A 985729-nucleotide genomic window follows, 5' to 3' on the forward strand; every position below is an offset into this window, starting at 1 on the left:
GTGGGGGCAAAAGATCTATCTGGTTTTAAGATTCTACTCGATAAGTTTATGGAGGAGATGGTATGATGGGATTTTGGTAAGTAATTGATCTTTAAATATTCAGGGTAAATAGGCCAAATCCCCTGAGATGGGATATTAGATGGATGGGATCTGATTTACTATAGAAAATTCTTTCCTGGGTATCTGGCTGGTGAATCTTGCCCATGTGCTCAGGGTTTAGCTGATTGCCATATTTGGGGTCGGGAAGGAATTTTCCTCCAGGGCAGATTGGAGAGGCCCTGGAGGGTTGTTTTTTTTTTTTTTGCCTTCCTCTGTAGCATGGGGCATGGTTGACTGGAGGGAGGCTTCTCTGCTCCTTGAAGTTTTGAACCATGATTTAAGGACTTCCATAGCTCAGACATGGGTGAGGTTTTTCATAGGAGTGGGTGGGTGACATTCTGTGGCCTGCGCTGTGCAGGAGGTCGGACTAGATGATCAGAATGGTCCCTTCCGACCTTAGTATCTATGAATCTATGATTTCAAAATTTCACAGCACACATGCAGTACAGCTTCCTTCTCATGAGTTCTTCTTTTCCCTGTATTAACAGGCAATCTCCAGAGGAAGAGAATGAGTGACCAGAAGATTGTGGCAACTACACAGGGAAATGCAAAATCTTGGTTTTGAGTCAGGAGCCTGAGTGAGAATAATGTTACTGGTGAGTAACATTAGACCAGTGCCAGCAATCAAAAAAAATAAAGTGTAAAATGTTCTAGAGCACCTAAGTCTCATTTTAATCAATGGGCTAGCCATTTAAAAGCCAAAGTCATTTTTGGAAATGGGACTTAGGCACTTTTGAAGATTTTACTCATACTCTGTTATCATTTTAGCTTCACTATATAGAAAAAGTGAACTGAAACAAAACGAGGAACAAAATGTTCATACTATAGATACTTAGAGAAAAGGCTTAACTAAGACCTGTGGACAGCAAATTGGAGATATCAATTTTTGTGTCTCTTTATTGAATGATTCATTGGAGATGTGCACCTTCCCTTTTCTTACCATTGGCATGAGAGTCTCCAGCTGACTGAGTTCTTTGAGTAGGTTAATGTGATGTCCCAGGTCTTAAACACAGGCCAGGGAGTCCCCAAAGAGCTGCTGCATCCTGGCCATCTGCTGAAACCTGGTGGGCCGAGGAGCTAGTAGGACTATAGCCTCAGCCAAGGCACCATCAAAGGGATCCCAGATTAGAGGATTGCCTGGCACCACTGATTTTATCCAATCACATTATTTAAGATAGAAGGGGGCACAGGTAGTTTGTTTGAGCAACAAGGTGATTTCCTGTTGTGGTTGCATCAGACCCTGTTTGTGTCTGTCTTCTATACCCAACCCTGTTACTGGTTTTTGCTGTGCTCCTGGCTCACTTCTGTCTTTGCTCCTGTTCCCACCATGCTCCCACTCCATGCTTGATCCTTGCCTGGCCTCCAGTTCCTGCCCTTACACCTTACTTCCAATCATCAGTTACCAGTCCTGGCTCCGATTCCAGCATCAGGCTTCTGACCCTGACTCTGGCTTGACCCCTGGCTCTGGTAATTGGCAGCTGACTTTGGTGCTGACCCTTGGCTTCATTCCCCAGCCTGTGTCCCCGCTCTGCCCACTAGACCTGACTCCTGCTCCGACTACTAAGCCAGAACATCTACATCCCAGTCCATAACAGTTCTCTGCTTGCAAGAAACATCAACCCAAAGCAATACCCCATTTTTCATCTGTTTACTTCAATTCTGGGCGAGACTCTGTTCAGATTTGTGGGACTTAAATATTTCAGTGAAAATATGTACATTCTTCATGCGTGATGCAGGGTGGTCAAAATCAGTTACCACAGAATATGTCATGATTCTGCCAGGTTTTACAGTGTAACATCTGACAGTACCACGCACTGGAGGAGGTTCTGCAGTGTATCACTTTAATTTGTGTCTTCTTATTGCCATTACACTATTTCAGTGATTTATTGCTTTGCTGAATCAGCACCACCGGAAGCAAACTGTTTCCTGTCAATTACTAGCAGGAAGCCTTGCATCCTGAGGGCTGACTCAGCTAAGCCTGGCATAGCTCCTGGTGGCTTGCAACTGCAGATGATTTTCCAAATAATTTTAAACTGCATACTCTGTACACCACATAAAAGACCCAACTCCAGATGCAATTTTTTCCTTATTACTAAGTTAATCATATAAGAATAAACCATTTGAAATAGGTACATCCCCAAAAGTTGCAAATACCATCTGTTCCAAAGAAACAACTGGTGGAAAAAATAACCATGTGTGTGTTTCAACCTTGTATGAAATTGAGTTGTAGCGGGTGTTTATTTTTCTGAGTCTCGTTGATGGCAAAGTATTGTGTTGCCACATCAAACAGAAAATACCAAAAGCTAGTGATATGGCAGCATTGGGGTGGGAGGAAGAGGGAGACCCATCTGAGATTAAGCCATATTGTGCAGGCACAAAATGAAGGAAGTGGAAGTTCAAATGCGGGTTCCACCAACTCCAAAATCTCAAGCCATAAATTACAATGCTCCCTCTGAGCTAATCTTGGAACTGTCTAGAGCAGAAAGTTCTAAGCATGCTAAACTCTGGAGTGGCTTTGGGATGTCCAGTAAGGACTGGGATGAATTTACTCATTTTCACCTACTGTATGGACCAAAATCTGAACTTGTGGATTAAAGCACTGCCCTGCTGCATTCTCTTACATCTGCACCATCTTGTCATTCAGAGAGGGCTAGGTTCAGGAAAGTAGTATCAAAAAATCACTTTGATGGAAAGTTCTGACCAACTCTATGTGGAGGATTTATTATTCTGCAGGGCAAATTTCTTTTGAAATAACACTGAGTTCCTGTTTTTAAAAAAGCCCACGGTTCCTGCAAAACAAGTACAATTTTTTGGCTCTAGACTTGCGTGTGGATCAATTATGTATGGTTAAAGTTCTAAAGTCCTGCTCTCCTATGGCAGAAGCTCAATACCTTTCTGAAGTGAATCATTTTATGTAAAAATCTTGTGTAAACTGAAGTGTTACATCAGACTGATCTTTTTCATTTGCTTTTCAGTGGGACCTTGTGCCTTTTTAAAGCATCCTCCTTAATGTAAGGAAAGAGTTTGTAATGTAAGGAAAATTTGTGGAAAATGAAAATGTAATAGTACATTTGTATAGATTTCTTTATCTTCTGCCCACCATACCCATTAGTGATAGGCCTGAACTAAACCCCATCTCGGCACACCCCTCAGTTTTGTGAAGTTTAGATCCAATCTGAAGTTCAGCTCAGATCTGAACTTTCAGGTTCACCTGATCTATATAATGGGTCAAACCAAAATTAAGGGTTTTTAAGGTCAGGCTTGACCAAAATTCAAAGCACTGTCTACACTGCGGGTTAGGTCAGTAGAACTACGTTGCTCAGGGATATGGATTTTCCATACCTCTGAGCAAAGTAGTTATACTGACATAAGTTGTTAGTGAAGATCAAACCTAAGGCTCCTTTTCACCAGCTCTGGGAATGAAAAGGGGCTTGTAAAGTAAGTGTCAATGTACAAACCCAGTTCAAGGCTCTGTTCCATTGCTAATGTTGTACAGGAAAATTCGATTTATTTTTGTAAAATAAAAAATAAAAAAATACTGTGGGTGGGGGTTGTTTTTTATTTGTTTGGCTTTTGTTGTTGTTTTATGAAAGGACATGTTGACCAGCTCTATTCTCTGAGATAGTACGAGGGAGAAGATGTCTTTTTGATGGACAGTATAACTGAGGTATTGGGCACAATTGCAGTAGTTGTTAAACATCCCATTGCCCTAGTCACAAGAACAGTGGTATTAGTCTCACATGTCTGGCTAAATTCTTGCCAGGAAATTACATTCTGCTTTTGCAAATACCTGCCTTGGCAAAAATCATTGCACAGTGTTGATGACATAGATAGAATGATGTCCACTAAAGAAAAAAAAGCTTCAATTCAAGGATGAAGTAATGAGCCTGTAGAGTGTACTGGTAACCTGTGGGCTGAAAGGTGGAGATATCAAAATTAATGTTAAAAATAATGTATAGTGCTGTAAATTTACATGGTGCATTGCAAACATCACAAGACATGTTTCCTACCCCAAAGAGTTTAGCGCAGTGGTTCTCAACCGATTTGCCATTGTGGGCTGCATATGCAGCTCTCTGTGTTATGTAGGCTGCAACCACAGAATATATATACTTCCTGTATGGCCCTGAGGATGTCACTTGGGCCGCAGCTGTTGGCTGATTGAGCCGCAGGTGGCCTGCAGGCCGCAGGTTGAGAACCATTTTAGCCTAGGGCCTCAATACTGCAAAGGCTTAAGGGTGTGCTTAACTTTACATACTATGAGTTGTTCCACTGAGTTCAACAAATGCATAAGTCTTTTAGTAGGACTGCTCACAGTGCGCCAGTCTTTGCAGGATTGGGGCCTAAGAGTAATGCAACCTAATATATATTAATACTCATTTTAAATATGCCTCATTAAATATTGTGTGGTCCAGCTATTAACAATTTTAATCTCAGGATGTTGACATTGCCTGTTGTAGCAGAAATAGCAACCACCCTGCCAAGGAACACTCAGCATCCTCTGAGACTCTGCCACATGTATTCATATTCATTTTCCACTGTCTGTCATGGCAGCTGCAGCACCACCTCCATCTGGAAACCTGACAGGCAGTTTCCTCCGGAGCTACCAGTCAATGCTCTTCTGTGGTCTGTCTCTTTAAGTGATCATGTATCATGACTCTGTGCAATGTCACCCCAACCAGGACATGCTGTGAGACAGAAAGGTCTAGGTTGAGATTCTCAGAACTGTCTAGCGAATGTGGCTACTAATTTAATGGGATTTGTGGGAATAAATCCCTCAGTGCCTTCATTCAGGGCCTGATCAAAAGCCCAATGGCTTTCCATGTAGTTCAATGGACTTTAGGCCTCTGTAGCTTTGAGGACCCTGGATAGCATCAGACCCTGGAGTGTTTTATGGATTTTTAAAAAATTAAAAAGCAGATTTTTGTGGAGCCTAAAAAACCAAAAAATCTTTCTGTGGGTTCCCCCGATGACACAGATACCACGTGTTCAACATAACATGGGCTATGTTGAATCGGGGTGGCTCCTTTACTAGAAATCTTATTTCACCTAATGGTGGTGAATAGCAATTACTGTTGCTTAATTGGGACAAATTAGTATAAATTTTGCTTAATGAGCATACATCCAGCTGAAGCCAAGTCATTAAGTGGTGCTTAAATTCATCTTACATTCTAACCTCTGCTAAAAAGGATTAAATGAAGACAAAAGGCAGTGAATATAATTTTTATTCTTGAATTTTTAATTCTGTGCAATATTTTATATTTCCTAAAATCTATTCAGGCTGGGTTTTTAATGCCTTTTCCTCTTTAATCAGGACAACTACTTAATTGAGGTGATTGACTGTTCACCAAGGTGCCCCAATTCAGAATATTCTAATGTATCATTTAATGTCATAGTTTGGAATCTGTAGGTACCAGTGTGATGCTTATTTTTCGGAGTGCCGTGTCTTCTGTATGTGGTTTTCTGTGTACCCCTGCCAGGTCCCCCTTAATCTCTTCATGGTAGGAGTAGCCACTGGAGTCAGTGGACACAGGTCCCTGTTGTATCACAGGAATGTTAATATTTTGCAACCTTGTTCTACGTCAAGTGTCTGGGGCCAGAAAATGCAATTCATTCTCTTACGAGCATCCCAATACACCACACATCTACTACATGGGGTTGGAAGGAAATGAAACCTTTGCAAAAACGGAGAAAATGAAGCCACTGGAATCTCCTGGTCTGGAAGGGAACTTGTCGGGGAACTACATGCAATAACTGCAGTGCTTCCATATTGCTTGCAAACAAGTAGCACGGGAGAGGATGAAATCTTACATGCTGCTCCATATAGGTCTCTAATGCCTCTGGACAAGCCACAATACATGCCAGTGGGATCAGGAAGGGGCTGCAAACTGCTGGAGAAAGTGATTTAAAAACACCAAGAATTCTTTGTTTCACATAAGAATGCCACCTGTAAAAAACCACAAGAAATTAGCTGCTGTGTGAGACCGCTGACCATTATATGAAACTGGCTGGCTTTCTCTCTGCATGAGAGCCTGTGTGTGAGAAGTTCAGGCCTTTGCTAAGGCCTGCAGTGAGATGATGCATAAGAGAGATTTCCTGTTACGAAATATAGACCGTTTGCTAATTCTCCTCATCATGGCAAGCCTCCAGCCCTTTTTAAATCCCCTATTCAGTCATCTGGCATTCTTATCAAAGGTGGCATAATCTTGGAATATAATCCAGAAGAATCATTTTATAGTATTTATAACTGAGGTGGCTATTAACACTATAGTAATTTGATGATTCCTAGTTAATGGAACCATACCTTAAGGACTGAATTATACCCTCTCTTGGCAATACTTGCAGGAAGGTACCGGGGGCCAGGAAACTCTCTGACTTTATGGCGTTTCCTGCCAGTCTTCCCTGCTAGACAGCATCAAGAAGACATCTTAACCCTGTGGCCCCTGACTATCCTTCTGGAAACATGCAGTCACACCAGGGCTCAGCACCTCCTCACTGCTTCTCTGGTTCTCCCCCTCACGCTGGTAGCACTGGCCCTACCGGAGCCATGCTATCATTTGCCTCTAGCCTCGCCAACCCAGAGTGGGGTTCAGAACAGAGTTAATGCTACTTGTTTTGAATTAGCACTTAGAGGCCTGGGCCCTGTTGTGCCAGGCACTGTACAAACATAACAAAAATGGGTCCCTGCCTCAAAGAATTCACAACCCAAGTATAGGACTAGTCAATAGGTAGATTACAACAAACAGACATGGGGAGCTCTGGCACAGTCTCCCTGTTAGGTCATTTAATCACTCAGTGTCTGTAAAATGGGAATAATGATACTCCCTTTCTCTGCCTCTTTTGTCATGTCTCTTTGGATTATAAACACTTGAGTCCAGGGACAGTTGTCCCTTACTGTGTAACTTTACAGCAACGAGCACGTTAGTTGGAGCTTCTGGGTGCTACTGAAATGCTGCTAATAATATTTCAAGCACATCTGCTGCTTTTAATAGGAGAACATCATGGAGAACACCTCCGTTCTGCCTCCCACAAACCCTGCAAAGCCCCGTCCCTGTGGAGCAAGGGGGTGTGGATTTCTGTGGGGTCAGAACAAGGGGAAATTATCATGGTGCCTGCTGTTCCTGCCCAGTTTAGTTGCTCACTTGCTTTCCGTGCTGCTTCTGTCTTGATCCCCTTACCTAGGGGTCAGTAGCAAGATAAATATGAGTAGGGTGACCAGACAGCAAGTGTGAAAAATTGGGATGGGGTGGGGGGTAATAGGAGCCTATATAAGAAAAAGACCCAAAAATCGGGACTGTCCTTATAAAAATTGGGACATCTGGTCACCCTAAATATGAGTAACAATATTAAAAAGAGAATAGAAAAGTATAATTGTTAAAGAACTAGTTAAAATAAAATAATGTATCAAGCTGTTAAAGAAAATAATAAGTGGGGAGGAGATGGAAAATGGGAGAGGGATGGGGTGGAAAAAGCAGGGTAGGGAATGGTAATAAACCAGAGTGGCTCCATATTATGTCCAGGTCCCCTAAATCTTGATTATGGGTATGTCTTCACTAGAAAAACAGTGTGTTCTTTACTGAGGTTAACTAACTGGGGTTCACATAGCAGTGAAGACACAGCAACATGGATTAGCAGATCAAGCTAAAGCCTATAGGGGAGGCTGGGGGTGAACGTAAGCTGCTAACCCGAGTTAAAAGCTGAGTTGCTGAGTCCTCGCTGCTATATTAACCCGAATTATCTTAACACACCTTCCCCCCACCCTCTCAGTGAAGATATATCCTATATGCCTGCCTGCTTCCCTGCCTGCAGAAGAAGTTCTTCACCTTTCAAAGAGAAATCCATTCACCATCCTGGACTGTGAGTTGTGCACATTAAAGGGAGCAAGTTAAAATGAGACTTAAATGGGTGTATAAAGACAAAATAGGTCCTGATTCCTTCAAAATACCAAGAGCTTTCCTAACAGACTATTTTCCCCTAGATCTCCTAGTTCACAGTAAATTTCTCTACCCTTGACTCTGTCTGATTCCTGGAGAATGGGGTTCCCAGTGGCACCTGGGAACTGATCAGTTCTCACAGCATTGATGCACAGACCCAGATCACATTTGAAGGTGGCTAATTGCTGGAAACCAGTGATCTATATTCCCTAAATCTGATTCCACTCCAAACTATGGGCCTGATCCTAGTTCTCCAAGAATCTTGCCTTAATCCATTACAAGATTTTTATACCAACAGCCTTTAAATCATCTCTCTAATTACATAAGTATATTCATAACCTAGTCCAGCCCCCTGGTCTGAGACAGGGAGGGTCATCCTGGCAGGTGTTTGTCCAACCTGTTCTTAGAAAGCTCCAATGATGGAGATTTCACAACTTCCCTTGGTAACTTATTACAGTACTTAATTCTCCGTATAGTTACAAAGCTTTTCCTAATATTTAACCTAAATCTCCCTTGCTACAGATTAGGCCCATTCTTGTCCTGCTTTCAGTAGACCTGGCGAACAATTGATGTCCTCTGTATAACAGCCCTTAACATATTGGAAGACTGTTATCAGGTTCTCTAAAAAGCGCAGGTTTTCCTCATAGGTCAGGATTTCTAAACCTATTGTCATTTTTGTTGAGCTCCTCTGGACTCTCTCCAGTTTGGCCACATCTTTCCGAAAGTGTAGTGCCCCGAAATGAGACACTACTGCAGCTGAGGCTTCACCAGTGCTGAGTAGAGCAGAACTATTACTTCCTGTGTCTTACATATGACACTCCCTTTTGTACACCCCAGAATGATATGATTATTTTTTGCAACTGCATCACATTGTTGACTCATTCAATGTGCATTCCATTATAGCCCCCAGATCCTTTTCAGCAGTACTACCATCTGGCCAGTTGGTCCCCATTTTGTAATTGTGTATTTGATTTTTCCTTCCTGAGTGTCGTACTTTGCACTGGTCTTTATTGAATTTCATCTTGTTGATTTCAGACCAATTTTCCAATTTATCAAGGTCATTTTGAATTCTAGTCCTGTCCTCCAAAGTGTTTGCAACCCCTCCCATCTTGGAGTTATATGCAGATTTTATAAGTAAGCTCTCCACTCCATTAGCCTATGATTCCTCCATGAGTTCTCAGAGGTAATCACTAATGGTTCCAATATTGCTTCAGTCAATTTCTTAAATACTCTAGGGTGAATTTGGTCAGCACCCACCTCCCGCACAGTCCCCTTGCCTCTCGCAGGCACTCAGTGCCTACCCCATGTATCCTCCAAGGTACCCACGACTCCCAAACCACTGCCTCCTGCAGGGATCCACCGCTCCCTGCACCCTCCGAAGCACCCACCAGCCCCTGCTTCCTGACACTGTTGCCAATTTAGCTGGCTGGGCTATTTCTCTACTGTTCCCCATAATGTGGAGGAAGGGGTGTGTGTATGGGACATGAATCTCTGAAGGGGGGGGCACGGTAAAAAAAGTTTGTGAGCCTCTGCTATACAGTCAAGGCAAAAGTCATCCCTGATGTAACTTCATACAAGTCAGAGTTACACAAGGGCTGCATTTAACCCAAAGTCTCTAAAGTCTTTTGTCATCATTGTGGATGCAACATAAATATATGGAGGTTTGAAATCAGAAGAGGCAATTTAAAGTGGTAAAACAATCATTATTTTCAGAGGAGAGAAATTTAGAAACATGAAATTGTTAGGATATAGATATTCAGGCCTGTCTGTAAAGGCCTATACTCTAATTTAGGTGTATTCTTATCACTTAGCTAGTTATAGAGGTATAAAAGAAAGAATCAAAATCACTGTCTGCTGGTGTAAGGGCCTGCTCTTACCGTGACAGTCTGAGGCCCTGTTCTTAGGCTAAGGCCTTTTCTGCGGAAAAGGACCTAGGGGTGACAGTGGACGAGAAGCTGGATATGAGTCAGCAGTGTGCCCTTGTTGCCAAGAAGGCCAATGGCATTTTGGGTTGTATAAGTAGGGGCATAGCGAGCAGATCGAGGGACGTGATCGTTCCCCTCTATTCGACACTGGTGAGGCCTCATCTGGAGTACTGTGTCCAGTTTTGGGCCCCACACTACAGGAAGGATGTGGATAAATTGGAAAGAGTACAACGAAGGGCAACAAAAATGATTAGGGGTCTAGAGCACATGACTTATGAGGAGAGGCTGAGGGAGCTGGGATTGTTTAGTCTGCAGAAGAGAAGAATGAGGGGGGATTTGATAGCTGCTTTCAACTACCTGAAAGGGGGTTTCAAAGAGGATGGCTCTAGACTGTTCTCAATGGTAGCAGATGACAGAACGAGGAGTAATGGTCTCAAGTTGCAATGGGGGAGGTTTAGATTGGATATTAGGAAAAACTTTTTCACTAAGAGGGTGGTGAAACACTGGAATGCGTTACCTAGGGAGGTGGTAGAATCTCCTTCCTTAGAGGTTTTTAAGGTCAGGCTTGACAAAGCCCTGGCTAGGATGATTTAACTGGGACTTGGTCCTGCTTTGAGCAGGGGGTTGGACTAGATGACCTTCTGGGGTCCCTTCCAACCCTGATATTCTATGATTCTAAGGCCTTTGGCTAAGCAGCAGAGGCAGCCATAAACTGGGAAGCGACCGGTCACATCCTCACCTTCCAAACTAGTCACATTTGAAATAAGGTGCTATTGGGCTGTTAGGAATACAACCCTGTCCTGATGATGCCTATCGCCTCCAGAGCAAGGGAAGTGCCTAGAAGATGTAAAAGGAAACTTAATTTGATAGCATCCTGTCTGGCAAAAACTCACTTATCAATAGCTGGGATGTGAAATCCACATTTCTGTGTTTGTTCTATCACTAAAAAAAGAAAAGGAGTACTTGTGGCACCTTAGATGAAGTGAGCTGTAGCTCACGAAAGCTTATGCTCAAATAAATTTGTTAGTCTCTAAGGTGCCACAAGTACTCCTTTTCTTTTTTGCAAATACAGACTAACACGGCTGCTACTCTAAAAACTGTTCTATCACTGTAGTCCCCATTTCCCTATTGTTTGTCTGCATAATCTCTGTCTGGTTCTGTGATTGTTCCTGTCTGCTGTATAATTAATATTGCTGGGTGTAAACTAATTAAGGTGGTGGGATATAATTGGTTAAATAATCATGTTACAATATGTTAGGATTGGTTAGTTAAATTTCAGTAAAATGATTGGTTAAGGTATAGCAGAACTCAAGTTTTACTATATAGTCTGCAGTCAATCAGGAAGTGAGTGGGTGGGGGGAGGAAATGGGAACAGGGAATGGGGGTGGGGAAATTGGAATCATGTGTAGCTAAGGGCAGGAATGGGAACAGGGACACAGGTAAGGCTCTGTGGTGTCAGAGCTAGGAAGGGGGACACTAAGGAAGGAAACTGGAATCATGCTTGCTGGAAGTTCACCCCAATAAACATTGAATTGTTTGAACCTTTGGACTTTGGACTCATGCGAGAAGAACCAGGGAAGTAGACGGGTGAAGGAATAAGCCCCCTAACAGAAATGGTCAGATAACAGCATGACCAAGTAAATCACGTAACAGAAAAGTTCAAGTATATCCCATCTGATTCCCCCTCAGTGCCTTCAGGATGCCAATCCAGCAAATCTTCCAACACTTCTGATAAGTTAGAACAGCATGGGAAGTACACCATGGGGAAATTCTAAATCTGATAAGAAATAGTAGCTAGAAGCCCCAACTCTAGTCATTCAAATGCTTCTTAGAGCTACTCTTGAACTTAATTTTTGAACAATAGCTGGCAGTAATAGGGATAAAAATCACACTGATGCTCAAGTGAGAAAACACTTCTTTTTGGTTAGGTGAATTTAGACTCTCATTCAAAAGTCTACGATAAACACAGGTAAGAACAATAGTCACTGTATGCATTTCATCTCATCAGCTTTTAATAAGAGCCTCCAGATTATTCATTCTGGCACCCCCTGGTAAGAGTGACTCTTATAAGATTACAGCCCAGAATCAACCAAGCAACATTATTACTGGAAAATAGTTGTCTCATAGGACATGCTGGCTGTTGATCTTTCAATTAAGAAAACATCAGGCTTCAATGGACAGGACAAAAATTCGACACTTGAATTCAAACAAAGCCGGTGAGATACTAGGAAACTTTGCTCAATATTATGACATTCTTTAGTTGGAACAAAACTACTCTGATGATTCGTTAGTAAACAAAACACAACACTTTCCCCCACCCCCAACTTCTGACTGATTCCAGTTCTCCTAAACTTTCAGATATGTAGGCAGAAAAGCTGCTTATCACTGAAAGACTATGAACAGTGATCAAATTATTCAGTTATTTAAAGGAAGCGAGATGGCTTGGAGAAGGGATTAATAGAATGTTCTAGAAACACTTAGGTGTTGGTGTAGCCTCTCATGTACCATACAACAGTTCCCTACCACCTACCTGGGAAACAGGCTACTATGACCCTTATGCCTCAAGTGAGCAAAGACTCCTCTCGGTATATCTTATATACTCCTATGTGTACGTTGTAGATTTTGACTATGTGGCATTAACCAAAATAATAGACACAATGACTTCTCAGTTGCATTACTAAATCCATACAGTTAAAAAAGGGTTAGTCATTAATAATCAGGTATCTGAAGGATACCTTATGCAATACCTTTCCTCAGACCTCAGACTCTTGTATATCCAGTTTCCTCTTCACTTTCAAGGCCTTCCAAAATGCCCATCCTTATTTTCATAACCTTTTACAATCCATCATGTTTCCTAACCTTTGCCCAATCTTCTCTCCTTTGTTTCCTTTGCTCACTCCCAACTTTGTGCCAGATTTCATGTGGCCCCATACATCTGGAAGAACCTCCATTCAATATATACCAAGCACCCTACCTGCCTGCCTTCAAATACTTCTAAAAACCCACCTACTACATGCCTTTCTGTGTTTGCCCTGATTTGCATTGTACTACACTGTACCTGTGTGTTCACATTGCTGGTTTTCTGGGTAGAGCTTTTAGTTTGACACAGCTCATCCTACTTTACAGGGCCATGTACAATGATGTGCTCTCTATACAGTCTTAATAAACATCTCTTAAATGTCTAGATGACTCTGTATTCTAACTAATCGATGTTTGGGAAAGCATTTGACAGAGTAAAATGAAAATATTTCATTCTGATTCTGTAATACATCAGACAATATGTTTTTTTTTTTTTAAAGAGGCAAAGTTCTGTGTGTTTTAAAAAAGCCTGCAGGCATTCACATATGCATTTAGAGTTGGTAAAATTTTCCATCATTTCCTGTAAAACCTTTTTTTATTTTTTTACAGGAAATGTCCTTTTTCTCTAAATGACATTTTTTTTTATTCCTTTAGGCATATTTTGACTTTTGATGAAAAAAGTAAAAAAATCAAAAATCAATTTTTGAAAAAAAATTGTTTCCAACCCCCTCTCTTTTTCCCCTTCCTCCTCCTTCATTTTTCCATTTTTGCCACTGGAAAAGCAGGGAAAATTGAGAAAAGCCAACAACGTTTCTGTTTTTCATCAGAACAACATTGGTCATTTACAACAAACCCCATGGGGGAAGGGAAGAGGTTCCTTTATAAAATCCTCTTCTCCTGTAACTAAGAAGTTAATGGTAAGTAAAAGGCGACCAGGAAGAGATGCATACAACATTTTTTATTTCTATCTTTGTCCTTTCTTGCTCCTTCCCCAGTTCATGGATTGTGTCATGTAAAGCAATGTAAGCATTTTAAACAGTGGAGCCCCATCCTACTGTATCCTACCTCAAAAGTATTTGGAGTATGTATAATTTCATACATCAGCCAATTACTTAGTTACCACAATTTTGGAGAGAATAAAGTTTCAGATTTTCTGATGAGTCTCATTTTGTAAATACCACTTGATATTCCCAGGGACATAATTTGTATTAAACTGCTTACAGTAGTAACCTCCATAGTACTTGATGCCATTCCTATTTGGGTTCTCCAAAAGCAAATGCCATATTTGCAGATGGAAGAAAAACCAAAACTGTAGTATCACACATTGGTTGTATGTGGGGATTTATGGTCTGGTGTACTGATTGCTGTCCCCACCTGCTTTCAACTCTAAATACTAATAATTAGATGAATAAACACTTAGTCTGACCTTATCTAGATTTTTTAATTTAGGGATTCTTATGACTCTATGTCTACACTGCAGTCAGATGTGTGACTGCAGCAAATACAGAAATACCTGAGCTAGCTTTGATCTAGCTAGCTCGAATAACAATAGTAGTGAAGCATGGGTGGCACCATAGGTTGTACAAGCCTGCCCAGACCCTGATAGGTACTCAGTCAGCTAGCCCGTACTCCTGTGGCTTTACTGCTATTGTTATTTAAATAGCCTGGTCAAAGCTAGCTTGGGTATGTCTACATGTGCTGTAGTCACACCTCTAATTGCAGTGTAGACGTATCCTAAGAGTCTGATAATCTAGAAGTATTAAACCCCAAGAACTCTAGAAAAGAAATAATACCAACAATAGTATGATGACTTTGAGGGCTCAGTGGAGGAATTCCCTGAGAATGGGCTCACCTCAACTCTTTCTGTACATTGGGAGTAGTTCATAATGGTAGCATGTAAAATGTTGGAATGTATTAGTGCCACTGTCTGGCAACAGAGTATAGACAAAGGTGGTCTGAATCCTCATTGGCCTAACCTGCTGTTACAGATCTCTCCCATCTGGGGCTGAGAAAAGTTACAGAACAGGCATACAGGGAGTTAAGGAGTCAGCTAAGTGGACATTATGAAAGAGAGCTAGCTGGTAGCAGGGGAGGAGAGAAACTGATAGTCTAGTCCAGGGAGCAGACAAATAAGAGCCAGGATAGTCTGCTGGAGTTTTTGTGTTGTATTATGCTATATGGACCTGAGTTGTGATCAGCAGACTGTTACAAAACAGATGGTGACTTCAGAATGTGGTGCCATTAATTTTAACCACCAAATAAACCCCAAAACCTAAGAAGGCTTTTCTTTGCTTTACCCAAACCTGTCTCAAAGTGTCTGTTTCACTGTCCTAATGCTAGTTTTGCAGACACTTAAGAAGTCATATTGGGAGGAGATGAAAGGAGACAGAAATAATCAAAAGTAAATGGGAGATGGAGTTTGGAATAACAATCACCCAAGAGAGACAGAGTGAAATTACAGGAAACGTATACACAGTCACATCCTCTCCATCGTGAAGAGAATTTCAATGGCAAAGATGTGATATTTCAATACTCCACTGATCAAACATAAAATGAACACTCTAGTCTCTGAGAGAAAGAATGTGGGATAAAAACCTACTCACATTTTTTTAAACTGTCCCCCAAATTCTATCCATCTGATGAAAAGGATGCAAATGGCCAAAGCTGTGAAAGGGACACGATCAAAATAAAATGCACGTTATATAATTATAGCCTAGTTTTAAAAGGGAAAAGTTGTTTAGCTAAGATCAGAGTTCTTTTCTGGCTCCAGAACTGGACCATAACCTCCGTGTGTTCCTGGAAGATACCTATACCCTTTTCCTGTAATTCCCCACACTGGTTCATTATTGCTCTTATGTCTCATTTCACATACTGTAATCCTAGCCCTAGAAGAAGAAATTAATTTCCCTGAAATCACAGTTCTGTTGTTGCATCATAGCCAAGGCCCGTGATCACTTTCTGTTCTGGTGAGCTAGTGAGCTGGTACAAACCTACACAAATAGGCATGGCGCACTGAACCCAATCCTTTCTTTCAGAATCATGATGAAATTCAAGTATGGGGAAAGAGGGTTAATTCAAATGTGAATTTGAGCTTCATAAACTGCAAATCTATGCAAACTTGATTCTGCAGAGTTTGAAATCATAATGGAATAACAATAATCTGCTGATAATTTTCAATTGTTTCCTAACAGTTAGAGTTGGTAACTAGGTTTAAGAATAGAACTATGGATTTATTGATCACTTGGTCTGGGGGCAACTGGCCCTTCAGTAGAAACCGGTATAGACCAGCTAAAGGTTTCTAATGGAATTTGCACTAGGGAAATTCCTATTAAACACAACTTCATAGGGTTTGCATAGAGATTTAGGGCTTGATCTAGTAAGATGCTGAGCACTGTCAGCTGCCGTTGACTTTCATGGTAGATGAAGGCATTAAGAACTTTGCATAATCAAGAGCCTGATCATGCATCAGAGAATTTCAATAACCTTTGGATCAGGCCCATAGCCCTTAAGCAAAAGCTAAATTCTGCCTTCAGAGGCAATCATGCTTTCTGAGAGCAAGTCAGGGCCTTAATTAATGATCCAAATACAATTACTCTCTCTGTATTATTTACTTATTTATTATTGTTCCTATGTTAGTGAAAGAAGTGCTTGTCCACCTATGATGTCAGCTTCTGCCAGCCCAGAGGTTCAGATACAAGCTCAGAAGGTAAACTCTGATTCCTGACTACACTGCAGGAGCTGTCCCACATTTTGGTTTCTAAAGCGACCAAAGGAATATCTAAAAAGAGCTCTGAAATGTTCTGCACAGTGATGACATTTTGTTTCATTGTAAAGATATTTTCTTTTACGTGTAGTAATATGACTGTAGCATTTTGAAATACAATCAGACTGGCTAACAAAGTGCTTATTTTCAAATTATCAGTCAGAGGAAGGTTCTTGTTTAAAAAAAATCTATTAGTCATTAAATAACGAATATAGAGACAATCAGAGGAGATGTGATTGCCTATTGGATACATTTATCCCAATAATGATAAGTTAATCAGGTTTGGACAGAATTTGCTGCGGCTTTTACACCTTGGGAATACTGGACCAAGTCATTTTAAAGGACCTCTAACTGGAATTACAATTGATTTATGTAAAAATTCAAACCATTTAAATTACTTTTGACTACAATATCTGTGTTCTCAGTGTCTCTTTCCAATAGCAGTTTCTTCTGTTCGGGGATTTCATGGTTCTTTTCATCAAGAATTAAGATGGGCCAAACCCTGAGGTCCTTACTCAGTTCTGATTCAGGAAAAATTCCCACTGAAGTCACCTCTCATCAATGGGAGTTTTGCTCAATAAGGGCTTGGTAAAAATTGAATGAACGGATGTGCCCAATCTTCTTTAATTCCCTCATTGGCTGCCCACTTGCTCAAGTGTCAAGTTTAGATTTCTTGTCCTACCATTCAAGGCTCTGCACAATTCTGCCCCAGCTTATATATCTGACTTTGTCTCCTGTTATGTACCCTGTGGTTGGGGCACATCTTTTACCCCTTCTCTGGGCCTGTGTGTGTTGGGCCCCTCTGGGCAACTCACCTGGTGATGGGCCTTGAGACCCTCCTAGTACTTGCGAGGCCATCTACTAAAGGTCCAGAAAAGGGTCCAGTAGGTCTTCTCCTGAGCACCCATTCCGCTAGCAAACAGAAACCAATAAGCTGTAAAAAGAAAAGGAGTACTTGTGGCACCTTAGAGACTAACAAATTTATTAGAGCATAAGCTTTCGTGAGCTACAGCTCACTTCATCGGATGCATTTGGTGGAAAAAACAGAGGAGAGATTTATATACACACACACACACAGAGAACATGAAACAATGGGTTTATCATACACACTGTAAGGAGAGTGATCACTTAAGATAAGCCATCACCCACAGCAGGGGGGGGAAAGGAGGAAAACCTTCCATGGTGACAAGCAGGTAGGCTAATTCCAGCAGTTAACAAGAATATCAGAGGAACAGTGGGGGGTGGGGTGGGGGGGAGAAATACCATGGGGAAATAGTTTTACTTTGTGTAATGACTCATCCATTCCCAGTCTCTATTCAAGCCTAAGTTAATTGTATCCAGTTTGCAAATTAATTCCAATTCAGCAGTCTCTCGTTGGAGTCTGTTTTTGAAGCTTTTTGTTGAAGTATAGCCACTCTTAGGTCTGTGATCGAGTGACCAGAGAGATTGAAGTGTTCTCCAACTGGTTTTTGAATGTTATAATTCTTGACGTCTGATTTGTGTCCATTCATTCTTTTACGTAGAGACTGTCCAGTTTGGCCAATGTACATGGCAGAGGGGCATTGCTGGCACATGATGGCATATATCACATTGGTAGATGCGCAGGTGAACGAGCCTCTGATAGTGTGGCTGATGTGATTAGGCCCTATGATGGTATCCCCTGAATAGATATGTGGACAGAGTTGGCAACGGGCTTTGTTGCAAGGATAGGTTCCTGGGTTAGTGGTTCTGTTGTGTGGTGTGTGGTTGCTGGTGAGTATTTGCTTCAGATTGGGGGGCTGTCTGTAAGCAAGGACTGGTCTATCTCCCAAGATCTGAGAGAGCGATGGCTCGTCCTTCAGGATAGGTTGTAGATCCTTGATGATGCGTTGGAGAGGTTTTAGTTGGGGGCTGAAGGTGATGGCTAGTGGCGTTCTGTTGTTTTCTTTGTTGGGCCTGTCCTGTAGTAGGTGACTTCTGGGTACTCTTCTGGCTCTGTCAATCTGTCAATAAGCTGTAAATTGATGTTGGCAAGCTATCAGTTTGGTGTTAATGAGATAGCACCTACCACCTCCTCCTATGCAAGTGCTCTGCATTTGTTCATAAAGGTTACAATTAAGCTGCAGTAGGGTTTGGGTGTTTTTCTATGTGTTGCCTTGCCCAGAGCCAGTCACATACAAAAAGCATCCAAGCAAGGACACTGGTCATCACAACATCCCTTTGACCAAATATGTGCATCTTCATCTATCCTGCTACACCCCTGGCTTTTTGGAGGGCCAACCCTCCCAGTGTTTTCCCCAGGAACTGAAATTAGAGACGGTGTTTGAATTTAGCAGGGGAGAGGGGAATGTTGGAAAACAACTAAATTGGCAACAGTGCGATGTAATTAGTTGACCACTGGGGGAAATGGGGGAGTTCAGGGGGTGTAGGGAAATAAACTCTATACCAGTTCATACCACCACTGGCACTCCAGTTGGTTGGCTGACTAACAACTCATCTTTAAGTCTGAAATTGTTTCCATCCTCCCACCTAGTCACCTTGTGGTCAACAGGAAGTAGCTTATTGTAGCCAGTGTCTTGAGTTGATTTTGATATTGTTGTAATTTGTATTGCAATAGCTCCTATAAGCAGGGTTGTGCTAGTCTCTACACACAGGGGTGATCACGGCAGTAAAATGTTTGCATACTGCAACTCCTTTTGATGTGCCCTATGCTGGATAAAATATTTGATGTAAACAAGAAATACATGATGCTGTGATGTAAAGAATTTCATAGGCATAAGTCTGGAATGGTTGTATTACTCACAAGTGATGAGACCACAGGTGGATTATGCGAGTCATCTCAAATAGTGTTAAAAAACCCCTAATCCACACCACATCTTAATGTAGTCTGTATATGCCACAATAAAAGGATTTTAGGAATGTTTAAAGAGTTCTTGAAAACATATTTTTTAAAATAGATCTCACTCTGCCTATAAAGACAGTCCCCTTTGGCCTGGTCTACACTTAAAAGTTAGGGCCCTGACTGCCCTAGCTATGCTGCACTAACCCCTGCTGTAGATGTAGCTAGGTTGACAGAAGAATGCTTCCATTGACAAAGCTACCATTGCTCGGGGAGGTAGAGTTCCTACAGTGATGGCAAAACCCCTTCTGTTGCTGTAGGAAGTGTCTATACCAAGGTGTTAGATACCAATGGCGCCATAGCACCCTTAGTGTAGAGATGGCCCTAATTGCGATGAGTTCTGCTCTTCATAGTGAGCCATGAAATCCTGTAAATATAACCCCGTTGTCATGAATCTGAAATCCAACATCTCAAGACTTTCTAGGGATAGAAGTGAGTGTTACATGTTCCAGCTTCTATTTATATGATCATAAAGTTCCCATTTCCACTTCTGCAGGGCAACATATATAAAAGCCACCGTCGGTCTCAGGTTGGGGTAATTTTTTTTTTAAAAGCAGATGAGTGGGGAAATCCCACAGTTAGAGTGAGAAGGAGAAAACACGTTTGTGGCAGTTGATTCAAACCCTCCAACCCCCCATCTACCCCAAAAAAACCTGCGGTTTGGAGTTGCTTATAGAGGTGGGAATGTTAGAACAAGTCCCAGGAAGTGGATCAGTAGGCAGAGTGCAGGTGAGGCAGTCAAAGCTGCATGATAAATGTATTTATTAAAAGGCTTTACAATATATCATATGGCTCCCCAGTTTACCAGGTGGTTTTCATTTCCACATACATGGCACATATAAAATAAGAGAGAGCATGCCAAAGTTGGGGAGTGATATTATCGGAAAAAATTGCATGTAACCTATACATCCAGTTTATATTGTCTCATTTCAGCTAGTCTGCTTAGAACTTGTTACCAATATACTGCTCCCCTCATATTAATTCACTCATGAAGAGAAAACAAAGTCCTTTTCTTCTATTAACACATTTAAATTAGCTCCTTTAAAATTAATCAAAATAAGAGGGTTTTTTTTTAAATGAAAAGTAGATGAAGCAAAGACTGTTTTAAATCTCAGCAGATTTCCCTGTGTTTGCAGTGAGCTTTTCTTGTTTTCACTTGACCTAACAGCTCTGTCTTATGTAAAGGAAAGGTCCTATGGTTAATGTTTTACATTCTGGAAAGGTTGGGATCAATACATTTCACTCTATCCTTTTTAAATTTAATTTCAACTAGGCTGCTCCTTTTTCAGCGATGGCAATTTCCTGTACAGCATTTCTGTCCATAGGAGCAAAGTGTTTGAAATTGATATGGATTTGTCTCTCTCAAAATTTAGTGCTTAATATTGACATAACGACTAGGAATGAGAGGTCCACAAGTGGGCATGGTGGGGTGACAAAGCTTTATTTGCTTGGCAGCCATCTTGGGCTGACATTTTATCAGCTTTCGTAAACTTAAGGAGACTCAGGCCTGGTCTTTGGATAGAAAGCCCTCCCCATCCCATCACCCACCAAAGAAAACTCAGGAGGTGGTGTTGGTGAGTGAGGGGGAGATTTTTAAAGGCACAAATGGGAACTAGGTGCCCAAATGCCACTGACTTCCATCAACTTTGTGCCTTTGAAATAATCTTCCTAAATTTCTGACATTCTTCCCATTGTGTCAACAGTGAACCAGTGCCCCAGAACTATGCTACTGTAAATCCCACCTTTCAGATTACACTTACAATGAAGGTCTTGCCAGCGTATAATTAGAGCTGGTTGAAAATTTTCTGATTGGACAGTTTTCTGTCTGAAAAAATTGATTTGGTTAAATTGAAACGTTTAATGGGAATGTATTGATTTCATCAACATTTTTGCGAGAAATGATCAAAATGTTTCCTTTCAATTATCATTTCAACTCTTTTATAATATATTAGAAATATATTATGTTAACATAAAAGTCAAAACAATAACATCTTTGTCAAATCAATACATTTAGGCCAAAATGTTTTGATTTGTAAGGACGTTATTGTTTTGACTTTTCTAATAATATACTAGTTGAAATTTCGAACAAATTACTTTTTGAATATTTTGTTTTGTGAAAAATTCTGAGATTACAACTTTTCATCCCAATTTTGGGATAAAACCAGATTTTGAAATCTCAAAATTTCCTGTCAGAAGGGAATTCTGAATATCAACCAGCAGCATTTGTAATGACAAGATCCCATGGCTCTCTCTTTTTTTTTAATATGAGTAATGGTGTTGCTCATTGCAAACTAGCCAGATTCCATGCTGCTACTCAGTCCCCACCAAGAAATTTCAGTTGCATGTCATATTCTTCTTCACTTCCTGGTCTAAACTGATGTGTAGTGCATAGCTAGTGATGTTAAAAAGCAGCATTGTTTTGCCCTAGAATTGAATGCATTTCAGTGCCAGGTGAAATGACCCACATACTCTAGCTGTAGTTATAGATATACCCGTGCCCAATATGTGGTGATGATATCCATGTGATAAATTGTGGCGCCATGTAATTAAGTGGCACCTTTATCATGCACCTTTAAATGCCTAACCTGCATTCTGCCCACTCAATCTATCTACTCTGGGATTTAATCTCAAACTTGCCAATTCTCCAAGTAAGATAAAATACTCTCACCTGTCTCTGCTTTTTAAAAAATTTATCTGTCTGCAAAATGTTTCCTTCTGTCCCCCAAATATGGTACGTCCCTCTCCCCTGCCACAAAATTATGCTGCCCTGAAGCCCAGGATGGGCAATAATGAGTTCTGTAACACTGACTGATTTAAGGTCCAGTACCCTGGACACCTAGAAATGGAATATGTACATAATTGGAAAGGAGAGATTTTCAGCTTTATAATGATCCACACAGCACTTGTGCCTAGAAGATTCTGAGATATTGGATTTTAAAGCTGGGATATATTTATATTTAGAAAACTATTTCAGTTCACTTTTAGAGGGGTTTAAAATATTTTTTTTATATTTTCCCCTCTCCTTCAAAGATCTGTACAGTTGGACACATTGTAAGTAAGGTAAGTGGAATGATACACAAAATAGTCTCAATAAAAAATGCTAAACTCTTCAAATATTTCTCAGATAGTTCTCCTGTAACGTAACTGGCATGTACATAATATACAGTGGTGCCTGAAGGTTTTCTTGGCACTTGTTTGGGTTGCCCTGCCTAATGGCTTGCAAATGGCTGCACTACTTGTGAATAATGGAGTGATCATAAATCATAATTGGCTGCCAATAAAATCTTTTAGGGGTTCTCAGGGTGGGAGGGGGCTGCAATCAGGCATCTGGTAGTTGTGACCATCCTGTCCTCCTCATATTGCTGAATGGGGAGGGTGGGGGATTGGCTAGATTTCAGTTAGATGGGAGGAAACAATTGGAGAGGATCCCAGTGTAAAAATGGTTGAGAACTGCTGTTTTATAAAACTTCACAACATGTATTCTATCCTATAAACACATATGTACCCATCCCCCCATGCACTCACGCATGTGCATTCACACACCTATGCGTGTAATGTCTAAGGAGTTTTAGAACCCCACCGGATGAAAGATATTGTGAGGATGCAGGGTCTATTTTTTAAAGCGTGGTTCATACTGGAAATGAGTCTCAAATCTTGTAAAAAGAAAAGAGGTACTTGTGGCACCTTAGAGACTAACAAATTTATTAGAGCATAAGCTTTCGTGAGCTACAGCTCACTTCATCGGATGCATTAAGTGAGCTGTAACTCATGAAAGCTTATGCTCTAATAAATTTGTTAGTCTCTAAGGTGCCACAAGTACTCCTTTTCTTTTTGCGAATACAGACTAACACGGCTGCTACTCTGAAACCTGTCAAATCTTGTAGTGAACTAACAGTGTAAGGAAGGAGGGCTCTGAGTATACAGCTGTCATTAATTAGCCATTTTCCCCTATGGTAAATCCCAGGTTGGATTTCAGTGCCTTTTCACCCTCTGAAATGCACTCTAATTGCTCTGCTGACAGATAACCCAATAGGTTTCTGCATCTCCCTTCTTGGTTCTGTTGCAGCAATATTATATGACCACCATCTTTCATGCAGAATACATCGACTTGCTGCTGTAAGATGAGGGGAGCTTTTCAAAGTGTTGCTTCTGCACATTTTTTGCCTTGCTCTTCCCATGTATGTGAGATGCTGTTCAAAGCTGCTTGTTAACCAGATGCATGCGGCATTGTGAAAAGTTGTAAGGGATCTGGTCTCACACTTCTTAATGAGCTGCCACCTCCTCAAATGGGTTAACGGGCTTGGGCTATAAATTGCACAATAGAATGTCTGCAGCAAAATCTGTGAGATACTCCCAACAGTGCAGGGAAGCTGATAAAGGTTTTATGGAGTTGGATTTCGTTCTGATCTCAGTTGCTAATTTTGACTAATAAAATCTATCATGTAGGTGAAAACAGCGCTGTATGGAGTGAGGTCTTATATGTTTTTTTTGTTTACTTGAAAAAAGAATGTGGGTCATTCTCCTGAGGTGTTTGTTAAAGGGAACTGAACATACGTATTTCATCTTATACTCATTGAATAACTTTCCTTAAGGATGCATAAAATATCATATCAGGCCTTATTCTACCTAGGCTCCTACTGAGTTCTTGGGAGCAGGACTGGGCCCTTGATCCTGGGATTTTTAAGCAATGGGCACCAGGGCTTCATGAATCTATTCGTTCTGACTTTCTCCCTCTTTTCTTTCCTCCATACTGGCTCATGAGTGGAGGCCAGTCTCTCCCTCCAATTACCACAATTCACCAGCAGCGTCTCTCCACCAGACTTCCAAGAAACATGGCAGGACCCCACTTGATGTCCACTCTCTCATCCAAGCTGCACATTGGAGGAGTCCATTCTCAGCCTGCTCAACAGCTCTCGTGAGGCAGAGCTCTAGTTATCAGTCGTGGAGATGATGGCCCTCTTGTGCTAGAACAAGCAGGCTGCTCAGTTGGCACTCTGAATATAGTGGAGGCCAGAGGGTGAATGGAATGGGCTGCCCACTTATACCCTGAAGAGATGAGGCTCAAGGCTGAATGGGGCTGGCAGACAGCCTTGTCTTCACCAATGCCCAAGAAAACTTGCTGCCAAAGTTCAGAAGCAAGTGAGATGTTGAGAGATGTAAGGGAACTGCCCCATCTCCTCCTGTAAATGAGAGAGTTTCCACTCCAGGACTTCACATGCTCAACAATCCTTCATTCTTCCACTGAACTAAGTTACAGGGGAAGATATTAGCTTCTGTGAAGTGAAGGGAAACAGGAAGCAGTGACTTGGATATTTCTCAGCTTGCGGGTGGTAGGATTGGAGTGGATTCTCTGAGTCTGGAAAAAAATTGTTTTGCAGTTGTTTTAGTTAAAGTAATTCTACTCTGAAAAGTGACCCTATTCCATATTTACTCTTTCTCATTTATTCCCATAGGAATGGCCAAGTTTTGCCTTCAGCTTCATTTGTGCCAGCCTGCTGGCATCAGTGAGGTAACTGAAGGCAGAATGGGACCCTGCAGGCACTCACTTCCCAAGTCAAAAGCTATTTTTCTAGCTGCCAGCACAGCAAACTCAACCTGAAGTTTGATATTTCAGTTCAATATTTTCTGTTGTTCTCCCCAGTTTGTGCATTTGACAGCACTTTGTGTATTATTACTTTTACTCTTTTTCATGTTTAATCAGCTAGCTAGTCAGTATCACTTGCTGGTTGTTTGAATTTTTCACATAACAGTAGAGAGAAAAATATTTTTAAAAATATAGGATAGTGCATCTGTAAAACCTCCAAAATCAGCAGGGGGAATCTGGGTCAAGTGCAGTACTTGAAATTACATGCAACTCTTTCTGTTAATTGGTTAGTGTCAAGATTCCTTCCCCACTCTGAACTCTAGGGTACAGATGTGGGGAACCTGTGTGAAAGACCCCCCAAAGCTTATTCTTACCAGCTTAGGATAAAAACTTCCCCAAGGTACAAACTTTGCCTTGTCCTCGAACCGTATGCTGCTACCAAGCATTTAAACAAAGAACAGGGAAAGAGCCCACTTGGAGACGTCTTCCACCAAAATATCCCCCCAAGCCCTACATCCCCTTTCCTGGGGAGGGCGTGATAAGAATCCTCACCAATTTGTACAGGTGAACACAGACCCAAACCCTTGGATCTTAAGAACAATGAAAAATCAATCAGGTTCTTAAAAGAAGAATTTTATTTAAAGAAAAGGTAAAAGAATCACCTCTGTAAAATCAGGATGGTAAATACCTTACAGGGTAATCAGATTCAAAACATAGAGACTCCCTCTAGGCAAAACCTTAAGTTACAAAAAGACACAAAAACAGGAATATACATTCCATCCAGCACAGCTTATTTTACCAGCCATTAAACAAAAGGAAATCTAACTAGATTCCTTACTAACTTAACAGGAGTTGTGAGGCTGCATTCCTGATCTGTTCCCGGCAAAAGCAACACACAGACAGACCAAACGCTTTGTTCCCCCCCCCATCAGATTTGAAAGAATCTTGTCCCCTCATTGGCCATTTTGGGTCAGGTGCCAGCGGGGTTACCTTAGCTTCTCAACCCTTTACAGGTGAAAGGATTTTGCCTCTGGCCAGGAGGGATTTTATAGCCTGTATACAGAAAGGTAGTTACCCTTCGCTTTATATTTATGATAGATTTCAAATTGATGGTGACCCCTTAATTAAAACTTGTAAAGCAAGATCCTTAAATGAAGAGTTTCAGAGTAGCAGCCGTGTTAGTCTGTATTCGCAAAAAGAAAAGGAGTACTTGTGGCACCTTAGAGACTAACAAATTTATTTGAGCATAAGCTTTCGTGAGCTACAGCTCACTTCATCGGATGCATTTGGTGGAAAATACAGAGGGGAGATTGATATACACACACAGAGAACATGAAACAATGAGTTTTATCATACACACTGTAAGGAGAGTGATCACTTAAGATGAGCCATCACCAGCAGCAGGGGGGGAGGGAGGAAAACCTTTCATGGTGATAAGCAAGTAGGCTATTTCCAGCAGTTAACAAGAACATCTGAGGAACAGTGGGGGGTGGAGTGGGGAGAAGAAATAACATGGGGAAATAGTTCTACTTTGTGTAATGACTCATCCATTCCCAGTCTCTATTCAAGCCTAAGTTAATTGTATCCAGTTTGCAAATTAATTCCAATTCCGCAGTCTCTCGTTGGAGTCTGTTTTTGCAGTTTTTTTGTTGAAGAATTGCCACTTTTAGGTCTGTAATTGAGTATCCAGGGTGGTGGAAGTGTTCTCCAACTGGTTTTTGAATGTTATAATTCTTGACATCTGATTTGTGTCCATTTATTCTTTTGCATAGAGACTGTCCCGTTTGGCCAATGTACATGGCAGAAGAGCATTGCTGGCATATATCATATTGGTAGATGTGCAGGTGAATTAGCCTCTGATAGCGTAGCTGATGTGATTAGGCCCTATGATGGTGTCCTTTGAATAGATATGTGGACAGAGTTGGCAACGGGCTTTGTTGCAAGGATAGGTTCCTGGGTTAGTGGTTATGTTAGTTCTTGCCTGTAAGCAGCATTTTTACTGATGAACAAGTTTAATCTCTAACTTGACTGTATTTTGCTTAGGTTATTCTTGGAAAGGCATGAGGGAAAAATGAGCCTGCCGAATTTTTGGGTGTCAAGCTAGATGTCTTCAAGATTCTTGTCAATGTGCCAGGTGTGAACGCCATAGTGCTTAACCTAAAAATACTTACGACTTAAGAGAGAGAAGAAGTACCTAGCTGGAAGGAAAACTCTAAATACAAGGGAGAGACTCAAGTATGATGCAGTGAGCCTGAGTTTGTTGACCTGCAAGGCACACCAGCTTTTCCACATGGGGTGGTTTGAGTGAGGCCGTTGTCTCTTTATTTTCTTTGGTGGAAGCCTGTTGGAGGTTGGGAGTTTTTTCTGTGCTAGGGCTGATGATTAATCTAGACTTCGTTTGTGTTGTATGCCTACCTAGAGATTTTTTAATAGTCACACTATATTGTTCAGAAATAGTCTCAAAAAAGGCTACTCTGAAAACAGACAAGGCTTACTTTCCAAACTGAAGGTTTACTTCTTGGGGAGCAGGACTCAACGAGAGAAATACAGATCCCTGATTCAAGAGGAAACTGGAAGGACATTGTGAATAAGGGAAGGGAAGTTCACAAATTAGACATGTCCTTGAGGAAAACAGGGTATGAAAGCAGGGGTTCTGGAACAATTTGTACAATGTAGATGCTGAGAACTATTTAACGAAGCTGTAAACCCTGTATATGATGGAAACCACTTCAAGCCAGGGGGTGCAGCAGCATCCCTAGTTCCAGCACCTATGTATGAAGGCTTAGGGGATAAAGTAGCAAGCTCTGAAATTCAGTGGTCAGAAATAATGGCAAACAGGAAACAAAAAAAGGACTTTTTGAATTAGTCGTTTCAAAGGAACTGTTTCCCTCGGGTCAAATGGAGGCTCATATAGAGCCTGGAGAACTAGTTTAATTTCCACACTGAAACAGTAAGTCTGAAAAGAAGCTTTATTAATAAGCGCATTTAAAAGAAATGTTCATGTGGGGGTGCTGACCTCTAGGATGACCCTAATTGTCCACAGGGGAAAAGCATGAAGCTGCAAGGAGCTAATAGCAAATCCATAAATCTTGGAATACAACTACAATGTTGCAGTAAGAACACTTAGGTTGGGAATAAACACTTACCCAACACTTGAAGTGAAAATAGAAGTAGGAGGACATCTGAACTTTAAGTGGGCCTAGTAACTTCAGAGTCTCTCTCCTTCTGAAGGGTTAAATCTCCATAAACGAAACCATCAGGATTAGGTTGGGATGATAAACATAAAAAGGGAGCAATCTGTGAATATTGTTAATGCTTTTGCTGCTGCTGTTGTTATAAGGGACCTTTGAAAGTACATAGGAAACCTGGGGTAGAAGGAGACTCCTTTCTATGAAGAGGATCTGCAAATCAGGGTATGCTGGGCAATACAGAGATCATACAAGGGCAAATCCAATCCTCTGCCCAAGTCATTCTGTGAGCTCATGGAGGAGTGGGAGAAGATATAGGAGACCGTGGGGTTGGATTCTTGAAGCAAAGAGTGAAGAGTTGATTATTCTCTGGAGAAGCAAGAGATCCATGCTTGTCCGATCCCACATTGTTATTAGGGGCTGAAACAGAGAGGGAAGAAGAGACTTCTCCTGGGCAGACACATGATTTGACCCAGTACCTCAGGGTACTACCAGACTGTCTAGTTGCCTTTTATCTGCCTGGGAACCCCTCAGGCAGTTTCAGTCCCCTGCCTGATGTATTTCTGAGATTCCACATTCCTCATGACCTTCTCCCACTCCATGAATCAGAAATCCAGATAAATATTCCTTCCTGCAACTATATAGGGTCAGAGCCTTGGTTGCTGTAAATAGGCACAGCTGCACTGAAGTTAATGGAGCTATGCAGTTCACATTAGCTGAGGATCTAACCCACAGTCTCTGTTCCAAGAAAGTTACTGTTGCTTGCTGTGGGCCAGATTGTCATCTGGTGTAAAGTGGTGTAATTCCATCTCACTGTTCTTATTTTCACCAGTTTAGGATCTGGCCCTGTCTGTATATGTATAGAGTTAAAGATTTTAAGAAGTACTTCTCCGTGGCCAGAGGTGCCTTAGGTTTATTTAAATTATGTGGGCATATAGGACCCTATGCTTCCAGGGTCCCAACATCGCATGAATACTCCAGTCCTGCCAGCAAGAGCTCCATTTGTAGTTCCCTGTCAGTACATACTTCAAGTTGATGGAGCTATGCTGATTCATAGGATCTGGCCCCCCAGTGTTCTTTACAGACAGCTCTTTGCATAGTGCTTTAGCAAAATGCATAGTGAATAGCATAATTAGTGCATAGTGCATTGAAATATTCCACTCTCACACACCCAACCTGAAGGAATGTTAAGGAAAAATGTGTGCAGTCAACTATGCAAGGCTTATGTGCAGCAAACTTTCTCAGTAATTCTGAGTAACAGTAATTCTGTTGCTCTAAAAAGCTGTGGCAAATGAAGGCGATCTGAACATTCAGGAGCCATCTGATCGTAAAGAGGGGTGGCTTGTATGGCACCATAAATGGCCAAGTAAAGAGTATTGCTCTGCCATTGCCTATGAAAGAAGCAGTGTAGATTGCTTTGCATTATCACTGTATTTAAATTTTTCAGTTGTAGAAGATATGCAAAACCTACTGAAGAAGACAAGGATTCCTGTGTTTATCCTACGTTTGTTTGATCCTTTTGGAATTCAAACAATGGACAAATATGTCTAGTTTTACAAGCTGAGGGAACTGTTTAGTCTTATAATACTTAGTGAGGGATGGGTGGTAGCCTTTCAAAAAACCAGACTTTCATGGAGTTGCAGGAGATAATGCCAGATTGAGGCAGGATAGTTGCAGATAACTAAATGAAGGGCTGGGCCCTTTATTGGCCAACAGCTGGGCAGAGATTGCAGTATTAGTGCCAGTAAAAACCTGGACTCAATTTGTCTTCAGTGCAAAGCTATTTATTTGAAAAAATCACAGACTGGCAGAAAAAGATTATACAATGCTACTTCCTAATAAGCCTCAATTCCCCAAGTATAATCCCTCCGTAACTATGTAGGCCCTACCCAATATCCTGATTGGCAAACAAAGTGGGTAGATGAAGGCCTCTGTCTCTTTGCCTCTCAAGCACTGAATCTGTTAAGTATCTCCAGGAGCAGGGTATTGGCTACCCCAAAACTCTCTGTCATAAATATAAAGGGAAGAATAAACACCTTTAAAATCCCTCCTGGCCAGACGAAAAACCCTTTCACCTGTAAGGGTTAAGAAGCTAGGATAACCTCGCTGGCAACTGACCAAAATGACTAATGAGGAGACAAGATACTTTTACAGCTGGGGGGGGGAAACAAAGGTTCTCGATCTGTGTGATGCTTTTGCTGGGAACAGAAAAGGAATGGAGTCTTAGAACTTAGTAAGTAATCTAGCTAGATATGCGTTAGATTCTGTTTTGTTTAAATGGCTGAGAAAATAAGCTGTGCTGAATGGAATGTATATTCCTGTTTTTGTGTCTTTTTGTAACTTAAGGTTTTGCCTAGAGGGATTTTCTGTGTTTTGAATCTGATTTCCCTGTAAGGTATTTACCATCCTGATTTTACAGAGGTGATTCTTTTATTTTTTCTTCAATTAAAATTCTTCTTTTAAGAACCTGGTTGCTTTTTCATTGTTCTTAAGATCCAAGGGTTTGGGTCTGTGTTCACCTATGAAAATTGGTGAGGATTTTTATCAAGCCCTCCCCAGGAAAGGGGGTGTAGGGTTTGGGGAGGATTTTGGGGGGAAAGACATTTCCAAGCGGGCTCTTTCCCTGTTATAGATTTGTTAGGTGCTTGGTGGTGGCAGCAATAAAGTCCCAGGGTAAATTATAAAATAGTTTGTACCTTGGGGACGTTTTAACCTAAGCTGATAAAAATAAGCTTAGGGGGGTTTTCATACAGGTCCCCACATCTGTACCCTAGAGTTCAGAGTGGGGAAGGAACCTTGACACCCTCTGGCTCTAAAGTCCCCGAAAGTCCCTCGTAGCAGGGTGTTGGCTACCCTGGGTCTTTCATCTTACAGCATCACAGGCCTCTTCAGATGTTAATTGGGTGAGAGCTGAGCATATGATATTTCCCAATATTTATGCCCGTTTCTCGAAGGAGACACATGTCTTTGAAGTATGCTACATTGGCATCAAATAACCTGTTTTTTTCCTAATTAATATTTTGGAAGGGACAACATGGACTGACTGAAGGCCAGTTGACATTTATTCTCTCATCAATCATTCTCTCATCAATCAATTGCTTCTTAGGTCAGCTCTTGTGGTTGTATGGTTTTATAGGGTCAGTTGACCCAGGTCAGTCAGTTTCAGGTTCACCATCCATTGTTTTCTGCGTAATTTGTTTGGTGAACATGACTGACCATGACCATAGTTCTTCCACATCATCACAGGTACATACAGAGCCCTTGGCTAAATATCGAAAGTGCATAGTTGTGTCAACATCCAAATGCAATGTCTAGGATGACCAGATGTCCCGATTTTATAGGGACAGACCCGATTTTGGGGTCTTTTTCTTATATAGGGTCCTATTACCCCCCGACCCCCGTCCTGATTTTTCACACTTGCTGTCCGGTCACCCTAGCAATGTCAGCTCTCTCAGTAAGTGTCCATATGGCTTGTCTGATGCTAAGAGAACCCTGTTCCCAGAATCCTCCAGCAAATTCAAACTCACCAAGCTTTACCACACTCGTGCCAACCACAGTAATACATAATTATTCAGCATCATCCCAACACTAAATATTTGAGGAGGGAGTTTTTGAGTTTCTGAATTGTGCATCCCCAGGATCCTCATTGCATTTTGGCAAAAAGCATCGCAGAATGTCTAGTTTCTCAACTGTTTGGAACAAAATGAGAATGGGTACTGCTACAACATGATCTGCAAAATGCACAGTGAAAAAGCAGATGAGGCTTGTGTGGGCCTGTGGAGACCTGAATGCTAATGAAAAGAGAAACATATTTGGCACCATTATAACCAAGACACCCTGAGGATTTCAAAGAATGTGTCCTTTTTTTACTACAGTAATAAATTTGTCAGTTTTGTGAAGAAATGTTGTGAAAAATGAGTGCTTTTTACTGCAATCTGTGCGGTCGCTCCAGATTCACGTAGGATAATGGCTAATAAAACTTTGAGGTGGGAAGTTGAGTTGTGCATCTCTGAAATCCTCATTATACACAGTTTTAGAAAACATACACATGTGCCAGAGTGAACTCTAGGGTACAGATGTGGGGACCCGCATGAAAGACCCCCTCAGGTCTTTTTTTTTATTTATATTGGTTTTGGTTCCAGCTATGAAATGCAAATTTAGCTCATATTGATCCTACTGTCTGCATAAAGGTTAAAAATACATATATAATACTGTTCCTGACAGCTTTGGAGGATGCTATTAGCAATAGTTAGGTTTTATTGCTGCTGCACAAAACCAGACACTCTTCCATGTCCAAGCAAATGGCAGTTAGTTTACTTCTCCTTTTTGATGGAGGGTTACTATCAAGCAGCCAGGCACCAATAAAATTTTGGAAAGTAAAGACTGTCAAAAAACAGCCTGCCTCAGGTATTCCAAAGGGCATGTATTATGTCCATTTACAACATATCTGCAACTTCGGAGTGTACATCTACACTGCAAAATAAATCCAGCCCTGTGCAGTGAATCTCAGAGCCTGGGAAACTGACAGGCTCGTGGGATGCAGACTATGACACTTAAAATAGTAGTGTAGATGTTTGGGATGGAGCTGGTGCTCTGAAACCTGGTCTCGGAGCCTAGGCTCCAGCCAAGCCCTAATGTCTATAGTGCTATTTTTAGTCCCGTAGTGCGAACCCGAGTCAGTTGACCTAGACTCTGATACTCGCTCTCACAGGTCTGTTTTTGCAGTGCAGACATACCCGTTGTCCCTGGAAATACAAGTGTGGTTACCGAGGGTTACTATTTATATACCCATAACTGTTAGTGCCCTCCTTCTAGTATAAGCAGGATTGGAATGTCTTATTTACCTTATATGGACCAGAGTCTTCATCAATTCAGACATTTTAAGGCTAGAAGAGACCATTAGATCATCTAGTCTGACCTCCTGTGTATCACAAGCCATAGAGTATCACCTAGTTACCTCCTTTGCATTGAGTCCAAAACTTGTGTTTAACTAAAGCGTATCTTCCCAAAAGGCATCCAGGCATGATTTGAAGACATCAAGTGATGGAAAATCTACCACTTTCCTTGGTAGTTTGTGCCAATGGTTAATAACCCTCACTGTAAAGAATTTGTGCCTCATTTCTAATTAAATGTGTCTGGTTTTAACTTCCACGCATTGGTTCTCATTGTGCCTTTCTCCATTAGATTAAAGAGCTTTTTAGTAGCTGGTGTTTTCTCCACTTGAAGGTGCTTAGACACTGTAAACAAGTCTCCTCTAAATCTTCTCTTTGATTGAGCTCTTTATGTCTGTCATAAATATAAAGGGAAGGGTAATCACCTTTCTGTATACAGTGCTATAAAATCCCTCCTAGCCAGAGGCAAAATCCTTTCACCTGTAAAGGGTTAAGAAGCTAAGGTAACCTCGCTGGCATCTGTCCCAAAATGATCAATGAGGGGACAAGATACTTTCAAATCTGGGGTGGTGGGGGGGAACAAAGGGTTTGGGTGTCTGTGTGATGCATTTGCCGGGAACAGATCAGGAATGTAAGCCTTGCAACTCCTGTAAAGTTAGTAAGTAATCTAGCTCAAAAATGCGTTAGATTTTCTTTTGTTTAATGGCTGGTAAAATAAGCTGTGCAGGAGGGAATGTATATTCCTGTTTTTGTGTCTTTTTGTAACTTAAGGTTTTGCCTAGAGAGATTCTCTGTGTTTTCAATCTGATTACCCTGTAAAGTATTTACCATCCTGATTTTACAGAGGTGATTCTTTTACCTTTTCTTTTAATAAAATTCTTCTTTTAAGAACCTGATTGATTTTTCATTGTTCTTAAGATCCAAGGGTTTGGGTCTGTGTTCACCTGTACCAATTGGTGAGGATTATTATCAAGCCTTCCCCAGGAAAGGGAGTGTACGGCTTGGGGGGATATTTTGGTGGAAGACGTCTCCAAGTGGGCTCTTTCCCTGTTCTTTGTTTAAAACGCTTGGTGGCAGCATACGGTTCAAGGACAAGGCAAAGTTTGTACCTTGGGGAAGTTTTTAACCTAAGCTGGTAAGAATAAGCTTAGAGGGTCTTTCATGCGGGTCCCCACATCTGTACCCTAGAGTTCAAAATGGGGAAGGAACCTCGACAATGTCTCTCAAGGTAAGGCATTTTCTCCAGCCCTCAAATAGTTTTCTGTGCTCTATTCAATTCTTCAACATGCAGTGGAGTTTCTCCAGTTTATACAGAATCTGTGCCTATATCCCACTCACAATAACAGTAGATGTGCATCATATCTGTTGGTGTTGTACAGCAAATTCACACAAGTGATTGCAATTCCCAACCTTGTAAGTTATATCTGTTGTTGTTGTTATTTTTGGTCTTACAATTATATGGCACCTTTCATCCACAAGAGTCTAAAAGTGAATGCTTTTCAGAATATGCCTAAGGATTGCTTCACCTGACATGGCAATGCAGCTGCTTCAAGTTGGAATATGGCAGTTGTTTTACAGAACAAAGCAACACTATGCTAAGAAGAATGTAATTACTCCGATTGGAATTTGGCCAGGAGATGAGGGTAAGCACGTGCAGAAAGTCCCATAAGATGTTTAATGATGGTGAGTGGTAGGACCTTGGTCTTATGTCTTATCTAAAAAACTGTATTAAGAATTACTCAGCACAGCATAACAGTGTTTAATGATAATGCCAGGGGTTTTATAGAAGAATATGAGAACTGTATATGAATGTAATGTCTTTAGTATACATTTTCAGGGCCAAATTTTGCTTCCAGTGAGACTGTGCCATGCTTTGGAGGGGACAGAGGTGCGTTAGCTAAGGAAGCAGTGCTGGAAGGCATTATTCTTGTATTAGGTGCAGCTCTTTCTGGAAGCTGGGGGCAGAGCAAAGTAAGAAGTGGCCTTTGCACACTTTTAAAAAATCATCCTGCCACATGTGGGAGTATGTCCCTGGCCTGGCTTACACCCTGCCCCAAAGCACTCCTTTTGCAGGGGTCAGTGAGCATAGGATACAGTGCTGGTCCTTTTCCTCCCTTGTGCACTGGAAGCTAAATGATGACTCTCTCCTGCATAGGTGCCCAGAACAAGAGAGGGAAGGGACAAGGAAAAGGGTTCCCTCTGCATTCTCCAGTATCTGTTGCTCCCATCCAGGATGAGGCATAATTTAACCCTCTGTCTGTGTTAGATCAGTGTTGTCATGTGCCAGTAATGTGGTTGTTCTTTCATACACAGGAACTTTTTCTATATTTTTATTCAAGCATCCATCCGCACCCTTTTAAAATCCTACTAAATGCTCAGTAATTTTTTACTTAGTGTGCAGAGCAGAGTCTTCTGCTGTCATCTATCTGACTTTAATCATTGCAAGATAAGCGTATGAGTGAGGTTCTTAGGAATCGAAATTCTCTCTCTCACCCATATTCAAGCAAGATTAAAATAAAAGTCTGTAAAGAGGTATGGTATAACCCTTCTACTAAGCAAATCTTTTCTGGAATCAATTGGCAGCGCTGCCTTTAGAACTGGGCAGCTGGAGAGCAGTGGCTGCTGGCTGGGATCCCAGCTCTAAAGACAGAGATACTGCCAGCAGCAGCACAGAAATAAGGATGGCATGGTATGGTATTGCCACCCTTACTTCTGCGCTGCTGCCTACAGAGCTGGGGCCTCAGTCAGCAGCTGCAACTCTCCAGCCATCCTCTGCAACTCCCTTTTGTGTCAGTACCTCCATTTTGAGAAACGCTGGTCTCCCCTGTGAAATCTGTGTAGTATAGGGTAAAAGCACACAAAAGACCAGATTTCATGGGGGGAGAACAGAGTTCATGGTCCATGATGCGTTTTTCATGGCCCTGAATTTGGTAGGGCCCTAGTGCTGAATAAACCCCACCCCAAAAGTTTGGAGATTTGCTTTAAGTAATCAAGTATCTATAGTCCAGATGGCTTTCCAGAACTTCCAAACTTTTCAACCTACCCGGCACCCTCCTTCCACTCGCCTCAACCTCCCTAACCCAGGTCCTATTCTAAACCCACCATCTCCTCCATTTCTCCTTTGCTTCCTCTCCCCATTTCAGTTGTCAAATCACTACCAGCTCTCCTGTGTTAAGATAGGGGTGGGCAACCTGCAGCCCGCACATCCCTGCGGCCCGCCGCTTCCTGTAGAAGCAGCCTAGTGCTGGGGTCAGTATGGAGATCTCATCAATCCAGTAGGGATTCTAGGAGGCATTTGGCATGCGCTTCAAAGTCACTTTTTAAGAAGGCACATCATGCCGGCTAATGCCCACAGGCTTCAGCTACAGCCCCACTTTCTTTCTGTCCCTTTGGGGTTGCTAGTACCACTACCCTCATGTGGTCCTTGCACTCAGATGTGATTGCGCTCAGCCAATCATTGGGTACTGGAGGGAGGTCCCTTTGGCTCTGCTTGCACAGACACAAATCTACCACATTCTAGCCATAAGTGGGATACTATGCATAGGGATAGTATGAATTCGATTCAGTGCCCATTGAAGTCAATGAAAATACTTCCATTGATTCTAGTGAGCTTTGAATCAAGATGCAGGTGGTTTTCTAATATGACCAGTGATGTGCTGGAAGAGATGAGTAGGAGGCCATGAGAAGCCCTTGTTAAAATTCCATTAGCACAGCAAAGAAAAGCTTGAGATTATTTCCCTGTTTCTGATGGATTTGCACTGTTGCTAGACTGCTTAATTATCTCTACCAGAGATCACTTATCCGTAGGGCTTGTAAAAATACTTAGGAGCAAATTGCTTGTCTTTGGAATGCATACAATTGCAGCAGGGGTCAGGAGTCTTGTATATTAAAAAAATTAAAAATTCAGAAGAGAAGAAACCTGGTTCCCCTTCAGGGAGATACTGGGCATATACACATATACACACACAGACTATAGTATATTATCAATATATTTAGCATATTTTTCAGGAATATAGTATAAAGAGATACCCAACAAGTGCACTGCAGGAATAACTGTGGTGTTACCTCCCTCCCTAGTTATGGTTCTGAGAGGGCATTTTATTTAAACAGGAAAACAAATGAGTAGATTATCTAGTCCCACACCACTCCTCTCTGCAGGCACGGAGCCCCATGAAGAATTTATTACATTGTGGGGGAAACATTTTCTGGGATCTTCTTGTTAAAGCATTAGAAGCACAAGTGTCTGAACTAAGTTCCTTCAAACTTGCCAAGCATGCTCACAATGAGGGCATGTTTTAAAGGCTTCAAAACAAGCACCTGTTTATTTGTCTGAATACAAACAACTCCTCCCTCAAAAAATATGAAAAACATTATAACTGGTGAAAAACATCCTCTGGAAATGCCAAATGGAAAGCAGAATTTTAGCAAACTTTCCAGAATGATTGATCTTTGTGCTGAAACTATACAAGTGAAGTATCATTCAAATGGAGTCGTTTTCAGATAGTTATGAGTGAGTGAAAAGAATGTTTTGCAATGGCCCAGATTCAGATATATTTACTGATGCTGAGTAATACCTTACTCCTCAAGTAATCACATGGGATTACTTAATATCAGTCAGGGTATCTGATGCAATGAAAGTTGCTTTGCAACCTTAAAAATACTGTTAGCACCATGATTATCATTCAATGTGAGAATGTAAGAGTGCCATGCTACAATGTATCTCCTATCCACGTAAAATATAGGAGAATTTTGCCCTATGCCTTTTTCATTCGAGGGAAGCCTTCTCTTTTCTTATCGTGCATGACAGTTTTCACTGCCAGCAACTTTATTGATCAAAGTGTAAATGAAGGTCGGGAGCTGACATTTGCTGTTCTTCCTTTAGAGAGGAGCGCTCGCTCTGCAACCTCAACCAAGAGTGATGCTCCCTCTCTGTAGGACAGCCAGTACCCTTTTTAAGTTAAAAAAAGTGTTGTAGCACTTACAGGAGGACATTTTTAGCAACATGCCTGGGGAACTATGCCTGCAACTCCCATTCATGTTAGCACGATGTTGCACATCCATCCTAACTATGCAAGCACCACTCTGAAAATTTAATCCAGCCTGGTTGAGGATCTGATCGTGTATTTTTTGCTCAGACAAAACTCCCATTACATCAATTGGAGTTTTGAATTAATAAGGAGGGCCAGAAAAACCCCTCTTCATGATACAAGATTATCCGTATGTTTTTAATTGTACCTTGCTTTTTAAAATTGAATATGTATTTCTAGTCATTTTTTATTCATTGCAAAAATGCTTATTTACTAATGCTTTAATACCATAGCTTCAAAAATTACACACATCAGATCCAGTTAGTAGAAATGATAGCAAAAGATATAAATGGAGGAATGTAAATAGCAGCAAAGAATCCCCCCCCTTTTTTAATACATAAAACCCCCAATAAAATATATGTTGAAAATTTGCCATCATGGAGATGTTTAGTTAGGTTATCAAAACAGGAGAAAAAAGCTACCATCCACATGTAATTAGAGATAGGTTTGCATGCATGTATGTGTGTGTGTTTTAGCTGGGCTATTAAATATGAAAGTCCAGAATGAAGAACTCTGAAAGTGGGTCAAAGAGAGAACTTTGTCTTGAATGCATGTTGCTTTCCCTGCCCAGAATGATTTGTTTTTCCAAAGAAGATAAGTGACTCATTTGCAAGTTACTAGGGGAAAAGAACAGTATAGGAAGCAACTTAGTGAAAACAAACTGCTCTAAGCCCTCACAATGTTGCAGGTAGAGCACAAAAGTACAGCCATTTCAAAGCCCTAAATAGATGGATAGGCCTGCAGGTGCAAAGCGTATACAGTTCAAATTCCTATTTGACAGCACTTGGTATTAGGAGGTGCACATTTCTTTAGTTGTACAGGTTCATTGGCATTGGTTGGAAATCATGGATTATTTGTCAATACATTGGGTTACCATCTTTATTCCTGGCCTAGCAAAACAATCAAAAAATATAGCTAGAATTATTTCTAGGTTGCTCCATGATCACAGTTTTTAAAGGAACTGTGCAGTGTGAATGAGCTAGATGATCAAAGCAATATCAGCTGTATCCCTTCCTAGTTTGGGATACCTAGTAACTGACTGGGTACAGTACCTAGGACAGTGGGATTTAATAGCCTAGGGTCAATGTAAACTGTGCTACAGTTATCACCAACTCTTTCAGTGTCACTCACTGTTATAAAATGTAGGGTTTAAGGCCACTGCTCTTTCTGTGGGTCATGCCAGGGAGAATACCAGAGGCAGCAACTGCAGACATTTTGAGTGTAAAGACCATAAGGTATAAAATTCCTTCACTGCATCTGGGTCTCTCATGTTACTTCTATAATTTCAATTATCCTTGTTCTAAAGTTGTTACATTGGTTACCTGTAACATTTTTTGATTCATTTAAAAAATGCTGTGAAATCTTTTCAAAGAACTGTCATGGACTAGCCCCTCTTTATATTTTTGACCTCAGTGTCTGTCGTCTGCCAACATCCATACATTATTGCAGTGGTGGCATGCTAATTTCCTGATTTATGCCACATGGTAAATGGTTTTGTATTGGCTCATGAACTATAGTTTTCATAGAAAAACAATAGCAGCTGATAATAATGACTCCTACAGCATCCTGGAACTGTTACTGCATTTCTCCCGGCCTCCTGGAGTTTGACATGTGTCACCGCTGTAGTCCTGCAATGTTGTTATACAGGTGTGTGGGTGAGTGGAAAAGCTGAAAGAGCATTTGATCATGCTGCTTCCTCTTCATTGAGGAATAAATTTTCACTTAGTGTGGCAAGGCACCTTCTCAGTCTCACCAGCCTCAGCTGTTTTTAGCCTGGGTGAGATGGGCTTGGGTAAAACAGTCCTTCTTGACTGCACAGAGTCCGTTCCTTCTCTCATCCATTGTCTACAGCCAAGCGCTACGATATAACCGCATTTGCTCCAACCCCTCAGACAGAGACAAACACCTACAAGATCTCTATCATGCATTCCTACAACTACAATACCCACCTGCTGAAGTGAAGAAACAGATTGACAGAGCCAGAAGAGTACCCAGAAGTCACCTACTACAGGACAGGCCCAACAAAGAAAACAACAGAACGCCACTAGCCATCACCTTCAGCCCCCAACTAAAACCTCTCCAACGCATCATCAAGGATCTACAACCTATCCTGAAGGACGACCCATCACTCTCACAGATCTTGGGAGACAGACCAGTCCTTGCTTACAGACAGCCCCCCAATCTGAAGCAAATACTCACCAGCAACCACACACCACACAACAGAACCACTAACCCAGGAACCTATCCTTGCAACAAAGCCCGTTGCCAACTCTGTCCACATATCTATTCAGGGGATACCATCATAGGGCCTAATCACATCAGCCACACAATCAGAGGCTCGTTCACCTGCGCATCTACCAATGTGGTATATGCCATCATGTGCCAGCAATGCCCCTCTGCCATGTACATTGGCCAAACTGGACAGTCTCTACGTAAAAGAATGAATGGACACAAATCAGACGTCAAGAATTATAACATTCAAAAACCAGTTGGAGAACACTTCAATCTCTCTGGTCACTCGATCACAGACCTAAGAGTGGCTATACTTCAACAAAAAAGCTTCAAAAACAGACTCCAAAGAGAGACTGCTGAATTGGAATTAATTTGCAAACTGGATACAATTAACTTAGGCTTGAATAGAGACTGGGAATGGATGAGTCATTACACAAAGTAAAACTATTTCCCCATGGTATTTCTCCCTCCCACCCCACCCCCCACTGTTCCTCTGATATTCTTGTTAACTGCTGGAATTAGCCTACCTTGCTTGTCACCATGAAAGGTTTTCCTCCTTTCCCCCCCCTGCTGCTGGTGATGGCTTATCTTAAGTGATCACTCTCCTTACAGTGTGTATGATAAACCCATTGTTTCATGTTCTCTGTGTGTGTGTATATAAATCTCTCCTCTGTTTTTTCCACCAAATTCCACCGATGAAGTGAGCTGTAGCTCACGAAAGCTTATGCTCTAATAAATTTGTTAGTCTCTAAGGTGCCACAAGTACTCCTTTTCTTTTTGCGAATACAGACTAACACGGCTGCTACTCTGAAACCTTTTTTGGGCTTGTTCTTCTCCCTTTTGGGAGGGAATGCAGCCTCCCCTCCTGGTGAGGCTCGTTGTCTTGCTGCTCCTAGTCTATTGGCAGCTTGACTCCTCCTCCTCTTCCCCCCTCCCTCTCTCTCTCTCTCTCTCTCTCTCTTCCCCCCTCCCCCAAAAGGAGAGGGTTTAAAAAGGTTTCAGGTAGCTCTTAGTTGGAATCAGCTGATCCTAATTGATCTCTGGTAACCCTTTCTCAGCTGAACCTGATTGACCTGTAGTCACCCCTCCTCAGTTGAGCCTCAGGGCCTTTTACCCCGCTGGGACTGTTTTCTACCCCCCCTCCCCTTTGCAGCAGTCTGTCCTGAGTTTATCACATATTCCCCCCCCCCACCTCCTCCCCTATGCTCAACAATACGGGGTTGGGCTACTTGGGTCGGCAAACAGTGCACCCTTGACAGGCCATCAGTGTTGCCATGCTTGATTCTGGACCTATGCTGTAATCTGAAGTGGAAGAGTTGTAGCAACAGGAACCACCTTATTACTCTTGAGTTTCTTTCTTTGTTTTGGTGCATCCGCTTCAGAGGGGCATGGTCTGTGATGAGGGTAAACCTCCATCCGAGTAGGTAGTAGCATAGGCTTTCTACAGCCCATTTTACCGCCAGGCATTCCTTCTCTACTACGGCATATTTACATTCCCTGGGCAGGAGTTTCCAATGAGGAACAGGACTGGGTGTTCTTCTTCTCTGACCATTTGTGAAAGAACTGCTCCCAACCCAACCTCAGAGGCATCAGTATGTAAGATAAACTCTTTCTCCCAGTCTGGAGCTACTAGCACTGGATCAGTGCAGAGGGAAGTCTGCAGATCTGCAAAAGCCTCCTTGGCCATGCTGGTCCATCTGACTATGTCTGGGCCACGGGCTTTTGTTAGGTCTGTTAACGGGCATGCCCTGGTAGCAAAGTGGGAGGTGAACCGCTTATAGTATCCAACTAGTCCCAGGAATGGTCTGACCTATTTCTTCCAGACTGGTCGGGGCCAAACTCTGTATTGCCTCTAACTTATTCTTTTGGGGCTTCACCACACCCCTCCTCACTATATACCCGAGGTATTTGGTTCTGCTATCCCAATCGCGCATTTGGAGGGATTTGCAGTCAGCTCCGCCTTTCTCAGGGTGTCCAGGACTGCTTCCACATTCTCCAAGTGCGTCTCCCAGTCTGGGCTATGTATAATGACATTGTTGAGATAGGCGGCCGCATACTTGCTATGTGGATGCAACAGCTTGTCCATGAGTCATTGGAAAGTTGCGGGAGCCCAATGTAAACCCAAAGGGAGGACATTGTACTGATACAGTCCCTATGATGTTGAAAAGGCCGTCTTCTCTTTGTTGGCCTTGGCCTGGGGGATTTGCCAATAACCCTTGGTCAGGTCAAAGGTGGACAAAAATCGTGCTTTTCCCAATCAGTCAATTAGTTCATCTATCTGGGGTATAGGGTACGCATCAAATTGGGATACTTCATTCAGTTTCCGGGAGTCGTTGCAGAACCTCATACTGCCATCAGGTTTAGGTACTAGGACAACTGGACTGGACTATTGGCTATGAGACTCTTCAATGACTCCTAACTTGAGCATTTTCCAGACTTCTGTCTTGATCTCTTCTCTTTTTGCCTCCAGGATCTGGTATGGCTTGACATTCACCTTTACTCCAGGCTCTGTGAGGATGTGATGGTGAACCTCGGTAGTCCTGCCTGGCTTTTCCGAGAATATGTCCTGGTTGCGTTTGATCATGTTGATCACTTCAGTTGGTTGGTCGGGGTCAATTCTGTGGATCTTCCCACTTGGCCGTGCCGGTTGCTTTTGGGGGGTGGCAACCCTAGAGTGACCACATGAGCTTCTCTGTCTTGCCAAGGTTTCAACAGGTTTATATGATGGATCTGTTCCAGCTTCCGGCAACCAGGCTGTCGGACCTTATAGTCGACCTCCCCAATGGCTTCTATTATCTTGTATGGCCCCTGCCACTTGGCCAGGAGCTTGCTGTCCGCTGTAGGCATAAGCACCATTACATGATCTCCCACCTGGAATTTTTGGATCATCGCTCAGCAATTGTAATATGTCTGCTGGGCCCCTTACGCCCTCTCCATGTGTTCCTGCGCTATGTGGGCGACTTGGGCTGTTCTGTCTTTCATCTGCAACACATGCTCGATGATGTTTCTCCCTGGGTTTGGCTGTTCTTCCCAACCCTCTTTGTCAATGTCCAGTATGCCATGGGGGTGGTGACCATATAACTGCTTGAATGGGGAAAACCCAGCTGAAGTCTGAGGAACCTCTCTTATAGCAAACATTAGATACAGCAGCAGCGCATCCCAGTTCCCGTCCCGGCTCACCACCTTCCCTATCATGTTCTTTAATATTCTATTAAAGCATTCGATGAGGCCATCGGTCTGTGGATGATAGACTGATGTTCTTATGATCCGTATGTGGAGCATTGCACACAAATCCTTCATTAATTTAGACACAAAGGGTGTTCCTTGATCCATCAGAATCTCTTTGGGTATCCCTACTGTAGGAAAAAATTTGGATTAATTCCTTAGCTATGGTCTTGGACAGGGTGTTTTGTGGAGGTACGGCCTCGGGGTATTGGTTGGCATAATCTAGCACAACCACTATGTGCTGATGGCCCTGGGCTGACTTCTCCAGTGGGCCTACTAAGTCCATAGCTTTTCGCTTGAATGGGACTTCAGTAATTGGCAGAGGTACCAAAGGGGCCCTCAAGTGTGGTTGGGGGCCATGTAATTGGCATTCAGGACAGGAAGCACAATATTGTCAGACCGCCACCTATATTCCGGGCCAAAAGAACCTCTACAGAATTCGATCAAGGGTTTTATCTACCCCTAGATGCCCCCCCAACGGATGGCTGTGGGCTAGATCCAGCATGCCCCTCTGATGCTTCTGCAGTACTTAGAGCTGTTCCACAACTTGCTCTTGTACTCAGACTACTCTGTATAGCAGATCCCTCTTTATCATATATATTGGCCCTGGATTCTTGGCTCTCCCTTCCACAGGGACCCCATTCACCTCAACTACTTCTTTGCGAATATTGTTATATATCGGATCATTGGCCTGATCCTGCCCAAAATTCTCCAGTGAAGGTCCAATTTGCCCAAACTCAGGGGGATCTATTTCCATCTCTTTCTCAGGGTGGGGGGTGTATGTCTCGGGGGGAACTGGGTCCGGCTTCTGGTTCATCAACCCCCTGCATAGTCCCCTTGTCAGTTGGGCCAACTCTTTCCCCTAGGAGTGTAGGCTTCTGGTTCTGGGCCAAGATTCTCATTCCCCTCCTCTTATCTGCCCTCCTTTGTAGCCGAGTCTTCCTGGGCTTCCCAGGGGGAGAGAAAAAATCCTGGGCAAATTCATGGAAGACTGGGGGTGGGAGGTGCTAACTATTGGGGTCATCCCATTTCTCTCAGGGTTATTACCTTCTTCTGCCTCCTCTCCGGGGAGTAGGCTGCCAAACCCTGGGAAGTCTCATCCTATGAGGACTGGATATGGGAGCCTCAGAACCAACCCACACCGTCACCTAAAGGGGGTTTCCCAGGACTTCTATTTTTACCGGGATGGTCGGGTAGTAATTGACATCCCCATGTACACAGGATATTCCTGTGCGCTTGGCTCGAGATAGTTGGTCGTGCCTGACCAGCTTTCCCGAGACCAGCGTGACCGCATTTCCCGAGTCCACTAACGCGGTGGTCTCTATGCCATTCATTTTAACTGGTCTAGTATATCTATGAGGGACCATCGCAACCCCTACTAGATTAATTAGGTCGCATGGTCCTCCTAGATCTCCCAGGTAGCATTGCATGGGCTCTTTTAGGTTTGGGCATATTTCCTCACATTCATAACATCTGTACTCTGCTCAGAGCAGCCCCCTATTTTTTGGGCTGTTGAGCCTTACCCCCCAAGTCTTTCTTCCCCAGTCCCTAAGTCTCTCCGCGCTCTCCAGCTGCTCTTCAGCCTCCTTCCTCCCTTCCATAGTTCTGCCCGGGACTATGGCAACTCGGGCGCTCGGTGCAGAGACTTGCCTCCTATTCTGGCACCTTCCTTCCCCGGTGGTCTGAGAAAGTTCTTGGTCTGCTAGGTGTCTCTCTATTAGGGCAACTAGCTTGTCATAGGAGGAGGGATTATTTTCACTGATCCATCCTCATATGTCTGGTGGTAGCCCCCTCATGTACCTGTCTAAAACTATGATTTCCACAATTTTCTCTGGGTCATGGGTCTCTGGGGCGCAGCTGGAACCTTGGTGCTTTGCTGTCCTGGTATTTCCACTCGTGGAACCGCTGATCCCTTATAGCTGTCATCATGCCAGACCTCGCCATGAAGTCTCACTCATACATTCCACTACTGACACCACGCGTGGCAAGGCACTTTCTCAGTCTCACCAGCCTCAGCTGTTTTTAGCCTGGGTGAGACGGGCTTGGGTAAAACAGTCCTTCTTGGCTGCACAGGGGCAGTCCATTCCTTCTCTCAGCCAGTCTTTTGGGCTTGTTCTTCTCCTTTATGGGAGAGAATGCAGCCTCCCCTCCTGGTGAGGCTTTCTGTCTTGCTGCTTCTAGCCTACTGGCAGCTTGACTCCTCCTCTCTCGCTCCCCCTTTTCTCCCAACAGGGGAGGGTTTAAAAAGGTCTCGGGTAGCCCTTAGTTGGAATCCGCTGATCCTAATTGATCTCTGGTAACCCCTTCTCAACCTGATTGACCTGTAGTCACCCCTCCTCAGCTGATAGGGTGGAGGGCCTTTTAACCTTCTGGGACTGTTTTCTAACCCTCCCCCGCCCCCTCCCCACCCCCTCTGCAGCTGTCTGTCCTGAGTTTATCGCATTAGATATTTGCTCCATGGACATTTTTGCATTTTAGTTAACTCAGGAAGCAAGCAAGCTTTTTTTAAAGGCCCACATGTGCTGCTGGAAAAAGAAAAAGATGATTAGTGTATATGGTTAGGTGAATGTAGAGGGGTTCTGTTCTTGTGTGTTCTTACCTTTAAAAGTAAGGAGTTGCCCGGGTTGTTGTCTGTGGGGGGATTGCTGTGCATTAGTTAAAGACCATTTTGGTTTTATTATCCTAATCTGGAAGGCTAATGGGTTAAATGTATTTTTCTTTAAGATACTTAAATCTAGGATTCAGATGTTGAGATAACAGCAGTGGCAACTTCCTAGAAATGGCTTGTATTCAGTAGTGTCTTAGTACATTTCTTCAAAGAAAGGGCACACAATGAGAGAAAGGATGGTTTTGTGATTGAAGTACTGGACTGGGATTCAACAGATTAGGGCTTATTTCCACCTTAGGCAGGCCACTTAAACTCTCTCTCTCTCTCTATCTCTCTCTCAGCTTCAGTTGCACATCTGTAAAATGGAGATCATTAAACTTCCTCTCTCCCTCCTATTGTCTGCCTTGTCTACTCAGATTGTAAATCCTTTGGTACATGGACTATCCCTTACTATCTGGTTGTGCAGCACCTACCACAGCCGGGCCCCAGTCTTGGTTGCATATCTAGGAATTACTGTGGCACAAATAAATAAATAATAATAGTAAGAGACCAAAGTCAACTGTGACTGGTACAGGAAGCTGGAGAAGACACAATGCCTGAGTGGGATTCCAGAAGGAAGTATTATGGAGCAGACCTTGCTGCACCTCTAAAATGTGACCTGTAGAGGTGCTGAGAGTCTCTTCCCTGGATCCTCCCCATAGGGATGTTGAGAGTGAAGATGAGAGGGCTGGCTAATGAATAAACAGCAGATAGGGTACACCTTGCTCCTGTTCATGGCCCGATCCTACGAGCTGCTGAGGACCCTCACTCCCAACACCCATGGGGAAGGGAGGAAAAGAGGGTGGAAATTTGTAGTGGACAGACCCCCACTTCTCCCGCTTTCACAACAGGATAGCAGAGAGCAGACTTTAGCCTGTTATTTCTCTTTCTGCCTCTCTCTAGTGTTTGTTCACAAAATGTATTTGCGAACCCATCGTTCACGAGGATGAGCCTTTCCTGACTGCAAAGTTCTAACAGCAAGCACCAACTTCTTTCAGTCTACCCCACTGTGCTGCTAGAACTCAGAATTTATCACCCATGTTTAACAGTGGTGGGTCCTATGCCCTCGCTTCTGCCACACATATATTTTTCATAAAATCTCTTCAGTTTTGCGGGGGGCCCCATAACTGACTTTTAGGTCTTTGCTGCCCTATCTAATCACTGAGATGGCTTTTTTGTGAATCCTACTTTTTAAGTTGGTGGTAAAGCATTTAGTATCGCTAATGCTGCACTCAGTCATATATGACAACTTTTGGGGGGGAATCTTTTATTCTGTCTTATTTATCTTAGGGTTCTATTCTGCCATCCAGCACCACAGTTTCTGTGCTCCTTTAGTGTAAAATAAATAGCAGTAGCCCTAGTGGACTTTGTGGAGTCTCTGGCACTGCTCCCTTTTTGGGGTCAGAACTGTACTTGGGATAGGGTGTTGCAGTTTTTTTATTTGTTAGATCTGATTAATTTACTTTCTTCTCCTTTGGGTGGGGTCTCAGTTGAGGGCTGGGTAGAAAGGGATAACAGTACTGTGGGTGTCATCCTGATGGTGAAAGGCTTTCTCAAAGAGGAAGGTTTTGCAACGTTTCCTAAAGATGGTTAGACTCTGCATTCATCTGATCTCCTCTGGGAGTTTCTTCCATAGCCAGATCCCCTCAGCGGATCATGCTTTGTCCTCGGCTCTCATGCGCTTCATCCTGGGGCTTTGTGATCTGCATTAACCCAGAGAAGCACAGCTGTCAGGGAGGTTCGGAGACTGAATTTGATCTTTAATGTAGCTAGGGCTTGGTCCCTTATTTCATTTGTTCTTGGTAAAAACTAAAAGATATGATTCTGTGAGCAAAGAGTTTGGTTTTGTTTGCTTTTAGTCTGGATACATGCTGTTTCGCAACAGTACAATTCAAGCATCATTACTCATGGTGTTCTCTGGATGATACTTCACATTAAGATTCCCTCATCTGCATTTCATTTTGATTTAATAGGACAGTTATTGTATTTTAAATAAATACCAACTGCTAATTACAAACATACTGTAGTATAACAGTGCACTGATATTTGATTACAGAAGTGTTAACTCATCAAAGAGATTTCTATTTAAATGACACATGCAGGTAATAACTCCCCAATGAAATACACATCTTCAGAATTAATAGTGTCTTTTTTGTCTGCTAACACGCTCATTGAAATTAACAATACATTATTATACCATAAATAGATTTGTATTTCTTTCAATTAATCAAGAGCCTTTCTGAAACACTTTAGTAAGACCTTTGTTACGTGGATGTTTACCGTGGTTAGAAACCTTTAGTGCATATTATACTTTTTATTTACATAGGACCAGATTTTCAAAGGTATTAGGTGCCAAAAGATACAGATGAGTGACTAGCAAGATTTTCAAAAGCGCCTAGTGCCCACCAATGGGAGTTAGGAGCCTAGCTGGATTTTCAAAAGTACCTAGGCACCTATCTGCATCCTTAGGCATCAACATACCTTTCAAAATCAGCCCGATAATGCTTTTCATTCAGAGATCTCAGTGCTGTTTACAAAAGTTGCAAAGCATTATTAATTCACTTTGGACAGGTAAAGGAATGGAGGCACTGAGAGATTAATTGATTCATCCAAGGTTATACAACTTACTGGAAGATGTGAGTAGAATCCACATTTCCTGACTCCCAGCTATGAGCTCATTTCTCTAGACTGCAGGATCTGTCCCCAAATGAGGCCTCTAGCATTAACCTACTGTCCTGTCCCCATTAAGCACCAGAAGAAGGGCTGCCATTTGTGTTTGCATGAGTGCCCTTTCCTCTGTTAGCACCCCCTCCCACCTATACTTTCCTCCCCAAAGAATTCTCAATGCTGCTTGTTCCTCATCCCTACTTTCAGCTCCCAGTCTAATCCCACCTTGCTTTTTGCTGGCCAACAAGATGATTAGGAATTTGCCTGGAGGGCACAGAGGGGCTATGTTAGAAGGATGCAAAGGGGGAAGGAGTTCCAGATTGGAGAGAGGCAGGTGTGGTGGGAATTAATTCTCTCAGCCCCCCTCAATAACTAGAAACCTCCCCTCTTCCCCCAGTCCAGCTGCCACAGAAAACCCTATAATAATAGTTATTCCCCAGGTGACATAGACTTGGTAGTCAGCTCATTTCCTAGGCGTTTATGAACAAGGCACATTGATCAGTGTGCAGTCTTTCTGATATATATGATCAATTGAGGCACATGTAGTTGGGGATCAGTTGTACTTCTGAAAATAGACTCTTTGGAAAAGGCTGGATTTCCAGAGCATATCTGGACTACTCACAATGGAAAAAATAGAATTATTTGCAATGTTACCTACCTGGGGCCTTGTTCTCTCCCCACACAGAACACAAGTGATTTCCATTGTCTTCAGTGAGAATGACTAGTATCCTTTGGGGCATGGGGGAAATCAGGCATCTGGTGCTTATTATCATCCCTTAATTTCACTGAGCTCAACATACAGTGTGACATAAGGAGGAGACAAGGCCCTGAAGATGAAGAGTTGGCAAGCAGTCTATGCCACGCTGTCTGGGAATCCACTGCTAACACTCTCCATACAATTAAAAAATGTTTGCTCACAAGTGAGGTTTTTTTAAGAACAAGATTCTATGATGTGGAGAAGGTAAACAAATATTCCTTAAATGATTGCACAGTTCTTTTAATCGCCTATTCATAAGTGTCTAAAAGCCTTAACAAACAGCGGAAGATTTAAGCTTTATAGGAAACCACCCCTTTATATTTAGAAGTAAAGTCTTAAAAAACAAACACCAAAACAGCTATATATTTCCAGAGTCTAAGTAAATTTAAATGACTGTGACTATGGAAGCACAAGATTTCAAGACATTTCTACTATATGTTCTTACTAATTTTCAGCCATTATTTTCCAGTGCAATTCCCTTCATTCAGTTGTAGCATCCTTCAACCCACTGTCCCCTAATGAATCCAACAGACATGAACTGGGAGTATAGCAAGGCGTGCTTTTCTGAGTATTCACTGCAGAGATTTCTAATTACTGTGGGGTTTAGCCAAGCAGCAGAGTACAAGTTTATACCATGACTCATATGCTGTAAAACCAGTGCTAAGCACTGTATATAATTAAGATAGCATTATAGCAGTGAGATCACATATCTTTCTTTGGAATGTTTACAGTCCTGAAAATGTGTAATGTTTTCAGAGCTCTCAGATGTGAAGACTGTTAAGATATCTTGGTGACTCCATGCATCTGAAGAAGTGGGTTTTTTACCTATGAAAGCTTATGCCCAAATAAATCTGTTAGTCTTTAAGGTGCCACCAGACTCCTTGTTGTATTTGAGGATACTGACTAACATGGCTAACCCTCTGATACTAGGTTTAGACTATCATTTTGATTATTCCAGATGTTTCCCCCCACGTATTTAAGGCATCTTCAGAAGAGCTATGTTTTACTGAGAACAAAAAATGGCCTTTATACCCTTTCCAAGGATTTGATATTGTCAATGCCCACAAAGCTCTCATTTTTTATAGTGCACATTTCTGAAAGAAGTGCTTGAAACATTTGCATTACAAGTAGCATGCATGGCTAACTATATTCACTTTTGAATGCAGTAGAAAGAGCTTAGAAGTGTAATACCTGACAGCCATGAATTCAACATTTAAGGATAGCACTAGTGGGCCACTGGGCCCGTTTAGGTGAACAATTCATAGCAAGCATAAAAATTCAGCTAATTTGTTTTCCTTCAAATACATGACTGTCAAGTCTGATCCAAGAACTTTTTTTTCTTGTGGATTGGCTTATCTAAGAAACAGGATTGGAAAGGATTCTCTGGCAAGAGCCATATCTTGGGTCCAGTTGCTTTGGAATCTAAGTTACTGGATCCAAAAGCTAAATGCAAGGAGCTAACCTCCCAGCCTGAGAGGAAGGATCCACCTACCTCATATATGAGGGTTGGCACCAACAAATAGAGATATCTCAGGTCCATCACTCAGATCCATCTCCACCACCTCAAATGGTGCAAACCACAATGATTTTGCTGATTGCAAAAGTCCAGCAAGATTATAAGGTTACATCTACACTGTAATAAAAGACCTATAGCACGGCCATGGCAGGCCCGGATCAGCAGACTTGGGCTTGCAGGGCTCAGGCTGCGGGGCGAAAAATTGCTGTGTAGGCATTCAGACTTGGGCTGGACCCTGGATTCTGAAACACTGTGAGGGGGGTGAGTCTCAGAGCCCAGAATCCAGCCCGAGCCCAAACAGCTACACCTCTATTTTTAGTCCCACAGTTGAACCCCTGTGAGCCCGAGCCAATTGACTCAGGCTCTGAGACTCAGTGCTGCTGGATTTTTATTACAGTGTGGATGTATACTAAGAAAGAAGCCTCATGGATTCCCCAAGAATGACTAATATTAGGAACACTGTTTTTTCTATGGATACTGAAGGAATGTTCAGTATTTGTGATGTTCTATCCACTATCTTATGGAATCATATAGCATCTTCTGGAGGACAAGAACCTGCTGTCATCCCTACACTTTCCTCTGTTGATGTTACTTCTCCTCAGTCCAGATCAGACTCCTGAGGTTGTTGTATTTGTTCCTCCTCTCCCAGTAAAGTGTGTTGCACAGTCACAGGGGACCAGTCTCTGTCTCTGTGTTGTAGCACCAGATCCATTTTCTTTGGATCTGAAGGCTGAAATCCTTCTTGGAGCCATGTTGGGGAAAGCTTCCTCAAATAAAAGGGACAGTCTTGGTATTGCACTGGGGAAGGCCAGTGCTGCTACCTTACCCATGGTGAAGCTTATTTATTTGATCCCATATTTAGCTCTGGTTGTAAAACCTGACATGTATAGATCTTGAGCATATCCTTATCTGGAAGAAAGTCTGTGCTTGTGGTTAAGTACCCCTGCTCTGGTTCAGTGCCCCATTGTGGATCCATTCTTGGTTTTGACAGTATCCAAGAAATCAGAGGTCGAGGTTGAATAAATGAGATAGGTGGAACATTTTTATTTGGAGACCCCAATGGGTTTGGAGTGGAGGGGGCAGAAGTGAGATTCATATCTCTTCTAGCCTCCTTTTCTCCAGAGGAGGACCATTAATATATATAATATTAATTAATTATTATTAATATAGAGGCCAGCAGAATCTTTGAAACTTCCAATCCAATGGTGGTAGAAACTGCATTTCAGAGATCAAAGGAGGAACAATTTCATTCAACACAAGCTGACAAGGAAGGTAAAAGACTGGATGTATGGGGAATAAAAAATCTTTTTGTCAGCTACTCTTGACATAAAAGTATCAAACTATTAGGCAGTTATGGCATACTAACAGTACCCTCCCTGAAGAAAGGTGGCAACATTTATAAAGAATTTCCAAGATGACCTGAGGAAACAAGCAAATGCAATCTTGGGGAAAGGGCAAAATATTGCCAAACATGGATTAAGAGCATCCCTTTGACTCTTTGGACACTTCCACTGTGGTCTCAGCCATATCTTTGAGATGCCTCACATGGCTGACTTCAGCAGGATTTCCACCAGAGACCAGGATGCAAACTAAGGATCTCCCATTTGAGACGCAGGAGGCTATTTAGCTCAAAGGCAGATGAGATTCTAGAATGCACAAAGAATACTAAATCTATGGCAATGTCCTTAATGGTTTTTCCAATCTACCAGAAGGAGCTCTGGAGCACCTGTATTTAGGAATCAAAGACAATACCCTCTTTCTTCTTCCTTATCCTATTTTTATCAAAGGTGGAATTACTATCAGCACCAGAATCCTTCTCAGCAACAGCAATTGCAGAGAAACCCTTTAAACTCCATGGTAGGGGAAAATTGTCAACCACATCATCTTCTGGACCTCAGCTACGGGCTCACATTTGACATGAGGACAGAGAGATGCAATCCAGTCCTATTCAGCACTTACCCTATTCTACTTGGGAACCACCTGTTCCAGTTCTACCACCATTGGCAATGCATAACATCAGACAGGTGGATTCAGAGATTGTTCTCAGTGTACTCTATCCAATTCAAAACCTCCCTCCTCCCAACCCCCACTGCCATCCCCCTTCGAGGACCCATCTCACGAGAACCTGTTATAAGAATGGGGCCAATAGAGGAAATGCCACATGAGTACAGAGGGAAAGGATTTTATTTAAAGATACTTCCTAATAACAAGAAAGGATGGCAGTTTTCATCCTATTTTAGTTCTGAAGAAACTAAATTCATTAATCAGCAAGTTTCAGCTCCGCATCTTGTGTTTATCATCCAAAATCCCTTTCTTTTCTATGCAGGACTTGTTTGCAACTCTGAATCTGAAGGATGCATATTTTCATATTTCAATAAGACCTTCCCATCAAAAATACCTACATTTCATGATGGGAAAGGACCACTTTCCATACAAGGTCCTCCCCTTTGGTCTTTCTATTGCCCTGAGGGTTTTTACAAAGTACCTCCCTGTAGTTGCTGCACATCTAAGGAAGCAAGGGCTCTTCATCTGTGTTTATCTACATGATTGACTTGTCAAGGCATCACTCAGAGAGACGTTGTTGTCAGTGATAATGCAAATATGCTCCCTCTTTGCCAACCTGGGGTTGTGAATAAACTGGGAAAAGTTTCTCCTGGAACCCACTCAGAGGATTGTATTCATAGGGGCTACATTGGACTCGATAGTAGCTGACCTATTTTTTCTACAAGAAAGAAAGGTAAAAATAAAGTTGGTGATATCTCTACTTCCACAACCCCTTGAGCAGACAATCTTCTTCTGCAGAGATCTCAAAGCCCCACCATATCTGTGGCTCCTTTATGCTCAACTACAAATGAAAGTTGTACAGCAATGGCTACCAAGCAATTACAGACCCAGCATAGACAGCATGTGTCAAAAATTGGTGGTTCCTAGGAAGCATTATGAACACTACGTGATATACACAATATCAGAATGTTATGGTGGGGATAGCTTTTGATCATCTGAGACCTTCAATAATAGTCACTTTGGATGCATCCAGTCTAGGCTGGGGTGTCCATGTCAGCAACAGTGTCACAATGAGAGGTCATTGGCCTCCCTCAGAGAGGAAGATGCATATCAACGTACTGGAAATGAGAGCCATCAGAGAGGCTTTAAAGTCATTTTTGCCACAAATCCATTACAGTTCAGGTAGCAATAGACAACTGAACTGCCATATGCTATCTGAATGGGCAGGGGTTGCTCGTTCCCCTCAGTTATGCAAGGAGGCAATAAGCCTTTGGGATTGGTGTATAGAGATGATATTTACCTAGTGGCCATTCATCTAGAAGGAAAAAGTAACATTCTTGTGGATCATCTAATCTGAAAACCTTTGCAAATGCACGAAAACTACTGTGGTGAAAGAAAACTTCAAATTGTGGGGACAACCAGCCATAGACCTCTTTGCATCTAAAACCAATGAGACATATTTAATATTCTGCTCTAGGGCAGGGAGAGACAAGGGATCTATCTCAGACACATTTCTGTAAGACTAGGGACAGCATCTCCTATATACATTTCCACCTTTCCCTCTCATTCTGAAGGTGATGACAAAGATAAAACAGAATAGAGCTGAGATGATTTTAATAATCCCAGTTTAGATCAAGCAACAGTGGTATCTGGACATTTATCTGTCCAGGGAAGTATACAGACTCCTGTCGCTATAGACAGACTTACTGTCACAACAGCAAAGGACAGAATTATCACCTGGATTCTCAGTCACTTCATCAAACAGCATGGGCAATAGAACTTTGAGACACTTGAAATAGTCCTGTTCCTTAGAAGTTCAGAATGTTCTGGGAAGGAATCCACATGGAGATGTTATGCACATAAACAGAAAATATTTTTATTATGGGAAAACAGTAGCAATTGTGACAAAGTTCCTGCTCTACCTTGGTGGGTCTTGCGCTTATTGGCGGATTTGCTCGCCTTGGAGCTTCACAGCAGCCCTCAGCTTGGCTGTTTTTCTGAACCCACAGTCCAGGTCAACTCCTCCTGTGTCTGACCAGGAGTTGGGAGGTTTGGGAGGAACCCGGGCCTGCGCTCTACTCTGGGTTCCAGCCCAGGGCCTTGTGGAATGCAGCTGTCTAGAGTGCTTCCTGGAACAGCTGTGCAACAGCTACAACTCCCTGGGCTACTTCCCCATGGCCTCCTCCCAACATCTTCTTTATTCTGACCATAGGACCTTCCTCCTGGTGTCTGATAATGCTTGTACTCCTCAGTCCTCCAACAGTACACGTTCTCACTGTCAGCTCCTAGTGCCTCTTGCTCCCATCTCCTCACATGCACACCACAGACTGAAGTGAGCTCCTTTTTAAAACCCCATCAGGTGCCCTGATTAGCCTGCCTTAATTGATTCTAGCAGCTTCTTGATTGGCTGCAGGTGTTCTAATCAGTCTGTCTTAATTGTCTCCAGAAGGTTCCTGATTGTTCTGGAACCTTCCCTGTTACCTTACCCAGGGAAAGGGCACCTACTTAGCCTGGGGCTAAAATATCTGCCTTCTATTACTCTCCTATAGCCATCTGGCCTGACAGTGTCACACAATACATAGATCCCTATACAGCAGCTATTTAGTATATTTTAGAGTATTTGCTCCATCTTAAAATGTCTGGTTTCTCATCGTCATCCAGAAGGGTTCATCTCTCAGCTATTTCTACATACCATGTCCCTGTTAATAATAAACCAGGGTTTGTTCAGGATATAGTAATGAAATGCTTAAGAGAGCTTACGTTCTATCCACCACTTAAATGTCCTGTATCATCCTGGGATCTAAATATAGAGCTTACTCAACGTATGCAACACCCTTTGGAAGAGTTTATGCTATTCCACTTATCCATTAAGATGACATTTCTCATAGCTATCACCTCAGCAAGGAGAATAAATGAGCTACAAGCACTGGTGTATGAGCCACTGTCTACTATCTTCCATAAAGGCAAAGTAGTGCTACACCCTCATCCTAAATTCTTACCTACAGTGATTTCTAAATTCCATATTAATCAAACAATTAATTTACTGGTATTCTTTCCTAAACCACATAGTCATATGGGAAATACCCAAGTACACATGCCTGATGATGAGAGCTTTACTCTATTAGTTAGAGAGAATCCAACAGTTTAGACAATTGCCCAATCTTTTCATCTGTTATACAGAGAGAAGGAACGGTCTGGTTATCGCTACACAAACATTGTCTAAATGAGTTAGATACAGAAGGCATATTAGTCTCTGCTCCCTGAAAACAATGAGATCTCATTCTGCTAGAGCAAAGGAAGCCACTATGGCATTCAGCAGACACATTCTGCTAGTTGAGATTTGTAGAGCAACTACATGGAGCTCCATTTGCGCTTTTACCAAACACTGCTCTTTAGATTTAGAATCTAGATCAGATGCACAATTTGGTAAAGCAGTTTTCCAATCTTTATTATATTAGGACTTCACAGATCACCTTCCTAGGATAGGTGTATTGCTAGCCAATCTCTGCCAGGAGTGGCAATATGGAGAGGCCACTTGATGAAGAAATGATGTTTACTTACCTGTAACCTGGAGTTCTTCAATACAGACTCTGCATATTCATGGTCCCCATCCACCTTCCCCTCTTCCTGGATCCTAAACACCACAAAGGACACGGGATCAGGAGGGAAGTGACTAAGGTGGTCACAGCCCCATGCTGATTTATACCCCCAGCCTCAGAATGTTTGCTGAGGGAAGAGGTGGGATTGGGTACCTGAGTACTCCAACAAGCACTGCTAGCTAAAGTTCTTCTTTGAGTGATTTCTCATGTGCATTCCAATAGGTTTGTGCGCGCCACGTGCACAATCGCCAGAAGCTTTTCCTTAGCGGTACCCGTCTGGTTGTCTGTGGAGACCTCTAGAGTGGCGCCTTCATGGCGGTGTATATATGTCCCTGCCGACTCGCCGCCTGCTCAGTTCCTTCATACCACCCGTGACAATCATTGGAACAGCTTAGTCTCTTGCTTTGCAAGTGCCTTATCTAGTGGTTCCCTTGTTTCTAGTGTAAATAGTTGTTAGTTAGTTGTTAATAATTGTAGATTAGATTAGTTTAGCTTACTTCAGGGGGTTTCCCCCCATTCTACTCTCCCCGGCACCGGGACATGCCTCTGTCGCAGGGATTTAAAGCATGTGAGAAGTGTGCAAAACCTATACCAACGAGTGATCCGCACACCGCCTGTCTCAAGTGCCTTGGGGAGGGCTATCAGACAGATAAGTGCCCTATTTGCAGGAGCTTCAGACCCAGGACTAAGAGGGAGCGGGACTATCGCCTGAAGCTACTCTTGATGGAGTCAGCCCTTCAGCCACAGCCTGAGCCAACGCCGGCATTCTCGGTGCGCAGTGCACCAGCCTTGGTGCGGGATGTCCTGGCACCGAGGAAGGAGTCCGCCAGGAAGCACCTCCACCGCTCCCCGACCCGCAAGGCCAGTGTCTTGCGGCGGCCCCGTTCACAGTCCCTGGTGCCGCATAAGAAAAAGAAACCAGACAGGGGACGTTCCCCTGTCAGGAAGCTGAGGGGGGATTCCAGTGGGGTGTGTCCTCCAGCGGAACACCCTCGGTCTGGTCCCCAAGAACCGGCGCCGTTGACTCCAGCCCCAGGCGCAGAGCCGTTGAGTCTGGCGAGAACGGACTCTCCTACCTGCGACGATTTGGAGGAAGAGCTTGACCTCCCCTCTACTCTGGACACAAATGAGGTGGCTCAAGACCTCACTGATATGACGGAGCAGTAGTACCACTCCCCGGCACCGTCGGGCTCCGCTCCCCTGTGGTCAGGTACAGAATACTCGTCAGAGTGAGACGCGGAATTGTCTGTGTCCTGACGCAGCCACTACCGCTCCTGGTCCCAGCACCGATCCCAGCACCGTAAGTCAGCAGAACAACCAGCACCAATCGCCACTTGGCTACCTCAGTGGCAGGACCCAGTGCAATGGCCTTTTTGGACCCCATGGGCCTACCACCAGGCTCAAGGTCAGGGATCTAGGCCAGTATCGGTGGTATCCAGCCCCCGTGCCCTTCCATCAACGACGTCAATGCACGCCACACCCCTAGAGCCCCTGAGGATCCCTTACGTGACAGGGCTGTTGAGCGGCTACAGTCGAACATGGCCCCCCCTCCACCGACGTTGGTGGCACCTGAACCTCTGGTTGCGGGGTGCTCTGAGGTACCTGACCCAGCCTCCAGAGAACCGAGGGGCAGGAAGACCCTGTCCCCGGAACCTCTTCCTCCTCTTCGCCAGACGAGGTGGTGGCAGGTACGTCCACTACTCTACCACCAATGGATACCAAAGGCCACCAGGGCCTGCTCAGGAGGGTAGCAGTTAACCACAACCTCCAGGCAGAGGAGATTATGGAGGACTCAGATCCGATGGTGGACATCCTCACCCCCGAGGGTCCTTCCAGAATTGCTTTGCCCCTCATAAGGACAATTCAGAACACCACAAAGGTGCTCTGGCAAACCTTGGCCTCTATACCACCAACAGCTATAGGGGTCAAGAGACACTACTTTGTGCTATAAAAGAGCTATGAGCACCTGTTTACCCACCCCCAAATGGGGACTCTGGTAGTTGATGCGGCAAACCACAAGGAGCAACAGGGTCAACCAGGCCTCACACCTAAGTCACGTGACGCCAAGAAGCTAGATCTCTTTGGCTGTAAAGTCTATTTGACTGGGGGGCTCCAGCTTTGGGTCGCGAATCAGCAGGTGGTGCTTAGCCAATACACTTTCAATTCCTGGAGCTCGTTGACTAAATTCCAGGAGTTAATCCCAGCTGATTCTCGCAGGGAGTTCGGTGCGCTTCTTGAGGAGGGTAGAGTGGTCTCTAGGACCACCATCCAGGCAGCCCTGGACACAGCGGACTCTGCGGCTAGAACCATGGCCACCGCCATCACTATGAGGCACAGAGCATGGCTTCAGGTTTCAGGGATCCCACCTGAGGTCCAAAATACAATTCAGGACCTCTCCTTTGATTGTCAGGGCCTGTTTACTCAAAATATGGACATGTACCTGCACAGCCTGAAGAACTCGCGGGCAACTCTGAAGTCTCTGGGGCTACACAACGGCCCCCCGGGTGTTCACCAAGTGTATGGCAGTAGTGGTCACCTTCCTCTGCAGATGCCAGGCGCAGGTGTTCCCATATTTGGATGACTGGCTCATTAAGGCCGAGTCTCTTGGACTCCACACGCGCGAGGGCGTTCCTTCCAGAACTGCATTTCAAAGCGCTCAAGGACATTATCCAGACCCTCCTCCTCTTCCCCACAACTATGACCAGGCACTGTATGAGACTACTGGAGCATATGGCGGCCTGTACATACAGCATGCCAGGCTGCGCCTCCAGCCCCTCCAGACGTGGTTAGCACAGGTGCACAGACCAGGCAGGGACCCATTGGACTCAATCGTGGCCCTCCCTCCTCAAATTCTCCACTCTCTCCAATGGTGGCTGCAACCACAGCTGATTTGTGCGGGAGTACCCTTCGCAAAACCCCAACCCACATTTTTCCTTGTCACAGATGCCTTGGCACTCAGTTGGGGAGCGCATCTGGGCAATATCAGAACCCAGGGCCTCAGGTCCCATGCAGAGCTATTGCTGCACATCAACATGAGGTTCGCCTGGCAATCCAAGCGTTTCAGGCCCATCTACAGGGCATGTACATATCGGTGCTCACGGACAATACTGCAGCAATGTTTTATATAAACAAACAGGGTGGTTCTGGTTCCTCTCCCCTCTGTTGAGAAGCCCTCGCGCTGTGGGACTTTTGTGTGTGTGGGACTCCATACACCTGCAGGTATTGTACCTTCCGGGGGAGCAGAACTAGCTGGCAGACCGCCTCAGTCGCTCATTCCATGGACACGAGTAGTCCCTCAGACCAGACATCGCTCACTCAATTTTCCAGAGGTGGGGCTCTCCCCACATGGACCTGTTCATGAAGCAGAGGAACAAAAAGTGCCAGAGATTCTGCTCCTTCCTGAACCACAGCCCAGGCTCCATCGTGGACGCCTTTTATCTGTCATGGACTGGTTACCTGCTGTACGCGTTCCCGCCATTCCCCCTCATACACAGGGAGCTCCTCAAGACTCGTCAGGACAGGGCTTCCTTAATTCTCATAGCACCAGCGGTGCCCCACCAGCACTGGTTCACCATGTTACTGAACCTCTCCATGGACACACCAGTAGTGCTCCTTCTCTGTCCAACCCTAATCTCACAGGACCATGGCTGTCTACAGCACCCCAACCTGGAGTCACTCCACCTCATGGCATGGAAGCTCCATAGCTGAACCCTCTTGAGCTTCAGTGCTCGCACTCAGTTAGGGAGGTCCTGCTAGGGAGTAGGAAACCCTTCACTTGAGCCACGTACTTGGCTAAATGGAAGTGTTTCTCCATTTGGTCTTGAAAAAGGGGAACTGAGCTGCAATCAGCCCCAATTCCCCTTATTTTGGACTATCTTTTAGATCTCAAGCACCAAGGGTTAGCAATATCATCCCTAAGGGTACACCTCGTGGCCATTTCGGCCTTCCATCCAGGAATGGTGGAGGGTTCAGTGTTTGGTATTCCCATGGTGAGCAGGTTTCTTAAGGGCCTTGGCAGACTTTATCTTCCAGTACATCGGCCCATCCCCCCCAGGACCTCAACCTGGTCCTGTCCTCACTCATGGGCCCCCCCCCCTTTGAGGCCATGGCTACCTGCCCTCTCTCCTACCTTTCCTGGAAGGTGGTTTTCCTGGTGGCTATAACCTCCACTACTCATCCGAACTGAGGGCACTGATCTTCGAACCTCCGTACACAGTATTTTATAAAGACAAGGTGCAGCTACGCCCCCACCCTGAGTTCCTGCCTAAGGTTGTCTCCCAGTTTCATGTGACACAGGATATATTTTTACCTGTGTTCTTCCTTAAACTCCATTCCACTCACAGGGAGCGCATGTTCCATTCCTTGGACGTTAGATGGGCCTTAGCATTTTACACTGAATGCACAAAGCCATTTCGTAAGTCACCACAGCTCTTTACTGCTATTGCGGAAAGAATGAGGGGGCTCCCGATCTCATCACAGCACATCTTGTCATGGATCACGTCCTGCATCAGGACTTGCTATGACCTAGCTCAAGTTCCAGCCCCGCCGATTACGGCGCACCCTACCAGAGCGCAGGTGGTGTCTGCAGCTTTCCTGGTGCAGGTGCCTATCCAGGACATTTGCAAGGCGGCAACCTGGTCGTTAGTCCACACCTTCACATCCTACTATGCCATTACCCAGCAGGCGAGGGATAATGCTGGGTTTGGTAGGGCAGTCCTGCACTCGGCAGTTAGGTGAACTCCGACCCCTCCCCCAGGGTAACTGCTTAGAAGTCACCTATTGGAATGCACATGAGCAATCATGCGAAGAAGAAAAAAGGGTTACTTACCTCTCGTTACTGTTGTTCTTCGAGATGTGTTGCTCATGTCCATTCCAAATCCCGCCCGCCTCCCCACTGTCGGAGTATTCCGGCAAGAAGGAACTGAGCAGGCGGCGGGTCAGCAGGGACATATATACCCCGCCATGAAGGCGCAACTCTGGGGGTCTCCACAGCTGAGCCGACGGGTACCGCTAGGGAAAAGATTCCGGTGATCGTGCATGGGGCGCACGCACACACCTATTGGAATGGACATGAGCAACACATCTCGAAGAACAACAGTTACGAGAGGTAAGTAACTGTTTTTTCTACCATTTGGCAGCCTGTACTGGTTGGAGCACCGCAGGAGTGTGACTATGCAGAGCCCATCTCAAAGAACTCTGGTTACAGGTAAGTCACCTTCATTTACTGAAGCACCTGGGGAAGATGCAAGCAAACATAACACCCAACCCATGTTTATCAACTGCATTTGATGATCCCTTACTTTTGTGTATGCTGAGCCACCAGCAAATGTTCTTGAATCTGGAAGAACAATACAGAAGTATGTGAAACAACTGAAGGGAACTTTAGGAAAAGATCAATGTTAAAAACAATAGAGATGTGTCAGTTGACTTTCCTACTTTGCTCACATAATTAACACTATGATGTTTTCCTGATGACTTTCTAATGTATTGTTGAAATAATAAAAACAAAACAATTACATTTTGGAAAGAAATCTAAGGGTGCTCTTACACATATGGGATAAAATTGCTTAAAATGAAAATAGTTAAAAATTGCATTGATGATAAATAGTATCAGCGAAAGTTCACAAAATTAATACTGAGTTTACAGTTGAGAAACAGACTTTCAGCATGGAACTCTGTCCCTGGAAAGAGTCCTGTTGAAGTCAATGGGGGGAATCTACATGAGGGCATGTATTCATGCCAGCGAGTTCAATTGCCGGATTGGAGCCTAAAACTTTAGGCAAGAAGTGATGAGAGAGAGTAACAAATAGCCCTATAAGGACAAGGACTATAATAGTGAGATTATTACGTTACTTAAGTGGTTGTTTACACATCTTGGTGTCTCATTATACAGCTGAGTCAATAACTGATTTTTTGGCTTGATGGCCAAACTGAAAAATGTGAAAAAAATTGATTTGTTTCAAGCCAAAACTGATTTTTTTTCCTCCTGCTGAAACAAAAAAAAATTTTGTTTGGGTTGAACAAAACATTTCAATGGTCATTTCAAATCAAAATTTCAAAACACAATGTTGATTTGAAGCATTTTCTAAATGAAATGGTGATTCAAAACAAAGAGGTGTGCCAAAAAATGCTGAGCAGCAAAATCGTAAACTACTGGAAGTGTAGGTAAATGCAAAGTCATTAGTATGGGCTAATTAGTACAATCAGTGCCCATTTAGGGCACCACATTTAATGGAGGTTTGCAGAAGTGATGACCATGCCGTGGCACTACTAACTGCCCTGACCCAAACTATTCATACTCACCCGTAGGGTTTCTGTTTGCCTTTTCTCCATCAAGAATGGCTGTTTGTTCTTTCTCAGCTGTGTGTAGTGGGCAACTCTGCCAGGATACCTCCTTTGAAGCATCACTGTAGCAAAGAGATGAGGGAGGGCATTTGAAGCACCATCTGTAGGTAACTCAGAGACAGCCTTTTAGATGAAGAAATGATATGAACAGACCTAGGTGGGGGATGAATAGATGAGCACCTCGGGGTAAGAGGAAAAATGCTTTCATCTTTTAAAACACCAAGGTATACAGGGCCAACCATGAGAATTGGAGCATAAACAAACAGCTTTGTGAAGGAATGAATTTCAGTGAATCAAACTGACTCTTTGTAATAACCCCGTCATATAAAGGTGATGTAGTTTTTATGCTACTGTGTATTTTGTCAATAAATTTGTGGAAGCACTGCAGCACTGTTTTGAGAAATAGGTACATGGGGAGAGTTTAGGATACATTTGTTAGATTAACCTTCGCAAACCACACTGCAGAAGATTACAGTGGGAACAGGAAAGAACTTGCTGACTTTGTAAAAATCAAAGCCTGCAGCTTGCACACATCCACAATTATGAAACAACTGTTAAAAATGTGGATAATGATTCAAAAGTTCATAGTTTAAAAAACAATTACACAACAGTGAAACAGCACCTCCTTTCAATTCCTTATGACTAAGGCAGCATGTCTGTCACAGAGGTCACAGATTCCGAGACTTTCTGCAGAGGCCAGCAGCAGCAGTTTGGGTATGTGGGAGGGGACTCAGGGCAGGGGCAGAGGGTTAGGGTTGCACTTACTTGGCAGGGGAGGAGGGTGTCCCTGGCTCCCACCAGCATGTCCCTGCAGCTCCTAGGCAGAGGAGCCAGAGGGCTTTGCGCGCTGACTGGACCCATAGGCGCCACCCCCACAGCTCCCATTGGCTGCAGTTCCCAGCCAATCGGAGCTACAGAGCTGGTGCTTGTGGCAGAAGCAGTGGGTGGAGCCCCCCTCGCTTCCCTTCCCCTAGGAGCTGCAGGAACATGCCGCTTGGAGTTGGGTAGGGAGCCTGCCAGCCCTGCCAACCCTTTGCCCTCCCCCCACAATCAGCAGGGGTTGCGGGCCACGGGCCGCCACCTGGCTCCCCATTCCAGCATCAGCAGGGGCCCGGGTTGTATGCTGCTGCCCGCCTCCCACCCCAGCATCCAGGCCCTCCTGGCCCAAGTTTTAGTTAGGGGTAGATAGTAAAAGTCATGTACAGGTCACCGACCATGAATTTTTTTTTACTACCCGTGACCTGTCCATGTCTTTTACTAAAAATACCCATGACTAAAACGTAACAACCCTCCGGCATCAGCCGTCAACAGATCAACTACCTCAGATGTTACTGTTGGGATGTTTTACAACTCACCCTTGCACCTCCTTCTTAAACTGCACACTTCCTTAATTAATAAATTACTCAGCTCATCTGTACAAAGATGCTGGTCAGTACTGGATCAGAAAGATGGTCAAAACCCCATTTTGATAACTGTCTTCAGGAGAAGCCAAAGAAGCAGTTTCACTAGAGACTCTTCCATAATATAGTTGGAGTGTGTAGCGATAGCTACAGCAAAGGTTGCCTCCGAATTTCCATTCAGACACGAAGCTTTTATGGCTCTGAGTCAGCTAATGTAGACATACCCTTAAACACCTGCTTGAATCAATGTGTTTAAGGGTATGTCTACACTGTAGTGTAAGCCCAGGGTTCAAACTCAGGCTCAAGCCTAACTCCCCTTCCATCTACACACAAATTATGTTAACCCAGGGCTCAGACCCAGGCCCCAGGAGCCCTTGGAGGGGGATGGATGGATGATCTGAGCCTAAGTCAAGCCAGAACCCAGGGTCCAAGCTCTATTGCTTTGCAATGCAGATGCAGCCCCACTGGATTTGTGCTCTGGCAGTCCACCAAAAGCATCTCACAATCCCATGGGCCAACTGTCTTTGTCCTCTGGAAAGTCAAGGTTGGTGGAAGGTCAAGTTTTCTCATGCTACACTATGAACAAAGGGCTAAAGCAGCCACATTTTAGGAGGGCTCCAGGAAGTTTGGGATATGGGTGGTTGGACTTGGGCCTGCATAATGCAATGTAAATGCTGTAGCCTCACATTGGGACCCAGGGTTCAACCATTCCTAAGCTGGGGTTACAAATGAGTATAGATGCTTAAACCCTAGGTTAACAAATCCAGAGTCTGCTAACATGAGTTCTACTAACCCTGGGTTTACTTTGCAATGTAGACATATCCTGAGTGGGAGAGGATTACTCACGTGCTTAACTTTAAAAATGAAGAAAAAATTCTCTCTCTCTGTATGGAAAAAAGTCACATTGACTTCACCTGGCTTTGGATCAGGCCTGTGAACTTGGGAAGGCTGTTCCTGGGAAACTGCAGTTGACTCATTGGTTTCCAACAGTTTACAGTGGAGTGGCAACTTTACAAAGAAGAGTGCTCTATCACCAGACTTTACAGTGCATCATTAATTACGTTTAATGGCACTAAAGGAAAACCAGGGCTTTCTGTTCTCCATTTATCCTACTGCATCACCCCTTCTGTCAACAGATTTGAGCCATCCAGCCGTTGCTCCACAGGAAGGTAAATTAAGGTCCATACAGGCTAATAGGTGAGGGAGAGCCATTCCTAGGAAGTCACAGCAATGAGAAAACACCTGCTATCCGGAGCTGTCATAAGCATGAATTTGCATCACTCCCCCCACAATAAATAAATTGCAATCTAGAGAACATTATGCTCCCTGGATGCAAAGCCCCACTGCTGTTGCAAATGTGGTCTCTCTGCTTTCAGTGTCATTACCAGACTTGTGAAAGCTCCCCAGAGGTCTCCTGAAAGATGGGAATGGGCACAGAAGGGTATTACAACCACCAGGTGTTTAAGCACTACGGATTGAATATGATTGGGCCACTCTGTCCATTTGTTCACCCTCTGTGACTGAAAGCTTTCCTCCCAGCTCTAAAAGCACCACAGCCACTTGGGGAAGCGCATGACTTCCTCTGGGGGCTGAATTTTTTATTTGTGTTGCAGGCCCCTGACAGGATAGAAGCAATATTTATGTCAGTTTTTGTAATGTCACTGCAGCAGCTACAATTCAGGGAACTGAAATGCTGGATCATGAGTCATGGTATAGAGAAATCATAGACTAGAAACAAATGCAACTATCCCCAGACAATCCTCTGTTGTCCCAAGGCAATGGCAGCACGTACCAGTTCCCAATACTATTAGGATGATGCCCATTATTTATGTGGGGGGAGAGCGAAAAGGGATTCTGTTGCAATTTAGAATACAACTAAAAGGCCCTTGGCCCTGATTGTATCCTGTCTGCTCTTGTGTTGCCATTTACATCTGTGCAAAGTGGGCATAAAGCCACCACCATTCATGTAAGTCAGCAGAGAATTCTGACTAGTTGGCATTTTACACCCACATTGCATGCAGTGTACATGATGGCACAAGGTGCAAAGCGAGGAGCTGGGAATTCCAATTTGCATCCAGGGAGTGGGGAATTCCTATTTTCAGCTGAACAGGCTGATGATGCCAGTTCTTTATCATTAGGTACTTAGCTATGTTAAGAGCTAGGGTAGGAGTACGGCCAAATTCTCTACTGTTGTAATTCAAGGCATGACTTCAATGGAGTTATGCCAGCAGACAGTTTAATCCTGAATTTACATTACTGGACTGTAGGCAATAGCTCTCTGTGTGGGGGACAGAATGCCAACTGCCCGTCTTTTCAGTCTCTAATCCAGACTGCAACATGATGAGTGGTCTGATCTGATTAAATGATCACATACATTGTGCTGTAAGTAAGGGGTGATCTCCACCAGCCAGTTTGTCCATGAGTATGTCTGTTTATTGTATGCACATTGTGTCTGCTGCCAACTAGCAGCCACTAACTGGAAACTGAGCTGAGTCTCCCTTCACACTAGTTTACCCTCGTGTAACTCCATTGAGTTAATGGAGTTATTCCTGACACATCAGGTACAAATGATATCAGAATTAGGCCTCCTGGCTTAATCTTCAGCTGTGCCAGAGCAGATCTCAGTGCAGCTGAGTGAGACGTGGGAGAAGGGATGCAAAGCTGACTCTAAGCTGGATTTCTGCTCCTTCTTCCCCTACCGCTGGAGCTGGATTTAAGATTGCTCTAAATTTTACCACCTTAAAATGGCCCCAGGGGGCCATTCCACTGGTGAGGATCAGACCTCAGCAAGTGTTTCAAATTGCTTTCTAGTCATTATATTACATGTGAGGTTGTCTTTCAGAGTATGGGAAATCAAGGACTAATGGTTTTTATTTACTGAGCACTGACAGTGTGTTGTGCACCATATGTTAATCACAGGAGTTTCTCTCACTCCTAAAACAATACTTGCTTTGCTTCACTGTGCTCCTTAGCTAACCACAGTGACGTAGGTTATCCCTATGTGGAAAAAGCTCTAGATTTCTACTTTAAAAATTGCCACTTGTGGAGTTCCATTTGGCCCCACCTGACCCGGAACCTGTGCACAACTCTTTAGGTGTAAGCAGCTCTCTGGGTGTCGCGATGTCTTCCACTGCCAGCAGCTACACCAACACTCCCCTTGTGGGGCATGGCCACTCCTGCTGATTCAATCAGGACTAACTCCCAGGAGAGTTTCAGCTTGCAATGCATGTGAAGAGCAGGAACGCTGACCGTACAAAACAGCTGCTCTTCAGTTCATGCATTTTCTCTGCCCACAAACTCTTACTATGTGGGGCGGAGGGGGAGCCTTATTGTGTCTGGAGGCAATGGAGGGGGTTTACATCGATGCTGAGGACATCAGAGCACACTTTGCTACTGCACACTGTGCAATGAAGAGTAGCACGTGGTTTATTCTACCAATTGACTCCTGTTGACCATTAAAGGGACAGCATCAACCTGAAATTTGTCAATTGTAAGAAGTAAAAGTTATTGCAGGTGCTATACCTGCCCTTGGTCTTTAAATATTTTTTCCCCACCCCATCCTCATTGTTGTATGAAGGACCCACACACAGGGGAACAGGGAAATTATTTCACAAACTGTTGTCTAATGCATGAAGTAAACAAGTACACTGAAAAATAGATCAAATCATATTACAGTAGGATTAGGACTTATCTGTAAAAGAGCAGCTCATACATGTTGAGACAGAAGGATGATTTAATTCCCCAAGCTGTGGCCCTTTAACTGCAGATATACAGGCCCAGATTGATAAACATGACTTTAATTTTGCACTTGCAAAATTGTGCATGTAGATATTTGCATGCAGAAAACTTCAATGTATGTGGGAAATTTTTTCATGCACAATATAGGCTCTGGGCCAGATCCTCAAGTGGTGTAAATTGATTTCAGTGCATCTGTATGGATTTACATCAACTAAAGAGCTGGCCTGTATTTAAGACTGAGTGAAACAAATAACCCAGCTTTGGGACAGATCCACATGGCCCCTGTGCACCACTCTAGCGATGCAAAGAGGCAACACAGCAAGTTTAACCAGCTGGCTGAAATTTCCTAGTGTGGCAAGCCCAAGTAGCATAGAGCTAGCATGACTGGATCTGTGCCATTGTCTTCAGGGGCATGATTAAGGGAAGGGGCATGCCCTTTTATAATCTGGCAATCCCCAGATGGCATAATAGCCCCTTGGGGGCTGTGCACCTGGCAGAACTTTGAGCAGCAATGAGAGGTTATAGGATTAGCCCCAGGAGTGTGGAGCAGTAAAGGTGCCTTATAGCTACTTTCCCACTCTCCTCCCTCCCTGCCCCCCCACCCCCCGAGCTGCTGCTGTGTTCTGCTTTGCCACAGCTAAGGCGCGAGACCCCTACATGAAGCGGTATGGCAAAACTTATTTTACCATATACACTGAAAATTGTATATTGAAATCCTCCTGATGTATTGGGGGGGCAGAAGAGTGAGAGACACCCAAGTCTCCAGCAGCTGTTGCTGCTGCCTGGAGGTGGTGTGAGGAGGGCTTGCCAAGAAGGGAAGTCTCCCAGCCCTGCAGGGGGGGCGGGGAAGGGAAGGGGATATACTGCAGTTACTTAAGAGCTCCCAACTATTGCCAGATTTCATTGCACTTGAGAGAGTCTACCAGAAGCAGGAAAGAGAACATCTGAAAAGAAGGTACCCTGGCTAGCTAAACACTTTCTTCCAAAGATCAATGCTATTAACTAATTGCCACATTTTGAAATGCTGCTTGAATGGGTATTTGGAAGAAGCTGAGTTCTCAGCATTGGGGATTTTTCTGAGCAGGCTGCAGTGCCTTACACACACACACCAGCTTTATGCTACCTCAAAGAGAAATCTCTTATCATCCAATATCTGCAATTTCCCTTTAATTGATTTACTCTAGAGAAGTAGAGGAAAAGTTTTTGTCCCCTTTATCTTGAAACCTGCAGGGTGTGGGAAATGATTTTATTGTCTGGGTGTCTTGGGCAAATCTTCAGATATTTTGTGTGTTTAAAATATGTAGAAACCCTATACTAAATATGATAGCATTCATTTCAAACACTTTCTAGTGTTTTGGACTCATGATGCAGTATAATTTATGTGTGTGTATTAAATCAGGGTAGAGAATTTGTGAGATTCTCTCACCAGAGATATTAATTCACCACTTAATCTGCAATGATGCCTTTTTGGAGGGTTATGTACGTGTATATATATGTATTTAATCCTAAACCATGGAATCTCCCAAATGTTTCAAAGTCTTGCTATTCCCAGACAAACACTTTTGTGGTTGGGTTTATTCTTTCTTCTCTTTTTCATATGTTTTGACCTTCCAAGCCTTGGGATTCTAATCCATCATTAGACTGATGCTTTCTGCCTTTGTTTTATTTATGTGAGACTGAAAATGTGTAAAAAGAAAAGGAGTACTTGTGGCACCTTAGAGACTAACAAATTTATTAGAGCATAAGCTTTCGTGAGCTACAGCTCACTTCATCGGATGCATTTGGTGGAAAAAACAGAGGAGAGATTTATATACACACACACACAGAGTTATAAATCTCTCCTCTGTTTTTTCCACCAAATGCATCCGATGAAGTGAGCTGTAGCTCACGAAAGCTTATGCTCTAATAAATTTGTTAGTCTCTAAGGTGCCACAAGTACTCCTTTTCTTTTTGCGAATACAGACTAACACGGCTGCTACTCTGAAACCTGAAAATGTGTAGCGCATTGTCATCATACACTTGTTATTTGTTTCTCCCTCTTAGACGTGGGGCTCTAGCTCACTTTTCTTTTCTCTTGCCCTCCTTTTTCCTTTTAGGAGATTGCAACGTTGTGAGAATGTCTGAACCAACGCACACTGACAAAGAGAAAAAAAAAACAATTCCCCCTAGCCTGAGTGGCCGCAGAGCCCTCCCTCCAAACATCTCCAATGCTGAAGAAGATGAGGTCCCTGTCATGGAGATGACTGGTTTGGTACCTAGGGGATTTAACCTGAAAGGTACAGTGTACTGCACATTTTAAGAGTTGAACCCTTTCTATATTTCCAGTACCTACTTCTGTTTATGTCTACGAAGTAAAACAAAAACACTTGTAATAACAAAGTTAGGTAATAATAGTTTGTTGTACTTCTGTAGATCCTTTCATTTGAGGATCTCAAAGGCCTTTACAGACCTTAATGAATGAAGCTTTGCACCATCCCCGTCTGAAAGAGGAAAGGAAGTTATGTCTGTCTTACAGGCAGAGAAGTTGATGCACAGAGAAATTAAGTGAACTGCCCCAGGTTCACCATGTCAAATAGTAGAGGGAGGAGGAAGATTCAGGAATATTTTGACAACTATAACACTGAATTCAGTTCATTGTGACTTGTGGGGGTCATATTATTTGTTGTTCAAAAGTGTTCAGATGATTTATTTCTGAAAACGTTTTCAAATCTTGAATTAGTCTTTAAAATTACCAGAAATTGCTTGTTATGCTCCTGGTTACAAAGTTTACAATCCGGGATCAGTATTGATGATACATGACTTGTATGTCAAACAACACTGAGTAACAGTTCTAAGTCTTTGGAACAAACAGGTTCACATGCCAGCTGAAAATAATATGAAAATCAGGATTGACACTTGAATGATTCACTAACCTAAGAGGCTAAATTTATAACAAACATTATTTGAAATTAATAGGAGAGCTAGTTCCACAGAGCAACCAGGGCAGTATGATATAATAATACATGAAACTCCTACAACAATTTTCAGCCAAGGATCTCAAAGTACATAACAAAAGTGGGTAAGCAGTAATATCCCCATTTTACAGATGAAGAAACTGAGGAATTGGAGAGCTTTAGTCACCTGCTCAAAGTTGCACATGAAGACTGTGTAGCCTTGATTTCCTTCACCCTAATCCTGTGTCTTAACCACAAATTTACCCACCCTTCCCATTCTAATACATAAATGTTTCTTTAATAAACATCACTTAAAAACAGGCAAGAAACTGCTGTGTTAAGAGTGGAACCATGGGCTATGCTTTTCAAACATCCTTTGATGTTGTATGTTGGTTTGTGTTGTGATATACTGTAGCGCAGTGAAACATGACATAAGAAGGTACATCTCAGACTACTGTGGATCTCGGAGGAGAAACATTAATAAAATCAGGGAAGCCTAAGGTCTTTGGAAGTCGGAGAGGAAGATTAGAGAAGTTGTGTTGTGGGCCCGAACCAAAGCCCATTAAAGTCAATGGAAAGACTCCCATTGACTTTTGAGGAGCTTTGGATCAGAACCCATGTATAAGGGTAGAGTTGGGGGAGATTTTCATGGGGTTTTTCCACCAACAAAATTAAAGCTTTCAGGGCAAGTAAAAGGTAGTGAGAAGCCTGAAACATCCTCCTCCTGCCTCACTGGCAGGCTGAGAGATTATTAATGTACAAGGCAAGGAAGTTGATGGCCTAGAACTCTGCCTCTAACTAGATAAGTGAAGAGGTTCTTTTGTATTAGAATGTGCTGAAGGGGAGAATCTGCCTGGAAAGAGTCACTGCTTCTGAGGGGACTCGTTTGCCTCACATTATCCCTTAGCAATGTTATTGCAGCAGAACTGAGGAAAATGCAGTCAGCATAGCCAGAAAAATACACTTTGAAAAGGATCTGCAGGGTGTTTGATGGTGACTAGGGGGAGGGGGGAAATGCTGCTGTTTTCATCACATTTTCAGAAATAACAGAAGGAATTACCTGGCCTCTTATTTTTTTAGATCATGTCTTACATGTAACTCTGGCTGAGTATTGCATTTTGGAGTTGGTGCTTGCTGCACAGAGCAGGTGCAGTGTTGTGCAGACAAGCACAAGGTAAGAATTTGCCAGCAGGACAGAATGTGCCAGGGAGCCGAGTCCTGTGTCAATGAGCATGCTTTCTGCCTAAGCTTCTTCCATGCCAATGCTACCACAATATCTCACAATCGCCAAAGGATTTTATTTTCACAGCACCTCTAGGACATAGGACGTGCTATTAGTCCCCCATTTTACAAATGGGGATAATAAGTGACTTGTACAAGGTCATACAAAAGTTTGTGGTAGAAGAAGGGATTGAACTTGTAGCTCTCAGGTCAGCACCCTGACCACTGGACGCATCACGTTCCACTCTTCCGCCAACTGCACAGAAGTCCCACATGCAATTTCTGTCAATAGGGGGCGCTGCAACTTTTCTGTGGAGTGTTCCTGCATGGGAGGGAGTTGAGGCGATGCCATGGGAGAGCAGCTTTGCATAACATCATTCCGTTGGGAAACTCATGAGCTTTCCTCACATAAGTTAATGATGATCTTGTCAGCCTTCTTATAATTGGAGTGTTGGTAAATCTGAGGGAGGGAGGTGAGCAGATGTCCCAGGCACGAGGAAAAAATTTGCTTTGGCTCTGATAAAATATTGACCTCAACCTCCAGTTCACCATTGGCTTTGTGCCTCTGCCTGTAACAAAAGGATCTAGAGCCAACTAGAGTGGGAAATGGGGAACTCAGGATTCCCAAATGGAAAAGTCACATAGAATTAAATAGAGAATAGTAACCTTGCTCTAGAGTTTTTAAACCTGCTGATCATTCTAATCAGGAATGTATCCTTTCTATGGACAGCGTTTAAAATTCTATATAGAGAATGTTTATCATGTATCCTCTCTGTGGGTGGGGTTATGATAAACTTTCTTTATATACAATTTTAAACCCCAAAGTTTGTCATAACTCCAGCCACAGAAAGGACACAACTCCCTATTAGATTGATCAGCAGTTTTAAAAACTCTAGTGCAAGGTTACTATTCTCTGTTTAATTCTATAGGATTCCTGAGTAACTGCTACAAAAGTTTCGTCCCTTTTAAATTCCATTGGACTTTTCCAGAAGGGCAGCAGTAAGAAATATTTTGAGCATTTTTACATCAAACAGACATTTCCTCTCTGGTTTGTTCTAGATCGATTTCCCACAGGCAGCATACAGCTGATGATGAGAAAAGACAAGGACATACTCCTGCAACCCTTATTCATATGAATATAAAAGAATAGCACAAGTATGTAGTAGCAAAATCAGAAAGGCTAAGGCACAAAATGAATTCCATCTAGCAAGAGAAATACATTACAATAAAAAGAGATTCTATAAATACATTAGGAGCAAGAGAAAGACAAAGTAAAGTATAGCCCCTCTACTTCGTGGGGGAACAAGAACTAATAACAGACAACACGAAGAAGGCCGAGGTGTTTAACACCTATTTTTGTTTCAGTCTTCACCAAAAAGGTTACTTGTGACCAGATACATAGCAGAATTAATATTAATACAAGGGGGAAGGAACGCATGCCAAAATAGGGAAAGAAGAGGTTAAAAAAATACTTATGTAGATTAGATGTATTGAAGTCAGTAGGGCATGATGAAATTCAACCTAGGGTACTTAAGGAACTAGCTGAATCAATCTTGTATCCATTATCTTTGAGAACTCCTGGAGGGCTGGTGAGGTCCCAGAGAACTGGGCAAACATAGGACTTCTCTTTAAAAAGAGCAACAAAGAAGACCTTGGGAATTATAGACCAGTCAGCCTAACTTCGATATTTGGAAAGCTACTGAACAAATTATTAAACAATATGTAAGCGCCTGGAGGATAATAGAGTTATAAGGAATAGCCACCATGGATTTGTCAAGAACAAATCATGCTAAACCAATCTATTTTACTTCTTTGACACAGTTACTTGCCCAGTGGATGGGGGGGAAACTGTAGATGTGATTTATCTTGATCTTTAGTAAGGCTGTTGACACAGTCCCCCATGACAATCTTATAAGCAAACAAGGGAAATATGGTCTAGATGAAATTACCATAAGGTAGGTGCATAACTGGTTGAAAGATCATACTCAAAGAATAGCTATCAATGGTTCTCTGTCAAACTAGGAAGGTGTATCAAGTGCGGTCCCGCAGGGATCTGTGGTGGGTCTGGTATTAGTCAATATTTTCATTAATGATCTGGATAATGGAGTGGAAAATATTAAATTTGTAGATGACGCCAAATTGGGAGGGGTTGCAAATACTTTGGAAGACAGGATTAGAATTGAAAATGACTTTGACAAATTGGAAAATTGATCTGAAATAAAAAAAAATGAAATTCAATAAAGACAAGTGCAAAGTACTACACTTTAAAAATGAAAGTCACAACTACAAAATGGGGAATTACTGGTTAGGTACTAGTATTACTGAACAGGATCTGGGAGTTATAATGGACCACAAACTGAATATGAATCAACAATATGATGCAGTGACCAAAAAAAGAAAAAAAGACAAGCTAATCCTTGGTGTATATTAACAGGAATGTCATATGTAAGACAGGAGAGGCAATTGTCTCACTTTTCTTGGCACTAGTGAAGCCTCAGCTGGAGTACTGTGTCCAGGTTTGGGCACCACACTTTAAGAAAGATGTGCACATATTGGAGAGAGTCCAGAGGAGACCAATAAATATGATAAAAAGGTTAGAAAACCTGATCTGTGAGGAAAAGTTAAGAAAACTGGGCATATTGATCTCTCAGAAAAGAACACTGAGCAGGACTTGATGAGTCTTCAAATATGTTAGGGGCTGTATAAAGAGGACAGTGATCCATTTGTTCTCCATAACCACTGAAGGTAGGACAAGCAGTAATTGGCTTAATCTGTAGCAGGGAGATTTAGTTTGGATGTTAGGAAAAACTTCCTAACTATAAGACTAGTTAAGCTCTGGAGTAGGCTTCCAAGGGTTGGACAAACAGCTGTCAGGGATGGTCTTAGGTATACTTGGCCCTCCCTCCGTCCAGGGGCTGGACTAGATGAGTGCTTGAGGCCCCTTTCCAGCATCTTTATGATTTACTTGTGAGTCCATAACTACACTTTAAATAGCTTCATCAATCAGTACCTGGTAAATAATAATCTTATAAAAGGAATAAATCAGGTACATGGCCTTCATTAATGCAGCTGTGAGGGCCTTCGCTTATTTTTATTCAGTGGCCTGAGCAATGGGGAATGCAGAGGAAGTAGCTCATGGTAGGGTTCTTGGGTGCAGGAAGGTCCTGAATGGGGACTGCACTTGCCCGGCAGAGCAGTGCCTATCTCCCCAGTTTTGTGCCAGGATAGGAAAGGGAGACTTTGGGCAAAATGGGTGAGGGATGAGTGTGTGAACTCTGAATCTACTACTCCACAGATCCTTTGGCCACAACTCCTTCACCCACAGAGAGGACAGGCTGGATTCTGTGCCTCCCTGCTTCCAAGGAGAACCTCTGTGCAAAGCTGATTACTTGAGCAGTATACAGAGGTCTGTTTTAGCCCCTAATTACTTACATATCACATTTGTTCATCAAATTGTAATACCTGGCAATTTATATAATGCTTTCCAAGCCAAAATCACCATGATTGTAAGGGAGCACAAGTCAGTTTAGAACAGAGCCACACTTGCTTACCCAGCTGTGAGTTTGGCCTTATAGTCTTCAATGGAAAGTGCAAACATTAGCTTACAAATTCCTAAAATGAAAGATGGGTGAGGTTTTTTCACCCTAGTTCAGCACTGGAAACTCATGCTGACAGTTGATAATCAAGGGATCCAATATTGACCAGTAATAAAGATCCTACAGGCAGATCCTTTTGACTGAGGGTATGTAAGGTTAAATAGAATCCAGCTCATTCTTTCATAGCTGCATTGATGCTAGCAGAAGCGTGAGGGAGATGGTTTTGTTATGAAGTTAGCTAATATAACTTAAGTCTGTTCCCTGTGGTGCGAGAAGATGCCATTTTTGCATAGTCATTTATCTAACTCTAACCACAAGTATCTCTGGTATTTTTCAAACAGGCTGGGGTCTATATGACATAGCTGATCTCAGCAGGAAATGTCATCTGGAGAATATTTCTTTAATTATAATTCTCAGAACTTTGTTTCTGTAGTTTAAAAAAGACTATTCAAGGAAGGGTATTCATCTTGCAAATTATTTCATGAAATGATAATGAAACATTAGGCCAAATATATCCTGTGTGTTACTCCATTACCATCAGTGGATGAACTGGACCTATTTTCTGTCTAAAGTTCAGTTCTGGTACTCCATATTCAAAAGCACCCACAGAAAGCTTAAGAAAATTCTGGGTCAGATACCCAGATGGTGCAAATGTGCATAGCTCCATCGAAGCCTAATTCCTGACTCTATCACTGACTTGCTGGGTGACCTTGCGAGAGCCACTTACATGTCTCTGGGCCTCAGTTTCCCCAACCCACCTTTGTTAAAGGTCTACAAAAGAGAGGGCCAGATCCTCAGCTGATGTGAACTGGCATAGCGCTGTTGAAGCTGGTGCAAACTGGCATAGCTGCAGCCACATTTGAACTACATCAGTTTATGCCAACTGAGGATCTGGTCCATGATCTTTTTGCAAAGGCAGGCATATCCAGAGAGGAAAGAAGGAAGAGAAAACTTCCTGATACGGGGTGGTAGTGAGGTAAAGCTCCGCCCATTATGTCAAACATTTTTAAGTTGAGGTGGTAGTAACTGGAAGCATTTACTGCTGAAGTTCTGTGTTATGGGGTGTCTGCTTTTGAACAACCACCAAAAGAACTTTAAGGGGTTGGGTGAGCTTGATTTTTTTTTTTAAACAAAATTCACATCTTTTATAAAGTGCCTTTCACCCAAGCATCTCAAACCATTCTACCAAGGTGGGTGGTATTAACTCTATTTCTCAGAAGAGGAAACTGAGGCACAGAAGTGAGACAGGGAATTAGTGGCATTCAGAAATAGAACACTGGTCTCCAGACCCCTAGTCAGGTACTCTAGTGACTAGGCACTGATGCCTCCCTACTTTCAGCTTGGAGGCAGGATTTGGGACTAGATATGGCTTCAAGCTGAACTTGAACTTTGACCTTCAGGTCCATCAATTTACAATACATAGAGCTTTCAGACTAGCTTGGCAGAAAGCAGTTTTTACAGGAAGGAACCACTTTAATTATTGGCCATTTATCACAAGTCACAAAACAACACCAGGTAAACCCTCAATTCTTCTGTCTTGTCATCAGATAGTCTAACCATGACAATTAACCCATTGTCACCTATATGGGAAATCAAAATTTCACTCTGCTCTACCAATAAAAGTCTACACAGGCCATGCATTAGCTTAATTTAAAGCTGTATTTTTTTTAAAAAAAATGCTTCATCCCTGCCTGGGAGATATCCTCAAGGGAGGATTGGGCAGGAAAGGGGGAACCTAAAGGGATTTCAGAAGGGGGTGGGGGAACAGTTTTAAATTCCACCAGAGGCTCCAAAACTAGAGGAAGCTATTGCAGGGATAAGCTTATCAGCACATCCTCCAGCTGCCCTAGCCACACACCCTCCCTGACTAGCACAGTCCATTTGTTGAGCTGAGCTGTCCCCCTCATCTTCCCCTCTAGGCTGCTACCATTCTCCACAGCTGAAATTGCCCTTCCTGTCAGACTTTCTGCTGCTGGGGCTCTGTGCCAAGGCCTATGCCTGCAGTGTAGACACAGGAATGAATCTGCCCAAGTTTTTGCAAAGATCTTGCAAGGCACGGGCACCATCTTCCTCCACTCCCTGGGGGTGCTCACCCCTCCTGTGCCCCGCCTCTTCCGACCCCGCTCTACCTCTGCCCCACCTCTTCCACCCCCTCCCCCAAGCATGTCCCATGCCCACTCCTCCTTCTCCCTCCCAGCGCCTCCTGCACTCCTGATTGCAGCGGGCAGGATGCGCTGGGCGGGAGGGGAGGCGCTGATCAGTGGGGCCGCTGGCGGTCGGGCGGCACGGGAGTGGGGAGCTGGCTGCCAGTAGATGCTAAGCACCTGCTAATTTTTTTCCATGGGTGCTGCAACGCCTATGTTGCAGGGCACTAGCCATATGAAAGGAAAATGCTGAGGCATAACAAGCCAATATATTAAAGGTATCTGCCTTCTAAGGAAAATACAGAGGATTCTGTTGGCAGGAATGTTGAAAGCAAGCAAGCCATGGAAAGCAAATGGAACAGGAAAAATACTAGCTCTATGGGAGCTTAAATAGGTATTTATGTGGATACCTATGTCATAAAGTCCTGGTAAGCTCCCTCTCACAGTCACGCTTTAGATAGAACAGAAAGAGCTCTTGAAAAGTTGACTCATGCAACTGGCGACAGAATGATGCAAGTTCAGATCACAGCATAACTGAATGGAAGTGCTCAGTGGGGGATACGTGTTGTGAAGCATGGTGAAAATGAAGATGGGGAAACAGCTTGTGACATAGTTTTACCATAACGATAGGATTAACCCTCTGACTGCTACCAGTATGTTCCACTCTGGTGCACTCGGAGATAATGCCTTATTAAAGTGTTCCCATAACAGGCCAATAGGATAGCATATGAAGCAGTAGATTCCCCCCTCCCCCACCTCCAACTGGGTAACCACAGTTCTCTGTGTTGCTGAATTAAAATTTAATTCAGAGACAGTAGGATTGCCTCCAGTATGCATTATGTATCTGCATCATTCATGAGACCTTCTTTAAGTCTCTTAACTTTAGTAATCGGGATTTCATCCAGGTATGAAAAATTCTAATGTATTGTGCCCAAACATATGCATTGTTATAATTACCAGGATCACCAATGTTTTGGGATGGATACACCTGTATATGTGAGTGCTACAGCTGTTCTAGCCCAGGGCTCATTATAGGAACAAACTACCGCTGTGAGCCCATTTGAGATAATAGCATGAAAATTTTCTGCAAGGAGTTCAGGTATTCTGGTGATAGGTGTGATATAATAACCTGAATAGAAGATTTAATTAAGTTATTATTATAGTGATTTTTTTCACCGTGAACCAAGCAAGTGGGTCAAAAGAAGCAGGGCCAAAATTTTCAGATGTGGCCTCTGATTTTGGATACATAAGTTTTTGGATCCCCAATTTAGGGTTCACCTTTGGCCTGCTTTTCAGAAGTGCTGATCACATGCAACACCCGTGCTTTCAGCTGGACCAAGGTGTCTCAAGTTGGGCACCCAAAATCGGAGGCTATTTTGAAACTTGTTTGGCTGTAATTAAGCAGAGGCGACCATCCCACTGCTGTGCCAAGAACAAACACTCTGATCATTAGCAAATATGAGTAATGCAGGGCTCAGGCTGAATTCCTAATCCAGTTGAACCACCCCTGTTCCAATTTGACAACGGAGCTTGACTTTCAGCAAGTTCAGGTTGGGCACCCTGGTTTTGTTGTAATGTGATATTTACTTTGTAGTGTTGTGACATCTGCTCAGAAGAGCCCAGTATCCAGGTGCTCATACCTTGACCACCAGGAGGAGGAGGTCTGCTTCCCTGGATAGCCAGTCTTTTCCTTCCACCCAAGCTCTGGAGAGTGCCTCTTTTGGGATGGTTCCTGGGGATATCCAGGGGTGTGAGGCACCTTGCTACCACCTGCGAATAGTGTGAGGAAGCCTTTTCTGTACCTACCATGGGTGAGCTCCCCAATTCCACCAGCCACGGGCAATGCAAGCAGTGCCCTCTAAGCCTCACAGACTCTGCTGTTACCCTACAGATTAGCAATTGGCACATCCAAAACCCCCAGCCCTCTGTCTCCCTGAAGTATCCAGCCCTTGTTCCATTGGACACACTCAGTATTCACAGATTCGCTGCTTCCACAGAAACAGTACACCCCAGCTCTGCTAGTTCCACCTCACATCACCGCTCTGCTTAACTTACAGCACTTAGATATGTTTACAGTGAAATCAAGTGTAAGTTTAAGTTTAAAAAGTCTAGAGATGCAAGTGTTAGCAAGAAGTAGTACTGGAAACAAATGGTTACACACAAAATCATAACATATTCTAGAACATAGACTTAATTAACAAGATCCTCTCATGTCTTGTAGAATATTGCTTACCCCCAAAATCTTTGCAGCACTTTACAGCCAGGTTGGCTGTGACCTTCCTTTCATTAGACATGCATTCTGCCAGTTTGTCTCCTAGGTGAGGGATCCCATGTGTTTCCTTCCACCCCAAGATATTCCATACCAATCCTTTGCATTTATTCATAAACGGGACACATGCACGCACACACGCGCGCACACACACACACACACACACACAGCCTCTTTATTTCTCTCTTGTAGATTTTACAATCTTTAACTCCTCCCCAGGCTCCACTAGGCATACATTGTGAGGCATTCAATACCCAAATAATCAGACAGGGAAATAGGTGTCTGTTACCTCCTGCCTGAAAGGAAGATGTCCGAGGCATGTCATCTTTTGGTGATCTACCTTAACTCCAAGACCTTAAGGACCTAATTTTCAGTACAGAGACATAATTCCTTAAATACTATCTATACGTACATGGCCTGGCTCTGGCTCTTCAGCCCCTGAGGCCCTGTCCCCAGGCCGGAAGCCGGATCCACCTTGGGGTAAGAGCCACACGGGCAGCTGTGGGGAGCCATGGCCCCTCCACCTGCCCTGGGCTGGGGGCACAGACGGGGACACAGGCAAGGGGCTAGCTGTTGGGTCCCCCTCCCCCTGGGCAAGTAGAGGAGCCTGGGCTCCCCAGCCCAGTTCTGGCTTCTGGCTTGAGTAGGGGGGTGGCCTTGGGTAAGAGGAGGGGCAGGAGCAGGGCCATATAGGGGGAAGAGCCTCTTGGCTCCCCACTTTTAGGAAGAGTCTGTTGTCCCTGCCACATCCTGCAATCCCAAGCCTCCTGCACTATGCACCTTCAAGCTTCTGTAACCAATGAGACAGGGAACCTATATAGTCAACAGCCTCACTTGTGATACAGCCCTGATTCATCCCTAGAGCACCGGACTATTTTATAACTCATTTCACATAAGGGGTTTGATTCTCCTCTCTCTTGAACCCTACAAAGACATTTACACATGTGCCAAGGGGGTATAAAACTCGATCAGACGATGTTTTTCCTCTCCACTTCAGTGGGGCTATTACCAAGTAAGGTACTACTCAATGTGAGTGAGTGAGCAGGATCAGAGCCCATAGTGGTATGGTATCAGTATGAAACAAAGAAACTGATTTTTTCCCCCTCCTTTGTGTGTGTACATAGATTTTTTGGAAGTTAAGGAAGTTCACATGTTCAAGGGTGACCAGGATGTTAACAAGCAGGAGCACCATACTGACAAGTACTACCATCCTAAGTTGATTGTACGCCGAGGACAGCCTTTCCTGATCCAAATTGACTTCAACCGTCCTTACAAACCTGAAAAGGACCAGTTCTGGGTGGAATACCTTATAGGTAAGTGCCAAACAGGAGCTATGTAGTGTTAGCAAAGTAAAGTTTATAGAATATCTATATCAGTTCCAAATAATATAGTATCTAAGGGCCTGATCTTCTATTAAAGTCAGGTTTCAGAGTAGCAGCCGTGTTAGTCTGTATTCGCAAAAAGAAAAGGAGTACTTGTGGCACCTTAGAGACTAACAAATTTTTCTAATCTGCCCACCACCACTATCATTTTGCCTTTAAACATAAACCAGTGATAACACTGGCAATCCAAAACTTTTTCCACCAAATGCATCCGATGAAGTGAGCTGTAGCTCACGAAAGCTTATGCTCTAATAAATTTGTTATTAAAGTCAGTGAGACAGTAGGATGTGCTTAAAGCTAAGCATATGCATTAAATGCTTTGCTGAAATGAGGCCTGGATCCGGCTAGCCTTACTCATTCATTTAAGTCAATGGAACTACTCATATGAGAAATGTGAGCAGGGTTTGTCCCTCTATGTATATTCAAAAGCTGTACTTTACTGTATTGGATTGCCAGTGTTATCACTGGTTTATGTTTAAAGGCAAAATGATAGTGGTGGTGGGCAGATTAGAAAAACTTGTTACAGTAACTCCTCACTTAACATTGTAGTTATGTTCCTGAAAAATGCTACTTCAATCGAAATGATGTTAAGAGAATCAAATTTCCCCATAAGAATTAATGTAAATAGGGGGGGTAAGGTTCCAGGGAAATTTTTTTCGCCAGACAAAAGACATTATACACACACACACACACACACACACACACACACACACACACAGTATAAGTTTTAAATAAACACTTTAATTCTGTACACAGCAATGATGATTGTGAAGCTTGATGGAGGTGGTGGAGTCAGAGGGTGGGATATTACCCAGGTAATGCCTTGCTACTAAATGATGAACTAGCACTCAGCTGAGCCCTCAAGAGTTAACACATTGTTGTTAATGTAGCCTCACACTCTACAAGGCAGCACGAATGGAGGGAAGAGATACAATAGACGCATGGCAGTGGCTGCAAATATTCCTTGCAGAAACTGAATGTGATGATGAACCCAAGCTATCCCACTGGAGCACACCACTCCCTCCACTTTCCAAAGTGCCGGGGGCTGCGTGTGTGTGTGTGTGTGTGTGTGTGTGTGTGTGTGTGAGGGAGAGAGAGAGAAAGAAGCGCATTGCCCCTTTAAGTACACCTCTCTACATACACTGCCTTTTTAAGTAGATCAGCAAGTTGAGAGAGCCGCTGCTGCCAGCAAGCTCCCTCAGTCCTGAGCCCGGTCGTGTCCTTCCCCCCTCCCTGTTCTGTGGAGATGGGGTACAGGAATGGGGGGAGGGGGACACCCACACCTCTCTTCCCCCTCCACCCCCTGCACAGCAAGCAGGAGGCTCCCAGGAGCAGCTCCAAGGCATAGGGTAGGAGCAGCACACAGCAGTGGGGGGAGGGACTGCTGTGTGCTGCTCCTACCCTATGCCGTGGAGCTGCTGGTCCATATATATAGCCAGCTGGTCGGCCACTGCACAGGGAACTTAGGGGAGCTGATGGGGGGGCTGCCGGCCCACCCTGGTTCCAAGCCCCCACCAGCTAGCTCCAATGGGCTGCTCTTCCTGCGAGTAGTGGACAAAGCCAAACAACATTATAAGGGAGCATTACGCAACTTTAAACAAGCATGTTCCCTAAATGATCAGGGACATAACGAAACAACGTTAACCAGGAGGATGTTAAGTGAGGAGTTACTGTACTTGCAATTTTGGAGAATCTAGAGAAAAGAGCATGAGATTGCAGTCAGGAAAAATGGCAGAAATGTGTGTGTTGATATAAAAAATAGTTCTATGCACAAGGGGAAAAACAGAACACTAGAACTGTGAGAGTTTCTATAATGTGTACTTGCAGCTCAATATATATTAAACTGGAAAATTCTTAGGCAAGGGGGAAAAAAGATTGCAACCTTCGAATCAGAAAGGTATTGCAATCATAAAGACCAGATCATGAGTCATCCTGCACAACTACTCAGGAGAATAAGAGCAGGCATATGGTGACCCCTTGCACCAGATACCTCCATCACAGGGAGAGGAAATGACCCCCAATGCACCAGCCAGTCCAGACAGGGGATGGGCTGCAGGATATGTCCTTCATAAAGAAGGGGGAAAGTGAGAAAGCAGACTGCAAGTCTGAGTCACAAACTGCTTCTCACTCTGCTTCTGGGTCAGTGCAGTCATACGCTGCCCCATACAGAGGGCTTTTGGTACAGTCACAATTTCACCCTGAGTTCTCTCTCAATTTTTTTTCAGACATCTCTGTTCCTTCCTGTTATAGATTGTGTATAAATTGGTTTGAATTGACATTTAATATACCTTCCTGAGAGTTGCATTTTAAAACTTGTATTACTGATTTTTTTCTGCTCTTGGATTATGATTGTATATCCACTTATTAGATTTGTTATCTTTTTAAGATAGACATACTCTATCTTTTAAACATATACACGATGAAGAAGTTGCAGTCTGCAATTCCCCCTGCCTCCCACTCTGTTACTTCTCATTTCAATTAGGGTTAGGAGGTATGTTGTGGTAGTCTAATGAGCTGATTGGCTAGAACATCCGTAAGTGCCTTAAAATTTAATATGCACAAAGATTATTAGTTCTTTTGGGGATTTAATTGAATTCAAGGCTTTTCCAATTCATCTTTATATCTTTAAACAAACAGCTATAGATTGAAGAAGTGAAAAATGGAAAGTTTGTTTGTTATTGCATTGTGTGATGTATGATGAATAAAACAAATTTCAGAATTCTTTATAAAAGTGATCTTTGTTTTTAATTTTTTTATTGAAGAATTCTAAAACTTTTTAGATTCATTTCCCATACATAACATGATACAATAAAACAAAGTATATATGTGCATCGACAGGGCTCTTTCCCAACATACATCTTCCAAGTTTCACACCATGGCTTCATGGGAATGCATAGTGTACTGGTATGCAAGGGGCAGTGTCTGGTATTTCAATGGTTGCAGAAGAACCTATGATCCAGTGCTCAGTGAAGTCAGTGGAAAGACTTCCCCCTAGATCACATTAGAGATGGATCTGAACACTGTGGAGAAGCTTGCAATACAAACCCAGTTCCGCATCATAACTTTACAATCGACTCCTTTCTTTATGATGGACCAAACCAAAACCCCAGAAACAAACTTTTTCTCTTTTTTCTTTTTAAAGCTTTGGAGTGTTTGAAATCCAGATCCATCTGTTGGGGCTTGGGCACAATTCTAGTCCGTGTTCTGTGTAATTCAGACACAAACATTGCATTTCCCAACTTCCAAATGCTCAGCCCAGCCATTGGTCTCTCTCATCCTGACCCCAGTCAGTCCCTCCAGTGCTGTGCCTGGACTAGGCCAGAGGGAAGTCACCAGCAAATAGCTATAGCAAACCTTTTTATTAAACAGAAGCCCCGTGGGAAATGATAGTGACCTCGGACATTGAGCTGGATGAGCGAATGGACCTTGTTCTTCAGCTTAGGGGCAGCAGCAGAGGCTAGTCTCCGTATGTGGCCCACCTGGTTGCGCGGGACAAAGCCCTACCTTCTGCCAGTCAGAGCCAAACTTGCTCAGTGTGGCCCCATCAATGAGTGGCAAATTATTTCCATAAATCTAAATCCATATTCAGCCATCCTGCTATTTCTTGCTGAGCATCTTGTATGTAGTTCTTTTCTGCAGTCTCATGTTCGTAGGTTCCAATGGGAACTGAAAGCCTCAAGCACCTCTTAGGAAGCACTCAGCTGTAGATAAGCAGGAGAACAAGGAGCTAGTTTTTATGAAGGAAGACGTAGTTGCTTTTCTCCTAGTGTTTCAGAGTCGCCATTCTTTCCGCAGGATGTCTTTCCCTGAGGAGATGACAGAATTTCACAATACTTAGAATCGTGAACATCCCTTGATTAGTGAAATACTTGATGGCAGTACACTGTTTAATACTTGATGCTGTTGGGCAGCAGTCAGATCTGCAGCACATTCTCTGATCATAGTGCAGGACATAGCTTCCAAAAGGCCAAGCAACAAGCTGCTGCTCTATCTGGTGATAAGCTTCCAGCCCTACTGAACTCACTGCCAGCACTAAGCAAGCTGAAATCCAGAGCACTGCTTAATACTCAACACTCTGACAAATGTTTCTCTATAACCACATTGGGGTGGGGTTTTATGTGGGCAGCAACAACAACAACAAGAAAAACAGTACACGTGGGAGGAGGAAGTCGCATAGGAGAGCTAAGCTGACATTTCTTATTAAAAAGTCTGTTTGCATCTTGCTGCTTCCTTCTAGTGGAAGGTTCAATATTTAATGATCTTGAGGGGACGGGGAAGAGGTTTCTCTATAAATACTTAGGAACAAACAGAGACTGCTGAAAGATTCAGCATTTTGTTTGCCATGAGGAAACTCACTCTGTCTGCATTTAGTGTCATGTTCCTGGGAAGCAGGCACCTGGCTTACCAAACATAAGCCGTACTTGCAAAGGAATTGGGCAGACAGCAGCAGCAAATCACTGCAACCCAAGCCAGAGCTTTGGTAGATAAGAATGTAAAAGGTATTGCATGAAAATAAGTGGTGATTCAGAGGAATGTTGTAGATTTGAAAGTTTTTAAGTTGATGAATATTAAGCAGCCTTACAGGTGACTGTAATGACCTGCAAAAATCCTCCCCTCCTCTATTCACAAACATGTAATTTAAAATAGTCAAATAAGAGACCAACACAAAAGAAGCCATCCCAGGTTTTACAGCAGATTTAATGCATTCCAGGGTGGGACTTGAGGTGTTTAAGGCTCAATCCTGTGTGGTGCTGAGTATCTCGGCAGGAGCAGATGCCCTTGGCTCCTGGTGAATTCAGTGGAGGTTGAGGGTACTCAGCACCTTGCAGGAGGTTCTCCTTGCAGGCTCAATCCCTTAGTGAGTGCTGTGTAGATACAAACATAGAACGTATGTGTTTAGTAGGGTGACCAGATGTCCCAATTTTATAGGGACAGTCCCAATATTTGGGCCTTTTTCTTATATATCTCCCACCCCGTCCCAATTTTTCACACTTGCTATCTGGTCACCCTAGTATTTAGTAAAGATGATTCTTGCTGACAGTAATTCAGCATGGAGGTTTAATAGATTAAAGACCAGTTCTGCTCTTAAAAATGCCTCGTAAGCGTGGGAACCAGAGGTGTGTGGGTTGCTGTAGCACTCCCAGCTGCTGGCCCCACGCGCCTGGGGGTTCTGCTGCCACCCAGGGTCCCAGCTGCTGGCCCCAAGCCCAGGTCTCTGAGGCCACTCTGTGCCTGGGGCTTTGCTCCTGGCCTCAGCTCGGGGGGTGGGGAGAGTGGACAGGGGTAAGGGGGCTGGTTTCAGCACCCCCAGGATTAAAAATGTTTCAGCGCCACTGAGATGACTGAGTAACAATGGCACTTGTACATTCCAGAGACCTGGTCCCTGTGTATATTCAGATTTATCGCTGTTTACTTTCCTGGCTAAAATAAATGTTTGCTATTCTTTAGTCCTGTTAGTGTTGCAGAGCTAACAGCGCTATGGGAGAGTGAACTGGATTCCATTCTGGCTTGGACTTTGATAACAGGACTACGAACTAAGCTAAATTTGGATTGCAGAATCCTTTTAGTTGGTAATGAATCACATTGGGTGAACTCTCCTTGCTACCCTCAGTAGCCTGAAATTTGTAGAGACATTTCGTGAATAACAAATCTGCAAAAACTCAGTCTGATTGCCAACAACTCACAAGCAGAGTGAAGTTAACTGAATACATTGTTTATTACAAATAATAATTTCACGCAGCTCCATTTAAAAATACGTTGTTTCACAACACCGTATCACACAGCTAGTACCTTAGTAGAATGTTTCTGTTAAGATGATCGGTAGTGAAGTTATGTAAATGTTAACATTTTAGACAGTCGTAATTATGTTTCACATGTAACACCTCATTGACTATGTTGTCCAGGGGAAGAGCAACTTAAGTTCTTCTAGTTCTTTCTAGGAGCTCCATGAGAGCTGTGCTGGCTGAGGCTATAAAATGGATGCACTGAATCAATGAATCCACCAGATATCCTGGACTTATTTACTGCTGGTTAAGTTGGGGCTGTGCTGGCTTTCTGGCAACCTCCTGGTGAAGGGGCAAAGGCAGGTATTTTGTGCCACTGTAAGCCCACAGCAGATTTTTCACAGTCGGGGAGGGGGCTTGTGGGAATCTGCCCATCTGTTCATATTGCTGCAGATAACCAGGCTGGCACCAGAGCTGTGATAGCTCCAGTACGAGTGCTTATTTAGAATTGGTAGTTCTAACTATGATTTATTTGAAAAACAATTGTATGATTAGGTCTGCTAATATGGCCTTCAATCTCACTTTTCATAGTAGTTTCTACTCCTGGGGGAATTCTGCAGCATGTCCTGTAGGGATGTGGGTATCTGGGCTGGAGGGCACCCTGTGGCTGGTCTCTGGGATGTACAGGGTGAGGGTGTCTGGGCTGAAGGGCGCCTTGTGGCTGGGTTCTATGAGGGAGCAGGAGAAGGTGTCTGGGCTGGAGGCACACTGTGGCTGGGCTCTGGAGGTAGGGACTGAGGGTGTCTGGGCTTGGAGGGTGCCCCGCAGCTGGGCATTTGGGGATAGGGTGTACAGATGTGTGGGCTGGGGTGTGCACATCCCATGGATGGACTTGGAGGCAGGGAGATAATGAGTGTCTGAGACCAGAGGGGAAGAGTTTTCCCCTAAGATATGCCCAGCTGACTCGTGTGACACACCCACACTGAGGTTCCCAACAGAAGCACAACAGAGAAACAGGAACTGGTTTGTCATAGGGGTTTCTTTACCTCTCTCTACTCCTGGAGGAATCTTTCTTGTCTGTATTGTTACAGACATACTTGCTGACCAGTATTTTGAAATAAATTACCAAATAATTGAAACTGGTGTGATTATATTGTGTTATTTTGACAACTAAAATATGCAGAATTTTGGAGAAATTTTAATTTTTTGGTGCAAAATTTTTAATTTTTGACACAGAATTCCCCCAGGAGTAAATACACTACCAAGGCTGTTGATGACTTTACATGATACATCCTTATTATAATGAGATATTTCTATGCATTGTTGTAAATCTTAGGGCTAGTCAGACCTTCCTTAAATGGCTTCATAAATTCAAAGTTATTGGTCTATCTATAAATGTTATCATAAACCTCTAATTTATCAATACACTTCAGAAATGGTCATAAATCCCAGACCTCTTGGCTAATCTTACCCCTACTTCCCATGCATCTATAAATCAAGGAATATTTCTGTGAAACTAGAGCAGAAACTTCCTTCTCTCTTTTCTGTAGCCTTACAGGACAATGCTCAGAGAGATTGATACTCACATGAAATCAGTCAAGAGTAAAGAATTCTAAGGCCTGATCCTTTATGCTTTATCCAGGCCGAACTCTCCAGAAAGTGAAGAGGGTATTTACCTGAGTAAGGACTTATGGGGTCAGGGGCCCGATCCAAAGCCCTCAGAAGTCAATGAGAGTCTTTCCAGAGCCCAGGTCCTCAGTCTACTTTTAAAGAAAAAAATGTCACTTTTAATTGATCAGAACTTTTCTTGACATTTAATACAGAAGCAGTAAATCTCATACTTTGTGAGGTTAACATTGCCAGTGGAGTCGTTTTTGCCCATTGGATTCAGAAAAGATTTCTGACTATTTGAGAATGTTGCCTGGGATAGTCTGTTTTCTCGATGGCATGTCTGGTAAAGCACGTTGTCTCAGTCATTATGACAATATGCAAAAGTGAACTGCCTCGGTCACTGTGACATTGTGGCAAAGCACATTTTCTGCCTGTTTAATCAAACGCCATGGTTTAATTAAGTAAATATTTTCCCCCTTTAAAAAGAATGGATTCTCATAAACATACAGGAACACATGATGGGCTGAGCAAAGAGTCCGTGCCGTGTCCCATATTGTTTCCATTTTCTAAAGAAGTTCCCATTCTTTGGAGCCAGAATTATTTATGACCATTGGAACACACTTCCTAAAATTGGTCCAGGACATAAAAACAACTGCATGCCAGCTGCTAGCTAAGAACAACAAATCTGTTTGTTTTCTGCATGATAATGTCAAGGGTCTATTTTTTTCACCCTGGCGTTCTTTACCAACAGCTGGAAAGGAATTCTCTGAGACCTTCTACAAAGTCAGGATTTTTTAATGCAAAAGGACCTAGATTCTGTTGCCTAATTGCATCTATGCAACAACAGTAACTTTTAAAACTTGGCTTCTTTTTTAAAAAAATGCCTGTAATAACTCAGAGTTAGTAACTGCAGTGGGTGTTTAGCAGGTTTTAGGCCAGGGAATCTGGTCAGATTTGGGTAAAGCTGTGCTGAGATGGGTATGTGTTTTTTCTAAATGTTTTCAAGTCTGCATGCAACCCTGCTAAAGGTGATGCTGTTTGAAGATGGGAGGGAACCAGATGTGACACTATAGACAGCCTCTTAGAGACACTAGTACCTTCAAGGATTTGTTCCTCTTACAGGCTGTGATCATTTGGGGCACGAAGGTTGGTGTTTTGTTTTGTTTTTTTGACAGCTGGGTGTTTGTAAAAATTATTCATGAGCGTTAGCTAATCATGGTCCCAGTGCACCCACCTACCATCCTTAGGCTGTTTGTTATAATAAGGCTTACCTCTGTTACAAGGCTACTATACTCTGGCTCTCAGCTCCAACTTATTTATCATCCTGTCACAATTATTATACTTCCAGGACCTGCTTGGAAATGGATTCTTTATGCTGTGTATGAAGGGTCTATCTGGGTAAAATGAATGAGTCGAACAGGAAAAATATTAACCTTACTGTGTATATAATAGAATCCCAAAGGAAGACAGATTCTGGCCTCTTTCTTTTAAATATCCGCTAATGAGAATGTGGCTGAAAGGGATACTGTGAAATAGCATGGGCCCCCACATTTTGATGTAGATCTTAAAACTAGTGCAATCTGGAGCAGGGGGAAATGTCCTCTGGATTCTAAATATATCTTTAAAAGAAAATTCCATTACTCTGTCTGCCAACAAAAGTATCCCCGAACAACACCACCACTGATTTGTGGGACCTATCCAAAAACATCTTGCACTCCCTCTGGTGGCCCTGCAGCAGCAGTTAACGAATATGCCCTAATCGCAGAGCAATACCAATATCAGTATGTGCTCGCTGGTGTACATACAATGAATGAAACCAAAATGATTAGCGACAATCTTGATTAGAACAATGGAGCTGGAGGAGGAAAACCCATGAGACTTTTCCCCGACTCAGAACTGGCCTGATGTTTGTTAAACTGAAAATAACAACCTTGGTATCTATTTTGGCAGGGTTTTGTTTAAAGAGCTTGTTAACTGGAGGAATATCACTCTTTGATTGCTGACTGAACCTTATTCTGCCTTCCTTCCTCTCTTCCCCACAATCAATGTAAATTCCTCCCATATGCTTTACAACTATATCCAGTACTAAGTGTAGCACACTATAGTAACTGACAGGACTTTGAGGTAATGCTGATATTTCAAGCAACTGAGACATGCTTTAAACAGAGCGAATTTCTATGTGGGATACATATGTAGGTGACCACAGGTCTTTGTTTTAATTTAACTGGTTTATTCTTTTACTTCTAAATCAATATGCTTGTAGCAGTTGTTGATGTGATGGTGGATGGTCAGAGTTTATCTCCCTGTACAAAAGGCTGGGCTGTGGTTTTTCTAGGTGCCTTTCCTCGTGTTTTTGGAGCACCTTACTGCACATTCTGTTACTAAATAAGATATTGGACACCAGCAGGAGAAAGCCCCAAGCCAGCAGTAAGGATGAAATCCCAGCCACATTGAATGGCAGAACTCCCATTGACTTCAAAGGGGTTAGGATTTCACTCTTAAGTATTTGTTTACTTCCAAATAATTAGGCAGTTTGGCATACCCAGACCCGGTTAACTCTGGGCCAAATTCATGCCTCCCTCATGTAAGTGAGCTAGACTTGGGGGAGTGTTTAATAAGCCCTGCGTCAGTACATCCATGAGGTGGAGAAGCACAATTAGTTTCCCAGCACCGGAAAGCACAGAGGAGAGGGTTACTGTTCATACTAACAGGTTTCAGAGTAGCAGCCGTGTTAGTTTGTATCCGCAAAAAGAAAAGGAGGACTTGTGGCACCTTAGAGACTAACAAATTTATTTGAGCATAAGCTTACGTGTGCTACAGCTCACTTCATCAGATGCATTCAGTGGAAAATACAGTGGGGAGATTTATATACACAGAGAACATGAAACAATGGGTGTTACCATACACACTGTAAGGAGAGTAATCAGGTAAGGTGAGCTATTACGAGCAGGAGAGCGGGGGGTGGGAAACCTTTTATAGTGATAATCAAGGTGGGCCATTTCCAGCAGTTGACAAGAACGTCTGAGGAACAGCGTATGGGAATAAACATGGGGAATTGGAATTAATTTGCAAACTGGATACAATTAACTTAGGCTTGAATAAAGATTGGAAGTGGATGGGTCATTACACAAAGTAAAACTATTTCCCCATGTTTATTCCCTTCCCCCCACCCCCACTCTCCTGTTGGTAATAGCTCACCTTACCTGATCACTCTCCTTACAGTGTGTATGGTAACACCCATTGTTTCATGTTCTCTGTGTATATAAATCTCCCCACTGTATTTTCCACTGAATGCATCCGATGAAATGAGCTGTAGCTCACAAAAGCTTATGCTCAAATAAATTTGTTAGTCTCTAAGGTGCCACAAGTCCTCCTTTTCTTTTTGTCCATATTAACTGTCCCAAAGAACATGTATCAGAATGGGGTGAGAACATGGCCACCCACCTGCATTATTTACCCTATTACATAGGAGTGGCAAACAATACCATTCTCCTCACACCATCCCACCCCGTGAGCCTGTCCGAGCCACACACATTTGACTCCTGAATGTACAAATATAGGCCACATCCCACTTGCCTTCAGAGGAGTAGTCCCTTCTGAGTTCTGTGAGTGAAGTGAGACAGTGCTGGCTCCAAAGTGAGTCACTTTCGTTATAATGAGGGATTATTCTGGGGCATTACGATGAGTTACTACTCCATAAACATTCTTCAAAACACTGTTAGGAGGGAACTGGATGGTTCTAGGTAATAACTAATGAGTGAGCCTTTCATGTTTAGAAGTCTTGTTTTAAATTCAGACCTGATCAGTAGTGACCAAAAATTATTGCCTTCTGGTGTCCTTTTGGTGCCCTGTATAAAATGTGTTGATGGTTTCAGACCAGTCCCTAGTAGGCAGATGTTCGCATCACAGAAAGTGCCATCACGGACACTCCTGTTGTCAGTCTCAGGCCACAGAAAGGGCAAGGACCAAATGAGCCTGGAGACTGAACTTCTCTTGCCTCTCACATCCAGAGGTGATCCCTGAGGCATGTTGGTGGGACTGTGTGATGATGGAGCTAGTAGTACCACTGGTTTTTTTGTATATAAACAATGCTGGCTTCCAGTGTGATCAATCTGGCTTTTCACAAACCCTCAAATTCACTTTTTAAAAATATTAAGGGTAAAAATATTCTATGATAGGCAAAGCTGGTAGCATCACCTATTATTAAGGTTGCCTGACACTTCCCATTACAAGATCCTGTTATTAGTTGTTTATAACATTGCAAATTTTAACCATTTGTGCTGAAATTTTGCATGCTCAGTGGGTATCTACCTCAGGCTAAATTGTTTTGGAAAATTTCAGTCAAAATGGTTTGGCCATGTCTGAGAATGAGGTTAGAGAGAAATACTTGGGGTTTTTTTGCCCGGGTTACAATAGTTTGGTGACCTTTTTTTTTTTTTTTTGCGAAGCTTTGGCGCCCCTATGCTTTGGAGCAGAGACTTTAAATTTGTCAGGGATGTGCCTTTTGCCAAATTTGCCCAAGTTTTAAGCCTTTGAAGAATCACAGTTTGGACATGCTCAGACTTAGATTTTAGAAGCTTAATTCCCAGAAGATTCTATCCCCACTGGCATGCTTCAGCCAGGACTTTCCCTGCAATTGCAGCTCAGGGCTGCTATGGGCCAGGTCAGGCCTATTCTGGCCATCTGAACTGAGAGCTGGGAGTGTCTCTACTGTGCTCTCAATGACCTCCTGCTGGGCCCAGAAAGCACAGAGGAAGAAGATGTCTGATTTGAATGGAGAAGGGAGAAGCGCCTGATCTGCAGGATCGGGAGCAAGTAGATTGGAACAAGGAGCCTGTGGGGAGAGGACACTGGGACTGGTTAGGCAAGGTGACTATAAATGGGAGCCTGGGAGGAAAATGGGTGTGTGGGGGGAGAGGGGGAATTGGGCACTGAGAACAGATGAGAAGACTGAGACCAGCTGGACAAAGACTCTGTGACAGGAGTGAGGGACTCGGAGATCGGATGAGTTGTCCAGGGAGAGAGATTGGGACTGAAAATTAGGGGAGAGGGGGAACAGAGGAAGGCAGGACCAGGAATAGCTGGGCAAGGAAACTGGGATGAAAAACCATGGGTGGAAAAGGGACAGGACCGGGATAAGGTCAGATAGGAGGGGATGAGGCAGAAGGGGGTCACATTTAGGGGGTATGGGCAGAAGAGCTTTTGTTCTTTGGAGCAAACTCCCTCCAGATCCTGGAATGGAGTCAAAGATCCCTGAGTCTCACCATTCCTCTAAGCCAGCAAATATCCACTGCCAAATGCTCACCCCCCTCTAGTGCTGATCCACCAGGAGGATGACTATCTGCTATTGCTATCAGTTATTCCATTAGCTCAAGAGGTGGAGGTTTGTGTGGTGGCTTTAAAACTTCCAGTCCTGTCGATGACCAGTGTGAGTGTCAACATGATGGAATTTTTGGGTGTGGTGTTTGTTTCCTAGGTTCTTTAAAAACAAAAACAAAAAAAACCCCAAAAAACCCCTAAGAATTTACACACAAAATACATTAAAAGAACATTAAGGTTACAAAGACAAGCACTGAAAAGTTAAAATGACAGAACTAAGGTTGCCAGGGCAACCTTTGGCCCCCTTGTATTATGATACAGATTTTAATTACATACTTACATAATTACATACTCCTCTTTCCCCCCTCCTCCCCATTTGTTTCAGAAGTTGGAAGGTGTGTAGTGAATGAGGCAGGGGACTGCAGGAAAAGAAAGGATGGTCTCACGGTTAAGGCAGTTGAAAGCCACCCTGAAGACTTGGATTCTATCCCTGCCTCTACTACAGAGTTCCTCTGTGATGCTGGGCAAGCCACTTAAATCAAACTTTTGGTGGTCACTAACTGGGTGTTCCTCATTTTCTGGATGCCTGAGTTGAAACTGTATGGTCTGATTTGTTGAAGTGCTGAGCACTCACAACTGCAGTCAATAGGAGCTGTGCTTTGAACTTAGAAAATGCTACATAATAAGTTCTCTGAAAAATTAGGTCCCAATTTGGGCACTCAACATTAATGGATACTTTTGACCTTTATCTCTGTGCCTCAGTTCTCCTTCTATAACATGGGCATAATAACCTCTCACCTCACAATGGTCTTGTGAACATTCATTAATGTTTGTAAAGCACTCAGATGCTATAGTAATGAGTGCCATAGAAAAGTGCATGAGGAAATCAATAATTCTGTCTTCAGAGCAGGGTTTGAGTATTGTGAAGTAAATAAGGACAGTGGCCACACATTGAATAATGAGGAGAAAGTAAAATACCATGAAATGAGCATCATCCATCCTGTGCATGGCATGAGGCCAGATCCTGTGGAAAAAATAGTATGTAAATGTGTATTGAAGACTGAATGCATAATATGTATTGCATAATCCATCAGAATCACTCTGTCAGTTCCCACAAGCCCTCAATTAATTGCGAATGATGACAAACCAACCACAACTTTTTCACTCAGGACAGGCACCCTGACCACTCCCAACTCTGGAACCTTCCCAGTATCCCTTGCTTCCCAGTCTCTGCCATCTCCACTCCTAAACCTTCTTGCTTCTTCCCTAACAAATCTTGACTGACTCCCAGCAATAGGGGCCTCCTTTATTACCCATCCAGAACTTTCTGCCACCATTCTGGACTTCTCCTGTTCTCATCTCTCACACATCTATAACCCTTCCTTCTACCTGCTTAAACCACTTGTAACACCTGCCCCTCCTCAAACAAGTTTCTCCTCTTGAACTTTCAAATTCATCCAGTTTCTCCACCTACAAATTGCAGTAGGTAACATTTTTAAGGGCTAAAATATGACTAATGGGATAAAAGGATTATGAGGTACTCAGAAACTATAGTGATGAGGGCCATATAAGCATTTTAGGTAGATTTGTTAGCAATATTTCAGGGAAATTCTTGCAGGTGGCAGTGTTGTGCATTTAATAATTGAATGATAATCATGCCAAAAAAGAGGGGAAGTGGAGAAAATCTTACCTAATGATGAAGAATAACTAAAGGCCTAACAGGCCAAAAAAAAGACATTGTCACTGAGTTCTGTCCTGCACCTTTGTATTACTATATCAATTCACATTTAATATTAGGCCTTTATCTGGCAAAAGAAATCTTACACAATGTCAAAGTGAACCCATTCATCACTTTCGATTTGCACAACTTCTTTTTTCCTCACACCTTCATTCTCTTGTACATTTACATATATGGTTTAGGGGGAGGGGGAGATCAGGTGCAAAAGCCTCTGCATAAACTCTCCTTAACTCTGAAGCTAGTGAATAGGATTGCCCTTTTCCTTGATGCATTTCTGTTCTGAGGAGCTCTGCTCGTGTCGAAGTGTAGACATCAAAGACATGCTTTACAACCAGATGGGACTACAGTTCATTTATTAGACTGGCAGACAATGTTTGATGCCATTAAACATAACCTTAGATTAAAAACATGTAGTGCCAGAAAGGGCATAAACTTGGGAACAACACCTTCCAGAGATAAAAGATAATGACAAAAGCTGTAATTTAAAAATTACCAGAGGAATGCAATGTTTAGTAGGCAATTCTTTTATGTTTCTTGTTTACATTTAATAAAGCAATACGCTGCCAGGTATGAGATGGCTAAGAGTATGTCTGCAATTAGACATCCATAGCTGGCCCATACAGCTGAGTTGGGCTTGTGGAGCTCGGGCTAAGGGGCTGTTGAATTGCAGTGTAGATGTTCAGGCTAGGGCTGCAGCCCAAGCTCTGGGACTCTCCCACCTTGCAGGGTCCTACAGCCTGGGTTCCAGCCTGAGCCTCAACATCTATACTGCTATTAAACTGCCCCTTAGCCCATGCCCCACAGTTCTGAGTCAGTTGGCATGGGCCAGCCCTGGGTTTTTAATTGCAGTGTAGCCACACCCTTAAGTATACTGGTAAAAGGATATAAAATAGAGCCAGTTTCATCAAGGTTGTTGGCTTGAATCAATTCAGGTCTCTGGTCACTAAAATTTGTCACTGTCTATGGATACAAGGTGATTTGTATGAAATGAATTTGCTGTTAATCCAGGTTCCAATGGACAGATGTCCACATTATGGAAACCACCATAATTAGCAACTTTGATGGTAGCGTTAGCAAAGGGGACACAACCGGTGACTAAGAACAATTCCATCGTGGTCAGGTGTCTTTAGACAAATGTGACTACAGCCTTGTCTACGCTGCCACTTACAGCACTGAAACTTTCTTAGCTCAGGGTGTGAAAAGACATCCCCCAGAGCGATGCAAGTTTCAGCGCTGTAAAGTGGCAGTGTACACAGCGATGGGAGCTATTCCCCTCATGGAGGTGGTTTTATTACAGTGCCAGGAGAGCTCTCTCCCAGCGCTGGAGTCGCAACTACACAGCCGATGTTAAAGCGCTGCCATGACCGCGCTTTAACATTGGCTATGAAGACATACACTAAGAAAATGAGGACTAGACAGTGCAAGGGATTGTTAGGAGGGTGTGGGGGATATCAGTGTTAGGTAGGGTTACCATATTTGAACATTCAAAAAAAAAGAGGACACTCCGTGGGGGTGGGGTATTTGCACCAGTATCTACCAACTCGCATTGTATTAATGTGTTATTATACTGTTATATATGCTGTGCGCTATATGTTGTCTATATTGAGTGTATATATAAGAAAAAGTGATATGGCCTCAAAAGTGAAGTTTAATTATTTAAAGTTTACTGTACTTCTTTATATGTAATGAGTCCTTTCCTTTCACCAGTTCTTCAGTTTTCTTTCTCCTCATGTGCCCACACATACTTCTCTGTAGATCGCATTTTTCTCAGCAGTGGCTGATTGCTCTTTAAGGCGGCATGAAAGTCTTTACAAGAAGTTTGTCTGAAGTTGTACTGTACAAGTAGAATTCCTTTCAACGACTCAACATTCAAGTTGTTCCTTTCCTTTGTCCACTGGCTTTGCATCAGTGAAAAAATTCACTCTACATTTGCATTGTGAGAAGGAATAGCAAAGAAGAACTGTGCAATCTTTAATAGCTCTGAATGACACTCAGTGTTTTTGGATTTCTCAAAATATTTGGTCCACTTCTGATGTGCTAGCAAATTACTGAACTCTTCATCACTGTTGCAACTTTCCATAAACTTCTTCAGGTTGCTGACCTGATCAAAACACTTCACGTCATCAATTTGCACCCCCTTATCGATCAGGTACTTGATACAAGGTTCCACATCACTCCAATTCGGTGTCTCACTCAGGGTAATCCACCTGAAACAAGAGAAGTCTTCCAGGGGTCTAAGCCACTTCTCCAAATATTCTAAGCATCTGCGGTACATATTATCTACTTCAGCACAGAATTTGTCACACTCTTCATCAAGTCCTTCCATGCGCTTTTGTGCCAGTAGTCCCTTAACTTTCAGGGACATAAAATTTTGAGTCTTGCATTCAAGAAGGATAGTAAAAAGAAAAGGAGTACTTGTGGCACCTTAGAGACTAACAAATTTATTAGAGCATAAGCTTTTGTGAGCTACAGCTCACTTCAAGCTGTAGCTCACGAAAGCTTATGCTCTAATAAATTTGTTAGTCTCTAAGGTGCCACAAGTACTCCTTTTCTTTTTGTGAATACAGACTAACACGGCTGCTCTATGAAAGAAGGATAGTGTGAACCGAGTTCAAACTTTTCAGCACTTCCACAACAGAATTGCTTTCCCTTTCGATTTCTTAGATGTAAGTTTGGAATATGCTCATGAGCGAATGCATGTGCCAAAGGTAAATCTCACTTAATTCATACTCAAAAAATGTCTTAAGCACTGTGGGTGGTTTGTCCTGTGACAGAAAGAATGTCTTCAAGGCCGGAAACATCCGTATCAGTCTTGTAATGCCTGGAAGTAATGACAGCCATCATGCCTTGCTATGAGAAAGCAGCTTTCTGTATTCAACATCAACAAACTCACAGTACTCCTTCAGCCGCTCAGTTCAGACAGAGTAGATATGAAAGTACTGGTAAATTTTAAAAATAATGTTCTTAATGTCAACGTTCATTCTTTCTGCTGCATGGTGTACACAGTTGTTCAAAATGTGTGCTGGGCAACCCACACCAATTAATGTTCTCTTCTGCAACAACTTCTTTAAGTTTGCAAACACATTCTTTCCATCTTCATCACGCTGGAGTCCTCCAAACATTGTATTGCAGTTGTCACCTGTAAAGGCAATACACTTCTCAAACAAACCATTTTTTTTCAAATGTTTCTTTTACGTAATGAGCAATCGTGTTGGCAGACTAATTAGGTGAGTCTGGACCTCAACCAGTTTTGACTGCAAACCGCCATTCTTCCAGTCGAAATACTGAATAATTACTGGAAATATTTTCACTGAACCTGTGATTGCTTCCATCTGTAGCAACTGTACAGTAAGCTATGTCATTTTCTTCAAACATTTTCAGAACAACATCAACAGAATGCGGTGCAAGCACAGAGATAATAATTGCTTCTGTCTTGGTTCTAGCACTTGACAATTTCTGTGCTACTTCAGAATCAGGGAATGTCTTCTTCAACAAGACAGATGTGCAATCCATTGACTTAAAGCTATTATGATGCTTAATGGTGTGAAATGCAAAAGCACCCTCTGCTTCAGTAACAGCATCCTCTGATTCGCTGCCTGGTTTTACAAAATAATCTGTCAATTTTGTTGATGAGCTCTCTCCTTGAACTGCTTTTTTGTGCTTGTCTGAGTCCACATGAGTTTGTAAATCATTAGCGCCTTTATTTTTCACAGAGATGTAAGTACCAGGTCTACATACCAAGCACTCAGCTTCCCATTCTTCTCTACCACTTCGAAAACACAGGAATTTCATCTTTAGTTCTGCAGTGAATTTACACTTTCGTTTTGGCATTGTGTTTGGGGGTAGTAAAATAAAATATCAAATAAAGAGCTCTTGAGGAAACATTACCAGCACAGTATGAACTCAGAAAAGACACTGAAATTGTCGATGTTGCACTATCACCACCATGGAAAAATGAGACAACTTAACAATGCTTAAATATGGGGCCCAATTCTGCTGCATCTTCAGGCCGCTTTGTGCTAGTGAATCATCCAGTTTAGCTGGCGACTGAGGGATTCCTCTTCCTTGGCTGGCAGAGTCCTGGGAGTGGATCTTAAGTCACCCCACTCTGGGCTTCTGACACAGGGGACGTGGCTGGGAACGTATCCATAGGGTGACCAGATCACAACAGTAAAATATCAGGACACACTGGGATGCTGTCGGCATGTGGGTTTCAAGTGTGTAGGTTAAGCTAGTTGATTGGCTTTGCTGTCATTTGCTGCTGTTTGTTTATAAAATTACTGTACATCAAAAGTAGGAGAAAAATACCTACTGTAGAGGGAAGGAGGATCAAATCCACCACCAGTTTAAAGGGCAATCCTACATTCAGATCCCAATTCTTAGTAGCCACAAGACTGTCATCTCTTATCCTTCTACACCTTAATTTTTAATGGCCTTTTTAAGATGTCCTGCACTTCATCTTCCTATGTTTGCTATTGAGTTTTGTTTTTTCTTTCTAATTCCTTTTTCTTTAGTAGGTCTCTTACTTCTGTTGCATGCCCCAATAAATAGAATATATAAGGTATCTGGTTTGCTCCATCCCTGGACTTTAGGGCAAAAATGGCTATGTATGTGGTCCTGAACAGTCCATCAGATGGAAGCATAGTAGAAATGCAGAGGCTGGGCCGTGTTATAAAGTTCAGAGCCAGAGCTGGATTTATGTTATCCCAAAATTTAGGGGTGTTCAGATCTGGGACTATCTCTACGTCAGCATTATACAAATAATTGGAAAGGAAAAATCAGTTACATGCCCCATTCTCCACTTCAAAGTACATAAATGCTATATTTTCACTCCACTATTATTAGACTTGTCTGTCCCTGTGCATTTGATTTCCATGCATCTGTATAAGAACTTGCTGAGATCTGACTTACGATTTATTAGGGCAAGGATCAGTTTGGAGTTCAGGAGAAGTGTGATGCAATATCTAAACAATACTGAGATGTGGCGTTATCTATTATCCATATGGCAGTAATGCCTACAGGTCATGGTCCTGCTGTGCTAAGGACTGTACAAATATATAACAAAGACAGTCCCATATAACTTAAAGAGGAGACAACTGGTGGATGCAGCAAAACACATGACAGGGGTGGGAGGGAGGGAGCACAAGGAAATGATGAGAGACTTAAACTGAGGCATTTACAAAGCTGTCAAATACATTCACAGAAGACTCCTCCTCTCTTTCCATTACTGTAGGTCGTTATCCACAGCAAAACAAAGGCACTTACATCCCAATCCCTTTGGTTGAAGAACTGCAAAGCGGGACATGGGGAGCCAAGATTACCTGGAAGGAGGATAGTTCCATTAGGCTGTCCATCATGTCTACTCCGACCTGCATTGTGGGGAAATTCCGCCTCTATGTCGCTGTCCTGACTCCCTATGGCATCCTCCGGACAAAGAGAGACCCAGAGACTGACACCTACATACTCTTTAATCCCTGGTGCCCAGGTGAGGCGTGTGCAATATTCAGATGTTCATACTTCTGCGACAAGGCCCATCTGTTTCCCCAGGCTTTTGGGGAGGCAGGGGTGTGATAAAGTTTGTGATGGAGTGGGTTATTGTCTGGACTTGACTTCTTTTTTTTTAACTTGTGGTTGGTTATTTTCTAGATTTGAGTGGGCAGTAGCTGGTAGCTTTACTTTAACTTTTGGTAAAGGTACCCAGATGCTTGGATAGCTGCTTGATCACTCTCTCTGTGTGTCTGATTCAAAGCCCACCGAGATCAGTGAGTCTTTCCACTGATTTCAGTGGGCATTGTTTCAGGGTGCAAAGAACTACATGTTTAAAACCTGGTGTTCCATTTGTGCATATAAAAATCAGAATTTGTTCTCACATATGCATTTTACAAAGTGAATTCTATATTCAAGGCATTTCTGAAGTGAGTACAAATGAGTTGCAAGTTCTGATCAGCATCTTTTCAAAACAGTTTAGGAGCACTATGCCTCAACATGATAAAACTTGGAATATAGACAGATCCAGAGAGACTTCAAACTTTTAGTATATCTAATGCTTTAATGCAGTCCTGGAACTCTTCCTTCTTGGTAGATATAATCTCTTTCCCATAATATTTATATACATTTCTTTAGTGTCAAATAACAAGCATCGTACTTTGTGATAAATGTTTGGCATTATAAATAGAGTACTCAGCAGCACTTTGTTTTGTACATGAAGTGATTTGGCCCAAGTTCATTAACTGCCTCTGGTCCAAGAGAACATAGGCAATTATTAGTTTATGTATTGTTTAGGAAGATGCATGATTAATCCTGTGTAAAGTGACATTAGTTAAGTGGAATTAGACTAAAAAGGAGGGAAGAGAAGGAGCTAGGATCAGTGGCGGATTTAGAGTTAGTGGGGCCCTGTGCTTAGCTTCATTTTTCGCCCTCCCCAATGGGGGGAGCATTCTTTTTTATCTCCCCCCCATTTTCTTTTCTTTTTTTTTCTGCATTCTCCTCCTGGGGCTCAGGGCTGGGGGTGCAGGATCTGGGAGGGAGTTAGGGTGCAGGAGTGGTCTGGGAGTCTGGGTGGGAGTTATGGTGCCGGGGGGGGGGGGCTCAGGGTTGGGGTGCAGGGTCTCGGTGGGAGTTAGGGGGCAGGAGTGGGCTGGGGCTGGGAGTTGTGGCCAGAAGTTAGGGTGTGGGAGGGGGCTCAGGGCAGGGGCGGGGGGTTGGGGTGCGGAGCACTTAACTGGGGCAGCTCCCATTTGCTGCAGGTGTGGGGAGTTCAGGTGGCCCCGTGCGGCCCTGTGCTTGCCCCGCAGGCACCGCCCCCTGCAGCTCCTAATGGCCACGATTCTCGGAGGTGCCTTCCCCCCGCACCAGGAACGCAAGGGCTTTAGGGGCTGCAGCCCAGCGCTAAGTGGGCCCTGGAGCCCTGAGCTGCAGCCCCTAAAGCCCCACCCCCTTTCTGAATCCGGCCCTGCGAGCAGGTGCTGGAGGACTTCGGGGGAGCAGGGGCAGCCGGAGAGAAGCGGGGGTTTCCCTTTCAAAGCGTCGCTTCTCTCCGGCCGGCTGCCCGGTGCTACTCCTGAGTCTTCCGGCTGGCGTTTGCAGCACTCCCGCCACCCGCACCCCCTGCCTGCTCCCCTGAGGCTGCGGGTGAGCCTCCCTCCCTGCTCTCCTGCCCCCCACAGCTTCTACCCCCGCAGCCCCCCTCCCATGGAGCAGTGCACCGGTGCTGAGCTGCCCAAGTGCCTAGCCCTAGAGGCCCCCCCGTTGTTGGGTGGGCCCGTGCCAGGCACTGTGTGTTTCATGGTAAATCCGCCCCTGGCTAGGATGGGATGCTACAGCTCCATGAACTCTACTGAAAAATGGTGTAGAGTTGTGTTCCTTAAAACTGCACAGTAAGAAGATGCTCCATGGAGAAAATAAGTGCACAGCCAGGAGAAAAGTGGGAGGCGTCACAGCCTGATGTAGGCATGCAAATATAACTCACTGCTGAGTGGATGTTAACAGATCCCCCTCCATGTCTGATTTGTAGATGATATGAGTCTGTTACAGCCCCAGCTAGGGAGCTTAAGTTGTAGCTGTTCGTGCTTTTAATTCTGGACATTTCTGGTTCAATGCCCCGTGTGTTGCTCAAGATGACAGCCATTCCCCAATCATCCTGAGCCAAACCCAAACAAAATCCTCCTAAGAACTCAAGTCATCGAGGAGATCCTCATGACGAATGCACACACATTTCATGTCCCATGCTTAGCCAGCCTATAGGAACTCACTGCTATTATGCTATGTACACTTGTGGAATATGACCAAACGGACAAAAATCAGATACAAATAGATCATTGGAGGAAACCAGTAGGACATGCTGCAAACTACAATGAAACGCTGAAGCTGTTGCCTTCAAAAGCAGTCATCAGCATTCAGGGAGTGATAATGAAAAGGACAGGTCAATGACACAGAACAATCTGGATCTCTTGGTAAGCTGGGTGCAAGAAAATGGTATGTTCTTAATTCTGGCTAAATGTAAATGTGTACATCTAGGAACAAAGGATTTAGGCCAGTGATACTCAGACCTCAGGTGGTTCAGAAGCCAAATTACCGGTCACATTACCCAAAAGAGCCACAGTAGCGTAAATTCATTGTTTCATTTTCTCTCTCTCTCTCTCTCTCTCTGTATTATTCTCACAGCAAAATGACTAACCAAGTATTATTATTTTATCAACTACAATTGGTTTACAACATAATAAAAGCACCCTGATTGGTTAATAACTTAGATGGGTTAATAATTAACACACAGGTGTTAGAGAGCTTATTCCTTCACTCTCCCACTTCCCTGGTCCTTCTCGCATGAACAGAGAGCAACAATACCTGAAGTTCGAAGGTGCAAACAATTCAATGTTTATTGGGGTGAACTTCCAGCAAGTTTAAATCCAAGTTCCTTTTTCCTTATTTTCGAATCCCAACTTATTTCCTGTTTGCCCCTAATTTATATAGTAATATTCTTAGCTATACCTTAACCAATCATTCTACTGAAATTTACCTAACCAATCCTAACATATTGTAACATGATTAACTAACCAATTATATCCCACCACCTTAATTAGTTTACACCCAGCAAAATTAATTATACAGCAGTCAGAAACAATCTGAGAACCAGACAGAGACCATGCAAATAAACAATAGCAAAGTGAGAACTATAATGACAAAACAATATAGAAGTGGGGATTTCACAACTACATCTATAAAGACATAAGGTTTTCCCAGCTGTGTCTATTGATAAGTGAGTTCTTACTAGACAGAAAACTATCAATCTACGTTTCCTTTTACATCTTCTAGGCTCTTCCCTTTCTCTGGAGGTGATAGATCGGATCACCTTCCTAACAGCCCCAGATTAACTAGTTTGGAATGTGAGGAGGTGACCGGTCGCTTCCCAGCTTATGGCTGCCTCTGCTGCTTAGCCAAAGGCATTGGCCTAAGAACAGGGCCACCGACTGTCACAGTGAGAGAAGGCCCTTACACAGATTCTTTCTTGTATACCTCTATTACTAGCTAAATGATAAACATATACCTACATTCTTAAAGTATAGGCCTTTAAAGGCAGGCCTGAATATCTATATCCTAATAGCAAGGTTTTAATATCATGTGCTGCAAAGAGCTGCAGGAGACACATTTAAGAGCTACTTGCAGCTTGCAAGCCTCAGTCTGAGTATCACTGATCTGGGCCATTCTTACACAATGGGGACTCCATTCTGGGTAGCAGCAGCTCTGAGAAAGATCTGGGGGTTGTGGTGACTAATCAGCTGAACAGGAGCTCCCAGTGCAATGCTGTGGCCAAAAGGGCTAATGCGATCCTTGGATGCATAAACAGGGGAATCTCAAGTAGGAGCAGAGAGGTTATTTTACCTCTGCATTTGGGACTGGTATATCACTGCTGGAATCCTGTATCTAGTTCTTACAATGTTGACACCCGAAGGATGTTGATAAATTGGAGTGGGTTCAGAAAAGAACTGCAAGAATGATTAAAGTATTAGAAAAATTGCCTTCATAGGGATAGACTCAAGGAGTTCAATCAGATTAGTTTAACAAAGAAAAGGTTAAGGGGTAACTAGATTATAGTCTAAAGGTACCTACACAGGGAACAAATATTTATGAATGGGCTCTTCAATCTAGCAGACAAAGGTATAACAAGATCCAGTGGCTGGAAGTTGAAGCTGGACAAATTGATTTGAAACAATATGTAAACTTTTAACAGAGAGACTAATTAACCTTTGGAGCAACTTGCCCACAGTTGGGGTGGATTCTCCATCACTGACAATCTTTTATACAAGAGGTCAGTCTAGATCAGTGGTTTTCAACCTATGGTCCGCAGACCCTTGGGGATCCACAGGTATGTCTAAGATTTTCAAAGGGATCGGTGCCTCCAAATGAAAACCTCTGGTCTAGATGATCACAATGGTCCCTTCTGACCTTGGAAGCGATGACTGTCTATGGGCAAGTCATAAGGCTCTGCCATGGGGGAAAGAAACTCCTAATACCATGCAAGTACACAGATCCATTATGAATCCACAAGAGTAGAACAACAGGTTAGCAGCTGATCCCAGAGTTTCCTGGATAACTTTATGCTGAGTATGCTACCTCTTTTTGGTCTGTTACTTACACATACTCCATTCTATATACGCAGCCAATGACCCTTTTTACCTGTTTGGATATTGCTTTGTATTTTTTCAAGTCACAGCCCTTAATGACTGTGACAAGTTCAGTTTTCGGCACATCCAAGGGCATGATTTCATTTTGAACTCTATTTGTTTCTGGTCACATGTTTCTAAATAGTTTTGACTATTACACTTATTTCTCCCCAGCCTGCTTGTGCAAGCAAATGAGCTAGAATGCCCCTCCTTCCTTTGTACAAAAGAAATGTGTGAAATGGATCAACCAATGTGTATAAAAACTCAGCATCTTAAATATAATCCTTGATTAGCAAAGTGAGCAGTGGTATGAAGATCTCATAGGCTGACTTGCTAGGTTAATAGATGACCTTTGGGTGAAATACACTATTTACAACAAGAAAAGAATGACCTGAATATATGGGAGTGTTTTTACATTGATTAGAAGATAAGATTTGTCTGTTTCACTAGCAGCTTTCCGGCTCATTGTTTTGAAGAAACATCTGTGTTTCTGGATGAGATTCATTCAAAGACAAAAGTCAAATATTTGTGTCCTTCTGGATAGCACCTTTTGTTACAAGAGTTCAGCTTTGATGTACCTTTCTGGTTTTCATAGTCTGCTGTTTCAGGACAAGTATGTATATATCAGTCAAGCTAGAGAGAGGTTCTGGAGCTGCTGGCTTTAAGCTGTCAAGAACAGTATCCCCGATAATGTCACGGCAAACCTTGTGATTGAATTTCGTGACTTTGTCCTCACCCATAACTATTTCACATTTGGGGATAATGTATACCTTCAAATCAGCGGCACTGCTATGGGTACCCGCATGGCCCCACAGTATGCCAAAATTTTTATGGCTGACTTAGAACAACACTTCCTCAGCTCTCATCCCTAATGCCCCTACTCTACTTGCGCTACATTGATGATATCTTCATCATCTGGACTCACGGAAAAGAAGCCCTGGAGGAATTCCACCATGATTTCAATAATTTCCATCCCACCATCAACCTCAGCCTGGACCAGTCCACACAAGAGATCCACTTCCTGGACACTATGGTGCTAATAAGTGATGGTCACATAAACACCACCCTATATCGGAAACCTACTGACTGCTATTCTTACCTACATGCCTCCAGCTTTCATCCAGACCACACCACACGATCCATTATCTACAGCCAAGCTCTACGATACAACCGCATTTGCTCCAACCCCTCAGACAGAGACAAACACCTACAAGATCTCTATCAAGCGTTCTTACAACTACAATACCCACCTGCTGAAGTGAAGAAACAGATTGACAGAGCCAGAAGAGTACCCAGAAGTCACCTACTATAGGACAGGCTCAACAAAGAAAATAACAGATGGCTAGTGGCGTTCACCTTCAGCCCCCAACTAAAACCTCTCCAACGCATCATCAAGGATCTACAACCTATCCTGAAGGATGACCCATCACTCTCACAGATCTTGGGAGACAGGCCAGTCCTTGCTTACAGACAGCCCCCCAACCTGAAGCAAATACTCACCAGCAACCACACACCACACAACAGAACCACTAACCCAGGAACCTATCCTTGCAACAAAGCCCGTTGCCAACTATGTCCACATATCTATTCAGGGAACACCATCATAGGGCCTAATCACATCAGCCACACTATCAGAGGCTCGTTCACCTGCAAATCTACCAATGTGATATATGCCATCATGTGCCAGCAGTGCCCCTCTGCCATGTACATTGGTAAAACTGGACAGTCTCTACGTAAAAGAATAAATGAACACAAATCAGACGTCAAGAATTATAACATTCAAAAACTAGTTGGAGAATACTTAATCTCTCTGGTCACTCAATTACAGACCTAAAAGTGGCAATACTTCAACAAAAAAACTTCAGAAACAGACTCCAACGAGAGACTGCTGAATTGGAATTAATTCACAAACTGGATACAATTAACTTAGGCTTGAATAGAGACTGGGAGTGGATGGGTCATTACACAAAGTAAAACTATTTCCCCATGTTATTTCCTCCTCCCCCAACCCACTGTTCCTCAGATGTTCTTGTCAACTGCTGGAAATGGCCCACCTTGATTATCACTACAAAAGGTTCCCCCCCACCCTGCTCTCCTGCTGGTAATAGCTCACCTTAAGTGATCACTCTGGTTACAGTGTGTATGGTAATACCCATTGTTTCATGTTCTCTGTGTATATAAATCTCCCCACTGTATTTTCCACTGAATGCATCTGATGAAGTGAGCTGTAGCTCACGAAAGCTTATGCTCAAATAAATTTGTTAGTCTCTAAGGTGCCACCAGTCCTCCGTTTCTTTTTGCCTATACAGACTAACATGGCTGCTACTCTGAAACCTGTCATTATTGGCAAAGTGCTATGCAGGAGTTGTTCAGAGCTAGGAATCAGAAATTGAAAAACTCACTTGACAAGCTACTTCCTTAGGGTCAGAGTCTCAGCTCATATCAGACAATGGAACTGTTTCAATTTATGCCATCTGAAGATCTGTCTTGAACTTTTAAATCTATATTGGTAACCTCTGAATCAAAAATCATGATCCTCTACTGCCTGAGCTAAAAGACCCAGGTCCCCTGATAGGCAGGGCTGTCCTTACCCGTATGCAAAGCACGCAGCTGTGTAGGGCACCAGGAAATTTGGGGCACCAAATTTCCTGGTGCCCTGCGCAGCTGCGTGCTGCTCCAGCCCCTGCTCCTGCTCCACCCTGCCCCTTCCCCGTCCCCACTCCCCTGAGCTCGGCAGCCGGGCTGGGCCTGCACTCACCAGCTGTGGGAGTGTAGCAACCCAGCCTCAGCCGCGCTGCTGGTGAGTGCTGGCGGTGGTTCCTCCCTACCCCCCAAGTAGCTCCGTCCCCCCCTGTGGAGGCCTGGGGACCGCCCCCCAATCCCCCCCATGGGGGTGCTGCATAGGGCCCCAGAATTGCTAGGGACGGCCCTGCTGATAGGGTACGTTTACATGCCATTCAAAGGTGTGATTTGCAGCTCAGGTAGGCACAATTTGCTAGCTTTAATCTACCTAGCATGCTAAAAATAGCAGTAAAGACATTGCTGGGCAGGCTTCGGCGTGGCCCATACAAGCCCACCTGGTCCCCTGGGTACACGTATCCATGTTGCTAGGCTGCATTGAAGGCTGTGCAGCCATATCTTCATGTCTATTTTCTGTCATGCTCACTAGATTAAAGCTAGCATGAGTGTGCCTACTGGAGCTACAGTCACATCTTCACTTGCAGTGTAGCTGTACCCTCATTTCCTAGCCAGTAGCAGGTTCATAAACCTGTCTGTGGGTGGCCGAGCCATTAGAGCAGGGGTTCTCGCAACAAATTTTTTGGTGGCCTCAGTGTACGGCCACCAACTCTTCCTGGTGGCTGCACTGACACTTTTCCCTAAAATTATTTTTTTCTCCTAAAGTGAATTAAGTAATATGCACATATATACATCCAAATCATTGTAATTTATTTATGTAAGGTTTTGGGTTTTTTTTGCAGACTCAATAATAAAAATCATGCACAGTTATCTTTATTCTTTACTGGACCTAACAGAATAGAAACACAAATGAGGTGAACAGGAGTACTTGTGGCACCTTAGAGACTAACAAATTTATTTGAGCATAAGCTTTCGTGAGCTACAGCTCACTTCATCGGATGCATGCAGTGGAAAATACAGGAGGATGATTTTATATACACAGAGAACATGAAACAAGGGTGTTATCACACACAATATAACGAGAGTGATCGGTTAAGGTAAACTATTACCAGCAGGAGAGAAAAAAAACCTTTTGTAGTGATAATCAAGATGGGCCATTTCCAGCAGTTGACAAGAACGTGTGAGGAACAGTGGGGGTGGGGGGGGAATAAACATGGGGAAATAGTTTTACTTTGTATAATGACCCATCCACTCCCAGTCTTTATTAAAGCCTAATTTAATGGTGTCTAGTTTGCAAATTAATTCCAATTCAGCAGTCTCTCTTCACAAATAAGGTGCTTTGCACGTTCTTGTCTTTTTTATTATTGTTTGGTAAAAGTGGTTGTCTGTGTAACAATTATGAAGTAAATTTTGAAATGCTTTGACATAATAGAAGTCAAAATAATAATTAAAAACATAACTGGGTGGCTTGGGTCTGGGGAGCGGAGGGGAGACACAACTGCAACTGCAGCTGCAGCTGGCCCAGAGCTCCTCTGGACAAAGGCGGGGAGCGCTCCGGGCTTCAACCAGCCCAGGGCTCCTCTGGGCAGGTGAGGGAGCCAAGATTTCACCCCAAGTTTCAACCCAAGCTACAGTTTTATGGACAAAGTACAAATTTTTTAAATGGAAATACATATCCTATTTAAAGAGCTTCAAAACTGTAGGTTATTTAAAATAAACTGTATAGTCCACTCTACCCTGTTATTCATTTTTGATGGCACAATCGAGAGCCACCGGCACAGTGGTGACACAGCATAGTTTCATACTTGCCTCATTTCACAATACCACAAACCATTATTCCATTTCATTTAATATCTGAGGCTGTGCTTTTACTTTATTGCATAGGACACATGATTTCGGTTGCCATTACATTATATCTCTGAGCCTCCAGTCTTGAAAGCCCTAACACATGGGAGGCAGATCCTCAGCTGGTGTGTTGTAACTCCACTGAAATCAACAGAATTAAGTCAGTTTACACCAATGATCTGCCAGTGTTTAACTTTAAGCATATGAGAGTCCCATTGACTTCAATGGAATTGTTTATGTGTTTTAAACCTGTGAGAGAGTGTTTGCAGGCTCAGGGTCTATCTGCTTTTGATTGAGATGAGATCAATTTAGAAAAGATTTCTTAAAATATTTTTGACAAAGTACTCTTCAACTTATATTCCTCTTTGAAAGGTAAGTATTTCCTGGCCAACTATACAATATGCCCATATTTACAGGAAAATAATCCAAACCCCTTAGCTAATACGAGGGAAAACTTGCACTCTAAATTCTGTAATAATTTTTTAAGGCAGTACAGATTTTTCTTTAACTCGCTTGACACTGAGCTATTTTCCATTAACATTAATGGGTTTGAAATTGTTGGTCTTTGATCTGTTTTGCAGAAGTGCTTCATGGTGCTCAGCCTTTTAAATTAGTGATGCACAGTAATCATAAAATAGTTGATAAGATGTGACATTTTAATCATGTTTTACAGATCCCACTAAAAACAGTCAGGAGTTGTAAGCATTTTTCATCTTGCATACTTTTAAGTTGTATGTCTTATTTCTAACTGTGATTGCTATAATTATTATTGTTATTATTCGTATTGTGTTGGAAGAAATAATGTTATGCCTGGTGAACAAAAGACACTTTTCATTTAAGATGACTAGAATATAGTAGCTTTAAAATCTGTCCACTATAAAAACAAAGTAGCTGTATTAATGGTTGCTGTGTGTAAATTCTGATGCAGAGGATTCTGTGTTTCTGGATGATGAGAAGGAAAGGGAAGAGTATGTCCTGAATGACCTTGGTGTTATTTTCCATGGAGACATCAACAGTATAAAATCCAGAAGCTGGAATTATGGTCAGGTGAGCCCTTTAGAATTTCTCTGGCTGGCCCAAGTAGTACTCTGCAAGTTAGTTTAATTGATACCAGATTGTAGGATCTCGAATGCATTATTACTCTCTTTCTGAGAAACACAGTGGGCATCATTTTAATATTGCATGGGTATATACCTAATCCAGACAAGTAATTTCTTATCTAATATTTAAAGGGCTAGTTTTAGGGGTATATTTCAGATATTGAGAGGCTGTCATTGAGAATTAAAGTCATCAGCAGTTTGAAATGACAGTTCTGAAATGCACCAGTATATCTTCTGCTGCATTATTGCCTCTCCAGGATCAAACCAACTGGCTCAAGAGAAAAGGGGGACAATGATTTTAAGCATTTATTTAAAAAAAAAATTAAATAGCCCTCAAATGTTGTATAATACAATGCCAGGCATAGTTTATACCTTTTTCTCTTCTTCTCTTTAGTTCTAGCAGCTCAATGAAAATAAGCATCCTCTTCTCACACATTATCCTGACACAGGCTGTGAGGGTTCTTAAAACTTTTTCTGTTATAAAATTTGTTGGATTTTTTAAAAATAGTTCTGGATTATGGAACTTTCCTAATGTAAACACTTATTTCCCTGTGAGAAGTTGCGTGGGTTGATTTTCCTCCTCTTCCCCTCACTCCTCTCAAACACTTGTCTCTTTATCCACGGATATGTTGGTTGTTCCATGTACCTGTGTCATGTGCTTTCATTTTTTCATCTAAACCCGGAGGCCACAACTTTTTCCACTGCTGTGTACCATTTGCTGTCCTTTTCCTTTAATGAAACACAGGTAGAACTTGGGTGAAAGTGATTTCGATCATTGAAGTTCTACAGGCGTAATAGGCTACTCAAGGCAATGGAAATCAGGCCTGGAAACTGTATTGATGGGCTCCTAATTTTCAACCAAATGAAGTGTACAATGTTTCTTAACTTTCACAATTGCCTCTCATTTGGCTATTGCCCAATATTTGGTCACTTTGAAAAATGTTGTTTTCTAAATTTGTGGTTTAATTGAGGAATCATGGATTTTAGAAATGAAGAACATGTGTGGGAGTGAATTACAGTGCAGGCAGGCACCATGCACAGATAGGACCATAGGGGGGAGTTGGGAGGAAATGAGGCCGTATTTGCAGTATTGGTGGTTTGTTTTGTATATAGAGAATAGTGATATTTTATATCCTACAAGCATGATTCAAACACTGCTTATTTGGATGTTTTGCTCAAACTGAAAGTTTTAAAATGGGAGGTGGAAGTTCCAAAACAGGATCACTAGGTGCTGGGAAGATTGTGGCTGCCATTTTAGAAATGGGTAGCACCATTCTGGAAAGTAAGAGAGTGGGTGGGGGAAGGAAAAGTGGACCCAGGAAGAACAATAGAGGGAGTCAGCCACTGGGAATAAAAGAGTATGGGGAAACAATTGTACCCTTCATCATGATACCGATTTCCTCCCCGCATTGAGTAAATTGCTAGTCACTCAGAAAAGCCCAACCCAAAGGGAATATGGGGAAAATCAAGGTTTGGAAGAATCATAGAATCATAGAATATCAGGGTTGGAAGGGACCCCAGAAGGTCATCTAGTCCAACCCCCTGCTCAAAGCAGGACCAAGTCCCAGTTAAATCATCCCAGCTAGGGCTTTGTCAAGCCTGACCTTAAAAACCTCTAAGGAAGGAGATTCTACCACCTCCCTAGGTAACGCATTCCAGTGTTTCACCACCCTCTTAGTGAAAAAGTTTTTCCTAATATCCAATCTAAACCTCCCCCATTGCAACTTGAGACCATTACTCCTCGTTCTGTCATCTGCTACCATTGAGAACAGTCTAGAGCCATCCTCTTTGAAACCCCCTTTCAGGTAGTTGAAAGCAGCTATCAAATCCCCCCTCATTCTTCTCTTCTCCAGACTAAACAATCCCAGCTCCCTCAGCCTCTCCTCATAAGTCATGTGCTCTAGACCCCTAATCATTTTCGTTGCCCTTCGTTGTACTCTTTCCAATTTATCCACATCCTTCCTGTAGTGTGGGGCCCAAAACTGGACACAGTACTCCAGATGAGGCCTCACCAGTGTCGAATAGAGGGGAACGATCACGTCCCTCGATCTGCTCGCTATGCCCCTACTTATACAACCCAAAATGCCATTGGCCTTCTTGGCAACAAGGGCACACTGCTGACTCATATCCAGCTTCTCGTCCACTGTCACCCCTAGGTCCTTTTCCGCAGAACTGCTGCCGAGCCATTCGGTCCCTAGTCTGTAGCGGTGCATTGGATTCTTCCATCCTAAGTGCAGGACCCTGCATTTATCCTTATTGAACCTCATTAGATTTCTTTTGGCCCAATCCTCCAATTTGTCTAGGTCCTTCTGTATCCTATCCCTCCCCTCCAGCGTATCTACCACTCCTCCCAGTTTAGTATCATCCGCAAATTTGCTGAGAGTGCAATCCACACCATCCTCCAGATCATTTATGAAGATATTGAACAAAACGGGCCCCAGGACCGACCCCTGGGGCACTCCACTTGACACCGGCTGCCAACTAGACATGGAGCCATTGATCACTACCCGTTGAGCCCGACAATCTAGCCAGCTTTCTACCCACCTTATAGTGCATTCATCCAGCCCATACTTCCTTAACTTGCTGACAAGAATGCTGTGGGAGACCGTGTCAAAAGCTTTGCTAAAGTCAAGAAACAATACATCCACTGCTTTCCCTTCATCCACAGAACCAGTAATCTCATCATAAAAGGCGATTAGATTAGTCAGGCATGACCTTCCCTTGGTGAATCCATGCTGACTGTTCCTGATCACTTTCCTCTCCTCTAAGTGCTTCAGGATTGATTCTTTGAGGACCTGCTCCATGATTTTTCCAGGGACTGAGGTGAGGCTGACCGGCCTGTAGTTCCCAGGATCCTCCTTCTTCCCTTTTTTAAAGATGGGCACTACATTAGCCTTTTTCCAGTCATCCGGGACTTCCCCCGTTCGCCACGAGTTTTCAAAGATAATGGCCAAGGGCTCTGCAATCACAGCCGCCAATTCCCTCAGCACTCTCGGATGCAATTCGTCCGGCCCCATGGACTTGTGCACGTCCAGCTTTTCTAAATAGTCCCTAACCACCTCTATCTCTACAGAGGGCTGGCCATCTCTTCCCCATTTTGTGTTGCCCAGCACAGCAGTCTGGGAGCTGACCTTGTTAGTGAAAACAGAGGCAAAAAAAGCATTGAGTACATTAGCTTTTTCCACATCCTCTGTCACTAGCTTGCCTCCCTCATTCAGTAAGGGGCCCACACTTTCCTTGGCTTTCTTCTTGTTGCCAACATACCTGAAGAAACCCTTCTTGTTACTCTTGACATCTCTTGCTAGCTGCAGCTCCAGGTGCGATTTGGCCCTCCTGATATCTTTCCTACATGCCCGAGCAATATTTTTATACTCTTCCCTGGTCATATGTCCAACCTTCCACTTCTTGTAAGCTTCTTTTTTATGTTTAAGATCCGCTAGGATTTCACCATTAAGCCAAGCTGGTCGCCTGCCATATTTACTATTCTTTCGACTCATCGGGATGGTTTGTCCCTGTAACCTCAACAGGGATTCCTTGAAATACAGCCAGCTCTCCTGGACTCCCTTCCCTTTCATGTTAGTCCCCCAGGGGATCCTGGCCATCTGTTCCCTGAGGGAGTCAAAGTCTGCTTTCCTGAAGTCCAGGGTCCGTATCCTGCTGCTTACCTTTCTTCCCTGCGTCAGGATCCTGAACTCAACCAACTCATGGTCACTGCCTCCCAGATTCCCATCCACTTTTGCTTCCCCCACTAATTCTACCCGGTTTGTGAGCAGCAGGTCAAGAAAAGCGCTCCCCCTAGTTGGCTCCCCTAGCACTTGCACCAGGAAATTGTCCCCTACGCTTTCCAAAAACTTCCTGGATTGTCTATGCACCGCTGTATTGCTCTCCCAGCAGATATCAGGAAAATTAAAGTCACCCATGAGAATCAGGGCATGCGATCTAGTAGCTTCCGTGAGTTGCCGGAAGAAAGCCTCATCCACCTCATCCCCCTGGTCCGGTGGTCTATAGCAGACTCCCACCATGACATCACTCTTGTTGCACACACTTCTAAACTTAATCCAGAGACACTCAGGTTTTTCCACAGTTTCGTACCGGAGCTCTGAGCAGTCATACTGCTCCCTTACATACAGTGCTACTCCCCCACCTTTTCTGCCCTGCCTGTCCTTCCTGAACAGTTTATAACCATCCATGACTGTACTCCAGTCATGTGAGTTATCCCACCAAGTCTCTGTTATTCCAATCACGTCATAAGAGAGATCTGGTCAGAAGAAGAGATCTGGTCAGAAAGGGTACTCTGCCCAGAAAACTAGGGAGCTCAGATTTATAGTGATTTTCATGCTTTTTGCAATAAAATGATGATCAGGTCCTCAAATTTGTCACAAATAAAGGTGCACCAGCTTAATTTAAAGCGTGATTTTTAAAAAAAATATGGATTTAATTTAACTGGCACAACAGGCCTATAGACAGTCTTATCTTGGTTTAAACCAGCTTTTATTTCAGTTTAGCATATGTCAATTAGAAACAATTAACTGAAACTGAAATAAGAGAATCCTCACAGGGGTTCACCCTGGTTTAACTAAACCAGTGCAAATCTGTGTGTAGACAAGATCTCTGCATCTGTCTATTCTTCCCCAGCTTTGTTTTCATGTAGCAGTTGCATTCCTTGCAGCAGTTTCTCCAGACTGCTCTGCCAAAACACCTCAGTCTTGAATCCAGCTTTTTAATTATTTTTGTCCTTGGCTGTCTCGAGCAGGGAGTGACTGCTTTATACTGTATGGGCCAAGTTCAGCAGTATCCTCTGGATTCTTGGCACTGCTATGGTAATGCAAAAGCAGCCATTCACTTCCTACATTTTGGAGATCTTCAGATTTTGTGTTTTGCTTCAGGTCCATCTCTTGCTAGACAGCAGTTGAATGCAAGAGATGAAGACATGACATTGAGTTTGATGTAGTTTTTGCAAAATAACTGGCATGGAAGGTGGAGAAGTATAGGTCTAGCCTGGTTTATGGCTGCTTTGAGCTGCTCTAGTGATGCAAAGCCACCAGAGTATACTTATTTATCCCTTCTCTTGTCCTTTTAACCCAGTGTGGTAAACCCAGGACAAACAGCTACAAAAGGGGGGGTAGTAATTAGTCCTAGTGGATTAAAAGGCCCCTCCCTATCCACTGAGGAGAGAGAACCAGTGGGCAATAAGGTTCAGCTGGAAAAGGGGTTGCTAGGGAACCAATTAGGTTCAGCTGACTCCAACTACTTGGGACCTTTTTAAACCCTCCCCTGGGTGGTAGGAGGGAAGGAGGGAGTGAGAGGAACAGGGAAGTTGCCAGTAGACTGTTTGCAGCAAGATACCAGACCTTCCCTTCTGGGGAGCCAGTGCAGCCTCCCTACTGGGAAGGAAAACAAGCACAAGGGACTGACTGAGGAGAGGAGTAACAGGACCCTGTGCCACCTATAAGGATTTGCCTTGCCCCAAACCTGAGTCTCCAAGGCTAAAAAGGACTGAGCCTACTGAGGCGAACAAGGTATTTTGCCACATGAGTTATTTCACAAACACTTACTATTGTTGTTTGCAGTATTGTAACCACATTTGGTCTTGACTATTATCCTGGGACCATAGAAGTAGGTCCAATAAAAGATAATACCTCACCCACCTTGTCTCTCTCTAAACGCATATAATGTCAAATGTCAATCCTTAGATTTTTAAGGCTGGGGGGCCTTAACACCACCACGATGACAGCAATTCCTGTGTGTGTGTGTCTCTCTCTGCCAGTGAGCTTGAGATGGCAAGGGTTTAATGCAGAATATACTTTACTGCATCAAGTGATGACTAGATGCAAATAAAACAGGTTTTTGACTTTGGTGAAGGTGACATGTCCTTAGCTCAAGCAAGAGCAGAGTGAGTTGTAGCAGACAGGGCTAGTGCCAGCAGATGTGAGCCAGAGGATTTACATCCTCTGTTGTGAGGATGCTGTTTAGAAAGGGGTGTCTTTACAGAGCTATCCTTTGTCCAGGATTATTTCCAATATACACCAATAAGATCATCCAATTGATCTCTAGTGTGAACACTCAGTGGATCATATGACTCTGGCATTAGCTCCTTGAGTGGGGAAATGCTGACCTCCACTGAACTCAGTTTTGCACTTTAAGATTATAATTATTTAATAATGAGTTTTTGTTAAATGCCAAAGAAACTAAATTAGTGCAATTGTGGTTAGTAGAGCCCAGGAGTTAAATGATGATAAATGTACACTGACTTTCTTGGTTGATATTGCATTAGAGAGTGCAACAATATATCAGTACCTTAGATAGGTGCTGATATAATCAATTCAGTTTTTCTATTTTAGATCAATTAGAAAACAAAACCTTCATAACATATTTGTGTTTTTTAAGAAATGGATGCATACTGTGTAGAGCGTCTTCCCATTGCTCATATGGAATTAAATGAGTGAAGAAGAGCTTTGTAGTTCATACCTTTTTGATGTACGTCAGCCTGCTATAAAAATATAACTTTGTTATGCATTTTCAGTGAATACAGAAGATGAGCATTTTATTAATGTGCATTTCTCTGTCCCCTTTCCTCTTCCAGGGGACAGTGGTATTTTCTGCTGCTATCCAATTTCTCCTAAGCAAATTGAACTACACCAAAGGGCAAGTTATTTGATGATGGATTCTGGTCTATGTAGGCATCTTTGCTCCCTATTCATTCCTGCACTTGTTGTTACTGGATTTCAGAAATGGGAATCTATAGACTGTTTTTAAAGAAAACCACTTTAGCTCACTTGTCATTTTCTTAGTTCAAACTGCATAGGCCAGAACTAATCAATATAATGTACCCGATAGCTAGTTAATTTTAAACACAGGTATGAACATATTACTTTTTAAAGTATGGAGACTTTGCCCTAACCTTGGTAAAGCATTCATTGTTCAGCTTTGGGCACTGCAATGACTGTCAGAAAGGTCCTCGTAATCAACAGGTCTAGGATCTATGGAGGACACAGAGTTCTCTTTGAATAGATCAGCATTCTTCTTGTTGTTGTTACAACTTCCTATTATATTCTTGATGGCTGTTTAAAATGTTATGTAATATAAAATTGACTTTGTTGCCATAACCTTTAGATGTCTAGATCAGAACTGACTTGAAAGCAAGACTACATTTTTCTCACGATGGAACACTTCTTACTCAATGTGGATAATTAGTAAACAAAAAAAACAACCCTGAATATCTAAACACTGAACTAAAACATGACCTTGATCAATTTATTGTAGGGGCAAAGAATAGGGGCAAAGAATACTAGCTTTCTATTTACTTTCTAGAATAAGAACTGAAGCAGTCTCTTCTTTTTTTTTTTTTTCTTTTTTTCTTTTTTATTTAGTTTGAAGAGGGCATTCTGGATGCTTGCCTACTCTTGATGGATAGAGCAAAACTAGATCTCTCTGGGCGGGGAAACCCAGTCAAAATCAGTCGCGTTGGATCTGCAATGGTATGCAACAAAGATAAAGACCCGGAATGTATTGGAAATGACATGTGTTTAATTTTTTTATAGCTATTTTGAAAGCTGATCTTGAATGGCCACTTCGAATAGGTGGAATCTCACTTTCTGGTACCACTGCACTGACCTAAGATCAGATCTCTCTTATTCTATCCACACGCATGCTGAGTTCTAGAGACCACCTTGAATAATGTCTCACTCCAGGAGGGATGATGCCTTAGTGTCCACCTGTCATCTGTGTCTGACACTAGGACCACACTGATGTCCACTTTCAGACATTGCACTCCTTGATGTGATGGCACTCCATCTGGCACCATGCCAGTATCTAGCAGGTCAAATAATTGATAAAGTCCATCTTCCCAGAGCAGGAAAGACAACATGGTGGTTAGACTGGGAGTCGGGAGGCCTGGATGTTAGTTCCCACTGTGACCTGGCTTTGGTGTTTGGCCTCTGGAAAATCACTTCACTGTGCCTCAGTTTCTTCATGTGTAAAATGGGGATGATTGATCAGGGCTGCCAGCAGTGTGAGGCACCCCAAAGGGTGAGAATTGTGACCCTGGACCTTTGTCACCATCCAGTAGACCCAAGCCTGTAGGTGGTGGAGCATGCACTCTCTGCCCTGATACAGGATGGAATAGCCCCTGTTAAGGCATGCATGCTCAATGCTTCTCAGGATTCCTGCTTGTGCAGGTTGACTCTGCAGTGTCCCTCTTTCCCCTTTCCACCCCCAGCCATTTTCCCCCGGGCTGCATCTTAACAGCCACAGTGTAGCCTTTTAATGACTGGCCATAGCACAGATTAAAGATCAAAATACTGCACTGTCCTTGAAATGTGCCTCCTCCAGTATGTCTCCCATGACAGTGAGCTGGATACAACCCCTCACCCTTTGGTTTTGTCACTGAATACTTGCCTTGTTTTATCCCAGGGTTCACAGGATTTTCTAATTAGAAAACAGTAGCTAATCCAACCAAAAGCTTTTAAATGAAAATTGTGATTTATTTGGCAAGAGTGTAGTTGCTGTGCGTTAACATAATTGAATGGTACATGGTGAATGAGGTTTTTCACACAACCTCAACTGATTTGGTTCAGATTGCTACTAACTAGAAAATGTATTGCTCATTGACTATCAATTCAGTCATTAATTAGCAAAATTCCATGTATAGTCTTACCTGGAGAAAACTTACACAGCAAAATCTTTCTTGTTTTCGTGTGTGCTAGATGCATGCTATTAGATTCAACTCTAAAAATAACAGTGGACCCATTTCTTCTCCCACACCAATATAAGTGAGGAATAATTGTACAGCAGTCACTGGATTTACACTGGGGTATAAGTGACAGGCGAATCATGCCCAATATTTCTCAATAGGATTCAGGGTCACTTAATAGTCTATTGACAGGTTTCAGAGTAGCAGCCGTGTTAGTCTGTATTCGCAAAAAGAAAAGGAGTACTTGTGGCACCTTAGAGACTAACAAATTTATTAGAGCATAAGCTTTCGTGAGCTACAGCTCACTTCATCGGATGCATTTGGTGGAAAAAACAGAGGAGAGATTTATATACACACACAGAGAACATGAAACAATGGGTTTATCATACACACTGTAAGGAGAGTGATCACTTAAGATAAGCCATCACCCACAGCAGGGGGGGGAAAGGAGGAAAAATTATAACATTCAAAAATAAAATAATAAATAAATAAAATTATAACATTCAAAAACCAGTTGGAGAACACTTCAATCTCTCTGGTCACTCGATCACAGACCTAAGAGTGGCTATACTTCAACAAAAAAGCTTCAAAAACAGACTCCAACGAGAGACTGCTGAATTGGAATTAATTTGCAAACTGGATACAATTAACTTAGGCTTGAATAGAGACTGGGAATGGATGAGTCATTACACAAAGTAAAACTATTTCTCCCCCCCACCCCACCCCCCACTGTTCCTCTGATATTCTTGTTAACTGCTGGAATTAGCCTACCTTGCTTGTCACCATGGAAGGTTTTCCTCCTTTTCCCCCCCTGCTGTGGGTGATGGCTTATCTTAAGTGATCACTCTCCTTACAGTGTGTATGATAAACCCATTGTTTCATGTTCTCTGTGTGTGTATATATAAATCTCTCCTCTGTTTTTTCCACCAAATGCATCCGATGAAGTGAGCTGTAGCTCACGAAAGCTTATGCTCTAATAAATTTGTTAGTCTCTAAGGTGCCACAAGTACTCCTTTTCTTTTTAATAGTCTATATTCACTTTCCAGTGAACCATTAACAGTAAACCATTGAAAACTGCCCATGTATATATGTTGCATTTTGACTTCACCTTTTCCCCCACTTTCTGGCAAAGAATCATGTGTCTTTGACTTGATTACTCCTCCTCCCCCTGCTGGAGGATGGTACATCCCCAGGTCCTGCTTCAAGTGAGACACTACCATGGAGTGTTAAACTAGCAGTAAAAAATACACTTCATATAAATGACTAGTCCATGACAAACAAATTACAGCTTAGGATATCTGTCTCAAAACATTTCCACCAAATTAATCATTTGGTGACATGATTGAAACTCAGTCATTTGGTTCAATGACATTGGACTTGAGCATTAAACGAGCCTAAACACCTTACTCCCATTGATTTCAGTGGCACCTAAATGCCTTTGAAAAACTGACCCCAAGTGACTAAAAGATCTAGGTATTTGGCCAAGTAGTTAAAGTAGAGAACTAGAAACCAGGAATTCTGAGTCTTAATCCCAGCTCAGACTGATTTAGTGTGTTACCTTGGGCAAGTCAATTATCCCTTCTCTTCTTCTGAAGACGATAAAGAATTTTGAAATTCTTGGATAAGAAAAGCACCTCATCTGAAGAAACAACATAATATGGGAGAGGGTTACAACATTTCTAATACACAGCATAACCTCCTGCCCCAAAAAGTATTTGTACAAAGGTTGTATAGAAAAGACTAAACATGTAAAAAAAGTTACAATCTTCTTAAAATTATTTTATCCATTGCTCTGTGCCACAATGTCCTCATAGCAGGCCACTACCAAAATCCAGTGATCTACTTCTTTGTAAACAATGGGAAATGTTTTGGAAACAACTTGCATGGTATTCCTAAATTATAAGGGAAAGAGGCCATTTTGATCATCTAGGCTGACCTGCATAACACTGGCTGGAGGACTCTCCTGAATTAATTCCTATTTGAACTAGAGCATATCTTTTAGAAAACCATACATTCTTGATGTACAAATTTTCAGTGATGGAGAATCCTCCATAGCCCTTGGTAAGTTGTTCCAATGGCTAATTACCCTCACTGCTTTAAAAAAATGTAAAACTTAGTTCTGATCTGAATTTATCTAGCTGCAACTTCCAACCATTGGATCTAGTTCTACCCTTGTCAATTTTTGACATACTTAACATATAGGGAGATTTACAGAATTTTTTTTTTGTTAGATCAATGCTAAAGATGATGAGGGAGTGGTTGCTGGCAGTTGGGACAATATTTATGCTTATGGAGTAGCACCATCAGCCTGGACTGGAAGTGTAGACATCCTGTTGGAATATCATAGCTCTGGTATGCCAGTGCGATATGGTCAGTGCTGGGTCTTTGCTGGAGTCTTCAACACATGTAAGTATTTTAAAAAGTGATATTTTTATCTAGTGCAGATAGTTTTGGAACTAAGATGCTTGTTGGCTTTACAATGTTCAAGAATAAATAGTAGGGGTTATTGCCATTACATGGCTAAAACAGACATGCTTTGAACATGCTTGTATGCTTTCAACTTTTGTTTCTTTTACAAGAATCTTCTAGCTATTTAAAGTCTGTCTTTTGTATCTAAAATGGCCACTAAAATTTGTGTTTAGTGATGTGTGGGCATTGGGACAGGTGGAGACTTTGTAATAGTTTTCCTCTGGAAATCTGAGATGGAAATCATGAATGAGTGATCTCAATCTAAATGCACTGTAAGCAACTGACCACATCACAAAGCCATTGCACTGTATGGCACAACTGACAGTCTCTCTTGGCTCAAGAAAGCCTAATTACTGGAATAGCAAGGATTCTTCTTGGCAAAACTGAGATGCATTGGCACAGCACCTGTAATATTCTGTGTAACTTGCACTATCAATGCACTTCCTTGGAGTTTGTGAGCTAGCCCTGTGGAGGAAAATACTGGCTTGGTGTATCATGTATCTGGTGCACCAAGAGGTTAAACTAAACAATCCGATCAGAGTTTCAGTGTTGCATAAAAGCAGAGGTTCTAGGTTTCATATCGCAGTGAGAAAGCAATGCTTGTATGGTCGTAACTTTCACTGTCAAGTGAAACTGTAGGAGCATCATACCAAATAATCACTCAACACCAGTGTCAAACTATTAGCCACTAGAGGCCAAGAAAGACGCATGCACTGTGAGAGAATGTGAATACTCTGCCCATGCCAAGATCTTGGAGTACGGAGTGTTTTCCATAATTGGGTCCAGAAGGATTATACCCATATACGGGGTTCCTCTATAGGCTCAACACCAGCATAGCAGCTGCCATACTAATGTCCCTGCTACCAGTGTAAGGGGCTTGGCTGGAGTATAAAGGGTATGGCTTGGGTCTCTCTAAACCCCACTGATCCCCCAACTTCTCTGTTGGCTCACTAAGATGACTGCCAGCCTGGTGACAGAGTGGCACACAGTTAGCCCAGGTTCAGGAGACCATAAAGGACACCTTTGCAACCCCTGAGCATAAACTTTGGCCAAAACCAAACCATGTTTAAGTTAAGAAGAAATTAAATAAAATAACCCAATGAAACCTTCTCACTTTCTTTGATGTATCCATGACCTATACAGGCACATCAGTTTTGTTTGCAGTGTATTCTTATATCAGTGTTACCCATACTAGCAGATCTGGAAGTTGCATGATTCACGCACTGAGTGATTAGGTTAAGATTATGCCTCATCTGTTTCTATTCTATACCTTTCTGCATCTAAAAGACAAGGAAAAACATGGGCCAGACCCTTACCTAGTGTAAATCAGTGTAGTTCTATTCGCTTTGGGAGCGATGCCAATTTATATCAACTAGGACTTGGCCTTCCCAAAGTGTCTGCTGCTGAACAATCTAGGAATATGTGGATTTCTGGAGTGGGTTGATTCCTGTCTGGGAGCAAAAGTAGAGCCAATATACTGTGATCATGGTCACATGGAATTTCAATGACCAGCTGTTTGCAAGTAGTGATAATCTTAAACAAAGACAGTCAAAGCAACAGCAAATCTTCAGAGACCCCTCCACTTTGAGAGCTCCAGCTAATTGCTGGAGGAAGACCTGAAAGGTTTTTGAAAATATTTGTTCCCTTTGGTTTTTTTTGCTGTAGGAAATTCAGGTCCTGTCTAGCATGCAAGATTGTATGGCCTTGTTAATACGCTGTTTCTTAATTTCTCAACATTGTACTGCCCCTGGTACAGCTCCAAAAGTAGTAGGCATGGTGGGATCTCTAGCATAGACAAGAATGTGTGATATAGCCCTGATCATAGCACAAATAGCCAGTGGAGAATTAAGCCTCTTAAACTGCAAGAGTTGCTAATCTTCCACCTTTGACAAGCACGAAATTTGCTATTCCTGCCCACTGACTCCCCAAACAAAAGTGAAAATTTTTTTATAAAGTGCAGCAGCCAGAAAGCTAGACCCAAAACAATGAAGTTCTATTATTGTGGAATGGTTCTGACAAGAGATACGTCCAAAACCTCCATTTCTGAATATTGGGGTGTGTGTGTGTGTGTGTGTGTGTGTGTGTGTGTGTGTGAGATCTTTAATTTAGATATACATCTCTTCATCTGAAACACACACACACACACACACTGTACCAAATATCATACTTGAATCAGGACTAGCAGGACTCCAATACAGCCCTATCTTCTACATGCTACAAGTATTGTGATCATGCCACTGCTGGTAGGTACCACCAGTCATTTGAAATTCCTATAGCCATTGGGTGATGCATTTTCCACTGCTCATCCTCCCACCTCTGTCCTGCACTACACCAAAAACCTCCTCCATTGCAGACATACTGTTGTACACAGTGGGCCAAACTTTGCCATCTGAACCACAGGTGCACAGCTCCCATTGGGACTAATTCATTTCTGCATTCCTCTAAGTGGTTCCCAAACGGGGTTCTCAGGGGCTGGGGAGAGGAATTCCCTAATGGCAGACAGCTGTCATTAGGGACCCTGGTTAGTACGGGGCCATAAGCCTGGAGCACCTGGACTTCCAAGAGCTAAGCAGATCAAAGCAAACATATCTATCCCACTGAGGAGATTTAAACTTGAAGACTCCTTATAAGAAATGGAGAGGGAGGTGGATATTTTTTGCTGTTTTTAAAATTAGTCACCTAGTAGTGTTTTTAAAATTATTATGGAGAACAAGTTTAAGCTTTGTAATGTGTGGGTTTGCCTGGACTGCTCAAGACCTGAATGCTTGTGTAGGAGGAACTCTTTGGATTGGCTTCTTAAATACCTTCATGCTGTTTCACATCTGATACTCCTTGATGAAACCTAGGAGCCTTGTCTTATAACAGGCTTATTCAAAGTGATACAAGCTATGAAAGTGAGATCTTGGAAGAGTGTTGCCGTTTTTCATAATGTAGTAATACTGTAATGATTTAGTGTGTAATTTGTTTTTGACATGTTTCATATTTCCAAGATCATTGCTTTTATAATTTATACTCAGGTCAAGGAGAAAATCCTTGGAAATATTCATTTTTTTTTTTTTTTTTTAAGCAGGGGGTTTGCAAGACTTGACATTTTAATGAAAGGGGTTCACAGGTTGTTAAAGTTTGGGAACCACTGTTCTAGCTATACCCTACTTATAAAACTGAAGTTTTATGCAGTGTAGATTCGGGGCCACCTGTAGTCAATAGGAGACACATGTGCATCTTAGGGCAGAATCTGTCAAGGTAGGCCTACTAACGTAGCAAGTGCAGTTAGAGATCTAGCATTCATTGTTATGAAGCCAGATGACAAATGAAAAAAAATTGAAGACTACTAAGTTAAAATTCTAGGCAGTGGCAGATCTAGCATATAGTTGCTTACATGAAAAGGAGCCATTGCAAATGAGTGTCAAGATAACAGTGAATAGGGGGATGGCTAATTCAGCTAAAATTGCTTTAAAATAACTGATGTGAGAGGAGAATCAGTTTTGAGTTATTTGAAGCTTATAACATTTTATGACTGCAACCATCCAGTTTTCCAAGATTGACATACTGATTCAAGACAATCATCTGTTTTAAAATGCTAAAACATTCTGGAGAAAAGTAAACTAAGTCATTGATCTTAAAATAGCCAGATGAATTATTTCCAATGAGCCCCGAAGGCACTCATGTGCTGGAAGTCTGGGAAGGCATTTGAATGAAATTTAATCTATAGGTATGTATGAGATTCATGCATCCAGGTAATTTGCCATAAAACAATTTAAAACGTATGTGTGGTGTTACTCTTTATTGAAAGTCACAGTAGTGATGTTGGCCTACATAGCACCATATAGGGCAGTCTAAACTTTTCCACTGAAATTATTTTGTGACAGTAAATTGGGTTTTCAATCCCTTCCCCTCCCCAAAACAGTATCTGCCTTCTGTGGAAACGTTTGGCTTTTCATCAAAAAAATTAAGAACAAAAAAGCTCGTCTGAAAATTGAAATATTCAATTCAGAAATGCTGCTGCAGTGTCTCATGGAAGTTGTTCAGATGCCTCAGACCCCTCCCACTCAGCATTCTTCTGAGCTGCACATCCCTGGTGGGACTCCCATCTCCTGTGCTATATCATGGACATCAGACTCCCATGATGTACTATACCAGCTGAACAAGAGCGTTAACCTGACTACATCTTTGCTTTCCTATCCATAAAAATAGAGATAACAATTACTTGCTTCACTGAGATGTTCTAGGATTAATGCATTTTTTTAATTCACTGTGAGATTGTCTAATAAAAGGTGATTACATATTTTGTACCAATCGCTCACTAATACTTTGAACTTCTGTAATGTGCTTTGTTTAAACTCTCTAACCCTGACACTTGTAAATAATTCAGTTTTCTTTCTCAATATCTATTGAGTTCTGTTATATTCTTTGGATTCTCTAGGTTCCTCCAGATGTATAGTTGGAATTTTCCAATTTAACTTAAAACAAAGAAACCTTCTAACAGTGGCCCTTCTAATAAAGTCTTCCCTTCACTTCAAAGCTTATCACTGCTGGAAGGACCAGTGTTTACCCTCTATTGTGTCTTGTGTTTTTTTTTTTTTTTTTTTTTGGGAAGCCTAACTGTTACGTTTTTCATCATGTGCTAAAGGCAGACTGTGTGGGAGAGGGGCTGTGGAGGAGGAGTGGGAGATTGCTTTACAAATGGAAAGCATTGAAAGAATAAAGGCCCAGGTGATCTTTCCATCCTGCTTCCACCTGAAGTATACCTCTAATCTCCTCCAATCTACTCATCCTCTTGCCCATTCATCATCATCATCATCATCTCAAATCACACTTTTCATTTCCTTTCTTTCCACTCCAGTTCTGAGATGCATAGGGATACCTGGAAGAATTGTTACCAATTATTCCTCTGCCCATGATAACAATGCCAATTTACAACTGGATGTCTTTGTAGATGAAGAAGGGAAAATGGACTCCAAACTCTCAAAAGACTCAATCTGGTGAGCTGTCCCAGCAAACCTGTCATCTCTGTGCACATAAAACATGACAGATCAAGGTTTAGTTTGTCTCTGCTTTTCTATTTAAAGAATACTGCTAGATTATCAAAAGATGTAGTTGCAAACTGTGGAATAAAAGCTAGTTAATAAATAGGGCAAGGAATGTAAACTGTTCATCATGGAAAAAGGCAAGTGATCAGTTCAAGAGTCAGCATTCAATATACCACACACATAAGCAACTTGGAAGAAAGGGTGAATACTTAAGTGGCAATAATTGCTGAACTCTAGAAAACCTAACAGAGGGCCCAATCTTGCTAGGTGTTGGGTATCTCCTATTTTGCTTGGAGGATTTCATAGCTTGGATTTAAGTCCTGATCCAATGTCCATTGAAGTCATGGGAAATTTTCTGTTGCTTTTGATAGTTTCCCATTTGCATGTTTTATTTAAATTTGGTACCTGCATCCAGAGCTGTAGATGGGCAAACTTTAAAATAAATCGGATACATTTTTAAGATACAGGACAGGACTCTTTAATACTTCAGTTAGCTTTATAAAAAATAACAAGATTGGATCACTATATTGTTTGACCCAAGACCTTCTTCTTAGGTTTGCAGAAGACAATTCTGCTGTTTTCTCCCTCCAACTTTCCCATTCTCCTGGTATGGATTACCATACCACAACATCTCTTTCTGTGGAGCAATGGTTCTGCCTTCTATACACATTCCTACATTCAGTAGATTCTTGTTCTGCCCACTGTTAATATTCCTGATTTGTGTGAATGATTTCTTCACCTCATTGGTAGAATAATATTCATTCATCAGGGTTCTTTATTACATAAAAACTGGAACAAATGTACTGTCCTGAGGACAAAAAGACTGAGCCTATTATAATTGCAGCCCTGATGTCATCTCCATGAGTTCCATTGTCAGTGGAGAAGGATCCAGGTTTTGGAATCTATGTAAGAATTACATGTCTATTTCCAAGGAAAAATTCTTTCATGATAGCATAAGTCTGTGCATCTCACAGAACCACCCATGTGCCATCCTATATAAATTGTACAGAAAACAAATAGTTCTGTATCTAGAGAGACAAGGTGGGTGAGATAATATCCTGGGACCGGCACACCTACAACAGCATTACTTAGTTCTGTGTCTGAAATATACCTATTTTGAAGCCTATACTTTATGGTCCTTGGGTTCCAAAATTCAAATTTAGCATTTAGTCTAATGACCGGAAGACAATCTAACATTTCTATAGGTATGATTTTCCTGCAGCTTACACTGGTATAAATTGAGAGTAACTCCACTGAAGATAGTGGTGTATAACTGATGTGAGAGGAGAATCAGGCCCTTTGTATATAGTCAAGTATCTTAGTCTCTAAGGTGCCACAAGTACTCTTCTTTTTGCAAATACAGACTAACGCGGCTGCTACTCTGAAACCTGCAGTATGTTAGACACTCTATTAACAGCTTCACCAAGCTCTCTTTCCCCATGTACTCAGTCATATTTGTCTTAACCTCTTGTGAATTTTTCCTTTTCTGCCCCCACCTTTTCATTTCCCTACCATTTTTCAATATTTTTCACTTCATTCAATAATTCTTCAGTTTTTCCTCTGAAGCTAGGGACAGATTCTGAGCGGGTGTAAATAGACAAAGCTCCATTGAAGTCAAGGGATCTGTGCCAGTTCATTTGAGCTGAGGAACTGGCTCACAATGTTTTACACCTCACATTTTATATACCTCTTTCTTTGTCTTGATTACTTTGGGAACTTCCTTGTTCATCCCTTTCTCCTCATAATGTATTTATTGCTACATGGTGCACATAATGTACATTGGGCGTACATTAATTTATCTTACAGCACTTTCCATTTCTCCTCTGTGTCCTTTCTCTTCATTACCTTGTACCACTCTGTGGTAGCTCTAACTCAGACTTTAAATGGTTTGTGTCTTATCCTTGATGTTGTTTCAGCGTAGCTTTTTATTTTTTTAAGATGATATGTTCAAGGTATTTATAACAATTTTTGGAAAAAAGTCTTGACTTTTCTTTTTTAATTTATTTATAATCCCTAGGTAACTGGAAGTTAGGATCTCTTTCCTTTATGAACGTCTATATCAGTTGACTGTTTTATTCCCTGGAGCTAGAAAAGATGGATCTGTGTTCCTATTTCTAGCAACGCCAGAATTCAGGGATGTTTGGATCCAGGATTTTTGTTCATACCCATCTCTAGGCGTAGGGCTGCACCCAAGTGCTTGGCATCTGATATGCATTTACTTATTTTTTAGAAAAAAGCATTTTTTCCTAGGATGAAAACATGTACAAAGAATTACGCAGACTTTTCCAGAAGTTATTTTTAAGAACTTGGTCAGATTACTGTCATTACTGACTGCTTTTCCTTACTTTAGTTTTCTTTCAATTATGTACAGACACGTAAGGAATATACCTTGAAGGGATCTTACTATTGTGCCTTGATCCTAGTATGATTTCCAATCGGGCAGTGCCCTGTTAAAGGTCAATGAGGCTCCATGTGGGTGCAGGAGCTTCTTCCATGCCAAGCTCACTGTAGGATGGAGGCCTGAGTAGGGATCCCTTCTGAGGTGTTTGAATTCCAATCTTCCATGCTCCACCCTCTAACTCCAAAACCAAATTTCTTGTGGTGTGGAAGACATTCTTCAGTGCTATACTCAATCCTAATGTCCTTTCTCATCCAATATGTCCCTAACCATATGAACCCTGTAAAGTACTCTTCTTAAATTGTCTGCCAGGCATAAAACCCACCTGGTCATCTTTTATTAGTTTTTCTATCACTTTGTTTAGTTTCTGGCTGGTTTAGATATAAGAGCTACAACTTCAATTTAAATAATTGTCTATATATAGGGCCAGATCCTTAGCTGCTAGTAGGCAGCATAGCTCTATTGAAGTCAGTAGAACAGTACCCACTTGCACTAGCCAAGCATGTGGCCCAGTATGTTTTGGAGCTGTAAGAAACTTTAGATTATGTTTTAGGGATGGCAGAATCCCCCCAAATCTGGGGAAGCACAAGTGAATATCTATCCATCCTCACCCAATGTCATCATACTTATTTATCATTTGTATTGCAGTAACATATATAAATCTCAATCCCATTGTGCCAGGCATTATACAAAACAAAAAAAACAGTCCCTGCTACAAAGAGCTTACAGACAAGTTATTACATTGCAGTGTCTAATCACCAAATAAGATTAGTTTCATTCATGGCCCCCTCCCCGCTGTTTTTTATGTTCTGTCCTTTGGTCACGCTCAAAACCAAGAACATTTGAGTTTGATTCAAAGTTGGATTTTAACTGCTTCAGGGCAGAGATTGTCTCTTCTCACATGGCATCATAATTTTCAAAAACCCACCTACCAGACAGTGGTTCACTAAAGGCTCTATGAGAATGATTCAGTACGCTGCATTCAGCAGTATCAAAAATTCTAGTAGTGTGCGTCACTTTTCTTGAATAATTCTTTTTCTGTAGTCCTGCTTCATTAACTCTCCTAACTGACAAGTTTTTCCCTGATCCAAGCATTTATTTCCGCTTTGAAATGTCTTGTTAGACAAGCCTCAGATCCCACTGACTCCTCTACATTTCTGTTTTTTCACCTATTAATGAAATGGTCGGAGTTTAACAATCCATTCTGGCTGCAGTTTTATTGCTAATATTGCATGCATTAGGGAAGTATCAGTGGCTACACAGACATAATTTCATTCATATCTGCTGGGAGGATACACATAATTTGCAAAGAAAATTGCTACTTTCTCCTCCCCCGTTTTTGGCAATAACAGAATTCAAACACTTGGTTGACTCTTGAAGCTGTTGCAAGAAACTCGTGTTGGGTTTTTTTCCTCCTTGTTTGTGCTCTCCCTTGAGCTCTAATAAAATTTCAGAAAGAAAGTTACAAGAGCCATCTTTCTCGTTAGGGTGGTTCATCTTTGAAACATTCTCAACAGATTGTAAATAAGATGACCTGGTGGTGTTTTACAAGCATCAAGCCAAGTGAGGGCATTTCAAGTCTCAGTGCTTAGATTAACTACTTAAATGCCTTTGAACATAACGCATGTGGCTCATGGAACAGCACTTGGCAGGGGTGCTGGAACAATTGGTATAGTGTGGGTGCTGAGAGCAATTGAACCAAACTGCAAACCCTGGATATAATAGAAACCACTTCAAGCCAGGGGGTGCAGCAGAACTCCCAGCACCCCTTGTTCCCAGATCCATGGAACTTGGCCCTGTGGAGATATGACCTCTCACATGGGCAACCATAGCACATGAGCCTGTGAACTAATTAGAAACTAAGAGAGCTGGACCTAGTTTTTGCTTGCATGGAAAACCTCCAAGGAAAACTTAGCACTATGGCACTGATGATTCAGTTGGGGTCTCTCTACCTTCTGCAGTATTACCAAGGGAGAGTTGGAAAATTCTAACAAAGTATATTGCTTTTTGCATATTTTTTAAAGTTAGACCTAATCATAGAAAGGGACCTCTACAGATAATCTAGTCCATGACTCATGGCAGGACTAAGTTTATCTAGACCATCCCTGACAGATCTTTGTCTAACCTGCTCTTAAACTCCAGTGATTGAGATTCCAAAACTTCCCTATGCAATTTATTCCAGTGCTTAACCATCCTCACAGTTAGGAAGTTTTTCCTAATGTCCAACCTAAATCACCATTGCTGCAATTTAAGCCCATTGTTTCTTGTCTTATCCTCAGAGGTCAACAACAATTTTTCTCCCATCTCCTTGTAACAACCTTTTAATTACTTGAAAACTGTTATGATGTCCCCTCTCAGTCTACTCTTCTCCAGACTCAACTAACCCCATTTTTTCAATCTTCCCTCACAGGCTGAGTTCCCTGTAAGCTGCACAGCATCCTTCTTAGCACTGCACAGGTGCTTGGGAAATCCACCTGGGGGGAGGGGCATCTCCCCAGGCCCAGACATAGCCTGACCCCCAACTCTGCTGCACCTGGGGCACCCGGACTGGCGAGGGTGCCCCTACCCTGGTCTGAACCCATCCACAGCTGGGGTGGGGCAGCCCAGCCAGGCCCGAACCCATCCCTGTCCCAAACCTGGGGGAGGGGCGCCTATCCTGTGGCCCCAGCCCCAGCCCCAGAGCTGCTGCGGCATGGAGAAGCACCCTCCTCCCCAGGTGCTGCTGTGGTGGGAGAGACAGCTGGGGAGAGTCCTCACGCCAGGCCGTAGCCCCAGAGCACCCTCCTGCACCCCAAAACCCTCATCCCTGGCCCCAACCCAAAGCCTGTATTCCCAGCCGGGGCCCTTATCCTCTGCACCGAACCCCTCGGTCCCACCTCCACCACATGAATTTTATTATGTGCACCAATATGCAGGTGAAAAGGAGTACTTGTGGCACCTTAGAGACTAACAAATTTATTAGAGCATAAACTTTCGTGAGCTACAGCTCACTTGAAGCTCTAATAAATTTGTTAGTCTCTAAGGTGCCACAAGTACTCCTTAGTCTGTATTCGCAAAAAGAAAAACACAGCTGCTACTCTGAAACCTGTCAATATGCAGGTGATGAGTCACGCATCACTTGCATATTGGTGCATATAACAGAATTCATTCCGCACATGAGGTGGAAAAATTAGAGGGAATGCTGCTTATAGGTTGTTTTTTCTAGACTTTTAATCGTTTTTGTTGCTATTCTCTGGACTTTCTCCAATTTGTCACATCCTTCCTGAAATGTGGCACCCAGAACTGGACACAATACCCCTAATTAGCACGGAGTAGAGTGGAAGAATTATTTCTCGTATCTTACTTACAACATTCCTGCTAATACATCCCAGAATGATGTTCACTTTTATGAAATAGTGTTGCACTGTTGACTCGTATGTAGCTTGTGATCTACTATGACTCCCAGATCCCTTTCTGCAGAACTCCTTCCTAGGCAGCCATTTCCTATTTTGTATGTGTGCAATTGAGCGTTCCTTCCTAAGTGGAGTACTTTGCCTTTGTGCTTATTGAATTTCATCCTATTTACTTCAGACCATTTCTGCAGTTTGTCTAGATCATTTTGAATTTTAATCCTGTCCTCCAAAGCACTTGCAACCGCTCCCAGCTTGATATCGTCCGCAAACTAACACAACTATTCCTCTTTAAAAAGTTTAGTCTTTGGTCTGTGGCATTCAAAAATGACCTACAAGGAGTTAGGGAACTATTTGTTTATATATCCAGTGCAGGGTCAGTTAATAAACCTGCACCTGCAACTTTACACAGAAACCAGACAAGCTCATTTGTTTGTTTTTAACTATCAGAATGAATATAGTTGTACATGTTGCCAGTTGTATAGTTGGTACTGAAAGCTCTGTTTAAGATTACCAAGTCATCAGCCTGGCTAGGTCTGCTTTATACCATTCAAGAATCACAAAGCAGTGTTAACTGCCCATGTATGCTGGTGTTAGGGATTTCTCTTGTATAGAGGTATTCTCTGAGATAGAATTGACTGGCACCCTTCTTGGGGACATGGCTGACAAAAAAAAAAAAAAAAATTTCGCAAAAAGAAAAGGAGTACTTGTGGCACCTTAGAGATTAACAAATTTTAAAAATTTCCATACGGCTAAATTCAATGCCTTGCATAATGACAGGTTTCAGAGTAGCAGCCATGTTAGTCTTTAGTCTCTAAGGTGCCAACAAGTACTCCTTTTCTTTTTGTGAATACAGACTAACACAGCTGCTACTCTGAAAAAAAAGGATTGTGGCAGGAGCACCATTGTGCACCAACAATCCCTAGCTGCCTGAATCTCTCTTTAGGGGGGGCTATGCATTAAGTGCCATTTAGAGCATCTTTCAGGCTCCTCTAATTGGCCTCTTGGCACTGGACTGGGCTTGAGAATCAGGGGATTGCAAAGAAGGCTTACACCTACCTTTCTGATGCTCCCCATCAAGCTTCAGCAGGCACCAAATTATTGGGCCTGGGGATCTGGCTTGATCTGTCCTCTGCAATGTATAAACTGCTGAATCCAGGAAATTCTTATGAAATTTTCACTGCAACAGTGAGACATTAAGACACAGGCTTGTTTTTGATATTTATTTTTTATGCTTTAGTGTTTGAATATTCTTGTCTGTTTTCCCATGTAAGGAACTATCACTGCTGGAACGAGGCATGGATGACAAGACCTGATCTTCCCGTTGGTTTTGGAGGATGGCAAGTCGTAGATAGTACTCCTCAAGAAAACAGTGATGGTAATTCTGCGTGCAGTCTTTGTATTTTAGTCCTTAGACTGAAGTCAGTGGCTGTGGAGAAGATTTGGAGATGGATTTCTCATTCTCCCCCAATAGATATAAAAGCACCAATTATCTCAGTGGGCATAGAATTTGGCCAGAGGAAAACAAGACATGTGGTGCCATAATTCAGCCACTTTTGTTGGGTTAGGTGGTATGTACCTTATATAGCATTATGTGTTAAAGACCCGCATTCCATAATCTGCAATACCAAAAAGTTTTGATGCAACCCATGTATAATCTTGACTTCCTTTAAGGGGGGGCTGCATATTGTTTCCCATTGAAAGCATGTTCAAAGCAGAATTTCTGTGCATACTGATAGGAATTTTATAGTGGAAATTACTTTGAAAAAATCACAGGTGAGACATGGAAAATTTTGATGAAACCAAGGGCAGGTCTTCACTACCCACCAGATTGGCAGGTAGTGATTGATCTATTGGGGAGCGATTTATTGCATCTCGTCTGGACGCGATAAATCGATCCCTGAACATGCTCCCCATCAACTCCAGAACTCCAGCTCACAGGAGGTGGAAGCAGAGTTGACAGGGGAGTGACAGCGGTCGACTCACCACCATCCTCATGGCCAGGTAAGTCAACCTAAGATTGCGTAGCTGAAGTTATGTATCATAGGTCGACACCCCTCCGCCAGTGTAGACCAGGGCAAACTTTATTTAATCCAATTTCTAAAGTGCCCTCACCATAGTATTTAGGTGTTGGTCCTACATTTTGATACTGATTGTTACAGGTTGAGACTTTTATTTACATCCCCCTTCAGTAAAGGAGTAGCCCTCTCCCTTCAGCCTCAGCAAGTGGCATAAGCAGAGCCCAGGGATGACTTCAAGGGTAGGGAGAGACTGTAGTATTTTCCACAGCATGGCCACCCAAAAGTCAAAGAGCTCAAGGAGAAAAATGGCGAAGTCATGGGATTCCGGATTTCCATGAGCCCTGTGAGCAGCTTGCAAGCTAACTCATAGCACAGTGGAGTGAGGAAAGGACATGTGGAAGGGAAAGGTGCCTGATCCAAAGAACATTGAAGCTAATGAAAGGACTCCAATTGCCTTCACTGGAGTTTGGACCCAGCCCCAGGAATGTTAAATGTATTTGTGATAACAGAGCTGCCCTGAGGGAGCGTGAGAGGGGATGTAACGGTTTTAAACCAAGTATTTTGGGGGTATATAACATATGCCATAATGCTAATTTCCCTCCGCAAAGTCCTGTGGCTGCATTCTCTAAATGGTAGAGAAAAACAAAAATCCACTATTGCTGTTACATTTCCTAATTTCCTCCTCACTCAGTTCAAACATATTCTTAAGACAGCGACAGTCAGATGTTTCCTAGGTTCACACTCTGACAGACTGAGCTCCTCCAAGCTTGTCAGCTTTAACTCAAATCAACTCATACTGAATGACATTTCTAGCACTTGAGGCTTATGCTAAACAGTGAAGCAAAGTGTCATTAAGGTGCCAACTGTTGGATAACTTCAGATTTGGGACTGGATGGTTCACTGAGTTGGTAATAGAACATGGAGCCTTTCCTGTCTAGGTCAATTGTGGCTGTAAGTTATTACCAACAGGTAACTGTTCTGTGGCCTCCAGCATGTGAAATTAGTTGATGCTATCAGTCAAGTTCCTAGCAAACAGGTCTCCATGTGGTAAAACTGGCATTAATTGGCAGCTGCTGGCAATTCCAGCAGAGAAGAAAGGACTGAATGACCTCAGAAGTAGTACCTGTGGCTGAGGACTGAGGCATGCTGGTGGGGCAATATGGAAAATGTGGAGCAACATGTCGGTGCTTTATCAGGGGCTAAACAGTGGACAAAGGGCCTGATTCAGCACTTAGTTACTCCAGTTTTGCACAGGTGTAACTCCACTGAAATCATGGTGAATAGGGACCGAGTTCTGTCAGTTCATCACCTTTCAGAAACCCCCAAAACACTTAAAAAAGTAGATGAAAACATCACTGTTTTCAAGTAAAAATCAGCACCATGATCTTACCTTAGTTGAATGTAGCATGTGTGGGTGCATGCATGTGCACCTGAGGCAAGCTGAGGTTAGAACATCAAAAAACTAGAGTGGGGAAATATTGCGGCGCCTGGGAGAAGTGTGGCTTGAGTTCCATTAATAGCACTTGTAAAAGCTTTTTTTTTCCCCTCTCTTTAAATAACCTCAGACACTGAAGGCCTGATTCTGATACTCATCACACTGAGTAGTACTTCACTCTGCAAGTAGTCCCACTGCAATCAGAGTTTGTTAGGGTAGCAGAATGAGGCCCTGAAAGTGGAAGGGAAGCAAAGTCTCCATTTTCATTAATGAACAGTTTTGTTGCTGCATCACACACCTAGCACACGAGTCCAAAGGCACCTGCAGTGCGGTGCAAGTACCAGGTACAATATGCTATATTTGCAGTACAGATACCAGTGGAATATTATGCCTTCAGCAGAGGAGATAGGTTTTACCTAGTGTCATAAGCCCGACTATCTTTTTATTTCATGTACATTGGAATTGGAAAAGGTTCAGAAAACGGCAACAAAAACGATTAGGGGTATGGAACAGCTGCTGTATGCGGAGAGATTAAAAAGACTGGGATTTTTCAGCTTGGAAAGGAGATAGTCTATAAAATCATGACTGTGGAGGAAGTAAATAAGGAAGTGTTATTTACCCCTTCTCATAACACAAGAACTAGGGGTCACCAAATGAAATCAATAGGCAGCAGGTTTAAAACAAACAAAAAAGTATTTCTTCACACAACGCACAGTCAACCTTTGGAACTTCTTGCCAGAGGATGTTGTGAGGCCAAGACTATAACAGGGTTCAAAAAAGAACTAGATAAGTTCATGGAGGATAGATCAATCAATGTCTATTAAGATAGGAATGGTGTCCTTTAGCCTCTGTTTGCCAGAAGCTGGGAATGGGCAACAGAGGATGGATCACTGAACCTGTTCTGTTCATTCCCTCTGGGGCACCTGGTATTGGTCACTGTCGGTAGACAGGATACTGGGCTATATGGACCTTTGGTCTGACCCAGTATGGCTGTTCTTATGTTCTTATTTTAAGCTAATGGTTTTGGCTAGTTGCTTTTTTCCCTATCTAGCACATTCTAGATATTAACTTTAACTAAAGATAAAGAGAACAAATTCAACCTTTTATTTCTCTTCCCCCTCTAATCTCAATTCAGGTATGTATAGATGTGGCCCTGCTTCCGTTCAAGCTATTAAACATGGTCATGTCTGCTTCCAGTTTGATGCGCCTTTTGTTTTTGCAGAGGTACGTACCTAAAAAAATAGCGTTTTGGGTGATTTAAATGGGACAGTAAGTCTCTAGATATAATATATGAACTGCAGTGTTATTTCCCATTACAATTCATGTAAAATAGAAATCCTGTCATTATATTTAGATCAGTAGGTTTGATATGACACTTGTGAATGATAAAATTCACCAAGCACTGCTTGCCAAAGTAGTAATCAGAAGAAGTTGCTCCAGTTGAAATGAAACCACAGTTATCAGAGCAGCAGAGAAAGTTACTCACTGCTTTCCATAACACAATCTGCATTAGTCCCTGCCTCTCATTAAGGACTGTAACAGCAGGCAGGCTCCCCGACATGCTCTGAAGCTCTGGGTGGTGGTGTAAGCTCTTTGGGCCAGGGCATGTATCTTCCTGTATGTGTTGACAGCCCCTACCACATTGTGAGGCTCTATTAGAATGCAAAATAATTGTGCTCCTGCTGAGATGGTGGGGCTCCTCAACTCAGGACAGTACCTTTACAAGCATCATGGAGACCAGACTTGCTGCCAGTATTTCTCAATCTTCAGAAATGTGTTATTAAATAACTATTGATTGTTCAAAAGGACACAGTGGGCCAGATCCTTAGCAGGTGAAAATTGGCTCCAATGACTATACATGGAGCTATGTTGATTTACACTAGCTGAAGTTATGGCCCTGCAACTGTATTAGGAAATCCATATGACAAGTGTATCTCACAGCTAGTTTAAAGTATTACCAAATTATCATTAACATAAACCCTTTTTGGAAGTGTTTTGGGCCCCAGTTCAGGAAGGTGTTTTAACGTGCTTTAATTTTAAACATGCATCTCGTCCCATTGAAATCAGTAGGACTTGGTGACTGTGTCATTGAGTCAAGGGGAAAACATATCGGTTTTAAACCCAACAGAAGACGTAATGCTTTGTTTAATTTTTTTTGTTATTTATCTATTTTAATTTAGGTAAACAGTGATATTGTTTACTCAAAAGCAATGAAAGATGGGACCAGAGTGATTGAACACATTGATAAGACCCACATTGGGAAATTAATCTTGACTAAGGAAATTGGTAGTGATGGAACCAAGGACATTACTGAGCAGTACAAGTTCCAGGAAGGTATCTTACTGCACATGACAAAACGAAGTGTTGTATATGCTGATGTAGATTTTTCTTAAATAGGTCTCATGTTGTTTATATGTAAACCTCTAGCAAGGTGGGTTCTCACACAGCTTTCTCCAAGTGGTACATCTTAATTTCACCTCAAACATATTACACATCTTTTTGTAAGAACATCTCCTTAGGCTGTCGCTCAAAAACACCTTGGACAGGAGTTGCTATTTCTGAAAACAGAGGATAACCATGGATAAATTTATTTAATTCAAAAGAGGAGATTTTAAAAGTTGTTTTTCATCATCCATTTCAGAAGTGTGACAGTAGTGTGACCCTTAAGAGTAGTGGTGACTAGGGGTCAGCCCAACCTACGTCACATGGCATGGCCCTTTAAAATTCTGGGAGGTTTTGAAGTATGCAAATCCCTAGGAAATATAAAGAATTGGTGGAGAGGAAGTGACCCCAGAAATAAGTAGCATGTGGGAGAAAATCAGTTACTGTTTAAGGGCCTGCAAACAGGAATTTTGCAGAGTGGGTGAAGCAAGGCTCTTCTCTTACCCAACCAACTGGGGTGAGCTGAGAAAAGGGGACTAGCTCATTTTTCATCATCCACTACAGAAGGTCTGACGCATCTTGGGTGACAGTAATTCCTTATGGGCTTCCTCCATGTCAAATACAGTATCTTGGTAAGTGCTTATTTTTTTAACAAAAAAGGGATGAGTGTCACACAGCCCTACCACCCTGAGACTGTTTCCAGTGCTAAAAATTAAGTCCACTTGGCTGTGCCACATGTCTAGAATCAGATATACTCAAAAGTAGGTAGTGTTTTTTCCATCTTCTCTCCTAATTTACTTTAGCAACACTCCCCCATTCATTTGTGATATTGGGGAAGCAGAGAAGGATCAAAATAACATTTTAATCCAAAATAAGCTGTTTTACCCAGGACTGCATGGTTGGAGTACATAGTTTTTGCTTTCTAAGTCCCACTGGTCAATTGAGTTGAGATTGATAATGAACCACAGTAATTATTATCTGACTATTGCTTCAAGAATTCACTACTTATACTTCGCTATTCACACAGTGTGATAGCATTTCTGCTCCATGACTGGATGATTCCCAAATCCACAAGCTGTCAGGATGGCTCAATGAACACTTCCGCCCAAATATTCAAGCAACTGCATATGTGCATGGTATTTGGAACATCTTGTCTTTCTGTGAACAAAAAATTCACAGAAAACAAATAAGGCAAATATCATTGAGTTGAATTTGCTATTTTTATTTTTAAAATTTGCAAGTGATTTTTTTGTTTTTTGCAGTATTTGCCAATCTCTGACTGGTACCATAGTTGGAAGTCCCAGCAAAGGGGCCAAGAACTGAATGGACATGGAGACTGAACTACCCTCTTACTCATAAATTTGGACTCTTTAGTACAGATTTGAGGCACATTAGCTGGCCAGTTTGGCTGGGAAGCATGCATTACCCCTGCCACTGCTCAAATTGTCCTCTACTTAGCTCCAGGTCTCCAGAAACCTAAGGGCCAGATCCTGAGATCATTAAGGTTAAGGGGAGTCTTTTCATTGACTAATGAGCTTTAGATCTGGTCCATGATCTGGTAGTTTTTATAAGCACTGAAGTAATTTAAGAAGAGAAATAATTTCAAAATATTAAAAGATTTTTTTAGGTGTTTGTTACTGCCATACACAAAACACCAATCTAGACCCTGGGAAAGTGGCATCATTATGAACCTGGTAATTAGATTCTGTTTCAGTTTTTTTAACATAATTTTCATCTTGTCCTAGGCACAGAAGAAGAGAGACTGGCCCTTGAGACAGCTCTGATGTATGGCATTAAAAAGGAGGTTATCCAGGATACTATGGAGCAGGCAGGAACCGATGTCGACATGGAATTTCAAGTGGAAAATGCAATACTTGGCAGTGACTTCAAAGTCACTGTAACTTTCAGAAACAACAGCCGCACCCGTTACACTGCAACAGCCTATCTGTCTGGCAATATTGTGTTTTATACGGGTGTCATGAAGAATGAATTCAAGAGCCATACTTTTGATGTGACACTGGAACCCTTGGCATGTAAGATGGGGAAAACTTTAAGCCTCAGCCTTTTGTTTGTTTTCTTATCTGTGTGTGCTGACACCAGTGAAACTCCCTCTAGTGATAGGCCCAAATTACATAGCTGTGGATAGGGCCCTGGAATGGGAGTCAGGAAACCTGGGTTCTATTCCTGATTCTGCTATGTATTTGCCCGTGATCTTACTCTCTGACCATCCACAATATGTGAAATGGGTATGATAATGCTTATCCACATTCAAAAAGTACTTTGAGTTCTACAGATTGAAAGTGCTGAATTATTAAATAAGTGATAAGCATTGTTGTTTAATGAGAGAGAGAGAGAGAGAGAGAGAGAGAGAGAGAGAGAGAGAGAATGGGTTCAGGTGTTAAGCTGTAAGATGTCATTTTCACATCTTTGACCATCTTATAAGTTCTCAGAAAGGAAAGGGGAAACTCTGGTTCTTCAGATGGGTTACAATGACAAAATAAAAGCAAAATCTTTCCCTTATCTGAGAGAGCCCTACAAGAGAAGGGAATAGAGTGGCACTAGGTGCACATCTGGCACAAGAGCCATCCTGCAGTTAGAGCGTAGGATGGTTCAGGACAGGCTATGGGAATACAGTTTTAGGTGCATATTTATGGCAATCTAAAAAGGAACAGCATACATCCCTGGCTAGTGTGTGCTGCTGACCACAGCATATGTGCAAGCCAGTTGAGGGTACATTCCCTATCTGAGATACCATGCACCCTGTGGGGTGTGTTGTGCTGCTGGTACCCCCTTTCTAGCCCTCTTTGGATTGTTAGGGAGAGATCCTTCCCTGTTTTTTGCCTGGATAAAAGGTTCCCTATCATCCATTCTGCACATCTTGGGTCAGGATTTTTCCCCACAACTGTAAATTTCCATTTGGAGCTTGTAAATCTCCATAAAATAATAGTCCACTTAATGAAAAATTAGAGATGAACCCTAATCAAAACTTCAGTTCCAATCTCGTATGATGAGCCAATAGCTATTTGTTGGTTGTTTCTAACTCATCTGATTCTGTTAATGTACTTTCTCTCTGCTGCATTGAGTTGTTCCAACCGATTTTATTATAACAAGCACTTTTTTAAGTGTTTTGAATCAATTATTAAATGTCAGCTGTAAAGTTGTCAAACTTTATTAAAAAAAAAAAAAACCTGGCTAGCCATAACAATAAATCAATTTCAACTCTGGGCTAAAGTCTCATTGGCAATCCAAATGCACCCCTATAACTGAGAGCCATAATTTAGATGTTCAGTATAGATGTGCAAATATCTCCTCATTCCCTCTGTTTTCCAAGCTAAATTCCACAGGTCAGATTCAGCCCTGTGTTGAGGTGCCATGTAAGGCACCGTGACTCTACTTGACAAAGAGTTTAAATGGTGCAGTGGTGCTTGTTTGAATCCTCTGCACTAAGGTGGATTTACTAGAATACGTTTACAGCCACAGTGCTCATTTTTGCTAAACTGTGGCTATGGTACATAAAACTGCTATGGAATGTTTTCATAAATTCCAAATTCTAGTGACTGATGATGAGTGAATTTAGACTGGGCCTCCATCTAGAATAAGCTAGCATACCAGGGAGAAATCGCTAGGGTTGCCAACAGTCCATTATTATAAGGGACATACCGTATTTTTTAATCTCTGTACAACAAGATTGGAAGTTGCTGATTGTTGCAAAAAGCAGCAAGAAATAGCCCTGGTGAATGTAGGTGAGTACTGCTGCTTATTACTTTTGATGATGATGTCAGGAGGATGGGTGGAGTGAGAGTGTTAAGAAGACAGTCCCTTATTTTTTAAATAGAATGTTAGCAACTCTCAGAATCCTCTTAACGTATTTTGAGGAATGTGAGCAGAATTTGTAGGTTTAGTGAAATAGCAAGAATTGTGTGTGTATGTATTTTGAAGGTAATAGAATATCACTATGATCAAAATGCGTCAAAGGCATTCTTTCTAGACTACACTGCTGAAAGGAACAAAATAAGTTTTCAAACAAACTGGATGTGTGATTTTTCAGGATGATTAAAGGAACTGTATGGGTTGAAAACATCTTTGAGGATTTGAATAGCTTAAACCTGCCAGTGCCTTCAAAGGTACTATTGCTTCCACTTGGTTATATTTAGTTTTTCCTGCCTTTTTGAAAGGTTGCTAGGCAGCTCAGTTTTGTGTCTCCCTGGGCTTTCCCGCGCACAGTAAGTTGTACTGGCATCTTACCAGCATACCTACTGCAGAAATGAGATTCCATTATTCTTTTTTCTCAGTGATTAAATTTAATCTGAAATGTTTTTTCCATTGTAAAATAAATTCCACTTCTTGTACAAATTTTTTGCACAGATAAAAACACCTAGTCTTGATTATAATTAAAGATTTGAGATGGTGAAAAAATCATTTACAGGAGATGGGACCACATCAAAAAAGTTTCAGGCTGGCCTGGTGAATCTAATTCAGGTGGTTATCATGGGAATGGCTTTGAAACCCACTCTAGGAACCCCTTTTGATGTAGGTGGATCAAGAGTGGAAAGAGGTGAATGTGATTTACCCAGTTTGGATTCAATTTCATGGGTGTTTGTACAGTGCCAAGCACACTGGGGATCTAGTCCAGCATGACTCTGCGGCTTCTAGGTGCTCCAATAATACAAATGAATAATAAGTGGGTGGGAAATCTTGATACTTTTTACTAACGTTGGAAAACCTAGACTGGAGTTTGCTCAGGCAAGGACTCAAGATACATATTGTGACTGATTGCCCGATCTATGTGAGCTTCTGCATGTTGAATTCTAACACCGTTGCTGGACTGAGAGTTGCCGTTCAATACAGTTAAAAATCAATGATTCCCTGCATCTCAACATTCCAGCCCAGGGAGCTATTCCTTTCAATAATCATCATCCAGGACCAGAGTGAAAGCTCTTAAGGGAGAGGGGTAGTGCTGAGAGATTCCCTTTGCAGTGTGCTGCATGTAGCGTTGATGTAGGTCAACGGCTGGCATCACCAATGAGCCCTGCACTGAGGAACAGGAAACCTTGCCAGTAGCACTGTGTGCATTCATACCTCCAATTGGCTGCTATTACCACCTGCATGGGTACCCCTCAAAAATAAGTGGAAGGGGTATGGGAATGAAATAGAGAAGTAAACATTTAGAGGGAGATTCTCCCAGGGCATTTCAGCACCTCACTGTCCCATTAAAAGTCCATGGGAGTCATTTATTACATCTTTATATTATGGTAGTGCCTCTGAGCCCCAGTCAAGGATCAGGGCTTCATTATGCTGGGCACTGTCCAGACATGTAACAAAGAAGATAGTCCCTGTCCCAGACAACTCAATCTTAAATGACAGGTGGTACACAAGAGGAGGACAAAAGGAACAGATGTGGGAAAGGGTGGTAACATACAAAGAAAGTTTTAGCAGAAAATGAGAAGTTGCAGTTTTTGTCTGACCACCTAACTCCCATTTGTGTCTTTGATAGTCTCTTCAGTGGGGGCAAATCTGTACTGTGTCTGCAGGGCATCAGCAGGACTGAAAGTAATAACTATACTGCTTTCAAGCTTCAGTTTTGTGTGGTTTTTTTTTTCTCCCATCAGCTACAATTTCTGAGGTCTTAATCAAATCAAGTGAGTACATGAGTCAGCTGCTGGAACAGGCCTCTTTGCATTTCTTCGTCACAGCACGTCTTAATGAAACGAAAAAGATTCTAGCCAAGCAGAAGACCTCAGTACTGCAAATCCCCAAGCTGCACATCAAGGTCAGTTTCAGGAATGCAACAATGGAAACTAGCAACTATCCTGAGTTCAAGATACATTCTGCATCACCATCACATAGAACTCTACTATGTATATAAGGTTGGGCGAGAACTTAGGTGGCTAAAATGGGTCTTTTTTCAAACAAATTTAAAAGCTAGTATTATAAACAACTGAAAACAGGGTCATATATAAAAATAGAGTTGATTGCATCACCTCTAGTTTGGTTGGCTCATGCTTCCCACTTGGATCCTGTTTTCAGTTGCTTAAACTTTGCCAGATTTTAATGTTTTGGCTGAAATTTTCCATGTTTGTGTGCCTAAGGCTGAATTCTTGTTTTTTGAAAGGCTCAGCAAAAAAGAAAATGTTTTGTGCATGTTAAACATTCTTACAACTGTTTTGTTAAGGTCTAGCACTTCCATGCTTTGGAGAAGGGACTTGAAATTTGGTAGGGACATCACCTTGATGTCAGGAATGGGCCTTTTGCCATCCCCAGGAAAATTCACCCCAGAAGGCCAAAGTTATGAGCTTCTGAAAACTCTCATGAAATACAAAAGTGACACTATGGTCTAATTAGAGAATGTAAATGATTATCAGTATTGGCTTCAGACAGGGTTCTGTTTCACAGAGCATCTCAGAGGAAAAAAACAAGTCAAATTAACTTCACTTATCTTCTGTACCCAAATTTAAAAATGTATAATCCTATACCTTCAGTATTCAGACAGAACCTCCTACACAAAATCCCCAGGTTAAGCTCCAAAATAGCTTATCCACCCTCCTTTGTTGTGATGAAAGATTAATGAAAGCCATAGGTTTTTGCCCAGTAACCATCTAGTCTATAAACAATAAAAGCTTAAGGTGACCTGCAAAGGGTTAAAAATTGTTTTGTGCCCTATTTGCTGCTTTGCGATATACAAAGGTGTCCTGCTTTGTTTTTTTCTTTTAAGTGCATGTAAGATAGAGGTGGTAGGGACTTCTGCTCAATTTTAATTTTAGAAATGTGAGCAATGCAAGTCTCATCTTCCCGAACTTTCTTGGGAGACTTTGATATGTGAATTGGGAGACTACTTAATCCTTAAGTAAGGGGAAAGTGAAATACTATTCCCCATGTCTTCATATATACATATTGATCTATGTCCGACTAAAAGATCATTGGAATTCACCAATTAATGGGGAAAATGTACCTCTTTCAAATTTAGCTTGAAGCCAGGTCACAATAAGTGTGCTAAGGTGAATTCTGCTCACAGTTACATCTGTGTAAACCCAGAACAACAACTCTTATGGAGTTAACTCCTGTGATCAAAAGCACTTAAGTAAATTAGGTGCCCAACTCCCACTGATTTCAAAATCAATTTTGAAAATCTTACTAGGGGCCTGCCTGCAACTTTAGGCACTTTTGGCATTTTGGTCCTAAATGTCTTATCTTGTACCACTGAAGTCGGTGGGAATCTTACCTTTTACTATTTCAGGGTGGGGGTGATCAGTCCCTAAGTGAGGATATCAGGATTTGGCCCATAGCAATCTTAGACTATTAAAAGTAATGTTAAAGTACTACTGACTAGAATTGGTCAGTGAAGTGGTTTTTATCCCCAGTGGAAAACTTCTGAGTTATCAACTCTCCCCCGCCCGCCCCCACACCCACCGTGTTGATGGGGCAGGGGGTAGCCAGAGTTTTTACTTAAAGAGCTTTTGTTTTTTCATTGAAAAAAACAATTTTGGGTGGGAGGAGGGGGGTGTGATGGGTTGGATCACAGAAACCCTCTTGGGGCTGCCAACTGATGTTCCAAAACTGTTTCTGCTCCTGCTTTCCTGCCCTGGCAGCTTGGGACTTCAGAGCCCAGCCTGGTTTGAGCCAGATCCACTAGCCTGCTGCAAACCCAGACCCAAGGCTGAACCACATCCCCTAACAGCTGTAGGCTTAATTGAAAGCAGCTTAAGTAGTGTTCCTGTCTTTAACACTCACATGCCCAACTCCCAATGGGATACAAACCCCAAATAAATTGGTTTTACCCTGTATAAAGCTTATACAGGGTAAACTCATAAATTGGTTGTCCTCTATAACATTGATAGAGATATGCACAGCTGTTTGCTGCCCCCCTCCCCCCAGTATTAATACATACTCTGGGTTGATAAGTAAAAAGTAGGATTTAAGTGGTTCCAAGTAGTAACAGACAGAACAAAGTGAATTACCAAGCAAAATAAAATAGAACATTGTCTATCTAATACAGTAAGAAAATTGAATACAGATAAAACCTCACCCACAGAGGAATTCCAGTAAGCTTCCTTTTACAGACTAGTCTCCTTCTAGTCTGGGTCCAGCAATCACTCACACCCTCTGTAGTTACTGTCCTTTGTTCCAGTTTCTTTCAGGTATCCTTGTGGGTGGAGAGTCTCTCTCTTGTGCCAGCTGAAGACCAAATGGAGGGGTCTCCTAGGGGTTTAAACAGACTCTTGTGGGTAGATACCTCTCCTTCCCACTATGTAGAATTCCAGCTACAAGATGGAGTTTTGGAGTGACATGGGCAAGTCACATGTTCATGCATGACTCAGAACTTGCAGGTAGCAGCCATGGTTCACATGCTATCTTGAACGTCCTCATGTAGACTTATGTGGATTGGAGCCTTCCAAGATCCATTTTCTGTTAAGTGCTTCTTGATTGGGCTTGACTGGGCACTTGACTTGTAAATTCCTTTCTAAAGAAGTTGATCAAATGCTTTACTAAGGCTACTTAAAAATCAAGCAAGTACACAGCCAATATTCATAACTTTGAATACAAAAATGTTACATGCATACAAATAGACTGAATAGATTCAGTAGGTCATAACCTTTACAGAGATATGTTACATGGCATATGTAGCATAACATATTCCAGTTATGTCATATATACATCCATAAGCAGATTTCCATAAAGCCTTATGGGGTGCACTGTCACAGGGGGGACTCAATGAAAACTTGTCTCTACCACTGACATCAATTTGAAGATGTAAGAGGGTCTTTTTGACTGGACTGTCACAAATGTGGCTATTAATACATTTCACATTAGCCATGTGGTGTTATACACACCAAAGTGTTTTACCTCATCTGCGCTGCATCCATTTCCTGTTCTCAAAACCACCTGTATATAAGAACAACCAAATAGAAAGGTTATATACAGAGAACAGGCTGAGCTGGAATTCCCTCCAGAGCATTAAAGAGAAGTGCAAAAGAATGGAAAGCTGTGCACAAGACCTTAGAGGATCCTGAGTGACACAAACCAGCACTCCTAATTTTATAGTATGGAATAGGGGAAAATATTTCAGTAGTGCATTCTGGAATGTCTAATCACCAGAGTGAGAAAAGGGACTAGATAAACAGCACCAGGAGCATTTTCTTCCCAGGGGCACCTTCCTTCTCCTGGGAGCACTTCCTACACCAGGACAGAGAGAGGAAGTGGGCTTGGAGTAGGATCCACTACCGCAACTCAGGAAGCTGCTTAAGCCAGTTTTGTGCTGCTCAGACCCAAGAATTGGACCTAAAGGATGTGAAATCCATTTTCTAGATCCAAGTTCCACCCCACTCTGCTGGCTGGTCTTACAGCCACAAGTTTGCATATTCCTACAAAGCCTTGTCTTTAAGTCAAATTAAAAGACCCTGCACACAAACAAATCATGATAGTGCTGTTACAGACAAGGGGCTGTGCACAACTTCATGCATTGCCTGAAAAAAGCAGTTGTTAAACAAGATCCAACTCTTCATCCTCTATCATTCATGAACCCTATGATTTGGGGTGCTGAGCATCTGCCCCATGACGTGCATAGAAGGTGGGGATGCACTTTGTCTCCCAACTGTGATGTAATCAGAGCTCCCCCTACCAGGCCAGAATTAAGGAGATCCTCAGAAGTGACAAGGAAGAAAAGGCTGTTTCAGTCTGGAAGCCAGTATGCCAGGGACAGTGGTAGTGAGCATAGCGTAAGAACAGCAATAGAATAGAATGAGATCTACAGGGTTTCTTTCTGTCCAGTACCTCAATACAAAATCCTCCTCGTATTCATAATACTCAAGGCCCCCAACTTATCCATCATACATTAAGAAAAAAGGCTGTCTCATAGTGCTTTAATAGACTGTATGAATTACTCCATTTTAATTGTATAGCAGGTCCTTCTGTGGTTCTCTTATCCTCACTAGCATACATGTTATGAAATCTTCCCGGACAGATTGTGTGCAGAAATGAGGTGAAGCTTGGCACTCTCTCTCTCCCACCTCAGCATACTGAATACTGCAACATTCACTGTGGGAAAACCCACATTTAAACCAGTGAAAAATTTGCCTGATTATATCCATTGCAATAAAGAATGCATTGCTACTTCCATACAGTGAATGGCCAGTCACCCCAGCTGCATCTAGGTATTTTAACTAGTTTTGATTTGTAAAGAGGTGAGCACCAAGAAAAGAAACATGGTTCCAAATGTTGGGGGGAGGAGGGGGTTAGTCTTCTCTGTGCATGACAAAGCCCAACAAACTAATAGCTCATTTTACATTGTTTCTGTCACAAATAGCCATCTGTACAAACCCACTTTGTTAAATGTGCATTAAACTACTGAGACTTTGCATGCCAAGATTTTATAATTTTCTGCTTATTACCTACATCCTTCTCTTGTTTTGTAGGTTCCTGGAGAGAAGGTAGTTGGTAAGGAAATGTCTGTGATAGTAGAATTCACCAACCCACTGAACCAAAAGCTTGTGAATGTCTTGGTACGTCTTGATGGACCTGGCTTACTGAGGACAACCACAAAAATGTTCAGGTAGGGAAGAGCATGGAAATAATGGGCTGTTCATTCCCTTCTCCCATATGGGATTTAGCATAAAGTAACTATCCCTGTGGATCCATGCACTGTAATTCAAGCATATGCTTCTTATTCTAGAGATCTGTAATGGATGGAGGGGAGTAATAGATGGAAGAGGTCAGTCTGTCACTGTGCAGGTTACTAGAGGATTTTGGTAATTGGGAAGTGGCTTTGGGTAATTGCCAACTCTGTTCTTTTATTTGTCATCTTTGGGTCAAATCTAATCTCTGCCTCAACTAGTCAACCACATATTGCCCACTACTCAAGGTGTGTGGTAAAACCATAAATAAGACCTCCTTTTTAGGGAGGGTGTTCCAAAAAGGGATTTCCCCCTTCCATTGATAGCTTTTGAAAATTCCTGTATGCACCTATGTGAATCTAAATACCTTTTAAAAATCTGTCTCTATGGGTCTGATGGTGAAACAGCAGAGCATGGAGGGGATCACTGTGTTGAACATAGGAGTAAGTAACTGACCCTACAGCATCCCTAAATAGGTCTATCCTGAAATGCAGGGTCCTGGTGCAGGATGACCTCAAGTCTGAGAAACAGGAAAGTCTTATGTTGTTGGCCAATCTTTTTTGTTTAATTTATAGAGAATCTCAGCACTGGCACAGCTGCTCCCAGACATAAGAGCTAAATTTTCCAGAACTCACATTACATTTGAGTGTGATGTGGTGTCTGTGAAAACAGTAGAACTGTGTGTGTGCATAAAATTTTTGGATGCAAATCTTATTTGCATGCACAAGTTCTGCTGTTGGCACGCAGTATTAGGCACTGAAATTTAGAAGCTGGATTGAGGCCCTGGTTCTTTTTGAAAAATTGGCCTAATTCAGCAGTGGCATAAATGATAGCATATTTACACATTGGGAATCTGATTCTGATCACACTTGGACTGATGTAAAAATGATTGGCATCAGATCCTGGATTTGAGTTGGGTAGAAAATAGGTGTTAAAGGGCACTGGACAATGTGTAACATGTACTACAGTTTAAGGCATGACTGAATTTGGCTCAGGATCTTCCACAGGGGCTATCCCTGTTTTGAAACTGGCCTTAATTATTAGGGAATCATTGTTTTGCAGCCCTTCTTATTCTAAGCTATGGCTGACTGCTCTCACCTTCAAGTGAGAGTTGTCAGGTGCATCCAAAGAAAGGGAGTTACCAGGAAACATGATCATCAAGTGGATACATTGCTTTCTTCAAGTCACAGCTTCCCCCCTCCCTCTTTAAGATAATGTCCTAGGACTTATTTATAAATGGGGAATGATTGGCTGTGTCATTTGGAGATTTCTTTTTAACTTTCCTCAAATGGATAAAAGCTGCAGGTTACACACACGCACACAGGGGACAAACCATGGGTAGTTGTAGTTTATTTAAATAATCCCATTCATCTCTATGTATTCAAGGTGATAAATGGATGCAGTATGTTGATGGCTCAGCACATTATTTAGAATCATTCATCACTAAGTTCGCTCCCAGGCAAATATAATTAGGGCAGTTTGACTTCATTTGCAAAAAAAGTTAAAATCAGTTGGTTTTCTGGGGTTTTTTTGCATCTCTATCCATCACTGGACCATCTCAGATTAGAGATGGTCCTTTTGGTCTCTTGTAATTAGCTGTTATTTGGGGAGGGGGGTATTGAGGAGGATAAGAATTTAGAAATGGCTATAAATGCTCGTATTTTTATAGTGACATATATGGTTTGAGACAACAGGCAATGTGGTCCAGTGGCTAGAGCACTAGGCTGGGAGTCAGGAGACCAGGCTGTTTTTCCTGCCTCTGCCCATTGATTTAGGCATGTCACATAGGGCTGTATACTGATGCTTAGCGACAGGCCTGAATAGGGAAAGGAACATGATTTGTGCAAATGCCTTTGATAGTTGCAGCCCCTGTAGTTTGGGGATATTGCCTTTGTACATCTCAGAGCTAACAACTGGCCACACAATTAACTGCATTCAAATGATTTAGGACCAGCCCATATTCAGATCCTCCTTCAAGTCACTTTATCCTTTTCCAAAACTGAGCTTGCATTAAAGGTGATGGAGGAGAGGAAGGATGGTTTAGTGCATAGTACAGTAGATTGGGACACAGGAGATCAAGATTCTATTCCCAATTTAGCCACAGCCTCTTTGTGGTCCTTGGACAAGTCATTTAATCTACTTTGTGCCCCAGTTCCCCATCTGTACAATGAGGATAACAGCACTTCCCTACCTCACAGGGCTGGTGTGAGGATAAATACATTAAATGGCCACAAGACATTCAGTTACAGTGAGGACAAGGTCATGTAAATACCTCAAGAGTGAATGTACCAGCTAGAGGCCCAATACAAAGCCCATTTAAATCAATAGGAGTCTTTCCATTTATTTAAATGTGCTTTGAAAAGTTGATTTGTATAACCTGATCAGAGATCTAGTGCATGTGGAATGGCAAATTTAGGGTAATAAAAATCTCCAAGTTACATTTGTACTAGGATCATACCTACAACAAGCATTGCATAAGAAAAGTTTATAATGTCAGTACACAGGGCCAGAGCCTCAGCTGGTGTAGCTCTTTTGACTGTTAGAGTTATGGGTAATATTTTCAAAAGAACCCAATTGACTCAGCTGCCGAAGTCCCATTGAAAGTCAATGAAATGTAGGTTCTTGAAACTTTAATCTTATGACAATTTAAATGAGCTGAGGATCTGGCCCATGTCTGAAAATGTATAACAAACAGTTTTTCTGCCTAAAAGAATCATGTAATGCCTTAATTGCTTCCCATATTGGAGATCTCTCTCTCCCTCTCTCACACTGAACTAATGGCATTTTAACTGGCACTGTCATCTAAGCCCTGTAATTCACTGTTCTGCCATCGTAAGTTTGTATTTGGTGAAGTCAGTTATAGGAGGACAGGTTGCACATACTTCATAAGGAACCAAAAACAAAATTAAAAAAATTTGCCAAGAGCAGTTTGCATATATTCTCTTCAAAACAGTGTACTTTGTTTTTTTTGCAGGGTGCAGGCTTTAAAGCTGCTCCAAAGTATTTGGGCTGAGCCTGGGACTTGCTCAAGAAATCCCTATCACAACCTTGACTTTCCCCTGCCTTGAACCTAGTGTAGTCAGTTACATCTCTGCAGTGTAAAATGTTACCAAATCTGTCTTCTGCTTTTACTTACACTCATGACAGTAAGCCACCTTGCACTCACTCTGTTCAGATGGCTACACAGAAGAGAGAATCAGGCCCCACATTACTACAACCTCACAATCCAGAAGTGTGCAGTTCATAATCTTCTTCCTTACTGCTAAAGAAAACAGTCTTTGTTTTTATAAATACCTAGCTCACATCCTCCACTGGTTCCATTAAGCAGGCTGCATTCCCCCAAACACAGTCAGTCAATACCAATTATCAACATCTGTACACTGGACAGGGAGAAGGATGTGAAATGGCCTAAAAAACACACAAACTCAATACATGTGGCTGTCTGTGGGTCTTAAACCTTAGCATAAAATTGAAAAATGGAGAACAGTACAAAGTGCAGTTTGTTGATACTATAAGCAATCAGGAGCCATACATACTGGAACTTTGCAACTGCTAACAGCAGGACTCATGACATTTCAGCTTGTTTTCATGGACACAAGGAAGTGATCTTTAAAAGTGGACAATGACAAGATGCTCTCTGATTACTGCAGTGTGAGCTGGCAGAGTGTTTCAATTCCCCATCACCACTCCTCCTGCTGGACATTTCTGAATAAAGAATTGTTTGATGTACATTAGGGTGGGCAAACTTTTTGGCCTGAGGGCCACATTGGGATTGCACAACTGTCCCACCCCCATCCAACCCCCCCCTGCTCCTTGACCCTTGACTGCTGCCTCCCAGGACCCCCCACCCCAACTGCCCCCTGGGTCCCCAACCCCCCCACCCTGCTCCCTGTCCTCTGACTGCCATGACCCCTATCCACACCCCCGGTTCCTGCAGCAGGCCAGAGTGCTGGTGGCACAGCGAGGTGAGGCTGCAGGGGAGCGGGAACAGCAGGGGAGGGGCTAGCCTCCCCAGCCAGGAGCTCAGGGGCCTGGCAGAATGGGCCCATAGGCTGTAGTTTGCCCACCTCTGCTCTACATACATGAATTTGCTTTCAGTGTATGTACTGGAAACTACAGCTAATCTTCTCAGGTCCTCCCAGGACCAGAGGGAAAAGGGGAAGAACTGAATAACTAGACACAATCTGCTGAATGCTATTTTATGGCAATATAGTGCAGATTAGGATGCTAAAATGAATACACACTCCTTGAGCCACCTAAGAGACTAGGTGAAATCCTGGCCCCATTGAAGTCAATGGTAAGACATCCATTGATTTCAGTGAGGGCAGGTTTCACCCAAATAACTTAAAACTGAGCTGAAAGGCTAAGTTTATACTAAAGCTCAGAATTTTGAGCACGATTTCATGGAAACACTGAATAATGGGTCAAATTCTCTGCTGTTGCAGGTCAGCGTAGCCACCTTGACTTCAATGCAGTTTTGCCCATTTACACCAGCAGAGCATCTGATGCATTGAAGACAAGGGCCACCAGTACCCTATGGGATTGACAGAAGCTATGAATTTAAAAAAGAGGGGCAAATGTAAATTGAATAGGTGGACAAAGTTCCTCCCAGTCAGACCTATTTGACTGAGAAATAGACTCCCAAAGGAAGTGTGGGAAATTTTAAAATTGGATTGGAAAAAAGGCCTAGAAAATGTATTGTAAGAACAATTTTGCAATGGCCAGGAGATGGGAGCAGTATGAAAAAAAAAAAAAAACGTAGATTGGACTTCAGATTCTGTATCAGGGTAAAATCTTACCCTGCCAATCTGTCAAAATATTGATATTTTGTTTTATAACTGCAGGGAAATTCCAAAGAATTCTACTTTGACCTGGGAAGAAAAAGGTTTTCCAAGACAAGCTGGAATGCGAAAGCTAATTGCAAGCCTGAATTGTGATGCCCTACGACATGTCTATGGTGAGCTAGACCTAAAGGTTGAAAGGAAACCACTCGTGTGAACAAGACTTTTCTTCTTCAGTCTTTCATTTATCTGTGTTTATAGGGGAAAAACATTTAAGAAATATTTTCAGCTCATTGTCCTAGATGCAAATACTTTGTAAATGTAACAGAAAACACCAGGGAGGGTTGGGAATGCATTTATTTGGTTGAGTGTTCCAAATTAAGATAATACTAGTTAAAGGTAACTTCAGGCCATATTACTCTTATAGTTCACATGAACGTATACCCCTTTGCTTTGGTACTGGGAGGAAGAAGGTTCCATTCTCCAAAACACTCAACTTTAGTTTTAGATATTTCACTGAACAAAAACTTATAAACTCGTATGGTAAAAGATGGTTTATGTAACTTAAGGGGTTGCTTTATCTTGTGGTGTTAAAGTTTTCAAATTCACAGAGCAGCTCACTTTGTTGAAAGGATTTATCAGGGTTTGGTACCTCAAAGCTCCTGCAGATTAGCACTCTGCTATGCCCTCTTGCTTTGTCTTTACCCCACTCTGTCTGCTGCTAGTGCACTGTCCCCCTCATTTGTCCCTAGGCTACCATATCTCTGCCCAGGGATCAGTGCATCAAGCTCCCAGTTTAGTCAAAATCTTTCACCCGTGTTCCAAGGCTTCTGTCTTGCCACACCTACCTTCTCTCCTTACCACACTTAGTAGGGGCCTTATTATTCCTTAGTTTCACATGTGCAGAAGTCAGCTGGTGCTGACAGAAGGTGTTCCATGCCCCTTTATGGAGTTCAGGCTCCACAGACCTGGAAAGTGGGCAAATAGGGATAGAAAGGTGTGGCTGGGAATCTCTGGATTCTACTCCTCCCAAACCCACAAAGGAAGCAAGTGCAAATGAATACATCCTCTCTGTGCTGTGGAACCTTTTGGGATGGTTCAAGAGACAGCTGTGATCAAGTGAGCTCCTAGTATCTTGGTTTTTTCAGGAGCAGCATTCTTCATTAGCTAATAGGAGCCAGTGGGGCTGAGCATGGAAGATGCCCCTTAGTTTTGGGAGAGCTCCTAATGAAGATTGGCACAGATCTCTGGGTATTTCCAGGGTAGAGGATGGAATCATAGCTTCTTCCAGGGGGAGGGTACAGCCACATCCCCTGAGAGATGGAAACTCTAAAACCTGATTTCAGTGTCTTCTCTCCTTTACAACTTATTCCTGCATAAGGAAGAATGGGACCCCAGGCTTCCCATATCTAAGACTGATTCTACCCATAGCTGTTACTGACATTTCTACGGATTCCATTCTCACTGTTCTTGCACCACTGCTACTCAGCTGAAAGAGCAGTACTTTCTGGTGTGTTCTGTGTAATGGTGTGGCTCTCAGTGATATTGATGTGACTTAGGAGATCTAGGAGAGACAGTGCTGCCACTAAGATTTTTCTAGGGGATTTGAATTTTACTCCTAAATACACATTTCCTCCCCAACCCCAAAAGATACCTTGTTTCCCTGTGTGTATTATAAATGCCTACTGAAATACCTCACAGCATTTTATTCATTATAAAACAAGTGGGGGGGGGGAGAAGAGGGATGGGTCTCAAATTATTCTGCATCTGCAGTAAAAACCTTTGCTTGCCAAGCTGTAGAGATTTACTGTATGGAAAAGAATACAGCCCATGCTAAAAAACTGCATGTGTGGGATACTTCATCATTTTAAAGGGAGATAAGAGAGGAAGCGGGTACAAACCTCACATCTATTAAATAATATAGCTTTACTGTGCAGTTTATAGGTGACATGTTATCTGATCAATGAGAGAAAGATGCTTTGCCTTAATCTCTCAAGTCCCATGCTCCTCCTCTTTCCCCATGATCCCTCCCCTCCCCACACTCACAGAACCTCTATCCAGAGGAAAGTAATTTCTTTAGGACAAGTAAGTGCAGGAATTCTCTCAAGGACAGGCGGCTACCCAGGTAGAGATGGCTTGCTTTGTTAGAGTATATGGGACAAATTTTCAAACAGACAAGTTGCACTTCATAACTTTTTATGTATACCTCATACTACAGCGCTGGGCATGGGACAGAAAGATAAGTACCCATTGCCTGCCTAAGTGGGCATGTTCACATGGGGAATGGGTAGGTGTATACCTAAAGAGTACCTGTTAGCACCTGGGCTTTGATGCAGCCGTGTTCACACATGTTTTGCCAGCTCAACTTACATTACCTCATTTGAAAATTTATCCTTACCTGTCCAAAGGTTCTCAAGGAGCCCTGTGTGTGTTTAGCAGTTAACAGCATGCGGAAAATGCATTATGATAAATTATGCTTAGTGATCATATGTTCCTTGCTCAATTCTACAGTATCTAATACAAAATATCCACATTTTGCTACTGAGTATAAATCTGCTTTCTTCTGTGCATTTTTAATAATTAGAACATAAAAACCTTTAAAATAAAGCCAGTCTGATTATGCAATAGAGCTCATAGCCTGTGTTTTGTATCTTGAACTATCATATCTCCTACAATCCAGCAATATAGTCACTACTTGCAGCATCTCTTAAGGGGTTAAAAAAAGTGGGAAAGCTGAAGGCTGCTTAACACATCAATAAGAAATTCCTCTCTGAAATTCCTATCCCTTTCCTTACTTAAAGTGTTTTCCCAGGGCCAACGTGACTATTATAGCCACTGCTTTGCTCCCTGGTTTATCAACTGAGTACCTAATGTATTTATCCAGCAAGGAAGTTAACATTTGCAGGACGGATCACAGTGACAGCAGAAAGACTCCATGGACTTCCCTGGTGTCCGAAACCCTTTAAATGGCCAATATTCTTTGAATGAAACCTCCCAACATCCCAGCTTCTAAAATATGCACCTTTTAGCTAAATATACACTTAGCACTTTACAAACATTAAACTACACGATATCCCAGGGAGACAAGCAAGTAATATTATTCCCAATTTACAGAGCTATAAAGTGAAGCAAAGATGTTCAGTGGTTTGACTAGCGTCTAAGGCAGACCCAAGACTACAAGAACTCTTAGCTCCCATTGCCTCCCCATTCCCTACAGAGAGTTGCCCAGCTAAACATAAGGACACACTGAATAAAAATTAAATAAGGACTCCAGAACTTGGGCCATAGATTTTAATGGGTTTGATGTGAGTAAGGGTCAGGATTTGGCCTAATTTACACATACGAAGCTTTATGGAGTATATATTCTATACACACCCTGCCATCCCCCAAATTACACTAACACAGGAAATGGGCCCAACCCAAATCCCCAGTTCCAACACCTCTGAACTTTGGGGAAGTCTAGAGCAAAGTTTGAACTTGCCAGCTAAGGCCTTCTTGCCAATGGGTTGAACTAAAACCATATAGATCCAAACTTCATGGCTCAGGACAATTGCTAGCAAAATTAAACAACAAAACAAAACCCCGACCCCAATGAGCTCACAGGAGCAAAATACAATTGACAAATAGACTTTGCAGCTGCCTGCATGCTTTAGGGGTTCAACGAGGTTTGAATGAGGAGAGCGAGGGCAGAGTGTGAATGTTGATTGGAGGTGTATTCCAAGTGTAAGAGAAGGCCTGAATGACACCACAGAGCTGGAATTGGATGAATGAAACAAAAAGCGGTGAGGGAAAGCTTTGGCTGAGTATATGAAGCAGAACAGGCTGCCAGAAAAATGGGGTCCAGGCTGTAGACATGGTGGAGAGTTGCTGAATGCATTAAGTGAGAAGCTTGAACTGAATACAGAAGAAGGGGAACCAGTGTGAATGTTAGGAGGTAGGAAAACAGCAGCCAGGATTAGGGAAAGAAATCAGCTTAACAGCAGTGTTTTGGACAGACCTAAGGAGAGAGCGAGCTGCCAGAGGGAGGAGGTTACACTTGTTGAAGCAGGGAATCAGCAGAGCGTGTCCATGAGCTTGCAATGGTGATGGCAAGGAGGGGGCAGAGTCTGCAAATGGTATAGAGGAAAAAGTAGCAGCATTTAGCATCCCTGTAAGACCAATAGCAGTGGGTGCTTCACTTCCCCCACACACAGTGATAGCACCTTTACTCCAAAATTGCAATTTAGGGCCTTCGATTTAAAAAACATTTAACAGCTGTAAAGTCAGAGTACAGCTTTGGTAAGTGACCAGCCTTATAGCATAGGGAGAGCCTGCTCTGGGCTGTGGATCCATGTTCGTGAGAAGTTCAATTCAGCCATGAGTCTGACTTACATGAGTAGAAAAATATTTTCAGGAACAAGGTTCAGATGATTTTTATATTATGCTTTAGGAAAGCCCCTCCAAGTATGAAAGGGTTAATATCAGGTACAATATATGTGCACCTTTTATAAAGTCACCAGCTATTGGTTTAAGATTTATTTACTGTCTTTGAAAAGAGAAAGGCACTGTTGAAAATTCTCTTAAGTCCTAGTTTGCTAAGTGATTTGATTTTCAAAAAGACTTTTAGGTTCCTTAGTAACTTCTGAAATTAAGATCGAGGCTCCTAAGTCATGGAGGCATATTTGAAAATCTTAGCCTAAGTCTCATGGGACTTTGAAAATGAGATTTAGGGCAACATTTTCAAAAGTGCCTAAATTTTCCTATTTGATGCTGTTTAAGTGCATTTTACTATAGTAATAACTAGTGATGACCTAAGGTTTCTTTAGTCCATTCATTAAATCCATCTGTACAGGCACAGGGGGTAGAACAGTAATATTCAAATAATTATGGGCAAATATTTTAGATAGCTGAAGAATCAGCAGTTTTATGGGCTGAATAGTAACCCTGATGAGCTGTGGTTCCTTTTTGTATTCTTAGCTCTGTAACTCTAGAGGTGGAGATTTTCAAAGGCTCAAGAGACAGGGGCCCAATTCCCATTAAAAATCAATAGGAGTTGGGTGCATAAGTTCTTGTTGACACACTAAAGTTGTACTATTCTGGTACAGTTAAAGCAATAGACAGCCCCCATCTGGGAAGGGGAATAACCTATACATGTATCCAAAGTAGGGGTGGGACCTAGAGCAGGTTGGAGAATTTTTAACAGACCCATATTCGGTTGGAATCTGCAGGTCCATTGAAATTGACACGCTTCAGGAACTCAGAGCATTTGCTCTGGCATTTCATTTCAGAAGAAAACCAGAAAGCAAAGTTCCAGCAACATCAAAATGACCCATTTTTAAACCATTAATATATATTTTTTTCATTTGATATTGTATTATAAAACAAAATTTTAAAAAGGCAAAGAATCAAGATGCAACATTTCAAATGACCTGAAACAGATTTTCTTTAGGGTGGGGAGATTAACTTTCCTTTGAAATGTTTGGGTTTCATGCCTATTTGGAACAAAGCCAAATCTTCAAATCTTTCACAAAACTGAATTTCCACCCTCCACCCAGCTTTAGTTGCACAGGTATTATTACTTCAGTTAAATACATGAAATCACACACCCCTATCTGAACTAATCGGAGCAGTAGAAACCTGTGTGTTGTCCAGGCCAAAGTCTCATTCGTGACTGAAAATTTCCTCCCTAGTTTTAACAAGTTTGGTGGGTTTCTTTGCCGTTTTAAAGCAAATAATTTGAGCCAACTCTGAAACTGTTATGATGTGATGTGGAAAAGTCCTCCCATAATCGAAACATTTGAAGTTACGTCATGACATTAATGTTTAGAATGAGGAATTGTGCACGACACAGGAGCTCGTTCTTTTGAAAATCTGCCATTAAACAATGGCTACAATTTGTGCACCATAAGAACAATACCTTGTGCTCCAGCCGCAAGCTCTGGAAGAGCTTTTAACCAATAAACCCTAATCCCAAAGCTGTTCTGACATCATCAGATGTTGCTAGAGCACAAGGAAAAAATGCCTTGGTATTCTCAGGTGATATATAAAATTTGAAAGTGTCATAACAAAACACTACATAAATATTATTTCCATCACAACCATAGGGAAAACCAGTTTGTCAAATGAAAAAGCATATAATAAAGGCATTTTCGCACTGAGGATCATACAAATAAGTTAAAAAATTACAAAACCTTTGTATTTTTCTTTTAAGGTTTGTTACTTACCATAAGGGTACGGTTGTAAACCATGCACTTTCAGATAAACTGGAGTTGATTTCCAAGCCCTCTCACAAAACGCAATTTGCCAGACCCCCTGAAAGTCCAGTGGTCCACTAACTGGCTAAGAAAGTTCCTATAATATCATTCCTATAGTATCCAAGCACCTTACAAATTATGAGAAAAATATCCTGGCTCCCTCTCTGTCCATTACCCATTACTTTGAAGGGCGGGGGAAGAGTTCACATGGGTGCATGCAATAATTCTGGGACAGCCAGGATCTAGTCCTGTAATTCATCTGAGTGCAGCCGTTGCTAGCTATTTGGGAGGAAAGTGCAAAACTACCATAATGCAACTAATCTTCGCTAGAACTTTAGCTGCTACAGAGCACTAGAATGTACATAGGCTCTGGGTATGTCTCCACAGCAGCTGGGAGGTGCAATTGCCCATTTGGGTAGCGCACTAAAAATAGCAGCGTGGCTATGGCAGTACAGGCAGTGGCTCAGGCTAGCCACTTGTATATACCCTCAGGGTTGGGCCGAAGTGTCTTCTGGCAGCTAGCCCAAGCTTCCACCTCACACGCTAGCCTGAGGGGAGCTAGTGCATGTATATCTACCCATGCTGGGGATCACACCTAGCTGCTGTGCAGACGTGCCTTCTAAGGGAAGGGAGAGGGGATCTTCCTGACCCCAGTTGACTGTCTTCTGGGAATGAGCCTGGCAACTGGTAGTTTTTGTGATTGGATCCTAGTTTCCATAACTGAAGATGAGAAGCTTCAGGCCAGCTGGGGTTTATCCCACCTGCTCTGTGCTGCCCTCCCCCCTGCCACCCCAGCCTAGGCTGTGCACTGCCACCTTTCTGGCCCCACCGTAGATGGAATGTCAGGGTGTTGCCAGGGGATAAGGGATCATGGCCAGAGGGCTGAAGTTCTCTGGCAATCTGTAGCTGCAGAACGGCCCTTTGGAGCTGTGGCAGCTAGTTATAATTTAGAGTAGCCTTAAATTACACTGGAGACCGGAGCAGTCATCCACCTGGCCCCGGGTTGGAGAAAAGCAAAAGTGACTTGCTCTCCCCACAACCCCCAGGATTATAGAAGAGAGGGGAAGGCAGAAAAAAAGTGGCATAATGCCTGCTACGTGCCCCTTGCCGGGTGTGATGAGCATTGCCCGGCTGCACCTGGGATTCCAGCCCTCCATGGTTACATCTTTTTTCAACTTTCTAAAGCGTATGCACCAGCACTATGGGTCCTGCCGAGTTAATGAAAACCACATATCAGATGTGGCATAGCATGAAAGAGAGATGGCAAAGAGGCACACTTTTCCATGACGAAGTAGATATTCTACTGCCACCCCCCAAGAAGCTGAGTGTTATTTACTTATCACTAGTTTCTAACATACTCTCTTTCCTTCAAAGCAAAGTTCCCAATGTTGTCCCTGCACGTCAACAATTCAAAACAACTCAACATTTAGCGTTACAATAAAGTCGCTTGCATTTTCTGCTGCTCATTACCCCAGACCATTCGCTATGTTCAATAGCTTTGGAATTGAGTGCACAGTACTGGAACACTATATAGATCATTGCAATATTTTGCCACTAAATATGAAACCATACAATGCATCACTCCTCGCCAGAAAGAAAGAATTGGGCGACGGGTGGGAGGGTGCAAAACCAGCAACTGACTAGGCAGTTACTTTGCAGGTTTTTTAGTTTTGGGTGTTCTATCAAAAACCACCTGCTGACTTCCATTTTCTTCATCCACTAGAAACCCATCTTAGGGCTCAATCATGCCTGCCTGACCTTTTTCTTATATAGGTTCCTATTACCCCCCACCATCATCACGATTTTTCACACTTGCTGTCTGGTCACCCTAAGCTCAGGCCCTCAGGCAGAGTAGAGCAAACAACAGACAGTCTGACATCCTGGCTCCGGATGACGACACACACAGGACTCTTGGCCTAAGGCGGGGAGGCTGCCACCCCAGGGCAGAGTTGTCAGCAAGAGGTATGAGGCCAAGGCCCACCCTACTCCACCATGTCCCAGCCCAGGACGCTAACAGTGGCAGAGGGTTCCACCACTGGGTCAGCAGGAAGCCTACCGCAACACACCAACCTGGATTCGGGCCACAACCCAACCTAACTATAGTCTAGTGTCCCCAGGCTCCTTCCTACTTTCCCACCATAACATACCTGCAGCTCAGGGTTGTCCCCCATCTCTTCAGGGTATACAGCAAGGGGCAGTCCTACCAGCTCTTCACCTGGCTCAGTTTCCTCCAGGGGCAAGGCGTAGCACAGTGCAGGTTCAACTCCAGGGATCCATAGTGGCCTGGAGACATCCATTTCCTTCCCTGTCTCAGACTCAAGTGGGTTAGAGGCTCCACCTTTTATACTCCCTGTCCCACCCCTTAGCTTTGGCAGGAGGGGCCAGGCAGGCCTGGTTCCACCCACCAGGGGGTCAGAGAGTGGCTCCTCCCACTCCGGCTCAGTGGGAGGCCTCTCCACCTCACTATAGCTTGTCTATGTGGTGTGGCAATGCGCTCTATGGGGGCGTGATTTCTAAAGTGCACAAAATGTTGAGCATTAATTAGTCCATGCAGACCAGCTGGCAGGCACTAAAAGTTCCCTAATGCACATTACCTACAGCTCCTTCCAGTAGAGCCGGATTAATGCATACACAGACTAGGCAAGTACTATGGCCCAAATCTTTGGGGAAGCCCGACCTGAGCAGTGCTGCAATGCCAGTCACTCAAATTTGGCCTGGTCAGCCCTCCATCCTGACAGAGGGCCAGCCAGCACTGCTTGGGGGTTGGATCCTCCACCAGGAGTCCCCACCGGGGCCTGCCCAGCCTCTATGGCCCTTCTGCTCTGCCCGCAGGACTGGCTACAAGTACAGGGAGCTGCAGTGAGTGCCTGGATGGGAGAGCCAGCTAGAAGAGGAATGGCAGGGAGTGCAGCAGGTGCCAGTCACTGACTGATCTGGCTAGGAGAGGGTTAACATCCATACAGCTGAAGATCTATTCAGCTAATAGATAGCTAGTGCAGCTCTGCTGGCCAGAACAGAGTTAATATAAATACATCCATACTGTGGGAGCCTCTAGTTTAGCTGGCCAGTAGAGGGGCCTAGATGTATATGTTTGCATAGGGCCCAGCAATGGGTTAATCCAGGCCTAGTTTCCAGCATTACATTAAAATGCACTAGGGAACTTTTAGTGCATGCAGCAGAATCTACATGGACCAATTAATGCACAGCACATTTGTGCACTTCAGAAAGCACACTCCATACTGCGCCTTGCCACACTATGTAAACGTGCTTTGATAGTAATACCACCTAGCTTTTATATAGCACATTTCATAAGTAGACCTCAAACTGCTTCATAAAAGGTGGGCACCATCATAGAATATCAGGGTTGAAAGGGACCTCAGGAGGTCATCTAGTCCAACCCCCTGCTCAAAGAAGAACCAGTCTCCAATTTTTGCCCCAGATCCCTAAATGGCCCCCTCAAGGATTGAACTCACCACCCTAGATTTAGCAGACCAATGCTCAAACCACTGAGCTGTCCCTCCTGCCTTACAGATGGGGAAACTGAGGCACAGAGAGGTGAAGTAACTTCTCCAAGGTCACCCAGCCAGCCAGTGACAGAGCCAGGAATCAATCCCAGGTCTCAAGAGTCCCAGTCCAGTGCCATGCTGCCTCTTTAATGGGTCCCATTGGCAACTGCTGGCTACAGAAACTCTCGTAGCATCAAATGTCTACAGAGCATTAAGGAGACCGAAGGGCTCCGGAGCGACTGGGGTGGCACAAGGTCCCCATGTGGAAGGATCTTCCAGATTTAGTTTTATCCTCCCACTTAGCCCATCCCTCTGCTGAGAAGGGCTATTCCAGACCTTCAGGTTCTTTGGAGCCCAAAGGATCTGTAATGATCTGCCCTTTAGAAATTCACTGATCAGACTTCCAAGCTGCATAATCTTCCGTTTGAAAGAACTAAAAGAATCCAGTTTCACCCACTTCAGAAGGTGCATCTTTTGGACCATCAAAATGGAGTGAGGACTTTTTGCAGATGAATTAGTCTGCCCCCCTAAAACCTGGTTCTGAGTTCTCAAAGAAACCACCCCAGTGCTGTTTAGTTTTATTTCAGTTTATCTGGATTGGGTTTTTTTCTTCTTGCGGCTGAAGTGAGGATGCCACGAATGACTGGAAAGAATGCTGGATTGAAGGAGCCCATGTAATCCATTGACAATCCATTTGCTACCCCAGCCTTTCAAACAGATCAACTGCAAGCTTCTTTTCGGACACCATTAGATACAGCTTGATCTCATCAGCATGTCTGAGTGGCATGAGTCTGGGCTGTTTTCCCTATAATGCCACCGAGGGAGGTATGGGGTATTAAACCTCTGAATGAAAGCTCTGAGGAAAGACAACTAACCCTGCCTCAGCAGCCAAAAGATTTCAGTGGTTAACAAGACACATAAGCACAGCAGCACCCAGATCAATGGATTTTGCTATACAGGTGGCCTCAAAGCCAGCTCCAAAAGAATGTATTTGCTATGAAACTTTTACAGCAGCTAATTATCCAAAAGCTTTTCCTTGCCCGTTGTTTTGTATGGTCTTTCTCTAGCTACTGTCCTTGATTTTAAATGAGACTGTATTGCAGAACAGCTCTGTTGGATTGTATTCATGTTGTTGTGATCTGTTTTGCCAATAACTCTTAAGAGCTCAATTCTACTACCACTGCTCACACTGAGTAGCATATTACTGCATGAGTGATTCAATGGACTTACTCATTGACTAAGATGCTGCCAGATGCGAGCAAGGTTGCAAGAACTGGGTCCTAAATGATCATTGAAAAGTAGTATTTATGGGTTTTCATTACGAGCCAACTGCTACATCACAGAAAAACCTTCAGAGCCATTTTGCAGTTCACATTTCTTATTCTCTGCTACTGTGGATATTTGCAAGATGATTGTTCACATACCATATTGCCTATCCCAAAGGGTGTGTGTACGCACACGCAAGCAAAGATCACCTCATCATGTATTCTGTACCATTTATGATCAGCAGGGCTGATGACACCACCTATTATTAAGGTTGCCTGACTCTTCCCATTAGAAGACGTTGTTTTCAATGGCCTGGAGACATCCATTTGTCAAACTTTAACCATTTGGGCTGAAATTTTGCATGCCAGGTCTGCCTCATGCGGAATTATTTTGGAAAGTTTCAGCCAAAATGGTTTAGCCACTTCCAAGGATGAAGCTAGGGAAAAAATAGGTTGGTTTTGCCTATATTAAAAAAAATTCTGTCAACTTTTTCTTTCAGGAGCTGTAGTGCAGCAGGGACTTGACATTTGGCTGGGCAATGTCCTTTGTGTAAAGGATGTGCCTTTTGCTGTCCACATAAAGTCTACATAAATTTGTCCAAGTTGTAAGTCTTCAAAAAATTGCAGTTTGCACATACTCAGTAGAGACTTCATAGATTTTTAGCAGCTAAACTCCCTGAAGATTCCATCCAAATGGGGGGGGGGGCGGACAGGCATTAGATTGGGACAAAGCCTTGGGGTGGGGGCAGGAGATTGGGACTGTGGATGGGGAGGGGAGCGGGAATCTTGAATTGGAAGCCAGGTGGAGAGGGGAGACTGTGACTGACTGGGCAAGAAGACTGGAACCAGTAGGTGGGGAGAAAGGAGTTGCGTTGGAAGAGGAGACTGAGCTGATGGGGAGGAAGAAATGGGACTGGCAAAGAGACTGGGATAAGGAGAAGACACTGACAGAATGAGTAGCCCAAGAAGGGGGATTGGGGTTGGGAGTCAGTAACGGATGGAGAAAGAGGATAGGACTACTGGAGGTCAGGGTTGGGAAGAGACACAGATCGGATGAGGAGCCAGGAGAAAGGAAATTGGGACTGGCTGGGACAGGATTCAGAGTGAGGGTTTGGGGGTGAGACCTAGGACTGGCTGGTTAAGGACACTGGTGGGACGCAGGGGGTCGGAAATTTGGACAGGGACTGCAATAGGGTTAAAGACAATCTTTAATTACATGATCACATGCTATTTTTCTCCACAGGATGCATCTGCTCTGAGAATGAATCAGGGTTGTGTAGTGAAGGAGACTGTTGTGTGTAGGGCCCCAGGTTCATTTATTGCAGAAATTGGAAGGCAGGTAGCAGTGAATGAGGCAGGAGATGCGGGGGGGGGGGGGGAGGATGGTTTGCAGTTGAATGCTCCCCTGAAGAACTGGACTCTATCCCTGCCTCTGCCACAGAGCTCCTGGGCGACGCTGGGCAAGTCACTTCACACAGACTTTTCAGTGTCTTTTCCCAGTTTTCTGAATGCGTGATTTGAAACCCTGGGGTCAGATTTGCAGACATGCAGCTGTGAGTGCTCATCGACTGAAGTCAGTGGTGGAGCTGTGCTTTGATCACAAAGTGCTACACATGTGCTAAATACTCTGGAAAAAAAAGTCAGGCTTTAGGTGTCTCAAAATGGACACTCAAAATTAGTGGACACTTTTGACCTTACTCTCTCTGTGCCTCAGTTACCAGTCTGTAAAATGGAGATAATAATACTCCCTTCATCTGCTGGAGGAGGGAGTTGCGAAGATAAATTCATCAATATTTGTGAATCACTCACTCAGTTTAGTGATGAGCACCAGAGAAGAAATTAAAAATTCTGACTTCAGAGCAGAGTTTGAATAATGTGCAAAAAAATAAGGCCTGGGGCCAAACAATGAACAACAAGGAGAAAATATAATTTTTAAGAGCTGTTCATTCAATGAGCACTATCCACTCTGTGCACTGAATGATGTCAGAGTCATGAAAAAACAACACATCATGTAATTAAAGATTGTATCATAATGCATAAACAAAAGGGGGCTGAATTAAAGCTGCACAGGCAACCATAAGCCTGGTATTTTCCAACTTTCAGGGCTTGACATTGCAACTTCAATAATGTTCTTTTAATATAGCATTTCATGCAAATATATATTTATACAGCAGACTAGAGGATGGTGTGGTATAATGATTTTTCCCACTTGAGTTTGGGGTAGTCCACATTATTCATGAGTGGCAAAGCCTTGAGTGAGCTACCCAGGTGTCAAGGTTCCTTCTCCCACTCTGAACTTTAGGGTACGGATATGGGGACCTGCATGAAAGACCCCCTAAGCTTATTCTTACCAGCTTGGGTTAAAAACTTCCCCAAGGTACAAACTTTGCCTTGTCCTTGAACCATATGCTGCCACCACCAAACATTTTAAACAAAGAACAGGGAAAGAGCCCCCTTGGAGACATCTTCCCCAAAAATATCCCTCCCAAACCCTACATCCCCTTTCCTGGGGAAGGCTTGATAATAATCTTCAAGAATTGGTACAGGTGAACACAGACCCAAACAATGAAAAAATCTGGCTCTTCACAGAAGAATTTTAATTAAAGAAAAGGTAAAAGAATCACCTCTTGAATCTGATTACCCTGTAAGGTATTTACCATCCTGATTTTAAACATAGAGAATCCCTCTAGGCAAAACCTTAAAAACCTTAACTTAAAAAAGTTAAAACCTTAACTTAAAAAAGTTACAAAAAGACACAAAAACAGGAATATACATTCCATTCAGCACAGCTTATTTTACCAGCAATTAAACACACTTTTTCTAGCTAGATGACTTACTAACTTAACAGGAGTTGGAAGGCTTGCATTTCTGATCTGTTCCCAGCAAAAGCATCACACAGACAGACTAAACCCTTTGTTCACCACCCCCCTCGAGATTTGAAAGTATCTTGTCCCCTCATTGGTCATTTTGGGTCAGGTGCCAGCAAGATTACCTTAGCTTCTTAACCCTTTACAGGTGAAGAGGTTTTGCCTCTGGCCAGGAGGAATTTTATAGCACTGTATACAGAAAGGTGGTTACCCTTCCCTTTATATTTATGATATGTGGCAGAGCTCCAAGCTTGGCCCCATTGGTCCTGCATTTCCAGCTAGCTTCAGAGGCTCACTGCAACCCTCCACATATCCCTTCTCTCTCTCTAGGGCCAATACAGTGTACTGAGCCCTTTTCATCATAAGCCAGCAATGGGGGTTGGTGAGAGAATTCCCACAGTCTCTGTTGCTCCTACAGCCTCATGCTAAAACAATTTAGCTTCCTGTCCTGACAGGGGCCTGTTTTCCCCTCCCAGGAGATGTTTCTGTAGTGGTGGGTTGGGGGAAACCCAGGCCTGCCCTCTACTCTGGGTTCTGGCCCAGGGACCCTAATGGTAGCAGCTGTTGGTAGCCAACCTTTTACTGACAGAGTTGCTACATTTCCCTGGGCCACTTCCCCCACAGCTCTCCTGCTTCTCCCTTACCCATGACTTGAGAGTGTCTTCATTAGCCAGTCCTACTTCCGCTCCTCTCTGCCAGATTGGAGTGAGCCTTTTTATATTATCAGAGGGGCCTTAATTAGGATCAGGTGGTCACATTAGCTTAATGGCCTCACCTGACTCTTTGCAGGTTAATTGAAGTCAATTATTCTCCTTAGCCTGGAGCAGCTCCTGCTCTGGTCAGTTAGGGAACAGAAAACTGTTAATCCAGTGGCCGGTGTATCTGACTTCTGCTACTCTGCTGTACCTTCGGTTGCATTCTTCCCCTCCCCTCCTTATCTATGCACTCCCTATCCATGGCCCCACTAAGTCACGGGACCTCCTGGTCAACCTCCTCCTGGCCCTGGCTAAAGTGGCTACTTATAAAACCAGAGTGAGGAGATTGGCCGATGGAGTCTCCTGTGACTGTGGGGCCTATTTCCGATCCTCGGTCCATTCACATATCTGGGCAGAATTCCTCTGGGCGGCGTCCTCTGACTCCCTTGATGCCTTCGAGGAGCAGTGGGTGCTGTCCGGGGTTCTCTGCTCGGTGTCCCCGTCCGGTTCCCTTCGTTTGATCCTTTGACCACACTCCTATCCCTGTTATTTCATTAGTTGTCCCCTGGAATTACTTGGTTTTCCAGATCCTGTGGACCTCCCTCTTAGGCGGGGGGGGGGTATCCTTTAGCAGTGGGCAGGCTTCGCCCACCAACTTCCTGAATCCCAATAAGGCAACTCTGCTGTACCCAACTGGCCTGGGTCTATCACAGACACCAGGTCATCCCAAGCATGTGCCAATAAAACCTTTGTAGCACACAACATGATCATGTGTTCTGTATATGCCACATAGTTCACAGAAAGCTAGTTTATCATCTCCCTTTGCTTGTGACTGTTGGCTCCCTTAGTTGCCATGAACCCAAATGCACTGATCTCTGCCAGGCTGATCCTGCAAAGTACTGCACCCTGGACTCCTATTTACTTCAATTCAGTATAAACTGAAGATGCTCAGCACCCCACATGATCAGGCTCCTACACCCCAAGAAGCACAGTTTCAGATTCAAGTGTGCTGGAAAGTATTAAGCATCACTGTTTCCTACTTTAGTACCTATGACCCTGATGGGGTCTTTGTTCATCTTGGTCCCCCTGGTGGCATGTAGAGTGTTTCTCAGTTCTCTTGCCACTAGATGGGCTTGAGGGGATATTTTGGGGAAACAGGAACTCCAAGTGGTCCTTTTCCTGAATCTTTGTCTAGCTCATTTGGTGGTGGCAGCAGTACCCATCCAAGGATGGAACTAAAGAGTCTTTGGCCACAAGATTGACTCACACGGCACATTAAATAAAATGTTGTCACGTCACTAATACCTTATATATATCAGGGATTTGATAGACCATAAAGAAAGAGGCGGTGAGCTCTAGTGATACTAGTTCCACAGTTTATAAAGGCATGCAAGGTGTTCTTACATCCACACAGGGCTCAGATACTACACACGTAGGGATAAAAATCTTCTGTCATTTACACAAGTGTAAATTGGGGGTACGCAGCCCCAAATTCAAATGTGGATGTCACTAACTGTACCTTTGACAAAATCCAGTTTGTTATTCCAGTTGTACTCTGGTGTAAATGAGAGAAGAATCTGGCCATCTGGCCCACCACATCAGCTGAGCATCTGCACTGATATACTCCTAGGCATTAGAATGAGAAGATTCTACACTGACTCCATTTCAGGCTTATGGGGACCTGTTCTACATAGAATTCACAGTGAGGAAAGCATGGCTTTATATTAGACACTCGCAATGGTAAGAGCTTGTGACAGGGACACTCAGCCCAGTCCCGATATCAGTTACAATCTATGGAAGTGCAATGGTGTAAGGCCAAAAGTTACCACTGTGATAATCTAGGCTGGCCTCCTGCAGAAGGTTAGAGCCTAGCACAGATTGTTACAAAAGTCTCTCTCTAACACATAGGTAAGTAAAGTAATTCACTTTATTCTCTGTATACTAGCTGCACTAAACACCAGGTGTCAGGTGGTTGCTGTTTTACAACCCAGTCCTCTCAAGTGATAAAACACCTCCTGAAAGGTGCTCAGCAATCAACACTCCCAACTCCTGTTGACTTCAAAGAGAGCTGAGGAAGCCCCAAAACCTCTCGAGAGATTCTTAGCACCTGGCCAGTTCAGGTCGTAATGCATAACACAGCATGGTTAACATGATGCTTTCAAAATTAAACACCTTTTTTTAAAAAAAATCACAACAGTTGACTACAATATCATGGGCCTAATTCAGACCCAGGTCAAGCACCTGTAATTCTACTGAAGTCAGAGTTGAACCTGCTGACACCAGGACTGAATTTGGCCTCATGCATTTTATTGACTAAGCAATACCAGCCAAATGCCAGAAAATATATCTGCTTTTGATTAGCCCAGAATCAATACCCAGATGTCTAACTGTATCTTTGATACATTTAATTTGATTCTAGCAGTGGAAGCTCAACTCAGACACTATTGTGTTATCTTTAACTCAGAAATTTCACTTAAGTAGTACGTCAATTGATCATCAAAATATCTTAGAATACTGAAAGAATGTTTCCATATTCCTACCAATGCTTACACTGCAGGAGATGACCACTTTTGCTTATGCTTTGGTCCCTTTGACTTGTATTTCCCCCAAACATTTTTAATTCCCCTTAAATTTCATGCAAACCTCTGCAGCGTATGCTACACCCCAGGTTAGTTTGTTTTATCCTATCCCACCAGTCTTGGCTGTTTTCTATTGGTTCTCAGTATAGTAGAGAAAGTCTGGAGCACTGCGCCTGGTGCAAGGTCTGAGGCCTGAACCAGGGGCTGTGAATCAAAGTCTGCAAATAATAAGAAATTAAACCTTAAAATTAATTCACGAATTTATGGATTAGGTCAAGCTATTGGTCGATAGTGCAGCATTTTAGTTCAGAAGACCTCAATGTTATGGTTCGGTGGCGAGGGCATTTGGCCAGGTTTATGTCAACAAAGCACAATACTAGCTCCCTGGGTCAATGTCTACAGTTACACTAACACATGTATGCTCATTACAATGGGCTCAGCTCAGTCAGCGGTGGGACTTTCCGCTGCCCCCTAGGCAAAGGATTAAGGTGAAGTACCCTGACATTTATAGGCTAAGCCAAACGACTGGAATACACAACTTACACACCACCTTACATGTTTGTTACCTCCCCTTGTTCCTGATAACTTGGATAAAACATCCCTATTCATTATTTTCTCAAACCATCTTATCTTATACTAGGTTGGGATATATCTGTACTCATCATCATCATCATGTTCCCATTACGCCTCTGACATTTAGGGCAGCAATGAAGGTCCTCCATTCCTGTCTGTTTCTGGAAAGTCTTTCAATGGTTCCCCAGCTGTGACCCAGGTTTTTCAGCTCAGCTTCCACAGCTCTTCACCATGTTGTTTTCGGGCAGGCTTGTTTTCACTTGCATTCAGGTGTCCATCTTATTGCTACTCTGGTGATGGAATTATTTTCCATCCAAAGCACATGACCGATCCATCTCCAACACCTCCTGGCAATGATGGTGCTCATATCCTTTTGGCTGCACTGTGTCAATAGATCTTGGTTTGAGATTGTTCTGGGCCAAAAGATATGGGGGATTTTTCTGAAGCAGGTTGTATGAAATGAAGACAGTTTGGACATATCATACTTTCTCATTCCCCAGCATTCTGCACTATAAAGGAGTGTTGAAAGTACGTAGCTCTGATAAATCTTGAGTTTGGTTTTGGTGTTGTATTTTGATGATTTCCAGACTGTATTTAAGCTCCTGAAGGTGTTCCTGGATTTATTGATTCTCTTCCGGATGTCCTGGCTTGTTCCACCATCCTGGCTCATGGTGCTGCCCAAGTAGGTGAATGTTTCTACATTGGTGAGAACATGATCTTCTATTCGTACTGGTGATGGTGAGGCAATATTAAAGATCATGATATCTGTCTTATTGTGGTTGATTTTAGTCCAATTTGCTGGTTGAATGTGTTGAATCGAGTTGTTTTTTCTTGTATATGGTGCTGGGTATGTGATACGAGAGCGAGATCATCTGCGAAGTCCAGGTCATCAAGGGATGAGAAGGGTGACCATTTAATGCCTCTTGGCATGTCTTCTGTTGTATGCTGTGTAACTCAGTTGATGGTAATGTTGAAGAGGTTTGCAGACATGACCCACCCCTGACATACTCCTGTTTTGACTCAAAACTGAGATCACTGTGATCAACACTGCATGTAAAGTTGGAATAGAAGCTTTTGATGATGTTGATTTTATGGAGAGGGATTACATACGCGCGCAGAATGTGCCATAGGCTGGTCCTGTGAATGCTATCAAAAGCCTTCTCAAAGTCTATGAAATTTATGTAGAGTTGCCATTGCCATTCTAAGTATTGTTCTATTATGTGCTCCCACACCAGTTATTACAATCACTGAGAGTTCCTTTCTTTAGTATCTTCACTTTAACCCCATTGGTCCACTCATCTGGCACGTTTTCCCTTTCCCAGACAGATGTAAATAGAGGGGCCAGGATAGATGCTGCTAACTCCAGGCTCTCTACACTACATTAAGTTTTTCACTTTACCTCTCTATGCCTCTTTTCCCCTTGTCTTCTCTATGTAGACTGTAAGCTCTTTGGGGCTTGGTGCTAGCACAATGCAGGCCCAGACTCACCTGAGAACTCCAGGCACTAGTGTAACACATATAATTAAATTTTTCATGCTTCAGTTTTTGGATAGCTATCTTGAGATACCTGAAATGATCCTCATTTTCAGAGAGTGTTGCACACTTGCCCTATGAAGTTTAGGCCACTTTAAGATGTCTCTGTTTGGGGGCCACAAAAACGAAAGCACACAAAATCAGAGGCCACTTTTGAAAATGTAGGTCTTAACTGCCATATGCCTCACTTACCTCCCCTCCCCCCTCTGTACTCTGGGGAAAATAATACCCACTTTCCTCACATAGGTGTTGTGAGGCTTAACTGCTATTTTTTTTTATTGCACTTTGAAAATGAAAAGTGCTGCTGCTAAAAATTCATACAAATGAATAGCTAGCGGTGGACAAATGCAGCACTGATGTAAGCAAAATTATGCTATCCCCACTTACAACAGGGTCAAATTTGGTTCATTATGCCTAATAGCTATAGGAGACTTTGTACAGCCTTCTTCCCACTTTCTTAGGCGTGCTACTGCTGCCTGTGTCCCTGCTTGATCTCTGTGCTCAGCTTCAATAGAACACTTGAATATTCCTTGCATGATGTGAATCATCTCATCACCTGGGACTTGGCCCTTTGGATTCTCTGCTCATTTGTTGAATTCCCTGCCCTGGTGCATGTGATGTGGATGCCTGACTGAGTTTAAAGACTTGCTTACATCTAATGGAAAACTTAAAATAACAAAAGCAGTCTATTCACCCTTGTCATGTCTTCTATATTTGCCATCTCTGTGATATACTGATAATGGGTAATGGCATTTCTATTAAAAAAGGGCCACGCACAGCTCCTATTGTTGTTCCCTACTTGAAATCATAATTCATAGATTCATAGATTCATAGATACTAAGGTCAGAAGGGACCATTCTGATCATCTAGTCCGACCACCTGCACCACGCAGGCCACAGAATCTCACCCACCCACTCCTATGAAAAACCTCACCCATGTCTGAGCTATTGAAGTCCTCAAATCATGGTTTAAAGACTTCAAGGAGCAGAGAATCCTCCCTCAGGTGACCCGTGCCCCATGCTACAGAGGAAGGTGAAAAGCCTCCAGGGCCTCTCCAATCTGCCCTGGAGGAAAATTCCTTCCCGACCCCAAATATGGCGATCAGCTAAACCCTGAGCATATGGGCAAGATTCACCAGCCAGATACTACAGAAAATTCTTTCCTGGGTAACTCAGATCCCATCCATCTAATATCCCATCTCAGGGGATTAGGCTATTTACCCTGAATATTTAAAGATCAATTAATTACCAAAATCACATTATCCCATCATACCATCTCCTCCATAAACTTATCGAGTAGAATCTTAAAGCCAGATAGATCTTTTGCCCCCACTGCTTCCCTTGGAAGGCTATTCCAAAACTTCACTCCTCTGATGGTTAGAAACCTTCATCTAATTTTAAGTCTAAACTACCTGGTGGCCAGTTTATACCCATTTGTTCTTGTGTCCACATTGGTGCTGAGCTTAAATAATTCCTCTCCCTCTCCTGTATTTATCCCTCTGATATATTTATAGAGAGCAATCATATCTCCCCTCAACCTTCTTTTAGTTAGGCTAAACAAGCCAAGCTCCTTAAGTCTCCTTTCATAAGACAAGTTTTCCATTCCTCGGATCATCCTAGTAGCCCTTCTCTGTACCTGCTCCAGTTTGAATTCATCCTTTTTAAACATGGGAGACCAGAACTGCACACAGTATTCTAGGTGAGGTCTCACCAGTGCCTTGTATAATGGTACTAAAACCTCCTTATCCCTACTGGAAATGCCTCTCCTGATGCATCCCAAAACCGCATTAGCTTTTTTCACAGTCATATCACATTGGCAGCTCATAGTCATCCTATGATCAACCAATACTCCAAGGTCCTTCTCCTCTTCCGTTACTTCTAATTGATGCGTCCCCAACTTATAACTAAAATTCTTGTTATTAATCCCTAAATGCATAACCTTACACTTCTCACTATTAAATTTCATCCTATTTCTATTACTCCAGTTTACAAGGTCATCCAGATCCTCCTGTATAATATCCTGATCCTTCTCCAAATTGGCAATACCTCCCAGCTTTGTATCATCTGCAAGCTTTATTAGCACACTCCCACTTTTTGTGCCAAGGTCAGTAATAAAAAGATTAAATAAGATTGGTCCCAGAACCGATCCCTGAGGAACTCCACTGGTAACCTCCCTCCAGCCTGACAGTTCGCCTTTCAGTAGGACCCGTTGCAGTCTCCCCTTTAACCAATTCCTTATCCACCTTTTGATGTTCATATTGATCCCCATCTTCTCCAATTTAACTAATAATTCCCCATGTGGCACGGAATCAAACGCCTTACTGAAATCTAGGTAAATTAGATCCACTGCGTTTCCTTTATCTAAAAAATCTGTTACTTTTTCAAAAAAGGAGATCAGGTTGGTTTGGCACGATCTACCTTTTGTAAAACCATGTTGTATTTTGTCCCATTTACCATTGACTTCAATGTCCTTAACTATTTTCTCCTTCAAAACTTTTTCCAAGACCTTGCACACTACAGATGTCAAACTAACTGGCCTGTAGTTACCCGCATCACTTTTTTTTTCCTTTCTTAAAAATAGGAACTATATTAGCAATTCTCCAATCATTCGGTACTACTCCTGAGTTTACAGATTCATTAAAAATTCTTGCTAATGGGCTTGCAATTTCAGGTGCCAATTCCTTTAATATTCTTGGATGAAGATTATCTGGGCCCCCCGATTTAGTCCCATTAAGCTGTTTCAGTTTCGCTTCTACCTCAGATATGGTAATATCTACCTCCATATCCTCATTACCATTTGTCATGCTACCATTATCCCTAAGATCCTCTTTAGCCTTATTAAAGACTGAGGCAAAGTATTTGTTTAGATATTGGGCCATGCTAGATTATCCTTAACCTCCACTCCATCCTCAGTGTTTAGCGGCCCCACTTCATCTTTCTTAGTTTTCTTCTTATTTATATGGCTATAGAATCTTTTACTATTGGTTTTAATTCCCTTTGCAAGGTCCAACTCGACTCGACTTTTAGCCTGTCTCACTTTATTCCGACATGTTCTGACCTCAATAAGGTAGCTTTCCTTGCTGATCCCTCCCATCTTCCACTCCCTGTATGCTTTCTGCTTCTTCTTAATCACCTCTCTAAGATGCTTGCTCATCCAGCTTGGTCTACAACTCCTGCCTATGAATTTTTTCCCCTTTCTTGGGATACAGGCTTCCGATAGCTTCTGCAGCTTTGATTTAAAGTAATCCCAGGCCTCCTCTATCTTTAGATCCATAAATTCTTCAGTCCAATCCACTTCCCTAACTAATTTCCTTAATTTTTGAAAGTCAGCCCTTTTGAAATCAAAAACTCTAGTTGCAGATTTATTTTTGTTAATCCTTCCGTTCAGTTTGAACTGAATTAGCTCATGATCACTTGAGCCAAGATTATCCCCTACAACCATTTCTTCTATGAGGTCCTCGCTACTCACCAAAATTAAATCTAAAATGGCATCCCCTCTAGTCAGTTCAGCAACTACTTGATGAAGGAATACATCAGCTATCACATCTAGAAAAATCTGAGCCCTATTATTATTACTAGCACTGGTCCTCCAGTCTATATCTGGAAGTTAAAGTCTCCCATGATCATGCAGTTTCCATCAGCATTTACTTTATTAAAAACATTAAAAAGGGCTCTATCCATATCCAGATTAGATCCCGGAGGTCTATAGCACACCCCAAGCACTATCGTAGGAGAGGCTCTACTAGTTATCTTCCCCAGTGTAATTTTTGCCCAGACGGACTTTTATCCATTGCATCGCTTCTTATTTCTTTACATTCTACCTCATCATAGATATACAATGCTACTCCACCACCTTTGCCTTTATTTCTGTCTTTCCTAAACAGCACATACCCTTCAATACCTGTAGTCCAGTTATGACAACTATTCCACCATGTTTCTGTTATCCCTGTAATATCTGGTTTCACTTCCTGCACCAGTAGCTCTAGTTCCTCCATTTTGTTACCTAGGCTCCTCACATTGGTCTACAAACATCTTAATTTTTGCTGTTTGGCCTCGCTCACATTTTGTACCCTATTAGGCACAGTCATTCTACAGCCAGTATAACCTATTAGACTAGTATCCACACTGCTCTCGCTCCTTATATACATTCTTCTACCCACGGCTGTATCCTTTCTTACTTCATCTTCTTCCCTCTCAATGCTAAAATCTGGTGTGGAGTTTACCTGGACATCTCCCAACCATCTCCCCCAAATTCCTAGTTTAAAGCTCTCTTTATCAGTTGTGCCAGCCTCCATCCTAGAAGTCTATTTCCTTCCCTACTCAGATGAAGTCCATCCCGAGAGAACTGTCCTCTGTCCATGAATGCCTCCCAGTGGCCATACATCCCAAAGCCCTCCTTATAGCACCACTGCCTAAGCCATCTGTTGATAGTCATAATTTTGTCACACCTTTGTTGCCCTTCTCTAGGAACAGGCAGGATCCCACTAAAGATCACCTGAGCCTCAATTTCCTTAAGCGTCTTCCCCAGCCTAGCATAGTCTCCCTTAATACTTTCCAGCGAGAATCTAGCCGTATCATTTGTTCCCACATGAAGGATAATTAGGGGATTCTTTCCCGCTCCCTCTAGGATCCTTTTCAACCTCAGGTCTACATCCCGTATCTTAGCACCCGGAAGACAGCACACCCTTCTATTCTCTGGATCTGCTCTGGTTACAGGCCTGTCTATTCTTCTCAATAAAGAGTCCCCTATCACATAGACCTGCCTTTTCCTGGTGACAGTGCTATTCTCCAGTCTCTCCCCTGTTCCCTCTGGCTGCAAGTTCTTTCCATTCCTATTTTCCCTTATAATCCCCTTCAATCCATCCTGTATCCTCCTGGAGCTCATATTTGGTGTAGTCTCCCTTGACTCTTCCCCTTTTCCTATAGGACTAGCCTCTCTTCTCTTCTTCCTTGCCCTTCCACCTTCAGCAACTACCTGCTGAGCCCCTTCTTCAGTTTCCAACTCTGCAAACCTGTTCCTAAGCTCTATTTCTCCTTCACTAGCCCATCTTTTCCTCTGCCTGGTTCTTTTAGTCACATGCTTCCACTGACCACTTTCCTCACCCAGTCTCCCCTCAAAATTCCCCAGCCCTGCTTCTATCTGTGAGTCTGAGCTGTTCCCTTCAGATACCTCATATCTTTGCTCCATCATCTGCTCAAACCCCTTCCTAAACTCATCCAGACTTTCCACCTGCATCTCCAAACCTCGGATCTTTTCCTCCATCAGCTCTATAGGACGGCATTTCATGCAGAAAAAACTCTTACCAGATCCCCCCTCCAGGATCATGTACATACCACAGCTTCCACATCCAGTCATCCTCATTGTGTCTTCCACTACAGGAGTCACTCCCACAGCTGCCTCCGTATCCGTCATAGCCTTCACAGCCTGGGACCAAGCATCAGTTCTCTGAGTTATCACAATTGATTTGTTGTGGAAATAATAATGATGCTTAGCACTTATGCAGCACTTTGTAAACACAAAGCGTCAACATTTTCAAATGTGACTGGTGAGTTTGGGTGCCCAACTTGAGACCCCTTTGAAAAAAGTCCTGATTCTCAGAAAGTGCTGAGCACCTGCCCTTTGAAAATCAGGCCCCTTCAGGTGGCTCAAGTTGGGTGCCCAAAAATCACTAGCCACGGATGAAAAACTTGGCCTAGTCCAAAGGCCAGGTACACAGACTTCACACCAGGGATCTCCATGACAGTCAGATTTCAGAGTAGCAGCCACGTTAGTCTGTATTCGCAAAAAGAAAAGGAGTACTTGTGGCACCTTAGAGACTAACAAATTTATTTGAGCATAAGCTTTCGTGAGGATCCGATGAAGTGAGCTGTAAAGCTTATGCTCAAATAAATTTGTTAGTCTCTAAGGTGCCACAAGTCCTCCTTTTCTTTATGGCAGTCAGAATTCACCACCAAGGGTATAGATCACCAGCACTGCTGCTCCTAGCGCCCATAGCCAGCAATATTCGCTACTGCACCAACCCACCCTCGCTTTTGTATGATCGCTAAGCTTTCAGTCAGTTATCTCAACGTGCTTCACAAACATATTGTAAGCCTCACAAGTGCTAATGCTCATGACAAATATGTATTACTATCCACATTTTGCAGAGGCACAGAAAAGTTATAAGTGGCTTACTCAAGGCCACATAACTGAATGGCAGAGATCTGAATCCAGACCTTCTGATTCCCGTCTAACCTTTAGCCCAGAAACCCATACTGTAAACAAAACAGCAAGTAACAAAGACAGCATACAACTGAATATATAGTGCCAGATATGCTTAACTTTGTTATTAGATGCTGGCTCTGCTACTGCTTGAATCTAGTTCCCTTGTACTCAAGCATGTCAGGTGATCATTTTCAGTGCGATAGTTCCCTGGGTAGAACGTAAAGGCTGTGACACTTTGGGGCATCTTGCAGCACTCCTGCAGCTTCAGGCTGTCCGCTCTCTGCCACATGTTTTGTGCAGGGGTGTAGAAGTTACCATGCCTAGCTAATAGTCATTGTTAGGCCGGGGACAAGCACGAAGACTGTATGCCACTTAAGCCCTCATAAGTGGGAGGATTTTTTCTTAACCCATCCCCATATCTGCCCCTCTGCGCAGGGGTGAATTTCCTCTGTGTGAATGGGAAAGAGGGAAATGAGACCCCCAGAATAACAGAGTGGGACAAACCTTCCCACAGGCCAACCTAAGAACCAGGCCACTGCTTCCCAGTCAGTCAAAACACCCGCTCCACAAGGGCCAGCACAGCACTGTAGATCTTGAAGGGAGGGCAGACCAAGTGCAACAGATACAGTAGGCAGCCTGAGGCCCAAGTGCTGCTGTGGGACTTGAGGATTGACTTGTTAAAGAGCCATTGAACAGGCAAGACACACAAATGATTTCTCCAGTGCCACAGGTAACTCATCTATTTGTCAAACTCGGATATCATCTTAACATGAGAGCACTTTCCTGTCTGTGCAGAGGAATAGAACTGGATTGAGTGTATTTTGATGTGATGTCATGTGGGAGTACCTGGTTCACAGGTGATCTTCCCCCAGGCTGCTTTAACAAATCAACAAAGAAGACTATTCTGACAGCTATTTGCTTGTTATTATTTCAGCTAACTCCTGAACTATTTTGGCTCAGCCACCTGCTCAGTAAATCTGAGTTTGTTGTTAAGTGTCACAATGCCCTAAATCAGAGCCAGCACCTCAGCTAGCAACCGAGCAGTAGTTACACTAATGAATTTGCAACATGGTTTATTTGCATGCAGAAATCTCTTCTACCATTACTGTAGTAGCAGCTACTGTAGAAAGCAGTAACGCTGGAAGAAAACAGAAAAAGATATACGAATATTCATTCAAATTGTTTAATGCATTCACTTCATATGGGTTTGCACCCTTTTTCATTTCATTGAATATTCTGGTGAATGATCTTTGCTAGCATGAATAATCAACAAGGGCCTGATCCAAAGCCCATTGAAGTCAATGAAAAGTCTCCATGGACACAGTGGGCTTTAGATCCGACCCTTAAGCCAATTATAAGCATAAATATTTACTGAAGGTGAATTACAGATTGAAAAACCAGCCAACGATCGTGCAAATGTTGAGTTTTACATGCCAGTTTGAAAAGTGTACTGTCATTGGTTGGATACAGCAGCCAGCCAATCAGAGAACAGACCCACCCGATGAATATCAGTGAGACTGGGATAGTTACTCCTGGGGAAATTCTGTGCCACTGCACAATGCAGAATTTTGCAGAAATTAATGTTGTGTCTGCAGAATTTCCTTTCCCCCACAGAAATGGGCTGCAGTGCTGCTAGCCACCACTAAGGGCCACTGGACTCAGCAGAGCCTAACTTGCACATAGAAGACACTGCTGGGGGGAGGAGGAGGGAGCTAGAGGGTTCCTGGCAGCTGCAGTTCCTGCATGCAGTTCCAGCATGTCCTGAGGGAAGGAAAGGGCCATGCTCAGGAAAGTCCATGCAAGCCTAGGACCAAGCATCAAGCTATTTCCCCTTCTGGATCCCTGGCTTGGGGGAGTGAGGGGGAAATGAGTGTCTGGGCAAGGGGGGGAAGGAGGTGTGGGTCTATTCATGGGGGGGGCCCTGCAGGTGGGGGGAGGGGTTGTGGGTGTCTGGCCACACAGCTGGGCTCTGGGGGGAGGGAAGGGGACAGAGAAACAGGAACTGGGTTGTCATAGGGGGTTCTTTAACTCTCTACTCCTGGGGGAAATTTTGTGCATGTCTGTATTATTACAGACATACCTGTTGACAGGTATTTTGAAATAAATTACCACAATAAATGTAACTGGCATGATTATGGAGTGTTATTTTGCCAAATAAAATTTGCAGAATTTTAAAATATTGTGCACAGAACTTTTTATTTAGGTAGTGCAATGAACTTGTGCTGGCTCTCTGCGAAGGGGTGAATTTTATTCTTACTGCTTAATAATATGCACAGGATGCTGTGAAGTTCGAGGATGATCTTCACTATTGGAACAAATAGATTGATAACTGGCTGGGAGAGGAGGTCTTATTTTTAAACCATGATGCTCAGTCCAGCTGGCAGCTGAAAACTCCAGGCCTGTTTCTCCTCTACTCTCGCCTCCTCAGCGGGAATCATAGAATATCAGGGTTGGAAGGGACCTCAGGAGATCATCTAGTCCAACCCCCTGCTCAAAGCAGGGGAACCATCAGTGCTGCAAACTGTGCTGTGCCAGGGCCCCGTCTAGCAAATCAGATGCCAGACAGATTTGACATTGCAGGTGCTAGAAACAAAGGGCCTGATCTCAAGAGATCAGTGGGAGGCATTCACCACCTCACAGGGTCGGACCAAAAAGTAGAAAGTAACTAGTGTGAAACTAAGAGGGATGGCAATGGAGACTCATTCACGGCACATGGAATCAGTCTGCTGGAGCTCGGCCAGCCATTTAGCACAGGGAAGAACTTCACATTGCATTACAGAGGATAGTGCTAAACTGATCCTTATACGCATCTAGGCCCTGATTCAGCAAGGCACTTAAGCACCTGCTTAACTTTAACCGGGAAATAGTTCCCTACATTTCAACAGGATGAAGCACATTCTTAATGTTATGTCTGTGCTTAAGGACCTTGCTGAATCAAGATCTTAAACTCCAGGTACCATGTCCATATGAAAACGTTGTGCTTACTGGGGTGTGACTTTGCTACACACCTGATGGATCGGAATAAAGCTGGAGAAAGTACAGCCCAAAATACCATTGAAGTCTATGGGAGTTTTACCTGAGTAAAGAGGGTGAAATTCACCCCTCTGCAGAAGGCCAACACAAGACATAGGCACTTGCTTACATTCACTGAACTCAAGGCTTTAAGCCATGCACTGGCCCTTTGCAGAGGGGGAGTTTCCCCCAGGCTGAGTAAGAACTGCAGAATTGGGTCCTCAAAACTGTACTTGAGTTCCAGGCAAACTGGGTTAAACAAGCATTTGATCAAACAAATTACAGCCAATTAACCTGGAAAAAAAATATCTAGGACAACTCTCCCGTATCTACAAGGTAAGCACACATTTAGTTCCCGCTGAGGAACATTCCTCTTGTCTCCCACGCTGGGTGAAATCCTGGCCCCATTGAAATCAATGGCAAAACTCCCACTGACTTCAGTAGGGCCAGGATTTCACCCTCCATTTTCAAAACGGGGTCCAAGAGTTCAGTGTATAAATCCACTCAACAAACGAAGAATTGGATTAGAATATTCTTTACGCTATTGCTGGAAGGGAGACAGGGTAACGAGGATTGAGTGGGACAGGACGGGATAACGGTTAAGGGGCCCCAGGGCTGACGGGCGCTGAGGGGAAGGGACTCCGGTGGGGCTGGGCTGGTCCCACTCATGCTGTGTGCCAGGCAGGCAGTGTCCCGCTCAGACCAGCCGCGCTGTGGTGAACCCATAGCCGCCCCACCATATGCCATGCCCACTGGTTAGAGGCACGAAGGGTGGAACGGCCAACGCAGCGCCATGCAATGGATGGAGGGGGCGCAGGCCATGAATATTCATGAGGGCAGGGCAAGGGTGAACACAAGAAGGGGGAAGGAGGGAGGGAGAGAAGCCAGCCATGTGGGGGCGGGATTGCTGTGCTGTTGGGCCCGCCCCAGGGCACAAAGGGGGTTCTCTGGCCTGCCCCACCTTGACCTGTCCCAAGGGGGGGGGGAGTCCCAGCCCCATCCCAGGGCGTGAGGTGGGTTCTCTGTCCCACCCCCATTACCCCCAGGGTAATGGGAGTCTCTGCCCAGCCCCTGCTTGCCCCACCCCAGGATGTGAGGGGGATCCCAGCTCCAGCCCAGCTTGCCCTGTCCCAGGGTGTGAGGTGAGGGATTCTCTACCCCTCCCCACCCCACCTCAGGGCGTGAGGATATTGCCTCCCCAACCCTACCTCTCCTTCTCACAGCCCCACTACAGCCAAGGCCTGGGCTCTCTGGGCAAGGAAGCAATGGCCAAATGGACAGATCTGATGGACTGGGTGTATGCCCTCGGCCCCCGTGCTCCGAGAGCCACTGCACATGTACCCCATTCTCACACCCCCACAAAGTCCACAAACCCTCTGCACTTCATCCTCACCAGCTATCACAGCAGTAGGTTCACCCCTGGGCTCCTGTCAGCACCCATCACCACAGGGGCTCAGTGTGGCTTCCACTGGCAGCCCAGGCAGCTGCGTACAGGACACACTTATGAAAACTGACAGCTAGAGAAACCAGGCAAAGCAATTTTTTAAATTAGGGGCCCCAGAATGCAGCCCAGAGGCCAGAAGAACCAAGCACCAGTTTCTATTCCTCCTCTGTGAAGGAAGAAACAAGAACTAAGAGAAAAAGGGTGTTTATTTTTTTTTTTCAAAAAGAACATAGTCACCAGATTCCTTACACGTCATCATTACAGCCCTTGGCATCTCAGGAGTTGTGTATCCCCCGTGTATCCTACACGGCCTATCAAGGGAGGTGAAAATGGCTGATATGCTCGCTCTCAAATGGCTTTCTTAGGCAGCTGGCCTCCCAAGACCACTGCCATGCAGCTTCATGGTCCTGGTGGACTCCATTATGGGAACCACTACTTGCTTGCACTTTTTCAAAGTTCTGTGTCATTTTCTGACAATATACAACAAATGATTTTTTTCAACTCTTCCAGTAACTTACATTAATAACTCCAGACCCCACAGTAAGACTACAGTTGGTTCATTACTGTAGTACTGTTTAATAAGAAGGGCTGGTGTAACCACTAAGCGAACTAGGCAGCCACCTAGGTGTCAAGATTTGGGGGAGCCAAAAAGTAGTGCCCCCCAAATTTTTTTTACACTATTGCTGGAAAACGAATGAATAAAGAAAGAAAAGAGAAACGACGTTGAACTTGCATTTTAACTTGTCGTTCTCTCGTAAAAAGTGGCATTGATGTCATTTTTCTCATTGCGCGCAGCCCTCACCCGTTCTGACAGGCTGTTTATCATGCTACGTTCACTAGTTTTTGGAGGTTGTCGATTGAGGCTAACTATTTTTGTTGAGTTGTTTCAGATCTAAGACTCTGGCAATTGCTGCTGCATCATTTCGCTGATACTTTGTGTCAATTGTGTGTGTGTATGTTCAGTATTTGAGTGTATATCATGTGTGAATATGCGTGTGTAGGTTGTTGAAATTTGTCATATTGATATTGTCAGTTGCTGTTGTATGACGGAGTATCTGCCATTCTAATTTTATAAATGTTATTAATGACAATAATTGGATATTCTAAAGGTAGAATAAAATGTAGTAGATTTTGATATGAAAGAATGAAGGAAGGAAGTATACGTGACTAAAAAGAGTGTATTTCCAATTACAATCAACATTGCTTAATTTTAAGGAAAAGTCATCTTGATCGCTTAATCATTATGCAGTATTCATTTTTGAAAGTTTTTAATAAGCGATGCTTGGAGGAAAGGGAGGGGGCGCAAGGTGGAAGTTTTGCCTAGGGCGTAATATATCCTTGCACCGGCCCTGGCTGCCAGGTTTTCTAATCCATAAAAGACCTTCCTGGAAGTACAGGCCGCTCTCCAGAATGAGTCTTCTTTATTTTCCTGATACCAGGACACACACAGTGTAATGGCATTTTAAACCAGCAATAATTGTGTGTAATGTAATTTGGGAAAGTCCAAAAGGGCATAATTACAATAATCAATATACAATAGGCTGGAACAAAAGCTTGCATTAGCACTGCAGCAGTGATTTGAGTCAGATAAAAACCTGACAAAACCGTATCACTGAAACACAATACTGTGTGCTTTTTGTGAGGGTATGGCCAGTAGGGGGCAGAGAAGGAGTAACCGGACTATTGCTGCTTTTCACATGCATAAGTTCATCACTCTCCTTACAGTGTGTATGATAAACCCATTGTTTCATGTTCTCTGTGTGTGTATATAAATCTCTCCTCTGTTTTTTCCACCAAATGCATCCGATGAAGTGAGCTGTAGCTCACGAAAGCTTATGCTCTAATAAATTTGTTAGTCTCTAAGGTGCCACAAGTACTGCTTTTCTTTTTGCGAATACAGACTAACACGGCTGCTACTCTGAAACCTATCCTGTGTCTGGATCACTATAACAGATCCGAGGGTCCCACTGAAATGCAGATCCTGATGCAGGAATGGAGCCTTCTTACTCATAGGTAGAGAAAGTGCACCATACTTCCTGAATAGAAACAAACAAAGCAGTATTCATTCATAACAAACAGAATCATCTCCAGTGCCCACAACCATTAGACAGAGTTTGTAATAACAAGGCCAAAAGCATTTGCCAAAATTTTGTGAAGCAAAGAATGTGTCCTCAAGACGTGCATGGGAAGGGAAGCTGACACTCACTTGTGATTATGAATCATAGGGTTAAAGGGCCACTGTCAGGTTAATATATTTTTTTTTAAATTCACTTTCTTGTGTTACCAACCTAAGACCTTATTACTGCTAAGAAAATTTTAAGAGGTAGATTCTCAGCTTGTGTGTCAGCAGAATCCCACTGAACCAAATTAGTCTCAGCTAAGAATCAGACCCTTTAACAATCTAATTTGCTTATCACTGTTCACGCATTTCACCATTTTAAAGAAATGTCAGCTTCATTTTTCTTTCTGATCACGTTCACGTTACAGTTCTCATGATCTTGGAGTTGTCCAACCCTGAAGGGGAACATTTAAACTTAACAATAACCTTTTCATTTAGAACATGAATATTAAAATGTTAACAATGTTACAGTTTGTAAAACAAATGTTTCTCCAGAGCTTAGATTTTTGGCCACCTTATGCATCCCTTTAATTAGGCAACATAAGGTTCACATTGACTTCAGTAGTCATTGGACCAAGCCCATAATGCCAGACAAAACAAATGTATTTTAAAGATGCTTGCTATAAAACTCCTGTGTAACAGTAGATTACTCATATAGTGAAGCTGTTTATATTTAAACAAGAGAAGACTTTGAATTAAAGATAATGATAATAGTAGCTAAACCACTTGGTTGCCACCCCTTACCACCATCAAATGAATGGCCTAGTGGAGTTTAATGGGACTTTGGGGCCATGATACGTAAATTCGTGAATGAGCACACCAGTGATTGGGACCTAGTGTTGCAGCTGTTGCTCTTTGGCTACAGGGCTATACCACATCCCATTTTGGTGTTTTCACCCTTTGAACTCATTTATGGCCATTACTGTTGGTGAAGCAGCAATGGGAGGGGGTTACATCTTCTCCTGGAACTAACATTTTGGACTTTGTAATCAACCTGCAAAACACCCTCTCTAGCCCTTGCTTGAGAAAACCTACATGATGCTTAACAAGAGCAAAAGTCCTGGTATGATAAACATGACAGAGAGCATTCCTTCAAAGTCGGTGAACGAGTCATGGTCCTGAAAGCCATCTAGGCCAATAAGGTGGAAGCATCGTGAGAGGGGCCATTTATGGTCCGAGAGTGTATGGAAGCTGTTAATTACCTGATAGCGTTCCCAGACCCTACCCTAAAACCTAAAGTATACCATGTTAATTCTCTAAAGCCCTTTTATTCCTGAGAAATCAAGGTTCTCCAGTTTACAGCCCAGGAGAGAGACAATGCTGAGTGGCCTGAAGGAGTCTACTATGAAGGAAAAAGCAACGATAGCATAGAAGAGGTGAGCCTTTCCATCACCCTGGGACATAAGCAGCAATACCAAATCCAGAAGCTGTGCACCAGCTTCACGCCTATGTTTTCAGCCACCCCAGGACGGACAGAACAGGCATACCACTCCATTGACACAGGTGATGCTCGCCCACGTAGAGTCCAACTCTACCAGATGGCTCCTCAAGCCAAAACCACAATAGAAAGGGAGATCAAAGACATGTTACAGATGGGTGTAATTCGCCCCTCTGAGAGTGCATGGGCCTCTCCAGTGGTTCTGGTTCCCAAACCCGATGGGGAAATCCACTTTTGCATGGACTACCATAAGCTAAATGCTGTAACTCACCCAGAAAACTATCCAATGCCATGCACAGATGAGCTATTGGAGAAACTGGGATGTACCCAGTTCATCTCCACTTTAGACTTAACTAAGGGATACTGGCAAGTGCCACTAGATGATCCAGCTAAGGAAAGGTCAGCCTTCATAACCTATGGCGGGCTGTATGAATTTAATGTGCTCCCTTTCGAACTTCGAAATGCACCTGTCACCTTCCAGAGACTGGTAGAGAACCTTCTGGCTGGATCTGGGGAATTTGCAGTTGCCTATCTTGACAAGATAGCTACGGTCTCAGATTCATGGGTAGAACACCTGGAACACCTCCAAGCTGTCTTCCAGCGCATAAGGGAGGCAGGATTAACTGTTAAGGCCAAAAAGTGTCAAATAGGCCTAAACAGGGTAACGTATCTTGGTTAGCAGGTGGGTCCAGGAACTATCAACCCCCAACAGGCTAAAGTAAATGCTATCCAAAATTGGCTTGTCCCTAAGTCAAAGAAACAGGTCCAATCTTTCCTGGGCTTGGCCAGGTATTACAAATGTGGACGATTTGTACCACACTACAGCTAAATTGCCACCCCACTGACAGACCTAACCAGGAAAAAACAGCCAAGTTCAGTTCAGTGGACTGAAATGTGTCAAAAAGCCTTTAACCAGCTTAAGACAGCCCTTACGTCTGACCCTTTACTAAGAGTCCTGGACTGTGACCAACCTTTCGTCGTAACCACAGATGCGTCCAAGCGTGGTGAAGGGGGCGGTTTTAATACAGGAAGGACCAGATCAACAATTGCATCCTGTCATGTTTCTCAGCAAAAAACTTTCTGAGAGGGAAAGCAACTGGTCAATCTCAGAAAAAGAATATTACGCCATTGTGTATGCTCTGAAGAAGCTATGCCTGTCCATTTGGGGACGGCATTTCCACCTGCAGACTGACCATGCTGCACTGAAGTAGTCTTTGATTGTGTGAAGCCAACAAAAAACTTCTCTCTTCAAAATTTTGATTTTGAAATACAACACATTTCAGAAGCCTCCAATAAAGTGGCTAATGCACTCTCCTGGGAAGGTTTCCCAGAATCAGCGGGTAAAAATGTCCCTGTATTCTAAGTCATTGTAGTCCTTGAAATGTGAAAAATACTGTTTAGTTCTTCATGTAATTAGTAGTAAAATTAGAGGTGATTGTATCTTATTAACTCTGTTTCTTAAACCTCCAGGAAGAAATCCCAGCCAATGTGGACCCGAACTGATTCAGGCTGGCCAGCACCATCTGTGATTTGGGGAGCATGTAATAAATGAAGAGGGAGGGGTAGCTCCCTTTTATGGACACCCAGCCAGCCAGTTAGCTACAAAATCCCTGTGAGTAGCTGTCCTCTACTTGCTTTACCTGTTAAGAGTTAAAAAAGCCCATAGGTAAAAGGAAGGGAGTGGGCACCTGACCAAAAGAGCCAATGGGAGGGCTAGAACTTTTTAAAATCTTTCCTTTTGTCTGTCTGTGGTTGTTCTCCCGGAGAGCAGGGACAGGGCTGGGACTATGCTGTAAGAAGCTTTAAGCCAGGTATGAAAAAACATCAGATCATACCTAGAAACTACTTATTTAAAACCCCAGATATGTAAGTAGATCAGAGAATGTCTAGGAAGATGTGATTAGGTTTATTTCTTTTATTTCGTCGTGACTTGTGGACTCCTCTGTGCTAAACCCCAAATGCTTTTGTTTTGCTTGTAACCATTAAGCTGGGCCTCAAGGAAACCATTCCTGATGCTTAATTATTATATTTGCTCTTTTTAAATCTAGCAATAGCCTAAGTTCCAGATGTATATTCTTTCTTTATGTTTGTAATAAAATTTATCTTTTTTAAGAACAGGATTTGGTTTGTGTGTCCTAAGAGGTTTGTGCACATGTTGTTCAATAAGCTGGTAGCAACAGCTGATTTCCTTTGTTTTCTTTCTCAGCTCTTCCCTGGAGGTGGGGTGATAGGGCGTAAGGGTACTTCACAGGGAGGAATTTCCAAGTGCACCTTCTTGGGTCCCAAGGGTTTTTTTGAACTTGGGTGGTGGCAGCATCCATCCATCCAAGGTCAGAGAGAAGCTGTAATCTTGGGAGTTTAATACAAGCCTGGAGTGGCCAGTATTAAGTTTTAGAATCCTTGCAGGCCTCCACCTTCTGCATTCAAAGTGCCAGAGTGGGGAATCAGCCTTGACAGCAACTATGTAGCATGAGGATATAATTCTCAGTGATACAAAAACATGGGAGCGGAGCACAAATGAGTTGTCAGTGGAACTGCAAAAATCAGATTTCTTTGCATCACACTGTGGCATGTTGGTTTATAATGTAATATTTCTATTGAAAACATTTTTAGATTTACATTGGTCTGTAAAATTCAGATACCAAGGTGATGTCATAATCAAATAATAGCTACTCTCATTCCACATCATTAGCAACGTCTCCCCCCCCACACACACACAGTGTTTACTGTTCTATGGGAATGTAAGCAAAAAATTAAAAAACAATGAGCTTGATCCTTTTTCTTACATAAGTGTAAAGTAGGAATAATTTCAGTAAGTCCATGGAGTTTAATGGTGAAAAGCTGGTATAAATGAGGCCAGAATCCAACGCCTTAGGTTGTGCATTTTTTGGTGATTATTTTATTGATTTTTGTAAAGAAACAGGCAATAACAAGTAAAGAGGAAAAAGACATATCTCGCCTATGTTTCCAAATACTGTGTGCATTGTGGGATCTCATCACAGTTAGACAAATACAAGATAACGCTGCATAGACATAACACGTTAGGGTGGGTGTTGCAGTAGTAAAATAGAAGATGTACATGAATAGGGAGAAAACAGAAGGAGGGGACCAGGGCAGAGGGAAAAGGAGTGGCATAGTATTAGATCTATCCACGTGTATATAGAAATAGAGTACAAATATCTTCAAATTCATACAACTGATCTCTACATTTGTACACTCTACATAGTTGGCTGCTAACTATGAATACCACTGCTCTATTCTAGATATAAGCTTACTCTTCCATCTTTGTAAAATCATGCACTTTAGTGAACACTGCAGCCCCTGAGAACTATAGTCTTTGGGTGGAGTTAAAATTAATTTTACAGGTAAGTTTCCTAAAATATAATTTTCAGCAGAGGTTTGACTGCAGAAGTCAAACACCATAGTAACTCTTATGTCCACCTCTCTCCACTGCTGCCTACTGTTGGATAATCCCATGGCATATGCATCAGGGTCCCTTTTTACTTTATTATGACTCCAAACAGACATCAGAGGATTGAGCAGAGGCATTTTTAACATGATACAATATTCTCTGGCACTGGGATTCTGTTAAGGGCTGTGATCAATCCCCTTCCCAAGCTTTCACAAAGAATGCCCGACTAATGGAGTTCCTCTTCAGTAACAAAACATACAGAGTGGACATGGACCTGGGGAATTCCTAAAATGTTCCTCAAACTCCCAGAAGTTCTGGAGCCTAGCTGTCCAAACCAAGCTAATATGTTAACAAGTGTCAGAGTATGTCTACACTTCAATCAGACACCCACAGCTGGCCCATGCTAGCTGGCACAGGCTCACAGGGCTTGGGCTAAGGGGCTGTTTAATTGCAGTGGAGACTTCCAGACGAGGGCTGGACCATGGGCTCATCCTGTTGGGTGAGTGGGTCTCAGAGGTCAGGCTGCAACCATAGCCCAGAAATCTACAGTGCAGTTAGACATCCCTGCAGCCTGAGCTCTACCAGGCTGAGTCAGCTGGCACAGCCGTGGGTTTTTAGTTGCAGTATAGATATACCCTTAGTTGTAAATGCTGCCACTCTGCAGAAGAGGGACAAAGCCCTCACCATTGACTAATTGGGAAATCCAAACGCCAGCTCTGCTCAGCTAATCCTTCCAAATTATAGGTTTTTTCCTCAATTTCCCATAATAGGCCCTTCTGCATGAAGGCTAGAATGAAATCAGTGCCTTTTAGCTAAGATAGTTCATACCTTTTGTGCAAGCACCGCAGGTTGTACTTTAATAAATAAGTGTTATTATTTGTACATAGTTTTACATGTACATTTTAAGGCTAAATTAATTTTTCAATATAAAATAATCTTGGCACCTTATACGATAATTTCAGGCAAGCACCCTCCTGCTTCCTCCTACATGGGAGGAACAGCCCATAAACATCTGCAAAGCCACCTCATTGTCCTCTTTCAAACCCTCCCTTAAAACTCTCCTCTACCACGATGCCAACAAAAACCTTGACTGTGATTAGGCTGCTTGTGTGTGCGGAGACCACAGACTATCATGCTGAGCAATACGGTCTCATTTCCTTGTGCTCCCCTGTCTGTCTGCATCCACCTGGTGTCTCTTGCCTTATGCTTAGATTGTAAACTCTTCGGGGCAGGGAAACATCGTTTTGTTCTCCGTTTATGCATGTCCACTTAGCGCAATGGGGCCCTGCTCTATGACTGGGGTCTGGAGGTGCAAAGGCAATAATAATCATTAATCGTTTCACTTGCCCTGAAGGAGATTGCCTGCTCTGTAGACGAATTCCATTCCATCCAATCCTCATTCAAACGCTGCAAGACATCTGCAGCTTGTCGAGCCTGTCAGCAGGTCAGCACCGTGGCTGAAGTTTATTAACAGGGCTGACAAGGTTGCGATGTACTTCCTGGGCGAGCAGCATATCACAAGGTTTCTAATTCAGGACCTCTTATTAACAGCAATCCCTATCTTTTGTGTTTATCTGTAGGACTGATTGAGGGCATCGTAAATCCATAACTGAGCAATCCAAGGACTTAGGTTGGAATCCTTGGGTCAGAATCACAGGAGAACAGCTTTATAAGTATGTGCACATTCTGTGATTTTCCTGCTTTACTGTGACAGAGGTACTGGTAAAAAGAGCATGTGATCTGAAGCACAAGAGAACTAGGTTATGTACCAGTAACTGGTGTTCTTAGAATACCTTCCCTCCAAGGAGCCACACAATTGGAAATATGCAGCTGTAGTGCACATCCTACCAGTTAAAAGGCAGTTTGCCTCCCCAAAATAAATTGCTTTATTTATCGGATAGTGACATTTGCCTCGGGTGACTCATTGGCATAAGTCATTCTCCTCTTTCTGTTGAGTGTGAATCATGGAATGTTTTACATTCATTCAGTCTGGGCTGATGAGTAGAGGAAAGGACAAAGTTTAAAGTGGAGATTTCACCCCTCTCCTCCCATCAAAGATCATCATTCAGTTTTATTAGATTTCCCCCTGGTCAAGTGTTTGGCATTTGGAAATTAATAATGGTGCTTGGTATTAGTAGCTATCATGTTAAAATATTTTTTTATAGAGTTGGTCAGGTTGGAGAAATTAAGGTGATCTAAAATCACCAGCTCTGCTTATTGGATTTTAGCCAAGAATATTTCCATCATTATGTTTCTTGGGTAGGGCATTACAAAAATGACAATAATTTCAGTGTTGTATGGTGCTATCTAATGGTCTGACCCAGCTCCCACCAAGGTCCATGGCAGTTTCCATTGACTTCAGTGGGGGTGGAATCAGGTGCTAAGAGATAAATCAGCCATCTATTCAGTTAGCATGACAAGACATACCTCCATTGATTTCAATGAAGCTGCACCAGTTTAAAGCAGCTGTTGGGTAGTTGTAAATTGCATTACAGAAAGTTCTATTACTGATTGAAATGAGAGTTTTGGGGGCCAAAACAGCAGGATTAGAGCTGGTCAAGGGAAAATATTATGATTTTTTAAAAAAAAATTAGAAATATTTTCCCCATATAAAATCTAAAACCAATATATGTAAGTTTCAATAATCACTTTTTTAAATTTGAAAATTTGCAACCAGCTCTAAGCAGCTAAGGAAAGTGGCCTCATCTCATGCATAGCTGCCAGTATAGGACATCCCCAATATAAGCAGGAAAAAGCAATTTATATGTCCTGCCAATCTGTCCTACAGTGCTTTGAGGTTCAGTCTTCTTATCGGATGTGAAACTTGCCAAGCCAATTTGCGGCGGCCTTATCAGCAAAGTGCAGAGCCCTCAGACCACCAGCAATCTGGTCAGAGGACAGTGGTCAGTGATGTGTGACGTCTGTCTTTGGACCCAGCCACACATGGGATCCTCTCATTGGTCCCAGGTGTGAAGAGTGGCTGTGCATTGATCCTGGCCCACTTGAAATCAGTTCAGAAGGCCCCATGAACAAATCAAAGCTGGGTACATGCATGGTCAGGTCTGTTAAAAGAGACTGGTTTCTGGTATCAGCTGCAGAATATTCTTCTTGGCACATCGACGTCACAGAAAAATCTGGGAAGGGCAAGAGGGCCCACAATGGCTGTCTTGACAACAAGCATGCTCTTGAGTGGTCAGAGAGGTCTTTTGTATGTATGCTCTGGTTTGCCCTAATCTTCTCAGATATTCTAGCCATAGCATCCTCATGGCAGATGTGTGGAGGAGTGATTTTGCTCAATTAAACTATTTTATTCTGTGTTTCCCATACATAGAAAAGTTGCATTTAGGAGGCTGGATATGTATTTAAAAAGGGGGAGTGGGGTGGTGGATGGTGATTAAAGCTTCCCTTTACTGCTCAAAAGCTACTCTCTTTGATTAAAATAAGTCTAGCTAATTATCCAAATTCTTGTATAGTGGCCCACCAAATAATATCACATCATTTAGAGGTGAAGTTGACTTCAAATGAGTTAGATGCACAACTAGCACTGATACTAGTAGTTAACGGGAGGAGTGTTGTCAACAAATAGGATTCTATATGGTTAGAATTAAGGTAAAGAAAAATTGCTTTGTAACCAACCATCAGGCACCACACACAAACAAACACACACACACACAATAAATAAAATCAGTCAGTCACAGAACTCATTAAGGGGAAAGAAGTTTAGTCAGCCTATCAGGGTGATAAGAATTCATTTCTCAGTTGGGCTGAATTTCACCCAGATTCAATAATTAAACTGTATTCTTTAAAAGTCAAGATACTTACAGCAAAAATGAATGGTTCTTCCAGCTTAACTGATAGGAAGGTGTGTCGATATTCAGTACCTAATTACCGATATTCAGGCCTAACTACAGCTGCATCACGTAGCGGTCTACTTAGAGGCCAAAGATTCTGGACATCAGTTTTAGCTCTAAATAGAAGCCTTATGGCCAGATCCTGCCACTACTACTCACAGTGAATAACAGTGCTTTGTCTCTCATATAGTCCCATTGATTGCAATGGGACTGCTTGCAAGCCAGGATATTACATACTGCGCAGAAGGAGAAACTAGCTGCGGTCTCAAATTGAGGAGAAACTGCGAGTTAACATTCCTAGCTCCTTTGAAATTAAGTTTTTCATTGGCAGTTTATTGCAGTAAGTTCAGTTTGTGGATGTTGTGGGAAGGGTTTGCTTTAGGCCCCAGGGGCCATTTGGTCTCGGTTAATATGACCAGCATATGTTTAGCAGTTGTGCTAGTTACTGCAGGGAAGGGGCTGCAGTTACATGCTGGCTGTGTATCCCAGAGGATGTTATGGAGGAGTAAAGAGCTAGGGGGCAGGGGTAAATGTTGAGGAGCCGCAGAACTGGATGATGAGAGCCAGCTCAGTGAAGATAAGGGGATGCAAAACAATCAGAGCTGCAACCTTTGAGCTGTTCCCGATGCACTACTTTAGTGCTGCACAGAGACTTCAGAGTTAAAAATATGGGTGTGGGATGTCCTGCCACCCACTGCCTTCTGCTGGAAGTGTGTCACTGTCACACCTGGCCAGGTGTGTGGGATTGTATCATCCTTGAATGGCTGTGGGTGCTGACTGCAGAAAATATAAGCCTGAAAAAAAGGAAGGGGCTGAGAAGGAGAGAGATGAAAGGAAGAGCTGAGACGGGGAAGGAAGAAGTGTTGGAGAATGAAAGGAAAATAGGATGGGGGTAGGAGAATAAAGATGAGGAGGATGCAGACTACTTATGACATAATCCCACCAACTCAGCTAGTGTGCGAACAGTCAGCAAGGAAAGAGTTAATTCTCCCATCCCTTTCTAAGTCAGGGTTTGTAAAATGTAGCAAGGGCAGTAATATGAAAGAAGTACCACGCAGGTGCAGGAGAGGGGGAAGTGCTCCCAGCAATCAGACAGCAGGGCCTCCTTCAGGATACCCAGGAAATGGCAGGGGAATGAGAGAAGCAGATGCTGGCTCTTGGCAGTTAGAGTGAAGGGCAATGTTATAGAATGTCAGGAGGAAAAAAAATTGCCACATTTTATTGTTTGTAATCCCTGCAGTAGTCTCTTTATTAGATTAAAAGTGCATTTGGACAGGAGAACAAAGAACAAATTGAGGCCACGCAGTTCTTCTGAGGAGTGCAGAGATGTAGCAGCCAAATGGCGGTACCCTGAGGAACCCTGCCTACAGGGAGCTCTGAGGAGGAGTGCGCAGAAAGGTACAAAATGCTGTCCCATAGCAAGACACAGGCAGCCTCAACAGAGGCAGGACCTTGGCCACATCCCCTTAGATTGCAGAGCTCCACTAGGAATGCTATCTGGTCCCATATTTAAAGCTACAGGGAGCTCTAGGAGTTTTGTCCTGGGGCTGGTGTTGTTCCAAGGCAATAACTTTATTGTTACCTCTGTGATTTCCCTGGAAGTGAACATAAGAACGGCCATACTGGGTCAAACCAAAGATCCATCTAGCCCAGTATCCTGTCTTCTGACAGTGGCCAATGCCAGGTGCCCCAAAGGGAATGAACAGAACAGGTAATCATCAAGTAATCCAGCCCCTGTAACCCATTATCAGCTTCTGGCAAACAGAGGCTAAGGACACCATGCCTGCCCGTCCTCGAATGGATGGACTGAACATCTCAGGGCATCAGTGATGGGATTCACAGCTTTTCAGTTCTATATCACCAGTTCAAATCCAGCCCAGGGCAGAAGTGACTGAAAGGGCCTACCTACACTTAAAACACTACAGCAGCTCAGCTTCAGTATAGACACTGCCTAAGCCAACGGAAAGGATTCTCCCATCCGTGTAGGTAATCCACCTCCACAAGAGGGGAGCGGATAGCTGAGGCACATTGTGGGGCAAGTGACAAGAGACAATGCTGGAAAACTTGTGCTGTAGCTGCCTGAATCATCCCGACTGTGGGAATAGTCTCCTGACTTCTCACTGTGATACGCTGTCTCACTTCAGTCTCCTGAGTTCTCACTGTGGTACGCTGCACAAGCCTAAATTCACTTGTAATCCAATTACATTCACTTTACAATGAATGTGTAACCTTGATTTGTTTTACTGTCTAAAACAGGCCTGGAGGGAGGAGGCCCGTGACCATTGGGAAACTCAAGACTGACAATCTCAACATCAATTAGATGGATCCCATAATTATGGAGTATCCCAATAGAAGAATTGGAAAATGTACTGGAGTCACATCTTATAGTTAGACTGGTGCAACTTTGAGTTTAGACCAGCCTTAATGTACACATGGGGCTCATACTGGCTTCAGTGGGAGGGGTGGGTGTGTGTACACCACTGTGGAGAGGCCCGACTCTAAGTTGTCCAAGGTAACAGAGGCTCAACTCAAGTCTGTTGCATAAAATTGTTTATGAAAGACAGTGAAAGTTGGAGACATATATACTGGCACAAACTGGATTGTTTTAGTTAAAGGAACTGTGATAAGAGGTCCTCCAGGCTCCTTCTGAAATCACAGGTTGACATGACAATAAGCTGAAAGACCTGAGAAACAGGAGAAAACATTTATAACTGAAATCACCAAAATGTGCTTTGGTAAATTGGTTTGTGTTCATGGGATGAGCACCCTTCTTGGGCACTGTTTATCTGAAGGTCACTGAAAGAGTTTGGATGGACTGGAAAGAGAAAGCTTTACCATTATGGCTGACATCTCCTAGGATCCCAGGATCCACCAAGACACCATTTGGCCTTCTTCCTGATCCTGGAAGACATCCCAAAGATTTGTAATGATGGTTACAATGGGAGAAAGCCAGTGATAACTTGATGCGAAATACTGCACTACACTTTACTATAGTCTAATAACAGTAAACAAGGGTTTTATTAACATCTTATGCTTTGTTGCCAACACATGTGCATCAACAGGCAGAATTTAGCTCAGGATACATTTTTTTTTAAATGACTCTGTGACACAGAGGTCCATGGTGCTGACAGACAAAGCACTCACTGTTCTTTACAAGCAACTCCTGTCTCAGACCTGACAAACTCACTACAGGTAATACACCACTTTCATGGTATTTATCCATGGAAGGTAGCATGTGAGAGAACTACTGAAAGCTTGTAACTTAGTACTCACTCACTGTAAGGTGTGTGTACGGGTAATATTTAAGGAATAATGTAACTACACCTGATCTCACTAGAATGCGTGTCTATACAGCAGAAATTCGCATATGACTTGGTCGCAGCCAGGGATCCCAAATTTAATTACTTTAATTGCAATTCATTATAATGTGGTCCCCGCGTTAACACGGTACAGCGCATGGATCCCAAATCCTATGTTCTAGCAAGGGTCCAATGTATATTAGATTACACCTTAATGGTCTTGGAGTGAAAGTGAGTCACCAGGGAATTATATGTCTGAGTGATGGCCCATTCAAGTGGAAGGGAGTTGTCACCCATCCCTAGCTAGCCGATTACATAATGTATTGCTCAGTTTTCCTCTGTTGCAACAACCCAGAAAAGTCAATGGAAAACCATCAAAGATAAACTTTAAACACTGAAACCACTTGGAAGTTAAAAAGAATGATATATCAGACAGAGGATCGCCCTGTCCGGGAATAAAGACAAAAGACAGATTCGGTATATTACACAGTGGGGACCGATGCTCTGTATCCATTAACTGAGGAGACAACTGAGGAAGGATGTCATGAAAGATTGAATCCTGCTTCTGTGAAGCCAGCCAGCTCTTCAACGGACTGAACTTTGTGGGGAAAACCTATTAGATAGGAAAAGGTAACTATTAATAAGCATAGGCCTAGTTCACATTTTATTATTTTGTTTTGTACTGTAACCATCTGTTCCCATCATTCTCTTGTTTCTAGTGGAACCTCCATTCTTTCTTAACTAAACCTTCTTTTGTTTTATTACAAGTGCTTCCGATTGCTGTATATTATGCAGGAGCAGTGATTTAAGTAAAACTGGGGTACACTGCTCCTTTGAGAGCAGAGGATCGAGGATTTATGTGAGCAGCCAGTGTCAGGGTCTGGATATCACAGAGGTCCCAGGGACTGAAGTGCCCCTATTGCTAACCTGCAAGGCAAGGGCAGGGCTGGTGTAGCCTGAAGGAGAGTGCTTAAGGAGCTGACAGGTTGGTGGTGGCAGGAAGCTAACATTTAGCTACCACAAGCAAGACTCCCTCATGCTAGCAGCAGGAGAGTAACAAGGTGACTCACAGGACTGGGTATCCCTAACTATCACAGACCCTCTCTTCACTTTCCCCTGCAAACATTACATTTTCTAACCACAGTTGCCAGAACAGTCAACTGGACACCAACTTAGAGCAGTTAATTTGCATCAGGGACCAGACCAACCCCTAAGGAGCCAAAGATCATGAAGGTGCATTTCCTCTCTTCTTAGACTTGTTTTTCACCTAAACTTATCTGGCTGTTCCTACTCTGGCTTTCTCCTTAAGAAATACCCTCCAAATCCTAGGAAAATTACACAATTTTCTTCCCCTTTAAGTAAGGCTCAGTGTGTTAACTATCTATTTGGTACAAATTTCTCTTAGTGCCTCAAGTGTTCAGGATGTGGTTCAACATAAACTCTCTACTTCTGCCTAATTTTCCTCAGACCCAAGGAGTATGAATGGAGTAATTCCCTCATCAGCTCTGTAACTCCTCAGTGGAATTCTCCACTCTGACTTTTTAAGTTCAATCACTTTCTCAGGAAGCAATTACAGGCTAATAATACTGAGAGTACTTTGCCTAGTGATTCCAGACGGTCATCTACATTCAAGGACCTAGAATTGAATACACAGGATATTTTGTGTGTGTGTGAGAGAGAGAGAGAGAGAGAGAGAGACACTTACACTAAGTAATATCATAGCCTCAAAATCTGCTGTTATATTCATGAAATTGTTTCTGGATTGCTCACTTTCAAATATTGTATCTACAGATTCTTCATCATCATTTTTATGTACATTTCAGTCCTTACTACTTTAATTTCTTGACCTTTTCTATAAGGAAATGAACACTGGTACTCACCTTACTGACTGCCCTTCAAGAGTGCTTTGAGATCTCTGAATGAAAGAGGATTCCATTTAGCAGTACTGATGGGACAGTTACAGAATTAAAGAGCAGGAATCAGAGTGCAGTCCATAGAGCAATGAGCAGATGGAGATGCCAGGTGTCCCTATGGAAGGCAGGTAGATGTGCATATGCGGTGGTGTCAGCAGAGACAAGGAGGAACATGACATGGAAGCTTGGATGGCTAGCAGCTGTCACAGGAGGGAGCACAACTATGAAAAGGGTTGAAGAAAATCTACTAATTGCCCATGATGGGGGTGGGAGGGGGAACCTACTAAATGTTCAGCCTTAGCAATTAGAGGATACTTCTATGAGTTAGGGCTGAAGCTGGTGGTCAAATAGATGCTCTTCATTCAGGGTAATGTAAGAAACAGTTAAGCTCCTTTTTGGAGTGACACATGAAACAACAGGAGTCACCACCCAAAACACAGGCCGCACTCAAGTGGGGTCAGAAACTGAGCTTTGTGGGTGGAGGGGTTTCACTAGGTATTGTTTGACGGAGGTGAATACGTCTGCGAACAGAAGCACTCAGAAGCAACTAGAGAACAGGCAGAGAGAAGCAGCCAAAAAAGCCAAGCAGGCATCAAGAAAAGCACTGAAAACACAGTCCTGAGAGAAAGTGGAGATAGCATTTTACCCCAAAAAAATCCCTGGCTGGAAAGAGGCTTGGAACTGTGAGCAGAGGCGCTGACTCCTACTGTTGGATTCCTCTGGGGTTCAGGGAAACAGAACTTTATGTACTTTCTTTGTAAATAAACAGCATTGCACTACAGCAATACCTGACTCCATGATCAATTTCTCCTTCTAATGGAAACAACTCACAAGACCCCAAAGTTTGGCTTTGAAATCCTAGCTTACTTTAAAAGAAAAGGAGGACTTGTGGCACTTTAGAGACTAACACATTTATTTGAGCATAAGCTTTCATGAGCTACAGTCAAAAGGGGTAACAATAGCATTGTAACAAAGGTCCAATGTGATACATGCTCTTCTAAATTCTCTAGCCAAAGAACTGCAAGGGCTCCAGGAATACATGGCCAAATGAAGCCAAATCCAAAGTAGGAAAGATGGTCAAGTGGGAAGGGCTCTAGACTGGGACTCAAGAAATCTGAGTTCAATTCAGACTTCCTGTGTGACCTTGGGTAAATTACTTACTCTTGGTGCCTCAGTTCCACAAATGTAAAATGGAGCTAGTACGTCTCTGCTTCAAATGGATGTTGTGAGGATAAAATCCATTAATAATTACAAAGCATTGAGATATTATGCTGATGGTGGCTATATATCCAGTTAATTAGCAACAAGAAACATACAAAGAAACCAGCTATACCTCTAAAATTGGTTCTCTTAGTAGGCCATAAGAGCCCTGCATATCTTTTCTTCACCAGGACTTGCCCATTACTACTTTTTCACTTGTCCTCTTTTATTTTATAGTCTGATGAGGGTTTCCCAGCATGCTCTTCCCTTAAAGAGATAGCACCTATCACAGCTAGAACTGTTATTTTTAAAATGGAAGTTTACATAATTACTGACATCCAACAGATCAAAAGCTCTGCCAGGGCAGAGTTTCTAAAAGTTCAAATCATAGAAGATTAGGGCTGGAAGAGTGACAGCCTTCAAGAGGTCATCTAATCCAACCCCCTGCTCAAAGCAGGACCAACCCCAACTAACTCATCACAGCCAGGGCTTTGTCAGGCCGGGCCTTAAAAACCTCTAAGGATGGAGATTTCACCACTTCCTTAGGTAACCCGTTCCAGTGCTGCATCACCCTCTTAGTGAAATAGTTTTTCTTAATATCTAACCTACACCTCCCCCACCACAACTTGAGACCATTGCTCCTTGTTCTGTTATCTGCCACCACTGAGAACAGCCTAGCTCCATCCTCTTTGGAACCCCCCTCCTTCAAGTAGTTGAAGGCTGCTATCAAATCCCCCCTCACTCTTCTTTTCTGCAGATTAAATAATCCCAGTTCCCTCAGCCACTCCCATAGCTCATGACTCTAACAATTAACCAATAACCCTGATAAAAACAATCAAGGGGAATAAATTTTTGTTAAGGAAAGCTGAATAATCCTATCCCAAGTTTCTACATCTCGCCAATTTTGAGATAAGACACTCAAAAAAAAACCCCAAAACACCCTTATCATTTTTAGACTTATCTCCAAGACTCCTTTTATAATTAACTTCAAACTTTCCACACACAAAAATCCTCTTCTGCCTAGAGAAAATAATTGAGAATTTGTAGCGGGAAAGCAATTTCTTTGCAGAAAGTTAGAAAAATTGGGCTTACAATGGAAAACTAGTTGCAAACCTCACTATGGAATCACTAGAGGTTCCATAACATATTGGACATTTTTATTTTTAAGCTCTGCCTCACCATTTCACTTCATTTCATTTCAAGACGGTCAAACTGCTAGAGACTTGTAGACATTATTGGTGATGTCACCGAGAGCTTTTTTGACAAACAGTAGAGTGGAAACTGTTAGCTCTTTTAGTTCTATTATATCTGAATACTGATCAGGCTTTTGAGATATGCATGGTGGCTCTATCCCAGGGACTGGCGACCTTTGGCATGAGGCCCACCTGAGTAATCCCCCTGACGGGGATGGGCCAGTTTGTTTACCTGCCGCATCTGCAGGTTTGGCCGATCGCGGTTCCCACTGGCCGTGGTTCACCGCTCCAGGCCAATGGGGGCTGCAGGAAGTGGTGTCCAGCACATCCCTTGACCCGTGCCACTTCCTGCAGCCCACATTGGCCCAGAGCGGTGAACCGCGGCCAGTGGGAGCCACGATCGGTCAAACCTGCAGACGCAGCAGGTAAACAAACTGGCCCGTCCCCGTCAGGGGGCTTACCCAGGTGATCTGCATGCCAAAGGTTGCCAGTCCCTGTTCTATCCCTTCATATGATTGGTATGGACCATACAGAAAATATTGAAAACATTAACAATAGAAAATATATTAGTTACAATAACAGTAAAGTCAGTTTATGCAGCTAGGGGGAGAGTTTCAAAGGCACAAATGGGAGTTCAGCACCCAACTGCCATTGAAAGTCAATAATAATTGGACTTGACTCCCATTTGTGTCTTTGAAAACTTCTTCTTAGGGCCCAATCTGCAGAGAAGTCAACAGAGTGACTCCCACTCAGTCAAATCCACTGCTGCAGAACAGCCAATACGCAGTGAAATGACTGTGGTAACTGTAGTTAGGTAGATGATTTTACCCTCTCTGATATTTCAGCAATGCCAATAGCTTGTAGGAAAATTCAGAAGGATACTACCCTTGTCACATGATGGGTCAGGAAAGAAAATGTGTTCATTTTATTTCTTGCCAGCAAAATTCTGATGACGCTGAGCATCCACAAAACCAGGATTCCAGTTGCCTTGATTGTCAGAGGGAGGCAAAGCAGCCAATGTATTCTGGTGAATATAGCTCACCATGTATCTGAACACTGGCCTCCTGTGTGCCTTGGACCTCAGCCTCAAAGCAGCTTTCTCCCTGGGACCAAGGGATCTGAGCTGTGGGACGTGGCCAGGGGAATGACTGCAAACAACATAGATCTGCTGACCTTAATAAACCCTCCAGAACATGAGGTACACAGAGAATCATGGTCCTACTACAATGAATGGCTGCCTGTTTGAGCAAATACCCAACACTCTGCCCCTGAGTTCACAGTGGTAAATTCCAGTCCTATTTAAACCATGTTGGTAGCCTATACACTTGTAAATTTCACCCATAGGAAACGGAAATATACTTCTGGCAATCATCAAATTAGAACTTCAGAAAGAGTTTTCAAACGTATTGTCATCACTAATCATGTTTTCTCTTATTTGAATAGCTGAATTATTAAGCATTCAGGTTCAGTTAGGATCAATTATCAAACAGCTCATTTTGACACTATCTGAACTTCAGATCTGATTTTTTTTAAATGTTTTCCAAATATGGACAGTCATCAGAAAAATAGTATGAAAGGTTTACATAAAGTGTTCAAGCCAGGTCTGCATATCTTCATAGAAATGCTAGCAATAATATTACCATTCTCTTAAATTTCAGCTCTTTAATGACAAGTCTATTAGCTGAAAGTCTGTTTGAAATACAACCGGATGTAAAGCTCGCCATCCATTTTAAATAACAAGTCTTCAGTGCATTTTCCCACTTACATAGAGTGCATGTATCATAGCAACATGGCTATACAAACGTACAGCATTACATTAAGAGATACTGCTTACAGTAGCTGTGCGATGTTCATTAATTAGATTGACTATATATGAACCAGATCTGGCTCCCATTGAAGTCAATGACAAAACTTCTATGACAGCAGATATATACTCTTTATCTACTTAACTACTTCTCAGACTTCAAGAAACCATAAACTGAACAGAAAGGTACGTTTCCCAAACTCTACAGCACAGGCCAAATCTTGAGCCCAAGGCCCAACTCCAGTAGCAAGGTTGCCCTAAATTGCACCCAACTGCTCCACAAGGTTGCTTTGGCAGCCAGGGATCAACAGAGCCAGCATAGGGGAACTATCTCTGTGCCAATGCTGGGAGTGGATTGATGAGGAATTCTATACCACCTGGACATTCCCTTTGTTTAAAGAGGGGAATCCTTGGGAGATTGGGTAGATCAGTTTTATGGCCCCTTCACACTGAGAATTCTGCTCACAGTCACTGCTGCGAGGACCTTATAATCTGTGACATAAGAAACAAGACAAGCTGTGCTTTGCAAAGAACCTATTACAGTGCTGGGGTTGGGAGTTTTGATTTTGGAAAGCTCTCTGGGATGGATTTGGCAGAATATCCCAATGTTCTTCCTAAATTGTAATTAAAAAAACAACAAAGTTTCACTGAGGGACAAAAACCAAAAATAACTTGCTATATTGTTATAAATAACAGCAACAGCATAATATTCTGTGGTGCCTCTGATAAATGCTGTAGAAAATTACTAGCTGCTCAAATGTGCAATTATGTGTTAACATACCTTCCTAACAAAGCAAAAAAAAAGGGCAATGATTCAATTATCAAAGTATGGAATGTTTTCCTTTCTTGTTCCCTAAATACTTGAGGCAGGTCATGCACCTTTAGCTGTCTAAGTACAGAATGACCTTTTAGGAGCCCTTCAATAGTTTGGTAATTGTGTCATTTCACAACTTTCAACAAACAGGTAAAGCTGATAACAATTTCACTTCATGACCAAAGGAGTGTAAAGTAAGCTAGATTTCAGAGGAGCAGCAGTGTTAGTCTGTATTCGCGAAAAGAAAAGGAGGACTTGTGACACCTTAGAGACTAACAAAGTTATTTGAGCATAAGCTTTCGTGAGCTACAGCTCACTTCATCAGATGCATTCAGTAGAAAATACAGTGGGGAGATGTATATACACAGAGAACATGAAACAATATGTATTACCATACACTCTGTAACCAGAGTGATCACTTAAGGTGAGCTAATACCAGCAGGAGAGCGGGAGGGGAGAGGGGGGCAAGGGAACCTTTTCTAGTGATAATCAAGGTGGGCCATTTCCAGCAGTTGACAAGAACATCTGAGGAACAGGGCGGGGGGGGGGGGAAGGACAGGGTATAAACATGGGGAAATAGTTTTTCTTTGTGTAATGACCCATTCACTCCCAGTCTCTATTCAAGCCTAAATTAATCGTATCCAGTTTGCAAATTAATTCCAATTCAGCCGTTTCTCGTTGGAGTCTGTTTTTGAAGTTTTTTTCTTGAAGTATTGCCACTTTTAGGTCTGTAATCGAGTGACCAGAGAGATTGAAGTGTTCTCCAACTGGTTTTTGAATGTTATAATTCTTGATGTCTGATTTGTGTCCATTTATTCTTTTACACAGAGACTGTCCAGTTTGACCAATGTACATGGCAGAGGGGCATTGCTGGCACATGATGGCATATATCACATTGGTAGATGTGCAGGTGAACAAGCCTCTGATTGTGTGGCTGATGTGATTAGGCCCTATGATGGTGTCCCCTGAATAGATATGTGGACACAGTTGGTGTAAGGGACTGCGGAAGACTTTGTTATGGCCTAGCCAGGGAACCTCTGCTTTCTCGAGCTGAGAGGTTACTGTGGGACATAGATAGCTGCTTCGTTATTGTGGGATAGAGATAGTTCTTGAAGGACACAGCTGCTTTGCATGGCCCTTCGCCAGGTAGTAGAAAGCCCCCCTTTAAGAAGCACCTAACTTTATATTCATGAGCTGTTTTTGTGTAATGCTTATTAACGCTGACTGTCTGCCCCTCCGTCGGACTCCGTCACAGGCAGAGCTCTGGTGTGCTGGGTTCCCCGCCTTCGTGACTGCAATGCTTGGAGTCCCCATTGCGGGTGGGTAACTAACCTTCAGTAAAGCCAATAACTCACAGCTGTGTGTAAGCCTCGTTTTTCTCAGAATATTCCTGCCGGACCTGTGGTGCTTCGAGCACCTTGGCCCAGAACAGTTGGCAACGGGCTTAGTTGCAAGGATAGGTTCCTGGGTTAGTGGTTCTGTTGTGTGGTGTGTGGTTGCTGGTGAGTATTTGCTTCAGGTTGGGGGGCTGTCTGTAAGCAAGGACTGGCCTGTCTCCCAAGATCTGTGAGAGTGATGGGTCGTCCTTCAGGATAGGTTGTAGATCCTTGATGATGCATTGGAGAGGTTTTAGTTGGGGGCTGAAGGTGATGGCTAGTGGCGTTCTATTATTTTCTTTGTTGAGCCTGTCCTGTAGTAGGTGACTTCTGGGTACTCTTCTGGCTCTGTCAATCTGTTTCTTCACTTCAGCAGGTGGGTATTGTAGTTGTAAGAACGCTTGATAGAGATCTTGTAGGTGTTTGTCTCTGTCTAAGGGGTTGGAGCAAATGCGGTTGTATCATACAGCTTGGCTGTAGACAATGGATTGTGTGGTGAGGTCTGGATGAAAGCTGGAGGCATTTAGGTAGGAATAGCGGTCAGTAGGTTTCTTGTATCTGGTACCCGATGTTTATGTGATGGTTTATGTGACCATCACTTATTAGCACCGTAGTGTCCAGGAAGTGGATCTCTTGTGCGGACTGGTCCAGGCTGAGGTTGACAGTGGAATGGAAATTGTTGAATCATGGTGGAATTCCTCAAGGGCTTCTTTTCCATGGGTCCAGATAATGAAGATGTCATCAATCAAGTAGCGCAAGTAGAGTCGAGGCATTAGGGGACGAGAGCTGAGGAAGCGTTGTTCTAAGTCAGCCATGAAAATGTTGGCATACTGTGGGACCATGCGGGTACCCATAGCAGTGCCGCTGATTTGAAGGTATATATTGTCCCCAAATGTGAAATAGTTATGGGTGAGGACAAAGTCACAAACTTCAGCCACCAGGTTAGCCGTGACAGTATCGGGGATACTGTTCCTGACGGCTTGTAGTCCATCTTTGTGTGGAATCTAGGTGTAGAGGGCTTCTACATCCATAGTGGCCAGGATGGTGTTTTCAGGAAGATCACCAATGGATTGTAGTTTCCTCAGGAAGTCAGTGGTGTCTCGAAGATAACTGGGAGTACTGGTAGCGTAGGGCCTGAGGAGGGAGTCTATATAGCCAGACAATCCTTCTGGCATCCAGGATTTCCAGGTTTATGGATCTTGGGTAGCAGATAGAATACCCCAGGTCAGGGTTCCAGGGGTGTGTCTGTGCAGATTTGTTCTTGTGCTTTTTCAGAGAATTTTTCAGACATCACGAATTATAACATTCAAAAACCAGTTGGAGAACACTTCAATCTCTCTGATCACGCGATTACAGACCTAAAAGTGGCAAAACTTCAACAAAAAAAACTGCAAAAACAGACTCCAAGGAGAGACTGCTGAATTGGAATTAATTTGCAAACTGGATACAATTAACTTAGGCTTGAATAGAGACTGGGAGTGGATGGGTCATTACACAAAGTAAAACTATTTCCCCATGTTTATACCCCGTCCTCCCCCCACTGTTCCTCAGATGTTCTTGTCAACTGCTGGAAATGGCCCATCTTGATTATCACTACAAAAGGTTTTTTCCCCCCTGCTCTCCTGCTGGTAATAGCTCACCTTAAGTGATCACTCTGGTTACAATGTGTATGGTAATACCCATTGTTTCATGTTCTCTGTGTATATATATCTCCCCACTGTATTTTCCACTGAATGCATCCGATGAAGTGAGCTGTAGCTCACGAAAGCTTAGGCTCAGATAAATTTGTTAGTCTCTAAGGTGCCACAAGTCCTCCTTTTCTTTTAAAGTAAACTAGGATTTTTCACCTAACCCACTTCCTTCCTCTCCTGAAGCTGTTAGTATACAGGCAATGCTTTTCCAAACCAATAGCTCCAAGCCCAGAGAACTTACATTTTGTTTTCACCTGTAAAAAATGCTAATTGTTGCAAAAACAAAAATCGTCTTTCTCTGCTCACTGTGCGACTCTACTGTTTAGCATGAGCAGAGGGTTCTGAGCACTGGTGCTGTGAGCAGTGGGGAGGGTTGAAAAAATCAATGGCATTTCTCGTTCAATTAAGTTCATTGTGATGCAGAACCACCTCCTCATACTGCAGAGCCTGCAAGAGATCAGTGCTGCAGTCACTACCTTTTAGCAGCTTGCCTCCCTCCGTCTGAACCTGCACAAGCCACTCTTTGGCAGCGGATGGCAGTTTGCTCTGAAAAAGATTCCTTATAGGAACCAATGAAATATGCTGTCATAAATCATTGGCCTTCAGGTGAGGATGTCAGAGTGAGGGGGAGAGGACCTAGGGCAGCTTTCAAAATGAGTCAGTTTATTTATATGTCAAAATTACTGCTGTCTTTTTTACCCTTCAGTAAAAAGTTCTCTCTCCTTAGTGTCTCCCTGAGAAATAGCTGCAATACATATTTTGGTTTTATGACCCTTTGGTCTTAGCAGCTAAATGACCTGATTCAGAGCCCATCAGAGTTGATAGAATGATTCTCATTGAACCCCAGTCAGCTTTGGATCAGGCCCCACCATGCCTAGGAAGGAAAGCTCAAGGGAACAAATGTTCATGGCAATGTTTATTTTCCACCTCTAGCTGTTTGATTGGCTGGTTAGTCCTGGATGGTGCGGAAAGCTCCTCTAAAGTGAGGAGCTCCCTCAACTCCCATGGCAGCACATCCTATGGGTGCTCAGCACATTAATGCCCTTGACAAAGGCAGCCATGGTTTTCACATGTGCATTAGCATGCAAGTGATTAAATGCACAACATTTAACAAAAATCTCACAGCCTCCTGCCACCCATGTCTATGTTCATCCCCTTTGAGGATTACCACACTAATTCACTCCCTGGGGCATGATTCTCAAGGCAAGTCCCCAAAGAGGCTGTCTGACTATTTAGATGCCATACCCATCTAGGAAAGAGAAGGGCATAATCCCATAGAAATGTTCTTGATATTTCTAATTGCAACCTGCTGAGCAGCAACTGCCATGTTTTCATTATGATGTTTCAGAAACTCATGGTTAGCCAGAAACAAGGATAGAGAAATGCTGGAGAGGGAGAAAAGATTTTGACATGTGCATGACTAGTAAATATGTGCATGACTGACTACATGGAATAGCTAGCTGAGAGAGAGAATACAAGGTGATGGTGATCAACAGCTACCCTCTCTTAGACAGATGACATTCCTTTCTGGACTGTTGAGTCATGCACCTTTAGCACTGTGTCACTGAACAAGTAGCACGGTATGCTACTACTTTTTGCCTACACAAATGCATACCCATTTAGTCCAGTCATTGTTCCACATCATACATAGAATAACTTACTCAAACACAGTTTCTGAACAATGACCGTTTTTGGTAGAGTAATAAAGAAGGACATTTACCGTTTGGAAGGAATGTCCACTTTTGGTCAAGCCACACTCACTTGGAGCTTCACCCAACTCCTGTTCAAGTCAATGAGAGGCTTTCCATTGACTTAATTGGGACCTAGATCTGTCCCTTTATGAGTTATATCTTCCCAAATGTGTCTGAAGCCAATGGCAGCTGCTACAGAACTCAACACCTCTGAAAATCAGGGTATTAGTGTTGTTCTAGATCCATCACAGATTCCCAGAGTAGATAATTCTAGAGAGCATCACACACTGCAGACCATTTACTCATCTCTTTCAAGATATGCATTAGTACATCTCAGGGAAAAATTTTACCTTATTTTTCCTCCCTAGATTTAGCACTTTTCTGGCAATGACTATCTCATTTAAGTTCATTGAGATGCATACATGGTAATCTAAATTGCCTGTGCTCTCCTCAAACTACACATAACTAATTAACACATGGATTTTTTTTCCAGCTCTGAAGTTCCTTTGTAACTTTGGTTTTGTTACTAAGGGCTGATGAAGTGAAAAATTAAAATTTAGAAGAGCATAAGTGTCAGTTTTCATGACAGCTGGCATCAGATAAAGCTGGTTATTTTAATGTGTTTCTAGAAGGAATCATATTGACTGTTGTAAAGAAAACTCAGAATGGAATTTCAGTTACTGAATTCCTATTGTAACTGAAGGCCAATAGCTGCTATGGCAATAGACATTCTTCAAATCAATAAAATAAATAAAAGAAACAGAATACTAATCCACTAAGGGATCCCTGTTCCCACTGCAGTCAATAGGAGTTTGGCCATTGACCTCAATGGAACTAGCAGCAAGCCCTATGTGGGATTGTTATTGATATATAGTGCAGTTACAGACCTTGTACAGCTAGCTTCTGTAATGGAAATGTCATTGTGGGCCAGAGTCTGACCTCACTTACTCTAGCATAAATCTGAAGTAACTCCAAACTGTCTAACACTGGTGTCAATGGAGTTACCCCAGATTTACACTCAAGTGATTGAGAGCTATAGCTGGCCCACAAGATCTATTCATAATGGCAGAAGGATGTCAAACGGAGGCAGGATGCATTCAACTCACCAAATTTCCATATCCTATACCCTACCTGGATTTTGCTGACTAAGACAAAATATCCAGTTTGGGATGTCAGTTCTTTCCCAGCACCACCCATGCCATTCAGCTCTGTAATGAAAGCACTGGGGCTCACCTCATCCATAGATCCTTTATATTCTCATCCATGGTATATGTCCCTTGAAAGAAAACACCCAGCTAGGATGACAGAGACACAGTTTTCCAACAGGACAGCTTTTCGGAAGCCAGCCCACTCCTAGCAACATCCATGGGCACCTGAAACAATATCTTGGGTGCCAAACATAATGGAAGTGGGTGTGTTCTCCATCTGGATGGAACATTTCTGAGCTCAGTTGGGCTCATCAACAACACCCTCATTACAATGCCATATTAAGAAGTGGATGGGCTGGTGAGAAGCAACATCCTTCAGATATCAAAATTAACAATCCCTGCTTAGAATTTTCTGTTTTCCACATGTACCAACGAAGATTGCTGATTGGCTGTGAATGATCATATTTTTAAGAGAGACATTATTTTCCTTACAACCATGACTGGCAAAAATTTGACGGTGGTCAAGTGAGATTTCGTCAGTCAGAATTTATTTTCAAAAGACATTTCAAAAAGTACAAACATACATGTAGGCTGAGCTTTTCCAAGGAGCCTAATGGAGTTAGGTGCTCAGGCCCAGCTCCTCAAAGATATTTAGGTGCCTAACTCTCATTGAACTAGTTTATTTCAATGGAAATAAAGTGCCTAAATACCTTTGAGGATCTTGTTCTTCAGATCTTTATCCCTTTGACCATCCCAGGAATAGAGAATAAAGATTTCATTATTTCACTCACTTGGTAAACTTAAATTAGATCGTTGTTCTCTAAGCCAAATATTTTGCAAAAGACCTTATCCAATATCCTTATCTTTTAAAAGCATTCTATAAAACAATCCCAATACTTTAAATTCTACTCTTAGTCCTCAGTTCCCCACTACTTTCCCCAGCTTTGCATTTTGAATCACCACAACAGTTTACATTCATAAAAATTGATTTAGCTAACAATGATTTCCATTTGTAGGATTTAGAGTGTATACACACACACATACAGTAAGTTCATATTGTGACACAACTTTAATGTAGATTAGGGTCAAATTCTTCCCTCAGATGCACATGCCTACCTGACTCCTGCTCAATACAAGTCATACACATTCAAGGGTAAAACTAGACCTGTGGTTAATCAGGACGTTCAATTCATTTTTAGAAGATTGGCTAGTAACATAAATCCTAAAATATGCTACCAGACAATTCCCTGCACCCCCAAGTAGAAGGTGTTCCTTAAGCCCCACCTGTCACATTTTCAGTGTGTTCGTGCTCTTTTTCTACTTAAATAAAGTCTTCAGGATCTCACAATGGATTGGAGTAATTTCAACTGGACATCAATATTGGTTTGTATTTTCTGTCTCTGGCCATCTTCCTCTAACAACAGAACTAGTTGGAGGTTATGAGCCTATCTATGGCTTGCTGTCAACAGATATGTCCTTTCTAGACTGTGGTAATCCAGTACAGAATGCAATTAGTAATAGTATTTTATTCAGTTAGAGTTGCCAATGAGCACAGCTTTTTGTAACAGAGATAAAGATGGATTCCTGACCTGAGGAGCTTCCAGTCTAAGGGCTAAGTCATACTTCTATGGCACACGTCAGAAACAGGGCTCCACAAGGAACAATGGAAAGCAGATTCCTCCTTGACCTCCAGAGCATGCAGAAGGACTGCAACTACTACTAAACCACTTTACAGGGTACAGCTTCTTCCCCCTCCATGAGCATCAGTCCCACTCATGGAGCAATTTGTGTAAGGTGTCAGAATCGTGGCACCTATTCCTGTTTGTTCTAGTCTTCATCTAGGGCCAGATTTTGTCTGGCCCTTTCACTGGTATGATTCAAGCACAGAGGACAAAAGGAAATTTCCTCACCTCTTACACAGATCATGTAAGTGCCAGGCTGAACTGAGCACAGGGACTGCTCCCCCATCCCAGAGGGAGATACCCCACAGGAGGTGGTACTGCAAGCATTTTAATCAGTACTGTGATTATTACCTGACCCAACTTCTGAGTGATACTGTCAGAGATTATGATGATTCTGAACAGATCGGATAGACAAAGGGTGGAAGGGAAAACAGAGGAAGTGTCTTGTCCGCAGTTACACAGGTGGCCAATAGTAGAGCTGGGAATACATCCTAGATCTCCTGACTTCCAGGCCAGTCCCCAACCAGCTGGACCAAACTGCCTCTTTTGATGATAGTCTCTGGTAGATTTAGTCATGATGGTAAGCCTAAGGCTAACTGAGGAATACATTTACTTAACAGATTTACACCATTGCCAATGATAACATGCTAAGCATGTGACTACAGCAAAAACAGTATTTGCAATGGGCAGAAAGAAATGCTGAAGAGATCTTTACCCTGAGAAACATTGAAAAGAGTTGTTGATAATGAAAATGTCTTAAGGCAGTGGTTCAGTCACAACCAGGGGTCTGGATCCCCCTAGGGGGGCTGGTTTGAGGGGGTCTGCCAAAATGAACCTGAAAGCAGGGACGGCATTAGACTCACTGGGACCCAGGGCGGAAAGCTGAAGTCCAAGCCCTGCTGGCCCCGGGGCTGAAGCCAAAGTCCAAGCAACTTAGTTTGGCGGGGGCTCCTGTGGTGTGGGGCCCTGGGCAATTGCTCTGCTTGCTACCCCTTAACACCGGATACAGCTGAACTTCCCCAAAGTTCAAGGCTATCCAGAGGTGGTTTAGTTTAGGATAATTTCTAGCTGGAACACCACCAAAGCCACTGCTCTTGTGTTCCAGAAGCAGAAATCTCACAGAAAAGCCTGCTCTGAAGAGATTTTTGACCCAGTTTGTCAGAGGTTCAGATACCTCTGAACTGTTAAACATGGATCTGAAATATTAAACAAATCAAAACTCTACAATCTGTTTGATTTGCATGTTGGAAATTGTCATATAGTCAATTTCAAAGCAAGTTTTACATGTGCTATGGTCAAACGTAAGTTCAAGACAAGCCACCTTATACTAGCTAAGCCCTAACTTGCAGCTAGAACTTGTTTACCCTTAGGAAAAAGTAGGAGATACAAGTATGATATAAAAAAAAACAACCACCACCACACACCTTTATCAGCATGGCATGGGAGTGAAATGAAAATTCATCCTGCTGTGGCTCTCTCAGTACTTGTACTCTTGAACGTGTCACTTCCCTTCGATCATGGTGCTTTTCCAAGGGTGCTTTTACACACTGACTAAAATACCACCAGCCCAGCTGCAGGCTGACCAGCATGTACAATGTTTCCATTCAAGCACCTTGAGCCTACAGCCCATCCATCCATCCATCCATCCCCTTTTATTTGCTGCTAATGCACTAAATCAAAGATACAAAAGACCTACTGGATTGCCTCACTGATCTTTTAAGGGACAATGGCAGAATTCTACCCTATGGTATATCCATCTCTGTCTGTTGGCAATATTTCTAGAGCAGCCATTACCACAACATTTGAATGCCAGATACTGTATTACTTTTTTGCCTTAAATCCAGTTTAGATTCAAATATCCCTACTGGAGGGAGCTTCGACCATGTCACTTGAGAGACTATTTAACATCTTGAGAGTATACCTGTGATGTAGGGACTTGAGTTTTCCCCAGCAGCGAAGAGACCTGATTCCATCCTTAATTCTGCCATGCAATCACTCTGTGACCTGACAAAAGACACTTTCCCCTACCGTGTCACTATCTGGAAAGTAGAGATAATTCTGCTTATCTCCCTATGTTAATCAGTTGAGGTCTATGGATAAAAAGTGACAGGTTTCAGAGTAGCAGCCGTGTTAGTCTGTATTCGCAAAAAAAAAAAGGAGTACTTGTGGCACCTTAGAGACTAGCAAATTTAATTGAGCATAAGCTTTCGTGAGCTACAGCTCACTTCATCGGATGCATTCAGTGGAAAATACAGTGGGGAGATGATTTATATACACAGAGAACATGAAACAATGGATGTTATACATACTGTAAAGAAAGTGATCACTTAAGATGGCTATTACGAGCAGGAGGAGGGTGGGGGAGGAAGAAAACCTTTTGTACCGATAATCAAGGTGGGCCATTTCCAGCAGTTGACAAGAACGTCTGACGAACAGTGGGGGGTGGAGGGAGGGGGAAATAACATGGAGAAATAGTTTTAATTTGTGTAATGACCCATCTACTCAAAGTCTCTATTCAAGCCTAAGTTAATTGTATCCAGTTTGCAAATTAATTCCAATTCAGCCGTCTCTCGTTGGAGTCTGTTTCTGAAGTTTTTTTGTTGAAGATTAGCCACTCTTAGGTCTCTAATCGAGTGACCAGAGAGACTGAAGTATTCTCCAACTGGTTTTTGAATGTTATAATTCTTGATGTCTGATTTGTGTCCATTTATTCTTTTACGTAGAGACTGTCTGGTTTGGCCAATGTACATGGCAGAGGGGCATTGCTGGCACATGATGGCATATATCACATTGGTAGATGCGCAGGTGAACGAGCCTCTGATAGTGCGGCTGATGTGATTAGGCCCTATGATGGTGACATCTGAATAGATATGTGGACGCAGTTGGCAATGGGCTTAGTTGCAAGGATAGGTTCCTGGGTTAGTAGTTCTGTTGTGTGGTGTGTGGTTGCTGGTGAGTATTTGCTTCAGGTTGGGGGGCTGTCTGTAAGCAAGGACTGGCCTGTCTCCCAAGATCTGTGAGAGTGATGGGTTGTCCTTCAGGATAGGTTGTAGATCCTTGATGATGCGTTGGAGAGGTTTTAGTTGGGGGCTGAAGGTGATGGCTAGTGGTTCTATTATTTTCTTTGTTGAGCCTGTCCTGTAGTAGGTGACTTCTGGGTACTCTTCTGGCTCTGTCAATCTGTTTCTTCACTTCAGCAGGTGGGTATTGTAGTTGTAAGAATGCTTGATAGAGATCTTGTAGGTGTTTGTCTCTGTCTGAGGGGTTGGAGCAAAAGTGGTTGTATTGTAGAGCTTGGCTGTTGACAATGGATCGTGTGGTGTGATCTGGGTGAAAGCTGGAAGCATGTAGGTAGGAATAGTGGTCAGTAGGTTTCCGGTATCGGGTGGTGTTTATGTGACCATCACTTATTAGCACCGTAGTGTCCAGGAAGTGGATCTCTTGTGTGGACTGGTCCAGGCTGAGGTTGATGGTGGGATGGAAATTGTTGAAATCATGGTGGAATTCCTCAAGGGTTTCTTTTCCATGGGTCCAGATGATGAAGATGTCATCAATCAAGTAGCGCAAGTAGAGTAGAAGCATTAGGGGACGAGAGCTGAGGAAGCGTTGTTCTAAGTCAGCCATGAAAATGTTGGCATACTGTGGGGCCATGCGGGTACCCATAGCAGTACCGCTGATTTGAAGGTATACATTGTCACCAAATGTGAAATAGTTATGGGTGAGGACAAAGTCACAAAGTTCAGTCACCAGGTTAGCCGTGACATTATCGGGGATACCGTTCCTGACGGCCTGCAGTCCATCTTTGTGTGGAATGTTGGTGTAGAGGGCTTCTACATCCATAGTGACTAGGATGGTATTTTTAGGAAGATCACCGATGGATTGTAGTTTCCTCAGGAAGTCAGTGGTGTATCGAAGATAGCTGGGAGTGCTGGTAGCGTAGGGCCTAAGGAGTGAGTCTACATAGCCAGACAATCCTGCTGTCAGGATGCCAATGCCTGAGATGATGGGGCGTCCAGGATTTCCAGGTTTATGGATCTTGGGTAGCAGATAGAATACCCCAGGTCGGGGTTCCAGGCGTGTGTCTGTGCAGATTTGTTCTTGTGCTTTTTCAGGGAGTTTCTTGAGCAAATGCTGTAGTTTCTTTTGGTAATCCTCAGTGGGATCAGAGGGTAATGGCTTGTAGAAAGTGGTGTTGGAGAGCTGTCTAGTAGCCTCTTGTTCATATTCCCACCTATTCATGATGATGACAGCACCTCCTTTGTCAGCCTTTTTGATTATGATGTCAGAGTTGTTTCTGAGTCTGTGGATGGCATTGTGTTCTGCACGGCTGTGGTTATGGGGCAAGTGATGCTGCTTTTCCACAATTTCAGCCCGTGCACGTCGGCGGAAGCACTCTATGCAGAAGTCCAGTCTGTTGTTTCGACCTTCAGGAGGAGTCTACCCAGAATCCTTCTTTTTGTAGTGTTGGTAGGAAGGTCTCTGTGGGTTAGTATGTTGTTCAGAGGTGTGTTGGAAATATTCATGGCTGACTTAGAACAACGCTTCCTCAGCTCTCGTCCCCTAATGCCTCGACTCTACTTGCGCTACTTGATTGATGACATCTTCATCATCTGGACCCATGGAAAAAAAGCCCTTGAGGAATTCCACCATGATTTCAACAATTTCCATCCCACCATCAACCTCAGCCTGGACCCGTCCACACAAGAGATCCACTTCCTGGACACTACGGTGCTAATAAGTGATGGTCACATAAACACCACCCGATACCGGAAACCTACTGACCACTATTCCTACCTACATGCCTCCAGCTTTCATCCAGATCACACCACACGATCCATTGTCTACAGCCAAGCTCTACAATACAACCACATTTGCTCCAACCCCTCAGACAGAGACAAACACCTACAAGATCTCTATCAAGCGTTCTTACAACTACAATACCCACCTGCTGAAGTGAAGAAACAGACTGACAGAGCCAGAAGAGTACCCAGAGTACAAGTCACCTACTACAGGACAGGCTCAACAAAGAAAATAATAGAACGCCACTAGCCATCACCTTCAGCCCCCAACTAAAACCTCTCCAACGCATCATCAACCTATCCTGAAAGACCACCCATCACTCTCACAGATCTTGGGAAACAGGCCAGTCCTTGCTTACAGACAGCCCCCCAGCCTGAAGCAAATACTCACCAGCAACCACACACCACACAATAGAACCACTAACCCAGGAACCTATCCTTGCAACAAAGCCCGTTGCCAACTGTGTCCACATATCTATTCAGGGGACACCATCAGAGGGTCTAATCACATCAGCCACACTATCAGAGGCTCGTTCACCTGCGCATCTACCAATGTGATATATGCCATCATGTGCCAGCAATGCCCCTCTGCCGTGCACATTGGCCAAACCAGACAGTCTCTACGTAAAAGAATAAATGGACACAAATCAGACATCAAGAATTATAACATTCAAAAACCAGTCGGAGAACACTTCAATCTCTCCGGTCACACGATTACAGACCTGAGAGTGGCTATTCTTCAACAAAAAAACTTCAAAAACAGACTCCAACGAGAGACTGCTGAATTGGAATTAATTTGCAAACTGGATACAATTAACTTAGGCTTGAATAGAGACTGGGAGTAGATGGGTCATTACACAAAGTAAAACTATTTCCCCATGTTATTTCCCCCTCCCTCCACCCCCCACTGTTCATCAGACGTTCTTGTCAACTGCTGGAAATGGCCCACCTTGATTATCACTACAAAAGGTTTTCTTCCTCCCCCACCTCCCTCCTGCTGGTAATAGCTCATCTTAAGTGAAAACTCTCCTTACAGTGTGTATGCTAACACCCATTGTTTCATGTTCTCTGTGTATATAAATCATCTCCCCACTGTATTTTCCACTGAATGCATCCGATGAAGTGAGCTGTAGCTCACGAAAACTTATGCTCAAATAAATTTGTTAGTCTCTAAGGTGCCACAAGTACTCCTTTTCTTTTTATGGATAAAAAGGTGTTGTATAACTGCAATGGGTTAATTGCATGTTAGTATTACTATATTAACAGGTCTCACCATCAAGAGTTTTTGCATCTTACTCTTGATTTCATGTAATTGCTCCTAGTTGTACTGACTCACTTAACCCTAAATAATCCCTCTCCCTTCCTGGTGACCTTCAGATCCTTGTAGACTGTCACGTCTTCCACCCTCTTATTTCTAAGCATATTGCTTAGGCCTCTTCCATTCAGGCCATGGGGAAGTGAAGGGCTGTTCTTTTTTAAATGATGCTTCTCAGGCATCGCTGGTATAAGGAGCTGCACTATGCAGCACTCACTGCTGCTGCTAGAGTAAAACTACTTAATTATATTTATTCATTAGGAGCAGGGAGATTGAAAATCAACAGCAGCCCTCACATTGCCTATCAGCCAGCCTCAACTGGCTGCTGAAACAGGGGTAGGAGTAGCTGATTTGGGGGCAGTAATTTTGTGGATGGATCTGACTGAGGGGTAGTAACTATGGTGGTGAAGGAGTGGCTATTCTATGGGGAGAGGAGCCGAGTAGAGGGGTGGTAGGAAGACATGGGCAGGGGTTGGTAATTTTGTGGTGGAGCACCTGAGTGGGAGTGGCTACTCTGTGGTGGGGAGAAGGTAGGTAGGAGCTGGTAATTACAAGCAAGTGAAGCCTTTAGGGTCACTGGGTTCAGTGTGGCTACACAGGGTGCAATGCAAGGCAGAAAGGAGCCCCTGGTGGGCAACCGCAGCAGAACATCTCCATGAGCTGCTTGTGTTTGCTCCCTCTGCAGACACAGGCTCTCTGCATTAGCCAAAGCCAGCACTAGCTGTTTTGGCACCCTAGGGCTACTGCTACCCAAGGGCAAATGGGCCACATTTAAAAGGGAAACACTCCCCCTTGAGAAGCTGCCCCAGCTGGTAAGAAGGTGGCCAGGTGGGAGCTGCACCTAACAATTGAATGCCCTAGGCAGATACCTATGTAGCCTACCCCAGTGCTGGCAGCAGATCCCCCTCTCCCTTAGGGGAAGATATCTGTGTAACCCCCCCAGGAGCCAGTGTATGTTATACATCCCCCATTTTGGGCCTAAGTCCACAGAGGGGCTTTTTAGGTCAAGCTGTGGAGCCTAGTGTTTTCAGTTCTGAAGCTCTTGGGTTCAGTCCCCAGTGTGTTAGCCAAGATAACAACATGCACACTCTACTGAGCTGAACCAGAGCTCAAAACCCTCAAGGCCAGGCAGGGGTGCTGACAGACTCCCACCGAATTTGCCCTCTCCCTTGGCCTCATGCCTTAAGCCTTGCAGCTGGGGTGGTGAAGGCAGTGCAACATTCAGGGCCCCAGGGGAAGGTGGGGATGGGGAGGAAAGGATGGCACTGCAAAAGCACTGGTTTGCCTGGACAGCTCCCTTATTGTCTGGCGGGGGCATCCCTGCTCTGCCTGATGGGAAAGCGCCCCCCCCCCCCGCCCCCGATGGACTAAGGAGCTGGTCAGACCAGGACCTGCAGCATCCACTTCAGTTTGTGCAGCCCCCAGCTCTGATCTGCCTCAGGCTCCAGCCCCTGCCCCTCATACACACACTAGGAAAGAAAAAGGCAGATCGGGCTGGTAGGCCCTGGTCTCCCTCAGGATTCAGGGCAGGTAGCCTGGCAGAGATAAACCAGCTCAGCAGCCCTCCCCATCCTCATCCAGGTGACGTGATAGGGGAGGGATGGGGGGAGAGTCCTGAATCCTCCACCCACTCCTCACTGCAGGGGCCAACCAGGACAGACCCAGCAAAAGCCAGTCTCCCACCCCCACTGCTGCAAAGGGGGGGGGCGTTCTTCCATGCTATCCTCCACCCAGGCAGGGAGGGAGAAAGATGAAGTGAGCTGTAGCCCAGGAAAGCTTATGCTCAAATAAATGTGTTAGTCTCTAAGGTGCCACAAGTCCTCCTTGTCTTTTTGCGAATACAGACTAACACGGCTGCTACTGTGAAATCTTCCACAGCAGGATGAACTCCTCCCTTCTGTCTCCTGGAGCGCTGCAGACCTCCCCACAGCCTTTCGGGCCCCCTCAATATCCTCACCTGGTGCCAAAAGGATGCTAGATCTCTCCCTGTTGCTCTGCAGGAGAGAGGGCTCGAGGGATAGACAGGTTCGCTGTCTGCGAACACCTCCCTCATCGCATTTGCATGCCTTAGAAAGTATTATTTTTGCATCTCCTGGCTAAAAAGAGGAAACACGCGTCACGCCCCTCCCATCGAAGATAACATTGGAGGCTTTGCGCTACCAGCCTGCATCCCCAGAAAGCCCCAGCTGGCCTGGACAGGGATGAGGTGTAACGCTGGGGTCCACTTCTCCTTTCCCGATCTGTTTGCCAGTTGCAGCCCCGTCCGTTATGTAACAAAGCAACAATGCAGCGGCATCGATGCAGGGAGCACGGGGGGGGGGGGGGGCGGGGGGAGGCACGTTTTTGATAATACGCTAAAAAAAGCACCTCCCCCCCACCCCCTGGAGGGCTGGAGAGCGGGTTAAAGTCGTGCGCAGAGGTTCTTCCCAAATAAAAAGAGGGCGGGCGGGGGGGGGGGGAGCGCGGCAATGTTGCAGCCTGCTCCTCAGCGCTGCCCTAAGTAAAAGCAACGCCGTGGGCAAAGCAATGCCAATGATTTCGGCTTGCTTCTACCCCAGGGCTAGTTATTAGGAGGTAGCTTAGGCTCGGCGCCGAAGAACCAAGGCAGCCGGTTCGAGGCCAGGCTTCAGCCCCCGTGTGGCCTGTTGCTCCGCAGGGTGAGGACAAGCCCGCAAGCAGCGCAGCGAGCGGGCGGCGTGTGCCAGGCACAGCGAGGGAGGGGCGGGAAGCTGGGCGCAGCTGTGCAGTGGGGAGAGGGGCACACGCCAGGCTTAGCAGAAGCTGCCGCGCTCGTCAGGCGCTTGCTGCCGTGTTTGGCCCGGGGGACGTGTGAATAAGGGCGGCGGGAGTCCCCCCCCGGGCCAGCTCCTGCGGGCGGGCTTTTGTTTGTTGTCGGCGCTGCTGCAGGCGCGTGGAGAATCCCGGGCTCCCCTAAAGTCCTGCAGGGTCACGCCAGCAGCCAGCCGCCCGGGGCCATGGCACCGAGGGGAGGAGATTTCGTGGCGATTCATGGCAGAGAGCGGGCTAACTCCAGGCTGGGATGCCTCTAAATGGCGTTTCTCCTTCCAAGGGGCACATTACAAAACAAAAAGAAAGAAAGAAAGAAAGAAAGAAAGAAAGAAAGAAAGAAAGAAAGAAAGAAAGAAAGAAAGAAAGAAAATCCGTCAGTGTCATTCCCCCACGTCAGGGCTGGTGGTGGGCGTGGGGCTGTACTTCCTCCGCCCCCCTGCTAATGGAGTGAACCATTCCCGGCTCTCCCCTTCTCCCTCTTTCTCCCCTTCGTCTCCATCTCCCCCTCGTCTGCAAGGTCTCCGCTGCTGGGAACTTGTTGGCGATGCCTGTTTTTCAGCTTCCCCCCACGTTTTCCAAAGTAACTATTTAAAGATCTGCAGTCGCAAATGGTTTTACTAAATGTAGGATGGGACTTAAGTTGAACGGCAGATACATTTCTCTGATCTTTGCTGTCCAGATAGGTAAGTGGACCGCCAAATTGTGTGTGCCTCAGGTTGTCTGCCCCAAACCCCATTTGATGCATGCAGAAACGGAACGTCTAAATAACCCGAAATGATTGGCATGGTTTGTGGCGAAAGGGACCAGGCTATGTACTCTCCTCGCTGGCTCTTTTTAACGGCAATTTCCGAGTTTATTCAGGATGCCAAGTGCTGAAAGGACAGCTTTTCCGCAGGAAAGGGAACGAATTCTTTTTCGTCCTGAACCACTTTTGCTCTTCCTTATTGCCAACCAGACGGATGAAATGCTCGTTAATGGTTAGGTTGCTTTCTTTTTCTTTCCCTCCTCCCCGGGAACGATTACAGACATATTTCTTCCTAGATCTATGCCGCCAACAATTCAGTGGTTCCAATGCGAGGACATTTATTTCTTCCCTAGAGGGGCAGAGAGAGATGAGAAATGCAACAAAATGGCTAGGGAGCGGTTTAGCTGGAAAGTTTATTTGCAGGTAATCACGGACGTGCAAAGGGGTCGCAATGCTGTCTTTTGGAATGTTAGGGCTCTCCCAGCTGCCGTGAAATTTTTTGTTAAGTGTGATGGTGAAACAAAACCAAAATCTAAATATTCTTGCCTGACCATTAATTTTGTATAAACTAAGAGAACTTGTCACTGAAGCATAGGTGCAAAATGCCTATTCTTTGGAAGGGAGTTACTTACAATAGCACAGGTTTCCCTCCACCCTGGTTTGTGTGTATAGATGTATGTGTGTGTGTGTGTGTGTGTGTGTGCGTGCGTGTGCATTTCTTCTTGCTGTTGTTTGGGATTTGGTTGTTGCTTGGTTTTGTTTGTTTATTAGATTAATTTTGTTCAATGTTTCCGATTAAAATATTTTCACAGTTACAAACATTAGAACAGCTTTAAAGTTTGCCACTCCTTTGATTCTGCATGAGGAACTAATAACCAAAAAAAAAAAAAAAAAGCCCAAAAGAAATTCCCTAGCATTATCCAAAAAAATGATCTTGGATTAAAAATAATTAAAACACATCCTTTATCGATACATTGGCAGATTACAAGAGAAACCCTTGAAAAGATTTTCTGCAAAGGAATTCTGTCATAATAAAAATACTCCGTTTTTCTGTTTAAAAATCATTTCGCTCTATCGCTTTCCTAGCTAGCAGATCTCTGCAGCATTGGGGCGGGGGGAGAGTGGAGAAAAGGCAAAACGCGATGGAAATAAATTTCGCAACGATGGGGTGGAGGGGGGGGGGGAGGAAACCCTAGAGACGAAACATGGAACTCGGGAAAATGTGGCTAGAATTTGCAAACCTCAAAATTCATGTCATATTTCAAACAGTCAGAATAATTTCAAAGGATGTCATTTTTCAGGACATATGGCCTTTTTAAAACTACATTTCCTATTTTTAAAAGTATTTATTTATTTGATTGGCGGAGGATGTGAGGATAGGAAATTTTAACAAGAGAGGCATTTATTCGCCGTGAATTTTACATGTTCTTGGCACTTTATATGCACTAGATCGTTCGAAAAGGTGCAGGAATTTGGAAAGTTCAGATAAAAACAGTGCTGCAGACCTCAAATATTATTAAAGTGTAGATATTTGGGGGGGAGTGAGGAAAGGGATGAATTTTCGGATCTTATAGTCTCTTCGGTGAGCAGTTTGATTTTATTTTACTCCGAAGTCTTTATTACTATATTGAAATAAGGTGCCACCTCTGTTTTGTAAAAAGAATAAATGCCACATCCAGTGTAGAGTTGTATTTACCTCTGCTGGTGAATTACTAAAGGTTTCGTATGAAATGGAAGTTTGTCGCATTAGTTTGGTGTCCCTCACAATGTATGTACATCTTTGCACCAATGCCTTGGTCCTTATGAATTCATGGCTGGAAGCTATCCGAAACCACTGACGCTTGGACAAGAAAGGTGGCTGAGGGAGGGAAGCGGGGATTGCAGGAGCTTGGAAGGCAGGCAGGGGAGACAGAAAGACAAATGACGCGGGGAGTAGACGTAGCTAAAGACTATTAAACGTAGAGCATAAGCAGCAAAATTAAGGAATGCAAAAAAGGATCAATTATGGATGCACCCTTTCGCCCTTATGCGTTGCAGATGGGCGGCACTTTCCCCTTTCTCCTTCAAACGACCTAATTCAAGAGCAATCCCATTGTCGGATAACTCGGGAGAAACCCTGTCTCGTTTTCTTAGAGCACAATTGCCCCCAAAGCCGCTGACAGCGACAGCATGCTAACAATGCAATTAGCTGCAAGTCATTTCGCTCAGGCGCCCGCGTGTGCTTTGAGCAGGCCTCTCCTTCCGAGCACGAAGGCAGTACAATGGCATTTACCAATTATTATCGTTGCCATCGCATCCTGGCGCCCGGGAGGAGTCGATTCATAGGGCAGATCATTTGGGAGCCTGTATTTTCAAGAGGGACTTGTAGCATTTTGCCGCTTGGCAGTGGCGTTTTCGCCTGCCTCATCGGCTTGCATGGAGGGATCGCGATGGCTTTCATAGGATCTCTCTCTCTCTCTCGCTCTCTCTCTCTCGGGATGTTCTCGGCTCTGCGATTTGTTTGCATGTTTTGTACCGTAGCCAATGTCTGCCCCCACCCTCCCCCCGGCGTGTTTTGACGTGCGGGTGAGGGGTGTGGTTACTAAATCAGGTTGATGATGAATCAAACGGGGAGGGGTGACGGGGTTTCTGAGTTGAAACGGAGCCTTTTGGAGCCAGCCATTTACTTGGTAATGGGAGCACCTTAAAAAGAAGCAGCCACGTCCCCCAGGGGAATCTCTAGGGTAGACTTTCTTACCGTTGCAACCTCAGGCTCCCAACCCAGTGTGTGCCCCCAGCACTTGGGGCAGGCTCCTGAAAGCAGCATGTGAAAATGGCAGCTCCCTTAACCCGAGTTCTGTAGGTGGCTAAAATGCACTCCATGGGGAGGGGAAACAGCCCTGAGCTCTGTTGTTCAGGATCAAGCCAGTAATCAATTAAACCAACAAGCCTCTAATTCCCTTTCATTTGCAGCGGAATTGATAGCCCGTATGCTAGCGAATCCCAGCCAGTCAGCTAGAAATTGTATCTGGGGGTGGTGTTTTTTCAAACAGACAAATCAATTGAGTGAGTCCTGACCATGCAGGCGAGCAGAGAGAGAGCGAGAGAGAGCAAACCACCCCAAACCTGCCTCAGCACCACTGCAACCGGAGAGGCTAGTGGCTGGGAGGGATTTTAGAGCTAACGTCACTTAAAAGGTATTTACAGAAAATCCTCCCAGCAAAACAGCCTGGCTTCCCCTTGCATGAAAATCCACTAGATCCCTCAGCACTGTTGCAAGGGGAAGAGATCGGGAGGGAGTACCTTCTTCCCAGCAGGGTCAGTTTTGTGTGTGGCTAGAGACTGAGCGCCTGGTTGATGGACTAAGCTGTAGCTAGACAGTTTTCAGAAACTTCTAGCCCTCTAGATAGAGTGGTACAGAGAGGAGCTGAGGTGAAGTGAGGTAAATGATGCTCTTGTGTCTCCACCTCGATCCACCTGGCTCTGAACATGTCCAGAGACACACAGTCTGACATATAAACCACAGGCGTCTCTCTAGCTGCATCTAGCTGCAAAACTACGACATAGGTGAGGAGTAATTTCACACACACACACACACACACACACACACACACAGTCTGTGACTCTAACACTCAGTCCATCGGTGGATTACACAGGAGGGCATTTTCATTTTTTTTTAAACAGTGGGACGGTCTCAGTGTGTGCCAGTGAATAGCAAAATCCAAAAGGTGCAACATGGGAAATATAACCAGGCAAAGATTTTAACGGTGGAAAAATTCATTTCTCTTACTAGCGATTGCAACCCAAAACCTTTTCATTCCCACCACACGCTGTTGCACCATCGGAGGGAGAAATCTACGTGAGCCGTTGCAGTTGGAGCCCCTTTGCGTGGTTTATGAATGTTTTCCTTTTCCTCTCAGAGAGGGTTCATTTTTCGCAGCTATTTCCCCTGAAATAATGAAGTGCCCTTAACAGAGTGTCCGTGTGTGTGTGTAGGTTCGGAAGCAGAATGTTATAACAAGGAAACGCATCCCGGGAAAGGAAAGAATTAAATTGAAAATTGCCTTTAATAAACAACGGTAATCAGGACTGTAGTGGGCCACGCTACTGTAAACTAAATTCAAACATGCAACGGGAGAGAGAGATGGAATAAGAACTGACGCGGGCGCACACAAATCAAAGGCACCAACCCACTCCCTGAATGCCTTTGACTCTAAACCTGTTGGTCTCAGCACACTTGCCCTCATTCAAAATTAATCCCGTCTGCTGGTGAAAATGCCCAAACAGGAAAACTGGCTTTTTGTGCTGAGAAGGAAGCAAGGCGGTTTGCAACCTGGCGGGTGCACAAGAACGGCAGATCTTCCTGTCACGACTTTGATCCCCTGGTCTATGGTGGTGGTGGTGGTTGGGGAGGTTGAATGGAGCTCACAGACATGTGGGGGTTGGGTGCTGGATGGTGTTACTGTGTTGGGATCTGTCCGGGCTGATGTGGTGCTGATCTGTTTCCCAGCGTACCTGGTGCAGGCGGTGAGAGCAGCGGGGAAGTGCGATGCGGTCTTTAGGGGCTTCTCGGACTGTTTGCTCAGGCTGGGCGATAACATGGCCAACTACCCGCAGGACCTGGACGACAAGAGAAATCTCCAAACGATCTGCTCGTAGGTCTTCCTATTTCGTTGTTATTCCTCGTCACGGATCGCGAGGGTTACATTCGGGGTGGTTATTCGACCCGGTTATTTGAAAAGAAAATGCCACCGGGCCGGGCTGAAAATCCCACTGTGTTTCTCTGCGTAAAAAGAAAGGGCTTGTATAGAGCTGCAAGGCGCTGCCCCATTTTCAGTTGTCCCTGCCCTGAGTTTGCCTTACCTCCGTCCTTATTGCCCTGCAGTCTGAAGCGCCAATCAGAGCAAAACTGTACTGCGAGGAAAGATTTAACCTGCGCTCCAGCTGAGCCATTCAGTTCGCTTCCCCGCTGACTATGTATTCTTTGGGCTTCTCGTCTCGTTTTCTTGCCCTCTGCGTTTGTTTTTGTTTTTTTAACGCCGATGGTCCCTTCCCAGTTGATCTGTTCAAGGCCCCAAGTGTGCCATCCTGCGTTAGCTGTCAATGCAAATAGTCATTTACATGGGTGGTGCCGGTGCTAATAAAAATGAAGGTCGGAAATCCAGCATGGGGTTGGCAACATTTGGCTGGCCCTGGCTCTTCTGAAAGGCCGGTTTCGTAGCTAACGAATTGCCTAAAACAAGTTCGTTTTTGCAAACCACCTAACCAGCGCAATTGTAGGGCTAGGCTTATTCTTCATTGACTCTCCCGATTCTTTATTTGTTGTGGGTCGAGTTCTGATTTCCTTACTCTAGAAATGTGGGACTGTTTTTTAAGTCAGCTGCTAAACAACACGAGTAAAGAGATCAGAATCTGGCCCCGGAATTAACCAAAATAAATTAAGATGATAACAATGCAATCGAATATACTGAGAAATAAATAATAAATAATAATAATAATAATTAATAAATAGCACCTTGCCGCCTTATTAGAGAGTTATTTCTCCACGATCACTCAGATCTAGTTAGTTTCATTTTTAGAGTTAATAACATTATTGCTTATATAAGGCGTGAATAATGACTTGGGCTTGTATAGAAATAAATACTGGTGTCTGAAGAGGGACTGGCACTGAAATGATCTCTGCAGGCTGAGACACTGGGATGGTTTCGGTGCCAAACTGTCAGTCCTTGCGGAAGGAACACTGGCCAGACCGGGCAGGGAGTTCTTAAGCACAACTTTCCATCGAAGTCATTGCAGAGTTTTGCTTAGACTCCAGACTAAGCGCCTGGTAGGGTCCATTGCTTAAAGAAATGTGAAGCGTGATTTATTTCGCCCACATTAAAAAAGCGTTGTCTCCAGTTCCTGACTCTTTACTAGGGACATCTGAAGGTTGTTGGTGAGACTAGGAGGATAAGAGCTAATGCTTCATTTCTAAGAACTGTCCATTAAGGGGCTCTTTGTTTGAAGATAGTAACGCACCGTTTGCATTTTAATTTAATTTAAAAAGAAATCCGTTTATAGAATTTCTTCCCTAATTGCTGTTTTCCTGCATAATCCTGAAATATCCGGCAAAATAGTCATATTTAGAAGCCAATACGGTGTCATTGGAGTGTCACGTCTTTCTTGAAGCATAAAAAAGGAGTCCGAAAACAATGTACATTAAACGGAAACATTTTTTAAATCAAGACATGTTAACCCAAAAGATAATGTTGTGAAACCCATGTGACTTCTCTTTCTGTCTATATATTTCTGATCGACAGTAGGCTGCTGTCTGCAGCGTCTACAATGCCGGTACCTGGCTTTAGTGGCCAGCTGCACTGTATCTGCTGTGCTGCAAGTAGCATAAATACATAAATAAGGGCCCTAGCATTCTAATTTGAAGTCTTTGTCCTAGATACTGTTCAGGAGTTAGCTTCTCGTCCAGGGCCACCGCCCTCTGCCTGATTTCTTTAAAGGTTTCTCTCTCCCTTATTCTGTGCCAGTATGTGTATTGAAAGACGATCAGGGAAGATTTAATTTTCCTTTGGGAGATGCAATTATAGCAGAAATACTGCAGGAGAGGCACACTCTCAGCCTTCTTGGCATCTCCATATCTCATTATTTATTACAAATGTAGCAAACACTGGAGTCTACAACCAGTGTAGAGTGCTCATAAATTAGAGGCTGCAGGACTGCTTCAAAAAAAACAACCGAAAACTGAGCGCCTGCCTGAAAAACCAAACCAAACCAGAGAACCATCACAGACGCCACACTGATTTTAGATAACCTAGACTACTACACAGAGATCTGCCAGTCTCCTCTGAAATGAGACAAGTATAGATTTAGCCTCGAAATCTGCTTTTGGTTTGAGTGAGAAAAATGGGAAAGCAATTTAGGAATATTGGAAAATTTTCCAAGGGGGTGAGTAATTTCTTATTTTAAACACTGAAGGATCCTGGGCTCACTTAAATCACTGGCCAGACTTCCCCTTTGTCTCCAGCGGGGCTTTGGATCAGGTCATGATTCTGAAATTACAGGAATACTGTCCCTGTCATTTCAGAGTCACTGAGCTGGCGCCTGATCCAAAGCCAGTCGGCATTCTGCAGAGAGGTGGCTGGTTTTCTGTGCAATGAGGGCTCGAGCTAAAGCCCTCTGAAGTCGGTGGAAGGTTTTCCTAGATGGGATCACCAACGTGGTGCTTTTCTGTCAAGTAACTTTGTTTTATGATCTTGAAACTTTGGCCGATTCCATCGTTCTGGAAGAGTAAAAGCAAAGCTCACCGCACAATAATACGGTTCATCAGCATCAACAACAAATAAGACCCTCCAACAATAATCATGCTAAGCAATACATAAATATCATCATGATAATCATCACAGCTAAGAAACACCCTCCTTAATAAAGTCAGACAGTTAAGGAAGGTTAATAATAGGCTTTTTTGTGGCTATTTCCCCCCTGGAAGATGTCCATCTATTCTGTGAACGCAAAAGGCACACCTTCTACCCCTGCCTAGGATTTATGGAGCTATGCTTTGGACCCTAGCCGCTCTCCCTTCATAGGCTGAGATTTCGATTTCTGACTCCTTGCAAAAGCCTAAACCGAAACCTTACCGCGTAAATACAAAATAAGCCAGCTGGGTGTAGCCGTCTTGCTTCTTCAGAATGGAAGCAAGCCGCCCGCTTGGGGGGCGTTTGGGAATTAAGATCGCAGTCGCTCCGGAGGGACCCCTGAACCGCTCAGAGCTATTGACTGAAGGCTTGATCCTGCTCTCATTGAAATCAGCGGCCGCACCACCACTGGTTTAACTGGGAGCAGGAGCCGAGCCTAGGCGCAAAACGAGCCGGTTGTGCTTAGGGCTCCTTCTGCTAAGGTTGCAATTCGGAAGGCAAGAAGGGCCAAGGTTTTGAAAAAGCGACTGTTGATTTTAGGGGCCTCAATTTTGCAGCGCCCAAAGGGGGAAACTTCTTGCAGGGGCCTGATTTGCATAACGGGGGGGGGGTTGGGCACCCGTCATCGCTACACACATTTGAAGCTGCTGGGAGGGGCGGGGTTGGAAGCGGAGCGTGGGGGGGGGGGAGAATCGGGTGTGAGGCTGGCAGGTTGTTGGACCATCTTGTGCAGCCAGTGACCTGGCGCTTGTCCCCTGTGTTTGCTCCTTCCCCAGGTACTGGGATGATTTCCACTCCTGCACCCTCACAGCCCTCACGGATTGCCAGGAAGGCGCGACAGATCTTTGGGAAAAACTGAAAAGGGAATCCAAAAACCTCGATTTTCAAGGCAGCTTATTTGAACTATGCGGAGGAAGCAACGGGTCAGCTCCTTCCCTACTCCTCCTCCCTGCCTTCCCCCTGCTCCTGCTGGCTCTCTCTGCAGCGCTAGTGACCTGGCTCTCCTTCTAGGAGGGCTCTCCTGGTAGACCACACATACCCCCCCCCCCCCCACACACACACACATACCCTCCATATACTGGATTTATAGAGGAAGTGTCCATCCGTTTTTTGGGGACCGTTGTGATGATCTGTGATGATGAAACATCCATATAGGATTGTGGAAACGTTCTCTCTTTATTTTGTGTTTTATTTGCCAAATGTTACCAAACAATGAGCAACAAACAGCCAAAATCGGACCTCAGCTTTAGTGTCTCTTCAAATAAAAATAGAAAACCCGAGCCCTTTGTGCAAAAGAATCTCAGGAACGGCTTTGGGCCACCTAATATTAATAATCTTAATAAATAATAATAATAATAGCCACAACAACAACAACAAAAGACGGGCTCCTCTTATAATATGAAAGAAAACGATGAGTTGAGAAAAAAGCACTGGAAATGAATCCAAGATTGATATCCACGTGTGAAGCATATGGTGAATAACTCACAATCTATCATCTTTCTTCCACAGTCGCTTGTTTTTTGGTCATTCCACTGCAAAAAATAAATTTCCTCGAGGGGAAAAACGAAAGAAATGGACAGCTAAAGAAAAAGAAGAAGGAAGGAAAGAGATTGTTTCTCATGACTGAAGGATTTAATGCTGCTAAGATTGCTGAGAGTTTAGCTTTACTTGGTGTTGTCAAAGCATCTTTCCGAGTTCACTGCCTTTAATTTCCCTCCTCCTCTCTTGTTTTAGATGTTACACATACAGTAAAATACCTGAATATCCAACAGTATAGATCACAAAAAGGGGGCTTAAATGTAAACCTAAAAATACAGCATATTGATTTTGACAAAAAAAAGAACCTTGATTTTAAAAGAAAAAATGTAATTTAAAAAGAGTTTATTATAAAGCTAATTCAGCAAAAAAAAATTTGCTACAAGTATAGAAAGAAGTATAAAATAAAAAGTATTGTTTGAAATGAGGGTGTCGTTTTATTTGTAAACTATGCATGGTATATATCTATTTAACTGGACAGGCTTTTAAAATAATGGCGGCTAAATGCAGAGCTGCTAAATTAATTAACATCGTCATATTGGTGCAAAGAAATATAGAATTTCTAAACTAATTAACAGAGCCCTTGAAAAATAATGCTATAAAACTCTCCCTAAAAAAGTACACAATACTCCTTTTCTAAAAAGGAGGGGGGACTCCTCTTCTGTGACTGCTTACAGAGGGAACCAGCCCACGCCAGCCAAAGTGAGTGTCAGATGTCAGTGGGAACTCGGGGTACCAGAGCAATGCAGGACGGGCTCACAGGTCTAGCACGTCTGCATTTGGAGCAAGTTGTTAAAAATCCGCCCCGGTTATTCTTCCCTTTATCCACACGCGCCGGTTTTGCTGGCACAGCAATTGCTGGCGGCCTTATAGGCAGACTATTTACAGCTATAGTCTTTCCAAACCTATTTAGTGATTTAAAGAAAAAGAAAAAGACACCTATTTTGCTGAAAAGGAGACTGTTTATAGCTATGGAGGGGAGAGAAAGCAACCACCATTAAGATGCTGCAAAGGAGGGACAGAAAGCTGCTGCCTGAGATCAGATGAGTCCTTTCATAATTAATAAGACAGCTCAGCTGAAATAGCCAGGAGACTGGGCCCTATTGATTTAGCAGCAGAAGCTGCTATAACCTTGTCTATTTATAGGATTTTGATGCCTTTATGGAGAAGTAAACATCAAGGAGTAAACACACCCTTTCTACCTATAAGATGAGAATCCTGCTGGGAGGAAGGGAAGGAGAGTTTAATTTTGATCCTGCAATTCCAGTCATATATATTATTTATTCTGGTGCGGGAGGGAGATGTAATAATCCCCCTTCTCCAACATATCATTATTCTCTTCCTCCCCCCACCCCCAAAGGTCTGTAAAGTCTGAAATGTAATGTGTAAGCAATAGCAAACGTACCCGTTCATAAATCAAACAGTGGGTTGCAATCCAATCTGCATTTCCCAAATGTATTGAATCCCAGCAACAAATGGGCCCCGGAACTGAAGCCAGCAGCCTTTAGCACTGCAAGCGATGTTGATTTTTAATGATAAAATACACTGGGGGGAGGGAGAAATCACCAATCTATGCAAAGCTCAGCCTCATTTCGTGGACATTTTTCCACCCTTCCCTTCCCTTCCCTTCTTTCCCACATTGGCACTTCCAGGGAACCGTGGGCTTTCTGCGAATGGCTTTTCCCAGATGATCAAAATTTAGATCGCTATAAAAAATAATAATGACATCACACGTTGCTATTTATTTTAGCACCAACTGACAGCTGCAAGAAAGGGGGAAAGGGAATGGGAGAGTTCAGGCAGACCCTGCACTGCTTTAGCACCCGCTAGAGTTCCCACTGAAGCGAACAGCAAAACTCCTATTGATTGCAGTGGGAGGAGAATCGGGTCCTTCTTCGGGCCAAAGTCCCACTGAAATTTTTTTTTTGTTTGGATGGTTTTTGTTTGTTTGTTTGTTTTACTGCTAGTAGTTAGATCCATTTCCGTAAGGAGCTAAATCCTGCTGACTTTACACGTGGTCAAATCACGTTACCTGTAGCAATCCCACTGACTTTCTCTCCCAAGCAGGATGTGGCCATGTGAGTCTAGTTTAAAGTCCCCAATCCGGAAGTCCTTACACAATAAAACTCCACTGAAGTAAATAGATCTGATTCCATTTTGAGAGAGAGAGAGAGAAAGAGGTTTTGCCTGTATAAGGACTGCAGGATCAAACTCCAAAAATGTGCCATTCTATTACAGAAATACAAATTGAATCTAGATTAAAATGGCTTCTTAGTTCTTTCTATTTTGTTTTAAATTTTGTTTTAAACAATAGTGGCTTTGGCTTAACTATATAAAGCAATCTCAAACTCTTTGGTAAGGGGATCGGTTTCCATCTCAGTAGTGGGTTCAAGAGATTTTCAAATTAGAATGAATGAATAATAAATAACCTCTCTATATTTAGCAAATACACAAAGTAGTTCTACATGGCGACGAGATGGCAGACAGAGGGCTGATGAAATAATAAGCATGTTTTTTTTAAAATTAGTGGCTGAGCCAGTGAGAGACTAGGATACTAGGTTATTTTATTTGAATTTTTTTTCTCCTGGGGTATTGCAAATTGTTTCGATTTTAATATCAATCTTCTTAGAGTTTTAGAAGGGAAAGGTTTGTTCAATAGAAGCAAAATCTCACGGGAAATCTCCCTTCCTGGTGTTATTCCAAATGCACCAGCATGCAGATGTGCCTTTCTAATTGACAAACGCCTGCTTTCGGAAATCACTGTCTAATGACAGGATAATTCCAGGCAATAAGATGAACAAGGATGTATATGTGATACATAAATCTACATTGCATTGCCTATATTTATTTTATATACAAAGCAACCGGGCTATAAATAATGACTTACCCAGCTTGCTTTTCCATAAATGTATAAGCCACCCACACAACCTTCTGACGGAAAGAAGAAACAACAACCCAAATCAGAGAGAGGAGACTGCAAAATAAGCTAATAAAGACCCACCAAAGGCATCCACCAAAGCGGCATGGAAGAAGGAATGGATTTGAACGACTATGTAACTATTCTTTCAAAATAGGATCTTCCCCCTGCTGAAACCATTGGGAGTTTTGACACTGACTTCAGTGGGAGCAAGGTCAGCCTGTAACTTCTCAGCCTAGAAGGTTTCATTTGTTTTCCACTTACAATTAAAGAAAAGGCCGGGCGCAAAATGACGAACTCCCCCTCTGATTTTCCAGGGAGCTGGGAATTGCTGTACTAGAAATAGCTGATATCAGTCAAGGTGTGCAAATGAGGAGACAAGGAGTTTGTAAATGAACTAGCACCAGGCTTTTTTATAGAGAGAAATAGTTACGCTTCCATCTCTGTAACTGTCCTGAAGATTAGAGGAGTAGCAGCAAAACTGGATTTCAATCTCTCAATATTCTTACCTTGGCTATTTATTATTTGTATTGTAGTAGCGCCTGCGTTTGCACCAGTCTTTTGCTCCACAAATATTTGTTTGTTTCTTACAAAACAAACTAAAAATTAGGAGGTGGGAACTGAATTTATTGGATACTTTAAAATATATAAATATTTTACATAATGTGTTAACAAATCATCTCTGGCCTCATTTAATTACTGATTGCTGATCAAAACCCTGCTATATGGATCTTCAAACAGCACAACATAGTCTCAAATTATGGTGGCGGGGCTAAAGCCTTCTCAATGTTTAAGGTAATGAAAATTTTAAGGGTCTTGAACCTCCTGGATGTTAGTCTTCTATTTTCTGTTTGCTTTTTAATCCAGAAATGACTATACTGCAATGTGTTTCCAGAGTTTTTCTCCTCAGCTGTGTCCAAACAGAGCAGGAAAATAACTGACCCAAACCCGGTGAAAAGGACTAAGCAAACCAGGTTTGTTTAACCTCGTCTCTCTGTGCCCATCAGCTCCGGAAAGCTTTGTGGTTAGGATAATAGAAGTGATAAAAAGAGAAGAGAGGAGAGGCCAAGAAGAAACCAGCCATGCTCTCTGCTGCACTGGTCCCACTCCCCAATAAGCAGATTTCTTTCAAAGCTGCCGGTGTCCAATTCTCCAGAAATCTCACACTAGTTTCCAGCCCCCTGGCAAACAGGAGCTGGAAAATTTCAAGTCCAAACAAAGGAGTTCAAATGCTCATTCAAACCGAAAGGGACAGAAATAACCCAGCAAGTGCCCTTCTTTGCTAAACTGTGAGGTAAATGGAGTTAGCAGAAGCTGGGGCCACTATTTTCATTTACAGAGCAGATCTGCAGGCCCTAATCCTTGTCCTAGTTCAGTCTGTAAGCAACATCAGACCTGCAGGCTGCTGTCCCGTAAGACTCACTGAAGCTTGTCTCCTTCCTTATGAATTCTGGATAAACTCGTGTTTAGTAACAGGCTGCTCCACTGAATAATCTTCGCCAACTTCCGCTTTTTAACCAGGCACCTGAGCACTGGAGGTGGAGGCTGTACATTGCTTCCTATTCAGATTTTCCTTGGATCGCCTTTGAAAGATGGAAGATTGAGCCAGAGTTAAAAAATGCATCGGTTACCTTTCCATCTGCTCCACTTCAAATCCCGTGCAATGAAAGGAGCATAATTTTTTACTGGTTGGCAACAAAGCCTTGTTGCATGATGCAAAGACAGAGAGAAAGATGGATGTGCAACATTCCAAAGCCAGCCTGCTAGCACGTGGGGAATGAATTGGGAAATGTGGTATATGTCTATTACTCAGAATAAGAACATAAAAACAGCCATGCTGGGTCAGACCAATGGTCCATCTAGACCAGTATCCTGTCTTCCGACAGTGGCCAGTGCCAGGTGCCCCAGAGGAAATGAACAGAACAGGTAACAGAACATCAACAACATTTGAATGCAAGGCTGCCTGAGTGCAGGGTACATTGACCTGTATGTTCATAGTATTATTAATAATTAAGGTTGGGATTCTGCCCCTCTTACTTACCTTAATTCCCACCTAGCCCTGTTTAAATCAATGAGCTGTTCTCATGCTCTGAGCGCAGCCATAGTGAAAGCAGTGGAGCTACAAGCAGAGGAAGAAGCCTGAGTAGGAGTGGCAAAATCAGGCCTGTATTTATTGATTAATTTATAATATTATTTGTATGCCAGTGGGGCCTAGAGGTCCCTGCTGAAGGGAACTGAACATTTAAAAGGGCTTGATTCACTACCGTGTTACTCCAGTCTTATGCTAATATAAAGTCACTAGTTTTAATGGAGCTACAAAGGTGTAAAGCTGGAGTAACATAGTGATGAGTCCAGCCAAGCTTTTCAAATATGCAACCTCTTTTTGCCTCTGGCTCTTCCTGTTCTCTCCTGTTAGCTGCTTCTCTCCTGCTTTAGCTGCTCTTCCTATTTGCAGGCCATGCTTATTTTGTGCCGGGCCTTGCCAGGGCTGAGCCCCGTCACATCTGGGCTTGGCAGTTCATAGCTCCAGCATCTCTGGACTTGCCACGTCAGTTATGAAGGTCAAAAACTTGCTTGAGCCCCAGCACCTAATTACTTGAGAGCCCCAGCACCTCTTTCATTACAAATTAAGTGCAGCTTGCAGGAGGCTGGGGAGAGGCCTGTGTAGGTAATAGCCTGGTGCAGGGTGAAAACACATTTTGACAGGGATGAGGAGTAATTAGTCTTGGGTAACCCAGCCTATTTACACTACATGAATCCAGAGGAATTTGAGGTGAGGAAGTGGGCTATGTTTGGCCATCAGGGTCTGGTAACTGGGTGTGCCATAATCACCTCAGCTGAAGCCAGGGGCCAGCTGAGTGACGGTCACACCAGGCCCTTGGAGTGGTTTTCCAGCAAGCAGTGCTGTATTATCGTGGGTCAGGTGTCCTTCTCCTGATCAGCTGGAGCCTTTGGCTTAATAGGAAGTAAGCCTCTGATGACAGAGTGTGATTGACATGTGTCTGCGCTGGAAAAAAAAAATAAAAAAAGGAGGCAACCAAGGGAAACAAACCAGCAGTCATTATGGGTGCAATTCCCTCCTGTGCAGAGGGCCTACACAGGACCAATGCTCCCACTGAAATCCCACTTAAGCCCTGGGACTTCAGTGGTGCATGTGCCTTGTGCTGCACCTCTGTACAGGGATGAATTCCACCCTGTGGGGATACAGCCCTACACCTGAAAATAGAGCACTTCAGTCCTGTCTTGTAAACCATGTGTAAGACATCAGATTTTGTAACTGTGATATTACAACATGATTGAATAATAACCTGTAAATCATGATATGCACAGTGTTATCTGACCCAATAAAATTACAAGACGGCATGTGTGTGCCTTTGTGAGAGGGAGAGAGATATAGGCGAACCTAAAGTCTATTTACATCCTTGCTTAGAGACAAGCAGCATTAGAAACAGACTCATAATAATCCTCAAACCAGGATACTAAAGAACAAGTACCAAGGCATTGAGCATGGGGATAAGATGAGAAACATTTCTATGTTAACTTGTATTTTCTACCCTCACTGCTCCAATGGACAGACACCAGTGTTGAATGCACTGGAAATGTACCAGGTTTCAAAAGTTCTAATTCACAAGACTTAGATTGAAAAGTGCATCATTGGCATCTGAATCAATTGGTCTGGTGTTCTATTAATATTATGTATCATCACTATGTTGTCACCCTGATGATAAATTACTTTGACTAATACCAGCTGCCTGAATCATCACCTGGATATATCACTTATTGGACAGATTTTTAATGTCTGGGACATTTCATACTCAATATTTTGTATGGAAAATAAAAGAACTCATTTGCATGAGTGGATGAATGGATAAAATGGACCACTCCAGATCCCTATAACAGCCAGACAGCTGGTGGAAAGAGTGAGAATGGCAAAGCAAAGGGAGTATGTCAGCAAGACAAAAATGGAATATGTTTTAACTGTTGGATAGTAGTTGCTCTACTAAATTGGTAGACATCCTTCAATCCCTTGAAGCCTAATAAAGAAAAGGTAGTTGGAGTTGTTCATCCAGAGCAAAATTTACCTCAGGATGAAATTCACCACTGTGCACAGGCCTACACTCCACTCAACTCAAGGAAATTCTATTGGGAGGGTGCTAAGCAAGATGTAAGTGCTGGATAGGTATCTTGTCCATTGTGCACAGGGATTAATTTTACTCACCAAAGCAGAAGGCCCACACAGGGCCCCATGCATCCATGTGAAGCATTGAATAAGTGGTGCATAGGGCCTTTGTATGGGCTGGATACACTGGGACGAATTTCACCTCCATTGTGATACAGAGAATTTGGTTAAAAGGTGTTTTGTTTAAATTATGAAAGTCTGTGCCTCCTCCTGAGACAAAAGCAAGACAAGGAAAGTCATAGTCAACAGTTTCTGATGTCAATCTGAGACTATTAATTTGAGAAGATTGACTGCCTGCTGCATCAGACAATAGAGATTACTGCCCACAGGTGCTGTCTCTTGAGGCAGAAAGGGACTCAGAACTGCTGCAGAGATTAAGGGACCAATCCTGATGTCCTTACCAAGCCCTTCCTCAGGCAAAGCTTCCCATGAAGCCAATGTGAGTTTTGCCTATGTAAGCATTTAGGATTCGAGGTGTGGGAATTTTACCCAAGCAAAGATTCCAGGATCAGGAACCTCAATGTTTTAAATGTCTGTAGGTCCTTTTTATCTTTTCTATGATATTTGACCTCTAGGATTTAATTCTCTCATAAATTATGTTTATGCTCCATTAGGTAACATGAAAAATGTACAAAGAGGCACTTATTTATGTAATGAAGGTCAATTTTGTATTCATCAGGATGGGTTTCTTGCCAGGAAATGAGAGACTCTGACGTAGAATCAGCATGTGAGGAGAAGTGACAGTCCTTCAGCAATATCAGGCTCAGAACTCTTTGGAAAATGTTGAATATGCAAGCTCACCGCTCTGCTAGGCAGGGCTAAACAACAACAGCACCACCACCACCACCACTACAGAGACAGACACTAACCTTGGCAGTAATTTTTTTTATCACAGCTACCTGTCCTTGAACCATCTCTTCAGTGTAGTATCCACCAACAGTCTTTTCTTCAGCCTCTGATAGGAACAATTTCTAGCCCCACCACATTCTTTTTCTTAAAAGGGCACCGTCAGATCACATATGTTTATAATACACCACCTGTCCTCATCTGTGCTATTAGTAACCCCTGAGATTATTAAAAGTGAAAAAAAATTTAAATAGAATTGACTGTTCTGTATTTATGATCTTTTTGCACTTCATTCAGATTGGCCACCGAAAAGAGTCTAGTAGTCTATTTCACTGTGGCTTTAGGTCAGCTTCATTTTTTGGTTCTTCTGCACTAGCCACTGCTCTGCAAGGGAATGTTTCAAGCAAAACAATAACAATTCTCCCATTACAACACCCCACCCTACCCCAAGATAGATTAGAGTTAGCTGAAAAAGTATTTAGTCATGAATATATTTCTCTTAGTCGTGAGTTTTGTAAACTTTTGTTTCTGTAACAAAATTTTATTTTAGGATCTAACCTACCAGACAGTGTACCAGTGCACAAGCAAATTTGTTGCAAATAATGCAAAGCAAATTTTGCTTTTCATTTATGCTCATGTTCCTCAATTTCCTTACCAGGAAGCAAGGCAATGATAGACAGATGACTCTGGTTCCACTTTTGACTTCAGCTCCCTTGCTCAATTTCCCCATCTGTGAAATGGGGATAATGGTACTTATCTCTTTTGTAAAGTACTTTGAGATCTATGGATGAAAAGCCCTATTTAAGAAGCTAGATATAGTTATTGTTATTAATTCTGCTTCAAGACTTGAACTCCAGTTTCTTTCTGGTGCTGAAGGGGCACCCAAAAACAAAAGATGAAGGATGCCTCTTCATAGATTTTTTTTTAATGGTACTTGGGACAAAACAGAAAACAATGCACAGCCATTTGGATGCTATTCATCTGTGCAGAAGACCAGCACAAGGGCCATATACTTCTATCTCACCAAAGTCTTATTCTGAAATGAAGTGAGATATAGATGTGGTGCTGGCCTTCAGCTCAGGGGACAATTTCACCCTATGTCATTGATTTACTTGCAATAGACACGTTGTGGCATCTTCTTACACAGACTGAATCCATCTTCAGAAATTTCATTTCACTATTGGTGATCTCTTTATTTGGTTGTGTACCAAAGGTTATTTTATTTTTTTAAAATGCCAATGATTTGTGCTGTCTCCAGCTAATTCAGTGACTTGGAAAGGGGAAAAAAGACAATCATCAATATTACACAGTGCAGTAACATCACTGGTATGTCTGTTTCCTTTCTTCATTTCAGCTGGGGTCAATTGTTTTTTCAAACTTGGGTGCCTTACACTAGATACATAAAGCTACATTTGGACAACTATTAGAGTGATCTGATTCTCAGAAGTGCTGAGTATCCACAGCTGCTGCTGACTTCAATAGGAGTTGCAAGTGCTCAGAATTTCTAAAAATCCAGCCATTCATTTAGGTGTCTAAATAGGGATCTGGGTGCCTGACATTGAATATTTAAACATGGTGGCCTGGGAGCATTGTCACAGTTTCGGGGTAACTACACCTGTATTCTTCCACATACACTCCTGTGGTCCACTCCAGGAGTTCCCAGTCAGGTCTCCAGCCATCAACTGTCTCTGGGCAGGAACCTTTATCCAGCTCCCTTGTGATCTGGGTTTTTAAGGTTGTTTTTTTCACAGCTCCCTGCCTTACGCTGTGATATTCCCCGCAAGCCAATCTGCCAAAAGGCCAATGCCTGCACTTTGCTTTCTCTTGGAGATGCTTATGATCAGTGTATGGCCAGCAGTTACCACCCAGCTCTTTCTAAGCAAGCATGTTAATTCTTACAGTAAAGGTATCACAGAGAAAACATAAGAACATACCAGGCGTCACTCATGAACTCTAGCAGACCAAAGTCCTTCCAACCCTTGTGTGAGGGTTGGGACCCCTTTGGAAAGAAGGCCTTGTCCATTTTCTGGATCAGAAAGATGGCCCTGGGTCAGTTCAAACACAGCCTTTTTCATGCCAAAAGCCTTTCTTCTGACTGTTGTTCTCTGAAAACCCAGTCTGAACCACTAGATACAAGCCTCCCTAAGGGGTGGTACCTCTCTGGAGGTGCTTACAACATAAGGGATTCACCTTAATCTCCACACACACACACTTTTTAGTTCCTGGAGGAGTTGTGGCAACTCTCCCTTCCTGGAGTTGCATACAATCCCTAGCCCACAGTGATACATCAACTTAATATAATGTGGGATTGCAATCTCTCTCACATGCATAACAATTTATCTACTTCTAATGTTAACAAGGAAGCCAGTGTTCGGGGTCCTTAGACAACTGAAAAATTCATTTTGTTAAGAAGTTACAGCAAGAATAGCCAAGGAACAGCCCATGCACTGGATTCACCCTATATTTGTTCCTTATCCGTGCTACAATTTACAATTGCATTAACACACGCTGAAACATAAGTAGTAAGTGTAATGTAGACAAAGCCTAAGAAACCAAAGCAAAAATGGTGGACCAGAGCTTCAGGTGGTGTACATTGACTCTTGACTACAGTGGAGCTACACCAATTCACAGCTAGCTCCTGCAGCTGGTCTAGATGCTGCAAATGGAGTCAACACCCACATAGAGTCCCAGCTAAATCAAAGGCTCTCTCCAAGGGCACAGGGGTGAGAGTGAACACATCTATTTGTGAGAATTAGTAACTAGCTCTAATGTTGCTATATAGAAAGAGCATTAAACTCATTTATCTTATTAACATATACTATGGTGCCATCACTTCAGCAACAAAAATTGGAAGATTGGGGGGAGATGGGGGTGTGAACTTACCAGCTGGCAGAGAGAAAGATGCAACTATCCTGTTATAAAATGGCCACTTGAAGGCCCCAGACCCTGGCTTCTGCCCAGTTTAAAGAGTCTGCCTCACAAAGCTTGCTGAGAAAAACAATTCCTAGATGATAGCAAACCCTCACTCAAAAGTTCATAGGGACCAGGAATTCACTGAGAACAGTGTTGCATTTGTCACCACTCTCCCGCATATGTATTCTACAGTAATGCCTGCTACTGATAGTGCTACAGTATAGCTTGAAGCTATTACTTTGTGTACTACTGTGGTATGTTTTTAGAAGGGTTGGCATGTACTTGAATACCCAACAATGTATTCATGGCTGCATTTGGGCTTTTTTTAGTCCTCCAGTGTTCTCAAAAACTCCCTGTTCTTTAATTTTATGTTATAAAATCCCTTAATCAAACTTTAGAGATTTTAATACCACTTCTTTACAAGTTCAATATTTGCCTTCCTGTGTTATTTTATATCTCATCACATTAACTACTATCAAAGGTATTATAGTATATATTATTCAAAACTGCTATTTAGTGTCAGTAATGTAATGTCACTAATTGTACTTTTACACCTGATACAATTACTGTCATTTGGTTACTGAGCTCTTTTGTATTTCTACAGATTTCAGTGTTACTTTACTCTTCACTCATCCTTTTCCCCATTAAATTATATGCATATTGCAGATAAGAAAAAAGGGCCACAACTTTCACTGACTCAAAAATCTGGGTGTACAAAGAATGCAGGGTCCATTCAAAAGCTGCTTCATTTTATTGTTTCATTTTTAGGATGCTTGGGACTTGATTTTCAAAGTATCAGAAGCTCAGAGACATGTACAGGCATGTATGGGCAACTGAATGCCTAATTTCTGTGAGCAGATACTGAGGCATTGTCTACACACAAACTTGTACCTGTTTAATTAAACTGGTATAACCCTCTACATAGATACTCTCATTTTGGGTTTAGAGTGGTTTCTAGCCATTTAGCTTTAAAGCTGTTCCTAAATGACTTCGAGTAAACCAAAATAAGCCTCGTTTAAACTGAAATCAGAGTGTCCAACACAGCCTTTTGCACCAGTTTAACTAAATTGGTTTAAAACTGTCTTAACATTCTTGGGTAGACAAACCCTGACTGCGCATGCAAAGCTCATATTTGCATGTACAAATGACCAATTAAGCATCTGGCCATTCATAAACCCAGACTGAGTGGACCCAATCTCCACCTGGTATAAATGATTCAGCTCAATTTACACCAGCTGATGATGTAGCACAGTAACTGTGGGCAGAAATTAAGCACGTACTTGCACACCCATTTTTTGCAGAGAGCCTCCGGTTTCTGGTTATTGAAAATCAAGTCCTTGTTATCATGTGCACTTGTTTGGAGTGAAGATCAAGGAGTTAAGGGCTTCCACAGAACTACCGTAGTGGAGGAAAAGCAAAAAAATAACAGAAAAAGACCCTTCACTGAGGAGTCAAAATAATTACATCTTAATAAAATAAGAGTAACCTCAAGAAAAAAAGATTCTTACAGTTATTAATACTAAAAACAATTATACAGAAGAACTCGCCATCCTACTCAAAGTCTGTCATGTGCAAGAATGAAAAGAGTAATTTCCCTCTGACCATGTTTACTTTTCCACAGCTGAAGTTCTATCCATAAGTCTGTACTCAGACAAAATTCCCAGTGAGGGACTTCCATGTGAGGAGAGATTGCAAAGTATAGCACAATTGTTTAATGTATAGAGGACATGAATAATGGGAGATATGACAGCTAGATATAAATAATGAATGGCATAGAGCAACTAAACCAGGCACTTGTATTTCCCTCTACTGAAATACAAGATCAATATAAAACTTTTATTTTTCCTGTTGTTTTTACATATTATATTTGGACTCACCACAACCTGGATGTTATCATGTATCTGGTAAGCTTTAATAATCAGGACCGTCCCAGAAGCAAAGCACCTAGTGAAAGGTAGCTGAGTTTCCTTTATCATAAAAAGTGACTAGAAAGCAGTCAGGTGTGAGAGACACAGTGGAATGCACAATGGCAAAGTGAGGCAGAAAGGTAACAGGTTTCAGGACAAGTCAATCATTTCAGTTGATTGGGCTGTTCAGATTTGATTGTGAACTCTAAGCACTTTCATTAAAAAAAAAGTTGAGAACTTCCTTTTCGATTCTCACTTCAAAGCAAAAGGCAAATATTTGCCTCACTGAGGGCTCAAACCTGTATCCCTTGCAGACTCAAAACTCCCTGGAGGGCAACAATCATGTCAATAGGAACTTTAATGTTCACTAGGAGAACAAAATCAGGCCATGAATCAGAAATGGCTGTGGCATTTTCAAATAAGCTTTCATAGTATTAGGAATTACATTGTTAAGATAGTTGCCTTCGCAATCATTTCTATGTTTCATGATTAATTATTCTAAATGTGTTTGTATTGCAGTAGCAGCACCTAGGCACCTACTGTGCCAAGCACTGTCCAAGAGCTTGTCTTCACTATGGTTGCTGCTGCAATCGACGCAGCAGGGGTAAATTTAGCGGGTCTTCACTTTGCTAAATCGATGGCAGAGCAAGCTCTGGTCAACCCCGGTACTACAGCTCTCTGAGAAGAGTAAGGGAAGTCGACCAGAGACTGTCTCCCATTGACACAGCACAGTGAAGACACCAGGGTAAATTGACCTAAGCTACCTTGATTCAGGTTACGTTATTCACATAGCTGGAGTAGCATAACTTAGGTCGACTTACTCCAGTAGTGAAGACAAGCCTTAAGAGTTGAAGCAGATATAACGTGGGACCCAGCTCTAAGCAGCTTGGCTACCTATCAAATTTAACCAGATTTCTCCATTTTTAAGTGGGACAGGAGCAGAATTATTACTTATGAATATAAATGTTCTCAAATTAGTTGCCAGTGATGTTACAGGTATATTAACATATAATAGAGTTTACTTAAGTAAAATCACATATCCTTTGAACAATAACACATATGTCCTTTGAGTGGTTCATTATTCACATTGGAGGCTTGAAATAAATGTCTAAATGCTACGTGGCCAGTGAAGAGTCAGCTGATTTTTATCATGGATCGGGGCAAAGATTTGTACAAAGTAAATATGTGTGTGCCTGTTTTAAGGATACTATGAACATTAATTAGGGGATGGAGTGATGAAAAAAATAAATAGTATTCTGCCCACAAGCCAGACACTGCTCACAAACATGGGACAGCTGGACATTTTAGCTGATGTGATCAGTACTGAAATAGTTAACATTGTCATTTAACTTGCCACGGTTAGGCTTCAGAGTCCACACCCCATGAATGGGAGAAATTTATACTTCTCAGACTTATCATGCTAAATTCTCAGCTGTATCCAATATATTCTAGGCACAGCCATGGAGCAGAGGGTGTACACCAAAGAAGCCAGTCCTGAGGCTGGTCTCTGGTTTAGTTTAAAGCAGCCTAAGGTCAATTCTGAACTACAATGTCTGGTTATGGCCCCAAGGGGACATTATGCCAGTCAGGGATTGCAGGAGCAGAGTGGCACACCATCCTCCTTTCTCATGGCCACAGTTCCCACAGTAGAAACCAAGAAGGAAGTGAAACAGAGAGCTGGCATAACATGGTGACTCCTCTACCTCAGTGAATCCCCATCTGGCTAGATCCACTGGCTTTATGGCAAAGGAGCCACATATCACAGGGGAGAATCAGGCTCATTGATTCTATCAACAGCCCTGCATTAAGGATTTATCTCAGATGAGAGTTTAGGAACTTCATTTTTTTAAATGAAAGCTTAAATTCTGCAGAAATGAGGGCATCACCAGAGAAAAGCTGGCCCTGTTTGCCAGCTGCACAACCACTCCCTCTCCTGAGATGGGATGCAAGGCTCTGACCCTTGACTACTCTACATGGCAGCTAGACTCTGGGGGATGACACCAGGGGAGGCAGTTCCTTCCCAATTCTAAGTGAAGGGTGAGTTCCTTCTTGGTTTCTTGCCATGCCAGAACAAAGTCTCCAATCCCATGACAATCAGGCTCCTCTCCCAAAAGTTCCCTTCGTCTATCTCCTTTTGATTTGTAAATTGCACTCTCATGTACATGTGTTTATAAAACAATTTTCAGTTGACTCAAAGACTCCACTGTAAAAATCCAGCATTTGGGGCCATCCTGTATACTGACAATGCTTTCTGCAGGGCTAGGGTATCCACAAAGAGATGATTACAGTGCTGTGTAGCTGTAGTATTTTCACCACTGACAGATATAGAAACTTAATCCTATCTCTCTCAGATTATTTACAGTAACTGCTTCAGAAACCCATGTGTGAGGGAACACAAGAGAAAGGCAATTGCTTATATAGAATGTTTCTATCCACTGTACAGTAAAGCCGTCTAGCGGCATACAGAGATCTTCCACAATTTCCAGTGTAAACAGAATTTGATTTTAAATGTTGATTCAGCAACTCACCCACTGAACCTGTGGGTAAAAATTGATTTAGCCACACTGTATATTGGGCATTCAGAGAATAAAGTCCTTGGTTCCACTCTGTGGAACCCTGAAATGTGGCATCATTTATTTATTTACGCACCTAGCAACTGTTTCTGCAGCACATTTCAGCTCCATTGCTATGATACTGTCCCAAAATAGTCAGTCTCAAGAGCCACCTGTTAAGGCAAGTAGTGTGAATGAAAGTATTTAGGCTCCTAAAAATACAACTGTATGTCAGGCTATATCATCAGAGAAATACACCTTTGGAGGATACAGTTTGAGCATAAGTTAATATTGATCACATCTGGAAAAAATCATGTTCTGTAGTATATGCACCTGGATTTGAATGACCATCAGCAAGCTGTCTGGCTATACATGTTTTTTCTACATCCCAATGCAAAACGTAGCTGTCAGGAACTTTTTTTGGATTTGTGGCACTCCCTGGAGGATTTTGAGTCCCTGTGCACTTGATTTTCAAAGATGCTGTTTGCATTGCCTTCAGACGAAGGAGGGTTGCTCAGCAGTTCCAGAGCCATGGAGGGATTCCTGGTATGGAGACACAAACATAACGTTTTGGGGTTGGCCCATTGTGCAGACAGAGGCTAACTGCAAATTTTAGACCCAGACTCATAGACTTCAAGGTCAGAAGAGACCATCATGCTCCTCTAGTCTGACCTCCTGCACATTTCAGGCCGCAGAACCTCACCCACCTGTGAATTTTTTCAAACTATGGTGATGTTTAGATTTGTGGAGATCTCATGGCTACTTTTGAAGCAGAATGAGTGTAATAGAGTGTAGTGATTGCAAAGGAAAAAAACCTGTGGGATATTATATTAGACCATTTTGGGAGGAAGAACTGGGGCTTTAATGCTCTTTGTGAAGATGAATAAACACTGATGTGCATTTCCCTTCTCTTTGATATGAAGATATGCTTAATTATATCAAATATGATTTTATTTTTCAGGCAACAGGTAGCTGTATTCTCTAAAACCTGTTGCTCTTCATTAGCTAGTGTCCTAGCCAGACTCCTGTTGGTAGTTATCTCTCCTTTGCAACTTCAGCCAAATATGGACATGACTGCTTAGTAGACAGAGGAGTTTGCTTTAAGTCTTTCATTAAGCCGGCTGATAGGATCGAGTGCAAAATAGTCACAACTAAACCTGGTGAGACATTTTTCTTGCAGTGTTTGAACAAAAGATCAGAGACCTATTTCTGCTCACTTCTTTCCTTGTTAAGATACCCATTATCTTTAACTGCTTCGGGACATACCGAGAGCATGACAGTTATAGAAAAGCCAAATTCTATTCTTTTTTAAGAGTGCCATGCTCAAATGCATCTGTGAATCATATGTACTACCCTTTGATGCGTTATGAGTAGACAAAAGTCAAAAGAGGTGAACGGCTTTGCCAGTCAAGTGTGAGGCTATGAAATGAAGGACTCTCCTGGACGGATTGTTGAACATGTGCATTCATCAGTGGTAATTGCAGAATAACACATTTTATCCTGTGTATCATTTAACAAACCAAAAATAATTAAGATGACGATTTCCAACCTGATAGGTGTTCTTTTGTATCTATGCTGCCTAACAACTTGGACAAGCTGCAATGTAATTACAGGTCACGTGAGATTATGGACAAGTCTGAACTAGCTTTTTGTTTTCATCCTTTCATTTGCAGCAGAAGTGGTATGTCAGATACATTTTAATTTGCTGACTTTCTCTCAAAACATACTAGGATTTATTTGTAGATGTTATCCAGCACTGGTGTGGTACAAATATATTTTTACCAATAATTTGATCACCATAACCATTATTTACCATTTCTCAAATCATGGTAGAAATTCAAAAAAGATAAGGAAACAAAGGGGAATAAATAGTCAGTTTTCAGAATGGAAAGAGGTAAATAGGAGTGTCCCCCAGGGGTCTGTCCTGGGACCAGTACTATTCCACATATTCATAAATGATCTGGAAAAAGGGGGAAACAGTGATGTGGAAAAATTTGAGGATGATACAAAATTACTCAAGATAGTTAAGTCCAAATCAGACTGCGAAGAGTTACAAAGAGATCTCACAAAACTGGGTGACTGGGCAACAAAATGGCAGAAATTCACTGTCGATAATTGCAAAGTAATGCACATTGGAAAACATAATCTCAACTATACCTATAAAATGATGGGGTCTAAACGACCTGTTACCACTCAAGAGAGAGCTCTTGGAGTCATTGAGATAGTTCTCTGAAAACATCCACTCAATGCACAGCGGCAGTCAAAAGAAGCAAAAAGAATGTTGGGAATCATTAAGAATGGAATAGATAATCTGACTGAAAATATCATATTGCCCCTCTATATAAATCCATGGTACACCCACATCTTGAATACTGCGCCCATCTCAAAAAAGATATATTGGAATTGGAAAAGGTACAGAAAAGGGCAACAAAAATTATTAGGGATATGGAACGGCTTCCATATGATGAAAGATTAGAAAGGGACTTTTCAGCTTGGAAAAGAGACAACTAAGTTGGGATAGGATAGAGGTCTATAAATCATGCCGGTATGGAGAAAGTAAATAAGGAAGTGTTATTTATTCCTTCTCATAACACAAGGACTAGGAGTCACCAAATGCAATTGATAGGCAGCAGGTTTAAAACAAACAAAAGAAAGTATTTCTTCACACAATGCACACTCAGCCTGTGGAACTCTTTGTCAGTGGATGTTCTGAAGGCCAAGACTAAAACAGGGTTGAAAAAAGAATGAGATAAATTCATGGAGGATAGGTCTATCAATGGCTATTAGGCAAGATGGGCAAGGATGGTATCCCTAACCTTTGTTTTCCAGAGGCTGGGAATGGGCGGCAGTGGATCACTTGGTGATTGCCTGTTCTTTTCATTCCCTCTGGGTCACCTGGCTTTGGCCACTGTTGGAAGACAGGATACTGGGATAGATGGACCATTGGTCTGACCCAGTATGGCCATTCTTTATGTTCTTAACCTGTACATTTCAAACCATTTGTAACATGCTGCCATTATTTGCCTGAAACACCCTACTGCTATCAGCAGGAACTGAGCCTTTGGGAAAGGGTTATGTGGCTTCTGCTGATTCACTGAGGGTCAGTGACACACAGTTGTTCCTGACTGACTCCATATGTACACACTCATATCCAAAATAAGAGTGTCCCTCCAGGGAATTATTCAGGAATAGCAATTGCACTTTAAATTCACGTCCTATCTTAATGTTCATTAACCTTCAAGTGTAGACAAGCCCTGAGGTAGGACACTCATTACCCTAGCTTACATGTATGGGAGTGGCTCACTGAGGGAAACAGGATTTAAAATGTGGGCTGAGCAGTCCTAAGGGAGGAACGCACGGTCAAACCAGGGGAGAAGGTTTGTGCTGAATTATTTATTTATTTTGTTAATGAAACCAAAGGCAAGGGGTAAACTGGGAGTTTATATACTATGTAGACTGTATTTGTGGAACAGGTTGGGGAAAACACCTGTTTACACCATTGTTTCTATAGATGGACTATTGTAAAGCTCTGTGCCATCGCACTGGCATCAATTTCTATAGCAACATTGCATTTTAAAGGGGGAAAAGTGAAAGGAGACCAAAAGGGACAAATGAAGGGTCCAGTGATATAAATAGCGCAGTGCTCTGTGTGTTTGTGTGATATGCAGAGATACCTATAAATGCACATGTGTATGTCTATAGTAGATATCATTCAGGCCAATGAAAGAGGAAGAGCGATTACCAGGTTCCATCAGTGAGATTGAAGATAGGCTACCCACAAGTAATGAAGTAACTGCGGGCCCCATGTCCTTTACTTCTACTTTCCATCCCCCCAGTTTCAAACCTGCACCATACAGAGGAGCAAATATCCAGAGAAAGCTTTGGGGGGGTCCATTGGGAAGAGGAAATGAGCCAAGTGGAAAACAGCCTCTTCCCTCTTCTTCAACCTTCCCCCTCTGCAAAATATCTGTGTGGCTCAGGCTCAGGAAGAAGTAGGCTGGCAGAGGGGCAGGATCTTCACTAAGCAATCAGCAGCACCCATCAAAACCACAGAGAAGTCACACAATTAATGCTTCCACAACATAAGTCATTGCTGTTCTCTCCCTGTCCTCCTTTCACAGTCAAATAACAGAGAAGTCAACAGCAACATGGCTACTGGTTCTGCAGTGGCTAGGGGGTGCTGCAGTGGAGAACGAAGTGGGAGACACAGGCCAGAATCTGTGGGCTTGAATCCCCATAGCTTTTTGGCCTCCACTGCCTTTTTTTTTTTTTGGCCTTCCCCCTATGAGGACCAGGGTATGGAGAATGTGCCAATGCCACAGTTTCAAGGGAGCCAGAGAGTTTGTTGCAGTAATTTGTTCCCTCTGCATCTTTTTTGTTCACACATTGACTGCTGTTTGCCTTCTTCACATTATATAAATGTGATTTGCTATAACTGGTTTTTGAGGGATGAGTCATGTTCAGAAAAACCTTTCCACTCTAAGGGCTTGTCTAAACTACAAAATTAAGCCAATTTTATCTAATTCGACCTCAAGACTCTGAATTAATTAAGTCAATTGTGTGTGGCCACACTATGCTCATTGTCTCAATGGAGTGCGTCCTCACTAGCAGTGCTGCATCGATACACAAATCAGTGCATAGTGGGTAGCTATCCCAAAGTGCAACTTGCTACAGTGTGTTTTGGGAAGTTTGTGCAATGCCTCATGGGACCAAAACACTGTTGCAGGGGACAATGGGAACATAGCATCAGCATTCCATGATGCACTGTGCTCAATGGCAAACAACCCAGTGGTTTTCGTGCCTTAAAACCATTGCGCATATGCCATAACCCCAGAAGCATGGAACCTGCTCAGTTGTGCACTCCTGCTCTGAGCATCTCAAACACCTTGCGTTTTCTCCTGCAGTATTTCCAGAGCTGAAGTTGAGTCCGCTGCATGGGACGTAGCAATGTCCTGCAAGCAGCCCTGCTGCAAGCCACTGAAAAAAAAACAACTCACAGTTGTTGCTGGCAGTCACAGAGCAGCTGCACTCTGTTGAGCGCCGTTTCTGGTCCTGTGAAAAAAGCACTGACAGGTGGGACCACATCATTTTGCAGGTATGGGATGACGAGCAGTGGCTGCAGAACTTTTGAATGCGGAAGGCCACCTTTGTGCAGAGCTTTCCCCTGCCCTTCAGTTCAGCGACACAAAAATGAGAGCTGCTCTGACAGTGGAGAAGTGAGTGGCAATCGTTATTTGGAAGCTTGCAACACCAGACAGTGGGGAATCAATTTGGAGTAGGTAAATCACCCATGGGAGCTGTTGTGCTCCAAGCATGCAGGGCTATTAATCCACTTATGCTACAAAGGGTAGTGAGTCTGCGAAATGTGCAGGACAAAGTGGATGGTTTTGCTGCGATGGGGTTCCCTAATTGTGCTGGGGCGATAGATGGCATGCATATCCACAGCTTGGCACCAGACCATCTTGCCAGAGTACATAAACTGAAAGGGAAACTTTTCAGTGGTATTGAAAGTGCTGGTGGATCACAGGAGGCATTTCACTGACATCAACGTAGGATTGTCGGGAAAGGTTCATGACATGTGCATCTTTAGGAACTCGGGTCTGTTCAAAAAAGCTACTTTCGTTCCAGACCACAGAATGAACATTGACAATGTTGAGATGCCTATAGTTATCCTGGGGGACCCAGCCTATCCCTTGTACCCATGGCTCATGAAGCCATACACAAGCCATCTGGACAGCAGTAAGGAACGGTTCAACTATAGGCTCAGCAATTGCAGAATGGTGGTTGAATGTGCCTTTGGTCGTTTGAAAGGGTGCTGGAGAAGTTTACTAACAAGGTTGGGCCTCAGCAAAGAGAACATACCCATGGTTATAGCTGCTTGCTGTGTGCTCCATAATATCTGTGAAAAAAAGGAGGGAAATTTTCCACAGGGAAACAGTTGAAATTTTCCACAGTTGAAACAGATCGCCTGGCAGTCATTTTTGAGCAGCCAGACACCAGGGCAATAAGAAGAGCACAGCAAGGGGCTCTGTGTATCCGCAAGGCTTTGAAAAACCATTTCAGTAATGAATCACAGTAATGGGAGCTGGCTGTCTGCATTGGGTTTTCCCAAACCTTCACCTGGCTTGTATCACTGTCCCTTTAAAGCCAACCCCCCGCTCAAGCCCACTGCTTCTACTCAATAAAGAACATTTATTTCTCAAATCCATTTACTTTATTTAGCAAACATAAGGAAAGAGGGAGAACAGAAAAAAAAGGTAACCATGGGGAAAAGGGGTTGTAAAGTTGGAATGGGAGAAACATATTCAGCTGTGTAACATAACACCGCATTTCAGACCATCAAAGGTCTGTGTATGGGAGCCTTCTGATCCTTGCATCCTCCCCCCGAGTTAAGTGAAAGGGATAATGGACTTTTCGCCCACACCTCATGGAACACTTGGGGGAGGATGATTCTGTGCCAGGCGATGCTGACTGGCTGGCTGTCCATCAGGGTCTGCAGAAGGCCTCTACGCTCATGCTTTTGTTCCTGCAGCTCAACCAGATGCCTCAACAGGTCTGCTTGGTCCATCATAATCCAAAGCATCTCATCCTGCACCGCATGCTCTTGCTTATTGGAAGCTTTCCTGCTCTCCATTTCCATGTCTAACTTTTCGGACAGTGAAATCCTCCATGCTCTCAGCTCTGTGTCAGCTGTCCGGAGGCGTTCATTATCTCAGAGAACATGTCCTTCAGCATTCTCTTTCTCCTCCTTCTAATCAGCAAAAGTCAGCTTTCAGGTGTTGATGATATGCCAAAGGACACATTTGTAGCTGTCAGTCATGGGAAAAAATAAAGGAGCTATTATACATGAATAAATGTTTCCACAGCAAGGTCTTTTTCATAAAAACAACAACCCCTTATTACACTAGGTGCAAGCCATAACATAATCAGAATCCGTAACCGTTCACTGTGGTGGTTTGTTGCTCCAGCCATGGTGAGTAGGTCCCCCCAAGTCATGGGTGACCACACTTTTAATGAAATTTATGGCAGGCTCATGTCAGGAGCAGAGGTAGCTAGTCGAACAATGGTCCTTCCCCATAGCACCATGGGAAGTTGTTTACCAACGGGTATGGGGGGGGGAAATGTTTTCACTCCCAAATTGCGGAATCTCTCATGTGGGGCCACAGTCCCCTATCAGCCACTTGAAATTACTTGTCGACCCATTCTGAGCACAGAAAAGGCACATTAGCAGCTGCATGGTTTGGCGATCTGGAATGGGGGTGGGGGGATGTTGGGTGGGTCTACATGCCCTTTTTTTCCTCATAAGAGCACTTTTAATGAGAACTTCCCCCATTTCCCCTAGGCGACCTTATCTGGTATCAGTCTCCTGAGGAGAACAGAGGTGGAAAGGAAGGAGCTGCTGCAAGCCTCTGGGTATAGACCCGGTCCTTATGCTGCTTTGCTGTGTACTGCAATGATACCAGCAGAATTAATTCAGGAGTTGCATGGGAAAGTGTCCTACCATGGTGGAAGAAATAAGACTGCCCTGCCCAGAAACCTTCTGCAAAGGACTGCAGAGTACCTCCATGAAAGTTTCCTAGAAATATCCATGGAGGATTCCCAGGCTATCCCAGTCCACATAAACAATCTTTTCTGGGGGCCACCCTCTGGGTAGCAGTATCGGTCTCTTGTAAGCAGAGAACCACAACACCTTGCTTTTTCTTCACAGTAAATATGCAATACCACCGAATGTGTTTGCCCACTAAAGTTTAACTGGACTTTGATTGTAACTGTATACTCACCAGAGGTGCCTTCCCCGGCATCATGGTCAGCCACTGTGATATCCTGTGACCCATAGGGCTCCAGGGTTAAGAATATTTCCTGGCTCTTGGGGAGAATGGATCCACCACTCGCCTGTCTCCCATTCTCGTCCTCTTCCTCATCTACCATATCATCCTTTTTTGTTGTCCTTAGACTCACACACCTGTGAGGTGTCCATGTTGCTTGTGGGGGTGCTGGTAGGGTCACCCCAAAAATCACATGCAGCTTATTATAGAACTGGCATGTGTGGAGTTCAGCACCAGAATGACTATTCGCCTGCCTTGCCTTCTGGTGCACTTAGTGAAGTTCTTTTATTTTCGCCCGGCACAGCTGTGTGTCCCTTGTGTAGCTCTTTTCCCCCATTCCACTAGCGATCTTTGCATAGATGTAAGCACTTCTTCTGTTGGATCAGAGGTCTGCCTGCACAGACTCTTCTCCCCACACAGTGATGAGATCCACCACCTCCTGTGCAGACCAGGCTGGAGTGCGTTTGGGGCATGTAGTCTCCAAGATCAGCTACACTCAAGCTGGCATGCTCCCAGTGCTCATCAAACAGGAAATGGGAAATCCAAAATTCCTGGGCCTTTATCAGGGGAGGGGCTGTTTCCTTTGTACCTGGCTGCAGTGCAGCAGAATTGAGAATGATCTCCAGAGCAGTCACAGATGAGCATTGTGGGACACCACCTAGAGGCCAATTAAATCGAATTATACAATCCTGCATCTGCACTACCTTGCATTTGACCCATGAAAATTGAATTAAGCACTACTCCTCTCACAGAGATGGATTACAGCAGTCGACATTACAGGCGATTTAGGTCAGCATAAAGGAGCCAGTAGTATAGACATTAACAGGTCGACTTAAAGTGGCTTCCTTCAACCTATCTTTCTAGTGTAGGCCAGGCCTTAGTGTGATTCTGCATGGTACATTCTATGTTCCCAGGTAACTTTTGTCCTTTCACTGTTTTCTCATCCCAGAGGGATGCTGTGCTGCCACAGATTTCACCTTCAACTATCTCCGTGCTTATTATGTAGCCTGAAACCTTTAATGGACACCCACAGTTACAGTCCACATACACACGCTGAGAGATTCAATGCCCCTATTATTTCATCAGGCACTACTGCTGCTTAAAAAAGTCAGGATACCCAACCAGGGAACTGAAACCATACAATGTAACTTAGGTGACCGTTCTTATAGTTCAGTCACTAAATTCCAAATACTGAATATTTAAAAGAACACTCACTACAAACACTTCATGAACGTGCTATAGCTGTGGTTTTCAACTTTTTTTCTGGGGACCCAGTTGAAGAAAATTTTTGATGCCTGCAACCCAACGGAGCTGGGGATGAGCGGTTTGGGGTGTGGAAGGGGCTCAGGGCTGGAGTGCAAGGGTGAGGGCTTCAGGGTGGGGCTGGGAATGAGGGGTTCAGGGTGTGGGAGGGGGCTCTGGGCTGGGGAAGGAGGTTGGGGTGTGGGAGGGGGTCAGGGCTCTAGGCTCTGGAGTGTGGCCAGGGATGAAGGGTTTGGGGTGCAGGAGGGGCTCCGGGTTTGGAGGGGGCTCAGGGCTGGGACAGGGGATTGGGGAGTGGGGTTGGGGCACGGACTTACCTCCGGCATCTCCCAGTCAGTGGCACAGCTGGGGTGCAGAGGCAGGTTTCCCACCTGTCCTGGCACCACGGACCGCGCTGTGCCCCGGAAGCGGCCAGCAACAGGTCCAGCTCCTAGGCAGAGGCCCACAAGCGGTTTAGCGCGAGTCTCACCCACAGGCACTGCCCCCCCAGCTCCCATTGGCCGGAAACCAGCCAATGGGAATGTGGAGCTGGTGCTCGAAGCAGGAGCAGCGCACAGAGCACCGTGGCCCCCCTGCCTAGAAGCTGGACCCACTGCTGGCCACTTCCAGGGCACAGCATGGTGTCGGAAAAAGTAGGCACTAACTTGCCTTAGTTTGGCACCACCGCCGACGGGACTTTTAATGTCCCAGTTGGCAGTGCTGACCAGAGCAAGTTCCTTACATTCTGTGACCCAGTACTGGGTCACGACCCATGGTTTGAAAAACACTGTGCTATAGGCTCAATTATGTTGGTCAGGCCAAACAAGTTAGCTGATCTGGGCCAATTGACAAAGAGGAAAAAGGGACAAGTCAAATTAATATATTGTTCACAGTGAATAAGTTCAATTAGTTCTAGTCAATATTATACTTCTCAGGGGGTTTTCAATGCTGAGGAAATAGGAGCAAAGTGTATTGACCACAAACAAATTATCAGAATTGATGGATGAGAAGCATATCAAGGGCCACATTGTGCCACTATATTTTAATCCAGTTTTTGTATGTGGCTCTAATAAGATTTGGTTTTTAATAATTGTGTTTAAAAATTGATGACATAATATGGTCCCTGGTCTTTAGAACTTTGCTGTCTTCTCTCTTGGGTTGCTGTAGAGTAGAAGAAGCCAAAGACACTCTATCCCTCCACTGTAGAAATTGGTCTGTGTGGCATGTGGATGTCATGCAGATGAGTTCAGATGCCATTTATATTCAATTTCTGGATACTGTGTTACAAGACATTCAAGCGCGCACACAGCTTCCAAATACACCCCCAATGCCACAGAAATTCTGAGAGACAAGGTGGTTGAGGTAATATCTTTTATTGGACCAGCTAATGTTGGTGAAAGAGCCCCATTTCTCTTCATCAACATTAGTGGTCCAATCAAAGATATTACCTCACCCACCTTCTCTCTCTAAAATCCTGGGACTAACAGAGCTGCAACAACACTGCAAACAGAAATTCTGGAAAGGTTTCTGTGACATTTACTGTTTCCCCCACTGTTGTAGGGCTGTTGCTCTGTGCTCATATTACAGTGGTAGGTGGAGCAGCTACACTGGGAACAAGAAGCACTTCCACAGCATGAACATCAGGGTAATTTTTGATGCCAGAAACAGCATTGCTAATCTTTTTAGTAAAATATCCTAGATCCACATATGACATCTTTAATGTAACAGATGTCTACCCTCCACCACATGTTAAAATTTAGTTCAGCTCTGCTTATCGAGTTTGTGTAAAGTAAAACGAATTCTTGTTGTTTGAGAGTGTGACAAAGAAATATTTGTGTTACTCCACACTAAACTTTGTGTCCCAGATTAGTAAAGTGTGAATTTTAAATAGGATCCTTTATCTTTAAAATCAGCCACAAGAGAGATAAATGGGGCTAATAAGAAAGAAGCCTTGCAAGGGCCTTGGGGATCCTTAAAATGAGGTTCAGATGGCTGCACAGCGATGGAGGTTCCCCACAGCTCTCACCATGAAATGACTGCCAAGTGTTAGCAGCAGGCTTGTACATGCAGTATAGTGTGGGCTCACAAGAGGTATATTTCTACAATGGAAAAAGCAGCATCAGTCAGAGGAAGGTGGCCAATATGAAGAAGGGGAAAGCAAGTGGAAATGGAGCTAGAATGAGAAGTCTCGGAGATGGTTTAGGGCCAGATCATTGCTGTGAAGGAGCATAAGTGGGAGTAAGGCTCCCCAGCCCACATCCCTGCATCACCACCTCCCTAATTCCTTGGTCTAGGAGTAGGTGGAAAGGGACAGAGAGTGGACGGGGTCTTGGCTCCAATCTTCCAACATACTGACCAGCATAGCTGAGCAGGAGCAGGGTTATGGGGGTGATGATTCTGGGACTAATCTGTTACCAGTAGCATATGACTGGCCCTCCTTTCCTCCGAGCAAGGGAGGAGCAGGGCAAGATGAAGTTAACTCAGGAACTGCTGAATTTCTATCAGGAAGACATTATGTCTTGGGCACAAACATATATGGTTTTAAAAAACTAAACTGAGTATTAAAGCAAATACATTAATACTTTTCATATATAAGGCAAAGACGGCTCAGGATGGGTTGCCAGCCAAGGCTGATGGGTATTTTTGGCCAGGGTACTAACCATCAGCAAACTTTTACTGACAATCAGTTTAAAAACAAAAAAGAAAACTGACTATCAGTACATTTTTCAGTAAAAAAAAGGGCACCCTTTTGGATGTTAGCTCATTTTGAGCGACTGCCATGGGGTCTAAATCAGGTTTAAACCCAAGTCCCCCTTCTAGCCGCACAGAAATTAGTCTGACCTAGGCCAGGACCCCCCTTTCACTCAAGCCTGCAGATCCTGTTAGTGGGGTGGTTCAGAGACAAAGTCTCTCTGTGACATGAGTCAGAGCACAGGCATTTTGTAACGTGGATGCAGCTCAAGTCCAGGTCGCCAAACTTGGATATGGAGAGTTCGCCAACGCCTTCCTGCAATCCACCTGGGTTGCATATCCCAGCCCTTCAATTCCAAAACTTGCAACTTGCTTCCCAGACACCAGAAGCAACCTCCTGATTCAAAGATCCTGGACATGGGTTTACATGAGCAAAGGCAGCTTGAATCTTGAGCCCAGAATCTGTAAAAACTGAAATGTAAATAGAATAGAAATAGAAATTGTACAAGTCCCAAATTGCCATGAAATGGTAACTGCCCTCATATATAAACTGGATTTGTGTATTTATTGATGAATTTGAGTTTTCATCATTAAGAATTTAGGAGTGTCTGTACCATGTTGGTGGACAGCAAAGGTGATTGACCTCTTGTTGGCACAAATCCTGGTAGCTGAAGTTTTTGAAATGGCAACAAATCATATCATTACAGAATTCTAGTAACAAACAACATCCTTCTAACTTTCATAAAGAAACTTTATTCAGGCTGAAAATTCCAATGCTTAGTTTTAATCCAGCCTATGGACAGACAAATACTGCAACAAACTTACACAACTATGCAAATGATTCATTTAAAAACAATGTACTGATTGCTATTCCATCCCTTTTCTGTTTGCTTTCTGAATGAAAGCTGGCTCTCCCTGTGTGGAGAGCCAGCAGAAGGTCTACTATCTATTAAAATAGAGCTTAAGAGGGACTTAAGAGGTGCACAAGGGAGGCTTTCACTCTCCGTCTGTTCTCTGGAGTATAAATTTACTCCCAAAATTGTTTGTTGAAACAATTATTGTTAAATTAATATTTGTGACTATTTGCAGAAATTGAATTTTGAATTAGTAATTGTGAGGATTCACACCAAAGGCCTGCTAATTGGTTCTACCCTCACCCAATCAAGGAACAGAGCTATACCATGTAACCTGTGTCCAGTCAAAAAAGCTCAAATTACTAATACAACTAATTGCTCACAAACAACTCATAGTTCAAGAATGATTAACAGAAAAGGAGGCAAAATGCCATACAACAAATGAATGATATGAAATATTCTCCCTGATCCAATCCAGAGGTCATTTGGGGGTGGGAAGGTAGGGTGGGGCAGAGTCTTAAAAAAATCAGGCAAGAGAGTTTTCAATTATGAATCCATTGAAATATTTGCAGGGTTTTGTTTAGGAAAAACAGTTCTCTTCCTTTTCCTGTGCTCTCTCATAACCTCAAAACTAGCTCTCTTTAAAAATTCAAACATGCCTTACACTTAATCCTCAGTGAGGGCAAGAGCATGTGACATGGATTTGAAAAGTGCTGGTTTAGGAATGAGAAAGTTATTAATGATTAAATTCCCTAACTACTTAGTGGCATCAGGACATGCAGATCAATATTATAAAGTATAACTAGTACAATGCTTCTCTTAATTTTGGTCAGGACACCTGCTAGCTAATTTTTCTATCTGCTACTGTCATAACTTACAATTATTTTTGGAGGAAATAGCAGGTGATTTTGAGTAAGTATTCTTGAAGGCCTCCATGCACCAAGATATTATTACAACCAATAAAGCTACATTAAAAGAAAGGTAAGATTACAAAGTCAAGTGCTCAAAAGTTAGGAGATGTCAGAATTAATCTGGCTGTCTTGTATATGTGTATTCCGATTAGAACTGGGTGCAAAATTATGTAACAAACTTTTTTAGGCAAAAAGTGCAGATTTGGCTATGCCAAAGCATTTTGTGAATTCATGTCAATTTCACCAAGTTATTTTGGTAAAAAAAAAAATCTGAAAAATAAAATGTTTTTTGTTTCACCATTTTCAAAATTAAACTTTTGGATATGAAACTTCATTTAGAAATTTCCTTTGAATTTATTTAATTTTTTAAAACATTTTTTAAAATGCTCAAAATTAAAATGAAATGCATTAGGTCAGACAAAACAGGGATAAAATGAAACATTTCATTCAACCAAAAGCAATTTTTTTTAAAGAAAACTCTGATTAAACAAAACATTTGAAATAACTTCATTCTTGGGTCAACTCAAAACTTTTTTTTTTTAATAGCCAAACCCAAAAATCCATTATTTACCCATCTGAATTACAAAAGTCTTTAATTACATGATCATATACTATTTTTTGCCACAGGACCTCCTCCTCATTCAGTGAAAGGGCCATTAATCAACACTTCTTTGAATGAGAATAAATAAGGCCCTAGGTCTTAATTAATGTACATTACTCAAATCCTGTATTGAACACAAAATTATTAACTTTTTCATGGGTATTTCTACGGTACTCATCACTAGAGTATGAGTGCTTCACAAACATTTAGCTTCACGATGCTCCTGTGAGAACAGGTGAGATTATTATTCCCACTTTATAGATAAGGAAGTGAGATACAGAGAGATTAAGGCCAAACTGTCAAATCATCAATAATTTTGGGTCTCCAACTTGAGGCATGTATGATCTGATTTTTCAGAGGACTTGATGCTTGTGTTCAAAGCCCAGCTCCATCAACTTCAATTTCTGCTGTGATTGCTCAGCACTTCTGCAAATCTGGCCCCAGATGTCTCATGTTGGGCACCCAGAACATGAGGAATGCATAATTAGTGACCACCTGGAAAAGTCTCGTTTAAATGACTTGCCCAAGCATCACATTGGAATTTGGTGGCAGAGACAGGGATTCAATGCAATTACCCATGGCATCATTTAACTGCATGAACCTTTCTCTTTCTGCTGTTCCCTGCCTCATTCACTGCATACCTTCCAACTTCTGCAAAAAATGAGGCAGGAGTCTTACAGTCTCCTTCACTACAAAACCCTGATTCATCCAGAGAGCAGATCCTGCCTGTGCACTGAATGAGGCAGTGAGCCTGTGGAAAAAATAGCATGTAATCACGTAATGAAAGATTGTATTATAATGCATAGACACAGAAAGTCTGAACTCAGGTTTGCACAAACGTTAATTCTAACTTTTCATAAAAGAAAAGGAGTACTTGTGGCACCTTAGAGACTAACACATTTATTTGAGCATAAGCTTTCGTGAGCTACAGCTCACTTCATCGGATGCATAAATTTGTTAGTCTCTAAGGTGCCACAAGTACTCCTTTTTTTTTTTGCGAATACAGACTAACACGGCTACTACTCTGAAATCTAACTTTTCAGGGCTTGATTTTTCAACCTTAATGTTCTTTTAACTTTTTTTTTAAATTAGGAAATTACATCATCAAAAAACAAATTTCAGGTCCCTGCTTCAAAGCATGTAGAGGCCAGAGCCTCTCGATTAAATGGATATAAGATTTTTTTTAAAACAGGGGCAGAACAAGATATTTTCCCCTAATCTCCTATCAGAAATGGCTGAACCATTTTTTTTGAAACTTTCTGAAAGGATTCATCTTGAGGAAGACACCTGGCATGGAAAATTTCAGACCAAACAAATTTTAGTAAAGTTATAAACATCTGAAAACAGGGTGAAAAAATGCAGTGCTACCAATTTTGCCTATAATACAGGTAATTATACAGCATTTAAAGAGCTTGGACCTTCACTCATGATGAGATCTGCTTAGAGACCAAGGGTACCCACAGAAACCAGGATATCTATTAGTTCAGGGAGCCAAACTCTATGCCCATTTCAAGGGAAGAGGAGCACAAATCCCACCCTTGAACAAAGTAGTTTCCACAAGTGGCAATGTGCAGTGTGGGTTTTCACCTACACAATGTCAGCAACTGAGAAAAAAACGTGTTCACAAATGTTACTCCATTTTGGCCAGTATTCAAGCCACTTGACGCTGTTCATATCAAAGCAGTGTTGAATCAACTTATCAATGAAGTAAATGTTTTACTGAAATATAAGTGTTCGCTACCTACCACTTTCCTTCCTCCACTAATTTTATAATTGTGCCAAAAAAGCAATCAAGCTTTAATGATGTTGAGGCACAAATGCAGCTATCATCAATATTACTCTCAGCCATCAGTTGCTTTTACACCTCAGGGAACTGTCAGAAGTTTAGCTATTGCCAGGGCCCTTTTTTCAATCACTTACAATATCTTTAATGAGTAATCCATCAGCATAAACATACTATCTTCCAAGACACATGTATGGAAGAATCAAAACAGCCTTGCAAGTATTATTAGCCAGAAAAGCAATGCACAGAGCCATTCAAAAATTCTATTTGAATGTGTGCTACATCCGTTTCCATTGACTAGTCCCAGGAATTGATGCAGTTACTACAGCCAGGATTAGCAATTCTTTTTAGGGACATCCTTCATAAAAGAAAATCCCTCAGCTGAATGAATCTTTGTCCCAACAAATGAGGAATGCATTGCAGAGGTTTTGACTGCATAAGGTATTGTTCTTGTCCTATACTAAACTGTTGTGAGCTGTTAAAAAATGCCATTTTTCATCCTCGAGGTGGAGAGTGAAAGGACGCATGTATATAGCTTGCATATTTGTTTGCTTTGGTTTTAAAACATGTGGGGACTCCTTTGAGATGAAAGAGGTTATACAATTCACATGACTTCATATACGTATTTATTTATACTTTTCTCCACTGATGTGGGCCTGTAGTCAGAGTCACTGACAACATGAGCAGCACTGCTGTTTAGGAATAGTTTCACTTATCACCAGTGCTGAGTGGCACTGCAAACTCCACTACCCTATGCACAGTCCAGGCAGAACTCTGCATCACATAGGAAAGCCCACACGACAGCAAGGGAAGCTAATATTTGGAGCAGTTAAAGTAGCAATTCAGTGACACACCCATAAGTATCTTTCTCCAGGATTCAAAGGGATAACTTCCCAACAAGGGATTCTGAGATTTAGCTGCATGGTTTCCATTAATTTTAATGGGAGCCATGCAGCTTAATCCCCATGTAATGTGAATTGACTAACAGGGCTGTGACCCCAACAGAATCCCAATGCAAGAAGGCAAGGGGCTCACTGGTATCTGGTAGTGAGTTTCAGGTCACTGTACAACACCAACTCACTACAATCATAATCTGTATTTAAAAGTGTCAGGTAAGGTATCAACAGAAACCTAATAACACACTGATTGCATTCCATGATTGCATGGTGTATGTATGGAGGACAAATTCAAAATTACAAACATATTGGGAATTATGTCCTTAAAATGTGCCTGCCAGGCAGGGCTGAAGTTACCCCACCCTAGACAAAGGAATGTGGCTCTGCCACCATAAAGGTACTTCCAATGTGCATTAAGAGACAATGGGAATACAATTTACATAAAAGGTAAACAAAACAATCAAGCCAACAAAGGGAGGAGATAACCACTCAGCATTGTGGTGGGGGGAAGAGGGAGGGAGGAGACTGCAGGAAAATGATCAATTTTCATTTTAGCAAACACCAGTGGGGGAAGAAACCAGCATGGGACATCCTTCACCAACAGACTCCAGGTCTCCTTCCTCATAGCTTGAATGTGCTTTACTTTGAGGAGTAGCATTCAGAAGAATCCATTTCAAAGATTCACTGGATTATGAGAGAGAGGGGCAAAGATCTTTATGATCTTTCACCTAAGGAGACAAAGATTCACCAAGTGATCTTTCACCTAAGGAGACAAAGGAACAAAGCACTTTAGGCTTTATGGAAGATCCTGACCAGAGGGATAGTCAATCCTCTTGCTGGAAGGAAGTGTGATAAGAATCTTACCTTGACCCAAGACTGTAGTTTTGTTAAGTTTTGGTTTCTATAAATCATTTTCCATTTTTATTTGCATGTAACCATTTCTAACTCTATCGTTTATCCTTGAATTCATTTAAAATCCCATCTCCTTTGGTTAATAAACTTGTTTCATTTTTAATCTAAACCAACCCAGTGCTGCGTTTGAATTGAAGTGATAGGTAAAGCCAGCTAAAATGATAAGCTGTGCAGGTTGTTTCTTCAGACACAAACAAACCTTATTCCTCTGAGGGGACCAGAAGAGGGATGGACATTGTAAATGTTGGGAAAATTCGGGACTAGGGGGTGTTGGGGTCATTTTGCCAGGTGTAACCAAATCTGATTCCAGAGCATGGCTGTGGGCTGACCACCAGGCTACTGGAGTCAGAGCTGCTGGCCCAGGGTTGCTTGTCACACAGACACTTTGTGCATGCTCATATGCTGGCTGGGAGCATCCAGACAAGGGAGATCCAGCGGCAGAGCATTACTCCAGCCGGGTTATTGGGCAGGTGATGACACAACCCCTCACTGGTCTGGACTGCATCCCAGAACATGACAAGGGCCAATCTAGCGAAAGCTTTAAAAAAAAATGGCGGGGCTACTGCCATGTTGTGTCTTTCACATACAAATCCAGCTTTCTTGGTAGTGACTTGCGGCATGACACCTGTTTGTGGACAAAACAATCTACGCGGGTTTAAGTCCTGACCCTCATTGTTCTCACTCCTGTGCATCTCTGAAGGAGTTGAGAGAGCTCAGCGTTTTGTAGGATCAGGCCCCAATTCACAACAGAACTTCTGTATATGCTTAAGTGATGTCCTGAAAAAGCAATGGTGGGGGCTGATTGCACACACAAAAATCTTTCAACACCTGCTGCTGTCCAGTGACCTACCATAATATAAAATGAAACAGGAGAATGCCACCTGGTGGAATTGCTTGTTTATATGCTAAAGAAGCTGCTGAAGCAGAGAAAAAAAATTAAATTAATATGTGATGTTACATGTAATTGGCAAGGCAGATATACTACACAATGGCTTCTCAGTGAGAACTTAGTAACCATCCAGGAGCCATTTTAGGCAGCAAATTGCTAAGTCAAGGCAGCGAGATCATGTCTCAATTAAACCTTCCACAGTGATTGTAAATATTCCTGATGCATGTGCAATTCGAAGAGCAGGCTGTGAGAGTATGAATGTCAAAATCGGCTGCAGCTTTAAGAGCACTTTACTGCCATTCTGTGCCTTATTCTTCATTTGGGGTCAAATTTGCCTTGATGGAAAGGGTCACACAAGATTCTCTTCACCCGTTAAGCCACATTAGGCAGCTTCCTGGGATAGAGGGAGAGGTAGGCAACAGTGGATAAGTCACAACTGTGAGTTTCTTTGCATACTCTATCTGCCACAGAGCCTATAAATTAGCCCTACATAAGCCAGCACAGAGCGTGGCAATGGGTGCAGGTCAGGGTAGGGGAACAGCCGTGGGAGCCATGCTTATACTGGTGCAGTGACTCCCAACATCCTATGAAAGTGGTGCAGCTGCATTGCTATAGGGTAGATTATAGGGGTAGATTTCACTCCCCTCCTGCCCCTATTTCCCTGCATTTTAGCCTTGATACTTTTTTGGCTTCTAGCTAGGGTGGTAAAAAGGATCAGATACTTACGATCTTTTCCATCAAGTAATCTTCAGGGTAGACATTGAGCGATCTCCACAAGCATAGCTTTGCATTATGCTAGAGGTCTCCCCCTTTGTTGACTGAGGGCAGCTTCTTAGCCTATTTCTATCTCTAAAAAGAAATGGTTGGACTTTTGTTTTGTTTTGTTTTTTCTGCTGAAAAATCAAAATATTTTTTGTTGATGAAAAATGGTGTCAAGGCCACTCCAGGCAGGTATTAAACTCCCAAGGTTACAGCTTTTCTCTGACTTTGGATGGGTAGATGCTGCCCTAACCCTAACCCCTTCGGACCTAGGAAGGCGCATTTGGGAATTCCTCCCGGTGGGGTACACTCAAGCCCTTTCACCCACCCACCCCTGCTCTCCAGGAAAGAGCTGAGAAAGAAAACAAAGGAAATCAGCTGTTGCCACCAGCTAATTAAACAATATATGCACAAACCTCTTAGGACACAAACCCAATCCTGTTCTTAAAGATAAATTTTATTAAAAACAAAAAGAAAAAAAATACATCTGGAACTTAGGCTATTGCTAGATTTAAAAAGAGCAAATATAATAATTAAGTATCAAGAATGGTTTTCTTGAGGTCCAGCTTAAAGGCTACAAGCAAAACAAAAGCACCTGGAGTTAGCACAGAGGAGTCCACAAGCCATAAAGAAACAAAATAAATAAACCTAATCACGTTTTCCTAGACATTCCCTCATCTACTTACATATCTGGAGTTTTTCAATAAGTAGTTTCTAGGTATGATCGGATTTTTTTTCATACCTGGCTTAAAACTTCTTACAGCATAGTCCCAGCCCTGTCCCTGCTCTCCGGGAGAACAACCACAGACAGACAAAGGGAAAGATTTTAAAAAGTTCTAGCCCTCCCATTGGCTCTTTTGGTCAGGTGCCCACTCCCTTCCTTTTACCTATGGGCTTTTTTAACCTTTTACAGGTAAAGCAAGTAGAGAACAGTTACTAACAGGTATATTGTAGCTAACTTGCTGGCTGGGTGTCCATAAAAGGAAGCTACCCCCCACCTCCTTTGTTTATCACAGATGGGGACAAAAGTCCAGCCAACACCTGCACGTGGCAACACAAGTTATGGTACCGAGCAAAATAGTCTGGGAGATTTACATTGCAGGGTTTGTCTTCCTGTCTGTGGATGCCCATTCATTCTCTCATCTCTGTAAAAGGAAGCATTAAGTCCATCCACTGACTCTGAACACTTTCTGGTAGCTGAAGGAGGGGCCTGGAAAAATGCTTTTCAAACAACAGATTAAGAAGATCAGTTATTAACTTGCTGCCATGGCTTTGTGTTCTTTAGCAGCTTATGTGAGTAGTCCCACTGACTGCATGCATGAGTATATATACACATACACACAGTGTCTATCTATATGTATATATACATAGGTATACAAGCTAGTGCATGTGTGTATGTACATATAATAGATATGTATACACACACAATATCAGTAGTCCCACAGTCAATGGTACGACTTATATAATATAGATAGGTATATTTGTATGTGTGTGTACACACAGGTATATAAATAATTAGACTGTACTGATATAAAATAAATTATGAAATTGCTAGATGTTGAAATAATCAGTGTGCTGCTCTTCTTGGACAGAGAGTTGATGTTTTAATAGCTTAAACAGGAACAGAAGTGGGCAGCTTGTCCCAGCAGTATACTGTGGTTTCCTAGGTAACTGTACTTGAAATAAGGTGATGTCTGGAACTGGGTTGTAGCAAATCAATTTGTTGTAGGTGCATACATAGAAAAATGAAGCCACACAGAATCCTGCTGATTCTCAGCTGCTACATTGTATCACCCAGATATTTCAGTAATGGAAGATTTCAGTGAATTTTAATGATCAGCAACACATTTTTCTTTTGTGGGGAGGGACACAGAAAATATTATTATGCATATTATGTAGTATTGATACAGTTCCATAGCTCTGCATTATGCTCCACAGACAAATGAAAAATGGCAGATCCCAGCCCTGCAGACTTTACAATCAAAACCCTGATCCTGCAAATCCTTGCTCAAGTGCTTATGTTTACATGCATGAGTATCCCATTGATAGCAATGGGACTACACCATTGACACTCATCTGACTACTCATGTGCAACAAATCAAGCACATGCACAAATGCTTGTGGAATTGGGGCCAAAGCATGCTCCTTTTATGCCAGTAGTCCCACTGATTCATTACTTACGGGGATAAGGTGAGAAGGATTTGGCCCTAAAATTAGACATAGCATAGTAAGAGACGAAAACAATCAAAGGATAGAGGTTAGCATGTATGGGACAGCCCAGTGGTTAGGGAATTAGACTAGAACTTGAGAGACACAGGGGTAAGTTCATACCCTGCCACTAACTTCCGCTGTGATCTTAGGCATGTTACTTAGCCTCCCCCCCCCAGCCCCCGTGTCTCAGTTCTATATGTAAAATGGGGGTCATAGTACTTCCCTACCTCAGAGGGGTGGTGTTGTGAGGATGAATACATTAAAGATTATGAGGTGCGCAGATACTGTGATGATGATGGCCATAGAAGTATCTTAGGTAGAGGGCTACAACAGTGCAAGATCATGACATCTGCTAATTCTCCACACGCTTCATGTTAATTCCATTTCATATTTACAATTAACAAAATATAATAAACAATGTTTAGAATGAAGACCATTACAGAGACTGGTGTCTAAAACAACAATAGAAATATTTAGCATTGGTGAATCTCTGTGAAATGTCCATATGTGTTTCATTTTCTGCCATTTTATTAGAAAGGGCTAGCGAAAACACTGAAGGGACATCATCAATACAAGAATCACACTTGTCTGAACAGTCTTCTGCATTTAGATAGCTAGTTTATGCTGTATATTTGACAGCACTTTGGGGGCCTGATTCTGCCAAGCGCTGAACAACTCCAGTGATGAGAAGTTGAAAGCATCCAGCACCTCCAGGAGTTGCTTAGCAGCTTGAAGGATTGGGCCCTTAAAGATAGGGGAAAATATGGTTGCAAAATCAGAAAAATTAGCAGATGGCTCAAAGTAAGTTTTGGGACCTGAAACCCCTTCAGTCAAATATGAAAAATGAATTCAGTTTCTAGTTTGACAGTTTCAGAATAGCAGCCGTGTTAGTCTGTATCCGCAAAAAGAAAAGGAGTACTTGTGGCACCTTAGAGACTGACAAATTTATTTGGGCATAAGCTTTCACGAGCTACAGCTCACTTCATTGGATGCATTCAGTCAAAAGTACAGTGGGGAGATTTATATACACAGAGAACATGAAACTATGGGTGTTACCATACACACTGTAACAAGATTGATCAAGTAAGGTGAGCTATTACCAGCAGGAGAGCGTGGGGGGGGGGGCACGACCTTTTGTAGTGATAATCAAGGTGGGCCATTTCCAGTAGTTGACAAGAACATCTGAGGAAAGGGGAGGGTGCAGGGGAGGGGGAAAATAAACATGGGGAAATAGTTTTACTTTGTGTAATGACCCATCTACTCCCAGTCTTTATTCAAGCCTAAATTAATTGTATCCAGTTTGCAAATTAATTCCAATTCAGCAGTCTCTCATTAGAGTCTGTTTTTGAAGTTTATTTGTTGAATAATTGCCACTTTTAGGTCTGTAATCGAGTGACCAAAGAGATTGAAGTGTTCTCCGACTGGTTTTTGAATGTTATAATTCTTGATGTCTGATTTGTGTCCATTTATTCTTTTACGTAGAGACTGACCAATGTACGTGGCAGAGGGGCATTGCTGGCACATGATGGCATATATCATATTGGTAGATGTGCAGGTAGTGTCTCTCTTTAATGCAAGTGGTTCTTGTATTCACTTTTAACAAATGTATAGACAAAAAGAAAGGCAAAAATGTTATAACTGTTTAACAAGACATCCAGAAATGCTGACTATGGTTCTTCTCTGAACCATCTCTAATTTATCAACAGCTTTCCTTGAATTGTGGACACTAGAACTGGACACAGTGTTCCAAAAACGGTTGCATCAGTACCAAATACAGTGGTAATATAACCTCTCTAATCCTATTCAAGATTCTCCTGTGTATCCAAAGATTTCACTGGCCACAGTGTCACACTGGAAGATCATGTTCTGCTGATTATCCGCAATGACCTCCACAAGTCCTTTTCAGAGTCACAGGTTCCCAGGATAGAGTCCTCATCTTGTAAATATGACCTACTTAGAATCATAAAACTGTAGGGCTAGAAAGGACCTCAACAGGTCATCTAATCCAACCCCCTGTGCTGAGGCAAGACCAAGTATACCTAGACCATCCCTGAAAAGCGTAACCTCACCTTAACATGCTGGCCGCTGCTTCCCGCTGTTCCCATTGGCCGGGAACAGAGAACCACGGCCACTGGGAGCTGCGGGGGGTGGTGCCTTCGGACAGTCACTGTCAGCAAAATGTCTCACAGCCCGCAATCAGATTACCCTGATGGGCCGCAAGTTGCCCACCACTGAGTTATGCATTTGCTTCTTCTATGTTCCAAGATGTATGACTTTACGTGTGGCCATATTGTTTGTGCCCAGTTTCTCACAGAAACCTATCCTCTTAATTTATCAATCCCCCCATATTCATATTAATAAATTGAGCCTCATTTATGAGCATCCCCATGAGGTAGAAAGGTATTGTTATCTCCACTAGATACACGTGAAACTGAGGCACTGAAAGCAGCCTAAATTCAAGGTCTTATACAAAGACTATGGCAGAACCAGGATCTCTTAATTCCCAGCCAAATGCTTTAACCACGCAACTATCCATCTTTGCTATTGTAGCTGTTTGAGTCACTGCACCTTACTCCATACTTAGATTCATAGATACTAAGGTCAGAAGGGACCATTATGATCATCTAGTGCGACCTCCTGCACAATACAGGCCACAGAATCTCACCCACCCACTCCTGTGAAAAACCTCTCACCTATGTCTGAGCTATTGAAGTCCTCAAATTGTGGTTTAAAGACTTCAAGGAGCAGAGAATCCTCCAGCAAGTGACCCATGCCCCATGCTACAGAGGAAGGTGAAAAACCTCCAGGGCCTCTTCCAATCTGCCCTGGAGCAAAATTCCTTCCCAACCCCAAATATGGCAATCAGCTAAACCCTGAGCATATGGGCAAGATTCACCAGCCAGATACCCAGAAAAGAATTTTCTGTAGTAACTCAGATCCCACCCCATCTAACATCCCTTCATCACAGGCCATTGGACCTATTTACCATGGTTACCAAAATCATGTTATCCCATCATACCATCTCCTCCATAAACTTATTGAGTTTAATCTTAAAGCCAGATAGATCTTTTGCCCACACTGCTTCCCTTGGGAGGCTATTCCAAAACTTCACTCCTCTGATGGTTAGCAACCTTCGTCTAATTTCAAGTCTAAACTTCCTGGTGACCAGTTTATATCCATTTGTTCTTGTGACCACATTGGTACTGAGCTTAAATAATTCCTCTCCCTCTCCGATATTTATCCATCTGATATATTTATAGAGAGCAATCATATCTCCCCTCAAACCTTCTTTTAGTTAAGCCAAACAAGCCAAGCTCCTTGAGTCTCCTTTCATAAGACAGGTTTTCCATTCCTCGGATCATCCTAGTAGCCCTTCTCTGTACCTGCTCCAGCCTAACCAGAAAATGTGTGATAAAATTACCTAAACACCACATGCACATTCAATACAACTTTTTTCACAACCTATAGGTCAGGTCAGGGACCTTCCACATATCTATCTGTCCCTTCCAGGATGGAAGTCAAAGAGAGAGGGCCTCATCACCTACCCCATCCATGGATCTGGAAAAGAATCTCATGGATCTTGGAACTTGTGTGTGGAGAGAAGAAGGAGAGAGAAATTGGGTCTGCTGGAATCACATGGGACACACATTATTACTTCTGGCAACCAGAGGGAAGTCCTTCAGAAAGTTAATACAGGTTCAGGAGCCATCTCTATGGACCAAGCAGAGACATGCACAAGGGGGGTGGCAAGCAGGGGCAAGGCCCCCCAATAATTGGCAGGGGCACAGAACTCGTCCGGCCCTGGTACTGGAGCAGGAAGAGCAAGCTCAACCAGGGCCGGGGCAGGGAGAGTGAGCTCCTCTGGCCCTGGGGCTGGGGCATAGACACAGAAAGTGCCCCTCCAAAAGGAGTCAAATTTTTATTCTTGCACATGCCCCTGCTACCAAGAAAGGTTCCAATGGCTCTGGCAGCATGACTTTATATCCCTATGCAGATAGCCTGCAATCTTGGCAGAGCACTGAGACTCATACAAATCTGGAGGAATCTATTGGATTTGAGTGATGGACCCTTATTCTCTTTATGAGTGGGAGCATGAGTGGAAGGGATGTAACCTTTTGCTGAGTAAAGACTCATAGGATGGGGACCCCTCATTTGCATTTATAAAATTAAACTGCATTCTTATATCCCCCATGTTCATTTACCGCAGCTTCATCAAATAACCTAGCAACATCTACAGTGATGCGTCTAGAGAAAGGTTTCATGGTTGTAGGCATGATCTATACCTTCCATAAGTCCAGGGCTGCTGGGCAAGCTGCACTGAAGGATTCTCCAGCTTCTCCCTGGCTTTAATGGAGCCTTTCCCCATGGGTGGAAGCCACTGGAACTCCATTTAGTTTATAAGCTCTTGGAAGAAGGGTTTTCTATGTGTACAGTGCCTACATTAAATAGTAGGTCCCTGATTCCCAGCTTCACTGCAGTAGCAATAGTAATAACAGTGATGATTATTCCTGGAGAAACACTTTTTCTCATGCAATTGTACATATTCTAGGAAATAAGCTATTGTGATTGTCCCTTTCACACCGAAAACAAATCAAGGCATTCAAAACTGACCATCATATAAAGCAACATTTCATCTCTCAACAAAACTTGTTTCCCCTCTAGAACAGGGGTCCTCAGCCTGGAGGATCATGACATCTGGGAGTGTCACAAACAGATGTCAGGAGGTTGTGACCATTCTTCCCCCCTAGTGGGGAGGGGCAGAGGTTCCTTTAAATGTTGAACTCCTCTTTTATCTCTTCCTCAGTCCTTGCAAGTACCCAGCTGTTCATGCCCCACTACTCACTTCTTCACAAAGCGGTGGATAAACACACTAGCTAGATGATGCTGCAAATATGATTTTTAATGAAATAGCAGTGATGACTCTAGGTTTCAGAACCAACTCTATTATGAAAATCAGGTCAGTTTACATATCTGTGGACAGTTTGAACCAATAGTGCCTGAAGCAGGTGTCAACAGGCTGTGAGCAGCTGACACTCACACATTGGGTGTCCACTGGCTGCTTTTTAAAAATCCGGAGCAAGGCATGGTAAGTGATGTCTTAATAAGTGGTGGTAGTAGGTCATGGTAAGTGGCGTCTTAATATAAACTTCCTATAACAATCATTTTGGGAAACATAAGGTTTTTGTTGGTCTCTTTTTCTTCATGTGAAATCTTTTGCTTTTAGGTTTTTTTGGGGGGGGGGGGGGCGGGATAATGCATGTACCATGTTTGTTGGCTTTTAATGCTCCTTTAACTCACACTTGGATTTTGTGGTCCTGCCTTTCCATATTAGGCCCTCTTCAGGCACCATTTACCTAGCAGAGGATACAGATTTTCACATTGTGTGGACGATACTGGTGAGTTCCATTGGCCCATGACGGTAAACTTGGCACATATACAAGCAGGGCTGTGTATTCCAGAAGCTAGGCAAGGAGCCAGCATCAAAGAGTGAGAGTGGCCAAAGCAATCAAATTCAGTATGTTGTAGTCTTAAAAAATGAGAGAGAGAGAGAGAGAGAGACAGAATGTCAAAGCAATAAGCTCACAACAAGTTGTTGTCTTGGGCAGCTCAGCTTATGGCTTCATTCCTATTCTTTACTCCATACTACTGCCAAATGTAATTACATGTCCCATTTCAAAATACAATAAAAGCAATGCAAAAAAATTACACCCATTCTCCATATGATATTTAAGATTTCCTTTTGGACACAGGGTGACACTTTTAGAGCCCCAACATCTTATACAGTCTGACTGCATACCAGTCAGTTAGGAAAAAAGACTAAAGGGAATCTTGGTCTGAAGGTGTTGTGCCCTTTCTGGGTTAATAGCTTTATTCTGGAGGTCAAAGTAGAGTGCTTTGAACTATTCCTTGGTTTCTGCTTCCTAATGTATTTATGGGGAGGTGAGGCCAATGGATAAAATGAAGAATTTTAGCTGGACTGACTTTAAAATGGAGCTGTCAGCCAGGGAAAAGTAAAGCAGGCATACAGGGTCAAAAAAGAGCAGTAATCAGCAATGAATACTACCAGCTATTTTACTGTAAATAAAACTCATCCACCTGATAATGGTCCAAAATCCAGCAGGCCCACTTCCCCCAAACACACAGAGGAGTGTTTCAAAACAAATTTTTGCTTCACAGCTACAAGTGATGGAAGAGAAAAGTGTTTGATGGATCTGGAAATGAAGAGTAGTGTATCATGGGAGAATACCTGCAGAACTCTTCGGATTTTTGTGTTTTTTTATATGCTTCCATAGTAAGACTGCCTCTTGGCTAAACAAAATTATCTTCCCATACTTTCTGGGCAGGATTTCTTAGGTGGCAAATTTATAAGCCAGAGGTTTTTCCTCTCAGCTGATAAAATAATCAAGGATTTTGTGACTCAGATACATGATAAATTACACACTATATAGTTTTTACAAATCTGATGGTTTCACACCTTGCCCTTTAAACTAAATTGAAAGAAGTTTCTTTACCTTGCTTCTTTGTTGCTTCTTATATCTTATTTGACTAGTTTCATTGTTCCATTTGGTTGGATTAACCTGGATACAATATTTCTTTGTTGTGTAACTACATGCTCATACATTCTGAATGTGTGTATGTGTACACATTCAGATTATATATATATATATATATATATATATATATACACACACACACACACACACACACACACTTATATATATATATAAATAAATCAGTAGTTCTCAACCTGCGAGCCACTTGCTGCACAATCAGCACACAGCTGCAACCTATGTAACATCAGAGCCATACAGGTGGTATATATATATATTGTGTAGATGCAGCCCACATAACACATAGAGAGCTGCAAATGCAGCCCACAATGGTAAATAAGTTGAGAATCACTGATAATAGATAGTACCACTGTAGGTGAATCAGGACAACAGAATTAGAATTCAGTAACTGTCTTCCTTGGACCCGGCCTTTGCTCACCTACTCTATTCAACATCATTTTCACAATTACAGTACTTTCAGCAATGGCAACTACAGTACTCACAGTTGAGAATCCAAAGAGTTTGAGAGACAACCCTGGAAGTGAGATGTCCTCCTAACATCTCAGGCATGAATGACTGAGTAAGGACCTGATCCTGCAAGTTCCTGAGTGCCTCCTGGAGGGCACTGAGCACTTTCAAAACTCCTTAACTTCAAAGAGAGTTGAGATCCCTCAGTATCTTGCAGGATCTGGGCCTGAGGAAGGACACTGGAAGAGTGACAGGGTGAGACATGAGAGAGAGGCTAGGCAGGTATTGGTGCCACCTGTCATCTCTATGTGTCATGTATTTGCATGACCACATACAGGCAGATGCCATGCAGAACTTTAATGTCACTTAGCAGGAGTTCCACAACTGCCTTTCTGTCCTGCTGTGCTTACTGACGGGAACTACCTAGCCCCAAATCCTGAGGTAAGCAAATGAGATGGTGACTGATAGTAAATGACTGAATAAGTGTGAGTGAATGAGAAGGAACAGGAATGAAAATAGGAAGAGAGCTGGATGAAATTTTTTGGCAGAAGCTTTTTTCCCCCCACTAAAAATGCATTCTGTCAACTGAAACATTTCATGAATTTGTGTTAAATTTACAACATTGTTTTGGTTAAAAAAATGGGGGAAAAATAGAAAAAAATCTGAGCATTTTGTTGTGACACTTTCTAAATAAAATGCTTAAGTTTTTCAATTTGAAATTACTTTGTTTCAGAATTTATTTCAAATTAATTTTCAAAAAAATAAATAAATGGCTTTTAAAGCTCAAAAATGAAACAAAACTTTTCACTTCAGGCCATACAAAGATTTTTTTTTCTTGACTTATCAGTTCTCAAAAAAAAAAATTGAAACATTTTTGTTTCAAGTTGACCCAAAATGATTTTTCTTTTTCATTTTCAAAACAGCCAGTGACCTGACAAATCAATTAGTCACACAGCTTTAAACAGAAAGAAAAGGAGTACTTGTGGCACCTTAGAGACTAACAAATTTATTAGAGCATAAGCTTTCGTGAGCTACAGCTCACTTCATCGGATCCGATGAAGTGAGCTGTAGCTCACGAAAGCTTATGCTCTAATAAATTTGTTAGTCTCTAAGGTGCCACAAGTACTCCTTTTCTTTTTGCAAATACAGACTAACATGGCTGCTACTCTGAAACCTAGTTTTAAACAGGAATCAGAGCAGGAGTGCATGAGAAAGAGAAAGGTACTGCAGTCACAAGTATGAAGGGGTAGCAGCTTGGCCTTCATGGTAAAGCACTGGGCTGAGAGTCAGAAAACATGGGTTCTTTAAATTGTCTCTTAATTTGTGCTAGAAAATAGGGATAATACTACCTACCTATTTCACAGGGATGTTGTGAGGTTGACTTCCTTAGTGTTCATTAAACTCTTTGAGTTCCTAGGATGAAATGTGTACAAAATATTATTAGTACCTGGGGGTAAATGGGAGGGAAACTTGGTTGTCCCCAATCCACATTATTTAAGCATTGTCCCATTTTATACAGGGTGAACCCCCGAACTGTAGATCAATTTACAAGATTTTAAAGGAGCCTAAAATAACTTCTTGGTCCCATATGTTGTCACTATGATGCAGCATTGCATTGTGTTATTAGGAAACCCCAACGCCACCTGTGGCTAATCTTGGCAACATGTGTGACCTACTTCAGTTTCTCCTTCTTCCGCCCATGCAAAGGCATATTTTATCTGTCAGTGGCAAATCCAACCCCTTTTATTCATAGAAAGTTCACATAGAATATAGACTATCAGGATTGGAAGGGACCTCAAGAGGTCATCTAATCCAACCCCCTGCTCAAAGCAGGACCAATCCCCAATTTTTGCCCCGATCCCTAAATGGCCCCCTCAAGGATTGAACTTACAACCCTGGGTTTAGCAGGCCAATGCTCAAACCACTGAGCTATTCCTTCCACAATCCAGCTCCATCACAGTAAAAAAAAATTCCTCACAAAGTAAAATAAGAACACAGAGCAGCAGCTCTTCAATCCCATTCAATGGTCACCATTTCCAGGTCACCCACCCGAGAGGCATTAACTTTTATGTCCCAAGGTCCTTTAGCTGCAGTTCCAGGGCCCCACGCTCAAGACTATCCAACATGAGTTCCAAGACCCTGCTCTCCTTCAGCTCGTCTCCTGCAGCCCCAATCAGGTCTCCCACCAGAGGGCTCCCCCTCAGTGTTCCACTCACCAGGACTCCTCGCCAGTGAGTCCTGCCCATACTCAGGAGAACCTCCCTCCCAGACCAAGCCCTTGTTTCTGGGCTCCTCCCGCAGCCCTCTCCATCAGCTCTTCTGCCAGAGAACTCCCTGCAGCGTTACACTCCCCAGGTCTCTTTGACAGGGCATACTACCCCTGCTGCAGGGGAACCTCCCTCCAGAGTTAGCCCCCTTGCTTCTGGGCCCAGCTTGCACTGACCAAGCTGATTCTTCCCCTCATTCTGAGGGGCCTCCACCCAAATCAAACTCCACAGGGAACCCCAGCTCTAGCCAGTCCTCCTAACATCTTTCCTCAGAATTTTTCACCAGCTGTTTCCAGATACTGTTCTACTTCAGGTCTCCTGCAGCCCTTTGCCCTCAGGCAGCTTTCACCTGCCACTGACTAACTCTGAGACTCACCTACACTGGATCCCTCTACTCCTTCCTAAAGGGGCCCGTCACCCTGTGACACACTGGAGCTGCATTTGCAGCTAGTCACAAATTTCCATCAAAACTTTGTTTCTTTGACTGAAAATTGGGTTTTGAACTCAATGGAAATTTTCACAGAGTCTTATCTGCAGAAAAAATTGATTTTTTATTTTTTTTTGGTGAAAAAACATCTTTTAAAAAGTCAAAAATTTCTGTGCAAAATTGACAAACTCCCCCAACCCCATTTTCATGGAAATTTTTTGAGGGGGGAGGGAAACCTATTTTCCAATGACCTCACGAGACACAGAAAGATGTTGCTGTGTCTTGACACAACAACCACAAGAAATAAGCCCACCCACACATTTTCATTTTACAAGACATGTATTTACTATATATAAAAATGAGGAATCTTTGCTTGTTTGGTCAAGCACACTGTACACACATCTAAGCTGGGCAACTGTGTGATCTTATTTCTGGGGGCCCCTGCCTCCCCTCCTCCCATTTGTTGCCCCTTCACTACATCATCTGTGAAATCAGAATGCAAGATCTTCAAACCAAGGACCATGTGAAATTGATCAGCACTATAAGGTACCCAATACACTTTGGGTTACTGTACAATAAAGATTTGTGCTACAGCAGCACTTAAAGCACAGAGTGATTAAGTGACTTGCCCAAGGTGCCCACAGGAAGTCTGTGGAGGAGCCATGTTCTTCCTCTGAATGTGATTTATATCTTGATATCACAATGCAGAAGTTTGTCCTTCAAAATAAACAGTTAAAGGTGGCAACCCCTGTTGCCAATCCTTACATATGACAACATACCCTGGGATATTTTCTTCTGCAATAAGCCTATAATTAGTGGGAATGGCATGTGTGTATCAAGAGAATAATATAACTCCTTAGACACACTTATGGCCTTTCAAGACACTTGCTTTGGTTTTACTGGTTAGATATGTTGCGTCCTTGAGGTAAATTTATAAGGTGGGCATACTAGAGTGGTGAGAGCGCACAAGGAAGCTTCTCTCCCTTCAGCACAACAGTGCAGGCACAAGGACTAATATCCCAGAAGGGGGTGTCCTAATGATGTCACAATGGCGCCATGGCCCTGATACATCCTAATCATCATGATGGCTGAACGAGGAAGACAACTTTCAGAGTAGCAGCCGTGTTAGTCTGTATTCGCAAAAAGAAAAGGAGTACTTGTGGCACCTTAGAGACTAACAAATTTATTAGAGCATAAGCTTTCGTGAGCTACAGCTCACTTCATCGGATGCATTTGGTGGAAAAAGCAGAGGAGAGAGATTTATATACACACACACAGAGAACATGAAACAATGGGTTTATCATACACACTGTAAGGAGAGTGATCACTTAAGATAAGCCATCACCAGCAGCAGGGGGGGAAAGGAGGAAAACCTTTCATGGTGACAAGCAAGGTAGGCTAATTCCAGCAGTTAACAAGAATATCAGAGGAACAGTGGGGGGTGGGGTGGGAGGGAGAAATACCATGGGGAAATAGTTTTACTTTGTGTAATGACTCATCCATTCCCAGTCTCTATTCAAGCCTAAGTTAATTGTATCCAGTTTGCAAATGAATTCCAATTCAGCAGTCTCTCGTTGGAGTCTGTTTTTGAAGATTTTTTGTTGAAATATAGCCACTCTTAGGTCTGTGATCGAGTGACCAGAGAGATTGAAGTGTTCTCCAACTGGTTTTTGAATGTTATAATTCTTGACGTCTGATTTGTGTCCATTCATTCTTTTACGTAGAGACTGTCCAGTTTGGCCAATGTACATAGCAGAGGGGCATTGCTGGCACATGATGGCATATATCACATTGGTAGATGCGCAGGTGAACGAGCCTCTGATAGTGTGGCTGATGTGATTAGGCCCTATGATGGTATCCCCTGAATAGATATGTGGACAGAGTTGGCAACGGGCTTTGTTGCAAGGATAGGTTCCTGGGTTAGTGGTTCTGTTGTGTGGTGTAAGGAGGTGCTGTCGTCATCATGAATAGGTCGGAGTATGAACAAGAGGCTATTAGGCAGCTCTCCAACACCACTTTCTACAAGTCATTACCCTCTGATTCCACTGAGAGTTACCAAAAGAAACTACAGCATTTCCTCAAGAAACTCCCTGAAAAAGCACAAGAACAAATCCGCACAGACACACCCCTGGAGCCCCGACCTGGGGTATTCTATCTGCTACCCAAGATCCATAAACCTGGAAATCCTGGACGCCCCATCATCTCAGGCATTGGCACCCTGACAGCAGGATTGTCTGGCTATGTAGACTCCCTCCTCAGGCCCTTCATTACCAGCACTCCCAGCTATCTTCGAGACACCACTGACTTCCTGAGGAAACTGCAGTCCATTGGTGATCTTCCTAAAAACACCACCCTAGCCACTATGGATGTAGAAGCCCTCTACACCAACATTCCACACAAAGATGGACTACAAGCCGTCAGGAACAGTATCCCCGATACTGTCACGGCTAACCTGGTGGCAGAACTTTGTGACTTTGTCCTCACCCATAACTATTTCACATTTGGTGACAATGTATACCTTCAAATCAGCGGCACTGCGATGGGTACCCACATGGCCCCACAGTATGCCAACATTTTTATGGCTGACTTAGAACAACGCTTCCTCGGCTGTCGTCCCCTAATGCCCCTACTCTACTTGCGCTACATTGATGACATCTTCATCATCTGGACCCATGGAAAAGAAGCTCTTGAGGAATTCCACCATGATTTCAACAATTTCCATCCCACCATCAACCTCAGCCTGGACCAGTCCACACAAGAGATCCACTTCCTGGACACTACGGTGCTAATAAGCGAAGGTCACATAAACACCACCCTATATCGGAAACCTACTGACTGCTATTCCTACCTACATGCCTCTAGCTTTCATCCAGATCATACCACTCGATCCATTGTCTACAGCCAAGCGCTACGATATAACCGCATTTGCTCCAACCCCTCAGACAGAGACAAATACCTACAAGATCTCTATCATGCATTCCTACAACTACAATACCCACCTGCTGAAGTGAAGAAACAGATTGGCAGAGCCAGAAGAGTACCCAGAAGTCACCTACTACAGGACAGGCCCAACAAAGAAAACAACAGAACGCCACTAGCCATCACCTTCAGCCCCCAACTAAAACCTCTCCAACGCATCATCAAGGATCTACAACCTATCCTGAAGGACGACCCATCACTCTCACAGATCTTGGAAGACAGACCAGTCCTTGCTTACAGACAGCCCCCCAATCTGAAGCAAATACTCACCAGCAACCACACACCACACAACAGAACCACTAACCCAGGAACCTATCCTTGCAACAAAGCCCGTTGCCAACTCTGTCCACATATCTATTCAGGGGATACCATCATAGGGCCTAATCACATCAGCCACACTATCAGAGGCTCGTTCACCTGCGCATCTACCAATGTGATATATGCCATCATGTGCCAGCAATGCCCCTCTGCCATGTACATTGGCCAAACTGGACAGTCTCTACGCAAAAGAATGAATGGACACAAATCAGACATCAAGAATTATAACATTCAAAAACCAGTTGGAGAACACTTCAATCTCTCTGGTCACTCGATCACAGACCTAAGAGTGGCTATCCTTCAACAAAAAACCTTCAAAAACAGACTCCAACGAGAGACTGCTGAATTGGAATTCATTTGCAAACTGGATACAATTAACTTAGGCTTGAATAGAGACTGGGAATGGATGAGTCATTACACAAAGTAAAACTATTTCCCCATGGTATTTCTCCCCCCCACCCCACCCACCACTGTTCCTCTGATATTCTTGTTAACTGCTGGAATTAGCCTACCTGCTTGTCACCATGGAAGGTTTTCCTCCTTTCCCCCCCCTGCTGTTGGTGATGGCTTATCTTAAGTGATCACTCTCCTTACAGTGTGTATGATAAACCCATTGTTTCATGTTCTCTGTGTGTGTGTGTGTATATATATATATAAATCTCTCCTCTGTTTTTTCCACCAAATGCATCCGATGAAGTGAGCTGTAGCTTACGAAAGCTTATGCTCTAATAAATTTGTTAGTCTCTAAGGTGCCACAAGTACTCCTTTTCTTTTTAGGAAGAAAACTGGCTCCCTTTGTTGCAGAAGTAATTCAGAAGGAGCCTTTCCCTGCCTTCTCCCTTAGCTCAGCTCAGCCTCTCGGGCGCTGTAACTGAACCCCTCAGCCCTCACTTTCCCCTGAGAGTGATAACAATACTGTAGCTATTTTTCATTTTAAAAAAATCCACTTTCACCTTGATCAGGATCCAAACTCTGAGTGATAGTGATAAATGTACTGCTGTCCTCCTCATTCTCCTTCTATTTTTCAGATTCTGGTATGGATACTCCTGAATGGAGGCATCAATTTCCAGGACAACAACAATGGATTTCAATCTCTGATTATTTAATGAGGAATTATAAATAAAAAGTACTTCTTCAGAGAAGCTCTATTCAAAATCTCTGTGGGATCCTAAAGAACTCTGGAATTGAAATAACTCACAGGCTCTACAGTCCTTAGTAAACACAATTTAATCTAAGAATAGCAAGACATTGTTCTGAAATGAAAAATAATCATTAAAGCCACGTGGCACAATGGTTTAACATATAGCATCAACAGACCTGGCTATGCCAAATTTAATTAAGGATTTTTATTTGTGGCAATAAATCATCATCCAAGGTAGAATAAAAGGTATTCAATTTCTTAGCATTCAGTTTCATTTAGGTGTACAATTAGTGGGTTTATCCTACTGCAAAACAATTCAGCTACGAAATCAGAGCGCCAACAAACAGTACAACTAAATCTATTAGCAATCTTCAAACACTAATTGGATACAGCTCTGGACAGGACATTTTATGTGTGTCATATTTCTCTCTCACTCTTTCTCTCTTACACACACATAAATGTGTGTGACCATTTAGTAGAAACGATTGGTTGAATGCTACTGTAATTCTACTAATAATAAAAGCAGTATTTTTTTTTTTAACAGACATCGCCAAGGGCATCTTTTAGTAAAGATGCAAAGAAAAAAAAAAGCTATAAAATCTCCTCTTTTTCTAAAGAGACCATGCAGGAGCAATTTCTTCATTAGCCTCATGCTGGTTCCTTATGCGTTCCCAGTAACCAGGGACCAAAATGGATCACGACTCTGGCACCCAAGTAGTCCTATTGCCAAGCATCTTTTGCCACTATTTAAACTAGTGGGCAGTGTGGGTGTAAAATGCTACCACATTGTCAGCTGTAAGCAGACAGAAACTAACTTGTTGACAACAAAAAGCCTATTTGTGTATCACTGTCACATTTCCCAGGGAGGGTAGCCAGGGGTGTGAGGCACCTCGCTACCACCTGCCCTTAGGTGAGGAAGCCTTGTCTGTGCTTGCCAGGGTCAGCTCCCCACCTCTGTCAACTACAGGCAGCCCAAGCACTCCCCTCTAGGCCTAAGCAGGCCACGCTATCTCTCTCCAGGTTAGCAGTAGGCACACTCCAACCCCAAGCTCTCCAAGTGGCTCCCTGGAGTGGGCAGTCCCTGTTCCATTGGACATGCACAGTATTCACAGATTCACCGTTTCCAAAGAAGCAGTACACCCCAGCTTACCAGTTCCACCTCCAATCACTGCTCTGCTGAACACAGAGGTATGTTTACAGTGAAAAAAAATAAAAGTTTACTTTTTATTCATTAGAGATTCAAGCAATAGAAAGTAGAAGTGTTGGAAACAAATGGTTACATATAAAATAATACATATACCTAGACTTTACTTAACTAGATACTTTTCTGCCTAATAGAGCAATACTCATCACAAATCCTTCCAATGTTTTACAGCCAGGCTTGGCTGTGATCTTCCATTTATGAGACAAGTCACACTGTCAGCTTGCTTCCTTGGTGAAAGATTCAGTGTGTCTCTTGGTAGACTTGGATATATTCGGACAGTCCTTTGTTCTTTTCCACAATCTGGACACACCCTACTTATTGGTTTCCTCTTTTGTCAGTTTTGCAATCTTTTGATTAGCATCAGGCTCAATATGCAAACAGATTTACATTGTGAGACACACGATACACATATGACCAGCCAGTGAGAAACACATCTATTACCCTTTGCTGGAAAGGAACCTGTCCAAGACAGCTCACCTCCTGGTTACCTGCCTTAACAACATAATTTTCAGTACAGACACATAACTTCTCAAATGTTATCTGTACATTCATTTCACAGTGATTATGACAGGCTCTAAGCAGAGCTCTCACCCTTTAGTGAATTATTATGCATATATCCAACTTTAAGCACCTACTATGCCCACTGCCAGTTGAGACAATGAGGTTCCTGGGTCACAATCAGATACAGGGCACAATCCTGCAGATTTTATTCAGGAGATTTTAACATTCACCAAAAGTTAATCTCATCCCAAAACCACAGAGGTGATGCTTGAAGAATTGCTACCTGTGTTCCCACTTTAAGTTTGTTCATGTGCTGGTCCAGTGATAGTTTTGTCTGAGTAATATCGGCAGGGTAAGACCCCTAGTACAGTATATAAAGTAGCAGGATAACCTACTGAGAAGTAAACTAGGGGAAAAAGCACTTATTCTAAAAAAAATAAATGCAGAAAAAGAGATAATTGATTAAATTATGGTTGTACATGTGCTATTATTAACTGGAAGGACAACCAAATCTAATTCCGCAACCATAACCATTCTTTATTGCTACAATACCCTCTGCTTGAAAGCCTCTGGGCACTAATCAAGCTTAACATTAAAATAAAATCTTAAAGATAAAAGGCTTGGGAACAACATGGGACACAATCCTCCAAATATTAGGCAAGGAAATAATTTTACTCAGATAAGCAGTACTATTGAACTCAGAAGGACTACTCGTGGGAGTAAAGGTACTAAAGGTGTTTATGGGTGAAATTCTTCCCTAGCTGAATTGCAAATCTCCCACTGACTTCACTGGGGCTAGGATTTCACCTTAAGCATCTACAGGATTACAGATGTACACATATATACAATAAACAAGCTGACTTCTCTCACCTCTTCATTGTCATTATTATTTGTATTATTATCTGTATTACATTGGCTACAACCAAGATCAGGCCCCACCATGCTAGATATGCACAATCACATGGAATTTGAACCAGTCCCTGCTCTGAAGAGCCTACAATCTAGATAGACTAACAGAACAAATAGTGGCAGAAAGTGATTCAACATGCAATGCAGAAGACTGGGAACCCAGACCCAGAGATTAAATGACTTGCCCAAGATCACAGAGGAAGTCAGTGGCAGAGCTGAGAATATAATATACGTCTCTCAACTTTCAGTATAGAAATAAAATGTATCCTGGTTAAATGTTTGGTATGTTTACCACCCCATTTCACAAATCAACATAAAACTGTAAAGGAAATAAAATATATTAAGCCTAACAGTAGCTCAGCGCACTCATTAAGCAGGTGGCTCCATCCTGTTAACCTCTTCCCAGCTTTAACTGGTAGTCTCAGGTAGAGTTTGTAGCAGTAGTTTAGCGCACAGGTTACAAAGGTGAAATGGATGAAACAAGAATAGCCTCTAGTCTCTTTGCCACTAGAGATGAAAGTCTCTTGGACATTTGAGGTACATCTACACTGCAAAAAATTTTTAAAAACCACAGGGACAAGCCTCAGAAGCTGGGTCTACAGACTCAGGCTCAGACTTTGGTGCTAAAAACAACAGTGTAGACATTCCCGCTCGTGCTGGAGCTGAGGGTCTAAACCACATGCCTCTCACCGGGTTTCAGAGCCTAAGCGGGACTGTCTACACAGCTATTTTTAGCACCATAGTGTCAGCCCCACAAGCCCGAGTCTCTAGACCTGGGTTCTAAGACAAGTTGTTAGGGGGCTTTTGTTTGAGGTTTTGGGGTTTTTTGGTAGTGTAGACATACCCATTGAAAACAGAAGTCTAGTGCAGGTTGTGACAAAGTTCCTTCTCTGCCTTGGTGGGTCCTGCACTTATTGACGATTTGCTCACCTCAGAGGTTCACGGCAGCCCTCAGTTTGGCCACTTTCATGGCTCAAATCTGCCATTCACTAAGTTAGCCTCATCACTGGCCAGCATGGGGAAAGGAAGAAGAACAATACCCGCAGTCCCTGCTGATTCACCTAGTGGATCGGGAAACAGGCCAGAGACCTTTCCCTCTGGTGACACCCACAGTCCAGTTCAACTCCTCCAGTGTCAAGTAGGGAATTGGGGGAAGGGAAGGATGGGGGAACCCGGGCCTGCCCTCTACTCCAGGTTCCAGCCCAGGGCTCTGTGGATTGCAGTGGCTCCTGTAATAGCTTTGTGACAGCTACAACTCCCTGGGCTATTTCCCCATAGCCTCCTCCCAACACCTTTATTCTCACCAAAGGACCTTCCTCCTGATGTCTGATAATGCTTGTACTTCTCAGTCTTCCAGTAGTATGTCTTCTCACTCTCAGCTTCTTGCATTTCTTGCTCCCAGCTCCTTGCATGCATGCCACAAACTGAAGTGAGCTCCTTTTTAAACCCAGGTGCCCTGATTAGCCTGCCTGTCTTAATTGATTCTGGCAGCTTCTTGATTGGCTGCAGGTATTCTAATCAGCCTGTCTGCCTTAATTGCTTCCAGAAAGTTCCTGATTGTTCTGGAACCTTCCCTGTTACTTTACCCAGGGAAAAGGGACCTACTTAACCTGGGGCTAATATATCTGCCTTCTATCATTCTCCTGTAGCCATCTGGCCTGATCCTGTCACAAGGTTTAACCTAGTGTAAGCAACATGTCTTGCATATAAATTGGGTGTATTTTAAAAAGGACTTTTGTTGGTAAGTCAGTACCAACTAATGACAAAGGTAGATTGAATGTGTCGTAAACATAATGCATTTTGGCCATAAGCTTACAGGAAATCTAATGGTTTTAAATAACTTTGTTCAAATGTCCTGAGATTTTTAATGGAGAATGAAAAGGATGAGGGTCACATATTAGTGTTTTACTGACTACAAGCCAAAAAGGTTGCTTTGCAAACATTTTAAACTTTCTACCTGATCAGAGTTACCTTCCATTTGAGGATGCAACTTCCACTGGCGTCAACATACTGATGGGTGAAAAGGAGAACACATCCTTCTGTCCAGGGGAAAAGATTTTAGACCATTCCATTTCCAAAATAATTAATAGAATGAATGGGTTTGGGGGTTTTGTGAATTGCGGCTTGTGCTCGTGATTTCATATTTTCTGCAAAAGTATCAAAAAGAAAAAATTATTTGGTGGGTAGGGTGTCTTTCAAACATTCTCATGGAACTTTCCAGTTTTCCAACAGATAAAAGGACCATTTCAGAAGAAAAAATAAAAATGTCCCTTTTTTTTTAAAGGTCATTTTGGTCTCAAATGGTTAAGACCTCTGTTTTAAGTCTCTCCTCTCACCCCACCCCAAAAAAGCCTCTTCCAGCAGCACAGTGCCACCGAACACCATGTTGTAAGGAACTCTTCACTTACCTGTTATTTTCAGGAGAATCATGCTGCTATTCTTAAAAGATTTTTGTTGCTCTTGGTTTGCACATCTCCTCCCTTATTAAATCATTCACCATGTAATTTACATCATATTGCTTAATTAAGGGGAAATTGTTTTCTGAGAAGTCTGTTGGAGGATGAATAGAATCAATCAACTTTCTTACAAGACTAGAATCTTCATACAAATCATTCATTTCCGAGCTTACTTCTGCAGAAACAATAAAACGAATGTTAGTGTACTACCTTGAAAATGGGCATTTTAAATGCTTATGACAGGTATGTTGTAAATATTCATGATGGATATATTGTATATGTTTCATATCTCTGGTTAGAAAATAAAAGGGGTCTAACTTAATAAGCATCAAGTGCTTGAATTTGAGGCTGGGGTACTAATAGGCGTCTGTGCCATGCCACCTTTTTCACATCTTTCAGCTGTTGAAAGGAAAAAGGAGGCAGAGAAAACCTTGTCAGGCCATCACTTCTAGGGAGAATGTCGTCACTTTGCCCTTTAGCTTCCAATCCCAGTTCAGGCACTACTAATAGGAATTATGCGTGTGCATATCAACAGAATAAAAAGACATCTTCTACACACAAGCATAAAGTCAACTCCTGTGTCTACTGCAGACCACCCATCATACTGGAGAAGCTGACCCTAATTAATTTAAACCAGGCTCACCTTGTTTTATTATAAGTAATAAGAATAATTTGTTTCGGTAGCACCAAGAATCTGTTATGGCTATTGTCTTCAGCGGTGCTTAACAGCTTGCAGGATCAGAATAATGGTGATAATTTACAGATGAGGGCTGGGGAATTGGGAACAATGACAAACAAAGTGACAGAGCAGCAGTTCTTGAGATTTTTCATACCAGGACCTCCCACCCAGGTAGCCAGGATCATCACTTCCTTCCCATTTAGCAATATGGGAAGGGCAGGACAGTCATTGATCCTGATATCTGTTTGTGACCTCTAGCTTAAGAATTCCTGGACTAAAGTACTAAAGTTAACCCTTGGCTGGTTGGTTCCATGATTTTAGTTTAGATTTTCTATTTTAAAAGAAACTGATGTACCGTCTTCCAAATTTATGACCCACTATTCTCAAAACAAAGGAATGAACTGATTGTAACATGCAGCAAGGATGATTATGTGTATGTGTAAGTAAGAGTGCTGACATCCGTAACGGCACCCTACACAAAGGCTTATCATCATCATATGACTTCATTTCATTGGCTTTATTTTTTTGAGTGTTTGCACTTACCCTGTAAACCATTTCTCCGAGGCATGTTTCCTGGCTTCCAGACATTTAACTCCAATGGTAAACAATGTGGCTAATGCCACCAAAAAAACAAGATTTGTATGGCCTAAAGACAAGCAGCAATTGAGATGGTCACTTGGTTTTCACGTTGAATAAAAACATAAAAAGGGAAGGTTGAATGAGGCTTCACTACCCACTAATACCTCACAGCAATTGTTTTCTTTGATAAATTAGCTCTAGGCAAGCATTTGACTGTCAGCATAGAATTTGATTTTGTAGCTCCTGTACAGAAGAATTGCCTGATGTCTCAGCAAAGTGCTATATATAGTACGAAGGGCAGAATATACTGAAAACAGAGTCTGCTGGGTTAAACTCTGTTTGGTTTGTGTAAAGCAGATTCAAACCAAATAATGACAGTTAATTTTTTAAAATCTTCAGGGTAAGAGTAACATCTTGTGGTTTATTGCTTAAAAAGAGTTGTCACCCACTTGTTACAGCTGACCCTCATTTTTAAAGATTGTAAGATGTCACAATAACCCCTCATAACAAAAGGGAGGTAGAAAGACTGAATTAGTCCAAACAAAAGAGCCTCCTGATACAACTCAAAGCCTATCTTAAGATCATGCTCGGTAAACAAGAACAGTATGAGACCAGACACTGGTGAACCAAAATTGGTGTGTCAGAACCTAGACCTAACTGGTGGACAAAATAATGAGTGGATGGGCTATTCCACCTATAACTCCCTTTTGGGGTCTTTAAAGAAAGGAACTTTGGGAGAAGAATTGTCTACTGTACCTAGCTTCACCATCATGGCTGCTACCTCCACCATCTCCTGAGACCTCCAGCCTTTGTCATCCTGATCATGAGAGATGTCCTAACCAGAGTGGGCCAGAGAGAGGGACCCAGATGACCATTTCCAACAGCTCCAGCTAAATCCTGAACACCTTTTGGGACATGAGACTTTGTCTCTCCTCCCTATGTTCCCTCCCCGCCATGTATCCTTTTCCTTCCCCACCTTATTTCTTCTCTTTCCTAGCTCTCAGCTTTTTCCATCTGTCTAATATGAGTCTGGCTTAGCCAGCCAAGACTTTATATTTTGGAGCACTGCTGTGAGCCTGTGACCAGAATGAGGCAACTAAAAGCAATGTCCTAAACAGCCTGATACTGATACAAGTTTCCCAGGTCTCAGAGTGGTTTTAATGGTGTGGTTGCTAACGTATTAAGCATACTGAGGTCTCTGTATACCAAACTCCAAACCTTGTTTAGAACTGTTTAATGGTGACAGTGACTGGGTTATGTTAACATCTTTGGCGCATTTGCTGTGCTATGACAAGACCATTTCCAGCTGTGAGGTGACAAGAAAGTCAACATCAGAGACAGAAACTTCATTTTCTATCTTTGCTGTTCTTTTCTCTCCCCTTTTGTGTGTATTTGTTTTCTTCTGAGGAAATGTGATCAAATTTAAACACCAGCAACTCCAGTCCATCTCAACTAATGTCTTCTCTTTTCCTCAAAAGGACGGTTATTACCAACTTTAATACTACCTAAAAGACTGTCAAATAAGGGTCCCTTTCCTTCTAAAATCTCTTTCCAGCTAAAGGGAAAGAGAACAAGGGATAATGTTAAAATGAAAGCCCTATTTAATACCTTACATTGCAAATGCTTTAACTGTTTTTTCCTTTTTTTCTGCATCTTTAATAAAAGGATTTGTAATGGTCTGGTTGCTAACGTATTAAGCAGGCTGAGGTCTCTGTATACCAAACCCCAAACCTTGTTTAGAACTGTTTAATGGTGACAGTGACTGGGTTATGTTAACATCTTTGATCCATATATTTCATCTAAATTAATACAAGTCTCATGACCTCTGGGTAAATCAACCAATGAGACTTTGAAGTGATGCTGTAAATGCTCCAAAACTAGGCACAGACTGCCTACTCCCATGAAAAAAAATCTAGGGGGAAAAAATGAGGAAGCTCCCCTCTCTCTTTCTAAAGTCTCCCAGTGCTTTCAGAATGGTTTGAATATTTATCCTCACTTCTCCTGAACTGTTTTGAAGGATACAGTCCAGCTACACGGGACTGTGCACCTGTGTCTCTATTTCAGGAGTGGCAGGGAGACAATTCCTAACCGGTTGGGTAATGCAGGTAGGGAGTCTCCTGACTGAAAGGCTGTATATAAATGTAAAATATTATTAATTATTTTAATCATTTGATTTTCAAGTGTGTGAGAGAGGACTTCAAATTCAGGAGTCTGTTAGAATTAGAGATAGGCCCAAACTGCAAATGTTGGATCAAATCTGAGCTTCTGCCAAGACTGGGCTTGTATGGATCTGGGGTTTTCGTGTTGGCCCATCTTTGGTTGTAAAAGACTCTCCCCTGAGTCCATTACTCAGCTGGAAATTCTGTAATGCACAGTACTCTCTTCCCTCTCTTAACCTGCCAGGTGTAGCCTTATAAGATGTATCAGATAATGAATGATCCTACCGTAAGTGAGTCTCCACATTCTTGCATAATCACAGGTTTCAGAGTAGCAGCCCTGTTAGTCTGTATTCGCAAAAAGAAAAGGAGTACTTGTGGCACCTTAGAGACTAACAAATTTATTAGAGCATAAGCTTTCGTGAGCTACAGCTCACTTCATCGGATGCATTTGGTGGAAAAAAAAAAAAAAAAAAAAAAAAGGTTTTTTTTGTTTTTTTTTTTTCCACCAAATGCATCCGATGAAGTGAGCTGTAGCTCACGAAAGCTTATGCTCTAATAAATTTGTTAGTCTCTAAGGTGCCACAAGTACTCCTTTTCTTTTTCCACATTCTTGATAACTGTATTCTGCCAGGTGGTGTGTGAATTCCGAGGAAAATCCCTGCCCTTGGGGAAATGTTCAAGTTAGCCTTTGGAGCTACCATATGATATGCTGAACTTTAAATCAGTCTGCTGAAATGCAGCACTGTACTGAATACACTGGAAGAAAATCTCACACAATAACCCCCTAAATCTATGCACATTTTTAATGCTTCTTACATATTTCTCTTTTCTCAGAGGTGTGGGTCCATTTCTGCATCTTTCTTTAGACCAAGGGTGGGCAAACTATGGCCCATGGACCACATCCAGCCCGACAGCCATTTTAATCCAGCCCTCGAGCTCCTGCTGCAGAGTGGGGTCTGGAGCTTGCCCTGCTCTGGTGCTCTAGCTGGGAAGCAGGGTTGGGGGCCACTCTGCGCAGCTCCCAGAAGTAGGGGCATGTCCCCCCTCTGGCTCCTATGCATAGGGACAGCCAGGGGACTCTGCTCCACATGCTGCCCTCACCCCAAGTGCCACTCCCGCAGCTCCCATTGGTCAGGAACTGTGGCCAATGGGAGCTGCAGAGGTGGCACCTGTGGATGGGGCAGTGTGCAGAGCCACCTGGTCACACCTCCATGTAGGAGCCAGAGAGGGGCATGCTGCTGCTTCCGAGAGATGCTTGGGGTAAGTGCGACCCAGAGTCTGCACCCCTGAGCCCCTCCAGCACCCCAACCCTCTACCCCAACTCTGATCCCCCTCCTGCCCTCCAAACCCCTCGGTCCTAGCCTGGAGCACCCTCCTGTACCCCAAACCCCTCATCCCCAGCCCACCCCAGAGCCCGCACCCCCAACTGGAGCCCTCACTTCCCCCACCCCCACCACCATTGCCGCCCCAGCCCAGAGCTCCCTCCAGCACCCTGAACTCCTAATTTCTGGCCCCACCCCAGAGCCCATATCCCCAGCCAGAGCCCACACCCCCTCCCGCACCCCAACCCCAATTTTGTGAGCATTCATGGCCCGCCATACAATTTCCAAACCCAGATATGATCTTCAGGACAAAAAGTTTGCCCATCCCTGCTTTAGACAGTATAGAGGTGACCATAGAAAAATAGGAAGAATTGTAGACAGTGAGTTGATATATGTAAGAAAGGATTTTATTACATCTTTAGATTGTCTGATCCAGCGCATTTTGCTGATTCAGACTCATAAGGTCTAAAATAATTCCCTACTGCTGTCCTGTTGTATTTTTAAACAATTAATGGGCCAGCAAATGCGTGGGAATAGGTCCCATGACACTGGGAACTAAAACAGAACAATTTTTGCACGGGGTAAATCTGGTGCTGCAGCAAATTTATGGCAAAAGACTCTATACTTGAGATATTAATGATTAGGACCTGATCCTGCAAAGATTTAGGAGCATGCTTAACTTCACACACAGTGAATAGTCCCATTAATCAGCCCCTTATTCTGTAGTTAGCCCAGAATTTTTGCTCACTATGTAATAAGGCCCTGAGCTATGGGATCTTATTTTTTCCTCCATAAAATATTATAATGGACCTTGGGCTGAAAATCTGTGCTGCTGACCTCCTCAATAATACCCCCTACACATGGTCCTGGAAAGGAGTCCTCAAGAGGCATAAATTCAAGGATTACACAACATGCTGTACAGTGATAGACTCAAGGAGCTTGATCTATTTACTTTAACAAAGAGAAAGTTAAGGGGTGGCTTGATTACACTCTATAAGTACCAACATGGGGAGCAAATATTGGCTCCTCAGTCTAGCAGAGAAAGGTGTGACACGATCCGCTGGCCGGAAGTTGAAGCTAGACAAATTCAGACTAGAAATAAAGTGTACATTTTTAACATGCGGGGGTAATTAACCACTGGAACAATTTACCAAGGATTGTGGTGGATCTTCCATCACTGAAAAGTTTTAAATCAGGATTGGATGTTTTTCTAAGATCAGCTCTAGGAATGATGTTGAGGCAGTTCTCTGGCCTCTGCTATACAGGAGGTCAGATTGGATGATCACAACAGTCCCCTCTGGCCTTGGAATCTATGAGTATCTGTCTGCCAGGAAATACTTCCTGGGAGGGACATGGAGGTTTTCAGGCCTCTTTTACATCACTCTGGCCCTTTTACACCACATAAAGGAGCGGGAGTGAAGGTCTCACTCTTTGTGAATTAAGCATTGGACAAGATCATCCATTCAGATAAGATGGGCAAAGCCCATTTTATGAGCTCCCTGTGACTGTAAGGGTGGTGGGCTTGACGACTTGTTCCTCTTAGTCTAGAAAATTGGAAGGCTCCAGAAGCGACAACAGCTGCTATCCTATAAATAGTATAAGAGAAATACTGCACCTGTTTTTAGTTCCTGTCGCTAATATTTATTTCAATGTTTTGTTCTGAGGTTGGACATTATTAGATAAACCCACTGGAGTGTTCTTAAATTATTTTTGCTTCATTTTGTTCTTACGTTATTTTTATTTCCTTTGTCAACAGTGCAGCTAAGAAGCCTAAAAAGTATCAGAAGAGCAAGGCAATGTGCCCCAGATGGAAACACAGAAGCATAAACCAGTCTCTCTTAAATCTAGTGTCCTGAGTTGGTTAAAGAAGTGGTATTTGGTTATAGGGAGCCACCAAGTTTTAAGGGAGCCGCAGTGTTAAAAAGCCTGGGGACCACGGGCCTAGAGGGACAAATGACCCTTTGTTAAAGTCTAACTTTGTTAGAGTTAAACAAAGATCTCAGTAGATAAGAACTGACCGTTGGGGCAAAAGACAATTTAAAGTGGTAAAATAAATGTATAGGCGAAAAATTAATTTAGAACTTGGGTGCTTAAATTAGGCACAAATCCAAATCCAGACCCTGATTCTGCAGACACTTACACATGAGAATAACCTCAAATAGGTAAGCAGTCCACTGAACTCTGTAGGACTACTCACAAGCTTGTGGTTAATCATGTTTGCAGGATCAGGATCTTAACAGACTACTGATTGTTAAAGGTATTGATCAGCCAGGCACAACTCTCATTGACATAGCTGGAAGCTGTGGGAGCTCAACACCTCTGAAAATTGGTGCACTCGCTCCCCAGTCCTGCTGCCATCATCTTCAATGGTGCATGATAGGGGCTTTGATTTAAGTGCCTAATTCTCAGTTACAGGGCTAGCTTCATCTCTGTCCCCTTTCTGGTATCTCTGGGTGCACCCACTCAGCTGTTCAGCCTCTTGCACATACCTGCCTCAGGGTGGATTCTTGTGATTCTTCCACTCCTAAACCAGGACGCAGGTACAGCAACTCTGTGTCACCCTGCAGGTCTTCCAGGATTTCAGACACCTGCATTTCCTCCATTCTAGAACCTATGGCCAGTGATACTGACCAACAGCTTTCTTAAAACAAAGCATTTTTATTTAGTAGTTGAAACAAAGCACTGGAGGAAAAAAAGGATTTTAAAACACTAGACATTTTCCATGCATATATAGTCTTGCCTAATTTTATGCTTTGCTACAAGCTAAGTTAGATAGGCTTTCATCTTAAGTTACAGGAACAGAACAGAACCACCTTACATTCTCTCAGCAAAGCCCTGATCCTCCTGTATGTCTGTGGGACTGTGCCACTCAAAGCAACACCCTGGAACCTCCATATTCACCCCATTGTATAATTATGATATATTTCATACAATGTATGCCATGTAAGATATCATATGAAAAGTCATGATCTGCTGAAACCATTGTTATGTCCAAATGTGTATATCATTAGTGTGTATGAAGTTATGAGATTTTGCGATATGGTTGTTACTGAAATAGGTTGTAGGTTTGAGAGTCTCTACTGCTAGTTCCCCACGGACAACAAGGGTGGTGATCCACTCCCAGGAGAGTGTTAAGTGACCCTTAATCAGCAGGGGAGTTGTAAACAATGGATTTACAATTCTGTAAGAGAAGCACACACAATGGAGGATTGCTCAACCCTGTGACTCAGCAAAGCCCCCCAAGGCATGTCTGGGCTAGTGTTTTCCAAGCACATGGACTGAGGATATAAAATGGGGGTCAGTGGCATCAAGTTTTGGCCCTTATCCTCCTCCACTTATGCTGGAAGCAATAAGAATGATGGAAAGACAAAGACTAGAACTGAGGAGACTGGTCCCAGGCTTAAAGGGGAAGCCTATGTATTAAGACCTGTAACATCTAGTGCGATGAGAAAACTGCTTGTCCAAATACTGCCCAGTCTGATAAGGTTTAAGATTTAGACTGTGCACTTACTTTTTTTTTTCCTTTGGTAACTATCTCTGACCTTTTGTGCCTACCACTTATAATCACTTAAAATCTATCTTTCTATAGTTAATAAATCTGTTTTATATTTTACTTAAAACAGTGCATTTTTGTTGAAGTGCTTGGGAAATCTCAGCTCAGTTTACCAAGGCTAGTTTGTGTCCTCTCCACATCGAGGGAGAGGAGGACTGGGTAATAAACTTACACTAGTCGGGCTTCTAATCAGGGCAAGACAGTATATTCTGGGAGTGCAAGGCTTGGGAGATTTGCTGGTGCCTTTCTCTGTGTGATTTGTGAGTGGATCAGGGAGCATTCATGCAATTTAGCTGCATGTGGGGCTCCACATTCTGTTGTACTGAGTGATAGCAGTGCCTGGAGGGGTTTTCTCCTTGTCACTAGCAAAGCAGTGTGAGAGACAGCCCAGACTGGAGAGGTAAGGGGACACAGCGGTTCCAGGTTGCAACCCAGGAATCCTGTCACAGGGACTCAGGATAAAAGTTGATGCTGCAGCTCAGAGCAAGCCTCCCAGCCCTGCACAGGTAACCAGACACACACTAGCTCTGCTCAAGGCAGCACACTAAAAGTAGCAGTGTGGATGTTGCAGCACCAGCGAAGGTGCAGGCTAGCCACCTGAACTTGGATAGTCCTGGTGGGTAAGTGACTTAGGTGCACAAGTCTTCTTGACTTTCAATGGGACTTGTGCTCCTAAGTCTTTTTGGTACTTTTGAAAATCCCATCCTATTTTTATTTTACTATTCAAACAACTCATTTTCTACGGTCAAAGTTTTTATTTACAAAAGTAAAATGCTGACATAGAGAAAGCCTCACATTTAATGAGCTGTCTTTAAAACTACAGCATCCTTTTGTGGATTTAGGCAAGTCACAACAAAAAAAAAAGGGAAATCTAAGCTTTCACTAACATCAGTTAATCTTCACAAGGTCACACTTTACGTAATTTTAATTAACATCTATTGAGTGTTGATGTTCACTTGCCAAATGGAAATATGTTCATTAAAATACACATTAAATACTCCTGCTATAATATCAGTTGAGAATGTTAAACAGACAGGACTTGGAATCACTGTTCTGAATGTTCTTGTCAGTGGTATATGTGCTTTACTTTTTCAAACATTTTCCATTTCTCTCAGTCTGGATAAATGTACCACAATGCATCTCCAAGGAGAGCTGTTTCCTGGCTAGCATTATAATTCTGCAAAGGGGAATTTTCATAAACTTTGAATTTACACCATACTGGGTAAAAGTGAAATTTAAAATTAAAAAGCCATATTAAAATAGCATTAGGGCACCCCTGGGAATTTATTTATTTGGTCCATTAATATATTTCTGACAGAGATGGAACAAAGGGCTGTGGCTGGGCTAGGGGAGGGAAGCAGGATTACTATTAAGCAGTACTGTAGCCTGGTGCGTTGCAGCAGTCTCAAGCTGTGGATCAAGAGAACACACCATGACATTATCTTGGGGAACCCATGATTGAGTCACCTTGTTACCCCCCCTGCCTCAGCAAGAGAGAGAGAGAGACTTGCTGGTGCTAAACTGGGTCTCAGCTCCCTGTCACTCCAGTCTGTTAGCCACTCAAACACTCTCCTCAGAAGCTCGGCCAGCCTTTACTTTGCCTTGCAGGTTATCTTTATGTGCACCCCAATCACCAAGCCTCCTTGAAGAGCGTTCCCCTGTTGTATCCAGCCCCGGCACTGGATACTCTCAGAAATTACCAAGTTCGCTGTCTCCAAAGAAACAGTGTGCATGCTAGCCTATTAGGTTCAGCTGAGGGTTCACACTTTACTTACCATTACAGCACTGAAATGAATTTATAATAAAAGAAGAACAAGTTTATTAATAAAGAACAGAGATTTAGGTGATACTGAGTAAAGATAGTGGAAACAGAATTGGTTACAAAAAAACCCATGCTCCTAAAAGACTAACCATAACTTTAGCAGGCCTCACTTCTTTGGCTAAAGCAGTTCCTTCACCCTCCTGTCTGGCTGCAGAGACTGTTGGTTTTCAGTCAAAACTAGGATCCATAATGGTCATGAATCACTCCCCTCTGCCAAGAGTGTTCCTCAGTGAAATAGATAACAAAATGTCCTTTTGCTTCTCCTTATATTTTCCCTAAACTCTTTGTTTTGACCCCAAAGACATGCCAAACCCCTGTGGTTTTAGCCTCTGGTGTCTTCCCATGCTGATTTCACTTCCCTCCTCTGTCAACCTGGCTTTTCGTGTTGTTTTACATGTGTTTTGGTTTTTACGCTGCTTGATTTACCTCAGAGATCTAGGCAGGCAGGCAATTCAACATTCCTTTCTCTAGGACAAACTTCTTTATCAACTCTGCCTGGTTACATGATTTAAACATATTTTTAGTACATACAAACAACTTCTTAATGATCACCCATACATACATCACACAATGCTTATGATTAGGGCTACGATTTTGTCACAGAGTCATGGATCCGTGACCCCCAGAGACTTCCATGACTTGAGCCTGCAGCGCCTGGGAACTGAAGGGTCCCCCCATCGCCTATGGTGGCTGGGAACAGCGGGACTTCGAGCTCCCAGCCACAACAGGGCCCCTGGGAGCTCGAAGTCACCATGGGTGGCTGGGACACCCCTGGAGCTCAGAGCCGCTGAGGGTGCTCAGGGTGCCCCAGAGCTCCTGGCTGCCACGGGCGTGCCCTGCAGTTGGGAGCCATGGGTGACAGGGATGCCTCACAGCTCCCAGCTGGGGGCCCCAGGGCTGGTATGAGGACCTTGCAGCTCCCCATTTTGTCATTCATATTTTTAGTAAAAGTCATGGATAGGTCACAGGCATCCATTAATTTTTCTTTATTGCCTGTGACCTGTCAGTGATTTTTACTAAAAATATGCATGACAAAATCTTAGCCTTACTTATGATGACCAGTATAATATAAGCTTTCATTTGACACCTCACATGACCTTCTTTACAGAAAAATCCTATGACAACAATGTGTTCAAAGCAGTTCAAAGGAAAAATCCACACCCCTGAGTGCCTTAGCTATGCTGACTATCCCCAGCATAGACACAACTAGGTCGACAAAAGAATGCTTCCATCCACCTAGCTACCATCACCCTCGGAGGTGAAGTTCCTACAGAGATGGAAAAACCCTTCCCATGGCTGTAGTCTGCATCTACACTGCGGGGTTACAGCAGCGCCATAGCTATCCACTGTAGCGCCCATAGTGTAGATATGGCCTGAGAGGGACAACAGAACATAAATGCATATTATGTTGTATAGAAACAAGTCAATGATAGGGCACAACACTGACCTGGTATGGTCACTTTGGAGCCATCTCTTGTTTTATTTAAAAAATGACAAAAGTGTTTACATCTCATGAGAAGTGCCTGACAGACTTGATACCCAAAATTTACAGCAGTGAGCTCATTCCTCAGAAACAAAAAGTAGCAAGGAACAGGATTCAGCTGCTAAACTCTAAGGCAGATAACAAGCGACCTTTCTATAGAATCAGCCTGTGCTACCTTTTAAGCACTGGAGAACTGGTAGGTTTCTGACCTCAAAAATGCCATGGAAATGCTACCAGATTTTCATTTAGACTGCTCAAAACTCTTTTATTTTTGCTCACACCTATTTAACTCAAACACTTAGGAGAAAGGCTCTTTTTTTATTAAGGATCCCACACTTCTGTCCCTTCAAAAACTAATGGCAGAGAAAATCAGCAGTTCACATCTATGTGCCACCCAACAAATCTTCCAGCCAAAACAGGGAAAGCTGGACTTAATATTCCAGATATTTATTAAGGAAAACATCAAGCAGAAAAAACAAAAAAAAATTCAAGGGGTTTTTAATACATCATAAACAAGTAAAAAAGGGCACTACTTTCCCCCCCCCCTCCTGGATCACTTTTAAATATTAGAAGGCTTGAGTTTACTTGACAAATTGTGTAAATAGAAATACTTCAAAATAATATATCTTTATACAGCATGTATTATTATTACATTAGCATTTGTGAGAGTGCTATCTACAGACATTACAGATCTATTATTGGCAGTGGTATCTATAAAGCAATACGTATTTTGGTTCTACTCATAATGTGATCACATATTTCTTATGCTGACTATATGTTGTCGTGGGGGACAGCATTCATGCAACAGCAGCTGGTTGATAAGACATTCAGAGACATTCCATACCAGCCACCTTACTCCAAAGGAGAGTTCTAAGTATGGCTTAATTTTTTAAGAGATAGAGTCTGATACACAAGTGTTTGCCAACTTCAACACTCATGGCCTGAAAGCTCTGTGCTCTCTTCCTGTAGGGTAAAAATTGCCTGCCTATGGAAAAGTTCTATCATAATTTGTATCTTCTTTGTTTAGACTACCCTTCAGAATTAAATAGAAAATTAACCCATTCCTGCTGTGTAATTATATGGGATGGTTAAAAATAGAAACTATAAAAAGTTTAGAATTTCCACTGGTTCTTAGAGTGATTTTTATTATACATTTCTGTAGAACCTTATAGATTTAAGACCTGATCCTGCACTGTTGAAGTTAATGGGAGTTTTGCTATTATAGTCAATGAGCCTTTAATCACTATTACATTTTATAGGACTTTTCCATAAGCATGAAGAGGTCTATCACTTTCTGGGTACAGTCTGCTTCATATTGTTTATCAATTAATTAATTAATTAATTATCAGTAGTTAACTCCCTGTAATGTGCATGGTGCTGTAGAAGATACCAGCAAAGACAGTCCCTGCCCTGAGAAATTTACAATTTCTTCTTTTCTCTATAAAATGTGACAAAAAATAATCGTATGTTTCAAATACATGGTGCCTTATAAAACATACATAAAGTATAATAATATATCAAGGACAGTGGCTCAGAGGGTTGGTAGTGCATAGCACCTATGTAGGTAGCTCTCAATATTGAACCGCAGATGTCTGTTCAATATGCAATGAGAAATACGAGTGGACACGGACAGAGGTCAGTTCTCTCGGGATGGACTTCATCTGAGTAGGGAAGGAAATAGACTTCTAGGATCGAGGCTGGCACAACTGATAAAGAGAGCTTTAAACTAGGAATTGGGGGGAGATGGATGGGAGATGTCCAGAAAATCTCCACGCCAGATTTTAGCATTGAGAGGGAAGAAGATGAAGTAAGAAAGGATACAGCCGTGGGTAGGAGAATGTATATAAGGAGCGAGGGCGGTGTGGATACTAGTCTAATAGGTTATACTGGCTGTAGAATGACTGTGCCTAATAGGGTACAAAATGTGAGCGAGGCCAAACAGCAAAAATTAAGATGTTTGTACACCAGTGCGAGGAGTCTAGGTAACAAAATGGAGGAACTAGAGCTACTGGTGCAGGAAGTGAAACCAGATATTATAGGGATAACAGAAACATGGTGGAATAGTAGTCATGACTGGACTACAGGTATTGAAGGGTATGTGCTATTTAGGAAAGACAGAAACAAAGGTAAAGGTGGTGGAGTAGCATTGTATACCAATGATGAGGTAGTATGTAAAGAAATAAGAAGCGATGCAATGGATAAGACAGAGTCCGTCTGGGCAAAAATTACATTGGGGAAGAAAACTAGTAAAGCCTCTCCTACGATAGTGCTTGGGGTGTGCTATAGACCTCCGGGATCTAATTTGGATATGGATAGAGCCCTTTTTAATGTCTTTAATAAAGTAAATACTAATGGAAACTGCGTGATCATGGGAGACTAACTTCCCAGATATAGACTGGAGGACCAGTGCTAGTAATAATAATAGGGCTCAGATTTTCCTAGATGCGATAGCTGATGGATTCCTTCATCAAGTAGTTGCTGAACCGACTAGAGGGGATGCCATTTTAGATTTAGTTTTGATGAGTAGCGAGGACCTCATAGAAGAAATGGTTGTAGGGGACAATCTTGGCTCAAGTGATCATGAGCTAATTCAGTTCAAACTAAATGGAAGGATTAACAAAAATAAATCTGCAACTAGGGTTTTTGATTTCAAAAGGGCTGACTTTCAAAAATTAAGGAAATTAGTTAGGGAAGTGGATTGGACTGAAGAACTTATGGATCTAAAGGTAGAGGAGGCCTGGGATTACTTTAAATCAAAACTGCAGAAGCTATCAGAAGCCTGTATCCCAAGAAAGGGGAAAAAATTCACAGGCAGGAGTTGTAGACCAAGCTGGATGAGCAAGCATCTTAGAGAGGTGATTAAGAAGAAGCAGAAAGCATACAGGGAGTGGAAGATGGGAGGGATCAGCAAGGAAAGCTACCTAATTGAGGTCAGAACATGTAGGGATCAAGTGAGACAGGCTAAAAGTCGAGTAGAGTTGGACCTTGCAAAGGGAATTAAAACCAATAGTAAAAGGTTCTATAGCCATATAAATAAAAAGAAAACTAAGGAAGAAGTGGGGCCGCTTAACACTGAGGAGGGAGTAGAGGTTAAAGATAATCTAGGCATGGCCCAATATCTGAACAAATACTTTGCCTCAGTCTTTAATAAGGCTAAAGAGGTTCTTGGGGATAATGGTAGCATGACAAATGGGAAGGAGGATATAGAGGTAGATATTACCATATCGGAGGTAGAAGCAAAACTGAAACAGCTTAATGGGACTAAATCGGGGGGCCCAGATAATCTTCATCCAAGAATATTAAAGGAATTGGCACCTGAAATTGCAAGCCCGTTAGCAAGAATTTTTAATGAATCTGTAAACTCGGGAATAGTACCGAATGATTGGAGAATTGCTAATATAGTTCCTATTTTTAAGAAAGGGAAAAAAAGTGATCCGGGTAACTACAGGCCAGTTAGTTTGACATCTGTAGTATGCAAGGTCCTGGAAAAAATTTTGAAGGAGAAATTAGTTAAGGACATTGAAGTCAATGGTAAATGGGACAAAATACAACATGGTTTTACAAAAGGTAGATCGTGCCAAACCAACCTAATCTCCTTTTTTGAAAAGATAACAGATCTTTTAGATAAAGGAAATGCAGTGGATCTAATTTACCTAGATTTCAGTAAGGCATTTGATACCGTGCCACATGGGGAATTATTAGTTAAATTGGAGAAGATGGGGATCAATATGAACATCAAAAGGTGGATAAGGAATTGGTTAAAGGGGAGACTGCAACGGGTCCTACTGAAAAGCGAACTGTCAGGTTGGAGGGAGGTTACCAGTGGAGTTCCTCAGGGATCGGTTTTGAGACCAATCTTATTTAATCTTTTTATTACTGACCTTGGCACAAAAAGTGGGAGTGTGCTAATAAAGTTTGCAGATGATACAATGATGGGAGGTATTGCCAATTCGGAGAAGGATCGGGATATTATACAGGAGGATCTGGATGACCTTGTAAACTGGAGTAATAGTAATAGGATGAAATTTAATAGTGAGAAGTGTAAGGTTATGCATTTAGGGATTAATAACAAGAATTTAGTTATAAATTGGGGACGCATCAATTAGAAGTAACGGAAGAGGAGAAGGACCTTGGAGTATTGGTTGATCATAGGATGACTATGAGCTGCCAATGTGATATGGCTGTGAAAAAAGCTAATGCGGTTTTGGGATGCATCAGGAGAGGCATTTCCAGTAGGGATAAGGAGGTTTTAGTACCGTTATACAAGGCACTGGTGAGACCTCACCTAGAATACTGTGTGCAGTTCTGGTCTCCCATGTTTAAAAAGGATGAATTCAAGCTGGAGCAGGTACAGAGAAGGGCTACTAGGATGATCCGAGGAATGGAAAACTTGTCTTATGAAAGGAGACTTAAGGAGCTTGGCTTGTTTAGCCTAACTAAAAGAAGGTTGAGGGGAGATATGATTGCTCTCTATAAATATATCAGAGGGATAAATACAGGAGAGGGAGAGGAATTATTTCAGCTCAGCACCAATGTGGACACAAGAACAAATGGGTATAAACTGGCCACCAGGAAGTTTAGACTTGAAATCAGACGAAGGTTTTTAACCATCAGAGGAGTGAAGTTTTGGAATAACCTTCCAAGGGAAGCAGTGGGGGCAAAAGATCTATCTGGTTTTAAGATTCTACTTGATAAGTTTATGGAGGAGATGGTATGATGGGATAATGGGATTTTGGTAAGTAATTGATCTTTAAATATTCAGGGTAAATAGGTCAAATCCCCTGAGATGGGATATTAGATGGATAGGATCTGAGTTACTATAGAAAATTCTTTCCTGGGTATCTGGCTGGTGAATCTTGCCCATATGCTCAGGGTTTAGCTGATTGCCGTATTTGGGGTCGGGAAGGAATTTTCCTCCAGGGCAGATTGGAGAGGCCCTGGAGGTTTTTCGCCTTCCTCTGTAGCATGGGGCATGGTTGACTTGAGGGAGGCTTCTCTGCTCCTTGAAGTCTTTGAACCATGATTTAAGGACTTCAATAGCTCAGACATGGGTGAGGTTTTTCATAGGAGTGGGTGGGTGAGATTCTGTGGCCTGCGCTGTGCAGGAGGTCGGACTAGATGATCAGAACGGTCCCTTCTGACCTTAGTATCTATGAATCTATGAGTGCAGTCTCTGTTCAGTTTCTAATGGCCATGCAGAAGAGCCACCTTCAGAACCGGCATCTTTGCTGGAAGTCTGATTGACAAGTGAAAGGCAGAATTGGGCATGGGGACTAAATGGCCCTCTGGGCCCCAGAGGTGACTCCCTCAGCTCAGGATCCAAGCACATTGGTAGGGAAGTTTGCATTGCTGTTGTCTGTGCTGCATCCTCTCTGTGGTGATAGATGAGCACTACCTGCTCTGCAATTAAAAAAAAAAACCTACTACGTTTTAACAAACAAAGACACATATTAATTTTTGTTAATTTGTATTGCAGTAGCACCCAGCGTTCCCATCTAAGGATCAGGGTGCCGTCATGCTATGTGCTATAGACATATGTTGTAAAAAGACAGCCTCTGCCCAAAAGGGTTTACAAGCTAAGCCGATGTTCTAAATATATGACACTTCTGAGCCAACAAGAATGGGCACCCCAAAAGCCATTGAAAAAATATGGGTATCCTTTTGGTGCCTCTGAAACTAGTAGCCAGCCCTGTTCTTTCAAACCTAGAAGGGCAAAATGGTATGCAGGATGGTAACAGCTCAGTGAAAACATGAGACCCAATACCAGTTAGGGATTTAACTGTTCAAATTATAACTTTCAATTTAATATGTGAATCTACAGGCAGAAAGCAAAAGTAGCAGTAAGGTTTCCAATATTCCCATAGCCCAGGTACCCAGCTGTTGTTACGCCCACTTGTTGGTCTTAACCTTTTTTGCCTCAGGGCACTCAAGTGAATACTGACAGCATCCACACCTTAAAAACATCTCTCTAATAAGATAGCTCTTCTGAACAATTAAGTATTAGCTAAATTAAAAGAACAACATCCGAGGCCCTGTGCTCTTTTATAGAGTCTTGTAATGCTGCTTCCAGGTTCAGTGCAACTGCAGAGCGAAGGCTGTAACCATTCACCACAATGCATACAGATCAGCAGACAACATAATGTTTAAAAGCAGCACTGTCCTACTTACTGAGAACACCTGGACTCAAATATTTTCACCAGACAATCTTATTATATTTCTCGTATTGCAACACAGCTGTTCATAACTTTCAAAATTCAATCTGCATTGATAACACCCGCCAAACATTCCAGCAATATAAAAGTTCCTTATTGTTGGCTGGGTAGCCTCTGTACATATTACTTTTCGTGGTACCAGAGTAATCACACAAACAATGCAAAAGCACTCTGGTTAACTAAAGCACTTTGAACCAGAACTTTAGAAAACAGCAGTCCTTTTAAATCATGGTTACCCTTGTTCCAAAACCTAGTGATTCTCAGCCTTTGGTGTATTAACTAGAGCTGTCAAGCAATTAAAAAAAGTAATAGAGATTAATCGCGCTGTTAAACAACAATAGAATACTATTTATTTTTTACATTTTTGGATGTTTACTACATTTTCAAACATATTGATTTCAATTACTAAACATAATACAAAGTGTACAGTGCTCACTTTATATTTATTTTTTATTACAAATATTTGCACTGTAAAAAACAAAAAAAATTTAGTTTTCAATTCACCTCATACAAGTACTGTAGTGCAATCTCTTCATCATGAAAGTTGAACTTACAAATGTGGAATTATGTACAAAAATAACTGCATTCAAAAATAAAAAATGTGAAATTTTAGAGCCTACAAGTCCACTCACTCCTACTTCTTGGTCATCCAATCACCCAGACAAACAAGGTTGGTTACAATTTGCAGGAGATAATGCTGCCTGCTTCTTGTTTATAATTTCACCGGAAAGTGAGAACAGATGTTCGTATGGCACTGTTGTAGCTGGCATTGGAAGATATTTACGTGCCAGATACGCTAAAGATTCATATGTCGCTTCAGAGGACATTTGTCCCTGGTGATGACAGATTCTGCTTGAAAATGATCCAAAGCAATGCGGACTGACACATGTTCATTTTCATCTTCTCAGTCAGATGCCACCAACAGAAGATTGATTTTCTTTTTTGGTGGTTTGGGTTCTGTAGTTTCCATGTCAGAATGTTGTTCTTTTAAGACTTCTAAAAGCATGCTCCACACCTCGTCCCTCTCAGATTTTGGAAGGCACTTCACATTCTTAAACTTTGGGTCGAGTGCTGTAGATATTTTTAGAAATCTCACTTTGGTATTTTCTTTGCATTTTGTCAAATCTGCTGTGAAAGTGTTCTTAAAATGAACATGTGCTGGGTCACCATCCGAATCTGCTATAACATGAAATACATGCAGAATGTGGGTAAAACATAGCAGGAGGCATACAATTCTCCCCCCAAGGAGTACAGTCACAAATGTAATTGATGCATTTTTTTTTAATGAGCATCATCAGCATGGAAGCATGTCCTCTGGAATGGTGGCCGAAGCATGAAAGGGCATACAAATGTTTGGCATGTAAATACCTTGCAACACTGGCTACAAAAGTGCCATGCGAATGCCAGTTCTAACTTTCAGGTGACATAAATAAGAAGCAGGCAGCAGTATCTCCCGTCAATGTAAACAAACTTGTTTGTCTTAGCAATTGGCAGAATAAGAAGTAGGACTGAGTGGACTTGTAGGTGCTAAAGTTTTACACTGTTTTGTTTTTGAGTGCAGTTACATAACCAAAAAAATTTGCATTTGTAAGTGCAATCTCTTTCACAATAAAGAGATTGCACTTCCGTACTTGTATGAGGTGAAAAATACTATTTCTTTTGTTTATCATTTTTACAGTGCATATATTTGTAATCAAAATAATAATATAAAATGAGTACTGTGCACTTTGTATTGTGTTATAATTGAAATCAATATTGAAAATGTAGAAAAACATCCAAATATGTTTAATAAATTTCAATTGGTATTCTATTGTTATAAGTGCCATTAATCATGATTAATATTTTTAATCATGATTAAGTTTTTTGAGTTAATCACGTGAGTTAACTGTGATTAATTGGCAGCCCTAGTATTAACATCTTGCTCCCAACTAACTGGAACCCCATCCCAACGAACAACATGAGAAATGCAACTTCCTGACCTCTGCCCTGACAATCTCCTTGCAGATCCCGACCCCCAGTCTGAGAACCCATCACATATGACAACTTATGCATTGTGTAATTATCCATGATATGCGACCATGTCATCCCTCCCTTTGCATCTCTTCACCGGCTCCCTCTTCGCTGTTGCATCAAACATGAGCTACTTGTTTTCACTTTCAAGGCCTTTCACCCCATACTCCTCCCTACCTATCATCTCTCATTCAGTATCAAAAGGTCAACTCCTGCCTCCAGTTGGCCCAGGAAACCAGCCTCCATCACCCACCTATCAAATTTTCAGACAAGAACTTTTGTGCTTTCTCCTATGCTGCCCTTCATGCTTGGGAGGAGCTCCCCACAAAGCCACTTAACTGTTCTTCTTTAAATCCCTCTTTAAAACTATCCTTTGCCATAAGGCCAACAAAAAACTTGACAACCATTCGGCTGCTGGTCTGCTGAGAGTGCAGCCTATCATGCTGACCGATATTGTCTTATTGTTTCCTTGTTCTCCCGCATCTGTCTGTATCCCTCTGTTAGCACTTATCTTATAAACTCTTTGGGGGCAGGGACTGTCTTTTATTCTGTGTTTGAACAGGACCTAGCACAATGAGGTCCTGGTCCATGACTAGGGCTTCTAGGCCCTATGATAATACAGATAATAACTAATAATTGTTTTCAGAAAGAAAAAAAGTAGGAAGATGACTGGAAAAAGGGAGAGGGGGAAAACCTAGAGGGAGACGGAAAAGATGTCCAGGAGATGTGGAGAAACCAGGTGTAAGAGCTCACAGTCCATGTATATTTCTGGTGATTATAAAGATTATGGGATCTGATATCCAGTTCCTTTTACTAGTTATAGAAATCAAGAAATAAAGTAAAACTATTTACAAGGCTAGGGGTCAGTTCTTTTTTTTTGGGTAAGATACATTCTCCACTGATGGCAGACCATACAAATGGCACTGTGGTAGTCTTCAATCACTAGTGAGTGATTTTCTTTGCTGTCGAAGTAGACCATTTTGCACAACTTCCTTATGAATCAGCCTCCGTAGGAGTATAGGGGTACCTCACAGTAACAGTCAGCTTCCTGGCTAATTCTGGTTCAGACTTTTCTCCAAAAGTCTCCTCATAACTGGGAGACTCCCACAGCATATGAAGGAGTTTCCCCGGTAGGGCTGACATCATTGCAGTCCTTAATACCCATTTTTATGCATTTTATACAGATCCTAATAAAGCCAAAAATGTGGTGGTGTTGTTCTTGATCCTCCCCCCAGCATCCGCATTACATTGAGGAAATTTAAGACTTATTCTAGTCCACTTGTCTGCTGTAAATATAGTGTCATTAAAAATTCCAGGCTTATCGCTGTAGGCAACATGAGAAAAAAGTAAATAACTGGAAACAGATGTCTGATAAAGCTAGTAATTGAGACGTGGAGGATGCTGCAAAGGACCCTTACTGAACAAGCCAAAGAGCTAATGGTTTTTACAGATTAAGGTTACAGCAGTGTGTTTCCTGCATTCCAGAGCCAAACTGATAAGAAAAACCTGCCCCTCCCTTCACACCACAACCAGACCCCAGTTACTTTTCCTAATCATTATAAAAAGAGAGACTATCTGGTTTTAAGATGTATCCGTAAAGCTAGTTCAAAGAATAAACAAGAAGAGAGGTTCTCTGCTGTCAAGAATAGAACGAGTTTAGGTTGGAGAACATAACTCCTGGGTTTGGGTCTATTAACTCAAATGAAATACAAAGGAATAACTAATATGGAAGGAAGAAATCTTGTGAGTGCAGGAGAGGTTAGGGGAGTTTCCCCAACCATACAATTAAGTGTGATGAAAGACTGATACATCAGAAAACCAGTCATAACAATAAAGAATGATACAGAATGCCAGATTATCCTGTACTAAGTGGTATCATGCTTTGATAAAATACATTAATGCAGTCTCATTTTGTATATGACCTGGTCCATTTAGAGCAAGTTACTATAGGGAGCAGCAACGGGAATAGGGTTTCATTGTCCACCATATTCACACAGCTATGGTAACTCCCCTCCCTTTATGAACACTTATAGAATGAGTGTAAAAAGTAGAAAGGGGAAGAGTAGGGGAAAGTGTAGAATTGTCTGTAAAGAAAATATAACGGTATAATCAACATAACAAGATTGTTTGGCCACTACCGGCAGACAGACAAATGATACTCTTTAGTTCTTGGTCATGCACCCATTTAAAGGGGTGGGGACGTTGTCATTGACTTGAATGGATACAGGATCAGACTCATATTGTGCATTTCATCTGTCGATCCCAAAGTCCTTTACAAAGAATATTAAGTATGTAGTCGCCAAATTGCAGATAAGGAGATATTTCTATCCAGTTCACATTGCACACTACACAGATGTAACCTCAAGGGCATTAGCCTCCAAATTAGTGGCTTCTGTATCTAGTCACACAAATTTTAAAGTATCTTTTAAAAGACTCTTTCCTATTTGTACCAGCTCTGGCTTATTTGAGGTTTAAAAAAATTTTGCAGGCCAGTTGTGGGTCCTTTGAGTTAGTGCTCACTGATGTCATGTGAGAGGTTTTATTCTCAGGTCAAATATCTTACTTCCTAGGTCAGTCGAGACTATGAGCTCTGGGACGGAAGTATGCTCATTGTTATTATAATAAAATAATAAAATAATAATAATAATGATAGGCCTGATTCTGATTGTACTTACACTAGTTTTAGGTGGGAGTGACTACATTGTTTTCAATTATTTTACTCACTATTAAATTGGTATCAATTCAGAATCAGGGCCAAATATCTTTCATTCAGCACATTTCAGCATAAAGGATTCCAAAACATTTTACCTTCCTTGGTCAATAAACACCAATGTTCAGTAAACTGCATGGGACTTGATTTATCTATATCAGAGAGGTAAAAGGTTTTGTTGACTCTGCCAGGATTCCCACCTCTAGCTCTGGGGAGTCTAAAATATCTCCAGTTTCATGCTTAGGGCCACTAAGCCAATCCAACTGTAGCTGGGGGAAAGGAGGTAAAAGTGTCAGGAGGATCTCCTGACAGGAAATGGCCAGGCATCTGAGAAGAAGGAAAAGGGGTGTCTCCAGGACAGCTGGGTTTGGGAAGCTGGATGTTGCTGGAGCTGGATGGTGGGGGGGGGAAAAATCAAGATTTTCTGCTTTTCATAACCCAAACTGAGCCAAAGCTTTAAATAAATAGGGATGTTGGGAAGACACAGGAGGCATCTGCAGCAGGTTGACTTCTTTGTTGACCCATGAATTCCCAGGTTTGCCCAAACGTGCAAAGAGGTGACACAAGCCACTACAGATTCTTCTCAAACCAGTTTATCCCTCCCTGCTTTCTACAGCCACAAGAAGTTTCTACTTGCACCCACTGATTTCCTTTGGTAACTATTCTCTACTAAACCCCTGCCATATTCACCTCTGCAGCTCTTTTTCTCTCTTAGAGCCCACATCACCCTCAGTCCCATGAGGAAATTCAGCTGTACACTCCATGGAAATAATTATTTCATAATGGAGTCAGACCCTGCAATCGGGATGGTGTCAGGCCCCACCTAAGTGACCCCATTTACAGACCCAGGCTTTGGCTGGGTGGCACAAAGCAATTTGTAATAGATAGGATGAATTTTAGTAATCGGTATGCCACAGTGCTTAGATAGCTCCCAGATGACTACATCGCCAGCACTTCACAAAGCTACGCTAACTCAACTCTGTTTTAAAAACAAATCTACTTTATCATAATATGCTGGGACAGGTGCAAAAAAAATCAAGGCTTTGGATCTATATCTATCGCAACTTCTGGAAATCCTTCCGGTAATATCAGGTGGAGGGAAGCTGCTCTAATTGCCTTGCTTTCTACGGCACCTCACATCCACCTGATGCCGCTCAGTGACATTAAAACAGATTTTCAATCTCCTGCTCAGTGTATCATCCACGGTGGAGAAAATAAATCAACCCTTCTTCCAGTGGTGTCTGTGACAACGGAGATGACACCACCACGAGGTGAGCTCTACGCAGTGCCATGGCTGCTGCCACCATCACCTCAAGTACTCCTAGGATCTGGGTGATACCACCCAGACTTGCAGGTAGAATGTGGACTTGGCATGCTAGTATCACTGGACCTGCTTACAAACCCTCACATTCAGTGATACACGACCTCTAAACAACATTTACAATGATACTTGACAGTACTTAAAACCAAAAGTGATGGGTCTCAGAGCTCTCCCTCTCCCTGGTTATGTGGCATTGCACCCTGTGCTGCAATGTAAGGTCCCAGTTTATAGAAATTGGCCTAACTTGGGTAAGTTCAAAGGAGTTATGCTGCTTACATCATTGAAGATCTAGGGTAAATTTTCAAAAGCATCTAAGTGACTTAGGAGCCCATGCCCCATTTTTAAGAGTGATTTAGAAAGTCAATGGGACTTGGGCTCCTAAATCAGTTGGGCTACATCTACACTTGCAGTGAGGGGTGTGATTCCCAGCTCATGTAGACTGGGGCCTGTGGTGGAATAAGGTATACTAGTAAAAGCACAGCTGCGTCCACATGAGGAGTGCTTTGCCAGTATAGTATGCCAGTATACCTTGTGACAAAGTTCCTGCTCTACCTTGGTGGGTCTTGCGCTTATCGGCAGATTTGCTCGCCTCGGAGCTTCATGGCAGCCCTCAGCTTGGCCATTTTTCTGAACCCACAGTCCAGGTCAACTCCTCCTGTGTCTGACCAGGAGTTGGGAGGTTTGGGGGGAACCCGGACCCGCCCTCTACTCCGGGTTCCAGCCCAGGGCCCTGTGGAATGCAGCTGTCTAGAGTGCCTCCTGGAACAGCTGTGCAACAGCTACAACTCCCTGGGCTACTTCCCCATGGCCTCCTCCCAACCCCTTCTTTATCCTCACCATAGGACCTTCCTCCTGGTGTCTGATAATGCTTGTACACCTCAGTCCTCCAACAGTCTGCGTTCTCACTGTCAGCTCCTAGTGCCTCTTGCTCCCAACTCCTCACACGCACACCACAAACTGAAGTGAGCTCCTTTTAAAACCCAAGTGCCCTGATTAGCCTGCCTTAATTGATTCTAGCAGCTTCTTGATTGGCTGCAGGTGTTCTAATCAGCCTGTCTTAATTGTCTCCAAAAGGTTCCTGATTGTTTTGGAACCTTCCCTGTTACCTTACCCAGGGAAAAGGGACCTACTTAGCCTTGGGCTAATGTAGTTGCCTTCTATTACTCTCCTATAGCCATCTGGCCCAACCCTGTCAAAACCTATATCGGTCAAGTGCTTTTAGTGCAGACATGGCCCTAACTGAACCTTCTCTTTTGTTCTAGGTGTTTTGTTCCTCATTTAGAGTTTATTTGGTACACATTATAACAGACCTGTATTACACCTGTTGGTCTTGGAGGGCTGAGAGCGCTAATGCGCTCAATGCTGTAGAAAGCTCTTTCTGAGCAGAAGGTGTGGAGGAAAGAGATCAATTTGGGTAGAAAAATAGGGTACAGTTAACAAGGCCCATAAAAATAAATACATAAAAGCAAAATGTTGAGAAATTAAATAAAGTGAACTGGAGTAACAGAGCCCTTAAAAAAAGATGCCTGAGAACAAAATTTCCTGTTTCATCCAGTCTAAAAAATCCCACCCAAATGAAAGGAATAGAATGGTAAATCACAGTAGAAATTTCTCCATGGCAATGTCAAGAGATGTACAAGCATCAGGGCTAAAGGACTGAAACCAATGAACAAATGGATGGAGAATGGGCAGAAAGAAAAACAAAGACAAAATTTGAGGTTGAAAAGAGGAACAGTTTTCAAGAATTCAAAAAAAAATAACCATCATTGGTAATTCTACCACAGAAAGTAAAGAAGAGTGGAGCATAAAATCTTTTACAACCAGAGTGGCCCAGTGGAAAGGCCACTGGACTGGGAGGCAGGAGACGTAGGATTTATTTCTACCTCTGCTACTGACTTGCTATATGACCTTGGGCCTGTCACTCTGCTCTTTCTCTCAATTTTCCCATTTGTATAATGATACTTAGTTTCCTTTGTAAATTGTGTGGAGATCTATGGATGAGAAGCACTGTGTCAAATGGAAGTATAGTAATGTCTAAAATTAGGAATCACCTTTCTAAGTTAATTAGAACCTTCATCAGGGATGCCCTTCTAGAATAACAGCCAATAAGAAGCTCTAAGCTTCATCAAAAGACAAGACATACTTCGTGGCTAACCAGCCTCCACACAAATCTCCTGGCTTTATCTTTCAGGATTTATTTGAAGGGTGAGGGAGACCCACACAGTGAAATACAGAGCTCAAGTCCAAATGAAACAGCCAGTCCTCAAAAATAGAATAGAAGGTAGCTTTTGAAGGTCATGTAGAACCCTCTTTCTCCCTCAAAACATAAACTTCATGATTGCCTAAGAATTCAGTTCAGCACTTGTTTGCAGTGGACATTCTTCCTCTCATCAGATTAAATTCTGGACCAAATATACCCCTGGTATAATCCTGTTATCTTCAGTGGAATTACACCAGGAATGTAATCTTCCCCCTTCAGGTACGCAGTGGAGTTGTTTGGTTTATAAAAATCTGGCAGGTACACAGTTCATACAGTACACATGCCACATGTGCAGTCAGATTCTAGGCCTTGTGCAAAGCCAGATGACGAAATCCTTTGATAGACATACTTGAACTGCACCTGGGGCACAGTAGCAAACACTGGGAACAAATTGGGGTGCAGGGCTCAGGGAGATCATGGGGGATTTGGGCATCTACGGAAGTGTCAGGTTGTTTGTCACTTGAGAGATAAGGTGCTTGTCACTGTGAGTGCAAGAGGGTTTCAAGAGCTGAGGAATTGGGGCACTTGGAAAGAGAGTGTAGGAGCTTTTGTTTTCTTTTGCAATTGAAGTGTTGATACTTGTCATTGGGGTCATGGGAGGGGGGTTGAAAGTCACTGGTGGATATGGGAGAGATTTTCAGTTAGCTGAGTTGAAACCATAAACAACTACTTACCTTCCAGTAACTTGTTCTTCAAGATGTTTTGTCTGTGTGGATCCCACTTATGGTGTGTTTGCACACAAGTCATAGAGAGTGCATGTGCAACATCAGTGGGATACACACAGACAAAGACTCCAAGAACAATTTATTTTCTGGTTCTAGGAACTCAGACACCTGTCCAGTAGTTAAACACTGCCACAGTCTCTGTTTACAGTGCCCAGTCACTCATCTGAATATCTTCTTTAAGAACAAACTATTAGAGACACAGGACTGGGTCTCAGCAGATCTTGGTTCAACTTCCAGCTCTGACACAAGTTTCCTCTGTTACTTTAGTCGCTCTGTGTCTCAGTTTCCCACTTGTGGAATAATGGGAATAACCGCACTGCCCTAACTCACAGGGGTGTTGTAAGAATAAATGCATTACACAATAGTAAGGTGCTCAACCACTATGAGTGCTTAGATACACAGACTTATATACAGTGACCCTTGCAAAACACTATAAGTTATTTCTAACCCCTACATCCAGACACTTTGTGAGCCAGCTGGCAAATATTAAACTTGTCCATACTGGAGCAAACACCTCCAGTGTCTGATATGCCCTGGCTACTGACGTGTACCTGTCCACTTCAGCTCTGCAGAGAGTCCTATGCCCTATTGCTGGTATGTGATGAGTACATAATGCAACAGCACAAAACTATGCATTTTAAATTGTACAACAACTCAGTCATATTAGTCAGTCAGAAGGTATATGGTTAAAAACAATGCAAAGGACACACAGCATAGAGATCTGAAGCTATGTAGTGCCAGTAGACCAGGAGAGCTGTAAAGGACATGAAAGACTGTCAATAGGACAGGTGAGGAGACCTGGTTTTCAGTTTACTGATGGGGGAGAGATAGCTCAGTGGTTTGAGCATTGGCCTGCTAAACCCAGGGTTGTGAGCTCAATCCTTGAGGGGGCCATTTAGGGATCTGGGGCAAAAATTGGGGATTGGTCCTGCTTTGAACAGGGGGCTGGACTAGATGATCTCCTGAGGTCCCTTCCAACCCTGATATTCTATGATTCTAAGATGATAGAAAAGGAGTGGATTTTAATATGTTTTAGAAAAGGATGGGGATTCAGCAAGTTCTTGTCTACACTGGAGATTTACCCCAGTTACAGCCATTAGTGGTCTGCCACTGTTGTAACTGCAGCTTGAAGCTCCTACCTTGAATGGGCAAAGCTGCTATTTGCACTGGTGAAGCGTATCCCACTTCTGGAGTTTATACTAGAAGTGTGAACTAGGGCAGATCCATTGGTGCTTGAATGGCTGGAAACATGGGAAATCCCCAGTGTAAACAAAGCCTGAGACATGGAGTGGGGGCATATTTTATTGGATAGCCGGTACAGCAGCATTCAAGGCTTATGCCCTAACAAAAGTATGTGTGTCAAACTCAGAGGAGCTAGGATACCTTGCTCACCAGTTCTTTGTGATTTAGAACAGACATGATAGGAAAATTCCCATTCTGATTTCGACAGAATTAAAAGAGAATGCAGGAGATTAATGGACAACAGGAAAGTGCATTAGAACTTTATAGCACTTTAGCACAACTACTGTATTGGCAGGCACCATGAGTCTCAGCTCCTAGCACTCAGCTCAGATAATGCTTCAGGGAATCTGAGGTACAATAGGACTTCTGAGGAAGTACATGAGTGCCCAGTGAGGTCCTTCTGACTAGTACATTTCAATGAATAGTTAATGAAGGGGCACTTATGCTAAACTGAAATACTCACTTTGTTGTAAGTGTTCCATTGCATCATGGAAGGAATCCATTGTTCTCCTCTGCAATTTCACCAGCCATACTGCTTTACTTTTCCCTGCTGAGATGTCACTTGTTCTGCCGAAGGTGCTGTTGGAACATGGCATCTGTTTCGATAGTCACTTAGGCAATTGCACATGAAATATCTCATTTGCCCATTAAAAGCAGCAGGGCTGAAACCTCAGGTGTTTTGCCCTTGCAATCTAACAGCTAATTTTAACCTTGGAAGATTTGATTTTTCCTCCCTTAAAATCCAGGCACTTACTCCTAGCTCACGACACACAAATAGCTCTCTTTGATTAATAAATAGCTCTTTATAGAAAATGCTTAACATCTCAATGTTTGCTCTGAAGAAAGAACCCTTCAGCAGGAGGTAGAGGTGATTATGCAACAACAGCACCAAAAACCCAGTGTGTCTTATAAAAAGAGATCAGTTGGCTAATCCTGTTAGCTCCCTAATAAATGTTCTGTTAGGGAGAGAGGACGTTAGGGCATGCAAGTGGGAGCAAGGACCGATATCACAAATTTCTACTCTCATCACTTAGTTAAATACAAGTACTTCATATCTAATACAACGGGCTGAAACATAGCAGCCTATAGGCTTAGATTTTCAAAAGTGGCTAAGCAGCAATTTTGGGTGAATTTGAGACACAGGAAAGGGGCCTGATTTTCAGAGGACAAGTGCTCAGCACTTTCTGACTAGCAGGTTTAAGGTGTCTTAAATGTGACACCTAAAATATGAGGCATAACAAAATCACTCATGACTTTTCAAAATTTTGGCCTGTATCCTTTTTCATTTCACTTCCATTTGAACAGAGCAGGGCCCCACCCCCAGCCACACAGTCTGGATCCTACTTTTGGGTAAATAAAGTACTGGGATTTTGCTTTGGACCAACCTCTGGTATTGACATAATTCTGAGAGAATAAAGAACCACAAGGGACATGGTGAGGCTTTGTCAAGCTTCAGGGGTGATGAAACAAACAGGATTTTTTGTTTCTAATGCTGATTATGCTTCTGTCATTATGAATTTTTCTAATAAAAAGAAATCACAGAGAAATTTTCCTTATTAATAACAGTAAGTACATAACTAATTACAGATGGGAACAGCTGAATCAAGGATCTAGAAAGCTGGCAATGCCATTTAATATACTGGACTTGAAGTTAGAATGCTGCTCAGAGTCAAAGCTGAAGTAGCTGTCGTGAAACTTTGAAGAACGACACCAGGGGGCTTTGTAAATGTCCCTGAATTATGTGAGGTTTCTTGCCCATGAATTACAGGATCATAAAGGACATTGTTCCTAACTAACTGTATGACAACTCGTAGCCTCTCTCACTTAGTACTCTAAGCTTCAGGTATTTGGGGTGCCTCATAATTCACTCCAGCAGAATTTTGCCAGCACATAAAATCATATTGACTAACAGCCTGAGCATCATTTTAAACTAAGTTGACACTGTTTTATAGCAATATTATTCCTCATCTAAATGTTTACTTATAGATCCAGAAATCATTCAACCTTATTAAACATATCTTTTTGTGAGTGTGTGTGCGCATGTGCACATACCCACACACACCCCTTACCTGATTCAGTAGAAAGATATGGGCAAAAGTGAAAACTTGAGGAAGTCAAGGACAAGCCAAGGGCAGAATATGCTGGCATCTCTTCACTCCCTGATAGTCACAGTGACCTTACACACTGTAGCACTTTTTTGGCATGTGAACATAGTTTTCTCCAATAGCTCATCTTGTGTTTTAGCTCATAAAGCCAAATCAGGTCTTATGACTTGGCTCCAGCCTAGCTCTGCATTCAATGTTTGTGACTTGTAATCTGCTTCTGGAAAAAGGATAAAAGTGAACTTGAAAAAGCAGAATTGCAGTCTTAGCTTTATATCTCCTCCCACAGAAGTTTATATAAAATTCCTGTAAGTAGCCCACAGACACAGTGGGCTCGAAAGATTTGTATAAGGTCATACAAATATAATGTTGCAACAGCACTACTTATTTGGAATTTGGGAATAGGGGCTGGCTTAATGAATACCTTTGACTTCTTTTTCTCTTAGGGGTATGCGGCATCTTGATGGAAAAGAACTTGCATTAATGTTAATAGACCTTACTGATTTGCATGCTTATGAGAATAAACTCCTCCCATCACAGCTAGTCAGGAACAATATTAGGCAGAGAATTTCCAGATTTGAAATATTAAATTATTTTAAATTGCACTTTGAGGGAATTCAGAACAGAATGTAAGAAACACTGCAGACAAAGGAAACAGCTATTCCAGAAAATGTCTATAATTTTCAGGGATTCCTTTTATTGCTGTTGGAATCCAAATATTTCTGCCCTTGACTGAGGTTTTTCAGTTCCCTTGTGCCTCCGAGTAATCTCTGCAGAGGCTGAACAGAATTGCAACAGAAAGAAGGAACTGCAGAAGCACAGACATAAAATCCCTGAGTTAATGAAGGAAGCTTCTTCACTCACAGATTGAGTACAAACAGTGTTCCTTTTGGAGGATCACACCATACTGGATGGGCGCATGTACTGAACAGAACCAAAAACAAGGAGAAGGGAAATGGAATCTCTAGCAAACAAAAGACAGCACCATGTACAAAATCTCACTCATGTGAGTGTGGGGTTCAAATCCTAATTCCTTACCTATACTTTCTATTCTTTTAAATTCATACAATCATATTGTTGTTATTCATTATTTAGAGGGCTATTAGTGTGTCTGGAGCTTTACAAACCACATCGGGCTAGACTGTGTCCAGATACTGAGTGGCTGTGCAAAAGGGTCAAGGCATCAGAAGGGTTCTCTTCTTGTGTTCCTCTGCATGGTAGCCAGGTACGATGACAGTCCCATACTCCCCTAAACTAAGAGACTGCTCCCTCCTCATGCCTCTCTGGATATGCCTGTACTAGAGTTTATACTTGAGTCAATAGATTGCCAGTGAACTCTCAGTAGTTACAACCCTTATGAAGGCCAGCCTGGACACTTCCCAAATGTTTATTACATGATACAAACATCTATAGTTCATCCCAAATAGATCCCTAGGATAAACTCTAAACATTTGTTGTCTGGTATCTCTGGGCTACGTCCATCCGAATCCAAAAGATGGATTTAACATGTGTTAATTAATATGAATTACAATCCTAGTGTAGGCAGGGCAATTTGTATTTAACATGTATTAGCTAGTAAGGTAAACCATAAGGGTTTACCTAAATCAGCTGACATATTTCAACTACGACTTGCCCTGTCTATCCTAGGATGTCAATACCTCTTAGGCTTTGTCTACACTAGCACTTTTGTCAGTACAACTTTTGTTGGTCAGAGGTATGAAAAAAACAAACCCCTGACCGACAAAAGTTTCACTGACAAAAGCACCTTTGTGGACAGCACTTCGTCAGCAGGAGATATTCTCCTGCCAATATAGCTACTGCCGCTTGTTAGGGGTGGTCTAATTATGTCGATAGGAGAGTTCTCTCCTGCCGGCATAGAGCAGCTACATGGGAGACCTTACAACAGCGCAGCTGCAGAGATACAGCTGTACCATTGTAAGGTCTGTAATGTAGACATGGTCTTAGTTAACATGTTAAAAACACACTCTTTTTCCTAGTGACGATGAGGCTTGTGCAGACTACCCTTTACAAACATGTTAACTATCTCAAGTTAACTCACAATTAACTAACTAGGTAAAGAAACTCCAGTGAATATAGACTTCTGGGTGCTTAATGGTCCAGAGATGGTGAGGAGGTTGAGCCAGGTTGCCCTCATTCACAGCATTACTACAAATAGGGTTCCTTTTATAGGCTCATACTCTACTGGATGGATACACGTACTAAGAACTAAAGCAAGATGGGAAATGGAATCTCAGGAGAACAAAAGATGGCATCAAAAAATAAAGTGTAAAAATCTTACATGAGTGAGGAGGTTTGGATCAGGTCATAATTCTATACCCATTTCTTTCTATACTGGCCAGTGGAGCTGGCTGTATGGGGGAATATGCTGTACTCTTTGAAGGGGGTTAGGAGTGGCACACTTCCACTTTGCACTGAGGAATTCTGTGATGGATTGTGCTTCTTTGAGGCACAACACCTCTCTACACTCCAGTTGCAACCACATGGCTCTGCATTGACCCATACTCAGAGCTGAGCCTCTCGGGGGCAAAACTGAGCCCTTTAGAAGACAGGGACCTTGCTCCAAAGCAATGCAGATGCACATGCTGCACAGTACAAACTGTTGAATTGATAGGGGTATTGATAATGGAGATGGCTACGTCCAAGGGCTTCACAAAAGTAGGTATTAGGCAGGCTTGGAGTGGGCGGAGGGGGACTTTCAGTGGATGGGGTGTGGGAAGCTATAACAACTAGTCAAGGAGGTTGAATCATCTCTATGACGTCAAGGCAGAACTTGTGCAGACCTTGGATGGCTCAAGCCTGGAAGTCAAGGAAAGGAATTCTCACACTGTTGTCACTCCTTTGAGACAGCCTCAGCCTTCACTTTGCTGCTGTGTTAGTTCAGCCATTCATCAGCCACCTGACAACTGCACTGTGCTACTCTGTTGTTTATTGCTCACCAAAATACCATAATTCAAAAAGTGCTGGGTAAAACTAGGAAAACTAGGCTTCAGAAGGGCAAGCACGACTCCTATTTTATGAACAATAGGCTACTAGAGGGCAAGCAGGACTCCAAGATTTAGCCCTGACCCAAGTCAAGTCAATTTAGTTATGCCTTTAAATGGCAGTAAGATATCTGAGCAAAGATGAAATCATAACCGGGATTTAATGTGCGGGTGTGGGGAAGAAGGTGAAGTGTGTGCTTACGAAAATACTGATTTGATTATTATATATTTATATATAATAATAAGCAATCAAGTTGCAAACATCTAGAAGAGAATAAGTGATAAGTAGCAGTCAGCATGGATTTGTCAAGAACAAATTGTGTCAAACCAACATGATAGCTTTCTTTGACGGGGTAACAAGCCTTGTAAATTGGGGGGAAGTGGTAGATGTGGTATATCTTGACTTTAATACAGCTTTTGATATTGTCTCACATGACCTTATCATAAACAAACTAGGGAAATGCAACCTAGATGGAGCTACTATAAGGTGGGTGCATAACTGGTTGGAAAATCATTCCCAAAGAGTAGTTATCAGTGGTTCACAGTCATGCTGGAAGGGCATAATGAGTGGGGTCCCAAAGGGATCAGTTCTGGATCCAGTTCTTTTCAATATCTTCCTCAGTGATTTACATAATGGCATAGAGAGTACACTTATAAAGTTTGTGGACGATACCAAGCTGGGAGCAGTTGCAAATGCTTGGGAGGATAGGATTATAATTCAAAATGATCTTGAAAACTGGAGAAATGATCTGAAGTAAATAGGATGAAATTCAATAAGGACAAATGCAAAGTACTCCACTTAGGAAGGAACAATCAGTTTCACATATACAAAATGGGAAATGACTGCCTAGGAAGGAATGCTGCGGAAAGGGATCTGGGGTTCATAGTGGATCACAAGCTAAATATAAGTCAACAGTGTAACACTGTTGCAAAAGAAGTGAACATCATTCTGTGATGTATTAGCAGGAGCATTGTAAGCAAGACATGAGAAGTAATTCTTCTGCTCTACTCCACACTGATTATGCCTCAGCTGGAGTATTGTGTCCAGCTGTGGGCACCACATTTCAGGAAAGATGTGGCAAAACTGAAGAAAGTCCAGAGAAGAGCAACAAAAATGATTACAAGTTTAAAAAACATGACATATGAGGGAAGATTGAAAAAATTGGGTTTGCTTAGTCTAGAGAAGAGAAGACTGAGAGGGGACAGATAACAGTTTTCAAGTACATAAAAGGTTGTTTCAAGGAGGAGGGAGAAAAATCGTTCTTTTTAACCTCTAAGGATAGAACAAGAAGCAATGGGCTTAAATTGCAGCAAGGGAGATTTAGGTTGGACATTAGAAAAAAATTCCTGTCAGGGTGGTTAAGCACTGGAATAAATTGGAGGTTGTGGAATCTACATCATTGGGGATTTTAAAGAGCAGGTTGGATAAACCCCTGTCAAGGATGATCTAGATAATACTTAGTCCTGCCACGAGTGCAGAGGACTGGACTAGATGACCTCTTGAGGTTCCTTCCAGTCCTATGATTCTATATCTGTTCATCAAATTCATTTCAGACAACACAGTATCTGGAATAGACTCCAGTAAACTATATAAACACATGATAATTCCCTATACATGATTCATGCATACATCATTCATATGATCCAGAAACTGACTTTAGGAGTCTGGCTGCACTGGGGAAATTTTCTAACAGGTTTTAAAACAGTTTAGAGCTGTAACATAGACCCAGTTTTAGTTCATTTTTACTGAACCATTTTCCAAACCAGTTAGAGAATTTCTCCATTGTAGATCTTCCCAAGGTGGCTAGGACTCAGACGGCTAGCTATTTTGGCTGAATGGTATGTTATTTAAGAATATCTAACATATATAACCAAATACATTTTTGAAAACTGCATTCACACTGCAAGTGCTCAACCAGTTCTCCTTAGTATCTGTAGCATATTTTTCCTGAAAAAGCTAAGGTCTAGGGAATGCATTGTGTGCCAGTGAACAGGGTAGTGGAGTGGAATGCAGAAGCCCTGGGTTCTATTCCTGGCATGACTGACACTGATCTGCTACAGCACCTTGGGCAACTAATGTAACTTATATGTGCCTCAGTTTCCCTACCTGTAAAGTAGCCTTTAATAATATATTTGCAAGGCACTTTGTCTGACATAAAGTGCTACATGAGTTTTAAGTTTTAAGTCTGACTATTACAAAAAGGACAGGGCACAGGTGGAAGTACATGTTGTGCCCTTTCAAAGGCTAGTGGAGCTGCCACTACAGTACATGTGGACAAAGCCCTCAGAGGAATTCTAGTCGAGTCCTTAGGAATTCTGCCAGGGCTTTTGCCATAGCATGGCTTCCATCCCCTACCCCACCTAACATAGGCTATGACTGAAAGCCACAATGTGACCCAAAGTGAAAGTTTAAAGGTGGGTATATAGATTGTACATAATCTTTCAAAATCTGAACTGTGTTCATGGGCTTAAGTTTGCAAAATCAACACTTCAGTTATGGTTTCTAAAATGCTTTGAAGATGAAATGCTCAATGCAGTAGATGTCCTACTCTAAAGCCATGTCTATACTAAATCTTTGGTTAATGCAAGTTATGTTGGTGTAAAGCCACTGCAGTTAGTATATCACTTGTGTGCCTGCATACTGACTCCTTGTGCCAGCACTGTGCATAGTCACCAGAAGTGCTTGTCGCTGCACAGTGCAATGCACTGTGGGTAGGTATCCCAGTGCACAACTTGCCATTGTATGGGAAATTTTAGCAACACATGGTGGGTCAGAAATGAGTCACGGAGGAGTGAGTGGAAGCAAGGGGCCAAGTTCCCATCATGAAACTTCTCTATCCCATAATGCCATCCACATCCATAATTTTGGCATCTTTTTTGAAATCCCATGAACCCATGCTGTGCTTCTCTTTGCCCGCCATCTCTGACAGAAGCACGGAGCCCGCACAGCATGGCATTATTGTCCTGAAAATTACAAACACAGGGTGAATGATCTTCTGGTTTTTGCAATGCCACAAGAAGAACCAGTTCAGTGGGGAATGTGATGATTTAGTGGAGGATAGGTTGCTGTGGGACATAGCAAAAGCTGGTGGCATTCATGGAGCATATGGTGAACAGTTGCTTCTGAGCCTGAGAAACAAGCACTGACTGGTGGGATCACATTGTAATGAAGGATTGGAATGATGAGCAGCGGCTGCAGAACTTTTGGATGTGAAAGGTCATATTCCTTGCTCTGTGAGTTGAGCTCGGCCCAGCACTGTGGCACAGAGACACCAGAATGAGCACTGCACAGTGGCGAAGCGAGTGGCAATCACACTGTGGAAGCTTGTGATGCTGGAGTGCTGCTAGTCAATGGGAAATCATTTTGGAGTTGGAAAATCCAGTGTCATGCCAGTGTGCCGGGCAGTTAATTGTCTCTTGTTATGCAGGACTGTGATTCTCAGTAACGGGCAGGATTTAGTGGCTGGATTTGCAGCAATGGGATTATAGAACAGCTGTGGGACGATACATGGAATGCACGTCCCTATTTTGACACCAGACCACCTTGCCACAGAGTACATCAATAGAAAGGGCCACTTTTCTCTGGCTGTGCAAATGTTGAAAGATCACTAAGGAAGTTTCACCACATCAGAGTTGGCTGGTCAGGGAAGTTACATGATGCATGTATCTTTAAGAACATAGGACTGTTCAGGAAGCTGCAAGCAGGGATATTCTCTCCTGACTGGCGGATTACCTTTGGGAATGTTGAAATGCCAATCATGATCCTGGGGCACCCAGCCTATCCCTGGCTCATGAAGCTGTACACCGGCCACCTTGATGGCACCAAGGAAAGATCCAATTACCGGCTCAGCAGAATGCCAGTTGAATGCGCTTTTGGTAGATTGAAGGGACACTGGAGTTGTTCACTCACAAGACTGGGACATTTTTCTCACTGAGAGCCAAAGCTTATAGCTGCCTGTTGTGCGCTGCATAATATCTGTGAGGCAAAGGGAGAAAGCTATGCACAGAAGTGTGTGGCTGAAGGAGGCCTTGAAAGGCACTTCAGCAGTCAGTCACAGTAGTGTGGTATTGTGGGCTGTGTTTACCTGGCCCTGAAGTTGCTGTTTTTTCTTTTGGGGGGTGGACGGCTGTTAGGAATTGTATGGTGCTTAGTGTACATTTATGACTATAACACTGACTGTTAATGCACCTATTAATTTTGCAGTGCTTGCTGTACATGTATAATTATTGCACTGTGTTTGTCACTAACCCTGTGCGTTCTGGAGTGCTAGGCATTCTGCAGCATTTGTTGTGAAGTAATACAGATTAATTATTTTCCAAAAAACAGATTTTTATTGCATACCAAAACAAGTGAAAAAAACTATGTGCAATTAAAAGGCATTAATGGAATAGAACTTAACAAGGGAATGGGTGACAGGGGATGGATCACTTGTTGATTACCTGTTCTGTTCATTCCCTCTGGGGGACCTGGCATCAGTCACTGTCCGAAAGCAGGATACTGGGCGAGATGGACTCTTGGTCTGACCCAGTCTGACCATTCTTATGTTCTTAAGGGGAAAGAACACTGAAGTTCATGTGTCAAGGTTCCTTCCCCACTCTGAACTCTAGGGTACAGATGTGGGGACCTGAATGAAAAACGCCCTAAGTTTATTTTTACCAGCTTAGGTTAAAACTTCCCCAAGGTACAAACTATTTTACCTTTTGCCCTTGGACTTTATTGCTGCCACCACCAAGCGTCTAACAAATATATAACAGGGAAAGAGCCCGCTTGGAAAGTCTTTCCCCCCAAAATCCTCCCAAACCCTATTCCCCCCTACCTGGGGAAGGCTTGAAAGAAATCCTCACCAATTTGCATAGGTGACCACAGACCCAAACCCTTGGATCTTAAGAACAATGAAAAAGCAAGCAGGTTCTTAAAAGAAGAATTTTAATTGAAGAAAAAGTAAAAGAATCACCTCTGTAAAATCAGGATGGTAAATACCTTACAGGGTAATTAGATTCAAAACATAGAGAATCCCTCTAGGCAAAACCTTAAGTTACAAAAAGACACAAAAACAGGGATATCCATTCCATTCAGCACAGCTTATTTTCTCAGCCATTTAAAGAAATCAGAATCTAACGGCATATCTAGCTAGATTACTTATTAAGTTCTAAGACTCCATTCCTGTTCTGTCCCTGGCAAAAGTGTCACCCAGACAGAGAGAGAGAGAGGCTTTGTTTCTCCCCCCTCCAGCTTTTGAAAGTATCTTGTCTCCTCATTGGTCATTTTGGTCAGGTGCCAGCGAGGTTATCCTAGCTTCTTAACCCTTTACAGGTGAAAGAGTTTTTCCTCTGGCCAGGAGGGATTTTAAAGGCGTTTACCCTTCCCTTTATATTTATGATGCCATGTTAGTCCATTTTGGCTACACATATAGCAACTGCAGTTCTCACCGGAAGCTGTGGTTGTCCTTATTGTCCCCCGGTGTTGAGTGGTAGGGGTAGGGCTGTGGCCCCTGATGCCATGTTGAATGTTGGGGGAGGGGGTGTAGGGAGGTGCTAAAATAAAGTTTTCCATTCACTGCAAATAGAGAGTTGAGCTCATGCTTGTTGAACGTGTAGGTCAAACAGAGTCAGTGGCATCTGTGTTTGCTGTTGAAGAAGCCCCATTATGTTCTGGTTCATCTCCCTCTCCTTTTCCTGCTGGGACTCCTGGGCCTTTCTCCTGTAGCTCTTTCCCACTTGCATCGGACTGTGAACAGAGGGCTAGGCTGTTGGAAATACTCACCCTCCAGGCCATCTGTTCACAGTCCAGTGCAGGAATGGCTTGCAGGATCTCAGAGAACATGTCCCCTCAAGTCCTTGTCTTTCTCCTCCTTATCATGATCAGGCATTCCGGGGGTGACCCTCAAGGCCACAACAGCAGCAGATAAAGCACACAGAGATACCGTTGTATGTATAGTCATAGTGGAAAGTGAAAATTAAGCTTCAGAACTCCGTTCCCTTGTCCCCCAAAAGTTTTAAACAGACATGCTTACTGACATGTCAGCGCCGCTCTCCAGTCACAATCATAGTGAGTGTGGCCTGGCGGGGCAAGAGGGTGGGGAAATGAGAAAGGAATGATTTGTTTGCATGTAACAATAAAATTTTGGTCCCTATTTCCATGGGTACAAGTACAGGGCACTAAATAGTGGCACTATTTTCTGCAGGCAGTGGGGATTATAGCTAGCTCATTCCTGAGAGTAACAAAGGCACAGAGAGCACAGCTGCTGCTGGCTTGCTGAAGCTGCCAGGATCCATATACCGCTAGGCTGTTTATTGCAATGGTACCTGCCAGAGTCATTGCAGACTGATTGTCCTGCTGTGGAGGAAGGAATAAGGCTGCCATCCCTAGAAACCTTCAGGAGAGGATTGCAGGGTACCTCCAAGAAAGTTTCACTGAGATCTCTCAGGAGGATTCAAGGGATATCCTGGTTACATACACAAACTGCTCCTCTCCCCGCTCCCATCTAATCCCGTAGGGAATGAAAAGCAAACAACAGCTCTATCTCTGTTTGTGTCCCGCTTCTAGTACAAGTACATGAATGAAAAATCGATACCTGTGTCCTGCTAACTTGGGGTCAGGCACCATCTGTACATTTAAACATTGTAATGGAAAATGCATTCACACACTTACCTCAGGTTCCTTCCCTATCATCGGGCTCGCCCTTGCTCAGCTGCTCAGACTGACTGGACTGCATAGTTGGACCCCCACAAGTTGCCTGTCGTCCATTCTCCAACTTCCTCACTGTTCTTGGCAGAGGTCTGTGTCTCGGCTCCTCAGCGGTATCTCTGGTGCTCTGTGGGGTGCTGGGGAGGTCTCCTCCAAGTATGGCTCATTGTAAAAGCAGTAGGTCTGTGGTTTGGCAGCAGATCTACAGTTGGCCTCCCTGACCTTCTGGTATGCCTGCCACATTTCCTTCACGTTCATGGGGCCCTGCTGCTGGCCCCTGTTGTAGCCCCTCTCCTGCATTCCCCCTGCAATCTGCTCAACATTTCTATGGCTGGATCGGAGCTGTGTCTGCACAGCCTCTTCTCCCCACAGGCCCAGGAGATCCAATAGCTCCTGTCTACTCCAGGCAGGAGCACGTCTGGAGGGTGTAGCTGGCACGGTCGATTGGACAGTTGCACACAACACCGGAGAGCTTCTAGGTGTGGTCACCAGGCTGGGCAATCAGGAAGAGGCATTTCAACAATTTGTGGGATTTTTAAAGAGCAGGGGTTGGCTTCCAGTATCTGTGACCCCGGGCAGTGGAGTTCACAACTGTGACCAGAGTGGTGAGTGTCAAGCATTGTGGGATAGCTGCTGGAGGACTGTTAGTGTTGACATAAGTAACAGAGCGTCTATACTCATGCCGCATCAACCTCAGCACATCATCCATGGCTCTACGCCACTCAGGGAGGGGGTGTGAGCGTGTCGCCATAACAAGGCACTTACATCAGTGGGAGACAAGTTTAAGTGTAGCCACATGCATAAATAGGTCAATGAAAGGCTGCTTACATTGACCTAACTTGTAGTGTACACCAGACCTATGTATTATTATTAATATCCTGCTCCATGTACAGGAATCTTCCTAGAAAGGGACACCTCTATTTCTATGCAGAATAAAAGATGGTCCTAATAGTACTAATTAAAGCCTTTCCCTATCTTTTATCCAATAATCCTATAGTCTTAAATTAACCATATCCTTTCTTGTTGGTTATGCACAGCATTCACAGGCTAGGTGAGACAAGATCAACAACAAAAATCCTTGCAGAAAATAAATACAGTGAACCACAGTAAATTGGGAGCAGCCCCCCCAAAATGGTGCAAAATTCTGTTTTTTTGCCATAGTAACCAGCATTACAGCTTGCTTCTGATAATTAATGGAGGGCTTTGCTATGACAGCATTCTTGAAATTTCACTTTCCCCTGTGCTCCACTGCAGAATGCAGTATCATTTCCCCATTCATAAATATTTCATTATCACAGTCAGCCATGTTTCATCATCACTGATAACACTCAGCCTAACCCACTCATAACTGAATTTGTATAGCTCTGTCCCTACAGCAACTTTCATTCTCTCCTTTCATTTCTGCAGTCTCTGTTTTTCTTGCTTGATGTCCTTACGCTGCAGAGGTATTGTTTTGGACTAAGTTCAAGACCCACTTTTTTTTCCCCCCAACTAAAAAAATCAATATAAGATTGTAAAACTTATCATACACCTATAATATATATAAACACACAAATATATACAGATAAAACGTGCATATAGCTATCTCTGTATAATACTGTTTAGAGAGATATACTGCAGATATATACAGTAATTCACAGGACACTGGCTCCAATCCAGCAAACCACATGCATGTCTTTAAGCATGAGTTGTCCCATTGATATCAGCTCAGTGCCCCACTAGTGTCACTATGATCAATTAGGATGTGCTAAAGGACTTTGCTGGATTGGGGCCTTATTATCCTCCATGAATAACGAGCTGGTGGAGACTATCTAAAGCATGGGGGCATAAGGGGTTAAAGTGATGCAGAAATAACCGGGGGAGAAAAGGAATGACTCCAATTCCTTTCTTTAGTACCAAAACTTTTTGTTTAAAATGACTGACATAGGGTAAGAGTACATTTCATGAGTAAGAGCATTTGAGCTTCCTTGTTGTTTATCACTTGACATACTAATTTTTGCTACCTTTCTGTTGTTTTGTTATTATGGTGACTTTGAAAATATCCTGGTAGCCAAAGGGCTCACAGATCCCAGCCCTCAGGTGCGTAATTATCTCCTTAATGCCAGATCAAATTCTATCATTAGCTGTGATGTTTCATAGGCTGTCTCTAGGAGAAGATTTCTTCAGCCAAAGGAAAAGAAAACACTGCCTGTAACCTATTGTGGAGCATATTGTATGTTTCATTTAACATATTTTCTCAGATGCTTTGTATGTATTTCATAACATCTTTCGGTCTGTGGGCCAAATTCTGCTCTCAGATGTGTTTTTATGGCTTATATGGACATCAGTGACAGATGCATGCATCTCAAAGCAGACTGTAGCCCTCGCTATATAAATAAGAGTAGATACATTTCTCTCTCACACATGGGAGAAATCTGCGTAATCTATTACACATGTGGTGGCAATATTCATGTGATAAATTGCAGAGCCATTCAATAAATACTATTTATTTTCCTATGCCATGCTACCTCTATGACCAGCTATGATGCCATTTACACTAGAATCTTGGTTTAGCAGAGCTCTGTAAATCCATTTCCTAAAAGCACAATACAAGCATTTTTCATACATCTTCATCCACAAAATAACTAGCTTTCTGCAGCTAAAAGAGAAGGCTAGAAAGGAAGGAAAGGGAACTTGTGTATTATTTTGCCTTTGGCAAAAAATCCACTAGTACAAATTCCATTTCTAACTAGTAATTGTAATTATTTTCTCTTGCATGCAAGAATTTCCTGACTGTTAAGGCCAGGCACAAATATAGCAACAGATATTTTTTGTCAGTATGACTGGGACAGGAATGTAATGAATCAACTTTATTTTGTTTCAGAGTAGCAGTTGTGTTAGTCTGTATTCACAAAAAAGAAAAGGAGTACTTGTGGAACCTTAGAGACTAACAAATTTATTTGAGTATAAGCTTTCGTGAGCTACAGCTCACTTCATCGGATGCCTTCAGTGGAAAATACAGTGGGGAGAGTTATATACACACACAAAGAACATGAAACAATGGGTTTTATCATACACACTGTAAGGAGAGTGATCACTTAAGATGAGCTATTACCAGCAGGAAGGGGGGGGGGAAGGAGGAAAACCTTTTGTGGTGATAATGGCCCACCTTGATTATCACCACAAAAGGTTTTCCTCCTTCCCCCCCCTTCCTGCTGGTAATAGCTCATCTTAAGTGATCACTCTCCTTACAGTGTGTATGATAAAACCCATTGTTTCATGTTCTCTGTGTGTGTATATAAATCTCCCCACTGTATTTTCCACTGAATGCATCCGATGAAGTGAGCTGTAGCTCACGAAAGCTTATGCTCAAATAAACTTTATTTTGGAATCAGCTGGTGGGCTCCTTCCCATAAAGATGTTAGGATGGAGAATTCAGGCTACTGGACTGACCAGAAGACATCAAAAATTAAGGAGTAGGCCTCAGCTCAGGTTTTCAGTGTGAAGCAAGTTGACTAAAATGCAGAGGTTTTGGCTCAATTTTGCTTTGAGTCATGAAGTTCATTCAAACTGAGAGCAAGGGCAACTGAGATCATTTTAAAGATGATCATTATGTTTCTGATCTTTCATTATGTAACAAATTAAAGACCAGTTTTGACTATAGCATTTCTTGAGAAATGCAGACTACACTATTACAAGAGCAAAGCAAATACTAGAGCCACATCCAAATGGACTGATAGGTCTAAAATGAAACAATCCTACCATCTAAGCAGTATTCCAACAATTAAAATGATCCCAGGGTCATGGCAACACCATGGTGCACTACTGGTGCATATCGCAAGTATGTTCGGCCATCAGCCATCCAGAAAGTATGACAATAACCTACTAATTGCACATCTCTGATGTTCTATTGCTATTAGATTATGGCTCCTTAACTTAATTGCTTTTTAGCTTTAAAAAAAAAAAGTGTCACTGAGTTTTGTGCAATATATGCGTCCATGGACAAAATAAGTTGCTAGAAAAATAAGAGAAAATAGTGCTGAAAAATAAAAGTTATGAAGACCATTTCCCCACTATTTTGTACTATCTGCATAATATATATACATCTTTCTCATCAATTTAATCCTGTTTTTCTTATAAGCTAGGCCCTGCCTCTTTTGTTAAAGTGCCCTAAGCCCCACCCATTTTGTTAGGGTTGCCCAAACCCCTTCTGCCATTGTAAGGATAAGACCTTTGTCTGTAGTCATATTGCAAGGCCTAAATCCTAAGGCCTTCGTCTGCAGCCTGGTTAAAAGAGCAGCAGCCATTAGCTGAGAAGCAGGAAGTCACATCCTCACAGTCCATCTAAATTACATTAAAACAATGTAATAGGCTATTAAGAAGGAGACCCAGCCCTAATAGCACCCTTTATCACCAGATAAAGAAACAGATCTTAAGATGGTTAAAGAAAACTTAGTTTGCTAGCATCCTGTCTGGCAAGAAATCACTTATCAATGGCTGTGGTTGTAAAATCCTCATTTCTTTATTGTTTTGTCAGTATGGTCCCCACTTCCCTATTGTTTGTCTGTATGATTTCTGTCTGGTTCTTTGATTGTTTCTGTCTGTTACATAATTAATTTTGCTATGTTTAAATTAATTAAGGTGGTGGAGTATGATTGGCTAGAGAATTTTGTTAGGATTGGTTAGTAAAATTTTAGTAAAATAATTGATTAAAGTATAGCTAAGCAGGACTCAAATGTCACTATATAAACTGGGGTCCAAAAAGGAGACTGGAAGAGAAGGAACAGAAGAATGATAAGAAGGAAAGACCTGGAAGGAGCAGAACTCACCTCCAAGACACAGCCTAAGATCAGAGCTGCGAAGAATCCTCTGCATGACCATGATGTCCAGCAACCAGAATGCAGATGAGACTGACCTTGCTTGGCCAACAGGGAAAGTTCGTCTACCTGATCAGGATTGGTGAGCATAGCATTGTATGCTTAGCATGTGTATTCTGTTTGGTAATTGTCAATAAATAGAGAATGAGGATATTACTGTGTAATGCTCTTTCACTGGTAAAAGGTCCTGCAAACCTGCAGAAAATTACACCCTGAGCCCTAGGAACAGGGTAAGGATGGGTGCCCTAGAGTGTAAGTTTACGTCTACTTCCACAGAAGGTAAGGGTGGGTGCCTTAATTAAGAGGGTTCTGCCTTGAGCCCTAGGAACTGGGTAGAAGTGGGTGCCCCTAGAGTGCATGCATAACAGAGATTTTTGTGCAGGTAACACCATCTTTCAGAAGTTTAGTTACAGCAATCTGTACTTCAGACACTCTCCCCTCAGTTTCTTTTGTAAAAACTAAGGCTCCAGTCCTGCAACCCACACAGAGCCTCATTGAGTTCAATGGGAATCTGCCCATGCAAACCCTGTTGCAGAGTTGGGGCCTAAATTTGGCATGCAGATTTCAGATTAGTTTTCACTCTAGAAAGAGAAATAAAAGCAATGGAGACCTTGGCACTTCGGGGAGCATGAGCAATATAAAATAGTCACTGTGTCTCCTTCAACCCCTCACTTTCCTCACCACCTTCACAACGGCCTCCCCAGGACTCTTCTCCAAAGGCAGCTGTTATCACCTACATCATCCAACCTGAGCCCCACAATTTAACATAAAAGGCATCGGGATTTTCCCCCCACAGTAATGACTTCCCACTGTGTCCCTCTGGGAGATTGTTCATGGCTGTGGCTTTCATGCTAAAGACCCAACTGGCCAATAAGAATGCAGCATTGGACAATTATGACATCCTCAACAAGAGTCTACTATGTTTTCTAAACTCTTAAGAATAATCCCCGGGGCTGGTGATACCTCAGTGTGAGCTCAGCAATAGTCTATTGGCAGAGATCCAGCCTGAGAGATTAGGCTGACGTATAAAGTACTCGCAAAAAGAAAAGTACTTGTGGCACCTTAGAGACTAACAAATTTATTAGAGCATAAGCTTTCGTGAGCTACAGCTCACTTCATCGGATGCATTTGGTGGAAAAAACAGAGGAGAGATTTATATACACACAGAGAACATGAAACAATGGGTTTATCATACACATTGTAAGGAGAGTGATCACTTAAGATAAGCCATCACCAGCAGCGGGGGGGGGGGGAAGAAGGAAAACCTTTCATGGTGACAAGCAAGGTAGGCTAATTCCAGCAGTTAACAAGAATATCAGAGGAACAGTGGGGGGTGGGGTGGGGGGGAGAAATACCATGGGGAAATAGTTTTACTTTGTGTAATGACTCATTCATTCCCAGTCTCTATTCAAGCCTAAATTAATTGTATCCAGTTTGCAAATTAATTCCAATTCAGCAGTCTCTCGTTGGAGTCTGTTTTTGAAGCTTTTTTGTTGAAGGATAGCCACTCTTAGGTCTGTAATCGAGTGACCAGAGAGATTGAAGTGTTCTCCAACTGGTTTTTGAATGTTATAATTCTTGACGTCTGATTTGTGTCCATTCATTCTTTTACGTAGAGACTGTCCAGTTTGGCCAATGTACATGGCAGAGCACATGATGGCATATATCACATTGGTAGATGCGCAGGTGAATGAGCCTCTGATAGTGTGGCTGATGTGATTAGGCCCTATGATGGTATCCCCTGAATAGATATGTGGACAGAGTTGGCAACGGGCTTTGTTGCAAGGATAGGTTCCTGGGTTAGTGGTTCTGTTGTGTGGTGTGTGGTTGCTGTTGAGTATTTGCTTCAGATTGGGGGGCTGTCTGCTGTCTCCCAAGATCTGTGAGAGTGATGGGTCGTCCTTCAGGATAGGTTGTAGATCCTTGATGATGCGTTGGAGAGGTTTTAGTTGGGGGCTGAAGGTGATGGCTAGTGGCGTTCTGTTATTTTCTTTGTTGGGCCTGTCCTGTAGTAGGTGACTTCTGGGTACTCTTCTGGCTCTGTCAATCTGTTTCTTCACTTCAGCAGGTGGGTATTGTAGTTGTAGGAATGCATGATAGAGATCTTGTAGGTGTTTGTCTCTGTCTGAGGGGTTGGAGCAAATGCGGTTATATCGTAGCGCTTGGCTGTAGACAATGGATCGAGTGGTATGATCTGGATGAAAGCTAGAGGCATGTAGGTAGGAATAGCGGTCAGTAGGTTTCCGATATAGGGTGGTGTTTATGTGACCATCGCTTATTAGCACCGTAGTGAGCTGTAGCTCACGAAAGCTTATGCTCTAATAAATTTGTTAGTCTCTAAGGTGCCACAAGTACTCCTTTTCTTTTTGCGAATACAGACTAACACGGCTGCTACTCTGAAACCTGTATAAAGTACTGACACACCTACTGTGGGTGATGTAAATCGGAGAAGCTGGGATGTTATTTTATGACGTATGGGACACATGTAGCATATAGTTTGGGGATTTGAAAGGCTCTTAAATCCTTTGACTGGCATCAACAGTCTATGGCATGTTAAATGCGTAGGCTTAAGACTATGTTTCTACTGTCTATGCAGTCACAATATTCATCCTGTGATGACTCAGCCTTCTCTGTCATCAAGGCTCCATTGAGAGTGCACAGCTGAGACATTTGACACTCCACAGGCTACCTAGAATCAAGAGAGAAGATACGGGCATGCTTTTAAGTGGAAACAAGCTACCAAAGCCCAATACAAGAGGACACCAACTAGTAGGTGCAGCTCTGATTCCATAGCATAGTAGTTAAATTGCCTTTTGAACCCTCTTTGAACTCTTGCCACCAATGTATCCAGCAGAAATTCATAGTTTTTTAATCAGTTACAAAGTGAAGTTTCCTTGGTAACTGCAGTATGTTTGATCAGGCCTTCAGCGTTTGGTCTACCATTGTTTCTAGAATTCTCTCTGTGTGGAGGTACCTGATTTGAGATCCTGCCTACCCATCTCTCTTTTATATGGGATACATTCCTCATGTTTAATCTGAGATTTGATTCTCTCCAGGGCCAGATTGGGCACCCTGGGCCACATCAGAGATGATGTGAAGTTGCACCACCCCATGGGTGGGAATTTGCCTCAGGAAGCATCTTTCCCCCTGGTGCACATGGAGCCTGACCCAAAGCCCACTGGCATCAATCAAAAGGCACTGACATCAATGGGCTTTGTAACAAGCCCATGGGGAGCATGCATACCACATCATGCCTTAGGATGGTGCAACAGCCTCTCTGTGTCCAACTAATTCTGCTGGCCAGTGCAGGGGAAGAGGGGCTCCCTCCCTGCTTCCCCTTCAATGCTTTTGGGATGTTTGTGCCCCGGGGTGGTTGGAGGGAGCAGTTCCTGCGCATCCCAGAGAACAGAGCCTGTAATTGTATGACAGGGGTGCTGTACATCTGAATACATGTAAAGAGCTAGGCTCTGGTCTTCAAAGGCACATAGGTTCCGAACTCCTGTTGAAATCAGTGGAATTTAGGAGCCTAAATATCTTTGTGGATCTGAGGCTTACTAAATAATGTGTCAGTAGATGGCGCTCATCAGCTCTTAACATCTGGCTCGGGGGGACGAGAGGGGTGCTTAGAGAACGGGAAACTCCTTAAACTCCCTCTTGTTCATGGCACCCCCAAAAGAACCAGAGACCATTCAAGCCATAGTATTTCCTATTACACCCTAACATGAACTTTTATCTTCTAGCAGATATTTGTTCATCTTAGATGAGATGGAGAAACAGAATTAACCCAAGCAAAACTGAGAGCTCAGCTACGTGTTTTGGTGTCACAGGAACCCAGAAAGTCAGAGATATTTCAAAGTGCAGCCTGGATACAAAAAGTTATCCCTTGCACAATATATTGCTCTTCTCTTTTCTTGTGGCATTAATCTATGCTGTCACCATGGCAACTGTCTGAATTCACATGCCTGTTTCCCAGATAACCCTTCTCACAGTATTGTACCAGATATGGTAGTTTGTACCTGTGTGATTGGGATGTGCTGTGATGTGACGGTAATCACTGTCCCACCTCATTAATTGCATGGTAATAATTAACTCTTCGCTAGCAACTTCGCACCTGAAGCTCGCTAAGTGCTTAACAAAGACAGGCAAGTATCTTTCAAACTGGGGGAGAGAAAAATAAAAGCAACTTGCCCAAGGTCACACAACAGGTCAGTGGTACCACTGGAGCAGAACCTCTGTCTCCTGACTCGCAGCCCAGTGCCCTAACTCACTGGATCACACTGCTTACACCAGTGCCTGGAGCTCTTTTGCCAATACGGACAACTGGACTTTACAATCACGTTCCTCCGCTTCTCTATACTGCACTTACCATTTAAGCTCTGACCTCTCTCCTATATAAATATATGTCCTATATGTGATCCATATCTTAGGTCTTGTCTACACTTAACATGCTGCTGTGGCACAGCTGCACTGCTGTAGTGCTTCCATGGAGACGCTACCTACGCCAACAGGAGGGATTCTCCAGTCGGAGTAGGGCCATGTCTGCACTACAAAATGATGTTGACCTAACTTATGTCAGTACACAGGCACCGCAGTTATTAAATTGCTTGTGTGTGTGCAAACTTGGCTCCTTGGGTTGTCTTCACCAGGAGCACATGTATCGATTGTATTGTCAGTGTGGGGCATTGTGGGATGGCTCCTGAAAGCCAGTAACAATCGACGTAAGCAACACAGTGTCTACATTGACACTGCATCAACCTAATTGTATTGACCGTGACTCTACAATGCTCAGGGAGGTGGTGTTATTAAAGAGGCATAGAGTGGCACTTTTGTCAGCAGGAGTCAAATTTAAGTGAAGACACTTCCACAGCTGGGTCGATGCAAGGCAGTTTACATTAACCTAACCATGTAGGGCAGACCAGGCCTATGTAATCCACCTCCCCAAAGGGTAGTTGATAAGTCGAGTGAAGAATTCTTCCATCGACCTAGAGCTGGACTACACTGGGGACTAGGTTGTATAGCTGCGTCTCTCAGGGGTGTGGATTTTTCACATCCCTGAGAGATTTAGCTATACTAAAGTAAATTCCTAGGGTAGACCAGGCCTTAATGTCAGATCACATTCTTCTATCACGCAAAGCAGATGTAGCCAGATTTTACTTCCTATTGAAGCACTTAAGTGACTTCAGAGCTTAAATCCTATTTTCAAAAGTCACTTACAATATTTAGGGATCTGAGTCCCATTGAAAGTAAAATGCTAACCTAACGCCTAACTGCTACAGCTGGTCAGAAATTTGCCAGTGGAACATTTTTCCATCAGAACTATTCATGAGAATATGTCCATTTTGCCAAATCTTCTGACAGACATCAGGCAGGTTTCCGCCTGGTTTCTTGTCCACTTGCTCGCATTGAGGGCTGCCACAGAGCAGTGACCCCAGGAGACCCATTGTGGACTGAGGTTGTCGGGGCTTCCAGGCTCCCTGCTTTTTGGTAGGTCTACCAGATGGGCAGCTGAAGCTGGAGCCTCAGTGATTTCATTTTTAAAAAGTCAAAATGAAATGCCATTTTGATTTTTCAAAATGAAAATTCTGGACTCCCCCCATTCCTCAGGAAATTACAAAAGTCTGAGCTTTCATTCTGATGCAGAACAATTCATTTTCTTTTCAGGATTTCCCACCGAATGGAAACACTGAGTTCTGACCAGGCCTACGAAGTACTTAGGTTCTGCATTCACAGAAAATCAGAACCGATTTGTGCATGATCTGATAAACAAGAAAAAAGGATTAAATCCAAAATGAATGTTATTTGAAATGAATATGCAGTTAGTTCTGTTTATAAAGGGCCCAAGCAGCTTTAGTCATTCAAGATGCAATGGCACTTCACACAAAAGTGAGGGCAGGTCATCTTCACTAGAAAATTAAATTGAGTTAAAATGCAATTTTGAGGCATCATGTTTATGAACCTGATGCTAAACATGACTTTTAAATCAGTATAGATAGGGACAAGCTGATTTTAACATCATGTCACCTACTCATAAGGTTCACTCTCTGGTTCCAACAGGATTTATTCATGAGCAGCTGACATGTCATATACATGGTTGTCCCCTTTATGCTAGATGACACTTCTCATCTGAAGATCTCAAAGCGCTAGGATGGGTTCTAACATGACCTAATTTCCTAATGAGGACAAGCCCTAAGAGTATTGAAACCTCTGTGTCCTTGCCAATTCCCAACCGTTTATATTTTTGCCAACCCCAAGCATTCAAAAATGAAGTGTCAGGCTAAAATTATAAGATTGACTTCCAAATCATGAGATTTAAAACAATAACAAGTTTCAGATTCTTTTAGTTAGCTTCTCTGGTTTTTCGAGACTTTATGGTTCACATGTTCAAGCTTTCCTCTGCAACCAAGAGGACTAGAAACTTGAAAGAAAAAAGAAAGAAAGATTCTTATGTAATCACATGACTCTAGGAGTTGGGGCTTTAAGAAAAACACAAGGGTTGTAATCAAATCATGAGTTGGCTGGCTCTATCTATAGCAGTCATCTCTATTAGTAATGTGACATGCACCATAATATAAACACAACAACTAATCTAAAATTGGAGTCAACACCTCAGAAAAATCAGATGCTGCAATAAAAGAGAAAAATTCCCAAAAGGAAAGAAGTTGTGAACAAAGTAGGCCACAGTAGCCAAAGATGTATTGATCCAAATAGAATGACATCATACCAACCTTTGAAGGATTCTGAGGATTATATTTAGGATCACATTGGTTCAGAAGAACCCTCTCTTTCCCTGGCTCAGCCCTGAAGGAATGTCAGGAGGGAGCACAAGGCCAAGTACCAGCGTGGTCAGCCTCAGACAGGTGCTCAAGAAATTAAATCAGTCCACCTTAAAGAGGTCCCTCATAGTTTCAATTACATAAGTTATTCTTCACTTCCTACCCTAAGCTGTTGTGTATGGTTTCTATTTGCTGTTAAACTATAGTGTTTTAGTCCAGAGGTTGCTGAATTTCAGTGATGAGTGAAATAATTTCTACATTTTATACACACACAGAGGCTGAAAAGCAGTCTGCAATCCTTCAGGACAAAAGCAGCTCTATAAAAATATGCCATTATCTTAATCATTTTCAATGTAATGATGTTCACGTTCCCATTTGCAGTGCTATTTTTGAATAGCATCACTGGCCTAAAGAACAGTCCATCCCTGATGCTGTCAGTCTGGAACTTTTTATGAGCATGACATTCACTTACAGGGCTTTTATTCTTTCCCGTTGCTGAGCTTTTCTTTCAGTTTTGTCTCCATTTCCCCCTCTGAGCTTAGAAATAGTCAAAACTCATTACAGAGAATATAATATTATAGACATTAGAAATGGAAAGGACCTATTAGATCACCAGTCCAGCTTCCTGCCAATTAAAGATTGTTCTCTAGCGTACATTTTTTAATGCTTGTCCAGTCTAGTTTTAAAAAGGTCCAAGTAGCTGAGCTACCACTGCTTCCCTTGGGAGACTATTCCACAGCCTAATACATCTCACTGCCAACAAATTCTTCCCGCTATTCAGCCTTTTACTGTCATACTATTAGCTCTCATTATATCCCAGTACAACACACTAAACATTTCTCTCTGATTGGTGTTTATACCCTTCAAATATTTGTGCACATTCATCTCCCCTCACTTCCCTTGGTCATTGCTTAGCAAGGCTGTACCTAGCTGTTACTTTGAACTGCTCTGTCAAGCCGTTCTACTCCATGATCATATTTGCTGTTCTTCTCTAAAGTCCTTCCAACTTGTCAATAACTTTCTGGTTTTGTGGGCCTAGCACTGACAGCAGGGGTTGATGTGGGATTTATATCCAGCAGGGGTGTAGTGCTGACAACATTGAAACAGAGGATACCTAGCTAAGTGTGAGCAGGGGTGAGTCCCCACCTAGCGGCTAGAGTCTGTGGCAGCACCCCCAACTAGCAATAGGAGTAGGGGGAATCCGGGACTTCTCACTGCACTGGGTTCTGACCAAGAAGGCTTCTTGGGCGCCGAAAGGAAGGCATCTGCTGTCTGTGGTCCAGCTAATGCTTTTCCTACTGCTCTGTCCTTCCTTGGGGCAACGTTGTGTCTTGCGGTTGGTCCCTTGCAATCCAGCCCATGGGCCTGTGCAGCCTAGGGAGTCCTGGCTTTGTGCTGCACCCCTCCTGCAGATAGTCTCCCTGGCATAACCGCTCCATAGCGGCGAGTTCAAGTCTGTCTTTCTCCACCTGCCACCATGCTGTGCTGAAGAGGCTCCCTGTTAAACCCCCTCTCCAACTGGGGCATGCCCAACAGGTGTGCTGGGTGGGGCTTCCCATGCTCAGAGTTGTTGCTGCACCCTTTGCTGTCCAGTGTGGGCTTTATCCATCCCATGGAATGTAACTTCATTCACTGTTTTTTAAATGGTCTCGCCAACCATTCAAAGAGGATGTTTCTTTCAATCATCCCTGGGAATCTTAGTTTTTGGGACACCACAAGGAAGCGCCTTGATTAATTATTCTCTCCTACCAACTTACACAGCCACACTGTACCTCGCCCTACAGCATAGGGAGAATGATCCGTGTGAACAGAACCACAATAACTCTCTGCACAATCATGTACCAAGCTACACTCCTGGAATTGCAAGAATTATTGTTAAGCATTTTATTTCACTGCTTATAGTAGTTCCAAGGCTCCTAACAGCTCCTGTTTGGAGCAGTAAATCTGCTGAAAGGCTGAGCATATTAAAGTCCCAGGCAGCAGTTGCTTGGCTTCTGATGTAGGTTTTGTTCATGCACCACAGGTGGAGGTCCTTGCAGAAAGCACATCTATGGAGGAATAAAGATCTGTAAATATGCTGCCAAATGGCCCTTTTGTCCTCACTGTGCTTCTAGAGAGGGGGGGAAAACAATTAAAGGCGTTGCAGAATCCCCCACCCCCATCTATCTGCTCCCCAACACTAAACTCTCAGACTCTTCTATAGTTTTGGTTTGATCTGAGAAGTTCCGAAGGGGAAAACATGCAGTATGATTTATTTAGTGTCATTGCAATACAGAGAAGTGGAATAGTGACAAAGAGCCCCAATGCGGAAAGGTGGCGATTGTATCCTATGAGGTGCAGCGCGTCCTCTGATCTCATTGGTCAAGACACCCAGCAGCTTGCAGAAGCCATCCTAAAGAAAGGGATTCAATTCTAGCAGTTAGAACAAGGGACAGGGAATTAGGGTCCCTGGATTTAAGACTTCCTGTTTGGCATTGGTCAAATCACTTTGCCTCTCTGTTCCTCAGTTTATCCTTCTGTTAAAAGAGTATAATAGTTACTTACCTCCGACTGGTCTTGTAAGGCTTAATTCTCATTAAAATGCTTTGAGATCCTTAGATGAGAGGTACTATCAAAGTGCAAGAAAGAGCTCACATTTGCACAGTTAGGTCAGTAATTCCACATAGTTTATTTCAAAATGTGGGCCAGTTAAAGAAGAAAAGATGTCAGAAAAAATTATTACCAGGAAGACAGAAATATTGTATCGTAAGAAAGAAACACTCTTCAGTGAAATAAAGTCACCCTATATTGCAATCTCAATTTTTTGGGGGGGAGGGACAAGTTTGACATGTGGGTGTGGGATGTGATAATCTCACAGGTTTGCCCCCTGTTAAAACTCAAAGTCATTTTCTAAAGAGGTAGGAGGGGTTAATCCTAAATAAGGGAGTCTGAGTGATAAGAGTTTCTTGGAAAAAGTTGGGTTCTTTTGTATGTCACCTTTACTCCCAGGAGGAGAGAAAAGATCCTGATTGTTATCAGCAGGTATTCCAAAATATTCTAAAAACAGATTCCAGAAAGTCTTTCACTTTCAGGTTGAAAGGAAAAAGCTCTTGAGTGGGAAAGGGAGGTTCTTTGGCTAGAATTCGATAGCTCTTTGAAAGGGGAAGAATGTTCACAGGAGTGTTGGGTCTCAGACAGCAGGAAGCATCATAAAGTATTGAATTTCTCTCTCAAAAAAATGATGATTCTCCTTGTATCAGAGCAAAGCTGCAAAAGAGAATAATCTCTAATCATATCTAGTACAGGAAACAATGTCTTTGCTTTTGCATCCATACCACATACGTAAAGTTCTCATCCCTGTTTTGATCTATAGACATAAATTTTTAAAGATATCACTGGAGTTAGACAGATATGTAAGTGTGCAGCAATAACATAGGGGCACAATCCCACAAGGCAATAAACTCCTCCTGAGAGATGCGGAGCACCTCTCCCCAATGAGAAATTGCGGATCAGACCCATCCTGACCAGATCATATAGGAAATCATGGCCTTCCTAACTGAACTCCATTTTTCAGCATTCAGTATGTGGGGATGAACGAAAAAGGATGCAGGACACACAGCACACCAGCCCTGCAGATTGCAAACACACACTGATATGTATAGAGCTGCTGATGTGCAATGAACTTTTTCAAGAAAAATAGTTTTGTGTTAGCTTGTTTTAAGCGGGCAGCAGTGACAGGCGCTCAACTGTATGCTTAGGTTCTCACACAGGCTCCCTCATTATAGTGCTCCCTGGCTTTCAGTCACCTTGCACTCATTCGTTTAACAACTCTCATTATAATCACCTTCTCTTTTCTTTTTTAACGCTCAGAATTCTCACTCCCCACAGGAGGGCCTTGTAATGAGGGTGGAATATATTCTTAACTAATTATTCAGGAGGCCATTAGAAGTTCTCAGCCCGACCAATTCCTGTTGCGAACACGTGTCAAAACTCCTGAACTCCCTAAAGTGGCATCAGGGTACAGGGTCAGATCCTCAACTGAGCTAAATTGCAAAAAGAAAAGGAGCACTTGTGGCACCTTAGAGACTAACAAATTTATTTGAGCATAAGCTTTTGTGAGCTACAGCTCAATGCATCGGATGCTGTAGCTCACGAAAGCTTATGCTCAAATAAATTTGTTAGTCTCTAAGGTGCCACAAGTATTCCTTTTCTTTTTGCGAATACAGACTAACACAGCTGCTACTGTGAAATCTGAGCTAAATTGGATCGGGTCCAGAGAAGACAGTTAAGATTTCAGATATGAACAAATCTATTGATGGCAGAGAAATGAACTTACATTGTCAAGGGGGTGTATTCAGTTCTACAGCTGGATCTGCCTACATGTAACTCTAAATTATTCTCACTTTCTCAGCTGTCCCTTAAGAAAGAGTTTGGTGCAGGAACAAGTAAACGCCTTTATTAATAAATAATAATGATAATTAAAAAAGAAGACTCCTGGACATGCAAGCTAATTATTTGTCATGTGCCTGCTCAAAGTCCTGCCATGTAATTCACCCTGCATACAATACAACAGTCAGATATGGAACAGTGGGAGGCAGCATCGTCTAGTTAGTACTGTCCAGGGCTGGGAATCAGGAGTCATGAGTTCTCATCCCATCTCTACTAATCACTTACTGTGGGACCTTTGGCATAACATAGGAGCAGACATATCAGCTCAGGCTAGTGGTCCATTTAGGTCAGTATCCTGTCTCTAACAGTGGTCAATACCAACTGCTTCAGAGGAGAGGGCAAAAAAGCCCAAGTAGGCACTTATAGCTTCTTCCCAACCACCCTCAATTTGGGTTTGGCATATACCTTGTAGCAAGAGGTTACACCTTCCAGAACTCCTTACTATTGTAACTGACAGGTTTCATAGTAGCAACCGTGTTAGTCTGTATTCGCAAAAAGAAAAAGAGTACTTGTGGCACCTTAGAGACTAACAAATTTATTAGAGCATAAGCTTCATCCGATGCATCCGATGAAGTGAGCTGTAGCTCACAAAAGCTTATGCTCTAATAAATTTGTTAGTCTCTAAGGTGCCACAAGTACTCCTTTTCTTATTGTAACTGAGGTTACTTAATCTCTCTGAGCCTCAGTACTGTAAAATGGTGATAACGATACTGACTTGCAGCTGTAAAGTGCTTTGTGATTTTAAATAAAATTACTATGTAGGTGCCAAATTATAATATGCAGCTCACCAACATCTACATATAGTACATAATGACAGAGAGAGTTATTGCTTGGGCTGGATTACATTGTGCAGACATGGAAATCAAGCTGAGTCACTGAAAAAAAAGAGAACAATCTACTGTCCAGCCAACAGCTCCTGCTCTAGATTACTGCAGTATTGCCCACCAAATTAATATTCACTGAAAAGGGCAGAAAGAGAATTCCCTGAACTGCATGGTAATCACCTCCAGCCACCCGGTGACCACAAAGAGAAAGATCCCTGGCAGTACTATGGTGAGAATACAGGCCTGCTTTGCACAGAAAGCAACCCCATTTTATATACAGCGCTTTCTCTTAGAAAAAACACACAGCAGGTGAAATATACACAACACCCTGAGCTTTAAAAAAAATGCAGCTGTTTAAGTGTATGTACATATATATATATTTTCCCTCCAGTTCGGTAACAATTTACAGGGATGATTTAGTGACATATATGAAGTTACTCAAGTGTGCAAATGAAGTGTTTACAGGATAGCAGCCCATTTGTTTGGGGAAGGACAATAACAGATATCCCAATATTAACTAATTAACTGATGCTGGTTTTCTGCTGCATTGTTTATTTTGTTTCCTCATTCTCCTACCCAATCCACACCATTTGTCTCTTTAGTCCACCTGCTGTGTCCTGTCTGACACTATGCCTGGTCTATATTCCAATGTTTTACTGATATCACTATTTCAGTTATGTTTGCGATTTTTTTAAAATTGATACAGAAGCCCTAGTGAAGACACAGTTATACTGGCATAAAAGTGACTTATATTTGTATATTTATTCACCTTCTCATACTGCATCCATACTCGGGGGGTTGTACCACCTTAACTATACCAGTCTAGTTAAAACACTACGCCTTTTAAATGTAGACAAGCCCCTAGATCGTGAGCTCTCTGTGGGAGGGATTGTCTATGTTGCTAATTGTCTGTACTGTGCCTAGCATAAGGGGGCCCTACTATATATAAATACTAACTCTGGATAGAAATACATTCTAAAATAGCCACTTCTGAAAAGTGTTGTCACTGTTTCATTCTGCAGAACTTGTTAAAGAAAATGCCTGGAAGGGTTAACATGGTCTAGAGAGGAGACTACTGAGGAAATGATGACTTGAGTTAATTATTAAACAAAACGAAGCCATTCCTTCCTAAACTAGAGTATATGACATACAGCTTCTGATCTCATCCACTTCGCAGTAAAAAAGAAAATCAATTCTAGTAATAATCAATACAACTGCACAGAGTAGCAAGCAGATATAACTATGCTGAAAATAAGTACAGCACCAATCTGTTAAAGTGACTGAGGAAATCTGCTTTTTCCAATTGGGAAGCAAATGACCAAACCAGATTAATGAACAGCTGATTGCAGGTTGTCTGAACAAGGCTGTTTTCAGATTAGTACTACTGTTTTATCATTATTGGTAGTGTTAGTTTATGGGAGAGGTCATTGAAGTCTCAAGTGGTATGATTGCATGGCAATTTGCTGTTCAGATAATTCACAATAGTTTTCCATTGTCACATGTTTACAGCGAGCAAAAAAAAAAACCCAGACCAACCAAACTGTACTGTAAATTTGCTATCAGCCTGCTGGGAAGACACAAATCTTGAGTGTTAAAACAAAATCTCTGTAATCTCCCAAATCTCTAGAGTCAGGCATCCGTGGTAATCATTCTGAAAAACAATGGGAACTGTCGTATACTGTCTCCAAAACATTAAAATGGTACATATTGTAAACCAAAAATAAAAATCCCCAACCAATCCTATGTCCTAAACTTTTGATGCAACATGTTACAAGGCAACTTTTTTTTTTAAACAGTTACTGATATAAAATCTAATGTCAGACAAAAATAAAGTACCAACAGGTGACCACAATGAAAACAAAGGCCTGGTATATGCCACTTACCCTTAGGAAAAAGTGCTATATATATGCCAAGTATTATTCTTAACCTAATGCTGCTCCTCTTGAATTTTTTTGCTTGGCATTATTTAACTTGGCTATTTAGGAGATCACACTTCCTACTTTGTTTGAGGTCCACCAGTTCAGTGATGACTGCTGTTATGATGTAGCTCACAGCAACCTGGACCTACAAGCTTCCTAAGAAGAGCAAAATGAGAGGCACAGATGCAGCCATTTCTTTGGCAGAGTCAGACGGGGTTTTCCCTGTGGAATCTTCTTTGGTAAGGTTTTCTACAGTACACACATGCTGTAGCAGACCAGACTCTGAGGTTCAATTCGGATAATTTATCTTTGAACAGTAAAGTATATCTTGCATTATAATAATTTATTACATAACATTGCCAAATGCGATTCTGCTGGCATCTGAGAGTCATGCAGCCTGGTTGATCTCTTTTGTTGATATGAGTCTAAGAACAGAGCAGAAGTACTGCTACCTGAAATGAACTTTTCCAAACTTATTTGCATAAAATCAGGGATGGAGACATAAAAATAAGGAAAGGTCAAGATTTCCAAAAGGCAGTTGTCTAAAAATTGTACCCTATTGCTTCTGATCTGAGGTCTGCTTCTATGGGAATGGAAAGTGCCACAGTCACCGGCAACAGGGAGTCCTTGCCTAAAATATTTTCCAGATCACATCTATACCAGAGTGTGCATGAAGAAGGTCTGTTTAATCTAAATCTAGCTAAGCATTTATACCTTGCTGTCAGATAACCATGGCATCTGATAGCCTTACACAAGCCTCAAAATCCTTCACATGATCTAATCTAGTTCTCTCCTAAAGACGTCTGAGTTCTTTTCTTGCAAGACATGCAACCCCCTTTCCATCTTCTTCTTCTACTTTCTCCTTTCTTTTTTGTTGTGAAAGAACTCAGCAAAAAAAGTCAGTTTTGTATTGAATGAAATCAACATGATCTACAGTCATGCTTACCTCCACCAGAGGACGTGTCCATAGTCTTGGGCAACTTCAAAGAAAGCTCTGTCCTTTCCCACCTTTCCACATAAACCCTGAAGGTTGAAAGTTTCAGAGATCCTGTAGAATGTGGCTGCCAAGAGAGACTGTGGTCTCAGAGACTCTTAGGTAATTTGGGCCAATGCCACAGAGAGCCTCAAAGAGAACAAATGAGACCTTCAATATGGTGTATACATGGTTAATGTAGTGGGTGGATATATTCTTGGTAACTGATACTGCTGAAGAGTTCGAATGCTGCAGACTGCACCACAGTTGACTTGCTCACTCCCAAGTATAATGGGAGGCAGTAACACAGCCTAGAGGTCATGAAGGCAGGGATCACTGTAGCCAAGTCATCCTTCAGCAAAGCAGGGTAAAGCTTTTTAGCCAGTCACAGATGGAAGAAGTCATTTTTAGAAGCTACACGACACAGAATGAGGTTATTAGCATTAAGAACTTTGTCTTCCCATTGGAAGGTTCTCCGAGTTTCTCTCATCCCTCATGAAATGTTACTGCAGTATTTTACAATAAGGGTCAAAAACACTGCAGCTTTTACAAGATACTTTTTTATTATGGAACAAAATTCAAGACAGTGATATCAGACATTTTTTTAAACAAACAAACCAGATCAATAGTGAAGTGAAAACTGCTCATTACTGGCAGTGCCACCTCTGTAAAAGCATTTTCAAGAACTCACCTATCTTCCCACCCTTTTTCCACCAAGAGATTAGATGCTCCAAGAACTCTCTCTTCCCCCCACTTCCCGGCTGCTAAGTACAGACAGTTTGCAATCTGGATCATGCCAAGTACCATACATGTTGATGGCTAAGGAGCAGGCTGATTCAAATAACATCCGGGTACTCTTGTTAAACCATTCAATTCACATCTCTGGCTGTGAGACCCAAGGTTCACTGTCCAATTTTCTCCCCACTACCTTTCTGAAACTTCTACGCCACACATATTGATGGAGCAATCAAATGGGAAAAGCAAACTTCCCTAAGAAATTGTGTGCAATGGGGTGAGAGGGGGGGAAGAGGACTAGAGTACAGGGGTTTGGGAAGCAGTAGATGGAGGTTTCCATATTGAATGCTAGAGAGAATCTTGCAATGTGCCCCAGCCAGGGCCATAATAAGAGAGGAGATGTCATCTTTCTGCAACAGGCTCTAGGTACTACCTCAGTGCTCTCACACAGCAGGAAGCAGCTTGTACTCCCCTTCTTGTGCAATGTGATTGGTGAACATCACACCACCCTTTCATCATGTAAGGATTGGGGTCCCCAGGTGGCAGCATTGCCTGAACTTGGCTGTGCCAAGGAATAATCACTGCTCTGGTGAAATTTTTGAAAAAGCCCTTTCACTGAAGTAGTCCCTAATGAGAATTCTAAAATGGACATAGATTAAAAATAGGCAGGAATTGAATGAAATGTAATACAATTAAGGACACCTGCTCTTTAAAAAGATTTTTGTTCAAAGATCACCAAGTAGGTTCTTATGTTGTGTAAATGACTCCTACTCTGTTTGCCTAGAAAAAAAAATCTAGCATATTGTCTTTATAATCAAATTATTTAGATAGTGCAACAGTGATTTAGATTAGAATTTGTTTATAGTGGTAAATCTGTTGAATAATGAAATTACAATGAGCTCTCCATTCATGTCCAATCTGTGCTAATTGCTGGGTTCTTCTGGTTGAGTATATGTTTACTGCACAGTAGTCTCGTGATGGGGTATAAAGCAATGTTGGATCGTTCTTAGTGCATTACTTTTACTGCCCCCTTCCCTGAAGGAGGCAATGTTCCTTGCCGAGCCAGCAAATTTGTAAGTTACCTGAAAGACCATATTAAATATCATTATAGGCAAGAACAAGCGCTCACACTACAGTCTCTGCCTCCGAGTGCTTCATCAAGTATTTATCAGACCATTTAAAAATTTCAACAAGCCTCCAGTGTCATTCCACTGCCAAAATTTGCTTATTATAACCTGTCATGAAAGAAGTAAGCATCCAATAAAGTGACTGAACTAGAAAGGGGTCCATCAAAGATCAGCTTTCTCCCTCAAAGGTCACGGCTTTCAGTGGATGACTTCTGTTAGGAAGCACAACATTATGGGAGTTCAAGTACCTGCATATTTCTGCTTTTCAGGGCCTTTTAATAATGAGTACTTCCCTTTTCCACCTCCAAGTGATATCAATCTTTGGCTGATGATGCGGGTGATGGAAATTTTTGCCATAGTACACATGCTAGGAACACTAATTTGAAGCAGGCACTTTGTATGTGAAACACATGCAGCTAGACATGTTAAGAGGAGATACTCTCTTTAGTTTGGTCTGAGTACAGTTGTGCCCACACCAGTGGCCACATCCAAACACCCAGCACTCTGAGAAAGTTCTGATTTGCACCCAGAGCCACACTTCACATCTATCCCTTCCTTTATAATAGGCCAATCCAAAATCCAAACGCAATCAACTTGGGTCAGGATCTAAACTTTGCAGGTATATATCATGAAAGTTTTTCTTGACGCAGAATGTGCCCTTTTTACAAGAAGGGGGAGAAAAGAAAGAGTGAACAGTTTTTCTATTTAGAGCTAAAATGTGTCTATTTTGCTTTACTCATTACGTAGACGGAAAACCCTGTCAACATAGAAATAATGACAAGTCTTTACACTATAATGGAACCCTGGGACCAATTAACAACACAGAAAACCACCAGGCAGAGTATTTCTTAATGTAACAGGAGGGAAATCTTACATTATTGCTCCCCCCTGCCCTTTCTTAAAATAAAGGACATATGCTTTGCCAACAATTTCTCAACGGTAATCTTTATGATCTGAAAGTTCTACCATTGCCCATTTATGAAAAGTCTTCCAAACTCTATGCTTTGCCACAAAATCCCTTTCTTTCTTTACAAAAAAACATCCACAGTAATTGTGACTGTCAAAGCAGGGATTTTAGAATCTACCCTCCACTCCCAGTTCTTGTACTGCCAATTCCTCTATGGCTCGATGAAGGTGGTGCACCTCGACCTGAGTCAGAGTCCTCTCCAAGTGCCGGTAAGTGATACGATAGCAATGGCTGATCTTCTTTGTCCTGGAAAACAAACAAAAAGAGGACTAATACACATGCATACACACACACACACCACAGCACACTTCCCCATCACAGTGTTTTTGTCTTGCCATCTTATTTTATTTTTATTGCTTAAATTATCAATGTAATGCTAAAATACACAATGCAGACAGCCAGGACTGAATGTAATTTAAATCTACACAGAGGATTTAAGTAAAATCCATTTCATAATCTCACTTGTTTCTGTGATGGATCATCACCTCACTTTTCACCTACCGCCATTCCGCCATGTTGAAAAAGTGTTCTGGAGAAGCTAAGTAAGTGTTATTTACTCCTTCTCATAACACAAGAACTAGGGGTCACCAAATGCAATTAATAGGCAGCAGGTTTAAAACAAACAAAAGGAAGTATTTCTTCACACAACTCACAGTCAACCTGTGGAACTCCTTGCCAGAGGATGTCATGAAGGCCAAGACAATAACAGGATTCAAAATAGAACTAGATAAGTTAATGGAGGATAGGTCCATCAATGGCTATTAGCTAGGATGGACAGGGATGGTGTCCCTAGCCTCTGTTTGCCAGAAACTGGGAATGAGCAACAGGAGATGGATCACTTGATGGATACCTATTCTGTTCATTCCCTCTGGGATATCGGGCATTGGGCACTGTTAGAAGACAGGATACTGGGCTAGATGGACATTTGGTCTGACCCAGTGTGGCTATTCTTATGTCCTTATGTACTTGACTGCTGAATAAAATATGTGTCAGCTTGACACATGCCCTGTGTATGTCACTGTGCTGACATTCCAATGGAAAGTGAAGACAAAAGAACATGACAGTGGAAAGATTAACACTGACACCTAGGAAAACAAGGGGTTTCACTCAATATATCTCAGTCTAATGTGTCTTGCAGTTTCAGAAGCAGGAGAACAACTGGCAATCTTACAGTGCTAGCAAGTAACACTGTTAGTCAGGGTGAGATGTTCAACTAATCTTTAATCCATGTTGCTTCAGCTCAGTTGTAGCAACCACTAGTAGCTCCAACTAGAAGAGGTGTTAGTGCTTTTCCAAACACAAAGAGCAAAACATGTATTTTTCAGTCTAGATTATTATTTTTATTTCAGATCACAGGAAAACAAAGAAAGAACGAATGTAAAGTCTCCACATGAGACAGTAGGACAGAGAAAGAAATGTGCCTAGCAAACTCTTATGTTCTGTATCTCAAATGAAAAATAAAATGGCAGCTGCTTCACAGCTGCTTTTGTGAAGATTCCCTTTTATTTAAAGGTGCAGTACATAGAAAACAGAATGACATCTCCTTTTATTTATATAGATATCTACACCATAGTAAGCAGCAGTAGCGCATATTGTCCTCAGATCGTGTAGCACAGAACATACTTCCACAGCAGTGTACCATGCGTGCTTTGGTAGTTGGGCATGTTACCAGCAATCCAGAGAGACCAAACAGCAGTTTATGATTACACTGTTGGAAAGGAATTGCAACAATGGAACTGGAAGTATTATTATACGTATCAACTAACATCTTAAATTAAACTCAAAGTTATCAGAAAGTAGAAGAGGAAGGCACTTGAGCTTCCCCCAGTTTCAGAAGTTCTGACAGTTGTGAAGAGGGGAAGAAAAGGAAAAAGAGGGGAAGAGAGAGATGTGGAGAGGGCATGACAGAAATCAGAAATATACTGTATGACAGAGATTTACAAACTGTGGGGCATGTCCGAGGTTATTGGGGGAGGGGTGTGAAGACCTGACAGGGCTGTGCTGAAGGGCCAAGGTCAAAAGAGGTCTCTGTCCAGCTGGGGAAGTGGACAAGGATTTCTGCTATCTCACATTTTGCAGCTTCAATAATAACTGTATGTAATGCGTTTTTGAGACCCTTGGCTGAAAGGCTCTTTAAAAATGATGTAATTCTGGCCCTGATCCTGAGGCCTGGAAAGTGTATCACATTAGAAAATGTGTAACCATGTTTTAGCTAATATGATGTGATCACAACTTTACCCTTAGCATGGTCTGACGGGGCAAGGCCATATGGCTATGGAAGAATAGTCTTATTGGGATCCGGGAAGTGGGCGGGCGAAGCCCGTCCACCGCTAAAGGATCCCCCCAGCCTAAAAGGGGGATCCACAGGACCTAGATGCCCAAAAAATTCCGGGGGACAACTAATAAAATAACAGGGACAGGAGTGCGGTCAAAGGGTCAAACGAAGGGAACCGGACGGGGACACTGAGCAGAGAACCCCGGACAGCGCCCACTGCTCCTCAAAGGCGTCAAGGGAGTCAGAGGACGCCGCCCAGAGGAACTCTGCCCGGATACGTGAATGGACCGAGGATCGGAAATAGGCCCCACAGTCACAGGAGACTCCATCGGCCAACCTCCTCACTCTGGTTTTGTAGATGGTCATTTTTGCTAGGGCCAGGAGGAGGTTGACCAGGAGATCCCGTGACTTTGTGGGGCCACAGATAGGGAGTGCATAAATGAGAAGGTGAGGGGAGAAGTGCAACCAAAAATGTAATAAAATATTGGTGAGGAGCCGGAATAGGGGCTGCAGCCTGGCACACTCCAGGTAGACATGTGCCAGGGTATCCCTCACGCCGCAAAAGGGGCAGGTGTCTGGGATTGTGGTGAACCGCGCCAAGTACACGCCCGTGCTCACGGCTCCGTGAAGGAGCTGCCAACTGACATCCCCGGCGGGCCTTGGGACTAATGTGGAATATAGGCTGGCCCACTGGGGCTCCTCACCCTCCAAAGGTGGCAGGAGGTCCCGCCATTTTGTATCGGGGCGGGACACGAGGGTGCGGGCGTGAAGGGTGTGGAGCACGAGCGTGTAGAGATGTTTTCTTGGCACGGTTTGAAAGCAGACCGGCTGCATCTCGTGCACCCGGCTTCTAGTGAAGGGGTCGGTTGGGTCCACGGGGCAGGGGTCCAATTAAAAGGTCCGGCGGGCCTGGGGTAGTGGGTGGGCGGGGCGTGCCCTCATGCAGGACCCGGTCGAGATAAACCCGAGCAGCGGGCGGCAAAGCGGCCTTCACCTCCTGAAGTATGCGCCGGGGAGTACAAGGTCTGGAAAGCCCCATGCGCTGAGCGAAGGTTAGGGGATCCAGCCAATCTCCCCGGTCATAGTCCAGGAGGTCTCCGACTCTTGTGACCTCTGCCAGGACCAAACTCTGGCGCACCGAGCGGGACTCCGCCACCTGCACACGGAGCTGGGGGTTGTGTAGCAGGGGCTCCGCGAGGAGATCTGCCCCCTCGGTGGCCGCCACGGACCTGGTCATTGTAAAGAGTTTCCAGGTCCGGAGGAGGTCCTGGTAGAAGACCGGCAGCCCAGAGAGATCTCGCGGAAGACCTCTCGGATGGAGATAAAGGAGCTGCCGGTCGTATCGGAGCCCTCGGAAGCGGCGCAGGAAGGCGTGCGCCAGTATGCTCCACGCCGGACTACCTGCACCATAAAGGAGCCTCTGCAGGGTCTGGAGGCGGAAGACGTGGACCTGAGTAAGCAGACATTTTAGGCCCTGCCCTCCCTCCTCCAGAGGTAGATGGAGAACCCCTGCAGGGATCCAGTGCAGTCCTGACCAAAAGAACTCCAGAATCGATGTCCGGAGGTTGGTCAGGAAAGCCGGGGCCGGGACCAGGGTGTTGAGCCGGTACCAGAGCATGGACAGGACTAGTTGATTAAGCACTAGCGCTCTCCCTCGAAGGGAGAGGCACCGGAGTAGTCCTGTCCATTTCTGGCGCCGCTCTATCACCCCGCCCTCTAAATTCTGCCAGTTCTCCGGCAGAGAGGGATGCGTGGCAGAAAGGTAAACGCCCAGATAGAGCAGCGGAACCGTGCTCCACCGGATGGCCTGAAGCGCGGGTGGGAGGGAGCTTGCCTGCCGCCAGACCCCTACCACCAAGCCAGAGCTCTTGACCCAGTTGACCCGCGCAGAGGAGGCTGCTGAATATATGGCCTGGCAAGCCTCCATCCGCACCAAGTCGCCCGGGTCCTGGACCACGAGGAGCACGTCATCAGTGTACGCCGACAGGACCAGCCGCAGCTCCGGCTCCCGCAGCACCAACCCTGTCAACCTCCTTCGGAGGAGACAGAGGAAGGGCTTGATCGCTAGAGCGTACAGCTGGCCTGAGAGGGGCACCCCTGCCGTACTCCTTGCCCGAAGCTGACCGGTTCGGTCAGGGTCCAGTTGAGCCTTACCAGACACTCTGCGGAAGCGTACAGCACCCAGAGAAAATTCACAAACCTGGGTCCGAATCCAAACGCCTGCAGAGTGCTCAGGAGATACCCGTGATCCACCCTGTCGAACGCCTTCTCCTGATCTAAGGACAGGAGGGCGAACGACAGACCATCCCTACACCCAAGTTCCAGTAGGTCCCGGACCAGATATAGGTTGTCGAAGATGCTGTGGCCCGGGACGGTGTAGGTCTGGTCTGGGTGGACCACGTCCGCCAGCACGGACCCTAGCCGCAGGGAGATGGCTTTTGCCACGATTTTGTATCCGTGCTGAGGAGCGAGACGGGACGCCAATTTCGTAAATCGCGGAGGTCCCCCTTCTTTGGCAATAAGGTGAGCACGGCTCGTCTGCACGAAAGAGGGAGGACCCCGCTCTGCAAAGACTCGGCCCAGACGGTGACTAGGTCTGGGCCCAGGACGTCCCAGAACACGCGGTAGAACTCCACGGTCAGCCCGTCCATGCCCGGAGATTTATTGGTGGGCATGCGACGGAGGGCTTCCGAGAACTCGGCCAGAGCGAGAGGCAGCTCTAGCCGGTCTCGGTCGCCCACGCTGACCGTTGGGAGCTCCTCCCAAAGCACTCTGCAAGCGTTAGGATCGGTCGGATCCGGGGAGAATAGGCTTGCGTAGAAGGCTCTCGCCCACCCGCAGATCTCCACCGGATCTGTGAGGGGGGTGCCATCTTCTGCCAGTAGGCAGATGATACGTTTCTTAGCCCCCCTCTTTTTCACCAGGGCGTAGAAGAAGCGGGAGCCGCAATCCATCTCGCGAAGGAGACGGATGCGGGATCGAACAAAGGCACCCCGGGCCCGATGGTCCTCGAGGCTCCGGAGCTCCTCCCGCTTCTCCCGGCATGCTCCGCAGAGGGGTGGATCCTCGGGGCTGGCGGCCAGACGCCTCTCCAGCTCTAAAACCTCCCGTTCCAACTGCTCTATCGCCACATCCCTCCGTCGGCTGGCGCCCTGGGTGTAGTCACGGCAGAAGAGCCGGGCGCGCACCTTCCCTAAGTCCCACCACCGCCGCGCCGAGGGAAAGATATGCCGCTGCCCTCGCCAGGCCAGCCAGAACTCCCGGAAGGACGCCACGAAGCCCGCATCCTCCAGCAAGCTGTTGTTAAAATGCCAATAGGCCGGCCCCGGCCTCTCCGCGCAGAGGGAGGCTGTCATGGTGGCTATATGATGGTCAGAAAATGGGGCCGGCCGGATGCTGGAGGAGTGGGCTCGTGAAAGATGAAAGCGTGATAAATAAATGCGGTCCAACCGGGAGTGGCGCGACCGATGGGTCTCCGCCCGGACAAAGGTGAACATGGAAGTGTCATCCGGGTGGTGGTCGCGCCAGACGTCCACCAGGGAGTGGTGTTCGACTATCTCCTGGAGGACGGCGACGGCGGCCGGGCTCTGCTCGGTCCCCGAGCGGTCCCGTTCCTCAAGGGTGATGTTAAAGTCCCCTCCCAGGACCAGGCAGTCTTGAGGATCCAAGGTGCCGAGGAAGGCGGATGCCTGCTGATAGAATTGCAGCCGCTCCGGGCTCGCTGCTGGGGCATAGATGTTGACAAGGTTGACTACGAGCCCCTCCATGCGGACCCGGAGGTACAGCAGGCGACCCGGCACAGCCTCGGCGACCCCTAGCACCTCGGGCCGTAGGTCGGGGGAGAACAGGGTCGCCACTCCACCCGTATGAACTGTGAGGTGGCTAAAGTAGACCCTGTCCCCCCAATCCAGCCGCCAGCTGTCTTCGGCGGTCGGATCCGTATGGGTCTTCTGCAGGAAAACCACAGAGTACCTCCCCTCTCGAAGGAAGGAGAGCACCTGGGACCTGCGGAGACCCATCCTACAGCCACGGGTGTTCAATGTTGCGATGGTAAAGGGTGCCATGAGGAGGGCTGGGGGGGATCCTCGCCGGCAGGGATGCTCGTGGCTCCTGGCGGGCCGCGCAGCAGTCCGTGACCCACCCCGTAGGTGAGTAAGGAGTCACGGAAGTGGCGGACTCGCTGGTAGGCCGCGGCGCTCTGCCTCCCGGTCCTTTTCCCCTCCCCCATGAGGGCCCTTGTGGCCCGGAGGATTTGATTAAAGTCCCCCCGTCGCTGGAGGGCAAGCTGGACTTTGTTGCGGGAGCCACGGACGTCTTCTAGGAACTCCCGCAACTCCTCTCGCAGCGCATGGGGGGCTGGGGTTATGGTCTGGCTGCTCCCCGATGGGGCCCTTGGTACAGCCCCCTGGCCCAGCGAGATGGGCAGACAGGGTGCGGACCCCCGACGGGGCTCCTGATGGGTTGACCTAAATGCTGGGGCGATAGGGGGCGGCGGAGGGAGGATAGCAGCCCCTGGTGGGTCGGGACGGGCAAACACAAAGGCCATTCCCTGGGAGTCATCTGTTGGAAAGGGAAGGAGAATGTCCCAGGGGTGGCAATAATATCTCGGGAGGTGGGCGGGATAAGGGCAGGGGCAGGGGTAGAGGTGAGAGTCTGGGTCGGGAGAGGGCTCTCACTGATGCCGGGCGCAAGCTCTCTGGTGTATTTGGCAGCCACGGCATCAGGAGGTGGACTTTCTTCTGTAGGGTCCTCTCCCGGAAAGGAGGTCGAATGCTCCTCACCAGCGAGGGATGCCCCTGGTGGCTCAGGTTCCAGCCGCGTGGCACTGGCCGTCGCCTCAACTGGCTCGGCGGCTCTCAGCGGGGTGCCCTCTGCAGCCGGATTGATGGAGGAGACCAGGGGCTCCTCGGAGGTGGGAGCAGAAGCAACGGTTAGGGGGAGGGAACATGGGGAAAGGGGGGCTGGAGTGAAGTCGCCCAGATCGAAGCCCGCTGGCATAGGATCGTCCTCCCCCTGGGTGACCGGGGTCAGACCCAGGGCCTCGATCTCCTCATATATAGAGGGGAAATTGTTTTCCGCTACCCCGGGATTCTCCCCGCCGGCACCTGACGCGACGGTTACTTCGGGGCACACTGGGGTTTCAGATGGTGCCTCGGGGGTCTTGGAGGGGAGGGACTCCCGTGGAGGGGAGATACCGCCTTCCAGTGCTGCCACGTCTTCCCCAGCCGGCTCTGGTGGGTGGAACACACCCGTGGGTAGAGCGGAAGGCTCGGCATCGGTGCCCCCCTTCCTGGTCTTCCGGGGGGCCTCCGCATCAGATGGGAGGAGCGGAGCTCGAGCCTTCCGCTTGCCCCGCTTCTCCTGGACTAGGGCCCAGACTTCCATGGCATCATCCGGGGGCTGGCTAGCAGGGGTTGTGTCAGGGGGCAGAGGCGATGGCTCAGGGAGTCGAGGGGGTAACGGTGGGGCAGCACAAGGGAGGGAAGATTCCCCTTGGGGCGGGCCCTCTCCCATGCTTGGCCGTGTCCCTGCCGCACCCTCCTCCACAGGCCTCGCCAGATTGCAAACAGTGGGGGCGGGGTTCTCCCGCTCGTCTGGGCATAGTGGGGGAGGTGCCCCTTGGGCCTGAGCGGGAGCAATGGTGGACTGGGAAGGAGGAGGGGCGGTTTCAGGCGCCGGGCAGCCAGGGGCGTCGGCGATGACGGGGCCGGTGCCCTGCCGGGGCTCGGGGGTCCTGGATTCCCCTCCTTCCCGGGCCAGGGGGCAGTCCCTCCGGACGTGCCCCATCGCCCGGCAGAGGTAACACCGGGTCTCCCCCATGGAGTAGTGCACCCTGTAATGGGTCCCCTGGTAGGGGACTAGGAAGGACCCCTCGAGTGCCTCTCCGTCGCGCGCCGCCGGCAGCAGTTGAAGCTGCACTTGCCGGCGGAACGAGAGGATGTGACGGAGGGCGGGGTCTTTGCAGCCCAACGGGAGAGGGCTGATGACAGAGATGGGCTTTCCCAAGGTAGAAAGGGCGGGTAACAGGGCAGCATTGGGGAGAAAGGGAGGGACGGAGGTCAGGACCAGGCGGACGCCCAGGTCCTCTAGCGGCTCTAAGGGGACGAACACGCCTCCCACCGCTAGGCCCTTCTCCACCGCCTCCTGGGCGGCGGCCTCCGATGCTAAGAAGAAGACGACCTTGCCATACATTTTGGAGGCCGCCACAATGGCCGTGGGCCCCACCACCCTCGCCAACGCCCACACATAGGTCTCCACGTGGGGTGAGGCGGGCACCAGGAGGCAACGGACGCCATGCTTCCTGGTCATGGTGGGAAAGGGGCCCCGGCTGCTATAGATGGTAGCGGAGGCGGTGAGCTGGAGAAATGATGTAGCGGCAGGCGCGGGGGCTGCCGCTACCTGGGCGTATGCTCTGGGGGCCGGGGGAGGGACACCTGCAGAGCTGGTGGAGGGAACAGCGGGGAGGGGCGCCCCAGCTGGAGATGGGGCCGGGGCATTGGGGGCAGCCCCTGCAATGGAGGGCCTGGTCTTTTTAGCGGGGCCCTTCCCCTTCTTCTTCCCCTGGCCCTTCCCGCCGGCTGGGGGGACTCCCCCCAAATCTGAGGGGGTGAGAGATGTGGCAGCAGTGGAGGTCACCCCGGTGCCCGTCGCTGCTGGTGCCCCAGTGGGGGCGGTGGCAGATGGTTTGGCAGCGGAGGTAGAAGCTTGAGGGGGTGGCGGAGGGGTAGGCCGGGAAGGGGGAGCTCGGGCTGCTGGAGGGGTCTCACCCGTCTCATCCCCCGCCATCATGAGCAAGGAGGAAAGGGAGGACATCAAAAGGAGGAGGGGAGAGGGGAAGCAGGTCGACCACTCCTCCCCGCTAGGCTGCAGGCAGGGGAGGAGGGCGCCAAAAGGGGTGGGCTGGACGGGGGGCAATCAGGGGTTAGGGGTCAGTCACCGACACAAGATGGAAATTCCGGCTCCTCTTGGTGCACTACGGGGGGGGGGATTCAACAACATTGAGGGTGCAGTGAAGAGGGTTGCAACTAAAATGGGGAATTGTACAAACGCATGGGAGGGGGCATGGGCACACGGAGCGAGGGGCTAAGCGGTCTGGGGGTAGAACAGGGAAACCAAGGGGCTAGCTTCAGAGGCTGGGGTGGGGCAAACAAACAAAGGCTGCAGAAGGAAATGGGCGGGGCAGGCAAACAAACTGAAGCTAGTAAGGGGGGCTGGAGCAAAAGAGGAGGCAAAGCAAGTGGCAAATGGGGCAGGTAGTAAAGGGCAAAGCTGGGGGGTAGGCAGTCCGGGGGGGGCACATGTGCCCATGTGCACTTGCACAAGTCTTTTTAAGCTGGCTGCTGCTTCTGGCCCAAAGGGTGGAAATAGGGCATGGCAAGCCAAGCAAGCAGCTTAGTCCAGAGGCAGGAGCTGAGGCAGATGGTATACAGCCAGTGGGGATGGTGGAGGGGGCAGTGGTGGTGCTAGTAGTGGTGGGGGTTGGGGGGACACACAGATGGATTGGGGGGCAGCTCCACGCCACACTCCCTGTGTCCCTGGCAACACAGTCAAGACCCCCACCACAAGAGCACAGTTTGAAAATTACTCAGTCTTAGGCCCCCTCCACAGTGGTCTGCAAAGTCTCTACGTGTTCTCCCACTGGCAGATGGTCCTCTTCTTCTCCTCCTCGGGCTCCAGCAGCTCCAGACAGCAGACTCCACAGCAGCAGCAGCTCCAGGAACTCCAGGTGGTAGTCCAGGCAAGCAGAAAGGACCCCTCTCAGGTGGTGGTGGTGGTATCCACAACAGCAGTGGCTGGGGTCCCTCACTCCTCCTCTCTGGGGAGTGGGCTAGCAGCCCCCCCTCCGGGGCTGCAGTTGGAGCAGTAGCAGCACCCGAGAGTGGGGGGTCCAGCAGCCAAGTAGCAGAGAATGGGGTGGGGGGGTGTCTGGCCTAGCCAGGGAAGCAGCTGGAGCAGCAGGGAGAGCTCAGGGCCCAGCAGCAGGAGTAGCAGCTTCCCACCTCCCTCCAAGCTAGAAGGCTATGGGAGAGCAGTAATTTTGGCAGACAGGGTGCGGACCCCTGACGGGGCTCTTGATGGGTTGACCTGAATGCTGGGGCGATAGGGGGCAGCGGAGGGAGGATAGCAGCCCCTGGTGGGTCGGGACGGGCAAACACAAAGGCCATTCCCTGGGAGTCATCTGTTGGAAAGGGGAAGGAGACTGTCCCAGGGGTGGCAATAATATCTCGGGAGGTGGGCGGGATAAGGGCAGGGGCAGGGGTAGAGGTGAGAGTCTGGGTCAGGAGAGGGCTCTCACCGATGCCGGGCGCAAGCTGTCTGGTGGATTTGGCAGCCACGGCATCAGGAGGTGGACTTTCTTCTGTAGGGTCCTCTCCCGGAAAGGAGGTCGAATGCTCCTCACCAGCGAGGGATGCCCCTGGTGGCTCAGGTTCCAGCCGCGTGGCACTGGCCGTCGCCTCAACTGGCTCGGTGGCTCTCAGCAGGGTGCCTTCTGCAGCCGGGTTGATGGAGGAGTCCAGGGGCTCCTCGGAGGTGGGAGCAGAAGCAACTGTTACGGGGAGGGAGTATGGGGAAAAGGGGGCCGGAAAGAAGTCGCCCAGATCGAGGCCCGCTGGCATAGGATCGTCCTCCCCTTGGGTGACCGGGGTCAGACCCAGGGCCTCGATCTCCTCATATATAGAGGGGAAATTGTTTTCCGCTACCCCGGGATTCTCCCCGCCGGCACCTGACGCGATGGTTACTTCGGGGCACACTGGGGTTTCAAATGGTGCCTCGGGGGTCTTGGAGGGGAGGGACTCCCGTGGAGGGGAGATACCGTCTTCCAGTGCTGCCACGTCTTCCCCAGCCGGCTCTGGTGGGTGGAACACACCCGTGGGTAGAGCGGAAGGCTCGGCATCGGTGCCCCCCTTCCTGGTCTTCCGGGGGGCCTCCACGTCAGATGGGAGGAGCGGAGCTCGAGCCTTCCACTTGCCCCGCTTCCCCTTGACTAAGGCCCAGCCCTCCATGGCATCATCCGGGGGCTGGCTAGCAGGGGTTGTGTCAGGGGGCAGAGGCGATGGCTCAGGGACTCGAGGGGGTAACGGTGGGGCAGCACAAGGGAGGGAAGATTCCCCTTGGGGCGGGTCCTCTCCCATGCTTGGCGGTGTCCCTGCCGCACCCTCCTCCACAGGCCCCGCCAGATTGCAAGCAGCGGTGGCGGGGTTCTCCCGCTCGTCTGGGCATAGTGGGGGAGGTGCCCCTTGGGCCTGAGCGGGAGCAATGGTGGATTGTGAAGGAGGAGGGGCGGTTTCAGGTGCCGGGCAGCCAGGGGCGTCGGCGATGACGGGGCCGGTGCCCTGCCGGGGCTCGGGGGTCCTGGGTGCCCCTTCTTCCCGGGCAAGGGGGCAGTCCCTCCGGACGTGCCCCATCGCCCGGCAGAGGTAGCACCGGGCCTCCCCGGTGGAATAATGCACCCTGTAACGGGCCCCCTGGTAGGGGACTAGGAAGGACCCCTCCAGTGCCTCTCCATTGCGCGCCGCCGGCAGCAGTTGAAGCTGCACTTGCCGGCGGAAGGAGAGGACGTGACGGAGGGCGGGGTCTTTGCAGCCCAACGGGAGAGGGCTGATGACAGAGATGGGCTTTCCCAAGGTAGAAAGGGTGGGTAACAGGGCTGCATTGGGGAGAAAGGGAGGGACGGAGGTCAGGACCAGGCGGACGCCCAGGTCCTCTAGCGGCTCTAAGGGGACGAACACGCCCCCCACCGCCAGGCCCTTCTCTACCGCCTCCTGGGCGGCGGCCTCCGATGCTAAGAAGAAGACAACCTTGCCATACATTTTGGAGGCCGCCACAATGGCCGTGGGTCCCACCACCCTCGCCAACGCCCGCACATAGGTTTCCACGTGGGGTGAGGCGGGCACCAGGAGGCAACGGACGCCGTGCTTCCTGGTCATCGTGGGAAAGGGGCCCCGGCCGCTATAGATGGTAGTGGAGGCGGTGGGCTGGAGAAATGACGTAGCGGCAGGCGAGGGGGCTGCCGCCACCTGGGCGTATGCTCTGGGGGCCTGGGGAGGGACACCTGCAGAGCTCGTGGAGGGAACAGCGGGGAGGGGCGCTCCAGCTGGAGATAGGTCCGGGGCATTGGGGGCAGCCCCTGCAATGGAGGGCCTGGTCTTTTTAGCGGGGCCCTTCCCCTTCTTCTTCCCCTGGCCCTTCCCGCCGGCTGGGAGGACTCCCCGCAAATCTGAGGGGGTGATAGACGTGGCAGCAGTGGAGGTCACCCCGGTGCCCGTCGCTGCTGGTGCCCCAGCGGGGGCGATGGCAGATGGTTTGGCAGCGGACGTAGAAGCTTGGGGGGGTGACGGAGGGGTAGGCGGGGGAGGGAGAGCTCGGGCTACTGGAGAGGTCTCACCCGTCTCATCCCCCGCCATCATGAGCAAGGAGGAAAGGGGGACACCAAAAGGAGGAGGGGAGAGGGGAAGCAGGTCGACCACTCCTCCCCGCTAGGCTGCAGGCAGGGGAGGAGGGCGCCAAAAGGGGTGGGCTGGACGGGGGGCAATCAGGGGTTAGGGGTCAGTCACCGACACAAGGTGGAAATTCCGGCTCCTCTTGGTGCACTACGGGGGGGGGGGGATTCAACAACATCGAAGGTGCAGTGAAAGAGGGTTGCAACTAAAAAGGGGAATTGCACAAGCGCATGGGAGGGGGCATGGGCACATGGAGCGAGGGGCTAAGCGGTCTGGGGGTAGAACAGGGAAACCAAGGGGCTAGCTTCAGAGGCTGGGGCGGGGCAAACAAACAAAGGCTGCAGAAGGAAATGGGCGGGGTAGGCAAACAAACTGAAGCTAGTAAGGGGGGCTGGAGCAAAAGAGGAGGCAAAGTAAGTTGCAAATGGGGCAGGTAGTAAAGGGCAAAGCTGGGGGGTAGGCAGTCCGGGGGGGGCACATGTGCCCATGTGCATTTGCACAAGTCTTTTTTAGCTGGCTGCTGCTTCTGGCCCAAAGGGTGGAAATAGGGTGTGGCAAGCCAAGCAAGCAGCTGAGTCCAGAGGCAGGAGCTGAGGCAGATAGTATACAGCCAGTGGGGGTGGTGGAGGGGGCAGCGGTGGTAGTAATAGTGGTGGGGGTTGGGGGGGACACACAGATGGATCGGGGGGCAGCTCCACGCCACACCCCCCGTGTCCCTACAAACACAGTCAAAACCCCCACCACAAGAGCACAGTTTGAAATTACTCAGTCTTAGGTCCCCTCCACGGTGGTCTGCAAAGTCTCTAGGTGCTGCCCCACTGGCAGATGATCCTCTTCTTCTCCTCCTCGGGCTTCAGCAGCTCCAGGCAGCGGCCTCTGCAGCAGCAGCAGCTCCAGGAACTCCAGGTGGTGGTCCAGGCAGGCAGAAAGGACCCCTCTCAGGTGGTGGTGGTGGTGGTATCCACAACAGCAGTGGCTGGGGTCCCTCACTCCTCCTGTCTGGGGAGTGGGCTAGCAGCCCCCCCCCCCCGGGGCTGCAGTTGCAGCAATAGCAGCACCCAAGTGTGGGGGGTCCAGCAACCAGGTAGCAGAGAAGGGGGGGTGGGTGTCTGGCCCAGCCAGGGGAGCAGCTGGAGCAGCAGGGAGAGCTTAGGGCCTAGCAGCAGCAGGAGTAGCAGCTTCCCACCTCCCTCCAAGCTAGAACGCTATGGGAGAGCAGTGGGAGGGAGGGAGAGAGAGAGTCGCTCCAGGCTAAACACATCCCTGGTACCAGGATAAGTTAAATGGCAGCTGCTCCAGGTCAATTAAGACACCTGGGGCCAATTAAGAACTTTCCAGAAGGCAGGGAGAAGGCTAGGATGATTGGGACACCTGAAGCCAATCATGGGCTGGCTGAAACTAGTTAAAAGCCTCCCAGCCAGTCAGGTGGGTGTGCATGTCAGGAGCTGTGGGAGGAAGTTGTGCTGTTGGAGAGGCTGAGTAATACACACCATATCAGGCATAAGGAAGGAGGCCCTAAGTTAAGGGTGAAGTGGAGCTTGAGGAAGTGAGGGCTGCTGTGGGGGAAGTAGCCCAGGGAATTGTACATGTCAGGTTTCTAAAAGGTCAGCTACCATAGCTGATACTATTAGGGTCCCTGGGCTGGAGCCCGGAGTAGAGGGTGGGCCTGGGTTCCCCCCCTGACCTTTGCCCCCTGATTAATCACTGAGACTGGAAGACAACAGAGACTGTGCAAGGAAGAATAACTTCTCCTCACCTCCCTTGCTGGCTTATGATGAAAATGGCTCACTAGACTGTGACCCTTGTCTCTAGAGAAAGAAGGGTTATGTGGAGGGTCACAGTGAGCCTCTGAGGCTAGCGAAATCCGCCAGGAAACGCGGGACCCATGGAGGGAAGGACAGAGCTTTGTCACAGTGGAAAAGGGCAAGTGTTTAGAAGCATAACTGGTCGTAGTTAACCCTCGGGTTTAAAACCTCCCCCCACCTTATTTTGGATTCCATGTCCTTATGCTGTCCCCTCTCACCATTCAAGCTCCTCTCCCAATGCAGATGAGCAATTCTTTAATGACACAGAGACATGAAAAAGCTTTTTGTGGGTGTTATAGAAGAAGCGTGTCTTCAGGAGGGATTTAAATGAGGAGAGGATAGTGGCTGTGCAGAGCAGCTCAGGCATGGTGCTTTGTTAGCTAGAATTGAAGCTGGGAATTAGTGTGGGAGAAATAGGAGAGGGGCTGAATTGTAGAGGAATCACAGTTATTGTGGTTGATTTAAAAAAAATGAAGATCAAACAACGATTCAAACAAAGAAGTAACTATTAAGATGTGACTAGTATCACACTGATAATTTTGCTTGTATGTTACACGTCTTTCCCCATCTTTTTAGTTGGGATTATTGGGAGATTGTTACTAACTAGGAGTAGAATGATTTTTAAAATTGTTTGTTCAATCGGAGATACACAATAAACTTCAGAAAGATGAGCCTCCTGCCTAATTAAGTCCACCCTGAATGTCCCATGTTAGAGTCTGTAGATCTATATTTCAAACAGCTAAAAATTTAAGCCACAGAACTGGGACAGCAGCTTTGCTAGGTAAACAAACAGAGGATTAACACTGAGTGCAGTGGACATTATTTACCTAAACTGCACCTTCAGACAATCCCATACGGTTTACAATCACACAGCCTCTTTCTCCTTTCATTAGGATTTAATTGATTTTATTGTCACACTCGACTCTGCACCAGCCTGCGGCTGTCAGGTAACGAAGCACAATAAATACAGGGAAGCACTGCTCAAGAAGACAGTGATGTATTCTGATGCCACAAGAGAAAACATGGATGCATTCAATGAACAACACTGAAGTGAAACAATATCTAATATTTTTTCATGCATTTTTGGTGGGAACAGCTTTGCCTCATGGACAATGGTTTTTCAGGAATTGGAGTTCCCTAGTGTTATACTCACAAGTTAGTTTCACTGCATGCAACCAACCTGCAGGTATATTTTACACACACACACACACACCCTGTAAGGGACCTGATTCTTCCCTTACTCACTCAGGAATAATCTTATTTAAGTCAATGTGAAACCAGTGAGAGATCAGAATCAGGGCAAAGGACTACTAAAATCTAGAATAAAAAAAGCATCTTAGGCAATCAATGCCAGCATTCGTTCCCCTAATGTGGAGTTCCTCCCACAGATGTCCACTGAAGGATGTTTTAAGTACAAGCTAGAAAACTGTATCTGACCCAATAAACCACCAACAGCAAAATATCTGCAAGAACAGCAGCTGGATAACCTGACCCAGCTGTTAGAAAAAAATATAACACAGAGCAACCCAAAAAGACAGCGGAAAGAATGAATGCTTGGGACTGGACAAAGCACTGTTTATCCACATGCAGCTCTGCAACAAGAAAAACCTCTCAGAAGTTTGAGATGGATGGGAGATAAAAGTACAAAGTGAGCAGGGAAAAAGTGTTTAACAACTATATTCTACTTTCTTTTCACAGCGCATCCACCTTAAATAAAGCAATTGGCATCAAGAGTTCTGCAGCTACCTTCCTATGGCTGCTGTGCATACCTGGGCATAGGCGGGGAGCACCCGTGGGAAAAAAATAGTCACGGCTGTTTGGCGGGGTCCCACTGATCAGCTATTCACCGGCTGGTGGAGGGGATTCAGGGAGGACGGAGAGCAGCAGGCAGGCAGGGACACTGGGGAGGGGGCGGAGCAGGGGCGGGAAGAGGTGGAGTGATGGCAGGGCGGGGCCTCAGGGTGAAGCAGGGGTGGAGCACCCCTGGGGAAAAATAAAAGTCAGTACCTATGTACCTAGGACAGAGATAATACAGACATGGCTATTTATCTAGACTGCCACATTTATTCTGGGGAACAGGAAAGCAGGGAGGATAATCTCCCACCCTGACAGAGTGAGCAAAAGGCTACTATTGTTTACCAATGATACCTACTCACCACAGCCTCTATATTAAGCCCCTTCCTGCACAGTGTAATTGTGGTGGTGAACTCCCACTGACATTGGAGAAACGGGATATTTATTCCCATCAAAGGACTTATGACCAAGTCAATGGAAGAGTGTGTGTGCGCGCGTGCAGGCTTAGTACCTCTCGGGACCAGAGCTCACCAAGAGCTCAGCTTGAAAGTATTACTCAGCCTAGCCAAAGTTTCTTTCCCCCCTCACTCTGCTCACTTCTTTTAAGGCTGGAGTGTAAATAAAAAACCCCAAAGATACAGTAGGAAACATTACAGACAACAGATAATTGTTCCTTCCACTCAGCTTCATGCTTTCAAACCACATACACCACAACCATAGTACACATAACTGGTGTATGTTGTATTATAAAATTTACAATTGACAAATAGCGCTCTTTTTTAGGAACAACATAATGGAAAATGGCAAAAGCCTTGTGTAATATACCATGCTGTCAACAGCAAATAATTCAATTACCATAGTCATATTGATGCGGAATACAGCAACCAGTAATTCACTAAATAAAAGGCCTTATCCAAAGAGGCGCTCTCATCAGTCCTTTCATATATAGATAGCCCATGTCACATTGTGTCCTACAGAGTATTTTGAAAAGTGGTCATATTTTCCTTTATTTGAAGTGCACTTGATGCTGGTGAAAGACCCTGGACTGAGAGCTCTAGAAAATAAAGTTCTCTATTAAATCCATGGACGGTACCACATGGGGAATGGGCTTGGAAGCTGCTATTGCACTGCCCTTCCAACTGCCTACCACCCTTTGTAGTCCTGTCTCCAAGGGTGTTTGTTCCACGGCAGCTCAGTTGAGACTGCCAAATGAAACTGATGCTTGTGGTTGTAATTTTTTTTTTAGTGAGGCAGATACTTATCTTAGAGGACAGAGGTTCTCAAACTGGGCGGTGGGTCCCCTTTAGGGGGGACACGGAATGTATTCTGGGTGTGTGTGAGAAGCTTTAGGGGAAAAAAGAATTACTGCACACATTTTACCCACTGCAATGAATAAGTAGCAAAGCTGATTCCTCCAGACAAACAGGTCCTCAGATGGTACTGTACATTTTGATGGCTTTCTGTTAAGCTTGCATAGCATTATACAAAGTCGTTACCATCTGTACATTACTCTGTTTGCTACGAAATGGTGCAGACATTTAATTGTGAGTGTCAACCACAATTGCAGTTTTACTTTTGCTCTTATTACAATGGATTGTTGACTCTGTTTGAATCAATGCCTTACTGTTTTTAATATTTAGTAAGTGTTGCATGTTGATTTTTTTTATTAGTATATGTACTTGTGTGGCAGAGGTAAGTTTGAGAACCACTGTACCAGGAGCTAGATTGAGATTATTAATTTATTTCACAGCCTTTAGTCAGATAATGACTTTTTCCTCGCTACTAACCTGGGCTAGATTTGAACTGGTGATCCAGAGATGAGTGTTCTGTACTTCATTACCAATCTCTGAGCCTCATAATCTCTCAGTTTAATTTTCTTCTAAATCAAGATCTTAATATAGAGCTAAATTTCAAATATTGTGTCCTAAATCAATAGGCAGGTTATTAAGAGATAGAAAGAAAATATGTTATGGGTTCCAACAGCAAAACATTTATGCCTAATGTTGTGTCTAGTTAAGCTAATGGGAACTAATCAAAAATTCTGACAGGTTTCAGAGCAAATACTCACATACAGAAGCAAATATTCATCAACATCTACACACCACACAACAAAAACACTAACCCAAGAACCAATCTCTGCAACAAACCCTGTTGCCAAATCCGTCTGCATATTTATTTAAGGGACACCATCATAGGACCTAACCATATCAGCTACATCATCGGGGCTCGTTCACCTGCACATCTACCTATGTGATATATGCCATCACATGCCAGCAATGCCCCTCTGCCATGTACATTGGCCAGACTGGACAGTCTCTACGCAAAAGAATAAATGGACACAAATCAGACATCAAGAATTATAACATTCAAAAACCAGTAGGAGAACACTTCAATTTCTGTGGTCACTTGATTACAGACCTAAAAGTCACAATATTATAACAAAAAAACTTCAAAAACAGACTCCAACGAGAAACTGCAGAACTGGAATTAATTTTCAAACTGGACACCATCAAATTAGGCCTGAATAAATTAGGCCTGAATAAAGACTGGGAGTGGATGGATCACTACAAAAAGCAATTTCCATCTGCTGATACTCACACCATGTCAACTGTTTGAAATGGGCTACCTTGATTGCATTGGCCTCATTAGCACTACAAAAGTGATTTTCCCTCTCTTGGCATTCACCCCTTCTTGTCAACTGTTGAGAATAGGCCACTTCCACCTTAACTGAATTGGCTCGTTAGCACTGACCCCCACACTTGGTAAGACACTCCCATCTTTTCATGTACTGTGTATTTATACCTGCCTACTGTATTTGCCACTCCATGCATTTGATGAAGTGGGATTTAGCCCACGAAAGCTTATGCCCAAATAAATTTGTTAGTCTTTAAGGTGCCACAAGAACTTGCTGTTTTTGCAAAAATTCTGAAACTTTTTAGCTCCTCAATCATTAATAAACAAAACTTCTATACAGTCATAAAGATGGGTCTGAACCATAGTCTAGTATGGGAACACAATGAAATTGAGGAAGTTTTGATCTAGACTTTCCATGTCTATACAGCTGTAGCATTTAAAGAGAGATTCTTGCATTATAATAAAAAAGCCACTTTACTAGAACACCATCTGTATGCCCTAGAGGAGAAAAACACTCAGCTGCCATACTGATTCACTGAAAGTCTGGTAGAGCAATACAACCATCTGGTGTCAACAACCATCAATGTTTTGACCTTCTTTCCCCATCTCCATAGATCATCATGGTTTATGGAAACTGTCAGATGAAACAGGAAGACAGACAGTTACATCATCATGGTGAAAAATCCATTCCATAGTACACAAACAAAAGCCAAAGGAATTCTTGTAAATATATAGCAAGCTGTGCAAGAAGCTAAAAGAACCTTCTTTCTCCTTGGTGTAATGATGACCACTTGACCTATACTGTGTAGAACACTAACTTATCAACCCTGATGCCTCAGCCCATCCTCAGGTCCAAGCACCTCGCTCTGTAAAGAGCTCTCATACGTCTTTACTGAAAAATTAACTGAATTCCTATAATCCCCATGATGGCTTTGCATGAATGAATTAGACCTGATGCAAAAAACCGGAACCATGCACTATGGAGTTTCATAGACTCATAGAACTGTAGGGCTGGAAAGGACCTCAAGAGTCACCTAGTCCATCTCCCCAGACTGAGGCAGGATTAGATAAATCTAGCCCCTCACTGACAGGTGTCTGCCTCCTCATACCAAAGGAAAATATGAAACTCTGAGGGATGATCAAGCCACTAACCGTGACACAGACCCTTGCCCATCATGGACAGCAAAAGCCAGTGAAGAGCACTTACGCTTGCTCTGAATAAAATAACCCATCCTTCCATTGAAGGCAATCCACCAACCACCCTGAAGCAATACTCAGACCAGCTCTCAAGCAGCCAATGCTGGATTCTACAACCCACACCAGCTACCAATCCATCTCCAATCTCCCTTTCCTAGGTAAGGTGTGATGCATGGTGAGAAAGGGTTAAGCATCCTGCAGGCTAACTAGAGTCAACCTGTAGAGACATGTTAGAACAGTATATAAATGGTAATTAGGGCCATTCCATGGTAGATAAGCTAGAAGTCTGAAATACAAACCTATATTGTTAGAAATTAGAGGTGATACTAATTGTATGTGTGTAGTCATATGTTAGCCATGTAAACAGACAGTTCCTTGTCTGTCACTATAACTATTGATTCGGAGATCAAAAGGGTATATTAACATTTAAATGAACCGTAAACACAGGATATCGCTGTGTTTGTCTTTCTTTGAAACGTATAGCAAATCACCTGAGAATGATGGAAACCGGGCAATTGTTTTATGTTAATCTGTGTAAACAATTACCGGGAATGCTTAGGAAATAGGTCCGCTTCAAAGTCTCCATAATAGCCTACTGTTCGCCAAAGAACTCCGACCTGTCAAGAGAAGGCCTGGAATTGTATAAAAGACCCTTAGGTCCTGATCCTGTCATCTCAGACCTGCTTGATGCTTCATGCAGGGGAAGCTTAAGTCATAAGGCTGAGATCCCAGTCCTAAACTGGAACACCCTGAACATGAAGATTGGACTATAACCTATGAACTAATTCTGAAATAACTTTTTGCAACTACAATGCTCGCCATCTCTAATGTGAATTCAATCTCAAGAACTGTACTCATCTCTGCATGTATACTGATCCTTTAACCAATACACTCTCTCTTTCCTTTTTTTTAATAAATTTTAGTTTAGTTAATAAGAATCAGCTGTAAGCGTGTATTTGGGTAAGATCTGGAATATTCATTAACCTGGGAGGTAATGTGTCTGATCCTTTGGGATTGGTAGAACTTTTTTATATGATGAATCAGATTTTAAGTAATCCTCATCATATTTGACTTGGGTGTCTGGGTGGAGGCCTAAGGCTGGGTTATTTTAAGGGAATTGTGTTGTTGGCTTCTGGGTAACCAGTGAGGTATTACAGAAGCTCTTTTGGGCTGGCTTGGTAAATCTAAGTATTGGAATATCCGCCAGCTTTGGGGATTGTCTGCCCCATTCTTTGCAGTTCACCCTAATTGAGTGACGTCAAATTGAGTGGAGCTGATCAAACTCCAATAGCATTTGACTCATGCCGATACCAAAGAATCTACTGCATCTGGATTTACACTAGGATGTTGCTGGGATGGCCCAATTGGACTAACTTCAGGTCACTCTGAACTGGGCTGAGGAAGAGCATCACTATAAAACTCCAACATGAAGCACCTCCTGAGAGGGAAAGAAAGAAAGAAAGAAACACACACATTGGCACCCTGAAACTTCCGACTGCTCACCGTCCAATTCTGGATCCAGTTCAAAATCCTCATCTTAATCTATAAATACTCACAATAGGATAGAATCTCAATGCCTTAGAGTCTGTCTTTCCATCAATAATTCAGACTACTGTAACCATCAGACACAACAAAGGTGAGGTAGAAGCGGCAGAGAGTTTACAGGGAACAGCACTATGTTATGGCACTCACTTTCAAAGAGATAAAGATGTGCCCAAGTCTGCTATGCTCAGAAAATGATGTAAGGCCCCGTCTTTCCTTCAAGCCTTTGCACCATAACAGGGATGAAGCATTATAGGCTATGTGATAGTAAAACAGAAAGGAGAAGAAGAGACCTTTCCAACAAAAATATAAACATCACAATATCCACCGGAATAACAGCACCGTAGTGGCAAAGAGAGGAGTGTTCTTTGGTTAAAATATTTGGGACCCTTAATTTTGAACTAGAACTATATAACACAAGGACTGGATGTTAGGAGAGAGAAAGGGGATGAGTGGACAGACAAATCCACCATTCAGTTGCAGACAAGACAGAATGAGAGATTGTATGTGCAGCTCACAGTTTCATTGAGCTTCACTTTTCCCTAGGGCTGATAAAAACTGTTTTGACTGAAAATAGGGTTTTCAACAAAATTAAATTTTTTATGAAAAGTGTCTGCATGCTAAGAGAAAAAATGGATTTTTTAAATCAAAAACCTGAACTGAAATCTGAAAAATATTTGTTAAAAACAGAAGTATTCTGGTTTGGATACTGTGCTACAATGCCTCATGAGAGATGTGGTTCAGTTATCTCATGCTCTCATTCTCCTCTCTGGCCCAAGCCCTTTGGGTGGACTACATTTCCCATGATGCACAGCCAGGTACTTCCATGGTACACCACCTCCTCTCTCCAAGAAGGGAGATTGTGATGCATCATGGCAGATGTAGTCCATGGCAGGAAGTCCAGCCTATTGAGTAGAATAAGAGCATGAACTACAACTCCCATGAGGCATACTGGCAGCGTCCTGAATTCAAACACTTTGGGTTTTGGCCAAAACTTTTCTTTTTTCAAATTTTCACAGAAAAATCAACATTTTCCATGGAGGGGAGGAACGACACCATTTTTTGACCAACTCTCCTTTTCCCAAGTCTGGTTTCCTGTCACATTTCCCTTGGGTTCCTAAAACCGAACTAGTTACGGATTGGATTGTTGCATATGCCTGGAAGTCTATGACCCTACTGGGAGCTCTGGCAGGCATTGTGCTGAATGCTGGTAGCGCACAAACACTTCACTACTCTAAGAGAGGATGCAGTGCCCCCTCTTCTTTGTGTACAGCCAGTGCTGTTGGCTGGTACAGAGGTACCAAGGCTCACAAGCCTTTTGCAGAAGTTAGTGATGGCAATTACACTAGCCTTGCAGAGTTCTTGCACTCCTTGAGCACACAGACACCATGTTTACCTGCTCCCAGTTCAGGGGATTCAAGTGAGAGAAGGGGAGAAAGATGCCTTGTACTTTCTATCTCTACACACTTGTGCAGAGGACCGAACACGGTCTGATCCTGTGAAAATAGCAACAACAATTATCCTATCATTGGAAATCAGGGAAGCTCAAAACTCTCCAACTGTTGGTAAATGAATTACCATCTACATGGACCCAAGAGTGACATGCTTTCTCAACAATCAGAACAAATCTTACAAAAGAGATGGAACTGGACTCTTCTAAATGCCGTATGAAGCATTTATAGTAAAAACATGGAGTGGGATACTTTTTAAGTCTGTATCACAAAAGATAAAAGAAAAAAGGTATAAATATTTAGCAGGAGGTTGGGTTTGTCAACTACATGTTAATACTAAAGACTACAAAAAGTATTACTAATATTAATCTTGCTGTCAAGTTAAAAATGTATCTGATAAAGGATTAAAAAGGGAATTTATAAGAGGAGTGAAAACACTTCTTCCTCCTCAGAAGCCAGGCTGGATCAGTGTGACAGCAGGCGCTCAGACATTTTCTATTAAACAGAACTCCATCACCTCGTTAACTCTGGAAACCAAATTCCAAGCTTGAAGAGAGTTCTGCCAAAAAGTGTCCCATAGTAATAAATTAAAACAAAAGTTGGTCACTTCCAACTGTATAAAAACAATAGATCTCTTGTGACCAGAAATGGGGTGCCCGACTTGATCAAAAATAGACAGGTTTCAGAGTAGCAGCCGTGTTAGTCTGTATTCGCAAAAAGAAAAGGAGTACTTGTGGCACCTTAGAAACTAACAAATTTATTAGAGCATAAGCTTTCGTGAGCTACAGCTCACTTAATCGGATGCATTTGGTGGAAAAAACAGAGGAGAGATTTATATACACACCACAGAGAACATGAAACAATGGGTTTATCATACACACTGTAAGGAGAGTGATCACTTAAGATAAGCCATCACCAGCAGCAGGGGGGGAAAGGAGGAAAACCTTTCATGGTGACAAGCAAGGTAGGCTAATTCCAGCAGTTAACAAGAATATCAGAGGAACAGTGGGGGGTGGGGTGGGAGGGAGAAATACCATGGGGAAATAGTTTTACTTTGTGTAATGACTCATCCATATGCTCTAATAAATTTGTTAGTCTCTAAGGTGCCACAAGTACTCCTTTTCTTTTTGCAAAAATAGACAGTGACTGTTACAGGCATTACAGATGCACAGCTTTTGTGAAATGGAGATAGATAAGAAGGGAACTATGCTCAGATGCCTCCACAGAACAAAGTACTATACGTCCAAACCATTCCTTTAAGACCATCAGTAATGTGAACAGTAAGTGGAGAGCAGTAGTACACACTAATACACAACGGGTATTTCGCACCAAGCACAGCTTTGTTTGTGAATGATCTTAATGGGCTTTCCACTCTGGGGCCTTTGGGCACTTCTGCAATATAAATAATACCTAATCGGATGAACTAGGTTTAATTGGACAAAACCTATCAGGATCACGCCCCATAGCGCGAACCAGTGCACAAGAATTTAGGGAAAGCTGTCTATTGTAGGTACTTCTATCACCTTCATCGCCACAATATCTGTGAGAACTCATGATCTGTAATGGATTTATCTCACAACACCTTTGTGAAGTGCTATATCCCCCCCACTTTTTTCTTTTTAAATTACATATTAGAAGGAACTAAGCCACAAAGAGACTAACTGACTTGCACAAGGTCACACAGAAACCAGGGACTTGAACCCAGGACTCCAAAGTCGAGGCTAATGCCCTAACCACTGGACTATCCTTCCTCTCTGTCAGCTGTAAAGCACCTCATGAACAAAACAGATTGCAGTGTGGGCACAGTCTACCCATGTGCAATAGACAAGACAGCAAAAGGGACAAGGAAAGCGATATACTAATCAAAATGTGTGATTTTTGCAAGCGTCATGAAAATTCCATTCTTTAAAATTGACCATGGGGAAAATAAGGGCTGGTGGTGGTGGAGATGAAGGACAAGATGAGCTAACATGAGCATGACAGTAGGGAGAGGAAGGAAGGGACTTGCAAAGTGAGGAAACACTCAGGGTACATCTACACAGCAAAAAAACTCATGCCAGCGAGTCTCAGAGACACGGTCAGTTGACTCGGACTCGCACTGCAGGGCTAAATATAGCAGTGTTGACATTTGGGCTCAGGCTGGAGCCCCGGCTCCAAGACTCTCCCCTTTGCTAGGCGTCAGAGCAGCGCTCCAGACCAACACTGAGTATCTACACTGCTATTTTAGCCCCACAGCGCAAGCCCCAGAGGTCCAAGTCAGCTGACCTGGCTCTGAGACTCGCTGCCACATGTCTTTTTTTGCTGTGTAGACATACCCTTAGGTTAAAACACATTCCTTTGCCTTTTTTGATATAGAAATTACTGAACATTCAAAAGAATCAAAAACTATGCAGCCAGGATATTTCCCCAGCTCCCCTCAGGGCATCTCACCGTGCTATAGGAAGGTCTGTAAGATGTTCAAATTTATATTTTTTCTAGCTGTCAACTTACTTTTTGGTTTCCAGTGAAACTGAGTGGAAATTTTCTAGCAAGACATATAAATAAGTGGTGTTTCCAGCTGACTTTATTTATTATTTACTTGGTTTATTTTTTTTTAAAGCTCTCCCTTTTCCCCATAAAAGAAAATATTTTTTCAAAATGGGCCTTTTTTTATGGTGACTAATCTTGCTAACCAGCTTTGGTTTTGAACTACAGAGATTCCCCTCCTTGATAATACTTTCCTTCCCTGAGGACAATTCCATTCCACACAGCCAGTCACAAGAAACCAGACCTGACTGTTTCTTTGACAGTCAATGCCTCGGGAAGATGACCCAGAAACAGTCCACAAGTAAGGAAGACCCAGGGCCAGTAGATTAGACCATTGCTAGTGCACAGCAAAACAGTGACTAGCTGTTAAATATTCCTCCTGTTTATCCATAGTTACATAATGCCATAGTTCCCAAGGGCAGATCTTCAGCTGGTGTAAACTGGCCTAATTCCTCTGAAGTGACTAGAGCTATGACAATTTATAACAGTTGAGGATCTGCTCAAAAATCTTGTGGGGTGCTTTAAAATTTAAATCACTCCAAAATTCCCACTTCCATTGCTATTCTCAGTGATGCACCCCATGTACCACAGCTGTATTTACTCCTAGTGGGCTAACTGATGTCCTCATCATAAAAGGAAGAAAACTGCGGATGGGGAAAATTGACTGGCATCAGCTGCTACAAAGGAAGAAAAGAAAATGGATTAATGGGCAGCATGCCAGTGAGGCAGTCTAAGGATGCTAATGCATGCAGTTTATCACTTGCTTCTACAACTCATAACATACCACTTACATACCAAAACTTCTGCTCTATGTCTCATTAATTTTAGTAATAATTGTCTGAATGAAAAAAAAATTGTAAGGATTTCTTGTGCATGTCAATAAGACAATAATACATGGTATTATAGCCTTTAATGACTTTCATATATAGTTCTCAAACCACTTGACAACACAGGTCAGTATCGTGATCTGCATTTTACATATAGAGAAACTGAGGCACAAAGAGTTAAAGTGACTTGGCCAATGTTACAGTGTAGGTTAGCATCCAAGCTTGAAACAGAACCCAGATCTTCCAAGTCTAAGTTCAGTGCCCATTCCTCTCAGCCACACTGCCTTCTCCTTTCCCACTCTGTTGTGTTACACCCGCCTACTGTAATAGCTCTGAGGAAGAGACTGGCTTTCATTTTATGTCTGAATATGCCTCACATACAGACTAACACGGCTGCTACTCTGAAACGCTTCAGAGAATGGGGCCTCTGCGCATTATTCTAATACAAATAATAAAACTTCTGAATATGTGTATATAATCATGCAAGTGTATATATGCACACACACGCTCATGCTTGCAAAGGCTATTTTGTATATTAACTCTAGCAATATTGCTCAGGTTAGCAAGACATTTTATAATACAGGTTATAGGTTAACAAGACATGAGTTTTGTTTGTTCCACACCCAGTTTTCCGACGATTCAGATGTTTATTGTGTAACCATCGGGATGAATAGTTCTCATAAAAAGTACATAATAGAGAGTGCCACTTTATACATTTTTTTCTTGCACTTTCATGAAATTTGAAGTTACAGAGAGTAGAATAAACTATTTTTGATGGGGTCCTGTGTTGTAACAAAAAATATCTTTGCGGGGCCATGCTTTGTAAACTGATTGATTTGAGGGAGGTACAGTATATTGTTCCACAAATTGGAGAATGGATAGAGGAAGACTGTTAAATATAGTCTGGGAAATGCATTTTCTCCATCTTTTTTAAAAAAAACCCTAAGCTCTTGATGTGTGATTGGTTAACTCCCAACAGAGAATTATGGAAAAAACTTGACATTCATCATGTACTAGATGAAGCATCTTGCAGGTTATGATGTTTGGCCTCACATATTAGGATCTCTGAAAGTGAGATTTCCATGAAAAGTGATGTGCTACAAAATGAAGAATAAGATTCTCTTTCTGAGATTACAGGTACATAACTGAACAACACTGAACCAAATGTAACCCTGGTATAAGCCAATTAAAGTCAATGGAGTTTGCCCTCTACTTTTTCCTCAGTGTACAATTATATACTACACACTTACCGCCAAATTGGAAAGATCAGTTTGAGGAGTTTAGGGTGCATTTGCATGTGCCTGTGGGGACTTGAGGGGAAGAGGAAATGTGAGGCTAATGACAGACTCATTAAGACAAAATTTACCTGACATTCCTTTATTTTAGAGATGGGCCATAATCACTGAATGCTAAAATGGATCTGAACTTTCCCAAATTTGGGACATATTTGGATGGGTGGAAGAAGGGGTTGGTTTAGCTCACTTCAGAGATACAGGTCTTGATTTTGATTTTACCAGCGTAAACCCAGTGTAAATCATAAAAACTCCATATGAATCAAAAGAGTGAAACCAGTGTGTGATCGGAATCAGGTTCAGAGGCCTGCAACCAAGTCCAGATCCAGATGCAAACTGTCCAAAGTTCACAATCTGGGCTTTTCGTTTGAGCCTATGTCTCTTTTCATTTACTCCCAAGGTTGGTTGTGTTTGACGTAGTGGTTAGTTGCTGATAATCACATGCCAACAATTCACTACATTCACAACAGAACTAAAATACAGCAAATCTCATTGTTCAAAAAGTTCACAGCCAGAAAAATCATACTACAAGTTTAAAACAAGATTCTGGAAAAACAGCCGTTTGACCTCAAAACATAGTTGGTGTAAATTGGTCTGTTTCCACTGAAGTCAATGGAGCTATGTCTATTTACACCAGCTGAAGAGCTGGTAGACTCTCTTCAAAACAAGAATGAGGACTCCCCTGATGGGAAAGTTTCTAAAATTAATCAGCAGAAGCAGCTACTGAAATCCTATTTCTGTAAAATGATGATACACATGCTTGGTTGGAAAATTAATAAACGTGTAATTGGGCATAGACAGGGGTGAGGAGTTACAATAGCTATTGGTAGCCTAAGCTGACAAAAATGAAATTCATAACAGGGCAGGGGACTTGTGCTAGTTTCAACCTACCGCTTAAGCCCTATGTTAAGTGGGGCTTAAGTGATGCGTATGTGCCCTCTGCACCAGAAGGAATTTCATTCTATGTGAGTGAAGATCCCCAGTTTGATCTGTAATGCAGGTATATCTTTCTAGGATCTCCAACTGCAAGCTCTCTCTTTCGGTATTTAATTGACTATAGCAGCAATGCATAAGAAATGACTTCCATTAAAAATGAATCTCTTCCAGATCATTGCTTTTAATACTCCCCCATGTCTCAAAACCCTGACCTCGGCTGACGGTTTGGTTTTCAGGTATTAAGTGGAGTGGCCAGAGAGAGAGAGAGAGAAAAAGACAAGCCTTCACAATAATAAGCTATACTGTTAATCAGTCATTTTGCTGATAGAATGCAATGTGCTCTTTAATAAACAGGTAGATTGTGAATGTGAAATAATCAAAGTGAGGCTACTATGAAACTCCGCTATAAGATATTTTGAATAAGGATCTACAAACCTGCTAATTGGATTCTGGAAGTTGTAGAGTCATTATCCTATAACACTGGGTTGCTTTGAATAGAATATGAAATCCATATTTCTAGAGACTGTGTTTTCCTTGTGATTAAAATGTAAAAGGAAATGAGCATGCATGTAAATGGGTTTTCAAGAATAAAAATGAATAATTAAAAATTAACTCATTGCAATTATAAAGCATTCACAATAACATTATTTTGCCATTTATCTTTTAATTAAAGCTGTCCCATGATTCAGATTTTGTGGGCATGAAATTAGCATGGATTTTTAATGTTTGGAGAAAAACACATCATTGCTATGAACCTCCTGTATCTGATATGAACCATCTCAGTGTAAAATGAAGCTGGGGAGTGGGCTGCTGGGCACTACATATAAATCACTGATCTTTCTCACCTCTTAGGACAGTTTCACAATCAAATTGAGATGCTAAATGAGTTCAGCTTTTATTGTAAAAAGAGCCTATATTACAAAAGCACCACCGTATATATATAATTCATTCAGGAGCCGCTGCTCAGGCAAAAGCTCAGGGCTGAATTAGTCTGAGGACTCTATTATCTTCACCTGGTGAAAGGGTGATTAGTGGGAGAAATGTCAAATTTATAATTTAAAAAAACATTTCAAAGATGACTTGCATTCTTTGGCACAAACCAATCACCAATCACCACTTAAAAAATGGAGAGAGATCGAGCGTCCCCTGTTATGATTTTCTAGCTCCTATACCAGGGCACCAAGTTTATCCAGAATAATCAATAACTCAGTGCTTGGCACATCCCTGCCATTGATCCACAGTCTAGCACACAGTGCCAAGTGTCCTTGAGGGAGGGGGCAGATCCCTCCAAGCAGTTATACCTAGGTTCTTAAGACACAGCACCAGTGCAGTCTGCATAATCGCAAGTGTCAACTTAACTTTCAGTAGAGTACAGCAGCTAAAGAGCAGATATACTGTATAAGGAGCAGTGAGTAACAGCAGCTCACTCATCCCTCCTAGTGTGAAGGAGGAAATACACTGCTTCAGCTATTTTATAAAATGTCAGGAAAGGGACAAATTAACAAACTGGGTGGGAAAAAATGGGTATTTACTAATAAATAATTTTCTTTATAGATTTTATAGTAAAATGGAATTTGATGTCTTCCCTGCATCTAGTGTAGTTCATATAAAAGGAGAGTTTCCTTTGCAGGTGTCCTTCTATGGTCATCCGTGGAAAAAGTTGATGCTTATTATTCTAGTAGTACCTCAGATGCCATGGCAATTGCAAGCTTGTGACTGGTAACAGCTGCAGTACCATTGTGGGTAAATGTTGACTTTTTAATGACAACCACTGTAATTCTGCTTTTCTCACTAGCAAATCTACAGAATGCCTACTTGGTTGCTGTGTGTTTGACTTGCATCCGTTACTTCCTTATGCAATGCCAATGGAAATAAATCAAAGAACTCACGCAAAGACTGCAGGAACTGGCCAAAGAAACCTTGGTCTCTGCTACTTGGCAAAAGGCAACTACTTCATGAAAAACACAGGTGCACAGGGGGGCGGGGCTGCACACTCTGGTGGATCAAAGCAAGTTTGATATAACTCGGTTTCACCTATAACGCGGGCAAGATTTTTTGACTCCCAAGGACAGCGTTATATCGGGGTAGAGATGTATTTCTTTTGAGACATGGCCAGCCGGTTGCCTCTAACTTCTTCATCGTCCTAAAAATGCCCTTCATTTTGGTTTTCTCTCTGCTCCAATTGTTTCTTCTCCAGTCTCTTCACATGCTTTTCCTGTTTTGCAGGCTAGCTTTTAATGTCTATTCCATCTTTTGGGTGAGTGCCCATATTTCTGGCAGGTCACAGATGTCAGATTTTTTAAAAAGAGGAATCATAGTCTTCATAATGCTGTTCAGCCTGCCAAAAAACAAGGTTCAGCCTTGACTCTTCTCTAGATCTCAATGTCCTGTTTCAGAATATCACCTACAAATTGGCGAAGTTATAATGCAGTTGCTTGAAAAGCAGCACATTGCAGACTCTAATCTGGAAGCTTTCACTGCTTCATTAGCACAAGATACTGTCCCTATAGTCTTCCTTTATAGAAAAGAATTAAATAGAAATTATATCAACTGGGTTCTATAGCAGTTGAGCAGGATTCTAAAGCAGTTATACAGAAATTAATAGAGAATTCTCTCTTTTGTAGAAGTGTTTTCAAATACAATCCTATAGAATTTCATAGCAAGGTAATAATTTTCTATTAAAAATTCTATAGGTCTTTTCCTGAGGTCTTATTTTTCTATAGATAGTAACCCTTCTATTCCATTTGATGCAATACCACTCAAATTCTCATGGCCAGCAAATAAATGCATAACCTACAACCACCCAATTTTAAAGAGAGTGGGAGCTCAGGACAGCTTTATGGCCTGTTAGGCCATCATGTTAGTCCCTGCACAATGGCACTCTTATCTGGCTACAGTAGCTGTGTCAGAGAAAGAGAAGCACTGTCTAGATGTTAAAGTATAGGCAGGGCTTACCAGCTGGAGCTCCCTGCAGCAGAGCTCTGGTAAATATTTTCAAACCCTAGAGGCGAGCCACGGTGCACCCAGCAGGGCTGAAGCCCTGAGACCCCCCACCCCACCCCACAGCTGAAGCTGGGAGCCATGAATGGCATGGGGTGGGTGCTCCAGGAAATAATGTATGCAAATTTAAGCTCTGAGTACTGACCTAGGATTTTGGAAGTCTGCTGCTGACAAAGACTGGTTGTATGATCTTGAAAACGTAACTTTATTTTCCTGTGCCTCAGTGGGGATAAAGATACTTATTAACCAATTGTAGGCCTTGCTGGAGCCCTAAGCAGAAGGAACAGTATGAACCGAAGGGTGTGAACCTGAGTAGGCCCGATCTTGGCAAAATAGCAAAAAACCAGGTATTAGCTAACACTGAACAAGCACATTCCTGACTGGCAAGGATGGTACAGGAACACAGAGATCTCTCAAGTAACTACATAAATACATTCCTAAGAAATGGTAGAACACACTGACTCCTCATAAAGACGGGGAGGGGATGACAGGATAATGGATAAGGATGTTTTGTTTGAACTAGCAGGTACAAGGTAAAAGGGTGGTAACTAACAATATCTGGAGTGTCATACATAACTTGTTTGTATCAAAGTATAAAAGGAGAAGTCAGAGGAGGAGCATATTTGTACTTGCGGAGGGGACAGCATTCTGGTGTGCTGACTGAGCAGGCAACACATGTGTTAGTGTACCTGTAGCTCCTATGGGGTGCTAGTACTGTGCTTTGTCAACAATCAACTTGGCTGAGTGCCTTCGCCACTAAACCGAGCCTGTGGTCTTTCTTATGAATAACACCAGATCTGCTGAATCGGCAAGCTGCACTCTACTCATGCAGCTGACAACAGAGCCGCAAGAACAGCAGCACTGAGGAGCTGTAACCACTTAACAGCCTTAACAACTCTCCACACCACCAACACCACCCAGCACAAAGATATTGAAAGCCTTAATAAGCTAGTGCGTATAAAGAGTTTTGAGATCCTCAGATGGAATGAACTACAAGGTCTTTCAAACGCTTAACGCATGCGACTAACTTTATGCGTGTCAGCAGTCCTAACGCAGCATTTTTGCAGGACCGGGTTCTAAGGCTAAGTATGATTTATTAATTATTATTACTATTATATTGCACAGTCTTCCAAAGTTAATTTGGGTGGCATGGGGGTAACAGTGTACGCTGGAATAAAATTTCTATTGTGAAGCCTGAAAATCAAGAATAGTAAAATCTTGTCTATAAATGTTTTATAATATATTTACTGAAGTCATATATTATATACTTAGTCTTTCCTTAATAAAATATGTCAATAAAGAGAAAGCAATTTCCAGTCCATTATGGAACTTATGAGCAGGATAAATGTATAGTTTACTGGACTATAGAGAAGAGACTAGCAGTTGATCTGTCACCCTCTGTCAAACCTTAACAGGTAAGGATAGCTTGTCCACTTTGATCTATCACAGTTATGATGCTGAGAAAAGCAGTCAGTCCAATGTCAAATATTATTATTTTAAACTACAACCTTTGACGTGACAACACCTACAAAGGTTATGGGCAAAAATAATAAAGTACTAATCAACTGTCCTGTACTAGTGATACAAACTGATGGTGTCCAAAGTGAAGTTAAAATGCTGCTGTGTGACTTCTGTGCAGGATATTCCACAAAGAGGTGGGGGATCTAGGATTTTTATTAGAAGACACCACAGCCTCTGCCTTGGCACTCATAAGGGCTAGGAAGATTGCACTTCTAGGGCCCAATATGGCAACCTACTGAGAGCCATCTGACTTCAGTGGAAGCTGAGGAAATCAGTATTTCAAACTGAAACTGAGCTCATAACAGTGAATTTTACCTTAGGATATGACATTTTCACCTCTTTGCACCTGGCTTTAACTTCAGATTTAGTGCCAAATTTTGAAATTCTTACTCAGTCCTTATTCAGGCAAAGTCAGAGAGCTTTGACTGAGTGAGTACATCAGAGTTTGTCCCACTATGAACAACTTCAATGTGTGTTATTGAAATACACTTGATGCAGCTTCTTTTTTAACTACATGGAAACAGATTAATTTTCTCCCAACTGACACAACCACAAAAATCACTATTAGTAAGAATTCACTCTATGAATGAGACGCCCGATTTAGAAAATTGACACTGACTATACCCCTTACAGTATCTTATTTTGTGGTGAACGATGGGTTTTTGCGTCTCTTTATCCCTCACTATCATCCCCTCTTTTAGTGTTTTGTTCACTCTCTTTAATATCTCTAAAACCTGGGATTAATACAAATTGCCTGATGATATAATGGATGACCAGTGCACCTCAGAACAGACATTTTGGAAGCAAAACTTTTGCCATTCCTCTTACAATCACAAGTTCACTGGCTAATATGTGTGGAGATTTGTGGATGATTTGGCAGTTCGTTTATTGAAAGCATGGGAGACTGATTCATCAGAGACCCTTTTACAAATGTGTTTCTTGTTAGTAATGCAGAAACCACCAAAACATCACACACCTTTACAAACAATAGGACTCGATTGGGTCCCTGGGACATAGCTCTTCCTAAAAGACCGACGGGTGACATGTTGCTGCCTACTTGAGCAGGATATCATAATGTCATATCATAATGACATGTTGCTGCCCCCTTGTTGTTGGCCTATGCCAAGATTTTGCCCATTCCTCTCCCTCCTTGAAGGTGTGTGTGTGTGTGGGGGGGCGCACTGGCTGACAGGCTATGTCTACGCTGCACTGTTAATCTGGGTGATTTATACCTGGGCTAAACTAACCTGGGTGCTAGCATTCCCACAGCAAAGCTGATAATACAAATAATAAATAATAATATCCAAGTTATTGTGTCTTCGTTGATTCTGCACTTCCCTCTGTGGGTCTGGAAACATATCTCCTGGTTCTTTGTGCCGAGACACCGGAGGATTCCTTCCCAGTCAATTGTGGGAGAACTTGTCTGTCCTTTGGGGCAAACTGTAGGAAGGGTATTACAGGACTATTGGCACTCGAGTGATTTACCCTGTGTCCTCCCTGCAAAGTGGGTGAGTTCCAGCCTGAGTTAAAGCAGAGCCTGGGCTCTAAGCCATCCTCTTCCAGCTGGGTCAGCTAGTCCAAGCTTAAAGCACCTCCAAACCCGAGCTGGAAGTTTTTCTCTGAGGTCGGCCCTGGAGATAAAGATAAAATCTGGACAAAAGCCCAAGGTAACTGTGCAGTGTAGACATATGCTGAGTGAGTTAGCAGCACCTCCTAGGGTGTGTCTTCATTGCAGCGTTAACCAGGCTTTTACCTGGTTTTAGCCACACCCTCCTACCATCCACACACAAAAACCTTTAACCCAGTAGCAGAGGTACTTTGACACCGGGCTACATTACCCAGCTGGGGGTGTGGCTTTGTGCCCGAGCTCTGCTTTAACTTGGACCGGAACCTGCCCACTTTGTGGTGCAGATGAAGGCTGTAACCCAGGTTACTTAACTTGAATGTTGATAGTCCTCCAATGCCTTCCCACAATTCCTCCAGGGTAGTATATTCCTGCCCTTCTCCCTTCTTTTGCAGCAGAAATCACCTACAAGTTTATACATGACCATTCAGCATTTAAACCCCATTCTACTAGGCCAGCTACATTTCTACACAGTACTTGAACACAGATGCCCACCAATGTGCTCCTAGCTGACCCCAGACTCATAGAGCAGCACAGCTTAATACAGTGCTAAGAACTATCTGATGAGTCCCAGAAGCCCTAGCACCTAACCTAGGTTAGTGCAGCACCAGTGTGGATATAGCTACATGGGTGTGACTTAAGTGTGGCTTAGCAGTGTGGAGGCTCACACTTGGCTTGGTTAACTTACATTCCCAGGCCCTGGAGCCTGGACCGAAGCACAGATATACTGCAGCAAAGATACACTCTTACCCCTGTATTTCCAGGCCCCAATCCTCACAATCTACCCCAACAGTGTATAAATAAGGGAAGTAAATAAACACCTTTCTCGGGTCTTCCACCAGCCAGTCTTTACACTATACTTTTACTTTCCTTTAAATTACAGGCCAGTGTACAAAGACTAAACCATTGCATCACAAAGGTGAAAGTGTAACCATGAGGGTTATTGAACCCGAGTATCTCCAGTGTATCACAATCACAGAGACACCTGTTCTAAATAACTCTGAGCTGAAAAACTGAGAGAATGTGCAGGGCTCAGTGGCTCTGAACAATTTTTTATTTTCTGCCTTGTGTGTGTGCATGTGTGAACAACAGATGCACATTGGATTGTGTGTGAAAGAGCACTGATTAGACCTCTTAAAGGGCTTTTGTTGTGATCACACATCTTGAAAGGCAAAACACTGGTTACTTACCTTGTACAGTAGCTGAAGACCAGAAGATTTTTCATTAGCAGTGTCTTTTGGTCTGCGCTTGTGCCCTTCTCCTCCTAATTCTTGGAAACAAGGGCATAAGGAGCAATGTGGACCAACTGCCTCTCCAGTTCCTTCTCTACTGCAAATAACTTTAGGATAAGGATATCAAGCAGAGGGAAAGGGGTGGTAGTGGAATACACATAGGGCCATAGGTCTCAAAGAACACCAGTTACTGTACACGGTAAGTAACCCATCCTTCTTCTTTGAGTGATGGTCCCTATGTGTATTCCACTCAAGGTGACTCACAAGCAGTAAAGAAAAGGAGTACTTGTGGCACCTTAGAGACTAACACATTTATTTGAGCATAAGCTTTCGTGAGCTACAGCTCACTTCACGAAAGCTTATGCTCAAAAAAAATTGTTAGTCTCTAAGATGCCACAAGTACTCCTTTTCTTTTTTGTGAATACAGACTAACACGGCTGCTACTCTGTCACAAGCAGTATTCACTGAGGAGGAGGGTGCAAGGAACCCAGCTGTACCACAGACTGAAGGACTGCTCTGCCGCAGAAGTGTCAGATGTAGAAGCCTGTACAGTACTAGGGAGTAATGTCTAGCAAACGCATGCACAGAGCCCCGTGTTGTTGTGCTCTAGCTCTCCAGAAGAGGGACATTTCAAGGTGAAGCTATCAAGGCAGCCTCAGCTCTAGTCAAGTGAGCGCTCACACCTTGTGAGGAAACTTTATCTGTCAATTCATAGCAAAGCAGGATGCAGCCCAAAATCCACCTAGAATGTTCCTGTGAGGTGACTGCTTCTCCTCTCATATGTTCATTGAAGAAAACAAATTGTTTAGTGGATTTCTTGAAGAGTTCTGTCCTCTGTAAGTAGAAGGCCAAGGCTCATCAGACATCCAGAGAGTGGAGCTGCTTGTCCTGCCTGCTGGGATTGAGCTTTAGACAGAAGACAGTGGATGACTTGGTTCAGATGGAATTCTGAGATCACCTTCGGACTGAATTTAGGATATAACCTTAGAGAAATTTTATCCCCATGGAAGACAGTATATGACGACTCATCTGGCTGAGGTGATTGTAACTAGAAAGGCAATGTTCATAGAAAGATAAGTGAAGGAACATGAGGGCAAAGGCTTAAATGGGGAATTTGCTGAGGTCACACATCAGGATTAGTTTCAGATTCAGACAAGGCCCTTCAGAAAGCTTACTGTAACCGGATGGGCAAAGATAGTATAGTTACTGCCTGGAGGGAGGGGGTGAAAAGTACTAATAGCTCCCAAGTCCACTCATAAGAAGCTGGGGACAACCCCGACATTTTCAGAGAGACAAGGCTGACCAGAACACTTGGCATCTCGGTTTTAAACAAGATTGTAAATCGTTTGATATTCTGTTTTACTGTGTACATTTATCCCAAGGTGCAAATGTACATCTGTTGCATGCTACCGAGTTGTTAAACAGTGTTAAAGAAAAGTAGGTGCTTCACTAGATGCACAATCACAGCAATAGTTTGGTATGTTAGCATCCCCTTTACTTATTTACAGAGCATTGCTAATATTTTTTGTTGCAAAAATAATTTCCTTGCACATTGATCACTCCTGTTAGACAACAAGAGCAAAACCACGTTGGCTGTGAAAATGATCAGTTTTACAGTAATCAAGTTATTTTTAAAAATGATACTCTTCTGTCATTTAAGCTGGTGAAGCATCTATGCCTAAAAGACCAGTGATTTATTTGTGATGGGTGGGAAGGAAGCAGGAGAAATATATATTCCCTGGCTGGGAAGTTACTGAGGGCCAGATTCTAATATCTTACCTTTGCTGAGCAGTACATTACTATTTGAGTGGTCCCACTGAAGTCAGTGAGAGGACTCAGAGTGAGATCCTTCTCAATGTGAGTAGGGAACAAGGATGTGTCCTTGAATGTTCACAGTATGCAGGGAACAGATTAGAAGAAGTGGTTCCCCATAGGCCACTAAATAAATCACTCTAGAAGATCATGGGGAAAATTCAGACATGTTGTAAGTGGGGGCATCTCTACTGATTTTACCAGAGGGGGAAAAGGTGCAAACTCCATTGACTTTTCACATGGAGAGACTTCAGTGAGTAAGGGAGATGTGGGTGGCCAGAAGTGGTCAAAATTATGGGCCAAATCCTTCCTTCTGCACACAGACCAAGTAATAGGGCTGTGTACAAGGAGGATATGCTTATGGGTGGTGGTGGGGGAGGGGGATGATCTTATCCCATCCCATAGAGTAGCAGTGATAGGTGTTGTCTCCTCCTCTCTCATGGTGGGGTGAGGAATCACTGAAAGACCCACACAGCTGTGGAGAAGGAGCAGGGCTGATGGAGCCACAATTGAGCCTGCCCCCACTCCCCTTTTCCTTATCAGGCCCTCTAGAGCAATCTTTTGGCATAAAAAAGTGGGGGGGGGGGCAGGCAGGCCATGTGCAGGTTCCCAGCACACTTCTCCCTCCACCAATGCAGTGGAATAGTATAATAGTTCTGCTGCAGGCACAGTGCTTTGTGATCACTGACGAAGGGGCCAGGTTTGCCCAGATAAGAAGTACAGAATATCAAAGAATTAATAAGGGATTTTCAAAAAGATGAATAAAGATTCTCTCCAAAATTTCCATTTAAATAAATTGGCATTCTTTTTAAAAAAATGGTAGCCCATTTACCTTATGTTCAGGCCCAAAACATCTGACCTGCACTTTCAGACACTAAATTACTTGAGTTACACCTGATACCAACAAAATGCACATGGGCTATCTGGGGGTACCATAGGCCTTGTTAAGCATTCCAGCTGAAGTAGGCTGTTTAATGAAGCATAGAAGGAAAACATTTTTTAGAGGCAATACAAGACTGAGCTCATGTTTAAAACAGGAATTTGTCCATCCCGATTCAGCAAAGCAGCAGATTTTCATTTCATGGAGCAGAGAAGGGGGAATTGTTCGTCAGATGTATCTCCAGAAAAATTTGCTTATGGGAGAGTGTATGTTTGTGTGTGGAGGACTTCTTGACCATTTTTGGGAGAAGGGTGTCCCCTGAAGATTTCAGACATCTGTTCCAATGGGCTGCCCTGGAGATTTTTTAACTTTGGTTTGCCAGATGAGACGTCTGTGCAGCTAGCATTGCACAGGTTTTCTTTCCACTAGGACTACTCTCTCTGTTGGAAAATGGCAGATACTGAACACACTGTATCGTTCTCATTTCACTCAAGAAATGGGTTTAAACTACAGCTGGATGAGACAGAGCCAGACATTTCAGACAGCTCCTCCACTTTCCTATCTAAGTGACCTTTTTTGAAGGCATAAATAAAACTGAGAATTTGAGGGACTAATTCTTCAAAGTGGTCCTTCACTCTCAGCTCCTATCTGTCAGAACCTTGCAAAATTAGGCATGAAATTATATGACAAACAAGAAACCTATTGGGGGAAAACAAAAACTGGGAAAGGAAAGATGCACTGTGAGTGTGTGTCCAAGCATTGTGAGCATTTCCTTCTACATGTGCTCTGTATCTCAAGGTTATTTTACTATATTTTACAATGTCCCCCTGACCTATTTAATTGCACAACAAAATAAACAGTCTATAAAATCCACATTAACTGTTGGTAGCCATATGTACTGTAAACAGAGCACTCTCCTGCTGTTTTGAATTCTATACCCTTAAGATGTACAATAGAGATCACTATTTATCCTGGAGAGGGAACTAAGTTAATATTGAAGAAATACAATTAAACCAAGACAGGAATACTCCACACTTTTCTTCTGAAAAAAAGAATAAACTGGATTCAGTAATCAACCGAGATAATTATTTGATGGTGGAGGAGAAAGGCAAGACGACATTCAATAAATGACAAGTGCAATAACTAAAAGATTTGTTAATCCCAGTGTTGAAGTGCCTTTTGTTGAGTAACTAAAATAACAGTTTAAAAACTATTCTGTATGTACAATATGTATTTTTCGGGCCTGATACTATGTCATTTAAGGGTACTGGATTCTTGCTTTCTGCATAATGGGAGTATTTATGTTTTTAAAAAACTATTTTAAATAATAGTATTTGAAAGTTTACAGTCTGAATAATTTTCTATGATGTACACTTTTGTCATACACTTAAACAGAAATTGCATTGCCACCATTTCTTGGGGGGATGTGCAAGAAAAAAAATGCTTTGGGGGATAATGAAGTTTATTTCCACTGTGGACTTTACTCAATAAGAACCTGATTCCTCAGCTGATCACCTTCAGCTCTTTTTGAGATCAGTGGGAATTGAGGGCATTCATCAACTCACAGGATCACACCCTTCCTTGAGTTTGGAAAATTGCTTTGAAAACTGACCTATCCAGATCCATAGTTTACTTCTTTCCCTCTACTATAATGATTGATAATAATAAAAAACCCTAATGATCTTTTACTTGCCAATCAAAAAAATAATTCACCATGGGCCAGCAGAATTTTGCAAAGTTGCAGAACATTTTAGTGACTCCAATTAGAAATTAGAAATATTTTCAATTGGCCTGTTGATTTGTTGTCATTCCAAGCGAAACAGGAGAAAATCCCCATTAAAGGAAAATGGGTAAGACTACAAGTTGTATTTAAAATGAATAACTTCTATAAATAATTATGCACAAATGTCTTTCTTATGAGGTTAGTGTTTATGAAAAAGAAATCTAACCATAATCTGATGAAGATCACTATAGGATTTTTTTTGGGGAGTGGGGGGTAATTTTGGTTCCATTTTGTCTTTTTTTGGAGGGGAGAGGGGAAAGAAAAATCTTTCCTCTTGAACCCTTTTGTGAGCATTGAAAAATGCAGTATAACAAAACATCAAAAAAAGAACAACTTCAAAATGCCAGTGCTATTTTCAGAAGCCTCTTGTTGCTAGATGAAGGAGAAATGATAGCTTATCAGTTCTTCAGATGGACCAAGAGGAAACCCCCAACAGGAAACTTTCATCTACAAAGAAAGCCAACTGGACACTTTCTGGACACAACTGGACTGGTGTGCTCTGTGCCTATATGCAGTCCCTTTAGGAAGAGAAAGCTCTGGTGTGTCATGCCCTTGATGGTATTCTGTTTCTATAAGGAAATGACAAGGATTCCTTTCAGTAAAATATCAAAAAATGAAGGCCCAGATTTTCCCCTGTGTAATGCCAATGCCCTTAAGTGGGTCATCAGCAGTGGGGATTGAAGCTGTGATCTACAGATCTTAATGTATGAGCATCTACATCCTGAGGTAAAAAGACCATCACGTTTTAGCCAAGGCTGTATGTAGCAGACTCATCAATCTCTAGTTGTCTTCAGACACCACAAGGGGGAAACAGAGCACCACACCATGTGGGCATGGCTTAAACTTGTGATGTGGCCCACTTTGTGTCACACAACCAGAGGATACTGTGCCTAAATCCTGTGTAGCCAGTCACAAAAAGATCACTCCAGTGGAGGGGATGGGATTATCCAGCAGCACAAAGATGGTTTTATGATGCCAGGACAGGGGTGTGGCTGGGGAAGGAGGAGGTGTAGCCGGGGTCCCTTATGTCCTAGTGATCCCTGGCTGCAATTACAACTTCCTTGGGACTATCAGTGATGAACTAACAGTGCTCTGGAGGCTGCTCTAACTTGCGCCAGGAGACATGCCCAGCACACAGCTAGCCTGAGATGTCTAGAAGAGCGCAAAGGTGGCTTACAGCCACTTTGGCATGTAAACACACCCACACCCTTCCACCTGAGATGCATTGTGCTATGGCCCAACGGTGCAGAAGATCAGGACCAAAATGGTAAATTATTGAGTTTCACACTTATCGGTTAGGCCATGTGTGTCATAGGGCTGCAATCTACCCATTCTGTCTTAAAAATGTATCTTAAACCCATAGTGTAGGTGGCTAAATGTAATGAGTGTCACATGGCTACTTAAAAAATATATGCCCAAGTATCTAAAATATAACATGTCACCAGAACGGTTTATAAACCTATATTTTATTATATACCTGCCAATTGTATACAGAGGATCCTGTGCATTTCGTGATTGCAGAATTTGCCATGGGATTTACCCCTTGCTGCAGAATTGTGCTCCAGAACCTCAGCTTTCATTTTATAGATGTTAAGCTTATAGCCCTAATAGGTATGAAGATAATGTCAAACAGATGTTCATGTCTGCAAAGCTTGAAACAATGGCTCTGGAAGGTTAAATTGCCCCAGTCATCTCACTCAGAGCTCCATGGACTTTGGTTGTGCAGCCATAGAATCTGGTATTTTTCCAAGATGTTACAGAATTCAATATTTTTGTTGCAGAATTCGTATTTGTGTGTGCTTGAGAGTAGATAGATGAAAATGAAGGTTATTTCATGCTAATAAAAATGCTAATTCAAGTATATTCATAATTATATATATAAACGTTATGCCATATTGTGAGAAGGTATTGCAGGTTGTAGATGAAAGCAACTGAAGGCCAAATTTTGCCTTTAACTTCAATGGCAGATGTACATGTATCTGGTGCCACTATTCAGCCTATACAACATATACCATTGTTTGCTGCCAATCAATGGATACCATAAGGCTCTCATTCCATGATTAAAACAGCATGGCAGCTGAGAGTGTATGCTTCCTTCAATTTTTATTACAATCTGCACCCTACTGTGTTTTCACAGAGGCTTTTCTTTTTCATTAATTTTTGGCTCTGTACTTACATAGTAGAACATACCAGTGTAATTTTCCATTCATGTAACTTCTATTCATCAAACAGCTTTTAATTCTACATAAAAATAACCTTTTCTTAAACTATCCAAGCCCAATTAATCCCTTGTGCAATGCCAATGAGTACTGTAGAGTTATACCAGAGATGATCTTGGCTCTTTGGGTTTAATTTCAGCCAAGAAGAACTGTATGCTGCTTTGATCTTGAGGTTAATCATCTGTAAATCAGTTAAAAATTAATATTTCATTATTCCAAAGAAAGAAACTCTGATAGTATATGTGAAATACTGGAATTATATCTGATTTACTGATTTAATGTAGGACTATAAGAACATAGGAACAAAATGGATAAGGCCAATAGTCCATCTAGTTCAATATTCTGTCTCAGACAGTGACCAGTACCAGTTCATTCAGGGGAAGGTACACAAAACCCCATAAAGGACAAATATGCAATATCTTTCCTCTGGAGGAAGTTTCTTCCTAATTCCTGTCCGTTAGTGACTGGATTTGTGTCCTGAAGCACGAAGTTTGATATTTATTCAAATAAAAATTTAATCTTAAAAATCCATGGAGCTCTTTGGCTCAATATCATCTTGGCTAGCTAATTATTTATACCGTCTGTAAAAAAAAATTCCTTTTATCAATTTTAAATGTGTTTCCTTTTAATTGTATTGGCTGTCCTCCTTGTATTTGATAAACAGTAAGTAGCAGCATGCAACCAACCTTCTCTATGCTATTCATTATTTTTACTTTCCTCTATCATTTCACCTCTTATTTGCCTCTTCCCTAAACTTGCCTCATGTTTCCACACCTCCGATAATTTTTATTCCCTTTCTCTGGACTTTTTCTGCTAAATGTTTTTCAGGACGCGGTGACCAGAAATGAACACATTTTCAAAGTGTAGTTGCACCATCAATTTATATAATGGCTTTGTAATATTTCCAGTATTATAGTTTATCCTTTCTTTAATGTATCTTAACTCCTTGTTTGTTTTTAGGACAATTCCCACTGAGAGAAAGGATTGAGCTAATAGATAGGGCAATGGGGTGGGACTCGGGATATCTGGAGTCTACTTCCCACTGAGCCACAAATGGGTTGTTTCCAGGGTTTTTATTCCTAACTTTAATAAATTTAGACTGCATCAATGCATACGATTACCTCAGAATATTCTTATAGATGTGTATTACCTCCACTTAGATCACATCCATCTACATATTTGATGGCTACTATTTCCAACCAGTTTACTTGGTTCTGAAATGAAATTCACATGCATGTATTTTCCAGCATCATTCTACCTTCTTAAAAAACAGGTACAATATTTGTTACCCTCCTGGCTTCTGGTACAGTAGCTAAATTTAAGGAGAGATTGAATTATTTTATTACCAGCCCAGTCACCTCATTCTCAAATTCCTTCAAGATTGTGTCCTGGTGATTTGCTGTAATTTAAATATTTGTTCAGCACCTTTTTCTTTCACACCTCTGTTTCTGACAGGGTCTCATTTTTATTGTCTACCTCAGAGCAACTTTCAGAGTAGCAGCCGTGTTAGTCTGTATTCGCAAAAAGAAAAGGAGTACTTGTGGCACCTTAGAGACTAACAAATTTATTAGAGCATAAGCTTTCGTGAGCTACAGCTCACTGCATCCGATGAAGTGAGCTGTAGCTCACGAAAGCTTATGCTCTAATAAATTTGTTCGTCTCTAAGGTGCCACAAGTACTCCTTTTCTCAGAGCAACTGTTTACAAGTCTGTTCCTATGGTCTCCTGTGGGCAAAGCTGATACAAAGAAATCATTTAGTTTCTCTGCAATATCCATATCATCTTTAATTGCTCCTTTTACTTCTTGGTAATCTAGAACAGGGGTGGCCAACTTGAGCCTGAGAAGGAGCCAGAATTACCAATGTACATTTCCAAAGAGCCAGAGTAACACATCAGCAGCCTCCCACCAGCACCCGCCCCACTCACTCCCAGAGCCTCCCACCCACCGGCAGCCCCGCCGATCAGCACCTCCTCCTCCCTCCCCACACCTCCCAATCAACTGTTTCGTGGTGTGCAGGAGGCTCGGGGGGGGGGAAGAGGAGAGGGAGGGCGAGGAGCAAGGGCACAGCAGGCACGGGGAGGGGGCGGGAAGGGGTGGAGTGGGGGCAGGGCCTGTGGCAGAACCAGAGGTTGAGCAGTGAGCACCCCCAGCACATTGGAAAGTTGGCGCCTGTAGCTCCAGCCCTGGAGTCGGTGCCTATACAAGGAGCCACATATTAACTTCAGAAGAGCCGCATGTGGCTCCGGAGCCACAGGTTGACCACCCCGATCTAGAATAATTTATCAGGCTTCCTATTTCTGATATTCTTAAAGGAATTATTTGCTTTTATGACTTCAGTAATTTGCTCTTCAAATTCCCTCTTAACTCTCATAATTTCCATCTCACATTTTGACTGCCATATACATTATGTTGTAGATAGACATCATGGAGGAAATCCTGGCCCCATTCAAATCAATAGCAGAATTCCCATTGACTTAAATGGGGCTATGATTTCACCCCATGATTTAAAGAAAATGTTAAACATCATCTCATTTCTGTTTATCAAAATTCAGGTAGGATATTTAGTTCAAGCTTGAAAGTTTCGTGTTTTATGAATCATTTTACAGACAAGACATGGGGAAAGATTTTTCCCACAAGCCTGTATTTTCTGACAAACAACAAAACCTTTCCAACTGTAGTGTTGTTGTAGCCCAGGATAAGGTTCCCAGATATGAGAGAATGAGGTAGGTAATATCTTTTATTGGACCAACTTCTGTTAGTGGAAAGCACAAACTGGGGCTTGATGTGAAGAGCTCTGTATAGCTCAACAGCTTTTACCATCCACCAAGAGAAGCTAGTCCAATGAAAGATATTATTTCACCCATCTCGTCTCTCTCAAAAACCTTCTGAACGTTGTACAGCTAGGGAAACAGGCACAGAAAGATTAATGGCCTGATTTTCAAAGGTGCTCAGTATTCCCAGCTCCCACTGACTCCAACAGAAGTCGGGCACTAGGCACATCTGAAACCTGAGCCTGTGACTTGTCCAGGGCCCCACATCAGAGCTGAGATTAGATATCAGGAGTTCCTTGTCTGACTTCCAACATTTGGGCTCATTTCTCTACTCCATTGCCTTTGGTCTGTCATTCCAAAGATGGAATCTCCAACAGCATAGTGCTCCCTACATTGCATTGTCACTCTGCTGTTGGTGAATTTTCTGCCCTGGGGGCCTGCAGCTTGTGTTCTGTCAGCAGAACCCTTGCAGTGAATCAGATCTATACGTCTATATGTAGATATTGATATCTATATATAAAACCATGCTTTTGTGGTGATGCATAAATGTGAATCGTCAATTATATATACCTATAAATATTATTATAAAGTGGTGATAGCAAATCTTGCTTTCAGATTGGTCAGAAGTAATGACAATAGACAAGTAACGGACACCATAGGTCCAAATTACTGGGAACTACTGTTCCCCCTCTGCCTCTCTCTGTGATCTCGGGTGACAGTATTTATCCTGTCAGCCTCAATTAACTTATCTATGAAAGAGGGCTAACGAGATTTGTCTGCTTGGTGTGGATTGACTATAATTTGTATTGCAAAGCACTTGGTTGATGTGAAGAGTTATATAATTGGTGGTGATTTATTATTAGGTTTTTAAAATTGAAGTACATCACACAGGGCTTAAATTCTGCCAGAGCTGTCCAGAGTTGAGCTCTGGTAAATATTTTAAAGTCCCAAGCCCTAGCGCCTCCCCTGAGGGACAGGGCTGAAGCCCATGGGTGAAGAAGCAATGGGTGGGGGGGCAGTGGGCACTTACATATCTTCTCCTTTGTTAGCCCTCCCTTGATGCTTCCTTCTTACAGAGGAATGTTGGTGGGTGCGGGGGGCCAGCAGTGATGCCAGCCAGGTGCTCTCTGCTAGCAGGTCAGTTCCCCCCGTGGGCTGTGTAAGGGGAGGGCTTCCTAGGCATCTGTGCAGCAGGGAAAAGCCCAGGTGAGTGAGTGAATTACTCCTGGGGGAATTCTGTGCTTGGCTCAGCTGCTAGTCCTGAGTAAGCTGTGGGGGGTGGCCCCCGTGCACCCAGACCCCCACACACATCCAGAAGCCCCCGCTGAGCCTCACCCCTGGCACCTGGAACCTCTTTGCACCTGAACCCCCATCCCACTGAGCCTCTCTCCCTTCATCTGGAGCCCTCTCACACCCAGAACCCCCCACCAAGTCCCACCCTCCTATATCCAGACCCCACCGAGCCTCACCCCTTGCCCCCCCAAATATAGAAGTTGAACTATGCCTATGCTGAAGCCCCTCCATCTGGCACCTTTCTCAGGGCTGAAGCCCTTCCCCCCACCAGCTTCCCTTCCCCGCATGAGGCTAAAGCCCAGAGCCCTGCAGCCCCTCAGAGCAGAAACCCCTAGCCCCAGAACCCGCCGCAAGGCAGAAGGCAGAGAAGGGGTGGTGAGTGCTGGGCTCCAGGAAATATTTCAGGAGAATTTAAGCCCTGACAAGACATATAATTAATGCTCTTCTGCAAATTATGCCAGTATTGACTAATCAAAATATAGGATTTTCTATGATGTTTTAATTTGGCAATATTTTTAATATTTTCCCTAATCAATAAAAGTTGAGTAAATAAGTAAATGACTAAATTTTTTGTTTAACAGCAGTGTCCAACGTAAAGTCTTTGACCCTTCTCTTCTTCTGCCTCCCTTCCTCATCTCCTCGCACAACTCAACCCCTTTCTCTTGCACTGCTATGCTTCCCCGTTCTTTTATGCTGCACTCTTACCTCTTTACCACCTACGTCATAGCTTAATGTTCCAACCCCTGGCCTCTTCCACTACAGCCAACCCAGACAGTGTGCCACTTGCTCAGAACTGTTAAGATGTACTATCAACTAATCACACACACACAAAAAACCTCTCCGATAATCTGTGTCCCAGGGCTGCAGTGAATAAGAGTGAGGGACTGAAAATTCTTCTCATTTGTTCCCCATATAAATAAAAATAATTTTTCAACCAAGGAGCGAGATATTACTTGGCAAAGGAACTTCCGCTAAGAGCACTTGCTGGCAATGTTTATACATTGCTCCTGATAAATACACTGAGCATATTGACAGTATAGTACAGTCTTCAGTGACTGTGTCAGTTGAAATGGACAGGGGTAAAGATCTCATACGGATATTCAGAGGTGATCTCTTTCAGATAACCATTTAGAAAATACCAGACACCTGGCACAACCTGATCTATTTCAACAGAAAAAAAAATCCTTTCCAAAATGTTTTTTAAGATCCAGGGATCCACTCACTGGCAGGAGTGATTTAGCGATATTAGAGAGGGGGTGAATGCTACCAGATAGATGGAAATTACCCCAAATCTTCAATACAGCGGCTGAATGTTAACTAGGTGCTTCTGTAAGCGCCATCATTAGACCTGTTTCAAACAACTCACCTGAGCAGAGCCACGGGGTGGGGCTGGAGCAAGGAGAAGAATACTGCTTCTAAAAAGAGAGTGCTGGCTCACCAACTCAACCTGTGTGTATACAGAGGCATTCTTCAGGGAGGTTATGAGTGGAGGAGGTCTAGGCATTTTTCTCTCATCCATGGCCTCTTTCCTACTCTTTACTTCTGTTGGCACTGCAGAGCCTATGCAGCTATGGCAGAGTGAGATGGATTCTATTGTGGTTTATCACCATCAACAGTATGGCTCATGTGCACCAGATTCTGATCTCAGTTGCACCAGTGCAAATCCAAAGTAACTCTGCTCAAGTCAATGGAGTTCTGGACTGAGTGAGATCAGAATCTGGGCTGGTATCTCAAGTGCAGGGCAAATTCTACATTCAGGTACACTGCCTTACACCATTGGAAAGGGGAGTCTCCCAATGGGGGACACAAGGTCAAGTCCAAGAAGGTTCTACAATACTCAAACTTCAATAGTATGATGTTTTCATGTATGGAAAAGCAATTCGGAGTCCATTTTAAGAGGCTTCCATGGCTCCTTTTGAGATTTGTGCAGCTGGACCCCTAGTAATTCAGAGAGAGCTTTTATATCCCTTCAGTTCCAGGCAGAGATGTACCAAACCTGACGAGGACATAACCGAACTCATGCAGACAAACATTATACCACTCTACATCATCATCTTCTTCTTCTCTGTATATAATTTACTAACTACTTGGTAGCATGCTGTGATGGCCACATCACTGTGGGGTAACACCTCACTTCTGCACAGCTCAAGAATTCCAGAGCAGAGGAGACGTGTCAGCTAGTTCTCGCATACAGAATTCCTGCATTGTGTAGATTATTATCTGGACTGTGGTAGCACTCAAAGACTCCATTCAGGATCTGGTCTTCATTGTGCTAGGTACTGTACAAACACACGCTTTGCCTGTACAATACACAGCTTAAATTTAGACACAATGCGCAAACTATACAGGGAGACCACAGGGAAGACGGGTTGTAGTAAAAAGAACGTGATTATTCAGGTAAGTTATGTGCAAACCTTGATAATACAGAAGGTTCTAGAGAGCTAATGAACTATTTTTCTTCCTTTATTTTAAATACAAACTATGGGCCAGATCACCAGCTGATATAAATCAGTACATCTCCATTGACTTCTGTGAAGGATCTGCCCCTAAAACTCTTTTTGGGCAATTTATCGTGTTTCCTCCCTCCCCCCTTTCCCCCTTTTCATTCCATGTAATAAGAATAAGGGAAATGGTAACAATGAAAAGACATTAAATGAACCAGGTGGCAGCAAATCAGTGGATGATGGACTCTGCAGTCCTGCGGTTTGTGGTAAAGGTCTAAGCTGGAGCATTGCAGCCTGTGAGGACTGTTGGGGAAACGCACAGGAAATAGCTGCCTGACATTATATCATTAAAAATCTTTATTTGTTTAGTACTTTAATTTTGTGACATTAAAGCTCCGAAAAGTGTCAGACTGCACACCCTGGAAACTGAGGGTGTGGACAGTGCTCAATGTTGCCCTAACTCTGTTCCCATCAAAGTCACCTGAAAACTCCCAGAGTTAGACCAATGCTGAGCACTTTTGAAAATCTCAGTGAATTTCTGTGTTTGTTAACAGAAGAGGTACCACAAGGGCTAATGCAAGTGTCTCTCTACACTGCCCAGCCAGTACGTGACTCAACCCTAAGTTTGAGGGGACTACCTTTGTGTGTAAAAATCAGCTTTAACAGACAACTGTTGGTGGCCTGCTGATACTTAACACTGGGGCCAAGTGTGATGGTGGATTTTGAAATGTGGATTCTTGTCCGTTAGATATTGGACAGAGGCCACCAAATCACTTCATACACAGCAGGCCAACAGCCATCTGAGTGAAAATTCAGGTGGCATTTGAAAGGAGTTTGCTGGCTTCCTGTCAGTCCTCATTTGTTCACATCCCCAAATCTGCACGTAATTTGACATGGTAGCACTAGCAGCCTGTAAAGAGACATCAGTGGACCTTTCCTGGCCAGGATTTCTTTTTCACTAACCTAGCAGGTTTTTTAATATTGTATTTAGTGATTGGCAGCAACTTTTTACCTGCTGTTCCACTTTCTCTCGAGTGCTGCCAGCCTATCTCCTCATCAGAGCAGCTCTAACAGTCTGATTTCATTGCACAAAACAAATTGCTTCAGTGGCCGTGACAATTTTCATACTTTTAGGATTTTAGACAATACAATTTCTGCTGTAGGACAGCTCTGGGTGCAATAGGCTTGTTTTCCTTCAAGGCAATCAAAATGTTGGTTCTTACTGCTAAGTAAAATATAAAGACATTTAAATTAAGGGCAGGAGGGACTATAAATACAGCACCAGATAAGAACTTTAAATCCTTAATGTACCTTCCCTCCAACCACGGTTTACATTCCCTTGAATGTGAGTTCTGACAGCTACAGGTTGCTACAGATTCCACATTAAAGGTTGTCCTTTTGAAAGAAGAGTGAGCTAGAAGAAAGAGAAGCATCTAGCTGTGCAACAGGCAAATGGCAGCTGCCAAAAAAAAAGCATCTGGTGTGATAGCCTCCAGCACCTTTCATAGCAGAAATCAATAGGGCAATTGTATGTTGCTAGTTCAAATAACAACTGAAATGCAAAGAAGTGTACGGTATTGGAGACAGGGAAAATAATTAAAAGACGCAAAAGCTGTAGGCCTCCAAAGCCTTAGCAATTTCAGTTTTATATTTTCTTGAAAGGAAAGAGAACTGAATTATTCTGCTCAAACCTCAGTGATTATACAGAGGGGGCTGTTTAAAAAATCTACACATAAAATACAAAGGCATTTGATTTTATCACAGTATTCCTGTACTCCCTTGACTTAGCATAGGAAAGGCTATGTCAAATATCACAGCACAGAACATTAAATGTTGATTTTTTTTAAATAGTGCCAGCTATGAATCATTTATATTAATAATGATCTCTTGAGGAAGGCTCCTAAGGAGAACTATGGGGATCAGTTTTCAAAGCACATCTGATAATATACATGTGTAGATTTTATAATTTGCAAAGGGTTTGGTGGCTGTACACCCCACGCCACACTTGGAAACTTAATTCTAAAAAGGCTGATGAACCTGTGACTGTATTTATTAGTCTCTAAGGTGCCACAAGTATTCCTTTTCTTTTTGCGAATACAGACTAACACGGTTGCTACTCTGAAACCTGTATTTTAAGAGGTGCTCAACACTTGCATCTTCCATTGACATCAATGGTTTTAATAAGAGATGCTAGTGCTTAGCACCTCTGAAAATCAAGCAGCTAATGACTAGCACAGAGTTCCATTATGCATAGTGCCCAGCTCAGAAGTGACCTCTGAACTCTTGCATCTTATTCTAGTTGGGACTAAAAATGTCCCAGTGTTTGTACAATTAGCTCTGTCAGAGATGGCAGGATATACCAAAATTCAGTACTCCCTACAAATTGCTTATGGGCTGAGATTTCAGATTCATGGGAGAACATTTGTTTATCACGCACAAAGGTGTTATAAAGTGAGGTGCATATTCAAAGCCACTACTGTTATAAGGGAATTACATGCTGGGGGAAGGTATCTCCAAATGACAAGACATCTGTTAGTCATCGTCTTGGGCAATGGAGAGGCAAAGGTCTCCCTAGGATCAAGGAAAATCCCATGTTTAGACAAAAACTTTGCCTCCATCAAAAAAACAGAGAGGGGAAGGTTTCCATCTTGCTAGATATTTTATATCTTTTGCCTCTGATCATACTTTGTCTCTGTTTCATATCCTTGTAATTTTAAAATGGTTTAGAGTACTAAACATTTTCACTTAAATTAAACGTCAGTCTTCTGTGGATTTCTATGTTTCTTTGAATTACACACATTTATGGAGCATCATGGATTTTATGATGCCATGTGTAATGCATTATGTTTTCAGATTTTTGTGCATGTTAAAATTCTGAAGAGGAAAATTAGTGTGTTAATGTGCCTGTGCACAAGGCAGCTCCTTGGAAAATCTCCGGCGGTGGTTTCAGTTACAGTCACCGAATCAGTTTTTAAATTATGAATGGGGGGAAAACTGGGGAGAGGAAATCAGAATCACATGAAAATGATCTCAAAGGTATAACTGAAGTGGAAACGTTATTCCCAACATGAAATTTCACCTTGCAATTTTGTGTGTTTATTTCAAAATGTAAATTGTGATCTCCAAATCAATATGCGGGGAGAGCCATCATGCATGGATCTGTTTCTTCCACTGCAGAATGCCTAGAGCACCATCACTCTGTTCCCTGGACACTTTTCTATAAATATATTACAACACACTTCCAGTCGCTTACAGTTTACATATGCCAGCGCAGTTAAAGTGAAGTGTGTAGGTTCAATATTTAACAAAAGTTTAATCCCTAGATTTAACTCAATAGAGCGAAGGAGGCCAGGTTCTAGAGGAAATGATTGGATATGGGGAAATGTGGGCGATTCAAGGAATGTAAATGAATGCATTTTTTGAGAGAGAATGTTAAGCATCATTGGCTAGGAAGAAGTGATGAGATTTCATGAAATCCTTGTAGTATTGTAAAAATGTCTACCAGGCAAAACATTAATATTGCAGATATGTATTACAGCAGAATAAAACATTGTGTTTTCATTCATAGGGAGTTGTGTACAGCTTGTTCCCATTCACATGGGTTCACACCTTTTGGGTTTTGTGCAAAGAAACCCAAAAAAGGTCAAAGCGAATCTCAGCCAAAATCAAAACATTGAGTTTTTACCTGCTGTTCCCAATCCACACACTAATGTAAATCTGCCCAAGATCTCTTAAAATTTAGAGATTTATGTTTACAGAAAGGTTTATGGATGTTGGTGATTCTTCCTGCAAAATTGCCCCAAGTTTTGGGATTGTTATGAAATCCCAAACCTGGTGAACTGCATTTGATTTCAGAGTTAGTTTCAGACAACTACAGCATATATGACTGTACTATCACTGCTGTCTAGTTTCTAGGCTAAATAACTTGTCAATGGGTGAACACACTTAAGATGTTGGATAAAATTTTCAAAACTAATTTAGGCACTATTGAAAATTGTAGCCATTTTCTATGGGCCTCATTACACTTTTAATTTCACCAGTGTAAATCAGGGGTCAGTAGAGTAATGCCAGAATAGAATCATATCAGTATAGAGTAATACCAGTAATACCAAAACTCCCAGAGCAGAAGCAGATACTATTATTCTTTCCCAATGAAACCTGATTGTGCTCCATATTGTGCATAGAGGAAGATGTGCAGGTAACAATGTTACATTAGACTGAGGGATAACTTACAAGGAACCAAAACTCGAATGCTTTGATAAACTGATATAACAGCTGTGATGACATTGCCTCATTATGGATTTCTGAACATCATCCCATTATTTCTTAGCTGGCATCTCCCTGCTTTGCATGAGTTTGAAAGGTGGGTATTTTCCAAAGCTAAAATGGCTATGTCACTCTTGAAGAAAGAATGTCTTCTTCAAAATGATTGTTGCTGTTGGCAGAAGAATTTGAAGCTACCTGATAAACAAAGTATGGTTTGTGAATGATCCTCTCATTGTGGTAACTGACATGAAATAGGTCATTATGTGTCTAGCAGACAAATGTAACAGATACTAGATTTTGCTTGAATTATAAAGAAGACCTTAGCACAGATATCACTTGAATGTATTTTTCAGAAGTCACTTATCTTCCAAAAGAAAGGAAGTCCACGTTTAGAGCCCTAGACAAGAATTCAATATCAGGCATGAAAAAATCAGAGTTCTATCTATTTTTATTACAATAATGTTGGAGAGCAATAGAGAGGAAAAATCTACTGTGTGTTGAGACTGATGACTAAGTGCTGGCCTTGAGAATTATAGATGCTGTATGTGTGGTGCACTTTAGTTTTCCTGCATCTCTAAGAAACTGCAGTGTTCATCCTGCAGGTGCCTGTTGTTCCATTTTTAAAAACTTAACTGAAAAGGGCACTTAAGGAGAGCAGGCATATACTGTATTCAAAGGCAAAATCAATTTTGATAATGTAGAAAAGGCCAGGCCTGGATGATATTTTTGTTATTTATGACAGATGTAGGTGAAATTTCCTCAGGGGTAATCAAACATACAGTTTCTGCATTAATAAACAAGAAAAATATCAAATCTGGTAGAACTTTGTCAGCTCCATCCTAATTGTTATGGACTCTGACGTACAGTGATTTTGTAGGTGGTACTCTTTCCTACAAGTCAATGTTGAGCTAAGACTCCACAGTGTGCTCCCCCCTCAGGCACAGAGGTGAGCGTCGCTAGGCATATATCAAGCATAAGAACATTGCATTAGGCCAATCCTCCTCTGACTAATTACCCATGTAAGGTGTTCTCTCAGTTTGACTGACTGACAACTGTGTTTGGAATCAGCACAGATGCCTTGATAATTCTCCATCCTTTTGTTTGAGGAGATACAGCTTTCAAGACTTAAGTTGGTGGCTCAGATATTTCCTTGACAGAATCATTTTGAAATCAGCATTTGTTTTGATTAAACATCATATTTCTCATCAGTTCAGTAAAGGGAAGAAAATAGGGTTCCTAATGTTAATATAACAGCATTTTTCATTATGGTAAAACAACTATCCAGAGAAAGCAGTATCCATATCATGGTGGAGAAGAGCTATTTTAACTTTCCACAGAGAAGAGAACCTATTGTAGTACAACAAAGAAGTATCATGGCGTATAAGAATAATGATTAAGGGTTGACAGTAGGCTTTCTATGCCCTTTCTTCAGATTCTTAGCATACAACATACATAATTTTTTCTATGCGATTTTCAGATACAGACTGCAGGTTATAAGGCCTGCAGCTATACCCCCTTTTTCTGTGATCCTGTCAGGTATAATTAAATAAGCAGGGCAGGGCTGAGTGAGTACGTGGATGGGAGATCTACAAGGAGCACCTACAGTAGATGCTATAGGAAGTGCTGAAACTAGTAGATGACACTCTTCCCTTGAGTCAGTACAGACCTATTTCCCCAGCATGTTGTTCGGAAGCTCTGTACTGCCATCATTTAGACAAAACCAAATACGGAGCTCCTGACCACTTATGGCTGGTCACTGAAGATACCATGGGATTTGCAGGAGGGTTGCAAACTCTGGTGTGCTGATCAAATTCCCAGGGCCCTGTGTTCACTTCTATGAGCAGAAGGGAGCCAAAAACCTATTGATCCATCTGGGGGAAGGAAGCAGGGTGTACCACCTCTGTGGCACACTCTCATTCCTTCAAGTCTCTGCAATATGGTGGAGGGGGAGAAGCTGCTCTGATAGATCTCTTCTCCCTCTTATCAACTGGGCAAAACGTTTTGAGCTACTGTAGACAGATAGTGCAATGCAGTAGTTTGTGTACCATCCTCCTCTGCCCCTTAAGGGAGCATCTAGGGACAGCAGGAGTAGAGGGAATCCCTGGTAGCATGGCTCTCACGGAGAGTGTTCCGGCCAGGGTGGCAGGGGGGTGAATACATCTGGTTGCAGTGTGGCAACAATGGGTTTCCGCATGAATGCCCCTGATATCTGCATAGAATTTGGGGAAAATGTTGGAGCAGTGGATCAAACTCCTTACTTCTACTGGGAGGAAAATCCCACCCTACTAGATGGGAAAGACAAGAAGAAACTACCAGTGTAAACTTGTTGAGTTTCCACTCTTATATTCTGCCCACCTACATTATTCCTGCAGATTCAGCTGGTTTTTGTCATACCTCTTTGCTTCCTTTCCTGTGCTGTTTTGTGGTGTTGCTGGATGCCACTATACAATTCTTGTGTTTCAGCTCAGAGGCTACTATGATCCACAGGTGGATGAAGCGATCTGATCCCCATATATAGTTTGTATATCAATTTTTAAAGTAGGTAAGACTCTTTGTGATCCTTCAGATGTAAGATGCTATAAAAATGTCAACTCTTATTATTAGTTCAGAATTTGATGGAAACACTGCTCAAAAAGTACAACAGGGAAAAAGACCAACCACCAGTGAACAGGATTTGTATACCTACACCACAGACAAAATTGACTCCAGTGCATTTCTGCACAAACCTGGATTATCTTACTCTTACGTACTGTCTGTAATTAGCAGTGTCAGGCAAATAGCCAAGCAAACTTTTAAGCATATGGATTGAACTGCCTTGTTTAGAAAAGCAAGTGAGAGAGACCAATATGCTTCTGAATTCTGTTTTCTTGTCCTTTCATTCTCACAAACCCCATGCTGCCACACTGGAGTCTAAAATTAAAAACTCATTGCATTGGGTTATAGCAGCATCATTTCCCATCTCTCCAGTGGAGGGAGAGTTTAAGCATCAGATCGTCAGGGCATAAGAGCACACGAAAATGGCCATTTGCTCTGGATTCCCCTCTCCCCTTTTCCCAAACAGATCTATTTTTTTGGCCTTTTTGGATAGTCACATTAAAAGAGGTTAAATGGACACAGGGTTTGTACATGCCTCCCATACCTCCCCCCCCAGAGGGAGCCAATAAGAAGTATTAGTGCCAAGCCCTCCTACTCTGCAGGAGAATGGAAAACATGAACATCCAGCACGAGTGAGATAGTCCTACACTAATCTGAATACCTGCCAACCCAGTACTTACTACCTCTGCATATCTTCCATTCCTGATCTGGAGATGCAAATTGCATCTTCCAATTAACAGTAAGGACTATGCACTCTGTTCCCACAATGAATTTATGTAATACTAGGGCTTGCCGATACAGGTATTTATTTTAGAATAGCCTTCCATTAACTACTCTGGATTAAATCCATGTGTGGAGCTCTTATTCCAGAATAAGAATGGTGCCTTATTCCAAATTAACTGGATTAAAATATTTTGCAATATGGCACTCTTATTCTGGAATAACAGCATCCACACATGCTTTTAATCGGAATAGTTAATCTGCTCTAAATTTAAATCCTATCTTAGTATGGATCAATTTTCATTAATTTCTATTTTCATTAAGTTAATTTCATGTGTAGACAAGCCCTTAAAATGATGTCAGTGTGAAATGTTAAGGGAAAGCTATAATGATGTGTTATAATACCCAAAATAATAAATTCATCTAGACAGACATATATTATGCTAGGGTTGACCATGATTACTAATATATTTTTAAAAGAAGTTAATCTCCACCTACACTAGATGTTCAGTGGTGTTTAAAATCATTATGTAACATCATTTATGAAACTCCTTTTAATATTGTTCTGAACAAGGTAAGAGTTTGTGAATTGGTTGGGATGTCATGTGTATGTACTGAATTCACTTATGTATTCTGTTTCTGCTGGCAAGTAATTTCTCTCTCTTTGTTATTCTCTTCCTTGCCCAGTACATGTTCTCCTCACCTATATGAGTTATTGCCAGTTTGACTTTCGTGATTGTCTTTTGTTTTTGCTTTTCTTGGGGTGGGGGAGGGGTAAAGAGATTGGCCCAAGCCACAAACTTCAAATCCATACTTTCCCAAGGGATTTGTGTGTGTGTGGGGGGGGGGGGAGGGGGGTTAGGTTTCAGTTCAGACCATTAAATAGATAAAAATGATCTGTAAATTTTGGATCTGGACCCGAACTTTACCAGAGTGTGAGAGAACTTGGATTTGAAGATTTAGTTTGGGCAGATCTTTGGGAGTTTGGGGTGTTTTTAATTTAAAATGTTGTGGTCATGTTTATTTTCTGAAGGAAAACACACACAACAGCCCCAAACAATTAAATTCCATGAAACCAAGTTCAGTTGCTTGTCAGTCATATACTGATACAACTACACCCAGACACCCCTTCAAAATGTATTTGCCTTTCCTCTGCTGAGAAACATGTAAGTTAGGCTGTGTCTTCACTACCGGGGAGATCGATGCTGCTGCAATAGATCCAGCGGGTTTTGATTGAGCGGGTCTAGTGAAGACCCACTAACTCTACAGCAGAGTGCTCCCCAGTCGACCCCGGTACTCCAGCTCCCAGAGAAGAGTAAGGGAAGTTGACCAAAGTACATCTCCCGTCGACGCAGCACACTGAAGACACTGGGGTAAGTCAACTTAAGTTATGTCGACTCCAGCTATGTTATTCACGTAGCTGGAGTACCATGACTTAAGTCGACTTACCCTGGTAGTGAAGAAAAGCCCCTAGAATGGGACATAGGCTTCTTCCACACTAGGGTTAAGATCCTCTTTGCTTGAAGAGCATGTGGCATAAAGGATACAATTGCTTTAGTAACATTTGACACGTCCATCCACAACCTGCAGTGCTTTTAATGTGATCAAAATCACTTTATCACTTAAAAAAACAACAGCAAGAACAAATGGCTTCAGTGAGCTGAAAACATCCCCAGGCAGGCCCTTCTGACTTCCTCCTGAACCTGTCCTGTAGCACAGTAGTAGATATGAAAGGTGCTGTCAGGTGACTTAATTATCACTGACAAAAAATGAAAACAGCAGTGAATGCTTTTTTGCATTCTCTTGATGTTAACCCACTGACCTCAACTGACTTGAGGGTTGCTTTAAAATTCATTGTAGAAACAAAAGACACATTTAGTTGCAGGAATCTGCTGCGTCCCAGAAGCTAATAGCAAGACTTGGCCACTTATGCATGCTTTACATCTTCAACATGCTGTGCAAACATTAACTAATTAATTAATCCTCTCCAGTCCTGTGAGGTACATCAGTAATATTGGATTGAGACAGACAGTTCAATGTTAAAACGTGGCTCTATTCTGAAAAGTGACTAGAAATGGTATCATGGGTCTTTCTGTTTATATATTAAAGATTTCAGAATAAAGTGTTCTTGGATTACAAACAAAAAGATGTTAATTTTTCCTAACTGCCAGCCCTGCAAACTCAGCATACTCTTTGAGAGCGAAGATGGGCTCTTATTTCTCTCTTTCCAAGCATCATTACTAGTAATAAAAGTTATGCAGGTTACTTACATTTGTGCAGCCATGTTGTCTTCGGATTATGCTCTCAACATCACCTGTTCAACCCCTTTGACTTCAGTGGGAGTTGCTGGGTGCTTAGTATTTTTGAAAGTCAAGACACTTATACGAGAGTTAGGGTTTTCATTTTAGAGGCTCAGGTTTGAAATCTGGGCCAACAGTTTTATGTAAACAAAGATCTTGGGTCAGGCATGTAACGGGTAAGCATGTCACCTTTTAACTCACAGGGTTTTATTCACACCTTAAGGACAAATAATGTTGAAGTGCAGTTCTGCTCCAAACAGCGTGACTGTAAAATTACATTGTAAGATCCATGTTTTATTGTGATTTATTGGTTTCTCTTCTTACAAGTAAAAAGGTTTTTCTAATTGGCAGTGCCACAAACTCTTCCTTGGATCTGAAAGACATCTGTGTCCTTTCCTGTTCATGCATCAATCCTAGTAATCCTGAAACTGGAGTTTATTTAATAATACTGATAAAGTATTCATCAGTCAGAACAGAATGCAACTCACTTTCCCATTGCTGTGTTGGCTCTGCAGTGCTAACTGGAATAAAAACTGTCCCTAAATCAGTGATTTCACTTTGAATACATAGTATGAGGCCATCCATTGAGTGCCGTTTTTAGATAGTCACTTTTCGAACCTAACTACACTTTGTTAGTCCAGCTGGTATGGGCAGCTGCAGAAGTAGCCAAAGCAGCAACCTTCAGACATTCAGAGAACTTTCTATAGTTTTGCCGTGACTTTCTCAGCCCTTTGCTACAATTCTCCAGCTCCCTCGTAGACTCTTCACCTCAGCTTCAATCCACACCTGCACCTCTTACCGTTTTTTCCTCTGCTCTGTATCCCACCCTCCTCATTCCCTTCAATGACCTCTATCCCTTCACTTACTTTCTATTTAATTGATCCCCTCTGTAAACTCTCTGGGGTAGACACTGTCTTCTTACAGGAGTGTATACTAGCACATTTTGGGTGTCATTGCAATATAAATAACAAATCCCAAGTCCTAAATCAGTCAATCAATCAATCAAACAAACACACACACACACAGAGCTGGAAAACATAAAACATATGAAGTGTTTTTAAAAAGAGAAATGTTTTCCGTTTTCTAGATATCAACTGCTTCTTCAGACTGTAAAACCCACATATCTTCTGGTACTGTGATTTCAAACAGTAGTTATAAATTCCATTTCAGACACTACATTTAGTTGCCAGATGTTGGCTCATTGTTTGATAGGTAATGAAAAGAGTGGGTTTCATCAGTAAAAGCTACATCATCCTGCATTGCTTGAGCTAGGCACATGCTGCTAACTCAAGACAGGTTATTGACAGGAAACAGCTGTAACTGATTTGTTTCCCCAGCAGATATGGCTACAAGGTGATGATATCTAGCAGTCCCTAACACGGAGTAGCGAAGAAAACAAGAGAAGTTAAACAGAAAAAAATAAAACAATCCCAGAGTTCGGAAGTGCCAATGAGATCTGCAGCAATTCTTCTTTCAGGGATTTTTTATTTGATTTTTATTTATCCAAATGTTCTGGGTACAGATTTACTTAGCATTTATTAGAGTTTCATTTTCTTTTACCTGAGCTCAGTAGGTCTCATGATAAACTGAATAGTTATCAAATTCCAGCATAGCTTCTGTAAGAACTTCTGCACCCTCAACTGAGATGCTAGTTTGTAATTTCTGCCAATGACACTACTTACTGAATCACCATCACTAGCCCTATGCTTCCTCTGATAACCGTACTAGGGAAGTGGCTGTCCATGTTTCCATATGGTGACTTCACTTTCCACACTGAGATCCCCCTCCTATCTAATTGGGATCCCGCTCCCATTTAGTACTCTGACCCCTGTTCATGATTCCCATACTGAGGACATCTGTTTGAAAGGATTACTTTTCCCTCTCTTTCTTCAGAAAGACAGGCACACACACACAGCAGAGACAAGTCAGAACCAATTGGTTTAGATCAAGTGTCAATCTTCTGCAAATCAACTTTAATTTTCTGTTGCAAACAGGATCTAAAGAAGCCTCCTTATGGTCATATTCAAAACAACAAAACACTCCCTTTTTCTAAATACAAAGGGAACCATGCAATTTAACACTTTACTGAATCAAAGTACAACAATGAAGGAATAGACTCTTGCCTGTGTTTTGAAAGCATCAGAATGAAGAAGTTCAATAACTCACGTCTGGAACCGGGTAAAAGTCTTCATTCACCACGCTAGACAGCTGAGGGGAGCATACACACAAACACACAGGCAAGAGTCAAAATCCTTATGTTTTTAACCTTTTTTAAGGATTCCTGTAGAATGTGTTCACAAAGGGTGAATTTTAATCAGCTGTGGAAGGCTGGTACAGGGCCTCTGCACTACTTATGGCCCCCATACAGGCTGAAGTGTTTGTCTATTGGCTGACCTCCTACATGCCATGGTTCTAGACAGACAGTTGTAAAAAGCCACACAGGGGGTGGACTGGGAACAGGCCAAAAAATGAGCCTCAAATCCACAATTACATGGATCCAGTAGCTCAGGTAATGCAGATATCTGGTGTGGGCTGCCGAACAGCAATTCTGCACCTTGCTTTGAGTGAAGGGTGCACTCCTCTCCCCGCTTGCGGCACACCACCCTGAAAGAGGATGAATACTTAAGCTCTGCAGGTGAAGTAGGACAAAGGACATAGACTACATCAAAAAGGAATAAAATCTGCAATGTGCACAACCACAAAGTCTTATTTTGTCTCTTCAAGTGGATTAAAGGTTGGGAAAAAAGGGTAAGAGATTAATTTATGCATTAACTCTAATGCTTCTTTGCTGCAATGCAGACATAACAGCTTTCTCTACTACAGTCTGTTCTAGTTAGAACTTCCTCAGCTTGAATTCACTATAGCTCAGCCACATAGTGTTCCAATAAAGAAATAGCAATGTACCACATCTTAATAATGTCTTTGCTAAATGTCACAAAACTTGCCACCCATCAAGGAACAGAGGTAATTCATTATTGTGCCTCTAGATGTGCAGGCTTAAATTAGACTTCCAATTCTTCTGCTCAAAATAGTGAAACACACATTACAAAAACGAAAACAAAAAAGCAAATGTGTTGGAACTGAGGGTAAGTTAGATGCGCCAAGGGACAGATCTATTTGCACAGTCAATTTTCCTGAGGTCTACTTTTAGTGTTCATTGTATTACTTGATACAAATTAACAACAAGCATAACAGCATCTCAACTGCTTGATGCAAATGACCCATTAAAAATACGAAGCATCTTGTTAACAAAATGCAGTCATCAGAATGCACTGTGAATTCCCACAAACCTGTATACATTTAAGGTTAGTATATCTCTAATAATCATCAGCAATCTTTCGTTTTCTTAAAGGGCTATTATACCACCACTTCCCTCAAAAACTCTTTCCTCTCACAGATATGGTGGTTGCTAAAAGAAAGCAGGAGCAGTAGCAGCCAGATTATTCCAGGTTCTTGTACAGGCATGTGGAGGGGAGGGGCAAAGGCAGCACATTGCCCTGTCAGCTGCTACAGCCTCCACCTTGCGAGCCTGGAAGGCAGGAAGGGTAATGGTGTTATGAACAGCAGTAGGGCATGGGGAAGTGCAAAGGGTTTAGAAGGACAAATAAGGACCTCAAAATTTAGCCACGCTCTGGGTGAATTGCTGGCAAGAGATCAGGAAGAAAGGTCAAAGAAACTGAAGCCCATTCTGCTCTTTCTTCTCTAAGGGTATGTCTATACTACGAAGTTAGGTTGATCTTATAGAAGTTGATTTTTAGAAATCAATTTTATAGTCGATTGCGTATGTCCACACTAAGCACTACCGTGGCTAGCGTCAGCTTTCGGAGCGTTGCACTGTGGGTAGCTATCCCACAGTTCCCGCAGTCTACGCTGCCCATGAAATTCTGGGTGGAGCTCCCAGTGCCTGATGGAGCAAAAACATTGTTGCAGGTGGTTTTGGATACGTCGTCAGTTGCCCCTCCCTCCGTGAAAACAACAGCAGACAATCGTTTCACGCCTTTTTTCGGTGCAGACGCCATACTGCTGTCAGCCGATGGTGCAGTAGAACTGCTAACTGTCATCATCATCCACCACTTCCGCTGTAACTCTGCTCTCCTGGTGCCATGAATCGACCTCACAGGTCCTCTTGTCATTCTGTATCAATATCTATTCTCGTGGCATCCATCGTCATCCACTGCTTCCGTTGCAACTCTGCTCTCCTGCAGATGCCATACCACGGCAAGCATGGAGCCCGCTCAGCTCACCGCTGCTGTTGTGAGCATTGCAAACACCTCGTACATTATCCTGCAGCATGTGCAGAACCTGCAAAAGCAGGCGAGGAGGCGACAACAGCACGATCGCAATAGTGATGAGGACATGGATACAGACTTCTCTCAAAGCACGGGTCCTGGCAATTTGGACATCATGGTGGTAATGGGGCAGGTTAATGCCATGGAACGCCGATTCTGGGCCCGGGAAACAAGCACAGACTGGTGGGACCACATAGTGTTGCAGGTTTGGGATGATTCCCAGGGGCTGCGAAACTCTTGCATGTGTAAGAGCACTTTCATGGAACTTTGTGACTTGCTGTCCCCTGCCATGAAGCACAAGAATACCAAGATGAGAGCAGTCCTCACAGTTGAGAAGCAAGTGGCGATAGCTCTCTGGAAGCTTACAACGTCAGACAGCTACTGGTCAGTCGGGAATCAATTTGGAGTGGGTAAATCTACTGTGGGGGCTGCTGTGATCCAAGTAGCCAACGCAATCACTGAGCTGCTGCTATCAAGGGTAGTGACTCTGGGAAATGTGCAGGTCATAGTAGATGGCTTTGCTGCAATGGGATTTCCTAACTGTGGTGGGGTGATAGACGGACGCATATACCTATCTTGGGACTGGACCACCTTGGCAGCCAGTATGTAAACCACAAGGGGTACTTTTCAATGGTGCTGCAAGCACTGGTGGATCACAAGGGACATTTCACTGACATCAACGTGGATGGCCGGGAAATGTACATGACGCTTGCATCTTCAGGACTTGGTCTGTTTGAACAGCTGCAAGAAGGAACTTACTTCCCAGACCAAAACATTACCATTGGGGATGTTGAAATGCCTGTAGTTATCCTTGGGGACCCAGCCTACCCCTTAATGCCATGGCTCATGAAGCCATACACAGGCACCCTGGACAGTAGTAAGGAGCAGTTCAACTATAGGCTGAGCAAGTGCAGAATGGTAGTAGAATGTGCATTTGGACATTTAAAAGCTTGCTGGTGCAGTTTACTGACTAGGTTAGACCTCAGCAAAACCAATATTCCCATCTTTCAGAGTAGCAGCCGTGTTAGTCTGTATTTGCAAAAAGAAAAGGAGTACCGGTGGCACCTTAGAGACTAACAAATTTATTAGAGCATAAGCTTTCGTGAGCTACAGCTCACTTCATCGGATGCATCCGATGAAGTGAGCTGTAGCTCACGAAAGCTTATGCTCTAATAAATTTGTTAGTCTCTAAGGTGCCACCGGTACTCCTTTTCTTTTTGCAAATATTCCCATCGTAATTGCTACTTGCTGTGTGCTCCACAATATCTGTGCAAGTAAGGGGAGACGTTTATGGTGGGGTGGGAGGTTGAAGCAAATCGCCTGGTGGCCGATTATGCACAGCCAGACACCAGGGTGATTAGACTAGCACAGCTGGGCACTCTGTGCATCAGAGAAGCTTTGAAAACCAGTTTCATGACTGGCCAGGCTATGGTGTGACAGTTCTGTTTGTTTCTCCTTGATGAAAATCCGCCCCCTTGGTTGACTCTACTTCCCTGTAAGCCAACCAACCTTTCCTCTTTGATCACTGCTTTCAGAGGTGTAGGGGCAAGGTTGTAGAAAATTGGCGAGGAGCTAAGTGGCGGACCGTGTACGTGACTGAATGTAAGCGGAGGATGCAGGCAGTTCAATGAACTTTGTCCGACAGATCCTGCTAAAATGTAGTTTAGCATAGTTCAGCATATTTTTTGCCTGAAAACAAGTCAGTTTATATAACAAGCATTAATCATGAATGTAACGAATGTAACCAGCTGTTGACCCCATGTAACCTCGAGATAAATGCGGAGAATATAACACTGCAGAGGACTCCCTCCCGGTGGAGTCTTGCCTGGTCAGCTGTCCCTCAGCGCACCCTAGGGACTCCCCACGCAGATTGGAGTGTAAGTTCTTCCTTCAATAAAGTGTAGCTTGCTATTCTTAGACCTGAGTGTCATCCTTTCACTGGTATCCTATCTCATCCCTTCCCCCCCCCCCGCCATTGTGGGCACAAGAGGTAATAAAGTCATTATTGTTTAAAAATCATGCATTCTTTATTAATTCATCACACAAATGGGGGAAAACTCGCAAGGTAGCCCTGGAGGGGTGGGTGAGGCGGGAAGCACCGGGTGGGCTGTTGGATGAGGGGAGGCGGGAAGGACAAGGCCACACTACAGTTCAAAGCTTATTGAATGCCAGCCTTCTGTTGCTTGGGCAATCCTCTGGAGTGGAGTGGCTGGGTGCCTGTAGCCTCCCTGCCGTGTTCTTGGGCATCTGTGTGAGGAGGATATGGAACCTGGGGAGGAGGGCAGGCGGTTATACAGGGGCTGCAGTGGCCGTCTGTGCTCCTGCTGCCTTTCCTGCAGCTCCACCAGGCCCCTGAGCATGTCAGTTTGCTCCTCCATTAGACTCAGCATTGCATCCTGCCTCCTTTCATTGTGTTCATTTAACGCTTTCCTGGACTCTGCCATTGTTTGCCTTCATGTGTTCTGCTGAGCTCTTTCAGTGTGGGAGGACTGCGTGAGCTCTGAGAACATTTCATCGCGAGTGCGTTTTTTTCACCTTCTAATCTGCGCTAGCCTCTGGGATGGAGATGATAGGGGGAGCATTGAAACATTTTCAGCAGCGGGAGGAAAAAAAGGGAGAGTAGTATTTAAAAAGATACATTTTAGAGAACAAAGAAAAGACTATTTCACACTGAATCAAGCGATTCACATTACACAGCACATGTGCTTTTGGTACAAGGTTGCATTTTGCCTCTTATATTGAGTGCCTGACGGTTTGGTGTGAGACATCACATACACTCGCTGGGCAACAGAAATCGGCTTGCAGGCAGCCATGGTAAGGCAAAAGGTTTCGGCTTCTTCAGCCTTCATAATATGTGGGAATGGTTTCAAACACCAGCGCCCTCCTTTCCCATACCAAGCAAAGCCTGTTGGCTTGGCCATTTAAAAGGAGGAGCTTTGGTTTTAGGGTGAACATGCAGCAGAATCCAACCCCCCTCCCCCCAATTCTCTGGGATGATCGCTTCACACACACCCTGCCACCACGTTGCTAGTATCAGGGAAGAACCCTGTCAGACAAATGCGAACAGCTCAGCATGAACGGGCCTCCCCCCACCGCATGGCTAACAGCGGGGATGATTTCTTTTCAGCCAAAGTCAAACAGCCCAGCAGGAATGGGCACCTCTGAATGTCCCCTTAAACAAATTTCCCCTATTGTAACCATGTGACCATGAATGATATCACTCTCCTGAGGCTAACACAGAGAGTATCTCCAGGAGAGCTCTATGGAGATGTCTCTGGAGGATTTCTGCTCCATCCCCAACATGTTAACAGACTTTTCCAGTAGCTATACTGGCTGCAAATGCATCCCAAGTCTTCAGGGAAAATTAATCATTAAACTGCTTGCTTTCAAACCCTGTATTATATTTACAAAGGTACACTCACCAGAGGTGCCTTCTCCAGCTTCATGGTCTGGGAGCCCACCTTGGTAGGGTTGGAAGGGTATTGGCTCCAGGGTGATGAACAGTTCCTGGCTGCTGGGGAGAAGGGATTCTCACCTTGCCTGCTGTGCGCTATCTTCAACCTCCTCCTCCTCCTCCACAAAATCCTCATCCCTGTTGCGTGAGGCTCCCGCCTTGCAGGTGTTCACAGACAGTGGTGGGGAAGTGGTAGGGGCTCCCCCCTAGAATTGCATGCAGCTCATTATAGAAGTGACATGTATGGGGCTCTGACCTGGAGCAACCATTTGCCTACTTTGTTTTTTGGTAGGCTTGCCTCAGCTCCTTAACTTTCATGCGGCACTGCTGTGTGTCCCTGTTGTAGCCTCTGTCCATCATACCCTTGGAGATTTTGGCAAATATATTGGCATTTCGTCTTTTGGAACGGAGTTCTGCCTGCACGGATTCTTCTCCCCAAACAGCGATCAGATCCAGTACCTCCCATTCGGTCCATGTGGAGCTCTTTTGCGATTCTGGGACTCCATGGTCACCTCTGCTGATGAGCTCTGCATGGTCACCTGTACTGATCAGCTCGCCACGCTGGCCAAACAGGAAATGAAATTCAAAAGTTCCCAGGGCTTTTACTGTCTACCTGGCCAGTGCATCTGAGTTGAGAGTAGTATCAAGAGCAGTCACAATGGAGCATTTTGGGATAGCTCCCGGAGGCCAATACTATTGAATTGCGTCGACACTACCCCAAATTCGACCCAGCAAGGTTGATTTTAGCGCTACTCCCCTTGCCAGAGAGGAGTACAGAAATCAATTTTAAGAGCCCTTTAAGTTGACAAAACAGGCTTGGTAGTGTGGATGGATGCAGGATTAAATCGACTTAAACTCGTAGGGTAGACCAGGGCTTAGGGACCTTTCTAGGACAGGTTTATAACTTTAGCAAGAGGAAGAACATCTCCAATTTGCACCAGGGCTAGCAGTGATCAGGTGAGCATTATTACATGCTTACTTCTACACTCCTGGGATTATGGACCTGATCCAAAGCCCACTGAAATCATGGAAAGACTCTCATTGACTTCAGTGGGTTTTAAGTCAGGCCGTGTGTGAATAGGGATGACTGATCATATTGTGTTCATTGTGATTTTGCTGTGTGGACAAATGTCCACTAGGGCCTGGGATGTGATCACTACACCCATTTGCATTTGAGCTCTAAACGAGATTTCAAACTGCAGAGGGCAGGACATTCAACCATTGTGTCACTTTCCCACTTTGACATACTAGCAGAGTTAAGAGAGTTTACAGTTGAAGAAGGGGTCAGGGGAATGGATCCTAACACATACCTTATGTGGTATTTAATTAATAACACAGATGCCTGGAGTTCCATGACTTCCCTAGTCCTTTTTTAACCACATCCCACCAAGCAATGGCTCCAAAGAACAGCTTATTAAGGCAGCTTTACTGTGTACACAGAAGAAAAGTAAATTGGAAGTAACCTTGGACTAATTAAAGCCCAGTAGCTGATTGAAGTAAATAAAAATGAAAAAATTTGTTTTAGTGACTGTGCGCAGCAAAGTTTTGTGTATACTGGCAACATGTGGATCTGGGACTCTGCTGGTATAGCCTCATCAGTGGTAGCAACAGTGCTAAAAATACCCACGCTCAATATACTTGCTGGATTCCACCATTGCTACCACTGCCAGAGCTACACTGGTGAAGAATTAATTTCCATTTTTTCTAATATAAACATGGCCAGTGTGTTAACTGAGCCGAAAAGACAGAAAATGGTACTGATTTATTCCTCTGCCCGATCTAAGATCAGGTCTTTGCAATACTGATCTGTGGCCTTACTGAATAAAGTAAAACACACTGTAGTGTCAACCAAAGTGCTACCTAGAGACAAGCAGCGGGCAAGATCTCATGCATTAGAACAGTCATATTCATCAAGTTTTGTAATGGGGCCAATTTCCACTCATGGGTACCAGACAGGGATAAAGCAGTAGCTGTGGCCAAGCACCTTGGCCTGTACTGAGTCTCCTCATTTTCTCCTTTCACTCTAGTGAATTCAAACATTGAGTGGAAAAGAGATAATTTGCACAGGTATTCGGAATAAAGCTATTGAAAGGAGGTCCATGTGTATTTTCTCCTATTAATTAAAAAAATACATGCCATTTGGCGCATTATGGATTGTACCAAAGCAATTTTTTGTGTTGATTTAATCTGGTGAATTCCCAAGGCAAAATATTTGCTTTTTAAAAAGTGCATATTTTATATCTGTATTACTCACATACATAGCATCCCTATCACATACAGGTGGTCATGGTATCTGTGTGATAAACTGCACTTAAGCCCCTTTCACCACATCACTTGCACTCAATCCAATAATCCATTTCCACCAGAACTATTTCTAACATTCCAAATCTTTAAGCAGCTTTCAAACAGCCACCATTATTTTTTTTACAACAAACAAACAAAAAACCCTCAAAACATGAGCATCCAGCACTTGCCATAAATCTTTTCCTCTTTACCCTGAAACAGTCTCTTCTTTCCCATGGGCCTCTGGCCCAAGAGGAGCAATATTGTTTAAGTCTCATTAGAAAAAAGGTACAGTACATAAAATCACATAGATTAGTGTCAGGTTAAGTTATTAGACCTTAGAAAGTCAGGAATCAGTCTTATCTAGTGGTTTAAGGTACTTGTTCTCCTGGTAGATCTTTGAGATATTGCACCTTAAATCTCCAGTGTTATTATGAAGCAAATAGTTGGCCAGCGGGCCCCTGGGGTGACAGTACTCCCCCCCCTCCGTAGGCCAGTGCTCCTCAGCTCACCCTCAAAGCTTTGCCCTAGAGGCTGTGGGGGGTGCTCCTCCCCAAAGACATGCCGCAGAGTATGGACTGGGACTACAGCTCTGGCTGACTGCAGGCCAGAACCCTAACTGTTGACTGCCACACCCTGCTTAAAGTCCTGGGAAACAGACTACCGCAGCTCGGCCAGATTGCAGGCCTGAGCCTTCACTGGTGGCTGCCCTGCCATCCCCATTTAGAAGCCACTCTGAAATTATCCAGGGACTTCAATGTTCAAAGCCTAGAAATAAATGTAAATCAGGTTCAGCGTGAGAATGATATTAAAATGATTATTTAAAGTCATTTCAAAGGATAACTGAAAGCTGATTAATCTAAATTTTGTTTTATGTCTTTTTCCTTTGTACACCGAAAGCCACAGCTGCTTCCTGCAATAGCTGTTACAGGAATGTTTTTAAAGAAAATGCTTTTCTTTGTTAAATGTTGCAATTCAAAAAAAAATAATCTAAATTATAGACAGTTACAGCTATATTTATAGTTGGAAACCAAATGTTATTATATACTCCTTTTCACTTCCTCATAACTGCATTTCTAGTGTAATGATCAACTTAGCATCTAGACATCTGGGTTAGAACAGGTTCTGTTGGAGAACTTAATGTGGGTGTCCAAGCACTCTCAGTGTGGAAGTTGTTGACCATTTCATAGATTCATAAGATTTAAGGCAGAAAGCATTATTATGATCACCTTGTCTGACCTCCTTCACAGCACGGAACATAGAATTTTACACAGTGATACCTGTTTTGAGCGCAATAACTTGTGCATGAACTACAGCATATCTTTTAGAAATACGTCTAGCCTTGAATATTCAACAGATCCTTTCTTCCAATGGTTTAAGTGTGGTTTATAATAACAGTTTGTTAAGTATCCTGGATGAAAATCACGTTCCTTTTCAATCAATCCAGTTTCACTTGCTTGATATCTGATGATTTAATCCTACTAACTTGCCAGTTGTCCATAGTCTTTTAGAAAAAATCAGAAAGACAAGATCTGATTTTGTAATGTAATTAAACAAAACACATGCAGACTTACCCCCACCCCATAATTCCTTTTTTGGAGGAGCAGGGGGGAATAGGCCAAAGGGGCTAGGAAACCCATTACTTGGGGCCCTCTTTATATACTGAAAAAAAGCAAAAATGAGCTCAGATTTTTGCAGGTTGTCTTTATTGTTGCTTTGAAAGAACATGTGTGTGCTTGTAAGGGAGTCCCTTACAACTGTTTCCAGGTGCCATTCAGAATCTGGCCCTATCTAGATAAGGGTTCAAAATAAGACATTAGCATTTATCTTACCACAGCCAGATCGGTTCACCACAAGACTATGTTGCAATTAAAGGAAAATACTGAATTGTAAAGTGACAGGCTACACTTTGGGTTGCACCATTGCCTGCCCATGCAGATTCTCACAAGGATCACAGTGCACATGAGCACCATGTCTTTTATTGGACTTAATTTAAGGAATTTTACAAAAGAAAAATGAAAAGTAAGGAATTTTTTTAAAGAATAACTATGACTACCTTGCTTTAATAAAGCATTAATCTATTGGCAGGATACTTTTTTTTATTCAAGTCAAATGTGAATAATATAAACTAATTTTACTGAAGTACTTTTTATACCAAAGCAAAGAGCAGAGCAGGTCACATGGGTCAAACTACAAGCATTTTAAAAGTTTCCCTACAGAAAGCCAAGACATGGGAAAATCAAAAAAGGAATAAAATTTTCAGTAAGGAGATCAGCTTTCCATTCTAACTTAATGACAGGTTTCAGAGTAGCAGCCGTGTTAGTCTGTATTCGCAAAAAGAAAAGGAGTACTTGTGGCACCTTAGAGACTAACAAATTTATTAGAGCATAAGCTTTCGTGAGCTACAGCTCACTTCATCGGATGCATCGAATGCATCCGATGAAGTGAGCTGTAGCTCACGAAAGCTTATGCTCTAATAAATTTGTTAGTCTCTAAGGTGCCACAAGTACTCCTTTTCTTTTTCCATTCTAACTTGTTTCATTATTAGGGATAAAGCAGCTCAGTGACCAAGTATTTGTCATAAGTATCATTCTGCGGGCTATACATTTTTCCTATAACTACATCTTCCCCAAATCTTACTAAGCCATGTAACCAATACAGGATTAGCTCTTTCCCCTCCCAGCTAGCTGTGAAGATAATGTGAGCTGCTAATAACAAAAACAGTACATTCTGACCAGTATCGTCATCTACTTCTAGCAATGCTAAAGGAGGACCTACTGTAACACAATATTCTTTTATAAATTAGATTACACAGTGTTCATGTTGCAGAAGATCAGGGGTTCTCAAACTTTTTTTGCTGGGACCCCCTATGAAATATTTCAGGCTGTGATGATCCCGCTCCAAAAAAGTGATGACCCCCCCCATACCATGTCACCCTTACTTCTGGCAGTAGCGCTGCCTTTGGAGCTGAGCGCCGGCCAGCAGCCCCCGCTCTTGTGGCCTCCCTACAATAGTCTTGGGACCCTCATTTGGGTCAGGACCCCCAGTTTAAGAAACTCTGTCGGAGCCAAGAGAGATACCGTGAATCAGTGCAGCTGCCCTTGCAGACCCTTGGGGGTAGGGAGGATGCAGGGGGCATGCCATGTGCACACGTAAGTAACTGTCTGTGGGAGTTAATATTTCATTAACAAACCATAAATGTATCCTAGCATCCAACTGTCCACAATTTCTCCAAAAGAGAATCTGAAATAGAATCTAGACGGGATAGGGAAGATTCATCATAAACTTTGGTACTGAGTAAATTTAAGATTAACACAAATTGAAATTTCATTGGTAGATTATACAACTTTGTAACCCTCTTTTCACATATAATCTTCTGATTATTCAAACTTCTCTCCTAAAAATGCCTACATTAGACTTTCTAATATACCACAATGTAATCAGTTCTGCAAAATGTAGGTCAATGCAAAAATACAGTCAACATGCATACAGAGTGTCTGAAACAGAACTTGGCACGGAATAAACTAACCAGCTTCACAACATACATGATGAAAACTATATTCAAAAACCTCTAAAAATAATTTCCTTACCTAGTAACGCTTTGTTGATCAATCTATTGGTCTAAAACCGTAAAAAGTGTTTATTTTCTGGAAACCTACTGTGTTCTTCCGTAGTGAATTACTTTAGCTTATTTCAGTACAGGCTATTTTGCAAATGCAAAGGATAAATGAATTCCCAAAGCACTGCAAAACTTCTGCAGTAAAAATGTAAATGGATTATCCCTACATTAATATCTCACTAAACAGCAACACTTTAGAAGCAATCATTCATCTGTTGCTCACAACATAAAAGCCACATGATAATTTCTCCATAAATCATCTGGCTGTTAGTATAGAAAGGGGCTGGGTTTTCCTACGAGGAAATAAAATATTTAGATAATCTTGCAAGTGGGTTTTCACATGCCACATTTTCTCTGCCACACACTAAGGCACTAATTTTCAAAAAGCTAAGTTTGATTGTCAGGGTGAAATATATGTGTATGTACACCCACATTTGCTCATGTAATTATCCACTTACATGTGCATGAACTGATTTGCATACACAAACTTGGGTGCACACAGATCTTTGTCTCCACTATGAAATTTTGATGCCATTTCTGTCCTATCACGTGCAATCCTTGGTACTTTTTTCCATATGCTAATCATAATGCTGGGTAAAGCACTGAGGCATCAGGCTGCCTGGAGAGAAGTCACGGCAATTTTATTAATTACACCAACACGCAGCCCAGTCTGTGTGCGCTCAGGGTTTTGGAAATATCAGCATCATTACTCCTATGCTACCATCACAGGTCTGGATCCTCAATTGTCACTGAGTTCTCAGCACAGCTCAGTAGAAGGACATGAGGACAAAAGAAGATTTGAGCCACTTTTGCATTTCCCCAATCCTGGGCTGGCTGTGTAATGGTCTGGTCTCCTAAGTTAGAGCAGTTTGCAGGTTGCTCTAATGTACACCCGCTGCCATTAGTGGTTGTTACAGCAGCCAGAAAGCCCAAGTTATGATCCCTTTCTCCTCGTTACACCCCAAACACTGGCTGCAGGAAATGGGATGTATCACAGGAGTCATTAGGGTGGCTCTATGCTACCAGAGGATCCCACTACACTGGGGTGATCTTCCCAAGCCTTTAGATAGACAGCAAGTTTAAAAGTGGCCCTAATGTAGTGGATAATCTGGTTGATGATACTTATCCTTACTGGAGCAGTTAAGTTACCTTTTAGGTTTCCAATCTCTCCAGTGAAGATTGGAGTTTGTTTATGGTCAAAAAAGTGACCAAGTTCAAATAGCACCTTCTTATTCAACATAACTGCTAGTCACATCTGTTTACTTGTCCAAGAAAGCCCCATTTTATACCAGTTAACACTGCAGAACCATATGAAACATTGCAGTTATGCAAAGGTGGGTTGGCTTTTACTCCTTCATACATCATTCACAAAATTGTCTGCTAAATTCTGATTACAAAATAGTAATATTAATTGATATTAATAGATCAGAGGTTGACTCTGCAGTGCTGGGAGTTAGAAATACACTCTTCTTTTGATATGTAAACTGAGCAAATTTAATATGCAAATAGCTGAAAGAGAATTCTACAATGTTATTTTTAGAGTCTCTTTTCTAAGTTTAATTGGACAGCTACAGCAATTCTCCTTATACTGTATGATCTTTCATAAGAAGTTTGAACACGAAAACCACAAAAGCTTCTAGGGAGAAATCATGTCTAGAAATTTCTTCTCCTTGGGAACTCCTCCATTTCAGGAGCAGATCCTCTCTGACCTTAAAGTCTATGAGATCTGACACTCAAATTGCTATACCCATTTACTATTAGATTAGATTAGATTATGTCTATACTGTCTGGTTGACCCTGTTCCCAAACCCAGCCATTTTACCACCAGATTCTGATGCTCTTAAAGGCTGAAAAGGCTTCCTGATGCAACATGGCTCTGTTTAAGATGTCTTAAGGGAGTAAAAAGAAAAGGAGTAATTGTGGCACCTTAGAGACTAACAAATTTATTTGAGCATAAGCTTTCGTGAGCTACAGCTCACTTCATCGGATGCATTCAGTGGAGTATGCATTAATCGGCTGCATTAAGGGAGTAGCAACTTAAACAAGGCCTGCTGTTCAGTACTTACTGTACTTTAAAAAAAAAAAAAGGAGGAAAAAAAAGTGTTAGATTAGCAAAATAGAAAAAGAATAAATGTATAATGGTTATCCTAGGTGATATTTAGCTGACACTCTTTACAAATTAAATAGAAGAAAAGTTTGCATCTGAATCAAGAATGTATCAGTTGTATAGTGGTGGATTAATCAGTTTGCAATATACAGTACTGTGCTGTCCTTGAACAATGGGCAAATTACTTGAATACACTGCTGTGGTTTTGAGAGATTCTGTTCCGTTCTGAGATGCACCGCTGAAATGACCCCATTCATATTTCAGCATTTTGGACTAGAGTTCTGCAGTTTTCAATAAAATGTCCGTGCAATTACATGTGGGAAAATCCCCTCCAGGTCTGTGTGGCTGCACTAGTGAGGGAAGAGGACGGTGAGAATGAAGATGCTCCCCTCCAGTATAACTACAGCAGCATCGAGGCCCAGCTATTGTGTTCACTTGATAGCCACAAAAGATAATGATATGCTAGCTCTGGAGTGTGGTCAGCTGCAGAGTGTATGCTATTGTGTGTTACATATTAGGAGTGTTCCTTCTAAAGCTGCAGCAGTATGCACCTTAACACAGATTATCCTCACCCAGCCAAGTAATTCCACCCTCTGCTATCATCATGGCTCTGCTAAGCACAGCACTGGCAGCACACTTCTCCTCCCTGCTAGTCCCAGCACAGATCCAGCAGATAAAGGCAGGGTTTAGGCCTAAACTGGATCTCAAGAGAACTAAGATTCAGCAATATACTTTAGAATTCTAACATTAGCGATATGTCAGGCAGTTTGGACAAAATTAAAAAAAAAAAAAACAACAACCCAGACTTGAACTTCCTGAACTTCCACCCTGAGCTCTTAAAGAACCTTCCCTGAGAATCTGAGAAAGTTCATCGTGGACCAGGAATATTACATAACAGCGAGAAAAGCTATTCCCATGGACTTTCTAGATCAAGCAGACAAAGAAAGTACCAGAAATCTCTTAAGGCTTTAATAAGGAGAAGATTAGAACTCAAGTCCCGTGGCTCCCAGGCCTGTGAGCTCTAACCAGGGACTTATTAACAGGTACTTGACCTATTAATAGATCTTCCACTCTTCATCCTTCCTGATAAACCCCACATCTAGAAGGTGCACGTGGCTGCCGTGCTAAGGGAGCTGGAGGCCCATATGTGTTAGAGACAGTCTGTGAGGAGGGTAAAAGGCAATGGAATTGCTAGGAAGGAGAAAGCCAAGGACTGTGGGGATATGTCTAATAAAAAAAGGAAATGAGAGCCCAGACTGCAGTTGTGGGCACTTTAAAGGTTTGGTTTGCGTTGCATGGCTTGCCCCTCAAGGGCTACCATCCTGGGGCGAGCCAACACTTATTATTAAGGATCACATGGTTCCCCTATACAGAGCAGGAACTGGAGGAGTGCGACAAAGGCATGCTCAGGGAGATCAGAGGCTGCTAGGAATGAATAGGTTCGAGCAGAGAGTTCTGGGCCTTGGGATTGAGACTACAGGGAGGAAAGGCCTCTGAGGAGCCCTAATAAGAGGGTAAATACATGAACTTGAAGAGACTTGAAACAAAGCAGATTCCAGGGGTGTAAGATGGAAAAGACTCCAGCCAGACAGAGCCTGGCAGTGGTCTGCCAAAGTAGGAAAAGCCTCAGGCAGGAAAAGGCCTAGGAGTAGGAAGAAAAACTTTAGTTTGTGTCGACTTTTGTTGGACTTTTAATTTAGGACTTCCACTTTTATTCTGTGTTCATTTTATGTTAATAAACCCAGACCCCAAGGAGGGGATTTTTGACCACATAAAGCCTCTGGGTGAAGTTTACAGAGTAGTCCAAGTGGGGAAACTAAGGAAAGGGGCACTTGCAAGACAATCTTGAAGTCACTAGGGGGTGCCTGGGAGGAGGCCACTCTATGACAGTTTGGAAAAAAATCATTTCACCCATTTTTACTTAAATGTCTTTAATTCTTGCAAGGGAAACATGGAATCCTGAATTGAGGTCTGAAGCAGATAAGTAGATGAGGTTCTTAGAACTAGGATTGGAGATGGGTTCAAACCACAAAATTTGAGTATGATTTGGGACACCAACATTCACAAAATTCTGATCCAGACTTCAAACAACCCAATATTCCTGGGTGTTTGAATCAGGCCCATCTCTAGAACTGACAATTTTTTAGGTTATGTTTTTCACATGCAAACAGCAAAACAAATACGGTGAGTTTGATTCTCTTTTCTTACTTTTACACAAGTGTATGTCCATTGAGTTCAATGGAGATACTCCGATTTCCAACAATAAATGAGAGGAGAATCAAGCCCTGTCAATCTATATGAATGTTATATCATATGAGAGAGGGAGAGTGAGCACAGTGTGTGTTACTCATTCTTTAAGAGCCATCACAACAGAACCTCCGAACATTTATAGATAGGTGCAATACAAAGAAAGAAGAGCCTGTCTCCCTATATTTACATCATTAAATCCACAGTTATCTTTAAATGTAGTTATAGACGAGTGTGCACACACATTTACACAAACACATATATACACAAATGCATGAAAATAAATGCGTGTAGAGTGGGTACACAAGCGGTTTATGGTTTTCAATACGCTATTAGGAGCAGAGAGCTTCCTTTAAAGATAAGCAACATTGTTTTTCTCTTAGCACGGACTACTTTGTCATCTTACAGTTAAACAAATGTGTTCTGTGGTCCATTAGAGGCAGATCAGTGTTTTGTTTTTTCACGTGGATTCTCTATATTTTGGTGTTACAATTTAGACAATATTTGACCTAGGGCAAATGTGTCAATATTAACTGGAGGAAACCATAGCAGTCCCAGAAGTGATGTAACAATGTCAGTGCCCAAAGACACAATCATCTAGGCCAGCTGGAATATATAATTTTTAATAGGATCTTTGCGTTAATAAGATCTTCCCTTGTTAATGAAGAATAAAGGCAGGGGCTAAATCACATTAAGTGCTTCTAAAGAATTTAACAGACAATTTAGCAAAATGAGATTTTCACAATCAGAAATATAGCTCCAATCAAAAAATTTTTACATGCTCTACTATAAAACTACACATAAATCATCTAGTGCATGATAATAAGGCTTATACTGTAGAGTATGTTCTACCAAAGATGACTTTGTAAGTGTCATTATATTACTTACTATATGTTGGGGTTCCCCCAAGATCTCTTCCACTTGGTTCCCCAAGAATTCAGTCTAACTCTAATTTTGTCATACAGGTTCCTTTATCTGGCATGTAGCAAAGTTATGATGAGTTGATCAGATTCAAGTGTCGGGGGAGGGTATAGGGCGTACCACACATCCGAAGTTACACAGCAAACCTCTTCTTTTAAGTACATTTACACATGACCTTGCATTTGCTATACGTTACATTTCACATTTTGGGATTGGCTTGGCCGCTTTGTAGAAACCGACCCCTGCACAGCATTCTCAGTCCATGCACTGTCCATATATAATTTACTCTTTACCTCATCTTATGTTCCAGGCTTATTTTATCCATTGTTATCCTGTCCATTGTAAATGGTTCCCTGAGCGTTCCCCCTTATTTTAGCTAGTACAGACATTCTTGTTTCCAGCCTGCTGATCCATTTACTGCCCTAATCCTCCCAAGAAATGAGGCCTCACCCATGTCCAGTTACTCATGTCAAGCCAGGCCTACACCATGTTTCCTAGAATCATTTTATTAAAAGTATTAACATGGATTCCTGAGATTAGGACAGAATACTGGAGGGTGGAACTCCTCAAATGAGTAATGTTACCCACATATATAACTTCATCAACATTGGACACAAAGACCCCAATCCTGCAATGACTTATACATGTGCTGAACTTTAAACTAGTAAGTAATCCTGGGAACTACTCCTGTGATTAAAATGAAGAGTGTGCATAACTCTTTGCAGGATCAGAAACATAGTGTGCATTTATACAGCATGGGCTTAATTCTCTGTTATAGCAGAAAACAGAAGGAGTAACTCCACTGAAGTTGCACAGTTTTCCATTTGAGCTTTGATCCCTCCATATTTTATTGTGAATGAAGATAGGTGACTAGAAAGGAAATTTATGTAAAAACACTGATTCAAAAAAGTACATCAACAGTGAACTAATATTGAGGGGAAACAGAATAGCCTGAAGATAGATGCCACCGAAAAAGCCCATAGGTATACAAAGCAGACGTTTTATGAAAAAGGAAATAAATGTGATAAGCTATTGGCTCGAAAACTTAAAGGGATCCAAGAGCAACATATTATTCCACCAATTAAAGACAATCAGCAAAGGATAATTACACACCCTAATGAAATATGTGCTACCTTTTCTGCTTATTATAAAAACCTCTGTTCCTCATATATTCCAAACTCTGAAGTTATTCAAAAATATCTGGAAGTACCAAAGATAAACAAAATTGAGAAAGAAATGTTAGATAAAGAAATAACAGAACAACAGTCCACACTCTCAGTTCATATACACCCAGACCAAACTGGATTCATTAAGGACACTATTCAAAGAGTACCTGGAATCATCCATAATGCCATATTAAAAAAAAAGGTTAATTTCTTTTATCATCACTTTACTCAGAGAAAACTTCTGATAAACTAGAGTGGAACTTTCTTCTTCAAATCCTGTCCCACATGGACATCGGCTCCCAGTTCCTTAAATGGATACCAGTTCTATATATCAGCCCAAAATCAACAGTGCAACTTAATGGGCTTGAATCTCCCATGTTTAAATTACACAAAGTGACAAGGGAGGCATTTCCATCATGTCCTTTTGCTTTTTCATTGGCCATGGAGCCTTTTGCACAGAAGATAAAGAACAATGACTATCACAGGAATAAAAACTTGCAGGATCACATCAGAACATAGCTTTATACACAGAGAATGTCATATTATTTTTATCTAAACCAAATATTGTCCTAAAATTTGAATCTAAAGAAATTCATGACTTTTCATGAGAAAGCATCTGGATTTAAAGCAATGTTTGCCAAATCTGAAATGCTAGCTATAAATTAGTCAGACTGTGAAATATCATCCCTCCAGAAAACACGTGGGTACAAATGAGTAACAAATTCTGTAAAATACTTGGAAATTCAAATCTCAAACACCTAGAAGGGCTCTGTGATTTAAATATCAAACCACTACTTTCATCAAATGAAAAAAAAAATCTGGAATGTTAAGACAAGTAATGCAATTTCCTGGTTGGGAAGAACAGTCACAGTCAAAATGAACATTTGGCCAAGGAAATCTTTCCTGTTTCAAAATCTCCCTGTATCATCCCACATAAATCCTTGCAGGAATACAGAAGATGTTGTTAGAATTTATATGGGAATAAGAAGAGACCAACAATGAGTGCATATACTTTATACAGACCCATTTAACAGGATGCTCTAGCCTGTTCCAAATATTTGATGTACTATCAAGCCAGCTAGCTCAAAGCACTAGTGAATTGGGAGCCAACACTAGGTCTTTATTGAACAAGAAAATTTGGCAGTGTAAACATTGATAGGCTATCTTGGATTCATTAAAAAAAATCACACTCTTCAGAAATTTATACACCGCTTCAGCAAAGGCTATGGCTCTGGGTAAACTAAGATACATAATCCTTTTTCTTGCCAATGACACCCTTTTGCAAATAATCCAAATCTTCACCCAAACTGCGAACCAGAGAGCTTTAGACTAGGAAAGCCATCAAATACATATGGTTGGACAGTTATTCAGCAAAGAACTTTCTAACTTATTTAGAGATCAAAACTAACTTTAACTGCCCACTCTTCCACGGTACCAGTACTTTCAGTTAGGCATTATATTGCTCAACTTTCAAGAACACTAACTTCAAATATAATGGATTCTGTCATTAAGAAACAACAAAAAATTATGGCTAATTTATAATCAATCTTTGCAAACAACTTTCCTAACAAAATAATGCCATTATATGTATGGTGGCCAACTTTCTAATCTGTGAAAATTGGACACTGAGTGCCGGAACCTTCCTTGCCCTCTGCCCCGCCTCTTCCTCCTCAGCCCCTGCCCCTGCTGCACCTTCGTCCCTAAGGCCCCACCCCTGCTCCACCTTTTCGTTGAGGCTCTGCCACTGCCCCCCCTCATTGCTCCTCCTCCACCTCCCTCCCCCACTCAGCCTGAGAAAGGCTCTGGGGAGGAAGAGTGACTGGGGCAAGACGTTTCGGAGAGCCGCTCTTCAGGGTGGGATGAGGTGACTGGACAGGATGAGGGAAGGAGAGCCGGGCTCTGGGGGTGAAGTGGTTGACTGGAGCAGGACAGGGGGGGCAGCACCCTGGGGCGGGGCACAGATGTAGAGTTGTTTGGGTTACATAACTGCACTCAAAAAACAAACATGTAAAACTTTAGAGTTACAAGTCCACTCACTGCTACTTCTTGGTCAGCCATCTCTAAGACAAACAGTTGTTTATATTATGGAGAGATTGCTGCCTTCTTATGTACAATGTCACCTAAAATGTAGAACAGGTGTTTGCATGGCACTTTTGTAGCTGCCACTGCAAGCTGTTTACGTGCCAGATATGCTAAACATTCGTATGGCCCTTTATGCTTTGGCCACCATTCCAGTTGCACCTTCACAATAAAGAGATTGCACTACAGTACTTGTAAGAGATGAATTGAAAAATACTATTTCTTTTGTTTATCATTTTTACAGTGCAAATATTCGTAATGAAAATAATAATATAAAGTGAGCACTGTACACTTTGTATTCTGTGTTGTAATTGAAATCAATATATTTGAAAATGTAGAAAAAACATCAAAATATTTGTAATAAACTTAAATTGATATTTTATTATTGTTTAATAGTGAAATTAAAACTGTGATTATCGCAATTATTTTTTTAAATCTCATGATTAATCACAATTAATTTTTTAATTGTTTTATAGCCCTAGTTATTTTATCTCTGTATTTTACACTATTGAGAATGCTGCTGGAATATTGTGCCCAGTTCTGGCACCCACAATTCAGAAAGGATGTTGACAAATTGGAGAGGGCTCAGAGAAGAGACACAACAATACTTAAAAAATTAGAAAACATATCTGATAGTGATAGACTCAAAGAGCTCAACCTATTTATCTTAACAAAGAGAGGATTAAGGGGTGACTTTATCATAGTCTGTAAGTCCCTACATGGGGAACAAATATTTAATAAAGGGGCTCTTCAATCTAGCAGTGAAAAATATAACACGATCCAATGCCTGAAAGTTGAAGCTAGACATATTCAGACTGGAAATAAGGCATACATTTTTCATAGTGAGGGTAATTAACCATTCGATTTACCAAAGGTCATTGTGGAGTCTCCATCATTGGCAATTTTTAAATCAAGACTGGATGTATTCCTAAAATATATGTTTTAGCCATTTTTGTGTTGTTCACATACAAATTTTATGATCAGAGCATAACAGGATTCTTTTAAGTTTACAATAGAGTCTTATTTTCAAAGGCCCAGAAACAGGTTGCTGAAACAGATCTTGATCAAACTTTCAAAATATATTCACTCTTAGGCTGAAACCAAGCATGGGAAACTTCTGCTCTAGTCATAGTTGCAATCTGTTCAAACTATAAAGATCTTTTGATTACAGGAAAGCAAAGAGCACACATTTAAAGAAGAAGGTCCAGTGACATAAATACCGTGTGTGTGTGTGTGTGTGTGTGTGTGTGTTTGTTTTTCTTTTTAATAGGGGGGGCGTTTTTGAAACTTTTCTTCTTTTGTAACTTGGGGTCATGGTATAGAAGACACAGAGAACTATTGCACTAGTTCAACAGATCTCTCCCCAATGAAAGGAACATTTAATGGCTGAATCCTCAGAGATAGCCCTCCCATCCGGGTGAAACTGCAGCACAGATAGTCTTCAGCAGAACTTGTCCCCAAAGAAGACTTTAGTTCCATTATACATAATCTGATTTTGATAGATCCAGTAGCAGCACTGCACTGGATTAACACTAGACTGACTCATCAGGTAACTACAGAACTACTAAAGCTATTGAAGTAGGGGGGAAAAAGGAAGGATGGATTTTTTTCTGAAATTTTAAATAGGTAGAACCAAATTCCCCATTAAAAAAAAAAATCACACTTGGCAATGTTAATTTGCCCTTGAAAGGATACAATACAATTTATTTTTTATGTCACACCCTTCATGCAGTTTACAGTGAAAGTCCATCGCAGATCAAGTTAAAAAGAGGAGTGTTTTAATAAAAGATATGGAGACAGTAAATGAGTCAATGGTTCAGAGGGAAGAAGGAAGGTAAGAGATTTTCAGCTAGCTGCAGCAGCCCAAGTGAAGGAACAACACCTTCAAGCTATGAAAAGGAGCCAAGTCTAGAAGAAAAGTGTGAGCAAGTAACGCAGTGAGGGGATGTGGGGCAAGAATATGGGGTGAAACAAGGTACATACTGAATTTTGAACAGGATTTTATACATTTAAGACTGAGTTGTGGTTTTATTTAAAAAGTTACCATTTAAAACAATGGTGATATACCATAAACATTTTGTTTCCACAGGCTACTAGATTCAATGTATATAGATTCAGTTTGGGTACATAAAATACAGTGTACATATATATTATATCATATATACACAGATCTATTTAGAGCTGATAATATACACATATGTATCTCATAAGACAAAATGCTTCAGATAAACTTGAATGTATTATATGAGTATTAGCATATACCTTTAAAAAAAAGTTTTATACCGGTTCTCTGTTGCTTTAATCTTGTATGTTTCATCATTTGGGCCCTCCATCCCACCTAATGGACTTCAGTGAGGCTCTACCCAGGTGCAGCAGCATTTCTTGCAAAATCAGGAATTTAATCTATACTAGCAGTAACCCATTAATCAGACCTTCCAGTAAAGCAGTTATATATATATATATTTTATATAAGCTGCACCCTCTAGAAGGCAATATGAGGTCTCCCTCATACATATTAATGTAACACACTATTACAATTGATCATACAGAGATATTTGACTTCTGAGGTATTAAGAAAAGAGGCAGCTCCAAAACTATAATGACAGAATTATGCAAACCATTATTTTGTAAATCTAAAGGGTATTAATTAGGATTTTTTTTTTACCAAGTGAGCTGGGAATACCCTAGTTCTGCCACTAACTTGCTTTCTCTGGCCTCCTGAAACAAACTTATTGTTCTCATTTACCACACTGTGTAAATAGTGATAATGATACTTACCTCTCTCACTTGGGTGTTGTAAGTATTGATTAATGTACATTCAATGTTTTGGAAATGTAAAGTATTAGATGAGTGCTAAGCTAAAGCATCATTATCATTGGTAGGGTAAGTATATTATTTTAAATTAACTCAGCATTTTACATACAGTACATTGGACAATACTCAAAAGCTTGTTTGCATTTTTTTTTTGTTAAACAGATTCCTCTCTCTCCCCACCCCCACTCCACCTCACGAGCAAGCAAGTTGTAAAATAATTTTAAAAGAAATCTAACAGGCTTCCTGTGGTGAGGTGGTGATATTCTAGAGAGAAAACTCTTGCGCCATAAGAAAGATCCCCATAAAACAGTTTCTACACATAGATACCTTGAAAAAGAAAAGGAAGCAGAAGAACAGTAAAGGCAATGACACTTCTGGTATATTTTAAAATGTGCTTAAAATGCCTTTAAATGCTGACAATGTCCAATAAACAAGGATCCCTTAAAAAAACCAAAAGATAACCAAACCCCAAACACAAACCAACAACAACCTTCAGCTGTTAGTGAAAGCCTGTAACAACAGAGAAATAATTTTTGCATTTACATCAGTCATTTTTTCCCAATTGTTAAAAAGTTCGAAGTTACTAGTCTCTACATTTTTTTGTCTGATGGGTATTTAGCTGATTTATTTCATCAAACAAATAGAATAATTAGTGTACTCAAAAGAGAACAAAAACAAAAATCAATCTTGCCATCTGGTCATAATTTAGTGATTGAGAATTTAATTGTTAAGAAGCAATTCTTCATTTTTTACATTTATATCGTTTGCTAGCACAAATGGAAGAAAATTAAAGCACTGTAATGTAAGGCCAAATTGTCTGCAGGGGTAAATTGATACAGTTCTACTGAAGTCAACAGAACTGTGTCAATTTACACCAGTAGAGAATTTGGCCCATAACATGTCAAGCACTAGAGTTCTGTTTAAGGATTTCAGATCTTTAATCTAGCTAGAAGCAATTAGGATTACAGTTTCAAGTGTTGTCTAAAGGTTCACTCATGTTAATTCTGTTTAAGTCAATGGGATTCATATGGATCAAGAAATCCACACTGCTTTGAAAGCTTTTCTAGAAATTTTCTCTTTTGTTTATGATGAAAATAGACTCTTGGCTACTGTCTTCTTTTAGAACAGGAAAAGCAAGCACTTATAGAACCACTGCCATGCTCTGGCAAAGTGTTTTATTCATATCCCATTAAACTATTATGTACTTTTCTGGTTTCCATTTAGCATTCTTGCTGTTTGGAAAGGTATTTCACTAAACATATACCATTCACGCTTCATCTCATCTTATTCTTCCATCTACCAGCTTAATTCATTCAGTAATGCCACAACTCCAGTGTTTCTGATATCACAATTCAGACCACTGAAGTGTCTTTAATCTCACAAATTCTAGTCGGTGGTGTAATGGAATGACTCAGGCAGGAGAAGCAGGTTGTCTGCAATGGGAAAAGCTTCTGTTTCTGTGCACACAAATATCAGCATTAAGGGCAAGGAAATATAAGAATTACAAGATTAATGAGACATTAAGAGATGGTTCAAGCAGTTTGTCTAGAAGTGCCCTGTACTGAAACTGCATCACCGATGCACATAAATATGAGCAACCTCTCCTACCTTTTTAAAAGCTGAAAACAGCAATTATTGATTTGGTACAAAGCACTTCCTGGGACTAATGACCAACTGGAAATCCAAACTAGTTATTTAGGGCCCAATCCTGCCAAATTTTACTCAGGTAAGTAGTTCCACTGATTTAAAGGATTGCAATATCTGGCCTTACTCAGGGAAGGTTTTGTGCAAAGGCAGTTTTTGCTTATATGACAGTTGAATGGGATTTTGTGAATGTGCATATTTCTAAGATTTACTTAAATGTGATAATAATTGTTTAACTCTACAGTTATTATTGCTAATTATTTATATTGGGCCATAAATAGTAGGTGACTTGAAAACAGATAACAGGTCCTTGCCCTGAAAGGTTTACAACCAAAAGGCGCGAAAGACAACAGAAAAAGAAGAAAATCAATTTACAGAGAACACGAAGGGTCCATTAGAGCCAAACATATCTTGGAAAAAGGATTTTATTGGAGTGTGTGCAGAGAAGGGGAGAGGTAGGAATCTTGGAGTATGTCTACACTACAGCCACTTCAGAATCATAGCTGCAGCTATGTTGCTGTAGCACTGTAGTGTAGATCTTTCCTATATTGATGGAAGGGGTTTTTTAGGGCTGTCAAGTGATTAAAAAAATTAATCGCACGATTAAATATGCTGTTAAACAATAATAGAAAACCATTTATTTAAATATTATTGGATGTTTTCTATGCTTTTAAATATATTTATTTCAATTACAAGACAGAATATGAAGTGTACAGTGCTTACTATGTTTATTTTTTATTACAAATATTTGCACTGTAAAAAACAAAAGAAAGAGTATATTTCAATTTGCCTAATACAAGTACTGTAGTGCAACCTCTTTATCATGAAAGTTGAATTTACAAATGTAGATTTATGTACAAAAAATAACTGCATTCAAAAATAAAACAACGTAAAACTGTACAGCCTACAAGTCCACTCAGTCCTACTTCTTGTCCAGCCAGTCACTCAGACAAACAATTTGTTTATATTTGCAGGAGATAATGCTGCCCACTTCTTATTTACAATGTCATCTGAAAGTGAGAACAGGCGTTTGCCTGGACCTGTTGTAGCTGGCATCATAAGATATTTACGTGCCAGATGCACTAAAGATTCATATGTCCCTTCATGCTTCAACCACCATTCCAGAGGACATGCATCCATGTTGCTGACGGGTTCTGCTTGATAATGATTCAAAGCAGTGCGAACTGACGCATGTTCATTTTCATCATCTGAGTCAGATGCTACCAGCAGAAGGTTGATTTTCTTTTTTTGTGGTTTGGGTTCTGTAGTTTCCGTGTCAGAGTGTTGTTGCTCTTTTAAGACTTCTGAAAGCATGCTCCACACCTTGTCCCTCTCAGATTTTGGAAGGCACTTCAAATTCTTAAACCTTGGGTTGAGTGCTGTAGCTATCTTTAGACATTTCAAATTGGTACCTTCTTTGCATTTTGTCAAATCTACAGTGAAAGCGTTCTTAAAACGAACATGTGCTGGGTCATCAGCGGAGACTGCTGTAACATGAAATATATGGCAGAATGCAGGTAAAACAGAGCAGGAGACATACAATTCTTCCCCAAGGAGTTCAGTCACAAATTTAATTAATGCAGGGGTTCTCAAACGGTGGGGCAGAACCCAAAAATCGGTCGAGACCCCATTTTAATGGTGTCGGCAGGGCTAGTGTTAGACTTGCTGTGGTACAGGGCCAAAGCTGAAGCCTGAGCCCCACCACTTGGGGCTGAAACCAAAGCCCGAGAGCTTCAGCCCTCGGCTGTGGGGCTCAGGCTTTGGCTTCACCCTGGGCAATGGGACTCAGGTTACAGGCCCCCTGCCTGGAACTGAAGCCCTTGGGCTTCGATTCCCCGCATCCCCACTGCACTGGGAGGTGGGGCTTGAGCTTTGGCCCCCCTGTCTGAGGTGGTGGGGTTCAGGTGGGCTCAGGCTTTTGTCTCTCCGCCTGGGATTGTGTAAAAATTTTTGTTATCAGAAGGGTGTCACAGTGCAATAGAGTTAGAGAACTGCTGAATTAACGCATTATTTTTTAATGAGTGTCATCAGCATGGAAGCATGTCCTCTGGAATGGTGGCCAAAGCACGAAGGGGCATATGAAAGTTTAGCATATCCGGCATGTAAATACTTTGCAATGCCAGCTACAAAAGTGCCATGTGAATGCCTGCTCTCACTTTCTGGTGACATTGTAAATAAGAAGCGGGCAGCATTATCTCCCGTAAATGTAAACAAACTTGTTTGTCTTAGCAATTGGCTGAACAAGACGTAGGACTGAGTGGACTTGTAGGCTCTAAAGTTTTATCTATCATTGTGGATAGTTCTCTGAAAACATCCACTCAATGTGCAGCGGCAGTCAGAAAATGAAACAGAATGTTGGGAATAATTAAGAAAGGGATAGATAATAGAACAGAAAATATCAAGTTGCCTCTATATAAATCCATGGTATGCCCACATCTTGAATACTGTGTGCAGATGTGGTCACCCCATCTCAAAAAAGATATATATGAATTGGAAAAGGTTCAGAAAAGTGCAACAAAAATTATTAGGGGTATGGAATGGCTTCCATATGAGGAGAGATTAATAAGACTCGGATTTTTCAGCTTGGAAAAGAGACAGCTAAGGGGAAATATGATTGAGGTCTATAAAATCATGACTGGTGCAGAGAAAGTAGATAAAGAAATATTGTTTACTACTTCTCATAACACAAGAGCTAGGGGTCACCAAATGAAATTAATAGGCAGCAGGTTTAAAACAAATAAAAGGAAGTATTTCTTCATACAATGCACAGTTGACCTGTGGAACTCCTTGCCAGAGGATGTTGTGAAGGCTAAGACCATAACAGGGTTCAAAAAAGAATTAGATGAATTCATCGAGGATAGGTCCATCAAATGCTATTAGCCAGGATGGGCAGGAATGGTGTCCCTAGCCTCTGTTTGCCAGAAGATGGGAATGGGCGACGGGATAGATCACTTGATGATACCTGTACTGTTCATTCCCTCTGGGGCACCTGGCACTGGCCACTGTCAGAAGACAGGATACTGGGACCTTTGGTCTGACCCAGTAGGGCTGTTCTTATGTTTACATTGTTTTGTTTTTGAGTGCAGTTATGTAACAAAAAAAATCTACATTCGTAAATTGCACTTTCACGATAAAGAGATTGCACTGCTGTACTTGCATGAGGTAAGCTGAAATATACTATTTCTTTTGTTTATCATTTTTACAGTGCCAATATTTGTAATCACAAATAATAATATAACATGAGCACTTTGCACTTTGTATTCTGTGTTGTAATTGAAATTGATAATTTGAAAAAAATAGGAAAACATTCAAAATATTTAATAAATTTCAATTGGTATTCTATTATTTAGCAGTGAGATTAAAACTATGATTAATCGTGACTGATTTTTTTAATCACGATTAATTTTTTTGAGTTAATCGCGTGAGTTAACTGAGATTAATCAACAGCCCTAGTTTTTTCCATTGATGTAGGTAATCCATCTCTCTGACGGGTGGTAGCTAGGTCGATGGAAGAATCCTTCCATTGACCCAGCCAGGTCTACACTGGAGGTTAAGTCGATTCAACTACACTGCTTAGGGTGCAAAATTTTTCACAGTCCTGAGTGATGTAGCCAGGTTGACCTAAGTTTTAGGTGCAGACCAGGCCTTGGCATATACAATTTGAAGAGTTTAACAAAAGGTTCAAAGGTACTATATCTTATGAATACTAAAATGTACGGAAATAATCTTAAATGTTTTAGGAAAACAAACAGTAGAATAGTTTTAGGCATGAAGCAATCAGTTTTACAGAATTTCACCAGGGTTCTGCAGAAATCACACCAAAACCCTCCATAATTTAATATAAAGTGATTTCTATACAGTTTTAAGTCATACTATAGAAGTCTACAGTTTGGCTCAAAAATACTACAGAAAGGTTATCATTCTCTTGGCAATTTTACAGGATTTTCCATAAGTGTTTCTGTAAACTCTATTTTCTCCCTGCCCCATGGCTGCATGATTTCCATTTACACAAGTCTGACCAGTTTCAAAATATATATGCCAAATTTTCTTAAGCACTGAGTGGATCTCTATGGCTTCTTGTTTAATACTGGAATGTGTTAATGGCTGCTATCAGTCACAGACCTGGTTAAAGTCTATGGGTGTATTAATCACCCTTGATTCAGGTTAAATAGAAAGAGCAATTAAATGCCCTTTTGTGTAGCAATACCTGAAAAAATAGAAGCTACTTCCCAAGGCACTGACTAGCATGGGTAGGACTGAACAGAAGCTAAAGCCATGTTGGCCGAGGAGTTTCCCTGGAAACTGACTGCAAATGCAAGGTCTGGGGGATCGGTTAGTTGTAGCTATGCTTGTGAGAGGAAGAAAACCAAAACAAAACCAGCTAACAGCATGGCCCTGATTGGGAGCAGAGATAAGATCTTTGGGGCACAAGACTCATCAGAAAGACAAGTTTGGAAATTGTGAACCAGGAAACTTCCTGCTGAGCTCAGGGAAGTAGGACTTTGTGTACATTCTGTGTAAATAAACAGGACTGCACCAAAGACATACCTAACTTGTATCATCGTTTTCTCCTAATGGAAATAACTCGGTAAAGCCTAAAATATTGGCTAACTGCTTGAGCCAAAAATTATCGAATCTTAAAATCTCATAGAATTAAAGCCATAAATTGTGAGAGTTATAGGTTCACTCAGTGTTAGCATAAAACTGATACACTTTCTCATAGGCAGTCCATTGTACTCCACCACTAACCAGTGATATCCCCAAGTCAAAACTTGCTGGGAAATGAGTGGGGAAATGGATAGTTAGTAACCTTAGGGGAACAAATATGGAAGTCTAAAAGCATAGGGAGGAAAATGTAGGTTAATTTGATTTTAAAGGAAATGCAATACAGTGGGGCATGTAAATAGAGTTGCCAGGTGTCTGGTCAAAAAGGGACCCCGGCGCCTCCAGTCAGCATCGATGACTGGGCTGTCGGCAGTGCTGCAGGCCTAAGGCAGGCTAGTTCCCAAGTATCCAGGCACCGCGCTGCGCCCCAGAAGCGACAAGCAGGTCCGGCTCCTAGATGGGGGGGCCATGGGGCTCTGTGCGCTGCCCCAGCACCGGCTCCACACTCCCACTGGCCAGAAACAGCAGCCAATGGGAGCTGGAGGGGGCAGCGATGCCTGTGGACAAGAGCAGCTCGTGGACACCGTAGAGCCTCCTAGCCCCATGCCTAGGAGCCAGACCTGCAGACCGCAGCCCCCTCCCACATTCCGAATCCCTTGGCCCCATCCCCCAGCCTGGAGCCCCCTCCTGCATCCCAAGCCTGTCATCCCAAGCCCCACGCCAGAGCCTGCACCCCCAGCTGGAGCCCTGAACCCCTCCTGCACCCCAACTCCCTGCCCCAGCCCGTAGCGCCCTCCCATACCCTGAACCCCTTATTTCTGGCCCCACCTCAGAGCCCGCACCCCCAATTAGAGCCCTCACCCCTACCCAAAGCCCAACCCCCTGCTGCAGCCCAGTGAAAGTGAGTGAGGGTGGGAGAGAGCGAGCCACTGAGGGAGGGGGAATGAAGTGAGTGGGGGGTGGGGCAGGGTTGGGGCCTCAGGGAAGAGGCGGGGCTATGGTGTTTGGTTTTATGTGATTAGAAAGTTGGCAACCCTTGAACCCCACATGCAGAAGGGAACTGCAGTGGTAAGTCCTTCTTAAAAAAAAAAGGTTTCCATTCATCTTTCAAATATAATCTATGCCATTTAATCTTCTTCAATAGGTGCTACTATATCACTGAACAGCAGGCTGAGGGAGGGTGAAGGGGGAGGATGGGGACACCTACTCACTGTTATGACACTATTGATCTTGAGAACACAGACATAACAGCTGTATACAACATTTTTGGACAATGCAGTTCATCCATCATTTACTCCTCAATCTAATCTCCAAGCATATTGCCATTGCCCAGGTCCCATCAAGCTGCACTAAATGAATCTTTCCACAGAAGCCTATGGGGCATGACTTGCTCCTTCTTTCCTGCACCACGGACATCTCTACCCTGATGGCTTTTTGAAGACATCCTCAGTGTTCCCATAAACAAAAATTTCTCTTTGCGTCTGTACCCCACTAGACATGTTGGACAGACAGAACACAGGAAACTGCTAACTGCAAATCAGCTGTGTTTCTAGTCACCCCCTCCACGGCCATCTTCTTTTCATCCTCTTGCCTTTCTACCTTTACCACAGGCTGCCTCCTGATTGAATTCAGACAGATATTTGGAACCATTATCAAACACAACAGACCACAATGAACAATATGCTCTTGGCTTGAAAAAAAAAAGCAATCTCAAGTCACTGTGTCCTCATTGTTTCTCAATTACAGCACTGCAAAGTAGATTAAAACTCTCCTGTCTCTGCAGCGATTGCCTTTAATGCAATCAGGTTGTAGAGATACATTTTTAAAGGTCAAACAGCTAATTTCGAATAGAGGAGGGAAAGAAAAAAAAAACAGCTAAGCCACCTGCAGGAGAAGTGCACTTATTGATCACAGGATGACTATGAGCTGCCAATGTGATATGGCTGTGAAAAAAGGTAATGCGGTTTTGGGATGCATCAGGAGAGGCATTTCCAGTAGGGATAAGGAGGTTTTAGTACCATTATACAAGGCACTGGTGAGACCTCACCTAGAATACTGTGTGCAGTCTCCCATGTTTAAAAAGGATGAATTCAAACTGGAACAGGTACAGAGAAAGGCTACTAGGATGATCCCAGGAATGGAAAACTTGTCTTATGAAAGGAGACTTAAGGAGCTTGGCTTGTTTAGCCTAACTAAAAGAAGGTTGAGGGGAGATATGATTGCTCTCTATAAATATATCAGAGGGATAAATACAGGAGAGGGAGAGGAATTATTTCAGCTCAGCACCAATGTGGACACAAAAACAAATGGGTATAAACTGGCCACCAGGAAGTTTAGACTTGAAATTAGACAAAGGTTTCTAACCATCAGAGGAGTGAAGTTTTGGAATAGCCTTCCAAGGGAAGCAGTGGGGGCAAAAGATCTATCTGGCTTTAAGATTCTACTTAATAAGTTTATGGAGGAGATGGTATGATAGGATAATGGGATTTTGGTAATTAATTGATCTTTAAATATTCAGGGTAAATAGGCCTAATCCCCTGAGATGGGATATTAGATGGATGGGATCTGAGTTACCCAGGAAAGAATTTTCTGTAGTATCTGGCTGGTGAATCTTGCCCATATGCTCAGGGTTTAGCTGATCGCCACATTTGGGGTCGGGAAGGAATTTTCCTCCAGGGCAGATTGAAGAGGCCCTGGAGATTTTTCGCCTTCCTCTGTAGCATGGGGCACTGGTCACTTGAGAGAGGATTCTCTGCTTCTTGAAGTCTTTAAACCACGATTTGAGGACTTCAATAGCTCAGACATAGGTGAGGTTTTTGTAGGAGTGGGTGGGTGAGATTCTGTGGCCTGCGTTGTGCCGGAGGTCGGACTAGATGATCAGAATGGTCCCTTCTGACCTTAGTATCTATGAATCTATGAAGCACTGGCACAAAATCCCTCTGACTAATGTATACAAATTAAGGGCTAGAGTGTGCCCTGCTCAGCACAGGCGTGCAAGATGGGATCCCATGAAAGAGCAGGCAACACTGTAGCTGGGGAGTGGAGCCACAGCTTATTTTTGCCACTGCCGGTGCTAGGTATCAAGCAGAGACAAGGTGGCTCTATCCCTCCTCTGCCCAGCCAGCACACCGGGAGAGAGAACACAGCATACCCATATCAAGGGCAGAGCTACTAGTGTGCTTTGCTTCTGGGAGCCCTGGGAGGAAGTCTGGCTCCTGCTGCTATGCAGCCCCTAGGCACTTTATCCAGTGCTCCTCCACCCCAAAGCACCCAGGCATGCTTCAAAAACTCTTTATAGTCCAGAGGAGCAAAGCTGTTCGTGTGTTTATACTTCTCTGAACTGTGTATCTATGTCTGTCTCTATATCAGAAATCATGTTTATTTACTCCAAATACGAATCTCAGTTATAGTACCAAATTATTCTGAGGGGGTAACAACAAAGATGCTGCTTTCAGTCCAACATGGATTTCTTTCAAAGCAGTTTTCAACGTGCTTTAAGCAGCAGAAGCTGTAGAATTGTAAAACACAAGGCTGTCTGCCAAGACCAAGCACTGCTGCAGCTGAGCAGGCAGAAGTTCAACATAAACAAAAATAATTGAAAATGAAAACCAAGAAAGGGGTGAGGGGCTAGACAGAAGAAGCAGATGATGCCAAGACTTAAAAAAAAAAAAAAGACGAGGTTTTTCCAGGGGAAAGTGTGGTTCTCTCTCTCTCTCTCTCTCTCTCTTTTTTTTTCTTAAATCCTCCTAAATATGCTTCTAGGTGATTCTAGGAATTTGCATGGCCAGCAACAGATTTTGAATGCGATTGTAATCTAAATAAACTATTGTAATGAGTTAGAAACTGGTTAAAAGACTTCAGAGAATAAGAGGTCAGTTTTCAACATGGCTATAGGTACCCAAAGGATCAGCACCAGAATGGGAATTGCTTAATATATTTCTTAATACATTTTTTAAAAAATTGACATTAAAAGAACACTTAGGTTGCAAAGTTAAACACTCAAAAAGCTAGGAAATGCCATTTTACACTTGCAACCATACTTCTATCCCCTAGTGCAGTGGTTTCCAAATTGCGGGTCGCAGAATGTAAGGCACTGGGTTGTGGCGGCTCTGGTCAGCACTGCCGACCGGACCATTAAAAGTCCCGTTGGCAGTGCTGCCCTGCTAAGGCAGGCTAGTCCCTACCTGTTCCAACACTGTGCTGTGCCCTGGAAGTGGACAGCAGCAGGTCCTGCTCCTAGGTGGGGGGGGCATGGGGCTCCGCATGCTGTCTCTGCCCCGAGCACTGGCTCCACACTCCCATTGGCCGGGAACCAGCCAATGGGAGCTGGGGGGGGGGTGGTGGTGCCTGCGGGTGAGAGCTGCATGGAGCTGCTTGTCCACCTCTGCTTAGGAGTTGGACCTTCTGCTGGCAGCATCCAGGGCTCAGCACGGTCCGCAGTGCCAGGACAAGCAGGAAGCCTGTCTCTGCACCCCAGCTGTGCTGCTGACCAGGAGCCGCCTGAGCCTGCCTTGCACCCCAACCCTGCTCCCCAATCCCCTGCTCCAGCCCTGAGCTCCCCCAAACCCAGAACCTCTTCCTGCACCCCAAACCCCTCATCCCTGGCCCCACCCCAAGCTGTGACCCCCTCCCGCACCCCAACCTCCAGCCCTGAGCCCCCCCCACACCCTGACCCCTCATTCCTGGCCCAGCCCCGCAGCTATCACCCCTACACCCCAACCCTCTTCCCTAGCCCTGAGCCCCTCCCACACCTCAAACCCCCCAATCTCCAGCTCTGTTGGGTCATGGGCATCAACAATTTTTTTCAACTGGGTCGCCAGGAAAAAAGTTTGAAAACCACTGCCCTAGTGAATCCATCCTGAGCAGGGGCAGGGGTCCGGTAATTTCCTGGGGCTCATGTAATTTAAAACTATCACAATGCATGTGCCCAAGGGGCAGAATTAAGATTGCAGGAGCAGATTTTTGCATATAATTTCCATATTATTTATTTGCTTGTTTTACAGAAAAAGGTAAAAAAACAATTTGATTATGTACAACTGTAATGACCTCTGCTCATGCATCATCAGCAGGATTTGAATCCTAATCCTTCAGCACATGCCTCTAGTGCTTGGAATATATGACCTAACTGGTAGCAGAAGAAAGTTATCATCACAAAGATGGGGATGCTAGGGCCATGTGCTGGGTCCAGGGGATGGGTTAGGAGAGCACAGCCTGGCTTTCTCTCCCCAAAGCCTCTGCTACATCTGCTATGGCAGCTCCTAGGTGTGTTCCCACTGAAATGTCATTGTTGCCTGCTGGTGTTGTGGCATTGGACTGGCCTTAGAATGTTCATGTTCACTTATTGTTCTGGATGCTCCCAAAATTTTCTAGAGGAATGCAAGTGAAAAGGAAAATGGAAATGTAACAGTTTGTATCATCTCAGCAAAATCTGAATGGAAAATCAGGGGACAGACAACAAAGGCACTTATTTAACCTAAAGGCTTTCCCGTGCTGAACTTCAAAGGCCTGTTGCAAATGGTAAAGGTGTTAGACCTTCTCAAAAAGATCACTAGAATTTATAATGGAAAATGTTATACAATCTAAAGACAGGGATTGCTAACAGTTCCACTTGTGATTTGGAATATGGAGTTAACAGTGAGGTGGCAAAATTTGCAGATGAAAAGTATGCAGGAAAAAGTGGCCTGGACATCATGAACAGCACAATGAAAAAAAATCTGCTAAATATGGAAGTGGTCCAAAAAACCCCCAGCAAACCAACCCCAAACAACATGTTAGGATGTTCTCTAAGAATAAGATAGAAAATAACACTTAAAATATTTTAATGCCTATATAAAAATCAATGGTATGTCCTCACCCTGAATACATAGTTTAGTTCTGGTCACCACATCTAAAAATAAAACAGAAAACAAGGGGTCCAGAGAAGGACAACAAAAGTATTAGTCATGAAAAGATTTTCTGCATGAGGAGAGATTGATGAGATTAAGTTTATTTGGTTTAGAAAGGAGATAAATAAGGAGGGGGCACAGCAGAGTTATATAAATAATGAATAATACAAAGAAAATAAGTTGAGAGCTCACACTCTCATAACACAAAGCAAAATGGAATGAAATGGAAAGAACCAATAAAAAGGAAATACATTTTTACACAACAGATAAATAACCCATGGGACTCATTGCCACAAAATATCACCAAGAATTTAGGAGGATTCAAACAGGATTAGATATGGATAATGAAAACATCCACATAGTTACATTAGATTTTAAAAAGTATGCATGGAATAAACCCTCGTGATTCAGGACATAAACCAGTCACTAATTGATGGGAATTAAGAAGAAATTCTCCTACGGGTAGATTATTTCATAATTGTCCATTATGGAGTTTCTTGCACCTTCCTCTGAAGCATCAAGTATTAGCCAATGTTGGATACATGCCACTGGAGTAGATGGACCATTGATCTGACTAGTATAGCAATTACTATAAAAAGAAAAGCAGTACTTGTGGCACCTTAGAGACTAACAAATTTATTAGAGCATAAGCTTTCGTGAGCTACAGCTCACTTCATAGCTCACGAAAGCTTATGCTCTAATAAATTTGTTAGTCTCTAAGGTGCCACAAGTACTGCTTTTCTTTTTGCGAATACAGACTAACACGGCTGCTACAAAGAAACCAGCAATTACTATGTTTCTGTTATAGCTTTTCAGCCAGCACTTATGCCTAAGGATGACAAATGTCAGGGTTAGGTTCACTATTACGCTGAAAGTATTGGGTTGGGTTTTCTAAGCAACCTAGATTACACCAAAAAAAAATTAAATTTTTACAGCCACTGTGACAAACTCACTGTCATTTCACTTCCAATCTTCCTAATGCTTAAACTATTGCAAATTCCTTGTTCTCTTTGGGATTTTTTGGTTGTTTATTTTTTGTTCTCCCATTGCATCTTTTAATACATATAAATATTTTAATCTTGTTATTTTTTGAGCATCCAGGAAAAATACTGCAGGCAATTACAAAAACAAGAACAGTGCATATTTTTCATGTCCTAGTGCTACTATGTATGGTCAAGTTTATGGAGCGCACTGCATTACAAATCTGCAAATCTACTCTTTTTGAGAGCAAGATTTTCTGAAGACAGCAGAGTTTGAAAGGAGGGCATTAGAGGTTCTGAAGAGAAAAATGCTGCCAGCCATACCAATGCCGAAAGCAGACAGTGACTTGCAAATAACACTCCAAGTAACACCAGGCAAGAAATCTGTTAATCATACAAAAAGAGAGCTTACAAAAACTTAATATAAAGGCAATAAACATGCAAGTCTAGTTTGGCAAGACCAAAGCCTACAATGATGCTTCACCCCTTCCAAAATATTGTATTCTTCAGTATATTGCTGGATATAAAATAATAATAAACACTAGATGAATTGCCATATCTTAGGGTAAATCTAGAAAGCCTAATGTGCCATTTCATATTCCGTACTTGATCAGGCAATCTGCGTGGTGAAGCAGTATGTCTTAAGTGCAAAAAATGATAATGAATCTGCCTTTCATTTCTGTGAGGTCATAGAAATTGGAATTCTTAGGCTTTCATACTTTAGAAGCTACTTTCACAAGGCATAAAAAGAATGGAATTGGTGGCTAAGTAAAGGGCAGATATAACAAACATACTACAGTACCTACATTTCTTTTGTAGTTTCTCATTATGTGTAAAACCTAATGGCTGAGACCTCTCGAAGTTACTATAATACAATTATTAATAATTATGACTACTTTATACTATTGAGCAAATAGCAGTGTGCCCCTTTTGACCAACAAGTGTATTTTTATGTGCAACCCCCAAGGAGATTACATAGATTCCTGGGGCTCTGTTTGTGGGCAGCGCAGGGAGAGGCACACTGTCCTTGATAGGGAGGGGGAGCCAAGGCAGACTCAGAGTCCACCCAGCAACCCATAAGGAGTGAGAGGCCCTCCCAGGGAGAGTCAGTCTGGAGCCAGCGAGGGAAAGGGCAGGACTGGCTGCGTGGGGAGCTGGTGAGTCCAAGGCCTGCATGCAGCGTTCCCCCTGAGAACTAGCTTCTAGGGACCTGACAGCAGATCCCTCAGCTGGGATTTTCCTTCCCCACTGATGATTCCCAATTTGTAGTGTTTGCTGGGAAACTTCCCAGCCAGGCTGGGTTCGCCCTCCAGCTCCCTAGGTGAGACCAGTCGCCACATGGTCAGCTCTGCTCTGGCTGCTAGGCCAGGTAAGCTGCCTGCTGAGTGTGTGACAGGAGGATGGGCTTGGAGGCTACAGTTTGGATGTTAGTGTAGTTGTGTAACCTACACCTTGAGCCCTGCACCCCTTTGGGGGGAGGGGAAATCCTGCCACATAATTTCACAGGAAAAAAAGAAAGAAGATACACCCCGCTGAGTGGGTGACGGGATCCAAAAGAACCCAGACCTGTCCATCAAAACCTGTAAGCGGATTGGCATTAAAGGAGGTAACCAGATGGAGAGGGGGCGCTACATATGACTATCATATTTCTTAGTGTGGTATCAAGGAAGGCCAGGATGCCAGAAGAGAAATGACTGAATTATTGTAGACAGATTAGGTTTTAGGAGGAAAGAAAATATTTAGGATATAATACAAAATGTATTGAAGTCAATGGAAAAACTCCTACTGATTTCAATGGCCTTTGGATGAAGTTCTTGGTGCTCGATCCTATACATTTCCTATACAAAAATTCCAGTGAAATCAACAAGAGGTTTGGATGCCACTGAATGCAGGGTGGGCTCTTAGACAACTACAATCATTGTTGTAACACTTTAATTTAACTGACATGGCAGTATCAGTAAGTACAACACAACTTTATTTTGTGTAACACTTTTCCTGCACACATATGAAATGCTTTGGACAGCTCAATAATACAAGCACACAACAGCACAAAGAAAAGTTATAATTTATTTCATATCTCATCATCATAAACACAAAGCTGAACATTTTTATATGCAATATCCAAAAAGGTACTGGAAAGGTTTGAGAGTTTGGACAAACTCTCCAGAACACTGCACAACTACACAGTCCTTAATTTTGGAACTGTGTCCCAGAGACGTATGGAGAGAGTGTAAAGTAATTGTCTGGAATTGCTAAGGACAAAGCATCCTGAAAGCTTTCTCAACAACACAGATAAAGTGAAGGGAGATCTAACTTCTTTAAGAGAGTTGCTCCTATGGTTCTATTGTCATAGTGGATTTGAGGGGAACTGGAAAAAAAGGATCTGAATGGCAATATGACTAGATGAAAATGTCCATCAGCAGGAAAGATGGCAAAGACTGAGGGCCTGAGCCACCGCTGTTATCCAGCTTTACGCCATGCATATCCGTAGGAATTACATCAGTGTAAGACTGGGGGAAGGCAGTTGAGAATCAGGTCACAACCTGTTTGTCTAAAGAAAGAAATGATTGGAAGGAAATCTCATTTCTCACATTTGTTCAAAGTTCTTCTGTCAGGATATAGAACACTTTCTGGCACTGATTATTTTAATACCGACCCATGGGAGTGTGTGTGGGGACAAGTGGCATGGGTGCAGAATAAGAAATCTGACACTCTAACATCTTATAGAAGGTTATAGCAGGAGAATAAATCAGACTGATATTTCTTTATTCTTTTGTCCAAAGAAAGGAAATTAACAACAACAAAGATATTAAATACTGCACTTAATCCAGGGTGGAAGTTCCCAAACTCTTTATTAATAGGAAGAAGCCCAATTGGTGATGATCTACTTCAAATGTCACGAAAAATCATGGATATTTTGGGAATTGGAGGAAACTGTTGAGACAACTGAATATGCTAGGATAGTGGCTCAACAAGAGAGACAGGTAATGTATGCTTTTGTTTTTTAATTAAAATCTTTCGGGCACAGGCTAAATAGCACAGCATCTTAGCTCACCTGATAATTTTGCTCTTTATGATTGTCCTTCAACAAGGTATTGTTGAATCTGGGCCTATAAAACTGTCAGGTTCCAGCATATTCTTAAAATGCTACTGCACTCTGCTGGAAGTAAACAATGCAAATACAGATGGGTCATCAAACATATGTTTCTTCCGAATTGTTTAATATCAGTTCATCCATTTGATCCTCTGATCAGCAGAGACATGGCTGATGGCTTTTAGCACATACCCTTCAAACCTGGAACAACTTTACTGATTTGGCTGTACTCACTTTTGTTTGTTTTCATGTATAGTCTGAGCATTCAACCTTATTCTTGTTACACTTCTTTCCTATTTGTGCTTCTTTTTATGTATAATAATAAAATAAATAAATAATAATAATAAACGGTTACATTGTGCTATATATATTAGCATCCTCTCAATAGAATTAACTAGTTAAGTACATCAGATTTCATTGTATATGTTTAAACTGATATTATATCTTGTAATTAAAATTCCAACAAAAACAAACAAAATCAGAGACTAGTAAGCTATATCTAGTTTAGATTTGTAAGTACTTCAAACTATTATATGCTAATGGATTGGGTATTAGAGATAAGATAACATAGGTGAGATGAAGGTAGAAATGTTTATATGTTGAATGTAACACAAGAATATTGATAATAAAACACACTCTTTAGTTTGTATAATTTAACAAACATGGTGGGGCAGAAGACCTTTTGAGGAGCCAAAGGGAATTCTCCCCTGATGCTTTTTGTAATGCTATCTAGACTAGTTCAATCGCAAATTATGTTTGTGAGAATTTATTTATGAGCCCCAGGAATATACCATCTCTGGGAGGCATGAATTATCAGTATCTAGGGTGGGATGGATATGTATGACCTACAGTACAACTTACAAATGTGATGAATGCTGTATAAAAGTCCACACTGATAGCGTAAGACAAGAAAATTATCCCAAACCAATACTTCAGCTTTGTGACAGAATTTTAACCTGAGGTTTCCAGAAGCCCAACTAGCCCCACCAACAACCCAAGATTTGCATTACAAAACTGCTGCTTCTGAGCGGGGCTGAATTGCTCAGGAGATTAGTAATAGGATATAGAACCTTCAAGTGCTGTCTAGGTTACCAGTCCAAATGCAGCCCGCTGTCGTAGTGACTAAAATTGTTTTCCAATAGCCTATGAGAAATTAGTTTGATGGTCTCATCCAGTTCCCAGTAAACTAAGGTCTAAATTACAAAAAACAATTACAAGTGACAATCTTCTTGTAGAACTCAGAGAGGCCAGAGACTGCATGGGCAAAAGGCACACCCCCAACCCCAGAGTAACCTCCTGTCAAATTTCAAGTCCTTGCTCGAAAGCATGGAGGAGCTAGAGTTTCTCAGTGAAATGGTTTCCAGAAATTTATTTTTTAACATGGGCAAAATGTATCCTTCCCTAAGCTCATTGTGAGAAATGGCTGTGCCAGTTTAGTTGAAACAAACAAAATCTGACCGTAGCAGACATCCAGCACAGAAAATCTCAGCTTGCACAATTAAAGTTTGGCAAAGTTCTAAGCAACTGAAAACATGGTCTTATAATGGGAAGTGTTGGGAAACCTTAAAGATAGGAGCTGCTATCTGAGCCACCTATAAAGTCCTCTTATCTAAACTTAAGTGTTTCCACTATCACAGAGAAGATGTTTTATATATATTTTCGTTAGCTTTAAAATGCTGATAACTTGAAGCCTATCAAGTGAACTGTGTTCCCACAGCCAAGCAAGGTGAAGCCTAATCAGTATCTGAATGGCAAACATCAAAGGAACAAACCAGGATGTTCTAGGAAATACTGCTAATGGTTTAAGAGTTTGTACTGTACTCTACCTTTTGAGTTAGGTCTGAACCAATGCCCTGGGCTAACACTAAGGGCTTGTGCTGCAGGAAATGCAGTCTCATATAAGACAATACCCAGATCCTGTATTAATGAAACATCCTGTGGCAATTTTTTCTTTTGTTTTTAAAAATAATTAATGGGAGGGGAAATTACAATGATCTGAAAAAAATCAATATTGTTACATCAAACTACTGAAATCATACTATAAATACAAATACTATCAATAGATATTAAATCCCATATGAGTCTTCACATAAAATTACTATTACAGGGTGTTCATCTGAAGATTTCTAAGTGCTTTACAGCACTATCATCATCTACATTTGACAAATAGGATAATTGAGGCACAGAAAGTCTTAATATTTACCTAAGGCTACCCAGCCAGTCATGGGCAGAGCTTGGAATAAAACTAAGATTCTCAACTAACTCCTTGCTGGAAAAGCAGAAGCACCTGGGAAAATTCTAGTTTGGTAAATTAGGATTTTAGGTAGGGTATTAGCCCTGTAATCTCTATATTATTCCACATTTCCTTCTTCTATGTGTTAAGCAGCTACCATATTCTGTCCCAGAAGGGTCCAAGTTTCAGTGATGGATGCAGTTATCCTTGTATGTAGTATAGATATTTGTTGCATTTGCAAGGCACTTTGAAGTGCTTTTGGATGAAAGGCATGACTATAGAGATACACGCCTACATCTCAATTATATAGTAAAAATAACATATGTAAATTATTGTTCTCATAATAATCATCGCATAACACTGATTTTTTTTTCTTATAAATTTTGGCCAAGATTTGCAAAAGTGATGAGTGATCTTTGGTGCCTTCAGTTTTCAGTACTCAAGTTGATACACCTGAAAAGGGCCTGATTTTCACAGGAATGGAACATCACACTTCTAAGATTCAGACTCCTTTAAACGTGTCAAGTTTCCCCTGCCCCCCAAATCATTTGTCATGCTTGAAAATATTGGCTCATGTTTTAAATGCAACATTTTTGAAAGGAAAAAAAAAGTTACTCAGGACTAATGCCTCTCCCTGTTATCAGCTGCAGATTTTACTTTTTTTGATCATTCAATTTTTGGCACCCAGCCCCAGTTTTAAAAATCCAACAGGAGAAACAGTGCAGAATTACTCTAGACCTCTGACGCCAATTTCCTTGCAGACTGTCTGATGGGAAAGGCAATGTATAATCAACCAATCAGGAAAGAGACACAAATTTCTCCTCCCACTCTCAACATTCTGACAGACAGTAGACAAATAACCATTCTTAATAGCTTGCCATCAAAGTCTGCGGTTTCCTTCATACCACTGTATTCAGATCCATTTTGGATCAGGCTGTGTTCTGTTATGCAATGCAAGGCTCTTCTGAGAGTACACAGCAAAAGACATTTTTCACTATTAGAAACAAATTACTGTTAACAGGCTTCAGTAGGAATCCCATCATTCTTCTTTGGTTGGAGGCTAAGACATGCTAACTTGTGGGAAGAATGGTACCGAAGAAAGGAAAAAAGATAAAGAGGAAACCACAGGATTCCGTTAGGGGTAAAAAAAACCAAACAAAACACCTGAAGTGTGATATATCACCAGTGATATTCCATTAGAAATGTAATCACCCTTCATGGATAACGAGAACAGAGGAAACCTTAAGTGCATGAGCCACATGGAAGAACATGTAGACTCACTTATTCAGGCAAATGCAGAATATTGCTCTGCTATATAGAAAAGGGATAGCCAGAATCACACTGAATCTCTGTAAGAAGCTACAGCAGGAGAGCTTCACCTTTTTTCACTATGTTATCTGGAAGTCAGTCCTTAACAATCAATCCTCAGGCACATCCTAGAAACCTTTGCAAGGGTTCCCAAAGCACTTCACAGGAATTAGTAGTGTGATTCACTGGATACTTTTAGCATGCTAGTGGTTGGTGAAAAATGGCTAAACAAATGAGCTACAACAGGACACAAAAGAAAGAAGCAGGCTCCAGCCTCCAGACGGTTGCAGGTGAGTGGCTCCCCTTGTGGTCCACAGGCTGAGATCTAGTGCTCTACAGAATCTCCCCCCAAGAGCTGTCTCCTCCAGCACACAACTGCAGGCGTTACGGGAGTTTGAGATGCATATGAATATGTTTGTGAAAAAATAAACTAGCAAAAGCCTTTGTAAGTAGATTCAGTGAGACAACACCCCTTGATAGTGTTATATCCAAAGCCATAAAGACAGAAACTCATTACATGCCATAGAGAATGGGAGGAGGGAGAAAATGTTTTTCTGTCCAGTTTTGGATCTTTGTCCTTAACTTTTTTTTTTAAGTTAGCAGGAGCAGCTGCTCTATACAGCTTCCATTCTGCCCTTAAATTAAGTCTCCTGTTTAATGCATAATGCACTTGTTTTGCCTTATATTACTTTAGCTCTGTGAAGTGGCTCAGATACTTATCAGTAACACCTACTTTAAACCCCAAGGTCTCAAGTTCCTCTTAAGCATATATTGAGAAAAATTCTATCCCTTCCTGGGAGCTGAACGGAGAGACAGGAATGGGGTGGTAGTACTGGTTTCAGCCACCTCTCTGTCACAAGAATCATTCTACTCACGCAAGGCACAATGACTCCAGTCAGAGAGCCACAGTACATTACCAAGCAAACCTTTCACAAGGAGCACAGCAGTCCTTTGCTCCTGCATACTGTTTATCACAGTGTGACAGATATGGCAATATCCTGGGCAAACCTTATGGAGTTAACTTAAATCTGATTGAATTACACTTAAAACCTTAAAAAGAAAAGGAGTACTTGTGGCACCTTAGAGACTAACAAATTTATTAGAGCATAAGCTTTCGTGAGCTACAGCTCACTTCATCGGATGCATTTGGTGGAAAAAACAGAGGGGAGATTGATATACACACACAGAGAACATGAAACAATGGGTTTATCATACACACTGTAAGGAGAGTGATCACTTAAGATAAGCCATCACCAGCAGCAGGGGGGGGAAAGGAGGAAAACCTTTCATGGTAACAAGCAAGGTAGGCTATTTCCAGCAGTTAACAAGAATATCTGAGGAGCAGTGGGGGGTGGGGTGGGGTGGGGGGAGAAATAACATGGGGAAATAGTTTTACTTTGTGTAACGATATAACCGCATTTGCTCCAACCCCTCAGACAGAGACAAATGCCTACAAGATCTCTATCATGCATTCCTACAACTACAATACCCACCTGCTGAAGTGAAGAAACAGATTGGCAGAGCCAGAAGAGTACCCAGAAGTCACCTACTACAGGACAGGCCCAACAAAGAAAATAACAGAACGCCACTAGCCATCACCTTCAGCCCCCAACTAAAACCTCTCCAACGCATCATCAAGGATCTACAATCTATCCTGAAGGACGACCCATCACTCTCACAGATCTTGGGAGACAGGCCAGTCCTTCCTTAAAGACAGCCCCCCAATCTGAAGCAAATACTCACCAGCAACCACACACCACACAACAGAACCACTAACCCAGGAACCTATTCTTGCAACAAAGCCCGTTGCCAACTCTGTCCACATATCTATTCAGGGGACACCATCATAGGGCCTAATCACATCAGCCACACTATCAGAGGCTCGTTCACCTGCGCATCTACCAATGTGATATATGCCATCATGTGCCAGCAATGCCCCTCTGCCATGTACATTGGCCAAACTGGACAGTCTCTACGTAAAAGAATGAATGGACACAAATCAGACGTCAAGTATTATAACATTCAAAAACCAGTTGGAGAACACTTCAATCTCTCTGGTCACTCGATTACAGACCTAAGAGTGGCTATCCTTCAACAAAAAAGCTTCAAAAACAGACTCCAACGAGAGACTGCTGAATTGGAATTAATTTGCAAACTGGATACAATTAACTTAGGCTTGAATAGAGACTGGGAATGGATGAGTCATTACACAAAGTAAAACTATTTCCCCATGGTATTTCTCCCTCCCCCCCCACCCCCACTGTTCCTCTGATATTCTTGTTAACTGCTGGAATTAGCCTACCTGCTTGTCACCATGAAAGGTTTTCCTCCTTTCCCCCCCCTGCTGTTGGTGATGGCTTATCTTAAGTGATCACTCTCCTTACAGTGTGTATGATAAACCCATTGTTTCATGTTCTGTGTGTGTGTATATCAATCTCTCCTCTGTTTTTTCCACCAAATGCATCCGATGAAGTGAGCTGTAGCTCACGAAAGCTTATGCTCTAATAAATTGGTTAGTCTCTAAGGTGCCACAAGTACTCCTTTTCTTTTTGTGAATACAGACTAACACAGCTGCTACTCTGAAACTTAATACCTTGAGGGTCCATGAGTGATTCTACAGAGTTTCCTTAGCAGAAAGACAGAACTCATGCAATCTCTTATTAGGAACTTTTCAGAACCGTTGGGGACAGTGCATATGTATTGTGAATTCCTAGGAATACTTAGGAGAATATAAATGACCACTTCAAATTCATCCTTTTGAAGCTATGCCCTGTGAAGAGAAACCACTTGTATACCAATTACCCACTCCTGAGAACTCCAGTTCAAAGACCTCTGAATTGTGTAAATGATGGACTGAACTTCTCATGAGTGTTCTTGTTCTGAGCAAAGAATATTTTACATATATTTTCTCTGTAGTCCTTTTACTTTAATAATCAAATGTACTTGCATACAAGAATGGTGTAGTAGCTTAACTGTGGGCAGTGATGCTGTTGTTAGTCTCTGAAGATAAGGCAAGCAGGTCTGCTTAGGCAGTCTGTCTTTGTCTAAGAATAAAACAGTGAAGGCAGGAAGCTGTTTAGCATGGAGATACCGGGCCAGAAGGGAGAGAGACCAGTCTCCAACCAAGAAAGACAATTGCTAGGGAGCTGGAAGCCTATGACTGTGTGCCCTTGCTGCATCACTAAAGGAAAATATAGGTGCAGCTGCCCTGAATTACGACCTGCAGTATATGTAATCGCCAGCTGGAGCTCTGGGCTTGGGTCTTACCTGCAGACCGTGCCCCCTTGGAGCTGTGAAGTGCCAGCTGGCATGGTAGCCAGGCACTTCTTAGACTGCCATAAGGCTAGGAATAGACCCTATAATGCTATTTATATGGAGGGAAGGGGAGAAAGTCGCTATGCCCCTCTCCACCCTTACTGTAACTTCACAGAAGAGGATGAATTTAGCACTAAATAATTAATTCTGCCCTTCATCTTTGATGGCTCCAGAATTAATTTTTGTAAGAAAAAAAACCTCTCTCTGGTTAGGACGGATTTTTAAAAAGTTGATTCACTGCAATAAACAGCTGAAAGGTTAATGATCTCTATGCTGGCAAATGTTAACATTTAAACCAAGGAAACATGCTTTCGTAATTTCAGAACAAACAAATGTCAGCATTCTTGGAAGAGATCACAATGTTTTCAACTTGTTTGTTTTGTAGTTGGTGGATATTCTGTACTAACAATCAACTTGTTTAAAGTTACAGGTCTAAGAAAACTATAACCAAGTCCTGTGAGGTTCTGATGACCCTCATCTCTAGCTGGCTAATGGGATTCAGGACACTGACCACCCTTTAGGACTGGGGTGGGCAAACTTTTTGGCCCGAGGGCCACATCAGGCTTCCAAAACTGTCTGGAGGGCAGGTGTAGTGTATTAAATTGCTCCTAGTAGGAATGTGCTGCTTATGGTGTACTACTTACGGCTGCCAGTCCTGGAGCTCTGAGTGGCATGGTATGGGGGCGGGGGTGGGGAGATTGGATAAGGAGCAGGGGGTCCTGGGGGCAGTCAGGGACAAGGCACAAGGGCGGTTGGACAGGCATGGGAGTCCCAAGGGGCCTGTCAGGAGGTGGGTGTGTGGATAGGGGTCATGGCAGTCAGGGGAGAGGGAGCGGGGGGGGGGGGGTTGGATAGAGGGTGGGGTCCTGGGGGAGAGGTTAGCGGCAGGGTGTCCTGGGAAGGGGCAGTCAGGGGACGCAGGGCTGGGGGGCGGGGTTGGATGCGTCGGGAGTTCTGGGGGGGCAGTCGGGGATGGGAAGTGGGAGGAGGTAGATAGGCTGTTTGGGGAGGCACAGCCTTCCCTACCCGGGGTGTAGTGTATTAAATTGTCCCCCATAGGAATGTGCTACCTACAGTCTACTACTTATGGCTGCCAGTCCTGGTGCTCTGTGAGTAGCACTTTCCTATGGGGAGCAATTTAATATACTACACCTGGCGGTTCTCGCAGCCCTGCTGCCCAGAGCGCTGGTGGCATGGCGAGCTGAGGCTGCGGGAGAGGGGCTGGAGGCTAGCCTCCCCAACCGGGAGCTCAAGGGCCGGGCAGGATGGTGGCCTGCAGGCCGTAGTTTGCCCACCTCTGCTTTAGGAGCTATATGTTACAGAGATGGGCCTGAGCTGCAAAGATTGCATTTGGATCAAGACTTCTCTAAAGATCAAAACTTCTCTAAAATGTATGCATCTGATGAAGTGAGCTGAAGCTCACGAAAGCTTGTGCTCAAATAAATTTGTTAGTCTCTAAGGTGCCACAAGTCCTCCTTTTCTTTTTGCGGATACAGACTAACACGGCTGCTACTGTGAAATCTAAAATGTAGGTATCTCTAATACAATTGTTAATGTTAACATTACTGTCTGTGTTAGCCATTTGTAATTGATCCATGTTTGTAACTTTCTATTATTTATATTAGGTATAACATGTACAAGCATGGCAAAACATCTTTTATATTTTAAGTAATTTTGAGGGTAAACGAAAATTGTATATTTTTACTTTTAAACAAAAAACCTGAATAGAAAGAATACAGCTCACCAAAAAAATAAATAAATGAAGTAAAATAAAAAAAGCAGTTTAAAAATATACTACCGGCATAAGATGGAAGTAAATGTAGAGAGAAGAAACAGATGTCCATTTTATACCTTTTAATGTACTGATGTGATGAAAAATTACTTTTTTCTAAGCAAATACCAAATAGAGGCTATATAAAGACTAACTTATCATCCTAATTCTTTGCATTGGCTTAACACCTTTACAAGTGAGTATCTTAAAGCACTTTACAAACATTAATTAAGGTATTATCATACTCATTTTGCAGATAGGGGAAAAAAGGAGACATTAAGTGACTTGTTCAAAGTTCCCCACAAGTCTGTACTTCTAGTCCCAGATCTAATCAGAGGTAGCGCTCAGCAGTAAGGATGAATAGCGAGATGGTTCAAAATTAGTTAGGGTTTTCAAAACTAGGGAAGACTCAAGTACCCCAGGACCTCACAAAACATAATAATGGTCAGATTCAGTTCAGCATTGCCAAGTGCAAGGTAATGCTGTGACCCAAGAACCTCTTGGTGTCAACTGGCAGAGGGTATAAAGGTTACAAGGGATCCCCTGGGTCTGGTATTTACATTGTACCTCATTAAAAAATGTCATGAGGATTTTTACTGAAACCCTATGTCACGCTGGTCATCATAATCTTTGCAAAAATGTATGTGCAGATAATACTTAAGGAGATATATACGAAATTATGTCCTTAGGGCTTGTAGGTAATATGCCTTAAGACCATTTCCACAAGGCCAGAGGTGGGAGACTCTTATCTATCTGGTTAACATTTTGTGTCTTACAACAGAAGTCTATTTGTGTACTCAGTCAAATGCCAATGAAGAGACTGTGGGAACTTCAAGAGAAGAAATAAACAGCAAGAGGTGAACATCAGGGGAGTGACCCCTGTTTTCAGGTAAAGGTCTAATATATCTGTGGGTGCAGAAAGACACCCTGGCATCCTTCATCTGGGGGAGACAAGTTGCCAGCAGGTTTGGTCTCATGAAAGGAGGATTTCAGCATCCTGGTTGAAAAATGCTGGGAGAAGAACTTTGGGTAGGCAGCACCTTCTTAGAAAAGAGGGCATTTGTTTGTTAAATTTAAGCTCTAGAATGTGTAATGATTTTATAAGTAACCCTCTGTTTCCATTAGTCCTACTTGCTATCACTTGAATCTCTATTCTTTGATAAATAAATGCATTCTTATTTTCACTATAAACATATGTAAGTGCTGCATGTTAAGCGGAACTAGGGTCTACAGTGTAACTGGCAAGCTGGGATATACTGTTTCTTTGGGAACAGCAGTGCTGGTAATAATGTGAATGTCCAGTGGAACAGGGGCTAGACACTCCAGCGGGGCACTCGGAAGATTTGGGGTTTGATGTTTATCTTTCAGTAACTTGCATGAGGGATAGCAGAGCCTGCATGGGCTGAGAGGAGAGTACTTGTGTTGCCTGTGGCTGGGCTTGTCAGGAAGCTCACCCCTGGTGGGCACAGAAAAGGCTCCTTCATGCTAAGGACAAGTGGTAGTGAGGTGTCTCACAACCCTGGGTATCCCCAGGGAGCACATTAGAAGAAAGGGGGGAGGGATAGCTCGGTGGTTTGAGCATTGGCCTGGTAAACCCAGGGTTGTGAGTTCAATCCTTGAGGGGGCCATTTAGAGATCTGGGGCAAAAATTGGGGATTGGTCCTGCTTTGAGCAGGGGGTTGGACTAGATGAGCTCCTGAGGTCCCTTCCAACCCTGATATTCTATGATTCTATGAAAGAATTTCAACTGCTCTTACACACTCGTGGGTTCTGAATTAGCTTTGATCCCTTAGGAAACAGATAAAGGCAACAATGACAGTCGTTCAATGCACAGTGGCTGTCAAATAAAAAGTGTCTAAGATGTTAGACAGTATTAATAATGGGAGATAGAATAATATGGAAGACATTTAAGTTATTTAAATCCTTAGGTGGATTATGCTGAGAATAAGGATTAGAGGCATGTGTGTGGGCATAGCGGTAGATCTAGACGGCTGGCAGTTAGAAGACATCTACTCTATTCCAGATCCTGTCACTGACTTGCTGTGTCACCTTAGGGAAGTCATTTAGGCCAACATTTTCCTAAGTGTCTATTGATTTTCATACACCCATTTTTGGGTGCCCAATTTGAGACACCTTGAGACATTATTTTCAGAGGTTCTAAGCATCTACAACTGCAGAGGAAATCAATGGGAGCTGTACAGACCCAAAACTTCTGAAAACCAGGACTCAGATCCTTAAGTTGAGCATCCAAAAACGGAGACACTGAAAATTAGTGGACACTTAGAAAAATGTATCTAAATGTGCCTGGGCTTCAGTTATTCCATTTTTATATTAATGATAACGATGCTTATCCAAGTTGGTAAAATGTTTGAGATCAACAGATGGTGAATACAAAAGTGCACAGCTTTGTAGAGGCAGGAGAGGATGATTTGACGTGAGGAGATATACAATTAATAGGACTAGGTTTATTTCATTTGGGAAAGGAAGAGGAGATGCGAAAGAGGTTTTTGACATAAAATAGGTAATAAAGAAGTCCAGTTGGATCCCTGTTTCCCAATAATATTAGACCAAGATGAAACTAAAAGACAACTTTTAAAAACTAATTAAAATACTTTGCATAGTGTATCAAAAACTCGATGCCACTGAAAATCTTCCAGGCAAATAAGCTTAGTAAGATTTTAAAAATAATAGTATCTACAGTTGCACTAAAATTATAAGGTCTGTCAATTCTCAAGCTTCAGAACACAAGGTGACACCAGTATGGAGTCAGAATGAAATTGTACCATGAATTATAGACCTGCAGAATTTGGGCCAGGATGGTGATTTTATGTGCACCTCTGAAGCAACTGGTACTGGACAATTCTATAGACAGGATACTGGACCAGATGGTGTCTTGGTATACCCTGGTATGACAATTTCTATTTCTATATTTTTAAATTCATACAATACCTACATTATCATAGGTTTCAGAGTAGCAGCCGTGTTAGTCTGTATTCGCAAAAAGAAAAGGAGTACTTGTGGCACCTTAGAGACTAACAAATTTATTAGAGCATAAGCTTTCGTGAGCTACAGCTCACTTAAGCTTATGCTCTAATAAATTTGTTAGTCTCTAAGGTGCCACAAGTACTCCTTTTCTTTTTACATTATCATAGGCTTCCTTTTTTATTGGATAATGTCCCCAGTGGACCTCAGTCTGTCCTTCTGGGCCACTACAGTCTATCATCTAAATATTAACTGTAGTTATATGTACCAATTGTGAAAATGAATATTAGTTCAGTAGATTATTACAATAGCTATTACAATCTATCATGTAAATATGCTTTTAGACAGTTTTAAAGTGGTGGATAATTGATATTGCATATTTCAGCTTTTCTGGTCTTTTAAATGCTAGCCCAATTGCTGGGGATGGCTTTGAAGTAAATCTAGTTTCAACCCAGGGAGAATGTTTTATGGTTGAGTTTTAAAGCTGGACTGATAGAAGTAAATGGATGAACCTCGCTAGTTGGAGGTTTTACTAACTTCACATATTTTGGGATTCTCAAATCTATTTGAAGTTCATGCATAATTTTCCCTATAATTTAAATCCATGCTTCCCCTCCTGCACAAGGACAATTCAACTTTTTTTTTTAAAGAAATATTTGTTCTATAAATTTGAGATTGAACCCAACATTCTAAGCTAGCACAAAGTGGGTGACCTGTATACAACATATATATTGCCTAGTTGTAGTTATTTGTTACTTAATTAGATTTCTCTTCTCACCCTCACAGTCTAAAGATTTCCATCTCGTCTCCTCTGTGAACCACTTTCACTTTGTTTCTCCCCCCATGGATTTTATTCTCTGCCACCATTCTGCTCTGTCCTCCCAATCTGCAATCTTTTCTACAGCAAGCAGAATGCATACCCTATAATGATGGAGTCGGACTTGAAATTTCAAACCCACGATATTCCCATATGTACAAAAAATAAGCAAACCAAGGGCTTGTCTTCACTATGGGGGTAAATTGACCTAAAATTACGCTACTCCAGCTACATGAATAACGTAGCTGGAGTCAACGTAATTTAGATCGACTTGCTCTGGTGTCTTCACAGTTCTGAGTCGACGGGAGATGCTCTCTAGTCGACTTTTCTTCTCAGAAAGCTGGAGTACCGGGGTTGACCAGAGAGTGCTCTGCCATCAATTTAGCAGGTCTTCACTAGACCTATTAAATCGATTGCAGCGGTGTCAATCTCCCCATAATGGAAACCAGCCCTGAGTTTGCTCATCCCTAGAACCAACACAAAGTTAACTAGAGTGCCATAAAATACATTTCTATAAAACTGACTGCAGGGCAGATCAAAGTTCAGAATGGGTTGGTTTTCAACAAGCCTCATGATATTGCACTATTCCCTTTCAGCTTCCATTCTTGTGTAGCTTTTCCTCCAACTGTGGTGTTGTGTTCTCCATGTGTACACTAAGTGAAATTGACTGTATTCCTGACCTTTCAAAAGCAATGGCTCTGTTGCCACAGAAAACCAATTGGAGCAGCAGGCAAGAAAAAGATGAGAATTTAAGGAAGGAAAGCAAAGGTGAAAAGAGAAAGAAAAAAACCCTCAGCCTGAGAGGGGAGTAAGCCAGATGGAAAACTGTAACCTAGAGAACCATTGCTTGACCATAATACACAAAGGCTTATTTGACTTGTTTCTAAACAAAGTTGAAAAGAGTATTTCTTGGTTCCTTTTATATCCAGTCCATTGACTACTGACTGGATGATACAAGAGATGAGGTCCATGCACCAGGAGCAGATGCTGATCTGGCTTTTATTGCTATGCAATAAAATATAGCATAAAATAATCTTGTGCAGATGAGGATACAGACACACAGCATTCACAGGACACAATTTCTTTTTTATGACAGATCTTTAATTATGACAGTTACAGATTTTGACCTACGGAGCGTTATTGCTGTTTAAAACTGGGATTTTCAAAAGGAGCCTCAGTACCAGAGGCATCTGATTTCAATTCTCAAGGCAATGCAGGAGCCCCAGTACTTCAAAGTTCCTATGGTACCCAGATTGGGCCATGGAGTCTCCTTAGAATGGGAGCTGCCTATACTTTTCTGGGGGGAGTGATGCTCCTTTGTGGCTGAGCACATGGCTTTAACCAGCCTATCAGAATCCTGAGCTATCATGATCTTTGTAGATGGAACCCATGAGTTAATGGATATGGAACTCACTGGGGTGCTTTTACTCTGAGGTTGGTCTGCCATGCCTGGATCAGAGGCTGGCTGCACAGAGTGGCCTAGGAAAAACATTTTCAAGAGCACCTCCCTAGCTTGTAAGGTCCTTTTAAGAAAAGGACTAAGTCGCCCACAGAACATTTGGAAGGGCTATGTACTTCCTCTACCCAGAAAAATCACCTGTATGCTTGTATCCTTTACTGGAATTGCTGCCTCACAAGAGGATCAATACTTAAAGCCTGGAGATTCAACCTCTCTTATTAGAGAGGAAAAAAATACAAAAAGTACAACTTCCAAAAGGCTGTCAATTTATCTGCCAATGAGAAACTACCTAACTAATGCTAATACACACATAATTATTCACAGCTAATGAAAACATATGCATGAAGATGTGGACACTGAGGAGTTCGGTCTTGCAGTCATGGGTGGTGAGAAGGAACTGAGTGGCAGTTGGGCCTGCTCCGCCCTTTACATCCTCAGTCACAGGTGCGTAAGGATGCCCAGGACACAAACACAACCTGCTAGCCAAAAGACACTTATCTGTGTTGTATGCATGCCAAGAGTGGAATACCAATGGATGAGTGCTCCAGGAACCATCTTCATTATGAGCACTTAATTTTATTTTTTGTCATTTTGAGGGCTAAGAGACAAAAGTGAAACATGGAGATCTTCTCATTCATTGAAGAGATTAAGTTGTGCTATTTTGTGTGGGAGGAAGGGGAGAGGAGAAATGGGGCCTTCGCCGGCTTTTACAAACCACTGTGTAATCTTGCTCGGAGGCTTGCTCGATTACTGGGGTTGATGAAAAGGGCCAGAAGCCAGCCAATAGTCTTCAAAAGACCCTGATATAACTTATTAATTTAATGCAGAAATATTAGTCTTCCGTTTATTTGATCAAAGAAATGAAAAGCTCCAGAGCACTAAAGCACACAGTTCATCAAAAGGAGGCCTCTATCCTCTGATAGCTCTTGTCAAGCAGTCTCTGCTCTTCTGGTGATCTTTGCAGAGAAACTACAACTGGGACTCCGCCAGGTCAGCAGTTAAAGGTAATCTCAGAGAATCCTTCAGCAAACTGTAATGTACTCAGGATGAAGAACAAGGAGTTCAGGGACTGAACTAATTGTGTTTTAATTTGTGTAATACTAGCAGCAAACAGGGTTTCAGTGTTATTCCACTGTAATTCACCTCTTGCAGAAGCAAAATGAAAACATGATAGAAAAATATCACTGATAAAGACCTAAGTTCTAAAAGTATTTGTGTATGCATTGCTTGATCTGCATTTTTTTTGGTGGGGGGGGGGAGGAGGAAGCAGAGTATATGCCACGAAAAGAGAAAATAAGGGGATGTAACATACATTGGCTTTTATACAATCTAATCAGGAGATATGGGAGCAATTTGATAGACAGTGGTCGAAGATGGGATCTGCTGACTTCTCCCTACCCCACTACAAATCTTCCCTTTATCAATTAATATGGTGGGCAAAGAGGGGGTAGAGAAAGGATCAGACAACATACTGGTCATCTGATTATTCTATATCCAGGACATTTTGAAACCGTGGCAGAGTATACCTGCTAAACTACAATAGATAATAGTTTTTCTATTTTAGTATTTACACATTTACAAATGTACAACTGTCTCCAGAAAGTATACAAGAAATTCATTCAAAGACAGGAAGAACCTTCCTTCACTACTCCCTTGCTGTCTTTTTAACACGGCATGTGAAAATAAATTTTCCTGCTTATTCTCTCCCATACTGCCTTTTCAGGGTATTTTTAATTGTTCTGATTAAAAATTTACTTTGTTAAATACCACTGAGAAAACAGTTCATTTCTAGTTTCCAATTTTATATATTTCTTTCCCCTGCCTCCATGTAACAGGACCTGACGAGCTCTGTGTAAGCTCAAAAGCTTGTCTCTCACCAACAGAAGTTGGTCCAATAAAAGATATTACCTCACCCACCTAGTCTCCATATAACAGGGATGTGACCAGGTCATTCTGCCGTGCCTTGCCTTGATTTTCCTACTTGGATTCCACAAAAACTCCAGATCACAGTCAAAAGGTAATTAAAACCACTCCCCTTCTGAGACCCAATGTATTTAGTTGTCACACATGTCGGCATTCTAGGCACCAACCCCAGTTCACTCATGCTCTCTCTTTAGGTAGGGAGTCCCCAGGCTTCCTTCCCAGAGCTGGGTCTCCATTCTTTTACTCTTTGCAAGCCCCAAACTCCCGTGGTGCCCAGGTCCTCCCCGCAGGAGTTTCTCTCACACTCTGCAGTTTCCTGAGCGTCGTCCTTGTAAGGCCCAGTGAGTCTCAAACCCTGGGACTGCAGCAGAGAAAAAAGCAGAAAAAAAAGGTTTTCCTCCTTGCCCCCCCTTCCTGCTGGTAATAGCTCATCTTAAGTGATCACTCTCCTTACAGTGTGTATGATAAAACCCATTGTTTCATGTTCTCTGTGTGTGTATATATAAATCTCCCCACTGTATTTTCCACTGAATGCATCCGATGAAGTGAGCTGTAGCTCACGAAAGCTTATGCTCAAATAAATTTGTTAGTCTCTAAGGTGCCACAAACACTCCTTTTCTTTTTTTGAATACAGACTAACACAGCTGCTACTCTGAAACCTACTAGCCATAGAGCAACATGGCTGCCATTCCGGAGACAGAGGACTCTTCCATCCCCCAGCCTCTGTAGAGACCTAAGCTCACCCCCTGCTGCATTATGGGAGTTCAGAATTTTGCCCAAAAAGAATGGTTAGCAACAAAGGTAATACCACATTTTTAAACACAGTAGCCTGAGAAGATAGCAACCAACACAAAAACTGTCAATGGAACAGATATTTTATCTAGAGTAAAAACATAGAATTAGCATATAGGAAATTAGATTAGTTCTAGATGGGTCTTTCCCATTTTTACATAACTTTCTGATGCATCTTTTATTGTATCAAAACTGATATGAAGACTGGCAATTAAAATGTATTTTCAGCAACATCAGTGTGCTTAGTTTTCAGGTCTATGCATTGTCTTGTGCTAACTGACAATACAGTACTGCCCCAGTAGCAATAAAAAGAAAAAGCTGTGCATAGCTGCAACAAACTTTTTCTTCACATTCTCCATAGCTAATAATCTTATTTCTCTTTATGCTGAGGTGCACTCATTATCTGATCATAGCCTATATTGTTCTCCTGGACATTTGACTTTTCAGTCTAGAGGTATTAATTGAAAATGCTGTTCACAGGAAGAGACATCACTTAAATATTAGGAATGCTTAGGGACTAGAAATGCAAAAAGATTTTAGATGACTCCATAAATTCCAGTGGCACATCCATTTCTTTGCATAAATGAAATTCTGTTTCATACAACGCCAAGCCCACTTTAAGGAAAATGCCAACAACCAACCAAAACTTATTCACCTGTTGAACCATGATAGCTACCAGGCCAGAAAAAAATTGATAAATCCAGCATACAGTGAACAACAAATTCAAGAGAACGATGGTGTCAAAAGTCTGACTGTGGTAGGAAAAGCCTGCAGGATGCAGGGCATAAACTGATTATCAGCTAGGTTTAGGTCAGAAATTTCCCTTCACCCCTGAGATAATATTGGACAATTAGATTCACAGCCCCATAAACCTATAAGAACAAAAAAAGACTGAAAATAAATTATTTTTAAAACCCAATTTTTAAAATGGTTTCAGCCAATAAAATTTTATCTCTTACCCTCTTTGAAAGGGCATAAGGTAGTTTAAACTGTGTTAAAGATGATTTCAAAAATAGTTTTATCTGCAACATCTGGTATTTGTCACTGTTAGAGATAACCGACTATATTAGATGGACCACTCTTTTTTTCCTGTCTGATCATTTCTGTGCTCCTATTCTAACAGGAAGGAATTCTGGTGCCTGGAAGTGTGAATAGTTCCAGTTACATGGCTGGCTAATAGAAAACAGAGCAAAATCTAATCTCCCCCCTTCCACACACTAAATATAAATAATATTCTTATATGACCCAATATTATTCTTGTCATGCACGTCATACATGTTTGGATCAGACCATAGGAAAGGGAGGAGGGAATAAAACCAATAACAGTCATGGCTAGGGTCTAGGACTAGAATGGGGATGTTGTGGGTGAGGTACACTGGCAAATCTATTTGGGAAGTTGGTTTTCAGCCGGCACTATGCTTCCCTAGCATACATTCAACATTCATGCAAAACTTTAAAAGGAAAATAAAGTTTTTATAAAATAAAACCCATTTTGAAAACAGTGCTGTAGAAAACATTTTGGAGCTATGAAAATGTAAATGTACAGCCACTGTAATAACCAAGCATGTTTTTATACATTTTTCTAGATAACACATATCATCATCTGACAACGGGGAAGAAATATTTCAAGAGCTTTACTTACTTGGGATGCATGAATTTGTCAATGAGGACAACCTTTTCCACCAAGTCTCCTCCGATGGTTCGGACTAAATCATAGAAGTCATTTTCAGAGTATTTCTCCGAGGGCAGCCAAAAGGAGATGTCATTTATCAGAGGAGGATATTTGCTGAGAGGCTAAAAAATAAAAAAAAATATGAATACACATGTCATAAATATAAAGGGAAGGGTAAGCACCTTTCTGTGTACAGTGCTATAAAATCCCTCCTGGCCAGAGGCAACATCCTGTTACCTGTGAAGGGTTAAGAAGCTCAGTTAATCTGGCTGGCACCTGACCCAAAGGACCAATAAGAGGGCAAGATATTTTCAAATCTTGGGGGAAGGAAGGCTTTTGTTTTGTGCTCTTTGTTTACGGGGTTGTTGTCTCTTGGGACTGAGAGAGGCCAGACAGAAATCCAACTTCTCCAACCCATCCTAATCCAAGTCTCCAATATTGCAACCAGTATAGGTAAGCCAGGCAAAGCGGATTAGTTTATCTTTTGTTTTATGTGAATTTTTCCTGTGTTAAGAGGGAGGTGTATTCCTGTTTTCTGTAACTTTAAGGTTTTGCCCAGAGGGGGATCCTCTATGTTTTGAATCTGAATACCCTGTAAAGTATTTCCCATCCTGATTTTACAGAGATGATTTTTACTTCTTCTTTTTTTTTTTAAATAAAATCCTTCTTTTAAGAACCTGACTGATTTTTCCATTGTTCCAAGATCCAGGGGTTTGGGTCTTTGATAATTTTGTAACCAATTGGTTAGGATATTATTCTCAAACCTACCCAGGAAAGTGGGTGTGTAGGGCTTGGGAGGATATTTTGGGGGGGGGGGGGCGGAGGAGAGATGTCTCCAAGTGGTGTCTTTCCCTGTTCTTTGTTTAAAACGCTTGGTGGTGGCAGCATATTGTTCAAGGACAAGGCAAAGTTTGTACCTTTCGGAAGTTTTTAACCTAAGCTAGTAAGAATAAGCTTATGGGGTCTTTCATGTGGGTCCCCACATCTGTACCCTAGAGTTCAGAGTGGGGAAGGAACCTTGATAATACATCTATATAAATGTTTGATTTGGATAGAGATACTTAAAATTCTATTTTATGCTCATAACAACATGTAAACTAAGCTTTCATAGAGTTAATGCCTTCAAATTTTGCAAACTTTGTGCACTGTTTTTAAAATCACAAACTGAACTGTCAAGCAGCTAAAGTGCAGTTCTAAGCTGAAAAACTAATCTCTCAAAATGGCATAGAGGGTTCCAGTGTTCATTGTCTCAGTGCCTTCTTTGCTCAGTTCACAAGTAAAAAGATAGTTATTCTAGCTGCCATTTCTGCAGACTCATTCAACCTTAATTCCTCTTGCACATCACCACTAGCAACCAAGGCTCTGTAAGGCAAAAACAATGCAGGTACACTGTGCAACCCTTCCCTATCTTTAATGAGATTTAACAGACCTACTCAAAAATAAAATATGGCCCTGCAGTTAGAATAAACATTAATTCTGCTAATTACTTATGAGCAGGAATAGAATTCATCTGCCTCTTTCCTAGATGTGTTGGTTCTGCAGGTCTAACAGATCTCGGTCTAACTACGTAAGAACAGGTCTACCTACTTAAGAGTAGTAAGAACTTAAACACATAGAGGGAGCAGATCTGTTCAATAAGAGGAGGCCATTTCATCACAGTAATTTTCAAGGTAGAAACAGTTTAAAGATTTATTTTCACATATTCAAAAGATGCTTATCACATTCATGCATAACATTTCCATGTAGTTTATTTTACCATGTTTATCTCATTTATCTTCTGTAATGTTCAATTTAATGCTAAAACAGTCTGATTTACAGTTCTTGGTGCATTCTTATTTGTAGCCAAAGCAAAGAACATGTTTAGACTCAAAAATCAGTTGAGTATCAGTTAATTTCCTCTATTGTTTTAGTTACAATAAAACCCTTAAGATTAAAAAAAATACAGACTATTGTTAAGTTATTCATATTTTCATAATCATTACAATATGTAAATGTGTCACCTTTGCTGTAGACTGGAAGACCCTGTCTCATGATCTAAGTGGTCAGGAGAGTATGCCCTGATATTTTCAAGATCACAGAGAGAAGAAGAAAATGAGGCCAATATTTACATGCACTGGACTTTTAAGGCCCGAGCCAAAGTGCACTGAAGTCAATAGGCTTTGGATCTGGCCCTTAATGGGATTTCTTTAAATCAATCCTTATTTTGAACAAAAACCAGAACCAGACAGCAGTAGTTCTCCTCTCCCACTCCTGCTGAACTTTCTAATTATTTGTATTACCATAGCACTTAGGAGCCCTAGTGACAGACAGGATCCCATTGCGTTAGGTGATGTACAAACACAGAGCAAAAAGACAGTCCCTGCCCAAGGGACTTTCAATCAATTATAGGACAAAAGACAACAAATGGATACAGATAGAGGACTACAAGTACGCAGTGAGACAAAATTGGTCAGCATGGTAGGTAGTGGTCTCTGTATACCAGCAGACTAACTGTTGTCAAGTTTTATGTAGGAATCACAACAAAGGAGATTTTTGAGGATGAATTCAAAGGTTGATAATGAAGTAGCTTCACTGCTGTTTGCGTGAAGCGCTTCTAAAGCATCTGGAGCAACATGGGAGAAAGCAAAAAGCTGCTTGTTTGAAAATATAACAAGTGAGCAGTGGAGGCTACCATCACAAGCTGATGGAAGGCAAGCATTTTATTTCCTGCCTTCCCAGTAAAATGTTACATCTTAATTAAGTACATGTATATAGGATCCTTGGGTACTACAAGAGCAAATTGCTTTTCTTATTTTGTTTATATAAAAATACAACAGTTCATATATAAGCATTAGTCTATACAGTACGTTATCTCAATTAAAAATGTATTCTATTATAGGGAATGTTTTATGATAGAACAGTGAAATCCTAAGTGAATACCTGATAGAGCAATAAATCTGTTAGTAAGACAAATTTACAGTGCCCAGATTTATACAAATCCTGTTACGTACAGTGTAAACCTTTCAATGAATATCTGATAAGGAATATAGTGCAAGTTTTAAATTAATAACCCCCGTGAATTGAACTGTGAATCACAAATGATTATCCAACTTGTTACATGAATAAACTTGTCAAAGAAATTCATCTCCCCTGTATACCAATTTCAAAACTCCACACAATAAAGCCCTCATACAGGAGCTCTTGAGACAATGCCAACTCTAAATGAATAAAAGGAATACATCTCTTCTTACACCACAGCCAGAGCTGTGGATGTTGGAGACACCCTAGACTTACTGTGTTAATACAAAGTTAACATACATTATATTGTTAATGATACCAGTGTGATAGGACTCTGTTTTAATATATTTCACCTTCACCCTGCAAGTTACATTACATTCTCCACTACCAAAGAACTGTAGCAACTTATTGATTAATTTCAAGGTATTTAGGGACTAATCCAAAACCCACTGAAGTCACAACTCTGTATCAGGTCCTTCATTTTGAGAAAAGCAGGAGACTTGCCTGAAATAAACACAAACACAATCTGCATCTAATCCAGATGGTAGCTGTGTATTTCACACTTAGAAGTATGATGTTAAACAGCAATACTGCAAAAAATACGTATCAATGCCATTTGTTAATGCCCTGAATCTGAAAGGGGCTGAGCACCCGCAGGTCATGATGAAGTCTTTTGCTGTTGATTTCAGTGGAAGCAGGATTGGACCATTAATATGGAGACATCACAATATTCTCAGCTAAACTCAGATCTACAAGGCCAGATCCTTCAAAAACACTTGAGAGTAACCTTATTCATGTAAGTAATGCCGCTGAACTCAATGACACTACATACATAATAAAGCTACTCATGGACATAAGCATTTATAGGATCTGATCCTTTTTCTGCATTACCAAGTCTTCAGGAATACTAAATATATCCTTGGAGAATTAATCAACCCATGAAATTACTGCCTTAGACTAACAAATGTATTATTATTTTTTTAAACAGAGCTGGAAAGAATATTAGCCTTTCATCTCCAAATAGACAAATATAGTTTAAACACTATCAAATAGTTAACAGATACCTCAATGCTCCTTAATATTTTGGTAAAAGGTATTCTTTTACTCAGACTTACAATATAGAAAACTCCTGTATGTTCAAAGATAAAGGGCAATAGTCTTACATTCTTGTCACTCTTTGCCACTGACTGCAGCCAATGGCACTGCAGAGGTATGAAGTCAGTGCCCAATTTGGTTCCCAATGTGGACTACCTAGTTCAAAAGTGCAATTGGTTAAATAGTTGTAAAACTAGATGGTAGGCCACTATCCCCACCTACAAATGGTAAACATATAAAAAGGACAGTCCTAGATTTTCGAACTGGAAACCTAAAATTAGGCTCTTAAATCCATATTTAGAAACCTAAGTAAGTGACCTGAATTTCAAAAATGCTGAGCACCCAGCAATTCCCAATAGCATCAACGGGCCCCATTGCTTCCAGATGTGCAGGTTCATTAACTGAGGTACCACAGAATCTCAAATCCCTGTTATTTTATGAGACTGTGGATTTTTTGTGTGAGACTGAGCAAAGAAAACCCTGAACTGGCTGGCAAACGGGTGGTTTCCTTTACTCCCCAAATACATGAGAGGAGGCCATCTAACCTGTTTTCCTTTTACCCTCCCACCCAGTCCTGCAAGATCCAGGTGAGGAACACAAATGAGCCTCACGCCTCTTGAAAATGCTAGAGGGGAGCCATTCTTCCTCTTGCAAAATGGCAACAAAACAAGCATAGGAGCCTAGGAAAAAGGTCACAAGGGGGAAATGCTGGAACCTACTCAGTCACCCTGGAGAGAGGAATGTGGGAAGTCCTTTACGAAACTTTTCCAAGCTTCAAAATATGAACAAAGGGTTAGAGGTGAGGACGTTCTTGTTGTATCCAGCCTAATTTGCCCCTCCCTAACATTTATAACTGAATACTGCAATGTATTTTAAAATGTATTTTGTAAAATAATTTACAAGAAAAATATGATTTTTTCCTAATCCAAAAAGAATTGTAGTAAGCTGCATAGCTTGTGGGGGCAAATGTTCCTTCAGCTAATAAAACCAACTAAAGAAAGTTCTCTTCAGGTCTTTTCCTAAACCCAACGTTCCTTCTGTTTTCAGGTTCAAGGCAAACAATAGCCCCAAACTCCCTTTCCTCAAGATTTAATAGAAATTGACCGTTGTCTGAGTGGTTTTATCTGCAAACCCCTCGACACTGCTGTTTGGCTCTCCAGCCACTACCAGCAGACACCCCTTGATTGCCGTTTCCTCCTCCCTTTATATACTCTAGGCAGGTTTCCTCAGAAGGTAATGGGCTCCAGTAGCTTCTAAACTAAGTCCTGCTTGCTAACCCTTGCCTCCCAGTTTTAAATCCAGGGTTTCTTGACGCAGTTCCTTCCTGACAGTCCCAGGGTACAGATAAGTACTAGTCCCTGCCACATACCCCATATATGAGCTTTTTTTGTTAAGATTTGAGAGTAACTTGAGAGGCTTGAGAAACTGTAGAATCATTTGCAGAACACGGTCAGACATTATTCAGGGTTACTATACAGTTCTGGCAATGCACTGCATACCACAGTTACCAACTTTCATGCCATAAATAAGCACCCCAACTTTCACAATAAGCCAAAATCAAGCTAATCTCATTTCAAAACAAGGCCAAAACAAGCTAATCCCTAAGAACCCCAACACCCTATGTGACTAGATCCCCATGGTGTGCAGTTTGGGACTGTGGCAGGCCCATTGTGCATCTCTGACTCTCTCACCCCCTTGCCCCTGCTTGCCCCCCGCCACCCCCGACCCTGCTTGCTGGGAGATGATCAAAAAAAAGAAGCAACAAGCTACAACAAGCAACAAAGCAAACAAGCAACAAGCTACAAGCAAAAACTAGCCAGCAAGCAACTCACAAGCCAATTAAGCCAAAAACAAGCCCAATTTCTGCATTTTTTTTTGCAGGTTTGACACGTCTGCTGCAAACTCGATATTTTTTCCTTTTCTCCAGTCCACAGTTTTCTATATAATGAGCTTTATAATTGTGTCATTTTAGATGATCTCTACACACCTCCATTTTCAAATATTACAGCACATGTACCTTACGCACTTTTCAGTACTCTCATGAAAACTAGATAAAACTAGATATATGATTACAGTATCTACAAGGTATTTCCACTAAGTACAAGGAAGCACAGGATACTGCAAATACCTGAGGTAACTTTATGTAATTAACCAGGCAAAATTGGAAAGTATTTAAGGGTGAGCACTGAATTATTAAATAAAATAGACTCTTTTGAGGATCTTTGCCCAATGACACATATTTACGGTTAGAGTTCAAAAACAACAATAAGCCATAAATCAGTTTCCGTCTTCCCTCTAATAAAAAATAAACAAAATGCCTCTTAACACTGCCGCCATGGTGCATGGTTTTTACTGTCATATGAAATGGGGAACTGGGCACCCTGCTCTGCCAACCTGTAGAGTATATCTATCTATACGTATTAGGTGTATCTGATACCTAACCACCGTGGCAACAAAGTACCAAATGCATGTGCGTAGAGCCTCTGACATCACCAGATCTGCAGGAGAAACCTGGCGATGGATTCAGGCTACAGGAATCACGTGTTGATCACAAGGATACTCTCTGCTCGTTCGAACAGAATTGGGATTCCAACTAAACTGAGCCAAGATTCCCTCCCAGCCATATAAAAGAGAAGCCTCACAAGATACTACTTTACTTACAAAAGAGAAAGACCTGCATATGGGACCTTCCTGCCCTTGGGGAGAATGCTGCCTGAGAACGGGAAAGGGTTAGTGCTAGGAATGAAGACAACACATCAGTAGTACCAAATGACCAGTATTTTATCCTAGTCCAAAGCTCTAAAAAGCTGGTTGCACTGCACTGTTTTTGCCCAGTGATTTTTACAAATATTTTGCATTAGTGTTATATGTTTTTCCAAATACAATGATCAAACTACAGCATGCTGAGGGGAACAGGAGAGGAACTTTCTGATACGCTGTTTCACTAAAATTCTCTCTCTCAGCTACTGTGGAGACAAAATGACACTACGAAAGAGTCACACGGAACCGTAAATTGAAAAAGTAGGAAAAAAGCTTAACTTGTATTTCGACAGCTGTGACACAAATACGATTTTAAAAACTGGGTTAGCAATTCCACAACAGTCAAACTATTAAAAAAGCCAACTGTGTTTTACTGTCATTACAGTTCTAGCCAAAAAATAAATAAATGAAGACTATCAGCATTATTGCTGCCACAGCTTTAATAGTCCTGCATTGCCTATATTTTGGATAAATGTACATAAACTGCATAGGGTTTTAATGTGACATAATAAACGCCTGTAACAGATAACCCTTTCTCAATACATTCAGCGCTGAAGCTACACCAATCCACTGTTATGGTTGGAAATTTAAACACACAACAGACATGAAATTCAAATTTGCAACTGTAGCTTGATCCATTTGCACATACAGTAGTATTTTGTATTAGTGTATATGGTGTTAAATTTATGCTTTCATATTTATGCCCAACATAGCCAATTTACAGTTGCTGCAGAAAGCATAACTTTGCATTTCTCGGCTGTCATGGGTGTAAATTCCTAGCCATAATGGTCCATTAAGGGAGGGTCCTCCCCTCATCAAATTTCGCTTTCTTTTTTATATTCCAGAAAAGAGGTAAAAGTACAAACATGCAAAACGAATTTCATGTCACAGACAAATATATACAGTATGGCCCTAGTCCTGCAAAATGCCTTCAATTCCCAGTAACACTCAGCACCTTGCAGGATCAGGCCCTTTTCCAGCGTACAACCTGAATTATTTCACTGACCACACCATTACCCATTCAAATCAATGCTTGAGAATACTGTGGGCTAGACTGAGGAATTTAACCAACAGACTGGATTTGGGGGTAGCACGCTGCTTTACTCTCCCAGAAGGAGCTCTGGGAGAGACTGTGCTTCTAGAGGCAGGATCTCATGCTGAGGAACCCAGCATGTAGGGGGAGCAGACATGATGTACCATCTTTGCAAGCCAGTGTAGAGGAGGCTGGGAGGGGAAGACAGGACCCTGGTCCTGGCCTCCCCATCCTTTTGGGGTGATTTATGCTCCATGGAGCTCAGGCACTGTGATTATGCATGGCCCTTGCATAAGCAGGAATAGCTTTCCTTATAGCAAGGCTCAGTGACAAAGTACCATATATTTGAAGGTCTGCTATATGAGGTACGTGAATGCCAAAACGGTGTTTGAAAAACAATTAAGTGTGACAAACACCTTTTTTACTGTGCTCTGACAACTCCACCAAAGGAAATTTCACCAATTTTCTCCAGTTTACTTCATTTTTTGGCCAAGAACAAGCATGGTAAATGTAGTCTGGGCCAGGGAGCCAAGCCCACAGAGGAGAATGGGGGCATGGGGCACATGGATCTCAACTACTAGGAGGCTTGGCAGCTGTATTATCAAGTCAAAATCTTTGATGTTCAGTTTTTTATTTTTTGCTGAAAAGTTGAAAATTTCCATGGAGCCTCTCCCATTTTCAACCGAGCTCTGTTCATGACAAATGCCAGGGACCCCAGGCATAGTTTTAGTACTTGGTGGTTGATGAGAACTTTTGATTCTAAGCTGCATTTAACAACACACAAAAAATGCTGTCACTGCCCTTCTCTTTCAGATGAGAACCCAAATTAAAGCCAGATCCTATCACAACAAGCATTTGTCTGTTAATTCTGTTAGTTATTTGAATGCCAATATTCACCAACACATTGCATCAATCAAACAATATCCAGGTTTCCATTCCATTTATAACAGTTAATATCCCCCTCACTTGTGTGATACAGAGAAGGGAAACATCAGATTCCCCTCCTGAGATCAATACCCTGAAGAACAATTGCACATTTGGCCGCAAGGGCTGATTTGTTTGTCAGCAGAAGTCCATACAATTAAAACAATGTTGGATTACAAATAGCTGCTGCTTCTGATCTTGGCAAACACTTTTCTATTTTTTTCCTCTCCATACAAGAAAATATAAGGAAATATTTTGTGGCTATGAATCAGCGCTCAGCACCTTAGCCACAACACTGCCTCCTCTCCATGCGAGGTAAGTCTTAGCAGGAAAAGCTACCAGATACAAGGGTTTTTTGAAAGTAAGAGCTGCTGCTGATGATATCGTATCATCAGGCTCCCTGCAGGTATAACATAGGAGAACATTTAAAAGTATGCGTTCTGTTTAAGCTCCTGGGTCTCCAGCTAACTTCTTCCCATCCCATTCAGCCAGCTACTCCATTGCTGCGGAAATAATCACGAACAGCATGAAACAAATACATGGTTGTTCTTTTGTCATAATGAAACCAAAACCTAACAGCAGTAAACAGCACCCTTCCCGAACACTGATGCAGCTATGGTTCATTACAGAAGAAGCCGCCTAGCTGAGAGGAGGTGGAAAGGGCAAGCGGTGTTCAATATGACATTGAAGGAGTAACATGTGGAACAACTGAAGGGAAGTTCAAAGAGTTACAGATGAGTATATCTCAGCAGCTCCAGCCTGCCTGAACCACAGCAAGGACCGACAAGAAGAATGGTGCTCTAGCAGAACTCAGATGTGTGGTCAGTGGGGCTGGTAAACACTGAAGAGGAGAGGGCAGAATGCACAAACCTATGAGATATCAAGGAGGGCTGCACTCCTAAAACTGAAGGCTGTAGAGCTGAAACAGTATCTTACTGTCAAATTCCCCGTGCATTTTTGTCATTCTAGACAGAACATAGTAAATATACCTTTTTAAATGGTGTGTTTAGATAATATTTTAACATGTGGCTATCTGGGAAAAAAATGTGACAAATTACAGAGATGGTCTGAGAACAAATAGCTGCTGCCCGGCTGTCAACTATCTGTCTTTAGACAAAGAAGAGAAAAGTTGTTCTTTCCTTGAAAATTCTGTGTATTAGCTCTCTCCCACAAATAACCCACAACAGACAAGTCTTCACACCCACGTATGAATCATCTTTTCTGATCCATGTTAAACCATTTAACAACATAAAACATTTATGAGATTAATGCTCATAACAACTGAAAAGGGAAGGTAAGATACAGTATGCATGCCACCTCATGGACACAGGTACCCATGGACAGATGCTGTGCATCTTGGCAGAGCACTGCACAAAACAGAAATCTAAAACATTGTCTGACCCAGGAGCTTCTGTTTGGCACAGCAATTAATGCGTTTAATATTTAAAAAGTAAAACTGTACCTCAGCTGTCATTTTGGGGACCAGCACAAACACACGCACAGAACACCACAATGGGGAGAACAATTCATACTTTTTACTGACAACTATGTATTAAAAACCCTTACAGTGTATTAATGTCAAGTTCATGTTGGCACAAGAGTAGAACATACAGAATTAAAGTTCAGTTATAATCTGAAAAGAGGCTGGGAAAATGGCATCGTGGCATTCCATAATTATTGTGCCTCTGACTCCAGTTCAAACGTGCTCAGCCTGCACATAAGAAAGATAGGTTTGCCAACTGCCATCCCTGCAAACTCAACCTGGCATCTAGAAGTTCTTTCTTGCTTGTGCATTTTCACCAAATATAAAATATTGTGCAGGCCAAATTAGACCCCGTGTGACACCTATGAATTGAATTCAGTGGAGTTACTCCAGATTTACATCTATAAATTGTTTGGTTTAAATAAAAGCAGCATTTGACACGGAGCCTATAAAGGGAATTTTTAAGAAGCTGGGCATTGAAAGTACATGGGTTGTGTCATATCCTGATTTGGCTTCAAGGAATTTATTATTAATAACAACAAACACAATAGTAATAATACTACCTAGCCTTTCACCTAGCCCCTACCACTTTTCAATTAAGAGTCATCCTTTCCTGATACTTAGAGATTCAAACTTTGGCACCATTAAGGGCAAACCACGCAAGTGTAGATATTGGTACAAAACCTAGTAATTTTCTAAAATAAGGGCTTGAACCCACAACTTTCTGCAAAAATGCAGTCCCACAGAAGTCAGTGGGATGAGCCCAAACTCTTCTCAAGACTTTCTGCAATGAGATCCTGGGCAACTGTCTAATCACGCTCTCCTGTTACTTATGGCTCTGAGAATTGGCTTAAATATGTGTTGAGAAAGTCCATAATATTGCAGGCTATTGTACCTTTCTAAAGCTAGTGGAAATAACCACAGTGCTCATATTCATTACACTATTTTAAACAAAAATTTTATTATTTTAAATGTTTAATTTATTCAGACTTGTTACTGTTTTACTTCTCTGAATGAAAAAAGCATCTTGTTTTTTAAACAGCTCTCTAGGTTCTAACAATTCAAAAAACTGGATGGACTTTATGGAACCTTCCACATACAAAAAATCACTTCTATTTCTACTACAAAGTCATTTTTATACTCTAGTAAGTTATAAACAATTGAAGGGGGAAGGGAATAGAGGGGTATACATAAATGAAAGGGCCGTTTAACCTTAACTAAAGCATCAACGTTATACTGTATACAGCACAGAAATACTCACATGCACTGGTGCAATATACACACAGAGTGCTCTTTCAGAAAACTTCCCAAGAGCAGTAGCCAACATGCAAAATGTCACAGTTACACTACTAGTGAGATGACATTTAGTGAAAGTAAAATTACTCTTTTGGAGAACCAAGCAATGTTTCAGTTACAGATATTTTAACCTTATACTTTTTAAAAAAATGCAATCAGTTGTTAGGACCAGTGTAAATGAACATCTTGATCTGAACGTAGGGGCACCATTCACAGATGACACTGAACTAGAAGGTGTTTGAATACCACTGAGGACAGAGGGGTTCCAGAGAGATTAGAAATATGGCCAGAAAAAAAAACAAAATAAGATTCAATTTGAAAATATGTCTGGGGGAAAATAATTTGAAATACAGATAGTTCGATAGGAAAGAAACCTGGAAAGCAATAATGCAGAAAGAATCTTAGAGAGATAGTGGCCAGCAAATTATATACAAGTTTGAAATGTGAAACAGCTGTAAAAAATGTCTGGTTCTACGCTTCATACCCAGAGGGTATACAGATACAGAGCAGGGAGGTGACAGTCCCTCTCTAGACATCATCGGTGAGAGTGCACTGGCTATCCTACCATCAGGTCAGTAGGCAACTCAGATACAGAAGGATACTAACAAACTGGATGGTGTTAAGAAAAGGGAAGCAGAGATGGTTTGGGACCAGGAGGAACTGACTTCTGAGGAAAGGTTTAAAACTCAGCTCGTTACAGCACTAGAAATTGTTCTGTATCTCCCTCTCCACAATGCAGTGAATCTCTACCCAACTCCCTCCCAGTGAAATTCCCTACTACAACCAGGATCTCCCTTCTAACCTATGGCCCGCCAACTACCATCCAAATTCAAATAAATAAATAAATAACATTTTTAGTATTTGTTAATTACTGATAATGTGCTCAGTGCTGGTCAAGGCAAAAATAAACAACCCATGCCATGGGACAGACAAGACTAACAGGCAGACCTAGAAAAAGGTGCTGGCTTAAAATTCCCTCCCCCATCTTCTCAGTTTCTTACAAACCTCTTGAAAATGTTGGGATGGAGAAGACATTTGATTGCCAAGGGCTCCTCTGGCAACATTAACTCTACCACCTGAACATATACATTCTGTTCACGTGCCTCTCTCTTAGGCCAGTGGTTCCCAAGCTCCAGTCTGAGGAGCACTTACTAGCAGTCTGCAGAGCTAATTGGTTATATGATGCTAGCTCTCCTCCTGGTTTCAAGCAGCTAAATATCATTAGAAGACAGCTACAAGCATATCCATACTTTTCGAATATTATTTGCCCATTTAAGCAATTGCTGTGGGATCATATGCAATCACAAGTGGCTCTCCCAGTCGGAAGGTGGCTCGCCCACTGCGCGACTAGGAAGGGGGTATGAAATGGAATGGACTCTCTCTTTCTCAGAAGCTAATCTCTGGGGACAAATTCTGGTAACTAAGTAAATGGGATGTGCATAGAGGTATGGGAGAATAAATCAGAGCCATAGGGTTAGAAGGGACTGCAAGGATCATCTAGTCTAATCCCCTGCCAGGACGCAGGATTTGCTGTGTCTAACCATCCAAGACAGATGGCTATCCAGTCTCCTTTGGAAAACCTCCAATGAAGGAGCTATCACAACTTCCCTAGGCAGGGTGTTTCATTGTCCTACTGTTCTTACAGCTAGGAAGTTTTTTCTGAGATATAATCTAAATCTGCTATGCAATGAAACAGAATCCTTTTCCTGCCTGGCCAAGTGTGAGCATAAGCTCCCCTGCAGCTGCTACTGAAGCAGCTCCATACCTACTGTGTCCCTCTCCATGGGAGTACTGACTAATGGCTAGAGATTGCCTTCTGCACTTATCTCCACAGGCTGTCCCCCACAAAGAGAACTGCACTGGTTCCATTGCAATTGAGTCGGAGGCACCTAGGGGTGGGGAAAGGTGCATAAAAAGCAAACAGTTAAGCAAAAATATCATATACATACAATATAAGTCTCAGACCTGGATGTTTCTAAGAACTACTTAGCATACCTCGACGAAGCTGGCAATAGGTTGATATACTCTGTAGAAACCCAATTTATCAGCAGATACTATGGGCCTGAGTTTAAGAGGTGCTGAGCACCTGCAGCTTCTACCAAAGACGATGGTAAGCTCAGGCACTCAGCACCTCTCAGGCTCAGATGCCATATTTTCTTGTTTTGGTACCTACTTTTTCTTGTTATGCTTAATAACAACGCCGAGTGCAATATTTTATCCCACTGAGCAATTTATCAACAATTCCCATCACAGCTTTATATATAAATAAAAAATGCAAGCCTTAGAAAACTGACTTAAGCAACAGGAAGTCATTCTTTTAAATATATAGCTTAACAATATAAACAAATCACATCCAACATTTTATTTTAACTCAGAAGAAAAATATCACTGGGCACATTCTGTTGATAACATTTCCTTTTCCCCTCACTACGTTCCACCAATCCGGAGAGCTGTTTTCTAAGCAGTAGCTTCTCCACAACACCCAAGCGGGACTTGCACCAATATTCCATGCATATCCAAACACGCAGGAATTACTGCACCAAGAACCTGTGGCCAAATTCAGCATGCGTAGAAGCTCTTCTGAGCCCTCTACCAAGCTGTAATGTTTTAAAAAAAACAGCAAAGAGATTTTCAAGTGATGGTGCAATATTTCCTTGACAGATGCAGCTTCACAAAATGCCCTGGACATTGCTGTAGCTCTAGAGGAATGAACTTTTCTAGTAAATGGGAGAAAAATGCCCCCATCCCCGTAAGCCTCTCAGACATGAGCTGATCTGTATTGCTTAGGAAATGTTACTATATATGCTATATATGAACCCCATAAGAGCTATGCTCCCTAAGGCTCATGGTCTGAGCGTATCAGTGATGGCTCTGAAATATTAATGGGGATTAATGAATAAACAGAACTTCTGAACACCAGAGCTATGTCTATTACAGGTTTTTCTATTCTACTTTTCAAAGCAACAATAGGAAAATGGGTTCAATATTATTGTTTTAGGAGAACATGTTTAATTTGGAAACAAATAAGCAAACCAGACTTTAAATCTGTCTGAAGGTGCTACAGGATGGAAGTAATCAATGGCAATTTATTTATTTATTTTTAAGTGAAATCCCTTCCAGTATACAAGATCCTAGTTATTTTGTTTTACATTTTGTTTCCTGGAATGACTACTAAGTGTCACTTGTACCACATTCCAGAATGACAAAGGAAACAGGAGAAGGATATTATAATATTGATATAGCTTCTTTTTCCCCCCATACCGTGCCTTGTGTTGTTTGGCTTTTCTCTGTAGCTTAATTCTTATTCTGATCAGAGAAGAAGTAGCTGAAAACCAGATTTTTATTAACACCATATACATCTAATGGTGCTCATGCCCACACCTATATACATACAAACATATGCATAATCCCTTCCCATTTTCTAATGATAGCCACAGCAGCTCAGCTGCAAAAGGTAATCATGATGATTGAATGGGATTTGTGGACGGATATTAGAGCACCCTTTATCAAAAGCTCTTTGCAAGATGCATTTGTGTGTAAAATGCTTCCACAAATGTTAAAATAGCCCTCAAGTAAACTCATCTTTGACAGAATCCAAAATGTCCTTCTCCCAGAGCATTGGTAAAAGGAACATAGAGCGATATCAAAAATTCTCTCTCTTTCTTTATTTTATAACGTATATACATGTGCACACATACATCTAAATAAATTCACATCTCTCTCTCTCTCTCTCTATGTTTATTCACAAATGAAATGTCTAAACACACTCATATACATAAAATGCATAGTTTACAGTATTACTATTATTGTGGTAGTACTTAAGAGCTCCAAAGCAGAGATCAGGGTCCCTTTGTGCTAGGCAATTTACAAACACATAACATAAAGTTAGTCCCTGCCCTGAAGACACACTTACAGCAGCATGTATAGCACAGTCACTGCATGCCCAGCTAGCACGAGTATAAACAACAGTATAGACGATAAAGCACAACTGAGCAGAGTGCCCTATATGCCAGAACCTCAGGGTATATAACTTAAACAGCTCTCTACATGCACAAGCAGTGCCTCCAATGTCTAACATTGCTATTTTTACTGCCCCCTCCACTGCCAGAGCCTTTCTCCGCCTCAGTGGGGTAAGGCTCTGGCAGTGGGGAGGCAGCAGGGAAAGGTACTGGCATCCTTCTACTGCCAGGGCCTTTCCCTGATGCCACCCCCCAGCAGATCCTTATGCTGCCTCAGTGAAAGGCTCCAGCAGCAAGAAATTGTCAGAGCCTTTCCCATTGCTGGAGCCTTTCATTGCCACATGTAACTACGCACCACAGGGACAAGTGTGGACACAGCCTGATATTCACCGTGGCATGCAGCTGCACATGTAGAGCCTGAACTGTACATGCCATCGTAGGTGTAGACATCGCCTAAGTATAAAGTGAGAGACAACAGGCAGATACAGAAAACGGATTGGGAGCACACAAGGTAACAATGGGGCAGTTACGAACAGGAGTGGAAACAGAAAGCTCACAGAGGTGAAGTGACTTACCCAGAATCACACAGCAGATCAATGACAGGGCTTGCAATAGAACCCAGATACTACGCTGAACTCTGGGTGTAATCCCTTATCCACCAGACTGGAATTTATTCTAGTAAGAATTGACATAAAATGTTACAGGCCCACTAGTACCACAGGAGAATTTTCCACATACCCATGCCTTTATAGAAAGTAATGAATTTGTCTCTGAGAAGTGCTGAGCACCTGACTCCCACTGAAATCAATAGTAGTTGGTGTTCAGAGCTTCTTACAATAAGCCCTAAATCTGTTATTATTTTAAAACTCTGCGTTTATCCCATCATCTGATAGTAATTTAAAATGAGTTTTTAACATATCACTGATGGAAATTGCTCCATGGTTTATTTAAGCACTTTGTCTAACCATTATGTTTCACTATTTAGGATGTTATAAAGACGGGGTTGATGCATTCCGCAGCAGAATTATTCATTTGTGAGCTATTTGTTTTAAAGAATTCCAACTAGTCAAACTATGAAAATATGAGGTTTAGAGATCAGACAGCACTGCAGTACATTTATTTTTTAAAGCTCCTTTAAGCTTTTGCTAAGTACCCATTTAAGAAGTAGAAGACGTACTGTTGTTCGGTTACATTTGCTTTCACCTTAAAAAAAATGCAAGTAGCGGAATTATATGACTGAAAATAAATCTGTCTATTGCATCATTCCATCTGCAATACTACAGTGAATGTGTCAGCACTGGCAATTGTTAATTCCTTTTTTCTTGATCTTATTATTTTGAGGGAAAAAACACTGTTGAACTTAAATTCTATTAGGGCCATATAGCCTCCACTTTTTGTGTAAAGATGCACTGAAAGGAAGTTCCTAATGGTATGTCCCAGATTACTGGGGATCTCTTTAAATTGATATTGAAGGATGTAACTATTGGGCTTATATCATGTCTGCATTTTATGAGTATTCACCCAGTAATGACTAAAAAGCTAATATCCTGACCCAGAATGCTCTGGGCTGAGGGTAAAATCTGGGATGAATAGTCTTGGGTCAGTTTCTTCTGTTATTGTTTGAAAGTCCTTGTCAGGAATCTGAAAGGGATACGTAAAAGGATATTATATTTAGCTGCCAAAATTTGAAGCCAGGTATACTGCCCTGGTGCCCCAAATATGGAGGAGTATGGAGGCGCAGAAAAAAAAATATAGCCAAAACCTGTGTCCTGGGAGTCTCCCCTGGCAGTTGCTGTGCTGTTCCTAGCCCCACATAGCAGGTAGTACAACTGTGACCTTTTTGATAGGGGTCACAGACAATGTAGTGGAAGTTTCCGCTGTTTAGAACAGTAGTAACTTACAAGTAGAGCCCTAAAAATCTGCAAGTATCTGCTTTATATCCGTGGATCATTTCTGTGGTTAGCAGCGTGAATGTGGATACAAATTTTGTATCCGTGTAGGGCTCTGATGTTAAGAGCCAGACGGGCAGCTGTGAGGAATCGTGGCACAGATCCTCCACCTTCCCTGGGCTGGAAGCCTGGGGGGCAGAGACACTGGGCTGGGGGGCTGCTTGGGCTCCAGACCCAGAGCAGATGGAGGGTCTGCTGCGGCTCCAAGCCACCTCCCTCCCCTAGCTGGAGCCGGGTCTGGGAGAGCCACGTTAGCAGCTGTGGGGAGCCTGTGTTCCTCCTCCTGCCCTGGGTGGAGGGACTGGGGAGGCAGAGACACTGAGTGGGGGGGCTGGGACACTGGGCGGGGGGCTCCGGGGGCCCTGCCCAGGGCAGATGGAGGGTCCACTGTGGCTCAGAGCCGCAGCCCGGCCACGGTAAGAGCCAGGCGGGAAGCTGTGGGGAGCCGCGGTGGATCCTCGACCTGTCCCCTGCGTGTGGGGACTGAGCAGCACTCGGGCAGCTCCACAGGTCTGCTCCCTTCCCCCAGTCAGGCCACCGTGGAGCCCAGCCGGGGAGCCATGGCAGATCCTCCACTTGCCTGCGGTGCAGAGGTGGGGGGAGGCTGAGAGCAGCCCCCGGCCATGTCCCTCCCCCCCAGGCTCCCCACTTGGCCGAGGGAAGGTGGAGGGTCCGCAACTCCGTGCAGGCTCCCCACTGCTGCCCACGAAATAATATCGTCAGGCGATAGACAATAATATTGTCAGGGGATGCATCAGAGCCTCAGCCCAGTCCCCAATGTAGGGCACTGCAAATCCGCAGATATCTGCAGATAATTTTGTGTATCTGTGCAGGGCTATACTTACAAGGCTGTTTAGGGTACAAGTTACACAAAGTCCCAAGAGGAACAGGCTAAGCACAGGGTTACCTGACTCTTCTCTATTTCTACCAGAAAATGCACCTTGTTTTCAAGACAGGGCTCTGGAACATTAATTGTATGGAGGAATGATTGCAGCTACATGGTGAGGGAAGAGACATGGAATCGGATCCAAAATCCTTTAGCATCAACGGGAGCCTTTCTATTGACTTCAATGGGCTTTGGACCTGGCCCACAATGCATAGATACATTTTTCCTCTGAAGGCCCCTCTTACAAACTGGGACCTGGGGCTGGATATCCCTTTCAGCAGATAGAGGGTGGCATTTGCATCTAAGTTTTCCCCTTTCTCCCCTTCCTCAAATTCTTCTCACCCATTCTACTTCCTCAGGATTCCCTCTCTCTTCCATTCAGGCTTCCTCCTCAGAGGTTCTGAGACTTCAAGGTGGGGGAAGTTGGAGTGGAAGACTGAAGTATCTGCCCAGAAGACTTCTCTCCCTGCCTAAACTACTCATGGCCCTCATGGCTTTGTGACAACTCCCCTGCTGTGGTGTGTGATATTAAATAAGCAGAAGCAGAGATGGGGAGTAGTCACAAAGAAATGAAAGCACCGAGTGAACATGTTGGCTGAGTTGAAGGGTTTCAACTGCTGACTGTTCAGCCAAAACAGAGAGCAGCTCCTGGTATCAGGTGGGATGGAAAGATATTTTCTGTTGCAAACTGTAAACAATCCTGGGATGTTGGCTGAGACTGTTAGCAAGTATGCAAAGGCAGGGGAGCATATGGCTGTTGAACTACAGGTTTTCATCACAGCAGAGAATTAATTTCCTTAGTAAGAAAATATAGAAATTGGTCCAGCTTTTACAGTTACCTACAATTACAGCTGTTTTAACTCTGCAATATATTCTGACCTGAGGAGATACACAGTGGCCTCATAAAATGCAACCAAGGAAAGCAAGCAACTGAGAGAATGACACTGCTCCGTTCATATTCAGAGAATCTATTTTTTTCCTTCTAAAATGAAATGCCTCACTGGGATATCAGAGCACAAAGCAGAGAACTCTGTGCATCTAAAATGTACAGCCCCCATCTTTAGTTTCCAGAGCCCAGTCACCAGCACTGCTATATAAATAATTAGAAACTGGAAAATCACTCTAGCTATTGACATGATAATTAAGCAGAGGGGATGGGAACATAAGAGCTTGTGAATATTTTAAGGTTGTAAATGACCAAGAATTATTTAGCATGTTTGTGAAGAATGTGGGAGATTATCTGTATTTTTTAAATTAATGTATATTTACTGTTGGTCAACTATCATGCCATCTGTTACCTGGCTACAAGAGTGAATGTAGTCTAGGTGGAAGTGGGGGGTTACACTTCTGCAAAAAGGCAGACAATGGACCAAGAAGGTGGTCAGGGAAAGTGTGGGCCCCTTACTGAATGGGGGAGGCAACCTAGTGACAGAGGATGTGGCAAAAGCTAATGTATTCAATGCTTTTTTCGCCTCTGTCTTCACGAACAAGGTCAGCTCCCAGACTACTGCACTGGGCAGCACAGTATGGGGAGGAGGGGATCAGCCCTCTGTGGAGAAAGAAGTGGTTCAGGACTATTTAGAAAAGCTGGATGAGCACAAGTCCATGGGGCCAGATGCACTGCAGCCAAGGGTGCTAAAGGAGTTGGCAGATGTGATTGTAGAGCCATTGGCCATTATCTTTTAAAACTCATGGTGATCGGGCAAGGTCCCAGATGACTGGAAAAAGGCTAATGTACTGCCCATCTTTAAAAAAGGGAAGGAGGATAACCCAGACAACTACAGGCCAGTCAACCTCACCTCAGTCCCTGGAAAAATCATGGAGCAGGTCCTCAAGGAATCAATTCTGAAGCACTTAGAGGAGAGGAAAGTGACCAAGAACAGTCAGCATGGATTCACCAAGGGCAAGTCATGACTGACTAATCTAATTGCCTTCTACGATGAGATAATTGGCTCTGTGGATGAGGGGAAAGCAGTGGACATGTTATTCCTTGACTTTACCAAAGCTTTTGATTTGGTCTCCCACAGTATTCTTGCCAGTAAGTTAAAGTAGTATTGGCTGGATGAATGGACTATAAGGTAGATAGAAAGCTGGCTAGATCATCGGGCTCAACGGGTAGTGATCATAGAATCATAGAATCATAGAATATCAGGGTTGGAAGGGACCCCAGAAGGTCATCTAGTCCAACCCCCTGCTCAAAGCAGGACCAAGTCCCAGTTAAATCATCCTAGCCAGGGCTTTGTCAAGCCTGACCTTAAAAACCTCTAAGGAAGGAGATTCTACCACCTCCCTAGGTAACGCATTCCAGTGTTTCACCACCCTCTTAGTGAAAAAGTTTTTCCTAATATCCAATCTAAACCTCCCCCATTGCAACTTGAGACCATTACTCCTCGTTCTGTCATCTGCTACCATTGAGAACAGTCTAGAGCCATCCTCTTTGAAACCCCCTTTCAGGTAGTTGAAAGCAGCTATCAAATCCCCCCTCATTCTTCTCTTCTGCAGACTAAACAATCCCAGCTCCCTCAGCCTCTCATAAGTCATGTGCTCTAGACCCCTAATCATTTTTGTTGCCCTTCGCTGTACTCTTTCCAATTTATCCACATCCTTCTTGTAGTGTGGGGCCCAAAACTGGACACAGTACTCCAGATGAGGCCTCACCAGTGTCGAATAGAGGGGAACGATCACGTCCCTCGATCTGCTCGCTATGCCCCTACTTATACATCCCAAAATGCCATTGGCCTTCTTGGCAACAAGGGCACACTGCTGACTCATATCCAGCTTCTCGTCCACTGTCACCCCTAGGTCCTTTTCCGCAGAACTGCTGCCGAGCCATTCGGTCCCTAGTCTGTAGCGGTGCATTGGATTCTTCCATCCTAAGTGCAGGACCCTGCACTTATCCTTATTGAACCTCATTAGATTTCTTTTGGCCCAATCCTCCAATTTGTCTAGGTCCTTCTGTATCCTATCCCTCCCCTCCAGCGTATCTACCACTCCTCCCAGTTTAGTATCATCCGCAAATTTGCTGAGAGTGCAATCCACACCATCCTCCAGATCATTTATGAAGATATTGAACAAAACGGGCCCCAGGACCGACCCCTGGGGCACTCCACTTGACACCGGCTGCCAACTAGACATGGAGCCATTGATCACTACCCGTTGAGCCCGACAATCTAGCCAGCTTTCTACCCACCTTATAGTGCATTCATCCGGCCCATACTTCCTTAACTTGCTGACAAGAATGCTGTGGGAGACCGTGTCAAAAGCTTTGCTAAAGTCAAGAAACAATACATCCACTGCTTTCCCTTCATCCACAGAACCAGTAATCTCATCATAAAAGGCGATTAGATTAGTCAGGCATGACCTTCCCTTGGTGAATCCATGCTGACTGTTCCTGATCACTTTCCTCTCCTCTAAGTGCTTCAGGATTGATTCTTTGAGGACCTGCTCCATGATTTTTCCAGGGACTGAGGTGAGGCTGACTGGCCTGTAATTCCCAGGATCCTCCTCCTTCCCTTTTTTAAAGATGGGCACTACATTAGCCTTTTTCCAGTCATCCGGGACTTCCCCCGTTCACCACGAGTTTTCAAAGATAATGGCCAAGGGCTCTGCAATCACAGCCGCCAATTCCTTCAGCACTCTCGGATGCAATTCGTCCGGCCCCATGGACTTGTGCACGTCCAGCTTTTCTAAATAGTCCCTAACCACCTCTATCTCTACAGAGGGCTGGCCATCTCTTCCCCATTTTGTGATGCCCAGCACAGCAGTCTGGGAGCTGACCTTGTTAGTGAAAACAGAGGCAAAAAAAGCATTGAGTACATTAGCTTTTTCCACATCCTCTGTCACTAGCTTGCCTCCCTCATTCAGTAAGGGGCCCACACTTTCCTTGGCTTTCTTCTTGTTGCCAACATACCTGAAGAAACCCTTCTTGTTACTCTTGACATCTCTTGCTAGCTGCAGCTCCAGGTGCGATTTGGCCCTCCTGATATCTTTCCTACATGCCCGAGCAATATTTTTATACTCTTCCCTGGTCATATGTCCAACCTTCCACTTCTTGTAAGCTTCTTTTTTATGTTTAAGATCCGCTAGGATTTCACCATTAAGCCAAGCTGGTCGCCTGCCATATTTACTATTCTTTCGACTCATCGGGATGGTTTGTCCCTGTAACCTCAACAGGGATTCCTTGAAATACAGCCAGCTCTCCTGGACTCCCTTCCCTTTCATGTTAGTCCCCCAGGGGATCCTGGCCATCTGTTCCCTGAGGGAGTCAAAGTCTGCTTTCCTGAAGTCCAGGGTCCGTATCCTGCTGCTTACCTTTCTTCCCTGCGTCAGGATCCTGAACTCAACCAACTCATGGTCACTGCCTCCCAGATTGATCAATGGCTTCATGTCTAGTTGGCAGCCAGTATCAAGCGGAGTGCCCCAAGGGTCGGTCCCGGGTTTGTTCAATATCTTCATTAATGATCTGGAGGATGGCGTGGATTGCACCCTCAGCAAGTTTGCAGATGACAGTAAACTGGGAGGAGTGGTAGATATGCTGGAGGGTAGGGATAGGATATAGAGGGACCTAGACAAATTAAAGGAATGGGCCAAAAAAAATCTGATGAGGTTCAATAAGGACAAAGCGCAGAGTCCTGCACTTAGGAAGGAAGAATCCCATGCACTGCTACAGACTAGGGATCGAGTGACTAGGCAGCAATTCTGCAGAAAAGGACCTACTGGTTACAGTGGACAAGAAGCTGGATATGAGTCAACAGTGTTCCCTTGTTGCCAAGAAGGCTAACACCATTTTGGGCTGTATAAGTAGGAGAATTGCCGGCAGATTGTGGGACATGATCATTCTCCTCTATTTGGCATTGGTGAGGCCTCATCTGGAGTACTGTGTCCAGTTTGGGGCCCCACATGACAAGAAGGATGTGGAAAAATTGGAAAGAGTCCAGCAGAGGGCAACAAAAATGATTAGGGGGCTGGAGCACAAGACTTATGAGGAGAGGCTGAGGGAACTGGGATTATTTAGTCTGCAGAAGAGAAGAATGAGGGGGGATTTGATAGCTGCTTTCAACTACCTGAAAAGGGGGTCCAAAGAGGATGGATCTAGACTGTTCTCAGAGGTACCAGATGATAGAACAAGGAGTAATGGTCTCAAGTTGCAGTGGGGGAGGTTTAGGTTGGATATTAGGAAAAACTATTTCACTAGGAGGGTGGTGAAGCACTGCAATGGGTTACCTAGGAAGGTGGTAGAATCTCCTTCCTTAGAGGTATTTAAGGTCAGGCTTGACAAAGCCCTAGCTTGGATGATTTAGTTGGGAATTAGGTCCTGCTCTGAGCAGGGGTTGGACTAGTTGACCTCCTGATGTCCCTTCCAACCCTGATATTCTATGATTCTATGATGTAGCTAGCCCAATCATTGATATTTATCCAAACAGTAAAGTCATCAAGACCTGCTGCTGCCCTTTTTGTCCACGTTCAAGAGGGGCACAGCTGACTTGCTCCTGTTGTGCTGAGATTGCCAGCCAAAGACTACTGACTTGCTAACGATTCTGATCTAGGGTAACAAACACAGAGGGCTGGTATGAATGGAAAAAAATCCCAGGGCAAAACCAAAAGTTAGAATCTGCTGTTAAAACAGAGACTCTCTCCAGCAAGGGAATACAGAAGACAAGACTGGGCAGGAGGAGCTGGAGGTGCAGAAGAATCCTGGGATCCATGGAAGACAGTGACTACTATCCAGAGGATGCTCATGAGGGGTTAGGAAACTGAGGGTGGGTCTTGCACACAGATGTTTGTTATTTTTCCATAGATCTGCATAACTCTGGTGCTTTGGCTGTGAGTACAGTTTGTGTAGTTAGAGGAGAGGTGCCTTTGTTAAGTCTGTGTGGTACCTGCTTTAACTGTCCCCAGGTCCCCAAAGGGTGAAAATTCAGAGTACACACGAGGGTGTACCACTGGAAAGGTATAACTGAGATCGTGTGTGTGCGCGTGCACACACGTGCCTAGGGCAGCTGCGCTACATCCTGAGATATTCCAGGAGTGGGAATTAACAGCTATTCTAGGGTTGGTAGTTAGAGGCTCCTTACATCTTTTCTCCACACCAATTAACATGTCTGCACAAGGCCAGACATAATTTCGCCCTTAGGCAATACAGCGGTAGCATCAAGAACCGATAGCTGCCGGAAACATCTGAGCTCAGGTCAGATTTCTTATATCTTCCACTCCACATCCAGTGGGAACCAGGAGCTAATAATATGCAGAAAAAGAACAAATTTTAAAGGTGTTTGGAACGTTCATTAAATTGAAAGGTTAGATACAATTCCAGTAGGTATATTTTTGCACTACTGATCTTTTGGTTTCATCTGAGAATCAATTTACAGTATCATAGGATGGCGGAGTTGCCATGATAATTAATTTTTCAACCCTAATCACTACTGGAATCATGTATGATTTGTTAGCATATAAGCTATTGGTCCTAGGTGGTCTTGATTTAGACCCTTTATTAAACCCCCTTCTACCTCCACACCTGAAAATGCAAAACTAAATTTGCATGGTGTATTTTTGAGTTCTGGAGCAAAGCATATACTATACCCCTCTTTCCCCCACTGTCTGAGTTGCAGACATTTTGGACAAATTTGCAGACAAATTATACCAATTTTAAGAGAGTTACTATATATCTATGACAGGTTTCAGAGTAGCAGCTGTGTTAGTCTGTATCCGCAAAAAGAAAAAAAAAGAGTACTTGTGGCACCTTAGAGACTAACAAATTTATTTGAGCATAAATACAGCTCACTTCATCGGATGCATGTAGTGGAAAATACAGTGGGGAGATTTTAAATACACAGAGAACTATATATCTATGTTACTGTAAATCAGACAATTTCTTCCCCTACTTGACTTGAGATGAGAGAAGATACCTACAAAGACAGATTCTCCTTTTATGGCTTGCAATCTTGATTTTTGTGGCCTCCCATTTGCCTTTTCACAAGGAAAAATAAGTAAGTGTGATCTATCACATGCAAATGGGCCCATAGGTGTTAGAACTAAGGGTACTGCGACACCCTCTGGCTTAAAGTGGTTTCCATCAGATGCAGGGTTTACAGTTTGGTTCAATGGCTCTCAGAACCCTCACTATAAAAATTGTTCCAGAACCCCTGAATGGGTCAGGAGTGGATAAAGCCTGGGAAGATTTTCCAATTTATTTGTTTGTTTACTTACTTAAACAGGGAAACCGCCATTATATCACAACGTCAACTTAAAAACAAACAAACACTGTATTATCTCTCTTTTTCATTCTATATCTTGAATAATCTTTTCGTCATTTCTTTCATTCTGTGTATTCTCTGGAATTCACTCTAGAAATGTTTCTTTTCTCTTTTGCCTCTCACCTAATTTATTTTACCTTTCAATGTTATTTTTCACTTCCTTTCTCCTAACTCCTCCATTTCTAAACCACCCTTTTCTTCTCTTCCCCCCATCCAGCCAGACCTGCAAATCCTCTATCCTTCTTTAACCAACCTTCTTTAGATCAGGGCTGGAAGGCAGGTGCTGCACACTCTCCTCCAAATGCTGGCTTGATGAAATACCTTTCCCTCATGCAGTTCAGTGATACCAAGTAGTTTCAAAGGCTTTCAAATATCTATTTTACATTTTTAAAGCATTAAATGGTCATGATATTACTCAGGACCATTTAAAAACATTTTTCTGCTTCACATGAGCTCAATCCTGCAAGATGCTGAGCACTCAGTTCAATCTTGCAAAGTGCTGAGCTCTCTAGTCACGATCCAACAAAACACTTAAGGACATGCTTAACTTTAAGCACATGAGTAATCCTACTAACTTCAGTGGGACTATGCATGAGCTTAAAGTTAAGCATGTGCATAAGTGCTCTGCTGGACTGAGGCCAGAGAGCTCAGCATCTTGCGCTTACTGCCATGACTCTTGATGCTAGAGGCCATGATTGACAGGTTTCTAGTCCAATGATAAGGCTGAGTGTGAGGTCTCTTTATTCTGAGCTGACAGTAGAAACTGTCAGTGGTTCACTTCCCTTGGCCCATTAGTGTGAGAAAAGAAGAGAGTCTCCCCCCCCCACAAAGAAGATATACAATACCCGATGGGGTGGGGTGGTGTAAAAATGTTATTGATACTCATTTTGGGTGATCTGCAAAATTCACTCATAAGAAATGCTGCATTTCCAAATGTATGCCAATAAAATTTTTATACCACACCATCACGTATTCTCAATATGTATCTACAAACATGTGCTCTGAATACATCTTCAATTACAATAAAACTAATTAGCCAATAAGTCACATTTGAGGCTGTTGCTCAAATGTTCAGACATCCAAGTTCAATTTACATACTAATGGTGCATATTTGCCTTTAATAGATGTACTATTAGAAAGCAAACATAATAAATGGATAACCATTTAAGCATGGAGTTACCCTATCCTGATGAAAAATATCTGAAACTGCAACAGCCAGTCACTCTATTTACTTTTTTTATAGGGAAATAAAGCTAATCACAGACTAAGAAGATAAATGTAAATTACACAGAGCAGCATACTAATGGTGGATCATTAGACCCACCCCCTTCACAGTACATAATCAGTTCAAACTGGCTGAAATGGCTGGCTTGCACCTTAGACTTTATTTTTCTGAGACAGAACTAAAACATACAGGCAAAGCCGCTTACGTTTTGCAAATGTTTTCCCTTAGGCATGTCAGTTTGTTCTATTTTTGGTATCCCCTAGATTTCCAGAACAAGTTCTCCATCTCCCAGAGGCCACCATTCCTAAGGTATCAGCCTCGGGACATTTCACTTGTCTGAAGAAATTGATGACTACCCAGTGGTGTATGCGTAATAAGAGGTTTTAAAGCTGCATGGTGTGAGCTGCAAGAAAGCTCAGGTGTGTAGTGAAAAAGGTGCTAATTGGGTAAACAGAACTTTATTACAGATTATGGGCCTGATCCTGCAGTCATTACTCACACAAAACACTCAATGAAGACAAATGGGAGTGGGGGAGGTATTCAGGAGCAGCAGCCACCAAGGGAGACAGGAAAGAAACACTGTATATTACAGAGGTATATTGTCAAGGACCCATAAACATTCTTACTCGTTTTGCCTTATTTTAGATTCCACACAACTTTACAAAACAAACAAACAAAAAAACCCCAACAACCCCACAAGAAACCCAATATTGTTATGTCTTGACAATACAACAGCATGGTCTTATGGTTAAGGAATTGAATTTGCACTCAAGAGATTTGGGTTAGATTCCTAGCTCAGCTACAGACTTCCTGTGTGATCTTCCCAAGTCGCTTTTTCTCTGTCACATTAACCCCTCTGTAAAATGGGGACAAAAACACCTCCATTCTTTCACTTTTTGTTGGCCTTGTCAAGTAAGGTCTCTTACTAGGTGTCTGTGTAATGCCTAGTGCATCGGGACCCTGATCTCAGGTGTGGCCCTAGGCTCTGCTGCAATAGAAATAAATAACAAAACAAGCAGCCACTGGGAAATGAAACTCACTTTGTGCTGAAGAACAATACACCTACAACAGACTGAAACAACATGCTGCTTAATATGGCAGTGAAATAACTGAGATTCCAGAAAACCACCTTGGCAACAGAACCCATCTGTCAAGACCTAGAGGTGTGCAGCATTTTATATGAACCGCTCTCCACTTCCCTCCCCAAATGTCAGTTTATTTTTGTACCCTTCCCTATGAGGTGCCAAAGTCTGAGGTCTTTTTCACAAGAACACCAGCTCAGAACAATTCAGGAAGTGGTAATTATCTGCATGTGTAGGTACGTTAGGAGCTCTGACGAATGGAGGTATCACATGATATACTAGATCAAATCACACAGTTTCCCCATCTATAAAATGGGGATAATGACTCTGATCTCCTTTGTAAAGCACTGAGGAAAGGCGCTATAGAAGAGCTAGGTATTAATTATTAGTTATTATAAACAAGTCCAAGTAATTTCCTTTAATTATAATATCATGTTCTTCAGGTGCTCCATTTTTCCTGCCCTTTACATTCCAGGTCCTACCTCCCACCTGTTCTACATTCTGAACCTAGGCAACAAATGCTAGTTATTGTAGGGCAATAACTTCCCGTGATCCTCCATAGTCCCGTGACATGACAAGTTATAGGTTGAGCCACATAGTTAATCCAAGTCAACACAGTAGTCTCATCTATGCGGAAAAATAGTCTCTGAATTTTCAGATTATAAGAATTGATAGGTGAAACTCCAAAGGTTCAAAAGTTTGGTTCCGTTAAGCACTGAAAGTATGAATCCATGCCTCCTGGGGTGCGCACAACTGGGCTGGGAATCTTGTGAGGATAGGCTCTCAATATTTCTGTTCGCAAAAAGAAAAGGAGTACTTGTGGCACCTTAGAGACTAACATAAGCTTTGCTTATGCTCTAATAAATTTGTTAGTCTCTAAGGTGCCACAAGTACTCCTTTTCTTTTTGCGAATACAGACTAACACGGCTGCTACTCTGAAACCTGTGAATATTTCTGTTGTACCTTGCTTCCTTTCACTTAGGCTGAAAATGCTGCAGTGGCTTTTCTCTAATATTCATCAGAAAAATCATATAGGCCTCCACATTGGAAAGCCAGGTTTGGAGCCAAGCTACAATTTTTCTATGAAATTTGATATGAATTGGACAAACGGTTCCTTTAATTATGATACCCTAAAAGCAGGAGGGCTTATCAAAGTTAAAAAAGTCTACTAATTTGGTGTTGCCACTTAGTAGCAAAATGACAGAAAGAAGTGATAAAAATTAGTTTGTTAGATTCCCCTAGCCAAGATCTAGAGAACTGCACCATACATTACTTGATTACAATCTCATCTGAACAGTTATTAACCCCTTAAAAAGGAGTAGAATATAGTATAGTATAGTATAGCTCTCAATAGTTCAATATAAGACATCAAATGAAAGCTGGGGACTTAAACTTTTATTTTTAGAAAGAGTAAGCCTCTAGCCCTATTAAATGGGGACAGAGCAGAAAATGTAAACTGAGGGATAGGCAGAATTCTTCCACCAAAGGCAGGAACAGTCAAGCTATTTGTATAAACACACACGAAAGGAAGTGCTAGTCACCAGAGTGAGCAACCACTTCTAACACCTTTGGCAGATTCTACTTTACTGGATTCATCTATCCTGCTGGCACTGCTGTGCCTCTTTTAAGTTCCTTGCTCGCTCAATGTCCCGCACCTACACACACTCCAAACACCCCTATTTAGGAGCCCTGTACCAGCAGACCTTAGGAAATCTGTAGGAAGAGGGCTAGAAAGAGCAGAGGACGTTCCCCTTTCTTGGGGACATCCTGAGGTCTACAGGAGAGGTGAAGGAGAGATTACTTGTCTTGTACAGTACCTGGAGTTCTCCAAGAAGTGTGTCCCTATCGGTGCCCCACGTCAGGATGTACCTGTGCCTTGATCTGAGATTTTTGTCAGCAGTGTCTGCAGGTCCACACCGCCGCCCTAGACACACTTGGCTCCAGTATGAGGGCACATAGGCAAAGTGAGGACTCACCACCTCTCCAATTCCTTTTCAACCATAAAAGTCTAGCAAAAAAGACTATGAGGCAGAAGGGAAGGAGAGAGTGTAGTTCAGTACCCATAGGGGGACACACCTCAAAAAATTCTAATTATTATACAAAATAAGAAACCGCTCTCTTTTCTTCGAGTAGTGTTCCTATGGATGTTCCACCTCAGGAGATTCCCAAGCAGTACCTCAATATGGAGGAGGGTGCCAAGGATGTAGATTCAGTACAGACTGTAGAACAGTGTCACTGAAAGCCATGTCAGCTCTGTAATCAGGTACAAGAGCATAGTGCTGGGAAAAAGGGTGCACCTAAGACCAGGTGACTGCCCTGCAGATGTATGAGATATGAAGCAGTTTTTCAGTGCAGCAGCAGAGGTAGATTGAGCTCCAGTGGACTCAATCACTCTGATAAGAAGGCAAAACCCTGTAGTTCATAACAGGTTAAGTCGTTCAGTCTTTGGGTGGAAACCTGATGTCCTTTCATTCATTCATTTCTCAACTGAGATGAAAAACCATGGGGAAACCCTAAAGGGCCTAGTCCTGGGAAAGTAAAAGGCAAGAGCTCTTTTTATGTCCAGTGTCTGGAGGCTTGTTTCTTCTCTTAAAGAAAGAGGCTTGGGATAAAATCTGAATCTCCTGATTAATGTGGATTTCTGAAGAAGCAGGTAAGAAGCAAAGGTGTGGACATAGTATCACTGTATTGCTGTAGAACAGTGGTTTTCAACCTGGGGTCTACAGACTATGTCGAAGATTTCCAAAGGAGTCCACATCTCCATATGAAATTTTTTAGGGGTCATCAAATGAAAAAAAGGTTGAAAACCACTGCTATAGAACAGAGTGTACGGGGGATCAGGAATCAAGGCTGTAAGCTCCCCTACACTTCTGACTGAGGTGAATGTTTTGAGGAATGAGGTATTACAGGACTGAAAAAGGAGGGAACAGGTTCCCACAAGTTCAAACATGGATTTCCTCAGCTCATTGAGAACCAAGTTGAGAGGTCTTGAGATGGAGTTGGCTCCCTAACAGCAGGATAGAGATTGAACAGACCTTTAATAAACCTCATATTGGTTGGGTAGGAGAAGAAAGCCACTCAATAGGGGCATGTGTGTGAAAAGCTGTGATGGCAGGTAGGTGAACCTTAATGGAGCTCACCAATAAGCCTGTGATTTTTAAATTCAGCAGCTAATCAAGAATGTGTGTCAAACAGGACTCAAGTGGACATATAGATCTGTGGCTGCATGAAATCTGGAAGGTTTCCACTTCTGCAGCAGTTTTCCTTGTCATGAGTTTTCTACTATGAAGCAGTACTGTTTATACCTCTGGGGAGCAGTCTTGTTCCATACCAGAGAGCCATCTTGAAGCCATGTCTTGAGGTGAAGCACCGAGAGGTTGGGGTGGATGACGGATCCTGACTCCTGGAGTTTGCTGTTAGAGGAAGGCAGAGAGGTGGTTGCACGACATGCAAACCAGCTCTGGGAACCACACCAGTCTCAGCTATGACAGTACGATGAGGATGGCTAAAATGTCCTCCTGTTTCAATTTTCTAGACCTTGAGCAATAAAGGTGGCAGCATGTAGCAATGTGCAAGGCCAAGAGATGACTAGGGCATCTCTTCTCGAGTTGTGTCTGTGACCTCCCCTTGAGCAGAATCATCTGCACTTCACATTGGAATGTGTCACAAAGAGATCTATCTGCAGATGACCCCAGGTAAAGCATATCTCTTGGAACACGTCACTGTTCAGCTCCCACTCATGGCTGATGTGGAAATGCCTGCTGAGGGAGTCCCCCACTGTGTTGTGTACTCCTATCAGATAAACCACTGAGCAATGAATCCTGTGTGAAATGCACCAGTTCCATAGTTTCACAGATTTGGTGCTTAAGGACTCAGATCTTGCTCCTCCTAGTTGATTGATATAATACATTACCGGTCCATTGTCCAACATTATTCTGATCGGGTGGCCTCAGATGTATGGTAGGAAGTGCTGGCAAACGTAATGAACCATTTTGAGCAATAATATGCTGATAGGGAGGATCGCTTCCCAAGGGGTCCATTTGCCCTGATTTGTGAAGTTTTGAGAGAGTGCGCTCCAGGCAATCAAGGAGGCATCTGTAGTAATGGTTCTTGTGGGAATAGGCTGCTGGAATGGAACTTCCATGCACACCCTTTATGGATCCTTCTTCCAATTTAGAGAATCAAGGCCCCTCTGAGGTACAGATACTTGCTTGGATAGACTGGTTGTTGGGAGTAGAGACAGTTCTCAGCCAGGCTCGAAGACACAGAGTGTCTTGCTAACGGTGTCACAAATATACAAACTACCATATATGTCTTAGGAGTTGCAGGCAAGCCCTTGCTGTGGTTTGCAAGCTCTTTTGCAATGTTGCCATTCAGCAGGTATGCTCTGATGGTGGTGGAGTCCACTGTGGCTCCAATGAAGTCTGTGTGTTTAGTGGTGTCATAAATATAAAGGGAAGGGTAAACACCTTTAAAATCCCTCCTGGCCAGAGGAAAAACCTTTGCACCTGCAAAGGGTTAAGAAGCTAGGATAACCTCGCTGGCACCTGACCACAATGACCAATGAGGAGACAAGATACTTTCAAAGCTGGAGAGAGGGAGAAACAAAAGGTCTGTCTGTCTGTGTGATGCTTTTGCCGGGGACAGAACAGGAATGGAGTCTTAGAACTTAATAAGTAATCTAGCTAGATATGCGTTAGATTATGATTTCTTTAAATGGCTGAGAAATTAGATTGTGCTGAATAGAATGAATATTCTTGTCTTGGTGTCTTTCTTGTAACTTAAGGTTTTGCCTAGAGGGATTCTCTATGTTTTGAATCTAATTACCCTGTAAGGTATTTACCATCCTGTTTTTACAGGGGTGATTCTTTTTACCTTTTCTTATATTAAAATTCTTCTTGTAAGAAACTGAATGCTTTTTTCATTGTTCTTAAGATCCAAGGGTTTGGGTCTGTGGTCACCTATGCAAATTGGTGAGGATTTTTATCAAGCCTTCCCCAGGCAGGGGGTGCAAGGTTTTGGTGAGGATTTTGGGGGGAAAGACGTTTCCAAACAACGTTTTCCCAGTAAACCTGGACGTTTGGTGGTGGCAGTGGAAGTCCAAGGGCAATGGGTAAAATAGTTTGTACCTTGGGGAAGTTTTAACCTAAGCTGGTAAAAGTAAGCTTAGGAGGTTTTCATGCAGATCCCCACATCTGTACCCTAGAGTTCTGAGTGGGGAAGAAACCTTGAAAGTGGGTTTGAGGTAAACTTTTCTGTGTTGAACTGGAGGCCCAGTGAGTGGAATAGAGATAGGGCCTTGCTGGTTGCAGTTGGTGCCTCAAGAAATGAGACCTTTCAGAAGCTGATCATCTAGGTAAGGTAAGACAATTATACCCAGCTGGTGAAGATGGGCTGCAACAGCTGAGAGGACTTTGGGACATGGGAGAGGCTGAAGGGTAGGGCATGATATTGGCAGTGGTCCCTGACTACCATAAAACAAGAAAACATCTGTGCCAGGGGTGCTTGGCAATATGAAAATAAACATACCAAAGGTCGAGGGAAACAAATTATCTCTTGGACCTAGAGAGGGAATCATCTCTGCTAGGATTACTATTCTGAATGGCTGACTGCAGACAAAGGTATTCAAAGTCCTGAGGTCCAGAATTGGTCCCCACCCTCCATTTTTCTTCTGCATCAGGAAGTCCTGGGAACAGAAACCTTTCCCAACAAAGTATAGTGGAACAGGTTGTATCACCCCCACTGTTAGGAGGCATTGTACATCCTGTCTCAAAAAATCCTCATGAGAAGGCTTCCTGAAGAGGGGGGGCAAGAGTTGCAATGGATGGAATAGCCTGTAGAAATCACCTCCAAGATCCATCTGTCCCATGTGATGAGTTCCCAGGAAGTTAGGAAATGGGAGAGATGATCCCAATAAGGATGAATGGGGGGACCGATGCAGCATAGAACCTGGAGCGGGAGACAGGATACTGGGTTAGTTGGACCACTGGTCTGATGCAGTATGGCCATTTTTATGTTCTGATGAAAAGGCGTGCCCTTCACGTCTGGCTACAGATGATGGTACTGACAACAATTTCAGCTTGGCTTTGGAGACCTTATGTTTCAAAAGCACTGAGTCTGGTGCTGCTTTAGGTTGTTTACCTGACAGCTTCTCAGTATGTGGTATGGTAGTCTTAGCCAATGGTGTGATCTCTCTGCTGGAAGGGAAGAGAGCCTTAGCTGTATCCAAATCAGGACATGAGGTCTCCTGAAACACAGACTGAGGTTGTGACTTTCTTCTTCTTTTATCCTGTTTTGGAGAATGGGGTCTTCTCTTCTCCAAGAGTCTGGATGGTTCTGAAGGGCTCCCAGGGTATTTGCTTACCGTTGCAGTAGAGATAGTCGCTGGGGCTCTCTGAGCAACCAGATAGATGATTCAGAGAGGTGAATCGGACCCCATAAGTCTGTGAGGGTACTCCATTAACAGGAATTTTAATCTATCATAAGAACAGCTATGGTCTGACCCAGTAATGGTCCATCTAGCCCAGTCTCCTGTCTGACAATGGCTGATGCCAGATGCTTCAGAGGGAATAAACAGAACAGGGCAATTTCGAGTGATCTATCCCATGTCATTCAGTCCCAGTTTCTGGCAGTTGGAGGTTTAGGGACACCCGGAGCAGAGTTGTATCCCTGACCATCTTGGCTAATAGAATTGATGGATCTAGCCTCCATGAATTTATCTAATTCTCTTTTTAACCAGGGCTTTGGAGCGGAGCCCGTGGAGCAGCTCCGGAGCAGTGGAGCTGCAGGTTTTTGCCTGGAGCTGGAGCGGAGCCAGAGCACAGCTCCAAAGCCCTATTTTTAACCCAGTTATATTTTTGGCCTTCACAACATCCCATGGCAATGAGTTCCACAGGTTGGCTGTGTGTTGTGTGAAAAGGTTTTTTTTTTTGTTTTAAACCTGCTGCCTATTAATTTCATTGGGTGACCCCTAATTCTTGTGTTTTGTGAAGAGGTAAAGAACACTTCCTTATTCACTTTCTCCATATCATTCATGATTGCGTAGCCCTCTATCATAGTGGTCTCTTTTTAAGCTGAATGGCCCCAGTCTTTTTAAGCTCTCCTCATTTGGAAGCTATTCCATACCCCTAATCCTTTTCACTGCCCTTCTCTGTACCTTTTCCAATTCTAGTATATCTTTTTGAGATGGGGCAACCAGAACTGTATGCAGTATTCAAGTTGTGAGCACACCATGGATTTATCTAGTGGCATGATATTGTCTGTTTTATTATCTATCCCTCAATTTCTTTTTTAAATCCTGAACCGATCTTACCTTTGGAAGGAATGTGAATCTATCTCAGGCAGCAAAGGCAGCTTGAATGCCGTCGCTGCGGGGAAAAGAGTTATGGCAGGTCTGGCAGGGTATGAAGTCCAAGACTTGGGCATAACCATATTCAAGGCTGTGGATCGAGGACTAAGGGACAAAAATAAAAGCTCAGCATGCACAAATGAAGAAGGGAAGGTGTGCTTAATAACCGAAAACAAAAGAAATTTGAAAAGAAAGGATTAAGCAAGAAAGGTAGCAAGCTGTGTAGCTAGAGAATAGCACCACAATGGTCCATCTCAAGCTGCAGGTGGTTGAGAAGGAACTGGAGTGGTGGTAGGTCTACCCCCTTCCTGTATACCTTTGTACTAGAGCATCAGGATGTCAAGGGCACAGACACTGCTGATGAAAATATCCCATCAAGAGTGCATGGGCACACACACATCCTGATGCAGAGCAACCACAGGGATGCTACTCAAAGAAGAGCCTCATAGTGAGCTTTCAGAGTCAAATCCTGACCACTCGCAAGATTTCTCAAAGACCACCCCGAGTAACCAGAATTCCTAGAAGGAGTTTTAATCTCTTAACAAACTCCTTCTTAAATTATTTAGTTGGCTTTGTAAAAATTAAAAGGGTTCTTATCACTTAGCCTAGGGGCCCCTGAAAAGACAACCAGCAACAACCCCACAAAGTGTAGCCAAAAATCAAATTTTACCTTATTACCCTGACAACAAGCCTATTCTGGTTTGTTAGTGAGAAGCCTGCTGAGCCTACTTTGGATCATTAGGGGCTGAAGGCCCTAAGGCTGGGAGGGAAGAGAACGGTGAGGCTAGGGGAACACCAAAGGCCCAAGGGGCAAGGGCTAGGGAAGGTGCCAACTAGCCTCTCACAAAATTCATGGAGAGGGAAGTGGAGATTCGGGAGGCAGCCCTTCCAAAGAGCATCCTAAGGCTCAGGAATGTAGAGGAGAGACCTCAATATTGGTGCAAAATGATATTAATAAAATAAATACAATTTTCAACATATCAAGTCACTAAACTTGCCTGTGCCTTTACTGAAGCTTATGATCTATGTATCATTATCATCTACTTTATCTCCCAAGGGCAAGCAAATACCAGGGAAGATAAACATTTCTTTATAGCCACAAAATGTTTATTACCTCCAAGTGTGTTTACATTGTGATGGGTTGGGTCACAGAAACCCCAATGGGACTGCCATCTGATATGCTAAGACTACCTCTAAGCCTGTTTTCCCTGGCAGCTTGGGACTTCAGTGCCACGCCTGGTTGTGCGAGACATGCTAGCCTGCTAAAAAAAAACACATATCCAGGTCTGAACCACGTCCCCCAGAAGCTGCAGGCTGAACTCAAAACAGCTTAAGAAGTGCTCCTGTCTCCAACACCCAGATAACCAGTTCCCAATGGGATCCAAAGCCCAAATAAATCTGTTTTAATCTGTATAAAGCTTATACAGGGTAAACTCATAAATTGTTCACCCTCTATAACACTGATAGAGAGATATGCACAGCTGTTTGCTCCCCCAGGTATTAATACTTGTTCTGGGTTAATAAATAAGTAAAAAGTGATTTTATTAAATATAAAAAGTAGGATTTAAATGGTTCCAAGTAATAACAAACAGAACAAAGTAAATTACCAAGCAAAATAAAACAAAAACACAGCCTAATACAGTAGGAAACTAAATGCAGGTAAATCTCATCCTCAAAGATGTTCCAATAAGCTTCTTTGACAGACTAGACTCCTTCCTAGTCTGGGTCCAGCAATCACTCACACCCCTGTAGCTACAGTTCTTTGTTCTAGTTTCTTTCAGGCATCTCTTTGGGGTGGAGAGGCTATCTTCTGAGCCCGCTCAAGACAAAATGGAGGGGTTTCCGGGGGCTTATATTGTTTTTCTCTTGTGGGTGGAAACCCCTCTCCAAGATGGAGTTTTGCAGTCACCTGGGCAAGTCACATGTCTATGAATGATTCAGCTTTTTGCAGGCTGATGCCATTGTTTACATGTTAGTTTGAACGTTCCCAGGAAAGCTCAGATGTGGATTGGCATCTCTCATAGCCCATTGTTAGTTAAGCACTTCCAATTACTTGAATAACCCCTTCACGCTATGTTGACCAAATCTTATGTGCTTCCTACAGCAAACACTTTAAAAACAAGCATAGAGCCAACGCCCATAATTGCAGATATAAAAATGATACATGCATACAAATAGGATGAATATATTCAGTAGATCACAACCTTTGCAAAGATATGTTACATGGCATATGTAGCATAAAATATATTCAGGTTATGTCATATTTACACTCATAAGCATATTTCCATAAAGCATTATGGGGTGCAATGTCATATACACAGACTCTGGGATGCAGTTTTATAACTTCTATTTTGCTTTAACATTCTATACTATTTTCTTTTATACTATGTTTTGAAAGATATATATATTATATATATATATATATATGTGTTAATTATTGTGCTTTGTATAGAATGTAGATATAAGTCTGCAATTACAAACTGTAAACAGACTGCAAACAGTAAGTTATAAATCTAGAAACTATTTAGTCAAAAAAGCAAAAAGAAAATCAGAGTTATCGAAGTACAGGACAAGTCTCCTGTGTATAAGATACTGGCTTGATACAAAGATAATACTTATTTCAAGAAGATGAACCATATAAAAATTTGTGTTTTAGGAAGAGACCTGATTGTGGGCTAGGAAATGTAGGGTGAGTTATCAAAGTAATAAATATAAGAAAGCCCATACAAAGAAGTCTAGAAATATCATAATTAAAATGAATTTTATAATTACTCTAAAAACTTATTCAGAAAAAGCCTCTAGGATAAATATGTGTCATTGGAAGTGTTTTAAACCTTTTGTTTATTTCTTAAATGTTGAAATGGCAAACACCTTTCTGAAATGCATACTTGAAAATATGTTAATTAAATGCAAAGCTCCTAATACTTTTGCTATGTAAATAGTGAAATACTTCATGTACAAATATAGCAAGTTCATTTGATGTCATAACTGGTTACTAATATAAGAAGCCATTTAAGTAAAGAAATATGTATATTAATTGGGAAACTAGTTACCTGGCAATCCTTTAGCAATCCCTCATCAAACTTGTGAAGACAAGAACCACCTCTCCAAAAACTGATAAAAAGAAAAGACAATACCGTCTCTGATAACACTTTAAGAATTTAATTTTAAAAGACTACTTTGAGAACTGACCTTAACAGAGAGAACAGGGGCGTTTGGACTCATTTGAAACAGAATTTCAACTCCAATTAATCTCTGATGGAACTAAAGGAATATTTCAGAAAATTGGCTGAATAAAAAGGAGTTAAAACTAACTTTAAAAGTCATTTGATGCTTTTCTGACTCAAGAAGAACAAAGGCGAGTTAAAAAATGTTGCATATTCGTTATTCAGACTGCTCATTCAGGAGATGAAGGTGTCACCCAAGCCAACTCTAAAGGCATGAAGTAGTGAAAGAAGGACAGCAGCCAACTTTAAATCTACATAAGACAAACAACAGGTGTGTCTTCCTAATTTCATGGAAGTAGGAAGGAAAGAGTATAAAAAACTCCTCAGAAGTGAGCACACCCCTACACACACCTCCTGCTACCCGGCTTCAGCAAGAACTCTACAACTCATCTCTATAAGCAAGCTGATACAGACAGATAAGAAAAACAGAAAGGACTCAAGAAACAAACTCAAGGAATAGCTTCCCAACACTTCAACATGGATTGGTGAGAGGAAGTTAACTAAAACACTTGCCAAGAGACTAGATTTACAACTCTTGTAATGATTTTATTGGAATATGAAATTGCTATTGTAACTTAAAATACTAATAGTTAATCTGTCACTTAAAATACTAACAGTTGCTTGTTAATCACCAAGTGATTAGAGCAGTGGTTCTCAACCGGGGGTACACAGAGGTTTTCCAAGCAGGACATCAACTCATCTAGATATTTGCCTAGTTTTACAACAGGCTACATAAAAAGCACTAGCGAACTCAGTACAAACTAAAATTTCATACGACTTGTTTATATTTCTCTATATATGATACACTGAAATGTAAATGCAGTATTTATATTCCAATTGATTTATTTTATAATTATATGGTAAAAATGAGAAATTAAGCAATGTTTCGGTCATAATGTGCTGTAACACTTTTGTATTTTTATGTGTGATTTTGTAAGCAAGTAGTTTTTAAATGAGGTGAAACTTGGGGTACACAAGACAAATCAGACTCCTGAAAGGTGTACAGTAGTCTGGAAAGTGGAGAGCCATTGGATTAGACCATGTATTCCTGGAGAGGAGACAGGCTAAACACCAGTAAACAGAGAAATAGTGGGATTTAATTGGATTTAAGATTCTTAATATTTGTAACTGGCCTGTCTCGAAGACAGCTCCTTATATGGCTTCTTCTAAGTAACCGACTTAAAATATTTCCTTCAATTTCATAGGATTTAGTTAAAATTACTTTTTATTATTATTAACTAGACAGGACCCCACAGCCCTTAAATTCTTTTACCCAATCATAAACAGCCTTTAAGTATCTAATCGGACACTAAAACTGGAGTCATAATAATTTTGGGAAACAATATACTTTGATCTTAATTTACCAAAGGGAAAACATTCCTCAGAGGCGTTCACTCTGTGGGGCATAATCTCTGTTAAAAGCTCTCCACAGAGAAACATACAGAAGAGATTGTAATGGAAGTAAGCACCTTATCATTTGTGTTCAGTCACTCGTGTTGTTTAATGTCCTTTTTTCCTTCTTTTAATAATAAATTAACCCTGGCTAATAATTGTGATGATTTTCCTTGCTCTTAATCATGGTGTTCCCTAAAAAACGTTAAAGAACCCCTGTGACTAAAGCAGTGGGAGCCACACCCCAGAGTTGGCAGCAAGAGAAACAATTAGTAATAGCTGGTCTACCATTTCTTGCTTCTCTCAGACAAATATTTTTAGTAATTTTTAAAATAAAATTCCTTGGTGTCCAGCAATTTAAAATAAATAAAATTCCTTTCTACCACACAGGAGGGACACATACCTATTAAGGCTAAACAGGCACACAGGGACATTCAGGGTGTGGTGAGATTCCTAAGGCTTGCAGTAGGAAAGGTGCGGGAAGCCCAACTAACTTTATAAGACTAACAATACATGGAGGGTAGGGGCCTCCTGCTGAGCCTTCTCTAGAGCTTGTGGGAGCTGAGGGTTAGGGAGGCCCCTGAAAAAAAGACTGGAGTGGGGGTGGAGGGCTGCTAGTTTCCTTGTGGTCTCACAAGCCTCCAAAGGCCTATAGAGATTAAGGCCTTATGATGCACTCCAGCCAGTTGGGAAACTTACTCTGGTAGAGACTTCTCCTAGGTGCCTCCTAGGGGTTGCAGAGTCTTAGAATGTGTGCATTAATAAGGCTTCCCAATTGCAGACATCAGGAAGGGAAGAATGCCCCTTTCTACGCACTCTCCCCTCCACCATCCCAAGTTAGGACTTCAAAAAAATAAGGAAATTCCAACATAAAATACTTCATCAAGGTGAAGTTAAGGTTCTGTCCTTGGTTGGCATGCTTATTATCTTTCAGATATATTAGAAGTCTAAGGAATCACACAAGAAATTAGAAGTCTAAGGAATTCAGTTAACAACATTTTAAAGTATGGAAATTCATACAGTTAAGATAGCCAAATTGCCATGGTTTTGCCCCAGAAGAAACCACTGAATGTCTGAGAGGATTCACTTATAGAGGCAGAACTAAATATGCATATTTTGTTATTCTAGGTTTGCTATCTGCTAACTTAGAGAACTATAACAATCTACAAATATTAGAGGAGCACTAAGATGAGGAGAAAATTGTTTAAGGTGGTGCATGATGGTAAAACTGGGAGCAATGGCATGAAACTGAGCAAAAAAAAAAATTTCACAAGCTAGCAGGAAAATGTTTGTACTAAACTCTGTTGGACTGTGAAATAATCTGTCAGTGGATGTGGAAGATGGCCTGGCCCTAGAGTATTTTAAAATGGACAGAATTTTGCCTAATACAGTCAAAGTCCTCTCATATCCCTAATTTCTATGATTTCGCACGGAGAACAACTTTTGACTGTTACTATAGGGACCATTTTCATCTATTTCAAGAGGAGAGAAACTTTTTTTTTTTTTGGTGCTGGCATAGAAAAATTTGAAGGAATAGTCTTAGCATCACACAAGTGGTATGTTTTATGTTTTGAAGAACTTCATTTAATGATGGTGCGAGAAGAGCTGCTATTAAATCTGGTCAAGGAAAGGTAAAACACTTGTAATGAAATTTAAAACTCTCAAAAAACTTTATTTTGTCATTTTAACTTCTGTATAAGCACAATGCAGATCTGAATTAAACTGAATGCTATGTGACAAGCTACAGAGGAAATCAGGCAAATCCAGAGTCCACCCTTAGGAAACATTGCAAGGCCTTCCTCTTTGAGAAGCTTCTCAGTCATATGTGTCACACTCAATTCAAACACTCCTTTTATTCCTAAAGTCCTAGCAGCTGCCCTTCCCAAAGGAAACCCCTACCCCAAGCAGAGTTTTGACCCTGTGAAAGGAGAGGTATCAAAGACTCATGAAGTTCAACAGGGACTTCCTATTGCTAATGATTAGGCATGGAAGATGCTCAGATACAACAGTGATGGGTGACAGCATAAAATTCTAAAATAGATTAGATAAGATAAATTTCATCATCTGGAGCCTCACATCCACAATAACATTAAGAGAAGAAAAAAGTCATTTTTTCTACCAGGCTTTTCAGCTTTGACTGAGTTCTGTCAGTCATTTTCTTGGCTTGCTTTGACTGGCTGCTGCTTCCTGGAAAGTTGGAGTTGTAAGTATGTCTACTGTATTTGAATGGATGTCTGGGTGTTTCAAACCTCCAGCCAGAGTTTGATCTTTGGGAACATACTGGAATATTTAGGTTTGCTCTTGTGTAGGTCCTTTTTACAGTATTTCACGGGAGAATTGTGGACGACTTTCCCCAATCTTATATGCCAATGCGTCTTCATTGCTGGGTTATTGTACCAAAGTGAGAGCTGTTTCCACAGCTGATTCAGGTTTATCGTAAATTTTTCTTTTCATATTATATTTACTTTCAAATAATAAAAAAACCCCAAGTTGGTTCACAAATTAAGTGAGAGGAATAGTAAAGACACTAGTGTTTAAAGTCCACCTCTCCTACCTTGACATAGTACTGCTACAATTATTATCCAATTTCTCCTACAGAGACACCGGGTAAAATTTCAGTAGTTATTCTAACTTTCGGTAACCCCTTCCACTGGAGCATGATGCCAGTTGACTTGACCCTCCCTATGCCAATGGTAAAGTATACTCTGAATGCAGCACTGCCTTTCAATCAATTCATATTCAGCTGCTGTATTACTGAAATGAGTGTAGCACTTGGTCAGTTACAGAAACTTTAGGATGGTTTTGATGGTAGAGTTACTACAAAAGTGCTGCTGAAACCCCAGCTTGCAACTCACTCATAGAAGAGGCTGGAGGAAAATGCTGCTGATACATTGGGGCAAAGGAAACTTGTGATTGTTAAGTATCATTAAAAGCTATGCCCACATACACATTGAAGATAGCAGGTCACATTTCCAAACTGTTTTGTGGAAGGTTTGCCAAGCAACTGCCACTGACTTGAATGTGCATAATGTGGCTGTAACACCAAGCAGGGATTTGGGAATTTATTACAGTATTTTCAGAGGTAGCTTCCATTCAAACACAGCCCTCATTCAGGACATCACTTAAGCACATTCTTGAGTACATCCCTATCCAGGAAAAACATGTAAGCATGTGCTTCAGTGCTGTCCTGAACAGAGATGATTTTCTGAATATCCAGAGCTCAATAAAAATGTTCCATCATTGATATAAATTTATGGTAATGACAGGATTTTGCCACAGCAGCTGAAATTTTATTATGGTTTTAAATTACATTTTACTGTTGAACACAATTTTAGTTATTTAACATCCCTTCTCCTTTGGTAATGACCAAACCCTCCTACAGAGAGAAAATTATATATTGTGACAGGGTCGGGCTAGATGGCTACAGGAGAGTAATAGAAGGCAGATATTAGCCCCAGGCTAAGTAGGTCCCTTTTCCCTGGATAAGGTAACAGGAAGGTTCCAGAACAATTAGGAAACTTCTGGAGACAATTAAGACAGACAAGATGATTAGAACACCTGCAGCCAATCAAGAAGCTGCTAGAATCAATTAAGGCAGGCTAATCAGGGCACGTGGGTTTAAAAAGGTGCTCACTTCAGTTTGTGGTGCATGTGTGAGGAGCTGGGAGCAAGAGGTACTAGGAGCCAAGAGTGAGAACGTGTACTGTTGGAGGACTGAGGAGTACAAGCATTATCAGACACCAGGAGGAAGGTCCGAGGGTGAGAATAAAGAAGGGGTTGGAAGGAGGCCATGGTGAAGTAACCTAGGGAGTTGTAGCTGTCGCACAGCTGTTTCAGGAGGCACTCTAGACAGCTGCATTCCACAGGGCCCTGGGCTGGAACCCAGAGTAGAAGACAGTTCTGGGTTCCCTCCAAACCCCCCAACTCCTGGTCAGACACAGGAGGAGTTGACCTGGACTGTGGGTTCAGGAAAATGGCCAAACGAGGGCTGCCATGAAGCTCCAAGGCGAGCAAATCCGCCAATAAGCGCAAGACCCATCAAGGTAGAGGAGGAACTTTGTCACCATATATTAATATTACCTGAAAATGCACTTCTTGATCAATGTGAGACACACTAAACTGTTTCAGGAAGCGTTCATCTTCACTCCAGAACAGGCGAATGTCAGGGATATCATAGAGGATCATGGACAGCCTCTCTAATCCCAGGCCAAATGCCCAGCCAATTTTCTCCTCAGCACCAGCTGCAATAAACAAAGATAAAAACCAAGGGCTTAAGTGTGGCACATGAAAAACTGCTAATACAATGCCCATCTCTTTCCCAAGGAAGATGCTAAAGAAGCATGAAAGGACAAAAGTCTGCAATTGTCAGATGATGGAGCTAAAGCCTGATCCTCATCCCATCAAAGTCAGTGGCAAATGTGATCGAGAAAGCATGACCGAGTTCAAAAGTAAGCAAGGCTAGTGATCAGGAAGTCTTGCTCACATGGCTCTCTGGCTGCAGTTAGACTTTGAAGACACAATTAGCAGGACTGTATATTGCCTTCCTTTACATTACCTCTCTATTGTGCTTATAGGTTAAACACTTAACATTTTATTCAATTATGCTGTATAACACATACAGAAATTAGTTTACAATCCAAAGCATTTTAGTTGGGCTGATAGGCCAGGCCAGTGCACAGTTAACACTGTCACTAGCATTTGGGAGGATCGAAACTGTCCCTTTCAAGGTGACAGTAAGATCAATTCAGACCACCGTGTGCATACTTTGCAGAACAAACAGATTTAGGAAGCCGCTAGTGTTAATAACAACACCTCTACCCAGACAGCTCTCAGATCAGCAGAGGTTTTTACACCTGGAGAAAGCGGTTACTCCCAGATAAGCAAGGTTCTATTACTGTAGCAGTTAAATAATAATTAATAATTCTTTGTACTTATATAGCACTCTGTATATCACTCTGTGAGGATTTCACAGATCTTTACAGATGTTCATGAAACAAGACCCCTGTCAAGAAGGCGAATATTCTTATCTTCATTATTTACAGTAGCGTAATTTGAGGCACAAAGATATTAGAGTAAGTTTTTAAAAAAACGGAGCCTAAAGTTAGACTCCAAAATCCACATATAGACTGCTGCCTGATTTTCAACCATGCTAAGTTCCCAACAGCTCCCAGTGAAGGTCAGCCTTGTAAACAATGAAGCAATTGCCTAAATGTGTATTTAAGCTTCTGTTTTTGAAAACCTTGACTTAAGAAATGTGCCCCAGTTCACACAGGAAACTGGTCATAGAATTCCATTTCCTGATTTCTATTCCTGTTACCATCCATGGAAGAAAACTCCAGCAGGGAGCCGATGGGAGCCCTCTTGTAATTAGGATAATTGCTACCGCCTAGAGATGCACTGTCCCCATTAGTGCAGAAGAGGAACATCACATAGTCCTGGATTCTTGAGGGCAGGCATAACAAAAATTAGAAAAGAAGCATAGTCATTGTTTTGATTTATTTAATTAACCTGAACCTCCTTATGTTACTTAGAATACTGAGTCCCTCAGCAGGATTCCTGTGCGCTTTATTTATCAACTGGCTCACATTGCACTTTCCAGACAATTGCAGTGGGAGGTTAATCCACTTTATAAAGAATAATCCATAGCAGGGTTAGTTAATAGGCAGACCGTATGCCAAACCTGGACCGCCAGACACTTTTGAACTGATCGCAACATCTTTTTATTTACTTATTACCATCATTATTGGGGTTTTTATTATTTTCTCTGGAGGCAATAACTTGACAAAGAAATTGGGACCTTGGCAAAAAATAATTGACTACCCCGATCCATAGAGTCAGAACTGTAAAAACCCTGCACTATCCTTCTTAGAGTGTTCTCAGGTACAGAGTGAAGTACACATTCAGGTTTTTTGAAAGCAGACAAGATAAGAAGCAGTCTCTGCATATACGTCACACTAAAAAGGGTGTATTTTGCAAGTTTGGTTACGCCAATTTTTAGATCATATAAAGGGCAGACACAAAAAGACACAAATGTCACCAAATGACTTTGTTTTTTAAACTCATACTGAAAAAATAAAGGAAACTGAAAGCAAAGGCTGCTGCTAAATCATTTGGAAGCCACTACAGATGACTGTGTTAATTACGAAGACACAATAGCGACTCCATAAAGTTGCACTGGGGTTTGTGCTTAGCTTCTCTGCTTTGAAAATGATAATGTGCCCTCCCCAAATTTAAAGCACTTATTCTTTTAGTGTAGAATGAATTTTTGGAGAATTTTCATGTAAGACTGTTGATTAGTTTAAAAGGTACAAGTATTTAAAAACTGAGAAATTTGTATAATCTACTCTCTCAGCATATGGACGCTCCAGAATCCAAGCGTTCATTTAAAAACAATTATGTTTGTAGTCCTTACAGATGTGAAGAAAAGATGAACCAAAGCCAAATCAGTGTTACAGTATGGTCTTCCTGAACTGTATCCCTTTGCTGTCTTGTCACTTGCCTCCTTAGATGATAAACTTTTTTGGTCAGAGATCACAGGTAGAATCCCAACCATACTCAAGTCAATGACAAAACTCCCACTGACTTCAAAAAGGCCAGGATTTTACACCATATCATTGTACAGTGCCTAGCACAACGGGGCCCTGATTTACCCTCAGAGCACTACTTAATACATAATAAAAACAGAAATAGACTGCCTGAGGCAATAGCTCTGAAAGTTATGAACTGCCACTGCTTGTCTCAATAGAGGAGATAACTCTGAAACCAAAAGACGCCAATTTAAATGCCAACAACGTTAACTATTTCACTAACCAATCCATGCAACAAACCTCGATGCCAACTCTGCCCACATATCTACACCAGCAACACCATCATAGGACCTAACCAGATCAGCCACATCATCACCGGTTCATTCACTTGCACGTCCACCAATGTAATATATGCCATCATGTGCCAGCAATGCCCCTCTGCTATGTACATCGGCCAAACTGGACAGTCCCTACGTAAAAAGATAAATGGACACAAATCAGATATTAGGAATGGCAATATACAAAAACCTGAAGGAGAACACTTCAGTCTCCCTGGACACACAATAGCAGATTTAAGCAAAAAAACTTCATGACCAGACTTCAAAGAGAAACTGCTGAGCTTCAGTTCATTTGCAAATTTGACACCATCAGCTCAGGATTAAATAAAGACTGTGAATGGCGAGCGAACTACAAAAGCAATTTCTCCTGCCTGGGTGTTCACACCTCAACTGGTAGAAGAGAGCCTCATCCTCCCTGACTGAACTAACCTCATTATCCCTAGCCTGATTCTTGCTTGCATATTTATATCTGCCTCTGGAAATTTCCACTACATGCATCCGACGAAGTGGTATTCACCCACGAAAGCTTATGCTCCAATGCGGCTGTTAGTCTATAAGGTGCCACAGGACACTTTGCTGCTTTTACAGATCTAGACTAAGACAGCTACCCCTCTGATATTTCACTACTGCTCATTTGAGCAGACAGAACTAACAAAGGTAACAAATTAATCTGATGACAAATAGAACTGATGACTGTGTATGTTTTTTGATATGTAAAATTTTAGCAGAAGAAGGTCTTGATCTAGACTGTTTTTAAATATTACTAATGTGCATATTTAGAGTTATGAACAATTTAATGCATCCGATGAAGTGAGCTGTAGTTCACGAAAGCTTATGCTCTAATAAATTTGTTAGTCTCTAAGGTGCCACAAGTACTCCTTTTCTTTTTTTGAACAATTTAATAACAACTATTTCTGTTTATTCTGCAAAGTTTAACATAATATTATTTGACAAATTAATTTGTCATCACAGTATTTACTGTAAAAATACAGTGTATTTCATGTCAGTTATTTATTTTTTAGATGGAGTGGTTACCACTGCATATTTCTGCAGTATTTGCATATGGTAGTCAACTGAGAAAGCATTCTTCATCCAGGCAACTACCTTGCAAGCTTAGCACTTCAGTGGCTGACCTATCCATAAGTACCTGCTCCAAGAACTTGTCTTTCAGGTCTCCTGAACACTAGGAAGCCCACAGGAGAGAAATTGCTCTCCTGAAGACTTTCTGAATTTTAGGAGGCATACGTAACAAGGTTTTCCTCAGCTGGCTACCCTACTTGAACTTGTCAAATCCCTATGGCACCCTCAGAATACACCCCTCCTGCTGAGTCCCTTCCCCGCTGTCTTGTTTTCTACTTGTAAATTATAAGGCCCCTAGGCAGCAAAACATTTAAGCATGTGCTTAACATTAAGCATATGAATAGTCCCGTGCAGTCACAGGGACTAGAGCATATTCTTAAATGCTTGCTGAACGGGATTGCTAAGGTGCTTAAAGTACATACTTAAGTGCTTGAATCAGGGTCAAAGCATATACATTTTTAAACACACATATTTCATGAAAGTACAACAGTTTTCACTACATAATTTATACATATAAAATGTACATGAATAAAAATTAAACACCTATACTGATAAGAAATTAACTGCTTGGGGCAAGTGAGCAAGAGAAAGTGATGAGGGAGCTGGAAGTGACTGCCACAGACTTAAAGCTGGGATGGAGACAAGCTGAGGGCTCAAGAGTGAATCTGATCAGGCAGCAGGTTTAAGGGAACTGGGGAAGCAATCATAGCTTCTCTGTTTAAAATGTCACAAGCAATGGAGATAGCTTGAACAGATGTTCAAGCTTTCTCCAACTAGCTCTCAAAGCTTTTCAGGCTGCCAGGCTCTTGATGCTTCATGTGAAAAGATTTGACCTTTAAGCAGAGGAGCATCATTGAAAGTTTCCTTGCCCCATACACACAGTTTTAAAGAAGTCCTCCTCTCCCGCCCCAGGGTCAGTCTCCCATCCTGGGTTCTCAGTCCTCATAGATAAATACATTATATATATTAAAAGAAAAATCCCCGCCAGAACCACTCAAACGCCACCAAGAAATTCTCCATTACAAATCTTTGTTAATATAGAATGAAGATTACTCAAATGTATTTCAAACACAAACATGTGGACTCAAACACCAAAGAAATCATAAGTTAAGAAAAAATACAAGGCTAATAGAACACCATTCTCCAGACATTAGCCCACTACCATCACACTGTTCAGCCACTCTAACACTCTCTACTCACTCAATGTCTGTACCAAACAACTACCGATAATTTAACGTTCTTTGGGATGAACTAGAAGGTGCTATACTCTAGTTAAGAGACATATCCTGACCTGCCAAAGCCGAGGGGTTAAAGCTACTGAATCCTTTATTACAGCTATGGATAGAGATATACATTTTTCTAAGGAAACAAAGAGCTTAAAGCCCTGGGTGAGATTTTCTACCACTTACAATTTTTAAACTCTACTTTGTAACAATTTTAGGATCAGGCTAACATTCTCTCATATGCATCTCAGTCATGCTTACTTTTATACCTACACTGCTTTTTATTATACAGTTTCCTCATTACTTCTATCAAATTGCCAGTAAGGAATTAGTTTATTCAAGACAACTAAACTGAGTCTTGAAACTATGAGAAGGGGCAATTACTAAGAGGTGAGAAAAACTAAACCAGTGGTTTGCATCTTGCAGTCAAATCAGCACAGAGCTCCAGCCCCTCAGGGCCATACAGGTAGTATCGGGTGTGGCCCACATTGGTAAAAAGGTTAAGAACCACTGAACTAAACTCTGATCTTAAGGTTGAAGCAGTACCAGGAGTGGAAAAACAGACTGGGTACAGTATGTGCTGTAAATCAATGAATCCAAATCTGGCAGACTAAGGATTGGAGCGAGATAATAAAGATCTCTCTCCCCCTCCCCCCACTTTAAAGATTTTTATTGACTGTTAGCTTGATCACCTTTACTGACTGAAACTGCGGGTAGAGATGTGGACTCTCAAGTAGCCAGGACCCAACTATTATGACTTAAATTCCACTCAGAAACTAATCTACAGCCAGACAATACTACAGAACACAGTGTAATGAGCTCTCTGCATGAAACATTGCTTAACATGTAGCCCCATGTCACAGTACTCTAATCTTGAGGTGAGAAATGCAAGGTAGGAATTAGAAAGAAAAGGATGAACTCTTCTTGCCAAGCATAGATGACGAAAAATAGTCTTGACTACAGCTATTACCTAGTAGCAGATGAAGATCTAATAAAACCTCCAAATTGTGAACATGAGTGATAAATCACAAACACACTTCCTCAATCAACAGGGCTGATATACTTCTCTGCCATTTCTCCTGATTGCGTCCCTGAATGTATAAGCATTATTCCAGTCTTATGTGCATTGACCCTCTGCCCCACATCCTCATTCAAGCTCCAATTTCAGCCAAAGGCTCAGGGCCTGATTCTTCATTGTGTTTTTTTTGGGTGTAAAATCAAATCAAATGATAGAATCTTGTACTCTATTTACCCTGGTATAAGGGACTACACAGGGGTCAGGCACTGAAGACCTGCACCAACTGGGGTAGATCAGATGGAGACACAGCGTTAAGGAGAATAAAAACTGTTAAGGTGATTCTTCTCAAATTCCTCTTTAATTTAAAGAAAGAACTCTCCTCTCCAGGCTGAAATCTTGCATGCATGCTGATATGTATTTCTACAGCTGAGTTAGAAACACCTCAGACAAAGACCTGAGTCCATATTTTACATGTCCCAAGGAATTGTTAATAAGCACTGGTTTTAAAATGATTTCTGAAAACCAGAGTTACACAGTGTTTGGCTAGTCAGTATGGACTAAGATCCATATTCTAAATAAGGGCCAGAGTGATCAGACAAAGTATGTTTAAACCATGTTAGAAAGAAATAATTTTTAATCTAGTGTTCAAAAAAAAAGTTTTCTGGTATGGGTAAAACTCCATTATGGTTTGGGGACAAAGGATCCTATAAAGGAAATGCCAACACAGCAAAAGTCGCCAGTCTAATATAGATGCATCTAGGAACAGGGTTAGAAAAGCATTCCATAATGAGGTCAGATGAACAGAATGTTAATCAACTGATGCTGAAAACTTATTTAAAGTTGTGCTGAACTGATCTCTTCATCTGAAACAAGAATCAGAACTATTCATATTGTCTTCTATCTCCTTTAAATTGATGCATCAGGCTCCTGAGGGCTATCTAGTTTAAATTACCTCCTTAAACAAGGATGTGTCTTTCAGACTCTGCATGCTACACAAGCCACTCTTCAGGAACTCCACAAGAGAAGTAAACATTCAATTATGCTTACCTATGAGGGGGGAAAAAATCTGGGATTCTTTTTAAACTCACATTTGGAATAATTTTCTAACAGTAATAACTGCTTTGAGAACATAGCTTTGTCTTCTGGGTCAGACTGATCTGTTCTGTTTGCTTCACTTGAAAACTCAGTAAAATAACTTTAAAGCCTTTGACTGAGTTTTTAATATTTATGTTTATTTTTGTTCCATAATCAAAATAGCCTTGTACACACTAAATGGAGAGCCTATTTAAGAATAACTCCCAAGGGAAACAATCACTCCTATTAACTATCTTCTAATAAGTAATTAACACATATTATACTTACTTGTCAATATTTCGCTGGGCTAAATAGCCAAGTGTGAAAGGGGTCCTGCTTTTATGAGTTCTTGGGCAGAAGAAAGAGATATCTAGAACAGAAAAGGAGAGAAGAGGTAATGGCAAAAGGAGAGAGACGGGGAAAAGATGGGAGGAATGGGAAGAGGAGAAAATTCCCTTCTCCCTTCCACCCAATCATCTCTCCTTTTTATTCCCCTTCACTTCTTTACCTTTTCCTTTCCCATGTCTTGATTTCTCCCTTCCCAGACCTCTCACCTTTTGCATCTTCCACATTCCTAAACTGAATCCACTTCCTCCCTTTTTTCCCCAAACCACCTTCTCTAAAGTCCTAGGATGAAACCCTGTCTCATTGAAGTCAGTGGCAAAACTCTCAATAAAGACCAGGATTCTACCCAAATCCCAGAAACTTTTCTAACTTATATAAATGAACACCGCCATAAACTAAACTTTCTCAAACTCCATCATCTGGATAAAATTTCCACTCAGTTCTCACATGCAATTCAAGATATTGGTTTTGAACCCAAAGCCCTTCATGGTCTATGTCCCAGCTACTTTAGAAATTGCCTCTCTCTTTGTATTTTACGCTGAAGTTATGAACAGCTGAGGTGTTCAAATTTTAAGTCCTTAGAGTTGAATGTCTGGGGGTTGGACATCCCCAGGGGATGACATGGGCGGGAGGGAGCAAATTCCACTCATCTGACAAAACCCAAAGTTGCTAACGTTCCGAGCATATTGCCCATCTACTTCCCCAGATTTTGCCGAAGGGGTTGGATGTTGCTTTATTTCAGCATGTGTATGTTGAGAGCCTGTCACATTGCTAACATTTTGTCAACACTGGAGAGAATAAGAGGTACTGTAGTGTTCAGAAATTCAATTATTAACCTAATTTATCAGGGCTATAAACTACAGCTGGACAAGTTCACTCCCAACAAGTTTATTGCCCAGATGCAAGTTTCTTGGCAAAATTTTACCCTTATTAATTCTGACTGTTCTGTGTTTCACTAGGGTGCTCTTTTCTAGATTTTCTCAAAGAGAAACAGGTACAGTGCAATGGCTGAGTCCAAAAGAACATCACATTTTGATTCAATTACCTGCTAGTATTTTATCCTTATATTAGGTATGGGGTGTCAAAGTAGCTAACAGACTGAAAAGCAACACTTTATACACACACCACATCACCAAATATTATTTTGCATGTGATTGAGATTTTCTTTAAAAATGAAATCATTAAAAAAAAAATCTGTAAAACAGGTTATATATGATGGGTGCAAATTTTGTTCAATATATTTGGAGGCAACATGGTATATGGGTTAGAGGAGGGGACTGGATGTTGCAAGCTACTGATGATTATCACGTGTCTGGGGCACGTATCATCTTGTGGTTCTATATTTGTACAACACCTAGCATAGTGGGATTGTGGTCCATGATTGGAACTCCTAGTCACCACTGTAATAAAATAAACAATAATAATAAACTCTAGGTTCCATACAAAACTTTGCTACAAACTCATTGTTGGTCTTTGGAAAGTCATGATCAGCCTGTGCATCACTTTCCCCACTCTGTAAAATAATGTACATATTTATAAAGGGCTTTGTGATCCTTGGACAAAAGGCCCGACCTATATGCAAAATATTATTAACATTTTCCTGCCACTATTTGTATACTGCTCTCAAAAGTTAAGAAATGCCAGAATTAAGGCTGCCTATTCAATATTAATTAAGCTTCCTTGTGTCTATGCATTATGATATAGTATTTAACTACATGATCACATACTATCTTTTCCACAGGACTCCTGCTTCATCCATTGCACAGGACGGATGGTGCACACTTAATGAGCTGAGTCATACATAAATATTAATTAATTTATTTCTTCAACACCCTTGTGCAATGAGGAGATATTATCATCCCCATTTTACAGATGGGGAACTGAGGCACGGACACATTAAGGTCAAAAGTATCCACTAATTTGGGGTTCCCAATTTGAGATGCCTAGGGCCTGACTTTTCAGAGTATTAAGCACTATATATCACTTAATGTGTTCAAAGTGCAGCTTCCACTGACTTCAGCTGCAGCTGAATTTCTGCAAATCAGATTCCCAAGTCTCAAGTCAGGCATCCAGATAATGAGGAACACACAATTAGTGATATACCCAGTGATATAGCCAGAATCACACAGGAACTCTGTAGTGCAGACAAGAATGGAATCCAGTTCTCCAGGGCAGCATTCAAATGCTTTAACCGTGAGACCATCCTTTCTGTTCCTGCAATCTCCTACCTCATTCATTACACACTTTTCAAATTCTGCAACAAATGAGTATGTGTGAACTGTGAATTTTCAAACGCTTATAAACTGGCCAAATTTGTGTAGATTTGTGATTCTGAGGCCACACCTCTCCCCTCTTGCCGCCAAATTTCAAGTCCCTGCTCCAAAGCATCAGGGAGCTAGGGGTTTTCAAAGAAAAGGTCACCAGAATTTTTTTTATCATGGGAAAAACAATATATTTTTTCTCTTCTATCATCACCATTGGAAACACCTCAAGCATTTCAGGTGAAAATTTCCAGAAAAATTTAGCCTGAGGCAAACATGGGCACTGAAAATTTCAGCTCAAATAGTTAAAGTTTGATTAAGTTATAAGCAATTGAAAGCAATATCTTATAGTAGGAAGTGTTGGGCAGATTTAATAATAGACGGTGCTACCAGCCCTGCCTGTATTGACCACAAAAGGCAACGTTTTAATACCCATACTCATGTTGAATTGTACCTTATTCCATAAGCGCAGTCTCTTCGGGGAGAAAGATACCATTCAATGTAAGTAAGGGTATCAGAATCTGGTCCTTACTATTTTTCCCCAGAACACCTGCCTCACTCTGTGAATAGGCTGGATGGTGAATGAGACAGGATGAACAGTAAAGAAGAAGTTGGACTGTGTCTAGTGACTGAGGCAAAACTGGGCCCATACACTTGGCACCTGATCCAAAACCTAGCGAAGTCAATAGAAAAGGTCTGATTGACTTCTATGGGCTTTGAATAAGTTCCTAGACAAATGGACTAAAGAAACCCGCCTTATTCACGGAGCAATATGCACTATCCTATGCACTGAATGAAGCAAGGGTCCTGTGGAAAAAACAGTATGTGACCATGTATGCAATCAAAGAGTACATCCTAATGCATACACATAAGGGGGCTAATTAAGGTTGTACAAGCAGCTCGAAATTTGGCATTTAGTGACTTTTGAATACTTCACTTTGGAACCTTAACTGCTTTTTAATAAGAGTTTTTTAATGGAAAAACTCTCAATGTATGAACAATGTAAGTGAAAGGTCAGGGCTTTCCTTATTGGTTATTTCAATTCACTGCTAAAATATTTAAATAAATTAACAGGCAAGTCAATCCAGCTTTTGTTCTTTGTGAGGAAAGAATATATTAATAAAATCTCTTGTTCAGTTGAAAAAAATTGCATTTTAGCATCCTTATCAAAAAGATTACTTTTCAAAATAAGTTACTAGTTCTCTGTTTTTTTCTACATAGATGGTAATTAATTTGCTGCTGTTGTGCATAGAACTTAATTTAGAGTAAATAATACCACTGTCACTTAAATACATGAATGACAAAAAAAAGTCAAACTCTGTAATTCTGTAATTCCTATGTAATAACAATTAACTAAATGCTATTTTCCACTAGGAATTATTTTAAGCATTAAATAAAGGAGTTATTGTTCCTTTTAAGATTTACTCTCATCATTAAACTGCATCTCTCTTATTATCTGAAATATAATTAGAAGACTTTAAAAAAACATCCAGACAATTCTTAATTACATCTTCTTTTCCATTCTTGTTTGAGAGTTGACAACAATCACTACAGAAACTCATAACGAAGTAGGACTGAGTGGACTTGTAGACTCTAAAGTTTTACATTGCATTCAAAAATAAAAATTATTTTTGTACATAATTCTACATTTGTAAATTCAATTTTTATGATAAAGAGATTGCACTATGGTACTTGTATTAGGTGAATTGAAAAATACTATTTCTTTTGTTTTTTATAGTGTAAATATTGGACACTTTGTATTCTGTGTTGTAATTGAAATCAAAATATTTGAAAATGTAGAAAATATAAAAAACTATTTAAATAAATGCTATTCTATTATTAACAGTGTGATTAATCACACAATTAATCACAACAGATTTTTTTAATTGCACGATTAATCAATTAATTTTTTTAATCGCTTGACAGCCTTACAAATTAGGCTATTACTAGTTTTTTTCTTTGTTACATACAGAGGTAGCAACATTATAGAAACATTTAATGAATCTAACCTCACTGTTGTGATATAGACATTATTATTACCCTGATTTTGCAGATGGTGAAATAGAGGCACACAAGTAATTTGGCCAAAGGCAAAAGCATATCAATCCCAGAGTTAGGAATATATCCCAAAACTCCTGACTCCCAGACTGATGTTTTAACTGCTAGACCACACTTTTACAAAAGTCTAGGTTTATTAATGTTAACACAAGATTTAACTTTTACATTCCCCAAACAATGTTTACTGCACATATACCCTAAGAGCACAACAGCATTAACAGTGATGAGAAATGCTACATAAAGCATGTCACATATGTAATGTGATCCAACTATGAAAATCTTTTTAATTCCTGGAATTATGGTATTAAAATTTTAAGCCATTATGTTGCATTAATACACTCTTTGCATAAAACTATAATTATATAGTCTCAAATTACTTCATATAATGAAGTTATTTGTAAGTAATTTGCTGCAACAAACTGTGAGAATAAAAGAATTAAGAACTCAGAATGGGTATTCCCAATTCCTTAAAGTTAATTTTTGTCAAAATACACTGTGGGTGTTTCAAACAAGCATAGCTATCCATAACTCTATACCTCTACAACTAGACATATATGAATAACGCCCACAATTACCTTAGATAAGAAATATGTATAAGGGATGTAAACTCTCCTCATGCTTTACGGTTTGAAGAAGCTTCCCCTACGAGTAGATTATTCCATACTTCTTGTGACAAAGTTCCTCCTCTACCTTGGCGGGTCCTGCGCTTATTGGCGGATTTTGCTCACCTCAGATATTCACAGTAGCCCTCAGTTTGGCCACTTCCATGGCTCAAATCTGCCGTTCACTGAGATAATTCATCACTGGCCAGCATGGGGAAAAGGAAGGAGAACAATTCCCACAGTTTCTGCTGGACCATCTAGTGGGTTGGGGAACAGGCCAGGGACCTTCCCCTCTGGTGGGACCTACAGTCCAAGTCAACTCCTCCTGTATCCAATAGGGAGTTGGGGGGGGTGGAGGGAACCCGGGTCTGCCCTCTACTCCGGGTTCCAGCCCAGGGCCCTTTGGATCACAGCTGTCTATAGTGTTTTGTGTAACACCTGTGTGACAGCTACAACTCCCTGGGCTACTTCCCCATGGCCTCCTCCCAACACCTTCTGTATCCTCACCACAGGACCTTCCTCCTGATGCCAGATAGCATTTGTACTCCTCAGTCCTACGGCCGCATGCCCTCTCTCTCTCTCAGCTCCTTGCACGCACCTCACTAACTGGAGTGAAAGTCAAGGTGTCCTGATTAGCCTTAATTAATTCTAGCAGCTTCCCAATTGGCTACAGGTGTCCTAATTAGTCTGCCTGCCTTAATTAGTTCTAGAAAGTTCCTTAGTGTTCTGGAATAGTCCCTGTTATTTTACCCAGGGAAAAGGGACCTGCTTAACCTGGAACTAATGTATCTACCTTCAACCACTCTTTTGTAGCTATCTGGCCTGACCCTGTCACATTGTCTATTATGGGGTTTCTTACACTTTCCACTGAAGCACCTGTTACTGGTTATTATCGGACAGAACAATGCACCAAATGGATCACTGGTATAATCCAGTACAGAAATTGCTATGTTCCTCTCAATTTCTTTTCCATAAACATGCTTTTCAGTTTACATATTTCTAAGGATGCAAATACAGTCAAATCAATAGAGTTACATGTTTGACTTGGTATTCATGTATTATTAACCCAGTCTTCACCATCCTCTCTATTTCCTCCCCAGGTCCTATGATATGTTGCATACCAATGGCTCGGTGGCAATACATGCAATTATGATGAGAGAGTTCCTCAGTTATCAACCATGGCTTTTACCTTTGTTTCCTGTTTTGTATGAACATCTTAAAATATCTGTCATCAAAACAAAACTAGATAAATAAAGTTACATCTGTGCAATTATCCCACACAGTAGGTAGGAATTTACTACAAGTACTTTATCTACAATGTTTATTTAATCCATCCAGTCAGTAGTCTCAAGACTGATGAAATTTGATACTTGTTCATGCCTGACATACTTAAAGCTTCATATTTGTTATGCTGCAATAAAACAGATGTTTGATGCTGGAATCTGGATGGCAGTGATTTTTTTTTTTTAAGTTTCAGCAAATGTTCATTTTGGTCCCCAAAAATCAAATGGAAATAGATAGGGTTTTACTAGGAAAGAACTCTGCCCCAATATGTATGTGTTATTTAATTTAAATTAAAGGTAATATTTACTTTCTTGAAAGGAAAAAAACTACAAGCACAAGTTCTGAGTAATATAACCTTTCTCCCCAACACCCCCACACTCCCACAATTCAAACTAATAGGTTCCTTGATTCAAATAAAGAAGTTGGATATGAAACAGAAAATCTTGTAATCTTCTTGTAACTACTCGCCTGTACTGGTGCTTATGCATGAGACAAAAAATGAACTACTGTTATTGCAGGAGAGAAAACAGAATGCAGGAGAACTAAAAGGAGAAAGGAAAGCTGTAAAATACTGGGGAAGATTGTCAGCTGTTATATATGCTCTACCTCCACCAACATCAAGGGAGCCACGCCAATTTACATCAGATAAGAATCCAGCCCACCACAGGGCAATCTCCACTGACAAAAGGATTTGACTAAATGTTACATTGTTTTACAGAGGACATATTTGTCTAATAGTGCAGTGAGTATGCTAAATTCATAAAATTGCCAGTTCATTTATTCATTTCTTTGTGTATGTTTTAGAAAGCCTTAGTCAATATTTACAATAGATTCAGATGATCACTTCAGATGAAGTAAATAGCTCTTTATTATACCTATTTTGTAGCTGGGGAAACTCAGGCACAGAAGGGTTACTGATTTGCCAAAGGTCACAGAATGAGTGAGGGACAAAAGCAGGACTGCACATGGGAATCTGACTTCCCGGTGCATTGCTCTTAAAAAAGTTTTTTTCCCCTCTGAATCAGTGTAAGATGTTGATGTTTCCAAATTTTTGAGCTCTAGATTCACAGAATCACACAGAGATCCCAGTGTAAGAAAACTACAAGGTTAACTGGAAGATCTGAATTTACTGATCTTTTCTCTCTTTAAATCAACATAGGCCATGCAGGAAAGCATGGTAGATTTGCACAACTGCACATTAAGCATTGCACACTAATTAAATATTATGACTGATTACTATCTGCACAGAAATCCTGGTGTACTGAAGTAGTGATAAAAGATCAGGAGATTTTTGGTTAGAAAAAAATCCCACAGCAACTCTTCAAAGAAAACAGGCTGCCAAATAACCAACCAACACCCTTCGCCCCCCCATAAAGCATGAGAAGGGGCTCTAGATCATCAGAACTCCATGTTCCATATGCTCTATGACAAAATAACTCCACTTGCCTAAATATGTTGGCAAGAAAGAAGGCAGTGTTAGGAGTCTAGCAGAGGAGAAAGGGTGTTACAGGATAGGAGGAATACTGGTGATACCCAGTCTGGCATAGTCTGGCTGTGTCAAGTATAATATACTATTATCATCATGGCTTAGGGGTGCTACTATATTTGCTCAGGTTGGTACATTTTCTTAACTATTTTGCAACATTGTTTTAAAGGGTTAATAAAAAGTAAGACAGGAAAAAGCATTCAATAAAGCACAAAGAGGTAAATCATCCCAGAAACTCATAATGATCTGTGAAGGTACCTGTGAGAACCAGCAGTAAACTCTCCCTTATTACTGAGTTTTATCAGTGAAAGGAAGGTATAATGTTATTGCTCTATTTGTTAAATAGTACCCATCAAAAGAAAACTGGGTCTGATTATTTCAGGAGTACCAGTTAAATCCATCTGATGCTCAGTGACCATCCAAAAAGCAGTTACAACCTTCAAAACACTGAGAGTCACTAAGGCACAGCTCAAGACCTATAAATATAATAATTAGTAATCAAATTTTATTTAATAAATAGTTGTCTTCTACCTTTCATGTTAAAGCTCAGCTGAGTGATAACTCTGCTGTTTTAACAAATTTTTAACAAGATGGTGTAAGATAGTACACCTCGAAACAAAAGTATACCACATTCACCTATTACCAGTCTATTTCCAATATGGCATGTTTTATTTTTATTGTCTAGTAAACTGTTTTTTCTAAAACTGTGTGGGAGGGGGTACAGATGCAGTTTTGAGCGACTACATCTCACAGAAGCTCCAAGACAGGGTGCCTTATGTTTCACAATTCATCTATTTTTTACCAATCTAGACCCTGGTCCTGCAATGAGAACTAGGCAGCCAGACCCCTGCACCAAGTTGGAGACCAACTGAGCTCCATGCAGGTTCAGGTGTCTACCCACATGGAGTGATTTGCTTTAATCATTAAGGTCCTGATCCTGCAATTACTCAGAATTGAAGAACTGTTATACCTGAGACTTAAAATATATAAAAAATAAAAATGCCATGTGGCAGGGCAGGGGTAAACCCCTTTAAGGCCCTGCCAAAATGTTGGCTGCAGCCTGCTCTCTGGCCAAAAGGCCAGGGCTAGAGACACAGGTATTCAGCAGGGAGCCCAGCTGCAAGTCCTAATGAGGGCTGGCTCAGAGGAACATGCTGAGCTAAGTGCTGACAGCTGGGCTGAGGCATGAAAGAGCTATAAAAGCCCTGGGCTAACCTCAGTGAGGGGCTAGCCCGGGAGGAGACAGGAGGGTAGTATCACTGTCTCCTTACCAAAGAAGGAAGCCTTGAAAGCTGGGAGACCTTGGGGAGGTTCTGTGGGGCACTAGCTGTTGGGGGATATGGGAATTGCACGAACACTGTAAATAAAGACACTTGGGTGATTCAGCAAAAGAAGGCGTGGAAGATTCTTTATTATACCACCCTAAACACAGGGCACAGGCTCAAGAGGGAGAGAGACTGAAGGGACCCTGTGACATGTCAAAACAGAACTTAAATAAAAAAACTACTCTGCTCCACAGGCCGGCGCTCTGCAGGCAGTCTGCCCAGAGCCATCTTTTTTGACTGCAATGCAGGATAATCTTGCAAAAATGTTAAGACCCTGGAATAGACTATGCTGCCTTATCTCTGTGGTAAATCACAAATGCTAAACCAGATAAACTATAACCCAGACCCGAAGAAGAGCTCTGTGTATCTCAAAAGCTTCTCTCTCTCTCACTAACAGAAGATGGTCCAATAAAAGATATTACCTCACATACCTTGTCTCTCTTACAACCCTTTTGTCTCAAGCAGTGAGGACAAATAGGAAAATATGTCTATGCAACTCATCAACCTGGTCTCCAACATCAATGTTCTTGAAAAGTGACTGGAAAGTATAAATCAATAAGTAGCAAATACTGATTTCTGAAAGTCAAACAGAAATACTAGAGACCCAACTTCTTTTCGGGAATCTTTGGATACCTAGGTGTACCAGGGTGCTGGTGCAAAAGCACCTAATTAGCCTGTGCCCAGTCAGCTCCAATCAGGGGAAACAGACTGGGGCTGATGGAAAGACCTGATACTGGCCTGAGGATTGGCAACACCTGCTGGCCTGACAAGACAAGGGTTATAAAGGCTAGGAGAGAGCCAGAAGGCAGGGGGTAGCACGGGAGAAGTCAGGGAGGGAGGGAGCTAGAAGCTGACTCCCTGTAAAACTTGTATATAGATGGACGCTGGTGGTGGGACAACCTTAAGTAAATAAAGACACAGGTGTTGCACAACCCTGAAGTGCCTCTGAGCCTTTCTGGGGAGAGTAAGCGGGCCACAGGAAGAGGGGCGTGTCATGAATCCTGTTACACTAGGATTTCAGCTGGAAAAGAGAAAGAGGGTCCAATCACTTATATGGGAAAAAAAGACGTGTGTGTCATCTTAGAATTAACTCTTAAAGAAGATCCAGTCTACATAAAGAAAAGCTATTGCACACCGCTGCCTTGGAACCCGGATAACCCCAAACCGCGTGGTACTGTGATCTTCACACTGATTAAATTAGGCAGGATTTTGCAAGCAGCCAGACAAAAGCAAAATATCAATCTAGATGGGTTTTAGATTCCAGATATTAGTATAAGGATAAAGAAAAGTGAATATTGTTAAACAGTCCGTTCTGGAAAAAAAATGCACAAACATGTTGTTATAACCCATTATGTTGTGGGTTCTCATAAAAATAAGTGATATCTGTTTTGGGTAGGAGCGGGGGGAAAGGAGTGTGAGGAGAATGACAGACTAATCTGTGGATGAGCATGGCAATGTGGAGTCAGAAGATCTCGTTTAAACTTTGTGATAAATGTATCCTGACGGTTGATTTACTATATTTTGGATATATTTGCTACTATTGTGTAATATTAAAATTTCCTGCAAGGAAAGGTCCTCTACTTGGACTCATAAAAGCATTAATATTTTAGGAAGTTACTATTATACTAAGAATAGGAAGAACATTTTCTTGATCACAACTTTAGAATTAACAAAGTGAAAATGTAGGATGTTATGTTATAATGGAAGAGTCTCCCTAGTAATCAAATAATCTAAAGCAGCAAGAGGTTTCTATACTTTTTCATATAATTAGATAAGTCCATTTATTTTTTGTTATGTAAACTGCTGTAGTGGACCTATTACTTAAATAGATGGGTCTTCGGCAGTTTTCAGGATATCATTGGAAAGGTGGCTTTGTATACACTCTCTCTCATAAAAAGACTTCTATAAGGACAGTCACACTGTTAAGTTGCTCTGTGTCATACCTTAAGAGAATAACACCTCTTTGTAAACTCCCCACCTACCACCACTATCAATATAACAGGCTCATCAGGATTTATAGTGAGCACCAACTGTAAAGTAACCAAGGAAGTGGAAGAGAATGGTCCTTGTAAAAAATGTCATTCAATGTAGCATCTTTAATACAAATTTCACAAAACGTGGCTTAATTATTGTGACTCGGGAACCTCTTTGTGGCAACTGGGAGAGGACATAGGGGGTAGAGAGTTTTACAGGGAACCCCTGGATCAAATATATGCACAATAATTCACCAAAAGGTGGCATGTTAAGTGTCAACTGAGAGCCAGTAGCCCACCGGTCATCATAATCATTATTAAGGCTACAATTCAGTCATAGGTATTTTTAGTAAAAGTCATGGACAGGTCATGGGCAATAAACAAAATGGGCAATAAACAGGCCTGTGTCCTGTCCATGACCTTTACTATAAATACCCCTGGCCTAAATCTTAGCTGGGGGGGCCCAAGGTGCTGCTGCTCTGGGGGGCCTCCGTGACGCTGCTGCTTGGGGAGTCCCTGGGGCGAGCTGTGCAATGCAGAATTTGCTCAGAATTAATGTTCCTAGCAAAACTCTCTCTTTCCTGCAGAATTAGTGATTTCCACCAAAATGTTTCTTCCTTTTGGAGGAAATCAAAAAATTCAGCCCTGTGCATGGCGGAGCTGTCAGAGAGAGTGTCCCAGCCATGTGTGTGGCTGACAGAGGGGGCCCCAGCAGCGCAACATTTCCTGAATCTTTAGGTCATGGTTTGGGGCTTGCACCCCATTCTGCATCTGGTCATCTCTATATAGCAAAGACACCAGCTCTGGTTTCTTAAGATGAAAAGCTGGCAAGCATACGTCCACAAACTGATCTTTCTTATGGACTTCATAATTCATGCTTGTTCACCATCTTTCCCGAATACTCTAAAAGATCCACTCTGCTTTAGGCTGAAGAGTAGAGGTTTGTTTCCTTGTGAATGCCTCCTTTAAAACTTTGCCCTCTGCCATACTGAACCCAAAGTTTCAAAGGAGGCTTTTGCATGGAAATCAATGTCATTACTTGGCCCAGCCCCCTCTGCATGGACATCAGTCTGTTGAGAATGGACCCAAATGTTGGATCCCACATGTTCCTAAGCCAACTGTGTCTGGGCAGAGCCAAGCTTCTAGCTCTGGGTCTCTAAGGCACATTTCCAGGGTGAACTCCCCTTGCATGAGCCTTTCCTTGGGAGATGGGACTCAACTGTCCTGTCATCCCAAGACCCTGGAACCGATGTCTCAGACCTCCTGAGTCCCCTCTAGTTGTTTATAACATGCTCCCTCAGAGAGTTTCATGTAGGCTATGGTCACGCTAGGATTCTAGTTTAACCCTTCAGGGACAATGTGACAGGAAGGCAAGGGGGACAGATTTAGCAAAGGAATTTCTTAACCCCTGTTACTTTACTCTTAAAGAGGACTAGAAAGTTACAGACATTTTTTAAAATAAATCCTGGGATGCACTGATTTCACCCCACTTCTAGTCTAATCTCACCCCTTCTGAGAGTCCAAGGTCTTGTTAGTGTTTCAGACTGGGTCTTTCCCGCCTCTCTTTCTCAAGCCAGTTCCTCTTGCACATGGCAGAGGTTGGTTCCCTTTCAGAGAGAAACACGTCTCCTTAAACACTGTGTATGTCTCCTTTTGCCATGTGCCCAGGTTGATAAACTCCAGTCCCTTTCGCCCAGTCAGGCTTCTGTGTAGAGAGTTCATTGTTCCATGCTGTTGGGCCAGCAGTTAAGAGACAATGAAAGCTGAAGGCCCTGCCTAGATTACTCTGTGATGGCTTCTCAGTCACAGTCATTCAATTAGGCATCAAGCATATTTCCTGGGCAAGGCAGCTATCTGGAATGCAGCATAACACACTGACCTATCAAGGTCAGGCTGGTTTTTCAACACAGAATATAAAATGGTCAGCACACAAAATAGAAGACAGGGTACAAAAATAGAAGTCATAATCTGATACAGATATAATCCACTGCATCACAGGAAGTTTTAAACAAGCAGCAGTCTATTGTTCATTCCTTCTGCAAGAAAAAAAGACCAGAATTTCCAGACCTCTTCTCCGGAGTTACACAAACACAAGCCTTTGGAGGAAGAAGGAAAGTGCTCGAGGTAGAATCTCTAAAATAGGCTTTGAACAATGTGTGTCTGGTTCCTTCTTTCTTCAGGGAAGAGGGGGGAAAAGTAAACCCTAACAGTCTTTAAATAAACTCCCAATGATTTAGAAGTATCTCCTCTTTGGACAGTTGTATCCCTACAGCACAACTATCAAGCTGTCCAGCCCCAGCAGTCAATTTCCTCTTCCTTTTAATTTGGAGGATAAAGGGTGAGGGTTTCTGCTCAAGGATTCCAAATAACCCTTCCATCTTCACATAGCCTGGAACAAGGATTCCTAATCCTTTTAAACTCCTGGCCTCACGCAGGCATAATGCACGAGCACATACATCCCATTTCTGTACTAATGAGCTTTTCCCCTTTATATTTGTTATATTTGTGGGTATGGGCTCAACTTCTCAGCTGCTCCATAGATCCCTGGTTCAAAATAATCTTCAGGGGCAGAACTAAGCTGTTTCAAAGCTATAGGCAGGAATGAAAGAAACTGACTGCCCCATTACAATGTTGCCATATCTCATAATTTTATCACGAGTCTTGTGAAACTTGTTTTTTTTTCTTAAAACTCCAACTCCTGACATGATGAGAATTTCATCTTTCATATATTTAAAAAATAGCTTTCTAGCCCTCTTGATTTGGAGAAAAGCTCAAATATGACTCAAGTGTAACCGGAAGTCTCAAAAACCAGAAGGCAGAGAAAAGGAAACCCATATTTACTATTTTTAAACATCTCATGATTCTCAAGCCAATCTCATAATTTTGGGGGACCTGACAAATGCTTTTTGACTGCTTAGGTTGGTAATACTGTAACTAACTACAGACAGCACTGTTTCTGTACATTGCCGAAGTCACAGCAACATAAAGTATCCATATGGCCAAAGCTTTTAGCTTCAATTCACAAGTCCTCAAAACAGCAAAAAATTGAAAGAAAACGAGAACTGCTTCCCTTCCACGTTCTAGGCACTGAGTTTCAGAAGGAAGCAAATACAGGATTGCATAGCATATGTTAAAAAAAATAAGGTGGGATCTACATGATATTTTATATTGAACACATGCTCAGTTTTTCATATTTTGTCAAATGAAAAACTATCCGAGCCAAGGAATTCTCTACTTTGAGTTTAGTTTTTCTAAAACATTACAGCCAGGCTGCATGTTTGGCATGTTTGGCCTGGTGGAGCAGGGAAGAGAAATTCACACACACACACACACGTCACAGCTGTGGAGTTACTTCAGAACCACCCCAAAGACACTCCTTCAATCCAATGGCTGAAGTACAGTCCCATGCCTCCACACAAATCCCGCCACTGGAGGGTCCCTCCATGATAGAATGCACCCCTAAATTCACACCCTACACACATTATAATAATTTTTGTACAAGGCATATCTTATGAGGTATCATTTATAAACTCTTAATTTACTGATCAATAATATCATGGCAAAATGCATGTAGCAGTGTTATATGCGAAATTATAAACACAAGCTGAGATCCTGACTAAAAGCGTGTTTTCCAGATAAGTCTGGGGAGTGGGCAAACCAGTTCCTGGGAGATAAAGGACAAGCTGACACCACAGCCAGGTGTAAACAAGGTGGATGCACCATTACCTGCTAAGTGGCCACTCTTTGGTAGGAAAGGGGACAGAGGCAAAAATCTACATCTTAGCAAAGAATGAGCATGGAGTTCCCTTCCAGACAGACTGCCTGTGACCTTGCTCCCAGGTGGAAATGCTTCTTGAGGGGGAGACAGGGCAATAAAAAGAAGGGGCAGACAACACAGGACACCCTCCTCTATCTCCCTACCCATCATATTCACTGGCCCTGAATAGACAAAGGAAGCAGCCATTGGACTGTGGGAGATCGGTCCTGACCTATATTGTTTGGTCAGTAAGACTGCTGAAAGCGTGTGGTGAGAAAACTGCTCTGAATCTAATGTTGTTTGTTAAGTTAGGCACCAGTAAAACGTTTTTCCTTTATTTTTCTCGTAACCATTTCTGACTTAGATGCCTCATTACTTGTACTCACTTAAAATCTCTCTCTACGTAGTTAGTAAACTTGTTTTACTGTTTTATCTAATTCAGTGTGTTCAAATGGAAGTGTCTGGGTAACTCCATTTGGAGTAACAAGTTGTGTGCATGTTATTCCCTAGGAATAATGGACTTAATATACTTGTGCTGTCCAGGAGAGGGCTGGGCAGGGCAGGGCAGGACATACATTTTTGGGGGAATATCCAGGCCTGGGGGTGTATTGGGGTCTGCCCACAGCATAACCAAGACTGGTAAAAGCCAAGGTGTGGCTGGCTGGCTGCAGCACCCACACAGACATAGTTGGGAGTGACTTACATGTGGGAGGCTGTTTGTGAGCAATCCAGGTTGGAGGCTATAGCAGCAAGGAGTTGCAAAAGGCAGGTTATAGGGTAGGGGTGACACAGCTACTCATTAGTCTGGATTGTATCCTCCGAGAGGCAGATTCCTTGGACAGGGCTCAGTGCCTTACCTAGGGAGCATAACTCCTGTGAAACTATTCCCCATCAAATGGTCCCCTGCATGTAGAGTGGAACAGCACTGGTTTCACTGTTAGGGGATCTTGAAGAAGAGGGAGTCAGTATAGCCCAATACACCATAAACTCATTTTACACCAGTTTTCTATTTCTGCATTCAGAGACCTATTGGGTCATGATAAAATAAATGCTAAAGAAATTATATGCGGAGTTAAACAAATGTCACACCTTTAGTGTGTAAGGAGAGTCTGATGGGCTTGAGAGATTTGAGCTTGTTGCAACAGATTCAGTTCCCAGGCTCTGAACTTCTAGGAACAGGATATAGTATATTGCTTATGTATACAACACCTGGTCTCCAGAGTGGGATGTGTGATGGGTTTCCCTCGGGGTGCCACCTGGAACTGGGGTACCACTGAGCCCTCTGACATACCAGCCTGGGCTCCCTCTCACACTGTGCAGCTTTGACAAGCTGCAGACACGCTCCCGGTCTTACAATTGCACCAGCATACCCAGAGGTAGGGACACACCCAGCTGCAGTTACATGTAGGCTCTCTGACCAGCCACTGCATGTGAACCAACAGCAGAGAGGCTACAGACAAAATAACCACCAACTTCCCAGTCTAGGATCCCGGAGTTGTACTGTCTTGCCCTAGTCCAAACCCCAACCAGTATGAATTTATTATCCAGTTCGCCTCTCCCTCAATGTGGAGAAGAATATGCAACAGCCTTTGCCCCTTGAGCTACTATTTTCCATGCACTTCACTGCAACTCACTGTTTTTAGATAAAGCAAAAACAAGTTTATTAACTACAAAAGATAGATTTTAAGGGATTATAAGTGATAGCAAACAGATCAAAGCAGATTACCGAGTAAATAAACAAAAATGCAAACTAAGTCTCAGATACTAGAAAGATAGGATAGGAATTAGCAAATTCTCACCCAGGTTGATGATACAATCAGGCTGCAGATTCTTAAGGGGCAATCTGCACTTACTTTACAGCTTGGAATCCCCAGGTCTTTCATACACAGGCTAGAAATCCCTTTAGCCTGGGTCCAGCACTTGCCCCAGTTCAGTCTTTGTTCCTCAGGTGTTTTAGGAGCGAAGGGGAGTGAAGCACAACGGATGATGTAACTCCCTGCCTTATATAGCTTTAGCATATGGCTGGAACCCTTTATTTCAAAACTTGGTTCCCAGACCGGTTTGTGGAAAAATAGTTACAATCCCAAGATGGAGTCCAGAGACATGTGGTCTGGTCACATGCCCTTCCAGTGTTATAGCAGTCATTGCTTACAGATTGGCCAAAATGCCCACAGGAAGGTTAAGCTCTTCCACAGTCCACTGTCTTTGCTAATGGGCCATCAACCCCATCTGGCTTCTTCACTGTTGTATCTGAAAGGCTGGCTGTGGGTGTTTTCCAGAGTAAGCCCATTTGAAATACAGATCCCTAGTCAATATTCATAACTTCAGATACAAAAATGATACATGCATACAAATAAAATAAGCATATTCAGCAAATCATAACTTTTCTAATGGCACCTCACATGATCCGTCTTGTACAAAATGCACCATAATTATGCCATAATTACATCATAATAATATCACTGTGAAGAATATGGGGTGCAGTGTCACAGGATAGATGTCGTTCTCTCACATATATGGTGCTGCCTTTGGGTCACTAAGTAAAATGCTGCAATACTCTCAAGAGCCAAGTCATTGTTAAAGAGAGCCAAATCTAGTCAGTACTTGATTGGGACTCCTGAGAAAATCCTGGTATTGCAGGAAATTACTATTATTTGTATTACATGCGTGCCTGGAGGTTCCAAATGAATTTTGGACCCCAGGCTGTGCTAGGCACTGAACATACACACAGCTTACAACCTAAATAGACAAGACAGACAAAGACTGGGAGAAAATAAGAACTATAAATCCCATTTTACGGATGACGAAGTGAGGCAGAGAGAGATTAAATTATCTGCTCAGGTCAAATGCAGAAGTCAGTAACAGAGCTAGGAATTGAAGGCAAATCTTTGGAGTCCTCAGTCTTGTTTTGGATTATGGTAATTAAGCAGGTGGTATTTACATCTGAGTGTATATTGAAACAATATCCTAGTAAGGAATTAAGGGACTCTATGTTTTGGAGGTACCATCATTTAGATGTGATACAAGCCAAGATCCTGACTATTTGTGGTGTTTAAAGATGTTATGATGCATTTCACCAAAAGAAAGGATATTTTAAGTCAGTTTCCAGTTTGATAATTATATTCTGTCCCCCTAAATTCCCCGTCTAGTTTCAGTTGGTTGGAACATTCTTTTGTTACTTCCTGTCCTAACACTTCCTGTAATGCTGACATGCGCTACTAAATAGCTCCAGCATTTCAGACTAACTGTGGCTCCATTTAGCGGCATTTACAAACATTTTAAAAATGTTTTAGGATCCTAAAGAACTATATAAGTGCAACTTATTTGACTGTATCTCTCAATTTTGCATTGATTTCTCAAATTTATAGGAAAATGTAAACACAATTCTAAAATATGTATTTATTTTTACTCATTTTTAACTGTGCTGAATTTTTAACAACAGTGGGACGGGTTCTCCTCTCACTTGTACTGCTTTAATGTTGGTTTAACTCCACTGAAGTTACACTTGCTTTTTACGGGGTAAGCGAGAGGCTCCTTTGGCTCACTGAGTGCCTTGTTCCCTTCATTGCTACCACCATCCTCAATATTGTCATATACATCTACTTTGGCTGCTATTTTGATGCAACTTTAATTCTTTATCACTTCAGCAAAATTCAGTAGAACAGCATACTGGCTTTTTAAAATCAAGCTGCAGTAAGAGGAGGTTATTAACCTGTATCTGGAGGACATGGTGAGAGAGGATAAAAGGAAGAAAGGACTCACATCTTCCATACCGCCCATAGTTCCAGGATATTGATGTTCGTTCTTGCCTCTCAAGATGTCCATGTTTCCTGTGCCAAGTGGTTGCCCATATGGGCTCTCCAGCCTAGTAGGGACAGGTCTGTAATGATGATCTTGCCCAGTAAAAAGGGGAGAAAGAAGATGCCTACACATATGTGATGAGGATTTGTCTACCATAGGAGAGAAGACAGTACCTTGACAGAAACTGTCAGTGTGAGGTTCACAGAATGGCGGCTTCGGGAGTAAACCAACTGTAGCCATGTTTGAAGGTAACAAGGTGGAGTCTTGCGAAAGGAGTGATGTAGTTGCACAAGTCCACATGGCCAAGCAGGGACAGACATGTTTTGACCTTTACTTGAGGACTGCTTGTGATGTGAGCTATGATATCGTTCATGGTCCGGAATCTGTCTGTGGGCAAATAGGTTCTTGTAGTAAGAGAGTGCAAGGTTGCCCTGATGAAGTTCAAAGACTGCCTGGGGGTAAGAACAGATTTTTCGATGTTCACACTGACTCCCAGTGAGGAAAGGAGACAGAGCCTCATAAAGGTTGACATTAAGGCTTCCTGGAGAGATTTGGTGGCAAGGAGTCAGTCGCTGAGAAATGGGAAGATGAGGCAGCCATGAGGTCTGACATGAGCTGCTACCTCAGAAAATACCTTGGTAAAGATTGAGGGAGCAGTAGCTATCCTGAAGGGTAGTACTCTGTATTGGAAATGGTTGGAGCCCACCACAGATCTGAGAAATTATCTGTGGGCAGGGTGAATATTAACATAACAGCATCCGTCCTTCATATCAAAAGCAATGAACCACATGCCGTTTTCTAAAGATGGAATTATTGCTGCGAATGAAAAATTTGACCTTGTGAATAAAGTGGTTGAAGTGGTGGAGGTTGAGAATTGGTCTCCCCACCCGCCCTTCTTCTTGGGTATGAGGAAGTAAGTTGAGTAAAAAAACCTGTCCCTTGATATTGTGGAGGAATACATTCTTTTGCTCCTTGGAATACAACAGGAGCCACCACTCAAAGAAGAATTAGCTATATTATCCCTAAATTAGAGTTGACTTTGGTGGGGAGTAGGGAGAGGTAGGGAGGGAAAGCAATTTGTTTCCAAATGCAGCAATATAAAATTCCTAATTGGATAGACAGATCTGTACATAATGCAGCAAGATGTTCATTAACTCAATATTCTTGGGAAATACATTATACTATGGCAAAGTAAGCATTAAAATGAGCAATGTTCTCAAAGACTGTTTGTGAATGCACATACAATATAATTCCTAAAACTACAAATCTTAGACCGATCAAAAACATTCAGCTGAGCTTTTATGAGATATTAAGGGAACGGCAAGAACTTATTTCAATGACATCAGTGACCTTCATTTTCAATGTTAATGTCCTATTTACCATGATAGCAGCTTAAATAACCTTTTAATTGACTAAATGAAAGTATATTTCAATGATGCAATATTATTACCATTGCTGAAAACAGGAACACGCTGTTCCTTGTACTCATTGTTCTGATGTTTTTATCCCATTTTAGAGGGGTCATGCTTAATGTTCAATTTCCCTTGCCCTTCCTCCTGTACACAATAAACATTTCAGTCAATCTAAGAACCAGAGCTTGAAGAGAACTCACATTTCATTTATGAAACAAAATGTTTTACCTTGTCAAAAAACCCTCCTCCAAACTGCAATCATGGCCTCTTTTTTGTTCAGATTTCCTTTGAAAATTATGCTCCCATGACAAGTTCCTTGACTCTCTTTATACAGGTAGAAGCTACTTTAGAACACATAATTGTGCAAAATTCTGCTCTCTGAGTTAGCTCCGCTTTGGAGGCAGAGACAGTTTAGATAACATTCCAAGATATGCCTCTGACTCATGTGACCTTGAATGAATTATTTCACCTTTCCTCATCTGTAAAATGGAAATCATAATTACCTTCATTGTAAAGGACTTTGGAATCTCTGGATGAGAACACTGTACAAATGCTAAGTACTATTATTAAGGGTTAACACATATACAATATGCTGAAAACATACAAAATGACAATTGTAACAGTCATCACTAGGGCCAGAAGGTTTCAAACTCCTGCCACATGACAGGCATATAATCTGTAACCCTGACACATATCCTATGACTGGAGCCAGGATAGAACGATCATACATAAAGACATGCTGTTATTATAACAATGATCTCTTATTACCCACACATCATATGGCATCAGTCACTAGGTCTAAAATACAGAAACAAAAACTATTGGAAAATAAGACGCTAAATTAATAGCATATGCAGGTATCCTCTCTACTAGGTCTATAACCACTAAAAGAATTACATTTTTACAGGTATTATTCTCATCATGTATAAGTCAATCAACATCGCTTTCCTGAATAAGCTTTTCTTGCTTTCTTTCTGGCCATCTCTCCCTTAGCTGCCAATCTGAACTCATCTTGGAGTAGATATAGGGAACTCCCTTTTTTGAGGTCTAGACACCTTATGCACAAAAGGACATTGTTCAACCCTCCACGCAAGAGAATATCCTTCTGAAAAAACATTATATAGACTGCTGTCTTGTTCCATTTATCACAAACACTATTTGCCATCTCAATTATTCAGCATAGCTGAGAATGAATATTACATATTGAATCCTTGACAATTTGGTGTGCCAGATATTGCTTTCAATTGAAAAAAAATCATTATTTGACTCTTCCATGGAGTTCTTAGACATGTTATTACATATTGTCTTTTCATTAAGTTTTGGCAGCTATCTCATGAGTGAGCCACTCTGGGTTAATTCAAACTGTTTAATAGCTGTATCTCAAAAATTTTAAATATGATCACATGCATATCTGGATGTGAGTGAACTTAAAAAAAAAAAAGTTTGTGCTACACAGACCTTTATCTATAGCAGTGGTGGGCAACCTGCGACCCGCATGTGGCCCATCAGGGTAATCCCATTGCAGGCCTCTAGACATTTTGCTGGCACAGCCCCCCACAGCTCCCAGTGGCTGCAGTTCGCTGTTCCAGGCCAATGGGAGCCGCAGGAAGTGGCAGGCTGCAGGGACATGCTGGCCAGCACTTCCCACAGCTCCCATTGGCCAGGAATGGCGAACCGCAGCCACTGGGAGCTGCAGAGGGCCGGGCCTGCAGATGGTCAGTGTCAGCAAAATGTCTCGCGACCCGCAATCGGATTACCTTGATGGGCCAGTTGTCCACCACTGATCTGTAGTCATGTAGGACTAAATTCATAGCTGATATGAATTGTGATGTAATAATAAAACTTAGCTCTTATATAACTCTTTTCATCAGTAGCTCTCAAAGCACTTTATAAAGAAGCTAAATATCATGATTCTCATTTTACAAATGTGGAAACTGAGGCACAAAAAGAAAAACTAACTTGCCCAAAGTCACGCAGAAGGCCACTGGCAGAGTTGGGAATAGAATCCAGGTCTCCTCAGTCCCTGTCCAGTGCTCTACCTACAGGCAAGACCCTGTGCTCTTTGTCTGGGTCCAGAGTTTGAGAAGTAGAGAGAGCAAATTAAATATGAAATACAGAGAGAACTTGTTTCAGGAAAGCACTTGGGCATGTGCAGAAGTCCATCCCTATTCAGGACAGCACTTAAGCATGGGCTTAAAGTTAAGCCCATGTTTAAGTGCTATCTTGAATAGGAATGCTTCCCTGAAACAGGAACTTGGCCTGCCTAATATACAAGTACAGTCATTTCTCCAGTCTGAATTCATTTGGACTTCTCTTTTTACTCTACTTTGCATGATGCTTCCTTTATGTTAGATTTTATGTATTTCTAATTTCTTACATTTGAAAAGAAATAACTAAAGGTCAGAATGTTTCAGTGGGTTTCTAAAATGAGTTAGAGCTCACTGGAAAAGTTATCTGACTGGTGGAGTTTTGCTGAAGACTTTCTAATTGTTCCTTTACAGAGACTGATTTTGATTTTTTTGTTTTTGTTTAAAAATTTATTTAGTAAAAGGTGTTCAGTTGACAACCATGGCAATAGACATCATCTGTTTATCCAGAGAACAGCTTCAGAACAGACCCTACAGTGCATGCTTCACCATACAACCTTGCTAAATTGTCTTCACTCTGTTCTTGAAAGAATGCCTCTAGAGATAAAAGAGGGCCCACTGAGTTTTTGGTGCCTCTGCTGAGACTGCCAACGTATGGATCTCTGACAATTGTTCTGATGGGATTGGTGATATAAAGTGGCCTGAGAATACAAATATATTTCACATAGGTCACCGAACATCTATCAGACAATGACTTTTGGTCACTACTAACCCAAGCCAGATTCAATTTGGCCACCTAGAGGTGAAAGGCTCTGAATTCCATTACTAATCCCCTGGGCCATCTACTCCCCCAGAGGCTTATTTGTCTTGTTCCTGCTATTTATCACAGAACTGAAAGGCACATCAGTAAGATAAACAGAAATGGTGTGGATATTTCCAATTCATTTTTAATTACAGAAAATAATTGGTGATGTTTCAAAGTGCCATGTATACAGTATTACATTATTACTCCTCTAGTGTTGGGAGTTACATTGAGGAAAGAAAACTAAAATAGAATCACGTTTGTGAATTTTGATAACACAGATCATGAAAAAAAAAAAACCCAACACCACAGATGCCTGGAAATTATATCTTTGCACCTTTGACTGGTATGCTGCACTGGATCAAAACACAGCAGTGTAAACTTGCCAGTGTACTACAGCCCCCTTGAAAATTTAATACTGTTCCAATTTACACCAGGTTCAATCTGAATCAAATTTCAGATTTTCAATTTTCTGCTGAAGGGAAGATCTAAGTATCACACTATTGAACAAGATAAGAGTTCCAACAAACCTTTGTAACCCACCATCGAGGACCTCTTAGGGGGATCTTAAATCCGCATTACTAATGGCACTATGACTATCCCATTAACATGTAAAATATACACTTTTGTAACTATGACAAGAACACAGTAAGTTATTACTTTACCTGACAAGAACAAGTTAATTAATATAAACAGTGACATATTATTAGACTTACAGACTATAAAAGATAGATGTGTCACAGGCTTAGGAAAATTAGTGTTTTCATTTTTAGAGCCAGACTGTGGTAAGCCATTTCACAGGTATACAAGGAGCTTCCCTCACGCTTGTGTCTCCCATTCTAGGACCAGGCATGATTACTGACCCTTAACCTCAAAAACTATTTATACCCTGCTACTAGAGGTACGTTAAGGATAGAACCATGGCTTTGCAGCTCCAGACATTGTGAAGCCCAGGAAGGTTTGATCCAGGGACCTACAAAGCACATGCGAGCCCTCCACAGAAACTGGGGCATAAGCATAAGAAGGAGCACTGGTGTAGTAGTAGCCTACAGTGCAGCTGCTTCTTGACTAATACTTGAATCATGGAGGTCTGGGGGAGCAAGTCCCCTTTGTTACTTTTAGGGCTACCTCACTTCTGTCTTATGGCCCCCTTACTGCTCACTACTGTTTACATTAAAGCACTTGACATTCAGGGCCCCCCCCAACTTATTCTCATAATTCAAGCACTATTCCTGACACCCCTCCTCAATCTCAGATTCTTCCCCCTCAGACTCTGAGCTGGTCAGCAGCTGTGGCTTCCCATGGAGGTCGAGTCCTCTCTGCAGATTACCAGCACACATGAGGGGATAGCTCCACTATTCCTTCTGCCTCCCTACCCAGTCCAGTTGAACATCCCACTCACATCCCAGGCCCAAAGAGGGAGATTCAGCCTTATCTAAGGGTTGCTATTTTTTCTCAGGTTACACGCAGGAATAATATCTGTGTGAGCAGCCAGCCCAGCCAGCATTGAGGTGCATCAGCCCACCAAGAGTAATTTTGCCTCCTACCTATCCCTTCAGCCATAAAAAACTTCCTGCAGCCATAAAAAATGCCACTCTGTCATAGCAAGGCCAGCTCCAGTTTACAACAACTAAAAAATATAAGGCTATAAGAGAAGAGGCACCGAAGGAAGAGGAGGAAGGGGCTTCATGACGCCCAGGAGGAAGAATAAGAGGAAGAAAATAGCGAGTGGTGTGAACAAGTGAATTGTGCGAAGGAGTGGGTGAAACAAGGACCAGAAGAGAAGAAGAAGGGAAAGGACAAATGACACAGGAGAAAGAAACCAGAGGTGAGGGGAAGAAAAGGGGACAAAGGCAAAGACTGGAGGGACAAGCTATTTTAACAACATATTGAATAATGCACCCTTTGAAAAGTACAGAAACTAAAGTAAATTGCATTTCTTTTTTTTAAACTGATTGTTACACCTAAACCTTCCATAAATGACAGATTTTGGGAAAAATACTTTATTTTTCATTCTGTTAGTCAGTCTCTCCTTTTTTGAGTGTGAGGTCTTAAAATATAAGATAACATGATTCTGAAACCACAAAAAGTAGGCAGAGGGACTCAAGAGTCAGCTGTAGTTTCAAAGGCTACTTTTAACTTTTTTTTTAATTAAAATGACTAGTTTACAAATTAAAAGTGTTATTTCATCTTTAAATTATGTTGATCTGAAAAAACAACTCAAAGTTCATTCGTATGATTAATGGACCTCTTGATGGAACTGCAACCTTACATTGGAAGTTGGGATGGGTACATTATTCTTTATATTTGCGCTAGTTCTAGGGGTGGGTGAGCAGGGTGCTCTCTCTGGGCACCAACTTCCAAAGGGCATCATACTGCTGTGCCACTCTACTGCTACTACTTTTTTTTTTTTTTGGTGGCTCAGCTACACAGGAGGAAGGGATGTGAAACATTTTCCACCCTAGCCAGTAAAAAAGTTAGGGCGACTTCTGTTTATATTATACAAGAACCAAAAAACAGAAACTTTTTTTAAAGACTTCAAAGTGGGATGGGGTATAACAGAGGGATTTGCCACTGTTTCCAGAACCAAAAAATAAGGCTTTAACCACTAAACAAGTTTCATGAGCACAAGGTTGCAAAAAATAAATTGATTTAGCTACTCAAGCTTTATCAGGTTAGACTACAGTAGTTTCCGGCCACACTCATTTGGGCTTCGATAAAATGAACAAATGCACTGAAATAATTAAATTATGCCCTGAAAGCATTTAAAAATCACTAAAATGAAGCAGATGCACTAATAAAATTAACACTAATAAACTAGGTCAACACTGAGCTAAAGGAAAGAGCAATGACAAAGACAGAGAACTCTACACACAGAATGCTGAAACCTGCCCCCTCCAGGGTACCATTTTCAACACTGTTTTCCACATATTGTACTGTGCATTGCACAGTAATGACGCAACTCTTTGACCACTGTAACACAGGCATTGCTCACACTGTCCCCATAGAATCTTCACTTGCTGCTGCTGGCATTCAAATGGCTACTTAATACAGACAGACTTAGGAAAAATGCTCATGGTACCAGTACGTTAGCAACTTCCAACAGTAAGAGGTATATTCTCCTCTAGCCTGGAGAGACTGGTGCATGTACTCCACACAGGCTTATCTTCAGGGCAACATGATCTAGAAAGTTGAGCCTAGGACTGGGAGTCAGAGGCTCCCAAATTCTAAACTCACCACTATCGCTTACTTGGGCTTGGGCTTGACCTCTGTCTTCCTAATTCAAAATGAAGATACATTTGCTGACCTTCCTCACAGGATTGTTGTGACAATTAAGTAGGGTCAGATTCTGCCACCCTTTCTCAGTTGGAGTGGCACCTTCCTCAAAATCAAGGGAATAACTTGCAGAGTATGGTACTACGAGATGAAAATAAGGGTGGGTGGCAGAGTTTGGCTCTTAACGTTTACATAATGCGTTGCATATGTAAAGCACCACATTTAATAAGAAGTGAGTAAGGAACCAAACCTTGAAGCACCAGTAATTTCCACCAAACTCAGGGGATGTCAAGGATGCTCAGTCTGTCTCCAGATATGATCTGCTATTGTTTTAAAGCTGACACACAAGTGATTATGCGTGGGGGTTGAGAGTATGCAAATGCTAAGTATTATTGTTATTATAATACAGCTACACAAAAGATGATGAAGAGACTTAGGGATATGGCATTGACTTTTAGGTTTCTCAAGGGCCAGAACAACAGGGATCTCTGCTCAAAAGGAAGGAAGGAGAAAGAGGAGGTAGGGAAAAATGCAGGCCAAGAGAATTATTCAGGAAGGAAAGAGAGAAATTCTACCAGTCTTTCTCTTTCTTTTATGCACTCCCTTGTTCACACTGGGAAAGCTCTAGCACAGCAGCAAAACAGCAGAGAAAGAAGAGCTAAGGCAAGAAACTAAACTGTTCATTAAAACTCAGGATTGGAAAGAGCTGACAAGCATTATAGTGCTGCAGAAAATCATTTCTCTCAAATCTCTGACACAGAAAAAACAGGCACAACCCTCATAAAAAATCAAGGACAAAGGAGCAAAGGAAGGGACAGACTCAGAAAAAGAGGGGGGGTGGTAATTAAGATGCACAAAAGCTGTACATTTAAGTGTTTTGAATTATGGACACATTTTAAAAGAAAGCCTAACTGTTGTTATAAATCCTGACATTAAAACTTCCACTTTTTAAATCCCACTCCTCAAATGAAGGTCAACGCCAGATTGCAGAGGCACTAGGAGAATTTCTGATATAAAAGCAGAGGCTTTGGAGATATATGCAGAGGATAAAGAGATAGCAAGAGGTCTAGAAAGTAATTCTAGAAACAGTGGCAGGTCTGTCATTTCACAACTAAGCATGTGTCAGAGTAGAGAGTAAAAGGGCAAGGGTGGACATAAAATTATGTAAAAATTAAAAATACAAAGCTTGCTCAAGATCATTCATCAAAAGCTAATATTGCAGTATTAGCAAATAACCCCTGAAGAGCTGGTGAAAAGAAGTTAAGTCTTGCCCCTGCTCCCTCACAAGTAGATCAGTTTCTGGAAAAAGGGTAATAAATCAGCAAGGCTTCATCACTTATAAAGTGTGATAAACCCTTTTATGTCACACATTACCATCATGCATTTAGCATGGTCCAATGTGTAGGGCACTGAACTGGGAATCAGGAGTTCTGAGTTTGGGCAAGTCACTGACTCTTTCTGTATCTCTCTTTCCCCTCAGACCCTTTGTCTGTTTTGTCAATTTAGAACAAAAGCTCTTTTGGCCACAGACTGTCTCTAACTTTGTATTTGAGCATGATATATTGGAGCCCCATTCTCAACTGGGGCTTCTAGGCACTACCATAACACAAATAATAATAAATAATAATTTATTCCATCAGTCAATTTCTCTCCCTCTGTTCATTACAAGTATTATTGAGTTAGAGGGCAACAGTGATAAAACATTGCCTGAAGATTGCAGTACTTATTCGGATTATAGTTATAGTATGTTGCTTCAATGGGTCATAAGCCCTTTCATGCAATATTATAAAATCTCAGAGGAACTATTTTAATCCTCAGGCAAGATTTTAATACTGTTGCCCTTAAACCCATATACTCTTTGATTCATATATATTGCATATACTAGCACTAACATATTAATTATTATTATTATTATACATTTCCAGCTCAACTTCAAATTTTCAGTTTGATAACTGATTTCAAAACAAGCTCTAAATAGCAGTTATATATATTTTATTATCAATGGGTCAAATTCTCTCCTCAGATGCATGCAAACAACCCTGGTGACTTAAACAGGATCACCATTAGGCAACAGATTTGGAGCCTTAATCTTCTCATAGTCCTCACTAATCTTCCTTTTCTCTTTTTTCCATCCCCTTTTCTGTCCTTTCACACATGTGTAGGTTGATGGGCTCTCTCACCAAGCCAGGAAAGAATGGTGCTACACCTTAGTCACACTTCAGGAGCTTGCGTGAGGGCGCAGTTTACTGCCCTCATGCAATGAATGAGTAACACAAATAAGAGATCTTCCTGACCAACAGGCTGCCGGGACTTTTCTCTTTGCTTGCCTCACTCAGGCTCTACCACAGAAGAGGCTGTCTCTCCTCTTTCCAGGCTTTTCCTGGCTGAGCTGGCATGGCTTTAGACTCCCCAGCAGGCAGTCACATGACTCAGAGTCCTGACCCCCTTCCTAGTTGGTTCAGATAACACACACTGCAAACGACCAGTCTCAAACATAGGATCTTAAACCGGCTAAGGGCTCTACACCTGAGAATGGGATTGATCTCAGCCCTCCCTCTCCACCAACCTGGCCTCTAAAGGGGCAGACCACCCTGTTACAGTTTTATTCTAATTTTGCTCTTTATTTCTTCCTGATCATTTTTTTGTTTTGTTTTTTTGCTTATCAGCTCATAGGACCTGATCCAACAACCAGTGAAGTTGATGGCCAGACTCCCACCAAATTCAAAGCTCTTTGAAGAAGCGCCCATAGCTGACTGGACATTTGAAACACTCTGCTTACCAATTCATTAATTTTATAGAGTGACCATTTTGCATTGGACTTGACTATTGGCTGCAGTATACATTTGAGAAATGCAGCCAATTGCAATGACAGATTAATAGAGATATCACAGTTAGAAACTGTCTACACTTGAAAAGTATGCAGGTCAAATGTAAACTGCTTCCTTAGCAGTTGAAAAGAAAGGAGAATCAATAAGATCAGCATTCAGTTTCTAGCCATCCAACTCCTGTTCCCCAACAGACTTTAGTAAACAAAGGGTCACTTTTCTAAGACAGGATTTAAAAAGATTCAAACAGAGAAAGCAATCCAATGAATTATGAGATACATGTTTCTCTCTCAAAATAGTTAAGGCAGCTATCTGGTAAGTTTTTTTTGTTTTTGTTTTTAAACTCTTCACAGAATGGTTTCCAGTTCTGAGACCTCTGCATAGAATGTAATTACATTACACGGGCTTTTATTGTCATGCCTGCAAACCCAAGGAATAGAATTTACTCCTCCATAATACAGGAAACTGAAGCTCTAGTACACACCATTCATATATGTTCCTTCTAGTTGCTGAGGAATCCTAATCTGTTGAATATGGAGACTGATAGACAACACTGCAAGAAAAAAGGAGATCTAGACCTTTCAGTTATGGAGAAAAAAAAAGAGTGCCTCATTTCAGAAATAGAAACATGACCTACTGGGAGTTAGTTTGAAGGGACCTAATTTAGGGTCAGATTTTGAACTCAGTTATTTGGGTATGGATCCAGAGTAAGTTTACTGATTCCAGTGAATTTACTTTGGATTAATGCTGCTGTTGCTTACGATCAAAAACTGGCCCCAAATTCTTATTTATGGCTACAGCAAATATCAAAATACATGATAGCTGCAAATTGGAATTAGCTTAAATATTCAAATAAAAAAGTGTGGTGTTGATCTCTACAACTTCTTCAAAGCAACACAATCTTGGATTTTGTCAAAATGGGGATGCTCTGAATAAAGCCTTGGTCAAATGAATTGGATGTGTGTGTGGAGGTGTGAGGAAGGTGAGCAAGCATTGGTGATGTCCATCAGATTTATGGTATGAATAATTAAAGAAAAAAATAATAAACTGAGCACAAAGTCTTTATTTTAAGATTCCCAGGAGAGAGACTGTGCTTTATTTTCAATTGGAAAGCACCTAAAATATCTTGGATCAGAAACAAAGAAATAACACCACCAGAGCATCCCTCCCTTCTTATTTTCCTTTTTATCTATTGACCTATTGTAGCCCAACCTTGTCTGTGTGAAATAAGATTCAAACAATGGCATTTGAGGACTTCCAAAGAGGGTGGAAGAGAATTTGCACACGTAGAAAGGCTGTGACCCAATCATTCCCTGCACACTGAAGAATTATCTGTTTTAAGTACTAAAACTGACAGAACCTAATACTACACTTTATCATTCTGCAACCAAGATATAGACTGAGGTTCCAAACTACTACTAAGGAGCCTATGCAAGTGCATAAGTATTTACAGGATCCAGGTCCAAATCTGTAATTAGATCTCTGTAACTATAACATTAGTTTGACATGATACTTAGGATACAATGCCTGGGCTAATAGAAATAAGCATTTGCATGGAAGGAGGAGGAGGGTTGAGAGAAATTTGGAAAATTCTATAGTGACTTCCCCACCCAAAATTTAGAGTATTCTTGAACATAATATTATTTACATTTTTCTGTTCTATTTTGCCAAACACTTGGATATCTTTGTAACGCACAAGAAGAGTCATTCAAAAAATCATTAAATTATTAAACTAAACTACCTTCTTTTCTTTTGGAAAAGTTTTATAGAGGAGCAACAAGCTACATCATGGGAGTTCGACCATTACTTGCTACTAGCCACGTAAACATCTCTCCTACACTTGTTTTTAAGAACGCTAGTATGCATCAAAATTATCTTACAAATCAAAATAATTTTTGATGATAAGAACTTTAAAAATATGAGTTTCATTCTTATTGTAAGTTCTTTGGATGGAAGAGCTTTCAAATATCTGTGGCTGCATATGAAATGCCCAAGTATTTAAGATGTCCCCAGATTCCTAGGTTCCTGGAAGATCTGCCAAAATATCCAAGTTTAAACATATCAGTTAGCTCTGATAGGTTGACATGCATCTATTTTAGATGGATGGAGCTATACAGAGTGGCACGGATAGTAGGGTGGAGTTATCGCCATTTGGCAAACTTTATCTTAACTTTGTATTTCCCCACACTCTAACTTAAAGTATAACCTTAACTTTGAATTTCCTGGCTTTTGAGTTTTTTATTTGTTTTTAAATTACATTGTTTTATCAGGGCTTTTTATTTCCCTCATTGATATATATTTACAAACTGGCTCCTCTTAATAAAGATTTTGTCTAAATTTATTAGGCTATTTGGTTGGCCTGAAACATACCTTTCTCGGGTATTCTGATCCATAGAGTTTTATAATGGCCATTATTTTAGTAGCTCCTCTGCCTGTTCGTAAGATATAATAAAACATCCCTTACTTCTTTTCTTCCTATTCCCTCTCCACAGAGGACAACCAAAGAGATCATGGTGGATAACATGAAAGAACAGGAAAGTTTGGCAAGATTATGGTTTTCTTTTAGAGATGACCCCAGATGACTGCTAACAATAATAGTTAAATTTATATTGCAACCCACCATCCACCATACCACAGAAATAATACTTGGGGCTTAAATAGCACTTTACGCCTCCACACATTAACTATTTCACTTAGTTGAAATAAAAACTCTCTTTCTTTCCAGGTATTCATACTGCATTCATCACTGTGGTATGTGAGCACTGTAACAAGTGCTGACAAGCAACATAAGGAAAAACAGTGGATTTTACATACCCTTCTGTGGAGAAGACTGATAAATCCAGGATAAATCAGAGAATCATGAAGTCTGTTTAACCTCCTGGATCAGATTCTCTGCTGATAAAAATGGACAGGGCTCCACTAAAATCAGTGGAGCTCTGCCAGTTTATGCAAAATGGGATCTGACCCTCTGTGTCTACTGCTTAGTAGCCCAGTACTCTTCCCCTTCTCCCCCACCCACAAAAAAAAAGTCGTTCAACTGATATTAACATCACAGGAGATCCAGAACAAATATAAAAGGAAAAGAGGCCATTTCTAGCAGCAACTTAGCTTCCAATGGCAGATTGGATTGGGTTTTTTGGATCAGCAGATCAGGAACCTATGCCCCAAATCTCATATCTAGACGGAGCCCCAAATGTTGCCATGTCCCCCTGGAAAAGTAAGAGTGAGTGAGTGAGTGTCTGTCAGGTTTGATCCAAAACCCACTGAAGTCAAAATCAAGTTATTCCCATAATTGGGAAGGTATTTAAGAAGGTCAATCATTAAGATTTAGCATATACATGTTGTATTAAGGTACAGTTTTTGTTTTTACTGCATGCTTGAGCTTGAAATAGGCACAAAAGGCAGTTAAATTAAATAATTCAACAACTCAAACAATTTACTTTAAAGTATCTCCCAAGACCTAGCAAATACAATGCTCTGGCTAAAACACCTGGCAGCACTCCACTGGAGAGAAACCTTGCTGGTAAACTAAAAAGAGAAGGAGCACATTTAACATCAAAACCCATGGCCCCATTTTTATTCAAGGCCTCCCCAGATGCGCCTAACCAACGAAGCAGCTTAAAAGAAAAAAACCATGACCAAGGACTCTACCCTGGTGATGCTGAATGACTAGGGATATGTCTACATGGCAGCTGGAAGCAAGCCTCTCAGTCCCAGTAGACAGACACACTCTAGTTCTGCTTGAGCTAACACATTAAAAATAGGGTTCAGAGTGGCAGACATGTTAGTCTGTATCTGCAAAAACAACGAGGAATCCCTGTGGCACCTTAGAGACTAACAAATTTATTTGGGCATAAGCTTTCGTGATTAAGTGGGTTTTAGAAGAGTACTCAGAAGTCACCTACTACAGGACAGGCCCAACAAAGAAAATAACAGAACGCCACAAGCCATCACCTTCAGCCCCCAACTAAAACCTCTCCAACGCATCAACAAAGATTTACAACCTATCCTGAAAAATGATCCCTCACTCTCACAGATCTTGGGAGACAGACCAGTCCTCGCTTACAGACAGCCCCCCAACCTGAAGCAAATACTCAGCAGCAACCACACAACAAAAACACTAACCCAGGAACCTATCCTTGCAACAAAGCCCGATGCCAACTCTGTCCACATATTTATTCAAGTGACACCATCATAGGACCTAATCACATTAGCCACACCATCAGAGGCTCGTTCACCTGCACATCTACCAATGTGATATATGCCATCGTGTGCCAGCAATGCCCCTCTGCCATGTACATTGGCCAAACCAGACAGTCTCTACACAAAAGAATAAATGGACACAAATCTGACATCAGGAATCATAACATTCAAAAACTGCTAGGAGAACACTTTAACCTCTGTGGCCACTCAGTAAAAGATTTAAGGGTGGCAATTTTGCAACAGCAAAGCTTCAAAAACAAACTCCAGTGAGAAACTACTGAGCTTGAATTGATATGCAAACTAGATACCATTAACTTGGGTTTGAATAGAGACTGGGAGTGGCTAGCTCATTACACACATTGAATCTATTCTCTTAAGTATCCTCACACCTTCTTGTCAACTGTCTAAATGGGCCATCTTGATTATCACTACAAAATTTTTTTTCTCCTACTGATAATAGTTCATCTTAACTAATTAGCCTCTCACAGTTTGTATGATAACTTCCAACTTATCTGTATGTATATATCTATCTATCTATCTTACTATATGTTCCATTCTATGCATCTGATGAAGTGAGCTGTAGCTCACGAAAGCTTATGCTCTAATAAATTGGTTAGTCTCTAAGCCACAAGTACTCCTGTTCTTTTTGAGGATAGGAACTGTTCCTTTAGATTGTTTGGGAAGTGCCTAGCACTGAGTGGATGGTACCATAAAAATATTAATAGGTTATTTATGCATCAATCAATATTAAGTATCCTAATTCTTGCAGGTTTAAACAACATCCTGTATGTGTAGGGAAATCCATTTAGTTTAATTACAACATATAATTTTTTTTTAAGTTTCTAATTACCAGCAGCATCCATAGATTTCAGAATATCCTTTCCTGTGGTAAGGACAGGCGAAGTATACCAATTTTCCTTCACTGTGGAAATTGTGAAATGTTTTTAAATAAACTTTTCATGCTCACTACCTCAGGAAAAATGTCCCCCATGACTAAACTAAACTCTTCAATATTTTTTTTTTTGGCCCATGGAAAAGCAAACCAAAAAAAAATGAGAAGTGTGGGCAACAACTGATTGTGTGTCAAAACCTGGCAAAATCAAGCATCCAAAAAGGAGAAGAGTTATAGATTATTTGATTGACGATATAGTGAAAAGTGATCAGTTGCTCCTTTCTCCCTGTTCCATATTATAAGTACAAGGGGGACAATAAACTGAATTAGAGAACTGCACAGTCTGAAATTCCTGGAACAGGAACACACTGAGACATGAGTAACGAAAATGCTTCTAATGGGCCTTTCATGATCCAAGTGAGAAAACGTCATTAAGAGAGAAAGAGTGTGTGTCTTTGATGGGGAGGGAGTACCATCCTCTGAAACAACAGCCTTCTGGGTCTGCTGCAATGATAATTAATTTTGAGGCTATTGAGCAGAGAGTGGGCTGAGGGTTTGAGAGGTTAAGTTCATGGAGAGTCCTTATGTATTCTTTTGTATGGTTTAATCTATGCAATAAACACTTGGGATATAGGATGGGCACCTATAGTTATATCTTATAAATGCAAACAAATTAAACAGTTAAAAAAACAGATACTAGCTACATCCAGAGACAGGATACCATGGGATGCTGATTTTATCCAGGATGGCAGTTCCTGGGTTCTATTGGTCCAAATTTTTTAAAAACTATTATCTTTTTAACCATTTCGATTAAGTCATCCACTGTAGATCTAGGTCCACTCTAACATCAGCACTTTGACCCTCATTCCTTCCCTTTAGGGATACTTGACTTAAATTATGCATACCTTCCTAAAGTCCTTTCAGTTGAATGTATCTGAAGTCTCAGTGTCTCCTCTACATTGACAATTGTAGGTGTCCTAGTTTAGAATTCTCCAAGTTGCTCCTCTGCTACTGTGACATTGCACTCCATATTTTTATAAAAATATGTTTATATGTATAGATATGTTGTTACTGGAATATGCTTTATGCAAAAGGTCTCTTGTAAGGTATCATTACAAAGATTACAATCTACTAAGCGTGGTCAACCTATTTGTATAAATGTATCATTTTTGTATCTGAAACTAGGGATATGAAATATAACTCCTATTGTAATTATGCAAAGTGTGGGCCATTAATGGTGGTTTGGAATCTTGATGACTCCCATTAACCAGGATAATTGGCTGTAAATGGCTGTGTTTACTTGTAAAACTTCCTGTATACATGTGTGCCATGTGGGTAATGAAATCTTACATGTATGTGATCATGTCACCTGAACTGAAATCCATCTTTAACCTGGTGCTTTTCCATTTAGAAGGAATGGGGGGAACCCAGAGGGAGACAAAGGATTCCCACCTTGTGCCAAAGATATAAAAGGGGGTGGAACAGAACAAAGGGGGCGGCAGTCATGAGAAATCCCCTAGCTACCACCTGACTGGAACAAGGACTGTACCAGGGGAAAGGATTGGGCCCAGACTTAGAAGGAGTCTAGTCTGCGAAAGAAGCTTATTGGAACATCTGAGGGTGAAATTTACCTGTATTCAGTTTCTTAAATGTATTAGGCTTAGACTTGCATGTTGTGTTTTATTTTGCTTGATAACTTACTTTGTTCTGTCTGTTATTACTTGAAACTACTTAAAATCCTACTTTTTATACTTAATAAAATCAATTTTGTTTATTACTAAACCCAGAATAAGTGATTAATAGCTGGGGGAGCAAACAGCTGCACATATCTCTCTATCAGTGTTATAGAAGGGGGACAATTTATGAGTTTACCCTGTATAAGCTTTATACATAGTAAAATGGATTAATTTGGGGTTTGGATCCCATTGGGAGCTGGGTGTCTGGGTGCTGGAGACAGGAGCAGTTCTTATGCTGTTTTCAGTTAAATCTGCAGCTTTGAAGACATGGTTCAGACACTGGGTCTGTGTTGCAGCAGGCTTGAGTGTCTGGATCTACAAGGCAGGGTTCTGGAGGCTGAAACTGGCAGAGAAAAAGGGTTCAGAGGTAGTTTCAGCACATCAGGTGACTGTCCCAAGGGGGCCTCTCAACTGCTATGCTTATTGAAGCATTTCTGATGCTTTGGTGCAATATTAAAAACACACTGGGCCAGATCCTAGCTTTGGTGGCAGCTCCTTTGCACTGTCCCAATGATGTTTAGAGGCCATGTAGGAAGAGCAGTCCTACAGGGGGTTCTTCCTGGCACAGGAGCGGCATAGGGGTCTGCATTCTAGCAATTGCTGGCTGAAGAGCAGCCCATGCACAGCTGGATTATGGCAGCCCCTGCTCTAACTTACATGGAGGGCTTCACTGGTACCCAGAACACCCCAAAATCCAGGAGGTAAAATGGGTGCTTAAAGTTACCTTGGACCCCACAACTCCTGAGAGGGGTAGCACAATATCTGGACTCTTGATTTAACCTCAGCATGGTAAGAACCTCAATTTTCAGCGCTGCAATTGTAATGAAAAATGGTATTCCAATATCCTGTTAACTGATGCTTTCACCTGGATTACATGCTGTGTATGGGTCTGTACCTGTTTACCAGGAAGGAGGAGCGAAACACACCTGAGGGGGCCTATGCTCCTATATTTTGGCCTCCTACACCACTATTACATTCTATATAAGAAACAAAGCAGAGTTGTTGCTTAGCAACTAAGAGCCCACACAGGGAGAAGCTAATCAATATGGCTCTGACTATAACCCCTTTATAAACAAAAGTAAAACAGTAATTTACTCTGAAATTCAGACTGTAGCATATTTTCCTTTGTGGTCTGACCTTTCCCTCCCCACCCTCTGGCTGAACAAATACTTAGGACTCATAGCTCAATGAATTACCACAGGGTGAGTAATGTTTTAACAGCAACCTGAATATGATGTTAAGAAAGATGAGAGACATAACTGACAGTCCAGAAATCTTCAAAGCAGTTTTGCATAGTAGCAGACTAAAGAATTCAGGCCACTCATGTCTTGTAAGCTAATGATACAATCACTTCTGATTTTAATACAATGTAGTAGAACAAGCCAATCATTTATTCTGTAGTCGTCTTGCATAACTGCATAAACAACAATATCCCGCCTCCAAACATGGCATTTTTATGTTTTCTGTGACTTAACTGAAATTCAAATTCAGGTGCTTTCTTTGTGCACAGTTGGAATCTTGTCCTGTCTCTTAGTTAAGTCCTGCACTGCAGCAGTCAAACATAACCATGCTAAATCGTTGGATAAGATGGGAAATAAATTACAAATGAATTATTTTCAAGGTTACCCACATTGGTTTTATTTTTAGCAGAAGGAGATATTTATTATTTGATCCCTTAGCTGCAGACAAGCTTCATTACAAAAATGAACTCATTTCAACACACAACTACATATATTTCTTGATATAAAGAAGAAAACACTTTTTACAAGGGAAAAACACTTGCAACTGTTAGCAAAGAGGCCACATAAAACACTATTAACAATACTGTTAAATCCCCACAGCATTACAATGATCAATTCAGCAGGATCTCAGACAACAGCGAGCCACTTACAAAACCTCCTTTCCACCTCTTCATTATTGTAGGAAGCAAACCCTCAGTTTACTCCACATTCCCCTCCCCCCAGCCTGTATCTCTTGTAGTGTGCCCAGAAGGTCACCAAATTGAGGTTATCTCAGACCAAGACAGGAAGCAAGGTCCAGAGACCTGGAGCTCTCACAGAAAACACTCTGCCAGCTACCTCCTTTCTTGTATAATACGAGGGTCCACCTCCAGCAGCCCAGTTGTGGCAGTATAGCACAGGGAGACAGATGATCTCTCAGGCAGGCAGGTCCCAGGCCAATTAGGTCATAACCAACAACTTAAACTGCACCCAGAGTCTGATAGGCAGGCATGGAAGACATCAGAATGTGACAGGATGAGGAATGGAAAGAGTGGGAAGATTGGGGGGTTGGGGGCGGAAAGAAAGGATGGTATTAGTGAGGATTTTTTAAACTTCAATTAGTTGTTACATTTGAAATGTCTTATTTTATGAATAGGAGTCTTTCATTCCTATTTAAATCAAAATAAATAATGTAGGTCCTGTTCTTGTAATTGATCCGCCCATGCAGAGCTCCACTGAAATCAGCGGGACTCTACAGGAGAGCAAAAACCTCCCTGTATGGAACCAATGCAGCTGTATGTCCATATACAGTAAACAAGGACCTCATCTTCTTATACGTTTGCAAAATACTATGCATACATATGTCACTATATACATAAATAGCAAAAGTATCACTGCACACATCTTATTAAACCATAGCTGAAATATAATCTATTTTTAATTAGCTTGCAGTAGAATCTGACATTGTGTGTGAGGGCATACTGAGAGAGAGGGAGGCTACAGGGCAGATCTTCAGCTGGTATAAATTGTCACTTGGGCCCACGACAATTTGCAACAGCTGAAGTTCTGCCCCTACATATACCGGTTTTCATTTTAACCTCTCCTTGCACATTTGCAACTTCTTACCAGGCATGATGGACCATGACATATCAGATGAAAAATCTTTCATTGATTGTGGACTAAACATGGTCTCTCTTTTGCCTCGAGTAATGTCATTTTGGGGGGGAAACTCTTTCATGGGTAGGAAAGAAGGATGATTTTTTATCGGACTGTTTTATTTAAAAATAAAGAAATAAATAAAATGGGGGAAGCTTTCTGCGAGGGATTTGAACAGACACTTAGGTTCTTAGACATAGTCCCAGCAGAGATGAAATTAGTGGGTAGAGTGCAGATGAGGCAATCAAAGATGCATGATGATAAATGCAGCTTATCACACAGCTCAACAAATTTATCACACTGATATTGCCACTATTGTCCATTTGTCTTACCACTACACATGTACACACTTCATCTCTATCTGTCCAGCTTTATAGAAGTAAAGCACAGATCTGTGTATTCAGATATAATTCCCAACTCATTGTAAAAATAAAAGTTACAGAAAACAGATAATTTCCTCTTTCACATTTCTTATTCTGCCACAGAATGCACACCAAACAAAATATTTCATAATTCAGAGAAAATGATCATCTTCCAAGCCATTATCTATACCAAAAGCTTGTTGAAGTTATCAAAATCAGCTGCTGGCACTAGCACATATTATAAACATGTTGGGGAAGGATTTTCTATTTCCTATTAAAAATAAAGACATACTTGTTTGAATGTTAAAATGTAACTTGCTTGATAGCAAATGGTTAAGAGACAGTTTTTGGTCCTTCTGTGGTTTTTTTTGTTTTTGTTTTTTTTAAAGGAAAATCTGTGCTGGTAATTACATCTTGCAGTTATGAGCCCAATTAAGAATATGCAATATGTTCCACTTCTTTTATTCTCTACGGATATAACACCACAGGCAGCATTAACTGTCTAATAAATAGGTGACTACTGCTTGACACTTTGTAATGCTTCAGCACTTTCATTCACTCTGGGCATCAATGCCTCCTCTCCCTTGGCTATTAGCAGATCAGCCTGGCAGCCTGAGGATGCTACCATGTGGTGTGACCAGGCACACACACACAGTCTTGTGACTCCCCTGGGCTATGAAAGGCAGGTGGCATATTCAGATTCTGAAAAGGAAGATGCACTAAACTACCATATGAAGGTTTTAAAGACACTTTTTTGCTAGCTAATTGACTGGAAAAAGGAACAACTTCTACCTGGAAGGGTCTGTGTTTGTATGTCAGCTTGACTAGAAGGAGTAAGTGTGTAAAGTATATTTAATATACTTTTATGCACTGAGTTCTAAATATTTCCTTTAGGAGCACCAAATTTGATTTACACATATAGGCAAATATCAATGATAAGAAACATTGGAACAAATTCATCTATACACAATATTTAACTGATCATAGAATATGGACATATTGTGCTCCTCTGTAATAAGGTAAGTAAAAGTTTAGCAGGTTTTGTAAGCTATAACATAAACTCACATGACTAGTGCCTTCTAGCGAGGCTGCAATACTCAATTATTTTTACAGCGAAGAGTAGGGAGTCGCTACAAAAGTCTATGTGCATTACAAATTAAAAAGATACTAATGACATTTCATATACTGATACAAACTGATTGATCTCTGTAGAGATCACCCATCAGGAAGTATTTGAAAAAAAGACCACCACAATAATTACACTTTATTTACATAAAAGGAATCAAGACCACCACAAACTTGGCTAGCTCTACATGAATATGGCACAGGCAGAACTCACAAGACCTCCCCCCAACCTGTTTTGTCTACCAATAGCTTAAATCCTATGCAGCAGTGATTTTAGAATACTGCTCACATTTGCTGAAGAACCAAAGATTTATATTGTCTTTGTTATTAGAGATTTGCAGTATGTAATAATAAAATAAAACAAAATAAAACCCATTCAAAAAGATTACAGATCATCTCTTCACATGAATAAACAGGCCTTATCAATTCAAATATATTAGTTGCACATGCATATATGAAGCAAGTAGATTAATGAAAACAAATAAAAAGACCATATATTAAATTGTTTCCATAACTTTAGAGGACTCTGATACAGCAGTCTCTGACTTCATACCTGACTTTTCAAGCACAAATTACATCAATACCCACAACCTTTTCCTATGTTTTAGCTGTAGTCAAATTTTCAACCACTTCATCAGATGGGGGGAGGGGGGGAGAGATGCACAGCCAAGCATTTCCACAACCAGTTAAGTTCAATTTTCCTAAGTCGTCTCATAGGTGACTCATAGAAAACAATTGTCTCATCTAGAAAAATAATAGTTTTAGAGTTCTACACTAATTCACCTGGTGGCACCTTTAAGAAACTTATTATTAAAACAGAGTGAACTAAAAATTACTAACACAGTATAAAGCATTGGTGAGAGATTTTTTCCCATTCTTGGGAAGTCTGTGGGTGGAGAGCACTAGAGTCCTCCATAATGTACCAATTCAGTTAGCTTTTCCCTAGTAAAGCAAAGAAAGATCTAAAATTTCTATTCCTACAGAAACACGAGCAAGTCTTGGCTATTTCATCCAGAGCCTCCTCTCTGTCTCACCCATCCTGGAAAAGAAGAGTCAGCTCCTCAGCTGGTATAAATCACCATAGCCTTGTGAAAGTCAAAGGACCTAGCACTTTCATCTCTTTTCTGGCCCACATCAGGTCAACAACATCATCAGTGTAAGTGTCACACTGTTAATTCTAAAATGGTGGATGAACTCTATTTCCAAATCAGTCTACAAATCCTTCAGATGTATCCATAAACCCCTGCAAATTATCTATCCTTTTGGGAATGAGATCCAAACTCTTGGAAACAAAGTTCTTTAAATAAAGAAGTCCATTAATTTAAACTGTTGAATTGTTTGTATTGCCCTTGGTTGGAGGCAGTGAGACTGCCATCCTAGTCTTAGTGTCTCTGCTCTGCAGTGAAAAACCTACTCTTGGACTGGGAGATTCCTGGTTTTTCAAAGGGATACAGCACCTTCTGCAAAAGATCCAACTCTGCAAGGGGGCACTCAAAAAATCCTGAACAAACTCAACAACAGCTCAGCAAACCATTTCTGCTTCCTGGGCCACATTTAGGGCCAGTCTATGCTTGGCCGTTGTGTGGATGCACAGGAGAGAGTATGGGGAAGGGTGTCAGGAGCCAAGTAAAAATACGCTCCGTACCCTTTCCTGAGCATAGGGACTGCTGCCTGCCATTGCCCCCAGGTCAGTTGCATGCACTAGTAAGTGGAGGTAGCTGGTTACTGAGGGAAAAGCATGCTGCCCCCTCCCAAGGCTACGCTCTCGGGAAGCAGAGAAATCTCTGGCATGCAATGTTTTTCAACATACAAGGCCACCCAGAGCTCTCCGCACGGTAGTGCAGTTCATGCCGTCTCCCATCCAGACAGGTACTTAATTTCACAAACAGGCCCTTTGCATTCCTGTGTATATGTTGCATAAAATGAATGTTAATATTGTGTTATCAATAGCATAGTATTTTTCCCCACTAGTGTTTAAATATTCTTTTTGTTGATTTCATGTGATACTTTGGAGTGTATTTAATGTTCAGGTTCAGGACATGTGCAGCATGTTGCTGTCAAACGCCAAGGAATAGAAAAGAAAACCTCAGCTCAGTCAAGAGGGGAGGAGAAGGTGTGAGCAAAGTCAAGGTGATGCCATGTAACAATTTTCATAAGGTTTTTTTGGCTTTGGTTTTTTCCCCTGCATTGGTACAAACAGCTGTCTGGACTGGAAGGCTCACTCTGAAAGGTGACGCTTCTTAATGAATTCTCTTCTGCTTCTGATCGAAAATATTTTCACTTCCTACATTGGTCTGGGTTGACTTACTGAATGTAGCATTTGTGAAAAACAAAACAAGGCACACAAAAAATCCAGGCTATTCTACTGATCCATAGTAGCTAATATAACAGCAAGCAGCCGATAATGTTGAAAAATAAAAATAATGTTATTAATAATAAAAAGAAACAAGAAAAAAACATTTAACTAAATTTTTCATTGCTAGTATTTCATACCACTGAAATTTATATGCACAGCCATTTTTTTTACATTGGTTGAGTGGACATTATTATTCTCACTCCTCAGGATAGTTAGCAGTCCTCTATTATGAATCTGCACTAAACATAATATTTATTTGAACTCATTGCCTGACTGATCCTCATCACAATACCAACAACTCCTCTCACAGGCTTTCATGGGTACTTTGTGCGCCAAATAATTGTCAAATCAGGCCTATTGTCTTATATTACATTTGTACCATCTGTCTTATCATACAGTGTCTGCGTATGGGGTTTCAGCCTTCATCTCTCCCTGACCAACATATTTATGATGGTCATTATTGTCCTGAAAATTTTCAACAAAAAATGTTAAAAACCAAAACCAAACCAAGATCATATAGAATGTGAAATAACTGAAAGAAATAAAGAGAGAGCTACATTTCTACTTATTTATTGTAGTGAAAGCTGTTGTTGCCTGAACTAAAGATTATTTTTTGACTTTAAAAAAATATGTATTTCTGACTAAACTTGACATCTTTTTTAGCTAAGATCACAGATAGTATCAATGGAGATGAGACTGAGGTGCAAAGTCTAAACTCAGAATCTGACACAAACTTCCATAAAAGTCAGAAGCATTTGGTTCCTAGGTTTTGGTTTGGGACCATGTTTGAGTAGGAGCTTGATACTAAACATGTCTTCTACCCAGAGACAATATCCTATCTCTGCAGATGGACAGACTCACTGATCAAGAGAGCTCTGCGCAGACACAAAATTTATATCTGCAATCCACAAAAATTATCTGTGGGTATAAAGAGGATATCCACGGATTTGCAGGGCTTTAGATAAAAATTTTTGATCCACATCCATCTGCGATCTGCAGAAATGCCCAAGGATATCGACATCCGTGGATATCTGCAGATATAAAGTGGATATCCGCAGATTTACAGGGCTTTACTGATATAATAGGACTGTGTTTTCAAGTTATTGCACACAACGTAGGGTTGACGTTTATTGTCGTATGGAAAGTTTCTGAATTGGGGCCTGAACCTTCATCACTGAAATCAGTGACTTAAATGGAAACAGCATTGCATCTTTAAACAATTATGTTTAGGACTACAGTTAATAGTGTCCAAACTTATCATTAGGACTTTAAATGCAAGGACATGAATGACGTCTAGACTGACAGTCTCAGTGCTAATGAGTTACAAGTATTACAAGTTGTGACAAAGTTCCTCCTCTATCTTGGTGGATCTTGTGCTTATTGGCAGATTTGCTCGCCTTGGAGCTTCACGGCAGCCCTTAGCTTGGCCATTTTCATGAACCCACAGTCCAGGTCAACTCCTCCTGTGTCTGACCAAGAGTTGGGAGGTTTGGGGGGAACCCGGGCCCGCCCTCTACTCTGGGTTCCAGCCCAGGGCCCTGTGGAATGCAGCTGTCTAGAGTGTCTCCTGGAAGAGCTGTGCGACAGCTACAACTCCCTGGGCTACTTCCCCATGGCCTCCTCCCAACCCCGTCTCTATTCTCATCATAGGATCTTCCTCCAGGTGTCTGATGATGCTTGTACTCCTCAGTCCTCCAACAGCACACATACTCACTCTCAGCTCCTTGCGCCTCTTGCTCCCAGCTCCTCACACGCACACCACAAACTGAAGTGAGCTCTTTTTAAACCCAGGTGCCTTGATTAGCCTGCCTTAATTGATTCTAGCAGCTTCTTGATTGGCTGCAGGTGTTCTAATCAGCCTGTCTGTCTTAATTGTCTCCAGAAGATTCCTGATTGTTCTGGAACCTTCCCTGTTACCTTCCCCAGGGAAAAGGGACCTACTTAACCTGGGGCTAATATATCTGCCTTCTATTACTCTCCTGTAACCATCTGGCCCGACCCTGTCACAAAGTATATGATAAATCATAACAGCATCATGTAAGAAAATCAAATTTCCTTTTATAATGAGCCTATATACAAATTCAGGGGAGTCAACTTGAAGAGGGGGTTCATTTGGAAAACTCAAGGTTGAAAGTCCCTCTTTTAAAAGTAGCAAGTAATAACACCACAATGAATCATGAAGATAGGATGACACTCTATGGACAAAAGACAGAAGACAAGGGAGCACCCTGACTACAATGGGTGAAGTTAGAGAGGTGGCCAAATCTAGTTTATTGGAGGTGCCACCTTATCAATATAGGAGTCTTCATAAAGGGCCAATCAGAACCATTGTGATCAAACTATTTTTAAATGCACTGTACCAAAAAGGCATACTTTGCAGCCCAAGTTTTTTTTTATTCATACAGGTAGTAGTAAATAATATGAGCCAGAGTCTCAACTCACATAAAAGTATAGTTTTCAATGAACCTATGCCAGTTTACGCAAGCTGAGGATCTGGCCCTAGGTTTGTAAAAATGTCTAATTTGGCCTTTAACTGACCTGAAATGTGCATCTGCAGAGCAATTTCTGTCAACTGGATAAACTGAATACTTTCTCCTTCCATGAACGTTTGTGTTTCTTGCTCTTAAAAAATACTCCTATTCTCCAATTTGAAAGCCACCCTTTCCTTAAATCAAATCACTTGTACTTTCCATTTCCATTCTTGACACGAGCTTGAGCTATGGTCAGAGTGTGAGTCCTGGGCTTTTGAAGTTCCTAGTTTATTCCATTTAGTGTCACAACCCCTAAGCATTATTTAAATGTAGCTTTTGTCAGCAAATATGAAATATGAAACCCAAGAACAAACACACTGTAGTATATGTGTACAAATATACACACAAGCAACAGAGTATACATTACATAGAATACATGTTTTTATATATATATAAATAAAAAAAAGTGTGTGTGTGTATAGACAAACATAAGTGGAACCTTTTTCTATTTAGGCAGAATATTGGCCGAACAAATATTTATTGAGAGTTACTCAGCTGTAATACATAAGGGGATTCACGACATGGTACATCTGGACTCGTCTTAGTCTTTATGAGATAATTACACCTTGAACCACCTAAAACAAGGCATAACTAAAGGATTTGATTTTTACATTTAAAAACATGGAATAGGCAGGAATTGAATCAGTCATGCCTCTGCACTGTTCATAAAGGAAAGAGACTATAAACAAATAGGCAACAGAAATGGTGCAATAAGAACAGGATTAAACTGAGTGTGATTAATTCAGTGTCAGATTAAAATGGATAGTGCCAGCTGTATCAGATCCATTCTGCAGCATTATTCTTTCCTGCCACTTTTTGTCCATCCCCCTCCTATTCCAAAATGGTAGATAAACCTGCAAGAGAGTTAATTGTCACATACATGGATTTAATCACATTGTCCACAGTGTTTGGGGGCCTTGCCTTCAGCGATCCATGACTAATTGTTGTGGTAATTTTTCAATCATTAACAGCAGCGCATATGCTGCAGACAAATCCCATGACACTCACCAAAGCCCAGTGGCAAGAGGCATACACTCCTTCATAAAGGCCACCACACTCCCCACTACACCTATTATATCCCCATTAATATATGTCTGTTTCCTTTGGATGGAGATGGGAGGGATGTACTTAGACTGTATATTGATAGCTCAATAGTTTGTTTTTATTTTCTTTAAGGCATGATCCGGTGGGATGCTTGGTGGGGGGAAAGAGAAGGAAATTAAAACTTCATCTGAGATACTAGCTGAGGGTCTGCTCTACATTCTGCTTGTCCTTCATTCATTTTATGTTGAGCTTGTGTGCTTCAGCAAGTGCCCTTTCTTTGTGTTTCAGCTGTATTAGAGATTTCCATGGCAACTGCCGGTGCTCATCTGCTGCACCATACTGTAGCCTCTCTCAGCTCAATTCTCCAGTCACCCCAGTGTCAGGGCATGCTATAGGCACTGGTGGGACAAGACCTTGCCTTAGGGAATCCTCCCGTTGATCGAAGCCCTGCTCTAATCACCTCATAATATAAGTGAACCAGATCACATAAAAACAATTTTCTTTTTGAGATTCTAGGAAATAAAACAAACAAACAAAAAACCCCTAGAGGTTCTTTGTTGCACAAAAGCAAAAGAAAAACAGCACCCAGGATCCTGAAGCAGCAGAAGGGATTAGTTCCATAATAGTCTGGAAGGAATTGTGGGAAATACATAAAAGCGTCTCTGCCGGTACAAGCTACATGACCTGCCCCTTTAGCTCAGCTGGCAGAGTGCTTGCCTGGGGAACAGGAGGCCCACATTTCAATCACCTCTGTGACTTCTCTTTATAAATTAATTTATTCACTGGCATGCAGGCCAGTTTATGCTAAATGAGGTGTATGGTGCCCTCCACTGGAACCTATGTGCGCTCATGGGAAATGTCACATTCGGTACCCACTTTGCACCCTCTGGATACACTCAGTGTGGTCATGTTCCTCCCTTTCCCCCACTGTATGTTAATGTATTAACTGTCACGTAGGCCTGTTTATAGGACATGTGCGGCAGGTCCTTCAGAAGAAGACACGCCCAAGAATGTGGAGGTCAGGAGGCACCAGATTCAGACACTGCAGCATCATTCCTAGGAAAAGACCATTTTAAAACAGAGGTATAAAGAGCACCCAGAGGCTTTAGAAATGCACATAAAATATTACTTATTGATAGCAAGTAAATAATAATAGTGGAAAGATCACCAAAGAAAGTAAATGAACAAACAAAAGCTCATGGCACAGTAAGAAGAGAAAAGGAGTACTTGTGGCACCTTAGAGACTAACAAATTTATTAGAGCATAAGCTTTCGTGAGCTACAGCTCACTTCATCGGATGCATTTGGTGGTTTTTTCCACCAAATGCATCCGATGAAGTGAGCTGTAGCTCACGAAAGCTTATGCTCTAATAAATTTGTTAGTCTCTAAGGTGCCACAAGTACTCCTTTTCTTTTTGCGAATACAGACTAACACGGCTGCTACTCTGAAACCAGTAAGAAGAGATTAAATAAAAGTAAAGCCCACTCACTTCCTGGGCCTCCCGCCTCAAACAACTTTTATTTAGTTTCTGGTTCTCACCATAAAGGAATAAAAAAAAGTCCTATTCTTTTGGCCTGTTTGTGACAGTCATGGCACCAGCTCTCTGACGTAACTGTTAAGTAAGTTATGACAAGACCAATGCTTCATTTTCTCCTAGGATGGCTGTGAGCATGCAGTGCTTCTGACATTCCAAGAGCCTCTTCTAAGCCACTGGTTTTCAAACTGTGGGTCATAAGCCAGTACTGGGTCATAGCATGTAAGGCACTGGGTCGCAACGGCTCTGGTCAGCACCACCAACCGGGCTGTTAAAAGTCCTGTTGACAGTGTTGCCCGCCTAAGGCAAGCTAGTCCCTACCTGCTCTCACACCGTGCTGTGCCCCAGAAGCAACCAGCAACATGTCCGGCTCCTAGGTGGGGGGGTCCATGGGGCTCAATGCGCTGCCCCCCCCCAAACACTGGCTCCGCATTCCTATTGGCTGGGAATCAACCAATAGGGGTTGGGGGGGGTGCATGGTGCCTGCAGGCAAGACCCATGCGGAGCCGCTTGCATGCCTCCACTTAGGAGCTGGACCTGCTGCTGGCAACTTCCGGGATACAGCGCAGTCCGCAGTGCCAGGACAGGCAGGAAACCTGCCTAAGCTGCACCGCTGACCGGAAGATGCCCGAGGTAAGCCTCCACTCCAACCCTGCACCCTAACCCCCTGCTCCAACCCAGAGCCCCCTTCAACACCCTAAACCCCTCATTCCCGGCCCCACCACGCAGCCCTCACCCCCCACACTCCAACCCTCTGCCCCAACCCTGGGCCCCTCCCACACCCAAAACCCCTCATCCCCAGTTCTGTTGGGTCACGGGCATCAACAATTTTCTTCAACTGTGTCATCAGAAAAAAAGTTTGAAAACCATTGCACTAAGCCATCGTGCAGGACAGTCACACTCACTCTTCTGTACGAGTCACGATGAGCCATGGTATACATTTACAAAATAAGAAAAGGAGTACTTGTGGCATCTTAGAGACTAACACATTTATTTGAGCATAAGCTTTCGTGAACAAAAGCTTTTCTTTTTGCAGATACAGACTAACATGGCTGCTACTCTGAAACCTGTCATTTACAAAATAGTCCTTCAAACTTTTATTATTTTTCAACAGCTCTCTCTCTCTCTCACATCCACAAGTTTGTTTTGCCAGGGGGGCGGGAGGGAGAGAATCTATGGAATTCAAATAAAGCAACTTTTTTTTTTTTGTGCATGTTCTTCTCTCAGGGAAAAAAAAGGGCAACAATATGTAAACTGTTTCTTGATTAATTTCTGCATGTGGTTGAGTCATTGTTATTACCGTGCTGTACTGCGTCTGTGTCATGGACACGGAACTGCACAAGTTAGGGGATCTGCCTTCTAAAACCTACCAAACATGACAAAAAATATCCTGACACTGGCAGATGGCATGTGAATCACTGTAAAGGCAATTAGCAGCTCGCTGCCGGATTTTGACATGCTGGGGAAGAGAGAGGGGGTTTTCTCTGCTTGGAGCAGTTAGCGCTAAAGGGGATGGAAATAGGGATTAGTCTCACTTTTCTCCCACAGAGCCTTCACAACTGGTGTTGCTGGCTTTGTGGCTGCTGTACGATACATGCCCCTAAGTCTCTGATGCAGAGAGATTTGCAGTAGCAATAAAATTGCCATCTCGTTACCTTGATGACTACAAGTCACAGCTGCTGCAAAGAGAGGGGTGTTAAGCAGAATAAAGATCTGTGTAGCAAAGGAACAGAGCTGCCCAGCTAAGCACTGACACTACTATGCAAAAGCATTATGGAGCATTACTGAAAATATATCAAAACCCTCCAGTGTTTCTAAGAAACAACTATAAATGGATTTTTGAACTGTTAAAAAATTGGGTTTCTCTCAAAATGGCTCAGTGTGGAAGAAGGTGGTCTCGAATTTTGATCAGTTCAATTAAAAATGAATCCTGTAGCCTGAGCTTTGTGGATGTGTTTTTCTTCAAATAATGCCAGTTGACAAGAAACTGAAAAAAGTAATAATACAAACTGCAATAATAAAAATAGTAGTTCCAATACATGGTCCCATAAGATTCCACATCTAACGGTGCTGCACATCCTGGTTACAACTACAGCTGGAGCAGAGCTTTGGCTAGACCAGTGGTTCTCAACTCTGGTCCACTGCTTGTTCAGGGAAAACCCCTGGCAGGCCAGGCTGGTTTGTTTACATGCCATGTCCGCAGGTTTGGCTGATCACAGTTCCCACTGGCTGCGGTTCACCGCTCCAGGCCAATGGGGGCTGCAGAAAGCGGCGCAGGCCGAGGGATGTGCTGCAGTGGGAACTGCGATTGGCCGAACCTGCGGACGCGGCAGGTAAACAAACCAGCCCGGTGCACCAGGGGCTTTCCCTGAACAAGTGGTGGACCAGAGTTGAGAACCACTGGGCTAAACCAACTCTGACAGTTGAGACCACCATGACTGCTAACCTATGCTACTGTCACCTTGTTCACCCATCAACCTCCCCATTTGTCACCTTCTTCAGTGGTTATGTATTAGCTAACTCTTAGATTGTGAGATTTATGGACTATTTGTTGGTACAATAAGACCCTAATCCCTGTTTGGGTTCCAAAAGCACTCTGGCAATAGCATTAATGCCTATAACAACTCAGATCCTCCTACTCTAAAAGCAGTCTCCCACCCTTTTTGCGAAAGGAGAATCTCCATTAGCTGTTTGATACAGGGCCTATGATGCAAACAGTTTTGATTCTCTCAGTCGAGAGAAGTGGGAAACATACCCTAGCTAGATCATTCAAATACTTATAGATGGCTTCCATCTGAGACTCTCAGTGCATTTTGCAAATATTAATTAAGCCTTAAAACAATGTGTCAAGTAGGTAAATTATTATCACAATTTTGCAATAGGTAAAGTGAAGAACAGTAAAAATAGCTATTGAATAACAAGTAGTTGTGGGTTTGGTTTGGTTTTTTAAGGAAATCCTGTTCTACAGTTTTAATACAGATCTGCATTAACAGTTCAACAGAGTTAGAAATGTTAATTGTGCAACTACTTCATGGAAACAAAACCACAACCAACCAAAAGCAATTCCTACAATCAAGCAAGCCAGCCTTTCCCAAGTTCTAATCACCATTTAATACAGGAAATAACTATAACTTCCCAGTTAATACTGCATGTGTAGAACTACCATACTAATTGCTAGGACATGAAAAAAGATTACAGGTACACTATGAAACTGCAGATCATTGTGCAGACTGAATAAAAGAAATACAAGATCAAACATTTAGAAGGCAGTCACTGGAGTATAGGAAATAATCAGCCCCGTGAGTATTGAGGTGAAAAGCTGATCATTTTAAAGAACACATGAATTGCCATAGTGAAGCTGATCAATGGTCCATCTACTCTGATATTTTGTCAGCTTCAGAGACCAGAGGAAGTTATAAACCCCATAAACCATAATTGCACAATAACATGGCCAGAGGTGAAGTTTCTTCATCTTTGTCTAGGCAGTTAGTGACTGTCCTGAAGCATAAGGATTGATAACATTTTTATCAAACCTAGTTTAGCTCTTGATATTATTTGTATTATTCATATTAATTGTAACATAACACAGTAAACAGGAGTTTGCTTAACATGCAATTGCTTAACATACAATGTTAATGGCTCATTTTGGCAATCCTCTTTGATATATCAGTTCATGCAGTACACAAAGCTAAGCCCTTGCCAAGCAGCATCTACTGAGTTAGCAGAAAAGTCCATACAAAAGCAAAAAAATTGTTTTTTAAAACACCCTCATGCTTTCAAGGAATATACACTTAACACTGAATAGTACAACACAATGCTTTGTTTTTCCACCAACTCAGACACTTTTGGGTAGAAAGACTAAAACCTTAACACCAACATCTAACAAGCTTCTTGAACCAAAGAAAATTTACCCCTTGAAGTAGTTAGAAAGTAACGATATGACAGATATGGCAAGTGGGAGTGAATGTTGAATTCAAAACAGAAAGTGCCAGTTTAACAGCTATTCCATCTATACCAGGGTTATATGACTATTGAGAGTCAGGCCTACAAAAGGGAAGGCAATGTGACCCAGCAGACAGAGCACTAGACTGGGACTCCAGAGATTGGGTTTCTATTTGTGGTCTGCCATTATCCTGCTGGGTGACTGGAGCAAGCCAAGTCACTGCTCTGTTCCTAAATTTCGCAATCTGTAAAATTGGGATAATCCTTAACAGAAGACATCTAAACAGAGCCATGTTTGTGCATGATTTTATGTTCCTTGAGGGTATCCAGAGACAGTGCTTCTCTAATATATTTACCTTAAGAACAAACAACAGGTGCAACAAACATAGGCTTCAGTGCTTAAAGAGGCCGTAGTGCTAGCATATCTGTAAATTCACACCTTCTGAAACTATAGCACATGAAAAGATCAAAATTTAGTTTGGTGACCACACATCACACTTCTTATTATTATTACTGTAACAGACAAAAGTGTGGTAGGAGCTTGACAGCAAAACAGGTCATTGCTCCAATGAGCTTACAGTCTAATAAGACAATGTACAAACAAAGGAGTCGGAAAAGGGATGTAACTTTTTTCTAATTGCATTACTCTTTAACCCTCATTATATGCCTGCCAAACCTTCAGCCCGTATCTTAGGGTATGTCTACAGTACAAAATTATATCGGATTTATAGAAGTCGATTTTTCGGAACAGATTTTATACAGTCAATTGCATGCATCCCCACTAAGCGCAGTAAGCCAGCGCAGTGCATCCACAGTACCGTGGCTAGCATCGACTTTTGGAGCGGTGCAAGATGAGTAGCTATCCCACAGTTCCCGCAGTCCCCGCTGCCCTTTTGCTTCCAGTTGCTATGCAGATATGCGGCAGGCTGGAGGGCGCAGCCCAAACCCTCTCCTGCACCTCGATGGAACCGAGTGTTTACACGTCAAAACTACGAATGCCAGCCTGACGTCAAATGTAGCTGGTCCCCGAGCGAGCAGGTTATTTCCAAACAGGGAGGAGGAAGGAATTTGCTAAGATAAGCCGGAGGGACGGACGCACATTCAAATAAGAGGAGGGAAAGAAAACCCAGCCAACTCTCTGCTAGGAGCTGAACCCCTCCACCCCTGCCCACACACATCCCCCACCATTAATAGCTTCCCTGAGTGCTGCCAGAGATAAGCTCCCGGGGCTTTTCCTGTGTACCTGACTAGTGCATGAGTTGAAAGTGCTGTCCAGAGCGGTCACAATGGAGCATTCTGGGATAGCTCCCAGAGGCCAATACTGTCGAATTGCATCCATAGTACCTCAAATTCGGAACAGCAATGTCGATTTTACCGCTACTCCCCTTGCCGAGGTGGAGTACAGAAACTGGTTTTAAGAGCCCTTTAAATCGACAAAACTGGGTTGGCTGTGTGGACGGATCTAGTTTTATTTTGATATAACATGGTTAAATTCAACATCATCTTGTACTGTAGATCAGGCCTAAATTTTAATTTTTTAAACTGTATTATATCAATTTTCTATTGATACTGTGATTTAAAAAAAAAAATCTTGCCCAGTCCTCAGAGCTTTGACCAATCACCAAATAATGCTTTTACTCTTTTCTACACTTAAGTTTTCTAAGAATACATAACCTGCATTTTTCCATTTCTAACTACCAGCTGCACCCACATCTACCTATTTTTAATTCAAAGCATGATGCTACCAGAAGTCATTATGACTCCAAAACAGGAGTGAGATGCTGATTTTGCCTAGTTCTGGTGAAATGTTGAGAAGCAGAATTCTGAATAATCAACTGGCAGGAGCCCAGCCCTAGATTAACTCCACTCATATTTTATATAGCTGTTTTTACAGCTAACAAATCTTTAGATGGGTAAACTGTACTCTTAATGTGTCATTTTGGATCAGACACAGCATATGTATTTTTATGCACATAAACAGTACATAGGAACACATGAATTGCCATAATGGCTCAGCTCCATGCTCCATCTAATCCAGTATCCTATCTCTGATGGGTGCAGGAAACTGCACCGTAGGAAGAGATGGGATAATATACCCCCCACTCCACCCCAATTAAGGTTTCATCCTCATCTAGGAGGAATGTGCTTTTGCCTTGAAACATGAGATTTTATCTCCCCTTCAATGCTCTTTTTGTTAACATGGATAGCAAGTGCAAATATATACAGAATAAAGTCTTTGGAACTCTCCCAATTAGCGCTCATGAAAGTGAGGAATTGAAAAATTGAATTGAAAAAAGAGCTCAGATAAAGTGCTCAAATAAATTTTTTAGTCTCTAAGGTGCCACAAGTACTCCTCATTCTTTCTACTGATACAGACACGGCTACCACTCTGAAACCTGGGACATTCTAGTTAGTGCCATCAGTCTTACAGTAGTATCATGAAAAGAATTCATTTAGTTGAGGTAAAAGAAATTTCAGTCAGAGTTTATCTTTGACTGTCCCTAGTGAAAAGGGTGTGCTAACAAAGTCAGAACTAATATGAGACAGGGAAAGGATTCTCCTAAAGCTGTTTGTTCTTTTGGAATAATTAATTAGCTAAATACTTTTCAACTGTTACAATCAAAAAACAATTCCTGACTGGAGCCTTATTTCAATGCATTCCAATAACATTTCTAGTATTGCAGTCCCCAATTCTATCCTGCATCAATCAATATTCTGAAACAAAATTCAGTAAATTCAACTTAACCTTTTTTTAAAAAGAGGAGAAACTCTGAATTACAATAATATTAGTGACAGTCCCAGCCACTGATAGTAAGGAGATGAGACTGATGCATGAAGAGCCCAGTTTCTGAATTAGGATGCTATTTATTCTCAGAAGTGGAAGAAAAAACAGTTACCTATCTTTCATAACTGTTGCTCTTTGAGATGTGTTGCTCATGTCCATTCCATTCTAGGTGTGCGCGCTCCCACGTACACAGTCATCGGAGACTTTTGCCTAAGCAGTATCCATAGGGCCAGCTATGGAGCCCTCTTGAGTGCCGCGCTAATGTGTTGGTATATTAGGTGCAGCAGGGCCTATGCTCTCTCAGTTCCTTCTTACCAGCAACTCCAACAGAGGGGCAGGTAATGGAATGGACATGTGCAACACATCTCGAAGAACAATAATTACAAAAGATAGGTAACCATTTTTTCTTCTTCAAGTGCTTGCTTATATCAATTCCATTCTAGGTGACTCACAAGTAGTATCCCTGGAGGTGGGCTCCGAGTTCACAGTCATGTGGCTTGCAACACTGCTCTACCAAAGCCAGCATCATCTCAGGCCTGCTGGGTAAGTGCGTAATGAGATGTAAATGTGTGGATGGATGACCAGGAGGCAGCCCTACAGATATCCTGGATCAGCACTTGAGCTAGGAAAGCTGCTGAAAAGGCCTGCGTCCTAGCTGAATGGGCGGTCACAATCGCTGGAGGTCACCTTTGCCGGACTGTAGCTGTAGCGGATACAGGCAGTGATCCAAGACCAAATTCTCTGAGCAGACACTGGACAACCTTTCATCCTGTCGGCCATTACGACGAACAACTGTGTCAACTTACAAAACAGTTTGGTCTGCTTAATATAAAAGTTTAGCACCCTTCTGACGTCCAGAGAGCGAGACCTGCGCTCCTCCTCCATTTTATGAGGCTTTGAAAGAAGACAGGTAAGAATATGTCCTGGCTCATATGAAACTGTGAAACAACCTTGGGTAGAAAAGCTGGATGCGGCCGCAGCTGAACCTTATCCTTGTAAAACACCATATATGGCAGCTCCAAGGTAAGTGCCCTAAGCTCAGAGACCCTGTGGGCAGATGTCATCGCGACCAAGAAAGCGACCTTCCAGGAGAGGAGGAGGAGGAAGCAGGAAAGCAAAGTCTCAAAGGGGGAACCCATGAGCTGCGATAGCACAAGATTCAGGTCCCAAGATGGGACGGGGTTCCAGATATGCGGGTAGAGGAGCTCCAGGCCCTTGAGGAACCTGACAGTATTGTCTTGGGCGAAAACTGACCTGCCCTCGAGCAGAGTGTAGAAGGCCGAAATAGTGGCCAAATGGACCTTAACAGATGAAAGGGACAAGCCTTGGAGTTTGAGATGCAGAAGGTCATTTTTGACCAGGGAGGAGTATAAAAATATTGCTCAGGCATGTAGGAGTGAAATCAGGAAGGCCAAATCGCACTTGGAGTTGCAGCTAGCAAGAGATGTTAAGAGTAACAAAAAGGATTTCTTCAGGTATGTTAGCAAAAAGAAGAAAGCCAAGGGAAGTGTGGGGTCCTTACTTAATGAAGGAGGCAACCTAGTGACAGAGGATGTGGAAAAAGCTAATGTACTCAATGCTTTTTTTGCCTCCGTCTTCACAAACAAGGTCAGCTCCCAGTCTGCTGCACTGGGAAGCACAGCATGGGGAGGAGGTGACCAGCCCTCTGTGGAGAAAGAAGTGGTTCGGGACTATTTAGAAAATCTGACGAGCACAAGTCCAAGGGACTGGATGCACTGCATCCGAGGGTGCTAAAGGAGTTGGCGGATGTGATTGCAGAGCCATTGGCCATTATCTTTGAAAACACATGGCAATCGGGGGAGGTCCCAGAAGACTGGAAAAAGGCTAATTTAGTGCCCATCTTTAAAAAAGGGAAAGAGGAGGATCTGGGGAACTACAGGCCAGTCAGCCTCACCTCAGTCCCTGGAAAAATCATGGAGCAGGTCCTCCAGGAATCAATTCTGAAGCACTTAAGAAGAGAGGAAAGTGATCAGGATTCACCCAGGGCAACTCCCGTCTGACTAATCTAATTGCTTTCCATGATGAGATAACCGGCTCTGTGGATGAGGGAAAAGCAGGGGATGTGTTATTCCTTGTCTTTAGCAAAGCTTTTGACACGATCTCCCACAATATTCTTGCCAGCAAGTTAAAAAAAAGTATGGATTGGATGAATGGACTATTAGGTGGATAGAAAGCTGGCTAAATCATCAGGCTCAACGGGTAGCGATCAATGGCTCGATGTCTAGTTGGCAGCCGGTATCAAGTGGAGTGCCCCAGCGGTCGGTCCTGGGGCCGGTTTTGTTCAACATCTTCATTAATGATCTGAATGATGGGATGGATTGCACCCTCAGCAAGTTTGTGGATGACACTAAGCTGGGGGAGAGGTAGATACACTGGAAAGTAGGGATAGCTTCCAGAGTGACCTAGACAAATTGGAGGATTGGGCCAAAAGAAATCTGATGAGGTTCAACAAGGACACGTGCAGAGTCCTGCACTTAGGATGGAAGAATCCCATGCACTGCTACAGACTGGGGACTTGCTAAGCGGCAGTTCTGCAGAAAAGGATCTGGGGATTACAGGGGATGAGAAGCTGGATATGAGTCAACAGTGTGTCTTGTAGCCAAGAAGGCTAATGGCATATTGGGCTGCATTAGCAGGAGCGTTGCCAGGAGATTGAGGGAAGTGATTATTACCCTCTATTCAAACACTCAAACAGAGGCCACATCTGGAGTACTGCGTCCAGGTTTGGGCCCCCCACTACATAAAGGATGTGGACAAATTAGAGAGAATCCAGCAGAGGGCAATGAAAATGATTAGGGGGCTGGGGTACATGATTTACAAGGAGAGGCTGAGGGAACTGGGCTTAGTTAGTCTGCAGAAGGGAAGGGGGGACAATTTGATAGCAGCCTTCAACTACCTGAATGGGGGTTCCAAAGAGGATGGAGTGGTGGCAGATGACAGAACAAGGAGCAATGTTCTCAAGTTGCAGTGGGGGAATATTAGGCTGGATATTAGGAAAAACTATTTCAGTAGGAGGGTGGTGAAATCTCCATCCTTAGAGGTTTTTAAGGCCCGGCTTGACAAAGCCCTGGCTGGGATGATTTAATTGGGTATTGGTCCTGCTTTGAGCAGGGGGTTGGACTAGATGACCTCCTGAGGTCTCTTCCCACCCTAATCTTCTATGATTCTATGATGGAGGCCAGGGAAATGATGCGGAACTTCAAATTTTTGAGGTGCTTGTTGAGGCATCACAGGTCCAAGCTGGGTCTCAGGCCCCCTTTTGCTTTCAGGATTAGGAAATAATGGGAGTAGAACCCTTTTTCCCCAACTGTAGGGTATAGCCCGAAGAGATTATGTTGAGCACCCAATGGTCCGAAGTTAGCCACGACTGGGCTGCAGGTGGTTGAGGAAAAAGTAGGAAGGTGAATCCTGGTATGTGACTGGCCCGCCGTCCTTGAGCTCATCCTCTAAATGCCTGTCTCTGGCTTCCCTAGTGTCTTGAAGGGCCGGGCTGAGCAAGCAAATGGGAGGATGAGGGTCAGCGTTGTTTAAACTCCTTGATTGTCTTTTTTTCTATAGGTGTTCTGCTGGGGAGGCCCACAGGACCTAGGCGGAGGAAGTGGAGGACGGAACTGCTTCCTAGCCTGCTGAGGAATATGAAGGTCCAGGGAGTGGAGAGTGGTGCAGGAGTCTTTACAGCCATGCAGTCTTGTGTCTGTGAACTCAGAGAAGAGCCCTGCTCCCTCAAATGGATGGTCCCAGAGAGTGGACTGCATCTCCTGGGATAACCCAAGGACTTCAGCCAAGAACTACACCTCATCACCACCGCAGAGGCAACAACCCTGGTCGCCGAGTCCATTGCATCCCTGGTCATCTGGAGGGCACCTTTCGCCACTGCTTTGCCCTCCTCCACTAAAGCGGCAAACTCTTGGGCACAGTCCTGTGGGAGGGCCTCCTTGAATTTGCTAAGGGAGTCCCACAGATTAAAATTGTACCTATCTAACAGGGCCTGATGGTTAGACACCCGAAATTGCAGACTGGCAGTCGAATAAATCTTTCTGCCAAATAAGTCCAGTCTCTTGGAGTGTTTATTCTTTGGTGTTCCACTCACCTGGCCCGCTCATTAAACTGGAGACACAATCAGCAACTCAGCTGGTGGGTGCATACAGAGATTCAAATACCTTTGCGGGTATGTAATACTTCTTTTCCGCGTTCTTAAAAGTGGGCGGAATGGAAGAGGGGGTCTTCCACAGCATTTTCGCAATCTTAACGATTCCTGTGTGGACAGGAAGTGCGATACGGGCCAGGGTTGTGGAAGATATGATGTTGTAAAGATCATCTGATTGCTCAGTCAACTCCTCAGTTTCCAGGTTTAAGTTGGCAGCCACCTTTTAAGGAGGGCCTGATGTTCTTTAAAGTTGTCGGGGGGCGGAGGGACTTCCAGTCTGGGAGGGTCCCACCACCACCTCGTCCAGAGATGAAGACGACGAGTGCATCGCAGGAGGAGCGGCGAGTTCCCCTTCCTCGTCTGGAGGCGGCTCATTAGGCGTCGGAGCCTGTCGTGCTGTCCCATGTTGGATTCCGCACCGTGTTCAGACTCTGGTGCCAGCAGGGCCAGGGGTGGTTTGTCCAAGGCGGTCAGGGAGGAGTGGTGGGACTATGGAATCAGCATTATTGGTAAGCCCCATGGGTTCCAATAAGGCCATTGAGCAGGCCACTGGTCCTGCTTTCACATCGCTGCCACAGATGCTCAGCTGGTCTTGCGGATCGATAGCAATTCACACTTTCTTGGCGAGGGGCTGAACGCCGGCTCTTACTCAGACCATTTTCCTTCCGGTGACCAGGGCAGGGCCGTGGAGGCCTGAGTCTGTCGACTGACCCTTGCCGGACACCGGTGTCTAGAGTGCAGAATCAATGCCTGCCTGTCGAGTGGTACCAGGATGGTGGAGACCGGTGCCATGACGGGGAGCAGTCCTGCACCGGTGGGGACCGACACCTGGGAGATCGTCTAGGTGATAGTGACCTGTGCTGGGACGATCTCTGGTGGGAGGCCTGACGATAACGAGAATACGGAGACCGGTGTCTCAACTCCTGCGTCCAATGCCTCCGGTAGAAAGAGAGCGTGAGTGTGGCGTCAGGGACCTGGGTCTTCTGGCCGGAGACAGAGGTTGCGGGGCTGGGGTCATAGGCAGTGGGGACATACACCTGCGAATACGGGACCGATGGCGTTCCACTGCCCTTTGGGGGCGATCCCCTGGCCAGCTTGCCCTTGGATTTCAGGGCCTTAGCCAAGTCTGGTGCCTGGTGTGGCGTCTGTGGTGCCAGAAGACTCACTAGGTCTTTAGTTGCCTAGGTCCACTGCTGCTACCGGGAGTCGGATCCCTGGCTTGGCTACAGTGATACCCCCTTGAAACTCCAGGGCAGACACATGGCCTGAACTAAGTCCTTTGCCCAAAGCCTCCTTTCCTTCCTTAGATGGTGCCAGGGAGCCTTTTTTTTCTCCCGCAGGTTCTTAGGCACCGGTGAGGGGGAATGTTGCCAGGCAGCGCACTCTGCACAGATGCAGACGTGCTGGGAGCGGGGTCCATTCAGGAGGGCTCTGATGCTGGACAAAGTGCAGCCTCCATGAGGAAAGCCCTCAACCGGATATCCTGTTCCTTCTGAGTTCTGGGATGAAAGTTCTTTCAAATCTTGCACTTATCTTTTATATTGGACTTCCCCAAGCACTTCAAACAGCTGCTGTGGGGGTCACTAACAGGCATCGGCCAGCTGCATGACGAACAGGGTTTGAAGTCTGGGGAAGAGAGTATGCCCCACCCTGGGGCGAAGTCCCAGCCAGAACTCTCACTACTAACCTAATGACAGTTAATCTAATGACGAAGTTCCTAAGAACTATATAAAAAGGAAGTAACAATGGACTGGTAAGAAGCGCTAATGCTCTTGCAATGCAAGACAAGACGCTCCAACCAACCATCATGGGCGCTAAGAAGGAACAGAGAGTGTAGGACCAGTGGCGCCTAATATACCAACGCATGAGCGCAGAACTCAAGAGGGCGTCACAGCCAGCCCTATGGATACCGCTAAAGCAAAAGCCTCCAAAAACTGTGCATGTCGGCCGGCACACACCTAGAATGGAATAGACATGAGCAAGGACTCGAAAAAGAAAATCCTTGTTGTTTTATTTTTCCCTTCTCTCTCCCAGATTTAGAGAGGAGGCTTCATAGGACAGAGATCACTGGCAGAGTAGGGAGCTGTGCAGGACTCGACTTGGGCCAATCAGCTTGTGTTTCTTGATAGAGGAAGAGCCTTAAAGATATATTCCCAGCAAATGTAGGAAAGTCTGAGGTATTTGGGTCATGAAGTGCAAATGTTAAAAAAAACAAAAACAAAAAACCCCATGCTTAAACAATAGAAAGTATGTGCAAAGCTACTGTCATAGATTTACTTCTAATTTCCATACATTATGAGACAAAGATTCCCCCATAATTACAGTGCAATATGGAAGTTAGTACTTATTGTCGATGCTCCTTACATAAGCATTGTATTGCATAATCTAATTGCTAAACTGTTTGCTAATTTATTGTTGCTATTTATATAGGGAATATCCTTTAAGTAGATATTAGAAGTAGAAGTAACTGGTTCTTTCATTGACTTTTTCATGTGCAATGGCAAACTTCAGTAATAACTTCAGGTCCATTGCCTGGCTCCACCCTTTAGTGTAGAACAGCTGCTTTTCAGCTCCACCAAGCATAGGAATACCAAACCTATTCCAGTCTCTTAGATGCTCTCTGGAAATATTCTGAGGTTCAGATTTCATTCACAGGACAGCCATTTCCTTCCCTGATGCAGTATGTTCCAAATTTGATAAGCTATATTCTCTTCTAATCCTGGTGAGCCACGGGGTTGTTATGATTACACAGGCCTAAGTATAAGCAAACCTGAACATCTGAAGGTTAAACTTAAGCAACCCTGAGCTAAGGCACTTAGGCTTAGGGTGACCATATTTCCCTATACTGAATATGGGACACGTAGTAAAATTACTCGTATTCAAGCAAGTTCAATGGCAACAATCGTACAAATGTTCAATCTATCATCATCAAGTTGACAGAGCCCCTGTTAAAAAGAAATACTGCATAGTTGGATTCTTTTTATTTACCTTCTTATCTTTAAGGCTTTAGGGTTCACATGTGTGTCACCCATCCCCACACTCCATACACCTCTCTCACAGAGGGGGGTTGACCGACCTACCAACCTGACCCTCCCCCGGTATGGACCCACCTCTCTTGGTTCCTACCACTGTGTCTTCCCAAGGCAACACGGGGCAGGGGACATGCAGGGTCACATGCCCACCCTTCCCAGATTTCTGACAGGATTCACACCAGAAAATTGGCCAGCAGCAGCCTATATGCACTTTGTGGGAGGGAAGGGATGGGAGCTGCTTCCAGCTGCAGGAGAGGGGAAGGGATGACCTAGCCCATGTCCTTGCAGAGCTCTTCTCTTCCCCCTCTCACTCCCGTGTGTGGCTGGAAGCATCTTGTCCCTTCCTGACCGCACAGTGTTGAAAGGCAGCTAACACCTACAGGCTGCTGCTGGCCACTGACATAACCCAGCTGCCTCCTGTCCCCGGCTACAGCACAGGCAGGAAGGGTTTAAACCCTAAGGATGCATTGTACACCAGGGCCCAGGCAACCTGACTGCAGGGGCTTCAGTGAACCCGGCCAGAGAGGTGGCTCAGCAGAGGAGGGTGTCTAGGGACTCAGGGCGGGGTGTGTGCAATGAAGGTGCTACGCCCCTGCCCTGGGGGCTGCTGTGGAGCCTGCAGGTTCGGGGCATGAACAGGCTAGCATCTCTTCCCCCCACCCGCCACTCCAGAGCTTAGCTGAGAGGCAAAGGGGCTTCTGTGCCAGTGCTGTGCGGGGCTTTGGCACATGCAGGGCTCAGCTCCTCCTGGCCAGTGTCCCGGGCCAGAACATTGGCCCAGCCAGAGGCAGTAGGAGAAGGAAGGAGCCTGCCTGCCAGGCTGCTGGTGAGCTGAGCATTCTGACTGGGGCTGATTCTCCGCACAGTGCTGGGAGTGGGGTATGCCCTATGGGGGCAGGGGAGATATGGAGGAGCAGCGGGGCTGTGGGGGCCAAGAGGCAAAGCAGGGAGAGGACAGCGAGAGGTGGAGCATGTAAAGGGCCACTGGGTGGGCAACAGCGGCGACATGTAAGCGGCCGCTGTCTGGTACCTGCCCACACTCACCAGCCACCGCAGCTCACAGTGCGCAGCCAGTGCAGGCTGGGAATGGGATGGGGGGTGGGGCCCTACTGGCTGAGATCCGGCATGTACTGATGGGGCGGGAGACAGAAAATACAGGACAATTTGTCTGTTTTAAAGGAAAAGTTGGGACTCCTGGAGGAGGGCTTAAATATGGGACTATCCCTTTAAAAACGGGAGATCAGGTCATCCTACTTAGGCTACATCTACACTTATGGCGGTGTGCAGAGTATAGCTAGCACAGGTATAAACAGTATTGTAGACAGTGAGACATGGCTTAAGCCAGTGGTTCTGAACCCGTGGGCCCCTTGCGGCCCAATCAGCACACAGCTGCAGCCCATGTGACAGCCTCAGAGCCATACAGGTAGTATATATATTGTGTGGATACGGCCCACATAACAGAGAGAGCTGCATATGCGGCCCACAATGGTAAATAGGTTGAGAACTATTGGCTTAGGTGAACCGAGTAGAGTATCCTACATGCTTGAATCACCTAACACAGCTCTCTACCTGCCCAAGCAATGCCTCCCACATCACACAGTTCTATTTTTAGCAGTGTAATGTGTAGCGTTCCCCAACTGCTGGAGCCCTTTCCTGCCCCTGAGAAAGGCTCTGGCAGAGGAAAGCAGTGGGGAAAGGCTCCAGAGTCTTTCCCCACTGCCTTCCCCCTGCCAGCACCTTTCCTTGTTGCCCCTCCACTGCTGGGGCCTTTCACTATGGTGTGGTGCTACAGACCACAATGACAAGTAGGGACACAGCTTGTCTTTCCCTGGGGCGTACAGCTACATGTGCAGTGCCTGTACTCTACACTACTGCCATAAGTGAAGATATAGCCTTTGTTATAGCAGTTAAAACACAAGCTGTGCCATTGGAGCTGACTTACGATATACAAAACAAAACTTCAAAATAATACAGATTACTCTGGTTGTCAGAAAGTAGTGCTAGAAAATCATCTCTGCTTTCTCTGTTTCTTAATCATAGACAAAGGGTAAAGTCAGAGAGAGAGAGAGCGCGCATACACAGCTTCAGACAGCCTAGGGAAAAACTCTGCCCATTTACCCAACCTACAAACATGAAAGTCTGAAAGGCAAGAAGTGGCAGGAATTGCACTATCTGTGATATATTTTAACATTAATCTCCTCAACAAATAGATTTTGGACAGATAAGAAATAAAGTTTGCTTTTGCTATGTGGCAAAGTGAAACAGTTTAATGCTGCACTGCTAGGAGTAGGTACAGACTCACATAAATAAAGTCTCCTCTCCATTTCTATTTGGCTAATCCTGGTAAGCATCATACAGCCCAACAAAAATCTTGTGGAATCCCCCAATCAGATGAGGAAACTTGTTATTTGGATCAGAAAGGCAACAGCTCTTAGTTGCATAAAAACTAGAATCCTTATAAATGAGAACAAGATGAAACTGGGAGAAGAATTGTTTAAATAACTCTATAAAGGATCACATTTTGAAGCGTTCAGCACAGCATATTACAGTAATTAAAATACATTATTAGAGTATATTCTTATTTGTGTAAATAAAAGACAGAAAACACTTCTGTACTAACATTTGTTGCTGTTGAGGGTTACTGAGATCACCATCCTGTTTAGCTTTGGAATTACTTAATAAATCTCACACATTATTTAGCTGTCTCTTGTGTACAGCACTCTAATCCTCCTGCTGGATCCCAGGAAGATCAGTCATACTGAGGCTCCAAATCTTTAATGTCTTTTTTAATTTCCAAACGTGAAGGAAAATGTGAGAAAGACACACTCTAACTACTGTATGTGTAATATTACCTCACAAGGCTTTAATATATCTACCTGTATACAGTAACTGGTTTTTAAAATTCCAACTGGACTTACCTAATCATTCTCCTGGAGAGTAGAGTCTCTCATCCCTTCAGGGGAGAAAGTACTTATGTCATGCCCTCAAATAAGCAGTCTAGCTGGCTCAGGGCCAGCATTAACTCAGAGCGTGTTAACATCTTGCAGTGGTTTTTTGGGGAGGAGAAAATAAGGTCTGAAGTATAGGCTAGATTCCAGTAGTTTGAGGGTATGGGATGTATGTTCCAAATGCAAATGAAGTCTTGTATCATCAAAGAGACATTACCCTCTAAATCCACTCACAGAATCAATCTAATGCTCAGCTGGTAATTTGTCCACAGACCACGCAAAGCCAATGTGGCGCCACATATTTAAATGCTAGTTCCAAGTTCTATAATAGCTTTTTAGTTCGAAACTCAATCCTGTACTAACCATCCCTGCAAATAAACAATATACTTCCCAGAAATAGGTATAACTGAATTGTCATAAAATGTATTGCAATATTTGTTCATTCTTAGCAAACATATACAGACTGGGAATAAGGTTATATTAATTCTTTCAAAGAACACCAAATTCCAACATATACGATGAATCTGTCAGAGGTAATAAAGTCAGAGAAAGCAACATTTTAAAAATTTCGTGGGCTCATTCTGGATGAAAAACAAGTTAAACAAACAGAGCTGTAAATTAAGAAACAGACAACAGACAAATTATCTTTACAAGAGGAAGAGGAAAAAAACCAGAAAGCTTTACATAACTTTATAATACACACTGTATGTGCTTGGCCTGCAGCTGTAGCCATGGGCAACAGAAAACGGGAAAGCAACAACAAATAGAATACTGCATCCTGAGATTTTAAGGGATATCACCTCTGTGTAGTCTGTCTCTCTGCCTTGCCCCAATTTATCAAGCCAAGACCAAAATTTCCTTTAGCCTTGTCCAAAAGAAAGCAAAACCAACCACCAATGGAAAAACCTTCTTCATCCAAGAGTGGGAAGCAAACCATCCTTAACTAAATTTCCTTTTCAGCTGTGAGGAAGGAGAAAGGAAACTCTACATCCCCTCAAGAGTTTATCCCTAGCCTGCAACTGCTTCCACTTTACGAACTTGATTCTCCTGCAAAGTGCTGAGCACTCCGGCTCCAAAATCCTTAAGCATGTGCTGAAGTCCCACCGATTTGAAATTTATGGGACTTCAGCACACATTTAAGTGTTTTGCTGCATCAGCGCCTAAAGCACATTCACTTTGATGAGACGACCTCTTAAAATTGAGCATGTGCTTAAATGATCCACTGGATTCAGAACAGGCTGCTGAGCACCTTGCATGATACAGCTCCAAATAAAGACCCAAGTGGGACACTCTCCTTTTCCAGTAGGGAGACTTAGCATCTTCTCTGAGATAGGTCAGGTCCTCTGTCTTATTCCCTTTTTAATCTGTCAAGACCTGCTCTGCCTATTTTAGCTTAAGGCCCCCAGAACACACTACACACATATGTAGACCGTAATATCCACACGATAATGTTGTGGACCACCAAGATCAATTGTATTTATCATACTTCTATGAACAGCTCACCTATGCCTTTCCCCCTTGAGCCAATTCTACCAGGACTTCCTCCAAAATTCCCTGAGTTTAGATGATTAAAGTAAAATTTCACCAGCTATTAACTATCAAATTGGGTATGTAACTGGGATTGGCCAGCTCTGGCAATCATATAGCATACAACTGCCAGATAGCTCTGTTTACATTTAAATAAAACCCCAAACTCCCCAGGTCTTTTACTTACGGAAGTAGAGCTCAAATCACTAGGCAGGTTTGAGACGAAGGATGGCCCTGTGGTTAGGTAACTTGCCTAGGACTTGGGAGACTCTGCTCCATCACAGACATCCTGTATGTCCTTGGGCAAGTCACTTAGCTTCAGTGCCCCATCTGTAAAATGGAAATAATAGCACTGCCCACCTCATATGGATGTTGTAAAGATAAATACATTAAAGATTGACAAGCGCTCAGATATCATTGTGTAGGCCATTTAAGTACCTTAGATAGAGAGTCACTGGATAAAAAGAGATTTTGTTTTCCACTAAAAGATTTGTGATGAGGGCAGCTGAGACTCAAGAGGGAGAGTAAAATTACTCTGGGTGTCTTGTTTGAGAAGTACAACCTTTATTCAGCATAACACTGGAGGCGTTTTATGTGTCTATGTGCTCAACCCATTGATATGCAATTGTAACTTAACTTCACCTTAAAGCAGAGGTCCCCATACTGTGGGGCACCCCCCAAGGGACTGCGGAGGAACGTTCACAGGGGCATGGCTGGGGTGGGGAGGGAGCACCACCCAGTTCCGCCCCGGCCCCTTCCCAAGCTGTGGCCTCTGCCTCCATACCCCTGTCCGTTTCACCAAGGCCCCTCCAGGAGCTGTGGCCCCACTACCAGCCCCAGCTCTGGGGAATGGGGGGAGGTGCGGCAGACAGGGATAAGGGGAGCGTAAGGTAAAAAGTTTGGGGACCACTGACTTAAAAGGTTTTGTAAGGATGTGCATATGTGTACTCCTCTCTACTATATTTACACACACACACACACACACACACACACACACACACACACACACATTTCAATTCCTGCAGTGTTAGTGCTCAAAAAGATGTTAGGATGGGTAGAACACATTGGGTTTGCATGCTGGATAGGCCATATGCTCCATCTGTTGAAATATTTTAATGCAATTTATCAGGCAAGACTCAAAATAAAGAGCTGGATGAGACATTAAATTTCCCATTCCCCAAAACTCCCCGCCCTCCCACTGCTTGATAAATCGAAATCCTACATCTTTAAAATGTAACTCAGAGTATATTAATAAATTAAACAAGTAAAACTGTCCCTTCAAGGTAGCATTAACAAGGTTTTTCTATTAGCTACAAATTCACTGCTTATTAAGCACGATACTGAGTTTGGTTGTGTCAAAACCAGAGCCTAAACAACTGAAGGGTTAAGAATTTGGAGCTGCCATATTCCTTTAGAAAGCATGAGTAAAAATAAATAAAATAATCAAATGTTTAGAGTGCTACAGCTAAGATTACACATGTTAAAATTTTTATTGTGCAGAAGATGGCAGCACTGGGCTCAGTAACACTTTAAGTGCTGGAATTAAATACTCTAGCTAAGCTGTCAGTGTTTTAAAACAGGAAAAACAAACATTTCGAGGAATAGCATCTAACTTTCACCTCACACAATACTTTGTGGCAAATATGCTTTTGCCTTAAAACCCCTCACATTCAGAGGAAGAGCTTGCTTCAGTGAAATTAGTTTAGTTACTGCAAACTCTTTTCTTTGTGTTTCTCCGTCTATGAGGAAGGAAGGCACATTATCAGGCTCATTAGTCTTCACTCACAACAATCTTAGGACTGAATATATAAGGACTGACAACAATATATGGTCAGCAAAAGTGCTTTCACTGCAACTTCAAGATATTATACACACTCCTTTGAACCTCAGCACTGCACAGCAATGTTTGAACCTAGAATACAAACAAATGCCAACTGTTCAGTTTCTCCGTATCCTTGTCAAAGGCCTCATTCCGTCACTGAAGTTGGAGCAATCCCCTTCCCTTCCATTTTAGCCAACTGACATTTTCTCTGCCAAGCCCTCCTCCTATCCATTGCATTCATCCTCAACCCCCAAAAACAGGCAAATGGCCATCTCTGAGGGCTATGCCAGTGCTACTTTCTGAACGGGAAGGCAGAAGATACATGTGCAGCAACAAGTCTTGCCAACTCTCCCCACTAGCAGCTTCAGTACAGCCGCACTTACGATTAAGGCTAAGATTTACTCATGGGTATTTTTAGTAAAAATCATGGACAGGTCATTGGCAATGAAATAAATTCAAGGCTGGTGCTTTGGTGGGTCTTGGGGAACAACATCTGGCCCCTGCTCTAGCAGCGAGGACTAACTGCCCCTGGATGCCCGCTGCACCAAGGTCCCCAGGGACTGCTGCTCTGATGGCCTCCATAGCAGTCCCCGGAACCACTGCGGCACCAGGTCTACTGCTCTCGGGCAGCCCCCGGAGCCACGGGCTGCTTGGGCGGCCCTGGGGCACTTCACCAGCGGCTGGTGCAGCTGGCCCCAGGGCCACTCCAGCAGCCACCCAGGGCCAGCTGCTTGGGCGGCTTTGTGGTCAGCCACACTGGCAGCTGCAGAAGTCATGGAGGTCCCAGAAAGTCACCGAATCCGTGTCTTCCATGACAGACTTGCACCCTTACTCATGATTCACAAGCGCTCATATGTGATATCGATAGCGTTTACACCTACACCTGGAACTACTATTTTTCAAAAAGTCTTAATATACATCCTACTAGTTATTACTACTATTATTCATTATTATTTATATTGCAGTAGAGCCTAGGAGCCCTGATCATGGATCAGCACACCATTATACCAGGAGCTGTACAAACAAAACCAAAAGACCCCAAAGAGCTTACGTTGTGCTTAAAAGCTTCAATACTTTATTTTCTAATTGTTGAGTGTTAGAGTAACCATACCTTTATATTAATATGATTTTTATACATGAATTTTAATATAAATAATATTTAAATACACAGTTTTACTATCAGCAAAAAGACCCCACACAACATGAAATTTTTTAAAAAACCTAGAACTAGATTTTATACTGATTAGGATACTAAATTTCCTTCTATCCAGCTCCCTCTCTCTGCACTACAGTAAATTTCCAAAGTTCTGCATCACTAACTTCAGCCTTAGGGGAACATGTAACTGCATTCCTTACTTTGTGCCTTCGGAATAATAAGAATTTTCTAAACAGTTGAAATAAACCTTTACACAACAGGTGGAGTTTTTGGTTTTTAGATAGAGTTTAAGCCAGAAGGTACCATAAGATCATCAAGTTTGACCTGCTGTATATCCTTCTGTATTACACAGACCAATAAATTTTACTCAATTTGACGACAAGATATCTTCCAGAAAAGTACTGAGTCTTGATTTGAAGACATCAAGAGATAGAGAATCCACCACTTCCCTTGGTTGTTTATCCAATGATTAATCAGGCTCATTGTTAAAAATTCATGCCTTATTTTTAATTTGAATTTGTCTAGTTCAGCTTCCAACCATTGGTTATGCCTTATCAAAGAGATTACAAAGTCCTTTAGTACCTGGTATTCTCTCCCCATGAAGGAATTTATGCACTGTAATCAAATCACCCCTCAATCTTTTGTCATAAAACTAAACAGATTGAGCTCTATACATCACTCAATATGAGGGATTTACTCCAATCTTCCAATTATTTTTGTGGTTCTTTTCTGCACCCTCTCCACTTTTTCCAACATCCTTGTTAAGCTGTGGATACCAGAACTGTATGCAGTATTTCAGAAATGGTCTCACCAATGCCACACACAGAAATGCAATCACCTCCTTATTCCTACTCACTACTCCCGTTATACAAGCATGGACCACAATGGCCCATTTTGCCACATCTTCACGTGGGGAGCTCACGTTGAGTTGCTTATTTACTAGAACCTCTAAATTCTTTTCAGAGGAACTTCTTTCCAGGGTACAGTCCCCCATTCTATACGTATGGCCTGCATTTCTTGTTCCTAGAGGCATAATTTTGCATTTGGCTGTATTAAGCACATTTTGTTCAAATAAGCCCATTTTACCAAGCAACCCAGATGGCTCTGGATGACTGTCCTATCTTCAATATTATTTATCACTTCAAAACTAGTTACATAGGCAGGCCGAAGACCTGGAGGAAAAGTCTGGCACCATATTCTCAGTGCGGTTATAAAGAGTAGCCTTCCTAGTATATGCATTGCAATTTTCTTTTAAACAGTCAATAACACTGCAATCGCTCCTCTCCCTTTTACACCTCAGGATTTTATTTTGGTATCAAACACCATCACAATGGGCACCCTGACTGACCTCAACACAGAGACCAATGTCTGAATGGGTATGAAGAATGAACAACCCCCATCTCCCATTCAGTGAGCCTTCAAGGATAAGGCTTTAGGATAAGGATGAGGTCGGCTTTAGACTCTTGGGTGAAGAAATCTGGTATAGTTTTTCTTAATATCAGAAACAGCTGAACCTTGAAAGTGAGGTATGACACTAAAACAACCCTATACAAGATAAAGCAATGAATCTTATTTTATTTCAGAAATTTCAAATTTAAATGTACTATTTTTGTTGTCTCTGTCATTTGGGTTCTTTGTAACACATTGTGAAGGTCAATGTCAGACACTGGAGACCTACCAGTGAGTTATTCTGTCAGGAAAGAGAGGCAAAGACACAAAGACTGTGGAATCGTTTCTTTGATATAAAAAGACAAAAAAAACCCCAAAGACCAGGAAAGTGGGCAGTGAATGAAGTTAATAAAGCTTTTGCTCTTGCACAAATTTGACTGTTTTAAAAGTACATATTCTACTTAAAGGGGACTGAAATCAAAGAAAGGCTTCTGTCAGAGATAGTCAAAGTTTACTTTGTCCTGCCCCAGCGGAGGAGGTTGGACTTGATGACCTCGTAGGGTCACTTCCAGCCCTACATTTCCATGATTCTTTGTAAAGATGAGTATCAGAAGCATCTTCAATAGAAGAGAGTATTTGGGAAAACAATACTTTAGCCCAGATTCCATGACAGCTACAATGGAATTCTTCACTTGAGACTAAATTTTCAAAACTGAAAATCTTAAATAATTTGGCAATATCATTTCAATTTGATACATCCTCAAGTTATCCTCCAAGAAACTGTATTAAGATATTACAAGCAAGAGAACTGTCTTTGCAAGACACATGTGGTGTTGTTGTAACTGTGTTGGTCCCAGTATTTTAGAGAGACAAGATGGGTGAGGGAATATATTTTATTGGACCAACTTCTGTTGGTAAGAGAGACAAGCTTTCAAGCTACACAGAGCTCTTCTTCAAGTTTGGGAAAGGTATTAAGAGCATCACAGCTAAACAGATAGTTTAGCTTTAGCATAAGTAGTTAGCATATATTCTGAGCCCAGGTCTACACTAGGAGTTGAGGGGTTTCAGAGTAGCAGCCATGTTAGTCTGTATTCGCAAAAAAGAAAAGGAGTACTTGTGGCACCTTAGTGACTAACACTGAATGCAACCAATGAAGTGAGCTGTAGCTCATGAAAGCTTAAGCTCAAATAAATTGGTTAGTCTCTAAGGTGCCACAAGTACTCCTTTTCTTTTTACTAGGAATTGAGGTCAAATGTAGCAGCGTTAAATCGATTTAACCCTGCACCCATCCACATGACGAAGCCCTTTTTTGACTTAAAGGGCTCTTAAAATCGATTTCATTACTCCACCCCTGACAACGGGATTAGCGCTGAAATCAGCCTTTCCAGGTCGAATTTGGGGTACTGTGGAAGCAATTCGACGGTATTGGCCTCCAAGAGCTATCCCAGAGTGCTCTACTGTGACCGCTCTGGACAGTACTCTCAACTCAGATGCACTGGCCAGGCAGACAGGAAAAGGCCCGCGAATTTTTGAATCTCATTTCCTGTTTGGCCAGCATGGCAAGCTGCAGGTGACTGCAGAGATCATCAGCAGAGGTGGCTAAGATGGAATTCCAGAATCGCAAACGAGCTCCAGCATGGACCGAATGGGAGGTATGGGATCTGATCGCTGTATGGGGAGAAGAATCCGTGCTATCAGAACTCTGTTCTAGTTTTCAAAATGCCAAAACATTTGTCAAAATCTCCCAGGGCATGAAAGACAAAGGCCATAACAGGGACCCAAAGCAGTGCCATGTGAAACTTAAAGAGCTGAGGCAAGACTACCAGAAAACCAGAGAGGCAAACGGCCGCTCTGGGTCAGAGCCCCAAACATGCCACTTCTATGATGAGCTGCATGCCATTTTAGGGGGTTCAGCCACCACTACCCCAACCGTGTGCTTTGACTCCATCAATGGAGAGGGAGGCAACATGGAAGCAGGTTTTGGGGGCAAGGAAGATGATGAGGAGGAGGAGGAGGGGGAGGTGGAGGAGGAGGTTGTAGATAACTCACAGCAAGCAAGCGGAGAAACGGGTTTTCCTGACAGCCAGGAACTGTTTCTCACCCTGGACCTGGAGCCAGTACCCCACGATCCCACCAAAGGCTGCCTCCCGGACCCACCAGGCAGAGAAGCGAGTTCTGGGGAGTGTACCTTTTAAAATAATATACATGGTTTAAAAGCAAGCATGTTTAATGATTAATTTGCCCTGGCATTCACGGCCAGTACAGCTACTGGAAAAGTCTATTAACATGTCTGGGGATGGAGTGGAAATCCTCCAGGGATATATCCATAAAGCTCTCCTGGATGTACTCCCAAAGCCTTTGCACAAAGTTTCTGGGGAGGGCAGCCTTATTCCGTCCACCATGGTACGACACTTTACCACGCCAGGCCAATAGCACATAGTTGGGAATCATTTCAGAACAAAGCATGGCAGCGTATGTTTGCAGGCATTCAAACATCTGTTCTTTATCTCTCTGTTATCCTCTGGAGAGTGATATTATTCATGGTCACCTGGTTGAAATAGGGTGCTTTTCTTAAGGGGATATTCAGAGGTGCCCGTTCCTGCTGGGCTGTTTGTCTGTGGCTGAACAGAAATGTTCCCCGCTGTTAGCCACGTGGTGGGGGGTGGAGTTAGCCACGCGGTGGGGGGAGGCAAAATGAAACCCTGTAACGAAAGCACATGTGCTATGTATGTAATGTTAACAGCAAGTTTTACCATGAAAGAGTGTACCCATTGTTCTATAAAATATGTCTTTTTAAATACCACTGTCCCTTTTTTTTTCCCCTCCACCAGCTGCATGTGTTTCAAGGATCACAGGATCTTCTCCTTCCCAGAGGCTAGCGAAGATTAGAAGGTGAAAAAAACGCACATGCGATGAAATGTTCTCTGACCTCAAGCTGTCTTTCCACACTGACAGAGCACAGATGAATGTGTGGAGTGGACAATGTCAGAGTGCAGGAAAGCACAAAATGACCAGGAAGAGAGGTGGCGGGCTGAAGAGAGTAAGTGGTGGCAGCGTGATGAGAGGAGGCAGGATTCAATGCTGAGGCTGCCGGAGGATCAAACTAATATGCTCCAGCATATGGGTGATCTGCAGGAAAGGCAGCTGGAGCACAGACTGCCGCTACAGCCCCTGTGTAACCAGCTGCCCTCCTCCCCAAGTTCCATAGCCCCAGACACCTAAGAACGCGGTGGGGGGGCCTTCAGCCACCCAGCCACTCCACCCCAGAGGATTGTCCAAGCAACAGAAGTCTGGCATTCAATAAGTTTTAAAGTGCTGTGTGACCTTGTCCTTCCCTCCTCCACCACCCCACCCCGTGCTTCCCTCCTCCACACCACTCCCAGGCTACCTTACCAGTTATCCCCGTTTGTGTGATGAATTAATAAAGAATGCATGAATGTGAAGCAACAATGACTTTATTGCCTCTGCAAGCTGTGATCGAAGGGGGGAAGGGCGGGCGGTTAGCTTATAGGGAAGTAGAGTGAACCAAGGGGCAGGGGGTTTCATCAAGGAGAAACAAACAGAACTTTCACATCATAGCCTGGTCAGTCATGAAACTGGTTTTCAAAACTTCTCTGATACGCACTGTGCTCTTCTAATTGCCCTGTGTCTGACTGCGCGTAACCAATGGCCAGGTGATTTGCCTCAACCTCCCACCCCACCATAAATGTCTCCCCCTTTCTCTCACAGATATTGTGGAGCGCACAGCAAGCAATAATAACAATAGGAATATTGGTTTCGCTGAGGTCTAACCGAGTCAGTAAACTGCACCAGCGCGCTTTTAAACGTCCAAATGCACATTCTACCACCATTCTGCACTTGCTTAGCCTGTAGTTGAACAGCTCCTGACTACTGTCCAGGCTGCCTGTGTATGGCTTCATGAGCCATGGCATTAAGGGGTAGGCTGGGTCCCCAAGGATAACTATAGGCATTTCAACATCCCCAACAGTTATTTTCTGGTCTGGGAAGAAAGTCCCTTCCTGCAGCTTTTGAAACAGAACAGAGTTCTTGAAGATGCGAGCGTCATGTACCTTTCCCTGCTATCCCACGTTGATGTTGCTGAAATGTCCCTTGTGATCCACCAGTGCTTGCAGCACTATTGAAAAGTACACCTTGCGGTTTATATGTAGTCACCGGCTTGGTGCTCTGGTGCCAAGATAGGGATATAGGTTCCGTTTATGGCCCCACCACAGTTAGGGAATCCCATTGCAGCAAAGCCATCCACTATGACCTGTACATTTCCCAGTGTCACTACCCTTGATATCAGCAGATCTTTGATTGCATTGGCTACTTGCATCACAGCAGTCCCCACAGTAGATTTGCCCACTCCAAATTGATTCCCGACTGACCGGTAGCTGTCTGGCATTGCAAGCTTCCACAGGGCTATTGCCTCTCGCTTCTCAACTGTGAGGGCTGCTCTCATCTTGGTATTCTGGCGCTTCAGGGTAGGGGAAAGCAAGTCACAAAGTTCCATGAAACTTTGCTCTTATGCATGCGAAAGTTTCGCAGCCACTGGGAATAATCCCAGACCTGCAACATTATGCGGTCCCACCACTCTGTGCTTGTTTCCTGGGCCCAGAATCGGCGTTCCACGGCATGAACCTGCCCCATTAGCACCATGATGCCCACATTGCTGGGGCCCGTGCTTTGAGAGAAGTCTGTGTCCATGTCCTCATCACCCTCGTCACCGCACTGACATCGCCTACTCGCCCGGTTTCGCTTTGGCAGGTTCTGGTGCTGCATATACTGCTGGATAATGTGTGTGGTGTTTGATGTGCTCCTAATTGCCAAAGTGATCTCAGCAGGCTCCATGCTTGCTGTGGTATGGCATCTGCACAAGTAACTCAGGAAAAAAGGCGCAAAATGATTATCTGCCATTGCTTTCACAGAGGGAGGGAAGGCCTGATGACATGTACCCAGAACCACCCGTGACAATGTTTTTGCCCCATTGGGCATTGAGATCTCAACCCAGAATTCCAATGGGCAGCGGAAACGCGGGAACTGTGGGATAGCTACCCACAGTGCAACACTCAGGAAGTCGACGTTAGCCTCGGTACTATGGAAGCACTCCACCAAGTTAATGCACTTAGAGCATTTTGTGTGGGGACGCGCACAATCGACTATATAAAAACCATTTCTAAAAAACCAACTTCTATAAATTCTACCTAATTTCATAGTGTAGACATCACCTTGAATAGTCCTTTAGGATAAGTGTCACTACTTCACTTCCAATGCCTAACAGCTTTGGGGCAGGGAACCTCTCTCTTAATCAGCCTATAAAGCTCATCTATATTTCTGCCCAAATATATAGAAAATAAATAAAACACAGCATAAAAATCATCCAATGTGTGGCATCCTCAAGGCCTCTTTAAAATATAGCCATAGCAGAGCACTGTGCACAGGCAACTTAGTTCTGAGTGATAGCTTTTGGTGATCTCACAAACAAATACTTCATATTTAAGCAATAATACAAAGGGAAAAAATGTAATTGTAGCTAAGGCTGGGTTTTTTCCATAGAAAAGTGCCATTTTTTAATGGAAGAAAAAGGTAAATTTCACTGGGCAACATAAAATTTCATAAATACGTGTCTTAATGACTCACATCAACCAAAAATGCTTTGTAAGGGGCTAGACATGTTTTGTTAGGAAGAAATAAATAAAGAGTTTCTATTCATTGTTTACTATTTTGGAGCTTTACTTCAAAATTTTCAGTGTATCTAAGGAAAACTGAAATTTTTCAGAAAAACAACGTTTCAATAAAAAGCAGTTTAAACACACATTCTAAAATTTTTACTGTAGGAAAGGTTTGGTTCAGCTGAAGTTCATTCTGCTGCAGTATCCTGTATGAATGCAAACTCCCTTGTTTCTACTCTGGTGCTTATCAGTTAGCAGTGCAGCAGAAATGAAAAGGATCTTTTGGCACTTAGCCTGTGAACTGGCACACACAGCAAACTAACTGAAATATTCCCCAGCTGTGGCCTAGCCAGCAAAAATGAATAATGTTTTTTTTTTTAAAAAATTCCATTCAATCCTACTGTGCTGAGTTCTAGAATATCTCCCATGGAGATTCTGAGTTAGTATTTTTCACAATAAGTGAGCAACTGGTGGGAAATTTTAAATTCATGTTTTTCATAGAGCAGTCAATTTCATGTTTTCCATGCAAGCTGTGATAACTGTGAAAATAATTTAGCTTCATTTATAGGCAAGTACTCTGGATGAAGTTTTGAGGCACACGACGACAAAAATCATGTGAAAACTGAGATATTCACTTCCCAGGAAAAGATGAAGATCTCTCCCCTTGCATATGGGCAGAATGATAAATAAAGAACTGATGAAAGATGCTGGAGAAGCAGGATACCCGATAGATAGGCTGGTAGAATTCTTCCTCACCCCCCTCCCCAATTTCCCCCCATTTTTATCCATTTTTATTTTGACAATTCCAGGAAATTAAGTGGGAAGGAGGGTTGGGGGCTAATATTAGGGCACTGACAATGGCATAGCAGGGGGGATCCTGTGCTACTGAAGGGTCCAAGATACCTGGATACAGGATGCAGGGGAGGCTTGGGTTCTGGTCACTAGAGCAGAAGCCTCTGGCCAGGGCTGAAAGGAGGAAGATCAGCCTTCAGCCACGGAGGAGGCCACCCAACTGCTGAACACTCCCTGCCTGGGGACAGCCCCCGCACTCGCGGCTAGTGAGTGCGTGCGGGACTGTGACAGCGGAGCTGCAGAGAGCTCCCTGCACAGCTGTGGAGCCAGTGACACTGGATCGCTGCAGGCGCAAGACTGGCTATGGTCCTAGCAGGGCAGAGCAGAGACCTCCCTGGTCGGGACTGCAAGGAGGAGAAGGACAAGCCCCGAACTGTGGAGGAGGCCACTCTGCAGATGAATGGCTCTGTCCCCTACGGCTGAGGGCTCATCCTCCACCTTGGAGTCCGGTCCAGGGGTCTCTGCTCTGCCCTTCCAGGACCATAGCCTTCCCCACACCTTCCACCTGCAGGAATCCAGTGTTACTGGCCCTGCAGCTGTGCAGAGAGTCCTCTCCACTGTCATAGACCCACTCCCTCTCTCCTGTGACAGCAGGGCTGCAGAGGGTGCTCTGTACTGCTGCTGCAGGGCCAGTGATGCACAGTTTCTACAGGCCCAAGCAGGAGGCTGCACTAACTTGTATGGATGGATACGCTTTTCACCAATTTCAGTGTGTCAGCTGAAATCAATGTTTAACAACATCTATCAATTCAAATTAAGACCTGCCAAGCCTTTATGAAGAGGGAAGAAATGGAGCCATGAAAACACCCCTCCATGCACCATGGGGTGGAGACTTTGGAGAGGAAGTTCCAGGCCTCCCAGCAATCAAGATGAAGGAACTAGGAGGCACAATTTTGATTTCTAACAGCCATGAGAAGTACTTCCCTTCTGGTCATAGTGTCAGGGCAATACTAAGGATTTTTAACTTTGTCTTGCGGGAGGCTTGTCACTATAACAAATTCTGAGAATCTATGAGTTTGAGTCATAATAAATAAACAAGGCACCATCATAAATAAATATTAATTCGGCCCTTTGGGGATATTCTGAAATCTGTGTGAATGGGACAGTAGCAACTATTACCTGTGTAGGCCACGTCAAGTCATATACAGTAATTACAAGACACATGTCTTAATATATAAATACATAAATAAATAAACAAACATACATACATACATACATTTTGGTTTTGTCTGTATTAAGTTTACTGAAAGATCCTGTATATTTATTCTTTAACTAAACAACAAAAGAGAGCAAGAGGAGCTTTCTGGTGTTTCAGTGGCTGGGATGTGTTTCATACTAGTGCTAAGCCTGAGCACTTCTATTTGCAAAAGTGAATTCTGAACAAGCTGGAGGAAGTGGGGGATTGAAAGCCAACTGCATCTTGAATCGCAAGTAAAGACGATGACTCCTCAAATTAAAAACAAGCTTCTAGCCTCCCAGCACATCTCACCAGAGAAGTCAATACACTTTCAAGCTTTAAACTTTTTCACAGTTCCTACTTGTTTTTTCCTATTTGTAATATCCTCTGAGCAACCTCAAAATAAAATGTCTTTTTTTCTCAACAACTTTGTCTCTGTCTGTTTGACAAACATTGATTCCTTCCTTTTTGTTCCCCACCTGCAATGCATTTTGCTTTGAATTGAGCTGAAATTAACAAGACTCTTTTGGTCTGTACATCATCATCATCATCAACTGACCTGGATTGGAAATGGTTTTCCCATCCTATAAAAACCTCAAGATTCCAAAAATATTCTTGTTTCTCCTCAGTACAAAACTGAGACCTTTCAAAGATTTTCAAGGAAAAATGAGAGAGGTACCCTTTCTGAATCTGGGGGAGACTTGAACCTGGGACTCTCACATCAAAGTGGGTGCCCTAAGCACATAGCTATTAATTATTCTGGGATGATGCCCTCTCAATGTCTGTCCCACTTTGTATAAATAATTAAATGTTCACTGGGCCAGAGACAGACTGACTCCATACCAGTAATCAGGGCACTGACCTGGGATGTGAGAAACCCAGGTTAAATGCCTACTTTAAAGAATATTAAAAAAAGAGGAATTTAGAATCTACTAAAGACAGATATATGTCTACATCAGAAACACAACCGTGGCCCAGCTGCAGCACTGCAGCTTGCAATGCTGTAGCATAGACGGTTACTGCAGCAACAGAAAGGGTTCTTCCATCACTGTAGGTAATCCACCTCTCTGAAAGGGGGTAGCGCGTTCTACACTGGGGCTTAGGTTGGCTTAACTACGTCTCTAAGGGCTTGGCTATCCTACCCGCCGGATCAGCGGGCAGTGATCGATCCAGTAGGAGTCGATTTATCTAGTCTAGATGTGATAAATCAACCGCCGAGCACTCTCCCGTTGACTCCTGTACTCCACTGGAGCGAAAGGTGCAGGCGGAGTCGACAGGGGAGTGGCTGCAGTCAACTCACTATAGCAAAGACATTGCAGTGAGTAGGTCTAAGTACGTCAACTTCAGCTACGTTATTCATGTAGATGAAGTTGCATGACTTAGATCGATTTCCCTTCCGCAGTGTAGACCAGGCCGCCTCAGGGCTGTAAATTTTTCATATCCCTGAGCGATGTAGCTAGGTTGACCTAAGTTTTAGGTTAGACCAGGCCAGAAATAGCTTAAGAAAACCTACAGCAACAAAACACACTAAATACACCATAACAGGAACATCTGGAGGCCGCAGCCTTACCCATTTGCACAAAACAGATAAGTAGTATTCCAAAGGGCCATTGGTATGTAATAAATGACAACTGCTATTTATTCCGGGGGAGTTGCAGGTTCCCATCCACTCCAAAAATTAAGGCCATGAAGTAGTGAATTTGAAAATACTTGAAAAGTAATCCCATTATCTTTTTCTTTCCTTTTTTGTAATCTTTAGAAGATAACTCATGTCAGGCAACCAACCATATCTCTGTAATTTCAATTAAATTAATTGTTGTTGCTTTTGAAAAAGTACATAATCATCAGTACAAATAAACAACATATAAAAGGAGAATATTTACCCAATTAACACATAGTGGTAGCTAAGATGCCACAGTGTTCTCCTATGAGTGTGCTGTTTTGCTAACAGCATTTTTTAATCATAACTATTTGAATAAGTTAGGCTTGATTCGAATGACAGCAGAATTTGTCTGTCAATTAATTAGTTTATCTTTTAAAATTAAGGGTCCTCCCTCCCCACAAATTCCTTAAAAAAAAGACACAGTTTCAGTTTTTGGGCTCCAGCTAGATGGCTAGCTTGGTTCCCTAACAACATGCAGTGTGCAATCTGTCTCCAGTCTTTCTGCTGCTCCTGCTAGTAACAGAGATGTGTGTGTGCGCAGCACACTCAGAGAGAAATGGGAGTTGGAGACTGTGAAACTGATTGTGCTAGAAGTGTTTGCTAATAGAGATCTAAATGAAGTAGAGAAGTTTCAGTACCTGAGTTAACTAGCTGCTGCTCCATGACCCCGCAGCCCAGCACCTCCATCCATTCTCCTTGGAAGTTGATCTCCATCTCAAAGGAAGGGTGAGTAAATGGGAAGTAGCAATCTACCCATCTAATTTCCAGTCCTGCACCATTGTTTAAAAATAAATAAATAAACAGAGTAAGTATTTAAAAGGCTACCTCCTCCAACCCTTTGTAAAACTTGTCCTTAAGTTAATGACACCAATTACTGTAATCCTGAGAAAATTAATAGCAAACAAACTAATTTGCAGCACTTTTTTACAAGGTAATAAATCTGAAAATTGTGAAAAAATGGCCATGTCTTTTCTAATATGAAAAACACTTTGTGCAATTCAGGTACCCTTTGAAACCAAATCAATCACTTGTCAAATTCCAGAAACCACCTGGTAGAGAAGGAAAATGAGCCAAAATCATAGGATGGTAGGTAATTTTGTTATTCTCTGTAACAGAAAATGACTAAGCTCCTCACATATAACTAACACTTTTTGTTGAGTTTGTGTTTGTATTATTTTTATTATTTTACAATTTTAATTACTACTTTAATGACACATTTAGGCAAACAAGTTTTCCCCCTCTACCCCCCTTTTTTCCCCCCAAACACAGTAATCTTAACGTGTTTTAAAAATAAAGCTATTTTCCCTGTACATGCTTATGTATGAATATTTTATTAGGCTACACATACGAAAATATATGATGGTGCAATGTGATGTAACACCCAAGATATCTAAAAAGAAAAGGAGTACTTGTGGCACCTTAGAGACTAACAAATTTATTAGAGCATAAGCTTTCGTGAGCTACAGCTCACTTCATCGGATGCATTTGGTGGAAAAAACAGTGGGGAGATTGATATACACACACAGAGAACATGAAACAATGGGTTTATCATACACACTGTAAGGAGAGTGATCACTTAAGATAAGCCATCACTAGCAGCAGGGGGGGGAAGGAGGAAAACCTTTCATGGTGACAAGCAAGGTAGGCTATTTCCAGCAGTTAACAAGAATATCTGAGGAACAGTGGGGGCTGGGGTGGGATGGGGGGAGAAATAACATGGCGAAATAGTTTTACTTTGTGTAATGACTGATCCATTCCCAGTCTCTATTCAAGCCTAAGTTAATTGTATCCAATTTGCAAATTAATTCCAATTCAGCAGTCTCTCGTTGGAGTCTGTTTTTGAAGATTTTTTCTTGAAGGATAGCCACTCTTAGGTCTGTAATCGAGGGACCAGAGAGATTGAAGTGTTCTCCAACTGTTTTTTGAATGTTATAATACTGGACGTCTGATTTGTGTCCATTCATTCTTTTACGTAGAGACTGTCCAGTTTGACCAATGTACATGGCAGAGGGGCATTGCTGGCACATGATGGCATATATCACATTGGTAGATACGCAGGTGAACGAGCCTCTGATAGTGTGGCTGATGTGATTAGGCCCTATGATGGTATCCCCTGAATAGATATGAGGACAGAGTTGGCAACGGGCTTTGTTGCAAGGATAGGTTCCTGGGTTAGTGGTTCTGCTGTGTGGTGTGTGGTTGCTGGTGAGTATTTGCTTCAGATTGGGGGGCTGTCTGTAAGCAAGGACTGGCCTGTCACCCAAGATCTGTGAGAGTGATGGGTCATCCTTCAGGATAGATTGTAGATCCTTGATGATGCGTTGGAGAGGTTTTAGTTGGGGGCTGAAGGTGATGGCTAGTGGCGTTCTGTTATTTTCTTTGTTGGGCCTGTCCTGTAGTAGGTGACTTCTGGGTACTCTTCTGGCTCTGTCAATCTGTTTCTTCACTTCAGCAGGTGGGAATTGTAGTTGTAGGAATGCATGATCGAGATCTTGTAGGTGTTTGTCTCTGTCTGAGGGGTTGGAGCAAATGCGGTTATATCGTAGAGCTTGGCTGTAGATAATGGATCGTGTGGTATGATCTGGATGAAAGCTAGAGGCATGTAGGTAGGAATAGCCGTCAGTAGGTTTCCGATATAGGGTGGTGTTTATGTGACCATCGCTTATTAGCACCATAGTGTCCAGGGAGAGGATCTCTTGTGTGGACTGGTCCAGGCTGAGGTTGATGGTGGGATGGAAACTGTTGAAATCATGGTGGAATTCCTCAAGGGCTTTTTTTCCATGGGTCCAGATGATGAAGATGTCATCAATGTAGCGCAAGTAGAGTAGGGGCATTAGGGGACGAGAGCTGAGGAAGCGTTGTTCTAAGTCAGCCATAAATATGTTGGCATACTGTGGGGCCATGCGGGTACCCATCGCAGTGCTGCTGATTTGAAGGTATACATTGTCCCCAAATGTGAAATAGTTATGGGTGAGGACAAAGTCACAAAGTTCAGCCACCAGGTTAGCCGTGACATTATCGGGGATACTGTTCCTGATGGCTTGTAGTCCATCTCTGTCTGGAATGTTGGTGTAGAGGGTTTCTACATGCGATGGGTACCCGCATGGCCCCACAGTATGCCAACATTTTTATGGCTGACTTAGAACAACACTTCCTCAGCTCTTGTCCCCTAATGCCCCTACTCTACTTGCGCTACATTGATGACATCTTCATCATCTGGACCCATGGAAAAGAAGCCCTTGAGGAATTCCACCATGATTTCAACAATTTCCATCCCACCATCAACCTCAGCCTGGACCAGTCCGCACAAGAGATCCTCTCCCTGGACACTACGGTGCTAATAAGCGATGGTCACATAAACACCACCCTATATCGGAAACCTACTGACGGCTATTCCTACCTACATGCCTCTAGCTTTCATCCAGATCATACCACTCGATCCATTGTCTACAGCCAAGCGCTACGATATAACCGCATTTGCTCCAACCCCTCAGACAGAGACAAACACCTACAAGATCTCTATCATGCATTCCTACAACTACAATACCCACCTGCTGAAGTGAAGAAACAGATTGACAGACCCAGAAGAGTACCCAGAAGTCACCTACTACAGGACAGGCCCAACAAAGAAAATAACAGAACGCCACTAGCCATCACCTTCAGCCCCCAACTAAAACCTCTCCAACGCATCATCAAGGATCTACAACCTATCCTGAAGGATGACCCATCACTCTCACAGATCTTGGGAGGCAGGTCAGTCCTTGCTTACAGACAGCCCCCCAATCTGAAGCAAATACTCACCAGCAACCACACAACAGAACCACTAACCCAGGAACCTATCCTTGCAACAAAGCCCGTTGCCAACTGTGTCCACATATCTATTCAGGGGACACCATCATAGGGCCTAATCACATCAGCCACACTATCAGAGGCTCGTTCACTTGCGCATCTACCAATGTGATATATGCCATCATGTGTCAGCAATGCCCCTCTGCCATGTACATTGGTCAAACTGGACAGTCTCTACGTAAAAGAATGAATGGACACAAATCAGAGGTCAAGAATTATAACATTCAAAAAACAGTTGGAGAACACTTCAATCTCTCTGGTCCCTCGATTACAGACCTAAGAGTGGCTATCCTTCAAGAAAAAAGCTTCAAAAACAGACTCCAACAAGAGATTGCTGAATTGGAATTAATTTGCAAACTGATACAATTAACTTAGGCTTGAATAGAGACTGGGAATGGATGAGTCATTACACAAAGTAAAACTATTTCCCCATGTTATTTTCCCCCCCACCCCACCCCACCCCCACTGTTCCTCAGATATTCTTGTTAACTGCTGGAAATAGCCTACCTTGCTTGTCACCATGAAAGGTTTTCCTCCTTTCCCCCCCCTCCTGCTGGTGATGGCTTATCTTAAGTGATCACTCTAAGGTGCCACAAGTACTCCTTTTCTTTTTGCGAATACAGACTAACACGGCTGCTACTCTGAAATCCAAGATATCTATGGCATGAGTTTGGGATGACTTCAATACTCGTAAGTGGGGAATCCACAAGAGAGCTATGCATTCAGTGTTGCCAACTTTTGACCTCCCGTTTGGTTCATTTCATAAATTCCTAGTTCCTGGAGTCATGATTACACGAGAATCTCAGCTTTCATTTAAAAAAAAAAAAGTCAGTTTTCTAGCCTTTATGATTAAAGAAGAAAGCCTGAAAACATGAAAGGCTCAAGAGCCTTTTAAATTTTTTTTAAAACTCATGACTTTTAAGCTAATTTTATTATTTCTGCAAGCCTGACTCATGAATTTTGAATGTTTGAGTTTGGCAATATTATACATATCATCCCAAAACTGTGCCAAGAAAACCTTTACAGCATACTACACCATCCTGATTACAGTAGATGACAAATATTTTACAGGAGAAAAATGTTTAGATAAGTGTTTGTTTGTTTATAGTTGTTGTTATTGTAAGCATCAGCATATATCAGGGCCAATTGATTCCAAGGTTGAATTCCTGTTTCTATTCCAATTCCCTTCCCCTCACTTTTTCCATTACTAATAATTACATGAAAATTTATTTTTAGGCTCAAATTTTCCACGTTTAATTTAAGCCTCCCACCCTGTTTTGAAGCAACTGTGATTCAGCCATTTTTGAGCAACACAAGCAGGGAAACCCCATCTCTCCAAACAATTTCCACAAATGTTCTGATGGAAATGTTTGCACTGACATTAATTAAAAATAGCTAAAACTAAAACCTTATTAAAGACTGTTATTAAAATGGCACCCTAGAGGCCCCATCTGAGATCACGGCCCCATTATACTTGGCACTATACAAACATAGTTAAGACAGTCCCTACCCGAAACAGCTTACAATCTAGGATCCCAGTCCTACACTGTGATCCACAAAGGTGCAATATCCCATCCACATGGACTACAATGCAGGATCAAGGCCTAAACAGACAAGACAAACTAAGTGTGGGAGTATTCTTATCCCATTTTACCATTGAGAGCTCATGCACAGAGAGATTTGGGGTCTCTCTTCACTGCAGAGTTTACTTGGGTGTTGCCCTTCACCTCCCTCCCATGCACACACAAGTTTAGTGGTACTTTTAACTTGGGCTAACTGGCTTGTTTGAGGCTGTACCCTAAACCCCAAGAGAAGCTTTCACTCATGCTGATAACCTGCCCACTTTGCAGTGGGGACGCAAGCTAAACCACTCGAAGTAATGAAGCTAAGTTCAAACTTGATTTAATTCACATTCACTAAAGAACAAGGGAAAGCAATTCAAGTTTGAAAAAACACTGGCCTGAGTGAAGTTTGTTGGGGTGACGTTAACTATATATTTCCATGCGATAGATGATTTTTTTAATGTTAAAAAGAAAAAACTTTGAATCTCCACAATTTATAACTTTTGTTTTTTTGTGTTTTTTTCTCTTACAATGTTAGGTGTTGGATTCTTTCAGCCTTAGCTGCAGGTTAATGGCATTTTTGCACTTAAATATTCACACACACAATACACTAACACATGCACGTGTACACAGACAGTAAAACAGTAAATACATTCAACATTTAGGAAACACCACAATGGATGCTCTTGACAGACAAAAAGAAAAGGAGTACTTGTGGCACCTTAGAGGCTAACAGATTTATTTGAGCATAAGTTTCCGTGAGCTACAGCTCACTTCAATCGGATGCATTCAGTGAAAAATACAGTGGGGAGATTTATATACACAGAGAACATGAAACAATGTTACCATACACACTGTAAGGAGAGTGATCACTTAAGATGAGCTATTACCAGCAGGAGAGCGGGGGGGAGGGGGAAATCTTTTGTAGTGATAATCAAGGTGGGCCATTTCCAGCAGTTGACAAAAATGTCTGAAGAACAGTGGGGAGTGAAGGGGGGGGAAAATAACATGGGGAAATAGTTTTACTTTGTGCAATGACTCATCCATTCCCAGTCTCTATTCAAGCCTAAGTTAATTGTACCCAGTTTGCAAATTAATTCCAATTCAACAATCTCTCATTGGAGTCTGTTTTTGAAGTTTTTTTTATTGAAGAAGAAGAATAGCCACTCTCAGGTCTGTAATCAAGTGACCAGAGAGACTGAAGTGTTCTCCGACTGGTTTTTGAATGTTATAATACTTGACGTCTGATTTGTGTGCATTTATTATTTTACGTAGAAACTGTCCAGTTTGACCAATGTACATGGCAGAGGGGCATTGCTGGCACATGATGGCATATATCTCATTGGTAGATGCACAAGTGAACGAGCCTCTAATAGTGTGGCTGATGTGATTAGGCCCTATGATGGTATCCCCTGAATAGATATGTGGACACAGTTGGCAATGGGCTTTGTTCCAAGGATAGGTTCCGGGGTTAGTGGTTCTGTTGTGTGGTGTGTGGTTGCTGGTGAGTATTTGCTTCAGGTTGGGGGGCTGTCTGTAAGCAAGGACTGGCCTGTCTCCCAAGATCTGTGAGTGTGATGGGTCGTCCTTCAGGATAGGTTGTAGATCCTTGATGATGCGTTGGAGAGGTTTTAGTTGGGGGCTGAAAGTGATGGCTACTGGTGTTCTGTTATTTTCTTTGTTGGGCCTGTCCTATAGTAGGTGACTTCTGGGTACTCTTCTGGCTCTGTCAATCTGTTTCTTCACTTCCGCAGGTGGGTATTGTAGTTGTAAGAATGCTTGATAGAGATTCTCTAGGTGTTTGTCTCTGTCTGAGGGTTGGAGCAAATGCGGTTGTATCGTAGAGCTTGGCTGTAGACAATGGATTGTGTGGTGTGATCTGGGTGAAAGCTGGAGGCATGTAGGTAGGAATAGCCGTCAGTAGGTTTGCGGTATAGGGTGGTGTTTATGTGACCATCACTTATTAGCACCGTAGTGTCCAAGAAGTGGATCTCTTGTGTGGACTGGTCCAGGCTGAGGTTGATGGTGGGAGGGAAATTGTTGAAATCATGGTGGAATTCTTCAAGGGCTTTTTTTCTATGGGTCCAGATGATGAAGATGTCATCAATGTAGCGCAAGTAGAGTAGGGGCATTAGGGGACGAGAGCTGAGGAAGCGTTGTTCTAAGTCAGTCATAAAAATGTTGGCATACTGTGGGGCCATGCGGGAACCCATCGCAGTGCCGCTGATTTGAAGGTATACATTGTCCCCAAATGTGAAATAGTTATGGTTGAGGACAAGGTCACAAACTTCAGCCACCAGGTTAGCCGTGACAATATCGGGGATACTGTTCCTGACGGCTTGTAGCCCATTTCTGTGTGGAATGTTTCTGTAGAGGGCTTCTACATCCATAGTGGCCAGGATGGTGTTTTCAGGAAGATCACCAATGGATTGTAGTTTCCTCAGGAAGTCAGTGGTGTCTCGAAGATAGCTGGGAGTGCTGGTAACGAAGGGCCTGAGGAGGGAGTCTACATAGCCAGACATCCTGCTGTCAGGGTGCCAATGCCTGAGATGATGGGGTGTCCAGGATTTCCAGGTTTATGGATCTTGGGTAGCAGATAGAATACCCCAGCTCGGGGTTCCAGGGGTGTGTCTGTGCGGATTTGTTCTTGTGCTTTTTCAGGGAGTTTCTTGAGTAAATGCTGTAGTTTCTTTTGGTAACCCTCAGTGGGATCAGAGGGTAATGGCTTGTAGAATCTGGTGTTGGACAGCTGCCTAGTAGCCTCTTGTTCATATTCCAACCTATTCATGATGATGACAGCACCTCCTTTGTCAGCCTTTTTGATTATTTTCGACATCTCCAACTCAAGGAATATTTCCAACACACCTCTGAACAACATGCTAACCCACAGAAACCTTCCTACCAACACTACAAAAAGAAGGATACTGTGTGGACTCCTCCTGAAGGTCGAAACAACAGACTGGATTTCTACACAGAGTACTTCCGCCGACATGCACGGGCTGAAATTGTGGAAAAGCAGCATCACTTGCCCCATAACCTCAGCCGTGCAGAAACAATGCCATCCACCGCCTCAGAAACAACTCTCAGGTTTCAGAGTAGCAGCCGTGTTAGTCTGTATTTGCAAAAAGAAAAGGAGTACTTGTGGCACCTTAGAGATAACAAATTTATTTGAGCATAAGCTTTCGTGAGCTACAGCTCACAAAATGCATCCGATGAAGTGAGTTGTAGCTCACGAAAGCTTATGCTCAAATAAATTTGTTAGTCTATAAGGTGCCACAAGTACTCCTTTTTTCTAGAAACAACTCTGACATCACAATCAAAAAGGCTGACAAAGGAGGTGCTGTCGTCATCATGAATAGGTCGGAATATGAACAAGAGGCTACTAGGCAGCTCTCCAGCACCACTTTCTACAAGCCATTAGACTACAGACTAACACGGCTGCTACTCTGAAACCTGTTGACAGACAGCCATTCAAACACTTCAGCACGTGCATATTTTCTTTTTTGCTTTTAAAAATAAACCTCAAGAACTTTTATGGATGAAGGTTAACTTTTTAGTCATATAAAATTAGAAAATTCAAAGCGATTATCAGAATGACCATATTCGTACGATGTTTTTTATTTATAGATACACACACTATGGGTATGTCTTCACTACACGCCGGATTGGTGGGCAGCGCTCAGTCCAGCAGGGATCTATTTATCGTGTTTAGTCTAGACGCACTAAATCAATCCCCCGAGTGCTCTCCTGTTGACTCCTGTACTCCAGCACCGTGAGAGGCGCAGGCAGAGTCGACGGAGGAGCAGCAGCAGTCGACTCACCGCGGTGGACACACCATGGTAAGTCGATCTAAATTCATCGATTTAGGTCGATTTCCCCCCCCCAGTGTAGACCAGAGCTAAATGGTGATAACTATACTGATTTCATGCATATATAAATATATGAAGTCTATATGAAATCAGTGTGTGTATATATATATATATATATGCGCATGAAGATAGTAAAGTTATCCCCATAGATAGAGAACACTACATATATACAAAAGGGACCAACATATGATGACTGTGGGAACCATAACTTTGAATTTCCTGACCTTTGTGCAATTGGAATTGTAACCCTAAGGCTGATGTAAGACATCACATTTTTGTATACATATGCATATATGTGAACTTATTTTTCATTCAGATTTCACAATTTGCAAAGGCAGTAAGAATTACATTGAATATTCAACTAATTTTGTACTTAATAAAAAGAAAGCTCCAGTAGAATATGTTTTTAATAATCTGCCTTTCAGATAATGTTCAGATATTTGATTTCTCTTATTAAGAATCACAGAATCAGAGAAATGTAGAGCTGGATGGGACATAATTTCTATGATTCTTAATCAAGTAAATACAATTTCAGCACATTATCTGAAAGACAGATGAAGGACTGAATGAAAAGCAGGAAGGTGAAAAAATGATTCTATTACATGAAGGGATTTGGGGGGAGGCTGTTTTTGTAAATTTTGAACCGTTGATGTATGTAAATAAGTTTTTTTGGTGTTCAACGAACACTCCCTTTGGGGTATCAGACACTATATAGAATGCAGTTCCTTTGCATTAGATTACATTGCATTATTTGTCACAAAGTTCATCATGTTACCCAGTGTTCTGATCCACAGGGAGGCTCAAAGAGTTAGGATTGCTATGGAAAATATATACACATTTCCTGTAATTTAGGATTAGTTAGAACACTAAAACAGAGAGTGTTTTGTAACATCCATTCCTTTTTATTTTTAATGTATATTCAAAATTAAAGAAATAACATAAAAAGTACAGAAAACAGAAGGGATAGTAAAAAGAGAAGTACTGTATAAGAGAAACTGTATCAATATTCACTTATTTTATTAACTTTGTTTCTGTTTGTCCAGTACTATACCAAGATGTAGATACCTAACTTCATTTAAATACACATTGCTTATTGATTAGGCTTAATTTCTTTTTAAATTATTATGATCAGAGATTAAACATGAGAAATTTCAGGTACAAAGGATTATTTCCAGAAATTTTAAGAAGGCTGAGGGCTCCAAAAATCAGACATACAATTTGAAAAAGTCCAATAGGACTTAACTTTCTGTGTTCTGTAAACCAAGCAATTCGTCCTTCAGACACTAATTACCAGATGTAGACCCACTCATTTCATTATTTCAAAAGGGACTGTTCATGATGTCAATGGGAATCCTTTCATTGGCTTCATTGGGTATTGGATTGGGCCTCTTGTCAAGCAGTATCTAAAGGATTAGGCCTCTAGTGAGTAAAAAGTAAATGGAGGATTATTCTTATTTTTGATTAATGCATGCCAGTAAGGAATTGCACAGATCACATCTGTATTCAATGGAGATGGCATTGCCATACACTGAGCTAAAGGAAGAATCTGTCAGTAGTAGCCTAACTGAGCCCTGTAAGGAAAATGTTGAGCCAAAGGCACTCAAAATAAAACTCATGAAGGCAACCCATTGCTGTGGTACTGCTAAGAATCAGCAAAAACAGAGTACCAGACATTCTCCAGAGTTTACACATCTATGTAATGTTTTGTTCCTTGTAGGATTATGTTTAAAAAAGGACTCTAGAAAAAAAGGAAATATTCACAAAAGAAAACTACTGAGAACGGGAGTTGCTTAACCCTGTATATGTAAAATTTATCTCTCTCCTAAATTAAGCCTGCACTTCATTACTTCCTATTTTCCTTTGTTGCCCCGAGAAAGTTGTGTTGGAATTGGAGGGGTTTCAGAGAGGAGCAACAAAGGTGATTGGGGGTATGGAACAGCTTCCATATAAGGAGAGATTAGTGGGACTGGGACTTTTTGGCTTGGAAGGGAGATGACTGGGGGTAGTATGATTGGGGTCTGTAGAGTCATGGCTGATGTGGAGAAGGTGGATGTGGAAGTGTTGTTTGCGCCTTCTTACGACACAGGAGCTAGGGGTCACCAAATGAAATTAGTGGGCACCGGGTTTAGAGCAGACGGGAGGAGGTATTTCTTCATACGGTGCGCAGTTGGCGGGTGGGGTTCCTTGCCAAGGGATATTGTGGGGGCCAGGATTATAGCAGAGTTCATAAAGGAACTAGATAAATTCATGGAGGATAGGTCCATTGATGGCTATTAGTCAGGATGGGCAGGGATGGGGTCTCTAGACTCCGTTTGCCAGAAGCTAGGAATGGATGACAGCGGATCGATCACTTGATGATTGTCTGTTCTGTTCTTTCCTTCTGGGGCACCTGGCATTGGTCACTGTCAGACGACTGGATACTGGGCTGGATGGACCTTTGGTCTGACTCAGTATGGCAGTTCTTATGTTCTATTAATTCTGCTTGTGACAACTGGCAGAAATTCCGTGGACCAAAAATCTAATTTATCCTATGTTTTCTCAGAAATTACCACCAAATGAGATGTTTAGACTGATAAGAGGTACACAAATTGGAGAGAGTCCGGAGGAGAGCAACCAAAATGATAACAGGTTTAGAAAACATGACCTATGAGGAAAGGTTAAAAGAACTGAGCACGTTTAGTCTAGAGACCAAAAGACTGAAGGGGGACAGAAAAGCAGTCTGAGCCCTGGTCTACACTACAGGGTTAGGTCGAATTTAGCCATGTTCGGTTGATTTTATAATGAATGCGTCTACACAAGCAACTCTGTTCCGTCGACATAAAGGGATCTTAAAATTGACTGCAGTACTCCTCCCCGGCGAGGGGAATAGCACTAAAATCAACCTTGCTGGGTCGAATTTGGGGTTGTGTAGACGCAAATCGACATTATTGGCCTCCGGGTACTATCCCGGAGTGCTCCAATGTGACCGTTCTGGACAGCACTTTCAACTCCGATGCACTAGCCAGGTACACAGGAAAAGCTCCAAGAACTTTTGAATTTCATCTACTGTTTGGTCAGCGTGGAGAGCTCAGCAGCACAGGTGACCATGCAGTCCCCCGCAGAATTGCAAACGAGCTCCAGCATGGAACGAATGAGAGACACTGGATCCGATTGCTGTATGGAGAGAAGAATTTGTGCAGGTAGAATTCCAATTAAAAAGAAGAAATGCCAGTATTTTGCCACAAATCGCACAGAGCATGATGGACAGAGGCTACAACAGGGACACACAGCAGTGCTGCATGAAAGTCAGAGAGCTCAGGCAAACCTACCAAAAGACAAAGAAGGCAAACGGTCGCTCTGGGTCAGAACCCCATACATGCCACTTCTATGATCAGCTGCATGGCATTCTAGGGTGGGGACCCTACAACTATCACACCACTGTCCGTGGACACCTGCAAGGGGGGAGTCTCACGCAACACGGAGGAGGATTTTGTGGCTGAGGAAGAGGAGGAGAATGTGCAGCAGGCAAGCAGTGAATCCGTTCTCCCTGACAGCCAGGATCTTTTCATCACCCTGGAGCCAATACGCTCCCAAGGCAGGATCCCCAACCCTGAACCTGGAGAAGGCAGGTCCGTTGAGTGCACATTTGTAACTACACTACAGGGGTTAAAAGCAATAGTGTTTAATGTCTGATTTGCCCTGAACAATTGGGATGCATTCACGGCCAGTACTGCTACTGGAAAAGTCTGTTAAAGTGTCTGGGGATCGAGTGGGAATCCTTCAGGGACATCTCCATGAAGCTCTCCTGGAGGTACTCTGAAAGCCTTCGCAGAAGGTTTCTGGGGAGGGTTGCCTTATTTTGTCCTCCACGGTAGGACACTTTACCATGCCAAGCCAGTAGCAAGTAGTCTGGAATCATTGCAGCACAAAGCATCACAGTGAATGGTTTTGGCTTTTGGCCGCATTCAAGCAACATTCAGTCTTTATCTTTCTGTTAGCCTCAGGAGAGTGATATTCATGGTCATCTGGTTGAAATAGGGGAATTTTTGTAAGGGAACAGTAAAAGGACCCCATTCATGTTGGGCTGTCTATGCTTGGCTAAAACGGATCATCCCATAGCCATGCGGTAGGGGGAGGGGTGAAGGGATCATCCCAAATAGCCATGCGGAGGGAGGTGTGTGCTGCACATCGACCCAAAAACCACAGCCCCTCCTTTTAAATGGCAACCCCAACTGGCATTGCTTGCTATGGGAAAGGAGGATGCTGCAGTTTGAAAACATTCCTACATGTTATGAAGGCATAAGAAGCTAACCCCACATACCAAAAGGCTTACCATAGCCACCTGGAAACCAAATTCTGTTGCCCAGCCATGTGTGATGTGTCACCATACTGGCAGGCGCTCAATATAAAAGGCAAAATGCAACCTTGTATCTAAAGCACATGTGCTGTCTTCTGTGAATTGCTTGATTCACTGTGAAAGAGTCTCCCTTTTGTTCTCAAAAATGTATCTTAAAATTTTACTCTCCCTTTTTATCCCCCTCCAGGTGCAAATGTTTCTATGCTCCCCATATCATCTCCGTCCCTGAGGTTATCGCAGATTAGGTGAAAAAAACGCACTCATGATGACATGTTTTCTGAGCTCATGCAGTCCTCCCGCACTGATAGGGCACAGCTGAATGCATGGAGGCATTCAGTGGCAGAGTCCAGGAAAGCATTAAGTGAGCACAATGAGAAGAGGCAGGATCCAATGTTGAGGCTAATGGGGGTGCAAACAGACATGCTCAGGCATCTGGTGGAGCTGCAGGAAAGGCAACAAGAGCACAGACCGCTGCTGCATCCATTGTATAACTGCCTGCCCTCCTAACCAAGTTCCATATCCTCCTCACCCAGATGCCCCAGAACCGGGGGGTGGGGGTGGGGGAGGCTCCGGGCACCAAGCCACTCCACTCCAGAGGATGGCCCAAGCAAAAGAAAGCTGTCATTCAAACAAACATTTTTGATTTGTAGTGTGGCTACAATAAGGAATGTGGCCTTGTCCTTCCCTCCTCCCCCACCCCACCCGGGCTACCTTATCAGTTATCTCCCTTTAAAAAAAAAAAGAAAGAAAGAAAGAATGCATGGTTTCAAAACAATAATTACTTTATTTCCTTTGCCAGCTGTGATCAAGGGGGGAGGGTGGTTGGATTACAGAGAATTAAAATCAACAAAGGGGGCAGGTTTGCATCAAGGAGAAACACGCACAACTGTCACACCGTAGCCTGGCCAGTCATGTAACTGGTTTTCAAAGCCTCTCTGATGCGCAGGATGCCTATCTGTGCTCTTCTAATCGCTCTGGTGTCTGGTTGTTCAAAATAGGCAGCCAGGCGATTTGCCTCAACCTCCCACCCTGCCATAAACATCTCCCCCTTGCTCTCACAGATATAATGGAGCACACAGCAAGCAGTAATAACAATAGGAATATTGGTTGCGCTGAGGTCTAATCTAGTCAGCAAACAGCGCCAGCAAGCTTTTAAACATCCAAATGCACATTCTACCACTATTCTGCACTTGCTCAGCCTACAGTTGAACTGCTCCTTACTACTGTCCAGGGTGCCTGTGTATGGCTTCATGAGCCATGAGAGCAAGGGGTAGGTTGGGTCCCCAAGAATAACTACTGGCATTTCAACATCCTCAACAGTAATTTTCTGGTCTGGGAAGTAAGTTCCCTCTTGCAGCTGCTCAAACAGCCTGGAGTTCCTAAAGATGTGAGCGTCATGCACCTTTCCGGGTCATCCCACATTGATGTTGGTGAAAAGTACCTTGTGATCCACCAGTGCTTGCAGCACCATTGAGAAGTACCCTTTGCCGTTTATGTACTGGTTGGCAAGGTGGTCCGGTGCCAACATAGGGATATGCGTTCCGTCTATCACCCCACCAGAGTTATGGAAAGCCATCCACTGTGACCTGCACATTTCCCAGAGTCACTACCATTGATAGCAGAATGTCAGTGATTGCACTGGCTACTTGAATAACAGCAGTCCCCACAATAGATTTGCCCACTTCAAATTGATTCCTGACTGACCGGTAGCAGTCAGACATAGCCCTGTGGAAACTTGCAATCGCCACTCGCTTCTCAACTATCAGGGCAGCTCTCATGTTGGTATTCCTGTGCTTCAGGGCGGGGAAAAGCAACTCACAGAGTTCCAGAAAAGTGGCCTTACACATGCAAAAGTGTCGCAGCCACTGAGAATCATCCCATACCTGCAAGCCTATGTGGTCCCACCAGTCTGTGCTTGTTTGTCGGGCCCAGAATCAGCATTCCACTGTATCAACCAGCCCCACTGTCACCATGATGTCCCATTTGCCACATCCCTTTCAGAAACGTCCGTGTTCATGTCCTCCTCACAATCGTCCTCGTGCTACCGTCTCTTAGCCAGGTTCTGCACATACTGCAGTATAATGCACGAGGTGTTTACAATAATGCACGAGGTGTTTACAATGCTTGCAACAGCAGCGGTGAGCTGAGTGGGCTCCATGCTTGCCGTGCCATCTGCACGGGTAACCCAGGAAAAAAGGCACAAAATCATCAGGCATTGGGAGTTTAGCCCAGAATTCCAATGGGCAGTGGAGACTGCGGGAACTGTGGGATAGCTTCCCACAGTGCACCGCTCTGTGAGTCGATGCTAGCTGCGGTAGTGAGGACGCACTCCACCAATTTAATGAGCTAGTGGGGGCATACACAATTGACCATATAAAATCGATTTCTAAAAATCGACTTCTCTAAAATCGACCTAATTTCATAGTGTAGACATACCCTTAATAAGTAAGTTATGAACAGAACAGTGAACCATTGTTCTCTATGTCCACCTAGGGTAGGACAAGAAGTAATTGCCTTAGTTTGCAGCAAGGAATGTTTAGATTAGATATTAGGAAAAACTTTCTAACTATAGGGATAATTAAGCACTGGAACAGGTTATCTAGGGGAAGTGGTGGATTCCCCATCATTGGAGGTTTTTAAGAACAGAGTAGAAAACTGTAAAGGATGATGTAAGGTATACTTAATCCTGTCTCAGCACGGGGGAATTGACTTTTGGAGGTCCCTTCCAGCTCTACATTTCTATGAACAATAATTCTTAGCTCTTGTATAACCGTTTCATCTACAGATCTCAACGAACTTTCCAAGGAAGTCTAGTTACAACAATGTTAGAAGAGAAGCAAGAAAAGAATAAAGCATGTGGTATGAGGAGCCTCAAGGGCAGTGCACTGAGAACTAACAGTGAAAGAAATATTAGTTCCCACTTGGCTTTCCTATACTCTTTTAATGAAGTTTCAAGAATTTGGTAAGCAAATATGATGAGTTTGAAAAATATGTGCAAGCTAACATATATATTTTCTATGAAAGAGAATTTAATAAAGATGTTGAGATAATTTAGAAGGGACAGCAATTACCATTTTGGACAGCCTGCCACCAAGAAAAAGATAATTAAAGACTTACTAAATACCACACTGTGTTTTCCAATTATAGCCACATTCTTACTGAGGGACAAAAATTTAGCTGGTGTACAGTAAATTGATGTAACGCCATTAACTTCAGTGGAGCTATACAGATTTTTTTTTATTAAAAAGAGGCTCCTGACCTTACAGACTATTTATATGGGGGTTAGACTTTGACCTACCACACAAAATGGGCTTTTGACATACATGACACACTGATTTGCTAGCACATGTGAACGTGTAATATCTTTACCCAGCTTCCTATTATTTAGAAAATCCTTGCTGCTTCTCTTTCCGTATTCTCAGTGAGCATAATTACGGAGTCCACAACTCTTATCAAATCAGTTAACAATAATTGATTAAAAGCCCCTGCTGCTTCATCAATGAAGGTGGCCTACCTTCAGAATAATCTATCTATTTTTCAACATAATCACATTCAGATCATTCCAGTTGGCAATACTGAGAGGCACAGCTGTGGACTCTGTCCTTGGGGGTCATGTGCCATGGCAAGTAATGCATTTGGTCAGTCTGTTCATTGTTTGACCATTTGTTCTCTTGTGTATGGGCTGAGTAGCTGGGCCATGGGTCAGTTTGTTGGAGCTTCCGTAAGGGGTGTATGGCTCTGACCCTTGGTGCTTTGATCTTCCCTGCTGCTTGAAATCTCTGAGCAGCTAATCACTCTCTGAGCTTGGCTAAGCAGGGGGACTTGAAATAAAAGAAAAAAAAAACTTGCTAGGTGAAATCAAGAGCTGCAAATGAAGTGAGTTAACATGAAAGCAAGATTGGTCAGGGCGTGTGAGAGGCTTTCCTTTCAGGTTCAGCTTTATGTGCAATTTCAAGATGTCCAGAGCTGGAACAGTGGTGGTGACCTGAAACAGATGTGCCAAGTTTTCTTTCCTGCCAGTAGCTAGAAGGAACTTGCTGTGCATGAAGGGCAAGGTGGTGTCTGTGCTGGAAGAAAAGATTCTTGGATTGGAGGAGTAAGTAGAGATGCTATGGAGAATCAGAGAAGCTGAAGAGTTTCTGGACAGCCAGGTTTGGGAAACATCTGTATCCCAGCTACAAGGAAGAAAGGAGGTGACCACCAGAGAGAGAGAAGGCTTGGCAGTTCATAACTCCTAAAGTGAAGAGGTGGAGCTGACATTTTGCATGGGTGGAAAAAGATGAGGATGGGCAGGCTCTGCCCACCAGAGAGAAAAGGATCAGGAGAAATTCCACCCAGCTTGAAATTTCCAATCCATACCAGGTCCAGGATCCAGCTCTAAAGATCCAGCTGGTGTGAGCGAATGGAGAAATAAATGGGACACGTTAATGGCAACTCAGTCCAACCTGTAAGAAAAATCAAGCTTGCCAACGAAGAGATCTCCAACCCTCCAATGAAGACAGACAATCCTTGTCAGGGATTCAATACTCAGAAGAACATTCTGTAAGGGACAGACTGGCAACAGTATAGTATACTGTCTTCCCAGAGCCAAGCCTCTTTAAGACTGGATAGGCTTTTGAAGTGGAAGAACAAGGGTCCTTTAGTGCTTATATGAACCATCACTGATGGCACTGCATCCCAAGATCTCTCACAGAAAATAGATTGTTTCAGTGATCTTGGAACAAAGGGAGACATGAGGCAGAAGATTCTGGAAGCGAACTGATGGCAAGTGGTGTAGAGCTGAGCTTTTTGGCTTTGTGGAATATTGGTCAACCTCCTATGAAGAGAGGGGGCTGTATAATTTGGATGGCCTACATTGTATTAGGAGGGGAACCCATCTCCTTGGGGACAGGCTGGCTATAGTAGGCAGGAGGATGTTAAACTAATAACAAAAGGGGAGGGTAGAAAGAGGGAAGACATGAGAAATCACTTAGTACAACATGTTGGTAACAAAATCAATCAAGACACTACAGGACATGAAGAGAAGAAATTTTTAATTGCCTATAAACCAATGCTAGGAGCCTAGGTAACATATGAAAGGAACTGGAATTGCTCGTTTCTGAGCATATATTTAATCTAGTGGGAATTACTGAAACCTGGCAGGATGATTCACATGACTGGAATATTAAAATCAATAGTTATAACCTATTTATGTAGGATTGAATGGGTCAAAGGGAAAAGGGAGAATGGCACTCTGTGTAAGAAATGAGATTTTCTGTTTCCGAGTCACTGACAACTCCAAAGAAAGGATCTTGAATGCTTATGAATCAATGTCCTAACAGATAAAGTACAAGATGGGGTATTAGTTGGCATCTACCTAAGACCACCAAATCACACTAGGGAAATAGGATGACCAGCTCCTTATGCACCTATCTACAATGTGTGTGCGTGGGGGGGGGAAGTGCGCTCATGGGGGACTTCAAGCTATGTGACATATGCTGGAGGTCTTATGCTGCCAGTATTAAAACATCCTTGGAATTTCTAAAGCTAATTTTATGCCAATATTTTAAAAAGGTAAATGATATAACCAGGGTAACTATAGGCTTGTCAGTCTGATATCGATCCTGGGAAAAGATAATGGAGTGGCTAATTGGGACTCAATTAATAAAAAATTAAAGGAGGATACTATAATTAATGCCAATCAACATGGGTTTACGGACAATGGATCCTGTCAAACTAACTTGATCTCTTTTGGGGATGAGATTACAAGTTTGGTTGATAAAGGTAATAGTGTTGATGTAATACACTTAGACTTCTGTAGGGCATTTGACTTGTATTACATAACTTTTTGATTACAAAACTAGAATATTAACATGGCACATATTAAATAGATTAAAAACTGGTTAACAGATAGTCTCAAAATGTAAATGGGAAATCATCATCGAGTGGGTATTATTCTAGTGGAGTCACACAGGGGTCTGTTCTTGGCCCTATGCTATTTAATGGCCTGGAAGAAGACATAAAATAAGGGTTGTGGATGACACACAAACTGAGGGAGTGGTAAATAACGAAGAGGGATCGGGGGGGGGGGGGGTCCAGATCTCTTGGTAAGATGAGTGCAAGCAAACATGCATTTTAATATGGCTAAATGTGAATGTACACATCTAGCAACACATACTGTACTTATAGAATGGGGGACTCGGTCCTGAGAAGCAGGTACTCTGAAAAAGGTTTGGGGGTGGAAGAGGAGATCAGCAGAACATGAGCTCCCAGTGCGATACTGTGGCCAAAAGTGCTAATGTGATCCTTGGATGCATAAACAGGGGAATCTTGAATAGTAAAGAGATTTATTTTACCTCTGTATTTGGCACTGGTGCAACCACTGCTGGAATCCTGTGTCCAGTTGTAGTGTGCACAATTCAAGAAGGTCATTGATAAATGGGAGAGGGTTCAGAGAAGAGCCACAAGAATATTAAAAGGAGTAGAAAACATGCCTTATAGTGACAGTCTCACAGAGATTAATCTATTTATCTTAATAAAGAGTAGGTTAAGGGGTGACTTGTTCACAGTTTACAAGTGCCTGCATGGGAAGCAAATATTTTACGAGCTCTTGAGTCTAGCAGAGAAAAGTACAACACTATCCAATGGCTGGAAGTTGAAGCTAGACACAAATTCAGACTGGAAATAAGGTATACATTTTTAACAGTGAGGGTAACTAACCATTGAAACAGTTTGCAAAGGGCTGTGGTGGATTCTCCATCACTGGCAATATTTAAATCAAGATTGCATGTTTTTTCCTAAAAGATCTGCTCTAGGAATTATTTTGGGGGAGTTCGATGGCCTGTGCTATACAGGAGGTCAGACTAGGTGATCACTTTGGACCCTTCTGGCTTTGGAAACTATGAATTGACAGGGAAATGATTGCAGAAATGGCTATCCTGCAAAGAGAAATGGGCTGAACACCTTAGAGGCAGCATACCACCCAAGTGGAGGCATACCAAATATGCTCACCAGTATATTTAAATTGGCAGTTAGTCTCCACATGGGAGACTCTTGTCCTCCACTACTGTTCATGAGCAGAACACCAATTTATGATAGCCCATACTATAACCAGTATGGAAACTATGGAAACCACCATGTAGCTAACAGCCCAAGCAGACATCAACACACTCATTTTCACTTGCCACCTGTTGTGGGGACAGGTGGAAGCTTCCCATGATGCTACAGGACCAAAGTAGCAATGTCCTTGCCTGACATCTCATTTCTGCCTTCTGATGTGTCCAAACTCCCAGAAGCATATGTTTCTACCATGCTAGAGGTACAGAAGCTAGCATATTTTTGGACACAGGTCCTTTATCTCCCTTATTACAAAAGAAATTCTGTATGGTAATACAGCCTCTAAAGAACTCTAAAGAATACATCTCTCTGTTCAGACTGGTGACAGGGAAACAGCTGGACACTCTTGATCTGATTTGAATCACCTTGAGGACTGGTCAGACAATTATTCAAAAGGGCATACAAGTTGAACAGAATTCTTACCAATCTTGTATCTTTAAATGGGACTTTCTCCATAAGGCTCACTCCATCCTCTTGCAGGGGAGGGACATTTCTTCCATTGCAATGACATGATTTCATTCATGCCAAAGTTTTCCATTTGTTTTTTCATACGTCTGTCCTGAACTCAGGAACAAATGAGCTGAATGTGTGTGGTGGGGCTGCCTATGACAGATAGGGCCAGAGCAGCTGTGCAGAAGGGTAGCCAATCAGGGCCAGTATTACAGCCAGCCAATCAAGGCTAGGCTAGGCCCTATATAAAGGCTGCCCAGGAAGGGAGCAGGAAGTCTGTCCCAGACCTTTTGGGGGGGAGGGGGGGAGATGGTCTGTCTCCTAAGCAGGAGATAGGCACCTTGGATAGAGCAGTGCTGGGCAGGCTTGGGGGAGCATAGAAGGCCTCAGGTCCAATACCTGCCAGACTGCAGGACCTGATAGAAAGGGCCTAGAGGGTACGAAGGGCCAGAGGGGAAGTGGCCCAGGGACAGTTAGACAAGGGGAGAGAAGGAGAGCACGGAGGCTGCAACTAGAGGGTCCCTGGGTCATGAGCCAGAGTAGTGAGTGGGCCTGGGTCTCCCACCCCCCTCCTGGTACAGCATCTGGCCATGGAAGGGTGGCTGTGACAGACTGCAACCGGCCCTTGAACAGAGGGGCTAGACTTGAGGGGTTGTGGTTGGCCACTGCAGCAAGAGCAAACTGGAAAGAGTGCTGTTAACCCTGCCCCAGAAGGGGGCGAGTGTGGACTTGGGGGCACTGTCCTGAAGAGGACGCTGCCGAGCAAGGAGCAACGTGGGTCCAGACGCCAGCAGGGTGAGAGATGGATAGGACACCACCAGCAGAGGGTGCCCCGCAAAGGACAGAGCTAATTCCCAGATGTGCCAGAGGGAGGCGCCGCAGTGGTGAGTCCCAACCCTGTCACAATGTGCTAAACATTTTCAGCACAAGGATTGTCTTTAAAAGTCAGCATTTACGTAGGACCCACATAATCAGGACTGAGTTGGGGAAAGACATTTATGGGGTGTTGCATGGGTCAGTATTAGATCAGTCTTAACTTCACTAGTCAGAAATGGTAGCAAACAACACTGATTATAATAAACTGGAAAGTTCTGCAAACACTAGAGGCAATATGAAGGGCCCTAGAGTGGTCAGAAATACAGACAACACATAAAATGAGAGTTAGCTTAGGAAAATGCAACAACACAGTTCTGGGGGAAATAATCTGAAAGATAGATATTGAGTGAGGAAGGAATCTGCAAAAGGAGTAAAGGTGAAAGTACTTGGCAACAAATTAGTTATGAGTTTACAATGAGATGTGACAACAAAAAAGCCAATGAACTTTGGGCTATTTATGCAGAGCAACAAGTCAAAGAGCAAAAAAAAAAAAAAAGTTCATCTCTGGACAGCCCACTCCTGAAATACTGCATTCAGCTCTGGACACCTCAGTGCCAAAAAGCTTCGGACAACTCGAGAGTTCAAAGGAGGGCAACAAAAAAAGATCTGTAAGCAGGAGAGACTGATTTATTGCATGAGGAAATATTAAAATAGCTTGGTGCAATGATTAAGTGGGCACACAACAATCTTAAACATCTGAAGGGTATAAATGCAGAGGGAGAGAAGTTAATTATCGTATTACGAGAGGACATACACAGTAACTAGAAAGAATAGAAGGAAATTAAGAAAGGGGAAATCTAGGCTGAATATCAGGAAAATCTCCTTGACAGTGAGATCTATTGGAAAAGATGGAAGGCACATCATTTGGGAAATGTAAAATTAGACAAGACAAAGCGCTAGAAAATGTAACAAAGGGAACCATCATACATTGTTAAGGATGCGAACAAGATGACTTAATATTCTAGGCCTTTTCCTACACTAATATTGATTGTTTTGCCAGTCATCAATAAAACCAGAGGTAAAATAAAGACTGGTATAGTCATTAAGCTTCCACAAAAGGATGGCCTTTAAGCAACTTGTGGTGTTTGATATGTATGGCAGTTAGATATCTCAGAAGCTTGCTATAGCTCCAGTGCTTATGAACATGTTATCCCACTTGATAGAATGTGTAACTCAACTGAGGTTTTGTTGACTTTGTAACCTGTAAAGAATACAACCTAAGTGATTTATGAAAAGCAGCAATAATAAACAAAAATCTCGTGTGTGTGTGAGAGAGAGAGAGCGCGCAACTGAATGTGGGACCTTACGCAACTGAATGTGGGACCTTACAGTATAGTTCTATTTCAACAAAGAAAAATTACATTTTTCTACAGAAGCAACAAAGCAAAATCCATTTCAAATTCAAAATTAATTTGAGGGACATTTGTGTTTCTGATGCAGAAAAGTAAACAAACATACCATAAGTTGGACAGTAGAATATTCAAAGATATATGCTGTGACTGGGAGAATTTAGTTGAACTTATCCAAGATCTTTTGCACTGAGCCCATATTGTATGTCTACATAGTAAACTGCACAGCATGGATTTTGTTCCTTTGGTGCCACCTTACTTTATTATTCTGTTTTCACTGACAACTGAGCTGGAAGTAATCAGAGAAGAGCGAGAGAGAAAGATGGAAGTGAGGAAAAGGACTTAATTCTTATAAGTTCCTGACCATACGCTATGTCTATATGTTCCTGAAAAATTGAGAGAGAGGGAGGGAGGTAGAAAGATGAAAAACCTCACCATCAGATCAAAATGAGTAGGGATCTAATAATTTAAAGTTTAAGTCTGCAGGTTTAGCAGCTGTTTAAGAATGTTTTTTCTAATGTTCATCTGGCCTCAGCCTAACCTGCTGCAGAATAAACTTCAGTGTAGTCATTGTTATTAAAAAGACAACATCTGCCCTCAGTAACCAGTGGATGTCACTATAGTTTCAGATAACACTGTTAATTTTGGGCAAATGTTGACTTTCAATGGCAACCACAACACCTCAAAAGTTGATTTACAAATATTTTTGTTATCACTTTGACCCTCAGATGTGCTACATTGCCATTTAAAAAAATAAGTTGCATCAGGTACAATTTTCAAATGCACCTAAATGTCTTCGGAGCCTAAGGTCTATTTTCAAAATTGACTTAGACTGACTCACTGACTTTTTAAAAAAAAAATAAAAACAAACTGTATCCTTCATCTAATTGACACATTTATGCAATCATCCTTTTTTAAACAGAAAAGTGTTAAATATAATACAATTATTAAAGAAACGTTTGGAAGACAGGATACTGGGCCAGATGGACCATACTGACTCAGTATGGCCGTTCTTTGTTCTTACGTTACCATTTTTCCTGCCAACTGACATAGGACTATAACTGGCAGGAAAAATTTTAATCAATATTTAGAATTATTGAAAAATTTCTATCATCCCTACTATTGATATTGCCATCAATCCTCACTCATAACCTCCTCAAATTTTAGTGGGCATCTCGAAACAGCTTTACTAGTAACCAGCATATCCCATGCATTCTAATGCTATACATTACTTCCTTGACAGGAAGTTGAGTCAATTCAGCAGACTAGTCTTCCTGCAAGGAAACAGCCGTAAGCAGCCATGCTCACTCAGATCATTCCTTTACTGAGACAGTGAAACAGAAACAGGTATTTCTGAAGAATGTTTGATAAATCACTCTTATTCATACACATACATACGCACACACTTTGTAACCTTGAAACAGCAAATGACGGACAGCCTCCACTCAGTCTGGTTTATTTAGCTATGGGGAACTTTCATGTTACTTCATGGACAGAGTGATGTAACAACACATACACACTATGTAATTTAATATAAAATTACTGATATCAAAAAGAGCAAAACAGGTTTTGTTTTGTTTTTTTTTTTTAAAAACAAATGCACCGGTTTTAGTGCCATGACAGTTCCCAACAGCTCTCCCTGGCTCTTTTATTATGCTGCATAACCATTCTCAAAAACTTGGATCCATGCCTGCCCACCAGTAGACTAGGTGAAAGGGTCTAATACCACACTGCAATACTTACCATCACCAAAGAGATGAGTCACAAGCTTCGTGAGCACTTGTTTTAGATTGAATTCCACCAGCCGCACTGCCTCCATGGTGTGAGTCTCCTGCTTGTGTGCTGTGCGGTGCCCTTGCTCAAGCAACTGTAAACCTTCTCCATCTTTGATGTTGCTGAACAACTAAACCAACAAAACAAAAAGCATCGTTTTGTATTGACTTTTAATGAAGTTTTATTGACTCTAGAAGGGAGTTCAGCTGCTGAGTCTTCAGCATGAAATAGAAATTTAGGGATTATGGTTTTGTATTGGTGTAATTGTGGGCATAGTTTTATCCTGAAAAATCTTTTATGGATGATGATGCCAAGAAATATACAAGGGAAAAAAAAACCCAGCTTGACCTTCAGGACCCAGTTTGAGTTTGCAGGGATGGCAGTTAGAAAAACATTTATTTAGCATATTTGTTACGGAAATCAAGAGGCAATAAACACTGAATCTTAAAAATCACTTTCCGAAGCAGAGCCAAACACTTAAAAGCTGTAGCCAAAAGTAAGAAAAAATGTAAGAGAAGCTAGTTTCTAGTTGAAAGATATATTTGAAACCTCAGTGTTTTTAATTTTTTTTTTTTTTATACACATTCTGTTCTTTAAACAGAGACTATCAAACATTCAATCAACTGAGCTTTACAACTTGATTCTGTACACTGATTTATAGCTACTAATTACAGAAATCTATTTGTAGGAGAGATTCATAAATCTGTTTCAATTAATTTGTTACTATACATCTGTTTGGGATGGGAGATTCACAACTTAATTTTTTAAACCATTTTGTTACTTCAGAAGTTATCAGGATAAATAAGAGTACCCAAACAGAGAATACAATGTAGTACATCTATATTGTACCACAATATTAATGTGCTAATGAGTGAATACAATGTAACTGGAATATGCTTCAGCAAAAGGTCTCTTGTAAGGCATCATTACAAAGCTTATAATTTACTGAGTGTAGTCATCCTAATTGTATAAATGTATCACTCTTGTATCTGAAACTAGAAATATGAAATATAACTGAGGGCCTACTGTAATTATGCAAATGTGGGCCATTAATGCTGGTTTGGAATCTTGATGGCTTCTATCAACCAGGACAATTGACTGTGGATGGCTCTGTTTGCAGGCAGGCCTTCCTGTGAGTCAGGCTGGGAGAAATGAAGGCTTGGAGTCTTGCAGGAAATGTAACCATGTCACCTGGTACTGAAATCCATCTTAAATCTGGTGCTTTTCCATTTGGGGGTGGGGACCCAGACAGGGCCGGCTCTAGAAACCAGCAAACCAAGCACATGCTTGGGGCGGCACTCAGAGTTTTGGGGGGGGTTTTTTGGCTCTTGAGGTGGCAAAAAACCTAGAGTCGGCCCTAGACCCAGAGAGACAAAGGATTCCCACCTTGTACCAAAGCCATATAAAGGGGTGGAACAGAACAAAGGAAGCAGCCATCATGAGAAATCCCCTAGCTACCACCTAAGCTGGAACAAGGGCTGTACCAGGGGAAAGGATTGTGCCCAGAGTAGAAAGGTGTCCGGTCTGTGAAAAACTTATTGAAACATCTCTAGGGTGAGATTTTTCATCTGTATTCAGTTTTTATTACTGTACTAAACTTAGATTTGCATGTTTTATTTTATTTTGCTTGGTAATTCACTTTGTTCCATCTGTTACTACTTGGAACCACTTAAATCCTACTTTCTGTATTTCATACAATCACTTTTTACTTATTAACCCAGAGTATGTATTAATACCCGGGGGGGAGGGGCAAACAGCTGTGCAGTCTCTATCAGTGTTATAGAGGGTGAACAATTTATGAGTTTACCCTTTTCATAAAGGAAAGGGTAAACACCTTTAAAATCCCTCCTGGCCAGAGGAAAAACCCTTTCACCTGTAAAGGGTTAAGAAGCTAGGATAACCTCGTTGGCATCTGACCAAAATGACCAATGAGGAGACAAGATACTTTCAAAGCTGGAGGGGGGGAGAAACAAAGGTTCTCTCTGTCTGTATGATGCTTTTGCCGGGAACAGAAAAAGAATGTAGTCTTAGAACTTAGTAAGTAATCTAGCTAGATATGCATTAGATTCTGTTTTGTTTAAATGGCTGAGAAAAGTTGTGCTGAATGGAATGTAGATTCCTGTTTTTGTGTCTTTTTGTAACTTAAGGTTTTGCCTACAGGGATTCTCTGTTTTGAATCTGATTACCCTGTAAGGTATTTACCATCCTGATTTTACAGAGGTGATTCTTTTTACTTCTATTAAAATTCTTCTTTTAAGAATCCGAATGCTCTTTCATTATTCTTAAGATCCAAAGGTTTGGGTCTGTGTTCGCTTTTGCAAATTGATGAAGATTTTTATCAAACCTTCCCCAGAAAAGAGGTGTAAGGTTTGGGAGGATTTTGAGAGGGGAAAAAGTCATTTCCAAATGGGCTTTTTACCAATTATATACCCGTTAGATGTTTGGTGGCAACGAAAGTCCAAGGGCAAAAGGTAAAATTGTTTGTACCTTGGGGAAGTTTTAACCTAAGCTGGTAAAAGTAAGCTTAGGAGGTTTTCATGCAGGTCCTCACATCTGTATCCTAGACTTCAGAGTGGGAAAGGAAACTTGACATGGTGGCAGAGTGGTGGGATTAACTTGAAATCATTTTGAGATCAATTTTGATTTTTTTTTGAACAAGAAGCACAGAACTTAAAAAAAAAAAAATTTCCCCTTTGGGCTGCTGAAAAGCAGGTTTTCGACTGAAAGCATTCAGAGGGTTTTTTTTTCCTCTGCTTTGGGGCCAGAGCAGAAATAAAAGGGAATTCTTTTGTGAGCTGGAGTTCTCTACCTAAAGGCAGGGTAGTTAACCTCCTGCAGGGAAATTCACCAGTCTTCACAGACTGGAAGAAGTTTTTTTTTAAACTAAGAGCAACTAGAAGGATTTTCTGCCTATTTGCTTTGAGACAAAGATGTTAGGGGTTTTTTTAGTTTTTTGGGGGGATTTTTCTATAGGCTGACAATCACCATCAGAGAATATAGGTATCATATTACAGCACACCAAAAATTTACAAGCTAAGTTTTTGTCTGTTTTATTTCTAACTCTCAGGTGTAAAGTTAGCTAAACAGAGAGGCAAAGATGACAGAAACCAAGACATAACACAAATTGGAGTTAGCCAGACTGGAGGCAGCGAAAGAGGCAGAAAAAGCCCTAGAAGCTGCCCACAGGAGAGAAATGGAGGCAGAAAAGAACCAAGAGGCTGCCCACAGAAGAGCTATGGAGGCAAGGGCCAAAGAACTGGAGGAGAAGGAAAAAGAGGAAGCATGCACTGGAGATGGAGAAACCAAAGGCTCAGCAGAATATACCAACAAACCCTAGCAATCTTTCTCCAGGTACCACTTCCCATCCCAGAAAGTTCCCCACCTACAAGGCAGGTGATGATACAGAGGCCTTCTTGGAAAACTTAGGAAGGGCCTGCCTTGGGTACAGCATCTCTACAGACCAATATATGGTAGAGCTGAGGCCGCAGCTCAGTGGTCCCTTAGCTGAGGTGGTGGCTGAAATGCCTAAGGAACGCATGAACCGATATGAACTGTTTAAAACCAAGGCGAGAGTCAGAATGAGGCTAAAACCCGAGCATTCCCGTCAGTGGTTCAGAGCCCTAAGGTGGAAACCAGATGTGTCATTTACCCGACATGCCTACCGCATTGTGATACATTGGGATGCCTGGATATCAGGAGCAAGTGTTAAATCTCCAGAAGATTTGCCCTTCCTAATGCAAATGGAGCAGTTCTTAGAGGGTGTTCCTGAGGAAACAGAAAGATGCCAAGATGCTAAATGGGGGAAGCCCAAAACCTGTAATCGAGGCAGGGGAGATTGGAGCCAAATGGGTGAAGGTGGCAGAAAAGAAAAAACTGGTCGCAGTTGGACTGGATACCAGAAGGGACAACCTCAGACTACACCCTACTACCAGGGGCAGCCCAAGGCCCCACCTACCCCCCAAGGAACCCTCCAGCCACCTTATCATCCCGCCACACCGTTCTCCAGCAACCCACCTCGCCCCAGTGATCCATCAGCTGGACGATGTTTTAATGTAACAAGCCAGGGCATGTAAAGGCCAACTGCCCCAAGAACCCCAACAGATTACAGTTCATTGCACCGGAATCACACCAGAGGTCCTCAGACCCAGATATCTCCCAGATACACTCGGAGCAGAGGGAAACTGAGTGTGGGTGGGAAGGTGGTCACCGCGTGGAGGGACACTGGAGCACAAGTGTAGGCTATCCATGCTTCCTTAGTGGACCTCAATTTAATCAACCCAGAGATCCAAGTGACTATTCAACCCTTCAAGTCAAACTCTTTTGACTTGCCTACAGCCAAGTTGCCTGTCCAGTACAAGGGCTGGTCAGGAACGTGGACTTTTGCAGTCTAGGATGATTATCCCATCCCCATGCTGTTGGGGGAAGACTTGGCCAATCATGTGAAGCTAGCCAAGAGGGTGGGAGTGGTCACCCGCAGCCAGGCTAAACCAGCCGTCACGCCTAGCTCTGTTCCGGAAACTTCTACCAGGACCCGGTCAGAAGTGATGGACCCGGACCCCAGGCAAATGTCTGCAACAGCAGTAGTGGATCCAGTCCCAGAGACACAGACAGAGCCAGTCCCAGAACCGGAACCGGCGGAACATCTAGCACCAGACCCATTGCCAGCACTGAACCCAGTACTTGCAACCCCAACACCACAGGGCCCCACCGAACCCCAACTGGCAGCAACTGATAACCCTACACAAGAGGCTCAGCCGGAGCCTGAACCCCAACATAGTGCACCAGCGGAGAGCAGTTCACAGTCAACTGAAACAGCCCCATCCCCTACCTTGCTTCCAGAAGGACCAAGCCTAGGTCCATAATCCAATGAGGAACTTATGTCTCCAGCACCGAACAGGAAGCAGATGTAAGCCTCCAGAGAGCTTGGACGGCGGCACAGAGCAACCCATCACCTCTCAGCTTTTCTAATCGATCCAGGTTTGTTGTAGAAAGACTACTTTTATACAAGGAAACTTTCTGGTGGACACCAGGAAGACTGGCATCCTCAGACAGTTGGTAGTTCCAACTAAGTACCGGGCCAAGCTCTTAAGCTTAACCCACAATCATCCTAGTGGCCATGCTGGGGTGAACATGACCAAACACCGTTTGGGGAGATCATTCCACTGGGAGGGAATGGGCAAGGATGTTTCTACCTATGTCTAGTCTTGTGAGGTATGCCAAAGAGTGGGAAAACCCCAAGACCACGTCAAAGCCCCTCTCCAGCCACTCCTCATCACTGAAGTTCCATTTCAGCGAGTAGCTGTGGATATTCTGGGTCCTTTTCCGAAAAAGACACCCAGAGGAAAGCAATACATACTGACTTCCATGGATTTTGCCACCCAATAGCCGGAAGCTGTAGCTCTAAGCAACACCAGGGCTAAGTGTGTGCCAGGCACTAACAGACATTTTTGCCAGGGTAGGTTGGCCCTCCAACATCCTCACAGATGCAGGAACTAATTTCCTGGCAGGAACTATGGAAAGCCTTTGGGAAGCTCATGGGGTGATTTCATTTGGTTGCCACCCCTTACCATCATCAAACAAATGGCCTGGTGGAGAAATTTAATGGAACTTTGGGGGCCAGGATACATCATTTCGTAAATGAGCACTCCAATGATTGGGACCTAGTGTTGCAGCAGTTGCTCTTTGCCTACAGAGCTGTACCACATCCTAGTTTAGGGTTTTCACCATTTGAACTTGTATATGGCCATGAGGTTAAGGGGCCATTACAGTTGGTGAGGCAGCAATGGGAGGGATTTACACCTTCTTCAGGAGCTAACATTCTGGACTTTATAACCAACCTACAAAACCCCCTCCAAACCTCTCTAGCCCTTGCTAAAGAAAACCTACAGGATGCTCAAAAAGAGCAAAAAGCCTGGTATGAGAAACATGCGTTCCTTCAAAGTAGGGGTCCAGGTCATGGTCTCAAAGGCACTCCAGGCCCATAAAATGGAAGCATCATGGGAAGGGCCATTCATGCATGGGAGCTGTTAATTATCTCATAGCATTCCCCACCTCCAACCGAAAGCCTAAGGTATACCATATTAATTCTCTAAAGCCCTTTTATTCCAGAGAATTAAAGGTTTCTCAGTTTACAGCCCAGGGAGGAGATGACGCTGAGTGGCCTGAAGGTGTCTACTACAAAGGAAAAAATGCTGGTGGCGTGGAAGAGGTGAACCTCTCCATGACCCTTGGGTGTATGCAGCGACAGCAGATCCAGGAGCTGTGTACTAGCTACACGCTGACGTTCTCGGCCAGCCCAAGACTGACTGAACGGGCATACCACTCCATTGACACAGGTAATGCTCACCCAATTAAAGTCCAACCTTACCGGGTGTCTCCTCAAGCTAAAACAGCTATAGAATGGGAGATCCAGGATATGTTACAGATGGGTGTAATCTGCCCCTCTGGCAGTGCATAGGCATCTCCAGTGGTTCTAGTTTCCAAACCAGATGGGGAGATATGTTTTTGCGTGGACTACCATAAGCTAAAAGTTGTCTGGGCGAGTTACAGCAATCCAATGCCACGCACAGATGAACTATTAGAGAAACTGGGACAGGCCCAGTTCATCTCTACCTTGGACTTAACCAAGGGGTACTGGCAGGTACCACTAGATGAATCCACCAAGGAAAGGTCAGCCTTCACCACACACATCGGGCTGTATGAATTTAATGTACTCCCTTTTGGGCTGCAGAATATACCCGCCACCTTCCAAAGACTTGTAGATGGTCTCCTAGAGTGAATATGCAGTCACCTACCTTGACGATGTGGGCATATTTTCGGATTCCTGGGCAGAACACCTGGAACATCTACAAAAAGTCTTCGAGCACATAAGGGAGGCAGGACTAACTGTTAAGGCTAAGAAGTGTCAAATAGGCCTAAACAGAGTGACTTACCTTGGACATCAGGTGGGTCAAGGAACTATCGACCCCCTACAAGCCAAAGTGGATGCTAGCCAAAAGTGGCCTGTCCCCAAGTCAAAGAAACAGGTTTAATCCTTCTTGGGCTTGGCCGGTTATTACAGACTATTTGTACCACAATACAGCCAAATCGCCGCCCCACTGACAGACCTAACCAAAAAGAAACAGCCAAATGCTGTTCAGTGGACTAAAGAGTGTAAGAAGGCCTTTAACCAGCTTAAAGCGACACTCATGTCTGACCCTGTACCAAGGGCCCCAGACTTTGACAAACCGTTCCTAGTAACCACAGATGCGTCTGAGCATGGGGTGGGAGCAGTTTTAATGCAGGAAAGACCGGATCAAGAATTCCACCCTGTAGTGTTTCTCTGCAAAAAAAAACTGTCAGAGGGAAAGCAACTGGTCAGTCAGTGAAAAAGAATGTTATGCCATTGTCTAAGCTCTGGAAAAGCTATGCCCATATCTTTGGGGATAGCATTTCCACCTGCAAACCAACCATGCTGTGCTACAATGGCTTCATACCGCCGCGGGAAACAACAAGCTTCTTTGGTAGAGTTTAGCTCTCCAAGATTTTGATTTTGACATCCAACACATCTCAGGAGCTTCTAACAAAGTGGCTGATGCACTCTCCCGTGAGTTTCCCAGAATCAACTGGTTAAAATCGTCCTTGAGATGTGGAAATTATTATTAGTCTTGGTAGTATATTTAGAGGTGCATGCATCTTAACTTTTTTTTTCCTAGAGCTCCAGGAAGAAATCACTGCCAGCATTTCACCCTAGCTGTGATTTGGGGGGTGTGTCATAAATATAAAGGGAAGGGTAAACACCTTTAAAATCCCTCCTGGCCAGAGGAAAAACCCTTTCACCTGTAAAGGGTTAAGAAGCTAGGATAACCTCGCTGGCACCTGACCAAAATGACCAATGAGGAGACAAGATACTTTCAAAGCTGGAGGTGGGGGAAGAAACAAAGGCTCTCTCTGTCTGGGTGATGCTTTTGCTGGGAACCGAACAGGAATGGAGTCTTAGAACTTTAAGTAATCTAGCTAGATATGCATTAGATTCTGATTTCTTTAAATGGCTGAGAAAATGAGCTGTGCTGAATGGAATGTAGATTCCTGTTTGTGTCTTTTTGTAACTTAGAGAATCCCTCTAGGCAAAACCTATGTTTTGAATCGGATTACCCTGTAAGGTATTTACCATCCTGATTTTACAGAGGTGATTCTTTATTTTTTCTGCTATTAAAATTCTTCTTAATCTGAATGCTTTTTCATTAAGATCCAACTGTTTGGGTCTGTGGTCACCTATGCAAATTGGTGAGGATTTTTATCAAACCTTCCCCAGAAAAGTGGGTGTAAGGTTTGGGAGGATTTTGAGGGGGAAGACTTTTCCAAAGGGGCTCTTTCCCAATTATATACCTGTTAGATGTTTGGTGGTGGCATTGATAAAGTCCAAGGGCAAAAAGGTAAAATAGTTTGTACCTTGGGGAAGTTAACCTAAGCTGGTAAAAGTAAGCCTAGGAGGTTTTCATGCAGGTCCCCACATCTGTATCCTAGAGTTCAGAGTGGAGAAGGAACATTGACAACCCTGTATCAGCTTTATACAGGATAAAACTTATTTATTTAGGGTTTGGACCCCATTAGGAGCTGGGCATCTGAGTGTCAAGGTCAGGAACACTTCTGTAAGCTGCTTTCAGTTAAGTCTACAGCTGTTAGGGGGATGTGGTTCAGACCTGGGTCTGGGTTTGCAGCAGGCTAGCGAGTCTGGCACAAACCAAGTAGAGCACTAAAGTCCCAAGCTGGGAGGGCAGGGAAAGCAGGGCCAGAAGTAGTCTTGGCACATCAGGTGGCAATTCCCAGGGGGTTTCTGTGATCTAACCAGTCACAGTACTATAGCTTGAAAAAGTTGTCCGAAATTAAAACTCAAATCTATGAAAGTCGAATAAATGAAAAGCTATAAACGTAAGCTAGCTTTGGAAACCCAAAAATAGCTTCCAAGATCTCTAAGTTCATGTGATTGACCCATCCCTAATAAGAACACTTTGATTCTTCCCAAAGAGACCTGAAGGTCATGCTAGAATTTTAGCCACATTTAGAATAGTCACAATAGAATGTGCCTGCCCTTAATATTGCAGCTGCCTTCCAAATTGATAAGCTAAAAATCAGCAGACCTCATCTGTATTACACAGTGGCTGAATCCAACTGTCTCTTCCATTGCACCAAAGGGAAGCAGGCTGGGTGGGTGGGTGTATGCATGCACACAAGAGACTTCCCTCCCCTCGTACCCTATGGGAAAGTACACTCAGCTGAAAGCAAGTTCAAATTTCACTTCTACTTACTGCTGTTTATATTTCTATACTTCACCACTCTTATTCTTCAGCACGATTTATAAACATTATAGAAGGCAGTCAAATTGCTTTCCCTGTTGTACAAATAAATTAACTTCAAGGCAGTACAAGGTCATTTCAGGCAGTGCTGAGAATAGAACCGAAGTCTCTAACAGGGAAGACCCAAGACACATTGCCTTTCAAATTACTATGTCAAATTAGTATACTTGGTCTATAGCCACTGCTCTAGCTATTACATAACACTCCCCTCCTAGAGCCAGAAACAGAATTCAGGAATCTGACTCCCAATATATTGCAGCTGCCTACCAAATAGCTCTGTGACCCACTGTCTAAATATGTGTAGTGTCCTTCTGGCATGACTGGTCCACAACAAAAATATTTGTAGCTTGCATAATAGAGGGTTGTCCTGGGGACCTGAAAATCCAGGAATTATACCGTACCGATAATGTATTTATTATTCCAATTTTCTTTTTTAAAAACTCAGTTTACTTAAATGTACTTAAAACCAGATTTTAAAGTTAAAAACCGTTAAAATCTCAAAGGCACACAAAGAGTAACCAACCACATCTGTACATCTCTCACCTGTCAAACAATTTGATTGCCAGTGTCACACTATGGAAGATCTGAAAGCTGAGAGGCATGACAACAATAAATATACGGGTGGAGAGAGGGCAAAGAATTATGCACATAAATCCTTGTGCACACAACCCCTCTCATCCGTGCAGACTAGTCTGACGACTCAGGTGATAAAGATTGATGGTAGATCCCTTGAACTTTTAACAGATGGAACAAGGGAAAACTTGGAGGTTAACACTTTTCCTGGAACAGAAGTGTACATAATACAAAATACTCATGCCCATAACAGCAGCTTACTATGGAGTAGAGGATGCAATTTTAGCTCACTTTGTTACAGGGTTAATGTAGACATGAAGTTGTTGTGCTGAAGAAGCCCAGCAGCAGAATGCAAACCCTTTCAAGTAGGGTAACAAACAACCTTGTAAATATTGCGCATCATAACCAGTTTCCATGGATTCAAATCCCTGATGTTCATAAAGTTTTCCCATTATCAATTTTTCTTGTAAATCCATAAGCAAAAAAGTCGATATTGACACTTTTCTGATGTCTGCAGTCTCGCAGGAATGGGAAAAGAAGCAGGCTTCTGATGCAACAAAGTAAATTTATCTGAGATCAAAGTTATTATAAAACTGTGGTATAATTACATGAATCAAAATATAAAACAAGATAGTTCACAATAAGTGGAGAATCACAGAAGGTAACAATTTACTAGGCAACTGCCTGCTAGAGTCAGACACACACAGGGGCCAGCAGAGTTACTTCTCCCTACTTCCCCTTTATTTGATTTTCCAGGTCAACCTCTCCCCTTGTGAAACCAAGTGAAAATGGCTTCTACTGAACCTCCTGACTACTTTAGATATATTCAGCAAATATGCATTGTAATGCATATTTGATCTATCCCAGCAAACGTGTCTTGAACTCAGAATGTACTATGAACAGTATCCTTAACAGTTCAGATGCCTATAGAGTTAACAAAACAAATACACTTGTAAAATGCTTTTTTAGAAGTTCTAATAAACCACTGCTGACTTTCAAATGCAGGTCACAATTAATCAAGGCTAAATTCTAGCACAAATATTACAGATGTAATGCTGAACTGGGGAAGTCTGAATTTAATTATTAGGAAAATTAGCAGCCCAGATTGGGCGAGTGAGTGGGGAAAAAAACAATACCACTACAGTACCACCTGAACTGGTCTATTATTACAAGTCAGGAGGTGACTTGGTTGGGAAACAGAAAAAAAGAACTGTTTCAGAGTAGCAGCTGTGTTAGTCTGTATTCGCAAAAAGAAAAGGAGTACCTGTGGCACCTTAGAGACTCTAAGGTGCCACAGGTACTCCTTTTCTTTTCAGAAAAAAACAAACAAACCTGAAGTCGGATTCCTATGTTGTCTTCAACATGTCATAGGAAAGGAGGAAAAGAGGGGAAAAAAAGGAAATGAGTACTCATGACTAACAAAAAAGGCAGCAGCTTTAACAATTATTTATTGCGCTTTGAAATAAGAACAAGAGGTTCATCTTGCAATTGACCATTTGAAAGTTAAAAAACACCTTTTCCCCCACCAGCATTTTTTCTGCATTGCCCAAACAAAACAAATAGTCTCCACCACAGCATCCACTTGACCTTAACCGCTAGCTGCACAGATCAATCATCTAAAACTCTAGCTATATTGACACCAAGAGCTAGGGCTGTGATTCCCAACTCACACAGAGCTCTCATCTGAGCTAGAACACTAAAACTGTAGTGGCATTTGGGGTCATTTAAGCTAAGAGCTGCAGCGATATGAATCCTGAGGGAAAAAACCCAGCCATTTAAAAAAAAAAAAAATCACAACCAAAAAACCAAAACCCAGTTGGGGAATTTTTTTGTGCAGAAATCAAGTGTTTGGGTTTTTTTTGCGCACAGAGCTCAAACTATTGATGTGATGTGGGTCAAAATGGTCTCAGTCTGTCAAGTTATACCGAAGGTAGTGCACGGCCCCACTAAATCTTTGGGGGACCCAAAGCGATATTTAAGAAAATATACTTTTTTTTTTAAAATTGAGTGCATGCCCCAATATGGCTAGAGGGTTCCATTCCTTCCACTTTATATCCTTTAAAACTTGACTCTTGTAAGTGCTCTAAAATCCAAATGGTTACTTAGACTGCTTTGAAATTTGGTGTGCCTCATCATGAAGGTGCAAGATAGCATTAGCAATCTAAGTTTGGGGGTCAACTGACCAAAGGTTTCCCAAGTTGCAAACCCTCTCCTCCACAAAAAAAAACAAAAAACACCACAGTTCTCTTCTGCTGCCCTGCACTGTTGATCTGAGAGGTACTAATAACTAGATGAATCTCAGACTTCGTTGAGATGGATGTCTGTGAATTCACACTTCAATATCATAGAATTGGAAGGGATCTCGAGAGGTCATCTAGTCCAGTCCCCTGCATTCAAGGCAGTACTAAGTATTATCTAGACCATCCCTGACAGGAGTTTGTCCAACCTGTTCTGAAAAATCCCCAATGATGGAGATTCCACAACCTCCCTAGGCAATTTATTGCAGTGCTTCACCACTCTGACAGTTAGGAATTTTTTTTCCTAATGTCCAACCTAAACCTCCCTTGCTGCAATTTAAGCCCATTGCTTCTTGTCCTATCCTCAGAGGCTAACAATTTTTCTCCCTCCTCCTTGTAACAACCTTTTACGTACTTGAAAACTGTTATGTCCCATGTCAGTCTTCTCTTCTCCAGACTAAACAAACCCAATTTTTTTTTTCAAATCTTCCATCATAGGTCACGTTTTCTAGACCTTTAATCATTTTTTGTTGCTCTTCTCTAGACTTTCACCAGTTTGTCAACATCTTTCCTGAAATGTGGTGCAAAGAACTGGACACAATACTCCACTTGAGGCCTAATCAGCACGGAGCAGAGCAGAAGAATTACTTCTCATGTCTTGCTTACAATACTCTTACTAGTACATCCCAGAATGATGTTCGCTTTTTTCGCAACAGTGTTACACTGTTGACCCATATTTAGCTTGTGATCCACTATGACCCCCAGACCCCTTTCCGCAGTACATCTTCCTAGGCAGTCATTTCCCATTTTGAATGTGTGCAACTGATTGTTCCTTCCTAAGTGGAGTATTTTGCATTTGTGCTTATTGAATTTCATCCTATTTACTTCAGATTTCTCCAGTTTGTCCACATCATTTTGAATTTTAATCCTATCCTCCAAAGCACTTGCAATCCCTCCCAGCTTGGTATCATCCGCAAACTTTATAAGTGTACTCTCTATGCCATCATCTAAATCATTGATGAAAATATTGAACAGAACCGGACCCAAAACCGATCCCTGCGGGACTCCATTCATTATGCCCTTCCAGCATGACTGTGAACCACTGATGATTACTCTCTGGAAACGATTTTCCAACCAGTTATGCACCCACCTTAAAGTAGTTCCATCTAGGTTGTATTTCCCTAGTTTCTTTATGATAAGGTCACGTGAGCCAGTATCAAAAGCCTTACTAAAGTCAAGATATACCACATCTACTGCTTCCCCCTTATCCACAAGGCTTGTTACCCTGTCAAAGAAAGCTATCAGGTTGGTTTGGCATGCTGACTGTTACTTATCACCTCATTATCTTCTAGGTGTTTTGAAACTGATTTCTTAATTATTTGCTCCATTATCTTTTTGGGTACAGAAGTTAAGCTGACTGGTCTGTAATTCCACGGGTTGTCCCTATTTCCCTTTTTATACATGGGCACTATATTTGCCCTTCTGGAATGTCTCCTGTCTTCCATGCCATTTCAAAGATAATTGCTAATGGCTCAGATATCTCCTCAGTCAACTCCTTGAGTGTTCTAGGATGCATTTAATTAGGCCCTGGATTTGAAGACATCTAACTTGTCTAAGTAATTTTTGACTTGTTGTTTCCCTATTTTAGACTCTGATTCTACCTCATTTTCACTAACTAGCGAATGCCAGAGTCCAATTGCCACCAACCTTCTTGGTGAAAACCAAAACAAAAGTAATTAAGCATTATCCTCATTAAGGATAAATTAATCACATGCTCCCACCGAAGACAACAGGAGTTTTGGACTGAGTGACTGGAGGTTGCTACAATTTGTGAATCATGGGTGGCCATTTTATTGGGGGTGGGGGGAAGGATGTAATCCAAGTCTTTGGGGAAATGTTAGACATGAATGCTTTGTGGGAGGAGAGCGGTATTAGGGAGTGGAGGAGTGGGGAAATAGAGGGAATGGGTTTGGGTCTGCAGCAAAGGGAGGGGAAAGACGTTGTACATTTCAGCAACTGTGGGAATAGCAGAATAAAGGTATGTGTATTGGGGAATACCGGGGCATTGATGAAAAGGGTAGAGTTAACTGTGCAATCTTAACTGTGCATTTCTGGTTTTCATAAGTTTGAGTTTTGCTCAACTCAACCTATTACAAGGAGACGATATACCACCAAGCAACCTTAGCTCTGCATCAATGTCATTTTTTGCCACTTAATTATTAATTCAGATGTAACATTAAAACATGTTCACAAACCTCTTAAAATACATAAATTCAATCATCCAGGAGCTCTGCAGTTTGATGGGACGCCTGGTGCCCAAGTCAGTTTGTTTACTCCTTCCAAGGGAATCACATACAGTTCCAATAATTGAACGGAGGTGGGATCTTTTGTATTGGCATATGTGAAATTGATTAAATGTAGTTCCTGACTGGCAAGCTGCCATATTGCAAAAAGGCACCATTAGGATATGCACTAATTAGCATCCTTGCTGGCATGTTCCACAGAAGACTGATCTGCACACAGTTCTTGTAGCAGAATAATTATTTCACTAAAACCCCAAGCATGTGACTTTTTTTTTTAAACTGATATAGTTATATCGGTACAAGTCCTAATGTGGATTCAAGTTATATCATTACAAAAAAATGCCTTATGCTGGTATAGTTATTCCCCTTCCTGTACGGGAATAAGCTATCTTGGTTTAAGCACATTTTTAATCAGTATAACTATGTCCACATTGGGGGCTTGTACTGCTTTAATTATACAAGTATAAGTAAAGCAGTGCAACTTGTGTGTAACAAGCCCAGAGAAGCCAATTACTGAATAGGATGGAGAATGACCTACAGTCTCACCCATTTCAGTGCCTATTCTAAACTTTTATGCCAGAGAACTTCTGCATCAGATCACATGGATATATTTTAATAATTTCACATACAACACTAACACATCCAAGCTGCAGCCATGTCATGTGTGTTTACTCTTTCACAGTAGATTGTGAAAAATAGACCATTTTATTATAACCTGTCCACTTAATCTTACAAGCAAAAGAATAAAGGTTTGGTTTAGTGATGTAATGAACAACTGTGTATCTGTCTACCTTGTGTGATGACAAGAAGTCTATTTAATTTTGAAAGCCAAATATATTGCATCATCATGGAGGACAGATACACATTCTTCCACTATGTATCAATACAGCTGGCTAATTCAGCATTAAAAAGGAGGGAGGAATTAGGTGATTTAAACGTATGGCATGATGTCTACTAGTCAGATCACAATAGGCAATAGCAGAAAGTAAGTCAACATCAGTAACCTCAGGTGGCCAGAAGATACTAATTATTAGACAAAATAAAAGTGGGGCTAAATTTCTTTAAAATCTTTTTATAGCATTGATCAACATGTTTTCTCAAAGTTGACCACTTTAAAACAATTAAACAGCATGTATCCACCTTATTTAATTAACCCTAGGTGTGAGATTCAATGTTTGTGTAACAGTATTAAAGCAAAAAGCTAAGTAAGAGTTTAGTAACACGTGACACTGCACCCCATATTCTTCATAGTGATATTATATGACATGACATAGTTATGGTGTATTTTATGCAAGATAAGTCATGCAATAGGTCATTGAAAAGCTTGTGTATTGCTAAACACGATTATCCTATTTGTATGCATATCATTTTTATATCTGAAGCTATGAATATTGACTACATGTCTGTATTTCAAATGTAGTCATACCTGGGTACTGCCCATAGACAAGTTGCTTTCAGTCTAGATAGCTGGGTGGGGAAGGGCCTATTCAGGGCAATGTGCCATTAGGAAAAAACAATAGGCCTTTGGAGAAGCTTATCTCCCACCTGGGGAGCCTTCCTGAGAACGCTACAGATAGCCTCCGCGTAATGCCTGCTATGACTCTACAAAGACATGTGATGCGACCACATGTCTCTAGACTCCATCTTGGGATGTCTGTTTTTCCACAGACTGGTCTGGGAACTAAGCTTTGGGAACAAAGGGTTCCCACCATATGCAAAAGCTATACAAGGCAGGGAGTGACATAATCTGGAGTTCTTCGCTCCCCACAGAAGATGACTTGTAGAAACACCTGATGAACAAAGACTAGACTGGGAGAAGTGCTGGACCCAAGCTAAAGGGATTTTTACCTAGTGACAAACACCTGGGGATTCCAAGCTGTAAAGGAAGTCCACCTTGCCCCTTAAGAATCTGCTGCCTGCTTGTATAATTTCTTGGTGAGCATCTGCTATTCATATCAAATCAATTTAGTATATTAAGCTTAGTTTGCATTTTTGTTTATTTGCTAGGTAATCTGCTTTGATCTGTTTGCTATCACTTAAAAAAAAATCTTATAGTCAATAAACTTGTTTTTGCTTTATCTAAACCAGTGTGTGGGAATCATAACTCAGAGGCAAAAGATTGTTACATATTTCTCTCCACATTGAGGGAGGGGGCAAATTTTATGAGCTTATGCTGTGCAATTCCCTGTGCAGTGTAAGATGGTATAATTTTGGGTTTTTATTCCATAGGGGGTGCATGCCTGAGGAGCTGTGAGCAGCCTTCCTATTCAGGGGCTGGTCAGAGAGCCTGCTTATAACTGCAGCTGGGCGTACCCCTACCTGTATGTATGCTGGTTTAATTACAGGCTGGAGAGCTTTGTAGCTTGTCACAGCAGTACAGTGTGAGATGGAGACCAGGCTGGTGGTCAGGGGGCTCAGTGGTACCCCAGTTGCAGGTAGCACCCTGGGGAAACCTGTCATATGTTTGAATTTATATGGTTTTAAATCCTGACATCTCCTTGACTTTCCAACAAACATGGCACTTAGATAACATGGTTCTGAACAAAGTATAAAAACCTGGGTTAGATAAATAGATTTCTGTCCCTCTAATCTAAGGTGCCCATGAAAATAGCATCCTGGTATAAAGCAAAATTACACACATTGAGGCCCTGATACAGCGAGGCATATAAACATGGGAAGTGATAATGGAATCCTTTTGTCTCAGAGTTAATAGCTGCATCCTGAGCTAATGAACAAGTTTACTTGAAATCGATACCTTCATTATACTGTAATTTGTTCCCCAGCAATATACCTTGTGCTCTGACTGGCTCCTTATATTTATGCCCACCCTGTCACAGCACTTCTTCACAGTCTGCATGTTTTCCTCACTACTCCTCTTTACAGTTGGGGAAGGCTTAGTCTCCATCACCAAGAGAAACTCCTGTTTAACTAAACTGTAATTAGAACATGGGGCTATGTAGGGTGAATAGGTGGGAGAAGGGCTCAGAAGTTGAATTAGCCATGCTTATTGTGTGCTTATGAAGAGGGATTTCTGAGGGCAGAAGCCAAATTCTAGTGGCAGGGATTTACAGTTGCCAGTCAGAATGAAGGAATTCACATTATCCACATATGGTTATAGAATTTTTTCCAAGCAGCTGAATAGTGATTATGGAAATCCTTGTGTTAAGATTATGTAATAAGTACCCTCCACCAGTGAGTACAAAAAAAAAACACCCCACAGCATTCTGTGTGTATGATGCCTACACTGCAGCTGGGTGCAAGCCTCTCAGCTCAAGCTAATGGATAAAAATAGCAATGTGAATGTTCTTCAGAGCTCAGGCTCTGAAGCCTAGAGAGTTGGATGGGCTTGAGAGGCCAAGCTTCCACTCAAATTGGAACATCCACATTGCTATTTTTAGAGTGCTAATTAGAGTCCCACTACTGCAAGTGCATACCTTCCCAGTTGGAGTGTAGACATACCTTGTATGGTCAACAAATAACCTGAGAATTGTCATTTATTCACAGAGGGAGTTGTACAGTATCCCTTGTTCTGAGTGAGAATTCCATTTCAGCATATTCACTAAACTTGAATGAACCCAAGTTCCTTCTGAATACACCACTTAAGAATATCTACCTGTCACTTGGGTGTTCAGATACCACGATGATGAATCTGATATAAAAACCTAGATTAGACAATTAGATAAATAGACAATTTTGGAGCTCACCAACAATTTTTGACTTTTGTGAAAAAATGACTCAGTTTCCCATTCAAGAACAAATTTCAATTTCTTCCCCTAGTTTTCAGTCAACTCTGCATAGATTAGCTGTTCTCTACTAAACTATCAGTGATGTTAGGATGGCAAAGATTAAAGAAACCCTGATTAAAAGGGGGCACTGACAATGTCATAGTATTCTGCCTACTGTTCCTCTGTTTTTAAATACATAGCCAATTGGAAACTTAAAGATCTGTTTCCTCACCAATTTTTCTACCACATTTACACAGATTAATTATTGAAAGGTTACTCATATGTACTGAGCTAATAACTCATTTTTGTGAAAGGAAAAATCAAAAATTTTAAACTTAGTCCTATACAAAATTATAGTTTAAGACAAGAAAAAAAAATTTTGATTTACCAACCTTGACTATATCCCTATAAATCAGTGGCTCTCGAACTAGGGCCTCCGCTTGTTCAGGGAAAGCCCCTGGCGGGTCTAGCCAATGGGGGCTGCAGGAAGCAGAGCAGGCTGAGGGATGTGCTGGCCGCCCTTCCTGGAGCCCCATTGGCCCAGAGCGGCAAACCGCGGCCACAGGAGCTGCGATCGGCCGAACCTGCAGACGCAGCAGGTAAACGAACCGGCCTGGCCTGCCAGGGGCTTTCCCTGAACAAGCAGCTGTTCTCCCTAGTTTGAGAGCCACTGCTATAAATAAACAAGTAGCTGTACTCTAAATCCACTTACCAATATCGAAGCATTTTCATATTTTTTAAAATGACTTTTATAAACTGATGGATTAGCAATGACATTTATCTGGAGCTGGTGCATCAACAAGAAAACTTCATGACATCCCAAGTAGTTTCTGACACAAAAAAAACTTGTGCAATCACACTCAATCTAAGCAGCATCAATCACTGAAAAGATGCATAAGCCAGTCTGTTAATAATGGAGTACTCTATGATGCTTACTGACAAGCTTTTGGTTTGGGAAGAGAGCAACAAAAATAATTTCAGATAGTAAACCTGCTCAGCTTTCTTAATCTCTGGAAGCTTCAGTCTTCATTCCTCCAAAAAACAACAATTTTTTTTTTTAAATCTAGCCAAAATGTTTCTTTAAAGGAAGATTAAGTATGTCTCATGGAACAACACAGAAAAAGCTATCATATTCAAAGGGTACCAGACTCATAATGATGGATTTCAGGTTCATAATGCTATAATTCTTCATTTCTTTAACAAACTAAACCTTTTCAAATACACCTGTGGATGAAACTTGCTTTTTGTTTCCCGATTAAAGAAATGGGTACATCTGTTTGATAAATTGGTCTTGAAATGCGTACTTTGATTTTGAATTGACTTCTGAGTAAGATGGTAGTTCCAAACATTTTATTTATTTATATTTAAAATAATAAAGAAGCCTATCCAAGGTCCTAGGTGCTCTAACATAATTATGACCCAGGGACCTCTTTATGCTAACTGTCAGAGGGCACAGAGGGTACATAAGGGTTACAGAGACCCCCATAGTCTGGAATTTTCAGCTCAAACAGTTTAATGTAAGGTCTCTAATGAAAGCCTGTGTCATACTGGTCATCACAATGATTGTGAGATGTATGTACAGCTGATATCTAAGGAGTTATGTATCTATACAAAAATTATGTTCTTAAAATGTAAAGTGACACCACCGAATCGTTCCATCAGAAACATTTCTGTTTCTGGCTATGTGTAAATTAAGTATTGTAACCTTTACAATGGAGGCCCATTTACTTACCAAGTCAAAATCTAATAAAGGGAAGTCAAATCAGCATGAAGGCACAGAGGGGGAAAAAATAAATAAATAAATTACAGGGGGGTTATCCTGTTCGCAAACTAAAATTTCTAGGGGGCAGATGAACCCCGTGGTGTTTTTTTTCCTATCTTTTAGGACAAACTGCCAGCAAGCTTGATCTTACAAAAAGAGGACTCAACCAAACTGGCTGCAAACACTGGGGAAAGAACTTGGGGTAAGCTATCTTGTAGGAGACATGGGAATGCCTTGTTAGTCAAGTTTACTCTCTAGAAAGCATGTTATGATATTGTTTAATATGTAACCATTTGTTTCCATCTCGCATACCAGTTTATTTGAATCTCGCTATTCTTTCTTAAATTTTCTTTTTGTTTTATAATTAAGGCCCTAGTTGAATCACAGGATGATTGTCAAATTGCAGCTGAATTGCAGATAAGTAATAATGGACCTTTATTAATTGTGATAATTTGGAAAAGCTAGAGAAAACCTATTTCTTTAAGAAAAATTTGCTGGAATGAAACACACTCAAATATTATGCCTGCTTTTTTTGTTTGTTTTTTTAATACCCAGACATTTCGCTGCAACTATTACAGTCATTAATGCGTGGGGATGACCGCAGGAGTCCTGCTGCTGTCAGCTCAGATAAATGGGGTTCTACTGTACTCACGGGGGGAAGTATAGTTGCAACCCTCAATGTATGCAAAATTTTGGATTGTGTAAAGTAATTAAAATCAAAATTGTGGTGAAAGCTTAATATTGTGGGATCCACGGTATCACATATTAAGCAGGGCTTTATTTATAATTTAACTCAAGTGCTGTACATAATACAGGGACAACACTCTAAGGTAAAACTAGTAAGCTGTTCCTTTGGCAACAGAGGATCTGGGATTTCTGTACGCATCCAGTGATGAGGAGCTACATACCACAGGGGGATACTTTGAAAGGACTTGGGAACTGGGGTGCATTTATTGTCAACTTGCAAGGCAAGGACAGGGCTAGCCATGTTAGGGAGCTTACACCTAGCTAATATGAGCACACACCCTTGTGCTGGAGGGAAGGTGGTAACAAGATGAAGAGGCTCAGAGAAGTGTGAAAATCATAGAATGTGTACAATTAAACCAAACCTCAGCTGCACTTAAACAAGTTCCACAGGAAGTCGGCCAACCAATCACCTGTAGCAGTTCTTCATCTAGGAAGCACACCCTCAGCCTTCTCCAAGACCTTATCAAACAGGTGTCTTCTGCACAGTCACCAAATTTTGGCTATTTTGGAGCAAGGGGTGGGTTCAAGGATCTTGGCGCCCACATAGAGAACACCCTATGTTATAATAAGGGGACTCCAGTTTGGGTGCCTCTGCTGACCACAGCGTGCCCTTACTGACCCTGGGATGCTGAACAATATTCAAGTTGGGATGCAACATCATGCTCCGAGTGTCCCTAGCCTCCGTTTGTCAGAAGCTGGGAGTGGACAACAGGGGATGGATCACTCCATGATTGCCTGTTCTATTCATATCCTCTGAAGCGCATGGCATTGGCCACTGTTGGAAGACAGGATACTGGGCTAGATGGACTTTTGGTCTGTCCCAGTAGGGCCACTCTTATATTCACTTTCCAAATGAAGCCTATTTTTAGATCAGTCTTTTTATCCACTGTACCTCACAATAAGATAGATATTTTAGTCAAGACGTGAAGACCCATTACAGAGGGAATGTCTGCTGAAAACATTTTTCTTTCATGTCACTGCTCCTCTTTCACCTCCTCCCATTCTGTTCCCTGTCCCTTCTCCCCCAATCAGGAGATGCCACTCATGTGGATAAGAATGCATAATCCAAGTCCTGCCAATCATGACTATTGATTACATTTAAGAGGTAACTCTACATCATAAAATTGGCATTGACTGACAATCTTAACAGAAAGAAAAGGAGGACTTGTGGCACCTTAGAGACTAACAAATTTATTAGAGCATAAGCTTTCGTGAGCTACAGCTCACTTCATCGGATGCATTAACAGAGAGGCCCTTGATTGAGTGAGCAGGGAAAATAAAGAAGAAGTTTTAACCCCTTAAGAGCATCACTCCAGAACAAATCTGAGGACGTTAAGAAATGTGTCCTGCTACTCTTTTTATTATTATTAATAATAATATTATTATTATTATTATTAAACTGGATGGTATGGCTTGGACAATGCCAGCCAGTCCTGCTCTCCACTCACATCTGAGGCTTACTGTGTTCTTGGATATTGAGGTTCTTTGACCAAGTGGGGTAGCAACACCTCATTCCAATTATGAAAAAAAAGTAAGTTGAAATATTCACCTTTCCTTATTCCTATCGTGCTTCCAATCAAACGAACAGATTAACAAAGATAGTAACTTTTTTTTTTTTTAAACAAAGACCTAGAACAAAAAGTAGACTTCTATGGGGCACTCCATGTGGTCCCCAAACAATGGGGGTTGGAGTCTCCAAATTTTCTCACCGATAACTCTATACAACTGTTTTGAGCCTCCTCCTATAACACACTGGATGGACAACGTGAAGACGTCTCAACTGCCCACACTTCGAGCTGACACTCAGACAAAATTAAACATTAAGTGCGACTTACTTTCTCCCCCGACAGGCTTTGCTCTAAGGATCTGGAAAAGAAAGCTGATGTTGATGAAGGGCTGTATGAATATGAAGTGGCACAAAAATCTCATCACAATTCAAATAATAGCAGTTCATATATCCCAACTTTTCCAGGGTAATACCTTCAGTTATTCTAGAATACATCTAATCATAAACCCATTTTAGCTGGTATTTTCAAATGACATGCTTTGCAAAACCTCCATGTCAAAAACATGAATTTCACAGAAGACCAGCTGATAATCAGAAATCAAATATTGGGAAGCTTCCACAGTAGAAACGCCTCTATTGAGAATATTTAAATGTCTGATCTCCCTTTTCTTCAGTTCAAAACTTATTCATTTTCCCAACTGGTATTTAGGAAGGGGAGTGGGAGGGGAAGGAAGAGAGAATCTGAGAAACAAAACCATGTTGTTTCACATCTACCACTATCAGAGACACACAGATCAAACTGCTCATGAGACTAACTAATCCCCATAAACTTAAATGCCAATGATCCTGCAACCCATTCAGGTTGCTCTCAGGAATGTGGCCAGCCGGCAAAGCCCCCAGTATCATCAGTAGTGGGCTTGTTCCAAACCTCAATGTTTTTAAAACTCTGTTAAACAATTTTTTTTCCTAAAAATAACCCAAACCTATATATGCTGCTAAATCCTTTAACCTACTTATCAAGAGTCTTCTCATAAAATCCTGCTGTTGGAGCTATACGGGATAGTTGTGTTCTCAGTTAACGATGGCAGATAAACTACTTATTGTCCCCTCCCCCCCAAAAAATGAAAATGTACAGACTTCCTCCCCATCTATAACCTACTGTCTTGAAAGAAACCCTGAGGCCCCTAGTGTATGTAAACATTAATCCAATGAAAGTCTGAATTACAATGAATATCTTTGTAAGATACCAAAAAAAAAAGTAAACTTTTCTATAAATAAGAATAGCATCTGTAGTTATATTACCCGGGATAAGAGTTTTCATGATTCAGAGTATACAAACCATCAACTGGGGTCAGGAAGTAATTCTCCCACAATTATATAGAACTGCACAATTAGGAGCAATACATAGATGCCAACTCTCCCTGATTTGGAGAGAGAATCCCTATTTTTAGCAAAGTTTTAAAATTTTCCATTGTGTCTTAACAAATTCACCATCTGCTCCAATACATTTCAATGGAGACTACAGTTGTATCTCTATTTTTCCCTCCAAATGTCCCTATTCATAGCCTTCAGATGTTAGCATCAGTGTGCTTTATGGGACTTTGACCACTGATGGAGCCAGGATATTGAACTGGAGGAACATGTCTGTTCCCCATCAAAATTATACAAAACTTAGTATAATAGAGAAAAAAAAATACTTTGAACTCTTTAAGACATGCAATTTTTAAATTAGCATTTGTTGTCAATTGAAATGTTTTGTGATACTGAGTTTGTATTAGTTCCCTCTGGTGACTAAATTACCTGAAATCTAGGGGGGTTTAAACAAACATTTCAGTATGTGTAGAATTGCACATTGATCCCTGTACATCAAGGAGTGCATCCCCCTTTCATTTTTATGTAGAAAATTATGAATATGTCTTTGGGGATCAGGTTTAAAAAATGGTCAGTTCTAGCCTTACTATGCTAATGTTACAGTTATGGTAATGTTGCTAATCCAAAGAGTCTGCAAATCACATGACAGACAGAGGGAAAAAATAATGAGTTTTTATATATTTGTGTATATAGATAAAAAAGGATAGGAGGAGACATCTCCTCTGAGCCCTGGACTTTACTACCTTCTTACGTTATAATCGACTGAACTCCTGGTGTCGAGAGCACTATGTCAGCGGGAGCGCTTCTCCTGTCGACATAGCTACCGCCTCTCAGGGAGGAGTACCACCTATGCCAACGGCATAGGTAGTGTCTTCACTCAATGGTACAGTGGCACAGTTGCAGCAGTGCACCTGCACCACTGCAGTGCTGTGAGTGTAGACAACACACCAAGGTCCTTTTTTCAGAAAAAGGAACAAACCATAATAAATTGTATTTTTAGTTTTATTTTCCCCTTCTCTAGGAGATGTCTTCCAATGAAACCTCACTACATACCAAAACACCTCCTTCTCTCCATCCCATAGCTGGCTACACACTGTTTAGAACAGAAATGGTCTCTTCTAGATTCTGAAACCCATCATCTCTCTCCGTTATAAAAGAAACGGATTCCCAATTTGGATTTTTTACTTTTTCATGTCTTAACAAGATCTTCAGTACGTAATGGCTATATTCATCCCATGGTCCACTGTATTAACAGAAAACACGCCACACTAAAGAATGCCTGATTAGACCTTTGAGGATATCATCATATATGCAATCTTTCATTTTTATAGTCTTTGATTTTAATTTGTAGCATTAAAGATCAAAAATGAAAATGAATGTTGTGCTGTCTTTGCAGCCCGTACTGCATATTTTGTCTAGATCTTAAAAAAAAAAAAAAAAAAAAAGTTTCCTGCTGCATGAGTCAGAACAAAAATAGTTAGTGTATTTTACATTCAGAATTGAGGTGCATTAGCAGAGCCTTACAGTACTCTAGTTCCAGTCATGTCTATTACCTCCCTTCATAAGCATTAATTCATATAATACTTTAGGAAAATATTAATGAACATATTAGAATAAAAACTGCAAATGTGCTTTGTGTCCATGACTTTCATAATTAATTTTATGTGACTATTTAAAATTTTTAGAACAAGAATGTACTTGGAAAATGAGTAATCATGGAAAACTTCACAATGAAGCTAGTTGCATGACCATCTTGAAATCTCAGCTCTCTCTCCTCTTATATAAAAGAATCACTCATTCAAATTAGGGAGCAGACATAATGCCATGTGACTTGGGTGATCATTCACACACCAAGAATAAGATTAGCAAATAATCAAAGACATAACTGAACCAAATAGTTTTCAAACACATCAGAATATGGTTAAATAAAGTATTTGTCAAATAATTAATAAATTCATTAGAAAAATCAAATGGTTAATTTATGAACATAAAAAGGTAATTTTTTTTCAAACTAATAAAAGTTCTCCCAGCTCTAATCCCCATCATTATTATTCTGACTAAGATATTTGGGAAGAGTGATGTGAATGTTTCACTCAAACAGCAGTACTATTTGAAATTTGCCTTGATTACAGTTTGACATGAGTTTGTGAAAAAGGTGGATCATTAAATCTTTCTTATCCTGTCCATAATGCCCATTCAAGCTGAACTGAAGCTTTTTGTAAACATGCTTACTCTCTCTTGATATCAAACCATGGAGACCATTAGCTGTGTATTTTAAATTCAAAATGCCATGGGACCTTTGGCATTTCCTTTATCTGACTGCTTCCAGGTGGAAAGACGACAAACCACAGTAGTGCAAGTAGGGTGGTACTCTCCAGTATGCGGTACCGGCAAAAGATTTTTAGGAGGTACGGGGTACTGGAAAGACCTGGGGCTAGCCGCAACCCTTGAAGGAGCAAACCACAGCGAGGGAGGGCATTCATTCTTATGGCTTTAACAGGCTTTGTTTAAGTTTGTTAGCATATGTATTGTGCTATTAAATTGGTCAGGAGTCCTCAAGAATGGAGGGGGGGACGGAAGGTGTTTAAACAGTGTTTTTGATTCCACTTTTCCCCATTGCTCTGAATTATCCATGACATTCATACTGTATCACATTAAGTCCAAATCATTAGAGGAATGCCTCCGCTTCCACTGACCAGAGGATGTTTGGATTCTGACGTCAGTCCAGTTCTGCAGCCTGATGGAATCAGATGTTGTCCTCAGTGTACATATAACTCTTCTTTGCAGCCAAACTAGTCTAACATGCATTTTGTTAACTGGAATTGGAGCAGCAAAACAAAGAAAATGCTTCTTTTCCATCTTTGTGGGTGACAGAACTATAAGTGAAGATTATAATGCCGGAGACTGATGACCTTAAACCAGCTGCTTCAGGAATCTGCCAAGAACTTGGCTGAAAATAAGTTCCTCATCTTAGCAATGGAGCTAAGACTTATCATACATCTGCCCACCTTTATTCGAATGACATTCCTTCTGATCTGACAGCTCAGGCATTGTCAGTTTCATCTAGAACAATTTACAAACTTGGAACCTAATCCTGTAAACCCTTAATCAATCCCATTGAAGACAATGGGACTATTTGCATGTCTATGGACCACTTTTGTGATAAAGAGTTTCAGGAGTCTGTTCTGTTCCTATAAGGCAAATTGAATCTCACATTGAAATGCAATGTTTGGGTACAATATCATAAGGCAGTTTAGGATACAGTTCTATTTAAAAAAAATCTTTTAATAAGTCATACATATGCTGAAATGGCTCCTCACTCAATTCCCATATAAACAGACTGAAATACTACATATTTGGGGGGAAGCAAGTGGTTAAGCATGTTGATGTTTGTATATACAAACACCCATTTCATCACTGTACTGGAAAATATACCTGAACTTAATTTTCTATGGAATTTGAAAAAAGTTTAACAGCACCAATTGTTTCTATGTTAATCAGTGTGAACCTGAAAAAAATTACATGCCTTCTAAGAGAAAAGAAGCACTTACTGAAAAAAAAAAAAAATCCTTCCAACTGGTTCAGAAGAACACTACAAGACACATACATAACCTCATGAGCAGATGGTGGAGAGGACACTTTCTCACATTATGACCAGCAAAATAATAATAAAAATCTCAAAGAAGCAGAGGTTCACAGATTTGCAAACTTAAAAGCCTGTGCTATGCTTTAACATACCTCAGCACTTACCGGTTTATGAACATTAAAAAGTTAACTGCCAAGGAACACTGAAAACCATTAACCTGAACGTGTAACAGCCTGTACGCCCTCACTGACTAAAAGGTGCACACCCGAGCAGCTAAAAATTAACCTTGCCCTTTTATGCTAAACTAAGTCATGTCACTGGCTCCATCTCTGTTGTTACACAACAGATAACAAAACTCCAATGGGACATGGTGCTGGCACATAGGGTCTCAGGTACATGCTGTGATTTTTCAGAATCTCTTTTGGGAACAGTCACATAGGTGAAATAGCTGGTACTTATGGTTATGCTATTTCTATGCGTGTATATTCATCTTGGTATCTGAAGTTACAAATATTAGCTATGTTTACTACATGTTTGCTCCTGTGTTAACGGCCACAAGGTATTTAGCTAGCACACGAAGGGACAAGTCAAGTTGAATGGCCCATTAAGGAACACTTAGCTCACAATGGACCCTGGAAAACACCTGTCTACACTTAATGGACTTCCTGTGAATGTTCTAATTAGAATATGGGTGGGGCGTGATAGACATGTAGCTTGCCCATATGACTCCAAACACCATCTTTCACAGTAAGAACAGATTTTCCTTTACTTGGCACAAGCTAAAAGGCTGTCCTGGAAACATATCCATTTTCCCTCTTTCCTGCTCTGGCCTCTTTCCTGCTCCAGCCTCTGGACTATGAACATATACTAATGGGAGCATTCTAACCAAGGGACTGAGGACTTTAAGGTAATCTGGTACCTTCATATTTCCTTGATCCTTTGCAGATGGAATTATGAGATGGATATGGTACAGAGACTGTTCTAGCCTCATTGATTGCCGATTTCTCCCTTACAATGACAAATATCAGATGTCTGCTGACTTTCTCACACGAGTCAGCAGCCTTTGATGCCTGTGGTATAAGCAACATAGCCCTTGCTTGAGTTGTTTTGTTCTTTCCTCTCCAGATGTCAAAGCCTGTTCCCATTGAGCTCAATAGCAAAAACTGCTTTTGATCTCAATGGGGACAGATTTGGCCCCAAGAGATCAGAGAATGTGATTTTGATCAATTGTCTCTAGACTAATAAGCAGTTCTAATACATGTTCTGCTAGCCTGATTTGGATTGCCCTCCTGTATATCATGCTGAGGAAAAAAAAAATAATAAAACAATTTGGGCTGTAGTTCTAACAAGATGTACATGGCACACACAGTTCTATGCTTCTTTTCTATCAAACCCAGATGGCGCAGCATCTTTCCTTTCCTAGTGCCTGATGGAGAGCAATACTTAGATAAAGGTAAGCTGGCAGAAGCTTAGTTTGGACATAAGAGAGGCACTGATAGTGTGGTAAGGGAAAGTGGGGTGATTGTCCTTCCTATTCTTCTTTCATTTAAGAAATTTTCAGTTTGGGATGCTGCTAGATCCTCAATGACACCTGGAAGTACAGCTGGCTCCAGGGACCCAAAGCATCATTTTACAACTGCATCTGTTTACCAGATTCATAAATTCATAGATACTAAGGTCAGAAGGGACCATTCTGATCATCTAGTCCGACCTCCTGCACAATGCAGGCCACAATCTCACCCACCCACTCCTAGGAAAAACCTCACCTGTGTCTGAGCTACTGAAGTCCTCAAATCGTGGTTTAAAGACTTCAAGGAGTAGAGAATCTTCCCTCAAGTGACCTGTGCCCCATGCTGCAGAGGAAGGCAAAAAACCTCCAGGGCCTCTTCCAATCTGCCCTGGAGGAAAAGTCCTTCCCGACCCCAAATATGGCCATCAGCTAAACCCTGAGCATATGGACAAGATTCACCAGCCAGATACTACAGAAAATTCTTTCCTGGGCAACTCAGATCCCACCCATCTATATCCTATTTACCCTGAATATTTAAAGATCAATTAATTACCAAAATCCCATTATCCCATCATACCATCTCCTCCATAAATTTATCGAGTAGAATCTTAAAGCCAGATAGATCTTCTGCCCCCACTGCTTCCCTTGGAAGGCTATTCCAAAACTTCACTCCTCTGATGGTTAGAAACCTTCATCTAATTTCAAGTCTAAACTTCCTGGTGGCCAGTTTATACCCATTTGTTCTTGTGTCCACGTTGGTGCTGAGCTTAAATAATTCCTCTCCCTCTCCAGTATTTATCCCTCTGATATATTTATAGAGAGCAATCATATCTCCCCTCAACCTTCTTTTAGTTAGGCTAAACAAGCCAAGCTCTTTAAGTCTCCTTTCATAAGACAAGTTTTCCATTCCTCGGATCATCCTAGTAGCCCTTCTCTGTACCTGCTCCAGTTTGAATTCATCCTTTTTAAACATGGGAGACCAGAACTGCACACAGTATTCTAGGTGAGGTCTCATCAGTGCCTTGTATAACGGTACTAAAACCTCCTTATCCCTACTGGAAATGCCTCTCCTGATGCATCCCAAAACCGCATTAGCTTTTTTCACAGCCATATCACATTGGTGGCTCATAGTCATCCGATGATCAACCAATACTCCAAGGTCCTTCTCCTCTTCCGTTATTTCTAATTGATGCGTCCCCAGCTTATAACTAAAATTCTTGTTATTAATCCCTAAATGCATAACCTTACACTTCTCACTATTAAATTTCATCCTATTACTATTACTCCAGTTTACAAGGTCATCCAGATCCTCCTGTATAATATCCCGATCCTTCTCCGAATTGACAATACCTCCCAGCTTTGTATCATCTGCAAACTTTATTAGCACACTCCCACTTTTTGTGCCGAGGTCAATAATAAAAAGATTAAATAAGATTGGTCCCAAAACTGATCCCTGAGGAACTCCACTGGTAACCTCCCTCTAGCCTGACAGTTCGCTTTTCAGTAGGACCCGAATTAACTAATAATTCCCCATGTGGCATGGTATCAAACGCCTTATTGAAATCTAGGTAAATTAGATCCACTGCGTTTCCTTTGTCTACAGTATCTGTTACTTTCTCCAAGAAGGAGATGCAGTTAGCTAAAATTTTAGACAGGTAAGGAGGGTGTCAGAGGGGACGGGGAGAGCTTGGGGGCCCTGGGCTGGGGAAGAGTCACATGGAGGGTCACGTGGTGAGATCATGCGCACTCCCTTGTGTCCCTCCCATGAGTGCAGTACCGGCAAAAAATGATTTCTACTTGCACCACTAACAAAACAATGACTGGAAACCTGAAAAGCAAAAGTAATACAACAAACTGGCTAGTGTGTTAAATGTGTATCATTGCCTGCATGGAATCAGATCTGCTCAACCCTGCATCAGAGACCTTACTTCTAAACTTAAGGGTACATACCCAAGCTGGCCTTAATCAACAGCAGAGGAGCTGCAGCAGGATGGATGAGTCACTAAGTGCATAGCCAGGGTCTGGAGCAGGCTTGTATAGCCCATGCTGCTGTGGCTTCATTGCTTGTGTTCTAGCAGCAGGAAGAAGTGGATTCTATCCTCAGTACTGTGAGGTTCCTATTGGCCATGGTGTGTAGCAGAATGCCCTAGGGCAGTGATTGCAACCACTGGCATTCATGCTGCTTCTGTGGACTGTGGTAGCATTTATATATGTATGCCCAGACATCTAATGTATTTTCCCCTCATTTGTAATACCATTGCTTTTTACTCTTTTTCAAACTGACTACCCCCTGTGTATTCATCTAGGGAGTGGGGACTCTTGAGCTAGCAATTCTAAGCCAGAACATGGAAAGGTTAGTGCCCTACTGAACACAATGAAAATCACTGAATTATTTGTTGGAATTAGAAGTCTCATGTTATTCTTGTGATGAAGTTTGTAATAAGCGTTCTGTATTACAATGAACTGCATCAATACTCAAAATGAAATTCAAAAATAAAACGAAGTATTCAAATTCTACAAGGTGAACTCTGCGCAACCTTCCTCTCCACCAGCCCTCCCACAAAATATGGACACCTACACTTTCTGCTACTCTGAAAGTCTCCAACACAAATGTTTCAGGAAGAGAGAGAGAGAGCGCGCGCGCGCACATCTTTTCCAGGCAAGTTGGTTAGCACATCGCTATAATCATTAATGAACTGGATGTTAACATTCTGTGATAACAGATCATTCATTCTCCTGAGAAAAATGGTGAAGAAAAGAGAAAACAGGGAGAAAGTAACATTATTAAAGGCTGCAATGAGGCGAATGGTAAATGGTATGGGGCTTTTCTCTCTCTCTTCCCGACATAAAAACAAAATTTAAAATGGCTCTGACACTTGGAAAGATTGTGGAGAAAGAAATGCCTTTTTCTGTATCTCATGGGAGTGTCCAAATGTGGTCAAATTTTGGATCCTTATTTCAATGTCTGTAATCATGGGGTCTAGGATCTTGTCTGACCTGCAACTTTCAGTCATACGTCTAAGGCTTCCCATGATATAAAACTATCAAATGAAAACACTAATGCTTATTATTCATCTCTTGGGAGCAGCGAGATGCTCCATATCCGTCTACATGATACAGGAAAAACAGCTACAGTTCTATGTCCAATTCTTTCTATAGTAAGACAATATTTATCAGTGCCTGCTAAAGGAGCAACTTCCAGTTATGAAAAACAATGGGGAAAAAAAGTTACCATTAATACAAAAAGGGTCTTCAAATATAACCCTGTACAAGATGTGTGAATTTTAATTCCATTATTAAGCTCATTCAGGAGAAAACCAATCTGAAAATGGGTGCTACATTTCTTAAATTATTTTTAGCCCTTAAATTCATTAACCAATTTACTCAAATTCTCAGAAAAAATTCATTCTGGACTCAGAGTAAGTGTGGTAATTTTGAGTAGGATATGCTGTATTTTTCATACATAACTAAGGCCTGGTCTACACTACAGAGTTAGGTCGACATAAGCTGCCTTGCGTCAATCTAAGTAAGTAAGTATATATACACACTAAAATTTCACTCCTTTTGACAGAACTGCCCCGCTATGCCAGCTTAATAACTCCACCTCCATGAGAGGGGTAGAATCAATGTCAGTGTAGTTAGGTTGACACAGTGTTAATGTAGACACTGCATTGCTTACATCAATTGTTACTGGCTTTTAGAAGCCATCCCACAATGCCCCACACTGATAGTACAATTGGCACAAAAGCTCCTGGTGAGAGCATGCACCATCGACACAAGGAACAAAGCGTAGACGTGCACGAGCGATGCAATTACTGCGGTGGCTGTATGTTGACGTAAGATAGAATGACTTAATTTTGTTGTGTAGACATGCCTTAAGTGGTTAATCAAGTCTTTAAATGTTAAGCTCAACTCAACCCAACCTTGACTGTGCAACTGCAAGTGGCACTTCCATAATGGAAATATACTTTTTATAAAAAAAGACAAACAAACAAAACAAAAACAAAAAACAAAAAAAACCCAAACACACGTCCCCACCCTATATGCACACATTTTATATTCATTCATATTACCTCCTCAGCTAAGCAACCCCAATCACTATTCTTCTCCAACAAGCAAACCCTTTCACATATTGGCATCCCTTTCAATAATCTATTAGTCATATCAATATACTACATATCAATGGCACTTAAGCGTGCACAGTGCGTACGCTTTGTCAGTGAAATATATAAACTCAGGAATCTAAGACATTTGCTAAAAGCTCGCTGACTGGCATTTTTGTGCCCTGCTGAGCTTACTGTACAATCACAACAACGAGCTTGTATCAGTGTTAGCTGTACAGAGCCATCCTTAACATAGCTTTGAGCCGAGACCGTGTATAGAAAATTTCAGTGCAAAAGGAATTTTTCTGAGAAAGTTAGAAGCAACTGAAAAAAGGTGATGTTAGAACAGAAAATGCATTTCAATTTCAGCTGTAACAATTACTGCCTTAAATTACGGACATGTTGAGCATGTGAATGCAACAAAGCGGTTGGTAAAAAAAAAAAAGAAGATGTTCACAACATGGGTTTGGCCTGGATGAATTGAATTATGTAGGTCATAAGTAAAGCTGGTTGCTCTTCTTTCTTTATTATTTTTTTTAATTTCCAAAGACCATCTCATTTTGCTAGTTTTTAAATAAGATTTTCTTTCATTTTTCAAAATTGTGTGGATTTTTTATAGTATTTTTCAATTTAAAAAAAATCTGAATGTTCAAAAAAATGAATTTCAAAATCAAAACGTTTCATCTAATTTTTTCCAGTTCTGAAAAAATTTACCTTGTGACTAGGCTGACTAATCAAAATTGGAAATACAAAACCCCCCACAAAAACAACAACCCTCACACCCTGCAATTGAAAACCATAAACCAAAACAGAAGGTTTGAAGTAAAAGATTTTCATGATCTTTTTTTTAAAACAAAAAAAAAAAAAAAAGTGTGTTTAAAAAGAAATATTTACTGAAATTCTAGTTGTGTGTTATTACACAGGTCATTCAAAGACAGTTTTGATAAAAATCTTTATACCACGCTAAGCAAGCATGTGTATGTCACATATTTTATAGAAACAACTATAATTTAGAAATGTTCTTTAAAATGTGTGTCAATTTTGGGTTGTTTAAAAACAAACAAACAAAAAAAAAACCTCACCAGTAAAACAAGATTCTCTTTGGTACACAAAAGGAAAACTGAACAGCCTTGGAGGAAAATATTATAAATACACTTTAGAAGTCTCTACAAATTACCCAAGATAGCTTTTCCATGTGTCATCATGGCATGGTTTTAAGGCCCATTATTTTGCAGTCTGTGAGGGCTAGAAACTGGAAAGGGGAAATTCCTTGACAGGCTGCCCTTACAGGTAAAAGTAAAAAGTGCTACTAGCCAAATGGAGGGACTTGTGAAACTCCCTGCTTGTTAGAGTCATGCTAAGCATTATGACTAGTTCCTACCTCATGACTGGAGAAGAGCCGCACTCCTTCCATCTGGTGAAAGATTGGGTAGTGGCTGCTATCAATCGTATCACGGCGGTAGACATCTCCCACAACCAGAAAGGCATCTAGCCCTGAGTGCATCAAGTCCCACTGGTGAGCTGACGTGTGTGCTCTTAGCATGTGAGTATGGTTCATGTAGTAGTTTTCCCCTTTCCTCCTGCTGGGGTGGTCTTGTGGGATAAGCAATCTGTCAAAGTTCTGCTCCACTGTAACCACCGGAGACAGATCATCATAAACAGAAAAGAGTGGGGTCCCAAAACGTCCTATATACTGCTTGTAAAAATGATCCTTTATCCGCTCTTTGATCAGCCACAGAGGATGGTACCTTTGGTTGTGCAAGTTCTTTCCCACCTTGGAGAGAATTTTCTCTGTGACATTGCTGTAGTCATCTCGAGGGTACACTTTACCAAACAGTTCCAATGTACTTGATGAGGGTGTTTTGGCAGCAAAACTTGAAGTTATAGTCCTGGACCAGGCATGCCCAAAACTGGTGATTCTTCCTATCTGGACTCCCTGTGACAAAACAGTTTTGGAATAATGAACTACTCTCATGAAATTCCAAGATGCTGCCATCATAATACCTCCAAGGCTCTAGAAAGAAGGAAAAAAAGTCAGTCAAGATTTGCTGTAGGAATTGCAAACAGTCTAATGATAATGAAAACCAACCAATCAATTCATTAAATAAGAGAAGTCCAGTGTTGTGTCCACTACCTTACAGAAAAATCTTATGACCCAATTCCAGCTAGATTATCTTCTCCAACCACCAACCCTGCCCTTCTATTAATGATTTGGGGCCTGATTCTGTCCCCATTAAAGATGATGGGAATCTTTACAGTACCTTAAATAAAAGCAGTATAGGCCTTTTATTTGTTATTCTTTATATTCAATTAAGCCCCCCCCCATAACTCAACATATATTACAGGAGAAATTGTGTTAAACGTTAACACATTTGTCAATAAGATATTTATAATAATATTCCACGTGCTAACATATTGTTGTACATTCTCAAAACAAAAACTACAACAAAAGAGAAGCAAATGTAATATTCTGCATTGTTTACAACAAAATTTTGTCCCCCAAAGGAGTCTAGAGATGAAACCTAGGTCATTTCACAGCATAACATACAAACATAACATATGCATTATAAACTATACATTTGTAAATATTTTTTCTATTTAACAGAAAACAAAAAAAGTCAATCTGACATTTCAAACTATGCAACTGTGTAAGGTCAGACAGCCAATCACAATACATATAAACCAACATATTAAATTCACAATAGAACACTGTATGAGGTTCTTCATACAGATTCCACATGGACAGAACTGGTCTTAGCACTTTGAGGAAAACCTGCAAAACAAATTTCCAAACTCACTTTAATGCAAATTACTCTTGTCCATGCTGATTATACCACTAGACAGACAGAGAGTAGGCCTTAGGATTTTGGGGAAGGTCAGTGAAATGGAAGATTTTGCTGGGGATGGGGGGTTTGTGGTGGTGTCAGATACAAATGACCATTCTGTAAGAGAGGTATCATTGTCTATCCCCCAGTTTCTCTGGTTGCAGTAGCAGAGTTTTATTGTGCTGGGTTCAAACATAACTGCTGTACATTGAAGTGTTTAAAGAGATAATTCCTGAACAAGCAAGGATTCTGAGGGCTGTAAGGCCTCCAGAAGCCTGTAAGACTCTGTGCTCATTCACGGAAATGTTAGCACTTTTATACCATTTACAAACATTATCACAAGACTCCTGTGAAGTAGGTAAATACCACTGCCTCTATTGTAAGAAGTGGAACACAAAGGTATTATTGTTAAGTGACTTGGGTAAGGGCACAAAAGGAGTCTGTGTCAGAGACAGTATTCAAGCCTAAAGCTCTGAACACGAGATCAAGCTGTCTCTTGTGGCCAGAGGCTACCCTGGATGATCATCAGAGGAGCTGGGTCAACAGCAGGAAGGCAGCTGGGGGAGAGTTTGCAGTGACACTGTCTCCATTAGAACCATCCCAGATGGCATCAAAACCATTAATTGGTCTGTGTTCCCCTAAGATACAGAGAATACAAGGCCACAGGTTTTATAAGCACTAAAGCCAGTCCTGTGAGACTGTTGCTGTAGTGGGAATTAATGAGTAAACCATGATCGTTACAAAAAAAAAAAAAAAAATCTTTCAGTCTTAGCAACTGCTTCACACTTTCAAGTTTAGGGAATCCAGGGAAAAGAACTAGAAACAAACTTTAAATATAACTAAATAAAAGCTACAATTGTTCGTTATAAGATAGGTTCCTAAAAAGCAAGAGGGGCCTAGGTTACACAGCCCCAAAGCTACCTCAGAAGAAGACAATACAGAATTTATGTAAATGTCAATATTTCCATCTTCTTTATAATTTCTTCAGGCTTGTTTCTGAATTATCTCCAGTAATTTATCTGCTGAAGCAACTGTAGGTATATCAGTAACCAAGAAGATGAAGAAGTTTGGTGGTCACAAACAACTGAGTTTGACAGGGTATATATCACCACCACTAGGGCTGCTGATCAATCACAGTTAACTTATGCGATTAATTAAAAAAAAACAAATATGATCATGATTTTAATTGCACTGTTAAACAATAGTATATCAACTGAAAATTATATATTATATTCTGTGTTGTAATTGAAATCAAAGTGTATATTTTTTTTGATTACAAATATTTACACTGTAAAAATGATAAAGAAATAGTATTTTTCAATTTACCTCATATACAAGTACCGTAGTACAATATCTCGTGAAAGTGCAATGTACAAATGTAGATTTTTTTTATTACATAACTGCACTCAAACACAATGTAAAACTTCAGAACCTGCAAGTCTACTCAGTCCTACTTCTTGTTCAGCCAGTCGCTAAGACAAACAAGTTTGTTTACATTTACAGGAGATAATGCTGCCGCCCTCTTATTTACATCACCAGAAAATGACCACATGCATTTCGGTGGCACTTTTGTAGCCAGCACTGCAAGGTATTTACATTCCAGATATGCTAAACATTCGTATATTCCTTCATGCTTCAGCCACCATTCCAGAGGACATGCTTCCATGCTGATGACGCTCGTTAAAAAAATAATGCATAAATTAAATTTGTGACTGAACTCCTTGGGGGGGGGAAAGAGAGGGTATTGCATTTCCCCTACTCTGTTTTACCTGCATTCTGCCATATATTTCATGTTATAGTAATCTCAGATGAGGACGCAGCACATGTTCATTTTAAGAACACTTTCACTGCAGATTTGACAAAACACAAAGAAGGTACCAATGTGAGATTCTAAAGACAGCTACAGCACTCAACCCAAGGTTTAAGAATCAGAAGTGCCTTCCAAAATCTGAGCGGGACAAGGTGTGGAGCACGCTTTCAGAAGTCTTAGAAGAGCAACATTCCAATTCAGAAACTACAGAACCCAAACCACCAAAAAAGAAAATCAACCTTCTGCTGGTGGTATCTGACTCAGATAATGAAAATGAACATGCATTGGTGTAGAAGCAAATCATAAACATGGACACATGTTCCCTGGAATGATGGTTGAAGCTTGAAGGGACATATGAATCTTTAGCACATCTGGCAGGTAAATATCTTGCGATGCCAGCTACAACAGTGCCATGAGAACGCCTGTTCTCACTTTCAGGTGAAATTGTAAACAAGTGGGCAGCGTTATCTCCTGCAAATGTAACCAAACTTGTTTGTCTGAGCGATTGGCTTAACAAGAATTAGGATGGAGTGGATTTAAGGCTCTAAAATTTTTAGATTTTACTTTTGAATGCAGTTTTTTTGGTACATAATTGTACATTTGTAAGTTTAACTTTCATGATAAAGAGATTGCACTACAGTACTTGTATTAGGTGAATTGAAAAATACTATTTCTTTTCTTTTTTTTACAGTGCATATACTTGTAATCAAAAATAAAGTGAGCACTGTACACTTTGTACTCTGTGTTGTAATTAAAATCAATATATTTGAAAATATAGAAAACATCCAAAAATATTTAAATAAATGGCATTCTATTATTAACAATGCGATTAATTTTTTTTAAATCGCTTGACAGCCCTAATTCTATTGTGTCATTTTGACAAATAAAATATACAGAATTTTGCAGAATTTTAAAATACTGTGCACATAATTTTTAGGTGCATAATTCCCCCAGGAGTATTTCTTAGAAGATCAGGAGGGAGCCCAAGAGACTCTGGATCCTCTACCTGAGCAAACCTCTTTCCCTGGCAGAAGCAGTGACGCTCTCTTGGTAATGTCCAATTCACCCATGGGGAGGGGAGGGAAGAGATAGGTTTCAACTCCCTAGGTGGCATTGTTGGCATCATGAAACATGTGATGCCACAGCTGGTTGAAAGTACCAGAGAGAGAGAGACACTCTCCTTTGTGTGGTCCTGGACCAGTGTTGCCAGGGTCTCTCTTGAGGATTGGACCTGAGAAGATGAGACACTCCGATCCAGGATAATGGTGATATCCTCAGAGGTAGTGTACTTTAACTAAAAACAAACAAGTAAAGACTACTTACAGATAAAATGCTGAAGAAGGTAACAAATGCTGAGGACACTGAAGAATTCTGTCTGAGACCAAGCCTGGCAGCAAAGAACTGGAAAGGCAATCAATCTGCACTATCCTTATGCCCTTGGCTCGGAGCATGAGGAGGAGAATGGCAGAGGTGTGGACCAATGGACAGTGCTAGAAAAAATGTTCCAGTCTCAGGTGCATGGAGCACTTGCACACTCACAGTGGAATACATATAGGGACCATCACTTGAAGAAGAAGATATTGTTTTTGCCTTAGATAAGTAGAAAAAATGACCTAGGTATATGCAAAATTACCTAAATTTCCTTAAATTTACTATAGGGAATACATTCTAGACTATTGTGAACATTAAGGTAAAGAAAGTTATTTAATTGTCTAAAAAACAAAAACCTGCAAATTACAATACAGACAGACCTCTGCAAGCAGCAAGTTGCAGGATGGGGACCTATGACATTATATAACACAATCTGAAAGTTTTTAAGGGTGATCACTGGACAAGTACATAGGTGGCTTTATAAGCAGTTATTCACTCGTGCTCTCTCTCTCGCACACACACACACACACACACACACACACACAGTTAGAGGTCTTCCATTAGCTCTCAACTAGCTGGATGGTTGATACATCAGAAAAAATGGTATTGGGCCCCAGTTCATTTCCATTGTTTATAAAATTAATTTAGCCAAATAAAAGTGTGCAGATTTCTGATTTCACTGAATGTCATTTTGTGGCTAAGTGACATTTGAAAAAAGGAGAAAGGGGAAAAAAAAGTGTTTAATCATTCAGTGTCCATGAACAAAAGCCCAAATGAAAATGTCCACAAAGATGGGCAGCATCACTGGAAAAATAAGAAATCTCCTTATCTTAGCACTAACAAATATCTAATGTTAAAGACACTAATTAATTGTTTTCAATTGTAATCAACAGACTTATTTCTAGTAGCATTCTAGGTAGAGTTGGGGAAAAATATAGTTTAAATATCTAGTTTTCCTTTTTCTAGCTACATATCAACAGTGCTCAGAATTCAGCAGAAGTTCAGAGCGAATTTCTGTGGATACTCCCGTAAGTTGACAATACCTCAATTCCCCTTCCCACCTCCTTTTCCAAATGTCCTTGATTATCTGGGCACCAAACATAGTGAGAAGGAGTGTGTGTGTGTGCGCGCGCGCGCGCGCGCGCGCGCGCATCTCTCTCTCTCTTTTCTTTCTTTTTTTTTTTTTAAATATCAAGCTTTTCTAACATGGGTTCTGAGGAGTAAGGGCACACATAGATTGACCATATTTGTTGGTTGGAAATAAGGGCAACCACATGGACAATAAGGGACAATGCTTTAGGGACAGCAAAAGACTGTTTGTCAACTAACAACCATGGCAAGCAAAACAATAACAGTCTTGTAGGTGAAAAAATTAAAAAAGTAAGATGTTGAATAATAATCACTGGTATTTATGATCCAAAAATACCAAAGCAGTCAACGAGAATTTCAAATGGATTACAAATTCTAGGCTTAACTGTGGTTTTGAGACAGAGTTCATGATAGGATGGGCTATGTGGAGGCATGCTGCCATAGTAATAGCTCCCAGTGGCATTGTAGGAGCACTACAGAAACATAAGCAGCAACAAAATTTGCTAATGCTGTTACATCAGATGCTTCATGCCTTCACGAGCCCACCACACCTGTGGCTAGACCAACTCTTGTGGCTGATGTGGAAGGAGGGAGGTCAAGGCCATGGGCCTGTACTCACATCCTGCCCCCCATGTTGAGGTTTCTAGTACTGCTGTTGAAGCTAGAACCCTTGGGTCCTTGCACATAAGGGACCTGATTAAAAACCCACTGAAGTCAATGAACAGAGGCTTTGGATCAAGACCTAGGAGCACAAACACCAAGACTGTACCTGGCCTCTCTTTTAAAAAAATCAAGGGGAAGATGCTCATTGCACCGTCTCCCCTTTCCACTCACCCTGCATACTCATACCACACAAGGCACAATCTAGACTTGCACATGAAGGAGTCACGCTCCATCCATCATTGAAGACAACCATTCCCATATTGGAACATGTTAGGCTTTAAACAGAACGCAGCAGAAGTACCCCACAGACAGGAACCCAATTACTAGGAGAATTTAGGTAGGCAGAATACAATACCACAAATGGGATTTTGGAGCATGTCCAATGCACAATTTGGTGGGCTGAGTGGATCATATTGTCACACTGTAGAGACATGTTTTCATGTCACAATCCAGGTTCTCACACTTTAGTACAACAGGGTTTGAGACAGCATAGTACAGATGCAGTTGTATTAACCATGTCACCTAAGGTGACCCCCATCCTTTATTTTAAGGGACCGACTTATTTCACTGATTTTTCCCTTTAAGGTGATAACTTATTTTAAGGGACATCCCTTAACCATTTTAAACATTAAATTATGATTATTGCATTGTATACTAGAGGGCAGTAGAAATGTACACTAGAAGAAAAATACATGATATACGAAGGGGAATTATGTTTCCCTAAAATGTCCCTAAAGGCTCGTCCCTTATTTTTCCATGTGGTTTTCCCTTATTTCCAACCAACAAATGTGGTCAAACTATGCATGCCCCTACTCCTCAGAACCCATATTCGAAGAGCTTGATATTATTACTTTAAAAAAAAAAAAAGAGGTTGCAGGAAGAACAGATTGGGAAATTGGCAGTCCAAAATTAAATAAAAGCATGTGGAAACTGGGTGCGAGTCGGTATGGTCTCTGCCTTCCACACCACTAAAAGAAAAGGAGTACTTGTGGCACCTTAGAGACTAACAAATTTTTTAGAGCATAAGCTTTCGTGAGCTACAGCTCACTTCATCGGATGCATTTGGACACCACACCACTGATACTAAGGAGAACAGATTTTAAACAGTCCTGTTTAGAAGCATAGCACCTACTAGTGAATTAAATGTGCTAGGTCTTATGATCACCTGCTACCTACCCATTTAATATCTAAAACCAGTGAGGGTCTTCAGCTGCTGTAAGGACCCGTGAGACTAGAACACAGGTCTGCAAAGCCTGGGACAGCTGACACTCCCACTGGGAGGCCATGCAGAGCCACATCCAAGGAACACTGTGGAAATTAGGCACTGCAGGAAGTACTGTCCAAACAGTCCAGAGTGACAGTACCCTGCGGCCCTCTGATTGGCCCATGCACACTATTTAACCCTGGAGGGTGCCCCAGAAGTTTTCTGGCCTACTGCGACTCCAGACCATGCCTTGCTTTCTGATCTTCAGTCTCCAACCCAAGCCTGACTCTGATACTGACTCTTGCCTCCTGATTTCAGGCTGGTACTACCTCTAATCTCCAGTCTCCAACCCCAGTGTAACAGGGTTGCACTCGCCTCTCGCGAGCACCCCCTGGCTGAATGCATGTGCCTGTACTCTCTCTCTACCTGTTTGTGGTGGGCCTTCACCAACTTAGCCCTCTGGCCAAGTCATACAGTGTCCGTCAGTGAGATAAAAGCAAAGCAAACCCAACCCCTTTCAGGGTACAAGTCCAACAGGTGCCTCTCTTTCAGTGTCCTCTGTAATGTCTCTCTCAGTTTGTCCCTGCTCCAGAGTAGAGCAGTGCCCCATGGCTCTTTCCCTGGAGGCAATTTTTCTACGTCGTAGGGCCTTTCTGGCCCCAACTCTCCAGGTGGGCCACTGCATTTCAGTTCCCCCCTCTGAGGGTGCCTCAATGTCCAGGCTACTACCCCACTGTGGCTAATCAGGTGTTGGGGGGGGACCCAGGCCCACCCACCCACTATTCTGGGTCCCAGCCCAGGGACCCTGTAGATAGATAAAGGAACATAGGGACAGCTACTAAGTCATGCTGCTGCCCTAATTCCCTGGGCCACTTCCCCATGGCCCTGTGCCATCTTCACCCTTACCTCAATGCTTTGTCCTGATGGGAGTCCCCATAACCAGATCAGGGATCCTTCTTGCTCTCCCTGGCTTCTAGCAGTACTACCTCACCCGAGGTCCTGCAGCTTCCCTCCATCTGCCCCCCCCCCCCCCATGCTCTTCCAGCTCTAGCAAGGAACTGAACTTGCTTTACTCCTGCAGTTCTTCTTATACTGACCTGCTGGGCCCTGATTGGTTGCTTCCCACACAGCAACTCTAGGCAGCTTGGAGGACCTCTCTACTGCCCTGTTCTGGGGCGGGGTTTGGCAGGGCACAAGGCCTCCAGCAGAGGGCCTCAGGGACTTGTCCACCCCATCTCACTCAGCCTGATTGTGACTCTTGTTTATCAATCCCAGCTCTAATGATTATTCTTATCCCTACTCGCTGACTAGCGCCTTGTGGCCATCCATGGCTTGTAGACACCAGCCCAGCTGTGACCACTTGGTCAGATCACCAACACCCCAGTCCCTTACAACTCCCTTTGACCTCACACTCTGTATGACTTGTCTTACAGCTTGTGGCTACAGGAATACATATGAGCTAGTAAGTATATAAGCTCTGAGTACATGAAAGGTTTTAAAGCAAAAATCTTTAAAGCTCTTTTATCCTGCCTCCCGTCCAAGAATATTTAATTAATGAAAAATTCTGAAGTGCCATGGAAAATATTAGAAAAGTTGGACTGCCACCATCTTGTGATCTGACAGCTTTTGTGTACATTATGTGTGGGGAGGGGAGTTCCACTAACACAGCATATGCTAAAACAAAAATTATAACATATGCTAGGTTGCTAAAATTGGACATTTACCAATCTGCTTAGCTATTTAGCAAAGCCCTGCATTTTAGTTTTGAAAACTGTGCAGGCATACAGCAGCAACAATCACTGTTTTAGCCATGACCATGTCTATATTTTTTCCCCACTGGTTACAACAGGACACCATGGAAGTGGTTTCTAGTGCCATAATATTACCGGTTTGAATGCTCTGCCAAACTAAACCCTGGGTTTAGAACACAGACATCTAAACTCCAAAACAGGCCAACAGTCCTACCACAAATATCGAAGTTGTTATACAACAAAGACTTTTGAAATAGTCTGTACCTCATGCACACACTTAGGCTCCAATCTTATCAGGTGGTGAGCATCCTCAGATCCTGCTGAGGACATTAACATTTCCCATGGCCCTTCAAAATTTTGTATTAAAATCTTGGAAAGAAGGCAGGCTAAAACAATTTTTTAAAAAGACTTAATTTTTTCATGTACTCAGAGTTCATCTACTTAACAGCCTATGTATAGTCTTGCAGCCATAAATTGTAAGAAACATACACAAAACCCCCTTTTTGCAGTTTCTGTAACCAAAACAAGATCCGTAGGCTGGTTTGTTGTCTGTTTTCTAATAGTGCCACATTAATCATGATGATACCACTGGAAACATCTGGAGGCTTGCAATATTGAAAGAGGAAAATTATAAAATGTTTTCTTGGACAAGGTTATTAGCCATCATATTTCTCCTTATTGTTCTGTGTAATAACTGTTTAAAGTTTGGAATAGAAGTTAATAATCAAACCATCTCTTGTAACTAATCCCGTTGTCTAATTCCTTAGCAAAGTTTAGTATTTTTATGTCCTGTTTTACACACATCAACACTGAGTGGCACAGAGAAAGCAGCTAATGTATCTCAAGCACGCTTTCCTCCACCACCATCCTTCTCAACTACAAGAAAGTTGCACCCATGTGAGGTCAAACCCTATGGTGCAGCATCTCCTGGGAGAACAGAACATTCTTCTGCAAGAGCACTGCATGGGCAGCAATAGTTGTATATTAAAATGTTAAAGTAAGATGTGCAAACTCTACATAATTTCAGGTAGGATACTATAACTGATGACAATTCCAGTGTCCTCTTCATATCATATTGGCTTATACTGTAGGTTCCATTATTTCGTTCCTGATGCTATCCACCAAGCATACCTAGAACAGCTACAGTGCACCAGTTATTCACATCATTTAAGTGTTCTGGTTTATTCATAAATTAAAGCACATTAATTTAAATAGATAACATTTCTCAATTTCTCAAAAGTTTTTTTCTCCTGCTGATAATAGCTCATCTTAACTAATTAGCCTCTCACAGTTTGTATGGCAACTTCCAACTTATCTGTATGTGTACATTTATCTTCTTACTATATGTTCCATTCTATGCATCCGATGAAGTGGGCTGTAGCCCATGAAAGCTTATGCTCTAATAAATCTGTTAGTCTCTAAGGTGCCACAAGTACTCCTGTTCTTTTTGCAGATACAGATGAACACGGCTGCTACTCTGAAACCTGAAATTTTTCAATAGCTTCTCACATGTTTCAGGTGAATTCAAATTCATTTTCGGTGTGCTCAAAAGGTCCACAAGCTCTATAATTCTGTTATAACTCTAGCTGCATTAAATCTACATTTCAAATATTGACACAGTTTGGTTCTAAATGAATTACATGAGCTACATAATGTACGTTTTAGCAGCTGGGAAAGTGGAGTGCCTGTACACTGGAATTTGTGTTCATTAAACTACAGTCACATCTAATTTATTGTACTGAACCATTCAGAGAATGTCAAATTTAAAACAGAGGGCTAGAGGGGCACAGATAGAAACTATCACCTTTCAAATGCCATCAGAAGTCAACCAGCAAATGGCCACAAATTCAAATTGTGCATACTTCAGCACCCAATATAACAGAATAAAGGCACCAAGCCCTATAGTCTGTGAAATGTAAAAATTTAGGCCCCAGCAGAAAGGCCCCAAAATCTTCAGGTCCCCTCCTGATGCAATATTTGAAATAAATAGAGAGAATGCACAGATTCAGAAGAGTAGAGCATTAATGCTTAGATTAGCTTAGATGTTCTCTTAAATAGGCTAAACTGTTAAGGAAAATCTCTTACTCCACATGCACAGTAAGCAATTTTCCTTTGCTTAGAATGAAAATTATTTCTTGAATTTTTCCCTGAACTAAATAGAGACTGTTCTTCATTGAAGACTGGCTACATTCCAAGTTTGAAGCTTTAGATGGGGACTTTCAAGAGCACCTACGTGACTTACGTAAAAAATATCTGGTTTTGAATTATCTGAATATCAGAAATACCAATCACAAACCTCAGAAATGGTTGAAAGTGAAATCCGTATTTTAATGTTAAATCTTTACTATATAGATATATTCTCAATATACATAATAGTATTACATATTCTCACACACTCATCTCAGATCCAACAAGATCATTTATAAATGGTTCCTACACATTCTCAAATACATCTCCTGTGTCCTGTTTTTGATACATCACTCTTTCAAGAGACGCATCCTGAACAAGGCTAGCCTTTCATTCCTTGTCTGCAGGGGGAGCGTTGTCTTTCCAGTACCTTATTATTATTCTCTTCACCACCCTTAATCCAAACTCTATCTAGTTTGCTTTCTTTAATGAAATGTTCTTCAGATCTGAACTGTTATCTAGGAAATATGCAGCTGAAGTGGCCATAAAGTCTACCTGCAAAAATATTATTTTTTCAAGCACATTTTCTCAACATCTGAAATTCAGCTATGTTATCCTGATGTATTTGTTAAGCACAAAGAGTAAGTTTACATTGTGAAGCATTTATATGGGCAAAAATTAATTTACTTTATTTAGGAATTAGATGGTATATTTCATTAATTTTCACTGCTTAAATATGTAATTTTAATAGATGTAACCAAGTCACATGACCACCCACTTAGCTTTAACTGAAGAAAAACAGTAGAAAAAAAAATTGAATTTGTCGGAAGCCAGTAGTTAAACACAAGTTTAGGTGAGCATTAAAAATGCAAGGGACAATAGATGGAGAGTAAATAAAAAAGCACTGATGAATTCCACCATAGGCGCCGACTCCGTGGGTGGTCTGGGGCTGGAGCAACCATGGGGAAAAAATGAAAAGTGCTGAGCACCCACCGGCAGCCCCTCTATCACCTCCCCCTGACCCCAGCGACTTCCACCTACCGAACAGCTGTTTTGCAGCATGCAGGAGGCTCCGAGGGAGAAACAAAGATGCAGCACCCTCAGGCAGGAAGGTGGGGGCGGACCAGGGGCAGAAAGAGGCAGGATGGGGGTGGGATCTTGGGGGAAGGGGTGGAGTGGGGGCAGGGCCTGGGATAGTGCTGGGGCTCCAAAATGCTGAGGGTCAAGGCTCCTGGGATAGTGCTGGGGGTCAAGAACCCCCTGGCATTTTGGAAAGTCGGTGCCTGTGATTTCCACAGTAATGGTCCAAAATACTATAGCACAAATTAGAAATTCTGCAGAGTGCAGGATAATTAATGTAGAATACTGTATTATTAGACTGTAAAATCTTCAAGGCTTTAACATTATATGTTACTTTATGGAAAATCATTCTGCATGTTTGGAACAATCTACATAAATATTAATAACAATAATTATTATTAATTATTATTTCTATTTCAGTAGTATCTAAGATATCAGAATCAGAACCCCATACTGCTAGGCACTGTAAAAAACACAAAAAAAGACATACTCCCAGACTCTACAGAGTTTACAATTTAAGGCCACATCTTATAAGATGATATGTCAATGGGACTCTATTCAGGCATAGGGATTTTCCCTCATGCATCAATTTGCAGGATTGAGACCTAAGAAGAAAAGAATTAGGGAGAGAGATATAATCACATTTTTAAAAAATTCTTATTACATTATTAATTTTATAATGGACAGGGGAGAAGGACAACAAGAGGAGGACAGAGGTATCATAAATGCCCCATAAAGCCTATCTTAGCCTTGCAAATATGTTGTCTTAGTTCTATTGTGATAATTAGGCTTACAAATTTACTCTAAATGTGAGCTCAACTGTAAAAAGTATGTGCAAGTTCATATATCATATCATAAAACTTGTAACAACAAATGTTGATGGGAAAAGGTATGAAATAGAGACAGAAAGGTGATATTAGTCTAAACAAAAGCTGCTACAGACATGGTTCAAAGACTATGTTAAAATCATGCTTGGTAAAAACAGATGTTGTGGAACTGAAAATTAATGAACCAAAATTGATGTGTTGGATACAAGGCCTCATTGGTGGACAAAATAATTAGGGGATAGGCTATTCCACCCATCACTCCTTTTTTGTGTCCTTAAAGAAAGACTAACAAATTTATTAGAGCATAAGCTTTCGTGAGCTACAGCTCACTTCATCGGATGCATTTGGTGGAAAATACTTCCACCAAATGCATCCGATGAAGTGAGCTGTAGCTCACGAAAGCTTATGCTCTAATAAATTTGTTAGTCTCTAAGGTGCCACAAGTACTCCTTTTCTTTTTGCGAATACAGACTAACACGGCTGCTACTCTGAAACCTAAAGAAAGACTGTGGATGAGGAAACAGCAAAGAACAGACAGAGGCAACTGAAGGAAGCTTTGCCATCATACCATCTCCTGGGACCTGGAGCCTTCATCATCCTAATTCTGAAAGATGCCCTGATCAGACCAGAGCAGAAAGTGAGACCCAGATAACATCACCAGCTACCAGCTCCAGCTGAATCTCAACCACTGCATGGTATAAAATGGGATCGGATTTTTACAACAAGAGTAAAAGCTTTAGTCCATCTCAACTAATGTCTCTTTTCTCCAAAAGGACAATTATTGCCATCACTCATATCATCTAAGAGACTGCCAAACAATGGGGTTTTGCTTGTAAAATCTCTCTCCAGCTAAGGGGAATGGGAACAAGGGATGTTGGTAAAGTCAAAGCCTTATTTAATACTTTACTTTTCAAATGTTTTAACTGTTTTCCCTTCTTTTCTTTATCTTTTTTTAATAACAAAAGTTAAAAGGATGTTTAATGATGTCTTCACCATGATACTAAGCAGGGTGAAGTATCTCTATAGCAAACCACAGGCCCTGTTTAACACTTATTAATGTTGGCCAGTGATGGAATTACATTAACACCTTTCGCAAAAAGAAAAGGAGTACTTGTGGCACCTTAGAGACTAACAAATTTATTAGAGCATAAACTTTCGTGAGCTACAGCTCACTTCATCGGATGCATTTGGTGGAAAAAAAAAAAACCAGGTTTTTTTTTTTTTCCACCAAATGCATCCGATGAAGTGAGCTGTAGCTCACGAAAGCTTATGCTCTAATAAATTTGTTAGTCTCTAAGGTGCCACAAGTACTCCTTTTCTTTTTGCGAATACAGACTAACACGGCTGCTACTCTGAAACCTGTGATTAACACCTTTGGCGCGTTTATTGAAACTACATTAATACAACATTTCCTATTTGTGCAAAACATTATTTTTCAATTACACCGAGGTCTTTTTCCAAATCAGGGGTACTGTGACAGGTAGGTCTATGGAGGTTTCGTCCACGAAGGATTCACCTGCCTAAATAAAATTCATATACCTGAGAAGTGCATTTTACCACAAAATCTGAAATGTAAAAAATATTCTAGCCCAGTATGACTTAGAGACCTCTTGATGGCAAGTGGCAAAGGCCTTAAGGAATGCAGATGAGTTACAGGAATCCCCTGGGTCTGGTATGTACATTCTAATTCACCAAAGTGAGTGTCATGTGAGGTCTCAAATAAAAACCAGTGTCATTCTTTTCAGCAATATCAGCATCACAGATGCATAAAGAGTTATGTTCATATCAGGGGTGGCCAAACCATGGCTTTTGAGCCGCATGCAGCTATTTTACAGTTCAAGTGTGCCATGTGGAGGCCCCCACGTCCTTCATGCATCCGATGAAGTGAGCTGTAGCTCACAAAAGCTTATGCTCTAATAAATTTGTTAGTCTCTAAGGTGCCACAAGTACTCCTTTTCTTTTTGCAAATACAGACTAACACGGCTGCTACTCTGAAACCTGTTCTTTGATAATACATGTATCCTTGTTCTTGCTATAAATATATGTAAGTGCTGTGGTGTTAACCAAAGAGGTGATCCTGAGTTGACTCTTGCAGCTGGTGTGTACTAGTGCTTTGGGAATAATGGATCTAGGAGTTTTGTAAATGCTCAATGAAATAGGGGCCAAGCACTGCAGAGGAACACTCAGAGGATTCAGGGATTGGTGTGTGCCTATCAACTACCTGTACAGAGAGAGCAAGGCCTGCGGCACCCTGGAGGGAAGAGCTTGTGTTACCAGGGAGCTGATCCATAGCAGACATAGACAAGATGGCCTCACACGAAGGGGACGTAGTGCTGAGGTACTGCACAACCCTGGGTACCCCGGGATGGGTTGCACCCTGTCCCCAAACACTCCTAAAGTGCAGCTTAATTCAGCTGGGACAAAGTAGAGATGAAGCTTTGCACGTATTCATCAAGTCTCCCAGGAACCCGGAGAAATGCCCCCTGATTTTCTATTAGCTCCTACTCTCTCCCAATAGCCTCCCAACTCACTCAATTGGCTGTGTTTTCTACGATGATGGGGAATTAATTAACTCATAGCTGGCTCTGCCCCACTATCCTACACACCTAGGCTTTAACTACACACATGCCAATATTATTTTCATAATATACAATTCTTAGAAGTAAGAGTTTAACCAAAACTGAAATGTTCTATCTGAATTTCAATTTCAAATTCCCTAATTTGGACCTGCCCCTTCAGTTTTGGCTCCTATTGGGATTTAAAACAGGAAAGGATCTATTCCCTGGTTCCAATTGGGATGCAGTCAACACCTCATTAGAATACCCATTCATTGTCAGATTTAAGCCCAACTGAGAACCAATGGGACAATTGTACCATTCAAAATGACAGAATTCTCATATCAATTGATCTCCTGCACTTGCTGCCATTTTGAACCAAAATCTCACCATTGAGCCAAACCTCAGCACTAGCACTAATGCATCTTTGATCTCAACTTCCTAACTTTAACCCCGCTCCAACATTGATCTTTTGTCCATATCTATTATGGAAATAATGAAAATCTGTGAATGAATAGAGCATTTACTAGGACTATGTGTATTTCAACAACCAATCAAAAAATAAAGACAAACATTTCTCTATGGATTTTATTTTAGAATCGATTAGTCTAACAGTCTTCTACTTCAGAGTAGAAGCAGCACAGAACATGTAAACATTTGCAGCAGAGATGCTACTGCTGCTGCCAAGGTACAGTATCTTCCAGTTAGTAAATGTACAATCACATATATAAAAAGAAGCCATCTTTAGTTTGAACAGTACAAGCCCTTTTTATCTGTCATAGGTTCTTACAATGTGTTTAAAGAAAAGATTAGAATGTTATTCCAGAAGGAACTGTATTTCCCTGCCTGGGGCATACAGGTTCTATGGGTTGGTAAGATTGAGACTGAAATATAGCCATTTGTCAAGAAAATTATGCAAGAAAGCTTGGCAGTTGCACAAAAAGGCAAGCAATATGAGATACAAAATCATGCACTCTGATCTAAAAAAAAATCACTGACTGTCTGGTCTCTGTTAAAAAAATACTACCTTTGTAAAGAATGCTTTGGGGAAAGTAAATAAATAAATTAATGAGAGAATTGACAAACAAGTGCTCACTAAATTCAGCATTTATAATTGCAGGTACTATCTACAAAAAAAAGACCCCCACAACCCACTCACTCAGGAACACAAGATGAGATTTCATAATTAATTCAATCAAGAAATGACTACTAAGGATATTTTTGCAACTAAATTTCTATACTACATTCCGCAAATGTGAGATGAAAGATGTTTTGTCATGTCAAAAGCTGTTTGATTTTTGAAAACCTACAGAACATAAGAAAAATATCCCAGGATGGGCAGAAATACAAATGGAAAAAATAACATTTTTGAAACATTTTCTCACAAACCATAATGTATTTGTACTAGGCAAAATGATGACTGTTGTGTCAAATCAGAAGGTTAAAATCTGCAACTAAATAAATGCACATGGGAATTAAATTAGTCAGGAGCTTCAAAATATTATTTCTTTACAAGGAAAATTTACAAATGAGAAAGGACTTTGGGTTATCGAAAAAAACCAAATATGGTGTTCCTTTCATGCAACCCTTCATTTTATAAAGAAAAAGATACTGCTGGAAGACAAAATGTATTAAAGAATACCAGTTTATCCAGACAAATATGCAATATTTGTGTGTAACTTAAGTTGATCCCCGTGTCATATTCTGTAAAGACTCAAACACGTGTTGACACTGGTTTAATTCCCATTGATTGGAATGGCTAATACTCACAGACATTACTTATGATCTCTTAGATTATTATTAATTATTAATTATTATTATTATTATTAATAGTAATACTTTGCACTTACATGGCACCTACATGGCACCTGAGGATTTCACAGTGCTTTTCAACCACTAAGTAATTAAGCCTTGCAATGCCTTATGAGGAAAATATATTATTTATACCCATCAGGTACAGCAGCTTCCAGTTCAAAAATACTGTATTTCATCACACATGAAGATGATAATACTTAGCCTGCCTTAAGTGCAGGGGACTAGATGACCTCTCGAGGTCCCTTCCAGTTCTATGATTCTATAAGCTCTGCGTAGCTCAATAGTTTGTCTCTTTCACCAACAGAAGCTGGTCCAATAAAAGATATTACCTCACTCACCTTGTATTTCAACATGTTGTTTTTCATTTGTTGTTTGTTTCCAACTGGTTTTCAATTGATTTCCTCTCTTTCAAATGCTCAGAATGTTTTTTCTTTAATCTTAAATGTCATTTTATCAAGTATTCATGTCAGCATTTTAAAAAAAAAACTTCGTGAACCTAAATTTGAATGACTTTTCGACGAAATTGCTTGGATAATGAAAAATAATGATGTGAACAATCATCTAAAAGTATTTTAAACAATTTAACAAGAATAATGGCTACTCTCAGTGAAATTAAAGTGCTTTTTAAAGTAGATTGACTAAGTTGCCTATTAAGAAATGTGCTGAACAATTAGGGAATACTGCAATGTTATGGACGAAGCAGCCTTCCATGTGCAAGTTCTTGCACTTAACATAACGTATTAGGCCTTATATAATTTTTAAGGCCCAGTCATACAGTCCTCAGGCAAGCTTGCGAGGACTGCAGGGTCAGACTCAAATTTCATCCCAACAAACTTCATAGACTTAAATTATATTATTCTTATTGTTTACTTAGTACCGTCAAAAGACATGAGCCTGAGAAATAAATCAAAAGACACTTAAGTGAAAAAGAAATATGCTTTGAGATGAGAAGTGAAGAGAGATGGAGAGTTGCTGAGGCAGATAGGTAGAAGAAGGATATTCCAAGCTGATTATCTGCCGTGCAGAAGGCTCTCACATCAAGAATAGCAAAAATGCGTGAAATGACATAGAAGAGAACATTGCTAGTGTTATTTATGTCTCACTGAGTATTTAACTCAACCTGCTAACTCATGTGAAAACTAAAACCTGCCTCGTCTTTGCTAGAATTTTACCTCACATTAGTTAGCTCAAGTTAACTAATTCAATATGAGAACTGTTTTCCTGGTGAAGACATGGCCAAACCACAACCATAGGCTATCAGTGTTAGGGTTTGATCCCTCACAGTGCTCAGTATTCTGGCCGTGATCCAGCAGAGCAGGCTAAATGTGCTCAAGTGCTTTGATGGATTCAGGGCCAGAGTGCTGAGCAGTTTGCTAGATCAAGTCCTTGATCAAACCCCAAACTGAACAAATGAAATAAAAGAGCAGAGTGACTCCTCTGTAAAAGATGCATTAACTCTGCCTCACAAAATGGCAACTGCCTCTGCATCCAGGCAGACTGCCTTAGAAATGTAAAGATGTAGTACAGAGAGGATAAAATCATAACATTTACATACACTGTAGCTACTGTAGATGAACAGAAGAAATTGGGAGGGTAGTGGAGAGAAGTATTTGTTGTTAGTGCTAAACAAGTACTAAGTAATAATCCTAACTAGGACCAGAAGATGAGATGAGAGCACATCCACAGAGGGGTTTAAAAATAAGGTAGGACAATATTGAACTAAATCCTAACATGAATGGGGAGCTAGTAAAATTATACGAGGATTGGGGAGATAATGGTTGCAGTTCCTTGTATGTGTGAAAAGTCCGGCAATGGCATTCTGCCCATACTAGAAAGAAGAAAGCTGGGACTTGGGAAACACACAGAAAAATTTGTTTTTAAACTGGGGGAGGGGAGGGGACAGAATCTGACACCCTCAATTATGATTAATCAGTGGGCTACGGTGGAACGAGGTACTACTTAATGTGAGTAAGGGGTAGAGAATCCAGACCCAGAAAGGAAAATACAACCATTGCCTAAACAACATGCAGCAATGCAGATTTTTGACAGCGATAGCTTTATAAAACACTGAATAACACTTTATAGCACTGACTTTTTAGGAATATGAATGCTATAAGCTCCTGAAGTTCCAAGCACTATTGTCTAGACCTATTACACTGAAGTGACATTTTAGAATTGTTTTACTCACTATTTACCTTGATTTATAAGTTATAACCTAGGCACAGGATACCATACTATAGACATATTAACGGTGAATTCTTTTAAATTTACTGCTTTTCCCTTCTCCTTGAAAGGCCTCTGTATGTGTATTGTCACCTTCCTGTTTATTTTTTAAAAAATCATCTTCATTTTCATGCTGTTACACCATTATATATATTCACAATAAATATAATATCAAAAGTATTAGCAAAAATGTGTGTAGTTCACTATTTGTTATAACAGCATCTGGCCTATCAAACACATACTGTATCCTACAGGACATTGTCCAGGTATACTGGAAGAAGAACAGAAGATCCTGGATATGGTTTAATCAGGCTGCAACTTTATTATTACATGTCTGGGACTACTTGGCAGATAAAAGTGTACAGTGCAGGTAACTCCATGATCATTTCAATATCTACCTGGGGGCTTCAGCCAGCCCCCTCTTTTTCCATTGGTCCCCAGCATTGCTGGGACCTTACCATCCCCCCACCGTAAATGAGAGTTAAGGAGGGCTATAAAGGAACCTATAAATGAGGGCAGGCTCCGTGCTACACTAGTAACAGGCACTCTGAACCACCCCTCCCACCCCGTTCCACTCCTTTAACAGGCCATTTATCTAGTCACTGTGTCCCTTCCCTACAGAGTGCCTGTGCTGGACATCCGCCCCACACTTACAGAATGAGTTGTGACATCATAGCCTAAAGCTCTTCCCTACTCACCTACTCTTCCCGAAGGTGTAGGGAAGGTGACCCCTCACCCACTCCATCTTGGCCAATCTGGAGGTGAAGGAAAAATTCCTTCTCAGCCCCCAAAAAAAGGAGCAACTAGCGCAATGCCCACAACAGGTCCTGACCAAACCAGGTATTTTGTCACTCCTGAGGCTGGGTGCTGCTCTGCCTGGCCCGGGGAAAAGGGGCTTCTCCTACCAGGCTTGCCCTTTATCAACTCCCCTGCCCTTCGGGTCCCTGGGGTATGAGTCAGCATTGTAATGCTGACCCACTTTGCTTTTGTAGCAGCATTTGAGCCTTTCTGGCCTCCCCACCTTTAAAGTGATATACCCCTTCCCCCAGTAAGCCAGAAAATGCTCCTTCCTCTCCCCCACACCTGCTTGTGGTGCCGTAATTGTCAAGATATGAATCATGGGTGTTATTTTTAAAGTTAACTGAGAAAAACCATATAAATCCATTTTGTGTGCACCTAACTATAATCACTCATAAAAGACTGCAGGTAGAATTGCTGTCTTTGTCATTTATGTGGACATGGTCAGAGAATTTAATTCTGCTGGGAAATACTACCATAAAATCTCTAAGATAATTAAAGCAAGAATCAAAGTCCAAGATGAAATGGTTGGAATTTTTAAAGTTCAAGCCACTTTCCTGCATCTTTATGGTATTTAATTTTCTGCCATTCTAATACATGCATACAAAATGGCAGATTAACTGAAAACTCTCTTTCTCCAATTCTTCTTTCGGTCATCTGCTGAGAGTCAGAATAAAGTAATTAGATTGACAAGAGACGTTGCTGATAGCTTTCAGTGTGTAGGCCCTGGTCTACACTACGAGTTTAGGTCAAATTTAGCAGAGTTAGATCGATTTAACCCTGCACCCGTCCACACGATGAAGCCTTTGTCGACTTAAAGGGCTCTTAAAATCAATTTCTGTACTCCTCCCTGATGAGGGGATTAGCGCTGAAATCGACATCGCCGGGTTGAATTTGGGCTAGTGTGGACACAATTTGATGGTATTGGCCTCCGGGAGCTATCCCAGAGTGCTCCATTGTGACCGCTCTGGACAGCACTTTCAACTCAGATGCACTAGCCAGGTACACAGGAAAAGCACCGGGAATTTTTGAATTTCATTTCCTGTTTGGCCAGCATGGCAAGCTCATCAGCAGAGGTGACCATGCAGTCCCAGAATCGCAAAAGAGCTCCAGCATGGACCGAACGGGAAGTATAGGATCTGATTGCTGTATGGGGAGACGAATCCGTGCTATCAGAACTCCGTTCCAAAAGAAGAAATGCCAAAATATTTGAAAAAATCTCCAAGAGCATGATGGACAGAGGCTATAACAGGGCCCACAGCAGTGCTGCATGAAAATTAAGGAGCTCAGGCAAGTCTACCAAAAAACCAAAGAGGCAAACGGCTGCTCCAGGTCAAAGCCCCAGACATGCCACTTCTATGATGAGCTGCATGCAATTCTAGGGGGTGCCCCTACCACTACCCCACCCCTGTCCATGGACACCTGCAAGGGAGGAGTCTCATGCAACAGGGATGAGGATTTTGGGCACGAGGAAGATGATGATGCAGAGGAAGAGGAGGATAGTGCACAACAGTCAAGCAGAGAAACCTTTCTCCCCAACAACCAGAAACCTGGAGCTAATACCCTCCCAACCCAGGCTCCCGGACCATGAAGACGGAGAAGTGAGTGAGTGTACCTTTGTAAATATAATACAGGAGCAAAAGCAAGCATTTTTAATGATTAATTTGCCCTGAAGACTTGGGATGCATTCGCAGCGAGTATAGATACTGGAAAAGTCTGTTAATGTGTCTGGGGATGGAGCAGAAATCCTCCAGGGACATTATTAAGGGGACATTCAGAGGTGGCTGTTCCTGCTGGGCTGTTTGCCTGTGGCTGAAAAGAAATGATCCCCACTTTTAGCCATGCCGGGGGGGCTCATTCACGCTGAGCTGTTTCTGTTTGGCTGGCAGAGATCTTTCCTGATACTCATCACACAGTGGGAGGAGAGGTGAAGCGATCATACTCGTAACTGCCGCAGTGATCTGAGTGGGCTCCATGCTTGCCGTGGTATGGCGTCTGCAGGAGAGCAGAGTTGCAGCAGAAATGGTGGCTGACAATGGATGCCACGAGAATAGATATTTATAGAGAATGACGAGAGGACCTACAAAGTGGATTCATGAGAGCAGAGTTGCAGCAGAAAAGATGGAGGTCAATGGTTAGCACGGGGCACATTTCCCAACAAAGAACACACGTACCCGGTAGCACACGACAGACAACATGGAGAAATTCGCTATTGAGACAATAGCAGCAGAGCAGAGTTGCAGTGGACACGGTGGATGACGACGGTTAACAGTCCTACTGCACTGTCTGCTGAAAGCAGTATGGCGTCCGCATAGAAAAAAGGCGCAAAACGATTGTCTGCCGTTGCTTTCATGGGAGGGAGGGGCAACTGACGACATATACCCAAAACCACCCGTGACAATGTTTTTGCCTCATCAGGCATTGGGAATTTAACCCAGAATTCCAATGGGTGGCGGAGACTGCGGGAACTGTGGGATAGCTAGCCATAGTGCACCACTCCATAAGTCAATGCTAGCCACGGTAGTGAGGACGCACTCCACCAATTTAATGCGCTTAGTGTGGACATACGCAATCGACCGTATAAAATGAATTTCTAAAAATCGACTTCTATAATATCGACCTAATTTCATAGTGTAGACATACTCTAGTTTATTCCCTGACGCCAGGGAGGGAAGCCTTGCTAAATAACGATCAACAGACTAGATGAGCCTGTCTGAATCTGTTTCTATAAATTAAAGAACAAAGTTTGCAAATGAACTCTTCTCTTTTTTTTTTTAAAGGCAAGTTATTTGAATAAAATGTTTAGTCAGCTATGGCATAATAAAGTTTAGAAGATATATGTGCAGACTCTACAATTTAAGCAAAGTGGAAACTGATTCAATGCTCCTCCTTTGTAGACAATTTCTAAGAACCCAGCACAAGCTCAAAGGAAAAGAAAGTGAAGAGACACGTTAACATTTCACTTCAGTTAGAAAAAGAACTGGATCCAGGGAAGAAAATTTGAATCACAAACCAAAACATTGCAAAATGACCTCACACAAATCACCACTACAACTGGCACCTTCATTCACAATCATACTGGAGAAGCCAAACATCAAACATGTATAGAAAGAAAACTGAAGTAGTCACTCATTCCCAGAGGTAATTCTACTTGCTCAGGCTATAAGTCCATAGGCAGGGTAGAGTGAAATGCTTGCATTATTACTGTCCATGTTATACCCGTTTCAGGCCTTCCGTTTTTTATAGTATTACATGCATTTGAGAGAGAGAGTAAATAAGATCCACTAGTGCATACGCAGAAAGGAATTATCATCCCATTGTTTTAAAAGTCAGTGTACTTTACATAGCCAATAACATTATTCCAATTGAAACTACAAACCACACTTTCTCTTCTGTTAAATATTTTAACTGTCAAATGTTTTCTATGTTCTCTCATTTACTTCAGTGTTATTAACATTGAAGCAAAGTGAAACATTTTGCAGGTAAAACAAAGGTACTTAAATTGGCCATTTAACCTGTTGTATTTTTTGCTAAGCCTTTGCTAATTTGGCAGTAAATTGAGCATTAAACTGTAGAAAGACAAGGAACTTACCCACAGGGCTAGTCACACAAGTGAAGTCTATTCACATAAGGATGAAATTCATCAACATGCAGAAATCCAGCATCAGGCCTATGCATCAGTATAGGATTTAGTGGCACATAGACATTCTGCTGGCCATCTGCCCAGGGATGAATTTCCCTTAGTATTAAGAGTTTGCAGGGTTAAGGCTCATAATTTGTATTTATATATTCTGAAAAGTAACAGTCTAAAATATTAAGTTCAAGATACATTCACACATCATTAAAAAGAAACGGAGTACTTGTGGCACCTTAGAGACAAACAAATTTATTTGAGCATAAGCTTTCGTGAGCTACAGCTCACTTCATGGGATGCATTCAGTGGAAAATACAGTGGGGAGATTTATATACACACACACACAGAGGACATAAAACAATGGGTTTTATCATACACACGATAAGGAGAGTGATCACTTAAGATGAGATATTACCAGCAGGTGCGGGGGCGGGGCGGGAAGGAAGAAAACCTTTTGTGGTGATAATCAAGGTGGGCCATTTCCAGCAGTTGACAAGAACATCTGAGGAACAGTGGGGGTGGGGGTGGGGAAATAACATGGGGAAATACTTTTACTTTGTGTAATGACCCATCCACTCCCTCAGTCTCTATTCAAGCCTAAGTTAATTGTATCCAGTTTGCAAATTAATTCCAATTCAGCAGTCTCTCGTTGGAGTCTGTTTTTGAAGTTTTTTTGTTGAAGAATAGCCACTCTGAGGTCTGTAATCAAGTGACCAGAGAGATTGAAGTGTTCTCTGACTGGTTTTTGAATGTTATAATTCTTGACGTCTTATTTGTGTCCATTTATTCTTTTACATAGAGACTGTCCATGTTTGACCAATGTACATGGCAGAGGGGAATTGCTGGAACACGATGGCATATATCACATTGGTAGATGCGCAGGTGAAAGAGCCTCTGATAGTGTGGCTGATGTGTTTAGGCCCTATGATGGTGTCCCCTGAATAGATATGTGGACACAGTTGGCAACGGGCTTTGTTGCAAGGATAGGTTCCTGGGTTAGTGGTTCTGTTTTGTGGTGTGTGGTTGCTGGTGAGTATTTGCTTCAGGTTGGAGGGCTGTCTGTAATCAAGGACTGGCCTGTCTCCCAAGATCTGTGAGAGTGATGGGTCGTCCTTCAGGTTAGGTTGTAGATCCTTGATGATGCGTTGGAGAGGTTTTAGTTGGGGGCTGAAGGTGATGGCTAGTGGCATTCTGTTATTTTCTTTGTTGGGCCTGTCCTATAGTAATTGACTTCTGGGTACTCTTCTGGCTCTGTAAATCTCTTTTTTCTCTTCAGCAGGTGGGTATTGTAGTTGTAAGAATGCTTGATAGAGATCTTGTAGGTGTTTGTCTCTGTCTCTGTCTGAGGGGTTGGAGCAAATGCGGTTGTATCGTAGAGCTTGGCTGTAGACAATGAATCGTGTGGTGTGATCTGGGTGAAAGCTGGAGGCATGTAGGTAGGAATAGCGGTCAGTAGGTTTCCAGTATAGGGTGGTGTTTATGTGTCCATCGCTTATTAGCACTGTAGTGTCCAGGAAGTGGATCTCTTGCGTGGACTGGTCCAGGCTGAGGTTGATGGTGGGATGGAAATTGTTGAAATCATGGTGGAATTCCTCAAGGGCTTCTTTTCCATGGGTCCAGATGATGAAGATGTCATCAAGGTAGCGCAAGTAGAGTAGGGGCATTAGGGGACGAGAGATGAGGAAGCGTTGTTCTAAGTCAGCCATAAAAATGTTGGCATTTGCTCCAACCCCTCAGACAGAGACAAACACCTACAAGATCTCTATCAAGCATTCTTACAACTATAATATCCACCTGCTCAAGTGAAAAAACAGATTGACAGAGCCAGAAGAGTACCCAGAAGTCACCTACTACAGGACAGGCTCAACAAAGAAAATAACAGAACGCCACTCTACACAATGTTAACCTCTACCATATTTCTCAAAATTGCTAGTGAATTAGCCAGCACTCTAGTACGTACATTACTGTAGTTACCAGCAGACTTTGACTAGTATAGTGGCATTTGTTTCAATGTCATTGGGTTTGTCATGGGCGGAATCAGGTGAGAAGTGAGAGAAAGTGTGTGTGTGTGTGTGTGTGAGAGCGCGAGTGCCTCATAGTGGTGCAACTGTATTTAGATTTATCTCCTCCTGCACTGAATGAAACATCCCCGCATTGTAAATTATTCTCCGTTACGTAATGAAATACTGTATCTATAGAACAATTTAATGTATCCTATATGCTTTTTGGAGATCTAAATAGTACATATTAAGTATACTTTATAACAATATGCTACTGACAAGAAAGGGACCTCAGCCAAATTCCAGGAACTAAACAACCCCAAGCTCTGGAATCATTAAGACCTCTACCTGAGCTTTGTTATCTCTAGCTATTCTGATGCAAATTTTCAGAATTATCCACTAAATCCTGGGTATCGAACTTGCAATGACTAAGACCTGATTTTCAGAATTGTTGGGCATCCATGAATCCCACTGACTTCAACGCTGACATTGTTGTATCAAACTCAGCACACAAAAATTGAGGTAGCCAGAATTAGTGGGCACTTCTGAAAGTTTTGGCTAACGGCATTCAAACAAATTGTAATGAAAATAATAAAAACAGAAAACAATAGAAACAAAAGATAACGGGGTGGGGTGGGGGATGGGGGAAAGGACAGAAGCACAAAATGGGTATAGAAAGAAAGTGTTAGGGGAAAAGGAGTGGGTAAAGATCAGGCCATGATTATTGGAGATACCTGCGGCTTAAGGGTTGAATCTCGTACTTTTGCACGGTGTGAAATTATTTCTCAATATTATAGTTCTACTCTGCATAAAGCAGTACTTGCAAAAAGGATCTCCTCATTTCTTCATGTATTGTTAGATCTTAGCAAAGATTTTTTTCAAATCTTACTTTTAGCGTGCAGAGAACATACTGGAGAAAACCTGGCATCTCCATGAATTCAGGAAGATTTTCCACACCCCACCCTGGCCTTTTTTCCTCCCCTCCCCCTTCCTCAATAGCTCTAAGAAACCATTTAGAGGCCCCATGTAACTATTTCCCTACCCTAGCTACAAAAATTAATAAACTTTAATAGCATGCTACGAGGGAACACCTTTACTTATCCTTGCCAATAGTCCCTTTTTCAACAGAAATTCTAATGATGTCCACAGCACTATGTGGACGCAGTGGGTGATACATTTGCTTATAGTTATTGCTATATATGTATTTTATCCATCTCAGCATTTACACAGTAAAGTGCCTTAATGTGCCAGAATATGGCAAGCGATATATAAAACACATTCTTTTCTATATTGTATTCCACTAGTTGGCATTCTCTCTCTCAGCTTAACTGGCACACTAAATATTCACAACTATACAAAAAACATTGCTGAGAACTCAGTGACTGCCACAGTTCCCTGCATATTATCAGTGCACCACACTGTGACATTCTATACCTTGGGGGAGCATCCTATAACCCCCATATTCCTCATTTTTATATAATCGTGATCTTACAGATAAAGCACGCCTTGTAAGGTATCAAGGGAAAGGTTATGATCTGCTGAAAGTCATTTCTCTATCCATTTATGTATTTCATTAATGCATATGAAGTTATGAGAATTGTGTGGTATGGCTGTGTCATTAAAACATACTGTAAGTTGGGGATTCAGCCAGATATCAGCTCCCCAGAGGCAATAACAAGGAAGGTAACCACCCGGGCGGGGCGTCAAACAACCCATCAAGAGGCATTGTCCAGCAAGGGAGCTACAATTCAATGACTCACCTGCATGAGCCTCACCAGGGGAATTGCTCAACCTTGCCTGGAAACTCAGGGTATGTCTACGCTGGCAGACTTACAGCGCCGCTCAGAGAGGGAAACCGCTGTTGTGGTCTCACACTGTCAGCTGCCTGCGCAATAGTGTGTTCACACTTGCGACACTTGCAGCAGTATTCAGAGCAGTGCACTCTGGGCAGCTATCCCACAGAGCATCTCTTCCTCTTCTGCCACTAAGACTTGTGGGAAGGCGGAGAGGGTCCCAGGGCAACCTGGGTCCTGTCCCAATGCCCTGCGATGCATTGCGTCGCATCCCAGCAATCCCAATGCTTCCGTCTGCATTTGGTGCCATCTTTCAGCGGTTTGTGTACTCTGCCTCTTCGGTCTGCAGGAATGGATCCCGCACTGTTGATCAATATGCTCACTCTCACTAACACGACACAAGTGGCAGTGGTGTTATTCCTTAAACTACAAAGGCAAGAGCAGTTGGACACTGATCTGACCACACGTAGTAGTTACGACATGAGATTGTTGTGGCATTCATGGAGGTGCTGACCACAGTGGAATGCTGCTTTTGGGCTCGCAAAAGAAGCACTGAGTGGTAGTATCACATCATCATACACGTCTGGGATGATGAGCAGTGGCTGCAGATCTTTTGGATGAGGAAAGCCACATTCATGGGACTCTGTGATGAGTTTGCCCCAGCCCTGCAGTGCAGTGCAAGGACACGAGGATGAGAACTGCCCTACCCTGCCATTGGAGAAGCATGTGGCGATTGCACTGTGGAAGCTGGCTACTCCAGACTGCTACTGATCGGTCGCTAACCACTTCGGAGTGGGAAAGATGATACGTTGCACGTGTATTGACAGAAGCGTGCAGGGCCATTATTCGCATCCTGCTCCGAAAGACCATGACTCTGGGCAACGTGCATTACATTGTGGATGGCTTTGCACAAATGGGCTTCCCTAACTGCGGAGGTGCGATAGATGGCAAGCATATTCCAATTCTGGCACCAGACCACCTAGCCGAGTACATTAATCCAAAGAAGTATTTCTCTATTATTCTCCAGGCACTTGTGGATCACTGTGGGCATTTCATGGGCATTAACACAGGCTGGTCTGGAAAGGTGCATGACACACATATCTTTCGGAACTCTGGCCTGTTCAGGAAGCTGCAAGCAGGGACTTTCTTCCTAGGTCAGAAGATCACCATAGGGGAAGTCAAAATGCCCATTGTGATCCTGGGAGACCCTGCCTACCCCTGAATGCCATGGCTTATGAAGCCATACATGGGGAACCTTGATACCAGGAAGGAGCAGTTCAACAACAGGCTGAGCAAGTACAGAATGACTGGTGAGTGTGCTTTTGGCCGTTTAAAAGCCCACTGGCATTGCCTATATGGAAGGCTGGACCTGACGGATGACAATATTCCTATGCTTACAGCCGCGTGCTGTACGCTCCATAATATTTGTCAAGGAATGGTGAAAGCTGCACTCAGGGCTGGACCACTGAGGCTCAGCGCCTGGAGGCTGAATTTGAACAGCCAGAGACCAGGGCTATTAGAGGGGTGCAGAACGGGGCAACAAGGATCAGGGATGCCTTGAGACAGCAATTTGAAGCTGAAAGCCACTAATATTTGTAGCTATGCTCGGGAGTGCAGTGCTTGTAATGCTAGGAGGTGATTGTGATTGGTGCAGACGATGCACTATGATGATTTAATAAAACTGCTTTGTTTTAAGAAAACTGTTGCTTTGCAGAGCTCTGTTTGCTTTCAATGAATGGAATAAAGATTGCTTTCAAACCAACACAATTCTTTTATGAAAAACGACAACTGGAGTAGAGAGACAAACAAAAAAACACATCAACACTGGTGGGGATGGAGGAAGAGAAGGCCCCAGGAGGAGGTGGGGTCCCAGAATGGTTAAAGATTTGTGTATGTCCAAGTATCATATGCAACCTTGTCCTTTGGAGTACAGTGCAGCGGGGACTGTACTTCAGCAGGGCTAAACTGCAGCAGTACAGGTGTTGAGTGCAGTGGTACTGGGAGTTCACAGGGCTGGACTGTGCCAGGGCAGGAGTGGAATGCAGCGAGTACAGGAGGAGTCAGGAGGTTGATAAGAGTGTGTTGGAGGTGGGGGGCGCATGGGAAAGAGTTTTGCGACAGTGGCTGCGGGGAGAGTTGGCATGGAGCTGCTCGGTTTGCAGTGCTAGTAGCGCCTGGAGCATATCCGCTTGGTGCTCCATAACCTTTAAAAGCCACTCTGTGGCTTTGTTCTGTCATGCCACATTCTCCTTTCGGTCTCTCTTCTCGTTGTCCCGCCACTCCTTCAATTCTTGTTTTTCAGCCGCAGAGTGCATCATGACATCACACACAAAGTCCTCTTTAGTTCTTTGTGGCCGCTTTCTAATTCTGCTCAGCCATTCAGTCAGTGATAGCAAAGAGCGAGGCTGGGCTCCCAAAGTCATATCTGTGAAGCCAAAATGCAACATTTTACAGAAGCAGTATTGTTTGCAACACACCGACCACTGATTCAGTGATTTAAAACATAGCCACTATTCACATACCTGGTCCCTAACTGGCTGACCCCAGGGAAGCACACATGAGCCACAAGACCCCCAAAATGGAGAGTAACCACAGGAGCAGGGGAAATCAGTGCTCCAGGACCATACTGTACACTGGGCATGTGGCTCTTAGGGAGAGCCAGCACTGTGTGTGTGGGACCTTATAATCATTACTGTCCCCATGTTTTCCACAGACTGTGTTCATTATAGAAGATATCTCGCTGCTGAGGGTGAGCAGGGAATCAAGGGAGGGTCTTCTCCAAGACTGCGGCTTCTGTCCTAGCCCTTATGCAGCTCGCCCGTGTGCAGCAGTGGTTCCCCCGTGCCCCCACCTCCCAGTGACAGCAGAGTGGCACAGGAAAGTTACCGTTAATGGGGAAAGAAGTATCCACAGGGGCCTTCGCAGTGGAGGTGGGGTCGCCACCGAGTATCGTGTCCAGCTCTTTGTAGAACCTTGGCCGCAGCCCTGGAGCAGTGGTTTGCCTCCTGTGCCTTGTGGTAGGTATTTTGCAGCTCCTTCACTTTGACCCTGCACTGCAGTGTGTCCCGGTCATGGCCCCTTTCTGTCATGCATCATGAAATCTGTCCAATAATTCCTACAGCTGGAGCACAGCTGGGACTGGACAGCCTCCTCTCCCCAAATGCTGATGAGGTCCAGCAGCTCGGCATTACTCCAAGTCGGGGATCGCCTGGTGCGTGGAGCAGGAATGGCCACCTGGAAAGATGCACTGAGACCACTGCGCACGTCACTGAGCAAACAGGAAGGGGACTTTCAAAATTCCAAAGGAATGTACGGGTCGGGATGATGGTTGGTCACCTGAAGGCAGGGCAGCAGAGTTCATACCAATGACAGGAGAGGCGAGAACGGGCATTGTGGGACACCTCCCGGAGCCCAATCACAGCGCTGTAATCTACCAGGGTGTTTACACTGGCACCGCAGCGCTGTAGCCCCGGCGCAGAAAGCTGTATGCCTCTTGTCGGGGTGGGTTTTTTTACAGCACTGCAACTGCACAATTTCGGCACACTAAGTGGCTTGGCCGTGTGTACACCTCGGGAGTTATACCACAGAAAGCTGCTTTACTGCGCAGAAACTTGCCAGTGTACACAATGCCTCAATAATGCCCACCAGCTATGCCTGGACTTGTGTGTTCCCCAACCACATGGGACTCAGGGTATAAAACTGAACACTGGGGGCCCAGGCTTGGTCTTTCTCCTTCCCTCACCTATGCTGCAAGCAACAAAGACCCTCAGAAAAAGACAAGACTCCAACAGAGGAGATCGGCCCAGGTTTAAGGGACAAACCTGTATATTAAGGACTGCAATATCCAGTGGGGTGAGAAAAAACTGCTTAATCTAGATGTTGCCCAGTCTAACACGGCTGAGAGTTTAAACTGCATGCTTATATATTATTTTATTTTGGTAACTAACTCTGACTTTTTGCCTGTCACTTAAAATCCATCTTTTGTAGTCAATAAATTTAACTGTTTATCTTTTCCAGTGAGTTTGTCTGAAGTGTGTGATAAATCTGCTCAGGTTTTGCAAAGGCTGGTGTATATCTACTTTCCATTGATGAAGTGGTGAACCAATTAATAAATTTGCACTGCTCATCTTGAGCAGTGCAAGACAGTATATTCCAGAGGTACAGTGCTGGGAGCTGGGGGGATTTGGCTCTGGTGCCTTTCACTGTGTGATTCATGACTGGCTCTGGGCACTCATGCAACCTAGCTGGATGTTGAGTCTCCCATGTGGTTGTGCTGAGCGATAACAGCACCCGGAAGGGTTTTCTGCTGGTCACTAGCAAGGCACTGTGAGAGAAAGCCCAGGCTAGAGAGAGTTCAGGGGGCACAGCGGTCCCACGGTTCCAGGCTGCACCCCCGGGAACCTGTCACACATAGAATACCAGAAAATAACGTCATCTACCAATGGATTAAAAAACATTATTTTATTAATGTTTGTTACTGGTTCACTTCAAGAACCCTCTAGTTCTTGTAGTATGGACAGGATAAGCAAGAAAGCCAACTTGCTTGTTCTATCCCAGTCATCACTTTATCTAACTTTTGCTTAATTCCCTATGTGGACCCAATCCAACCCTCACTTAAATTAACTGAAAGACTCCCCTTAACTTCAGTGGGAGTTGAATCAATCCTGGTAAGAGAGAAGCACTATTACTCTTCTCCTCCCTAAATGGCAATTATACTCCTAATTTTTTTAAAATCTCTTCTCATACGGCATTCATCAACTCCAGCTATTGCTCCAAATCATTTTGTTGTTTTTCTTCTCTGGACCATTCCTATTTCTGATGATCCTCTTTTAAGATGATGTGAGCAAAACTGAACACAGTGTTCAAGATGAGTTGTATCACTGATGTATATGATGGCATCATTATTATTCTCTTTCATTAATGCATCCTAACATCATGTTTCTTTTTTTTCTTTCTTTCTTTTTTTTTATTTTTATTTAAACAACACTCTAGCTGGGCTCAATTCATGGCTGCAATGGGATTATCCATATGCTTAAAGTTAAGTACATGCTTAAGTCCTTTGCTGAATCAGGACCATAGTGTTCAGCATCTTGAAGGACTGAGTCCCATATGTATTTCTATTGTGTCTGTGACTGTAGCATTTAAGTATCTATTTAGATTTATGTAATAATGTTTCTTTCTCATAGGATCTAGCATGTGTTTTGTTGCTGCAATACCCACAATCTGGGTCAGACGAAGGTGCAAGAGGCTTAACATGGACATTTTTCTATTGCATTTTATCTAGATTTTAATCCACTGTCCACCACTGTAGAATCTGAGTGGCACTGGATACTGAATAGCTATTGCTGACACACAGAGTACTCTATTTCAGTGGTTCAGAACCACTGATTGACCATTATCATTCTGGTTAACTAGTAAAAAGAGGAATTCCTAGAAATTAGGGTGGTTCCATAAAACACCTCTAAAAGGGAGAAGGAGGTAACTACTTCTACTCCTGCATCTAGTATTTAAGAAATATAATTTAATTATTTTAACTTAACTAATGTTATATATAGCACTATCACAAGAGACTGATGTTACATAAATTGGTCTTGTCCCCAGGCAAAAAGTAAATAAATGTCAGATACAAAGCCATTTATTTTATTAATTAAAAAAAAAATCCAAAAGGCAACACTCAGATACTACAGAGATTGAAAAACCTAAGATTAAATAGTTGAAATTTTGATACTTCGTAATTTTACTGCAGCACATAATGTGGTGCGCCCAAAGAAAAACCAAACTCTGTATGATTCCAGAATCAAACAAACAGCTATATTTTAATTATTAGTTGGCTGCTACCATCATGTGACTGCTGTGAGCCAAAAGAAGGACTATGGGAAGGAGAGAGGGAGTAGAAAACAGTATAAATTCCCTAAAGGAAGGGTTTTTTTGTTGTTTTTTCTTCAGGTAGATACATGATGCCATAAGAATGGGGAAATATAACAATATCCCAGCACTAGAACAGAAATAATACACAGTAAAGACAAGGGACTACTTTGATGATTCTATTACAGTCTATCAACAAATAGTTATTTAAAAGGCTTTGGTGTTCTGTAATTTTAAAAAAATATAAACTTATTTAAAAATAAACAGTTGTACTCCTTTCACAAAGCAACCTAAAGCTTACTTTACTTTTGATAGAACTTTATCAAATGGTGTCAGCATAGTTGCTGGGAAAAGGAAAGTTTAAACTTAGTTTCAAAATAGAGCAGAAAAGAACTGTTGTGGTTGTATGTGAAACTGGTTCAAGGAAGGAACAGAGTTCCAAAGGAAGAAAGGCCTGGAGGTAAAATATAATTTAATAAATGGCATGACCTACATCTGCCCTTAAGGTATTGAATGAAGCCATTTCTATTGGAAACAAAGCATGAACACCACCTCCTGGGTATCATGAGGGTCACCTCCCTCATGATCTGGCACCTCCCCAAAAAAGCACTGCCTCAGCCATATAACAGACAGAGGTATACTAAGCTGATAAAACAGACACCATCAAGAAACAATTGAAACAGAACTTATCTCTTCACCAATTCCCTGAAGAAGGAAGATGACAGGTAAGCAATTACTTGGCAAGCAGCAGCTTCCTGACAGTTGATCCAATCTCCCTAGGCTGTATTCTTGTTTCCTCTAATTCTTCTTTCCTAGGTACCTCCATCTTCATCATACAGACTGAAGACCTACTCAGCTAAAAGTCCCTTTGAAGTCAATGACCTCAGTTACACCAGTGTGAATCTACTGACATCAGAGTAGTTACTACAGATTTACGCTGGTGCAAGAGAGCACAGACTATCACTCTTGGGGAGTTTTGTCTGAGTAAACTTTGAATAAGTACTGTGGGGTTTAGCTGTTTTTGGACAGAAACTCTGCCCAAGAAATATAAACAAAAACAGAGTATAGAAACAACAAGAAGATGCCTATTTTGACAACCAGTTCAAACAAATTGGAAGCTATGCCCCTTATTTTAAGGTGTAAGATACGCATCTAATGTTTTAAAATGTAAAATAAAAAGGTTTTCTATAAATCTTTTTCATTTGTATTTCCATATGCCTTGAGCAACTCAAACAACCGGAAATCCTACTTTTATATTTTCCCAGAGTTTCTAAACCCCACAGCGTGTATAAGCTAAAATCAGGCCTGCTCTACATTACAAAGTTAGTTGAAAATAAGCCCTCTTCCGTCAACCTAGTTATGCACATTTCTACACTTAAATTTGTCTCCCACCATTGTAAATGCCCTGTTACACTGACACAATAACACCATCTCCCCGAGTGGCATTGAGCCATAGCTGATGTACTGAGGTCGACACAGCATGAATGTAGACACTGCATTACTTATGTTGACTAACATCCTCCAGCTGCTGTCCCACAATGCCCAACACTGACTGCTCTGGTCACAACTGTGAACTCCTCTTCCCAAGATCACAGAGACAGAAAGGTTCCCCTCCCCTTTAAAGCCCCAGTGAATTACTGAAATGCCTTTTCCTGACTGTCCAGCTTGGCAAGCACACCTAGCAGTGCTCCCTTGTTGTGGCAACTGCCCAGCTGACTGTGCCTGCTATACGCTCCAGACGTGCGCCAGCTTGGAACAGACAGGAGATAATGGATCTCCTGGGCCTATAGGGAGAAAAGGCTGTGCAAGCACAGCTACGGACCAGCTGCAGAAACACAGACATCTACGAGCAGACTGCACAGGGGATGCAGGAGAAGGGGTCTGACAGGGACCAGCAGCAGTGCCTCATGAAAGCAAAAAAACTGCATCAGGAAAATCAGAAGGCTAGGGAGGCAACAGTCCATCCAGTGCTGAGCCGCAGACCTGCCGCTTTTAGAAAGAACTGCATGCCGTGCTTGGGGGAGATCCCACCACCAACACACATCACCACTGATACCTCCTAGTAGCCTAAGCCACTGACCCCTGGTGTGAACAGTGAGGATGGGAGACATGCAACTGCAGGGAGGAGTCAAGCTATGCCAGGACCTGTTTGACAGTCCTGTCAGTCTCAGCAGTCAAGTGCGGGTGAGCACAACGCAGGGGAAGGAACTTTGGGTAAGTGTGTAATTGGATTTCCTGTTACAATAATGTACTGATGGCACCCCCAAGTTAAGAGGACACAGCTATTGATTTTTCATTAATTTATTTGTACTAGAAGAGGCTATAGTACAACAAAGAGAGGCAGCGTTATCATCTGCTTTTCATTCCCTTGTAAAGTTAGACAAAGGGCATGGGCGGCATGTGAACTGCCCATTTGGGAAGGCTAGCCACTGGCCCCACACCTTCTGCTCAAGGCTCCACCCCTCCCAGAGCCCCAAGTCATCCACCACAGCTGGAGGAGTCCTGCCACAGCTGCCCCAAGTCCTGGCCTGCCAGCCAGTCCAGGCCACCCCACCCCAGCTGGCCAGCTCCAGAATGTGCACCAGCCCCAGCTCCCCTGCGCTGCCAGCTGGCCCGCCCTAGCCCTAGCCTGCTTCGGGGAAGAGGAGCAGCCTAGACTGGGGCCATGGGGGAAGAGTGGAAGGAAGGAGGGAGCCTCGGGTCGGAGTGCGGGCAGGGCCATGCCTGGCTGTTTGGCGACGCTTTGCTTCCACTGGCCTGAGATATCCGCTGCCCATAGCAATGGGGTCTATGCAGAGCAGTTTGTTTATGTACACAGGGATGTCCCTTGAATCCTCCTGAGAGATCTCAATGAAACTTTCATGGAGGTACTCTGCAATCCTCTCCTGAAGGTTTCTAACCATGGAAGCCTTATTTCTTCCTCCGCAGTAGGACACTTTCCCATGCCAGTCAGCAATAACTTCGGCAGACACCATTGCAGTACACAGGCTAGCAGCATACGGGTTTGGGTAGCTTCGGGACACCTCCAGCAGCTGCTCTCTGTGCCTTTGTTACCCTCAGGAGTGTGATATCAGCTAAAATAACCTTCACCTGTGAAAAATGGTGCCATTATTCACTCCCATTAACCTATCCTTATAGTTTCATGCAACCAAACAATTCCCTCATCCCTGGTAGGCCATACTCACCTTGGATGGTGCTTTGAGTGGCACTGTGCACAAGCACCCCAAAGCGTAAGTGTCAATAAGCATGTCTTGTTTCAAATTATAGGGGAAAAAGCAAAGGGAGTTCTAAGTCTCAGCTTTCACTTTCTGTTGTGATGATACTGACTATAGCACTTCTGTGGGTTTTATCTGCAGCCGCTGCCACTGCGGCCCCAAGGGGTCTCCTTTCCACACCTGTGGATCACCTGAGTCAGATAAGGAGAAAGAAGAGGACTTGGGATGACATGTTCAGTGATATCCTGCAATCCAGTGCTGCATCAGACAGTGAGCAGAATGGCTAGAGGGTGAACACTGCAGACAGCCTGGAGAAAGAACGAGCAGATAGGAGAAAGGCCCAGGAGACCCAGAGGGAAAAGGAGAGGGAGATACACCAAGGCATAATGGGGCTTCTCTGGTAGCAAGCACAGATACTGCAGATTCTTGTGGATCTACATGTTCAACAGTCACAGGCTCGCCTCCCTTTGCAGTCCATGGAGAACACCATTACGGCACCTCTCTTTACCCCTCTTCAGCATTCCATGTGGCATTAGGGGCTGCATCCTGATCCCTACCACCCCACTCCTAGGGACATTAGGGACAACTACAGCTTCATATGCACTGACCTGTGAAAGCCACATTCTTTTCTCTTGTTCTGTTCCATTAATTTATGAAGGTTTTATCGTATTTGCTTTTAAATTGCACAGATTTTTCTTTGCACTGGGTTTTGTTATTGAATAAAATTCTATTACCTATATTTTGAAAATGATTAATCTTTATTATTTCACCACATATGCTGCAGAGCGCCTAGCACTGCTGAAAGCACCCACTTACTTGTTACTGTACAGTTTGACACAACTTACAGGATCAGTGACAAACACAGTGTAATAATAATACATTTACAGCAAGCACCTCAAAATTAATAGGTGCATGGACAGTGTTATCTTCATCAATGTACAGTACACCAAGCACCACACAATTCTTAACAGGCTCAAAACAGCAGGGCGAGGTAGAGGACAGTATAAAATGCATTACTTGGCTCACTGTTAAACTGTTCTTTCAAAGGCTCCCTCAGCTGCATAAGCTCTTCTAATAGCCCTTGTTTCTGATCAGAAAAGAATGGTCCTGCTTGAAGCTTTCTGAACAGTCCAGTGTTCTTAAAGATACATGCATCATGCACCTTCCCTGACCAGCCCACATTGATGTTGGTGAAGCATCTGCAGTGATCTACCAATGCTTACATAACCATAGAAAAGTAGCCCTTTCTGTTTATGTATTCGGTGGCAAGATGCTCTGGTGCCAAAATAGGGCTGTGTGTGCCATCTATTGTTCCACAGCAATTTCGGAACCCGATTGCTGCAAATCCATCCACTATGTCGTCCACATTGTCAAGAATCACAGTCCTGCATAGCAGGAGACAATTAATGGCCCTGCATGCTTGCATGCAGTGGCCCATGCAGTGGATTTCCCAACTCCAGAAGGATTTCCCGCTGACTAGTAGCAAACTGGCATTCCAAATTTCCACAGTGCTATCGCCCCTCGCTTCTTTACTCTCAGTTCTGTTCTCATTTTGGTGTCCCTTTGCTCGAGGGCTGGCGTGAACTTGGCACACAGATCCAAGAATGTGGCCTTGTGAATCCAAAAGTTCTGCAGCCACTGTGCATTGTCCCAAGCCTGCATGATGATGCGATCCCACCAGTCAGCGCTTGTTTCCTCAGGCCCAGAAGCAGCTCTCCACCATCTGCAGTTGCTCCATGAACACCACCAACAACCTTGAACTGGTTCTCACTATGATTCACAGCAATCCATCCTCCAAGGAAACATCACGTCTCCCACCAATTTGGTTCTTCTTAAGGCTCTGCAAATACCAGAGGATCATGCATTTTGTGCTTGAAAGACTTATGATAAATAGTGCAGAACTGTGCAGATTCCATGTATCTATCAGAGGATGGGTTGCATAGTTTCTTGGGATTTTTAAAAAGGCACAAAAATAATGGGATATAGATGACAACGGAAGGGATGACAATAGCTGCACACTGGGAAGTTGACCTCTTGCTCCCAGTCACATCTGCACAACTCATTTCTGTCCCACCATGCATTGCATAACGTATACTTGTACGTTACGCAAAAATTTCCACAACTCGAAAATCCTATTTCTGGCTTATGGAACTTTTTCCGTAAGAGCGAATTTGCATAATCGGGTCTTGCGTAACCCGGGGAGCGTCTGTATAGACATGACCTAATTCTTGATTTTTGGAAGCCAATTAATATTTCCAAATCTTCCTACATTGCTTCAGTTAAGGGCCTTGTCCTCGCAGATACAAAGAAATTAATCATATCATACAAATGTCTGGACCAGATAGAATCTCCTGGCTTTCATCTCTTTACACAAAATGAGGAATTTCCTCCTGCCTCTCTTGGGCACCCTCTTTCTGGCTGGGTGTGAGAGTCTGCTTTCCTTGCTGTTCTTACAATGGGGTAGCACCTGCCTCTCATGAGTGCCCTCTGGCCAATGGTAGTTCGGCAGGTCTTCAGTGACTCAGCCCTCCGGCCAAGTCACACATACTGTCCCCTTCTTCCGGGGTATACAGTCACCTAGTATGGGGTCCGTAGCACCAAGGCTTCCGCCCCAGAGGCACAACAGGAGCCCATCTTGGTACCCTCGGTTGGTGTCCTTTCGGCAGCCCTTGCCTGGGCTCAAGTCTTCAACCAGACCAGCAGGGCCCATCATGGTACCCTTGCTGGTCTGGCTAGGTTCTGTACTCAGTCCCCTTGGCTCAGCCTGCCTGCAGTGAGCTGTCCCCAGTCCTGCTGTTCTTCCAGCCAGCCAGGCACTCGGTCCTCCCTCTTCAAGCTCCAGGAAGCAACTAGCTTCTTTACCTCTGCTGCTTCCTTTTCTATAGCCCTTCTGGCCCCTGATTGGCTGCCTGGAGGACTTCTCCTCTGCTCATTTCTGGGGCAGGGCAAGGCAGGGCCACAAGGCCTCCAGCAGTGGACCTCCGGACCTAATCCACCTTGTCAGACTCCCCCAGAATTACCCTGGCCTGGGAGGCAGGATGTACAATATGCAGTTCTGAATCTGTGACACGCTGACTCAGTAACATGCATCTCATAGTCCTACTAGAAATAAAATATTTTTAATGTTGGAATGGGTGCATTCTAAGCTTTCATTGAAACATACAGCACTTACTTCTAACACCTGTAAATTTCCAAGACATTAGATCTTAAAATCAACATGTTTAGACATTGAAAATATATCTGAGATAATTTTTAGAGGTTTCTACAGGGTATGTTATAATTTCTTCCTTTTTTCCAATATAAAACTGAATTCACAGTAACTAATGGAGTCTGATTTACAAGTGGAGGGAAATGAAAAATAGCACCAATAAAAAAGTATAAAACATTCTAAACTATTCCTAATTTTTTTTACCTGTAAAATATATGTCGTATGTTGTATATAGAATACATGACAGTAGAGGTGTGGTATAAAGGTTTTATCAGCAAAAGCTTGGGATGGCCCCCTAGTACTCACAGATCGTGAAGGTTCTTTTACTTACGTAGACTATCCCAAAAAAGCACCAATAAAACTTTTCTATCATACTATATTTACCATCTATCTATTCTGCTCACTTATATTCTAAATGTTTTCTTTATATATTCAAAAATGTGCAGACATACGCATTGCTCTTGACAATTGAAATTTAACATTGTACAACTAGAACTGTGAAGTTCTGGGATTTGAGCTCACAGGAGTTCATGTGGCCTAAACCCCCCTGAATTTCACTTTGATTTTTTATTTTTTTTTATTATTATTATTATTATTATTATTATTATTAACAACCTCTCCAAAAAACACAAAGCAAAACTAAGCTGAAACTGCCAAGTTTTGCCTGGCTTCAATTCAAAATGACACTGTTTTATGTGGTCTCTGTCCAAAAACATAAACTGACAAAACTCAGTCTAGCATTTCAGATCTCCGTGAAGCTAGCCCCTTTGTCAGGTTTGCAGCAAAGCCCAATACCGGGTAAGATTAGTCTGGTTGTAGGATTCACTACAAAAGCTTCATGTTGCTTAGGTACACAACTTACTAAGACCCTAGTTGGAGCCTCACTCAAAGCCCATGTCAATGAGAGTCTTTCCAATGATTTCAATGCATTGAAATCCATTCCTGACTTGAGTGGAATTTAAGCACATGCTTGAAGCTAACCAAGTGCTTTCCTGAATAGGGATGCTTTCCTGAATTTCCTTCTGGAGCCTTAGGCATGTGAGTAACTTTAAGCATGTGAGTAGTCCAGTGGAAGTCAATGGTACTGCTCACATGCTTAAAGACATGCACACTTGTAAGTGCTTTACTGCACCAGGAGCTAAGCACATAATCTGGCTGCATAATAGAAAATAACTTTAAAAGTAGAGAAGGTCCATTCCACAAAGTTCAGATCCAGACAAAATTATCCCATAGTTGTGGGGGTATTTGAATCCAGGGGTTTGGTTTGCCCATTAGAAAGACAGATGTCACTTACAGAGTTCTGGTCCAGATCTGAATTACCTTCAGGTTTAGAGGGAGGTAGGGGGAAAGGTATGCTTACCTGAGAATTTTGGTCAAAGACTCTCTCAGTTTAAAATGCCTGACCCTTTTAACAGGTTTTCGTACACAATGTAAGAAGTCATGATTGACTGGGGTCAACTTCCTATAGCATTTCCACATTTACGGCCAAAGCCTGCAGTCCTGAGCATGCTCAACAATCTTTGCAAGGAGAGCAGAGGATACTTACCATGTCCCAGGAGACACTCAGCACTTTGCAGGATGAAGCCTTTCATGAAGGTAGAGGAGGAGTTGTTTGGGTTTGGGGGGGGGGGGATGGGAGTGTTGAGAAAGGAAATAATCTGTTATTTATTAACTTAAGTGGTACACAGGCTTTGTGGGGTGGACGACTGCTAGACAGGAGAATTCACACAGGATTTCTCAGTAATTACAATATTAGGATTGCTTGCAATAATTAGAACAAAGTTTGATCAAAACACTTCTTTTAGTGTTTCTCACACAGTAACATCACATTAAAATCAGGGCAAGAATATGAGACAGGTAAAAGGAGATAAAATTCCATATAGGCTCATCTGATTAATAAAACACTATACATACAAGCACACACTTCACCTTTTTCCTTTTGTCATATTTTCTCCCTCAGTCTGCAAATAGTTCTATTGACTTCAATGACATTATTAAAATGTATAAGGCTAAAAGGATTTGGCCCTCCAATTATGTCAGACTGATGATTAAGCAGCAGTAGTAGCAATACTGCAGAACATTAACAGTTCACATTAAAAGATAAAGAACTACTTGTCAATAAAAATGTTAATTTTCCTTAGCAAGTATTTGTTCAGAACTGTTAGAGCTGAGTTTAGAAAAGCCTTTCATGATCTGAATGACATCTGTTCATTTAATTAGATCAATTTTTCCTACATGTCAGCTTTGGCCACAGCAGTAACATCAATATTCAATATGCACGTGTGAGACATGAAGATTTAAGTAGTATCTATTAATGCATTCATAAATACACTCAGTAAAGCCAGAGAGCATCAGATTGAAGAGGATGCAATGTGCATGAAGTTCTTAAATAATGTAGAGGCCACCTGTCAACAAATTTCTGAGAATAACTTCGCAAAGCAAGTCATCCTTTCCCTCAGTTTCCCTTCATTCCTATATATATATATACACACACACACACACACACAAGCAAGGTCACTCAGAAGTCAGTGAATTTGTGATCGCAAAGAGAAAGTGAGCTTCTGGTTTTTGAGAAAGTTTTTACTGTTTTGCTGACAAAATTCAGATTCAACAGCAATCATTAATTCTAAGCAACATGTATTTAGGCACGGAGCAGTGCTTCTGCTGGAAGCAGAATGATCAGTAACTGAACAGCCATATTTCCCTTATAGCCATCTATCACCTTACATTTCTACTTTGGTAGGCTATGAATAAGAGCATTCAATAACAAGTTGACAAAGGTACTCTTCTTACATATTCCAGACCCTGACCTGAAATCATTAGATTATCCATCTGATGTATTTTTGACCTAGATTCACAACATACGAGCCCTGAAAACCTGAAGAAGAGCTCTGTGTAAGCTCAAAAGCTGGTCTCTGTCACCATCAGAACTTGGTCCAATAAAAGATATTACCTCACCAACCTTGTCTCTCTAACATGCAAGTCCATAATTAGGGCCCTACTAAATTCACAGTCCATTTTGGTCAATTTCATGGTCATAGGATTTTTAAAACCATAAATTTCATGATTTCAGCTATTCAAATCTGAAATTTCACAGTGATTTCAATTGACACAAAACAGAGTTGTGGGGGGGGGTTTGCAAAATAATTGTAGGGGGCTTGCGGTATTGCTATCCTTACTTCTGCGCTGCTGCTGCTGGCAGAGGTGCTGGGCAGCTGGAGAGTGGCAGCTGCTGGCCAGGTGCCCAGCTCTGAAGGCAGAGTGGCCACCAGCAGCAGCCGCAGTGCAGAAGTAAAAATGGAGTGGTATCGCCACCCTTACTTCTGCGCTGCTGCCTGTAGAGCTGGGCCCTCAGTCAGAGCCGCCACTCTCCAGCCGCCCAGCTCTGAAGGCAACAGCTCAGAAGTAAGGGTGGTATGGTATGGGATTGCACCTTTATTTCTGCACAGCTGTTGGCGGGACACCGCTTTCAGAGCTGGGTGCCCAGCCAACAGCCGCAGCTCTCCAGTCACCCAGCTCTGAAGGCAGCGCAGAAGTAAGGATAGCAATACAATAACCCCCTGGAATAACATTGTGACCCTCCCTGCAACTTCCTTTTGGGTCAGGACCCCCAATTTGAGAAATGCTGGTCTCCCCTGGGAAATCTGTATAGTATAAGGTAAAAGTACACAAAAGACCAGATTTCACGGGGGAAAGACCAGATTTCATGGTCTGTGACATGTTTTTCATGTCCATGAATTCGGTAGAGTTCTACCCATAATGTATCCAAAGTTTTAGCCGATCATATTCTATACCTCATCCGAACAAATTAACTCATAGCAGCCACTTCACCATGTGAGCTGGCAAGGATTGTAGTAATTATTACATATTATACTACTCTTCCAAACACTGTACACGCTCAGGATTAAATTTATCATGTGATGTGCTCATAATGTAGTCCATAATTCTTGATTTGCACCTATGCAACATGGGCATAAGTGGATGAAACTCCACTGAAGTCAATGGAGTGATACCTGTAACAATAACCATTTGAATCGATGATTACTGACTTATGTGATGTGATGTGACTTATGTGATATTAGCTTTTGTAACCTAAACCCAGGTCACCCTAGGTGTGCCATATATATGTGACATAATAGCTTGTGGACAGATATTTAAATAAAAGTACAGATATGTACCCAAGGCATATTATGTGGCCTATATTCCTCACTTCACGCAGATTAGTTTATTAGTATTATTATTTACATTACAATAATAACTAAAAGCCAAAACCTAGATCAAGGTCCCATTGTGCTAGGCATTATACATGCACGTGGTCCATGCCCCAAAGATCTTATAGTCTAAATAAACAAAAAAAACCAACAGAAGACAGCTAGAGGAAATCACTATACCAGTTTTCCCCTCAGTCTTTTGACAATATCAGTTAATTTATTTTCAAATATTATCTTTTTAAAATCTTCAACACAAACCAGAACTTAAAGAAAGAAGCTGGGTTCCTTCCAACTGTTTGCACAGCAAAACTGGTGTTTAACATCTGGGACTATTTAATTATTGAGTAAATCACAGGTTTAGAACTGCTTTCTCCCAAAGCTTGGATTTGTAATATAAGCATGCACTGCACCATGTCAAAGATCAGAGGCCGCTGATTTCCATGTATGACTTCCTTAGTAAAACTCTTCAAATGCCTTGTAGGACTGGGAACAGTTGCACCTCTTCTTCCAGGAGACATTTATTTCAATTTTTGCTCACAGAAGGGTCATGGTAGCCATGATGAGGCTAATATGAGCAAGAGCCTCTTTCATTACCGTAAGTCACAACACTGACAATCTACTGTAGAACAAGCAGCAGCCTTCTTCCGTTCTCTCCACCACTACTGCATTGTCTTATTTTCATGACCAGAGTGGTTGATCTTCAGCTTGATGATGTAGCAAGTATCTTATTGATTTCTCATGCACTCCCCCCGCCCATTCACCAAGTAGGAATGCTTCTATTAGTGGCTTCCCCATCAAGCTCCTCAAGGTGCTCTCAGGAGAGATGATTGCTCTGTAAAGTTTACAGTCTGGAGTTCTCATTCTCAATTAACCTGGGCTGGGGCTGGTTAAGCAAGTGGAAGGAAAAAACAATTTCAAGCAGGGGTACTCATATTCAATACCTACTTAACCTTCACACAACTTCAGGGTCAAGACTTGACTAACGCTTGGTAAATTAAATCCATGGTACAGTATTCTCACACTTGTAGCATCCAAATTAAAAGTATCTCTAGGAATATTTAAGCTAAAACAAAGGGCAAGCTAGAAACCTGTAATCTATTCATGACTCAGACACTGATTTGCTCTGTACTCTTTGCAAGCCATTTAACTCTCTATATCTCTGTTACTGCATCTGTAGAATGGGAATGGGAATAATAAATTTCATTGAGATCTGTGACAGAAAAGTACTATCTACCTTAGTGCAAGATATTGTGGGTGCGGGTTTGTATATATTACCACAGGGAAAGCAGGGTTTATTGCGTGACTGGGTACTAACAACAGCAGAACAACACAGCTTTCTAGAGGTGCACTACATGAATAATAATATATGGACAATTAAGCCTTCTTAAGAGTGTGGATTCTATCCCTTGGTTTTGATACATGATGATTAACTAGTGCCTTACAAGGAACGCCTCACCCAGAAACAATGACAGTCTGCACATTCGTTTCCCAAGGACACAGTATCACCATAAAGGAATGTGATCAATAACTAGCAAACTAAAGGGAAAAAATATTGGGGTACTTTCATTCCCACACAGGATAGACCTGAATAAATAAATGTAGTGGAAGACAGTGGTGGTAGGAAATACCTGTTCATTATTTCCTGCAGCCCTAGGGATTAACGGCCATACTCATTACAAAGAGTAATGGGACTTTTGGCATCAGTACTGTATTTATTTAAATTCTAATCTGAGATACATGCCAAGCATCGCTGAGTAGTTTGGGTAACATGCTGCTACATTTATCTATATGCACTGTACTAAAATACACAGGATAAGATTCTGTCCTGCTAGGAAGACAGTAATTATTAAGTGGTCATTTTCTATATTCCATTATACAGTGGGAAAAAAAAAACTTCTATAAAACTTACATAAATGAGATGCACCACTTAAAGTGACCTGGAGACTGTGTTACTGTGATACTTTATCAACCTTTCCCAAAGTGTATGGTATGTCCTGACCAACTGCTTGTTCAGTGGAGGGATTGGGGGATAGGGAGGGAAGGAAGAGAAATGGAAGTCATATTGCAAGCTTCCCCCATGTTGCTCTGTTAACAACATGGAGGTGTTGAAATGTGACACTACTGATTTCATTTTCCTGAAGAAAGGCTCAGCTTTCAAAAGTTTGGAAAATGCGGTTGTAAATTATATAAATTTAAGTATCCATTTGCTCAACATACTAATCACAGAGACCCCTGTAGTACATTCTACAATGATGAGACACCACGATCTGGGCAACAGGCTCAATTCTGTCCTCAGTGAGAGTTTTGTCATGGTGTTCAACAGGAGCAGAGACAGACACACAGCCTTATGAAAACATGTTTGCATTAATGTGGTTCTCACATTATACTCCATATTCTTTATCAAAATATGCTTCTGGTAGGATAACTAAGGTATGCTTTATGCAAGATAACTCTTGTAAGGTATTACTGGAAGGGTTATAATTTACGGAATGCGATTGTCCTATTTGTATGCATGTATCATTTCTGTATCTGAAATTAGGGATATTGACTATGTATAGGTATTTCAACTATGCTACTTTGGGTGACGCCCATTGCTAACACTTAAGGATGGAGGCGGAAGCTAGGAAACAAAGTACTCTCGCCTTATGCAAATCCTATTTAAGGGTGGGGAGTGAGATAATCCAGGTCATCAATTCTCCCCTGCTACCCCACCCAAGATGACTGCTGGAAACAATCAAGACTGAACGGGGGGAAAGAACTGAACCCAGGCTGGAAAGGCATCTGGCCTGTGAAAATTATTAGAACCACATTTACAGTGAGAACTTGCATGTAACCAGTTTCTTTAGTGCATTAAGATTAGTCTGCATGCTCTGTTTTATTTTCTTAGTAATCTGCCTTGTTCTGTCTGCTACCTCCTTAACTACTTAAAATACGCCTGTTATAGTTATTAAATTTATTTCTGGTTTACAATATAACCCAGTTTATACGATTTTTAACTGGGAGGCAAGAAGTTGTGTACACCCTCCTCCACATTGAGGGAAGAGGTGAATTTCATACAATTTGGGGTTTGTACTCCAAGTGAGGGTGGACATCTGGGTGCTGGGGCAAGCTCCTTAAACTGAGCCTTCCCAGAGTGGATCTCTGGCTCTCTGTGCAGCTGGGTGTGGCCCTGCCTGTGTTCTTGGCTGCAAAAGGCTGTGGAGCCTAACCCAGCAAGGCCAGGTAAAGGGGACCCAGCCTGACAGAACAGTCTGACTCAGTGTCGTCCCAGCATACCAGGTGATGTCCCAGGGGGTCTAGCCCGTCATAGTAGTAATTCAGGATTCAACCTTTTCTGCTTGACATAATTTACTCTGGAAATAATCATGTCTGGCTGATGCAAGCATGTGCAACATTATATTTAATCTAATCCAAAAGTGAAAAGAAGAAGCCTGTGCCCACGGTGTACTAAAAACTAAAGTGATAATGCCATATGTTATGTGTACTTTTGAAAGTTTTACAATACAATGTTTAAAGGGGTAGCTCTGAGCTAGTTAACTCCATCCCTTGTAATGTTCCTTTAACGTGACTACTGCTTAGTAAATATTTTAAGTTAAGAGAAGAAAAACAAAATAATGGACTGAATCCATTTCTAATTCTGGACTCGGAATCCCGCATATATCAAGCCACAAATACTGCCATGGTGCACTCAGTTCCTATACACAGAGGTGAGCCTTTACAACACTCAGCAGTTGCAACTGCTGCCAGATCAGGCATGGAATTAAAGTTTTCCGCAGAATTGTAGTCATTCTGCTTAACCAGAGAATGGTTGCGGTGACATTAAACTGTGCTAGATTACTTAAGAACAGTGTGGAACCAGGGCCTGAAGTACCTCTAACCACCATGCCCTGCCTTTGTGGCATACACATAAAGAAAGGTCAAGTCTCAGATTTTGTAATCCAACCAAATTCATCTTCCCTCAAAATGCCCTGACCTATGGTCACCATTCCTTCTGAAATAAGGAGCTGTAGGACATGTATCTGATTCAAATAGCTGACCACATGTTTTAAATAAGGGGTAATATACCACTTTCTCCATGGTTTCCTCATTTAAATGTTTAAATAAATACTAACTCAAATACCACCTACGGTAGATGCCAACATGTTGTCATAGAAAACTGCCATATAGAATGTAAATCTTGAGTCACATTCAGAAAAAAAAAAAAAAAGAAAGCTCATCATGCTAGTGCCCCCACCCCACCTCCACCCAGAGAGTGTCAGCAAACAGTGCCAGCAGTGTGAATACGAATGAAGAAAACCAACATTGCTTGACAGGAAGATAAACAGAGTCCTAATTTATTTCTACCAAGATTTCTATAAAGTAAAAACAAAGATTTTCTATGCTACCTCCTTTTTATTTTATTCTCTCTCCCCTACATCTTTATTATGTACTCTTGCACAGACACATTTAAAGTGCATCTCCACACTGTTTTTTCCCTAGAATCTTTTTAATAATCAAATTATCATTTAAGTTTAACCTGTTTCTCTTTTTATCATTTTTTTTCTCTTCAAAGTTTTAATTTTATGTGTGTTTCATAATTTTCCTTCCTCACCAGCTAGTAAGCACACACACAACTCACAATCTCTCCTATTCAGTTTTATTTCCTCACACAGCTAGCATCACCACTTTGCTTAACTTCTCTCTCTCTCTCTCTCTCTCTCTCTGTGGTCCACTTTATGCAAATTACCCTCTTTCCCTGATGACCTTCTTTACTATCCACTCAAACATTGTGTAGGGTCTTCTTTTCCCTCTACTTTCTGCCACTTCCTAGTTCCTCATTTCTGAAATGTTGAGCACTGTGACACTGAATCATTTAAGCATGGGAGTAGTCCCATTGTGTTTTAAATTAAATACATATTTAAGCTGCTTGTTGGATCAGGACCAGAGTTGCTCAGCACCTTGCAGAACTGAGTCCCTCATTCTAGAATCTAAATAAGGTGTTTTTCCCAATTCTACTGAATGCCTATCTAAAACTATTCATTAAGTGACAATGCACTCACTGAAAAAATAAATTAGAAACAGGACATTACCAGAACACATTCATTGGCTGTTCTCATCTTAAGGACAAGACATTATTTCCAGATTAACTTTTGTTGTTATTGTCCTCCCGCCACTGTCAGCCCTTAAATAGGTATCACATACATCACATAACTAGAGTGAACTTCACACTACTGTGTCTATTCTCCCAGTGTCATAAGGCCTACCTTGGATTGCTTCATTACCCATCTTAGAGTTCCAGGTTAATTCTTGGTCCTTCTGTCACTTAACAAACTATGAAAAATCTGCAAGTAATCAGTGATTTCAGAAGAAATGAGAACGTGCAGCTACTTCTCATTCTTAAATAATATCCATGTCTAATGAACAGGTTTTCATTTTTCACCTCTCACATGGGAGGTACAAAAGCTGTAATACTTTAACACTTCAAAAAGTTAATTGAAAACCATACAACCCATTTTATCATCACACCATAAACTTTAATAGCAGTGTTTTCCATTATAATACACATGTTTAAGTAGCTGTGCATGAACACCATAAACTGTCACTAATTATTTCAGAGACAGTACCTCTAAAGTTATAGATCTACAAAGAGTGCCGACACACAGAAGACTTTGATAGAAGGTGAACTTCAAAAGGTAAGAAAAATCAATTGGTTTGGGGCTCTTTTTTGCTTCTTTCTGGTATATAAAAAAAGAAAGAGAAAAGTATTTTTTAAAGAGGTTTTTTCCTACAACTTTTTTTAAACCTTAAAAATATCCATAATATAAATGTTTGCCTTCTCTGTTTTTGCTGGAGCTCTCACTGGAGGACCAGAAAATGAGGTGGGAGCTTGCTCAGCCCTCCATTGGGTCCTGATTCAGGAAAATACTTAAGAACACAATTAACTCAATTCAGCACCAGCTTGAAGTTAAGCACATGATTATGTGCTTCCTGTTGCCAGCTCTCACAATTTTACTGAGAGTCTCATAATATTAGGTGTTTTACTTAAATCCCCAGCTCCTGGAGTTACGGGATAATATGAGAATCTCATCTTAAGTCTGGGTTTTTTTGTAAATAAAGTTCTAGCCCTTGGTGTTGTGAAGAAAGGCTTGAAATATTAACCCTAAATGTTCAAAAAGCAGAAGGCAAATAAAAAGACCCAAAATGTATTATTTTTTAAATCTCATGATTTTTAGGGACCTGATTCATGATTTTTGAATGCTTGGGGTTTGTACATCTGGGATACTCTCCTGAAATGGGACCTTGTCTTGAAGAATAAATCGGAATTACAATTTACAGCAGTCAGCAACATCAATCACTAGACTTAAGCCTGTGTACTTGGACTTTCAGAAAACCTCTGACAAGGTTCCTCAGCAAAGGCTCATGAGCAAACTAAGCAGTCATGGGATAACAAGGAAGATCCTCCCATGGACCAGTAACTGGTTAAAAGATAGGAAACAAAGGACAGAAATAAATGGTCAGTTTTCACAGTGGAGAGAGGGAAATAGTGCCCCCCGCCCGCACCCTGCCCAGGATCTAGGACCAGTGCTGTTCAACATCTTCATAAATAATCTGGAAAAAAGGATACATAATAAGGTGGAAAGTTTGCAGATGATACTAAATTACTCAAGATAGCTGGGTTCAAAGCTGGCTGTGAAGAGTTACAAAGGAATCTCACTAAACTGGGTGACTGGGCAAGAAAATGCCAGGTGAAATTCAATGTTGATAAATGCAAAGTAATGCATATTGGAAAACATAATCCCATCTATACATACAAAATGATGGGTTCTAAATTAGCTGTAACCACTCAAGAAAGAGACCTTGGAGTCACCGTGGCTAGTTCTCTGAAAACATCTGTTCAATGTGTAGCAGCAGTCAAATAAGCAAATAGAATGTTAGGAACCATTAGGAAAGGGATAGATAATAAGACAGAAAATATCATAATGCCACTATATAAATCCATTGTACACCCACACCTCGAACACTGTGTGCAGTTCTGGTAGCTTCATCTCAAAAAAAGATGTATTAAAATTGGGAAAAGTACAGAGAAGTGCAACAAAAATGATTAGGGGAATGGAATAGCTTCCATATGAGGAGAGATTATAAAGACTGGGACTGTTCATCTTGGAAAAGAGATGACTGAGGGGAAATATGATAGAGATTTAAAAAAATCACCAATGGGGAGGAGAAATTGAATAAGGAAGTGTTATTTACCCCTTTACATAACACATGAGCTATGAGTCACTAAATGAAATTAATATGCAGCATGTTTAAAACAAACATAAGGAAGTACTTCTTCACGTAACACAGTCAACTGGTGGACTGGGGATGCTGTGAAGTCCAAAAGTATAACTGGATTAAAAAGAGAATTGGATAATTTATGGAGGTTAGTTCCATCAACAGCTATTAGCCATGATGGCTAGGGGTGTAATCCCATGCTCTGGGGGTCTCTAAACATCTGACTGCCAGAAGCTGGACTGGATGACAGAGGGTGCATCACTTGATGAAGTGAAAAATACGATGTGATTCCTACTAGAGTCATAGGCTGCAAAGCTCAGATGTAAATAAAAAACAAAAATGTTCTCAAAGATTCATGTCATGATTCTAGTTCAGACCAATTACAGAGGTAGAGGCAAGTCATAAAGTCTGAATCCAAACTTCTCCATAGTTTACAAGCAGGCGGGAATACTTAGCAAACATGATAGAAGAATTTACAGCAAACTAGTGAAATACAGACTCATTTCAAACCCAATCCTGAAATACTTAGGTATATGCTTAAGTAGTCCCACTGAAATCAGTGGAACTATTCACATGCTTAAAGTTAAGCACATATATAAGTGTTTGCAGGTTCAGAGCTTTAATGTTTAAGCCTGGGCTTGTTTAACATTTCTCTCTTTATGGAAGATTTTCTTGAAGGAAAGGGAAAATGTAATTTGTTTGCACTGACATTGAGAAAAATACCACTGGGGATCAAGCTGAGTCCAACTAAATTGATATAGTTTTCCACAACAAATGATATACCATTGCAGTCAGTGCTGAAGTCTGTTTACCATAGTTTAAACTTAAGTCTCTACAAAGCATTCAAACAGAACAAGTTTGCAGAGAAAGACACAGTTATTAGGAGTTCACAGGTAGAATACATCATTCACCAAGGGCAAATTTGTCTGCAGAAAAGTTGCAAAAACACAATAAAAACCCTCTAAAAGGTAAACATTTCACACTTGATTACCCAGAAGCTGTAACTGGTAACAACTTACTAAGGTTTACATCAGTTCCCAAGGGTCTCAAGCCACTGCTGATTGAACAAATTACAGTGATCTACTGTTAGTAGAAGCCCCTAGGTAGGCATTATGATACTGTTAAAAAAAAAAAAAAAACTCTTGTAGAACTGTAATTCCACTGAACCCTTTATCTCTTCAAACCTGTCTTCTGACATTTAGCATAGCCGTTTCTGCACTGCTGACAATGGCTGTTTGTTAAAAAACTGCAGCGGAAAAAACATCAGGATACATATGAAGAGAAGAATGAGTAACAGAATACAGCAAATGTGATGTGTATTGACCCAATCCTTGGAGCGGCATGGAAGGAGTTAAGCCTTTTGCTGGCTGCTGTTATTTGTAACCAGTGTAAAAGACAGGAGATGTCATATGACCACGGCAAGAAACAAAAGGCAGGCCTGTCACTCACTTTGGGGAGGCTAGGGGATGAGAAAGATCTGGTTTAGGGCTCTCCATAGGTCTGAACTGGGACCAGGAGAGATGCCCAGAGGGAACTAGGTGCAAGAGCCCAGGACAGGGCTATTGGAAGACTTAGGAGATAAACATGAGTATCAGGACATTCCAGAGTCTCCCAGCAAGGTTCTAAAGAAATTACAGGCATGAGAGAGCAAGTGTGTGTGCATATGGCTGGCAGCCCAAAAGAACTAGTTCCCGAAGCCTTGACACAAGGATAATTGGGATGGAAGCCTGGGGAAGGGAGCAAATGGACTTCTTGACACAAGGGAAATTAAGATTTAAGAAGAACTAAAATGACCTGGGATACCCTGCTCTAATGTTAAGTGCTGAGTACCTTTATATTATGTTCCAATAAATAGCCCCACGAAAGGGGAACTTACACTGCAACATATGGAGTGGGCACACTTTGTGGTACCAATAGAGAGGAAATTAAGATGCGGACATTCAGACACAGACACATTCAGACACATTCATTCAGGGTAAGCCAACCATCACACACAACCTGAAAAAAGAAAAGCAGTACTTGTGGCCCCTTAGAGACTAACAAATTTATTAGAGCATAAGCTTTCGTGAGCTACAGCTCAGTGAGCTGTAGCTCACGAAAGCTTATGCTCTAATAAATTTGTTAGTCTCTAAGGGGCCACAAGTACTGCTTTTCTTTTTGCAAATACAGACTAACACGGCTGCTACTCTGAAACCTGACACAACCTGAAGTGCGTTTGAGAGAAACTTCAAAATAAATTGTGTTATATACAAGCAACTAATAGATTAACACTTGTCTTGTTGAAATCAACAACAAAACTCCCATTGATTACAATGGGTGCAGGAGCAGGACCCAAGCTAATGCAGTCAGAAGAATCAGACAATTTAATTACAGTTCTCTTTTCCTTTTATGTGGAGAGTACAACAATCTCATTATATGGCTGCAAAACATACATGACCAAATTCTCCAGCTATTCCTGTTTGAATCTAGGTAATTCACACAAGACTTATATAATATTAATTATACTCCTTTGATTAAGAAAATCAAATCAGATCTGGAAAAATTGGTCAAAATATAAAATGTCATGGTTGGGCAAAACTGCAGCAGTTAAAATGAATAACTTACCCTGACTTAACTTCCTTTTCCAAACACTTCAGGTTTTAGTCCAGGGAGTCTCTTAGATAATGAGTACTTGTGGCACCTTAGAGACTAACAAATTTATTTGAGCATAAACTTTCGTGAGCTACAGCTCACTTCATCGGATGCATTCAGTAGATATTACCATATCTGAAGTAGAAGCGAAACTCAAACAGCTTAATGGGACTAAATCAGGGGGTCCAGATAATCTTCATCCAAGAATATTAAAGGAATTGGCACCCGAAACTGCAAGCCCATTAGCAAGAATTTTTAATGACTCTGTAAACTCAGGAGTTGTACCATATGATTGGAGAATTGCTAATACAGTTCTTATTTTTAAGAAAGGGAAAAAAAGCGATCCGGGTAACTACAGGCTTGTTAGTTTGACATCTGTAGTATGCAAGGTCTTGGAAAAAATTTTGAAGGAGAAAATAGTTAAGGACATTGAAGTCAATGGTAAATGGGACAAAATACAACATGGTTTTACAAAAGGTAGATCGTGCCAAACCAACCTGATCTCCTTCTTTGAGAAAGTAACAGATTTTTTAGACAAAGGAAACGCAGAGGATCTAATTTACCTAGATTTCAGTGAGGCATTTGATACCATGCCACATGGAGAATTATTAGTTAAATTGGAAAAGATGGGGATCAATATGAACATTGAAAGGTGGATAAGGAATTGGTTAAAGGGGAGACTGCAACGGGTCCTACTGAAAGGTGAACTGTCAGGCTGAAGGGAGGTCACCAGTGGAGTTCCTCAGGGATCAGTTTTGGGACCAATCTTATTTAATCTTTTTATTACTGACCTCGGTACAAAAAGTGGGAGTGCGCTAATAAAGTTTACAGATGATACAAAGCTGGGAGGTATTGCCAATTCGGAGAAGGACCGGGATATCATAGAGGAGGATCTGGATGACCTTGTAAACTGGAGTAATAGTAATAGGATAAAATGTAATAGTGAGAAGTGTAAGGTTATGCATTTAGGGATTAATAATAAGAATTTTAGTTATAAGCTGGGGACGCATCAATTAGAAGTAAAGGAGGAGGAGAAGGACCTTGGAGTATTGGTTGATCATAGGATGACTATGAGCCGCCAATGTGATACGGCTGTGAAAAATGCCAATGCGGTCTTGGGATGCATCAGGAGAGGTATTTCCAGTAGGGATAAGGAGGTTTTAGTACCTTTATACAAGGCACTGGTGAGACCTCACCTGGAATACTGTGTGCAGTTCTGGTCTCCCATGTTTAAAAAGGATGAATTCAAACTGGAACAGGTACAGAGAAGGGCTACTAGGATGATCCCAGGAATGGAAAACGTGTCTTATGAAAGGAGACTCAAGGAGCTTGGCTTGTTTAACCTAACTAAAAGAAGGTTGAGGGGAGATATGATTGCTCTGTATAAATATATCAGAGGGATAAATACCGGAGAGGGAGAGGAATTATTTAAACTCAGTACCAATGTGGACACAAGAACAAATGGATATAAACTGGCCACCAGGAAGTTTAGACTTGAAATTAGATGAAGGTTTCTAACCATCAGAGGAATAGCCTCCCAAGGGAAGCAGTGGGGGCAAAAGATCTATCTGGCTTTAAGATTAAACTCGATAAGTTTATGGAGGAGATGGTATGATGGGATAACGGGATTTTAGTAATTAATTGATCTTTAAATATTCATGATAAATAGGCCTAATGGCCTGTGACGGGATATTAGATGGGTGGGATCTGAGTTACCCAGGAAAGAATTTTCTGTAGTATCTGGCTGGTGAATCTTGCCCATATGCTTAGGGTTTAGCTGATCGCCATATTTGGGGTCAGGAAGGAATTTTCCTCCAGGGCAGATTGGAAGAGGCCCTGGAGGTTTTTCGCCTGCCTCTGTAGCATGGGGCACGGGTCACTTGAGGGAGGATTCTCTGCTCCTTGAAGTCTTTAAACCACGATTTGAGGACTTCAATAGCTCAGACATAGGTGAAGTTTTTCACAGGAGTGGGTGGGTGAGATTCTGTGGCCTGCGTTGTGCAGGAGGTCAGACTAGATGATCAGAATGGTCCCTTCTGACCTTAGTATCTATGTATTTATGACTTTTTCCCCTCAGAGAAGAAATGCATTGTTGAATGGACTTATACAAGAGTCTTTAAATATTATTTAAAGAATGTGTGGTACATCACTTTTGAATGAAAATCTGATATTTTCGTGCTCTCTTGTGACCACCAGCTAAAAAGGTGAAAGCAAACCTGGAGAATGAATTTCAGTGTGGTTGAGCATCATGCATGACCTCATGAGGGCGATCTGGGGCAGATAAACCCAGAAACAGAATACAGAAAATCACACAAAAACAAGATCTCCATGTACCCTATAAACACCAAGCATACAAAGACTCTACATTAGTCTCCAGTGAAAGTCCCCTTGGTGACTTTGGGATGATGAGCACCCAAAGAATCTAGGCAAGCAGCAAAAAAAGCCAGCAGATGGCTCTAAATGAGAATAAAGACAGGTGACTAACTAGTCTGAGAGGTATAAAAATAAAGTTGGAGCACTGCCATGGTATTATCATTTTTTGTAGAGCCACCTGGAGGTGTTGCAGGCTTATCTCTGAATGCCAAAAATGAGTAGTGCCCATCTGGCTAACCCTAATAAATTTCCTTCCTTCATTACGAGACTATAAAAGAATAGAATTCCCTTAGCTCTACTCAAATGCTTTCAGCAGATCTATTTGTTTAAAATATTTATATGGGTCAGGCAGGGCTTCACAACAATTTCCTTTAAGTACAATAATGCCATAAGTTCACATTAGGAAGCACATACCATATCAGTAGCAATAGTAATTAGTAACTGTAGGAAGCATCAACATATAATTTTTTAAACACAGAACTTTGGATTTATATTTCCAAAATGATCTTAGGAGGATATGGTTAGCCAGGTCAAAGGAATAATGGTAATTCTCTGCACTACTACATAGGATGCACAGCTGAGGAAATCTGCCACATTTATGGAGGAGGATAGACCATGTACAAACCAAGAGAAGAATGAGCCCATAAGAATGTATTGTTACTCAGTTCCCTACACTCCCTGCCTCCTATAAATCTTAGAAAAATTGATTGTACAATTTAAACTATGCATTTCTCCCAAGCAGTTTTCACTTCTGCAACTAACACTCACATAGAAGATGGCCATAAACATCATTGATCTTAATGAATCACGGGTGTTGCTTTTCCACAAAGATAAATGTATTTTTCAACAAATTTTTCTTGTGTGTTGGACACACATAGATTTTTTACAGACTTTAAGCTTGTTCAGTATGCCCTCTCTTTCTATTATATTTATGACCACTGCAAGGATGTTTCTAATCATAATTACTGCTGGAGTTCCCCTAGGTCTTCCTGAGAGTACCCCAGCAAAGTAAATCCTTACAATATGTAGTCTTGTTCTACAAAGGTGGTTGCTTATTAGAGCCCACTTTCCCAATATCAGCCATACATCTGCTTTCGGGGTAAAATGTTAAGTTTAGGACCTTCTCCTTCTTAAATCAATGTCAAAACTCCCATTGACTTCAGTCACACTAATATTAAGAGTACGCCCTTGTTCCCTAACTCAGATATATCATTTTGGCACTAGAGGATGTGAAGGTACCAGGGGTGGACAAGTCCCATTAATTAAATCATACATCAACCAAACATTCTATCTACAAGAGCACGTCACAAATGGATTTTTGTGGGGTGGTTGGTTTTGTTTGTTTTTTCACCCAAAATGGCTTTCATCTTCATCAAAAGTTTTCTACAATTGTTTGGACTTTCATTAAAAAACCTCAAACCTGAAAATGGTGTTTGGGTTTTTTTAGCCAAAAAGTGAAAGAGGTGGGTCGAGGAGGGGTAGGAGGGTTGGCTGGGAAACTCCACAGGGATGACTTTTCCACCTAGGACAAATTACTTTTCTGAAAGAGATTACACTAGGGGGAGAAACCTATGCTTGAACTGTACTGAATTTGTCCCATTAACTAATTAAGGTAACAATCATCATAATAATAGATATTTCAGTTATTCGGTGATTTTCATCTGTTAATCCCAAAGCACTTTATAAAGGAACGTAAGTATCATTGGGGGAAATTTTCAAAGGCACAAAGGGCAATTAGGTGCATGACTCCAATCCCATTGGAAATTGGGTGCCTAACTTCCATTTGTGCCTTTGAAAATCTCTTCTGTTACCTCCATCCCACAGCTGGAAAAACCAAAGCATGGCGAGGTGAAAAAGTTTGCCAAGGTAACAAATTAGGTTAATGACAGAGACCAGAATAAAACACAAGTCGCCTGACTCGTACTGTCCTGTCCTGTCCATTTGGCCACATTGCCTCAAGGTAGTGTCAAGGTAATTCTTATTGCTCATTTCAGCAGCTACTAGAACCGCAGTGAATTAAACAATATATTGCTATTTTGTTTTATCTTCCTCTGACACCCAATCACTGGCCTGTAGGCACACACTCAAGTTCTCCCTTACTTCTCTATCCCATGCCTGGCAGAAACAGAATTTTCATTTTTTAAAAGTTCATAATTTGCACTAAAACATAAAAGCAAGTGAGAAATTAATTATTTGCCTTTCCTGCCCACCTCCTAAAAACACATGCAGAACTAGAATGGATATAAGCTAATCAGAATTCAGAGAAAGAATAAAACAAACTAGGGCACCTAATCTATCCTTCCTGCTAGTCCTAAATTGTTCCCTAAAGTAGGGGTTCTCAACCTTTTTCTTTCTGAGGCCCCCCACAACATGCTATAAAAATTCCATGGCCCACCTGTGCCACAACTGTTTTTCAGTAAATTAAAAGACAGGGCCAGCATTAGGGGGTAGCAAGCAGAGCAATTGCCCAGGGCCCCATGACATATGGGGCCACATGAAGCTAAGTTACCCGAGCTATAGCGTCAGCCCTGGGCAGCAGATCTCAGGATTCGGCTTTCTGCTCAGGGCCCCAGTGAATCTAACGCTGGCCCTGCTCTCTGGTTTATTTTGACTGACCCCCAGAAACCTACTCGCAGCCTCCGCGGAGGCTCAGACCCCTGGTTGAGAAACACTGCCCTAAAGCATGTGAAAATATTTTTATGTTATCACAACCCGCAAAATCACTGCAAACGATAGACATTCACATATCATAGTGGTTAGTGTGCATATCTTTTTATTTTGAAAGATAATGTCTTCCTCAGAAATAACATATGTTCAATGCTATATGGCAGTTAACATTTTTTTTAAACTGGTCTCCTTAATTCAAACCAAACTACTCATCTTCCAAATGTGGTGTTATGTTTCTCAAGATAATCTAAATAAGAAACAGAAAAAAAATTACAGCATTACTCAAGATCAATGTAAGCTGCTGTCTGGTGAATGCACACACAATACAATGGGCATTCTGTATTAGAGGACTCCCTTTTTACCCTTAGGCAAGAACATCACAGGATAAATTATATTTAACTATCAGCATTACTGTTTATAGTATGTATGTTGTTGCTTTGCTCTTGGATAAGGTTAATAAAACAGGGAACCATTTCAGCATCTGAGACATGTCTTTTGGTTTGGGATTGTTTTTTTTTTTTTTTGAGAGAGGTCAGATACAACTTCAGTATGGAAAATTCCTAACTATTAATAAGTGGTATAGAATAAAATCACATTATTTAGCTGCCCCCTCCTCTAGCATAAAACAGCTCCTTGTGTCAGTGAAATATTGCCACATGTGACTTAATAGTCTCCCTGGTTAATACTTAATCAGCAAGCAATACAAAAAATAGATGTAGACATACACTAACCTAAATTTAAAGTAGGCACAGCCGTACGATATTTCTAGCTATGTTGTAATATCATAGGAATATAAATATGTTCCATTTTGAGTTGCCAGCCATTATTCCACCTACACAGATGGTATTTTCACCTTTAATTGGGCCACCAGAAAACAAACTTACCGGCAAAGCAAAAGCTTGCCCCTAATTAAATCACATGTATAAGGGCCACATACAAAGTCCACTGCAGTCAATTAAAAGACTCCTATTATCTCAATTAAACTTTTAAAACACCATTGAATTTATCATCTATCCAATTTTTATTCACACTAATTTTTCACATTTGGATTTTTATTAATGGTGACAAAGGTTAAGAATCAAGACATCATTTAGTTTCACAACCTTAAAAATAGGGGAGATTCAGTTCTCATTGCGGTATTTCTGTGGGTTTGTCAGTTCTTGACATGGCTACCTGGTTACTTAGACAATGTCTACACTACCACAGGATCGACACTGCTGTAATCGATGCACCAGGTGTCGATTTAGCAGGTCTAGTGAAGACTCGCTAAATCGACAGCAGAACGCTCTCCAGTTGACTCCAATACTCCACCGGGAACAAGAGGAATCACAGAATCATAAGAATATCATCATAGAAAGGATCTCAGAAGGTCATCTAGTCCAATCCCCTGCTCAAAGCAGGACCAGTCACCAACTAAATCATTCCAGCCAGGGCTTTGTGAAGCCTGACCTTAAAAACCTCTAAGGAAGGAGATTCCACCACCTCCCTAGGTAACCCATTCCAGTGCTTCACCACCCTCCTAGTGAAAAACTTTTTCCTAATATCAGACCTAAACCTCCCCCACTGCAACTTGAGACCAGAACTCCTTGTTCTGTCATCTGGAATAAGGTAAGTTGAAGGGAGAGCGTCTCCCATTGACCCAGCAAGGTGTAGACACTGCAGTAAGTCAACCTAAGCTACGCCGATTCCAGGTACATTATTCACAAAACTGGAGTAGCATAGGTTAGGTCGATTTACCATGGTACTGTAGACATAGTCTTAGGGTCTGAACCAATGCCTATTCAAGTCAACACAAAGGCTCCCATTGACTTGAATGGGAATTGTATTCAGAGTAGCAGCCATGTTAGTCTGTATTCGCAAAAAGAAAAGGAGTACTTGTGGCACCTTAGAGATTAACAAATTTATTTGAGCATAAGTTTTCGTGAGCTACAGCTCACTTCATCGGATGCATTCAGTGAAAAATACAGTGGGAGATTTATATACACAGAGAACATGAAACAATGGGTGTTATCATACACACTGTAAGGAGAGTGATCACTTAAGATGAGCTATTACCAGCGGGGGGGGAGGGACGGGAGGAAGAAAACCTTTTGTAGTGATAATCAAGGTGGGCTATTTCCAGCAGTTGACAAGAACGTCTGAGGAATAGTGGGGGTGGGGAATAACATGGGGAAATAGTTTTACTTTGTATAATGACCCATCCACTCCCCCAGTCTCTATTCAAGCCTAAGTTAATTGTATCCAGTTCGCAAATTAATTCCAATTCAGCAGTCTCTCGTTGGAGTCTGTTTTTGAAGTTTTTTTGTTGAAGAATAGCCACTCTTAGGTCTGTAATCGAGTGAAGTGCTCTCCGACTGGTTTTTGAATGTTATAATTCTTGAAGTCTGATTTGTGTCCATTCATTCATTTACGTAAACACTGTCCTGTTTGACCAATGTACATGGCAGAGGGGCATTGCTGGCACATGATGGCATATATCACATTGGTAGATGCGCAGGTGAACGAGCCTCTGATAGTGTAGCTGATGTGATTAGGCCCTATGATGGTGTCACCTGAATAGATATGTGGACAGAGTTGGCAATGGGCTTTGTTGCAAGGATAGGTTCCTGGGTTAGTGGTTCTGTTGTGTGGGGTGTGGTTGCTGGTGAGTATTTGCTTCAGGTTGGGGGGCTGTCTGTAAGCAAGGACTGGCCTGTCTCCCAAGATCTGTGAGAGTGATAGGTCGTCCTTCAGAATAGGTTGTAGATCCTTGATGATGCGTTGGAGAGGTTTTAGTTGGGGCTGAAAGTGATGGCTAGTGGTGTTCTGTTATTTTCTTTGTTGGGCCTGTCCTGTAGTAGGTGACTTCTGGGTACTCTTCTGGCTCTGTCAATCTGTTTCTTCACTTCAGCAGGTGGGTATTTTGTTGTAAGAATGCTTGATAGAGATCTTGTAGGTGTTTGTCTCTGTCTGAGGGATTGGAGCAAATGCGGTTGTATTTTAGAGCTTTTCTTTTTGGGAACTGTATTGAAACTCTAGTTAAATCTCTGTTTAGGCATTCAGCACCACCAGTATCTGTTACCAACCAGCAGACAACAGTGTCAAAGCCTAATGAGCATTGCATAGGAAATTCATACCAAAACATTGTTGTCTTTTAAATGAAAAAAGAGACTTAGCTATGTGAGCACAGCAATTGTCAACTTGTGACAGGAATGAGGTTGTTTTTGTCTAATACCTTGTATCCCATCTATACTAGGCCATGATATAAATCGAAAAGAGGTGTTTAAATACAGTTCCAACAAAACTTTATAAAACAGTTTGGCTGACCAGCGTGCTCCAGGAAAATATCAAAAATGTTGAGGGGAAAAGAATGCCTTCTCTGTTGTATTGTCTCCTCTCTCCTCATGATACATGGATGACTTTTTACTGGAACTCCAGAAAGGGTTGGAGATGGAGATAGGGCAAGGGTAAAAAACAGAGGAAATGCTTATTTCATCCGAGAACCCAGAGCACCAAGTGAAAAACTCAGAAGGAGAAAATACTGCTACATCCTGTATTATGTCACTCTTGGTCTCCTCTTCAGCAGCTACTCAGAAGAACAGAGGCCAATGGCTATGCAGCTGCAGTAAGGACAATGCTGCCAGACAGACAGACAGGCACTAGCAGAGAAGCAGCTGTTCCTAAAGGTTCCTGTCTCCTGAAGGAGGCAAGTGCTTTCATCAGAGATTCTTGAGATCCACAATGACAAAAAGTGAAGTGATTTCCAAACTATGCTTCCCCCAATCCTCATCTCATGGCAAAGAGAATAGTGATAAATTCTGAAAGAACGTTGCACTATTTTCCTCCGGCTTAGTCCTCATCACAGAGTCACAGGTCTGATGCTCTGGAACTGCTCTGTATGAAGCCAGACAGGACTCTGGGGTAGCGTGACTCCCCTCATGGCATGCTGTCCAGGGCAAGAAGCCTTTTCGGCTATGGCCTTCCTGGATCTGACCTCAGAGCATTCAGCACCCCTGTTTTCACAATGCACTTCCTGCAGCGGGTCCACCTGGATGAGACCTCTAGGGAAACTGGAAGGCCCCTGCACCCCAACTTCACAGTCAGCAGTGACTCAGCCAGCGTGTAAACCAGAAGGTTTATTAGTCAACAGGAACACAGTGTAGAACAGAGCTTGTCAGAAAAGAAAGCAGGACCATTCACCAAAGACAATCTTGGGGAGACCCAGGGCCTGGTTCCCCCTTGGCACCCCCCTATTAATCCCCAACAGGAGACTGACCCGCTTCCAGCGGCCCAACCTCCGACATGCCCATTGCCTCTCTTCCAGTCTTTGTCTTACTTCCTGGGCAATGTGTCACCTGGTCGCATCCACCTTCTGGTTCTCAGGTTACAAAGGGCACCATCCATTGCTTACGTGCAGGCAGCTTGAGCAGCCTCACCTGCCCCTGGGGGTCTCAGCAAAAGTCACACACCCTTATTCCCACCACCTAGGCATTAGTGTAATATACTAGGAAACTGAGGTACACGCAGTATTTATGCAAAACAGTAAGACTCATATACACACAACACAACAAGGGGGAAATCACCTTCATCACACCCTCTCCTGTGAGTATTTCTGCATGCAGAGGTGATCCAGCCCAACATTAAGGACTTCTTTAATACAAGAAGGCTTTAGGGTTTTAGCATAATTCCCCATTTTTGATAGGATGCCTCTTTTCTGTTGACTCAGTGAATTGAAACTAATGCAACACTCGGTATGTCTTCTCCCATCAACATGCGAGTAATTCAGGCATTTGTCTTCCATTTCTTCTAATGGGAGGTATGAGCATAAAGAGCTCTTCATTCCACAAGGAGAAAAATCAAACCTGATGACTTCACAAATAGTGTATATACACAGTATGCTGAAGCAAAGTGGATCTATTTAAAGAGTCTTTATTGTAATTCATATTCCATCCCAAACTGCTAACCAGGCAGAGAAAATACCATTACAAGGGCAATTGTATTAATCCAAAGTGCAGTAATCAGTGGTATATCGTAGGAGATAAGCAGGCAGGTTTTCCAACTGAGAGTTCATTCCACTCCCTTCCACCAGTATCAGAAATTGGAAGCATATAAAGATTCACAAGCAGTAAAATAGCTCTGTCAACAAGGCTCGAATAATCACAATATCTATTTCGATAAAGTCAGTCTCATGGCAATATAAAACTTCACAAGGCAAAATAAAAACAAAATGAGATTCCACTGCTGGACGTTTCCAGTTTGTTTTCTTTTATTTCAGTCTTTTTAGTAAACTTATTTATCGTATTTCTTAACTAGTCAGTTCATATTTCATTAGAACCTGCAATTTACAACAGGGTTGGCCGGTGGTTGTACCTCCACAGAGCCCCATTGACTTTAATAACGCTCTGAACCAGTTAAGGAGTCCTTCCTGTATGTTGTAAATTGCAGGATCGGGGCCATAATATTCACTTTTTAAAAATACTTCAGAAAATATATCTTTATGCATTGTGTAAGCAATTTCCCATGAGCAAAATACAACAATTTCCCATAAAATATTCCCCAGTTTTAAACTCTGATGGGGAAAAGACAGTTACCAAAGATAGAGTAGAAGTGTTATAAATATTCTGTTTGGATTATTGAAATATTTGTCACGTTTGCATTAAAGAAACTGCAGAATTACACTTCTGGCCTATCTAGGGAGGATAAAAACTATAATAAGATATATGATTTTCTTCATACCAGAGAGTTCCCAAGTGGAAGTCATAACATGGTGCTAGAAATTACGCTGTTGCGAAAAGATCCTGTGACATTGCATTCCATGTAATTTTATGAAAATATGCTAATGAGCATGAATATAATGTAACTGGAATACAAAAGGGCTTTTGTAAGGTATCATTACAAATCTTATAATCTACTGCGTGGTCATCCTATTTGTATAAATGTATCATTCTTGTATCTGAAACTAGAAATATGAAATATAACTCTGAGGTCCTATTGTAATTATGCAAAGTGTGGGCCATTAATGGTGGTTTGGAATCTTGATGGCTCCCATTAACCAGGACAATCGACTGTAGATGGCTCTGTTTACTTGCAAGCCTTCCTGTGAGTCAGGCCAGGAAGAATGAAGGATTGGGGTCTCACAGGACATGTGACCGTGTCACCTGGTACTGGAATCCATCTTTAACCTGGTGCTTTTCCATTTAAAAAGGAGGAGTGGGAACCCAGAGAGACAAAAGATTCCTGCCTTGTGCCAAAGTTATAAAAGGGGGTGGAACAGAACAAAGGGGGCTGCAGTCATGAGAAATCCCCTAGCTCCCTTAGTTGGAACAAGGACTGTACCCGGGGAAAGGATTGGGCCCAGACTAGAAAGGAGTCTAGTCTGTGAAAGAAGCTTATTGGAACATCTCTGGGGTGAGATTTCATCTGTAATCAGTTTCTTAATGTATTAGGCTTAAACTAGCGTGTTATTTTGCTTGGTAACTCTTTCTGTTCTGTCTGTTATTACTTGGAACCACTTAAATCCTACTTTTTGTATTTAATAAAATCACGTTTGCTTATAAATTAACCCAGAGTGAGTAATTAATTCCTTGGGGAGCAAACAGCTATACATCTCTCTCTATTGCTGTTATAGAGGGCAGATAATTTATGAGTTTATCCTATATAAGCTTTATACAGAGTAAAATGGATTTATTTGGGGTTTGGATCCTATTGGGAACTGGGTATCTGGGTGCTAGAGACAGGAACACTTTTTAAGCTGTTTTCAGTTAAGTCTGCAGCTTTTGGGGGAAGTGTTTGCAGCAGGCTAGCATGTCTGGCTCAACAAGACAGGGTACTGAAGTCCCAAACTGGCAGGGAAAACAGGCTCAGAGGTAGTCTCAGCACATCAGGTGGCAGTCCCAAAGGGGTCTCTGTAATCCAACCTATCACAGGTCCATCAGGCATTTTATAAAATTATTCAAAGTAAAGTTCCATCTACACTATTAACCACAGGCCAAGATATAATATGGATTGGTCTTACCTGTATCAATGGGACCAACTCTTGTTCTAATTACATGAAGCAAGTCTACTTTGGTTCTATAACAGATCAAGGCTAGAGCATAGTGTGGTCTCATTCATCCATGCAAACTCAAACTGTTATAGCATGGTCATGACAATATTGTTTTTCAACATGTCTGAACACTAGCAAACTTAATATGTTAAAGGGGCCTTATATCTCCTTAGTTTTCTCAAAGCAGGGCCAACCCAGTGATGTGTGAGGTCCCAACGAAAGCAGAGAAAGATTATAAGAAATCGGGCCATAAGTCGTTTGTCCTTCTAGTCCTGCTGTCAAAGGGTGTAGAAAAGTCTGAATTAATTGCAATACAAATAATAATAATAGTTTCCTCTACCTTTGTACCTGCTATTGGAAAAGATAATAAATCTTAACTCATGAGTTCCAAGGCTCCCAAAATAGATGCTTGCCTTATTTCTCCTTAATGCTAGTCCCACATCAAACCCTATAGGGCTTGATAACACTGATGTGCTTCTTCCAGGAACAGCACAGAGAATGAAACATCCTAGAAGAACTTTTGCTTGAAAGGCTTCCAGGAAACAACACACTTTAATCATCTCAGAGAACTCTTCTGTGGCCCCAGATGCCAGAAAATAATATTTACTTCCAATGCCAGTATTAGTGAAAAATATGAGAGGAACTCAACATACTTGTCTTTACAAAAAGCTACTGTACTTGGAGACATTTTCTTGACAAAACAAAAAGAACACATTTCCAGCCAAGATAAATGTCCCTTGCTAGCTGACAAAAGATACAGTAGGCCAATAAAAGCAAGAAAATAACATCAAAGAATCCACGCTTTATTATTAATGAAGTACACTTAGTGTCATTATACCTTGGGCTCCCTATGATACAAGCACAATCAATAAACATTGCATTTCTTTATGTACTAGGACAATCTGAGCTAAAGAGTAAGATTTGCCTCTTGCTTTTTCTTTATAACCGTTTGGGGAACTGCAGTCTGTGACATGTTTAAGAATCAACTTCCACATACAGCCTGCAGGCTCAATCACCAGGGATTTTGAAATGAGAAGTGAGAACAATAAGACGACCAGGGTCAAATGAACAGAGAAGGTAATAAGGAAAAAAAAGTAAATCACTTTAATAAGGGGAAGTCAGACCTTGTAAGGCTTTAAACAGTATTCATTTAAAATCAATAAAAAATACTACACAGGGAGTCTGGAAAAAGAGATCAGAATAAGTACGTTTCCCTATCCTTAGTGCAAGTCTTAGTTCAACCAATGGATTTTTCCATTATTTATAGCTTGGATATTATAGTAATTGACTAAAAAAAGAAAATGCATGAATAAAATGTCTATACCACAGTGAGAAAGAGTTTAGATTTCACCGGCCTTCCTGAAAAAAGAACTGGATGGGGAAGGAAGAGAATAAACTATACTGCAAATATGAACAGCAAAAACAGATAGAAATTCCCACCCAATCTTTCTTCACCAAGCAGCATCCTCCTCCCTGTTCATAATGCACTTCCTCCGTGATACCAAAGCTAATGTGTCAATGTAAGAAACAGGTAGCTTTTCATATTTAAAATAACTTTCATATAGATTAGATATTTGACCATTTCCTGGTCACCTCTTACTTTGAGATCTGTATGCTGTATCTGTTCAGTGTAGATCATGACTCCACAAGGAAGGGACTCTGTCTTCTTTTATGTTTTTAATGACTCAATGCTCATTGACAGCCATTAATGAATTAAAATAAAAGTGAACGAATGCCAACATTTCTAGAAAGATATGCTTTACAATGAAAGTAAAAGAAAAAGCAATAAGCTATATAGTATGGCGCTTAGAAACTTTAGTGATAGAAGCACTATAAATACCCTTCCGGACCCAACAAATAAAAAAAAAAGATCAAAATTAAATACAAATTTTTTATTGTAAACATGGATTAAATTTTACAAAAAACTTGAATTGGTTATTTTCACTCTGCATCTGATTTTGTATGTTCTAAAAAACAAACACGCATCACAAGGCAGCATCTCCAAACGAGAGAAAAGGAAAATAAGTGTGCAAATCACTTGCATAAAATTGTAAGTTGTAGGTAAGAAAAATTCTAAGAAGCAAGGGGAAACAAAACGAGTATAATGCCAGACACTGATGTCAGGATAGATCTTGGAAGCATACTTGGGGGGGATAGACGGGAATGGGACCAACACCCCAGTGTTTCTGAAGCAGTAAGTCTCAATTCTCTCCAATGTTCCCTAGAGAATCTCACATTAAATTTTAACTGCTGTATCTGTTATAGTTTGTCAGTCAATCACTTAGAACCAGATTCTGCTATCCTTTCTCATGTTGAGGAGTCACTTATTCATCAAGTAGTTTCTTTGATTTTAATGGGACCATTTGATGAGACAGATACAAATCAACATGACTGAAAGGGCAGAATCTGTCCCTTAGCAGTTTCTTGGTACCTCTACTACCCTGAATCCCATTACTTCCTTTGATAAAGTATTAGAGATGAAGAAATCATTAACGCTATATGAAGGCCAAAGGCAGGAGTCTGGCATGGTCCTCCAAATATGAAAAAAGACTTAGTTTCCTATTTTAAAAGAAGAAGCTGAGAAAGTGTTTTCCTGAAGGCAAGAGTACTCATGCTAAAGGGCTGATAGCTGAGGAAGGGAACTAGTAGAAAGCTCAATTTCTGTGTGAAGTACTTACTTGCATCAAGAGATGTTCTCTTCTCAGTTCTAATTCCTTTTCTTTGTCTGTAAGCTTTGGTCAACCTACTGTTCTGGTCTTGCCTTTCCTTCAGAAGGCTTGAGACACAAATTCAGTCTCCTCTGTGGATAAAAGCCTAGGGAGAGAAGAAGAAAAGAAAAAAAGTCATCCTTTTTGAGGTGATAGTGAATATAGAGAGAGTATTACCCATACCCGTCTATCCTTATGCTTCTGAGAGACTTCCCAGACCCTCAGGAATTTCTACTAAATTGCAAGTCTTCCACTAATGTCATGACTGTCGATGCTGCAGGTTCCATGGTCACAGGCATTGCAGCAATGAAAGGTGATATTGTGTAGAACAGTGAAAGAATACCGATTCCAGAAAGACTGCAAATAAGTTATTGCTGGAAGCCTATTGTTATTATAATTCCCTGAATGTATTGAATACAATATATTGCTGATTTTTTTAAATAAAATGAAGTTTTGATCCTTCCCCCCGACACACACTTCAAATAGCTGAGAGAAACCCAGATACTGGTTGTGGGTCAGATGACAGAAAAGTATCACACTTTTTGATTTTCTCATTGTAGGTGGGCATAGTACTGTCTGGTCTGCCTAGAGAATCTCTGAATCGAGTAGAGCATGGAAATATGGTCCCTGAAACTCATCAGCTACACCTATAGGAAACGTATGCCAACAAACAGGTAAAAAGCCTGGAGAGAAACACACTACAGAGTAACATCCATAGCAAAAGTGAAGCTTTTTTAAAAAAAATTTATAGCAACAGTTTTTTTAAACTGCAATCATGGCAGCATTTTTTTAAAGATTTGTGATCCTACTTCTGATTAATTCCGGTCAGATATTCTGAGTGAGTCAAGAATAAAATTGTGGCTCTGAGCCACAGCAAAATTCAAATTCAGTCACTCTGAAATAAAGCATCATTCCTTGTTTTCCAGAACTATAGTTTTATTTCTGTGCTAAAATCTCAACATCAGCTAAAATAGGGAAAAAAATGAAAATAACTAAATATGTTAGCTTGGCTGAATGACAACTATGGAAAAATATGATGATAGCATAAATCATCAAGAAGAGAGAGAAATCGTTTATAGATTGTTCCTGAAGGACATAACTAGGGGTAATGCGATTAAATTACAAAAGGAGAATGTTTAGGCCAAATATGAGAAAACAATCCCTTACAGTGAGATCTATTATACTGGCGAATATTCTTCCCAAGGGAAGGGAAGGTTATTTATGACTCGACAAAACACTAAAAAGTATAACATAGAAAACAATTCTGAATTGATGCAGTGACAGACTAGAACACCTAACAACCCTAGTCCATTTCTGATTTCTATGATTAAATTTGTCAACAAGATTTCATTATGCCAGATGACCATGCAATGAAAATACCTTCACTTCCTGCAGACTTTCTGTCCACAAAAAATATCTGAAACAATACTAGTATTCAGAATAGCAGCCATGTTAGTCTGTATTCGCAAAAAGAAAAGGAGTACCTTGTGGCACCTTAGAGACTAACAAATTTATTTGAGCGTAAGCTTTCGTGAGCTACAGCTCACTTCATCGGATGCATCCAATGAAGTGAGCTGTAGCTCACGAAAGCTTACGCTCAAATAAATTTGTTAGTCTCTAAGGTGCCACAAGTACTCCTTTTCTTTTTGCGAATACCAGTATTAATGTTAGTGGTATCTCAGGTTTGGTATAACTACTAAAAAGTGAGCATTCTTAAGGATTACAAATATGCTAATATATATCTTCTGATGTCTTGAGTTCCAGTCTAATCCTTTCAACACAAAACCATCTATAGCATTTCTCATTCAAGGATTGCAAAGCACTTGACAGACACCAAGACCCAGTTAACTTCCTGCAGAAATGCCTGTGCCATAGGAAAAACTATTTTGGTGCAAGGTTTAAGGGCCCAATCTTCAGCACATATTCACTTAAAAGAGACAGTGATGGTGGCTTCATGGTAGGGGTATTGGGCAGGGCCAGGCCATGGAAGCTAGGAGTTCAAGCCCCTGTTCACAGCTTCCAATAGACAAATGCCAGCATTTTGAAAGGTATATAAAGCCTCATGCTTTAGGCTGTAATCCAACCTTTGAAGATTAGGTTTTAGGGAGGAGATTTTGAAATAGTTGGTTTCATGGTAGGAGATTCTCCCACATTTGACTACTTTGGGATTTCTCGCATCTTCCTCTGAAGTTGGCCACTGTTGAAGCCAGTAAATAGAACAAGATGGACCACAAGTCTGACCCAGCACATTACAGAACAATTAAAAAATAAAAAGAGCGACTCTTAACACTTGAGCATTTAAATGTCTTGATGGGCGACTTACTCTTTAGAGCCAGCATCTGATTAATTTTGTGTGTATTTTTTATTTGTCTGCTTTGAACATAGTTCAAAGTTCAACATTACATAACAAAATAACACATACTATAATAACTTTTGAATTTAACAGGTTGCTAAACTATCTAGCTATTTAAGAGATCTTCCCCTAAATGACCCAGGGTATCTCTGACCCCTGTTGATGGCACAGTCCTACAAAAGTTGTTGTTTTCTTTCTCTTTCTTCTTCTCCTCAATCCTTTTTGTATTCCCAAAAGCTTGAAATTTAATCAATACATTTTCTTGTTATTGATGATGTAAGGAAGAAAAAACCCAAACGAGGCAAGCAAGAAGTATATTGATACGTGATCAGAATCCTTCAATAGGATTCATACAGAAATAGAACTTCTCCTATGGGACCAGAGAGATAGAAGAGTTTTCTCTTGTTATTTCTTCTAATGTAAAAAGTTTAGGGGGGGATTTTCAGAAGTGCCTATGTGATTTAGGATCAAAACTACTACTGACATTCAAAAGTGCTTGTGCTCCTAAGTCACTTAAGTGCTTCTGAAAGCCACCATCCCCCTGTTCAGTTCTGTTTCTGTAGGCAATTACAGGAATATAAAGAAATTACTAACTTTAGAAACAGAAATATTCAGAACACCCATTTGTCATCAGGAAATAATCCTACCCAGTGTGGGCAACAGAAAAACACTTTTTTAATTATAATCAACTATGATAATATTGGCTGAGAGCCAAATTCTGCCTTGATTTGCATTCCTAATTTTCAATGGGTGGTACAGAATCCAAACAAGGGCAGAACCTAATTCTGTGTGGCACTGTCTATCATTGCTATCAAGGAGCAAAAGTGATTAAGATGAAGGAGAATCAGAGCAGCAGCAGGAGGGAAAAGAGGTTATCAAGTTTTTAGAAGTTGAAAAACGGTAATTATAAAAGAGGATAATATCATGACAATCAATTATCATTCCAACCCCAAAAGAAAAATAACGAACATGAACCACACTATAACAGAAAAGCACATGCTCTCTCAAAGCATTGAATGCCATGTCATAAAGCTGAAATGATATACCAAAAAGAATAATTTAGGCAGCATATGACAAAGCTACAAATATGCCCGGGAGAATGTAACAGCTGCTCCATTTCACACAGTTCTGCAGTCTCTGCAGGTATTTTGTTCAAATTCATTTTTCTGCTACTACAGATTTAGAATATTATCAAGTACACCAGATGCTTATGTTATTACATCATTCTCAAATTGCTCATTTATCTTAAGATATAAAGCAAAGAGAGGGCCAGCCAGGTTTCCTTCTTCCAAACCTGAACACAAGCAGCAAAGACTGCTGTCTAAATAATATATAACAATAAAACCCCCTCAAAGTACCAACCAACAACATTCAGAAAATGTTGCCTAGGTTTGTTTATGCTAAGATTTTATGCACACCACTAAATTTTCCCCCATATTTGCATAGCAACGTGTAAGTAATCAAAAGCACAGTTTACACAAACACACGAGAGGACCAGTCCTCTTCCCATTTAAATCTGTGATCTGAGTAAGATAAGTATCAGGGCCCATATGTTGAAGACAAGCAGCACTTATTTTTGTGCAATACATGGCTTCCAAGAAAAGCAAAAGCAAAACAAATCTATAAAATTAATCACTCTATCCAACAATACCATCAACTTAAAAAAGAAAACTTGTCTGAATCTTGTTCCTACTGCTTGATTCAAGCAATCTACAATTACTAAAACCAAAATAAAAGGGGGGAAATTGCCTTTTTTAGTTTACTTCTGCAGTTGACTGCACGTTGTGTATCACTTTCTTCTGATTTGTCTTTTGTTTGTTTTACATATGTGTGGCTTTCATACTGACACAGGAGAATGAAAAACATTTTAAAAATAGGGCATGTGGTTGTAAAACCACAAAAATTATCAGTTGGACTCAGGAGCATGGGTAGTACCTGAAATTTTTTAAAATAATTTATTTAATGACTAAATTAGATTTCAAACTGACAGCGTTCCTGTAAACAAGGTTTGCTTTAATATATTTTGCCTTCTTCCTCATAATTCTTTCATATTTTGGAGAGCAATAAGAGAGCAATAGAACCTCTAGTTCAATGGTGCCCAAACTTTTCCTGTCACTTCCCCTCTTACCCATAATGGAATCTGTCCACATCCTCCCCCCCTTTACTGCACAGTTGGCTCTGCAGAGGAGCTTGGGCTGAAAGCAGAGCTAGAGGGAGAACTGAGGATGGAGAAAGAGCTGGGGCTATAGGCGGAGCTGGCCTGGGGAGGGGGTGGAGAAGGAATGACAGAGGAACTGGAGGAAAGGGAGCAGAGGGTGGAGAGGAACTGCAGCTGGGGCTGAGCTAGGGCCGGAGCTGGGCTAGGTGATATTCCCTCCTTGCATCCCGTGGGGGCTGACTCGGGTCCTGCCATGTGCCCCCCACAACGTTCCTCTGTACCCCCCCTAGGGGGGCACACCCCGCAGCTTAGTGACCAATGCTCTAGTTCCAATGACTGAAAGGAAACTAAATTGAGATGGAGTCATCACTGCACTAGTCCGTAAATCTACTTTTACTTACCTAACTTTTTCCAAGCCTTCCAAACTAGATTTTACTGGCTAAATGAAGATTGCGGGTTTATTTAGGATCTCTTAAATATATGAATGAAGAAACAAAAAGTGTGGTTGTCTCAGAATTTTAGGAAGAATGTTATAAAGAATCTGCAAATAAAAATGGAAAATTCCATTTTTAATATGTGTTTTAGTGCCCCAGACCAAGAGAAGTATACAGCACAAAGACAATAAAAACCCTTTATTTCTTCTCTTCGTATTCCCTTAATTCACACAGCCAGCCTACAATGCTTCATTCTGTGACCTATAGCTACCAAGGAAACCCCAAGGAGTATGTTGCTGGCCATGAAAGTTCAGTTAATTGCCTTTCTGTAGAACAATTAAAGTTTCTTAGAACAATTTTACTTTTGTTTTTAACAGAGAAGAATGTTTGAGAAGGTGCTGTATGTAATTAAACAAAAATGAAATGTATTTTAAATTGCTTGCATGCTTTTCACAAGACCCAAAGGATAGACAAAAGAAAACAACTTGTGTGTGTACAGTGTATAAATATAGACACAGAAGTTATTCTACAGTCAATATTGTGTTATTTATCTGTATTATTTACACACAAAGCATTATTTTGTAAACACACTATAAACTGGGTCAGAAATGTAGCTGATGGAATTAAGAAAACTCAAGCACAGGTGCAGGTTAAATATCAGTTTAATCAGTGAAAATGGTGCACCACAAACACACCTTTTCTGAAGACAAACTAATTTACTATTTAAATAGCATGTAATAGATAGACCGTAATGGTAGAAACACTGCTACACCAAATAATACATATTGGTGATATTATATTAAAAAAAAAATCAATCATAGATACTGGTATGATATAAATGACAATGCCAACCTTACGCTAGTAGTGACAAAACTACCAGCAGAGCTGGAAGTTGGAGCCATTCTATTTGAAGGTCAGGAAAAATCTGGATGCTTACAGTGCAGATGAGAGAAAAGTGGAGGCTGATGGTGTGGCGGTGGTGAAGGAGCGATAACCCATTGAGCAGAGGAGGGTAAATCTAGGACTTATTAAATAAACAAGGAGAATCTAGTAACTGAATTATAACCTCATAATTCACAGTTAACTGTTTATTCCATGAGCAATACACTTTAGAGGAGCCATGTGTGTGCAGACAACAGGTAACATATACCCTTTGTCAGAACCAATTCCAACAAAGCTGGGACCTCTTGCAAAATCTTGGGTCCACAACTGCAAGATTAAATGCAGACGACCTCTCTCCACCTATTAAACTCCCATGTAAACTCAGTCTCAGGGGAGGGTGTCTGTCCTCGCAGAAAGAATAAGGAAAATGGTGGATGGAATCTTCCTGTTAAACAGAAAGAGACAGAGGGAAACCTTCGCTACACATCCCAGGGACATTTTTCCCCGAGAGTCCTTGTGCTATCACCCTGCCTCAACGCTCTCATACAGCACAAAGCAAATCATATTTTAATCATTATCATAATTTAATAGATTCATGGAGGCTAAGGCCAGAAGGGATCATCCAATCATCTAATCTGACCTCCTGCACATCACAGGCCATTACATTTCACCCAACTATCCCCATATTAAGCCCAAAGAATGCATAGATTTCAAGGCCTGAAGGGACCATTGTGATCATATAGTCTGACCTCCTGTACCACACAGGTCATAGAACTTTCCCAAAATAATTACTAGAACATACCTTTTAGAAAAACATCCAATCGTAATTTAAAAATTGTTTGTGACAGAGAATCCACCAAGACCTATGGTAAATTTCCCAATGGTTAATTACTCTCACTGCCAAAAATTTACACCTTATTTTCAATCTGAAGTTGTCTAATTTCAACTTCCAGCCATTGGATCATGTTATAACTTTCTCTGCTAGACTGAAGAGCCATTATTAATTATTTGTTCCCTATGTAGATACTTATAGATTGTAATTAAGTTATTCCCTAACATTTTCTTAGTTAAGCTATAATCACAGGTTTCAGAGTAGCAGCCGTGTTAGTCTGTATTCGCAAAAAGTACTCCTTTTCTTTTTAGTTAAGATAAATAGACTGAGCTCTTTGGCATAAAGGCATGTTTTCTAACCCTTTAACATTCTTGTGACTTTTCTCTGAACCCTCTCCAATTTATCAATACCCTTGAATTGTTAGCACCAGAACTGGACACAGTATTCCAGCAGGGGTCATACCATGCCAAATATAGAAGTAAAATAACCTCTTTACTCCTATTCAAGATTCCCTGGTTTATCCATCCCAGGATGTGTAACTTTAGTTAGACAAAAGCATTTCAGTACTCATGAAACTAAACTGTGTGCGATAAACGGAGAACAGGAGAAACCAAGGTGCCAGCATTGCCCAAAGGGCCCTGCAATAACAGCACACTGATTAGGCGAGATATGACCAAATATGCCCATAATCAATGTGGAGCCTTCCTGTGACTATAGGTTTGGCAACGTTGTCTGAATCAGCCATAGACCTTTATGATTGAAATTACTGAACTTTGGGAGCAGTTCAAAGAAGTACAAGTAGTATTGGACTGATATTAGTTATTGACTCCAGGATCATCCTGCCCCTCTCTTATCATGCAACCTTTCAACTGCCCAACCTCTCCCTCTGGCATTACCTTCTCAACTCTCACTTCAATAATCCCTTCCTCTCCCCAACTTCAACCCAAAGAGCCCCTTAAGGGTTTGTAATACAAAGAACTAACCTGACTTCTGGCTGCCAACACTCTGTCCATGTGGTTTGAACGTTACACCCTTTCCGCTGTCCTTCTTATGGGTTTGTCTTTTAAGGACTCAAGTCTGCAACCATTTAAGAACAAAAGAAATGTTATGCATGACAGCAGTCCTATTAAATTCAACAGGGTTATTTATTTGCATAAAGTTACTCTGGTGTGCAAGTGTTTGCAGCATTGGAGCCTTAGGACAGTGGTTCTCCACCAGAGGTACGCATACCCCTGGGGGTACGCAGAGGTCTTCCAGGGGATACATCAATTCATCTAGATATTTGCCTACTTTTACAACAGGATACATAAAAAGCACTAGTGAAGTCAGTACAAACTAAAATTTCACACAGACAATGACTTGTTTATACTGCTCTATACACTGAAATGTGAGTACAATATTTATATTTCAATTGATTTATTTTATAATTATAGGGTAAAAATGAAAAAGTAAGCAATTTTTCAGTACTGTGACACTTTTGTATTTTAATGTTTGATTTTGTAAGCAAGTAGTTTTTAAGTGGGGTGAAACTTGGAGGGAACACAAGGCAAATCTGATTCCTGAAAGGGGTACAGTAGTCTGGAAAGGCTGAGCCACTGCCTTAGGACATGCGTTTAACTTTAACAATTCTAAAAGTCTAATTAGGTTCAACTTTCCAAATGCAGGATACCATGTTTTGGTTAAGAAGTACCATTCAAATATGTGACAGAGAAGTCAATCACAAGCTATTTAAAGACACTGATTCTGCACGGAGAACCAAAGAGACACACTCCTGTTGAGCAAAAAGAAAAGGAGTACTTGTGGCACCTTAGAGACTAACAAATTTATTAGAGCATAAGCTTTCGTGAGCTACAGCTCACTTCATCCGATGAAGTGAGCTGTAGCTCACGAAAGCTTATGCTCTAATAAATTTGTTAGTCTCTAAGGTGCCACAAGTACTCCTTTTCTTTTTGCGAATACAGACTAACACGGCTGCTACTCTGAACTCCTGTTGAGGTCAGTGGCAAAGGTGTTGGAACAATTTCTACAGTGGAGGTGCTGAGAGCCATGGATCCAAACTGTAAACCTTGTATATGATGGAGACCACTGCAAACCAGGGGTGTGGTAGCACCCTAGCACTCCTAGTTTCAGCACCTAGGGTCAGTGGAGTGCTGGGTGGGGCACAGGGGTCAACCGGCATGGTTCTCAATGCAGGATTGGGATCTAAGTGAGGGAACTTTCAAATAATTATGAGTGAGGATTCAATCCTGCAATCAGGTTTGCAATCAGACCCTTGCTGAACCAAATTTAAAACTGGCTTAATTTTTCAGGAAAATTTCCTCACTATTGACAAGGCCTGTGGGCTTGACTGTGGTCTCCCACCAGTACAAATCAAAAGTAGTATCACGGGAGTTACAGCAGAATAAATCTGATGCACATTAGTAAATAAGCAAGAAAAGCACAAAAATAGGGTGTTTTAGGAGCTTCAAAGATGTGCAGGGGAAAGTCTCTCTTTTCAATATTTTGTTTGCAGGATTAATAATGTGCATGGGACAGAGTGTTCTGGTTTCTAAGGACCTAGCAAACACCATGTAAGATTTCCTTACGAGAAACGGGAAGTGAACATGTACAATGAAGATTGTAGAACTGGTTGAAAAATGGAAAAGATTTCATGGGATACTTTGAAAGCTTCCATTCTGCAGGGACCAGTTTTCCATGAAACTTTGAGACTTTCTAAAAAAAATATATACTTTTAGCCAAAAACTTGTTCAAAATAGTCACTGAACTTTTAGCAATGAAAATGTTAGGCAGCACCTTGAAACACAATTTTGATAGAAGTTATGATTTATAAAATGGATAAAAACATCGTGTTGCCTGAAAAAAATAACAAAGAGGTGACCAGTTTTCCCTGAGCAGGTCCGCGGCGGGGGGAATACATTGACTATTCATCAGAACACTTTTCACTTAACACAAGTATCGGAGGGGTAGCCGTGTTAGTCTGTATCCACAAAAACAACCCTCTGGGAGGCAGGGAGCAGAGTTAAGGGTCTTTGTTCTGAGCACTTCACTGTGCAACCTGGGGCCAATACTCTCTTTGCCCCTAAATCCACCAGCAGGAACACAGTAATATTCATAACGCTGGGGGTGGGGGGGTGTCCCAGGCCCAGAGCAGCCCCTCGGGGGGAGGCTGTGAACGCCCATCCCCGTGGCCGGGAGGCTGCCCGCTAGAGGCAGGGCTGCACGCAGGAGAACCACGCGGCGGCAGCGACCCTAGGAAGCGCCTCCGGCCCCTGCAGCGTCTGTCCCCCCCCGCCCGGCCGGGGCCCTCCCAGCCGCCACTCACCATCCCCTCGGCTCTCTCGCCCCGCGGGCCCGCCGCAGTAGCTGCCCGAGCCCCGCCTGACACGCTGCGAGCGGAGGCCGCCGGCCGGGACCGAGGCGCAGGGGACCGACCGGTAGAGCCGGATCCCGGCAGGGGGCGGCCTCGGTTCCCGCCCCGCCCCGGGGTCCCCGCGCCCCCGCCCGGGGCAGAGGCGGCCGCACTGAGCTCAGGCTCCTGCGCGGGCGGGAGGGTGAAGGGGCTTTCGAGCGAGGACCCGCCTGGGCCAGCAACATGGCGGCGTCCAACCGGACCCAGGTGCTGCGGCTGTACCGGGCCCTGTTGCGGGCGAGCCAGCGCTTCACCGCCTACGGCTACAGGTGGGGCACGGCCAGGGGAGACCCCCGTGCCCGGGAACCTGCTGAGGGGTGGGGGAGGCCGGGGTCCCCCCAAGTCCCTGCGCTTTGGAGGGGCGGGAGGGGGGCCTAGGTTCTGTCCCCCGGTTCTGTGGCGGGGGGTGCAGCTCAGGTTCTAGGCTCCTTCGGGGGGGGGGGGGGGGGAGCGAGCCCGCTACAGGCCCGTGCCCGTGCCCTCTCCCTCTCCCTCCATCCGTGCGTTCTCCTGGGATGGAGGCACAGGCCAGGTTCTCTTCCTCGGGCCTCCTGCATGAGGGTGGGAGAGGCAAACCAGTTTCTCCTGGAGGCCCACTTAGCGTTACTGGGTGTGGGGAGCACAGCCGGGTTCCGAACTCTTCCCCCAGTGGGAGCCTCAGCCTGGCATTGGGTGGGAGCGGAGCCCAGGTTCTCCAACGCCCAGCTGAGCCCGCTGTATTCCACAGAGTAAGGGCACCCAGATTGGGTTCCATCCTTTGAGCCATTTATTTCTGCCCCAGGTGCTGAACATGTGGCCGTCTCTTCCCCCCATTCTATGGGGTTTATGGGACGGCTACATGCCAGGTCCCCCAGACCCTGGCATTCCACCAAGAGGACATGTCTAGGTTACTAGGGAACAACCGGCAAAAAGAACAGGAGGACTTGTGGCACCTTAGAGACTAATAAATTTGTTTGAGCATAAGCTTTTGTGAGCTGCACTTCATCAACAACTGGCTAGCTCTATGCCTCATATTACGTCTAGCTTTCCAGTCCACTTACTAATCGCAATGATGATATGAAGTTAATTGGAGGAGTTCCTTTATTTTAGATGAGACTTTCAATTCTGGTCCTTCTTACTTTCATGTACCACCCTCATGTTAACCATTTTAAAGTGTAGAAATTATGATAAGATGTGCACTTATATTGAATTCTTGCTAGTTTTCACGTAGAGATTCAGTCTTTCCCTTTCTTAAGTTAAATGTCTTGGTTTTGATTAGCCTGTCTCTAAATACAGTAAAATGGGAAATATGGTCTAAAAACAATTTTTGCTATATTTATGAATTTGAAAACACTAAAAATAATGGCAGCTTCTCACAATATGTAAACACCAGCACTTGCCTGCAGGCCATCTGGAAGCAAGAAAACAATTCTACCTGTTGGGGTTTTGTTTTTTTGTTTTTTATAAGACACCCATCAATGAAGTATATGAGCACGTAACTAAAATGAGATGTTGGTAGTCTCTTCTGTTTCTAAGATAAACAGTTCTACAGCATCTTTAGGGCTCACATAATATGGTATTGTGGTATCTTAGCACAAATTTCATAAGGAATTACATTTATTCTGAAGGACAAAATGCTAAAAGTTAAACTCACTATTTCATGGATTTAGTGGAAGGATTTTTTAAGAACATATACTGTTTCTTATGAGTCTATGCATTGAGTGTGAATTGTCTGCTACTGTTTCCCTATTTTACAGTCTTACATTTTTTCCAGAAATGTTTACATTTAGAGTCAGACACGGAGTCGAATATTTTTGTATTGCTTCTGTCTTGCCTATTTATGAATGGCAATGTAAATGTTTTCATCAACATATTCTGAACTTGGTCTCCCGATACCACAGTTCTTTCTTCCAATCCAAAAGTTATTTTGCTGCCATCACTGTGAAGGGTAATGTTAGTTTCAGAGTTACTGAGCTCATTACTGATAGGCTTTAGAATAATAATGCACAGGATCATCTCCAGAATCTGGCAATAAAAATTATGGCGTGCTCTGAAGCCCAGATGTGTGGGCCATGTTTCAATAGCAGGAGAGAATTTAGTAGATAGTAAGTAATTTCATGTCTGCTCTATTATACATGCATGTGCCTAAAGAATAAAGTGTGATTTAAGATGGTAGGAAAAGAATCAGAAGGTGGAAGGTGATGTTGAGGTGTCTAATAGCAATATACTTGGTAGGAAGCATCTGTGGTTTTTTATTGGTAAATAACTTGTTGCATAGGTGTATTTTTCTTGGGTTTTAAGTAAAAAATAAACATCAATATTACAAAGGTCTCAGCAGACACTTGCAACAAGTGTAAAATATAGTTTTTGATTTTAGTTCAAATTTGGATAAATTCAAGATCTGGAGAATCGGGTCTTACCTGTAGAAGAACAGGAAAACACTGAAGAACTAAAAATGTCTTAATTAACATAAAGATCTTCTAAAAGGAAAACATTGTGCTTCCTGCTTTCCCCCTAAAAGTCTGGTCCTTTATAGAAATGGGCCAAAAATGAAGGAGGGTTAAATTGCTGCACGCTGAGACCGTTTGCAGGCATAACACCAGAGTAAAAAAAGAGTAGTCCAAAGAAGCTGCTTACAGATTTTGAGGCCCTGCACCCCAAAGTTCAGAAGGATAAGAGGGAAATGAAAGAGGAACTTGTTCATAGTTTATTACATTAAACTTGAAGTGGGTGTCCATTTACTTTGTAAACATTTGCAGAAATTATCAGCTGATATCATTTATTATTTTTATATTACAAATTATGTACTGGGCTCCCTACAGATTTACTTACTTTAAAAATTAATCTTGCTGAGGGGCTTTCTTATGCATGCAAAAAATAAGATAAAAGATTACACCTTTCCTGCCCAAGGGGGGAAATGAGGGAAGGAAGTCATCTTTGGTGGGGAATTTGAGAGTAGATAAAGATTTACTGTGACCCCCAAATTGTGAAAAACAAATAATAAACAGCCTTCCACATGCCCTTAGTCGAGGAGGCTATTGGATTCTGGCAGCTAAGACATAGAATTGGGTGGTGTTAATAAATTGATCATACAGATTATGATAGTCTTAAAAAATTCTTCTGTACCCTCTCAAATAAAAAAAAGCAAAATTATTAGTTTTCATGCTATAGAAAAATGATTTAATGAGAGAAAATTGTTGTTGTAGCATGCTGTTTGAATGTTGTTTAAATCAATAATCTACCTCTGGTTGAATGTTCTGAAATTTATGATTCTGCTTCAAGCAAACTTCCAGTTGTTTTGGTTATTTTTGTGTTGTTTTGTTTTATGAAACATTATTAAGTTGTCACATTTTGCATCTATTTTAATATCCCCATTCCTCCTCCTTTCTTTGCGCTTTCAGCCCATTCTCCTGGTGTTTGTGTTCTCCCTTTGCTCCTATCTGTAGTATGGGTGTCTGACATGTTTGCATGTTTTAGCAATTACTTTTTACTTTCTCCCCTGTTGGCTAGATACAAGTGCTCCAGACATTGGTTTTATTCTGTTTTGTAACATAATCTGATATGGACTAAAACTGATAATGCAAAAACAGAATGCCACAAGCTATCTCTTGATCCATTGTTTATATGTAGTAAAACTTTCTGACCCTACATGAATAATGGGGATGAATTAAGTATCTAGAATCAGCCAATTATATCTCCTCTTGGTGAACACTTGAAATATAATTCAAGGTAATTTAAAAAACTGGGATTTAGATTAAATTAGGATCTGAGAGAAAAGAGAGAAAATCATTTTCCCGCTGGTGAAAATCTTGGTTTTCTCCATTCTGTGGATCAGCCTTGTCAATCAGTTTACCAAAATTTGATCTGCTAGTCTTTGACTTTTATATTTTTTAAAAAGGATTATTTTATAACATCAAGAGATTAAATTGAGACAGTGTTTATGGGCTTCCTCTGACCTAGGTGTTCTCTAGGTTTCTGATACATGGGGGGTTAGTGAAGTTAAGCTCTCCAGGCTCTACTCCTGGTTCTTCCACTGATTCCAGTTTGGGCAAATTACTTAATTGTCTGTACGTCAATTTACCCATTTCTAGAGGTGATATATTCACCTATTTCACCAGGGTGTTGTGAGACTTGTATTTGGAAAGTGGAATTTGTCATTCAGCGGTCTCCTGTGTAAGTTTTGATTGGTGAGTGCCAGATCTCCTGTGAATAAGATTAATATTCTTGAGTCTTGATTCATAGAATGTTGCTTGTATCTAATGTATCATTGGGTCCCGTTTCGATGGTAACATCAATCCTATGTTGAAACAGCTGGTACCAGCACAGTATGTCCATGATCCACCAACTTGTGCAGAAAAAAGTGCTGAGAAATTAATTATATTTTTATCCTGCTTTCAGTCTAGTAGCCAACAATGGACACTAATTTATTTGAGCAGTTAACCATTTTTAGTGCCTCAAAGGCCTAATGCAAATTCTGGTGGTGCGTAGAGCTGGTAATGTGCCGGTTCTCATCTTTGGATTTAGGCTTTGGTTATTTGGGTCATCCCTAATAGTGGCCTGGCCATTAATTTGTGTGTATCAGTGCACAAGTTCATGAATCTAATGAAAGAGTGAGCCAGTTTCTTTTCATGCATCAGCAGAACTGTAAGCCATAATAAAGACTAGAATATCTTTATTCCTGGTTATAGATAGGGCCCTACCAAATTCACAGTCCATTTTGGTCAATTTCAGAAGTCATAGGATTTAAAAAATCATAAATTTCATGATTTCAGCTATTTAAATCTGAAATTTCAAGGTGGTGTAACTGTAGGGGTCCTGACCCTTAAAGGAGTTGGGCTGTGTGACCAGTGGGGGCCAGCTGAGGTCACTCAATTAGGGTGAACTGCAAAGAATGGGACAGATAATCCTCAAAGCTGGTGAATATTTTAAATACTTAGATTTACCAAGCCACCATAAAACAGCTTCTTTATTACCTCACTGGTTGCCCGGAAGCCAACAGCACAGTTCCCTTGAAGTAACCCAGCCTCAGGCCTCCATCCAGGTACCCAAGTCAAATATGATGAAGATTTCTGAAAAATCTTACTTCATCATATAAAATAAAAGATTCTACCAATCCCAAAGGATCGGACACATTATCTCCCAGGTTAATGAATCTTCCAGATCTTACCCAAATACATGTATACAGCCAATTCTTATTAACTAAACTAAAATGTATTAAAAAACAAAAGAGAGAGAGAATATGGGTAAAAGATCAGCATACATATAGATGTGAGTTCAATTCTTGAGGTTCAGATTCACAGCAGAGATGGTGAGCTTTGTAGTTGCAAAGAGTTCTTTCAGAAGTAGTCCATAAATTATAGTCCAGTGTTTATATTTCAGCGCGATCCAGTCAACATTGGGATCTCAGTCCTTGTGGCTTAGGCTTCCCCTGCATGAAACCTCAAGCAGATCTGAGATAAAAAGGATCAAGACCCAAGGATCTTGTATACAATTTCAGGTCTTCCATGACAAGTGATAGTCCCTCGGGCAACAATAGGTAATCAGGGCATCTTTGAAGTGGATCCATCACCGGTACTTAGCTATACCAGTTAACATAAGACAAATGCTTATTCCTCCACCATTCACTGGTGATTTGCTATACATTTCAAGGAGAGATGAATACAGAGATATCCCGTGTTTAAAATTCATTTAAATACTAGGATGTTCTTTTGATCTCTGAATTATTAGAATACAGCATAGACAGGGACTGTTGATTACATTGTTGACCATTACCGATACATATGTAAATACACAAAAACACAAACATCTCCCCACATATCTTTAAGGGTTGAATTTGAGTAATTTATTTTGCAGGACGTTTAATCCTTTCTGGCCATGCGTCACGGGGGTCGCAAGGCTATTGTAGGAGGGGTGCAGTACTGCTACCCTTACTTCTGTGCTGCTGCCGGCACTGCCTAGAGAGCAGCGGTTGCTGGTCAGGAGCCCAGCTCTGAAGGCAGAGCCACTGCCAGCAACAGCACAGACGTAAGGATGGCATGGTATGCTATCGCCACCCTTACTTCTGCGCTGCTACCTGCAGAGCTGGACCCTTAGTCAGCAGCCACCACTGTCCAGACACCCAGCTCTGAAGGCAGCAGTGCAGAAGTAGGGGTGGCATGATATGGTATTGCCACTCTTACTTCTATGCTGCTGTTGGTGGGCACTGGCTTCAGAGCTAGGCGCCCAGCTAACAGCCACCACTCTCCAGCTGCCCAGGTCTGAAGGCAGCAGAAAAATAAGGGTGGCAATACTGCCACCCCCCTAAAATAACCTTGTGACCCCCTGCAACTCCCTTTTGGGTGAGGAGAAACACTGGTCTCCTCCATGAAATCTGTATGGTATATGGTAAAAGCATACAAAAGACCAGATTTCATGGGGGGAGACCAGATTTCATGGTTCATGATGCGTTTTTCATGGCGATGGATTTGGTAGGGCTCTAGTTATATAGATGTTTGCAGTGTTGTAGTTGCATTGGTCCCAGAATATTAGAGACACAAGGTGGATGAGGTAATCTTTATTGGACCAACTTCTGTTGGTGAAAGAGACAAGCTTCTAAGCTACATAGAGCTGAAGAAGCTTATTTCCTAGTCCTGGACCTCCTCACTCCCTGCATATCAATTCAACTCTAATAATTACTTTCCTAGCAACTTGGCAATACATTTCTGTCATAAAAGTTTAAATTATTCCCCTGGATAAACTACAAACTATTGGCTATGGCTTTCAGTGGAAAAAAATGTGAGACAAAAGACTGAAACCTGAATCATCTAAGCAGCTGAAGGGGGAGAGTGAAGGCCAGGGCAAAATCTAGACCAGGATATCGCAGCACTGAAAGAATTCCTCACAGACCAACTGGATTCAATCTCAAAAGATATTTATGGCATCTCTAAAGATGTATGTGACATAGAATCCTGAATAGCTCACTTAGAAAATGAGCTACCAAAGACTGCCATTGATATCAGGGAAATTAAAGAAGAAACTGTGTCCTTAATTCTTAGACTACACCACCTGGAAGAAAAACAGAATGACCTAGAAAACAGATCTCGAAGAAACAACTTTTGCCCCTTGTGTATTGTTGAGGGTCTAGAGGGGAAGAATATTATCAGCTTTCTTCAGAAGCTGCTCCCTGACGTACTTAAATTGGACCCCTAGCTGCCCCCATTAGATATTGAAAAGGCTCATTGAATGCCTGGTACTAGAAGGCAGGAGTCTGACAAGCCCAGACATGTCTTCAAGCTGATGAAGTTTAATGATAAAGTAATATTAATGAATGCTGCCAGAAAAGCTGAAACCCTGATCTACAAATACCACAACATTTCTTTTTTCTGACTTCTCAGCTGAGCTTAACAAAAAGAAGGCTGCATTCAGTGGCATAAAGCAAATCCTGAGGGTACCAATGTCAGATACAGCATCAAGTATCCATCTACTTTCACTATGGATTTAGCAGGCGCCACAAGATTTTTGCAAAACCCCCTCTGAAGCTTGGCAGACATTTTAAAGACAGATTAGATTTGATCAAAAATAGCAGTCTCTTTTTTTATCATGAAAAGCATACCTCCACAAGTTTAAAAATCAGTTTTTCCTATGCATCCTTGTAGATACGGTATTATTCACTTATATAATCTTCCAGCTCCTAGCAGATAACCAGCTAGATTGAACTCTTCTGTTGATCTCCTTTGGAACTGAGCAATACAATAACAACAACTGTATAGTACTGCAATGCAAAGAGTAACAGTTTAATACTAAGCTGGGATTTATAGTACCATCCACTGACTGAAGTATTAGCTGCACTAACCATCACAACTTGCATGAATAGACAGAGTATCTTCACTAGCTCTATCTCTGATAGATTGTGTTTTGGTGATCACAGTTCGCATGGAAGTCAACATTCCTGATTTGTAGACTGTAACCTAAACCTTAAATTGCACTAGTTTTTATTCAGTTTGTGCAGGGCATTTGAAATAGTAGGAATATGATTTTATATTGTATTTTTCATATTCAGATTTTTTACTAATTTATATTTGATTTAACAAATCAATTGTAAACTTACGTGTGATGGATCTGTATGTATTTGCATATACTTATGTGCAAGTATACATAAAATCTTCTGTACTTACGAATACATTATACATCTTCTAGAATACCTAATGGTATTTACAGGGTAATATTTGACTTAAAATATATTTGTATTTTGAGCTGTTTAGACTATTGTTAAATAATATAGCGAGAGGAGAAGCAAATGGAACTGAAGCCATCAAGGATCTGAACATGTCCACACTGGCTTGTTTTAAGTCTGTTAATTTTTGTGTGTGTTCTGTTGCAAATATACTTTGGAAGACGCATGAAATTTAACTGCAGATCTTTTTGTATACCTGGCACTCTTAGAGGCTCAATTAAAGGCATAAAATCATTCAAAACTAACCAGTATTTCATATTTATAAATACAGACCATATCCTAGAGATGTGGTTTTACATATTTCCCCATTGATATTTATCTTAAGGTTATATATTTTAATGTATCTTTTTAAAACTGTGCCATGAATGTTCTTAGTGTGTTCTCCTGGAATGTGAGGGAACTTAACCTTCCAAAAGAATTAAATTCCTGAGACACCTCAGATTAAAAAAAAAAAGTACCAAGTTGCTTTATTACAGGAAACTCATCTAGCACAAATAGATGTCAGTAGAATCAAGATGTGGGCAGGTGTTGAGTTTCATTCCTCATTGAATTCTAAGAGCAGAGGCATATCATCTTAATTCATTAAAATATAAATTTTCAGTGCATACACTCTTGGTTTGATCCTGAAGGAAGATACGTTCTTCTTGAAGGCTGTTTCAACTCAAGAGTTAATTCTAGGACGCATGTATAATCGAAGTGGAGGTAATTACAAATTTTTCAAATACATTGCAGACATTCTTTCTAATAAAAAAAAGAGATTCCTCTAATATTTGGAGGTGGTTGGATTTATCCAGCTGTCTATCTAGCATAGTATTCCAATTACATGATACCCAGTTCGCAAAACACAATAGGCCAACCTTCATGATTAATGAACGAACTTGATTTTAAAAGATACGGAAATGGAGACACCCCAAGGAGCATGACTATTCATTTTACTCCAGAATTGACTTTTTTCTTGTGTCTTCAGAACTGATTTCAGAAGCAGCTATTGATGATGTATTAATTTCAGATCATGCATCAATTATGCTTAACATAGATGCAGATTTCAGAGTAGCAGCCATGTTAGTCTGTATTCGCAAAAAGAAAAGGAGTACTTGTGGCACCTTAGAGACTAACAAATTTATTTGAGCATAAGCTTTCGTGAGCTACAGCTCACTTCATCGGATGCGTTTGGTGGAAAATACAGTGGGAAAATTTATATACACACACACAGAGAACATGAAACAATGGGTTTTATCATACACACTGTAAGGAGAGTGATCACTTAAGATGAGCCATCACCAGCAGCAGGGGGGGGGGCGGGAAGGAGGAAAACCTTCCATGGTGACAAGCATGGTAGGCCATTTCCAGCAGTTAACAAGAACATCTGAGGAACAGTGGGGGGTGGGTTGGGGTGGGGGGGAGAAATAATATGGGGAAATAGTTTTACTTTGTGTAATGACTCATCCATTCCCAGTCTCTATTCAAGCCTAAGTTAATTGTATCCAGTTTGCAAATTAATTCCAATTCCACAGTCTCTCGTTGGAGTCTGTTTTTGAAGTTTTTTTGTTGAAGGATAGCCACCCTCAGGTCTGTAATCAAGTGACAGGAGAGACTGAAGTGTTCTCCGTCTGGTTTTAGAATGTTATAATTCTTGACATCAGATTTGTATCCATTTATTCTTTTACGTAGAGACTGTCCAGTTTGACCAATGTACATGGCAGAGGGGCATTGCTGGCACATGATGGCCTATATCACATTGGTAGATGCGCAGGTGAACGAGCCTCTGATAGTGTGGCTTTTGTGATTAGGCCTATGATGATGTCCCCTGAATAGATATGTGGATGGAGTTGGCAACGGGCTTTGTTGCAAGGATAGGTTCCTGGGTTAGTGGTTCTGTTGTGTGGTGTGTGATTGCTGGTGAGTATTTGCTTCAGGTTGTGGGGCTGTCTGTAATCAAGGACTGGTCTGTCTCCCAAGATCTGTGAGAGTGATGGGTCATCCTTCAGGATAGGTTGTAGATCCTTGATGATGCATTGGAGAGGTTTTAGTTGGGGGCTGAAGGTGATAGGTAGTGGTGTTCTGTAATTTTCTTTGTTGAGCCTGTCCTGTAGTAGGTGACTTCTGGGTACCCTTCTGGCTCTGTCAATCTGTTTCTTCACTTCAGCAGGTGGGTATTGTAGTTATAAGAACGCATGATAGAGATCTTGTAGGTGTTTGTCTCTGTCTGAGGGATTGGAGCAAATGCGGTTATATCGTAGAGCTTGGCTGTAGACAATGGATCGTGTGGTATGATCTGGATGAAAGCTAGAGGCATGTAGGTAGCGGTCAGTAGGTTTCCGATATAGGGTGGTGGTTTTGTGACCATCACGTATTAACACCGTAGTGTCCAAGAAGTGGATCTCTTGTGTGGACTGGTCCAGGCTGAGGTTGATGGTGCGATGGAAATTGTTGAAATCATGGTGGAATTCCTCAAGGCCTTCTTTTCCATGGGTCCAGATGATGAAAATGTCATCAGTGTAGCGCAAGTAGAGTCGAGGCGTTAGGGGACGAGAGCTGAGGAAGCGTTGTTCTAAGTCAGCCATAAAAATGTTGGCATACTGTGGGGCCATGCGGGTACCCATTGCAATGCCACTGATTTAAAGGTATACATTGTCCCCAAATGTGAAATAGTTATGGGTGAGGACAAAGTCACAAAGGTCAGCCACCAGGTTAGCCATGACATTATCAGGGATACTGTTCCTGGTGGCTTGTAGTCCATCGTTGTGTGGAATGTTGGTGTAGAGGGCTTCTACATCCAGAAGTCACCGACTACAGGACAGGCCCAACGAAGAAAATAACAGAACGCCACTAGCCATCACCTTCAGCCCCCAACTAAAACCTCTCCAACGCATCATCAAGGATCTACAACCTATCCTGAAGGATGACCCATCACTCTCACAGATCTTGGGAGACAGGCCAGTCCTTGCTTACAGACAGCCCCCCAACCTGAAGCAAATACTCACTAGCAACCTATCCTTGCAACAAAGCCCGTTGCCAACTCTGTCCACATATCTATTCAAGGGACACCATCATAGGGCCTAATCACATCAGCCACACTATCAGAGGCTCTTTCACTTGCGCATCTACCAATGTGATATATGCCATCATGTGCCAGCAATGCCCCTCTGCCATGTACATTGGTCAAACTGGACAGTATCTACGTAAAAGAATGAATGGACACAAATCAGACGTCAAGTATTATAACATTCAAAAACCAGTCGGAGAACACTTCAATCTCTCCGGTCACTCGATTACAGACCTCAGAGTGGCTATCCTTCAACAAAAATAACTTCAAAAACAGACTCCAATGAGAGACTGCTGAATTGGAATTAATTTGCAAACTGGGTACAATTAACTTAGGCTTGAATAGAGACTGGGAATGGATGAGTCATTACACAAAGTAAAACTGTTTCCCCGTGTTATTTCTCCCACCCCACCCCCCCACTGTTCCTCAGATGTTCTTGTTAACTGCTGGAAATGGCCTACCTTGCTTGTCACCATGAAAGGTTTCCCCCCCCCCCCCGCTGCTGGTGATGACTCATCTTAAGTGATCACTCTCCTTACAGTGTGTATGATAAAACCCATTGTTTCATGTTCTCTGTGTGTGTATATAAATCTCCCCACTGTATTTTCCACCAAATGCATCCGATGAAGTGAGCTGTAGCTCACGAAAGCTTATGCTCAAATAAATTTGTTAGTCTCTAAGGTGCTATAGATGCAGGTTATATATCATTGAAGTCTTCCAGATGGAGGCTGAACACTCTGCTATTAAAAAATACATCGTTTTGTTCCACAGTTGATTCAGTCATCTCTAACTTCATACAAGAAAATAAGCACTGAGTTACCTGAGATACCATCTTTTGGGAAGCTATGAAAGTTACTTTAAAGGATAAATGTATAAAATATGCCTCCCTAAAAAAGAAGGAAAAACTCAAGTTACTAGAATCTCTGGATAAGGAAATAAATGAGTTGCAAAGAAAGCATAAGACTGACCCAAATAATGTAAACCTCCTACATTCTCTAATCAACACAAAATATAAATATAATGAATGCTTATCCAGCCAAGTTGAATTTACACTCAACAGGATCAGTCAAAGATATTATGAATGGGAGATAAAGCAGGTAAACTACTTGTCGGAAGACTTAACACGGAACTAGCCAACAACAATATTTCTTCCTTATTACATGAAGACAGGAATGCAGTCATTGAACCAATAAATGTAAATAATTTAAGCAGTTCTATCAAGCTTTATATAAATCAGACAACCAATTTGACTCTAATAAATTTGATCATTTCGTTGAAGGCCTACCTTTTATTACCCTAACTTCAGAAGAAGTGTTGTTTATGGACAAAGCTAGCACAACACAAGATAAAACAGTCTATTAAAAATATATGAATTCCAGCGAGGCTCCTGGGATGGATGGCTTTCCAGCAGATTTCTACAAAACATTTTGTAATCGGCTATCTTCTGTTCTTTCAAAGGTGTTCACTGAAACATTCCAAAAATGAACTATTTCTCATGAGATGAGAACTGCTTTAATTACTTAAAGAAGAACAAAGATGGTTGCAACTCTGGTGACTTCTGCCCCATATTTCTATTGAACATAGATTCTAAATAATTGCAAACTTTTTGGTGACACAACTGAATGTCATCATCCCCTCAATTATACACACAGATTAGGCTGGTTTCATTAAAGGAAGATTGGCTGCTGATAATATGATAAAAAGCTCTCACTTGGTCACAGTGTGAGGCAACATTGCCTCATGGTCCAGCAAGCTCAGATGTCAAATGTTCCCAAGACCCAGAGAAAGCCTTTGTTAGGTTTGAATGGCCTTATCTAATGGCTGTCCTTAAAAAAAAAAAAAAAAAAAAAAAAATCTGATTTGGACCAATAATCCTGAATTGGGTCAGTGCATTATACAGCTTCAATGTCAGGTAATGGAATTATTTCTCCCACATTTCAACTAGAAAGAGTCACACAAGAGGGCTGTCCCTTCTCACCCCTTCTTTTTAATGTTGCCGTTGAACCACTGGCAATGTACATACATCAGCACTCAGTCACTGAAGGTGTGACTATAAACATGAAAGAATGCAAAATTAACTTATATGCTGATGACATTTTTGTACAATTGAAGAATCCATTCTCATCAATCCCATCATTATTGAATGCAGCTGATGTTTTTGGAAAGATCTCTGGTTTTGCATTAACTGGAATAAATCACAAGCAATGAATATATCCAAAAGACCAGATCCTTCTTAGTTTCAGAATTTTCCTGTTCAAATATGCAAGCAAATAACTTACTTGGGTGTTAAAATTTGTCCTAATCTTCCCAAAATTGTTTTGATAAATATGGACTATATTAAAAAGACAAGGTGGGCGTGGTAATATCTTTTATTGGACCAACTTCTGTTGGTGAGAGCAACAAGTTTTTGTCAAATCTTGTCTCTCTCTTAATCTTACCAGCAAAAGTTCCTCTTGTCTTTCAAGTCTCTCCCTTTGCTCTTTGCTCAAATAAGTAGTCTTATCATGCAATTTATATGGGATAAAAAACAACCTTGCTTGTCACAGGAGGCCCTTAAAAAATCCTGGGCAACTGGAGGTGTGGGGTTGCCCAATTTGTGTCTATATTATCTAGCATTCCAAATGCATCCTATAGTAGCATGGTTCCCCTCCAGTAACTCTGTGTATACCAGCCTTGTTTGAGATAAAAAGAAATTTAGATATGCCATTTGGTTCCCTCTGTTCTTTTATATATCTTAAGATGCTACCTACACCATTAAGGAAAAAATCCAATCTTTGCATCTACATGGGGCATACTGCAATGCATTAAAATGATTACAGCATCAACTCTTCTAATTCTCTTCTTGAATCACTATGGTATAACCCATGCCTCAGGATCAAAACCAGCCCTACACTTAAGATCATTTGGATAGAAAAAGGATTAATAAAAAAATAAATATGTAATACAAGATGGTAGACTGGACCTCAATTACATATAAAAAAAATCAACTATTGCTGTGTGTCAGTTCCGTCTTTCAGCAGCTATGCTCAAGGATTCATGCAAGGATAGGGGACAAATCGATCTCACCTCTAAAAGAACTTGTTAAGAAATATTATAGATGGCTTAATGCTTTGCATTACCCGCTAAATCTCAGTCTCAAATTAAAATGGGGAAAAAGGACTTTGCCTTGGAGGATATCTGGCTTAATGTGAAAGATTCTTCAAGTTCTTTATCCTGCAATTCTTCCAGAACAAGATATTAAACAGGTAATACTGGACTCCAGGACATTTGTTTAAAGCTAGATTAGCAACACACAGTGAATGTTGGAAACAGCCCCATGCCAACCTTTCACACATTCTCTATACCTGTCAAAAAATGTGTGTGTTCTGGAATACCATATTTAGTGCTCTCTCAAAAGCTTGAAGTGTTGCTATTTTTCCTTCTCCACGCTTGTGTATTGTAGGGGTACTGGATGAGTTAGTATTACCAATTAACATGAAGAAATGGATTGCGGTAACTATTTTAGTGGCCAAAGAGTTATTTTGAGAAAATGGAAATCTGCAATTCTTCATACACAGACTGACTTAAAGAAAAAGAGTACTTGTGGCACCTTGGAGAATAACAAATTTATTTGAGCATAAGCTTTCATGAGCTACAGCTCACTTCATCGGATGCATTCAGTGGATGCATCCGATGAAGTGAGCTGTAGCTCACAAAAGCTTACGCTCAAATAAATTTGTTAGTCTCTAAGGTGCCACAAGTACTCCTCCTTTTTTGCGAATACAGACTAAAACGGCTGCTACTCTGAAAGACTGGCTTAATGAGCTCTGTACTACTACCTTAATGGAAAAAATGACTGTCTAATAGAAATGCTTGGGGAAAAAATATGAATATGTCTGATCAGACATGAAACTATTGCATACTTCTGCAGTTTGGTATCCTAATACTCATAAGTTATGTTCTCACTTATTTATCTATTTAGTCACTTTAACAATTGATGCCCTGCACGACCTCTGTCATTGCAGATTTTTTTTTGTTTGTTTGTTTTTCCAGGTTTTACAAACTGAATATTGAATTTTGCCAGGTATATGGTGTTTCCATCTTGTGTATGTATTTATATATGTTTTGGTTGTGTTATGTGTTTATATTTTATCTAAAAACAAAAAAAAGTGTATCCTTAAATTAAAAAAAACACAAAACAAGTTGGTGCAATAAAAGAAATTACCCCAGCCTCCTTGTCTCTATGGTTATATACATGCAGAAAGATCACTGTAAGTGCTTTTAGAGTCTAGGCTGAGTTTAACTAGCTGCACTACAAAAATGTAACCTTTTTAACGAACTTGATTAGTAAAAAGAAATATGAAACAATTCCTCCTCCAGTTAGGAATTTGATCAACTCACTGAAAGCTGTTATAGATTAGAATGGGCTTTAGATTCCTTAGCTTCTCACTGCGATCTACTTGTCTCTTGGGCATTGCAGGTGTTGTAGTTTAAGGATCATTTGTGTGAGTTGAAATATCTGGAGTCCATATGGAAGAAGAAAGAGCATAGAAGATGGGTCTGATGTAGTGTACAAGGATTTTATGCAGAGGTGAAGAAATAGTCCAATGGTTAGGGTGCTATACTGAGACTTCGGAGTCCTGAATTTGATTCACTGCTTTGCCACAGACTTTCTGTGTGACCCTGGGCAAGCTAGTTCCCTGTGCAACAGTTCCTTATCTATAAAATCAGATAATAGCTCTTGCTACCTCACAGAGGTATGGTAAAGATTAATATATTTAAGATTATGAGGCACTCAGATATTTATGTAGTGTCTGACATACCTGGAAAAATAAGAGTTATGATTGAGACCAGAAAGTGGTGTTTAGACCTGGAAAGCTCATGTTCAGAACTGGTTCTGAACTTGGGGCTAAATCAGCTAATCACTGGTTCAGCAGCACCTGTTGCTGACACCAGTTGTCATCAATTAACAACTTTTCAAATGTACAACAAGCTTTAAGTTGGCAGATGGTTGTGCCTTTGCTGTGATGGGTGCTCGGGTGTGGAAATCACTGCTGGCCTCCAACAAATCTTATTACTTTTAAACAATCCCTCAAATAAATGTATATATTGTTTCAAAAATATTGTGATCATTGCTGGCCTATCTACTACCTCATTTCCCCCAATCCCTTTTCCTTTTAAAAATAGTATTCATATTGCATTTCATTCCCCCTGCTACTCCCAAGCTGTAAGATTTGATCAGCTAAAGTGAAACGTCTTGCTTTACTGTTAGGCACTGACAAACTAAAAACACCTTTTATCTCCGGTCTAGATTAACAACTGCACAAAGGCTTTATCTGTAACACATCCGTGCTGAATGAGTAGTGCTATACATTTTGCTTTCTGGTTTTCCTAAATGGGATTGTGATTGACAAGATCTTCCCTGCTGTCAGCAGCATGTTGCATGATACTGTACAATTAGAACAAAATGTGATCCATGGAGACGTTAAAAATTTATCTGAAACATGGCATTTTCAGGAAAGTTTCGTATTCTGTCTTCAAGCAGGTAGTCTTATAACTGAGTTAAGGAAGCTAGAAAGTGGGGAGGTGTCAATTCCATTCCCATAGCATTTTGACTTATCCACCCCAGAAATCTGGCTGTACCATGACAATGAAATATTGTGATTTGATACTTTTCCTGTTTGAACAATTTGCAGTGCAATAAAGATAGGTAATCAGATGAGGGATGTGTGGTATTTTTTGTTGGTTTTCTTTAGTTTCGTTCCCTACATATATTAGTTGCCTCTTTCCAAGCAGTGGTAGATTTTGGGGCCTTCCAGGTCCTATTCCCATTTGGCATAGAAATCATTGATGCAAACCTAGGTTTTTCTTAGTGTAATTTGTTTAGTTACAAAATGTTCACGGCATATTTCCTTGAACAGAGGTGGTAAAAAAAAAAAAAAGTCGCAGTCATCGCCCTTATACAGAAACCATATGTAAGGCCCCACTGCCCTGTCCCAAGAAGACACTGCCTTGTACAAAATCAAATAGATCTAGCTGCTTAAACGTTCTGCAGCCCCTATGCTTTTCCAACAGAAAATGGTTCCATCAAATCTGTTCTATTCAGGACCCATTTCCTTGGACTTCAAGGCATCATTGAATGTTATTCTAAACTTTTATCCTTTCCTTGTAAATTTAAATATATTTCTCTTTTAAAAACCAAATGAAAACACATTCATACTTCTGCTTTGGCAAGTTTACAAAATGTCACTAGGACAGAGAGGAACCTAAAATATTTATGGTAGTAATTTGAAAAAACAAAATGTGATCCAAACTTTTGAAAAATAGAAACGGTTAGCTATAATTTGAAAACAATGAAGTGGGTCTTTCTCTGGGACTGATAATTGACTTTGTTGTTTTAATAAGGCTCCCAAATTAAGGAAATCTGATGTATTTGTAATCTGAGACACTATTTACCTTCTTTACATAGCACAGTGGAACAGACATTTTTCTTTTATGTAAAATTTAATTACAGGTAGTGTTTGAGAACTAATGAGGGTAATAGAAAATCACTGCTTTTGGCACAGATTTGTTTCAGTAGTAATATCTATATAATTTCTAGTAGATAAGAAGTTCTTTGTAATGTAGTAATAGCTCTGCAACATTGAAAGATCAAGTTCACTCCCCTTTCTCACCCTGCATTCTTCTGTAGATGTGGTTAATTTTCATTTTCTCACTTTCAGAGCCTGAAGCTCCCCTTCTATATTCTGCTGCACACAGAGAAAAATGATTGAACTGATTTTCTTATTAGCAGTGGGTATAAATAAGGTTGTGATTCCAGGGATCTTCCTTAAATGATGAGACAGCTCATCATTCTTTGAAGAAGAAAAAGATTTATCTTTTTCCAACCTGCTCAGTTAGCTTGTTTAGATCTGCTAGAAAAGTAGGCCAACAGTAACTTGTTCCAGCATGCAAGGTGGCAGATGGCACCAGGATTGGCCTACTGTGGTCCTTTGTTCATTGGTTAGATCCAGTCCTGTCCCTTTGAACTCTGGCTACAAGAGAAGTACAACTCTTTGGTCAGTTATCTCACCAATAAGAGCTGAGATGAGAAAAATGGAATTTATTTTCTTGGTGTTCTTCTGGGTATGTGAATATTTGGGCCTCCACTGATTTGGCTTGCACACAGGAAGTCAGCCACGCTTTCTACATTCTGTTTCAGGTCCCATGATCTTCCCCACTCCCCGCCGCCCCAACCTCAACTGAAGGGAAGGACGCTTTCTTGAGCCATTATATGAAGTGTAAGATATTTCACCCACTTCCCTTAATATCAAAGCTCCTTGATAAGATCAGAATGAGGAAGCCACAGTCATTTTGAAGGTTCCCTTCTGGCTGAAGTATCCCCAGTTTTTGAATCTATGAAAACATGGCTTTTTTTCTACTCTTATTTTTTTCCCCACTACATTTTATTGCTTTTTCCCTCTCCCTTTTAAAAAGCTTTTATTAATTACTTTCTCAGAGCACAATTTAGTGTTTAATATGATATAATGAAGAGATTGTATATACACCTACTTTCTGAAAATTGGTTGTCTGCAATGAAAAAAAAACCTTAAAATAAACCTTAAGGAAACTTTAGATGAGCCCCCCGTGCAATGAATTGGCTGTGTCCCGGGATTGGCTGGCATACAGGGGCTAAGAATATATTAGGTATTGCAGGAAAGTCAGATAATGCTGGTTACAAAGTGGTATGAAAGGCTGTTTCCTTGATCATGTTGGGGTTTTTTTGTTTGTTTGCTTGCTTGCTTTGTTTGTTTTTGTATCTTTCTTTTGATAACTGGCAATGGATAACATAGTGTTGTCTACTAAATGAGAAGAGCCCAAATACAAAATAAAGTAGAATTTAAGTGCATGTGTAAATAATATAGTATCCAGAGGTCAAGGAATTTTCTTCTGACCTTTCCAAATTATTGTTCTATGAAAACTGCTGGTGAAATAGGTGGACAAGTCAGTGTGGAAGATGGGATGTATCATAGCTTAGTATCAGGGTTTTGGAACAGAGCCTGGAGCTGGAGCGTGGAGCAGCTCTGGAGCAGTGAAACTGCAGGTTTTTGCCTGGAGCTGGAGCGGAGCTGGAGCACAGCTCCAAAGCCCTGCTTAGTATGACTTCTTGTGAATTAGTGTCTATTGAGTTACACTGACTTTGTGTCTTGAACTTAATGGAAAGATGATCTGTTTTTGTTTTTAGTTGACAAAAATTTTAGTGGTTATTTCCATGCACAGTGAAATGGCATTGAAATAATATAATTTTGTAAACATTATATAAAGATAAGCCTGAGCTTCAAAATCTCTATGTGGATATTGAGCACCCTAAAGTCTGAATATATTCAGATCGTGTGTTTTGATTGAATCCATTACAAAAATATGTATCGTTTGCAAAACTCTGATCCTAATGTGGGTTTGGATTCTGAGTCCACTCACCCAGTTTTGGGGCTTTTCAGACCCATGATTTTGGTTCAGGCCCATTTGTAACTTATTAGCTAATACAGATGCATGATACCATTCCACAGCTGTTATATCATAAATAGAATGTATGCTTTCTAATAAGTATATACAGTCCAGAAGTACAGTATTCAGTCACTTAAGAATTTATAGATATAATTTTTCTGCCCCATTTCAACTAATTTTATATAGGCATCACTATACAAAATCTGTCTCTTATTTTTAAAAGTCTTTTTTTTTTTTCATTTTAGTTTTGGGTTCATTGTTTAGCTGCAGAAGACCTATGGCAGCAATATATGGAGAGGATGCTGTATATTCTTTGTTGCTTTTGTCTTTGATATCTGTAAAATAATGCTTGTACTCCTTCAGGGCTAAGAAGTTCATAGAATCATAGAATATCAGGGTTGGAAGGGACCCCAGAAGGTCATCTAGTCCAACCCCCTGCTCAAAGCAGGACCAAGTCCCAGTTAAATCATCCTAGCCAGGGCTTTGTCAAGCCTGACCTTAAAAACCTCTAAGGAAGGAGATTCTACCACCTCCCTAGGTAACGCATTCCAGTGTTTCACCACCCTCTTAGTGAAAAAGTTTTTCCTAATATCCAATCTAAACCTCCCCCATTGCAACTTGAGACCATTACTCCTCGTTCTGTCATCTGCTACCATTGAGAACAGTCTAGAGCCATCCTCTTTGAAACCCCCTTTCAGGTAGTTGAAAGCAGCTATCAAATCCCCCCTCATTCTTCTCTTCTGCAGACTAAACAATCCCAGCTCCCTCAGCCTCTCCTCATAAGTCATGTGCTCTAGACCCCTAATCATTTTTGTTGCCCTTCGCTGTACTCTTTCCAATTTATCCACATCCTTCTTGTAGTGTGGGGCCCAAAACTGGACACAGTACTCCAGATGAGGCCTCACCAGTGTCGAATAGAGGGGAACGATCACGTCCCTCGATCTGCTCGCTATGCCCCTACTTATACATCCCAAAATGCCATTGGCCTTCTTGGCAACAAGGGCACACTGCTGACTCATATCCAGCTTCTCGTCCACTGTCACCCCTAGGTCCTTTTCCGCAGAACTGCTGCCGAGCCATTCGGTCCCTAGTCTGTAGCGGTGCATTGGATTCTTCCATCCTAAGTGCAGGACCCTGCACTTATCCTTATTGAACCTCATTAGATTTCTTTTGGCCCAATCCTCCAATTTGTCTAGGTCCTTCTGTATCCTATCCCTCCCCTCCAGCGTATCTACCACTCCTCCCAGTTTAGTATCATCCGCAAATTTGCTGAGAGTGCAATCCACACCATCCTCCAGATCATTTATGAAGATATTGAACAAAACGGGCCCCAGGACCGACCCCTGGGGCACTCCACTTGACACCGGCTGCCAACTAGACATGGAGCCATTGATCACTACCCGTTGAGCCCGACAATCTAGCCAGCTTTCTACCCACCTTATAGTGCATTCATCCGGCCCATACTTCCTTAACTTGCTGACAAGAATGCTGTGGGAGACCGTGTCAAAAGCTTTGCTAAAGTCAAGAAACAATACATCCACTGCTTTCCCTTCATCCACAGAACCAGTAATCTCATCATAAAAGGCGATTAGATTAGTCAGGCATGACCTTCCCTTGGTGAATCCATGCTGACTGTTCCTGATCACTTTCCTCTCCTCTAAGTGCTTCAGGATTGATTCTTTGAGGACCTGCTCCATGATTTTTCCAGGGACTGAGGTGAGGCTGACCGGCCTGTAGTTCCCAGGATCCTCCTTCTTCCCTTTTTTAAAGATGGGCACTACATTAGCCTTTTTCCAGTCATCCGGGACTTCCCCCGTTCGCCACGAGTTTTCAAAGATAATGGCCAAGGGCTCTGCAATCACAGCCGCCAATTCCCTCAGCACTCTCGGATGCAATTCGTCCGGCCCCATGGACTTGTGCACGTCCAGCTTTTCTAAATAGTCCCTAACCACCTCTATCTCTACAGAGGGCTGGCCATCTCTTCCCCATTTTGTGATGCCCAGCACAGCAGTCTGGGAGCTGACCTTGTTAGTGAAAACAGAGGCAAAAAAAGCATTGAGTACATTAGCTTTTTCCACATCCTCTGTCACTAGCTTGCCTCCCTCATTCAGTAAGGGGCCCACACTTTCCTTGGCTTTCTTCTTGTTGCCAACATACCTGAAGAAACCCTTCTTGTTACTCTTGACATCTCTTGCTAGCTGCAGCTCCAGGTGCGATTTGGCCCTCCTGATATCTTTCCTACATGACCGAGTTCCTAAAGTTTGATGTTAACTTTTAAAAAAATTTATTTTAGGGGCTATCTTCAACAATGTAACAGAAAGCAGAAGTGCCTCTCCCTCACCCTCATACACTGAAAGTTAATTTGTTTTCTCTCTGTCCCAGGCAATGGGGTTTTAATTATTATTTTCAGGTCTTCATTGCGTTAGAAAACCTCACGGTCCTCCCTGCAGCTGTTCTGGCTATAGTAATATCCATAACTAAATTACTTGCAGTGACTGCTAACTTAATATTGTTGAAGTTCATACAGTCTAATTTATTTTTGAGACTTCATTTGGTTTGAATTACCTGCAAAAGTAACATGTTATGTCCCTTTAAGGTTGAGCTCATCAGAGATGCCTTCTTCTCTGTTTCAGGTATCCTTTTGCTCAGATCCTCAGGTTTTCAATTTCTCTAGTTAAAAGTGTTTTGCAGGGTACACAGTCTCTTTCTTTGATAATATTCATTGGCATTATTTATTTATCTAATAAACATATCTTATACAACATAACGCTCAAGTGAAATCACAGGAACCTATAAATATCAGTCTACTGTTTGCATAGGCAGGGGAAATCACAATATAACTTGCTCAGAGCCTTGGTATTGCCTGCCCTCAGAATTTGCCTGATTCAGCAAAGCACTTAAGAACAGGCTTAAGTGCTGTGCTGAATTTGACCCTTGGTTGAGAGGAAGGTGCAAACATCTGTAGATGCTCTCTTTAGTTTATTAAAGTTTAAATTCCAAAATTGTGCTGCTGTCTCTTGTAACCATGAATCATTGAGGTTGATCGTTGCTTATCAACATATAGTGGGAGCCACTTTCAATCTGTATTTTACTACTAAGCTATTAGTTCCTTCAGAATACTGCCCCAAGCTTTGTTCGATTATACAGGCTTTTAAACTTGATCATGCTGGGGGGCAAGTATAGTAGTTAACAATACTAAACTAACAGATGTTCAGAAATGGGAAAGCTTTTTCCAAAGCATTCTCCCTACATGACACTTGTATTATTCTAACATCTCTTCTGAGCTTTCTAGCTGAGACTCGGTTTTCAATTTGTCTAGCATGTTTTGGACAGCTCTGTCTTCCAAAGAGCATGTCCATTTCACCATTTTAATTTTAAACTCATTTTGCCTATCTGTAAAAACAGCAGTCTCCATTTCTTTTCAAGAAATCTTTCTTGATTTCTCTTCTCTAATATTGGGCTGCTCAATGTGCATCTGGTAACATGAATTTTCTTCCTCTTTTCAAGACTCTCTAGTTGTCTGACTTGTTCTCAGTAATTTGTTTCTCTCAACCACATCTGCCATTATGAGTTTGAAGTACTGCCACACTTACTTATCCCCTGTATTTTTGTGCATTGTTATCTGGTACCACATGTCCAGTAGAATTGTGGTAGGGGGAAGAGGGAGGGTTAATGGATTCATCAGATCCTAGAAGCTCAGTCACAGTTTTGGGGGCATGGATCAGAGTTCATGTCACACACCCCGTCAGTACCCAGCCCAAGCCAGGGAAACTAATGATCCAACTAGCAAACTAAATTCAATGATGAGTCCTGGTCATGTGCCACCTGAGGCATGTTGTGTGTATGCTAAGAAGAAGTCACAGTTTTGCTAACACATCCCTGTATTGTTTTACCCATATGGTTTGTTATACAGACCCTGTTCCATCTTAAAGTACAAAGCACATGCCATTACCAGAAAATACATTTCATGTTCTCATCCATGTTTTAACTCAGATAATATTTGTGACCTCTGTGGTAAAAATGGAAGATGAATAGGGAATGGAAGATGAGAGTAATAGTGATAGGAACATATAGTTACACAAACTAGCTGTGTGCTCTCTTAGATCACAATTTTATTTTCCCCAAAACAACCTTTAAATATCAAAATCAGGGCTTGGAAAATTCTCTGTTCTTCTGGTGAATGAGAAGCTTGCTGTGAAGAGTGGGAGGTCCTCACCAGCAACTTGTTTTTGTTTTTAAAGAAGTTTGTAGTTCGTATGGTGCTGAACATAATCTCCCATATGGGAGCAGAATGTAAACCAATATAGTATTCTCATCCTGAGTCCGCAGACAGGTCAGCTGCCTTTTATTTCTCCTTTCTTACTGCAAATGTCAAATGACTGCAAAAGTGAATTAATAAGGACTGTGGACAGTCAATGGCAATTTGTTACAGAATTATGTTAGATTTTATGCTGCTTGAGAAAGCGCGCCAATTAGTAAAAGCAGAAGCAGGTAATTGCAATAATTGCAGTGCCATGAGGAGGAGGTCCCAGTGAAAGCAGCCTTCAGGGGGTTGGCAGAGTAATGGAGACTATATCCTGCAAACCCTCTTGCCTCATCCAGGAAAGAAGAAGGGGAAAGAAGAGAAAGGAAGCTCCTTCTCCCTTCCAGCAGCCAGAGGGGATGATTGGAGCTTTAGATACAGGTAAGTTGCATCATACGCGCATTTAACTTACGCAAGTTCAACTATGCGTGCTCTGCAAAAAAAAGAAAGAAAGAAAGAAAAAGAAAAATAACAAAATACCTGTAAATAGTGTGGGCGATTCCGCCCACCATTCCACTCAATGAGCTTATCCCCCGGAGTGACCATGAGATGGGAGATGTGAATCTGCTGTTCCCTCAGTCGGTCTCAGTTCCCGCGTGCCTCTCATAGTGTGAGCATCTCTCCACGCTGAGTGTGATTCTAGTGTTTAACGATACTGTACGTATTTTTTGTGCTCAACTGAAGAAACAGCGATCTGTTCCAACGCTGGAGGAAAAACTAGCTGTGTTGGACTTATTGAGAGATGTAATGTCGGTCTCCAACGTGGCACGTAAATATGGCCGCAACGAATCTAGCATCCATGCCATCAAGATTAGAGAGAGAGAAATTCATCAAGCCATCACATCAAGTGCTCCAGTAACTACTAAGGTGACGAGCCAGGTGCGTAATAAGACTTTAGTGAAGACTGAAAAGGCATTAAACTTATGGCTGGAAGACATGAACCGTAAACTTGTGCCTATTGATGGTAACACGTTGTGAGAAAAGGTTCTTAGCCTCTACATGCTGTTCAAACCTCCCAATGAAGAGGGACAGCCTTCTGATGAGAAGGAATTCAAAGCCAGCCAAGGTTGACTTAACAGTTTTAGGAACTGCTTCAATCTCAAAAACGTGCAGACTTCTGGTGAAGCTACATCTGCCAATGAAGAGACAGCAAAAGCATACCCCGAACAATTAAAAAAGATCATATAAGAAAAGGGCTATCTTCCGGAACAAGTTTTTAAGGCTGACCAGATTAGGCTCTTCTGGAAAAAAATGCCCAACCGCACTTACACTTCAAAATCAGAAAGACAAGCCCCTGGCTTCAAAGCAGCTAAAGACCATGTGACTCTGTTGTTTTGTGGCAATGCAGCTGGGCATTTAATAAAGCTGGGCTTGCTCTACAGGGCTGCAAATCCCCGTGCCCTAAAAGACAAGAACAGAAATCTCTTGCCTGTGTTCTGGCAATCAAATAAAAAGGCTTGGGTGATGGCAGCATTATTTCTGGATTGGTTCCACAAGTGTTTCATTCCGGAGGTCAAGCGGTATCTCGAAGAGAAAGGACTTGACTTTAAAGTGTTGCTGATCGTAGACAATGCTCCTGGCCACCCTGCAGCACTCCAGTTTGTGCATAATGACGTTGAAGTCATCTTTCTCCCTCCCCCCGCATACCACCTCCAACCTCTCAACCAAGGCGTGATTCGCTGTTTCAAGGCCATGTACACAAGGCTTACGTTCTCACAAATATGTAGCGCTATGGATGCTGATCCCAATCTTAATGTGATGGAGTGTTGGAAGTCCTTCAACATTGCCAATTGCATCACTTATATTAAACAGGCAATGGATGCAATCAAGCCTGAAACAGTCAATGCATGTTGGCGAAACCTATGGAAAGAATGTGTGAATGATTTTAAGGGTTTCCCGACCATTGACAAAGAAGCGAAATGCATTGTTCAGGTGACCAGGCAAGTGGGTGATGATGGCTTTGTTGACATCCCTGAGGAAGAAATTGAAGAATTAGTTGAGGGCCATAGAGAAACATTGACTAACGAATAGTTAGAGAAACTGATAAAATCGTTTACAGAAGACAAAGATGATGACGACGAATAGGAAGAGCCAGCAAGTTGGAATCTTCATAAATCTGAAATGTTCCAAGCAGCGAAACACCTGAATGATTTAATTTCTGAATACGATCCCTCTATGGAACGAAGCCTCAAAATCACACGTAGTATTACGGACAATTTGAGACCGTATCAAGAAATGTTTTTGAGCAGCTCAAGAGACAACAGCAACAGTTGCCGATCACCATGTTTCTCAAGGAAAAACATCCAGCAGGCTACGCAATTAACTTCTTAAGCTGAACCAGAGCCAATCACTTTGTTTACCACTCGCTCTCCGTCACCCAAGCTCTCAGTCACCTCCGTCTTCTGGATCGACATCAAGCCCTGATGACCCCCTGTAATTAAAAATACAGTACTATAAAATTATATTTTGCATATTTACTCTTTATTAGATGTTGTACATTACTGTATACATTATACATTTATACATATTACTGTACAGGGTTGTATACACAAAACCATGTACAGTATACTGTACTTTATGGGCGATTTAAGGGATTTTCAAGCGTAATTTTGACTATACACGATTTTCGCTTTACGCACGGACTTTAAAACCTAACCCCCACGTAAGATGCGACTCCACTGTATTTATAAGATACTTGCAGTACTAGCTAAAGGCTGATAGGAATGTTGGAGATCCCAAGTTGGAGCTAGGGGCAAGGCCCTGGTTGAAATCAAAGCATTGTCCCCTTTCCTACGAGTTGATGCAGGAGATTAGGCCTTTTCACCACGGCATTGCCCTGGACCTCACTGGTGGAGGGCTCTGCTCCGATCCTCATTTTTCATATCTACCTCTGCTTAGTAGGTGCCTGGTAAACCTTTTAAGCACGGATAGTATGTGTCTTTTTAATACCCAAGAGGGACAGAAATAATCACAGCTAGTTAACGAAAACAGACAAATCAGTGTTTCTGTGTCTCAAATTTGAACGCCTATTTGAAATTTGGTCAGTGGCTTTCCCTTTGTCATGTGGCTTAAATAGTTAACTACCCGAGGGTACCACTTATTAAAAAAAATGGATACATTTCTGTTCTCAAAATTATATTCCTGGAGAAAGACTGGACTTAGCCTTTTCCCTTAAAGGAGCAGAAGAAGGGGAAGAGAAAGACATTTTACTTCAATGACAGTCAGTTAGGCCTGGTCTGCATTTAAGTTTTGATGACATATCTATGTCAGTTAGGAGAATAAACAATTGCATCCCTAAAGTACATAGCTATGCTGGCAAAATCCCTAGTGTAAATGCAGTTATACTGGCAAAAACCCCACTTTTTTTTGACAGTATAGGTTATTTTATTCAGGGAACTAGTATAAGCTATACCAACAAAAGAATTCCTCTGCCAGGAGCATTTGCTGGTATAGCTATACTGGCAAAACCTTTCTAGTGTAGACAAGGCCTTAGTATACCCAGTGATTTTTACATGTTTCTATCTGTTGCATTAAAATGCTTTTCTGTAGACAGGTTTCAGAGTAGCAGCCGTGTTAATCTGTATCCGCAAAAAGAAAAGGAGTACTTGTGGCACTTTAGAGACTAACAAATAATTTTTTTTAGTCTCTAAGGTGCCACAAGTACTCCTTTTCTTTTTTCTGTAGACAGTGTTTGCAGAGCAATGCAAGAGTAGCAGAGGGTTCGGAAGTTGTCATTTATTGGCATGGATTAATCACTTTTGAGAGCAGCCGATCCAAGTATCTTTTTTTTTTTCTTTTCCTACTAGGAGACTGTCATATTAATTGATATAGTTTTGATCTGAATCCCTACCTAGATTTTTTGGAAGAATCCGTTCATAAATCAGAATGTCTCCTTGTGTAATCAATACAGTTCATTTATCTAAACTACCTTGGATTGCTTCCTTTCCAGAAAACATTTTAGGTCAAAAAAGCTCAGATGAAGTGCTTAGGACATAGTACAAACCACAGTACTTCCTAGTGCATTTTAGCTTGAATTATGTTTTAAATGTCATCTGGAAGAATCTTGTATTGGTCTTGAAACTAATATCTGAACGTGACAGTTTCAGGAAATATCTTGCAACTCACCGGCTTATCTAGAATATTGTAATACTTTTCTAGGCCAAGTAATTACTAGTAATTTTATAATAATATAAAATACATAGGTAAGGCTGTAAGAAAGTCATGACTTTTTGCTTCAAAAGTTGTAATCACAGTTTGTTAAAGTTGTGTTTTTGGTGCGGTCAGTTCTAGTAACATAGACATATTTCATTTATTGACTTGCTTTCAAATGGATTCACAGTATCTATTCAAGAACAAAAATGGAAAGTACTAAAAAAAATGCCAATAGACTATCAAATCATTTGTGTAATTCAAAACAACCCCTCCTTATCACAGTTTGGCAAGTAATCATTTGAAGTAAAACATTTGGACAGCTGCAGCGGCACAGAAGCTAGCAAACAGAGCTGTAAACAGGGGAGTTTGAGTGGGAGTTCTGTTGGAGGAGAAGGTATTTGTACTTGATTTTGTATTTTTAGTATTTGTGTGTGTGTGTGTGTGTGTGTGTGTGTGTAGAGGCTTGTAGGGGCTTTGTGCTGGGAGAGAAGCTTTGCCCTGATTAGGGGGTGGGGCTTCTAACTAGAGGTCCTATAAAGGTAGCCAGCCAGCCAGTCAGGCAGCGACACAGACAGCTGCAGCGGCACAGGAGCTAGCAAACAGAGCTGTAAACAGGGGAGTTTGAGTGGGAGTTTGTATTGTGGTGCTTGTTTGGGGTTTGCTTTTGCTGGTGGGGGTGGTCTTTTTGGTGTGGCTTGTGTTTCCCAGATTAACAGGACTTAGGTGGGAAGGCGATGACAGATACGGAGGCAGCTGTGGGAGTGTCTCCTGTAGTGGATGTGGAAGCTGTGGTATGTACATGATCCTGGAGGGGGGACCTGGTAAGAGTTTTTTCTGCATGGAATGCCGTCTGATAGAGCTAATGAAGGAAAAGATCCGAGGTTTAGAGTTGCAGGTGGAAAGTCTCGTTGAGTTTAGGAAGGGGTTTGAGCAGATGATGGGGCAAAAATATGAGGTATCTGAAGGGAAAAGCTCAGACTCACAGATGGAAGCAGGGCTGGGGAATTTTGAGGGGAGACTGGGTGAGGAAAGTGGTCAGTGGAAACATGTGACTAAAAGAACCAGGCAGAGGAAAAGACGGGCTAGTGAAGGAGAAATAGAGCTTAGGAACAGGTTTGCAGAGTTGGAAAATGAAGAAGGGGCTCAGCAGGTACTTGTTGAAGGTGGAAGGGTAAGGAAGAAGAGAAGAGAGGCTAGTCCTATAGGAAAAGGGGAAGAGTCAAGGGAGACTACACCAAAGGAGGATACAGGATGGGTTGAAGAGGATTATAAGGGAAAATAGGAATGGAAAGAACTTGCAGCCAGAGGGAACAGGGGAGAGACTGGAGAATAGCACTGTCACCAAGAAAAGGCAGGTCTATGTGATCGGGGACTCTTTATTGAGAAGAATAGACAGGCCTGTAACTAGAGCTGATTCAGAGAATAGAAGGGTGTGCTGTTTTCCGGGTGCTAAGATACGGGATGTAGACCTGAGGTTGAAAAGGATCCTAAAGGGAGCGGGAAAGAATCCCCTAATTATCCTTCCTGTGGGAACAAATGATACGGCTAGATTCTCGCTGGAAAGTATTAAGGGAGACTATGCTAGGCTGGGGAAGACGCTTAAGGAAATTGAGGCTCAGGTGATCTTTAGTGGGCTTCTGCCTTTTCCTAGAGAAGGGTAACAAAGGTGTGACAAGATTATGACTAACAGATGGCTTAGACAGTGCTGATATAAGGAGGGCTTTGGGATGTTTGGCCACTGGGAGGCATTCATGGACAGAGGACAGTTCTCTCGGGATGGACTTCATCTGAGTAGGGAAGGAAATGGACTTCTAGGATGGAGGCTGGCACAACTGATAAAGAGAGCTTTAAACTAGGAATTAGGGGGAGATGCTTGGGAGATGTCCAGGTAATCTCCATGCCAGATTTTAGCATTGAGAGGGAAGAAGATGAAGTAAGAAAGGATACAGCCGTGGGTAGGAGAATGTATATAAGGAGCGAGGGCGCTGTGGATACTAATCTAATAGGTTATACTGGCTGTAGAATGACTGTGCCTAATAGGGTACAAAATGTGAGCGAGGCCAAACAGCAAAAATTAAGATGTTTGTAGACCAATGCGAGGAGCCTAGGTAACAAAATGGAGAAACTAGAGCTACTGGTGCAGAAAGTGAAACCAGATATTATATAGGGATAACAGAAACATGGTGGAATAGTAGTCATGACTGGACTACAGGTATTGAAGGGTATGTGCTGTTTAGGAAAGACAGAAACAAAGGTAAAGGTGGTGGAGTAGCATTGTATATCAATGATGAGGTAGAATGTAAAGAAATAAGAAGCGATGCAATGGATAAGACAGAGTCTGTCTGGGCAAAAATTACATTGGGGAAGATAACTAGTAAAGCCTCTCCTACGATAGTGCTTGGGGTGTGCTATAGACCTCCGGGATCTAATTTGGATATGGATAGAGCCCTTTTTAATGTTTTTAATAAAGTAAATACTATGGAATTTGGAAAGACTGCATGGAAACTGGAAACTGCGTGATCATGGGAGACTTTAACTTCCCAGATATAGACTGGAGGACCAGTGCTAGTAATAATAATAGGGCTCAGATTTTCCTAGATGCGATAGCTGATGGATTCCTTCATCAAGTAGTTGCTGAACCGACTAGAGGGGATGCCATTTTAGATTTAATTTTGGTGAGTAGCGAGGACCTCATAGAAAAAATGGTTGTAGGGGATCGGTTCTGGGACCAATCTTATTTAATCTTTTTATTATTGACCTTGGCACAAAAAGTGGGAGTGTGCTAATAAAGTTTGCAGATGGAACAAAGCTGGGAGGTATTGCCAATTCAGAGAAGGATCAGGATATTATACAGGAGGATCTGGATGACCTTGTAAACTGGAGTAATAGAAATAGGATGAAATTTAATAGTGAGAAGTGTAAGGTTATGCATTTAGGGATTAATAAGAAGAATTTTAGTTATAAGTTGGGGATGCATCAATTAGAAGTAACGGAAGAGGAGAAGGACCTTGGAGTATTGGTTGATCATAGGATGACTATGAGCTGCCAATGTGATATGGCTGTGAAAAAAGCTAATGCGGTTTTGGGATGCATCAGGAGAGGCATTTCCAGTAGGGATAAGGAGGTTTTAGTACCATTATACAAGGCACTGGTGAGACCTCACCTGGAATACTGTGTGCAGTTCTGGTCTCCCATGTTTAAAAAGGATGAATTCAAACTGGAACAGGTACAGAGAAGGGCTATTAGGATGATCCGAGGAATGGAAAACTTGTCTTATGAAAGGAGACTTAAGAAGCTTGGCTTGTTTAGCCTAACTAAAAGAAGGTTGAGGGGAGATATGATTGCTCTCTATAAATATATCAGAGGGATAAATACAGGAGATGGAGAGGAATTATTTAAGCTCAGTACCAATGTGGACACAAGAACAAATGGGTATAAACTGGCCACCAGGAAGTTTAGACTTGAAATCAGACGAAGGTTTTTAACCATCAGAGGAGTGAAGTTTTGGAATAGCCTTCCAAGGGAAGCAGTGGGAGCAAAAGATCTATCTGGCTTTAAGATTCTACTTGATAAGTTTATGGAGGAGATGGTATGATGGGATAATGTGATTTTGGTAATTAATTGATCTTTAAATATTCAGGGTAAATAGGCCTAATCCCCTGAGATGGGATAATAGATGGATGGGATCTGAGTTATACAGGAAAGAATTTTCTGTAGTATCTGGCTGGTGAATCTTGCCCATATGCTCAGGGTTTAGCTGATTGCCATATTTGGGGTCAGGAAGGAATTTTCTTCCAGGGCAGATTGGAGAGGCCCTGGAGGTTTTTCGCCTTCCTCTGTAGCATGGGGCATGGGTGACTTGAGGGAGGCTTCTCTGCTCCTTGAAGTCTTTAAACCATTATTTAAGGACTTCAATAGCTCAGACATAAGTGAGGTTTTTCGCAGGAGTGGGTGGGTGAGATTCTGTGGCCTGCGCTGTGCAGGAGGTCGGACTAGATGATCAGAATGGTCCCTTCTGACCTTAGTATCTATGAATCTATTTTAGACACGTTGCATTGCTTGTGAAGAAATGCAGCGAAATATAAATGCAAAATGACAGTTTTTCAAAAAGTTCAATCGCAAAATTGAAGTTGAATGATGTTGCAACCCTGTGTGCCAGGTCAGAACACCTCTCACTCAGATTTGGCCCCCCATCCCTCTGAGGGGCGGCTGGGCCAAATTTGAGTGAGTGGTGTTTTGACCTGGCACATGGCTTCAAAATGCCACTCAACTTTGCGACAACTATAAAAAGTTGCAGTGTGTGTTAAAAGTTGCGGTTCCACAACGAAATCATGGCCCATGATTTTCTTACAGCCATATATATGTGGTTTTGAAGGTGAAATGTTTAATGAGAAATTATAATTATTATTTATTCGTAGTGTCCATATAAACTAGGTGCCTTACACAGATTATAGACATAATATTTTACCTGCCCTGAACAATTTCCAATGTGAAAATTTTCACTAATGATTAATTTACAACAAAGATTAACATAAAAAAATTAGCCAAGATTTTCAGTAATGGGTTCTGAAAAGCTAATTCCTAAATTCAGATTTAGGCATCTAAATAAGTGTCCCAACTTTCAAAAGTATTGACCTTGCAGCTCCCATTGAAATAGAGATTTAAAAAAAAATCTTGGCTGTAATTCTTATTATTAATAATGTTAATAATTCGTGAATACAAATTTGAATTGTTAGCCCCTTTAGTCTGGGGGTGCGGGGCAAGGATCAGCAGTTAGAACATGGGATATAGTCCGGAGTCAGGGTTTAAAAAATTAATCACTATTAATCACAATTTTAATTGTACTGTTAAACAACAGAATACTAATTGAAATTTATCAAATATTTTTGGATTTTTTTTCCACTTTTTAAAATATATTGATTTAAGTTACAGAATACAAAGTGTACAGAGCTCACTTTATATTATTTTTATTAAAAATATTTGCACTGTAAAACCGATCAGCAAAATAAATAGTATTTTTCAATTCACCTCATACAAATACCTTAATGCAATCTCTTTATCGTGAAAGTGCAATTTACAAATGCACTTTTTTTTGTTACATAACTGCATTCAAAAGCAAAACAATGTAAAACTTTAGCGCCTACGAGTCCACTCAATCCTACTTCTTGTTCAGCCAATCACTAAGGTAAACAAGTTTGTTTACATTTACAGGAGATAATGCTGCCCGCTTCTTATTTACAATGTCACCTGAAAGTGAGAACAGACATTTTTATGGCACTTTTGTAGCCGGCATTTCAAGGTATTTATGTGCCAGATATGCTAAACAGTCATATGCCCCTTCATGCTTCAGCCACCCTTCCAGAGAACATGCTTTTATGCTGATGACACTCGTTTAAAAAAATAATGCATCAATTAAATTTTGACTGAACACCTTGGGGGAGAATAGTATCCTTATCTGTTTTATCTGCTTCTGCCATATATTTCATGTTATAATAATCTCAGATGATGACTCCGTACTTGTTGTTCGTTTTAAGAACACTTTCACTGGTACCTTCTTTGCGTTTTGTCAAATCTGCAATGTGAGATTTCTAAAGATAGCTACAGCACTCGACCCAAGTTTTAAGAATCTGAAGTGCCTTCCAAAATCTGACAGGGATGAGGTGTGTAGCATGCTTTCAGAAGTCTTAAAAGAACAGCACTCTGATATGGCAACTACAGAACCCAAACCACCAAAAAAGAAAATCAACCTTCTGCTGGTGGCATCTGACTCAGATGATGAAAGTGAACATGCATTGGTCTGCACTGCTTTGGATCGTTATTGAGCAGAACCCGACATCAGCATGTCCTCTGGAATGGTGGTTGAAGCATGAAGGGATATATGAATCTTTAGCTCATCTGGCACGTAAATATCTTGTGATGCCGGCTACAACAGTGCCATGAGAAAGCCTGTACTCACTTTCAGTGTAAACAAGAAGTGGGCAGCATTATCTTCTGCAAATGTAAAGAAACTTGTTTGAGTGAGTGACTGGCTGAACAAGAAGTAGGACTGAGTGGACTTGTAGGCTCTACAGTTTATCATTTGTTTTATTTTTTGAATGCAGGTTTTTTTGTACATAATTCTACATTTGCAAGTTCAACTTTCATGATAAAGAGATTGCACTACAGTACTTGTATTAGGTGACTTGAATAATACTATTTCTTTTGTCTTTTTCAGCACAAATATTTGTAATAAAAATAACTATAAAGTGAGCACTGTACTCTGTGTTCTGTGTTATAATTGAAATCAATATATTTGAAAATATAGAAAACATCCAAAAATATGTAAACTATTTGTGACAAAAATAGTAAGAAACCATGTGTAACTAGATTCTTTCTTTGTCTGGAATCCGGAGCATAGCAATCTTCATTTTATCTTCCTTTATTTATGACTGTCACTTTGTCTTAGTAGCATTGGCACTATGGGACCCAAATGAATAAACAGAATTTATTTTCCTGGAGGTCCCATAGAGCATGCACTTATATAGCCATTTTCTCCTACTAGTCCCAAGGATCAACAGTGAGAGGCATTTTGTTCTGTTACCAGCATGCAAAGCTTCTCTACTTCCATTTGTGTCAGTGATGCCTTTAGAATGCAATCCTATCCAAATAAATTTTAGCATGGTGTCTGTGAGTAGACTATGAAATGTGATGGTGTTATTTTACGTTATGTAGTTTATCCCAAAGTGCTTTACCAGCTATATGATGATTATAAATCACCGCTGAAGTGCAGCCATCTCTAGGATGGAGAGTGGTAGCTGGCCAGTGCAGAGCCTGCTATGCAACAGTGGAAGAGAAAAATTTTGTCTGACAGCCTGGTAAAATTCTGGTCTTACAAAAAGCATAATGGAATTTTTAATGACCGTATACAGCAGACTGAATGTCTATTTTCAAGGACTGATCAGAAAGATGAACATGCAAACTGAATGATATTAATTCCTGTGCCTCAGAAGGATGAAGTGATGAATCAATCTTACCAGGATTTGAACTTGTAGTTCTAGAATTTTAGACATGCCAAACCTGATGATTAGACCACTAAGCTATCCCATGCCCTGTCAGCATCTGGGCCAATGAAACCTTATTTTGGAGCTATTTGTCATTTCAGGCCATCAGGACACTTCTAATCTGTGGCAAATTGTACTTCTAGCCCCTGCAGAAGTTCCCAGACTGGTGCCTCATTTACTGAATGACATGTTCACTTGGGTCCTGTGCTGGTAAAGCATTTTTCTTTTCCACTTTTACAATTCAGAGTTGCAGTAGCAACTCCAATTAAAATTAAAGGAGTCCTTCTATTCTGAAATCTTATTTCCTACTTTCTAGTTTTAACTTTCTCAAAAGCACTCTCTTTGTGCTGAAACTTTTTATGTTTAGTCTTAGTTCAGTGATAATTTCACTCCTTAAAAATAATTAAGTATAGCAAGCGACAATTTATGTTTTAGAAGTTGTTTCAGAGTATTGCCCAAATGGGAGTAGTCCAGGTATGAATAGAATGGGTAGTATTAATCAGATAGTATTCGGTGTTCTCTTTATTAAAGTTCAAAACAGGCAACCATTTAGCCTGAAAAAATAGTCCTTCCCCTGGGTTAGACAGACACTGAACTTGTTCAAGTAGGAGGAGGAGTTTTCTGTTTTTGAGAAAAATAAAAGAAAATTCAGGGAAGCTGTTTCAGAGTTATGGTGCTATAAAAATATAAGTGTTAGAAAAGTCTTCTCACTTTTCTTTTTTTACTCTCTCAACTTCGACAGGATACTTTTAAAAGTTCAAACTTTTTAATTAATCTAATACATCTGAGAAATAGAACGTAATATAGAAACAAGATTTACTTTAGAAATCAGAAGATTTTTAGTTTTCAAATGGGCAGGGTTGGTGACCCTAGTCTCTGTCTTGCCAGGCAATGGGCAAGAAGGGATGGATCACTTGATGAATACCTGTTCTGTTCATTCCCTCTGGGGCGCCTGGCATTGGCCACTGTCGGACGACAGGATACCAGGCTAGGTGGACCTTTGATCTGACCCAGTATGGCCATTCTTATGTTCAAACTTGTTAGCATTTGCTACGTAAATCCAGTCATATTGATGCATATTATGATATATAGTGGGTCTCCATTTATGATGTAATGTGCATCAAATACATCTCTTAATATTCTATTGATCATCTAGTACTTGATACTAGCTTACCATTAGAAGGGGAGAGGGTTTTTTTTGTTGTTTTGTTTTTGACCAAGTATTCTTTCAAATTACTTTCTGACAGATTTGAAAAGACAGATTCCACCACGCATCCATCCATCGCCCAAAAGCAGGACATTTCAGGAGTGGTTTGGAGTTCTGAACCTACTGACCAGAATAGATTGGAAAGATGGAGGGAGGAAGATGCTGGGATGGCTATCAAGGTTTTGCCCCCCGAGCCTGGCTTAGGGGCTTAGTCTTAGATGTCTACCTCTGGCTGGTAGGTGTCTGAAAAACTAAATGCTGTGTTGCTCAAAGAATGAAGGAACAAGTCTGTCACTTTTCTCCCACTCCATCTCATGGCTGCTGTGAGGAATGAAGTATTCTCTGCTTTACCCTTTCCCCAGCCTGTTCTTTGGTTGCTCTTCTTCTATGAAAAATATGCAGTGTTTGTCTCTGCTGCTCTTCAGAACCTTCCCCAGCAGGAGCAGCCAAAAAAAAAAAAAGCAAGTTTCTTGGCAGTTTCACTGTTGCCCATAGGGTTCTGTATATTAGCAGTAAAAAAGAAAAGGAGTAATTGTTGCACCTTAGAGACTAACAAATGTATTTGAGCATAAGCTTTTGTGAGCTACAGCTCACTTCATCGGATGCATTTGGTGGAAAAAACAGTGGGGAGATTGATATACACACACAGAGAACATGAAACAATGGGTTTTATCATACACACTGTAAGGAGAGTGATCACTTAAGATGAGCTATTACCAGCGGGAAGGAGGGGGGGAAGGAGGAAAACCTTTTGTGGTGATAATCAAGGTGGGCCATTTCCAGCAGTTAACAAGAACCTCTGAGGAACAGTGGGGGGTGGGGTTGGGGGGAGAAATAACATGGGGAAATAGTTTTACTTTATGTAATGACTAATCCACTCCCAGTCTCTATTCAAGCCTAAGTTAATTGTATCCAGTTTGCAAATTAATTCCTATTCAGCAGTCTCTCGTTGGAGTCTGTTTTTGAAGTTATTTTTGTTGAAGGATAGCCACTCTGAGGTCTGTAATCGTGTGACCGGAGAGATTGAAGTGTTCTCCGACTGGTTTTTGAATGTTATAATTTTGGACGTCTGATTTGTGTACATTTATTCTTTTACATAGAGACTGTCCTGTTTGATCAATGTACATGGCAGAGGGGCATTGCTGGCACATGATGGCCTATATCACATTGGTAGATGCGCAGGTGAACGAGCCTCTGATAGTGTGGCTGATGTGATTAGGCCCTATGATGATGTCCTCTGAATAGATATGTGGACAGAGTTGGCAACGGGCTTTGTTGCAAGGATAGGTTCCTGGGTTAGTGGTTCTGTTGTGTGGTGTGTGGTTGCTGGTGAGTATTTGCTTCAGGTTTGGGGACTGTCTGTAAGCAAGGACTGACCTGTCTCCCAAGATCTGTGAGAGTGATGGGTCGTCCTTCAGGTTAGGCTGTAGATCCTTGATGATGCGTTGGAGAGGTTTTAGTTGGGGACTGAAGGTGATGGCTAGTGGCGTTCTGTTATTTTCTTTGTTGAGCCTGTCCTGTAGTAGGTGACTTCTGGGTACTCTTCTGGCTCTGTCAATCTGTTTCTTCACTTCAGCAGGTGGGTATTGTAGTTGTAAGAATGCTTGATAGAGATCTTGTAGGTGTTTGTCTCTGTCTGAGGGGTTGGAGCAAATGCGGTTATATTGTAGAGCTTGGCTGTAGACAATGGATCGTGTGGTGTGATCTGGATGAAAGCTAGAGGCATGTAGGTAGGAATAGCGGTCAGTATGTTTCTGATATAATGTGGTGTTTATGTGACCATCACCTATTAGCACCGTAGTGTCCAAGAAGTGGATCTCTTGTGTGGACTGGTCCAGGCTGAGGTTGATGGTGGGATGGAAATTGTTGAAATCATGGGGGAATTCCTCAAGGGCTTCTTTTCCATGGGTCCAGATGATGAAGATGTCATCAATGTAGCGCAAGTAGAGAGGGGGCATTAGGGGACGAGAGCTGAGGACGCGTTGTTCTAAGTCAGCCATAAAAATGTTGGCATAGTGTGGGGCCATGCGGGTACCCATCGCAGTGCCGCTGATTTGAAGGTATATATTGTCCCCAAATGTGAAATAGTTATGGGTGAGGACAAAGTCACAAAGTTCAGCCACCAGGTTAGCCATGACATTATCGGGGATACTGTTCCTGATGGCTTGTAGTCCATCTTTGTGTGGAATGTTGGTGTAGAGGGTTTCTACATCCATAGTGGCTAGGATGGTGTTTTTAGGAAGATCACCGATGGATTGTAGTTTCCTCAGGAAGTCAGTGGTGTCTCGAAGATAGCTGGGAGTGCTGGTAGTGTAGGGCCTGAGGAGGGAGTCTACATAGCCAGACAATCCTGCTGTCAAGGTGCCAATGCCTGAGATGATGGGGTGTCCAGGATTTCCAGGTTTATGGATCTTGGGTAGCAGATAGAATACCCCAGCTCGGGGTTCCAGGGGTGTGTGTCTGTGCGGATTTGTTCTTGTGCTTTTTCAGGGAGTTTCTTGAGCAAATGCTGTAGTTTCTTTTGGTAACCCTCAGTGGGATCAGAGGGTAATGGCTTGTAGAAAGTGGTGTTGGAGAGCTGCCTAGTAGCTTCTTGTTCATATTCTGACCTATTCATGATGACGATAGCACCTCCTTTGTCACCTTTTTTGATTATGATGTCAGAGTTCTTTCTGACGCTGTGGATGGCAGTGTGCTCTGCACGGCTGAGGTTATGGGGCAAGCGATGCTGCTTTTCCACAATTTCAGCCCGTGCACGTCGGCGGAAGCACTCTATGTAGAAGTCCAGTCTGTTATTTCGACCTTCAGGAGGAGTCCACCCAGAATCCTTCTTTTTGTAGTGTTGGTAGGAAGGTCCCTGTGGGTTAATACGTTGGTCAGAGGTGTGCTGGAAATATTCCTTGAGTCGGATACATCGAAAATAGGATTCTAAGTCACCACAGAACTCTATCATGTTCGTGGGGGTGGAGGGGCAAAAGGAGAGGCCCCGAGATAGGACAGATTCTTCTGCTGGGCTAAGAGTATAGTTGGACAGATTAACAATATTGCTGGGTGGGTTAAGGGAATCACTGTTGTGGCCCCTTGTGGCATGTAGTAGTTTAGATAGTTTAGTGTCCTTTTTCTTTTGTAGAGAAGCAAAGTGTGTGTTGTAGATGGCTTGTCTAGTTTTTGTAAAGTCCAGTCACGAGGAAATGTGTGTGGAAGGTTGGTTCTTTATGAGAGTATCCAGTTTTGAGAGCTCATTTTTAATTTTTCCCTGTTTGCTGTATATTAGCAGTGAAACTGACCAGTGGCTTGTTAGTTTAGTTGCTTGGGAAACCTGTAAGCAAAAGAGGCACTGAAGGTGTCATCTCTTAGTAAATTCAGGAAGATACTCCTGGATTGATTTACAATCCTCATTTCGAAGGTTATCTTCACAATTTCAAGGACTAGAAACTGATGCTGATTTTGTTTTAGATGAAAGCCCCAAACTTGCCTCAAAAGAGGATTTTTCTCCCAAGTCTTTGTTCAATGAGTAGACCTAGGCTTTTTTATTACAGCCAGATATCTTTACTGTATTGTAATTTGAGAGTCACAGCACTGCTAGAAGTTTGTCTAGTGTGGAAACTTTGAGAGCTGGAGCTCTGCTAATAATAAATAAAATAATAATAAAACAACATTACACCTACACCATTCTGTTTGCTCCTGGATTAAATTCCACAAGACACTATGCCATCCCTAACTGTGAAGTATGAGTACTTGTGGGAGAGCTAGATATGGTTACTGACCTGACTAGGATTCTGTTTATATTAAATTCTCAAATTTTAACTTTACATTAAAGTGTCTGCATAGGGTATCTGTTATATTGTTTGTTAAAAGTTTCTATTTGACCCTTGCTGGTGACTTCTAATGAGAGTTTAAAGAATTAGGAAATATAAAAAATATTAAAAAGAGATATTCCTTTCCTTTGGAGTAATTCGTTATATTTCAGCTCTGCACTGATATCTGGCCAAGCAATAAAAGTTTCAGGTAATTTAAAATGAATCTTCAGCAGACTTTTTGTCCCTGAGGCTTTCAGTTTTTAAACTAGACGTTGGTCTAGAATGTAAATATAGCTGAGCAAATTCCCTCCAGTTCATGTTTTGCCCATATGAACTGAGATCCTTGCAGCTAATACTTTTAGTATATCAAGACCATAGCTATCCGTAAGGGGGGAAAAAGAGAATCAAACTATAAATGGAAGAAGTTAACAGTAGGTTTTTTAGAAGGGAGTCTTTTCTGAATCAGTAAATGTTTCATCCTCTCTTTGCATAACACTGCGCCTCGTCTCCCTCAGAAAAAGCATGATAAAATTGGAAAACCTTTTTATTTTAGAGACTAACAAATTTATTAGAGCATAAGCTTTCGTGAGCTACAGCTCACTTCATCGGATGCATTTGCAAATGCATCCGATGAAGTGAGCTGTAGCTCACGAAAGCTTATGCTCTAATAAATTTGTTAGTCTCTAAGGTGCCACAAGTACTCCTTTTCTTTTTGCGAATACAGACTAACACGGCTGCTACTCTGAAACTTTTTATTTTATAATTGGCCACCAGAGTGGATTTCCTATAGGTGAGGTACTACATTATATAACTTATATAATAACCCACAACTTTAGTTGATAGAGAAATGTAATTTTGTTCTCTCTTTTTTCTTTCTTGATGAAGCCTTCAGGCCTCTTCCCATGTGATCTATCTCTTTTGTTTGTTCAGATTCTATATCACCATTTACTCCTTCTGCCCCAGTGTTTTGGATCCTAAATAACAATCTGTAATAGCTGTGCCATTCTTTTTAGCAGTCTGGTGGCTTATAACTGTGATATGCTCCATTAAGACATTATTTTTGTTCACAATAATAGACAAGGAGAAATGTCAGCACATTTATAAGGCCTCTTTTGGAAGATGACTTTCACCATTAACATGTTTTGAGTATTGATAAATGCAAAATGTTGAGACTCTCTAACATTATTACTTGACCAGAATTATTTTGAAGGAAAAGTGCTGTGTAGTAAAAACAAATGTGCCTTTGCACAGTGTTCTCAGGTATTTTTTTTTTTGCACTCCATTTTAACAAATAGTTCTTTTATCTTTTGTGCCTAAGACTTAAAGAAAAACCGCAGTGATTTTTATATGTGTGTGTGTGTGTGTGTGTGTGTGTATATATATATATATATATATGTATAAATTTGACCTTGCATAAGTATTTTCTAATAACAAGAATATCTGAATCCCTGAGCAGCAATTATTTTCTCATCTGTACCTGTTGAATTTCAGTATTTCTATAGCAGGCAGTGGTTCAGACTTCACTCCTCGGAAGCTTCTATTTTGGGAGGAATTGACACACAATAAAATGGAAGGATACTTGAGCTGCATTTTAGGGAATAGCAAAGGCAGAAGTATTAAAAGTTAGTTTTAAGGTAAATTTATGTGCATTAGGAGAAAACTATTGTTTTTACTACTGTTTTTGGCCAGTAATGTCCAAGATTTTAAAGCTGGTAGCTAGTGCCCGTTGCCTATGACACTGTATCTTGAAATGCATTTGCCTGAGAACTGTTTTCCACATTGACCCCAACCACTTTTGATGCTTTCTACTTATGTGCAGCTGCTACCTGATTAGCACCTTGTGTAGCCATGCACCTGCAGTACCTTTGGCCTCAAATCTCTGCACTGAAACCATTAACCATTTACATCAGTGTTTCCCAGACTTGGAATGCTGCTTGTGCAGGGAAAGGCCCTGGTGGGCCGGGCCAGTTTGTTTACCTGCCGCTTCCGCAGGTTCGGCCGATCACGGCTCCCAGTGGCTGCAGTTTGCCGCTCCAGGCCAATGGGAGCTGTGGGAAGCAGCACGGGCCGAGGGATGTGCTGGCTGCCCTTCCCGCACCCCCCATTGGCCTGGAGCGGCGAACCGCAGCCACTGGGAGCCGCAATTGGCCGAACCCGCGGACGCGGCAGGTAAACAAATCGGTCTGGCCCAGCCCGCCAGAGGCTTTCCCTGCACAAGCAGCAGAACAAGTTTGGGAAACACTGATCTACGTTATACTTTTGGTTTAATTGGATGTTAATTACATGACAGATGCACATAAGCAGAGGTCACAGAAGGTGGTTCAGGGAAGGTGTGCATGCAAGATAGAGCACAGTGACTACATTTAATAATACACATTTTTATTCTGGGTTAGTGGTCACCAACTAACTGTATGTGTTCAACAGTTCCAGACAATATCTGCAGTAAAGTAAAAGGGAGGATAATTTCTGTTAAAATGGTGCTACACTTGGATGATAAAATGATTTCAATAAGACACTGAAAAATTATCTGAAAACTGCCTTCATAGTCTCCTACTTTTTCCCATTCCTGGAAGCACAGATTGAATTTCCGCTGCTTCTGGTTGTTTGTTAGTAAATACTTTTCACTGATATAATGCCTCTTTTTTGAGGATCTCAAAGAGCTATACAGAAGTGGTTAAGGAAAAATTGCATATGTTGTAATTCTGCTTCTCTGAAGAAATTTTTTTCATAATTCTCATTTCTTGGTCCTGACTTCTTGGTGCAACTTCCCAAGCTCTACAGATTATTTATAGTTAATGGTGTGAGGTAAGAGCTTGAGTTCTGGTAGTTATGCAGTACCCCAGTGCATAACCTTCCAATCAGATCCTGATATGGCAGGAAGAGAAGACATCCCCAGGAAAACAGAATGGTTGACAAATGAATGCTTCAAAACCATCAAGGTGTATGATAAACTCTCCCTCTGAAGGGCTCCCCAACAAACTGTGAGGGGAAGTGAGTGACTTGAAATTCCTGCATGAAAATACCATGTAATTCTGCATTGAAATTATGTAATTTTTCCCTTCTGTGAGCATTAGAGCTGATTGAAATGTTTTAACTGAAAACTCGTTTCAGTTTTACTTCAAAAACAAACTTTTTATGCAGGAAATTTTGAAAACAAAAACAAAAAAACTTTGAAATTTCCCACAAAAAATAATTGGTATTTCCCAAACAGCTCTTCTAAAGTGGCCATCTGTAGTGGAGATTCGTTCCTGGAGAATAAGTAGCCCAAGGAGGAGGAGGGAATGAGTCTCCCAAAGGTAAAAACTTAACAAAATGGCAGAAGTCGAACAGAAGAAGAAACGGACCTTTAGGAAATTCACCTACAGTGGTGGTGTTCTGGATCAGCCCCTCGATATGTCCTACGAGCAGCTGATGCAGCTGCACATTGCTCACCAGCACAGGTGTCTAAACCGCGGCCTGCGTCGTAAGCAACATTCCCTCCTGAAGTGCCGTCGCAAGGCCAAGAAGGAGGCCCTTCCCATGGAGAAGCTAGAGATAGTCAAAACTCACTTGCACGACATGATCATCCTCACCAAGATGGTGGGCAGCATGGTTGGTGTATACAATGTCAAAACTTTCAACCAGGTGGAAATCAAGCCCGAGATGATTGGCCGCTACCTGGGCAACTTTTCCATCACTTACAAGCCAGTGAAACACGGCAAACCTGGTATCGGTGCCACCCACTCATCTAGGTTCATTCCTCTGAAGTAAATGATGCTTTGGGAAAATGTTTTCTATATGTAAATAAAGAAAATGCTCCTGCATTTATAAAATAAATAAAAAAATAAAATAAAATTGCAAGCAGTGACCAGGCTATGGACAATAGTGTGAGTAGTAAGGTAGCATTGCTCCCCAAAGCATCAGGCTTAATATTTCAGTGGTCTGTAGGGCATGGGCAAAAATCAAAACTTTAAAAATTTGGACATAAAGGATACCCCAAAAAGACTCTGGGGGCTGAAAATGCAGCTGAAAATCAGTGTATTCCATCTTGACCTTGCCCCCATTTCTCTGGTACACCAGCAGCAACAAGGATGTGTGGTTTTGGAGCTTTTATGTTGGCACGTGCCACCATGTTTTTGCCCTGTCCTTCTTGGGCCAGTTAAACTGGCTTTATTAACAGACCATGCTGGCTTTATAGATAGACTGTACTGGCTGTTTTCTGTATGTCGTGTTTTGTAGCCTTGTTGGTCCCAGGATATTAGAGAAACAGGGTGGGTGAGGTAATATCTTTTACTGAACCAACTTTTGTTGGAGAGAGAGGAAAGCTTTCGAGCTTACACAGCGCTCTTCTTCAGCTCTGTGAACCTTACTCATTATAGGATTGGCTACAAGCATTGTCTTCGGTGAGAGATCTAATGTACAAATTGACCTGAGATAAGTGACTGATCTTTTAGGACTGGAAGCAACCTCAATCTTATGTGATCTTTGGTGTATAGCAAGCAGCTATTACTAAGTACAGCTTGCCTGAATGGCAAGATAGACTGGAATGCCCAACAGAATTGTCTGACTCGTGGTAAGACTGCTATAGTGCTTTAGGAGTTCACACTTGTTAGTGGGTTGGTGAAATTTAATTATAGAACACACACCAGTTTCGGGTCTCTGCCCTGCTTCTTGACAGTCATGAACTACTACAGAGAGTTTGACAATTGAACACCATAGAAATAAGCAAGCCGTTTTTCTTCAATTGTTTGATGTGACTTTTTTTAAAAAATAGTTTCAGACACTGCTTCTTTGCATAAGTTAAAAATAATAATAATAATAAAAGCAAGTCTGGATCGGGATGCTTCAGTTCTTTAAAACTATGGATCCAGAAATGTGCCCTTTTATTCTGCTAAATTGGTTTATATTGTGAAAAATCTCATTTTGTAACAAAGTGTAAGCAGACTGAAGTTCAATCAAAATGGATTTGGATAATCTCAGATGTTGAATTGCACTTACTTTGCAGGATTGAGGTTTTGCAGGAGTGGTGCCTAAGGGTATGTCTACACTATAAAATTAGGTTGAATTTATAGAAGTCGGTTTTGTAGAAAGCGTTTTTATACAGTCGAGTGTGTGTGTCCCCACACAAATGCTCCAAGTGCATGTAGTCGGCGGACTGTGTCCACAGTACCGAGGCAACCGTCGACTTCTGGAGCTTTACACTGTGGGTAGCTATCCCACAGTTCCTGCAGTCTCCATCGCCTATTTGAATTCTGGGTAGAAATCCCAGTGCCTGATGGGGCTAAAACATTGTCGCGGGTGGTTCTGGGTACATATCATCAGGCCCCCCTTCCCACCCTCCCTCCGTAAAAGCAAGGGCAGACAATCGTTTTGCATCTTTTTTCTTGACTTACCTGTGCAGACGCCATACCACGGCAAGCATGGAGTCCGCTCAGCTAACTGTCACCGTATGTCTGCTGGGTGCTGGTGGACGTGGTACTGCATTGCTACATAGCAGCAGTTTATTGCCTTTTGGCAGCAGACTGACTGGTAGCTGTCGTTGATGTAGTCCTGGGTGCTCTTTTAACCAGGCGCCTGGGAAAATATGGGAGTGACTCAGCCAAGTCATTTCCCTTGTTTTGTCGCATGGCGATTTGAGTCGTACCAGCAGTGCACTGTCTTTTAATCTGCAGCCAGCAGAAGATGATGGCCAGCAGTCATACTGCACTGTCTTCTGCCGAGCACCCAGGAGGTGACGTTGGCTAGCGGTCGTACTGCACAGTCTGCAGCCAGCAAGATGTATAAAGATAGATGAAGTGGCTCAAAACAAGAAATAGACCAGATTTGTTTTGTATTCATTTTCTCCTCCCTCCTTCCCTCTGTGAAATCAATGGCCTGCTAAACCCAGTTTTGCGTTCTATCCTTGAGGTTTTGAGTTCTATCCTTGAGGCGGCCATTCAGTTTCTCGCAAAGCCACCCTCTTTGTTGATTTTAATTCCCGGCAAGCCAACCCTGTAAGCCATGTCGTCAGTCGCCCCTCCCTCCGTCAGGACAACAGCAGACAATCGTTCTGCGCCTTTTTTCTGTGCAGAAGCCATACCACGGCAAGCATGGAGCCCGCTCAGATCACTTCGGCGATTAGGAGCACATTAAACACCACATGCATTATCCAGCAGTATATGCAGCAACAGAACCTGGCAAAGCGAAACCGGGCGAGTAGGTGACATCAGCGCAGTTACGAGTGTGATGAGGACATGGACACAGACTTCTCTCAAAGCACGTGCCCTGGCAATGTGGGCAGCATGGTGCTAATGGGGCAGGCTCATGCAGTGGAACGCTGATTCTGGGCCCAGGAAACAAGCACAGACTGGTGGAACCGCATAGTGTTGCAGGTCTGGGACGATTCCCAGTGGCTGCGAAACTTTCGCATGTGTAAGGGCACTTTCATGGAACTTTGTGACTTGCTTTCCCCTGCCCTAAGGCACAAGAATACCAAGATGAGAGCAGCCCTCACAGTTGAGAAGCGAGTGGCAATAGCCCTGTGGAAGCTTGCAATGCCTTACAGCTACCGGTCAGTCGGGAATCAATTTGGAGTGGGCAAATCTACTGTGGGGGCTCCTGTGATGCAAGTATCCAACGCAATCAAAGATCTGGTGATATCAAGGGTAGTGACCCTGGGAAATGCGCAGGTCATAGTGGATGGCTTTGCTGCAATGGGATTCCCTCACTGTGGTGGGGCCATAAACGGAACCCATATCCCTGTCTTGGCACCGGAGCACCAAGCCAGCGAGTACATAAACTGCAAGGGGTACTTTTCAATAGTGCTGCAAGCACTGGTGGATCACAAGGGACATTTCACCAACATCAACGTGGGATGGCTGGGAAAGGTACGTGACGCTCGCATCTTCAGGAACTCTCTTCTGTTTCAAAAGCTGCAGGAAGGGAATTTTTTCCCAGACCAGAAAATAACTGTTGGGGATGTTGAAATGCCTATAGTTATCCTTGGGGAACCAGCCTACCCCTTAATGCCATGGCTCATGAAGCCATACATAGGCAGCGTGGAGAGTAGTCAGGAGCCGTTCAACTACAGGGTGCGCAAGTGCAGAATGGTGGTAGAATGTGCATTTGCATGTTTAAAAGCACGCTGGTGCAGTTTACTGATTTGGTTAGACGTCAGCAAAACCAATATTCCCATTGTTATTACTGCTTGCTGTGCGCTCCACAATATCTGTGAGAGTAAGAGGGAGATGTTTATGGCGGGGTGGGAGGTTGAGGCAAATCGCCTGGCTGCTGGTTACGCACAGCCAGACACCAGGGTGGTTAGAAGAGCACAGGAGGGTGCGGTGCGCATCAGAGAAGCTTTGAAAACCGGTTTCATGACTGACCAGAGGACCCCCCCCCTGCGTTCTTGGGTGTCTGGGTGAGGAGGCTATGGAACTTGGGGAGGAGGGCAGTTGGTTACACAGGGGCTGTAGTGGCGGTCTGTGCTCCTGCTGCCTTTCCTGCAGCTCAACCATATGCTGGAGCATATTAATTTGATCCGCCAGCAGCCTCAGCATTGAATCCTGCCTCCTCTCATCACGCTGCCGCCACCTTTCAGCTTCAGTCCACCACTTACTCTCTTCAGCCCGCCACCTCTGTTCTCGGTCATTTTGTGTTTTCCTGCACTCTGACATTGTCTGCCTCCATGCATTTGTCTGTGCTCCGTCAGTGTGGGAGGACAGCATAAGCTCAGAGAACATTTCATCGCGAGTGCGTTTTTTCGCCTTCTAATCTTTGCTAGCCTCTGGGAAGGAGAAGATCCTGTGATCCTTGAAACACATGCAGCTGGTGGAGGAAAAAAAAAGGGACAGTGGTATTTGAAAAGACACATTTTATAGAACCATGGGTACACTCTTTCACAGTAAACCTTGCTGTTAACATCACATACATAGCACATGTGCTTTCGTTACAAGGTCACTGTTTGCCTCCCCCCACCGCGTGGCTAACAGCGGGGAACATTTCTGTTCAGCCATAGATTCATAGATACTAAGGTCAGAAGGGACCATTCTGATCATCTAGTCCAACCTCCTGCACAGCGCAGGCCACAGAATCTCACGCACCCACTCCTATGAAAGGCAAACAGCCCAGCCGGAACGGGCACCTCTGAATGTCCCTTTAAGAAAAGCACCCTATTTCAACCAGGTGACCATGAATGATATCACTCTCCTGAGGCTAATACAGAGAGATAAAAAACGGATGTTGTTTGAACGCCAGCAAACATACACTGCAATGCTTTGTTTTACAATGATTCCTGAGTACGTGCTACTGGCCTGGAGTGGTAAAGTGTCTACCATGGTGGATGGAATAAGGCTGCCCTCCCCAGAAACCTTTTGAAAAGGCTTTGGGAGTATATCTACGAGAGCCACAAATGCCAGGGCAAATTAATCATTAAACATACTGGCTTTTTAACCTTGTATTGTATTTTAAAAGGTACATTCACCAGAGGTCCCTTCTCCACCTGGTGGGTCCAGGAGGCAGCCTTGGGTGGGTTCGGGGGTACTGGCTCCAGGTCCAGGGTGAGAAACGGGTCCTGGCTGTCGGGAAAAACGGTTTCTCTGCTTGTTTGCTGTGAGCTATCTACATGCTCATCATCATCGTCTTCCTCGTCCCCAAAACCTGCTTCCGTGTTGCCTCCATCTCCATTGAAGGAGTCAAACAATACGGCTGGGGTAGTGGTGGCTGAACCCCCTAAAATGGCATGCAGCTCATCATAGAAGCGGCATGTTTGGGGCTCTGACCCGGAGCGGCCGTTGGCCTCTCTGGTTTTCTGGTAGGCTTGCCTCAGCTCCTTAAGTTTCACGCGGCACTGCTTCGGGTCCCTGTTATGGCCTCTGTCCTTCATGCCCTGGGAGATTTTCACAAATGTTTTGGCATTTCGAAAACTGGACTGTAGTTCTGATAGCACGGATTCCTCTCCCCATACAGCGATCAGATCCCGTACCTCCCGTTCGGTCCATGCTGGAGCTCTTTTGCGATTCTGGGACTCCATCATGGTCACCTCTGCTGATGAGCTCTGCATGGTCACCTGCAGCTTGCCACACTGGCCAAACAGGAAATTGAAAATAAAAAATTCGCAGTCGTTTTCCTGTCTACCTGGTCAGTGCATCTGAGTTGAAAGTGCTGTCCAGAGTGGTCACACTGGAGCACTCTGGGATAGCTTCCAGAGGTCAATACCATCTTTTTGTGTCCACAGTACCCCAAATTCAACCCAGCAAAACAGATTTCAGCGCTAATCCCCTTGTCAGGGGTGGAGTAAGGAAATCAATTTTAAGAGCCCTTTAAGTCGAAAAAAAGGGCTTCATCATGTGGACGGGTGCAGGGTTACATCAATTTAACACAGCTAAATTCAACCTCAATGCCTAGTGTAGACCAGGGCTAAGTACAAGAACTGGAATGTCAGCATGATGATTGCTTGGAAACGATTTGAACAGCAAAAAAATATTTTGGATGGAGACAGTGCAATTTCTGTCTCATGTGAAGCTGTCTTTGCCCTGGTCTACACTGCAAAGTTATGCCAGTATAACTACATTGCTCATGGTTGTAAAATTCCACATTCCTGAGCGACACAGTTATACCAGCCTTCCCCCACCCACCCCCTGTGTAGACAGTGCTATGTTGATGGGAGAGCTTAGATCAGGGGTGGCCCACCTGAGCCTGAGAAGGAGCCAGAATTTACCAATGTCATTGCCAAAGAGCCACAGTAATATGTCAACAGCCCCCCATCAGCTCCCCCCCCGCTCCCAGTCCCTCCCACCCACCAGCAGCCCTTCCCTCCCCGCACCTCCCGATCAGCTGTTTTGTGGTATGCAGGAGGCTCTGGGGGGAGGAGGGAGAAGGAGCAAGGATACTGCAGGCTCAGGGGATGGAATGGAAAGGTGTGGAGTAGGGGCAGAACCTGTGGCAGAGCCAGGGGTTGAGCAGTGAGCACCCCCTGGCACATTGGAAAGTTGATGCCTGTAACTCCAGCTCCAGAGTCGGTACCTATACAAGGAGTCGCTTATTAACTTTTGAAGAGCTGCATGTGGCTCCGAAGCCACAGTTTGGCCACCCCTGGCTTAGATATTATTTGCAATAATAATATTAGGTTAAAAATATTCCAAGAGAATTAAAATTCTGTTCTTGTGTAATTTACCTAGAATAGACTCAGCAGTTTCTGTGGACAAATTCTGCCTTCCTCCCATTCACCCTTCCCCCTCCCACTCCTCCACCCCCATATTTTTTGTCTCTTGTTCCCCTGGCCTTCTGCATTGATTATTTATGATGGTTTCAAACATCCATTATGATAATTTTAATACAAGAGTTTGCATTGCGGGTTAGCTTGCTATTTTTGTTGCAGCAACTGTGTCATTTCTGAAACCTGCTTGCTCAGGCTGACAATGTAGTACATACTGCAAGAACCATTTGAATCAACAGGAGCAAAAGGCGTAAGGTATTAATCCGCAAATAACTATTATGCCTGGATGAGTTTATTTTTATTATTATTTATTAAAGGATATTCAGATGCTCTACGCTCTCACTTGTAAATCCTGTACTATATGAAAATACAGAAGAATTTGTGCTGTGTTTATACTGCTTGGACTGAGAATGAATGTAATCATGATAATTAGTAGTCAGTCTGCAACTCACTATGAGCCAAACAAAGGGATTTCCTTGGAGCAGCTATTCTCAAGAGAAAAACAAGTGTGTGCAATAGAGGGCATATGCTGTCCATGCGTCTGCATATCCTTGTTTCTTGCTATGTACAGCATGTGTGTTTCTATAATTTTAAGAGGGCTCAGTTGTTCAGAGACCTGCAGAGGTATTGCAGCCAGAGTGTTACTGGCGGATTTTTCTATGAGCATTGTTAAGATCTAGAAGCATGAGAGGAGGATAAAGATTCAGAACTGAGGCTGTACAAAACAATCAGTTTTTATCTTTTGTAGAAGATGTTACATTGAGAAGGACTAAAATATATGTTAACATTTTTTTTTTTTAAACAAATCTTGGAAGAGTAGAATGGGTTGGGTTTGGAAACTGTTTACCTTATACCTCCCAAAAAGGAAGAGAGGCTGAACTTACAGTTAACATTCAGGATTGGATGTTAGGAGATTCAGGTTCTGTCCCTGGCTTTGCCACAGACTTCATGTGTGACTTAAGGCTAGTCACTTGAACTCTCTCCTTCTGTTTCCTCAGTACCTTGCAGAGATATTGTGAAGCTAACTTTAATTTTTGTAGAGTGCACTGAAATATAGCACTTTCCATCCAAGGATGTATAGAAAGTTTTAATAATAGTAAATTGCAGCAAAATTTTGTCTTCCTACTACAGGTATTTGCACGTTTATGCCCCAATTTTGCAAAAGCTTAAGTACATGTTTAATTTTAAGCACGTGAAAAGTCCAGTTGATTAATTGGAACTACTCACATGCTTACAGTTAAGCGTGTCCGTAAGTCTTTGCAGGACTGGGATATAAAATGGCAGCTTACAGATTTACAGGCTTATAGAAATTAGAGAAGGAAAAGATAACACCAGGTAATCCTTTAGTCAAGTCTGCTGCCCATACATGTTTATTTCTTGCCATACACAGTGTTTAGACAGTAAATGTGAATTGTGCCAGTTCTTAAATACATCAATTTTCTTTCTTAACAACTGTGTTTGGTGTATTGAGTGAAAAACTAGAAAATGGATAATTAATCCATCATACATATAAAAGAGCAAAAGCAATCTGGGGCCAAACCTACAAACATGCATGTAATTAGTCCCATTAAAATTAGGGGGGCTACTCACCTTGGTAGAGTTACTCACATGAGTGTTTGCAAAATAAAGCTGGATAACGAACACCATTTTTTTTTAAAAAAAAGATAGAAAGTGTATGTTAGGATTGTATATCTTCCAGGAAACAACCATTCCCAGAAAACCACTGATTTTTTTTTTCCTTTTAAGAAATAGAGTACATTTAAACACACATGCACCCTGGATGAAGAGCATTTTCTTTATCCAGTCATTCATTATCAAGCAACAAATTAAACTAAATCTCAACATTTTTTGGTTATGTCTGCCCCAGAATAATTAAGCAGCTTGCCCTCAAAATTTTTCTAGGGCACCAGCTGCAAATAAGAATGAGCTTCCATATTTAATAAATTCTATTAACTACACACACATCCATGTAACATTATAGGTGAACAGGCCCTAATTAAAAGCACACACCATCTGCTGGTTTGTGGCAGCAGGGTAGCACTTCATAACCACCCCGGTTCCTGTGATTGAAATGTATTATTTATGAGCTCTTACAAAAATATGTCATTTACCTCATGGAAACTGCATTAAGAGCTGGATGGCACCATCTAATGGTATGGTAGAGAAGCAGGTTGTTAATCTTTTTTCTTAAGAATATTCTTTTTGATATATATATATATATTGGGTGGAGGGAGGGGTTAATGATCAGATTTCCAACAGTTTCATGTTGGACCTGAAGCTTGCATTTCATTTTTGTATTAGATTGAAAAGTAACATTTGAAAATATTAAGCTATTGGAGTGGTTTTCATTGTTTTTTTCTTTCTGTGCAAAATGTTTAAGTTTGAGATAAATATGTTTATTAGTGTGAGGCATTTTAAATGGTGATAGACAATAATAGTGTGAATTACAAAGATATCTAAAAAGTATCAGCATGCACCAAATACTTTTATTATCTGGCCTCTCATAAAAATATCTACTGGTCAATTGAGAGTGTCTTTTAACAAAAATGAAATTAATCTAGTGTTTGTAAAGGGATTTATTGCAGACTGAACAAAAATTATTTATTGGCTTTTGAATATGGTGGGAGAATTCTGATCTGTGTTTCAAATGGCCGTTGGGACCTAAAGTTTTGGACATTTTTCTGTGTTGCCTTGCAAGGGCAGAGGCCACATCCTCTTTCCCACCTGTTAGTGGGACTAAGGGCACTGTTCCTCGAGTGGAAAGCAAAATGCACATTGAGAAAAATAAAACACCTTTTTGAATGGCTGATTCGGCAGCTCACCTTTGGTGACTTTCAGGTTACAAACTGATGTATGCAGTGGTTAGCATTTTGCCTGATGACCCTTGGAATGCCAGGAACAAGAATCAGTGCACTGATTCAATCACTCTTGACAAGAAAAGAGGAGACTGAAATATGAGTGCTACAGAGCACCAGGATAACTAGCATCCAGCAGAAGTAGTGCTGTTGTGCTATTTCAGGCTTTTGCTTTGTAGTGCCAAGCAGTGCTGCATCTTAATAGCAATAACAGGCAGAGCAATAATGATTGGACTATTCTTGTGGCTACTCGTATTGTTACAAGGCGATCTTTGGTTTAAAAAAAAAAAGTAACCAGAGAGCATGTAATGAGACCCTCCAGGTAGTTGTATTTAACTTTAAAAAAACAAACAAAACAAAACAAAACAAAACAAAAAAACAACCCTGCCTTGGTGAAGAAAGTTTAGACAACACGGGGGCTTTCTATGTTTCCCTTGGTATTGTTAATTATTGTTTCCAGTGATGAAACCACCATCTTTCTTGCCACACATTAAGTAAGGATGTGTAGAGGAGTAATTCTACTGTTTGTTTTTGATTCCACTATATGTTTATAATCTACAATAACATTCCAGTCTGTTGGCATAGAGAAATGTTTATACATCTCAGAGGTGATGTACACATGAAGAAAATTGAAGTATATGAAGCACAGAGTTCTTCCACATTAATTTCTAGTGAAGCTGGTTTTACAGTTCAAGGCCCTGACCACTGTTTTATAGTATTGACAAGGGCATGATAGGATTTAACCTGAACACAGAGAGAGAATATAAAGTTTGAAGCAGATAAATGGACGATTAGCGTGTACAGCTGTTTGTAAATATCCTCAACAGCATTTACTACAGTAGCCAAACAATTTAAAACTTGTCTTGATGTCAAAACTCATACACTTACGGATGCTTTTTTTTTAACAATGTCTAGAACATATGCCATCAGAAGGATAAGAGATGCCTTCAGAGAAAACAAACATCTAAAGGATTCAGAAGAGATACAAACATTAGTGAATAAAGCAAGAACAAACCTAGAGATTATTCATCGGCAGGTAAGCATACTTTAGTTCATCTCTTTTACTTAAGAATTGTAAAATGCTGAATAACATGTTCTCCCCTAAAGGGTGTAAGTCCCATGCCAGTTTACAGAAGGGAAAGAGAGATCCTGTACAAGTATTATTGTTCACAAATGGTGGGGAGGCGGAGTAAGGGAGTGAGTGACTGGCACAGTATTCAGTTCTCCTTGATTGGAAAGATTTAAGCATGAGTCCCATTAGTACTAATGGGATTCTACATACTATTCTCTAAACTCCTTTGCTGTCCCTCTTTTTTCTGCTCTTCAGTCCTCTGCTGCCATGTGTTCTGTCTTTCCTTTGCTTTGCTTTTCCCTGTGTTGTGTTTTCTCTTGGTCTCTATGTCCATCTCCTCATCCTTTCTTTTCCTCCTTCCCCCATCACTGGCATATTAATATGCTCACGGGAGTGCCAGTAGCTTAAGCCTCCCTTACTCTGTTTTTGCCCAATTTGAGGCACACTCCAGTATGGTGTAGAAGCAGAAGCATATCCATCCTTAACGTTTTTTAATACGTTTGTGACAATATTTTTTGCCTGTTTGCACCCCAGATATCATTGATTCCTGTCCACTGTGTTCACACCAATGTGCACAGGGCTAAGGAGGGTAGTGAAATGATTCCTTGGAAAACATATCAAACTTAACTGATTAATTTTATACATAATGTATGATAAGAAGTTGTATCTGTAAGTTCCCTCTAGCCTCTTACTTCAGAAATGGAGCCTAGCTTACCATTTTCTTTCAATCCTCATGATTATTTTACATTTGTTTACATTTTGTAGGCTTTCTTTGCAAGGAAAGGGGCTAGAACAATTTTTATTTCAAGCGAAAGCTAAGATTGTTCTTCAAATTTATTTCTCCCACGTCAGGGAAGGTCTGAGGCTGCAGGCTTTATGGGGCCAAAGGACAGCTCTAAATTAAAAAGCTGGAAGACCGCTTGCTAAGTGGAGTCAACTATTAACCATTCAATAACAGCAGAAGAATACCTCTGATATTATTTGTTGAAAGAAGGTTTGTTCTTTAAAAGTGTGGGAGGCGGGGGGTCCCACTCATATGACCTGCTGTTTGGCGCCAGCAAGCCACAACTAGTTCACATTCAAAGATGTCTTCTAATTTTGGATGCCTTAACATTTATGTATCCAACTGGACACACCTATGACCTAGCTTTCACTGGTCCCATTAACCTAAGTGGAGCTGTTGATGCTCAGGTCCTGCCTGTGTCAAGTTCAATATTCTCAAATTGAGGCAATTATATTTGGAAGCCATGCTTGGGAAAATTTGGTCCTAAGTGATTTGGTCCAAGGTATCATAGTATGTCTGTGACAGAGCTTGGAATAAAACCCTGCTCTCCTTATTCTGAGTCCTGTGCTTCAACTATATAATATTTATGTGACCAGTCCTCCAAAATCTCAATGGGGCTTTGCAGAATTGGGTCTTGGATCTTATTTCATGTCAGTTGACATGATGGGGAAAGGAAGAAAGCACTTTTTCTAACCTAGCTGGTGAAAGAACACACAAAATTGGTTAGGTCCTTCAAATATGTGCTTTTGTTGTTTTGATGCCTAAAGAAAAAAGGAGCAGGGAGATAACAGTAGCAAGTTAGGTTAATCTCTGTTCTACATTCCCACTACCTCGTTTGGTTCCTGTTTATAAAATAATAGGCACCAGATAGCCACTAGCAAATATAGTTGTTATATTTTTTTAAGCGACATTGTCACAAGATGACCATTCAGTCTTTGTTTGGATCCATGAATGCATTTGTGTTTAAAGTTTATTCAGAACATGGTAATGACTGTTGTCCTGACATCAACAGAATCATTTTAATCCATTCATTTTGTTTGCCTTGTTACTCTGAAGTATTCGCAAAAAAATGAATTTAATAAGAGATAATCTCGTAATTGTCAATCTAGAAATAATCCTCTAGGGCCATATTTTGCCTTCAGCTATGAACATGCAAATCTTGGTGAAAATGGCTCAGACATATAAAGACACAATTACACCTGTAGGGGGAAATTTTCAAAGGCACAAAGGCCATATAGTTAAGGCGAAGATTTTGTCACAGATATTTTTAGTAAAAGTCACAGGCCACGGGCAAAAAAGAAAAATTCACGGAAACCGTGACCTGTCCATGACTTTTATTTAAAAATATCCCTGGTAAAATGGGGATCTGCAGGTCCCCACACTGCCTGAAGCAGGGCAGCTGTGCAGGGGCTGCGGAGTACCCCTGCCGCCTGCAGCTTCGGGGGATCCCCCACTGCCTGTGGGGGCCAGGAGCTGTGGGTGCCCCACCTCTGGTGTCAGCCGGGAGCTGCGGGGGGTTCCCCACTGCCCGCAGCGGCTGGGAACTCGGGTTCCTGTGCCACCCATGGCAGCTGGGAGCTGCAGGGTACCCTTCTGCCAATGGCAGCCAGGGGCTTCGGAGTTCCCCCACCGCCGGCAGCTCCAGGGGCCTTTGCTGCCCGTGGCAGCTGGGAATTGCGGGGTACCCCGCCACCTATGGCAGCTTGGAGCTCCAGGGGCCGCCAGAGGCAGCGGGGGTACCTCACAGCTCCCTGACCCCATGGGCAGCGACTTCCATAACTAAATCATAGCTTTACACATAGAACCTCAACTCCCACTGATTTTCAGTTTGGATTTTCACATTTGAAAAATTTAAATATTTAAATTTTAAAATAGTCTTAATTTGTAATGGTTTGATACACATAACTTAAATGCATTGTAAATCAGCAAGATCATTTAGAGATCTATATTTTTCTCTTCTACAAAACCATTTGTCTGTTTCTCAATTTTGTTCTTTAATTTGTCTTGACTATCTTCACCTTACATTTGCTATAGGAAGACCTAAGTCAGTTGCTAAGTCTATAGCTTTTAAGAGCTTTTACTCTCCAGTGGGGTTTCTTTCATGTTCTAAGCAAACCTGCTGATTCAAAAAATGTCTTTAATTCGATTGCATTTGAGATCACTCTGTGTACAATTTCAGGGAAAAATATATTTAAAAAGCAGGGGATTTTATAGAAATGAGGAAGGGGAAATTCTTGTCAGATATGGAATATTTTCACTATTTTGGAAGCGTTAATTTTATCTAAGCATTTCTTTGGACACCCTTTTTTAAATTTTTTCTTCTTTTAGACAAGATAGAATCTTTCTAAGTCTGGGTGTATATGTATATGGGTGTATATGTATCTATATACAGATATATTTTTATTAGAGTAAAAATAATAGCAGATGGTATGTGGTGAGGCTTCTCTTTAAAAACAATCTAATAGAAGGAAATGAGTTTAGCAAGTGAATTTCAGAGATGTCTGAGCTGTGGGGGGCCTTGAATGTTGATATTTGGGATAACTGAAGCTGAATTAGTCTCTCTATCAAATGAAAAATGTATTTCTAAATAAGCAAAAGTCATTGTCAGTCTTTTATTGTGGAACAAATTATATATGTCAATGCTGTCAGCACGTAAGGCAAGCTCTAAATATTAAGAAACAACTCTCTACCTTGTCCTAAAGTACAAATATAAATGAGGGTGAAAATACAACAGACCTATAGTTTCTTCCATTCTGTGTCACACTTACAATCATCTGTTCCATGAAAAACATCATTTTTGCGTGACTCACATTTCTCTAACATCTTGATTGTTTATTTTCAGTCTTATTTTAAGTGAACAATTTAATTAATGAAGTGAACTGATATAAAATAATGAGTTTATATTTAAAACCAACCCTAAAACATATATTATATAAATTGTTTTGGTTTTTAAACACAAAAGCAATGAAGCAAATATTAGATGTAGTGTGCATTTTTGTAAGTTTGGGGATTTATTATAATATAGCACAGCTGGTTTTGCTGACTTTTTCATTGCATGTCGACAGAAATTAAATAATATCCCAGCTTGCTGACAATTTGTTGTTACTGTGAAATCAAATTTACATGCTAATTTATGGTTTAGTCATCAAAGTGACCATTGAAGTATAAGGTTCATAAATAACAATTTGAATCAGTCTAGTGGGAAATGTGAAATAGTGACAGATTACTGTCATTTCATGTCAGTTACCACAGTATTTTCCTGAATGTTTTAAAAGGAGCTTTATAAAGCTATAAAGCATGGAGGAACATTAATCTCAACCTCTGTCTTCCCACACTTTCCTAGTTATTGCTTTTGATTTGAAAATAGGATGGGTAAGGGAGAGAGCAGCTCACAGATTCTTTTCTGCCCATAGCACATGGTATGGAGGTTTTTCTTGTATCTGATCTGCTAACAGCAGAGAAGGAGATTATACACTGTGACCAGCATATTGTCATCATTAAAAGAGTGGAAAAGTTGCAGTTGTTAATGCCAGCATACAGTCAGCTCTAGAAGAGCACGGTAACTTTAATGTAAAATCCTTTGTATGTGGAATGAGTTCTACTGTCACCACTAGTGTGATATGATGTCTACCACTTGCTTATCAAGCTGTTTCTATTTATGCTCCCATGACTTCTCTGAAGAACTATTACTACTGTTTGAACATGAGGGGGATTGGAGAGGCTTCCCTGAAAAAAAAAGTATTGCTTTTCTTTAGATTGAGGGTTTATACAAGCCACTTTGAAGGCTCATTTGTGTTGTGTGTGTTCAAGTCCTAGCTAGTTCTCTTCATGACATCACAACAGCCTTTGATTTTCACTGCACCAAAATGAAAATCTGTATGGGACCAGTGTGTTTTGGTTAAATGCCTATTTTAATCCACAAAACTATTTATTATTATTTGTTTTCATCCCACAAAAGACTTCCTTTTAGCCTTAGATTGAAACTTGAAGGTGTTAGTCTTCTAGCTCTACATTTAAGAAGGAATTACTCTGGATTTCCCACCAGATATGAAGACTACAGTACCGATCATTCTTGTTTTGACATCATATCACTGAAGTACCCTTCAGTAAAAAGGTTTGGACGCCTCATTGCTTTTGCTTGTTCTTTCATGTAGTCCAAACTGAGGAGAATTGTGCTTCATACAGAAGATTCTCTTGCAGGGTGATCAACAATACATCATAAACTTCTGAAGGAGCACTACATGAGGGTTTTCCTGATTAGTGCTAACTTATCTTCCAGGTATAGCCATACTCTGAGTGAACAGATGGACAGTAATGACTCCTCTCTTTAATATCGTTTGAATTGTTTGACTTTCCTTTCTTATGTATATGAATGGAACTGTAAGAAGAATGTTTGTGAGTTATGACAACTCTATTTAATGGGCTGTGCTTATAGTACTAAGTACCAACACTTTAAAATATTTTTCACATTCACAGCATATAATAAACCTCTTCTAATCCTTGCAGTATTCTTTGGGGTTGGTAAGCATTATCCCCATTTTATTGAGATGAAAACAGAAGCAGTGTTGAGTGATACAGCCAAAGTCACTGTCAGATCCAATATTAGAATTCAGGAGTTCCTATCTCCCAGTCGTGCGGTTATGCCACACCTGTCTTAATCTTGTAAGTCTTGGTTTTTCCATGCAATTTACTGTAATTAGTTGACAAGTATATTTCAAGTTAGAACCTCTGTTTGTGTATACTCTACCGTTAGAATAATTCTTCTGAATTAATAGTTTGCTTTTTGAGTTACATTATATCCGGTACAGTAGGGCATATCCAGAGTACTTGACCTTCTTGATGCAGTCATTGCCAATATGTCCCCTCAGCAGTGTTATGGATGCAAGCAACAACTTGGTGGTACCAGAGGTTATGGCTGATGAATGTAGTAGAACAGCACTGGTATTATTACGAATTAGTAAGAATATATCTGTAGCATAAAAAATGAAGCATAGAATATTTTGAATCTTTTTTCTTCCTTTCAGCACCTCCTAAGTGGTTTGGTTAAATGACAGTCTTTTAGTATTGTATGTGTTGTTGTATTCAACATTTTTATATTTTTAATGTTCACAGGTTTTTAGAGAATGTTAGAGGGGCACAGACAATTTGAAGTGTAGTCAGTTTGAAAAGCAAAAATTAAATTTTGCTTAGGTTCTGAACTTGCTTTTGGATCCCACTGCCAACTTTTTTTGTGGTTTTACAACCATATTTTCCTGTTGTTTTACAGAAATGGGGCTGACTGACTATATGGGGGGAACAATGGAATTGGCTCATATAGACACAAACTAACATAATTGAGAAAGAAGGGGTTTTTTTCCCCTCTGATCTTTTCAGTTCTAATAAGCTTAGTTTTACTTGCAACAGTGGTAGGAAAAATATTTTAGGAGAAGTGGGCAGGTACTTTTTAAGCATTCAGAGTGCCGGGTCCAATCTACAAAATCTTTAAAGGATTTGGAGTTCACCATCATATAGACCTTCTCACTCTGCAAGAGGGCTACTTAGACTAGTAAGCATTAGAGGCAGAATGCACTTAGCAGCAGAACCTTGAGTATGAAATTTCTTGCTAGTAATTTAAATTTAAGTCTATAGATAAGACAAACATTTAGGGTTTTTTTCCCTCTTGTTATGTGAGAGTTGCAAAATTATATAACATCTTTGGTTATATAATGGAAATACTGTAGCCAAGAGCACAGCATAGTTGGAGAGAGCTTTGAACCCCCATTCAGAAGGTTTTTTGAACACCCACAACATTGTTGAAAATTTTGTACTGATTACTGTTGATGCTGGGGGTTCATGAACCAAAAATCTGAACATTTCTGTTGATACTGACAGCAAATTATCTTTGTACACAAATGAGGTTTCTTTTTATCAGATTTGCTACTGGGAAAAAACATGTAAAGGTGACAAATGAATTTACTGCTTGCTTCAACAGGTTCATCTGAATTGATTTTATTTTTAAATGCATCCGATGAAGTGAGCTGTAGCTCACGAAAGCTTATGCTCTAATAAATTTGTTAGTCTCTAAGGTGCCACAAGTACTCCTTTTCTTTTATTTTAACTTTTTAACTCTTGCACGTAATTCTAAACTTTACAAAGAAAAATATCTCAGAGTGCCTGTAATTATCTCCCCAGAATTTAAAAACTCAGTGCAACATAGAGTGATAAGATTGCTAACGTAAGTTCTGTATCTCTGAATGGAAAACCTGCTTTCCCCTGTTTTCCCAGATAATCTACAGTTCAGATGGAGTATATTTCCAGGGAAGGGAGTGGGCATTTGTTTGTTTATTTGGCTTTGATCATTTCCCCTCTCCCTCTCCCTCTTTTTCTCTGTCCTTTCTTCAGAACCATGTATGTTGTTTATCTCCTTATGTGAAAGCCCAGAAACAAAAGCACATTGCTCTCTCTAAGAGCCTTTCTGCAAGTCAGTGAGCAGAGTGATTGATAGTCAGTAAGCTTCCACCTTTTCCCTTGATGGTGACCCAGCATATTTTCCTATCTCTGCTGGCCTGGGAAATGGAAGCCCCAACTTCATCCTGAACCCAGTTCTCCTGCATACCGACATGATAACCCATCCCTATTGGCTTTTTTTAAAGCCTACTATTGATTACTTTTTTCCACTCTGTTCTCTTGGATAGCTCTCCCAGCCCTATGGATCTCAGTGAAGTTAAAAAAGTGTGTCTGCTTTTCTCCACAAATGTATTTACTAATAGCTTTCCTCTCTTGGCGCTTCATTACCATTTTACCTATGATTTTTGTTGTCAGAGATTAGTTATTTATTTGTATTACAGTAGAGATAGTCCCTGCGCCAAAGAGCTTACAGTGTAAATAGACAAATCACCGGGGGGGGCACAATATCCCCATTTCACAGAATAGAAACAGAGATATTAAGAACTTTCCCAAGGTCTTACAGGAAGTCTGTGGTAGAGCTGGGAATTGAATCCAGATCTCCTGAGTCCCAGTCCAATGCTTTAATTGAAAGACCAATCTTCCTCTTGGTTTGCAATTAATTGCAATTTGGCTCACCTGTCTTTGAGCTTTTTTACATGTTCAAGCTTGTGCTGATTTTCATCTTTCATTTGAAACTGAGCAAACCTTGTTTGTTTCATTCAAATTGCACTTAAGTTTGAGTTCATTTGAAAGGAGAACTCGAGGTACAAATCTGTGTGAAATGCAACTGCCCCTGTTTTAAGCAGGCACCCTAGAAGCATGCAGTGAGAGGGGGAGGCATAGAATGAAGAAGTGATTAAAAGCCTTACAATGGCTAAATTTTCAATATTGTCCCTTGGAAAGAGGAGTAGGTGTTCTCCTTGCTGACACTTAACACAGTGGTCAGTGAGGTAAGAAAAATCTAATTCTAGAATTTTGCAAGAGGAGAAAAGGGAACCTGAAGTTAAAATTAAAATGGGGATAGCTACAATAGTGTTTTGTAATAGAACGTAAGAATATGCACATTTTTTGTCTTTTAGCTGGTCATAGCTTTGGAAAAAACGGGTAGGGTGGGATGCAGGAAGTGAACTGAAGTAAGAGTAACTTTGAACACGCTTTGATAAATTTGAATAAAAATCCAGAGGGATTAATGTTTGGTCCATCACAGGACATTATTAGCAAGGTGAGACCTGCTTCTGACCAGTCTTCTCAAATAGTTTTTATCTTGGCATATAGTATTAGAGAATGTGCAATATTGTAACAGATGCAAAAGACCAGAGCTGTCACAACAGTTTAATTTCAAACATCTGAATGTGCAGGAAGTGTAACAGACATTATACCCTTCTTCTTCAGGTGATACTGCTCTCTAGATTACACCTGTTCCAGTCTCCAGGGCAATGTTAGTCTTTAGGCTTTCAATCTAACACTCCTGATGGAAGACAAGGTTGTATTTTCACAAATGATTGCTGCAGTTTGCTCTGTCACTAAACTCCAAGTGGCAGATTCTATATGTAATATTTATAAAAAAACAAAAACAGACCCTACATTGAAGTAACCTTTAGGTTGTGATACTTGCCATCAAAGACAAAGGTAATTCAGAGTTAAAGGGTGAAATCCAGTCCATCCAAAATAAGTGTTACAAAATGGAAATGTGTATTTTGAAAACAAGCACTTTACATCTGTAGCAAGTATCTCTATGAAAAATGACTCTGTTTTTGCAGCAGCTGCTTGTAAAATTCATAATTTTGATCTTTTTGAAAGATTATTTACAATAATATAAAAGTGATGTAAACATTTTATGGAGGTGCACAACTTCTCTTACTAGGGTGATCAGATTTTCAAAGTGGTGGGGAGGGTACATGCTCACATCACAGCAGGGTTCAACAAAAAAGTGGTGGTAGGTGTGAGGGTGGTGTACCAAGGGGAGTTTGACTTTTGGGAGGTAGGGTGAAAATAAGGGGCCCACTACTCCGCCTTTCTTCTCTCAATCAAAAACTGCAAAGCGACCTTGTCCTCCTTAAAACTCTCTTTGGCCATGATGCCTGAAAAAAACTTGACAGTGGTTAAGCAGCTGGTGTGGCGAGACCACTGCCTGTCATGCTGACCACTGTTGTCTCTGGGTTACCTTGTGCTCCTACGTCTGTTGTCTCACCTTTATACTTCAATGGTAAGATCATTAGGGTAGGCATCATCTTTCATATATGTTTCTACCTAGCTCAGTGGGCCTAGGACCTCTATGCACTTCCACAATACAGATGAGTAATAATAATATAGCACTACCCAGAGTCAGTGAGCATTTTATTGTGTGTGTGGGAGAGAGCTATCTATAGGAAAGTGGCTCATTTAGGAGAGAGGAAGTCAGTTTGGCAATGTGTTAGTGGAGGAAGTTAGAGTTGGTACTAGAGGCACACCTGCACTTAGCCAGCTCTAAATTTCACCAGCTAAGCAGGCCAGTGGCTCTTTGAGGTGGCTGGAATCTCTGGAGAATTCCATTTTTGTAAATTACAAGCAAGACAGGTTATGAAAATAGGTACATTTGTACTTTTGGGTGGTATGATTGTCTACCTGTTATCCCCTTGTACTTCCTACTTAGCTGTATCCAGTGTCAAGATGCAGATAAATACAACTTCCAACCTTTCGCTGCAGCAGCACTTCAGCTGGATTACTTCCAAATGAAACCACCAATGGGAGTTGCACTCATAACTCAATTTAAATATAAAACTTTGCAGAGGAATAGTCGGTAGAAATAACTTCTGTTCGTTACAATTCAGTATGTTTGTACCATGTTTTAATCTGGCTATCCAGTTCTATGTTGGAATCGGTGTTTCTGATTTGTAAAGCTGGATTTCTGATGTTGAACTGTGTCCATCTTGAAGCTGAGCATTCTCACCTTTTAAAGCATGGTGTGTGAGAGGGACCAGCCCTGCAACAGAGCAGAGTGTTTATGGGAGAATTTTGGATTTATCAATCATAAGTCAACTCTCAAAAGTAGCCAAGAAGAAAGATGTGGGATTGTGATTTGTTTTTGTTGCTAATGGGGGAAAAAAGCCTTTGCACAAGACTCACATACATGTTATAAGTTATATTCATATCTGAATATGAATCTGACCTGGTCATAATTTTTCAGTAATCTATTTGGGGATAAAGCATTATATAAGTCCTTGCTGGGAAAAATGGAACTTGCTATGTTTCTCTCCTGATATAGTGTGGGGGGGTTTTGTTTGGTTCGGGGAGAGGGAATTTGGTCTTTTTTTAAAATTGGTGATTGAAAGAAAGCAGGCCCAGGCTTGGTGGTATCATAAACTGATCAAAGATGCTTCTTTCCAGAATCAGATTTAAAATGCATTTATCCAGGGCTTCAGATTTTCTGGGACAGCTTTGTATCACTCCTGAACTTCAGTCTGTGTGATTCAGGCTGACTTTGTCAACACCATCATTATCCCCCCAATCACCTAGGCTTGCAAACTTGAAGTGCTATTTTTTTTAATAACTTCCTTTTCTTTCTCCCCATACATTCAGGCTCCTTCCTCCCAGCAGCTCAACATTACAACCTTTTCTCTCTGTTTTTATGGTTAAAGATGCTTATCTTTGTCTTAGTTCTCTCCCACCTCAGTAGCTGTGCTCCTCTCTGGCCTCCTCAACTTCCATTTTGCTCCCCTCCAGTCCATCCAGAATACTGTCGCTAAAATCCTTTTCTTCACTTGCTGATCAAATTCCTCCATTTGTTTCTCCCATTGCTAACATAGCAAGTCCAAGAGTTTTGATCGTGCCTTCAAGGCTCTGCACAAGTTTATTCAAGTTACATCTCTTCTTACAACATCTCCCTAGCCTTGTTTGCATCATCAGTGAATCTAGCTTCACCCCTCCCTTTCTTGCCTTCATTTTTTTGTGCCTTTGCTGCTTTCCCCCTCTGCCTGGAACATCCTCCCTATCCCAGTATACTAGGTGCCAATGCTTTTCTTTAAAATCTCTATACAAAGCTAATTTCTTGTATGAAACCCATAAACATTAACCAGTGTAATTAAAAAAAAAAAAAAAAAAAAAAAAAGCAAGCAGGATATGTAGTGAGTTAGATTTCAGTTAAAAAGGGCTTTATTTTGGCAGTGTTTTTCCATAAAATTCTATTTGACAACTCAGCCTCGATTATCACCCTTCTTCGTTGTAATTTTATAATTTATAAAATAATTCAAATGCTGTTTAATCTCTGTCATTTGTTGGCAGTGGCTGTTCTTAAAGCACAGAAACCAGAGAGTATGTGCTACCTTACTGGCGGTAGGAAAGAAATCAAATGCGTTTTATCTGATATATTGTGATGAAGGTTGAGGTCTGGGGAAGAAAGCCATCAGTTTTTAATATCTGTATGTTAGTCTCTCACCTTTGAAACTTTAACCAAGGAAGACTCTTTTCCAGATAACTTGTAGTACAGGAGGAAGTTTAATTAATACATACATGATCTCCTGGGTAATACTGCACTGCTTCTCTTTTCAGCTCTGCATCTAGAGAAGTGTGCTCTTTTTTGATCATTACAAGCAATAGCTGCAATGCCCTTCATCTTGATGGAAGGCATTAGGCCAGTACCTTATTTCCAAAAGCAGGTTTAAAAACAACAAAGAATAATGGAGTCCAAATTAATCTGGTCACATTTAAATTCTGTGTTGGTTGGGTCACGTTCATGTGTCTGTCAGGTATGTCAGATGTGTATATTTTTGTCCTCTCTGTGTGTGTCCTCTGTGTGTGTGTGTGTGTGTGTGTGTGTATATATACACACACACACACACACACACACACACACATCATCTAAATGGTGAGTTCACATGAGGAATGTGAACAGTTATTATTTCCCTGGCCAGCTAGATAATGTGTATATATATGTACTGTTGGTGTACAGTAAATAGGCACATGCACACACACACAATATGTATAACTCTTTGGAGCAGGTACCATCTTTTTGCTCCCTTTTGTACTGCTCCTAGCACAGTGGGGTCCTGGTCTATGTCTGGGACTCATAAACACTACTACAGAAAAAATAGTAATAATATGCTCACAATCTATTTTTTCTGTGTGCAGATTGTATATCCAAATACAATGATCTGGATTATTTTAACCATTTCGTCAGGTAATATGTTTAATCAGAGCATCATATGACCTGACCAGTTAGCCTTTCATGTTAATACTATAGCACCTTGTTTGTACTTTGCTTACTTTTAATGTTGACCCAGTGCTCACCTTGTCTGTTTTAGTGATTTTAATTTTAATCAAAAGTACCTGGTGTCTCCCAGCAACCTAATTTCCCTTTGCGTTTCTCAGTAGTGAATACTTATTGATGGTCATTACTCTCTAACTGCTTTTGCCAGTGCACCTCTGGGAGGTTAATCAATCTTGTGCTTTTTTAATTGACATCAATAATGTGTTTACATTTATCAGTATTTCTTAATTGTCAAGTTATAACAGTGGAACATTAATAATAAATCACGCCAATGGTGAACTTCACACATTAGAGTTTTAAGAGTCTCCTTAAGCAATTTGACATATTGTAAATTGCTTTGGAGTGATTTGTATGTGTTATATGGGAAGAGGTCCAAAAATTGGTATGTAAAGTCATGTACTGTAGAATAAATAACACTAAGGAACCAATCCATTGAAATGACAGTAGGATGGTTTTTGCCATATACATTATATACTATTATGAGGAAGGAGGAAGCAAATCTTTTAAGGGCTAGTTTAAAGGCCCCAACCAAGAATGTGAACCCATTGTGCTATGTGCTGTACATAAATATGGTAGGAGAAAGTCCCTGCCTTGAAAAGCTTACAAACTAGATGAGACAAAGGCTGGGTGAAAGGAATTATTATTCCTATTTTACACATGGGAAATAAGGCACAGAGAGATTAAGGACTTGATCCAGATAAGCACATAAACACACAATTAACTTTAAGCATGTGAGATGTCTCATTTAAATGAATGAGACCATTCATGCTTAAGATTAAGCATATACTTAAGTGCTTTCCTGTGTTGGGGCTTAAGTAACTTACTTGAAGTCACATAAGAAGCTTCTAGCAGGGCTGAGAATTGAACCAAGATCTCCCAAGTCCAAGTCTGGTATCTTAAGACCATCCATTCTCTTTCTTCTATCCCCACTAGCTTCATGCAGTAATAAGCTGCACATATGACAATCATCTGAATGAGAGAGACCTGGCAAAATGCTGACCATGCTGTTTGCTTCAATCATAGTGTTTTACAGACTGTCTTGAGGACAACTTCCAAATTAAAGACATGTCTAATGAGAATGGGAAGAAGGAAATGGGGGGGAAGAGGTGAAGAAGATTAAATACTTGACAAGAAGATAACACTGAGCACCAAATAGGAGTTAAAAATAGCACCAGTGAAGCAGCTATTTACTTCCTTCCTAATTTTACACTTCATGATTTTTTTTATTTAGCTCCTATGATTTTAAAGGTAAACTGAAAAGCTTTTACGATAAATATATACAACAAACATTTAAGATCCTAATCATTAACAGAATATGTTGTTGTTAGACTTTAAAGCTACAAACTTAAAAAAAAAATTATCCTTACAACTTACCTGGTAAGACTGGAGTTCAGGGTTCTCCATGTCTCATAGAAGGTATTGTTCATTATTTTGTTATTTATAAATCATTTATAGTGCTATGGCTTTAAATGGTTCTTTACACAGAGCAAGAGAGAGGTATCCCTTAAAGATCCCTTTAAGATAAAAGTAATAATCCCTTAAAGATCCTTTAAGATCCCTTAAAGATCTGACCATCTAAATCAAATTAAACAACAAATGAATAAGCCAGGACATGAGACAATTGTTCAAGAGTGAAAGAAGGAGTTTATTAATGATGACAAAAAGGGTTGGGGGTTGCATGAGGATCTCTTCTTTGAAGGAGCAGAGAAGGATGTGGATGAGGATAGGGAGACTGTTCTAGGCATAGTGGCAGCTTGATAAAAGGCGCAAAGTTGAGTAGAAAACGTGAAAACGGGAGAGGAGTAAAATGAAAGTATTGGAAAGAGTAGGAAATATCAAGATTATCTAGGTCTCTGTAGATGAGGAGAAGCTTTGAATTTGATTTAGGAAGAGGCAGAGAGGAAGTGGAGAGTTTAGTGGATCAGAGCAGACCAGTGGTATTTTGGGCCAATGGTGAGAGTCATGGGGGCAGAGAAGAGAGAATTACACTAACCAGGGTGAGAGATGAGACACTCATTAGGGACAGTGATTTGGGGGGGGGGAGGATAACTCTATCTGAGCATTTATACCATTTGCCATCATTGTAATATCTGAGCAACTTTTGCAAAGTGACCAATTTAAAGAAGCAACAGCAGCAGGATTTAGCGAAGGAGTGGATATGGTAGGGGAGAAAGGAAAGAGGAGAGAGAAGAGTCACAAGTTCACCGAGGTCTCAGTCCTGGGGGATGGGAAGGTTGATTAAATGTCCAAAGCTTGTTCCTGCATCTATGGAAATCTGTGGCAGAGCTCCCACTGATTTCAGTGATACAGGAAGAGGTCCCCCAGGCTTTAATGGTGTTTGACTCAGTAGCCATTGTCATTTTAGTTCCTCAAGATCCTGAAGTGTAACACCAAGGTTCTCTCATTTGAAAAATATTGTTTCTAGATAGATTCTTATTTACTAGTTTGAACATATGAAAAAGGACAACCGAAATGACAAGACAGCTGCCATCTTAGTGAACTGAATGTTATTGTGGAGGCCTGGCATGTTCCACCTATCATGATTAAATCAATGTGAAAACTTGGCCTCCAGTTCCTGTATTCCATATTCTCTTCTAACTCTCTAAAGAGTGACACACAAAACGCACTCTGGGGAGAGCAAGAGATTTTACTGTTAGTACTATAAAGTTAAAAGGTTTCTACCATCAAAAGAGGCTGTTAAATCGCATAAAGAACATAAGACTAAATGGTAAAAATCTTGTAAAGTTCAGTTTACTATTCTGGCAGCCATTCTGCTAGCTGCTTGTACTTTTACACAAATGTTCAAAGTAGTGAATAAAAAGAATCAGTCTTCAAATGAGATGACATTGGCAAGACAGCCTTCAAAGGAACTAAATTACAATGGTTACTAAGTCAAAACCTAGATGTTTAATCAATCTTTTTATCAAGAGTAAAGCAAATCAGAAAGCCAAGGAGCTGACATTTACTGTATCATAGCAGATTATGTACGTTCCTTGACTGTACAGAAGGATGTGTTGTGGGGACCTTGTGTGGAGAAAGAAGATCTAGAGTCAAAGGCATGCATCTCTTAGTTGGAAAATGAGGACCTATATTCACAGTAGGGCTCAAATAGTGTTTGCCAAATTGGTTTGAAACATGTTAAACCCTTCAGATTGACTCAGATTAAACATGAGACTAATTTAGATTAAACCTGCTTTGTCTGATTCAAATGAAGAAAGTGAAATCTTATTTAAATTGAGTTTAAAAACAGTATTTCACACACTGGCCACCAAAACAGTGTTTAAAATCAAAGTAACCTGAACTTTGTTTTAAACCAGTTCAGCAAGCATGTTTTTCAGTACAGTATAGGCATGGCCTAAATAATAACAATGGTTTCTGTTCCGGATGTATTAACATGTTTTGAAGTCTGAGTTAGGTTAAGAAATATTATGCTGGGACCTGTGTGTTTTTTATTGTATTAAGAGATGACACAGAGGCTGATGAGAAATGAGTATCTGTAACAAATATCATTGCATACCGCTTTGCAGGCTAAAAAGTGAATGTGAGTCTTTTGCCCCAAAGTCTGCTAGCAGCAGTACGCTGGTGCTCATCCAGTATTGGTGCTTCATGTTTTTGAGTGAAATTTTCAGAAATGTATAAGTCCTACTTTCAAAAGTGACTTGGGCACTTAGGAACCCAAGTTACATTGAGAGTCAATGAAATTTAAGTTCTTAAATCACTTAGGCGCTTGCACATTTTATCTTTTTCTTAGTAATACTCTAGGCTTCCCTTCTCTACATTAATGATTAAACCTCTGTGCCTGATTCAGTTTGCCACCATTTCCCACTTTATTAATGCACAATCTCATTTGAAATGGAGCAGCACAATGTAACAGCAGGCTTCTTGTTTCTCACACCTTTTGATACCCATTAATAAAAGCACAGACCATCTCTCTCTCTCTTTCTTCCATACTTCCAGGCTGAAAATTTTCGTTTCAAGTAAATACCCATCAGCCCTGCAGATCTATCTGCAGTAGTTCTTCTAGGAGGTAACATGTAAGCAGCCCAATACATGTATGACCTGAGAGCGGTTCTGAGTACCTGCAGCTCCCATCATGATGGTGTGGGAGGTGATACTATTTATTTGCATGACAGTAGCACTTAGGATCCCCAGTCATGGACAAGGATCCCATTGTGCTGGACGCTGTACAGACACAGAACAAAAAGACAGTTCTTGTTCCAAACCTTTGAAAAACTCATATCCACAGACTTTAAGCATACCTATTCTCCCCTTTTTTGGGAGGGGCAGGAGGGAGAGGTAATTGTACCAGTTTACCAGATAAAGAGGTTGATCTTTAGGTTCAGTGCAGAACATTTACCATTCCTACTGAAGTCAACAGGGGTTTGACGCAAGTGATACGTGATAGTTTACTGTGAGTACTGGTAGAATATGGTTCGTTATTTGTGGCCAGTTAATTGATTTGAATTTTTTTTTAAATTGTGTACCTAAATAGCAGTAATGAATTCAGAGTACTGAAGGTGTTCATTAGTTTCTTAATTTTTTCAATCCTTATATGCTGCTTGCTTGCTTAAGATTTCATTTGAAATGGTAAAAATTAGACTTCTTTATTTTACTTCCTGACTCTTACTGTAAAACACAAACATGATACTGTGTTTCTAATATAAAAGTGTTATGAAACTTAGAGAGAGGGAGGGAAAGTTCTGACCTATTTTTATAAAAGAAAACAAGAATAGGAAAGGTAGAACACAGGAGCAAATAGACCCAAAGTTTCCCACAGTATAGTAATAGATATGACCTTTAATATTGAGGCCTTTGGATCAAAGTTAAGTTGGCATTAAAATTTTCTAATAAATTCCCTGCTGAATCTCAGGGTTTCTTCCCCTCAAAGTTAATTCAATAGGGTCACAATAAAGCAAGTGCTGTCTGTGTTATTGTAATTGCTCTCAGCAGGCTGGTGGTAATATTGCATAGAAGTGCCAGCTACTGTGCTTTTATTTCTCTCTTCAACCACGCTCCTTCCTACATACTCCCTCCCCTCGTCTCTCAAGTCCACCCCAAATAGGAAATGAAGCTGTTTTAAATGCCATTTGCCTCTCATTTAAAATGCTTTTACAGTGATGCTTTCCTGAATCCTTTTCAGCGAAAGAAATAAAAGCTTAGTTAGACTTCTTGTGGAATAATTGGAGACTTTTATTTTCTTTCTTTAATTCTGGTCCAACCTTTAAGCACTGGATCCAGCCTTTAAGTTCTTACGTAAAGGATGTTATTTCTAAACACAAAGGGCTTGGTTCATCTCATGTTGGTTTGACTCTGTGAGGGTAGCAAATTGACAGATAGTTCAAGAGTTTCTGTAAGGGTGTGGAGGATGGCATAGTCATGGGAAACCAGGTAAAATAATAATGTCTTTCACAAACATTCTTCTGATAGGTTTCAGAGTAGCAGCCGTGTTAGTCTGTATTCGCAAAAAGAAAAGGAGTACTCGTGGCACCTTTTCTTTATTCTTCTGATATTGAGACATACCTGGTTGTCCTGTTCCTGTAAATTACTGCTATCCATGCCCAGTCTGGTTTATTGAATAGAATAATTAATCTGATATTTCTTGTCCTGTGGAATGCAAGTTTACGTGTGACATTCATGAAACTACTAGTAGAATATTAGTCTGGGCATAGACCATTTCAGTGAATAAATGGGTACACAGAAACACTGTGATCATTGCTCTTTGCATATGTTATACAGCTGTAAGTTGATACATAAGTGTTAACATGAATTTGGTTTCACTTATTTTTGTTTGTAGCTACTATTGTGTCCGTAATTTGGACACTGTTGCTTGGATCCTAATTCCCAGATGCAGCTTGCTCCTCTCCTTCCTCAAACATGCAGTCTTAAATAAACATACAGATTTGGTTGATCTGGGTAACATGCAGTGTTATATGAGAGGCTGCCCACGTTGTAGCCAGCTTTTTTCATCTATTGCAGAGGTTTTTTAAAATACAGTATTTGCATTAGATTATGATTATTTTATTACAGTTACACTTGGGACCTTCAATGAAATATCAGTCTCCCATTCTTCTAGGCATCATACAAAGATGTTTTACAAATACAATCCTTGATCCAAAATGCCTGCAATCTGTCCTCCCCTAACTGCACCTTTTATCTGTTAAAACCTCCCTGTGTTACATCAGGATTCTGAGTATGCAGATTTGAAATTTAAAATGGAGGTTTTTGCTTGCACCACTGCATCATACTTTTGTGAATAGTAAGGAAAGAGCCCACTTATTTGTCACTTTTTCACCCTATTTCTCTGTTGCTTATTATTTCTCTTCACCCTCCCACACATTTTTTTAAATTATTCTTGTCCCACACTCTTGGTCACGCATCATACCCTACTGGTACAAAGTGCACTGCAGTGTCTGCATGTTGGATGAACTCCGAGTGATCAAAAGCATCACTTTCACTGTGTTTGAAGTTTCTGCCAGCCAAGTTACAAGCATCTTGAGGTCACTCCTGATCAATAACTGTTTTTTGCTCTTTATTTATGGCATACACATTTTAATTTATAATTCCAGGTGCTGCTTGGGGTACTCATTTTTGGTAACAGAGATGTGATACGACTAGTGAAAGTAGTATGTCCCCAAGATGAAAGGATGCTACTGATCCAAAACACTTCAAGAAGGTTGATTTGGAACCCTGCTGTGGTTGGAGTCCAAGATACGTTAAGGTTGCCCTGAATCAGTGTGGCAGATGATCAAGTTGTTGCTTTGCATATTTAATAATTAAGCATTGCTGTGACAGAATTTCTATTCAAATTAACATTTTTTGATTGATTCTGCACTTCAAAAGTTCAGTATTGAGATTATAGCAGTGTAGGATAAAGAACTCACATTTTCCAAAGCAGTTTTCCCTCTGGCTGAATCAGGTCATTCTAAAGTTAACCTGAATGTTGAAAAATCCATTTGGACTATATACAATAAAAGCTTTTTAAATGGGCATGCTGGGGGAACGAGCGGGTGCCGGTAAATTAAAAATGCCAATTAACTCAGAGAGAGGGGTTTGAAGGGAGGGGGGAGAGGGGGCCACGGCGCAGGGGTGTAGGAGGGTGTAACGATGCGGCCTCTGGCGGGACACAATTGAGACTATCAATTCAGGACCAATGGCTTAGTGCAGGGCAGTTACAGCCCAAGGCTGGGTTTCCTTTACTATTAAGGCACACCAAACCAGCCAAACAGCGAGGACTTTGGTTTTACTCTACTGACTAACTATAAGTCACACAAACAATTCCCTTAGATGCTCCATTTTCCCAGTATCACCACCAGCACTGCTCCTTATGGGAATGACTAGTTATGAAAACCAATACCCCAGTTAAAAAAAAAAAAAAAAAAAGAGGTTCTCCCAATCCCAAAGGACCAAGCCCCAGACCCAAGTCAATATACAAATCAGATCTTATCCACAAATCACGCTGTTGCTGATCATTTAAAATCTAAAATCAAAAGGTTTATTCATAAAAAGAAAAATATAGATGAGAGTTAAAATTGGTTAAATTGAATCAATTACATACAGTAATGGCAAAGTTCTTGGTTCAGGCTTGTAGCAGTGATGGAATAAACTGCAGGCACAAATGAAGTCTCTGGAGTACATCCACAGCTTGGATGGGTCATTCAGTTCATTGTTCAGAGCTTCAGTGTAGCAAAGTTCCTCCAGAGGTAAGAAGCAGGATTGAAGAAAAAATGGATGGATTTTCAGGGCCTTTTATATCCTCTGCCATCTGGAAGGACACCCCTTTGTTCTTACTGTGGAAAATCACAGCAGCCAGGTGGAGTTTGGAGTCACATGGGCAAGTCACATGTCCATGCATGACTCAGTTCTTTACAGGTAGAGCAGCCGTTGCAGACATGATACCTTGAACGTTCCCAGAGAGACTCCTCATATGTGGATTGGAGCCTCCCAAGGTCCATTGTCAGTTAACTGTTTCGTGATTGGGCACTTAATCTGAAGAGTCCCTTCTCAATAAGATGGCCAAATGCTTCACTGGTGCTACTTAGAATCAAATACATTGTACAAATACGAGTACATAGCCAATATTTATAACTTCAAATACAAAAATGATATATGCATAATCATAACAGATAGCATAATCATAACCAGCAAATTATAACCTTTTCATAGACACGTTACTTGACAACCTTTGTACAATATTTGGTGCAACTATAGGACCTTGGTTGCTACAATGACCTATAGGGTCACAGTTCATGTCAATAACATCACAGAGGGGCTGCAGGGCATGGGCTTGGAGGGAGTTTGGGTTCGGGAGGGGGCTTGGGGCATGGGAGGAGGCTAGGGTGTGGATGTGGAGGGCGCTCCTCTCTGGTGGCTCCTTGCAAGCGGCTTCCCATCCCTGGTGCTCCTGGCGGAGGTGTGGACAGGCGGCTCTGCAAGCAAGCACGCCGCCTCCATCTGCAGGCACTGCCCCCTGCAGCTCCCATTGGCCGCAGTTCCCGGCCAATGGGCTGGAAGGCACAGACTCACCACTCGGGGAGAGGGGACAGAGGCAGCATGCCTGCAGAGCCACCTGGCTGTGCCTCTGCCAGCAACAGCAGAGATGGGGAGCTGCTTGTGGGGAAACGTTGGAGGTGAGCCCCCCCCCATCTGGCACCCAGAACCCCTCCCACACCCCGTCCCAAGACCCCTCCAGGACCCAAGCTCCCTCCAAGAGTGCACCACACAGCCCCTCCCATGTTCCAGCTCCCTACCGGCCCTGCACCAACCGCATTATAAACTGGACTTTCAGTGCAGATCAGATATGCCGGTTTATAGAGCTTGCCAGTTGGTAAAGTGCCAGATAAAAGAGCTTTTGTAGTATTAACCATAAAAATATCAATCACGTTGTCCTTTGTTAAGCTAAACAGATTACTTGATGAAGATGCTATTTAGCACATATTGTTTTAAATAGTTTCCTAATAGGACCCTTCCTTCAGCCCTCTTACAGAGTTTCAGATGATGCATTTGTCCACTATTCTGAAGCTAGCTGTGGCTAGTGTTTGACCTGAATGAAAACCACTCAGCACTTCTGAAAATTAGGCCACTTATTTAAATTTCTAAATAAGGATTTAGGAGCCCAACTTTGAACCCATCACAAAATTTGGTGTCCAGTCACAGAGACCCCCTTGGGACTGTCACCTGACGTGCTGAGACTACCTTTGAGCCCATTTTCCCTGCCAGTTTGGGACTTCAGAACCCTGCCTTGTTGAGCCTGCTGCAAACACAGACCCAGATCTGAACCATGTCCTGCAAAGCTGCAGACTTAACTGAAAACAGCTTAGCAAGTACTCCTGTCTCCAGCACCCAGACACACCCAGTTCCCAATGGGGTCCAAACACTGAATAAATCCGTTTTACTCTGTTTAAAGCTTATACAGGGTAAAGTCATAAATTGTCCGCCCTCTATAACACTGAGAGAGAGAGAGATGCACAGTTGTTTGCTCCCCCGGGTGTTAGTCACTAACTCTGGATCAATAATAAGAAAATATAAAATATTTTATTAAATATAAAAAGTAGGATTTAAGTGGTTTCAAGTAATAACAGACAGAACAAAGTAAATTACCAAGCAAAATAAAACAAAAACATGCAAGTCTAAGCCTAGTACAGTAGGAAACTGAATACAGATGAAATCTCACCCCCAGAGATGTTCCAATAAGCTTCTTTCACAGACTGGACTCCTTCCGAGTCGGGGTCCAGAAATCACTCACACCCCGTAGTTACTGTCCTTTGTTCCAGTTTCTTTCAGGCATCTATCTCTTTGGGGTGGAGAGGCCATCTCTTAAGCCAGCTAAAGACAAAATGGAGAGGCTTCCAGGGCCTTTTATATTTTCTTTCTTGTGGGCGGAAACCCCTTTGTTCTTCTGTGCAAAGTCACAGCAACAAGATGAGTTTGTAGCCATTTGGGCAAGTCACATGTCTATGAATGATTCAGTTTTTTGCAGGCCAACGCCATTGTTTACATGTTTACATGTTAGTTTGAATGTTCCCAGGAAAGCTCAGATGTGGATTGGTGTCTTCCAAAGTCCATTGTCAGTTAAGTGTTTCTTGATTGGGCACTTACTGAGAATAGTCCTTTCTCAAGAAGCTAACCAAATGCTTCACTGAGGCTACTTAGAATCAAACACATTGAGATACAAGTACATAGCCAATATTCATAACTTTTTAAATACAAAAATGATACAGACAACATAATCATAACCAGCAAACTACAACTTTTCCATAGACATCCCACTTGGCCTCCGCTGCACAAGACATGGTGCAACCGTAGGACCCTGGTTGCAACAATGATCTATATGGTCACAGATCATGTCAATAACGTCACAAATTTAAAAAATCTAAACCTAGCCTCTGCACCTGAGAGCTGAATATCTCAGTATCTTGCTTGTACATCTTCTTTCAGGTAGTTTGGTTAGTTCCTAAGTATATGCTAAAAGAAGTTTTAACAATAAAGATAGATTGACTGTTGCATCCCAATCATAACAACTTACATATCTATATCATCTTTATTCTGAAAATTCACAAAGCATTATACAAATTATAATAACCTCAATGAAACACATCCTCCCTTTACATGGAAGGCCACCTACCAATCATTTGTTTTATTTGCTTGGATTCAATATTTTCAAAAGCCTGTCCAAGCTCTAGGTATTCTCACAATTAAATTCAAACCCATAAAGGAATATGACCCCTTATCTTAATACAAATATTATTTCTGAGGGAATTCTGTGCCAAAAAAAATTAAAATTCTGCATACAATATTTTAAAATTCTGCAAATTTTATTTTTCAAAATAACACTATAAAATCACACCAGTTTCAATTATTTTGGTTATTTATTTCAAAATACCGGTCAACACATATGTCTGTAACAATACAGACACGCACAAAAATTCCTCATCAGTAGAGAGTTAAAGAAACCCCTATGACAACCCAGTTCCTGTTTCTCTGCCCCCATCCCTCCCCCCCCAAGCGCAGCCAGGGGCAGACATTCACACACCCAGAGCCGAGCTGTACGCGCCCCCCACCCCCAGCGCAGATACTCACATCCCTCCCTCCCCCCAGAGCCCAGCCATGGGGCCCTCGCCAGCCCAGACGCTAAAACCCCCTCCCCCTCAGAGCCCAGCCGCACTCCTCCCCCCTAGACATTCTCACCCCCCTACCCCCCCCAGAGGCCAACTGCGGGGGGCCCCCCAACCCACATACTCATACCCTCAGAGGCCTGCTGCAAGGCCCCCCTCTGGCCCACAGAATCCCACCTCTACCTTCCTAGAGCATAGGGATCCAGAGGGAGAGAGAGAGCCTGATGCTGGGTTCTAGGTTTGCATGCAGTTTCTTGCGCACTCCCACCTCCTTACTTCTGGGCATGCTGGGTACTGCAGCTGCTGGAAACCCTCCAGCTCCCTCCCCCCCCCAGCCTTGTCTTCTATTTGTGAGCTGGGCTCTGGTGGGTCCAGCAGCCCCTAAAAGCAGCCAACATCTCTGCCATCCATTTTGGGTGGGGGGGAGAGGAAATTCTGTGCGCACATTAATTTCTGCAAAATTCTGCATTGTGCAGTGGCGCAGAATTCCCTCAGGAGTAAAATATATATCAACCTTCGTGGCCCTTTGGAAAGAGGATAATTTAGCCAAAGTCACTGGGAGCAAATCCTTACTTTTATTAAATGTGTCATGGGATTTTTCCTATGTATATAATGCAGATGGGATCTTAGTTTTTAAGGCCCCATCCAAAAATCCTCATGGGATAAACTGAAGGGAATTCCACCTATCTTCCTTGAGAAAAGGAAAGGCTAAATAGAGCTTGTCTAGATTTCAGTCTGTGGTTTCAGTGATCATTAGTATTTCAATCTTATACTTAAACTACTTAGCCCACACCATTAGAAGCCAGTGTTACTAGCACCCATATTTATGTATTTTGTACTGCTAGAAGCTCAGAGACCTTTGGACCTCCAGTGCTATTATGCAGATTCATTAATTGTTCATTTCAGTAGCATTCCTGATAATTTAAGAACAATTCAGAGAACTCACTCCAATGAGCCCTTGAGATAAAAATGCTTTTGAAGTAAATAATAATAAATATTTGGTTGAGTCCCAGCTAAAAATTTGGATGAACTGTGGTTTTGACCTTTTGATTTGGTAAATTGAATTTCCTTTAAATATCATATCTTCAGATTAAAAATGAATGTAATACAGGCACTATATTGCTTGATTGTTGCTTACTGATTAACAGGCCAGTCAGTATAAATCAAATTAGGAAATTTGCTATACATAATTGGAGCTCATTTAAATTATCTCTGTTATGGGAGCAATCCTCTTGTTAAAAAAGAATCAGTGCAGTTGTACCAGATAGTAAAATAAAATAGAACAGTGGACTGGTGAAAGGAGGGCCAAATTCAAGTCCTATAGAAGTCCACTGGAATTTTATGTTTGTCTTTCATGGGATCATAATTCACCCTTTGATCAATTTAAAGGTGGAATGCAAATGAAATTGTGAAAATTCCATCTGCTTTAATGCATCCCTCTGCTCCTACTCAAACTCAGAAAAATCTGCATCTTCAATTATTGCATGCCTAAAGGAGCTACTTTTTCTGCCCTATCCACACGCCTAAATCATTGTACATATTTCCCTCAGACTTGGCATTGTTTTCTTCTTTCTTCAGTTTGTGCTGTGTATTAATTCACCCCGAGCCCCTTAGTATGGTCAGCCTTTTCTTTTTCTGTTTTCCTCCAAAATTTTCCATCCTCTAATCATTTTAGCTCAAGCCTGAAAAAACACAATACCCAAGAGTGGAAAATGGTAGTACAGTAACTCCTCACTTAAAGTCATCCCGGTTAACACTGTTTCGTTGTTAAGTTGCTGATCAATTAGGGAACATGCTCCCTTATAACGTTGTTTGGCAGCCACCTGCTTTGTCCACTGCTTGCAGGCAGAGCAGTCCATTGGAGCTAGCTGGTGGGGGCTAGGAACCAGGGTGGACCGGCAGCCCCCTATCAGCTCCCCGCTCCCCTAAGTTCTCTGTGCAGCAGCTGCCCAACAGCCTACCAATTGCTGACAGTTCAGCTGTCCCTCCCCCCATTGCCATGTGCTGCTCCTGCCCTCTGCCTTGGAGCTGGTCCTGGGGGCCTCCTGCTTGCTGTGCAGGGGAGGGGAGAAGAGGTGGACTAATGTCAGGGTGTCCCCCTCCCTCCTACTCCTGCCCTCCCGTTTACTCCTTCTCCATATAGAGCAGGGGGGAGACATTACAGGGCTCAGGAGGGAGAGAGCTGGCCGCAGCTGCTGTCTCAACTTCCTGATCTTTTTAAGGCAATGTACTAAGAATGTGGTGTCAACGTACTTAAAGGGACAATGCTCCTCTCTCTCTCTCTCTCTCTCTCCCACACACAGGGTGTGTGTCTCTGTCTCTGTCTACCATGCTGTCTCCCCTCCCTCCATTCATGCTGTCTTGTAGTGTGAGGCTACGTTAACAACAATGTGTTAACTCTTGAGGGCTCAGCCGAATGCTAGTTCATCATTTAGCAGCAAGGCATTCCCTGGGAAATATCCCACCCTCTTCCACCCTCTAACTTCAGCACCTCAACCAAGCTTCACAGTCATCATTGCTGTGTACAGTATTAAATTGTTTGTTTAAAACTTATATTGTGTGTGTGTGTGTGTGTGTGTGTGTGTGTGTGTGTGTGTGTAGATATATATCTACGGTTTTTTTGTCTGGTGAAAAAAATTTCCCAGGAACCTAACCCCCCCATTTACATTAATTCTTATGGGGAAATTGGATTCACTTAACGTCATTTCACTTAAAGTCGCATTTTTCAGGAACATAACTACAACGTAAGCGAGGAGTTACTGTACTATTAGTGGACACGGTTGTTGAAGTAGTCTGCTCCCCTTTCTTCTCTTTAGGAAAGCAGAATCTTATTATTCCTTAAGTCAAGTTTTAGAAAACAGACCCAAGAACTCAGGTTCAGAGAACACTGCTCTAAGAGACAAAGGCCTATAAGACTTGATAAAGCCAAATCTGCCTCAATCCAGTTGGCAGTTTTTCCCAGCTTATGTCTTCAGGCCACATTTATATTGTTTGTGGACCTAACAGGGCAGCAACATACTTGGGGAGATTCAGACCTTGAGAAGAGGAGTCTGACATGAAGACACATTTGACATCAATATTCCTATGTTCTGTTATGTTCAGAAACCTGTGCTTATAATCGTGCTGAGATGCTGTTTCCAAAACCCATGTTGTAGAAAACACGTATTCATAATAAAAACACTACAGAATACTGTTGCAAACTGAAGTTTGTAATCTTTTTTTAGAAGTGCACATCTTATAGAAATCATAGTCCACTTTGAGTTGAATTCAGATTTTTGGTTTCTGGTTGTTGTTTTTTACTCATCCACATTTATTTGTAGTTATATTAGCAAACAGTAACTTCGGGGGTGGGGAGGGAAGTTTTATTTGGATTGTGACTGCATACATTTAGGGATAAATCAGTGGATTAATTAGCAGTGAAATTTATATGTAAAAGAAAGTTCCAGGAAAAAAATTAAGCAGTGTCAATTACTGTTTGCATTCTATCTTTCCCATAGTGTGTAGCCACACAGGCTACTTTGCCTCCCTTCTATGGGCCACCAAGAAGTTAACCAAAGAAAGCATAAATATATAGTGATATAAGAGGAAAGCATGAACACCACATGAATTCTAAGTGACTTTAAAGAAACCTACCTGGACATTTTCTCTGTTTTTAGTCATCATTTTCTAAAACCAAATCTTGAAAAATTACAGCAGATAATGACTTCCTGGTTGGTTTTATTTAATCTGGAGTCCATATCAACTAAACAAAGACACGTTTTCCAAATAGTATTTTTGAACAATAAATCTGGCCAATATAATGCATCTTATTGGATAGTCATATGTATCTTATCTATACAAAGGGAAGAATCGGTGAGCAATAATACCTGTGTGCTTTAAATTTACTGCACCACTTCCTGAGTATTCGCAAAGGCTTTGGCAGTTTGTAAAATCGAGTTCATCATTTGCTTCTGGTCCTTCCTCGTCTGAATGTATTTCTTTCAAGGCCCTCCCTGCTGCAGTCAAGAAATTGGTAAAGTAGTTCTGTGTTTGTTTTTTGGTAATAATTTTTCCATTTAACATGTCTCTTGTTTCTCTGTTTTATTCCCCTCCCACCTTCTCCCCCAGTGGCTCAGGTGGCCCATGGCACAGTCTCTGTCTTTTTATATAGGAATTCTGGAATCCATATACACCCATTGGTCATATTCCTGAAGCAACCTATGCTAAATGCCAACATAAAATAATAGATGCACAGAACACAATTATCATTGCTAAAAAATAAATGTGAAGAACATAATAGTGGAAAGTATTCATCCTTTGGAGAAGAAAACCACTTAACTAGCTTTGATAAAATTAAGCTAGTGTTATGGATCTCAAGCTGATGCAATTTCCCTGCCACCGAATTCCTCCCTCTCCCCCCAGTGGAAGCTCTTGCTACTTGAAATGATTGTATTGGATACACTTATTTATGCCAGGTGATGTAGTCAAAAGAAGGACGGAAAGTCTGATCACCCAAGTTTTCATCTCAGCTTTACCAGACTTCTGTGATGATGAACAAGTCATTTGTACTCTGTCTCAGTTGCTGTCTTTGTAAAATGGGGATAACACTTTCCATACCTATTTCACGGGGTGCATTAAGGCTTAATAAATGTTTGTGAAGATGTATTATGTAACTACTAAGTATTTGTGATGGGGGGGGGAAAGGTTGGTTGTTTTTGTTTTAAAGAAATGTCTTTTAGACTAAACTTTTTCTAAGAGTTCATCCTGATTTGTTTTTAACTAATACATTAGTTCTAGACTTTGTTTAACTGACAATTGTAGTTCTTCTGTGACCAGGGAAGAAACAAGCTGCTTTCATGTTTGCTTAGTTTTGAGATCTGCTCCTGCTCCCAGCACTGTTCCCACTAGGCTGTGCACGTGCACACAGATCCTAAACCCCACGCACATGGCAAAACACCGTGCACACAAAAATTTGCACAGAAGCACAATTTGCACAGAAGAAATTTTTTGCACATATGGCCTGTCAAAAATTTGCACAGAAAATTTTTTTTGCCCACCCAGCCTGTCAAAAATTAGAGGGAACATTAGCTCCCAGTGATGTCATTGGGTATGCCACAGATTATGCCCCAGATCTACAGCAAATTATTCTAAGGGAATTTGTGACTATGTATAACAGTTAATAGATTTCCCCACTGTTCATTAGAAGTGAAAAATGTAGAAAGAATTTGCATCCTGGTTGGACATGGCAGCAAGATGGTGATTCTTTTTCTTTATGCTGGAAAATGTTTTATTCTGAAATACTGATGTGGATTTCTGTAGAATTACTTAGCAGACTAAAACCTTGTCTTGGTTATTCCTCTGGCTTGTACTTTAGCAAAAATAACTAGTAATAAAAAACTGACTTCACACCACAGAGCGTTTAGAGAGTGGATAAATCTGTTAAAAATACAGTATATAGAGATGTAAGATGGAAACCGAAAAGTAATGTGATATAGAAATAGTAACATAATTCTACCATTTAAGTGGCAATTGAAGCCAGGTTTTCAGCTGGTGTAAATGAAAAAAAGAGTCAGGGACTGCTGGTGTGATGTGCAATGACATCTTTGGATCCTTGAGGTTCTTTCTGCCCAATAACATTGTTTACAATTGCTGATTGCTTAATTTTTGTTCTTGTTCCCATGAACAGTATTGAAATAGACAAGACAGACAGACCTGCCTTGTTGGAACTAACAGGTTATAGCAAAGTTAGAATATGGATGGAAGGAATGTAGTAGCTTTTAACATCTTGCCAAATGATGTCTTGGGCTTTAGAGGCCTGTGGAGCACAACTATTGAATACAATTAAAGGATGGTTTGACTATACTTAAGAAGGCAAACTTGAATCAGATCTCCCAACAGCTTTGTTTTTATAGCACTAACGATACTGCACATTACGTTTTTCAATGTTACTTCATATACATGTTTGTCAAGATGGTTGAATATCATATTCTGTGATTTTTGTTTCAGAGTAGCAGCCGTGTTAGTCTGTATTCGCAAAAAGAAAAGGAGTACTTGTGGCACCTTAGAGACTAACAAATTTATTAGAGCATAAGCTTTCGTGAGCTACAGCTCACTTCATCGGATGCATTTGGTGGAAAAAACAGAGGAGAGATTTATATACACACACACAGAGAACATGAAACAATGGGTTTATCATACACACTGTAAGGAGAGTGATCACTTAAGATAAGCCATCACCAACAGCAGGGGGGGGAAAGGAGGAAAACCTTTCATGATGACAAGCAGGTAGGCTAATTCCAGCAGTTAACAAGAATATCAGAGGTTTCAGAGTAGCAGCCATGTTAGTCTGTATTCGCAAAAAGAAAAGGAGTACCGGTGGCACCTTAGAGACTAACAAATTTATTAGAGCATAAGCTTTCGTGAGCTACAGCACACCAAATGCATCCGATGAAGTGAGCTGTAGCTCACGAAAGCTTATGCTCTAATAAAATTGTTAGTCTCTAAGGTGCCACCGGTACTCCTTTTCTTTTTAAGAATATCAGAGGAACAGTGGGGGGTGGGGTGGGAGGGAGAAATACCATGGGGAAATAGTTTTACTTTGTGTAATGACTCATCCATTCCCAGTCTCTATTCAAGCCTAAGTTAATTGTATCCAGTTTGCAAATTAATTACAATTCAGCAGTCTCTCGTTGGAGTCTGTTTTTGAAGCTTTTTTGTTGAAGGATAGCCACTCTTAGGTCTGTGATCGAGTGACCAGAGAGATTGAAGTGTTCTCCAACTGGTTTTTGAATGTTATAATTCTTGACGTCTGATTTGTGTCCATTCATTCTTTTACGTAGAGACTGTCCAGTTTGGCCAATGTACATGGCAGAGGGGCATTGCTGGCACATGATGGCATATATCACATTGGTAGATGCGCAGGTGAACGAGCCTCTGATAGTGTGGCTGATGTGATTAGGCCCTATGATGGTATCCCCTGAATAGATATGTGGACAGAGTTGGCAACGGGCTTTGTTGCAAGGATAGGTTCCTGGGTTAGTGGTTCTGTTGTGTGGTGTGTGGTTGCTGGTGAGTATTTGCTTCAGATTGGGGGGCTGTCTGTAAGCAAGGACTGGTCTGTCTCCCAAGATCTGAGAGAGCGATGGCTCGTCCTTCAGGATAGGTTGTAGATCCTTGATGATGCGTTGGAGAGGTTTTAGTTGGGGGCTGAAGGTGATGGCTAGTGGCGTTCTGTTGTTTTCTTTGTTGGGCCTGTCCTGTAGTAGGTGACTTCTGGGTACTCTTCTGGCTCTGTCAATCTGTTTCTTCACTTCAGCAGGTGGGTATTGTAGTTGTAGGAATGCATGATAGAGATCTTGTAGGTGTTTGTCTCTGTCTGAGGGGTTGGAGCAAATGCGGTTATATCGTAGCGCTTGGCTGTAGACAATGGATCGAGTGGTATGATCTGGATGAAAGTTAGAGGCATGTAGGTAGGAATAGCGGTCAGTAGGTTTCCGATATAGGGTGGTGTTTATGTGACCATCGCTTATTAGCACCGTAGTGTCCAGGAAGTGAAGTGTCCAGCCACACTATCAGAGGCTCGTTCACCTGCGCATCTACCAATGTGATATATGCCATCATGTGCCAGCAATGCCCCTCTGCCATGTACATTGGCCAAACTGGACAGTCTCTACGTAAAAGAATGAATGGACACAAATCAGACGTCAAGAATTATAACATTCAAAAACCAGTTGGAGAACACTTCAATCTCTCTGGTCACTCGATCACAGACCTAAGAGTGGCTATACTTCAACAAAAAAGCTTCAAAAACAGACTCCAATGAGAGACTGCTGAATTGTAATTAATTTGCAAACTGGATACAATTAACTTAGGCTTGAATAGAGACTGGGAATGGATGAGTCATTACACAAAGTAAAACTATTTCCCCATGGTATTTCTCCCTCCCACCCCACCCCCCACTGTTCCTCTGATATTCTTGTTAACTGCTGGAATTAGCCTACCTGCTTGTCACCATGAAAGGTTTTCCTCCTTTCCCCCACTGCTGTTGGTGATGGCTTATCTTAAGTGATCACTCTCCTTACAGTGTGTATGATAAACCCATTGTTTCATGTTCTCTGTGTGTGTGTATATAAATCTCTCCTCTGTTTTTTCCACCAAATGCATCCGATGAAGTGAGCTGTAGCTCACGAAAGCTTATGCTCTAATAAATTTGTTAGTCTCTAAGGTGCCACAAGTACTCCTTTTCTTTTTGTGATTTTTGTTTTTCCAATACATAATTTTTATGGAAAAAATCAGTCTAGGGCATATGACAAGACATGGTTTTCTTTCTCTTCCTGCACTCCTCTCTTCTGCAGCTATTGGGCCATGTTGTCTTTTATTGATAGTTTTTTTTATTGTATTGTATTAGACACCCACAAGCCTTTGAGGCTGGGATACTATCTAAATGAAATTTTAATTCTTACTGTGGCATCTTTGAACACATAAATTAGTGTCAAAGGGTTACTCCTGGGGGATTTCTGCACCAAAAAAATTAAAATTCTGCACATAATATTTGAAAATTCTGCATATTTTATTTGTCAAAATAACACAATGTAAACATTCCAGTTTCAATTATTTTAGTAATTTATTTCAAAATATCTGTCAGCAAGTATGTCTGTAACCAAAAAAAACAAAAAAAAGATTCTGGTAATTTTTTTTTTTTTTACAAATAGATTTTTGACTAGGCATATTAATACAGAACTTTGAGTAATTCATTTAAATTACAATACAGAGCTTTATTTCCTGCACCTGTCAGAAGCACTGCAAAGGTTTGGGGAGGTCAGGGGTAACAGAGGAACTGAGGGAGAGGGAAGAAGCTTGGAAGTGAACCTGGAGGGTGGTGGGTGTGGGTGGGAGGAGGTGTTTTTTGGGGTGGGTGGGGGGGAGATTGTTAGGGAATTGGGAAGCCTCCCCCATGCAGACCCTAACTAACCCCAAGCCTCTCTCAGTCAAGCAGATACATCTGCCCCTGTCCCCACCCCACCCGTCCCCATGGGTCTCTGCAGCCCCCTACCTTGTCCCCAGACTCAATGCTGTCACCCCACTAGCTCCTGAGACCAAGCCCCAGTCTGTCCCCCTACTACGCATTCTGAACCCCAGTCTGTGACCCCCTAACAGCTCTGTATTCCCCACTCTGTCTTAACCTGGCTCCACAGGCAGGGTGCTGTGATGAAACTTCTACTCCTGGGGGAATTCTGCAGCATTGGGCACCATAGAATTCCCCCCCCACACACACACAAAATACATTCTGCCCAAGAAGTGCTGCAATTCTGCCTTTTGCCCATCAGAGGCCGCTGTGGCGCCAGAACAGCCATCTCTGTTCATCCATCTGGCTATTCTGGTGCCACAGCAGACTCTGCTGGGCAAAAGGGAGAACTGCATCCGTTTTTGGGCAGAATGTATTTTATGCTTGGAAAAAACAAAATTATGAGGGACAGATGCATTATCAGGGGATAAGAATAAAAGGACAGAAATCGGACATCAGGAATGATAACACACAAAAGCCAGTGGGAGAACACTTCAATCTTCCTGGACATTCTATAACAGATTTGAAAGTAGCTGTATTTGAACAAAAAAACTTCAGAAACAGAAGAGAAACCGCAGAACTAAAATTCATTTGCAAATTTAACACCATTAATTTGGGCTTGAATAGGGACTGGGAGTGGCTGGCTAATTACAGAAGCAGCTTTGCCTCTCCTGGAATTGACACCTCCTCATCTACTGTTGGGAGTGGACTACATCCACCCTGATCAAATTGGTCCTGTCAACACTGGTTCTCCACTTGTGAAGTAACTCCCTTCTCTTCATGTGTCCGTATATTTATGTCTGCATCTGTAACTTTCACTCCATGCATCTGAAGAAGTGAGATTTTTACCCACAAAAGCTTATGCTCAAATATATGTTAGTCTTTGAAGTGCCGCTGGACTCCTTGTTGTTTATATGAATTACGTGCATCTTCAAATGCACAGAATTCCCCCAGGAATTAAGGGGTCACTACAAAGAATCCTTCACATCAGAATACACTTAGATTTACAATCAAAGTTTTTTTGGTAGCCCGCTTAATTGTTTTTGACACCTTATTTTGATAAAATCTTCCCCTTAGATGTGATGTAGATGGATTAAAAATGAATGTAATGCAGTCATCACACTGCTTGGTTTTGCTATTTTGATCACTGGGAAACTTATAGCCAAATTTAGCAAAACATCTCTTTGTGAATGGAGCTCACTTAAGAAAATGTTGCAGGAACTATGTTGATTTAGAGAAGAAACCTTTTTTCTGCTTCACTAAAAGGAAAAATAAAACACTAAACTAATAAAAGTAGAATTATTCAAGGTGAATCACAAATGACAATGCTAAAATATCAACTGCAGTAATGTATGTATGACGAATGCCCAGTTGTATAAATGTATAACTTATAATTCATTTTTAATTTATAATTTAATTATTATAACAACCTCAAGAACCCACCAGCTTATTCTTACCTTCTTTTTATTTTTTAAAGACCTTTATATTTTCTTTTTTTTTTTTTTTTTTTAGGTTACATGACATTCTTCATTGTCATATGACTAGTTTATTGGTCTACTCCGACATCCCAGCATGTAGCATGCTGGTAAGAGACAGACCTCTCTGAACTCTGTAGACTACATTATGAGAGGTTAGGTAAGTGGCATTTTTCTTTATTATATTGCACAGCTTTTAATTTATTTCATATTCAACACCGTATAAAATATTTTAAAAATAAATTTAGGGGGGAAAGCGCAATATAATATTAAAAAGCCACTTATCAGACCTATTATACATGAGGTTGACTCCATGACCCAGGAAAATTGCATGGTGGTTTTGACATCATCCAGCACCATGCACACTGAGGCACCTAGCTGGGTATGGTGAGAATAGATGTTATGGGACTTTAAAGAAAAAAGTTAGTTTGTATACAGAAGGGCTATTGCAAAATGAATTTATTTTTCATGCTAGGGCTGTTCACACAACCAGAGAAAAGAAATGAGCTAGAAGTGGGATTCATCCTGCCATTGGTCAGTTTATGGGGTTGGTTGTTTATGAACATTGAGCTTTGCTATTTCAAGTTATCGAAGGCTCTGTTAGTCCTGCTGAATGTAATACTACTGGGGGAGTTCTGCACCACTACACATGCACATAATTCATGCTCCGCACAGAATTTTTTTTTTCCCCCACAGAAAATATATTGTCAGAATGGTGCTGCAGTTCCTCCTTTCATCCACTGGGGACACTGTAGTACCAGAACAGAGAGCAGCTGCTCCCAGATGGAAGCAGCTGGGGATGGGGAAGAGAAAGAGGCTGCCTTTCTCATAGCACCCTGCCCATGGGGCTGGATCAGGAGGCATGGTATATGGGGGAATGGATAACATGGCGCACATGGGGCAGCTGTGGATCACAAACTGGGGTTCAGAAGGGCTAGTGGGGGGTAGGCACAGACTGGGGAATGGGGACAGAGAGGGAGGTGCATGGACACATGGGGCTGGGGGGAGGGGGGCTGAGTGGGGGTGCAGGGCCACCAGGGGGTTTCTAGACAGGGAAGGGATGGCTGAATGGGGGTGCAGGGACACGGGGATAGGAGAGGGGGTACAGGGATACATGGGGATGGGTTCAGGGGGGTGATGGGGTGGGGGGGTGACTGAGTGCGGGTGCAAGGACACATAGGGATGGGGGATGCAGGCAGGGGCATGGAATGGGGCAGGGGGGACCAGGGCCCTCCCACTTTTCTCTGGGGCTGGGCCTGCGGTCTTCCCCCCGAGGCCCAGCCAGGCCAGCATGCAGCCCAGCCAGGGAGCCCGGGTAGTTGCGGGAGCCCCGCGCACATATCCTCCACCTGCCTGCTGTGCAGGGGTGCTGAGAGCAGCCCCCACCCTGTGTCCCTGCCTGGCTCAGGGCAAGTGGAGGGTCCACGGCTCCCCACAGCTGCCCACACAGCTCTGGCTGTGGGTGGGGAACACCTCAAAGCCGCAGCCCAGCCACAGAAAGAGCTGCGCTGCGGGCACTATGGGGAGCTGCAGACCATCCACCTCCCCAGGGGCTGCTCGCCCACCCCCCCCCCCGGGAGGTGGATGGTCCATGGCGTCTCCCCACAGCTGCCCGCACGGCTCTTATCATGGCCAGGCTGCGGCTCCAAGGCCACCCCACCCCCATCTGGAGCCGAATAGGCAGCTGTGGGGAGCCTTGGTCCCTCCACCTGCCCTGGGTGTGGGCCCTGCTTTTGGCCCACCCTAGATGGGAGGAGCAGGCTCCCTGGCCCTATTCTGGCTTCCGGCTTGACCGGGTAGGGGCTTTTGGGAGGGAGAAGGGGGCAAGGGCAGGGCCTTAAGGGGACGGGGGCAGGGCCTCAAGGGGCGTGGGGTCCCCAATCCCCCCACGTTTGGGAAGCGTCTGGCACCCCTGGGTGCAGGGACACATGTGGACAGGGGCAGATGTGCCTGACTGAATGAGAGAGGCTAAGGGTCAGCCAAGGTTTGTATGGTGGAGGCTCCCTAACAATCCCTCCCTGCCCAAGAAAAACCTATTCTATACTTCTCCCACCCACATCCAACAACCCTCCAAGTTCACACCCAAACTCCTTCCAGCAATTACTTTCCTGTCCCTCAGTTCATTCGTTACCCCTGACTCCCCCCAAGCCTTTGCACTGCTTCTGAGGGGTCCAGAAAGTACAATTCTGTATTGTAGTTTAAATGAATTATAGTCAGAGTTCTGTATTAATATGCCTAGTAAGGAATTTGTTTGTCAAAAAACATTTCCTGACTCTTTTTTGTTGTCTGTATTGTTACAGACGACATTGTTGCCAGGTATTCTGAAATAAATTACCAAAATAACTGAAACTGGCGTGATTATATTGTGTTGTTTTGACAAATAAAATATGCAGCATTTTCAAATATTGTGCACAGAATTTTTAATTTTTGGAGCAGAATTCACCCTGGAGTGATGTAATCTTCATCCTGTTGGTGACTTATCTGAAAATCTCCTAAATCTACCTGACTCTGATTACTAGAATCATTGGGAATCACATCAAAAAGCATCATCAGTTACCTGGTTGTTAAAAGTGATTGATGTACAGAGCTAAAACCTGCTCTTCTCAGCAATGCATTCAGATCAGAAGTATTAATGAAACTTTACTCAAGTGTTTGAAAATTACAGTATATTTATATTTAAAGTACACTTCAAATGCTTTTAAAGGGGAGATTTAACAGATGAGTTTTAAGTATTGGAAAAAGTTAATATGACACTTTTCTATGATAGGAATAAAGAGGGGGAAAGGACTTATTTCTGTAGAAAACGAAGTATGAAATTTAGCTTAATACAGGGGGTTACTGTTTAAATTTGCATTTTTTAAGACAGTGTACAGGAGCAAGTCTTGATTTGCATGTTGTTGATACAGTTAGCTCATGGTTTGTACAGATGGTGAATAACGGGCTTTGACTCTTGAGTCACCTGTCTTACTGGTGTGTTACCAAATGTAGACATATAAAAGCAGAATACACTTAAATTGTCAGTGTCTACTATGTATACTGGTGACATTAAATATTATAATCATGTCATCTTATTAGTGGTAGTGTTCAGAAAGTAACCTTGTAGCTTGGCACCTGGTGGCAATGTGAGTAAACACAGTTGCCAAGAGCATGGAGAGGGTATTTCAGAGACTTTTGCGCATTAAGTTTATAGATAAATACTGATTAACAAAAATGTTAAAGCAACAGCATTAACTTAAATCAGATTTCTGACCTTTTTTTTTACCTTTGTGACTGTTACAATAACAGAGGTTAAAGAAAATATTCTCTTTTTTTTAATGTTTTTCTTTCTGCATTTGATTATATTTTGTTTTCAGTTTCATTCAGCTGGCTTCTTGTGTTGTTATGTGGATCTTTCACACAGCAACAGCTGAGAGAGAAACTTTAAAAAAAAATTATTTTAAAAATTAGCAGGGCGACTTAAGGGCCAGGTATGGTATGGCTTTTAGCTTTTTAAAAAACTGATTTCAAGTTGACAGTGTCCCTTTATTATTACGTAATCAATAAACTTAAATGGAACCTTCTCTCCCCCTTAATGTAATTACATTGAAAAAGCTAGTGTTAATAATACCATCAAGGTATCAAGATCCGTACCCAACTTCTAGAACTCCGTTTTTTTTAAAGATAGCTGCAGCTGTATTAATTTGCCACTTGCGCATCCAATATTCTATAGTACCTATTAATAACAACTGTTAATACATTCAACTGACATTTAACTAGTCCTCAGGAGGATCTGTATACATGTCAAGTTTCATATTTCAACTATAATTGCTATAGTCCTCTTTTTTTTTCTTTTCTTTTTAAAGAAAGTGTGGTTGCAAACTTTTTTAAATGGGAAAAGTGTTCTTCTGTTGTTTGCTTTTTGTTCTTGCTGTACTTGGAAATGAATGAATGGCTCTTGCTTAGACTTCCTGGGGAAATAATATTCCTTTTAGAACAGATCAAGTCTGAAAAATTTCAACTAAAATGGTGAATATTTTTGAAAGTTATTAGTGAGGGAGGAAGGGAAAGTGTTCTAATGAAACTATTCTGCAACCGAGGAGAGATTTATATACACACACACAGAGAACATGAAACAATGGGTTTATCATACACACTGTAAGGAGAGTGATCACTTAAGATAAGCTATCACCAACAGCAGGGGGGGGAAGGAGGAAAACCTTTCATGGTGACAAGCAGGTAGGCTAATTCCAGCAGTTAACAAGAATATCAGAGGAACAGTGGGGGTGTTAAATATGAAAGGAGTACTTGTGGCACCTTAGAGACTAACAAATTTATTAGAGCATAAGCTTTCGTGAGCTACAGCTCACTTCATCATGAGCTGTAGCTCACGAAAGCTTATGCTCTAATAAATTTGTTAGTCTCTAAGGTGCCACAAGTACTCCTTTTCTTTTTGCGAATACAGACTAACACGGCTGCTACTCTGAAACATGGGGAAATAGTTTTACTTTGTGTAATGACTCATCCATTCCCAGTCTCTATTCAAGCCTAAGTTAATTGTATCTAGTTTGCAAATTAATTCCAATTCAGCAGTCTCTCGTTGGAGTCTGTTTTTGAAGCTTTTTGTTGAAGTATAGCCACTCTTAGGTCTGTGATCGAGTGACCAGAGAGATTGAAGTGTTCTCCACTGGTTTTTGAATGTTATAATTCTTGACGTCTGATTTGTGTCCATTCATTCTTTTACGTAGAGACTGTCCAGTTTGGCCAATGTACATGGCAGAGGGGCATTGCTGGCACATGATGGCATATATCACATTGGTAGATGCGCAGGTGAACGAGCCTCTGATAGTGTGGCTGATGTGATTAGGCCCTATGATGGTATCCCCTGAATAGATATGTGGACAGAGTTGGCAACGGGCTTTGTTGCAAGGATAGGTTCCTGGGTTAGTGGTTCTGTTGTGTGGTGTGTGGTTGCTGGTGAGTATTTGCTTCAGATTGGGGGGCTGTCTGTAAGCAAGGACTGGTCTGTCTCTCTCCTTACAGTGTGTATGATAAACCCATTGTTTCATGTTCTCTGTGTGTGTGTATATAAATCTCTCCTCTGTTTTTTCCACCAAATGCATCCGATGAAGTGAGCTGTAGCTCACGAAAGCTTATGCTCTAATAAATTTGTTAGTCTCTAAGGTGCCACAAGTACTCCTTTTCTTTTTGCGAATACAGACTAACACGGCTGCTACTCTGAAACCTATTTTGCAACCGTAACATCTGTATAACCAAGTGCCTGCTATAATAAATGCCAAAGTACATAACATGTATTCACTATCTAAGGTTTTATGTACCAGTAGATCCATCAGGTCACCCCTGCCTACCTACCCAGGTCACATGTTGCAGCCCAGGAGTTTGGGGTTCAGAATCCATCTTTTCCATCCAACTCACTATTCATTTATTCATTCTACTGAAACTACTAGAGAAGATGCCAGCTGGGACCCTACAGTTTTATGGAAATTATGTATACATTATAGCAGTTCCAGGATGCCTTTGACAAGCTAAACAAGTTGATATTGTAGCCCTTTCAATGCCACACATCACTGTCACAGCCACGGCTATAAGAGCATGGTTGCTGCTTTTTCCCAAGAACAAACCAGCTGGCTCCAGCCAGGCCCTACCTCATGAAATAAGTCATGCAAACACATACACTTTTCTCCTGGCATTTCAAAGTGCATGCTCAGTAAGCAACAAAAAAAGAGATTGGAGGTTTTAATTTCATGTTTTTCACTGACCTTTTGAAATGTCAATTTCAAATTTTCTACTTAAATACTTAACAAATATAAAGAAATAAAAGAGCTATATAAAAACTAAGTGATTAATTATCAAGCATAAAAACTAATTTCACCTCTCACACTGAGAGTTGGTTCCTCCAGATCAGGTTTATAAATACTTTGTCAGGATAATGTGAATAATTTACGATGCTACTGTCAGTAGTCTAATTATTCTGTGAATAAAAAGAGGACTTCAGTCCCCAGGGATGTAAAGCACCTTTCAAGAATACCAAATTAACTTAAAACATTAAAGAAAAGAACAAACTAGAGCGCAATAGTTAATATCCTATCTAAACTGGTCTACGTCCACATTAACACCGTAAGTAATAGTTTTAGAGCATTCCTGAAATAACAGTAGGAATTTCCTTCTCATTGTGCATATTTGTTCCACCCCTGTTTAAACACATATATTTAAGTTGGAATGATAAAAAGTATTTGTTTATTTTACAATTACTTTCCATATTCCCTCAGACTCTCCTGCAAGTTGCAGTAATCAGTGCTCTGTGTTGACTAGAGATAAATTACAATTTAATAGTTCAGGGCTATGATCTCAACAAGATTATATTGGGTCAGATGGTTCTGATGTCAGACACTTGAATTATTAGTTATTTCAAAGAGGAATTGGACTGATGAATTTTTTCCATGAGTAATAAATTCGCTTGCAAACTGTCAAATGTGGTCTCTATATCAAGTTGTAATTTAGTCATTCATGCATGGGAAAAGGAGTCAGTAATCAAACTGAGAGGCTGCACAGGGATACGAGAGAAGTAACTGAGCTTACTGCTGAGGCCAAGTGTTACCTATACTTTGTGTCCTGTTATTGATTTTGGTTTCACTTTGCAGTCATACTGGTCCATCAGCCTTTTAATTCAACACTGTAGAAGATGTTCCACGGAGGAAGCTACTAATTCCGATAGATTTATGAACTTATTTGCTGTGGTGGTGGTGGGAAATAAAAAAAGCAGCTGGTTTGTGGAGCCATGACAAAAGTCACTAATCAAGTGTCCATCCTTAAAATGTTCCTCCAGATTGAAGGATTCTACCAATTGCCAAATTCCCTATCTGAAAAATAGGTAATTCCATTTCAAGCTACAGAAACTTCTTAAGGATGTCACTCTACATTTTTCCTTTATCATCAATCACATCTACAATTTTGTACACAGTTCAATAAATGATATATGGATAAATTTTAGGAACAGAGGATGAAAGGAAGAAAACTGAGGAATAATTGTTTTTTGAAAATTATTATAAATTATTTGTTTATATAGACAGCCAGCTAACAATTTTGAATAGGCAACATGCAGACCAAAAAAGACATGGAGGAGATAGGGTGCATCTGCAACTATTTTTCATTCTTGTTTTCATTTGTTAAATATTTTTCCTTTCTTGGCCTAGCCTACTTTGTCCATTTATGATTAACATTTATCATTTACTTGTTACATACCCATTTGATTTTTCATTTATATGTTGTTTTTAGGCCTTATCTGTGTCTATGTGCATGTATAATTTATATAAATTGTATTTATCAATTTAAAGTATTACATTAAATTAAATGGTGAAAAAAATATTACAAAATAGCCATATAAATACATCTTCAAATGTTTTAAGCAGTCCTGAAAAATACTCCCAGCAAAACAGAAATAAAAGGCAGATTTAACATCCTAAATATATATAACATAAAATAAGTTTTGTGGGTTTTATTCATATTTTCAGCTTTTAATCTCCTGGTTTATTTTCACTTTTCAAAGATTTAAACCTCTTATTAAAAAATTAAAATAGAAAATCTTTCCAATTTTGAAATCTTGTTTAAAACTAAACATCAAGTTCCATATTGAATAGTTCTAAGAGGCAGCAATTATTAGATCTGACTGTCTTCATTTCACTTTGAATATTATTCCAAACTGTATTTCTAGCCAGTATTTAGCATCCATACTGAACTGTATTTTGTTATCTTTTACTGTGAGAGGGAAGGGAAAACCCACAACTCAACAAGAACAGTGGTTGTTTCTGCTTTTCACCAGTTATACTTAATCTCCTGAGTCTCCTCTGTGTCTCAATAGCTATAGAAAAGCAAACATTCACTGCTTTTGATCGGAGGAGAGAAATGACAGTATAACGTCCTCTACAGCCAGTGCCAATCATATTTCTGAGCCTGCTTGCAGAATGTGCACATCATTCTGTCTCTTCTCTCTTTCTGCATAGAGACCAAGTAGCTTGTCACCTTCACTAGTTCAGTTACAGAGAAGTGCAATTGCTTCCTAAACCTAGAATCTGTTAGGTCAGCCCTGTAGTGTGGAAACACCAGTCATTCATGTTTTTATTTCAAATTTAGTTTGTTTAGATGAGACAGCGAGGACTCCAGAAAATACAGCATTCTGTTAGAGTGACAGAATGTACCCATAGATTCACACCCTACACATTATTGTACTAATTGTTGTACAAATTATGCCTTGTGAGGTATCATTTCAAAACTCATAATTTGCTGGTCATTATTGTCCTGATTGAAATGTGTGTGGCAACAGTCTGTGCCAAGTCATAAGATTTCACTGTATGGTGTTCTGATCACTAAGAAGCATTCCCTTGATTCTGGGGAGAAGGAGTCCTGAGTAGGGTTGTCAATCGATTAAAAAAAATAATCGTGATTACTCGCGTGATTAATCATTCTGTTAAACAATAATAGAATACCATTTATTTAAATATTTTTGGGTGTCTGACTCAGATGATGAAAATGAACATACAGCAGTCCGCTCTGCTTTGAATCATTATCGAGAAGAACCCCACATCAGCATGGACGTATGTCCTCTGGAATGGTGGTTGAAGCTTGAAGGGACATATGAATCTTTAGCACATCTTTCACGTAAATATCTTGCAATACTGGATACAACAGTACCATGTGAATTCCTGTTCTCACTTACAGGTGACATTGTAAACAAGAAGTGGGCAGCATTATCTCCTGCAAATTGTATTATCTCCTGCAGATAATCAGTTGGCTGAACAAGAAATAGGACTGAGTGGACTCGTAGGCTTTAAAGTTTTGCATTTTTTTTGTTTTTGAGTGCAGTTATATAACAAAAAAAATCTACATTTGTAAGTTACACTTTCACGATAAAGAGATTGCATTACAGTACTTGTATGAGATTAATTGAAAAATACTATTTCTTTTGTTTATCATTTTTACAGCACAAATATGTGTAATCAAAAATAATAATATAAAGTGAGCACTGTACACTTTGTATGCTGTGTTGTAATAGAAATATATTTGAAAATGTAGAAAAATATCCAAAATATTTAATAAATTTGTATTCTATTGTTTCACAGTGCGATTAATCACAGTTAATTTTTTTAATCCTGATTACATTTTTTGAGTTAATTGTGTGAGTTAACTGCGATTAATCGACAGCCCTAGTCCTGACCTAAGAACTCGGTAAGACTTCTGAAAGCATGTGCTGACAAATTTTGTTTGAATCTGATATAATTTGTTAAGTTAGGCACCAGTAGCATTTTAACTTTATTTTCTTGTAACCATTTCTGATTTTTATGCCTCATTTCTTGTACTCACTCAAAATCTGTCTTTGTAGTTAATAAACTTTTTTTATTGTTTTATTTAATTCAGTGTGTTTAAATTGAAGTGTCTGGGAAACGTCGTTTGTGATGGCATATTATTATGTGCAGTTATGTGCATATTATTTCTATTAAAGTAATAATGAATATTATGTAATCTTGTACTGTCCAGGTGAGGGCTGGGCAGTACATGAAATACATTTCTGGGGAAAATCTAGGACTGGGAGTGTGTTGGGGCCACCCTGAAGTATAACCCAGGCTGGTAAGAGCCAAGGTGTGGCTGGCTGGCTGCAGCACACACAGAGACATAGCTGGGTGTGATTTATATGCTGCAGGCTGTGTGTGAACAGTCCAGACTGAAGGCTTGTGCAGCAAGCCATTGTAAAGGGCAGGTTATAGTCTAGAGGTGACACAACTACTCGTTAGTCTGGATTGCATCCTGGTATGTCACACTTAGTGCTCAGCACAGATGATTGCTTCAAAAGCTTTTTAACTTTGGAAATATTTTTTTAATTACTTCTAAACAAATCTTCCTCATTTTCCTTTTTCTCAGTCTTCCCCTTTACCAAAACAAAGAATAGTGTCTTTCAAGCACCAGTTAAGGTGAATAACCTTTCCTTTTCTAATATTCAGTGAGTGTACGGCGATTGATTACACCAGTTCTATTTAATACATTAATGGATTAATTCTGTTATCCGCCCAGAATGTTCTTGGAAAAAGACTACAGTGAATACAAAAAGAGTCGGTCTTGACATAGAGTTAGTATCCTAAAAATATAATGTCCAGATTTCTCTTACAACTTTAGATTTTTATAGTGTCTTTCACATAAAGAATTTCAAAGCATGTGTCAGATTTTGGGGCCAAACTCTTGAAACATAAGCAGAAGTAAGGAAAGCCTCAGCAAAGAGAGGAAGTGTGAAGTGCAGCTTTTGTGCCCTGGAGCCCTCACTAGTATTTAGTGTAGAAAATTCTAACTTCTGCATCCAAAGAGAGTTAGATAAGATGCAAAGATGTTTGGTATGGGGTACAGAAGGGGAGAGAAAATAGTGTAGTCAATAGTCCATTCAGTAACTCCCTGCAAATATTTATAAAGACACTATGGCAATCTTTACCCTAAAGAAACTTGCTATGTTTACTACCATTTGATTTCCCTTGGCACACCTGTAACACATCTCATATCCATACACACAGATTTTCCTAATGGTGAACAGGCATTCACAGCACTGTTTTAGATTAGACATGCTTTGCACAAGACTATGTACCATGTGCTCCTCCACTATGCCATTCTCCATTGCTAATGTGGTAGGGTGGATAAGGATGACTGACAGCTTTGAGATATTAATCAGCTATACACTCAGTTATATGCATCATCTGTAGTTCTTAAACTGCAAAACAGATTCTCCTTTACAACATACATATCGCATTCTCATTAATTCTAATAGAACAATGTTCTGTGCCTAGTGGCAAAAATATACGCCATTGTATTCAGTTATGTCTGGTTTTGTTGTCTCCACAGCAGTAAAGATATGTGGCCCTTTACAAACAACTGGGTCCCTTGCTTTTAGACTATTAGTTCTGCTGAGATGATGCCCTGCTTTCTCCATGCATAACAACTCAAGGTTTCTCCTGTGGCTCAAGTGTGTACTTGACAATGAACAATAAGTTTCCAAGAAAATTATCCTACCTGGCCCAGTCTTCCCATTGTGCTGAACAGATTAAATCTGAATGCATAATGACCCAGTGAATCCATACAATGTTGACTTTTAAAGCCAACTTCTGTACCAGTATTACATTAACACTAATGATATCTGGGTAATTTTTAGTTAATGGATGAAGTAACATGGTGAGGTCTAATGTGGCAGTTGGCAACCAACTCTAAAAAGTTTCTCCAGGTTTAAATAAAATATACTTTAAACTGAGTGAGAGGAGGTTCAGAAGGCTGGAATGGCATGTTAACATGCCTGCAGTAAAACCTGTGAGTGTTTCTGGATGTAAATTAAACAAGTGTTCCTCACACTAATAGTCATCATGTTGGCATAAAAGTACTTGTGTGTCAGTGAATTGTGGTTGTAAGCATCATAATGTTACTTCAAGAGGATCATTAGAGCTGAATGACACAACCAAAAAATCCTAAACAAATCAAAGTGCTTCTATAAGAGCTCTGTATAAGGGCATCAATCACTGCTGTATAAGCACTTTCATAGCCTGAGTATGAAAACACTCTGCTGAGGTCCCAGAAAATAGATCAGAGGTGTAATTCTAGAGGAAGATGTAATGGACTAGTTACCGGAAGACAAATGTAATATAAGTTTTTACTGATAGAGTTTCTCGGTGAGTCTAACCTTCAGCGCTACAAATAATTATTTTAGCAGTGACTAACACTTAAAATGAGCACCTATTATATCAATAAAGGCACACATTGCAGGATTATATTCTTTCAGGCTTACTCCCTTCAGTTAAGACAATGTTTGTTTTCTTAACCCCCATATTTAGCCTTCCCGTTCCAGACATAGCAATTATCTAAAGTTGTATAGAGAGGAATTTTTTTACATTTTAAGATCACTAAGTAACTGAAATTTTGTCAAAATTAGTGCAAAGAACTTATTCTTTATAAGTACCTGATCAATCCCTTGTTGCATAGTGGGGGAGAGAGAGGATTATATGTTGTCAGTCGATGTTTTGTCATGAAGCTTGGCAAAAATGTGAGATTATAACTGGAAATAATGTTTAATGCATTCGGTGTTGAAGTCTGTTCATTGTGGGAAATGGATCAATATGGCCACAAAATAACTGTGCTAAACCCCAGATCCACATTTGTCCACTGATTAATTTTTAATTTTTACATTTGTATAGACCCTGTCTGTTTTTTTAAAATTAAATAATAAAATATATTTTCTTCTCAATAGTTAAACAGGTATGACTTTTAGCCTAATAAATAATGTGAATATGTAGGGTATCTATCTGTTGGACAATGTGCTTTCAGAGAGCATTGTGCAGTAGTTTGGAAAGAGAAGGGAAATTTTGGATAGGAAGAATCTTTTCCTCTTATGCAAAATGTTTGAGATATTTAATGTTCTGTCAAGGTTCCTTCCCCATTCTGAACTCTAGGGTACAGATGTGGGGACCTGCATGAAAAACCCCCTAAGCTTATTTTTACCAGCTTAGGTTAAAACTTCCCCAAGGTACAAACTATTTTACCTTTTATCCCTGGACTTTATTGCTGCCACCACCAAGCGTCTAACAAATATAACAGGGAAAGAGCCCACTTGGAAATGTCTTTCCCCCCAAAATCCCCCCAAGCCCTACACCCCCTTTCCTGGGGAAGGCTTGATAAAATCCTCACCAATTTGCATAGGTGAACACAGACCCAAACCCTTGGATCTTAATGAAAAAGCAATCAGGTTCTTAAAAGAAGAATTTTAATTAAAGAAAAAGTAAAATCAAGATGGTAAATACCTTACAGGGTAATCAGATTCAAAACATAGAGAATCCCTCTAGGGAAAACCTTAAGTTACAAAAAGACACAAAAACAGGACTATACATTCATTCAGCACAACTTATTTTATCAGCCATTTAAAAAAAACAGAATCTAACACATATCTAACTAGATTACTTATTAACCCTTTACAGGAGTTCTGACCTGCATTCCTGCTCTGGTCCCGGCAAAAGACAACACAGACAGAAAGAACCCTTTGTTTCCCCCCCCCTCCAGCTTGAAAGTATCTTGTCTCCTCATTGGTCATTTTGGTCAGGTGCCAGCGAGGTTGTCTTAGCTTTTTAACCCTTTACAGGTGAAAGGGTTTTCCTCTGGCCAGGAGGGATTTAAAGCTGTTTACCCTTCCCTTTTATTTATGACATGTTCAGATAGGGCTTCATCTGTAAAGGTCTCACCTGAATGTAAAATGTAATACTGCAATATTAGAAATCAAAGTAAATGTTTCTTTTTATATCAGGACGTTAAGGCTCAAAATAATTTTTAAAAACACTCAAATTGCCCTTACTACCATCCTCTTGTATTAACAGTGCAAAGCACTTTAAAGAGTTTATAGACTATTCAACCTTCATGTTGTTTATATTTTTACACTGGATCAGCTTGGACAATTAAAGTAACACAGTCAAGTTCACCTTTAGATTCTCTTGCATACATACAATGTTCCAATCTCTCGGTTATTTCCGTGAAACACACATAGCTCTGTAAATTTACACAGCACTTTACAAACACATGGGCTCAGGCAAACTTTCACTTGACATGAAGTTCTCGCACTTCATTCCATGAGGCCATTCATATGAGTAACAGCTACACGAGTAATACTTTGCAGGATCAGCCCCTTAGATAACCACATGTCTTCCTTCCCACAAAAAGCTTTTCAAACACTGCTAGGAGAGGTTTAAATCGAGAACAGGGAATTACTATAATTGGAAATCAGACAAAAACAGTCACAAAAACATTTCCATTAGTCCTAGTTTTGGTAATTTTCTTTTAAAACACAAATCTAAAAGCCAACAATATTTAGAGCTTTTCATTTATTAATCTCAAAGTATTTTACAGAGGAATGTCATTATTATTATTCCCATTTGGAAAATAGGGAAACTGAGGCACAGTGTGGGTGAGGTGACTTCCCAAGGCCACACAAAAACTCAGTGACAGAACTGGGGAAAGACCCAAAGTCTCTTGACTCCCAAGGACTCCCTCAGCTTCAGGTGGGGAGAGAGGACTCTGAATCCCAGCCCCAGAGCTGCGGTGGGGAGAGAGGACTCCCCAAGCCCCGGGGCTGCAGTGGGGAGAGAGGACTCCCCTGCCGCAGCCCCGAGGATATTAATCCTAGAATCATAGAATATCAGGGTTGAAAGGGACCTTAGGAGGTCATCTAGTCCAACCCCCTGCTCAAAGCAGGACCAATCCCCAATTTTTGCCCCAGATCCCTAAATGGCCTCCTCAAGGATTGAACTCACAAGTCGGGGTTTAGCAGGCCAATGCTCAAACCACTGAGCTATCCCTCCTCCCCCCATATGAGAGAGAAGTGTCATTCTCACCGTAGCCCTGCATCCCAAAGCTCCCCTATCACCACCCCCCACCTTACCTCACTACCCCAATCCACCCCCTGAGGCTACGCCCCTGTGTGCATACCTGCACTAATCAGCCCTTGATCGCCTCTTGTGCGGCTGCGCAGGTTCTCTGCATAGAGGGAATACAGGTTGGGTACCTGATGATTGTGGGGAGGACGAAGCTCTGGAGATGGGGGACATAGTGGAAGGAAGAATAGAAGACAGAGGATAAGAAATTAAAAGGGGGTAGAGATGAGGTTGGATTAATTGATAGAATGAAGTAGGCAGTGGTGAGAAATGAGAGCAAAGATGGGGCAGGGATGGAAATTAAACATTCCACTGTAGTTTGACTTTCTCTATAGTAATCCCATAACCACTTTAAAAATAAATTGATCTTGGGGCCTAAAGATCTTTTGTATTTTTTATTATCACCACATGTTATAAGACATTTTCCATGAATAGGGCTCTTTTCCCTATAGCCTTTGCCTTTTAGTCATTGCTGTACGTAAATATAAACTGAGTTTGTTTCGAGTAGCCTGCTATACAAAAATTATTTAAGCTTTTATTATTTTCTCCTTTGTGAAATAACATGCCCTGATCCTTTTGAAGCCAGGCATAAATTATGGATATAGTATAATTCAGGGTTCAGTATAGATATTAGATCATTGTGGTGCTATATAAAGACTATCCAACTGATGGAGGTATAGGTGGACGGTCAGAGCTGCACCAATTTCGCCCATCCTGGGATGGTTTAGAAGGTAATAAATAAGAGTGGTGTTTTTAAGCATGGGCATTTCTGTTTGAAAGCGATACATTAGCTTCTGATGCTTAATTAACTGAGTTGAAAGAGGTGCACTTTTTCATGGGTTTTCATGCTTTTCCATTAGTATAACTAAGGTTCCTATGTTGACTTTACAGGTCAGAATTATAGTGTTGATGAATTATAGTGACCAAATACATACGTAATGGTACGGCCTCTGTGGGAAACTAAGGACAATCGGAATCCAAAGTGTACATCCAGTTAGCACTATTCCAATTACGAGAAATGTTCTGGTAAAGAAAAGCACGAAGCAATATATCTTGCTTCCTGAGTAGAGATTTCATTTTTATTTTTAAGCAGAGCTCCTCATGAAAACTTCACTGAATAGCACTTCCCTTAGGCTTAATTCATTAACAGCTTAAGGTGATGCCAGAGAGAACCTTTCTTATTACAAATCTTGATAATTGAGTTAAAAAAAAATAAGGGGGGGGTGCTCTCAGGAGATTGGTGCATGTATTTAAAGGTGAGGTTGCCATTAGTAACACATTTGATCTTCTTGGTTGGAGAAGTCATTGTTCATTACTCACCTGAAGTGAAATGTTAATGGCCTGTGGTGATCTGAAGAAACCCTACAAAAATGCACAGGAAGGCTCTAATGGCATTATACAAAGTCCTTTCCATACAGATCTCCCCACACATTAGAAAGCCATAGAATGTGTTTTTTGCTTTTAATTAATGTATGTTCCACTAATTGGGCTCTGGAATAACAGAAAATGCAGAGACGCACCTGTTACTGACTAAAAAGAACAACATTCACCTGGAGACAAGTATTGTACATTACTTATCAGTATTTGCAAAACATATGGGATATGGACTGTATGGAACCATTGCAATTTGGAACCACATTTCTGAAAGAAAAAACCTCATCACATTGGAAGGAACCTGTTCAGTAACTCTTATTTTTCCGTGTTACTGTCTGTTGTTTCTAATTGCTTTTTAGAAGACTAACAATTTTTGGTAAAATGATTTTTCCTCTCATGATTTGAACGGAGTTGAAGTTAATAATAATACTACCTGATATAGCGCCTTTCCTATCAAGGGATCCCAAAGCACTTTGCAGGCATAAAAATAAATTTGATCTCTACATAGGGATCTATTAATTGACCAATGAAATGCATCTTTGGTGTGCAGCTCTTCAAGACAACTCAACAGTTCAGGACAGCTGCTCAGTCTGCCTGAAGAGGAAGAAGGCTAGTTTTTGAGCATTGGTGTAACAGATTACTCATTTATTAGATTGTTTAGACCTACCAAATAAACTAGAAGAACTCAATTATAAGTGATAATGTAGAAAGGGGACTTTGCAACCTGATAGGCAGTAGGACTAAAAAAAAAAAGTTGTTACTGATAGCTGAAATCATTGGTGACCATCAACATAAGGAGAGGCTTTTTAGTTTTCCAGTAACACAAGGAGAAGCATGAACTTTTATATGTAAAAAGGGAAGCTTGATGGCTTGAAATGTCTTCTGAAATAGGTTGATTTGAGCACCTTTTAAAGGTAGTGCTTGTACCCAACGTGGCAGAGTCTGAAGCACCAAATATAGATGCTAATCTCTGGTGAAAGATCCTGCCCTTTTGGGTTCAAGGAGGCAGTTATTTGTGTGTGTGCTTCTGGCTGGGAAGGCATTCTGACCTCTGGGGTCAAAAGGTGCTTTAAGAATCTTGTGGCTAAAGAAGTATATGGATCTGGGAATTTTAGAATGCCATTTGAGTCTCTCAGCTTTTTTGGAGACTCTTGCTTTCCCACTGAACAGTTCTTGACACTCAAATGATAAGTCTTCAACTAATTTCTGAACCTAAACTGGTAAGCTAGAAGCTCTCAGCCAAGAAGTTTGTGTCGTGCAAAGGAGCTGTATTGCCTAAGAAAAAAAGGTGTACTTGGCAAGCACAGCTTGGAAACTAGCTTTACACTTCTGAAGGGTAACCAGACAGAATTGTTTTATATTCAGGAGGGCCACGTACTTTGCCAGTGAGCAAGGGGAACCAGCTTGTGTCATGGGCTGCCAAGGCATTAAGAAAAATATGACAGGAGAGTATAAAAGTACTTGTGTGGGGGACCTAGTAGATATGCAGCTGTGACACCTCTGACAATTCCAGGTCCAGAGCTTTGGTAAGTCTACACAGAAAATCCTCATCATTCTTTAAATCATCTAGAGGAGAGATCACAGACTTGGTAACTGAGTCATTCAAAAGAGACAATGATTGTGGTGGCCCTTTTAGAATGGCATCTTCCAAACTGTCAGCATCTTCATCTTCCAAATAGTTAGTGGAGAATCTATGGAGAAGGTTGCTAGGATGCAGCTGACACCATGGAAGTTTGTCTCTGTCTCTGACAGGTTGAGGTCACGTCTTCTGGACCACAGACGTAGTTGCATTTTAGGCTGCATTACACATACGTTCTTGGCTGGGGTACAAGGACATAAGTAGTTTACAATTGCAGCACTATCCAGAAAGTTCCAAGCTCATGCCCTCTGTGTGCATACATCACGTACAGTGAGAGCTCATGCAGGTAATCACTTTCAAGAAGATTTATCCTTTCTCACATATATACTGTTATATTAATAAAAATCTTGCTGTACAACCTTTTAAAAAAGCACTCAACATAAGCATTATTCAATTAACCAAAATTTCCATTACCGTACATAATACAAACATGGGATTTTCCCTAGAAGACCATTGGTCCATCAAGTCCAGCATCTTCCCTGGTGCCTTATCCCTGCTTTACTCTTCCACCACCTCAAAATACTCCTCCATAACGTACAGTTATATATAATGTACATTGTATAATTGATTAGACATATAGTGGCAGTGGTGTTCTTTCATGACTCCTACAGCATTAGATCTGAGCACTTACTACTGTGAATTACAAAGCTCTCTTTCTGAAGTGAACTCTATTTATTAGTTTTAAATTCTCCTGCCATTCAAGCTATTGAGTTATCTTATTATGGGAGAGCGCAGAAAGGAAGAACTGATCATTTTTAACTGTATCTTCCATAATAGCCTCAATCTCTTGCCCTTTAACACTTTCCCTTCCCAGGCTAACTAATCCTATCCTTCTGCAATGCAGAATTCTTCATATGTAAATTCCAATACACCTCTGACCATCTGTGTTATCCTTCTTTGGACCTTTTAAGTCTCAGCTGTCTTATTTTTAGATAGGCAACTAAAATTTGATGCATTATTTCATATGAACATTGTTGATCTGGATAAACACATTTAAAACAGGCTCTGTACTTTCTCTCTCTCTCTCTATTTGCTTTAACCACTGTTCATTTTGTTCATCTGTTGAGGAACAAAAATCAAGAGGACTGGTGTGTCAACTTCAGTTCACAAGCAACCTGTCAGTCAATCATGATCTGTTCCTATGGGGAAATCTCTACATTTTTCCTCTATGAATTATTCCTGACAGTTTTGTGCTCAAAAAGTTGACCTTTGTGCTCACATTTGCAGTGTATATTATGCCCATTTTTTCCCTGCTCTTATCTGAATCAGACCCAGGACCCCATAATCAGCATATTGTAAATCTATCTATCTTATATACTTACATGGCCCCCACTATCTTAGCATTTGGTATCTTAATGTATTTGTCCTCTCAACACCCAGTGCAGAAGGGAAGATCAGAGGGGGAAGTGAGGTACATAAAGATAAAGTGACTTTCTGAAGGTCCTAAAAGGAGTATGGGCCAGAGCAGGGAAGGGAATTGTACCCCGTCACCTAATCACTTAGACATGCTTCCTCCTGAATCACCTTTATTACTAAAGAAAAAACCATGAGATTGATAAGGAGGATAGCCTAAAAGTATCTCCCTGCTAGAAGACTCCAACTTTCTACAGATATATAAAAGACAGTTGTGTGCCTGCCAACATGATAGTTCAGCAGTCACATTTGTGACACAATTGATATGTTTAATTGGTGTGTTGGTATTAACAAACGTGTAATGGCATAAAACACAGAGAATTTTGTTACAGCTTTGGCAAACCTGTACTGAAAGAAAGAGTACACAGATGGCTGAAAATAACAGTAAAATATTCCATCACATGTCTGCAAAAATCATTAGACAGCCACTATAGATGTTATTAATGCATGAGATTCACTTGGGGAGTCACGTTTCTGTAATATGCATTAAAACAATGATACTTTTGTTTTTAAATGGAACTGTAGCCAAATACAAACATGTATTTCTGCAGTTATGAAATGAGGTTATCAGCAATAAAGAAGATGCAATCCAGGTTTACACATTTATTCTCAATGGCTTTGTTTGCATTTTGCCAGCTACCCACAGTAAGCAACTAGTGACACTGCTGTTGTCTTTGGCCACCACTGCCAAAATGCAGTCTTATAAAGTTATATCACAAACCCATTGTATTGGTTTGGAGCATACAGTAAACCCAGATGAGCAGAGAATTTTTAGAATCAGAATTTGACCTATTTCTGAGAAGCAAGAATAACTTATAAGAAGCAACTGGTTAAATAGAGCCTTTTATAGTTAGTGAATAATAGTTGAACCTCTTTTCATCCTGTGGTATGCGTGTGTTGTGTATTACTTTCAACCTTGAGGTTAATTCAAGCATTTATGATTTACAATCCATCATATTATTAGTTATTGATTAATTTTGGATTTATTTCTGGACATTTCTTAAAGCTACCTTTGTAACAAAGAAGCAGAAACTCCCTACATTTTGTCTGCAGGATTAAAAGGCTGACTATATTGCAGAGTTATGTAGCAATGATCAGCCATCAGAATAATACATAGATTGTTAAACTGAGTGAAGAAATGCAGTCTTATTGATTGAAACCCCTCCTCTTTCATGCTTAAGAACTCTTTTTATTAGTACGATTGTGGCGGGGTTTGTTTATTTTGTAGTTGCATTTTTTGGCTCTTCAAAAGCAGGAGTATAAACTGCTGCAAATAGGCAAATTCATAAATCAGAAACTTCCATATGAATTCTCCCTTGGATTACATTTATTTTCTAGGCACCTGGATATTTTTTGGAGTACACAGTTTGACTCAGCTGAAGTGGATGTGTGCTTCTAGTAAGTCTGAGCCAACCAAGACAAGTTGAGTGATCACGTTTTGCTTTGTGGTTTTTGTACCTATAAAACTTAGCCAAAAATGATGTAAGAAATTGTATTTAAAATCCATAACCAAATTAAAAATTAAAAAAAATAAAATAAAAAAATCCATAACCAAAGCCTGCTCATTCTGAAGTCAGTGGTAGTTTTGTAGCTAACATTAAGGAGGAGAAGATTTTGCCTGTAGCTGAGTCTTCACTAGTAAAAGGAGAAGTGGTACTTTTACATATGGGTTTTCCTCGACCAGCTATATTGAGATAAAACTACCATTTGCCTTGTCTTGCTAGGATTTTACAAGATAAAGATATTATGTTAGCTATCTCTTAAAAAAACAAAAACAAAAAACAAAAAAATCCAAACACACAAATCTTTTTAACTGTCAAGATCCAGCCAAAGTAGTAAATTAGGGATCCAGTATAGCTTAAACACAACTAATATTTGGGTGCTTTTGTCCTGTACACTGTCATTTCCTCACATCCTTAATAAACTATTGTTGCTTCCTTTGTCCATGATCAGCGCAATGGAATTTTGGCAATAGTGAAGAAAGCGTCCGGTAGCTATGGAAGAAGACCTTGGTAACTAATAATAAACTGAATGAAATCTCCTATTTGTGCACCTTAGGGCAGGGCTATTCTGATTTTCCGTCAGTTGGAAAAACTGCTGTATGTTTTCTGAAAAAAGCCACTGGGAAAAGAAAAGTGAAAAAGCCCACAAATGGATTCATGTGTTAGTAGCTCTACAGAGTGCCTTGTGTAAGCTACATGTTATGTTTCAGCCAAAGGCTTCTTCCTGCTAAGGGCAAATTTCAACGAATTTATAATAGATAGATGCAAATATAATCAAACAGTCTTCCTGAGTATTCTACCAGTGGGAAGCTTGTGGTAGCAATCTTCCTTTTTAAATCAGCAGCCACAAAGCCGATTATGTCTGAGAAAGAATTTTTGAACTTTCACAACGTGCTTGAGGATAGTTAAGTGTTAATTCTTTCTCAGCAAAATTTAAATAAAGTGTGCTGAACAGCCAGACATCAGAATTTCAAGGTAAATGCATCTGAGCAGTTCTCTCACTTTTTTTCACTTCCTATTGATTGTCTGAGCAAATGGCGAAGACCTCCTTGTCATACTTTTTTCTTCATTTTTTTTTGGAAGGCATCTGCAGTAGCTTGGACTAATACTTAGCAGTTTTCAGACAAAATCAATAGCACTAATTGGCAATGGCAGTTTTCCCTGTATGGGTTCTTGTCATTATCAGATCATTTTTCATATAGATGCTTATTGTCATTAGGAGATCACTTGTCATTTTTTGACTGTTTTCCTCACTCTACTAACATGAAGACTATAGCTGTCCACTAGGATGTTACCACATGTGAATTACCACATCGTAGCTAGTACATGTTAAAAAAAAAAATAAGAAACTTTTTCACTAGTAAAGTCAAGTCCGAAGGGCTTGTCTACACTACCCGGATCGGCAGGTAGCAATCGATCCAACGGGGGTTGATTTATCATGTCACCGCTGAGCGCTCTCCCAGTACTCCACCAGAACGAGGAGTGCAAGCGGAATCAAGGGGAGAGCGTCAGCTGTCTACTTACCGCAGTGACTTCAGCTGTGCTTCACGTAGCTGAAGTTGCATATCTTAGATTGACCCCACATGGTAATGTTAGACAAGCCCTAGTATTGGACCTGTGAGATTAAATCTCTCTGAAGGAGAATATCTAGTATGAAGTGCTTCATGATTTCCTGAAATTGCTCATTTTGTACAGCATTGAAGCTGAAGTTATGATCAATTTCTTATCAAGTTTGTGCTTATAATTTTCTCATTGTTACCTAATAGTCATAACAGGACCTTTGATTTTCTCATCGCTTCCCTTTTAACTTTTTAAATGAAAGTTTGCATACTGTAATTAGTTCATTTATAGTATTTTTAAAAGAATATCAAATAGATGTTATGTGCATGTAAATACTTCAGAGCAACATAGAAATTATTGATAAAAACAGATTTTTTCCAAGTTTGCCTTTGATAGGTGAGAGAGTTATCAAAACCAGATTGCCCATAGACACTATAATATTCCTATCAGACGATTTTCCCCCTCTCGTAGCCTTCATGTTTCAAGATCATTCTTCCAACAGTCTTAAATAGCATGCATTTTGCCTCCATACTATTTTACAGTCCCTCTATTTCAGCTTTGATTTCCTACTTGATCTTCCATCCTCTGATGGATGTGAAGAGGTTCATAATTAAGGGGGTACATCCTGCGTATTCTTCTCTTCACTCAAACTCCTCAGCCTATCACTCCGTTTTCTGCAATACTCTGGTGGACTCCTGGCTGTTGCTCAACTTCCTTCTCCTGTGCAGTCCAAAAATGTACAATCTGTTTCTGACCTTTTTATAGAAGTGAAAAACTTTTTGCAGCATGGGGGTAACAGAATACTGTGATGATTTTTTGCCACAACATCAACAGCACAGACCAATAGAGGAAGGTAATTTTTGATTATACAGGATTTACTGTCTTATAGCAGGATGTACACTGCCATTTTTATAGCCAGCACCAAAAAAAGAAGAATTACAAAGCAGGGCATAGATTTTTAAAAATACTTGTCAGACTATGACTCTAGTAAATCATTTTTAAAAAATTTCAGATAGCAAGACTCTTGATCTTTCTGGCTTTGACATTTTTCTTCTGAAGTATTAAGAAGACAGTAACTCTGATCTTGTTCGTTCGTTCGTTCGTTCTTTCTTTCTTTCTTTCTTTCTTTCTTTCTTTCTCAGTTACTATAGTTCTTGGTCAGAAATGTCAAAGTTTTAAAAACAAATGTCTGTCTATGTACATTTCCTACATACTCCTTTCAAGGACAGGAATGAAATGTACAGCACTTCTACAGAGATGGATTTCCACAGAGAATGTGGAACAGAGCCAGCAAATAATAATCTACATAAACAAGTGTTCTTTCTTTATAAGAGGCAGTCTTTAAGAATGAAGACAATAAAGAACTTTTTTTGTCAAGTTAGTGTATAGTATGAAGGCTCAGGACCAGAAATCTTAGAAACCATCCTGAAAACAGGAGGTATATTTTACTTGTCATTTATTGTAATTCTAGTACATTTTGCTACTTGTTTAGTGTATAGTACAAGATACTTTCTTTCCAATTGGGATTAGATTAACCCATTCTTTTAAGAATCTATTAATTTCACTTTAAGAAAACTATAGCAGCTACAAACGTTTGCTGCCTCTATTACTGCTTGAGCTCATTTCAAACAGGTGCGCTTAGAAGCGACAGGAAAGCCCTAATTGTTACCAAAAGCACCATATCAATTGTGTTTGAGGTGGCAGAATTTCTGTGTGTTCCTTTCAAAAAGCCTTGTGTAAATTAAGGGCCTTAATGGTCACAATAGAATTAAGGAAGCAAGGTCTGTAAGAACTTGAACCAAAAAATGAATAAAAGAAAAATGTTTTATATTTGCTGTGGCTGGCATGGCAGATCTAATAATATTACTTTGTAAAACGATTAAACATTTCTGTACATTCTGAAGCACTTGAGTTCATGATGATGTAATTACAGTGGTGTAACCTTTGGTATAGTCTCTAAAATTGAACCTATAAATATTTAATTACATGGTAAAGAATATTCTTTTAAAAAATAATAGTGTTGAACATAGATCCAATGCATTCAGAACCTGTGTAGTGATAATTACCCTATACTAAACCATACAAAATTCAATTTGCTGTTTATTTCAGCTCCACAAGTCAGTGTAAACCAGGACGGTTACAAAATAATAACAGGACCTGCTCTTGATGGATCTCAGAGAGCTGTCACTATTACATGAGAACAGGAATTTTCTACATTGAGTAGCCATTACAAAATAACATCTGGTCTATCAAGTTAACGGTCTTATTGAATCATTTAGGTTTTCCCGTATCTCTTGGACAACACAGTCTTACAATGCGTTAATCTAATCTACACAAGCACTTCCACTGTTCTTACCACTAGGGGAGTCCAAGGCTGAAAGGAGAAGCCTTATTAGCCTTAACCAGTGCTTAATTTGTGCCGGGTCTGAGCCCTGGCATCTCTGGACTTGCTGGGTCAGTTACCGGTCCTGGCACAGGCAGCAGGAGGCCCATGCTGGCCACAGAGCGCACTTTCTGCACTGGGGCTGCAGTCGCTTCCCTCTCAGGCTCCGGTGCCGCCGCCTTGCCCACATACCCTGCGCAAGGCCAGCAGCTCACTGATCCTGCCTGACATCCAGTGAGTGCAGCTGCGGCTAAATTGGCACAAGCTGAGCTCCCTCATCATGGACAGCAGAGTCCTTCAGGTCCAGGGATTCCACCCCCCAGCAGTGCTTCTGCCAGCACTAGTGCCCCTTTCACTTTGTGGGGGTCTCTCACGAGCAGGCTGCTGCCCTCTGGAAGGCCCAGGAGAGGCAGCAACTCCCGAGTGCTGGTAGCGAGAAGAGAGGTGATGCATTAGGGACTGGGGAAGTGACCATGCAGCCAGGGCAAAGTGCGGGACGGGGAAGCTGGGCACCAAAGCAGGAGGGAAGCTCCGGGAGGCTGACAGGTATCCGCTAGGGGAAGTGAGCAGTTGGAGTGGGATGTACAAGAGGCAACCGCCAAGAAGGCGGCACTGCGTTCCAGCCAGGGGTTGCTGACCCCCATGGTGCCCACAATCCTGGCTACTGCAGCCCCCAGCAGCAGCTGTGCTTCGCAAGGGAGGGAGCGGGGCAGGGCGCTGCCTGGCCTGTCCTCCTCAGGAGACCCTCACCAGGATGGGTGAGAACAGGGCCAAATCATGGACCCTCTTGTGTGAGGGGTGGGGTGCTCTTCCCCCTCCTCCCCCCAGGGGATTTCAGCTGGGCAGGTGCCCTAATCCAGGCCGAGAGCCAAGCAATCCAGGTTCAGGTGGCAGGGCCCACAGCCCCTTTGTACAGGAGTAATGGATCGGGTGGGGGCAGAACATTCACACACGCACATTGAAAGAGCAATGGGAATGGCTCAGGTAGGGGAGGGCAGCGCTGCTCTTCCATGTCCTCTGCCCCATTTGGAAACCAAAACACCAGCCCCCCCAGGACATGCAGCCCCCCCAGGACGTGCAGAATGGGGGATAAGCAGGGTTGGGTGTATTGGTTGTGGCATAACAGTGCATCAGTGCTTAATTTGTGCCTTGGCTGAGCCCAAGCACCTCTTTCATTACAAAGTAAGCACTAGTTTTAACATATGCTAGATTTGGCCCAATGTGGGAAAATTAAATATTGTGGATCATGTTCAATATTTCCACTTCTGGTTCCATAAAGTATTCTCCCCTCTGTTCTGTGTTTGGTTCATACATTCTACATGTTGAGAGGAAGGCTAGGTAGAAGGTGGTTAAGGTGTCACAGAACTCATTGCTCTCAGCTCTAAGAGTCTTCCTATGTCACCTTGGGCAAGTCACTTAACCCCTCTGAGACTCAGTTTCCCCATCTGTAAAACAGGGTGATCATGAGGAATCATTCATTAAAATTTGTAAATGGCTGTGTGATCACATAGAAGATACTGTATAGCTGAAAAGTACTATTTATTTTAATTTAGTATAAAATGCATAATCATAATTTTACGTTGGATTTCCTTTTGCTTAATTATGATTTTGACTTAGAAAGCACATTAGTTAATTTCAAAGTGCTAGAATTTTTGTAACATATTTTACTAAAATGCAAAAAGCTTCCAGCAATAAGATGCCTTGACAAAACAGCAGAGCCATGCATTAGTACCCCTTTATACAGCCAGCAATTACCTGTTTGAGAGACTAATAAAAGCTTATATCAATAAATTCCAACCAAGACAGGTTATTTAATGACCAAATATCCAAAGTTGTTTATTGGGTTATTTGCACTAACCTGCACATTTTCACACCCAAGAACTTGGATTTGAACATGGAAATCTGATAGCCAGATATCCAGCTGCCCACTTTGCATACAATATCCACCTGCTGAAGTGAAGAAACAGATTGACAGAGCCAGAAGCATACCCAGAAGTTACCTTCTCCAAGACAGGCCCAACAAAGAACGTAACAGAACGCCACTAGCCGTCACCTTCAGCCCCCAACTAAAACCTCTCCAGCGCATCATCAAGAATCTACAACCTATCCTGAAGGACAATCCCTCATTCTCACAGATCTTGGGAGACAGGCCAGTTCTTGCTTACAGACAGCCCCCCAACCTGAAGCAAATACTCACCAGCAACCACACAACAAAAACACTAACTCATGAACCTATCCTTGCAACAAAGCCCGTTGCAAACTCTTTCCGCATATCTATTCAGGGGACACCATCATAGGGCCTAATCACATGAGCCACACTATCAGAGGCTCATTCACCTGCACACCTACCAATGTGATATATGCCATCATGTGCTAGCAATGCTCCTCTGCCATGTACATTGTCCAAACCGGACAGTCTCTACGTAAAAGAATAAATGGACACAAATCAGACGTCAAGAATTGTAACACTCAAAAACCAGTTTGAGAACACTTCAGTCTCCCTGGTCACTCAATTACAGACCTAGAAGTCCCAATATTACAACAAAAAAACTTCAGAAACAGACTCCAATGAGAGACTGCTGAATTGGAATTAATTTGAAAACTGGACACCATTAAATTAGGTTTGAATAAAGACTGGGAGTGGATGGGTCATTACACAAAGTAAAACTATTTCCCCATGCTTATTTCCCCCCCAACACACACTGTTACTCTCACCTTCTCAACTGTTGGAAATGGGCCATCCTGATTATCACTACAAAAGGTTTTTTTCTCCTGCTGATAATAGCTCACCTTAATTGATCACTCTCGTTATAGTGTGTATGGCAACACCCATTTTTTCATGTTCTCTGTGTGTGTGTATATATATATCTTCCTACTGTATTTTCCACTGCATGCATCCGATGAAGTGGGTTTTAGCCCACGAAAGCTTATGCTCAAATAAATTTGTTAGTCTCTAAGGTGCCACGAGTACTCTTCGTTCACTTTGCTTGTGTAAATCCTTCCTGGAAAAGTACGTTTTGTGATGCTGAACAGTTCCTCTGACGTCGTAAGTTCCCTCAGTTCCTGTTGAACGCAATTTTTACACTTGGATGCCTGCAGTTGGGAAATCTAAATAAAGCTGCTTGATTTTTCACAGTTGATGTGAATCCATAACTCCCTTTGACCGCAGTAAGAGCTATGAGTATGCAATATGTTTGAAATCAGGCTCCTTGTGTAGTTGCCAAATATGGGTTTAGGTGCCTAACTTTAGGGTCAAGTTTGTAAAATTTGGCCAGCATTTTGATGGGTTTATTCTCCTTTTGCATGTTTAATTGTTATTAATATGCAGGTTATTTGCATGTAGGGAGACAAGAAGAGACCTGATAAGGACAATGTTCTTGGAATGCCCAAGTGTAACAGCATGCAAGTTAGAAATTTTTAATCTGTCTCTTGTGCTTCTGTTCATTTTCTGTACTGTTGATCACAGACTAAAGTCTACAGATGAAGTTGTAAGGATAAAATCCTTAATTAGTAATGATTGTTTTAGGAAAATTAATAACATTTCACCTTCATTTGTGTGTTCCTTGTGGTCCTCTGCTGCAGTTCTCAAACTGTATCTGTCTGCCCTCTGTTTCCTGACTCTGCAACTGGAATAAGGATTTGATCAGCAGGAACTAAAAGTAGCTCATGAATGCTGACAACATTCTTATCAATGTCAAGCAGACTTGTCTACTTACTTTTTGTTTACGTGAGGCAAGGCTAATTAATGTTCAAGGCCCTTCATACATTTTTGGTTTTCACTGATTTTTACCGAAAAATTTCTGGGTTTTACAAAAAATGTGGATTCGTTTTTACCAGTTGTCATCCCAGTTTTGGACCACTCAAGTAAGTGAAAATACTCATTATATGTTAGAAAATCCAGTACATTACATTAGGTCGCTCTTTATGTTAATAATAAATTAGTCTACATGTAAATGCAAGGCTGTCTGTCAAGGTAAGGCAATGTAGTGGAAGATACACACTTTCACACACCCATATGCATATGTGCTCATAAGTGAACTCCCCAGACTCAGCTCCCCTCTCCAGAAGAGAGATGGAAGCTTGGTAACTTGGGTGGCCAGAGTAACCAAGCTGCCATCTCTTCTTCTGGAGCGGTCCTGGAAGCAGAAGACATGGAAGAGGCAGCTTGAGGAGCTAGCGCCTCACCTCCTCCACCTCTTCCAGGCCCAATCTGGGAGAAGAGAAGGTAGTTCCGTTCAGTAACTGGGCTGCCCAGTTTACCAAGCCACCATCTCTCCTTCCAGACCAAGGAGCTGGGTCAGAAGTGCACTTACTTTTCTCTTTTGGTGATTTTTCTCCCTGACTGCCAGTCCCCCCATATTAATTCTGATATTTACCCAGAAAACTCTTGAGATAATTTTTGCATTAATTTATACTGGTTTTTAAATTTTTGTATTAAACATTGATAAATTCCCAGGAAACATTAAACATAACAAACACTGAAAATGTAGGGCCTTGTTAATGTTGTAAAGGAATTTGAAATCTTCTGATGAAAGATAATGTTGTAAAGCTGAGAAGTATTATTATGTTTCCAAATTATGAATTTTTGAATTTTCTGTGTTGGCTGCTGCTGAAACTGGTAAGGCTTGTTAAATGGCAAGTGTAGAAGATGAAGAAATATTTACATGTCAGTGCCAAGCTAAAGCCTGTTTGTTTTGTAGGTGCTTTTATTTATTTTTATAACAAAGTAATGTATGATCTGTGTTTGCATTATTTGCTGGCATGTTAATTAGGTCCAAGAAGATGCGTGTCCTACATATTAATTTCATGGTATATTCTACTAATTGAGATGCATAAGTTAGAGTTTCACTGGTAAATGACTGTAAGATTCAGTACGAGCAGCATGTTGCATCCATTCAAATACAGCTATTAGGTGCTAAAGAGACAATTAGCCTTAATGACTCCATTGCCAGGCCTAAAATGAACCCTAAAGATATAAATCACATAGAGGAGCAAGTTCTTATAGGTCCAAATTTCATAATTAACCTTCACAATACAGTGAATTAAAAAAGAGGGGGGAAATATACTTAGAAGAAATGAAATAAAATTAAATACTGAAACAACCTGACAGAAGTGTTTGATGGTATCACATTGCTATCTTGCACTGTGACTTCAAACGCTGCTTCTAGGAAACCTGTCAAATGGCCGCAGTTAGACCATGTCTGTGCTAGGGCCTTTTTAAAAAAACAAAACAAAAAAAAATACCTCCCACTTTTGCTAACACTCACTCAGGGTTCGCTATTGTTAGCAATACTGGGATCCCTGGTGTGAGTGAGACACTGAGTACTACTTGTGTTCTTTACCACTTGTCACATCTCCCTGCTTAGGATAGGTCAAGTCAATATGGTGTTTATAATAGCAACAGCAGCTCAGCCAGCAGCCCATTCAGGTGCCCAGCAGTGTTGCTAACACGAGTGAAATTGAACCAGTGTTGGCAGTAGTGGGACGTGTTTAGAAAATGCCCTTCATGTCGATAGGGCTGCCAGGTGTCCAGTTTTCGACAGGAACCCCTGGTCGAAAGGGACCCTGGCGGCTCCGATCAGCACTGCTGACCAGGTTGTTAAAAGTCCAGTCGGTGGATCAGCAGGGTTAAGGCAGGCTCCCTTGCTCTACACGGTTCCCAGAAGCAGCAGCATGTCCCCCCTCCGGCTCCTACTGGTAGGGGAAACCAGGGGGCTCTTCACGCTGCCCCCGCCCCAAGAGCTGGCTCCACAGCTCCCACTGGCTGGGAACTGCAGCCTATGGGTGCTGTGGGGCCCACACCCATGGACAGGGCAGTGCGCAGAGCTGCCTGGCCTCAACTCCGCGTAGGAGCTGGAGGGGGGATATGCCGCTGCTTCCAGGAGCTGCTTGAGGTAAGCACCACCCAGAGCCTGCACCCCAATCCCCTCCCACACCCCATCCCCCTGCCCCAGCCCTGATCTCCCTCCTGCTCTCCAAACTCCTCGATTCCAGCCCGGAGCACCCTCCTTTACCCCAAACCCCTCATCCTCAGCCCCACTCCAGAGTCTGCACCCCCAGCGGGAGCTCTCACACACCCCTGCACCCCAACCCCCTGTCCCAGCCTGGAGCCTCCTGCTCACCCCTAATCCCTCATCCCTGACCCCACACCGGAGCCCACATCACCAGCCAGAGCTCTCCCCCCCTGCACCCCAATCCCCAGCTCAGAGCCCCCTCCTGCACCCTGAACCCCTCATTTTTGGCCCCACCCCAGAGCCCACATTCCCAGCCAGAGCCCTCACCTCCTCCCACATCCCAACCCACTGCCTCAGCACAGAGCCACCTCCCACACCCTGAACTCCTCATTTCTGGCCCCACCCTGGAGCCCACTCACCCAGTCGGAGTCCTCACCCCCTCCCACACTCCAACCCCCTGACCCAGCCCGGTGAAAATGAGTAAGTGAGTGAGGGTGGTGAGAGCGAGTTACAGAGGGACAGGGGAATGGAGTGAGCGGGGGCTGGGGCCTCGGAGGAGGGGCAGGGCAAGGGTGTTCAGTTTTGTGCGAGTAGAAAGTTGGCAACCCTAAGTGTAGAAAGGGCTGTAGTCTGGCAATTCAGCAAATGAGGCATTTACTGTATGCTTCACTTAATGCAAGCCCTCTTGTTTTAAAATGTACGTTACTTGATGAAGTTCCCCCTCTACTCAAAAGCCAACTACTAGACTCTACAAGTGATACTGACATCTAAACACAAAATATTGTTTTGTACAATTGGCCAAGTTACCGTATGCAGAGGAGGCTAAGAATCAGTGGTCCCATTGTGTTCCCTGGCGGGAACTGAAGAATAATCTGAGAAGAAATGAAAGTCTCTCTCAGGACAATATTCCGTTAAAAATGTTATGCCCTCTTATTAATTTGGACATAGCTGTGCTGGTTTTTAGATTCATTGTAATGACTACTACCTGTTGCACATACTGTTGTATATTCTAAAAGTGTTCTTTAATCTGTAACATTTCAGTGAACTGTTTTCATTCTGGCTCATAATATATTTTGTCAGTGCTTTATTAAAAAATTAAGAGATCAGAAAAGAATGTCACGCATTCTAAAAGAGGAAAGAAGAATTTTAGTGTAATGCACTTACTGGTTCTTGCCTGAAATATTGTTCTAGGACCCAATCAGCATTCCTTGTACGCCCAACCTCTAATTGGCTTCAGTGGGAGTTTCAGATGCACAAGGTATGCAGGCCTTTGTCCCTAATCAACTATTAATGCCAATATTTTCACACATGGGTGCTTTAAAAATTGTATCCTAAATTCATATTTAGGCACCTAAAAAAACACCTTGTACTGAACTGAACACCCAGTAGCTCCCATTAAGTTCAGTGGCTCAATATATTTGAAAATCAGGCTGTTTGTTTAGGTGCCAAAATAAGGACTTGAATCCTGTTTTTAAGCATCCATTGTTGACAATCGTGGCATTCATTTTTTAATTTAATGCTGTGGTTGTAGGTCTATTGGTATGTTTTAATTATTATTTTGGCTGCTGATTTTTAATCCCTAATAGTGGACATGCTGTCTGATAGTTTAATAATCATGAGGCTTCCAGTTTTCAAATGTTATATTTCGCTATTATCATTTTTGAACAGCAGTGTGGTGGTTCCATGCAGCATCTTGTCAAATATTAGCCAGGATTTTGATACTTACTTTAAGTTCTTTACATAAGACTTATTTAAATCCAACTCATGCTTTCTTTTTCACTCTACTGAAACTGAAAGATACTTTCAGTTTCTAGCAGAGATGGCTCAGTATTTACCAGAGGTGGTTTTTACCAGATAAAATCATGGTTCGTAGCACCTTGTGAAAAACCAGTTAGTCCCTGTTTAAGGCATTTTCTATTTTTAAAACTCATTTTGTTAATGCACACCACATTACACTTAGTTTTAGTTGCATATTCTAATTGTGATTACATAAGGCAGTAGATTCATAGATTCATTTAGGGTTGTGCAAATAAAAAGTAAACCTGCCAGGGGTGTAGTACTACAATATGTAATTATAATACTGAATGTTGGAATGTCTACGTACATTTTGGTTCAGTATTTTCTAAAGGAAGCTATACATGTCATGACTCCTTTCAGTTTTCAATATTATATAATCAAAAGTCAAACACATTTCAGTTTATGACAATGACAATAAGGCAGTGGTTCCCAAACTTGTTCCGCTGCTTGTGCAGGGAAAGCCCCTGGCGGGCTGGGCCAGTTTGTTTACCTGCCACGTCCGCAGGTTTGGCCGATCATGTCTCCCAGTGGCTGCGGTTCGCTGCTCCAGGCCAATGGGAGCTGCTGGAAGCGGCAGCCAGTACGTCCCTCAGCCCACACCACTTCCAGCAGCTTCCTGCACAAGCAGCGGAACAAATTTGGGAACCACTGCAAGAAGGCATAGTCATAGGCTTGAAGCATTAAATAATCAGAGCGTGCAGAGTTGCAGATTACCAATCCAGGTGCATTTGTCCATGCCACGTTCTGTAGCAGAAGATCAACTTTGATGGAGTGGATAAGCGGAGCCTGTTCCTCAGTTTTGAATGGATGTATCCAAAGTTTGAAAAGATTTCTTCTTAGCTTGCTGAATTTGTTGGACACTTATTCTGTTATTTTTCCCAGTTTCCCATTTAAGCCAGTATTACCAGCGCCCTGTCCTAAACTAGTTTTTCCTGGTTTCAAGGGAGAATACGTTAAATGTGTTTTATAAAATGTGAGCAGTCTTTACTAGTACTCTCTCAATGTACTAAAATGCTGATCCTTTAGAGAAATGGGGGGAAATATTTTTAATTCTTAAACATGTGATTGAAAGACAATTTTTTTTCTTTTTTATAATAGAAAAAAACAGTTGCAAATACAGCATTTCTAAAAGATACGCTATAGCTGAAACAGAAGTTATGGGTTTGTTGCAAGAATTTAGGGCCTCTGTTACAGAGATCAGACTTTTGTTCCATCTACACAGCCTGTAGTAGTGTGCCTCCTAACTCCAGGTTGACAGATTCAGGCTCGCACTGCTGGGCTAAAAATAGCTGTGTAGACATTGCGCCACAGGCTGGATCTTGGGATCTGAAGCCTCGGGAAGGGAGTAGCTTTAGAGCCCAAGCGCCAGCCTGAGCTACAACTTCAAAGTACTGTCTACACAGCTATTTTTAGAGTGGTAGTGCAACCTGCATAGACCCATGTCTGTTGACCTGGGCTAGGAGGCTTGCTGTCGTGGGCTGTGTAGACGCACCCTAGATGATCATAATAATCCCTTTTGGCCTTCAAATCTATGAATTTGAATTTGTAACTGTTAATGTTGAGGACTTTTTTTTTTTAACTTTTTAACACAGGGCCACTTACTGCTAATTGTAGTGATTACATTTCTAATGTGAATTTACCGTGTCTTCTAAGAATGTGAAGGCACTTGACATTTCCTATAAATGTAAAAGAGAAGAAGAAGAGAACTAGACAGGTCCAATACTATTGGATGAATAATTGCAAACCATTATGGTCAATATTTTGGTGTCTTCTGAATGAACAGGGACTATATTTCTATCACTTTTTCTAAAATCTGCATCCAGCCTGCATTTTACCCCTTGAAATGGAAGGACTGTCTAGAGTTGCCAATCTGGGGGGTTCATCACATGGCAGTCTTTAATTAAAGATTAGTCTTTAATTCCTGGAAACTCCAGGACAGTCCTGGAGGATTGGTAACCCTAGGACTGTCAGATCTTTTACACCGTTTGCTTTACGCCATGACTCTATAGTCCAGGCAGCATATTTTGAACCAGGCAGTCTTCCTCAGTGGTGCCAATGCAACCATGTCATCTCAAGGAGCGCTTGGTGGCTCATGTGGCAAGACAAGATACTATAAATGACTGGCTCAGCAAAATGCCAGCTAAACATAAAAAGTGTTACTTTACTGAGACCAAATGTAGATGCGGGAATACATTCCCCCTTTGTTGTTATTTCATTATTAAAGTAAGTGTGTGTGTGTGTGTGGTGGTTGGGTTAGTGCTAAATTGATGAGCTCATATTTCATAAGCTCATAAGATTGAATGGTATAGAATAAAATCAATATTTCTGTTAATTAAGTTTTTTGGGTGGTGGGAAGACCAAATGGCATTGTAAAGTCATTTCAAACTTTCATATGTATATTGACTAAAATTATTGGCTTGAAGATTTGAAATCTCTACTATAGAGATTTTTCTTTTGTTTTATACGAGAAGCAAAATGCATTGAATGTTCTCTAAAAGCTGATTCTCTGCATTTATGACTAAATGGAGATGTTTTTTGATAGATATAAAATAATGGCATTAACATTAATGTCAAATATTCTGAGCATTTACATGCAGTATTTTCTTTGCTAGTGATTAAACCCCTCCACCCACTGGGTCCCCTTTCAACGGATCTTTCTGATTTGGAATAGTGTGTCATTTCAAATGTACTAGAAATTTGTGCTGGTATCTTTTTATATCAAAGGTTTTTTTTAATTACCGTTCGTTCTCCATTTTATTAAAACATTGTCTAAATTTCCCTTTTTAAAAATATTCATCACGTTTATAACTCTGGTTGTGCTAATAGATTTATTGCTGCTGAATAAGTGTTGATAATACTTTGATGATGGTGCATTAAGTAAGCAAGTGGGATTCTTCCTCTTCAATTGCAGTTTCCCCCACTCCCCAAAATCCCTACCTTTGTTTTTGTTCATGGAGAAATGTTTACCTAATTCAGGGTTGGCCAGCCTGAGACTGAGAAGGAGCCAGAATTAACCAATGTACGTAGCCAAAGAGCCGCAGTAATACATCAGCAGCCCTCCCATCTGCTCCCCCCACTCCCAGCGCCCACCGACAGCCTCACCAATCAGCACCTTCCCCTTCCTCCTTGCACCTCCTGATCAGCTGTTTTGTGGTGTGCAGAAAGCTCGGAAGGGGAGGGGGAGGAGCGAGGGCATAGCAGGCTTGGGGATGGGGTGGAGTGGGCCTGTGGCAGAATCAGGGGTTGAGCAGTGAGCACCCCCCACACATTGGAAAGTTGGTACCTGTAGCTCCAGCCCCAAAGTTGGTACAAGGAGCCGCATATTAACTTCTGAAGAGCCGCATGCGGCTCTGGAGCCACAGGTTGGCCACCCCTGACCTAACTCATGGAGGCGGATGGGCCTTTGTTGTTATTTAATGCAGTCATTTAGACTCTACTGGCTTGATTTTTGCTTTAGAATCCCTATTAAAGCAATTTAGGGCCCTCTAATAACACCCCACACTGGTGTAATGTTGCTCCCATCTTGGCACAGGTTCTGTATGAAGTCACTATTCAGATGTGTTGTAAGTGGCTGAAACTTCATGGGTTGGGCTGCTGAGAGAGCATACCACGTAAAATAATTCCTACCTGATTTCACCTCTCCCGACTGACTGATACCCTTAGTGCACATGTGAAGAGTCAGTAGAGTTGCATCCAATTTTTCTAGGTCTGAATTTGGCCCAACATCCCTGCAGTGCAGGAACATAACCGTTGTTAATATTTTATCAGGATTCTTTTCCAAACCCCTTTTATAAATTATGTTGGCAAGAAAGCAAAGGAGCAGGAAAACATACATGAAGAGCCCAAAACTTGCGCATGGGGAGAGTGATGCCTTTGTGACATGGTCCTCCATGACCCCATTCAAGACCAGTGGGCTTAAGACTCATTCTGCAGCCCTTCAAACATTTGATAGTGAAAGGGAACTTGTCATTACTACACACCTGAGTTGTCAGTGCCAAGTTGGGGAGAAGGGACCCTCAGTAAAAGAGGTTATGCTGAATATTGCTTGAGCTACAGAAGAGTATAAATGTGCTGCAGATGTACTACTTGAGGAAGTTTTCCTGAAAGAGCAATTACATTAAATAGAGGTAAATAGTGTTGACTTATAAAAGGTATTTAACTCACGTTACTTTGCTTTTCAAAGATGTTCCATGTTAGAAGTGTTAGAAGTGCTCTTCTGAATATTTCAGTTCTTTAAAATCTGGCACAGATTAAAGTAGAATATCTTTGGAGTCCTGGCCTCTGAATTGGGGGGGCCTTCATCAGATGAATAATTAATGGGGCCTTTCCTAGCTAGTCCTTGTGGAGAGAACACTGAGCAAGCACCAGTCTGTGCAGGGTGGACTATGCTGGGCTGCTTGGGTAGGGCAGATGCATTAATTTATTGGGTCTGGGAGGTAGCACCTATTAGACACAGAGTGAGTTTGGGAATATTTGGAATAAAGGAAGTTTTTTTAAGTCAATCCAGGGATTGAGGCTGGCCTGAGTAATCTGAGTAAAGGAACAGAAGTTTTTTAAGAGAGCACTTATAATGGGGGGTGCAAAGTTTTGGTCAACCCAAGCCCTATTTAGGTTTAATTGACTTCTGTTTATGAAGGTTGATTTCTCTGCCTTTATAAACACGGCCTAATTTAAAAAAAAAGTTAAAAGAAAAACTATTTTTGATGGGATCAGGACTGATTTTATCATTATTGTTCATAAGATGAGCTTGCATGTGAAGCTTTGTAATATAGTCAGAAGTAAAAGTAAGCCGGTATACCCTGGTACGGTGTACTGGTAAGAGCCAGTGCGCCGTACCAGGACCGGCTTTCAGAGAGGGCAATTTAAAGCCCTGGAGTAGCTGCGGCGGGGATTTAAAAGGCCCCGGAGCTCCAGCCGCTGCTAACCCCACCCCCACCCCCCGGGGCCCTTTAAATCCCAGCCTGAGCCCCGCTGCCCAAGCCCTGGAGTAGCAGCGGTGGGGCTCCGGCGGGCATTTAAAGGGCCGGGGCAGTAACGGCAGCTGGAGCCCCGGGGCTCTTTAAATCCCCAATGGAGCCCAGCCACCGCTACCCCAGGGCTCGGGCAGCAGGGCTCCAGTGGGGATTTAAAGGGCTCGGGGCTCCAGCAGCTGCTACCACAGCGGAGCCCCAGGCCCTTTAAAGCTCTGCCAGACCCCTGAGCCCCGGGGTAGCAGTGGCAGCCGGGAGCCCCTAGGGCTCCTCAGTGATTGAAAGGGCCCGGGGCTCCGCTGCGGTAGCAGCAGCTGGAGCCCTGGGCCCTTTAAATCGCCCCCGAGCCCCGGGGCTCCCAGCCGCCTCTGCAGCTGGTAGCTCGGGGGTGATTTAAAGGGCCCTGGGCTTCCAGCCGCCACTACCACAGCTGGAGCCCTGGCCCTTTAAATCAAGATTTAAAGGGCCCGGGGATTGAAGGCCCTGCCGAGGCCATGCCTCTTCCAGTTGAGGCCACGCCCCCTGCTCAGGACTCCGGCATACCGGTAAGTCCTCTAACTTACTTTCACCCCTGAATATAGTTGTACATTGACTCGGGAAAGGAACATTTTTGACTAAGGGTGTGTCTTCACAGCACAATTAGTTCAAGCTGTAACTCAAGTGTTACCCCAACATAGTTCCTGTCCACACACAAATCTCTAGCTTGAGTAAAGTGGTGCTTTAAGGTAGAGCTAGGTGGCCCATCTGAGAGGGGTTGAAGCACGAGTAATGCTGATTCTTGAGCTAGTAATGCTGTGGGGATGCAATAGGTTGAGTTATAACAACTCATGAGCAGTCACTTTGCTAATCCAGTCACTCTGTAATGCTAATCAAATCATTCTGTGTATTTCTACTGTTGTTTTGCGATGTTGTTGCTCACACTCTTAGTCTAGCTCGAATGTAGTAACTCAACTATACTCTAACTCGAGCTAACTTTCAGTGAAGACAAGCCCTAACATACAGTCTGCCTCTTACTGTATCCCTTGTTACTTTAAACTGTATTTATCTTGAGGCTGAAGAAAAGATTGAATTGATGTCCATGAATGTCAACCAGCGCAAAGTGATTCAAAAATTATGGCTGAACGTTATACCAACCACAGTGAATGCTAATATTTAATGCTTCATACTTACCTAAACTGGAAATTTTAGTATCTACATTATAAAAACTTTGTTCTAAGTAAAATAAAACCACGAGAGCTCTACTTATTGCTAATTATACAATTATTTTAATAGGTAGAACTAATAAAAATAAATACTTGATAAAATTAACTTACATCCATCAAATTTTACTCAAATAGTTATTGTTAAAGTTTTTTCATAAGACTAGAAATTACCCCCAAGTAGTGTTGATGGGTTCATAGTCCACAATGTGTCTTGGAAATACCTGTTCTCTGTAGATTTACAGTTCTCAGTGCCAACATGAGTTTCTCAACCCATGGCACATATCATGTAGTTTATTACAGACACTGTTCTTCCTGCTGCTGCATAGTGTGGAGGGAATGCAATACAAAGAGTGGGGAAGAGGGTACAGAGGTGTGTGTGTCTTTCTGGTAGCAACCGTCAACTACATAGCTTATGTTACTATCTAAGGAATTTATATCTTTGGGTAACCAAAAGCACCTGACATACTAGTATACTACTGTACAATATGCTTTGGGAACACTCACTAGCTGAGTACCTCCAGTGCCAAGAAGTGTCAGTATACTAAAGGACACATCAACATGGTTTAATTTAAAAAATGTTCCTCATAGATCTGTAATTACATAAATATACTACACTATTAAATACATACAAAATTTAAAAACAAGGATAGGAAAATAGTCGACTTTGTTTATGGCCTTTAAAAAGAAGTTTAGCAATAAAGTCTTTTTACTTCACCGCACCATCATGCATTTGGTATAACCACATATGTTATAGAGAAATTAACTGACCAATTTTAGATAACTTACAAAAATTATTGGGGATTCTTTGCCTTGTTTACCATAGGTCCCACTGTAAAGGGCTCTCTGAAAGCAAGTAAAACCCTCAAAAATTATCTTAAAAAGCATTTCTGTATTTAAAATTGACAATTTTATGGTCTCAATATCTTGGGTCTTGTATGGGCAGAAGTGTCCCCTTCTAGCTGCTGCAGAGCTGTGCTCTTCTCTCATAAGAACCCCATTAGCCTCCATGCTCCCAACCATTCACTAGGCCACATTTTTGCCTCACCCTCAGTATCCCTGCTTTCTTCCATGCCCTGCTTGTTCCCTGCTACAGCGATTTAAATGTTGTGTTTTTAATTTTGAATGTTAAAAAATGGTCTACAGATAAGATGTTCTCAAAGTATGTGTGTTTGGAGTTTCCGGATACTACAGTGGTTTCGCTAGAGGAATTCAAAGAAAGATGCAGAAAAAGAAGGGCAGATTTTCAAAAACGGAGACCAGCTGGAGACTATCAAGTCTGTGAGATTGGAGAGGGTAAGGATCTGATAGGAACAGCTATTATTCCTTTTGAGAATGGAAACAAGTTCCTGCAGGTCTGCCCTAACAGTGAGCATAGGATATACTGGAACATGCTCCCCAGACTTCTCTTGCTGCTGGTAACCTGCCCAGATTGATGTAGGGTACAGGTGCTTGGGTTTGGCCTCCCCTGCACCAGACCCTTCCTCTCCTCATCCCTCTACTTTGCATCTTGCTATCTCTTCTGATCCAGAAAAGGAGGCACTGGAAGAAAAAAAAAGGAATTAGATCCAGAGGGCTAAGTGCTGGCTTGCATGCTTCCAGGAGAGGAGGCAAAGAATACTGGAATAGGAAAGAATATTCCCTCTAGTTTTCACCTTTCTTGGCTTCCTGGAAGATGGCATCATGGCACTGGCTGTTCTGCTTACTGCAGCGGGCTAGAAAAAGAGGAAAATGCTTGACAATCAAATTTTATATTTTAGCCACTAACCATCTAACTCCTTTCCCTCACCCCCTTTTTATAATGATTGCCTGATAGAAACATTTTTTTTAATTTTCATATCCTAAAATATACTTACATGAGTGCTCCTCAAATGCAAGGTTTAAGAAAACACAGCATTATCCATTCCTCCCAGCAGCAACAGGTAGCAGGCCCAGTGTCCAGAATATCAGCCAGCCAGGAAAGATTTTTAAAGGGGCCTGATGTTGCACATTTGATTTTTATTTTGTATTTAAGTAGTCAAATATGGGGTTGCCTTTGCAGCAGCCTGATGACAAGGGGCAGATTAGTCCTTCCGGATGGAAAATGTGGGATTATGACTCACTTCAAAGCCAGTCAATGCCACTCTTGGATTTAGGAGAGTGGGTTACTTGAGAATGATTAAATGTATTCTCCTCCTTCATAAGGAGTTAACATTCTTGTAACATTGTACATAAATAGCGGATCATTATACTTTTATATATTTTGAAAACATGAGGAGTGTGAACTTTGGAAAATTACACATCAGGTATTTTAGCTGAGCAGCAGGAAATGTACATATGATCCACTACTGAATGCATCGCCTCCGCTCCTCAGGTTAGCAGCTGTTAAGAATATTCAGGATATGTAGTAAACGTCAACAATGCCTACTGCTGATTCACTTATAAGATGTTCTTTTATTAATGTGATAACCTTTTCAAGAACTACATGGGGGATACATAGATAGAAACATCCACAATTCATAGACATTGAGATCATCTAAAAAGGTTGATGCGTCATACATCCTACAATGGAGCACCCATAGGGACAAAATCACCTTGAAAATCTCAAGTCACTTGTAAGGTAAATAATCTCTCCTTTATGAATATTTGCAGTGGATAGAGAGAGAGCTTGAAGCATTACAGAGTAAGGTAACAAGTCATTCTCATAATATAAATACATTCTCATTAATTTATTTCAATTGGTTACCAACATTATGGTCTCTTTTTCATCAGCAAATAAATCTTAATTACTCATCACTTAGTTAATGCGCAGCCTTTTAACTTAACTGTATTATATATATATATTTCTTGGTTCAATGGCATATTCAGCTCCAGAATTTTCCTTCCTACTGTAATTAAAGTATAGTTACTTTCTATTTTTCTTGTAAAGATGAACAAAGATCGAGTTTATCATGTTCTTGATGCTAAAATACATGAAAGTTCATACAATTATTTCATTTGAAATGGGCAGTAATTTTGATTCAGAAAGGATGACCTTCTCATGATCATCACTGTGATCTGATTTGGACTGAGTAATTACTGAAAGTTTCCTGCTTCTCTAGATCTTTCCCAGCCTGCTCATCTGAGGAGTTCTAACTTTCCACCATACATGTGTGTTTGAATTTGTGTTGTGAAAATGTAAAATTCTTATTTAGGTGACAAGAATTGGAGGAGAGCCACTTGTTCATGTACCTTATCCCCTAGCCATCTTGCTATATAAAACTTACTTAGCTATTTGCTTTCAGATCACCAGTCCTCTCACAAGGCTGACTAAGAGCATTCCTGAGCCACAGAATTTATTTTATTTTCTGCTGTGCCCTCTAATGTGCAAGCAAGGAGGGATAGACCAGTTCAGATAATATTAGAATTGCCCCAAAACTTGAAGCAAACTTGTTCCTAAGATGCTTTCCATGTTCAATCCATTTCTTATACACAAGGAACTTATCCTGCAGGATCCAGTGTGCCATTTTAACTCATGACTTCTACACTCCTTACATGCACAAAAAGAAAGAAGAATGACTGGATAAGCATAGGTCCTTGGTACAGATATTCCATGTATATTTAAAGGCCTTTGACTTTACTAATGCCTTTAGAGAAAACTGAAGTTCCAAAAGAGACTACCAAGGGGAAAAGAATGCCTCAAATAGGAACATTGGTGTAATTTGGGAATTCTTTGTGGATGACATTAATAAACACATTAGTACTTCTTTCCTTTTAGGGTCCAAGCCCTCTCCCTTGAAACGTCATTCCCTTTACAGCAAATTATCAACTAGCAAATCATCTTTTCAAAAATGTGCATAATGTATATCCTACGTAGAATTCTCCTTGAGGAAATTGCATATGGATGAGAAGATATCTCTTTGGACACTGCTTAACATTGCCATCATGAATCTCCCGGAAGTCAGGGATAAGTGTATAGTCTACATGGCTCTAACTGAAGTCTTTGCGGAGCTCCTGCATGTATTTGTGGGCAGAATTTGGCCTGTAGTCTCTTAAATATTGCTCTCCTTGTGGTGTGGTGGTAGGTATACATCAAATGCTTCTTCCCTTCTCATTTGGGGAGATAACACCTGCTGAAGTTTTTCCATAAGGAGTGCATTGATGCCACATTGAAATGAAGTTATTTTAATTTCTCCTTATGCAGTTAATGGTAGAACTGATCGGAGTGGCTTCCATGGAACCATACTTCATTGGAATGGAAACGCTTCAAAATTGGAGTATATTATGGTAGAATTTCACTTCAGAAAAAAATTGAGAGAAGTACCAACAGTGTCAAAAAAAAACATTTTCAAAAGACTTTGTTTCACATTTTTTTGTGTGTATGATAATACAAAATTTAAAAAGTAGAAATCAAAACAAACCATTTCACCTCTGTCAAAACAAAATGTTTTGACCCAGAACAAAAATTATTTTCTGAATTTTCCTTCATGGAGATTTTTGGAATATCAGATTTTGTTCCAGTCAGGGAAACAGAGCAAATTTTTGAAATCTTGAAATCCTTCATGAAATGGAACATCCATCTGCCTCAGACTTCTAATGAATAGATCCAAAATATCTTGCCTCTTTCTTCCAAAACAAAACAAAAACAACAATAAGCTGAGACCAACGAGTGGTCTAATTAGGTTGAAATTAGGTTCCTGGCAAATCTAACAGTTTTTAGTGGTGGTGGTGGTGGTGTTTGTTTTAATGATTTCTGGTACTCCATAAGATGGCATTTTGTTGCCTGGGTATTGCTGCCTTGGTGGAGGGGTTGCTGATTAATTTCAACTTCGGGTAGCAGAATAAGTCATGCTTTCCTCCCCAGCTGCTGCTATTCATGTTCGCAGCACTTACCTCCTCCCCCAAAACAGGCACATAAATCCCACTTGTCACATTATGACAGATAAACATTAGGATGAAGCCCATGATATCTGACAAAATACTTGCAGACTAAATGACTCTAGTTCTTCTTCTTTGTAAGCTTCCAACAAGGTGAAAAAGATCCTATAGGAAATCTGTAGAATATCCTGTGCATCAATTTATGAATTTTTCTTCAGGGTTTTTTTTTTTTTAAATAAACACCTTTTCTATCATTTTTCCTGAGTTGAGGGTTTTTGACTGGTGGGCTCTAGATATTATTGTCCTGGCATAGCATTGCTGTAGGGATGCCACAAAAATCTGACAAACTGCTTTCAGAAGTGGAAGGAAGAAGTCAATAATTCCATAATTTTATCTGCTAATTATTTGGAATTATGGAGAAAATTGCAGCTGCAGTAGTTTCAAGATAACACGTTTTCTGAAAAATTACTGTTTTAATGTATCAGTATGGAGCATTTCAGCTCTAAAAAGCCACTGTTCAGAGCCAAAAATATCCGTGATACAAACAAGGCCCCATGTAGTCTGGAATTCCACAATCAGAGAATTACGGGTTTGGTTTATCTTTTGGGATCCATCAACACAGCTTACATCTACCCAGGTGCCTGGTCAGAGAGGAGGTGTGGTCAGGTTGTTAAAAAAGGCCTGGGACAATTGGCAGTTTAATGCTTCTCCTGACTGGATGTTAGGGCTGCCCTCCCTCATGGAGTTATGGAATTGAATCTCTGCTCTGGTGCAGCTTCTCCTTCACTACAAGTGTGGGCAGAAGTTTTTCCATAGTTAAGACTGCTACCGAGCTTCTGGTATAAGCCCAATTTTGGTCTCAGAATGGGAAGATTAGATTGGTAGCTGAATTTTTCTTAAAATTTTAAAGCGAACTGAACGAGGTTTTCCTGAATTACCGTATTGTAAAATTAGCTGTTAAACACATTTGCAAAAGTCTAACTATATTTGCTACTTGTCACCAAAAAAAGAAAAAGGAAGAAAGGAAGAGAGAGAAGCTATTTTTACTGAAGTCTTCTAGCTAATGACCAGTGCCAAAATTTAGTTGATTAATATGAACTGACAGAAGTTATTAATACTTTCTTTAGCAACATCTCTAGGGAATGTCATTTCTGGTGAGCTTAGTATAGCATGTCAGATAACTGCTGGAAACCTAATACGTAATTCTTGAGGACCAAACTTTTTAAAGGTATTAGATCGTTGCTACCCTCAGTGTTGCAATGCCTAACTGATTTAGGATCCTGAATCTAATTTTCAAAAAGGTTTTAGGAACTTAGCCTAAATTCCCTCAACAGTTGATGGCATTTAGAATCCTAAGTGCCAAAATCCTTTTGACAATTAGATTTAGGCTCCTAAATTAGTTAGGTATTGCAATGCTGAGGGCAACAACAACTATATACCTTTAAAAATCTGGTACTCAGCCTTTGTCTGTCAGACAAATGTAACCCAGTCTATAGGGAGACTTATTAATGGGAACAATGTCATTTTTCGATCTGAAGGATTGCAAGGTTGGCTGCCAATCCTCCTAAGACTCATAAAGGTGTGAGATCCCCGAGTGAGCCTGCTAGAGTTTTCTGAATTTCTTCCTTCTGCAGAACTGAGGGAGCCCACAAAAAAGGAGGAGAAGGGTGTTCTCCTTCCCTAAGCCCAGCTCTCACCCAGTTCCGCTTCCTTGGAGGTCTTCTGTGCTCCTCTGTGGGTTGCACTAGTTGCAACTACAGGTAGTTTATTGGGCAGAGATGTCAGGGAAACCACTAGTAATTCCCTGTCTTTTCTTTTTTTTTTTTTTTTTTTTGCTTATCCCTGTACTGCTCTTATGTGTTCTACTGCCACATGGTCCCCTCTTCTAGAAAGAAAATGTCCAATAATAACCCTTATGTCCTGCAGACTTTAGAAAGGAGAGGGGAAAGCTCACATCATAAGTTTCCTTTGCTCCTGCATATCGTATTGTGACGGTTTTTAAAAAAGTAAGGAAATTCACTCACTAAAACCTTTTGTTAAAGTAAACTTAGCTGCAGGCACATACTGGTATTTCCATTACTTCTGGGAGAATTCTGTGCAATATATATATATATATTTTATATTCTACACACAAAAAATAAAAATTCTGCACACAATATTTTAAAATTCAGCAAAATTCTGCAAATTTTATTTGTCAAAATAACACAATATAAACATGCCAGTTTCAATTATTTTGGTAATTTATTTCAAAATACCTGTCAGCAAGTATGTCTGTAACAATACAGGTTTCAGAGTAGCAGTCGTGTTAGTCTGTATTCGCAAAAAGAAAAGGAGTACTTGTGGCACCTTAGAGACTAACAAATTTATTAGAGCATAAGCTTTCGTGAGCTACAATAAATTTGTTAGTCTCTAAGGTGCCACAAGTACTCCATTTCTTTTTGTAACAATACAGAGACACACAAAAATTCCCCCCAAAAGTAGAGAGTTAAAGAAACCCCTCTAACAACCCAGTTCCTGTTTCTCTTGCCTTCCCCCCAAGCCCAGTCGTGGGCCCCCCCACCACGTGAACCTCCTGCAGCCCCAGAGCCCAGCCAAGGGCCCCCTTAGCCCAGACACTTCCTACCCCTCAGAGCTCAGGGATCCAGAGGAAGAAACAGCCTGATCTTTGTCCCAGGCTTCTGTGGAATTTCCTGCATGCTGCCGCCTCCTTCCCTCAGGGTGTACAGGGAACTGCAGCTGCCAGGAACCCTCTAGCTCTCTTCCCCTCCTCGCAGCAGTGTCTTCTATGTGTGAGCTGGGCTCTGCTGGGTCCAGCGGCCCCTAGTGGTGACCAGAAGCTCTTCAGCCTATTTCTGTGGGGGAAAGGAAATTCTGCGCCCACATTAATTTCTGCAAAATTCTGCATTGCGCAGTGGCGCAGATTTCCCCCAGAAGTATTGCATACATACTGCTTTTCAGTAACATTAGAATTTTTTAAAAGTCCAACGTTGGGAAGCTAAGAAATTCAGAGCTAAAGTTGAAATTCTCAGGAATCAAAACTACTTTAACTTTCCCCATGTAGCAATGTCCTGAAAAAATCTGAAAAGCATACTACCACATCCATAAATCAACAGTTTAATTTTATGATTCCCTGCAAACCACCCCCGGGGTGGGGGCGGGGGGACCCACCATCCAGACTGCTTCAGTCACATAGTGGTTGAGCTGCTTTATATCTTTTTTAGCTGTGCTGCGAGAATTTTATACATTTCTGAAAAGACAAATTCCATACTGAAAGCAGACCTTTCATCATGAGACACAAAGCTAGCATGTCTCAAAATATAAACATCACAGGTCATGAACATGGTAATGGAGCACTTGTGTGAAAAAAACAAAAACTATTGTGATGACAGATTGTCACACTTAATATGGGAGACACGTATGAATGAAACAATAGTCTGCATGCAAAAAAAGAAGATAATGGGCTGGCATCATTAATATGGGTGGAGTTAAGGTAACTGGTATCTTGCTTGAGAGGTACAACTTAACTCTGCATTTATTAGTTGTGCAACATTTGAGGGCTTTTTGTTTTTTTCATGCTCCCATTCTTGAAAAACAATAGTCTAACCTCTGATCCATGTAACTTTAACTTCAGTTTAATTAAGTTGGGAGTGGTAGGGAGTATAATTAAATAAATAAAGCTGATTTCCTGAATGTTTTCTTTTGTATCGCTTGCCACCATATAGTTTCATGAAGTTTGCTGCAGCTTTCAGTGCCACAAAAGTTATAGAATCATAAAAGTATCGGACTGGAAGGGACCTCAGTACATCATCTAGTCCAGTCCCCTGCACTCAAGGCAGGACTACGCAATAACTCTTCCCCTCTTTACTAAGCTATAGAGCAGGGGTGGGCAAACTTTTTGGCCTGAGGGCCACATCGGATTTCCAAAATTGTATGGATGGCCAGTTAGGGGAGGCTGTGTCTCCCTAAACAGCCAGGCGTGGCCCAGCCCCCGCCTCTGATCCGACCCCCCCCCATTTCTTGCCCCCTGACAGCTCCCCCAGGAATCCTGCTCCATCCAACCCTTCCTGTCCGCTGATGACCTCCTCCTCCCCCCCCCCCAGGAGTCCTGCCCCAGCCAACCACCCCTTCTCCCTGTCCGCTGACCACCTCCGGAACCCTTGCCCCTGCTGACCCATCCAACCCCCCCTCTCCTTCCTGACTGCCCCCCGGGACCCTGCCCCCATTTCCCATCCTCTGACCGCCCCAACCCCTATCCACACCCCTGCCCCTGACCACCCCCCGAACTCCCCTGCCCTCTATCCAACCCCCCCTTCCCCCTTACCACGCTGCCTGGAGCACCAGCAGCTGGCAGTGCTACAGACACGCCACCCAGAGCACCAGGTCAGGCCACGTTTCTGCAACTGCGCTGCCCATCCACCCAGAGTGTTGTGGCGCGGTGCGCTGAGGCTGCGGGGGAAGGGGAACAACAGGGATGGGGCTGAGGACTAGCCTCCTTGCCCACCTCTGCTATAGAGAATCCTGATGAGAAGATCCTTGCAGCAGAATTTAGGTCCATAATGCCATGAGGTATTCTGTTCATTGGCTACAAGGAGGTGTAGTCACCTATATTTTAAGAAATAAGGGTGTGAAGAATATAGTAGAAGACTTATTTTTAAGGTGAAGTTCCCCACAACATTTTCTTTATGGTAGAAAATCTTAATTTGTATCACAGCATATGAGACCTTGCACGATTACCATTTTGAAAAATATTTTTAAACTAATCATATGCTTTCTAGTATCTCCTTGTTGGATATGGGTCATGGGACATTAGTCATCAAATAAAGCACATCTTTTAATACACAGGGTTGTAACTCTACTATGAGGAGCTGATTGGATTTCGAACACAGAGCAAGGAAGACTTGTAGAGCTGGACTGATAATGCAAATACACCGTGTATGTTTTATTTATTTAATTTGTGTGCATATGTATATATATATATAGCATGGAGCTGTAGCCAAATACATATATCAGTTATACAATAACTAGTGGGGTTGCCAGTTTTGGTGGGACTTATTCCTAGAGGTTTCATCACATGACATAATCTTTAATTAAAGATTAATCTTTTAATTCCTTGGAGACTTCAGGACACTCCTGGAGGATTGGCAACCCTACTAACCAGTTAAACAGCTACCTACACTTTTATTATTTTTAAGCAGGATTTGCTGGAATGACTTGGGAAGTATCACACTGCCATCTATTGGTTAAGCCTTTTTATATTTTCCCCATTGATAACTTTTGTTTGAGTATGTGCAGAGCTATGTAATGTTGTTAAATAGGTTTTAAGATTGGGTCAGTTCAGATTAAACAAGCTTTTACAGGGTGAGCCAGACATTTAATGGGTACCCATTTCCTTGCTAAATATTTGTTAAAAAGTATGTTCCTTATATATAATTCCCGATACTGTGCCTAAATAGTTTAAAGAAACACCGTAAAGTTCTGTCCAATAACTTTTAACCCACTACTGTAAGTAGCACTGAAGATTACTAAAACTTAAAGAAATTAAAGGAAAAAACTCTGTATCTTGTTTATTTTGTGCATTTGACAGCATTTTGTTCATGGTCAGTTTACCATGTTATTTAGGGGAGGTTTTAAACGGGGGAGGAGAGAGAGCCTTTTTTAGAAAAACTAAGATGTGATTGTAAAGACACACAAATTGGCAGGGTAGTCTGGGGCAGATGTCTCTGAATCTATTTTAACTTTTTGTTTAAAAAGTATGAGCATCTCACGGCAAGTATGTCTGTGTATGTGCAGCATAGGCATTTTGTTTTATTCTACACTGGGCCACATTTTCAAAGTTAAGATGCATTCCTATATTTGTAGCTGTCTAACTTATCTGTGCAACCCTAATTTGTGTTCATGTATTGAGTATGTGTGCATACATCAGGCATATTCAAATGTATTGCATGCATACATTCGGGAAATTGTCCCCTAAACATATGTATTCTGCATAGGGAATAAGGATGCATCTATTTAGAGAGAAATCTTTTATAGTATGAAGTCATTTTCTATGGAACAGCTTCACTGTAGCCAGAATTGCCATTTGTACATTGACATAGTCTGCGTATTTTCCCCTTTCCCAGTGCTATGAATAGAGTTAAATTATATGTAGATTCCATTGTTTGTATACATTAGACAAATATGCACAGAGAAGCATTTGTATGTGTGTTTTTCTGTATTACAATATACAGTTTCTTGCAATTACATCAGGGACTAATGTTTTCATACGCTGAGGTTTAGACATGTAATTTCAATGTATGTCAGTCAGTTATACGGATAAACAATACACACAGTTGTTTGAACATTTAAATCTATATGTTGTAGCTGATGTTGGGAGCAGTTTCTGTTAGAGTGCATTTTGGATGCTCTATGGCAGGGGTCGGCAGCCTATGGCACGTGTGCCAAAGACGGCACGCGAGCCGATTTTTAATGGCACGCTGCTGCCTGCTGAATCCCAGCCACCAGCCCCGCTCAGCCACATAGGAAGGAGCTGAAGCCCAGTTAGCAGGGACACAGACATCGGAGTCCCCCTCGCACACACACACACCAGGAACAGGTGGGGGGAGGTTAGGATTGAATGGGCTCTTTGAGGAATTGCCCCACTGCTCCCCTGGGCCTCTCCCAGCTCCCCCACTGCACCTATATTCCTCCTAGTTCCCCCCACTAATCCTAGCTTGCCCTGCTCCCCTCAGCTCTCTCCTGAGGCCTCCCGCTGCTCCCCCCAATAGGCACCTCAGCCCTACCCCACTCAGAGCAAGCTTCCCCCATCTCGGGGTTTCCAGCACTACTTCCTTTAGGACTCAAGCACAGGGCTAATGTCACCATTAACATTGTCTTTAGAAACAATCCTACATTCCATTTGTTGCTGCCAAAAAAAAATCCATAGACAAATATAAAAATCATTATGTTTGTTTTCCTAAATAATAAGAACTGTGGGTATGGGAAAAGCTATGCCCACTTACACTTACAACTGCTTCTTCTCCTCAACTTCAAACAAAGTTTCCCCCATTAATTGGCTAATTCATCTCTCTCCTAATTCCTTTTAAAGTACTTGCCAAGTTTAGATTTTCATTCTATTTTTTTTTTTTGTTCAACTTCCCTGTGGGTCATTTAATGGTACCCCCTTTCTACCTCTGCTTTCCTATGGTAAAATTGGTTGGGGCTGTGTGTGACATGTTCATTAGATGTTGTATAGTGGGGGGGGGGGGTTAATTGCTGATTTTATTGTTACTGTAATAAATCCAAAGGGAGTGTGCTTAAAAAGCTCCAGCTGTTATCCCAGACTTTGTGTAATGTGAGTAAATATAAATGTCTGGGCCTTTGAGACCTTTTAACCTTTTATCTCACTGATATTGGAAAGGTCATGTGTATCCTTCAAACCACAATTTTACCACATAGTTAGTAATAACGTGTTTGTACTTCCATGTTCGTGATTTTCCAAAAGTCTACTCCATTTAGCAGGATATTACTGAAAGGTTTCTTCCTTAAAGCTCATTTTTAAAGTTTCTATTTAGATCTCACTTTGGGTTATTAAGCCCTGGTTGACACTCGGCATATTAAGAACAGTAATGTTTAAATAATCCTAGGTGGCAGCTGTAATGTAACCTATAAGAAGTTAACAATATTGTATTCTTGAACCTGCCTCATTACGTTCAGATTTTTCAATAATTTCCAAAGAATCCACCCACATCCCACCAGATTGGTGCGCAGAGACAAAAACCCTCAGCAGCACTCCCACAATCATGTGGGAGTTTTTTGCAAGTAGAATGCTACATTATTTCCTGCATTGAAGATTATTTCCCAGCCTTACTCCAAATACTCACTAATCTCTCATTTCCAGTTGCAACATGCTCTAGGAAATACCAAGGCTGGTCTATATTTCAGCGTGAGACTAAGGGCTTGGCTACACTTGCACATGTAGAGCACTTTGGGTTAAACCAGCCTTCGTACCGCGCAGTAAGGAAAGCGCTCCAGTCTGTCCACACTGACAGCTCAAAGCGCACTGGCGTGGCCGCACTTGCAGCTGCATTGGGAGCAGTGCCTTATGGGTAGCTATCCCAGCGTTCAAGTGGCTGCAACATGCTTTTCAAATGGGGAGGGGGTGAGGTGGAGTGTGTTGTGTGTATGTGGCGGGGGAGAGAGAGTGGGGTTTTGGGGTGCTGAGAGTGTGTCAGTGGGTCTTGAAGTACAGACCCCCCTCCCGCCACCACCTCTCTCTCACTCACTCACTCAAAGCAAACATTAGCTGTTTGTTTTTTTCTCAGAGCCAGAACTCCGAAATGGAGCTTTGAAAGGGCCACTTCCGCATCCCTGTCAGAGTTCACAACAAAGACAAGAGAGGCCACTTCAATTAATGGAATTATGGGAAGTTTCTAGAGGGCAATCAGAGCACCGTAATGTAACTCCTCGTTCACACTGACACTATAGCATCTCACCCAATACGCGGCAAACATCCCTCTTGGGGAGGTGGAGTACCAGCAGTGCTCTAGCCAGGGAGTCAGAGTGCTCTATGTGCCTTGCCAGTGTGGATGGGAAGTGAGTTAGAGCGCTCTGGGCGGCTTTATTGCGGTATAACTTGCAAGTGTAGCCAAGGCCTAATTTGGAAGAGTTGGGAAAAACAGTATAGTGAACAGGGCAGCCTTCATAAAAAGTCTTTCCCTGTGCTGTATTTCTCTCTGACACAAGCCCTCCTCTTTCACCCTCTGCTATTCCAAAGAGAGGAAAGATTAATTAAACCAATCACTGAATGTTTCCCACCCACACTACCCAAAATAACTCCTTGTACAGAATTAGCTCTAACCCAACAATTTAATTGCAGCCAAAAAATGAAGAAAAAGTGCTGTCATAGTTTATTCCAGTTAGTCATGTTAATATAATCTATATCCTGTATCCACTAAACACAGACATCTCCATGTTCAAAAGCTGGAGGATTTGAAAATAATTATTTTTTCTCTCCTTAATTTTTTTAATGTCCATGAAAAGAGCTAGGAAGACAGCACTGAAAAATGAAGTCATCTGTAAATGGAACAGATATAGAACAGGACAAGTGTAAGTTTCCCCCCAATGAAGAATGGTCCAGTGGCTGATTTGGTTCCTTGGGGGTAAGGACTCCAAGTTCAAACTCTATGCCTTCACCACAGGCTTCCTTTTTGATCTTAGGCAAGTCACTTAGTCTCTCTGTGCCTCAGTTTCCTATATGTAAAATGGAGATAATATTCTCTTCCTCACAAGGGTGTCCTGAGGACATTACAGCTTGTGGGTTCATATGAGTACCATGATAGATAAATGCACAGGTGCCACCTCCTGGAGTGCCTCAGGAAATGAGAAGACAGTTCATTTTCCATGTTGATTAAGTTATTGGCCTCTGCTGAGGCTGCCAATAAAGCTTGACAATTGTAGTAATGCTTTCTGAGATGAGGGCATGTGTCTTTGGGAACTGGACTGAGATCAGCACAGTCATCTCCCATCCTCCAGAGTACAGTCATCATATGGTGACAACTTTTAGTCTCTAACCCCAGTCTGGTTTTGAACTGATGTCCTGAGTTTTATGGATGTATCTTCTTTCCATTCGTTCCCTGTTTAGGATTTTTAAGAATCTTACATATACAGATAACTTCTAGAAACCCCAGACACTATTTTTTTCCTAAAGGAAATTCGAAATATGACAGTCTTTAGTTTCAAAGGGCTAAATGGGGTTACCGTTACCTGAGTCTGTGTCCATCTGAGGACATGAAAGTAAGGATATGGTCTGTTTTCCAAAGTTTTACTCTTTAGTTCTGCTTGAACAGCACATTTTGACTCATGTCATTTTTCAGAAATAGGATTTAGTAATATTAAAATGAGAGTGAAAGATGAGCAAAGAAAATCAGCTGTCATACATCATGCAAATCAAGATAAAGAAGAAAACTGGTCATGTGTAGGGACCAGATTATCAGAGCTGTTAGGGTTTTCACCGAAAAAAGAAGTCTGTTTTACACTGAAATTAAACTTGATTTCATTCCTAGCATACTTGCAGATCAGCCAAATACTGTAGTAGCCACAACAGCAGTGATTTGATCTGAAAATATTTGAATGGAGACCCTTACAGACATAATTTTTTTTTAAAGATACAAATCTGTCAGAGTCTACCTGAGTTAACGCAAGCCTCAGCTTTGGAAACAGGAAGATGGTTAGAGTCTGTATTTTCTTAAGACAAATGATGCTAGTTGTTTTTTTTTTCTTTTTCTAATTTAATTTTGTAATATGTCGAGAGAGAATTTGAATCTGCATTGGGAAAAGCCCAAACTTGTAATTAAATATGAAAGGGACGTTTAGTTTAGCAACATTACTCCAGAAAGAGAGAGAAACTTAAACTTTATAATAATTAATACTACATTTTAAAATCCAGTTTAATCTCTGGCTCTATCGAGGCCTCTACGTTTCTGAAGAAAGGAAAAAGGGGAGTTTCTAATGCCCTAGATTTTGGAAAAGCCTATATATTTTAGGAGGATTCTTGACAATTTTTTCTTTTAAACAAACTTTGAAAGTTTTTGTTACTCCTACATAGTGAAAAGCCTTTGTTATGTGTCCTGGTAATAAATGGTAGTCTTGTTCTATAATAAAATAGGCACAAATGATCACAGAGTAGAACAATGTGGAGTTTTAAATGTATAACAAGCCGAAGATTTTTTTTAAGTGTATTTATTTAAAGAGATTCCATTATGGGTCTATGTATCTTGCTCAGGATTTTATGCATGTGCCCAAATTAAATTCTAGCAATCACACACATTTCTATAATAATTGATAACTCATTGCATATCTTTGTTCTCAAAGTATGCCATCATCAATATTGACACAAAATGTTTCTTGTGAAATATTCTACGGGCTTAGATGCCAGTCATGAAAGACAGAGAATGTGAATTTCTAGCAATAAATAATGCTATTTTCTTGGGCTACCTGGATTTTTTTCTTACCTTTTATGTATGGTGAGTTTGTCAGATAAGATTAAGGACAATTAAAATTAAATCTAAATGTTTCCTTCTTTTTTTTTTAAATAGATACTTCAGTTTAGTTATTAAGTAATGACTTGCACCACCAGAAATAAAACTAGCAAACAATTTCTTCTTGAAAGGAAATATATTTGCCTTAAATATGCTTATACTAGTTCTATTTAGAAGCTGATTAAGTAAAGGCAACATGAATCTATCACGATTATTGAGTCAGCAGCTTTCACATACCCCCCCTACCCCCCTCAGGTTAATGATTTTGTGTAACCATAAAGAAATCTAACAATTCTGTATATAGTAGAACCTCAGAGTTATGAACATCTAAAATGTTTGTAACTCTGAACAAAACATTATGGTTGTTCTTTCAATAGTTTACAACTGAACATTGACTTAATACAGCTTGAAACTTTACTATGCAGAAGAAAAATGCTGCTTTCCCTTTATTTTTTTAGTGGTTTACGTTTAACATAGTACGGTCGTGTATTTGCCTTTTTTTTTTTTTTTTTTTTTTGGTCTCTGCTGCTGCCTGATTGCGTACGTCCGGTTCCAAATGAGGTGTCTGGTTGACAGGTCAGTTCGTAACTCTGGTGTTCATAATTCTGAGGTTCTACTGTTCTCTATATTTCTGTTACCTATATGCTATTTATTGGATTATGGGTTCAATCCTTCAGCGAGCTGAGTGCTTTCAACTCCCACTGACTTCAGTGAGAAGTGAGGGTGCGAATACGTTGGAGGATTGCACCCAATATTATTTGTATGCCGTTTGAGCTTTCATTCCACTTCTTATGTATTTGTGGGGTTTTGTTAAAAAAAAAATATTTTGTCTCACTATACAGTTTTTTGTGTGTGTGGTTCGGGGATATACACAAGAACGTATTCCAAGTACTGTAATTGTCTGCTGTGAGAGCCATCAATATTAATGCCTCTCACTTCCTAAAAATGACGTGAAAATAAATGAAAGTTTATTTTAATTCATATTGAATCAGAGAAGTCTGAATAAGTGTTGGATCATCAAAACTCCTATTGACATCAATGATGGCAGGATTGGACCAAGATGATGAAGATATTTTATTGCTGTCATAAACATGCTGCTATGCCGACCACGTTTTCGAAGATAAACTGAATTTAATTGATTTAAATAATCCATAAACTATGCCCAGATCTATTTGATGCAAGGTATTTTCAGATATTTCTTGGTGGAGTGGAAATAAAGGAGCATTTCTGGATGGGGAAGAAAGAGTTATTAAACTTATTTTGAAGTCTTTTATTGTTTGGGATAATCAGATTGTCCTATGTGTTGTTGAATGGGGGACACATTAAAACTTAAGGGGGATATGATATTCCACACTGAGCAGTTCACATGAGGGTTCTGTGGAGAGTTTCAAGGCCAGCTGGGTTTCATGAGTTGAGAAGGTTTGGGATAACCCCCAAAACGGGGTATTTTACAGACTTTCCTGAAACTAGACAGGGATGAATATAAATATTTATATTTGCCGTATGCCGTAAAATTGAGGTAGGAGGAGAAATAAAACATACTCATGAAAATACCTTGGATGACAGTGACTCCACACAAATCATCATGCAGACTGTTTTTCTGTGTGAATGGACTTCATGGCTCAGGTTTGCAGCTCTCACCAGCAGTCAGATTCACATAGAAGGGAGTGAGGAAAAGGATAGAGAAATTGATCTTTCCAGCACACTGCATTTCTAATATCTGACTTCAAATAGAAATGTTGTCAACAGAAAGTCTTTACATTTTGAGTGCTATTTACTGTGAAAATGCCAGTTCCTTTCAGATCCATAGTGGTTCACAGTATGTGAATGCCTTTTAGTGCTATGAAATTACTTTATCTCTCTTCCCCAAAAGAATAAGCATATTTATTATTTATTTACACAAATCCCCAAGGACTGGATTTTGTTCAATGTTTCATTCCCAAATAGTTTCTCATAATTAATGATCTAGAGAGACATTACTTGGGGCTGAATCATTTTCCTGTTAGGATGCCAACTTAGGATGTGTATGTACTGTGACTGTATTCTCATACAGTATTCAGCTAGGTTTCAGAGTAGGAGCCATGTTAGTCTGTATTCGCAAAAAGAAAAGGAGTACTTGTGGCACCTTAGAGACTAACAAATTTATTTGAGCATAAGCTTTCGTGAGCTACAACTCACTTCATCAGATGCATTTAGTATTCAGCTAGTCACAGAGCAGAATACTTTAGGGTGTATTTTACAATATATACAAATGTATTGTTTGAATAAAATGATGAATAGGCAAATTCACAAAAGCAAGGCCTCCCCATTGTCATTCATTAATCCTGTTGTATTGCTTTTTGAACATGTAGGTTCCTCTGTATATAATTTATCTAGGCATTTACATTACACTCCTCAATTTTATCTGAGTACCTGTTATACTTCATTCTTCATCGTGTTATCTGAGAGCTTGTAAAGGGCACTACCCCCAGGTACCTCCATATTTTGTATAGTTTTTGCTATACCCTGCTGCACAGTCCAGTGATTATTTTGTTCCATATTTGTTCCATATTCAATGGATTGAAGCCTGCCGTAAACTGCACTCTTTTCCCAGATGGGATTGGTCACTTTGTGACAGCCTTCCTATAATGAGTTGTGGGTTTCTGAAGTAATCGAGCTGCTTTGTGAAGGCAGGCTTCACCCAGCTTCAGCTCTTTCATACAAAAATGAGAGAAGAGAGAGGGTAGTAACATGTAGCTAACGGGAACAAAGAGGAGAGATATGGAAAGTGAAGAAAGGATGAGGAGAATGGAGAGATCGAGCACATTTCTGGGTGCTTAAAAAAGAAATCTCCATTTCCAGCCTCTGTTTCTATGAAATAATCAATATTTCTATAAAATAATCAATATTTCAGGGTAAAAGTCATTGATGTCCTAGTCCACTATGTACAGATTTTATGTACTACTATTCACGTACAATAGTTGAGTGATTTATTTGTTGTTACTGCAAAAGATCTGATTCTCTCCTTTTATACAGATACAAGCGTTAAATGAGTATTATGTAATTCAGCATCTGATTGCCTCATGAAGGTTATAGCTGCTTAAGTGTCCTGTATAACTACGTAAATATAATACTTAGCACTTAAATAGCAAGTCTGGACTTCTAGCCTGTTTACTTTTTTTCAGACTGTTACATCTAGAAATTGGGAGAAAAACATATTGGAGTAGTTCTTTTTAGTTTGTCCTACCTCTTGCCACAAAGCTTTAAACAGTTTTTTTGGCTCCAAATGCCTGTATGTGCTTTTGGCAAGGAAGACACCATTTGTAGCGCTCAGCCTCAGCTACTAAAAACTTACAAGAGTTCTATTCTAACTTCTTCTCTTTTTCTAGCTCTCCTTCACTTCCATTTCCATTCCCACAGAAATGGAATCACCGGAAATAGGGAAAAGGTCTTCAGGATCTTAAATGTTTCAAAAGTATTCTAATTCTACTAAATTGGCATAACTTATGTATGCAAATACCCATTCACACCTCTTCTGATAACATTTGCTTTTAGCTCAGGGATGTTTTTCTTTGCTAAGCAAATAAAAACAAGTCTGTGTTTTTTAAACATATTTAACATCAACACAAACTGAAACTTGGCAAATCACTGAACAGTCTCTGCTGAACTTCTGGTTTGCTGCTTTTGCCCAAGTTAATGTGTGCTAAACTTAATGTGTATATCCTTCTTTTATAAAGTTTTCACGTCAGAAATGGATATTAGGTATATCCTTCTTTTATAAAGTTTTCACGTCAGAAATGGATATTAGGTATTTAGAAAATTATTGCTTTCATCTAGTAAATGAAGAATTACATTAAACAGACTTACGGAAATTGTGAATAATATTCATTCTGAACATATATTTGTGCACAACATACCTAATTTCGGTGTGGGAAAATAATACTTTGAATTATAACTTTTTTAAAACAAATATGCAATGATAAAATCCATTGTCACATTTTATATAAGCATTTGGCAAATACAGTCAAATAGGAGAGATACTGGGTATAGGTTATAAATAATGGTCTCTGGATCTTAAAAGTAAATAGATTATTCTGACGTGTCTTAGTAATTAGTTCATATATCAACTTTCATTGTACATTACTATGTATGTGTGTGAGAGAGAGAGAGAGAGAGATTCTTAATAAAAGAAAATTGGATTCTACATTAAATGTTGGGGGGATAATCTTTTTTTAAAGGAATTTTTTTCATATGAGGCTTGGGGCCAAATTCACCAGTGCCATTTGCAGGTGCAGGTGAACTGGCTTCAGAGTTTTCCCTTTCAATTAAGTTTTAATTGTGTGATTCCTCTGATATAAATATCAGTTCTTTAATCATCCATGGAGTCTCCTACAACTAGCAGAATAGACAAACCTGATTTTTTTTAATGTAAAAAAATGTAAAAATCTATTTTTAAATACACACCCTCCTAAGGTCTTTTTATACATCATAAAGAGGCATAAAAGGACATAAAGTAAATGATGTCAGATTCTAGTACCAAGAGGAGGCTATCCTTTCCCCTCTTTTGCTGCACATTTATGATAGGGTTAAAAAGAAAAGGATTAAATGCTTTTACATTTGAATGCAGAAAGAAGTGTTCTAATATGTTAAACCATCTGTTACTCATCAGTTAATTTCAGCTCATCATCTGCAATTCATAGAAAAGATTGTTATCCCTCATGAGATGGTATTTTTCAGCAAAACATTTTTAGGAAATTGTTTTTAAAAATACAAAATCAAGAGAGCCAAAGGAAGTTATTTTCTTCTTTGAGTGTTTGCTCATGTCGATTCCATTCTAGGTGTGCGCACACTGATGTGCACAGTTGTTGGAGATTTTTGCCTTAGTGGTATCTGTAGGGTCAGCTGTAGCGCCTCTTGAGTGCTGCTCTCATGCGTCGGTATATTAGATGCTGCCGACTCTACGCCCTCTCAGTTCCTTCTTACTGACGGTGATGGTTGGTCGGAGCGTCTTGTCTTGCATTGCAAGAACATTAGCGGTTCTTATAGTCCATTGGTCTGTCTCCTTCGTTGTTAGTTGATAGGTACTTAGTCAGACCTTTAATTTAAGTGTTAGAATAGTTGTTTAGGAGTAAAAGTCTCAGCTGGGACTTCGCCTCAGAGCGGGGAATGTCCCGTCCCCAGGCTTTAAGCCATGCTCATCATGCAGCCAGCCTTACCCATTAGTGACCCCCACGAGCAGTGGCGGATTTACTGTGAAACAAACTGTGCAGTGGCACAGGGCCCCCAACAATAGGGTGCCCCAAAATGCAGGACAAATCTGACACATGACTGAATTTAATAAGCGTTGCAAATCGTGAAGCAGTCCAGGCTTTCTGCATTCTGCAAACTTACTCTGCGAAATGTCCTCTAAATGTGTTTTTTTGAAGTAGTCTAGCAAAGACTTTTGCTTTGTCATTTTTTTGCTGTCTCAGCAATAGCATAACAGCAACTAAGGGAAATCGTCATTTGTCAAGCAAAGTCTGTTTGCTTGACCAATTATCCAATTGAACAAAAGCACCCTCCCACGCACTTTGCAACAATGCCCATGATTTGTCACCAGCATGTAATGGTTCAAAATCCCATTTTTACAGAGCCACATAAAAAAAGCCGGATTAATTGCGTTACACTTAATTGGGTGGTCCACGGCCCACCTAGGTCCACCCGTGGCTATGCCCCTGCTCTTTCAGACATTTTTAATCTGCCTAAAATCAAGGTCAGTTTTTTAGCAATAATGAAGCAACACTATGAGTCTGACAGTCAAAAAGATGAAGAAGATGAAGCTAAGCAAAAAACAGTTTGTCATCTTATTTGAAAAAGCTTAAAGTTTTGAATAGTGGACATTCATCAAAAGGTATGGGTGAGGAAACATCTGAATTATCTGATCACTTGCCAAATTGTGGGGATACCACAATGACTACAAAAGTTGAACAAGTGGACTCTGAAATGACAATGGAACTACAAAATATTGGTAATTTTGTCAAAGTAAGGGAAGAAACCTATCCTGAAGACATTATTGTATTATGGCCAAAATCTGTTTCATTGGATAAAGTAAATAAACTGAAAAATGTAGGTCATATGGAAAATTTAGAAAAGTGTATGAGGTTGTAGAATGAAAGCATTTTAGAGGTCTTCATGAGTCCCATTTTCTGAAGATGAAGAAAAATGGGACAACAGAAATGAAAATTTGGTTGATTTTTTTTGGAAACCACTCAGGCAATCTACTGTTATGTTTGCAAATTATTCCCTGACCATAGTAAAGGAAAATAAACATTCATCAATGGGCACTCTAATTGGAGAAATGTTCCAAGATATATTGCTGATCATGAAACTTCCAAAGCTCATATTAATGCTATGTGTAAGTTCATTCAAAGGTGTAAATTATCTGGAAGAATTGATTCTGTGTTATCAGCTCTGTTTGAAAAGGAGTGTTCTTATTGGAGGAAAGTGCTGAGACATGTTGTTGCCACAGTCAAACTGCTGTCTTCTTTGGGACTACCTTTAAGAGGACATGATAAGTCATTGTCAAATCGAAAAGGTAATTTTTTTAACCTGACTTGAAAATCTTAGTGAATTTGATGATTTTCTCAAAGAACATTTGAAAAATTATCAGTATTATGGCTCAGGGAAGACCAACTTTTTAAAGCATCAAACCTATAATGAATTCATCACTATAATGGCAGAAATGGCTCAGAAACCAATTCACTGATGAAGTAAAGGATGTTAAGTACTATTTCATAATAGTCGATTCAACACCAGATATGAGTCATATAGACCAATTAACATTAATTTTAAGATATGTGACCGGCAATGGTGAAGTTGTAGAGCAATTTCTTTGTTTTGTCCTGCTAAAATCCCACACTTCTGAATGTTTAGAGACAACTGTTTGGGAAATTATTGCAAATTTAGGTTTGGACATCAAAAGTTGTAGGCAGACCTTGGATAATGCCGCAAATATGGCAGGAAAATATTCAGGTCTACAGGCAAGACTGAGCCAATGCAAGCCCCTCTGCTTTATTCATACCATGTTCCAGCCATTCCTTAAATTTAATCTGCAGTGCAGCAGCCAAATCTTGTGAGGGATCTACAAATTTTTTTTACTTAGTTCAAAACATGTATGCCTTTTTTCAGTTTCCACACATTGGTGGAGTATGCTACAATCAAGCTTGGAGCAGACAAATGAAACACATTTGACAGTCAAAAGAATTTGTGACACCAGGTGGTCTGCTCGCACACATGCTGTTTTGGCTTTGAAAATGAGTTATGATGATATAAAGAAAACCTTATTAGACATAGCCACATCAAATTCTGAAAAACGACATGCGAAAACTGAAGCAAAATCCTTAGCAGAAAAGTTTGAAAAGTACGATATTGCTGTTTGTACTCTTTTGTGGAACCGTGGACTTCAAAGAACTAATGCCATCAGCAAATCATTGCAAAAGATTGATACAAATTTATTGAATGCTACACAATTGTTAGCTTCAGTTAAAAGTTTTGTCATGGAAGTTCAAAATTACTATATCTCAGTGAAAGCAGAGGCACTAACATTAACAGAAAATATAGGTTCCTCTGATCTATCTGATGAGAAGCGTAAAAAAAGCAGGAAGTTATCTTTCGGTGAAACTAGAGACAATGACAATCTCTACAGAAAACTGTTGATTTATTTTGCGTCTTTTTTGACAGAAGTATGGACAAAAATGTGAAAAGCCACTACAGTAAGAAATTAAGTGAATTCTACTGAGAGGACATAGACACAAACCTTTTTGAAGATGAAGTGAAACATTTAATTCATTTTATCGAAAATGATGAGGTCTGTGCTTCAAGATCACCAGTTGATTTGTATAGTCTTGTACTTGACGGTTTGCAGTCAATCTTTTCAAATGTAGAAACCATTCTGAAAATATTGTTAACGATACCTGTCACAAATGCTTCTGGTGAACATTATTTTTCTGTATTGAAACAAGTTTAAAAATTATTTGTGAAATACAGTGAGTCAGGAACATTTGACAAGTTCGGCAATATTGACAGTTGAAAGTGCCTCTTTACAAAATATTACTTATGATGACTTGATGATTTTGTAAAGAAAAAGTGTAGAAACAAAGCTATATGAATTTTTTTTTTCAAAATGAATAAGTTTCTTCAGAGGAAGTTAACTTTTATTTTTCCATTTATGCATCATCTATACTTTTTATTTTTACACATTTTTCACATTAGCGTAATGCAAATACAAGCTTTCATCTAGTCCAGAAGTTCTCAAACTGTGGTCCAAGAACTCCATTCAGGTGGACCGATGAAAGGTTATAAAGTTTTTTTTTTTTATAAAGCGCTCTTGACCAAAAGCACTTTACAATAGTTAACTAACAGTACAAACAACATTTGGAAAGATCACTAAGTGGTCCACCAAGACCCTCAGCAACTTTCAAGTGGTCTGTGAAAAAAAGTTAGACTATAAAAACAATCAAGATACCTCACTTCATTTTCATTTACTTCATATTATTTATAATATAGGAGGAGGATGAAGAAAAAAAGAATGAAAAATTGGGGGGGGGAGTTAAGAGAGAATGTTCTTTTTCTTGGCTAGGTCCCGGAGGGGGCCAAAATGAAGCTGAGCACAGGGCCCCACTAACTCTAAATCTGCCATTGCCTATGAGAGCTGTTTAAAGTGTTTGGGGGAGTCCCATGGAAAGGACAAGTGCAAGATCTGCAAAAACTTTCACCCTCAAACTCCAAAGGATCAGGATATCTGCTTGAGGACCCTCCACATGGAGGCTGCACTTCATCCTGCCTCAGACCCCTCTCAATCTCAATGAGGTCCCCCTCCCCGGTGCCTAAGAAGCAGTTGAAGTCGACAGGCCGATCAGCACCGTAGAAAAAGGAGGCTTCAGGCAAAGGACCTGTGTCAGGCCATGTGCCTTCCGCGGAGCTGTTCGAGGGTACTGCTGCAGTCGGACCCCCTAGCCCAGCCAGGGGTCTTCCTATGACTCCTGGGAGCAGCATGGGGTCCCGGCCCGTAGTAGGGTCATCTTTGCCTGAAGCGGGCCTGGCGGCCAAAAAGCAAGTAGGCCGACCAGCACTGCAGATGCCAAGCCAGGCAACAGACCCGGACAAGGCGCTAGACGTCAGAAGGGCACTAGCCTTCTACATTGAAAGGACCAGTCCATTCCACAAGTCAGCACAATTATTCATCACGGTGGCCGACAGGATGAAAGGTTGTCCAGTGTCCCCTCAAAGAATTTATTCTTGGATCACTGCCTGCATTCGCTGCTGTTACAATGAGGCAAGGGTGCTGCCTCCAGTGATCGTAACAACCCAGTCAACCAGCACGCAAGCTTCCTCAGCAGCTTTCCTAGGCCAAATGGCTATCCAGGACATCTGTAGGGTGGCCACCTGGTCATCCATCCATACGTTCACATCCCATTGTGCACTTATCCCGGGTCTGCTGGGTGATTCTGGCTTCAGTAGAGCAGTACTGCAAGCTGCTAGACTGCGAACTCTGAGCCCACCTCTGAGGATACTGCTTGCACCTAGAATGGAATCAACATGAGCAAGCACTCGATGAATTAAAAATGGTTACCTACCTTTTTGTAACTGTTCTTCAAGATGTTTTGCTCATGTCCATTCCATTACCAATCGTCCTACACATCTGTCAGAGTTGCAGGCAAGAAGGAACTGAGGGGAAATAGGGTCAGCGACGCCTAATATACCAGTGCATGAGCATAGCATTCAAGAGGGCACTACAGCCGACCCGACAGATATCACAAGGCAAAAATCTCCAACAACTGTGCACATGGTCATGCACGCACCTAGAATGGAATGGACATGAGCTATACATCTCGAAGAACAACAGTTACGAAAAGGTAGATAACCGTTTTTTCTTATAGCATTGTTCATATTTCTACATTGTTCTGCTCCTGTCCTCATTTACATGTTAGTCTTGACTAATAAAATGACCCAGAGTTGATAATTCATGTATTTCCCTTCCCTGTCTGCCCTCCCTTCTACTTGCCTATGCTTCAGATATAACCATGTTTGAACACAATTATAATATGTGCCTATTGTAATAAAGTTCCTTTTTGCCTGTGTGGACAGAAAGGAAACATTCTAACCATGTGTGGGAGCTATTTTTTAACTGCAATTTGTTTATTGATCAAGTAAGATATTAAGCAAATGTACGCATATGTCACAGATTCGATTACTTGTATTATTCGATAAGGAAATGGTTAGTTGCTTGGGGTGAGTTGATGTTGGGTTTGGTTTTAAATTCCAGACATGCCATCTACGGTAAATCTTTATATTCAAACCACATATGAATAACAAGAAGTAACCTTTAAAGGGAGAGAAACGTAATGGTTATTTCAAGTTATTTGATAATCTTTGCTTTATTTTTCTTATTTTAAAATTGTATTGTTAAAATTGTCTTATAAGGGAGTTTGGGGGAAAGGGGCTCCTTACTAGCAGTAGCGTGTTCTCCAAAAATATTGGCTCCACAGAGCCCTGCTGTAGGTGCTGGACACATAGTCATGTGGCCACAGAATTTTTTTAAGCAGTAGTTACCAGTTGGGGATGAAACACATGTTCTTCAAGCCTAGCATTCTGTAAGCCAAGGGATTTAAATACTGTGCTAACTTTAACAGTCTGTTAATTCCTTACTGTCCATCTGTTGGCGGAGTCATGGAGCCAACCTTTCCTTTTCACATTCATGTTTATTTTACATGTAATTGTTCAGTTGTAAATAGTCCATGGGTAGTTTAATAGTTATAGTATAAACTCAAAAGTCTTAGTTCATTGTTTGCAATGTCTGTTTCTGGTCACTTTCAAAGTTGGCAGATCTGCTTGGGAAAATGCCAAATGTTCCTCTTAAATCGTTATGATCCTCACATCAGAGAAAAATGAAAAATGCCTTCCATGTGTTAGGGAAGGGCACTCAGCCCAAGGCTGTGATGCCTTCAAGGCCTCACCAAAAGGGCCCAGAAGAATTGAAAGACTCTTCTCCCACACCATCTCCTGCATAGAGCTCTGGTAGTACATAAATTTGTATGCTTTCTCGCAGGAAGATCTCTCCACACATCAGTAATGTGGCCAGTAAACCCCTCTCAGTAGCAAACCCTGATACAAAATCCCAAACTGAAAAGGGCCAATGAACCCTATACACACATGCTCTTAGTGCTCTTAGCTAGCTCTACCCCTCTTTATTGAATCCTCATATCCTTTCCACGAATGGTTCCCTCTAAGTCTGGATGTCCTATTTGTGTCCCCAGAGCTTTTTATTTCCTTTACCTTTCTATAGCAGCACTGGTAACACCCAAAAAATGATGAGTCTTTCTCTCACTGACTTAAACAGGAGCAAAATATCTTTGAGTGCATTATCATTAATTTAGTTGGGCACGGGATGGAAAATAAAGGGCACTGGGGGAGCTCTGTGGGCATTAATGGTGCTGCAGGCAGGGAGATAGGCAATAAAAGAAATTAATCAGTGGGGAAAAGGTATTTTCTTGTACTCCATTAAGTTTTCCAGGTACAGCTCTTAAAGGTGTGATTCTTCTCTGAAAAGTGACTAAAAATGGCACTGTGCAGTTCTGTGTTTGTCAGCAAACTCAGTGGTTTCCATAAAAATACACTCAGTTTACAAGTGAGATGTTGTTTAATTTCCAGCTCTGCAGTTTTGTCTCAAATCTGAGAGTCAAGCTGGGCTTTTTCTTCTCTTATATCACTTCCAATAAGATAGATTCTACAGTCCAAGTTATATTATCTGTGACACCTGTGACGTTTTGCACAATTATTTCCTAAGTTCCAATCAGTTATAACTCTAATGAACAATGGAATCCAGTTCACCCTCTCAGCTGTGTTGGCTCTTCAGAACTAAGAGAGTAAAAAATGTTGTACTTACTAAATTTAATGGACATTTTGAATATACACAGGACTGTTGAGTAAGGTGCCATTTTTAAAGTAGTCACTTTTCAGAGAATTGCACCTTAAAGTGACTTTGGCAAAATTGGAATTAGAACCGTACTCATCTGACTTTCAGGTCCACAGTCTCACTAAACAAAAATTCTCTTCCTTGGAGTGGGTATGTTATACCAATAAAATAAAAACCAGCGGGATCTTATTAAAGGGGAAAAGGCAAAATACCACATTTAGTGTGAATACAGAAAGAATCATAGTAAGCAGTTAGTTATAGCTATAACATTCCATTCAATCTCATATTTATTCACACATTCATTCATACACACACACATACACACAGGTTCTGCAAGATTGTTATAATAGTTACCAGCCTAAGAGTTGCTCATGCCAAGCCACTGGCCAGGTGGCCTGGACATGAGGAGGGAGCAGGGCCTCGTCAGATGCACATCTGATGCTCCTGGAAGTTGGTTTGCAGAATCAGACCCCAAAGATCTCACTTTCTAGAGTCCATTTTTATAGGAATTTCTTCCTATGCCAGTCTATGGGAATTGCTTCATCATGCTCTTGCTGAATCAATCAGCAGATGGCACATTCCTGATGGCTCAATGCTTCCAGATGTTATCTTGTTCTTTGGTCCTCCCATTCTTGAGGCAGTTGGGTAGAGTCCAGTCTGTCCTCCAGGGGTCCTCTGGTTATTTCCACTTGACGCCTTCTTCAGCCGATGGACACTGGATTCTTAGGATGGCACCTCCCTGATCATTCAGTTATTATCCACACCAAGCATCCATCCACATACATCCTCTATCTCTATTTTAATCACAATTGTTAACAAAGCGAGATGAATACAACAAAAGGGCGGGGAGTCTCTGGGTGCTGTTTCTGTTGTTACAGAGTATTGTTTTGAGTCTCTCTCTGTGTGACTAGTTGGTGTTACAAAGAATTGCTTTGAGAACAGACTCTGTCTTAGAATGTACTAACACAATTAGCAGCTTGCAAGTTTCACACACAGAGGGAGAGAAACAGTACTAAAAACCAGGAGACCTCTTAATTAGTAATACCCTGGAATTTAAACTATGGGGAATCAAACTCATTTGTGATTTTAATACAGAACTTCTTTAATATGATCCAACAGGTAGAGTTAAGGGTATTGTTGGCACCTTAAACAGGTTTTCTGAATTTCTAGTTTTCAGAGTATTAAAAACAACAGCATTTTACTAATGTTGTTTTCAATGACAATATGCTTTTATACTTAACTCTGTTTTAAGAGACTTTTCTTCTAGGATTCTATTATTCTTGAGAAAAAATTATCCTTCTAAACCTTTTCTATAGCTGTGAAACATTCCACAATAGGTCCTCCTCTTATCATTGCAGCCAGCTGTGATTGAGGGAGAGCTCAGTGTTCAAGTGAACCAGGAATAGTAGGAAAGTTTCTTGCTTTTTTTCTGCTACACCCAAATGATCTGTGAATGGTTTGGAAGTTATAGAAAGGACAGATTCAATCAATGCTTACTATTCAACAACTTTCTTTCCTTTTCTTTCTGTCAATTTTGCCCATTGATAAAAGCCCATTTTACTCCAGCCCATACTACTTATGTTACAGCACTTGTCAAATCTGCAGGTGTGAGGGAAAAATCAAGAATGGTTTCATACTGACTTTTATCTGAGCTATCCTTTATCAGGGACTATATCTTGCATGTGCAAGGGAAAGAACTTGATGCTATAGATATTCTTCATCTCTAATTACTGTGGTCGTCCTTACTGATTTTGTTTTTTTCATTGATTAAACTGTTTCAAGATAATATATCCCTCACACAAACTATCTACAAATATTTGGAGGTAAGGCTAAAATAATCCTGTGTAATCACATCGAATGGTGGCCCAGTGCTATATTGTAAACTGTTTGGGTAGATTTCAGAGTAGCAGCCGTGTTAGTCTGTATTCGCAAAAAGAAAAGGAGTACTTGTGGTACCTTAGAGACTAACAAATTTATTTGAGCATAAGCTTTCGTGAGCTACAGCTTGTATCCAATGAAGTGAGCTGTAGCTCACGAAAGCTTATGCTCAAATAAATTCGTTAGTCTCTAAGGTGCCACAAGTACTCCTTTTCTGTTTGGGTAGAGAGGCTGTCATCGTACTTATTGATAAAGTGCATAGCACATTACTGGCACTTATAAATATTTAAACATCAAGTAATTCATTCAGACCTGAAGTATATCTCTACCATCACTTTGGTCTTCTATTCCCACAGATACTTTCATAAATGTTTTTTATTCTATAACTTTTCTTGGAGGACTAAAGTGTAAATTATACCACCAGTTATACAAAGGGTAAGAAAAAAAAAACTGAAGGGAGGTTTGTGGAGCAAATGGTAGGATTTTCTAGGCAAACATCGCTTGTGGTAAATGAACTGTGATGAAAATACTGTGACATTGACCTCTGTACATTGGCTTCCAGCCATTTACCAAAAGAGTAAATGAATCATTGTGTATAAATTACAAACATGCTTGGTGAAGAAGGAGCACAGTAAATAGCCATTTAACTCTTTAATGCTTTGTGAGAATGAGTGTGCGGTAATATAACACTAGTAAAACATTTTCATTAGAATCAGCGCCAACAGAATATCTTTGTAGAAGAAGTTATTGGGACCTTAGGAATTAATGAATTAACACTGAAATGCTTAAACACTCTTTTGCAGTCCTGCTGATATGGGTGTGTGTGAGCATCTTAATTTTTCAGCAACTGTAAAAGGAATTTGTGTCTGTTCTGTCTAAAGTGTATGCGATCAGGGTATGTACAAAGCTTTAATCGTCTTATTGGAAGTTCAAAGATAATAGTGGTTAAAGAGCTGAGGTTTAGAAGTTTAACATAAATTTTCTGAAATAAATTCTGAAACTACAAGAAAATCATACAAACTGCAGGCAGATTAGTGAAGATGCACTGGCATAGTGTTTAGGACTGAGTGCACACTAAAATGTGTGTCTGTGTATGTTTGTTGGGAAAATGAGCCAACACGTATGTCTTTAATGGAGATTTTCATATATCCAAGTCAGCCATTCCAACAGTGGAGAACATAACCTCTTGCCACAGGTGAACAGAAAATAACTACATTTTTTGACATTCTTCTCCTGCAAAGAAGCTTACCCTGCCTGAACACACAACTTCACTTCCAGGTTCTAGCAGATAGAAGAGCTCTGCTTAGCAGAAACATAGTTTTTTAACTTGTCTTTAGTGAAATTTTTAAATTTTTAATTTATTAGCTTTCCTTATTCCCCAAGAGAGTAGAGAGGGAATGTTGAATCTTAGGTCATGTATACATTGGGTATTTTCCTGAGCTGCCAGCCACCAGAACAAATCTCTACGTAAGCAAAGGAAGCCACAACATGCCACGATGGCAGTCTTCTGGGGTGCCAATGAAAATCACAGCTTCTCATCTCTACATAAGAGGTTTTCACCAGTTTAGTTACATCCACAGCTGGCCAATGAGTGCTGGAAACATTCCACATGGCCAAAACCATAGATGTTTGCCTGACTCAGAAGTCAGACACTCAACCTCCCCGCCTCTTCCTTTGAAAAAAAGGAAGAGCTGCAGTTCAGGTTTCAGCCTTGGGACATTGCCATCCAGGTTGTCCAAAGATCTTGACAAAGTCTCTAAAATGAGGGAAGAGGAGGGCCTAGTGTCCAAATAGACACAAGTAAAAGAGGAATTAACCTTTTTTGGGGGGGGGGGAAATTTTGCCTTGTATATAATAAGAGCCTTTAAATCCATGACAGCATACACAGCTTATTTTTAAAATGCAGTGCAAGGTTTTAGATGTGAGCTCAGAGAGACTGCAAATTTCATCTCAAACCCAGAACAGAAAATGAGTGATCCATTGACAGTTTAAAAAAGAAGTTGTAATGGCTGAACCTGTGACCAAGCTATAATGAGAAATTCTTCTCCGGTTTATTTAACTAACCTCAAAAACATCTACTGTAGATTTGGCAGGGATGTAACTGCCCATCCTCTCTTCCTCTTCCCCCACCCCCAAGTGATACAAACACAAAGCTCCCCAGCCTGCTACTTTAAAACCAAACATCTCTTACAAAGCTGAATTGAACCATCTGGTAGAAGTCACTGACATAGCAGGAAATGCTGCCTCTTGAAAACCTGATTCAGCAAAGTGGTGGGAAGGCTGAAATTAGAGGGGCCGTTTGTGTCAACCGAGGAAGCCTCCAAAGCTGAAACTGCAGCACAGATCAGCTGGGAATTCATCCCCCTTGCTTTTCTTCATGGCAGGATGAAATCTCCATTCCCCAAAAGTGACGTAAGAAAGAAAACAGATTCTTTATACTGTCCTAGAACTTTAAAATTCCTCTGTTGTGCAGGGTGACAAGGTGGGTGAGATAATCTCTTTCATTGGACCAACTTTGTTGGACTGCCTGTTGTGCAGGATGGCTGCTAATGAACAACACTGAGTTCCTGTAGAAAGGATGCTGCCTTCTGCCCGGTCAGATATGTTAGTTGCAAAACTTTTTTTTTTTTTTTTTTAAGGCTTGTTAGGTATTTAATTTCATGGTGATAAGCACATTGTAAATCAGCAGGAGCTGCCAAAAAACAGGGCACTTAGTTGAGAGCCTAAATATAGATTTCAGAATTTCAGAATTCAGAGCCTAATTTTAGACCCCTCAGGTATGAACATTTTGGCCTAAAATGTTCAACTATATTCATTTAATTAAATGTCATGACAGGGTTTATAATATAGCAATAATTCCTACTCTGCAGCCTGCCCCATAACCCACATGTTGCATGGTCTTCCTGATATAAATTACTTTTTGTTGGGGGGTATATATTATTTTTTTCTTTTTGTGCAATAATATGGTTTTTCCTAAGTTGTGTATACGGCTTCTTTTTTCATGTACTCTATATACCACATCTACTCCCTATTTATCAGTGTTGTTCATGGGCTTTTCTTGACTTAATTCTGTATGCTAAGGGCGTGGAACGTTTGCTAGCAAGAAACGCTGCTATTCCTTTAAGAACGACATATTAATCTTCCCTTCAGTGAATAGTCAGTCTAAAATCCAGTGCCTTACAAGTTTCAGACCAGGCTATTTATCAAGAGGAGACTGTTCATTTCTTAGAAGGGCAGCATTTATGCAGAGATGCATTTGTGACAGTATGGGGAGTGGATAGCAAAATATAACTTAATAGCTGCTAGCTTTTTCTGTTTTAAGTAAGCTAATACAGGTTTAAAACATTGAACTTTGACTTTTATATTGCTCTCTAGATTGCTGCTGCATTGAGGCACTGTCGCAAGTAATGCAGTCAATGATACATAGAATCTGATATATTACAAAGTAATACCCTCTAGATAGATGTAAATATTTTATATAAATTATGCCATCTTTTTCATCCTACTTCAGTAACCACAAGCTGAGTTTTTTTGGTTTTTTTCCTATGTTAATAGTTCAATGGGAGCTAATGGGTGTCCTGCCTTATGAAAATCAGGGCACTTGTTTAGTTGGCTGACTATGGATTTAGAAGCCAAACTTTAAACTCCTTTTAAAAAGAATCTTGTCCTCTGGTGCTTTCTTTAATCTAAACTTCCTCTTCCTCTACCCCTTAACTGTTCTGTATGCCAGTTGGTTGCTACCCTCTGCCCCACAGGTAGCAGTGATTCACTGGGAGTTTACGCAGAGTTTATAAAGCAAGCTCAAAGGTAATTAACACATAAGACAATAGGGAGAAAAATTATTATTTGGATTACCATAGTGGCTAGGAGTCCTATTCGTGGACCATGAACCCACTGTGCTAGGTGCTGTACAAACACTGACCCTGCCCCAAAGAGTTCACAGTCTAAGAATGAGACAAGACAACATATGGATGCAGACATACTGGAGAGTACAAGGAAACAATCAAACAATATTGACAGGCAGTGGTCTCAGTATACCAATAGCCTAACCATTGTCAAGTTTTTTTGTAGGCATCATGGCAACGCAGGGTTTGAAGGAGGATAACGTTAGCTTTGCTGATCTTTTGCGGGAGGGGGGCTCCTTCCAAACATGAGGGACAGCATGGCAGAAAGCAAAGCTGCTTATTCAAGAATTTAACATGTGGGAGATGGAGGCTGGCACTGTGGGCCAGTCACAGGTGAGAGTTGACATCTCAATAGTGAATGAGAGATGAGAGGTAGGAGTGGGGATAGGCCATGAAGGGCCTTGAAAGTGGCTTATGTTTGATGCAGTAGAGAAGGGGGGGGGGGTCAGTGGAGGGATGCAAAGGAGGCAAAGCGACAGGCTAGGGAAATGATCATTGTAGCAACTTTCTTAATGGATATGAGCAGGGCAAGGCTGCATTTGTCATTTGGATAGGGAAGGCTGTATTTTAGAGATGTGACACGGACAGAATCAACAAGTTTTAGACATAATCTGGAAGTGAGGACCCAGAGAGAGGTCCTAGTCAAAGATGACACCCAGGTTATAGGCCTGAGTGACAGGCAAGATGGTAGTGTTGTCTATTGTGTTAAAGGGAAGAGGAAGGAAGCAGAGAGGAACTAGGGGGTATAATTAAGAGCGCTGTGTTAGCCATGTGGAGCTTGAGCTGACTACTAGACATCCATATGGAGATGTCAGAGGAATAGGCCAAGATTTTATTTTGGACAGGACAAGAGAGTAAGATCTGTGAGTTGTCAATATATAGAAAATAGATGAATTTGTGTTTATGGATAAGATTACCAAGAGATAAGATGGCAGAGGGAGAAGAGAAGGGAACCCAGGACAGAGCCCTGCAGAATCACACAGAAACTTGGAGGAGGGACAGTCCTCCCCAGGACACACTGAATGTGTGATTAGAGAGGAAGGAGAACTAGGAGAGAACAAAATCACAGAAACCAAGGGAGGACAAGATTTCAAGATGACGACTGTGGATGACTCTGTCAGAGGTGGCGGATAAGTTAAGGAGGATGAGGATGGAGAACTGGTTCTGAGATCTGGCTAGGAAGAGGTCATTGGTGACTTTGGCTAAAGTGATTTCAGTGGAGTGCAACGGGTGGAGGATGGATTGGAGAGAGTCTAGGATGGAATTAGAGGAGAACTACTCCAAGCAGTGATTGTAAACAGCACATTCTGTGAGCTTAGAGATGAAAGGGAGATGGGGTTGTAGTTAGAGAAGCAAATGGGGTCAAGGGGTGGTTTTTTTTCAGATGAGAGAAATTAAACTGTGCTTGTATTGTGAAGGGAAAGCTAGAGGAGAGGGGGAGATTATGGAGAACAGTAAGAAGGAGCTGAGAGTGGGTGCGAGGGAGATCAGGGGATGGGGTCACTGGGAATAGGGAGCAATCAGGAAGGAGGAGGTAGAGCTGGTGGGAATACTAGAGGGATGATAACAAGGATGGGTGAAAGAGGAGGAGGAGGATGACGGATGCTATGTTGCAGAAGAGGGGTGTTGTGAGAGCGATGGGTGAATGGCAGATAGACTAAGTTACCCACCCTCTCCCCCAGAAAATCAATTTTGCATTGTCTGTAATGTTTCACTACTCCTCTTAACTATAAAGCACAGAGATCCTGGGTATGCATCCGATGAAGTGAGCTATAGCTCACGAAAGCTTATGCTCAAATATATTTGTTAGTCTCTAAGGTGCCACAAGTACTCCTTTTCTTTTTGGGTATGAATAGTATGTTATGAACAAGAAGCTATTTCTACCCATTATATGTTACTGATGTACAAATTGTGTAGGGGACCCTATCCCCCTCAACTGCTTTTAAGGCAAATTAATTTGTGAATACTAAAGAGGTAAACAAACAACTTCTGTGCATTAGTCTCCACCCAAAAAAATTCTTAATGTTCCCTTCTATTTGTCTAAATATATTTTGCATTTCCTTGCTCTGTAGTTATTAATTGTATATATATTAACCTAACAAATGTGTATGCATATCTTTTTTCTTACATTGTCAGTTCTGAGTTGAGAATTTAAGTATGTGGCTATTTTAATCATTATCATTTTTTGCTGGCTGGGTTGATGCTGACTAACAACGTTACAGAAAGAATACAGACTGCCCACTTTCACTTTTGTTCTCAGCTGTGCATTTTTACTTCCCTTTACTTCCCATTGGCCCTCTAAGCCTGTCTTTTCTGAAATATTTTTTGTTTTATTTCAGGTTACCATTGGTCAACTCTATTCAACCCAGAAACTTGTTATTGAGAGTCCAGAAAACACAAAGAATCTGATCATCTAGCACTGTTGGACCATCCTCAGCATTCTGTAGTGCTGCACATCAATAGCATATCCAACATAGTGTGTATGCACCCTGCCTGAGTTTGAAAAACTTATCTGTATAGTAAAAGATAAAGCTTTTGAGATGCTCAGTTTTTGGCACCAAAACAGTCTAGAATTTCTTTTCTCATGGTTCATGCACTAAAATGTATTGCTAAGCCTACAATAGCGTGTAATGTATTCCTAATATCCCCCTTCCTAGTATTTCATGTGTAATGAGGCTGTTTCTTGGCCTTATTTGACAATAAAATTCCATGAACCGAATACTTGTAATCGGATATTTTCTTCTCCCAGTGATCTTGCTAACTTACCTCGCTCATAAAGGATACCAATAATATTTCAACCAATGATACAATTGTTTAAAATTACTTTTTTACATTGAGGCCCAGTTCATATGGAAATACGCAGCCTACAGTGAATAAACTAAATAGCTGAATTTGTATGGACTTGGTATGGGTAAATTCTTGTTAAATAATTTATTCATTAAAGCCATGTGAAATTTGATGGAGGCCTTTAAGTAAAACAAAGATATTTTGTTATATCCTGGACCTCAGCATTTACAAATATCAAAGGTTAGATTGTGTGTTTTCATTTAAAGAGCATTCTCTTTAAATTTCAAAAATGTCAGACAAACCTCACTAATTTTTATTTTGTTAATGTGCAACTCAAACTTTCCTGGAAGCTTACCAGTCTCATCTCACTTCTCAGTGAATAGCTCAGTAATAGAATTTTAGCCTCATGTTACTGAGACTTCAGAACTTTTAAAATAAAATTTCATCACTGTTCCTTATTTTAATATACTAAACTGCAACTGGCAATATAAAGGAACAAAGCATATTTTGCTATACAAAAAATTTGTATATTACCCTTATTACAGATACTTGCAAAGTTAGAGAATTGAGTGTGATGGTGAGGTTGGTATATTTAATTCAGAATGCATACAAATATTTTCTCATTTCTGTTGAGTGTGCAAGTTTCTACATGCTGGCTCAGTGTCTCATGCCTGCTCTGCAGGGACTATCTCTAGAGGCTGAAGGCAGTTCAGTCTTTATGCCCATTAGTACTGGATCCAGTGAAACTCCCAAGGAGGTTGCTTACTGCATTCTGTTCATCTTCACTTACTTACAGTAATGCCACAAAAAAAAGTAATTTTTAAAAACAGCTATTTGTTAAACTGAATAAATATAGCCAATAGCAAACAGACATTTCTAAAGTTTTCTGTAATTATCTATGGGCCTCATTCAATGCACACATTGAATAGCATATTACAAGAGGTGGGGTTTCTTAAGAGATTCTCCTAAGCCACCAACTCAGTAGCTTCACCTTAAGATTCCCCTTTCTTGCAATGTTCCTGAGCTCTGCAGGAGAGAAAATTCCTGAACTGCTTTAAAGTGCTTAATTTTTTTTAATTTGAAAAGTAAATTACACCTGTTAAGACAGCGTGCTAAACAAGAATTGAATCTTTTTTTAAAATCAAGTTTTATTTGGTTCAGTGCTCCGAGTTCGCTACTTATGTTTCCCACTAGAATGTACAGAAAAATTACTCAGTTTAAAGCTTCAGCACAATGTACAGCAAGACCTTTACATGAAGTAGTCAGAACTTTAAACTAGGACAGTGCCTGTAACTTTTAAAGAAGCTGCATTTGTGGAGGCAAAGGGGCATACTTTCTATTTCTTTTGTAAACTAGAGAGAGAGTATCAAATTGAAATGACAGAACTAAGCAATGAACATATGTAAGTGATTAATTTAGAAGTACTAATTCCCAAAACTTACTCATTTATAAATATTGTATAATTATTTGTAGAATTACCTGCCTTTTAATAATATAGCATTCTATTAACTATGGAAAGAGTATGCAAAATAAAGTGCCACTACTGTATTTAAGACTACAAAACTGCCTTAACACTGCTTTTCACATGGAAAGCAGATACTGTAGTATTTCTCCATTTGTTAGGTACATAAATACAGCAAATAGATCATTTTGCTATAGCATTAATAGATTTTTTTTAAACTAGGCAGAATGCCATGGACTACAGTTTAAAAAAGGCATTAACACTTTAAAATCCTAAAATACACCTAACCAAGCTAATTAGAACACTAGCATTGATAGTAAAAGTACAAGGGGAAAAAAGATTTACGTGCCACTAAAGCATTTAATAGCATTAAGATAATTTTTTGTTTTCTTCAAATAAATTTTACAGAAGAAAATAATGGCAGGTCCAGCAATTTGCATTTGCTAATAAAAATTATACAAGTGTCTTCTGCGACACACAGTGCAGATACATTTATGTTACTTCAACCCTTCCAAGTGTATGTTTACACTGCAATTAAAATCCACAGATGGCCAGCCAAATTGGGGGTCACAAAACTCGTGCTAAGGGTCTTTTTAATTGCACTGTAGACATTCTGGCTTACTAGAGCCCGGGCTCCAGGACCCTGTGAGGTGGGAGGGTCCCAGGGCTCTGGCTGCAGCCCAAACTTTGACACCGCAATTAAACAGCACCTTACCCCAAACCCTGTGAGCCCAAGTCAGCTGACACGGGCCAGCCTCAATATAGACATAACCTATGTCTCTTATTACCAGTCAGATTTTCCTAAGATTGCATAGGGCACTTATGGTTTTAAGGATGCATATTGTACATATGATATGCCAATTGAAAACAACATTAACAGAGCGGAGGCCTGTGTGCATAGAAATTGTAATACAAAGTAGGTTGAGAAGGCTCATTTTATTTTCTCATTTGAGGAATCAGTTACATAAGACTTCAAGAAGTTATCCATGGGCTTCTTATACAGCATGACTACATTGCTTAGTTTTTAAGCTTACCTAAGGAGACTGTTCAATCATTAAGCACTAACCAACTTCAGTTATATAAAAGATATAAAATTACTTTATTTAATAAGGTGCAAAGTTAGAAAATGAAATAATATAGTACAATGATTACTTGTAAATTGCAACACAATTAGTGCATTTAAAGATGCTCCTTGGAGCTGGTGTTGACAACAGGAATGTCTGTTCCCTACTGATGCACAGTATGTGTATCTTCTATTAATATTAATGATAGTAGCATGTGCAAATCTGTTACACATGACTGGAACAAGAGACCCATTAATATTCTCTGTTAATGCATGATGATTAGTATTGCATTTGTTGAGATAACATATCCCCTGTATATAAAAACTATTGTCAAATACTGTATGAAAGTAATCCCATCAACTATGGAATGAAAATGTACTACTGTACTTCACTTGGCTCTTTAAAATGATGGAGTATGGAAGGAAAACCTAGTATTAATTACACTGCTCATTTAAAAATACCCTTTTTTGAGATTCTATTTTCACTAGTTATCCATGAAATTGTTTAGTGGATTTTTGTCTGAGCAATGTAAACAAGTGAACACTGTCAGTAAAAGGAATCCCAGTGATTTAATTTAATGTCTCCCTATTCTAAAAGGGATGTTTGTTTCTGATTTACAGCAGAGGAAAATGTTAAGAACTCTTATTAATTCTGTGAGAATTCTTAAAATTACCTAGTAAGATACTAATTTTTGTAGTATTACACTGAAAGATCATTTGCTTCACACATGTACCTTCAGCTTTCCCTGATCTCAGCAACCTTTGACTTCATTGATTTGGAAATGATGTGGCTCAGTTATCATGCTCCAAAATTTGGCTGTTTACATATATCAAAGGTCAAATAAGAGCTTTAAATAGAAAAATGCAAACAATATTCTGAAAGAGAGCAGAAGACAACTTCTGAACTGCCCTAACATGATACTGTCTAAAGCAGTGCTACTCAAAGTGGTCGGCTGCCGGTCTGCGCGCACATTGGGAAAAAAAATTGCTGGTCCCCCACATCAGATAGTTTGAGAAGCACTGGTCTAAAGGACAGGCAATTCTACAACCCTGTTGACATCTGATTAGACAATCTTACTACATTTAGAGGATCAATTTTAAAAGGCCTGGAAATACTAGCGGTATGGCCACAGTGAGGTGAAGCAGACCTGAGGTTACATACAAACGTTTTTACCTGCTGATCACATATACTGTTCTTGTTTAAACATGCCATCAACATAGAGATGTTAAACTGACACTGCTCTAGCAAAACTGTACCAACTATTTCTAGACTAATGCATGTCATTAACAGCATTACTTGTGCCTCCTAATATGTAAGACACAGAGGAGAGTATGTTTTTGTGGAAGGCTAGAAGCACCATCTCCACAGCACGCTTCCCGCCACACGCCCACACCTCTAACACTTTGCAGAAGCACCTCCACTAACTTCTGGCAAGGACCTCCATTTCTTCACATGTATGTAGGACAGAATTGAGAGGGAATGGCTAACCTCAGAAAATTCCCCTGCTCACTCAATAGATATCTAGGGTGAAATCCTGGCCTCATTTAAGTCAGTGGCAAAATGCCCATTGACTAAAATGGTGCAGAATTTCACTCTTAGAGTGCATATTAATGCTACAGGAAGCAGCATTAGCACTTGTGAGCTCCACCTAGGGGGCACTACTGTGCAACCACAGGGAAGGAAAAGAGGAGGGAGGAACCACGCTGCCTGGAACAGACAGCTAGCAAGGCAGCTGAATCTCCATAGATCTTGGGAGAGCCATTAATTTAGGGCAGCTACCCCACTGGCCATTCCAGTGGAAGAAAAGAATTCTTTCACCCACTTAGAACATGTTGCTTTTTTCCTCTACATATAAAAAAAAAAAATTAAAGGGAGGGGAAAATATGGGCCATAGTGATTCAATCTGAGGAAAAAAGGGGAAATGAATATGTTCATTTTAAGGAGGAAGTGGATTTCACTAATCTAAAGAAAAGATTTGGAACTCTCAAAATTGTACAGTGCTTAGATACCACAGTGGTAGGTGCTTTCGAAATACCTAGTAGATTCCATAGGTGATGAAATATTAATATTTTAGAGGAAATGCATCTTCCTAGTCTACTTATCTATGCTATTTTTAAACCCCCTAAGTACTGCAGTTTTATGAGGGAGAATTTGGGGGTTAAATTATGCATTCAAATGATTACTGTTCTACATCCAGAATAAGAGAACTATGAAGACCTGTGAGGAATTTACAAGACTTCTTTTGAAAAAAAGTACATAAAATATTTATACCAGCCTTTGGAAATTCTGCTCACTGAGAACAAGCTTTTTTTTTTTTTTTTTTAAAAACAGACAAGTATTAAAGGTCTTTCATATCGTGCTAAAGGGCAGGCAAATACATTTTGTGCTTGGACAGATGAATTTTCATGACAATTTCGTATTACCATAGACCTGCATTGAGAAGCAATTTTCAAATAGACCAAATAGGTAATCAAATTTTAACTAAGAATTCTGGTCCAGATCATCTCCACTACCTTCATTCAATACACTGGTCCAGCTCTAGGTCCCACGGACATAAACCGGAGCAGAATCCAGCCTTTAGAGTTCAGATTGAAAGCCTAGGCCTTTCAGAATTGATAACTTTAAAGGTAGCAGGTGTAAGTTACATGCAGACCTTGACAGCACTAAACTATGTTTAACTTCATAATATCTTTCTGAAATTCCTACCCTTCTATCAACTCATCTTAATCATGTATACCCTCTTGATCATGCATAACTATTAGAAGTTTCCTATTGAGTGTATTTAAATATACAAATAAAGAATAATAAATGTTTCCTATATGCTGCAAAAATCAAATTGCTTAAACCAAATTTAATGTGTGTTAGTTTGGTTTCCTTCATGCCCTTGCAATTTAATCTGACCTTTAAAAAAAAAAAAACCAGATCACTATTTGTTGTTTTACAAATGTCTATAAAAGCCTTTGGTTATATTTCTTCCTTTAATCTCGAAAACCTTGTCTAATCCACAGGGACCGTAGAAATCTGCACATACAGTACTGTAGAGCCACTGAACTGGAGTTTTTCCAAACATTCTTACACCTCTAAGAGCTCATGTTTTCAATTAGTTTTTTAGAAAATCTTCGCATACTGCAACAGATATTTTATGGTGATACAGTGTGTCAATATTGACATTTAAGCCCAATTACCATTTTGCTTAGTCTCACTGTCAGAGTTTATGGGGGTTTTTTTCCAACCAAATGCATCCGATGAAGTGAGCTGTAGCTCATGAAAGCTTATGCTCAAATAAATTTGTTAGTCTCTAAGGTGCCACAAGTCCCCCTTTTCTTTTTGCGAATACAGACTAACACAGCTGCTACTCTGAAACCAGAGTTTATGGTGTTAGAAATACTTGATTTTTAATAAATATATCTATCCAGTCTGAACTTATTACATATACCAGCAGCACTAACGTCCAGTGGATTATGCATAGGTTCTAGCACTCAGACTCAGAGTCTAACTGTTTTTGACACTGACTTCTTGGGCAATCTTTGGCAAGTCACTATATCTCTGTAGGCCTCAGTTACCTCATCTGTGAGAATGCAGAGAATCATGCTGATGCAATCTTTGAAAAATGCTTTGAAATCTACAGCTGAAAGTTGTGCAACATACTGTCTTGCTGAAAATTGAGCATGTGTGACTCAGTGGAGACAGTCCCCATCCTATTTTTACTTTCAAAAATGCATTTTCGCTTTATTATTGAAAAAAGTGTCTTGTCTATTGTCAAAGCAGGAGAAGGATTTTTTTTTTTTTAAGTAGTAGTGGTAGCAAGATTGTAGGTAGGTACAGATATGCTAGCTGTAATTTTAAAAGTACTATTAAATATTTAGCATTTTAGTCATGGAGAACAGTGCTTCTCATGTCTTGAACTTTTAGACTACTTGGCTGGGGGGAACGGGGGGGGTGGGGGGATTTTTACTCTAAAGGTGACCAGCAAAGGTAAAAGTTAGCTTTCTTGAGTTGGTCCTTTATGATGTTTAGAGGAAGACAAAAAAGTTCTCCGCTTTTTGTTTTAAACAGTTACACAGTCTACCCTGTTTTTCCTGAAAGGCTATATGGCTGACTGGACAACTGGTGAGCTCATATCATCACATATACCATCGATCTAAAACATCATTAATTTAGAGGGTAAGTGATTTTTATTCATACTTTTAAAATGCTTGTTAATATCTATAACTCAGTCAACACCCTAACTGCTTTACTTGGGAGTTGAGACAGTTCCCAATCTGTATCTGGGACGCCAGCAAAACCAGGGAAGAATACCTATCTTTTCCTATTTGAATAAGTATAAGGTATGGGATGTTAAGTTAGTGTTCTGGAAAGTTCTGCCATTTTGGAGACCAACTCTGCAAAACTTTGCCAGAGTTTGTTGCATACCAGAGAACATTCTGGCCTGTTGTGAATAATCTTGCCCTGACAGCAGGATTCTTTGACATACCAGCTACCATCTCTGCTCTCTCCCACCCTCCCTCCCCCAGCATGGGCTAGATTTGACCTTTAATAGTCAGTTTAAAAAAATGTATTTTTAATTTTATGCTGTAATTCAGTGAAGAATTGGTCTCAATACTTTTAACATCATACCTCAGCTGTAATAGCATACATTTCAAGTACTAACAATCTAATGTTTTATGTCTTTGCCATCTTAAGAAACTAAATCAGCTCACATTTTCCCATGTAGTATCCTGTTTACACTACATATTTTTATAAAAATTTAATGTATTGGGGACAGTAAACCATTTCACTGTTTTCCTTTTTAAAATATATGGACTGTGCATATTTGGGGGGAGTATATACTTAACTTGTAGAATTACTACTGGGATTTTTCTTTCAGTTTATATTTATACAACTTACTGTGTACAACCTCAAACACATTTTGAAGTACTGTATCACAATAATATAGGTCAAGTTGAGTAATGAAATGTTCAAGTAATAATTCCATTGAAAATTGGTGTTTTCATTATGCTAAAAAGGCCTCATACACACTGAAAATCTAATGTGTCATGGTAGGTGGTTATGATATTGTAGTGCCTAACATAGGTGAACCATGATTTAGTCCTGTGGCTCAGACAGGATTAAACCATGTTTTAGCCATCACCCTGAATGCTGCTTACAGACCTGCAAAGTCCAAGGTTATAGTGTGATTCACTAACAGAGTCTGACCAGTCTACACTGCAAAAATCAAACTGTGTTTTAACCTTCAGAGGGCACTATCATGTTGTAATTGAGTATTCCATTAAGTTATCTTTCTATAATGTAGACAAGCCTTGGAGCATCTAGTTCAATAAATTACAGCTCCATGCACTTAAGCAACTTATATCAGTCATCTAAATGTAAAAAGTTGTACTTTTCCATGCTACTTATCTTGTTACACTGCTTAGATGTTAGCGAATGGGGTCTCTTACAAATGTGTCCTGACAAATGACACTTAGAATACATGCTTTCTTACTAAACCAAATAAGGTACAATACACACCTACAGAAATGTGGTTATGAAAGTAGCATGAAGAGGGCTGAAGGAAACCATTTATTTTCACTCATTAGTGAGGACCATGGAAAACTAAGACCTGACTCTACTTCATAAAACCATTCCTCAGGTAGTGATCCCTAACAAATATTTACCCATGCCAAATTGTACAAAAATCCATCATACTAGTGCAATTTTCACATCTGTATGATGTAGTTAGATCAACCTAACCAACTCTGTAGGCACAGCAAGATTGACAGCAGAATTGTTCTGTCAACCTATCTAGTGCCTCTCGAGGGTGGTGGATTTACTACAGCAACAGAAACTACTTCCTTCACTGTAGTGCTACAGAGGTGTAACTGCAGCTGTGCTGCTCCAGTACTGGTAGCGTAGACATACCATTAGAAAAACCATCACTATTTAAAATTTCTAGATCTTTCATTAAGAGGAAAAAGCAACTCGTGTGTGTGTGTGTGTGTGTGTGTGTGTGTGTGTGTGTGTGTGTGTGTGTGTGTGTGTGTGTGTGTGTGTGTGTGAGAGAGAGAGAGAGAGAGAGAGAGAGAGAGGCAACTCTATTTTAACAAAGATTAGCCAGAGTTACACATGAACTTTATAAAACAAGGCTGTGGTAGGTGGGAAGTGCATTAGCTATTGAACAAATGTTAAAGTGCACTATCTTACAAGGAAAGAAGGATATTTTCCATCATTCAGGGCCTCCAAAACTACAGAAAAGATGGGACACTCAAGTAAACCAGAAAGTGCTCACACTAATGAAAATTATATTATGGACCCCATTAAATTAAAAATAGAGTGGAATACTGCTGTCATATTATGTTGCTTTTGGAAGGGGGTGAAAGAATTAGGCCCCTCGTTTGAATGTGTGTAGAGTACTGACTGAGCTTAAGCCTTTAAATTCCTCCACGATCTGGCAAAGACATATGTGCTTGACTTTAAGTGCTTGAGTAGCCTCATTGACTAATCACATGAGTAAAGTTAAGCATAAGAACAGCCATACTGGGTCAGACCAATAGTCCATCTAACCCAGTATCCTCCTGTCTTTCAACAGCGGCCAATGCCAAGTGCGTCGGAGGGAATGAACTGAATAGGCAATCATCAAGTGATCCATCCCATCATCCACTCCCAGCTTCTAACAATGAGAGGCTAGGGACAGTCAAAGCGTGGAAGGGCCATTGATGGACCTATTTTCCATGAACTTATCCAATTCTTTTTAGAACCCATGTGTTTGTAGAATCAAGACTTAAGAACTATGGGGGTTGGCGACTGACCTTCGCCCAGTTCTCCCTCTCAAAAAAGAGCTGGATTTCTGCAAGTCATAATAATAACTCAGTTTTTGCCTACATCTGTCCCTGTTTCTAAGAAATGCCTACATACCCATAAAAGGGAAAGTGCGTGCATTATCTGTCAGTCCAAAGAAAAATGCCTAATGCATAACCATAGCACAGTCACAACACTGGATTTAAAGTTCTCTCCTTAAATTCAGTGTATTAAATAGGAAACTTCACATAAGGCACCACCATCAAGTTAGAGAAATTTTTTTTTTTAAATAAATCACAAAAATCTTGTTTCCAGTTCTCTTTAAACAACTTTAAAAGAGAAAAAGTCTACGTGAGGCAACTGTGCTGATTTCTCGCAGCTCTTGAGAGTTCATTTCCTTTACAAAAATGGTGAACTAACAATACTGGAACCAACAGGTCAGACCTAGCTTATTCTACAACTTTAAGGCTGATGGTAGGAGGTCCCAAAACAAGCCATTCCAATGGGAGGCTCAGAAACCAGGGACTATGCAGCAAGGGCTCCCCGGGAAAGTGGTGCAGGGTTGTTCCAGGGTGCGAGTACAGGGGATAGGACACTGCAGTGGTATCTGACAGCTAAAGCTTGGCACCGCGTGTTTACCTGCTGGGTTCAAGGGCAGGACAGTCATAGCCGGCTGCTTGTTACCACACCCCACCCATCGCAAGGTCGGCACAATGGGTGGCTGGCCGGCCCCAGGCTCCCTGCGAGGCACTGGCTGACTGGCGACTTGTTTGCCCCCAAGCTAGGCTCAGAGTAGGGCGCTGCTTTTGCCCCCAAGCGGTTTGCTCCCGGGCTAAGCTGAAGGCAGGGGCTGCCCCAGGCGGGGTAGGGCTGGTGTGGTTCTCGGCTGGCCCGGGCGGCGCTCAGCAGAGGGGCCCGGTGGGGTCGCCGTGGCCGGGGTCTGTGCTGGGCGCCGCGGGGAGCCCCCCGGGGGCGGGGCGGCAGCAGCGCAGGGTGTAGTTGCTGCCCCCGTTGTTGTCCCAGTACTCGCCCTGCTGGCTGCGGTAGCAGACGGCGAAGTGCACGGCGGAGCCCTCCTGCAGGCCGGGCGGGGTGCACAGGCTGAAGTGGAAGCGCTCGCTGGGGGGGTCGCTCCCCTCGGGGCCGGGCAGGGGCAGGGGCAGGGCCGCGGCGTCCAGGAAGGAGAGCCACTCGTTGAAGGTGTAGCGCACCGTCACTTCCTTGGGGCCCGGGCAGCTCAGCACCCGCACGGTGCCCCGCACGTCCAGGGCCGCCGCGGGGCGGCCCAGGCGCTCCAGGCACACCCGGTCCCGCCGCAGCCGCTCGGCCGCCGCCAGCGCCCCGGCGGGCTGGAAGTCGGGCACCAGCTGCAGGGGAGGCGGCGGGCGGCCCCCGCAGCCCAGGCCGAGCGCGGCGCTGAACTCCTCCAGGGGCAGGCGCCGCAGGCGGGAGAGCACGGCGGGCGGCACCTGCGGCTCTTCCGCCGCGCTGAAGTGCTTCACGCTGGCCAGGTTCAGCCCCAGCGCGTCGGCGAACTGGACCCGCTTCTTGCACTTGGTGCAGCAGCCCGCGCTGCCCTCCTCCGGCGGCTGGAAGAGCCGGGCGGCCGCCAGGCTGGGGCTAGCGGGCAGCGACAGGGACCGCCCGCCGCGGCGGCGCAGCCCCAGCAGCAGCTCCCCATCCTCCGGCGGGGGAGAGGCTCCGGCCCGCTCCGGCTCGCCCCAAGGCTCCTGCAGCGGCAGCGCAGCCGCCGCCCCCTCTTGCTCTTGCTCGGCGGAGCTGCCTCGCCAGGGCTCCCGCGGGAGCAGCCGCGCCGTCCCCTCTTGCTGGCGGCCCCCGAAAGGCGCTAGCACTTGCTCCAAGCCCAGCGGTCCGGAGTCCCGGCCTTCCATGGCATGTCGCCCCCCTCCTCCCCGGGAGGCACCGCGGCCGAGGCTGCTGGCGCAGGAGGGCGCCCGACCCCCCCTCTCCCGGCCGAGGCTTGCTCTGGCTAAGGCGGTGGGGTCGCCTTATCCCCTTTGCCTTGCGGCGGAGTCCGGGTGAGGGGGGCGCGCCCCTGTCCCCCGGGAGAAATCAAGTGGCGGGCGGGCTGCCGGCCACGGCCCCGGCCCCAGCCCCAGCCCTGCCAGAGCCGGGGGGCGGCGGAGCGGAGCGGCCCCAGCGCCGCGGCCGGGCTCGGAAAAGTTACCAGGAGTTGAGCGTTTGGCCGACCACGCCCCGCTCGGCGGGAGGTGCTGCCCGCCCGCCCACCCACCCACCCGCGGCTTCCGAGCCCGCGGCGGGCCCCGCCGGCTCCACGAGGAGTCCAAAAGTGGTAGCAGCGGGAGAGGAGAGTCCCAGGGGGAAGCGGCTGCCAGCGCGTTTCCCCTGCAGGGCCCTGAGAGGTCTTGTGATTTGCTTACTGCTCCCAAGCAAAAAGGACAGGAGGGCGTGTGGCACCTTAGAGACTAACACATTTATTTGAGCAGAAGCCTTCGTGGGCTACAGCTCCCTTCGTCGGAGGTGAAGCACGATGCCCCTCTAGAGCTGCCAGGGTCAACCAGCAGTGCCCTTCACCCCATGCGGCGGCAGTGCTAGTCTCCTTATCATTGCAGTGCCTTAGGCCGGGGTTTGTGTAGCCCTGGGGATAGCAAGTCTTAGCATCCGATGAAGTGAGCTGTAGCTCACGAAAGCTTATGCTCTAATAAATTTGTTAGTCTCTAAGGTGCCACAAGTCCTCCTTTTCTTTTTGCGAATACAGACTAACACGGCTGCTACTCTGAAAGCTGGATATTTTGCTGATTTTACAACAGGCTACATAAAAAGCCCTCAGAAGTCACTACAAATTAAACCTTCATACAGACAATGACTTGTTCATACTGCTTTATATACTATACACTGAAATGTGAGTACGATATTTATATCCCCGTTGATTTATTTTATAATTTATATGGTAAAAATGAGAAAGTAAGCACTTTTTCAGGAATGGTGTGCTGTGACACTTCTGTATTTTTATGTCTGAGTTTGTAAGCAAGTAGTTTTTAAGTGGGGTGAAACTTGGGGGTATGTAAGACAAATCAGACTCCTGAAAGGGGTACAGAAATTTGGAAAGGTTAAGAGACACTGGCCTAGGCCATTGCCTGTATAAAACGAGGGCCCAATGGTCCAAGCTACCCCATAGTAAGTCTCACATTCCAGCTGCCAGATTTGATACTTCAGGGAATCTATGATGCTACCATAGAGAAGGCAAAAGTAATTTAAGCCCTGGTCCTGCAACAGGCTCTCTGCATAGGTGATTGACCTCAATAAATGCAACAGCTACTTGGCAAAGACATAAAAGGTGTCTTGGCAAAAAGAGATTTAAAGATGTCCCTTTCTTGCTTTTGTGCTACACAAAGGCCTGGGGGGAGGGGTTTGCTGTTACTGCTTTTTAAAGTTTTTTACTTCTGATTTTTTTAATGTAGAAATATCAGGACGGCTACATCTAGTCTTCCTGGTTTTGCAGAGAACTCACTGGGGGTGTTAATTTGGATCTTTCTGCTGGCCTAATTGAAGAGAGTGTTGAATCTTTTTAACAAAAACTTTTTTGTCATCAGGCCAGCTGAGTAAAATAGAAACAGAATCAAAATATTTTAAACAGATTTCCCACTTCTGTTAAGCTGTGGAACTTAACTTCTGTTCCACAGACTTCACTTCTGTGGAACACTGTCAGAATCCTGCCAGTTCTCCACTAATGCTTGTGCCAAAATTTTTCAAAAGTGGCCTTTGATTTTGGGTGCCCAACTGGGGATCTCTTGGGCCAGATTTTCAAAAGTGCTGCATCCCTGCAGGTCCAGCTGAAGTCTGTGTTAGTAGCAGGTGCTTCTAGTGCTGTCAACTTTTACCATTGTATCACAGGTCTCGTGGTATTTGTTGTTTTTCTTTTATAGGCATGTAATTATATGAGAACCTCTCCTTTCATTTTTTTAAGAAAGTTTCTAGATTCTCATAATTAGAGAAACTTGAAAACAAGAACCCTGAAGTCTCAAAAACCCAAAATATCAAAATAAAAAGAATCCCAAATGTATTGTTCTTTTAATGTCTCATGATTTTTAAGCCACACATTAGTTTTTTTTCTTCCCCAGACTCGTGAAGATACACAGGCCCCTTTTGAAAATCTAGTCATAGCGTTTTCTAAGTTTATAGCGTAAAAAAAAAAACCCACAGAAAAAAGTTTGATTTCAGCAAAAACAGTACAGTACCCTGTAGGCCATTTTTAGCTGAATGTTGCATGTTAAATGACAGCACCACAATGAGGACTTGATTAGGATTTTTGGAGTCAATGCCCTTGCATATCTGAGAAGTTTTCCAAAATTAAACAGGTACTTAATACACGTTACAGCTGTCGTCTTTAGATAGTTCTGTTGATGAAAGTACAATTCCTCTCCTTCACGCCACCGTTTTCAGGACAGAGAAACTAGAAATCCACATGCAAGTAACATCACTTTCTGAAGATTTAGGTTCTCTCAATGGATTTCTGTCATCAAGGTAATTTTCTGAAGAAATTAAGATGTATTTTTAATTAAATTTCATTTCAGTTACAAAAATAACCTTCCAAAGGTGAACTGATGAGATACTGTTCTACTGTGTGGGCAGCCCATCTCCCAGAGAGGGGCAAACTGCTCCTATTCATCTCATCTGGTGTTAAAGATAAATGGACGCCAATGAAATATTAATTGTCTTAGGAGCAGTCATCTAGCCTGGCTAGATAGTTCATTCATTTGAAAGGATATTTCCACACGAATAAGGGTGCAAGGTTCTGCTATTGAAGATTAGAACCACTAATGTTACGATAACAGTTATTTAAAATTTCCCAGTAACCTGATTTCTTTTGTAACTTCTGTCATTGTAATCAGCTTTTACCAGTAACTAGTTCTGGAGCATGCAAGAAAGAAACCAATTCTCAACCTAGTCTTGTGTGGCACAGGAACTGGTTCAGAGAATAACTAAAACAACAGATGGTCACTGTTGCTCAGGCTACATTGTTTGACTATCATGGATTAGAACGGGAGTCAGCAATGGACAAAACCGTAACGTAAGAGTGGAATTTTTTCTTCTGAAACACTGATAAACTTACAAATAGTCTGAAGGGCAAACTAAAATACCTGAAATGACCAGTTTAAGTCATATTGGTGCAAATCCCAGTCTGCACCAATGCAATTTAGTTACCTTAAGGATTTATACCAGCGTACTACCTGTGCAACTACAGTGTAGTTACACCATTGAAAATGTATGTAATTAAGATACACCTTTATACCCTGATCCTGAAAACACTTGTAGACATGCTTAACTTTACACACTTAAGAAGTCCCTTTTAAGTCAATGGAATAACTCTTGTGCATAAAGTTAAGCACATATGTAAATGCTTGCAGGACTGGGGCCATAATCCATATCTGAAGGCTATCTAATCCTATCTGAAGGCTATTCAAAAACACTGTATTAGAGGCAGTGATAGTGTGTGTGCTGAAGAGCTAAACCAAAGTAGCAAGGAGTGAATAAAATGTGGCTAAAAAATGAGGTATGAAATATCATAACTCTTGGATACTAGACATATATTCAGTAAGGTCAGATCAACATAGCTTCTGTAGCGCTAAATTTGTGATGGTTTAATATGTTAGAATTCTCTGAAAGAGACACGTAAATAAAATACTGGCTCCATCTGTTTGAATTTTCAAACAGCTTTTGACAAGGTCTCCCAAGAAAGGGAGACTTTTTCTGGGGAAAACACAGGATAAAGGAGAAAATCCTATTGCAGTGTTGCCAACTCTCACAGTATTTGATGTTTTTTTCTTAAAATTCCAGCTTCTGAAGTCGTGATAATGTAAGACTCTCAGCTTTCATTTTTAAACAAAAGTACATTTCTAGATATCATGGTTATGGAGAAAAGTTCTAAACCATTATCTTTAAAGATTCAAATAACAAAAGGCAAATAAAAAGATCCCCAAATTATTATATACTTTTTAAACCTCAAGATTTAAGCCAATCTCATGATTTTTGAACACTTGGGGTTGACAATATTGTATTGTGGGTAATACTACATCTGCTAATCTTAGTAAAGGAAAATTAATAGAGGCTGGAAAGATAATGGTGGACTCTAAGAAAAAATTTATAATAATAATAATGTTATTTAGTATTTATAATAGTGCTTTATTAATTAAAAGTTCTGTACAGAGTACCTAATCCTCAGAATACCACTGTGAATCAAAAAGGTATTATCCCATTTTAGATCCACAAAAACAGGTTTCAGAGTAGCAGCCGTGTTAGTCTGTATTCGCAAAAAAGAAAAGGAGTGCTTGTGGCACCTTAGAGACTAACAAATTTATTTGAGCATAAGCAAATTTAATTTATTTGATTTCAGCAAAAACAGTACAGTACCCTGTAGGCCATTTTTAGCTGAATGTTGCATGTTAAATGACAGCACCACAATGAGGACTTGATTAGGATTTTTGGAGTCAATGCCCTTGCATATCTGAGAAGTTTTCCAAAATTAAACAGGTACTTAGTGCACGTTATAGCTGTCGTCTTTAGATTGTTCTGTTGATGAAAGTACAATTCCTCTCCTTCACGCCACGAAAGCTTATGCTCAAATAAATGTGTTAGTCTCTAAGGTGCCACAAGCACTCATTTTCTTTTTTTGAGATCCACAAAGATACTTAGGCACCCAGATTTAGCTGCCAAAATCTTCAGGTTTTTTTGGGCTCCACTGCAATCCAGAAAACTTCTGTCAAACCCTATAGGCGCCCAAGTTTTCAGGGTAAAAGTTCCCCCAGTGCCTATGAGCATGTGCCCAGTTTCCTTACTGTAATTGTCCAGATGTCTATCTCCCCCTAAGACGCAGAGCGATTCACAATCCGGGGGAAAACAGACACTCCTCTGCCTAAGTCACATGCTGGGCCAGATCCGGTAAGTATGTTCAGAAGCCACCTACAGTTTTGGGTTTCATTCACAATCTGGCCATTAGAGGAGGAGAAAGAGGAGGTGGTCGTGGTGGTGGCAGTGGTGGCAATACTTATAACTTTTAAGTCTTATAACTTTTAGCCCAATGGCTAGAACACTAGCCTGGAATGTTGAAGATACAGGTTCAATTCTCCCCACTCTGCCAGGGGATCTCCTACCTCTTAGGAGAGTGCTCCAACCAATGAGATATGGAATAGTCTGATCTGAGACTCCCTCAGTATCCCCCGTTGAAGTGTTCCACCATGAATAAGTAATGAAAGACCGATTTGAGGAGGGGGACTGGATTTTGGGTTTCCCACTTTACAAGTGGGTTCCTTAACCACAGGACTACAGAGTCTTTCTCTCTGTTTGGCCCAATGACTGTTCGACTGTGGATAAATACTTAAATGCTCATTTGTGGATCTGTGTCTGGACCGACCTCCCTAACTCCTCATCTTATGCTTATTCCACAGAAGCATTCTGCTTCCCCTGCGCTACATGTTACTTACTATGTTTGTTAATGAAGGAGCGGTGAAATTTGCTGATGACACAAAACTATTTAGATTAGTAAAAAAATAGAGAGGATTGTAGGAAAAACCTCCAGAAAAATCTAACTAAACGCAGGATAGGTATAACAGCAGCTGAATTTTAATTTTGATAAATGCAGGGTAATGCATATTGAAATGAATAATCTATATTTCTCCTAATAATATCCCCTTGACTGTACTAAATTGATCTGCAAAGAGGATTGCCATTCATGAGAATTCTGTGTAAGCAGTAGAATTAATATTGGATCAAAATCTATTTAAGCATTAATTCAGGTAGTTATGGAGATCTTGGGAATTTAAAAATTCTGAGGGCCGGGTAAGTTGTTTGTTAGTATTCCCAAAGCAGGTGGAGTTTGAACTCTTAAGTCTAAGGGTTATATCCTCAGCTGGTTTAAATTGTCACAGCTGCTGGAGTTATGAGGATCTGCTCCCAGGCCTTTAATATGTTCTTTATTCAAAACATTTACAAATGGACTCTTTGAAATAAAAGTTTTAAAAGTGATAGTTCACAAGAATAGATCGTTCAAGAGTATGAACAGATCTGATCAATGTTTTTTCAAAGCCTACTCATTCATCAAATTATTTTTGTAAAATCGTTGTTTCAGGTGGAGAATTTTTGTCATTGGAGGTGATTCATTTTGGTCTATTATATGAACAATATCATGGAGAGGCAATAGCAATGAGGGTTGCACTATGAAGAAGAGTCTTATGATTAATGAACTGGACTGAGTCTCAGGTGATCTTGATTCAGTTCCTGCCTCTGCTACAGACTTTGGGCAAGTCATTTATCTGGCAGTGCCTCAGTTCTTCATCTGTAACATGGCAATAGCAAGATTTCCTTTGTTTTATCTGTTTAGCCCTGATCCTGCAAACACTTAATTACATACTTCACTTGAAGCATGATTCAGAACACAGTTTCCCCACCCCCTCCCTCTTTGTAAGTGAAATATAAAAAACCCTAATTCTTTTGCATTTTTAAAGTTGTCTCATTCACAACTATTATCTGTTCTTGGAAGAAACAAACTTAGTACTTTATGGCTCTGATTCAGCAAAGAACATAAGCAACTGCTTACCTTTAATCCACTAAACACAGTGGGAAAATTCATGTGCTTAAGTGCAGTGCTGAACCATGGCCTTTGAGATTAAAAAACTTAAATTGCCTTATTTGGAAAATATTTGCAAAATAAGCCCCCGAATCCTCCAAACACTAAGGCACATGCTTAACTTTACTACCGTGAAGTAGGCCCACTGAAATTAGGGATCAGGACTTAATGTTTTTTTGTCTCCTTCTGTTGGCCCAACCAAATCACTCACCCTTACAAAACTTGATGCACTGGCTCTTGACTGCTCCAGTTTTCTTGTTCAGGGATAGTAAAAATATATCCAGTTCTCCATCAGTGAATCCAATGGAGAAAAGAAAATCATCTGAAAGTATTAAAGTGGGATAGGGGATTTCAGTGGGCTCTAGCCATTGTGTTGTAGTAAATTACTTAGTGGTTTTATTGCCAGCCTATTCAGTTGAAACGTTATATAATAGTATCTTGCAACATTTACTGTTGCACTGGGGAGGGGAGAGGGAATCAATAAACCTTGAGGGGAAAAGTCTGATAAACTTGCCTTAAGAGGGAAAATAATCTATAAACCGTGGGGGGCAGGGGAGTCTGGTAAACTTGCTTTAAGAAGCCCTTTTACAATTGGAGAGATGGACTCAAAATATCATATTCACTTCACCTTTCCTTTATCTTATTGCCTGAATGACTGTGTGTCTCTTTTTCGAGACAAAGCTTATTTTGGTTTAGGCCAAACAATGGAGAATAGAAACGGCCTGTCAATTGTCTGGAGTGGCTTCAGTTAATTCCCTCATACTGTAGCCATCTCAGGGCTAACATGTACCATACATTTTATGCCAGACAACAGAATGAAGGTAATTTATGTACTTATGATAGGAAAATATGAGAAGTTCTTTCATTTCAGAACTGTCACTAGGGATTCTATTTTCACTAGCCCAAGATGTTTGATTTCTGTATCAGTTACATTATTCCATGAAAGTAAAACTTTGTTGCAGATGCCCTGTCCAGAGGCTCAGTCCTTTGGGAGGCAGCACTGCTGATGGTTGTGTGGTTTAACAAACAGATAAATCTGTTTGGATCAGTAACCACCACATGGACACAAAAGGAAGACAAAATTGTTTGTCTGCAGTCATGCAGCTTCAAATCCCTGGAGAAGGGATGAGCTATATCTAGACTGGAAAATTAAATTTGCTTACTCAGTTGCCACTGATTCAGATGACCATCCAATTTAATCAGGAGTCAATTCAAGCAGCCTGTTGATTATTCCTCTATAACCATTTCAATCATGGTTTCAATCTCCACATCCTAAATTGACAGATTTCCCAGCAGTCCCAAGGAAGGTATTCTATTAATAAACGTACAGGTTACAAAGACTCAAATCTCTTCAGTGACCTCACCAGTTCCCCCCTCACATCTTGTCTAAGGAAATCCCTAATGACAGAGGCTTATCAGAAAACATTAATGAGCTATAACTATTGTGTAATATTAACATACATACGAGAGAAGTACTGGTGAAGTGTGTGTGTGTGTGTGTATAGAGAGAGAGAGAGAGACATCAGCAGTTTGTGTCCAGAATGAATATTCAAATCTCACTTCAAATTCTTCCCACATCTCACTTCAGATTATTCCAGCATTAGTTCTGAATTGTTTTTTATCCATATTTAACTAAATCTTGGGACGTCAACTTTGAAGATGTATGCTTTTGCATTAAGCTGGTTTTTCAGAGATAAAATTGTGTCATGAATAGTCTTGGTTTTCAGGACAGCTAATTTTAACAGATCTCTCATTCCTATGTAGATGGCATGTTAGGATATTAATATCCTCTTGAATTATTTAAAAACTATTAATGCTTCATGTCCTATGGGAATGTTATCTGCAAAGCTAGCATCTTTGTATCTTTGCTAAGATTCTAGGGTTTCAGTTTGTGAGCATTTACAAGTATTGGATGTAAAGATTCCATCGGGTTATGAGTTTCTGCTATATTCCAGTATAAAACCTGTATCACAGATCTTTCCAGGTTATACTGTTTGATTAGAGATTGTTTAAATATCTGTGTATTCCTTCCTCTTTTCAAGCTTATGCAGAGAGTTTATTAGAACATTTTCTTATTTTTAAACTAGTTTTCTTCTCTATTAAGCAATTGAATAGCTCTAATCCATAAATGCAAAGATTAAATTTGTTCTTGAAGAAGCAGGTATTGAACTTAAAAAGTGTTCAGTATGCCTTAAGAGGAATAGCAGTAACTGTTACAGTTTCCAAAGGGACTGAGAGGGTTTTAATTTGAATTTCTGTCAGATCTTCAGGAGACAAAACCTGTCATAAATTTTACTGGAGTCCTTCAGACAAAGGCAGAAATCTCTCATCCTTTAGGGTTGCCAAGTATTATGAAGTGTTCCATCCCATCTTTATCTAGTGACTCACATTAGCAATGATGTATGAGAAATGGAGATACTTAGAATATTCATAAATTCAATTTCTCTGATTCATGGCAATGATTGCATTTCCCATAATGATGTGGTGATTCTAAATCTTCTGTTATTTGTGCCATGTATGTGGCAATAGGGCAAATAATCTCTTAATTTTGGGTGAAATCCTGACCCTATTGAAATCCAGTGGGATTTCTCCTTATGTGTCTTGCACAGAACTGAGCATACTGTTTGTGATGAACAAATACATAATAAAAAAGGGAATTATCACATTATCCTTTGTTTCCCAAAAACAGTGTGCAAAAGATTCCAAGCACTTTGGGGAAAATTAAACTGAGGACAAAGTTCATCTGAAATTTAACAAAATAGCTTTTTCACAGATCTTAATTTCACTACAATTTTATGCATATTTGGATTATTTTAGAGGTATTAAGTTGCAGTTTTATGCATCTGTGTTTTGGGAGATATTGATTTAAACTTTCCCATGTATGTAGCATATTAAAAACCTTATTTGGTTAAGTCATGCTTGTCAGACTTTTCAAACAGCTAATGTGATTGGGGACAGAGAAACATCTATGTAAAAATGACTCCTTCTGGCGGAGATTTGCAGCTGTGTTCATGAAGTTCTGTGCAAGTAGCAGGAGCCTTTGAAAAGGACATAGCTCTATGACAAGGTCTGTCGGAGTGATTGGCAAGAAAAAATATACTCAATTACTGAAAACATGTTTTCAGCATAGGATATTTTTTTAAAAATGCTGATTTCTGACATACTGTCACAGAGCCTCATTCATTTCAAAGGCTCCCACTATTTACAAAGAACAGCAGCCATGGTAGTGGAACACTTGGAAGTAGAAACTACCTGCTGAGTCAGACAGCTCGGGGCAGAGCATCAAAGCGGATGTGTTTGGACTCCAAGCATCTTGAACATTCAATCACTTATTTTTAAAGATATCATCTTCACCACCCACCCCACCCCTCAATGAAATTGGAGGTAGAATTTTGGATAGATTAATGGGTTTACATAGCCCGCATCCTGAAGAGAGTATTTGGATAAATATGGGAGAAGATCTATTGTCAGTAGCCCATACATTTCTAATGTGCAAAGAATTTGACTGATTCTGGCAACAGAATATCATTGTGATTCTCTCCAGCAATAGATTGATTCTAAGCAGATTCTAACTCCAGAAGCTTAGCAGTCCCCATAAGATCAGCAGTCACGGTACTCAATCCTGACCCAATTCTATCCACGAATCTCACTCTTTTCCTTGCTGCCTGTCTCTAATTGTCCCCTTATCCCAATCCAATTCGCCTCATGTGAGCAGTCCCAGTCTCCATTCCTCAGACTTCTCATCACAGTCCCGGTCTCCTTGCCCAGTGAGTCCTAGCCTAAGCTCTCCAGACTCCCAGTCACCATCTTCCTGTCCTCAACTCCTTGCCAAGCTGCTCCCAGTACCCACTCCCTGCTCCTCATCTGATTTGTATCTCTCCCTCCTGACCTCCAGTCAATCCTCCTGCCTGCCTTCCCCATTCCCACTGGCTCCCATTCCCCATTGACTGAACCATTTTAGCTGAAATTTTCCAAACAAAATCGTCATAAGGCAGACACCCACCATGGAAAATTTTTCCCCAAAGGTTAAAGTTTGCGAAGTAATAAGCAACTGAAAACAGGGTCTATAATGGAAAGTATTGGACAATCGTAATAATAGGTTGTGCTACCAGTCCCACCTATAACAACTTATTTCTATCATAGTACCACTGAAGGTCCCTAATCAGAGATAAGGCTCCTATTGTACTAGGCGCTATACAAACAAATAATACTAAGACAGCCCTTCCCTCAAAGAAGGGACAATATAGCACTAAATCCCATCGTCAGAAAAATAACTCACTGAGCGAAAGTATATTCCATAAGGTGGCCCTTCAGCGTTGTCCTGCCTAGGTGCAAGGAAATTTTCTCAATGAGCTGAAGTTCATAGAATCATAGAATATCAGGGTTGGAAGGGACCTCAGGAGATCATCTAGTCCAACCCCCTGCTCAAAGCAGGACCAAGCCCCAATTTTTGCCCCAAATCCCTAAATGGCCCCCTCAAGGATTGAACTCACAACCCTGGGTTTAGCAAGCCAATGCTCAAACCACTGAGCTATCCCTCCCCCCTACTCAGCGGAATTTAGACAGTTTCATTTAGGAGGCTTAAGTGTAATGGCATAAAGCTGGTAGGAGAGGTCATGAAGTAATAAAAGCAGCCGAAAAGAGCATTCAAAACCACCTAAACTAGTGTAGAAAATTATACCACTAACTTGCCCTTGCACTCTTATTTACCCAAGTTGGGGGGAAAGGGCCATACAATTGCCAGGCAGATGCTTGCTATATAGAATAAAATGATTGTAAAGAAATATTTTAATGTATGTTTTATATATATATATATATATATATATATTAAATATCACAAACATGTCACTTTGAGAGAATAATAAAATTAGACAGAATGTCTATCTATAGATATATATTGTATATATAAACTATATGAATTCATAGCCATCTGTTTTGTTACTTTTATTATGTAGTACATATATATAGGAACCTGGTTTATTCAGTATTCAGTTTATTTTTTCGTTACTTTGTTTGGTTAAATGATTAAGTGGGAAAAACACAGAACTGAGAATCAGAAGACCTGTGTTTCATCCCCTGATCTGCCAGTGAAATGCTGTTTAACTCTGGGCAAGTCACTTCACCTTTATATACCTCAGTTTTCCCATTTGTAAAATGGAGATAAAGTTACCTACCTTTACAAAATGCTTTGAGATCTATGGAAGAAAACTCGACAGAAGTGCTAAGTATTATGCATATACTAAACTTTTATTAGCCATACAGAGAGAAGATATATTTTACATCAGGTTTATATGTCTACAGTAAGAATTTGATAATATATTTTACAAAATATATTCCCCTTGCTGGTCCTGAGCTAATATTAGTCCTCATTGGTCCCGCTTTTCTGCTTGCATCTGAAAATTCAAATGCATTTTTGCACTGTAGCAAGGGGGCGTGTCCTCTCTCCCGGATGGACGCTGCAAGTCCTCCCTGGCGGGCAGAGCCGGCACACCCATGCCTGCCCCTCCGAAAGCAGAGGGGTGGGACGGGACCTGGAAATATAAAAGGCCAGCTCTCCAGCTCAGCTGCTGCTGGAGCTCAGACCCAACAGCAACCACTGCAACCCCCGAGATCTGGATGGACTGCCAGAGCTGCTGGCTGCTGGAGACGTTAAGGAGTTGCTGGGGCTGCCATTAGCTGTTTATCCCAGTGAAGCAGACTGTGACCCCAGGACCTTCTCAAATGGGAGTGTAGGAAGTAGTCCAGAGGAGCTGAATATAGTTTGGCTGTGTTGCTGACTGACAGCTGGCCAGCGTGTTGTGGCGAGATTTCCCTGCTGACCAAGTGGCAGACCACTCTGCCACTGTTAGGGCCCTGGGCTAGGATGCAGTGGAGTTGGGTGGGCCTACATCCCCCTACCCCTGCCATCCCTGGCGTGGCAGCCTCCCCACCACAGGCAAGAGGCTTGCATTTGTCAGCGGTCCATCAGAGTCAGGACCCTGACTGTTTGCTGCCCCACCCTTGAGAGCCTGGGCTTAGAGACTCATTGTTGTTCTGTCCTGATTACAGGCCTGAGCTCCCTGACTTTGCTGCCCTGCCCTCTTTGAGGGCCAGGACTAATAGACTTGTTATTGCTCTGTCCTGAATACCATCCAGAGACGCCTAACTGCTTGCTGCCTCCCCCAGCTGGAGGGTTGGGGCTTATAGACACTGCTGCTCTACCCTGAATGTAGGCTAGAGCCTCCTAACTGTTTGGTGCTCTGTCCGGTCAGAGGACCAGGACCCCTGAGTTCAGTACTGTGTAACCGTGCTGAGTGGCAGAGACCCTGATGCTAATTCCCCCCCTGAATTGTGCTCTTCCAGAGGACTTGTAGCAAGGGGGCGTGACCTCCCTCCCAGACGAACGAAGGGACAGCTGCGACTGCCTTACACACACCTAATTTAAAAAGAATATTATGACACCAATATTTCTTCATATTTCTTTTTTACTTTTAACTGATGAGACTAACAGCTGCCGCTGGTGCTGCAGTCATTCAGTAGATTCTTTCTAATCTAGCCATAATATATTAACATGACAGATTCAGAAATCCCCCTTATAAATGCAGCATACTCATGCCAAAATTGGTCTGTTTGCCTTTTACCTGCTTTAAACTGTTGTAATATAGGAATGTTTCAAGAAGAGGCCATATTGCATAGAGCCCAGAAATAACTTAGTTGAAAGAAGCCACTTTTTTCAAAGTGAGATAGCACATCATCAAGAAAAGTTACATCCCTCTCCATCTCTCTCACACACACACACTTTAGATGCATAAGGAAACAGTTACAGTGAACACCTGGTTTTGTTGATTTTTGTTCTACAGTGACATGTTTGCAACATCAGAGAGTCATAGTCTGCTCTAGTTACACTGGTTTATATCCTGAGTAACTCTCCTGACATTAACAGGGCTACTCCAGATTTAAACAGGTGTAAATGAAAGCAGAATATGACTGAGAGTCTTTTAATTTAAATAATAAACTTTAGAGTCCTTTGGCAACTGAATTGGCAGATTCAACACTGACAATATGAGTATTATTTTAAGCAAGCCTGAAGCCAGCAATTTGATAATACATTATTGATCACAAGTCTCTCTCTCCCTCACTCATCATGTATTTTTGTACTTAATCAAAAACTAATAGAATAAAAGGCAGTCACCATTTATAGATACTAAGGTCAGAAGGGACCATTATGATCATCTAATCCGACCTCCTGCACAACGCAGGCCACAGAATCTCACCCACCCGCTCCTGCAAAAAACCTCTCACCTATGAATGAGCTATTGAAGTCCTCAAATCATGGTTTAATTCTTCAGCAAATTATTGTCTATTAACATGACAGATTCAGAAATCCCCCTTATAAATGCAGCATACTCATGCCAAAACTGGTCTGTTTGTCTATCATGAAACTACTGTTATTTATTTAAGTGTATAAGCCTGCCTGACTAAAGTATTTCCAATTTCTCTAACAAAGTTCCAGTTTAACCTGAATCACTGTCTATATCTAGAATAACAGGGCTTGATTCTGCCATCCTTACTCACAAAAAGTAGTTACTATTAGGGCTGTCGATTAATCACAGTTAACTCATGCAATTAACTCAAAAAAATTAATTGCAATTAATAAAATTAATCACCATTAATCACAGTTTTAATCGCACTATTAAACAAAGGAATACCAATTGAAATTTATTAAATATTTTGAATGTTCTACATTTCTATATATATTGTATTCTGTGTTGAAAAGTGTATATTATTTTTATTACAAATATTTGCACTGTAAAAATGATAAAAGAAATAGTATTTTTCAATTCACCTCATACAAGTACTTTAGTGCAATCTCTTTGTTCTGAAAGTGCACCTTACAAATGTAGATTTTTTTTTGTTACATAACTGCACTCAAAAACAAAACAATATAAAACTTCAGAGCCTACAAGTCCACTCAGTCCTACTTCTTGTTCAGCCAATCACTAAGACAAACAAGTTTGTTTACATTTACAGGAAATAATGCTACGCTCTTCTTATTTACAATGTCACCAGAAAGTGAGAACAGGCATTTGCATGGCACTTTTGTAGCTGGCATTGCAAGGTATTTACGCACCAGATATGCTAAACATTTGTATGCCCCTTCATGTTTCGGCCACCATTCCAGAAGATATGCTTCCATGCTGACGACTCTCGTTAAAACAATGTGTTACTTAAATTTGTGACTGAACTCCTTGGGGGGAGAATTGTATGTCCCCTGCTCTGTTTTACCCGCATTCTGCCATTTATTTCATGTTATAGCAGTCTTGATGACCCAACACATGTTCATTTTAAGAACACTTTCACTGCAGATTTGACAGAGCACAAAGAAGGTATAAATGTGAGATTTCTAAAGATAGCTACAGCACTTGACTCAAGGTTTAAGAATGTGAAGTGCCTTCCAAAATCTGAGAGGGATGAGGTGTGGAGCATGCTTTCAGAAATCTTCAAAGAGCAACACTCCAATGGGGAAACTACAGAACCCGAACCACCAAAAAAGAAAATCAGCCTTCTGCTGGTGGCATCTGACTCAGATAATGAAAATGAACATATGTTGGTCCACACTGCTTTGGATTGTTATCGAGCAGAACCCGTCATCAGTATGGATGCATGTCCCCCAGAATAGTGGTTGAAGCATGAAGGGACATATGAATCTTTAGCGCATCTGGCACGTAAATATCTTGCGACACCAGCTACAACAGTGGCATGAGAATGCCTGCTCTCGCTTTCAGGTGACACTGTAAAGAAGATGCAGGCAGCATTATCTCCTGCTAATGTAAACAAATTTGTTTGTCTGAGCGATTGGCTGAACAAGAAGTAGGACAGAGTGGACTTGCAGGCTTTAAAATTTTACATTGTTTTATTTTTGAATGCAGGTTTTTTTGTACATAATTCTACATGTGTAAGTTCAACTTTCATGAAAAAGAGATTGCACTATAGTACTTGTATTAGGTGAATTGAAAAATACTATTTCTTTTGGTTTTTTACAGTGCAGATACTTGTAATCAAAAATAAATATAAAGTGAGCACTACACACTTTGTATTCTGTGTTGTAATTGAAATCAATATATTTGATAATGTAGAAAATATCCAAAAATATTTAAATAAATGGTATTCTGTTATTGTTTAACAGTGCGATTAATCGTGATTAATTTTTTAAATCACTTAACAGCCCTACTTACTACTTAAGTAGTCCCTTTGAAATCAGTAGGGATACTTGTGGAGCACGAGACAATTTGACATGAGTAAGGATGGTCAGTTTAGGGTCCTACAGCCGGGTTGTGGAGCATTTACTGACGTTGGTGAGCATTTATTTGTATGAACAGTTCCTCTAAGTCACAGAGAGGAGCAGTTTAACAGTATGAGAGGCATCATGCCCTTACTTACTGAGTAAAGGACGGAGAGCAATGGACTAATCCCAGCTCCAGCTATGTGGCATTGCTCAAGGTAAGGAGTCAACATTTTTAGATGTTAGGTAACTGAGTGTAGAGCTGAGCCCCAGCAGCTTCCATTAACTTGAGTGAGGACATCAGGGGCTCAGCTCCCCTAAAAACCAGACCACTTTTATTTGGGTGCCTAGCTTTATATGCCCATGTTTGAAAATAATCATCTTAACCTCTCTGTGCCTCAGTTTACCACATCTGTAAAATGGTGGCTCTCCCTTATAGGTGGATTGTGACAATTAAACAGCATTTCTGAAGTTCTGTAGATATCCTAAACCCCACCAGAATGCACACAAAACCATCCAGTTTGTGCAGCCTCAGTGACTCTCCAAACTCCATTTAATTTGAGAGTGCAGCAAATTTGCCCATTTAGTTGTGCTGTAGTACACATTTTCTTCACTGTGCTATTACAGTAGCTTCTATAGACACTGCAGCAAATTTTTTAAAATAAAGTTTGCTTTAAAATTTTATTTCTTCCATATCCCTATCAGAGTTGAGCAGAATCATGTCTTCTTATTCCAATTTTCTCTTTGTGCCCGCTTTCCTCAAGATCTCGTCTCATGTCATGACTTTCTTTTCACTCCAGAAGACCAATGGACTTGCTTAATCTTAAATGCTACCTCTTAATTAGCTGTAGAAGTCACTGTTCAATGACACACAGTAGTCCTCTCACAGAAGATGAACATGATTACCAGCCCAAGCTTCCTTATTCCCAATCCAAGAGCAATGGTCTAACATAGAGCATTTCCACGAAGCTATAAGGCCTGCCTTCCTTTCAAATTCAAAGACACTTAATGCCTTCAAATCATATCAAACTCTACCCATGTTCTCTGCCACATTTTCAATTGGTTCTCTAATTATTCTGTTTCATCAGTTGATCCAAAGTGTCTGCTATTTCCCTATTTAATACTCTTGTTTAATTTTAAACAATAAAGAGGGACAAACTATTGGCACTGAATTGCAATGAGTTGTCAAATTTTACAATGTACCTGCACAGTAAATAAATAGAGTAATTTAGTGAACTTTCAACATTTCACTTAATTGGTTCCGAATCTTCCTATTAAAGTTCAAAAAGCTTTTCTGAACTACTGGATCTTGCTTTCTTGAATGGATGCATGGTGCAGTTCATTTCTTGTCTAGCTTCTTCATAAAACTAACGAACAAACAAAAAATCCTCTGGGCACATACAAAGAATTGCCTGTTCCCCAAAATGTTTGGCCTGAAATAGCAAGATTGGCAAGAGGCTCATCTGAACACAGACTGCTAGCAGACAAAATGTGAGGACTCAGTCTGTAAAGACAAATACTAAATTTGCACCAAGTGCCAGTTGGCAACTGTTTTGCCAGAAGAAGATTATGTTTCAGGGTCAGCTGATGTGGGAGCTGAGTGAGCCTCAGGTAAGGAGATGATTTATACAATCAGAGCTTCTATGCTATTGTTGTTCTCGGACAACGCTTTGCCATGGAAAAATCCCAGAGGAAATTTTGTGATTGACTCAGCTATTTGGACTAAATCCAATTACAGGAAACATGTTTGTTCTAAGTACCCAAATTTACAAATTGCTTGTTCTCAGGATGAAGTGATTTTTTAGTAGTTTAATCATTACTATAAATGGTATAAAGAGAAAAGGAACACAAACACCATACTTTCAAACTGGGAACAAATAGAAGCAAAATAAGAATGAAATAAAACTACAAATATGCACACCCACTGGATTTCTCTGCTGAAAGGGACCAGAGAGGTAGGAACACTCCAAAACAGTCCCCTCACATTATTTCTCACTAAGCATCCCCTAACAAAAGGAATTTGGGACGCTTCTCTGTCTGATAGATCTTGGGGATCAGAAGGGCAGGGCAATCCAGCCCTGTGGATATAGGACCCTACATCTGTGGGACTTCTGCCTCTGCACTGCTTAATGGCTCCGCCTCCCATGGCATCACAGTCCCTGCTGAAGCTTTGCTTCCAATAACTGGATCCTATGTGGCTGCTCAGTGACCTTTGCAGGGGGGACCCAGAGGAAATCAATACAATTCCTAGCTATATGAGTTCCCTGCCACATTTCCACATGGAAATTTAGTGGCTCTACATGGGACAATGCCATTGAATGTAGCCAGTCCCCTGTTCCTTACCCTAAGTCCCAAATATCCATGAAACCCCTTCTTCACATAGGGAGGGAGTGATGGTGCTGTGGAGGCAGCACTCCCTTCACTTAAAAGCTGACAGCAGGAGATCTGTGCATAGAGGGTCCCTTTCAAGAACATGTGTGTATATGAAATGCTTTGAGCCTGAAACATCAGTGGTTTTGTATACAGACCACGACTAACATTTTCAAAAAAAGGAGCCTACAGTTAGGCTCCAAAGTTCACTTTTAAGCACCTAAGGGTGGGATTTTAAAAAGTGCCTACGTGACTTAGAAACCCAAGTCCTAACGTCAGTGGGGCTTGTGCTAAGTTATCTAGGGGTTTTTGAAAAATCCTACCCTTCAGTGCCTAAATACAGTAGTGGGGCTGAACGGGTGACCACCCTGTCTGCTTACAGCTAACTTCAGGTGTATGTGTTGTGCCTTTTCACACAGGGCTGGAGAGCAAGCCTTTCCCGCACTCGCCCGGCAGCAGTGACTCCTGTCCCATGGGGCTTGGCCCAATTCCCTGCTCTGGGTGTTGCAACCTGGCTCCCAGGGTCACAGAACCATTCAGGTTTGGCCCTAAGTCTCATTGAAAGTAAATAAGACCTAAGTGCCTAAGACATGTTTGAAAAAGGGGCTTAGGATCCTAAGTCCATTAGGTGCTTTTGAAAATTTTACCCTAGAACCTAAAATAGAATGGTAAAGTGTTGCTTTGCTTATCTTAGATGAGGGCCTGTTCCCCTAAATCAGGGGTTCTCAAACTGTGGGTCAGGACCCCATTTTAATGGGGTCGCCAGGGCTGGTGTTAGACTTGCTGGGGCCCACGGCCGAGGCCAAAGCCTGAGGGCTTCAGCCCTAGGCATATGGGCTAAGGTTACATGCTCCTTGCCAGGGCAGAAGCCCTTGGCCTTTGACCCACCAGCCCAGGGTGGCGGGGCTATGGGATGGCTTGGGCTTCAGTCCCCCCTCCTGGGGTCGTGTAGTAATTTTTGTTGTCAGAAGGGGGTCGCAGTGCAATGAAGTTTGAGAGCTGCTGCCCTAAATTATTGCAAGTTCTGGATTGTTTCGTTATTACTTCTTAGGTTTTAAGGTTAACATGAAGAGAGATGACTGGAATTCAAACCTCAAGAAACTCCACAGCTATTGCTTTTTTAATACCTGGGCACCACATAGCCACGGATAAGATAGCTAGATAGCTCAAGAAAGCTGTGCATACCAACACTGAAGGAACTAAGTCCAAAATACAAGTGTAAAGGTTTCTTATTGGCTAAGAAGCCACTCTCCTCTGTCTCTATGGCTTTCTTACTCTGCTGGCAGCATTTTCAGTATTTCTCTGACGGAGATAAGCAGCAACATGAGTTTGGCATTGGGTTGAAAAAGAGTATTTCAAAAACCCTGCTAAAATTTTTAGGCCAAATCCTGCAGTCCACACTCATTCGAAATACCTCTCTGACAGCAATAGGAGCTTTGCATGAGAAAGAACTGCAGTACTGGGCCTTCTATGAACAGCTGAATGTTTTTGGAATGTAACACAACAGTTTATTAAAGAAAAATGCCAGCCTTTTTCTCTCATAATATTTATTAAAAATAGACATCAGCATAACAAGCATTATTGAAGCAATAGCTGCAGGAATTGCCACATTTTAATGGCAATAGATGACTTACTGGAAGCTGGTAACTTCCCTAAGCATACTAAAAATGTGATTAACTGAGAAGAAAAAAACTCTTTCAGCAGGAAGAGCACTTAGTTTTGAATGCTGTTTACATTTGAACATGGACTTTAAAAATGTGTGCAGAGGAGGAAATGTAGCATTATTTTATTTTTGGTCTGTTTTAGGCTCCATAGTGCCACTTAAGGACTGCCGTGTATTGCCCTGGTGGAACACCAAGAAGCATTTTACAGAATGTCTTTCAGAGCCCCCGGTCTACAAGGGAAGCATAGCTGCTATTCCACCCCATTGTGGGATGCAGTACACTGCTCTCTGTGTGCTGATCCCACTTCCCAAGGCAATGTGGAAGAATAGAGCCATGGTCCTATCTTCTCCCTACCTGCTTTGGGACAGCTTGCATCACGCACACTGAAGGCGTGAGCTTGCCTTGTGCTACCCTGAGTACAGGGGCTGCATGCAACTGTGCTGTGAAAGGAAGATGACTTGCAACTCTCTACAACCACCATGCACCCCAGTAAAGGCCAACCACAATCTCACCCTTTAAAGACAGATGGAGGCTGAGATTTCTACACAAAGACAGATCACAAGCACTCCCACTCTCCTTTGAAAGAATTTTGTCTGATACCCTCCTCCCCATTTTCTGCTTTCTTACTCTGTCTAGGGCACTGGTGGGCAGCCTGCGGGCAGCCCGTCAGGGTAATCTGCTGGTGGGCCGTGAGACAGTTTGTTTACATTGACTGTCTGCAGGCATGGCCGCCCGCAGCTTCCAGTAGCTGTGGTTCGCCGTTCCCGGACAATGGGAGCTTTGGGAAGCGGCCGCCAGCATGTACCTGCGTCCCGCACTGCGTCCCGCGCCGCTTCCCGCAGATCCCATTGGCCGGAAACAGCGAACTGCAGCCACTGGGAGCTGCGGGCAGCCATGCCTGCAGACGGTCAGTGTAAACAAACTGTCTTGCCAGAGTACCCTGACGGGCTGCAGGTTGCCCACCATTGGTCTAGAGTCACAAGGTCAGAGTGAGCGGTTTCCTAGCCAAACAGCTCCTTTCTCTTTATTCTAACTCCAAAGTCACAATGAAATTAACAAAGGCAATGCATCCCATGGTTAGCTAGTGTTCAGTATTTTTCCTGGCTTAAGAAAATGTTTTTGTTGGCTTCAGCAAAAGTTCAAAAAATTATGGTTATTTACCAACACCTCTTAGATTCTTTGAGTACATTAACTTTAGCATCAAGTTGGGAACCTGCTAGAAAATGGTGAACAGTGAGGCCATTTTCACAATCAGTCACTGAGCTGAAGATTTGAGCCTGAGAGTATTAAAGGAAACTGTGGCTTAGCCATTTTTCAGTTCCACCCACTTTCTCAAGAATTCCTAGAAAAGCTTCTGAAGAAGTGAGTAAGGAGTCTGAAGAAAACGTACCATGATCAAGTGAAATGCCATTTTTCAGTTTCAATATCTCAAAAGGAAAAAACAAAGATGGATTTTGCACATTTTATTCATTTTAGCTAAAACTCTTAGGTAGCCTGATGTATCGGTCTATAATTGTTTTACGAAGTATGGCAGAGCTTATACAGAAATGCAAAACAAGATTTTTTTCTTTAGAAACACCACTAATGATGGCCAAGGTTAGAAGATTCAAGGCAACTTCCTTCCTTTTCTTTTTCAGTCAACAATATTTGGAGAGAGAAAAATATTGACTGGAAGCAAGAATGTTTTGATAGAAGCTTAGAAACATACACCAGATTCAAAGTAAACACGGCAAATAATTTTTAAGGTTTAATTTTAGGCTAAATATATATATCTAATTAAATATCTGACTTTTGATCACAAAAGATACTCCAGAATGCACAGAAATTAAAAAGTGCATGTCACCTTTTAAACACATTTTCTGTTCTGTATTGCAGCCTCACACATTCACTGTTCTCCAGCTTTGAAAAACCAAATAAAGATCTGTTTTCAAAGATGAAAAAATATATGGAAGAGGTAGTTGGCTTGTGCAACAAAAAAATGTTTTCATATAATGTGAAGGTCAGGCTTTTATTTCCAAATCCAGTCATCTTTATAGAAAACAGAATCAACTTTTCACCAGTGCCAGGCAACATTTCACAAATCCCACCTTACTCCAAGCTATTACCATGGATGTTGCCTCAAGGCATTTCCTCTTGCCTACATCCTATAATTTTCTTCAGTCATAACAAATTGAATTGCTGTATAACTGCATTACCCAGACTGTGGATTGAGATCCCTAAGGAGATTGTCGTAGCTCTCTGGGTGTTGAGCTGTTTATATTATTTAACTTTTAAAATAAGAAAATGTCTATTTTCACAATACACAGAAACCTCACACCTAATTAAATACAGAAATACAGTAATAGCCATTAAAAAGTCAACATTTCTCACCAATTTCCATGCACCAATATAGCCTATTTAAGTGTAGGTAAATGCTATGGTATCTCAGAGACCAGTGTATGGTAACTGTTACAAATACAGGCGCTCCCTGACTTACGCAATCTTTCCGGAACGCCTTGTGTAACTTGAATTTTTGTAAGTCAGAAACGTATACCCGACCATTACGGAAAAAAAGAAAAAAAAACCCTCCTATTTCTAGCTTATGGAACTTTTTCCGTAAATGCGGATTTGCATAAGTCGGGTCTTGAGTAACCCCGGGGAGCGTCTGTACTGACTTTTGAATGCAGTCCATTTTGCCTGGTGAGCTGAGGGGAAATGGAAAAAACCCACAAGACTATGGGTTGTGCTACAGATGGGTAGATTTCTCCTCTGGTGCAATGAGCTTATTTGACTCAGAGGCATGAATTTTTACCTTTTCAACACAGCCCACATCCATTGATCTTCATGGGATAATGTAAAGCCTATCTCTTCACACAGGCTTTTGCCTGTGGGGTTGATAATGGGCTATGCATATAGTTGAATTTTGCAGCAGAGTCTCTCTATTGACATGAATAATCAACTATTTTTTGTATTTTTAAAAGACTTTGTGAAGTAGCCAGCGACAAATGTAATTGGTACAGTTTTTAAATTAGAAAACCACTGTGATTACACATGCAAGTGGTTAGATGCCTAAATGTCCATTTTTGTGTATAATTACAAAATTTGTACAAGCAATTGTAGTAACTATACAGTCAATGTAGGTGCAAATCTCAGACTTCCTTTAAATATGTTGCTGAGCCACTGACCTCAGAGATCTGTACCTTAACAAAAGCCTATCAAACTAGATGGTCTGAGCCAGTGAGCTCACAGCAGCCTCTGCCTTGTCATCAGACTAGCAAAATAACAGAAATTAGTACCATAAAATCAACCTAGGCGGCCAGAGATGCTGAGCTAGTGGCTTCACAGTGATCTCTCCCTTGCCATCAGACTAGTAATCTAGGGTTCCTGTATTACAGACCTCACAAAGACCTGCCTCTTTACATCACCCAGCAAGCTATAGGTGTTGAGCCAGTGATATCACAGAGACCTAGACCTTACCATAACCACAGAACACTCTAGCTTGACCTAGTAATAGAGCACAGTCACTCATGTCACAGGGGGCTGAGGCTTGATATAAATTCTGCAAGCTAAGCTGCTGAGCTACTAACCTGAAGGAGGCCTGAGCCTTGGCATCAGTCTGACGAGCTATAGCTGATGAGTTAGTAATTTCAAAGAGACCTGAGCCTGCAGCTATAGATCCTGCCTGGAGCAGTCCAACAGCTATAGATCCTGAGATAGTGACCTCAAAGAAGTTTATGCCTGGATATTAGTCCTGCGAGCTAATGGTGCTGAGCCAGGGACGTCACACAGGCCTACTTTTGACAGGAGACCAGTAAGCTAGAGGTGCTGAGCCAGTGATCCTAACAGAGTCCTGTATCTTGATACCAGCCCAGTACCGTAGAGCTGCACAGTCAGTCAGCTCCCAGAGGCCTATGGTTTGTCATCACAATCCAGCAAGCTAAAGATGCAGAGCAAGTGAACTTAAAGAAGCCTAACTATTTACATCAGTCCAACAAGCTATAGCTGGTGAACTAGTGAAATCTCAGAAACTTGTCCCTTTACATATATCCAGCACACTACAGTTGCTGAGCAAATGACATAACTATGTCTTAAAATCTGTCCAGCAAACTGAAGGAACTTTTCCCTTAGCCCAGCTAAAGGGGCTGAGGAACCAATCTCTTATAGTCCTGGCCTTCACAGTAGCCAAAAAAGCCAGAGATGCTGAGCCATAACCCGCACAGAGTAACAGCCCAGTATGCTAATGCTGCTAAACCAGTCATCTCACATATGATTTTGGTTAGCTCAGGAGCTATCGCTGTTGAACTGATATAAAAGCTTGGGCTTCTTCCAGACTCAGCTTTTACAGCTTACTGGACTTGTATCAAGACACAGTCTTCTGTCTCCTCTTTCTGTTATTTATGTATTGGAAGGTTCTGTGAGCCACTTTAAGTAAACAGTGCTATATAAATTTGATAGCTTTGTGCATGCATAAACAGCAACAAGGTTGACTTGGTATCTATGGATATGGTTACATTTGCTATTTTGTACTGTTCTAAAGTGAATGAGGGGACAGCAAGCCCGGGGCCAAAGGAGATTCAGTGAACAAGGGTGAGTAGGGAGCATACAGAAATGACAAGGTTTTTACATGTTCTCCATCATTAAAGGATCTAAGAAGAGCCAAAACTGATGGTCTAATGCTGCAACCACTTGCCATCAAACACCGTGCTTACCATCTGAGTAACCCTATTGAGGATGTGAGACCAGGAAAATGGAAATGCTCTGTTATTTGTAAAATCCTACAAAAACTGGATGCATGTTAATACTCACAGGGTCCTGATAAGTCTCCACAGGATTCTGACACACTTGAACCGAGTCCCAATGCATATTGGCCAGTCTCATGCAGTTCCAACACACTCAACAGCCTTGGGAGCCAGATACTTCCTATGTGGGGTTGTGAGGTGTCTGCCACAGTGACAAGGTGCTTGACACATCTCATGAGGTGCCCAACACATCCAGCAGGACCCTGAAACATCCCTGTTTGCTTGACATATCCCTCTAGTGTCCATAATCCCCAAAACTTCCCACATGGTGCCAACACATGCTGCGAGTGCCTCACATGCCCACTGTTTGCTCAGCACTTCAGTGGAGTCCTGTCACATCCCTCAGGAGGCTGACTCTTCCCTGCAGAGCGCCTGACAAGTGTCACATAAAATAAAAATACTTTTTAAATTATCCAGCCATTTTTACTGGCACATGGTGGGAATCCTGGGGCAAAGAAGGGAGAGGACAAAGCTGATAGAAGGCAACTGCCCAGATTAAGCATTCTACAGCCAATTGCCTCTGCCCCATTTGCTCTTTAGAACATACTGCTACTGAGGGAGTTGTGCTGCAGGCTTCACCACTGTCGGTGTGTGTTTGGTAGCACTACCACTGTGCTTACTGCAGAGAAGTCTTTGAATCATGATTTGAAGACGTCAGTAACTCAGCCAGAGGTTATGGGTCTATTACAGGAGTGGATGAGTGAGATTCTGTGGCCTGCAGTGGGCAGCAGGTCAGATTGATCCTGATGGTCCCTTCTGACCTTAAAGTCTATGAGCATGAGAAGGTGGGGGAACAGACTACCACTATCAGTGTAAAGAGAGAGTTTTCTATGTTCCTGAATCTGTGGGTTTGGGGGACTGGGGAATCCTATAGGACAGCAGTTCTCAAACTTTAACAACCCGAGGACCCCCATTTTTATTTAAAATTTTTCATGGACTTCCAAGCTCCCTGCTCAGCCCCTGGTGCCACCCCCACTTTACCCCTTCCCCCAAGACCCCACCCCTGCCCCACCTCTTCCCATCCCTGCCCTCCTTTTTCCTCCCTGAGCATGCCCCGTCCCCACTCCTTCCCGTACAGCTGTTCAGAGGCTTGTAGGAGGCACTGGGAGGGAGGGGGAAGAGTTGATCAGTGGGGCTGGTGGCCCTGGACATGACTTGTGGACCCCCTGAAGTACCCTCAGGGACCCCTGTCTGAGAAACCCTGCTATAGGATGTATTTAGTACCAGTGTGGCTTCCTGTGGATTGTACCATTATCAGTGTTTCTGGGGGTTTCCTAAATGCTATCGTGTGTGGGGGGAGGGTTCCTATGGATTGTACTATTATCAATGCACGGGTCTGTCTGAGGGCAATGTCCTATGCAATGTACAGTTGTCAACAAAGGGGACTTATATGTGTGTGTGTGTGGGGGGGTTATATGACATGAGCCACTATTAATAATGTCTAGGGGGCAGGGTTCCATGATGATGCTCCTCAATTATTTCCCACATGTTCAATCTGTCATCAAGTATCTGATCCATAGTCCTGGTGCTCTGTCTTCCTCTTTACACTTATCACTCCTTTGTCCGCAGGTTGGCCATCTCTCATAGCAGTATTATGCTCCTTTGTTTCTCCCCTCTTGCTGCTCCACTCTAGCCAAAATGCCACTTGATGTGTCATCGTTCTCACCTCACTTTGTGTATCATTTCGGAGCTGTAAACATACAATTTTATGTCTGTGTGGCACAATATAGGCACATTAGCTGTTTGCTTCACATTTTGGAGGCTTCAACTATATATCCAATGTTTAGGAGGATGTAAATTGGATGTAGTAGTGACGTGGCCTAAGTTGTCAGTGTAGCAGTCACTCATGCAGAGAACCTAATTTTTCCTTTACCCCATACCATATGACGTGGCCTAAGTTGTCAGTGTAGCAGTCACTCATGCAGAGAACCTAATTTTTCCTTTACCCCATACCATATGACGTGGCCTAAGTTGTCAGTGTAGCAGTCACTCATGCAGAGAACCTAATTTTTCCTTTACCCCATACCATATGTAGTGATTTACCCCACTGTGACATGAATGCAAAATTAATTATGGAACAGCATAATTCCATAATTGAATTATGGAATTCCGCTTTGAATTCACATTGCACTGATATAAATAACTACAGAAGGTGCAACGGCCTAAAAACACAAATGACACATTGATCATGGATAGATTGATGCATTGTGCCAGCAGCACCCCAACCCCTTTCACTTCTCTGTTTTGCATTTGGTGAGACAATTAGCTTTTTTGTTCCCTTTAAAACTGATGACACAGTTCTTTAAACATCAAAATCACAGGTGAAAACGTTTAACTCTTTACTGAATCAACTCTTTAGTGGGTTACTACAGCAGGGTTACCTGCTGTAATAATTTTATTAAAAAGAAAAGGAGTACCCGTGGCACCTTAGAGACTAACAAATTTATTAGAGCATAAGCTTTCGTGAGCTACAGCTCACTTCATCGGATGCATTTTGAGTCTTAAGATAGTTTGTGTTTTTCTTAAAGCTTCAACTCCTGCAGTCAGTGATTAAATGGAAATATTAACTCACTGTTACCAATGCTTGCAATTTTTATCACAACTTTTGCAATATTTTGTATTTTTCCCTCTTAAACCTCCAGATGCTGGAGTCAAGTCATTCTGTGAAAATCTCAACTTTCATCTTGAAAAAAGGACGTTTCGAAGGCTGATGGTTGCAAAGAAATCCTTGAAAACATGACCCAAGTGTGCCTTAAAAGCTCACAAACCAGATAAATAAAAAGAACACCATTTTTTTAAAAAAAATAACCATCTCATGATTGTAAAGCAAATCTCATGATTCTTTCAGTCTGTTGTGATTCTTAACTGCTAGTGGCTGGCAAGGCTGCCAACAGCAAAACCAGATCCAAAAATGTTTAACCCTTGGTGGAGCAGGTAAGACAGGCCCTGGATGGGCTCCCCAGAAAGCAGCTTCTGACACAGTTTATGTAAGTGCTGGGTTACATTGTACCTTAAGTGCCCAGCCCTGTGTGAGTGACTGCACCCAGCCACGGCATCCAAGCCCCCCCAACCCTGCTCCCCCTGTTCTCTCCCTATTTTATCCGGGTTTGCACATGGGGAGGGCTGCAGCAACTTCGCCAGCTGTTACTGCGCATGCTCACCCGCTCGCTCAGTAATTACACGGGGAGGCAGAGCGGAGGCTACACCGGAAACAGCTGTTCTGAGTTTGGAAAGTCGCCGGAAGTCCCCGCTCTGCTCCGTCTGCCTGCCTGCTCGCGCCGCGGACGTGGGGCGGGGCGAGGTCGCCCCCAGCCGCTTCCTTATTGGCGGCTGCTGCGCGGCGCGCGCGGACTCAGGATGTCGGTTGCGCTGCGGCGGCTCCGCCAGACCCCGCGGCACCTGCTGGTGTGCGAGAAAAGCCACGTGCGGCACGAGCGCTCCCGGCACGCGGCGCACGTGCGGGGCCACGCCTACAACTGCCGCGTGAGCGCGGGGCGGTGGGCGGCTGTGGGGGTCGGGGGTTCTCTGTCAGCGAGCGGTTGGGGAGCGGGAAGGGCCCCCCCCCCCCCCGGGCTCCTCCGGCTCGCTGGCTGGAGAGGGCGCTCGGCGTCTGCCTCCCAGCCCCGCTTCTGGGTGGCCTGTCAGGGGCCGGGTTCCTAGCCGCCCTCTGCTGGGGCAAGCCCCTGGTGTAGACAGGGCTCTGCTGCCACCCCTGCGCTACAGGGGACTGTAGGTCTGCCCAGCTGCATTATAAGTGTAGGCCAACGTGAGGGGTCTTCCCCAGTGTAACCTGCTGAGTTTGCTCGTGGGGCTGGTGCACTTGTCTAGTGTAGACAAGGCCCCGGGCCTGGCTTGCCCTTAAAATTTAGGGCAGCACAGCCGCAGCACTCAGGAGTGTGAAAAATCCTGAGCCTAGCCCTGCGCTGACCTAACCGCTGTGTAGACCACTCTGGGAAGGGGCCCCTCAACCTAGCTCCTGTCCTGTGGGGAGGTGGAGTTCCTGCACCAACGGGGAAAACCGCTTCAGTTGGTGGTGGTTGCATCTCCGCTACGGTTTATGCCGGCCTAGTTACAGTGGTAATTATGCTGCTATAGTCTCTGTAATGTAGACATGGCCTTAGTCTGATATACTAACAACCCAAAATCTACCAATGGTGTACATACTGATCTCTTTTTTTTTCCCTCCTTCTTCAAAAAAAAAAACAAAATCCTAAAATTAAAATAGCTGAGCAACAGCCTCCTTTTTGTGTAAAGGTTTGTATTGCCAATTTTTCTATGCACATCCGCTCCATTGATTATTCCAGCTCAGCTCTTGGGGCAGTTCTTCACGGATGGATGAATAAAGTTGTGTGTGACTATTTCCCCCCCCCTTTTTTTTTTTCCTTTGCAGAGTGATAGATTTTTAAAACAAAGAGCAAAAGCCCCCTAAACTTGATATGGTATTTTCAATCCCCAGCAAAACACTTTTTCTCCCATCCAGTTTATAATTTGTCAGTGGGATTGTAGTTCATATTTTTAATCTAATCATGTCCTTTTAGAATATCATTTGGATGAAATGATGATATATCAAGCTGGTAAAAACAAAAAAAAAATTCTTACCACTTCTCTACTGGCACCTAAGGCTTTGAAATTGGTTATCCAACAAGATAATGTTGACAGTGAAAGGAAAAGATTAGTGTTTACCAACTGGTAGGTTTTTGGTATTTTAGTCTAAGGCCAGGTGTAAGCTCAGAAATTTATTTCTGTCACTAACAGAAGTTGGTGCTATAAATGATATTACCTCACCCACCTTTTCTCTATAATTCTATGTATGCATTTCTGAGATGATGCTTTAAAAGGGCATGTAGTTGCTTCTAGAATGCCTCTTATGCTGGGACTTAATTTAACCAAACTGGATCCATTATTGGTCTGCAAGTTGCTGAGTTTCAAAAACTCCAAAACTTGCATCATATATAGCTGTTAAATATGATTTATTGAACAAGGTGTCAAAAACAGATAAACAAGTCAACAGCAGATAGGTATTATGATGCTTTCTTGAGGCAGTCCAGAACTGTAAGTGACCCTGTTATCCTTTCTGCCTTAGCGAAAGGAGGTTTGGTTGGTGGTCTTCTGTGTGACAGCTCCCTGCCACCACAGTCTCCTGTTAGCTAGCCAAAAAAAACTCCTTAGGATGCTGCCACCCCACACTGGGCCTTGCAGGTTAATCCTTGATGTACTACAATATCGAACTCTCCAGAAGTATCTCTGTGCAGCATCCAGCCCAGTCACTGGATGCTGACAGAACTACCAACTCTGCTGCCGCCAAAGAGAGAGACTACATACCAGCCTTCTGGTTCGGCTGAGGATGCACACTTCTCTTTATTATAACAGCACTGAGATTAATTTATAATAAAGCAAAAGTAAGTTTATTATAAAGAACAGAGATTTAAGTGAAATTAAGCAGAGATAATAGAAACAGAAAATGGTTACAAATGAAACAAAAGTATAATGTGTTTCTGAGAATATATGTAACCTTAGCAGGCTCCATACTTTGTCTAAAGCAGTTTTCTCACCTACAGCTACTTCTCAGCATCATCAACTCATCTGGTTTGAGATCCACTGTTCATAGATACAAAGAGCACTGACCTCTTCGTTCCCTCAGTTCTGGAGTACCAAAATGTCCTTTTGCTGCTTATGTTCCCCAAAATTCATAGTCTTTGTCCCAAGAGTCAGGCTGATTCCCTGAGGTCCAGATTATGAGGTGTCCTCTGGTGTGCTGATGCCATGCTATTGCCTCATCCTCTTGATAACTGGTGTTTACCTCAGATGCAAATGAAAGGTCCATTGTCTCTGGCATCCCTGTGCTCAGTTTACATTACCACATCCACCCTGACTAAATTGGCCTTCAACATTGGTTCTCCACTCCACTCCCTTCTCTTCATGTGCCAGTATATATTTATACCTGTATCTGTAATTTTCAGTCCGTGCATCTGAAGAAGTGGGTTTTTTACCCACGAAAGCTTATGCCCAAATAAATCTGTTAGTCTTTAAGGTGCCACCAGACTCCTCGTTGTTTTTGTGGATACAGACTAACATGGCTACCCCTCTGATAATAGACACAGGCGAATCAACATTCCCTTTGTCTAGGACAAACTTGATCAAATCTGCTCCCAGAACTTATTGTAGAAACATATTTCCAGCACACACAACTCTTTATAGTGCAAGCATGAATCATCATGCGATGATATTAATGACTACTATGTCACCAGCTTTCACTTGATACTTCACACAACACTCTTTACAGAAAATACCATGACAGCAATGTGGTAGATGTAATGAGTGTGTCATTGGAATTGAAATAGGGACAGAAAAGGGCAACAAAAATTATTAGGGGTATGTAACAACTTTCATAGGAGGAGAGATTAAAAAGACTGAGACTTTTCAGCTTGGAAAAGAGATAAGTAAGGGGGATACGACAGATGTCTATAAAATCATGACTGGTGTGGAGAAAGTAAATAAGGAAGTGTTATTTACTCCTCATAACACTAGAACTAGGGGTCACCAAATAAAATTAATAGGCAGCAGTTTAAAACAAACAAAAGGAAATATTTCTTCACACAATGCACAGTAAAACAGTGGAACTTCTTGCCAGAGGATGTTGTGAAGGCCAAGACTATAACAAGGTTCAAAAAGGAACTAGATAAGGTAATGGAAGATAGGTCCATCAATGGCTATTAGCTAGGATGGACAGGGATGGTGTCCTTAGCCTCTGTTTGCCAAAAACTGGGAATGGGCTACAGGGGATGGATCGCTTGATGATTACCTGATAATTCCCTCTGAAGCACCTGGCATTGGCCACTGTCAGAAGACAGGATACTGGGCTAGATGGACCTTTGGTCTGACTCAGTATGGCCGTTCTTTATGTCAGGCCTGATAGGATTTACAGAACAGTGGACCATCTGCCATTGGCACTGAGGGCCTGTTAGGGTCACAATATAGTTTTTAGACTCGTGCGTAAGATATTTGTAAATTTATCTTCCTGGTTCCAGCAGTACCTAAAGCCCGGGTCCTGCAAACTACTGCACAGAGCCAGAACCCCATTGAAATCAGTGGAGTTCCATGTGGGTGTAAGGATGCAAAATTGTGTCTGAAGATTAAAAGTACCAAGCTTACAAGTGACTCCTTGTGGGTGGACCCCGTTGGTCACACAGAGCATTATCTGGAATGGGGCCTAAGATTTCATGCAAACATCTGTAACAAAAGATTTGAAGGCGATAGCTTCTCTCTTAGAATCAAATTGATTTGCATATTGCAGCAGCAAGTAAGCAAGTTGTAGTTGTGTTTACTAAACCTCCTCTGGCTTGGCTGTGAAATTAAATGATCACTTGCTTTTCTGGCAAAATTAAGTAACTGCAGTTAAACCATCTGAATGTTGTTGAAAAACTCAAATCCACTCTGTCCCCTCCCTTGTCACCACAGATCCCTGTGTGACTTTGGAGGCCCCTCAGTGCCAACTAGCAGAGAGCACAACATACCATAACTCATATCAGGCCTGACACTCTCATTGCCCTAACATAATGTGGTCATAATCTGTATCTAAATGGTGTTGTGTAAAGTGCCATAGCAAACTGTTAACATGCTGGTCCTGAAAATCATTGCATGATGCATGTATGGCGTGTGTACAAAGAGTTAGAAATGCGTGCTGAAAATATGTTCTTAAAACGTATTTGGAAGGCAGCACATAAAGCCCAGCCTTACCTAGGCAAAGGAATGCGTTTTTACTTGTCTGGCCAGCTTGCTCACAGAGGACAATGAAAAGTATATTTACATATAAGGTAAACAAAGCCATCAAACTAGCAAGTGGGGAGATGATCGCTTAATGATCACAATGGGGGATGGAGGCTGTACCTTCCTGGCTCTTGAAATGGAGACAATGAACTTTGGGGTAATATAAGGGGGACAAAGAGAGATTTGAGTCATCTGTCACTGAGGAACTTAGGGGTCAGTGTCCTCTGAGCCTATGAAAACTCTCTTGGCCTAGAAGGCAAGCATAGCTGGAAACTGACTATAGATAAGAAACCTGCTTAGAAAAGGGAACTTGCTGAAATGAAGTTTGCCACAAGAATGCATGTTTTGTTTTGTTTACTTGTAACCATACCTGTTTTTTTATTCTTATTTATTATCACTTAAATTTGTTCTTTGTTAACAAACTTATTGTTGTTTTATTACAAAACCATCTCAGTGCTGTGTATTAAATTGGAGAGTGAATCCTCAGCTAACCTAACAGGCTGATGTGCATGTGATCTTTTTTGGAGGCAGCAAACCTAATAATTTCTGGGAGTGTCCAGTGAGAGGGACTGGATACGGCAAAGAGATGTGTCTGTGGAACTTGGGAACTGGGGTCCACTGGTTGTTACATGCAAAGCAAGTTTTGGACTGGCAGAGTCCTGTAGAGTTTACTGGTGAAGAAGAAAAGCTGGTGTGTCAGGTCTCTGACACATTACTTGGCAGCAGCAAAGCTCTCGCTTGCTGGGTCTGAGAGGGGGTGACACAGTGGCTTACAGTTCTGGGTACCCGAACAGAAGTATCACACCCTGATTAGAAAATTAATGGATAAAACATTTTAACTAAGGTTCAGCTTCAGGCGTTCTCAGCAATACAGTTCTCCCGAGTCTCACCCCTCCTTTCTTCAAAAGCACTACTTTTGTGTTATTGTCAACAAGGTCTATCACTCTCTTCCGAAGGGCAGCTCAGTGCTGCCATGTCAGACTCAGCCTATTCCCAGCTCCCCTGTATTCTATTCTGTATGGGTTCTTATACTATGCTCATCACCTTAGTATCTGAGGACTAGATGCACAAAGATACGTAGACACCTAAACATCAAACTTTGGCGCCTAAGTCCCAATTTTACGCTCTAATGCAATTCACAAAACTCCAGCCAAACCCTGTAGGTGCCTAAACTCACTCAGCATCTAAATTTTCAGGCTAAAAATTACATAGCTACTTAGTTTCTGCTTCTGGGCCTGCACACTGCTGCCTTGCTCTAACTATCTGGAATCCTGTTCCCTGCCAGAGCAACCTATGAACTGGGGAAGATAGGTGTTCACTTTCCTAACTTGCTGGTGGAACTTGATCCAGTAGGTGTGCTCAGAGGCTGCTTACCAGATTGGATCCCATTTAAAATCTAGTGTTTGGTTATAACTTTTAGCCCAGTGGTTAGAGCGCTCACCCAGGAGGTGGAAGACCTAGGGTCCAGTCCCCTTGCTCCATTGACTAATTATTTAGCTGCAATGAAACAGCTTCAGCATGAGAGATTGGGGGAGCTCTGTATCAGAATATCCCATAGCTCAGTGGTTAGAGCACTTGCCTTAGAAGTGGGAGACCCCTCTTGAAATCCTGGTAGAGGGGGGAATTTTGAACCTAGGTCTCCCTCATCTTGGGTGAGTGCTCTAACCACTGGTCATAATGTAGACAGCAGCAGCACCTCCTCTTTTGATTGTCTTGTATAGCATTGTGTGCCCTCCTGTTTCATTCTCATAAGAAACACAGTAGGACCTAATCTGCTTGAATTTGGGAGAACAGCCGTGCTACATTGAATGCACCTGATCTCATCTGAGATTTTATGGATCAAGGAGGCTTTTTTTGGGGGGAAGGGAGGTGTTAAATCTGTTTCTTACACTATGGAATGTATTTGTTTTAAAAATGGACCAAATCCTACACTGATTTCCATTCATGCATGGGCATAACTAAGGACAGATTTAACCCATTATGTGGTAAATGCCCCAAATAGCAAAGGTAAAAAAGCATTCAGAACAGATTTTAAACTAACCTTTATTTTGTCTTAAAACCATACCCTTTGCAAAACCATGCTGTGCAATAATGTCCCTTTCTGTAATGCTTTAAATGGCACTGTACTGTGTATAAACTATGCAAAATAGAGAACTGAGTCCTACACAATAAGTTTTGATAACTGAAACTCTAGGCCATCTGGGGTGGGGCTAGCTTAAAATTAGTAATGTGCTGAATTTGTCTCTTGCTATTTGGGGCATTCACCCATCGACAGATACCTTTTACTCTTTTATTTTATGTGCTGATCTCTTTGAGGAGCTGAATTTTTGTTTGCTTTTTTCTTTTTTTCAGCCCTGTTTTGTAATTTCGATTATCTGTTTTTATGTAAGATCTAATTTGCATTACACATATGGTCTGAATAGGTGTCATTTTTGATCCCTGAATGCGGAATTCTTCCAGAAGCACTGAAAAGAGTTATCACAGACATTGGAGAGTATTACTTGGTGAAGAATTTATCCCTTCATGAATTGGTTACACATGAATTTATCAATACATTTGTGAAGAAAGGTAAGGGGGAGCTAAAAATACATACAGTGAATATGAATGAAACCAAATGTCTTGGCAGTGCTTCCTGGAATACTAAAAAGTGCTTGTGATAACATCAGGGGTTTTTTTTTTCTTTGAGTTTTTTGGAATGTGACATTCTTGGCATTTGGAAGAGAAGAACAAATACAGAAGTCTGCATCACTCTCCTCTTCTCTCTGCTCCCTGGAAAATAGGCTATTATACCTGTTATAGTGCAGAGGAGAAAGGTTAGTGATAGAAGAAATGGTGGAGGATGGACAGAAAACAGGGCAAGAGAGCAAGGTCACTGTGGTTCTTTTAAAAATTGAATTTCCTTAATTTTTTAAGGGTGGGAGAACTAAACAAAGGGAATCCTGTAGTACACTCAGATCAGTTTATTCTGTTCCTCGTTAGAGTTCTTGGACAATGTACGCTGCTCCTGACAGTGCTTACCTTTGCAGCAGCTTTCCCCACATAATTCTTAACAGGAATGGTCTCATAAACACTAGCAAGAGAGTAAAGCATTAAACATTTTAAAGCAATAATTCCAAGATTTCAGAATGATATTCTTTGGATTCTAGCTCTAGAGGGCTTGAGGTAACAGTTATTTAGGGTGTGTCTACAGTGCAAAAAAAAGTGTTCTGAACTTGGATTAGCTAACTGCGATAGCTAATTTGTGTGAAAATAGCAGTGAAGACACAGTAGCTTGGCTTTTACTCAGGTTAGCAGCTCAAATTAAAATCTATAGGAAGAGGAGCCTCACTGCTAACCCAAGTTAAAAACCAAGTTGCTGTATCTTCACTGATATTTTAATACAAGTTAGCTACCATAGGGTAACTAATCCAAGTTAAGAACACACCTTTTTTTGTAGTGTAAACATATAGTAAGGCAGTTCTGGGTTGCAACCCAGTACTGGGTCACGGCATGTAAGGCACTGTGTCTCCTTGCTCTGGTCAGCACCGCCAACCGAGACATCCCGTCAGCGGTGCTGCCCAGCTAAGGCAGGCTAATGCCTACCTTTTCCGACACCATGCTGTGCCCCGGAAGCGGCCAGCAGCAGGTCCATCTTCTAGGTGGGGGACATGGGGCTCCATCCGCTGCCCCCGCTCTGAGCACCGACTCCGTACTCCCACTTGTCAGAAACCGGCCAACGCTAGCTGGGGCAGTGGAGGAGGGGTACTGGCGCGGTGCTTGCAGGTGAGAATCTTGTGTAGCCACTTGCACGCCTCCACGTAGGAGCCAGACCTGTTGCTGGCCACTTCCGGGGCACAGCACAATGCCAGGACAGGTTGGAAGCCTGCCTCTGCAGCCCAGCTGCACAGTTGACTGGGAGCTGCCGGAGGTAAGCCCGCGCCCCAACCCCTGCCCCAGCCCTGAGTTCCCCCCCCAAACCCAGAGCCCCTTCCTGCTCCCCAAACCTCTCATCCCCAGCCCTACCACAGAGCCCGCACCCCCAGCCCAGAGCCCTGACCCCTTCCTGCACCCCAACCCCCTGCCCTGGGTTGTGGGCATCAACAGTTTTCTTCAACTGGGTCCCCAGAAAAAAAGTTTGAAAAACCATTGTTCTAAGGTACAACAAGCATTGAGGTGTGTTTGTACATGGGTGAAAGGGAGAAGCAAGATGTTTAAAATCAAAAGTCTTATTAAGGTTTGAGATCTCCTGACCTATCAGGAATAAGAAAAGATGAACATGTGTAAGGCCTGTGGCATTCTTTACAGGAATGGAATAAAGGAAGTTTAGCCCTGGTGCTCTAGCTCAGTTTCATTTGAGTAATTACAGTCTGCCTACCTGAATTCTCCTTGCACTTTCAATTGGGTATGAGTTATGGTTTGCTTTATGTCCTGAACTGTAGTGATGTATTGCTGTTATTGTTTGTTTGCAGTTGTCTTCCAGCCTAGAGGTGACTGCATTTCAGATATTAGTGAAGTGTTTCTTCTCCATGTAGTTTCTAATCATCTTGTGAAGTTCTGGGTCTTTTGTTAAATGTCATTATAGAGATATTAATTATGAATAAAATCTGCAAGTTCCAAAGAGGGCATGTAAATCTGCACATAGAAATGGTTTCTCTCTCTGGTCCTTCTTCCATCTTGAACATCAAAGATGGAACAACATGTCTCCTGCCTTTGATATTTGAGGAAAAGGCATGTTGATGGCAGACATCCACCACTTTGTTGATGCCAAAAAGTTCCCTGTTACTTAGGACTCAATCGTGGAGCAAAGCATTTTTTCAAATAAGCTGATTTTAAAGGAAAGTAGTTGTCCCTCCGTTAAGGATTAATTACTTGCTAAATTTAGGACCCTCTTTCTTGCTGCTCTTATTCTCTTGACTAGTACTTGTGCCAGCAGTTCCTATTCGAGCAATGGGACCACTCATGTGCCAAAATTATAGGACTGGGCTCTTGATTTTAGAAGATGAAGGTGGTTGTCGTACACGACTGGAAAAAAAATGTCCACAATAACAACATCATCCTCTTTATTTTTCAATGTGACCCAATATCTGAAAAATGGTTGGACCAAATTTTTTTCTAATTTGGTGAAAAGAATCACTTCCAGGTTGAAATAAAGTGTTTTAAGTTTGGGCCTGGAGTGAATTTCATCTGGGTTATAAAATGCTGAAAATGTCACTGTCATCTTTGTAGAGGCAAAATGAAAGTACCATAGTGGGAGAAGGCTAGTTACTTTCAGTGCAGAAATCAAGTGGGATCTAAACAGCAACTGACTTGTTTATTATCTTGAGATGAGTCTAACTTAAATATTTCCAGTATATCTTTTGAGAATTGTATAACCTTGTATTTTACTGTTCCTTTGTGTTAAAGGTTCATGCTATGCTCTTACGTACAACACAAAAATTGATCAAGATAATGCTGCTGCTCTACTACCAACTGGTATGAATTCATACTGTTCATTATACATAGACATTGACTAATGCCTTTGATTTGTTTTGTTTTTACTTAGGTTTTTGAAAAAGATACTGTCGACTGGAAAAATCATGAGTCCTTTTCTTTACCTATGTTTACTAGTAATTATTAAAATGAAATATTAAAAAAATTAGTTACTCTTTGTTATTCATACTCTTGATTTATTTCATTTCTTACATCATGGACAGTAAACTCAATTAAGTCAATTTCACTTTTACTTATCATTTCAAACGGTCAGTGCTGCAAATCTTGGGTTGCTAATGCTGTAGAGGAATATTTTTGCGAAAACTCTTTTCACTGGAATTAAAAAAACAGCATTTCTGTTTGTCTGAAACTTTATTAAAGGCTGTTTTTTACAAACTCTAAAATCGAAACCATTTTAAGTTGATGCTGCCCCCTTAAAAAATATAGGTCAGGTGGTTTTAGTATATTTCTCAAAATACTATGATATATTTAGTACTTAAAAATACTGAGTAATACTTCTCTCAGAATATAATTAAGCATTTTACACTGAGTAATGGAGAGCTTTGTTTCGTTTCACTGTTTTCCAAACATCTTGAGATTTCAACATATTATACAATACATATTACATCAATTACAGTAAAAATGTAAATCTTTTCATATCCTTTTATTTTTGGTCTCATTTGCTAATTATCATAACCCAGTTGCCCCAAAAAAAGCAAGTGTTTGGCAGAGCACAAGTAAACTGAAATTCTTCATGTAAGCTCTTTGCAGTAGGGATATCATCTTTTGTAAGTATATATAGCCACTAACCCATTGGAAATCTGATCCTGATTGTGGTCTCTGGGTGCTAGCAACATGTAAATGTTTCAAAATAATATTCACAGCCATTCTGGAGTCCATGATTTAGACACTGTGTGATATCACAGTTCAGTCCTTTTTGACACTCATTATTATTATTTTGTGGTAGTGTCCAAAGACCCTAGCCAGGATTAAGGGCTCCATTATGCTAAATGCTGTACAGCGGCAAAGGATGGCACCATCAATGCACCAAAGTGTTTTCAGTCTAAGCCGCAAACCTTCAGACACTTGTGTGCTTAACTTTACTCACCAGAGTAGGCCCATTGAAGTCAAAAAGTTTAAAGTACAGCAGTCGCTTCAAGCATGTGAGTGTTTGTAGAATCAGCGTCTAATTAAACACAAGATTCAATAAATGAATATAGCAAACACTAGGGAATAGCTGGGAGGAGGGAAGATACGGGTGACGGTAGTAACATGGCAAAATTACATAGGGTAATTGCACCACTCAGGAATTATGTTATTTAGGGTTCACTCATGCTAATTCATAAGACATTTTTTGACAACCAACAATAATCTTTTTCAAGGGTTACTCTTTGTGATCCATTTAACTGGAACTGAAGGAGCCTGGATTACATTACTAATACCTAGTGATCCAGGTTTAACTTTATACAGCATGAGACTCTCAAAGACTTAAAAGGGATCTATGGAAGTGATAACTGGTACTAACAAAAATCCTTGTTGCTCGTAGGAAAACTAATTATATCCGTAGACAAGGACACATATGAGGAACTTGGACTACAAGGTCGTCCATCTCAGTATTCTGGTAAAAAAGTCATGAGATATAGTAAGTATTGTTTACACTAACAGCATCTATTCTAATATTAATATCCATTTATAAAGTGTCTTAATAGGATACCAAACTATCCGAGTTTAAGCTTTGATTCCTCTAAATTTGGTTAATCTCTGGGATGTTTTCTCCCTGTGTACACACACCATACACATTTTGAGAGAAGTATGTAAACTACACAAGTAACAAGAAAAGCACAAATAGAACATATATATTTAATATCTCATTGATATTGTAAGAACTTAATTTCTGCATTTCTTTATTTATTTTTAATTATATATCCTATGTATTGCAATAATGTAGGATGTGAGCATTTTTGCATTTTGTATACTGTATGCAATCTCTGTATCTTTGTCACAAAACAATGTGTGTCTTCCCCCCCCCCCCCCCCCGGAAACATAAATCTGTCACATCTTCACAGCAGAAAAACAAAAAACCTTAATGAAAGCTTGCACCTAGTAGAATGCTGAAGAAACTGCAAAGAAAAAACCTAAACTAGAGAGAGTGGATTTTGTTTTGTGTGTTTGTGACACTTAAAATTTTTCTCAGGCAAATTATCCTTTAAATAGCCTCAATGCCTTGCACACGGTAAAGAAAATTTGCAGTTCTTAGCAGATATCCTGTGGACATGCTTAGTGATTTGTAAAAAATCAGTCATAACTCTTAGTTCATATCCTCCCCCGCAAACCTAGAAGGGCCATACATATTGAAAGCTAATTACAAGCAAAGATTAACTTTGAGTGCTGTTGGCTTTAAGTTATCTGCCTAAAAACTAGGAGCAAAATAGGAAATAATGCTAATTCATTGAACTTAAAAAAAGCTCAATAAAATTGCTTCAGGATTTGTTTGTTTTTTTAAATTCATCTTTGGATTGGGACCAATGGGTGTGGGAAAACAGGCTCATAATGGAAACAGTGCTGAAGCCATAAGTATGGCTTTTGCTGGTACTGTAAGCTATGGCTTTTTCCTTAAATGCCAATGGTCTGTTGCCAGTATTTTTTTTCAAGCCACTATTTTGGCATGACAGCTCCCCTTTTCTCATTTCCCTCACAAAAGTGAGCTGCTCATTGCTGGTTTTTAGAAAACAGATAACTTTAAAAAAAAAAAAAAAAAAAAAAAACCAGACAAACAAAACCCCACAACTTTCCCTTGATTTCTGCACAGTGAAGCTGAGACACAAGCAGAAAAGTTAACAAAAGGCAGCAGTGTAACATCTTCTACATCAGCATAAAGAGAGAAAAATTTTCATTTGCAAAATGGAGAGCAACAGCTATATGACTAAGATTTTGAGAAAGTGCTACAAGGCGTGGAGGGTTAACTTAAAAGGAAAAACAAAGTGTATACATAAAAAGTAGTTGACAACGTATTCTAGTACTCTGATAACTCTCATAGAATCTGAATATTAAAGCTGAGCTCTGTTGAGTAAAATTTGCCCATTCATCTTTTACAGTTGTTACCATTGACTTGACTGACTCGGCCTTTGATCCTGATAGTAAGAAACATAAAAGAGTGCTTTGGGCCTTGAAAGAGAAGAAACCTTTAGAATTTGATTTTCTGCTGTCCTGGCATAACGCAGGTAATAAGAATGAACTAGAATATTAACTATGGATGACATAAAATTAGATGGATCAGGTAATATCTTTTATTGGACCAATTTCTGCGGTGAGAGAGACAAGCTTTCTAGCTTACAAAGAGCTCTTCCTCAGGTCTGGGCTGTGTGAAGAGCTCCGTGTAAGCTACAAAGCTTGTCTCTCTCTCACCAACAGAAGTTGGTCCAATAAAAGATATTACCTCACCCATCTTGTCTCTGTAATATCCTGGGACCAACACAGCTACAACAACACTGCATACACCAATAATTAGATATCATTCTTGTTTGGGTTGTAAACTTGTAATATAGTGGCATTTTGTTACTTAAAGAACAAACTTTTGTTGATGGCACCTCAAAGGTGCAGTGACATGAAGTAAAATTTGTCAGGAAGAAAACTGCAAATGCTGTTTGATTTTGAAATTAGCGTACAACCACTGTATGTCCTGCTATTAGCTTTTGTAAGGCTGGTTAAAAATTTTCCATTGAAACTGGTTTTTGACCGTTTTTTTTATTTTTTATCAAACATTTGAAAGTACTGCAGTGGTGCCTCATGGGAGTTGTAATTTGTTTGCCTCATGTCCCCATTTTCCTCTATAGGCCAGGCTCATTGGCCTGGCTTCGTCTGCCATGATTGACTGCCTCCCCTCTCCAAAAGGGGAAACTGTGGTACGCTATAGGAGTTGTCCAACATCTACCAGGAAGCCTGGCCTATAAAGGAGAATGGGAGCACAAGGCACTGTGGCAGTATTTCCAAGTCAAAATATTTTGGTTTTCCACAGAAATTTTTTAAGTTTTGAATTTCTGCTGAAAATTTGAAATTTTCCATGGGGAAAAGTTACCATTTTTCAAGCAGCTCTATACTGTTCCTCTGACATGTAGAGTACAAGCCCTCTTGTTGGTGACCTATGTAGAGCATCTCTTCAGGAACAGACTGCAACTATCTTTTTCAGAAGGAGACTTAGTATTGTTTTTCTCCTTTCATCCAGGGATCTCAAAGTGTAGGCAGGGACACTATAAAAATTGTTTTTTACCAATTGGATATCTTGCTTATGAGTTTGTTAATATATCTGGAAGAGATGGTGTGGGAGGAAAGAGGACAGACTCAAAACACATTAGTGATAAACTATATTCAGATGGGGATGTTCTATTTGTAATAAACTGTCATTTAAGCCTCTAAATCTGGTTAATGTTTCGGTGGGATGATCAGACTCATTTGCATTTTTATAGAGAAAGAACAAGTGGAAAAGCTTAATTTTTCCTTTCCTATGGCTATGTATTTGGAAACATTAAACAAACACTCATCCTTGAAGATGTTCTGTAATACATGAGTTTAATTTTTATTTTGACCAGAGTGAACTGCCTTAACTGTTGCTAATGACAAATTGAACTATACAAATATGGCTCAATAAGGTTTCTCTATAGAGCTTGCTGGATCTGAAACTGTACTTCATTTCCAAGAAAAGAGGAGATGAAAAATCTAGGGCTCTGGCACAGGTAGATAAACAGCATGTAAGCAGTTTTAATTTTAGCACATCATATAGAGCATCTTGCACATCTTTCTTTCTTTTACAAATAAATGTAAAGGTTTGTTTAATTTGATACTCAATATTCCTTTGGTGTTGGAGTTTTATAACAACTTTTTGTGGTCTGAGTTGTTAGGTGCAGAAGGATCAACACTGGTGTCATACTTTTCCAAAAATCAAATACAAGCCCATCAACCAAAAACAACATTCAGCACATTAAGAAATTTGCAGTGTCCAGTGCTCTATAGTAATGAACTGCAAGGAAAGCTGGAAGAGTCATGCAGTGCACAGGAACTATTTGAATGGCTAGGTGCCGTTTGCAACAAAGTTGGTTTGTAAGTATCTGAACTTGCCTTTTTTAAATATTAAAAAAAAAACAAATATAGCCATAATTTTCTACCTTTGATACCTGCCAATAGGCACTTCAGTCTTTAGATACCTTAAATAAGTGACTTGATTTTTCACAGGTGCTCAGCACTTCTGAAAAGCAGACCATTTATTTAGAACTCTAAATGTATTTAGGTGCTTCATGGTTGATGCACAACTCTGAAAATGGTAGTGTTGGTGTAGAAAATTTGCACGATCCTCATCCAGATTCTTTCTGTTTTCAGAGACAACAAGTCATTTAGCTTCTTATCAACCTATTGCTGTCCTCAGCCCAGCACAGTAGTGGAGCAAGCCTATTTATGCACAATCACTGGCTTTATACTCCCAGAGAAGATAATTCAGTTACTGGAACAACTATGGTAAGGGCCATCAGAGGTACATTATTATAAAATATTTACAATTTTAATATTTTTCCCCTCCAAAGTGTTTTACAAAGACTAATCTTCAGCACCCCAGAGAGGTAAGTAAAGGATATCATCCCCAATTTACATATAAGGAAACTGAAGCAAAGAGGTTAAGGCCAAAATTATCAAAAGTGACAACTGATTTTGAATATCTCAGCTTTGGGGGACCCAACTTTGAGATATTCTAGTTTTTGGGTTTTTTTAAGTGTTAAGCAGCCACATCTCTAGTTGAAGTTGTGGGAGCTCAGCATTTATGAAAATTAGACCCAACGTACGTCATATTGGACAAGTCACAGCCAAATTTTCAACTCCTACAGCAAGTCACGCTGAGCTTTGATTAAAACACAGATTTTCTGGCTCCCAGTCTTAAGACCACTGGACAATGCCTGGCCTTTATTAATATCAGTTTATGATTTGTAGTCTGGTTCCCTTCTGGTGACTGAAGTACTAATCCACAAAAAGAGTCCATTCACCAGATTTTCTTTCCATATGTCTTCCACACTGACGTTGGATTGTTCTATTATCCCAGTCACAAATAATGCCAATTCCCTACAAGATGGTGGCTGCCAGAGGCCGCTCAGAAAAGCTGATTTCTATTTTAAAAAAAAAACACCAAACAAACAAGTATTTTTAATTAAAGTACAGCTCACAGTTACATGTGTCAAAGTACATGATACAATATAAATCTTCAGGGATGAAGTTCTTCATTGTGAAATGCCATTTGGTCCCATTTCTTTGTTTTTCGTTCAGTTTTACATAAACAGTTAACATTAAAATATTTAAACTGAGCAGTCTCATAAATATTTTAATTTAAGGTAATATTAAGGGTCTGAAGGAATGCTAGAGCCTCAGTGCCTCAGCAGGAAAACTACAACCCTTTGTGCTCTCCGGATGTACCTTCTAAAATGGTGTGACACAGTTGGAATTTCTCATATAAAACACATTTGTTTTCCAATAAGATGCTCATTACACTAGTGGGTGTCCCACATTTCAGTAAACCCAAGAGTGATTTTTAACTCCATTAGTTATACATTTCAGTTAAGTAGTTAGGTCTCTAATTCCATTCTGGTGTACTTCAATATAATTTATTATTCCATTCTAATTAGAAGTTAATGTATTTTTTCTTTTCCAGTTGCTATTTTGAGGAACCAAAATTGGCTCAGTGGGTGACCTTAACCGTGCATGGCTTTGCAGACAGCCCTGTTTCCTGGAGAGAAAGTGAACACGGTTTCCAAAAGGGAGGAGAGAACTTGTACAATTTTGTTGTTTTTAGGAGCCTGGACTATTGGCTTCAAATGGCTGTTGGAGCAAATGATGATTGCCCACCTTAAAAGTTCTGCCTGTAGGGAAGTTTCTTAAAAAGAATTATCTGAGATGTGCTCACAAAATATCAGACAATTAATTAGCCATTGAAAGGATCTATGTATATAGGAAGTTTTTCATGTTAGCATCATATTGCTTCCACATGACAAGTGGAGAAGTCTTGTTTACCGGAATGTGTATTTTTGTCAAATATCTATTTTTAATAAAAAGTGAAATCTTGTTATATATTCCACAAATGTGTAATATTGCCAAAATGATAAATGGTTTTCTAAATCATGGCCTTCTGTGTTAAAAACAACAACAAACAAACAAACAGCACACCCTCCACTATTCAGATACCAGGAACAGAAATTTCACCTTCCAACAAAGAAAGAAATTATACTAACAACAAGGGATCTGCAGTCTGGGAAAGTTCTTAGCCCCTATAAATATTGAATATGGCTGGCTGGCTTGACAGCAGCTTTATTGGATGTTTTATTTTGTTGTGCTTCTGTGCAAACTGCTGCAGTTGTTGGACAACTCTACCACGACCCTGCTTTAGAAGTCTTTGTTTAGGATAAGGCCATGCCACGTTTCAACTTTCACCTCTTTCTGTTGTCACAAAAGATTGAATTTTTCTTTAGTAAGAAAAGTGTTTGTTTTTTCCCCTGCCCCTCCTTTAAGTCAAGTGGCTAAAAGGATTTGGCTCAGGCTTTGCTGGAAAATTCATCTGCAGCAAGAGATCAAGCATAGCAAGACTTAAGGGTAAGAGTTAGATCTTCTTGGAAAGTTACAAGTATTTGAAAACCAATGTTCAACATGGAAAGTGTTTTGTAGCTTTAGCTAGAAAGGCTGCTACCAAACCCTGCTCTGATATACCTCTCCGAATTATTTTTTTCCAGTAACTGCCCAGTGTGCTAATTGTTTTCCAAACAAAAGAAAGGAATAGTCCCAACCCTGAAGAGCTCTTACTGTGTTTAAAAAAAAAAAAAAAACCACAAAACAGTAGAAGGAAGAAATACAATGTATGCAGACAAGATGGCTAAATATATAAACATTAATGACTCAAACTCTCCATTAGTCATCAACTAGTTTTCCATAGGTGTAATACCAGAGGTGGGCCTTCAGGAAGGATCTGAATGGAGAAGGAAGTGGCTTTGCAATCAGGGAACAGACTAGCATTGTGATCAAAGGAGCAATGCAGAACAGGGATGGATAAGCAGTGGAAGCAACATTATGCAGAGCTTACAATGGAAGGACAACAACCTTGGAAGCTCAGACCTGCTAACTCCACTGATCTTCCATACAGAGTCTGGGTTTTGGACCCTTTTATGGTCTGCAGGGAAATTCCCTTCAGATTGCCTGCTAGTTCCCCATACCATTTAGCTGTGTAAACAAAGGGCTGGGAGCACTACCGAAGCTCAGCCATTTGGGCAGAAAGCCACTAGAGTGTGGAAAAAGAAAAGGAGGACTTGTGGCACCTTAGAGACTAACAAATTTATTTGAGCATAAGTTTTTGTGAGCTACAGCTCACTTCATCGGATGCATAGGGTGTGGCTAATTCCTACTGGCTCTGCAGCTCCCCACCCCCTCTCTAGCCATTCTTGCCATTCATTAGTGAAGGTACTTAGTACTGCCCACCCCAGTCTGACTCCAGAACCATGCACCTGGTCCATTGTCTCCTGCCTAGGGAACCCTGCGTTCTTTCCTTCCTCACTCCTCCATTTCCCCACCTGTAGTGCCCACACCAATCCCTCTCCATGCTTCTGCAGTTGCCTTCCCCCAACGCTTCACCACACACCCAGCTCCCTCTTACCACGGGAGTTTTCTGTAAGGATTGAGAGTATTCCCCTCTTCTGACACCTGCAGGGGTGGGTTGTTCACCTCTCCCTCTCCTTTCAATTTGTAGGGAATACCACCGAGAGCAACTACCTGCTTCCCTACCCCTCTAAAGCACTCAGCTCTTCAGGGGAAGAGAATTGCTAAGATCCCTGCCTGTCCAAAAGTGTGCTATGATAAATTGGGCTCAGGGAGACCCAACCAACTGCCACATACACAGGATTTCCTTGTGAGGGGGGGCTTTTCCCATCATGTGGCCAAGAAGCCCCACCCACTGGGTGGGTGACCTCCCCCTCATTACCAGTTAACCCCTCTCTCCTGAGCTAGGTCAGGCCTTGCTGCCTAGGGGGGGTGAAGGCAATGAACAGTCCTTCCCTGGAAATCCTAGTGCTCTAGTCGGCCTGCTACTGAGATGGGAGAGATCACTGGTGCCCTCAGAAGACTCCTCTGGTAGGTGAGGAGGTGGTAGGGTGACCAGATAGCAAGTGTGAAAAATTGGGGCAGGGGATGGGGGGTGCCTATATCAGAAAAAGCCCCTAATATTGGGACCGTCCTATAAAATCAGGACACCTGGTCACCCTAGGGGGTGGAAAGGCACTGGGAACAGGTGTGGGGGTAGTGGCATGTTGGGGAGTGGTACATGGAAGAATGGGGGGGGGCATGTGTAGTAAGTTTCACTCCCTAACCTGCCCCTTGTATGAGGGGCTTTGGAGTGGAAGAGCAGATACTGCTGGTATCTTCCTCCCCTTACCCACACGCCTCCTGACCTGCAGCGTGGCGGCCGGAGAATGCAGAGGGCGGGAGGAGCTGCTCCACAGATGCTGGGCAGAGATCAGAGGGGTGAGCGCTCAGCGAGAAGTCACGACTCTGGGGAGTGGTTTTCTGACCGCAGCCACGTGATTGAATGGTCAGAGTCAAGCCTGGGAAGAATTGGCTGTGTGAGGTACACAGGGGGCTTGTTTACCAGGGAACAGGGAGGCAGGCAAAGGAGCAGAGAAACGGGGTTTGGAGTGGTGACTGAGAGGGGTAAGGGATAAGGACTCATGGAGCGCCCCCCCACACACACACACACTTCCCCTGTGTACCCCCCCTTCCCTTGCAGCTGGGGGTAGGTGATAGGAGGGCGCGCTGGCTTGAGAGCCTCAGCTGCAGGGCTGCATTTGGGGTTGATTGGACATGTGCAGAATTGGTGGGTGTGGTGAGGACGGGAAGGAGTGGCTGTGTGCATTCAGCACAACGTGGGTGGGTGAATGCACCAGTGTTTTGTCAGCAAGTATGAGCTAATGGATGGTGGCATAATGTTGCAAAAAAGGGAGGTAATCTTAGTGGTAGTGTTTAGTGTGGAGTGGGGTGATGTGGGTATGGGGGAGATCAAAGAAGAGATTGTAATTAAAGTGGGAGAGAAACTGAACAAGAGCCTCTATTGAAGGGACAGAACAAGACAGATGCTGTGGAGGTAGAAGCAGCAGGATTTGGCATAGTTTTAGCTATAGTGGGTATGGGAAAGAGTCAAAGATACTCCACAAGTTCTAGCAGTTAATTAAGATGGGTGGCTGGTGATGTTGATTGTGACAGAGGGCATGGTAGAGAAGAAAACAAGTTTGGGTTTGTCCATGTTAAATTTAAATTTAGATATCCAGCAGATGTTGGAGAGATTGACTGAGATGCTGGGTTGAGTGGCTGGAGAAAAGTCTGGAACAGGCAGATTCCCAAGTTACTGATATGGGGATGGTGGTTGAAATTTCCCAAAGATAGGGTGTAGTAATCTTTTTCTGAAATAAGGCTTCTCCCCTTATTTTTCCCTATAGTAGGCCGCTTCCCCCCCCCCCCCATCTGCACAGCCTCTGGCAGCAGGTTTCAGAACCAGCCAAAACTTAGAAGATTCCATCCAAAATACTGTTTTGTGGCAAGCTAATGAACTGTTGTTTGTATTGTATTAACACTTGGAGGCCTAACCAAACAAACACACAGTAAGAGACAAGCTACAATGTAAACAGGAAAGACAGACAAAGGTTGAAAAACAGAGGCGTGAAGAGGTGAGTGACTTTTCTCAGGTCAGGCAGGTTTCAGAGTAGCAGCCGTGTTAGTCTGTATTCGCAAAAAGAAAAGGAGGACTTGTGGCACCTTAGAGACTAACAAATTTATTTGAGCATAAGCTTTCATACTGAATGCATCCGATGAAGTGAGCGGTAGCTCACGAAAGCTTATGCTCAAATAAATTTGTTAGTCTCTAAGGTGCCACAAATCTCCTTTTCTTTTTTGTTATCTGGCCATTAATAGAAATGTCTGGACAAGGTGAATGTTCTCAGTGTATTAGAACGCTGCCCTCTTTTCTCCCCTTCACCCCCTTAAATCCGTTAGCAAACTGTAATGATATAAAATATGGAATTGCTCTTCATGAACAAAACAAAAATAGCTCTACTCGGCACACTTGACTTGCCCAACAATGAGAGATCAATCTGTGCAGGTGCCTAATGCAGGAGGGTCAAGGGGAAGGAGAAAAATAGTTTTCAAGATCTAAGGAATTATGCAATTACTTGAAAGGAAACTAAAGGTTTTTTTCATAATTTAAAAATGTATTCACTTTCTGTAACGCGAGATGTACTTTCACCATTATAAAAGTTCTTCGGGGGGAGGGGAGGAGGGAAAAGTTCTTAATGTACTAACTGAACCAGGAAAGAACACCGATAATAAACTGCTCTGGATGAATGAGGAATTGTTAGCATGTCACTCTGAGCATATTCCTGAAGTCTGGATGGGAGGTACAGCATGTGGATTGCAGCAGAAGCCTTTCTGTTGAAAACTCAGTTCCAAGTCACAGTGATAACGAAACAGTTATAAAGTTCCAGTTTGTGTCCTGGGGAGCACAAAGATACAACAGAAGCATGTTTTAATACACCCCTTAGAATTTTATATATGGCATTTCAATCATGTCCTCTCTTAATCTGCTCTGATGGGAGGTTGTTTAGATTTAGGGAAGCAGTATTTCCTAGTAGATAGGGCACTGACCTTGTCAAGTCACTTTGCCTCTATTTCCCCTACTGTGAAATGGGCATAATGATACTTGCCTCTTTTGTAAAGCACTTTGAGGCTTACAGATGACTATTTTATTTTGGCTTACAGAATTTACTTTTAGAGCTTTAGGCAGCTAGTATTTTCCGCTTAGGAACAGATTAGTAGCCATGTTGTTTTGGAGGCTGCCAAGCAAGGCTGGCCTGGATTCAATAATTTCACCACCCAGCTGGGGTTTTAGCTGTGTGGTGCCAATTGATAGATATCCAGTGGAGAGAGATGGCTAAATTCCCTTTTGCTGCTTTGTCAAAAGACACTTGTAATATAACCCATAATTAGCTGATAATGTCAGTCATGTTTAGCCTCAGCAGAAACTGATGTGGTTAGTATCAAGTGGCCAAGGCTCTATTCCTTGTCTCATTCGTATGTCAGGGTTTGAAAGAGAGGGCCCTATCAATAGAAATTTCATGGTCTTGCAGGATCACACTTTTGGGGACAAGGTCTTAGCTTTTTTTTCTGCCCCCTCTGTGCTGCTTGAAAATCTACACCTTCTTTTTCTCCCCATCTGCTCATCCATCCATGCCTGGTATTTGTAGAGTGCTATTCTCCATAATATCTAGGCACTTAAATACAGAAAAGTTAGGGTGACGTCAGACCCAGATCAAAAACTTAATCCCCTTGTGACATTATTGCTATAATCTGAGACTGTATAGATTATTGTTGCAACCAAGTTTATGGTTTGCTGGTTATGATTATGTGTGTATCATTTTTGTAGTTAAAGTTATGAATACTGACTCTATACTGTCTGTATTTCAAACTTATGCTATGCTTCTGGGTGACACCCCAGACAAGTTGGTGTCAGCTCTGCCTAGCCTCCTTGATGGCCCATTAAGGACATCAGTTATACAAATGACCCATCTAGAAAAGGCAGATACACCTTGTGACTCAGCAAACTATGCAGGGACTTGTTCAAGTGACTCCAAACATTTTGCTGTAATTTTCCACAGTAAAAACAAAGAGGTGTTCTTACACCTGGAAAAGACTATAAAAGGCTGATGCCTCATCTCCATCTTGTCTTCAGTCCTGCTTCTCTGGAGGAACTTTGCTACACTGAAGCTTTGAACCAAGGACTGATGACCCATCCCAGCTGTGGATGTACTCTAGAGACTTGATTGGAACCTGCAATTTAACTCTACAGGTTTGCAGAGTTGGAAAATGAAGAAGGGGCTCAGCAGGCAGTCGCTGAAGGTGGAAGGACAAGGAAGAAGAGAAGAGAGGCTAGTCCTATAGGAAAAGGGGAAGAATCAATGGAGACTACACCAAATATGAGCCCCAGGAGGATACAGGATGTGTTGAAGAGGATTATAAGGGAAAATAGGAATGGAAAGAACTTGCAGCCAGAGGGAACAGGGGAGAGACTGGAGAATAACACCATCACCAGGAAAAGGCAGGTCTATGTGATCGGGGACTCTTTATTGAGGAGAATAGACAGGCCTATAATTAGAGCTGATTCAGAGAATAGAAGGGTGTGCTGTCTTCCAGGTGCTAAGATACGGGATGTAGACCTGAGGTTGAAAAGGATCCTAAAGGGAGTGGGAAAGAATCCCCTAATTATCCTTCCTGTGGGAACAAATGATACGGCTTGATTCTCACTGGAAAGTAATAAGGAAGACTATGCTAGGCTGGGGAAGACGCTTAAGGAAATCGAGGCTCAGGTGATCTTTAGTGGGCTTCTGCCTTTTCCTAGAGAAGGGCAACAAAGGTGTGACAAGATTATGACTATCAACAGATGGCTTAGACAGTGGTGCTATAAGGAGGGCTTTGGGATGTATGGCCACTGGGAGGCATTCATGGACAGAGGACAGTTCTCTCGGGATGGACTTCATCTGAGTAGGGAAGGAAATAGACTTCTAGGATGGAGGCTGGCACAACTGATTATGAGAGCTTTAAACTAGGAGTTTGGGGGAGATGGTTGGGAAATGTCCAGATAATCTCCACGCTGGATTTTAGCACTGAGAGGGAAGAAGACAAAGTAAGAAAGGATACAGCCGTGGGTTGGAGAATGGACATGAGGAGGAAGGGCAGTGTGGATACCAGTCTAATAGGCCATACTGGCTGTAGAATGACCATGCCTAATCAGGTACAGCATGTGAGCGAGGCCAAACAGCAAAAATTAAGATGTTTGTACACCAATGCGAGGAGCCTAGGTAACAAAATGGAGAAACTAGAGCTACTGGTGCAGGAAGTGAAACCAGATATTATAGGGATAACAGAAACATAGTGGAATAGTAGTCATGACTGGACTACAGGTATTGAAGGGTATGTGCTGTTTAGGAAAGACAGAAATAAAGGCAAAAGTGGTGGAGTAGCATTGTATATCTATGATGAGGTAGAATGTAAAGAAATAAGAAGCGATGCAATGGATAGGACTGAGTCCGTCTGGGCAAAAATTACATTGGGGAAGAAAACTAGTAGAGCCACCCCTACGATAGTGCTTGGGGTGTGCTATAGACTGCCGGGATCTAATCTGGATATGGATAGAGCCCTTTTTAATAAAGTAAATACTAATGGAAACTGCGTGATCATGGGAGACTTTAACTTCCCAGATATAGACTGGAGGACCAGTGCTAGTAATAGTAATAGGGCTCAGATTTTCCTAGATGCGATAGCTGATGGATTCCTTCATCAAGTAGTTGCTGAATCGACTAGAGGGGATACCATTTTAGGTTTGGTTTTGGTGAGTAGTGAGGACCTCATAGAAGAAATGGTTGTAGCGGATAATCTTGGCTCAAGTGATCATGAGCTAATTCAGTTCAAACTGAACGGAAGGATTAACAAAAATAAATCTGCAACTAGGGTTTTTGATTTCAAAAGGCTGACTTTCAAAAATTAAGGAAATTAGTTAGGGAAATGGATTGGACTGAAGAACTTCTGGATCTAAAGGTAGAGGAGGCTTGGGATTACTTTAAATCAAAGCTGCAGAAGCTATCGGAAGCCTGTATCCCAAGAAAGGGGAAAAAATTCATAGGCAGGAGTTGTAGACCAAGCTGGATGAGCAAGCATCTTAGAGAGGTGATTAAGAAGAAGCAGAAAGCATACAGGGAATGGAAGATGGGAGGGATCAGCAAGGAAAGCTACCTTATTGAGGTCAGAACATGTAGGAATAAAGTGAGACAGGCTAAAAGTCAAGTAGAGTTGGACCTTGCAAAGGGAATTAAAACCAATAGTAAAAGGTTCTATAGCCATATAAATAAGAAGAAAACTAAGAAAGAAGAAGTGGGGCTACTGAGGATGGAGTGGAGGTTAAGGATAATCTAGCATGGCCCAATATCTAAACAAATACTTTGCCTCAGTCTTTAATAAGGCTAAAGAGGATCTTAGGGATAATGGTAGCATGACAAATGGGAATGAGGATATGGAGGTAGATATTACCATATCTGAGGTAGAAGCGAAACTGAAACAGCTTAATGGGACTAAATCGGGGGGCCCAGATAATCTTCATCCAAAAATATTAAAGGAACTGGCACCTGAAATTGCAAGCCCATTAGCAAGAATTTTTAATGAATCTGTAAACTCTGGAGTTGTACCGTATGATTGGAGAATTGCTAATATAGTTCCTATTTTTAAGAAAGGAAAAAAAAGTGATCCGGATAACTACGGGCCTGTTAGTTTGACATCTGTAGCATGCAAGGTCCTGGAAAAAATTTTGAAGGAGAAAATAGTTAAGGACATTGAAGTCAATGGTAAATGGGACAAAATACAACATGGTTTTACCAAAGGTAGATCATGCCAAACCAACCTGATCTCCTTTTTTGAGAAAGTAACAGATTTTTTTAGACAAAGGAAACGCAGTGGATCTAATTTACCTAGATTTCAGTAAGGCGTTTGATACCGTGCCACATGGGGAATTATTAGTTAAATTGGAAAAGATGGGGATCAATATGAACATCGAAGTGATAAGGAATTGGTTAAAGGAGAGACTACAACGGGTCCTACTGAAAGGCGAACTGTAAGGCTGAAGGGAGGTTACTAGTGGAGTTCCTCAGGGATCAATTTTGGGACAATCTTATTTAATCTTTTTATTACTAACCTCGGCACAAAAAGTGGGAGTGTGCTCATAAAGTTTGCAGATGATACAAAGCTGGGAGGTATTGTCAACTCAGAGAAGGATCGGGATATTATAACGAGGATCTGGATGACCTTGTAAACTGGAGTAATAGTAATAGGATGAAATTTAATAGTGAGAAGTGTAAGGTTATGCATTTAGGGATTAATAACAAGAATTTTAGTTATAAGCTGGGGACGCATCAATTAGAAGTAACGGAAGAGGAGAAGGACCTTGGAGTATTGGTTGATCATAGGATGACTATGAGCTGCCAATGTGATATGGCTGTGAAAAAAGCTAATACGGTTTTGGGATGCATCAGGAGAGGTATTTCCAGTAGGGATAAGGAGGTTTTAGTACCATTATACAAGGCACTGGTGAGACCTCACCTGGAATACTGTGTGCAGTTCTGGTCTCCCATGTTTAAAAAGGATGAATTCAAACTGGAACAGGTACAGAGAAGGGCTACTAGGATGATCCCAGGAATGGAAAACTTGTCTTATGAAAGGAGACTTAAGAAGCTTGGCTTTTTTAGCCTAACTAAAAGAAGGTTGAGGGGAGATATGATTGCTCTCTATAAATATATCAGAGGGATAAATACAGGAGAGGGAGAGGAATTCTTTCAGCTCAGCACCAATGTGGACACAAGAACAAATGGGTATAAACTGGCCACCAGGAAGTTTAGACTTGAAATTAGATGAAGGTTTCTAACCATCAGAGGAGTGAAGTTTTGGAATAGCCTTCCAAGGGAAGCAGTGGGGGCAGAAGATCTATCTGGCTTTAAGATTCTACTTGATAAGTTTATGGAGGAGATGGTATGATGGGATAATGTGATTTTGGTAATTAATTGATCTTTAAATATTCAGGTTAAATAGCCTAATCCCCTGAGATGGGATATTAGATTGATGGGATCCGAGTTACCCAGGAAAGAATTTTCTGTAGTATCTAGCTGGTGAATCTTGCCCATATGCTCAGGGTTTAGCTGATCGCCATATTTGGGGTCGGGAAGGAATTTTCTTTCAGGGCAGATTGGAAGAGGCCCTGGAGGTTTTTCACCTTCCTCTGTAGCATGGGGCATGGGTCACTTGAGGGAGGATTCTCTGCTCCTTGAAGTCTTTAAACCATGATTTGAGGTCTTCAATAACTCAGACATAGGTGAGGTTTTTCATAGGAGTGGGTGGGTGAGATTCTGTGGCCTGCGTTGTGCAGGAGGTCGGACTAGATGATCAGAATGGTCCCTTCTGACCTTTAGTATCTATGAATCTCACTGCTACAAGCCTGAACCAAGAACTTTGCCATTACTGTATGTAATGGATTCAATTTAACCAATTCTTGCTCTCATCTATATCTTTTTTTTCTTTTATGAATAAACCTTTAGATTTTAGATTCTAAAGGATTGGCAACAACATGATTTGTGGTAAGATCTGATTTGTATATTGACCTAGGTCTGGGGCTTGGTCCTTTGGGATTGAGAGAACCTTTTTTCTTTTACCAGGGTATTGGTTTTCATAACCATTTGTCCCCATGATGAGTGGCACTGGCAGTGATACTGGGAAACTGGAGTGTGTCTAAGGGAATTGCTTGTGTGACTTGTGGTTAACCAGTGGGATAAAACCAAAGTCTTCTCTGTTTGGCTGGTTTGGTTTGCCTTGATGTGCATAGAAACCCCAGCCTTGGGCTGTAACTGCCCTGCTTTAAACAATTTGTCCTGAATAGGCATGCTCAGTTGGGTCCCGCCAGAACCAGCATCCTTGCACCCCTGCATAGAGATTTGCCATTTGGAGCAGCAGGATTCAGTTGAGGTTAAAATAAAATTTGGAGAAAATATACAGGACTCAAGCCAGCTGTTCTTAGAGCTTGCATCTCTGGCCCCTTTGTGCCATAAACCACCCTGGAGAGAAGTGCATGCATCTTTCAATTATGGAACAATGTGCCTTTCATTTCCTTTCAGGTCCCCGCGGTTCTGCTGAGCCTGGGAAGCCTTGTTTGCACAGCTCCTATGGAACTGGGAGCCAGGTGCATAGCCATACTACTCCAGAGCCATTGTGCAATCACATGGTATCCATGTGAATGGCTCTGGCTTCTTCCTGACCCTTGCAGGTTCTGGAGCAGAATTGCCACTTGTTCTTCAGTAAACCTCTTCATCCAACAGAACAACTTGCTTTTGAGGAGCTTTCCTTTCTTCAGGTCTGAAAATGGACCTCATGCTATGTTTTAACTGAACTTGAGACAATCCTTTACTCCCTCAAATCCAAAAGGTTTAATCCTCCCATCAGTACCCAGCCTGATTATCTGGGCCCTATGCTGAGGGTCTCCAGGAAGAATGGCTGAGGGAAGACAGGAATGTTCATGAGTGCTGTGAAATGGCCAAGTAAACCCTCTCCATGGTCACTATCGCAACCTCGGAGATGCAGCAGGTTCTGCTCCTGTTGCCGCCCCCATCCCCCTATGTGACTGGGTGGGATTTGTTCAGTGGACTCAAATAACCATGGAGTCACCTACCCCTTTCTAAACCTCCCTGTTGAGACAGAGGGAGCCCCTGTGGAGATGGTCTCTGCTGCATGTAGGGGACCTGTTTATTATTGTTGTTGTTCATGTTTATTTCCAACCAAGAATTGACGTCTAATTCACTAGACACTGCACAAACACAGTAGTAAATGGTCCCTGCCATGAAGAGCTCACAATCTAAATAGACAAGACAGGTACGAGGTGTAGGGAGGCGTCTAACACACCAGCAGTGTAAACAATGTGATGGCAACAAATATCTCAGTTGGGCAACTACTTTGTTTTTTGGGCGAGTTTAGTTAGGAGGGGATAAGCTGAATGGGGAAGGAAGGGAGATGAGGCAGGTGTGGTGGGAAGCTGAGATGAAGAGACTGGTGTAGGGGGAGGGTTGGAGCAAACAGCCAATCAGCACAAGGTGGAGAAAGTCCAGACAAAACTGTAGAAAGTTCTCTAAATGTCCATTGTATTAAACTTGGCAAAACAAATTCTTCCATCCCTAATGAGAACTGTGGTTTAAGTAACTCACTCGGCCAAATATCTAAGAGCACCTTTTTGCTGTAATTTCATGTCCAGCTAAGCTGGTATGAAAGGCACCATTGGAGGGAAATGTTATGAACACCAGACCTAGGACTACCTGGAACTGCACTACAGGCACGAGATCAAGTTGCTGGTCAGCCTGTTAACCAGCTTTCCTTTTTCACCCCAACCAAGAAACAGAGCTCTTGGTAAATGCATCAGAAAGGTGAATGTCAGAGCCTAACACATGGAGGGTTACCCTTATGTTATGGCTGACTATAATTTGGATGATACTAGAGAAGGATGGTCTTGTTGTTGAGGGACTGGCACTTGGAAGATCTTTGCTCCATTGCCAGCTCTGCCACAGACTTTCTGGTGACCTTCAGGAAGAGATGTGGGGCCTGCTTTTCAGAAGAACTCTGCTGCCATTTAGGCACCAAATAAAGCAGACAGATTTCCAAAAAGTCTCAGTGTTGGGTGCTAAGCACTTGAATATTTGGCCTTTATCTTTTCTGCCTCAGTTTCCCTCTACAAAGTAAGGCTAATATTACTTTTCCAAGTCTTTGTCTTGTTTGTTTAGACTGTAAGCTCTTTGGGCCAGAGACTGACTTACTATGTGTTTGTAGAGTGTCTGGCACAATCTAAGAGCTACCTTAATGCTGCTGCCTATTGTCAACAGTCCTGCTGCTATCAAGACTGTGTAGAACTTTAGAGCATCTCTAAGGATGCTAATTTAAACACTGTGGGACTCAGTTCTCAGAATTTGGCTCTTCAAGGTGGTGGTGCAAAATTAAAAACGCCCTGAGAACATTCAAGAGTGAAGGAAGTAAAGTTTTGAAACAGGCAGAGCAAAATTCATCCCAGATGTAATTCCACCGGCTGCAGTGAAGTTACACCAGGAATGAATGTGTTCTGTTTTCATCTGACCAAAACAACCGATCACACGCTTACGGAGTCTTTCCCCTGTCTTTCTATAGATTTAGGCTAATACTTTAAAATGTTTACACTGCATATTTATTTTATTTAAATAATTGTTGAGGAAAAAGCATGAGTGGAAAGACAAGGACTAAATTGTGAAGTTATTTTACGCACATGTTTTCAGACTTGGGTGCCTAAGATGGCACTAGGGTGACCAGATATCCCGATTTTATAGGGACAGTCCCAATATTTGCTCCCCTGTCCCGATTTTTCACACTTTCTATCTAATCACCCTAGAAGGCACTAAAATAGCTTGACTTTCAGAAGTGCTGAGAATCACAGCTCCCATTGACTTCTCTGGGAATGGTGAATAATCAGGATCTGTCTAAATCGACTACATATTGGAGTGCCTACACAGGAATCTAAGTGCTTAATTTATGGAGAAAAGTTTTTAAAAATTGACCCCTGTACTGTTCAGAGTACGTTATCAACAGAGCACTATAAATGACAACTGATGTATCTTGGCCAAAAGACTCTCATCTCTCTCATTTTCCCTTCTCCCTTAATGAAAGCATCTAAATCACACTGTAGGCTTTACAGTGTGAATCAACCCTTTTGATCAACTGTCAATAATGATGACAAAGTTTTCAGATTATGAAAACCAGTTCCAAGGTATTGCAAAGACCAAGGGGAGACTTTTTCAGGGTGACTCAAGGCCAACAAGAGAGAACTGGAGCATTATATTAATTAGCCTGGAGTGAGCCTTCTGAAAGCAGAATGGAGTTGTATTGGCTCCAAAGCAAGAAAGAGCTGGCTGAAGCCCATTCATCTGCATGTAGTTTTAGAGTGAATTAAAGTTTTGAAACCAGGGAGGCTTGCTGAAAAATGACGGTTTGGAAGAAGCAAGTTGGCTGCTGTGAACATGAATGGCAGCAGAGCCAACATAAGCTCATGTTTCTTTCATTCTTGGATCACTGTGCGGTCCAGGTTTTCCAGCAGGATGTGCTCATGCAAAATGACTCTCCAGTGTGATCTGCCAATTTTTAGTGAGAGGCAAATATGAAAATAAGCCATTCAATTCTCTTATGTAAATGTATTGCATGTGTCTAAAAGGCCAGGCTATTCAGACATGATGGGGTATGTGTGTGCAACAGTTAAAGGAGCTGAGGTGAGAGTGGACAGAAAACACAAACCATTACTTCAGGGTTTGGCAAAAGCCAGGAGAGTAAATAAAGTATTGGGATGTAAAAAGGAAAAAACAGAGTAAAAGAGGTTATCATAGCAGTATCCAATGAGCCAGTGAGACTAGACCGGGGCATCAGGATAAATTTGTGTGAAGGGTACAGCTGAGGGTATTGGGGATGACAAAGGGTCTGAAAGTTAAGGGGACAGGCGAAAAAAATTATGCTGTGGTCCAGACAGCTGTATAGATCAGATGTAACTCAATGACCATCAATAGAAGTAAATGGCAAAAGTTAGGTGAGAAAAGGGCCATCTATTAGACAAGAGGTTAATTAGATATGGGGATGTAACTGAGTTCTACACAACTCTTAAGATACATAAGTTGGGTGCCCAAAACCTATCTGAGCAGCTAACAAGTTCATAAAGAGGGACAAATGAAAGCAGAGAAGGTCCAGACTCTACAGCAATATAATTACCTTTAATGTAAAGTGTCTTAATGCTTGCAGGGGGGAAAAAAACTATGAAAGCAGTCATAGCCCTGGTCTACACTAGGCGTTGAGGTCAAATTTAGCAGTGTTAAATCAATATAACCCTGCACCCGTCCACATGACGAAGCCGTTTTTTTCGACTTAAAGGGCTCTTAAAATCGATTTCCTTACTCCACCCCTGACAACAGGATTAGCGCTGAAATCGATTTTGCTAGGTCAAATTTGGGGTACTGTGGACATAATTAGATGGTATTGGTCTCCTGAAGCTATCCCAGAGTGTCCCATTGTGACTGCTCTGGACAGCACTCTCAACTCAGATGCACTGACCAGCTAGACAGGAAAAGGCCCGCGAACTTTTGACTTTCAATTTCCTGTTTGGCCAGTGTGGCAAGCTGCAGGTGACCATGCAGAGCTCATCAGCAGAGGTGACCATGATGGAGTCCCAGAATCGCAAAAGAGCTCCAGCCTGGACCGAACGGGAGGTATGGGATCTGATTGCTGTATGGGGAGAGGAATCCATGCTATCAGAACTCCGTTCCAGTTTTCGAAATGCCAAAACATTTGTGAAAATTTCCCAGGGCATGAAGGACAGAGGCCATAACAGGGACCAGAAGCAGTGCCGTGTGAAACTTAAGGAGCTGAGGCAAGCTTACCAGAAAACCCAGAGAGGCCAATGGCCACTCTGGGTCAGAGCCCCAAACATGCCGCTTCTATGATGAGCTGCATGCCATTTTAGGGGGTTCAGCCACCACTACCCCAGCCGTGTTGTTTGACTCCTTCAATGGAGATGGAGGCAACACGGAAGCAGGTTTGGGGGTGAGGAAGATAGCTCACAGCAAACAAGCAGAGAAACCGGTTTTCCCGACAGCCAGGAACTGTTTCTCACCCTGGACCTGGAGCCAGTACCCCCAGAACTCACCCAAGGCTGCCTCCTGGACCCGCCAGGCGGAGAAGGGACCTCTGGTGAGTGTACCTTTTTAAAATACTATACAAGGTTTAAAAGCCAGCATGTTTAATGATTAATTTGCCCTGGCATTCGTGGCTCTCCTGGATATACTCCCAAAGCCTTTGCAAAAGGTTTCTGGGGAGGGCAGCCTTATTCCATCCACCATGGTAGGACACTTTACCACTCCAGGCCAGTAGCACGTACTTGGGAATCATTGTAGAACAAAGCATTGCAGTGTATGTTTGCTGGCATTCAAACAACATCCGCTCTTTCTCTCTCTGTATTATCCTCAGGAGAGTGATGTCATTCATGGTCACCTGGTTGAAATAGGGTGCTTTTCTTAAAGGGACATTCAGAGGTGCACGTTCCTGCTGGGCTGTTTGCCTATGGCTGAATAGAAATGTTCCCCACTGTTAGCCATGCAGTGGGAGGAGGCAAAATGCAACCTTGTAATGAAAGCACATGTGCTATGTATGTAATGTTAACAGCAAGGTTTACTGTGAAAGAGTGTACCTATTGTTCTATAAAATGTCTTTTCAAATACCACTGTCCCTTTTTTTTTCTCCACCAGCTGCATGTGTTTCAAAGATTACAGGATCTTCTCCTTCCCAGAGGCTAGCGAAGGTTAGAAGGCGAAAAAAATGCACTTGCGATGAAATGTTCTCTGAGCTCATGCTGTCCTCCCACACCGACAGAGCACAGACGAATGCATGGAGGCAGACAATGTCAGAGTGCAGGAAAGCACAAAATGACCAGGAAGCAAGGTGGCGGGCTGAAGAGAGTAAGTGGTGGGCTGAAGCTGAAAGGTGGCAGCATTGTGATGAGAGGAGGCAGGATTCAATGCTGAGGCTGCTGGAGGATCAAACTAATATGCTCCAGCGTATGGTTGAGCTGCAGGAAAGGCAGCAGGAGCACAGACCGCCACTACAGCCCCTGTGTAACCAACCGCCCTCCTCCCCAAGTTCCATAGCCTCCTCACCCAGATGCCCAAGAACGCGGTGGGGGGGGCCTCCGGTCCCCCAGCCACTCCACGCCAGAGGATTGCCCAAGTAACAGAAGGCTGGCATTCAATAAGTTTTAAACTTTTAAAGTGCTGTGTGGCCTTGTCCTTCCCTCCTCCACCCCCCCCCGGGCTACCTTGGTAATTATCCCCCTATTTGTGTGATGAATTAATAAAGAATGCATGAATGTGAAGCAACAATGACTTTATTGCCTCTGCAAGCGGTGATTGAAGGGAGGAGGGGAGGGTGGTTAGCTTACAGAGAAGTAGAGTGAACCAAGGGGCGGGGGGTTTCATCAAGGAGAAACAAACAGAATTTTCACACCGTAGCCTGGCCAGTCATGAAACTGGTTTTCAGAGCTTCTCTGATGCGTACTGCACCCTCCTGTGCTCTTCTAACTGCCCTGGTGTCTGGCTGTACGTAACCAGCAGCCAGGCGATTTGCCTCAACCTCCCACCCCGCCATAAAAATCTCCCTCTTACTCTCACAGATATTGTGGAGCGCACAGCAAGCAGTAATAACAGTGGGAATATTGGTTTTGCTGAGGTCTAACTGAGTCAGTAAAGTGCGCCAGCGTGCTTTTAAACATCCAATTGCACATTCTACCACCATTCTGCACTTGCTCACCCTGTAGTTGAACAGCTCCTGACTACTCTCCAGGCTGCCTCTGTATGGCTTCATGAGCCATGGCATTAAGGGGTAGGCTGGGTCCCCAAGGATAACTATAAGCATTGCAACATCCCCAACAGTTATTTTCTGGTGTGGGAAGAAAATCCCTTCCTGCAGCTTTTGAAACAGAACAGAATTCCTGAAGATGCGAGCGTCATGGCCCTTTCCCGGCCATCCCATGTTGGTGAAACGTCCCTTGTGATCCACTAGTGCTTGCAGCACTATTGAAAAGTACCCCTTGCGGTTTATGTACTTGCTGGCTTGGTGCTCCGATGCCAAGATAGGGATATGGGTTCTGTCTATGGCCCCACCCCAGTTAGGGAATCCCATTGCAGCAAAGCCATCCACTATGACTGCACATTTCCCAGGGTCACTACCCTTGATATCACCAGATCTTTGATTGCGTTGGCTACTTGCATCACAGGAGCCCCCGCAGTATCTTTGACCACTCCAAATTGATTCCCGACTGACTGGTAGCTGTCTGGCGTTGCAAGCTTCCACAGGGCTATTGCCACTCGCTTCTCAACTGTGAGGGCTGCTCTCATCTTGGTGTTCTTGTGCCTCAGGGCAGGGGAAAGTAAGTCACAAAGTTACAGGAAAGTTCCCTTACGCATGTGAAAGTTTCGCAGCCACTGGGAATCATCCCAGACCCGCAATACTATGCGGTCCCACCAGTCTGTGCTTGTTTCCCAGGCACAGAATCAGCGTTCCACGGCATGAGCCTGCCCCATTAGTACCATGAGGCCCACATTGCCAGGGCATGTGCTTTGAGAGAAGTCTGTGTTCATGTCCTCATCAACCTCGTAACCGCGCTGACATCGCCTACTCGCCCGGTTTCGCTTTGCCAGGTTCTGGTGCTGCATATACTGCTGGATAATGCGTGTGGTGTTTAATGTGCTCCTAATTGCCAAAGTGATCTGAGCGGGCTCTATGCTTGCCGTGGTATGGCATCTGCACAGAAAAAAGGTGTGGAACGATTGTCTGCTGTTGTCCTGATGGAGGGAGGGGCAACTGATGATATGGCTTACAGGGAATTAAAATCAACAAAGAGGGTGGCTTTGTGAGAAACTGAATGGCCACCTCAAGGATAGAACTCAAAACTGGGTTTAGCAGGCCATTGATTTCACAGAGGGATGGAGGGGGGAGAAAATGAATACAAAACAAATCTGGTCTATTTCTTGTTTTGAGCCACTTCATCTATCTTTATACATTTTGCTGGCAGCAGACTGTGCAGTACGACCACTAGCCAACATCACCTCCTGGGTGCTCGGCAGAAGACAGTGCAGTATGACTACTGGCCATCATCTTCTGCTGGCTGCAGATTAAAAGACAGTGCACTGCTGGTAGGACTCAATCATCATGCGATGAAACAAGGGAAATGACTTGGCTGAGTCACTCCCATGTTTGCCCAGGCGCCCGGTTAAAAGAGCACCCAGGACTACATCAACGACAGCTACCAGTCAGTCTGCTGCCAAAAGGCAATAAACTGCTGCTGTGTAGCAATGCAGTACCATGTCCACCAGCACCCAGGAGACATACGGTGACGGTTAGCTGAGCGGGCTCCATGCTTGCCGTGGTATGGCATCTGCACAGGTAACTCAAGAAAAAAGGCGCAAAACGATTGTCTTCCCTTGCTTTTACAGAGGGAGGGAGGGAAGGGGGGGGCCTGACGATATGTACCCAGAACCACCCGCGACAATGTTTTAGCCCCATCAGGCACTGGGCTTTCTACCCAGAATTCAAATGGGCGGTGGAGACTGCAGAAACTGTGGGATAGCTACCCACAGTGCAAAGCTCCGGAAGTCGATGGTTGCCTTGGTACTGTGGACACAGTCCGCTGACTACATGCACTTGGAGCATTTGTGTGGGGACACACACACTCGACTGTATAAAAATGCTTTCTACAAAACCGACTTCTATAAATTCGACCTAATTTCGTAGTGTAGACATACCCATAGAGGATGTAGTTGAAGAATTAAACAGACACTTAAAAGGAAGGAAACGCTGCAGAAACATTGCTAGTTGATAGATAGGTGGATTGACCTAGATGGGCCACACCAGGCCTCCTTCAATCCCCAAATGTTGCTGTAACAGAGATTGCAGAGTTCACTGGATATTGAGTAATTTTATCTACTATTGTGAAGAACTGCTCTGAGCAGAGACTCCTGTAGGATTCTGCTACGATGTAGTTTAAAGATAACACAAAAAAAGGGGCAAATGGCATTACATAAATAGACATTAATAATACAGTTATTCAGATTATTTCAGTGCAGTCTGACCAGGGAATAAATATTCCAGCTAATAGACAAAGCAAATATTCAGACTTAATTTTTAAGGTGAGGCAAAACAGTTCAAATTAAAAACAATGCTGAACTTTATCCCCATTTCCTAATTTAAACTGCTGAAAATTTAATTTTTGAGGTTAGAAGAAAGTACATCAAATAAGTGCAATGGGAATTGAGAACCCAACTGCCAGTCGTGTGTCTGAAAATCTCCCCATTGCCTGTAATCTTGGACCAAGATTTTTAGAAAGAGGAGCCCAACCTTTCGGCATTCAAGTCCATTGTATTGTTAGGTACCTAAGTCAGCATTCTAATCTTCAGAGGTGCTGAAAACCCACAAATCCCATTGAGATGGAAACAACATTAGCTGAGTGTGATGTGGAGATAAAATTGTGTCTAAACTGAGATGTTTTATATACGTAGGGTGACCATATTTCCCCCACGTAGGACTAGCCTGAGCCCCGCCCGCTGCCATGCTTGGGGCTGGCCCAACCCGCTAGCCCAAGCTTCCTCCCCCCCCCCCAGGCTGGTCCGAGCCACTCACCTGAGCCCCTGTCCCTGCGCGGAGCTGGCACCGCTGCTCACCCGAGCCCTGCCTCCCCTTTGTTCAGGACTGGATTCACCACTCCCCTCTGCCCCTCACATGTTCCTCTGCACCCCACTTTTCCACTTTTTTGTAAAAGTGGACATTTGTCCTCGTTGCTCTTGCCAACCATCAGCTGGCAAGAGCAAACAGGACAAATGCCCATGTTTGCCAAAAAAGTCGGGATGGCTGGGACAGGGCTTAAAAAAGGGACTGTCCCAGCCAGAGTTGGATGTATGGGGGTCACCCTAACAATAAGGAATAGATGGAAGGCTTATTAGCAACACAAAATTATTAATGTAATATTACTTAAAGGTTGGGATTTTCAACAGCACCTAAAGAAGTCAGAGGCAAAATTTTGGAAAATGGTTGCATAAGCTGTCTGTTGAAAATATACATGCAAGGATCACAAACAGGTAATTGTTCATTCAAAATTGGATGATACCACTACATATCTTGCACACACAATTCTTTATTTGCACACCATGTGTATATTTACCAGATACATACTGAAGTGTTTTGGTTTTTATTTTGAAATGTGGGCCTTTGCTTTCAGTGGCACTTGGGTGTCTAACTCCATCAGGCACTTTTGAAAATTCCATCCTAAATTATGATCCTAGAGCTGTTTAGCTTTAATTAAATTTTTATTTAAATGAACAAGGTAATAAATACACTTTTTGAAAACTTCTTTTTAACACTTTCAAAATGACCCATTTCTTTTTGAATTGCTTCAGATGGCTGTTTTCCTTCCAAATTGCAAACTATAATATGCTTGTCAGTTGAACTGACTCAGTGGTGTTTACCATCCTGGGCTTCTAGCCAGGCTAATCTTAAAAACTGCAATTACCATTGTTAGGAATAGTTACAGGTCTCATCCCATTTCCTCTGCCTTCTTTCTTTTTTCCCTCAAGGAAGTCCTCCATTTTCCTGTCAGAATCCTGAGGAGCCCCTTAATTTCTCCTTAGTGGGTTTCCACACTTAGTGGGTTTCACAAACCTCAAGGGTGTGGGTGTAGTCACAGTGACTCCTTTTCCACCCAACTCTTTTTGGTTCCAATTCCACACTTCTGCTTACACAGGGACCTCACTGGGAAGCAGTGTGAGGCACTCCTTTTGCCCAGGATTGACATCCATTGCTGGCCTGACAAGTTTAAGATTGGGAACCAGGAATTGAACCTACTGGTTTCTTGCAGAACAGGGTATTATCATTAAGACACCTACTAGGTCAACATACTCCATCTGCCTGTGTAGTGCGGGGGGGTTCTCAAACTTTTTTCATCTCAAGTGAATCCTAGTTAAAAGCAAAGACTGTTCTGTGGACCACCTTTTTCCCATTTGTCATCACATGGTCAACCTCCCCTCCCATTCATGATCATATAAGCAATTGCTGGAGTTGCTGCAGAAATGTTCACCAGGAAAAGTAATGCTAAAAAAACATGTAATGTAACTAAGTGACCTTCTAATGTAGATTAAAGGGAGGGGAAAAAGAAAAAGAGCTAGCACCATGTAGGGTTACCTCCTGGCTGGTTGTTTATTTTTTTAAATAGATTTGCCAGTTGCCAGAAAAATAATTTAATCTGCCAGGTTTTTTTTGTTTGTTTGTTTGTTTTTTAAACGTGGGTCTAAAGATTTGCCTTATCATCACAGTACACTGGGATACCTAATGTTAAGTTTCTGTGTCCAGCTAAAGATGCTGCAGTGTTCCTGCTTCTGCAGTTTAAGTAAGAAAATGTTCTCAACCTTATCTATATGTGTTCTCTCTCTCTAGATCCTACAAGTGACTGTTGAAGGGTAGGGGGTTGCAGTGGGCTTGCCTTGTGGGGGAAGGGAGGTGCTAGATTTTTTTGCATTTCAAAAGTGGTAACCCTAGCACCCTGTGACCAGCCAGCTGTGTGTGGCACACAGTTTGAGGACCTGTGACCTAGCATGTAAGCAAGGTTCTGTTTGCTGCTGTGCATCTTGAGAGGATTAGAGGATAACTTTCTCTTTAAATGTCCATTCAGTTCCACAGGGAAAAGACCACATCTTTCTGTTAGTCTGCTAGAAAAGCCACCTCCAACTCTTCTAATGTGCATGCATCATATCATCGCTGTAGCCACCAAGTGGAGACACGTAGGAGGGTTACAGCACCCTGGGTGCTGGCTACCAGGCAGAGCATGTTGAGTGTGAAGTCTCAAGTGGACAGCCAAGTCAAGACTTCACAGCTGGATTCATTAGAGTGTCTGGAAGGTGGAGATAGTGCACTGATCCATTGAATGAATTTGGTGTGCTGTAATTTTAGCTAAATTATGTGCTGGTATTTTATCATCAGTGATTTGAAGAGTTGAATATGGCAGTAATCCAGGAATAGGAAAAGTACAGCCTTCTCAGTGAAGCCTTTAGAACAAAGCTTCTATTTTATGCTATAGCACAAACAGAGGTAAAATGTCCTTATTCTCAACTGTCACCCTCAGCTCAGCAACTGTCTTTTATGTTATGAGATACATATGGGTTGTGTATCTTTATCATTGTATGAGGAGCAGAATATATTCACCCCCCCCACAAAAAAAAGTTTTTCAATTTGTGAATTCCAGTCATGCTGCAAGAAAGAGAAAACCGTGGTTATCTTGTTAGTGCCTCTTACTCTAAGGCTTGGTCTGCACTACAGAGCTATGCTGACATAAGGCAATTTATGTCTTCCTAACTACGTCATTTGTGTACACTACACACTGGCAGGAGCAAGACTAAGGTCTGATCTACACTATGAGGCTAGGTCGAATTTAGCAGTGTTCGGTTGATTTTGTAAGGAATGCATCTACACAACCAACCTTGTTCCATTGACCTAAAGGGCTCTTAAAATAGACTGCTGTACTCCTCCCTGACAAGGGGAGTAGTGCTAAAATCGACCTTCCTGGGTCAAATTTGGGGATTGTAGACACAGTGCTGTGCAATTCGATGGTATTAGCCTCTGGGAGCTATCCCAGAATGCTCCAATGTGACCACTCTGGACAGCACTTTCAACTCTGATGCACTAGCCAGGTACACAGGAGAAGCCCCGGGAACTTTTGAATTTCATTTCCTGTTTGGTCCACGTGGTGAGCTCAGCAGAAGAGGTGACCATGCAATCCCAGAATCACAAATGAGCTCCAGCATGGAGAGAATGGGAGACACTGGATCTGATTGCTGTATGGGGAGAAGAATCTGTGCAGGCAGAACTCCGATCCAGCAGAAGAAATGCTGATTATATGCCAAAATCACACAAGACATGGTGGATAGAGGCTACAGCAGGGACACACAGCAGTGCCGCATGAAAATTAAGGAGCTCAGGCAAGCCTACCAAAAGACAAAGGAGGCAAATGGTCATTCCGGGTCAGAGCCCCCGACTTGCCGGTTCTATGATCAACTGCATGCCATTCTAGAGGGGAATCCTACTACTACCCCACCACTGTCCATGGATACTTGCAAGGTGGCAGCCTCACGCAACATGGAGAAGGATTTTTGGATGAGGAAGAGGAGGAGGAGGAGAATGCACAGCAGGCAAGTGAATAATCCATTCCTCCCCAGCAGCTAGGACCTTTTCCTCACCCTGGAGCCAATACCCTCCCAGGGGGAATTGTTCCCAGCCCCTGAAGGTGGAGAAGGCAGCTCTAATCAGTGCACATTTGTAACTACACTACAGGGGTTAAAAGCAATTCTGTTTAATGTTTGATTTTGCCTTGAAGAATTGGGATGCATTCATGGCCAGTACAGCTACTGGAAAAGTCAGTTAACGTGTCTGGGGATGGAGCGGGAATCCTCCAGGGACATCTCCATGAAGTTCTCCTGGAGGTGCTCTGAAAACTTTTGCAGAAGGTTTCTGGGGAGGGCTGCCTTATTTTGTCCTTCACAGCAAGACACTTTACCACGCCAAGACAGTAGCAAGTAGTCTGGAATCATTGCAGTACAAAGCATGGCAGTGAATGGGTTTTGGTCACATTTATGCAACATTCGGTCTCTATCTTTCTGTGTCAGCCTCAGGACAGTGATATCATTCATGGTCACCTGGTTGAAATAGGGGAAGTTTTGTAAGGGAACAGTAATCCCTTCTGTTTGGTGATCCCCAGTCATGCTGGGCTGTTTGCGCTTGGCTAAAAGGGATCATCCCGGAAAATAGCCATGCTGGGACGGGGAGGGATGTGCTGCACATACACCCCAAAACTGCAGCACCTCCTTTTAACTGGCATTGGTTGCTATGGGAAAGGTTGCTGCAGTTTTGAAACCATTCCCACATGTTATGAACATGGAAGAAGGCAACCCCACATACTCTTTTGCTTACCGTGGCTGCCTGCAAATTGAATTCTGTTGCCTAGCCGTGTTTGATGTGTCACCATACCGGCAGGCACTCAATATAAAAGGCAAAATGTGACCTTGTACCTAAAACACATGTGCTGTCTGCTGTGAATTTCTTGATTCACTGTGAAAGAGTCTCCCTTTTGTTCTCAGAAATGTATCTTCTTACATTCTACTCTCTCTTCCCCCTCCCTGCAGCTGCAAATGTCTCTATGCTCCCTGTATCAACTCCATCCCTGCGGTTATCGCAGAATAGAAGGCAAAAAAACCGCACTTGCGATTACATGTTTTCCAAGCTCATGCAGACCTCCTGCACTGATAGGGCACAGTTGAATGCATGGAGGCATTCAGTGGCACAGGCCAGGAAAGCATTAAGTGAGCATGATAGGCACACGCAGGAGGAGATACTGGGGCTAATGGGGGAGCAAATGGACATTATGAGGCATCTGGTGGAGCTGCAGGAAAGGCAACAAGAGCACAGACCCTCGCTGCATCCATTGTTTAACCAGCTGCCCTCCTCCCCAAGTTCCATATCCTCCTCACCCAGTTGCCCAAGAACATGGGTGGGGAGGCTCCAGGCACCCAGCCACTCAACTCCAGCGGATGGCCCAAGCAACAGAAGGCTGTCATTCAAACAGCTTTGATTTTTAGTGTGGCTACAATAAGCAATATGGCCTTGTCCTTCCCTCCTCCCCACCCCACCCGGGCTACCTTTTACTAGTCCGTGATCTCAATTTTTTTAATAAATAAAGAATGAATGGATTCAGAACCATAGTGATTTTATTTCCTGTGCCAGCTGTGGTCGAAGTGTGGGAGAGGGATTGGCTTACAGGGAAGTATGTTCACCACAGGGGGCAAACACATACAACTTTCACACCATAGTCTGGTCAGTCATGAAACTGTTTTTCAAAGCCTCTCTGATGCACAGTGCACCTCAGTGTGCTCTTCTAATTGCCCTGGTGTCTGGTTGTTCAAAATTGGCCACCAGGCAATTTGCCTCAACCTCCCACTCCTCCATGAATGTCTTCCCCCTTACTCACAGATATTATGGAGCACACAGCAAGCATCAATAACAATGGGAATATTGCTTTTGCTGAGGTCTAACCTACTCGGCAAATAGCACCAGCGGCCTTTTAAACGTCCAAAGGCACATTCTACCACCATTCTGCACTTTCTCAGCCTATAGTTGAACTGCTTGTTACTGCTGTCCAGGCTACCTGTGCCAGGGAGCAAGGTTAACTATTGGCATTTCAACATCCCCAGTGGTAATTTTCTGGTCTGGGAAGAAAGTCCCTTGCAGCTTTTCGAACAGCCTAGAGTTCCAAAAGATGCAAGCGTCATGCACCTTTCCCGACCATCCCACACTGATGTTGGTGAAATGGCCCTTGTGATCCACAGTGCTTGCAACACCATTGAGAAGTTTCCTGGAGGTTTATGTACTGTTTGGCAAGGTGGTCCGGTCCCAAGAGAGGGATATGCGTTCCGTCTATCGCCCCACCACAGTAAGGGAATCCCATTGCAGCAAAGCCATCCCAAATGACCTGCACATTTCCAAGAGTCGACAGAAGGAGAGTAGTGTGAACATCAGCCACCACAGGGCTAGTCTACACTGGCAGCGCTTTAATGTGCCTTGTGTGGTCGCAGCGCAGTGCTGGGAGAGAGCTCTCCCAGCGCTCTAAAAAAACTCTCCCAGGGCTCTAAAAAACCCCTCAATAAGGGGCACAGCTCCCAGCGTTGATGCACTGTCTACACTGGTGCTTTACAGCACTGCAACTTGCTTCACTCGGGGTTGTTTTTTCATACCCCTGAGCGAAAAGTTGCAGTGCTATTAATTGCCAGTGTAGACAAGTCCACAGTAATTACTGTGGTGTCTATAAGTCAACCTAATGTAGGGTGACTTAAGACTGTAGTGTAGACATGCCCTTAGGCTGCTCAACATCTTCGCTGATAGGTTTCTGAGGAACATGTGGGGCTATAACTTACAGTACTTCCACTAGCACTGTAAGCCTGCTCATGTGGCAACTGTTCTTCATCTTTGTAAATTCACAACAACTCCAGGAATGTAGCAGAGAGCTGCTAGCAGATCAAGTCATACCAGTGTAATGTATCAGAGTCTAAAGGCAGATAGTGGCTAGCCGGCAGGCAAGCAAAGCTTGTTTTATTCTCATCCAGTCGTCCTTTCCACACATGCTCTCTGGAATGCTTATTGCATAGCTTATTGCTCTAATAAAGTCAACAAATAACCACAATGATATTTAGCAGTAGTGAAGCACTTTTTGTTTCAAGAGCTTTACAAAGGTGTATAAGCATTACCACTACTTTACAGATGGGGAAAATTGAAGCACAGAGATAACTGACTTGCTAAAGATCAGTGACTCATCATTGATGAACAGGGTGGATTGATTTAAATCAAGCTGATTTAAATAATCAATTTTAATCCACTTTTCTGTTTGTAGTTCAGTTATTTGCTAAAGAAAAGTGCATTCTCATTGGTCGATATAACCCTTAAAATAGGTTGATTTACAGCTAAATAGAGTCATTACATTAGCTTTGGTACATCTTTATTGCTATCTGAGAGAGTACACTAACTATATATACATTTAAGCAATTATGTATCTTAATATTTTCAGATTCTTATTAATTGTACATCTTTAGTATGTTTGAAAATGGTGAACGATATATTGCTTATTTACTAGATAATTAACATTTTGCTGATTTGTGTTAAGCTGCATTGGGATGATAAAGGGAATTTACTTAAACACACACAACAGCATATGAAAATTATTTTGATTAAACAAAATAACCTTAAATGTTTTGGATACATAAACTTCTCTTATCAAAACATGTTTCACAACTACATGAGTTATTAATGGAACAGAGAGATTAACTATCAGTAAATTAAAGTGATTATTTCAC

The 985729-nt window shown here is 41.9% G+C and overlaps 7 protein-coding genes, 3 long non-coding RNA genes and 1 other non-coding gene across 35 annotated transcripts; 7 read left to right on the forward strand and 4 right to left on the reverse strand.

Annotated features, from left to right (window-relative positions):
* The first annotated feature begins 673 nt into the window (after window positions 1–673).
* On the forward strand, window positions 674–157787 carry F13A1 (coagulation factor XIII A chain). Of its 2 annotated transcripts, none has more exons than XM_043508364.1 (15): window positions 674–695; window positions 70373–70552; window positions 81564–81752; window positions 101446–101697; window positions 111783–111901; window positions 119325–119432; window positions 122878–123052; window positions 127959–128097; window positions 135207–135310; window positions 138524–138612; window positions 139569–139722; window positions 141516–141803; window positions 145380–145540; window positions 150180–150316; window positions 155222–157787. In XM_043508364.1, the coding sequence occupies exons 2-15, from the start codon at window positions 70393–70395 to the stop codon at window positions 155373–155375; spliced, it is 2229 nt and encodes a 742-aa protein (XP_043364299.1). In that variant the 5' UTR covers window positions 674–695; window positions 70373–70392; the 3' UTR covers window positions 155376–157787. The 2 variants fall into 2 exon arrangements, with proteins under 2 accessions (XP_043364299.1, XP_038244751.1); XM_038388823.2 differs by lacking the exon at window positions 674–695 and adding an exon at window positions 69033–69231.
* A 12411-nt stretch (window positions 157788–170198) lies between these two features.
* LOC122458777 lies at window positions 170199–181117 on the reverse strand. Its single transcript, XR_006279023.1, has 3 exons — window positions 181104–181117; window positions 179091–179093; window positions 170199–170402 (listed from the first exon to the last, which is right to left on the reverse strand). It is a non-coding gene; the product is annotated as an uncharacterized LOC122458777 (long non-coding RNA).
* A 41511-nt stretch (window positions 181118–222628) lies between these two features.
* Window positions 222629–238550, forward strand: NRN1 (neuritin 1). 2 transcript variants are annotated; one of them, XM_038393508.2, is made up of 3 exons: window positions 222629–223287; window positions 227839–227983; window positions 231511–238550. In XM_038393508.2, the coding sequence occupies exons 1-3, from the start codon at window positions 223233–223235 to the stop codon at window positions 231743–231745; spliced, it is 435 nt and encodes a 144-aa protein (XP_038249436.1). In that variant the 5' UTR covers window positions 222629–223232; the 3' UTR covers window positions 231746–238550. The 2 variants fall into 2 exon arrangements, with proteins under 2 accessions (XP_038249436.1, XP_043364300.1); XM_043508365.1 differs by lacking the exon at window positions 222629–223287 and adding an exon at window positions 223452–223581.
* A 112051-nt stretch (window positions 238551–350601) lies between these two features.
* FARS2 (phenylalanyl-tRNA synthetase 2, mitochondrial) lies at window positions 350602–739506 on the reverse strand. Of its 3 annotated transcripts, none has more exons than XM_043508366.1 (8): window positions 739368–739506; window positions 737029–737122; window positions 660047–660679; window positions 625877–626036; window positions 601386–601517; window positions 513482–513642; window positions 469463–469614; window positions 350602–351098 (listed from the first exon to the last, which is right to left on the reverse strand). In XM_043508366.1, the coding sequence occupies exons 2-8, from the start codon at window positions 737056–737058 to the stop codon at window positions 350960–350962; spliced, it is 1407 nt and encodes a 468-aa protein (XP_043364301.1). In that variant the 5' UTR covers window positions 737059–737122; window positions 739368–739506; the 3' UTR covers window positions 350602–350959. The 3 variants fall into 3 exon arrangements, with proteins under 3 accessions (XP_043364301.1, XP_043364302.1, XP_043364303.1); XM_043508367.1 differs by lacking the exon at window positions 739368–739506 and adding an exon at window positions 352476–352560 and having other exon boundaries at window positions 350973–351098; window positions 737029–737346; XM_043508368.1 differs by lacking the exons at window positions 350602–351098; window positions 469463–469614; window positions 739368–739506 and adding an exon at window positions 507004–507896 and having other exon boundaries at window positions 737029–737346.
* LOC122458778 lies at window positions 450934–469492 on the forward strand. The gene is made up of 4 exons (XR_006279030.1): window positions 450934–451110; window positions 460629–460736; window positions 465430–465549; window positions 469407–469492. It is a non-coding gene; the product is annotated as an uncharacterized LOC122458778 (long non-coding RNA).
* An 89-nt stretch (window positions 739507–739595) lies between the features above and the next one.
* LYRM4 (LYR motif containing 4) lies at window positions 739596–948715 on the forward strand. Of its 21 annotated transcripts, XR_006279025.1 has the most exons (7): window positions 739596–739723; window positions 793601–793721; window positions 855485–855543; window positions 901967–902141; window positions 908997–909104; window positions 916140–916220; window positions 948584–948715. XR_006279025.1 is itself a non-coding variant. In XM_043508370.1 (4 exons), exons 1-4 carry the CDS (start codon window positions 739638–739640, stop codon window positions 902034–902036), a joined length of 336 nt encoding a protein of 111 aa, XP_043364305.1. In that variant the 5' UTR covers window positions 739596–739637; the 3' UTR covers window positions 902037–906025. The 21 variants fall into 21 exon arrangements, 13 of the variants coding, with proteins under 13 accessions (XP_043364305.1, XP_043364311.1, XP_038244569.1 ...); XR_006279028.1 differs by lacking the exons at window positions 855485–855543; window positions 901967–902141; XR_006279024.1 differs by lacking the exons at window positions 916140–916220; window positions 948584–948715 and having other exon boundaries at window positions 908997–909907.
* LOC119850527 (40S ribosomal protein S15-like) lies at window positions 782858–783459 on the forward strand. Its single transcript, XM_038388638.2, has one exon. It carries the CDS (start codon window positions 782969–782971, stop codon window positions 783404–783406), a length of 438 nt encoding a protein of 145 aa, XP_038244566.1. The 5' UTR covers window positions 782858–782968; the 3' UTR covers window positions 783407–783459.
* LOC122458779 lies at window positions 863192–871153 on the forward strand. Its single transcript, XR_006279032.1, has 2 exons — window positions 863192–864019; window positions 867208–871153. It is a non-coding gene; the product is annotated as an uncharacterized LOC122458779 (long non-coding RNA).
* Window positions 867453–890297, reverse strand: LOC119850526. The gene is made up of 3 exons (XR_006279031.1): window positions 883467–890297; window positions 867717–867776; window positions 867453–867603 (listed from the first exon to the last, which is right to left on the reverse strand). It is a non-coding gene; the product is annotated as an uncharacterized LOC119850526 (transcript).
* On the reverse strand, window positions 911671–913956 carry PPP1R3G (protein phosphatase 1 regulatory subunit 3G). The gene has a single exon (XM_043508369.1). It carries the CDS (start codon window positions 913604–913606, stop codon window positions 912617–912619), a length of 990 nt encoding a protein of 329 aa, XP_043364304.1. The 5' UTR covers window positions 913607–913956; the 3' UTR covers window positions 911671–912616.
* Window positions 941547–958704, forward strand: RPP40 (ribonuclease P/MRP subunit p40). The gene is made up of 8 exons (XM_038388633.2): window positions 941547–941876; window positions 948584–948728; window positions 951543–951611; window positions 953155–953250; window positions 954704–954829; window positions 956504–956702; window positions 956979–957113; window positions 958291–958704. Exons 1-8 carry the CDS (start codon window positions 941547–941549, stop codon window positions 958487–958489), a joined length of 1299 nt encoding a protein of 432 aa, XP_038244561.2. The 3' UTR covers window positions 958490–958704.
* Window positions 958705–985729: the final 27025 nt, after the last annotated feature.

Source organism: Dermochelys coriacea, chromosome 2 (assembly GCF_009764565.3).
Source record: "Dermochelys coriacea isolate rDerCor1 chromosome 2, rDerCor1.pri.v4, whole genome shotgun sequence".
Classification (NCBI taxonomy): domain Eukaryota; kingdom Metazoa; phylum Chordata; order Testudines; family Dermochelyidae; genus Dermochelys; species Dermochelys coriacea.

Excerpts from the sequence above, each read along its gene's own strand:
- LYRM4 (XM_038388639.2), top strand. The coding sequence starts at position 739,638 with ATGGCGGCGTCCAACCGGACCCAGGTGCTGCGGCTGTACCGGGCCCTG. Across the intron at positions 739,724-793,600 it reads TTCACCGCCTACGGCTACAG|AACATATGCCATCAGAAGGA; the intron begins GTGGGGCACGGC and ends AACAATGTCTAG. Across the intron at positions 793,722-834,479 it reads TAGAGATTATTCATCGGCAG|TCATACTGGTCCATCAGCCT; the intron begins GTAAGCATACTT and ends TTCACTTTGCAG.
- FARS2 (XM_043508366.1), bottom strand. The coding sequence starts at position 737,058 with ATGGACAGAGTGTTGGCAGCCAGAAGTCAG. Across the intron at positions 626,037-660,046 it reads GGCTCTTCTCCAGTCATGAG|TTGTTCAGCAACATCAAAGA; the intron begins GTAGGAACTAGT and ends TTGTTGGTTTAG. Across the intron at positions 513,643-601,385 it reads GCAGCAGCTAGTTAACTCAG|CTGGTGCTGAGGAGAAAATT; the intron begins GTACTGAAACTT and ends TGTTTATTGCAG.
- RPP40 (XM_038388633.2), top strand. The coding sequence starts at position 941,547 with ATGCTCACCCGCTCGCTCAGTAATTACACGGGGAGGCAGAGCGGAGGC. Across the intron at positions 953,251-954,703 it reads TAAAAAAGTCATGAGATATA|TTGTTACCATTGACTTGACT; the intron begins GTAAGTATTGTT and ends CATCTTTTACAG. Across the intron at positions 956,703-956,978 it reads GTTTGCAACAAAGTTGGTTT|AGACAACAAGTCATTTAGCT; the intron begins GTAAGTATCTGA and ends TTCTGTTTTCAG.
- NRN1 (XM_043508365.1), top strand. The coding sequence starts at position 223,467 with ATGCCAAGTGCTGAAAGGACAGCTTTTCCGCAGGAAAGGGAACGAATT. Across the intron at positions 223,582-227,838 it reads GGATGAAATGCTCGTTAATG|CGTACCTGGTGCAGGCGGTG; the intron begins GTTAGGTTGCTT and ends TCTGTTTCCCAG. Across the intron at positions 227,984-231,510 it reads AATCTCCAAACGATCTGCTC|GTACTGGGATGATTTCCACT; the intron begins GTAGGTCTTCCT and ends CTCCTTCCCCAG.
- F13A1 (XM_043508364.1), top strand. The coding sequence starts at position 70,393 with ATGTCTGAACCAACGCACACTGACAAAGAGAAAAAAAAAACAATTCCC. Across the intron at positions 119,433-122,877 it reads GTCGCGTTGGATCTGCAATG|ATCAATGCTAAAGATGATGA; the intron begins GTATGCAACAAA and ends TTTTTTTGTTAG. Across the intron at positions 128,098-135,206 it reads CTCTCAAAAGACTCAATCTG|GAACTATCACTGCTGGAACG; the intron begins GTGAGCTGTCCC and ends TTCCCATGTAAG.
- PPP1R3G (XM_043508369.1), bottom strand. The coding sequence starts at position 913,606 with ATGGAAGGCCGGGACTCCGGACCGCTGGGCTTGGAGCAAGTGCTAGCG.
- LOC119850527 (XM_038388638.2), top strand. The coding sequence starts at position 782,969 with ATGGCAGAAGTCGAACAGAAGAAGAAACGGACCTTTAGGAAATTCACC.